Genomic DNA, 1,153,433 nt, shown 5'->3' with positions numbered 1-1,153,433 from the left:
GACTCTTTGTGACCCCCATGGACTGCAGCACACCAGGCTTCCCTGTTCCTCACCAACCTGCAGAGCTTACTCAAACTTAGGCCCACTGCATTGGTGATGCCATCCAACCATCTCATCCTCTATTATCCCGTTCATCCACTTTCAATCTTTCCCAGCTTCAGGGTCTTTTTCAATGAGTCAGTTCTTCACATCAGGTGGCCAAAGTGTTGGAGTTTCAGCTTCAGCATCAGTCCTTCCAATAACATCCAGGACCGATTTCCTTGAGGATGGACTGGTTGGATCTCCTTGCAGTCCAAGGGACTCTCAAGAGTCTTCTCCAACACCACAGTTCAAAAGCATTTATTCTTCAGTGCTCAGCTTTCTTTATAGTCCACTCTCACACCCATACTTGACTATTGGAAAACTATATCTTCGACTAGATGGACCTTTGTCGGCAAAGTAATGTCTCTGCTTTTTAATATGCTGTCTAGGTTGGTCATAACTATTCTTCTAAGGAGTAAGTGTCTTTTAATTTCATGGCTGCAGTCACCATCTGCAGTGATTTTGGAGCCTAGAATAATGAAGTCTGTCACTGTTTCCACTGTTTCCCCATCTATTTGCCATGAAGTGATGGGACCAGATGCCATGATCTTAGTTTTCTGAATGTTGAGTTTTAAGCCAACTTTTTCACTCTCCTCTTTCACTTTCATACAGAGGCTCTTTAGTTCTTCACTTTCTGCCATAATGGTGGTGTCATCTGCATATCTGAGGTTATTGATATTTCTCCCAGCAATCTTGGTTCCAGCTTGTGCTTCATCCAGTCCAGCGTTTCTCATGACGTATTCTGCATATAAGTTAAATAAGCAGGGTGACAATATGCAGCCTTGATGTACTCCTTTCCCTATTTGGAACCAGTTTTTTGTTCCATGTCCAGTTCCAACTCTTGCTTCCTGACCTACATACAGAATTCTCAGGAGGCAGGTCAAGTGGTCTGGTATTCCCAGCTGTTTAAGAATTTTCCACAGTTTGTTGTGATCCACAGAGTCAAAGGCTTTGGCATAGTCAATAAAGCAGAAATAGATGTTTCTCTGGAACTCTCTTGCTTTTTTGATAATCGAATGGATGTTGTCAATTTGATCTCTGGTTCCTCTGCCTTTTCTAAAACCAGTTGAACATTTGGAAGTTCATGGTTCATGTACTGTTGAAGCCTAGCTTTGAGAATTTTGATCATTACTTTACTAGCGTGTGAGATGAGTGCAATTGTGTGGTAGTTTGAGCATTCTTTTGCACTGCCTTTCTTTGGGATTGAAATGAAAACTGACCTTTTCCAGTCCTGTGGCCACTGCTGAGCTTTCCATGTTTGCTGGCATATTGGGTGCAGCACTTTCACAGCATCATCTTCTAGGATTTGAAATAGCTCAGCTGGAATTCCATCACCTCCACTAGCTTTGTTTGTAGTGATGCTTCCTAAGGCCCACTTGACTTCACATTCCAGGATGTCTGGCTCTAGGTGAGTGATCATACCATTGTGGTTATCTGGGTTGTGAAGATCTTTTTTGTATAGTTCTTCTGTGTATTCTTGCCACCTCTTCTTAATATCTTCTGCTTCTGTTAGGTCCATATCATTTCTGTCCTTTATTAAGCCCATTTTTGCATGAATTGTTCCCTTGCCCACAGTAGTAGAATAATGGTCATCTGAGTTAAATTCACCCATTCTAGTCCATTTTAGTTTGGTGATTCCTACAATGTCAATGTTCACTCTTTCCATCTCCTGTTCAACCACTTCCTATTTGCTTTGATTCATGGACCTAACATTCCAGTTTCCTATACAATATTGCTCTTTACAGCATCGGACTTTACTTCCATCACCAGTCACATCCACAACTGGGTGTTGTTTTTGCTTTGGCTCTGTCTCTTCATTCTTTCTGGAGTTATTTTTCCACTGATTTACAGTAGCATATTGGGTCCTACCGACCTGGAGAATTTATCTTTCAGTGTCCTATCTTTTTGCTTTTTCATACTGTTCATGGGGTCTCAAGGCAAGAATACTGCAGTGGTTTGCTATTCGCTTCTTCAGTGGAGCACATTTCGTCAGAACTCTTCACCATGACCCATATGTCCTGGGTGGCCTTACATGGCATGGCTCATAGTTTCATTGATTTAGACAAGGCTGTGGTCCATGTGATCAGATTGGTTAGTTTTCTGTGATTGTGGTTTTCATTCTGTTTGCCATCTGATGGAGAAGGATAAGAGGCTTATGGAAGCTTCCTGATGGGAGAGACTGACTGGGGGGAAACTATGTCTTGTGCTGGTGGGTAGGGCCCACAGTGTCCCAGCACTGAAAATAGACAATTTGGTCAAACTGAATCTTTCTTTGAAGGAAGTGGTGTGAACTGGTTATTCTCTGTGTGCATAGTGGGAAACCCATACAATGCTTTATGATCTTAGGTATTCTTGTAGATGATCTCCCAGTAGGGAGATGCAAGCACCGTGTTTTTTGTTTTTTGTTTTTTTTCAGAAGTGTCACTTGCTTGAGCCAAGAATTGAATGCAAAGAAGAGTGTCAAAACGCAAAGCTTTTTCCTAGGTAGGTTTGAAAGGGAAGCATTCTAGCTTTCACAGGGTGAGTGAACTGTTTTTGCCAGCAGACCTCAATTGACAGATTTCCACCCAGCATATTGCCTTGTAGTGTCCCAGCGCTGAAAATACACACTTGGAACAAACTATACTTTCCACAAAGGAAGTGGTTTGTTCTGGTTCTCTGTGTGGTGACTGGCATAACCATAAAATGCATTATGGACATAGGTGTTCTATGAGATGAGCTCCTAGTAAGGAGATCCAAGCAGGTTGTTTCCTTCAGAGGTGTCACTTCATTGTACCAAGAATTGACTGTAGTTAAGAGAGAGTCAGCACCCCAGGTGTTTTCCTAGGTGCATTTGAGAGTGAAACATCCTAGCTTTCAAAAGGTGAGAAAAAATGTTTTTGCCTGCTGAACATAAATGGCTGATTTACACCCAGCATATTCCCTGCTGTGTCCCAGCACTAAAAATGAACACTTGAGACAAACTTAACCTTTCTATGTAGAAAGTTGTGTGAAATAGTTGTTCTCTATGTGGCAGGTGGCATACCCATACAGTGCAGTATGAACCTAGGTGTTGTATAAGTAGAGCTCATAGTAAAGAGATTCAGGCATAGTTTTTCCTTCATAACAGTCACTTGCTTGCACCAAGAATTGACTGTAGTGAAGTGAGAATCAGCACCCAAAGTGTTTTCGTATGTGGGTTTCAGAGTGATACAGTCTAGCATTCACAGGGTGAGAACACACTTTTTACCATCAGACCCCTATTGGTAAGTTCACACCCAGAATATTTCCCTGCAGTGTCCCAGCACTAAATATAAATACTTGCAGCAAAGTGAACCTTTCCAGAAGGAAGTTTTGTATGTTGGTTGTTCTCTATGATGTGTTATTTACCTAGGTGTTCTATGAGATGAGCTTCTAGCAAGGAGACATAAGCACAGAGTTTCCTTCAGAAAAGTCACTTGCTATCACAAAATATTGACTGCAATGAGAATCAGCATCCAAAGTGTTTTTCTAGGTGCATTTGAGAGTGATACATTCTAGCTTTCACAGGGTGAGAACTGTTTTTGCCAGCAGATCCCAATTGGCAGGTTCACAGCCAGCATAACTGCCTGTAATATCCCAGCACTGAAAATACACACTTGGTTAGACTTGAATCTTTCTATGAAGGAAGTGATGTGAACTGGTCGTTCTCCTTGTGGTGAGTGGCATACCCATACAATGCATTTTGAACAGAGGTGTTTTATTAGATGTGCTCCTAGTAACAAGATCCAAACATAGGGTTTCCTTCAAAAAAATGACTCACTTGCACCAAGAACTGACTGTTGTTAAGACATTCAGAAAACGAAGATCATGGCATCTGGTCCCATCACTTCATGGGAAATAGATGGGGAAACAGTGGAAACAGTGTCAGACTTTATTTTTTGGGGCTCCAAAATCACGGCAGATGGTGATTGCAACCATGAAATTAAAAGATGCTTACTCCTTGGAAGGAAAGTTATGACCAACCTAGATAGCATATTGAAAAGCAGAGACATTGCCAACAAAGGTCCATCTAGTCAAAGCTATGGTTTTTCCAGCGGTCATGTATGGATGTGAGAGTTGGACTGTAAAGAAAGCTGAGCACCAAAGAATTGATGCTTTTGAACTGTGGTGTTGGAGAAGACTCTTGAGCGTCCCTTGGACTGCAAGGAGATCCAACCATTCTAAAGGAGATCAGTCCTGGCTGTTCTTTCAAAGGAATGATGCTAAAGCTGAAACTCCAGTATTTTGGCCACATTGAAGAGTTGACTCATTGGAAAAGATTCTGATTCTGGGAGGGATTGCGGGCAGGAGGAGAAGGGGACGACAGAGGATGAGATGGCTGGATGGCATCATTGACTCGATGGATGTGAGTTTGAGTGAACTCCGGGAGATGGTGATGGACAGGGAGGCCTGGCGTGCTGCAATTCATGGGGTGACAAAGAGTTGGAGACGACTGAGCGACTGAACTGAACTGAAGAATATCACCACCCAAGTTTTTTCAAAGGTGGGTTAGATATTGAGACATTCTAGCATTCACAGTGTGAGAACACTCTGTTTTTGCCAGCAGAACACTACTGGCAGGTTCACACACAGCATATTTCTCTGCAGTGTCCCAGCCCTGAAAATGCACACTCGGGATAAACTGAACCTTTCCATGAATGAAGTTGTGTGACCTGCTTTTGCTCTGTAATGCTTTATGAACCAAAGTGTTGTATTAAATAAGTTCTTAGTAAGGAGATCCAAACAGGCTTTCCTTCAGAAAAGTCACTTGGCCGGTGCCAGAATTGACTGTAGTGAAGATAGAATCAGCACCCAAAATGTTTTCCTGGTGGATTTGAGAATGAAACATTCTAACTTTCAAAGAGGGAGAACAGTGTTTTTGCTCACAGAGCCCAGTTGGAAGGTTCCTGCCCAACATATTGCCCTGCTGTGTCCCAGCACTGAAAATACAAACTTGGGACAAAGTGAATCTTTCCATGAAGGGAGTTGTGTGAACTGGCTCTTCCCTGTGTGGTAAATGGCACACCCATACAATGTATTATGAACCTAGGTGTTCTATGAGATGAGCTCCTTGTAAGTTGATCCAAGTGTAGTGTTTCCTTCAAAAAAGTCACTTGCTTGCCTGAAGAATTGACTTCAGTTAGAGAAAACCAGCACCCAAATTGTTTTCCTAGGTGGGGTTCATAGTAAAACATTCTAGTAAAACAATGCTAGGGCAGTGTTTTTGTGTGCAGACCCCAGCTGGTTCATTCACACCCAACATATTTCCCTGCAGTGTCCCAGCACTGAATATATACACTTGGGACAAACTGAACCTGTCCATTAAGAAAGTTGTGTGAACTGGCTGTTCTCTTGTGGTGCGTGGAATACCCACACAACACATTATAATCTAAGGTGTTCTCAGATGAGCTCATATTACAAGATTCAAGCATAGTGTTTCCTTCAGAATAGTCACTTGCCTGCACCAAGGATGGAATGTAGTGAACAGAGGATCAACACTCAGCGTGTTTTCTTAGGTGGGTTTGAGAGTGAAACACTCTAGCTTTCAAATGGGAGGACACTGTTTTTGCAAGTTAGATCCCAATTGGCAGGTTCACATCCAGCATATTTTCTGAAGTGTTCCAGCACTGAAAATGCACACTTGGGAGAAATTGAACCTTTCCATGAAGGAAATTTTGCAAACTGGTGTTTCTCTTTTTATGTCCATCCTGGCCTGAACTCCAGAGGTAAAATTCTCTGTCCCGCAAATAATCTCCTTACTCCTCATATTATTATCTGATAGAGGTCAGAGAAAAAAAGAGAAAAGCCCACAAGGCAGACAGGGAGATTATTGCAATCTCTCTTATGAGAAAAATTTATATATAGTTGACACAAAACATTATTTTAGTCTAAGTTATACTATGTAGTAATTTGACATTTCCACACATTATGAAATGGTTCTATAATCTCTTCATGTTTCTTATCAAAGTTTCATTTTGCTATCTTGTCATTGACCAAATGTAGAAAAATCAAGAGACCCTGACATTATCATAGAAGCAGTATTACAGAAATTTTATTTGGAGGGGGGCACTGTTTTAACACAGCCATAAAACAAGTGGAAACATCAAGTAGGAAAGATGTTATGGTGGCCCATAAGGATTATGAATTTTTGTAGGGTTTATGTGTGTGGTAAGTGTTCAAATTAGAGTCTGTGGTTCAGGAGATAGAATAGGCAATAATACCTACTTGATTTCCAATATTGTCATTATTTCTTAATTAATACCTGCTGATCACATCCTTGGAGAAGGCAATGGCAAAAAAAAAAAAAAAAAAAAAAAAAGGCCTGATTTCCTCTGCTAAGAGGAGAAATTATGCAGCTAGCGATTAGCAGACTGAGAAGGCAATGGCACCCCACTCCAGTACTCTTGCCTGGAAAATCCCATGGACAGAGGAGCCTGGTAGGCTGCAGTCCATGCGGTCGCGAAGAGTTGGACACGACTGAGCAACTTCCCTTTCACTTTTCACTTTCATGCATTGGAGAAGGAAATGGCAACCCACTCCAGTGTTCTTGTCTGGAGAATCCCAGGGATGGAGGAGCCTGGTGGGCTGCCGTCTATGGGGTCACACAGAGTCAGACATGACTGAAGTGACTTAGCAGCAGCAGCAGAAGCAGATCACATCCCCATCTTTCTTTTACTTTGCCATGACCCCATTCCATACCCTTATTACTCTTACTGAGACAATTCCAGAACAGACACCATCTCCCTCAGCCTCTCCCTTCCCCTTTATCTTTTAAACACTGCTTTTAGATTAACCTTCTGGAAACTCAGCCTCATGTCACTCCCCATATCATGGATCAGGAACACAGTTCCAAGTATCAGAAAAGTTCATATACAAAACAAAAAAGCATTTTTCTAATTTCCTATTCATCTATGATCTGCTAAACCCTCATTAAATGATAAAAGCATACCTTCCATCTTCCTTCATCCAATCCTGCAATTCTTAACAGTTGAAGCACCAGGGGAAACAAGAAAGTGTGTATTTTTCCTTTAGTTGTAGTGGACTTTATTTTTCTTTATATATAAAAAAGCCATGGGAACTTCCCTGGAGGACCAGTGGTTAAGACTCAGTGCTTCTAATGAAGGGGACACAGGTTTGATCTCTGGCCAGAGAACTAAGATCCCACATATGTCATGGTTTGGCCATTAAAAAAAAAGAGTGCCATACATAAGGAAATTGCACTCAGTAGAATGTTATTGAGGTCCTACATAATGTATATATTATGTATGGGAGGGGTTTTGTTGGCCTGAGTGCTGTCAGTTTGTTTGTGCACATACAGATCGTTTGGGGACCCAAATATTTTGGTGACATCTGCCTAATCTGCTCTATTTATTCTGAACAAAGTGTGGGAAAGGAAATTAGGAGATAGGGGCAGCAAAAGATGGAAAGAAGACGCCAAAAAAATAGTTACTGTTAAAAATACAAACATATGGAGGCTAAACAACACGCCTCTGAATAACCAACAAATCACAGAAGAAATTAAAAAAGAAAGCAAAATATGCATAGAAATGAAAATGAAAACACAACAACCCAAAACCTATGGGATTCAGTAAAAGCAGTGCTAAGGGGAAGGTTCATAGCACTACAAGCTTACCTCAAGAAACAAGAGAAAAATCCAATAAATAACCTAACTTTACACCTAAAGCAACTAGAAAAAGAAGAAATGAGGAACCTTAGGATTAGTAATTATTAGTAATTATCAGAAATCATAAAAATTAGGGCAGAAGTAAATGAAAGAGAAACAAAGGAGACTATAGCAAAAATCAACAAAACCAAAAGCTGGTTCTTTGGGAAGATAAATAAAATAGACAAACCATTAGCCAGACTCATCAAGAAAAAAAGGGAGAAGAATCAAATCAACAAAATTAGAAATGAAAATGGAGAGGTCACAAAAGACAACACAGAGATACAAAGGATCATAAGAGACTACTATAAGCAACTATATGCCAATAAAATGGACAACTTGAAAGAAATGGACAAATTCTTAGAAAAGTATAACCTTCCAAAACGGAACCAGGAAGAAATAGAAAATCTTAACAGACCTATCACAAACACAGAAATCGAAACTGTAGTCAAAATCTTCCAACAAACAAAAGTCCAGGACCAGATAGCTTCCCAGGTGAATTCTACCAAAAGTGTAGAGAAGAGCTAACACCTATCCTACTTGAACTCTTCCAGAAAATTGCAGAGGAAGGTAAACTGCCAAACTTATTCTATGAGGCCATCATCACCCTAATACCAAAACCAGACAAAGATGCCACACACACAAAAAGAAAACTACAGGCCAATATCACTTATGAACATAGATGCAAAAATCTTCAACAAAATTCTAGCAAACAGAATCCAACAAAATATTAAAAAGATCATACATCATGACCTAGTGGGCTTTATCCCAGGGATGCAAGGATTCTTCAAATCAATCAATGTGATACACCACATTAACAAATTGAAAGATAAAAATCATATGATTAGCTCAATAGATGCAGAGAAAGCCTTTGACAAAATTCAACATCCATTTATGATAAAAACCCTTCAGAAAGCAGGCATAGAAGGAACAAACCTCAACATAATAAAAGCTATATATGATAAACCCACAGCAAACATTATCCTAAATGGTGAAAAATTGAAAGCATTTCCCCTAAAGTCAGGAACAAGACAAGGGTGCCCACTCTCACCACTACTATTCAACACAGTTTTGGAAGTTTTAGTCACAGCAATAAGAGAAGAAAAAGGAATAGAAGGAATCCAGATTGGAAAAGAAGAAGTAAAACTCACTGTTTGCAGATGACATGATCCTCTATACAGAAAACCCTAAAGACACCACCAGAATATTACTAGGTCTAATCAATGAATATAGTAAAGTTGTAGTATATAAAATTAAAACACAGAAATCCCTTGCATTCCTATGCACTAACAATAAGAAAACAGGAAGAGAAATTAAGGGAACAATCCTATTCACCATTGCAACGAAAAGAATAAAATACTTAGGAATAAATCTACTTAAAGAAACAAAAGACCTATACATAGAAAACTATAAAACACCGATGAAAGAAATCAAAGATGACACAAATAGATGGAGAAATATACCATGTTCATGGATCGGAAGAATCAATGTAGTGAAAATGAGTGTAGTACCCAAAGTAATCCACAGATTCAAATGCAATCTCTATCAAGCTACCAATGGTATTTTTCCAGAACTAAAACAAATAATTTCACAATTTGTCTGGAAAGACAAAAAACCTTGAATAGCCAAAGCAATCTTGAGAAAGAAGAATGGAACTGGAGGAATCAACCTGCCTGACTTCAGACTGTACTACAATGCTACAGTCATCAAGACAGTATGGTACTGGCACAAAAGCAGAAATATAGATCAATGGAAAAAAATAGAAAGCCCAGAGATAAGTCTATGGACATCCTTATTTTTGACAAAGGAGGCAAGGATATACAATGGAGAAATGATGATCTTTAACAAGTTGTGCTGGGAAAACTGGTCAACCACTTGTAAAAGAATGAAACTCAAACACTTTCTAACACCATACACAAAAATAAACTCAAAATGGATTAAGGATCTAAATGTAAGACTGGAGCCTATAAAACTCCTAGAAGAAATCATAGGTAAAACACTTTCTGACATAAATCACAGCAGGATCCTCTATGACCCACCTACCAGAATATTGGAAATAAAAACAAAAATAAACAAATGGGACCTAATTAAACTTAAAAGCTTTTATACAACGAAGGAAACTATAAGCAAGGTGAAAAGACAGCCTTCAGAATAGGAGAAAATAATAGCAAAGGAAGCAAATGGCAAAGAATTAATCTCAAAAATATACAAGCAGCACATGCAGCTCAATTCCAGAAGAATAAACCACCCAATCAAAAAATGGTCCAAAGAACTAAACAGACATTTCTCCAAAGAAGACATACAGATGGCTAACAAACACATGAAAATGTGCTCAACATCACTCATTACCAGAGAAATGCAAATCAAACCTACAATGAGGTACCATCTCACACTGGTCAGAATGGCTGGCATCAAAAAGTCTACAAACGATAAATGCTGGGGAAGATATGGAGAAAAGGCAACTCTTATACTGTTGATGGGAATGCAAACTAGTACAGCCACTATGGAGAACAGTGTGGAGATTCATTAAAAAATGAAATAAAACTGCCATACGACCCAGCAATCCCACTGCTGGTCATATACACTGAGAAAACCAGAACTGAAAGAGACACGTGTACCCTAATGTTCATTGCAGCACTGTTTACAATAGCTAGAACATGAAAGCAACCTAGATATCCATCGGCAGACAAATGGAAAAGAAAGCAGTCGTACATATACAGAATGGAATATTACTCAGCTATAAAAAAAGAATGCATTTGAGTCAGTTCTAATGAGGTGGATGAAACGGAAGCCTATTATACAGAGTGAAGTAAGTCAGAAAGAAAAATACCAATACAGTATATTAACACATATATATGGAATTTAGAAAGATGATAACTATGACCCTATATGCAAGACAGATAAAGAAACACAGATGTAAAATACAGAATTTTGGACTCTGTGGGAGAAGCAAGGGTGGGATGATTTGAGAGAATAGCATTGAAACATGTATATTACCATATGTGAAATAGATCACCAGTCCAGGATTGATGCATGAGACAGGGCACTCAGGGCTGGTGCACTGGGATGACCCTGAGGGATGGGATGGGGAAGGAGGTGGGAGGGGGCTTCAGGATGGGGACACATGTACACCCATGGCTGATTCATGTCAATGTATGGAAAAGCATTACAATATTGTAAAGTAATTAGCCTCTAATTTATTAAAATACATAAATTAATTTTTTTTAAAGTATAGCTACTGAGGGATTTTAAGGGTTAAAAAAGAGGTAGTTTTATTTGTATGTTATTTTTAAATGGTCTAAATTATCAAAAAGGAAACTAAATTGACTAAGACATTGATACTGAATAACAGAATGATAGTAAGAAATGCACATACCAAATGATACAAAGCTATGAAAATATATCTACATGACAAAAATTTGTGATGCAAATTAGCAAGATGATTGTGATGATGATGAGGATGATTAATGTTTATTGGATATCTACTTTGTGTCAGGTTCTTGTAAGTGTTTTTTCCATTAAATCTTTACAATATAGATATAGCTTGTAAATGAAAAATAAGGCACACAGGTATCCAGGAATTTGGACAAGTTATATAGATTGTAAATTGCAGAACCAAGATCAGCCTCCAGAGCCTGCATTTCTAACTACTCCATATACAAACTAAAGTGTCATCATCACTAAATTAGGCTAGAGTGACTTTTTATAGTTTTGCTTTGGTCTATCATGAATTTTTCTGTTATATAATTAATAAAATCATTATGACAGCTGATTTCTTTTTTGAAAGAAATGGTAAATTTTTTTGCTCTCGTAAGTCTGGGGCAATCTAACCTGTGTCTTCTTCATTCATTCTTCTCCTAACCCTCTATTTCCATGTGAAGGTAATTTTATCCCCACTGGATATTCTTGAGGCATAAGTTTCGTCCTTGATCCTTATTAGATCTTGGGCTAGAATGAGTGAACTCTATCTTGAACTCATCTTAGTGAAAATAGGGTATTATCAGCCTAATCACTGGGAAAAGTAGTTTGAATAAAGAGAATGCCTATTTGAGAGAAGGTTAAAATACAGGACTGAAATGGGGAAAAAAGGGACTGATCCATCATACAAAGCCTGACAAAGATACTTGTGGTGTTTTTTCCCCCCTGAAGCAGATGACAGTTATTTGGGGGTCTAGCTTTTCCTCTAATCCAGATTAACCTTCCTGAAATAAAACTTTTGGTACATCATTCTCTAGTTCAAATTGTCAATAGGTCACTGTTGCTTATTGAATTAATTCTGGGCCTTTGCAACTCTCAGCAAAATTTCCTCAAACTCCCTTTGACGTGGAGTTTTACTACATCCCTTCATTATTTTTATACTTCAATCAAATGAAAGTTGTTTATTCTCACTCATTATGATCCCACTATTTCTTCATCTTGGAATACCCCTCTTAATCCCACTCATCTTGACATGTCCAAATCTCACTCACTTTCAACTGTGGATAGTCTCATGCAAGTTTCTCATTTCTCAGATGGAAAGAACTTCTCTTATCTCTGAATTCCCAGAACATGCATTTATCCCTCATATTAGAAATGCCATTTTCAGCCTTGCTTGATAATTAGGTCATTATCATCTCCATATCTACCTCTTGATACAGCACCTATATCTAAATCATCTTCATATTTTTTATGACACTAAGCAAAACACCTGTACATAATAGGTGCCAGGGTGTGTACCACATTGAAGTGAATAGATGACTGTGAACAGATGTCCTCAGATCATATTTGAAACAGTTCTAAGGCCTTTTGATATCTTGTTAATAATAAAAGTATAGGCACTAGTGTTATTTGCTCAGTTGTGTCCAACTCTTTGTGACCCCACTTACTGTAGCCTGGCAGGCTCCTCTGTCCTTGGAATTCTCCAGACAAGAATATTGGAGTAGGTAGCCATTTCCTTCTCCAGGGGATCTTCCCAACCCATGGATTAAACCCAGGTCTCCTGCATTTCAGGCAGATTCTTTACCACTGACTCACCAGGGAAGCCCCAGTAAGAGTATAAGGTCTAGTGAAAACTAAAGACCCCTATAGAATTAAGGCATTCATTTCTCCAGTTGGGAGTGTTACCTCACAGGGCTCATAGCTGAGCCCTTTCCCAGAAGTTGCTTCACCCAATGTTATGACCCTTCTCTATGGACAATTGGCACTCAATTATTGAGATTGGTTTCAAAAACTCTTCCCCCTTGCCTCAATTTGAGAGATCTCTGAAAGGCTATTTCTGCTTCAAAACTTCCCAGTTTTCTCAGGGTATATGCCTAGTAGTGGGATTGTTGGGTCATATGGTAGTTTTATTCACAGTTTGTTAAGAAATCTTTGTACTGTCTTCCATAGTGGCTGTATCAATTTATATTTCCACTAACAGTGCAAGAGAGTTTCTTTTTCTCCACACCCTCTCCAGCATTTATTGTTTGTAGATTTTTTGATGATGGCCATTCTGACTGCTGTGAGATAACATACTACAAATCTACAGTCATCAAGACGGTATGGAACTGGCACTACAACAGAAATATAGACCAATGGAACAAGATAAAGAGCCTAGAGATAAACCCACACAACTGTTCAGTTTAGTTCAGTTCAGTTCAGTCACTCAGTCATATCCGACTCTTTGTGACCCCATAAATTGCAGCACGCCAGGCCTCCCTGTCCATCACCATCTCCCGGAGTTCACTCAAACTCATGTCTGTCGAGTTGGTGATGCCATCCAGCCATCTCATCCTCTGTCGTCCCCTTCTCCTCCTGCCTCCAATCCCTGTCAGCATCAGAGTCTTTTCCAATGAGTCAACTCTTCGCATGAGGCGGCCAAAGTACTGGAGTTTCAGCTTCAGCATCAGTCCTTCCAATGAACACCCAGGACTGATTTCCTTTAGAATGGACTGGCTGGATCTCCTTGCAGTCCAAGGGACACTCAAGAGTCTTCAACATCACAGTTCAATAGCATCAATTCTTCAGCACTCAGCTTTCTTCACAGTCCAACTCTCACATCCATACATGACCGCTGGAAAAACCATAGCCTTGACTAGAGGAACCTTTGTTGACAAAGTAATGTCTCTGTTTTTTAATATGCTATCTAGGTTGGTCATAACTTTCCTTCCAAGGAGTAAGCGTCTTTTAATTTCATGGCTGCAATCACTATCTGCAGTGATTTTGGAGCCCCCCCAAAATAAAGTCTGACACTGTTTCCACTGTTTCCCCATCTATTTCCCATGAAGTGATGGGACCAGATGCAACTATGGGTACCTTCTTTTTAGACGGAGGCAAGAATATACAATGTGGCAAAGATAGCCTCTTGGATAAGTGGTGCTGAGACTGTTATATGTAAAGGAATGAAATTAGAACACTTCCTAACACCACACACAATGATGAACTCAAAATGGATTAAAGACCTAAATGTAAGATCAGAAACTATCAAACTCTTATAGGAAAACACAGGCAGAACACTCTAAAGTATACAAGCAGCTTATTTAACTCAATAGCAGAACACAGAGAAGGCAATGGCACCCCACTCCAGTACTCTTGCCTGGAAAATCCCATGGATGGAGGAACCTGGTAGGCTGCAGTCCATGGGGTCGCTAAGAGTCGGACACGACTGAGTGACTTCACTTTCCCTTTTAACTTTCATGCATTGGAGAAGGAAATGGCAACCCACTCCAGTATTCTTGCCTGGAGAATCCCAGAGATGGCAGAGCCTGGTCGGCTGCTGTCTATGGTGTCGCACAGATTCGGGCATGACTGAAGTGACTTAGCAGCAGCAGCAGCAGCAGCAGCAGAACAACAACAAACAACTCAATAAAAAAGAAAGACAACAAATATTTCAAAAAACACAACAGGTGGCAATAAAAACATGAAAATATGGGCAGAAGAGAAATGCAAATAAAACAAATATTATCACTCTCAAAAAACCTTTTAATAAAGGTGGCTAACTGGAACACATGAAAATATGAAATTAGAACAATACCTAACACTAGAGAAAATTTAAACTCAAAACTATAATAAGATATCAGACACTATAAACTGGTTAAGAAAACAATGATAACCTTTTAATAAATCATGCTGGGAGAACTGGACAGCTAAATGTAAAACAAATGAACCTAATTACTTTTCTAGATCAAAGGAACCTAAGACCATACAAAATTTAAAAACTCAAAATAGAATAAAAAGACTTTTCAAAATACTTTAAGATCAGAAAATGGGCACTAAATATAAATCTCTTAAAGAAGACAGTGGAAAACAATGGTAGAATGGTCTTTGACATAAACTGTAGCAAGTTCTTTTTGACCCAACTCCAGAGTAATGAAAAATACAAAACAAATGGAACCTAATTACTTTTCTACATCAAAGGAAACCATAATCAAGATGAAAAGTCAACTTTCAGAATGGGAGAAAACATTTGCAAATGAATCAACTAAGAAAGGATTACTTTTCAAAATACACAAACAATTCACATAGCTCAATTAAAAAAAATCAAAAAATGGGCAGAAGCCCTAAATATATATCTCTCTAAAGAAGACAGTCATATACCAAGATGGATATGAAAAGAGGTTCAACATCCAGAGGAGCCTGGTGGGCTACAGCCCAAACAGTCGCAAAGAGTTGAACATGACTGAGAGTGTGCATGTACAAACACACAGACAAACACACACACACACACACACAGGTATTTCAGCTGGATGTAGAATTCTGTACTGGAAATGATTTTTCCTTAGAATTGTAAAGACACACTAATTATTAGAGAAATGCAAATCAAAACTAGCAGGTATCACCTTACACTGGTCAGAATGGCCATCATCAAAAACATCCACAAACAATAAGTGCTAGAGAGAATGTAGAGAAAAGGGAACCTTCCTGCACTGTTGGTGGAATTTTAAGTTGATACAGCCATTAAGGAGTACCATATGGAGTGTCCTTAAAAAACTAAATATAGAACTATCATGTGACATAGCAATCCCATTACTGGACATATACCCAGAGAAATCTACAATTTAAAAGTACATACGTACACCAGTACTCATTGCAGCACTATTTTCAATAGCCAAGACATAGAAATAACCTACAAGTCCAATGACAGACAAATGGATAAAGAAGATGTGATACTTATATACAATAGAATATTACTAAACCATAAAAAAGAATGAAACCGAGTCATTTGAAAAGATGTGGATGGATCTAGAGTCTGTCATACAGAGTGAAGTAAGTCAGAAAGAGAAAAACAAATATCAGATATAAATACATATATTTATGTATTTCCCTACATAAGAGACACATATGTAGAGAATAGATATGTGCACACAAGAGGTGAAGGGGAGATTGGGACAAATTATGATATTATGATTGACATAATAGAGAAAGAGACACATATGTAGAGAATAGATATGTGCACACAAGAGGGAAAGAGACACATATGTAGAGAATAGATATGTGCACACAAGAGGTGAAGGGGAGATTGGGACAAATTATGATATTATGATTGACATATATACAACAACACCATGTGTAAAATAGATAGGTAGTGGGAATCTTCTATAAAGTACAGGAAGCTCAGCCTGGTGTTCTGTGATGATCTAGATGAGCAGAATGAACGGGTGAGAGGGAGATCCGAGAGAGGGTGTGCAAGTATACATACAGCTGATTTACTTCATTGTACAATAGAAATTAGAATACAATTGTAAATAAATTTTATTCCAGTTAAAAACTAATAATCCCAATCTTCCATAAAATAAAGTTCAGTGCTAAAGCCACGCACCTATAGCCACTTAATCTATGACAAAGGAGGCAAGATATACAAGGGAGAAACGTTAGTCTCTTCAATAAGTGGTGCTGGGTAACTGGACAGCTAGATGGCAAAGAATGAAATTAGAATACGCTCTAAGATCTAACACAAAAATAAATTCAAAATAGATTAAATACCTAAATTTAAGGCAGGATAGTATAACTCTTAGAGGGTAATATAGTGAGAACATTATAACAGAAATTACAGAAAAATCTTTTTCATTCTCCTGACTAGAGTAATTAAAGTAGAAAAAAAAATAAACAAATGGGCTCTAATGAAACTTAAAATTTTTTCACAGCAAAGGAAGCCATAAAAAAATGAAAGGACAACCTCAGAGTGGGAGGAAATATTTTCAAATGAGGCAGTTGACAAGGGGTTAATCTCCAAAATATTTTTAAAAACCTCATGTACCTTAATATATATAAAACAAACAAACAACCCAGTCAAAAAATAGGCAGAAGACCTAAACAGACTCCAAAGAAGGCATACAGATGTCAACAGTCAGTCAGTCCGTTCAGTCGCTCAGTCGTGTCTGACTTTTTGCGACCCCATGAACTGCAGCACACCAGGCCTCCCTGTCCATCACCAACTCCTGCAGTTCACCCAAACCCATGTCCATTGAGTCGGTGATGTCATCCAACCATCTCATCCTCTGTCATCCTCTTCTCCTGCCCTCAATCTTTCCCAGCATCAGGGTCTTTTCAAATGAGTCAGGTCTTTGCATTAGGTGGCCAAAGTATTGGAGTTTCAGCTTCATCATCAGTCCCTCCAATGAACAGGACTGATCTCCTTTAGGATGGACTGGTTGGATCTCCTTGCCGTCCAAGGGACTCTCCAACAACACAGTTCAAAAGCATCAATCCTTTGATGCTCAGCTTTCTTTATAGTCCAACTCTCACATCCATACATGACCACGGGAAAAACCATAGCTTGACTAGACGAACTTTTGTTGACAAAGTAATGTCTCTGCTTTTAAATATGCTGTCTAAGTTGGTCATAACTTTTCTTCCAAGCAGCAAGTGTCTTTTAATTTCATGGCTGCAGGCACCATCTGCAGTGATTTTGGAGCCTGGAAAAATAAAGTCTGACACTGTTTCCACTGTTTCCCCATCTATTTGCTGTGAAGTGATGGGACCAGAATGCCATGATCTTAGTTTTCTGAATGTTGAGCTTAAGCCAACTTTTCACTCTCCTCTTTCACTTTCATCAAGAGGCTTTTTAGTTCCTCTTCACCTTCTGCCATAAGGGTGGTATCATCTGCATATCTGAGGTTATTGATATTTCTCCTGGCAATCTTGATTCCAGCTTGTGCTTCTTCCAGCCCAGTGTTTCTCATGATGTACTCTGCATAGAAGTTAAATAAGCAGGGTGAAAAATATACAGCCTTGACATACTCCTTTTCTCTATTTGGAACCAGTCTGTTGTTCCATGTCCAGTTCTAACTGTTGCTTCCTGACCTGCACCCCAATACAAGATAAAAAGTAAGAAGAAGAAAAAAAAGATTTTCACAGATAGGTGAAGTAGAAACTCCTTGGAAAGTTCCCTGCAAACACAAATTCAGTTCTATGAAACTTGAAAAGTAAGCATAATTACCTGTTAAATGGAATATCACTTGCCATATCAGTTAACAAAGGTCGAAGTCATCAGACATTATAGCCACAGTGTATGGTGAGCTGCTGAACCCTGAGGGAATCTCTGGGAAGAAAAGAATACTTGCCATCTAGAGGCCATGGCTGCTCCCCATGGTGAATCCTGAGGAAACTCAGAATATGGAAACGTAAGATACTGGCACGAGATAGCTGAGGTGCATATCAAAGAAATGATTTCAAGAGCCCAGACTTATGCATCTTTCCATACATAGAAAAGTGCTAAATCCCTTAAGTTGACATATCTGGTTTTCTTTAACTAATCATCTTTTGATGTTTGCCATTTGTTGCAAAACTTCTGTATATCATGACTATTCTCCTTGCCTCCTCAGAGCAGTTTATCAGGGTTACTTGAGATACTGTCTCCTAGGCTTGAAATCCTAAAAGTTCCGTTCAATAAAACGTTAACTCTTGACTTTTAGGTTGTGAATAACTCTTTAGTCAACATACCTCAATATAGTTTATGTTGTCAAATACAAGTTGGCGCTTACCTGTCAACTACAAATTGGCACTAGCCAAAAGCATTGCCTCTGACTGAACAACAAGGGCATTTACCATCTGCCTCTGCAGAGATTGAACCCTGTGCTGCTGCAGCTGTTGACCTTCAACACCCCTACAGCGAGTTCAGGGTAGAATAAGGCACTCTGTGCTTCAGGGAATCTGGTGCGACAGGTCTTTAGAGTGCGGTCCATGGGGTCGCTAAGAGTCGGACACGACTGAGTGACTTCACTTTCACTTTTCGCTTTCATGCATTGGAGAAGGAAATGGCAACCCACTCCAGTGTTCTTGCCTGGAGAGTCCCGGGGACGGCGGAGCCAGGTGGGCTGCCGTCTATGGGGTCGCACAGAGTCGGACACGACTGAAGTGACTTAGCAGTAGCAGTAGCAGTCACTCAGTCATGTCCGACTCTGTGCCACATGGACTGCAGCACGCCAGGCATCCCTGTCCTTCAAATCTCCCAGAGCTTGCTGAAACTCATGTTCATTAAGTTGGTGATACCATCCAACCATCTCACCCTCCGTTATCCCCTTCTCTTCCTGCATCCAGTCTTTAGATAGTTGGATATTTTTAGGAACTGATTTCATGATCCTAATCCTTACATCTCCTCATATCTAGAAAAGCACTAAATCACTTCTTGATGATGTCAGATCCTTGTGAGTAGCAGAATACCTCTTGTGAAGTAAGAACTTGTTTGCATTGAACTTTGCTTCACCAAAATCTTATCTATTGACTTCCCCCAGCTGCCTCTTTGGTGCAGATGATGCCACCCTTATGGCAGAAATCGAAGAACTAAAGAGCCTCTTGATGAAAGTGAAAGAGGAGAGTGAAAAAGTTGGCTTCAAACTTAACATTCAGAAAACTAAGATCATGGCATCCAGTCTCATCACTTCATGGCAAATAGATGGGGAAACAATGAAAGACTTTATTTTGGGGGGCTCCAAAATCACTGCAGATGGTGACTGGAGCCATGGAATTAAAAGATGTTTGCTCTTTGGAAGAAAAACTATGACCAACCTAGACAGCATATTAAAAAGCAGAGAGACATTACCAACAAAGGTTCGTCTAGGCAAAGCTATAGTTTTTCCACTTGTCATGCATGGATGTGAGAGTTGGACTATAAAGAAAGCTGAGAGCCAAAGAAATGATGCTTTTGAACTGTGGTGTTGGAGAAGACTCTTGAGAGTCCCTTGGACTGCAAGGGGGTCCAACCAGTCCATCCTAAAGGAAATGGTGTTAGAATCTAAATTTCTTCTCCTTGCATTGTTTCAGCCATAGGCTGTTGTTAGTAATCCAGCAATTGAGTCTGGCATTTGGGTGGTTCTGCAGCCTTCTTTCTGATAAGCAACTATAAGGGGAAGGGTATTGTAAGGTTAAACACCAGATGTTGCTGTTCAATCACCCAGTCACGTCCTACTCTCTTTGACCCCATGGATTGCAGCATGCCAGGCCTCCCTGTCCCTCACCATCTCCCATGCCCAAGTTCTTGTGCATTGTATTGATGATGCCATCCAGCCTTCTCATCCTTTGATGCCCCCTTCTCCTTCACACCAGATAGTGGATGTATTTAACACAGAGTCAAAGGAAAATAGGTGTGAAGTGTAGCTCCTGCAGAGTTAAGGGGCAGAAGAGCAAATTCAGTTACATTCAGAGTTAGAAGCTGTTAGAGTAAATAAAAACAAAAAAACAAAACTAGGAATACTCAGGCCTGCTCGCTGTTCTCTTTTATCTCCTTTAGTGTCTGGAAAGGGAAGAAAAAAACTCATTCCTTTTTTTTTTCACTTGTTACTGAGACAGTATGAACAAACAATATGAGGCCAGAAAAAATGTTACACTTTAAAGAAGTATAAATTATGAAGTACAATGCAAAATTCACATGACTTTTTCATATACTGTGTTTAAAAAAAAAATCCACCAAAGCAAAATACTGACTCTTCAAAGCAAGTCTTCTCTCCTGCTAACTTGCACTGTCTTTCTGGCCAGCCTTCCTTTAGTCCATTCCTCCAGAACAGGGAAACCTCTTTCTCGATAAGGGCACTTTGGTAGAAATTTTTGCAACATGTACCTTTAATCTGCCCGAACCAAGCACACTGCAGAAAATTTTAAGGGGAGATAAGGACAAAAAAGATCTTCACGACCAAGATAATCACGATGGTATGATCACTCACCTAGAGCCAGACATCCTGGAATGTGAAGTCAAGTGGGCCTTAGAAAGCATCACTATGAACAAAGCTAGTGGAGGTGATGGAATTCCAGTTGAGCTATTTCAAATCCTGAAAGATGATGCTGTGAAAGTGCTGCACTCAATATGCCAGCAAATTTGGAAAACTCAGCAGTGGCCACAGGACTGGAAAAGGTCAGTTTTCATTCCAATCCCAAAGAAAGGCAATGCCAAAGAATGCTCAAACTACAGCACAATCGCACTCATCTCACACGCTAGTAAAGTAATGCTCAAAATTCTCCAAGGCAGGCATCAGTAATATGTGAACTGTGAACTTCCAGATGTTCAAGCTGGTTTTAGAAAAGGCAGAGGAACCAGAGATCAAATTGCCAACATCCGCTGGATCATGGAAAAAGCAAGAGAGTTCCAGAAAAACATCTATTTCTGCTTTATTGACTATGCCAAAGCCTTTGACTGTGTGGATCACAATAAACTGTGGAAAATTCTTCAAGAGATGGGACTACCAGACCACCTGACCTGCCTCTTGAGAAACCTGTATGCAGGTCAGGAAGCAACAGTTAGAACTGGACATGGAACAACAGACTGGTTCCAAATAGGAAAAGGCGTACGTCAAGGCTGTATATTGTCACCCTGTTTATTGAACTTATATGCAGAGTACATCATGAGAAACGCTGGGCTGGAAGAAGCACAAGCTGGAATCAAGATTGCTGGGAGAAATATCAATAACCTCAGATATGCAGATGACACCACCCTTATGGCAGAAAGTGAAGAGGAACTCAAAAGCCTCTTGATGAAAGTGAAAGTGGAGAGTGAAAAAGTTGGCTTAAAGCTCAACATTCATAAAACTAAGATCATGGCATCTGGTCCCATCACTTCATGGGAAATAGATGGGGAAACAGTGGAAACAGTGTCAGACTTAATTTTTTGGGGCTCCAAAATCACTGCAGATGGTGCCTGCAGCCATGAAATTAAAAGATGCTTGCTGCTTGGAAGAAAAGTTATGACCAACCTAGATAGCATATTGAAAAGCAGAGACATTCCTTTGCCAACAAAGGTCCGTCTAGTCAAGGCTATGGTTTTTCCAGTGGTCATGTATGGATGCGAGAGTTGGACTGTGAAGAAAGCTGAGTGCTGAAGAATTGATGCTTTTGAACTGTGGTGTTGGAGAAGACTCTTGAGAGTCCCTTGGACTGCAAGGAGATCCATTCTAAAGTCCATTCTAAAGGAGATCAGCCCTGGGTGTTGTTTGGAAGGAATGATGCTGAAGCTGAAACTCCAGTACTTTGGCCACCTCATGCAAAGAGTTGACTGCTTGTTAAAGACTCTGATACTGGGAGGGATTGGGGGCAGGAGGAGAAGGGGATGACAGAAGATGACATGGCTGGATGGCATCACCGACTCGATGGACATGAGTCTGAGTGAACTCCAGGAGATGGGGATGGACAGGGAGGCCTGGCGTGCTGTGATTCATGGCATCGCAAAGAGTCAGACACAACTGAGCGAATGAACTGAACTGAACTGAACTGAAGGAGAAGGCAATGGCACCCCACTCCAGTACTCTTCCCTGGAAAATCCCATGGACGGAGGAGCCTGGGAGGCTGCAGTCCATGGGGTCGTGAAATCCCATGGACGGAGGCTAGCCTGGGAGGCTGCCTGTTCCAACCCCAATGGGGTCGACTGTCTTGCCTGGAAAATCACATGGAAAATCCTACGGACACGACTGAGCGGACACGACACGACTTCAGCTGTGAAATGGCGTCAGTCCCGTGCAAACTGCGTAATAAATGTACGCTGACACAAGTCCTGTTCAGGGTAACTCCTTGACTTTAACCTTCTGTTTCTTGCAAACCTATTGCTACTGCTGCTGCTAAGTCGCTTCAGTCGTGTCCGACTCTGTGCGACCCCAGAGACGGCATCCCACCAGGCTTCTCCGCCACTGGTATTGTCCAGGCAAGAACACTGGAGTGGATTGCCACCTCCTCCAATGCATGAAAGTAAAAAGTGAAAGTGAAGTGGCTTAGTCGTGTCCGACTCCCAGCGACCCCATGAACTGCAGCCTACTTAGCTCTTGTGTCCATGGATTTTACAGGCAAGAGTACTGGAGTTGAGTGCCATTGCCTTCTCCGAACCTAAGGGTTAGATATTAACCGAAATAATAAGCAACAGTTTGCGCATGCTCTTTTGGTGGCGCAGATTCCCTCCTCCCTCTAGTCGGAAGTCCCGGTTTGTTTACTGAATTACGACAGTCGTAAACCGAGATTTTTGTGCCGGCTTCCTAGCTTTACGACAACAACTATGGCGGCTGCCGGGGTTAGATTTGAAAGTGAGAGTAGCGTCGAAGAGCGTAAGGAACAGATTCGAAGTGCCAGGAGCGAGGTGTTGCGCCAGGTACCTCAGTTTTGAGGCTTTGGGAATCATTTAGAATTGCCGGTGGAGGCCTTCTGGGAGTTAGGCGTCTAGCTCTCCTGCCTCCCCGCACCCTTTCTTGATTCATTTCCTTAGTATCTTACCTTATCTAGTTGTGTGGGGATAGATGTTTTCCTTTGGGATGCTCACACACTATTGGGTATCCTTTGCCTCTTAGATGCTCTGGAAGGCTCCAGTTGCTCATATTCTTTTCCAGAAAACTTCTTTTCTTTCCTCTGACGTTCCTTATCTTTAAAAGCATCCGTGCTTGACATTTCTAGCACCTGATCACCTGTGCTGCGCACTTTCGAGGGACCCCACTATTTTCCCTGCATATCTTACAGCTTGAGTCCTCCCTCATGCTATATCTGAAATGAAAATTTCCGTTTTCAGAAACTCGTGTGAGGCACGTTAGAGTAGATCCTTTCGTTCTCCTTTTAAGTTATTTGTGTCAGTTATCCGGCTTATTGCAAACCCGTACTGAACCAAACAGCGATTGAGACAGAGATCTAAAAAATTTAGCCCCTCGAAAAAGTTGAGAAACGTGTTTTTCATTAAGATTGAAATGAGTAGAGGTAAAATAAGGAAGGGAGGAAGTAAACTGTACTATTGACTTAGCTCATAAGATGTGAGAAGTGTGGCAGGGGAAAAGAAGTGTGAAGGGGAAAAGTTGTAGTTAGAGAACAATGTAAGGTGAAACAAGTGATGATCATTATTTTATCTGTTTTAAGCTATAACCGTTTAAAACACATTTAAATGCTGCTGCTGCTGCTGCTAAGTCGCTTCAGTCGTGTCCGACTCTGTGCGACCCCACAGACGGCAGCCCACCAGGCTCCCCCGTCCCTGGGATTCTCCAGGCAAGAACACTGGAGTGGGTTGCCATTTCCTTCTCTATTAAATGCAAATAAGGAACCGGTATAGGAGACAGGAAGGAGAAGTTATAATGACTGCAGTCAGATTTTACAGGGGAAGAAAAGGGCAATAAGTCTTACAGAAGTGAAAGGTTGGTGGTCCCTGATTTCAGCATATGTAATATATGTGTATAATAAATATCCTTCATCCTTGTCTCTGATATTTCAGGCAGTTTTTGGAGGGAGTGGATTTGTAAACTATTATAAATTTTATAGTATAGCTATGTATAGAATTTTGAGAAGGACCAATCCTAGCTTTGAAATTTGGGGAGAAAATGAAAAGGCAGGAACAGCTTCTTAGGAAGCTGTTACTTAGTTTGACTGTTTTTGAATGATAAAAACTTATCAATATGATCATTTGTTTTTAGAAAGGTGATTCTTTTTGAAGCATTTTGAGGGTGTGGGTAGAGGATTATGGACGTTGCAGACCGAAGGTATGGAGGTCAGTCTCCTAACAGTTACAGAAGTATCAGGCACTATCAGTGGGATAGCGAAGGGAAAAGAGATTCAAGTCATTTTTGAGGTAGGGAGCTTAGGGGAGAGGAAGAGGTCTACAGTAGGTCCCAAGATTCTGTCCTTGCTTGGTGGCTCATTTCACTGTACTGTGCTTTGCTTCCTCTTGCAGTCGTGTCTGACTGTTTGTGACCCTATGGTCTGTAGTCCACCCAGCTCCTCTGTCCGTGAGGTTCTCCAGGCAGGAATACTGGAGTGGATTGCCATGCCCTCCTTCAGGGGATCTTCCAAACTCAGGGATTGAATCCAGGTCTTCCACATGCAGGCGGATTCTTTACTAGCTGAGCTACCAGGGAAGTCCGGCTCATTTCACTAGTGATTGCTAACTGATAATGCAGTTGGTAATGTGGAAGGAGAATTTGTTGTTTTTAATCTTTCTTACACTTTGGTAGGGGCTTCCCAGGTGGTGGTAGTGGTAAAGAACCCACCTGCCAGTGCAGGAGATGTAAGAGATGCGGATTCAGTCCCAAGGTTTGGGGAGATGCTCTGGAGGAGGGCATGACAATCCGCTCCAGTATTCTTGTGAGGAGAATTCCATGGACAGAGGAGCCTGACAAGCTACAGTCCATGGGGTTGCAAAGAGTCTGTCATGACTGAAGTGTCTTACTACACATGCACACAGACTTTGATAGAAGCAAATTGTGGTGAGCCTTACATGAAAGTGGGGGAGGTTTCTGTTTTGCTTTTTTGGTGAGAAGTAGGTGGGTCAATTGTTAATTTTTATTTTTTTCACGGATTTAGGCTAAAGCCAATTTTGAAAAGGAAGAAAGGCGTAAAGAACTGAAACGACTTCGGGGTGAGGAAACATGGATGCTACCTGATGTGATTAAGAGAGTTGAACAAATCTCACAGGTAAATACTAGCAGCCTTACTTGGTGTAAGCTTATTTTTTTTTTTTTTGCACTTATTCAAGTTAATACTGGAAGAACAAGTTTATAAACTCTTTTTTACAAGTTACAGAATGAATACCACATAGTTGACAGTACTGAATATTTGTCTCTCTGGCTAGAGTAGTATATATTAATATTTTGGACATGATATTGGAAAGATTGTATTAGTTGAGTTGGCTGGTAGAAAGCTTAGATCCAAGTTTCCAGTCCACTTGTGTTAAGTTTATGGATCTAAAGTGTTATGTGTTTTAAACTTAATGTGATGCTTTTTTTTTTTAAAGGGGGATGTCTCAATTCTTGCTTTCTCTTCCCACAGTTTATGCTGTCTTGTTAGATTTCATGTGGTTCATAATCTATAAATTCTCTTGGGCTCGTTGAAGGAGATATATACACACTGTGTTTTCATATATATGTTTGATTATATCTGTCTGTCAATATATTTACAAATAAATTTAAACTTTCCTTGTATTTTTCCAAGAAATTTTAGTTATATGGTTTATTAGTAGTGCATATATTATAGAAGCATGTCACAATTTTTTAGAAGAAGCTATTTATTTAATCATATTCCTTGTCTCCTCTCATGAAAGATTTAAAGTGTTTTAGGACATAGATCTTTTCCTCAAAATACTTACTTTTTAAAGTAAGCTAAAACTAAATTCTTGCCTCTTCAAACTGATTATTTATAGGAAGACCGTGTGAAGAAAAAGAAGAAAAAAGACAAGCATTCAAAAAAAGTAAAGAAAGAGAAGAAAAAAAAGAGCAAGAAACAAAAGTGTGAAAAAAATGAGTCAACCGACAGTTCATCAGTAAGTATGTGCTAAAACTAACCAAAGAAGCTACTTGAGAATATTGTATGTAAAGGAGCAACATATGGGGACCTAAAATACATGTGAGAACTTAGGAAATATTACTAGTGAAGGTACACTCCCAAGAAAATGCTTGGGAGTCATCTACTTGGAGGTGTACAGGAAATGGTAGAAATATGGATCTTAGGTTTTAGATAAGGGCTAGAGGATCAAGATACGATTGGAGAGTCATTGCTGTTTAAAGCCATTAAAATGGATGAATTGCCTTGGGAAACTGAAAAGAAGGAAGAATACCAATACTGAGAAGGCAGACAGCAAGTAAAGGATTTTAAGTAGAAGCAGTTGGAAAATTAGGAGAAACAGGAAAGAGTGAAAGGGGAGTAAAAATAGTACCATAAAATAAGGGAAAGAGTACCAAGACTTTTCAGTTTGTTACCTCAGTTTGTTTTTCATAGACATTAACAATTAAGTGTTTAAAATGGGTTGTATTTGTATATTTATCTTTGGGACAGAAAGGAAGAGAATGCTGGATCTGTTGTGTCTCTAGCCAGGTTTTGGATGAGAGGACTCACAAAAGAAAGGAAAGCAAGGCAAACCCTCATGGTTATTTTCAGGAAGAGAAAAGTATGTGGTGCTTAATGAGATGAGCTGGAGGTGTTTAGTGATAATTGCACTCCTAGGTATGCTCTTCAGAGGATTATACAGATGAGTCTTCATGAGAGGGCCAGACTGGACTCCAAAAAGTCAGTCCAGTCTGGCCCTCTTGTAGTTTCAGAAATTAAATTTTGGCAGTATGCCCTGAGATGATAATTGGCTCACGAAAGCTTGTTTTATATAAGAATGTTGTTTTAGTCGCTAAGTCATATCCGACTCTTTGCTACTCCATGGACTACAGCACACCAGACTCTGTCCTCCACTATGTCCTGGAGTTTGCTCACATTCATATCCATTGAGTTGTTGATGCCATCTGACTGTCTCATCCTGTGCTGCCCCCTTCTCCTTTTGCCTTCAGTCTTTGCCAGTATCAAGTTCTTTTCCAATGAGTTGACTCTTTGAATTAGGTGGCTGAAGTATTGGAGCTTCAGCTTCAGCAACAGTCCTTCCAGTTCAGGGTTGATTTCCTTTAGGAGTGGCTGGTTTGATCTCCTTGCAGTCCAAAGGACTCTCAAGAATCTTCTCTAGCACCACAATTTGAAAGTACCAATTCTTTGGTGCTTAGCCTTCTTTATGGTCCAGCTCTCGTATTTGGACATGACTACTGGGAAAACCATAGCTTTGACTATATGGACCTTTGTCAGCAAAGTGATATCTCTGCTTTTTAATGTACTTCTGAGATTTGTCATAGCTTTCCTACCAAGGAGCAAACATCTTTTAATTTCATGGCCACAGTCACCATCTGTGCTGATTTTGGAGCTCAAGAAAATAAATTTTGTCATTGCTACCAGTTTTCACCCTTCTATTTGCCATGAAATGATGGGACCGGATGCTACAGTCTTAGTTTTTTTCATGTTGAGTTTCAAGCCAGCTTTTTCACTCTCCTTTTTCACCCTCATCAGGAGGCTCTTTAGATCCCCTTTACTTTCTGTCATTAAAGTGGCAGATATGCCATGTGCATATCTGAGGTTGTTGATGTTGATCCCAGTAGTCTTGATGCCAGCTTGTGATTCATCCAGCCTGGTGTTTCACATGATGTACTCTGCATTTAATTTAAATAAGCAGAGTGACAGTATACAGCCTTGTCGGTCTCCTTTCCCAATTTTGAACCAGTCCATTGTTCCATGTCTGGTTCTGACTGTTGCTTCTTGACTCCCATACAGGTTTCTCAGGAGACAGATAAGATGGTTTGGTATTTCCATCTCTTTAAGAGTTGTCCACAGTTTGTTGTGATCCACAAATTCAAAGGCTTTAGTGTAGTCAATGAAGCAGATATTTTTTTGCAATTCTCTTGCTTTTTCTACGATCCAACAAATGTTGGCAGTTTGATTTCTGGTTCCTCTGCCTTTTCTAAATGCAGTTTGTATATCTAGAAGTTCTCAGTTCACATACTACTAAAGCCTGGTTTGAAGGATTTTGAGCATAATTCTGCTAGCATATGAAATGAGTGCAATTGTATGGTAATTTGAACATTCTTTGGCATTGCTGTTATTTGGGATTGGAATGAAAACAGACCTTTTTCAGTCTTGTGGCTACTACTGAGTTTTCCAGATTTGCTGACATGTTGAGTGCAACACCTTTTCAATATCATTTTTTATCATTTGAAAGTAGCTCAGCTGGAATTCCGTCATCTCTACTATCTTTGTAGTGATGCCTCCTAAGGCCCACTTGACATCATGCTCCCGGACGTTGGGTTCTAGGTGAGTGACCATACCATCGTGCTTATGTGGGTCATTGAGACCCTTTTTTGTGCAGTTCTTCTGTGTATTCTTGGCACCTCTTCTTAATTTCTTCTGCTTCTGTTAGATCTTGACTGTTCCTGTCCTTTATTATGTCCATTCTTGCATGAAATGTCCCTTAATATCTCCAGTTTTCTTGAAGAGATTTCTAGTCTTTCCCATTTGATTGTTTTCTTCCGTTTCTTTGCATTGTTCATTTAAGAAGGCCTTATATCTCCTTGCTATTCTCTGGAGCTCTGCATTCAGTTAGGTGTATCTTTCCCTTTCTCTTGCCTTTCCCTTCTTTTCTTTCTTCAGCTATTTGTAAAGCTTCCTCAGATAACCACTTTGCCTTCTTGTATTTGTTTTTCTTTGGGATGGTTTTAGTCACTGCCTCCTGTACAATGTTATGAACCTCCATCCATAGTTCTTTAGGCACTCTCTTTACCAGATATAATCTTTTAAATCTATTTGTCACATCCACTGTATAATCATAAGGGATTTGATTTAGATCATACCCGAATGGCCTAATGGTTTTCTCTACTTTCTTCAATTTAAACCTGAATTTTGCAATGAGGAGCTTAGAGCCACAGTCAGCTCCAGGTCCTGTTTTGCTGACTGACTTTTGATGACTTCTCCGTCTTCAGCTGCTAAGAATATATCAATCTGCTTTAGGTCTTGATCATCTGATGATCTCCATGTGTAGAATTGTGTCTTGGGTTGTTGGAAAATGGTTTGGTATTACTGTTGTGTTCTTGAGAAAACTGTTAGCCTTTGCCCTGCTTCATTTTTTACTCCAAGGCCAAACTTGCCTGTTACTCCGGGTATCTCTTGATTTGCTGCTTTTGCATTCCAATCCTCTGTGAGGAAAAGAGCATCTCTTTTTTTTTGGTATTAGTTTTAGAAGGTGGTGTAGGTCTTCATAGAACTGGTCAGCTTCACGTTCTTCAGCATCAGTTGTTGGGGCATAGACTTGAATTACTGTGATGTTGAATGGTTTGTCTTGGAAATGAACTTAGATTGTTCTGTCATTTTCGAGGTTGTACCCAAGTACTGCATTTCAGATTCTTTTTTTGACTCAGGGCTACTCCATTTCTTGTAAGGAATTCTTCCCCACAGTAGTAGATACAGTGGTCATCTGAATTTAATTCTCCCATCCTCGTCCATTTTAGTTCACTGATTCCTAAGATGTTGATGTTTACTCTTGCCATCTTCTTCTTGATCACATCTAATTTACCTTGATTCATGGGCCTAACATTCCAGGTTCCTATGCAGTGTTGTTCTTTACAGCTTTACAGTGAGAGTTGTTCTTTACAGTGAGAATGAAACATCTTCATTCACAGTGAGAAATACAGCTGGATAGTTTTATCAAGTATCCAGCATGTTTTGTAATGGTAGGAATATTATATAGAAAATAAAATTCTTTTGAATATAGCTCAGGACAAAGGGAGTTGGAAAATCTTAAAGGAAAAGCAAAATAGGGGTAATGTTTCCACAATTGTGGGATTGAGTTGCTGACTTCATTGAGAATCTGATAAAACTGATCTTCTCTTCAATAAGAAATTTATACACAAAGTTGTTTATTTCAGTGGAGTTTATAAAACTATCAGAAATTTACACAAGTATCACAGCTGTTAAGAATCCCCATCCCCTGGGATATATGTGTCAGGGTGACTAATCATTTATGCCATTTGATTAAGGGCACTTGCTTCCCTTTATCAGAGACTCACTGTCCCATTCTTTGTTTTCTTTTTATTGTTGTTGTTCTATTGTTGTTGTTATTGTTGCCACATATAGCATGCACATTTGTACTGCCTTTAAAGTTGTGTAACATACCTTACAGAGAGTAATTTGAATGAATGCTCAGTGCCCACATCACATTGAGGTTGACTGAAGAAGTAAAGAAAAATTTACACTGACAGTGAAAGGAAAGGTTTGGGGAATCAGGTTGGTTGGGAACTCTTTTTGAGAAAATGTTTTATGGAGACAGGCTTAGATATTCTTGAGAATGATGCATTTGGGTGAGCAAGGTTTCAGAGGAAGGGGTAATCTTAATGGAAGGAGGAGCACCTTGTCTTCTTAGCAGGAAAGTAATAAAGATGTACTTCTTAGCAGGGAAGTAATAAAGATGTACATAAACACAGATAAATGAAGAGGAAGTAGCAGATAAATAAAGCAAACAGATTATTGATGGTATTTATGCTTGATGTTCTGTTTCCTTTATGAAGTGGAAGGTAAAATCATCATATGAGAAGACAACTTGAGAGTAGAAGTAGGATAGAGGGATTGAGGAAATTGTGTAGATTTGAAACAACTTTGCTTAGGTAGTAATAGAAGCAAATGGGAACCCTTGAAGATCCATGTGAGACTGGAAAGCATGTCTTGACTGTCACAGTCTCTTGATTTTTTTTTTTTAACTTTTAAAATCAGTTTTGCTGAGGTATAATTTATAAATAATAAAATAATCCTCTAATAAGTCTACTGTTTAATTCTTATATCTGGTTAGCCCTATCAGTTAAGGTATAGAGCATTTCCATTCCCCATAAAGTTCCTCATGGCTCTTTGCAATCAGTTCTTCCTCCTCTCTGGCCAACGATAAGTCTGCTTTATCACTCTATAGATTTGTTTTCCCTATATTGGGATTCCATATAAATATTCACATGGGCTTCCCCGGTAGCTTAGGTGGTAAAGAATCCGCCTGCAATGCGGGAGACCCTGGTTCGATTTCTGGGTTGGAAAGATCCCCTGGAGGAGGGCACAGCAGCCCACTCTAGTGTTCTTGCTTAGAGAAGCCCATGGACAGAGGAGTCTGACGGGCTACAGTCCATGAGGTCACAAAGAGTGAGATATGACTGAGCGACTAAGCATAACACAGCTGCTGCTGCTGCTGCTGCTAAGTCGCTTCAGTCGTGTCTGACTCTGTGCGACCCCATAGATGGCAGCCCACCAGGCTCCACCATCCCTGGGATTCTCCAGCCAAGAACACTGGAGTGGGTTGCTATTTCCTTCTCCAATGCATGAAAGTGGAAAGTGAAAGTGAAGTCACTCAATTGTGTCCAACTCTTCGTGACCGCATGGACTGCAGCCTACCAGGCTCTTCCGTTCATGGGATTTTCCAGGCAAGAGTGGAGTGGGTTTCCATTGCCTTCTCCGAAGCATAACACAGCAGCAGCATAAATATTCATATATGGTTAATTCTTGAACAACATCAGTTTGGATTGTATAGGTGCATTTATATGTGGATCTTTTTTGAGAAATATATACTATAGTACTACATAATCCACAGTTGGTTGGTTAAGTCTGCAGATGTGGACCTGTAGATACGGATGGCCAACTGTAAAGTTACATGTTCGTTTTCCACTGCACAGAGGGTAGGCACCTCTAAGCCCCACACTGTTCAAGGGTCGACTATAATACAGTCTTTTTTATGTTGTGATTCTTTGGCTTGACGTTACATTTTTGCAACTCAAGTGATTGCATGTATCAGTATTTCTTTTCTCTTTTTTGCTATATTACAGTATGTAGATATACCATAATTTGCTTGTCTATTTTATCTGTTCAGAGTCATTTGAGTTGTTTTTTAGTTTGTGGCTAATATGACTAATATGCCAGCAAATTTGGAAAACTTAGTAGTGGCCACAGGACTGGAAAAGGTCAGTTTTCATTTGATCCCAAAGAAAGGCAATAATGTTAAAACCAGTGTGCAATTGCATTCCTCTCACTTGCTTGCAAAGTAATGCTGAAAATTCTCCAAGCTGGGTTTCAACAGTACATGAACCGAGAAGTTCCAGATGTTCAAGCTGGGTTTAGAAAAGGCAGAGGAACCAGAGATCAAATTGCCAACTTACATTGGATCATAGGAAAAGCAAGAGAATTTCAGAAAAACATCTACTTCTGCTTCATTGACTATGCTAAAGCCTTTGACTGTGTGGATCACAACAAACTGGAAAATTCTTAAAGAGATGGGAATACCAGACCAGCTGACCTGCCTCCTGTATATGCCGGTCAAGAAGCAACAGTTAGGACCAGATATGGAACAATTGACTGGTTCCAAATTGGGAAAGAAGTACATTAAGGCTGTGTATTGTCACCCTGCTTATTTAACTTACATGCAGAGTACATCATGCGAAATGCCAGCCTGGATGAAGCACAAGCTAGAATCAAGATTACTGGGAGAAATATCAATAACCTCAGATATGCAGATGACACCACGCTTAAGGCAGAAAGTGAAGAAGTAAAGAGCCTCTTGAAACTGAAAGAGGAGAGTGAAAACATTGGCTTAAAGTTCAACATTCAGAAAACTAAGATCATGGCATCTGGTCCCATCACTTCATGGCAAATAGATGGGGGTATTCTTGCTGTGAAATCCCATGGGCAGAGGAGCCTAGTGAGCCATAGTCCATGGGATTGCAAAGAGTTGGGCCCAACTTAGTAACTAAAAAACACTGAATAAAGCTACTGTGAATGTTTACAAGTCTTTTTGTGGACATGTTTTTCTCTTGGAAAAATACCATTGTTTTCCAAAGTGTTTGGACCATTTTATACTCCTTCCAGCAGTTTATAAGAGTTCCAGTTATTCTGCATCTTGAAGAGCACTTGGAATATTCAGTCTTTGTAGTTTTCTAGCCATCCTACTGTGTGTAGTTATTTCATGTGATATTTCCTTGAAGATCAATGATGTGGAGCATTTATTTAAATCTTTATTGGCCATTCTGTTTTCTTTTATGAACTCCAGTTTATCAATTATGTTCTTTTACCATTAATTTCTCCTCATTACTGCTTTTGATGTCCTAACTTTTGTACATCTCAAGGTTGTGAAGATTTTTTCCTTTGTTTTTTTCAAGAAATTTTGTAGCTTTGGCTTTTTTGTCAGTAATTCATTTTGAGTAATTTTTGTTAATGGTATGTAGTAAGTGTCAAAGTTTAATTTTTTTCCATATGAATTTCCACATGTTCCAGCATCATTTGTTGAGAAGGCTAACCTTTCTCTGTTAAATTACTTAGGCTCCTGTGTTTTAAATACAATTGAGCATATATATTTGTGGGATAATTTCTAGACTCTTCTGTTCCGTTGACTTGCATGTCTCTCCTTGGTCTTAATTACGGCAATTCTAGGGTAAGTCTTAGAATAAAGTAGTGTAAGTTCTATGATTTTGTTCTTTTTAAAAAGTGTTTTGGTACTCTAGGGTATTTGCATTTTTAAAGTAAATTTTATAATCACTTATCATTTTCAGCAAAAGTGGCTACTGATGTTTTGATTGGAATTGTTTTGCATCAATAGATTGATTTTGAGACAATTAATATCTTAAAATAGAGTCATGCAACCAATCATGCATATGGTATATCTTTCAAAGTTTTTAAAAATTTCTCTCACAGTTTTCTGATATTTTCAGTGTAGAGGTCTTACTATCATCTTTTGCTATATTTTTATATTTTATTTTCTTGGAGTGCTGTTGGAAATGGAATTAAAAATAAATTTTGTTTTTCTTGTATTGGCAGCTAGTATATGTCTTTACAATAGATTCTTGCATATTTGCCTGTATCTTGTCACCTTCCTAAATTCACAAGTACTAGTGTTAGCTTTTTTTGGTTGATTTCTTAGTATATGATTGTGTTATGTGTGAGTAAAGACACTTTTTTTTTCTTTCCAATCTCTATGCCTTTTACCTCATTTGTTAATATTTTATTTCACTAGCTAGGACTTCAGTATAGTGTTCAATAGAAGTGATGAGGCTGGACCTCCTTACCTGTTCCTTAAGTGGAAAGTATCTTTCACCTGAAAGCATGATGTTAGCTGTGGGCTTTTCATGTATGCCCTTTTAGATTAAGTAAATTCTTCTCTATTTTAATTTTTTCCTAAGAGTTGGTGTATCGAATAAGCATTGGATTTTGTCAAATTACTTTTACACATCTATTAATGTAATCATGATTTTTCTCTTTTATTCTGTTAACATGAAGAATTACATAGGTTAACTTTTTTAATGTAACAGGAAGCTGAATTCCTGGGATAAACACTGTTTGGTCATTTTTCTTTATAAAATATTTTATTTATATATATTTACATTTGAATTTTACTGAATATGTTTCTTTATGATTTGATTTGCCCACAGTTGGTTGAGAAGTTTTGCATCAGTGTTTATGAGGGATATTGGGTTTTAGTGTTAAGGGAATCCTGGCCTCACATATGAATTAGAAAAAAATTCCCTTTTCTTCTGTTTGTAGAAAAGTTTGTGTTAAGATTGGAGTGGCTTCTTCCTTGAATGATTGTTAAAGCTTACTAGTCAGACTGTTTGGGCCTAGTGTTTTCTTTGTGGGATGCTTAAAGTGCAAATTTAATTCTGTTAAAATCTGTATTAAATGTTTTCTCTTTATTCTTGAGTTACGGTAATTTAGATTTGCAAGGAATTTGTTTATGTCATCTAAATTGTTGAATTTACGTTCCCTCCTTTCATTCCTGATTTTAGCTATTTCTATTTTTTCTTTGTTTTCTTGGTCAGTATAGTTTTAGGCTTATCAATTTTATTAATCATCTTTTTCAAAGAATTGCCTTTTAGTTTCATTGATTTTTCCATTTGTGTACATTCTGTTGATTTCCGTTGTCTTTCTATTTCCATTTCTTTCTATTATATATTTTGTATTTCCTTTTCTTTTTCTAACTTCCTGAAGTGGGTACATAGTTCTTTCATTCTAAACATTTCTTATTTTCTAATTGAGTATTTATAATCTACAGATTTTTCTCCTAGCACTGTTATATCTCCATGTAACTGATTTTGGTGTTATATTTTCATCGTCATCCTTTTCAAAATATTTTCTAATTGACTGTTATTTTTTAAACTTACAGACTGTATATGAGTTTTAAATTTTTCCAGTAATTTGTGGATTTAACCCATTTCATTTTTGTTTCTGGCTTCAAATTTAATTCAGTTGTCATAAAACATACTATGTATAACTTATAGTTTTTTAAAAAAATTATGAGGCTGAGTTTATGGCTTAGCCTATGCTCTATCTTGGTGAAAATTTCTTGTATAATTGAAACGTATGTATATTCAGTTGTATACTGAATATACATAGTTGTAGTGTTCTGTGAATGTCAACTTGGGAGAAAGTTTATTCATAGTGTAAAATCTCTGTGTTGTGAATTTGTCTTTTTCTTCTTCGGATTTTGTCAGTTTTACCTCATGTATTTTGAACTCTTGTTAGGTAAATACACTTTTAGGATAGTTATATCTTGTTGATGAATTGATGATTATAATATCATGAAATGTTCCTCTTTATTTCTGATAATATTCTTCTTTAAGGCCTACTTCTGTCTCATGTTAATAAAGCCTTTTTAGTTGTGTTACTATTTTTGCTTTCATGGTATATCTTTAAAAAATTTTTTTTTTTTTTTTTTTTTTTTTTAACTTTACAATATTGTATTGGTTTTGCCATATATCAACATGAAATCTGCCACAGGTATACATGTGTTCCCCATCCTGAACCCTCCTCCCTCCTCCCTCCCCATACCATCCCTCTGGGTCATCCCAGTGCACCAGCCCCAAGCATCCAGTATCATGCATCGAACCTGGACTGGCGACTCGTTTCATATATGATATTATACATGTTTCAATGCCATTCTCCCAAATCATCCCACTCTGTCCCTCTCCCACAGAGTCCAAAAGACTGTTCTATGTATCAGTGTCTCTTTTGCTTTCTCGTATACAGGGTTATTGTTACCATCTTTCTAAATTCCATATATATGCGTTAGTATACTGTATTAGTGGAAATTGATCAGCTAAATAAAAAGGCAAGCCTTAAATATAGACTGTCCATAAGAAATACACTTTCAATGTAAAATAAAGATATATCAAGGTATACAATAAAGATACAATAAAGATAAAAAACTAAAAATTTTTAGTTTTAATGTATCTTTATTTTACATTGAAAGTGTATTTCTTGTGGACAGTCTATATTTAAGGCTTGCCTTTTTATTTAGCTGATCAATTTCTTCCTTTTAAATTAGGGAATTTTCTCCACTATATAATGTGATAGCCACATTGAGTTTTAAATTTTTAATCAAAATTTATTGAAGTTATCAGGTTGAAAGATCATTTCTTTAGTCTCACTAGCCAGATTTTTTTGTGTTCACAGACACATATGGCTAGATTAAGGTAAGGTAAGGTGAAGTCGCTCAGTCGTGTCTGACTCTCTGCGACTTCACATCTGTAGCCTACCAGGCTCTTCCATCCATGGGATTTTCCAGGCAAGAGTACTGGAGTGGGTTGCCATTTCCTTCGCCAGAGGATCTTCCTGACCCAGGGATTGAACCCAGGTCTCCTCCATTGTAGGCAGACGCTTTACCATCTGAGCAGCCAGGGAAGTCTCTATGGCTGGATTAGTGGCTACCATATTGGGTGGTTTAGATATAGAAAGATCCTATTAGACAGTGCTGAGATTATTTATGTTTAATATAATTATAGATATGTTTGAGTTTCTCTTCTTGCCAGTCCCTTTTCTATTTGTCCCATTTGTTTTTATTCCTTTTTCTCTTCTTTCTCTTAGCTTCATTTGGTTAGTTGTTATTTTTAGCATTCTTCTTTTTTTTTTTTTTTTTTTTAACATGGTCCATGGAATTCTACAGGTCAGAATACTGGAGGGTAGCTGTTCCCTTCTCCAGGGGACCTTCCCAACCCAGGGATTGAACCCGTATCTCCTGCCTTGCAGGAGGATTCTTTACCAGCTGAGCCACGAGGGTTTTTTTTCTAGGTTTTTTTCCCAGTCTATTTTAATTCTAGTTTTGTGGTTTCTCTGCTGATCTGGCAGTTTGTGAGCTCTGGAGATCTCTCTGCTTATGTGTGTGTGCTCAGTTGTATCTGACTCTTTGCAACTCCATGGACTGTAGCTCATCAGGCTTCTCTGTCTCTGGAATTTTCCAGGTGTGAATACTGGAGCAGGTTGCCATTTCCTACCTCAGGGGATCTTCCCAACCTAGGGATCGAACCTGCATCTCTTGGATCTCCTGCATTGGCAAATGGATTCTTTACCATTGTTCTGCCGGAAATAGCATAATTGTTCCTTATATGGTAGTTATTCTAATAATTGTTTCTTACACGGTAGTTATTCTTTGTGTATCCTTATGGACTTACATTGTAAACGTGTTCGGTTTGTTATTGAGTTAAAGACTACAGGGGTCTCATATAGTTTTCTAGAACTCTTTCTCTGTGTAGGTTCCTTTTCATGGATACTCTGTCTCAGTCATCATGAAGTTAAAATTCTATTTCTTTTAACTCAGTGAGATTGTCATACTGTGCTTGAATTACCTCTCCTTGTGCCTTTGTCTAGAAAGTGCCAGCAGGCAAGAACCAGTAGAGTGTAATTGTAACATTCACTTGTTTCTCTTTTCTCAGTGATCATAGTCCTGCACAACTGAGAGTCAATGTCTAGAAACAGTTGTTTCTTATATTTTCTACTTTTGTTTTCTTTTCTGTATATTTCTAATCTGATGTGCCATTTATTTTTTTCATGACCAATGCAGAAGTCCTCAAGTACCTTGAGAAATACACATATTTATATATATATATATATATACACATTACATGTAAAGCCTATATTTTACATATATAAATTTTATGAATTTTATGTGCATATATAACATATATATATATATATATATATAAATATGTATATTTTCATTGGTGGCACTTTTCTGTCTTGGTTCTGTCTTTAGGCTTTGACTGTTAGATGGGAAGAGGAGTGTGGTTAATTATGATGGCTACACATAAGAAGAGTCCTGGGACCTCTCTTAGGTCAAGAGTCACATTGATAGTTTATAAATTCTTCAAGGTAAGATGGAGAATTGAAATTAAAATCAGCAAGAGAACTTAGGTCATGGTGTTTGGGGAGGGGAACATAAATCATGCTGAAGTGGTGAGGTGAGTGAATAAGAGTGAAAATTAGCAACAAAATTAATACAGATGAAATGGAGGCAGGAGAGCTATACAGAATGGTCCATGTGTCATTGTTGTATAAAGGAGGAAGACTGTCAGCTGTGTCACATAGGCTTCTTTCATTCAGCGCCTGATATTTAATGCTTGGATGCAGGCTGCTGCCCAAAGTCTCTACCTTGAGTTGTTGGAAGAGTCAGTTCAGCTAATTTTAATGCACATTTATTGAATGCTGACTTTTTTGCCAGATACTTTCATATACGTGGGGAATATAAATATATAGAGTTCGAACTTTTGGGGAACTCATTAATTAAGTAGAAACATACTTTCAGTATGTAATCTCATGATGCCATGGCATTTCAGGGTATTAGGGAAGAAGGATTTTATATGCAGGTTTATTGAGGAAATGACGCTGGAATTGAGATTTAAAGGATGAGTAAGAATCAACCTTGCACATAGGGGTGTGTGCGCACAAGGAATTGTGAGAGCAAAGGCATGGAAGTAAGAAAGAACATGGTATAAAAGTGTGTGCATGTATGTTTGTGTATATATGTATGTAAATTTAACTATAAGGAACTTAACAGTGTTAGATTCAGTTCAGTTCAGTTCAGTCGCTCAGTCGTGTCTGACTCTGTGACCCCGTGAGTCACAGCACGCCAGGCCTCCCTGTCCATCACCAACTCCCGGAGTTTACCCAAACCAATGTCCATCGAGTCGGTGATGCCATACAGCCATCTCATCCTCTGTCATCCCCTTCTCCTCCTGCCCCCAATCCCTCCCAGCATCAGGGTCTTTTCTAATGAGTCAACTCTTTGCATGAAGTGGCCAAAGTATTGGAGTTCCAGCTTCAGCATCGCTCTTTCCAATGAACACCCAGGACTGATCCCCTTTAGGATGGATTGGTTGGATCTCCTTGCAGTCCAAGGGACTCTCAAGAGTCTTCTCCAACGCAGTTCATCAGCATCAATTCTTAGGTGCTTAGCTTTCTTCACAGTCCAACTCTCACATCCATACATGACCACTGGAAAAACCATAGCCTTGACTAGATGGACCTTTGTTGGCAAAGTAATGACTCTGCTTTTGAATATGCTGTCTAGGTTGGTCATAACTTTCCTTCCAAGGAGTAAGCGTCTTTTAATTTCATGGCTGCAGTCACCATCTGCAGTGATTTTGGAGCCCAGAAAAATAAAGTCTGACACTGTTTCCACTGTTTCCCCATCTATTTCCCATGAAGTGATGGAACCAGATGCTATGATCTTCGTTTTCTGAATGTTGAGCTTTAAGCCAACTTTTCACTTTCCTCTTTCACTTTCATCAAGAGGCTTTTTAGTTCCTTTTCACTTTCTGCCATAAGGGAAGTGCATATCTGCATATCTGAGGTTATTGATATTTCTCCTGGCAATCTTGATTCCAGCTTGTGCTTCTTCCAGTCCAGCGTTTTTCATGATGTACTCTGCATATAAGTTAAATAAGCAGGGTGACAATATACAGCCTTGACGTTCTCCTTTTCCTATTTGGAACCAGTCTGTTGTTCCATGTCCAGTTCTAACTGTTGTTTCCTGACCTGCCTATAGGTTTCTCAAGAGGCAGGTCAGGTGGTCTGGTATTCCCATCTCTCAGAATTTTCCACAGTTTGTTGTGATCCACATAGTCAAAGCTTTGGCATAGTCAGTAAAGCAGAAATAGATGTTTTTCTGGAACTCTCTTGGTTCTTCGATGATCCAGCAGATGTTGGCAATTTGATCTCTGGTTCCTCTGCCTTATATAAAACAATAGATGAAGCTGTAGTGGTTGATAGGATTTTGTAAACCATGAAGTTTGGTTTATAGTAGTAATAGTAAATGTATCATCAAATTAGATTCATTTGTATTTATTAGAGAACTTCAGAATAGCCGTTGGTTAATATAAAATATGTATAATGTAAAAGTAGTTAACTTTTCTTTCATGTAAAGGAAATCAGGTAGACAACTTAATGGTAGTGTGGCCTTCTGGGACCAAGGCTTCTAGTTTTGTCATGCTGTTGTCTTTAAAAAGTGCCTCTTAGATTACATAACAGTAGAGAGGATGCCCTCTTTTTCTTAACTTCTAGAACGTCCTACACAATACTTTCATTTCCACCTTATTGGAGATTTGATTAAGCCTTTACTTTCCAGGAAGGGAGGCATGTTACATCTTTAAATAAAATTGAATTTTATTGGTCAGAAGGAAGAGGAGTAAAAGTAGTCTTTATGACAGGTAGTCAGAGAAGAGTAGTACTGTGACCAGATGTGCCCTTTACATTACTCTAAATGTATTTAGAGTGGGAGTTGGAGAATGAAAGGGAGCAGGAAAGACAGGGGTTATGGAGACTAATTTGGTTTTTCCAGATGAGAAATAAGCAGATCTGATCTAGGGCTGTTGCTTTAAGGATGGGGAGGAAAGAGTATATATTAGTTGGAACTATTGATTGTAGGTAACAGAAACCAAATGTAAATTGATTTCAGGTCACTTCAGTTGCTCATTTGTGTCCAACTCTTTGTGACCCAATGGACTGCAGCACGCCAGGCTTCCCTGTCCATTACCAACTCCTGGAGTTTGCTCAAACTCATGTCCATCAAATCCATGATGCCATCCAACCATCTCATCCTCTGTTGTCCCCTTCTCCTCCTGCCTTCAATCTTGCTTAGCATCAGCGTCTTTTCCAATGAGTCAGTTCTTTGGATCAGGTGGCCAAAGTATTGGAGCTTCAGCTTCAACATCAGTCCTTCCATTGATTATTCACGACTGATCTCCTTTAGAATGGACTGGTTGGATCTCCTTGCCGTCCAAGGGACTCTCAAGAGTCCCAACACCACTGCTCAAAAGCATCAATTCTTCAGCGCTTGGCTTTCTTTATAGTCCAACTCTCACATCCATACATGACTACTGGAAAAACCATAGCTTTGACTAGATGGACCTTTGTTGGTAAAGTAATGTCTCTGCTTTTGAATATGCTTTCTAAGTTGGTCATAACTTTTCCTCCAAGGAGCAAGTGTCTTTTAATTTCATGGCTTCAGTTGCCATCTGCAGTGATTTTGGAGTCCCCCAAAATAAAGTCTGTCACTGTTTCCATTTTTTCCCATGTATTTTCCATGAAGTGATGGGACCAGATGCCATGATCTTAGTTTTTTGAATGTTGAGTTTCAAGCTAACTTTTTCACTCTCCTCTTTCACTTTCATCACTATTAAAGCAGCAGAGTCTCATAGGACATATAGCAGTGCAGGTGGGTTTTAGGAAATACCTGGACCTAGAGTCATGAATGCTTTAATGAGTCTTCTTTCTATCTTCCTTTTCTTCCCCTCTTAGTTCTGTTTTTGTTTTTCTTGATACTGATAAATTTTTGCTGAATTCTGTGCCTCATGGTAGAAATGGTCTCTGCCACAGTCTTTCCAGTTCTCCTTAGTTATAGAGTAAACCATTTCAGATTTCTGGAGAGTGACTAAGATTGAAATCAGTTGGTTTAGGTAACAACCTCTGAAACAGTCAGTTCTGGCCAGGGGTGGAGGTGGATCCCATGATGGTCATTTGATGTTCACTGTATGGTATAGTTTGGAAATCTTTTCGAAATACAGTAGTAGGTTTAGATGGCAGGGGCAAGATGATCCTGAAACTTCTGACTTAGGGAAGTGGGTGGGTAGTGATGCTTAATTCAAATATATAGGAAGAGGCACAAGTATTGTAGAAGTATATGCTGGGTTTACTTTTTGTTCTTACTGAGTTCAGCGTGGCATTTAAATGTTGTAGGCAGTTGTTTAAATTATTGAAACTTAGGGTTTATAAATTAGAAAGATGTCAGCATAATTGGTGGTAGTTTAAGCCATGAGAATGGATTTAATTCCCCAAGAGGAATATTTAGAGATTAGAAAGTATAGTGGGCAAAGACTGGAAACCCAAATAAGGTTGGTATTTTAGGGATGAGAAAAAATGAAAGAGTGCAACTACACAGAGTTTTTATATGAAACTATGTAAATTTGAGAATTTTACTTATATTCTAAATATTCTTAGAGCTCTGAAGATGAGTGGGTTGAGGCTGTTCCCTCCCAGACTCCTGGCAAGGAAAAGGCCTGGAAGATTAAAGATGAAAAGTTAGAAAAAGAAGATAATCAGATTATTCAGGTAAGCCACCTGATTTTAAACAAGTGTGAACTTACAAGAGTAGGTTAATGTTAAAATGAAATTAGTATAATTTCTTCAGTAGAAAAATTAGACTTTGTAAACAATAAAAATTTACAAGTAATTTAGCAATAACGCAATCTGCTGAGCTTTTGAACTTCGTTTCTTCTCCTGTGGGAAAGTTAGCATTTATCCCTAGTCTAGTCTCTCAGGGTTTTCTGCTTCTGATTGTTGACAGGGAAGTGGTACTTCTCCCCTTATGTACTTGAAGCTTTGTACTGTTATATCTATCTGACCTTTCTATAGTTAGTGGAGTTCAAGTCACAGTTTTTCCCTTCACTGCATGCCAAAATTTTATTAGCAATGCTCTTAGTTGAATAGGTCACAGTTTTGGGTTATAGTTCATATGCCAAAGAAGACTGTTATTTTTATATTGTTAGCAACAGTGAAGAAAGAAAGGTGGGAAGAACTAATGTCTGAGTGCCTGTTTTGTATCAGGCATTGAGCTAGATGCCTTGTCAGTTTCTTGTTAACTCCTTACAGCATTCCTGAAATGTAGGTGTTTTTACCCATTTTTACAGGGAAGAGTTATGGCTTACAGAGACTAAGAAACTTGCTAATAAATTATACAGCCATGTGTCTTTAATCCAGGTTTCAATGCCCCTAGGATCTCTAAAATTTATTACTAAATGTTTAGTGTTGTTCTAATCAATTTATACTGAAGTGACTTCTTTTTCTTAATAGAGGGATGAATGGATGACTGTTGATTTTATGTCTGTTAAAACTGTGTCGTCATCATCACTCAAAGCTGAAAAGGAAGCTGCAAGGAAAACACAGCAAGAGAAAACCCAGGCACTTGAACAGGTAAGAGAATATTTAAAATACTTTACCTTTCTAATTTGCCTTTAAGTGATACACATGTATATAAATGCAGTTTTACTTGTAAGATATTATTTTTTGTGGTATTTAATAAAATCAGTGGGAACAACTATGAAATGTGATATAAGTTCTTTAAAAATTTTTTTTGCTGAAATAAGTATAAATGTATGTTGTATTTATAATTCTAGGGCATATATGGCTGAGTATAGAATTTGGTTTACAGCTTTGATTTATAAGGGTTTAGGACTTGAACCATGTTATATATGTGGTCTGAAAATCTTTGAGGTGAGAATTTAAAGTATTCTTGAGTTAGTAGTGCCTTGAAGTGATTGGCAAAAGTAACTATCGGTCCTTTCTAGGGGATGACCCTATCAACTTAGGCCTCACATGTCTCTCAGAAACAAGTTCTGTGGCATTGAAGGTCATAAGCTAAAATCATAAAATACATGAAAATGTAATGATGGTCCGTAAATGAGATTCACTTGAAACAATAAACAACAGATGAATTGATAAGGAAGTTGTGGTACATATAAACAATGAAATATTCAGTTCAGTTCAGTTGCTCAGTCATGTCCGACTCTTTGTGACCCCATGAATCACAGCACGCCAGGCCTCCCTGTCCATCACCAACTCCTGGAATTCACTCAAAGTCACGTCCATCGAGTCGTTGATGCCATCCAGCCATTTCTCATCTTCTGTCATCCCCTTCTCCTCCTGCCCCCAATCCCTCCCAGAGTCTTTTCCAATGAGTCAACTCTTTGCATGAGGTGGCCAAAGTACTGGAGTTTCAGCTTTAGCATCATTCCTTCCAAAGAAATCCCAGGGCTGATCTCCTTCAGAATGGACTGGTTGGATCTCCTTGTAGTCCAAGGGACTCTCAAGAGTCTTCTCGAACACCACAGTTCTAAAGCATCAATGCTTCGGCGCTCAGCTTTCTTCACTCTCCAACTCTCACATCCATACGTGACCACTGGAAAAACCATAGCCTTGACTAGACAGACCTTTGAACTCAGCCATAAAAAGGAGCACATTTGAGTTAGTTCTAATGAGGTGGATGAATCTGGAGCCTATTATACAGAGTGAAATAAGTCAGAAAGAGAAAGACATATACTGTATGTTAATGCATGTATGCAGAATTTAGAAGACAGTACTGATAATCCTCAGAGAAGGCAATGGCACCCCACTCCAGTACTCTTGCCTGGAAAATCCCATGGATGGAGGAGCCTGGTGGGCTGCAGTCCTTGGGGTCGTGAAGAGTCGGACACGACTGAGCGACTTCACTTTCCCTTTTCACTTTCATGCATTGGAGAGGGAAATGGCAACCCACTCCAGTGTTCCTACCTGGAGAATCTCAGGGATGGGGGAGCTGGTGGGCTGCCATCTATGGGGTTGCACAGAGCTGGACACGACTGAGTGACTTAGCAGCAGCAGCAGCAACCGATGATCCTACTTGCAGGGCATCAAAGGAGACACAGATTTTGGACTCAGTGGCAGAAGGCGAGGGTGGGATGATGTGAGAGAATAGCATTGAAACATGTACGTTACCATATGTAAAATAGATGACCAGTGCAGGTTTGATGCATGAAGCAGCACACTCAATGCCAGTGGTGCTCTGGGACAACCCAGAGGGATGGGGTGCGGAGGGAGGTGGGAGGGGGGTTCAGGCTAAGGGGAGACACATGTATACCTGTGGTTGATTCATGTTGATGTATGACAGAAGCCATCACAATATTGTAAAGTAATTATCCTCCAATTCATTGATTTTTTAGAAAAGAAATAAATATCTATACCAATAAAAAAACACTAAGCAACAGAATCAGCCCCATATCTGATCTAAAACCTTTTATCTTTTGGAATATTTAATAGCTTTATATAGTAACAGCAGGAATAGGAAATATGAATATGGGATAAAATATTAATAACATGGATTTGAGACAGAGCCAGTACGAACTTGTAGAAATGACAAATATGAGAGTTGAAATTAGAAAACTTGTAAATGGTCAAACAACAAACAGCTGAACACAGTATTAGATAACAAGAACAAGAAAATAGTCTTTAAGAATTTACCTTGAGAGCTACTGTATAGCACAAGGAACTCTGCTCAGTGTTGTATGGTAGCCTGGGTGAAAGGGGAGTTTGGGCGAGAATGGATACATGTGTATGTATGGCTGGGTCCCTTTGATGTTCACCTGAAATTTGTCACAGCATTGTTTGTAAATCAGCTTTACCCTAATACAAAATAAAAAGTTTTAAAAAAAGAATTTACCTTGAATGCCACATAGAGGCACAAATAAATGAAAACTGTGAAGGAGTGATCGTGAAGTCCTATGATCAATTTTTTTTGTTTTGTTTTGTTTTTTTTTCCCCTCAGTTCTGTTTTAATTTTGAAAATGTTGGTGTGGTAATCTGTATTGGCTTTATAATTAAGGAGCTGTCCATTTGGAACTTCGGGGCCAGGCATTTTTGGAACACCTTTATTTCTGTTTTGTCTCTGAGTTAGACCTGAAGAAGTTGGGACTCAAGGGCAAAGTAGCATAGGGAGATATCCAGTGGATAGTAGAGCAAGAGAGAGGAGTTGTATGACGTCAGGAAGTTGATTTTACCCATTGCTGTTACATGCTTGCTTCTGAAATCATGCTCTGCTCTTTGTAGGCATGAACAGTCTGGTCTGTTAGGGTATCAATGGCTTAGGATCTTAGGTTTTGCACGTATTCAAGCCTGTTCTCTATATCAATAGAACGTAGTAAACTCTTCAGTATTTTTAAGTAGATCGAAATAGTAATTAGTTTTTCTTAGAAATACTATTACAGAAAACCTTTCCTTTCCTAAGAAACTGTAGTACTTTGACATGCTTATCAACGTTCTAGCACTGAATTTGGAGAAGGCAGTGGCACCCCACTCCAGTACTCTTGCCTGGAAAATCCATGGACAGAGGAGCCTGGTAGGCTGCAGTCCATGGGGTTGCTAAGAGTTGGACACGACTGAGCGACTTCACTTTCACTTTTTACTTTCATGCGTTGGAGAAGGCAATGGCAGCCCACTCCAGTGTTCTTGCCTGGAGAATTCCAGGGATGGGGAAGCCTGGTGGGCTGCCATCTATAGGGTCGCACAGAGTCGGACACGACTGAAGTGACTTAGCAGCAGCAGCAGCAGCACTGAATAACAGGCTTTCTAATTAATATAATCTTTTCTTACAAATTCTTATATATAAACTTCTCTGATTCAAGTAAGTTAGCATCTGTTGATCTGCTCATTTGATAATGTAGTTTTTGTCTTTTGCACCTGTATCATTGTTTTCACTCCTGTTCCTGCTCCTCTAGTTTGAATGCCAGTTGTTAGTTGTATGTCTTCTCTCTCTGCCTCATTTATGTCCTCTCTGCTGGACCTGAGTTAGTATGTGTAGTGACTGAGGAGAGCCCCTGAAACTAGGAAACATACAAGGTTAAATATTATTGTGGTTCAGGCCATGGTTTAACTCTTGCCTGGGCAGTTACAATAACACCCCCTTTTTTTTTTTTTTTTCCCAGCAGCCTTGCACCTGATGTCAGATTAACTTTTTCAGAGTACAGCTTCTGTCATGGTCTTATTACTCTGTTTAGAAGTCTTCAGTGATTCAAGTTAATGAGAATGTGTCTTTGACATTTCTAGTATTTCCTTTTCCACAGATGAAGCTCTGCTAGTGGTGTTTTGTGCTCTACCCTCCTTTCTCATTCTGTCCTTGAGGATATGAAGTACTTTTTCTATTAGAAAATTTGCAAAGAATAAACTGGGCATGCTTGGCTTAGCCCTGCCTTTCCTTCTTATGGAACAGACTGCAGAGATTGTGTGGCGAATGAGATGATGTGGGGTTCAGTTCAGTTCAGTTCAGTTCAGTCGCTCAGTCGTGTCCGACTCTTTGCTACCCCGTGAATCGCAGCATGCCAGGCTTCCCTGTCCATCACCAACTCCTGGAGTTCACTGAGCCTCATGTCCATCGAGTCAGTGATGCCATCCAGCCATCTCATCCTCTGTCGTCCCCTTCTCCTCCTGCCCCCAATCCCTCCCAGCATCAGGGTCTTTTCCAATGAGTCAACTCTTTGCATGAGGTGGTCAAAGTACTGGAGTTGCAGCTTTAGCATCATTCCCTCCAAAGAAATCCCAGGGCTGATCTCCTTCAGAATGGACTGGTTGGATCTGCTTGCAGTCCAAGGGACTCTCAAGAGTCTTCTCCAACACCACAGTTCAAAAGCATCAATTCTTCGGCGCTCAGCCTTCTTCACAGTCCAACTCTCACATCCATACATGACCACAGGAAAAACCATAGCCTTGACTAGACGGACCTTTGTTGGCAAAATAATGTCTCTACTTTTGAATATGCTATCTAGGTTGGTCATAACTTTCCTTCCAAGGAGTAAGCATCTTTTAATTTCATGGCTGCAGTCACCATCTGCAGTGATTTGTTCATCATATTCTACACCTGGGAAAGTCTGCCTCATTGCAGGGTTCAGTTAACAGATGCATTTGGTGTCCACTGAAAGAAAAATTCCACTTTAGCCTTCATTAACAATAAAGGTTGGAGAAGGCAATGGCACCCCACTGCAGTACTCTTGCTTGGAAAATCCCATGGACAGAGGAGCCTGGTGGGCTGCAGTCCATGGGGTCGCTAGGATTTGGATATGACTGAGTGACTTCAGTTTCACTTTTCCCTTTCATGCATTGGAGAAGGAAATGGCAACCCACTCCAGTGTTCTTGCCTGGAGAATCCCAGGGACGGGGGAGCCTGGTGGGCTGTCATCTCTGGGGTCTCACAGAGTCGGACATGACTGAAGCAACTTAGCAGCAACAATAAAGGTGATTTTTGTCTTTTATTTCTTCTTCTTTTGTGTGTGTATGTTTGTGTGTGTGTGAGTGAGTGAGTGTTTCTTACCTTGCTCAGAGCCTAGATTGAAAAGAAAGGAGCTATATTTATTGTTCTTTTTTAAAGACCTCAAAATGCTGCCTGCAAATGGAGTCCAAACAGATTGGACTCTTTTCTTTTGGGTGATTTGCACTTCAACCAAAATAGTTAATTACTTTGTGTTTTTCTGCAATTTCCTGTCTCGGAATTTTTGTTCATCTGGATTTTTCTAAGTACATGCCCTCTATGTCTCTATGGCTGCATCTTGTTTATCCTTCAAGGCTTAACTTGATATATATGATGAAATTCTTACTATTTCTCTTGATTGAAATAAATCTCTTCTTCCTTTATGTTTCCATAGTACTTTATTTGTTGCTTTACTTTCTAGTACTTGTAGTTTTCTATAAAGTGCTCTAATTTAATAGTCTTATTTTACTTCCCTTATGAGATTATAAACTTTTTAGAAAACTATATGTGCTGCTTTATTCCTTTTATACATTTGAAAGGGAAGAATATTTAATATTCTTTTACCCATGAATTTATTTTGCTGTCTTGTAAATACCTGGATTTAGTCCTAATGTTTCATAACCTGTAGTAATTTTTGATTTTTGCTTAGGTAAAAATTCAGATTATTGTTCAGGAGTAAATCATCTAGATAATGAGTGAGACTAGCCAGTTTTCAAACATCCACAGACCAGTTTGAGTATGTTATGCCTGGCACATCATGTTAGTCTCTTGTTTCTTTCTTCAGATGATGGTTAGCATTTTAATTTTTAAAAATTTTTGTAATTGGTATTTAAAAGCTTTATTGTGCTTTTACTTTAATTTTATTTTTTATTGAAGTGTGGTTTATATTCATTATTAGTTTCAGGTGTGCAACATTGTGATTCAGTATTTTTGTAGTTTATAAAACAGTGGCTATACTTCCCTGTGCTCTACAATATGTCCTGTAGTTTATTTTGTACATAGTAGTTTGTACATCTTAATTCCCTACCCCTGTTGAACCTCTTGACATTACCTTTCCTTACTGATGACACTAGTTTGTTCTGTGAGTCTGTTTCTGTTATTCATTTATTTCACACATAAGTAATAACTGCAGTGTTTGTCTTTCTCTGCCTTGGCTTATTTCACTAAGCATGATATGCTGTAGGTTCATCCATGTTTTTGCAAATGGCAGAATTTCATTCTTTTCATGCAGTTGAGTAATATTCCAGTATGTGTGTGTGTATCACAACTTGTTTATCCATTCATCTATTGATGGATACTTAGCTTTCTTCAATATTTTGACAGTAGTGAACAATTCTGATATGAACATTGGAGTACATATGTCTTTTTGAATTAGTCTTTCATTTTCTTTGAATATATACCCAGGAATGCAATTTCTGGATCATATAGTAATTTTGTTTTTATTTTTTTTGAGGAACATTCATACTGTATTCCATAGTGGCTGTCTCAATTTACATTCTTTCCTAGAATGTACTAGGATTCTTCTTTCTCTGCATCACCAACACGTTATTTGTGGTCTTTTTGAGAAAGTGAAGAGGAACTAAAAAGCCTCTTGATGAAAGTGAAAGAGGAGAGTGAAAAAGTTGACTTAAAGCTCAACATTCAGAAAGTGAAGATCATGGCATCTGGTCCCATCACTTCATGGGAAATAGATGGGGAAACAGTGGAAATAGTGTCAGACTTTATTTTTTTGGGCTCCAAAATCACTGCAGATGGTGACTGCAGCCATGAAATTAAAAGACGCTTATTCCTTGGAAGGAAAGTTATGACCAACCTAGATAGCATATTGAAAAGCAGAGACATTACTTTGCCAACAAAGGTCCATCTAGTCAAAGCTATGGTTTTTCCAGTGGTCACGTATGGATGTGAGAGTTGGACTGTGAAGAAAGCTGATCGCTGCAGAATTGATGCTTTTGAACTGTGGTGTTGGAGAAGACTCTTGAGAGTCCCTTGGACTGCAAGGAGATTCAACCAGTCCATTCTGAAGGAGATCAGCCCTGGGTTTTCTTTGAAAGGAATGATGCTAAAGCTGAAACTCCAGTACTTTGGCCACCTCATGTGAAGAGTTGACTCATTGGAAAAGACTCTGATGCTGGGAGGGATTGAGGGCCGGAGGAGAACGGGATGACAGAGGATGAGATGGCTGGATGGTATCACCGACTTGATGGATGTGAGTCTGAATGAACTCCGGGAGTTGGCGATGGACAGGGAGGCCTGGCGTGCTTCGATTCCTGGGGTCGCAAAGAATCGGACATGACTGAGCGACTGAACTGAACTGATGATAGCCATTTTAACAGGTGTGAAGTGACATCTCATTGTGGTTTTGATTTGCAGTTCCACAGTGGTTAGTGATGTTGAGCATTTGTCTTGTGCGTGTGTGCTAGCTGTGTTTTGGCACACATAGGCGTTTGGAAAAATGTCTATTCAGGTCTTCTGACCGTTTTTTAATTGAGTGGTTTACTTTTTGATATTGAGTTGTAAGAATTGTTTGTATATTTTAGATATTAACCTGTTGTCAAAAATATTATTTGCAAATGATATGACCAATATTTTATTTTAGAGATTGATTCTGTTGATATATTTTATTTCCATGTCATTCCTTTTACTTACTCAGTAGTCCTTCATAATCTAACTCTGCCGTTTTGTAAATTTCCATTCCACTTTTGTTGTTTTTCACTCTTACAAACTATTACAAGCAGTGCTAAATTTCTCCATAGTACATATTTAGAAGTGAAATTGCTAAGTTATGAAGTATGCATGTATTTTCTTTACAGACACTTGCAAAGACATAGTATCTGTGTATTGTCCCTGAACAATGTATGTTTCTTTACCATACTTAGTGTCTGTATTGTCATACTTAATTTTTGTCATGCTGATTAATGTGTAAGAAATTGTATTTTGTGCATTAATATGCATTCCTCTGACTACTAGGGAAGATCTCTTCATTGTTTTCTTCTGTCATTTAGATTTCTCATAGTATGAGCTGCCTATTTATGTTTTCTGTTAATTTTTGTTCTGGGGTTGTCTTTTTCTTACTGATAGTAGTTCTATATATATTCAGTTGTGTGTCTTTTTTATACTTTCAGGTAGTATCTCATAATTTGTATTACTTGTCAGTTGTCCACCTCAGTATGTAATTTTAGTCTTTGTTATCCTGTTGAGTATCTGATGCATATCTCTTTGAGTGTCTGAGAGCACTGGAAGGAATTTCTTGATTGTAGATACTAGGTATGTTATAGTAGACTAAAAAAGGAGGTGACAGAATCTTTTTGTATACACTATAAGAAGTCAAATCATACTACTTTGTTTATCCTTCCAAGTTAACCTTTAACTAAAATTTTTTGTTTGTTTTTTATTTTTTTCTATTTTTTGGCTTGCAGCATGTGAGATCTTAGTTCTCAGACAAGGGATTGAACTTGCTTACTCTGCAGTGGAAACGTGATATCTTAACCACGGAACTGCAGAGAAGTCCCTAACTTAAATTTTGTTCATTGAAGATTCTGTACTTTTTTGTCAGCTCATGAATATGTTTCAAATGCTTTAAAATTTTTATTTTCACCAAACATTTTTGTTTTCAAAGGTTGGTTCATATTACTAGAAACTAACATTTAATTCCTTCTATTCTTTTCTATCCAGTTGCCTTTATTATTTCTAGTAATTGCAATTTTTAGTTCTAAGAAGCATTTTCTGACCCCCTAAGTCAAATTGGATACCCCTAGTATATGTTTCTGTAGTAATTTTATAGTGCTTATCTATATTAATATTGCTGTCTTTCTCCTTTCTCAAGGCCATAATTTCTTTGATGGTAAGAACTATGCCTGGCTTGTTAATTATAGCCTCAGTGCCTAGCATCCCTCATCACTCAATGGAAAAGAGTCCACCTGCAATGCAGAAGATGTAGGTTTTATCCCTGGGTCAGAAAGATCCCCTGGAGAAGGAAATGGCAACCCACTCTAGTATTCTTTCCTGGAGAATCCCATGGGCAGAGGAGCCTGGCGGGCTATAGTCATGGGGTCACGAGAGTTGGTCATGACTCACGACTAAACCACCACCACCAGTGCCTGGCATAGCGCTTGGAACATGGTAGACTCCCATGTTGTTACTAGGTTATTATCCTCTCTCCCTGATTACTGCCACAGTTTTCTGACTGGTTTCCTACCTCTAATGTTGCTCTTCTCCAGTCTTTTGTCCATTCTGAAACCAGTTTGCTCTTTGTATAATACAAAGCTGATCGTGTTTATGACTCACCATTGCCCCAGCATGAAGCTCCAATAGCTGTTTCAAGTGGCTCCTGTGACCTAGCCTCTGATTATTGTACAACCTAATCTCTTGTTGCTACTCATTCGTGCTTCTAAAGTTTTATTTAAGTCTGAATTACTGTCTTTCCTAAAACTGCAGTGCTTTTCCTTTCCTCTAGGGTTTTATGAACATGCTTTTATTCTTGTCCTTGGCGCACCTTAATGCTCTCGGTACCCACAAAAGAAACTGGCTAATTCTTACTCGTTTTTAGGTTTAATACTCCTCATAGTACTTTCTCTAGGAAGTCTTTGATTTGTCAGCATGAGAGGAGTTTGAATTGTATATGGTTTTAGCACTCTGTACTTCTGTCTTCAAAACACTTGTCAATTACTTGTATATTATCTATATTCCTCACTATCTTATAAGCTAGCAAGGGCTGAGTTAGGGTATTGACTGTTTTATCTTCTGCATCTAACACAGTTCCAATTCATGGTAGGCATTCAGTAAATACATTGAGTGAATGTTAATTTAGACATTATTTCCTCCAAGTTGGAAGAAGTGTGTCTTAAGAGTGTTTTATCAGTTGCTTCGTTTACTATTATTTTCTCCCATTCTGAAGGCTGTCTTTTCACTTTGCTTATAGTTTTCTTCATTGTACAAAAGCTTTTAAGTTTAATTAGGTCCCATTTGTTTATTTTTGCTTTTATTTCCATTACTCTGGGAGAAGGTGAGGGTGGGATGATTTGAGAGAATAGCAATGAAACACGTATATTACTGTATGTGAAATAGATTGCCAGTCCAGGTTCGATGCATGAGACAGGGCACTCAGAGCTGGTGCACTGGGATGACCCTGAGGATGGGATGGGGAGGGAGGTGGGAGGGGAGTTCAGGATGAGGTACACATGTACACCCATGGCTGGTTCATGTCAATGTATGGCAAAAACCACTACAATATTGTAAAGTAATTAGCCTCCAATTAAAATAAATAAGTTAATTGGGGAAAAAAAAGAGTGTTTTAATATTTCCCTAAGGTTGCAATTGTTAACTGAGTCTCAGATTTTTAATTTATTAATATATTTTATAGTGGGGTTATTTTAAAATTAAAACCTCTAAAAATGTTTTATTCCAGTCCAGACTGCTGGAAAGAGAATTGAATCCATACTGGAAGGATGGTGGGACAGGTCTTCCACCAGAAGACTGTAATGTATCATCAGTCACTAAAGGTATCTTTATATTTTGCTTGTAGCCACATAAACATTTCTTGTTACTTGGTATTCCTAAGGGAATGACCTGAGTCTGCTAGTAGATTGGCAAGATGTATTATGAATTCCAAAAATGAATAACAATCCAAATCAGATTTTGAGATGTATTAAATCTGAATTTTATCACTACTTATTTAAATATTTCTGCTTGATGCTATAATTTTGATCAAGTCTGAAAACATCTGTGTCTGTTTATATATTTGCAAAACAATGATGTATATTGATTTTTTGATGTGAAATTTGTAGTTTTCTATTATGAACATCCATGGATTATTGCTAAAGGTTCAGTTTACATATAGGAAAGCAATGATAAAACATTTGCAGTCTTTTAAGACCTTGTTTAAATTACAAGAACTTGGCAAGATTATTTTACCTTGAATATGGTAGCAAATTGATCAAATATTTTTATACTCAATAACATTTTTATATTTGAGTTTATATTTTGAATGGACTAATGCCAAGCATGGTTCTGTAAAGATATAATTTTGTTTTGGTTTGTTACATTCTGTGTGTGATGTATGCATGCTCAGTTGTATCCAACCCTTTTGTGACCCCATGGTCTATAGCCTGCAGGCTCCTCTGTCCATGAAATTTTCCAGGCAAGAATACTGGAGTGAGTTGCCATTTCTTCCGGGAATCTTTTCAACCCAGGGATTGAACCCACCTTTCTTTCGCCTCCTGCATTGGCAAGTGGGTTCTTTACCACTGCGGCACCTGGGAAGCCCTTTACAAAATGTATAAAGTGTTAAGGTTGTGAAGTTCCATGAAAATAATGTATAAGTATTAAATATGTGATTTCATATCTTCAGAAGTTTTTACTTTGCCACCATTTATAAATTTGTGTTGACCTTAGGATAGTGCTGTTACTTTGCAGCAGATGGACAGAAAATACTTAAGCTATATAATCACACATAATTTAAAAAATACTTATATGCCAATTAAGTGTTACATTGACAACTCAGTGAAAAGTTTAATTAATTACAGTTAACCAAGTATACACATAGTAATATTATAAATTTTTATCTTTTCATCTTAGTGATATCTCAACAGAATGTTCTCTTTCTTATTATACACAGTGTATTTTTATTTTGGCCATTTATCATGTTCCTTTATATTTTATGAGAGATGTCCCTGGAGCCACCTTATAGGTTCCTTTTATTTTGTACTGATATTATTAGTAATTATAGCCTTTTCTTTATTGCCTTTCATCATGGGCAGAAATGTCTCTGCTGGGCTATATAATAATAGCTATAGTCATATAAAGGTGTCTTTGAAATACTGAGTTTTAGAAATTTAAGAGTTTGAGGATCATAGGTTTTCTCAGTGAACCGTTATGTAGGACTGATTAAAGCCTTTACCAATACCTGTTTTCAGAGAACAGTCAATAAGTTCATATATGGGAAAGACTTAGAACTGATAAATCCTGTCCTTGAGTATATGTAGTCAGCAGGTTCTTCACTGATTGAAGACCCAAAATTCTACCCTGAGTAGTATCTTTCAGCTGGCTGATCCAGCAGAATCAAAGGCAGTAGGAGAAAAATGACCTACACAAAGGCTTTAGAGAGCCTGTTTCTGTTCCCTTTCACATCATATTCTCACCATTTCCCTCTCATATTTATTTAGGAGGAAGAATGACAGAAAGCCCCAAATGTCTGTCAGACATTCATATCCCAGAGTTGAAATTAAGCTTTAAAAAATGATCTACAGGGTTGTTTTTTTTTTTTTTTTTTTTGCATATGCAGGTAGTGTAGTCATTCTGTTTAGACTAGTGGTAGAGTTGAAACTATAAGACACCTGAAAGTATTAATATTATAAGAGTAATACTAAGTATGTATGTAGAGCTGGTGTTTATATCGAAGGACTTGGACCTTGGAGTTTGACTTCTTGAGATTAGAATTTTGGCATTTCCACTTATTTGTTCTGTGATTTGGGGAATGTTTCCTGACCTCTCTGAGCCCAGTTTAAATGTAGTAGAAAATAATGGTATTTCCTGTCTTATACGGTTATTGTAAGAATTAAATGAGAAAAATCTTTTATCATAGTATCTGCTGCTGCTGCTCATGTCCGACTCTGTGTGACCCCATAGACAGCAGCCCACCAGGCTCCCCCATCCCTGGGATTCTCCAGGCAAGAACACTGGAGTGGGTTGCCATTTCCTTCTCCAATGCATGAAAGTGAAGTCTCTCAGTCGTGTCCGACTCTTAGCAACCCCATGGACTGCAGCCTACCAGGCTCCTCCATCCATGGGATTTTCCAGGCAAGAGTACTGGAGTGGGGTGCCACTGCCTTCTCCGTCACAGTATCTAGAACATAGTAAATGATAATGATGATGTCAAATAACTGTCCTTAAGATGAAATGTTTTGGGAAGATTTTATCAACAGATTTTTGTGTGTGTGATGATTGAAGTGCCACATACATACAATAATTAATGTTACTCTTGATATTTTTTCCTTAGAGAAAATTAAGTGGAAAAGTAAGCATGTTTTCATTGTTCATACAAAATTATCTTCAGTCATATTTTAGTAATGGGAACATTTGTACAATTTTTAAGTTTACATGGCACATTTTTGTATTAGCTTATTTTCAGTAATAGCCATGCGAGGGTAGCAAAGTAGATGTCCCAATTGATTATAGTTAATATCTAATTTTCAGGAAACTAAGACTGAAATTGGTCAAGTTATTTGCCTATAGTCATGTGAGTACTACTTAAACCCAGCTTTTCTTTCTAATTCTAATATAGGGTTAGTTACTCTAAATTTTCATTAGAGGACTTTGTTACCATGTAGTGAGTAAAAATTCTTGCTTTAAATCTCTGTATTTTTGTTCATCGAATCGAGTTTTTCCCTCTTCATTTTTTGGCTTTCTCTTATAGAACCTTTTGAGAAAAAATTTAAAAGGTAATTTAAATCAACTGCCTTATTTTACAGATAGACAAAGTTTGAAGGCGTTAATGACTTGCTTACAACTGTTTAGTAATAACAACAAGACTAAAATCTAGGTCTCCTGGTACTGAGTTTATTGCCACTTTCATATTATTCTGTCTTCTGAGAAAAATGAGGATATGGCACCCCACTCCAGTACTCTTGCCTCTTCAATTTTTTTCAGAAAGTTTGAGATCAATAAGTGTTTATTCTTTTCTAAATGTTGCATAGAATTCACTGTGAAACCATGTGGTCCTGGGCTTTTATTTGTTGGAAGATTTTTAATCACAGTTTCAATTTCATTACTTGTGAATCTTCTGTTTATAATTCTATTTCTTCCTGATTCAGTCTTGGATGGTTGTACCTTTTTAAAAATCTGTCCATTTCTTCCATGTTGTCCTTTTTATTGGTTTGCAGTTGTTGTATTCTTTGTATTTCTGCAGTGTCAGCTGTAACTTCATTTCTCATTTCTAATTTTACTGATTTGAGTCCTCACTTTTTTTCTTGATGAGTCTCAATGAAGGTTTATCAGTTTTATCTATCTTCTCAAAGATCCTGGCTTTTTATTTCATTGTTCTTTGCTATTCTTTTCTTTGTTTCTATTTCAGTAATTTTTGTTCTGATCTTTATAATTTCTTTCTACTAACTGTGGGTTTTGTTTGTTCTTTCTCTTGTAGCTCCAAGTATAAGTTTAGGTTGTTTGAGATTTTTTTTCTTGTTCCTTTAGATGAGATTGTATTGCTATAAAGTTCCCTCTTAGAACTGCTTTTGTTGCATTACGTGGATTTTGACTACTCATGCTTTTGTTGTCATTTGTTTCTAGGTTTTTTGATTTCATCTTTTATTTCTTCTGTGATCCACTGGCTATGCAGTAGCACATTGTTTAGCATCTATATGTTCGTGTGTTGTACAGTTTTTTCCCTCCTGTAATTGATTTCTGGTTTCATAGCATTGAGGTTGGAAAGGATGCTTGATATGATTTTAGTTTTCTTAATTTTACCAGGGTTTGATTTATGACCCAAGCTATAGTCTATCCTGGAGAATGTTCCATATGCACTTGAGAAGAAAGTATACTCTGCTGCTTTTGGATAGAATATCCTATAAGTATCAGTTAAAACTATCTGGTCTAATATTTAAAGCTTTTTGTTTCCATATTAATTTTCAGTCTGGATGATCTGTTCATTAGTGTAACTGGGATATTGACATCCCCCACTATTGTTGTGTTACTGTTGATTTCCCCTCTTATGGCTGTTAGCACTTGCCTTATGTATTAAGGTGTTAGACGCATAAATATTTACAGTTGTTATATCTTCTTCCTGGATTAAACCCTTGATCATTATGTACTGTCTTTCCTTATCTCATGTAAACAGCCTTCATTTCACAGTCTATTTTGTCTGATATGATTATTCCTACTCCAGTTTTATTTTGATTTCCATTTGCACGGATTACCTTTTGCCATTCCCTCACTTTCCATTTGCTTGTCTATAGGTCTGAAGTGTGTCTCTTTTAGACAGGTTATATACAGATTTTGTTTTTGTGTCCATTCAGCTGTGTCTTTTGGTTGGAGTATTTAATCCATTTACCTTTAAGTTAATTTTTGATATGTATGTTTCTCCTGCCATTTCCTTAATTGTTTTGAATTTGTTTTTGTAAGTCTTTTTTTTCTCCCTTCCTCATTTGTTCTCTTATGTTTCTTGCCTAGAGAAGTTCCTTTAGCAGTTGTTGTAAAGCGGGTTTGGTGGGGCTTTATTCTCTTAGCTTTTGCTTATCTATAAAGCTTTTGATTTATTGAATGTGAATGAGACTGTTGCTGGGTAGAGTATTCTTTGTTGTAGATTTTTTTCCTTTCATCACTTTAGATATATCCTGTCAGTCTCTTGTTACCTGCAGAATTTCTCCTGAAAAATCAGCTGATAACCTTATGGGGATTCCCTTATATGGTGTTTGTTGCTTTTACCATTTTTTACTTTGTATTTAATTTTTGTTAGTTTGATTAATATGTGTCTTGTGTTGATTCTTGGGTTTATGCTGTATGGGACTCTCTACATTTCCTGGACTTGGGTGACTGTTTCCTCTCCCATGTCTGGGAATTTTTTGACTGTATCTTCAGATATTTTCTCAGATCCTTTCTCTTTTTCTTCTTCTGTTGGGACCTATTTAATTTGAATTTTGGTAGATGTAATGTAGTTTCAGAGGTCTCTTGAGAGTGTATTCTTTTCATTCTCTTTTCTGTATTGTGTTTTGTGCCAGAGATTTCCAGTATTCTGTCTCCTGGGTTACTCATCTGTTCTTCTGCCTTAGTTATTTTGCAATTGATTCCTTCTAGCGTATTTTCAATTAGGTTTTTGTCTTACTCATTTCTGTTTAGTCTTTAGGTTAAAATTTCCTTGTACCTTCTTGATCCTTGCCTTCATTCTGTTTCCAAGATCTTGGACCACCTTCACTTTCATTACTGTGAATTATTTTTCAGATAGATTGCTTATCTCTTCTTCATTTAGTTGTTCTTGGATGTTTCAATCTTGCTACATCATGTCATCATATTTCGTTGTCATCTCATTTTTTCTAGCTTACTGTTTGTTGTCTCCTTTCTGCAGGTTTCCAGTGGCAGTTCCTCTTGCTTCTGTAGTTTCTTTCCTGGTGGGTGTGGTTTCTCCAGAGGCTTATGCCTTTATATTTTTAATCTGAGTTTGATTTGCCTTGGAAACCTTGGAAACAACAGAATGATCTCTGTTTATTTCTGAGGCAAACCAAGTAATCCAAGTCTATGCCCCAACCGCTAATGCTGAGGAAGCTGAAGTTGAATGGTTCTATGAAGACCTACAAGACCTTCTAGAACTAACACCCAAAAAAGATACCCTTTTCATTATAGGGGATGGAATGCAAAAGGAGAAAGTCAAGAGATACCTGGAGTAACAAGCAAATTTGGCCTTGGAGTAGAAAATGAAGCTGGTAAAAGGCTAGTAGAGTTTTGCCAAGAGAACACACTGGTCATAGCAAACACGCTCTTCCAACAACACAAAAGAAGACTCTACACATGGACATCACCAGATGGTCAGTACTGAAATCAGATTGATTATATTTGCAGCCAAAGATAGAGAAGCTCTATACAGTCAGCAAAAACAAGACTGGGAGCTGACTGTGGCTCAGATCATGAATTCCTTATTGCAAAATTCAGACTTAAATTAGAAAGTATGGAAAACCACTAGGCCATTCAGGTATGATCTAAATCAAATCCCTTACAGTGATACAGTGGCAGTGACAAGTAGATTTAAGGGATTAGATTTGATAGACAGAGTGCCTGAAGAACTATGGATGGAGATTTATAACATACAGGAGGCAATGATCAAGACCATCCCCAAGAAAAAGAAATGCAAAAAGGCTAAATGGTTGTCTGATGAGGGCTTACAAATAGCTGAGCAAAGAAGAGAAGTGAAAGCCAAAGGAGAAAAGGAAAAATATACCCATTTGAATGCAGAATTCCAAAGAATAGCAGGGAGAGATAAGAAAGCCTTCTTCAGTGATCCCTGTAAAGAAATAGAGGAAAACAATAAAATGGGAAAGACTAGAGATCACTTCAAGAAAATTAGAGATACCAGGGGAACATTTCATGCCAAGATGGGCTCAATAAAGGACAGAAATGGTAGGGACCTGACAGAAGCAGAAGATATTAAGAAGAGGTGGCAAGAATACACAAAAGAACTATACAAGAAAGATCTTCATGACCCAGATAACCACGATGATGTGATCACTCACCTAGAGCCAGACATCTTGGAATTTGAAGTCAGTGGGCCATAGGAAGCATCACTACGAACAAAGCTAGTGGAGGCGATGGAATTCCAGTTGAGCTATTTCAAATCCTAAAAGATGATTCTGTGAAATTGCTATAGTCAGCATGCCAGCAAATTTGGAAAACTCAGCAATGGCCACAGGATTGGAAAAGGTCAGTTTTCATTCCAGTCCCAAATAAAGACAATGCCAAAGAATGTTCAAACTACTGCACAATTGCAGTCATCTCACATGCTAGCAAAGTAATATTCAAAATTCTCCAAGCCAGGCTTCAGTAGTAGGTGAACTTTGAACTTCCATATGTTCAAGCTGGATTTAGAAAAGGTAGAGGAACCAGATATGAAATTGCCAACATCTATTGGATCATTGAAAAGGCAAGAGTTCCAGAAGAACATCTACTTCTGCTTTATCAACTTTGTGTGGATCCTTGTGTGTAGCCTTTGTGTGGATCACAACAAACTGGAAAATTCTTCAAGAGATTGGAATACCAGACTATCCTACCTGCCTCCCAAGAAACCTGTATGCAGGTCAAGAAGCAACAGTTAGAACTGGACATGGAACAACAGGCTGGTTCCAACTTGTGAAGTGAGTGCATCAAGACTGTATGTTGTCACCCTGCGTATTTAACTTATATGCAGGATACATCATACGAAATGCCAGACTAGCTGAAGCATAAGCTGGAATCAAGATTGCCAGGAGAAATATCAATAACCTCAGATATGCAGATGACACCACCCATATGGCAGAAATCCAAAGAACTAAAGAGCCTCTCGATGAATGTGAAAGGGGAGAGTGAAAAATTGACTTAAAATTCAACATTCAGAAAACTGAGATCATGGCATCCAGTCCCATCACTTCATGGCAAATAGGTGGGGAAACAATGGAAACAGTGACAGACTTTATTTTTTTGGGCTCCAAAATCATTGCTGATGGTGACTGCAGCCACGAAATTAAAAGATGCTTGTTCCTTGGAGGAAAAGCTGTGACCAACCTAGACAGCATATTAAAAAGCAGAGACATTACTTTGCCAACAAAAAAGTCCATGTAGTCAAAACTGTGGTTTTCCCATAGTCGTGAATAGATGTGAGAATTGGATCAGAAAGAAAGCTGAGCACCAAAGAATTGATGCTTTTGAACTGCGTTGTTGGAGAAGACTCTTGAGAGTCCCTTGGACTTCAAGGAAGTCAAAGTGGTCAATCCTAAAGGAAATCAGTCCTGAATATTTATTGGAACGACTGATGATGAAGCTGAAACTAGTTCTTTGGCCACTTGATGGAAAGAACTGACTCATTGGAAAAGACCCTGATGCTGGGAAATACTGAAGGCAGGAGGAGAAGGGCATGACAGAGATTGAGATAGTTGGATGGCATCACCGACTCAATGGACATGAGTTTGAGTAAGCTCCGGGAATTGGTGATGGACAGGGAAGCCTGGTGTGCTGCAGTCCATGGTGTCTCAAAGAGTCGGACACTACTGAGCAACTGAACTGAACTGAACTGTAGTAATTGGAGCCTGCCTTCGATATTGAGTGGGCCCTCCTAGTTGCTCTGTCTCTGTCACTGCCCTGTCACGGGCAAGGTTTCCTCCCTAGTTTTTAAAGTGGAATTTCCGAAATCTGTTTCCCAGCTGTAATTCTGATCTGCTCTGTGATGTAGGCAGGATTAGAGCACTCCGCTTGTAGGGAAGCCTCTGAATTTTACTCTTTTGGAGCTGTTCACCTGTTATTTTACTCTGTTGTGTCCCCTTTCAGCTGTTTTGTGTGCTCACAACTTGCACTCTTGTGGGTGCTGCTCTGGGTCCCGCCTTAACTGTAAGTATGCCTGCAATTGGCCCTGGTGACTCTTTAGGTGTTGTTTCACATGTCCTCCAGCACGGGTCCGCTGAAGTTAGGTATCAGTGCTGCAGTAGTCATTCAGCTGGTCACACTGTGAGCTGTGGAGGCAGCTCGGACTCTGGTTTGTCCCTATCTTCACATGTACCTGTCTACAGAGTTCACAGCTGCTGTAGCCCATCCCAGTTGCAAAGTACTTGTTGTTCTTTTGGATGTTTCACTGGGGCTGAATTTACGAAGCTGTCAGTGGAGGTGTAACTTCGCAGTTCGCACAGCCTTGAGGAGAGGTTTCAACTCATCTTTTTCAGTTATATAGCTCCTGGGGTTTCCCCTGGATCAGGAAATGGCAACCCACTCCAGTACTCTTGCCTGAAAAATTCCATGGATGGAGGAGCCTGGTGGGCCACAGTCTATGGGGTCGCAAAGAGTTGCACACGACTGAGTGACTTCACTTCCTGGGGCTTAGCTGTGGTTTTCAGCCCCTCCTCTGGGTGAATTTCCTTGTGTGTGTGTGTGTGTGTGTGTGTGTGTGTGTGTGTGTGTGTGTGTGTGTGTGTGTGTGGTGGGGGTGGGGGTTGTGCTATCTGTGCCCTTCTGTGATAGTGAGGTAGATCCCTGGACCCACTCGAAAATTTCCTAGTAATGAGGACTTTTTGTGTGCTCCCCAGACAACAGGGCAACTCTTGGTCCTGATAATGGATTTCCTAGTGGAGGCTAGTTACCTGCACCCTCTTGGGACAGTAAGGCAGGTCGTAGCACCCACTGGTGGACTTCCTAGCAGGAAATGTCCCTGCCTTACCAGGACAGCAGAGTGGATTCTGACATCCACTGATGGATTTCCCAGTTTTGAAAGCTATCCATGCCATGCCAGGACAGAGGGGCAGGTCCTTGTACCCAGTGACGGATTACGTAGTAGAGAGATCTGTCTGTACACTCCTGGGACAGTTGGGTGGGTGTCAGCAACCACTGACGTTTCCCATGTGGAAGCTTCATGCATTATCACAGGACAGCCTGGGCAGGTCATGGGGCCTGCTGGTGGAATTCTAGTAGCTGGATCGTGCCCTTCCCGGTCAGCTGGGGTTGATCCTGTGTCCCCCACCCCCAGGAGAATTCCTCGTAGGTAAAGCTGTTTGTGCCCCTCCAGCCCAGTAGGGGTGGATCCTGTGACCTGCCTGTGGAAATATTCGTTATGGAAGCCGGCCACGCCCTTTCAAGTTAGCAGGGTGAGTCCTAGGGCCCCTGGTGGAACTGCTAGTGGCTGGATCTCTCTGTGCTTTTCTGTGTCAGCAGGGGCAGGTTCTGTGCCTCGCTGGCAGGACCTCTGGTTGGGGAGCTGTCTGTGCCCTCCTGGGACAGCCTGGGCAGGTCCCGGGCCCTCTGGGGGAGCTCCCAGTGGCTGAGCTGTCTGTGCCCCTCTAGGTCAGTGGAGGCGGGTCCTGGGCCCTCTGGGGGAGCTCCCAGTGGCTGGAGTGTCTGTGCCCCTCTAGGTCAGTGGAGGTGGGTCCCGGGCCCTCTGGGGGAGCTCCCAGTGGCTGGAGTGTCTATGCCTCTCTAGGTCAGTGGAGGTGGGTCCCAGGCCCTCTGGGGGAGCTCCCAGTGGCTGGAGTGTTTGTGTCCCTCTAGGTCAGTGGAGGTGGGTCTTGGGCCCTCTCGGGGAGCTCCCAGTGCCTGGAGTGTCTGTGCCCCTCTAGGTCAGTGGAGGCGGGTCCCGGGCCCTCTGGGGGAGCTCCCAGTGGCTGGAGTGTCTGTGCCTCTCTGGGTCAGTGGAGGAAGGTCCTGGGGCCCACTGGTGGAATTTCCAGTAGCTCAGTCTAGCCCTTCTGTGTCATCTAGTGGGGTTTCTAGTTTTGGAAGCTGTCTGTGCCCTTCCAGCTCTGCATGGGCAGGGCTTGGTGTCTGCCTGTGGGCCTGAAAGAGGTATCCATGCCCACCTCGAGCCCAGGATGGCAGCGGCGGTGATTCGCACCCACACAAAGAGCCCCTGTAGGTGAAGTCCTGTTGCTTGGGAGTGCTCACAGGAAATGAAGCTTTTATGGTGATCCCGCTTCTCTCTCCCTCCCTCTCCCAGTGAGGGTGTCTTGCCTCTTTGGTGAGCCCAGGCTTCTTCCTAGTACACCCTCAGTTGCCATGGCCTGAACTCTTCAGGCTGTTTCTGCACCTAAGCTTTGTCCTCTCCCTGGGACGGAGCTTCAGAGTCTGAGCTTTACGTAGCACTTGAGCCCCATCCTTACTGACAGAGGAGCATCTCAAGTTGAGGAGCATAGGCTGGTGGTGCCTTCCACAAGCCAGTTGCTGCTCTCTTATTTTTAGGCTCCAAAAGCTCCCCCTCTATCCAGTCTAATTTCTTCACTGGTGAGGAGCCTTTCCTGGGGTGCAGGCCTGATTTCTTCTTTTTCTTTTTCCTTTTGTCCTACCCAGTTGCATGTAGGTTTTCCTTGTCTTTTTGGAGGTCTGAGGTCTTCTGTCAGTGCTCAGTAGCTTTCTCTGAATAGTTCCACTTGTAGGTATATTTTCAAATGTATTTTCAATGTTTCTGTGAAGGGAGTTTAACTGTTTCCTATTCTCCCACCATTTTGAGCCCCGCCTCAGGAGTTCATTCAATATTGATTATTTTGAATTAAAGTTACTTGAGAAAGAGCTGATATAAGAAGGCCACTTTGACCCCTCCTCTCTGCCTTCCTGAAAGCAGGGAATAAATCTCATAAAAGATGCACTCCTTGTATCTTGAGGTAGAAAGAAATTCTTATCACCAGAGATAGGGAATTTCAGGCCAAAAAGCCAATCAAACAGACCTTGTCACTCGTTCCTTCTTGTTAATAATTTGAGTTTTTTATTTTCGGCTATCCTGGGTCTTTGTTGCTGTGTGTGGGCTTTTTCTAGTTGAGAGTGGGGCCTCCTCTCTAGTTGTGGTGCACGGGCTTCTTGTTGTGGTGGCTTCTCTTGTGGACCACTGGCGTGGTGCGTGGGCTTCAGTAGTTGTGGCACGCGGACTCAGCAGTTGAGTTTCCAGGCTCTGGAACACACGGTCAATAGTGTGACACGTGGGCTTAGTTGCTCTGTATTATGTGAGATCTTTCTGGATTAAGAATCGAACCCATGTCTCCTTCATTGGCAGGTAGATTCTTTACCACTGAGCCACCGGGGAAGCCCTTCTGCTTTCCAATGTTGTATTACTTTCTTTCTAAAATGAAGTGAATCAGCTATATTTACAGATATATTCCCTCCCTCTTGAACTTCCCTCTGTCCATCCCATCCAGGTAGGTCATCACAGAGCACTGAGCTGAGCTGCCTGTGCTATACAGAAAGTTCCCACTATCTATCAATTTTACGCATGGTAGTGTATTTATATCGAACCTAATCTCCAATTCATCCCACCTTCCCCTTCCCCTTGTGTGGCCACGTGTCCTCTCTGTCCTGTGTTTCTGTTCCTGCCCTGCAGGTAGGTTCATCTGTACCATTTTTCTGTATATCCACATACATGTGTTAATATACGATATTTGTTTTTCTAACTTGCTTCATTCTGTATGAGACTTTAGATACAGCTGCATCTCTACAAATGAGCCAGTTTCATGGCTGAGTAGTATTCCATTGTGTGTGTACCACGTCGTCTTTATACAGTCGTCTGTTGATGGGCATCTAGGTTGTTTCCACGTCCTGGCTGTTGTAAATAGTGCTACAGTGAACAATGGGGTACATGTTTCTTTTTAAATTATGGTTTTCTCAAGATATATGCCCCATAGTGAGATTGCTGGGTCATATGGTAGTTCCATTTTTCGTTTTTAAGAAACCTCCATACCATTCTCCACTGTGGCTATATCAATTTACATTCCTACCAACAGTGCAAGAAAGTTCCCTGTTCTCTGAATCTTTTCCAGCATTTATTATTTGTGGATTTAAAAAAAAAATTTATTCTTTTGTTTTATTTTTTTATCTTTTGTTTGTTTATTAGTTTTTTGTTTTGTTTTTTATTCTTTTGTTTGTTTGTGGATTTTGTGATGATGACCATTCTGACCAGGATGAGGTAATAACCTCATTGTAGTTTTGATTTGCATTTTTCTAATAATGAGAAGTGTTGAGCATCATTTTATGTGCTTTTTAACCATCTGAAGGTCTTCTTTGGAGAAATATCTATTTAAGTTTTCCACTCTTTTTTTGATTGGAATTTTTTTTTTTATATTGGGCTGCATGAGAAGTTTGTATATTTTGGAGATTAATCCATTGTCAGTTGCCTCATTTGCATATATCAATCCTGAGATTCTTCTCTTTGTTTTGTTCATGGTTCCCTTTGCTGTGCAAAATATTTGAAGTTTAATTAGGCCAATTAATTTATTTTTGTTTTATTTTAATTATTTTAGGAGATGAATTGAAAAAGATACTGCTGCAATTTTTGTCAGAGTGTGTTCTCCCTATGGTTCCCTCTAAAAGTTTTATAGTATTTGACCTTACATTTAGGTCTTTAATCTGTTTTAAGTTTTCTTTTGTGTATGGTGTTAGGGTATGTTCCAGATTCTTTCTCTTGCAGGTAGCTGTTCAGTTTTCCCAGTGCCAGTTATTGAAAAGGGTGTCTTTCTGTTGTTGTATATTCCTGTTTCCTTTGTCATAGATTAGATGACCATATGTGGGTGGGTTTACCTCTAGGCTTTCTATCCTGTGCCATTGATCTGTATGTCTGCTTTTGTGCCAGTACCACACTGTCTTGATGACTGTAGCTTTGTAGTGTAGTCTGAAGTCAGTCAAGTCTGAAGTCAGCCTGTAGTATAGCCCGATCCCTCCAGCTCCATTTTTCTTTCTCAAGGTTTGTTGACTGTTTGTGATCTCTTTTGTTTTCATACAAATTGTAAAATTTTTTGTTATAGATCTGTGAAAAACGCCATTGGTAGTTTAATATGGATTTCATTGAACCTGTAGATTTGTGATACAGTCATTTTCACAATATTGATTCTTCCAATCCATACACCAGAAACATGGTGTATCTCTCTATCTGAGTCATCTTTTATTTCTTTCATCAGAATCTTGTAGTTTTCAGAGTATAGGTCTTTTACCTTTTTAGATTGGCTTATTCCTAGGTATTCTTTTACTTTTTTTGTGGTGATAAATAAAATTGTTTCCTTAATTTCTCTTTCTGATCTTTCTTTGTTAGTGTATAGATATGCATACAAGAGATTTCTGTGCAGTAATTTTGTATCCTGCATCTTTATCAAATTCTAGTAAATTAATTAGTTCTAGTAGTTATCTGGTGGCATCTTTTAGGATTTTCTGTGCATAGTACCATGTCATCTGCAAACAGTGAATTTTACTTCTTTTCCACTTTCAGTTCAGTTCAGTCATTCAGTCATATCTGACTCTTTGCAACCCTGTGGACTGTAGCATGCTAGGCTTCTCTGTCCTTTACCATCTCCCAGAGCTTGCTCAAACTCAGGACCGTTGAGTCAGTGATGCCATCTAACCATCTCATCCTCTCTCATCCCCTTCTCCTCCTGCCTTCAATCTTTCCCAGCATCAGGATCTTTTCTAATGAGTCAGCCCTTCGCATCAGGTGACCAAAGTATTGAAGCTTTCAATTTCAATTTCTTTATTTCTTTTTCTTTGATAGCTGTAGCCAGGACTTCTAATACTATGTTGAATAAACATGGTAAAGTGGACATACTCGTTGTGTTTCTGATCTTACTGAAAATGCTTTCTACTTTCCACCTCTGAGTATGATGTTATCTGTAGGTTTGTCCTATATGGCCTTTATTATTTTGAGGCAGGTTACCTCTAAGCCCACTTTTGGAGAGGTTTTTTTTCCTTAATCATAAAAGTGTGTTGAATTTTGTCAAAAATTTGTTTCGCATCTATCGAGATAATCATGTGGTTTTTATTCTTAAGCCTATTAATACAGTGTATCACATTGACTGATTTGTGTATATCGAGTAATCCTTACATCTCTTGGATAAATCCCATTTGATCATGATGTATTAATCTTGTAATATATTGTTGGATTATGTTTGCTAGAAGTTTGTTGAGGATTTTTGCATCTGTGTTCATCAGTGATATTGACATGTAATTTTGGATTTTTTTGTGAGATCTTTGGTTTGATATCAGAGTGATGGTGGCCTTTTAGGTGAGTTTTGGAGTGTTCCTTCCTCTAATTTCCCGAGTTTCAGAAGAGTCGGTTTTGTCTCTTCTCTAAATGTTGGATAGAATTTGCCATACTTTCATTTTCAATTCTTTCAATTGATCTGTTCATATTTTCTGTTTCTTCATGATTCAGTCTTGGAAGGTTGTATCTTTCTAAGAACTTGTTCATTTTTTTTCTAGATTGTCCATTTTCTTGACCTATAGCTGCCTACAGTAATCTTCTGATCCTTTGCATTTCTGTGGTGTCAGTTGTAATTTCTCTGTTTTCTTTTTTAATTTTATTGATTTGAGTCCTTTCTCTTTTTTTCTTGATAATTACATCACTAATTTTGTATTACTTGATAATTACAAGGGCCTGGCTAAAGGTTTGTCAATTTTGTTTATCTTCCCAAAGAACCAGCTTTTAGTTTAAATGATTTTTGCTATTGTTTACTTCATTTCTGTTTCATTTATTTCTGCTCTGATTTTTATAATTTTTTTATTTCTATTAACTTTGGATTTTTTCTTCTTTATCTGGTTGCTCTAGGTATAAGATTAATGGTTTGAGATTTTTCTTGTTTCTCTTGGTAGGATTGAATTGCTGTAAGCTTCCCTCTTAGGACTGCTTTGCTGTATCCCATAGGTTTTGGGTTGTTGTATTGTTGTTGTTGTTGTTGTTTTTCTGTATATTTTTTGGTTTCCTCTGATTTCTTCAGTGATCTCTTGGTTATTTAGTAGCATATTGTTTGGCCTCCATGTGTTTGTGTTTTTGACATTTTTTTTTTCTTGTAATTGATTTCTAGTCTCATAGTGTTGTGGTTAGAAAAGATGCTTGATATGATTTCAGTTTTCTTAAATATTCAAGGGGCCTTCTCCTGATGTGGTAACCTCTCCTCTTCTTCAGCCACTCCCCCACCCCCACTCCACCACCCCAAGATTATGGATTCCATCTTGTTTCCTCTTTTGTTTTACGTCTCTTTCTCTCCATCCTATCTGGTCATTTGGGGATCTTTTCTTGTCTTTTAATGTATCCAGGATCCTCTGCTAATGTTCAGCATGTGGTGTGTTCAAATTGTTTCATTTGTAGATGTGATTAGTGATGTGCTTGTGGGAAGAAGTGAACCTCAGGTCCTTCTGTTCCAGCATCTTGACTGGTCTCATCTCCTTATATGTTCTTTATGTTATATCTGAAGTCATTTTTTCCCCCTATGTGTGTACCTTTCTTGGCTTTAATTTATTTTGAGGCATATCCTGACTACTCTTTTTTTTTTTTTTTAAACTTTACAATATTGTATTGGTTTTGCCATATATCAACATGAATCTGCCACAGGTATACATGTGTTCCCCATCCTGAACCCTCCTCCCACCTCCCTCCCCATACCATCCAAGCATCCAGTATCGTGCATCGAACCTGGACTGGTGACTCGTTTCATACATGATAGTATACATGTTTCAATGCCATTCTCCCAAATCATCCCACCCTCTCCCTCTCCCACAGAGTCCAAAAGACTGTTCTATACATCCGTGTCTCTTTTGCTATCTCCTATACAGGGTTATTGTTACCATCCTTCTAGATTCCATATATATGTGTTAGTATACTGTATTGGTGTTTTTCTTTCTGGCTTACTTCACTCTGTATAATAGGCTCCAGTTTCATCCACCTCATTAGAACTGATTCAAATGTTTTCTTTTTAATGGCTGAGTAATACTCCATTGTGTATATGTACCACAGCTTTCTCATCCATTCATCTGCTGATGGACATCTAGGTTGCTTCCATGTCCTGGCTGTTATAAACAGTGCTGCGATGAACATTGGGGTACACGTATCTCTTTCAATTTTGGTTTCCTCAGTGTGTATGCCCAGCAGTGGGATTGCTGGATCATAAGGCAGTTCTATTTCCAGTTTTTTAAGGAATTTCCACACTGTTCTCCATAGTGGCTGTACTAGTTTGCATTCCCACCAACAGTGTAAGAGGGTTCCCTTTTCTCCACACCCTCTCCAGCATTTATTACTTGTAGACTTTTGGATCGCAGCCTTTCTGACTGGCGTGAAATGGTACCTCATAGTGGTTTTGATTTGCATTTCTCTGATAATGAGTGATGTTGAGCATCTTTTCATGTGTTTGTTAGCCATCTGTATGTCTTCTTTGGAGAAATGTCTGTTAGTTCTTTGGCCCATTTTTTGATTGGGTCGTTTATTTTTCTGCAATTGAGCTGTAGGAGTTGGTTGTATATTTTTGAGATTAGTTGTTTGTCAGTTGCTTCATTTGCTATTATTTTCTCCCATTCTGAAGGCTGTCTTTTCACCTTGCTTATAGTTTCCTTTGTTGTGCAGAAGCTTTTAATTTTAATTAGGTCCCATTTGTTTATTTTTGCTTTTATTTCTAATATTCTGGGAGATGGGTCATAGAGGATCCTGCTGTGATGTATGTCGGAGAGTGTTTTACCTATGTTCTCCTCTAGGAGTTTTATAGTTTCTGATCTTACTTTTAGATCTTTGATCCATTTTGAGTTTATTTTTGTGTATCGTGTTAGAAAGTGTTCTAGTTTCATTCTTTTACAAGTGGTTGACCAGTTTTCCCAGCACCACTTGTTAAAGAGATTGTCTTTAATCCATTGTATATTCTTGCCTCCTTTGTCAAAGATAAGGTGTCCATAGGTGTGTGGATTTATCTCTGGGCTTTCTGTTTTGTTCTATTGATCTATATTTCTGTCTTTGTGCCAGTATCATACTGTCTTGATGACTGTGGCTTTGTAGTAGAGCCTGAAATCAGGCAGGTTGCTTCCTCCAGTTGCATTCTTCTTTCTCAAGCTTGCTTTGGCTATTTGAGGTTTTTTGTATTTCCATACAAATTGTGAAATTATTTGTTCTAGCTCTGTGAAGAATACCGTTGGTAGCTTGACAGGGATTGCATTGAATCTATAAATTGCTTTGGGTAGTATACTCATTTTCTCTATATTGATTCTTCCAATCCATGAACATGGTATATTTCTCCATCTATTTGTGTCCTCTTTGATTTCTTTCATCAGTGTTTTATAGTTTTCTATATATAGGTCTCTAGTTTCTTTAGGTAGATATATTCCTAAGTATTTTATTCTTTTCGTTGCAATGGTGAATGGAATTGTTTCCTTAATTTCTCTTTCTATTTTCTCATTATTAGTGTATAGGAATGCAAGGGATTTCTGTGTGTTGATTTTATATCCTGCAACTTTACTGTATTCATTGATTAGCTCTAGTAATTTTCTGGTGGAGTCTTTAGGGTTTTCTATGTAGAGGATCATGTCATCTGCAAATAGTGAGAGTTTTACTTCTTCTTTTCCAATTTGGATTCCTTTTATTTCTTTTTCTGCTTTGATTGCTGTGGCCAAAACTTCCAAAACTATGTTGAAAAGTCATGGTGAAAGTGGGCACCCTTGTCTTGTTCCTGACTTTAGGGGAAATGCTTTCAATTTTTCACCATTGAGGATAATGTTTGCTGTGGGTTTGTCATATATAGCTTTTATTATGTTGAGGTATGTTCCTTCTATGCCTGCTTTCTGGAGAGTTTTTATCATAAATGGGTGTTGAATTTTGTCAAAGGCTTTCTCTGCATCTATTGAGATAATCATATGGTTTTTATTTTTCAATTTGTTAATGTGGTGTATAACATTGATTGATTTGTGGATATTGAAGAATCCTTGCATCCCTGGGTAAAGCCCACTTGGTCATGGTGTATGATCTTTTTAATGTGTTGTTGGATTCTGATTGCTAGAATTTTGTTAAGGATTTTTGTATCTATGTTCATCAGTGATATTGGCCTGTAGTTTTCTTTTTTTGTGGCATCTTTGTCAGGTTTTGGTATTAGGGTGAGGGTGGCCTCATAGAATGAGTTTGGAAGTTTACCTTCCTCTGCAATTTTCTGGAAGAGTTTGAGTAGGATAGGTGTTAGCTCTTCTCTAAATTTTTGGTAGAATTCAGCTGTGAAGCCGTCTGAAACTGTAATCAGAAATCTTCCAGCAAACAAAAGCCCAGGTCCTGACTACTCTTTGTAGAAATCCAACTCGGTTTTCATCCTGGTGTTTGAGATTGTCTCCTGATATTACATTTAGAAATAATTCTCTCCTTTTTTTTCATTTTTATGTAACTCTATAATAGTGATAAATACTATTTTGATAAAATGTAATATTTGTTATATTTATCTCCTCTTATCCTCATTCTCTTAGATTCCAGTTTTTTTTAGGGTCATTCTATTTTTTATTTCTTTTTGTTTTAAATATTTATTTTTAAAATTTGTGCTGAGTGTTGCAGCAGTCTTTGATCTTCATTGAGGCATGCAAACTCTGAATTGCAGCATGCAAAGTCTTAGTTATGGTGTGCAGTATTTTTAGTTGTGGCATGTGAACTCTTAGCTACAGCACGTGGGATCTAGTTCCCTGACAGGGATCAAATTTGGGCCCTCTGCATTGGGAATCTAGAGTATTAGTTAGTGGAGCACCATGGAATTTCCCAGTTGTTTCTTTTTGTTTTTCTTTTCTCATTATTGCAAAACTGTGCCTTACATATGTAGGCACTCAAATATATGTTGAATTTTAAATGCACTTATGATTTTTATATGTTCAAAGAATAATGTACAATTTCATAGTTACTGTAGTAGCAGTAAATATTCAGTTATAACCACATGAAAAATATAACTGACATTTAATTTTGCAATTGAATTTCAGTAGAAGATGGTGGTTTAAGCTGGCTAAGGAAGTCTTATCAAAGAATGAAAGAACAAGCTGAGAAACAAAATAGAAATTTTGAGGACATTGTAGCTGAAAGATACGGGGTAAGTCTTGGTATTTAGGAGATAAATATTATTTTCAAAGGTATGTGGAAATTGACTTTAACTTTGTTAGTGTTTTGTGCTAGGATACCTTTTTTAATTGACTCTATATTAAATTTCATTTCTAACTGTCTTCAACTGCTGAAGCCGTGTTTTGCATTTCATTTTTAGATAAACCTGTGCAGCATATTTAAATATAAAATTTAATGAATATGAAACTTAAGTAAGGACAGTTTAAGAATGTATGTTTTTAATGTAAAAGCAGCATTTTCTTGTTGTGAAGAAATTTCAATAGTATAGGAAAGCCTCCATAGAATATCTTTTGATATAAGTACTATTTGTTTTTGCTTTTAGAAAGTGATATTTATTCATTTTTCTTCCAGTTTTATTGAGATATACTTGACATACAGTACTGCATAAGTTGAAGTTATGCAACATGATCTGACTTAAAACATGGCATGATTACTGTGTATGTGTGTGCGTGTGTGTGTATAAAACAATGGAATAATGAAGCAATATATTTTAGAACCAGCTCCCCCATTCACAATGTGTGAATAATCTTTCTGTTTCAGTAGCTGTTGATGTCCTGTTTTTTAAAATTTCAGTAGAAAGAGGTTTAGAAAGGAGTAAACAAAAAGTGAAAGAATTATTATTGGCAGAGACATTACTTTGCCAGCAAAGATCTGTCTAGTCAACGCTATGGTTTTTCCAGTAGTCATGTATGGATGTGAGAGTTGGACTGTGAAGAAAGCTGAGTGCCGAAGAATTGATGCTTTTGAACTGTGGTGTTGGAGAAGACTCTTGAGAGTCCCTTGGACTGCAAGGAGATCTAACCAGTCCATTCTAAAGGAGATCAGTCCTGGGTGTTCTTTGGAAGGAATGATGCTAAAGCTGAAACTCCAGTACTTTGGCCACCTCATGCAAAGAGTTGACTCATCAGAAGAGACTCTGATGCTGGGAGGGATTGGGGGCAGGAGGAGAAGGGGACGACAGATGATGAGATAGCTGGATGGCATCACCGACTTGATGGATGTGAGTTTGATTGAACTCCGGGAGTTGGTGATGGACAGGGAGGCCTGGCGTGCTGCGATTCATGGGGTCGCCACGACTCGGACACGACTGAGCGACTGAACTGAACTGAAGAGAATATATGTTAATATTTTGATATATATATATATAATTTTTTTCTCATTATTATATAATTTTAAAATAAACTGTGTTACAAAAGTAGGCTTATGGACTGGGCTTCCCTGGAGGTTCAGTGGTAAAGAATCTGCCTGCCAATGCAGAAAACCTAAGACACGCAAGTTTGATCCATGGGTTAGGCAAATCCCTCGGAGCAGGAGATCGCAACCCACTCTATTATTCTTGCCTGGAAAACTTCTATGAACAGAGGAACCTGGAGAGCTTCAGTTCTGGGATTACAAAGAGTCTGACAACAGACATAGCATAAACTTACAGTTTACATTGTTTGTTTCACTTGCACAAGCAGACATAGTTGGATGCCAGTGAATACATACATTTTAATGATCTCTTAATATTTATAAATATATTTATATGGTGGAGGTGATGGAATGCCAGCCTAGCTATGTAAAATCCTAAAAGTTGATGCTTTTAGGATTAAAAGATGCTTTTAGATTAAAGTGCTGCACTTAATATGCCAGCAAATTTGGTTCTTCTGCAGTGGTTAAGAACTGGAGAAGATCAATTTTCATTCCAATCTCAAAGAAGGGCAATGCCAAGGAATGTTCAAACTACCGTACAGTTGTGCTCATTTTACATGCTAGCAAGGAATACTCAGAATCCTTCAAGCTAGGGTTCAACATACATAAACCAAGAACTTCTCAATATATCAGCTGTACTTAGAAAAGGCAGAAGAACCAGATTACCAAATTGCCAACATTCACTGGATCATAGGAAAAGCAAGAGAGTTTCAGAAAAATATCTACTTCTCCTTCACTGACTACACTGAAGCCTTTGACTGTGTGGATCAAAACAAACTATGGAAAATTCTTAAAGAAATGGAAGTACCAGACCACCTTACCTGCCTCCTGAGAAACCAGTATGCAGGTCAAGAAGCAAGTTAGAACCAGACTTAGAAAAACAGACTGATTCCAAATTGGGAAAGGAGTACATCAAGTCTATATGTTGTTACCCCGGTTTTTTAACTTAAATGCAGAGTACATCATGTGAAATATCTGAATAGATGAGTCACAAGCTGGAATCAAGATTGCTGGGAGAAGTATCAACAACCTCAGACATGCAGATGGTACCACCCTGATGGCAGAAAGCAAAGAGGGAAGAGAAACTTGATGAAGATGAAAGAGCAGAGTGAAAAATCTAGCTTAAACTCAGCATTCAAAAAACTAAGATCCTGGCATCAGTTCATGGCAAATAGATGGGGAAAAAATGAAACCAGTGACAGACTTTATTTTCTTGGGCTCCTAAATCTCTGTGGAAGGTGACTGATGCTTGTTCTTTGGAAGAAAAGTTATGACAAACCTAGACAGTGTATTAAAAAGCAGAGACATTACTTTGCTGACAAAGATCCATATAATCAGACCTATGGTTTTTCCAGTAGTCAAGTATGGATGTGACAATTGGACAATAAAAAAGGCTGAGTGCTGAAGAATTGGTAGTTTTGAACCATGGTGCTAGAGAATACACTTAAGAGTCTTTTGGACTGAAGAGAGTCAAAACAGTCCATCCTAAGGGAAGTCATCCTTGAATATTCTTTGGAAGGACTGGTGCTGAAGCTGAAGCTTCAGTATCTTAACTACCTGATGCAAAGTTCTGACTCTTTGAAAAAGACCCTGATGCTGGGAAAGGCAGGAGGAGAAAGGGACGACAGACGATAACATGGTTAGATGGCATCACCTATTCAATGGATATGAGTTTGGGCAAATTCTGGGAGATGGTGAAGGACAGAGAAGTCTGGTGTTCTGCAGTCCGTGGGTTGCAAAGAGTTGGACATGACTTAGCAACTGAACAACAACCCATTATTTATTTATGTTAGTGGAGAGATGTTTATATGTTTTTATTTTTTCCCTGTTAAACAGCACTGTGATGACCATCTTTTCCAATGAATGTTGTGTACTTACCTGGTTATTTTCTTAAAAGAATTACTATAAGTGGAATTGCCAATTAAAGGATATGGATACTTGCAGTGAGATTTACATTGCAAAATTTCTCTGTAGAAGGATTGAAGGAATTACACTCAATAAAATTACTTTTTTTCCTATGATTTTCAATAGTAGTATTATGTTTTCTAGTCTATGCTGCTGTGATTGGTAAGCAGATTTTTTTTCTTTGCCTTTATTTTTATCATTTGTTCACTAATCAAGTGGATTCTTTTTTTCATGTATTTTTTGCCATTTGATTTGATTAATTGTAGTATTTACTCATTTGGGGATATTGACTTAAGACCTTTTAATAAATTTTCCTGTTAGTTTCATGTTTTCTTTGTACTTATATTTGCTATGGTGCTGCTGCTGCTAAGTCGCTTCATTCATGTCCGACTCTGTGTGACCCCATAGACAGCAGCCTATGAGGCTCCCCCATCCCTGGGATTCTCCAGGCAAGAACACTGGAGTGGGTTGCCATTTTCTTCTCCAATGCATGAAAGTGAAAGGTGAAAGTGAAGACGCTCAGTCGTGTCTGACTCTTAGCGACCCCATGGACTGCAGTCACATCCATACATGACTATTGGAAAAACTGGACTACTGGAAAAACCATACCCTTGACTAAATGGACCTTTGTTGACAAAATTTTATCTCTGCTTTCTAATATGCTGTCTAGGTTGGTCATAACTTTCCTTCCAAGGAGAAAGCGTCTTTTAATTTCATGGCTGCAGTCACCATCTGCAGTGATTTTGGACAGTATGAAAGGCAAAAAGATTTGACACTGAAAGATGAACTCCCCACGTCAGTAGATGCCCAATATGCTACTGGGGAAGAGTGGAGAAAGAGCTCCAGAAGGAATAAAGAGGCTGAACCAAAGCAGAAACAATACCCAGCTGTCAGTGTGTCTTGTGGTGAAAGTAAAAGCTGATGCTTTAAATAACAATATTGCATTGGAATGTTAGGTCCATGAATCAAGGTAAATTCGAAGTGGTCAAACAGGAGATCACAAGAGTGAACATCAAAATTTTAGCAATCAGTGAACTAAAATGGTCTGGAATGGGTGAATTTAATTCAGATGACCTTTATATCTACTACTGAGGACAAATCTCTTAGAAGAAAGGGAGTAGCCCTCACAGTCAATAAAAGAGTCCGAAATGTAGTACTTGGTTGTAGTCTCAAAAACAACAGAATGGTCTCTGTTTGTTTCCAAGGCAAACCATTCAGTGTCACAGTAATCCTAGTCTATGCCCCCAACCACTAGTGCTGAAGAAGCTGAAGTTGAGCGGTTCTATGAAGACCTACAAGACCTTCTAGAACTAACACCCAAAAAAGATGTCCTTTTCATCATAGGGGACTGGAATGCAAATGAAGGAAGTCAAGAGATACCTGACATAACAGGCAGGTTTGGCCTTGTAGTACAAAATGAAACAAGCAAAGGATAACAGAGTTTTGCCAAGAGAATGCGCTGGTCATAGCAAGCACCCTCTTCCAACAACACAAGAGATGGTGGACATGTGGTGGATGTCACCAGATGGTCAGTACCAAAATCAGAGTGATTATATTCTTGGAATGGAAGATGGAGTCAGCAAAAACTGACTGGTTCAGATCATGAACTCCTTGTTGCAAAATTCAGACTTAAATTGAGGAAAGTAGGGAAATCCACTAGGCCATGGGTGTATGACCTAAATCAAATCCCTTATGAGTATACAGTGGAAGTGACAAATAGACTCAACGGATTAGATCTGATAGAGTGCCTGAAGAACTATGGACAGAGATTTGTAACATAGTACAGGTGGCAGGGATCAAAACCATCCCCAAGAAAAAGAAATGCAAAAAGGCAAAATGATTGAGGAGGCCTTACAAATAGCTGAGAAAAGAAGAGAAGTGAAAGGCAAAGGAGAAAAGGGAAGGTATACCTAATCTGAATTCAGAGTCCCAAAGAATAGCGAGGAGAGATAAGGAAATCTTCCTAAGTGAACAATGCAAAGAATTAGAGGAAAACAGTAGAAGGGAAAGACTAGAGATGTCTTCAAGAAAATTAGAGATACCATGTTTTTCCAGTAGTCATGTATGGATGTGAGAGTTGGACTATAAAGAAAGCTGAGCACTGAAAAATTGATGCTTTTGAACTGTGGTGTTGGAGAAGACTCTTGAGAGTCCCTTGGACTGTGAGGAGATGAAGCCAGTCAATCCGAAAGGAAATCAACCCGGAATATTCATTGGAAGGGCTGATGCTGAAGCTGAAGCTGTAATACTTCGGCCACCTGATGTGAAGGACAGACTCATTAGAAAAAACCTTGACGGTGGGAAAGATTGAAGGCAGCAGGAGAAGGGCATGATAGAGGACGAGATAGTTGGATGGCATTACCGACTCAGTGGACATGAGTTTGAGCAAGGTCCAGGGGATGGTGAAGTACAGGGATGCCTGGCATGCTGCAGTTCTGGGGTCACAAAGAATCAGACAAGACTGAGTGACTGAATAACAATATTGAATTTTCTCATCCTAAAATACTGGTTATTCGTCAGTTCAAATTTTCATTTATTCTTTTCAGTGCATTTCTCCATTTGTTGTTACATATATATCCTTATCCTCAGTATATTTTTTATTTTTTTCAAGTGTATGTTGAATCTTTCTTCCTTTATGTTTTCTGACTTGACTGGTATTAGTCTGCCCATTTTTTTTTAACTCTTGTCATTACATCTATAGCTGTTTTAAACTGGCTTATCTGGGAACATAGTTACATGGAAATGTTGATTACTTTTTCCTGTTCAGTGTTACAATATTTAGACTTTCTTGTATTCTTGAAATAGAATTTCAGGACTTAGATATAGACACCTTTCTTCTGTGTTTAAGTGCATTTAAGATGAAGATTGTCATGTTTAAAAAGTATCTTTGCATTCACAGTTTATTGAAAGGTGCTTTTTTGTTAATTTGCTTTTAAATTAGGAGTGGGTATCTAATTTTTATGAAATAACTGTTTTGATATTCTTTGAGATAAAATTATTTTTTTTCTTTTGTTAATGAGATGAATTGAACATATTTTCTATCTTCAGGCCATTCTTGGATTCTTTAACTCCTATTTGATCATGGCATTTACTTCAATATACTACTGAATTAAATTTGTTAATATTTCATTTTGCATTTATATCTTTATATATATATATTATCTTTCTTTTTCTTTTTATTTTTTAAGGGTTATTGTAAGTTTATTTTTGAAACTTTGAAGTTTTATATAATTTCTTAATTCTCTGGAACAGTTAAGAATCAAAGAGTTAGGCATTTTGACATAATGGTTAAAAACATTCACTGTGTAGTTAAATAGTCTTGAATTTCAATATGAGGTTTGTTACTCTTGCTGTGTGATCTTAAGCTTCATTTTTATTTTTCATTTTAAAGACACGATTATTAGGATCATTCTCATAGAATTGTTGTGAGCACTAATAATTTGAATGCTTTTCATCTGCCAGCTACTGTTGTATTACATCATGTATAATTAAATTTATTTAATAGCCACAATTATACTATTATATTTATTTAGTAAATGGGGAAACTGAAGCAGAGTTTAAATAACCAAGATTATGAAATTCATGAATAAATTTGAACCTAGACATTCTATGTAGACCCCATTTAAATGATCCAAAAGTGTAGTACAATAAGCATTGGATAAATTGTGTCAGCTACTGTTTTTGTTGTTTTTGTTATTACCATATTTTATTGAATTTTAGAAGCCACTAATTATAAAGACATCGTTAATTTATGTATCAGCAAGAAAGAAAAAAGTTGCCTATGAGACAATGCTTAAATTGTGAAAATATCCCCCTTTACTGCCATCATTTTCATTCTGTTCATGTTGTCATTAAATTTAAGAAACATGTTAAGCCTAGATTTTTAAAATAATTTGATAAAATATAATGGATTATCCCTGCCTCGTCTTAAGGTAATGACTTTCCATCTCAACTCTCAGATTTTATGGAAAGATTTTGAAGTTTTAATTACAGTTTACTATAAGTTTAAAAAATATGCATGTTATCCTTGACAGTTGTATTCTTCACAACTATAAGAACAGTTATTTAGACTTAACCATTACATTTGCCATTTAGTTTATGGCCTGAATTCCTTTTTTCAAAGATACCTGCCCTAATTCATTTACGGTTTGGCTTAATGATACTGAGTAATTTCTCCCCTAGAATTAGTAAGTAATGTACTTTCTGATATGTTGCATTTCGGAAAATGCCTTTCTTCTGTACATGTCAAGGAAAGATAATTTGACTGAATTGAATTCTTTATTTAGAATTATTACCTTAGAATTATTTTTCAAAATTTCATCTTCACTTCATTATCTTCTAGCACTTAGTAAAAAGTTGTTAACAGTCTTAACTTCCTTTCCTTTGTTGGCAGAATGTTGTTTACCTAACTCCCGTTTGTTTACTTGTTCACATTCACTCCTCCCTCTGATCTGATCTTTGTGAAAAATTTATTTTCTGCATGAATTTTGAGACTCAGGAATTAGGATTTTTTAATGTATGAGTTTCTGTATGCTTCACTTTCTTCCTTCCCCCTGTTGGATGAGACCTTTGGATCTAGAAAATTAGCTGGGGCAATTTTTCTGGTAATGCTTCTACTGTCTTTGGTTTTTCCTTCTGAAAGTATATGCATGTCTGTAGAACTAATTGTCCATGTGTCTTTTCGCTATAACTTATGTTTGTTTACCATCTTTTCCCGAGTATAGCAAATTCCTAGGCTAGTGTTGAGTTCGCAGATTCGGATTCAATACTTTCTGTCGTTCTACTCACTACCTGCCTATCTTAGAACATAGTTTTCTTTGTCTTTCTTGCTCTTGAACTGCTCTTCTTTTCATAAGGGTCTGTTTTGTTTTAGCAGTTACATCTTGAATCTCACTGATAGTAGGAAATACCTTTTAAAATATTATGTTTTTACTGATTTCTGAATTCTGTTTTGTTTTAATGCTGGGTATTTGGTCTAAATGGCTTCTTTTGAGCTCCCAGAATTTTTTTTATTATTTGGTAATTTTTCTTGGATTATTCATGTTTTTTAAAATACTCATTTTATAGTGATGTGTTTCTTTGCTCCAGCTACCACAACACAGTTCCACAGACTGGGTGACTTAAACAACAGCAATTTATTTTCTTACAGTTAAGGAGAATCGAAGTTCAAGATCAAGATGTTAGAGGGTTTGGTTTCTTCTGAGGCCTTTCTTTTTAGTTCATAAGTATCTGCCTCCTAGCTCTGTCCTCACATGGGGTTTTCTCTGTGTGTACTTATCTCTTTGTGTGTCCACATTCTTCTCATTACAAGGATAGCAGTCATACTAGATTAAAGCATAACCAAGTGACCTCATTTTAACTTAATCAGCTCTTTAAAGATCCTTTCTACAAATGTCACATTCTGAGGTTCTGTGGGTTAGGGGTTTGACATATGACTTTGGAGGGGGTACATATTTCAGCCTATGTCATTTAGGATGATTGTATAGGTCTTTCATTCCCCCTTTTTAGGTTTTTCTTTCATTGTACTACATGACAGTCTATCATGACACAGTGGCATGTGGAGTACAAATCATTGAGCCATTTTTAATTTTTAATATCTTGTTGAATTTTTCCTCCTTTCTAGTCAATGGAAGTATTTCAGTTGAAATTAAAAGAAGCTGAAAAAGCTGCATTTACAAAAGAAGATGGTAGACGAGAACGATGGAAGAAACCAACAGACTCAGATAGAGCACACAGTAGTCAAGAAAGTGGAAAATCAGACTTGGTAAAATATAGTAAAAGTTCAAGAGGTAGATATAATACAACAGATATTGCAAACAGTATCACTAAAGGTAAGTTTAGTCGTGATGAAAAAGATGGTAGATCTGTGTTTTCAGAAACATATAGAAGAGAACCCAGTCCAAGGAAAAATCAAGAATTTTCTTCTCATGTAAATTTAAAAGCTAAATTCTTAAGACCCTCTGATGATGAAGAAGTGTCATTTCATAGCAAGGACAGAAATTTTGAACCATCTAGTTCATCTTCAGCAGTAGTTCCTCAAGATTCTGTGCATTGTGGTTTTCAAAAATCCACAGAGAACAGTGAAGAAAGTTTATCATGGTGGAGTCGATTTGGGAGGGGAGACAGGAAACATTCAAATCAAAAGCCACTAGAAACCAGTCACAGTGTTGACCCTGGATACGTTTCAGAAGATGTGAGAGAAAAGTCACAGGAGGAAGGCTTGAGAGATGACTATGTGACAAAAGAACATCTACAGGACACAAAATCTTCGCTCGCCAGGTATTCTGTCCTTTGTTTTCTAAACCAGTAAATGAATACTAAAGTCCAGTGGATTCAAGATACTGAACTGTACTTTTAGAGCATCAGTTACTGATTAGATATGTTATGATTTTGTTTCTTAAATTTGATGTAAGAGATAAGATATGCACCTTTAACAGTTCAGTAGTTTCATTTTATATATTGTATTTCATTTCAGTTTATTTAACAAAAAGCTGAAAGATGAATTCAGTAGTGAATATTTCCTCAAAATTTGTTGCTTTTTTGCAATCTATAAAGCTAAATTTATAGATTTAGCTTTAATAGTTCTTATAAATGGATACGCTACATAAAATATTTTGGTAGATTTTGTTCAGTTCAGTTCAGTTCAGTCGTGTCCAACTCTTTGCGACCCCATGAACTGTGGCCTACCAGGATCCTCTGTCCATGGGATTTTCCAAGCAAGGGTACTGAGATCCTTAGGGGGGAAAATTTGAGAATAAGTAGTAAGAAAAGAATTAAAGGGATGGGATCTATGAACACTGTCATCAGGCAAAGAATAATTGCAATATACTCAAAGTTTCTGAAATGTGATTGGATTGGAGCTTTTTAAATTACATTTTCCTCAAAAGTTTGAGCCAGAGTTTGTTGTGGGTGTGTTTGTGTACGGATGTGTGTTGTAAAAAGAATACATTTAAGTGGGAAAATAGGATTTGCTTTTCAGAAAATAATTTTGACGAGGGCTTTTGAAATATAGCTGTAACCCTGAAAAATGAGAAATGCTTGTACTTTTTTCTTTTTATAGGATAGTTGCAGATGCCATGGTGATGTTTTCTTCAGAGCATATGCTTGCCATTATAAATGCTTAGAGTCTTGCATTATAAATGGAAGAGTCTGTCCCTGCTGTTTGTTGCAGAGCAGTGTCTTTACTGTGTTAGTAACGATAATATATTCTTTGGTCATTGATGCCCAACAACTTTCATTGTAATGTCTTTATTTGATACCTATTACTGTTCTATTATGTGTTGAATTATCTGTTAATATTGAAAATGCCAGAGATACTCAGAATTCTTGTGTATCGTCATATTTATCCTGATCTACATTTCTACACTAATAAATAATTCTGTTAGAAATTATACCCCTTCCACAACCCCGTCAAAACAACAAAAAGAGGAATGTTTGGAGTACAAATTTTAGGACCATGAACGTTGCCTCTTTTAAAGGTCTCTGAGATTTCAGTTATCCTCTTGAAACTTGTGAGTTTTGGTTGGAGTCCGCATACCTTCTTGGGTGCTGTCTCTTGATTGATTCTTTGTATACTGAAAAGTGAAGAGAAAAATGAAAGTTTCTCAAAAACAGAGAAAAGTGATAAAAATGACAAAGATGTGTCTTTGGGTAGGCAGTAATAGAGATCTTTGGCAACTTAATCAAGAATATTATCATTGTAAAAGAGGATTTATAAACCAGATTTCATGGACTAAATTATGACTGTGGATTATGATATAATAGAGATAGAAAGTATATGTGGGAGACATCAGTTTAACGAAGTGCCTCCCTCACTCCCATATTTTTTAAGGTGCAGAAACTTGAATATGTTTATATATTAGTGGAAAAGACATTATCAAGTTTGAAAGAAGCTTAAAATATAGAATGATGATAGATGGGATAATTCAGCAGGAATTCAAAGTTAGTGTATATGTATGTATGATACAGTGTACTCATGCAGGTAGGATTATCCTGAGTGCAAATGTTAAAGAAGAGGAAAGTGTGGCTGTGGATGTGGGTGATGGGAGGTAACTGTAGGAATTGCTTTTGGGGGAGGGAGTATAGTAGTTGTGGGTCTCGGGCTTGCCCTCAGGGCATGTGGAATCTTCCTGGACCAGGGATCAAACCTGTGTCCCCTGCATTGGCTGGTGATTTCCTAACCACTGAAGCACCAGAGAAGTCTCCAGTTTTTCTTCTAAAGTCTAGTCCCTCTGATATGTGTTTTGCTACTTCTTTTGATTTCCATGCCTTCAGCTTTAGTCTGTATGTGCCTCTGGGTCTGAAGTGGGTCTCCTGAAGACAGGATATATACAGTTCTGGTTTCTCTATCCATCCAGCCAGTCTGTGTCCAGCAAATGGAACCTTCCATTGTACACAGGCTCCAGATTATGCAGGTTCAGTAGCTTCAGTGCATTGCCCCACAGCGTGTGGGATCTTAGTTTCCTGAGCGGGGACTGAATCCACATCCCCTGCATTGCAAGGTGTATTCTTAATCACTGCACCGCCAGGGAAGTCCCAGCAGCATACATCTTTAGCTTATCTACCCTCAAGTGGTATTATGCCACTCTTGTAAGAACTTCATAGTAGTTTATTTACATTTCTCCCCATCCTGTCCTTTCTGTTAGTGTTTTCATACAGTTTACTTATACTTGTTATAAACTCTTGTTACTATTTTTCTTTAAATAGTTATCTTAAAGAGACTTAAGTAATAAGAAACAAGTATATATTTACCCTTGTAGTCATCATTTCTGTTGCTCTTCCTTCCTTTGAGTTGATCCATATTTCAGTCTAGTATAATTTTTCTTCTATCTGAAGGCTTTTCTTTAACATTCTTTCAGCTTTTTATGTCTCTTCATTTCACCTTTTTTTTTTTTACATTTTAAAATTTATTTTAATTGATGCATAATTATAATATTGTGGTTTTTGCCATACATTAATATGAGTCAGCCATAGGTATACATGTGTCCCCTCCTTCTGAACCCCCTGCCCACCTCCCTCCCCACCCGATCCCTCCAGGTTGTCCCAGAGCACGAGCTTTGGGTGCCCTGCTTCATACATAATATGCGCACTGTTGTTTCTTTTACATATGGTAATGTATATGTTTCAGTGCTGTTCTCTCAAATCATCGCACCATCTCCTTCTCCCACTGAGTCCAAAAGTCTGTTCTTTTTTGTGTGTGTGTAATTATTTTATTTTTATTCATTTATTTTTTTTAAATTTAATTTTATTTTTTAACTTTACAATATTGTATTGGTTTTGCCAAATATCGAAATGAATCCGCCACAGGTATACATGTGTTCCCCATCCTGAACCCTCCTCCCTCCTCCTTCCCCATACCATCCCTTTGGGTCATCCCAGTGCACCAGCCCCAAGCATCCAGTATCATGCATCAAACCTGGACTGGTGACTCGTTTCATATATGATAAATATATGATATTATGCATATTTCAATGCCATTCTCCCAAATCATCCCACCCTCTCCCTCTCCCACAGAGTCCAAAAGACTGTTCTTTATATCTGTGTCTCATTTGCTGTCCTGTACGTAGAATTATTGGTACCATCTTTCTAGATTCCATATACATGCATCAATATATGGTATTTGTCTTTCTCTCTCTGACTTCACTCTAAACAGGCTCTAGGTTCATCCACCTCATTAGAACTAACTCAAATGCATTCCTCTTTATAGCTGAGTAGTAGTCCATTGTGTATATGGACCACAACTTCCTTATCCATTCATCTGCCGATGGACATCTAGGTTGCTTCCATGTCCTAACTATTGTAAATAGTGCTACAGTGAACTTTGGGGTACATGCATCTGTTTTAATTCTGATTTCCTCAGAGTATATGCCCAAGAATGAGATTGCTGGGTTGTATGATATTTTTATTTCTAGTTTTGAAAGGAATCTCCATACTCTTCTCCATAGTGGTTATATAAGTTTGCATCAGTGTAAGAGGGTTCCCTTTTTGCCACACCCTCTCCAGCATTTATTGTTTAGAATTTTTGATGATGACCATTCTGACCCATGTGAGATGATGCCTCATTGTGATTTTGATTTGCATTTCTCTAATAATGAGTGATGTTGAGCATCTTTTCTTGTGTTTATTAGCCATCTGTATGTCTTCTTTTGGAGAAGGCAATGGCACCCCACTCCAATACTCTTGCCTGGAAAATCCCATGGACGGAGGGGCCTGGTAGGCTGCAGTCCATGGGGTCGCTAAGAGTCGGACAGGACTGAGTGACTTCACTTTCACTTTTCACTTTCATGCATTGGAGAAGGAAATGGCACCCCACTCCAGTGTTCTTGCCTGGAGAATCCCAGGGATGGGGGAGCCTGGTGGGCTGCCGTCTATGGAGAAATGTCTGTTTAGGTCTTTTGCTCACCTTTTGATTAAGTTGTTCATTTTTCTTGTATTGAGCTTCATGAACTGTTTGTATATTTTGGAGATTAATCCTTTGTCAGTTGTTTTGTTTGCTATTGTTTTCTCCCATTCTGAGGGCTGTCTTTTCACCTTGTTTATAGTTTCCTTAGTTGTGCAAATGCTTTTATGTTTAATTAGATCCCATTTGTTGATTTTTGTTTTTATTTCCATTATTCTGAAGTGAAAAAGATACTTTGACTTGATATAGAATTCTAGGTTGACAATTTGAAGCACTTTAAAAATACTGTTACTCTCTTCTTGCTTACGTTGTTTCTGATGAGAAATCTGCTCTTCCTTTTTTTCTCTGTGCATAAATGTCTTTTTTCCCCCCTATGGCTGCTATAAATTGTTCTTCGTTATTAGTTTTGAGCAGTTTGATTATGATATGCCTTGATGTGGTTTTCTGGTTTGGTTTTTGTACTAGGAATTCTCTAAGCTCCTTGGATTTTTAGTTTTCACTAACTTTAGTAAACTTTGACCTTTGTTTCTTCTGTCTCCCATTTATTTCAGGGACTCCAGTAATATGAATGATAGGCTATTTATGGTTGTCCTGTACGTCTCCATTGTTCTTTTCTGTTCTGAAATTCTTTTTTTCTGTGTGTTTCATTTTATGTAGAAGTTAGGCATTGGAAACTAGTGTTTCAATTAAATTTTTTTCTTTTGCAGTCTAATCTCTATTAATCCTATTCAGTGTAGTTTTTATTTTGACCATTGTAATTTTCACTTGTAGAATTTAAATTCTAATCTTTTTTATGTCTGAGTTGTCTCTTACTTTTCAACCATGTGGAATAAATTGATGTTAACTTTCAATGTCCTTGTCTTCTGTTTGTTAAATCTGTGTCAGTGCTTTGATTGATAGCTTTTTCTCCTAATTAAGGGTTTTATTTTTTTTCTAGTTTGCATGTCTGACAGTCTTTAACTGGATACTAGATATTGAGAATTTTATTTTGTTCCATGGTAGATATTTTTGCATTCATGTAAGTATTCTTGAGTTTTGTTTTGGGAGACAGTTAACTGAATTGGAAACTGGTCCTTTTGATTCCTGTTGATATATGGCAGAAGCCAACACAATATTGTAAAGCAGTTATCCTCCAATTAAAAATAAATTTAAATTAAAAAAGGAGTTTTACTTTTTCAGTTCTAGATATATTTGTATTCCTGGAAGTATTCTTAAATTTTGTTTTGGGACAAGGTTAAATTAATTTAAAACTGGTCCTTTGGACTCTTGCCCTTAATATTTGTTAGGTGGACCCAGAGCAGCATTTAGTCTAGGGTTTATTTCCCATTCATGAAAAAGGACCTTTAATACTCTACCCACTGCTTTCATAATTATGAATTTTCCTAGTTTGGCTATTGGGACCTATTCCTATTACCAGGAATGCTGAATGCTGTTCCTCTAATTCTTTGAGATGTTATTTTCACGACTACAGGTAGTTTCTGATTATTACTCAAGGGGAACTCTCTGTACTTTTCTGGAATTCTTTCACTGTGCAGCTCTCCCCTCTTTAGCTGCCTTGGACTCTTAGCTATTTCTCTTTCATTGAGGAGTCCTTCATGCTCTGCGTAGGTTCACCCTCCTTGTATTGTAGTCTCGAATCTTTCTTGTGGCAGTAAGGCAAAGTTTGTTAGGAGAACTTTGTATATGCCAGGAATCTGACCTGGGCAGGAAATTTATCTTTTCTTCTTTGAGGCTTGCACACTATAGGTTCGATACATCATCTTAGCTGTAAATTAGGTTTATGTTGTCTAATTGTGGGTTGTCATTGCAAAAGAGCACGTGGTCACTATTTTTATTCTTCAAATGTAGGTAAATGTAATTTTCTGATTATAGTTTCTTAGATTATCAGTAAGTTATCCATTGAATAAGAAGAATTTCTCTAGATGTGTAGAATTATGACCTGATTATAGTGTTAATTTTTGTTTCTTTTTTTAGAATAAGTATGGGAATATTAGGGGCTTCCCTAATAGCTCAGTTGGTAAAGAATCTGCCTGCAGTGTGAGAGATCTGGGTTCATCCCTGGGTTGGGAAGATCCCCTGGAGAAGGGAAAGGCTATCCATTCCAGTGTTCTGGCCTGGAGAATTCCACGGTCTGTATAGTCCATGGGATCCCAAAGATTTGGACACAACTGAGTGACTTTTACTTCACTTCACAGGAATATTAAGTTATGATGAATATTACTTTTATTATTTTTCTCACTGCTACTGGGTCTTTGGTCAGGTATAGGTCTTTGGTCACTGCCATTGGCCATGATGGCATTGTAACACAGTATCTTTAAGTAGTGATTTTTAGGGAAGCATTGAGGCTTTTATATTTATTATTTCTGTTTGTGTTGATTGCTTTGTGAAGGTCATTTGAAATAACATTTGAATCTTGGTGTTGTTATTTACAACAGCTTACTTGTTGTTAATATGTACTTATATTTCATATACTCTTTGTCTGTCCTGTTCAAACAGAAGTAGTCCAGGGGATGAGTCTATCCACGTCTTGAGTGTTGATGAGAAGAACAAGTTAGGAGCCAAAATTATCAAGGCAGAGATGATGGGAAATATGGTAAGGCTTATATTTTGTTCTTTTGGAGAATAATTACTAAATATTTAACTTCTTACAAGTAATTTTGGCAGTTCCTAAGCTATGGGGATGTAGCATCTTTTGACAATAATGCTGCTTATTTATTCTTTGAAGAGAGTTCTGAGCACTCTTAAGAACAGTATTGTCTACTTCTAAGTAAACTAATTAGTCAAATTTTTGAAATTTATGATTTTAGGGAACTAAGTGCTTTTAAATTTTCTTTTTAAGTTGGATATTTGCTTTATTCTTCTTTTTATAACTTACTGAACATATTTGAGGGAAATACAGAAATGTCACTGTCTTCCTTCACTTTTCAGTCATATTTTATTAATAATGTGTTACTTTCTTAAATTCCCTTACTTAGGAACTTTAAAATTGAGCTACTAAAAAGAATGGTTAATTAATTTTTTCAAAATTTTAGGCAACATGTTTGTGCCTGACTGGGTTACATGCTTTGTGTAGCTCACTTAATTCCCATGATAATGTTGTGATTTGAGACTTAACCTGAGAATTGAATAAAAATGAAATTATTTGGTAAGAGTGGCATCTATCTATTTATTATTATCACATTCCTCTTATACAAATACATGTTACACTGCACATGGCAGAATGGCAAAGTCAGACAGCTTTCTGTGTCCTGAAAAAATTGATTCTTTTGTGGTCATATGTATATAAACATCTCAAATCCAAATAAAAGTCATCTTAAGTAGTCTTCTGTTTTGTTGCACTATCTATGTGACACTCTGTAGTAGAACAAAAAGTGAACAAACCTGATACTTCTATTTTTATCAGTGTGTATCTGTAATAAAAATCATATCTTGCATATGCTGCACTCTCTCTGAATCTGATCCTTAATGACACTGAACTTAAGCTCAACCCAGAAATTAGTAAGCGAGACAGACCACCACTAACAGCAAGAAAATAACATTTGTGTTTTGAAAGCACAAATAAATTGGTTAAAATAGTGAAAGGAAGGTAACCATGTTAGGAGATTAACATATGTTAAAAAAGTGTTCTGTGTTCATGGAACCACTGCAGTGGAGAAAACTGTCTTTGCTTGTCATAGTATTCTATTCATTTAATTTATTTCATTGTGATTTATTGTTTTATATGTTAGTATTTTTATACTAACATATAGATTTTATAGATTTTATACTAACATATAGATTTTATAGATTTCCTAGAATAAAAATGAAATGCATTCAGTTTTTATATAAGTTACCTATCAACAGTAAATAAGGTATTATTTTAAATACTATAGTGGCTTTCTTTTTATAAATAACTGAAATTCTGAGCATTGGAAGTTTATAGTATCTAAGGAATTATAAAAATTCCCTTCTTAAGGATATGTATTTCTTTTATCTTCTCTAAAATATATGTCCTTGTAATTATTTACTACCAAAATATAAACAATTTCCATGAATATTTGAGAATTTTGTAACACAGATGAATTCATTAAAAAGTAATGCATTAGACTCAGTGGGTAAAGAATCCACCTGCCAATGCAAGAGATGCAGCTTTGTTCCCTGGTCCGGGGATGATCCCCTGTAGAAGAAAATGGTAACCCACTCCAGTATTCTTGCCTGGAGAACCCCATGGACAGAGAGCCTGCCGGGCTACAGTCCAGGGAGTCACAGAGTTGGGCATGACTCAATGACTGAACATCATCATCATCATATGAATTTGAAATATTCTACAAATGAATTAAACTATATATCACACCTGTTTTTCTTATCTTTTCTATTTGAAGGAATTAGCTGAACAACTTAAAGCCCAACTTGATAAGGCAAATAAATTCCAAGACACTGTAACACAGACGTCATCAAAAAAATCTAGGGTGGAGGTAAGTAATAACAGTTTGATTATAGGTAGCCAATTACTTTGTGTAATACTTGTGCTTGGCAGTGGTACTATTTAATGTTAAATGTGTCTGTATCTCTTACTGATGTGTTTGTATATGTTTATGGTTGTTTGCTTGTTTTTAATATTTATTTTCATATGTATTCTCTTATCTTATACCATTGTGTCCTGATGGACAAAAGCCTATGTCTAGGGTCAAGGGGGCCTGGTTTTATTCTAGGCTCTGCCATTTACTGACTGACCTAGCACAAGTCAAACTGGTCATTAACTTCTTTCTGTCCAGAATGAGACACTTGAATTTGGTATCCCTCTCATGTAAAATATTTTGTTCTAGGATTCGTTTGCCTATCTATTGGTCAATAAAACAGATAAAAAACATCTGTCTTTGCAGAGTATTATTTGAACAGGAAGAGAAAGATAATAAACTTATAAAGATAATAAACTATACAGCGTAGTAGAAAGTTACATATCCTAAGCAGGGTAGAGGGAATCTTGAATGTCAGGTATGCTATATGTTTATGTGTGTGTGTCTTGGGATGCATAGGCTAATTCTCATTAGAAAAGTGACGATGAAGCAAGGACTTGAAGTAAGTTAAACAGTGATCTCTATGTATCTGAGTGAAGAGCACTGTGGACATAAGGGACAGAAGATTGGATGTGTGTCCAGTATTTAGACAAAATAGCAAGGAGACCAGTGTTGCTGGAGTGACATGAGTGAAAGAGAAGAAAGTGGAAGATCCAGATTAGAGAGTCTGTGGGAGGCCAGATCATGTTAAGCTTAAAAGTTAAGGAAGTAGGTTTTTATTCTGGGTGAGAAGTAAAGCTGTTTCAGATTTTTGAGCAGAAAATGTATTTTGACAGAACCATCCTGGCTTTTTTGTTAAGAGTAGATTGAAGGAGAATAGGGCAAACATGGGATCTAGTTAAGCTTTTGCATTAATACACATAAGAAAGAACAGTGAACTTGACTAAGATAGTAGCTGAAGAATGTTTGAAGTAATTAGATTTTTTATATGCATAAATGTTTTCCGTGTATATTTTGAAGGAGAGCTGACTTGATTATTGTGATGGTTTAGATGAGAGAGGAATATGAATTAGTGTTGAGAATCTTTGTATCCATAGTCATCAAAGGTATTTTCTGTTTTGTCAGTGTCTTTGTCTGGTTTTGATGATCAGGGTGATGGTGGCTTTATGGAATGAATTTAGGAATGTTTCTTCCTCTTCAATCTTTTTGAAGTTTTTGAGAAGGATCACTGTAAGCTCTTATTTGTGTATCTGGCAGAATTTCGCAGTGAAACCATCTGGTCCTGGACTTGTTTTTTGCAGGAAGGATTTTTATTTTTACAGATTTGATTTCAGTTCTAGTGAAATTCATCAGTCTTTTCCAAATTATCTACTACTTTTTTGTTCAGTTTTGGTAGGCTGTGTGTTTCTAGAAACTTGTCCAATTCTTCTAGGTTGTACACTTTGTTGGTATGTAATTGTTCATAATATTTTCTTTTGGTACTTTTGTATTCTGCAATATTGGTTGCTATTTCTCCCATTTTATTTCTTATTATTTATGGGGGTCCTCTCTTTTCTTAAAGTTCTTGGTCAGAGATTTGTTGATTTTGTTTATTCTTTAAAAGAACCAGCTCTGGGTTTTATTGATATTTTTCTATTTTTTAAAACATCCTTTATTTATTTATTCTCTGACCTTTATTGTTTCCTTCCTTATCCTATCTTTAGGTTTTGTTTGTTTGTTGTATAATTCTTTTAGGTGGCAAGTTGCGTTCCTTATTTGTGATTTTTCTTGTTTTTTGAGAAAGGCTTGTATTGCTGTGAACTTCTCTGTGCTTTGGCTGCATCCCATAGATTTTCTATGGTTGTGTTTTCATTGTCATTTATCTCAAGATATTTTTTAACTTCCTCTTGATTTCATCATGACCCTTAGTTTTTAAGTAGTATGTTGTTTAGTCTCCATATTGTTTTTTTCCTAGTTTCTCACTCAGTATTTGATTTCTAGTTTCATGCAATTGTGGTCAGAAAAGATGCTTGAAATAATTATTATACTCAAATTTCTTGAGGATTATATTGTGTCTTAGTTTATAGTGAATTCAAAAAGAATTTGTATTTTTTGTTTGTTTGTTTTTATATAGAGTCCTGAAAACATAAATGACGTTTAAGTGTTCTGTTGTATCATTTAGAATCTCTGTTGCTTTATCATTTTTCTGTTTGGAAGATCTGTCCATTAATAGGAGTTCTGTATTAAGTCTCATACTATTTTTGTATTCCCATCATTTTCTCTCTTTATGTCTGTTAGTATGTTTATTACTTTAGGTGTTCCTATATTGGTTGCACATATGTTAATGAGTGTAAAGTCCTCTTCTTTTATAGATCCTTTTATTATTATATGGGCTTCCCTTGTGGCTCAGCTGGTAAAGAATCTGCCTGCAGTGCAGGAGACTTGGGTTCGATCCCTGGGTTGGGAAGATCCCCTGGAGAAGGGAAAGGCTACCCACTCCAGTAGGGGTCGCAAAGAGTGGACATGACTGAGTGACTTTCACTTTCACTTTATTATTATATAGGGTTCTTCTTAATCTCTCTTTATATCCATTGCTTTAAAGTCTATTTTGTTTGAGAAGAGTATTGGTACCCTGATTTCTTGCAGTTATGTTTGCATGAGCTGTCATTCTCCAACCCATCATATTCCATCTATGTGTGTCTTTTGCCCTAAAGTTGGTTTTCTGCAGGTAGTTTATTGTAGGCTCTTCTTTTATCATCTAGTCAGCCTTTCTGTGTCTTTTTTTTTAATCTTTTTTATTGAAGGATAATTGCTTTACAGAATTTTGTTGTTTTCTGTCAAACCTCAACATGAATCAGCCATAGGTATACATATATCCCCTCCCTTTTGAAACTCCCTCCCATCTCACTCCCCATCCTACCCTCTAGGTTGAAACAGAACCCCTGTTTGCATTTCCTGAGCCACATGGCAAATTCCCATTGGTTATCTATTTTACATATAAGTTTGCATGTTACTCTTTCCATACATCTCACCCTCCCCTCCCCTCTCCCCATGTGCATAGTTTGTTCTCTATGTTTGTTTCTCCCTTGCTGCCCTGTAAATAAATTCTTCAGTACCGTATTTCTAGATTCCATATATATGCGTTAGAATATGATATTTATCCTTCTCTTTTAGATTCACTTCACTCTGTATAGTAGGTTCTAGGTTCATCCACCTCATCAGAACTGACTCAAATCTGTTCCTTTTTATGGCTGAGTGATAGTCCATTGTGTACATGTACCAAACCTTTTTTTTTATTCATTCATCTGTTGATGGACATCTAGGTTGCTTCCATGTCCTAGCTATTGTAAATAGTGCTGCAGTGAACAATAGGATACATGAGTCTTTTTCAATTTTGGTTTCCTCAGGGTATATGCCTAGGAGTGGGATTGCTGGGTCATATGATGATTTTATTCCTAGTTGTTTAAGGAATCTCCATACTGTCTTCCACTGTGGATGCCTCAATTTACATTCCCACCAACAGTGCAAGAGCGTTCCCTTTCTGCACACCCTCTCCAGCATTTATTGTTTGTAGACTTTTTGATGATGGCCATTCTGACCATTGTGAGGTAATATCTCACCGTGGTTTTAATTTACATTTCTCTAATAATGAACGATGTTGAACAGCTTTCCATGTGTTTGTTAGCCATCTGTATGTTTTGGAGAAATGTCTGCTTAGGTCTTTTCCCCACTTTTTGATTGGGTTGTTTGTTTTTCTAGCATTGAGTTGTATGAGCTGCTTGTGTATTTTGGAAATTAATCCTTTGTCAATTGTTTCCTTTGCTATTATTTTCTCCCATTCTGAGGTTTTTTTTTTTTTTTCCCACCTTGCTTATAGTTGCCTTTGTTGTACAAAAGCTTTTAAGTTTATTTACTTTTGTTTTTATTGCCATTACTCTGGGAGGTGGGTCCTAGAGGATCTTGCTTTGATTTATGTCATCAAGTGTTCTGCCTAATTTTCCTCCAAGAGTTTTATAGTTTCTGGTCTTAGATTTAGGTCTTTAATCCATTTTGAATTTATCTTTGTATATGGTGTTAGGAAGTGTTCTAATTTCATCCTTTTACATATAGCTGTGCCATTTTCCCAGCACCATTTGTTGAAGAGGCTGTCTTTGCCCCATTGTATATTCTTGCATATAGCTGTGCCGTTTTCCCAGCACCGTTTGTTGAAGAGGCTGTCTTTGCCCCATTGTATATTCTTGCCTCCTTTGTCAAAATAAGGTACCCATAGGTGTAAGGGTTTATTTCTGGGCTTTCCGTCTTGTTCCATTGGTCTATATTTTGGTGCCAGTACCATACTGTCTTGATGACTGTAGCTTTGTAGTATAATCTGAAGTCAGGAAGGTTGATTCCTCCATCTCCATTCTTCTTTCTCAAGACTGCTTTGACTATTTGGGGTCTTCTGTGTTTCCATTTGAATTATGAAATTTTTTGTTCTAGTTCTGTGAAAAATGTCATTGGTAATTTGATGGGGATCACATTGAATCTGTAGATTGCATTTGGTAGTATAGTCATTTTCAGAATATTGATTCTTCCTACCAGAAACATGGAATATCTCTCTATCTGTTTATGTCATCTTTGATTTCTTTCATCAGTATCTTATAATTTTCTGTGTACAGTTCTTTTGTCTCCTTAGGTAAGTTTATTCCTAGATGTTTAATTCTTTTTGTTGCAGTGGTGAATGGGATTGATTCTTTAATTTCTCTTTCTGATTTTTCATTGTTAGTATATAGAAATGCAAGTGATTTCTGTGTATTGATTTTGTATCCTGCAGCTTTGCTAAATTCACTGATTAGCTCTAATAATTGTTTGATAACTATCTTTATCTCTAGTAATTTTCTAATACTATCTTTAGGGTTCTCTATGTACAGTATCATGTCATGTATAAACAGTGAGAGCTTTACTTCTACTTTTCTGATCTTGATTCGTTTTATTTCTTTTTCTTCTCTGATTGCTATAGCTAGGACTTCCAAAACTGTGTTGAATAATAGTGGTGGAAGTGGATACCCTTGTCTTGTTCCTGATCTTATGGGGAATGCTTTCAGTTTTTCACCATTGAGAATAATGTTTATATGGCCTTAATTATATTGAGATAGGTTCCTTCTATGCCCATTTTTTAAGTAGTTTTAATTATAAATGTGTGTTGAATTTTGTCAAAGTCTTTTTCTGCATCTATTGAGATTATCATATGGTTTTTATCTTTAAATTTGTTAATATGGTGTATCACATTAATTGATTTGCATATATTGAAGAATCCTTGCATCCCTGGAATAAACCCAAGTTGATCATGGTTAATGAGCTTTTTGATGTGTTGTTGAATTCCTTTTGATAAAGTTTTGTTGAGGATTTTTGCATCTATGTTCATCAGTGATATTGGCCTGTAGTTTTCTTTTTTTGTGTTGTCTGGTTTCAGGGTGATGGTACCCTAGTAGAATGAGTTTGTATGTGTTCCTTCCTCTGCAGTTTTTTGAAAGAATTTTAGAAATCCTTCTAATGCCTATCCAGGCATTAGCTCTTCTCTACATGTTTGATAGAATTCTCCTGTGAAGCTGTTTGGTCCTGGGCTTTTGTTTTTTGGGAGATTTTTTGGTTACAGCTTCGATTTCAGTGCTTGTAATTGGGTGGTTCATAATTTCTATCTCTTCCTGATGCAGTCTTGGGAGGTTGAACTTTTCTAAGAATCTGTCCATTTCTTCCAGGTTATCTATTTTATTGCCATATAGTTGGTCATAATAGTCTCATAATCCTTTGTATTTCTGCATTTTCTGTTGTAACCTTTCCTTTTTCATTTCTAATTTTGTTGATTTTATTCTTCTCTCTTATTTTCTTGATCAATCTGGTTAAAGGTTTGTCAGTTTTGTTTATCTTCTCCAAGAACCAGTTTTTAGTTTTATTAATCTTTAGTGTTGTTTCTTTCATTTCTTTTTCATTTATTTCTGCTTGGATCTTTATAATTTCTTTCCTCTGCTAATTATGAGTATTTTTGATTCTTTTCCCAGTTGTTTTAGGTGTAAAGTTAAGTTGTCCATTCAGTGTTTTTCTTGTTTCTTGAGGTAGGATTGTATTGCTATAAACTACCCCTTACAACTGCTTTTGCTGCATCTCATAGGTTTTGAGTTGTCGTGTTTTCATTGTCATTTGTTTCTAGGAATTTTTTTATTTCCCTTTTGATTTCTTCAATAACCTGTTGGTTATTTAGAAACATATTTAATCTCCATGTGTTGTGTTTTTTACAGTTCTTTTCTTGTAGTGGATATCTAGTCTCATAGCATTGTGGTCAGAAAAGATGCTTGATACGATTTCAATTTTCTTAAGTTTACTCAGGTTTGATTTGTGACCCAAGATGTGGGTCTATCCTGGAGAATGTTCTCTGTGCACTTGAGAAGAAGGTGTATTCTTCTGCATCTGGATAGAATGTCTTGAACATATCCGTGAGATCCATCTCATCTAATGTGTCAATTAAGACTTGTATTTCCTTATTAATTTTGTTTGATGAAATATCCATTGTTGTGAATGGGGTGTTAAAATCTCCTACTATTATTGTGTTACTGTCAATTTCTCCTTTTATGCCTGTTAGTGTTTGTTTTATGTAGAGGTGTTCCTATCTTGGAAGCATAGGTATTTACAATTATATCTTCCTCTTGGATTGATCCCTTGATCATTATGTAGTGTCCTTTCTTATCTCTTGTAACATTCTTCATTTTAAGGTCTACTTTGTCTGATATGAGGATTGCTACTCTAACTTTCTTTTGCTTTCCATTTGCATGGAATGTATTTTTCCATCCTCTCAGTTTCAGTCCCTATGTCTCCTTGGGTCTGAAGTGGGTTTCTTGTAGATAGCATATATATGGGTCTTGTTTTTGTATCCATTCAGCCAGTCTGTGTCTTTTGGTTGGAACATTTAATCTGTTTACATTTAAAGTAATCATTGATATATATGTTCCTATTGCCATTTTATTCATTGTTTGGGATTGATTTTGTAAATCTTTTTCTTCTCTTGCATTTCTTGACTATATAAGTCCCTTTAACATTTGTAGTAAAGCTGGTTTAGAGGTACTGAATTCTCTTAACTTTTGCTTGTCTGAAAAGTTTTTGATTTCTCCATCAGTTTAGAATGAGATACTTGGTTTTACTCTGGTACAGTAATCTTGGTTGTAGATTTTTCCCTTTCAGTACTTTACATATATTCTGCCATTTCCTTCTGGCTTGAAGAGTTTCTGCTGAAAGATCAGCTGGTAAATATCTGGGGTTTACCTTGTATATTATTTGTTGCTTTTCTACTGCTGCTTTTAATATTCTTTCTTTGTGTTTAATCTTTTTAGTTTGATTAGTATGTGTCTTAGTGTGTTTCTCCTTTGGTTTATCCTGTATGGGACTCTTTGTGCCTCTTGGACTTGATTGACTATTTCCTTTTCCATGTTGGGGAAATGTTCATCTATAATCTCTTCAAAAATTTTCTCATACCCTTTCTTTTTCTCTTCTTCTGAGACCCATATATTTTGAATGTTGGTGCATTTGATACTGTCCCAGAATTCTCTGAGACTATCCTCAGTTCTTTTCGTTCTTTTTACTTTTTCTGCTCTTCAGAAGTTATTTCCATGATTTTATCTTCCAGCTCACTGATTTGTTCTTCTCCTTCAGATATTCTGTTTTAGATTCCTTCTGCTGCTGCTGCTAAGTCGCTTCAGTCGTGTCCGACTCTGTGTGACCCCATAGATGGCAGCCCACTAGGCTCCTCTGTCCTTGGGATTCTCCAGACAAGAATACTGGAGTGGGTTGCCATTTCCTTCTCCAATGCATGAAAGTGAAAAGTGAAAGTGAAGTCGCTCAGTCATGCCCGACTCTTAGCGACCTCATGGACTGCAGCCTACCAGGCTCCTCGGTCCATGGGATTTTCCAGGCAAGAGTACTGGAGTAGGTTGCCATTGCCTTCTCCATTAATTCCTTCTAGAGTATTTTTAATTTCAGTACATGTGTTGTTTGTCTCTATATGGTTATTCTTTAATTCTTCTGGGTCTTTGTTAATTGATTCTTGCATTTTCTCCTTTCTGTTTTCAAGAATTTTTATCATCTTTTCTATCATTATACTGAATCCTTTTTCAGGTAGTTTGTGTATTTCCTGTTCATTTATTTGGACTTCTGTGTTTCTAGTTTGTTCCTTCATTTGTGCAGTATTTCTCTGCCTTTTCATTATTTTTTTAAAGCTTATTGTGTTTGAGGTCTTCTTTCCCCAGTCTTCAAGGTTGAATTATTTCTTCCTTTTGGTTTCTGCCCTCCTAAGGTTGGTCCAGTGGTTTGTGTAAGCTTCATATAGGGTGAGATTTATGATGAATTTTTTTTTTTTTTTTTTTTTTTTTCCTCTGATGGGCAAGGCTGAGTGAGGTGGTAATCCTGTCTACTGATGATTAGGTTTGTTTTTTGTTTGTTTGTTTGTTGTTTGGGTGAGGCATCTTGCACAGGGTGGTTGGAATGATTAGGTTTGTTTTTTGTTTGTTTGTTTGTTGTTTGGGTGAGGCATCTTGCATAGGGTGGTTGGAAGATGCCCGTTCTTGTATTCAAGTGGTTTCATTTGTGGAAGTTCTAACTATTTGGTACTTCCTAGGGTTAGTTCTCTGGTAGTCTAGGGTCTTGGAGTTAGTGCTCCCACTCTAAAGGCTCAGGGCTTGATCTCTTAGCTGGAGGTCTTCTGGAATCTGAGACTGAGCCACATGAGTTTTTTGCCAAGTTTGTTTTTGTTGTCCTGGTTTCCAGCATGCTGGGCTTCTTGTCAATTCCACTGTGCTGGATTTCTTTTGTGTTTGGCTTCTATAGCATGAGCTTTTGTCAAATTTGGCTTCTGCCATGCTTGGTCTCTGCCTTGCAGGTGCTGAGCTGAGGTTATTTCAGCCAGGTTACATCCAGGTCACGGCACCAGATATATTAGGGGAGTGTATAATTTCTTCAGTTCTGTATTGCAGCAGCAAAGATTTGAAACAGCAGACCAGTGTTAACAGCTTGGTTACAGCTCAGAGAGCACACTGTTACTTTTTCAAGCATCAGAACCTTCTGGTTTAGTTTCTTTTTGCTGCTCGCATCTCTTCAGATTTTCCACTGTTGACTTATCACTGTGGAAATTCTGCCATCCCACTGCCTGAGCCCGCCCACCAGCCCGCAGCACCTCCCCAGGGTTGCCAGGCCCACACATCTCTTTTTGAGATCTTGGGTCTTCTTTACTTTCATTACTCTAAATTTTTTTTTAATATAAATTTCTTGTCTCCCTTTATTTAGTTGTTCTAGTAGGTTTTTATTTTTGTCCTTCACCTACAAGGTTGAAGGTATCTGTAAGCTGAGATATTCTTTAAAATATGACACTATTAATTAATACTAGTTGATTAATAGTGGAAATACATAATATTGTGTGTGCTTGTAAGATTGAAAATTTGGATGCATTTTTTTCCCTTTCTGTTTCAACAGGGAAAGTAAATCTCTAGTAATGAAATTGAAAGTTTTTTAAATAATTAATTCTCTTTGGAGAGATAGACTGAAATGCAAATAATTTGCTTAGTCTTGTTTTGAATTGATTTTTAATGAAGTTGTTAGCTGGTATACTTTATGTCATTTTTTTATTAGGACCTTTTCAGGAAAATTCTGTTTTTGTCATAGAATGCAGTTGGGTGTATATTTAATAAAAGTTCATGGGAATAACTTCTTTTGAAGAGTAGAAGTGAAAATCATTTGAGGGCTGTTAATTGAAAGAATAGAAGTTACGTGGAATACCATTATGGTAGATAATTCAACAAGTTCATTCTGTCATTTAATTGCTTTCAAGATTTGGTAGGGTCTTTACTCTTTTTTTGTACCTTAAGCCTATATAGTCTTTGTCAGTATACTTCAGTTATGGTTTGAAGGGGACAAGATGTGGAATTTCAGTCTCCTTCTGCTATGATAGAATTGCCATTCTTTTTTTTTTTTAATTTTTTATTGTAGCATAGTTGATTAACAATGTTGTGTTAGTTTCTAGTGTAGAGCAGACTGATTCAGTTTATACATATACATGTGTCAATTCTTTTTGAAATTCTTTTCTGATTTAGTTTATTACCGAGTATTTAACAGAGTTCCCTATGCTATACAGTAGTTCCTTGTTGATTATCTGTTTTAAAAGTAGTGCATATATGTCAGTCCCAAGCTCCCAATCTATCCCTTCTGCCTGCTTTTCCCTACTGGTAACTGTAAGCTTGTTCTCTAAGTCTGTGAATCTGTTTCTGTTTTGTAAATAAATTTGTTGGTGCCCCCCCCCATTTTTTTTTTTTTTGGATTCCACATATAAGCAGTATTACATGTATTGTTCTTTCAGTGTCTAACTTATTTCACTCAGTATGACATTCTCTAGGTCTATCTGTTTTGCTGCAAATTGCATTTTTTTTAAATTGCTAAGTGATGTTCTACTCTATATGTGTATCATATGGTCTTATCCATGCTTTTGTTGATGGACATTTAGGTTACTTCCATGTCTTTGCTTTGTAAATAGTGGTGCAGGGTATATTGGGGTACATGTGTCTTTTTGAATTATGGTTTTCTCAGGGTATATGCCCAGTAGTGGGATTGCTGGCTCATATGGTGATTCTGTTTTTGGTTTTTAGAGGAATCTCCATACTTTTCTCCATAGTGGCTATATCAATTTACATTCCCACCAACAGTGCCTGCACTCTCTCCAGCTTTTACTGTTTGCAGATTTTTTGATAATAGCTATTTTGACTAGTGTAAGGTGACATCTCATTGTAGTTTTGATTTACATTTTTCTAGTAATTAGCTGTGTTCAGCATCTTTTCAAATGTGCCTCTTTACCATCTGTATGTCTTCTTTGGAGAAATGTCTGTTTAACTCATCTACCGTTTTTTGATTTTGTTTGTGTGTGTGTTTTAATACTGAGCCACATGAGCTGTTTGTAAATTTTGGAGATTAATCCCTTACTGGTTTCATTGTTTGCAAATATTTTCTCCCATTCTATTGGTTGTCTTTTCATATTACTCTGGGAGACAGCCTCAGGAAGATAGTACTGTGATTTACTTTAAAGAGTGTTCTGCCTATGGTTTCCTCTAAGTCTTTTTATAGAATCTGGTCTTACATTTATGTTTTTAGTCGTGTTGAGTTTATTTTTGTGTATGGTGGTAAAGAATGTTCCAGTTTCCTTGTTTTACATGTAGCTGTTCTGTTTTCTTCGGAATATTTTTTGAAGAGAGCATCTTCCTTCCCTTATAGTCTTGCCCCCGTTGTAATAGATTAATTGGCCATAGGTGTGTGGGTTTATTTGTGGATTTTGTATCCTGTTCCATTGATCTGTTCTATTTTTATGCCAGTACCATTTTTTGATGTCTGTAGCTTTGTAGTGTAGTCTGAAGTCAGGGATTCTGATTCCTCCAGCACCATTTTTCTTTCTCCAGATTCATTTTGCTTTTCAAGGTCTTTTGTGTTTCCATACAAATAATTTTCTCTTCTTTTTGTTCTAAAAAAATGCCATTGGTAATTTGGTAGGAATTGCATTCAATCTTTATAGATTGACTTATGCAGTATTGTCATTTTGACAGTATTGATTCTTTCAAACCAAGAATGTGGTATATCTTCTCATCTGTTTGTATAATCTTTGATTTCTTTGATCATTGTCTTGTTTTTGAACTGTACATCTATTGTCTCCTTAGGTTGCTTTATTCCTGCATGTTTGTTTCTTTTTCATGTGTTGATGAGATCGTTTCTTTAATTTCTCTTTCTGGTCTTTTGTTTTTAGTGTGTAGATGTATAACAAATTTCTGTGTTTTAATTTTGTATACTCTAACTTTACCGATCATTGATGAACTCTACAAGTTTTCTGGTAGCATCTTTAAGATTTTCTATGTATAGTACCATGTCATCTGCAAACAGTGGCAGTTTAATTTCTTCTTTTCCAGTCTGGATTTCTTTCATTTCTTTTTCTTCTTCAATTTCGGTGGCTTGGATTTCCAAAACCGTGTTGAATGAAAGTGGCAAAAGTGGACATCCTTGTCTTGTTACTCATCTCAGAGGAGATGCTTTCAGCTTTGCACTCGTAAGCGTAATGTTAGCTGTAGCTTTGTCATAATTGGCTTTTATTATATTCAGACATGTTTCATCCATGCCCACTTTCTGGAAGGTTTTCTTGTTTTTTTAACATAAATGGGTGTTGAATTTTGTCAAAAGCTTTTTCTGTGCCTGTTGATATGTCTGTATGGTTTTTGTTCTTAAGTTTGTTGCTGTATCACTGATTAATGTGAAAATATTGAAAAATTTTTGTATCCCTGGGAGAAATCCCACTTGGTCATGGTGTATGACCCTTTTAATATTTTGTTGGATTGAGCTTGCTAGTATTTTGTTGAGGACTTTTGCGTCTATGTTAATCAGTGATATTGGCCCATAATTTTCTCCTTTTCTGTAGTCATCTGTGTTTCATTTTGGCATGATGGTTGTGGTGGCTTCATAGAATGACTTTGGGACTGTTCCTTTGCAGTTTTTCAAAATAGTTTTAGAAGAATGATGTTAACTCTTTTCTAAATGTAGATATTAACTCTTCTCTAAATGTTTGGTAGAATTTGCCTATGAAGCCATTTGTTGCTGAGTTTTGTTTGTTGGAAGATTTTTTATCATAATTTCAATTCATTACTTGTAATTAGTCTGTTCATATTTCCATTTCTACGATGGAAGAAGATTCTTGGGAGATTGTACCTTTCTAAGAATGTCTTCATTTCCTCTATCTTGTCCATATTATTGACATCTAGTTGCTTGAGACAGTCTCTTATGAGCATTTTAATTTTTGTGGTACATTGTAACTTCTTCTTTTTTATTTCTAATTTTATCGATTTGAACCCACTCCCTCTTTTTCTTGATGCATCTGGCTAAAGATTTATCAATTTTGTTTTCAAAGAACCAGGTTTTAGTTTTATTGATCTTTAATTTTTTAAAATTTTCATTTCTGCCCTGATCTCTATTATTTCTCTCCTTCTACTAACTTTGAGTTTTGTTTGTTCCTCTTTTTCTGGTTGTTTTCATTGTAAGGTTAGGTTGTTTATTTGTGGTTTTTCCTTTTTCCTGCTGTAAGATTGTATTATCTTAAACTTCTCTCTTTAGAACTTCTTTTCTCACATCACACATATTTTGAATGGTTGAGCTTCATTTTCCTTTGTCTCTAGATATTTTTATTTCCTGTTTTATTTCTTCATTGATCCATTGGTTGTTTAGCAACATATTGTTTAGCCTCCACGTATTTATGTTTTTTAGATTTTTTTTCTTGTGTTAATGTCCAATCTTATAGTGTTGTAAGAAAAGATGCTTGATACGATTTTAGTTTCGTTAAGTTTACTGAGGCTTGATTTGTGATCCACGATGTGATCTCTTCTGGGGCATGTTCTTATGCAATTGAGAAGAAAATATATTCTACTGCTTTTGGATGCAGTTCTCTATAAATACCAGTTAAGTCTATGCAGTGTAATCTGTCGTTTAAGGCTTGTATTTCTTTTTGATCTTCTGTCTGGATGATCTGTTAATTGAGGAAAGAGTTAAAGTTTCCTAGTATTGTTGTTTTATCGATTTCTTCTTTTATGACTGTTAGAATTTGTATTATTGGGGTGCTCCTACAGTAGGTACATGTATATTTATATTGATCATTATGTAGTGTCCTTTCTTGTCTCTTGTAACAGTCTGTAATTTAAAGTCTGTTTTGTCTGATATGAGTATTGCTATTCGAGCTTTCTTTTGATTACCATTTACATGGAATACCTGTTTCCATCTTCTTGCTTTCAGTTTGTATATGTTCCTAGATCTGAAGTAGGTCTTTGTAGACAGCATATATACTGATCTGTTTTTCAACCAGTCTTTGTTTTGGTTGGAGTATTTATCCCATTAACATTTAAGATAATTATTGATACATGTTTCCTGTTGTTATTGTTTTTCAGTCACTAAGTTGTGTCTGACTCTTGCAACCCCATGGACAGTATAGCACTCCAGGGACCTCTGTCCTCCACTGTCTCCCAGAGTTTGCTCAAATTCTTGTTCATTGAATTGGTGGTGCTATCTAACAATCTCATCCTCAGCTACCACCTTCCTTTTTTACCTTCAATATTTTCCAGCATCAGAGTCTTTTCCAATGAGTCAACTCTTTGCATCAGGTGGCCAAAGTATTGGAGCCTCATGCTGTTGAAAATCTGAGCCATAACTGCCACCCCCTAACCCCCCTGTCCCTGGGAGACCCTCTAATATTAATAGGGACATCTGGTCCAGTCTCTTATGAGGTCACTGTTTCTTCTCCTCTGTCCTGGTATGCATGAGACCCCGAGTGCTCCCTTTAAAAGTGGAATTTCTGTTTCCCACAGTACTGTTAAATCATTGAAGATTTGTCTTCAAAACAAAATTTCGTGGGGTCTCCTCCTCCCATTGCCAGACCTGCAGGCTGGGAAGCCTGATTAATGACTCAGGACTTTCACTCCTATTGGAGAACTTCAGTAGTATAATTTTTCTTACACTTTGTGGGTTGGCCCACCCAGCGGGTATGGGATTTGATTTTATTGCTTCTGCGCCTCTCGTTCCATCTCATTGTAGCTTCTTTGTCTTTGGGTTTAGGGTGTCTTTTTTGGTAGATTTCAGCATTTTTTTGGTCAATCGTTCTTCAGCAATTACTTGTGATCTCAAAATTTCTGTAATAAGGGTTGAGCCCACTTCTTTCTACTCTGCCATGTTGTTGACAAGCCAGGATTTTTAAATTGAAAAAACATTTGTTAAATATAACATCTGCTCTTAGGTAATGGGCACTCTCATACAGCGCCTGTTTGAACCATTGGTGTTTTGTCATCTTTTATATTATCTAAATGAAAGCTTAATTTGAAGTTTGCTTCTGTGATTATTTTAAAAGTTAAGTAAACTTTGGATATTTTTTCCCACCTTTTCCCTGAAAAGATTATGATCACTTTACATTATAGTAGATAATGAAAGTTCAGGATGCTTTAGATAATCCATAATATTATGTGAAAATAAAATCATTTTATGCTTTTTTTGGCTATTAAATATAAGCATTCAGTATTTTTTTCAATATTTTCAGTTGTTACCTCTAAAACTTTATATAGGATGAAGATCAGGAAGAAGTGATCCTTGTCAGAACAGATCATTCCGGAAGAGTCTGGCCTGTAAACACACCAGGAAAACAAGAAGGAAGAAGGAAAAGACAGAATGTATGTTTAACATATATCTTTTGTTTATTACTTTAGAATTCCTTTTTTCCCCTTTGTATCAGATTTACAGTTAATCCTTTAACCACCTGAGTTTGAATTGCTCAGGTCCACTTATACACAGAACTTTTTCAATAAATTACATACTGTAGTACTACATATCTGTGGTGGTTTGAACCTGTGGATATGGAGTATAGTTAAAGGATCAACTATAATCTGATACAAAGGGGAAAAGAGGAATTCACTGCCCCTAACCTTTGCATTGTTCAAGGGTCAACTGTCCTTTGAAATATTTTTAGACATGTAGTTCAATAATGCAAACGCTGTTGGTCTTTCATTGCTCAGTAGTATATGACTCTTTGTAGCCTCATGTACTGTAGCCTGCCAGGCTCCTCTGTCCATGGCATTTCCCAGGCAAGAATATTGGAGTGGGTTGCTGTTTCCTTTTCCAGGGGATCTTAACAACCTAGGAATCAAACCCGCATCTCCTACATTGGCAGGCGGATTCTTTACCCCTGAGCCACCAGGGAAGCCCAATGCAAACATTAAAAGGCAGTAAATAGTGATATTACTTCTAATTATATCCCTTTGCCTTTTACAAAATGTTATCTAATTCAACAGCAGATGTGAACATTGAATTTTTAAGGAAGTCTTAATTTTAACGTTTATTTCTTTGACATTGTTTCTAGCTTCTTTTTACATACTCATCATAGCTCTTAGGGAAAACCTTAGTCCCATACATCTCTTATCTGTGTTTGATCCTTTATAAACCTAATTTTGTTTTCTGCCTTCTAGCTGCTGCGGTTAATTTATAGCACTGCCTTGAGGCTCTTAAAATGGCAAAAACAACATATTCAATTTTCTCAAGTTAGATTTTTTGTTTCAAATTTGAAAGATCTTATAAGCAGTAATTAAGTACACAAAAGAGTCATTTAGAATCTTTCTGTCAAATGTTTATAATCTGCCTGTTGAGTGCAAATAGAAATGGGATAGACACCTCTTCTGATGAAATGGGAAGTATTCGGGTTTTGCAAGAAAGATGTCATAGGAAAATAGTAAAGGTTTGAATTGTATGAGATGACAGAACTGGCTTGGGGTTCATAGACCCATTGCCAGATGGCATTCAGTCGTGTTCTTGAATTGCTTACTATTGAGTAATCTAGGTACAGGAGTAAAGAGGTAGACACATTCATTTGGCACTGAGGTTTGCTTTTTGAGTATAATGAAGGATAAGGGGACCAGAAAGAGATTTGCATCCAAGGAGTGATTGAAGTCATAGAACGTGAGATACAAGGTTGTGAAGATGAGAATGGTAACATGGGCATAAAATAAGAGGGTGGTTCCAAAGAAGTTGAACAGCAGGATTTATTTGGATAAGGGAATTTGAGATCAGTGTTGAGGAGATTTGATTTGGTAGGTAATACATAGCACTTTTCTTTTCCACTGATAGGTATGGAACCAACTGAAAGGAAAACCCGGAATTGTTTAGATGAGAGTCAGAATATCAGCTTTGCTTCTGATACAGCTGTTTGAAGTAGATTTGCTTAAAACCTCACTTTTGTTTTTGATATACTTTCTCAATCTCTGGATAACTCCTAACTTAACTCTACAATGATAGGGATTTTTTACTACAAGGAGGGGAGAGAAAGCATAAAGCAATTCTGCCCTTTGCCTAGAACTCAGAAATCAGATACTTTCATGCTTCCATCCCTTGGGAAGAGGAAGGTAATGGTACAGAAGAGGTAGGGAGTGTCATTTTAATGGAAGTTCTTCCACATGGATGCAGACAGAATAGAAAGAAACTAGAAGGGAAGATTATGATATATATTGGGATTTTTACTTTTAATGTCAGATTTATAGGTAGTTTATTAAAATACTTCAGACTTGTGTTTTCACTAAACTTACAGTGTTCATTTTGTCATAGGTTTCAACTCATGAGGAAAAAGAAAGGGTCAGATACTTTCATGATGATGATAACTTAAGCCTAAATGATTTAGTCAAGAATGAAAAGATGGGAACAGCAGAAAGTCACAACAAACTTTTTATGAGAATGACATCTAAGGTAAGATATATTGCTGGGATACCTTTGAATTTTGAGAAATTCCGTCTATTCAGTCTACAGTGATGTACTTTGCAGAGATAGCTGGTTCTCTCTAAACTTTGTTTTATTAAATTAAATCCTTTCTAAGACACATTAGAAACCTGCATTTTAGAATTGATGTGATTGGGCAGTATATTTTAGGGATTTAGTTTTTTTAAAAATAAGAATTCTGGGTTAATTTTATAATGTATTCTATGAAAATGTTAATTATATATTTGCTCTACCATTTAAGAGAACATTTGGGGCAAGACTTTTAATGTTGACAACATACTTGCTAGTTAGATTACCAGTCTGTTTTGTCTTGATGTTTCATCGGTTCTTCATAATTATGCCACAGGTGTATAATTAAAGTAATATATAAAAAATATTATAAAGAAGACATCTTGGAATAACCTTAAGTCTATTCATATAAAAATTTTATATTCTTTTTTTAAAGTATATCATGTTTCATGGGTAGTAGGATGAATTTTTTAATTTCAAATAATTATCTTTGTTGCAAACGCTTCATTGCATTTCCTTTCAAACACTGCCATTAACACTTGTTATCAAAGAGACATTTATTTATTTATTTATTTTTGAATTTTATTTTATTTTACTTTTTAACTTTACAATATTGTATTGGTTTTGCCATACATCAACATGAATCCACCACAGGTATACACGTGTTCCCCATCCTGAACCCTCCTAGCTCCTCCCTTCCCGTACCATCCCTCTGGGTCGTCCCAGTGCACCAGCCCCAAGCACCCAGTATCGTGCATCGAACCTGGGCTGGCGACTCATTTCATATATGATATTATACATGTTTCAATGCCATTCTCCCAAATTATCCCACCCTCTCCCTCTCCCACGGAGTCCAAAAGACTGTTCTATACATCAGTGTCCAAAGAGACATTTAAATTAGGGTTTGACTCCACTGGGAAAATTTATCTCACTGTATTTACAAGTGAAGTTTTATTGGAACACATCTATGTTCATTTTATTTCCATGTAGTCTGAGGCTATTTTCGTTTTGTAACAGCTTCATTGACATGTAATCTAAGGTTGTTTTCACTTTACATGTAGTCTAGGGCTGTTTTCACTTTATAACAGCTGAGCTGAGTAGTTGAGACAGAGACTTTGTAGCCCACAAGACTGAAAATATTTACTGTTTGGCACTTGATTGAACAAATTGCCATCCTTGCTTATGATGCTATTGGTGATGGGAACTTGAACCTAGGTATCTGAGGAATAGGAGGGAGACTTTTTACTGTATACCTTATTAGACTTTTCTTTTTAGCTATATGAATGTTTTACCTGATGGAAAAAATTAACTTAATGAAAACTAGAACAAAGGCAATCAAGATATCAGTGTGTATATATGTGTGTCAGAGGGAGTAAAAAATACTTTGATTTAAATAGAAATGTTTATTATCACCAAGAATTATATGGGAACTTAACTTTAGCCTATTAGGTTAATTTTTCTTCTCTTTATTTTGGGGGAAATACTAGAAATCTTCTAGGGTCTGGAAATTCACTGCAGATAGAAGGACATATTTTTATGGAAGTTTCCTTCTCAGAAATTTAGAAGTCTGAATGAAATATAGTTTTAGTAATTTTATTATAATCCATTCACATTTATACAGAAAATAAAACAAAACCTTGTTAGAATTTTTAATTAAAAATAAATCACTTATTAATTTTAAAAGGTATTTATTGGGCATCTAATTTGTGCTGGATACCATTTTAGGTGCTGGGTATAGTGAAGTAATAAAGTTCCCCAACCCCAAGGAGCTTATATTTCTAGTAGATGAGATATAAAATGAACAAATGCATGATATAAAAATTACATAACATTAAAAAATTACATAACATAAATACTGTGTCACAAAATAGAAAATATTTTTGTAGAGAGTAAAACAAGATAAAAGGAGATAGGATGGTGTTTTCAGTAGAATGCTGAAGGAAGACCTGTCTGTAAAGGTGATATTTCAGCAGACTTCTGAACAAAGTGAAGGGGAGTGATCTGTATAAAAATCTGGGGGAAGACCATGCAGCAGAAACAACAAATGCAGTTGATCTGAAGAAGAGATAAATACTATAAGCTTTAAAAAACAGCAGGATGACACATGTGACTCTGAATAGAGGAGAAATGAAAAGAGGTATAGAAGAGGAAATGGTCAGACCATGTCAGGTCTTGGGGCCAAGGTGTGAGAGCTTCTGCTTTTGTTTTACTTATTTATTTCTAAAAGTTGCTTTCCCATTCTGCCTTACACCTACTCTTTCTTTCTTTTTTTTTTTTTCCCAGCTGTGCTGGGTCTTCATTCTCCACAGGCTTTTCTCTAGTCGTGGGAAGTGAGGGCTGCTCTCTAGTTGCAGTATGTGGGTTTCTTTTGTTGCAGAGCATGGGCTCTAGGGTGCATGGGCTTCAGTAGTTGCAGCACATGAGCTCAGTGGTTGAGGCTCTTGGACTTTAGAGCACAGGCTCAATAGTTGTGGCACATGGACTTAGTTGCCCCATGGCACGTGGGATCTTCCTGGACAATGGATCAAACCCATGTCTCCTGTGTTGGCAGGCAAATTTTACCACTGAGCCACCAGGGAAGCCCTTGTTTGTTTTAAATGATAGGGAACCATTTGAAGGTTTTTAGTAGGACAGTATCATGACCTCATTTTGTGTTTTATTGTTGTCCCGTAGCTTCCCTTGTGGCTCAGGTGGTAAAGAATCTGCCTGCAATCTGGAAGACCAAGGGTTTGATCCCTGGGTTGGGAAGATCCCCTGGAGAAGGGAACGGCTACCCACTCCAGTATTCTGGCCTGGAGAATTCCGTGGGCTGTATAGTCCATGGGGTCACAAAGAGTTCGACACAACTGAGCGACTTTCACTTTCACATAGCTCTTAAATATTCTCTCTTGGCTCTTTTTGTTTGTTTGTTTTTGTTCTCTCTGCTTTTCAGTTGTGGAAGTTTTTGTTGTCATATCCTCAAGCTCAGGGATTTTTTTCTTTAGCCTTGTCCAATTATTAATGAATCCATCAAAGGCATTTGTCATTTCTGTTACAGTGTTTTTCATCTCCAGCATCTAGTTTTTTTGTTTTTTTGGGTTTTTTTGGTTCTTTTCTTAGAATTTCCATATCTCTGCTTACATTATGCATGTGCTTAGTCACTCAGTCATGTCCAGCTCTTTGGACTGCAATGTGACAGTCTCCTCTGTCTTTAGAATTTTTCAGGCAAGAATACTGGAGTGGGTTGGCACTTCCCTTCTCCAGGGGATCTTCCTGGCCCAGAGATCGTAGGTACATGTACTGTGTCTTTGCTTACATTATCCATCTGTTTTTGCTGAGCCTGTGCTGCTGGACTGTGAATTTCACCAGTACTTCACAGGTTTTTCTCCGCTTAGTTGGAATAGAATAGAGTGGCTAGAAGGGGCTGGATTTGAATGTTTCCCTTCTTTCAGGTAGATTAGGCTCTGCTAAAACTCCAGCAGGTTAAACTCTGGTGTGGCAATTTCTGCTGAAGGGCTGGCCTTGTTAAGAAGAAAAGAATGCCTTGGTACATTTCAGGGTGTTTCCTTTTCCCTTCCCCTTGTTGAAAGTCACAGAGGACTTTTCTCTGATATTTACTCTGCAGACCTGGTAGAGCTCCAAGAGATAAAATTCACAAAATTTTGAGGGGGCCCTTTATGACTGGATTCCCCTGGGATTGTTAACTTGCATATTTGTCTACACTGAGCCTCCTGAAATTTATCAACTGCAGTTTAGATTTTCCTATCCTGGCACTGGTTCTCGCAGAACCACTGGTTTTTCACAAATAAATTGAATTAGGATTCTTTGTATCAACCTGATTGTTTCTCCAATTTTGGGGGCAATTACTTCCCTGAGTCTAAAAAGTGCTGTCGAGTTTTCAGTTTGTTCACCTTTGTACTTGTTGTTGGGATAGCGTGGCAACTTCCTAGCCCCTGAAATGCCAGTCTGGAGACTGCTGGTTTATGTTTTGAAAGATTTTTCTGGTGACTCTTTTGAGAATGTAATGTAGATAGGCAAGAATGGAAGCAGGGAGAATGTTTAGGAGGATAATTTCCTTAATTCAGATAGAGGCTTGGGTTAGGTTGGTAAACTGATGAAAAGCAATAAGATTTGGGGCAATGCTGGTGCCATTCATTGTAACAGAAAAACTTTGGCAGGCAAAAAATCTTTCAGGAGGTGGGAGATGAAGAATACTATTATTAACACATTAAGTATGCCCATTAGTCATTCACATGATGGTGTGGAATGACTGTGCACAGAGCTCTGGGTATATCTTGGTTCTCCCATATAGATATAGATGCTGTTAACAGGGACTTAAGAAATTATTTATGAGGAGGATCTGAAGATGGAGCTGAGCACTATCTGAAAGAAGGAAAAAGATTCAACAAAGGGGATTGAGAAGGTTTGACCAGTGAGGTAGAAGGAAAACAGCATGTGATGTTTCAGCATCCAGAGGAGACAAGAAAGATGTTGTGAATAACTGTTACCTATTTCTGAGAGACAGTAGCATTTTCATAGATAGAAAAATGAGTATTCACTTGGCACTGGGAATGTTTCTCGTGACTTTTTTTTTTCCCACCATGTCATGCAGCTTGTAAGATCTTAGTTCCCCAAGCAGGGATTGAACCTGGGCCATGGCAGTGAAAGTCCTGCATCTTAACCATTGGCCCACCAGCAAACTCCCTTTGTGATTTTGATAAGTGTGGTTTCCTTAGTCTGCTAAACAGAAAAGCTTGATTATGATGTGTTCAAAAGTGAATGTAAGAACAGTTGGTGAAGAGATAATCTTAGAAAGGATCTGGTTACTGTCTATCAGTAGGTAAGGCACAGATACAGCTAGGTTTGTAAATGTGGAATAGCAAATGAACTAGTTTTCCTCTTACTGCCTCTGTTAGTTGAATAAAAGGACTCAGGTATCCCCTGAGAGTGATGATGTAGAAGGGGTGTTAATTCCAACAAGTACTGCTCCCAATTAGATAATTCAATAGAAAACACATAATGTTCCATCAGGTTAGTACAAGACCACATGTTTTGATGACCAGGCAAAAATTGTTACATCTTGACTGGGAAGTTCTGATTCATCCACCATATTCACCAGACATTGCACCTTCAGATTTCCCTTTCTTTTGGTCTTTACAAAATTCTCTTAATGGAAAAAATTTCAATTCCCTGAAAGACTGTAAAAGATACCTGGAACAGTTCATTGTTCATGAAGATAAAAAGTTTGGGGAAGATGGAATTGTGAAGTTGCCAGGAAAGCAGCAGAAGATAGTGGAAAAACTGGTGAATACATTTTTTCAATAAAGTTCTTGGTGAAGATGAAAATGTATCCCTTGTTAAAACAGAAGGAACTTTTTGGCCAGCCCTATAAACCAGCTTCAGATTAAGAAAGTGAGTAGAAGTAGGAATGGCGAAATTGAGGACAAAATTGGTCAGAGAGCAATATGTGCAAAGCCTGAAGAGAACAGTACTTTGGGGGACTAAAATAGGGGGGCAAAATATAGAGTTTGAGTAGAGATATGATCACATGTGACTGATTCTATGGATCATAACAAACTATGGAAAATTCTTAAAGAAATGGGAATATCAGACCACCTTACCTGCCTCCTGAGAAAACTGTATGCAGGTCAAGAAGCAGCAGAACCAGACATAGAACAACAGACTGGTTCCAAATTGGGAGGAGTACATCAAGGCTGTATATTGTCACCCTGCTTATTTAACTTTTATGCACAGTACATCATGCAAAATGCCTGGCTGGATGAAGCTCAGGCTGGAATCAAGACTGCCGAGAGAAATATCAGTAACCTCAGATATGCAGATGACAGCACCCTAATGGCAGAAAGTGAAGAGGAACTAAAGAGCCTCTTCAATTCAGTCGCTCAGTCGCATCTGACTCTTTGTTATCCCATGGACTGCAGCACACCAGGCTTCCCTGTCCATCACCAACTCCCAGAGCTTACTCAAACTCATGTCCTTTGAGTCGGTGATGCCATCCAACTGTCCCATCCTCTGTTGTCCCCTTCTCCTCCTGCCTTCAATCTTTCTGGCACCAGGGTCTTTTCCAGTGAGTCACCTCTTCGCATCAGGTGGCCAAAGTATTGGAGTTTCAGCTTCAGCATCAGTCCTTCCAATGAATATTCAGGACTGATTTCCTTTAGGATTGGCTGGTTTGATCTCCTTGCAGTCCAAGGGACCCTCAAGAGTCTTTTCCAACACCACAGTTTAAAAGAATCAATTCTTCAGTGCTCAGCTTTCTTTATGGTCCAACTCTCACATCCATACATGACTACTGGAAAAACCATAGCTTTGACTATGAAGACCTTTGTTGGCAAAGTAATATCTTTGCTTTTTAATATGCTGTCTAAATTGGTCATAGCTTTTCTTCCAAGGAGCAAGTGTTTTTGAAATTAATTGCTGCAGTCACCATCTGCAGTGATTTTGGAGCCCAAGAAAATAGTCTGTTACTGTTTCCATTGTTATCCCATCTATTGGCCATGACGTGATGGGAGCAGATGCCATGATCTTTGTTTTTTGAATGTTGAGTTAAAAAATCATCTTGATAAAATTGAAAGAAGAGAGTGAAAAAGTTGGCTTAAAACTCAACCTTTGAAAAACGAAGATCATGGCATTCAGTCCCATCACTGCATGGCAAATAGATGGGGAGAAAATGTAAACAGTGACAGACTTTATTTTTTGGGCTCCAAACTCACTCTGGATGGTGACTGCAGCCTTGACATTAAAAGATGCTTCCTCCTTAGAAGAAAAACTATGACAGACCTAGATGGTGTATTAAAAAGCAGAGGGATCACTGCCAACAAAGGTCCATATAGTCAAAACTATGGTTTTTTCCATTGATTATGTGACATTTGAACCATAAAGAAGGCTGATCACTGAAGAACTGATGCCTTCCAACTGAGGTGTTGGAGAAGACTCTTGAGAATTCCCTGGACAGCAAGGAGATCAAACCAGTCAATCCTAAAGATAATCAACCCTGAATATTCATAGGAAGGACTGATGCTGAAGCTGAAACTCCATTACTTTGGCCACTTGATGGGACGAGCTGACTCAGTGGAAAAGACTGATGCTGGCAAAGATTTACTGGGAAGGGGGCAACATGGATGAGATGGTTGGATGGAACCATTGACTCAATGAACAAGAGTTTGAACAAACTGGGAGATTCAGAAGGACAGGGAAGTCAGGTATGTTGCAGTCCATGGGGTTTCAAAGAGTTTGATACGACTGAGCAGCAGAACAACAACGTGATCACATGTGACTGAGGTGACTCATATTTATAAGTCCTTATTGCGTGCCAGGCATATGCTAAAGGATTAAGAAAGATAATCTAGAAGAATAATATTGTTATAACCATTGTAAAGTAGGGACTATAGGGACATTGCAGAAAGATTAAATAACTGCCTGTTATTATTATTTACAATACTACTACACTTATTCTGATTATAGTTCAGTTTAGACACCCAGTCGTGGCCGACTCTTTGCAACCCCATGAACTGCAGCATGCCAGGCCTCCCTGTCCATCACCAACTCGCAGAGTCCACCCAAACCCATGTCCACCAAGTTGGTGATGCCATCCAAACATCTCATCCTCTGTCGTCCCCTTCTCCTCCTGCCCTCAATCTTTCCCAGCATCAGGGTCTTTTCAAATGAGTCAACTCTTCGCATCAGGTAGCCAAAGTATTGGAGTTTCAGCTTCAACTTCTGTCCTTCCAATGAACACCCTGGACTGATCTCCTTTAGGATGGACTGGTTTGATCTCCTTGCAGTCCAAGGGACTCTCAAGTCTTCTCCAACACCACAGTTCTAAAGCATCAATTCTTCAGTGCTCAGCTTTCTTTGTAGTCCAACTCTCACATCCATGCATGACCACTGGAAAAACCATAGCCTTGACTAGACGGACCTTTGTTGACAAAGTCATGTCTCTGCTTTTTAATAAGCTGTCTAGATTGGTCATAACTTTCCTTCCAAGGAGAAAATGTCTTTTAATTTCATGGCTGCAGTCACCATCTGCAGTAATTTTGGAGCCCAGAAAAATAAAGTCTGACACTGTTTCCACTGTTTCCCCATTTATTTGCCATGCAGTGATGGAACTGGATGCTATGATCTTAGTTTTCTGAATGTCAAGCTTTAAGCCAACTTTTTCACTTTTCCTCTTTCACTTTCATCAAGAGGCTCTTTAGTTCTTCTTTGCTTTCTGCCATAAGGATGGTGTCATCTGCATATCTGAGGTTATTGATATTTCTCCCGGCAGTCTTCATTCCAGCTTGTGCTTCCTCTAGCCCAGCGTTTCTCATGATGTACCTTCATATAATTTAAATAATCAGGGTGACAGTATACAGCCTTGATGTACTCCTTTTCGTATTTGGAACTAATCTTTGTTCCATGTCCAGTTCTAACTGTTGCTTCCTGACCTGCATACAGATTTCTCAAGAGGCAGGTCAGGTGGTCTGGTATTCCCATCTTCTTCAGAATTTTCCACACTTTATTGTGATCCACACAGTCAAAGGCTTTGGCGTAGTCAATAAAGCAGAAATAGATGTTTTTCTGGAACTCTCTTGCTTTTTCAGTGCTGCAGTCCAGTGCTGCTTGTCTGCAAAGAGTCGGACATGACCGAGCGACTTCACTTTCACTTTTCACTTTCATGCATTGGAGAAGGCAATGGCAATGCACTCCAGTGTTCTTGCCTGGAGAATCCCAGGAACGGCGGAGCCTGGTAGGCTGCTGTCTATGGGGTCGCATGTATTCGGACACGACTGAAGTGACTTAGCAGTAGCAGCAGCATGTTAGCAATCTGATCTCTGGTTCCTCTGCCTTTTCTAAAACCAGCGTGAACATCTGGAAGTTCACAGTTCATGTATTGCTGAAGTATGGCTTGGAGAATAATGAGTGTTACTTTACTAGTGTGTGAGATGAGTGCAATTGTGCGGTAGTTTGAGCATTCTTTGGCATTGCCTTTCTTTGGAATTGAAATGAAAACTGTCCTTTTCCAGTCCTGTAGCCACTGCTGAGTTTTCCAGATTTGCTGACATATATTGAGTGCAGCACTTTCACAGCATCATCTTTTAGTATTTGAAATAGCTCCACTGGAACTCCATCACCTCCAGTAGCTTTGTTCATAGTGATGCTTGCTAAGGCCCATTTGACATCACGTTCCAGGATGGCTGGCTCTAGGTGAGTGTGAGTGATCACACCATCATGATTATCTGGATAGTGAAGGTCTTTTTTGTACAGTTCTGATTATAGAACCCAAGTTTTTAATCATTATACCTTTCAATATCTATGACTTAGTAGGGCAAAGAATGGTTTGAACTTGATCCTGTTTACAATGTAAGGTGTTTTGAGGATTTTAAGCCAAGACATAAATAAGTAAATAAAATTTTTGTTTTAAAAATATCCCTCTTGCTACAGTTTATTGTGAAGAAGGTTTAGAGAAAGTGCCTTGAGATACAGTTGAAAACTGTTTTATATTCTATGTGGAGTGCATGCTAATTTAAACATTTTTTTTCATGGGTGAGTTTCTGGGATTTATTTTTGTTAATAAAAATAAATTTTAATTCCTAATTTAAGTAATTAGGAGTTTCAGATTAACATATACACACTCTTGTGTACAAAACAGCAAGCAAAGACCTACTGATTAACACAGTGAACTATACTTACCATTCTGTTATAACCTATAATGGAAAAGAATCTAGAAAGAACACACATATACACATACACATACATATGCACACATGTATATAACTGAATCACTCTGCTTCACACCTGAAATCAACACAATGTTGCAAACCAACCACACTTTAATAAGATAAATAAGCTTTTAACAAGTTTTTTAGCATTATCAAAACACCATTATCACACACCCCTAAATGAACAGTATGTCAGTGGTGTCTAGCCAAAGACCACTAGGGACACACAGAATTAAGTTGGGTTTATTATATAGCCGTAAAACAGAATGCAGAGCATGTTGAACTGTGGGATATTCTCAATAAGAGACCATTAGAAAGACTCATTAAAAGAAATTGATTATGTATGCGTGAAACATACATAATTTTATAAATTTGTTACCTCTATAAAAATAAATTAAAAAAATATTTTTTAAAGAGAAGGGAGAAAATTGTTCTCCATATACTTATAAGCAAATTGGTGGTAAATTTAATAGAATGTATGCAAGGCAATGGCACCCCACTCCAGTACTCTTGCCTGGAAAAGCCCATGGATGGAGCAGCCTGGTAGGCTGCAGTCCATGGGGTCGCGAAGAGTCGGACACGACTGAGCAACTTCACTTTCACTTTTCACTTTCATACATTGGAGAAGGAAGTGGCAACCCACTCCAGTGTTCTTGCCTGGAGAATCCCAGGGACGGGGGAGCCTGGTGGGCTGCCGTCTATGGGGTCACACAGAGTCGGACACAACTGAAGCGGCTTAGCAGCAGCAGCAGCAGCATGCTAATTTTGTAGTGAAAGTTGTTCTTAACCTCTCTGTGATTTAGTTTCGTCATTTATATATTGAAATGATACTGATTCCCTCCTCAAAGGAGTGTGAAAATAAAAAGTGTCAGTCTCTGTCATGTCTAACTCTTTGTGACTGCCAGGCTCCTCTGTCCATGAAATTCTCTAGGCAAAATTACTGAAGTGGGTTGCCATTTTCTTCTCCAGAGAATCTTCCACGCCCAGGGATCGAACTCAGGTCTCCTGCATTGCAGGCAGATTCTTTATTGTCTGAACTACCAGGGAAGGCCATAGGAGTATAAAACAGTCAAATTGCATAGAATTGCACATAGTAAATACTCAATACACTTTATTTGTGATGATGATGATAATAATAAATTGACCTCTGCGGTTCAAGCTTAAATTTTAATCAGTTTTTTCTTTTTAAAAATGTTCATGTAATAGTTTTATCATAGAACTTATAGATGTAACTTCAGTATGCCGTAGTATTATCGGACACAACTGAGTGACTAACACTTTGATTTTACTTTTTTCATGACACTGTACAATAAACTGAATAAACCACTGCCTTCTCTCCACTACTTTTATTTTCATTTTTTAGTTTATGGGAAAAACAGATGGAGATTATTACACTCTGGATGACATGTTTGTCTCCAAAGCAGCTGAGAGAGAACGTTTTGGTGAAGAGGGAGAGAATCAGAGGAAAAAAGCTATTGCTGAGCACCGGAGTCTTGCTGCACAAATGGAAAAATGTCTTTATTGTTTTGACAGTTCTCAGTTTCCCAAGCACCTTATTGTTGCAATAGGTGTTAAGGTAAGAAATACAGTGTTTATTATCCTAAGGAAATGCTTCTTTCTCCATATGCTTCTAAGGTTCTCAGTAATCTGTCTCTTACTCTGTGTTTTATATATTTTCTTTTCTAAGTTCCCATGATTCTTAGAATTTTCTTTAGATTGAGTATAAATATTCAAATGATATGAAACTCATATTTCATGTAATTCCACTCTACAGCTAGGCAGCATTGAGTTGTGCTTCAGGCCCTAGACTCTGGATCCAGACCACGTGAATTCAGACCCTTGCTCTGCCATTTCCCATCTGTGTGATCTTACTTTCATGTTTGGCACTTAAGTCTCAGTATTAAAATTGCTTCAGAGCTACTTACTTTAAAGTAGCTTCTGCTTCTTCCCTTACATTCTCACAAAATCTTTTTATTTCTGTATAGACTATCTCATAATTTGAAGAAGTTTATTGTACAGTTTCTGCTTAGTAACCCACTGGGGATTGGTTCTTCAGTCCTTGTATATGAAAATCCACAGATGCTCAAGTCCCAGTCAGCCCTTCATATTTGTATTTTGTTTTACTTGTTGAGTGTCTCCCTCAGTAGTCTGTTAGTTCCATGAGTATAGGTAACTTTTACTTATCATTGTATACTTGCATATATCCCATTATATTCAAACATGTATGTTTATAGTCACTTCTTTTGATAAATATTCTTGTTGTTCAGTCACTCAGTCGTGTCTGACTCTTTGCCACCCTATTGACTGCAGCACACCAGGCTTCCCTGTCCTTCATTGTCTCCTGGAGCTTGCTCAGACTCATGTCTATCGAGTCGGTGATGTCATCCAACCGTCTCGTCCTCTGTCGTCCCCTTCTCAATAAATATTAAATATCACTTATTTAATAGCCGGTAATAATAGTCATTTATTTCCGCATTTGGCAATTTAATCCTTATGTTAAGTAAATAGTTATCATGTACCAGATGTATGCCAGAACCTAATTAGTCACTGGGGAAAAGTAGAGAATCGAATATACTTGTGACAGAGCACAGTAATGATTGCCCTGATTTAAGGAAGTGTTGTTACAAAACAAATATAGAGAGGAAATGTGGGAAATGATGAGAGGTTATTTTTTGAAAAGCTGATCTGAAAGGCTTCTCTGAGGAGATATTTTAAAGGTATGAAAGTAAAGCTATGAAAGATGAGAAGAAGCAAGCAACATGAAAATCTGAATGAGTAGTGTTTCAGAAAGAGGTATCAGTGAGTGAAGACATGAGATGGGCATTTATGGAACAGAAAAAAAGAACCCAGTGTAGCTAGAGTGGAGTGAGTGAGAAAAAGTGGTAGGAAAAGAAGTTGAATGAATGAATGCTAGTTTCAAAAACTAATATTGTGGAGAATATACATATACATATTATTTGTTTCACATATACACACAGCACCTACATAGCCAAAGAACTGGTATTGACTTTTTCATTACAATTCTAGTCTTTAATACCTTTAGGTCATTAAGACCGTCAGTTTATCAGTTTGAATTTTGGTTTCTTTAACTTTTAATTTTTCATTACCCTTCTTTTCCATTTCTTTGTTTTCCTCTAGACTTTATCAAAAGTGTGTGTGTGTTAGTTTCTCAGTCCATGTTCAAATCTTTTTGACCCCATGGACTGTAGCCTGCCAGACTCCCCTGTCCTTGGAATTCTCCAGGCAAGAATACTGGAGTGGGTTGCCATTCCTTTCTCCAAGACTTTATAAAAAAATAAAAGTAAAAAAGTCCATTCAAAATTTAATCAATCAAAAACCCTTAACCAATCTTACCAGATACTTGTATTAATTTTCCCATGTTCTTTTCTAGACTGTTAAATAAACATTTATATTTTCATAATTAGGACATTTTGTATAAATATTTCATTCCCCTTCAGTCTGGCCCCTACCTTTACCAAATGTAAGAATAAATTCAGTTTAGTTCAGTAGCTCAGTCGTGTCCGACTCTTTGTGACCCCATGGGCTGCAACACATCAGACCTCCCTGTCCATCACCAACTCCTAGAGTTTACTCAAACTCATGTCCATTGAGTCAGTGATGCCATCCAACCATCTCATCTTCTGCTGTCCCCTTATCTCTCCTTCAGTCTTTCCCAGCATCAGGGTCTTTTCAGATGAGTCAGTTCTTCACATAAGGTGGACAAAGTTTTGGAATTTCGGCTTCAACATCAGTCCTTCCAATGAATATTCAGGACTGATTTCCTTTAGGATGGACTTGCTGGATCTCCTTGCAGTCCAAGGGACTCTCAAGAGTCTTCTCCAACACCACAGTTCAAAAGCATCAAATCTTCGGTGCTCAGCTTTCTTTATAGTCCACCTCTCACATCCATACATGACTACTGGAAAAACCATAGCATTGACTAGATGGACCTTTGTTGGCAAAGTAGTGTCTCTGCTTTTTAATATGCTGTCTAGGTTGGTCAAAACTTTTCTTCCAAGAAGTAAGCATCTTTGAATTTCATGGCTACATCTCCATCTGCAGTGATTTTGGAGCCCCAAAAAATAAAGTCTGTCACTGTTTCCACTGTTTCCTGATGTGTTTGCCATGAAGTGATGGGATCAGATGCCATGGTCTTAGTTTTCTGAATGTTGAGCCAAAGCCTTTGACTGTGTGGATTACAATAAACGGTGGAAGATTCTGAAAGAGATGGGAATACCAGACCACCTGACCTGCCTCTTGAGAAATCTGTATGCAGGTCAAAAAGCAACAGGTAGCACTGGACATGGGACAACAGACTGGTTCCAGATAGGGAAAGGAGTACTTAAAGGCTGTACATTGTCACCCTGCTTATTTAACTTAGCAGAATACATCATGAGAAACGCTGGGCTGGATGAAGCACAGGCTGTAATCAAGATTGCTGGGAGAAATATCAATAATGTCAGATAGTCAGTTGACACCACCCTTATGGCAGAAAGCAAAGAAGAACTTAAAGAGCCTCTTGATGAAAGTGAAAGAGGAGAGTGAAAAAGTTGGCTTAAAGCTCAACATTCAGAAAACTAAGATTATGGCATCTGGTCCCATCACTTCACGGCAAATAGATGGGAAACAGTGGAAAAGAATAAATTAAACATAAAGTAACAAAGTTTCCAATAATTCTGTATAAAAAGTTTGGGTATTTTTCAGTGACTGCATTTTCCCAAATGCACTGAAGACAGGCTAGGTCCACACAGGCACAGAGGTGTGAAGTATACAAAACTTCTGTTTGCCTCCTACTTTATAGGCTATTTCCCATAGTAGGCATTTCTCAATTAGTGAAACAAACTCTTGGCCAGCAAAGAGACGTTTTCTATTTTCAACCCATACATTGTTACACAAATTCCTTTTCCTCTCCTACTGTGAGGTAATCCACATTTTTCAATTAGAAGGTATTAAATTTTAATTTTATACTTTTTAATGCAAAAAGGCAAAATGGCTGTCTGGGGAGACCTTAAAAATAGCTATGAAAAGAAGAGAAGCGAAAAGCAAAAGAGAAAAGGAAAGTTATAAGCATCTGAATGCAGAGTTCCAAAGAATAGCAAGAAGAGATAAGAAAGCCTTCCTCAGCGATCAATGCAAAGAAATAAAGGAAAACAGAATGGGAAAGACTAGAGATCTGTTCAAGAAAATTAGAGATACCAAGAGAACATTTCCTGCAAAGATGGGCTCGATAAAGGACAGAAATGGTATGGACCTAACAGAAGCAGAAGATATTAAGAAGAGGTGGCAAGAATACACAGAAGAACTGTACAAAAAAGATCATGATGACCAAAATAATCACGATGGTGTGATCACTCACCTAGAGCCAGACATCCTGGAATGTGAAGTCAAGCGGGCCTTAGAAAGCATCACTACGAACAAAGCTAGTGGAGATGATGGAATTCCAGTTGAGCTATTTCAAATCCTGAAAGATGATGCTGTGAAAGTGCTGCACTCAGTATGCCAGCAAATTTGGAAAATTCAGTACTGGCCACAGGACTGGAAAAGGTCAGTTTTCATCCCAATCCCAAAGAAAGGCAATGCCAAAGAATGCTCAAACTACCGCACAATTGCACTCATCTCACACGCTAGTAAAATAATGCTCAAAATTCTCCAAGCCAGGCTTCAGCAATATGTGAACTGTGAACTTTCTGATGTTCCAGCTGGTTTTAGAAAAGGCAGAAGAACCAGAGATCAAATTGCCAACATCTGCTGGATCATTGAAAAAGCAAGAGAATTCCAGAAAAACATCTATTTCTGCTTTATTGACAATGCCAAAGCCTTTGACTGTGTGGATCACCATAAACTGTGGAAACTTCTGAAAGAGATGGGAATACCAGACCACTTGACCTGCGTCTTGAGAAACCTATATGCAGGTCAGGAAGCAACAGTTAGAAGTGGACATGGAATAACAGATTGGTTCCAAATAGGAAAAGGAGTACGTCACCCTGCTTATTTAACATATGCAGAGTACATCATGAGAAATGCTGGGCTGGAAGAAACACAAGCTGGAATCATGATTGCCAGGAGAAGTATCAATAACTTCAGATATGCAGATAACACCACCGTTATGGCAGAAAGTGTAGAGGAACTAAAAAGCCTCTTGATGAAAGTGAAAGAGGAAAGTGAAAATGTTGGCTTAAAGTTCAACATTCAGAAAACGAAGATCATGGCATCAGGTCTCATCACTTCATGGCAAATAGATGGGGAAACAGTGGAAACAGTGGCAGACTTTATTTTTCTGGGCTCCAAAATCACTGCAGATGGTGTTTGCACCATGAAATTAAAAGACGCTTACTCCTTGGAAGGAAAGTCATGACCAACCTAGATAGCATATTGAAAAGCAGAGACATTACTTTGCCAACAAAGGTCCATCTAGTCAGGGCTGTGGTTTTTCCTGTGCTCATGTATGGATGTGAGAGTTGGACTGTGAAGAAAGCTGAGCGCTGAAGAATTGATGCTTTTGAACTGTGGTGTTGGAGAAGACTCTTGAGAGTCCCTTGGACTGCAAGGAGATCCAACCAGTCCATTCTAAAGGAGATCAGTCCTGGGTGTTCTTTGGAAGGAATGATGCTAAAACTGAAACTCCAGTACTTTGGCCACCTCATGCGAAGAGTTGACTCATTGTAGAAGACCCTGATGCTGGGAGGGATTGGGGGCAGGCGGAGAAGGGGACGACAGAGGATGAGGTGGCTGGATGGCATCACTGACTCGATGGACGTGAGTTTGAGTGAACTCTAGGAGTTGGTGATGGACAGTGAGGCCTGTTGCACTGTGATTCATGGGGCTGCAAAGAGTCAGACACGACTGAGCGACTGAACTGACCTGAACTGAACTGAAATTTTAATTATAAAGTCAATTTTCCAATTAAGGTATTAAATCTTCTTTTTGTCTCTTACTGAGCATCAGCTGATCTGTTTCTTCCTCTTGGGCCAGCCGTATCATTTTTATTTCATTTTAACACTATTTGAATCGTGTTATTAACACTATTTGAATATATTGTTTCTTGATCTGTGTTTCATTGTGCTATTTTAGCTCTAACCAAATACTGTCTCTTAATTAGTTTCAGACTTTCATCTGTGAATATTTTAATTTAGAAATGTTTGAAATATTGATCTGATGTAATTTCATCTGTTTCCTACAGTATCTGACTTCTTATCCTATCTGTTGTAGACAGTAGATTATTTTATTAATCTGGGTAAACAATAAGATATTTATCCTTTTAGTTATTACCCAAGTTAATTATATATGATTATGAGTTTCAGAAGAATTACTTTGTGTTAGGTGGTAATAGTTAACAGTATTCTAAAGCAATTCAGTCATACTCACTCTGCTTGAATGTCTAATATTTAAAGGTAATGTCTTAAATACAAATTTCTTAAGGAAGCTATATTAGTACTCATTAGAATCAAACAGTTATTTTAGTTTCTGATCATAAATTGTCCCTACCTTTTCCTTTCTTAAAAATAAAAATTATCTATCCCCTTCTTGTCCTAACAGTATCCTTTACTTTAAAAAGTGCTTTGATTTTTAATAAAAGACAGCATAAACAGATAGATGATTCCATGTTGCTGGATTGTAAGAATCAATATTGTGAAAATGACTGTACTACTAAGTGCAATCTACAGATTCAATGTGATCCCTATCAAATTACCAGTGACATTTTTCACAGAACTAGAACAAAAAATTTCACAATTGACATGGAAACACTAAAATAGCAAAACCAGTCTTGAGAGAGAGGAATGGAACTGGAGGAATCAACTTTCCTGACTTCAGACTACACTACAAAGCTAGTCATCAAGACAGTAAGATATGGCACAAAAACAGAAATATAGACCAGTGGAACAAGATAGAGAGCCTAGAGATAAAACCACACACCTATGTGTACCTTTTTTTTGACAAAGCAGGCAAGAATATACAGTGGGGCAAAGATAGCCTCTTTGATAAGTGGTGCTGGGAAAACTGGACAGCCACACAGCTACGTATAAAAGAATGAAATTAGAACCCTTACCAGCACCATAGACAAAGATAAAATTAATTAAAGACCTAACCGGAAACTATAAAGCCCTTACAGGAAAACACAGGCAGAATACTCGATGACATAAAGCAAGATCCCCTATGACCACCTACTAGAGTAATGGAAATAAATATAAACAAGTGGGACCTCATTAAACTTAAAAGCTTTCACACAGCAAAGGAAACTACAAACATGGTGAAAAGACAACCCTCAGAATGGGGAAAAATAATAGCAAATGAAGCAACTGACAAAGGATTAATTTCCAAATCAAGCAGCTCATCAACTCAATATCAGCAAAACAAACAACTCAATCAATAAGTGGGAAAAAGATCTAAACAGACATTTCTCCAAAGAAGACATACTTCTTTGTGGCTAACATACTTCTTTGTGGCTAACAAACACATGAAAAGATGCTCAACATAGCTCATTATTAGAGAAGTGCACTTGTTTGTGGGTTGCTGACCTGGGAATGTATGTCCTAACGATAGTGTACCTTCACGTGTTACTAGTCTCTTTGTGGTTTCTTCTTTATGTATTTATTTGCAAAATATTGTTTCTGCTAGTATTCAGGTTGTTCTTATAGATAGTTGCTCTGTAATTAGTTGTAGTTTTGTTGTGGCTGTAGGAGGAAGTGAATTCAGGGTCTTCCTACTCCACCATCTTGGTCACCTCTCCAATGCTTATTCCTGATATTGCTTTTAATTGTGAATATTGTTACGATTTAACTGTAAGTTTAAGTATATATAGCCATATTCATATACACTCCTAGTTCTTCACTCAAATACCAAAGAATTTAAAATTTGCATTATTTTGTAAAGCAATTAATCAGTTAATAGATAAATGTTATTCAGTTAATTCTCTTATATAAAGTTTTTCTAGCTAAAACCTAACCAAAAAGTTATAGAAAATAAGATCAAGCCAGTTTGAAGAATATTTATGGTCCTTATGAATACCTTTTGCTTTCTACATGTATAGTAATTGACCTTTTTGACTTAAAAAAAAAATACAGTTTGTGTAAAATGGAGAAATAGTGCCAGCTTCTAGGTAATGCATAGAACTTAACCAGTGCTGTAAAGCCATGTAGAAGTTATGTCTCTTTTCTTAGCTAATGATTAATAGGCATCAGTTTAACTTCCATTTCATTACCAGGTCTTGTATGTTTTTTTTTCCCTTGCAAAATTTGTGTTGTTTCATGAGCTCTGAAGACATGTAGCTTTCTCAGATGAAGGATAAAATGTCAATCATTCTCCCCTTTGGTAAGTTTCATCTTTGAGGTATCTTACTCAAAATTGAGACTTCTGCAATAAATTTCTGGTTTATTAAAAGGTATCTTCATGGCTTTTAAAATTTTAAATAGTGAATATCTTTAAAGTATTAAAGTATAATATATTATGACCAGGTATATTAAATGTTAGCCATATTGACCTACAAGGGGCTCATCTTTCAGAACTGAGAATAAATAACAAGAGCATTTCACCTTTGCATCTTTTTTCCCCATAGGTTTATTTATGTTTACCCAATGTGCGATCTCTTACTGAAGGGCACTGCTTGATCGTCCCTTTGCAGCACCATAGGGCAGCTACCTTATTGGATGAAGACATCTGGGAGGAAATTCAGGTCAGCATGATAATGCTCATAATCTTTGTTATGATCCATAGCAATTTTTACACACTATTGTGACAAATTCTAACAAGTTTTATACCTTCATTCAATGATTTTACATTCTAAATTTAAACACATACACATTTCCATAGTTGTGTATACCTGTGGGTCATGGTGTTTTCACCACTCACTACATTTTTACTTTATTGAAAGCTTTAAACAATTATTTTTAATGAGGTAATGATTGTCATATAATGTACTAGTTTCAGGTATACAACTGATAGCTTTTGGCTATTAAATTAACTTTGACCAACTAATTATATTTATTTAAAATAAAAATCAGTGTTTAAGATTTCTAATATTTGCTTTTGTGGAACATGAAATAATCATTTTTGCCAAGGTAAGCTAATAGATTACAGCCAAAAAGAAGGATGTTTTCAGATAATAAAAAGTAATTTTTGGAAGATAGTGATTTATACTTAGTGATTGTTATATTTTCCTACAATGGCATTGACATTTTCTGCTACTGTGATAGTGTCATGATTTTGTTATCAGGCTACATTTCCACACTTTTCCCTTATAGCCTGGCTGATATTTGGATTCAGGGATTTTGTGTGTGTGGTGTGGAGTGAATCTTCAAGAACTTGAAAGGCACAACATGGGTGAAATTGCTGCTACGTGATTTCAAGACCTTATACTCACCAAAACAGGAAGAGAGAAAAACCACTTGTTTTTCCAGTGGTTGACAAGTGAATAGGGGTTATAAGAACCCCTAATTAGAAACCATGAACATTTTAAGACTTCCTAAGAGACTAATCATGGGTCTCTTTAGAAGATGGGTCATGGTAGAGAGTTCTGACAAAATGTGTTCCACTGGAGAGAATGGCAAACCACTTCAGCATTCTTGCCTTGAGATCCCCATGAACAGTATGAAAAGGCAGAAAGATATGACACTAAAAGATAAACTTCCCAGGTCCAGTAGCCCAATATGCTACTGGAGGAGTGGAGAAATAGCTCCATGAGGAATGAAGAGGCTGAGCCAAAATGGAAACAGCACCCAGTTGTGGATATGTCTTGTGGTGAAAGTAAACTCTGATGCTCTAAAGAACAGTATTGCATAGGAACCTGGAATGTTAGGTCCATGAATCAAGGTAAATCGGAAGTGGTCACACAGGAGATGGCAAGAGTGAACATTGACATTTTAGCAATCAGTGAACTAAAATTGACTGTAATGGGTGCATTTAATTCAGATGACCGTTATATCTACTCCTGTGGGCAGGAATCCCTTAGAAGAAATGGAGTAGCCCTCACAGTGCAAGAGAGTCTGAAATGCAGTACTTGGATGCAGTCTCAAAAATGACAGAATGGTCTCTGTTTTTTACCAAGGCATACCATTCAGTATCACAGTAATTCAAGTCTTTGGCCCAACCAGTAATGCTAAAGAAGCTGAAGTTGAACGTTTCTATGAAGACCTACAAGACCTCCTGGAATTAACACCACAAAAAGATGTCCTTTTCATCATAGGGGACTGGGATGCAAAAATAAGAGATCAAGACATCTGGAATAACAGACAAGTTTGGCCTTAGAGTAGAAAAGGAAGCAGAGCAAAGGCTAACAGAGTTTTGCCAGGAGAACGGTCTAGTCATAGCATACACATTCTTCCATCAACACAAGAGACCTTTCTACACATGGAGATCACCAGATGGTCAATAGCAAAATCAGATAGATTATATTCTTTGCAGTCAAAGATGGAGAACCTCTATAAAGTCATCAAAAACAAGATCAGGAGTTGACCGTGACTCAGACCATGAACTCCTTATTGCAAAATTCAGACTTAAATTGAAGAAAGTAGGGAAAACCATTAGGCCATTCAGATATGACCTAAATCAGATCTGTTACCTTTATTCAGTGGAAGTGATAAATAGATTCAAGGGATTAGATCTGATAGACAGAGTGTCTTAAAAATTACGGACAGAGGTTTGTAATATTGGACAAGAGATGGTGATCAAGACCATTCCCAAGAAAAAGAAATGCAAAAAGCAAAATGGTTGTCTGAGAAGGCCTTACAAATAGCTGAGAAAAGAAGAGAAGCCAAAGGCAAAGGTGAAAAGGATAGACCCATCTGAATGCAGAGTTCCAAAGACTAGCAAGGCGGGATAAGAAAGACTTCCTAAGTGAACAATGCAAAGAAACAGAGGAAAACAATAGAATGGGAGACACTAGAGATCTCTTCAAGAAAATTCAAGGTATCAAGGGAACATTTCATGCACAGATGGGCACAATAAAGGACAGAAACGGTATGGAACTAACAGAAGTAGAAGGTATTAAGAAGTTGCAAGAGTACACAGAAGAACTATACAAAAAAGATCTTCATGATCCAGATAACCACAATGGTATGATCACTCAACTAGAGCCAGGTGTCTTGGAGTGTGAAGTCAAGTGGGCCTTAGGAAGCATCACTACGAAAGAAGCTGGTGGAGGTGATGGAATTCCAGCTGAGCTATTTCAGATCCTAAAAGATGATGTGTTAAAGTGCTGCACTCAGTATGTCAGCAAATATGGAAAACTCAGCATGGCCACAGGACTGGAAAAGGTGTTTTCATTCAAGCCCCAAAGAAGGGCAATGCGAAAGGATGTTCAAACTACTGCACAATTGCATTCCTTTCACATACTAGCAAAGTAATGCTCAAAATTCTCCAAGCCAGGCTTCCAGAGTAATGAATTGAGAACTCCCAGATGTTGAAGCTGGATTTAGAAAAGGCAGAGAAACCAGAGATCAAATTGCCAACATCCATTGGATTATAGGAAAAGCAAGAGAATTTCAGAAAAACATCTACTTTTACTTCATAGACTATGCTAAAGCTTTTGACTATGTGGATCACAACAAACTTTGGAAAATTCTTAAGGAGATGGGAATACCAGGCCACCTTACCTGCCTCCTGTGAAACCTGTATTCAGGTCAATAAGCAACAGTTGGAACCTGACATGGAAAAACGGACTGGCTCAATTTTGGGAAAGAGTATGTCAAGGCCGTATATTGTCACCCTACGTATTTAATTTATATGCATAGTACATCATGAGAAATGCCAGGCTGGATGAAGCACAAGATGGAATCAAGACTGCTGGGAGAAATATCAATAACTTCAGATATTCAGATGACACCACCTTTATGGCACAAAGCGAAGGGGAACTAAAGAGCCTCTTGATGAAAGTGAAAGAGGAGAGTGAAAAAGCTGCCTTAAAACTTGACATTCAAAAACTAAGATCATGGCATCTGGTCCCATCACTTCATGACAAATAGATGGGAAAACAATGGAAACAGTGACAGACTTTATTGTCTTGGGCTCCAAAATCACTGCAGATGGTGACTGCAACCATGAAAGTAAAAGATGCTCCTTGGAAGAAAAGCTATGACCAACCTAGACAGCATATTAAAAAGCAGAGACATTACTTTGCCGACAAAGTAATAGTCAAAGTCCATATAGTCAAAGGTATGGTTTTTCCAGTAGTTATGTATGGATGTGAGAGTTCGACCATAAAGAAAGCTAAGCACCAAAGAATTGATGCTTTTGAACTGTGGTGTTGGAGAAGACTCTTGAGAGTCCCTTGAACTTGAAGGAGATCCAACCAGTCCATCCTAAAGGAAATCAGTCCTGAATATTCATTGGAAGGACTAATGCTAAAGCTGAAACTCCAATACTGTGGCCACCTGATGCAAAGAACTGACTCATTGAAAAGACCCTGATGCTGGGAAAGATTGAAGGCAGGAGGAGCAGAGGGTGACAGAGGATGAGGTGATTGGATGGCATCACTGACTCAATGGACATGAGTTTGAGCAAGTTCCAGGAGATGGTAATGGATAGGGAATCCAGTCATGCTGCAGTCCATGGGGTCACAAAGAGTCAGACTCGACTGTGCAACTGAACTGAACTGAACCTGAAATTATACCATTAAACTCATATTTTTAAAGTCTTTTATATATATACATATATATATATATGAGAAGTACTTAAAAGTGTGTGTGTGTGTGTGTGTGTCCTCCTTGAGACTAATGGTATGATGTTTATACATTTTATAATATTGAACTATTTTTGCATCACTACTAATTTAGTGATTTTAAGGTTTCATTTATAATCCATGACATCTTAAGTCTGTCTTATTTGCTGTTGTCCAGATAGACACTAGAACAGTCATCTAACAGTTAAACCAGAAAAGACTTAATGAAAAAACCCGAAGTAAAGAATTTATTAGATAATCTTTAGAGTATCTAAATTTTTATTGTTGTTGCTGTTGTATTTAATCTACTTTTTCATTTTTTTAAACAATTGGTTTTCAGGTATATAGTTCCATTCTAGTAATTATTTTCCTTCTCTCTAATGTTATAAAATTCTCTCCACAGAACTAAGTGATTATTCAATAAATAACAATTAATTGAAAATATGCATAATAAATAAAAATTCACAAATGTGCTAAGTTAACAAAATAAAGACAATCTTTAAAACTATATTATAAAGCCAAACGTACTTTCCATTTGGCTGTTTTTTATTTTGTGCATGTATTATTAGACATGTGAAGATAACTATCTGGGATATAGTTGAGTGGGAAAATAGAGTTCTCTGTTGTCATTTTCTGATTTGTCTGAAACAGCTTGAGTTATATCATTGGTGTCTTCTTCACTGTTGTTGCAAACAGCACCTAATTCACAATACGTTGAGACAGCTAAAGTTAATTTCTTGTATCATCATCCATTGTGGGAGATTGCCTTCAAGAAGTAATTCAGGCATTCAGATTTCTTCCATGATTAGCTTCTTCTGTGGTGCCGTTCTTCCCTTTCAGACCCTTGGTTTGAAGAAAATAGACGTGAGAAGACAACACTACCTTTTGATAACTCTTGTAACACATGTCATTTCCATATACATTACCCAGAACTAAACACGGCCCCACTTAAGTCCCAGAGATACGGGGAGTTTCGTCTTCTTGTTTGCTCAAGCAGAAAAAAATGATACAATTTAGTGAACACAGCCTTTAGGGGGAAGCATTTTTATATACAGATAACAGATTGGAGGCATGGGGAGTACAAAATTTAAATGATTGATTTTATCATATAGATATTTATACCTATATTTTATTATTATTTTATCATAATTTAACTATATTGTATGTACATTGTCTCCATTAATGTAATTTTAGAAAGTATAATACCAAAGTCAGACAATTTTTGAAAGGGGAACCAATTGTCTATAATCATCTATAATGATTTAGCTAACAGTCACCTACCATGAGATCATAGGTATTAGCTAAGACTTCAGCAGCAAATTATCTGAAGTAAAGAGACTATGCTGAACTTACAGTTAGCTGTGGTTAGAAATGACTAGTGAATCCTCTATCTGTTGCTTATTAGGTAGCATTTTAGTTCATGTCAAATTACCATTATTTGCTTTTTTTTCCCTACTTGCTCTTGTTTATATATAAAAGGATTGGAAAATTGAATAGTGATGAGGGATCAGTATTAAATAGTCAGAGGAGACCTCATGGGAATCTAGAACTCCCACCCCCTACCCAGCAGTAATTTGTATCCTTTCCCTGTTTTGGGTGTCAAGAGAGGCTTCAGTGGCAAACCTGAACTGCTGTCTCCACGTGGCAGTAACTAGGCAGGGTCTTAACATAACCTGGTTGAATCTCGAGGAAATTATGCTGAATGAAAATTTGCAAGTGAAGGATCAGCACACAAATAAAGGGAACCAGCAAATGAAGTTACTTTGAAGTCAGAAAAATAATTGGAAGTGAATTCTGCTTGTCTCACTGAATTTAAGGATGCCTACCTGCTCAGAGTACTTTTTTTTTGGTTTTTGGATGTTTTTATATGCTTTTACTGTTAGTTCTATGTAATTTACCATGTAATTTTGATTTTATCACTTCCTTTTCTTAGTTTACTGAAACTGTGATATATACATAATACTGAGCAGAGTGAGTTTCAGTTAAAAAAAATGTTGCTTAACTATGTGAAATGTGGTAGATTTAGAAAGTAAAGTAACTATAAGATAACATTATAGAATTCCAACATTGTTTAATAAGAATTCGCTACACTTTTTATTGCTTTCATATTTTGAATCTCCTATCATTGCTTTATTTACCTAGCCATTTTGCTTTCTTCAGATGTTTAGAAAATCACTGGTGAAAATGTTTGAAGAGAAAGGATTGGACTGTATCTTTTTGGAAACGAATATGAACATGAAGAAACAGTACCATATGGTTTATGAATGTATTCCTCTCCCAAAGGAAGTGGGTGATATGGCTCCCATTTATTTTAAGGTATTTATAATAATCTTTACATACATATTTATTTTTTATTGTATTATGGTTTTGAAAACAGTTATCTCTATTCTGATGTTTTTCTCCTATATACTTATCAATTTTTATATCATTAAGAAATGATGTAAAGCACAAAAAATTCTGCTGTTTAACTTTTGAAGAAATAAATTTGAAATTTTGACCTTTAAAAGCATGCTTATTTGTAAGTGTGAATATAGTATATCAAATAGTAATTTATAATTTCTATGTTAATTTCTCAAATGAAAAATCAGAGTTTTACCTTGAAGTACTTTCAAGTCAAAATTATAGTCATAACTCTAGAAAACCTACCATTGAAGTTCATCAGAGCCAGAGATAGTTATATGCAAACAGTATAAATTACAATTGCTGAGATAAGTTATTGCTGTAAGTTTTAGTATTTAATATTTCATCATGCTGTTTGTAAAAAGAAACCAAAATCTAACCTTGCCATGCATTTTTGAACATTACAATAAATGATTAGAGTTCTTAAACAATTAGGTTTCATTATAATGTTCAAGCATGCATCCGTGTGTGCTCAGTCGCTAAGCCGTGTCTGACTGTTTTACGACCCCATGGACTATAGCCTGCCAGGCTTCTCTATCAATGGGATTTCCCAGGAGCGTGTTGCCATTTCTTTCTCCAGGGGTCTCCTGCTCGGCCAGGTGGTTTCTTTACCATGGAGCCACTAGAAAAGCCCATAATGTTCAGGTAGGTTTAGCTAAATAACCTTTGTTTAATACTGACCTGAGTGCAGTATAATTTATAGACTAATATAAATTTGTAAATGTAGAATGTATATGGAATAGTAACATCTACACTTAAAAAAGATACTGTTTTGTTGAGGTGATATAGAAACTTGCAAAGTTTAGACAGTGTAGAATTGTAAAGTTTAATTAATATGGACTACAAATCCCAGTAAAAAGGATTATTTTTTAAAAAGAATTATAAAACCTATTAAGGTGGCTGAGGTGGTGAAAATCTACTTTTCCTGTAGAAATAACAATCTGATTATTTGCTTTGAAATGTCATGCTATTAAAATACAGACAAGCCAGATAATCTGCAACTCCGTATCAGTCCTGTGTTAAACAAAATCAATTGAGGAAGAGATTATTATGCTTTTCTTCAGTGTCTTTTCTTTTTCTCTTATACTTCCTCAGTAGAGTACTAGATTATGAATGTAAGTATTGAAGTATATAGGGCACAACATAAGCAGCTACTGTTGCTCAATGGTGGGTGACAGAAGTGTCATCTTTTAGAAGAATGATATATCACTTTTCTATACTAACTCTTATATGATCATTAAAGATGTATTTATTTGATCTGGCTTCAATTGTCTATCAAATGTACTACATTATAGTGTCAACACAAGAAACACATGTCTTTTAAATAGGGAATAGCAGTATACTATGCTTATTTGAATGTTCATTTCACATTTAAATTTGCTTCATTATAGTGCTGTTATATAAAATGAGAGTATTTTATACTTATCACCCTAGTGCTTCTTTCTATTACATATTTTTTTTAAAATACGTATTAGGCATATTGATTAGCTTAGATAAGACTTATAATTCCATTTCTATGTCTTTTTTCCCCTACAGTTTTGCTCCTTTTTTCTGTAACCAGAAATAGTTCAAGTATTTGGTTACCAGAAAGCACATAAATAATTTCTTATATTTCAAAGAAGAGCAATAAACAAATTGAATTTATTTGAGTTGATGTCTGTGAATGGAATGGGCTTCCCAGGTGGCTCAGTGGTAAAGAATCTACCTGCCATGAGGGTGGGAGATTTGAAAGAATAGAGTTGAAAAATGTATATTAACATATGTGAAATAGATTGACCAGTCCAAGTTTGAGGCATAAAATAGGGCAGTCAAAGCTGGTGCACAGGGACAACCCAGAGGAATGGAACGGGAAGGGTGGTGGGAGGGGGGTTTGAAGCCGGGGGCCACATGTCCAGCCGTGGCGGATTCATGTCAATGTATGGCAAAAACCACCATAATATTGTAATTCAGTTCAGTTCAGTCATTCCATCGTGTTCACTTTGCAACCCCATAGACTGCAGCATGCCAGGCCTCCTTGTCCATCACCAACTCCCAGAGTTTACTCAAACTCATGTCCATCAAGTTGGTGATGCCATCCAACCGTCTTATCCTCTGTCAGCCCCTTATCCTCCCGCCTTCTATCTTTCGAGCACCAGGGTCCTTTCAGATGAATCAGTTCTTCGCATCAGGTGGCCAAAGTATTGGAGTTTCAGCTTCAGCATCAGTCCTTCCAATGAATAGTTAGGACTGATTTCCTTTAGGATGGACTGGTTGGATCTCCTTGCAGTCCAAGGGACTCTCGAAGAGTCTTCTCCAACACCACAGTTCAAAAGCATCAATTCTTTGGTGCTCAGCTTTCTTTATAGTCCACCTCTCACATCCATACATGACTACTGGAAAAACCATAGCCTTGACTAGATAGACCTTTGTTTGAAAAGTAGTGTCTCTGCTTTTCAATATGCTGTCTGACTGGTCATAACTTTCCTTCCAAGGAGTAAGCATCTTTTAATTTCATAGCTGCAGTCACCATATGCAGTGATTTTGGAGCCCAAAAAATAAAGTCTGTCACTGTCCATTGTTTCCCCATCTATTTGCCATGAAGTGATGGGATCGGATGCCATGATCTTAGTTTCCTGAATGTTGAGTTTTAAGCCAACTTTTTCACTCTCCTCTTTCACCTCCATCAAGAGGCTCTTTAGTTCTTCTTTGCTTTTTGTTGTAAGGGTGGTGTCATCTGCATATCTGAGGTTATTGATACTTCTAGCAATCTTGATTTCAGCTTGTGCTTCATCCAGCCCAGCATTTTTCATGATGTACTCTGCATATAAGTTAAATAAGCAGGGTGACAATATACAGCCTTGATGTATTCCTTTTCGTATTTGGAACCAGTCTATTGTTCCATGTCCAGTTCTAACTGTTGCTTCCTGACCTGCATACAGATTTCTCAAGAGGCAGGTCAGGTGGGCTGGTATTCCCATCTTTTTAAGATTTTTCCACAGTTTGTGGTGATCCACACAGTCCAAGGCTTTGGCATAGTCAATGAAGCAGAAATAGATGTTTTTCTGGAACTCTCTTGCTTTTTTGATGATCCAGCTGATGTTGGCAATTTGATCTCTGGTTCCTCTGCCTTTTCTTAAACATCTGGAAGTTCACAGTTAATGTATTGTTGAAGCCTGGCTTGGAGAATTTTGAGCATTACTTTACTAGCGTTTGAGATGAGTGCAATTGTGCAGTAGTTCGAGCATTCTTTGGCATTGCCCTTCTTTGGGATTGGGATTCTTTTCCAGTCCTGTGGCCACTGTTGAGTTTTCTAAAATTGCTGGCATATTGAGTGTAGCACTTTCACAGCATCATCTTTTAGGATTTGAAATAGCTCAATTGGAATTCCATTGCCTCCACTAGCTTTGTTTGTAGTGATGCTTCCTAAGGCCTATTTGACTTCGCATTCCAGGATGTCTGGCTCTAGGTGAGTGATCACACCATCGTGGTTATCTGGGTCATGAAGATCTTTTTTGTACAGTTCTTCTCTGTATTCTTGCCATCTCTTCTTAATATCTTCTGCTTCTGTTAGGTCCATACCATTTCTGTCCTTTATTGAGCTCATCTTTGCATGAAATCTTCCCTTGGTGTCTCTAATTTTCTTGAAGAGATCTCTAGTCTTTCCCTTTGTATTGTTTTCCTCTATTTCTTTGCAGGGATCACTGGGGAAGGCTTTCTTATCTCTCCTTGTTATTCTCTGGAACTCTGCATTCAAATGGGTATATCTTTCCTTTTCTCCTTTGCTTTTTGCTCCTCTTCTTTTCACAGCTATTTGTAAGGCCTCCCCAGACAGCCATTTTGCTTTTTTGCATTTCTTTTTTTTTTTTTGCATTACTTTGCTTGTATTCTTATAAAGTAATTAGCCTCCAATAAAAAAAAAAAAAAAAAACAGATCTTCTTCCCATGCAGGAGATGCAAGAGCCATGGATTTGATCCCTGGTTTGGGAAGATCCCCTGGAGGAGGAAATAGAAGCCACTCCAGTATTCTTGCTGGGATAGTCTCATGGACAGAGGAGCCTGGCAAGCTATAGTCCATGGGGTCACAAAGAGTCAGACACAGCTGAAAGGCTAAGCATGCACACATGCTATGAATGGAGTAGGAAATTTGTGAATTTTTATGTACAGGAATATAGAATAAGTAATATAGAATCAATTTGGGTGAAGATCAGACTTGTATGAAATCAAGAAATTCCAATTTTAAGTAACAGAAATTAAAGGGTTAATTCATTCATAATAATGACCTAACATGTATATTATACCCTATAGCTGATTCACTGTATTACTTTATTTTTAAACTGTTGCTTTGTATTTACTTGTATATTTTCATTAACAAATGGCTATTTCTTAGAAAGCCATAATGGAGTCTGATGAAGAATGGTCTATAAACAAGAAATTGATTGATCTCTCTTCAAAAGACATCAGAAAGTCTGTAAGTATTACTTTTTCTTAATAAAAGAAATAATCCTACTGTTAGAATCTTTGTAATTTCCATATCTTATTTGAGAAAGAGACCATTTGGCTCAGTGACCAAAGGTGAAGTACATATAATTCTATAAATGAAGAAGAAATTATTTTCATCTTACCTGGTCTAGCAAATCCTTATTTGTCTAGTGGCTTATATTAATATTTATTCCTGATTTTCCGGCCCTCTGCAGTAGTACTTATAATTGGTTATGACAGCCATAAGACTGCCGTGAAAATTCTTCTTATGAGATTCTCAGCCGTGAAAGTTCTTCTTATGAGATTGTCAGCCTCTGTGGGACAAGTGAGGAAAGATGCTTTCTTGTTACTGAATTTGTAATGAGAAAAACATTGGTCTTTCCTGAAGATCCTGTTTTGAATTTAAAACCAAGAGGCAGAACCAACTTGGAGACAGAGTTTGGGGTAAAGGCATAGTACATTAGCATAGCTTAAGATGGACATTTCCATAAGAAAAAGGCATTGGTTATCTCTAGGCTCAAGAATAGCTAACTTCAGGTGAAACCAGGTGTCATTATGGCAACACGGTATTTTAAGAGAAACCTCCCTTTAAATTTGTATAGGGAAGGAAAAAATATTGCTAGTTTGTTTCCTCCTGCCGCTTAAGAGAGATAAAAATGTCTGACACTTGCGGGCTATTTCCTCCATTTGGAGAACCCTGGCCTTCCTGCCTGTTACCCTCTCATTCCCCCCTTTTCTTTTAGGAGAATTATGTTGCCTAGGGAAAAGGGGCGTCGTTCTCATTCCATAACTACTTCTGAGCTGACAAGGGGCGTGGTCCCTAAATTGGTGAGGCAACATATTCTCCTAATCCTCATATTGAATATATCTGATCCAGGGGCCCCAAATAGTAGCTGGAGGAAGCTACAGCAGTAGCAGGAGTTTGAGCAACCATTTGTAACTTAAAAGCTTTCATGCAGCTAGAAACAAATCCAGTTATACAATTACAGATGCAGGGAGCAAACAGCAAGAACAAAACAACCAGAATCAAAATTAAAAGTCACATTATGTCCATAGTTAGAGTACAAAGTGTTGCTCCAGTCCATTTTAGGGTTGGTAGATGTCATCAGATGAAGAAGAGGCATCACATGTGATTGTTGTCGAAGGTATTCACAGACTTGGAGAAAGTCTTTTCCTTGAAGTGGGGATGTCCACCAGGGGAAGGCTTCCACTGACGAAGAGGGGAGTGCTCCGCAGACCCAGCAGTTAGACCGATTGTGGAATGCAGCATAGGAGTGAGCCCAGGACAGGAAGACATTGTCTTGAGGATCCAACGGCAGACTCAGGATATTTGGAGTCAGCAGAAGTAAGCTCACATAGGTTATCAGGCCCATCTAAAAGGTACAAAGTCAGAGCATAGAAAGTAAAGACATAAAATGAAGTCACTTAATTTTGGTCAGGGTGCCACCTCTTAACTCGAGTATGATGTACCCACGAATCAGTTCCTGGCACTTTGACAGCTGTGGGAGAGGAAAGAATAACCTGGTAAGGACCTTCTCAGAGAGGCTCGAGGGATGGCCCCCCAGATCCCAATGTTTTTATGAGGACCTCGGTTCCTGGCTCAAATAGAGGCCTGCTTGACTCGGAGGCTGGGTCAGGAGTCGTCTCCCGGAGTTCTGTTAATGTCTGTTGAAAAGCTGAGAGCTGAGTTACATAATTAGTTAATTCCAAGGCTTCAGGGTCTATAACAATGTCTGTGCGTAAGAAAGGCCTTCCATAAATACATTCAAAGGGGGACAGTCCCTCCTTTTTGGGGGTAGTTCGAGCCCTCATTAAAGCTATGGGTAGGACTTTAATCCATTTGTCCTGCGTCTCTTGATTTAATTTGCGCAGATGTGTAACATCCAGCTGAAGACTAGCAGGCGGGTACTCTTTCTACCCGCTTCTGATGCCTATGTCAGAAGCTTTCTCTATCTCCTTTATACTTCAATAAAACTTTATTACACACACACAAAAAAACCTCTCTTTCTCGTTCCTTTTTTTGACAGGGAGGGCTTATACATAGGTTCACTGTTATGTTCCTTTAAAATAGTAGTTGAGTTAGATTATGAATACATTTTTCTTTTATAGTCTTTACTAATCATGCTTCATAGTTTAATCTTGATTTTCAGGTCAAGTTTTAAATTGAAGGAGCACTTAAGTTGAGTACTTCTGTAGTGACCTCCTTTTCTAGAAATATACATTAAATGGAATAGATATATAATAGAACTATAGATTTCTTTTTCTTTTCCTATGAAAAGAGTATTATATGAATGTATATTTGAGTGCCTGCTATTTACCAGGCAGTGTTCTAGGTACATTTATACATAATGAAGCAGAGCAAAGACTTTTTGTAGCTTATATTGTGGTGCAAGAGTTGGGAACTGCATTCTTTGTACTAAATCCAGCCTGCTGCCTTGTTTGTGTGAATGAAGTTTTATAGTAACATAGATATATCCTTGTATAAGTACTGTTTGGGGCTGCTTTCATGCTACAAGGGCAGAATTGAGAGTTACAATAAAAATTTTATGATCTGCAATGCCCACATTATTTTATTTAAATTAAAACTTTTATTATAGGTTTTATAAGTTTTAAAAATTTTGCTGACCCTTATTATAGAAGATATCACTAGAATATTTCTCTCGCATTTCTTTTGGAAATCCAGACTCCTGATACATGTGACTAATAGAATCTCCCTTTTTATATCCTTTATTACCTTTATTATATTACATTTATTATATCCCAGACAAAAGATTGAAATCTGCATTATTGGAGACAGTTTTAATTCAAAAGTAAAACCATTTATAAGTCTTTTCTCTTTTTAAAAATTAAAAAGAAATTTAATACAATTTTAAAAGTTTACTTTCCATTTACAGTTATTACAAAATATTGGCTGTTTTCTCCATGTTATACAATACATCCTTGAGCCTATCTTACACATGATAGTTTGTACCTTCAACTCCCCCACCCCATATCACCCCTGCTCATTGGTACTGGTAACAACCAGTTTGTTCTCTATCTCTATATGTCTGCTTCTTTTCCCCTTTATTCATTAGTTTGTTGTATTTTTTCGATTCCACGTATAAGTGATATCATATAGTATTTGTCCTTCTCTGCCTTATTTCAATTCCCATAATGCCTAATGCCATCCAAGTCCATCCATGTTGCTGCAGATAGCAAAATTCTGTTCTTTTTAACATCTTTATCCATTCATCTGTTGATGGACACTTAAGATGCTTTCATATCTTGGCTATTGTAAATAATGTTTCTATGAACATTTTCCAACCAGTCAATCCTAAGGGAAATCAGTCCTGAATATTCATTGGAAGGACTGATGCTGAAACGGAAACTCCAATACTTTGGCCATCTGATGTGAAGAATTGACCATTGGAAAAGACCCTGAAGCTAGGGAAGATTGAAGGCAGGAGGAGAAGGGGATGACAGAGGATGAGATGGTTGGATGGCATCACCAACTTGATGGACATGAGTTTGAGCAAGCTCCCGGAGTTGGTGATGGACAGGGAAGCCTGGCATGCTGTAATCCATGTGGCTGCAAAGAGTCAGACACGACTGAGTGATTGAACTGAACTGATGAACATTTGGCTTTTTATACAATTCATGGGGTTCTTATAGCAAGAATACTGGGGTGGTTTGCCATGCCTTCCTCCAGTGGACCACATTATGTCAGAACTCTCCAGTGGAAACTGTCCGTCTTGAGTGGCCCTGCATGGCATGGTTTATAGCTTCATAGAGTTATGCAAGCCCCTTCAACATGACAAGCCAGTGACCATGAAGGAGACTAGAGATCTCTTCAAGAAAATTGGAAATTTCAAAGGAACATTTCATGTAAATATGGGCACAGTAAAGGACAGAAACGGTGGAGACCTAACAGAACCAGAAGAGATCAAGAAGAGATGTCAAGAACAAACAGAAGAACTCTACACAAAAGATCTTAATGACCCGGATAACCACAATGGTGTGATAACTCACCTAGAGCCAGACATCCTGGAGTGTGAAGTCAAAAGGGCATTAGGAAGCACTGCTGCCAATAAAGCTAGTGGAGGTGATGGAATTCCAGCAGAGCTGTTTAAAATCCTAAAAGATGATGCTGTTAAAGTGCTGCACTCAATATGTCAGCAAATTTGGAAAACCTAGGCAATGGCACCCCACTCCAGTACTCTTACCTGGAAAATCCCATGGATGGAGGAGCCTGTTAGGCTGCAGTACATGGAGTCGCTAAGAGTTGGACACGACTGAGCGACTTCCCTTTCACTTTTCACTTTCACGCATTGGAGAAGGAAATGGCAACCCAATCCAGTGTTCTTGCCTGGAAAATCCCAGGGATGGGGAAGCCTCGTGGGCTGTCGTCTCTGGGGTCGCATAGAGTCGGACACAACTGAAGTGACTTAGCAGTAGCAGCAGCAGTGGCCACCGGACTGGAAAAGGTCAGTCTTCATCTCAGTTCCCAAGAAGGGCAGTGCTAAAGAATGTTCAAACTACTGGACACTTGCAGTCACTTTCCATGCTAGTAAAGTTATGCTCAAAATCCTTCAGGCTAGGCTTCAGCATTACGTGAAACAAGAACTTCCAAGATGTACAAACTGGGTTTAGAAAAGGCAGAGGAACCAGAGATGAAATTGCCAACTTTCACTGGATCATAGAGAAAGCAAGGGATTTCCAGCAAAACATCTACTTCTGTCTTATTAACTATGCTAAAGACTTTGACTGTGTGGATCATAACAAACTGGAAAATTCTTAAAGAGATGGGAATAACAGATCGTCTTACTTGTCTCCTGCGAAACCTGTATGAAGGTCAAAAAGCAACAGTTAGGACCTTATATGGAACAATGGACTGGTTCAAAATTGAGAAAGGAGTACAACGAGGCTGTGTATTGTCACCCTGTTCATTTAGCTTATACATGATGTGCTTAGCTTAGTATATTATACGAAATGCTGGGCTCGATGACTTACAAGCTGGAATCAAGGTTACCAGGAGAAATATCAACAACCTCAGATATGCAGATGATACTACTATACTGGCAGAAAGTGAGGTTGAACTAAAGAGCCTCTTGATGAGGGTGAAAGAAGAGAGTGGAAAAGCTGGCTTAAAACTCAATATTAAAATAACTAAAATGGCATTTGGTCCCATCTCTTCATTGCAAATTGAAGGGGAAAAGGTGGAAGCAGTGAAAGATTTCCTCTTCTTGGGCTCTAACCTCCCTGTGTATGGTGACTGCAGTCATGGAATTAGAAGACGATTGCTTCTTGGAAGGAAAGCTATGACAAACAGTGCTCAGTCGCTTCAGTTGTGTCTGACCTTTTGTGACCCAGTGGACCATAGCTCACCAGGCTCCTTTGTCATTGGCATTCTCCAGGCAAGAATAGTGGAGTGGGTTGCCATGCCCTCCTCCAGGAGATCTTCCCCACCCAGGGATCGAACCTGCATCTCCTGCCTTGCAGGCAGATTCTTTACCCCTGACCCACCAGGAAGGCCCATGACAAACCTAGACAGTGTATTAAAAAGCAAAGACATCATTTTGCCGTCATGGTCTGTATAGTCAAGGTTGTGGTCTTTCCAGTAATCATATACAGATGTGAGAATTGGATGATAAAAAATCGAATAATTGATGCTTTTGAACTGTGGTGCTGGAGAAAACTCTTGAGAGTCCCGTTGACAGCAAGGAGATCAAACCAGTCAATCTTGAAGGATATTAACCCTGAATATTCATTGAAAGGACTGATGGTGATCCTGTGAAGTTTCAGTACTTTGGCCATCTGATACAAAGAGCTGACTCATTGGAAAAGACCCTGATGCTGGGAAAGATTGAAGGCAGAAAGAGAAGAGGGCAACAGAGGATGAGATGGTTGGATGGCATCACCAAGTCAATGGACATGAACTTGGGCAAACTCTGGGAGATGATGAGGGACAGGGAGGCCTGAAGTGCTGCAGTCCATGGGATTGTGAAGAGTTGGACATGACTTGGCAACTGAACAACAGCATAAACATCCTATGCATATACCTTTTCAAATTAGTGTTTTTGTTTTTTTCAGATATATATACCCAGGAGAGGAATTGCTGAGTGACATGGTAGCTGTATATTGAGTTTTTTAATAAACCTCTGCACTGTTTTGCCCAGTGGCTACACCGATTTACATTCCCACCAATAGCATTTTAGTGTTCTCTTTTCTTCATATCCTTGCCGACTTTGTTATTTGTTTTATTTTTAACAGTAGCCATAAAGGTGTGAGGTGGTATCTCATTGTGGTTTTGGATTTGATTAGCATTTTCCTGATGATTAGAGATTTTGAGCATCTTTTCATATGCCTGTGGCCATCTTCATTTCCTCCTTGGTAAAATGTGTATTCAGTTTTTTTATCCCCTTTTTAGTTAGGTTGTTTGTTTGTTTGTTTGTTTTTATATTGAGTTGTATTGACTGTTTATGTATGTTGGATTAACCCCTTATTGGTCATATAATTTGCAAAAATTTTCTCCCATTTAGTAGGTTGTCTTTAAATTTTGTTGATAATTTCCTTTGCTGTGTAAAAGCTTTTAAATTTACTTAGGTCCCATTTGTTTACTTTTGCTTTTATTTAATATACTCCAGGAGATGGATACAAAAACTTTTGCTGTGATTCATGTCACTGAATGTTCTCTATTTTCCTGTAGGCATTTTATAGTATCTGGCCTTAACTTTAGATCTTTAATCCATTTTGACTTTTATTTTTTGTATGGTGTTAGAGAATGTTCTAATTTCACTTCTTTACATGTATCTGTCTAGTTTTCCCAGCACTGTTTATTGAAGAGACTGTCTTTTCTTCATTGTATATTCTTGGTTCTTTTTGGTGACCGTAGGTGTGTGAGTTTATTTCTGGGCTGTCTAGTCTGTTCCATTGATCTGTGTCTGTTTTCAATGCCAGTATCAAACTGTTCTGATGGGTATAGCTTTGTATTAAACAGTATGGTCTGAAGTCAGGGAGCATAATTCTTCCAGCTTTGTTCTTCTTTCTCAAGATTGTTTCGGTTGTTTGGGATCTTTTGAAGGTATAATCTTCCAAAACTGAGCCAAGCACAAATAGAAAAGATGAATGGACGAATTACGAGTACTGAAATTGAGTCAGTAATTTAAAAATTTCCAGCAAACAAAAATCTAGAACCAGATGGCTTTACAGCTGAATTCTATTGAACATTTATCCTTCTGAAACTATTCCAAAAAATTGCAGAGGAAGGAACGCTTCTAAACTCATTCTATGAGTCCAGCATCAACCTGATACTAAAACCAGACAGAGATATCACAAAAAAGATTAGAGTTCAGTATCACTGATGAACATAGATGAAAAAATCCTCAATAAATAATAGCAGACTGAATCCAGCAATACATTAAAAAGATCATATACCATGATCAAGTGAGATTTAACCCAGAATTCCAAGAATGTTTCAGTATTCATAAATCAATCAATGTGATATACCACATTAACAAATTGAAAATAAAAACCATGTGATCATCTCAATAGATGGCAGAAAAAGCTTTTGATAAAATTTGGCACTCATTTATGATAAATTTCTCCAGAAGGTGGGCATAGAGGGAACATACCTCAAAATAATAAAGGCCATATATGACAAAAACACACAGCTAACATCTACCCCCTCCTGTTGCTCCCTGCTAAAGTCAAGGCTTCAGAGTATACAACAAAATTAGAATTAGGTTTTAACAATAATTTAGAACACAATAGAATTGTATTTTTGTCTAGACTTCTGAAAGAAGGATACCTTTTAAACTTAGATGAGAAGAGCCCACAAAGTTAGCAGATGTCATTGATTTCATGTTAAATCTCTTCTCTTTCACTAACTGGGGCAGATAAGACAGAGGTTAATATTGTTAATATTTAAAATACTTGTAAGTATCGATAGAAAAGCCCCTTAAAACTTACCTAATGAATGGACTAAGGACTTGATAAAACATTTCACAAAAGAGGAGATATATATATCTATCTAAAACACCTACCACGATAGCCTTAGAGCAAACATTTATTAAGTGCTTAGTAGCTCCAGGCCATTTATATGTTTATTTCTTGAACTACCCAACTCTTTTCCCCTATCTTATAGCTTAAGAAACAGCCATAGAGAAGTTAAATAATAGTAAAGAAATGATACCAGGCAGTATGGCTATCATCAAAAATAAATGCTGGAGAAGATGTGGCGAGAAAGGAACCCTCCTACTCTAGAGAGTGTCATACTGAGTGAAGTAAGTTAGGTAGAGAAGGAGAAATATTGTATGACATCCCTTATATGTGGAATCTAAAAGAAATGATACAAAAGAACTTCCTTACAAAATAGAAAGAGACTCACAGACTTAGAGAATGTATTTATGGTTGCTGGGGGGAAGGGATAGTTAGGGAGTTTCAGATGGATGTGTTCACACTGTTGTATTTAAAATGGATAAGCAACAAATACCTACTGTATAGCACATGGAACTCTGCTCAGTGTTACATGACAACCTGGATGGGAGGGGAGTTTGGGGAAGAATGGATACATGTATATGTATGGCTGAGTCTCTTTGCTGTTCATCTGAAACTATCACAACATTGTTAATAAGCTATATCCCAGTATAAAATAAGAAGGTTAAAAAATATACATATCAAAAAGAAGAACTATAGAGGGACTTCCTTGATGGTCCAGTGGTTAAGAATTCACCTTCAGATGCAAGTTCGACCTTGGTCAGGGAACAAAGTTCCCACATGCCATGGGGTGACAAATCCCATATGCCGCAACTGGAGAGCCCTGGGTGCATGGCAGCAAAGATCCTGCATACCTCAGCTAAGACCCAATGCAGCCAAATAAGTATTTTTTAAACTGAATTATTAGAAAAGTTAAAAGACAAAAATGATAAAATTAAGTATAACTAAAGTAAACAGTTAAGGGATAGGCATAAAGATGTAAAATATGATATCAAAAATAGAAAACATGTAGGGGGAATAAAAAATAATAGATCTTTTAGAATGTCTTTGAACTTAAAATCAGTTTAAAACAAGTATATATATTGATAGATATAAGTCAACATATATGAACTCCATGATAACTACTATATATGCAGTATTTTATTGGTAAGCCATCTAGTACCTCTAGGGAAGAGAATGGCAAACCACTAAAGTATTCTTGCCTCAAGAAGCCCATGAACAGTATGAAAAGGCAAAAAGCTATGACACCAGGAGATGAATCCCCCAGACTGGAAGGTGCCTGATAAGCTACTGGGAGAGAGCAGAGAAATAGCTCCAGAAAGAATGAAGAGGCTTTAACTGTGTGGATCACAACAAACTATGGAACATTCTAAAGGACATGGGAATACCAGGCCACCTTACCTGCCTCCTGAGAAACCTGTATGCAGGTCAAGAAGCAACAGTTAGCACCTGACTTGGAACAACAGACTGGTTCAAAATTGCAAAAGGAATGCATCAAGACTATATATTGTCATCCTGCTTATTTAACTTCTAAGCAGAGTACATTATGCAAAATGCCAGTCTGGATGAATCACAAGCTGGAATCAAGATTTCCAGGAGAAATATCAACAACCTCAGATATGCAGATGATACCTCTCTAATGGCAGAAAGAGAAGAGAAACTAAAGAGCCTCTTGGTAAAGGTGAAAGAAGAGAGTGAAGGAGCTGGCATAAAACTCAACATTCAAAAAATGAAGATCATGGCTTCTGGTCCCATTGCTTCATGGCACATAGATGGGGAAACAATGGAAATAGTGACAGATTTTCTTTTCTTCAGCTCCAAAATCACTGTGGATGGTGACTGCAGCCACGAAATGAAAAGGTGCTTGCTCCTTGAAAGAAAAGCTGTGACCCACCTAGACAGTGTATAAAAAAAGCAGAGACATCACTTTGCAAATAAAGGTCGCTGTAGTCATAACTGTGGTTTTTCCAGTAATCATGTACAGATGTGAGAGTTGTACCATAAAGAAGGCTGAGTGCTGAAGAATTGATGCTTTTGAATTGTGGTGCTGCAGAAGACTTGGGAATCCCTCGGACAGCAAGGAGATCAAACCAATCAATCCTAAAGCAAATCAACCCTGAATATTCATTGGAAGAACTGATGCTGAAGCTCCAGTCCTTTGGCTACCTGATGCGAAGAGGCGACTCATTGGAAAATACCCTGATGCTGGGAAAGATTGAGGGCAGGAGAAGGGGGCAGCAGAGGATGAGATGGTTGGATGGCATCACCAACTCGATGGGCATGAGTTTGAGCAAACTTCAGGAGACAGTGAAGGACAGGGAAGCCTGGCCTGCTGCAGTCCATGGGGTCGCAAAGAATAGGACATGACTTAGCGACTGAACAACAACAACAATCTAGTATCTACTGCAAGTTTATTTATTTTAATCTGAATATATAGCTGAAATAAGTTCCTGGAGGTTAATATTTTCACTTAACCAGTAAGAAACACATACAAATTCTTCTTGCAATGGTTATTACATATTTAACTTTGAAGTGGATTCTTTTCTAAATCACCACATAGTGTTTTATCTGAGACTGTTTATCCAAGTCAGAGCAGCTTGGGAATGAACTAGATGACCTCTCGAAGTCCCTCTTAGCTTTAGGATTTAATAATTATGTGGATGGATTTGTGACGAGAACTTGAGTCCAAGAATAATTTCAAAGCAGGTCACTTTTTACAAAGTTAAGCTTTCCAGTGTCTTTTTAACATGATAATGTTTCTGAGCATGAAGTGAACAATCTTGATCTATTTTAACTTTATTTTAATTCCGAAGAAATCTCATTTTGCTTCTTTTAAAAAAACTCTACGTCCAGAAAAAAAGCAGCCCTCTATCCCATCTCCTTAGTTCATGAAGTATTTTGTATGTGTGTTGGGGTGGTGATTTTTTTCCCATAGTAGATTCTTAGCTGTTAGTACAGATTTGCCTATTTATAATTCATTCTAACTCTCTGTTCATTTATGTTTTTATTTGTGTGAGTATAAACTTTTTCTTAATGTCTATTTTGTCTACTTGCTCTAGGTTTTTTAATTTATTTTCAGTGTAGTGTGAAGTTCATGAAAATATGCAAGGGAAAAACATCTGAATGTTAATTGCAGAGGGGTTGCATGATGTTCACGCAAGTTGTCAAGAAAGTGATCTTTTTTCACAAGATTTTTTTTTTTAATTCTCAAGACAGTTTATAGAGAGGTCACATGAATTCTTCTCAACTTTTTATTAGGATTTTGAAATTTAATTCTGTGATAACTGTAGCAGTTGAAAAACATGTAAGACATCTTCGATTTGACTTTCGAAACTAAGCAAAGTCCACCTCAAGGGAAATTTGAGTTTACCCTGGGATCTTTAAATATGAGGACAATTATAGAAAGTCAGGATTAAAGACTGGAATGTTTAAAGGGGAAAACAAATACTACTGTTTTTCTATGATCAATAAATTTTTTTGCTGTAATTCTGTCAGTACTCTTCATGGGTGGTACCAAAGTTCCAACTTCTTTCACTCCTGCTGGTCAGGGCAGGAAAAGGGGAGTACTAAATGTACATGTACTTTGATAATGGAGCCTTGGCAGTGCCTACTGACTAATAACTCTAGCAAGAGTATAGGTTGTACCTTTTGCATCCTTCAATGAGAGAAGAGTTGCTTGTGACAGTGTGTTCATCTTGGAAATTATACAATATGTTGTTGAGCTTTACTGTGTATATACAAATTACCACAAACTTAGTGCTTTAAAAATAACACACTTATTATCTCATAATTTTGGAAGTCACAAATATGAAATGGGTTTAAAATCTAGATGTTAGCAGGCCTGCTTTTTTTTTTGAGGCTCTTAGGGAGAATCCATTTCCTTGCCGTTTTCAGTTTCTGGAAGTCACCTGCATTCCATGGCTTGTGGTTCTTTCAGAGCCAACCAGTATAGGATCTTCCAGTCTTTCTCTGACTCTGACCTTTCTGTCATATCCTGTATAACCTGGGATAATCTTTCCATTTCAAGATCCCTAACTTAATCATATCTGCAAAGCCCCTTTTGCCTTATAATATAATTTATTTATGGCAAATAGGGAATAAGAGCATTGACATATTTAGGAAGCCATTTTTCTGCAAAATACAGTATCATACCAACAAAAAACATGGGCACTGTTATCATAAGTTGATTCCTCAAGATCTCTTCCTGGAGAGTACTGTTTTTTACCATGTAGTCTTCAATATAATTTTAGCCATTCATATTCATGTTCATACATTGATCTATTTCAGATAGCAAAAAGTATTTTAATGGAGCCTTCCATTCTTTTTTGACTACTAGATTTGCACAAAGCATTGTTAGTAGGAGATGGAAATGAAAATAATATTTGAATAATATTCTCTTTGCCAAACATTAGTCTGTGTACTTAATATGCATTTTTCTATTTGATCCTCACAGCAGACTTCTGAGCTCTTCATATTTATTGTTAAGACTCACAGATCTTAAATAACTTGTCTAAAGTTATAGTTATAAGTAACAGAACTGTGATTAGAGTCTTGTCTATCTATTTTTTTTTGGCTAACTATGTCATATGTGTTTTAAATTTTACTTTAAAAATGTGAAAATATTTTTTAAAAAGCACGAGTAGTAACCATTTCTCTGCATTGTATGTTATATACTATTTTGTAAACTGATTGTTTAACTTACACTTTTCCTATAACCTATACAACTCTTTATAGGCCCCAGTTTTAATTGCTTTATACTATTTCAAGATGACTACTCTTCTTCCACCCTATCACACTACACTATCTCTTCCCAAGGCATGCCTTCTGGAGGGCACAATACAAAATATATATAATTAAATAGAAATATGTAATTCAGTGAAACTGAATCATGCCATGTAGGGCCACCCCAGATGGACGGGTCATGGTGGAGAGTTCTGACAAAACGTGGTCCATCAGAGAAGGGAATGGCAAACCACTGCAGCATTCTTCCCTCGAGAACCCCATGACAGTATGAAAAGGCAAAAAGATACGACACTGAAAGATGAACTCCCCAGGTTGGTGGTGTCCAATATGCTCCTGGAGAAGAGCAGAGCAATACCTCCAAAAGGAATGAAGAGGCTGAGCCAAAGCAGAAATAGCACCCAGTTATGGATATGTTTGGTGGTGAAAGTAATGTCTGATGCTTTTAACAATATTGCATAGGAACCTGCAATGTTAGGTCCATGAATCAAGGTAAATTGGAAGTGGTCAAACAGGAGATGGCAAGAGTGAACATCGACATTTTAGGAATCAGTGAACTACAGTGGACAGCAATAGTCAAATTTAATTCAGATGACCATTATATCTACCACTGTGGGCAAGAATCCCTTAGAGGAAAGGGAGTAGCCCTCAGAGTCAACAAAACAGTCTGAAATGCAGTACTTCGGGGCAATCTCAAAAACAACAAAATGGTTTCTGTTCATTTCCAAGGCAAACCATTCAACCAGTATCATAGTAATCCAAGCCTATGCCCCAACCACTAATGCCAAAGAAACTGAAGTTGAAAGGTCCTATGAAGAACTATAAGACCTTCTAGAACTAACACTAAAAAAGAGATGTGCTTTTCATCATAGGGGACTGGAATACAAATGTAGGAAGTCAAGAGAAACCTGGAGTAATAGGCAAGTTTGGTCTTTGAATACAAAAGGAAGCAGAGCAAAGGCTAACAGAGTTTTGCCAAGAGAATGCACTGGTCATAGCAAACACCCACTTCCAACAACACAAGAGATGGTTCTACATATGGACATCAGTTCAGTTCAATTCAGTCACTCAGTCATGTCCAACTCTTTGCAACCCCATGAACCACAGCACGCTAGGCCTCCTGTCCATCACCAACTCCCAGAGTCCGCCCAAACCCATGTCCATCAAGTTGGTGATGCCATCCAACCATCTCATCCTCTTTTGTCCTGGTCTCCTTATGCCCTCAATCTTTCCCAGCATCAGGGTCTTTTCAAATGAGTCAGCTCTTCGCATCAGGTGGCCAAAGTATTGGAGTTTCAGCTTCAACATCAGTCCTTCCAATGAACACCCAGGACTGATCTCCTTTAGAATGGACTGGTTGGATCTCCCTGCAGTCCAAGGGACTCTCAAGAGTCTTCTCCAATACCACAGTTCTAAAGCATCAATTCTTTGGTGCTCAGCTTTCTTTATAGTCCAACTCTCACATCCATACATGACCACTGGAAAAACCATAGCCTTGACTAGACGGACCTTTGTTGGCAAAGTAATGTCTCTGCTTTTTAATATGCTGTCTGTGTTGGTCATAACTTTTCTTCCAAGGAGTGTCTTTTAATTTCATGGCTACAGTCACCATCTGCAGTGATTTTGGAGCCCAGAAAAATAGTCAGCCACTGTTTCCACTGTTTCCCCATCCATTTGCCATGAAGTGATGGGACTGGATGCCATGATATTAGTTATCTGAATGTTGAGTTTTAAGCCAACTTTTTCACTCTCCTCTTTGACTTTCATCAAGAGGCTCTTTAGTTCTTCACTTTCTGCTATAAGGATGGTGTCATCTGCATATCTGAGGTTATTGATATTTCTCCCAGCAATCTTTATTCTAGCTTGTGCTTCCTCCAGCCCAGCATTTCTCATGATGTACTCTGCATATAAGTTAAATAAGCAGGGTGACAATATACAGCCTTGACGTACTCCTTTTCCTTTTTGGAACCAGTCTGTTGTTCCATGTCCGTTCTAACTATTGCTTCCTGACCCACATACAAATGTCTCAGGAGGCAGCTCAGGAGGTCTGGTATTCCCATCTTTTTAAGAACTTGCCACAGTTTATTGTGATCCACACAAAGGCTTTCGCATGGTCAATGAAGCAGAAATAGATGTTTTTATGGAACTCTCTTGCTTTTGCAATGATCCAGCGGATGTTGGCAGTTTGATCTCTGGTTCCTCTGCCTTTTCTAAAAGCAACTTGAACATCTGCAAGTTTAAGATTCACGTATTGGTGAAGCCTGGCTTGGAGAATTTTGAGCATTACTTTACTGGTGTGTGAGATGAGTACAATTGTGTGGTAGTTTGAGCATTCTTTGGCATTGCCTTTCTTTGGGATTGGAATGAAAACTGACCTTTTCCAGTCCTGTGGCCACTGCTGAATTTTCCAAATTTGCTGGCATATTGAGTGCAGCACTTTCACAGCATCATCTTTCAGGATTTGAAATAGCTCAACTGGAATTCCATCACCTCCACTAGCTTTATTCGTAGTGATGCTTCCTAATTCCCATTTGACTTAACATTCCAGGATATCTGGCTCTAGGTGAGTGATCACACCATCGTGATTATCTGGGTTATGAAGATCTTTTTTTATACAGTTCTTCTGTGTATTCTTGCTACCTTTTAATATTTTCTGCTTCTGTAAAGTCCTTATCATTTCTGTCCTTTATTGAGCCCATCTTTGCATGAAATGTTCCCTTGGTGTCTCTAATTTTCTTGAAGAGATCTCTAGTCTTTCCCATTGTATCGTTTTCCTCTATTTCTTTGCATTGATTGCTGAGGAATGCTTTCTTATCTCTCCTTGTTATTCTTTCGAACTCTGCATTCAAATGGTTATATCTTTCCTTTTCCCCTTTGCTTTTCGCTTCTCTTCTTTTCACAGCTATTTGTAAGGCCTCCTCAGACAGCCAATTTGCTTTTTTGCATTTCTTTTTCTTGGGTCAGTACCAAAATCAGATTGATTATATCTTTGCAGCGTAAGATAGAGAAGCTCTATGTAGTCAGAAAAAATAAGACCAGGAGCTGACTGTGGCTCAGATAATGTACTCCTTATTGCCGAACACAGACTTAAATTGAAGAAAGTAGGGAAAACTACTAGGCCATTAAGGTATGACCTAAATCAAATCCCCAATGATTGTATAATGGAAGTGATAATCAAGGGATCAGATCTGATAGAGTGTCTGAAGAACTATGGATGGAGGTTTATGATATTGTACAGGAGGCAGTGATCAAAACCATCCCCGAGAAAAAAGAAATTCAAAAGGACAAAATGGCCTTCTGGGGAGGCCTTACAAATAGCTAAGGAAAGAAGAGAAGCAAAAGGCAAAGGAGAAAAGGAAAGATACGCCCCCCTGAATGCAGAGTTCCAAAGACTAGCAAGGAGAGATAAGAAAGTCTTCCAAAGTGAACAATGCAAAGAAACATAAGAAAACAATAGAATGGGAAAGACTAGACATCTCTTCAAGAAAATTAGAGATACCAAGGGAACATTCCATGCAAAGATGGGCGTAATAAAAGACAGAAATGGTATGGATCTAACAGAATTAGAAGATTTTAAGTAAGGTGGCAAGAATACACAGAAAAACTATACAAAAAAAATATCTTAATGACCTGGATAACCACGATGGTGTGATCATTCACCTAGAGCCAAACATCTTGGAGTGTGAAGTCAAGTGGGCCTTAGGAAACATCACTGTGAACAAAGCTAGTGGAGGTGATAGAATGCCAGCTAAACTATTTCAGATCCTAAAAGATGATACTGTTTGTTAAAGTGCTGCAGTCAATATGCCAGCAAATTTGGAAAACTCAGCAGTGGCCACCGGACTGGAAAAGGTCAGTTTTCATTTCCAATCCCAAAGAAAGTAATGCCAAAAAATGTTCAAACTATCACACAATTGCATTCATTTCACATGCTATCAAAGTGATACTCAAGTTCTCCAAGCCAGGCTTCCATACTACATGAACTGAGAGCTTTCAGATGTTCAAGCTGGATTTAGAAAAGGGAGAGGAGCCAGAGATCAAATTGCCAACATCTGATGGATCATCAAAAAAGCAAGAGAATTCCAGAAAAACATCTACTTCTGTTTCATTGATTATTCTAAAGCCTTTGACTGTGTGGATCACAACAAACAATGGAAAATTATTAATTAGATGGGGCTACCAGAGCACTTTACCTGCCTTCTGAGAAACCTGTATGGATATCAGGAAGCAAAAGTTAACACCAAAGATGAAACAACAGACTGGTTCCAAATTGGGAAAGGAGTACATCAAGGCTGTATGTTGTCATTCTGCTTATTTAACTTATACTCAGAATACATCATGTGAAATGCCAGGCTAGATGAAACACAAACTGGAAGCAAGATTGTAAAGAGAAATATCAATAACCTCAGATATGCAGATGACACCACCCTTAGGGCAGACACCACCCTTATGGCAGACACCAAAGAGGAACTAATAGCCTCTTGATGAAGGTGAAAGAGGAGAGGGAAAAAGCTGGCATAAACTCAACATTCAAAAAACAAAGATCATGGCCTCCAGTTCCATCACTTTATGGCAGATAGATGTGGAAACAATGGAAACAGGGACAGACTTTATTTTCATGTGTTCAAAGTCACTGCAGATGGTGAATGCAGTCACAAAATCCAAAGACGCTCCTTGGTAGAAAAACTATGACAAACCTAGACAGTGTATTAAAAAGCAGAGACATTATTTTGCCAACAAAGGTCCATACAGTCAAGTGTATGGTTTTTCCAGTAATCATGTATGGATGTAAAAGTTGAACCATAAAGAAGGCTGATCTCTGAAGAACTGATGCTTTTGAACTATGGTGCTGGAGAAGACTCTTGGACTGCAAGGAGATCAAGCCAGTCAATCTGAATGGAAATTGATTCTGAATAATCATTAGAAGGACTGATGCTGAAGCTGAAGCTCCAATACATTGGCCACCTGATGTGAAGAGCCAGCTCATTAGAAAAGATGCTGGTCCAGGGAAAGATTGAAGGCAGGAGGAGAAGGGGACGACAGAGGATGAGATTGTTGGATGGCATCCCTTACTTGATGGACATGAGTTTGAGCAAGCTCTGGGAGATGGTGAAGAATAGGAAAGCCTGACATGTTGCATCCATGGGATCACAAAAAGTTGGCCATGACTGAGTAACTGAATGACAACAAATACAATTCACTGCCAAAATTAGCAAATGCAACTTTATGAGGGGATTAAGGGAGAGAGATGTTAAGCACTGTGGATGGTGACTGCAGCCATGAAATTAAAAGACGCTTGTTCCTTTAAGGAAAGCTACGACAATCTGAGACAACATATTAAAAAGCAGAGACATCATTTTGCTGACAGAGTTCCATATTGTCAAACCTGTGGTTTTTCCAATAGTCAGGTATGGATTTGAGACTGGGACCATAAAGAAGGCTGAGTGCAGAGGAATTGATGCTTTGAAATTGTGATGCTGGAGAAGACATGATGTCCTTGGGCTACAAGGAGATCAAACCAATCAGTCCTAAAGGAAATCAACCTTGAATATTCATTGGAAGGACTGATGCTGAAGCTCCAATACTTTGCCCAGCTGATGTGAAGAGCCAACTCATTTGGAAAGACCTTGATGCTGGGAAAGATTGAAGGCAGGAGAAGGGGGTGGCAGAGGATGTGATGGTTAGATAACATCACCAACTCACTGGACATGAATTTGAGCAAACTCTGGGAGATAGTGGAGGACAGGGAAGCCTGCATGCTGCAGTCCATGGGGTCGCAAAGAGTTGGACACGACTTTGTGACTGAACAACTACAATATTACTTTTTTTAAAAAATTTATTTATTTACTTATTTGGCTGTGTTGGGTCTTAGTGCCATGCCTCATCTTTAGTTGTGACATGTAAATTCTTAGTTCGGCATGTGGGTTCTAGTTCCTCAACCACTGTTCGACCCCAGGCCCCCTTCCTTGGGAGCACAGTGTCTTAGCCACTGGACCACCAGGGAAGTGCCCAATATTACTTTAAATTGACCAGTTTGAATACTTTCTAGTAACAGAATTAGGGCTTGGAGGAAAAACTTGCAAGGACAGAAGATCTACTTAATATAAAGCTAGAAATTATGACCTTTTCCAATCAAGATAGTGTCTGAAATACTTCATGTCTGCACACGTGTGTGTGTGTGTTCATGTGTGTCTTTGAGTGTGTTTAGTAAGAGGGAGGGAAAAAAGGTAGGGAAAGATAATACTTAATACTGGAAATATTTTAAAATGAGATTGATAAACTAAATATTACTATACCACCTTACCAGTTAATAAAAAAGCTATGATTGTTTGTATTTATCTTTGATCAATAAGTAGTAATAAAAGTTCCAGGATATTATAAACAAAGCTCTGAGTATATGACTAAGCCCCAGTTCCTTTTCTGCACTGTGAGAAAAAATACAAGAAAGCATATCCTTAATCTGTATTTGCATAGTCTAAAGAAAATTATTGTGTTGTTAAATATTTTTAAAGTGCCTTTTTCTTTGCTGTTTTTCCCAAAGACAGAAAAATAATTGGTTCTGATTATAATTGCTGGATATTATGAAGCACTATCCAACCGAAAGTCAACAAAATGAAATGTTTTAGTTAAGATGTTAGGTTATTTTTTGAAGTATTTTTATAATTGGAAATTCATTGTATATGTTTGTCTTGAGGAATACTTAATTAGGAAGAGGGATTAAGCATAACTTCCTAATTTCATGCTGTTTTCAAGTGTGATTTATCTGTTTTTTAGGTACCCAAAGGCTTACCTTACTTCTCTGTGGATTTTGGCCTCCAGGGAGGGTTTGCCCATGTCATTGAAGATCAGCACAAATTCCCACATTACTTTGGAAAGGTATGCTCACAGATTGGTAAAATTTCAGAATTTAGCCATTTTGTCACATTGCTTTTGAAGGGAAATAACTTTGGGCACAATGTACAGTGAAGTTGGTGCCTGTTGTAAAACCCAGTTTTCAGAGGGAGTACCCAGAAGCTATTAAGAAATATATACCAGGATATTTATAACAATCAGGAATGTTACTTTGGAACCAAACGGTTTGTTGACAGTGTCAGCAGTGACTGTAGTGTTTTCCTGTGGAGACAGCCAGGCTTGTGCTGAGAATGATAATTGATAATGATGATAACCTATTCATTGAGGATTTACAGTGAGCCTGGTAATGTTCTTAGCACTCATTTAATGCTCATAATAACACTATCATGTAGACATTTTATACTTTCATTTTATAGATGTTGAAACCAGTCTATATTTTATAGATGTTGAAACCAGTATAACTTCCCCAGGATCATGTGCTAGTAAGTGACAGACCAAGGGGTGCATAAGCTCTTGGTTGAACTAGAAAACAAATGATCTCACAGATTCATTTATAACTAAGTACCGTACGGTCCTAGAAGAATATAGCACTCATTTCACACAGTTTCTGGTCAGATACTAGAGTGTAGATCTTTCAGTTGCTAGTGGATTCTTTCCATTACTACAGATTGTCTTCTAGGGGTGTAGTCCTTAAATTTAAGTTCTTTTGAATATCTGGGAAGTATGTAAGTTAGTATCAGGGCCTAGAATGAAATTAATGTAGCCATGGGAGCAATCAAAAGAAGTTTGGGCAATAACAGCTCAAGAAAGTAACCTTTCAATCTAGTGTAAGTCAGGCCTTTCTCTCTAAATTAGAGGAGCCTAGATGAACTTTGTCCATGGTTCCCTGTTCTTCCTACCCACTTTCATCCCCTGTGTCAGATCATTTTCTACAATGATTAGGGACCTGTGAGCAGTTTGGACTCATAATTTTTTATACTGTTGTCTTTAAAGGCTAACGAGAGACTCCAAATCACGTTCATCTGTGAACTGTTGAAATACGTTTTAGAAACTTGTCTGAGAGAATATCTTTTCCCAGAGTTAACTAGAAAGAAATTAGTTTTCATTACTCTGAAAAACATTGTTAAATTTCAGTAGAGTTTTATAACTCAGAAATTTTATGACTCTGCTTTTATTTAAAAAAATGATTCTAGTAAAAATGAAGTAAATATCTAGTTTTTAACTTGCCTAAGTTTAATTGGGAGATTGTCCTCCTTCAAATATTATGCACATGTTATGATTTATATGATACTGTTTTAGTGTTGAAAACTTTTAGTTAGCGTTACAGCGCTAATCCAGTTTCCTCGAAATTTCTTTCCAAGAAAAAGCCTATGTACGCACAAACTCCCTTCAGCCTGCAGTTGTTTAGACAGCAAGAAGGACTGGTCTCTTTACATTAATATTTGCTTCAGTAATAGAACAAGGATCAATCCTTGTAGTATGTGTGCCTTAATGGTACACATGAGACAAAACTTGATGTTTTATAGAAAATTTTAGGTCAAATTTTAGAAAAATTTAGGTCAATAAAGCTAGGCTTTCTTAAACTACATGGCTAGTGATTGGCTGATGCTAAGAAACTCTTGCATTAAATTTGTCCTCTTTTTACACTATGTCTCTCTTGGCCCCTTTACTTCCTTTACCCAACGAAGAGATTTCCTTTTCCGTGAAGCTTTTCTTGATATATCCAGCAAATAGAATCTCCTTTCTTTTTGAGTCTCTATATAGTCTACTTTGGCATTTACCTTATTCTGCTTTATAAGACAGTCCTTTATGTAGTTGGGTTATTATTGTGGCTCCCACCACAGCTCTGCATTCTATTATGAGTTTTCTGAAGACAGAGAAATGTGTGTTGGTTATTTCTGTATCACCTACAGTATTTGGCCATTGCTTGTATATAGTAGATCCCTTCATTAATAGAGTATTTGTTAAGATGAAGAACCTATGTCTTAGAGCAATTACATCCAAGGTCTTAACAGTCCTGTAGACCTAGACTGAATATGCAGAATTCTACCTCGAGCCCAGAGTTTTCCTGTATTACCATACTTCTCTTCCTTGAAGCATTATAAATCTCCCCCATATCTTTCTGTATATGGATACTCACTATCGTGCATCTGTCCTCAGTCACTAAGTCACCTCCAACTCTTTTGTGACCCCATGGACTGTAGCCTGCCAGACTCTTCTGTCCATGGGATTTCCGAGGCAAGAATACTGGAGTGAGTTCTGTTTACTTCTCCAGGGGATCTTCGTGACACAGGGATCAAACCAGCATCACCTGCATTGGCAGGAGGGTTCTTTGCCACTGAACCACCAGAGAAACCCACTCACTCTCATAAATTTAATTAATCTCTATAGCTGATATCATAGGAACAGGAAGACGATCGTGAAAGAAATTATCTAGAATAATAAGCAGACCATTGAAAATATATTATTTCAGGACTTGGGAATATGGCTTTTTAAATGAAGGTGATTATAATTTTTAATTATTGGTTTACATGGATTGGTACTAAAATATGATTTCATTTCTTAAAAAAAGATCTCCAGCTAATAGAAGAAACTGGCTTTTAAATATATTGGATAGTAGAGAGAATATTAGCCTAAGATTAAACTGTAGTTGAACAATCAAGTTTATAATTGCTACATGTTGGTCAACTTTTTCTTCAGACTTTCTTACCAGAGCAGCTAATAAGGACCAAATTAATTAAATTTCATTCTCTCTTCTTCCCCTTTGCTGCTGTCTGATAGATGTACTAAGAAACAACAAAATGGACAAATTATTTGACAGGAGACACAACTAAGGACCCTTGGAATCACAGGGTTTACATAGTTAGAATTAAATGAAAACAAGTTTTGTTTGTTTGTTTTTAACTTGAAACTAATATTTATATAAAATGTAATCATCCTTGCAGAGAAGGACTTAATATTATATTTAGTAACAGAATAAACAGGAATAGCTTGATTCCTATTTTTCTGTCTTTATACATGTATGTGTTTGTATTTTTCTCATTCTTTAAAAGGAAATCATTGGTGGCATGCTGGATATAGAACCAAGAGTTTGGAGGAAAGGGATGCGAGAAAGCTTTGAAGATCAGAGGAAGAAAGCACTGCAGTTTGCTCAGTGGTGGAAACCATTTGACTTCACCGGAAGTAAAAAATGTTGAGGCAAAGCTTTCATTTTTTATTTCCTTTTTGGATTTCTTTCAGTTTTATTTCCATTGCATCTAGCTAAACAACTAACCATCAGGTAATAGAAAAAGAGTGTCATGATCTAGGTTTCTGACAACTCTACATCACTGAACTGTATTGGTTTCCTTCACCACCTGCTCCTGTGGACTGCATTGTAGTAACCATGGAGACCAGTTATGTTGGGTGACCTGTTCATGTTCTGTTCTGTACCTGTGTCTTCATGTTCTAAACTGTTTAGTTAATCTGTAGAAAGACTTTTCTGAAGAATTATCTAGGAAGTATTGCAAATCATTGGTTCAAATGGAAATGGCTCTACTTCAAGTTTCTTAAGTCTACTGACTAGCTTCTTTTGCATTTAAACTAAAACTTGGCATATTTAGTGATAATTGAAATTTCTTTTCACAGTGTTTTATAGAAGCTCTTACTTTTCTTCCAATACCATATATATCATTGCTATTCTTTTTATTAAAGGAAAAAAGAATGTCCCCAATAATAAATAATTAAATGAATTATATAATACATTCGTAATTTGTTTTTATTTCTGCAGTTTTAAATAGTGTGTTTGAATTTTGGTGATTTTACATGTACTGTCCAAAAATCACAGTTTATAGTCATTTGGGGTTTCTGTGAAAGTTAAAAATTTTAGCCAAGTCATCGTTTTGGGGTTGTATTGATTATTACAAAATATTAAGTAATAAGTAATGTGTGTATTTTTAAGTGGCAGGAGCACATTCTGTTGTCCCATTTGATCTAAGGTTCTTCATATTCTTTTATGCTTACACTTGAAGCCTATGAAGAGAAAAAACTGATAAGTATAAGACATGGCCATCATCTCCAAGAGTGTTGCTACTTTATTTTTTACATGGAAGATATTTTTGTAGTCACCCTTTTTCAAAGATGTTGATTTTTTGGAGCCAAACCTTGACATTTTGTCATGAAATGTTGAATATTTAAAATCAATGTGACATGTACTCTAGAGTAACTCATAACCAGACAGTTATTTTTAATATTGATATCTTTCTTTAGTATTTTGAAAAAGGAAATGTTTATGTTTTATCTCAAGTTTTAAAATTTTAATAAAAGTTGGAAGTTTAATCATTTCAAATTCTCAGTATTTGCAAATTGCATTTAAGTCTTTTTTATCAAATTGATAATTGACAGTATAAATTTTATTTATTGCTGTTTTCAGACAATTTTGGCCTTGCTACAAAGTCTCAGAGATATCTTTAACATTCCTTATTTAATGAGTGTGTTAACAAACATTTGTTTACAGGGCATTTTATTGCATACTGGTAGTACAAAAATAAAAAATACTTCAGTTCAGTCGCTCAGTTGTGTCTGACTCTGGGACCGCATGGACTGTAGCATGCTGGGCCTGCCTGTCCATCACCAACTTCCGGAGTTTACCCAAACTCCTGTCCATTGACTTGGTGATGCCATCCAGCCATCTCATCCTCTGTCGTCCCCTTCTCCCACCTTCAATCTTTCCCAGCATCAGGGTCTTTTCCAGTGAGTCAACTCTTCACATCAGGTAGCCAAAGTATTGGAGTTTCAGCTTCAGCATCAGTCCTTCCAATGAATATTTAGGACTGATTTCTTTTACGATGGTCTGGTTGGATCTCCTTGCAGTCCAAGGGACTCTCAAGAGTCTTCTCCAACACCACAGTTCAAAAGCATCAATTTTTCAGCACTCAACTTTCTTTAAGGTCCAACTCTCACATCCATACATGACCACTGAAAAAACCGTAGCCTTGGCTAGAAGGACCTTTATTGGCAAAGTAATGTGTCTGCTTTTTAATATGCTGTCTAGGTTGGTCATAACTTTTCTTCCAAGGAGTAAGCATCTTTTAATTTCATGGCTGCATTCACTGTCTGTAGTGATTTTGGAGGCCCCCCAAAATAAAGTGTCACTGTTTCCCCTGTTTCCACATCTGTTTGTCATGAAGTGATGGGACTGGATGCCATGATCTTAGTTTTCTGAATGTTGAGCTTTAAGCCAACTTTTTCACTCTCCACTTTCATCAAGAGGCTCTTTAGTTCATCGTAACTTTCTGCCATAAGAGTGGTGTCATCTGCATATTTGAGGTTATTGATATTCCTCCTGGCAGTCTTGATTCTAGCTTGTACTTTATCCAGTCAAGCATTTCTCATGATGTACTCTGCATATACATTAAATAAGCAGGGTGACAATATACAGCCTTGATGTATTCCTTTTCCTATTTGGAACCAGTCTGTTGTTCCATGTCCAGTTCTAACTGTTGCTTCCAGACCTGCATACAGATTTCTCAAGAGGCAGGACAGGTGGTCTGGTATTCCCATCTCTTGAAGAATTTTCCACAGTTTATGGTGATCCACACAGTAAAATCTTTGGCATAGTCAATAAAGCAGAAATAGATATTTTTATGGAACTCTCTTGCTTTTTCAGTGATCCAGCAGATGTTGGCAGTTTCATCTCTGGTTCCTCTGCCTTTTCTAAAACCACCTTGAACATCTGGAAGTTCATGGTTCACATATTGTTGAAGCCTGGCTTGGAAAATTTTGAGCATTACTTTACTAGCATGTGAGATGAGTGCAGTTGTATGGAGGTTGGAGCATTGTTCGGCATTGCCTTTCTTTGGGATTGAAATGAAAACTGACCTTTTCCAGCCCTGTGGCCACTGCTTAGTTTTCCAAACTTGCTGGCATATTGAGTGCAGCACTTTCACAGTATCATCTTTTAGATTTGAAATAGCTCAACTGGAATTCCATCACCTCCACTGGCTTTGTTCGTAGTGATGCTTCCTAATGCCAACTTGACTTCACAGTCCAGCATGTCTGCCTCTAGGCTAGTGATCACACCATTATGGTTATCTGGATCATGCAGATCTTTTTTGTATAGTTCTTTTGTGTATTACTGCTACCTCTTCTTAATATCTTCTGCTTCTGTTAGGGCCATACCATTTCTGTCCTTTATCGAGCCCATCTTTGCATGAAATGTTCCTTTGGTATATCTAATTTTCTTGAGATCTCTAGTCTTTCCCATTCTATTGTTTTCCTCTGTTTCTTTGCATTGATAACTGAAGAAGTCTTTCTTATTTCTCCATGCTGTTTTGTGCAACTCTGCATTCAAATGGGTATATCTTTCCTTTCCTCCTTTGCCTTTCGCTTCTCTTCTTTTCACAGCTATTTGTAATGCTCCGCAGACAACCATTTTGCCATTTTGCAATTCTTTTTTGGGGGATGATCTTGATACCTGCCTCCTGTACATTATCACAAACCTCCATCCATAGTTCTTTAGGCACTCTGTATATCAGATCTAATTCCTTGAATATATTTGTCACTTCCATTGTATAATCTTAAGGGATTTGCTTTAGGTCATCCTGAATGGTCTAATGGTTTTCCCTACTTTCTTCAATTTAAGTCTGAATTTGGGAATAAAGAGTTCATGATTTGAGCCACAGTCAACTCCCAGTCTTGTTTTTGCAGACTCTATAGAGTTCTCCATCTTTGGCTGCAAAGAATATAATCGAAATGATTTTGGTGTTGACCATCTGGTGATGTCTATATGTAGAGTCTTCTCTTGTGTTGTTGGAAAAGGGTGTTTGCTTTGACCATTGCATTCTTTTTGCAAAACTCTGTTAGCCCATGCCTGGCTTCATTTTGTACTCCAAAGCCAAATTTGCCTGTTACTCCAGGTATCTCTTGACTTCCTACTTTTGCATTCCAGTCTCCTGTGATGAAAGGACATTTTTTTTGAGTGTTAGTTCTAGAGAGTCTTATAGGTCTTCATAGAACTGTTCAACTTCACCTTCTTCAGCATTAGTGGTTGGGGCATAGACTTGGATTACTGTGATATTGAATGGTTTGCCTTGGAAACAAACAGAGATCATTCTGTTATTTTTAGATTGCACCGAAGTACTGCATTTCAGATTCTACTGGTGACTATGTGGGCTACTCCCATTTCTTCTATTTTTTGATTGAGACATTTGTTTTTCTGGTATTGCGCTGCATGTGTGAGTTGCTTACATATGTTGGAAATTAATTCTTTGTCTGTTACTTCTTCTGGTATTATTTTCTCACATTCTAAATGCTGCTTTTTTCACCTTGCTTATAGTTTCCTTTGTTGTTCAGAAGTTTTTAAATTTAATTAGATTCCATTTGTTTATTTTTTGTTTTTATTTTCATTACTCTGGGAGGTGTATCATAGAGGAACTTGCTGTGATTTATGTCATAGAGTGTTATGCCTGTTTTCCTCTAAGAGTTAAATAGTTTCTTGTCATACATTTAGATCTTTAATCCATTTTGAGTTTATTTAGGTGTGTGTTAGAAAGTGTTCTAGTTTCATTCTTTTACTGGTGTTTGACCAGTTTCCCAGCATGGGTTGTTAAAGAGATTGTCTTTTCTGCATTGTATATTTTTGCCTACTTGTCAAAGTTAAGGTGTCCGTTGGTGTATGGATTTATCTCTGGACTTTTTTTTTTTGTTCCATTGATCTATATTTCTTTGTGCCAGTACCATACTGTCTTGATGACTGAAGCTTTTTGAAAGTGAAAATGAAAGTTGCTTAGTTGTGTCCAACTCTTTGTGACCCCATGGACCATACAGTCCGTGGAATTCTCCAGGCCAGAATACTGGAGTCGGTAGCCTATCCCTTCTCCACAGGATCTTCTCAACCCAGGTATCGAACCCAGATCTCCTGTATTGCAGGCAGATTCTTTACCAGCTGAGCCAAAAGAGAAGCCCTTGTGGCTAATACGTATCTCTGGGCTTTCTGTTTTGTTCCATTGATCTATATTTCTGTCTTTGTGCCAGTACCATACTGTCTTAATGACTGTAGCTTTGTAGTATAGTCTGAAGTCAGGCAGGTTGATTCCTCTAGTTCAGAGAACAAGAACAAATAATTTCAAAATTTGTATGGAAATACAAAAAACCTCAAATAGCCAAAGCAATCTTGAGAAAAAAGAATGGAACTAGAGGAATCAACCTGCCTGACCAATACTATTGGTAGCTAATAGGAATTGCGTTGAATCTATAGATTTCTTTGAGTAGCGTACTCATTTTCACTATATTGATTCTTCTGATCCACAGACATGGTATATTTCTCCATCTGTTTGTGTCATCCTTGATTTATTTCATCAGTATTTTACAGTTTTCTATATGTAGGGCTTTTGTTTCTTGGGGTAAGTTTATTCCTAAGTATTTTATTCTTTTTGTTGTAATGGTGAATGGGATTGTTTCTTTCTTTTTCTGTATATTTTATATCCTGCAACTTTAGTATATTCGTTGATTAGCTCTAGTAATTTTCTGGTGGTGTCTTTAGGGTTTTCTCTGTAGAGAATCATGTCATCTGCAAATAGTGAGAATTTTACTTCTTTTTCTCCAATCTGGATTCCTTTTATTTGTTTATTTTTTTCCTTCTCTTATTGCTGTGGCTAGGACTTCCAATACTATGTTAAATAGTAGTGGTGAGAGTGGGCACCCTTGTCTTGTTCCTGATTTTAGAGGAAGTGCTTTCAGTTTTTCACCATTGAGGATAATGTTTGCTGTGCCTTTGTCATATATGGCTTTTATTTTGTTGAGGTATATTCCTTCTATGCATGCTTTCTGGAGAGTTTTTATCATAGATTGGTGCTGAATTTTGTCAAATGCTTTCTCTGCATCTATTGAGATAACCATATGGTTTTTATCTTTCAATTTGTTAATACAGTGTATCACATTGATTCATTTGTGAATATTGAAGAATCCTTGCATCCCTGGGATAAAGCCCACTTGGTCATGATGTATGATCTTTTTAACATGTTGTTGGGTTCTGTTTGCTAGAATTTTGTTGAGGATTTTTGCATCTATGTTCATCAATGATATTGGCCTGTAGTTTTCTTTTTTGTTGCATCTTTGTCTGGTTTTGGTATTAGGGTGATGGTGGCCTCATAGAATGAATTTGGAAGTTTACCTTCCTCTGCAGTTTTATGGAAGAGTTTGAGTAGGATAGGTGTTGCTGCTGCTACTGCTGCTAAGTCGCTTCAGTTGTGTCTGACTCTATGCGACCCCAGAGACCGCAGCGCAGCAGGCTCCCCATCCCTGGGATTCTCCAGGCAAGAACACTGGAGTGGGTTGCCATTTCCTTCTCCAGTGTATGAAAGTGAAAAGTGAAAGTGAAGTCACTCAGTCGTGTCCGACTCCTAGCGACCCCATGGACTGCAGCCTACCAGGCTCCTCCATCCATGGGATTTTCTAGGCAAGAATACTGGAGTGGGGTGCCATTGCCTTCTCCGAGGATAGGTGTTAGCTCTTCTCTAAATTTTTGTAGAATTCAGCTTTGGCGCCATCTGGACCTGGGCTTTTGTTTGTTGGAAAATTTTTGATTATAGGTTCGATTTCTTTTATGGGTCTGTTAAGATTTTCTATTTCTTCCTGGTTCAGTATTGGAAGGCTATACTTTCCTAAGAATTTGTCCATCTCTTCCACATTGTCCATTTTATTGGCATGTAATTGCTCGTAGCAGTCTCATGATCTTTTATATTTCTGTGTTGTCTTTTGTGATTTCTCCATTTTCATCTCTGATTTTATTGATTTGGTTCTGCTCCCTTTTTTTCTTGATGAGTCTGGCTAATGGTTTATCTATTTTAATTATCTTCTCAAAGAACCAGCTTTTAGTTTTGTTGATTTTTGCTATAATCTTCATTTCTTTTTCATTTATTTCTGCTCTGATATTTGTGATTTCTTTCCTTCTACTAACTTTGGGGTTCTTCTTTTATTTCTAGTTGCTTTAGATGTAAAGTTAGGTTGTTTATGTGATGTTTCTCTTGTTTCTTGAAGTAGGCTTATATTGCTATGAATCTCCCTCTTAGCACTTCTGTTACTGAATCCCATAGGTTTGGATTGTCCTGTTTTCATTCTCAGTTGTTTCTGTGCATGTTTTTATTTCCTTTTTGATTTCTCCTATGATCCGTTGGTTATCAGAATCATGTTGTTTAACCTCCATATCTTTGTATTTTTAATAGTTTTTCCCCTGTAGTTGACATCTAATCTTACCTCATTGGGATCGGAAAAGATGCTTGAAATGGTTTTGTTTTTTTTTTTTTTTTTAATTTTACTGAGGCTAGATTTATGGTCCAGGATGTGATCTCCCCTGGAGAATATTCCACGTGCACTTGAGAAAAAGGTGAAAACCTTTTTTGGGGGCAGGCAAAATGCCCTATAGACATCAGTTAGGTCTAACTGGTCCATTGTATCATTTAGAGTGTGGGTTTCCTTGCTAATTTTCTATTTGGATGATCAATTCATAGGTTTGAGTGGGGTATTAAGGTCCCCCACTATTATTGTGTTACTGTTAATTTTCCCTTTCATACTTAGCATCTGCCTTACATATTGACATGCTCCTCTGTTGGGTGCATATATATTTATAATTGTTGTACCTTTTTCTTGGATTGATCCTTTGATCATTTTAACTTTCTTTGTCTCTTATCATGGTCTTTATTTCAAAGTCTATTTTATCAGATATCTGCTACTCCTTCTTTCTTTCTGTCCCCATTTGCATGAAATGTCTTTTACCAGCCCTTCACTTTCAGTCTGTATGTGTCCCTGGGTTTGAGGTGGGTCTCTTAAAGACAGTATATATAAGGTCTTGTTTTTGTATCCACTTGGCCAGTCTTTGTCTTTTGGTTGGAGCATTTAGCTCATTTACATTTAAGGTAATTATTGATAAGTATGATCCTGTTACCACTTACTTTGTTGTTTTGAGTTCATTTTTATAAACCTTTACTATGTTTCCTGTGTAGAGAAGATCCTTTAGCATTTGTTGAAGAGCTGGTTTGGTGGTGCTGAATTCTCTCAGCTTTTTCTTGTTTGTAAAGCTTTTGATTTCTCCTTCACATCTGAATGAGATCCTTTCTGGGTAGAGTAATCTTGGTTGTAGGTTTTTCTCTTTCATCACTTTAAGCATGTCCTGCCATGCCCTTCTGGCCTGGAGAGTTTCTATTGAAAGATCAGCTGTTATCCCTATGGGGATCCCCTTGTGTGTTATTTGTTGCTTTTCCCTTGCTGCTTTTAATATTTTCTCTTTGTGTTTGATCTTTGTTAGTTTTATTAATATTTGTCTTAGGGTGTTTCACCCTGGGTTTATCCTGTTTTGGACTCTCTGGGTTTCTTGGACTTGGGTGGCCATTTCCTTCCGCATATTAGGCAAGTTTTCAACTACTATCTGCTCAAGTATTTTCTTATGCCCTTTGTTTTTGTCTTCTTCTGGGACACCTGTCATTTGAATGTTGGAGCATTTTACATTGTCCAGAGGTCTGTGAAGGTGTCCTTATTTCTTCTCTTTTTTTTTTCTTTTTTCCTCTCTGCTTCATTTATTTCCACCATTCTATTTTCCATGTCACTTATCCTGTCTTCTGCCTTAATTAGTCTACTAATGTTTCCCTCTAGAGTGCTTTTGATCTTAGTTATTGCATTATTCATTGTTGACTGATTTTTCTTTATTTCTTCTAGGTCCTTGTTAAACATTTCTTGCATCTTCTCAATTCTTGTCTCTAGTCTATTTATCTGTAGATCCATTTTGTTTTCAAGATTTTGGATCATCTTTACTATCATTATTCTGAATTCTTTTTCAGATAGACTCCCTATCTCCTCCTTTGGTTTGGTGGTTTTTTTTTTTTTTTTTTATCATATTCCTTCACCTGCTGAATATTTCTTTGCCTTTTTAAAAGAGGTTTCAAGATAATATTTATTTCTTAAAAGTTAACATGTGCATAATAGGAAACCAAAAAACACAAGAAGCAAAATACAAAGTCATTAATAATCACAAGCAGTTTAACCATTTGACATGTCCCTCTAGGTCTCATTTGTGTATTTTCACAATTAAGCATCCATTTTTATGTAATTAAGATCATACAGTTATTTATCTTGCCGTCCATTTCAAAGTCCCAAAGCTATGAGTATTTTGATAACCAAGAATACACTACACCAACTCAATCTGGAAGGAAAAAATATGTAATCTTGCCTTTCTTGGCAACAAAAATTTCAAAGACAAAAATGGCAACAGGCCTCTATATAAACATATTGGCAGAGCTATGATTAAAATACTACATTCCCTTAATGTTCAACTAAAAATGAGACATAAAGCAACAGAGTACACAAAGTATAGTGCTCCTAAGAGGACTCATCGTCCGATCTAAACTATTAAGGTTTTAGCAAGGAGGTATGTTTCTGCTGAGTTGTTTAACAGTGCATTCCTGCAGTACAGCCAGGGGATGCACACATCAATGGTTATCATCAAAAGATAAACATGAACACATCCACCTACAGCCCTTCCTCTATACTTCCTTCCACCCCTGAGCTGCCAACCTAAATGAACAAGTCCTGATGTACATTGCTTAAAGACAGTTCAATAATTCCAGGTCCAAGATGCTGCCTTTTTTAAAAAATCAATTATAATAAAGATATTTACAAATTGATTAATAAAGGAGTTCTATTTTTTATCATACACTGTCATCTCAGGACATCTAAAAAGCCTAGATGTTGCAAAATAATGAACCTTGTCCTCAATAATAGGTACTTCACAAAAATGCACATACAGACCTATGGTTATAACCTAAAACTGTCTTCCAGATAATGGAGATGTTACCTAAGAGCCTTTCCTCTTCTCTTACTTACTCTTACCCTTCCTCTTACTCTTCCTCCAGCATTTCAGTGACTAAGTACCAGACTACATCTAGTTCCAAGAGGTGGATTAACATAGATATTCCCAGAAGACACAGCCCTTCCTAAAAACCAGTGAAAGAACATTTATTAAGGGGTTATTTTACTACCTCTACTTTTAATATACTTTGGGCATTAAGACTTGCTTGTTGTTTAATGCACAGCAATATTAACTAAAATGCACAAACAGAACAATGGCTAGACAATCTGAACTTGTCTAAAGACCAATGGACACAGAGCCCTTCTCTCCGCACTTCCTTCCCTGTCCCCTCCCCTGACCCATTGAACAATCAGCTTATCAGATCAGATCAGTCGCTCAGTCATGTCCAACTCTTTGCGACCCCATGAATCGCAGCACGCCAGGCCTCCCTGTCCATCACCAACTCCCGGATTTCACTGAGACTCACGTCCATTGAGTCAGTGATGTCATCCAGCCATCTCATCCTCTGTCATCCCCTTCTCCTGCCCCCAATCCCTCCCAGCATCAGGGTCTTTTCCAATGAGTCAACTCTTCGCATGAGGTGGCCAAAGTACTGGAGTTTCAGCTGTAGCATCATTCCTTCCAAAGAAATCCCAGGGCTGATCACCTTCAGAATGGACTGGTTGGATCTCCTTGCAGACCAAGGGACTCTCAAGAGTCTTCTCCAACACCACACTTCAAAAGCATCAATTCTTCAGCACTCAGCCTTCTTCACTGTCCAACTCTCACATGCATGCATGACCACAGGAAAAACCATAGCCTTGACTAGACGGACCTTTGTTGGCAAAGTAATGTCTCTGCTTTTCAATATGCTATCTAGGTTGGTCATAACTTTCCTTCCAAGGAGTAAGCGTCTTTTAATTTCATGGCTGCAGTCACCATCTGTAGTGATTTTGGAGCCCAGAAAAATAAAGTCTGACACTGTTTCCACTGTTTCCCCATCTATTTCCCATGAAGTGGTGGGACCGGATGCCATGATCTTCATTTTCTGAATGTTGAGCTTTAAGCCAACTTTTTCACTCTCCACTTTCACTTTCATCAAGAGGCTTTTGAGTTCCTCTTCACTTTCTGCCATAAGGGTGGTGTCATCTGCATATCTGAGGTTATTGATATTTCTCCCGGCAATCTTGATTCCAGTTTGTGTTTCTTCCAGTCCAGCGTTTCTCATGATGTACTCTGCATATAAGTTAAATAAACAGGGTGACAATATACAGCCTTGATGTACTCCTTTTCCTATTTGGAACCAGTCTGTTGTTCCATGACCAGTTCTGTTGCTTCCTGACCTGCATACTGATTTCTCAAGAGGCAGATCAGGTGGTCTGGTATTCCCATCTCTTGAAGAATTTTCCACAGTTGATTGTGATCCACACAGTCAAAGGCCTTGGCATAGTCAATAAAGCAGAAATAGATGTTTTTCTGGAACTCTCTTGCTTTTTCTATGATCCAGCAGATGTTGGCAATTTGATCTCTGGTTCCTCTGCCTTTTCTAAAACCAGCTTGAACATCAGAAAGTTCACGGTTCACATATTGCTGAAGCCTGGCTTGGAGAATTTTGAGCATTACTTTACTAGTGTGTGAGATGAGTGCAATTGCGCAGTAGTTTGAGCATTCTTTGGCATTGCCTTTCTTTGGGATTGGAATGAAAACTGACCTTTTGCAGTCCTGTGGCCATTGCTGAGTTTTCCAAATTTGCTGGCATATTGAGTGCAGTAATTTCACAGCATCATCTTTCAGGATTTGAAATAGCTCAACTGGAATTCCATCACCTCCACTAGCTTTGTTCATAGTGATGCTTTCTAAGGCCCACTTGACTTCACATTTCAGGATGTCTGGCTCTAGGTAAGTGATCACACCACCGTGATTATCTGGGTCATGAAGATAAGCTTATAGTCAAAGACAAATTCCACTCCCCAAGTAAAACCATTCCTATGAATTTACAGAAAAAAAAAAAAAACTTAAAAGGTGTTTATACTTTCAAAATAGGTTGTGTATTTTTACACATCTACAAAAGCTAGATGTTTCAAGTAAGGATTTAAATTTGTCCACTGTACATACATGTGGTAGCACTGAATACACTGCATACAACGGCTATAGTCTCAAAGTGTCATCTAAACAACACTCTAGCCAAGAACCCGTCCCCTTCTCATCTCTACCAACCCACTGCACAAATCTAATAAGCTTCTGTAATGTTTAGAGCAGATTTTAACAATTTCACTTCTGCCAGTTGTTTCAGAAGTGTTTCCTATGAATTTTAACATTAAGTGTACACAATGTATTGGTTGTTTTTGTCCTACACTGGCAACCTCTTTAACATCTGGGAAGACTCAGTTCAGTCCAGTTCAGTCTCTCAGTCGTGTCTGACTCTTTGCGACCCCATGAATCACAGCACGCCAGGCCTCCCTGTCCATCACCAACTCCTGGAGTTCACTCAGACTCATGTCCATCGAGTCAGTGATGCCATCCAGCCATCTCATCCTCTGTTGTCCCCTCCTCCTGCCCCCAATCCCTCCCAGAATCAATCTTTTCCAATGAGTCAACTCTTCCCATGAGGTGGCCAAAGTATTGGAGTTTCAGCTTTAGCATCATTCCCTCCAAAGAAATCCCAGGGCTGATCTTCAGAATGGACTGATTGGATCTCCTTGCAGTCCAAGGGACTCTCAAGAGTCTTCTCCAACACCACAGTTCAAAAGCATCAATTCTGCAGCGCTCAGCTTTCTTCACAGTCCAGCTCTCAAATCCATACATGACCACTGGAAAAACCATAGCCTTGACTAGACAGACCTTTGTTGGCAAAGTAATGTCTCTGCTTTTCAATATGCTATCTAGGTTGGTCATAACTTTCCTTCCAAGGAGTAAGCATCTTTTAATTTCATGGCTGCAGTCACCATCTGCAGTGATTTTGGAGCCCCAAAAAAATAAAGTTTGACACTGTTTCCCCATCTATTTCCCATGAAGTGATGGGACCAGATGCCATGATCTTCATTTTCTGAATGTTGAGCTTTAAGCCAACTTTTTCACTCTCCACTTGCACTTTCATCAAGAGGGTTTTTAGTTCCTCTGCACATTCTGCCATAAGGGTGGTGTCATATCTGAGGTTATTGATATTTCTCCCAGCAATCTTGATCCAGCTTGTGTTTCTTCCAGCCCAGCATTTCTCATGATGTACTCTGCATATAAGTTAAATAAGCAGGGTGACAATATACAGCCTTGACGTACTGCTTTTCCTATTTGGAACCAGTCTGTTGTTCCATGTCTAGTTCTTGTAAATTTGGATGTTTGTCCCTTATGTACACTATATACACAGCTAAGTAAACCAAAACGCAGAGACAAATATGGGACAATGGTTAACCTTGCCTAACATAAACATACTGGTATAAACCCCCTTGCAATTTCTCCCTGAACCCACACAAATAAAATAATATGTACTGCTCAGAGAGGTGGTTTGAATATTTCGATCATTCCATTTCTAAATGAGTATTTCATGTGAATCTTAACAAAAGGATATATCTACAAAATGTTAGTTCACTACCTCTACTTTTAACATATTTTGTGCACTTCTAAACATGTACTTAAGTTTGTCTGCTATATAGACAGTATTGTTGAATACACACGTGTAACAACGGTTATATCCAAAGGTGTCTTCTATGAAGGAACATTCTGGTCTAAACCTTCCATTTTTCCCAATTCTTCCTTTTTGCCATCCATCCAACAGTGGGCGGCGAGGACAGACATATGTATCACTTAGATGTGATTACAATTTCACTTCCAAAAGTCCTTTTCAGAAGACAGCCCTTCATTGAATTTTAACACAAAGTATACAAAATATGTTAGTTTACTAACCCTACTTTTGTCTTACATTGGCAACCTCTTTAATACCTAGAGACTAGATATTATAAAATTGGGATCCATTTGTCCAGTATATACATAATATATTCAGTAAAGTTAAATGAAATGCACTTCACATATAAATCAATGGTAAGCTGAAATGTTCTACTACACACTAGCAAAAGATCTTTTGCAAACTTCCCTCCCACCTCCCTCAACCCAGTGAAAAAGTACAGAGTATACTATTCGGAGAGGAGATTTAACAATTCCAATTCCAATTACAGTATTTCCCATAAGTTTTAAAAAGCTATGTAAAAGAAGCATTATTATACTGCTTTTACTTTTAAATGCATCAAGCACTTCAAAATATCTAGCAAGACAAGATATTTCATATAAGAACTTACTTGTGCACTATGTACACAGTATTGTTAAATTGCACACGTAGCAATGGTTATGATTTGAAATATCTTCTAAATATAACCATTTGGGCCTGAACCATTCCTTCGCTCACTTCCTTCTCTCCACCACCAATCCAGTTGACAAGTACAGGCATGTGTAGCTTAGAGGTGTTTGAATAAATTCATATCAAAAAATCATTTACAGAAGACAAGCATTCCTATGAATTTCAACACAAAGCGTACAAAATGTGCTTATTTTACTAACTACTATGTCATACACTGGCAACGTCTTTAACATCTAGAGACTAGATGTCACAAAATTAGGACTCGTTTGTGCATTATATACACTATATACACAGCAAAACAAAGTGCACATAACACATAAAAATGGTTTCATCTGAAAATGACCAGGTGCAAGCACACTAGCATATTACTTTCTGTAATTCTTTCCCTCCCACCTCCTCCAAACCACTGAACAAGTATAGACAATAGTATACTGGTCACAGAGGTGGTTTAACATTTAACATTCCCAAAGACAGTTTCAGTTCAGTCACTCAGTCGTGTCAACTCTTTGCAACCCCATGAACTGCAACACACCAGGCCTCCCTGTCCATCACCAACTCCTGGAGTTTACCCAAACTCCTGTCCATTGAATTGGTGATGCCACCCAATCATCTCATCCTCTGTCATCCCCTTCTCCTCCCACCTTCAATCTTTCCCAGCATCAGGGTCTTTTCAAATGAGTCAGCTCTTCACATCAGGTGGCCAAAGTATTGGAGTTTCAGCTTCAACATCAGTTCTTCCAATGAACACCCAGGACTGATCTCCTTTAGGAGACAGTACTTCCTATGAATTTGAGCAAAAAATATTTATAAAGTGATAGTTCACTACCTCTGCATTTAACATACAGTCAGGCACTTCTCAACATCTAGGTGGACTGCTGCTGCTGCTGCTGCTAAGTTGCTTCAGTCGTGTCTGACTCTGTGCGACCCCATAGACAACAGCCCACGAGGCTACCCCATCCCTGGGATTCTCCAGGCAAGAACACTGGAGTGGGTTGCCATTTCCTTCTCTAATACATGAAAGTGAAAAGTGAAAGTGAAGTCGCTCAGTCCTGTCTGACTCTTAGCGACCTCATGGACTACAGCCCACCAGGCCCTCCGTCCATGGGATTTTCCAGGCAAGAGTACTGGAGTGGGGTGCCATTGCCTTCTCCGCTAGGTGGAGTAATTGTTTCAAATAAGGACTTAATTTGTCCACTATATACAGAGAACTCTTGAATGAACTGCCGTATCTAACAGTTATAATCTGAAATTGTCTTCAAAATATGAGTATTCTAGCCTAAGACCCTTTCCTTCTCTCCCCTCTCCATCATACCCAGAAGACTATAATGCTCAATTTTCAGAAGACAATCTTTCCCAGAAACTTTTACCAAAAAATATACAAAATTTATTATTTACTAACTCTATTTTTGTCGTACACTGGCAACCTCTTTAACATCTAGAAGGACTAGATGTTATAAATTAAGACTCATTTGTCCATTATATACACTATATATAAAGCAAAGTGAAACAAAATGCACAAACAGAAAAAGACAATGAAAAAGAAAAAGACAATGGTTAATCTTGCCTCACTATAAACACACTGGCACAGATGTCTGCACATCCCTCTCCTACCCACCCCCACCCGCCCCCCACCACCCCAACCTTGAACCAGTGCACAAAACACAGTGTGTACTGCTCCAGGAGGTGGTCTGGCCAATCCCCCTTACCCCCAAAAACATTTCATATGAATTTTAACAAAAAGATATTTACAAAATCTCTTTTTACTACCTCTACTTTAACATATATCAGGCACTTCAGAGCATCTAGAAAGATTAGATATTTCAAAAAAAGTACTTATTGTCAACTATATATGCAGTAGTGAGAAATAAAATGCACACACAAAACACAGGTTATATGGAAATGTCTTCTAAGTATGACCAGTCTGGCATAGAACTTTCTATTCTTCCTCCTCAAGGTCTTCCATTCTACATTCTCCAACCCACTGAACAAACCTCCACTTCGGTGGCTCCGGAAATTGCTTCTCACTTCAGTTCAGTTCAGTTGCTTAGTCATGTCTGACTCATTGCAACCCATGCATTGCAGCACGCCAGGCCTCCCCGTCCATCACCAATTCCCAGAGTCCACCCAAACTCATGTCCATCAAGTCGGTGATGCCATCTAGCCATCTCATCCTCTGTTGTCCCCTTCTCCTCCTGCCCTCAATCTTTCCCAGCATCAGGGGCTTTTCAAATGAGTCAGCTCTTTGCACGAGGTGGCCAAAGTATTGGAGTTTCAGCAAGTTGCTTCTAGAGGTAATCAAACAACTCCATTTGAAAAGTCATTTCCAAAAGACATCTCTATTTATTTATATATATATGTAGCTAGTGGAGGTGATGGAATTCCAGTTGAGCTATTCCAAATCCTGAAAGATGATGCTGTGAAAGTGCTGCACTCAATATGCCAGCAAATTTGGAAAACTCAGCAGTGGCCACAGGACTGGAAAAGGTCAGTTTTCATTCCAATCCCAAAGAAAGGCAATGCCAAAGAATGCTCAAACTACCTCACAATTGCACTCATCTCACACACTAGTAAAGTAATGCTCAAAATTCTCCAAGGCAGGCTTCAGCATTTGTGAACCATGAACTTTCTGATGTTCAAGCTGGTTTTGGAAAAGGTAGAGGAACCAGAGATCAAATTGCCAACATCCACTGGATCATAGAAAAAGCAAGAGAGTTCCAGAAAAACATCTATTTCTGCTTTATTGACTATGCCAAAGCCTTTGACTGTGTGGATCACAATAAACTGTGGAAAATTCTTCTAGAGATGGGAAATCCAGACCACCTAATCTGCCTCTTGAGAAATTTGTATGCAGGTCAGGAAGCAACAGTTAGAACTGGACACGGACCAACAGACTGGTTCCAAATAGGAAAAGGAGTACATCAAGCTGTATATTGTCACCCTGTTTATTTAACTTATATGCAGAGTACATCATGAGAAACGCTGGACTGGAAGAAACACAAACTGGAATCAAGATTGCCAGGAGAAATATCAATAACCTCAGATATGCAGATGACACCATCCTTATGGCAGAAAGTGAAGAGGAACTCAAAAGCCTCTTGATGAAAGTGAAAGTGGAGAGTGAAAAAGTTGGCTTAAAGCTCAACATTCAGAAAACGAAGATCATGGCATCCGGTCCCACCACTTCAGGGGAAATAGATGGGGAAACAGTGGAAACAGTGTCAGACTTTATTTTTCTGGGCTCCAAAATCACTACAGATGGTGACTGCAGCCATGAAATTAAAAGACGCTTACTCCTTGGAAGGAAAGTTATGACCAACCTAGATAGCATATTGAAAAGCAGAGCCATTACTTTGCCAACAAAGGTCCATCTAGTCAAGGCTATGGCTTTTCCTGTGGTCATGCATGGATGTGAGAGTTGGACTGTGAAGAAGGCTGAGCGCCAAAGAATTGATGCTTTTGAACTGTGGTGTTGGAGAAGACTCTTGAGAGTCCCTTGGACTGCAAGGAGATCCAACCAGTCCATTCTGAAGGTGATCAGCCCTGGGATTTCTTTGGAGGGAATGATGCTAAAGCTGAAACTCCAATATTTTGGCCACCTCATGTGAAGAGTTGACTCATTGGAAAAGACTCTGATGGTGGGAGGGATTGGGGGCAGGAGGAGCAGGGGACGACAGAGGATGAGATGACTGGATGGCATCACTGACTTGATGGACGTGAGTCTGAGTGAACTCCAGGAGTTGGTGATGGACAGGGAGGCCTGGTGTGCTGCTATTCATGGGGTCGCAAAGAGTCAGACACGACTGAGTGACTGATCCGATCTTATCTGATATATATATATATATAAAAAACAAATGGGCATTTACAAGACATATGATTTTTCTAACTATTTTATCATATGTCAGCAACCTCTTTACATCTAGGAGGCCTAGATGTAGTTAATGTTTTCTTTTGAAGGGTTGGGGGTAAAGCTGAGAACAGCTTTTTCATATTATATACACAGGCCTTCTATCAGCGGCCAGCAAATTTTCCCAAAGGGCGGCAGACACTTTATGTTGGCCACAAGGGGTACGTTATTCTACCATTTCTATCTTCCAACATCAAAGTCTTGGTTGAATCAACCGCTGGATGGCCCGCTAACTTTCCACCCATCCACGATCATGGCTCTGCTCACCTCTTGGGCCCCGTTACGTCCTTTGTCCATTGTCGTCCGGACGAGGCAAGGTCTCGTCCAACTGGGACTGGGCCGTCACCTCATGTCGCAGATCTGCTCAGCCCCAAGGCCTAAGGGTGGAGGAGCTGGCGTCCACAATCCTTCCCGGGACCTCTGGGAGTTTGAGCACCCGCCATTCTTCTAGTCCTGCCGCGTCCAACGCCCAAAGGCGCCAGGATCTCAGTGGCCAAGTGGAGGCTTTGCCTAAGCCCAAGCCCTGCAGCCGTGGGTGAAGAGACCCAGCGATCCTGGCTTGGAGGGACCGCCGCCACTAGGTTGCGGCCAATGGGGCGGGGTTCGCAGCTGCTTCTGGTCTTGGGCCCGGCCAACTGGCGGCCTCAGCCACTGCTCTGCAAAACACACCAGAGACTGTCCTGGGACCCCCCAGTTCACCCACCGACCAGAGGCTGGAGGGCCTGGAGGGCCCCAGGGTAGAAGGCCTTCATCTGCTTCTAGCCACTCTCTCTGTTGGAACTCTCTCTGCCTTTTCATTTTGTTTAGATTGCTGTGTTTGGGGTGCCATTTCTACAGGCTTGAAGTTCATGGTTCCTTTCAATTGTGGAGTCAGCTCCCTGGGACTAATGGCTTGTCGAGGTTTCCTGGTTGGGGGAGTTTGTGTCTGTGTTCTGGTGTGTGAAACGGAATCTCTTCTCTATGGAGTGCAAATAAGTGTCCAGTAGTGAGTTTTGGGGTGTTTATGGGTTTAGCATGGCTCTGGGCAGCCTGGCTTTTAATGTTCAGTGTTGTATTCCTGTTTTGTTGGAAAATCATCATGCTGTGTCTTGCATTGGATCTTGTTGGCTCTTGGGTGGAGCTTGGTTTCAGAGTAGGTGTGGAGACTTTTGAGTGAGATCTTGTCTATTAAGGTTCCCGGGAGTCTGGAGTTCTCTAATGTTCTAAAGATTTGGAGTTAAACCTCCTGCTTCTGGCTTTTGGTCCTTCTCCTACAGTAGCCTCAAGACTTCTCCATCCATACAACTTAGAAGATAAAACCCCTAGGTTTATTGGTGGAACAGTTCTCCACAGCCAGGAACACCCAGAGAGTTTCAGAGTTATACAGACAACAGGGAGGAGGGAGATAAAGGTGACCAGAAGGAGAAAGTGAAAGTCGCTCAGTTATGTCCAACTCTTTGTGACCCCATGGACTATACAGTCCATGGAATTCTGCAGGCTAGAATACTGGAGTGGGTAGCCTTTTCCTTCTCCAGGGGATCTTCCCATCCCAGGGATCGAACCCAAGTCTCCAACATTGCAGGCGGATTCTTTACCAGCTGAGCCACAAGGGAAGCCCAAGGAGGGGAAAGGGGGGAGTCAAAAGGGGAGAGAGCAATCTAGCCAGTAATCTAATCCCTAAGTGAAAATGGATACTGAAGAGTAGATTCTTAGAGGTACAAAATTGATAACAAATATCAAAAAGCAAAAATTAGAAACCTAGAATAGAGGTTAGACTCTCAAAAATACAATATAAAAAGTAATAATCATCATATTCAATCACAATAATTTTAAAAGTATATGGAATTTTTTAATAGGTTTTTTTTTGGAAAGGTAATAGTAGGCTATAAAAATGAAAGTTAAAAGAGTAACAAAGAACTAATTTTTTTTAAATTAAAAGTGATAAAAGTGAAAATATGTCTAGGAATTTCTCTGGAGCTGTTGTGGGCAGTCTGGGGTCAGTTCAGAGTCAGATAGTTCCTTATTCCAGCTTGTACTTGTTCTCAAGGTCTATAGATGCCCCTCAAATGTCTCCAGTATTAAATGCAGGGTTTTAATATTTTGCACCTGTTACTTCCAGAGCAATTTCCCCTTCTTTATTTATTTCTGCTTCTTCTGTTTGCAAGACTCTTCAGGGTCTAATTTCTGCCCTGACACAAGGGGGCAAAGGTGGCCACTTATTTAGGCTCACTTGTTCAGTTGTCTTGTTGGTGGGGAGGGATACTGCTAACAAGCACCGCTGGCATGTGTGGGGAGTGCTCACAGTGGATGGACCACACTGGGTTTGCCACAGCCCAGGGTGGCGTGTGCTTCCCGGGTCTACACTGCTCAGTTTCCAGGGTGCTCTGCAATGGCACTCTCCCAAGTAAGCCCTGAGTTTTGAGCACTTCCCAAGTTTAACCCACTCAGGTTCTTGGGTTCTTTGCAAGGGCACAGGCCTAGATGGGCTGTGCGTTTTGTATCCTTCCCAGGTCCCAGCAACTCAAGTGACCAGGTGCTTGGCAAGCACGTTGTCCCACGTGAGCCATGCATCTTATTCACCTTCCGTGTCCCCGCCGCTCAGTTTTCCTGGGTGTGCTGTGAGAGCACATTCCCAGGTGTGCAGTGTATCTCCTCTGGGGAGCTGATCTCAGGCTGTGACACTTCTGGCAGATGTCAACCGTCCCAGATCCCAGGAAGATGAGGTTAGCACCTCACAGCCTGCTCACAGATTGGTGGAAGATGCAGTCTCTGGGGCTGAGATTGCAGCAGATCCTTGCCTTCCAGCTCTGTCATTCACCTGCCTCTCTGCATCCAAGGAGGGAGGGCCCTATATGCAGCCGGCTTGCTCTTCTTTTGTATTTGCTCAATCCTTTGTCCTGTGAGCATGCCAGGAGTCACCGTGTTACAATAGAGCCTTTCACGGGAAAGGTTTTTTTTTTTTTCCTTTTCTGTCTCTCTGGTGATCCCACGGTTTGGGTTGCTATCTCACATTAACTCCCTCAGATTGTCCTCAGGGCATTCAGACCTGGTCTTTGCCCTAAGGATCAATGATGCAGCCCTCCCTGCCCAGCTCCCACTCACTGGTGGTGGATGCAAGCCTCTGGGCTTCTCCACTGGCAGTGCGGTTAGGCACATATGCTATGAATTTTTTTTCCCCCCAGTTATGTTGCCCTCTGAGATTCCAAAACTCCCCACAGACATGCCTGTGAGAGGGTTTCCTACTGTGTGGAGACTTCTCCTTCCCGACTCCCTCTCCAGCATGGGTCTCCATTCCTAAAACTTTTGCCTCAGCTTTTGTCTTTTATATTTTGTCCCACCTCCTTTCAAAGAGATTGGGCTGCCTTTCTGAGTGCCTGGTGTCCTTCGGCAGCATTCATATGTTGTTTTGTGGAAGTTCCTCGGCATTCAAATGATCTTTTGATGAATTTGTGGGGGAAAAAGTGGTCTCCCCATCCTATTCCTCTGGCATCTTGGGACTGCCCCGTAATAGGAAAAATTTAATCTCAGTGTCTTTGAAATAAATTTCTTTGCATTTTGAATGGGATTGAGTTTTTTCTTTATGCTTGTAATTTTTAATATTTGCACCTTTGTGACTCTCTTTTCATACATTTTAATCACTTTTATGCTGGTCATTCTTTTCATTATTGATTAATGTGAGTTCTTTGTCAAATTATTCATCTGTAATCATGAGAAATATGCCCCATGATATTGTAACAAATGTTTTTCCATCTTGAAACTCTTGCTGTCCAGATTCCATTTTCAAGTAGTCAAAAACAACAAAAATTTGTTTTTTATTGTGCCCAGATTTAAACCATGATTAAAAGGCCTTCTTCATTCCTAGATTAGAAATAAAATAAAAATAAAATAAAATAAATTAAACTTTATTTTCATCTAGAACTATTATTTTGAGTAGTTTTAAGCAAGGAGATAATATGGCTGGATTTTATATTTTAAAAGTTCATTTTTTATTTTTGGTTCATTTTTTCTGTGTGATGTATGGATTTGAGGAAAGCAAGAGTGAATATGGAGATTTTAGTTAGGTGGCAGTTACATGGAAAGAGATGATGGGGCTTGACTTAATGTGGCTTAATAGAGCAGAGAAGCTCTAGGAAAGTGGGTGGTTAAAAGATACTGTGGAGATTGTATTGACAGAACTTTGTACTGAATGTGGATACTGCAGGATAGGGAGAAATCAAGGCCAGTCTTCAGTTTTTTGCTTCTGCAATTGGGTGGATGTCATGCTACTCACAGAAATGAGGAAATGAAAAACCCTGGAGTTGGTGTTTTGGGAGAGTAAACCTAGAGTTCTAATTTATGCATGTGAAGTCTGATATCTTTGAAAGACATCCAATTTTAACTTTTCACTGTTCAGTCAGTTCAGTCACTCAGTTGTGTCCGACTCTTTGCGACCCCATGAATCGCAGCACACCAGGCCTCCCTGTTCATCACCAACTCCTGGAGTTCACTCAGACACATGTCCATCGAGTCAGTGGTGTCATCCAGCCATCTTACCCTCTGTCATCCCCTTGCCTCCTGCCCCCAATCCCTCCCAGTGTCAGAGTCTTCTCGAATGAGTCAACTCTTCACATGAGGTGGCCAAAGTACTGGAGTTTCAGCTTTAGCATCATTCCTTCCAAAGAACACCCAGGGCTGATCTCCTTCAGAATGGACTGGTTGGATCTCCTTGCAGTCCAAGGGACTCTCAAGAGTCTTCTCCAACACCACAGTTCAAAAGCATCAATTTTTTGGTGCTCAGCCTTCTTCACAATGCAACTCTCACATCCATACATGAGCATAGGAAAAACCATAGCCTTGACTAGACGGACCTTTGTTGGCAAAGTAATGTCTCTGCTTTTCAATATGCTATCTAGGTTGGTCATAACTTTCCTTCCAAGGAGTAAGCGTCTTTTAATTTCATGGCTGCAGTCACCATCTGCAGTGATTTTGGAGCCCCAAAAAATAAAGTCTGACACTGTTTCCCCATCTATTTCCCATGACGTGATGGGACCAATTGCCATGATCTTCGTTTTCCAAATGTTGAGCTTTAAGCCAACTTTTTCACTCTCCACTTTCACTTTCATCAAGAGGCTTTTGAGTTCCTCTTCACTTTCTGCCATAAGGGTGGTGTCATCTGCATATCTGAGGTTATTGATATTTCTCCTGGCAATCTTGATTCCAGTTTGTGTTTCTTCCAGCCCAGCATTTCTCATGATGTACTCTTTTCACTGTTAGATATTTCTAAAAATTTCCATCCCTGATTATCATGGCATTAATTTATATTACCTATTACCACTCATTGCTCCTATCAACTTCACACTCTTGAAGCATCCCCCACCCCCCTTTTCCAGTTATTTTAGCTCCTGCCTGATTAGAATTCTCTAATAAGTCTCATTACAATCCTTGTTTTATTCAATATACTTGACCCATTTAATACCTGTACTATCATTCCTTGAAGTTCTCTCTTCCAGTGGTCTTGTCTTCTACTCTACCTGAGCAGCTCATTCCAATGTTCATACTCTGAATCTTGTTATATTAACACCTGCAACCTCTCTATCTCAATAGCATCCTTTCTTTCCATCTCTTCATCCCTGTTAGTACTCCAATTCTAAGAATTCATTTGTCCTACTAGGATCACCAGTCCATTGACTGATCTTATCTCTTTATCATTGATCTTCACCTCCTTTAAGTCCTCTTTTCCCTCTTTATTCAGCTTACCATTTTAAAGTCAATTATTGTTGTCACTCTTTTGAATATTCCTTGACTTTCTTAAGAGTCTTGTTAAATTCATATCTGTAAACACTAAGTGTTCCCTTAATGTTGCTTGGCAGTCTTACTATATTTTCCTAGTGTGTTTATTCTCATACTCTCTAGACAATTACTTCAGACCTTTCCTCCTCTCAAACATCCAATATCACCTTCCCCAATCTCCCCTCAGCTTACTATTTTTTTTACTTCAGTAAAAAATTGAAGTACTCAGACAAGATCTTACATTAACTACTTTCCCACATTTATTTACCTTCTAACACTTAAACCTACATTTTCTGCTTTCTCCCTTATTACCATAATTGATCTATCCATGGCCTTATTTAAAACTGGTCTTGCAAGTTGTTTACTAGGCACCACCACTGTCACCTCCCTCACTTACTCAAGACATTGGTCCAACATCTCTTTCCTACATAATAAAATGTTACTCTTTACTGGAACGTTCTTGTCAGCATACAAACAGTGTTATTTCTCCTTTTGTAAAAAGCATGGAAAAGTGGAAGAAAAGCTCCCCTATCAACCTAACTATTTGCATCCCATTTCCAGGAACTCCTCACAATAGCTGTTTACACTCACTGTTTCCAATTATTTTTTCTTTTTCTCCTAAACCAATTTTAATCATCCTTTTATCTCCACTACCTCACATAAATTACTCTTGTCAGGGTCACCAATGACCTTCATGCTGCTGAACTCAATAGTAGTCAATTTTCATTCTTCATTTTAATTGGATTTTCATCAACATTTGGAATTGCAAAAGCCTCTTGATGAAAGTGAAGAGGAGAGTGAAAAAGTTGGCTTAAAGCTCAACATTCAGAAAATGAAGATCATGGCATCTGGTCCCATCACTTCATGGCATATAGATGGGGAAACAGTGGAAACAGTGTCAGACTTTATTTTTGGGGGCTCCAAAATCCCTGCAGATGGTGATTGCAGCCATGAAGTTAAAAGACGCTTACTCCTTGGAAGAAAAGTTATGACCAACCTAGACAGCATATTCAAAAGCAGAGACATTACTTTGCCAACAAAGGTCCGTCTAGTCAAGGCTATGGTTTTTCCAGTGGTCATGTATGGATGTGAGAGTTGGACTGTAAAGAAAGCTGAGCACCAAAGAATTGATGCTTTTTAACTGTGGTGTTGGAGAAGACTCTTGAGAGTCCCTTGGACTGCAAGGAGATCCAACCAGTCCATCCTAAAGGAGATCAGTCCTGGGTGTTCATTGGAAGGACTGATGCTGAAACTGAAACTCCAATACTTTGGCCACCTCATGCGAAGAGTTGACTCATTGGAAAAGACCCTGATGCTGGGACGGATTGGGGGCAGGAGGAGAAGGGGACGACAGAAGATGAGATGGCTGGAATGGGATCACCGACTAAATGGACATGAGTTTGAGTGAACTCCGGGGGTTGGTGATGGACAGGGAAGCCTGGTGTGCTGTGATTCATGGGGTCACAAAGAGTCGTACATGACTGAGTGACTGAACTGAATTCTTCTGCTTCTTATATTTTCTTTATTTAGTCTCTATGACACTGTGCTATCCTGATTTTCTTTGTGCCTCACTAATCATTCCTTTATAGTCTTTTTTTTTTTTTTTTTGCTGAATCCTCCTTTTCCTCTTGACCTCTGGATACTGGAATATCTCATCGCTTGTTCCTTTGTCTTTTTTATTTTTTATATGCACTTATTCCTTTGGTAATTTCTTACTATCAGTATATCTCTAATCAAGACCTCTAGACACATGTTTCCACCTACTTACTTGCTATGTTCACTTAGAGGCCTCCAATTCTGTATGTCTGAAACTGAACTCACTGTCCTCCCAAACCTGCTGTATGTATAACTTTCCTCATTTCAATGGCAGCAACATTATTCTTTCAAGCAGCTGTTTAACACAAGTGGAGTTGCTTGTTTTTTTTTTTTTTTTTCCTTTCTATCCTCATATATAACCTCTTAGAAAATCTTTTGATTCTTTCAAAATATATTCAGGATCAGACCATAGGTTTAGTGGTATTATAATCGTATTTCTCCAGATTATTGAAATATCCTAACAAGTCTTCCTGTTTCCATTCTTTCCCAACCCCTTCACACAGTCCATTCTTCCCCCCCACCCCAGTCCATTCTTAACATAACAATCAAACTAACCCATTTAAATATTAGTCAGATTATATCACTCCCTCTGCTCAAAACTATGCAGTGGTCTCCCACTTTCCATCATTTTACACAGAGTGTAACTTTTTTCAGTGTCTTCCAAGGTTCTACATGATCTACACACCTACTAGCTACCCCATCCTTAACCTTTTTGATCTTCTTTCCTACTTTATGGAAAGATCACTCTGTCCTAGCAAAAATGGCTTCCATGATATTTTTGAACTTGTCAAACATGGATACGTTTCTCATCTCCTTCATATTTTTTTAAGTATCAATAAGGCCTACAAAACAACTCTATTAAAAATGACAGTCCCTTCACCTTGCTATCCTTCTCATCCTATCCTACCTATATTTTCCCCATAAACACTTAACATACTATAACATGCCATGTATAGTTACTTTTTAATAATAACTATTATTTATTATTATACCATTATTTAAAAGCAAAATGGCTGTCTGAGGAGGCCTTACAAATAGCTTTGAAAAGAAGAGGAACAAAAAGCAAAGGAGAAAAGGAAAGATATAAGCATCTGAATTCAGAGTTTCAAAGAATAGCAAGGAGAGATAAGAAAGTCTTCTTCAGTGATCAATGTAAAGAAATAGAGGAAAACAGAATGGGAAAGACTAGAGATCTCTTCAAGAAAAATAGAGATACCAAGGGACCATTTCATGCAAAGATGGGCTCAATAAAGGACAGAAATGGTGTTGACCTAACAGAAGCAGAAGATATTAAGAAGAGGTGGCAAGAAGAACTGTACAAAAAAGAGCTTCGTGACCCAGATAATCATGATGGTGTGATCACTCACCTAGACCCAGAAATCCTGGAATGCAAAGTCAAGTGGGCCTTAGGAGGCATCACTACGAATAAAGCTAGTGGAGGTGATGGAATTCCAGTTGAGCTATTCCAAATCCTGAAAGATGATGCTGTGAAAGTGCTGCACTCAATATGCCAGCAAATTTGGAAAACTCAGCAGTGGCCACAGGACTGGAAAAGGCCAGTTTTCATTCCAATCCCAAAGAAAGGCAATGCCAAAGAATACTCAAACTACCGCACAATTGCACTCATTTCACATGCTAGTAATGTAAAATTCTACAAGCCATCCTTCAGCAGTATGTGAACCATGAACTTCCAGACGTTCAAGCTGGTTTTAGAAAAGGCAGAGGAACCAGAGATCAAATTGCCAACATCCTCTGGATCATTGAAAAAGTGAGAGTGTTCCAGAAAAATATCTATTTCTGCTTTATTGACTATGCCAAGGCCTTTGACTGTGTGGATCACAATCAACTGTGGAAAATTCTTCTAGAGATGGGAATACCAGACCACCTAATCTGCCTCTTGAGAAACCTATATGCAGATCAGGAAGCAACAGTTAGAACTGGACATGGAACAACAGACTGGTTCCAAATAGGAAAAGGAGTGTGTCAAGGCTGCATATTGTCTCCCTGCTTATCTAACTTATATGCAGACTCTGCATCATGAGAAACGCTGGGCTGGAAGAAGCACAAGCTGGAATCAAGATTGCTGGGAGAAATATCAATAACCTCAGATATGCAGATGACACCACCCTTATGGCAGAAAGTGAAGAGGAACTCAAAAGCCTCTTGATGAAAGTGAAAGAGGAGAGTGAAAAAGTTGGCTTAAAGCTCAACATTCAGAAAACGAAGATCATGGCATCCGGTCCCACCACTTCATGGGAAATAGATGGGGAAACAGTGGAAACAGTGTCAGACTTTATTTTTCTGGGCTCCAAAATCACTACAGATGGTGACTGCAGCCATGAAATTAAAAGACGCTTACTCCTTGGAAGGAAAGTTATGACCAACCTAGATAGCATATTCAAAAGCAGAGACATTCCTTTGCCAACAAAGGTCCATCTAGTCAAGGCTATGGTTTTTCCAGTGGTCATGTATGAATGTGAGAGTTGGACTGTGAAGAAAGCTGAGCACCAAAGAATTGATGCTTTTGAACTATGGTGCTGGAGAAGACTCTTGAGACTCCCTTGGACTGCAAGGAAATCCAACTAGTCCATCCTAAAGGAGATCAGTCCTGGGTGTTCATTGGAAGTACTGATGCTGAAGCTGAAACTGCAGTACTTTGGCCATCTCATGTGAAGAGTTGACTCATTGGAAAAGACCCTGATGCTGGGAGGGATTGGGGGCAGGAGGAGAAGGGGATGACAGAGGATGAGATGGCTGGATGGCATCACTGACTTGATGGACATGAGTTTGAGTGAACTCTGGGGGTTGGTGATGGACAGGGAGGCCTGGCATGCTGTGATTCATGGGGTCACAAAGAGTCAGACATGACTGAGGGACTGAACTGAACTGATAATTTATTCTCTCTCTTCTTGTTAGACTATAATCTTGAAAAGATTAGGAAGCTTAGTTTTGTTCTTTGTTGTATTGCAAGCACTTAAAATAGTGCCTAGTACACTATTAGCACTCAATAAATTTTTGACTGATTGAATACAATTTTTCAAATTTATTTTAATTGTAGGATACTTGCTTTAAAATGTATTGGTTCCTACCATACAGCAACTTCAATAAGACATGTGTATACATACATCCCCTCCTTCTTGAACCTCCCTCCAACACCACCCTCATCTGACCCCCTAGGCTGTCACTGTGCACTAGGCTGAGCTCCTTGTGTTATACCAAAAATTCCAACTAGCTATCTGTTTCACACATGGTAATGTATATATTTCAGTACTTACTCCCTCAATTCATCCCACCCTCACCTTTCCCTGCTGTGTCCACAAGTCCCTTCCTATGTCTGTGTCTCTATTCTTGCCCTGCAAATAGGTTCATCAGTACCATTTTTCTAGAGTTTAATGCTATGCTAAGTCACTTCAGTCGTGTCCGACTCTGTGCGACCCCATAGACGGCAGCCCACCAGGCTCCCCCGTCCCTGGGATTCTCCAGGCAAGAACACTGGAATGGGTTGCCATTTCCTTCTCCAATGCATGAAAGTGATAAGTGAAAGTGAAGTCACTCAGTCATGTCCGACTTTTAGCGACTCCATGGATTGCAGGCTAACAAGCTCCTCCGTCCATGGGATTTTCCAAGCAAGAGTACTGGAGTAGGGTGCCATTGCCTTCTCCAAGAATTTAATATACAATACCTATTTTACTCTTTCTCTTTTACTTCACTCTATATAACAGGTTCCAGGTTCATCTACCTCAGTTGAACTGACTCAAATTTGTTCTTTTTATGGCTGAGTAATGTTCAGTTGTCTATATGTACCACATTATCTTTATTCATATCTGTTAATGGACATCTAGGTTGTTTCCATGTCCTGGTTATTGTAAATAGTGCTGCAATGAACATCAGGGTGCATGATTTTCTCAGGGTGTATGTCCAGTAGTAGGATTGCTGGGTCATATGGTAGTTTTATTCCTAGTTTTTAAAGAAATCTCCATATTGTTCTCCATGGTGGCTGTATCAATTTGTATTCCCACCAGCAGGGCAGTAGATTTCCCTTTCCTCCACATTCTCTCTAGCATTTATTGCTTATAGAGTTTTTTATTATGGCCATTCTGACTGGTGTGAGGTCATAACTCATTGTAGTTTTGATTGCATTTCTCTAATAACAAGCAGTGTTGAGCATCTTTTCATGTGTTTGTTGATCCTTGTGTATCTTGTTTGGAGAAATGTCTGGTTAGGTCTTCTGCCCATTTTTACATTGGGTTGCTTGCTTTCCTAAAACTGAGCTGCATGAGCTGCTTGTATATTTTGAAGACTGAATAATGTTTTTGAATGAATGAATAGTTCCAAAGTTAACAGGCACTGACAGAGTCAGAGTTCCATCCTTGCAGTTAGGTGCTATAGCCCAAGCTCTTTCTCAGTGAATTTCACTTCCTTTCATAGCCTTTATTAGGCAAAGTGTAGATTGTTCATATGCAAAGACAAAGGAAATTGGCCCATTTATTACTCTGTAAGACAGGACAGATAGACGTACTTATCATTCATAAAACTCTGAAATCTACTAAGCACTCTAAGGTCGGTTAGAAATAATAATTTTGGCAATATTTTAGAGATAAGAAAACTTTTCTGTGCTAATTCTAAAATTTATTCTTCTAATGACTTGGGTGTGTTTAACTGCACGTGATGGAGGATATGGCATGTGGGTCAGTGGTATTTGTTAAGAACAGAATATACTTGTTACATTTCCTTATTCATAGTATCTCATAATGCACAATCTAATATTTAAAAATTCATATGTTCCCCACGGGTAAAGTTTTTGTTGCTATTCACAGCATACTTGCTTTTAATGAGAAATATGCCTTGCTGAAGGATGTGTGTGTGTGTGCATACATGTGTATGTCTTGAGGAAGAGCTACTGAAGCTCGCATTTAGATCCTAAAGCACTTTGGGTTGAGCAAAGCTGGATGGAATCATATACAAGAGGTCTTTGAAAACCATCATGAGATTAGCTGGTGGTGTTGGGGAATGCTGATGAAGGGAGGTTCTAGACTTTTAAATGTGGGGAAGAAGAAATGAAAATGTTTAGTAAATGTTTCTTTAAAATAGTTTTTGTGTCCATAAATGAATGAATAATTGGACATTCTCTGAGTCCAAAGAGTACTGCTAAAAATTATCTGACACATTCTACAGATGTCTGTGGGTATATTTCAGACACCACTGGTGATCAAAGTGTTTCTTTGTGAGTAAGCAGGGAATTTTTTGAAAAAGTAGTTTTACCTCTATTTTTACCCTCAGATCTACAGACATCATTTTACCTGTCCTAAATTCTCTTCCCTTAAGAGAATTTCTCTTTAATGTCTTAAAATTTCTCTTAATTCTTGACTTGTATATCAAAAACATCAGATAACTTAGACCTAGTAATTTTAATTTGACTTCTTTGCAGGCTGTAGAGATAAAAGGAAGATGACTTTAAAGCTGCCTATCTCCCAGTTTTGAAAAGCTGTATGGGGGCTTCTCTGGTGACTCAGATGCAAAAATAAAGAAAAAAATTCATGTTCATTTTTTTCTTGATGAGTAAATGAAAAAAAAATACTTCTAATAAATGTTTATCAACATAGACATTTCTCAGTCCACCAATTTAAGTCTTCAGCCAGTTCAATATCTTACCTGTCTGACACTTTGCAACTGCATGGACTGCAGCACGCCAGGCTTCCCTGTCCATCATGAACACCCAGAGCTTGCTCAAATTCATGTCCATTGAGTTGGTGATGCCATCCAACCATCTCATCCTCTGTCATCCCCTTCTTCTCCTACCTTCAATCTCTCCCAGCATCAGGGTCTTTCTAATGATACAGTTCTTCGCATCATGTGGTTTAAGTATTAGAGCTTCAGCTTCAGTATCAGTCCTTAGAATGAATATTCAGGACTGATTTATTTTAGGATTGACTGGTTTGATCTTGTAGACCAAGGGACTCTCCAGAGTATTCTCCAACACCACAGTTCAAAAGCATCAATACTTTAGTGCTCAGCTTTCTTTATGGTCCAACTCTAACATACATATATGATTACTGGAAAAGCAATAGTTTTGATTATATGGACTGTTGTCAGCATATAAAAAGTCTACTTTTTATATATGGAATCTAGGTTGGTCATAGCTTTTCATCCAAGGAAATAAAATTGTTCACTGTTTCCATTTTCCCCCATCTATTTGCCATGAAGTGATGGGACGGGATGTCACGATCTTAGTTTTCTGAATTTAAGTTTTAAGCCAACATTTTCATGCTCCTTTTTCACTTTCATCAAGAGACTCTTTAGTTCTTCGCTTTCTGCCATAAGGGTGGTGTTATCTGCATATCTGAGGTTATTGATATTTCTCCCAGCAATCTTGATTCCAGCTTGTGCTTCTTCCAGTCCAGCATTTCTCATGATGTGCTCTGCATATAAGTTAAGTTAGAAGGGTGACAATATACAGCCTTAATGTACTCCTTTCCCGATTTGGAACCAGTCTGTTGTTCAATGTCCAGTTCTAACTGTTGCTTCCTGACCTGCATACAGATTTCTCAAGAGGCAGATCAGGTGGTCTGGTATTCCCATCTCTTTTAGAATTTTCCACAGTTTGTTGTAATTCACACAGTCAATGGCTTTGGCATAGTCAATAAAGCAGAAGTAGATGTTTTTTGGGAATTGTCTTGGTTTTTTGATGATCCAATGGACGTTGGCAATTTGATCTCTGGTTCCTCTGCCTTTTCTAAAACCAACTTGAATATCTGGAAGTTCACAGTTCATGTACTGTTGAAGCCTGGCTTGGAGAATTTTGAACGTTACTTTGCTAGTGTGTGAAATGAATGCAATTGTGTGGTAATTTGAACGTTCTTTGGCATTGCCTTTCTTTGGGATTGGAATGAAAACTGACCTTTTCCAGTCCTGTGGCCACAGCTGAATTTTCCAAATTTGCTGACATATTGAATGCAGCACTTTCACAGCACTCAGCTTTTGGAATTTTAAATAGATCAACTGGAATTACGTCACCTCCACTAGCTTTGTTCATAGTGATGCTTTCTTAGGCCTACTTGACTTTGCATTCCAGGATTTCTGGCTCTAGGTGAGTGATCACACCATCGTGATTATCTGGGTCATGAAGATATTTTTTGTGTAGTTCTTCTGTGTATCTTGCCACCTCTTAATATCTTCTGCTTCTGTTAGGTCCATACTATTTTTGTCCTTTATTGTACCCATCTTTGCATGAAATGTTCCCCTCAGTTCAGTTCAGTCACTCAGTCATGTCTGAATCTTTGTGACCACATTAACTTTAGTGTGCCAGGCCTCCCTGTCTGGCCAACTCCTGGAGCCTACCCAAGCTCATGTCCATTGAGTTGGTGATGCCATCCAACCATCTCATCTTCTGTCATCCCCTTCTCCTCCTGCCCTCAATCTTTCCCAGCATTGAGGTCTTTTCAAATGAGTCAGCTCTTCACATCATGTGGCCAAAGTATTGGAGTTTCAGCTTCAACATCAGTCCTTCCAATGAATACCCAACTGATCTCCTTTAGGATGGACTGGTTGGATCTCCTTGCAGTCCAAGAGACTCTCAAGAGTCTTCTCCAACCCCTCAGTTCAAAAGCATCAATTCTTTGGCACTCAACTTTCTTTATAGTCCAACTCTCACATCCATACATGACTACTGGAAAAACCATAGCCTTGACTAGACCGACCTTTGTTGACAAAGTAATGTCTCTGCTTTTTAATATGCTATCTAGGTTGGTCATAACTCTTCTTCCAAGGAGTGAGTGAGTGAAGTCGCTTAGTCATGTCTGACTCTTTGCAACCCCATGGACTGTAGCCTACCATGCTCCTCCATCCATGGGATTTTCCAGGCAAGAGTACTGGAGTGGATTGCCATTTCCTTCTCCAGAGGACATTCCTGACCCAGGGATCGAACCTGGGTCTTCTGCATTGTAGGCAGACGCTTTATCGTCTGAGCCACAAGGGAAGTAAGCATCTTTTAATTACATGGTTGCAATCACCATCTGCAGTGATCTTGGATGCCAGAAAAATAAAGTCAGTTACTGTTTCCACTCTTTCCCCATCTATTTGCCAGGAAGTGATGGGACCGGATGCCATGATCTTAGTTTTCTGAGTTGAACTTTAAGCCAACTTTTTAACTCTCCTCTTTCATTTTCATTAAGAGGCTCTTTAGTTCTTCTTCGCTTTCTTCCATAAGGGTGGTGTCATCTGCCTATCTGAGGTTATTATATTTCTCCTGGCAATCTTGATTCCAGCTTGTGCTTCTTCCAGTCCAGCGTTTCTCTTGATGTGCTCTTCATATAAGTTAAGTTAGAAGGGTGACAATATACAGCCTTTGATGTACTCCTTTCCCGATTTGGAACCAGTCTGTTGTTCAATGTCCAGTTCTAACTGTTGCTTCCTGACCTGCATACAGATTTCTCAAGAGGCAGGTCAGGTGGTCTGGTATTCCCATCTCTTTAAGAATTTTCCTCAACTTGTGGTGATCCATACAGTCAAAGACTTTGGCATGGTCATAAAGCAGAAGTAGATGTTTTTCTGGAACTCTCATGCTTTTTTGATGTTCCAGTGGATGTTGGCAATTTGATCTCTGGTTCCTCTGCCTTTTCTAAATCCAGCATGAACATCTGGAAGTTCACAGTTCATGTACTGTTGAAGCCTGGCTTGGAGAATTTTGAGCATTACTTTGCTAGCATGTGAGATGAGTGCAATTGTGCAGTAATTTGAGCATTCTTTGGCATTGTCTTTCTTTGGGATTGGAATGAAAACTGACCTTTTGCAGTCCTGTGGACTCTGCTGAGTTTTCCAAATTTGCTGGCATATTGAAAGTAGCACTTTCACAGCATCATCTTTTAGGATTTGAAAAAGATCAACTGGAATTCCATCACATCCACTAGCTTTGGGAGTGGATGGGAGTTTTCAGCACCATCCCTTTGACCTTGGGGGAGGGGAAAGGGAGTTGGAGATTGAATTAGTTGCCAATGGTCAAGGATTTCATCAATCATGCCTAAGTAATGAGGCCTCAGTAAAACCCCAAAAGGACAGTGTTTGTAAAACCTCCAGATTACATGTGCTGAGATGGTGAAGTGCCTGGAAAAAGTATGGAAGCTCTGTGCCTTGCCCTGTGTATCTCTTTATTCTGATGGTTTCTGAGTTATATCTTGTTGTAATAAGTTGGTAATCTGGTGAGGAAAATATTGCTATGGGTTCTGTGAGTTGCTCTAGCAAATTAATTGAACCAGAGGAAGGGGTCATGGGGATTTCTTATTTATAGCAACAATTAGGGCATGTAACTTCCACCTGAATTTAGTCTTGTAGTCTTGAATCTGTGACCTGTAGAATGTGATGCTGCCTCTGGGTAGAAAGTGTCAGAACTGAGTTGAATTCTCACTCTCTTAGTAGCCTAGAATTGTTTTTGATGTGGTGGGAATTGGGTTCAAGAATAAAAAAGAGGTTCAAGAACATAGTTATTATATTTTGTCTTTGTACAGTTGAAAAGTAAAATTTTCCTAAATACTAAATCACAATTTAAAAGAAATAGCAACAATTTGGAAAAAGATATCCAAACTGGGGAAGGATCAATTAAACAAATCATACAATTAATTGCAAAAAAGAAAGTGGGAATAATTTGCTGTGAACATAGCAGGAAGCAAATTAATAAAGAAAAATGATATAATTATTAGCTGGAAAGGTCAAGTGCTGTCATATATATATAAAACAGGGAATAGATTTACTGTGTGAAAACCTAGATTTTTAGAATATAATCATTGTCATGCATTAATGACCAAAAATTTTAAAATGTGCAAAACTTTCTACTTTCATATTCAGACCAAGCTCTGTTGCCCCAGATCTGCTCACCATTTGTTTTGTTTTGACCACACATACTGCTTCTCAGTGTTGTTGCTCATTTTCAGCTTTGATCTGCATAGAGAGAACAATAGTGAGATTTCCTGAGATCAGTGCCTTAAAATCAGTCAAAATATTAGTATGATTTGGTTCCTTGGTTATTTTAATGGTTTTTGAAAAGCTTTTCTTTGGGGTCTTTTATATAGTGATGGTTTGGGAAGAATCTGGGGAAGAAAACTGAATTGTGGCTGAGGCAGGTTTAGTTTTTGTTTTGTTAATTTCCATCAGTCTTTAGTACTACAAGCTCATTATCTTTAGAAAGAAATGAATAAAAATTGTTGAACCTCACATAAAAGGACTGTTTTCATCTAGGTCTTATCAGTTTGACTTCATGCTTGTATAAGTGACAGTGAAAGAACAACGTCTAGAGCTCAAAGTATGAGTATCTTGATGCCCAGATTACTGGTGTATTTAATATGCCCCTCAAAGTAGTAGTTTCACTTGTGATTGACTGTGAACACTGAATCTTATCCTTCAAATGCAAATCATGGACCTGGCAGAGTGCATCGATGCTCTGTGCTGGAGCTCTTAAATAGTTTTTCTGTTTAATAAGACTGACTCAAATGTGACATTAATAAAGTGCTCCATGTGAACTGACAGAAAAGCATTCTGTTTCTTAATAGTCGTGTATGACTGTTTGCCTAGTAAGTTGGTATGTAGGTGTTGCTTTCTTGGGAAAGGAACAGGTGCAAGTTTAAGGGCCTTCCAGGAAAAAAAAAAAAGCACAAAAGAAGCTTTACCAACCTCATTCCTGGGACTGGGAAGTTTCATTGTAATTTGCTACACTGCTCCTGTGTTTTCTATCAAGTCAGAGGCAAGTATCTAAATCAATCTATCCTTGATGTTTGTTCCACTGTTGATCTGTCATATCTCAAGAGCATGAGGATGTTATAAAATGGACAAGGAGCTGAGGGTAATTTTTGTACGGGCCAAATTGGAAGGTGTGATATGGTCTCACTTGACTTTGGCAGAACTAAATTAGAATACTGTTCTGCTGCAAAACTCATTACTGTATAAAATTAATTACATGACATCAGCTTATGGTTTGCTATAGTCAGAGATTTGTCTTCACTTGCATTTTTGAGAACCTCTTTTTTGGATGCATACTCAGGAGTGGAATTGCTGGATCATATGGTAGTTCTACTTTTAGTTTTTTAAGGAACCACTATACTGTTTCTGAAACTGCTACACCAATTTATATTCCAAGCAACAGTGTAGGAGTGGGTTTTTTTCTCCACACCCTCTCCAGCATTTATTAATTGTAGGCTTTTTGATGATGGCTATTCTGAATAGTGTGAGGTGACATCTCATGGTGCTTTTGATTTGTGTTTCTCTGATATAAGCAATGTTGAGCATCTTTTCATGTACCTCTTAGCCATCTATGTGTTTTCTTTAGAAACTGTCTAGTCAGGTCTTTTGCCCCCTTCTTAATTGGGTTGCTTATTTGATTTTGAGTTGCATGAGTTATTTGAATACTTTGAATATTAACCCCTTGTTGGTTGCATTGTTTGTAAATATTTTCTCCCATTCTATAGATCATCTATTTGTTTTCTTGATGATTTCCTTTGCTATGTAAGTGCTTTTAAGTTTAAATGTCTCATTTGTTTATTTTTGCTTTTATTTATTTTGCCTTAGCAGACCAATCTGAAAATGTGTTGCTACAATTTATGTCAAAGAGTGTTCTGTCTATGTTCTCTTCTAGGAGTTTTATGGTGTCATGTCTCAAATTTTGGTCTTTAAACCATTTTCACTTTAGTATTGTATATTGTATGAGGAAAAGTTCTAATTTCATTGTTTCACATGTAGCTGGCCATCGTTCCCTGTATCTTTTCTTGAAAAGACTGTCTTTTATCCATTATAAAGTCTTGTCCCCTTTGTTATAGATTGACCATAGGTGTGTGGATTTATTTCTGGGCTCTCTATTTCTGTTCCATTGATTTATGTTCTGATGTTCTGTTTTTTATGTGTGTGCTAATACCACCCGATTTTGAATACCATAGGTTGGGAGTATAGTCCTAAAGTCTGGAAGATTATAATTCCAGCTTTATTCTTTATTCCCAGGATTGCTTCAGCAATGTGAGGTTTTATATGAATTTCAGAATTATCTGTTTTAGTTCTATGAAAATACTTCTGGGTATTTTGAGAGAAATTGCATTAAGTCTGCAGATTTCTTTAAGCAGTTTACCTATTTTAATAATATTGATTCTTCCAATCTAATCCAAGAGCATGGGATATTTTTTTTTTTTCATTTCTTTGAATCATCTTCAATTTTCTTTATCAATGTTTTATCAGTTCAGTTCAGTTCAGTTCAGTCTCTCAGTCGTGTCCGACTCTTTGTGACCCCATGAATCACAGCACGCCAGGTCTCCCTGTCCATCACCAACTCCCGGAGTTCACTCAGACTCACATCCATCGAGTCAGTGATGCCATCCAGCCATCTCATCTTCTGTTGTCCCCTTCTCTGCCTGCCCCCAATCCCTCCCAGCATCAGAGTCTTTTCCAACGAGGCAACTCTTCCCATGAGGTGGCCAAAGTACTGGAGTTTCAGCTTTAGCATCATTCCTTCCAAAGAAATCCCAGGGCTGATCTCCTTCAGAATGGACTGGTTGGATCTCCTTGCAGTCCAAGGGACTCTCAAGAGTCTTTTTCAACACCGCGGTTCAAAGGCATCAATTCTTTGGTGCTCAGCCTTCTTCACACTCCAACTCTTACATCCATACATGATCACAGGAAAAACCATAGCCTTGACTAGATGGACCTTTGTTGGCAAAGTGATGTCTCTGGTTTTGAATATGCTATCTAGGTTGGACATAACTTTCCTTCCAAGGAGTAAGCGTCTTTTAATTTCATGGCTGCAGTCACCATGTGCAGTGATTTGGGAGCTCCTAAAAATAAAGTCTGACACTGTTTCCACTGTTTCCCCATCTATTTCCCCTGAAGTGGTGGGACCGGAAGCCATGATCTTCGTTTTCTGAATGTTGAGCTTTAAGCCAACTTTTTCACTCTCCACTTTCACTTTCATCAAGAGGTTTTTTAGTTCTTCTTCACTTTCTGCCATAAGGGTGGTGTCATCTGCATATCTGAGGTTATTGATATTTCTCCCGGCAATCTTGATTCCAGCCTGTGTTTCTTCCAGTCCAGTTTTCAGTAAATAGGTCTTTCATTTCCTTGGTTAATTTTATTCCTAGGTATTTTTTAAATGGAATTTTTTTTTTTTACTTTCCTTTGTGATATTTGATTATTAATATGTATAAACAAAACAGATTTTTAAAATATTAACCTTGTATCCTGCAAACTTGGTGAGTTCATGTGTTAGTTCTAATATTTTGGGGGTGAGATTTTAAGGTTCTCTATGTAGTGTAACTAAAATGGACTGGAATAGGTGAATTTAACTCAGATGACCATTATATCTACTACTGCGGGCAAGAATCCCTCAAAAGGAATGGAGTGGCCATCATGGTCAACAAGAGTCTGAAATGCAGTACTTGGATGCAATCTAAAAAATGACAGAATGATCTCTGTTCGTTTCCAAGGCAAACCATTCAATATCACAGTAATCCAAGTCTATGCCCCAACCAGTAATGCTGAAGAAGCTGAAGTTGAATGGTTCTATGAAGACCTACAAGACCTTTTAGAACTAACACCCCAAAAAGATGTCCTTTTCATTATAGGGGACTGGAATGCAAGAGTAGGAACTCAAGAAACACCTGGAGTAACAGGCAAATTTGGCCTTGGAATACAGAATGAAGCAGGGCAAAAGCTAATAGAATTTTGTGAAGAGAACACACTGCTCATAGCAAACACCCTCTTCCAACAACACAAGAGAAGACTCTACACATGGACATCACCAGATGGTCAACACGAAATCAGATTGATTATATTCTTTGCAGCCAAAGATGGAGAAGCTCTTTACAGTCAGTAAAAACAAGACCGGGAGCTGACTGTGGTTCAGATCATGAACTCCTTATTGCCAAATTCAGACTTAAATTGAAGAAAGTAGGGGAAACCACTAGACCATTCAGGTATGACCTAAATCAAATCCCTTATGATTATACAGTGGAAGTGAGAAATAGATTTAAGGGCCTAGATCTGATAGATAGAGTGCCTGATGAACTACGGAATGAGGTTCATGACATTGTACAGGAGACAGGGATCAAGACCATCTCCATGGAAAAGAAATGTGAGAAAGCAAAATGGCTGTCTGGGGAGGCCTTACAAATGGCTGTGAAAAGAAGAGAAGTGAAAAGCAAAGGAGAAAAGGAAAGATATAAATATCTGAATGCAGAGTTCCAAAAAATAGTAAGAAGAGATAAGAAAGCCTTCCTCAGCGATCAATGCAAAGAAATAGAGGAAAACAACAGAATGGGAAAGACTAGAGATCTCTTCAAGAAAATTAGAGATACCAAGGGAACATTTCATGCAAAGATGGGCTTGATAAGGACAGAAATGGTATGGACTTAACAGAAGCAGAAGATATTAAGAAGAGGTGGCAAGAATACACAGAAGAAATGTACAAAAAAGATCTTTACGACCAAGATAATCACGATGGTATGATCACTGACTTAGAGCCAGACATTCTGGAATGTGAAGTCAAGTCGGCCTTAGAAAGCATCACTATGAACAAAACTAGTGGAGGTGAAGGAATTCCAGTTGAGCTCTTTCAAATCCTGAAAGATGATGCTGTGAAAGTGCTGCACTCAATATGCCAGCAAATTTGGAAAAGTCAGCAGTGGCCACAGGACTGCAAAAGGTCAGTTTTCATTCCAATTCCAAAGAAAGGCAATGCCAAAGAATGCTCAAACTGCTGCAAAATTGCACTCATCTCACACGCTAGTAAAGTAATGCTCAAAATTCTCCAAGCCAGGCTTCAGCAATACATGAACCGTGAACTTTCAGATGTTCAAGCTGGTTTTAGGAAAGGCAGAGGAACCAGAGATCAAGTTGCCAACATCTGCTGAATCATCAAAAAAGCAAGAGAGTTCCAGAAAAACATCTATTTCTGCTTTATTGACTATGCCAAAGCCTTTGACTGTGTGGATCACAATAAATTGGAAAATTCTGAAAGAATTGGGAATACCAGACCACCTGACCTACCTCTTGAGAAACCTATATGCAGGTCAGGAAGCAACAGTTAGAACTGGACATGGAACAACAGACTGGTTCCAAATAGGAAAAGGAGTACATCAAGGCTGTATATTGTCACCCTGCTTATTTAACCTCTATGCGGAGTACATTATGAGAAATGTTGGGCTGGAAGAAGCACAAGCTGGAATCAAGATTGCCGGGAGGAATATCAGTAACCTCAGATATGCAGATAACATCACCCTATGGCACAAAGTGAAGAGGAACTAAAAAGCCTCTTGATGAAAGTGAAAGTGGAGAGTGAAAAAGTTGGCTTAAAGCCCAACATTCAGAAAACGAAGATCATGGCATCTGGTCCCATCACTTCTTGACATATAGATGGGGAAACTGTGGAAACAGTATCAGACTTTATTTTTTTGGGCTCCCAAATCACTGCAGATGGTAATTGCAGCCATGAAATTAAAAGACCTTTTCTCCTTGGACGGAAAGTTATGACCAACCTAGATAGCATATTGAAAAGCAGAGGCATTAGTTGCCAAGAAAGGTCCATGTAGTCAGGGCTATGGTTTTTCCAGTGGTCATGTATGGATGCAAGAGTTGGACTGTGAAGAAAGCTGAGCGCCGAAGAATTGATGCTTTGAACTGTGGTGTTGGAGAAGACTCTTGAGAGTCCCTTGGTCTGCAAGGAGATCCAACCAGTCCATTCTAAAGGAGATAATCCTGGGTGTTCTTTGGAAGGAATGATGCTAAAGCTGAAACTCAAGTACTTTGGCCACCTCATGCGAAGAGATGACTTACTGGAAAGGACTCTGTTCCTGGGAGGGATTGGGGGCAGAAGGAGAAGGGGACAACAGAGGATGAGATGGCTGGATGGCATCACCGACTCGATGCACATGAGTCTAAGTGAACTCTGGGAGTTGGTGATGGACAGGGAGGCCTGGCGTGCTGAGATTCATGGGGTCGCAAAGAGTAGGACACGACTGAGTAACTGAACTGAACTGAACTGATGTAGTGTATCCTGTCATCTGCAAATAGTGACAGTCTTATCTCTTCCTTTCCAATTTGGATAGCTTCTTTTTCTAGTGTGATTACTGTTGCTAGTACTTCCAATACTATGCTAAATAGAAGCAATGAGAGTGGGCATCTTTGTCTTGTTCCTAATTTTAGTGAGAAGGGGTTCAGCTTTTAGTATTATAGTGTCAGTGAGTTTGTTGTAAAAGACCTTTACTATGGTGAGTTATGTTCCCTCTATATCCATTTTGATGAAAGTTTTTTTTTTTTTCTAATTTTTTTTTTTTTTAAACTCATAAATGGATGTTGAAAATATCAAAATGAATCCGAGATAAATGGATGTTGAATTTTGTTAAATGCCTTTTCTTCATCTATTGAGATAATCGTATAGTTTTTGTCTTTCCTTTTGTTAATGTGGTGCATTATATTGATTTACTTGCATAAATTGAAGCATCCTTGTGACCTTGGAATAAATTCAATTTGATCATGATTTGTGATCCTTTGTATGCATTGTTTGATTCAGTTTGCTGATTTTTTTGGTGATTTTAATCCATACTCATCAAATATATTGGCTATAATTTTCTTTTTTTGTAGTGTCTTCATCTGATTTTGATGTCAGGATAATAGTGTTCCCTGCTTTTTAATTTTTTGAAATGGCTTGAGAAGGATAGGTATATGTTTTTCTATATGTTCTTAGAAGAGTTCCTCTGTGAAGCCATCTGGTCCTGTACTTTTGTTTGCAGGGAGGTTTTTAAATTACAGATTGTTTTACTTCTACTGATCAATCTGTTTAGATTACCTGCTCCTTCTTGACTCAGTCTTAGCACACTGTAAGTTTGTAGAAATTAGTCCATTTCTTATAGGCTACCCAACTTGCTGGGTACTTTTTTTGTATGTTGGTGGTATTGGTTGTTAGTTTTCCTCTTTCATTTCTTATTTCATTCATTTGGGCCATCTCTCATTTTTTCTTGGTGAGTCTGGCCAGAGGTTTGTCAATTTTGTTTATCTTTTCAAAAAAATAATTTTTGGTTTCATTGATCTTTTCTATTTTTTGAAATTTCTACTCTGTTCGTTTCCTCTCTGATCTTTATTATTTCCTTCCTTTTGCTGACTCGGGGCTTTGTTTTCTTCTAATTCTTTTAGGTGATTGGTTAGGTTGTATGAGTTTCTCTTGTTTCTAGAGGAACACATGTATTGCTATGAACTTCACTCTTAGAACTGCTTTTGTTACATCACATAGATTTTGTAAAATAATGCTTTCATTGATGTTTTTCTTGAGATGTTTTCTGATTTCATCATTGAGCCAATGATTTTTTTTCAGTAGCATGTTGTCTAGTCTCCATATATATTTTTAAAATCTTTCTTCTCTCTGTAGTTGATTTTTGTTTCATACAGTTGTGGTCTGGAACAATACTTGATATCGTTTCTATCTTCTTAAATTGTTGAGACTTGTTTTGTGAGCTAGTAATTGGTCTATCCTGGAGAACATTCCATACTCAGTTGAAAAGAATGTGTATTCTGCTTTTTACAGAGGTAGTGTCTTGTAGATATCAATTAAGTCTAAATGGTCTATTGTGTATTGGTTTTTGTGACTCTATTGTATGTGTTGGATTTGTGGTTTCAATGTTGTTCATGCATGTTGATCTATAATGATACTTAGGAAAGACACCCTTGAGGATTACACTCAACATGAAATTAATGACATCATAAGCAGGTTGTTCACAGGTCTGGAGAGCCCTCTTTTCCTGGGTAGTGTGCATATATGATACTGGGGCAGCTGAAATTCTCATAGATGAGGATGATACAAATAAATTTGACACTATCAGCAATGATTCTTTTGTGCAACAAGTTTTTAGAAATAAAAGTAAAAAGTCCTGGAGACTCAAATCTTCTAGAAGCAGTGGTTGAAGGGTGCATTAAGAAATAGTCTTTAGAATCCACTTTGGATGGAAGTGATCACCCTTGGTATACTTTAAACCACTGTGTTCAGACTGAAGGAGGAGGCTATGAATGAAAAGTGCTATCTTTGTGGGGCATGTAGATGAGATGTCACAAATGCTTTTAATAGTACAGATGAGAAACAAAATCTTTAAAATGGCTCTTCCCAGTTACAAGCATGTCATTTTAACCCTTTGTTAAATGAGATGGGCACTCCCATTAATGTAGTAATTGATTAAGTCCAGCAACTGGGTGATTTAGGAAAATGGAATTTTGAAAGAAAAGGAAGACAGGGAATGCAACAAAAGCAATTAACAGAGTATCTAGAAAAGATATGTTTATGGCTCTCCTTAAAGATCTAAATGTAAGACCAGAAACTATAAAACTCCTAGAAGAAAACATAGACAAAACACTCACTGACATAAATCACAGCAGGATCCTCTATGATCCACCTCCAAGAATATTGGAAATAAAAGCAAAAATAAACAAATGGGACCTAATTAAACTTAAAAGCTTCTGCACAACAAAAGAAACTATAAGCAAGATGAAAAGACAGCCTTCAGAATGGGAGAAAATAATAGCAAATGAAGCAAATGACAAAGAATTAATCTCAAAAATATGCAAGCAACTCCTGCAGCTCAATTCCAGAAAAATGAACGACCCAATCAAAAAATGGGCCAAAGAACTAAACAGACATTACTTCAGAGAAGACATACAGATGGCTAACAAACACATGAAAAGATGCTCAACATCACTCATTATCAGAGAAATGCAAATCAAAACCACAATGAGGTAGCATTTCACACCAGTCAGAATGGCTGCTATCCAAAAGTCTACAAGCAATAAACGCTGGAGAGGGTGCAGAGAAAAGGGAACCCTCTTACACTGTTGGTGGGAATGCAAACTAGTAGAGCCACTATGGAGAACAGTGTGGAGATACCTTTAAAACCTGAAATAAAACTGCCATATGGCCCAGCAATCCCACTGCTGTGTATACATACCGAGGAAACCAGAATTGAAAGAGACACGTGTACCCCAATATTCCTCACAGCACTGTTTACAATAGCCAGGACATGGAAGCAACCTAGATGTCCATTGGCAGACGAATGGATAAGAAAGCTTGGTACATATACACAATGGAGTATTCAGTTCAGTCGTGTCCGACTCTTTGCGACCCCATGAATCACAGCACACGAGGCCTCCCTGTCCATCACCAACTCTCGGAGTTCACTCAAACTCATGTCCATCGAGTCGGTGATGCCATCCAGCCATCTCATCCTCTGTCATCCCCTTCTCCTCCTTCCCCCAATCCCTCCCATCATCAGAATTTTTTCCAGTAAGTCAACTCTTCTCATGAGGTGGCCAAAGTACTTGAGTTTCAGCTTCAGCATCAGTCCTTCCAAAGAACACCCAGGACTGATCTCCTTTAGAATGGACTGGTTGGATCTCCTTGCAGACCAAGGGACTCTCAAGAGTCTCTTCCAACACCACAGTTCAAAAGCATCAATTCTTCGGTGCTCAGCTTTCTTCACAGTCCAACTCTCACATCCATACATGACCACAGGAAAAACCATAGCCTTGACTAGAAGGACCTTTGTTGGCAAAGTAATGTCTCTGCTTTTGAATATGCTATCTAGGTTGGTCATAACTTTCCTTCCAAAGACTAAGCGTCTTTTAATTTCATGGCTGCAGTCACCATCTATAGTGATTTTGGAGCCCAGAAAAATAAAGTCTGATACTATTTCCACTGTTTCCCCATCTATTTCCCATGAAGTGGTGGGACCAGATGCCAAGATCTTCATTTTCTGAATGTTGAGCTTTAAGCCAACTTTTTCACTCTCCTCTTTCACTTTCATCAAGAGGCTTTTGTGTTTCTCTTCACTTTCTGCCATAAGGGTGGTGTCATCTGCATATCTGAGGTTATTGATATTTCTCCTGGCAACCTTGATTCCAGCTTGTGTTTCTTCCAGTCCAGCGTTTCTCATGATGTACTCTGCATATAAGTTAAATGAACAGGGTGACAATATACAGCCTTGACATACTCCTTTTCCTATGTGGAACCAGTCTGTTGTTTCACGTTCAGCTCTAACTGTTGCTTCCTGACCTGCATACAAATTTCTCAAGAGGCAGATCAGGTGGTCTGGTATTCCCATCTCTTGAAGAATTTTCCACAGTTTATTGTGATCCACACAGTCAAAGGCTTTGGCATAGTCAATAAAGCAGAAATAGATGTTTTTCTGGAACTCTCTTTCTTTTTCCATGATCCAGCAGATGTTGGCAATTTGATCTCTGGCTCCTCTGCCTTTTCTAAAACCAGCTTGAACATCTGGAAGTTCACGGTTCACATATTGCTGAAGCCTGGCTTGGAGAATTTTGAGCATTACTTTACTAGCCGTGTGAGATGAGGGCAATTGTGCAGCAGTTTGAGCATTCTTTGGCATTGCCTTTCTTTGGGATTGGAATGAAAACTGACCTTTTGCAGTCCTGTGGCCATTGCTGAGTTTTCCAAATTTGCTGGCGTATTGAGTGCAGCACTTTCACAGCATCATCTTTCAGGATTTGGAATAGCTCAACTGGAATTCCATCACCTCCACTAGCTTTGTTTGTAGTGATGCTTTCTAAGGCCCACTTGACTTCACATTCCAGGATGTCTGGCTCTAGGTGAGTGATCACACCATCGTGATTATCTGGGTTGTGAAGATCTTTTTTGTACAGTTCTTCTGTGTATTCTTGCCATCTCTTCTTAATATCTTCTGCTTCTGTTAAGTCCATATCATTTCTGTCCTTTATCAAGCTCATCTTTGCATGAAATGTTCCCTTGGTATCTCTGATTTTCTTGAAGAGATCCCTAGTCTTTCCCATTCTGTTGTTTTCCTCTATTTCTTTGCATTGATCGCTGAAGAAGGCTTTCTTATCTCTTCTTGCTATTCTTTGGAACTCTGCATTCAGATACTTATATCTTTCCTTTTCTCCTTTGCTTTTCACTTCTCTTCTTTTCACAGCTATTTGTAACGCCTCCTCAGACAGCCATTTTGCTTTTTTGCATTTCTTTTCTATGGGAATGGTCTTGATCCCTGTCTCCTGTACAATGTCATGAAGTTCAGTCCATAGTTCATCAGGCACTCTATCTATCAGATCTAGTGCCTTAAATCTATTTCTCACTTCCACTGTATAATCATAAGGGATCTGATTTAGGTCATACCTGAATATTCTAGTGGTTTCCCCTACTTTCTTCAATTTAAGTCTGAATTTGGCAATAAGGAGTTCATGATCTGAGCCAGAGTCAGCTCCTGGTCTTGTTTTTGCTGGCTGTATAGAGCTTCTCCATCTTTGGCTGCAAAGAATATAATCAATCTGATTTCGTGTTGACCATCTGGTGATGTCCATGTGTAGAGTCTTCTCTTGTGTTGTTTGAAGTGGGTGTTTGTTATGACCAGTGCATTTTCTTGGCAAAACTCCATTAGTCTTTGCCCTGCTTCATTCTGTATTCCAAGGCCAAATTTGCCTGTTACTCCAGGTGTTTCCTGACTTCCTACTTTTGCATTCCAGTCCCCTATAATGAAAAGGACATCTTTTTTGGGTGTTAGTTCTAAAAGGTCTTGTAGGTCTTCATAGAACCATTCAACTTCAGCTTCTTCAGCATTACTGGTTGGGGCATAGACTTGGATTACTGTGATATTGAATGGTTTGCCTTGGAAACGAACAGAGATCATTCTGTCGTTTTTGAAATTGCATCCAAGTACTGCATTTCAGACTCTTTTGTTGACCATCATGGCCACTCCATTCCTTCTGAGGGATTCCTGCCCACAGTAGTAGATATAATGGTCATCTGAGTTAAATTCACCCATTCCAGTCCATTTCAGTTCACTGATTCCTAGAATGTCGACATTCACTCTTGCCATCTCCTGTTTGACCACTTTCAATTTGCCTTGATTCATGGACCTGACATTCCAGGTTCCTATGCAATATTGCTCTTTACGGCATCGGACCTTGCTTCTATCACAGTCACATCCACAACTGGGTATTCTTTTTGCTTTGGCTCCATCCCTTCATTCTTTTTGGAGTTATTTCTCCACTGATCTCCAGTAGCATATTGGGCACCTACTAACCTGGGGAGTTTCTCTTTCAGTATCCTATCATTTCGCCTTTTCATACTGTTCATGGGGTTCTCAAGGCAAGAATACTGAAGTGGTTTGCCATTCCCTTCTCCAGTGGACCACATTCTGTCAAATCTCTCCACCATGACCCGCCCGTCTTGGGTTGCCCCACGGGCATGGCTTAGTTTCATTGAGTTAGACAAGGCTGTGGTCCTAGTGTGATTAGATTGACTAGTTTTCTGTGAGTATGGTTTCAGTGTGTTTGCCCTCTGATGCCCTCTTGCAACACCTACCGTCTTACTTGGGTTTCTCTTACCTTGGGCGTGGGTTATCTCTTCATGCCTGCTCCAGCAAAGCGCAGCCATTGCTTCTTACTTTGGACCAGGGGTATCTCCTCACCGCCGCCCATCCTGACCTTCAGTGTGGGATAGCTCCTCTAGGCCCTCCTGCGCCCATGCAGCCACGGCTCTGGGTAACTCCTCACCGCCCCTGGCCTCGGGCGTGGGGGCATGGGGTAGCTCCTCCCAATACAGTATACTAATGCCTATATCTGGAATTTAGAAAGATGGTAATGATAACCCTGTATGTGAGACAGCAAAAGAGACACAGATGTATAGAACAGTCTTTTGGACTCTGTGGGAGAGGGCAAGGGTGGGATGATTTGGGAGAATGGCATTGAAACATGTATAATATCATTATGTGAAATGAATCGCCAGTCCAGGTTCGATGCATGATACAGGATGCTTGAGGCTGGTGCACTGGGATGACCCAGAGGGATGATATGGGGAGGGAGGCGGGAGCGGGTTTCAGGATGGGGAAACGATGTACACTGGTGGCAGATTCATGTCAATGTATGGCAAAACCAATACAATATTGTAAAGTAATTAGCCTCCAATTAAGAGAAATAAATTTATACTTAAAAACAAACAAACAAAAAACAACAAAAATAAATAAATAAAAAGTTTACTCACACACAAAAAAAGAAGGTCAAGATCTGGTAGATTCTTAGGCTAGAAAAGATAGGCAGCCTCATGTAAAAGTAATAATGTTTTTTGGATAATGGCTCAGAAATGACTGTTGGGGCATTAAAAACACCGAGGCAGAGGCTTCTTTAATATATGAAATCCCAAGAATTTTTAAAATATTTAATGGGAGGATAATTGCCTTACAACATTGTGTTACTTTCTGTCATACATAAACATGAATCAGCCGTAGGCATACATATGTCCCCTCCCTCTTGAACCTTTCTATCAAATTCCACACCATCCCACCCCTCTAGGGTTTCACAGAGCACAGGATTTGAGCTCCCTGGATCATACAGAAAATTCCCACTTGTTATCTATTTTACATATGGTAATGTATATGTTTCAATGTTACTCTTTAAATTCGTACCTTCCTCTCCTTCCCCCATTGGGTCCAAAATCTGTTCTCTATGTTTGCATCTATATTGCTGCCCTGCAAACTGGTTCACCTGTAGAATTTTTATAGATTCCATATATGTGTATTAATATACAATATGTTTTTCTCTTTTTGACTTATTCACTCTGGATAATAGGCTCTAGGTTCATCCACCTCATTAAAATTGACTCAAATTTTTACTTTTTATTCCATTGTATGTATGTACAACTACTTTATCCATTCATCCATCAATGGGCATCTAGCTTGCTTCCATGTCCTAGCTCTTATAAACAGTGCTGCAGTGAAAATTGGGGTATATGCGTCTTTTTCAATTATGGCTTCCTCAGTGTATATACCCAGTAGTGAGATTGTTGGGTCATACGGTAGTGTGATTACTAGTTGTTTGTTTTTTTAAGGAATTTCCATACTGTTTTCCATAGTGGCTGTATCCACTTACATTCCCACATGCAAGAGTTTGTTTTTTTTAAGGAATCTCCATACTGTTTTCCATAGTGGCTGTATCCACTTACATTCCCACATGCAAGAGGTTTCCCTTTTCTCCACACCCTTTCCAGGGTTTATTACTTGTAGATTTTTTGATGATAGCCGTTCTGACCAATGTAAAGTGATACTTCATTGTAGTTCTGATTTGCATTTCTCTACTCTTGAGAAATCTGTATACAGGTCAGGAAGCAACAGTTAGAACTGGACATGGAACAACAGACTGGTTTCAAATAGGAAAAGGAGTACGTCAAGGCTGTTTATTGTCACCCTGCTTATTTAACGTATATGCAGAGTACATCAAGAGAAACGCTGGACTGGAAGAAGCACAAGCTGGAATCAAGATTGCCAGGAGAAATATCAATAACCTCAGATATGCAGATGCCACCACCCTTGTGGCAGAAAGTGAAGAGGAAAAAGGCTAAAAAGAGGCTAAAAAGCCTCTTGATGAAAGTGAAAGTGGAGAGTGAAAAAGTTGGCTTAAAGCTCAACGTTCAGAAAACGAAGATCACAGCATCCGGTCCCATCACTTCATGGGAAATAGATGGGGAAACAGTGGAAACAGTGACAGACTTTATTTTTTTGGGCTCCAAAATCACTGCAGATGGTGACTGCAGCCATGAAATTAAAAGACGCTTAGTCTTTGGAAGGAAAGTTATGACCAACCTAGATAGCATATTGAAAAGCAGAGACATTCCTTTGCCAACAAAGGTCCATCTAGTCAAGGCTATGGTTTTTCCTGTGATCATGTATGGATGTGAGAGTTGGACTGTGAAGAAAGCTGAGCGTCGAAGAATTGATGCTTTTAAACTGTGGTGTTGGAGAAGACTCTTGAGAGTCCCTTGGTCTGCAAGGAGATCCAACCAGTCCATTCTGAAGGAGATCAGCCCTGGGATTTCTTTGGAAGGAATGATGCTAAAGCTGAAACTCCAGTACTTTGGCCACCTCATGCGAAGAGTTGCCTCGTTGGAAAAGACTCTGATGCTGGGAGGGATTGGGGGCAGGAGGAGAAGGGGACGACAGAGGATGCGATGGCTGTATGGCATCACTGACTCGATGGACATGAGTCTGAGTGAACTCTGGGAGTTGGTGATGGACAAAGAGGCCTGGCGTGATGCGATTCATGGGGTCACAAAAAGTCAGACACGAGTGAGCGACTGAACTAAACTGAATTGAATAATGAGAGATGGTGAACATCCCTTCATATGTGTATTGTGTGTGTATGTGTGTGTGTGTGTTAGCTGCTCCATTGTGTGTGATTCTTTGTGACCTCATAGACTGTAGCCTGCCAGGTTCCCCTGTCCATGGAATTCACCAGCAAGAATACTGGAGTGGGTTGCCATTTCTTTGTCCAGTGGATCTTCCATACCCAGGTCTCCTGCATTGCAGGCATATTCTTTACCATCTGAGTATGTCTTCTTTGGAGAAATGTATGTTTGAGTCTTTAGCCCAGTTTTTTGTTGTTGTTGTTGTTGTTGTTTGTTTTTCTGGTATTGAGCTGCATCAGCCGCGTGTATATTTTGGAGATTACTCTTTGTCAGTTGTTTCATTTGCTATTATATTCTCCCATTCTGAGGATTGTCTTCTCACCTTGTTTTTTGCTGTACAAAAGCTTTTAAATTTAATTGGGTCTCACTTGTTTATTTTTGTTTTTATTTCCATTATTCTAAAAGGTGGGTCATAAAGTATCCTACTGTGATTTATGTCAAGGGGTGTTCTATGTTTTTCTCTAAGAGTTTTATAGTTTATGGCCTTGCATATAAGTCTTTAATCCATTTTGGGTTTACTTTTGTGTATGGTGTTAGGGGGTGTGCTAAGTTCATTAATTTAAGTGTAGCTATCCAGTTTTCCAGAAACACTTATTGAAGACGCTGTCTTTTCTCCATTGTATATTCTTCCCTTCTCTGTCAAAGTCAAGGTGCCCATGGTTGCATGGGCTTATCTATGGGCTTTCTATCTTGTTCCATTGGCCTATATTTCTGTTTTTGTGCCAGCGCCATACTATATTGATGATTGTAGCTTTGTAGTGTAGTATGAAGACAGGAAGATTGATTCTTCTAGCTCCTTTATTTCCCTCCTCAGGATTGATTTGGCTATTCAGAGTCTCTTGTGTTTCCACACATATTTTGAAATTTTTTGCTCTGTGAAAAGCACTACTGATAGTTTGGTAGGAATTGATTGAGTCTGTAGAATGATTTGGGTATTGTAATCATTTCACAACATTGATTTTTCCAATCCAAGAAATGGTATATATATATCTCCATCTGTTTGTGTCATCTTTGATTTCTTTCAAAAATGTCTTATAGTTTTCTGCATACAGGTCTTTTGTCTCTTTAATTAGGTCTATTCCTAGGTATTTTATTCTTCCTGTTGCAATGGCAAATGAGATTATTTCTTTAATTTCTCTTTCTGATTTTTTTTTTAATTTTTAGTGTATAGGAATGCAAGGGATTTCTTTGTATTAATACTATATCCTGTGACTCTGCTATATTTAGTGATTAGCTCCGGTAATTTTCTATGTTTAATGTCATGTTGTCAGCAAACAATGAGAATTTTATTTCTCCTCCACTCTAGATTCCTTTTATTTCCTTTTCTTTTCTGATTGTTGTGGATAAGACTTCCAAAACTATGTTGAATAATAGTGACAAGAGTGGGCACACTTGTCTTTTTCCTGATCTTAGAGGAAATACTTTCAGTTTTTCACCATTGAGAATATTTACTGTGGGTTTGTTGTATATGGCCTTTACTACATTGTGGTATGATCCTTCTATGTCTACTACCTGGAGAATTTTTATCACACATGGATGTTGAATTTTATCAAAAGCTTTCTCTGCATCTATTGAGATGATCATATGATTTTTAAATTTCAACTTTAATATGGTGTATCACATTGATTGATTTTTATATATTGAAGTCCTTGCATTCCTGAGATAAAGCCCACTTGATCATGGTATACAATCATTTTAATGTGTTGTTGATTCTGTTTGCTAGAATTTTATTGAGGATTGTTGAATCTGTGTTCATCATGATATTGGCCTGTAATTTTCTTTTTTCTTGGCACTTTTGTCTGGTTTAATTATCAGGATGATGGTAACCTCATAAATGAGATTGGGAGTTTTTCTTCCTCTGCAATTTTCTGAAAGAGTTTGAGCAGTATATGTGTTAGCTCTTCTTTATACTTTTGGTAGAATTTACCTGTGAAGCCATCTGACCCTGGGCTTTTGCTTTTTTTTGGAGACTTTTTTTTTATTACAGTGTTGACTTCTGTGCTTGGAATTGGTCTGTTCATATTTTCTATTTCTTCCTGGTGCAGTTTTGGAAGGTTTTACTCCTAAGAATTTGTCGATTTCTTCTAGATTGTCCTTTTTATTGGCATAGAGTTGCTCATAGTAACCTCTTAAGAACTTTTGTATTGTCTGCTGTATCTTCTCCTTTTTCTTTTCTAATTTTGATTGAATTCCACCCCCTTTGCTTTTTTGATGTTTCTGATGGTTTGTCAATTTTATCTTCTCAGAGAATCATCTTTTAGCTCTATTGGTATTTGCTATTGTGTCCTTTATTTCTTTTTCATTTGTTTCTGCTCTGCTCTTAAGATTTATTTATTTCTACTAACTTTGGGATTTTTGTTCTATTTTTTCTAGTTCCTTTAGGTTAAGGTTAGGTTGTTTATTAGATATTTTTCCTTGTCTCTAGATGTAAGCTTTTCTTGTTATAAACTTCCCTCTTAGCACTGCTTTAGTGCATCCCATAGGTTTCCAGTTGTCATGTTTTCCTTCTCATTATTTTCTAGTTATAGTTTGATTTTCCTTTCAAGTTATTCAGTGACCTGTTGTTTATTCAGTATCACATTGTTTAGCCTCCATGTGTTTGTGGTTTTGTAGTCCCTCCGCCCTGTAATTGACACCTAATTTTATATCATAGTCATCAAAAAGATGCCTGAAGTGATTTCAGTTTTTAAAAATTTGACAACGCTTGATTTCTGACCCAAGATGTGATCTGTCCTGGAGATTGTTCCATGTGCACTTAAGAAAAAAGTGAAGGCTACTGCTTTTGGATGAATGCCCTGTAGATATCAATTAGGTCCAATTGGTCCAGTGTATCGTTTAAAGCTTGTGTTTCTTTATTAATTTTCTGTCTGAATGATCTTTCCATTGGTGTGAATGGGGTATTAAAGTTTCCCATTATTATTGTGTTACTCTCGATTTCCTCTATAATAGTTGTTAGTATTTGCCTTATGTATTGAGGTGCTCCTATTTTGAGTGCATGTATATTTATAATTCCTATATCTTCTTCTTGGATTGATCCCTTCATCAATATATAGTGCCCTTCTTTGTCTCTCGTAACACTCTTTAAATTCTATTTTATCTGATATAAGTATTTCTACTCCCACATTCTTTTGATTTCCTTTGCATAGAATCTTCTTTTGCCCCTCACTTTCAGTCCGTATGTGTCCCTATATCTGAGGTGGGTCTCTTGTCAACAGCATGTATAGGGGACTAATTTTTGTATCCATTCAGCCAATCTGTGTCTTTTGGTTGGAGCATTTAGTCCATTAACATTTAAGGTAATTATTGATACATCAACCCACTCCAGTACTCTTGCCTGGAAAATCCCACGGACGGAGGAGACTTGGTAAGCTGCAGTCCATAGGGTCGCTAGGAGTAGGATACGACTGAGCAACTTCACTTTCAGTTTTCACGTTCATGCATTGGAGAAGGAAAAGGCAACCCACTCCAGTGCTCTTGCCTGGAGAATCCCAGGGACGGGGAAGCCTAGTGGGCTGCCGTCTATGGGGTCGCACAGAGTTGGACACGACTAAAGCGACTTAGCAGCAGCAGCGGTGGCGGCGGCGGCGGCAGCAGCAGCATCCTATTACCATTACTTTGTTGTTCTGGGTTTGTTTTTGTAGGCCTTTTCTTTCTCTAATGTTTCCTGTCTAGAGAAGTTCGTTTAGAATTTGTTGTAAAGCTGTTTATGATCCTGAATTCTCTTAATTCTTGTTTATCTATAAAGCTTTTGATTTTTCCTTTGAATATGAATAAGATCCTTGCCTAATAGAATAATCTTAGTTGTAAGTTTTGTCCTTTCAGCACTTTAAGTATATCCTGTCACTCCCTTCTTGACCCACAGAGCTTCAGTTGATCCTCTGTTAGCCTTATGGGAACCTCCTTGTATATTATTAATTTCTTTTCCTTTGCTGCTTTTAATATTTGTTCTTTGTGTTTAATTTTTGTTAATTTGATTTATATGTGTCTTGGCATCTTTCACTTGAGTTTTTCCTGTATGAGACCCTCTGGGCTACTGGTAATTGGGTGGATAATTCCTTTCTCATTTTAGGAAAGATTTTTGACTATAATCTCTTGAAATATTTTCTCATGCCTTTTTCTTTAGTCTTCTTTTTCCGGGACCTGTATGATTTGAATGTTTGTTCCCTTAATATTGTCCCAGATGTCTCTGAGATTTTCCTCATTTCTTTTTACTCACTTTTCTTTACTCTGCTGTGCTACAGTTATTCCCACCATTCTTTCAGCTCTCTTATCCATTCTCCTGCCTCAGTTAATCTGCTCCTGGTTCCCTCTAGTGTGTGTTTAATCTCAGTTATTTTGTTATTTATTGCTGATTGTCTATTCTTTAATACTTCTCAGTTCAGTTCAGTTCAGTCACTCAGTCATGTCCGACTCTTTGCAACCCCATGAATCGCAGCACGCCAGGCCTCCCTGTCCATCACCAACTCCCGGAGTTCACCCAGACTCACGTCCATCAAGTCAGTGATGCCATCCAGTCATCTCATCCTCTGTCGTCCCCTTCTCCTCCTGCCCCCAATCCCTCCCAGCATCAGAGTCTTTTCCAACAAGGCAACTCTTCGCATGAGGTGGCCAAAGTATTGGAGTTTCAGCTTTAGCATCATTCCTTCCAAAGAAATCCCAGGGCTGATCTCCTTCAGAATGCACTGGTTGTATCTCCTTGCAGACCAAAGGACTCTCAAGAGTCTTCTCCAACACCACAGTTCAAAAGCATTAATACTTCTAGGTCCTTGTTAAACATTGCTTGTGTTTTTTCGATCCATCAGTTCATTTCAGTCGCTCAGTCTGTCCCACTTGTCATGACCTCATGGACTGCAGCATGCCAGGCTTCCCTGTGCATCAGCAACTCCTGAAGCTTGCTCAAACTCATGTCTATCAGGTCAGTGATACCATCCAATTATCTAATCTTCTGTTGTCCCCTTCTCTTCCTGCCTTCAATCTCTCTCAGCATCAGGGTCTCTTCCAATGAGTCAGTTCTTCACATCAGGTTGCCAAAGTATTGAAGTTTCAGCTTTAGCATCAGTCCTTGCAATGAATATTCAGGACTGATTTCCTTTAGGATTGACTGATTTGATCTTTTGCAGTGCAAAGGACTCTCAGGAGTCTTTTCCTACACCACAGTTCAAAAGCATCAATACTTTGGCACTCAGCTTTCTGTAGAGTCCAACTCTCATATCCATACATAACTACTGGAAAAACCAATAACTTTGACCAGACGGACCTTTGTCAGCAAAGTAATGTCTCTGCTTTTTAATATGCTGTCTTGGTTGGTTATGGCTTTTCTTCCAAGGAGCAAGCATCTTTTAATTTCATGGCTGCAGTCACCATCTGCAGTGATTTTGAGGCCAAAACAATTAAGTCTGTCACTGTTTCCACTGTTTCCCCATCTATTTCCCATGAAGTGATGGGACTGGATGCTATGATCCTTGTTTTTTGAATGTTGAGCTTTAAGCTAACTTTTTCACTCTCCTCTTTCACTTTCATCAAGAAGCTCTTTAGTTCTTCTTCACTTTCTGCCATTAGGGTCGTGTCATCTGCATGTCTGAGGTTATTGATATTTCTCCCAGTAATCTTGGTTCCAGCTTGTGCTTCGTCCAGCCCAGCATTTCTCATGATGTACTCTGCATATAAGTTAAATTAAAAAATGACAATATATAGCCTTGATTTACTCCTTTCCCGTGTGGAACCAGTGTGTTGTTCTATGTCCTATTCTAACTGTTGCTTCTTGACCTGCATACAGATTTCTCAAGAGGCAGGTCAGGTGGTCTGGTATTCCCATCTTTTTAAGAATTTTCCAGTTTGTTGTGATCCACATAGTCAAAGGCTCTGGTGTAGTCAATAAAGCTGAAGTAGATGTTTTTCTGGAACTCTCTTGATTTTTCCATGATCCAGCGGATGTTGGCAATTTGATATCTGCTTATGTTGCCTTTACTGAATCCAGCTTGAACATCAGAAATTTCATGGTTCACATACTGTTGAAACCTGGCCTGGAGAATTTTGAGCATTACTTTGCTAGCATGTGAGATGAGTGAAATTGTGCAGTAGTGTGAACATTCTTTGGCATTGCCTTTCTTTGGGATTGGAATGAAAACTGACTTTTTCCAGTCCTGTGGCCACTGCTGAGTTCTCCAAATTTGCTGGCATATTGAGTGCAGCACTTTCACAGTATCATCTTTTAGCATTTGAAATAGCTCACCTGGAATTCCATCACCTCCACTAGCTTTGTTCATAGTGATGCTTCCTAAGGCCCATTTGACTTTGCGTTCCAGGATGTTTGGCTCTAGGTGAGTGATCACACCATCTTGATTACCTGGATCATGAAGATCTTTTTTGTACAGTTCTTCTGTGTATTCTTGCCACCTCTCCTTAATATCTTCTGCTTCTGTTAGGGCCATACCATTTCTGTCTATTGTGCCCATCTTTGCATGAAATGTTCCTTTGCTATCTCTAATTTTCTTGAAGAGATCTCTAGTCTTTCCCATTCTATTGTTTTTCTCTATTTCTTCACATTGATCACTGAAGAAGGCTTTTTTTTTTTTCAATCTCTCCTTGCTATTGTTTGGAGCTCTGCATTCAGGTGGATATATCTTTCCTTTTCTCCTTTGCCTTTGGCTTCTCTTCTTTTCTCATCTATTTGTAAGGCCTCTTCAGACAACCATTTTGCCTTTTTGCATTACTTTTTCTAAGGAATGGTCTTGATCATTGCCTCCTGTACAATGTAATGAACCTCTGTCTGTAGTTCTCTGACTCTCCATCTATCAGATCTAATCCCTTGAATCTATTTTTCACTTCCACTATATAATCATAATAGATTTAATTTAGGTCATACCTGCATGGTCTAGTGGTTTTTCCTACTTTCTTCAATTTAAGTCTGAATTTTCAATAAGAAGTTCATGATCTGAGCCACAATGGGAATGCAGTACTGTTTTTGCTGACTGTACAGAGCTTCTCAATCTTTAACTGCAAAGAATATAGTCAATCTGATTTCAGTTTTGACCATCTGGTGATGTCCATGTGTAGAGTCATCTCTTGTGTTGTTGGAAGAGGGTGTTTGTTAAGACCAGTGGGTTCTCTTGGCAAAACTGGTAGCCTTTGCTCTGCTTCCTTTTGTACTCAAAGGCCAAACTTACCTGTTATTCCAGGTTTTTCTTGACTTTCTACTTTTGCATTCTAATCCCCTAATGAGAAAAGGGGCATCTTTTTTTGGTGTTAGGTCTAGAAGGTGTTGTAGTTCTTCTTAGAACCTTTCAACTTCACCTTCTTTTGCTTCAGTGGTTGGGGCATAGACTTGAATTACTGTGATATTGAATGGTTTGCCTTGGAATCAAACAGAGATCATTCTGTCATTTTTGAAAGTACATTTTGCAGTACATTGCACCCATGTACTGCATTTTGGACTCTTTTGTTGACTATGAGGGCTCTCCATTTCTTCTAAGGGATTCTTGCCCACAGTAGCAGATATAATGGTCACCTGATTTAAAATTTTACCATTCAAGTCCATTTTAGTTTATTGATAACTAAAATGTCAATGTTTACTCTTGCCACCTCCTGTTTGACCACTTCCAATTTACCTTGATTCATGGACCTAACATTCCAGGTTCCTATGCAATATTGTTCATTATAGCATCAGACTTTACTTTCATCACCAGTCACATCTACAACTGGGCATTATCTTCACTTTGTTCCATCTCTTCATTCTTTCTGTATGAAAGAATTTCTCCACTATTTCTCCACTTTTCTCCAGTAGAATATTGGGCATCTACTGACCTGGGGAATTCATCATTCAGTGTCATAACTTTTTGCTTTTTCATACTGTTCATGGGGTTCTCAATGCAAGAATGCTGAAGTGGTTTGCCATTCCCTTATCCAGTGGACCACGTTTTTTTTTTTTTTTTTTCAGAACTATCCACCATGACCCGTCCATCTTGGATGGCCCTACACAGTATTGCTCATAGTTACATTGAATTAGACAGGGCTGTGGTCCATGTGTTCAGTTTGATTAGTTTTCTGGGACTATGATTTTCATTCTGTCTTCCCTCTTATGGATAAGGATAAGAAGCATATGGAAGATTCCTGACAGGAGAGACTGACCATGGGGGAAACTGGGTCTTGTTCTGATGGGTGGGACCTTGCTCAGTAAATCTTTAATTCAATTTTCTGTTGATGAGTGGGGCTGTGTTCCCTCCCTTGTTTGACCTGAGACCAGACCTTAGTGGAGGTAATGAAGATAATGGTGACCTCCTTCGGAAGGTCCTGTGCACACACAGCAACACTGAGTGCCCCCGACCCTGCAGCAGGCCACCACTGACCCATGCCTCCCCTGGAGACTCCTGGGCACTCACAGACAAGTCTGGGTCAGTCTCTTATGGGATCACTGCTCCTTTCTCCTGGGTTCTGGGGCATACAAGGTTTTGTTTGCGCCCTCCAAGAGTCTGTTTCCCCAGTCCTGTGTAAGTTCTGTAATCAAATCTCAATCCATACTTCCAATCTATTTATCTGTGCCTCTGTTTTTTATTTTTATTTTTCACAATTTTGGTTCATCTTTACTCTCATTACTCTGAATTTCTTTTCAGGTAGACTGCCTATTTCCTTGTCATTTATTTGGTCTTGTGGGTTTTTACTATGTTCCTTCATCTGCTGCATGTTTCTCTGTCTTTTCCTGTCATTTAATTTACTATGTTTGGAGACTCCTTTCGTCAGGCTGGAAGGTCTTAATTCCTCTTTATTGTAAATTCTGCCCCCCATGGATGGGTTTGGACCATTGCCTGGTGAAGTTTTCCTTGTTGGCAAATTTGTGCCTGTGTTCTGGTAGGTGGAGCTGAATCTTGTCTCTCTGAAGGGCAGTGCTATGTACAGTAATGTAGTTTGGGCTATCAATGGGTTTTGTATGGCTTTGGCCAGCCTACCTGCTAATGTGCAGGGTTGTGATGCTCATTTGCTGGAGGACTGGCATGGGGCGTCCAGCCCCAGAGCTTGCTGGCTTTTGGGTAGGGCTTGATCTTAGTGTTGAGATGGTGGCCTTCGGAAGAGCTCTTGCCAATTAATGTTTCATGGGGTTAGGAATTCTCTGGTGGTTCAAAGTCCTGGACTCAGGTTGCTGCATCAGGTATTCAAGCCTGACCCATTACTGTAGAATGACTTCATAGACTGCAAAGCACAGAAGACAAAACTTCAAGACTATTTGTGAAAGAAACATTCAATGGTCCAGAATTCTGAAAGGAACTCATATCAAAGTCCTCCAATATTTCTAAGAAGGTCTCTGGACCTGTTGTGGGCAGTGTAGGGTCTACTCAGTCTCAGATATGGCCTTACTCCATTTTTTACTGGCTCCCAAAGTTCACAGTTGCCCCTAAAATCCACGTTTCAGACTAATTGGGGAATTTAATCCAGTGTACCTACTAACTCCCATTCTCTTCTTTGGTCATACAGCCCCTGATGTTCTGCTTTGATTTTGGGCCTGGCTCTGCTTGTAGGCCACCTTCTGGTGTCTATTCCCTCTCAGACATGGGGAGGGTGGGGGTAGAGGGGAGAGGCCAAGGCTTGTTAGGGCTCACTTGCTCACTCAGGCTGGGAAGAGGGACGGATATCAAAGCCACAGTTGAGATGTACCAGGAGTGCCTGCAATGGTAGAGACTTGGCCTGAGGCGGGCCGTGCACTCTCCCAGAGGAACTGCCTCCAAGTCGTGGGTCCCTAAGGAAAGCTTAGGCCCCCAGGAAGGTGTGGGTGGCACCTGTGTCTGCTCACCACCTGGTGGCAGCTGCCACCTCTGGATTTGGGACCACAGTGGCAATGTTTTGCCTGCTGCCTCAGGCACTTTCCCTTAGTTGGTGGCTTACATTTCCCTCTCTGGGACTGTAAACTGCAGATGGGTCTAATTCTGCTGTTGACACTGCTACTGGTTTTGCCAGTTTTGGTGGCCACTGGGGCACACAGCCACTGTCTATGAATGCATGGAGTTACAGTGTCTCATCCACAGCAATATCTTGCCTTTCTGGGACATCCGATCTTTTCCCTGGTCTCTCTAAGCTGTGCCCACTAGCCCTCTCAGAATATCCTCACTGCAGCCAACCCTGGTTCTCTCCCTGGGTTCAAGACCCAAGCCTGAGTTTCAGCATCCTGCACCCACTCTTTGCTGTGGGTGTGAGTGTGAGAGCCACTTTTGGCTGGAAAGTGCTGTTTGACAATGATCTCTGTGGTGAATTCTCTCCGTTTTGTCTCCTGAGCACCCACCATTGTACTCCCCTCTGAAGTTTGGAAGCTCCCTCCTGTCCTCACCTATGAGGTGGTTTCTGAGTGTGGGGAAACTTTTCGTCCTTCACGTCTTCCTCCCTGGGGCACATATCCCTGTCCTGAAATTCTTTCTCTCTCTCTCTCTTTAAAATCTTTCTCCTACCTCATTAAAAGGAAATTGACTTGCTTTTGGGAAGTTTGGGGTCTTCTGCCAGCATTCCAAAGGTCCTCTAGGAGTTCCATATGTAGAAAATTTTTTGATGTATTTGTGGGGAGGAAGGTAATCTCCCTGTTTTATTCCTCTGCTGTCTTGGAAATCCCAAGAATTTTAAAGGACAGAAAGTGAAAGTTATAATAACTGGCCTTGGGGGTAAACAGAAGTTGTACAAACTATAATTGATTTTAAAATAGGGCAATTATCTTAAAGATAATTTAAGAACTTAATCAGTAATGATCACTCCTATTCCAGAATATATAATGGGGATTGACATTTTGGCCAGCATGACTTTCAGTCTTGAAGCTAGAAGATATCAGTTTGAAGTGTGTGCTTTAAAACTGGCATCTCCTGAAACTGGGGAATTTAGTTGTGCCCCCATAAAATTGCCGGCCACTAGAAAATTAGTTAAATTGAAGCAATACTGAATTCCCATGGGGCAATTGGAATTACTAAAACTATACAAAGCACATTTAGTGAACTAAATAACTCTGTATGGCTGCTGAGTTTCCCAGGTTGGGTAAGTGATAAAGAACCCACCTGCCAATGCAGGAGAAGTTAAGAGATGTGGGTTCAATCCCTGGGTCAAGAAGATCCCCTGGAGGAGAGCATGGCAATCCACTCCATTATTCTTGCCTGAGAATCCCATGGACAGAGCAATCTGGTGGGCTACAGTCCATAGGATCACAAAGTAACTCTACCTCTGCTTCAATCCCTGATACTATAGCTTTAATAGAACAAATAGCAATCTTGGACAATGATATGCAGTAATTGATCTGGTCAATGCTTTCTTTACTATACCCATAGAACAATTATGGAATTGATTTGTATTCATGGGCAAGGAAGACAATATATGTTCAGCTGCTTTTCACAAGGTTGTATACATAAGTCTACTATTTGTCACAAGTTTGCTGCTGAACATTCAGATCACCTATAAGTGTCCGATGATGTACAAATATCTCATTATATTGATTAAATGATACAAAGGCCAACAGAGGAAATAGTATTAAAAACTCTAAACCAATGTATTAATATCTTAAAAAACAAATGATGGGAGATGAACTTTCTCTCTAAAGTTCAAGAACTCACCCACACTGTAAAGTTTTCTCAAGAATACAATGGGCTAAAGGACACAGAGAGATTTTGCCTAAGGCTAAGCAAAACATAATGGAATTTAAAACTCCCCAAAGAAGAGGGAGACTCAGAAATTTGTAGGGCTACTTGGTTTCTAGAGACAGTATATTCCACATTTGGGCCAGATATTGAGTCCACTTTACAAAGAAACTAGGGAAAAGCATGAATTTCAATGGGCTGTTCAGAAACAACAGGTTTTTGATGTGACTAAATGCAATACAGCATGCTTTAGACTTATGATCAGTATAACCTGGCAACACATAGTTGTATGTTTCTATAACTGAACAGTATACTACTTTGGAGCTCATGGCAAAAACAGCAAGACAAAAGAATACCTTTGGGCTTTTAGAGTAGGAAATTCTCAGTTCAGTTCAGTTCAGTCACGCAGCTGTGACCGAATTTTCGTGAACCGCTGGACTGCAGTACGCCAGGCTTCCCTGTCCATCACCGACACCCAGAGCTTGCTCAAACTCATGTTCATCGAGTCAGTAATGCCATCCAACCATCTTATCCTCTATTGTCCCTTTCTCCTCCTGCTTTCAATCTTTCCCAGCATCAGGGTCTTTTCCAATAAGTCCATTCTTCGCATCAGATAGCCAAAGTATTGAAGTTTCAGCTTCAGCATCAGTCCTTCCAATGAGTATTCAGGATTGATTTTCTTTAGGATTGACTGATTTGATCTCCTTGTATTCCAAAGGACTCTCATGAGTGTTCTCTAACACCACAGTTCAAAAGCATCAATTATTTGGCACTCAGCTTTCTTAATGGTCCATCTCTCATATTCATACATGACTACTGGAAAAACCATAGATTTGATTATACAGACCTTTATCGGTAAAGTAATATTTCTGCTTTTTAATATGCTAAGTTTTTCATAGCTTTTCTTCCAAAGAGTAAATGTCTCTTAATTTCAAGGCTGCAGTCACCATCTGCAGTGATTTTGGAGCCTCAAATAAAGTTTCTCATTGTTTCTATTGTTTCCCCATCTATTTGCCATGAAGTGATGGGACCAGATGTTATGATCTTAGTTTTTTGAATATTGAGTTTTAAGCCAACTTTTTCACTCCCCTCTTTCACTTTCATCAAGAGGCTCTTTGGTTCCTCTTTGCTTCCTCTTTGTTTTCTGCCATAAGGTGGTGTCATGTGCATATCTGACGTTGCTGATATTTCTCCTGGCAACAAACTGTGGAAAATTCTTCAAGAGATGGTAATACGAGACCATCTTACCTGTCCCCTAGAAATCTGTATGCAGGTTAAGAGGCAACAGTTAGAACTGGACATGGAACAATGGACTGGTTCCAAATTGGGAAAGGAGTATGGCAATGCTGTATATTGTCACCTTGCTTATTAAACTTATATTCAGAGTACATCATGTGAAATGCCAGACTAGATGAAGCACAATCCACACAGTCAAAGGCTTTAGCTTAGTCAATAAAGCAGAAGAAGATGTTTTTCTGGAATTCTCTTGCTTTTTGGTGATCCAGTGGATGTTGGCAATTTGATCTCTGGTTCTGCTGCCTTTTCTAAATCCAGTTTGAACATGTGGAAGTTCTTGGTTCACGTGCTATTGAAGTCTAGCTTGAAGAATTTTGAGCATTACTTTGCTAGCATGTGAGATGAGTGCAATTGTGCAGTAGTTTGAACAGAAATTTCCAAAGGTCAGGAGAAATAACACTACCTTAAAAAAAAAGTTTTTGGTTTGTTATTGGCATTTGGTTGATACAAAATAATTGACTATATTAATATTAGTGTTAGTTGCTCAGCTATGTCTGACTCTTTGTGACCCCATGAACTGTAGCCCATCAAACTCCTTTGTCCTTGGGGTTCTCCAGGCAAGAATACTGGAGTGGGTTGCCATTTCCTCTTCCAGGGGATCTTCCCAACCCAGGGATCAAACCTGTGTTTCTTGAGTCTCCTGCATCGGCAGGAAGGTTCTTTACCACTGGAGCCATCTGGAAAGCCCTAATTGACTATATATCACACTATAATATTGAGATCTTAAGTGCCAATCATGCAATGGTACAAAGTTTCTCTGGTACAAAGTACCATTGGGTACCATCCTTGTACCACAAGATTGGGCAAGTCGAAGTGCCCATCATAATAAAATGGAAATGGTAAATTCAGGACTGAACTAAACCTGGACCACATGGAGTCACTGCCTTACCTGAAAAGGTTTCTGAAATTCCTATAGAAAGCCTTGAGCAAGAGGCTATAATTAGCCTAAGATAACTGAGTCACCTGTAAAATGGGGAAAGCCCTTTGACTCTTAAACCACACAAGAAAAACAGCAAACGTGGTTCACTGATGGGTCAGCTAAATATATAGGATCCACTCACTATTGGAAAATGGTGGCATATAATTCAATCACTACTAAATTGCTAACAACTACTGGGGAGGGTAAAAAGTAGCCAGTTTGCTGAGTTTTATGGTGTTCTTAGGTACTAAAGCAAGAAAATTTAACTGAATGTCATACATACACAGATTCATGGTCAGTAGCCAATTGATTGGCCACTTGGTTTCCCCTTATGGGTAGAGAATAATGGAAAATTCAATCCAAAGGGCTATGGGGAAAGGAATTATGGTCTGACATTTGGGAAACTGTTCAAACTACTAAATTTTCATTGTTTCATGTATACACTCACAGTGTTCCAAATTCTACAGAATCAAGGTATAACTCTATTACAGATGAACAAACCCGAATCCAAGCTGTAGAAGCTGATCCAGACTCCAATGACTTAAAAGGCTTGACTTTGTGAGCATACCAAAAATGTGGCCATCTGGGAGGAAAAAGCAACATACAGGTGGGCTCAGGATTGAGGTATTTCTTTAACTATGAATCTAATTAAATCTGTTACTTTACAATGTCCATTTTGTCAATATATTAAGCATAGAAGCTTGCCACAGCTTGTCAAAGGACAATTGGTATGTGGCAAGTTGCCTGGGAAAATATGGCAAATTGATTACATTGGCCCATTAATTCAAGATAAAGGATGCCAGTAAGTGTGGACCCGTATTCTCAATATTTGAGAATACCTATTTTGGATGTTTGGTGGCCATTCCCTTTGGGAAAGCCAATCAGACTAATACTATTAAAACTTTGGAGATAATTAATTTATATTATGGTGTTCTGCTTCAAATTCAAAGTGAAAATTGGTCATATTTTAAATGTAAGCTAATACAAGAGTTTGTCCAGGAACATAACATACAGTGGAATTTTTATATTCCTAATTATCCTCAAGCTGTTGATTTGAGTGAAATGAAGGGTTTGCTTAAACATCAATTAATTAAACTTGGAGAGGGTTTGTATAAAAATTGGGAGACCTGAATTCTGCCCTCAATATTTTAAATAATGGACCTATAGGAAAATCAGAAATTCTTTTGATGAAAGTGACTCTTCCAAATGTACAGATTCATGAAATAGATTTCCATTCTGAAACAATTAAGAAATTATCCCTTTCCAAGCTACTCCTGAGGCCACCAGACTGGATTTGTACTCTATATCTGAACATATGCTTACTAAAAGATTGATATGTGCCATTTCTACTAGTATTGGAATAAAATGCCTCCTGGACACTTTGAATTAATCAAAGGATGCTACAGTTTATTGTAACAAGGGATCTGTGTCAATGAGGAGTTATGGACCCAGACTACCAAGGAGAAAATCTGAGTAATTCTACAAAATGGGGAAAGGATGCTCCATTTATTAATAAACATGATCAAATTGCCCAATTGCTGATTTTTCCATGTGTAATTGACAAAGTACAAAAAGGAGAACCTCTTACCTTACTAACATTTAGAGGTGAAAGAGTGTCTGGATCCATAAATGAAATAACTGCAATTGGAACTAAAGTCTGGGTGAAGCAGCCCAACAATATTCCTATAGCTGCTGATGTCACTGTGCATGGAAAAGACAATATCATATCAGTGATTATCCCCAGACAGGAAAAATGTGCCATTAACCCACTGTTATTCTCATGAATTGATTATTCTTGGAGGCCTGACTGTAATATGTATTGAGATTTACACCTCCATTTTTCAGGGGATGCTGCAATTAAGAAGAAAAGACATAGGATACCACTATAGTATTTTCCACTGGAGAAATGCAAGCCAGGTTCAAACTCAAGATAATTTCACCTGCCCGGGAAAGCAGCACTGCCCACGCCTAATGGTAACTTACTATGAACAAAATTTATCTGTCTGGTCAGGGATAAATCCTGACAGCATATGTGACTGAGTCACTGTGTGATCACCACACGCCTCCTCTTTGGTAGCTGAATTAACTCCTTGTGCATTAATAATGTGCTGTAATGTCTTAAAAATTCCTCCTGATGATCCTGCTGCTCACCATATGCACAAAAGTATAAATTCCTATAAAAACATTACTGCTTTACAATTATACAATGGAGATACTGCACAGAATGTATCTTTAATACAGATTTCTGTCTTCATATGAGTGAATAATTCACAAATTTATGGAAGAGGTCATTGAGCAATCTCATTACCATCATAAGCTATCTGCCTAAAGTTATGCTCCACTTATTAGTCAAGATTCCTCACCATGTGCACAACTAGCTCAACATTATCAAAAGTTTTCATTATATTTGTAACATTTTTTAAATTATAAAAGTATGATAACACATTTATAAGAGACTTGGAAAATATGGAATAAATTTACAGATAGTTCCACTATATATTGCAATTATATTTTTAATTAGATAAATTAATATTTTAGTTGGAGTTTCAATATCAAACTCAAAAATTAATAGAATGAATTAATTAATTTGATAGAATGAATTAATACAAAGAAGTAGAAGGATATAGTAGACCTGAAAATCACCATGAACCAATTCAATACAATTAAGATTTATATGATCAGTAGGATACAAATTTTATTCAAGATACCATAGACTGTAGACTAGGAGACTCTGGAACATAGGAGACTAGGGACTAGGGACAAAAAAACAGTGCAAAATTTTCATAGTCTAAAGATTTGAAATTATACAGATGTTGTTATTACTGTGGAATTATTTTAGAAATCAATGTCAAAAGATATTTGAAATACCTTTTGATATTTCAAAAGATATTTGAATATCAAATTCAATATCAAAAGATATTTGAAAATCACCCACATATTTTCAAGTACAATGTGACAGTTACTAATAAAGACCTTTGACTTAGCCATTGAAAGCCTCAATAAAGTTAGACTGAAAAAAACACAGAGGGTTATTGCAGAGAAGAAAGAATTTAAACAAGAAATTATTATCAAAATGAGAAATTAATATTAAAGATATTTTAAACAAAATCCTATGTATTTGGAAATTAAATGTACACTTTTAAATGAAAGTGTATCTAAGAAGCCATAACAAGGAAAATAAGAAAATCTTTATAATAGAATAAAATGAAGAGAATTGACCAGAATTTGTTGCATGCAGCTGAAGCTGCTCAATTAAATTAAATACATTGCAAAGTCTTGAATAAGGCATGAAAACAAATAATGAACACTAGCATAACTTTTTGTGAAATTTGAACAAAATCTGTACTTTAGTTAATAATACTATATCACTTTTTAATAACCTGCTTTTTTCTAACAGTTTTCTTTACATTCTCAGAATTGGATTAGAAATTTCAAGCCTCATTCAATTTTTTAAAATCACTAATGTCGGGAGCTGCATTAGGCATTACTGACAAAATGGAGGCTCGGTCCCCAGCCCCCTCTCATTCTGCAGGCACGGATCCTGGGATGAAGGAGTTAGGACTTGTAATTCTGACTTGTCTTTTCCTCTTCTCAGCTGAGTTGACTGAAAATGAACATTAAGGTGCTTATTGGTCTTGAGAGGAGCATGAGAAGGCACAAAGCCTTCTGCAGCATTGCTCAGAAAATAATTCATAATCACTGACATTTGTTCAAGGACTTTTACAAAAGAGTGTTCCAGGATGAGCACATAGGCATAGCTTGAGGCCATGGGAGGGATTGATATCTGAAGCCTATTTGTGAGGAGACAGTTTAGGGCAAAGGAGTTTACTGAATTTAGGGCTTAGAAATAATTAAAATAGTTAGAAGTTAAAGATTTAAGGAATGTTGTAAAGTTAGCATATTTTACTATAGCTTATAGAAGTTAGGAATTTTTTAGAGACACTATAGCTAGAAGCCTTTTTAAGAGATAGTGAGCTCAGGACGTTAGGGACAAACAGGATTTAGGAAGATAAGTAGTAAACTGAGGAATGTAGCATGAGTTACAATATAATCACAAGTTAACTATAGGACACATTAGAAAAGGTAGATAATAGATGATAAGGCTGATTCCGAGAGAATCCCTGAAGCAGGAACTCTGTTTGAAGAGCAACAAAAATTTATGGAGATAATAAATCTGGGAGAGGGGGAACCTGAAAATGTCAAACCTCTGGCCTAATGTTTTTGTAAAGTATAAAAGAGAATCTTAAACTTGAAATAAACAGGCAGTCCATAGAAAACTGAGAGGCTGTCTCATTGGCCGACACCATCCATCTCTTCAAGTTGAATCCCTGGTTGCTGGAGTTGGACTCCAGCACACTAAGATAATAAATATTCTAGATGTTTAGTAATAATAGAAGATGCCTAAATACATGGAACTATATGAAAGTTTTGAGTGAAAATAAATTAGAAATCTAGCATTCTATTCATACTAAGTCATACAAGTGAAATCAAAGTGTCATAATTTTTTTTTAGCTAGGCAAAGATTCATAGATTTTCTAATATATATATATTATACATACTATATATATATATTGGGCTTCCCTGGTGGCTTAGACTAAAAGAATCTGCTTGCAACACAAAGAAACCTCGGTTTAATCCCAGGTCAGGAAGATCCCCTGGAGAAGGAAATGGCAACCCACTCCAGTATTCTTGTCTGAAGAATTCCATGGACAGGGGAACCTGGTGGGCTAATCCATGGGATAGCAGTGTTGGACACAGCTGAGCAATTAACTATATATATGTGTATATACAAAAGCTTTTCTACTATGCTTAAGGCTTGAGAAGGAAAAACAGCAACAACAAAAAGAGATGGAGAAATTGTAAAACATAAACTTAATGAAATGGGATCACTGAATATGAAGTTGAAAAAGGGAAACAACCTAGATAAAGGTAAAAGATCATCATATACTCCAGTTGCTTTAAAACATGGGCTGCTCATTAGAAACAGATCTGGAGAGGGGCAGTTCCCAAGATGGTGAAGGAATAGAATGTGGAGACCACTTTCTCCCCCACAGGTTCATATAAAGATCATTTGAATGTCGAGCAACTTCCACAAAACAAACTCTGAATCCTGGCAGAGGACACCAGGCACCCAGAAAGGCAGCCTGATCTCTTTGAAGGGAGGTAGGACAAAATATAAAAGATGAAAACAGAGACAAAAGATTTAGGGATGGAGACCTGTCCTGGGGAGAGAGTCATGAAGGAGTAGAAGTTTCCACAAAATAGGAAACCCTCTCACAGGCTGTTGGTGGGGAGCTTTGGATTCTCAGAGGGCAACATAACATGGGGGAGAAAAAAAAACAAAACAAAAAAACCACAGAATATGCATGTAACTGCAGCTAGCAATGGAGAAAGGGCACAGATGTTCGTATCCACTACCAGTGAGTTGGGGCTGGACAGGGAGGTGTGGGCTGCATCGTTAGTCCTTAGGGTAAGTACTGGACTTGAATGCCCTGAGGACAATCTGAGGGAACTAATGCAACATAGCAACCCAAACCATGGGATCGCCAGAGAGACAAAAACAAAAACAAAAACAAAACAAAACAAATCAAAAAAACCTTTCCTGTGAAAGACTCTAATCCCGCAATGTTGAATACCAAAGGAGAGCAAGCTGGCTGACATTTAGGGCCCTCCGTCCTCCTCCAGGAGGTATCATCTCATGCCAGCCCAGAAACAGTAAATGCTGGAGATAGTGTGGGGAAAACGGGACCCTCTTACACTGTTGGTGGGAATGAAAACTAGTACAGCCACTATGGAGAACAGTGTGGAGATTCCTGAAAAAACTGGAAATAGAACTGCCAAATGACCCAGCAATCCCACTGCTTGGCATACACGCCAAGAATGAAAGAGACCCATGTACCCCAATGTTCATTGCAGCACTATTTTCAACAGCTAGGACATGGAAGCAACCTAGATGTCCATCGGCAGATGAATGGATAAGGAAGTTGTGGTACATATACACAATGGAATATCACTCAGATATAAGAAAGAGTGAAGTCAGAAAGATTAATACCAATACAGTATATTAACACATATGTATGGAATTTAGAAAGATGGTAATGACAATCTTATTAGCAAGGCAGCAAAAGAGACACAAATGTAAAGAACAGATTATTGGACTATGTGGGAGAAGGTGAGGGTGGATGATGTGAGAGAATAGCAATGAAACGTGTAGATTACCATATGTAAAATAGATGCAAGTTCAGTGCATGAAGCAGGGCACTCAAAGCCAGTGCTCTGGACAACCCAGAGGGATGGGATGGGGACAGAGAGTGGTAGGGGGTTCAGGACAGAAGGGCACATGTACACCCGTGGCTGATTCATGTCAATGTATGGCCAAAACCACCACAATATTGTAAAGTAATTATCCTCCAATTAAAATAGATAAATCAATTTTTTAAAAAAGAAACACAACTGGACCTTTGGAGAAAAATAACAATACTTGGGCATTTGTATTTTCCAAAAAATTCCAAAATGATTCTCTTCTTCATCTGGATTTTAAAAAGCTTTATTTTTTCACTTCCATGCATTGGAGAAGGAAATGTACATCTAGGTTGCTTCCATGTCCTGGCTAGAAAAATTTGTAATTGTGACCCATGGGGTTGCAAAGAGTTGGACATGACTGAGCAACTGAACAACAATAATAAAATAAACCATTTTCTTAATTGTTTTGGATTTGTTTTGTACAGGTCGTTTCTTTCTCTTGTGTGTCTGCCTAAAGAAGTTCCTTTAGTATTTGTTGTAAAACTGGTTTTGCGGTGCTTAATTCTCTTAATTTTTGCTTGTCTGGAAAGCTTTTGATTTCTCCAATAAATCTGAATGGGTCTTGTTGGGTAGAGTAGTCTTTGTTGTAGGATCTTCCCTTTCATCACTTTAAATAATATACCATTCCTTTCTGATTTGTAGAGTTTCTGTTGAGGAATCAGCTGATAACCTTATAAGGATTCTCTAGTATGCTGTTTGTCATATTTCCCTTGCTTTTAATATTTTATTTTTGTCTTTAATTTTCACCATTTTGATTACTATGTGTCTCAATGTGATCCCCCTTGGGTTTATCATAACTGCCTAGAACTCTGTGCTTTCTGAACTTGGTTGAATACATTCTTTACCATGTTATGGGAAGTTTTCAGCTATTATTTCTTCAAATATTTTCTTGGGTCCTTTTCTCCCACTTCTTCTTCTTTTGAGTCCCTATAAAGCGAATGTTGGTGGTTTACAGTTGTCCCAGAGGCCTCTAAGGCTGTCTTTATTTTTTCATTCTTTTTTCTATTTTCTGTTCTGCAGCAGTGATTACCACCATTCTGTCCTCCAGGTTACTTTTCCATTTTTCCACATCAGATATTTTGCTATTGATTCCTTCTAGTGCATTGTTCATCTCTGTTTGTTCTTTTAGTTGGTCTAAGTTTTTGGTAAACTTTTTTTGTATCTTCTCAATCTTTGCCTCCATTGTTTTTTCTGAGTTCCTGGATCATCTTCACTGTCATTATTCTGAATTCTTTTTCTAGAAGACTGCCTATCTCCACTTCATTTGGTTATTTTTCTGAGATTATGTCTTGTCCCTTCATCTGGGACAAAGCCCTCTGCTTTTTCATTCTGGTTAACTTTTTGTGATGTGGCTTTGGTTCTAGTTGTGATGGATTGTGGTTCTTCTTGCTTCTTCTGTCTATCCTCTGGTGAATGAGACTAAGAGGCTTATATAAGCTTCCTGATGGGAGGGACTGATGGTGAGGGAAATAGGGTCTTGCTCTGGTAGATGGGGCTGTGCTCAATAAAAATTGAATACAATTGTCTGCTGATAGGTGCAGCTGCTTTCCCTCTGTTATTGTTTTGGCCTGAGGCAATCTAGCCCTGAAGTCTATGGGCTCTGTGGTAGGGTTAATGGTGACCAAGAGGACTTAAGCCAAGGGGCCCCTTCTAGGACTGTTGCTACCCGTGCCTCCATCCCCACAGTGAGCCACTGCTGACCCACACCTCCACAAGAGACCCTCTAACACTCACAGGCAGGTCTTGTTCAGTCTTCTGTGGACTCACTGCTCCTTTCCCCAGGTCTTGGCATGCACAAGATTTTATTTGAGCCCTTTCCAAAAGTGGAGTCTCTGTTTCCCCCAGTCCTGTGAAAGTCCTGTAATCAAATCTCACTGGTCTTCAGATTCCCTTGGATTTCCATTCCTTTTACCAAATCCATAGGCTAGGAAGCCTGACATGAGGCTCAGAACCTTCACAAAAGTGGGAGAACTTCTTTGGTACTATTGTTCTCCAGGTTGTAGATCACCCACATGGTGGGTATAGGACTTGATTTTATTGTGCTTGCACTCCTCCTACCATTTGGTTGTAGCTTCTTCTTTGTTGTAGCTTTGTCTTTGGACATGGGTTTTTTAAATTTTTTTTATTTTTTATGGATTCCAGCATCCTCCTGTCAATGGCTGTTCAACTGCTAGCTGTGATTTTTATGCCCTTGCAGGAGATGAGTGCATGTCCTTCTACTCTACCATCTTGAACAAGACTGTATCATATTTTAATGTTAGTTTTCCTGCCTGCCCTAAATGTAGGCTCAAACGACATGGTATGACATTCTGTTAGGACTGGTTGGTACTGGTAAGGGTATGAATAGTGCTGTCAACAGAGAAACCTTGGCCACAAGATTATATACTGCTGGCAAGGATATAGCCCAGGCCTTAACCCTTAATGATAAACAGAAACATGCCACATTAAAGCCACATGAACTCAGCTTAAGGTATGATTAAGACTTTTTATAGTTGATTAATGACTCAATAATAATTCAACTAAACCAAACTAATCTTTAATTATATGTTTGATTGGACTGTTTGTTCTATACAGCTGTTATATTACCTAGCTCAAAGAGATAAAGCCCAAGGGATTTTGGTGTCTACTAATGCCTATGCTTGGACTTTCCTGGTGGCTCAGATGGTAAAGAATCCACCTGCATTGCAGGAGGCCTGAATTTGATCACTGGGTTGGAAAGATCCCCTAGAGAAGGGAACAGCTACCCACTCCAGTATTCTGGCCTGGAGAATTCCATGGATAGAGGAGCCTGGCAAGCTATTATAGTCCACGGCATCACAAAGAGTCAGATATGACTGAGCAACTTTCACTTTCAATTCCTATGCATGAAAGGACTTATTTAAAGAATGGATTACTGACAACCATTGGGTTCTTATTCCTGAAAGTGAAAGTTGTTCATTCATGTCCAACTCTTTGTGACCCCAGGGAATTCTCCAAGCCAGAATACTGGAGTCGGGTAGCCTTTCCCTTCTCCAGACTTCTTATTCCTGAAGGCATTACTAAGTGCACTGAACCATGTGCCAGGGAACCATATATTAGTATAATACAGCTAACACAAGCGTCATGGGCCAATTTCATACATTACCCATTATATTTAAGAAAGAATATTGGTTACATTAGGGCAGACTGGTTCCAAATAGGAAAAGGAGTACGTCAAGGCTGTATATTGTCACCCTGTTTATTTAACTTATATGCAGAGTACATCATGAGAAACATTGGACTGGAAGAAACACAAGCTGGAATCAAGATTGCCGGGAGAAATATCAATAACCTCAGATATGCAGATGACACCACCCTTATGGCAGAAAGTGAAGAGGAACTCAAAAGCCTCTTGATGAAAGTGAAAGTGGAGAGTGAAAAAGTTGGCTTAAAGCTCAACATTCAGAAAACAAAGATCATGGCATCTGGTCCCATCACTTCATGGGAAATAGATGGGGAAACAGTGGAAACAGTGTCAGACTTTATTTTTTGGGGCTCCAAAATCACTGCAGATGGTTACTGCAGCCATGAAATTAAAAGACGCTTACTCCTTGGAAGGAAAGTTATGACCAACCTAGATAGCATATTCAAAAGCAGAGACATTACTTTGCCAACAAAGGTCCATCTAGTCAAGGCTATGATTTTTCCTGTGGTCATGTATGGATGTGAGAGTTGGACTGTGAAGAAGGCTGAGTGCCGAAGAATTGATGCTTTTGAACTGTGGTATTGAAAAAGACTCTTGAGAGTCCCTTGGACTGAAAGGAGATCCAACCAGTCCATTCTGAAGGAGATCAGCCCTAGGATTTCTTTGGAAGGAATGATACTAAAGCTGAAACTCTAGTAGTTTGGCTACCTCATGTGAAGAGTTGACTCATTGGAAAAGACTCTGATGCTGGGAGGGATTAGGGGCAGGAGGAGAAGGGGATGTCAGAGGATGAGATGGCTGGATGGCATCACTGACTCGATGGATGTGAGTCTGAGTGAACTCCAGGAGTTGGCAATGGACAGGGAGGCCTGGCGTGCTGTGATTCATGGGGTTGCAAAGAGTCAGACATGACAGAGACTGAACTGAACTGAACTGAGGGCTTCCCTGGTAGCTCAGCTGGTAAAGAACCCATCTGCAATGCAGGAAACCCTGGTTCAATTCTTGGGTGGGGAAGATCCTTTGGAGAAGGGATAAGCTACCCACTCCAGTATTCTTGGGCTTCCCTGGTGGCTCAGACAGTAAAGAATCTGCCTGCAATGGGGGAGATCTGGGTTCGATCCCTGGGTTGGAAAGATCCCCAGGAGGAGGGCATGGCAACCCACTCCAGTTTTCTTGCCTGGAGAATCCCCATGGACAGAGAAGCCTGGCTGGCTACAGTCTGTGGGGTTGCAAAGAGTTGGACAAGACTAAGTGACTAAGCACACCACACAGCATTGGTTACATTTTACTGGAAATTATTTGGAATTTGATAATACCATGCACTTATGGACTGACTGTGATAAAACTACTGAAGGACTTCTATGTGGAGCAATTTTTTGCACCTGGGAGACCTATTTATTGGAACATTGCATCAAGCATTGTGAATGGACTGTTATTCCTAAATCCTATAATATGTTTTTTTTTAATATCCCCTCAATTAGTGTGTATTGTGACTGATAATCTAAGCACAACTTCTGTGTATCAGTTAGGATCTCCTGTTTCCAGATGTCTAACACATATTGATCATTTATATTGGGAAAGGACCACTTACTACTTTCTCCCTATGAAAACTCAGGTATTGTGGACCCAAATGTTATTCCCCTATGTTGTCTGTTTCTAATATTAGTTTCTCCTTAGAATCCTTATGTAGCTTTTTGTAGGGAATTACAGGGTTCATAGATAGATCTACTTATACCTTGATTGAACATTCTGTTTTTATTACTATGACAGTCAATATGTTCATGAATATAGGATTTAATGTTCAGAAACATACTTCTCATTGATGGTGGGACTTTTTCTTCAACATGTTCCCTACTGTTCACATATGGTTTTATACTTTGTTTAACCCCTTACTTATTATATTATGTTTCTTCTATTTGGAATTGTTATTTGACTTAAGAAAACTGCCCATGTTATTTTGCCTTTTTTCCTATGCTCTTCAGCCTAAACAATCCTGAGGCCAACTGTTAAGAAAATTAAAATCAGATAGTCTTGTTCAGGCTTTAGGAACAGCACAGTAGACCTCTAACCTGGTTCTGACCTGCATGAACACTGCCTGGGTGAGCACACTGTTGTTACCAGCAAGTCAGCTGGCACTTTAGATAAGAGAAGGATTGGGTCCTGGAATTTTCTTAAGCCTCTGGAGGCCTGGCCAGCTCCCCCAGGCTCTGGAAAATTTAGAGAATCACAAGAAGAAATAAACAGCTGTAAAAGAGTTAAAGTAAAACCACAGCTGCATTTTTGTGTGGAAAGTGATTATGATATTAATTTGTGGCCTGAGATTATAAGCTGGAGTCTCCAAAATTGCAATTTGAAGTTTCACCAATGGAATGAAAGCACAACCTGGGTCTGTTTCCCAGTTGGAGCTCCAAATTGCTGTTAACAAGGGACTTCCCAGTGAGCACTGTTTAAGTCTGGATGTTTGTCGGCCCAATTTGGACATGTATGTATGTGCTGTTACTTTTTTCCTATTGTTTCTATTTCTCTTCTTTTAGTAACTATGTATTGAAATCAAGTCCAACAACCCTCTATTAAATATTGAACTTATTTATTGTAGTGTGTGATGAGTGGTTTCTTTTGTTAACAAATCATTTGAACCTAAAACAAAAGCAAAACTTTCTGCAAAACACTACACTGACACAATTCAAATAAAAGCCTTTCTGTGTGAATTACTAAGTATCTAATTCAATTGAGTTCAGTTATGTATCCAAGTAATTTTCATTTAGATAATTATATATGAATAATCATGATATTCAGAATGATATTATGGTTAACTGTCTAAATTAGATAGAAAGAAATTCTATTTTCAATTGCATAGAGCAAGTTTTATTTAGGCATTGAAGGTCAGGCGACAGACATTTCTAAATGGCACTTCCAAAAACTGTGGTGCTTTTATTGCCAAAAGACAGATAAAAATTATATTTTACACATCATTTTGAAGGTAATAAAATGGAAACAAAAGAAGTAAATTCCAGCTTCATCTTTTAGCTGAATGTCACTGCTGCTGCTGCTGCTAAGTTGCTTCAGTCGTGTCTGACTCTGTGTGACCCCATAGACGACAGCCCACCAGGCTCTCCCGTCCCTGGGATTCTCCAGGCAGGAACACTGGAGTGGGTTGCCATTTCCTTTTCCAATGCATGAAAGTGAAAATATAAAGTGAAGTCTCTCAGTCGTGTCTGACTCCTAGCGACCCCATCGACTGCAGCCAACCAGACCCCTCTGTCCATGGGATTTTCCAGGCAAGAGTACTGGAGAGGGGTGCCATGAATGTCACTGATCTGTATGAATCTTTGCTAACATATGTTCCTTAATAGCTTTGTATATTATCTTTTGCTTAAAAATTATAATGACTATAGAGATGGTAGAACAGCATCATGCTGCTCTTTTTTGAATGGCTCTCAAAATGTCTTTTGAGGTTTTTTTTTTTTGTTTTTGTTTTTGTTTTTTTGCTTCTTGTTTTCTGACCCAGTATTTACATGAAGATTTTCTTTATTTAGGACAAGTCTTCTATGAAAACAATTATACTGAAAGAAGTGGTTCTTCTTTTTTTTCAAGCAATCTAAATAGTTCACAAACACTTTTGAGTGTTTTATTGATATAACTAAAAAGTAGGAAACCATTGACTCATTGACTACTTATTTACCTCAGCCCAGTTTTGTTTGCCCTAACCATTACTAAGGATAGTATCATTTACACTTAAAGTTTCAAAAACACAGTGGGACAATGAGTGCTTTTATTTACTTATTTTTAAATTTACTTTTTAAATGAATTTTTATTGGTGTGTAGTTGCTTTACAATACTGTGTTAGTTTCCACTGTACACCAAAGTGAACCAGTTAAATATACACATATATCCCATCTTTTTTCCTTCCCATTTAGGTCATCACACAGCACTGAGTAGACTTTCTTGAACTATACAGTAAGTTCTCCCTGTGTATTTTATATATCGTATCACTAGTGTATATATCAATCCCAAGCACCCAATTTATTGCTCCCTCCATTTCCCCCTTTAGTGTCCATGCATTTTCTCTCTGTGTCTGTGCCTCTGTTTTTGTTTTGAGAGATCATTTATACCATTGTTTTATAGATTTCACATATATGTGTTAATATACAATATTCATTTTTCTCTTTCTGACTTGACTCTGTATGACAGGTTCAAGGCCCATCCATTTCTTTACAAATAATCTAACTTCATTATTTTCTATGGCTGAGTACTACTACATTGTATATAGGTACATGTATATACCATACCTTCTTTATCCATTCTTCTGTTGATGGACATTTAGGTTGCTTCCATGTCCTAGCTATTGTAAGTAGTGCTGCAATGAACATTGGGGTGCATGTGTCTTTTTTTGATACTGACAAAAAGAAATCAAAGAGGCCACAAACAAATGGAGACATATACTAAGATCTTGGAGTAGAAGAATCAATATTGTGAAAATGACTACAGTACTCAAAACAATCTACAGATTCAAGCAATCCCTGTCAAATTACTAATGGCATTTTTCACAGAACTGAAAAAAAATTTTTACAATTTGTATGGAAACACAAAAGATCCCAAATAAACAATGCAATCTTGATAAAGAAAAATGGAGCTTGAGGAATAAAACTCTTTGACTTCAGACTATACTATAAAACTACAGTAATCAAGATAGTATGGTTCTGGCACAAAAACAGAAATATAGACCAATGGTACAAGATAGAAAGCCCAGAGATAAATCCATGTACAAATGGTCACCTAATCTATGACATAAAAGGCAAGAATATGCAGTGGGGGAAAAACAGTCCCTCCAAACAATGGTGCTGGGAAAACTGAACAGCTACATGTAAAAGAGTGAAGTTAGAACACTTCCTAATACCATACAAAAAATAAACTCAAAATGGATTAATGATAGGAATGTAAGTCCACACAGTATGAAACTCTTACAGGAAAATGTAGGCATAACACTCTTTGACATAAATTACAGCAGGATCTTTTTTTACCTACCTCCTTAAAAAGTGGAAAAAAAAATTGGCAAATGGGACCTAATTAAACTTAAAAGCTTTTGCACAGCAAAGGAAACCGTATATAAGAGAAAAAGACTACCCGAGGAATGGCATAAAATATTTGCAAACAAAGCAACTGACAAAGGATTAATCTCCAAAATACAGGAACAGTTTATGCAACTCAATATAGAAAAACCCAATCAAAATGTGTGAAAGACCTAAACAGACATTTATCCAAAGAAGACATACAGATGGACAGCAAACATATGAGAAATACTCAGTAACACTAATTATTAGAGAATTACAAATCAAAATACAGTGAGGTGTAACCTCACACCTGTCAGAATCAGTTTCCAGTTCAGTCACTCAGTCGAGTCCTACTCTTTGTGACCTCTGCAGCACTTCAGGCTTCCCTGTCCATCAGCAACTCCTGGAGCTTGCTCTCAAACCCATGTCCATCGAGTCAGTGATGCCATCCAACCACCTTTTCCTCTGTCAACCTCTTCTCCTCCTGCCCTCAATCTTTCCCAGCATCAGGGTCTTTTCCAACGAGTCACTTCTGCACATCAGGTGGCCAAACTATTGGAGTTTCAACTTCAGCATCAGTCCTTCCAGTGAACACCCAGGACTGATTTCCTTTAGGATTGGCTGGTTTGATCTCTTTGCAGTCCAAGGGACTGTCAAGAGTCTTCTCCAACACCACAGTTCAAAAGCATCAATTCTTCTGTGCTCAGCTTTCTTTACCTTCCAACTCTCACATTCATAGATGACTACTGGAAAAACCATAGTTTTGACTAGATGGACATTTTTTGAAAAAGTAATGTCTCTGCTTTTTAATGTGCTATCTAGGTTGGCCATAGCTTTTCTTCCAAGGAGCAAGTGTCTTTTAGTTTCATGGCTGCAGTCACCATCATGTCAGAATGGCTGTTATCAAAAAACTACAAACAATAAATGCTGGAGAGGGTATAAAGAAAAGGGATCTTCTTGCATTCTTGGTTGGAATGCAAACAGGTACAGTCACTATGGAGAACAGTATGGAGATTTATTTAAAAAACTAGAAATAACACTACCATAAGACCCAGCAAGCCCACTGCTGGGCATATTCTCAGAGTAAACCATAATTCCAAAAGAAAATGAGAGTTTAGTCACAGTTTCCTAGACTACCACAAGATGGGGCTAAAGTGGACAGCTAACTCTTGCCTATCAGACTAAGTAGTTACCTAATTTTATTTTTACTGTTGTTGCTGTTATGAGAGGGAAAATTAGTTTGTAACAGTATAAAATTTATAAACTTAATTAGCAATTAAAATACTTATGAAATGACTGTGGAAGAAATTTTTATTTCCAGATAGTCTTTTTTAATGGATGTATATGCTTTTTGCTTGCCAAATAGTGAGTTTAAGTTTTTGCATTTACTATATAGGAAGAATTGATGCTTTTGAACTGTAGTGTTGGAGAAAACTCTTGCGAGTCCCTTGGACTGCAAAGATATCAAACCAGTAAATCCTAAAGGAAATCAATCCTGAATATTCATTGGAAGGACTGATGCTGAAGCTGAAGCTCCAATATTTTGGCTACCTGATGTGAAGAGCTGACTCATTACAAAAGACCCTGATTCTGGGAAAGAGTGAAGGCAGGAGGAGGAGGGGATGACAGAAGATGAGATGGTTGGTTGGGATCACCAACTCAATGGACATGAGTTTGAGCAAGCTATGGAAGATGGTGATGGACAGGGAAGCCTGGCGTGCTACAGTCCATGGGATCACAAAGAGTTTGACATAGCTGAGTGACTAATGACATACAGGTATTCTGAATTATTGTACTGATTCACTATATATCTGCATATATAACATACAATGATACTTTTAAAATAATTTTTTATAGGATTGCTTTGGATAAAATACCTCTTCCTAGTTTTTGTTTCTTCCTCTATCCCTTCTTCTCCTTCCCCCTCCTCCTTCTTTTTCTGTCTCCTTTTTTCCATATGTCTCCCATTTTAACCAGATGACTAACATGCTAAGTATGTTTTTACACTTCCTATACCTCTTCCCAACACTGTGAATGGCAAGCCTGGGCTAGAAATAAGATAGAACTAGTTTCAGATGGAACAAGAAATTTGCTGGGTTGAAGGAGTATATATCCAGAAGATTTGGATTCTGATCTTATGTGCCAGATATTGATGAAAATCAAAATATATGGACAATTATTTATTAATTGATTCTGGGCTAGGTATTATACTATATATTAAAATATTATTTAATAAGTATTAAGTACAAATTGCTTAATTGTAGGTATTAAGCCTATATACCAAGATGGTGGAGTAGAAGGATGTGTGCTGATCTCCTGTGGGAACACCAAAATTGCAACTAGCTACTGACCAAACATCAACAGGAGGATGTTGGAACTCACTGAAAAAGATACCCCACACCCAAGGACAAAGGAAAAGCTGCAACAAGATGGTAGGAGGGACGCAGTCACATGTAAAATCAAACCTCATCCCCACTAGTGACACTTGGAGGGCACAAACAAAGCCTTGTGGCATCAGGACCCAGGGAAAGGAGCAGTGACCCCACCTGAGACTGAGCCCCCCACAAGAGAATGAACCAGCCCTCTCTGTAAATGTTTGAGAGGCATGGGTCAGCAGTGGCCTGTTTCTGGGACAGGGGCTCTGGCAGCAGCAGTCTTGGGAGGTGTGGCATGTAGCATAAGTCCTCTTGGAGGAGGTCACCATTAGTTCCATCATAGAGCTGCTGGGTGGGTGACCCACACTGGAGAACAATTATACCAAAGGAATTCTCACACTGTTGTGAAAGTTCTAAGCCCCACAGCAGGCTTCCCAACATGGGGATCCAGCAAAGAGACTGAGAATCCTCAGGGAATGTGACTTTGAAGGTCAGCAGGATTTGATTACAGAACTTGCACAGGACTAGAGAAACAGACTCTTGGAGAGCATGAACAAAATCATGTGCACACCAGGACCCAGGAGAAAGGAGCAGTTGACCCCACCTGAGACTGAGCCAGACTTGCCTGTGAGTGTTTGGGGGTCTCTGACAGAGGCCCAGGTCAACAGTGGCATGTTGTGGGATCAGGGGCACTGACAACAGCAGTTTTGGGAGGCATGGTGTGTCTTCTTGGAGGAGGTCACCATTACCTCTATAATAGAGCCTATAGCCTACCATAGAGCTACAGAATTTAGGATTGGGCTGCCTCAGGCCAAACTATAGGAAGGGAGCATAGCCCTAACCATCAGCAGAAAATTAGGTTAGAGATTTATAGAGCATTACCGTGTCCACAAGAACATGGCCCAGTTTTCCTCACAGCCATTCCTTCCTATCAGGAAGCTTGCACAAGCCTCTTATCCTCATCCATCAGAGGGCAGACAGAATGAAAATGACAATTACAGAAAACTATACTCAATGATCACATGGATCACAGCCTTATGTAACTCAGTGAAACTATGAGCCATGCTGTGGAGGGCCACGAGTCATGGTGGAGAGTTCTGACAAAACATGGTCCATGGAGAAGGGAATGAAAAGCCACTTCAACGTGCATGCTTGCCTTGAGAACCTCAGGGACAGTATGAAAAGGCAAAAAGATATGACACTGAAAGATGAAACCCCAGATTGGTAGGTGTCCAATATACCACTGGAGAAGAGTGGAGAAATAGCTCCAGAAGGAATGAAAGTCTGAGCCAAAGCAGAAATGACACACAGTTGTGGATATGGCTGGTGGTGAAAGCTAAGACCCATGCTGGGAACTTGGAGTGTTAGGTCCATGAATCAAGGTAAATTGGAAGAGGTCAAACAGGAGATGGCGAGTGAACATCAATATTTTAGGAATCAGTGAACTAAAATGGGTGGGAATAGGTGAATTTAACTCAGATGACCATTATATCTACTACTGTGGTCAAGAATCCTTTATAAGAAATGGAATAGTCAATGAAAGTCAACTTAGGAACAAAGGAGTCTGTGATTGGGTGCAATCTCAAAAATGACAGAATGATCTCAGCTCATTTCCAAGGCAAACCATTCAGTATAACAGTAATCCAAGTCTATGCCCCAACTACTAATGCAGAAGGAGCTGAAGTTGAACAATTCTATGAAGATGTACAAGACCTTCTAGAACTAACACCAAAAAATTATGTCATTTTTATCATAAGGGTTAGAATGCAAAAGTAGGAAGTCAAGAGATACTTGGAGTAAAGGCAAGTTTGGCCATGCAGCACAAAATGAGGCAGGGCAAAGGCTAACAGAGTTTTGTCAAAAAACTCACTGGTCATAGAAAACACTGTCTTCTAACAACACAAGAGATGACCCTACATATGGACTTCAATGCTGAAATCAGATTGATCATATTCTTTGCAGATGAAGATGGAGAAGTTCTATACAATAAACAAAACAAAACTGGGAGTTGACTGTGGCTCAAATCATCAGCTCCTTATTGCAAAACTCAGACTTAAATTGAAAAAAGTAGGCAAAACCACTAGACAAGAATACTGGAGCTGGTTGCCATGCCCTCCTCCAAGGGATCCTCCCAAACCCAGGGACTGAACCCAGGTCTCCTGCATTGCAGGTGGATTCTTTACTGTCTGAGCTATGAGGGAAGTCCAGGACATTCAGGTGTGACCTAAATTAAATCCCTTTTGATTATACAATGGAAGTGACAAATAGATTCAAGAGATTAGATCTGATAGACAAAGTGCCTGAAGAACTATGGACAGAAGTTCATAACATCGTATAGGAGGGCAGTGACCAAAACCATCTCTAAGAAAAAGAAACTCAACAAGGCAAATGTTTGTCTGAGGAGGTCTTACAAATAGCTGACAAAAGAAGAGAGTGAATGGCAAAGGATAAAGGGGGAGATATACCTATGTGAATGCAGAGTTCCAAAGAATAGCAAGGAGAGAAAAGAAAGCCTTCTAAAGTGAACAGTGCAAAGAAATAGAGGAAAACAATAGAATGGGAAGACTAGAGATTTATTCAAGAAAACTAGAGATAACATGGGAAATTTTCATGCAAAGATGGGCACAATAAAGGACAGAAACAGCATGGACCTAAAAGAAATAGAAGATATTAAGAAGAGGTGGCAAGAATACATGGAAGAACCATACCAAAAAAGGTCTTAATGACTCAGATAGCCATGATGGTGTGATCACCCACACAGAGCCAGACATCCTGGAGTGTGAAGTGAAGTAGTCCTTGGGAAGCATTATTTACAAACAAAACTAGTGGAAGTTATGGAATTCTAACTGAGCTATTTCAAATCCTAGAAGAGAATGCAGTTAGAGTGCTGCACTCAATATGCCAGCAAATTTGGAATACTCAGCAGTAGCCACGGGACTGGAAAATGTTTTTTCATTCCAGTCCCAAAGAAAAGCAATGCCAAAGAATGTTCAAGTTTAGTTCAGTTCAGTTCAGTCGCTCAGTCATGTCTGACTCTTTGCAACTCCATGGATTGCAGCAAGCCAGGCCTCCCTATCCATTGCCAACTCCTGGAGCTTACTGAAACTCATGTCATTGTGTCAGTGACACCATCCAGCCATCTCATCCTCTGTCATCCCTTTATCTTCCTGCCTTCAATCTTTCCCAGCATCAGGGTCTTTTTGAATGAGTCAGTTCTTCCCATCAGGTGGCCAAAGTATGGAGTTTCAGCTTCAGCATCAGTCCTTCCAATGAATATTCAAGACTGATTTCCTTTAGGATGGACTGGTTGGATCTCCTTGCAGTTCAGGGGACTCTCAAGAGTCTTCTCCAACACCACAGTTCAAAAGCATCAATTATTCTGTGCTCAGCTTTCTTTAGAGTCCAACTCTCGCATCCATACATGACTACCAGAAAAACCATAGCCTTGACTAGACGGACACTTGTTGGCAAAGTAATGTTTCTGCTTTATAACATGCCGTCTAGGTTGGTCATAACTTTCCTTCCAAGGAGTAAGCGTCTTTTAATTTCATGGCTGCAGTCACCATCTGCAGTGATTTTAGAGCCTCCCCCAAATAAAGTCTGTCACTGTTTCCACTGTTTTCCCATCTACTTTCCATGAAGTAATGGGACCTGATGCCATGATCTTAGTTTTCTGAATGTTGAGTTTTAAGCCATTTTTTTCACTCTCCTCTTTCACTTTCATCAAGAGGCTCTTTAGTTCTTCTTTGCTTTCTACCATAAGGGTGGTGTCATCTGCATATCTGAGGTTATTGATATTTCTCCTGGCAATCTTGATTCCATCTTGTGCTTCATCCAGCCCAGCGTTTCTCATGATGTACTCTGCATAGAAGCTAAATAAGTAGGGTTACAATATGCAGCCTTGACGTACTCCTTTTTGATTTGTAACCAGTCTGTTGTTTCATGTCCAGTTCTAACTGTTGCTTCCTGACCTGCATACAGATTTTTCAGGAGGCAGGTCAGGTGTTTTGGTATTCCAGTCTCTTTAAGAAGTTAAGAAGTGAGGAAATGGTTCACAGAGGAGACACCTTTCAAATGCTTCTCTCCAAACTCCAGGCAGAGAAGCCCAACAAGATGGTAGGTGCTGGAGTGGAGGCAGGACAGTGAGTGACCATGAGGAGATACCCCATGTCCAAGAACATAGGAGAAGCTGCAGCAAGATGGTAGGAGGGGAAAATTTGAGTTTAGAATCAAACAACATACCCGCTAGAAACATTCAGAGGGTTCAGACAAGCCTTGTGAGCACCAGGACCCAGAGACTCCACACAGACTGAGACAGAACTGTGTTTGAGTGTCTCCTGTGGAGGTACAGGTCAGCAGTGGCCTGCTGCAGGGGCAGGGCCTCTGGTAGAGCAGATCTAGGTATGGCATAAGCCCTCTTGGAGAAGGTCACCATTAATCCCACCATAGAGCCATGAGAACTTACACAGGACTGGGAACCAATCTCTTGGTGGGCACAAACAGAACCTTGTGTTCACCAGAACCCAGAAGAGAGGAGCAGTGACCCTACAAAAGGCTGACCCAGACTTGCCCGTAAGTGTCCAGGAATCTCCAGCAGAGGTGTGGGTCAGTGGTGGCTGCTGCAGGGCTGGGAGCACTGAATGTAACAGTGCATGCATGGGACCTTTTGAAGGAGGTCTCCATTACCTTCATTACCTCCACAATAGTTTGGCCCCAGGTAAATAACAGGGAGGGAACACAGCCCCGCCCATCACCAGAAATTGGATTAAAGACTTACTGAGCATGGTCCCACCCATCAGAACAGGACCCAGTTTCCCCCTACAGTCAGTCTCTCCCATCAGGGAGCTTCCATAAGCCTCTTACCTTCCTCCATCAGAGGGAGGACAGACTGAAAACCACAATCACAGGAAACTAACCAATCTAATCACATGGACCACAGCCTTATCTAACTCAATGAAACTATGAGCCATGCTGTGTAGGGCCACCAAAGATGGATGAATCATGGTGGAGAGTTCTGACAAAACGTGATCCAGTGGAGAAGGGAATGGCAAACCATTTCAGTATTTTTGCCTTGAGAATCCCATGAACAGTATGGAAAGGCAAAAAGACAGGACACTAAAAGATGAACTCCTTAGGTCGGTAGGTACCCAATATGCTACCGGAAATCAGTGAAGAAACAACTCCAGAAATAACGAAGAGAGAAAGCAAAAACAACACCCAGTTGTGGATATGACTGGTGATGGAAGTAAAGTTCGATGCTGTAAAGAGCAATATTGCATAGGAACCTGGAATGTTAGGTCCATGAATCAAGGCAAATTGAAAGTGGTCAAACAGGATATGTCAATACTGAAATCAGATTGATTATACTCTTTGCAGCCAAAGATGGAGAAGTTCTATACAATCAGCAAAAACAAGACTTGGAGTTGACTGTGACACAAACCATGAACTCCTTATTGCCAAATTCAGACTTAAATTGAAGAAAATAGGGAAAACCACTAGATCATTCAAGTATGACCTAAATCTAATCCCTTTTGATTATACAGTGGAAGTGAGAAATAGATTAAAGGGATTAGATGTGATAGATAGTGTGCCTGAAGAACTATGGACAGAAATTCGTGACATTGTATAGGAGGCAGTGACCAAGACCATCCCAAGGAAAAGAAATGCAAAAAGGTGAAATGGTTGTCTTAGGAGGCCTTACAAATATCTGTGAATAGAAGAGAAGCAAAAGGAAAAGGAGAAAAGGAAAGATGTACCCATTTGAATGCAGAGTTCCAAAAAATAGCAAGGAGATATAAGAAATACTTCCTCAGCATCAGCACAAAGAAATAGAGGAAAACAATAGAATGGGAAAGTCTAGAGATCTCTTCAAGAAAATTAGAGATACCAAGGGAACATTTCATGTAAAAATGGGCTTAATAAAGGACAGAAATGGTATGGACTTAACAGAAGCAAAAGATTTTAAGAAGAGGTGGCAAGAATACACAGAAGAACTATACAAAAAAGATCTTCACAACCCAGATAATCACGATAGTGTAATCACCCACCTAGAGCCAGACATGCTGGGATGTGAAGTCAAGTGGGCCTTAGGAAGCATCACTATGAACAAAGCTAGTGGAGGTGATGGAATTCCAGGTGAGCTATTTCAAATCCTAAAAGATGATGCTGTGAAAGTGCTGCACTTAATATGCCATCAAATTTGGAAAATTCAGTAGTGGCCACAGGACTGGAAAAGGTCAGTTTTCATTCCAATCTGAAAGAAAGTCAATGCCAAAGAATGCTCAAACTACCACACAATTGCACTCATCTCACACACTAGTAAAGTAATGCTCAAAATTCTCTAAGCCAGTCTTCAACAGTATATGAACAGTGGACTTACAGATGTTCAAGCTGGATTTACAAATTGCCAATATCAGTTGAATCATGGAAAAAACAAGAGAGTTCCAGAAAGACATCTACTTCTGCTTTATTGACTATGCCAAAACCTTTGTGTGGACCACAACAAAGAAAGTTCAAGTTCAGTTCAGTTCAGTTCAGTCGCTCAGTCGTGTCTGACTATTTGTTACCCCATGAACCACAGCATGCCAGGCCTCCCTATCCATCACCAACTCCTGGAGTTTACCCAAACTCATGTGCATCGAGTCAATGATGCCACCCGGCCATCTCATCCTCTGTCGTCCCCTTCTCCTCCTGCCCCCAATCCCTCCCAACTTCAGGGTCTTTTCCAGTGATTCAACTCTTCGCATGAGGTGGCCAAAGTATTGGAGTTTCAGCTTCAGCATCAGTCCTTCCAATGAATATTTAGGACTGATTTCCTTAAGGATGGACTGGTTGGATCTCCTTGCAGTCCAAGGGACTCTCAAGAGTCTTCTCTAACACCACAGTTCAAAAGCATCAATTCTTCAGCGCTCAGCTTTCTTCACAGTCCAACTCTCACATCTATACATGACCACTGGCAAAACCATAGCCTTGACTAGACGGACCTTTGTTGGCAAAGTCATGTCTCTACTTTTGAATATGCTACCTAGGTCATAACTTTCCTCCCAAGGAGTAAGTGTCTTTTAATTTCATGGCTGCAATCACCATCTGCAGTGATTTTGGAGCCCAGGAAAAATAAAGTCACTGTTTCCACTGTTTCCCCATCTATCTGCCTCAAAGTGATGGGACCAGATGCCATGATCTTTGTTTTCTGAATGTTGAGCTTTAAGCCAACTTTTTCATTCTCCTCTTTCACTTTCATCAAGAGGCTTTTTAGTTCCTCTTCACTTTCTGCCATAAGGGTGGTGTCATCTGCATATCTGAGGTTATTGATATTTCTCCTGGCAATCTTGATCCAGCTTGTGCTTCTTCCAGCCCAGCATTTCTCATGATGTACTTTGCATAGAAGTTAAATGAGCAGGGTGACAATAAACTACCACACAATTGTGCTCATTTCACATGCTAACAATGTAATAATGCTCAAAATCCTTCAAGCTAAGCTTTAACTGTATATGAACCAGGAACTTCCAGATATACAACCTGGATTTCGAAAAGGCAGAAGAATCAGAGATCAAATTGCCAACATCCATTGGATCATAGAAAAAGCAAGGGAATCCCCTCCCCCCCCCAAAAAAAACATCTACTTCTGCTTCATTTACTATCTAAAGCCTTTGACTCTGTGGATCATAACAAACTGGAAAATTCTTAAAGAGATTGGTATTCCAGACCATGTTACCTGTGTCCTGAGAAACCTGTATACAGGTGAAGATGTAACAGTGAGAACTGGATATGAACAATAGGCTGGTTCAAAATTGGACAAGGAGTATGTCAAGGCTGTATATTTTCGCCCTGCTTATTTAACTTGTATGCAGAGCACATCATGAGAAATGCCACACTAGATGAAGTTCAAGCTGGAATCAAGACTCCTGGGATGAATATCAATAACCTCTTATATGTAGATGACACCTCCCTAATGGCAGAAAGTGAAGAGAAAGTAAAGAGCCTATTGATTAATATGCAAGTGAAGAGTTGAAAAAGCTGGCTTAAAACTCAACATTCAAAAAATGAAAATCATCTCATCCGGTACCATCATTTCATGCAAATAGATGGGGAAACAATGGAAATAGTGACAGACTTTGTTTTCTTGCACTCCAAAATCACCACAGACAGTGACTGCAGCCATGAAATTAAAAGACACTTGCTCCTTGGAAGAAAACTACGACAAACCTAGACTGCATATTAAAAAGCAGAGGCATCACTTTGCCGGCAAAATCTGTATAGTCAAAACAATGGTTTTTCCAATAGTCATGTACAGATGTGAGATTTGGACCATAAAGAAGGCAGAATGCCAAAGAATTGATGTTTTTGAACTGTAGTGCAGAAGGCTCTTGAGAGTCCCTTGGACAGCAAGATTAAACCTGTCAATCTTAAAGGAAACCAACCCACATATTCTTTGGAAGAATTGATGCTGAAGCTGAGGCTCCAATACTTTGGCCACCTGATGCAAAGAGCTGACTCATTGGAAAAGGCTCTGTTTCTGTGAAAGATTGAGTGCAGGAGGAGAAAGGGGTGACAGAAAATGAGATGGTTGGATGGCATCATCGACTCAATGGACATAAGTTTGAGCAAACTCTGGGAGATAGTGAAGGACATGGAATCCTGGTGGGCTGCAGTCCATGGTGTCACAAAGAGTCTGACATGAGAAAGCAACTGAACAAAAGCAACAACAAGTATGTATTAATAAAACAGATGTGAGTTCTTTCCTAATCATTTTTTGTAAATGCACAGATCTGTTTTTACTTTGACAAGTTCTGACAAAAATAATTAACTATGTATCTGATATCTAAGTCAAGATATGAGATTTTAATCACCTTAGGGAATCCTCTCATGCCCCTTTAGTGCAATTTCCCTGAGTATCCCCCGTCTCCATCAACCATTTTCATTTCTATCATTATAGATTAATTTGGCCTCTTCTTTTACTTTATATAAATGGAATGTACTTTTAAGCATGTCTTGTTTCACTCAGCATGTCATTTTTGAAATTTGTCCATGTTGTTGGATGTACTAATATTTTTATTGTGAAAAGCATTTTATTGTATAAATATAACACAAATTGCTCATCCATTCTACTTTTGATGATCAATTCAATTACTAACAATATTTTATTATCATGAATAGAGATGCTATGAACTTTCTTGTATGCACTTTTTGTAGACATATGCCTTCCTTTCTTTAGGATGTATACCTAAAAACGAAATTGGAAAATCCCATGGACAGAGGAGCCTGGTAGGCTGCAGTCCATGGGGTCACTAAGAGTCGGACACGACTGAGCGACTTCACTTTCACTTTTCACTTTCATGCATTGGAGAAGGAAATGGCAACCCACTCCAGTGTTCTTGCCTGGAGAATCCCAGGGACGGGGGAGCCTGGTGGGCTGCTGTCTATGGGGTCGCACAGAGTCGGACACGACTGAAGTGACTTAGCATAGCATAGTGTAGGTACATTTTTAACTTTACAAGAATTTGCCAAATAGTTTTCCATAGTAGTTATACCATTTTATAGTCTCAACAATAATATAAGGAATTTCCAGCACTCCACATACTGGACAACATTTGGTATGACCAGCCTTAATTTAGCCATGCTAGTGGATATAAATGCTAGTATTTCATTGTGAAGATGTGCACCTAACTCAATTATTAACAATGCTACAAAAACCCTAGAGAGTATGGTGGGAAAATTTGAGAGGTAAAAAGTAAAAAGAGAAATCTTGGAGAGGAAAAGAAAACAAGTAGAATATAGATGAGACTATATTGTGAGACTGAAAGTAACCAAGACCTTTTATTTTAAGTAGTTAAGAAAAAGAGGTAAGAGTTATTAAAAGTTCAATTAGGAGCAGGTAAGTGGTGCATACTTTGTACTCTTTACCCAGAATCACTCATAAAATTTTTCCCTTTTTACCCAGAATCATTTATGAGATGAAATATTGCAGTCTGAAACCTCTTTTTAAATATAATTGGAAAAGGAGGCTTTCTTTGATCTTCTCATCGTAATATGGACTAAATGACTACTCTAAGGAGAACACAGATTTTATTGTTACTACAGATCATCAAAACATTTTAGTGTGGACACATACTGGTCATAGATATGATGGATATTTAAGTCTTGGCATTTAAAAAATCACTCATCACTGTGGTTACATTTAATGATCTCAAATGCTAGATTCTGGATTTTAAAATTTGTCAACCAAGTTTATTAAAAACATTTTATTTTGGAATAATTTTAGACTTATGGAAAAGTTATGAAGATAATACAAGGATCCCATATACCCATCACCCAGATTCTCCTAATGTTAACAAGTTAATAATCATGGTGTATTTGTTAAAACAGAAATTAACATTGGTATGTTACTACCAACTAAACTTCAGACTTTGTTTTAATTTCACCTGCTTCTCCACTAATGTGCTTTGTCTTTTTCAGGAGTCAATCTAGGATACCACATTGAAGTTAGTTGTCATGTATCCTTAGATTCCCCATGTCTGTGTCAATATCTTAGTTGTTTTTAGTTTTTTATGGTCTTAATAGTTTTGAAGATACTTGGTTACATATTTTGTAGAACGTCCCTCAATTTGGGTTATTTCATGCTTTTCAAAGGATTAAACTGGAGTTACAGATTTGGGGGATAAAGACCACATTGGTGGAATACGCTTCTCATCACATGATGTCAGAGATACATGATACCTATATGGCTTATCACTAGTCATATTTGTATCTGTCAGATTTCTCTATTTTGAGGTTACTGTTTTTCCCTTTTCATATTCCATTCTTTGAAAATGTGTCATGAAGTGCAGTCCATACTCAACACATGTCTGCCTTTGGTGAGGGTAAAGGAAGAATGAAGGTTAAAGGATGGAGGAAGGAGTATCTACATGTATTACTTGGAATTTTTTGTAAGAAAGATATATATCTTCTCTCCATTTGTTTGTTTATTCAGTAATTTAATTATATCAGTATGAACTAGTGGATATTTATTTTATACATTGGGTTATATCTAATAATACATTATTTAATCTTCAAATTCTTCCACCTTTGACCATTGGAAGCTCTTTTAGGCTGGCTCCAGTGTTCTTTTGACATACATACCTTTGACAAACAAACATTTGTTTACTTTTTTTGTTAGTACTTCTTTATTTTGTGGCACTAGAAGATGTATGTTTGACACACATACCTTACACAAGTGCTTCATTTTCTGGCACTAGAAGACCCTATAAGCTGATCTTTCATTTTCCCCTGAACTAGTTCTAGAATCAGCCATTTCTCTAAAGATCCCTAGTTCCTTTATTGAAAACTTATATTTAGAATATCAAGATCTGACTACTGGGTGTGCTTATTTCTACTGGGATGTCATTGTTTCAGGGTTTCTCTCAGGACTGAGCTAAGAGATGTGCGTATACACTAAAAATATATGTCTCTGTCTATCTATCTTTATCGTGTCCATCTTTGCCTGAATGCTCCCTTGGTATCTCTAATTTTCTTGAGGAAATCTCTAGTCTTTCCCATTCTATTGTTTTCCTCTACTTCATTGCATTATTCATTACTAAGACTTTCTTGTCTCTCCTTGGTATTCTTGGAACTCTTCATTCACCAGGATATTTTCCAATGAGTCAGTTCTTCACATTGGGGGGCCAAAGTATTGGAGCTTCAGCTTCAGCATCAGTCTTTCCAATGAATACTCAGGGCTGATTTCCTTTAGGATGGACTGGTTGGATCTCCTTGCTGTCCAAGGGACTCTCAAGAGCCTTCTCCAACACCACAGTTCAAAAGCATCAATTCTTTGCTCTCAACTTTTTTTATGGTCTAACTCTCACATCCATACATGACTACTGGAAAAACCATAGCTTTGACTATACGGACCTTTGTTGGTAAAGTAATAGGTTGGTCATAGCTTTTCTTCCAAGGAGCAAGCATCTTTTAATTTCATGGCTACAGTCACCATCTGCAGTGATTTTTGAGCCCAAGAAAATAAAGTCTCTCACTGTTTCCATTGTTTCCCCATCTATTTGTCATGAAATGATGGGACCAGATGCCATGTTCTTTGTTTTTTGAATGCTGTTTTAAGCCAGCTTTTTTCACTCTCCTCTCCCACTTTCATCAAGAGGCTCTGTAGTTCCTCTTTGCTTTCTGCCTTAATGATGGTTCATCTGAATATCTGAGGTTATTGATATTTCTCCTGGCAACCTTGATTCTGGCTTGTGCTTCATCCAGCCTGGCATTTCATAAGATGCACTCTGCATATAAGTTAAATAAGCAAGATGACAATACAGAGCCTTGACATACTCCTTTCCCAATTTGGAACCACTCTATTGTTCCATGTCTGGTCCTAACTGTTGGTTCTTGTCCTGCATACAGAATTTTCAAGAGGCAAGTTAGATGATCTGTATTTCCAACTCTTCAAGAATTTTCCAAAGTTTGTTGTGATCCACATAATCAAAGGCTTTGATATAGTCAATGAAGCAGAAGTAGATGTTTTCCTGGAATTCTCTTTTTCTATGATCCAGCAGATGTTGGCAATTTGATCTTTGGCTCCTCTGCCTTTTCTAAATTCAGTTTGAACATCTAGAAGACATATGCCTTATATGGCAGCATATAAATTTCAGGGATTCAGATGTGAAGATCTTTGGGTGGTTTTGTTCAGTCCCATTGTACTCTTGTTCATTTCCTTCATTCTTATGGTTTTGATGAATACCTAAATGCTAATGATGCTAAGAACTGACTCATTGGAAAAGACCCTGATGTGGGGAAAGATTGAAAGCTGGAGGAGAAGGGGAGGACAGAAGATGAGATGGTTGGATGGCATCACCAAATCAATGGACATGAGTTTGAGCAAACTAGGAGAGATAGTAGAGGACAGGAAAGCCTGGCGTGCTGCAGTCCATGGGGTCACAAAGAGTCACATATGGCTGGGCAACTGAAAAACAACAACAACAATGATTCCCACATTTTCATCTCCTACCTAGCTTTCTCTCTTGTATTCAACATCTATATATCTAACTGCTTGCTAGATATTTTCATCGGGATCTATTTCAAATTCAATTATAAGAAATAAACCTTACCATTTTCACCAGATCATTTCTTCCTCCTGTGTTCTCAATATTAGCTAATAGTCTCCAAAACTGAAACATGGGGATATTCTTAAATCTCATTCCTCGCTCAGTTCCTATATGAAATCAGTTACCATGTCCTGCTAACTTAACTTCCATATACTTGTCTGAAACTGTCTGAATTCTAATCCTTATTTCAGCTATCAGTTTGCTCATTTGCAAAATGGGACAATAGTGTATAATCTTGTAGGCATTTTTATGCCAACTTTACAGATAAAAAATTGAAGCATAGTGATATCAGGTTTTTGTGCAAAGTTACATAGAAGTGAGTTGGGATTTAAACACAGCATTGAGCTTCTTCTACAGCTCTATTTAAATTCCTCATATCTTTTTTAAGTTTTGTCTCTTCAAGTGTGTTCTTCACATAGTTACATGATTTTTTTCTAACATGCAAAATGACTCTCCATGAGGTATCTCTGCAATCTGGGACCTGTCTTACATTATTCTGTTGAGCCTTAACTCCACACTCTAGCAATTCTGAACTCCTTGTGTTTTTTGCTGTACATCTGTTGTTTCTCAAATTTATGCTTTTTCTCTGGCTAATCCTCTGTCCTTAACTCCTCTGTCTTCAAAATTCTATTTTTTTTAATGATCATTTTTTAGTGGAATTTTAAACTTTATTTTTAATTGAGGGATAATATTTTACAGAATTATGTGGTTTTCTGTCATATGTCAACAAGAATCAGCCATAGGTACACCCATGTCCCCTCTCTCCTAAACCTCCCTCCCATCTTCCATCCTATCCCACCCATATATATTGTCAAAGAATCCCTGTTTGAGTTCCCTGAGTCATACAGCAAATCCCCATTGGCTATCTATTTTACATATGGCATTGTAAATTTCCATGTTACTCTCTCCATATATCTCATCCTCTCCTTCCTCCCATGCCCTTGTGTAAATTTATCTTTTCTCTATGTCTGTTTCTCCATTGCTGACCTAAAAATATATTCATCAGTAGCAACTTAATTTAGATTCCATATATATGTGTCAAAATAAAATATTCACATTTCTCTTTCTGACTGACTTCACTCTGTATAGTAGGCTCTAGGTTCATCCATATCATTCAGTTCAGTTCAGTTCAGTTCAGTTGCTCAGTCGTGTCCGACTCTTTGTGACCCCATGAATCGAAGCATGCCAGGCCTCCCTGTCCATCACCAACTCCCAGAGTTCATTCAGACTCATGTCCATAGAGTTGGTGATGCCATCCAGCCATCTCATTCTCTGTCGTCCCCTTCTCCTCCTGCCCCCAATCCCTCCCAGCATCACGGTCTTTTCCAATGGGTCTGCTCTTCGCATGAAGTCACCAAAGTATTGGAGTTAAAGCTTTAGCATCAGTCCTTCCAATGAACACCCAGGACTGATCTCCTTTAGAATGGACTGGTTGGATCTCTTTGCAGTCCAAGGGACTCTCAAGAGTCCCCTCCAACACCACAGTTCAAAAGCATCAATTTTTTGGCGCTCAGCTTTCTTCACAGTCCAACTTTCTTCACATCAGTACATGACCACTGGAAAAACCATAACCTTGACTAGACGGACCTTTGTTGGCAAAGTAGTGTCCCTGCTTTTGAATATGCTATCTAGGTTGGTCATAACTTTCCTTCCAAGGAGTAAGCGTCTTTTAATTTCATGGCTGCAATCACCATCTGCAGTGATTTGGGAGCCCCCAGAAATAAAGTCTGCCACTGTTTCCACTGTTTCCCCATCCATTTCCCATGAAGTGATGGGACCACATGCCATGATCTTTGTTTTCTGAATGTTGAGCTTTAAGCCAACTTTTTCACTCTCCTCTTTTACTTTCATCAAGAGGCTTTTTAGTTCCTCTTCTCTTTCTGCCATAAGGGTGGTGTCATCTGCATATCTGAGGTTATTGATATTTCTCCCAGCAGTCTTGATTCCATCTTGTGCTTCTTCCAGCCCAGGATTTCTCATGATGTACTCTGCATATAAGTTAAATAAGCAGGGTGACAATATACAGCCTTGACGTACTGCTTTTCCTATTTGGAACCAGTCTATTGTTCCATGTCCAGTTCTAACTGTTGCTTCCTGATGTGCATATAGGTTTCTCAAGAGGCAGGTTAGGTTGTCTGGTATTCCCATCTCTTTCAGAATTTTGCACAGTTTATTGTGATCCACACAGTCAAAGGCATTAGAATGACTCAAATGTGTTCCTTTTTATCGTTGAGTAGTATTCCATTGTATATATGTACCACAGCTTCTTTATCCATTCATCTGTTGATGGACATCTAGGTAGCTTCTATGTTCTAGCTATAAATAGTGCTGCAATGAACATTGGGGTACATGTGTCTTTTTCAATTTTGGTTTACTCAGGGTATATGCCTAGGAGTGGGATTGCTGAGTCATATGGTGGTTTTATTCCTAGCTTTTTAGGGAATCTCCATACCGTCTTTCATAGTGGCTGTATCAGTTTACATTTCCACCAGCAATGCAAGAGTGTTCCCTTTTCTCTGCACCCTCTCCAGCATGCATTGTTTGTAGACTTTTTGATGATGGCCATTCTGACTGGTGTGAGGTGGTATCTCATTGTAGTTTTGATTTGCATTCTTCAAATAATGAGCAACGTTGAGCATCTTTTCATGTGCATGTTAGCCATCTGCATGTCTTCTTTGAAGAAATGTCTTTTTGCGTCTTTTTCCCACTATTTGATTGGGTTGTCTGTTTTCTGGTGTTGAGTTGTATGAGCTGCTTGTATACTTTGAAAATTAAATCTTTGTTAGTTGTTTCATTTGCTATCATTTTCTCCCATTCTTAGGGTTGTCTTTTCACCTTGTTTGTAGTTTCCTTTACTGTGCAAAAGCTTTTAAGTTTAATTAGGTCCCACTTGTTTATTTTTGTTTTTATTTCCATTACTGTAGAAGGTGGGTCATAGAAAATCTTGCTTTGATTTATGTCATTGAATGTTCTGCTTATACTTGCCTCTTAGAATTTTATAGTTTCTGGTCTTACATTTAGGACTTTTATCCATTTTGAATTTATCTTTGTGTATTGAACTAGTGTATGGCATCCTAAAGGAGATCAGTCCTGGGTGTTCATTGAAAGGACTGATGCTAAAGCTGAAACTCCAATACTTTGGCCACCTCATGCGAAGAGTTGACTCATTGGAAAAGACCATGATGCTGGGAGGGATTGGGGGCAGGAGGAGAAGGGGACGACAGAGAATGAGATGGCTGGATGGTATCACCAACTCGATGCACATGAGTTTGGGTAAACTCTGGGTGATAGAGAGGCCTGGCGTGCTGCGATTCATGGGGTCTCAAAGAGTCGGACACGATTGAGTGAGTGAACTGAACTGAACTGATGGCATTAGTAAGTGTTCTAATTTCCTTCTTTTGCACATAGCTGTCCAGTTTTCCCAGCACCTCTTGTTGAAAAAGGTATCTTGGCCCCATTATATATTCTTGAATCCTTTGTCAAAAATAAGGTACCCATAGGTGAGTGAATTTATCTCTAGGTCCTCTATCTTGTTCAAATGGTTTATATGTCTGTTTTTGTGCCAGTAGCATACTGTCTTGATGACTGTAGCTTTGTAATGTAGTCTGAAGTCAGGAAGGCTGATTCTTCCAGCTCCATTCTTCTTTCTCAAGACTGTGTTGACATTTCCAGGGTCTTTTGTGTTTCCATGTGAATTGTGAAAATTTTTATTCTAGTTCTGTGAAAAATGCCATTGGTAGTTTTATAGGGATCTCATTCAATCTGTAGATTGCATTTGGTAGTATAGTCATTTTCACAATATTGATTCTTCCTACCCAGGAACATGGAATATCTCTCCATCTGTTTGTGTCTTTCACCAGTGTCTTATAATTTTCTGTATGCAGGTCTTTTATCTCCTTAGGTAGGTTTATTCCTAAATATTTTATTCTTTTTGTTGCAATGGTGAATGGGATTGATTTCTTAATTTCTCTTTCTGGTTTTACATTGTTAGTATATAGGAATGCAGTGATTTCTGTATTGACTTTGTAGCCTGTGACTTTACTGAATTCACAGATTTGCTGGTAATTTTCAGGTAGTTTCTTTTGGGTTTTCTATGTGTAGTATCATGTCATCTTCAAACAGTTGAGAGGGTAACAGTCAGGAAGGCCAGAGGTCTCCAAACGGAGGAAATACACTGCAAGTGTCAGACATTTTTCTCTCTCTTAAGCAGCAGGAGGAAACAAACTAGTGATTTTTTCCCCCCTTCTCTATACAAATGTAAAAGGTTTCTCTTAAAATATTGTATTGCCATAATGAGACCTGGTTTCACTTAAAGTTAACTATTCTCAAACCTTGAGTTAACCAATGCATTTTTCTTATGGAAATGTTTGTCTTAAGCTATGTTAGTGTACTCTACATTTACCTCAGACTCTGTTTTCAAGTCAGTTCTGCCTAATGGCTCAGAACCTACTTGACAAACCATTATGTTATACTCAGGTATTGTTTCCCTAACCTACGTAAATGAAACTATTTGTATGGTAATCTGCCCTTCTACAAGATTCAAGTCAACTGTTTTATGGCCCGGGATGACTCACCTGGTGCCAAGATTATCCCAAAATACATCTTATGGATGAGAGGCCTGGTGCCATTCTGAGTTTAAGACATTGCTTTCTTTCATTAATAGACTGCTAGTGACTATATACGGAGAAGGCAATGGCACCCCACTCCAGTACTCTTGCCTGGAAAATCCCACGGATGGAGAATCCTGGTGGGCTGCAGTCCATGGGGTCGCTGGGAGTTGGACATGACTGAGCGACTTCACTTTCACTTTTCACTTTCATGCATTGGAGAAGGAAATGGCACCCACACTCCAGTGTTCTTGCCTGGAGAATCCCAGTGACTCGGGAGCCTGGTGGGCTGCTGTCTATGGGGTCGCACAGAGTCAGACATGACTGAAGTGACTTAGCAAGTGACTATATAACATCCAGCTGAAGACTAGCAGGGGGGTTCTCTTTCTGCCCTCTTCTGATGCCTATGTCAGAAGCTTTCTCTATCTCCTTTATACTTAATGAAACTTTATTACACAGAAGCTCTGAGCGATCAAGCCTCATCTCTGGCCCTGGATTGAATTCTTCTCCTCCAGAGGCCAAGAATCCCAGCATCATTTTGTGGGTCAGCAACAACCTTTCACAGTGAGAGTTTTACTTCTTTTTTTCCAATCTGGATTCATTTTATTTCTTTTTCTTCTCTAATTGCCATAGCTAGAACTTCCAAAACTATGTTGAATAATAGTGATGAGAGTGGAGACCCTTGTCTTATTCCTGATCTTAGAGGGAATGCTTTTAGTTTTTCACCATTGAGAATAATGTTTACTGTAGACTTGTCATATATGGCCTTTACTATGTTGAGGTAGGTTTCTTCTATGCCCATTTTTTGAAGCGTTTTTATCATAAATGGGTGTTGAAGTTTGTTAAAGGATTTTCTGCATCTAAAGGGATGATCATATGGTTTTTATCTTTCAATTTGTTAATATAGGGCATCACATTGATTGATTTGTGTATATTGAAGAATTCTTGCATCCTTGAATAAACCCAACTTGATCATGGTGTATGAGCTTTTTAATGTGTAGTGGAACTCTGTTTGCTAGAATTTATTGAGGATTTTTGCGTCTTTGTTCATCAGTGACACTGGCCTGTAATTCTTTTTTTGTGCTGTCCCTGCCTGAAGTGTTCCTTCCTCTGCAATTTTTTGGAAGAGTTTAGAAAAGTCAGCAATAGGTCTTCTCTAAATGTTTGATAAAATTCTCCTGTGAAGCCATCTGGCCCTGGGCTTTTATTTTTTGGCAGATTTTTGATCACAGTTTTGATTTCAGTGTTTGTAATTGGATTGTTACAATAATTCCCATTTATTCCTGGTTCAGTCTTGGGAGGTTGAACTTTTCTAAGAATCTGTCCATTTCCTCCAGGTTGTCCATTTTATTAGCATATCATTTCTCATAATATTCTTATGATCCTTTGTATTTCTGTGTTGTCTGTTGTAACTTCTGCTTTTTCATTCCTAATTCTGTTGTTTTGATTTTTATCCCTTTTGTCTTGATGAGTCTGGGTAGTGGTTTGTCAATTTTGTTTATCTTCTCAAAGAACCAAGTTTTAGTTTTATTAATCTTTGCTATTGTTTCTTTCATTTTTTTTTTCACTTATTTCTGCTCAATCTTTATGATTTCTTTCCTTCTGATGAATTTGGATTTTTGTTGTTGTTGTTGTTTTTCCAGCTACTCTAGATGTGGAGTTAAATTGTCTGTTTGATGCTTTTCATGCTTCTTGAGGTATGATTGTATTGTTATAAACTTCCCTCTTAGAACTGTTTTTACTGAATCCCAGAACTGAATCATCATGTTTTCATTGTCATTTTTTTTCTAGAAATCTTTAGATTTCCCTTCTTATTTCTCCAGTAATCTCTTCATTATTTAGTAATGTATTGTTTAATCTCCATGAGTTTGTGTTGTGTGTGTGTGTGTGTGTGTGTGTGTGTTTGATATCTATTCTCATAGCATTGTGGTCATAGAAGATACTTGATGTGATTCCAATTGTCTTAAATTTACTGAGGATTGATTTGTGGCCAAAAATATGGTCTATCCTGGAGAATGTTGCATGTGCACTTGAGAAGAAATTGTATTTTTCTGCATTTGGACAGAAAGTCCTGATGATATCAGTTTGGTCCATTTGATCTAATGTTTCATCTAAGGTTTGCATTTCCTTATTGATTCTCTTCTTTGATGATTTGTCCATTGGTGTTAGTGGGGTGTTAAAGTCTCCTACTATTATTGTGTTACTGTCAATTTCCCCTCTTATGCCTGTTAGGGTTTGTGTTTGTATTGAGGTGTTCCTATGCTGGGTCCATAAATTATGCAGATTATTATGTAGTGTCTTTCTTGGTCTCTTACAATATTCTTTATTTAAAATTTATTTTGTTTGAAATAAGAATTGCCACTCTGGCTTTCTTTTGGTTTCCATTCACATGGAATATCTTTTTCCATCCTTTTACTTTCAGCCCATATGTGTCTCTAAGTCTGAAGTGGGTCTCTTGTAGGCAGCATATATATGGATCCTGTTCTTGTATCCATTCAGTCAGTCTGTGTCTTTTGGTTGGTGCATTTACTCCATTTACATTTAAGGTAATTTTTGATACATATGTTCCTAGTGGAATTTTCATGATTAATTGGGGTTTGTTTTTGTGGGTCTTGCCTTTCTCTTGTGTTTACTAGCTATATAAGTCCCTTCAGTATTGTTGCAAAGCTGGTTTAGTGGTGCTAAATTCTCTTAACTTCTGCATGTCTGTAAAACTTTTTACTCCTCCATCAATTTTGAATGAGATCTTTGCCAGATATAGTAATCTTGGTTGTAGAGTTTTCTCTGTCAATACTTTAAATATATCCTGCCATTCCCTTCTGGCTTGCAGAATTTTTGCTGAAAGATCCACTGTTAATCATATGGGTTTTCCCTTGTATGTTACTTGTTGCTTTTCCCTTGCTGCTTTTAATATTTTTTCTTTGTGCTTAGTCTCTGTTAGCTTCATTAATATGTGTCTTGATGTGTTCTCCTTGCGTTTATCCAGTAAGGGTGCTTCTTGGACTTGATTGACTATTTCCTTTCCCATCTTGGGGAAGTTTTCAACTATAATTTCTTCAAAAAATTTCTCAATGCCTTTCTTTTTTTCTTCTTCATCTGGGACTCCTATAACTTGAATGTTGGTGTGTTTAATATTGTCCCAAACGTCTCTGAGGCTATCCTCGATTCTTCATTCTTTTCCCTTTATTCTGCTCTTCAGCAGTTATTTTCACCATTCTATCTTCCAGTGCACTTATCTGTTCCTCTGCCTCAGTTATTCTGTTATTGTTTCCTACTAGAGTATTTTTAATTTCAGTAGTTGTTTTGTTTGTCTTTGAATGTTTATTCTTTAACTCTTATAGGTCTTTGTTAATTGCTTCTTGGATTTTCTCCATTTTGTTTTCAAGGTTTTTGATCATCTTTACTATCATTACTCTGAATTCTTTTTCAGGTAGTTTGCCTAATTTGCTCCACTTGAGGTCTCCTTTTCCAAGATTTTAGGGTTTTATTCCTTCTTCTTTTTGGTTTTTGCCCTTGAGGGAAATGTTGGTCAAGTGGTTTGTGTTGATTTCTTGTTAGGGGTGATGTGCCTGTGTTCTAATGGGAGGAGATCAAGCATAAGCAGGTAACTGCAGAAATAATGGGACATATACACACACTTCCACATATACAGTTATAACCAAAGTATTCTAAAGAAAAGAGTACAGGAGATTGACTTGGTGAACAAGGGAAATCAAAATTTATATTAACCAGTTTAAAGGCAGAGCTAGCTAATGCTGAATCTGGAAAACTGAGCATGAGCAGAGTGCCAGCTGGTGAATATAGGAAAGAGAGCACATCAATTTAACTTACTTGATGAAAAAGGAAAGAGTGCAGAAAAAAAGGGGAGAAGAAAAATGAGAGAAAAAGAAGAGAAGGCAGGGAAAAGTGAAAAGGAGGTGGTGGGAAAGATGTTTAGAAAAAGAGAAAGAAAAGAAATAATAGAAAAGCAAAGATAAATAGACATATGTGAATTTTTTTTCTATATATTCAGGAATAGCTACAGACCATAAAGTACTATAGGATAAGCAGTTGAATGTATATATAAAAAAAAAAAACAGTAAAAATAATTCATTTAAAAAAGGGGTAAAAATATTTTTAAAATCTTTTTTTATTAATTTTATTTTATTTTTAAACTTTACAATATTGTATTAGTTTTGCCAAATATCGAAATGAATCCGCCACAGGTATACCTGCATTCCCCATCCTGAACCCTCCTCCCTTCTCTCTCCCCTATCCTCCCTCTGGGTCGTCCCAGTGCACCAGCTCCAAGCATCCAGTACCGTGCATCGAACCTGGACTGGCGACTCGTTTCATACATGATATTATACATGTTTCAATGCTATTCTCCCAAATCTCCCCACCCTCTCCCTCTCCCAAAATGAAAAAAAATTTTAACAAGAAAAGCACAGAGTAAAACTTCACAGCATCACAAAATGCTAATGTTCAGGTGGAAATATGTAGGGGAGAAAAACAGTGTGATTTATAAGAAAAATAAGAAAAAAGTATGATTCTCAAGGTTATAGTTTGTCTTGATTGTGGAGTCTGCCCCCTTGGATGGTGTTGGGTTAGTGTCCCATGATGTTTTCCTGGTTGGGGGAGCTTGTGCCTGTGTTCTGGTTGATGGAGCTGGGTCTTCTCTTTCTGAAGAGCAGTGCAGTGTCCAGTAGTAGGTTTTGGGCTATCAAAGGGTTCAGTGTGTCTTTGGGCAGTCCTTCTGTCTTTGACAGTGTTAGACATGTTTATCTCCACAGCTGCTTCAAAGTGGCTCTCTCAGCATGTCTTACTGCCGCCAGCCCCCTACTTGTCCCTGGCATCATTGCTGTTGCTTCTGTTCCCTTGTCCTACCCTGCACTGATGGCTGAAGCTTGCTGGGTAGGGGCTTGTGTGGATATTTTCTCAGTTCCCCGACCAAGCCCTCTGCATTGCAGTGTCTTGTTTGGGGCTTCCCTCAGCCCACTGAGCCCACCCTCTGTGTCATGGGGTTTGTGCGCACTTGTCTCGGCTTCCTGGGCCCTCCCTCTGCATTGTGGGGCTTGTGTGCACTTGTTTCAGCTCCCCAGGCCTGCCCTCTGCGTTGCAGAGCTGGTGTGCGCTGGTTTTGGTTCCCTGGACTCTCTCTCTGTGTTGCAGGGCTTGTGTGCACTTGTTTCATCTCTCCGGCCAACCCTCTTTGTCTCAGGGCTTGTGTGTTCTTCTTTTGGCTCCCCAGGCCCACCCTCTGTGTGGTGAGAGTTGTGTGCACTGCCCGAGGTTTGTATGTCTCCCCTCTCTTGGCACCCTGGCCTGCCCTTGGTGCCACAAGGGTTGTGTGCACTGGCCAGGTTTGTATGCCATGCCACACTTGGCTACCCAGGCTTGCCCTCTGTACTGCAGGGTATCTATGGGCTTCTCTCGGTTCCCTGAGCCCTCAGTCTGGTTGGGACCACAGTCCCCGAGTTGTTCAAGGGCTGAGAAGTCACGGGCTGGGAAGTGCAGGTTTTCTGTTTTTTGCCTTCTAAACCCCTGCTCTGCCCGGGTTTCTGAGACGCCACAGCTCCCCCTTGGGCCCACCTGTGAGAGAGCTTCCTAGTGCACGGGCACTTCTGTTCCAGGACTCCCTCCTGTCCTCAGGGCACAAGCTCCTGTCCAGAAGTTCTGTCTTCTCTTTTTTTATGCCTTCATCCTCTCTCTTACCTCCTTTCAGGGAGCTTAGCCTGGTCCCCTGGAGGGCTGAGGTCTTCAGCTGTCATTTAGAGGCTGCTTTGTAGGAGTTGTTACATATCTTGATGAGTTTTTGATGTATTTGTGGGAAGGTTGGTGATCTCCCTGTCTTACTCCTCTGCCATCTTCTTCCTGACATCTTAAAATTCTATTTTTCAGCTTAGATATCTTTACCTCCAAGAGACATTTTAAAACTTCTTTTTATCCAAGTTTGTATTTGTTGTCTTCTGTATCCCTTGTATATCTCCATTATTAAGCTTACCATTTTAAAATATATATCAGTTTGTGTTTGTTTCTCCCAAAGTATTTCTTTTTTAACTCTATTACTGGGTCTTTGAAGAAAATAACTGTTTTATGCTCCTTTCCTTCACAAATACCTATTACAGTACCTGACACAAAATGTTACTGAATAAATGCTTGTCGTTTGAAGGAATGAATTAATGTATATATGTTGGTTTTATTATTTTTCTCAGTAAAATCAGAAACACTTTTTTTTTTTTTTTTGTGTGTGAAGCCATTATCTCTAAGTATTTAGATAATAGTCATAGTAGAGACAACTATCATACTGAAGAAAAGAAAACTAATTCCATCTGTGATACGGTTCCTTGTTTTAAAAAGAAATTGCTTTACACAGAATAGCAAAAATAAGTCATGATATGGTGATTAATAGAAAAAAGAATTCTTATATTACCTCTAAGAAAAGGTTTTCTATTTTTTTCCTATTCAATATAAATAAGTGAAGGGATAATGAAGATAGAGAATATTTATTTACGCAATTTGCTGCTGCTGCAGCTAAGTCGCTTCAGTAGTGTCCGACTCTGTGCGACCCCGTAGACGATGGCAGCCCACCAGGCTCCTCCGTCCCTGGGATTCTCCAGGCAAGAACACTGGAATGGGTTGCCATTTCCTTCTCCAATGCATGAAAGTGAAAAGTGAAAGTGAAGTCGCTCAGTCGTGTCTGACTCTTAGCGACCCCATGGACTGCAGCCTACCAGGCTCCTCCATCCATGGGATTTTCCAGGCAAGAGTACTGGAGTGGGGTGCCATTGCCTTCTCCGATTTATGCAATTTAAACTCATATATAATGATAGGCATGAAATCTTTGTTTGTATTTGTGTTCATTCAAATATGAAAGTATCAATAATGTTTCAAATTGTCAGTTTACACAACAGAAATATGTCTATTTTTTATCTTAGGAACCAGGTATCAATAACTTGGGGGGAAAATATTCTTTTTCTTTGTGAAATGACTGTATGTCTTTGCTTTAAAACACTGGAATTTGCCACAAGTTGTTAGACTATCAATTTGGTGTTGACTGCTGAATTTCAATGAAATTGAGTGACAGTCAAGTTTTGGCAATGCTCATGTTTATTTTAATTCCCAAGTATATGAAAAAGATTATAATCTATTTTATATATTTATAGTATTTTTGGTGATTAGTATCTGTCTTTAAAAAGTCTGGTCAGACTGCCCAGAAATTATACCATTTAAATAATAATAATAAGGAATTGATTTTCTTACTAATGGAAAACTACCAACAAAAGGCAAACAGAAAAAAGCAAAAGTGTTCATTTTATAAATATGACATCAAATAAACCAGGAAACAACTGAGAAAGGAATTCTGCTAAAGTAATTAGAAATCAAGAACACTGAGAATCCATGACTTCATCAGTCTGGGGACAATTAATTTTATTATAGTTTGTTAAATAACCTCTTGAAAATACAAGCATCATGTAAACTAAGAGACAAATAGGAGCAATGAGAAGAGCTATAGATAGAGAGCAAATTGAGCATTTCCCTTGGTGACTTTTATGCTACTTTGATTTCAAAGTACTTTAGTTATTTTTAAAAAATATTAGAATTATTTAATTGTGATGTTTGAATGAGGCATTTACATTAACACTGTAATCAAAATATTTGAAGTAGTTTTTGAGGTACTTCAAAAGTACAAAGTTGAAAATGGAGGCCACTGCCTTATAAAAATGGAGAATAAATATGGGAAATTTTGGAGACGACTTAATTTTGAAACCATTTTTCTTTTGTTTTCTCATACACAATTAGTAATTATTCTCAGTTGTGCTGTCTCTAAACGAAGATCTCATTCATCAAAATTTTCATTCTTCATGTTGTGTTCAGTTGGCAAACTTTATGCTTCAGTATCATTCCAACATGTTCATTTCAAATACTGCATCCTCACTTCTGTTGACCAGTTTGTTCTAGTATTGTATTTATTGCTGACCCATGATATGCCCCCCTGAATATTCTATAGCTATCTCTCTATCTTTTCCTAATCTCCCCTCTGGCTCTATGTCTCTTGGACCCAGCTGACAATGCTTTTAAAGTGTATATTTGGTCTGGTCCATTAACTGACAAGAAATTGCTGAAAGCCAGTCTTCTCAGTTTGTATGGATGAACATTCTCTTTCAATTGTTGGAAACAAAGGTAGTAAATGGAAAATCTCTGATAGAGAAAGAAAATGTATTCGATTGAATTCAAGAGCACACTATATTTTGTATGAATCAAAGTGGGATGATTTTTCTTGATCAATCAGTTTTAGAATCTTCTTCATTGAATCAACCAAGTGACAGTCTTAGGACATCAAATGAAGGATTTGGGGGGTTATTTGTTAAGTACAAGACACACCACTAACCCAAACACAGAGATAGTACTTATTGGATATTTTGGGAGTTCAATTAAAACATGAATTTTAGAGAATATCTTTCCTCCTATTGATTTAATGACTGATATGCTTTGAAAATTGGCCATTTTAGAAAATTATAAGTTGAAATAGGGAAGTGATATATTTATTTTACTGACTTGAATTATATTCTAGGACAGCATCATAAGCACATAATATATAGCAAATATGCCTCAAATTTGAATGATACAGAAAATGGCTCTGTGTATGTATGTGTATGTGGAGAGGAAGAATCATGAAGAGGCCATATACCTTCATTATAATGGTATGGACAGATTTCTTGGACAAGTGAAGCAGTCTTTCTGCTGGTTTATGTTCTTGGGAATAATCAACTGTATGGAGGAATTTTATGTATATAGGTGCATAAAATCTTGACCCATAAAACACTCTCTTTATGTCACTTGCCAGGTCAAAAAGTTAATGTTTCACTGCCTACAAGAGAAAGTCCATAGTAAAGGCCTTGTCTAATCTGGTCTTTATTTTCTTATTCAACTTCTCATGATTCCTCAGTATTTATTCTCTGATCCAGTTTGGATGCCATACACAGTATTTCCAAACACAACCTTCTCTCTCTTCTCCATGTCCAATTCACTCATTTTCATCTATTCAAGTTTTGCCCATTTTTCAAAGATCAATTCAAGTCACATTCCTGTCAAAAGAAAATAGAGTTCACATTTGTTTTTCTTTTAAAATATTATAACTGATTTTCCATGTGACATCTAATCTGGTTCTATTTTGTATGGCCATTTGTTTTTGATGTTATAGAACTTCCCCTTAGGTTTATTAATGTAAATTTTCCAAAAGTGGGGATGATATCTTTATAAACTCTACTGTGCTTGGTTTAGTACTAAATTTTTAGTTACTCAAATATGTGTTGAAATGAATGGATATGGATGAATTTACTTAGCCAATTGTTGTTGTTCAGTTGCTAAGTTGTGTCTGATTCTTTGTGACTCCATGGACTACAGTATGCCATGCTTCCCTGTCCCTCACTCTCTTCTGGAGTTTGCTCAGATTTATGCCCATTTAGTGGGTGATTCTATCCAACCATCTCATCCTCTATGTCCCCCTTCTCCTCCATGGTGGTTATGTGTAATCGGTATTCTTACTACCTGAGAACACAACTCAAATGATATTCTTTACAAATAATGAACCAGACTTTTTCTTTTCCTTCTCAAGGGATAGTCATTGTTAGGTACAATCTTCTACAACAGAAATATGGAATGAGATTTTGCCATGCTAAGAGCTCTGAAAGTTAAAGTCACTCAATCGTGTCCGACTCTTTGTGATCTCACGGACTATACAGTCCATGGGATTCTCCAGGCCAGAATACTGGAGTGGGTAGCCGTTCTCTTCTCCAAGGGATCTTCCCAACCCAGGGATCGAACCCAGGTCTCCTGCCTTGCAGGCAGATTCTTTACCAGCTGGATCAGAGGGAAGCCCGCTGAGAGCTCCAACAGCTCTACATGGGATTAACTGTGTACCGTTGGACCATGGACAGGTCCCGCAGTCTTTGGATGTCTGTTTCTCTGTCAACAAAATGCAATGAAAGACCTTCTTTCCCTTTCTTGACAAGGGAAGTTATAGGGAATAAAGAACCTTACCCTTGTCTTTCTTGTTCTTTTCAAACAAAGAATAGTCATCAACATTTCAGGGTCAGTTTTGTTTGTTTATGTTTTTGGTTTTTTTGGCCATCGTGTGTGGCCTGTGGGATCTTAGTTCCCCCAGAACTTGAACTTGTGGCCCCTGCAATGGAAGTGTGGAGTTCTAACCACTGGACCACCAGGAATTCCTCAGGGTTAGTTTTTAAAAGTAAAAATATTTTAAACTCTTTAAAAGTTTTGTGTTGAGATAATATTGTTTTGCTATATTCTTGGCAAATACAACCCTTGGTAAAAAGATTATATGTATAAGAAATATCAAAAGCGAATATTTTATTGTCTTTTCAAATTATTTTGTTTCTTATTATGTATTCAAAGCTTAATTGACAGATGAGTAATGAGTTAAGACATAAAATAGATTTAAATTACAGAATAATGCACTCTACATAAATTATACTTTAGGTATAATCCTGTATACAAACTTATTATAACAGAGAATAACTTTAAAATGTATAATTTCCATTTTACATTTTCAAGCTCTTATTGTCTATTTACTCAGATTCTGTAATTAAGATAAAAGACTTGAGAACTTTGGAATGGCTGAACAACCAAAGTCACAGTTGCCAAACTGTTCACCAAGAAGGCCTGGGAGAATGTAATGAATGCATAGGAGTGCAGAGGGATATATTAAAATTTTGAGGGAAACAGTAAAATTTGACATCTGTTGAAAATTGAGAAAATATTAGCTTGAGGTAATTTCTAGTTTAACAGTGAATTGTGCTACATTGTTTTGATCAATTCATACCTTTGCAAGCTAGGTTTATTGAAGTGGCTGCCACAGGAAAAAGTGTGGAGCAGGAAATGAAGTGGCAATGTTCAATCTCATCTCAAGTTTTGAGAAACTGTGCAATGCCCAGCTACAAAATAACTAAACAACTACAAATGTTTAAGAATGAAATACAAATTTCCACTTTATATATTTTTATATATATATTTATACACTGTATTTTATAAAATTAATTTTTATTGAAGTATCAGTTCAGTTCAGTTCAGTATTTCAGTCATGTCCAACTCTTTGCGACCTCATGGGCCAGGCTTCCCTGTCCTTCACCAACTCCTGGAGCTTGCTCAAACTCATGTCCGTTGAGTCGGCGATGCCATCCAACCATCTCATCCTCTGTCATGCCCTTCTCCTCCTGTCTTCAATCTTTCCCAGCATCAGGGTCTTTTCAAATGAGTCAGTTCTTCACATCAGGTGGCCTAAGTATTGGAGCTTCAGCTTCAGTATCAGTTCTTCCAATGAATATTCTGGAATGGTTTCCTTTAGGATTGACTGGTTTGATCTCCTTGCAGTCCAAGGGACTCTCAAGAGTCCTCTCCAACACCACAGTTCAAAAGCATCAATTCTTCAGCCTCAGCCTTCTTCATGTTCAAGCTCTCACATCCATACATGACTACTGGAAAAACCATAGCTTTGACTAGACAGACCCTTGTTGGCAAAGTAATATCTCTGCTTTTTCCTGTATGCGAGACAGCAAAAGAGACACAGATGTATAGAACAGTCTTTTGGACTCTGTGGGAGAGGGAGAGGGTGGGATGATTTGGGAGAATGGCATTGAAACATGTATAATTTCAAATATGAAATGAATCACCAGTCCAGGTTTGATGCATGATACAAGATGCTTGGGGCTGGTGCACTGGGATGACTCAGAGGGATGGTATGGGGACGGAGGTGGGAGGGGGGTTCAGGATGGGGAACACGTGTACACCCGTGGCAGATTCATGTTGATGTATGGCAAAACCAACACAATATTGTAAAGTGGTTAGCCTCCAATTAAAATAAATAAATTTATATTTTTAAAAAAAGAAAAAAAATGCTGTCTAGGTTTCTCATAACTTTTCTTCCAAGGAGCAAGTGTCTTTGAATTTCATGGCTGCAGTCACCATCTCCGGTGATTTTGGGGCCCCAAACAATAAAGTCTCTCACTGTTTCCATTGTTTCCCCATCAATTTGCCATGAAGTGATGGGACCGGATGCCATGATCTTAGTTTTCTTAATGCTGAGTTTTAAGCCAGCTTTTTGCTCTCTTCTTTCACTTTCATCAATAGGCTCTTTAGTTCTTCTTTGCCTTTTGCCATAAGGGTGGTGTCATCTGCATATCTGAAGTTATTGATATTTCTCCCAGCAATCTTGATTTCAGCTTGTGCTTCTTCCAGCCCAGGGTTTCTCATGATGTACTCTGCATATACGTTAAATAAGCAGGGTGACAATATACAGCCTTGACATACTCCTTTCCCAATTTGGAATCAGTCTGTTGTTCCATGTCTGGTTCTAACTGTTGCTTCTTGACTTGCATACAGATTTCACAGGAGAGAGGTAAGGTGGTCTGGTAGTACCATCTTTTGAAGAATTTTCCACAGTTTGTTGTGATCCACATTGTCAAAGGCTTTGGCATAGTCAATAAAGCAGAAGTAGACATTTTCTGGGCCTCTCTTGTTTTTTCTATGATCCAACAGATGTTGGAAATTTGATCTCTGATTACTGTGCCTTTTCCATATCCAGCTTGAACATCTGGAAATTCATGCTTCACATAATGTTGAAACCTGGCTTGGAGAATTTTGAGCATTACTTTGTTAGCATGTGAGATGAGTGCAATTGTGCAATAGTTTGAGCATTCTTTGGCATTGCCTTTCTTTGGAACTGGAATGAAAACTGACCTTTTCCAGTCCTGTGACCACTGCTGAGTTTTCCAAATTTGCTGGCATATTGAGTGTAGTAGCACTTTCACAGCATCATCTTTTTGGATTTGAAATAGCTCAGCGGGAATCTCATCACCTCCACTAGCTTTGTTCATAGTGATTCTTCCTAAGGCCCACTTGACTTTGCATTCCAGGATGTCTGATTCTAGGTGAGTGATCACACCATCATGATTATCTGGATCGTGGGTTCTTCTGTGTATTCTTGCCACCTCTTCTTAATATATTCTGCTTCTGTTAGGTCCATACCATTTTTGTCCTTTATTGAGCTTGCATGAAATGTTCCCTTGGTGTCTCTAATTTTCTTGAAGAGATCTCTAGACTTTCCCATTCTATTGTTTTCCTCTATTTCTTTGCATTGATTGTTGAGGAGGGCTTTCTTATCTCTCCTTGCTCTTCTTTGGAACTCTTCATTGAGATGGGTATATCATTTCTTTTTTCCTTTGCCTTTAGCTTCTTGCTTCTCTTCTCATCTATTGAGGTACAGTTACTTTCCAATGCTGGGTTAGTTTCTAGTGTACAGAAAAATGGATCAGCTGTAATCCTTCCCATCAGTTCACCACAGAGCAATGAGTTGAGTTTCCTGAGCTATACAGTAGGTTCTCACTAGTTATCTGTTTTATAAATAGTATCAGTAGTGTGTATGTATGTGTGTATATATATATATATATACATATATGTCAATCCCAGTCTCCTAAATCATCCCACCCCTCTTTTCCCCTTTGATATCCATATACTTGTTCTCTACATCCATGTCTCTATTTCTGTTTTGTAAATAAGATCATCTATATCATTAAACTTTTTTTTTAATTTTTAGAAAATTTTATTATTGGAATATAATTGCTTTACAAAGTTATGTTAGTTTCTGCTATACAACAAAGTGAATCAGCTGTCCTCTCCTTCCTGAGCCTCCTTGCCACTCACCCCTTGTCCCACCCTTCTAGCATCATGGAGCATAGAGCTGAGCTTCCTGTGATGTACAGCAACTAGCTATCTATTATGCATATGGTATTGTATATATTTCAATGCTACTGTCTCAGTTCTTCCTACCCTCTCCTACTCCTGCTGTGTCCACATGTCCATTCTCTCTGTCTGCCTCTGGATTCCTGTCCTTGAAATAGATTCATCTATGCCATTTTTCTAGATATGTGTTAATATATTATATTTGTTTTTCTCTTTCTGACTTACTCCCCTCTGTATGACATTCTCTGTATCTATCCATGTCTCTGCAAATGGCACTATTTCAGTTCACTCAATGACTATCTAATATTCCATTGTATATAGGTACCACATCTTATTCATCTGTTGATGTACAGTTAGGTTGCTTCCATGTCCTGGCTATTGTGAAGAGTACTGTAATGAATATTGGGGTACATGTGTCTTTTTAAATTATGATTTTCTCTGGGTATATGCCTAGTAGTATGACAATTCTATTTTTAGATTTTTAAGGAAGATTTATTTTGTCCTTCAAAGTGGATGTATCAGTTTACATTCCCAACAACAGAGAAAATTTTACAATTTGTATGGAAATACAAAAGACCCTAAATAGCCAATACAATCCTGGGAAAGAAAAATGGAACTAGAGGAATCATGATCTTTGTCTTCAGGCCATACTACACAGCTATAGGAATCAAGATAGTATATATTGCTATCTTGCTTAGCAAAAATGGCAAAAATATAAAAAGTACATATTTTAAATGCTACTAAGTTGCTAGGACATAAATCCTAATAAAATTGTTTCGGTACAACTGTCTTATACAGTGAATTGTGAAGTATTTCTTTTGGTTTAGGGTACTATTAAAAATTATTTGAAAACCTAAAAACCAAGAAAATTTGGGTTTTCTCTGAGAAAGAAGTGGAAAGACCTTCTTTCCACTGGGCAAAAAGTGGAACTGGGAAAGATAGATTCAGCTTATGTCTACATAACCTGCAAGGAAACACAGAATCACTTGTGTGGTCTTAGTGCACAGGCTTTGGAATGACTGTTTATGCAATCACACACTACTTATCTGGAAACAAGGATAACGATTTATGTGACCAAAATAAGTCCCTGTATGAATTTGAGAAAAGAACATTTTAATTTTAGTTCACAGTGGTGGTATAAATGCCTGTCCATTTTAGTATACCAATAGAGAAATTAACACTTATAGTGCTCATTAAAAGGAGAACTGTTAGAAATGAGTAAACATATGTTTTACTTTAAAATTTCATGTCTTTTGGTGGATAAAAATTTTAGAATTACTTTAACTAATTTTTTTAGACTTGAACTGATCTATTAATTATTGAGATCAGTTATTTCAATATCACCCTGAAATCCTTTCCAAAGATTATCATGCAAATGAGTATAAATTGTGACTATTTTCTTAATTTTAAACAAATATTTTTCTATTAGTTACTTTAAGGTATCTAAGTACACTGCCATTTGATCATCATTAATAACACTTTGCTGCTGCTGCTGCTGCTAAGTCGCTTCAGTCGTGTCCGACTCTGTGTGACCCCACAGACGGCAGCCCACCAGGCTCCCCCATCCCTGGGATTCTCCAGGCAAGAACACTGGAGTGGGTTGCCATTTCCTTCTCCAATGCATGAAAGGGAAAAGGGAAAGTGACATGACTCTTAGCGACCCCATGGACTGCGGCCTACTAGACTCCTCCGTCCATGGGAGTTTCCAGGCAAGAGTACTGGAGTGGGGTGCCAGTGCCTTTACTAATGTTTATTTTATACCTAGTGACAACAGCATAATATTTCATTCTGAATGCTAAAACTTTTAAGAATTCTAGTATTTATATTAAAATTGGATTAAAAATAGATTATTAATTTAAAATAATGATTACATGACAGAGTGCATCAGTTCAGTTGCTTGGCCATGTCTGACTCTTTGTGACCCCATGGACTGAGTGAATATGCATGACAAGTTGAATATATTTAAGTAAATGTCTACCAACATTAACAAGGTTATATAAAGACACACATTGATAATTCATACTAATTCTTGTTAGCTGTCAAGCATAATAAGTTGCAGACAGGAAAATATGATTCCTTTCCATAATATAATAAAGCAGACAGAAGAATTAGGTTATGAAAAGACAGAGAGATGGTGAACATCTAACCAAATACAATTGAGTTGAAATTTTTCCTTTTTATCCATTTAATTCTGTGGACCATGTTCATGGCAGCTTCATTTAAGAAGCTCTCAGGCAATTAAAGAAGGGATTTGAGGAGAAATTGCATTCTCAGAAAGGATGTGATAGGGAGGAAAAAGAGAAACTGACCCTATAATATGTGAGGTGAAATTTTTCTAGGCACAAGACATATCTGGAAATAAAATTAATAACTCCACAAATAGAAAAAGAGATTATTAAATCTTGGGGACTGATGATATTCTGAAGATTTTACTCAACTCTTTTAATTTATAGATGTGGGGTCTGTGACCTAGAGGGGTTAAGCAGCTTGCTTTTGGGTCACATGGCTAGTCATTAGCCAAGTGGTTACTATTAAGTAAAGCTTCTGCACAGATCAGTGCTTTTTCATGACATTGTGTTCCAGAGAATAATTCCAATGTACAATATGTATTTATAATGCAATAAACCACTCATACTGTGATTTTAATTAATCAGATTTGTTTTTCTTTGTATTTTTCAAACATTTGAGGTCAATTACAAAATGAAGGCAGGAAACAGGTTTCAATAGAAATATATGGGCTTGGGAGTAGGACTGGAAGGAATTCTGACTAATACGTATCAGCTCCATGATCTTGAGGAAAGTATTTAAAACCTCTGTGCAAAATTTTCATATGTGTAAAACTGGGTAAATGCATCCTGTGATGTCATTGTAAAGATTAAATGAAGCAAAAAGGAAAAATACCCTAGTGCATAGTAGGTTCTCAACAAATGTTAATTCATCTTTACTTAGATTTGGAAGGCAAGCCTTCAGAAATAATTTGAAAGGCAAAAGGTTTGGGTACAATATGGGAGAAATATTTAGGGAAATGATTAAAGGCTATGTGGACCACAGTTGAATCACTTAGTACAAAGTATTGCTCTTATTAGATATATAAGGGCAAAACTGTGATTTATAAAAATATGTGAAAACACAATAATCTTCCAATATAATCTGTACTTAGTACATGAAAAAGAATCTCAAATAAAGGGTGTAGAGAGCTAATACTTCTGAAGACAAAAAGGCTGGAAATTGTAGGAGACACGGACTTATAGAGTTTCTCCTCAGAGGAGGATAGATTTTTGCAGTGCATAACTGAGAGTGCAAAGCCATTTACAGTCACTTGAGGAAGAGAGAGTTGCCTGTCTGAGGCCCCAAAAGACAATGATTACTTTTCCTCTTTCTTGCTTTCTTGGATATGGCAGGATAAAAAAAGAGGCAATTGTCCCACTTATAAGTGTCTATTGGGTACAAATCTACCACGTGTTGGATTGGCTTTATTCCTTCCCCTCCAGCCTCCTTCCTATTTTGAGCAAGAAGTACTTCTTGAAGGTATTATGATAAAATTTAATCATAGAATGATGGTTTGAACTGTCTTCCAGGTATTCCTTTACATATGAACATGCCAGATAGTTGATCTCATTTTGATACTTAATGTTGTTGTTATTTAGTCGCTCAGTCGTGTCCAACATTTTGTGACCCCATGGACTGTAGCCTACCAAGCTCCTCTGTCTATGAGATTTCCCAGGAAGAGTACTGGAGTGGGTTGCCATTTTCTTCACCAGGGAATCGTCCCAACCCAGGGATCGAATCCACGTCTTTTGCATCTCTTGAACTGGCAGATGTTCTTTACCACTGAGCCACTGGGGAAGTCCTCTGTGCCACCAGGGAAGTCCTTATGCATGAATATAAAGCATGATATCTCTGCTCTTATTTGTTCAGTCTTTCACTGAGAAAGTATGTTTTCCCTCTTATAAAAAAGAGATTATGAGAAAGTGGGAGAGATAGACAGATCTCATTTAGGAAACAGGTACATAGGGTTAACCTGCAAATATGGAATATGTGTGTGTGTGGTAATTTTCTAAGTCAGGGATACAGAAAAACTTGTCCTACTTAAGAATTCACCCGCTGCTATATATATTTCTTTGAAGAACTTGCTTTACTATTACATGCACAGTTCCCGTAAATTGCCAAATTTATGTAAAGATTGACTACAAGGAGTGATTTCCTCAGTCTTCTGATATAAAGCAAGAACACTTATGTAGTTAGATGTTGCAGGTTTTCTTGCTGAAGACTTGGAAGGAAGAAAAGAAATTAGGAAAGATTTTGAAGTTCTGAATTGCAAAGAATTTGGAGACTGAGGACTGATGTAAGTTTTTTAGTTTGTTTTTCATTTTTAACTCGACAGAGGTAATTTTTCTTTACTTTTCTGGACAGAATGAAAATCAAATCAAATGAGGCAATGTAACAGTGAAAGGACTTTATAAACAGCAATGTTGTACATGAAGGTAAGACATACACAACAATTTATTTTTATGTTTAAAGGGGAATTAGTCACCATTTTAATTAAGATGAGGAATCTACTCTCTTAAGGAATCCTTCCCAATGCTTGATTATTCTGAATTGAAGCCTCAACTGCCCTCACTAATTTCACAAACAAACCAAGTACATTCCTGCATTTTCCTTTTCCAATAGGATACTTTACTTTGAGGAATTTATAGAAACACAATATATTTAGCAGGACTGGATTTGTGGGAATGAGTCTGTGCAAGTTTTCCCCCTAAAATCAGAGCACAAATCTTTCATTTTTCAGTGGACTACTCTTTTCTAAAATATTTGGATTCCTTTTAATAGTTCTAAGGCTTTAAATTTTTGTTTTATGGAGAATAGGTTATGTTATCTTTTAAAGATGTTAATTCAAGTATAGCACACGGCATTGTTCATACAGACAAGTTTTGAACCCTCCTCCTGAGCAGAAATATAAAGGAAACCCTTGAAAGTAAAATAGATTGATATACTATTTATATCTAGGCCTCCATTTATTTATAGTTTAAAAATTAGTGGGGAAATTGTGATAATCAATTCATACAGAAAATTGTAAGACCCACTTCTTCTGGCTAGATACTATAAAGAGTCTGATTCAAATGGTTCACACAAAGCAAAAATGTCCCATAGGTACAGAATTCTTTCTGGCAACAAACTTTCAGTGTAAACAAGAAGACTCTTGGGCTGCCTGTAAATTTTGTAAATGAATGATATTTATTGCCTTGAACTCAGGCATTTGACTTTCAGACAAGAGTATGAATGATCAGTAAAAGTTTTGGTTTAAGTTCAATGTAAAGGTTATTTGCCATTACCAAAAAAGCACATTTGTGTGAGTGTGTGAGCTACAGTAGTTATTAAAAGAATATAAAAGGCATATGCTGTTTAGTATCCAGAATAGAAGATCTAAAATTATGACTGTAAAGAACTTGACAGTTATATCATTATTACTGAAAAAAGAGAACTAAAAATTCCAGCATTATGTTATGATTGATACTGCACAACAAGAATATTAAACAGCTTTCCCAATGTTGTAATAATGTAGTTTACCACCCCCCAAATAAGGAAAAAAGGCCAGTGAAAGTTTTCAGCAGAACTGATGAATAAACTTTATGATAAAAATATAATGTGTATCTAATTTCCAGTGGAAACAAATGCATATAGAATTAAGCAAAGTAGTGGGAAAATCAACAGTAGATACACCAAAATATCAAAATAATAATAATAATGATTATAAATAATAACTATTATTATTATTTTTTTAAAAGAGGCCTGATTTTCTCTACTAAGAGGAGAAACTATGTAGTTAGCAATTAGCAGACTGAGAAAGAATATATACATATATAGGACAACAGAGGATGAGATGGTGGGATGGCATCACCGACTCAAAGGGCAAGCCTGGCATGCAGCAGTCTGTGGGATTGCAAAGAGTTGGACTCTACTGAGCAGCTGAACTGAGATATATATATATATATATATATATATATATACACACACATATACATATATATGTATTTGAAGGGAAGTATGTGACTGGTAATATGCAAGTTCATATCTTTAACACCTATTTAAAACCTGATTAAGGCATATCTCTGAATCAATTTGAGGGCATTTTCCTCAAATGTAAAAGGAATCTTCAGACATTCTCATAAACAAACGGGAAGATTTAGAATTAAAAGCAAACTGAGGTTGTGTTGCAGCAAAGGGTTTTTGTTTTATCTGTTAGTTATAAAATAGACATAATCCAGAAACCTATCTGTCTTTACCTTGGAAGAACCTTTAAAAGAAAAACTGCTTTTGCTTTTGTATCTCTACGGAGCGGAGCGAAAGCCAGAACCTATCAACTTTTCTTTTCCAGGGAAGGGGAATGGTGGGGAGCGTGCTCAGGTGCTTTGCTGCAGAGGGAAGCACAGCCGGGGACCCTTATTTGCCCATTTCAATGTTAGAACAAGTTCCAGGCTTTCCTGGAGCTAAAGCAAGCACAATGGGGACAGGCACTACAGGCACGAAGCGCCACTGTTCTTTTGCCAAGAGGCAGGCTTTGGAATGGGGCTTCCCTGGTAGCTCAGTCGGTAAAGAATCCACCTGCAACAAGGGAGACCTTCGTTCGCCCCCTGGGTTGGGAAGATCCCCTGGAGGAGGGCATAGCAACCCACTCCAATATTCTTGCCTGGAGAATCCCCATGGACAGAGGAGCCTGGCGGGCTACACAGTCCATGGGGTCGCAAAGAGTCGGAGACGACTAAGAGACTAAGCACAGCACAGCACAAGCTTTGGAATGAAGCAGCTCCACAGCAAACCTGGGACGCTGTTCTTGGGGTTTGAAAAGTCTTTCACTCCCCTTGGCTTTCCGAGCAACATTTGTAGCTTAGCCCGAACAGATCGCATATTTGGAGCAAAGCTCCAGGAGAATGAAGGACAGGGTAGTGTCATTCCCTGGCTCCCAGGTGGTGGAGTCTATGAAAGGACTACGCCTGCAAACGCGGCTGCAGGTGGCCAGCGGAGCTGTCCAGCACCAGCACAGAGGCGGAGGGGCCAGGAGCCCGGGCTCGCCCAGCCAGGCCGACGCTCGGCAACAGGGCTCTTGCCCAAGCAGACGCTGTCCCCATTCCCTGCCTCTCGGCTCTGGGCTATCTACAAGCCCACGCAGCCTCGGCCGAGAACACCCGTCCTCACTAGCTGCTGCTCCAGCAGGGTGGGTACCAACACGTTGGCCCTCCCCTTCCCTTGTAAGCGACTCCTTGGGCATGGGCGGGCTGGACCCCTCGGCCTTTCCCCCTGGCCTCAGAACTTCCCAAATGAACTCGGAGGGAAAGGTCAATGATGGACTCTAAATGATGGACCCCCAGTCCCACGCCCTCAGGCTTCCCTGAGGCGGCTGCAGAGGCAGGTGTTCCGTCCCGGCCGGGTGCCCCCCTGTCTCAGGGCCCACCGGGCCCCATCTGCTCCTCAGCTGCCTCTTCCGCGAGGAGGTGGGGATGGCGGGAGCTGGGGTGGCGCTCAGAGGACGCCGAAGTGTCCCCGTTGCTCCCGAAGCGTGGCGACAGCACAGAGGCAGAGACTTCCAGTGGGTGCGAAGGCAACACGTGACGGCTGCGGAGAGACGGCGCGGAGGAGGGGGCGCACGGAGGGAGCAGGCGGGCGGCACGGCGAGGGGAGGTGGGAGGGACTGGCGGGCGGAGGGCGGGCAACAGGGGCGAGCTGGGCGCGCGGGCGGCGCGAGCCTCTGCCTCCGCTGCCGCGCGGCCGCCGCCTCCCCGCCCGGCAGCCCCCGGGCTCTCACTCGCAGCCTCCCCGCGAGCTGAGAGCAGCCGCGGAGACGCGTCCAGGCGCGCGCCGAGGCGGCAGCGGCCGGCGAACGCGGGCCCAGGGCAGCGCGGCGCTGCAAGTTCCCGCCATGAGCAGTCGGCTCCCGAGGCTCCGCGGCTCCGGGGCCGCCCTCCCGGTCGAGCAGCCCTGCCCCGTTTCCCCGCGGTCGCAGCGCACCTAACGCCGCCGGTGCAGCCGCCGCCGCCGCCGCCCGTATTCCCGCCGCCGCCGCCTCGGCCGCCGCAGCGCCGACAGCATGTCTCGGAGGAAGATTTCGTCCGAGTCCTTCAGCTCCCTGGGCTCGGACTATCTGGAGACCAGCCCCGAGGAGGAGGCGGAGTGCCCGTTGTCCAGGCTCTGCTGGAACGGCGGCCGCAGCGCGCCCGGGCTGCCCGAGCCCAGAGCGGCGCACGTCTCCGCCCGAGCCCCGGCGGCCGGCGCAGCAGCCGCCGCCGCAGTCAGCGCCGCCACAGCCGGGGCCAGGCGAGCGCAGCGCCGCAGGCGGGTCAACCTGGACTCGCTGGGCGAGAGCATCAGCCGTCTGACGGCGCCCTCGGTGAGTAGAGACGAGGGGCAGGGCCGAGCCTCGGGTGGAAGGACGCGGACCGGGCAGGTGGGAGCCAGGCTGGTCCCGCCGCGTGCCAAGAGCCCCGCCGCCGGGGTGTGTGTGGGGAGGGGGGCGGGGTGGCGGGGCCTAGCCCGGCCTAGTTCCCGATGGCCCCCGGGAGAGACCTGGACTTTGGGCCCTAGTGGAAGGGGGCACTGGGATACGGGCATGGAGTGAGACTTCACTCCTCTGGGGGCCTCCTGATTCAAAGGTCTGTCTGCCCACCCCCAGCATTTGCAACCTCCTTCGTCGCAGTCACCCTGATGGCTCGACGGCTCCTTCTCACCCACCTGTTTTCTTTCCCCAAAACTTTTCCAAGCACTGTGCCTCCTTTCTTCTCCAGCATCCCACAGGAACCCCTGCTCCCTTCCAGGAAACTCTTCCCCTCTTTTTTTCCCCCCCGACACTCTTGCTCTTAGCATGACCTTCTCTGACAAATTTGAATTCTGCAAGCTAACTGCCTTCCTAGGTTGCATTCCTTTTCTCAATCTTTAGGGACCGGTTGTCAGATAATTTTTTGATGAAGAGCCCTCTCATCTCTTGTTTTCTCACCACCTCGTGTATTTTTTTCTTCGTTACTGGTCATTTATTGGCTCAGTCTTCTTCTGTCGGTAACCCGGGTATTTGGTTTTCTAAACCTGTCTTCTCTTTCTTGCACCCCTACCTCATCCTTCACACTCTGTCCCCTGGATTCTTTAGTGCATTCTCCCTCATTTTTTCAGTTTCCTTATATTAGGCCCTGCGTAACTATCTGTTGAATGAATAAATGCCTGCCTGCTGCTGCTGCTGCTGCTAAGTCGTGTCCGACTCTGTGCGACTCCATAGACGGCAGCCCACCAGGCTTCCCCATCCCTGGGATTCTCCAGGCAAGAATACTGGAGTGGGTTGCCATTTCCTTCTCCAATGCATGAAAGTGAAAATGAAGTCGCTCAGTCGTGCCCGACTCTTAGCTACCCCATGGACTGCAGCCCACCAGGCTCCTCCGTCCATGGGATTTTCCAGGCAAGAGTATTGGCTGCTGCTGCTAAGTTGCTTCAGTCATGTCTGACTCTGTGCTACCCCATAGACGGCAGCCCGGTGCTATTGCCTTCTCCGAATGCCTGCCTAGCTCTCTCTAACTTGTGCTCATTAGGGATGGCTGTATCATCAGTTCCAGGTGTACTCCAGACTCCCTATGATTCTTGGTATCTTTCCAGAGCACTCTGCCTCATTCCTGGTCAGGCATTTCAGCTACTCTTGACTTTTAATCTTTGCAGTAATGCCAGACTTCTGTTTCAGTCTTTCTTAGACTGTATGAGCTCTGTTTTGAAGGAACTCCATTGCAGACAGAATCCTAAAGAGATTCACTGTCAAACTAAAGCTGATTTTTATTTGCACCTTGATTGGTTACAAGGATTTCAACTTCTGAAAGCACTTTTAGCTGCCCATCTTGGAGACTTTTACTTCTTTAAAGTTTTCAAAGTGAATCTGAACATTGAACTTGTTTGCCTGCTCTTGAGTCTCCCTTTTGAAAGTACTCTTGCAGTTGATGGTAGGAGGGCCTTAAGAAAGAATTGGATCCAGAGACCGGGGATTTGTACCAGACAGGCCTACAAGTATCCTGGGGCTGTTGCCTTAATGGAGTATGGCCTTTTCCTCTAGCAATGAGACTACTGTCTCAGTCATCTTCCTTTTTTGTGCATTTTCCCTTCGATTAGCTTTTGCCACTTCTTCTATTGATAAGCTAGGTACAAAACCCAAAATAGGTTAGCTACTGTTTGCTATTATTAATGCAAATATTTCCGAGGAAGCACACTTTTAGGAACTATTTGATGTTGCAAATTGTTGAACTTAAGCCTTTATAAAAGGAGTCCAGTAATCCTGTGCATATGTAGTTTTGTGTCAGTGCCCAAAGCAACATTTGTGCAATATACTAATTCTTCATTGTAACAGATTCATATGTAATGTGATAATTTTACTAAAGATAAGTATTAGATTTTTGTGGGAATTGTTTTGATAATTCTGGAGGGTTTTTTTTTTTTTCCCCTAAAAATCAGAATTTAGAAATTTTTCAAAAGTTGTGGAAGTGCCTTTGGTAATGCGAGTTTAACATAAGACTACTCTCAATGACTTATGTTAGAAGTAGATAAAATAAATTGAATGCTACTATTTACTGCCAAAATAAGAGGGAAGAAACAGTCTCTGACTTTTACCCTTTAAAAAACGTAAAATTTGAATGACTTTGGCTCTTTGCCAGATTAAAAAAACATGTAATCAGGTGTTTAGATAACAAATTTGAAAATAATTGTGATAATCAGAAATAAGCAACAGCTGTATGTACTTTCCATTCTGTAATTTTTTATATTTTGAAAAAGCTTTTTCACCTATAATGCTGGAAACATATAGGTGAATATAGTGTAACAATTCCAACTTCCGAAGACATGTATAAACCGGTTCTCATTGACTCACCATATCAACAGTGGACTTGGTAACACAAAACAATATATTTCAAAGCACTGACTACTCTGTGTTCTCTACCCGCATTTTCTTTTGTTTGGCAAACTAGAACACTGCTTCAAAAAATTACTGTAAATTTGTTCTCCTACGCTGTCAGCATTCTAAACTTCTCTGGAAACACTTATGTCCAACACTTATCCAGTGTCCTTTCATTAGAGCTGAACAACTTAAAAACGAATGAACAAGCAAAATAACCCAAACCCAAAAAAACTCTGAGAATAGCCATTATCAGAGCATTCTTAGATGGAAATTTCTAGTTGTTTTAAACCTTCTTGAGTTTTGCAAACCTTCTTGCATTGCTGTGGAAGCTCTTGTCTTCTTAGTGGTCTCATTGTGGAATGTTGTCTTGATCACTGGAGATTTCTTTCTTTTTTATTCAGAATACTTTGCAAGTAGGGAAATGGAAATACATTTAATAAATACTATGATATTGCCAAGTAATTCAGCTAGTAATTTGGTCAATGGAATATTCAAACTCAGGTTTTTGGTATTTTAAGAGATACTAATAGCTGCATTGATGTTAGCTATACAGGTTATGATACTTCACAACATTTCAATAATAAAAATAAATTGAATTGATGAAATTGAAAAAAAATACAAAATTCAGGAGACCTGGTTCTCATTCATTGTGCCTTGGATAACTAAATACATGTATGTCACTCTGTATATCACTTTTACTACCTAGGATCATTCTTTTCTGTAAATTATTACATTTAAAGCCTCTCCCTGGTCTGACATTCTATGAAGACAGGTATCGTCAAGCTTTCAATGTTGTTGTTCAGTCACCAAGTCAGTCACTCAGTCATGTCTGACGCTTTGTAACCTCATGGACTGTAGCACACCAGGCTTCCCTGTCCTTCACTATCTCCCAGAGCTTGTCAAACTCTGATTCAAATCCATTGAATCAGAGATGCCATCCACCAATTTCATCCTCTGTCATCCGCTTCTGCTCCTGCCTTCAATCTTTCCCAGAATCAAGTTCTTTACCAATGAGTTGGCTCTTCCCATCAGGTGGCCAAAGTATTGGAGCTTCAGCTTCAGCTTCAGCATCAGTCCTTCCTTGAATATTCAGGGTTGATTTCCTTTAGGATTGACTGGTTTGATCTCCTTGCTGTTAAAGGGACTCTCAAGAGTATTCTCCAATACCAGTTAGAAAACATAAATTCTTTGGGGTTCAGCCCTCATTATGGTCCAACTTTCACATCCATACGTGACTCCAACCATAGCTTTGACTATACGGACCTTTGTTGGCAAAGTGATGTCTCTGCTTTTTTAATATGCTATCTACATTTGTCATAGCTTTTCTTCCAAGGAGTAAGCAGTCTCCATCTGCAGTGATTTTGGAGCCCAAGAAAATAAAGTCTGTCACTGTTTCCATTTTTTGCCCATCTATTAGCCATGAAAGTGATGGGACTGGATGCCATGATCTTCGTTTTCTGAATGTTGAGCTTTAAGCCAACTTTTTCACTCTCCTCTTTCACTTTCATCAAGAGGCTCTTTAGTTCTTCTTCACTTTCTGCCATAAGGGTGGTGTCATCTGCATATCTGAGGTTATTGATATTTCTCCCAGCAATCTTGATTCCAGCTTGTGCTTCTTCCAGCCCAGCGTCTCTCATGATGTACTCTGCATATAAGTTAAATAAGTTTTGAATAAGCTCTCACAGTGGCATATGAAATAAAAAGCAAGGACATATGAGTTTTAAAACTGGGGAAAGTAGATTATTTTCTCAAGTGGGGGCATCAAAGTACTATTTTTTCCACTTAGTTGTTAAAAAATACTTGAGGGTCTGCTATGTGGCAAGTATTGTACAAAGCGTTGGTGATACAAATGCCAAATAAAACTTTCGCATTCTTCAACCTCATGAAACTTGAATTATAGCTTTTATTCTAAGTAAACTGTATTGAGGGAAAATATAAGAACTCCGGTTGCTGCGGAGATATTTAGGGGAAGTTTTATCCTCCACTTTGGTTGGTTTTGTTCACTGCAGATCTCTGGGATGCAGCCATAAAGAGAAAAATAATCCTAAAGATCTGGTATAAATCACTTATTATGTTATTTATTTTGAAATAATTTACTTGGGAACACATACGAAGAAACAGCTGGGACCTTTTGCGTCAAGGGTAAATTTGGGATCTCATTTTATTTTCATTTTATTTTTATGAATGATGATTGCTTAGACCCCTGTCACTTTGACCTCAGTTTGGGGTTTGCTAATGTCAGCCTATCAGTGAAGATACTCTCAGAAATCAACTGGGGGCAAGGCTTTCTTAGGTTTCTTGTCTGAGCACTACTAGCTGTTACAACATTTGTTTGCGTGCTCAGTTGCTCAGTCATGTCCAACTCTTTGTGACCCCAAGGACTATAGCCCTCCAGGCACATTACAGGCGGCTTTGAAGACTTCGGAAGCTATAGATAGCAGAATGACAGGAAGAAAAGTAACAGAATTGCAAGGATGGCATGTAAAGGGAGGAAAGCTACTTACATGAGGATTAGTCCAAGAAATAAAGAACAGCGAGGAAAGAAAAAGGAAGGGAAGCTTGAATTTAAGTAGCAAAAAAGAAAAATTGTTTTTGGAAAGGAAATTTTACTGATATATGCCAATGGAAAATTGAAAGAGCATAAAAAACACGTATTTAGCCTCTCACTAAATAAAATGAACCCCGTGATGTATAAGGCCTTAAATAAAACCTTAGAAATTGTAAGTGTAACTAACATGTAAATCATTAAAAGTATATAAAATATATTTGTGAGGTAAGGTATTTGACACATTTATGTGTTTTAATTGAAATTTTAAGATTTTGAAGTTAAATGTGAATTTTAAACTTCTGAGCAATAGATTCATTAAAGTTAAAAATGAAACAAAATGTATTCTACTAGTTTAATGTTTTCACTTTTGTATAAATTAGATACTACAATCTGAAATCAGAATTTAATGACCTTTTCTATTTCTATAGAAATATTTCTGTATTCTGTTTTCTATTACTTTTCTCTGCTTCATTCCTAGTCATCAGAAACAGCTTGGCAGAGTTGAAAGTACAAGGATATGTTTTTTGACAGACAATCTGAATAACTCCTTCCTGAGCCCTTTACTATATCTAAGACCCTGGGAGAGCCAACCCCTACCTTCTCGGAGCCTTAGTTTTCTATTTTGTGAAGTAGGAATCATGACTACCTTATAGCTGTGTTGTGAAAGAGGAGCAATATTTCTTGTAAAATTTCTTGAACTTGATAAATGATAGTTACAAGCTGCGATTCATTAACTTCAGTCAAATTTAAATGCCTCCAAATGATCTATAATTTTTTGTTTTTTTCTCAGTAACTTATCAGTGCATGAGTGCTGTGGACTATAGCCTGTCAGGCTCCTCTCTCCATGGGATTCTCCAAGCAAGAATACTGGGTTGGGTTGCCATACTCTCCTCCAGGGAATCTTCCTGACGTAGGGATTGAACCCGCATCTCTTTTGTCTCCTGCGTTGGCAGGCAGATTCTTTACCACTAGTGCCGCCTGGGAAGACCTTACTTATTAATAACCTTATTACAAAAGGCTTCCCTGGTGGCTCAGTAGTAAATAAATGGCAACCCACTCCAGTATTCTTGTCTGAGAAATCCCATGATTTCTCAGAGGAGCCTGGCAGCCTGGGGTCCCAAAGTCAGACATGACTTAGTGACTAAACAACAACAACAACCTTATTAAAAGAGTTCATTGGTCAACTGATGATGTGTACCTAAACGTATTGGTAAAATTTTTTAGGCATTGCCCAGTGTAAATTTTATTGGCATTGCCCAGTCTATCCATTAAAAAATTAAAAGTGGAGCCCATTTTTGGCTCCCTGGCTGTGACTCATGTGAGTACATAAATATGTATAATCATTACAGATTCAAAAATTTCTGTCAAACTGTTGAATGTTATGTGGAAGTATGAGTACCATTACTATAAATTCCATAAAAATACTGCTGCTGCTGCTAAGTCGCTTCAGTCATATCTGACTCTGTGCGACCCCATGGACGGCAGCCCACCAGGCCCCTCCGTCCCTGGGATTCTCCAGGCAAGAACACTGAAATGGGTTGCCATTTCCTTCTCCAATGCATGAAAGTGAAAAGTGAAAGTGAAGTCGCTCAGTCGTGTCCGACTCTTAGCGACCCCATGGACTGCAGCCTACCAGGCTCCTCTGTCCATGGGATTTTCCAGGCAAGAGTACTGGAGTGGGGTGCCATTGCCTTCTCTGATAAAAATACTAGAACATATGTATTTGGTAGAATATGGGTATTTCAATGCAAATTATTTTTAACTTAGGAAAAATCATTAGATGAAAGAAAAATTGTTTATTTCACTTGCCTGAAAATTTCAAGAGTTCCCCATCCATTGCATTCAAAATAATTTGTATGTATGTTCAAAGGCTTAGGCTGTGAGATACAACAGTTACCCAACTAATAACTTATGTTTTGTATAAGGCACTCTATTCTACCAGCTCAGCTCTACCACCTTCATTTTAAAGATAAATTTTGACTGTGGGAAATGACATCAGTGATTATTAGTTTGTTAGTAGAGGTAATGTAATTATATTATCATTTTTACTGTATAGTTTATCTACCTTGAAGTACTCTGAGGTTCTGTGAGAGGGATTGCTATTGTTCAGTTGCTAAGCTGTGTCCAACACTTTACAACCCCCGTGGAGTGTAGCTTATCAGGCTTTCCTGTCCTTCTTTTTCACACTCATCAAGAGACTCTTTAGTTCCTCTTCACTTTCTGCCATTAGGTGGTGTCATCTGCATATCTGAGGTTGTTAATATTCCTCCTGGCAATCTTGATTCCAGCTTGTGCTTCATCCAGCCCAGCATTTTGCACGAGGTATTTTGGGTTTTCTGTGATACAATGGATGTTGGCAATTAGATCTCTGGTTCTCTGCCTTTGCTAAATTCAGCTTGTACATTCTGGAAGTTCTTTGTTCATGTACCATTGAAGCCTAGCTTGAAGGATTTTGAGCATTAACTTTAGCGTGTGAAATGAGTGCAATTGTGTGGTAGTTTGAACATTCTTTGGCATTGCCCTTCTTTGGGATTGGAATGAAAACTGACCTTTTCCAGTCCTGTGGCAATTGCTGAGTTTTCCAGATTTGCTGTCATATGAGTGTAGCACTTTGAAGTGAAGTGAAGTCACCCAATCGTGTCTGACTGTTTGCGACACCATGGACTGTAGCCTACCACGCTCCTCCATTCATGGGATTTTCCAGGTAAGCATACTGGGGTGTATTGCCATTTCCTTCTCCAGAGGATCTTCCCAACCCCGGGATTGAACTCAGGTCTCCCACATTGTGGGCGGACACTTTACCATCTGAGCCACCAGGGCATTTTAACAGCATCATATTTTAGATTTATAAATAGCTCAGCTGGAATTCCATCACCTCCACTAGCTTTGTTTTTATAATGCTTCCTAAGGCCTACTTGGCTTCACATTCCAGGATGTCAGGTAAGTAACCAAACCATTGTGATTATCCGAGTCATTAAGACCTTTTTCGTACAGTTCTTCTGTGTATTCTTTCCACTCATCTTAATCCCTTCTGCTTGTGTTAGATCCTTGCTGTTTCTGTCTTTTAGTGTGTCCATCTTTGCATGATATGTTCCCTTGGTATTGCTAATTTTCTTGAAGAGATCTCTAGTTTTTCCCATTTTATTGTTTTCCTCTATTTCTTTGCATTGTTCACTTAAGAAGGCTTTCTTATTTCTCCTTGCTATTCTTTGGAACTCTGCATTCATTTGGGCATATCTTTCCCTTTCTCCTTTGCCTTTTGCTTCTCTTCTTTTCTAAGCTATTTGTAAGGCTTCCTCAGATAAGCATTTTGCCTTGTTTCATTTCTTTTTCTTGGGGATGGTTTTGATCACCGCTTCCTGTACAATGCAGTGAACCTCTGTCCATAGTTCTTCAGGCACTCTGTCTGTCAAATCTAATCCTTTGAATCTATTTGTCACTTCCACTGTATAATCATAAGGGATTGGATTTGGGTTGTAACTGAATGGCTCAGGGGTTTTACCTACTTTCTTCAAGTTAAATCTGAATTTTGAAATGAGGAGCTCATAATCTGAGTGGCAGTCAGCTCCAAATCTTGTTTTTGCTAACTATATAGAGCTTCTCCATCTTTGGTTGCAAAGAATGTAGTCAATCTGCTTTTGGTATTGACTATCTGTTGATGTCTATGTGTAGAGTCATCTCTTATTGTTGGATGAGGGTGTTTGCTATGACCAGAGTCATCTCTTATTGTTGGATGAGGGTGTTTGCTATGACCAGTGTATTCTCTTGGCCAAACTGTTAGCTTTTTCCTTGCTTCATTTTGTACTCCAAGATCAAACTTACCTGTTACTCCAGGTATCTCTTAACTTTTTACTTTTGCATTCCAATCCTCTGTGATGAAAATGACATCTTTTTGGGGTCTTAGTTCTAGAAGGTCTTATAGGTCTTCATACAACTGTCTTATAGGTCTTCATACAACTGTTCAGCTTCAGCTACTTTGGCATCAGTGGTTGGGGTATAGACTTGGATTACTATGATATTGAATGGTTTGCCTTGGAATTGAACAGAGATCATTCTGTCATTTTTGAGATTGGACCCAACTACTCCACTTCAGACTCTTTTGTTGACTATGAGGGCTATTCCATTTCTTCTAAAGGATTCTTGCCCACAGTAGTAGGCAAGATGATAATGATATTCAGATGATAGTGGTCATCTGAATTAAATTCACCCATTCCAGTCCTTTTTAGTTCACTGATGCCTAAAATGTTGATGTTTACTCTTGCCATCTACTGTTTGACCACATCCAATTTACCTTGATTCATGGACCTAGCATCCCAGGTTCCTATGCAGTATTGTTCTTTACAGCATCAGACTTTACTTGCACCACCAGACACATCCACGACTGGGCATCAGCTAACTCTCTAGTTGCTGTGTGCGGCTTCTTATTGCAGTGGCAAGGCCTTCAGTAGTTGCAGTGCATGGGCTCTAGAACGTGCAGGCTTTAGTAGTTGTTGAGTAAGGGCCTAATTGCCCGACAGTACATGTAATGTTCCTGGACTAGGGATCAAACCTGTTTCCCTGCATTGGCAGACAGATTCTCCACCACTGGACAACCAGGGAAGTCCTTTTTTGTTTTATCTTGTTGCCTCTAGCATATGGAACTGAAGGTAAACCTACATGTTTTTTTGAATATGGTAGTAAAATTAGTGGGTTATCTCTAGATATAAACACTGTTTACTGTGAATTTCACACACATCTAGGAAGAAAAAAATTATGTGGCATAAGTAGGGAAAATATTTATAAGAACTGGCTAGGCCTTTAAGGACTACACCTTCTTTGCAGGCCCTTATTTGATGCATAGACCAATGGTTAGGTCAAAAGTCAAAGTTCTGCTGTTTAAATTCTGACTCATTTCAATACTCTTATTTTTATCTTGTATTTAGTATGGTACCTGATACTTAATGGATTTTCAATAAAATGTTCAGAATAAGTGAAAGATGTTCTTGTTTAAGAATTATTATTATTATATTAATAATTTATTACTATATTATTGTTTATCCAATTATAGTTATTTCTCTTTTGTTTAATTTTTTCCTGTGCTATATTTGGTTGAGTCAAATAAAATAGATTTCATACCCAGTCTCTGAGAGATACTTTCAAGTATGCAGACCTGCTTGAATTTTACTTACTCTTGCCATTTAAAGCAAAACTTCAGAATGAAGTTGTGCTAAAACGAAAGAAAATGGAAAAGGATCCTTCTGCTGGAACTCCTTGAGAAGCCCATTTATATTTTAAGAAATTAGGTAAATGTAACAACTCTCTCAGTCTCCAGTAGAAGTCTGCTTATATTTTCTGTACAGCTCTCTTTCTGGTGGGAACTGTTTGTCAGTAAGTGGGCTACTGTCACCAAAAATGCATTGTTAGACGGAATAAAAAAATCTTGCTCCTTAAATATCACTTCAGGACAGGATCTGAAGATCTAGACTTATGTGCTGTAAGCTCAGGGCATCTCATAAAATTGAAAATTTCAGCATAGATTGATTTAGGAGGTAGGGGAGCCGGAAATATCTTGGAAGACTGATTTGTTATGGCTGTTTGGTGGAACTGAGAAAGAGTGAACATTCTTATAAATAGAACAGTGAGAAATCACTTCCTGCCCAGACTTTATTTGGGATTTATTAAACAGTTCTTCATTTGAGCTAGAGGTTATCAAACGTCAGTGAACAAAAGAAATACCTAAAAACGATTGTTGAAATGCAGATTACTGGGCTTCTTTCTCAGTGGGCCTGTTGTTTTTTTCCACCTGTTTCTTTGTTATCTAAATGTAGTTGATTTACAATCTTGTGCTGATTTCTGCTATACAGAAAAGTAATTCTGTTATATATACATGTCCTTTTTTATCTTCTTCCCCATTATGGTTTATCGTAAGATATTGACTATTCACTGTGCTATACAGTAGGACCTTGCTTATCCATTCTGTATATACTAGTTTCCAATCCCAAAGAAAGGCACTGCCAAAGAATGTTCAAACTACTGCACAATTGCACTCATTCACACACTAGCAGAGTAATGCTCAAAATTCTCCAAGCCAGGCTTCAACAGTGTATGAACCATGAATGTCCAGATGCTCAAGCTGGATTTAGAAAAGGCAGAGAAGCCAGAGATCAAATTGCCAACATCTGTTGGACCATGGAAAAAACAGAATTCCAGAAAAACATCTACTTCTGCTTTATTGACTATGCCAAAGACTTTGACTGTGTGGATCACAATAAACTGTGGAAAATTCTGTAAGAGATGGGCATAGCAGACCACCTTACCTGCCTCCTGAGAAATCTGTATGCAGGTCAACAAGCAACAGTTAGAACCAGACATGGAACAACAGACTGGTTCCAAATTGTGAAAGGAATACATCAAGGCTGTATATTGTCACCCTGCGTATTTAACTTATATGCAGAGTATATCATGCAAAATGCTGGGCTGGATGCCGCACAAGCTGGAATCAAGATTGCTGGGAGAAATATCAATAATCTCAGATATGCAGATGACACCACTCTTATGACAAAGTGGAGAGGAACTAAAGAGCCTCTTGATGAAAGTGAAAGAGGAGAGTGAAAAGGCTGGCTTAAAAGTCAACTTTCAAAAAGCTAAGATCATGGCAACCAGTCCCATCACTTCATGGCTAATAGATGGGCAAAAATGGAAACAGTGACAGACTTTATTTTCTTGGGCTCCAAAATCACTGCAGATGGTGACTACAGCCATGAAGTTCAAAGATGCTTGCTCCTTGGAAGAAAATTTATGACCAACCTAGACAACATATTAAAAATCAGAGACATTATTTTGCAACAAAGGTCTATCTAATCAAAGCTATGGTCTTGCCAGTAGTCATGTGTAAATGTGAGAGTTGGACTGTAAAGAAAGCTGAGCAGTGAAGAATTGATGCTTTTGAACTGTGGTATTGGAGAAGATTTTTGAGAGTCCCTTGGACTGCAAGGAGATCAAAGCAGCCAATCCTAAAGGAAATCAGTCCTGAATATTCATTGGAAGGACTGATGCTGAAGCTGAAGCTCCAATACTTTGACTACCTGATGCGAAGAAATGACTCACTTGAAAAGACCTTGATGCTGGCAGAGATTGAAGGCAGGAGGAAAAGGGGACGACAGAGGATAAGATGGTTGGATGGCATCACTGACTCAATGGAGGGAAGCCAGGCATGCTGACGTCCATGGGGTCACAAAGAGTCAGACACGACTGAATGACTGAACTGAACTGATATGCTAGTTTTCATCTGCTAACTCCAAATGCCCCCTCCATCCTTCCTTTACCCTTCCTTCTCCTTGGCACCACATGTCTTTTCTGTTAAATTGTAGTTTTGGTGATATATAGAGTTCTATTATTTTTCTGTTGACCTATCATGATACAATGGTATTGAGTAATAGTTACATAATCACTATAGTGAAAGATGTTTATCAGTTTTCACAATCAATAGCCAGACAAAAAATAAAAGGTAATTGCAATTGTAAGCCATAATGGAAACATAAGGAACTTAACAATGTAAAATACTTAAACACAATTTGGGGGTCAAGCATTGTGATGTGGTAAGTGGAAGTGCATACATACATGCACATGTTTTCATATGCCCAGCAGTCTATATCTTTTGATTTGTGTATTTAATCCATTTACATTTAAAGTGATTATATAGATGTATGATCCTATTACTATTTTCTTAATTGTTTTGGGTTTATTTTCTGTAGGTCTTTTCCTTGTCTTGTGTTTCCTGCTTAGGGAAGTTCCTTTAGCATTTGTTATAAAGCTTGTTTGGTGGTCCTGAATTCTCTTAACTTTTGCTTGTCTGGAAAGCTTTTGATTTCTCCATTAAATCTGAAGGAGAGTCTTGCTGGGTAGAATATTCTTGGTTGTAGGTTTTCCTTTTCATAACTTTAAATATATCATGCCATTCCCTTCTGGCTTGTAGAGTTTCTGTTGAGAAATCAGCTGATAGCCTTATGGGAGTTTCCTTGTATGTTATTTGTCATTTTTTCCCTTGTTGTTTTAATATTTTATCTCTGTCTTTAATTTTTGTCAGTTTGATTGCTATGTGTTTTGATGTGTTCCTCCTTGGGTTTATCTTTCCTGGGACTCTGTGTACTTCCTGGACTAGTTGACCATTTCCTTTCCCATGTTTGGAAACTTTTCAGCTATTATCTCTTCAAATATTTTCTCAGGTCCTTTCTCTCTCTCTTTTCCTTCTGGGACCCCTATAATGCGCATGTCGGTGCATTTCACGTCCCAGAGGTCTGTTAGGCTGTCTTCATTTCTTTTCATTCTTTTTTTCTGTATTCTGTTCTTCAGTAGTGATTTCCTCCATTCCATCTTCCAGTTCATTTATCCATTCTGCTATTGATTCCTTCTAGTGTATTATTGAGAAGGCAATGGCATCCCACTCCAATACTCTTGCCTGGAAAATCCCATGGACAGATGAGCTTGGTAGGCTGCAGTCCATGGGGTCGTTAAGAGTTGGACATGACTGAGCGACTTCACTTTCACTTTGATGTATTGAAGAAGGAAATGGCAACCCACTCCAGTGTTCTTGCCTGGAGAATCCCAGGGACGGTGGAGCCTGGTGGGCTGCCGTCTCTGGGGTCGCACAGAGTCGGACATGACTGAAGCGACTTAGCAGCAGCAGCAGCAGCAGAGTATTATTGATCTCTGTTTGTTTTTTAGTTCTTCTAGGTCTTTGGTAAACATTTCCTGCATCTTCTCCATTGTTTTCCCTAGATCCTGTGTTGTCTTCACTATCATGATTCTGAATTCTTTATCTGGTGTTTTGCCTATCTCCACTTCATTTAGTTGTTTCTCTGGGGTTTTATCTTGTCCCTTCATCTGGGACGTAACTATCTGCTTTTTCATCATGATTAACTTTCTGTTACATGGTTTTTGTTTAGCTGCTATGGGATGGTGGTTCTTCTTCCTTCTTCTGTCTTCCCTCTGATGGATGAGGATTCCTGATGAGAGGGACTGGCTATGGGAAAAGTTTGGTCTTGCTCTGGCCCAATCACTGCATGGCAAATAGATGGGGAAACAGTGGAAACAGTGACAGACTTTATTTTTCTGGGCTCCGAAATCACTGCAGATGGTGACTGCAGCCATGAAATTAAAAGACGCTTGCTCCTTGGAAGGAAAGTTATGACCAACCTAGACAGCATATTCAAAATCAGACACATTACTGTGCCAACAAAGGTCCATCTAGTCAAAGCTATGGTTTTTCCAGTAGTCATGTATGGATGTGAGAGGTGGACTATAAAGAAAGCTGAGTGCCAAAGAATTGATGCTTTTGAACTGTGGTGTTGGAGGAGACTCTTGAGAGTCCCTTGGACTGCAAGGAGATCCAGTCAGTCCATCCTAAAGAAAATCAGTCCTGAATATTCATTGGAAGGACAGATGCTGAAACTGAAACTCCAATACTTTGGCCACCTGATGCGAAGAACTGACTCACTAGAAAAGACCCTGATGCTGGGAAAGATTGAAGGCAGAAGGAGAAGGGGACGACAGAGGATTGAGATGGTTGGATGGCATCACCAACTCAATGGACATGAGTTTGAATAAACTCTGGGAGTTTGTGATGGACAAGAAAACCTGGCGTGCCACAGTCCATGGGGTTGCAAAGAGTCGGACACAACTGAGCAACTGAACTGAACTAAACTTGTGGGCAGGACTTTGCTCAGTAAAGCTTTAATTCAGATTTCTGCTAACGGGTGAGGTGCACTCCCTCCCTGGTAGTTGTTTGGCCTGAGGTGACATGTGGTGAGCCCCTGGTGATCCTCACCTCCACAGGAGACCCTCCAACACTAGCTGGCAGTTTTGGTTCAGTCAGCTGTGGGGTCCCTGCTCCTTTCCTCTGGATGTTGGTATGCACAAGATGTTGTTTGTGCCCTCCAAGACTGGAGTCTTTGTTTCCCCCAGTCCTGTGGAAGACCTGTAATCAAATCATGCTGGCCAGATTCCCTGGAGATTCAATTCCTTTGTCTGATCCTCAGGCTGGGAAGCCTGACGTGGGATTCAGAACCTTCATAGCAGTGGGAGAACTTCTTTGTTATTATTGTTCTCCAGTTTGTGGGTCATTCACCCAGCAGGTATGGGATTTGATTTTATTGTGATTGCGCCCGTCCTACCATCTTGCTGCAGCTTCTTCTTTGTCTTTGGACATGAAGTATCTTTTGTTGGTAGGTTCCATTGTCCTCCTGTTGATGGTTATTCAACAGCTAGTTGCAATTTTGGTGTTCTTGCAGGAGTAGATGAATACACATCCTTCTACTCTGCCATCTTGAACTAGTGCTTATATCTTTTTGAATTATAGTTTTTGTTTGGGTATGTGCCCTGGAGTGGGAATGTTGGATCATATGGCAACTCCACTTTTAATTTTTTGAGGAACCTCCATAGTGTTTTGCATCCCCACGAACAGTGTAGGAGGATTCCATTTTTCTCCATACCCTCTCCAGAATTTGTCTGTTTGTAATGATGGCCTTTCCGACTGCTCTGAGGTGGTATCTCACTGTAGTTTTTATTTGCATTTCCCTAATCATTGGGCTTCCCAGGTGGTGCTAGTGGAACCTACCTGCCAATGCAGGAGACATAAGAGACACAGGTTTGATCCCTGGGTCAGGAAGATCCCCTGAAGAAGGGTCATGTTGAGCATTGTTTCATGTGCTAATTGGCCACCTATATGTTATTTTTTGGAGAGAAGTCTGTAGGTCTTTTGCCCATTTTTTGGATTGAGTTATTTGTTTTTTTAGTTGTTGAATTTTATGAGCTGTTTGTATATTTTGAAAATTAAGCCCTTGTCAGTAGCATCATAAATATTTCTTCTCATTCTGCAGGTTGTCTTTTCATTTTGTTTATGGTTTCCTTTGCTGTGCAATAGCTTGTATGTTTCATTAGGTGTCCCCATGCACTGCCCCCCGCCCCCGCCCCACTTTTGGCTTTCATTTCTATTGCTTTGGGAGAGTTATCTAAGAAAACATTGGTAGCTTCCGAGGGGCTACTTCCGGATCCGGTGGCAACCGCTGAAAGGGTCGAGTGACGCGGCTGAGTGTGGCGGCGTCAAGCTGGCTGTCGGGTATAGAAAAAAAAAAAAGAAAACATTGGTACTATTGATGTCAGAAAATGTTTTGCCTCTGTTTTCTTCTAGGAGCTGTATGGTGTCATATCTTATATTTAAGTCTTTAAGCCATTTTGAGTTTATTTTTATGAATGATCGGTGTGTGTTCTGACTTCATTTATTGATATGAAGGTGTCCAGCTTTCCCAACATCACTTGCTAAAGAGACTGTCTTTTTCACATTGTATATTCTTGCCTTCTTTGTTAAAGATTAATTGACCATAAGTGTCTTGGTTTATTTTGAGCTCTTTATTCCATTGTTTCATATGTCTGTTTTTGTGCAAATACCATGCTGTTTTGACTCTTGTAGCTTTGTATTAGGAGAAGACAATGGCACCCCACTCCAGTACTCTTGCCTGGAAAATCCCATGGAAAGAGGAGCCTGGTAGGCTGCAGTCCATGGGGTCGCTAAGAGTCTGACACCACTGAGCGACTTCACTTTCACTTTTCAGTTTCATGCATTGGAGAAGGAAATGGCAACCCACTCCAGTGTTCTTGCCTGGAGAATCCCAGGGACGGGGGAGCCTGGTGGGCTGCCGTCTATGGGCTCGCACAGAGTCGGACACGACTGAAGTGACTTAGCAGCAGCAGCAGCAGCAGCTTTGTATTATTGTCTGAAGTCTGAGGAGGGTTATGCCTCCAGCTTTGGTTTTTCCTCACAGTTTCTTTGGCAATGCTGGGTCTTTAATGGCTCCATTCAAATTTTAGGATTATTTGTTCCACTTATGTAAAAAATGTCATGGGTAATTTGATAGGGACCACATTAACTCTGTAGATTGCTTTGGATAGTATGGCCATTTAAATAGTACTAATTATTTTAATCCAAGAATATGAGATAGCTTTCCATTTCTTTGAATCATCCTCAATTTCCTTTGTTAATGTTTTATAGCTTTCAGTGAGTCTTTCACCTCCTTGGTCAGGTTTATTCCTAAGTATTTTATTTTTGGATTCAATTTTTAAAGTTTTTTGTTTTTTTTAAGATGGTGATAGAACATAATTTAATTTCAAGTTTTTAAATTTAATTTTAAGAAAATTACATTTTAAAAATGATTCTATATCTCTTATCTTAAGTTTAGGATTGCCAGAATGGCCATTTTTTTTCATTCAGTTTTTAAAAATTAAATTTTTTATTTCATTGAGGGATAATTGCTTTACAGAATCTTGTTGTTTTCTGTCAAACATCAATATGAATTAGTCATAGGTATACATATATTCCCTCCCTTTTGAACTTCCCTCCCATCTCCCTCCCCACCCCACCCCTCTAGGTTGATATAGAGCCCCTGTTTGAGTTTCCTGAGCCATATGGCAAATTCTTGTTGGCCATCTATTTCACATATGATAATGTAAGCTTCCATGTTACTCTTTCCATACATCTCAACCTCTCCTCCTCTCTCCCATGTCCATAAGTCTGTTCTCTATGTCTGTTTCTCCATTGCTGCCCTGCAAAAATATTCATCGGTAGCATTTTTTCTAGATTCCTTATATATGCATAAGAATATGATATTTATCTTTCTCTTTCTGACTTACTTCCCTTTGTATAATAGGTTCTAGGTTCATCCATCTCATTAGAACTGACTCAAATGTGTTCCTTTTATGGCTGAGTAATGTTCCATTGTGTGTATGTACCAAGCTTTCTTTATCCATTCATCTCTTGATGGACATCTAGGTTGCTTCCATGTTCTAGCTACTGTAAACAGTGCTGCAATGAACAGTGGGATACATGTGTCTTTTTAAATTTTGGTTTCCTTGGGTATTTGCCTAGGAATAGGATTGCTGGGTCATATGGTGGTTTTATTCCTAGTTTTTTAAGTGATCTCCATACCATCTTTCATAGTGGCTGTGTCAATTTACATTCCCACCAACAGTGCAAGAGTGTCCCCTTTTCTCCACACCCTCTCCAGCATTTATTGTTTGTAGACCTTTTGATGATGGTCATTCTGACCTGTATGAGGTGATATCCCAATGTAGTTTTGAGTGCATTTCTCTAATAATGAGTGATGTTGAGCATCTTTTCATGTGTTTGTTAGCCATGTGTATGTTTTATTTGGAGAAATGTCTGTTTGGGTCTTTTCCCCACTTTTTGATTGGGTTCTTTGTTTTCCTGGCATTGAGTTGTATGAGCTGCTTGTATATATTGGACATTAATCTTTTGTCAGTTGTTTCATTTGCTATTATATTCTCCAATTTGAGGGCTGCTTATAGTTTCCTTTGCTGTGCAAAAGCTTTTAAGTTTAATCAGGTCCCACTTGTTTACTTTAGTTTTTATTTCCATTACTCTAGGAGATGGATCATAGAGGATCTGGCTTTGATTTATGTCATCGAGTGTTCTGCTTATGTTTTCCTCTAGGAGTTTTATAGTTTCTGATCTTACATTTAGATGTTTAATCCATTTTGAATTTATCTTTGTGTATGGCGTTAGCAAGTCGTCTAAATTCATTCTTATATTTGTCCAGTCTTTCCAGCACCATTTATTGAAGAGGCTGTCTTTGCCATTGTATATTTTTGCCTCCTTTGTCAAAAATAAGGTACCCATAGGTACATGGGTTTATTTCTGGGCCAGTCCATACTGTCTTGATGACTGTAGCTTTTTAGTATAATCTTGAGTCAGGAAGTTTGATTCCTGCAGCTCCATTCTTCTTTCTCAAGACTGCTTTGGATATTTGGGGTCTTTTGTGTTTCCATATGAATTGTGAATTTTTTTTTTTTTAGTTTTGTGAAAAATGCCATTGGTAATATGATAGGGATTGCACTGAATCTGTAGATGGTACTTGGTAGTATAGTCATTTTCACAATATTGATTCTTCGTATCCAGTAACATGGAATATCTCTCCATCTGTTTATGTCATCTTTGATTTCTTTCATTAGTGTCTCATACTTTTCTGTGTACAGTTCTTTTGGTTCCTTAGGTAAGTTTATTCCTAGATATTTAATTCTTTTTGTTGCAATGGTGAATGGGATTGATTCCGTAATTTCTCTTTCTGATTTTTCATTGTTAATGTATAGAAATGCAAGTGATTTCTGTGTAGTGATTTTGTATCCTGCAACTTTGCTAAATTCACTGATTAGCTCTAGTAATTTTCTGATCCTATCTTTATGGTTTTCTATGTACAGTATCATGTCATCTGCAATCACTGAGAGCTTTACTTCTTTTCCAATCTGGATTCCTTTTATTTCTTTTTCTTCTCTGATTGCTGTAGCTGGGACTTCCAGAACTATGTTGAACAACAGTGGTGAAAGTGAACATCCTTGCCTTGCGCCTGATCTTAGGGGGAATGCTTTCAGTTTTTCACCATTGAGAATAATGTTTGCTGTAGGCTTATCATATATGGCCTTTACTATGTTAACAAGATCAGTTCCTTCTATGCCCATTTTTTGAAGAGTTTTAATCATAAATGGGTGCTGAATTTTGTCAAAGGCTTTTTGTGCATCTGTTGATTTTATCATATGGTTTTTATCTTTTCATTTGTTAGTATGGTGTATCACATTGATTGATTTGCATATAGTGAAGTATCCTTACATTCCTAGAATAAACCCACTTAATCATGGTGAATGAACTTTTTGATGTGTTGCTGAATTCGTTTTGCTAAAATTTTGTTGAGGATTTTTGCATCTATGTTTATCAGTGATATTGGCCTCTAGTTTTCTTTTTTCATGTTGTTTTTGTCTGGTTTTGGCATCAGAGTGATGGTGGCCTCATTGAACAAGTTTGGAAGTGTTCCTTCCTCTGCAATTTTTTGAAAGATTTTTAGAAGAATAGGCATTAGCTCTTCTGTAAATGTTTGATAGAATTCTCCTATGAAGCCATCTGGTCCTGGGCTTTTGTTGTTTGGGAGATATTTGATCACAGCTTCAATTTCAGTGCTTGTAATTGGGTTGTTAATAATTTCTATTTCTTCCTGGTTCAGTCTTGGAAGATTGAACTTTTCTAAGAATATGTCCATTTGTTCCAGGTTATCCATTTTATTGCCATAGAGTTATTCATAATAGTCTCTTATAATCCTTTGTATTTCTGCATTGTCTGTTGTAACCTCTCTTTTTTCATTTCTAATTTTGTTGATTTGATTCTTCTCTCTTTTTTTCTTAATGAGTCTGGTTAAAGGTTTGTCAATTTTATTTATCTTCTTAAAGAACCAGCTTTTAGTTTTATTAATCTGTACTATTATTTCTCTCATTTCTTTTTCATTTATTTCTGCTTGGATCTTTATGATTTCCTTCCTTCTAGTAATTTTTTTTTTTCTTCTTTTTCCAGTTGTTTTAGGTATAAAGTTAGATTGTCTATTTGATTATTTCCTTCTTTCTTCTGATTTTAGGTTTCAGTTCAGTTCAGTTGCTCAGTCACGTCCGACTCTTTGAGACCCCATGGACTGCAGAATGCCAGGCTTCCCTGTCCAACTCCAACTCCCGGAGCTTGCTCAAGCTCATGTCCATTAAGTCAGTGATGCCATTCAAGCATCTCGTCCTCTGTCATCCCCTTCTCCTCCTGCCCTCAATCTTTCCCAGCATCAGGGTCTTTCCCAGTGAGTCAGTTCTTCTCATCAGGTCACCAAAGTATTGGAGTTTCAGCTTTAGTTTCAGTTCTTCCAATGAGCACCCAGGACTGATCTCCTTTAGAATGGACTGGTTTGATCTCCTTGTAGTCCAGGGGACTCTCAAGAGTCTTCTCCAACATCACAGTTCAAAAGCATCAATTCTTCAATGCTCAGCTTTCTTTATAGTCCAAGTCTCACATCCATACAAGATTACTGGAAAAACCATACCTTTGACTAAATGAACCTTTGTTGGTAAAGTAATGTCTCTGCTTTTAAATATGCTGTCTAGGTAGGTTATAGCTTTTCTTCTAAGGAGCAAGTGTCTTTGAATTTCATGACTGCAGTCACCGTCTGCAGTGATTTCAGAGCCACCCAAAATAAGGACTCTCACTGTTTGCATTGTTTCCCTATCTGCCATGAAGTATTGGGTCCGGATGCCATGATCTTCATTGCTTAAATGTTGAGTTTTAAGCCAACTTTTTCACTCTCTTCTTTCACTTTCATCAAGAGCTCTTTAGTTCTTCTTTGCTTTCTGCCATACGGTTTAGTTTAGTTTGCCATAACAAACTAAACCTAAAGTCATATCTTTTTTACAGTATGAAAAAGCAAAAAAATATGTCTTTAGGTTTAGTTTGTTGTTTTTTGAATTATTGTAGTTAGTGTACTAGGTTGCTTATTTGAGATTTTTCTTGTTTTTTGAGGAAGGCTTGTACTGCTATGAAGTTACCTCTAAGAATTTCTTTTGCTGTGTCCCATAGATTTCAGATGGTTGTGTTCAGAGGATCTGGTTTAATAACTCTAGGAAGAGGCCTGGACTATGTATTTTTAACAAACTCCAGGTGATTGCTAGGTCCAGGAAAATTATGCTTAAAGGTTAATGAATTACATGCTTTCTGGGTCATTGATCGAGACTCAGTGAGTTATGTAGATTCATTTATTTGGGAAAGAATAATCCTGGAAGTTGCTCCTTTGGAATGATGGTATCCCAGGCAATTATTGCCCTAATAAGGATAGAATAGAGAAGGTGACTTTCAACCTCATCCTATTCCCGTATCCTCCCTGTTCAAAATAATTTTTTTGCCTCTGTGTTGGAAACTATTTGAAGTTTAAGCATTTGTACTTTTAGTTGCAGACTCTTCTTACTTTTCCTGAGGATTCTCCCCTAAAGTTTATATTTAATAAGTCACATGTCATTGGTGTACATGTCATGTGGCCTCTTTATTCAAAATAAAGAAATAGCTATTCAAAAACATTGGGGCTAATTGAGAAGAAAGGAGAAGTGTTGTCATGATTGTCAATCTGATATTATTATCAGTATCTGTGTTTTTTAAAGCAAGATCAACATAACATTTAACAAATGAGCCAACTGGATCAGTTTGAAGTAATGTGGCACACAAATTCATGTGCCAATGGAAAGTTTTTTTAAAGGTGAAGAGAGAGGAAACATCTAGATGAAAAAAAAAAATGTATATATATTTTTTTGCCTAGAAAGGAAGCAGTAGGAGCTTCAGATATCAGATTATAGAACCACCTCTAAAACTCTACCAAAATATGACAGATATAATGTGTGTTAGTTGCTCAGTTGTGTCTGAATCTTTGGGACCCCATGGACTGTATGGATTGTAGCCCACCAGGCTCCTCTGTGCGTGGGATTCTCCAGGCAAGAATACTAGAGGGGGTTGCCATTCTCTTCTTCAGGGTATCTTCCTGACCAAGGGATCAAACTGGGTCTTCTGCACTTTTGGTAGATTCTTTACCATCTGAGCCACCAGAGAAACTTCTGAATAATGGTCACTAAACTTTATATCCTTAGCTAGTTAATCTTTCTTTCATTCAGTGGCTAAGGTGGGTAGGGGTCTAGTTGAACTCTCTAAATAAATCATGATCCAACATTTGAAGAAATGTGCATTTGCAGAAAAATCTGGAACCAACCTATCATGGGAGGAGGCTATCTGTGTGGAAGTTCCTGATGTTACCTTAGTTGAAAGTCCTTGAAGTCAACTTGACTTATTTACTATTCACTGTACTATATTTGTGATGTGTGGGTCTGTTGTGCCCAGTGGAGAAAATGAAAATATTCTAATAAGGTACTTTTCTTTGCTGCTTTATACCTATGCTTCTTCATGCATGGGCCCTTCAATTTAATATTGGGACAGAATGGTTTTTCTGATTAGTTTTGTGCCCACACATACCCATACACATCTATCCTGTTTTCTGTCACTGCATATCTTCCTTATAGAATACTAAGTTATTACTCAAATCTGTATAATAAGACTTATTGTGTTGACTGGTGTTTTTGGTTAATTCTGCCTTCTTAAGACAGAGATCTATGCATGCCCATGCCTAGCAGAAAGTCTGGTTTACAAAGGCACTAAATAAATATTAGGATGAATAAATAATTGCATAAATTCTTGTGTAGTATGTAGTATATCTACTAATGCTCTGTAGGCTACAGTGATTTTGTAGTGTCATATTTTAGTTGATTAACTGCCATGTTGGTAGATTTTTCAGATACAAATAAGAGTAGAGATAAAGCAGTTTTTAGAAAGCTTTAAGACTAAAAAAAATCACTTATTGGGCATTTTTATTGGAGCTTCAGAAGTCATTAGACTTTTTGCCAGTTATTTTTAACTTTGGTTAGTATGATTATCAGAAAATGTCCATAGACATAGTGACTATTTGGGAGAGCATATTATGTTGCCACTGATAAGTGTTCTTATACAATACAGAGACAGTATCTCTATCATGCTTTTCTATTCATTATTATTTCAGTATAATAAGAAATCTTGTGTTATCAAACATTGTATTAAAAATCTCTACAAACCAGTACATCCACATATCTATCTCATAGATACCACTATAGACATAATAATGGTACTAGAGTGTTAGAGTCCTTGGGAAAAATGGTAAGTTATAAATTATTGATTTAAAGAATGAGGCAGAAAACTGACCAAGAACAGGTTAATGTATTGTTGGGTATTTTTTGAAGACCCAGCTACAGGTGACAATAGTGAATTTGTAGTCTAAAGTGAGAGGATTAGTATGACTTGGAACATATTGTTGGGTATTTTTTGAGGGCATAGGTGAGGTTGGAGATGATGAATCTGTGGCCTAAACTGAGACGATGAGTATGACTTGGAGAAGTATAAAAAACTGAAAGTATTTATTGTATATTAAAATTGTATAAGTCAGTTTGAAGTACTAAGGAGCAATTGGTAGCTGCTGCTGCTGCTGCTGCTGCTAAGTAGCTTCAGTCATGGCCGACTCTGTGCAACCCCATAGACGGCAGCCCACCAGGCTCCCCCATCCCTGGGATTCTCCAGGCGAGAACACTGGAGTGGGTTGCCATTTCCTTCTCCAATGCATGAAACTGAAAAGTGAAAGTGAAGTCACTCAGTTGTGTCTGACTCTTTACGACCCCATGGACTGCAGCCTACCAGGCTCTTCTGTCCATGGGATTCTCCAGGCAGGAGTACTGGAGTGGTATGCTATTGCCTTCTCCGGAGCAACTGGTAGAGGAAGGTTATATCTTGGAAATAATGGGAGTGAATATCAATTGGGGCAGACCATAATACTCAAAAGCATTTCTAGCCTTCTGGTATCAGACAGATACCTGACATTAAGCTTGTTTAATATAAATCTAGGTCCTGTTCTTTGACTATTCATTCTCTTAGAATAGCTGCTTGGTCCCCCAGGTCTCCATCTACAAGACTGATGACTGCTAACTAGTTGGTCTTTGAGAAACTCAGTTCTAGCTTCCTGGTTACAATTCTCATTATTATTATTATTTTTTGCCTTTCATACTGTTCAATTATATTTGATTTACAATGTGTTAGTTTCTTCAATCAGCAAAGTGACTTAGTATGTTTTGAAAGTTAAAACTAATACTTGGAAACTAAGGATTTACTCTCTTAACAACTCATATGTAACATACAGCAGTGCTAATTATATTTAACCTGTTGTACATCCCTAGTACTTGCTTTATTTTTTTAATATAAATTTATTTATTTTAATTGGAGGCTAATTACTTTACAATATTGTATTGGTTTTGCCAGATATCAACATGAATCTGCCACAGGTGTACATGGTTCCCCATCCTGAACCCCCCTCCCACCTCCCTCCTCATACCATCCCTCTGAGTCATCCCAGTGCACCAGCCCTAAGCATCCTGTATCATGCATTGAACCTGGACTGGCGATTTGTTTTACCTATGATATTATACATGTTTCAATGCCATTCTCCCAAATCATCCCACCCTCGCCCTCTCCCACAGAGTCCATAAGACTGTTCTATACATCTGTGTCTCTTTTGCTTTTTAGTCTGAACCTTTTGACTATCTTTCTCCCTCCCACCTCTCGTAACTTGACTCTGGTAACCACAAATCTGTTCTTTCTTTCAGAGCTTGTTTTTGAAATATAATTGATCCACAACAATGTTGGTTCCTTTTATACAATATATTGATTTGATATTTCTATTACATTTAAAAATGAGCACCACAATAAGGCTAGTTACCATGTAAGTGAAATGTTTTAGATAACCAAATGCTTTGTAATATGAAATTTCCTCTACACAGAGGTCCTTGTGGTCTGAAAGAATTAGTATGCACGCTCAGTTTCTCCTCTTCCATCAGAGAGTCGCAGGCAATAGGTGGCAAATTAGATGTGATTTGAAAAAGCTTGGGATTTAAAAAATATTTAATGTTCTGTCTATAATTTGGTTAATGTGCATGTCTTATTTTTCTTGAAAAATGCCTGTTAGTGTATGTGTGTGTGCATGATGGGTGGGGAGGTGGGATGCTGGTGGCAGAGGTTACAATGCAATTAATGCTGCATTCTGATTTTCGTTTTAATTTTACTCTGGGGAAATAACTTTTCTGTCTCTGTCTTACATCTCTGAAATCATATATAATAATAATCTCACTCAAGGGTAAATATGTCATAAACCATGAATAGTGAACTGAAGACAATGTGTTTAACTGTTTGTTCATCATGCTGATATGCTGATTCCTTGAAGACTAAGGCAGTGGTTCAGATTCCTCATTCTCTACATTCTGGGAAAATAATAGGTTTGAGTCAGAAACAATGCTGGTCATTATATTGTGCATTCTTGGATAAGCCTCTATAAGGCTTATTTTCTTATCTATAAGATGAAGATAATTAAAAATATTATGAAGATTAAAAGTATAATGCCTATATAGTAATTGAATACAGAATACAGAAATGATCAATTAATTTTGGTGGCTTTCATTAATTTCTTATCAGTTTTTTACTGATCTGCATATTGTAAATCACATCTCCTGATAACTTGAGTTGCTTCCAGTGCTGCTGCTGCTGCTGCTGCTAAGTCGCTTCAGTTGTGTCCAACTCTGTGCGACCCCATAGACGGCAGCCCACCAGGCTCCCCTGTCCCTGGGATTCTCCAGGCAAGAATACTGGAGTGGGTTGCCATTTCCTTCTCCAGACACATCTTTTCCAAAACCTGTAGAAATTTCTTCTTTATAGTTCTTGCTTAGCTTTCCCCTGCTTTTTATAGGAAATATTTTTAACTATCTTGGGTACATAACATTTCAGAGTTATGAAATCTCCCAGAAATCTTAAAAATAAATGTGATCTTACTGATCACTTTGTTTATTCACTTTCTCTAACCCCTCACATTCATTCTTTCAGACAGCATTTATTTAACAAATGAGCATTTATTGACTCATTTATCATGCAATCAATATGCATTAAATACACACAAGAAATGGGGCATTCAGACAGAAATTTGATATGATCTGTTTGGATTAAAAAAAATATAAGACTCCTTTTTAAAAAATTGGCAAATAATGTGCACAACAGCTATTTCTGTTTCTCTCTCTCATCCTATGCCAAACTTTCCTTATTTAGCACATGAAAATATGGACAAAGGAGGGGTCTGTTTGTAAAAGGTTCAGTTGAAACTGAACTTTTTGATGATGATGAGGAGGAAGATAGTAATAATAACAACTGCTGACTTATCAAGTTCTTACCATGTACTGGGCACTGTACTAAATGCTCTATACATTTTAATCTATTTTCATACTCACAACAGTAATATAGGAGCGATGCCTTACCATGGTCTACAAGTTACCAAGAGACTCCCTCTCTGACGTTACCTCATGAACTGTAATCCACACACATGGTCCGAACATTCCAGAAAAGTATTATCTTGCCTCAGAACTTTTCTACTGTATCCTCTATGTCAGAAATACCCACTCACTCCAGTTCAGATTTTAGCTCAGTGTCACCTCAACAGATGATAGCTCTCCTCTACCAATCATTCTCTTTAATGTCATTGTTTATCTCCATCATAGCATTCACTATCAGAAGTTATCTTTTTATTTATTTGTTCACTTATGTATTATTTGTCTTCCCTCATTGTAATTTAAGATGTTCAAGGGGAGGTACCTTCTCTGAGTTGCTCATAGTGGTCTTTGTAGTGCCTACAATAGCTCTGGCTAAAGGCAAGTTATCAGTACCTCTTTATTGACTGAGTGAATATATGTCATTTTGAAAGAAGTCTTAATACCTGGAAGAGAAAGAGCATAGTTAAAAAAAAACTTACAGCATAGAAGGAGAATTAACACGTGTCAGGCAACTACTGTGGATCCAGCATTAAGTGTTTTCATTATATGTATCATTGAATTTTCAAAATATTTTTATAAGAAATTGAGAGAATTTGAGTAACTTGCCTGTGACCACAGTTAATTAATGATGGGGATAAGATTAGAATCTCGGTCTGTTTAGCTCAAAACTCTATTTCTCCTGCCATATTTATATATTTCACAGTTCTGTGAGTATGGTAGACACTGTGATGCACTGCCTAGATGCCCGTACTTTAGTGATGGTGGACTTATTTCCCTAGATGCTAGGAGTGCGGCGAACAGTCACCCTCAACTGTCGGTCTCTTATATGTATTTCCTGGACTGAAGAGAGGGCTTCCCAGGTGGCTCCTTGGTAAAGAATCTTCCTGCTGCTGCAGAAGACATGGGTTTGATCCCTGGGTTGGGAAGATCCCCTAGAGAAGGAATTGGCAACCTACTTCAGTATTCCTGCCTGGAGAATCCCATGAACATAGGAGCCTGATGGGGTTCAGTCCTTGGGGTTGTGAAGAGTCAGACACGATTTAGGGACTGAGCGCGCACGCACGGACTGAAGAGAGATAGCTTGCCCGACGTACTTCCCCATTCCAGTGACTGATCAGCACATGGATATGAAGACTTTCCCCCTTTGCCCTAATTCAGCCAACTCTGAAGTTAGAACTCCATGGAGGGTCAGCTGTGCCTCAACTGAGATGGCATGGCAGTCCAACTTCTTCTTTCATGGGTATTGATCCTTGGAGTATCCCTTAATAATCTTTCTGAATGCTAATCATCTCAGAGTCTGCTTCCCAGGGAACCCTGCCTGCAATAGTGAGTTTGAGAATTGTGATGGCACTGATACAAGTGCATAAGTAGTATGGAAAAGTGGTATTTGGAAGGAATATAATGATAACCTTGGATTTGTATTTTTTGAATTTATGTGGAAATGATTGGCTCTGGACTGTCAGTTCTTTGTGAACTTGTTATTATTGGATCACCAGCCTCTGAATAGTGACTGTCACATTGTAGACCGGTCATTCGATAAATAGACCATTAAAGACTTAAGATTGGAGTTTGGGTGACAGCTTATGGAGGTCATAGCAAATATCTTGAATATTGACAACCTCTCTAATTGAAAGCCAGGAAAAATAGGAACAATAGAGAATTGAGAAGCAGTGTACAAAAAGGAATCCACAGGATATGGTGCAAGGATGCTTTTGTTTGTTTGTGTGGTGGGAGGTGGCTGGAGAGCAGCTGGGAGCAAGGATTGTAGTGGTTGATATTTGAAAAATGATGTGAATTTAAGAATTTACTTTCAAACCCAGTATGAATGAGGTTTCTGGTGGTCTTCAAAAGTGATGTCAGCCCTGCAGCTGAGATAGAAGTCTGTTTAATAAGATGAGTAAACAAAGGATATCATGGGCATACATTTGTCTTCTAAGACTTTTGGCAATACAAGTAAAGTGAGATAGTTGGCAGGGCCTGTGAGGCCAAATCAAAATTTATTAAAAAGAAATGGAAACTCATGTTTGAAGGTAACGAAGTCATCAAAAAAGCTATAGACGAGTGAGATACATAGGGTTTGGGAAAGGATGGAGTTGAGCAAGAGATATTTTGTGGCTCTTTTGCCAAAAATGAGGGTGCTTATTTCTCTTCTCTTCTGTGCACCCAAGGGGAATGCAGTATTGCATGGTAGGGGTATAGTGCAAAGACAGCAATCAGATTTCGGTTTTATTTACACCTAATTTATTAGAGCCTTATCTTGATTTTATCACTGTAACTCAATGATAGGTCAATAATTTTGTATATTTTAATGACTCTCGACTTCAAATTGCAGTTCTCTAGGTATACTTCTGTGAGTATGGTAGCCATTGATGCACTCCCTAAATGCTTCCCTGGTGGCTCAGAAGGTAAAGAATCCGCCTGCAATGCGGGAGACCTGGGTTTGATCCCTGGGCTGGGAAGATCCCCTGGAGGAGGGAAAGGCCACCCACTCCAGTATTCTTGCCTGGAGAATCCCCGTGGACAGAGGGGCCTGGCGGGTTGCAGTCCATGGGGTTACAAAGAGTCACACACGACTGAGTGACTAAGCACAGGCATACCTTAGCTGTGGCAGCTACACTCACTGTGGGATGTTAAATGAGGTCTGAAAGGTTAGTAATTCATTCTTTAGAAATTTTATATTTAAACTATGAAGTGTACATTTTTGGGTATATTCCATTGTAGATTACTTTTTGAAAACTTCAGATTTTTTCTTATTCTTCTAAAGATAAGAGTTTATAAATTGAACACCATGTGGAGGAAACTTTTGATTTGTGCTTGTACTAGCTTGTTCTTTTTTAGTTTTAAAGGTAATTTGATTTACACTTTATATTTATAACCCATATTTATATATATATATAACCCCTATTCCTACCATCTCTGTGTCTGATATGACTTTGTTTAGCATTAGAGCTTTTTTTGACATTGATGAAAAAGTCACTAAAGGAAGGAACTCCTGAGGTATTAGGAACCAAGTGAATAGGAGTCTACTTTGTTCTTATATTGAATATAATTTATGCAGTTGAGGTAGCGTGGAAGGCAAAATAAGGCCAAGCAAGACATACACAATCAAACGTAGCTTCTTGGCCCTCTCGTTTTTCATTTTTTGGGGCGATTTTACTCAATTTCAGCAAGCATTTTTATCTGTCTTTATATACTGCAAAATCCCAAATCTGCCAGTGCCTGACACATAGTAGCTAATCAGTAAGCATTTGTTAAGTGATTAAATTTAGAGTGAATATAAAGATATTTATTCTAACAATACTATACAAATAAGAAACAAGTAGGATAGTAAATACAAATGCATTTTAGAAAAATCAATGTCAGTAACAAAAGCAAAATAGACAAAGCATATTATAGAAATGTAAATAATTATATATCCTATTATGCTTTATCATATGTTTATCATTCACCTTCTATGCATGTTTGACTTATTGTATCCTGAGCAAAAAACATAAGATCTATGGAACACAAAATGGCTCCATAACTCAGCGTTGAAAAATAAAATGTACTGCATTTTCCTTAAATACCCTTGTAATTTGCTACACTAGTCAACTTACATATTAGAAAGAAAGAATAATTTTTTTCTACATAATCCAAATATATTTAAGAAAAAAATAACATTGGTTAGTAAGCAGATTGACTACCATGATGGCTCAGATGGTAGAGAATCCACCTGAAATGCAGGAGACAAGGATTTGATCCCTGGGTCCAGAAGATGCCCTGGAGAAGGGAATGGCAACCCACTCCAGTATTCTTGCCTGGAGAAGCCCATGGACAGAGGAGCCTGGTGGGCTACAGTCCATTAAGTCACAAAGAGTCTGACACTGAGTGACGAAGCAGACATACACACATTAAGCAAATATTTGTTGTTGGCCTTTTCTGTGCCAGGAATTTGAGATATCTCATTTGTAGAAAATACTTATAATCTACCTTCCCCACTGCTCCCCTCCCCCTTACCATTTTTTCTTGTGATTCTTCCAATTCTGTTGAAACATTTCAGGAATAATATTTCAGAAAGGTTTTATCTTTTTTTTTCAACCTCTTTATTATTATTATTTATTATTATTATTATTTTGTATAAAGTTTTTGCTTACCTTAACTTTTCCCAGGGAAGCAAGAACTTTTGAAAGAAAAATTCACATTAACAGCAAATTTAGGGAGTACCTGTTGCTGCACTAGTAAGAAGCTTGTCATTGTAATTTAGTAAGTTTCTATACATCTCAAAAAAAGACAAATATATCTAGTTTCAATGCTTGTTGACCAATTCTCTCAGTACAGGGTTACTCTGAGCCTGTCTTCCAATTTCATTTTTTCCCTCCTGTGATCAGTTTAATTTACATGTGGGAGATGACTTGATTTTTGAATATTATCTTACAAATTTTTGGTTTCTAATCTAAGGAATTTATTTGTTTTCATAAAGGAAAGAATACAGAGATTCTTACAGATTGTATTTTTATCATATATTTGTGATGTAATTTTTGAAATCTATCATCAACCTATTATTGATTTTATTTATTTATTTTACTTTACAATATGTATTGGTTTTGCATATATCAACATGAATCTGCCATGGAGGAAATTACTCTATCTGATTCCGTATTTAAAAATGTAATTCAATACAAATCTGAAGTAGAAAAAATTTCTTTGATATTGTCTTTTAAAGAATTTTCCGCAGTAATGAAAATATCTTTTAACACATTAACAAAGAATCTGCCCTCCCAAGGCATTTATTGTAAGCAGTGATAATGATGAGATTGTGCTGTAATGAAACAAAGACTGAGGAAAGAATACAATTTAGCTACATATTATTGTAATTCCATTTGAAGCTTCACACAGACATAAGGAAGTTTCTAGTGTGGATGCTGGAAGAAAGATTTGTTGTTTCCTCCTGACACAAAGGTCAGTAAACACTTGGTAGACATGACAGCATTTGAAGGCTATAAATCCTCCCCCTTTTCCCCCTGTTGTGTTAACTCATTACCATTATAAACACATTTCAAAGAAACCAGTCTCTCCTTTTGTTCTGAATTAAATTATTTTTTCAAACGTATGCTTGCAAAGTACAAAGCTAACTTTCCTGCTGAAGGAGAATGGGTGAGATATATCCACAGCTTGCTAGGGGCTAACTGTGAGAACTACGGTTTGTGAGACTGGTGCCTGCTGCTGCTTTAAGTGCTTAGGCAGTTCTCTCCTTATTCAGCTGCAGTCTTGGCATGGGAGTAGGGGACTGTGGAGAAAATCATATAGTCCTTTAAGTTGTAATTTTTCACCATTAGCTTAGCATTCTGGACTATTGAGAAATATTTCAAACACATAGTTAACATAGATTCCCAATTATTTTTATTGTAGCAATGGGATATATCAGATTAATCAATGGCATTAATGATGACAAATGAAATTAACAATTCCATTGATATATAGTTGGAAAAACATAAATACCCAATTATTTTGATTGGAAAAAGCATTTTACTACAAGTTATCATTGAAGAGGAACTAAAGAGCCTCTTGATGTAGGTGAAAGAGGACAGTGCAAAAGCTGGCTTAAACGCAACATTCAAAAAACTAGGATCATGGCATCTGGTCCCATCACTTCATGGCAAATAGATGGGGAAACAATGGAAACAGTGAGAGACTTTATTTTCTTTTCTTGGACTCCAAAATCACTGCAGATGGTGAATGCAGCCATGAAATTAAAAGATGCTTGCTCCTTGGAAGAACAGCTATGACCAACCTACACAGTATATTAAAAAGCAGAGACATCACTTTGCTGACAAAGGTCTGTATAGTCAAAGCTATGGCTTTTCCTATAGTCATGTATGGATGTGAGAGTTGGAGCATCAAGAAGGCTGAGTGCTGAAGAACTGATGATTTTGAACTGTTATGTTGGACAAGACCCTTAAGAGTCCCTTGGACTGCAAGGAGATCAAACCAGTCAATTCTGAGTATTCACTGGAAGGACTGATGCTGAAGATGAAACTCCAGTATTTGGCCACCTGAGGTGAAGAACTGACTCATTGGAAAAAATCCTGATGCTGGGAAGGATTGAAGGCAGGAGAAGAAGGGGATGACAAAGGATGAGATGGTTGGATGACATTGCTGACTCAATGGACATGAGTTTGAGCAAGCTCCGGGAGATGGTGAAGGACAGGGAAGCCTGAGGTGCTGGAGTCCATAGGGTTGCAAAGAATCAGATATCACTCAGTGACTGAAAAACAACAGCAATCCCAAGAGACATAATTTTTCAAAGGCTACATATGAGTAAGTCACTTTCAAATGCAGGTCAATGAAATTGTTAAAATTATAAAACTATAAATTGTGAATCTATAAATATGAATCTAATAATAAGATCAGACTAACAATTTTTGGCCATTAGTTATGGTATTCAGCCACTTTTTGTGATCTATAACTCATATCAAGATATGCCTGCCTGGTTCTAGCTATTGTAAATAGTGCAGCAGTGAACAGTGGGATACATGTGTCTCTTTCAGTTTTGGCTTCCTCAGGGTTTATGCCTAGGAGTGGGATTGCTGGGTCATATGGTGGTTTTATTCCTAGCTTTTTAAGGAATCTCCATATGTTCTTCCATAGTGGCTGTATCAGTTTCCATTCCCACCAACAGTGTAAGAGTGTTCCCTTTTCTACACACCCTCTCCAGCATGTATTGTTTGTAGACTTTTTGATGATGGCCATTCTGACTGCTGTGAGGTGGTATCTCATTGTAGTTTTGATTTGCTTTTCTCTAATAATGAGTGATGTTGAGCATCTGTTCATATGTTTGGTTAGCCATCTGTATGTATTCCTTGGAGAAGTATCTTTTTAAATTTCTTCCTCACTTTTTAATTGCATTGTTTGTTTTCCTGGTATTGAGTTGTATGAGTTGCTTATATATTTTGGAAATTTATTCTTTGTCAGTTGTTTCATTTTCTATTATTTTCTCCCATTCTGAGGGTTGTCTTTTCGCCCTATTTGTAGTTTCCTTTGTTGTGTAAAAAGTTTTAAGTTTAATTACGTCCCACTTGTTTATTTTTGTTTTTATTTCTATTACTCTAGGAGGTAGGTCATAGAAGATCTTGCTTTGATTTATGTCATTAAGTGTTCTGCCTATGTTTTCCTCTAAGAGTTTTATAGTTTCTTTTCTTACATTTAGGTTTTTAATCCACTTTAAGCAACCTAAATGTCCATTGACAGATGAATGGATAAAGAAGCTGTGGTACATATATATACAAAGGAATACTGCTTAGCCATAAAAAGGAATGCATCTAAGTCAGTTCTAATGAAGTGGACAAACCTAGAGCCTATTATACAAAGTAAAGTAAGTCAGAAAGAGAAATACAAATATTGTATACTAATGCACAATGATAAGACAAATAAATGGCCAAGAAATACTACATAGATAAAAATCTAGTTCTAATGCGAGCAAGTTTAGTATTCTTTGCTGAGTTCTTCTACAGTGACCTCTTTATCGTTTCACATCATCATACTCAATTTTGTGATACATGGCTTATTTTGATTATTAGGTTGGTGCAAACGTAACTGTAGTTTCAGACTCTGAATTTTAAATCATTATACCTAGGCTCAAACACATGCTTATTGATTAAAATAGAAACCTTTACAATCAACACATTTTTGCCAACAAGTAAGTGAAAAGTTGCTGCTGTGAGCAGTGTGCTAAGGCAGGATGTGTGACCTCCGGAGGAGAGGATTTCAATCTGGGACCAGGGACCAGGCTCGGCCACTGGAGCTTTTTGTGTAACAGAATTTTATTAAAGTATGAGAGAGAGAGAAAGCTTCTGACATAAACATCAGAAGGGTCAGAAAGAATGCTCCCTTGCTAGTTTTTAGCAAGGTGTTGTATGTCTTTTAAGGAGCTTCTAATTAGATAAGAGAAAAACCTCAAGGCTGAGGGACTTTCACCAGGCCCCTTTCCCACAATATGCATTTTTGAGATAGGATGGCAGGAGGTGTGTCATCCCAGGCCCTAAGTAAAATAGTTGATATGAATAGTGGTTTGTTGAGCCCAAGGTTTGAGAAAAGAAAAAAAGGTTAATCTTAGGTGGAACCATTTTGAAGAAAGGCAGGTTCTAAATCAAATACATAGTTTCATTAACATAACATAAGAAAAACATTTCCATAAGAAAAGTGCATTGGTTAGCTCAAGGCAGAACCAGGTGTCTTTTACTTTTGTGTTGAGAAGGAAGAAAATGTCTGCCACTTGCAGTTTTATTTCCTCCTGCTGCTTAGGACCTCTGGCCTCTCATAAGTTTGTTTATTCTTGTTCTGTAAAAATCCATGCTCTGGGATTTGACAAACTCATGGAAAGTGTTTTCTGGATCTGGCTGGTTGTGGAAGCATTTTCCCTGCAAAAGTTGTCAAGCTGTTTGAAGAAATGGTCATCAGTTGGCAAGAGGTCGGGTGAATATGGCAGGTGAGGCAAAACTTCATAGCCCAATTCATTCAACATATGATGTGTTGGTTGTGCGATGTCTGGTTGGGTGTTTTCATGGAGAATTGGGCGCTTTCTGTTGGCCAATACTAGCTGAACGTGTTGCAGTTTTCAGTGCATCCCATTGATTTGTTGAGCATGCTTCTCAAATGTAATGGTTTCACAGGGATTCAGAAAGCTGTAGTGGATGAGACAGGAGGCAGATCACCAAACATTGACCATGACCTTTTTTGTGCAAATTTGTACTTTGAAGCTTCTTCTCAGTGCAATCCCTGACCTGGTCATCACTGATTGTCACATAAAATCCACTTTTTGTTGCACGTCACAATCTAATCAAGAAATGGTTCATTGTTGTTGTGTAGAATAAGAGAAGACAACAATTTTTTTTAATGTTTGGTCAGTTCGTGAGGCACCCACTTATTGAGTTTTTTCACCTTTCCAGTTTGCTTCAAATGCCAAATGACCATAGGATGGTTGACACTGAGTTCTTTGGCAACCTCTCATGTAGTCGTAAGAGGATCATCGAAGCTGATCCTCTAAGCCTGTTGTTATCAAGTTCCGATGGCTGGCCATTGTGGTCTTCATCTTCAAGGATCTCACTCGTTGGCAAAACTTCTTGAACCACCACTGCACTGTACATTCATTAGCAGTTCCTGGGCCAAATGTGTTGCTGATATTGAGAGTTGTCTGCTCTACTTTACAGCCCATTTTGAACTCAAATAAGAAAATCACTCAAATTTGCTTTTTGTCTAACATCATTTCCCTAGTCTAAAATAAATACGAAATGAACAGAAAATAATGTCATTAGTCCAAAAAAGTGAGAAATGCACATTAAAATGATGTTTAGCATAACCACATTTGTTTATGAATATATACCAATACCAAGCAGAAAAATTCAACAGTGTAAAAAACCTCAGTTACTTTTTGCACCAACCTAAATAGTTAACTTTTAGTGTAAGTTAAATTTTCCTGTTTCAGGTCCTAAGCCCTTTTCACCTTGGTGTGTCTTGCAACATGTCCATGAATTATTCCATCTTCAATTTAGCAATATATAATATTGTTGAGAATAGACTCCCTATTTGCTATTTCATTCCCTTACTTTGTGACTTGCTAAGGAGTAGCTGATAGAAATTTCCTGTTGGTTTTCTTGAACCTTACCTCCTCTTACCAATCGTTTAGTTCCTGACTGTGCTATGAGTTCATATAGCATAGACTTATGTTAGGAATGACAGCGGGTTCTTTCTTCAGCAGGGCTCTGCCTCTAGGCTGACCTAGTTTGCCTATCCACTGTCATGCTCCAGGCTCCCATGGGTGAGGCAGCTATGCAAAGAGTGACAGAAGCCATCCTCACTGCCAACAGCTTAACTTCTGCTGCAGAATCTGGGAACAGCGATTATGTTACTTATCATTTGGTTTCTGAATAAGAAGGAAGTCATGTTATTATAGAAATGGTTATTCATAAGGGTATAAATTTTTCTTAATAGATTGTATATAATTATTCTGCAGAGAAGGAATGAGGAAGCAGTATAATAGATACGGTAAAATGGAGTGATACCTAGGTTAAAAAATGTGCTCAGATACTCAATGATCTGTGATGGCCTAGAGAGATGGGATTGGAGGTGGGTAGGTGGGAAGCTCAATAGGGAGGGGATATATGTATACATACAGCTGATTCAGTTTGTTGTACAGCAGGAGCTAACACAACACTGTAAAGCTATATTATTTCAATAATTAAAAATAAAATGCTAAAATAAAATAAAACCTCTACTACTAATGCCATAATCCAAGCAAGCCTTCACCTCTCCCCTGGAGAACTGCTTAGCTTCCTAACCCATTGAATTTTTTCAGTTTTCCCACAGCCAATCCCTGATAGTTGATCCCCCACAGCTGTCAGATTGAATCTTCTAAAACTGAAACCTGATAGTGTTACTCCTTTATTCAGTTTCCTATTACTCCTAAAATAAAATACATTCTTTGGATGATCTTACACATAAGGTGAGAGCATTCATTATTATTATTTTGTTATTATATTTTAGCTTGCAGAGTGTTTAACTTGATAAATGTACCATAAAAATATATGTTCAAATACTTGATGTAGCAGAAATAACTTATATTAAAAAATGTGCTTGGATAGATTTAAATAAAAATAAAAGTACTTTCATATCATGAAGTATTGGTATTCTTTGACTTGCATATTTTTTTTCAGAAAGAAATGTGATTATTCTGTACCTTTAGTTAGAAATGTAGTTCATCATAAATAGTGATGACATGGGAGTCACTATCTGCCAAGCATCTGCCTAATAAGGAGATTTTGTATCCATTTAGATAATCAGAATTATAGTCAATACTAGATCTGATTATATTTATAACCTTGCTGAGTTTTATCTTCCAAGAGAGACTGAAGCAGTAGAACTGAGCAAGACTGTCCCTGGGTAGTATTTTGATGGTTTCTGTGTGTTTCAACATCTCAAACTTTTAAACTCCAAGGACGTGGTGTGGTCAGAGTCCTGAAATAATCAGATTGTTAGCCACTGACTGGCTAAACAAAGTGTCTCCAGCACTTTGGTCAGTGTCTGAATGACATTTTACTTATTTACAGTGAGTGATAACTCTGAAATGAAGTTTATTACTCAAAGTCTGCATGGTCAGCACATTTCTTATCTATTCGGGCTACTTGAGGAACCAAATGAGAACCAAAAGTTTGCTTTAGACCAGGTAGAGCCAAAGCAAAATGAATTTAATGCCAAATACTTTAATCCAATTTAAGGATCTATCTGGTTGTAAGGGAAGTCTTACAATGACAATGAGATCTGATGCTCCACATTCATTCATAAGACTCATTTTAGTTAAGATGGTTGAAGAATTTTCCTTACCTTAAGAATAATTTTTCTCAATGTGATAGAGGACCAATATGCTCTTGAACAGTATTAGAGATAATGTTTCTATTATCTCTTATAAATATTCTAATATCTCTAAAAAACTATTCCCCTCCATTCTCTTTCCTGTGGTTTGCTCTCTCTAATTTCACCTACTTTCGTTACTCAGTGGCCCGCTTTGCCTGGAGCTGTTATACCTTGGCTGGTATTTGAAGGTAATTTTCAGCCACCCATTTACAAATTATTGTTTAAGCTGGTGCATTTATGGTTGACAAAGCAGTTCCCTGTTTTATGAGTTAATTTGATAACAACTGTCAGACAGAAATATCACTTCTCTTATTTCCAGACCCTGTTTAGAAAACACCTCACTGTAACTCCCAAGTACTGAAAACAAGAGGGAATTTTTTGGAAATGCTCAGGTGGAGGCTGCAAAGATGTTTTAAAAGCTAGAAATTGTTTTCTGACATGAAGACCATTGCTCTACATGAGTTGAAGTGGCACTAATTAGCTTTGCAGCATATAATTGTAATCTTTGGGCTATGAGGCATGCCTGGCAATAGTTCCAGGTGTTACACATGGTCAGTTTAGTTCAATTTAACAATTTTTTGACCAGTTCCTCATCAACAGACTTTTGCATGGAATTAACCTATAACATTTGTTTTTATAGTACTTAATAGCTTTATTTCATTTTGTACTTACCAACCCCGAGAAACCATTATGCTAGGAATTCCCCAATTTTATAGTAAAGGAAAAAGAGGTTCAGAAAAATAAATGCTGCATCCAAAGTCATATAATCTAGCTAAGGCTTAATTACCCCTTTCAACTGTAATCTTTTCTACCTTGGTAAATATAGAGCATTGTATTTCAGTTTAGAGGAGCAAATTAATAGCTGAACTTTTGGAGGTAGTCAGATATAGATCAGACACTAAATAGATAATACTTGCTACTACCTAAGTGACTTTGGGCACTTTTCTTTTTTAGCTTTTATGGGTTCAGTTTTCACATTTATATAATTGGGGAAATATTTTGTTCCTCTCACAGGATTTTTGTGGGGATTAAATGAGTTGGGGCATGTAACATGTTGGGCCAAGTGTTTGACAGTTAGCGTTCAACACATTAGCATTTAACTGATACTATAGTGTTGAATCCAGAAGACTTATTCTTATTTCATTTTGGAGACTGAGTCAGCCCTGTGCCATCTGCGGGGTCTTGTTTGATTTAAGGGTTTAGGACTGAAATCATGTTTCTCCAAAGGTTTGCAGTAAAGAATTATCAATTTTCCTGAGATGTCTAGAAGTGGTACCATCTTGTCTCAAAGTCAGAATTTTTATTCAATTAGCCAAGATGGTAACCAGGAAAGCATGTTTCTCCTAAAGTTTCTCTATTAATTAGTTAATGATCCCACCAGAACTTTTAAAATAACAATAACATGTACAAATTGGGAAAACAGTTTTCAACGTTGTTTTCACTTCCATCACTAAAAGGAATAAAAGGAAATGAGGTTTTAATTAGGTATTTGGAATAATTTACCAATGGTCAGTAAAGTGAGATAAATTAACATGCAGGCAGCAGCCTGTGGGAGAAAAAGCACAAGAGACCTAAGTTTTTGTCTAGTTAACATCTCTTTCCAGCATGTAACTTGAGCAAAACACCTTGATCTCTTTAAATCTCAGTATTTTCATCTGTAAAATGTGGATAATTATATCTGAGACTTAAAAGGTTGTTGTGAATATATAATGACATGAAGGAAAAAAAAGTGATTTGTAAACTGTGAAATGTTGCACCAACGGAAGGTGGTGTTATTTTCTGTAGTTCACTGAAAACAGAAATTCTTAGATTACTTGAATGTGCTCTTTCCTGAGTTGGAGGAGAACTAATAAATAGCCCTTTGGCTCTATTTTAGTTCAAGGAATGTATGTTTTCAGATTAAATCAGTATTGATGGTGTTGAAAGTGAAAGTCAAAAGTGAAAGTCAAAGTGAAAGTGAAGTCGCTTAGTCGTGTCCGACTCTTTGCGACCCCGTGGACTGTAGCCCACCAGGTTCCTCTGTTCATGGGATTCTCCAGGCAAGAATACTGGAGTGGGTTTCCATTTCCTTCTCCAGGGGAATCTTCCCGACCCAGGGATCGAACCCAGGTCTCCCACATTGTAGGCAGACGCTTTAACCTCTGAGCCACCAGGTGTTAGGTCCTGTCAAAGTGAAATTCAGTGGCTCTTTTGGAAAGGCATTAAAAAAGTAACAAAGGGGAAATTACTGGAAAACAAAGATATTTTGTATAGAAAACCTTATCACACTGAGTATATGTTAAGTCTGTAAGGGCTTCCCTGGTGGCTCAGAGGTTAAAGTGTCTGCCTCCAATGCGGGAGACCCAGGTTCGATCCCTGGGTTAGGAAGATCCCCTGGAGAAGGAGATGGTAACCCACTCCAGTATTCTTGCCTGGAGAATCCCATGGACGGAGAAGCCTGGTAGGCTACAGTCCATGGGGTTGCAAAGAGTCAGACATGACAGAGCAACTTCACTTCTTCGTAAGTATATTCAATTTAAAGTTAATAATTAAATGATTATGAGCGCTGTGCTTTGCTAATTAGAGCATAATTTGAATAAGGCTAAGGCTATAAGTTTGAATCCTTTTATGGGTCAATTAGCATAATGTCAGTCTTTACTGTAACCATTCATGAGGGCACTGACATGTACACCTGTGTTCACAAGGAGAGTAAAGTGGAGACGAGATGAAATCATGCAGATTTTCAACCAGTATGTATAGAACTATATATTATAATGCATCTCCAACTTTTATTTTTTTTTAGCATACTTATCATTTTTTATTTTTGTAATTGTACTACCAATTTTGTTTAGCAAACTAGTGTTGTAGTTCACAAATGGTATTCCAGGTTTCCTGAGAGGTGGTGTAATGCCTGGCACATTCTGACCCTCTGTTTGCAAGTGCTTAACTTTATAATTCTTTACTTCAGAATGACCTTGAGAACTATTAACTTCTTATATGTGTTTTTTAGATGGGAAAATGGAGGCATTTCCCAGTTTCCTTACTTCCAGGTGAAGGGATTTTGGCCAGTTTTATAAAAAAAAAGGTCAGTAGCACAGCTGGGCTTGAAATACAGAGGTCTTGACTCAAAGTTTTATATTTAATTTGCAGTGTTTTGTTTTGTTTTGTTTTTTGGTTTATGTATAGTAAGCTTAGTCAGAAGCTAGGAAAATTCATATTATGCCGGAATCTTTAGCAAGACTGATGATTACCACAACTGCATGCCTTTCAGAAATACTTACACTGGTTATTTGAAATGACTTATAATTTTGGCTAGTTTTATTAAAAATACCAGTCATATATTTTGATCCATTGGTGTCCACGGACCAACCCCATAAATGTAAGATATTATCATTTTGATCACTTTAAGTGAAGGAATTTGACATATACGAATTCCTTATAAGCAAAGTGCTCTTTTGTTACAAAGAAAATGATCTTTGGATTGTGATTTGGAAGGTGATGAAAAGATTCCTTGCTTTGAAATTTATCTCTCACTGACAAGCCTATTTCCCACAATTCCACATTTAGTAGTTCAGATCATCTTATGTAAAGTAGGAAAGCTCATTTATACTATCATTTACCTTAGTAAGGATTGAGGATCAAGTTTTTTAAGATATTAAGGTAAGATTTCTCCTGAGTACCATCTGGGGTTAGAGTACTAAGGGGATTTCAAATTTTGATGAAGGAAGGAAAGAATCTGCAATGATGATTTTTGGAGGCCTGTTTTGGGGAGTTTAGATAATGGTGGTAGGGATTTATCCTCTCAGAATGCAGCATAAATAAACTGGACACTCAGAGGGTAGGGAAGAGGGTGAGAGAAAGCTAAGGAAGAGAAAGTGAAAGTGCATCAAAGGGTTTCCCTAGTGGCTCAGTGGTAAAGAATCTACCTGCCAATGTAGGAGACATGGGTTTGATCCCTGGTCTGGGAAGATATCGCATGCAGAGGAGTAACTAAGCCATGCTTCACAACTGTTGAGCCTGTGCTCTCGACCCCAGGAACAGCAACTATTGAGCCCCTGCCCCACAGCTACAGAAGCCCATGTACCCTAAAGTCCATGTCCCACAGCAAGAGAAGCTCCAGATCACTACAAAGAGAAGGCCTTCTCTGAAGACTCAGCAAAGCCCCAAATAAAAAGGAGATGGCAAGAGTGAACATCATTAGCTTAGGAAACAGAGAACTAAAATGGACAGGAATGAGTAAATTTAATTCAGATGACCAATATAACTACTATGTGGGCAAGAATCATTTAGAAGAAATAAAGTAGCTTTCATAGTCACAAAAGAGTCCAAAATGCAGTATTTGGGTGCAGTCTCAAAAACAACAGAATGATTTTGGTTCGTTTCCAAGGCAAACCATTCAACATCACAGTAATATAAGTTAAAGTGCTACACACAGTATGTCAGCAAATTTGGAAAACTCAGAATGGCCACAGGACTGGAAAGAGTTAGTTTTCATTCCAATCCCCAAGAAGGGTAATGCCAAAGAATATTCATAGTACCGTTTGTGCTTATTTCACAGGCTAGCAAGGTAATGCTCAAAATCCTTCAAGCTAGGCTCCAATAGTACATGAACTGAGAACTTCCAGATGTACAAGCTGGATTTAGAAAAGGCAGATGAAATAGAGATCTAATTGCCAACATCCATTGGATCATAAAAAAAAAGCAAGAGAATCCCCCCAAAACATCTACTGCTTCATTGGCTACACTAAAGCATTTGACTGTGTGGATCACAACAAACTTGGAAAATTCTTAAAGAGGTAGGAATACCAGACCACTTAACTTTCCTCCTGAGAAATGTGTATGCAGGTTGAGAAGCAACAGTTGGAACTGGACAAGAAACAGCAGTCTGGTTCAAAATTGGGAAAGGATTACTACAAGGCTATATATTATCATTTTGCTTATTTAATTTATATGCAGAGTGCATGAGTGCGTGATAAGTCACTTAAGGCGTGTCCCACTCTTTGCAACCCTAGAGACTATAGCCCACCAGGCTCCTCTATCCATGGGATTCTCCAGGCAAGAATACTGGAGTGGGTTGCCATCTCCTCCTCCAGAGGATCTTCCCAACCCAGGGATCAAACCCAGGTCTCTCCTGCATTGAAGGAAGATTCTTTACCACTGAGCCTCCAGGGAAGCCATATATGCAGGGTGTGAGTGAGTGATAGTTGCTCAGTCAGGTCTGACTCTTTTTGACCCCATGGACTGAAGCCTGCCAAGCTTCTCTTATCCATGAGATTGCCCAGGCAAGATTAATGGAGTGGGTTGCTGTTTCCTTCTCCAGGGGATCTTCCCTACCCAGGGATCAAACATGGGTCTCCTGTGTTGCAGGAGGATATGCAGAGTACATCATGCAAAATGCTGGGTTGGATGAAGCACAAACTGGAATCAAGATTGTCAGAAATCTTGAAATATCAACAACGTCAGATATGCAGATGATACCACTCTAATGGCAGAAACTGAAGAGAAACTAAAAAGCCTCTTGATGAGAGTGAAAGAGGAGAGTGAAAAAGTTGGCTTCAAACTCAGTGTTCAAAAAACTAAAATCCTGGCATCTGGCCTCATCACTTCATGGTTAATAGAAGCAAAAAAAAAAAAAAAAAAAAAAAGGGAATAGTGACAGATTTTATTTTCTTGGGCTCCAAAGTAACTGTGGACAGTGACTTCAGCCATGAAATGGAAAGATGCTTGCACCTTGGAAGGAACGCTATGACAAACCTAGGCAGCATATTAAAAATCAGAGACATCATTTTGCCAACAGAGGTCCATGTAGTCTAACCTATGGTTTTTCCAGTAGTCACGTACAGATGTGAGAGTTGGACCATAAAGGTTGAGCACTGAAGAACTGATGTTTTCTAACTGTGGTCCTGGAGAAGACTCTTGAGAGTACCTTGGACTGCAAGATCAAATCTGTCAGTCCTAAATTAATTAGTCACAAAATTAGCCACAACAATCCTGACTGTTCATTGGAAGGACTGATGCTGAAGCTGAAAGTTCCAATAGTTTGGTCACCTGATGCAAAGAGCCTACTAATTGAAAGAGACCCTGATACTAGGAAAAACTGAAAGCAAAAAGAGAAGGGGATGATAGAGGATGAGATGGTTAGCTAGCATCTCTGACTCAATGGACATGAATCTGATTAAACTCTGGGAGATAGAGAAGGACAGGGAGGACTGGTGTTCTGCAGTCCATGGGGTCACAAAGAGTTGGACACGACTTAATGACTGAACAATCAGAAAAAATTTTTAAAAATGGTTATAATAAAAATAAAGTACATCTAAGACAAGACAGTCATGATTTTTGTCTATGGTCTTTGTGTACATAGATTTAAAGAACATTAAGTGTGCTTTCAAGAAGCAAACAATTAATTTGAATCCATGTAATTCTTCATTTTTATGTCAACTTTAAAATTTCTCTTTTTGTAAAGGAGGGCTTCTAATCTCTCTAGCGTTTATTCCTTTTTAGTCAAATGGTGATAATATTAAAATCAGTCTATTTCCCTGGATTGGTACATTAAAAACATGAAATGTAAAGTGCTCAACCAAATAAAAGATGTTAAATATTATGTGCAGTTCAGGTTGGAGATTAAGTGTTTGGATTCTGGAACAGACTATCTGAGTTTCAACTCTGCCTTTGCCTGTTTTTACTTGTTTGACATAGGACAGAATAAACTTTCTGTATCTCAGTTTTCTCATCTATAAAATAATAATCTCCCTCATAATGTTAATATGAAAATCAAATGAGTTAATATTTGTAATGGGCTTAAAGCCCAGTGCCTTGCATAAATTAGTACTGCTGCTGCTAAGTCGCATCAGTCGTGTCCGACTCTGTGCAACCCCATAGACGGCAGCCCACCAGGCTCCGCCGTCCCTGGGATTCTCCAGGCAAGAACACTGGAATGGGTTGCCATTTCCTTCTCCAATGCATGAAAGTGAAAAGTGAAAGTGAAGTCGCTCAGTGGTGTCTGACTATTAGTGACCCCATGGACTGCAGCCTACCAGGCTCCTCCGCCCATGGAATTTTCCAGGCAAGAGTACTGGAGTGGGGTGCCATTGCCTTCTCTGAAATTAAGTGCAACAGTCAATATTACATACAATACAATACAGTATTAATTGTTGTTATGTGTATGCTGGCACAAAATTGAATGCTGATATAAGTGTGTGGGACTTAGTTACTTGGAAAAATTTTAAAATCCTATGTAAATGCTTCAAGCAATATAATTCTCTGTGTTTACAAATAATATTTAATTTTAAACTATTAGTGAAATTGTGTTGATTTAGCAGTTACATGTGAACATCTTTCAGAAGCTTGCTTCTTTTTTGAAACTACTGTCATTACTGCTGATTTAGGTAATTTTTATAGAGTATTGGTCTTGATCATCATGTTTTTATCTTAAATGAAAGATTTTCAATCCTGACTAACATTCGAAGTAAATGGGTACCCCTGGTACTCAGCATTGGTATTTTTTAAAAGCTCCCCAGGGGATTTTAATGTGTAGGCAAAGTTGAAAATTGTTGGCCTATTTCTTGTTGTTCAGTTGCTCAGTTGTGTCCACCTCTTTGAGACCCCAACGACTGCAGCATACCAGGCTTCCCTGTCCTTCATTAACTCCTGGAGTTTGCTCAAACTCATGCCCATTGAGTCGATGATGCCATCCAACCATCTCATCCTCTATCGCCTCATTCTCCTCTTGCCCTCAATCTTTCCCAGCATCAGGGTATTTTCCAGTGAATCAGCTCTTCACATGTTGCCTCGGGCTGTAGTAATTAAATATATATCTATATCATTTAGTTTCTGACATTAAAATATAATTTTTCTCATATTTAAGTAAATAAGATAACATGGCTATTTCTGGATATTTCTTTAAAGGAAGATCTATTGTTTCCATTAATTCTCTAGCTTGTGGATATGTATTATAAAGCAAAAATGAGAAATTTATTTGCTTTTAAATTATCTGTGGATTTTTGTTTTTGGCATAATAAATGCTATATATATTTAAAAAATGTATATAGAATTACATAATATTAAAGGTGAGAAGGACCTGCAAGGCATCTAGTAGAAAGATTGTACACTTTGAAGCAAATCCTGGCTTGCGGTGACTCATTCATTTTCAAGTTTTATGATCTTGGGGTACTTAATCAATTTGAGCCCTAACTTCATCTCTGTAGAGTTGAGATGAGTGTGTACTTTGTATGATGTTGACTCCTTTTCATGTGACACACAGACACAATCTTGACACACCCAGTTTTCATTCCCTGCCTCCTGCCTGATCTGCAGACTGCCTGGTTACGGATATGTAGAGCAGGGATTGTGTGGGAGCTTCTGCGGGGCTGTCTGAGCTTGCAGGGCCAGTTGCTGAAAACTTCTTCCTCCTGCCATTCATGGATCATGTCTCTGGCTCTGTTTGGACTATGTCATGGCTGGTTGTTTGGATGCCATGACTTTTCACGAGCATAACATTTAGTTTGTGGGGGTCTGTCCCTGCTGACTAACTAGAGTGAAGCTGTTAATGAGACTAGAGATGAAGATGGCTTCTTGTTGCCACATGGCAGAAGCTTTTGTGTACTTCCTCTTTGCGCTCTAGGCAGTACATGTGCAGGACACAGATGGCTGCCTTCTCTTCTCAGCTATCTTCTTATGCACTGTTTCTTTGTGCTGAGTAGGACAGTAGGAAGTCGCTATCTCAATCTTAGTTTAGGGGAAGGAGAGAAAAATTACAGACCTCTTTGATTTTCTTTTTTGTGATAGGGACTGTGGATTTTGTTTCATTCCTAACACTTGTCTCTCCGATCTTGTGGCATGTAACTATAAAAGTATTTAGACCATCTAACTCTCCTGTCACACATTCTTTATGTCCTAGGAAGGGGTTTCATAGATTGCTTCTTCTTAGTTATATACAGCATGAGGCCTGAGGTCCTGATCTTGTCTGTGGTGCACCTAGGCCTGGCTTTATGTCTATTTTCAATCTCACTTTTGAGAATTCTGCTTTTGTCACCATCTCTCTGCACTGATCTGAAGATTTTGTTGAAAATATTTGTAAATTCAGCTTCCATTTTCCTATTTTCCTCTATTGTAATAGGCACCATCTTCTCATTATTAGTCCTAGTGGTAAGTCTATTGATATTTTTAGGTCATGAGGATCTTAAAACATTACACTTGTGGGGTGGGTGTTCTAAGATAAACTTTGTGCTCCTCCACTAGATTTTGAGAGTCTTGAGGTAGGAACCATGTTTTTAGCTGAACAGAATTATGACTATCATTTATTTAGCACCTGCTATTTACCAGAGACTTTGATTTATTTCAATTAATTACCTTAAAAATAATATATACATGAGAAATGATTTCAGATAGCCTAAGTAAACTGTCCAAGGTCATCTAGTTTGTGAGTCAGAGTTGGATTTTGACTCAGTTTGATCTTAAATCCTCTTTTCTAAATCATCTTTCCAAACTACTTCTTAAAGGAAAGGAAAGTCACTCAATTGTGTCAAACTCTTTGAGACCCTATGGACTATACAGTCCGTGGAATTCTCCAGACCAGAATACTAGAGTGGGTAGCTGTTTCCTTGTCCAGGGGATCTTCCCAACTGAGAGATCGAACCCAGGTCTCCTGCATTGCATGCGGATTCTTTACCAGCTGAGCCACCAGGGAAGCCCAAAGGAAAGGATAGATACAGGTAACAGGAATGCGATTTTGGCCTGTAGATGGTTGATGAAACTGATATGGAGTTGCATTCTTAAAGAAAAGGAAAGGAGATCCACAGATCTTCAGAGCCCTTGCTTTTCGCACTAATCCACATTGACTTGCATTACTGGCATACATGGACGTTTAGCAAATGTCGTTCAGCTTTCAAGGCAGAGGTCACCCCTCCCATGCACATGTCTTCACTTTGTGCTTTTTAATTCATATCAGAGAGACTCAGATTATGTGATGATGTCTCATAAATAGGCAAACTCTGAAGAAAATTGGAGTGAATCCATGATTATAATCCATGGTGAGGAGTCAGGGCTGCATTGAAGTCACCCTTGACTTACTGAAGATCCAAGGATCTTTGCTCATAGTTCAGACCACCAGAATGTGCCCATTGGATTTGGCAAGTGATAGCTAAGAGTCGGACTCAGCGACTTCACTTTCACTTTTCACTCTCATGAATTGGAGAAGGAAATGGCAACCCACTCCCGTGTTCTTGCCTGGAGAATCCCAGGGACGGGGGAGCCTGGTGGGCTGCTGTCTGTGGGGTTGCACAGAGTCAGACATGGATGAAGCGACTTAGCAGCAGCAGCAGAAAGTATATAAATCTTTATGAAGTTGAAGCTTTGTTGAATGTGCCCAGAGAGCATTTTCCATTTAATGTATTTGGAAACTCTAAATATAATTCCTTTTGGGGAGTAAGAGTAATTGCTTCAGAAAAGAAAAAAAAAAGTCGGTTCTTTAAAAGGCTTAACTCCTTTCATGAACATTTGCTTTTAATGACTGGGAAATTCCTTTATAGGAAAAAAATGACCTTTGGCAAAAATTAGGTCATTTTGGTCTTAACTGTCCCTATGCACTCTGGTTCTTGCTTTATGTTCCAGGTTTTGTCACTAGAGGTTATTGGAAGGATAATCCCTCTGTGGATAGTCACTGCTTTTAGAGCATGTTGCCAAAGTGAAAGTTATTTTAGCTTGGAAACTGCCAAACCAGTACAAGAGACTCAGATCACAGAAGTTCTAAGCCAGTGACTGATAATGACTTGCTTTAGGTTGGCCATGAGTTGGGTTTTTAAAACATACTTTTCATGTGCATTAGGATTGCTATGTCTATTTCACTCTCTTCAGATTTTTCCAGAGCCTCTTTGCTTGGGTCAGGAATAATTTATCTTTTCTAGGTATGTTCTTCTGCTTTGATTCTGTTCTGTTCAACAGAAACATCTATGCGAGTTTGAGGCCTCATGAACATCTTATCCCAGTATAAATGAAAAACAGGTTGAAAGAAATTACCCTGTACTTCTTTCCCCAAACAGTTGGAGGCAGATTCTTCCTCAAATTAATTTCTGAAATGGCTTGACTAAAGTGAAGAATATGTCTGAACTCTTAGATTTGCTCAATGAAGATGTTCTAAATGGTAGTGCAGAATAGTTCTCAGTGGTTGCTCTTGATTTAATTGAAACTCACTTTTCTCAAGCTTTTTAAAAAAATTTCTCCATGCGCGATACTGGATGCTTGGGACTGGCGCACTGGGATGACCCAGAGGGATGGTACAGGGAGGGAGGAAGAAGGAGGGTTCAGGATGGGGAACATGTGTATACCTGTGGCGGATTCATGTTGATAATGGCAAAACCAATACAATATTGTAAAGTTAAAAAATAAAAAACAAAACAAACAAAAAAACTTCTCCATGTAACCTTATACAGGCTAAAATCCCATTCCTGTTTTCTGTATCTGTCCTTTCCTTTAAGAAGGAGCTTGGAAAGATGATTTATAAAAGAGGATTTAAGATCAAACTGAGTCAAAATCCAACTCTGACTCACAAACTAGATGACCTTGGACAGTTTACTTAGGCTATCTGAAATCATTTCTCATGTATATATTATTTTTAAGGTAATTAATTGAAATAAAGTCTCTGGTACATAGTAGGTGCTAAATAAATGATAGTCATAACTCTGTTCAGCTAAAAACATGGTTCCTACCTCAAGACTCTCAAAATCTAGTGGAGGAGCACAAAGTTTATCTTAGAACACCCACCCCACAAGTGTAATGTTTTAAGATCCTCATGACCTAAAAATATCAATAGACTTACCACCAAGACTAATAATGAGAAGATGGTGCCTATTACAATAGAGGAAAATAGGAAAATGGAAGCTGAATGTACAAATATTTCCAACAAAATCTTCAGATCAGTGCAGAGAGATGGTGACAAAAGCAGAATTCTCAAAAGTGAGATTGAAAATAGACATAAAGCCAGGCCTAGGCTTTAGGACACTGATGCACCACAGGTAAGATCAGGACCTCAGGCATCATGCTGTATATAACTAATAAGAAGCAATCCATGAACCCCCTTCCTGGGACATAAAGAATGTGTGACAGGAGAGGTAGATGGTTTAAATACTTTTATAGCTACACGCCACAAGATCGGAGAGACAAGGGTTGGGAATGAGACAAAATCCACGGTCCCTATCATAGAAAAGAAAATCAAAGAGGTCTGTAATTTTTCTCTCCTTCCCTGAAACTAAGATAACCATTTTCTACAAAGGAAGTTGTTGAAACTTTTGAGTATTAGGTAGGGAGATTTTACATGTCTACTGGACGTTTTCATAGGGAGGTAGACATGGAAGAATTTCAGGAGAACCCTGACAAAAAACTGTGTAGACTCCTTTAAATCATATATCTTAAAGAAAATCAGTTTGAAGGATTAGAGATGGGAAATAAACTGATATTTATTAACTGCTTCTTAGTACCAGCATTGTGTTATATCCTCCTGCAGATTACCTTTTTTAGATTTACCTTGGTTTGTGTAGTTAGTTAGTGGCAGCCCATGAGATTACCAAACTACCATGCTGCCCTCATATCTTGAAGGATCTGGGTTAGAGTCATTTTGTGGTGGTGTTCAGTCACTAAGTTGTGTCTGACTCTTTACAACTCCATGGACTGCAGGATGCCTAGCTTCTGTGTCCTTCACTGTCTCCCTGAGTTTGCTCCCTGAGTCAGTGATACCATCCAACCTTCTCATCCTCTGTCATTCCCTTCTCTTCCTGCCTTCAATCTTTCCCAGCATCAGGGTCTTTTCCAATAAGCTTCAGCTTTAGCATCCGCCCTTCCAGTGAATATTCAGGGTTGATTTCCTTTAGGATTGACTGGTTTGATCTCCTTGCAGTTCAAGGGACTCTCAAGAGACTTCTCCAGGATCACAGTTTAAAAACATCAATTCTTCAGCTTTCAGCCTTCTTTATGGTCCAGCTCTCACATCCATACATGACTACTGGAAAAACCATAGCTTTGACTAGATAGACCTTTGTTGGCAAAGTGATGTCTCTGCTTTTTAATACACTGTCCAGGCTTGTCATAGCTTTTCTTCCAAGGAGCTAATTAGTGGCAGACCATGAGATTACCAAACTACCATGCTGCCCTCATACCTTGAAGGATCTCTGTTAGAGTCATTTTGTTGTGTTGTTCAGTCACTAAGTTGTGTCTGACTCTTTGCAACCCCACAGACTGCAGGATGCCGAGCTTCTGTGTCCTTCACTCTGTCCATTTTAATTTTAAATTCTTTTAAATTCTTTTAATTTCATGGCTGCAGTCACCATCTGCCATGATTTTGGAGCCCAAGAAAATATAAAATTTATCCATGGCTATAATGGCTCAGTGTTTTGATAAGCTTTTTTTTCCTGCTTGATTGATTAAAGGTTTTTATTATTTAACAAATTCACTCTCTTGTCACTGAGGATTTGGTTCTTATAATTTGTTAATAAAACCTGTGCTTTAAGGTTTTTGTTTCACTCATGCCTCCCTAGGTCTGAGACTCGCAAGTTGAGGCTTCATTGCCTAAATATGTCTTGGAATAATTCTTGGTCTGAGTTTAGGAAACTCTGTGTTCAGCTATTGTGAAGAGGTGGGGATATAAACTTCAGTCATGAGCTGCTTAGTTATTTTCTGCAGATCCTATTTCTTGCCCCTCCAGGAGGCTCTGGAACCATTGCTTGAGATCTCTTGAGAAAGTCAGGCTTGACCTGGGCATTACTCTTCTTTAGAACACCCTTTCTCCACTGCCCCCCTACCCAATATCTAGGTTTATTGTAGGTACTCGATGAGCATTTCTTTGAACTTAATAGCTGATACAAAAGCTTTGGGGAAAATATGGCTAAGGAATGCTATCATACTTGAAATTGGGAAATTCGGAGTAATTACCGAGTGTCTCATATTCTTGTGGGGCAAACACATGGCAAAATTCACAATGAGTTGATATTGTAAAGGGAAAATTCGTATAAGATGATTCAGAAGCTACATATCTGCTTATGATACTCAGAATGGGGATGACACTGATTTGCTGATAATGTATTATTATTATTCTGTAGCCCCAGATGATACAGCAGACTCTCAAGAGGACACTGCAATATTATGAGCACCAAGTTACTGGGTAAGGAAAATTGGATTTTGGTTTTTATTGGGAACAAGTTAAAGATAATTCCTACATAGAGAACAGAGTTGTGGTTGCTAAGGGAGAGAGGGTTGGGGGAGGGATGGAGTGGAAAGTTGATGTTAGGAGATGTAAACTATTATATACAGAATGGATAAACAACAAGGCCCTAGTGTATCGAACAGGGAACTATATTTAATATCCTGTTATAAATCATAATAAAAATAATATATATATATATAAAGGATGTATATATGTGTAACTGAATCACTTTTCCATATAGTAGAAATTAACACATTATAAATTACTATAACTAAATTAAAAAAGAATAATTACTCAAATGTAGTAGTGGAACATGAGGTTTTCTGCCACCCAAGCCAACCTTATTCCATAGTGGTTATGCTTAGAGTGGAGTGGGGGCTCATAGGGGTCCTGTGTTTATTGGGATTATTTCTGTCAAAGGATTATTTGTGTTGAATCCTTTTTAATAAAATCCCTTTTGCTATTTTTTCCTTTTTTCCCTTCTTGTGCTCTTGCTTCTCATTCTCATTCATTGAATTTCATATTTTGCCTTTGTAATATGGTAAGGCTTTAAAGGAAATTTTAGGATCCTTCAGTCAAGTTTAATCAAAATCACTATAAGCTGAATATAGTTGAGTGAGAAGTATTTGTTTTGTTTAGTTAGAGACCTGTGCTACAGAATTTCCTTTATTTGTTCCCCTCTTTTTGAAGTGGTGTGGTCTGATGTAAAGTAAGAAGATTTAAGGTTATGAGACAGGAATTCAAGGCCTCACTAGGACATAGAACTTAAAAGTAACTTTACTGTTTTAAAGAGTGATGATGATGATAACTAAATCAAGGATTATTTGTCATTATTAAATGAGGTAATTTTAATGAAAGTATTTTGTAAGCAGAAACCTCCAAATAAGTGTAAAGGTTTGTCTTTGATTGGCTATGGCAGAAAGCAGTTGGCAAATCCAAAAGCCTAAATTCACTTTCTGATGTAGTCAAGCTATTTAAATTAAATGTACAATGTACGTTTATCTTTGTAGGGGTTTAAGAACTTCTGAGAGTCAAGATTCAAATCCTGGTATCTCTTTAAAGGCTATAACACTATGGGTCATAGCCATTACCATAGGGATCAAGAACATATTTTTGGCTATTAGGATGTACTGTATTTTTTTTTTCCCTACAGAACAGAAGGGAGGAAAGCATAGTGAAAAAATAATCTCAGTATCTAGTAAAATGCCATACACTTTAAGTGCTTGATTAGTATATTAAGTATCGTTTCAAAGGAAATTGCCCTGAAACTTCGTCATATCAATCCTCAAGAGTGCAGTACTAGGGAAAACGTTACTTAAACTCATGAATGGCTTTTAATTTGAGGCTAATGTCTAAATGCTTTATTTTAATGGAGATAAATAATGTAAATTAATCTCTTCCCATGTACTCTAAAATAAAGCAATCATTCTCCTTTTATTTGCTGCTTTCAAAGTGTGGTGTTTGGATTAAATTAGTTAATGTATTTAGAATAGTTCCTGGTACATGGTGAGCACCACATGCTTGTTTACTCTTATATTTATTATCATTATGTTTTTTAATATTTTAATGACAGTATCAGTAATGCGACTTGACATTTGGGATCTTAGTTTCCTGAACAGGGATTGAACTCATGCCCTCTGCAGCAGAAGTGCAGAGTCCTAACCACTGGAACACCAGGGAATTCCCCATATTTATTGTCATTAAATGTTTTAATATTGCAATGACCATACATCAAAATGAATAACACCAAAAAAATGATGTCCTTTTCATCATAGAGGACTAGAATGCAACAGTAGGAAGTCAAGAGATACCTAAATAACTGGCAAGTTTGGCCTTGGAGTACAGAATGAAGCAGGGCAACAGCTAGCAGAGTTTTGCCAAGAGAATGTGCTGGTCATAGCAAACACCCTCTTCGAACAACACAAGAGATGACTCTGTACATGGACTTGGATGGTCAATTCCAAAATCAGATGGATTATATTTTTTGCAGCCGAAGGTGGAGAACATCTATGCAGTAAGCAAAAAAAAAAAAAAAAAAAAAAGACCAGGAACTGACTGTGGCTCAGACTGTGAACTCATTTCAAAATTCAGACTTAAATTGAAGAAAGTAGGGAAAACCTCTAGGCCATTCAGGTATGACCTAAATCAAATTCCTTAGGATTATGCAGTGGAAGTGACAAATAGATTTAAGGGGTTAGATCTGATAGACTGCCCAAAAAACTGTGGACAGAGGTTTGTAACATTGTACAGAAGGTCGTGGTCAAAACCATTCCCAAGAAAAACAAATGCTGCAAGGCAAAATGGTTGTCTGAGGAGACCTTACAAATAACTGAGAAAAGAAGAGAAGTGAGAGGCAAAGGGGAAAAGGAAAGATATACCCATATGAATGCAGTGTTCCAAAGAATAGCAAGGAGAGATAAGAAAGTCTTCCTAAGTGAACAATGCAAAGAAATAGAGGAAAACAATAGAATGGGAAAGACTAGATATCTCTTCAAGAAAATTAGAGATACCAAGGGAACATTTCATGTAAAGATGGGCACAGCAAAGGACAGAAATGGTATGGACCTAATAAAAGAAAAAGATATTAAGAAATGGCAAAATACACAGAAGAAATATACAAAAAAGATCTTAATGACCCAGATAACCATGATGGTGTGGTAACATACCTAGAGCCAGGAATCTTGGAGTGCAAAGTGAAGAGGGCCTTAGGAAGCATCACTACGAACAAAGCAAGTAGAGGTGATGGAATTCCAGCTGAGCTATTTCAAATCCTAAAGGACGATGCTGTTAAAGTCCTGCACAATTTGGAAAACTCAGTAGTGGTCAAGGACTGGAAAAGCTCAGTTTTCATTCCATCCCACAGAATGGCACTGTCAAAGGATGTTCAAACTGCTGCACAATTGCACTCATCTAACATGCTAGCAAAGTAATGCTCAAAATTTTCCAAGGCAGGCTTCAACAGTATGTAAACTGACTTCAACAGTACGTGAACCAAGAACTCCCAGATGTTCAAGCTGGATTTAGAAAAGGCAGAGGAACCAGCGATCAAATTGCCAACATGTATTGGGTCATAGAATAAGCAAGAGAATTCTAGAAAAACATCTACTTCTGCTTCATTGACTATGAAAAAACTTTTGACTGTGTGGATCACAACAAACTGTAGAAAATTCTTCAAGTGATGGGAATACCAGACCTTACCTGCCTCCTATGAAACCTATATGCAGGTCAAGAAGCAGCAGTTAGAACTGGACATAGAAGAACAAACTGGTTCTAAATTAGAAACTGGTTCCAATTTTGTTCAAATGCAAAATGCCAGGCTGGATGAAGCAGAAGGTGGAATCAAGACTGCTAGGAGAAATATCAATAACTCAGATATGCAGATGACATCACCCTTGTGGCAGATACAGAAGAGCCTCTTGATGAAGATGAAAGAGGAATGTATAAAAGCTGGCTTAAAACTCAGCATTCAAAACCTGAATATTATGGCATCTAGTCCCATCTTTTGTTGGCAAATAGACAGGAAAACCAGAGAAGGCAATGGCACCCCACTCCAGTACTCTTGCCTGGAAAATCCCATGGATGGAGGACCTGGTAGGCTGCAGTCCCCGGGGTCGTGAAGAGTCGGACACGACTGAGCGACTTCCCTTTCACTTATCACTTTCATGCATTGGAGAAGGAAATGGCAACCCACTCCAGTGTTCTTACCTGGAGAATCCCAGGGACGGCGGAACCTGGTGGGCTGCCGTCTATGGGGTTGCACAGAGTCGGACACTACTGAACTGACTTAGCAGCAGCAGCAGACAGGAAAACAATGGAAATAGTGACAGACTTTGTTTTTTTGGGGCTCCAAAATCACTGCAGATGGTGACTGTAGCCATGAAACTAAAAGATGCTTGCTCCTTGGAAGAAAAGCTATGACAAACCTAGACAGTATATTAAAAAGCAGAGACATTACTTTTCCGACAAAGGTCCGTCTAGTCAAAGCTATGATTTTTCCAGTACTCGTGTATGGATGTGAGAGTTGGACCATAAAGAAGGTTGAGTGAGAAAGAATTGATGCTTTTGAACTGTGGTGTTGGAGAAGACTCTTGAGAGTCCCTTGGACAGCAAAGAGATCAAACCAGTCAATCCTAAAGGAAATCAGTCCTGAATATTCATTGGAAGGACTGAAGCTGAAGTTGAAGCTCCAATACTTTGGCCACCTGATGGTAAGAGCTGACTCATTGGAAAAGACCATGATGCTAGATGACTGCAGGAGAAGGAGATGACAGTACAAGATGGTTGGATGGATCACTGACCCAATGGGCACGAGTCTGAGCAAACACTGGGAGGTGGTGAAGGACAGGGAAGACTGGCGTGCTGCAATGCATGGGGTTCAAAGAGTCGGACGTGACTGAGCAACTGAACAACAACTACCAGTAATGAAATGCAAGTTATGTTCTAAAATTATGAATGCCCTCTCCATTTTGAAATCAAAAAATAACTGATGAAGTAGTCTTATTTGTGAACTAAACTATGTCTTTGTGGCAAGTTGGAGTGGGAATCTTAAAAATATGATAAAAAGAACTAAACTGTATTTCTATAATCAGCAGAAAATTATTTTTTCTATTAGTAGGATGGAGTTCTCTTTATCTAAATAACTCCCTTAACTATCCCTTCAATCTGTGTATTGCCTAAATGGTCTTTCCCTAGTTCTGTTTAGTGCAGCCACAGTATTTAAAAAACAGACAGGGTGTAGGACTTCCATATAAAGAGATATATTAATGTCCTACTGGTTCTAAGACCTAGTAGCTTATTTTTGCTTAAGTGTTGGCTACCCTCTGAGAATTTGAAGTACCTTTATTCACTATCTTTTTTTGTGCTCATGCTGCTGAAGACAAAAGGGTCATGATTTCCTTGTCTAGTACCCTCTTTGCCTTTTATTTATTTAATTTTTTTCTTTTATATTGGGGTATAGCTGAATAACAATATTGTGATAGTTTCAGGTGGATAGCAAAGGGACTCAGCCATAGATATACATGTAGCCATTTTCACCCACTATCCCTCCTTCCATCCTACCCCTGCTGGGAACCATACATTTGTTCTCAAAGTCTGTTTTGTAAATGAGTTCATTTGTATTGTTTCTTCTGAGATTCTACATAAAAGAGATGTCATAGATATATTTCTCCTTCTCTATCTGACTTACTTCACTCAGTATGATAATCAAGGTACACCCATGTTGCATTATTTCATTCTTTTTAATGGCTGAGTAATATTCCATTGTATACATGTGCTACATCTTCTTTATCCATTCCTCTCTCAGTGGATTTCTAGGTTTCTTCCATGTAATCATTTGTCACCATTTGCTGACACCCTATTGTAAACAGTGCTGCAGTGAACATTGGGGTGCTTGTATCCTTTCAGACTATGTTTATCCCAGGAGTGGGATTACAAGGTCATATGGTAGCTGTATTTTCAGTTTCTTAAGGAACCTCCATACTGTTCTCCATAGTGGCTGTACCAATTTACAATCAGCGTGTAAGGGAGAGTTCCCTTCTTTGTGTACCCTCTCTGGCAATTACTGTTTGTACGTTTTTTTGATGACAGCCATTTGACTGTGGAAAGGTGATATCCCATTGTAGTTTTGATTTATATTTCTCTAATAATTCGTGATGTTGAGCATCTTTTCATGGGCCTCTTTGCCATCTGTATGTCTTCTTTGAGTTATGTCTCTTTAGGTCTTCCACCCATTTTTGATTGGATATTTTTTTTGATTGAGCTCCATAAGCTGTTTGTATATTTTGGAGATTAATCTTTTGACTGTTGTTTCATTTGCAAATATTTTCTCCCATTCTAAGTGTTGTCTTTTTGTCTTGTTCATGATTTTCTTTGCTGTGCAAAAGGTTTTAAGTTTAATTAGTTCCCAATTGTCTATTTTTGTTTTCATTTTCATTATTTCAGGAGGTGGGTCAAAAAAAGATCTTGCTCTGGTTTATGTCAAAGAGTGTTTTCTCTATGCTTACCTCTAAGAGTTTTATAGTGTCCAGTCTTAATTTATGTCTTTAATCCATTTTGAGCTTATTTTTTGTGCATGGTGTTAGGTAGTGTTCTAATTTCATCATTTTACATGTTGCTGTCCAGATTTCCCAGCACCACTTACTCCAGAGGCTGTCTTTTCTCCATTGTATATTCTTGTCACCTTTGTCATAGATTAGCTGACCATAGGTGTATGGGTTTATCTTTGGGCTTTCTATCCTGTACCTTTGGTTTATATTTCTGTTTTTGTGCCAGTATCATACAGCTTTGATTACTGTAGCTTTTCAGCATAGTTTGAAGACAGGGAAGCTGATTCGTTCACCTCCATTTTTCTTTTTCAAGATTACTTTGACTATTCTGGGTCTTTTGTGTTTCCATATAAATTGTTAATTTTTTTGTTCTAATTCTGTGAAGAATGCCATTGGTAGTTTGATAGGAATTGCATTGATTCTGTAGATTGCTTTGGGTATTATATTCATTCTTCCAGTTCAATAACACTGTATTTTTTCCATCTGTTTGTGTTCTCTTTGGTTTCTTTTATCTGTGTTTTATAGTTTTCTGAGTACAAGTCTTTTGCTTCCTTAGATAGATTTATCCCTGAAAGTGCAAAGTGAAGTGTTAGTCCCTCAGTCATGTCCAATTCTTTGAAACCCCATGGACTGTAGTCTGCCAGGCTCCTCTGTCCATGAAATTCTCCAGGCAAGAATACTGGAGTGTATAGCCATTCCTTTCTCCAGGGTGTCTTCCTGACCCAGAGATCGAATCTGGGTCTCCTGTACTGCCGGCAGATTCTTTATCATCTGAACCACCAGGGAAGCCCCAGCTTCATCCCACTGCAACAACAAAAAAATAAGATTTATTCCTAGGTGTTTTTTGTTGTTGTTGTTGCAATGGGAAATAGAATTTTTTCCTCTTTTATTGTTAGTGTATTGGAATGCAAGAGATTTCTGTGAATTAATTTTGTATAGTGTAACTTTATCAAATTCACTGGTTAGGGCCATTAGATTTTTGGTAGAATCTTTGGGATTTTCTATGTATAGTAACATATCGTCTGCAAACATGATGGTTATACTTCTTCCTTTCCAATTTGTATTCCTTTCATTTATTTTACTACTCTGATTGCTGTGGTGAGGACTTCCAAAACCATATTGAATAGGAGTAATAAGAGTGGTCATCCTTGTTTTGTTCTTAATCTTAGGGGAAATGCTTTCTGTTTTTCACAGTTGAGTATGATATTTACTGTCAGTTTGTTGTATATGGCCTTTATTATGTTAATGGATGTTCCCTCTATGCCCATTTTCTGGAGAGTTTTTATTATAAATGTGTGTTGAATTTTTTAAAAGCTTTTTCTGCATCTTTTATGATTATCATGATTTTTTAAAATATAAATTTATTTATTTTAATTGGAGGTTAATTACTTTACAATATTGTATTGGTTTTGCCATACATCAACATGAATCCACCACAGGTATACACATGTTCCCCATCCGGAATCCCCCTCCCTCCTCCCTCCCCATACCATATGCTGCATCACTGATTGATTTGTGTATACTGAAGAATTCTTGCATTTCTGGGACAAATCCAACTTGATTATAGTGTGTAATCCTTTTAATGTGTTGTTGGATTCTGTTTACTAGTATTTTGTTGAGGATTTTTGGCTCCATGTTCACCACTGACATTGGTCTATAATTTTATTTTTTTCTAATATCCTCATCTGATTTTGGTAACAGGGTGATGGTGGCCTTGTAGAATAAATAAATAAATTCAGAGTGTTCCTCCCTCTGAATTTTTCTGGAAAAGTTTTAGAAGGATCAGTGTTAACTTTTCTCTAAATGTTTGATAGAATTCACCTTTGAAGCCATCTGGTCCTGAGCTTTTGTTTGTTGGAAGATTTTTTATTTACAGTTTCAATTTCATTACTTGTAATTAGTCTGTTTACATTTTCTGATTCTTTCTGAGTCAGTCTTGGAAGGTTGTACTTTTTGAAGAATTTTTCCATTTCTTTCAGGTTATCCATTTCATTGGTGTGTCATGGCTTATAGTAATCTCTTATGATCCTTTGTGTGATTTCTACAGTGTCATTTGTAGCTTCTCCTTATTCATTTCTAATTTTATTCGTTTGTGTTCTCTCCCTTTTTTTTTTCTTGAGGATTCGGGCTAAAGTTCTATCATTTATCTTCTCAAAGAACCAACTTTTGCCTTTATTGGTCTTTGCTATTGTTTCCTTCTTTTTTATTTCATTTATTTCTGCTCTAATATTTATGCTTTAATTCTACTGACTTTGGATTTTCTTTGTTCTTTTTTCTCTAGTTGATAATTTAGGTGTAATGTTAGATTGTTTATTTGAGATTTTTTTTTTTGTTTCTTGAGGTGACAGTGAATGGCTACAAACTGTACTCTTAGAACTGCTTCTGAGGCATCCAGTAGGCTTTGATTCATTGTGTTTTCTTTACCATTTGTTTCTATATATTTACCATTTCTTTAATTTTTTCAGTGATCATTTGGTTATTTAGCAGCACACTTTTAGTCTCCATGTGTTGTTTTTTGTTTTTTTTACAACTTTTTTTCCTATGTTCGATTTCTAGTCTCATAGCATTATGGTTTGGAGAAGGCAATGGCACCCCACCCCAGTACTCTTAACTGGAAAATCCCATGGATGGAGGAGCCTGGTGGGCTGTAGTCCATGGGGTCGCTAAGAGTCGGATACGACTTCACTTTCCCTTTTCACTTTCATGCATTGGAGAAGGAAATGGCAACCCACTCCAGTGTTCTTGTTTGGGACGTTCTCCCAGGGATGGGGGAACCTGGTGGGCTGCGGTCTATGGGGTCACACAGAGTCGGACACAACTGAAGCGACTTAGCAGCAGTAGTAGCATTATGGTTGGAAAATAAGCTTGATAAATCTCAATTTCCTTAATTTTTCCTAGGCTTGATATGTGACCCAAGATTTGTTCTATCCTGGAGCATGTTCCATGTGTACTTGAGAAGAAAGTGTACTTTGCCACTTTCGGGTGGAATATCTTATAAAACATCAATTGAATCTATCTGGTCTATTGTGTCATTTGATGCTTGTGTTTCCTTATTTATTTTCTGTCTGGATAACTGTTGATTGGTGTAAGTGGGGTATTAAAGCCCTCCACTATTCTTATGTTAAAGTTCATTTTTCCTTTGATGATTGTTACCATTTGCTTAAGTATTGAGGTGCTTTTATGTTAATTATATAAATACTTAAACAATTGTTACATATTCTTGAATTAATCCCTAGATTGTTGTGTAGTACCATTCCTTATCCATTGAAACAGTTTTTATTTTAAAGTATATTTTGGCTGATATGAGCATTGCTAATCCAATTTTCTTTTGATTTCCATTTGCATGGAATATCTTTTTCCATCGCCTCACTTTCAGTCTGAATGTGTCCCTAGATCTTAAGTAGATCTGGTAGGCAGCATATCTGCTTTATGAATCTCAGCTTTGTGGCTATGAAGGGGCTTTGTAGCTCAGTCAAATGAATCAAGGTAAATAGATGTGGTCAAGCAGGAGACGGTAAGATTGAACATAGACATGTTAGGAATCAGTGAACTAAAATGGATGGGAATGGGAGAATTTATATCAGATGACCATTATATCTACTACTGCAGGCAAGAATCCCTTAGAAGAAATGGAGTAGCATTCACAGTCAACAAAAGAGTCTGAAATAAACAACAAGAGAGCTTATTTGTAATCTCAGAAATGAGAGTAATCTCGGTTCAATTCCAAGGCAAATCATTCGACATCACAATAATCCAAGTCTGTGCCCTAACCACTGATATCAAAGAAGCTGAAGTTGACCAGATCTTTGAAGACCTACAACACCTTCTAGAACTAATATCAAGAAACGATGTCCTTTTCATCATAGGGGATTGGAATGCTAAAGTAGGGAGTCAAGAGATACTTGAAGTAACAGGCAAGTTTGGCCTTGGAGTACAAAATTAAGCAGGACAAAGACTAACGGAGTTTGGTCAAGAGAATATGCTGGTCATAGCAAATACCCTTTTCCAACAACCCAAGAGGTGACTATACATGGACATCACCAGATGGTCAACACCCAAATCAGACTGATTATGTTCTTTGCAGACAAAGATGAAGAAGCTTTATACAATCTGTAAAAACAATGTCCTGAGATGACTATGGCTTAGATCATGAGCTCCCTATTTCAAAATCCAGGCTTAAGTTGAAGAATGTAGGAAAACCCACTAGGCCATTCAGGTATGATCTAAATCAAACCCCTTATGATTATACAGTGAAAGTGACAAATAGACTCAAGAGATTAGATCAGGTAGACAGAGTGCCTAAAGCACTGTGGGCAGAAGTTTATAACATTGTATAGGAAGCAGTGGCCAAAACCATCTGAAAGAAAAAAAAAATACAAGAAAGCAAAGTTGTTGTCTGAGGAGGTTTACAAATAGCTGAAAAAAGAAGAGAAGAGAAAGGCAAGGGAGATAGGGAAAGATATATCCATCTGAGTGCGGAGTTCCAGAGAATAGCAAGGGGAGATAAAAACACTTTCTTAAATGAACAATGCAAAGAAATGAAAACAATAGAATGGAAAATACTAGAAATATTTTCAAGAAAATTGGAGATACCAAAGGAATATTTCTTGCAGGGATGGGCATGATAAAGGACAGAAATGGTAAGGACCTAACAGAAGCAAAAGAGATTAAGAAGAGGTGACAAGAATACATAGTAAGACTATACAAGGAAAGTCTTAATGTCCTGGATAACCAGAATGATGTGGTCACTCACCTAGAGCCAGCCATGCTAGAGTGTGAAGTCAAGCGGGCCTTAGGAAGCATTACTGTGAACAAAGCTAGTGGAGGTGGTGGAATTCCGGCTAAGCTATTTAAAGTCCTAAAATATGATGTTGTTAAAGTGCTGCACTCAATATGTCAGCAAGTTTGGAAAACTCAGTAGTGGCCACAGAACTGGAGACGGTTAGTTTTCATTCCAATCCCAAAGAAGGGCAGTGCCAAAGAATGTTCAAACTGCTATACAATTGTACCTATTACACATACTAGAAGGTTATGCTCAAAATCCTTCAAGTTAGGCTTCAGCAGTACATGAACTGAGAGCTCCGGATGTACTAGCTGGATTTAGGAAAGGCAAAGGAACCAGAGATCAGATTGCCAACATTCGTTAGATCATGGGGAAAGCAAAGGAGTTCCAGAAAAACATCTACTGCTGTTTCATTGACTGTATACAAGTCTTTGTGTGGATCACAACAGACTGTGGGAAATTCTTAAAAGTGATAGAAATACCTGACCACCTTACCTGTCTCCCGAGAAACCTGTATGCAGTCAAGAAGCAACAGTTAAAAATGAACATAGAACAATTGACTGGTTCAAAATTGGGAGAGGACTATGACAAGGCCATGTATTGTCACCCTGCTTATTTAACTTATATGCAGAGACCATCATGCAAAACTGTGCTGAATGAATCACAAGCTGGAATCAAGGTTGCTGGGAGAACAACCTCAGATATGTGGATGATACCACTCTAATGGCAGAAAATGAAGAGGAACTGAAGAGTCTCTTGATGAGTGTGAAAGAGGAGAATGAAAAAGCTGACTTGAAATTCAACATTAAAAATACTAAGATCATGGCATCTGGTCCCATCACTTTATGGCAAATAGAAGGGGAAAAAGTGGAAGCAGTGAGAGATTTTGGAGAAGGCAATGGCACCCCACTCCAGTACTCTTGTCTGGAAATCCATGGGCAGTGGAGCCTGGTAGGCTGCAGTCCATGGGGTCGCTAAGAGTCGGACATGACTGAGCAACTTCACTTTCACTTTTCACTTTCATGCACTGGAGAAGGAAATGGCAACCCACTCCAGTGTTCTTGCCTGGAGAATCCCAGGGACGGGGAGCCTGGTGGGCTGCCATCTACGGGGTCACACAGAGTTGGACACGACTGAAGTGACTTAGCAGCAGCAGCAGCAGTGAGAGATTTTATTTTGTTGGGCTCCAAAATCAGTTTATGGTGACTGCAGCCGTGAAATTAAAATTCCATGCTTGTTCCTTTTAAGGAAAGCTCTGATAAACCTAGACAGCATATTAAAAAGCAGAGACATCACTTTGCCATCAAAGGTCTGTCTAGTCAAAGCTATGGTTTTTCCAGTAGTCATGTATGGATGTGAGAATTGAACCTTAAAAAAGGTTGTATGCTGAAGGAGTGATATGTTCAAATTGTGGTGCTGGAGAAGACTCTTGAGAATACCTTGGAATACAAGGAGATCAAACCAGTAAAAACTAAATTAAATCAACCCTGAATATTCTTTGGAAGGGCTAATCCTGAAGCTGAAGTTCCCAAACTTTTGCCACCTGATGCAAAGATCCAGCTAATTGGAAAATACTGTGATGCTGGGAAAGATTAAAGGCAAAGGAGAATGGGATGGCAGAGGATGAGAAGGTTAGTAAGCATCACTGACTCAATGCACATGGATTTGCCCAAGTTCCGGGAGATACTGGAAGACAGGAAAGTCTGGTGTGCTGCTTTCCATGTAGTCACAAAGAGGTGGACATGACTTAATGACTGAACAACAACAACATTTTGCTGACAAATGTTCATATAGTCAAAGCTATGGTTTTTCTGATAGTCATGTACAGTTGTGAGAACTGGTCCTTAAAGAAGGTTGAGTGCCAAAGAATTGATGCTTTCAAATTGTGGTGCTGGGAAAGACTCTTGAGAGTCACTTAGAGATACTGGTATGCTATAATCCATGGAATGGCCAAGACTTGGACATGACTTAATGATTGACCACCACCACCAAGAAGGCAGCATATACATGGGTCTTGCTTTTCTATCTATTCAGCCAGTCTGTGTCTGTTGGTTGGGGCTTTTAATTCATTTACAGTTAAGGTAATTATGATATGTATGTTCCTATTGCCATTTTCTTAATTGTTTTGGGTTTGTTTTTGTGGGTCATTTGCTTCTGTTGTTTCCTTCCTAGAGAAGTTTCTGTAGCATTTGCTGTAAAGCTGGTTTGCTGATGCTGAATTCTTGTAACTTTTGCTTGTCTGTAAAGTTTTTGATTTCTCCATCAAATCTGAGTGAGATCATTGCTGGGTAGAACAATCTTGACTGTAGATTTTTCCCTTTCCTCACTTTAAATTTATTCTGCCACTCCCTTCTGGCCTGCAGGGTTTTTTTCTGAAAAGTCAGCTGATAGCCTTATGGGGATTCCCTTGTATTTGTTTTTTGCTTTTCCCTTGGTGCTTTTAATATTTTTCCTTTGCATTTGGTTTTTGTTAGTTTGATTAATATGTGTCTTGTTGTGTTTCTCCTAATGTTTCTCCTGTTTGGGACTCTATGTACTTCCTGTTCTTTGGTGGTATTTCCTTTCCCGTATTAGTGAACTTTTTTACTTATAGTAAATATATAGTAAATCTTCAAATATTATATCCGACCCATTTCCTCCTTCTTCTGTACCTCTATAATTCAAATGTTGCCATGTTTAGTATCATTGCAGAATTCTCTGAGATTGTTCTCAATTCTTTACATTCTTTTTTCTTTTTCTTGTTCCTCGGCCATTATTTACATCATTCTATCTTCCAGCTCAGTTATTGCCTTCTGCCTCAGTTATTCTGTCCTTGATTCCTTCTACAGTGTTTTTAATTTCAGTTATTGTGTTGTTTGTCACTGTTTTTTCTTTAGTTCTTCTAGATCCTTGTTAAATGCTTCTTGCAGTTTATCCATTTTATTTTGAAGGTTTTTACTTGAACTTTATTTTGAACTTGTTTGCTGTCATTATTCTAAATACTTTTTGAGATAGGTTGCCTATTTCCTATTCATTTATTTGGTATTGTAGGTGTTTACCTTGCTTTCCCATTTTTTTGTTGCCTTTGTCTTTTGATGGGTGGGACTGTGTTTCCCAAGTATTTGACCTCAGGTTTCTAGCAATGGGATGTGCAAGCTGTTGCGTAGAGCTGGGTCTTGGTGTTGAGATATGGACCTCTGGGATACTTCACTTTGATTCATATTTCCTGGGGCTTGACTTTATCTGTTACTCCAGTACTTTGGACTAATGTCTCCTATAATAGGAGCTCAAGCCTGATCTCTGGCCTGTGAGCTGGGATCCTGCTAGGTGCAGAGTGCAGCAACAACAACACAAAAGAAACAGAACAATAATAAAGAAGAAAAAAATAAAATACATTTAGAAAACTAACAAATGTATTAGAAAAAATCAAGAAACTATATGAAACAAGCAGTGGAGGATAAAACTGAACTCCAGTAGCAAAGAAGAACGAGCATAATCGTATTTAAAAAATAAAAGGGAGCAGAACAATAGAATAAAAATAAAATATTCAGAAAACTAGCAAATAAATTAGAAAAAATAAGACTACTTATGAAACAACCACTGAAGGGTGAAAGTAAACTCCACTAGCAAAAAACAAACCCCTCCCACCAAAAGAAAAGAAGGAAGAAAAAACCTTGTCTTTTGAGGGCTGGGGTTTAGGTGAGGAAGGTTTAGGTGATGACCGGATTTCGGTGGTGTCAGAGTCCAGCATTCCATGCCCTAGAAAAAGCCCTGGGTGAAGATGGGGGTGAACTCGGGCTCAGCCTAGTCAATGGGGCCTTCAGAATGCCTCTGGCTTCAGAGCATGGAGGGCCAGGCCTGGGGCCTCAGGAGGCTCCTCAGGGCCAAGGAGTAGGGAAATACCTGGCAGTTTCCCTGCTCCTTGAACCCAGAGGGACCATCCTCCAGCTGACTTGGCTCCTTTACATCCTGACACCACCTAAACCTGGCCAGTTCCTCCATTCATGCACACAGGAGCTACATGGGTGGAGGGGGCCCTGAAGGATGGAGGGGGGCCCAGGTGATCGAGGGGAACCTGAGTGGCAGAGGGGGCCCCAGAGTGTGGAGGTGGCCCTCAAGTGTGGAGGGGCCCTGGAAGGCTGAGGGACCCTGCAAGGCAGGATCCCAGCCTGGAGCCTTAGGAGGCTCCTTGGGACTGAGTGGTCACACAGAGGTACCAAGGAGCCTCCCAAGGGTGTCCCGGGGGACCCTCCCCCAACTGGTTTGGCTCTTTCTCCTTCCTTGCTCACTCTCATGCCCAAAAGACTTACTAGGGCAAAGAGTGCCCCAGAGGTTGGAGGACCAGGCTCGGGGCCTTAAAAGACTTCCCAGGGATAAGTGGGTGGGGGAACATCAAGAGTATTCTCCCTAACTCACCCTACTCTGAGGATGATCTGGAAGCAAGGAATTCACCCTCCCCACTGATCTGGAAGCAAGCATGCCTCTTCTGATGCTTGAACCACTGCTCTTCACTCCTTCAGCCACCCCTCACCTGTGCTAGGCCTGTTGAGCTTCCACTTCTCTTCCTGCCCCTTGCTCCCCACTACATCCTACCTGGTTGCTCAGGGGTTCCTCCCATCTGCCTGGTTGTTTGAGGTCCCCCACCAGAGTTTGGTGAGTGTCCTAGATGTGAGGAGACAGGAACTCCCTGTCTTCTCTCTCTGCCATCTTGGTTTTACCTCCAGGAGTTTTTAAATCTCAGTTTCAATTTCAGTTTTTGTGATTAGTCTGTTTATAGTTTCTATTTCTTCTTAATTCAGTCTTGGGAGACTACCTTTCTAAGAATTTGTCAATTTCTTCCAGGTTGTCCATTTTATTAGCATACAGTTGCTTGTAGTAATCTCTTATGATCCTTTGTATTTCTATGGTGTTGGTTGTAACGTTTTTTTTTTTTTTTAATCATTTTTCATTTTAGTGATTTGAATTCCTTTCCCTTTTTTTCCTAATAAGTCAGGCTAAAGGTTTATCACTTTAGTTTATGTTTTCAAAGAACCAGCTTTTAGTTTCATTGATCTTTGCAATTGTTTCCTTTGTCTCTGTTTCCTTTGTTTCTGTTCTGATCTTTATGTTTTCTTTCCTTCTACTAATTTTAGATTTTATTTGTTCTTCTTTCTCTAGTTGTTTTTGGGGGTAAGGTTAGATTGTTTATTTGAGATTTTCCTTGTTTCTTGAGGTGAGGTTTTATTGCTGTAAACTTCCCTCTTAACAGTGATTTTGCTGCATCCCATAGGTTTTGGATTATTCTACTTTCATTTTTATTTGCCTGTAGTAATTTTTTGATTTCCTATTTGATTTCTTCAGTGATATATTGGTTATCTAGTAGCATATTTTAGCCTCCATTTGTGTTTTTTCTCATAGTTTATTTCTAACCTCATAGTATTGTGATCAGAAAAGATGCTTGATATGATCCCAATTTTCTTAAATTTACATAGGCTGGCCTTGTGGTCAATCTTGGAGAATATTCTATGTGCACTTGAGAAGAATGTGCACTGTGCTGCTTTTGGATGGAATGCTCTATAAATCTGATCTAATGTGTTATTTAAGGCTATGTTTCCTTATTAATTTTCTGTCTGGGAGATCTATTGTCAAAGATGGGGCTGTTAAATTTCCCCACTGTTATTAGGTTACTGTTGATTTCTCCCTTTGTGGTTATTAGTATTTGTTTTACATATTGAGACTGAGGTGCTACTCTGATGGGTGCATAAGTGTTTACAATTGTTATGTCTTCTTCCTGGATTAATCTTTTGATTAATATAGTGTCCTTCCTTGCCTCTTGTTATATTCTTATTTTAAAGTCTATTTTGTCTAATATGAGAATTGCTACTCCAGTTTTCTTTTGATTTCCAGGTACATGGAATATCCTTTTCCATCCCTCCACTTTCAGTCTATATGTGTCCCTAAGTCTGAGGTGGGTCTCCTGACTAGAGGAGTTCCTTTAACATTTGTTGTAAAGCTGATTTGGTGATGCTGAATTCTCTTAACTTTCTCTTGTCTTTAAAGTTTTTGCTTTCTCCTCAAATCTGAATGGCAGCCTCACTGGGTAGATTATTTTTGGTTCTATGTTCTTTCCTTTCATCACTTTAAATATATTGTGCCATTCCTTTCTGCCTTGCTAAGTTTCTGCTGAGAAATCAGCTGATAACTTTATGGTAATTTCCTTGTATTATATTCTGTTGTTTTTCTTAATATTTTATCTATTTTTACTCTTAATATTTTATCTGTAATTTTTGTCAGTTTGATTACTAGGTTTCTTGGCCTGTTCCTGCTTGTTTTTATTCTGCCTAGGACTCAGTGAGCTTCCTGGACTTTGTTGACTGTTTTTTCCCTGTGTTATGGACATTTTCGCTATATTTCTTGAAATATTGTCTCAGGTCTTTTCTCTTTCTCGTCTCCTTCTTGGACCCTTATAATGAGAAATTTGGTGTGTTTAATGTTGTCTCAAAGATCTCTAGGTTCTCTCCATTCTTTTTTTCTTTATTCTGTATTGTGGCAGAGATTTACACCATTCTGTCTTCCAGGTCACTTATCCATTCTTCTGCATCATTAATTCTGCTGTTGATTCCTTCTAGTTTATTTTTTTTTCAGTTTGTGTATTATCCATCCCTGTTTGTTTATAATTCTTCTAAATGCTTATTAAACATTTCTTGTGTTTTCTCAATCTTTCCCTCCATTCTTTTTCAGAGATGCTGGATCATCTTTACTGTCATTATTCTGAATTCTTTTTCTGGAAGGTTGCCTATCTCCTCTTCATTTAGTTGTTTTTCTGGTGTTTTACTTTATTCCTTCATCTGGGACATAATCTTTTGCCTTTTGATTTTGTTTAACTTTCTTTTATTGTGGTTTTTGTTCTGGAGTCTGCAGGATTGTAGTTCTTCTTGGTTCTTCTGTCTTACCTTTAGCGGATGAAATTATCCCAGAGGCTTGTGCAAGCTTCTTGATGAGAGGAACTGTCTCTTTGCCTTTTAGAGTCCATTTTTCTGCTTTCAAGTTCCTTTAGCCATATGAAAACGGAGAGCATCTGTGATCACTAACACTTAAATTTAACATGTATTTGCTCATATGTGTTGTTCCTCTTTATGAAACACAGTTGTAACTCCATGAAAAGGAGTGTGTTTCTTCCAGTTTAAGGGATATCAGGCAATTGAAGGTAAATGCTGGTAAGTATATCTTACATGTTTCTGGGGGAGGTGAAGGTGCTTTTCCTAATCTTTTTCTCCAAAATTTTAAACGTTTAATTTTGTACTGGGGTATAGCTGATTAACAATGTTATGGTACTTTCAGGCGAACAGTGAAGGGACTCAGTCATACACATGCATCCATTCTCCACCAAATGCCACTCTCATCCTGGCTGGCACATAACATTGAACAGAGTTCCATGTGCTATACATTAGGTCTTTGTTGGTTATCCATTTCAAATATAGCAGTGTGTACTTGACCTTCCCAAAGTCCCTAACTATCCCTTTCCTCTGGCAACTATAAGTGTGTTTTCTAAGTCTATGAGTCTCTTTCTGTTTTGTAAGTAAGTTCATTTTGTATCATTTCTTTTTATATTCCACATGTAAGGGATGTCATGTGATATTTCTCCTCTGTCTGACATACTTCACTCAGTATGGCACTGTGGGTCCATCCATGTTGCTGCAGATGGAATTATTTCATTCTTTTTAACTGACTAATATCCCATTAAATGTATATACCACTTCTTCTTTATCCATTACTCTCTTAGTGGACATTTAGGTTTCTTCCATGTCTTGGATATTGTCAACAGTGGTGTAATGAACATTGGGGTGCATATATCCTTTTGGATCATGTTTTTCTCCAGATATATGCCCAGGAGTGGGATTGCAGGGTCATATGTTAGCGCTTTAAGTTTTTTAAGGAATCTCCTTGCTGTCCTCCATAGAGACTGTATCAATTTACATTCCCATCAACAGTGTAGGAGGGTTTCCTTTTCTACACACCCTATCCAGCATTTGTTGTTTGTGAGTTTTTTTGATGATAGCCATTCTAACTGGTGTGAGGTAGTATTTCATTGTAGTTTTAATTTGCATTTCTCTAATAACTAGTGTGAAGCCACTCAGTCGTGTCTGACTCTTTGTGAACCTGTGGACTATAGTCTGCCAGGGTCCCCTGTATATGGAATTCTCCAGGAAAGTATACTGGAGTGGGTGGCCATTCAGTTCTATTGGTTGGGGATCTTTCCAACCCAGGAATCAAACCCAGGTCTCCCACATTGCAGGCAGATTCTTTACCATCTGAGTCAACAGGGAAGCCCTAATAACAAATGATGTTGAACATCTTTTCATGTGCCTATTGGCCATCTGTATGTCCTCTGGAGAAATGTCTATTCAGGTCTTCTGCCCATTTTTTGAATGGATTGTTTGCTTTGATGCTATTAAGCATCATAAGCTGTTTGTAAATTTTGGAGACTGCCGGGAGCCAGCAGGGGGGTTCCCACCCATGACAAAGGTCATGTGGAGAGGACCTGACATGCAAAGGCGAATCAGAACTTGAGGGGCCCCCTGGATCTACTCTAGCATCTACCCTAAAACCAAAATCTGTCTGTTTTACTGTTTTACGACTTTCACCAACTCTTCTGACATTGGCGGGGGGCTATCCCCAACCACCTTTCTCTGTAGAAAATCAACTTAGAACTCTAGTTAATAAGTCTCCAGGGTATAATAGGTGTGTTCCAATTCAAATCCCTCAGATAGCTTTCTAACTTGCCTGACAGGTTTCCGGACTCTTTACAGCTATGCATGAAATTGTTCACAGCCTCCCAACCATGAGAGGCACGGGAGGCTTAAGATATTCTAACAATGCAGAGCTTCTCAGGGAGTTAAGAAATTATTAGAATAGCACTGGTGGAGGGTTTCATTGTTGAGCCAATACTTGCTGCCAAGTTTCCACATCCCCTGTATTGTGTCCTTGGGAGTATATTAATTGATATAGTTGGTATATAGGGAAAATAAGTAGTAACCTTGGTGTTAATAACCTTGGACCCTTGAGTTAATTCTTTTATTGTTATAGCCCACCACTCTTTTGCCCTATAGGAATGCAACTTTAATGCTTTCGGAGGGTGGCGCCTGACTTCAGAATAATCACCTTTAGAGAAAATAAGTTTTCTGATTGACTAACCATTATTCAGAAGAAAGGGTCATAAAATGTTAACAGGCCTCCTGGCCAGAAGATGATGTAAATCATCTAAAGCCATATGATAAGTTTGCAGAAAGAAAGCCTGGCTTCGATAAGGGTCAAGGACTGCTGACCTTGCATGACTCTCTACCCCCTATTATCCTCTGTGCACAACTTAAGGTATAAAAGCTACTTTGGAAAATAAAGTTGTGGGCCTTGCTCATCAGGCTTGGTCTCCCTGTGTCATTCTTTCTTGTTTCCTTTTCTCTCGTTTTCTTCTCTGTTCTTCCTTCAGGATGACTAACTTGGAGCGTGGGGGCCCTCTGAGACCACTTATTTGCCCGGGCTTCTAAGACCCACTCGAGAAGGTGCCTAAGGTGGGGCACTTTCCACGATTTGAGAGGGCGCCTGTGGCCTCCGTGGTCAGTGCAAACCTGATGTCACAGGTTTTATTGGCTTTCTGAGTAAACCAGTTAGATCAAGCCTCTGTCTCTCCCCTTTTGCTATTCTTTCGCCAGGGAACCCCTGGATCCAACCGGGGCTGGACCCCGGTAGGAGACCTATCCCTTATTGGTCAAATCATTTACAAAGATTTTCTCCCAATCTGTGGGTTGTCTTTTTGCTTTGTTTATTGTTTCCTTTGCTGTGCAAAAGCTTTTGAGTTTAAGTAGGTCCCGTTTGTTTCTTTTTGCTTTTATTTCCATTATTCTGGGAGGTAGATTGAAAAAGATATAGTTATGAGTTTTGTTAGAGAGTGTTCTACCTATGTTTTCCTCTAGGAGTTTAATACTGTCTGGTCTCACATTTAGGTCTTTAATCCATTTTGAGCTTATTATTGTGTATGGGGTTAAGAAATGATCTAATTTCATTTTTTTACATGTGCTTGTCCAATTTTCTGAGTACCATTTGTTGAAGAGACTGTCTTTCCGACATTGTGTAGTCTTGCCTCCTTTGTCATAGTATAATTGACCATAGGTGCATGGGCTTATTTCCCGGGCTTTCTATCCTGTCCCATTGATTCGTATATCTATTTTTGTGCTAGGGCCATACTGCTTTGATAACTGTAGTATAGTCTGAAGTCGGGGAACCTGATTCCTCCAGCTCTGTTTTTCTTTTTCAGGATTGCTTTGAATATTCTGGGTCTTTTGTGTCCCCATAAAAATTCTGAGATTTTTTTGTTCTGAAAGTGAAAGTGTTAGTTGCTAAGTTGTGTCGGACTCTTTGCAATCCCATGGACTGTAGCCCACCAGACTCCTCTGTCCATGAAATTCTCCAAGCAAGAATACTGGATGCTATTGGTAATTTGATCAGGATTGCACTGAATCTGTAGATTGCCATAGGTAGTATAGGCATTTTGACAATATTGATTATTCCAATCCAAAAACATGGTATATCTTTCTATCTGTTTATGACTTCTTCAGTTTCTTTCATCAGCATCTTATAGTTTTTGGAGTACAAGTCTTTTGTCTGATTAGGTCAGTTTATTCCTAGATATTTTATTATTTTCGATGTAGTGGTAAATGGAATTGCTTCTTGAATGCCTCTTTCTGATCTTTTGTTGATAGTCTATAGAAATGCAACTGATTTCTGTGTGTTAATTTTGTAACCTACAGCTTTACCAAATTCATTGATGAGTTCTAGTAGTTTTCTGGTAGCATCTTCAGAATCTTCTATGTATACTAAAATGTCATCCGTAAACAGTGACAGTTTAACTTCTTATTTTCCAATTTGTATTCCCCTTACTTTTTTTTCTTCTCTTATTGCTATAGCTAGGACTTCCAAAACTATGTTGAATAAAAGAGGTGAGACTGGACATCCTTAACTTGTTCCTGATATTAGATGGATTGCTTTCAGCTTTTCACCATCGAGTATGTAGATGTAGGCTAGCTGTAGGTTTGTCATATATAGCCTTTATTATGTTGAGGTTTATGCCCTCAACCCAATTTCTGGAGAGTTATCATAAATGGGTGCTGAATTTTGTCAAAAGCTTTTTGTGCATCATTGAGATGATCATATGGTTTTTATTCTTCAATTTGTTAATGGATGTATTACACGGATTAGCTTGTGGATGTTGAAATATTCTTGCATCCCTGGGTTGAATCCCACTTTATCATGGTGTATGATCTTTTAAATGTACTGTTGAATATGAATTGCTAGTATTTTGTTGAGCAGTTTTGCATCTATGTTCATCAGTTTTATTGGCCTGTAAATTTTGTTGTGTGGTATCTTTGTTTGGTTTTGGCATCAGGATGATGGTGACTTCATAAAATAAGTTGGCAAGCTTTCCTCCACTGCAGGTTTTTTGGAACGATTTCAGAAGGGTCACTGTTCCCTCTTATCTAAATATTTGATAAAATTTGCCTGTGAAGCCATCAGGTCCTGGAATTTTGTTTTGGGGGAGGTTTTTAATCACAGTTTCAATTTCAGTGCTTGTGATTGGTCTGTTCATATTTTCTGTTTCTTCCTGGTTCAGTCTAGGGAGACAATACATTTCTAAGAATTGTCTATTTCTTTCAGGTTGTCCATTTTATTGGCATACAGTTGTTCATAGTAGTCTCTTGTAATCTTTTGTATTGCTATGGAGTCAATTGTAACCTCTCTGTTTTTATTTCTAATTTTACTGATTTGTGTCCTCTCCCTTTTTTTTCTTGATGAGTCTAACTAAAGGTTTACCAATATCGTTTGTTTTTTCAAAGAACCAGCTTTTAGTTTCATTGATTTTGTGATTGTTTTCTTTGTCTCTATTTCATTTATTTTCTCTGATTTTATGATTTCCTTCCTTCTGCTGATTTTAAATTTTATTTTTGTTCTTCTTTCTCTAATTGTTTCAGATTTAAGGTTAGGTTGTTTATTTGAGATTTTTCTTGTTTCTTGCCATAAGATTGTATTGCTGGAAACTTCCCTCTTCGTACTACTTTTTGTGCATCCTGTAAGTTTTGAATGTTGTGCTTTCATTTTCTTTTTTCTCTAGGGATTTTTAAATTCTTATTTGATTTCTTCAGTGATCCAGTGGTTGTTTAATAGTGTATCATGTAGCCAGCATGTATTTGTGTTTAATCTTAGAGATTTTTTTCTTTTAGTTTGTTTCTAATCTTATAGTATTGTGATCAGAAAAAAATCCTTGATATGATTTCAGTTTTCTTAAAATTGCATAGGCTAGCCTTATGTCCCAGCATATGGTCAGTCCTGGAGAATGTTCCATGTGCACTTGAGAGGAATGTGTAGTCTGCTGCTTTTGGATGGAATGTTCTATACATATCAACTAAGTCCAACTTGTCTAACGTATCACTTAAGGCCTGTATTTCATTATTGATTTTCTGCCTGGATGATCTGTCCATTCAGGAATGTGGGGTATTAAAGTCTTTCACTGGTACTGTGTTACTGTTGATTTCTACCTTTATGTTTGTTTGTATTTCTTTACATATTGAGGGGCTTCTATGTTGGGTGCATGTATATTTTTAATTGTGATATCTTCTTGAATTTAACCTTTGATCATTATTTAGTGTCCTTCTTTGTCTCTTATAACAGTTTTTGTTTTAAAGTCTATTTTGTCTGGTGTGAGTATTGCTACTTTAGCCTTCTTATGATTTCCATTTATATGAAATACCTTCTCCCATCCTGTTATTTTTAGTCTATAACTGTCCATAGGCCTGAGGTGGGTCTCTTGTAGACAACATATATATATGGGTCTTGTTTTTATATCCATCCAGCCAACCTATGTCTTTTGGTTGGTGCATTTAATTCATTTATATTTAAGGAAATTATTGATATGTATGATACTATTACAATTTTGTCAGTTTTTGGGGGTTTATTTTTTGTAGAACTTTTTCTTCTTTTGTGTTTACTGCCTAGAGAAGTTCCTTTAGCATTTATTGTAAAACTGTTTTAGTGGTGCTGAATTATCTTTAACTTTTGCATGTCTGCAAAGCTTTTATTTCTCCATCAAATCTTATTGAGAGTCTTGCTTGGTAGAGTAGTCTTGGTTGTAGTTTCTTCCCTTTCATCACTTGGAGTATATCATGCCATTCCCTTCTGGCTTGTAGACTTTCCATTGAGAAATCAGCTTGAGATAACCACCTGGGATTTCTATTGGGTGATATTTGTCTTTTTCTGTTGTTGCTTTTAATATTCTGTCTTTGTCTTTATTTAATTTTTGCCACTTTGATTACTATGTGTTTTGATTACTATGTGTTCTTCAGGTTTATTCTGCTTGGAACTCTCTGCCCTTCCTTGAATTGGTTAACTATTTCTTTTCTCATGTTGGGGAAGTTTTCAACTCTTATCTCTTCAATTATTTTCTCAAGTTCTTTCTTTCTATCATCTCCTCTGGGACCTTTATAATGTGAATGTTGGTGTGTTTAATGTCCCAGAGTTCTCTTAGGCTGTCTTCATTTCTTTTCATTCTTTTTATATATTCTGTTTTGTAGCAGTGATTTCCACCATTCTGTCCTCCAGGTCCATTATCCATTCTTCTGCTTCAGTTATTCTGCTTTTGATTTCTTCTAGTGTTGAAGAAAGTAGGGAAACCAATAGACCATTCAGGTATGACCTAAATCAAATCCCTTATGATTATACAGTGGAAGTGAGAAATAGATTAAGGGACTAGATCTGATAGACAGAGTGCCTGATGAACTATGGACGGAGGTTTGTGACATTGTACAGGAGACAGGGATCAAGACTATCCCCATGGAAAAAAATGCAAAAAAGCCAAATGGCTGTCTGAGGTGGCCTTACAAACAGCTGTGAAAAGAAGAGAAGTGAAAAGCAAAGGAGAAAAGGAAAGATATTCCCATTTGAATGCAGAGTTCCAAAGAATAGCAAGGAGAGATAAGAAAGCCTTCCTCAGCGATCAGTGCAAAGAAATAGAGGAAAACAACAGAATGGGAAAGACTAGAGATCTCTTCAAGAAAATTAGAGATACCAAGGGAACATTTCATGCAAAGATGGGCTTGATAAAGGACAGAAATGGTATGGACCTAACAGAAGCAGAAGATATTAAGAAGAGGTGGCAAGAATACACAGAAGAACTGTACAAAAAAGAGCTTCAACCACTATGGAGAACAGTGTGGAGATTCCTTAAAAAAACTGGAAATACAGCTGCCTTATGACCCAGCAATCCCACTGCTGGGCATACACACTGAGGAAACCAGAAGGGAAAGAGACATGTGTACCCCAGTGTTCATCGCAGCACTGTTTATAATAGCCAGGACATGGAAGCAACCTAGATGTCCATCAGCAGATGAATGGATAAGAAAGCTGTGGTACATATACACAATGGAGTATTACTCAGCCATTAAAAAGAATACATTTGAATCAGTTCTAATGAGGTGGATGAAACTGGAGCCTATTATACAGAGTGAAGTAAGCCAGAAAGAAAAACACCAGTACAGTATACTAACGCATATATATGGAATTTAGAAAGATGGTAACAATAACCCTGTGTACGAGACAGCAAAAGAGACACTGATGTATAGATCAGTCTTATGGACTCTGTGGGAGAGGGAGAGGGTGGGGAGATTTGGGAGAATAGCATCGAAACATGTATAATATCATGTATGAAACGAGTTGCCAGTCCAGGTTCGATGCATGATACTGGATGCTTGGGGCTGGTGCACTGGGACGACCCAGAGGGAGGGTATGGGGAAGGAGGAGGAAGGAGGGTTCAGGATGGGGAACACAGGTATACCTGTGGTGGATTCATTTCAATATTTGGCAAAACTAATACAATATTGTAAAGTTTAAAAATAAAATAAAATAAAAAAAAGAGCTTCACAACCCAGATAATTATGATGGTGTGATCACTCACGTAGAGCCAAACATCTTGGAATTTGAAGTCAAGTGGGCCTTAGAAAGCATCACTACAAACAAAACTAGTGGAGGTGATGGAATTCCAGTTGAACTATTTCAAATCCTGAAAGATGATGCTGTGAAAGTATTGCACTCCATTTGCCAGCAAATTTGGAAAACTCAGCAGTGGCCACAGGACTGGAAAAGGTCAGTTTTCATTCCAATTCCAAAGAAAGGAAATGCCGAAGAATGCTCAAACTACCACACAATTGCACTCACCTCACATGCTAGCTCCTGCTCAAAATTCTCCAAGCCAGGCTTCAGCAGTATGTGAACTGTGAACTTCCAGATGTTCAAGCTGGTTTTAGAAAAGGTAGAGGAACCAGAGATCAAAGTGCCAACATCCTCTGGATCATCAAAAAAACAAGAGAGTTCCAGAAAAACATCCATTTCTGCTTTATTGACTATGCCAAAACCTTTGACTGTGTGGATCACAATAAACTGTGGAAAATTCTGAAAGAGATAGGAGTACCAGACCACCTGATCTGCCTCTTGAGAAATTTGTATGCAGGTCAGGAAGCAACAGTTAGAACTGGACATGGAACAGCAGACTGGTTCCAAATAGGAAAAGGAGTTCGTCAAGGCTGTATATTGTCACCCTGTTTATTTAACTTATATGCAGAGTACATCATGAGAAACACTGGGCTGGAAGAAGCACAAGCTGGAAACAAGATTGCTGGGAGAAATATCAGTGACCTCAGATATGCAGATGACATCACCCTTATGGCAGAAAGTGAAGAGGAACTAAAAAGCCTCTTGATGAAAGTGAAAGTGGAGAGTGAAAAAGTTGGCTTAAAGCTCAACATTCAGAAAACGAAGATAATGGCATCTGGTCCCATCACTTCATGGGAAATAGATGGGGAAACAGTGGAAACAGTGTCAGACTTTATTTTTTTGGCTCCAAAATCACTGCAGATGGTGACTGCAGCCATGAAATTAAAAGATGCTTACTCCTTGGGAGAAAAGTTATGACCAACCTAGACAGCATATTAAAAAAGCAGAGACATTACTTTGCCAACAAAGATCCATCTTGTCAAGGCTGTGGTTTTTCCCGTGGTCATGTATGGATGTGAGAGTTGGATTGTGAAGAAGACTGAGCACCAAAGAATTGATGCTTTTGAACTGTGGTGTTGGACAAGACTCTTGAGAGTCCCTTGGAATGCAAGGAGATCCAACCAGTCCATTCTAAAGGAGATCAGCCCTGAGTGTTCTTTGGAAGGGCTGATGCTAAAGCTGAAACTCCAGTACTTTGGCCACCTCGTGCAAGGAGTTGACTCATTGGAAAAGACCCTGATGCTGGGAGGGATTGGGGGCAGGAGGAGAAGGGGACAACAGAGGATGAAATGGTTGGATGGCATCACCAATTTGATGGACATGAGTTTGAGTGGACTCCGGGAGTTGGTGATAGACAGGGAGGCCTGGAGTGCTGTGATTCATGGGGTCGCAAAGAGTTGGACACGACTGAGTGAACTGAACTGAATTGAAATGTATTGTTTATCTTTGTTTCTTTGTTCTTTAGAAATGTTTGGTAAACATCTTTTGCATCTTCTCCACTCTTTTTCAGAGATCCTAGATCATCTTCTGGAGAAGGCAATGGCAACCCACTCCAGTACTCTTGCCTGGAAAATCCCATGGACGGAGGACCTGGTAGGCTGCAGTCCATGGGGTCGCTAAGAGTCGGACACGACTGAGCAACTTCACTTTCCCTTTTCACTTTCATGCATTGGAGAAGGAAATGGCAACCCACTCCAGTGTTTTTGCCTGGAGAATCCCAGGGACTGTGGAGCCTGGTGAGCTGCCGTCTATGGGGTTGCAGAGTCGGACAAGATGACTTAGCAGCAGCAGATCATCTTCACTACCATTAATCTTAATACTTTTTCTGGAAGGTTGCCTATCTGCACTTCATTTAATTGTTTTTCTGGAGATTTATCTTTTTCCTTCATCTGGAACATAATTCTATTTCTTTTCATTTTGGTTAGCTTTCTGTGATTGTGGTATTCATTCTTTAGGCTGTGGGCTTATAGTTCTTGTTTCTTCTCTCTGCCCTCTGGTGGATGAGAATAAGAGGCTTGTGCAAACTTCCTGATGGGAGGGTTGGCTGTGGAAAAACTGGTTCATTCTCTGGTGGGCAGGGCCTTGGTCAGTAAAGCTTTAATCTTATTGTCTTCTGATAGGTGGATCACACTCCTCCCTGTTAGTTGTTTGACTTGAGGCCACCCAGTTCTGCATTCTGGAGACTTTATGGTAGGGCTAATGGCAACCTCCGTGAGGATTTATGCCAAGATGCATCTCCCAGGACTGCTGCTGCCAGTGCCCCTGTCCCCATAGCAGGCCACTTCCCACCCGTGCCTCTGCAGGAGGTCCTCAAACACTCACAGGTTGATCTGGCTCAGTCTCTTGTTGTGTCACTGTTCCTTTCCCCTGGGTCCTAGTGCACACAGGTTTTGTTTGTGCTCTCCAGGAGTAGAGTCTCTATTTCCCCAAGTCCTGTGCAAGTCCTGTAATCAAATCCCACTAGTCTTCAAAGTCAGACTCCCTGAGGATTCCCAGTCTGTTTGCCAGATCCCCAGGCTGGGAAGCCTGATATGAGGCACAGAACCTTCACAACAGTGGGAGAACTTCCTTGGTATTATTGTTCTCGAGATTGTTGGTTGCCCACTTGGCAAACATAGGGTTTGACTTTATTGTGTTTGCATTCCTTCTACCATCTGGTTGTGGCTTCTTCTTTGATTTTGGATATGGACTATCTTTTTTTGTGTGTGGGTTCCAGCATTCTCCTGTCAATGGTTGTTAAATAGCTATTTCGGTGCTCTTGCAGAAGAATATGAGCACACGTCCTTCTATTCCATTGTCTTGAACCAATCTCCCTCCCTAATTTCTGAAATTGTGCTTTGCCTAAAGCTAGTCTAGGCAGCTGAAGTAATTCAGTTTTTAGGTGCCTTTAATTGGGATGAGAAATCAAAGTGGATAACAGAGAGTAGGAGCTAGCCATTTTCTTTTTAATTTTTAGTTCAGTCTCTAACTTCTAACTTTCCTATCCTTTTTCTCTGTTTTAGTATTCTGCCTTTGGGTCTGTGCTATTTATCAGAGCTCTAGGATTGTATAATCTTGCTCCTTGACGAATTTTTAAAATACCAGTAGCCCATAGGAACTCTCTAAGGCTTTTTTAGTCTGTGAGACCTAGACTTGAATGCAGTGAGCAGCTGTTCAAAGGATCAGACAGATGGAGGATTGGGAGGGAGTAGCTGATGGAGGCTCTTGTTAGGAAGTAAAATAACCTCTCAGTACTTCAGTCACTTTATCTTTAAACATTTCTATGACTCAACTTATTCATTCATTTGTTCATTTATTCATACATAGACATCATTCAAGTTGGGAGAATAAGTGCTTAAATAATTTATTCATGCAGTGTAATAAATCTTCACCTCTTGATCTCCACTGTCACCATCGTCTCTTGAGAGAGAGGTTCCACTCTGTTAATAGTTTTCTGGTTTCTACTCCTCTAGTTTCTGATTAAGCATATCTGAAAGTGAAAGTGTTAGTCACTCAGTCGTGTCTGACTCTTTGTGACTCTATGGACTGCAGCCCACAGGGTCCCTTGTCCATGGAATTCTCCAGGCAAGAATACTGGAGTGGGTTGCCATTTCCTTCTGATCTTTCTGATTCAGGGATTGAATCCAGTGTTCCCACATTGCAGGCAGATTCTTTACCATCTGAGCCACCAGGGAAGCCCTGGGGCTCAAGAATTGATATTTCTAAGGAGTTCCCAAATACTCTGATGCAGCTGGTTCAGGGATCATTAAAAACCATACAATAATGTACTGTGATAGAATAAAATCTGAGCTCTTCCTGTGCTCTGGGCCTCTGCTTACCCCTCTGATTTCATAGTATTCTACTTCCCACGTTTCAGTCTACTCCAGCCATTTCCAGCCTTCTGTTTGTTTCTCTACTATGCCAAGTTTGCTTAGCCTCAAGGATTTTGCACATTCCTGAAATGCTCTATCCTCAAATGTTTGCATGGATTATTCTTTATACAGGTAAGTCTGTGTTTAAATCTCATATCCCGAGGAAGACAAGACAATCAATCTGAAGTATTCCTCGATCACCTACTTCAATCTCTACCCCAAGGATTTTCTACTACATTATTCTATATTATCTCTTTTTATAGTGCTTATCATTAGCTTATATTATCTTAATTATTTCTGTATTTTGTTATTTATCTTGTTTACTTCTATTATATGTAATTGTATCTTTGTAAATGCTTGGTATGTAGGAAGAACTAACAGTTTTTGTTGGGGGGTGGGAATGGAAAAGTGTGAATAAACGAATGTGTTGTACCTTAATGGTATGTACACAGAGGTATGTATATAGTGAACTGTTTTTCAGTTGCTCAGTCATGCTGACTCTTTATGACTCCATGGACTGCAGCACACCAGGATTCCCTGTCCTCCACTATCTCCCGGAGTTTGCTCAAACTCACGTCCACTGAGTTGATGATGCCATCCAACCATCTTGTCCTCTCTTGCTACCTTTTCCTACTCTCAATCTTTCCCAGAATCAGGGTCTTTTCTAATGAGTCAACTCTTCTCTTCCCTTGAATAAAGATTAAGCTACAATAATTTCTGTAGAATATTAGAAGTGAAAATAAGGGTGAGTTAACCCTGATTATTCTGTTTAACTAACTTCAGTGATATTACTTAATATTATATCAATATCATAAGTTTGTCATGGTCAGATTTTGTGGCTGTAAATTATTTTATCTAAAAAGTCATCTAGCTTCTTTTTGATTTATTTACATAGACAATGTATCTTAGTGAATAAAAACAATAAGTTAAATAAAAGATAATATTTACTGATTGCTGTCTGTTTTTGGAGTAATATACGGGGTGCTTTATTGGCTTCCCAGGTGGCTCAGTGGTAACAAATCCACCTGCCAATGCAGGAGGCACAAGTTCAATCCCTTGGTTGGGAAGATCCCTGGGTTGGGAAGATCCCCTGGAGGAGGAAATGGCAACTCACTCCAGTATGCTTGCCTGGATAATCCCATGGACAGAGGAACCTGGCAGGCTACAGTCCATAGCATCACAAAGAGCTGGACATGACTAAGCACACACAAATGGGGTACTTTGTATTTTATTTAATACTAACAATCTAATTCATAGGATCATTGTATTAACTTCATTTTTTTTAAAGATGAGGAAATTGAGATTGTGAGAATATATATTTTGTTTAAAGTCACTCATTAAAATGGTGGAGTTTGATTTAAAAATGAACCTGTATTTGTCTGCATTTAATGACTGTGCTCCCCATCCCACCTTTTACTGAGTAACTCCTGCATTCTAGAAACTGTAGTAAGCATTTTTCTTAACTGGTTTACTGGAATCTAATCTTAGTGAGGTGTAGAAACATTAAGCCCTTTTATCTTTTCTCTCCAATCATTTCAAACATGCTAGAATAAGCCCTCTTTGACACTAGATTGGGAGAAGATTGCTCTGTTTTCCAAGTAATTTCAGGGAGTATAAAGTCCACTCCGGACCAAATCAAATCTTCAGTCTCATATCCTATCTAATTCTCTGTCCCTCTCTGCCTGGGTCAGGCCTTGGTGAGAAACTTGGAATCCAATGTAGAGGTGATGTCATGTATTATTGAATCCTCTGCTTTAGGCCAATCCTTTCTGATTCCTTTTCTCTTCTGATGTGTTTTATCGTACTTAGTCACTCAGTCATGTCTGACTCTTTGTGATTCTATGGACTGTAGCCTGCCAGGTTCCTTTGTCCATGGGATTTTCCAGGCAAGAATACTGGAGTGGGTTGCCAGATCCCCTCCTGGGGATCTTCCATATCCAGGGATCAAACATGTGTCTCCTATATTCTTTACCACTGAGCCACCTGGAAAGGCATGAATAAAATGGAAAATAGTAGAACCTTTGTTCATTTCACTGGTGGTTATAATAATCCTCTCTTGGCTGTGATGCCCTCAGGGAGATATGTATACAGGCTCTGCCTTTACTGCCTCAGATTCCCTGGTTCTTGGCTCTGTGGATTTCATTCCACAGTCTTGCTAGTGGTATCCCTGCCCCTGGCTGCAGCTTCTAGTTTGGGAAAGCAATAAGGATGGGACACCCCCCCAGCTCACCTTTCTTTAGTGATATTTCCCTAACCCATGAGAAACTCATGTTTTCTTTTTTTTTTTTACCTTATTAAATGGTATGACTGTAGGCAAATCCCAGTTTGGCTTTATTTTCCCTGGATAAGTCTCTCTGGAATCTTCTTCTTCCATTCAGATATATCAGGATGGCTTTATTTTCCCTAGGTAAGTCTCTCTGGAGTCTTCTTCTTCCATTCAGATATATCAGGATGTTCAGAAATTGCACCACCTCGGAAATGACACCCCACTCCTACTCTTGCCTGGAAAATCCCATGGACGGAGTAGCCTGGTGGGCTATAGTCCGTGGGGTCGCTAAGAGTCAGACACGACTGAGCGACTTCACTTTCCCTTTTCACTTTCATGCATTGGGGAAGGAAATGGCAACCCACTCCAGTGTTCTTGCCTGGAGAATCCCGGGGACGGGGAGCCTGGTGGGCTGCCGTCTATGGGGTCGCACAGAGTCAGACATGACTGCCGTGACTTAGCAGCAGCTTAGCAGCAGCAGATATTTAATGAGGGACTTAACCTTCAGTCTCTATCAGAGTGAATCCCTCTTTCACCAACTGGGTTTCTGCAGGGAACATTCTCCTTCTCTCATTTACTTGTGTTTGTATGAGGGTGTGATGGGGAGAACAGCTGTACTCTCCTAATTATTTTAACTCATTCTTCTGATTATTTTCTTTTAAACTGTTCCTATTCCTTTGCTTTTGTATGCTGATGGTGAGGTGATAGTGACACTTAGTCACTTCTTAATTTCTGAAGGTGATGTCTGGTCTTCTTGGCTACTGTTTTGGAATATTAGGGCATTTGACCCTGACCACTGTTGTCTGCAGCTTTGGTGCCTTAGCTTTAATTCAAAGGAAACTGGAAAAGTTTCAGTCGATGCAGGCATTTTATCTTTCAGTCCTCATAAGAAATTTAGGAGTTACCTCCATTTTATAAGGAGGAAAGTTAGACTAACAGAGATAATATAAGTTGCCCAAAGTCTCACAGATAAAGGTAAGACTGTGATTCAAATTCTGTCAGAGACCAAACACTTTGTTTGCTTGTTATCCATGCACCATACTTCTATCTTCTTGACTGTGATAGAAGTTAAGATGTGTTTACTTTCAACACGGTTAGTGCCAATGCAAATTATCATGGTTAATTATTCTTTTTCCAGGAAAATTCATTGTAGAAACAAATTGCCAGTGTCTGCAGAGGACTCAATTAAAGAAACATTAGCTATACAATCTGATATATTTTCTGGTTCTCACCATTTTTTTTTTAACATGTTGTTTTCTTATTAATAATTGCTTCCAGTTCCAAGTCCACATTCCTTATGCTAATATTAATGATGGGTTATGCCAGATATTATGTTTTAAAGCTTCAGTGATTTTCAAATATCATCAAGCCAAGAGTATAAACTACATATGCTTTTGTATATGTATAGGAATGCATTTGCAGAGGCTTTAAAAATTTTCTCTGTATGCTAATTTTGTTTTCTTCTTAGTTACAGGGATACGGAAAAGAATTTCTACAATATCTCTAACAGATGCTCCTATGCAGACCATTCCAACAAAGAGGACATTGAAGAGGTCTCAGGAATTCTTCAGTGTACTGCTAATGTACTCGGTATAGTAACCATATGTTTGTAAGATTGAGAGAGAATGAGTGAGGGGAGGAGAGGAAAGGAAAAGAGTGTTTCAGTTTCACTAAAGAGAGATTTGAAGACTATGGTGAACTGAGACCAGGACCTTGTCTTTAAGTGATTTAATTCCAATACTTCTGATGATGTTTAAATGAAAGTTACCTGCATGCCATTTACTCAGAGATTGGAAAATATAATGTTAAAAACACATTCCAAGTAAACTTTTCTAGATATTCATATGTTAGTATTATTAGCCTCCTGTAATCCATATTTCTCTGACTCTCAGTTGAAACTGGAGATCTTCCTCTTTTCTCAAGGCTTTTGCTTTATTCTTATTATTTATTTCATTATTTCTGGAAAGCCTGGTTGGTGCTGGAGGGTGGTTCACATGTACTCATAGTAGGCTCTGCAACTCAAAGGCAGTGAAGCAGATCATCCATGGAAGTCTCTGTGTTCTACTTGTTGAGGAGTGTCTATCTTCAAAATACTAATATTTATGATATAAGGCTGTTTTTAGAAGCTCCCACCACAGTAAGGATTACTGTTATACTGCACGGATTCATGCGGCCATAAGGTACCGTAAGTGAGATGCACTATCTTGTGATCTAAAGTTCTTGGTGTGTGAGAGCTACATTTTATTATATGCAAAGTAGATAACATAGCAGGAATCCCTTTTGCTCTAATATCTTACAGAGTTTTTTTGGGGGAAATATACCTCTTTCAGTGTTTTTTTGTGTTGTCTTTTTGTCTTATGACTCAGACAGAAATCCCTGGAGTTGTAGGGAGTGGTAGTGGGGAACAGCAAATCTTAATGACTGACTCCATATAAAACTCAGAATCACCTCTCTTTCAGAATCAGATTTTGCAGACTAGGGAAAACTTGCTTCCCTTTCTTTCCCTTTAGGGTAAGTGCTTTCCCTGGAGACATCTGAGTCCCTCCTACAAACAGATTTCAAGTGACCTCAGCTCATGAGTTTACCAGAGTTTTATAAACATATGAGAGGCACACCTAGCTTTAACACTCAAACTGGGACTACAGCTACACACTGACTATGTTTTCTTCCTGGGTAACTTTCTTAAACATAAAATATTATAATAAGAATATGAAACTTTTGTGAGGGAAGCATAGAGTTCTAAGTGGCTTGTCCAAGATAGTATTGGGCAATGAAAAGGAAGGCCAAAGATTTACTTATGTCGATCTTAGTGCAACTGCATGGGTGAAATGCTACCCAGACAAACATTATTATTGGAGAAGATAAGGGTTGAGAGTGGGATGGGGTTGGGTATCACCCAAGAACTGTTTATAGTTTTCTGATTCTGTATTTCCCAGCACTCTCTCATAAGCAATATCAATTACTTTTGATGCATTGTGATTTTTTGAATTAATGGGGTAAGATGGTGTCCGACTATGAGGAATACATCAGAATCTTGGCCAAGCGATGTTTATTATATTGAAAAAATGTTCTTTACTTGCCAGTTCTAAATGATTGCCTGAACCTCACATCTCCTTTCCTTTCCTTATGTTCCCCACTTTGAGAATTTCTATTAGAGGGAGTAAAAGGTGTACAAGATGAAGAATATGTAAGAATTACTAAAGACTCTAACTATAACTTGCACATAAGTGTACACAATTCCTACAAGAAATTTTAGTTAGATAATTTGTTGCAATAACCACCAGTGTCACCACCAGGTGACACCCAGCTCTGTTGGGGCTTCCTAGGTGGCACTAGTGGTAAAGAACCCGCCCGCCAATGCAGAAAGCATAAGAGATGCAGGCGTGATCCCTGGCCTGGAAGATCCCCTGGAAGGGGGCATGGCAGCCCTCTCCAGAATTCTTGCCTGGAGAATCCCACAGACAGAAGAGCCTGGCGGGCTACAGTCCATAGAGTTGCAAAAAGTCAGACGTGACTGAAGCAACTGAGCACACGCACCCAGGTGATACTGTAGGCCTAGCTCAGTTTGGTTGCCTTTCAGAAGTTGCCATGAGGTAGATCAAGTGAGTGAGTGAAAACAACATAGGCAGTATGCTGCCTGATGATATTAGGGAAGGAGTAGTTTTTAAATAAGTAAGTATAATTTAGAAGGGGACTGTGTAACAGCGTTGAGATTTTCATTACCATTAGATTTTTCTAAAACAGAGATATTAAGTCTGACTTTTTTCCCCGCAAGCAATGATGGGTAGTTCTTAAAATGTATAAAGCACAATCTTATAAATGACTGTGACCTGTTCACTAGATGCTGGCATGTGCCTAAACTGTAGCTGTTCTCTTGAATAATGTCCTTTCATTATTCTTGAAATATAGACTAAAAACAAAAATAGCAGCTTTACTAGTCATATTCAATGAAAGCTTTATTTTTAACAAGTGACTGAAGTATGGATTAACCTTGGTTTGCTTAGATCTTACCTTTTTAAAAAAATTACATTTAAAGTCTCTTGTGCAATGATTATGCAAAGGTAAGAACTGATTAACTCATTGGAAAGAAAAACACCATAAAGAAAATGAACCTGTTTTGAGTTGGAGAGTTTAGCATGGAGAAATAGTTTCAACTAAAGAAAAATGTTGTTACCTGGTACTCTTCTCTATGCATGCCAGAGGACAGTTTTACAAATCTATGATTTATATTTACCAGCTTTGGGTAGTCTGGTTAGAATATTGGTGAGTTGAAATCAGGGGATACATATTTCATTCACTGTCTTAACATATTAGAGAATATAGTAGAGACTGGGGTTTACTTTGTGGCTCAGATGGTAAAGAATCTGCTTGCTAATTCAGGAGACCCAGGTTTGATCCCTGGGTCAGGAAGATCCCCTGGAGAAAGGCATGGCTACACACTCCAGTATTCTTGCCTGCAGAATTCCATGAACAGAGGAGCCTGGCAGGCTACTGTCCATGGGGTTGCAAAGAGTCAGACAGGACTGAGCGACGAATACACACACATGGTGGAGACTAGAATTGTGTTTATTCACTCATATGAATGTTATTTATATTTCACATGTCATGAAAAACATTTAAAGTCATAGGTCAGAAAATATGATCAGAATAGCAAATTTTTTGTCCTTTCAAAATGACCATCTCTATCGACTTGGTATAAACTCTAGTTTGACCATTTACTGGCTCTTCAGGTTAAAGTTTGAGATTAGTGAATGGCATGGGATAAAAAGAGAAACCTGAAGAGAAGGAGAAAGATTGTTACAGAGGACCAGTTATGCCTCTCCCATTCATTTTTCCATTGCTTCTTCCCTAGGACTCCCTGGAAATGTGCACATTCCAGAGTGGTTTATACCCTCAGGAGAAGGCAGTAGCACCCCACTCCAGTACTTTTGCCTGGAAAATCCCATGGACAGAGGAGCCTGGTAGGCTGCAGTCCACGGGGTCGCTAGAGCTGGACAGGACTGAGCGATTTCACTTTCACTTTTCACTTTCATGCATTGGAGAAGGAAATGACAACCCACTCCAGTGTTCTTGCCTGGAGAATCCCAGGGACGGGGGAGCCTGGTGGGCTTCCGTCTATGGGGTCACACAGAGTCGGACATGACTGAAACGATTTAGCAATGGGAAAGAACTATTTCTAGACATCAGCATTTTTGCATTGATTTTCCTTTGGTGACTTAGAAGCTAGTTTTTGTTATATTGTCTCATTATTTATAAATTAGGGATATTACGTACAGACTAGTCCTTATTTTGATACTCTGGTATTCACTGTGATATAATAAAGTCAACTCCTTATTGCCAATTGAAGAAAGTAGGGAAAACCACTAGACCATTCAGGTATGACCTAAATCAAATCCCTTATGATTAGACAGTGGAAGTGAGAAATAGATTTAAGGGCCTAGATCTGATAGACTGAGTGCCTGATGAACTATGGAATGAGGTTTGTGACATTTTACATGAGGCAGGGATCAAGACCATTCCCATAGAAAAGAAATGCAAAAAAGCAAAATGGCTGTCTGGGGAGGCCTTACAAATAGCTGTGAAAAGAAGAGAAGCGAAAAGCAAAGGAGAAAAGGAAAGATATAAACATCTGAATGCAGAGTTCCAAAGAATAGCAAGAAGAGATAAGAAAGCCTTCTTCAGCGATCAATGCAAAGAAATAGAGGAAAACAACAGAATGGGAAAGACTAGGGATCTCTTCAAGAAAATCAGAGATACCAAAGGAACATTTCATGCAAAGATGAGCTCGATAAAGGACATAAATGGTATGGATGTAACAGAAGCAGAAGATATTAAGAAGAGGTGGCAAGAATACACAGAAGAACTGTATAAAAAAGATCTTCACAACCCAGATAATCACGATGGTGCGATCACTGACTTAGAGCCAGACATCCTGGAATATGAAGTCAAGTGGGCCTTAGAAAGTATCACTACGAACAAAGCTAGGGGAGGTGATGGAATTCCAGTTGAGCTATTTCAAATCCTGAAAGATGATGCTGTGAAAGTGCTGCACTCAATATGCCAGCAAATTTGGAAAACTCAGCAGTGGCCACAGGACTGGAAAAGGTCAGTTTTCATTCCAATCCCAAAGAAAGGCAATGCCAAAGAATGCTCAAACTACCGCACAATTGCACTCATCTCACATGCTAGTAAAGTAATGCTTAAAATTCTCCAAGCCAGGCTTCAGCAATATGTGAACCGTGAACTTCCAGATGTTCAAGCTGGTTTTAGAAAAGGTAGAGGAACCAGAGATCAAATTGCCAACATCTGCTGGATCATGGAAAAAGCAAGAGAGTTCCAGAAAAACATCTATTTCTGCTTGATTGACTATGCCAAAGCCTTTGACTGTGTGGATCACAATAAACTGTGGAAAATTCTGAAAGAGATGGGAATACTAGAACCCCTGATCTGCCTCTTGAGAAATTTGTATGCAGGTCAGGAAGCAACAGTTAGAACTGGACATGGAACAACAGACTGCTTCCAAATAGGAAAAGGAGTACGTCAAGGCTGTATATTGTCACCCTGTTTATTTAACTTATATGCAGAGTACATCATGAGAAACACTGGACTGGAAGAAACACAAGCTGGAATCAAGATTGCCGGGAGAAATATCAATAACCTCAGATATGCATATGACACCACCCTTATGGCAGAAAGTGAAGAGGAACTAAAAAGCCTCTTGATGAAAGTGAAAATGGAGAGTGAAAAAGTTGGCTTAAAGCTCAACATTCAGAAAACGAAGATCATAGCATCCGGTCCCACCACTTCATGGGAAATAGATGGGGAAACAGTGGAAACAGTGTCAGACTTTATTTTTCTGGGCTCCAAAATCACTACAGATGGTGACTGCAGCCATGAAATTAAAAGATGCTTACTCCTTGGAAGGAAAGTTATGACCAACCTAGATAGCATATTGAAAAGCAGAGACATTACTTTGCCAACAAAGGTTCGTCTAGTCAAGGCTATGGTTTTTCCTGTGGTCATGTATGGATGTGAGAGTTGGACTGTGAAGAAGGCTGAGTGCCGAAGAATTGTTGCTTTTGAACTGTGGTGTTGGAGAAGACTCTTGAGAGTCCCTTGGACTGCAAGGAGATCCAACCAGTCAATTCTGAAGGAGATCAGCCCTGGGATTTCTTTGGAAGGAATGATGCTAAAGCTGAGACACCAGTACTTTGGCCACCTCATGCGAAGAGTTGACTCATTGGAAAAGACCCTGATGCTGGGAGGGATTGGGGGCAGGAGGAGAAGGGGATGACAGAGGATGACATGGCTGTATGGCATCACTGACTCGATGGACATGAGTCTGAGTGAACTCTGGGAGTTGGTGATGGACAGGGAGGCCTGGCATGCTGCGATTCATGGGGTCGCAAAAAGTCGGACACGACTGAGCGACTGATCTGATCTGAAAGAGACTTTAAACTCTGTAAAAAGGATATTTAAAGAGAGATAGTTGTGAACAATGCCCTCCCTACTGGAGGCTTTTAGAAATCGTAAATGTATTGCTTTATTTAGTAAATAATTTGCATACCAAGGTGTATGATTTTATTTGCTTTTCATTAAGTTTGTTTTTGATTGAAGGATAATTACTTTATATTATTGTCTTGGTTTCTGCCATTCATAAACATGAATCAGCCGTAGGTATACATGTTCTCTCCCTCTTCAACCTCCCTCCCACCTCTCACACCATGCCACCTTTCTAGGTTGCCAGAGACCCCAGTTTGAGTTCCTGAGTTGTACAGCAAATTCCCACTGGGTATCTATTTTACGTATGGTAGTGTTTGTTTCCATGCTACTCTCCCCATCTGTTCCACCCTCTCCTTTCCCCTTACCCTGTCCACAAGTCCACATGACTGTGTCTCCATTGTTGCCCTGCAAATAGGTTCATCAGTAGCATCTACCTGGATTCCATATGTATGCATTAATATATCGTGTTTGTTTTTCTGACTTAGTTCACTCTGTATAATAGGTTCTAAGTTCATCCACCTCATTAGAATGGACTCAGATGCATTCCTTTTTATGGCTGAGTAATATTCCATTGTGTTTATATACTATAGCTTCTATATCCTTTCATCTGTCAATGGACATCTAGGTTGCTTCCATGTTCTAGCTATTGCAGATAGTGCTTCAGTGAACATTGGGGTTCATGTGTCTTTTTTGATTTTGCTTTTCTCAGGGTATATGCCCGATAGTGGGATTAATGGGTCATATGATAGTTTTATTCCTAGTTTTTAAAGGAATCTCTATACTGTCTTCCATAGTGGCTGTGCCAATTTACATTCCCACTAACAATGCAGGAGGGTTGCCTTCTCTCCAGACCCTCTCCAGCATTTATTGTTTGCAGATTTTTTGATGATGGCCATTTTGACTGGCGTGAGGTGATACCTCATTATAGTCTTTTTTTTAAAAATATAAATTTATTTATTTTAATTGGAGGTTAATTACTTTACAATATTGTATTGGTTTTGCCATACATCAGCATGAATCCGCCACGGGTGTTCACGTGTTCCCCATCCTGAACCCACCTCCCACCTCCCTCCCCATACCATTATAGTTTTGATTTAAATTTGTCTAATAATGAACAATGATGAGCATCTTTTGATATGTTTATTAGCCATCTGTATATCTTCTTTGGAGAGATGTCTGTTTAGGTCTTCTGTGCCTTTTTTGATCGGATTGTTTGTCTGGTATTGAGTTGCATGCTGCTGCTGCTGCTAAGTCACTTCAGTCGTATCCAACTCTGTGCGACCCCATAGACGGCAGCCCACCAGGCTCCCCCATCCCTGGGATTCTCCATTTCCTTCTCCAATGCATGAAAGTGAAAAGTGAAAGTGAAGTCGCTCAGTTGTGTCTGACTCTTCACGACCCAATTGACTGCAGCCCACCATGAACTACTTCTATATTTTGGAGATTAATGCTTTGTCAGTTATTTCATTTGCTATTATTCTCTACCATTCTTATTGTCTTTTGCCTTTCTCCCATTGTCTTTTCACCTTGTTTATAGTTTCCATGACTCTGCCAAAGCTTTTAAGTTTAATTAGGTCCCACTTATTTATTTTTGTTTTTATTTCCATTACTGTAGGAGATGGGTCATAGAGGCTCTTGCTGTGATTTATATCATAGAGTATTTTGCCCATATTTTCCTCTAAGAGTTTATTAGTTTCTAGTCTTACATTTAGGTCTTTAATGCATTTTGAGTTTATTTTTCTCTTTGGTGTTAAAAAGTATCCTAATTTCATTCTTTTACCACATAGCTGTACAGTTTTCCCACCACCACTTATTGAGATAATCTTTTCTTCATTGTATATTATTGCTTCTTTTGTTAAAGATAAGTTTCCCATAGGTGTGTGGGTTTATCTGTGGGTTTTCCATCTTGTTTCATTGGTCTGTATTTCTGTTTTTGTGCCAGTATCATATTGTCTTGATGACTGTAGCTTTGTAGTGTAGTCTGAAGTCAAAGAATGATTCTTCCATTTCCATCCTTCTTTCTCAAGATTGCTTTGGCTATTCATGGTCTTTTGTTTTTCCATACAAATCGTGAAATGTTTTGTTCTAGTTCTGTGAAAAATGCCATTTGTAATTTGATAGAGATTGCATTGAATTTATAGGTTGCATTGGGTAGTATCATCATTTTCATAATATTACTTCTTCCAACCCAGGAACATGGAATATCTCTCCATCTGTTTATGTCATCTTTGATTTCTTTCATCAGTGTCATAGTTTTCTGTGTACAGCTTTTGTCTCCTTATGTAGGTTTATTCCTAGATATTTTATTCTTTTTGCACAATGATAAATAGGATTGACTCCTTAATTTCTCTTTCTGATTTTTGTTGTTAGTGTATAGGAATGCAAGTGATTTCTGTGTATTGATTTTGTATCCTGAGACTTTACTAAATTCACTGATTGGTGAAGTGAGTAAAGTTGCTCAGTCGTGTCTGACTCTTTGTGACCACATGGACTGTAGCCTACCACGCTCTTCTGTCTATGGAATTCTCTAGGCAAGAATACTGGAGTAGGTAGCCTTTCCCTTCTCCAGGGGATCTTCCCAATCCAGGGATCGAACTTAGTTCTCCCACTTTCCAGGTAGATTCTTTACCATTTGAACCACCAGAGAAGCCCAAGAATACTAGAGTGGGGGGGGGATCTTCCCAATTGAGTGATCAAACTGGGGTCTCCTGCATTGCAGGTGAATTCTTCACCAGCTGAGCTACCAGGGAGGCCCTAAAATTAGCTTTGGTAGTTTTCTGACGGTATCTTCACAGTTTTCTATATATAGTATCATGTAGTCTGTAAACAGAGGTTTTCTTCTTTTCCAATATGGATTCCTTTTATTTCTTTTTCTTCTCTGATTGCCTCAGCTGGTAGTTCTGATTGAGATGATCATGTGTTTTTATCTTTTAATTTGTTAATATGGTGTATCACAGTGATTCATTTGCATATATTGAAGAATCCTTGCATCCCTGGGATAAACCCAACTTCATAATAGTGTAAGATCTTTTTAAGGTGTTGTTGAGTTCTGTTTGCTAGAATTTGGTTGAGAACTTTTGCATTTCTGTTCATCAGTAATACTGACCTGTAATTTTGTGTGGGTGTGATGTCTTTGTCTGTTTTTGGTATCAGGGTGATGGTGTCTTCATAGAATGAGTTTGGAAGTGTTCCTTTCTCTCCAATTCTCAGGAGAGTTTCAGAAGCCTAGGCATTAACTCTTCTCAAAGTGTTTGATAGAATTCACCTGTGAAGCCATCTGGGCTTTTTTTTTTTTTTTTGTGGGAGGCAGATTTTTCATTATAGTTTTGACTTCAGTGCTTGTAATTGGCCTGTTCGTAGTTTCTATTTCTTCCTGGTTCAGTCTTAGAAGGTTGAACTTTTCTAAGAAGCTGTCCATTTCTTTCAGATTGTCCATTTTATTGGCATATAGTTGCTTGTAATAGTCTGTTTTGATCCTTTATATTTCTGCATTTTCTGTTGTAACCTCACCTATTTCATCTAATTTTGTTGATTTGTTTCCTCTCCCTTTTTTCATGATAAGTCTGGCTAATGGTTTGTCAATTTTATATATGGTCTTAAAAAGCCAGCTTTTAGTTTTATTAATCTTAATTGTTTCCTTCATTCCTTTTTCATTTATTTCAGCTCTAATCTTTATGATTTATTTCCTCCTACTAACTTTGGGGATTTTTTATTCTTTTCCCAGTTGTTTTAGGTGTAAAGTTAGGTTCTCTGTTTGATATTTTTCTTATTTCCTGAGGTAAAATTGTGTTTCTATAAGTTTCCCTCTTAGAACTGCTTTTTTTTTTTTTTTTGTATCCCATAGGTTTTGAGTCATCATGTTTCTTTGTCATTTGTTTCTAATATTTTTTTGATTTTCCTTTTTATTTCTTCAGTAACCTGTTCATTATTTTGAAGCATATTGTTTAATCTCCATGTGTTTTTGTTTTTGTTTTTTTTTTGCAGTTTTTTTAATCCTGTAATTGATATCTAGTCTCATAATATTGTGGTCTGAATAGATGCTTGTTATGATTTCAATTTTCTTAAATTTAATGAGGCTTGATTTGTGACCCAAGAAGTGGTCTATCCTGGAGAATGTTCCATTTTCATTTGAGAAGAGTGTATTCTTCATTTGGGTGGAATGTCCTGAAGTATCAGTGAGGTTCATCTGTTATAGTGTGATGTTTAAGGCTTGTATGTCATTAATTTTCTGTTTTGATGATCTGTCCATTGGTGCAAGTGGGGTGTTAAAGTCCCCTGCTATTGTGTTACTGTCAATTTCCCCTTTTATGCTGTTAGTGTTTGCCTTATATATCAAGGTGCTCCTATATTGAGTGCATAAATATTTATAATTGTTATATCTTCTTGGGTTTATCTCTTGATCAGTATGTAGTGTTCTTCCTTATCTCTTATAGTATTCTTTATTTTAAGGTCTATTTTATCCAATATGAGAATTACTACTCTGGCTTTCTTTTGATTTCCATGTGCATGGAGTATCTCTTTCCATCCTCTCACCTTCAGTCTGTTTGTGTCTCTAGGTCTGAAATGAGTCTCTTTAGACAGCATATATATGGGTTTTGTTTTTATATCAATTCAGCCAATCTGTGTCTTTTGGTTGGAGTGTTTAATCAGTTTTTTGTTATTGTTGTTCAGTCATGTCTGACTCTTTGTGACCCCATGTACTGCGGCATGCCAGGCCTCCCTGTCCCTCATCATCTCCTGGAGTTTGCCCAAGTTCATGTTCATTGCATTGGTGATGCTGTCAAGCCATCTAATCCTCTGATGCCCTCTTTTCCTTCTGCCCTCAATCTTTCCCAGCATCAGGGACTTTTCCAGTGAGTCAGCTGTTTACATCAGGTGACCAAAATACCAGAGCTACAGCTTTAGCATCAGTCCTTCCAGCGAATATCCAGGGTTGATCTCCCTTAAGATTGACTGGTTTGATCTTCTATCCAAGGGACTTTCAGGAGTCTTCTCCAGCACTACAGTTAGAAGACATCAATTCTTTGGTATTCTGCCTTCTTTATGGTCCAGCTCTCACAAGCACATATGACCACTGGGAAGACCATAGCCTTGACTATATGGACCTTTGTCAGCAGAGTAATGTCTCTGCTTTTCAACACACTGTCTAGGTTTGTCATCACTTTCCTTCCAAGAAGCAGTCATCATCTAATTTCGTGGCTGCAGTCACTGTCCACAGTGATTTTGGAGCCCAAGAAGAGGAAATCGGACACTACTTCCACCTTTCCCCTTCTGTTTGCCATGCAGGAAGGGGACTATATGCCATGATCTTAGTTTTTTTTAATATTTAGTTTTAAGCCGGCTCTTTCAGTCTCCTCTTTCACCCTCATCAAGAGGCTTTTTAGTTCCTCTTCACTTTCTGCCATTACAGTAGTATCATCCACTTATCTGAGGTTGTTGATGTTTCTTCCACCTATCTTGATTCCAGCTTGTAACTCATCCAGCCCAGCATTTCTGGTTATGTGGTCAGTGTATAGGTTAACAAACAGGGTGACAGAAGACAGCTCTGTCGTACTCTTTTCTCAATCCTGAACCAGTCAGTTGTTCCATACAGGGTTCTGACTGTTGGTTCTTGACCCACATACAGATCTCTCAGAAGACAAGTAAGATGGTCTGGTATTTCTGTCTCTCTAAGATCTTTCCACAGTTTGTCATGATCCACACAAAGGCTTTACTGTAGTCGATGAAACAGAGATAGATGTTTTTCTGAAATTCCCTTGCTTTCTCTATAATCCAGCGAATGTTGGCAATTTGATCTCTAGTTCCTCTTCCTTTTCTAAACCAGCTTGGACATCTGGAAATTCTTGGTTTACATAATGCTGAAACCTAGCATGCAAGATTTTAATCATGACCTTATTAGCATGGGAGATGAGTGCAGTTGTCTGATGGTTAGCACATTCTTTGGTACTATCCTTCTTGGGAACTGGGATGAGGATTGATCTCTTTCAATCCTGTGGCCACTGCTGAGTCTTCCAGATTTGCTGACATAATGATTGCAAAACTTTGATGGCATCATCTTTTAGGGATTTGAATAGTTTTGCTGGGATTTCATCGCAGCCACTAGCTTTATTAACAGCAGTGCTTCTTAAGGCCTGTTTGAGTTCACACTTCAGAATGTCTGGCTCTGGGTGACTAAATTAATCAGTTTACATTTTAAGAAATTATCGATACATATGCTTCTGTTGGCATGTTCTTAATAGTTTGGGGTTTATTTTTGTAGATCTTTTCCTTCTCTTGTGTTTCTTGCCTATAGAATTCCCTTTAACATTTGTTGTAAAGCTGGTTTGGTGGTGCTAAATTCTAACTTTTGCTTGTCTGTAAAGCTTTTGTTTTCTCCACCAATTTTGAATGAGATCCTTGCCAATTAGAGTAATCTTGGATGCAGATTTTTCCTTTTCAGTACTTTAAATACATCTTGCTATTCCCTTCTGGCCTTCAGAGTTTCTGCTAAAAGATCGGCTGTTAATCACATGGAGTTTCCCTTGTTTGTTGCTTTTCTCATGCTTCTTTTAGTATTCTTTCTTTTTGTTTAATCTTAGTTTGATTAGTATGTGCCTTGGAGTGTTTCTTTTTGGGTTTGTCCTATATGGGACTCTTTGTGCCTCTTGGATTTGATTGACTAGTTCCTTTTCCATGTTAGGGAAGTTTTTGACTATAATCTCTTCAAGAATTTGTTCATACCCTTTCGTTTTCTCTTCTTTTCCTGGGACCCCTATAATTTGAATGTGATTCAATTTAACATTGTTCCAGAGGTTTCTGAGACTATCTTCTTTTCATTTTCTTTCATTTATTTTGCTCTTCAGCAGTTCTATCTGCCATTTTGTCTTCCAGCTCACTTTTTCATTTTTCTGCCTCAGTTATTCTGGTATTGATTCCTTCTAGAGTATTTTTAATTTTAGTAATTGTGTTGTTCACCTGTTTATTCTTGATTTCTTTTCTTGTTAAATATGTTGATTCTTGCATTTTCTCCATTCTGTTTTCAAAGTTTTGGATCATCTTTGCTATCTTTACTCTGAATTCTTTATCAGATAGTTTACCTTTTTCCTCTTCATTTGTTTGGTCTTGTGAGTTTTTACCTTGTTCTTTCTTCTGCAAAATATTTCTCTTTCTTTTCATTTTTTTAAGTTACTGTGTTTGAGGTCTCCTTTTTCCAGTCTTTAGGGTCACATTCCTTATTACCTTTGGTTTCTGCCTTCAGTGGGCGAGGTTCGTCCAGTGGTTTGTGTAGATTTCGTGTTGGGAGGGTCTTGTGCCTGTGTTCCTGTGGGAGAAGTTGAGGGTTTTTTTTTCCCCCTCTGATGGGCAGGGGTGTGTGAGTGCTATGTTTTGATGTCTTTGGGAAGCCTTTCTGAGGATGATTGGCTTTGTGTTTCTGTGTTGTTTGTTGTTTGGGTGAAGGGTCCTGCACTGGGTGTTGCCAGCAGGGGAGTGATTCTCGGTCTTGGATACATGTGGAGGCCTTTGTGGTAGTTCTCACTAATTAATACTCCCTGGGGTCAAGAGTTCTCTGGCAGTCTAGTGTCCTGGACTAAGCGCTCCTACTCCAAAGGCTTAGGCCTGATATCTGATATCTTCCCAATAGCTGTACAAGATGCAGATTAAATCCACATGATTAATTAGGCAGACTCTGTGTCTATGGAATATATAAAAGGACAATGAGAGTTCCCACAAAAGAAAACACACTACCTCTGGCAGCTGTGGACATTGGAGGCAAAAACATGCAGAAGTAGGGCCAGATTAGAGTCTAAGCTGTCTCTACAATAGGTCAAGAGACAGGCCAGTATTGGAGGACATCCTAGGGAGGCAGAGGGGGGCTGTGACTCATAGGGAGGGAAAGGACGCTGACAGCTGAGATAAGAGAAAAACATGTATTATTATTACAAAAGCCATTTGTTATGGCATTAACGGGGATTAAAACAAACATACAAAAACACAAAACAAAACAAGAAACAAAAGCAAACCAGGACAAATAGTAAACACAAAATCAGACAAATAGGAACAAAACCAAGGAGCATAAACACATACCCATACACATACACGAGCAAAACCAAAGCAGTTCAAAGAAAAGAACGTACAAGACAGTGACCTGGTGAGCAAAGAAAACCAAAAATGATATTGCCCAATTAAAAACAAAACTAACTAAAGCACAAACCAGAAAATGAAACTAATGCAGAGTGCCAGCTAGGGCATAAAGCAGAGAAAACAAAACACAAACATGGTAGGAAAAAAAGAGAAAATCAAGAATAGAAAAAAAATAGAAAACAAAGTTAAATAGAAGTACATATAAAAGATTTATATGTGTTACAGAATAACTACAGCAAGAAAAGAGCAATAAGAAAAACAAAAAACCAAAACCAACCAAACAAAAAGTTTTAAAAAGACAGAACTGCCCTCCACCCCCACCAACAGGACCTTAAAAAGACAACACAGCAATAAAAATATATAAGGACATAAAAAGTGTAATTAAAAAACTTTCAAAAGCTTAAATACAGTTCATAGTAGTAATAAAATCAACAAGCGCAGCATCAGAGGGAAAAAAATTCAGAACAAATCAAAATATAAACATAATAATAAATGTTTTTCTCGTGTCTGAGCTGTCAGTGTCCTTTACCTCACCCTGAGTCATAGTCCACCTTCACCTTCCTAGGATGTCCTCCAGTATGGGCCTAGTCTCTTGACCTGTTGTGGGGACAGCTTAGACTCTAATCTGGCCCTACTCTTGCATATTTTTGCCTCCAGTGTCCACAGCTGCCAGAGTTAGTGTGTTTTCTTTTGTGGCAACTCTCATTGTTCTTTTATATATTCCATAGACACTCTGCCTAAATTAATCATGTGGATTTAATCTGCATCTTGTACAGGTTTGGGGAAGATTTTCAGCCCTCCTCCTCAGCCACACTGCCTCTGGGTTTCAATTGTGGTTTTATCCCCACCTCTGCATGTGGGTCATCCACACGAGTTTGCTCCTGAGGCTTCCCTGGAGGACTTGGGTCTGCCCTGGTGAGGGCTGGATGTGGAGGTGAAGCAGCTGCTTGGATCACAGAGACTCTGGCAGCACCACGTATGCAGGGGAGCCAGTGGCCAAGGCAGCATGAGATATGGTACTCTTAGGGTTTTTTCTAGCCTCTGGCAGCTCTGTCTCAGTGGGATCGAGCAGGGAGGTGGCACAGCTGCTTGGATCATGGGCACCCTCACAGTGCCAGGTACACAGGGGAGCCGGTGGCCATTGGTATAGGAGATACTGTGTTAGGATTTTTTCTAGCCTCTGGCAGCTCTGCCCCACTGAAGACTGAGTGTGGAGTTGTATTGCTGCTTGGATTGCAGGATGGACTCTGGTGGCATCAAGTGTGCAGGTATGCTGGCCGCCTCAGGTGCAGAAGGTATGGGACTATTAGAGCCTTTTTCTAGCTTCTGGCAGCTGGTGTTCAAATGACCTCTCTGGTGGGAGTCCTTCTCTATTGCTTGGTGCATCAGGCATTTAAAAGGCTACCCTCTCTGATGTCTTTCTCTCTTAGTCAGCTGCCAGTTCTGGAGTTACGTGGGGAGAGAGAGGCTACAGTGATGGCTCCGCCCCCTTGTGTGAGTCAGCAGTATCACCTTGCCCCCAGGGCTGCTCAGTTTTCCTCCAAAGGCATTCCCCAGTGCAGTCTCCTCCCTCATTTCCCTTTGGGCCATCTTTCCACAGTCAACAGTAGACTTCACCCTGGGATTGCTCTCCAATCCATATAGTCCAGCTCCTAGTCACTGTGCAGTCCAGGGGACTTATGTTCCTGTCCAGAGTATGTAGGGCTGCACCAGGGATAGTCTTTGTGGTTCTCCATTCTGACTGTCACAGATCAGCTGCTTTACTTTCCAACAGCCTCAAATGCTTCTCCTCTGTCCCAAACAGTTGCCCCAATGCGGGGATCTGACCCCTGCTTCAGCTCCCTCACCTCGGGGTGCAGGTCCAGTCCTGCTCACTCTCCTCTTTTTCCCTTCCTTCCTTAGTCCTACCAAGTTTTGCATTGATCTGTATATTCCTTACGTATGTTCAGGGACTCCTGCCCACTCTCAGTGTTGTTTTGAGAGATCTTCTGCATCTTAAGGTGTATTCCTGGTGCACTGTGGAAGGAGATGTACTCCACATCCACCTACTCCTTTGCCATCCTGTCTCTCCCTGATCTTCTAATTTTAGTTGTCTGAAAAATGTAAACCTTTCCAGCCATGATGTGCGTTTTTTAGCTCAAATTAAGTATAAAATGTGTTTATAGCATTATGAGGTACAGCACTGAGTATTTTCTTGAAAATTTTAACAGTTGATTGGTATAATGAAGTGTCTGTGATGAAGCATTAAAGGATCTGTACCGTACTTTATGCTGAAATGTCGCCACCTGATCCTATATCTTGGATTTGGGTAATGTTGAGGAAAGGAAGACAAAATTGAATAGGGAGACTTAAGGGAGAAGGATAATTTAGCTCCCTTTGTGTAGTACAATTTAAAATAAAGGAGGATTGTGAGGATTTCAGAGAAGGAAATGGCAACCCACTCTAGTATTCTTGCTTGAAGAATCCATGGACAGAGGAGCCTGGTGGGCTGCAGTCCACGGGGTTACAAAGATTGGTATGCAACTTGGAGATGAAACAACAGCAACAACAACATGAGGTTTTGATACTCAGTTTTAAAAGGTTTTGATACTATTATAAGGGTTCTGGGTGTTTCATTGTAGAGTGTCAAGAGCCATAAAATATAGATATGTAGATGGAGTAGGATAGTCATTCCTCAGTAGGATAGACATCAGATAGAAATGAGAGATCTAAGGTAATTTAATAAGCTTATTAAAATAGTAAAAGTTTGGATTTGTTCTGCCTTTGCTAAGTGCATTTTCTCTCAAAATAATTAATGAAGGACATGAATTGTGAAAGAATATTCATTGATTTTTTTTTCTATTTCTATTTTCTGTTAGAGTGGAAATTTATTGTCTCTAAAACTTGGTGCCATTTAAACTCAGTATTTGAGTAATGTTTTCTTGGGATTACTTGGGAAAATGCTAATGAAGAGGGTACAGAGGATGGCTTTTGGTGTCAATATTTTTATGGTATCAGGGACTCTGAAATACTCTGAAACCTGATTCCCTATAAAGTGCCACTGATTCCAGAATCACTAGCTGACATGAAACTTTTTTTATTTTCACTTGTTTGATATAAACAATAGTTTATTGCTTGTATGTTAACTTGATACACTTTTTTGGTTTTAATATGATTTGGACTGTGCAGTTAGCAGCCTTTTAGTTGGTTATAATACTGTAATGAGTTAGTTAGCATTACTTTAGGATTAAGATTACCTGAAGGTTTTCTTAGAATAACTCTAAAACATGTAGTTATTTAGTGAATTAGAATAGAATTAACACATTTAGCATATTGGAGAGCTAGTGGATATAATAAACACATATCTTTTTATTGATGAATTAAAATTGATAGCAATACACAAATTCTTCCAATATAGTTCTTTCAGGGGAGGCAATGTTGTTTTATTTGATTTATTTTTTATTGAAGTATAATTGATTTACAGTCTTGTGTTAATTACTGCTGTACAGAAAAATGGTTCAGATTCTTTTTTATATTATTTTATATGTATTTTTATGTGCTTTGTCATAGGATGTTGAATATAGTTCAGTATAGTTCTTATTACTGTAACTTGGTAACTGATTAGTTTTCTCTTTCATTAAAAGTAAATTAGAAGTAAATAGTGTCAGTATTTCAATGAGATGAATTAGAGTTAAGGTGACTAGAAGGGAACTGTTTTATTAACTGATTTAATAATGATATTATTATGTAGTAATTTTGAGCAAAGATTAGAGCCAGACTACATAGTTATGAGAACATACTAGTTGTGTGGAGTAGTAGTAAGTAGTAGTAAGGAACTGGAGTAAGTTCCTGGAGTACTAGTACTAGTAAGTTCCTGGAGTAACTGGAGTACTAGTAAGTAGCAGTAAGGAACTGGAGTAAGTTCCTTAATTTTTTCATACTAAATATTTCTCATTTGTACAATGGGGATAATATAAGTACATACCTCCAAGAATTGTTAGGAAGATTAAGTAAGTTGATTTATATAAAATACTTATAGCAACCTGATAAATAACAAATGCTAAAGTGTTTGTACTTATTAGTGAATATTCACAAAATAATGTTTGTATCAGAACTAGGAGATAAATATTATTCCCTTTTGTAGATAAGGAGACATATTTTGAGAGATTAACTTGTTAAGTTCCTTTGTCAATGCTGACAAGCCAGAAAAGCAGAATTTAAACCTAGGTCAGTCTGATTTCATACCTTTCCCTGCTTCATGCTGCCTTCAAGGGTCATTGGACTGAGACCATTTTACATCACACCTCCAATGCTAATTACACGGATTTTCTAGTTCTCTGAATTATGAAAATTGTCATGTTTTTGCATTTGCTTAGTTCATTACTAAGTAAAAAAATTTTTTTCATAGTTCATGTGATGACAGTACAAATTAATAGTGACAGTCTTTGGCTCATGACACAAATGTGGATTCATAGTTATGCTGTAGCAAACCCTATGCCAGTCCTGTCAGCCACAAGTTTAAATTCAAGCTGATCTTGGTAGTTTAATTTAATGTTAGACATAACTGGCCCAACTCGAAGGTTGCAAAAGGCAATATTTACAATGCTATTGTTTTTTTTTTAATGGTTAAGTTTAGTAATGTTCTTACTGTATCTCAAATAGTAATTCTTTTTTTTTTTAATTGAAGGATAATTGCTTTAGAGAATTTTGTTGTTTTCTGTTAAACCTCAACATGAATCAGCCATAAGTATACATATATCCCCTCCTTTTTGAACCTCCCTCCTATCTCCCTCCCCACCCCACCCCTCTAGGTTGATACAGAGCCCCTGTTTGAGTTTCCTGAGCCATACAGCAAATTCCTTTGGCTATCTATTTTACATATGCTAATGTAGGTTTCCATGTTACTCTTTCCATACATCTCACCTTCTTCTCCCCTCTCCCCATGTCCATGAATCTATTCTCCATGTATGTTTCTCCATTGCTGCCCTGAAAATAAATCCTTCAGTACCATTTTCCTAGATTCCATATATATGTGTTACAAAATGATATTTGTCTTCCTCTTTCTGACTTACTTCACTGTGTATAATAGGTTCTTGGTTCATCCACCTCATCAGAACTGACTCAAATGCATTCCTTTTTATGGCTGAGTAATATTCCATTGTGTATATGAAGCACAACTTCTTTATCCATTCATCTGTCAATGGACATCTAGGTTGCTTCCATGTTCTAGCTATTGTAAATAGTGCTGCAATGAACAGTGGGATACATGTGTATTTTTCAATATTGGTTTCCTCAAAGGTATATGCCTAGGAGTGAGATTGCTGGGTCATATGGTGGTTTTATTCCTAGTTTTTAAAGGAATCTCCATATCGTTGTTGATAGCGGCTCTATCAATTTACATTCCCACCAACAGTGCAAGAGTGTTCCCTTTTCTCCACACCCTTTCCAGCATTTATTGTTTGTAGACTTTTTGATGAGGGCCATTCTGACTGGTGTGAAGTGATATGTCATTGTAGTTTTGATTTGTATTTCTCTAATAAAGAGTGATGTTGAGCATCTTTTCATGTGTTTGTTAGCCATCTTTAGTCTTTAGAGAAATGTCTGTTTAGATCTTTTCCCCAGTTTTTGATTGGGTTCTTTGTTTTTTCTGGCAATAGTTGTATGAGTTACTTGTATATTTTGGGCATTAATCCTTTGTCAGTTGTTTCATTTGCTATTATTTTCTCCCATTCTGAGGGTTGTCTTTTCACCTTGCTTATAGTTTCCTTTGCTGTGCAAAAGCTTTTAAGTTTAATCAGGTTCCACTTGTTTACTTTGACTTTTATTTCTGTTACTCTAGGAGGTGGGTCATAGAGGATCTTACTTTGATTTATGTCAAGTGTTCTGCCTATGTTTTCCTCTGAGAGATTTATAGTTTCTGGTCTTACATTTAGGTCTTTAAACCATTTTGAGTTTACCTTTGTGTATGGTGTTAGGAGGTGTTCTAATTTCATTCTGTAACATGCAGCTGTCCAGTTTTTCCAGCACCATTAACTGAAGAGGCTGTCTTTGACCCACGGTATATTCTTGCCTCCTTTATCACAAATAAGGCACCTAAAGGTGCATGGATTTATTTCTGGACTTTCTATCTTGTTCCATTGGTCTATATTTCTGTTTTTATGCCAGTACCATACTGTCTTAATGACTGTAGCTTTGTAGTATAATCTGAAGTCAGGAAGGTTGATTCCTCCAGCTCCATTCTTCTTTCTCAAGACTGCTTTAGCTACTTGGGGTGTTTTGTGTTTCCATATAAATTGTGAAATTTTTTGCTCTGTTCTGTGAAAAATGTCATTGGTAATTTGATAGAGATTGCATTGAATCTGTAGATTTTGTTTAGTAGTATAGTCATTTTTAAAAAAATTTATATAATATAAATTTATTTATTTTAATTGGAGGCTAATTACTTTACAGTTTTGTAGTAGTTTTGCCATACATTGACATGAATCTGCCATGGGTGTACATGTGTTCCCCATCCTGAACTCCCCCTCCCACCTCCTTCCCCATCCCATCCCTCTGGATCATCCCAGTGCACCAGCCCCAAGCATCCTGTATCATGCATTGAACCTAGACTGGTGATTCATTTTACATACGATAATATACATGTTTCAATGCCATTCTCTCAAATCATCTCACCCTCACCCTCTCCCACAGAGTCCAAAGACTGTTCTATACATCTGTGTCTCTTGCTGTTTTGCATACAGGGTTATCATTACCATCTTTCTAAATTCCATATATATGCGTTAGTATACTGTATTGGTGTTTTTCTTTCTGGCTCACTTCATTCTGTATAATAGGCTCCAGTTTCATCCACCTCATTAGAACTGTTTCAAATGTATTCTTTTTAATGGCTGAGTAATATTCCATTGTGTATATGTACCACAGCTTTCTTATCCATTCGTCTGCTGATGGACATCTAGGTTGCTTCCATGTCCTGGCTATTATAAACAGTGCTGTGATGAACATTGGGGTACACATGTCTCTTTGAATTCTGCTTTCCTTGGTGTATATTCCCAGTAGTGGGATTGCTGGGTCATATGGCAGCTCTATTTCCAGCTTTTTAAGGAATCTCCACACTCTTCTCCATAGTGGCTGTACTAGTTTGCATTCCCACCAACAGTGTAAGAGAGTTCCCTTTTCTCCACACCCTCTCCAGCATTTATTGCTTGTAGACTTTTGGATAGCAGCCATAGTCATTTATGTAATATTGATTCTTCCTACCCAGAAACGTGGACTATCTCTTCATCTATTTATATCATCCATGATTTCTTTCATCAGTGTCTTATAATTTTCTGTGCATAGTTCTTTTGTCTCCTTCAGTTCAGTTCAGTCACTCAGTAGTGTCTGATTCTTTGCAATACCATGAATCCCAGCATGCCAGGCCTCCCTGTCCATCAACAACTCCCAGAGTTCACTCAGACTCACGTCCATCAAGTCAGTAATGCCATCCAGCCATCTCATCCTTTGTCGTCCCCTTCTCCTCCTGCCCTCAATCCCTCCCAGCATCAGAGTCTTTTCCAATGAGTCAACTCTTTGCATGAGGTGGCCAAAGTATTGGAGTTTCAGCTTTAACATTATTCCTTCCAAAGAAATCCCAGGGCTGATCTCCTTCAGAATGGACTGGTTGGATCTCCTTGCAGTCCAAGGGACTCTCAAGAGTCTTCTCCAATACCACAGTTCAAAAGCAACAATTCTTAGGCACTCAGCTTTCTTCACAGTCCAACTCTCACATCCATACATGACCACAGGAAAAACCATAGCCTTGACTAGACAGACCTTTGTTGGCAAAATAATGTCTCTGCTTTTGAATATGCTATCTAGGTTGGTCATAACTTTCCTTCCAAGGAGTAAGCGTCTTTTAATTTCATGGCTGTAGTCACCATCTGCAGTGATTTTGGAGCCCCCCAAAATAAAGTCTGACACTGTTTCCACTGTTTCCCCATCTATTTCCCATGAAGTGATGGGACCGGATGCCATGATCTTCGTTTTCTGAATGTTGAGCTTTAAGCCAACTTTTTCACTCTCCACTTTCACTGTCATCAAGAGGCTTTTGAGTTCCTCTTCACTTTCTGCCATAAGAGTGGTGTCATATGCATATCTGAGGTTATTGATATTTCTCCCAGCAATCTTGATTCCAGCTTGTGTTTCTTCCAGTCCAACGTTTCTCATGATGTACTCTGCATATAAGTTAAATAAGCAGTTGGCAATATACAGCCTTGACATACTCCTTTTCCTATTTGGAACCAGTCTGTTTTTCCATGTCCAGTTCCAACTGTTGCTTCCTGACCTGCATACACATTTCTCAAGAGGCAGATCAAGTGGTCTGGTATTCCCATCTCTTTCAGAATTTCCCACAGTTGATTGTGATCCACTCAGTCAAAGGCTTTGGCATAGTCAATAAAGCAGAAATAGATGTTTTTCTGGAATTCTCTTGCCTTTTCCATGATCCAGCGGATGTTGGCAATTTGATCTCTGGTTCCTCTGCCTTTTCTAAAACCAGCTTGAACATCAGGAAGTTCACGGTTCACGTATTGCTGAAGCCTGGCTTGGAGAATTTTCAGCATTACTTTATTAGCGTGTGAGATGAGTGCAATTGTGCGATAGTTTGAGCATTCTTTGGCATTGCCATTCTTTGGGATTGGAATGAAAACTGACCTTTTCCAGTCCTGTGGCCACTGCTGAGTTTTCCAAATTTGCTGGCATATTGAGTGCAGCACTTTCACAGCATCGTTTGTCTCCTTAGGTAAGTTTATTCCTAGATATTTAATTCTTTTTGTTGCAATGGTGAATGGGATTGATTCCTTAATTTCTCTTTCTGATATTTCATTGTTAGTATATAGAAATGCAAGTGATTTCTCTGTCTTGATATTGTATCCTGCAACTTTGCTAAATTCACTGTTTAGTTCTAGTACTTTTCTGATACTATCTTTAGGGTTTTCTTTGTACAGTATCATGTCATCTGCAAACAGTGAGGGCTTTACTTCTTTTCTGATCTGGATCCCTTTTATTTCTTTTTCATCTCTGATTGCTGTAGCTAGGACTTTCAGAACTATGTTGAATAATTATGGTGAAAGTGTACACCCTTGTCTTGTGCCTTATCTTAGGGGGCGTGCTTATAGGTTTTCACCATTGAGAATAATGTTTGCTGTAGGCTTATTATATATGGCTTTTACTATGTTGAGGAAGGTTCCTTCTGTGTTTCTAGTTTGTTCCTTCATTTGTGTAATATTTCTCTGCCTTTTCATTATTTTTTTTTAAACTTACTGTGTTTGAGGTCTCCTTTTCCCAGGCTTCAAGGTTGAAATTTTTTTCTTCCTTTTGGTTTCTGTCCTCCTAATGTTGGTCCAATGGTTTCTGTAAGCTTCATATAAGGTGAAATTTTAGGGTTTTGTTTGTTTGTTTGTTTGTTTGTTTTTCCTCAGATGAGTAAGGCTCAATGAGGTGGTAATCCTGTCTGCTGATGATTGGGTTTGTGTTTTTGTTTTGTTTGTTGTTTAGATGAGGTGTCCTGCACAGGGTGCTGCTGGTGGTTGGGTGATGCCAGGTCTTGTATGCAAGTGGTTTCTTTTGTGTGAGTTCTCACTGTTTGATACTCCCTAGGGTTAGTTCTCTGGTAGTGTAGGGTTTTGGATTCAGTGCTCCCACTCCAAAGGCTCAGGGCTTGATCTCTTCCCAGACCGTATCCTGCCACTGATGCCTCCCTCTCAGATCTTTAATCCATCACACCTCCAGGACTCTTCAGAAACCCCTCCACTTCTGACCCTCTTGACCTGTCCAAGACTGCCACCCTCAATTAATAATTGTTAATAGAAATTTGAGTAGTGATTCTCTGTATATGAGCAATAACTTCTGTTTTCTGCTCTCTGCTCTCATACTTTTTTCTGAAATGAGACGTAGTAGGTAGGCCTGAAAAAGAATGAGACCACTGAATGTGAACACTTCCTCCAATATGTGTAAAATTATAGGACATTTTAATAAAAATTGATCCTTAAATTATACAGGCCAGTTTTAGAAGATATAAATTATTGAGATGAAATGTAGATAGCTTTCTTTACTCCCCTAGACAATTTTTTTTTCTCTTGGGAGCATTTTCTTATGAATCTTTTGATGAAATTTTTCCCATTTATCCTTCTAAATGTCCCATACTAAGCTTTCATTCCTTACTGGAAAAATGTGACAGTCATCTTTCTTTTTATTTATTTATTTTTTATTCTTCTTTATCTCTAATGCATTATTTCCCTATCACTAGCAGCTTTCTGTCCTGGACCTCTTCTTTGTGTGGGAGGTCAACCAAACACACACTTAATTCTTCAGACCATCTCTTGCTCTTTTCTGAATATTTTTTGTAAATAAATTTTTACTTTTCTTTTGCCTTTATGTTTTTAAAAATTATAAACTTTTAATTTTAGTACAGATTCAAATTTACAGGACAGGTATGATAATAGTATACAAAGTTCTCATACATTTGGCACCAATTTCCACTATTATTGAGATCTTACATGAATGTAGTGCTTTGGTCCCTGTTAATGAACCAGTATTGATACATTACTATTAACTAAATTTCATGCTTTAGTTAGATGTCCTTAGTTGTTACCCATATTTTTTTTTTTTTTTTTTCTTTTCCAGCATCCCACTCAGGATATACTACATTTAGTTGTTAGGTCTCCTTAGTCTCCTCTTGGCTGTGACAGTTTTTCAGATTTTCCTTGTTTTTGATGGTGTTGATGGTTTTAAAGAATACTAGTCAGCTTGCTTTCATTTGCCTGCTATGGTACTTTGACATATGTCCATCATTATTTTGTATGTGTGTGTGTGTTCTGAGGACTTCCAATCTTGTATTATAAGATGCTCCAAACTCATCTTGTATATTTTCTGCCTCCGTCATTTTACCATTCTATAGCTTTGCTTTTTCCAGAATGTTATGTAAATGGAATCAAATACCATGTAGCCTTTTCACATTCTTTTTTTTTTTTTTTGCTTAGCATTGTGTGTTTAGGATTAATACATGCCTTTGTGTGGCTTGATAGTGCGTTCCTTTTTTTCTCTCTGAATAGTATATCATCATAATAATATACTACAGTTTACTTATCCATTCACTGGTTGAAAGACAGCTGGTTGCCTCCATTTTTGGTGATTATGGATAAGCTTGTTATCAACATTCACCTGCAGGTTTTATGTAGACATATTTTTGAATCAGTTAGGTAAGTACCTAAGAATGTGACTGTTGTGCTTTGTTTAGCTGTGTAAGAAAGTACCGAAGTGTCTTCCAAAATGATGGTATCACTTGCTCCTTATCCTCTTCAGAAACTGGTATTGTCAGATTTCTTTCTTAATTTAGTCATTCTACTACATGTGCACCCACTATCTCCTTATAATTTAAACATATACGAACTATAGATGAGAATTTTGTTTTTCTCTTTTTAATATGAGTGCTTTTCTAAGATTATATGAATGAATTTAGAAACTGTTTTAAAAATTATTAAAAATCATAGTATGATTAAAAGTCATACCAGAAATTATCCATAGTGCTAATAGGCAGAATATTTCCCTCTGATTTGGTAAAAATAAGCCCTGGGAATGGAGTAGGCCACTCTTATATAGTGGAAAATGATTACTGAGGAATTTAGGTGGAACTTCAAAGTGATATAACTTGTAATACTATTTATTGAAGATGTTAAAAATATAAGATATTCACAAAGTCTTTATGATTATGCTTATGCTCCCCTCATCCTCAGATTGCTGCAGTTTGAATTCTTTTCAACACTATCAGTGGCTAGTGAGTGACACACACTTAAGGGAAACTTCTTTTACTCATTTCATTCTCATAAGCAGGTTTTGCAAGCCTCTTAAACAATCTACTGTTGCTCTTTTCTCAGGAAATAGTATCACTTCCATTTAATATTGGAAAATTCCTAACCTAGAAAAAAATGATCTGTAACTTAGAAGAAGTAGAAGCAGAGTTAAGTCAGGCTTTTTGCGTGGGCATGTGGAGAAGGTAGGAAGTCTGTGAGGCTGTGATGTAAGAGAGTGCTGCATTCCTTATTGACCTCTTTACTGCTTCTATTATGAAAGAACAATTTTTGTTTTTTCTCTGAGTTAGAAAGAAATCTATTCTTTTCTTAGTATGGAGAAAGATGGTTGTGGGCCCATACCACTTCCTATGGCAAACTCATAGTTCATTTTTATTACCATCTGATGGAAAAAAGTCACATTGATTTGGCATATTTACTTTTTAAATTTAACATCTTTGTGTTCATCCCTTCTGAATATCTTAGTTCAAATGAACATACTACCTTTTCTTCCCCCTTTTCCCCCCTTTTTATTTTATGCCTTTTATTCATTAAATTTTTACTTAGGTCTACTTTTTTTTTTTTTTCTTACATTCTGTGTTCTTATTATTCCTTACTACAGATCTCTAACTTTGACTGGACTATACATTTTATTAATTTGTTACTTAATTATTCTGAAAATTAATGAAAATTTTAAGTAAGATTAAATTCAAATACCCTATGTTCTATGCTAGATGAGTTGTCATTCTTTTTAACCTTGAGTTTAGATGTTCAGTCAATTTTAAGTGTTTTTGACAGCATTTCTATCACCATTTATTTAATTTGGTGAATAGAATTTTATGAGTCAGAATAAAGATGTTACTCAAATTGAGGCTTGTTGTATATGATGTATCCACCTTACTATCTCACTTCAGTCTCATCTTTCAAAAATAAAATGTTAATCTTTGTTTTTTTAATGAGCCTGTTCAGTTAAAATTCTCATGTTTTATTTTCCATGTGGGGAGCTATGATTATGTATTATGGATGATTTTTATAAGTGTTTTGGAGTTCTCTTTCCCTATTTCTGTTACCTGTAATGGTAGGTAGTTGAAGTGAGATAAGAGATTCCTTTCAAATGTAGTATGATGGAGCCCAAACTTCCAATTCCTTGCCTATCATGCTTTTCCACCAGGTCTGATCTTAACTTTATGATCAATTCAGTTCAGTTGCTCAGTCGTGTCTGACTCTTTGTGACCCTGTGGACTGCAGCATGCCAGTCTTCCCATCTATCACCAACTTGCGGAGCTTGCTCAAACTCATGTCCATCGAGTCTGTGATGCCATCCAGCCATCTCATCCTCTGTCGTCCCTTTCTCCCCCTGCCTTCAATCTTTCCCAGCATCAGGGTCTTTCCAGTGAGTCACTTCTTCACATCAGGTAGCCAAAGTATTGGAGTTTCAGCTTCAGCATCAGTCCTTCCAATGAATATTCAGGACTGATTTCCTTTGAAATTGACTGGTTTGATCTCCTTGCCATCCAAGGAACTCTCAAGAGTCTTCTCCAACACCACAGTTCAAAACCATTCCTTCTTCAGCTCTCAGCTTTCTTTATAGTCCAACCCTTATGTCCATACATGACTACTGGAAAAACCATAGCTTTGACTAGATGCATCTTTGTTGGCAAAATAATGTCTCTGCCTTTGAATATGCTGTCTAGGTTGGTCATAGCTTTTCTTCCAAGGAACAAGCGTCTTTTAATTTCATGGCTGCAGTCACCATCTGCAGTGATTTTTGAGCCCAAGAAAATAAAGACTGTCACTGTTTCCATTGTTTCACCATCTATTTGCCATGAAGTGATGGGACCTGATGCCATGATATTCGTTTTTTGAATGTTGAGTTTTAAGCCAACTTTTTCACTCTCCTCTTTCACCTTCATCAAGAGGCTTTTTAATTCTTCACTTTCTGCCATAAGGGTGATGTTATCTGTGTTTTTGAGGTTATTGATATGTCTCCTGGCAATCTTGATTCCAGCTTGTGCTTCATCCATACTGGCGTTTTGCATGATATACTCTGCATATAAGTTAAATAAGCAGGGTGACAATATACAGCCTTAACATACTCCTTTCCCAATTTGGAACCAGCCCATTGTTCCATGTCCAGTTCTAGCTGTTACTTCTTTACCTGCACACAGATTTCTCAGGAGGCAGGTAAGGTGGTCTGGCATTCCTATTTCTTGAAGAATTTTCCACAGTTTGTTGTGATCTACACAATAAAAGGCTTTGGTGTAATCAATAAAGCAAAAGTAGATGTTTTTCTGGAATTCTCCTGTTTTTTTCCTATGATTCAACAGATTTTGGCAGTTTGATCTCTGGTTCCTCTGCCTTTTCTAAATCAATAAATAACTTTATGATAAGAAATGGCAATTTTCATGTGTGAAGAAAGGTATGTAGATATGGAAATACTAGTCAGAATTTTTCCCTGTGGTACATGTTAATTTTAATGTAGGGCTTGTAGGCAGCTTCTACACTCTTATTCCCCACTATTGTTGTCCAGATTTGGTTGGAGTAGATTGTTGGGAGATAGAGAATGGTTGGAGATAGGAAGGACTAGCGTCCCTTCCCATGTAGGAAAAAAGAGTCAGAATAACCAGCTCTGAGTCCCCACAGGAGAGATGAATAGTTGGTTGTATGAGATGCAATGTTTGATGTAAGCAGAGTGCTGTTGGTAGATATGAAAAGAAATCAATGAAGCATGTGTATCAGTCAGTTCGAGGAAGCAAAGAAGTATGATATTTATAAGCAAGAATGCTGACATAATTACTGGCTTATACATATTGGTCAGGACTGAATATTTTCCAGAGCTAGATGAAGAAAAAGAGAAGAAAAGCCAACTTTGAATATATGTATATTTATTCTAACATTTATGAATTTATGCTTTTGTCCTCCTGAGAGAGACTTTTATTTTTGGTATTATTGATCTCAATTCTAACCCCAGAAGTAGTTATCTCTACTCTAGACCCTAGAACAGTAGATTCTTCTAGTGAATTGAAAAAAAGATCATCTGGAAAAAAACAGACTTGTACACACTATATCTAGATATTCTCATTCACCATATCTAGAATAGGGACTGCAAATTTGTATGATCCTGAACTTTCCTTCTCCCAAAGGCACACCAAAGTTACAGCTATTTACTGAACAACTATTAATGATAAACACCAGAAGGCTATCAAAAATGATCTTCTACAATTAAAGATAATGAAGGAACCACAACATGATGGGTAGAAGGGCTAAGATGCAGTATAGACAAGACCCATACTAGTGGGTGACCCACAAGTGAAAGAATAATTATAGTTGTAAAAATTCTTCCCCCAAAGTGAGGAGTCCGAGCCCTGTATTGGATTCCTCAGTCTTGGGGTCCTTACCAGGACAAACCCCAGTATGTTTGGCTTTGAAGGCCAGCGAGGCTTACCTTCAGGAAGCCCACAGGGCTGTGGGAAATAGAGACTTCACTCTTTTTAAAAATTTTTTAAATTAAATTAATTAATTAATTTTAATTGGTGGCTAATTACTTTACAATATTGTAGTGGGTTTTACCATACATTGACATGAAATCAACCATGGGTGTACATGTGTTCCCCATCCTGAACCCCACTCCCACCTGCCTCTCTATCCCATCCTTCTGGGTCATCCCAGTGCACCAGCCCTGAACACTCTGCCTCATGCATTGAACCTGGACTGGCGGTCTGTTTCACATATGATAATGTACATGTTTCAATGCTAGTCTCTCAAATCATCCCACCCTTGCCTTCTCCCACAGAGTTCAAAAGACTGTTCTATACATCTGTGTCTCTTTTGCTGTCTCGCATACAGGGTTATCGTTACCATATTTCTAAATTCCATATATATGCATTAGTGTACTGTATTGGTGTTTTTCTTTCTGGCTTACTTCACTCTGTATAATCAGCTCCGGTTGCAACCACCATACGACCCAGCAATCCCCCTGCTGGGCATACACACTGAGGAAACCAGAATTGAAAGAGACACGTGTACCCCAGTGTTCATCGAAGCACTGTTTATAATAGCCAGGACATGGAAGCAACCTAGATGCCCATCAGCAGATGAATGGATAAGAAAGCTGTGGTACATATACACAATGGAGTATTACTCAGCCATTAAAAAGAATACGTTTGAATCAGTTCTAATGTTACCATCTTTCTAAATTCCATATATATGTGTTAGTACACTGTATTGGTGTTTTTCTTTCCTGACTTACTTCACTCTGTGTAATAGGCTCCAGCTGAGACTTCACTCTTAAATGGTACACACAAAATCTCACATCTTCTAGGACCCAGGGCAGAAGCAGTTATTTGAAAGGAGCCTGGGTCAGACACACCTGCTGATCTTGGAGACACTCCTAAAACGGCAGGAGGAAATTGAAACTTACCCTGGGAGTATATTATTGTCAGCCATTTTGGGAGCTTATTTTACCATGAGGATGCTGGTGCTGTCAAGTGCCATTCTGGAATCCTTCCTCTGGATTATTAGCACTGGGAACTGGCCTTGCCTGCTAGTCTACCAGTGCCAGTACTACCCTCAGCCTAAGTGCCTACCTTGGCAGGAACACATGCCCACCCACCAGCAAGCCAGCTGCCTTAAGGCCTCCTGAGCTCACTGCCACCCCAGGACCCAGCTCTGTCCACTAGATGGCCTAAGACCTGGCCCTGCGCTGTAGTGCACTGGCCCGAACCCTGATCAGTAACCATTAGGCTGACACCAGTTTTGGACCCTGTGAATCCCACAGTCAGCTGTGTCTGGTATCATCAGCCCTAGCCATCAGCAGACTGACACTATATCTTGGAACCCCATCCACACAACCACCCATGGGAGATGTTGCTCAGCACACTCATTGACCAATATCAGCCCTGGTACCACCTGGGACTCTGCAGCCAGTCACCTTATGACTCAGCCCCACCACCAGGGGCCAGCTGCCTCTGTACAAAGCATGGCGAAAAACGCAACTGGGATCCAGCCATGCCTACCAGACTGCCCATAGTAGTCAGCCTGCAACAACAGAAAGACCTGTGCAGCCCACATAAGGGGTACCTTAGAACCTATAACTCTGGTGACCAGGAGGGAGTGCACTGCTGGAAAGCATAAGACTTCCCCTACAAAAGGTCATTCTCCAAGATCAGGAAATGTAACAACCTACCTAATTCATAGAAGTTGGAACAAGTTAGGCAAAATGAGGCAACAGAGGAATATGTTCCAAATGAAAGAACAAGATAAAACCCCAGATGAAGAATGAAGTGAAGTGAAGTGAACTGAAGATAAGCAATCTATTTGATAAAGATTTCAAGGTAGTGACTGTAAAGTTATTTGAAGAATTCTGGAGAAGACTGGATAAACAGGGTGAAAAGTTAGAAATTTACAAAGAGTTAGAAAATATAAAGAACCAAACAGAGCTGCAGAATACAATAACTTAAATAAAAAATACACTGGGAGGAGTCAAGAGTAGGGTAGGTGATACAGAGGAACAGATCAGCAAGCTGGAAGACAAGAGTAGTGGAAATCACTGAAGTTGAACAGAAAAAAGAAAAAAAAAAAAAGAATAAAAAGTATTGAGAAAATTCAAGAGATTTCTACAACAACATCAATAGTACTAACATTTGCATTATACGGGTCTGAGAAAGAGAAGAGACAGGGAAAGGATCAGAGAACATATTTGAAGTTATAATCACTAAAAACTTCCCTAACATGAGAAAGGGTAGATCCAGGCCCAGGAAGCACAGAGTGTCTCAAATATGATCAACTCAAAGAGGAAAATACCAAGACACATTATAATTAAAATGGCAAAAATTAAAGATAGAGAATATTAAAAGTAGCAAGGGGAAAGTAACATTTTAGGTATAAGGAAACACTTGTAAGGCAATCAGGTGACTTTTCAACAAAAACTCTGTGGGCCAGAAAGGAGTGACTTGATATAGTCAAAGTGATGAAAGAGAAACACCTAAAACCAAAGATGCTTTATCTGGCAAGTCTTACATTCAAATTTGATGGAAAGATTCAATGTTTTACAAACAAAAGCTAGAATAGTTCAGCACCATCAAATAAGCCTTATAAGAAATGTTATTGAGATTTATCTACATTAAAAAAAAAAAAAAGGCCAGGAGTAAACCTGCCTAAACAGACAAAAGACCTGTATGCAGAAAACTATAAGCCACTGATGAAAGAAATCAAAGATGATACAAACAGATAGATATACCGTGTTCTTGGACTGGAAGAATCAGTACTATGAAAATGACTGTGCTACCCAAAGCATTCTGCAGAGTCAATGCTATCCCTATTAAACTGCCAGTAGTATTTTTCACATAATTTAGAGCAAAAAAAAAAAATCACAATAGGTATAGAAACACAAAAGACCCCAAATAACCAAAACAATCGTGAGAAAGGAAAACAGAGTTGGAGGAATCAGCCTTCTTGAATTCAGACTAGACTACAAAGCTACAGTCATCAAGATAGTATAGTGCTGGCACAAGTACAGAAAAATAGACCAGTGGAGCAAGATAGAAAGCCCAGAGATAAACCCATGCACCTGTGGGTACCTTATCTTTGACAAAGGAGGAAAGAATATATAGTGGAGAAAAATCTGCCTCTGCAATAGTTGTGCTGGGGAAACTGAATAGCTACATATAAATAATGAAATCTCCTAACACCATACACAAAAATAAACTCAAAATATATTAAAGAATTAAATGCAAGGCCCCAAACTATAAACCTCTTAGAGGAAAACATAGGCAGCACATTCCTTGACATAAATAACAGCAATATCCTCTGTGACTCACCTCCTAGAATAATGGAAATAAAAATAAAAATAAACAAATGGGGCCTAATTAAACTTGAAAGCTTTTGCACAGCAAAGGAAACTATAAGCAAGGTGAAAAGACAGCCCTCAGAATGGAAAAAGATAGTAGTAAATGAAACAACTGACAAAAGATTAATCTCCAGAATATACAAGCATCTCTTGCAAATCAATACCAGAAAAAAAAAAAACCTGATAAAAAGTGGGCAGAAAACCTAAACAGACATTTTTCCAAAGAAGACATACAGATGGCTAAGAAACACGTGTAAAGATGCTCAACATCATTCATTATTCACTTCAGTTCAGTTCAGTCTCTCAGTCATGTCCGACTCTGCAACCCCATGAATAGCAGCACGCCAGGCCTCCCTGTCCATCACCAACTCCCAGAGTTCACTCAAACTCACATCCATTGAGTCGGTGGTGCCATCCAGTCATCTCATCCTCTGTTGTCCCCTTCTCCTCCTGCCCCAATCCCTCCCAGCATCAGAGTCTTTTCCAATGAGTCAACTCTTCGCAGGAGGTAGCCAAAGTACTGGAGTTTCAGCTTTAGCATCATCCCTTCCATCATCCCTTCCATCATCCATCGAGTCGGTGATGCTATCCAGCCATCTCATCCTCTGTCGATGATGGCAGGACTGATCTACTTTAGAATAGACTGGTTGGATCTCCTTGCAGTCCAAGGGACTCTCAAGAGTCTTCTCCAACACCACAGTTCAAAAGCATCAATTCTTCGGCACTCAGCTTTCTTCACAGTCCAACTCTCACATCCTAGAAAAGTACAAATCAGAACCACAGTGAAGTATCACCTCACAGTGATCAGAATGGCCATCATCAAAAATTCTACAAACAATAAATTTTTATTTTATTTTATGGAGAGAGTTTGGAGAAAAGGGAACTCTCTTGCATTCTTGGTGGGAATGTAAATTGATACAGCAACTGTGGAGAACAGTATGGAGAGTCCTTTGAAAACTAGGAATAAAACTACCATTATTATAGTTGTTCAGTCACTGTCATGTCTGACTCTTTGTGACCTCTTGGACTGCAGCATGCCAGATTTCTCTGTCCATCACTATCTCCCAAAGTTTACTCAAAATTCATGTACACTGAGTTGATGATGCCATCTAGCCATCTCATCCTCTCTTGCCCCTTTCCCCTCCTGCCCTCAATCTTTCCCAGCATCAGGGTCTTTTCCAGTAAGTAGGTTTTTTCACATCAGGTGGCCAAAATATTGGGAGTTTCAGCTTCAACATCAGTCCTTCCAATGAACATTCAGGATTGATCTCCTTTTGGATGGACTGCTTTGATCTCCTTGCTGTCCAAGGGACTCTCAAGAGTTTTCTCCAACACCACAGTTCAAAAGCATCAATTCTTTGGTGCTCAGCCTTCTTTATGGTCCAGCTCTCACATCTGTACAAAATTACAATATGGCCCATCAATCCCACTACTGGGTATATCCCCCAAGAAAGCCATAGTTGAAAAAGACACATGTGCCCCAATATTCATTGCAACACTATTTACAATATCTAGGACATGGAAGCAGTCTATATGTCCATCAACAGATAAATGGATATAGAAGTTGTAGTACATATATACAATGGAATATTACTCAGCTACAAAAAGGAATGCATTTGAGTCATCTCTAATGAGATGAATGATCCTAGAGCCCATTATCAAGAGTGAAGTAAGTTAGAAAGAGAAAAACAAATATCTTATATAAGTGCATATATGTGGAATATAGAAAGATGATACTGATGAACCTATTTGCAGGGCAGCAGTGTTGATGTGTAAACAGAGAACAGACTTATGGATTCAGTGTGGAAGGAGAGGGAGGTATAAGTTGAAGGAGCAACATTGAAACATATGTATTACCACATATAAAACAGATAGCCAGTGGGAACTTGCTTTATGATGCAGGGGGCTCCAAGCCCACCCCATCCCATCCCTCTTTGACAACCTAGAAGGGTGGTATGGGCTGGGAAGTGGGCGGGAGTTTCAAGAGGGAGGGAACATATATATACCTATGGCTGATTCATGTTGATGTATCACAGAAACTGACACAATATTGTAGAACAATTATCTTTCAATTAAAAACAAATATATTTATTTAAAGGAAAAGAAAAGGTCACCTTCCAGCCTGGGCTCTGGCTCTCATGCACTTGGTGGCAGTCTCCCTCCAACTAGCCCAGCAGGACCCAGCTGAGCTGAGACAAGGGCTGATCCTGTCCAGCTATGAGTGCTGCATGCTGCTGCATGGTGTATCCCTGCTTCCACTGATGCAGTTACTGTTGCTGCTGCTGCAGGCCAGGAGAAGCTGAAGTGCCAGGCAACCCCACCCAGGCCTTTGATTCTGTCACATAGGACAGTATACACCTTAAGACCCAAAATAGCCAAAACAACCTGAGAAAGAACAGACATTCAAGTATCATACTGTCTGATTTCAAATGCTACTACAAAGCTACAGTCATCAAAACAGTGTGGTACTGGTGCAAAACAGATATATACATGCATGGAACAGAATAGACAGCCCAGAAATACACCAACATTTACATGAGCAGTTAATCTATGATAAAGGAGGCAAGAATGTATAGTAGGAAAAGTAAAGCTTCATCAATAAATGGTGTTGGGAAAACTGGACAGCTATATTCTAAAAATCAATCTGGACCGTTTTCTTATTCTGTAGGCAAAAATCAACTCATAATGAATTAAAGACTAAAATTAAAGATCTGAAAATATAAACCTTCTAGAAGAAAATATAGGCAGTATGTGCTTTGACATTAGTCTTAGTAATATTTTTTTGGATATGTCTCCTCAGACAAGAGAAACAAAATATACATAAATACATGAATCTACATCAAACTAAAAATCATTTTCACAGCAAAGGAAACTATCAGAAAAACCAAAAGGCGACTTAACGAATGGGAAAGATCTTTGCAGATGATATATCTGATAAGGGGTTAATATCCAAAACATACAAAGAACACTTACAATTCAACATCAAACAAACAAACAACTGATTAGAAAATGTACAGAGAATCTATATAGACATTTTTCCAAAGAAGATATATAGATGGCCAACTGGAACATGAGAAGTTGTTCAGCATGACTATCACACATAAATGCAAATCAAAAGAGCATTGACCTATTACCTCCCACCTGTCAGAATGACTATTCTCAAATAGACAACAAACAATTATTGTTGGTGAGGATGTGGAGAAAAGGGAACCTTCATTCTCTGTTGGAACTCTTTTGGCCACTATGGAAAACAGTATGGTGAGTACTCAAAAATTAAAAAAATACAACTATATATAATCCAGTGATTCCACTCCTGGGTATTTATCCAAAGAAAACAAAACCACTGATTAAAAATATATATATGAACCCCTATGTTTATTGAATAGGTTCAAGAGATTAAATCTGGAAGACAGACTACCAGAAGAACTATGGATGGACAGAACTTTGTAACATTGCATAGAAGGCAGTGACCAAACCCATTACAAAGAAAAAGAAACACAAGAAAGCAAAGTAGTTGTGTGAGGAGGCTTTACCAATAGCTATTGAAAGAAGAGAAACAAAAAGCAAGGGAGAAAGGGAAAGACAAAGCGAACTAAATGCAGAGTTTCAGAGAACAATGAGGAGAAACAAGAAGGGCTTCTTAAATAAACAGTGCAAAGAAATAGAGGAAAACAACAGAATGGGAAAGACTAGAGACTCTTCAAGAAAATTGGAGATCTGGAGGATGGGCACAACAAAGGACAGAAATGATAAGGACCTAAAATAAGCAGAATAAATTAAGAAGAGGTGACAGGAATACAAAGAATAACTATACAAGAAAAGTCTCAATGAGCCAGATAACCGTGATGGTGTTCACTCACCTAGAGCCAGACATTCTGGAGTATGAGGTCAAGTGGGCCTTAGAAAGCATTACTTCAAACAAAGCTAGTGGAAGTGATGGAATTCCTGCTGAGCTATTTCAAATCATAAAAGATGATGCTGTTCAGTGCTGCACTCAATATGTCAGCAAATAGGGAAAATTTAGCAGTGGTCACAGGACTGGAAAAAGTCAGTTTTCATTTCCATCCCAAAGAAGGGCAATGCCAACAAATGTTCAAACTACTATACCACTGTGCTCATTTCACATGCTAGCAAGGTTATGCTGAAAATCCTTTAAGCTAGGCATCAGTTCATGAATTGAGAACTTCCAGATGAACAAGCTGGGTTTTCAAGAGGCAGAAGAACTAAGATCAAATTCCCAGCATTCTTTGGATCATGAAGGAAGCAAGGAAATTCCAGAGAAAACATCTAATTCTGTTTCACTGACTATGCTAAAACGACTGTGGATCCCAACAAACTAGAAAATTCTTAAAGAGATGGGAATACCAGACCATCTTACTTTTCTCCTGAGAAACCTATATGCACGTCACGAAGCAACAGTTAAAACTGGACATGAGGCAATGGACTGGTTCAAAATTGGGAAAGGAATGTGACAAGGCTATATATTGTCACCCTACTTATGTATTTTATGTGCAGAGTACATCATGTGAAATTCCCAGCTGGATGAATCAAAGCTGGAATCCAGATTACCAGGGGAAATATCAACAATTGCCTATGTGCATTTTAATGGCAGGAAATGAAAAGAAACTGAGGAATCTCTTGATGAAGGTAAAAGAGGAGAGTGAAAAAGCTGGCTTCAAACTCAGCATTAAAAAAGAAAAAACAACTAAGATCATGGCATCCATTCTCATCATTATGGCAAATAGAAGAGGAAAAAGTGGAAGCAATGAGAGATTTTATTTTCTTGGGCTCCAAAATAACCGTGGATGGTGACTATAGCTATAAAATTAAGACACTTGCTCATTGGAAAGAATGCTATGACAAACCTATACAGTGTATTAAAAAGCAGAGAAATCACTTTGCACATCACATAGTTAAAACTGTGGTTTTTCCAGTGGTTATATATGAATGTGAGAGTTGAACCATAGAGAAGGCTGTGAGCTAAAGAATTGATGCTTTAGAATTGTGGTGCTGAGAAGACAGAGTCCCTTGGACTTCAAGGACATCAAACAAGTCAATACTAAAGGAAATAAACCCTGAAAATTTATTGGAAGGACTGATGCAGAAAAACTTTGGCCACCTGATGGGATGAGCCAACTCATTGGAAAAGACTTTGATGCTGGGAAAGATTGAAGGCAAAAGGAGAATGGGTTGGCAGAGGATCAGATGGTTAGATAGCATCACCACCTCAGTTGACATGAACTTGAGAAAAGTCTGGAAGATGTTGGAGGACAGAGGAGCCTGGCATGCTGCAGTCCATCTTGTCACGAAGAGTAGGACATGACTTAGCTACTGAACAGCAACAAATTTTTATTGAAGTATTCTCTACAATAGCCAAGATATGGAAGCAATCTTAGTATCCATCAATAAATGAATAGATTAAAATGTGGGACTCACACACACATGCACACACAGTGGAATATTCCCTAGCCATATAAAGAAGAGTGAAATCTTGCCAGTTCCATCAACATGGATGAACCTATAGTTATTTGCTGAGTGAAATTAGTACAACAGAGAAAGACAAAAAATGTATGATATCACTTTTATGTGGAATCTAAAAAGCAAAATAAACAAGCATAAAGTAAAAACAGAGTTATAGATTCAGAGAACTAAGAGACGTTTGTTGAGAGGGTGTGCAGAGGAAAGAAAGAGATGAGAGATATTTAGAAGTACAAACTTCGAGTTACAAAATAGACACATCACAAGTATGAAATATACAGTGTGGGTAATATAGTTAATAACTACATAATACCTATGTATGGTGACATTTTAACTAGATTTATTATAGTTATCATTTGATATGTATAGAAATATCAAATCAGTATCTTGTATAACAGGAACTAGCTTAGTATTGTAGGTCAATTATACTTCTAAAACCAGCAAACAAAAACTCATAGGGTAAAAGATCAGATTTGGTATGGCTGACTCCCTTTGCTGCCCCCCGAAACTGTTATAACATTGTTAGTTGGCTATGTTGTTTTATTGTTCAGTCACCCAATTGTGTCCAACTCTTTGCAACCCCATGGACTGCAGCATGCCAGGTCTCTCTATACCTTACCAGCTCCCGAAGTTTGGCCACTTTCATGTCCATTGCATTGGTGATGTCATCCGGCCATCTCATCCTCTGATGCCCTCTTCTCCTTTTGCCCTCAATCTTTCCCAGCATCAGGCACTTTTCCTGATGTTCACATCAGATGTCCGCTGTTTACAACAGATGACCAAAATACTGGCTTTTCAGCTTCAGCATCAGTCCTTCCAATGGGTATTCAGGGTTGATATCCCTTAAGATTGACTGGTTTGATCTCCTTGCTGTACAAGGGACTCTCAGTTGGCTATACTCCAGTATAAAATAAAAAGTTTGATTTAAAAAAGTTCAGATTTGTGTATCAGACCAGAAGTGGCAGTTTGTGAGAGACTGAGTTGGAGAAAGATGATCAAAAAATACAAATTTCCAGTTATAAGGTAAATAAATAATAAGGATGTAACGTACAACAGGATCAGTATAATTAACAGTAATGCTTTAATTATATTCATATGACATGAAAGAATTCTCATCACAAGGAAAATTTTCTTTTATCTTTAATTTTGTATCTATGTCAGATAGATGTTCATTAAACTTAGTCATACTCATTTCATGATGTATGTAAGTCAAATTATTATGCTGTACATCTTAAGCTTATACAGTGTTCTGCATAAATTATATCTCAAGAAAGCTGGAAGAGAAAAAGCTCCCCTGATAGATTTTGCATGCATTCATAACTTAACACTGGAACTCCAAAGCTAACCTTGTTCTTTGGCAAGGATGCCTTGTAAGCTCTCATTTAATTCTTAGAGAATTAGGTACCAAGTTATACTTTCTGAAACAAGGGGTTCTAGAATCTAGGTTTCTCTCTCTATCTTATTTCTGATGGTGGGTTATTTCTTTGTACACCATTTGGTTCTTTTTACTTCTCTTTAGGACTTTTAGTTTTGCTTCTGAACTCTAAACAGGAACTGGAGCCCTGCTTCCATTCACTGCCCTTTGTCTTCTGGCTCTAGGTTTAATAGCTCCTGCTAGATCCCCTGTGCTCTAATCAGGGTTTCTCCCTACCCTGGCCCTTTATCTCTTTGCAAAGTCTCCTTAATGTTGAGGACTGCTACTGTCTGTACCACACATTTATCATGTCTTTTTTTTTTTTTTCTCCTGATTTTCTCCAATGAGAAAACTGAGCAAACTAGTTCTGGGTCATTCCCTCTGTTTCTTCATTTTATGTCTTTAACTTTGCACAAATGTGTGGAAGATTGTCACTTAATGAGTATCAGAAAGACTGTTTACTCATAGTTTTAGTAGAATGCTGGCTTTAGTAACATTTTTCTCTCCACCACTACTCAGACCAGAAATCCTATTGATGACCAGAGGACAGATTTAGCCTAGATGGGGAAATAGAGTGGGCATTAGGGTGAGTTTGCAGCTACTGTGGGAAAGGGAAGTTTTTATTTGTCTGTGAGCTTTCATAAAGCAAAGTTATTTTAGGCTTTTTCAAAGGAAAGATCAAGAGGGATTTCAGCCAAAGAGCAAGCATAGCAGTGACAAATGATCCTGATTTTTGTGAATTACTCTACTGAGTAACACATAGAAGATTTTTGACTGAAAATACCTGATTGCCATAATTTTTCTACTTTTTGTCCTGTTTTTCCTGATTCTTTGTACTTCCTACAAAATTTGACACCTTTCACCTCTTCATTCACATCTAGTATTTAGGACTGTTTTTCATTTATCTCTGTTTTTGTTTGTTTTCATACTCTTTCTTTTTTCATTATTCATATACTCAATCCTTCATATTAAAAGGAAAATGCAAATCTTCCAAGCATTTAAAAATTTGGTTCTTTTAATTTGTCATTACTTTTTGCTTTCATGCCATATTTAAGCTTAAATTTTTAGATGGCAAAATTAGTAATCAAGAGACTCTTACTTGCTGCAAATCTATAAAATTTCCTCAGTTTAAGGTTCTAAATGATAACCAAGGCTTTAGCTGAGCTAAAACTTATTATTAACTACAGGAAAAGGTTTATTTTATTAATCCAGTGGTATGTGTATATAATGTTATAGAGAATGTTTTGATTATTAAAGAAACAGTTTTCAAGTACTTTGCTCCATTGGCACAAGTATTTATTGGGTATCTACTTTTTTCAGTTACTTTTCTAGGTTCTTGTGACTAGCAGAGAGAAAAACAGAAAGTGAAGAGGTAGATAACAACAACAACAACAACAACAAAAACACGAATAACACAAATGATTACATCAGAGTGATGCATTATGAAGAAAAATGAGACAGTGGAATATAAGAGAGAGTGATGAAGGGCTTAAATGATTAATATGTTAATGGTAATCATTTAAATTCATTTAAGCAGTTCTAATAGATTTATACATGACTATAGTGTTACGTTGATTCAAAGATCATTGGAAAAAAATGGACCTTTTCTTTTTAAACATCATTTATCTAATATGGAGGAGGTCAATGAAAGTTCTAGTTTCCCCGCCATTGTCTGAGTAGCAACGACCTCTAGAAGGAGCCAGTGATGCTGTGTCATAGTATTTTGAGCTGGGAAAGGTCCCAACTAGAGTTCACCATTCCATAAATATCATCTTCTGTGTACCCAAGACTATGCTGGTTCTAGAGATTTGACAGGGAGTAAGGCACAGAGGGCTCAAACAAACCTTGTCCGCACCAGGACCCAGAGACCCCACAGAGACTGAACCAAAACTGTGTTTGAGTGTCTCCTGTGGAGGTACAGGTCAGCAGTAGCCTGCTACAGGGGCAGGGGCTCTGGGTGCAGCAGACCTAGGTATGGCATAAGCCTTCTTGGAGGAGGTTGCCGTTAACCCCACAATAGAGCCGCCAGAACTTACAAAGGAATGGGGAAACAGACTCTTGGAGGGGACAAAGAAAACCTTGTATGCACCAGGACCCAGGAGAAAGGAGCAGTGACCCCACAAGAGACTGACCAAGACTTACCCGTGAGTGTCCAGGAGTCTCTGGCATAGGCGTGGGATGGTGGTGGCCTGCTGCAGGATCGGAGGCACTGAGTGCTACATGGCATGCATGGGACTTTTTGAGGAGGCCACCATTATCTTCATTACCTCCACCATAGTTTGGCCTCAGGTCAAACAACAGGGAGGGAACACAGCCCTGGCTATCAACAGAAAATTGGATTAAAGCTTTACTGAGCATGACAACTCCCATCAGAACAAGACCATTTCCCCTCAGTCAGTCTCTCCCATCAGGAAGCTTCCATAAGCCACTTATCCTTATCCATCAGAGGGCAGACAGAATGAAAACCACAATCAAAGAAAACTAACCAAACTGATCACATGGACTACAGCCATGTCTAACTTAATGAAACTATGAGCCATGCCATTTAGGGCCACCCAAGATGGATGGGTCATGGTGGAGAGTTCTGACAAAATGTGGTCCACTGGAAAAGGGAATGGCAAACCACTTCAGTATTCTTGCCTTGAGAACCCAATGGACAGTATGAAAAGGCAAAAAGATAGGACACTGAGAGGTGAACTCCCAAGGTTGGTAGGTGCCCAATATGCTACTGCAGATTGGTGGAGAAATAACTCCAGAAAGAATAAAGAGATGGAGCCACAGCAAAAACAACAAGCAGTTGTGTATGTGACTGGTGATGGAAATAAAGTCCGATTCTGTCAAGAGCAACATTTTGTAGGAACCTGGAATGTTAGGTCCATGAATCAAGGCAAATTGGAAGTGGTCAAACAGGAGATGGCAAGAGTGAACATTGACATTTTAGGAATCAGTGAACTAAAATGGACTGGAATGAGTGAATTTAACTCAGATGACCATTATATCTACTACTCTGGAAAAGAATCCGTTAGAAGAAATGGTGTAGCCATCATAGTCAACAAAAGAGTCCAAAATGTAGTAAATGGATGCAATCTCAAAACGACAGAATGATCTCTATTCGTTTCCAAGGCAAACCAATCAATATCATGGTAATCCAAGTCTATGTCCTGACCAGTAATGCTAAAGAAGCTGAAGTTAAATGGTTATATGAAAACCTACAAGAGCTTTTAGAACTAACACCCCCAAAAGATGTCCTTTTCATTATGGGGGACTGGAACACAAAAGTAGGAAATCAAGAGATACCTGGAGTAATGGGCAAATTTGGACTTTGAGAACAAAACGAAGCAGGGCCTAGGCTAACAGAGTTTTGCCAAGAGAACACACTATTCATAGCAAACACCCTCTTCCAACAACACAAGAGAAGCCTCTATACATGGACATCACCAGATAGAATACAGAAATCAGATTGATTATATTCTTTGCAGCCAATGATGGAGAAGCTCTATATAGTCAGCAAAAACAAGACCAAGAGCTGACTGTGGCTCAGATCATAAACTCCTATTGCTAAATTCAGACTTCAATTGAAGAAAGTAGGGAAAATCACTAGACCAGGCAGGTATGACCTGAATTAAATCCCTTACGATTATAAGGGATACTATAAGGAAGTGACAAATAGATTCAAGGGATTATATCTGATAGACAGAGTGCCTGAAGAACTATGGATGGAGGTTTGTGACTTTGTACAAAGACCGTGATCAAGACCATCCCTGTGAAAAAGAAATGTAAAAAGGCAAAATGGCTGTCTGAGGAGGCCTTACAAATAGCTGTGAAAAGAAGAGAAGTGGAAAGCAAAGAAGAAAAGAAAACATACCCATTTGAATGCAGAGTTCCAAGGAATAACAAGGAGAGATAAGAAAGCCTTCCTCAGTGATAAATGCAAGGAAATAGAGGAAAACAATACAATGGGAAAGACTAGAGAGCTCTTCAATAAAATTAGAGATATCAAGAGAACATTTCATGCAAAGATGGGCACAATAAAGGACAGAAATGGTATGGACATAACAGAAGCAGAAGATATTAAGAAGAGGTGGCAAGAATACACAGAAGAGCTATGCAAGAAATATCTTCATGACCCAGATAACCATGATGGTGTGATCACTCACCGAGAGCTGGACATCCTGGAATGTGAAGTCAAGGGGGCCTTAGGAAGCATTGCTACAAACAAAGTTTGTGGAGGTGATGGAATTCCAGTTGAGCTATTTCAAATCCTGAAAGATGATGCTGGGAAAGTGCTGCGCTAAATATGCTGGCAAATTTGGAAAACTCAGCATGGCCATAGAACTGGAAAAGGTCAGTTTTCATTCCAATCCCAAAGAAAGGCAATGCCAAAGAATGTTCAAACACCACACAATTGCACTCATCTCACTTGCTACCAAAATAATGCTCAAAATTCTTCAAGCCAGGCTTCAACAATACTTGAACCATGAACTTCCAGAATTTCAAGCTGGGTTTAAAAAAGACAGAAGAAACAGAGATCAGATTGCCAACATCTGTTGGATCATTGAAAAAGCAAGAGAGTTTCAGAAAAAACACCTACTTCTGCTTAATTGACTATGCCAAAGCCTTTGACTGTGTGGATCACAACATAACTGTGGAGAATTCTTCAAGAGATGGGAATACCAGACCACCTGACCTGCTTCCTGAGAAATCTGTATGCAGGTCAAGAAGCAATAGTTAGAACCAGACATGGAACAACAGACTGGTTCCAAATCAGAAAAGGAGTACAACAAGGCTGCATATTGTCACCCTACTTATTTAGCTTATATGCAAAGTACACCATGTGAAATGCCAGGCTGGATGAAGTAGAAGCTGAAGTCAAGATTGCCATGAGAAATATCAGTAGCCTCAGATATGCAGGTTACACCACCCTTATGGTAGAAATCGAAGAACGAAAGAGCCTCTTGATGAAAGTGAAAGAGGAGAGTGAAAAAGTTGGCTTAAAACTCAACATTCAAAAAACGAAGATCATGGCATCCTGTCCCATCACTTCATGGCAAATAGATGGGGAAACAATGGAAACAGTGGTAGACTTTATTTTATTGGGCTTCTAAATCACTGCAAATGGTGACGGCAGCCTTGAAATTAAAAGACGCTTGCTCCTTGGAAGGAAAGTTATGATCATACTAGATAGCATGTTCAAAAGCAGAGAGATTACTTTGCCAACAAAGATCCATTTAGTCAAAGCTATGGGTTTTTCAGTAGTCATGTATGGATGTGAGATTTGGATTATAAAAAAGCTGAGTGCTGAAGAATTGATGCTTTAAACTGTGGTGTTGGAGAAAACTCTTGAGAGTTCCTTGGACTGTAAGGAAATCCATCCAGTCTGTCCTAAAGGAAATCAGTCCTGAATATTCATTGGAAGGACTGATGCTGAAGCTGAGACTCCAATACTTTGGCCACCTCATGTGAAGAACTGACTCACTAGAAAAGACCCTGATGCTGAGCAAAATGAAGGTACGAGAAGAAGGGGATGACAGAGCATAGGATGGTTGGATGACATCAACGACTCGATGGACATGAGTTTGAGTAAGCTCTAGGAGTTGGTGATTGGCAGGGAAGCTGGTGTGATGCAGTCCCTGGGGTCGCAAAGTTCTGGACACAACTGAGCGACTGAACTGACTGACTGAAGACAGACATAATCTCTCCCCTTTTAGCACTGTCAGTTTAGAAGCTCATGTAAAGGCTACATGACAGATGGAATAGAGCTTGTATACTTAGTGGGCAGAATGAAATGATGCTTGTATATGGCCACTGGAAGACAGTCTTCTCAAGAGAATTGGGAGCCCCACCTCCAAATTAACTAAGAAATTTGGGATTCAGTACTCTTCTAAGTTGTAAGAGTTCCTCTGTCAGGAAACTCAGAGCTCAAGAAAAAAAAAAAAAAAAAAGACTATGACAAAGAAATATAAAAGAAAAATGTTTGTATGTTTCTCCTCCTTGAGGGCCCTAGACCCCTTTCTCTTCTGCATGGATCCCAGACTCATTGTCAACCTACCTACGAATTAGCTCTCTTATTTCCTGGTTTTTCTTTTAGGAGAATATGACTGCCAGGGAAAGAGACAGCAATCTCATTCTGTAACAGCTTCCTGCTGGCCAGGATGACACAGTGGGATGGGAAGGGGAGGGAGGTGGGAGGGGAGTTCAGGATGGGGAACACATATACATCCATGGCAGATCCATGTCAATGTATGGCAAAACCAATACAATATTGTAAAGTAAAAAGAAAAAAAAAAATCAAAAAAATTAAATAAATTTTAAATTGGAGAATAATGAGCAAATTATTATACATTCACTACCTATTTTTTTTAATTTTTTGCCTTTTTCATTAAAATAAATGACGTATTTACAGATAAAACAATAATAATAATAAAGGTGGCGCCATTGTCACCCTGGAGTCTCTACAGCAGCCCAGACCTGGGCTTAAAAACCTTTTGCTTCTCTGGAGACCAAACTAGCTTGTTGGTTTGGGCCTACTGAGTTTCACTTACAAGTTTATATAAAGGCTGGGCGAATTCCCCATAACTTGGAGTCCAAATGTGGCAATAGCCCATAGACTAAAAATACTCTCAATTGTTTTAAAATCATAGGTAGGGGGAAAATATTTGGCTAGTTAAGAATTTCAGACAATAAAGTATAAGGATTAGGCACCACAGGCTGTAAAGGAACCATAGCATCATTTATTGTCTGTAAATCTTGAACCAGTCTCCATTTTTATCATTTGACTTTTTTACACCCAAAATAGGAGTGTTGTGTGGACTGTTACAGAGAATTAATAGCCCTTGTTCCTTTAAATGTTTAATGTGATTTAACTTGGGTTTTAGTGGATACTGCTTTTGATGTGGAGTAGGTGAGGGTCTTTGAGCTTGATAATGACAGGAACAGCATTTTTGCTTGACCCACAGTTTTTCCATTAGCTCACACTCTAGGATTTGCATTTTGTTTGATTAATGGGAGAGAACAACAGTGCTCCATATTCATGAAAACAGAGGCATGGACCTTGCTCGGTATATCCCTCTCCAAAAGTGGTGAGGGAGACTCTGACATGATCAGAAACTCATGTGAAAACAGCACAGAGTCCCAGTTTTAGCTTAGAGGACAATTGGATAATAAAGTTTGGCTTGTCCAGACAGTCCCGTTACAGAATTGGATTGAGGAGAAAGTGGGCCAGAGGCTTTAGTGAGCACAGAGTATGCTGGCCCAGTGTCTAAAAGGAAATCAACTCATTGGCCCCCCAGTTATTAATACCCAGGTTTCCTCAGGTGTAATTGGGATGGGAGCTTGTGTGGGGGCCACTGGGCACCTTCAGTCCTGATTGTCTTGAAAGTGTGACCCCTGGGGCCTGTGCTTCTGAGGGTAGTCTCTTCTCCAGTGTAGTCTTTTGCAGACCAGACATAGAGCCAGGGGTGGCTTAGACACCTAAGGGCAATCCTACTTGAGATGCTCCTCCTTAATAACAAGCCCATCCCTTTTCTTACCTGCGCCCTTCTGGGCACTTTTCTTCAGGATATTTCAGAGGAATCTGACAGCCATCACTAAGGCTTTAGTCTTTCCCTAGTCATTTTTGTTTTTCTTCCTATTCTCTGCCATAATAAACTGTCTGAGCCAGTTGTAAGTGAAAGTGAAGTCGCTCAGTCATGTCCTACTCTTTGCGACCCCATGAACTGTAGCCTACCAGGATCCTCCATCCATGGGATTTTCCAGGCAAGAGTACTGGAGCAGGTTGCCATTTCCTTCTCCAGGGGATCTTCCTGACCCAGCGATCGAACCCAGGTCTTCCATATTGTAGGCAGACACTTTACCATCTGAGCCACCAGGGAAGTCCATAAAAGCTTATCTAAAGACTAATTTGGTCCATAAGCCTATTTTAGTGGCTTACAGAGAATATCTGAGTGAGAAATCTATCTTTTAAGATCATTCCTCCCTCTGTACTTTTGGGCTGAATCCTGGTGAATCTGCAAAGGGCTTCCTGTAGTCCATCTAGGAATTTACCAGGAACTTCCCTCTCTCCCTGTTATATGTCCACCAGCTTAGCATAGTTTAAAGTCTTAGCATGCACCCACTTGAGGCTTTCAAGAATACATCTGGCAAAGTGGCTCTGATCCCGCCTTCCTTTCGACCTGTTACAGTCCCAGTATGGCTCTGTTGTGGGGATGGTCTGATTCCCAGTAGGGAGGGGCGCCCATCTCATCTTCCCTCTTTTTTTGTTGATTTATTACCAAGCCACTCATCTCCATAGGCAATAGCTTTCCCCCAAAACTCAAGTTTTTGAATCAGGGGACAGCCTCTATCCCAGGACATACCCAAGTAAGGTTAAGCTCTGGGGATCAAACTTAACCCAGTTTTTAAAATACATTTCAAAGGGTGGTTCTGGAACTTCTAGCTCCCATGTGTAAGAGAGGAAGAAGCAACGTCTAGTACCCTTGTTTTTTTCCACTGGAGGTGTCCCCTCCCTGTTCTAGATGGGGGAGTGGGGGTGGAGACAGACTTCCCATGGAAGCTTTCTTTCTCTGGTCAGACTTAGTCTGATCTTACCCCTGCAGGCACTGTGCTCATTCTCCTCAGCTGTCCTCATTCTGCCATTGAGGCGCTGGACCTGACGCATCCCAAATTGATTTCCTGCTCTTTACCATCAAGACCTCTGTTTGATTTGCCCCTTTTCCTCTGATGCTACCCGGAGTATAACAGAGTAGTTTTCCAGAATGTTTCCCAAGCTAAGACCCCTAGGGGAAACATCCATCTTCCATGTGCCTGTGTACATTCCTGGGCATATTCCTGACTGCAGTAGAAGTGGTGAGTCATGAAGGGATGACCAACAAATACAACAACAAAAAACCAAGATGTCTCTTCTGAGTGTTGCCACACCAATGTATGTGATAGCAAAAGAGATGGTGGAGGATTGGCCAGTGAGCAAAAAGTGATTTTTGTACTTGTTTTTGTATGCCTTGGGCTTGCTATCAATCACACACACAGACACACCATAGAGCTAGTAAAGTAAAGCAGAAAATGTGTATACTGAGAAGGCAGAGAGGCTAGAACTCTGAGTGTCCTTGCCTTGTCTTGAAGATCCTGATCACCCAAGATGACAGCTTATGGTAAATGGTGTTGGATTCATGAGCTCCGAAGGAGAGCATTTCACTTCAGGACCAAAGACACAGCTTCAGTCACTCAGAGCTTTGTGTGGCAAAAGTTTTATTACAGAGAAGAAGGGAATAAAGAAAGCTTCTGACAAATAGAATAAAATGCTTACTCTTTTCTCCTCGTTGAGGGCCCTGGACTCCTTACCAACCTGCCTAAGAGTTAGCTCTCTCAAACGGATATAAGCTTGAGCAAATTCTGGAAGATAGTAAAGGACGAGGGAAGCCTGGCCTGCTTCAGTTCATGGGGTCGCAAAGAGTTGGACAAGACTTAGCCACTGAAGAACAACAGTGTTGAATGTTCATCTTTGTGATTTTACTGAGTTTATGTAAGGGAACATCCTTGTTCTAAGAAAACACACATTGAAGTATTTAGTGGCATTAGGGACATAATGTCTGCTGCTGCGAAGTCGCTTCAGTCGTGTCCAACTCTGTGCGACCCCATAGATGGCAGCCCACCAGGCTCCCCCGGCAAGAACACTACAGTGGGTTGCCATTTCCTTCTCCAATGCATGAAAGTGAAAAGTGAAAGTGAAGTCGCTCAGTCATGTCCGACTCTTCACAGAGAGCATACCAGGCTTCTCCACCCATGGGATTTTCCAGGCAAGAGTACTGGAGTGGGGTGCCATTGCCTTCTCCTAATTTCTGCCACTTACTCTCAAATGATGTGTATGTCTTCACATGTTTGAGAGAGAGAGAGAGTATAATAAAGCAAATGGAGTAAATTTTTAACAAATCAGTGAATCTTGTTAAAGAATATGGAAGCTCTTGTACTAATCTTGCAATTTTCCTCTAAATTTAAAATTAATCAACATAAAACATTTCTAAAAGCTATGAATAAAATTATACTTAAAATAGGATCACTGGTCCAAAGGGACCTTCTATTTTTACTTGGTTGTAACCCCAATTAAAAAAAAAATCTGAAACTAAAATAAAAAAATTAATAAGTTTAAGAGCTTTTGTAGTCTATTTTTATACTTGAGTATATTTTGCTCTTCCTAATGTCATCTATGAAAGCATCAATTCTATTAATATATAATCCATGCCCAAATTGATATCCAACTATAGATTTTAGTTTCCTCAAGTTTTGTGGCCTTACGACCTGACTTAGTGATAAAACTATTGACTACTTCTACTGCTCAAGTTACATATTTTTGGATACTACAGTGAGTGGCATCTATACTAGGACCTGTTCCTTTCTTCTTATAATCGTCTTACTATTACATTATGACATTTTTGTCATAACAATGATGTTATGATTTCATTGACATAATCTTTTCTTTAGATTCTGATTTTTTATTGCTCCCCTGACATTTTAAATACCAAAGGTAAATATGTTTTCTCAGTCTGTCATGAGTCATTAGATAATATTGCAGTGTGTTATAAAAGTGTTTCTATATTTAATAACAGTGCTTTCTGCATCTCTACATGGTAGTTTATACAAAGTTAGCTAAGTAGAATCTTCATCTAAAGCAAGATATCACACTAAAGTAACTGTTTAGTTTTTTTTTAATTGAGCTAATAGGAGTTAAAAGCAAACTATTTAGGAGATGATAGAAAGCCCAGTGACTATAGCTGTATATGGTTAAAATCATTATCATAGCTCAAACTTCAGAATTAATATCAGGTCAAAGCATCCAGCATATACTAGATATTCATTTCTTTCCTTATTGTAATAGACAAAGTATCTTATAAAATGGTTTTATTTTAGATACATATACATATTTAATTCTTTAAAACTTGAATTAGGATTTAAATGAATTATACTCAAATTTCAAACTTATTGTGACCTTAAGCAAACATATGAAGCAGATGGATACCATCTCAGGTCTTACTTATGTCTAATGTCCCCTTAACTTTCTTTCCCCTCCCCTCAGCACTACACTCAAATGTATGCTTTCATGCTGTTATGAATGACAATCTTGATTTTGAGGGGACAAAAGTTTTAATTAAACAATGGGATGAATCTAATTGCTAATGGGAGGCAAACAGCCAAGTAACATTACTATTCACAAACCGAGGTCCCTGCTTTCACCTTAGTGTAAATGTTAGGCAAATAGGAGGGATTTGTGAGATAGAGCAAATCTTGGTATTACCACCTGGGAACTTGGCTTCATGTGTCTTCATTTTTGGCTCATTTATATAAGTCTTTGATTAGTTCTGATTTCCAAAACAGAGATGTTAGTGGTAAGTGTTACTGTAGTATAGATTTTGCAGACAGTGGAATTTAAATTTGGCTCATTGTTTAAAAAGAAGACTGCCTACATCATGAGATTTACACTTGGAGCAAAGTTAACATGGTCACAAGGCTAAAAAAATCTCAAATATCTATTTGCCTTCTAGCCCATCTGGCCAATCATTTCACTGTTAGTTGGATAGATGAACTATATTGACCTTTAATATTCTTCTGGAAGTTAGAAAGGAAATAGCAGCAATATTCCGGCAAGGTGTGGGAATGGACTGAGAAAAGTCAGCATGTGTTTTGACTTTTAATTATGATTTTTCTTCAGTGTAGTAAAGAAGTGCTTTGAAAAGAATAGGGCATTTTTCACTGTGTGTGAATTCAATATCTTATTGCTTTGTAGTATATTTTTCCTGTCAAGTGCTGAATGTGGTTGTCCTTTTGCATAATGCATTTTTGTTTGCTATCAGATATTATGAAAGATCTCCTATATAACCTTTTGGTTTCTTTAGGACTTAAAGAGGGTTGGAGAAGTGACAGAAGTTTGTGGGAAAAAGAAAAGACCCAAATTCAGACACTTTTGTTTTATATCTCTTCTAGGTAAGGTGGCTCTAGGATTAGCTATTAATAGCTCTATCAGAATAAACTAAGCCTTTGGTACGGTTTACTTTCTCCTGCTTCTGTTTTTCCTGTTGCCAGCCTCCTAGAAGATGTATTATTTTCTCCCCCGCTTTCATGAGAAGTGGATTCCTCCCCTCTTTGTCCCCTTGTTTAAGCCTGTCCAGTGGGGGTGGCTCTCTTTTGAGGATACCAGGAGAGGCACTGAGAGTGACAGGACACATGTTGCAATGAGCAAGATGTGCTCATGAGTCATCGAAGAGACAGCCTGGTTTGAGAAATGATTCTTGTTGAGGCATTTTAAGAGAGAAAGGAGATAAATCTTATGTTGTGTCTATAGTATTGCCAGTGCATCTCGCTAGATATGCCAGGCCCTCATTCCTCATCTGCCCCAAGTTTAAAATTTGAATATTCATTAATATCTTCTAGTCTCTGAGATTTCTCTCCATGAATTTGTGACGTATGTCCTGGTGTAATAATAAACTTTACTTACTGTTTTCTTGGTTGACTCTGAGTGCTTTTATTAGTTACAATTTTATTTTATTCCTCTTTAATTTTTTCACTTTAGTCCCTCTACTATCTTCTACATACCCACATATATTACTACTGCTACTATATCATCAAGTTTGCTTGTGAATGGGGACAATTTAAGAACTTAAAGCTAAGTGCTTCTCAGTCCGTAGTCCATATTTTCTACATTACCTGCATTTTCTACATTTTTACATTAATGAGCTTTCCTGAATTTAAATTAAAATTTAAAGCAAACTTAATATTTATTTCTCATTCATACATAGATGTATTCAACAAATATTTACTATATACTGGGTGCTAGTACTGTGTAGATTCTGATTTCTTCAGCCAAGTACAGGAGAATTAGCTGCAGAAGTTGATTATAGACCATTCTATTTGCTTTTTCTCTTTGGGATTTTCAAGCATCCTATTCTGAGTCTTAGATTAAAGACACAATATATAAAAAATAGTATTTCTGAGTTCCTTAGAATTCTGGTGGTTTATCTTACTATTGGATTTATGTTTGGGATGCTATGATTTATAAATCCTGTAATATCAGTGGGCTTCCCTTGTGTCTCAACTGGTAAAGAATCTGCCTGCAATGCAGGAGACCTGATTTTGATCCCAGGGTTGGGAAGATCTCCTGGAGAAGGGAAATGCTACCCACTCCAGTATTCTGGCCTGGAGAATTCCATGGATTGTATAGTCCATGGGATTGCAAAGACTCAGACATGACTGAGCGATTTTCACTTTAGTTTACTTCACTTTTCATATCAATAGGAAACCTTTATATCATTATCTTAATAATGGCCCACTCTTGACTTTTTAAAGAAATAGCTTAAAATAATAAGTTATCGTTCAGTTGCTAAGTCATGTCTGACTCTTGTAACCCCATGGACTGTAGCATGCCAAGCTTCCCTGTCCTTCACCATCTCCTGGAGTTTGCTCAGGCTCAAGTTCATTGAGTTGATGATGCCATCCAACTATCTCATCCCCTATTGCCCCCTTCTCCTTTTGTTTTCAATCTTTCCCAGCATCAGGGTCTTTTCCAATGAGTTGGATCTTAGCATCAGGTGGCCAGAGTATTGGAGCTTCAGCTTCAGCATCAGTCCTTCCAATGAATATTCAGGGTTGATTTCTTTTACGATTGACTGGTTTGATCTTCCTGTCCAAGATAGTGAATGTCAAAAATGGCTGGATCCTCTTTAGTTAATGCTATTTATTCTGACAAAATATTAGCAACAACCAACTGTCAAGCTATAAGGAAATGGTTAATTAAAATATGATAAATGGCTTATAAGAACATTAAACAACTGTTTCATTGAGAACTGTGTGGCAGGATTATTCTTCAGCATAGGAAAATGTTTATAATGTTATTATAGGTCTGTTTCCCCAGTAAACAGGCTCTGAGATGGAGAAATAGCTATGCTCAGAAAGACTATTGGATAGTGCTCTCAGGATCAGTGACCCAACAAGACAAACCAAAGTAGGGTTCAATACCTGAGAATAGTCCTTTGTGGTTCATAACGCCACCCTTTAGTCATCCTTTTTTCATGCAAGAAAGCATGTCTTCACAGCTTAGCAGTTTTATGACTATTTTCCTGTCAGGATGTGAAGAAAGTAGAATGGGGGAGAGAAGTTAAACTGCTTTGCAAAGGCACAGTCACAGCAAATGTCTCAGCTAATCTCTTCAGAATTGTCCCCCACTGAGGCAAGGATATCTTGCCTTTGTATTACAGCTTGCCACCTTCCAAACCAAACTAACTTCTGGATTCAGGCTGACCTGGGGAAAGGATGGACATTGGGGCAGGCAGTTCTCTTCAGTTGAAAGCAGTTCCCAGAGCAAGACTCAGCCTGGAGCTGATAGCTTCACATGCTCCCAGAATCTACTACAGATGAAATATTACACAAAAGGAAAAAAACACACAATGTTTCATGTGCATTATTATATTATGAATTCCACTGTAATATATGTATGAGTGAGTGAGTGAGTGAAAGTCGCTCAGCCGTGTCCGACTCTGCGACCCCATGGACTGTAGCCCACCAGGATCTCCTCTGTCCATGGGATTCTCTGGGCAAGAACACTGGAGTGGGTTGCCATTCCCTTCTCCAGGGAATATATGTATGAGTACGTACAATAATTGGGGGAGGACACAGGAAAATGAACACAGCAGTGCTGCAAAACTGAAGTAGGTGATCCAGTAATTAGGACTCTGCACTTCCACTGCAGCAGGGTACACATTGACCTCTGGTTGCATGTTAGGTAGTATGGCCAAAAAAAAAAAAAAGTGAGTGAATTCATAAGAACATAACTTTTTGTCAAATAAGCCATTAAGTGAAAAATATTGTAGTTTCCATTACAGTATCAGAAGAACTCAAGTGTATGTTGTCTTTTTATCTCCCAATTTTAAAAGACTACCATTTTTATTAATTATTGAATGTCTCAGGCTTTCTTCTGTGTTCTATTTGTGGAATATCTTCAGGTGTGGTATGACAAACATAGCTCAGTGTTGCTGTCAGATTCACTTTAAGATAGTAACACATATGAACAGTTGCTCTGCTTTGGCTAGTTTCAGCCATTCCTAGGGTGGCCTCACCTATGAGGCAAAAGAAGCAATGGTTATGGGTTCAGTCCCTATGTATGCCGTTGATACTTTTTTCACAGCCTTAAATTACTTTCATACCCAGCGTAACATCTTATATGTATGTGATCAAAAGGAAATTAGGAATGAAAAGTGTGAATGGAACAGGGTAAATCAAATATGATACTGAAAAACAGTTTGAAATTATAAAAAATTCAGATTCTTGTTAATTTTATTTATTTTCAAGAATACAACTTTTATTCCAAAAGTTAATCCTCTCTGCACAAATTGTATAGAGGCATAGCTCCTAAGACTGTTGGGACATTTGAGGAGGGTGAATCACAATTTAGTGATTATAAAAAGCATAGTAAAAAGTTATTAACAGTGATGAACATCTCTGAGTAAGCCCTTTTAGGATACATCCTTGTGAAGATTATGCTCTTCTGGGCTTTTCTGGTGACTCAGTGGTAAAGAATCCACCTGCAATGCAGGAGACCTAAGTTTGATCCCTGGGTTGGGAAGATCCCCTTGAGAAAGCAATGGCTACCCACTCTAGTATCCTTGCCTAGAGGATTCCATGGACAGAGGAGCCTGGTGGGCTACAGTCCATGGGGCACAAAGAGTCGAAAACGACTGAGCATCTAAGCACACAGTCATTTATTGTGGCCTCCAATTTGAATTGGGCCAGTTATCATTAGCAGAAATCATAATCCAGTTATTTACATAATAATTCTCTTCCTTAAATTCTTAGCCACCAAGTAAAAGACTGGTAAAAAGTGCAGGCATGAGAAATACCAAGAGTACCTCTCTGAGAGAGATTTGAAAGCCTGTGAGACATTGACGTATTTTCACAGTGTGGCTGGTGCATTTCAGAAGTGGGGACCAGGGTGTGGGTACAAGGCTGAGGCAGATGCTTCTGTAACTCCTCTTCTTAATTAGCTCATCTTTGTGCATTTTTTGAATCTGTACCACACTGTTGTGGGACTGTTGGCTTAGTGTCTTACACAGTGACGTATCAGGATGCTAAGGAAGGAAGACTGTGAAATGTGATGAGCTCTTCATCACCTGACAGGTGGGCAACTTCTGATGGCAAGGATAACACAGAGCCCTGATAAGGCCACATGATTATAGATGTGCTGCCCTGAGTCTGTCCATTTCTTCGTTCTCACTTAAGGCTGTTTGTTGGCAAAGGGACAAGAATTTGTCAAAGGATAAGTAAGCATTAACACCTATTAAATTAGTCATTTAGTATAACTTGCCCACACTTATGTAAAAATACCTGCCAGTGAACACTGGAGGGCATGAAAAATAGCAATGAAAAAGCTATATGTATACCCATGCACCCAACAAGCGTCTATATTCATTATAGATATTACATAATATATATCTTATGTGATATGTATATATTATATATAGAGATGTGGTCAGTCACACACAGCCATATTTGTTTATTCATTAACTGATACTTTCATCTATTCATTCAAAATATTACTAGAAACAGGAGCTGTGCCAGGGATTAGGATTACAATAGTGGTCTTTGTTTAGTTTCTCAAAAGTTTCATTTTAGTTTCTCTTCCAAGATGCTTGCGTACATGTTCCTTTGGTCTGGAATGGCTTTTCTTTCCTCCTTCTTGGCTGCCTAGTTGAATTTTACAAATCTTTCAGATGTGCCACCTTTTAAAGGATGTTTTCTTTGACTCGGTGATTATATTAGGTCCCAGTTATATGCTCTCATAGGATTCTGTACCTTATCATCCTAATACTTATCATAATGTGATTTCTCCGTACAGTTGTTGGATTATGTGTACAATTACTGGGTTATACTATCTTTCACATAGCTCAATATGGGTAAGATCCACATCTATTCTGAACACCATAGTTTCTTTAGTGCTCACTGAGACTGATACAGAACAAATGTTATCATTTTTTTTAAATAAAGTAATGAATAGTCAAAAGGACATAACCTTTGTTTTCAAAGAGATTCTCTGGTTGAGGGGGTGGGCCTGCTAGTAGCCCAATATTTGTGTGATAAATATTAGGAAGTGCTCTGGAAATCAAAGAATTGGAGGCATCCATCTCAGCCTATGATTGTCAAGGAAAGTTTTCTGGAGGAATTTGGGTGTAAGTATCTGCAAGATCAGTTCAGTTCAGTTCAGTTCACTCAGTCATGTCCAACTCTTTGCAACCTTATGGACTGCAGCATGCCAGGCTTCCCTGTCCATCATCAACTCCCAGAGCTTACTCAAACTCATGTCTGTTGAGTTAGTGATGCCATCCAACATCTAATCTTCGGTCATCCCCTTCTCCTGCCTTCAATCTTTCCCAGCAACAGGGTCTTTTCCAATGAGTCAGTTCTTCCCATCATGTGGCCAAAGTATTGGAGTTAGGTTCAGCATCAGTTCTTCCAGTGAATATTCAGGACTGATTTCCTTTAGGATTGACTGGTTGGATCTCCTTGCAGTCCAAGGGACTCTCAAGAGTCTTCTCCAACACCATAGTTCAAAAGCATCAATTCTTTGGTGTTCAGCTTTCTTTATGGTCCAACTCTCACATCCATACATGATTACTGGAAAAAACCATAGCTTTGACTAGACAAAACTTTATTGGTAAAGTAATATCTCTGCTTTTTAATATGCTGTCTTGTTTGGCCATAGCTTTTCTTCCAAGGAGCAAGCATCTTTGAATTTCATGGCTGCAGTCACCATCTGCAGTGATTTTGGAGCCCCAAAGAATAAAGTCTGTCACCGTTCCCATTGTTTCCCCATCTATTTGCCATGAAGTGATGGGACTGGATGCCATGATCTTAGTTTTCTGAATGTTGACTTTTAAGTCTTTTAAACTTTTTCACTCTTTCACTTTCATCAAGAGGCCCTTCAGTTATTTTTCACTTTCTGCATAGAGTGGTGTCATCTGCATATCTGAGGTTATTGATATTTCTCCAGGCAATCTTGATTCCAGCTTGTGCTTCATCCATCCACATTTCACATAATATACTCTTCATAGAAGTTAAATAAGCAGAGTGACAATATACAGCCCTAACATACTCCTTTCCCAATTTGGAACCAGTCTGTTGTTCCATGTCCAGTTCTAACTGTTGTTTCTTGACCTGCATACAGATTTCTCAGGAGGCAGGTAAGGTGGTCTGGTATTCCCATCTCTTTAATAATTTTCACTCCTGCTACTGCTAAGTCACTTCAGTCATGTCTGACTCTGTATGACCCCATAGATGGCAGCCCACCAGGCTCCCCCGTCCCTGGAATTCTCCAGGCAAGAACACTGGAGTGGGTTGCCATTTCTTTCTCCAATGCATGAAAGTGAAAAGTGAAAGTGAAGTCGCTCAGTCGTGTCCGACTCTTAGTGACCCCATGGACTACAGCCTACCAGGCTCCTCCATCCATGGGATTTTCCAGGCAAGAGTACTGGAGTGGGATGCCATTGCCTTCTCCGAATAATTTTCAGTTTGTTGTAATCCACAGAGTCAAAGGCTTTGGAATAGTCAATAAAGCAGAAGTAGATTTTTTTTTTTGAACTCTCTTTCTCTTTCACATGGAACAGTGAAGTCATTCAAAATTTGGAAAGTAGTATATCCAAAATCACTGCAGATGGTTACTGCAGCTGTGCAAGTAAAAGACTCTTGCTCCTTCCAAGAAAAGCTATGACAAGCCTAGGCAGCATATTAAAAAGCAGAGACATTGCATTGCCAAAAAAGCTCCATATTGTGAAAGATATGGTGTTTGCAGTGGTCATGTATGGACGTGAGAGTTGGACCATTAAGAAAGCTGAATGCTAAAGTATTGATGCTTTTGAACTGTGGTGTTGGAGAAGACTCTTAAGTGTCCCTTGGACTACAAGAAGATCAAACCAGTCAACCCTAAAGGAAATCAGTCCTGAATATTCATTGGAAGGACTGATGCTGAAGCTGAAACTCCAATACTGTGGCCACCTGATGCAAAGAACTGACTCATTGAAAAGACTCTGATTCTGGGAATGATTGAAGGCAGGAAAAGGAGACAGAGATGGTTGCATGGCATCACTGACTCCATGGACATGAGTCTGATCAAACTTGGGAGATGGTGAAGGACAGGGAAGCCTGGTGTGCTGCAGTCCATGGAGTCGCAAAAAGTTGGACATGACTGAGTGTCTGAACAACAACATGGAATTCAATATCAAAAAATAAACATCCCAATCAAAAATGGGTTGAAGACCTAAAGTGGCAACTCTCCAAAGAATACAAACAGATGACCAATACACACATGCAAAGATGCTCAACATCAGTAATTATTAGAGAAATTCAAATGAAAACTACAATGAATTATCACCTTACACCTCTCGGAATGGTCATCGTCAAAAAAAATCTGTAAAGAATAATTGCTTGAGAGGGTCTGGAGAAAAGGGAACCCTCTTCCGTTGTTGGTTGGAATGTAAATTGATACAGATACCATATAAAGTAGTATGGAGGTTTCTCAAGAACTAAAAGTAATCCCACTATTGGGCATGTACCCTAAGAAAACAATATTTCAGCATGATGTGTGTACCCCACTCTTCATTGCAGCACTGCTTACAATAATAACCAGGACATGGAAACAACCCAAGTTGTTGATGACAGATTAATTGATAGTGAAGAAGTGATACAAATATACAATGGAATATTACTCAGCCATAAAATGAAATTGGGCAATTATAGAGATGTGGATGGACTTAGAGTCTGTTATACAAAGTAAAATATGTCAGAAATAGAAAAACTATATTTTAAGGCATATATGTGGAATCTAGAGAAGTTGTACAGATGAATCTATTTCTAAGATAGGAATAGAGATGCAGACCTACAGAAAAGACATGTGGACACAAGGTGGTAAGGGGATGGTGGGACAAATTAGGAGTAGTTAATGGTTGACATATATGCATTATAATGTGTAAAACAGATATCTAGTGGGCATTGCTCTAGAGAACAGAGAACTCAGCTGCATGCTTTTGTGGTGACCTGGATGGGTGGGATGAAGGTGTGGGAAGAAGGTCGAAAAGGGAGGGAATATGTGTATACATCGGAGAAGGCAATGGCGACCCACTCCAGTGTTCTTGCCTGGAGAATCCCAGGGACAGAGGAGCCCGGTAGGCTGCGATCTATGGGGTCGCACAGAGTCAGACATAACTGAAGTGACTTAGCAGCAGCAGCAGCACCAGCAGCATGGGTGTACATATTTCTGACTCACTTCATTGTACAGCAGAAACTAACGCAATGTTGTAAACCAATTATACTCCAATAATAATAATAAAAAAAAGAATGTCAGGGGAGATACACCATATGCACACACATTCATAGACACACACACAAACACATGCACACACATTTATATTTTTACTAAAATAAAATTGTGTTCTATACAATATTCTGATAGTTTTAACAGCTTTTTATCATGACATATCACATATATCTTTAGGTATTTTTGTGTATATATTTGCCAGTTTTGGTTAGGGCATACATAATTTTCTCCTAGATTTCCCTCTACAATATTTATTGTTATCATTATTTTTTTAACTTTAAACTTTTATTGATCTTAAATTTTATTTTTTTCAGTGTTGTGAGATGGTATTTAATTTTTAGTTTTTTAGATGGCTAATGCCATTTAGTAAATTGACCATTCTTTCTCCATTGATTTAAAATACTAGTTTGTGATATGTTAAAAATTATATACACAGATTTGCTTTTGAATTCTTCCTTTTGACCTAATAATCTCTTTGTTTCTATAGAAATAAACATTTTTATTGTAGTGCATTTTATTTATTCCAATATCTGATTCTTCTTAGTAGTCCTATTCATGAATTTTTGGCTACTATAGGCATTTATTATTTATTATTATTATTTATTCTTTTATGTGAATCAGTAATTTTAAAACTTAATGTATTAATAAGAAAACATGTTGAGACTATAATTAGAAATGCATTAAACTCATATGTTTATTTTGAGAGGATTGATATTTTTATAATGTTGAGTCTTTATATTTTGATGTGGAATTTAAAAAATTTGTTCAGTTTCTGTTTTCTGTTAAGTTTTAATAATTTTTGTAGTGTAAGTTCTATGCCTTTCTTATTAAATGTATTCTTATGATTTCTATAGCTTTCATTGTTGCTTTGAATAGGCTGTTTTCACATTTCTACTTCTTGGTCTTTACTGCTAATATTAAAAAAGCTATAGATTCTTTCTCTCTTTTATATTCAGCTACTTACAATGTTTACTTATTAGCTCTAGTAGGTGTTATTTCTTATAAAATAATGTGTTTTTTTTAACAAAAATGCAAGAAAGAGCATTGAAATTAAAAGACTTTCTAGGTTTTCTAAGTGTACATTCTTTGTTCGCAAAAACATATGATTTTAATTGTTTCTTATATCTCATAGCATCTGCTAGAATCTCCAAGATAATACTGAAGAACACTTGTGGTAACAAGCTTATTTGCCCATTTCTGATTTTATTTGGAATGTTCTTCTGATTTTTGAATAGCAGCATTTATTATATTTGGGTAGTTTCTTTATATCCCTGTTTTGCTCAAAATTTTTATTGAAACTGTTAAGTTTCGGAATTTTCAGAATTTACTGATAAAACAATATTTTCTCAGTTTTATAAATACCATAGTTTATTATGCCTATAGATTCTTTACTATTGGGCTTCCCTGGTGGCTCAGGTGATAAAGCATCTGTCTGTAATTGTAACGCTGGAGACCCAGTTCGATCCCTGGGTTGAGAATATCCCCTGGAGAAGGCAATGGCGACCCACTCCAGTACTTTTGCCTGGAAAATCCCACGGATGGAGGCGCCTGGTAGGCTACAGTCCGTGGGGTCGCAAAGAGTTGGACACGACTGAGTGAACTGTTAACTTTCAGACTTTTCAGAATCTACTGATAAAACAATATTATTTTCTAAATACCATAAATTTATAAATACCATAAATACCATAAATAAATACCATAGTTTTATAAATACCATAGTTTATTATGCCTATTGATTCTTTAATATTAAACTACTTTATCATTCTTTTATAGACTGTTAAACTCTATTTGCTGCTATTTTATTAATATTGAATATTCATAAGAGAATATGAATACTGTATAGTATACTGTATATGTATACTGAATAGTATACTGTATCAAGTTTTAGCATTAAAGTTATGTGGATTTAATAAAAAAGAATTGAGTAGCTTTAATTGTTTTCTATGGCCTGGAAATATTTAACTTTGGAATTATATATTTTTAAAGGCTATCCAAAACTCTGGTTGTCCATTTCATATTGGGTCAATTTTTGTCATTTATGTGCTGCTAGAAAATTATCCATTTATGTTACATTTAAACATTTGTTGGCAGAACATTGTATGGCTCTTTTGTGATTCCTCTGCTAAGTCGCTTCAGTCATGTCCGACTCTGTGCGACCCCATAGATGGCAGCCCACCAGGCTCCCCCGTCCCTGGGATTCTCCAGGCAAGAACACTGGAGTGGGTTGCCATTTCCTTCTCCAATGCATGAAAGTGAAAAGTGAAAGTGAAGTCGCTCAGTCGTGTCCAACCCTCAGTGACCCCATGGACTGCAGCCTTCCAGGCTCCTCCATCCATGGGATTTTCCAGGAAAGAGTACTGGAGTGGGGTGCCATTGCCTTCTCCTGTGATTCCTCTATTTGTCCCTAATAGGAACTATATCTTCTTTCTCACTCCTAATTTAGTTTTAATTTACTAATTTCAGCTTTTATCTTTTAATTTTAAGCTCAATATTAATTTTCTTAATTGAAAGATTTTATTTACTTACTTTTGTTGCTGAAAATATTTATGATACATATTTTTATTTGAGTACAGTGACTGTTTTGCCTCATAGAATTTTGAATGAATTAGTTTCCTTTTCACTGATTTCCAGAAATTATAATTTCAATTTTTGCTTTTAATTCAAGAAAGGGTGGTGTTTCACTTCTAAATAAAGCTTTCTGATTATCTTTTTAATGTGTTTATTATTGTTATTGATATTATTATTAGAAATTGTGATCAGCAAAATCTTACTTAAAATTATATTATTGAAATTTTGTGGCTAAATACTTGAGCAATTTTTGTAATTTTTTCAAACACTATAAATATGCATACCTGTGTATATACATATACATATGTCTGCACGTATTGGCTTTGTTACTAAATTTTATTTATTTTAATGTCATTTTTCCAATACTTTTAAAAATTTTATAGTTCTTCATATTTAACTATGTTTTTTAAATCTTTGATCCTTTTAGTTCTGTAAGAGGTGTGTTACAGTTTACTAATGACATTTTATTTTTATTAAACTTTTTATTGAATATTTTCTTGAATTTATTTTTATTTAATTTCTCTATGATTTTGCTCTTTTTTCTCAGATCCATCTGTTTCTGAGAGAGATATATTAAAGTTTCTCACTGTAACCCAACTCAAATTTCCTCTATAGTTTTCTAGAGTTTTTTCATTAGATTAAGTTTAGATTTTAAAATGTGTCACACCCATATTGAAATATCATTCACATACAATAAAAATCACTCATTTAAACTGGGTTTTTAGATAAGTGTGCAGCTGATACCACAATCAATTTTGGAATATTTTATCACTTCATAAAGAAATCCTATACTCATTAGCAATCAATTCTTAATTGCTCATGCTTAACATATTTACCTACGATTTTGCAGGTTTATGTCTCTTAGGTCTTATTTGTAATTTGTGATTTTGTTGTATAATGGCTCTATCCTGATTAGCACTTTTAACCTTAATTTCACCTTGTTTGATATTAATACTCTTCTTCTGTGCTTTTATTCTTCTTCTAGTTTCTTGAAAATTTTTGTCTAACATTTATCTTCAATCATTTTTTAAAATCATCTTATTTTCTCTAATTTAAAAGTTATTATATATATATGCAATTCTTATATAATGGATTGAAAATTTCTGCCATTTGATTGGCATATTGATTTGTTTATACTTAATGCAATGCATAAATAATGGCTTCCTTTCTTCCTTAGTTAGCTTTCCTTTCTTGTTACTAAAGTTAGATCTGTGTGTATTCTTCATTTTTTAAAAACAAAATATCACTTATTTCCCTACTAAGAATATATTTTTTCTCTAGTTGTCAGATCCCATTTCAGTTCAGTTTAGTTCAGTTGCTCAGTCGTGTCTGACTCTTTGCGACCCCTTGAACCACAGCACACCAGGCCTCCCTGTCCATCACCAACTCCCAGAGTTTACCCAAACTCATGTCCATTCAGTTGGTGATGCCATCCAGCCATCTCATCCTCTGTCATACACTTCTCCCACCCTCAATCTTTCTCAGCATCAGGGACTTTGCATTTGTTTTTTAAATTTTAAATTTTATTTTATTTTTTAACTTTACAGTATTGTATTGGTTTTGCCATATATCAACATGACTCTGCCACAGGTATACACATGTTCCCCCTCCTGAACCCTCCTCCCTCCTCCCTCCCCGTACCATCCCTCTGGGTCGTCCCAGTGCACCAGCCCCATCCAGCATCAGGATGCAGGATGCTTTTCAAATGAGTCAGTTCGTCACATCAGGTGGCCAAAGTATTAGAGTTTCAGCTTCAACATCAGTCCTTCCAATGAACACCCAGGACTGGTCTCCTTTAGGATGGACTGGTTGGATCTCTTTGCAGTCCAAGGGACTCTCAAGAGTCTTCTCCAACACCACAGTTCAAAAGCATCAATTCTTCGGCACTCAGCTTTCTTTATAGTCCAACTCACATTGATACATGACTACTGGAAAAACCATAGCCTTGACTAGACAGACCTTTGTTGACAAAGTAATATCTCTGCTTTTCACTATGCTGTCTAGGTTGGTCATAACTTTCCTTCCAAGGAATAAGCGTCTTTTAATTTCATGGCTGTCATTATCATCTGCAGTGATTTTGGAGCCCAGGAAATTAAAGTCAGCCACTCTTTCCACTGTTTCCCCATCTATTTGCCATGAAGTGATGGGACCGGATGCCATGATTTTAGTTTTCTGAATGTTGAGCTTTAAGCCAACTTTTTCACTCTCCTCTTTCACTTTCATCAAGAGGCTCTTTACTTCTTCACTTTCTGCCATAGGGTGGTATCATCTGCATACCTGAGGTTATTGATATTTCTCCTGGCAATCTTGATTCCAGCTTGTGCTTCTTCCAGCCCAGTGTTTCTCATGATGTACTCTGCATATAAGTTAAATAAGCAGGGTGACGATATACAGCCTTGACGTACTCCTCTTCCTATTTGGAACCAGTCTGTTGTACCTGTTGCATACAGGCTTCTCAAGAAAAAGAAATGCAAAAAAGCAAAATGGCTGCCCAAGGAGGCCTTAAAAATAGCTGTGAAAAGAAGAGAAGTGAAAAGGAAAGGAGAAAAGGAAAGATATACCCATTTTAATGTAGAGTTTCAAAGAATAGCAATGAGAGACAAGAAAGCCTTCCTCAGTGATCAGTGCAAAGAAATAGAGGAAAACAATAGAATGGAAAAGACTAGAGATCTCTTCAAGAAAATTAGAGATACCAAGGGAACATTTCATGCAAAGATGGGCACAATAAAGGACAGAAATGGTAGGGACCTAACAGAAGCAGAAGATATTAAGAAGAGGTGGCAAGAATACACAGAAGTGTACATTAAAGACCTTCACTACCTAGATAATCACGATGGTGTGATCACTCATACTCACCTAGAGCCAGACATCCTGGAATGGGTGAGCCTTAGGAAGCATCACTACAAACGCAAGTAGTGGAGGTGATGGAATTCCAGTTGAGCTATTTTAAATCCTGAAAGATGATGCTTTGAAAGTGCTGCACTCAATATGTCAGCAAATTTGGAAAACTCAGCAGTGGCCACGTGACTGGGAAAGGTCAGTTTTCATTCCAATCCCAAAGAAAGGAAATGTCAAAGAATGCTCAAACTACCGCACAATTGCTCTAGGAAAATAATGCTCAAAATTCTCTAAGCCAGGCTTCAACAATACGTGAACCATGGACTTCCAGATGTTTAAGCTGGTTTTTAAAAAAGGCAGAGGAACCAGAGATCAAATTGCCAACATCCACTGGATCATTGAAAAAGCCAGAGAGTTCCAGAAAAACATCTATTTCTGCCTTATTGACAATGCCAACGCATTTGACTGTGTGGATCACAATAACTGTGGAAAAATCCCATTTATAAGAGGCCTTTAGAATTCTGTTAGTACTTTTTCTTTTCCCCGCTTCCCCATTGTTTCTTCCAGGCTTTCCTCATAGCTCAGTTGGTAAAGCATCTGCCTTCAGTGCAGGAGACCTGGGTTCTAACTCTGGGTTGGGAACATCCCCTGGAGAAGGGAAAGGCTACCAACTCCAGTATTCTGGTCTGGAGAATTCCATGGACTATACAGTCCATGGGGTTGCAAAGAGTTGGACATGACTGAGCGACTTTCACTTTTGTTTCTTCACGGCCTCCCAACTCTTGGGTATTGCTGAGGTTGTTTAGTTCCAGATTATCAATAAAATTTACCTTGTACTTGTCAATTGTTTCACTTTCTTCCTATTTCAATAATCTGTATTTATATTTACATTACAAATTATCAACAACAAAAAAAAGCTGTCATTGACAGATTGTGTGTTGCAGGGTTCATTGCTCCGTGATGTTTTTACTTTTTCAATCTTGTTTTTTACCAGAATACCTCCTCTGCATTTGTTGTTTGGTTAAAGTGTTTTCTCAGTTATTTTGGAATATCTGCCAGATATCTTGGCTGGGTAATGAAACATTAGATTTACATTCTGTTCCAAATATATTATTTCACTATCATGTAGCTTTAAGAGTTGCAAATAAGAATATGATTTTTAAGGTTTTTGAAAACTACTTGTTCTTTCCTGCAACTTAAGAGATTTTATCTCTGTATTTCAGGAATTTAAGCAGATGTACAGTAAAATTTAGTTTACCTACACTTAAATATATGATACATGCTGTGTTCTATGGAAAGAAATGCCACACATACAATAAAGAAAGAAATTACCCTAAAATAGTAGAAACTTTCTGTTTAACCCTTCATAACCTTATATTAACTGTTCATTGATAAGAATCTTTCTTTTTTACTATTATCCCAACAGTTTTACTTATTTAATATTAAGTACTCAAGTTAAAGTTTTTATCCCACCTCACCAAGGTGCAAATGAGACTGTATTGATAGCTCAGACTCAAAACAGTTTTCCTTAAAATTACACTTTAGGAAGTGCGATTTATTTTGTCTTTCTTTGTTATTATTTAGACATATATAATCAGTTCAGTTCAGTTTAGTTGCTCAGTTGGGTCCAACTCTTTGAGACATCATGGAGTGCAGCACACCAGGCTATCCTGTCCACCAACTCTCAGAGCTTGCTCAAACTCATATCCATCCAGTTGGCGATGCCATCCAGACATTTCATCCTCTGTCGACCCCTTCTCCTCCTGCCTTCAATCTTTCCCAGAGTCAGGGTCTTTTACAGTGAGTCAGTTCTTCACATCAGGTGGCCAAAGTATTGGTTTCAGGTTCAGCATCAGTCCTTCCAGTGAATATTCAGGACTGATATCCTTTAGGATGGACTGGTTGGATTTCCTTGCAGTCCAAGGGACTCTCAAGAATTTTCTCCAACACAGTTCTAAAGCATCAATTCTTTCAGTGCTCTTTCTTTCTTTATAGTCTCAACTCTCACATCCATACTTGATCATGGAAAAACCATAGCTTTGACTAGACGCACCTTTGTTGCAAAGTTATGTCTCTGCTTTTTATTTTTTTTTATTTAATTTTATTTTTTAACTTTACAATATTGTATTGGTTTTGCCATATATCGAAATGAATCCGCCACAGGTATACATGAGTTTCCCATCCTGAACTCTCCTCCCTCCTCCCTCCCCATACCATCCCTCTGCGTCGTCCCAGTGCACCAGCCCTGAGCATCCAGTATCATGCATCGAACCTGGACTGGCGACTCATTTCATATATGATATTATACATATTTCAATGCCATTCTCCCAAATCATCCCACCCTCTCCCTCTCCCACAGAGTCCAAAAGACTGTTCTATACATCTGTGTCTCTTTTGCTGTCTCACATACAGGGTTATGATTACCATCTTTCTAAATTCCATATATATGCATTAGTATACTGTATTGGTGTTTTTCTTTCTGGCTTACTTCACTCTGTATGATAGGCTCCAGTTTTCCATCCACCTCATTAGAACTGATTCAAATGTATTCTTTTTAATGGCTGAGTAATACTCCATTGTGTATATGTACCACTGCTTTCTTATCCATTCATCTGCTGATGGACAACTAGGTTGCTTCCATGTCCTGGCTATTATAAACAGTGCTGCGATGAACACTGGGGTACATGTGTCTCTTTCAGTTCTGGTTTCCTCAGTGTGTATGCCCAGCAGTGGGATTGCTGGATCATAAGGCAGTTCTATTTCCAGTTTTTTAAGGAAGATCCACACTCTTCTCCATAGTGGCTGTGCTAGTTTGCATTCCCACCAACAGTGTAAGAGGGTTCCCTTTTCTCCACACCCTCTCCAGCATTTATTGTTGTAGACTTTTGGATTGCAGCCATTCTGACTGGCGTGAAATGGTACCTCATAGTGGTTTTGATTTGCATTTCTCTGATAATGAGTGATGTTGAGCATCTTTTCATGTGTTTGTTAGCCATCTGTATGTCTTCTTTGGAGAAATGTCTATTTAGTTCTTTGGCCCATTTTTTGATTGGGTCATTTATTTTTCTGGAATTGAGCTGTAGGAGTTGCTTGTATATTTTTGAGATTAGTTGTTTGTCAGTTGCTTCATTTGCTATTATTTTCTCCCATTCTAAAGGCTGTCTTTTTACCTTGTTTATGGTTTCCTTTGTTGTGCAGAAGCTTTTAAGGCTAATTAGGTCCCATTTGTTTATTTTTGCTTTTATTTCCAATATTCTGGGAGGTGGGTCATAGAGGATCCTGCTGTGATATATGTCGGAGAGTGTTTTGCCTATGTTCTCCTCTAGGAGTTTTATAGTTTCTGGTCTTACGTTGAGATCTTTAATACATTTTGAGTTTATTTTTGTGTATGGTGTTAGAAAGTGCTCTAGTTTCATTCTTTTACAAGTGGTTGACCAGTTTTCCCAGCACCACTTGTTAAAGAGATTGTCTTTAATCCATTGTGTATTCTTGCCTCCTTTGTCAAAGATAAGGTGTCCATATGTGCATGGTTTTATCTCTGGGCTTTCTATTTTGTTCCATTGATCAATATTTCTGTCTTGTGCCAGTACCATACTGTCTTGATGACTGTGGCTTTGTAGTAGAGCCTTAAGTCAGGTAGGTTGATTCCTCCAGTTCCATTCTTCTTTCTCAAGATAGCTTTGGCTGTTCGAGGTTTTTTGTGTTTCCATACAAATTGTGAAATTATTTGTTCTAGCTCTGTGAAGAATACCGTTGGTAGCTTGATAGGGATTGCATTGAATCTATAAATTGCTTTGGGTAGTATACTCATTTTCACTATATTGATTCTTCCAATCCATGAACATGGTATATTTCTCCATCTATTAGTGTCCTCTTTGATTTCTTTCACTAGTGTTTTATAGTTTTCTATATATAGGTCTTTAGTTTCTTTAGGTAGATATATTCCTAAGTATTTTATTCTTTTCGTTACAATGGTGAATGGAATTGTTTCCTTAATTTCTCTTTCTGTTTTCTCATTATTAGTGTATAGGAATGCAAGGGATTTCTGTGTGTTGATTTTATATCCTGCAACTTTACTATATGCATTGATTAGCTCTAGTAATTTTCTGGTGGAGTCTTTAGGGTTTTCTATGTAGAGGATCATGTCATCTGCAAACAGTGAGAGTTTTACTTCTTCTTTTCCAATTTGGATTCCTTTTATTTCTTTTTCTGCTCTGATTGCTGTGGCCAAAACTTCCAAAACTATGTTGAATAGTAATGGTGAAAGTGGGCACCCTTGTCTTGTTCCTGACTTTAGAGGAAATGCTTTCAATTTTTCACCATTGAGGATAATGTTTGCTGTGGGTTTGTCATATATAGCTTTTATTATGTTGAGGTATGTTCCTTCTATTCCTGCTTTCTGGAGAGTTCTTATCATAAATGGATGTTGAATTTTGTCAAAGGCTTTCTCTGCATCTATTGAGATAATCATATGGTTTTTATTTTTCAATCTGTTAATGTGGTGTATTACATTGATTTGCAGATATTGAAGAATCCTTGCATCCCTGGGATAAAGCCCACTTGGTCATGGTGTATGATCTTTTTAATGTGTTGTTGGACTCTGATTGCTAGAATTTTGTTAAGAATTTTTGCACCTATGTTCATCAGTGATATTGGCCTGTAGTTTTCTTTTTTTGTGGGATCTTTGTTAGGTTTTGGTATTAGGGTGATTGTGGCCTCATAGAATGAGTTTTGAAGTTTACCTCCCTCTGCAATTTTCTGGAAGAGTTTGAGTAGGATAGGTGTTAGCTCTTCTCTAAATTTTTGGTAGAATTCAACTGTGAAGCCGTCTGGACCTGGGTTTTTGCTTGCTGGAACATTTCTGATAACAGTTTCAATTTCCATGCTTGTGTTGGGTCTGTTAAGATTTTCTATTTCTTCCTGGTCCAGTTTTGGAAAGTTGTACTTTTCTAAGAATTTGTCCATGTCTTCCCTGTTGTCCTTTTTATTGGCATATAAGTGCTGATAGTAGTCTGCCGGGGTCCAGCCCTGGCTGATCCAGGGTATTCGAAGGAGAGATGGCTTTGGCGACTATTTATTTATTTACTTATCTATCAAAGATATAAAGAGTAATAGAATGAGGATAGCTCAGTAGGAAGATTCAGTGGAGAAAAGAAGCTGAGTAGCTTGGTTTATGCGGAAAATCAATATAACCCATGACACCAGGTTAGCTCTGACCACGGAGGCCACAGGTGCCCTCTCAAATAGCAGAAGATGCCCCACCTTAGACACCTTCTCGAGTGGGTCTTAGAAGCCCAGGCAAATAAATGGTCACAGAGGATATCCACGCTCCAGATGGAGACTCAGCTGGAAGTTAAGGGGAAGAATGACATGGGGAGACCAAGCGTTGATGAGCAAGGCCCATAGCTTTATTTTCAACAGGGGTTTTTATACCCTAAGTTACACATAGAGGATAATAGGGGATGCAAAGTCAGCAGTTTTTGATCCTTATCAAAAACCAGGGTTTCTTTCCTGCAAATTTATCGTATACAAATGGTTTAGGTGATTTACATCATCTTCTGGCCAGAAGGCCTATTAACATTTTATGACTCTTGACAAGGACTTATCAACAAAGATTTATTTTCTCTAAGAGTAATTATTTTAAGGTTTGGCGCCATCTTTCGAAGATAAAATTGCATTCCTATAGGGCGGATGTGTAATGGGTTTACAACAAAGGAAAGAAATTATTACCTTAAGGGTCTAAAGTTACTAACACCAAGGCCACTACTTATTTTTTCTACATACCAACTATATTAATTAATACACATTCAAGGATACAATACAGGGGATGTGAAAACTTGGCAACAAGCATTGGCTGGTCAAGGAAATCTTTTACTAGTTTTATTCTGACAGTTTCTAACTCTAGGAGAGGCTCTAAGGTGTTTGAATATCTTAAGCTTCCCGTGCCTCTGGAGGCTGGGAGACTGTAAACAATTGTATGCATAGCTGTAGGTGTCCGGGTAAACTTGTCAGGCGAGTTAGAGAGCCCTCTGAGGGGTTTGGATTTAAACACTCCTAATTGCCCAGGAACTTTATTAATTGCAGCTGTAAGTTAACTCTTAGACAGAGAGAGTGAGATGGTGGTGGGGGACAGCCCCCAGTAAAGTCAGAGGTGAGAGCACAAAGCAATTAAGTAGGCAGACTCTGGTTTTTTGGGGGTAGATGCTCGAGAATATCCAGGGGGACTCCTGAGGCTTGATCCCACCTTTGCGTATGCCTAACCTCCTTCCTCATGACCTTTGTCACGAGTGGAATGTCTCTCGCAGGCTCCCGGCAATAGTCTCTTATGATCCTTTGTATTTCTGTGTTGTCTGTTGTGCTCTCTCCATTTTCATTTCTAATTTTATTGATTTGATTTTTCTCCCTTTGTTTCTTGATGAGTCTGGCTAATGGTTTGTCAATTTTATTTATCCTTTCAAAGAACCAGCTTTTGGCTTTGTTGATTTTTGCTATGGTCTCTTTTGTTTCTTTTGCATTTATTTCTGCCCTAATTTTTAAGATTTCTTTCCTTCTACTAACCCTGGGGTTCTTCATTTCTTCCTTTTCTAGTTGCTTTAGGTGTAGAGTTAGGTTATTTATTTGACTTTTTTCTTGTTTCTTGAGGTATGCCTGTATTGCTATGAACTTTCCCCTTAGGACTGCTTTTACTGTGTCCCACAGGTTTTGGGTTGTTGTGTTTTCATTTTCATTCGTTTCTATGCAAATTTTGATTTCTTTTTTTATTTCTTCTGTGATTTGTTGGTTATTCAGCAGCGTGTTGTTCATCCTCCATATGTTGGCATTTTTAATAGTTTTTCTCCTGTAATTGAGATCTAATCTTACTGCATTGGGGTCAGAAAAGATGCTTGGAATGATTTCAATTTTTTTGGATTTACCAAGGCTAGATTTATGGCCCAGGATGTGATCTATCCTGGAGAAGGTTCCATGTGCGCTTGAGAAAAAGGTGAAATTCATTGTTTTGGGATGAAATGTCCTATAGATATCAATTAGGTCTAACTGGTCTATTGTATCATTTAAAGTTTGTGTTTCCTTGTTAATTTTCTGTTTAGTTGATCTATCCATAGGTGTGAGTGGGGTATTAAAGTCTCCCACTATTATTGTGTTATTGTTAATTTCTCCTTTCATACTTGTTAGCATTTGTCTTACATATTGCGTGCTCCCATGTTGGGTACATATATATTTATAATTGTTATATCTTCTTCTTGGATTGATCCTTTTATCATTATGTAGTGACCGTCTTTATCTCTTTTCACAGCTTTTGTTTTAAAGTCTATTTTATCTGATACGAGTATTGCTACTCCTGCTTTCTTTTGGTCCCTATTTGCATGGAAAATTTTTTTCCAGCCCTTCACTTTCAGTCTGTATGTGTCCCCTGTTTTGAGGTGGGTCTCTTGTAGACAACATATGTAGAGGTCTTGTTTTTGTATCCATTCAGCCAGTCTTTGTCTTTTGGTTGGGGCATTCAACCTATTTACGTTTAAGGTAATTATTGATAAGTATGATCCCGTTCCCATTTACTTTATTGTTTTGGGTTTGAATTTATACACCCTTTTTGTGTTTCCTGTCTAGAGAATATTCTTTAGTATTTGTTGGAGAGCTGGTTTGGTGGTGCTGAATTCTTTCAGCTTTTGCTTGTCTATAAAGCTTTTGATTTCTCCTTCATATTTGAATGAGATCCTTGCTAGGTGCAATAATCTGGGCTGTAGGTTATTTTCTTTCATCACTCTAAGTATGTCTTGCCATTCCCTCCTGGCTTGAAGAGTTTCTATTGAAAGATCAGCTGTTATCCTTATGGGAATTCCCTTGTGTGTTATTTGTTTTTTTTTCCTTGCTGCTTTTAATATTTGTTCTTTGTGTTTGATCTTTGTTAATTTGATTAATATATGTCTTGGGGTGTTTTTCCTTGGGTTTATCCTGTTTGGGACTCTCTGGGTTTCTTGGACTTGAGTGATTATTTCCTTCCCCATTTTAGGGAAGTTTTCAACTATTATCTCCTCAAGTATTTTCTCATGGTCTTTCTTTTTGTCTTCTTCTTCTGGGACCCCTATGATTCAAATGTTGTAGTGTTTAATATTGTCCTGGAGATCTCTGAGATTGTCCTCATTTCTTTTAATTCGTTTTTCTTTTGTCCTCTCTGATTCATTTATTTCTACCATTCTATCTTCTAATTCACTAATCCTATCTTCTGCCTCTGTTATTCTACTATTTGTTGCCTCCAGAGTGTTTATCTCATTTATTGCATTATTCATTATATATTGACTCTTTTTTATTTCTTCTAGGTCCTTGTTAAACCTTTCTTGCATCTTCTCAATCCTTATCTCCAGGCTATTTATCTGTGATTCCATTTTGATTTCAAGATTTTGGATCAATTTCACTATCATTATTTGGAATTCTTTATCAGGTAGATTCCCTATCTCTTCCTCTTTTGTTTGGTTTGGTGGGCATTTATCCTGTTCCTTTACCTGCTGGGTATTCCTCTGTCTCTTCATCTTGTTTAAATTGCTGAGTTTAGGGTGTCCTTTCTGTATTCTGGCAGTTTGTGGAGTTCTCTTTATTGTGGCATTTCCTCACTCTGTGTGGGTTTGTACAGGTGGCTTGTCAAGGTTTCTTGGTTAGGTTAGCTTGTGTCCGTGTTCTGGTGGGTGGAGCTGGATTTCTTCTCTCTGGAGTGCAATGCAGTGTCCAGTAATGAGTTATGAGATGTCTATGGTTTTGGGGTGACTTTGGGCAGCCTGTATCTTGGAGCTCAGGGCTGTGTTCCTGTGTTGCTGGAGAATTTGCTTGGTATGTCTTGCCCTGGAACATATTGGCCCTTGTGTGGTGCTTGGTTTCAGTGTAAGTATGGAGGCGTTTGATGAGCTCCTGTCAATTAATGTTCCCTGGAGTCAGGAGTTCCCTGGAGTCAGGGTTTGGACTTAAGCCTCCTGCTTCCAGTTATCGGTCTTATTTTTACAGTAGTTTCAAAACTTCTCCTTCTATACAGCACCATTGATAAAACATCTAGGTTAAAGATGAAAAGTTTCTCTACCATGAGGGTCACCCAGAGAGGTTCACAGTGTTACATGGAGAAGAGAAGAGGGAAGAGGGAGTTAGAGGTGACCCAAATGAGATGAGGTGGAATCAACAGAGGAGAGAGCGGGCTATCCAGTAATCACTTCCTTATGTGCACTCCACAGCTGGACCGCTCAGAGATGTTCACGGAGTTATACAGAGAAGAGAAGAAGGAGGAAGGAGACAGAGGTGGCCAGGAGGATAAAAGGGGGGAATGAAAAGGAGGGAGACAGATCCAGCCAGTAATCAGTTCCCTAAGTGTTCTCCACCATCTGGAACACACATAAATTCACTGAGTTGGGTAGAGTAGAGAAGGGTTAGGGAGGAGACACAGGCAACCTGGTGGAGAAAAAGGAGAGTCCAAAACGGGAGAGAGCAGTCAAGCCAGTAATCTCGCTCCCTAGTAAAAAATGGGTACCGAAGATTGGCTTCTTAAAGGTACAAAATTGGTAACAAATATATAAAAGCAAAAATTAAAAATCTAGAGTAGAATTTGGAATTTCAAAAATACAATGTTAAAGAAAATAAGAAGGAAAAGAAAGAGAGAAAAAGAGAAAAAAAAATCACAAAAATTTTAAAGGAAATATAGGTATAAAATTGATAACAAATACCAAAAAGCAAAAGTTAAAAATCTGGAGTAGAGTTTGGAATTTCAGATATGCAATGTTAAAGAAAAGGAAAGGAGAAAGAAAGAGAGAAAAAGAAAAAAAAAAGTCACAAAAATTATTTTTTAAAAAAAAGGTACAAAATTGATAACAAATACCAAAAAGCTAAAATTAAAAATCTAGAGTAGAGTTTGGAACTTCAAAAATACAATGTTAAAGAAAAGAAGGAAAAAAAAAAAAAGTCACAAAATTATAAAAAATATATATATGAAGTTTGCTTTAAAAAAATAGGGTCTTTTTTTTTTTTTTTTTTTGCAAAGTAATAGTAGCTTATAAAAGTGAAAATTAAGGGAGTAATAGCGGACTTAAAAATTATTTGAAAATTAAAAAAAAAAAGAATGATCGTAAAAATAGAAAAAATATATCTAGGACTTTCTCTGGTGTTGTTGTGGGTATTCTGGGGTCAGTTCATTTTCGGCTAGTTCCTTGGTCCGGCTTATATTTCTCAAGATCTATAGGCCCCTTCCTATGTAGTCGGTACTAACCACAGGGTTTTAATCTATTGCCTGTAGCTTCCAAGGCAGTTCCCTCTGTTATAGCTTCTTCTGTTTGCTGGTGTCTTCAGTGTCTGATTTCCGCCCTGACACAAGGGGCGGTGGTGGACACTTTTTTTTTTTTTTTTTTTTTAGGCTCCCTTGTTCAGTCGCACTGTGGGGAGGGAGGGAGGGATGCTGCAAACAAATAACACTGATGTGTGCTTGCAGTGCCTCAACCACACTGGGCCTGCCCCCACTCATGGCGTGTGTAGCCTGCCTGCCCACACTGCTCAGGCTCTAGGTTGCTCCACCGGGAACTATCCAAGGCCAGCCCTGGGCTGCTTGCACCTCCCAGGTCTAAGCTGCTCAGGTTCAGGCACTCGGGTAGTCCTCAGAGGCGCAGACTCGGTTTGGGCCTGTTTTTTGTGCCCTTCCCAGGTCCGAGCAGCTCAGGTGATGAGGTGTTTGGTGAGCGTGATTGCTGTGACTTATCGCCTCCTCACAGCTTGGTTATCTAGGTGTACAACCAGCACACTTTCTCAGGTGGATGTTGACCGTCCAGAACCGCAAGAAGTTTTAGTTAGCAAAGAAGCCTGCTTACAGTTTTGTAGATAATGTCTCTCTGGGGCTGCCCCCTTCTGGCTCTGGCTGCCTGTCACCGGAGGGGGATGGTCTGCAGCCAGCCATCTCTGTTCAGTCCTTTGTTCCGTGCACGGGTCTGGCAGTGTCTTAGGTTAGGGCTGGCTTTTCGCCTGGTAGATATCCCACAGTCTGGTTTGCTAGCCCAAATTATTTCACTCAGATATCGCTCGGGGTATTCAGGCCAGATCCTTACTCTAAGTGGTGCAGCCCGCTCTGTGCCTCCCTGCCCAGCCCCCGCTTGCTAGTGGTGTGGGCAGGCTTCTGCGCTGCTTCTCCACTGGGGGAGTTACTGTAGGGCTCGCAATCTGTGGGTTTTAATTGTTTATTTATTTTTCTTCCCTGTTATGTTGCCCTCTGTGCTTCCAAGGCTCGGCACAGATTCAGCAGTGAGAATGTTTCCTGGTGTTTGGAAACTTCTCTCTTTTTAAGACTCCCTTCCCGGGAAGGAGCTCCATCCCCTCCCTCTTTTGTCTCTTTTTTTGTCCTTTATATATTTTCCTACCTCCTTTCGAAGACAATGGGTTGCTTTTCTGGGTGGCTGATGTCTTCTGCCAGCATTCAGAAGTTGTTTTGTAGAATTTACTCGGCGTTTAAATGTTCTTTTGATGAATTTGTGGGGGAGAAAGTGTTCTCCCCGTCCTATTCCTCCGCCATCTTAGCTCCTCCTCCTCTGCTTTTTAATATGCTGTTGAGGTTTGTCATAGCTTTTCTTCCAAGGAGCAAGCATCAAGCATATTTAATTTTAGGGCTTCCCTGGTGGCTCAGATAGAATCTGCATGCAATGAGGGAGACCTGGGTTTGATCCCTGGGTTGAGAAGATCTCCTGGAGAAGGGAAAGGCTACCCACTCCAGTATTCTGGTCTGGAGAATTCCATGGACTGTATAGTTCATGGGGTCACAAAGAGCTGGACATGTCTGAGACATATATGATATTTCCCCTTAAACTCTGGGATGTAGAGACTTATTTATTTGTAACTTGTCATGGCACTAGAGTTATATTCTTAAAAAGTGTCATCTGGGTTTCAAACATAGTTGAAAGATGTCTTATTGTCTTGCTAGATAAAATAATTTTTCTTGACAAATACTGTAAGCTGTCACTTATATGTGGAATCTAAAAAAGCCAAACTCATATAGAGAGTAGAATGGTGGTTCCTGGGGAACTAGGGGAAATGGGGAGCTATTCTAAGTTCTAGTTAGAAGGTGACTAAGTTTTGGAGATCTAATGCATTGCATTTTGATTATAGTTAACAATTGTGCATTATACATTGAAAGTTAAGAGCAGATTTTATTTAATTAATTAATTTATTTTTTTGCTAGGGCATGTCCTTCATTAAGGCTTTTGATACACATCATGAAATTGCCTTCCAGTGTACTACTTTGTATTTCTATTAGCAGTACAGGTGCTAGTTAAAAGTGACATGATTGTTTGTTTGTTTGTTTGTTTTAAATATTCTCATCTCAAAAGAAGAAATTGTAGTTATATGAAATGACAAAGGTTCAAACTAACGGTACAGTGCTAATCATTTTGCAGTATTTAAGTCTATCAAATCAACACTTTGTAAACCTTAAACTTGCACCATGTTTGTATCTCAATAAAGCTGGAAAAATTGTTTAAGAAGATAGTTATTTCCTTAAAATGTTGAAATCTCTTGAACTTGAAATACAGTTGTGGTATCATCTTCATAATGGCAGGAATCAAAGAGGAACTGAACTAAAGAGCCTCTTGATGAGGGGTAAGAGAAGAGTGAAAAAGCTGGCTTAAAATGAAACATTCAAGAAACTAAGATCATGGCATCCAATCCATTACTTCATGGCAAATAGATGCGGAAACAGTGGCAGAGTTTATTTTCTTGGGCTCCAAAAATCATTTCCAGGCTTCTCAGGTGTCACTGGTGGTAAGAACCCACCTGCCAATGCAGGAGACACAAGAGACATGGGTTTGATCCCTGGGTCGGAAAGATCCCCTGAAGGAAATGGCAACCGACTCCAGTATTCTTGCCTGGAGAAGCCCATGGACAGAAGAGCCTATAGAGGAGCCTGGTAGGCTATAGTCCATATGGTCACAAAGAGTTGGACACAACTGAAGCGACTGTTAAGTTGGATACAACTGAAATGACACACACACACACAGATCACTGGATGGTGACTGCAGCCATGAAATTAAAAGACACTTGCTCCTTGGAAGAAAAAGTATGACAAACCTAGACAGTGTATTAAAAAAATAGAGACACTACTTTGTTGATAAAAGTCCATATAGTCACAGCTATGGTTTTTCCAGTAGTTATGTATGGATGTGTGCGTTGGACTGTAAATAAGGCTGAGCACCAAAGAACTGATGCTTTCAAATGGTGGTTCTGGAGAAGACTCTTGAGAGACCCTTAGACTGCAAGAAGATAAAACCAGTAAATCCTAAAGGAGATCAACCCTGAATATTCTTTGGAAAGACTGATGTTGAAGCTGAAACTCCAATACTTTGGCCACCTGATGTGAAGAGCCAACTCATTGGAAAAGACCTTGATGCTGGGAAAGACTGAGGGCAGGAGGAGAAGGGGGTGACAGAGGATGAGATGGTTGGATGGCATCACTGACTCGATGAACATGGGTTTGAGCAAGCTCTGGGAGATGGTGAAGGACAGGGAAGCCTGGTGTGCTGCAGTCCATGGGTTTGTAAAGAGTTGGACACAACTTAGCGATTGAACAATAACAACAAAAGTCAGGCAGAATGCTAGGCATTGATGATATATCAATGAGCAAGACATGCATTTTTTTCTGCCATGCAAATGTTTTACTCATTTAATATTGTACACAATATCACAGTTTACTACACATCATGTAGTATTAAACAGACTTCACTTTGAGACCTGGGTCTGTTACCTACAATTGTATGAACATGGTCAAGTTTCTTAGCATTCCTCGCTTTTAAAATGAGAGGCATTAAAAGTATCCACTTAATGGGAGTTTTTAAAAGTATATCTATAAAAATATTTGGCATACCACTTGGCACTGATTTCTGCATTCTTACTGGAACTACCTAATTTAATGAATATAATCTTATAGACTTTGCAGCATTTCTTTGGTATCTTTGACTCTACTCTCTTCACTCTGAAGTCCAACTTCTACATTGCTGATTAATTAGCAACTCATCCCAATACCCCTTTTCCCCAACCATTTCACACTTACTTCTTGCCCTCCTCTGACTATGCTGGGCTCTTCCACCTCCCTGCTTCATTCATATTTCATTACCACCTGTCTTTTAGAGTTCTTGTTCTCTCCTTGTTGGCCTTCTGAACATATACTTTTTCTACGAATTGCTTGTCAAACTCTATCTCCTTGAGGAGAAAGTCAGACATTCGTTTTCTCCATATTTCCATAGCTCCTGTGTGCCTGTTATAGTCGAGTCATTTGTAACATAATTATCTGTGGGGACCCATGAGATAAAAGGCTATGTCTTGTTGTCTTGGTATCCTTTGGTGTGGCACAAGTGTAGCTTGATTCTAGATGAATGTTTAGTTTCTATGAATGAATACTTAGTCACCCTGTGTTAGGCATTATGCTGGTGATAGCATGCACTTATGTATGCCCCAAGAGGTACACAATGTGAAGTTGGATGAGGAACATAAGATTCATGCAATGGATGAATGTACTATTTCATTTACAATTAAAGGGTGTCAGATTTAGCCTATTCATTGTTTTGAAGAGATAAATTAACAGTAATTTAAAATTTTTGGAATTTCCCTGATGGTCCAGTGGTTGAAAATCTGTCTTTCAATGCCGGGGATGTGTGTTTGATCCCATATGACATGGGGTAGGTAACTAAAACCGCCGCAACTACTGAGCCTGTGTGCTGCAATGAAAGATCCCGTGTGCCATGCTGCAACTATGACCTGACACAGCCAAATAAATAAAGTTTTAAAAAAATATTCTTTCAACTTACCTGTTAGTGAAAACAGTTTCTTTGTAAGTTTTGCTCCTTTAAGGAATGTATTTTTATATACCCAAATTTCAAACTGTCCTAGCTTCTTATGGTATAAGTAGATGAGCATTATCTCTATGTTTCAAGTGATTTACTATAATTAGAGGGTGTGCTTCAATCATGAGTGGAATCTTGCATGTGACACTGAACTAAACTACTTGCTCTGTGCTTTCTAAATTTTGAGATGTTTAATGTGGACGTCTTGGGCATTGGATCATAGCATATTTGCAAAAGCTGAAGTGATCGTTCCTTAGTTTTAATTTTCAAGTTGTAAGAATGTTTTTCTTTTATCAGCTTGCACAGTTTAACAAGTGTGAAACCAAAAATATTTATTAGTTTATTTATTTATTTTTGTTTTTATTTATTTATTTTACTATTTACATATGTATTTTCTTTTTTAATTTTTTAATTTTATTTTTTAGCTTTACAATATTGTATTGGTTTTACCATATATCAACATGAATCCTCCACACACGTGTATTAGTTTATTTAATATGGTAGTGTGTATAGAATTGCTATGTATAGTATTTGCATATAGTATTCAAAATAATTTAATTTTTGTTCATTGATACAAGTCACGTTAGCACAATGGTAGTCCTTAACATCATTTGAGTCTTAACCATTGTATCTCAGGTTCAGAAGTGCTTTTTAGAGCAACAAGAATTTCAAGTTCATAGACTGCTGTGCTTACAAAGTAGTTTTTAATTTGTTGCCTCTAGTGAATTATACTTACTTATTTTCTGGATGATTTTGGGTGACTGTGGCATTGGAAATAGGACATAAGCCTACTTTTTTTTAATCTGTGTTCTTAACAATTGTGAGAGTATTTTTAATGTTATGAAAGATGCAAGTTAGAAGAAATTCTCATTTTCTCACCTGTGCATGAAGACCCTAAGTCCTTTTAAGATACAAATCTTCAAAATATAGAAGAAAGCCTTGGGATATTTTCAGTGGTGCATGGAGTTTTGTTGTTCAGCAATGTAGTTAGATTATAACAATTTTATTTACAATGAATTTCATATTTAATAAGAATTAAATACTAAATTAAGAAGATCAAACCAGTCAATCCTAAAGGAAATCAACCCTGAATATTCACTGAAAGAACTGATGCTGAAGCTGAAGCTCCAATACTTTAGCCACCTAATGCAAAGAGTTGACTCGTTACAAAAGACCCTGTTGTTGGGAAAGATTGAAGACAAGAGAAGGTGATGACAGAGGATGAAATGTTTGGATGGCATCACCTACTCAGTGGACGTGAGTTTGAGCAAGCTCCGGGAGATGGTGAAGGACAGGGAAGCCTGGCATGCTGCAGTCCATGGGGTCACAAAGAGTCGGACATGACTGAGTGACTGAACAACAACAAGAAATTAATAATTAAAAAAAAATAGTAACAGTGAATATTGTCATTAAAGGAACATAAGTTTAATTTGTATTAGAATTTTTTAGTTACAGTATAGTGGTGATGATGTAAGGATTTTAGCAAGAAGTTTTAGGGAAGGGCATTTCAGACAGCTAGTAATCAAACCAGGAGATAATGGTTTATAATCCGAGAGAGAAGAGAGATTTAGGAGAAAGAGAAGATGAACACTGTCAAACTAAAGGGAAAAAAAAAGCAACCAATGTTAAATAAGATAAGGACAAAATATGATATATTGGATTAACTAATTACAAAAACAGTTTCAAGGGAGCAGTTGGAGAAGGAGCCAGATTCAGTGAATATCATCTATCTTGTTTTCTTTCTTTCACACTTGAGAACTAGACAGAAAATTGCTATTATTATCAATTCTGACTGGCATTATTGTTAGTGAATACAACATATGTTGAAGTTCAGTCTAGTAACATGACAATATGAGATGAGTGATGATATTTTTATCCTAGCAGGTGACTTTCTCAGCTTCTGTCAAATATATTAAACTAAAATATATCTGAAATACTAATAAAGATACTGTTTTTAGCTTAGACTTTCTACTTCTCATTTTACATGGATTTTAAGAACTTTTTTGTCAAACCAACCTCTTAACTTGGCTCTCACAATATTTAGACTCTATAGTAAGCTTTCAAAAATATATAATGTATTTGGACTATGTTTTGTAACAATATTACTGACTCTGTTTTATCCCCTCACTTCTGGATGGGGAGAACTTATAGGGAATAGCAAACTAAGCCACAGACAACATAGACTGGTTTGCATTCTAACAGGACCCTAGCAAAGGGACCTGGCTTTTCCTGTCAGATTTTTGGGACCTCCTTATAAGATGAGATAGATAAGAAACAAAATATGAGTATATGTAAACAACATATAACTGATTTCAGCCAAAGTCAAAGAAGAAGCAATAGGGTAACTCTACAAAGAAGGTTTATTTACGATACAAACTCAACTCTTTCATCTGTGCAATGTTCTTCCTCAGGGTGGATCTTACTATTGATAGATCATATATGATCCTGCTTGAAATTACTATATAATGCATTGTGTATATTTATTTATCATTATAATTCCATTATTAAAAAGTAGATTTCCTTTTGCCATGGCATCTGGGAATAAGTATGAATTGAGAAAACAAAGACTTTTAACTCTGTCTGGTCAGATTCCTTTTCTAGTTTTGTCTGCTTTAGTTTTTGTGAATGAAAGAATGAATGCAGATCATTCCACATTTTTAATTCCTTGTTTTGTCTCTTCCTTCCTGGGGTCTAGCTGACCTGCATGTTTTCTTTGAGATTACTATTGTAACTTAAGCAATTCTGTTTGTTCAAGATAACCTGGTGCTTGTCTCTGCTTGTGTACCATAGAGTCCCTCTCTGGTTATATTTCCCATTTAGCAAATGAATTGTGATAATTAAAATAATAATATTGAATGGACATAATAGCCTCTTAAAAATTATTCAGTGGTGAAGGAAATTGCTAAGTAAAATATAATATTCATGGTAATTACAGCAAATGGGATGTAATATTGAAAAACAGCTAGATTAGCAGCTTTTAAAAAGATCATGCTCCACGGGTTGAGGGGACCCAGGAATGAATAGGTGGAGCACAACGGATTTTAAGGCAGCAAAACTACTCTGCATGATACTAAAATGGTGGGCACATATTATTACACATTTTTCAAAACTCAAGGACATATAACATCAAGAGTGAAAATTATGAACTTTGTTTTAAAGTAAACTAGGAACTTTGGATGATAATGTTATATAAATATAGGTTCATTGATTGTAACAAATGTACCACTGTAGTGTGCAATATCAATAGTTTCCAGGGGAGGAGGTTGTGTGCGGGAAGTGAACGGGGGTACATGGACAATATATTTATATTCAACTAAGTTTTCCTATGTATCTAAAACTACTCTAAAAATATTTAAAATCAAACAACAACAAAATGTTTATGCTCATTAACGTCTTAGAAGCATCCAGAAGATGAACTGAAATTTACTTTCTCTAAATCAAAATGAATGACTTAACCTACTGGGGAAATTTGTGTACCCAAGGGGACTGCTTCTCTTGCTTTGGTCACTAGCTACTCTTCTGATAAACATTTAAGAAGCTATAAATTCAATTACTTGTATTATATCTTTTTAACATTTGCTTCCATTTACCCCTAGGTTTGAAGTTTGAGGAAATCCAAGAAAGATTTGGTGAGGAGTTCTTTAATATATGCTTTGATGACAATGAGAGAGTCCTTCGAGCTGTAGGTGGCACATTGCAGGACTTTTTTAATGGCTTTGATGCTTTGTTGGAACATATTAGAACTTCTTTTGGAAAACAGGCCACTCTAGAGTCACCATCATTCCTATGCAAAGAGCTCCGTGAAGGTACTCTTATACTCCACTACTTCCACCCTCACCACATTGTGGGGTTTGCAATGCTTGGAATGATTAAGGCTGCGGGAAAGAAGATCTATCGGCTGGATGTGGAAGTGAACCAGGTCGCTGAGAAACTGTGCTCTGATGGTTCAAACCCAGGCAATTGTAATGGCCTCGCTTTCCTTATCAGACAATGTGCAAATGCTAATATCACGAAGAACCTTCCTCAGGGAACATCCCAAGTTCCTGCGGACCTCAGAATTAGCATCAACACCTTCTGCAGAGCCTTCCCTTTTCACTTGATGTTTGACCCCCACATGTCAGTCCTTCAGCTGGGGGAAGGCCTAAGGAAGCAGCTCCGATGTGACACTCACAAAGTGCTCAAGTTTGAGGACTGCTTTGAGATCATTTCTCCGAAGGTTAATGCCACCTTCGAAAGGGTTCTGCTGCGCCTGTCCACCCCATTTGTGATTAGGACCAAGCCTGAGGCTTCTGGCACTGAGAATAAAGACAAGGTAAGTGGCCATGTTGATATGGGTGATAGGAACTGGGAGATTTCATAATTCTTTTAGTATATTACATGCTGGCGGTACTTATAATTATTTAGGCAAGAGAACCTAGAGTGCCATTTAGAAAATTACTGGTTTCTGGATATATATAAAAAGACTTGATCCTATTCCCAGCCATTTTGCATATTGTCTGCCTGTTTCATTAATCTATTTCATCACATAAAAAGCAGACATTTATTATTACTAGCCATGGTAATTACAAAAATGATAGGATTTACTAAAGACCTGATACTATAAATCCACGAATATTTCCACTGATTGAGTCAAGCTCTGAGAGAAATAGTAAGACTCATTTCAACATTGTGGGAATTGCTTGCCTTATCCTTAAATAAATATAAGTAAAAGCTAGCTACACTTTGATATGTTATGTTCTAAATTTCACAACCTAGGAACTCTGGTTTACATCCTATTTTTCTTAATATGCAGAACAATATATTAAGTGCCTATATAAAAATTTATAATTAAATTTTAGTGTTGAAAAAGAAACATTTCTTTAGAACATTTTCACTCCTTGAGAGAATACACTGGAATTATTCTATTTTTTAAATTTAAGGAATATTAAAGCGGTGGTTTTGCTTTCTAGAAGTATAGTATTTGGCTAGGAGGGTTTGAAGCATTTTGGGCCTTAAAATTGAAGTTAATATTATTGAAAATGTGCTTGAAGTAAAATACATTGTTGTCAATGTTGATTGCTTTATAGATTTTAGAACAATTAATTTAATTTAAAGTTACTGCTTCAAGTTTTCCCCCCTATATTTCATCTGGCTTGTATGTCTATTTAATTTGTATGTCACAGTACAAAATAGACACAATGAGAGGATGACTCAAATGTCAAGGCCCCCTGCAAGTTCCAATAATAGGAAACTGCTCATTAAGAAGATCCAATTATAATTTAAATATGTTAGTGGTGGTTTAAAAATAAACCAGCAATAGACAGCATTTTTATTTAAAATAGGGATAGCAGTCCTCTTGTTCTGTTTACATTTCTGCTTATTCACCTGGGTTTGCTAGAATGAGACATTCAGGAGGCTACAGTTAGTCCAAACAAAATTATAGTCAATAAAGTTATGACACGGAATCTTAACCAGATGAGTAATATTTTTCAGTTATTTTAGTGTCAAAATTATAGTTTTCTAAAACACGAAAAGAAGAAAATCAGAATTAAAAATGATGACCCTGTTGATAAATTTGGCCTTGATTCATGATTTCTGTAATTGCTGGCCTTGTTAATAGTTGTCTGAAGTTTCCAGTTTTATATTGGACTTTTATAAGAAAGTGCTATTTTTCAACAGTGTAAGATATTTATTCTTTAGTCTACAGTGAAGGCTTTCATTGGAATGTAACTATTTTGGCTATGCACATACTATCAGTTAGCTACCACCCTCTTCCATCAAAAAGAAAAGCAACAAAAAACAAGAGCTAATCATACAGCTGAATGATGGTAAATCATTTTCAGAGTGAACTGTATTGCTTTCACTAAACCATGATCTTTGTCATTTTGTGTTGTCAGTTAGGGTTAACCATATAGCTAGAGGCAGAATACTCCTGTGAGCAATTTGATGAGGTAGTCATCATCTTAGTTTCAGAGAATTTATATCTTTATTCTGCAGTAATAAGGTCTAAGGACATGTGTTGATTACCAGAAGCAAGAATGTCACTGAGAGGCATCTAATAGATTTCCAAAGAGAGGCAAAGGGGAATCTGATTTTCAACCAGGAAGAGCTCAATCTGTTATTAAGATTAAGTTAAATTATTTCCTGACAACTTAGGCTGCCTATCTTAGAGAGTTATTTGAAAAGATTAAATGATATAATCCATGTAAAATTCTTACATCCTTGGCTTCAGGGTTAAGTGTTGATTAAATGCTCATTATTATTAATTCTACCACTGTTATAATTATTGTTCCTTTCCTTTTGTAATATTCTTCCTATCCATTCACCTCTCTTCTTGCCTTATGGAAGTTAGTACTGGAGATCAGTAGGTTGAATAATTTTGGAGAAGTACCAGGTCTGCCTAACATCATCATGAAATATGATTTGGGTTTATCTTCTTAATAATGACTAGAAGACTATTTGTCACAAATGCTATAGGATTGGTTGTTTGAGTCTGCTTTTTTATTTATAGACTATCATTAAAGTCCCTAGCTTTCTTTTTTTTTTCTTTTTAATTTATTATTTTATTGAAGGATAATTGCATTACAGAATTTTGTTGTTTTCTGTCAAACCTCAACATGAATCAGCCATGGGTATACATATATCCCTTCCTTTTGAAACTCCCTCCCATCTTACTCCCCATCCCACCCTTCTAGGTTGATACAGAACACCTGTTTTGAGTTTCCTGAGTCATACAGCAAATTCTAGTTGGCTATTTTACATATGCTAATGTAAGATTCCATGTTACTCTTTCCATACAGCTCACCCTATCCTCCCCTTTCCCTATGTCCATAAGTCTATTATCTATGTCTCTTTCACCATTGCTGCCGTGTTAATAAATTCTTCAGTACCATTTTTTTAGATTCTGTATATATGCATTAGAATACAATATTTATCTTTCTGTTTCTGACTCACTTCACTTTGTATAATAGGTTCTAGGTTCATCCACCTCATCAGAACTGACTCAAATGCATTCTTTTTTATGGCTGAGTAATATTCCATTGTGTTTATGTACCACAACGTCTTTATCCATTCATCTGTCGATGGCTATCTAGGATGCGTCCATGTTCTAGGTATTGTAAACAGTGCTGCAATGAACAATGAGATACACGTGTCTTTTTCAATTTTGGTTTCCTCAGGGTATTTGCCTAGCAGTGGGATTGCTCTGTCATATGGTGGTTTTATTCCTAGCTTTTTTAAGGAATCTCCATACCATCTTCTAGGCTTCCCTCATAGCTCAGCCAGTAAAAAATACACCTGCAATGCAGGAGACCTGGTTTGATTCCTGGGTCGGGAAGGTCCATGGAGAAGGAGATGGCAACCCACTCCAGTATTCTTGCCTGGAAAATCCCATGGACAGAGGAGCTTGGCAGGCTATAGTCCATGGGGTCGCAAGAGTTGGATACGACTTAGAAACTAAAACACTACCACCATATCATCTTCCATAGTGGGTGTATCAATTTAGATTCCCACCAACAGTGCAAGAGCGTTCCCTTTTCTCCACACCCTCGCCAGCATTTATTGTTTGTAGACTTTTTGAGATGGCCATTTTGACTGGTGTGAGGTGATATCTCATTGTAGTTTTGATTTGCATTTCTCTAATAACGAGAGATGTTGAGCATCTTTTCATGACTTTGTTAGCCATCTGTATGTCTTTTTTGGAGAAATGTCTGTTTAGGTCTTCATCTCCTTTTTGATTGGGTTGTTTGTTCTCCTGGTATTGAGTTGTATGAGCTGCTTGTATATTTTGGACATTAATCCTTTGCCAGTTGTTTCAGTTGCTTTATTTTCTCTCATTGTGAGGGTTGTCTTTTCACCTTGCTTATAGTTTCCTTTGCTGTGCAAAAGTTTCTAAGTTTAATCAGGTCCCACTTGTTTACTTTGGTCTTTATTTCCATTACTCAAGGAGGTGGGTCATAGAGGGTGGGTCTTGCTGTGATTTATGTCATTGAGTGTTCTGCCTATCTTTTCCTCTAAGAGTTTTATAGTTTCTTGTCTTACATTTAGGTCTTTAATTCATTTTGAATTTATCTTTGTGTTTGGTGTTAGGAAGTGTCCTAATTTCATTCTTTTGCATATAGTTGTTCAGTTTTCCCAGCACCATTAATTGAAGAGGTTGTCTTTGCCCCATTGTATATTCTTGCCTCCTTTGTTAAAAATAAGGTACCCATAGGTGCATGGGTTTATTTCTGGACGTTCTATCTCGTTCCATTTGTCTATATTTCTGTTTTTATGCCAGTACCATACTGTCTTGATGACTGTAGCTTTGTAGTATAATCTGAAGTCAGGAAGGTTGATTCCTCCAGCTCCATTCTTCTTTCTGAAGACTGCTTTGGCTATTCAGGGTTTTTTTTGTTTGTTTGTTTCCACATGAACTGTGAAATTTTTGTTCTAGTTCTGTGAAAAATATCATTGGTAATTTGATAGGTGTAACACTGAATCTGTAGATTGCCTTTGACAGTATAGGCATTTTCACAATATTGATTCTTTCTACCCGGGAACATAGAATATCTCTCCATCTGTTTATGTCGTCTTTGATTTCTTTCATCAGTGTCTTATAATTTTCTGTGCTTAGTTCTTTTGTCGCCTTATGTAAGTTTACGCCTAGATATTTAATTCTTTTTGTTGCAGTGGTGAATGGGATTGATTCCCTAATTTCTCTTTCAGATTTTTCATTGTTAGTATATAGAAAGGCAAGTGATTTCTCTGCCTTGATTTTATATCCTGCAACTTTGCTAAATTCGCTGATTAGCTCTAGTAATTTTCTGATACTATGTTTAGGGATTTCTGTGTATAATATCATGTCATCTGCAAACAGTGAGAGCTTTACTTCTTCTTTTCTGATCTGGATTCATTTTATTTCCTTTTCTTCTCTGATTGCTGTAGCTAGGACGTCCAGAACTATGTTGAATAATAGTGATGAAAGTGGACACCCTTGTCTTGTTCCTGATCTTAGGGGGAATGCTTTCAGCTTTTCACCATTGGGAATAAAATTTGCTATAGGCTTATCATATATGGTCTTTATTGTGTTGTGGAAGGTTCCTTCTATGTCCATTTTTTGAAGTTTTAATCATATATTGGTGCTGAATAGCATCAAAGGCTTTTTCTGCATTTATTGAGATTATCATATGGTTTTTCTCTTTCAATTTGTTAATATGGTGTATCACATTGATTGATTTACATATAATAAGAGTCCTTGCATTCCTGGAATAAACCCAACTTGACCATGGTGTATGAGCTTTTTGATGTGTTGCTGAATTCTCTTTGCTAAAATTTTTTGAGGATTTTTGTATCTATGTCATCAGTGATATTGGCATGTAGGTTTCTTTTATTGTGTTGTCTATGAATTGGTTTTGGTATCAGGTATCCACCTTGTAGAATGAGTTTGGAAGTGTTCCTTCCTCTGCAATTTTTTGAAAGAGTTTTAGAAGGACAGGCATTAGCTCTTCTCAAAATATTTGATAGAATTCTCCGTTAGAGTCTCTTACAATCCTTTGTATTTCTACACTGTCTGTTGTAACCTCTCCTTTTTCATTTCTGACTTTGTTGATTTGATTCTTCTCTCTTTTTTTCATGATGAGTCTGGCTAAAGGTTTGTCCATTTTTTTTTTTTTTTAATCTTCTCAAGGAATCAGTTTTTAGTCTTATTAATCTCTACTATTGTTTCTTTCATTTCTTTTTCATTTATTTTTGCTCTGATCTTTATGATTTCTTTCCTTCTACTAATTTTGAGGGGTTTTTTGTTCTTCTTTTTCCAGTTGTTTTAGGTGTAAACTAGGTTGTCATTCAATGTTTTTCTTGTTTCTTGAGGTAGGATTGTATTACTATAAACTTCCCTCTTAGGACTGCTTTTGCTGCATCCCATAGGACTTGAGTTCTCATATTTTCATTGTCATTTGTTTTTAGAATTTTTTTATTTCCCTTTTGATTCTTTAGTAACCTGTTGGTTATTTACAAACGTGTTGTTTAATCTCCATGTGTTTCCGTTTCTTACAGTTTTTTCCTTGTAATTGATATCTAGTCTCATAGCATTGTGGTTGGAGAAAATGCTTGATATGATTTCAATTTTCTTAAGTTTACCAAGGATTGATTTGTGATGCAAGATGTTGTCTATCCTGGAGAATGTTCCATGTGCACTTGAGAAGAAGCTGTATTCTTCTGCATTTGGATGGAATGTCCTGAAGATATCAATGAGATCCATCCCATCTAATATATCATTGAAGACATGTGTTTCATTATTAATTTTCTGTTTTGATGATCTGTCCATAGGTGTGAGTGGGGTGTTAAGGTCTCCTACTGTTCTTGTGTTACTGTCAATTTCTCCTTTTATGTCTGTTAGTGTTTGACTTTTGTATTGAGGTGCTCCTATGTTGGGTACATAGATACTGAAAATTTTTATGACTTCCTCTTGGATTGAACCCTTGATCATGTTGTAGTGTCTTTCCTTATCTCTTGAAATTTTCTTTATTTTAAGGTCTATTTTGTCTGATATGAGTATTGCTACTCCAGCTTTGTTTTGCTTCCCGTTTGCATGGAATATATGTTTCTATCCTCTCACTTTCAGTCTATATGAGTCTTTAGGTCTAAAGTGAGTTTCTTGTAGACAGCATACATATAGTCCTTATGATCTGTAAAATTTCTGTAGAGAAATTAGCTGAAAGCCTTATGAGGGTTTCATTTACATCTTTCATATAAATATATATATATTTATTTTCATATATATATTTCATATGTATCTTTATTTGTATCTTGCTGTCTTTGGAATTCTCTCCTTAACTTTTGCCATTTCAATTATAATATATCTTGGTCCAGGTCTGTTTGGGTTCATCATATTTGGAACTCTGTGATTCCTGTGCCTGGATATCTACTTCGTTCTATAGGTTTGGGAAGTTTTCAGTCATAATTTCTCCAAATACATTTTCAATCCCCTTCCCTCTCTTTTTCCTTTCTGGACACCTGTAGTGTAAATTTTGGAATGCTTAACATTGTTTTAAAAATCTCTTAATTTCTTTTTCTGAGATTTCTTTTTCTCTCTGCTCTTCTGATTCGGTGATTTCCATCATTCTGTTTTCCATATCATTTCCATGTTCCTTCTGTATCATTTCAGTTCAGTTCAATTCAGTCATTCAGTTATGTCTGACTCTTTGTGACCCCATGGACTGCAGCGTGCCAGGCCTCCCTGTCCATCACCAACTCCCAGAGCTTGCTCAAACTCATGTCCATCAAGTTGGTGATGCCATCCAACCATCTCATCCTCTGTCATCCCCTTCAGTCTTTCCCAGCCTCAGGGACTTTTTTAACGAGTCAGTTCTTCGCATCAGGTAGCCAAAGTTTTGGAGCTTCAGTTTCAGCATCAGTCCTTCCAATGAATATTCAGGACTGATCTCTTTTAGGATAAACTGGTTGTATATCATTACAGTGCAAGGGACTCTCAAGAGTCTTCAACACCACAATTCAAAAGCATCAATTCTTCAGTGTTCAGCTTTCTTTATGTATCACTTAGTCTGCTATTAATTCCTTGTAGTATGATTTTTATTTCAACTATTGTATTATTCATTCCTGATTGGGTCTTTTTATATTTTCTAGTTCCTTGTTGAAATGATCAGTGTTTAGATCATTTCTTCTCCCTAATACAGTTAACATTTTTATTATCAATGTTTTGGATTCTTATCTGGTGAATTGTTTGTTTCAGTATTTTTTTTTTCAATGGTTTACTCTGGCCCTTTCAGTTAAGAGGGCTTCCCTGGTGGTGCAGAGGGTAAAGCATCTGCCCACAATGTGGGAGACCTGGTTTCAATCCCTGGGTCGGGAAGATCCCCTGGAGAAGGAACTGGCAACCCACTCCAGTACTCTTTCCTTGAAAATCTCATGGACAGAGAAGCCTGGTAGGCTACAGTCCATGGGGTCACAAGGAGTCAGACACGACCGAGTGACTTCACTTCACTTTCAATTAAGAGTAGTTCCTTTGCCTTTTAACTTTAGTTACCTTTCTGTACTTCTATGACTTTAGTTGAGACAGTTACCTATTGCAGTTTTGAAGGTATTTTCTTCAGTTCAGTTCAGTTGCTCAGTCGTTTCCAACTCTTTGCGAACCCATGAAATGCAGCACCCCAGGCCTCCCTGTCCCTCACCAGTTCCCAGAGTTCACACAAGCTCACATCCATTGAGTTGGTGATGCCATCCAGCCATCTCATCCTCTGTCATCCCCTTCTCCTCCTGCCCCCAATCCCTCCCAGCATCAGAATCTTTTCCAATGAGTCAACACTTTGCATGAGGTGGCCAAAGTACTGGAGTTTCAGCTTTAGCATCATTCCTTCCAAAGAACACCACTCCTTTAGAATGGACTGGTTTTTTCTTATATGGAAACATATCTATGCAAAGTGTGTATGCTCAGCACCTTTGATGGGAGGACTGAACTTGACATGGACAACAATCACATCTTTCCTAGATGTGTGCTGGTGTCTATCACCTTGTTATATAATGACTGGTGGGGGTCCAGATAGAGTGGCTAGAGACAGCACTGTGTATGAAGTGGGACTTCCTCTCTGCTCAGTGGCCATCACTGCGCTGTCAGAGGTAGAAGTTTTGTCTCAAGTTCCAGGAGCAGAAGCCTTGAAGGTTGGCCTTGTTGTGGCTCTGTTGCTGCTGCTGCTAAGTTGCTTCAGTCGTGTCCGACTTTGTGCGACCCCATAGAGGGCAGCCCACCAGGCTCCCCCGTCCCTAGGATTCTCCAGGCAAGAACACTGGACTGGGTTGCCATTTCCTTCTCCAATGGGTGAAAGTGAAAAGTGAGAGTGAAGTCGCTCAGTTGTGTCTGACTCTTATCGATCCCATGGACTGCAGCCCACCAGGCTCCTCCATCCATGGGATTTTCCAGGCAAGAGTACTGGAGTGGGATGCCATTGCCTTCTCTGTGTGGCTCTGTTAGGTACATATTTCCCCTCTCTCTGGCCAGAAACTTTGCATCAGAGGAGTTGCATAGTGCCCAGAGGTCTGATGCACTGCATGTGTAGGTGTCTACAGCCTCTGGTGCCAGTCCCCTTTGTTACTCACAGAAAATCATTACCCTCTGCTTCCACCATCCCCACTCTGCTGTGAAGCTTCTTTCCTGGGCCAGTGGGGTCCTAGGTGGATTCTTGGTGTGTGTTGGGTTAGCTGTGGTCTAGTGCTCACCATCAGATATCTGGGCTGCTTCTGAGGTACTGCTTGAAGAAGCACCAACTTCCTTCTTGGGACTGGGTTGCCTCCATGTCCCATGGTCAAATCTTTTCTCTGGTCCTTCTCACCCTAGATTCAGTGCCATGCTGTGACATGGAATAAGCAAGAGTAGGGTGTTCACTTTGCTCATTTGGGGGCATGTTGAGAGTCAGTTGCAGGATCCCCAGCAGAGCAGACCTATCTCTGACCTGCCTCAAGGATTAGCTAGCATGTGTGCACACTTCAGGAACAGAATCCAGTCTTTTTCTTAACTTTCTGTTTGTTGCAGTGGACCTGCACCTAGACTAGGGGATGTATCTTCTCCACATAGGTCCAGGACTGGGATGCCCAGCCTGTGGCTTCACATGCTTACTCTCCAGGGTTTTCACCTGAGTGTCGGCTCATGTAATTGCCCTTTTTATCCGAGTCCCCTCCCTGGACACAAATCCAAACTCAATTGCTTCTCTTCCCTTCCTGCTCAATTGCATATTTATTTTCCTTACACTCTTGTTTGAACAGGAGTCCTTCTGCTAGTCTAGAGTTAGTTTTCAGTGAGAATTAGTCAACATACGTATTTATTTTTGATGTGTTTGTTGGGGAGAGATGAATGCCACATCCACTTACTCTGTCGCCTTGATATCACTACTTCCAAATTGAAATTATAATGCAGATATTACTGACACTTATCCTGGTATTTTTTCTTGATTCTTTTTAATGCCAGTAATGTTAAAATTACTATATAGTAGATGTTATATTACTATATAGTTACTTATTCTGTATGTTATATTACTGTATAGTTACTTATTCTGTATATTTAAAGGACAAGGTAGGTGATTGCATGGTGAATTATATATTCCTTATAGTAATCCTCATGCTTAATATATGCATTTTGCTGTGTTTTTATTTTTGTTGGCAAGAAAGTCTACATCTTTGAAATTACAAAAGAAAGTGCCCTTACTTTCAGATATTTAGTTCTAGTGTAGGTTTTGATGAGTGGGAAATTAGCCCCTTTAGTTAAAAATTGTTGAGAATTTTTCTTTAATTGTTCATTTTGTTTTTAACAGTATTATTTTATTTGTCTGGTAGATTTCAGATTCAGTAAATTAAAATTTGAACAGATGTTTTGTGTGTGTTGTCTACTTCCTGATTTTTAATGGTGCTCTCTATTTTCACACTAACATTTTTTATAAGTATATGGTACAATTATTTTTAGTAAATGTATTTAATTGTGTAACTATGATAAAGACTCCATTTTAGAATACTTTTTCACACCAAAAATCCTGTGCCCATTTGCAGTCAATCCCTGCTCTAACTCCCAACTCCAGGCAACTACTGATCTACTTTCATTTCTGTAGATGCCTTTTCTACACATTTCTAATAAATGTTATCATAAAATGTAGTCTTTTTTTTTTGGGTATGACATGATGTTTTTGAAGTTTATTCATGTTGTACCATGTATAAGCTATTTTTTCCTTTTTAGTACTGAACAGTATTCCATTGCATGGATATACCACAGTTTGTTTAAGAGTTGATGGACACTGGATTGTTTTCATATTTTGGCTATTATTAATAATGTTACAATGAACATTTGAATACAAGAGTTTTGTTGCATATATTTCTATTCTCTTAGGCCAATTCCTAGGAGAGGAATTGCTATGTGGTAAGTTAAGTATATGGCTTAGTTTTTAAAGAAATTGCCACACTGTTTACCCAAGAGGGCATGCCATTTCACATTTCACGAGTAATGTATGCAGGTTTGAGTTTCTTTATATTCTCACTGGATCTTGATATTATCACTCTTTTTGATCATAATCATCCTAGTGAGTTCTGAGTGGTAGGGGGTTTAATGTACATTTCCCTGGTGACTAATGATGTTAAGCATCTTTTCTTGTGCTTATTAGCTAGTAGTATATTTTTTTTTGTTAAATGTACAATCAATATTTTTCTGTATTTAATTGTGTTTTTTATCTCCCTATTATTGAATTATAGTTTCTTAAAAATAATATACATTCTGGGTATTATATTGACTTCAAATGGTGCTGTCTTTGAAATACAAAAGCTTAAATTTTGATGGTAGTATTATTTCCTTTTATGGATCATGCTTTTGGTATGATATCTAATAAAACTTTTGTATAACTCAGGATCAAAGATATTTCCTCCATCTAAATGTTTTATAATCTTAGCTCTTACATTTAGATTTCAGATACATTTTGAGGTATATTTTGTGTATGTCATAAGTGCCCAAATTTTTGTTGTTTTTTTTTTTTTTTTTTACACATAGACGTCAAATTGTTTCACCAGTTTTTGAGAAAATTATTATTTCATCAGTGAATTGCCTCTGTAACTTTGTCAAAATTAATTGACTAAAATATTTCTAGGTTTCCTATTTTCTATTTTAAAATATCTGACCTTATGCTAATAGCACAATGTTTTGATTACTGTATCAAAATAAGTTTTATAATTGGATAATTTAAGTCTTCCAAATTTATTCCTTTTTGAAATTGTTTTGGCTGTTCTAGATCCCTTGTGTTTCCATATAATTTTATGATCTGCCTTTTTAAAAAATTCTTAAAGCCTTCTAATATCACATAGGAGAAGGCAATGGCACCCCTACTCCAGTACTCTTGACTGGAAAATCCCATGGATGGAGGAGCCTGGAAGGCTGAAGTCCATGGGGTCGCTGAGGGTCGGACATGACTGAGCGACTTCACTTTCACTTTTCACTTTCATGCATTGGGGAAGGAAATGGCAACCCACTCCAGTGTTCTTGCCTGGGGAATCCCAGGGATGGGGAAGCCTGGTGGGCTGCTGTCTATGGGGTCACACAGAGTCGGACACGACTGAAGTGACTTAGCAATAACAATTAGCAATATCACATATGATTTAATAACATAAATTCTTCAATAATAAAATTCAGCTCTCCAAGTGTAAGCATATTTTTATTTACAACATTTGACAAATATATATTTATAGTTAACTCTTAAGTCTGAGGAACTATGCAGAGTGATGTAAGGAATAAAAAGACAAAATATAAATAATCTTGCCCCCAGGTCATTTAGCATTCATTTGATCCATCCTACTAAAAACAGAAAGACAAGTAAGACTTGATTCCAATCACTTAGGTATTCACAGCCTAGACAGACAAATGTATTGGTATGTACGTAAATAACAATAATACATGCCATAAGAGAGGTAGAAAGTAAATTTGTACCATAGGGTTAGGGCAAGGAAGGGACAGATTAAATATTTTTTTAATTTAAATTTCTTTATTTTAATTGGAGGCTAATTACTTTACAATATTGTATTGGTTTTGCCATACATCAACATGAATCTGCCATGCGTGTACACATGCTCCCCATCCTGAACCCCCCTCCCACCTCCCTCCCCATACCATCCTTCTGGGTCATCCCAGTGCACCAGCCCCAAGCACCCTGTATCCTGCATTGAACCTGGACTGGCGATTCGTTTCTTATATGATATTATATATGTTTCAGTGCCATTCTCCCAAATCATCCCACCCTCTCCCTCTCCCACAGAGTCCAAAAGACTCTTGCATACAGGGTTGTATGCTGTCTTGCACACAGGGTTATCATTACCATCTTTCTAAATTCAATATATATGCATTAGTATGCTGTATTGGTGTTTTTCTTTCTGGCTTACTTCACTCTGTATAATAGGTTCCAGTTTCATCCACCTCATTAGAACTGATTCAAATGTATTCTTTTTAATGGCTGAGTAATACTCCATTGTGTATATGTACCATAGCTTTCTTATCCATTCATCTGCTGATGGATATCTAGGTTGCTTCCATGTCCTGGCTATTATAAACAGTGCTGCGATGAACACTGGGGTACACGTGTCTCTTTCAATTCTGATTTCCTTGGTGTGTATGCCCAGCAGTGGGATTGCTGGGTCGTATGGCAGTTCTATTTCCAGTTTTTTAAGGAAGATCCACACTCTTCTCCATAGGGGCTGTACTGTTTGCATTCCCACCAACAGTGTAAGAGGGATCCCTTTTCTCCACACCCTCTCCAGCATTTATTGCTTGTAGACTTTTGGATCACAGCCATTCTGACTGGCATGAAATGGTACCTCATTGTGGTTTTGATTTGCATTTCTCTGATAATGAGTGATGTTGAGCATCTTTTCATGTGTTTGTTAGCCATCTGTATGTCTTCTTTGGAGAAATGTCTATTTAGTTCTTTGGCCCATTTTTTGATCAGATCATTTATTTTTCTGGAATTGAGCTAGGAGTTGCTTGTATATTTTTGAGATTAGTTGTTTGTCTGTTGCTTCATTTGCTGTTATTTTCTCCCATTCTGAAGGCTGTCTTTTCACCTTGCTTATAGTTTCCTTTGTTGTGCAGAAGCTTTTAATTTTAATTAGGTCCCATTTATTTTTATTTCCAATATTCTGGGAGGTGGGTCATAGAGGATCCTGCTGTGATTTATGTCGGAGAGTGTTTTGCCTATGTTCTCCTCTAGCAGTTTTATAGTTTCTGGTCTTACGTTTAGATCTCTGGATTGGGCAGATCCCCTGGAGGAGGGTATAGAAACCCACTCCAGAATTCTTGCCTGGAGAATCCCCATGAACAGAGGAGCCTGGTGGGGTACAGTCCGTGGAGTCACAAAGAGTTGGACATGACTGAATGAGTTGGACATGACTGAATGAGTTCGACTATCCAAAGCTATCTCTAGATTCAATGCAATCCCTATCAAGCTACCAACAGTATTTTCACAGAAATAGAACAAATAATTTCAATTTGTATGGAAACACAAGGGCTTCCCTGATAGCTCAGCTGGTAAAGAATCTGCCTGCAATGCAGGAGACCGTGGTTCAATTCCTGGGCAAGGGAGTTCATCTGGAGAAGGGATAGGCTACCGATGCTGGTATTTTGGGGCTTCCCTGGTGGCTCAGATAGTAACAAATCCACTTGCAAAGTGGGAGACCTGGGTTCAAACCCTGGGTTGGGAAGATCCTTTGGAGGTGGGCATGGCACCACACTGTGGTATTCTTGCCTGGAGTATCCCCGTGGACAGAGGAGACTGGCATGCTACAATCCATGAGGTTGCAAATAGTCAGACATGACTAAGTAATGAAGTACATCATGGAAACACAAAAGACTGAATAGCCAAAGCAATCTTGAGATAGAAGAATGGGACTGGAGGAATCAACCTTCTTAACTTGAGAGTATACTACAAAGCTACACTCATCAAGACACTATGATACTGGCACAAAGACAGAAATATGTACCAATGGAACAAAATAGAAAGTCAGGGATAAATCCACACATCTATGGATACCTTATCTTTGACAAAGGAGGCAAAAATAAACAATGGACAAAAGACAATCTCTTCAACAAGTGGTGCTGGGAAAACTGGTCAACCATGTGTAAAAGAAGCTAGAATACTTTCTAACACCATACACAAAAATAAACTGTAAATGGCTTAAATACCTAAATATAAGACCAGAAACTATAAAACTCTTAGAGGAAAACATAGGGAGAACAAGCAAAATCCTGTATGAGCCACCTCTGAGAGTAATGGAAATAAAAAAAGTAATAAATTGTGCCGGGAGCCAGCATATTGCATATTGAGTGCATATTGCATATTGCATATTGAGTGCAGCACTTTCCACAGCATCATCTTTCAGGATCTGGAATAGCTCAACTGGAATTCTATCACTGCTGGGAGCCAGTGAGGAACTCCGCCCATGACAAAGGTCATGAGGAAGGAGGCTCGGCATACGCAAAGGCGGGATCGAGCTTCAGGAGTCCCCCTGGAAATTCTCGAGCATCTAGCCCCAAAACCAGAGTCTGCCTACTTCCTGCTTTGTGCTTTCACCTACACCTCTGACTTTACGGGGGGCTGTCCCCCATTACCTCTCTCTGAAAAAAGAGTTAGCTTACAGCTCCAGTTAATAATTCCTGGGTGTGACAGTGTTTAACCTACAAACTCCTTTGGAAATCCTCTAGCCTGCCTGAATAGGTTTTTCCGGCCACATGTGATTGTTCAGAGCCTCCCAACTGCGAGAGGCATGAGATGTTCTAAACTGTCTAAACACAGATTCTTTTGAGTAGTTAAAAGTTGATTAGAAATTGTATTGGTGAAGGGATTTTCACTTGTTGGGCCAATGTTTGCTGCTAAGTTTCCATATCCCTTACCTGCTGTGTCCCTGGCAGTGTATTGATTAATAGCATTGGTGTAAGTAGTAGCCTTAATGTTTGTAACCTGGGACCCTTGAGTTAATTCTTTTTCTTGTTATAGTCCACCACACCTTTGCTCTGTAGGAATGCAACTTTATCTAATGCTTTTGGAGGGTGGCTCCTGACCAATCACCTTTAGAGAAAAATAAGTTTTCTGAAGAAAGGGTCTTAAAATGTTAACAGGCCTCCGGGCCAGAAGATGATGCAAATCACCTAAGCTTTTGCATATGATAAGTTTGCAGGAAGAAAGCCTGGCTTGCTGCATGACTCTACCCCTTCCCCCATTATCCTCTATGCATAACTTAAGGTATAAAAACTACTTTGGAAAATAAAGTGCGGGCCTTGTTCACCAAAACTTGGTCTCACCATGTCGTTCTTTCTCTTACCTTCTGGCTGAATTATTCAGCCTCTTTTCTCCACTGAATTTCCTCACTGAGCTATCCTTATTTCAGCCTCTTTTCTCCACTGAATTTCCTCACTGAGCTATCCTTATTCCATTACTCTTTATATCCTTAATTAAAGTTTAATTAAGCAGTTGTTTCCTGATCCTTGCCGACGCCGTCCCCGCTTCGAATTCCCTGGATCCACCGGGGCTGGACCCCGGCAAAATTGGACAAAATTAAACTTAAAAGATTTTGTACAACAAAGGAAACTTTAAGGAAGGTGAAAAGAGCCTTCAGAACAACTGACAAAGAATTAATCTCCAAATATACAAGTAGCACATGTAGCTCACTACCAGAAAAATGAGGACCCCAATAAAAAAGTGGGCCAAAAAACCTAAACAGACATTTCTCCAAAGAATACCTACAGATGACTAATAAACACATGAAAAGATGCTCAACATTACGCATTATCAGAGAAATGCAAATCAAAACCACAATGAGGTTTCATCTCACACTGTTCAGAATGACCATCATCAAAAAGTCTACAAACAATAAACGTTGGAGAGGGTGTAGAGAAAAGGGAACCTTCTTACCCTCTTGGTGGGAATGCCAACTGGTACAGTCACTATGGAGAACAGTGAGGAGATTCCTTTAAAAACTTGGAACACAATTGCCATACGAAGCAGCAATCCCACTGCTGGGCATATCCTACGAGGAAACCAGAATTGAGAGAGACACTAGCACCACAGTGTTCTTTGAAGCACTATTTACAATAACTTGGACATGTAAGCAATGTAGATTTCCATCAGCAGATGCATGGATAAAGAAGTTGTGGTGCACACAATGGGATATTACTCATCTATAAAAAGGAATGCATTAGAGTCAGTTATAATGAGGTGGATGAACATAGAGGCTATTATACAGACTTTTGCGAAGAGAATGCACTGGTCACACTCTTTCAACAACACAAGAGAAGACTCTACATATGGACAACACCAGATGGTCAATACCGAAATCAGATTGATTATATTCTTTGCAGTTGAAGATGGAAAAGCTCTATACAGTCAGCAAAAGCAAGACCTGGAGCTGACTGTGGCCTAAATTATGAACTCCTTATTGCAAAATCAGACTTAATTTGAAGAAAGAAGGGGAAACCACTAGGTCGTTCAGGTATAACCTAAATCAAATACCTTATGATTATACAATGAAAGTGACAAATAGACTCAAGGGATTAGATCTGATAGAGAGTGCCTGAAGAACTGTGGATGGAGGTTCATAACATTGTACTGGAGGCAGTGATCAAAACCATGTAAATGGCAAAATGGTTGTCTGAGGAGGCCTTACAGATAACAGAAAAGAAGAGATGTGAAAGATAAAGGAGAAAAAGAAAGATACACCCATCTGAATGCAGAGTTCCAAAGAAGAGCAAGGAGAGATAAGAAAGCCTTCCTAAAAAGATTAGTGCAAAGTAACAGAGGAAAACAATAGAATGGGAAAGATTAGAGATGTCTTCAAGAAAATTAGAGTTACCAAGGGAACTTTTCATGCAAAGGACAATAAAGGACACAAGGGCACAATAAAGGACAGAAGTGGTATGGACCTAACAGAAGCAGAAGATATTAAGAAGAGGTGGCAGGAATACACAGAAGAAGTATACACAACAGATCTTACTGACACAGATAACCATGATGGTGTGATCACTCACATAGAGCTAGATACCCTGGAGTGTGAAGACAAGTGGGCCTTAGGAAGCATCACTATGAACAAAGCTAGTGGAGGTGATGGAATTCCAGCTGAGCTATATCAAATCCTAAAAGATGATGCTGTGAAAGTGTTGTACTTAATATGCCAGCAAATTTGCAAAACTTAGCAGTGGCCACAGGACAAGAACAGGTCAGTTTTCATTCCAGTACGAAAGAAAGGCAATCCCAAAGAGTGTTCAAATGACCACAGAATTGCACTCATTTCACATGCTAGAATAGTAATGCTCAAAATTCTCCAAGCTAGGCTTCAACAGTACATTAACCAAGGACTTCCAGATGTTCAAACTGGGTGTAGAAAATGCAGAAGAATCAGAGATCCATTGCCATCATCCGTTGGGTCATAGACCAAACAAGAGAATTCCAGAAAAACATGTACTTCTTCATTACTATGCTAAAGCCTATTACTGTGTGGATCACAACAAACTGGAAAATTCTTAAAGAGATGGGAATGCCAGCCCACCTGACCTGCCTCCTGAGAAACCTGTATGCAGGTAAAGAAGCAACACTTAGAACCTGACATGGAATGATGGACTGGTTCAAGATTGAGAAATGGGTACGTTAAGGCTGCATATCATCTCCCTGCTTATTTAACTTATATGTAGAATACATCATGCAAAATGCTGGGTTGGTGAAGCCTATGCCAGAATCAAGATTTCCAGGAGAGATATCAATAACCTCAGGGTATGAAGATGACATCACCTTTATGGCAGAAAGCGAAGAGGATTTAAAGAGCCTCTTGATGAAAGTGAAGGGGAAAGTGAAAAAGCTGGCTTAAAACAACATTCAAGAAATGAAGATCATGTCATCCAGTCCCATCACTTCATGGGAAATAGATGGGGACACATTGGAAACAGTGACAGACTATTTTCCTGAGCTCCAGATTCACTGCAGATGGTGACTGCAGCCATGAAATTCTTCCAGCTTGCTCCTTTGACGGAAAGCTATGACAAACCTAGACAGCATAAAGCAGAGACATTACTTTGCCAAAAAAGATCCATATAGTCAAAGCTATGCTTTTCCAGTAGTAATGTATGGATGTGAGAGTTGTACCATAAAGAAGACTGAGCGCTGAAGAATTGATTCTTTTGAACTGTGGTTTTAGCGAAGACCCTTTAGAACTAACACCCAAAAAAGATGTCCTTTTCATTATAGGGGACTGGAATGCAAAAGTAGGAAGTCAAGAAACACCTGGAGTAACAGGCAAATTTGGCCTTGGAATATGGAAAGAAGCAGGGCAAAGACTAATAGAGTTTTGCCTAGAAAATGCACTGGTCATAACAAACACCCTCTTCCAACAACACAAGAGAAGACTCTATACATGAACATCACCAGATGGTCAACACCGAAATCAGATTGATTATATTCTTTGCAGCCAAAGATGGAGACGCTCTATACAGTCAGCAAAAACAAGACCAGGAGCTGACTGTGGCTCAGACCATGAACTCCTTATTGCCAAATTCAGACTTAAATTGAAGAAAGTAGGGAAAACCACTAGACCATTCAGGTATGACCTAAATCAAATCCCTTGTGATTATACAGTGGAAGTGAGAAATAGATTTAAGGGCCTAGATCTGATAGATAGAGTGCCTGATGAACTATGGAATGAGGTTCGTGACATTGTACAGGAGACAGGTATCAAGACCATCCCCATGGAAAAGAAATGCAAAAAAGCAAAATGGCTGTGTGGGGAGGCCTTACAAACAGCTGTGAAAAGAAGAGAAGTGAAAAGCAAAGGAGAAAAGGAAAGATATAAACATCTGAATGCAGAGTTCCAAAGAATAGCAAGAAGAGATAAGAAAGCCTTCCTCAGCGATCAATGCAAAGAAATAGAGGAAAACAACAGAATGGGAAAGACTAGAGATCTCTTCAAGAAAATCAGAGATACCAAAGGAACATTTCGTGCAAAGATGGGCTCGATAAAGGACAGAAATGGTATGGACCTAACAGAAGCAGAAGATATTAAGAAGAGGTGGCAAGAATACACAGAAGAACTGTACAAAAAAGATCTTCACGACCCAGATAATCACAATGGTGTGATCACTGACCTAGAGCCAGACATCCTGGAATGTGAAGTCAAGTGGGCCTTAGAAAGCAGCACTATGAACAAAGCTAGTGGAGGTGATGGAATTCCAGTTGAGCTATTCCAAATCCTGAAAGATGATGCTGTGAAAGTGCTGCACTCAGTATGCCAGCAAATTTGGAAAACTCAGCAGTGGCCACAGGACTGGAAAAGGTCAGTTTTCATTCCAATCCCAAAGAAAGGCAATGCCAAAGAATGCTCAAACTACCACACAATTGCACTCATCTCACACACTAGTAAAGCAATGCTCAAAATTCTCCAAGCCATCCTTCAGCAATATGTGAACCACGAACTTCCTGATGTTCAAGCTGGTTTTAGAAAAGGCAGAGGAACCAGAGATCAAATTGCCATCAGCTGGATCATTGAAAAAGCAATACAGTTCCAGAAAAACATCTATTTCTGCTTTATTGACTATGCCAAAGCCTTTGACTGTGTGGATCACAATAAACTGTGGAAAATTCTGAAAGAGATGGGAATACCAGACCACCTGACCTGCCTCTTGAGAAATTTGTATGCAGGTCAGGAAGCAACAGTTGAAACTGGATATGAAACAACGGACTGGTTCCAAATAGGAAAAGGAGTTCGTGAAGACTGTATATTGTCACCCTGTTTATTTAACTTATATGCAGAGTACATCATGAGAAACGCTGGACTGGAAGAAGCACAAGCTGGAATCAAGATTGCTGGGAGAAATATCAATAATCTCAGATATGCAGATGACACCACCCTTATGGCAGAAAGTGAAGAGGAACTCAAAAGCCTCTTGATGAAAGTGAAAGTGGAGAGTGAAAAAGTGGGCTGAAAGCTCAACATTCAGAAAATGAAGATCATGGCATCCGGTCCCATCACTTTGTGGGAAATAGATGGGGAAACAGTGGAAACAGTGTCACACTTTATTTTTCTGGGCTCCAAAATCACTGCAGATGGTGACTGCAACCATGAAATTAAAAGACACTTACTCCTTGGAAAGAAAGTTATGACCAACCTAGATAGCATATTCAAAAGCAGAGACATTACTTTGCCAACAAAGGTTCATCTAGTCAAGGCTATGGTTTTTCCTGTGGTCATGTATGGATGTGAGAGTTGGACTGTGAAGAAGGCTGAGCGCCGAAGAATTGATGCTTTTGAACTGTGGTGTTGGAGAAGACTCTTGAGAGTCCCTTGGACTGCAAGGAGATGCAACCAGTCCATTCTGAAGGAGATCAGCCCTGGGATTTCTTTGGAAGGAATGATGCTAAAGCTGAAACTCCAGTACTTTGGCCACCTCATACGAAGAGTTAACTCATTGGAAAAGACTCTGATGCTGGGAGGGATTGAGGGCAGGAGGAGAAGGGGACGACCGAGGGTGGGATGGCTGGATGGCATCACTGACTCGATGGACGTGAGTCTGAGTGAACTCCGGGAGTTGGTGATGGATAGGGAGGCCTGGCGTGCTGCGATTCATGGGGTCACAAAGAGTCGGACACGACTGAGCAACTGATCTGATCTGATCTGATCTTGATAGTCCCTTGGACTTCAAGGAGATCACACCAGTCAATCATGGAGGAAATTAATCATCAATATTCTTTGGAAGGACTGATGATGAAGCTGAAAGTCCAATACTTTGGCCACCTGATGTGAAGAGTTGACTCATTGGAAGAGACCCTGATGCTGGGAAAGATTGAAGGCAGGAGGAGAAGGGGATGACAGAGGCTGAGATAGTTGGATGGCATCACTGACTCAATGGAAGTGAGTTTGAGCAAGCTCTGGAAAATGGTGAAGTACAGGGATGCCTGACATGGTGTAATCCATGGGGTGGCAAAGAATTGGACACAACTGAGTGACTGAGCTACAACAACAACAACATAAATGGTGAAGTAAGTCAGTAAGAGAATGACAAATACTGTGTATTAACACATATACATGAAATTTAGAAGTATGGTACTGATGATCCTACATGCAGGGCAGCAAATAAGACACAAATATAAAGAACAGACTTTTGGACTCAGTAGGAGAAGAAAAGGGTGGGGTGATTTAAGAGAATAGCATTGAAACATAAATATTACCATATGTAAAACAATGACCAATGTGAGATTGACGCATGGCATCCAAAGCTGCTGTGAGACAACATTGAGAGATATGTTCTGGATGGAGGTGGGGGGTGGGGTTCAGGGGTGGAGGACACATGTATACCTATGGCCAATTCATCTTTATGTATAGGAATAACCATCACAATATTGTACTTATCCTGTAATTAAAATAAATTAATTTAAATGATAAAAATGAATACAATCCCTGAGAAAATATTCCCAATTTCAAATGCTCTCTCTGTCATTAATAAATGAATGGCTTCAAACAGCTTGACTTTTAAAATTTTGCTCTAAATGCCAACTTCACTTTCTTACAACTATCACATACTTCTGACTTTCTTAAATGCATTTTCCATTTGTTTCATTTTTACTACCAAGCTTATTTAATTATTTTTTGTTGTTATCCTTATTTTTCATTCTAACTAGTTATTAAGACCTACTGCCTTTGTTACATTTACTGCTGCTGCTAAGTCACTTCAGTCGTGTCCGACTCTGTGTGACCCCATAGACGGCAGCCCACCAGGCTCCCCCGTCCCTGGGATTCTCCAGGCAAGAACACTGGAGTTGGTTGCCATTTCTTTCTCCAACGCATGAAAGTGAAAAGTGAAAGTCAAATCGCTAAGTCGTGTCCGACTCTGTGCGACCCCATGGACTGAAGCTTACTAGGCTCCTCCGTCCATGGGATTTTCCAGGCAAGAGTACTAGAGTGGGGTGCCATTGCCTTCTCTGTTTGTTACATTTAGTTATCATTAATTCTTAATGTTATTTAATGTTTTAGAAGAATGTATATCTATATCTATATATACAGATAGATTTTTTTTTCATGCAAGGTACTGAGGACAGTGCATGGAATTTTAAAAAATATAAGTCCTGGCATGAAAATATTCATAAGTAGTCGAAACTCCTTTCACATATTTGAATTGTTATAAAACAGAAGAGGAATATTACTTATTCTATTTTGTTTCAGAAAGCAAAACCAGGATCATAGAGTAGATTTTAAGGAAGTAAATTTGGTTTAGAATTTATTTTAAAATAATTTACTTTAATTGGAGGATGATTACATTATGTGAAATTCTGGGCTGGATGAAGCAGAGTTGGAATGAAGATTGCAGAGAGAAATATTAATAACATCAGATATGCGGGTGATACCACCCTTATGCCAGAAAGCGAAGAGTAACTAAAGAGCCTCTTGATGAAGCTGAAAGAGGAGAGTGAAAAAACCTGGCTTAAAACTCAGTGTACGGGGAGGGAGGTGGTAGGGGGGTTCAGGATGGGGAACATGTGTACACCCGTTGCGGATTCATGTTGATGTATGGCAAAACCAATACAATATTGTAAAGTAAAAAAAAAAAAAAAAAAACTTCTGTTACAAAAAATTCAGATCACGGTATCCAGTCTTATCATTTCATGTCAAATAGATGGGGAAACAATGGAAACAGTGACAGGCTTTATTTTCTTGGGCTCAAATTCACTGCAGATGGTAACTGCAGTCACGAAATTAAAAGACACTTACTCCTTGGAAGAAAATCTATAACAAACCTAGACAGTGTATTAAAAAGTAGAGACATTACTTTGCCGACAAAGATCCATCTAGTCAAAAGTATGGTTTTTCCAGTCATCGTGAGTGGATGTGAGAGCTGGACCATAAAGAAGACTGAGCACCAAAGAGTTGATGCTTTTGAACTGTGGTGTTGGAGAAGATTCTTGAGAGTCCCTTGGACTGCAAGGAAATAAAACAGTCAATTCTAAAGGAAATCAGTCCTGAATATTAATTGGAAGGACTGATGCTGAATCTGACATTCCAGTACTTTGACCAGCTGATGTGAAGAGCTGACTCATTAGACAAGATCCTGATGCTTGGAAAGATTGAAGGCAGGAGGAGAAGGGAATGACACAGGATGAGAAGGTTGGATGGTATCACTGACTCGATGGACATAAGTTTGGGCAAGCTCCAGGAGATGGTTAAAGACAAGGAAGCCTGCCATGTTGCAGGGCATGGGTTGCAGAGTTGGATATGACTAAGCGACTGAACAACAAAAACAATAACAACAATATTGTGATGGTCTATACCATACATGGACATGAATCGGCCACGAGTATACATATGTCTCCCCATCCTGATCCCACTTCCACCTCCATCCCCATTCTATCTCTCTAGGTTGTTTCAGAGCACTGGCTTTGGGTGCCCTGCTTCATGCATCGAACTTGCACTGGTCATCTATTTTACATATGGTAATATACATTTTTATACATTTACATATGGTAATATACATTTTTCTCTCCCATCATCCCACCCTCACCTTCTCCTACAGAGTCCAAAAGTCTTTTCTTTACATCTGTGTCTCTTTTGCTGCCCTGCATGTAGGATTGTGGTTACCATGTTTCTAAATTCCATATATATGCATTAATATACATTAATTCACTTTATGACTTACTTCACTCCATAAAATAGGCTCCAGTTTCATCTGCCTCATTAGAACTGACCCAAATGTGTTCCTTTTTAAAGCTGAGTAATATTCCATTGTGTTTAGGTACCACAACTTCCTTATCCATTCATCTGCCGATGGACATCTAGGTTGCTTAAATGCCATAGCTATTGTAAGCAATGCTGCAATGAAAATTGGGGTACATGTGTCTTTCAGTGCTGGTTTCCTTAGGGTGCATACCCAGCAGTGGGATTGCTTGGTCATATGGCAGTTCTATTCCCAGTGTTTTAAAGGAATCTCCACACTGATCTCCATAGTGGCTGTACCAGTTTGAATTCCCACCAACAGGGTAAGAGGATTCCTTTTTCTCCACACCCTCTCCAGAATTTATTGTTTCTAGAATTTTTGATGATGGCCATTCTGACCAGCATGAGATGATGCCTCATTATGGTTTTGATTGCATTTTTCTAATAATGAATGATGCTGAGCATCTTTTCATGTCTTTATAAGCCATCCATATGTCTTCTTTGGAGAAATGTCTATTTAGTTCTTTAGCCCACTTTGATTGGATTGTTCATTTTTCTGATATTGAGCTGCATGAGCTGATTGTATGTTTTCGAGATTATTTTTTTGTCAGTTGCTTCATTTGCTATTTTCTCCCATGCTGAAGGCTGTCTTTTCACCTTGTTTATAGTTTCCTTTATTGTGCAAAAGATTTTAAGTTTAATTAGGTCTCCTTTGTTTATTATTTCCCCCCAATACTCTGGGAGGTGGGTCATAGAGGAGCTTGCTGTTGTTTATGTTGAAGAGCGTTCTACCTACATTTTCCTCTAAGAGTTTTATAGTTTCTGGTCTTACATCTAGATATTTAAGCCATTTTCAGTTTATGTTTGTGTGTGGTGTTAGAAAGTATTCTAGTTTCATTCTTTTACACATGGTTGACCAGTTTTTCCAACACCACTTTATTAAAGAGAGTGTTTTTTCTCCATTGTATATTGTGCCTCCTTTGTCAAAGATAAGGTGTTCATAGGCGCATGGATTTATCTCTGGACTTTCTATTTTGTTCATTGATCTATATTTCTGTCTTTGTGTCAGTACCATACTGTCTTGATGACTAGTATAGTCGGAAGTCAGGAAGGGTGATTCCTCTAGTTCCACTCTTCTTTCTCAAGATTGCTTTGGCTATTCGAGGTTTATTGTGTTTCCATACAAATGGTGAAATTATTTGTTTTGGTTCTATGAAAAATACTGTTGGTATTGCTGATGTTGGTAATACTGATGGGGATTGCACTATATCTGTAGATTTCTTTGGGCAGTATACTCATTTTCACTATGTTTGTTTTTCCAACTCACGAACATGGTATATTTTTCCATCTATTCATGTCGTCCTTGATTCCTTTCATCAGTGTTTCATAGTTTTCTATATACAGGCCTTTTTTACTTTAGGCAAATTTATTCCTAAGTATTTTATTCTTTTCATTGCAGTGGTGAATGGGATTGTTTCCTTAGTCTCGCTTTCTGATTTTTCATTGTTAGTAGATAGAAGTGCAAGGGATTTCTGTGTATTAATTTTATATCTTGTAACTTTACCATATTCATTGATTAACTGTAGTAATTTTTGGTGGCATCCAGTATTATTGTATTACTGTTAATTTCCTCTTTCATACTTGTTAGCATTTGTCTTATATATGGTTTAGAATTAAGAGGAAATTTATGAAAATTAGTGATATTAAGAACAGAGTGAACTGCTTTGTGAGATAGTGAGCTATACAATACTTGGAAGTTCAAAATGATATTGAATATTTTATTGAAGAGTCTTAGAGGAAACCTAGAAATCTTAAAATGTAAATAACATGATCATCTTGTTTTTATAATGCTATTTTCAGGTAGTAAGAATAGTACTCATTTTATAGACTTTCTGTACTACAGTGAAAAAAATATTTCTATATCATTTTGATTTTCATAGTAGATAGAGTTTAATCTGAAAAAAACTAAAAAAGAATTTATGTGATAGATTGTAAAAGCTGAAGTTCTATTCAGCAATCCCTGTTCTTTCATATGTTTAATATGGTGCCCTTCAAAATTCTACTCAATAGAGTAGCTTTGAAATGCCACTTATTTTGGGTTCTGTGTTTTTAAAAGTTCCATTTCTCAAAATGAAATGAACACTTGGTGTTTATGACCAATTGTGAATACTTAAATATTGTAAAGGCTGTTTTAAAAATATCTTCACCTCATAGGAGTGCTTTTTAATAAAGCTATTTATGGTTTTTAGCATCTATGAAGTTGGACCTTTAGGGAATTTCTGAAATAGTAAACATGTCTTTTTAGGAGATGAATCTTTGATGAGTTTAATTTAGGCTTATTGGAAAATATGAAGTCAGTTTTGACATTTCTAGTAGTTAAAGACTAATTTCCTATTAGGTAGACCTGTTTCTATCATACTTAAAAATATGATCCAGAACCCTTGAGAATGTTTAAGATAATTTCCTTATTTTGTAAGAGAATGAGTAGAGTTTGCACATTTTCTTCAGAGAAGAATCAAGGTATTTATGTTTGAATCACATGACTGTCTCTGTTTGTTTTCATTTTCCCCTCAAGACTGTGTGTGTGTGTGTTTCATGAAAAGTCAGTGGAGTCAAAGTCAAAATCTGATCTTATTGCAAGAAATAAGCAGAGAAAGAAAGTTGATCCCCAGATTCTTTTCTTTTGAAGGAGAGGTCAAGAACTACATTTCTTGTGAAGACAGACTTATCTGTGATGTTAGCATTAAGAATGCTTATGATATTGTGTACAGCTCCATAACGGGCTCGCCTGGTGGCTCAGATGGTAAAGAATCCGCCTGCAATGCGGGAGACCTTGGATTGATCCCTGGGTTGGTAAGATCCCCTGGAGGAGGGCATGGCAACCCAATTTAGTATTCTCACTTGGAGAATCCCCATGAACAGAGGAGCATGGTGGGCTACAGTCTATGAGGTTGCAAAGAGTCAGACATGACTGAGCGGCTAAGCTCAGCACAGCTCCATAAAAGGATTGAGATTTCAAGTCCATTATGTCTCAAAATTATGAATGAATGAATAATTTTCTGTTGATCATTCAATGTCAGCTTCAGAAATCTTTCCATTTTAGGAAAGGTTTGAGAAAATCTATCTCCATGAAAAAAATATATACATAATTTTCAATTATATGTTGTTAGAAATGTAATAATAAGTGTAGCTCTAATGTTAGAATTTCAGTAAACAAGGCCATAAAGTAATTCTTATAGCATTTTACTTTAAAAAGTTTCTGTGCTACTATGATGCATTGCCAACATAGCTTTTGATTTCTTCCAATTATAAGATCTTTAAGAGCAAATTATGACAATGATTTTCAATGGTTTTGTTACCATTGGACTTTGTTTTGTGTCTTTAGAGACCAATTCCCTATCATGAATTTATTATTCTGTGAAATAATATACATGCCATTTTATACATATTTACATTCTTCTTGTTCAGTCGCTGAGTCGTGTCTGACTCTTTGAAACCCCATGGGCTGCAGTACACCAGGCTTCCCTGTCCTTCACCATCTCCCAGAGCTTGCTCAGTTGAGTTGATGATGCCATCCAATCATTTCATCTTCTGTCGCCCCCTTCTCCTCCTGTCCTCAATCTTTCCCAGCATCAGGGTCTTTTCTAGTAAGTCAGCTCTTCACATCAGGTGGCCAAAGTGTTGAAGCCTTACCTACAGCATCAGTGTTTTAAATGAATATTCAGGGTTGACTTTCTTTAGGATTGACTGGTTTGATCTCCTTGCAGTCCAAGGAATTCCCAAGAGTCTTCTCCAGCACCACAGTTTGAAAGCATAAATTCTTTGGTGCTCAGCCTTTATGATCCAACTTTCATATCCATAAATGACTACTGGAAAAAAATAGATATTAATATATGAACTTTTGTTGGTAAAGTAATGTCTCTGCTTTTTAATATACTGTCTAGGTTTGTCATAGCGTTTCTTCCAAGGAGCAAATGTCTTTTAATTTCATGGTTGCTGTCACCATCTGCAGTGATTTTGGAGCCTAAGCAAACAAAGTCTGTCACTGTTTCCATTGTTTTTCCACATCTATTTGCCATGAAATGACGGGACTGGATGCTATGATCTTAATTTTTGAATGTTGAGTTTTAAGCCAGCTTTTTTACTCTACTCTTTCACTTTCATGAAGAGGCTCTTTAGTTCCTCTTTGCTTTCTACCATCAGGTGTCATCCGCATTATCTGAGGTTATTGATATTTCTCCCAGCAATCTTGATTTCAGCTTGTGCTTCATCTAGCCTGGCATTGCGCATGATGTACTCTGCATATATGTTAAATAAGCAGGGTGACAGTATACAGCCTTGATGTATGCCTTTCCCAAGGTGTACTGGTTCACTTTTGGAACCAATCCATTGTTCCATGTAAGGTTCTAACTCTTGCTTCTTGACCTACATACAGGTGTTTTAGTAGGCAGGTAAAGTGGTCTGGTATCCCCATCTCTTTAAGAATTTTCCACAGTTTGTTGTTGTCCACACATTCAAAGGCTTTAGCGGCCAGTGAAAAAGAAGTAGACATTTTTCTGGAATTTCCTTGCTTTTTCTGTGATCCAACAGGTTTTGGAAACTCAGTCTCTGGTTCCTCTGCCTTTTCTAAATCCAGCTTGTACATCTGGAAGTTCTCGGTTTATGTACTGCTGAAGCCTAGTTGAAAGAATTTTGAGTATTACCTTGCTAGCATTGAAATGAGTTCAATTGTAGGTACTTTGAACATTCTTTGGCATTGCTTTCTTTGAAATTAGAATGAAAACTGATCTTTTCCAGTCCTGTGACCACTGCTGAGTTTTCCAAATTGTTGGCATATTGAGTGCAGCACTTTAACAGCATCATCTTTAAGATTTGAAATAGCTCAGCAGGAATTCTATAACCTCCAATAGCTTTGTTCATAGTAGTGCTTCCTAAGGCCCAAAGCTTCTGGAAGTGGTGCTTCCTAAAGCCCACTTCTGGAAACACAACACAAACTACAAGGATATGTTGTAGTGCACGTATAATATAACAAATGTATAACAGCTATAAATGGAATATAATGTATAAAATATTTAGAATCACTGTGTTATACATCTGAAACTAATATGGCATAGTAAATCAAGTATACCTCAATTAAAAAAAAAAGAATGCCTTCTATATCTTATCTACTTGTACTTCTTAGGTATCCCATTCACTGGCTGGCATAAAATAGGCATTCAATCATGATTAAATGAACAAACTGATGAAGATTTTTATCCTTTATTGCAAGGGCACGTATAAATTCAAATTCTTCTTTCACTATCACCTTTTAAAGTAGGAGGGCAGGTGATTTATTGTTGAGGAAACAGGGAAGCAAATGACAGAGATTATTCACTATACACTGTCGTAAGTGGAGCTAGAGGTAAAGAACCCACCTGACAATGCAGGAGATGCAAGAGATATTGGTTTGATTCTTAGGTTGGGAAGATCCCCTGAAGGAGAAAATGCCAACCCACTCCAGTATTCTTGGTCAGAAAATCCCATAGACAGCCTGAAGGGCTACAGTCCATAGGGTCATGAATAATCAGATATGAGTGAAGCAACTTAGCATGCATGAAGCCTGCTAGCAGCCTGTCTGCTGACAGCTGTCCCCAAATCATCTTTATGAGAAATCAACCTATACAAAAAGCTAATTGTAGGAATGTTAGGGATTAATTTTCCAACTTTTATGAAATAAATGCCTTTTTTTTTTTTTTTTTTTTTTAGGGTTTAGTCAGTGTATACCTGATGACAAGCTTCTACCTGGAATTGGAAACAACAATTTTCTTGTTAAATTCAATAGCTTCATTAATTCTTGAGAACCTATTTTGTACTAGTAACTGTGTGGTGGATGTTAAGGACTCAATAATAAATGAGTCATCTGTTGTTAATGAGCTCCGATCCTGGTGAAGGAGAACAAATGAATTGTGGTAAATATCTAATACATTGTAGCAGCTGCTTAAATAGAAGAGGTTTGTTTTTTGTGTGTTAACTTAGTTACTGTTTATCAAGTGCTTACTATGATCAAAGTCTTAGACTAAATACTTTGTATGCAAAATCTCATTTAATAATTCCATCAGGCCTATAAGGTCAAATTGCTGCTCTCATTTTAGAGATGAAAAGCTAGAAATAAGACTATTGTGTTATGAGAGTATCTGATTGGTTCTTTATAGAAGAATCAGAGAAGGAATTTAGGAATAGAATGAACTGATCATATTGGTCAAGGAAGAACCCTAACATATCTCAGTAAAACAGAATTTTTGTCTTCCAGTCACCTTTGAAGCTTTTTTGGTTCACATTTTGTCATGAAAATTTTGTGTCTGGCATGGGTCCCTGGATACATCTTCCAGATTTTCTGGTCAGGTCCAGTAAGAGAAGAAATCATGATACAATTTCTAGTCTTGGACTATTTCAGGATAAAAGAAGTTGAGTTTAATGCACATGGACTAAATAAAGCAGACTACATAACAATAGACCTCATAATCTAATACTTTTCACTGCATTTTGTTGTTCGTAGCTCAGTTGTGTGCAATTGCTTGTGACCCTGAGAACTGCAGCACGCCGGGCTTCCCTGTCCTTCACTGTCCTCCGGAGCTTGCTCAAACTAATGTCTGCTGAATTGGTGGTGACATCCAGCCATCTTAGCCTCTGTCATCCCCTTCTCCTCCTGCCCTCAATCTTTCCCAGCATCAGAGTCTCTTCCAATGAGTCAGTTCTTCACATCGGGTGGCCAAAATATTGGAGCTTCACCTTCAGCATCAGTTCTTCCAGTGAATACACAGGGTTGATTTCCTTCCAATCAAACCAGTTGATTGGTTTGATCTCCTTGCAGTCCAAGGGGCTCTCAAGAGTCTCCTCCAACACCACAGGTCAAAAGCATCAATTCTTTGGTGCTCAGCAAACCATACATGACTACTGGTAAAACCATGGCTTTGACTAGATGGATCTTTGTCAGCAAAGTAATGTCTCTGCTTTTTAACATGCTGTCTAGGTTTGTCATAGCTTTTCTTCCAAGGAGCAAGTGTCTTTTAATTGCATGGCTGCAGTCACCATCTGCAGTGATTTTAGAGCCCAAGAAAATAAATTCTGTCACTATTTCCATTGTTTCCCCATCTATTTGCCATGAAGTGATGGGACCAGATGATATGATCTTAGTTTCTTGAATGATAAGTTTTAAGCCAGCTTTTTTTTCTCTCCTCTTTCACATTCATCAAGAGGCTCTTTAGTTCCTCTTAGCTTTCTGGCATAAGGGTGGTGTCATCTACATATCTGAGGTCATTGACATTTCTCCTGGCAATCTTGATTCCAGCTTGTACTTCATCCAGCCCAGCATTTTGCATGATGTACTCTGCATATGAATTAAATAATCAGGATGACAATATACAGCTTTGGCATAGTCTGTTCCCTAATTGGAACCAATCCATTGTTTCATTTATGGTTCTCTTACTTTTTGACCTGCATATAGGTTTCTCAGGAGGCAGCTAAGGTGATCTGGTTTTCCCATCTCTTTAAGAATTTTCCTCAGTTTGTTGTGATCCACAGTTAAAGGCTTTAGTGTAGTCAATGAAGCAGATGTTTTTCTGAGGTTCTCTTGCTTTTTCTATGATCCAACCAGTGTTGGCAATTTGATCTCTGGTTCCTCTGCCTTTTCTAAATTCAGCCTGTACATCTGGAAGTTCTTGGTTCACATACTGTTGAAGCCTAGCTTGGAGGATTTTGAGAATTACCTTGCCAATATATGAAATTAGTACAATTGTGTGTAGTTTGACATTCCTTGGCATTGCCCTTCTTTGTGACTGGAATGAAAACTGACCACTTCCAGTCTTGTGGCCACTGCTGAGTTTTCCAAATTTGCTGACACACTGAGTGCAGCACTTTAACAGCATCATCTTTTAAGATTTGAAATAACTCAGCTGGAATTCCATCATCTCCAGTTAGTTTGTTCATAGTGATGCTTCCTAAGGCCCATTTCACTGATTTTAGCAAGTATTATGTTTATGACTTGATCATAAAATTTGAAAAGAAAAATTAAAATGAATTCTGAATTCATAGAATTCTGAATATGATAGAAATTATCTGAGAAAGCAGAGGCTCCATTTGTTTTCATTATGGTGATGTCATTGCTTTCAATGTTTCGTAGTTATTGAAGCACTGAAGTACCATTTACATGCATGCATACCAAGTCACTTCAGTTGTGTCTGATTCTGAGTGACTCTATGGATTGTAGCCCCCCAGGCTCCTCTACTCATGGGATTCTCCTGGCAAGAATACTGGAGTCAGTTGCCAAGCCCGCCTCCATGATATCTTCCCAACCCAGATATCGAACCCATATCTTTTATGTCTTCTGTGTTGGCAGGGAGGTACTTTACCATGAGCATCACCTGGGAAACCCTGAAATACCATTATTTGAGAGTGAAAACAATAAGGACTGTTTGAGTAAGCGGAACTCATAAAATGCAGATTAAAAAAATAATACGGCTTTATTCAATATTGTGAAAGAGATCAATAATGTAATGTTCTACTCTTCACTTGCCTTGCTAACAAATTATTAACAAAAGCAGCTTACCGGACTTTGCTCAAATTGGTATATGAGTCATATGTAATTATGTGGTATAAATAGCAAAGTATTGGAAATATTTAAGCCATTAAATGTGGTTAAGTTTCTTTTAATAGATTAAAATTGCTGTGAAATACAATCTTATTTATACTTTTAATAAAATTTAATTAATTTATACTACTTCATCCACATTGATTTATTAAATTTTTTGAAATAGTGAGATATGATTTAATGATTTATTTATTTCCAAAGGTAAAAGTAAAGTAATTATTCCTCATTTCTGCAAGCTGATTAGTTTAGTTCTAGACAAGTTCTGGGTCTGTCAGTCTGTCTTGAGTTTCTCTGTGTATATGAATTAAACCTAGGTAACTGTGGACAGTCTGATCTATTCTTAAGTTATCTGTTGAAAGATCACTAAAGCAGCTGTTTGTAACTCTCAAGCCTTTCTTTCTGAAAAGAATTGTTAGTTTCTAAAGCTCCTGACCATGTGATATGTTTTTCCGAGATTGCTTCTTCCAGCTTGCCTTCTAACAGGTTTTCATTTGTCATTACATCATTAATCAAATACCATAATCTAGATATGATCTGGCCAAAAAGGATTGAGAGTGACTGATGTGGAAACTGGAATTCTGTTAATGTGACTGGTGAGCTTTTTTCCCTTCAGGAGCATATGCTTTGGGTTCATGTTGAATTAGTAGTCAATTACCATGCCTTGATCATTTTGAAGTCACTCAGTCATGTCCAGCTCTTTGCAACTCCATGGACTGCAGCATGCCAGGCTTCCCTGTCCAGCATCAACTCGTGGAGCTTGCTTAAACTCATGTCCATTGAGTCAGTGAGGCTATCCAACCATCTCATCCTCTGTGGTCCCCTTCTCCTCCTGCCTTCAGTCTTTCCCAGCATCAAGGACTTTCTAATAAGTCAGTTTTTTGCATCAGGGGGCCAAAGTATTGGAGCTTCAGCTTCAGCATCAGTCCTTCCAGTGAATATGCAGGGTTGATTTCCTTTAGGATTGACTGGTTTGATCTCCTTGCAGTCCAAGGAACTCAAGAGTCTTCTCCAACACCACAGTTCAAAAGCATCAATTATTTGGTGCTCAACTTTCCTTGCAGTCCAACTCTCCCATCCATACATGACTATTGGAAAACACATAGCTTGTCTAGACGGACCTTTGTTGGCAAAGTAATGTCTCTGCTTTGTAATATGCTGCCTAGGTTTGTCATAGCTTTTCTTCCAAGGAGCAAGCATCTTTTAATTGTGTGCCTGCAATCACCATACGCAGTGATTTTTGAGCCCAAGAAAATAAAACCTGCCACTGTTTCCATTGTTTCCCCATCTATTTGCCATGAAATGATGGGACTGGATGCCATGGTCTTCATTTTTTGAATGTTGTTTTAAGCCAGCTTTTTCACTCTTCTCTTTCATTTTCATCAAGAGGTTCTTAAGTTCCTCTTAGCTTTCTGCCATAAGGGTGGTATCATCTGCATATCTGAGGTTATTGATATTTCTCCCAGAAATCTTAATTCCAGCTTGTGCTTCATCCAGCCCAGCATTCTGCATAATGTATTCTGCCTAGAAGTTAAATAAGCAGAGTAACAATATACAGCCTTGATGTACTCCTTTCCCAAATTGGAACTAGTCCATTGTTCCATGTCCAGTTCTAACTGTTCCTTCTTGACCTGCATACAGATTTCTCAGGAAGCAGGTAAGGTGGTCTGGTATTCCCATCTCTTTAAGAATTTTCCAGTTAGTGGTGATCCACACAATCAAAGGCTATAGTGTAGTCAATGAAGTAGATGTAGATGTTTTTCTGGAATTCTCTTCATTTTAAAGTAAGCTGGTTCAAAACATTTCTTCTGCCTTGAATTTCATCTTTGTAAATTATCACTGTTTATCAATTATCACTGTAAATTATCACTGTTAAATCTTATCTCTTCAGTTTTAGCATATTGCTCTAGTTATTAAAATATGTTTGAAGATTTATTCTGTTATCATTGCATTATATATTCCTCTGGAATATGGATTTTAGGATATCTTTAAGAATATAAGGGAAATGGAAGAAAAATAGTAGGGAAATACTATGACAAACACATTATGAGAATACCTCAAAATGATGGAATAGAAGGATATAGATCTCATCTTCCCTAACAAATTTAAAAAATACATCTGTATGTGGAACACTTCTCACAGATAAGTAACTAAAAACTGGCAGAAGAATGTCTGTACAACCAAAACTCCAAGAAAGCCCTCCATATAACCGAATATGGTGGAATAAAAAGCATCATGTTCAGACCAGCACCCCTGAGAGGGATCCATAATAAAGAGGTCTGTCCAGGCAGACCTTTGCCCTTGGTCTTCTAAGCAGGTCAGGTCACAATCCACATCTCAGTCATGAGATCCTGAATGGAGGAAAAAAAAGCCCCTTTGCCTGCTGGAAGACCCACTGAGATGGACAGAAGGGCTAAAGAAGCCTAGACTCTATTTGTGAGGGGTGCATTACTGCCTTGCCAGTAATCACTGTGGAGAGCGCCATGCATTGGCAGCTTCCACGCTGCTGACTTTCGAAACCAAATGGATGAATACTTTGGGGCAGCTCACAACAGCCTGTCACAAAATGTGAGCAGAATTGATCAAGCTACACAGAGACAGACTTGGGTGCCTGGGGTGTGGTCTGAATGGAGCCTCAAATGTCACTGGCAGTGTGCACATGGAATGACGGGCGAGGCTAGCAGCAGCCAATGTCAGTGCTCATGTGGGCAGTGCCAGGAAAGCACACAGCAGCCAAGAGCTGAATTTTGGGGAGAGAGGCCCTGGGAGAGGACTCATCTAACTATGCAGAAACAGCCCAGATATCCTGGGTTTTGGTAAGGTGGGGCAGTGATGGCCATGGTCAACATGCTCAGGAGACACCCACTGAGAGACCTTGCTCCACATCACAGCATAGTGCTAGATCTGGGGCAGACAGGTCCTGGGAGAAGACTGTCACAAAAGCAGACCACATCTCAATGGCAGCTGCAGCCTCAAAGCCCCAAACCTGAGGACTAGCCTATCTACTTGGCAACCTTGCACTAGACCTGGGAGGAACACAACAGAGAAAAGGATGTGACCTCAGGCTGCTTCTGAGCAGAATCTCATAATGCCTACACAATTGATGTATTCTATGACTGCCTGGGACACACTTGCTTCAGCAATCATCTTTGGACCAGGGAACACATTCCAGGGCAACGGAGCTTGATCAAACCTTATCCTCAGGGCTTATAATCCAACAACTAGGGAGTGACAGTGCAGTGACAGCCAGGGAGAAGAGAGAAAGTACCACTTCACATCCTGCACAGGCTCTAGATTCTCCACCATCAACCACATTCCATATCAAGGGAATAATGGCCAGCACACCCTCAGGAAAGATATGATTGGTGTCCACATCAAAAGTAACCGTCATGCCAAAATCAGTGAACACTCACAGTATACACAGGGGCACTCTGATATAAAATATCATATTAGAACCACAGTGGATAGCTGATTTTTCTAAATTAACATGGAAAGATAAAGTTAAGTAAAATGAAAATGCAGAGGACCTACTTCCACTGACAAGAGCAAAGAATATCCTCTGAAAGAACAGAAAATTAAACAGAACTCACCAATCTACCAGAACCCAGCATCCAAAAGGTGGTAAAAGTGCTAACTGAATTAAGAAAGATTATCCATGGAAATGCAGATCACTGTTAAGAGCAGAGTGGAAACTATAAAGATAAATTAACTAAACAGATAATTCAATTTCTGAGAATGAAAGGAATCTAGAACCAATGAGTAACAGACAAATGACACAGTGAAACGAACAGGTGATCTGGAAGATAGAGTGATGGAAATTACCCAATCAAAACAGCAGCCAGACAGGCAAATGAAAAAAAAAAAAGAAGAAGAAGAAAGCAACATATGATATCTGTGAGATAAGATAAAACATGAACATTCATAATTCAGAAAGAGAACAGAGGGAGAAGGGGATCTAAAATGTATTTGAAAGAATTATGACTGAAAACCTCCCCAACCTAAAAAAGGAAGCAAAAAAGATGAACCAAGAGACCTACACCAAGACATAACTAAAACATAAAAGTTAAACAGAGAATTATAAAGGCAGCAAGAGAAAAACAGTTACAGGGGAATCCTCATAAGAATACCAGCAGATTTATCTTCAGAAACATCACAATCTAGAAGGGATTGTCATGATATATTTAAAGTATCAAAAGGGAAAATCTTGTAAGCAAAGGTTCTCTACCCAGCAAAATTAACATTTAGAATATAAGGAGAGAGAAAGAATTCCATAGACAAGCAAAAATTAAGAGAGTTCAGCAATATTAAACTTACCCTCAAAGAAGTAGTGAAGGGGCTTTTATATATAAAAAAGGTGCTAGAAAAAAATAGGAAAAGGAAAATCACTGTAGGAAAGACAAGTATATAAAATAATCGAAGATCACTTAAATAAGCCAATACGTAAGTTAAAAAGCAATCAAAACATTTTAAAAAGCAATTATAACTACAACACAGAGTAAAAAAAGAAAATATGAACATTTAAAGCAATACAAAAAAATGGGGAGGGGAGTATAAAAATGTATATCTTCTAGAATGTGTTTGAACTTGAATGACTGTCAGCTTAAACAAGCTGTATAATATTGGGCCAAATTACTTGAACTTCATATTAACCACAAATGAAAAATATACATGGATGCACAAAAACAGAACTCAAGAAAATTGAAAAAGAAAATCGTTAAACAACAAAAGGAAAAAGAAAAAGAAGAAATGAACAAAGAAGTGCAAAAACAACTGGAAAAAAAAAAAGAATAAAATAGCAATACATACATCCTATCAATAATTCTTTAAATTTCAATGGAGTAAATACTCAGATCAAAAGACAGAGAGTGGCAGAGTAAATGAAAAACAAGAACCTAAATATGTTGCCTACAAGTGAGTCACCTGATGGCGATGACACACACAGACTGAAAGTAGATGGAAAAAGATATTTTTTGAAAATGTAAATAATAAGAAATTAATGGTCACAATGGCGGTGAGGAGACACCCCTCGTCCAAGGTAAGGAGCAATGGCTGCGCTTTGCTGGAGCAGCCGTGAAGAGATACCCCACGCCCAAGGTAAGAGAAACCCAAGTAAGATGATAGGTGTTGCAAGAGGGCATCAGAGGGCAAACACACTGAAACCATATTCACAGAAAACTAGTCAATCTAATCACATTAGGACCACAGCCTTGTCTAACTCAGTGAAACTAAGCCATGCCCGTGGGGCAACCCAAGATGGGCGGGTCATGGTGGAGAGATCTGACAGAATGTGGTCCAATGGAGAAGGGAATGGCAAACCACTTTAGTATTCTTGCCTTGAGAACCCCATGAACAGTACGAAAAGGCAAAATGATAGATACTGAAAGAGAAACTCCCCAGGTCAGTAGGTGCCCAATATGCTACTGGAGATCAGTGGAGAAATAACTCCAGAAAGAATGAAGGGATGGAGCCAAAGCAAAAAGAATACCCAGCTGTGGATGTGACTGGTGATAGAAGTAAGTTCCGATGCTGTAAAGAGCAATATTGCATAGGAACCTGGAATGTCAGGTCCATGAATCAAGGCAAATTGGAAGTGGTCAAACAAGAGATGGCAAGAGTGAATGTCGACATTCTAGGAATCAGCGAACTGAAATGGACTGGAATGGGTGAATTTAACAAGATGACCATTATATCTACTACTGTGGGCAGGAATCCCTCAGAAGAAATGGAGTAGCCATCATAGTCAACAAAAGAGTCTGAAATGCAGTACTTGGATGCAATCTCAAAAATGACAGAATGATCTCTATTCGTTTCCAAGGCAAACCATTCAATATCACAGTAATCCAAGTCTATGCCCCAACCAGTAACGCTGAAGAAGCTGAAGTTGAATATTCTATGAAAACCTACAAGACCTTTTAGAAATAACACCCAAAAAAGATGTCCTTTTCATTATAGGGGCCTGGAATGCAAAAGTAGAAGTCAAGAAACACCTGGAGTAACAGGCAAATTTGGCCTTGGAATATGGAATGAAGCAGGGCAAAGGCTAATAGAGTTTTGCCAAGAAAATGCACTGATCATAACAAACACCCTCTTCCAACAACACAAGAGAAGATTCTATACATGGACATCACCAGATGGTCAACACCAAAATCAGATTGATTACATTCTTTGCGGCCAAAGATGGAGACGCTCTATACAGTCAGCAAAAACAAGACCAGGAGCTGACTGTGGCTCAGACCATGAACTCCTTATTGCCAAATTCAGACTTAAATTGAAGAAAGTAGGGAAAACCACTAGACCATTCAGGTATGACCTAAATCAAATCCCTTGTGATTATACAGTGGAAGTGAGAAATAGATTTAAGGGCCTAGATCTGATAGATAGAGTGCCTGATGAACTATGGAATGAGGTTCGTGACATTGTACAGGAGACAGGTATCAAGACCATCCCCATGGAAAAGAAATGCAAAAAAGCAAAATGGCTGTGTGGGGAGGCCTTACAAACAGCTGTGAAAAGAAGAGAAGTGAAAAGCAAAGGAGAAAAGGAAAGATATAAACATCTGAATGCAGAGTTCCAAAGAATAGCAAGAAGAGATAAGAAAGCCTTCCTCAGCGATCAATGCAAAGAAATAGAGGAAAACAACAGAATGGGAAAGACTAGAGATCTCTTCAAGAAAATCAGAGATACCAAAGGAACATTTCATGCAAAGATGGGCTCGATAAAGGACAGAAATGGTATGGACCTAACAGAAGCAGAAGATATTAAGAAGAGATGGCAAGAATACACAGAATTGTACAAAAAAGATCTTCACAACCCAGATAATCACGATGGTGTGATCACTGACCTAGAGCCAGACATCCTGGAATGTGAAGTCAAGTGGGCCTTAGAAAGTATCACTACGAACAAAGCTAGTGGAGGTGATAGAATTCCAGTTGAGCTATTCCAAATCCTGAAAGATGATGCTGTGAAAGTGCTGCACTCAATATGCCAGCAAATGTGGAAAACTCAGCAGTGGCCACAGGACTGGAAAAGGTCAGTTTTCATTCCAATCCCAAAGAAAGGCAATGCCAAAGAGTGCTTAAACTACTGCACAATTGCACTCATCTCACACACTAGTAAAGTAATGTTCAAAATTCTCCAAGCCAGGCTTCAGCAATATGTGAACCGTGAACTTCCTGATGTTCAAGCTGGTTTTAGAAAAGGCAGAGGAACCAGAAATCAAATTGGCAACATCTGCTGGATCATGGAAAAAGCAAGAGAGTTCCAGAAAAACATCTATTTCTGCTTTATTGACTATGCCAAAGCCTTTGACTGTGTGGATCACAAGAAACTGTGGAAAATTCTTCAAGAGATGGGAATATCAGACCACCTGATCTGCCTCTTGAGAAATTTGTATTCAGGTCAGGAAGCAACAGTTAGAATTGGACATGGAACAACAGACTGGTTCCAAATAGGAAAAGGAGTATGTCAAGGCTGTATATTGTCACCCTGTTTATTTAACTTACATGCAAAGTACATCATGAGAAACGCTGGACTGGAAGAAACACAAGCTGGAATCAAGATTGCCAGGAGAAATATCAATAACCTCAGATATGCAGATGACACCACCCTTATGGCAGAAAGTGAAGAGGAACTCAAAAGCCTCTTGATGAAAGTAAAGTGGAGAGTGAAAAAGTGGACTTAAACTTCAACATTTAGAAAATGAAGATCATGGCATCCGGTCCCATCACTTCATGGGAAATAGATGGGGAAACAGTGGAAACAGACTTTATTTTTCTGGGTCCAAAATCACTGCAGATGGTGACTGCAGCCATGAAATTAAAAGGCGCTTACTCCTTGGAAGGAAAGTTATGACCAACCTAGACAGCATATTCAAAAGCAGAGACATTACTTTGCCAACAAAGGTCCGTCTAGTCAAGGCTATGGTTTTTCTTGTGGTCATGTATGAATGTGAGAGTTGGACTGTGAAGAAGGCTGAGTGCCGAAGAATTGATGCTTTTGAACTGTGGTGTTGGAGAAGACTCTTGAGAGTCCCTTGGACTGCAAGGAGATGCAACCAGTCCATTCTGAAGGAGATCAACCCTGGGATTTCTTTGGAAGGAATGATGCTAAAGCTGAAACTCCAGTACTTTGGCCACCTTATGCGAAGGGTTGACTCATTGGAAAAGACTCTGATGCTGGGAGGGATTGGGGGCAAGAGGAGAAGGGGATGACAGAGGATGAGATGGCTGGATGGCATCACTGACTCGATGGATGTGAGTCTGGGTGAACTCCAGGAGTTGGTGATGGACAGGGAGGCCTGGCATGCTGCGATTCATGGGGTCGCAAAGAGTCGGACAAGGCTGAGCGACTGATCTGATGAATGGTCACAATACTTATATCAGGTAAACCAGACTTTTTAACAAATGCCATAATGGCAAAGAAGGGCATTATTTAAAGGATCAATACAAGAAAGGAAGGTTATGTTCATTACCATGCAAGGACCCAGTATAGGAGCACCTAAATATATAAAACAAATATTAAAAATCATAAAGGGGAGAAAATTAACAATAAGAGTAAATAATAATAAGAAGCTTCAATACCCCACTGACATTAATGGTCAGATTATTCATACAGAAAATCAGATCAATATGGCAACAAAGGTATTTTTTTCTAATCACAACCATTTAAAACTAGAAATAAACCACTGGGGCGAAAAAGGAGAAAGAACACGTATGTGAAAACCTGCTGCTGCTACTGCTGCTAAGTCGCTTCAGTCATGTCCGACTCTGTGCGACCCCGTAGATGGCAGTCCACCAGGCTCCCCCATCCCTGGGATTCTCCAGGCAAGAACACTGGAGTGGGTTGCCATTTCCTTCTCCAGTGCATGAAAGTGAAAAGTGAAAGTGAAGTCGCTCAGTTATGTCCGACTCTTCGAGACCCCATGGACTGCAGCCTACCATGCTCCTCTGTCCATGGGATTCTCCAGGCAAGAACACTGGAGTGGGTTGCCATTTCCTTCTCCAGTGCATGAAAGTGAAAAGTGAAAGTGAAGTTGCTCAGTCATGTCCGACTCCTAGTGACCCCATGGACTGCAGCCTACCACGCTCCTCTGTCCATGGGATTCTCCAGGCAAGAGTACTGGAGTGGGGTGCCATTGCCTTCTCCAACATGAAAACCTACATGTTATTTAAAAATGGTAAATAATGAAATAAAGCAATAAATATCTCAAAACAGAGGAAAATGAAAATGAAAATACTTGCAACATCGATGGGATACAACCGAAGTAGTTTTAAGAAGGAGGTTCATAGTGATACACACCTTCCAAAAAAGAGCTATTCCAAAAAAAAAAAAAAAATTGAAGAGAGGAGTGCCCTCAAATTCATTCTGTGAAGCCATAATCACACTGATATTAAAACCAGGCAAAGATAACAATAAAGAAAATTACAGATCAATATCTTTGATGAATATAGATATAAAAATCCTTAATAAAATATTAACAAACTGAATTCAACAATATATAAAAAGATTATACACCATGATTAAGTTAGTCATGAGAATGGTTAACGTGGAAATCAATCAATATGATATACCAAATTAGCAAACAAAAGACATACCGCATGATCATCTCAGTAGACAGAAAAACATTTGATAAAATTCAACATGCATTCATGAAAAATCTCTTACTAAAGTGGGCATTGAGGGAACATATCTTAACGTAATAAAAATCATTTATTACAAACTCAGAGCCAACATTATACTCAATGCTAAAAAGCTGAACGCCTTCCTGCTACATTCAGGAAAAAGATAAGGATGCCCATTCTCAGTGCTTCTATTCAATCTAATATTTGAAACCTTAGCCACAGCAATCTGACGAGGAAAAGAGATAAAATGTTTCCAGATTTGAAGGGAAGATGTGAGACTTTATTTGCAGCTGACATGATACTCTATATAGAGAATCCTAAACACTCCACCTGAAGTCTATTTGAACTAACAATGGATTCAGTGAGGTTTCAGGATACAATAAACCTAAATCAACTGCATTTTTTACAATAGTCTATTTCTGATAAGGAAATATCAGAAAAAGAAAAAAAATCTCATTTAAAATTGCATCAACAAAATAAAATACCTAGTAATAAACTTAACCAAGGAGGTGAAAGTCCTTTATGTTAAAAACTACAGAACATTGTTAATTAAAACTGAGGATGATTTTAAAAGATGGAAAGAAATCTCATAAATTATAAGAATTAATATTGTTAAATGGCCATAGCAGGTAAAGCAATCTACATATTTCATGCACTTTCTATACCCAGGACATTTTTTACAAAATCAGAACAAATAAGAGTCACAGAATTGCCAAAGATTAATGTAGTAAAGAAGAAAGCTGGAAGTATTACCCCTCTAGACTTCAGACTATATGACAAACCTACAGTAATCAAAACAGTGGCATACTGATACAAACAATGGAACACGAAAGAGAGCCCAGAAATTAACCTACATTCCTATAATTAATCTATAAGGAAGGAACTAAGAATATTCATTGGAGAAATGCATTCTCCTTAATAAGCGGTGTTGGGAAAACTGGACAGTTACATGTAAATCAGTGAAATTATAACACCCTCTTATACCCTATACAAAAATAAATTCAAAATGGTTTAAAGATCTAAATATAAGGCATGGAACCATGAAACTCCTGGAAGGTAACTTAGGCTAAACATTCTCTGACACAAATCATAGCAGTAGTTGGCTCAAGTAGTAAGAATCTGCCTGCCAATGCAGGAGCTGTGGAGATGCAGGTTCAATCCCTGGCTTGGGAGGATCCTGTGGAGGAGGAAATAACAATCTACTTAAGTATTTTTGCCTGGAAAATCTCATGGACAGTGGAGCAAGGTGGGCTACAGTCCATGTGGTCACAAAGAGTTGGACATGACAGCATGCATGGATGAAGCCTCAAGGTGCACCGGTGCAGCCATGGCAAAAGATATAAAACCAAAAAAAAAAAAAAACCCTACATGGGACCTATTAAAACTTACACGTTTTTGAACTGCAAAGGCAACAATCAGCAAAATAAAAAGACAGCCTACAGAATGGGAGAAAATATTTGCAAATGATTTTGCTAACAAGTGGTTAATACCCAAATAGTTCATACCAACAGCTCATACAATTTAATATGAAAAAGCAAACAATTCAATCAAAAAATGGGCAGAAGACTTAAATATTGTTCTTTAGTTGCTTGGCCATGTCTGAATGTTTGCAACCCAGTAGACTGCAGCACACCAGGCTTCCCTGTCCTTCTCCATCTCCCAGAGCTTGCTCAAACTCATGTCCATTGAGCCAGTGATGCCATCCAACCATCTCATCCTCTGTCATGACCTTCTTTGGGCCTCAATCTTTCCCAACATCAGGGACTTTTCCAGTGAATCAGCTCTTCACGTCAGGTGGCCTAAGTATTGGAACTTTACCATCAGCATCAGTCCTTCCAGTGAATATGCAGGGTTGATTTCCTTTAGGATTGACTGGTTTGATCTCCTTTCAGTCCAAGGGAGTCTCAAGAGTATTCTCCAACACTGTATTTTGAAAACATCAATTCTTCAGTGCTAAGCCTTTTTTATGGTCCAAATCTCACATCCGTATATGACTAATGGAAAACCCATAGCTTTGACTATACAGATCTTTGTTGGCAAAGTGATGTCTCTGCTTTTTTAATATGCTATCTAGGTTTGTCATGGCTTTTATTCCAAAAAGCAAGCATCTTTATTTTCATGGCTGCAGTCACTGTCCACAGTGATTTTGGAGCCCAAGAAAATAAATTCTGTCATTGTTTCCATTGTTTCCCCATCTGTTTTCCATGAAGTGATGAGACTGGATGCTATGATCTTTGTTTTCTGAATGTTGAGTTTTAAGCCAGTTTTTTCACTCTCCTCTTTCACAGCTTCATCAAGAGGCTCTTTAAGCAAAAGAGACACTGATGTATAGAACAGTCTTATGGACTCTGTGGGAGAGGGAGAGGGTGGGAAGATTTGGGAGAATGACATTGAAACATGTAAAATATCATGTAAGAAACGAGTTGCCAGTCCAGGTTCGATACACGATACTGGATGCTTGGGGCTAGTGCACTGGGATGACCCAGAGGGATGGTATGGGGAGGGAGGAGGGTTCAGGATGGGGAACACATGTATACCTGTGGCGGATTCATTTTGATATTTGGCAAAACTAATACAATTATGTAAAGTTTAAAAATAAAATAAAATTTAAAAAAAAAAAAAAGAAAAAAATTCACATTGTTAGCTTACAATCTTTGAAATTAAAAAAAAAGTATTGAAGTATAGTTGATTTACAATATTGTATTTGTTTCAGGTATATGCAATTTATTTTTTGTTTACATTTGGTGACAGAGAAGGAGATGAAAATAAATTGTATGTATATCCAAGCTAAAAATGGCAGGGAATTACTAGAAAAATATAGGCCTGTTTGACTGCTTGCTATCTCCTACCCTCTCCCTCCTTATTTTTTTCCTTCTTTCCTCCCTCCCTTTTTTCTCACCCTTCTTCTCCTTTCACACTCTTTCTTATTATATTAGCAAAAATGCACATGCAGTTACCTTAATGTCTTTTGAATTTATTTTCTGTTTACTTTTGGTGATAGAAACGGAAAAGAAAGTAAATTGTATTAAACTCTAAAAAAAAAAAAAAAAGAGGCTCTTTAGTTCCTTTCACTTTTTGCCACAAGGGTGGTGTTACCTGCATATCTGAGTTTATTGATATTTCTCCTAGCAGTCTTGATTTCAGGTTGAGCTTCATCCAGCCTGGCATTTCACATGGTAAGTTAAATAAGCAGGGTGACAATATACAGCCTTGACATACTCCTTTCCCAATTTTGAAGCAGTTCGTTGTTCTATGTAACGTTCTAACTCTTGCTTTTTGACCTGCATGCAGGTTTCTCAGGAGGCAGGTAAAGTGCTTTGGTATTCCCATTTCTTTAAGAATTTCCCCCAGTTTGTTGTGATCCACATGGGCTTCCCTCATATCTCTCGGTAAAGAATCTGCCTGCAATGCAGGAGACCCAGGTTCGATTCTTGGGTTGGGAAGATCCCCTGGAGAAGGAAATGGCAATCCATTCCAGTATTCTTGCCTGGAAAATCTCATGGACAGAGGAGTCTGGTGGGCTACAGTCAATGGGGTCGCAAGAGTTGGACACAGCTTAGCGACTAAACCACTACCACCACCACACAGTCAAAGGCTTTAGCATAGTCAATGAAGCAGAAGTAGATGTTTTTCTGGAATTCCCTTGCATTTTCTATGATCCAGTGTATGTTAGCAATTTGATCTCTGATACCTCTGCCTTTTCTAAATCCAGCTTGTACATCTGGAAGTTCTCAGTTCATGTACTGTTGAAGCCTAGCTTGAAAGATTTTGAGACCCAGATACCCACAATGATGTGATCACGGACCTAGAGCCAGACATCCTGGAGTGTGAAGTCAAGTGGGCCTTAGGAAGCATTACTACGAACAAAGCTAGTAGAGGTGATGGAATTCCAACTGAGGTATTTCAAATCTTAAAATATGATGCTATTAAAGTGCTGCACTCAATAAGACAGCAAATTTGGAAAACTCATCAGTGGCCACAGGACTGGAAAAGGTTAGTTTTCATTCCAGTACCAAAGAAGGACAGTGCCAAAGAATGTTCCAACTACCACATAATTGCACTAATTTCTCATGCTAATGAGGAAATTCTCAAAATCCTTCCAGCTAGAGCTAAATGTGCTTTTCTCCAAATAAGATATACCGATGGCCAACACTCATGTGAAAGATGATCAACATTTTTAATTATTAGAGAAAGGCAAGTCAAAAGTAAAATGAGGTACCACGTCACACCTATCAGAATGGCTACCATCAAAATGTTTACAAATAAATGCGGAGAGGGTGTGGAGAAAAGGGGGAACCCTTCTGTACTGTTGGTGGTAATGTAAATTGGTGCAGCCACAATGGAAAACAATAGAATGGTTCCTTAAAAACCGACTGGAAATACAGCTTCCGTGTGAATCAGCATCCTATTTCTGGGTACATAGCCAGAAAATATAAAAACTATAGTTCTAAAGGATTCGTGTACTTCAAGGTACTTGTATGTGATGTCTAAATAATAAAATGAATGAATAATAAAGCAGATAGACTCATGTACATAGAGAACAAACTAGTGGTTACCAGCACAGAAGGGAAAGGGGGAGGAGATAGGCTAAGGGATTAAGAGATACAGGCTACTGTATAAGGTAAATAAGCACCAAGGAAAATATAGCCATTGTTTTATAATGATCTTAAATGGAGTATAATATATAAAAATACTGAATAACTATGTCATATATCTGAAACTAATATTATATTTAGAATCAGCTATACTTCAATTTAAAAAAGAGAAAATGGTGACTTTTAATTTAGGAGTCAACAGGGTAGGAGCCTAGCTAGTTGTTAGGACAGAGTGATGAATAACTTTGTGAGTGACTTTCTAAGAAATGCATTTGCCTAAATAGGCTGTACTTCTAGTTGGCTAGGAGATGGCAGTGGCACCCCACTCCAGTACTCCTGCCTGGAAAATCTCATGGACGGAGGACCTGGTAGGCTGCAGTCCATGGGGTCGCTAAGAGTCGGACATGACTGAGCAACTTCACTTTCACTTTTCACTTTCATGCACTGGAGAAGGAAATGGCAACCCAGTCCAGTGTTCTTGCCTGGAGAATCCTAGGGATGGGGGAACCTGGTGGGCTGCCGTCTATGGGGTAGCAGAGTCGGACACGACAGAAGTGACTTAGCAGCAGTAGCAGCAGCGGACTTTAGCATATGGGAGCTGTGACCTTGATATAAAGCTGGTGTTTGCAGAAGTTCAGCATTCCTGTGGTAAACAGGTGCAGCAAACAGGCAATTTTCAGGGAGCCATCTGACTAAATTCAGCCGAGGCACCGTGGGGATGGTCACCAAGGGAGGTTTTTGAGTGACCAAAGTGTAAGCCATTACTTCCTACACAAGAGAGTTACCAGCCATGTGTTTGAATCAACTTTGTAACAAAAGTTAGGTAAGTGGAAGTAGGTGACATAAATTAAAAGGAAAGGGATGGAGGGAATGAAATCATTAAAGGATAGCCCCCTGCCAGGCCGTTAGTTCATTCAACATATACTGAGTATACCCTATGGGCCAGGAAATGGTAGCTACAGAAATTGTGACTAATTTAATTCTTGCCACATAAAACCACAATGTTATGTGGTTTGAAATATTCTTTTTCTTTCCTTAACAAATGTTGAAGCTGGAGTTCAGTGAACTGAATTAATTTCCCCAGATAAGCTGTAGTATCATGTTTTTGGCCCTAATACTGGCTACCCTCACTTACAGAATTACAGAAGGATTTATGAGTACTAACATTTGTAAGCGATCATTTTCCCAACTCTGGAATGAAGAGGTACTAATAATGGTGTGTGGTTTCCTTTTGAGAGTCATGAGACACTGAAATACAGCTTTGGCTTGGAATAGTGCATAGTCCTCCTGAGATTCATTGACACTACTGACTGCTGATCATTTATGATAATTCAAGGCAGCCAAATTGAAGTCATAGAGGAAAAGACTGTAAATATGTTAAAATCTATTTTCATTCTTGCTTCAGCCAAGTGTCAATGCCTATAAAAGGAAAAGGAAGCATTGTGAGAAGAGTCAGGTATAAACAAAGGTGCTGAGGACCAGGATTGTGTTTTATACACTGTGCCTTATGACATATGGAATTCTGTTTTAGAAAGGAACAGAGTACAGCTCACAGAGACTACAAGGATTGTGTTTAATAGGCTACTCAGTGATCTAATCACGAGGTCTTTTAAATAAAATTTAAGATAGCAGTTAAAATTAAGCTTCAGCAAGTTTGGATAATTAAATATCAAAAGACATTGAAAGAAAATACCTTTGTACAATAACTGACAGTAAAAAGCAGCAGGAAAGAGGAGTCAAGAACAATTGCTGTGGTCTGTAATAGATATACATTGATACATATTTTATCAGTACTAAATTGAAATAAGAAGCTTAATACATTACAGTCCTGTGAATACTATCACTAATACGTAGCAGTATTGTGATGCAATGGAAGAGGAAACTGTTTTCTTAGAAAATAGATGTAAGAGAAATATAAGACTAATGAAGGAGATCTCTATGTAAACCAATCAATCAAAACATGAAATCATTACAGGTAGATTTTAAAAGCTAGGTGGTTTTACGTCAATGAATGTTTTTCCTATGTTTTCCTCTAAGAGTTTTATGAGGTACTACCTCACACTGGTCAGAATGGCCATCATCAAAAAGTCTACAAACAATAGAGAGGTCTGCAAATGCTAGAGAGGGTGTGGAGAAAAGGGAATCCTCTTGTACTGTTGGTGGGAATACAAACTGATACAAACACTATGGAGAACAGTATGGAGGTTCCTAAAGAAACTGAAAATAGAACTACCATATGACTGAGTGATTCCACTCCTGGGCACACACCCTGAAAAAAAAACATACTTCAAAAAATAATACCATGTATGAAACGAGTCGCCAGTCCAGGTTCGATGCACGATACTGGATGCTTGGGGCTGGTGCACTGGGACGACCCAGAGGGATGGTATGGGGAGGGAGGAGGGAGGAGGGTTCAGGATGGGGAACACAGGTATACCTGTGGCGGATTCATTTTGATATTTGGCAAAACTAATACAATATTGTAAAGTTTAAAAATAAAATAAAATTAAAAAAAAAAAAACACATGTACAGCAGTGTTCATTGCAGAGCTATTTACAATACCCAGGACATCAAAACAACCTAAGTTGTCAGCAGATGAATGTATAAAGAAGATGTAGTGTATACATGCAATGGAATAATACTTTGCTTAGCCATAAAAGGAACGGAATAGGGTCCTTTGTCAAGATGTGGATGTACCTACAGTCTGTCATACAGAGTGAAGTAAATCAGAAGTGAAAGTTGCTCAGTCATGTCTCACTCTTTGTGACCCCATGGACTATATAGTCCATGGAATTCTCCAGACCAGAATTCCAGAGTGGGTAGCTGTTCCCTTCTCCAGGGGATCTTCCCAAACCAGGGGTTGAACCCAAGTCTCCCACATTGCAGGCAGATTCTTTACCAGCTGAGCCATCAGGGAAGCCCAAGAATACTGGAGTGGGTAGCCTATGCTTTCAACAGTGGATCTTCCCAACACAGGAATCGAACTGGGGTCTCCTGCACTGCAGGTTCTTTACCTGCTGAACTACTAGGGAAGCCCCAAGAGAAAAACAAATATTGTATATTAGTGCATTTATGAGGAATCTAGAGAGAATGATACAGATGAACCTACTTCCAGGGCAGGAAAAGGAGTGCAGATGTAGAGCAAGGATGTGTGAACATATGGAGGAAGAGGCAGGTGGGTTGAATTGGGAGATTAGGCTTGACATAAATACACTACCATGTGTAAAATAGATAGCTAGTTGGAACCTGCAGTATAGTACAGAGAGCTCAGATCTGTGGTTTGTTCTGACTTAGATGGGTGAGATAGAGGGGTTGCAGTGGGAGGGAGGTCCTAGAATAAAGGGATATATGTATACATATAGCTGACTCACTTGGATGTATAGCAGAAACTAGAACAACATTGTAAGTCAATTATACTCCAATAAAAAATTTTAAAAATAAAATAAAAGGTAAGACCAATCTAGATAGCATGTTAAAAAGCAGAGAAATTACTTTGCCAACAAAGGTCCGTCTAGTCAAAGGTATTGTTTTTCCAGTAGTCATGTATGGATGTGAGAATTGGACTATAAAGAAAGCTGAGTGCCAAATAATTGATGCTTTTGAACTACGGTGTTGGGGTGTTGGAGAAGACTCTTTAGAGTCCCTTGGACTGCAAGGAGATCCAACCAGTCCATCCTAAAGGAAATCAGTCCTGAATATTCATTGGAAGGACTGATGCTGAAGCTGAAACTCCAATACTTTGGCCACCTGATGCTAAGAACTGACTCATTTGAAAAGACTCTGATTCTGGGAAAGATTGAGGGCAGGAGGAGAAGGGGATGACAGAGGATGAGATGGTTGGATAGCTTCACCAACTCGATGGACATGAATTTGGGTAAACTCCGGGAGTTGGTGATGGACAGGGAGGCCTGGCCTGCTGTGGTCCATGGGGGTCACAAAGAGTTAGACCCAACTGAGCGACTGAACTGAACTTCCTAACAGAAATTGTTAAGTTGACACAAAATGAAAATACATGTAGCACCTTAGTTTTCCAGATGTCAGTTGACAGTCTCTTGGCATTTTGCTGAGAGCAGAGCACTTGATATAATGTTTTTATTTGCTTTGATGATAATTCCATGTGTTCTTCTAGAACACATGTAAAAAATTATGGAAGTTGATGAATTAATTCTCTGAATATATTTCTTTTTAGCAAGGATGGTTGGTTGTGAAAATGTAAATGATAGAAATCTCAGGAGAACATGATCATATCATCCTAGAGTTCATAATAGCTAGAAAAGAAACAATGGGTAGAGTTAGACAAGCACTCTGAGCTTTAGAAAAGTAGAAACTAGAAGTTCTTGAAAAGATTAAAGTTTAATTTCATGAAATAAAATTCTAAAATACTATTAAATGGAAGACAGTATCTCTACAGACACACACACACACACACACACACACACACACAGTGTTTTCACTTTCCATATACTTTTGCAGTAAGAGTGATGTTAACCATGATATATAAAAATGTGCTAGGTATAGGAAGCTCCCATATTTTGGGTTAGGTTCCAAAAGTTGTTTTTTTTTTTCTTTTTCATTGTTAATAAGTCCAAAGTGTCTTAAGGGAATTCGGCTTGCAATGCCCAATTGAATTTCCAACAAATAGGTGTGAGATTTTAAATATACAATTAGTGTGGAATCTTAAATCAGGCATAATCATTTTTCACTCAATTTGCCTGGTTCATCTATATCAAAGTTGGGCTGAAACAAGAAATCTCTTCTTTCAGTGATCTCCAGAAATGACTTAGAAATGCTTCAGTAGCTACTGAATCTGGAGCAAGGCAGTCACTGTGTTCACTTCCTATTCTTAAATAAGCATTTACCTTACCTAGGATTAATACTTGGAGAAGGCAATGGCACCCCACTCCAGTACTCTTGCAGGGAAAATCCCACGGATGGAGGAGCCTAGTGGGCTGCAGTCCATGGGGTAGCTAGGAGTCGAACACGACTGAGTGACTTCACTTTCACTTTTCACTTTCACGCATTGGAGAAGGAAATGGCAACCCACTTCAGTGTTCTTGCATGGAGAATCCCAGGGACGGGGCAGCCTGGTGGGCTGCCGTCTATGGGGTCTTACAGAGTCGGACACGACTGAAGCGACTTAGCAGCAGCAGCAGGATTAATACTAAGCCCACAGATATGCCAGAGAAGGCGATGGCACCCCACTCCGGTACTCTTGCCTGGAAAATCCCGGGGCGGGGGGAGCCTGGTGGGCTGCTGTCTATTGGGTCACACAGAGTCTGACACGACTGAAGTGACTTAGCAGCAGCAGCAGCGGCCACACATTCAAAGGATTTTTTTTCCCTCTCATTGATAAATTGTCAATTGCATAAACGTGGCGCTTTTCACATGTGTTGTAAATTAACCTTTGTGGTTACCATAGATTTTTCAATATATAGTTACAACTAATTGAAGTCCACTTTCAAATGACTCACTATGCTGCTTCATGACTAGAATATAATATTATAATGTATATTTGTAGTCTATAATATAGTGAATGGGGCTTCCTAGGGGGCACTAGTGGTAACGAACCCACCTACCGATGCAGGAGACATGAGTCACGGCTTTCATCCCTGGGTCAGGAAGGAGATCATGGTAACCCACTCCAGTATTCTTGTTTGGAGAATCCCATGGACAGAGGATCCTGGCAGGTTACAATCAATAGGGATGCAAAGATTAGGACACAACTGACGTGACTTAGCATGCATGCCTAGTGTATAAATGTAATAATATATATATATGTATATATATATATATATATATATCAGTGTATTATAAGTAATATATATGTATTGCTGCTACTGCTGCTGCTAAGTCGCTTCAGTCATGTCCGACTCTGTGCGACCCCATAGATGGCAGCCCACCGGGCTCCCCCGTCCTGGGATTCTCCAGGCAAGAACATTGGAGTGGGTTACCATTTCCTTCTCCAATGCATGAAAGTGAAAAAATAAAGTGAAGTGGCTCAGTCCTGTCGGACTCCTAGCGACCCCATGGACTGCAGCCCACCGGGCCCCTCCATCCATGGGATTTTCCAGGCAAGAGTACTGGAGTGGGGTGCCATTGCCTTCTCCGATATATGTATTAGTGTATTATAAATAGTGTGTGTGTGTGTGTGTGTGTGTGTGTGTATATATATAATAGTGTGTATATATATATGTATATATATAATAGTATTATAGCTGAATATGCCCCATTCTTTCCTTTTTCTTCCTTGTACCATTGCTGTCATTCATTTCTCTTTTTTATGTGCTATTGTCACACAAGATGTTTCTATTATTACTTTGTCAAACAAAGATACCTAGTAGAAGAGTTAAGAATAAGAAAAATGGGAGCCAGCATGAGGAATTCCGCCCGTGGCAAAAAAATAATGGATTTTATTTTATCTCTTTTCTTCCCCAATGCTCTTCCTTCATATAGATGCAAGTTTCTGACCTATGTCATTTTCTTTCCTCCAGAAGAACTTCTTTTAAGTTTTTTAAAAGATTTAAGTTAAAAGCTTTTAATTTTCCTGAAGGGCAGATTTGCTGATAGTGAATTCTTTGAGTTTGTGTTTGTCTCAGAAAGTTTATATTTCTTCTTTAGTTTTGAAGTATTGCAACATAGAATTCTAGGTTGATTTTTAAAATATGTCAACACGTTTTTCATTCTACTCTTCTTGTTTGCATAATTTGATCCAAGATCAGTTCAGGTCAGTCGCTCAGTTGTGTCCAACTCCTTGTGACCTCTTGGACTGCAGCACGCTAGGCCTCCCTGTCCATCACCAACTCCTGGAGTTTACTCAAACTCATGTCCATCAAGTCGGTGATGCCATCCAACCATCTCATCCTCTGTCGTCCCCTTCTCCTCCTGCCCTAAATCTTTCCCAGCATCAGGGTCTTTTCCAATGAGTCAGTTCTTCACATCAGGTGGCCAAAGTATTGGCTGAAGCATCAGCTTCAGCATGAGTACCTCCAGTGAAAATTCAGGACTGATTTCCTTTAGGATGGACTGGTTGGATCTGCTTGCAGTTCAAAAGCATCAATTCTTTGGTGCTCAGCTTTCTTTACAGAGCAACTCTCACATCCATACATGACTACTGGAAAAACCATAGCTTTGACTAGATAGACCTTTGTTGGCAAAGTAATGTCTCTGCTTTTTAATATGCTATCTAGGTTGGTCATAACTTTTTTCCCCAGGAGCAAGTGTCTTTTAATTTCATGGCTGCAGTCACCACCTGCAGTGATTTTGGAGCCCCCCAAAATAAACTCTGACACTGTTTCCACTGTTTCCCCATCTATTTGCCATGAAGTGATGGGACCAGATGCCATGATCTTAGTTTTCTGAATATTGAGTTGTAAAGCAACTTTTTCACTCTCCTCTTTCATCAAGAGGCTCTTCAGTTCTTCACGTTCTGCCATAAGGGTGGTGTCATCTGCATATCTGAGGTTATTGATATTTCTCCTGGAAATCTTGATTCCAGCTTGTGCTTCATCCATCCCAGCATTTCTTATGATGTACTCTGCATATAAATTAAATAAGCAGGGTGACAATATATAGCCTTGATGTATTCCTTTCCCAACTTGGAACCAGTCTGTTCTTCCATGTTCAGTTCTAACTGTTGCTTTCTGACCTGCATACAGATTTCTCAAGAGGGAGGTCAGGTGGTCTGGTATTCCCATCTCTTTCAGAATTTTCCACAGTTTGTTCTGGTCCACAGTCAAAAGCTTTGGCGTAGTCAATAAAGCAGAAATAGATGTTTTTCTGGAACTCTCTTGCTTTTTCAGTGATACAGTGGATGTTGGCAATTTTGATGTCTGGTTCCTCTGCCTTTTCTACATCCAGCTTGAACATCTGGAAGTTCATGGTTCTCATACTGTTTAGTGTGTGAGATGAGTGCAGTTGTGCAGTAGTTTGAGCAATGATCCAATCAAATGAGCAATTGATCCAAGATAAGCTGTTGATTTTCAGTTTGTCTAGCATTTTTCTTTTTGAAAGATGGAGCGCAACTTCCAGACTCTACATACAGTGCTGAAACTGGAAGTCCCCATGTTGTTACCAAATCAAACTTGTATCCACTAGCCTGCAGGAAGTAAATCTAATATTGACACCAGGTTGTGATGAAGTAAAGTGAAGCATTTAGTGCAAGGCACAAAGCAAGGAGTGTGGGCAGCTTTTCCTCAAAAGACTCAAACTTTCTGATGGATCTCAGGGAAAGGTTTTTAAAGACAGGGTGAAGGAGAGAGTTACAGGGTATGTGATCAGCTCAGGGGTACTCTTCTGCTTGGTGGGTGGTGAGTCAATAGCATCACCCTTCTGGTTCTAACTAGTCTAGGTGCTGGTGGTCATGAGCATGCAGTTAACTTCTTCCACTTGATGGAAGTTTCAGTATCTGCTAAGTAGTTCAAGGATATGGCTCAGAATATTATCTATATTATCTTTAATTTTTTAAGGAGGAACTAAAGATCTCTTACTTAGACTGTTTTCCATTGTTTCTGCATTTTCTCACTTTGACTAAATTTATTCTTTGGAATATGGAAGGCTTAGAAGGCTAGTTTTCTACAGGCAACAGGCAAGTGGAGAACATGGGGGTGTCTTGGGAAGACCCTATAGCGTCCTGCTTATGTACATTGACTTATTCTTTGTCCTTCAAAATACAGTTCAAAAATTCCAAACATCTATACAACATTCTTAGTTTGATTAGATTTTTCATTTTTATTTATTTATTTAAGTTGGAGGGTAATTACTTTACAATATTATAGTGGTTTTTGCCATACATTGATATGCATCAGCCATGGGTTTACATGTGTTCCCCATCCTGAGCTCCCCTCCCGTTTCCCTCCCCATCCCATCCCTCTGGGTCATCCCAGTGCACCAGCCCTGAGCACCCTGTATCATGCATCGAACATGGACTTGTGATTGGTTTCAAATATGGTAATATTCATGTTTCATTGCTATTCTATCAGATCATCCCACCCGTGCCTTCTCCAACAGGGTCCAAAAGTCTGTTCTATACATCTATGACTCTTTTTCTGTCTCTTATATATATGTCTTTCTAAAGACATATAAATGTCTTTCTAAATTCCATATATATCTGTTAGTATACTGTATTGGTGTTTTTCTTTCTGTCTTACTTCACTCTGTATAATAGGCTCCACTTTCATCCACCTCATTAGAACTGATTCAAATGTATTCTTTTTAATGGTTGAGTAATATTCCATTGTGTATATGTACCACAGCTTTCTTATCCATTCGTCTGCTGATGGACACCTAGGTTGCTTCCATGTCCTGGCTATTATAAACAGTGCTGCCATGAACATTGGGTACACGTGTCTCTTTCAATTCTGGCTTCTTCACCTTATCTTTGACAAAGCAGGCAAGAATATACAATAGAGAAAAGACAATCTCTTTAACAAGTGGTGCTGGGAAAACTGGTCAACCACTTGTAAAAAAATGAAACTAGAACACTTTGTAACACCATACACAAAAATAAACTCAAAATGGATTAAAGATCTAAATGTAAGACCAGAAACTATAAAACTCCTAGAGGAAAACATAGGCAAAACACTCTCCGATATAAATCACAGCAGGATCCTCTATGACACACCTCCCAGAGTAATGGAAATAAAAGCAAAAATAAACAAATGGGACTTAATTAAACTTAAAAGCTTTTGCACAACGAAGGAAACTATAAGCAAAGTGAAAAGATGGCCTTCAGAATGGGAGAAAATAATAGCAAACGAAACAACTGGCAAAGAATTAATCTCAAAAATATACAAGCAACTCCTGCAGCTCAATTCCAGAAAAATAAATGACCCAATCAAAAAGTGGGCCAAAGAACCAAACAGTTCTCCAAAGAAGACATACAGATGACTAAGAAACACATGAAAAGATGCTCAACATCAGTCATTATTAGAGAAATGCAAATCAAAACCGCAGTGAGGTACCATCTCACGCCTGTCCGAATGGCTGCTATCCAAAAATCTACAAACAATAAATGCTGAACAGGGTGTAGAGAAAAAGGAACCCTCTTACATTGTTGGTGGGAATGCTAACTAGTACAGCCACTATGGAGAACAGTGTGGAGATTCCTTAAAAAACTGGAAATAGAACTGCCATCTGACCCAGATGTTTCATTTTTAAAAATGTTATTATCTTTCATTTCACTTGTACCTATGCTTTGTCAAATCCTAGGTTTGTCAAACATTTTCAGGGTGTGTCAGCCAAATGCAAATAGATTGTGTCTTTATAATGTAAAAATATTTGTCTTTTATAACAAATTCAGTGGTAGAAGTCAGTGTAAGTTGTTTGGAAGCAAGTAGATCAAACTGTTAGTTAATTTGAGCAACTGCTCAGCTGGTTGTTCTAATGCTGTATAGATATAACATTAGTCAAGCAGAGAAACAGCAGTATCATTAAAGGACAGAGTCAGCAATTTCTTTTTCAGTAATGCTGTTTCTCTTCATAGTATGATATTTCATCTACATTGTAACTGAGAAAAGAAAAGTGAAAGCCAAAGGAGAAAAGGAAAGATATACCCATATGAATTCAGAGTTACAAAGAAGAACAAGGAGAGATAAGAAAGCCTTCCTAAGTGATCAGTGAAAAGAAATAGATGAAGGCAATAGAATGAAAAAGACTAGAAATCTCTTCAAGAAAATTAAAGATACCAAGGGAACATTTCATGCAAACATGGGCACAATAAAGGACAGAAATGGTCTGGACCTAAAGGAAGCAGAAGATATTAAGAAGAGGTGGCAAGAATACACAGAAGAACTATACAAAAAATATCTTACTGACACAGATAACTACATGGTGTGATCACTCACATAGAGCCAGATACTCTGGAGTTGGATCATAGAAAAAGCAAGAGAATTCCCAAAGAACATCTACCTCTGCTTCCTTGACTATGCTAAAGCCTTTGACTGTGTAGATCTCAACAAACTGTGAAAAATTCTTAAAGGGATTGGAATACCAGACCACCTTGCCTGTCTCCTGAGAAATCTGTTTGCAGATCAACAAGCAAGAGTTAGAACCTTACATGGAACAATGGACCGGTTCCAATTGGGAAAAGAGTATGTCGAGGCTGTATATTGTCACCTTGCTTATTTAACTTATATGCAGAATATATCATGTGAAATGCCTGGCTGGATGGAGCAGAAGCTGGAATCAAGATTTCCGGGGGAAATATCAATAACCTCAAATATGCAGATGACACCACCCTTATGGCAGAAAGTTAAGGGGAACTAAAGAGCCTCTTGATGAAAGTGAAAAAGGAGAGTGAAAAAATTGGCTTAAAACTCAACATTCAAAAACAAAGATAAGGCACCTGCTCCCATCACTCCATGGCAAATAGATGGGAAACAATGGAAACAGTGTCAGACTTTATTTTGGGGGGCTTCAAAATCACTGCAGACAGTGACTGCAGCCATGAAATTAAAAGACGCTTGCTCCTTGGATGAAAAGCTATTGCAAACCTAGACAGCAGAGATATTTTTTACTGACAAAGATTCATAACAGTAATCGTGTATGGATGTGAGAATTGGACCATAAAAAGAGCTGAGTGCCAAAGAATTGATACTTCTGATTTGTAGTGTTGGTGAAGACTCTTAAGAGTTCCCTTGGACTGCAAGGAGATCAAACCAGTCAGTCCTGAAGGAAATCAGTCCTGAATATTCATTGGAAGGACTGTGCTGAAGCTGAAGCTCTAATGCTTTGGCCACCTAATGCGAAAAACTGACTCATTTGAAAAGACCCTGATTCTGGGGAAGATTGAAGGGGAGGAGAAGGGGACAACAGAGGATGAGATGGTTGGATGGCATCACTGACCTGATGGACATGACTGTGAACAAGCTTCGGGAGTTGGTGATGAACAGGGAAGCCTGGTGGGCTGCCGTCCATGGAATGCAAAGAGTCAGACACGACTGAGCATCTGAACTGAACTGCTTTAGGGCCTAGAGAAATCATTTAATATATTACATTGAAAGATTGTACTGAGGTACATCCAAGCCTTCATTATGATTGAATATAAAGAATCACAGAATTAAGAATATAAAGAATCACAGAATTAAGAACATAAAGAATCACCCCATTGCATATATCTCAAATTTAAGAAGAAAACTTAGTTTATGAGTGATTGTAGGTGGAAAAATATCCTAGAATAGAGGTTTACATTGTCCACTATCCTTTGTAGCTATTATGTGGTTTAAAAGAAAATATATTTTAAACACAGAGACTATCTGGGTCAGAAGGAAAGACTTGAGTTTAAATGGAATTTTGGCCTCCCCACATATGTAATTAGAGAATGATTGGAAGGTTAATGAGCCAGTGTATGGCTCAAGTATTTTAAACTATTTTTTTTAAGTGGGAGGCAGTATTCTAAGCTCTTTTGAGAACTGTTTTTGAGAAAATTAAATCAGTCTTTTTGAGGAAGGATTTACACTGAGAGCTGAATTTTAAAAAACGGATGTTGATGTGGAATTTAGGTATGAATTAATAAGAACCTATGAGTTAATATGAAGTATATGCTATAACTTGCATTCATTTTTATTTTTTTCAGCAGCTAGCTTGCTGGAGCTTAAAGAAACAAGAATAGGCAAGTGACTTTGGAAAACAAATTTCCTGAAATTTTGGATTTCTGTTTAGGCTAATTCTTACCAGTAAACACATCAGTTCTTCTAAGTACTCTATATGGATTTAAGAGTAACCAATTTGATGCAAATTATTAACTAAAGTACCAGAAATATTAGAATATTTGGTTATTTTGTCATCTAAAATATAATCTAAATGATTATATACTGTAATAAAATTTTATATTAGAAAGCCTCTAAATTCTCAAGCTGACTTTATGTATTTAATTATGTATGACTTTTCATAGTTTGCTTTAAAGTGAATATTTAAAAATATTTTTGAAACAGCTCATATTTGTACAAAAACTAAGGTCTTTTCTTCTTGATGGTAAACAAATAGATTCTTGAAAACAATTTGTTATCATTTTGTGAAACCCTTAAGCCTTATAACCCTTGGAATTTTCAAATTGTAATTTATATGCCAAACCAATGTTTGGGCATTGAAGGGATGATTATCAAATAGGAGGATTATCTAAATCTCATGCTTCAATTTCTGCTGCTTCTGTTTATCGTTTATTTCACTTTTAGCTAGTGTCTTCCTAGAGGAGCAAGAGAGACAAATAAAAGGTACTTTTATGGCAGATATTTGGAGAAAAAGTTTTTAAAAAGTGTATAAAATAGGGTTTAAGATGATCTCTGGCTATCAGATAGCTTATGTTCCTCCTTTTCCTGGATAGTCAAGAATTTGTTTTTGCTTTGGGCTTAGTTTCCTGGTAGTCTTTGGTTCAGTCTTTGGTACAAGTGGCCATTTCAAGAACATAAAACATTTTGTAATGCATTTTTATCTCATATACAGGTTAGCTCTGGGTAAACACTATTTAATTGTACAGTTTGCATGCAGTACCATATTAACTTTTCCTGAGTGTTCTTTTTCTCTTTATTTCTTCTCTCCCTCCATTCCTTGCCCCTTTCCTCCCTGTTTATTTAAAAATACTTATCTTTGTGCCAGGGATATATGTCTGCATATGCCTTAACAGTGGGATGCCTTGGGAGAAGTTTCATTTTTCATGGCTAACCAAGGGCATAATCAAATAATTTTGTTGGTGTTAAGACTTACATACCCAGATGACTGACATTGTTGCAGTTATTGTTCAGTTGTGTCTGTCTCTTTGTGACCCCCTAGACTGCAGCAAGCCAGGTTTCCCTGTCCTTCACCATCTCCCAGAGTTTGCTCAAACTCACGTCCATTGAGTCAGTGATGCTATCCAACAATCTCATCCCCTGTGGTCCACTTCTCCTTTTGTCTTCAATCTTTCCCAGCATCAGGATCTTTTCCAATGAGTCAGTTCTTCACATAAGGCAGCCAAAGTATTGGAGCTTCAGCTTTAGCATCAGTTCTTCCAATGAATATTCAAGGTTGATTCCCTTTAAGATTGACTGGTTTGAACCACTTGCAGTCCAAGAGACTCTCAAGAGTCTTCTCCAGCACCACAGTTCGAAGGCATCCTTTCTTCAGTGCTCAGCCTTTTTAATTGTTCATCTCTCACATCCATATATGACTACTGGAAAACCCATAGCTTTTGACTATACAGACCATTGTCAGCAAAATAATATCTCTGCTTTTTAATATGCTGTCTAGATTTGTCATAGCTTTTTGTCCAAGGATAAAGTGTCTTTTAATTTCATGGCTGCCGTCACTGGCCACAGTGATTTTTGAGCCCAAGAAAATAAAGTCTGTCACTGTTTCCATTGTTTCTCCATCTATTCGCCATGAAGTGATGGGAGTGGATGCCATTATCTTCATTTTTTGGATGTTGAGTTTTAAACCAGCTTTTTCACTCTCCTCTTTTACCTTCATCAAGAGACTGTTTAATTCCTCTTTGATTTCTGCCATAAGGTGGTGTCATCTACATATCTGAGGTTATTGGTATTTCTCCGGGCAGTCTTGATTCCAGCTTGTGATTCATCCAGTCCAGCCTTTTGCATGTTGTACTCCACATATAAGCTATGCAGGTGCAAGTTATGCTGACTTTGGTGTAGATAAAATGTTCTTCCCTCAGAGTTATATTAGCTAGGGTAGGCTACATTTTATGGCCATTATGCAATAGCTCAAGCAAAGCAGAAGTCTTTCCCAAGGAACAGTTTCTGGTAATAAATGTTGCAAATGAAGAGGATGGGTCCCTTCTCTACATAGTTAGTAAGGGACTCAGGCTAATGCCTGGATTCTTGGGTCTTTGCCGTTTTAGTCCATGTGAGGGGTAGAAAGCATGGAGTGTTGTGCAGGACACGTTTATGAACCAGGACTAGGAACAGTACATTTAAGTTTATTTCACATTTTCAGTCACATATTTGTGCTAATTGCAAGGGAAACTGTGAAATGTAATATAGTCCTGTGAGTGAAAAGAAGTGGGGAATAGATTTAATATATAATTAATGTTCATGGATCCATAGCCATGGGTTAACATTGTGAGCCAAAACTAACCAGTAGCTTTCACACTGATATACTCTATTTTAACTACTTTTAAATTTTAAAAACAAAAATAATTTCTAGCAAGGAACACTTTTTCTAAACAGGAATAAATGTGCAGATGACCCAATACTTGCACTCTTGACTATTATGCTAGAGAAACAAGGACTTATCTTCATACAAACAGCTATATGGGAATTGCCATAAAAACTTTATTCATAGTAGCTAAAAGCTGGAAATAAGCCAGGTGTTCTTTAATGGGCAAAGGATTAAATTTTGGTCCACCTCAATTAAACTGACTCAAAGCCATTCCTTTTTAAGGCTGGGTAATATTCCATTGTGCATATGTACTACAACTTCTTTATCCATTCATCTGTCCATGGACATCTAGTCTGCTTCCATGTCCTGGCTATTGTAAATAGTGTTGCTGTTTGAACATTGGGGTACATGTGTCTTTTTGAATTATCCATATATCTCAGGATATATGCCTAGGAGTGGAATTGCTGGGTCATGTGGTAATTCTGTTTTAAGTTTTTTAAGGAACCTCCATACTGTTATACTTAGTGGCTGTACCAATTTACATTCCCACTGACAGTGAAAGAGGTTTCCTTTTTCTCCACATTGTCTCCAGCATTCATTGTTTGTAGATTTTTTGATGATGGCTCTTCTGACCAATGTGAGGTAATGCTTCACTGTAGCTTTGATTTGTGTTTCTCTAATAATAAGCAATATAGAGCATCTTTTCATGTGTTTGTTGGCCATCTGTGTCTTCTTTGGAGAAATGTATGTTTAGGTCTCTTGCCCATTTCTTGGATGAGTTGTTGTTTTTCTAGTATTGAGCTTCATGAGCTGCTTGTATATTAGGCAGCAATCCCACTACTGACCTCATACCTTGAGAAAACCATAATTCAAAAGGACACATGTACTCCAATATTCAAAGCAGCACTATTTACAATTGCCAGGACATGGAAGCAATCTAGATATCCATCAACAGATGAGTGGATAAAGAAATTGTGGTACATATAGAATGGAATATTGCTCAGCCATAAAAAGGAAAAAAATTAAGTCAGTTATAATGAGGTGGATGAACGTAGAGCTTGTTATACATAGTGAAGTGAAGTGAAGTCGCTCAGTCATGTCCGACTCTCTGCGACCCCATGGACTTTAGTTTGCCAGGTTCCTTCGTTCATGAGATTTTCCAGGCCAGTGTACTGGAGTGGGTTGCCATTTCCTTCTCCAGGAGACCTTCCCAATGCAGGGACCGAACCTGGGTCTTCCACATTGTAGGCAGACACTTTACCGTCTGAGCCACCAGAGAAGTCATACATAGTGAAATCAGTCAAAAAGAGAAAAACAAGTATCATATATTAATGCATATATATGGAATCTAGAAGAATGGTACTGATAAATCTATCTGAAGGGCAAAAATAGAGACCCAGACATAGAGACTTGTAGACACAACTGAAAAGGAAGATGGTGGGATGCATTGAGAGAGTAGCTTTGAAACATAGGTATTATTATATGTAAAATAGATAGCTGATGGAAAGTTGTTGTATAACACAGGGAGCTCAACCCAGTTCTTTGTGACAACCTGTAGGGCTGGGTTTGGTCAATTATAAGGGAAGTTCAAGAGGGAAGGGATATATGTATGTTGTTTTTGTTGTTTAGTTGTTAAAATAGTGTCCAGCTGTTTGTGATCCCATGGACTGTAGCCTGCCAAGTTCCTCTGTACATGGGATTTCCAAGCCAGAATGCTGGAATGGGTTGCCATTTTCTTCTCCAGGGGATCTTCCCAACCCAGGAATCAAATCTGCATCTCCTGCACTGGCATCTGTTCAGTTCAGTTCAGTCGCTCAGTCGTGTCCGACTCTTTTCAACCCCATGAATCGCAGCATGCCAGGCCTCCCTGTCCATCACCAACTCCCAGAGTTTACCCAAACTCATGTCCATCGAGTTGGTGATGCCATCCAACCATCTATCTCATCCCTTTAACAAAGGAGCCCTGGTGTTGAAACATGAATCCGAGTTCTTATACATAGAGCTGAAGAATGGACTTCATGAACATGGGATGGACGGCAGTGTATATCCTTACCAGTATTAATTTGTACATTTTTGGTTGGCTCCTGTCCTTAAAATACGTCATTCCTAACCAATCAGTTGAAAGGTCAAAATGTTTAACAGCATCTTTATGGCTTCTCTTTATCCTCAGATTAAGTTACCACCCTTTTTCATGCCCCCTGGGCCATTTTACAACCAGATATTCAGGCTAAAGATTACTTATCACCAGTTGTTTTTCCCTCAGGTATATGGAACAGAAGTTAATTACTGCCCTTCCCTGGATCTGAGTGTTGATAATTTATCAGACTAGGGACCCATTCCAGAAATTCTGGACAATGGATACAGTTTTAGGTTAATGGAGTAAGATGTGTATCAAAAACAAGACCGAGGTCTCAGAGTCCTACACTGACTGCCTGGCAATTTCTAGCTCAGTGTCATTTGCCCCATGTCTCTTTTATGATGTTTTTAGTATTCATGCTTCTTCTTCTTCTTTTTTTTTTTTTTGGATTTTATGCATACAACTGTACACACGACCCTTCCCAAGGGTCTGCAGGGCTGGCGTGGGGGACCCACTGCAGGAGAGCCCAGCCTAGCGCCTCTGTCTGGAGAGCAGCCCCCGGGACCCCCAGGAAGCAAATTAAAGCACATGCTGGGAGGGATTGGGGGCAGGAGGAGAAGGGGATGACAGAGGATGAGATGGCTGGATGGCATCACTGACTCGATGGACGTGAGTCTGAGTGAACTCCAGGAGTTGGTGATGGACAGGGAGGCCTAGCGTGCTGTGATTCATGGGGTCGCAAAGAGTAGGACACGACTGAGCAACTGATCTGATCTGATCTGAACTGAAGCAATGGCACCCCACTCCAGTACTCTTGCCTGGAAAATCCTACGGACAGAGGAGCCTGGTGGGCTGAAGTCCATGGGGTCGCTGAGAGTCGGACACGGCTGAGTGACTTCACTTTCACTTTTCACTTTCATACATTGGAGAAGGAAATGGCAACCCACTCCAGTGTTCTTGCCTGGAGAATCCAAGGGATAGGGGAGCCTGGTGGGCTGCCGTCTATGGGGTCGCATAGAGTCTGACACAACTGAAGCAACTTAGCAGCAGCAACTGTACATGAACTAATGCTTAGGTGATTATTATGATACTAACACATAGGTTTCTGTTTTAATGCTTGTAAATGTTCCCTTATTATTGTATTGTGTAATTCTCAATTATAGAAATCTATCAGAAATGTTTGAAACCCAATTTACACTTTCTTGAAATTGTGTGGATAAGCTTATTTGCATAAAGATAATTATTGGTATGTCTTAGGTTTAGCTAGAACAGTCCCAGACAAATAGGTCTTGTCTTAATGTGGACTTCATTTTGTAGTAATATGTGCTTGATCTCAGTTCTCTTAAGTGTTATGAGCTGAATTGTGTCCCATCCCCTAAATTAATAGACTGAAGACTTAACCCCCCATATGACTGCATTACAGATTGGATCTTTAAGGAGGTAATTAAAGTTTAATGAAGTCATGAGAGTGTAGTTTGTTATATAACTAGTACACTTAAAGGAACTTACATAGTGAAAACAAAATTGTTCTGGCCTTCAGGCAGCAGACACTAGGGCTTTCTCTCTGCCATGTGACCCACATGGCAAGAATGCAGCTATCTGCAAGACAGAAAGAGCAGTTTAACCAATGGGTAGCCATGTTGGCACTCTGATCTCAAACTTCCATCCTCCAGAACTATGGTATAATAAATTTCTGTTGTTTAAGCCATCTAGTCTATGGTATTTTGTTACGGCAGCTTGAGCTGACTAAGACATTAAGTCTTACGTCAGAGTGATGGCCTTATTAATTAATGCCCTGGTGGTTAGAGTTATGAGTCAGCTTTCCATTAGAAATCCTTTTTCTTGTAGGATGTTTTGACATTATAACAAATGAGCCATTGGTCATATCTTTCCATGTTTTCTGACTCCTAATTGAAAGGTTGTTGCTGAATTGTGAACTGCGCTGGGATTCTTGGCCTCCAGAGGAGAGGAATTCAATCTGGGGCCAGTGACAAGGCTTGATTGCTTACAGCTTTTGTGTAATAAAGTTTTATTAAAGTATAAAAGAGATAGAGAAAGCTTCTGAAATAGACATCAGAAGAGGGCAGAAAGAGTGCCCCTTTGCTAGTTTTTAGCAAGAGGTTATATACCTATTCAGTTCAGTTCAGTTCAGTCGCTCAGTCGTGTCCGACTATTTGCGACCCCATGAATCGCAGCATGCCAGGCCTCCCTGTCCATCACCAACTCCCGGAGTTCACTCCAACTCACATCCATCGAGTCAGTGATGCCATCCAGCCATCTCATCCTCTGTCGTCCCCTTCTCCTCCTGACCCCAATCCCTCCCAGCATCAGAGTCTTTTCCAATGAGTCAACTCTTCTCATGAGGTGGCCAAAGTCCTAGAGTTTCAGCTTTAGCATCATTCCTTCCAAAGAAATCTCAGGGCTGATCTCCTTCAGAATGGACTGGTTGGATCTCCTTGCAGTCCAAGGGACTCTCAAGAGTCTTCTTCAGCACTACAGTTCAAAGGCATCAATTCTTCAGCGCTCAGCTTTCTTCACAGTCCAACTCTCATATCCATATATGACCACTGGAAAAACCATAGCCTTGACTAGACAGACCTTTGTTGGCAAAGTAATGTCTCTGCTTTTCAATATGCTATCTAGGTTGGTCATAACTTTCCTTCCAAGGAGTAAGTGTCTTTTAATTTCATGGCTGCAATCACCATCTGCAGTGATTTTGTACCCAGAAAAATAAAGTCTGACACTGTTTCCACTGTTTCCCCATCTATTTCCCATGAAGTGATGGGACCAGATGCCATGATCTTTGTTTTCTGAATGTTGAGTTTTAAGCCAACTTTTTCACTCTCCTCTTTCACCTTCATCAAGAGGCTTTTTAGTTCTTCTTCACTTTCTGCCATAAGGTGATGTCATCTGCATATCTGAGATTATTGATATTTCTCCCAGAAATCTTGATTCCAGCTTGTGCTTCTTCCAGTCCAGCGTTTCTCATAATGTACTCTGCATAGAAGTTAAATAAGCAGGGTGACAATATACAGTCTTGACGTACTCCTTTTCCTATTTGGAAGCAGTCTGTTGTTCCATGCCCAGTTCTAACTGTTGCTTCCTGACCTGCATACAAATTTCTCAAGAGGCAGGTCAGGTGGTCTGGTATTCCCATCTCTTTCAGAAGTTTCCACAGTTTATTGTGATCTACACAGTCAAAGGCTTTGACATAGTCAATAAAGCAGAAGTAAATGTTTTTCTGGAACTCGCTTGCTTTTTCCATGATCCAGCGGATGTTGGCAATTTGGTCTCTGGTTCCTCTGCCTTTTCTAAAACCAGCTTGATTAGCAAGCTGCTAATTAGAGAAAGGAAATGTCTCAGAACTCAGAGCGGAGAAGGCAATGGCACCCCACTCCAGTACTCTTGCCTGGAAAATCCCATGGACGGAGGAGTCTGGTGGGCTGCAGTCCATGGGGTCACTAAGAGTGGACATGACTGAGCGATTTCACTTTCACTTTTCACTTTCCTGCATTGAAGAAGGAAATGGCAACCCACTCCAGTATTCCTGCCTGGAGAATTCCAAGCACAGCGGAGCCTGGTGGGCTACCGTCTATGGGGTCGCACAGAGTCGGACACGACTGAAGCGACTTAGCAGCAGCAGCAGCAGAACTCAGAGAGTGGCACCAGGTCTCTCACCCACAACATGCATTTTGAGATAGTATTGGCACCAGGTGAGTCATCCTGCACCATAAAACAATTGACATGGATCTTGAAGAAAGGCAGATTCTAAGGTAAATACATAGTTCATTAACATAGCTTAAGAAAAACATTCCCATAAGAAAAATGCATTGGTTAGCTCAAGGTTTGAGAAAAGTTAAGTTCACGTGGAACCAGGTGTCATCATGGCAACACAGAATTTTAAAAGAAACCTCCTTTTAATTTTGTATAGAGAAGGATAAATAAAGTCTGACACTTGCAGTCTATTTCTTCCATTTGGGGACCCCTAGCCTTCCTGCCTGTAACCCTCTCATAATGAACTACTTTAAGAAGTAACGGCAACTCTTTTTCTAGTCATCTCAGTGTCTTATATCATGGATAGGCTTTATGTGTCATTTCTTTTTTTTTTTTTTTATTTTATTTTTAAACTTTACATAATCGTATTAGTTTTGCCAAATATCAAAATGAATCCACCACAGGTATACATGCGTTCCCCATCCTGAACCCTCCTCCCTCCTCCCTCCCCATACCATCCCTCTGGATCATCCCAGTGCACTAGCCCCAAGCATCCAGTATTGTGCATCGAACCTGGACTGGCAACTTGTTTCTTACATGATATTTTACATGTTTCAATGTCATTCTCCCAAATCCTCCCACCCTCTCCCTCTCCCACAGAGTCCATAAGACTGTTCTATACACCAGTGTCTCTTTTGCTGTCTTGTACACCGGGTTATTGTTACCATCTTTCTAAATTCCATATACATGCGTTAGTATACTGTATTGATGTTTTTCCTTCTGGCTTACTTCACTCTGTATAATAGGGTGGATGAAACTGGAGCCTATTATACAGAGTGAAGTAAGCCAGAGGAAAAACATCATTTCTTATCTTTTATGACATCAGATATAAAATTATTTCACTGTCTGATTCAGTGAGGACACCTGAGTCACTTAATAAGCTGGGCTTCTGGAATCCAAAATAGAATTGCTTATACATCTTAATTTTTTTTGAGTCAGAGGGGCCATTTAAGGAGTCAGAGTCATCTTCAAAATTAGATAATTGCACCAGTTTTCCATATTAGTTGGCATCATACATATTTTTTACTCAAGGCAATATGTCATAGTAATCTGATATTTTCTCAAATCTCTATTTGAGACTTCATTCTTACATTGGATATATTAAATTTGGATATATTAAATTTTTGGATATATTAAATTTATATAAAAGATAGTCTTAGTCATAAGTATAGAAAAGAAAGTTTATCTTTATTTAACTAATGCCTAACTCAGTGCTTGAAACATGTTAGAACAATAGATGGATAGATATTTATTACAAATTATGAAACAATTTTTAAAAACCCTTCATATCAAAATTAATTTATGTAAGAATTTGAACCATTCTGAAATTGATTTTTAAAGTGCTTCTCAAATAATAATTAAGACAAACTTTTCCAAAGGAATTCAGTGATCAATTCTGAGTTACCAGATAGACATGTTTACTAACAAAATAATACATGATTATACATTCTAAACATTTATTTAGTCAACATGATGGAATATTAAGAGAACATTATAGAAATGTAAATACTTTGATTGTCATTGGCAGTAAGGAAAGCACTGAAAACTTGTGATAAACACATTCAGGATATTACTCGTCTCCATTTTGGATGAGATACAGGTAAAGTCCTGCAGAGTTGCACTCTATATTGTGAAAAAATTACTACTGGTTTCCTCTAAGGATGGTATAGATCAAATAAGGGATAGTTTGTTTAGCTTTCTTTAAAGTTGCTCTGGCCCTGTGTTCACTGCCAGTTAAATGTGATTGCTTAGAAATAATCTTAGGTTAAACTATAATAGCTATGAGTAACTTGATAGTTTTCCATCTTGTATATTTTTATTCTGTAAAGATTTTATAATATTTTCTTGAATAAGAAAATAATTCTGGTTACTTCAGTTTCCATTATTTAGCTAGAGTTGGTAATATAAAGAGCCTAATGCTCAATTAGAAAAATGCTTTTTATTCTCTAAGGAAAAATTTCACATTAACTATGTCATCTTTATATTATTATCTGACAATTGTGGTGTACTATGTTGTAAATGTCCTTACAAAAATGCTTATAAGAAATTAAAGACAATTTTACCCAATTGTCTATAATTGTCAAACTAGTGACCAGACTCTAGTTTTATAGTAATGTATAATAGAGGCCCTTTGTCATTTTCTAGTACCTTCCCTACCCTTGGCAACTTCCTTGTCTCCTTTGCTATTTAGATGAAATATGTAATCAGAATCTTTTTTTTTTTTTTTTGAGGTGGATCATTTTTAAAGTCTTTATTGAATTTGTTACAATATTGTTTGTTTTATGTTTTGATTTTTTGGCCACAAGGCACATAAGATTTAGCTCCCCAACCAGGAATCCAGCTCTCACCCCTGGAACTGGAAGGTGAAGTCTTAACCACTGGACTTGTAGGGAAGTACCAATAATAAGAATTTTTATTTTAAAAATTCTGTTCTCACCTATTGCTAGTGGGAATGTAAAATGGTACTGTCTCTTTGGAAGACACTTTGGTGGTTTCTTACATAAATAAATATAATCTTGACACACACTGATCCTGCAATCACATTCCCTGGTGTTTACCCAAAGGAGTTGAAAATGTATATTCACACATAAGCCTGCACATGGATGTTTATAGCAGCCTCTTTCATAATTGGCAAAATGTAGAAGCAACCAAGATGTCATTCTGCAGGTGAATGGACCATAAACTGTAGTATTTAATTCAGACAATTGAGTGTTAGTACCAAAAAGATATGAATTGTAAAGTCATGACAAGACATGGAGAAACCTTAAAAAGACGTATTACTAACTGAAGGATGTCTATCTGAAAAGGCTACATACTGAACAATTCCAACTGCATGACATTCTGGAAAAAGCAAAGCTATGGAGACAATAAAAAGAGTAATGGTTGCCAGTGCTTGGTGGTGGGAGGTGGAGGGAGTGATAAATAGGTAGAGCACAAAGGGTATTTAGAGTATTTACTTTGTATGATATGATAATCATTGCCTATGTAATTATGCATTTGTCAAAACTGATAGAATGCACAACGCCAAGAGTGAATGGTAATGGAAACTATGGATGTGAGTTATTATGATGTGTCAATATAGGTTCATCAGTTATAACAAATATACCACTTTGGTAGTGGATGCTAATTACAGGGGATGCTCTGCATCCATGGGGCAGGTGACATGAGGAAAATCTTTGTGTCTTCCACTCAGTTTTACTGTGAACCTAAAACAACTCTGAAAATAAGTCTGGAAAGTCACAAATCTTCATTTGAGTGGTATCTAGCAATTTCTTGGTGGCTTAGAGGGTAAAGAATTCACCTGCAATGCAGGAGACCTGGGTTCAATCCCTGGGTTGGGAAGATACCCTGGAGGTGGACATGGCAACTCACTCCAGTATTCTTGCCTGGAGAATCCCCTTGGACAGAGGAGCCTGGCAGGCTACAGTCCATGAGATCGCCAAGAATTGGATGTGAACTGAGCAATTAAGGACACAGCACAGCAATTTCAATCTAGCTACTCTAGAAATAAAAGCCTCTGTTGTATTTGGAGTTAGTTACAATTTCCACCAGGGCCTGAAATATATGCTAGTTTAAAACGAACCCTGTTGAAAGGTTCATGGTTTTGTCTGTAATGGAATTTTGGTTATGATTAAATCCAAATTGACTTTGAGAAAGTTACAAGAGAAATACTTTAGTGTAAATAGAAATGTGCTGGTCTCCATGGGAAATCCTATAGGATTACTGGTGGCCTTGCTTTTATGTTTTGGTACAATGTAATGCCATAATAGATCCTGTAAGCTGAAATGTAATACAAAGAACTACTATATTATTGTTTCTCTAGAGACAGTTCACTAAGGATCAAAGTTAGATTGAATCAAGATAGGGAGGAAGTACAATTGAACTGAGACAACTGGATATTGTGGTTAAGAATATACCTGCCTCGATGTGTATGCTCATCAGTGGGATTGCTGGGTCATATGGCAGTTCTACTTCCAATTTTTTAAGGTATCTCCACACTGTTCACCATAGTGGCTGTACTAGTTTGCATTCCCACCAACTGTGTAAGAGGGTTCCCTTTTCTCCACACCCTCTCCAGCATTTATTGCTTGTACACTTTCAGATAGCAGCCATTCTAACTGGCGTGAAATGGTACCTCATTGTGGTGTTGATTTGCATTTCTCTGATAATGACTGATGTTGAGCATCTTTTCATATGTTTCATAGCGATCTGTATGTCTTCTTTGGAGAAATGTCTGTTTAGTTCATTGGCCCACTTTTTGATTGGGTTATTTATTTTTCAGGAATTGAGCTGCAGGAGTTCCTTTATATTTTTGAGATCAATTCTTTGTCCATTGCTTCATTTGATATTATTTTCTCCCATTCTGAAGGCTGTCTTTTCACCCTGCTTATAGTTTCCTTTGTTGTGCAGAAGCTTTTAATTTTAATTAGGCCCCATTTGTTTATTTTTGCTTTTTTTCCCAATATACTGGGAGGTGGGTCATAGAGGATCCTGCTGTGATTTATGTTGGAGAGTGTTTTGCCTATGAAGCAACAGTTAGAACTGGACATGGAACAACAGATTCGTTTCAAATAGGAAAAGGAGTACGTCAAGGCTGTATATTGTCACCCTGCTAATTTAACCTATATGCAGAGTACATCATGAGAAATGCTGGGCTGGAAGAAGCACAAGCTGGAATCAAGATTGCTGGGAGAAATATCAATAATCTCAGATATGCAGATGACACCACCCTTATGGCAGAAAGTGAAGAGGAACTAAAAAGACTCTTGATGAAAGTGAAAGTGGAGAGTGAAAAAGTTGGCTTAAAGCTCAGCATTCAGAAAACGAAGATCATGGCATCTGGTCCCATCATTTCATGGGAAATAGATGGGGAAACAATGGAAACAGTATCAAACTTTATTTTTTTAGGCTCCAAAATCACTGCAGATGGTGACTGCAGCCATGAAATTAAAAGATACTTACTCCTTGGAAGGAAAGTTATGATAAACCTAGATAGCATATTGAAAAGCAGAGACATTACTTTGCCAACAAAGGTCCATCTAGTCAAGGCTATGGTTTTTCCAGTGGTCATGTATGAATGTGAGAGTTGGACTGTGAAGAAGGCTGAGTGCCGAAGAGTTGATGCTTTTGAGCTGTGGTATTGCAGAATACTCTTGAGAGTCCCTTGGATTGCAAGGAGATGCAACCAGTCCATTCTGAAGGAGATAAGCCCTGGGATTTCTTTGGAAGGAATGATGCTAAAGCTGAAACTCCAGTACTTTGGCTACCTCATGCGAAGAGTTGACTCATTGGAAAAGACTCTGATGCTGGGAGGGATTGGGGGCAGGAGGAGAAGGGGAGGACAGAGGATGAGATGGCTGGATGGCATCACTGACTCGATGGATGTGAGCCTGAATGAACTCCGGGAGTTGGTGGTGGACAGGGAGGCCTGGTATGCTGCGATTCCTGGGGTTGCAGAGTCGGACACGACTGAGTGACTGAACTGAACTGAACTGAACTAACTGAGGAGTTTTATAGTTTCTGGTCTTATGTTCAGATCTTTAATCCAGGTTGAGTTTATTTTTGTGTATGGTATTAGAAAGTGTTCTAATTTCATTATTTTACAAGTGGTTGACCAGTTTTCCCATCACCACTTGTTAAAGAGATTGTCTTTTCTCCATTGTATATTCTTTTTTTTTTTTTCTTCCAATTTTATTTTATTTTTAAACTTTACATAATTGTATTAGTTTTGCCAAATATCAAAATGAATCCGCCACAGGTATACACGTGTTCCCCATCCCGAACCCCCCTCCCTCCTCCCTCCCCACACCATCCCTCCGGGCCGTCCCAGTGCACCAGCCCCAAGCATCCAGCATCATGCTCCATTGTATATTCTTGCCTCCTTTGTCAAAGATAAGGTATCCATAGGTGCGTGGATTTATCTCTGGGCTTTCTATTTTGTTCCATTGATCTATACTTCTGTTTTTATGCCAGTACCATACTATCTTGATTACTGTGGCTTTGTATTAGAAACTGAAGTCAGGCAGGTTGATTCCCCAGTTCCACTCTTCTTTCTCAAGATTGCTTTGGCTATTCGAGGTTTTTTGTATTTCCATACATATTGTGAAATTATTTGTTCTAGTTATCTGAAAGCTACCATTGGTAGCTTGATAGGGATTGCATTGAATCTATAGATTGCTTTGGGTAATATATTCGTTTTCACTCTATTGATCCTTCTGATCCATGAAAGCGGTATATTTCTCTATCTATTTGTGTCCTTTTTGATTTCTTTCACCAGTGTTTTATAGTGTTCTATATATAGGTCTTTTATTTCTTTAGGTGACACATGTACCCCAGTGTTCATCACAACACTGTTTATAATAGCCAGGACATGTAAGCAACCTAGATGTCCATCAGCAGATGAATGAATAAGAAAGCTGTGGTACATATACACAATGGAATATTACTCAGCCATTAAAAAGAATGCATTTGAATCAGTTCTAATGAGGTGGATGAAACTGGAGCCTATTATACAGAGTGAAATAAACTGGAAAGAAAAATACCAATACAGTATACTAACACATATATATGGAATTTAGAAAGATGGAAATGATAACCCTGTATGCGAGACAGCAAAAGAGACACAGATGTATAGAACAGTCTTTTGGACTCTGTGGGAGAGGGCGAGAGTGGGATGATGTCGGAGAATGGCATTGAAACATGTAAATTATCACATGTGAAACGAATCGCCAGTCCAGGTTCAATGCATGGTACAGGGTGCTTGGGGCTGGTGCACTGGGATGACCCAGAGGGATGGGATGGGGAGGGAGGTGGGTGGGGTCTTCAGGATGAGGAACCCATGTACACCCGTGGCAGATTCATGTCAATGTATGGCAAAACCAATACAATATTGTAAAGTAAAAAAGTAAATAAATTTTTTTAATTAAAAAAATTAAAAAACTGGAAAAAAAAAAAAACCTACCAGTACAGGAGATGTAAGAAACATGCATTCTATTCTTGTGTCAGGAAGATCCCCTAGAGGAGGAAATGGCAACCCACTCCAGTATTTTTGCCTGGAGAAACCCATGGACAGAGGAACCTGGAGGGCTGCAGTCCATGGAGTTGCAAAGAGTCAGACACAACTGAAGCCACTTAGCAAACAGCATTAGAGAATAAATTGACTCTGGCTGTGAAAAGCTTCAGAAATCAGTAATGGAATTTTTTTATAATTTCAAAGAGTGTTCTAATTATTTATTTAGTACTCTCCTGTTCTTGTGACTTTTGTCACATCTATTTAATATTATACAATAAATTAGAATTAATTTTTCTCCTTTGGAAGTTTATACTCTAAAAATGAAATCAGCATTTTAGGATAGAATGTCATTGGACACATGTTGGAAGTTGGATTAATTTTTATATTTGAACACTCTTTGCCAGGCATAGGTTCATAAGAAAAAATATATGTAAATACTCTCATGATTATAATGGAAAATTGCAGACATCTGGTATAGTTTGGAGACACTCCCTTGTTGAGGTACCAGCATTTTTTTTCATCATTGCCTTTGCAGTCTTTGTAAAAATGTTAACACAGTGAAAAACACAATTAATTCTTTTTTTTAAATTTTATTTTATTTTTAAACTTTACATAATTGTATTAGTTTTGCCAAATATCAAAATGAATCCACCCCAGGTATACATGTGTTCTCCATCCTGAGCCCTCCTCCCTCCTTCCTCCCCACACCATCCCTCTGGGTCGTCCCAGTGCACCAGCCCCAAGCATCCAGTATCGTGCATCAAATGGCATTGAAACATGTAGAATATCATGTATGAAACGAGATGCCAGTCCAGGTTCGATGCACAATTAATTCTTGATATTATTTTTAAAAACAATTTTGATGTTATGGATTCCCTGACATGATTTATAAAATTCCTGGATGTTTGAGGACATATTTTAAGTATGACAGTTTTAGGCCTACTTTATCCAAGGAAAAGAGAGGGTGTACTCTGTTTTACTTTAACTGTTTGATCTAAACTGTAAATTTCTTGTTTAAAAAGTCCTAAATTCCATAGCACTAGGAATATTTATTTATTTTCTTTAATGTTAAAATTTCCAGTTTTGTCTTTTAGAAGGATTAGAATACCTTTTTGGAAAAATATTACTTATACAGTGTTTTGATTAAAGGTAAGAATAAATAATGATTTTTTTTTCAATGTTGATGAAAAGAAGTTTCATACATTTTCTTAAAATGTGCTGTGGGAAAATGCAGAAAAAAACTGGAGATATTTAAGATGTTTTCAGAAATAATCCAAAAAAGAAATTGTTTCTTAGAAACACCACAGTCCTTTTGATTTATGAGAGATATCATATTTTTATTTGAATATAGATATTTTATTACTACTTTCTTTGCTATACTGAGCCTTGCAATTATGGCTAATAGATTAATAGCTGGTTATGCTTGGTTTTTGTCAAAATATTATATCAGTTACCAGATATCATACATTAATTGACTACATTTATCATAGGTTCCTTTTGTTTTTTTTTTTTACACTGTTCCACATTTATTACAAAAGTCCCAACCATCTCTCCGAGAGATGTAATGGGACCCTGATAGAATTCATTCATACCACTTTTGTGAGCCCTTTATTTTTATTTATTTATTTATTTCCTTCTGAATCACTTTATTATTTTTTCTTTCTTTCCTTTTTTATTTTATTTTATTTTTTTACTTTTAACCTTACAAGCCCTTTATTTTTTTTTATTTATTTTAATTGGAGGATAATTGCTTTACAATATTGTGATGGTTTTTGCCATGAATCAGTATGAATTGGCCATAGGTAGACATGTGTCTACTTCATCCTGAGCCCTCCTCCCACCTCCCTTCCCACTCTGTCCCTCCAGGTTGTCACACAGCACCAGATTTGGGTGCCCTGCATCATACAACTTCCATTGGTTATCTGTTTTACATATGGTAATGTATATGTTTCAATGCTACACTCTCAAATCATCCCACCTTCTCCTCCCACTGAGTCCAAAACTCTGTTCTTTATGTGTGTGTCTCCTTTGCTGCCCTGTATGTATATAAGATCATTGGTACCATCTTTTTAGATTCTGTATACATGAGTTAATATACAGTATTTGTCTTTCTCTTTCTGACTTACTTCACTCTGTATAATAGACTCTGTCTTCATCCACCTCACTAGAACTGACTCAAATGTGTTCCTTTTTATAGCTGGATAATATTACATTGCGTATATGTACCACAACTTCCTTATCCATTCATCTAGCTATGGCATCTAGGTTGCTTCCATGTGCTAGCTATTGTAATAGTGCTGCAATGGACATTGGGATACATGTGTTTTTTCAGTTGGGTTTCCGTGGCATGTATGTCCAACAGTGGGACTATTGGGTCTTATGGTAGTTTTATTCCTAGTTTTTTTTTTTTTTTTTAAGGAATCTCCATAGTGGTCTCCATAGTGTTTATATCAGTTTGCATTCCCTTTTCTCAACTCCCTCTCCAGCATTTGTAAACTTTTTGAGATGGTCTTTCTGAATGGTGTGAGATGATACTTCCTTGTGGTTTTGATTTGCGTTTCTCTAATGATGAGCATGGAGAAGGCAATGGCACCCCACTCCAGTACTTTTGCCTGGAAAATCCCATGGACGGAGGGGCCTGGTAGGCTGCAGTCCATGGGGTCGCTGGGAGTCAGGCATGACTGAGCGACTTCACTTTCACTTTTCACTTTCATGCATTGGAGAAGGAAATGGCAACCCACTCCAGTGTTCTTGCCTGGAGAATCCCAGGGACGGTGGAGCCTGGTGAGCTGCCATCTCTGGGGTCGCACAGAGTCGGACATGACTGAAGCGACTTAGCAGCAGACTTAGCAGCAATGATGAGCAGTGCTGAGCATCTTTTCATGTGTTTATTTGCCATCTGTATGTCTTCTTTTGAGAAATGTCTGTTTAGGTCTTCTGCCCACTTTTTGATTGGGTTGTTCATTTTTCAGGTATTGAGTTGCATGAGCTGTTTATATATTGTGGAGATTAATTCTTTGTCAGTTGTTTTGCTTGCTATTATTTTCTCCCATTCTAAGGACTGTCTTTTTACCATGTTTGCTGCTGCTGCTGCTGCTGAGTCGCGTCAGTCGTGTCCGACTCTGTGCGACCCCATAGACGGTAGCCCACCGGGCTTCTCCGTCCCTAGAATTCTCCAGGCAAGAACACTGGAGTGGGTTGCCATTTCCTTCTCTAATGCATGAAAGTGAAATGTGAAAGTGAAGTCGCTCAGTTGTGTCTGACTCTTAGCAACCCCATGGACTGCAGCCTACCAGGCTGGGGGATTTTCCAGGCAAGAGAACTGGAGTGGGTTGCCATTGCCTTCTCCATTTACCATGTTTATAGTTTCCTTAATTGTGCAAAAGCTTTTAAGTTTAATTAGGTCCCATTTGTTTATTTTGTTTTTACTTCCATTTCTCTGTGAATTGGGTCATAGAAGATTTTGTGTGAATTATGTCAGAGAGTGTTTTGCCTATGTTTTCCTCTAAGAGCTTTATAGTTTCTAATCTTACATTTAGGTATTTAATCCATTTCAAGTTTATTTTTGTGTATGGTGTTAGATAGTATTCTAGTTTTATTCTTTTACATGTAGTTGATCACTTTTCCCAGAACCACTTATTGAAGACTGTCTTTTATCCATTGTATATTTTTACCTCATTTGGAAAAGATAAGATGTCTACAGGAGCATGTATTTATCTCTGGGCTTTCTAATTTGTTGCATTAATCTATATTTTTGTCTTTGTGCCAGTACCACACTGTCTTGATGACTGTAGCTTTGTAGTGTAGTCTGAAGTTGGGAAGGTTTATTCCTCTAGTCTCACTCTTCTTTCTCAAGATTGCTTTAGATATTCATAGTCTTTAGTGTTTCCATACAAACTGTGAAATTATTTGTTCTAGTTCTGTGAAAAACACCTTTGATAGTTTGATAAGGATTGCATTGAGTCAATAGATTGCTTTGGGTAGTATACTCATTTTGACTGTGTTGATTCTTCCAATTGAAAAACGTAGTATATCTCTCCATCTATTTGTGTCATCTTTGATTTCTTTCATCAGTGTTTTATAGTTTTCTGTATATTGGTCTTTTGTCTCTTTAGGTACGTTTGTTCCTAAGTATTTTATTTTTTGCTGTTGTCACAAAAGTGAATGGGACTGTTTCCTTAATTTCTCTTTCTGATTATTCATTGTTAGTGCTTAGGAATGCGGAGGATTTATGTGTATTAATTTTATAGCATTGAATTTACTATATTCATTGGGGTGTCTATGGGTTTGGTATGACTTTGGGCAGCCTGTCTATTAATATTCAGAGTTGTATTCCTGTTTTACTGGAGGATTAGTGTATAGTGTCTTGCACTTGAGCTTGCTGGCTCTTAGAAGAGGTTGATCTTAGTATATGTATGGAGGCTTTTGGGTGATCTTTCATCTATTAATGTTCCCTGGGATCAGGAGTTCTCTGATGGCCCAAAGTCTTGCAGTTGAGCCTTCTGCCTCTGGGTTTCAGTACCGACCTCTTACAGTAGCATCAAGACTTCTCAGTCCACACATCACAGAGGAAAAAATCCCTAGGTTAGTGGTGAAACAACTCTCCACATCCAGGAACACACAAAGAGATTAACAGTGTTATATAGAGAAGAGAAGAGGGAGGAAGGACAGAGAGGTGACAAGGAGGACAAAAGGGAGAGTTATAAGGGAAGAGAGCAATCAGATGAATAATCAAATCCCTAAGTGAAAATGGATACTAAAAATTAGACTCTTAAAGATACAAAATTAATAAGAAAACATCAAGAAGTGAAAATTTAAAAAGAAGGAAAATTAGACTCTCAAAAGTACATGCTAAGTTGCTTCAGTTGTATCTGACTTCTTGAGACCCTGTGGACCATAGCCCACCAGACTCCTCTGTCCATGAGATTCTCCAAGCAAGAGTACTGGAATAGATTGCCATGCCTATTTCAAGGGATCTTCCAAACCCAGGAATTAAACTCATTTCTCTTACATCTGTTGCATTGGTGGGCAGGTTCTTTACCATTAGCACCACCAAAAGTACAATATAAAAACACAGAATCAAACACATAAATATAAAAATATGGAATTTATTTTAAAAATAATGTGCTTTTTAAGAAAGGTAAAAGTAGGCTATATTTTTTAAAGTAGGCTATAAAAAATATAAAGAACCATATTAAGAGTATGAGGAGAAAAAGAAAAAAAAGGGGGAAGAAAGTAATATAAAATAAAATTCATAAAAATTAATAGAAATAAAAAAAATAATAAAGAAAAAAAATTATAGGAGGTGGAGAGTATGTAATTACATATGGTGGTAGTGAGATGAATGTTCCTCCTTTTTCCTGCTCCAATCTAGTTGCCTCCTCAGAAGGTCCTCCAATATATCCAGGAAGGTCTTTGGATCTCTTGTGGGCAGTGTGGAGTCTGATCATTCTCAGATATTCCCTTCTCTGGCTTGTATGTGTTTTCGAAGTCTCCAGTTGCCCCTAAAGTGCACAGTCTCAGTTTAACTGCAGGATTTGAATCTGCTGTACCTTGCATTTCTGGGACAGTTCTCCCTTCTTTTCTTTGCTCATGTTGGCCACCTCTGGTTGCGAGTCTCTCTTCAGTGTCTGACCTCTGCCCTGACACGAGGAAGCAAAAGTGGCCACTTATTTGGGCCCACTTGCTCACCTGTGCTGTGGAGAGGTAAGGACACTGCAAATGCTGCTGTCATGTGTGGGGAGTACTTGCAGTGGCTGGACCACATGGGAGTTGCCACAGCCAAGGCGGGTGTGCACCTTCCAGGTCCAAGCTGCTCAGTCTCCTGAGTGCTCCACAAAAGATAGTTGCAGGTGGGCCATGTGTCTCCTCAGGGAGCTGATCTCAGGCTGTGACACTCCTGGAAGATCTGAGCCATCCAGGATCCCAGGAAGACGTGGGTAGTGACTGGCAGTCCACTCACAGCTTGGCTGCAGATGCAGTCTCTGGAGCTGAGATTGCAGCAACTCCTTGCCTTCTGCCTCCAGCTGTCACACACCTGCCTCTCTGTCTCAGGGGCCATAAATGGCAGCTGGATCATTCCCCTTCAGTACTCACTAGTGCACAATCCTTTGTTCTGTGAGCAGGCCAGGAGTCAGAGTATGGTGTTAGGACCTTTCCGTGGGAAAACTTTGTTTCTCTGTCAAGTCCACAGTTTCCCCCATTCTGTCTGTGCTAAGTCCCATTAGCTCCCTCAGAGTGTCCTCATGGCGTTCAAACCCAGTCTTTCCCCTGAGGACTGAAGATGCAGCCCACACCTCCACATCCAGCCCCCACTTGCTTCAGGTGGACGTGGACATGTAAGCAGCTTCTCAGCTGGTAATTGCCATTCAGCGTGGTTTCTGTGGTGAATTTTCTCAGTTATGCTTCCTCTTGCGGTTCCTTAAGTCCCCACTGACCTCGCTGTGAGAAGGTCTCCTACTGTGTGGAAACTTCTCCTTCTTTACGACTCCCTCCCCACGAGAGAGTTTTCATTCCCCAAATCCTTTGTCTCCCTTTTCATCTTTATCCTTTGCCCTACCTCATTCTGAGGAGATTTTTTTTTCCTTTCTGTGCATCTGGGATCCTATGCCAGTGATCAGAAGTTGTTCTATGGGAGTTGCTCCAGATACAGATGATCTTTTGATGAATTTGCAAGGGAGAAAGTGGTCTCTTTTCCTGTTCCTCCACCATCTTGGGACCACCCCCCAACATAGGTTCTTAATTTAGATGTATTTCAAGAGCTTCCTGAACCCCCTGAAGTACTAATATAAAAAGTTTGGTACATGATTATTTTTATGGGGTGAAGGTCTACTAGATTATCTAAAAGTTTTCCTAGAAGTAGTCCTAGTTATTCTGTATTTATGGAATTGTCTACAAATACCGTATTTGAACTCTATGGGGAGGAAAATATGGATTTTAATATAAGAGATTAAACATCTGGTTACTTGAATTAACTGTCTATAACTGTTAATTTGACATTATTTAGACAGAGCACAAGTCCTTTAATTGTCTGAATTAATTTACAATAAATGAAATTCACTCATTCTTCTTCTATGTATTGCTCCATGGAAACAGCATGCTTTAGGCTGATACTAAATTTTCCACATGTAGGACACTTCCTCTTTTATATTTAACAATATACTCTTTTAAATTATTTTGTTTCATTCGAACTCTTTGAAAATGTGAAAGAAAAAGTGAGAGTGAAGTCGCTCAGTTGTGTCCAACTCTTTGTGATCCCTACCAGGTTCCTCCCTCCATGGGATTCTCCAGGCAAGAGTACTGGAGTGGGTTGCCATTTTTCTTCTCTCCAGGGGATATTGCCGACCCAGGGATTGAACCCCCGTCTCCCGCATTCCAGTCAGATGCTTTAACCTCTGAGCCACCAGGGAAGCTAGTTTAATTGTATTGAAAAACACATTTTGAATGAGTCAGGTTTCCATTGTATAGATTAATTTCCTTGTCATGTATTCACATTTTTTTGTTGTTGTTTGTATATTTTCTAATGATATTTCCTGGTATCCTCTTTTAAAAATGTCTCATTTTGAGGGATTCATTACAAAGTGTTTATTACATACATATTGCATGATACATTTAAATTTTTTTAAGATGTAACTTATATTTTTAAAAAGTGCTGATCATATTAAATGCATGACTTGATGTATTTCCTTATTAACACATTATTTTTTCAAAACATTTTTAAGTTCACAGCAAAACCAAGTGAAGGTACCTTGATTTGTCATATACTTCCTGCCCCAACTCTTGCATAGCCTTCCCCATTATCAGCATCCCTCATCAAAGAGGTACATTTGTTATAACTGATGAACCTACCTTGACACATCATTATCCCACATTCACAGGGCTCACTAGATGTTGCATGTTCTGTAAGTTTTAACAAATTCATAACAACATGCATCCACAATTATAGGACCATATAAAGTAGTTTCACTGCATTAAATGTCCTCTATGCTCTACGTATTCATCCCTCCCTCCAAAACCTGGCAAACCCTGGCAACCACTTCTCTTTTTACTATCTCCATACTTTTGATTTATCCATGCAGTTGGAATTTTCAGTATGTAGCCTTTTCAGATAGACATCATTCAGTTAGTAATAAGCCTTTAAGGTTTCTCCACATCTTGTCATGGCTTTACAATTCATATATTTTTGGCACTAACTCTCAATTGTCTGAATTAAGTACAGCTTATTATCCATTCGCCTGCAGAAGGACAGCTTGGTTGCATCTACAGCTTGCCAATTATGAAAGAGGCTGCTATAATCATCCATGTGCAGACTTATGTGTGAACATACATTTTCAACTTCTTTGGGTAAACACCAAGGAATGTGCTTGCGGGATCAGTGTGTGTCAAGATTATGTTTTATTTATGAAAGAAACCACCAAAGTGTATTCCAAAGAGATAGTACCATTTTGTAGTCCCAAGAGCAATAAGTGAGAGTTCCTGTTGTGCAACATCAGAGTTCTTTAGTTTTCCTCACAAATCTAACTAGTATTTTTAGTGTCAGTGTTCTGGATTTAGGCTAGTTGCAAAAGAGTCAAACACGATTTGGTGAATAAAAAACAACAAATGGGTGTATGGTAATCTCATTGTATCAATAATTTCAATTTGCATTCCCTTGATGGTATATGATGTGGATCATCTTTTCATATACTTAATTGCTACCTGTACATCTTCATTAAAGAAATATCTCTTAAGGGATTGGCCAATTTTTATATGGGTTATTTGTAGCCTTATGATTGACTTTTAAGTTGCTTATTGTTTTTTTTCTTTTATAACTTATTATCCTGATGACTGTAGCTTTATAGTAAATCTTAAAGTTGGGTAGTGTCAATCTTCCAAAGCTTTTTGTCTCCTTCAGTATTGTATTGACTATTCTGGGCCTTTTCCCTCTCCATAGAAACTTTAGAATCATTTTGTTGGTCAGCAATAACTTGCTGGGATTTTGATTGGGAATGCATTGAATCTGCAGTTCAACTCAGGAGGAACTGACATCTTGGCAATATTGAGTTATCCTACTCATAAACATGGAATATCTCTCCATTTATTTAGTTCTATCTTGATGTATTTTATCAGAGTTCTTTAGTTTTCCTCACAAATCTAACTACATATGTATATATATACTTTACATATATATTCTTGTATGTTTTAAAAATATTTATACATAAGTATTTCATTTTTTAGGTGTCAGTGTAAGTATGGTGTTTTTAATTTTGAATTCCATTTGTTTATTACTGGTAAATAGGGAAGGGTTTGGCTTTTGTGAGATAACCTTGTATCCTGCCACTTTGCTATAATTGCTGATTAGTTTCAGGAGTTTTTTGGTCAATTCTTTTCTATTTTCTCCATAGACAGTTTTCTCATCTATGAACAAAGATAGATTTATTTCATTTCTAATCCATATAATTTTTAATTTATTTCTCCTCTCTTATTTCATATAGCTAGGACTTCCAGTACAATGTTGAAACAGGGTGGTGATAGGGGCTGTGCATCCCTTGTTCCTGGTCTCAGAAGGAAAGAATCTTTTTTGCACCAGTATGATGTTAGCTGTAAGGGTTTATAGATTTTTTTTTTGTCAAGTTGAGAAAATTTCTCTCCATTTCTCATTTGCTGAGAGTTTTATCATGAATAATATTGGGTTTTGTCAAATATTTTTTTTGCATCTATTGATATGAACATGTAATTTTTTTCCCTTTGTATGTAGCCTTTTAATTGATTTTGAAATGTTGAACCTGGCTTACATACCTGTTATAAATTCTACTTGGTTGGGGTGTGTAATTCTTGCCATACATTCTTGTATTTAATTTGCTAATATTTTGTTGAGGATTTTTGCATGTGTGAACATGAGAGATATTGGTCTACAGTTTTCTGGTAATGTTTTTGTATAGTTCTGATACGGAGGTGTTAGTGAACTTCAGCTTCATGGAATGAATTAGATAGTATTCTCTCTACTTCTGTCTCCTGCAAGAGTATAGAGAATTGTTTTTTTTTTTTCCGTTAAATGTTTGGTGGATTTATCAGTTACTTATCTGGGTGGGCTTGGTGCTTTCTGTTTTCAAAGATTATTCATTATATCTTTAATACATATAGATTCATATTTCTTCTAATTGAAGTTTAAAGAACTGATCCATTATGAAATGAACCACTTATCAAATATGCAAATATATAAATTTGCATAGTATTTCTGTATTATCCTTTTAATTTCCATGGAACTGTGTGATGCTTCCATTTTCATTTCCGATATAAATAATTTGTATGCTCTCTCTTTTTCTTCTTAGCCTGGATAGAGCCTTATCTATTTTATTGATAATTTCAAAGGACCAGATTTTGGTTTTGTTGATTGTTCTCTATTGATTTCCTTTTTACAATTTCATTTTTTATTTAAATTTTTATCTAATTTTTATTTTTTATACTAACTCTGGATTTAATAAGCTCCTCATTTCATGGATTCCTAAACTAAAGGCTTAGATTATTAATTTTAGATCTTTCTTCCTTTCTAATATATACATTGTATTCAATACTATGTATTTGCTCTATGCTCTGCTTTATTTGCATCCCACAAATTTGGATAAGTTGCATTTTCATATTCATTTAGTTTAAATATTTTAAAATTTCTCTTGAGAGTTTTCATTTGTCTCATGTGTTATTTAGAAGTGTTTTGTTGAATCTTCAAGCATTTGGAGATTTTCAAGTTGATTTGATTTGGAAATTGATTTCTAGTGTAATTCCATAGAGGTCTGAGAGCTGACATCATATGATTTTCATTATTTTAAATTTGTTAAGATGTATCTTATGGCTCAGAATGTGAATGTTCCATGTGAGCTTAAGAAAAACATGTTTTCTGCTGTTGTTGGATGAAGAAATCAATTGATATCAATTATGTCTAGTTGATTGATAGTGTTATTAAGTTCAACTATGTCCTATCAAACCTGCTTGCTGAATTAATCCATTTCTAATAGAGGAATTTGAGATCTCCAACTATGATAGTGGATTCATTTATTTCTCTTTACTGTTCTATTAGTTTTTGCCTCACATATTTTTGATAGGTGCATACATATTAAATATTGTTATATCTTCTTAGGGAACTGATCCCTTAATCACAATGCAATCCCCCTCTTTATCTCTGATAATTTTACTTGCTATGAAGTCTTCTGTCTGAAATTGATAGAGCTATTCCTACTGTCTTTTGAATAATGTTAACTCAGTATGTTTCTCCTTCATTTACTTCAGTATGTTTCTATTTAAAGTGAGTTCCTTGTAGACAACACACAGATTTAGTTTTTGATCTATTCTGACAACCTTTATGTTTTAATTAGTGAACTGATGTTTAAAATGACTGTTGATATGGTCAGACTGGGGCTTCTCAGGTAGCCCAGCTGGTAAAGAATCCGCCTGCAATGCAGGAGACCCCACTTCTATCCCTCATGGACAGAGGAGCCTGGTGGGCTACAGTCCATGGGGTCCCAAAGAGTCAGACACAACTGAGCAACTAAGCACAGCATGGTTAGATTAATACTTCAGTTCAGTTCAGTTGCTCAGTCGTGTCCGACTCGTGGCGACCCCATGAATTGCAGCACGCCAGGCCTCCCTGTCCATCACCAACTCCCAGAGTTCACCCAGACTCACATCCATCGAGTCAGTAATGCCATCCAGCCATCTCATCCTCTGTCGTCCCCTTCTCCTCCTGCCCCCAATCCCTCCCAGCATCAGAGTCTTTTCCAATGAGTTAACTCTTCGCATGAGGTGGCCAAAGTACTAGAGTTTCAGCTTGTGCATCATTCCTTCCAAAGAAATCCCAGGGCTGATCTCCTTCAGAATGGACTTACTATATCTATTTCTGTTATTTATTTGTTGCCTTTGTTCTTCATATTTTTCTTCCAGTCTTTTTCTGCATTTTGTTGTTTTAATAGGGCATTTTGTGTAATTTCATTTTACTCTTGTCTCTTAGTATAGCAGTTATTTTTGTTTTAAGAAAATTTTAGTGGCTGCTTTAGAGTCTACAGTATTCTTTTACAACAAACCCAAGTTCACTTTCAAATAACTCTATATTGCCTCAAGGGTAATATGAGTACTTTATAATAACAAAATATTCCTCATTCTTTCCTCTCATTCCTTGTGTCATTGCTATTATTTATTTCACCTATAATGAGTATACAAAATTGGAAACATGTTGCTGTTATTTTTTTCCTTTCTTTATGTAGACCCAAGTTTGTGACATATATTTGTTGCCTTCTATCTAAAGGATTTCTTTTAACAGGGATGATTTACTGGCCATATGTTTCCCATTTTTGTCTGAGAGAAAGTCTATTTTTCCTTCAGTTCTGAAGGATAACACTGCAGGGCACAGAATTCTTGGTTAGTGGATTTTTTTTCTCTCAGTGCTTTAAATATTTTACTCCACTTTCTTCTTTCTTGCCTGGTTCCTGAGAGAATGTGTGTATATTAGTCACTCAGTTATATCCAACTCTTTGCAATCCCATGGACAATAGCCTGACAGGTTCCTCTGTCCATGGAATTCTCCAGGCAAAAATACTGGAGTGGGTTGTCATTCCCTTCTCTGGGGGAATCTTCCTGATCTAGGAATTGAACCCAGATATCCTGAACTGTGGGCAGGTTCTTTATCATCTGAGTCACCTGGGAAGCCCTTTCTTCTTTCTTGTGTGGTTTCTTCTCTTCTTTTGAGAGAAGTCAAATCTTATTCTTATCTTTGCTTCTTTATAGGTAAAACTTCCCCCCACTCTGGCTTCTTTCAGGATTTTTTCTTTAATCTTTGTTTTTCTGTAGTTAGAATATGATGTGACTAAGTGTCATTGTTTGGCATTTATCCTTTTGGTGTTTTCTAAACTTCCTGGATCTGTGCTTGATATAAATTCTCAGTTATTATTGTTTCAATATTTCTTCTGTCCCTTTTTCTGTTTCTTCCCTTTCTTGTATTCCAATTACATGTATTTTATACTATTTGTAGCTGTCCCTCAGCTCTTGGATAAAGCTGAATAAAGCTATTAGTAAGTCCATCAAAGACATTCTTCATTTCTGTCACAGTTCTGTTGATCTAGCACTTCTTTTTCATTCTTTATTGAAATTTCTATCTCTCTGCTTACATAACCATCTGTAGTGGCCTTGCATGACATCTACTTTATCCATTAGCACTCAGCATATTTATCATAGTTTTTTGTTTTTTTTTTTAATCCCTTGCCTGATGATTCCAAAATCTCTGCCATATCTGAGTCTGGTTATGATTTCTGCTTTGCATCTTCAAATAATGATTTCTTTGCCTTTAGTATGCCTTGTAGTTTTTCCTTGATATACAGATATCGTACACTGAATAAAAGGAACCACTGTAAGTAGACTTTTAGTAATGTGATGGAAACGTATGAGAGAGGAAGCATTCTATCTTCCTATGATTGTATCTCAGTCTTTCAGTGAACCTGTGTCTCTGAACTGTGAAGTTCACAATTCTTAGTTTCTGTCTCCCTGACTTTACTCTTAGCAGGACAGGATGATTCAAGTACACAGGAGTTAAACATTCTCTTTTTTCCACAAGGCAGGTTACAGCTGTCTAGAGTTGGGTATTCCCCTTCTCCCCAGGTCATTTAGACTCTGATAAAACCTCATTTGGCTAAGCTCAGGTAAAAGCTTATCCTGTGGGTCAACCTTGTTAAAAAGAACAGAATGTTCTGGTGTGTTTCAAAATGGCTCCCTTTCGTCTTACCAATTAAAAGCACCAGGGATTTTCCTCTGATATTCACTGTGAGAAACTAGTAAAGCTTCAGAAGGTAAAGCTCACAAAATGTTTCCCTTGCCAATGATTGAATTGCATACCCCATCCCCATAGTTTTTAATCAGTCAGACTTGAACAGATTGAGTCTCCAGCAATTTGTCAAGTACAGTTCAAATTTTCCTACTCTGGCACTTCTTCTGGTGGAAGTTTCTATTTATGAGTTTCTTCTCTGGTTTGTTACGATTCTCTGTATTTACCTGTCTCTTGAATTTTGACAGCAGCAATTTGCCATATGATGTCATGCTTCATGGATCTAAGAAGAACTGTTGATTTTTCCATTTGTTCAGCTTTTTTCATGTTGACAGGGAAGAGTGACAACTTCCAAACACCTTGTATTCTGCACCAGAAACCTTAAGTCACCTTAAAGTATATATCTCATGTTGTAATTTACAATTTTGTTTTTCAGTAGATGCCACATTTGGCTTAGAGCTTAGAGATATTATGGGATACAAATAATAAAGAGAATTTGTCAGAAACTTTTCTTCCAGATATTGAAGAAGTTTTAAAAAAATATGCTACTTTATATTTTATTGTGTGAGAGTTTGTATATATTGAATTCAACCAAATGCCATGTAGCCAATATACTTATATCATATGTATAATGCTAGTTCCCAGCTCTACAGAGAATATCAGGAATGGTCTTTTAAAATTATGTATTTGGTTTTGGCTTGTATACTCAAAATGTCAAAAAGACCATTTTTAAAGCACCCATTAAATATTGTTCCTGGTCTTTTCTGGAAAGAAACGTTTGATAAGTGAATATTCTTGGGAAAGCTGACTTATCTCAATTAAGAAAGAAAGAAAAAAAAAAGTAAGCTCAGTATTCAGTTGGCAAGTCTGAAAGCAAGAAATGATTATAAAAGTTAAATTTCATATATCTAGGATGATGACTGTAAATATATTAACAGCCCAGAGAGATAGAATTAATATTAGTCAAATATCCTTAAATTTTTAGTTAATATTTACTGTGTCACCATGGACAAGTCTATGTTACCAGCAAACCATTGAAACATGAAAATAAATAACAATAAATGAATAGGTGCCAGTTTCCTCACATTGATCTATAGTATCCCAATCAAAATCCAGTTACTTTTTGTAGAAGATGATTCTAAAGTTTTTATGAAAATACAAAATGCCTAGAATAGCCAAGAGCATCTTGAAGCAAAAGAATAAATTTGGAGAATATGCCAGACTCAATACATTATAAAGTGGCTGTAGTTAGTAAAGTGTGTTATAGCAATTGCCACAGATAAAAAGGTCAATGAAACAGAATTGAGAGATCAGAAATAGGCCCAAACATATTATATTTTTGATAACGGAAACAGAGCAATTTAATAATTAGAAGAACTTTGAATAAAATAGTATTGCTGTGACTGGCTATTTATGTGGGGAGAAAATTAATCTTGACATTCTTCTCAAATAAAAACCAAAAGTTAATTCAAGGTGGATCATAAGCATAAATATAAATGCTAAAATTGTAAATTTCCGTGGATGCGTAAGGTCGTGAATATTAGTTATAGAATGAATTAGAATCTTGAATTTCCTAAAGAGTAGAGAAGCAATGTAATACATAAGAGACAGAGGTTTGATCCCTGTATTTGGAATATCCCTGGAGGAAGAAATGGCAACCCACTCCAGTATTCTTGCCTGGAAAATCACATGGATGGAGGAGCCTGGTGGGCTACAGCCAATAGGGTCTCAAAGAGGCGGACACGACTGAAGCAAATTCAGTTCAGTTCAGTTCAGTCGCTCAGTCGTGTCCAACTCTTTGAGACCCAATGAACTGCAGCATGCCAGGCATCCCTGTCCCTCAATAACTCCCGGAGTCCACCCAAACTCAGGTCCATTGAGTCAGTGATGCCCATCCAACCATCTCATCCTCTGTCGGCCCCTCTCTTCCTGCCCTCAATCTTTCCCAGCATTAGGGTCTTTTCAAATGAATCAACTCTTCACATCAGGTGGCCAAAGTATTGCAGGTTCAGCTTCAACATCAGTCATTCCAATGAACACCCAGGACTGATCTCATTTAGGATGGACTGGTTGGATCTCCTTGTAGTCCAAGGGACTCTCAAGAGTCTTCTCCCACACCACAGTTCAAAAGCATCAATTCTTCAGCACCCAGCTTTCTTTATAGTACAACTCTCATATCCATACATGACTACTGAAAAAACCATAGCCTTGACTAGACAAAGTAATATCTCTGCTTTTCAATATGCTGTCTAGGTTGGTCATAACCTTCCTTCCAAGGAGTAAGCATCTTTTAATTTCATGGCTACCATCACCATCTGCAGGATTTTGGAGCCCACAAAATAAAAGTCTGCCACTGTTTGCACTGTTTCCACTGTTTCCCCATCTATTTGCCAGGATGTGATGGGACCAGATGCCATGATCTTAGTTTTCTGAATGTTGAGCTTTAAGCCAACATTTTCACTCTCCTCTTTCACTTTCATCAAGAGACTCTTTAATTCTTCTTCACTCTCTGCCATAAAGGTGGCATCATCTGCATTTCTGAGGTTATTGATATTTCTCTGAGCAGTCTTGATTTCAGCTTGTTCTTCATCCAGTCCAGCATTTCTCATGATGTACTCTGCATATAAGTTAAATAAGCAAGGTGACAATACACAGCCTTCACATACTCATTTTACTATTTGGAACCAGTCTGTTGTTCCATGTCCAGTTCTAACTGTTGCTTCTGGACCTGCATACAAATTTCTCAAGAGGCAGGTCAGGTGGTCGGGTATTCTGATCTCTTTCAGAATTTTTCACAGTTTGTTGTAATCCACACAGTCAATGGTTTTAACATAGTCAATAAAGCAGAAGTAGATATGTTTCTGGAACTCTCTTGCTTTTTCTCTGATCCAACAGATGTTGGCAGTTTGATCTCTGGTTCCTCTGCCTTTTCTAAATCCAGCTTAAATATCTGGAAGTTCATGGTTCATGTACTGTGGAAGCCTGGCTTGGAGAATTTTGAGCATTTCTTTGCTAGCGTGTGAGATGAGTGCAATTGTGTAGTAGTTTGAACATTCTTTGACATTGCTTTTCTTAGGAATTGGAATGAAAACTGACCTTTTCTAATCCTGTGACCACTGCTGAGCGCAGCACTTTCACAGCATCATCTTTTAGGATTTGAAATAGCTCCACTGGAATTCCATCACCTCCACTAGCTTTGTTCATAGCGATGCTTCCTAAGGTCCACTTCACTTCGCATTCCAGCATGTCTGGCTCTAGGTGAGTGATCACACCATCGTAATTATCTGGGTCATGAAGATCTTTTTTGTATAGTTCTTCTGTGTATTCTTGCCACCTCTTCTTAATACCTTCTGCTTCTGTTAGGTCTATACCATTTTGTCCTTATTGAGCCCATGTTTGCATGAAAAGTCCCCTTGGTATCTCTGATTTTCTTAAAGGGATCTCTAGTCTATCCCATTCTATTGTTTTCCTCTATTTCTTTGCATTGATCACTGAGGAAGACTTTCTTATCTCATTTCTATTCTTTGGAACTCTGCATTCAAATGGGTATATCTTTCCTTTTCTCCTTTGCCTTACACTTCTCTTCCTTTCATAGCTCTTTATAAGGCCATCTCAGACAACCATTTTGCCTTTTTGCATTTCTTTTTCTTGGGGATGGTCTTGATCCCCACCTTCTGAACAATGTCATGAATCTCCATCCATACTTCTTCAGGAACTCTATCAGATCTAATCCCTTGAATCTACTTTTCACTTCCACTGTATAATCGTAAGGGATTTGATTCAGGTAATACCTGAAAAGTCTATTGGTTTTCCCTGCTTTCTTCAATTTAAGTCTGAATTTTGCAATAAGGAGTTCATGATCTGAGTCACAGTCAGCTCCTGGTCTTGATTTTGCTAACTGTGTAGAGCTTCTCCATCTTTTTCTGCAAAGAATATAATCAATCTGATTTCAGTATTGACAATATGGTGATGTCCATGTGTAGCGTCTTCTCTTGTGTTTTTGGAAGAGGGGTTTGCTTGACCCGTGTGTACTCTTGGCAAAACTCTATTAGCCTTTGCATTGCTTCATTCCGTATTCCAAGGCCAAATTTGCCTGTTACTCCAGGTGTTTCTTGACTTCCTACTTTTTCATTCCAGTCCCCTATAATTAAAAGAACATCTTTTGGGGGTGTTATTTCTAGTAGTTCTTGTAGGTCTTCATAGAACTGTTCAGCTTCAGCTTCTTCAGCATTATTGGTTGAGGCATAGACTTGGATTAATGTGATACTGAATGGTTTGCTTTGGAAATGAACAGAGATCATTCTGTTGTTTTTGAGATTGCATCCAAGTACTGCATTTTGGACTCTTTTGTTGACTATGATGGCTACCCCATTTCTGCTAAGGGATTCTTGTCCACAGTGTAGATATAATGGTCATCTTGTTAAATTCACCAATTCCAGTCCATCTTAATTCACTGATTCCTAAACTGTTGACGTTGACTCTTGCCATCTCCTGTTTGATCACTTCCAATTTCTTGATTCATGGACCTAACATTCCAGGTTCCTATGCAATATTGCTCTTTACAGCATCGGACTTTACCTCCATCACCAGTCACATCCACAACTGGGTGGTGTTTTGCTTTGGCTCCACCTCTTCATTCTTTCTGGAATTTTCCTCCACTGACCTCTAGTAGCATACCAACCACGCACTGATCTCCAGGCACCTACCAACCTGGGGAGATCATTTTTTCAGTGTCCTATCTTTTTTGCCTTTTCATAGTGTACCTTGGGTTCTCAAGGCAAGAATACTGAAGTGGTTTTCCATTCCCTTCTCCAGTGGACCACATTTTGTCAGCCCTCTCCACCATGACTCATCCGTCGTGGGTGGCTGTACACAGCATGGCTCATTGTTTCATTGAGTAAGATAAGGCTGTGGTCCATGTGATCAGATTGGTTAGTTTACTGTAACAGTGGTTTTCAGTCTGTCTGCCCTCTGATGGAGAAGGATAAGAGGCTTATGAAAGCTTCCTGTTGGGAGAGACTGACTGAGGTGGAAACTGGGTCTTGTTCTGATGGGCAGAGCCATGCTCAGTAAATCTTTAAGCCAATTTTCTGTTGAAGGGTGGGGCTGTGTGTCCCTCCTTGTTATTTGATATGAGATCAAACTATGGTGCAGGTAATGAAGACCTTCAAAAGGTCTGCATGCATGCACTGCTACACTCAGTGTCCCCAACCCTGCAGCAGGCCACCACCAACCTATGCCTCCACCAGAGATCCTGGACACTCATGGACATGTCTGGGTCAGTCTCTTGTGGGGTCACTGCTTTTTTCTCCTGTATCATGGTGCACACAAGGTTCTGTTCGTGCCCTCCCAGAGTCTGTTTCCCAAGACCTGTATGAGTTCTGGTGGCTCTGTGGTGGGGTTAATGGCGACCTCATTCAAGAAGGCTTATACCATACCCAGGTCTACTGCACCCAGAGCCCCTGCCCCCACAGCAGTCCACTGCTGACCTATACCTCCTCAGGAGACACCCAAACACAGGTGTGTCTCAGTCTCTGTGGGATCTCTGGGTCCAGGTGCACACAAGGTATGTTTGAGCCCTGTGAGTGTCTCTGGCAGATATGAGATTTGATTCTAAATGTGATTTTGCCTCTCCTACCATCTTGCCGGGGCTTCTCTGCCCTTGGACATGGAGTATCTCCTCACAGTCGCTACAGCACCATGCAGTCACTGCTCCACGGGATCACAGACAAATAAATTGGGGGTCACAGATAATTAATTCATAGATTGTGTCCTTAAAGTCAGGTCAAAATATACAGTGATAGATTTAATGGCAATGGAGTTCAAGTGACAATTTATTTTTATGTAACTGGGATGATTCCAAATAGAAGAGGCAGTCTGAGGCGGGTAAAATTAATGAATTTGGTGAGAATGTATAGAGTATAAAATACAATTGAAGCAACTGTAGCATGTGATTGAAGATGTATCCAATAGCATTGAGGGTTTAAGAAATTAAGAGATTTTTATTTATGTGACGTGTTTTTAGTATGAAAGTTTATGCAAGCTAGTTTATTTGGTAACTTTTTCTATTGTAAATTATAAACTCCTCATTAAAAATCCTCTGAAGATAATAAATTACACAGTGTTTAGAATTAATATGCTTTATCGCATTAAGGAAACTTTAATACAGACTTCTGTTTCTTTTGACACTTTTCAGCAAATATGCAAAGTCACAGGTATAAAGTATCAGTTACTGATACTGAAAAATGACCAGATTTTATTGGATAGCAGCAGTGAAGAAATACAGAAGTTTTGTGGACATGTGAAGAGATTTCAATTAAAAAAATTTTTTTAGCACTTGAATAAAATAAAATGATGTTTCATCCTTGGTCTAAAATTTCTTCAGGTTTCAAAGGTCCTGTAATAAATGTGTTCAGTTCAGTTCAGTCACTCAGTATGTTCGAGTCTTTGTGACCCAATGAATTGCAGCACGCCAGGCCTCCCTGTCCATCACCAACTCCTGGAGTTTACCCAGACTCACGTCCATCGAGTCAGTGATGCCATCCAGCCATCTGATTCTCTGTCGTCCCCTTCTCCTCCTGCCCCCAATCCCTTTCAGCATCAGAGTCTTTTCCAATGAGTCAACTCTTCACTTGAGGTGGCCAAAGTACTGGAGTTTCAGCTTCAGCATCATTCCTTCCAAAGAAATCCCAGGGCTAATCTCCTTCAGAATGGACTGGTTGGATCTCCTTGCAGTCCAAGGGACTCTCAAGAGTCTTCTCCAACACCACAGTTCAAAAGCATCAATTCTTCGGTGCTCAGCCTTCTTCACAGTCCAACTCTCACATCCATACATGGTCACAGGAAAAACCATAGCCCTGACTAGATGGACCTTAGTTGGCAAAGTAACGTATCTGCTTTTGAATATGCTATCTAGGTTGGTCATAACTTTTCTTCCAAGGAGTAAGCGTCTTTTCATTTCATGGCTGCAGTCATCATCTGCAGTGATTTTGGAGCCTAAAAAAATAAAGTCTCACACTGTTTCCACTGTTTCCCCATCTATTTCCCATGAAATTATGGGACCAGATGCCATGATCTTCATTTTCTGAACGTCAAGCTTTAAGCCAACTTGTTCACTCTCCTCTTTCACTTTCATCAAGAGGCTTTTGAGTTCCTCTTCACTTTCTGCCATAAGGGTGGTGTCATCTGCATATCTGAGGTTATTGATATTTCTCCCAGAAATCTTGATTCCAGCTTGTGCTTCTTCCAGTCCAGCGTTTCTCATGATGTACTCTGCATATGAGTTAAATAAGCAAGGTGACAATATACAGCCTTGATGTACTCCTTTTCCTATTTGGAACCAGTCTGTTGTTCCATGTCCAGTTCTAACTGTTGCTTCCTGACCTGCATACAAATTTCTCAAGAGGTAGGTCAGGTGGTCTGGTATTCCCATCTCTTTCAGAATTTTCCACAGTTTATTGTGATCCACACAGTCAAAGGTTTGACATAGTCAATAAAGCAGAAATAGATGCTTTTCTGGAACTCTCTTGCTTTTTCCATGATCCAGCGGATGTTGGCAATTTGATCTCTGGTTCCTCTGCCTTTTCTAAAACCACCTTGATGTCCATCAGCAGATGAATTGATAAGAAAGCTGTGGTACATATATACAATGGAGTATTACTCAGCCGTTAAAAAGAATACATTTGAATCAGTTCTAATAAGGTAGATGAAACTGGAGCCTATTATACAGAGTGAAGTAAGCCAGAAAGAAAAACACCAATACAGTATACTAACGCATATATATGGAATTTAGAAAGATGGTAACAATAACCCTGTATATGAGACAGCAAAAGAGACACTGATGTATAGAACAGTCTTTTGGACTCTGTGGGAGAGGGAGAGGGTGGGATGATTTGTGAGAATGGCATTGAAACATGTATAATATCATATATGAAACGAGTTGCCAGTCCAGGTTTGATGCATGATACTGGATGCTTGGGGCTGGTGCACTGGGATGACCCAGAGGGATGGTATGGGGAGGGAGGAGGGAGGTGGGAGGATGGAGGAGGCTTCAGGATGGGGAACACATGTATACCTGTGGCAGATTCATTTTGATATATGGCAAAACCAATACAATATTGTAAAGTTAAATAAAATAAAAGAAGAAAAGAAAAAAAAAGAATTAAAATAAAATAAAATAAAACCAGCTTGAACATCTGGAAGTTTGCAGTTCACGTGTTGCTGAAGCCTGGCTTGGAGAATTTTGAGCATTACTTTACTAGCATGTGAAATGAGTGCAATTGTGCAGTAGTTTGAGCATTCTTTGGCATTGCCTTTCTTTGGGATTGGAATGAAAACTGACCTTTTCCAGTCCTGTGGCCACTGCTGAGTTTTCCAAATTTGCTGGCATATTGAGTGCAGCACTTTCACAGCATCATCTTCCAAGATTTGGAATAGCTCAACTGGAATTCCATCACCTCCACTAGCTTTGTTCGTAGTAATGCTTTCTAAGGCCCACTTGACTTCACATTCCAGAATGTCTGGCTCTAGATGAGTGATCACACCATTGTGATTATCTTGGTCATGAAGATCTTTTTTGTACAGTTCTTCTGTGTATTCCTGCCACCTCTTCTTAATATCTTCGGCTTCTGTTAGGTCCATACCATTTCTGTCCTTTATCGAGCCCATCTTTGCATGAAATGTTCCCTTGGTATCTCTAATTTTCTTGAAGAGATCTGTAGTCTTTCTCAGTCTGTTGTTTTCCTCTATTTCTTTGCACTGATCGCTGAGAAAGGCTTTCTTATCTCTTTGTGCATTCAGATGCTTATATCTTTTCTTTTCTCCTTTGCTTTTCACTTCTCTTCTTTTCACAGCTATTTGTAAGGCCTCCTCAGACAGCCATTTTGGTTTTTTTGCATTTCTTTTCCATGGGGATGGTCTTGATCCCTGTCTCCTGTACAGTGTCATGAACCTCCGCCCATAGTTCATCAGGCACTTTGTCTTTCAGATCTAGTCCCTTAAATCTATTTCTCACTTCCACCGTATAATCATAAAGGATTTGATTTAGGTCATACCTGAATGGTCTAATGGTTTTCCCTACTTTCTTCAACTTAAGTCTGAATTTGGCAATAAGGCGTTCATGAACTGAGCCACAGTCAGCTCCTGGTCTTGTTTTTGTTGACTGTATAGAGCTTCTCCATCTTTGGCTGCAAAGAATATAATCAATCTGATTTCGGTGTTGACCATCTGGTGATGTCCATGTGTAGGGTCTTCTCTTGTGTTGTTGGAAGAGGGTATTTGCTATGACCAGTGCATTTTCTTGGCAAGACTCTATTAGTCTTTGCCCTGCTTCATTCCGTACAGTTCTTCTGTGTATTCCTGTGTATTCCAAGGCCAAATTTGCCTTTTACTCCAGGTGTTAATCTTGACTTCCTACTTTTGCCTTCCAGTTCCCTATAATGAAAAGGACGTCTTTTTTGGGTGTTAGTAATAATAACAATAACAAGTTATTACAATAACAAGTAATAAATGTGTTAGTACTGGATTTTTCCTTGTTACAGAAGTGGGCTATGAGACATTAGAAATAGAATTAGAGAGATCTTGCTACATAGGTTGGATTTACACAGTTTCAAGACTAGGAAACCAAGATTCTATGTATACCTCTTCAGAAGCTTATGAGAATCTGTTATGACCAAGTGATTTACTTTCTGTCCATGACTTGCTGACTGAGTTGGCCTCTTTCTGAGCCTTGTATCTTTCTGGGTCTTTTTGAACACATGGAAGCTCATCCTAGAGAAAAAAAAAAAATGCTAAAAATACTATGTCTAACCTTCCATGAAATGCAATTATCTTCTGAGAGGCAGGAGTTAAAGCATATTTTACCTGAGAATATTGTTAAATGACTTTAAATGATCAAGAAGAATAAGAGATAGAAAAATGCAAGCCAAGAAGTATGACAATAAAAAGACATTCATGGAATACAGCTTTCACTTAATTTATATATATTATGTGAAGAAGAGGCACACTGCATTGCACATAACCTCTTTTTATCCAGTAGAAAGTTTTCAATATTTTTTTAATGAAGAGTACTTAGTTAAAGTATAACCTTATAAGTTGTACTTTTGAAGAGAACTTTTGTTGCTGTTTTGAGTAACCATTTTGTACTATCTACAGCTTACCTGGTCTTCAGTAAATCTTACAAGAATAGCTTGTTTTAAAGTAGGGAATGGGCCAAAGTAGGAGTATATATCATGATGCCAAATTGGAAAGGAAATCAGTTGCTTTTCCAACAATCAAAGAGAGTATAACACCAAGGAAATGAGTTTTTCTAACTATTCTTTTGGGAGAAGGAAGTAATTGCTTTAACCATTCTATCCAGCAACCAGAAATGATTAATTAAATATTTACTAAATCATTATACTGATGGTGGTAGAAAGACCTGTTGGCTATAAAACAAAAATACAGCCCTTAAAAAAAAGCAGAAGATAATGAAAATAAAAACAATTGTGCTACTTTTCTGACAGCATGTGTTGATGAATTTATATTCAAAGCCTGTACAATAAAAATAGATTTCTCATTCAGAATCAGTTTTAATTCTCAGCATCTTTAAAAGACATTTTTAGACAAATTAGACTCAGGACACAGTAGTGAGGCACAGGTGATTATGTATTTGTTCATTTATCCCTTCAAAGAGAAGCTTCCTTAGGCAACTTTTAAAGTGATTTATATACAGAATCACTGTGGTAATAACCTTCAGAGACTGATGAAAAACGAGGTAGGACTCTGGCCCTACTGGCAAAAGATAAAAATGACATTATGAATTGCAGTAGTTGAAAATCTCTAGTGGAATAATGACAATATAAGGCTGGAATTACTTCTGTCTTGAAGGGTATAATTCTATGCCTTTTACTCAGTGTAACTATCCTAGAATATCTTAGAATGGAGAGATGTCTTACTTTAGTCTTGAGGCTTGCCACTTAAGCTAAAAGTCCACATCTCTGTCACAGGCTACCTTTTCTTCTCCCAGTAGCACCCAGCATTGTAAACAAATAATTAACTTGAACTAGTTGCCATGACTGGGTAGATATGACACAACATAAAGATGAGATAAATTGGGAATAAATAGTGAAAATGAAAGGAATTGAAAAGATTGGTATGAGGTCCAAGCTGGATAATAAAGGAAAAGAAGCAAGGGAGAATTTGTTGTCTGGGGGAAAGCATGAAATCAAGGGACTGTACACTTAAGTGGAGGTTTTGTGGTTGAGAGACAGCTGGAGTTTTATGGGTAAGTAAGACAGCTTTCAAATTTTGAGATTAAAGATATCTTTGTCTCTGGATAATACTGTCTAAATTGATGTCATGTAAGTAGAGGAAGGTCAATGAAATAAATGAAGTCAAGGAACTATGACAGCAGGGTGCTGGATGTGTCATCTAGTTGAACTGTAGGTAAAGCAGACTTCCAATAATGAATTGGTTAATCAGTTACTTAATATCTATATAGTGCATTAAGGATGAAAGAAATGGGGAAATATACTATCTATATTCTCTCTAGCACTATGAGTAACCGATTTTTAAGCATCAATTACAGTATATATGATGGTTATACTAAAGATATACAGTGATGGTTACTCAGCAGACGTTTATTTGCTGAAAGAATAAATATATGCACAGTGTCCTAAGCGAGTATGAAGGAACTAACTCAGCAAGAGCAATAGAATGATGAATGTGGAAGAGTGTCAAGGAGAGACACCCAAAAGATATAAGATGCAAGCTGACTTTGACTTTTCATGAGTTTATTAGCCATCTGTATGTCTTCTTTGGAGAAATGTCTGTTCAGGTCTCTTGCCACTTTGTGATTTGGTTGTTTCTTTTTCTGGTATTGAGCTGCACGAGCTGCTTATACAATTTGGAGATGATTTCTTTGTCAGTTGTTTCATTTGCTTTTATTTTCTTCCATTGTCAGGGTTGTCTTTTCACCTTGTTTATAGAGTCCTTCATTGTGCAAAAGCTATTAAGTTTAATTAGGTCCCATTTGTTTATTTTTTGTTTTTCTTTCCATTACTCTAGAGGTAGGTCATAGAGGATTTATGTCAAAGAGTATTCTGCCTATGTTTTCCTCTGAGAATTTTATATTTTCTGGCCTTACATTTAGGTTTATAATCCATTTTTAGTTTGTGTTTGTGTATGGTATTAGGAAGTAGTCTAATTTCATTCTTTTACATGTGGCTGCCAAATTTTCCCAGCACTGTTTATTGGAGAGACAGTCTTTTCTCCATTATATATTTTTACCTCCTTTTTAAAAGACAGGATGCCGATGGGTGCGTGAATTTATCCCTGGGCTTTCTATCTTATCCCTTTGGTCTATATTTCTGGTTTTGTGATGGTATCATACTGTCTTGATGATTGTAGCTTTGTAGTATAGTCTGAAGTTGGGAAAGTTGATTCCTCCAGCTCCATCCTTCTTTCTCAAGATTGTTTGGCTATTTGGGGTCTTTTGTGTTTCCATACAAATTGTAAAATTATATTTCTAGTTCTGTGGAAAATACCATTGATAGTTTGATAGGGATTGTGTTGAATCTATAGATTGCTTCTTTTTTCTTTTTTAAAATTTATTGATTTATTTAACTGAAGAATAATTGCTTTACAGAATTTTGTTGTTTCCTGCCAAACATCAACATGAATCAGCCATAGGCTTGGGTAGTATAGTCATTATCACAATATTGATTCCTCCAATCCAAGAATATGGTATTATCTCTCCATCTGTTTCTGTCATCTGTAATTTCTTTCATCAGCATCTTTTGGTTTTCTTGAATACAGGACTTTTGTCTCTTTAGATAAGTTTATTCCAAAGTACTTGATTCTTTCTGTGGTAGTGGTGAATGTGATTGTTTCCTTAATTTCTCTTTCTTATTTTTTATTGTTAGTGTATAGGAGTGTAAGGGATATCTGTGTATTAATTTTATATCCTGTTACTTTATTATATTCATTGATTAGCACTAGTAATTTTCTGGTGGTATCTTTAGGATTTTCTATGTAAATAATCGTGTCATTTGCAAATAGGGATTTATTTCTTTTTCTCCAATCTAGATTCCTTTTATTTCTTTTTCTACTTTGATTGCTGTGGCTAGGACTTCCAAACCTATGCTGAATAATACAGGCAAGAGTTACCCATGTCTTGTTCCTAATTTTAGAGAAAATGCTTTCAGATTTTCACCATTGAGAATAATATTTGCTGTGGGTTTGTCATATATGGCTTTTATTATGTTGAGGTATGTTTCTTTTATGCCTACTTTCTGGAGTGTATGCTGGCTTAAGTCACTCTGGTCATCTCTGACTCTTTGTGATGCTATAGATTGTCACCTACCAGGCTCCATGGGATTTTCCAGGCAAGAATACTTTCTGGAAAATTTTTATCAAAATTGGTGTTGAATTTTTTTTCTAAAACTTTCTCTTCATCTATTGAGATGATCATACTGTTTTTATATTTCAATTTGTTCATATGGTGTATCAGTGATTGATTTGTGTATATTGGCTGTATCCCTGAAATAAAGCCCATTTGATCATTACATATGATCTTTTTAATGTGTTGTTGGATTCTGCTTGCTAGAATTCTGTTGAGGATTTTGCATCTATATTCATCAGTGATACTAGCCTGTAATTTTCTTTTTTGGTGTTATATTTGTCTGGTTTTGTTATCAGGTTGATGGTAGCCCCTTAGAATGACTTTGGGAGTTTTCCCTTCTCTGCAATTTTCTGAAAGAGTTTGAGCTGCATAGGTATTAGCTCTTCTCTAAGTTTTTGGTAAAATTCACCTGTGAAGCCATGTGGCCTTGGGCTTTTGTTTGTTGGAAGATTTTTGGTTACAGTTTCAATCTCCATCTTTGTGATTGGTTTGTTCATATTTCCTATTTCATCCCTTTACAGTTTTGGAAGTTTATACTTTTCTAAGAATTTGTCCATTTCTTCCAGGTTGTACATTTTATTGGGATATGGTTGCTCATAGTAGTCTTTTATGATCTTTTGTATTTCTGTGTTTTTTGTTGTAACTTCAACTTTTTCATTTCTAATTTTTATTGATTTGAGTTTTCTCTTTCTTGATGAGTCTGGCTAATGGTTTTTCCATTTTGGTTATCTTCTCATAGAACCAACTTTTGGTTTTACTGCTCTTTTCTATAGTCTCTTTCTTTTCTTTTTTATTTCTGCTCTGATCTTCATGATTTCTTTGCTTCTACTAACATTGGTTTTTTTTTGTTGTTGTTGTTGTTTTGGTACTTCTTTTTCTAGTTGCTTTAGGTGTAAATTTAGGTTATTTGATGTGCCTCTTGTTTCTTGAGGTAGGCTTCTATTCCTATACACTTCCTTCATAGCACTGCTTTTACGGTATCCCAACATTCTGAGTTGTTGTGATTTCATTGTCATTTGTTTCTAGGCATATATTGATTTGCTTTTTTATTCTTCAGTAACATGTTGGTTAGGGTTAGCAGAAATAATTGCTCAGGTGACCAGATACTCGGCGAATATGCTGTCCCAGGGGGGCCCTGAGTCTTGTGCATGTCCCTGACCCAAGCTGCTCAGTTTTCTGTGTGTGCCACAAGGGCACTGTCTCAGGTGTGCCATGTGTCTTCTCAGGGGAGCTGGTCTCAGGTTGTGACATTCCTGGCCAACGTGAACTGTCCAGGATCCCAGGAAGACATGGTTAACGACTGGCAGCCTGCTCACAGCTTGGCAGGAGATGCAGTCTCTGGGGTCGATTGCAGCAGCCCCTTGCCTTTCACCTCTGGCTGTCACACACCTGCCTCTCTGGCTCCGTGGACGAAGGTCATAAATGGCAGCAGGCTTGCTTTCCTTTGGTATTCGCTATGGTGCGATCCTTTGTTCTGTGAGCGTGCCAGGGGTCACTGTGGGGTATTAGAGCCTTCCCAAGGGAAAGGTCCTTTGTTTTTCTTTGTTTCTCTGGTGTTTCAATGGTTTGGGTTCCTATGTCACATGAGCCCCCTCAGATTGCCCTCAGGGCATTCAAGCCTGGTCCTTACCCTAAGGACCGTTGACGTAGCCCATGCCTCCATGCCCAGCCCCCACTTACTGCTGGTGGCTGTGAGCATCTGAGCTGCTTCTCTGCTGTAATTGCAGTTTGCATGAATTCTGTGGTAATTTTTTTTTCTTTCGGTAATGTTGCCCTCTGAGATTCCAAAGTTCCCCACTGACCCAAACTATGAGAGGATTTCCTATTGTGTGGAAACTTCTCTTCCTTCATGACTCCCTCCTCAGGATGGGTCTCTGTCCCTAAATCCTTTCTCTCTCCTTTTGTCTTTTATCTTTTGTCCTACCTCCTTTCAAAGGGATAGGACACACCTACCCCTGTACACCTTTCCTACATGCCTTTCCGAGTGTCTGGTGTCCTCTGCCAACATTCAGAAGTTGATTTGCAGGAACTGCTCCACATTCAAATGGTCTTTTGATGTATTTGTAGGGGAGGAAGTGGTCTCCCCATACTATTCCTCCACCATCTTCCCTCCAGTGTCTTTTTAATCTCAGTTATTGCATTGTTCGTCACTGTTTATTCTTTAATTCTTCTAGGTGCTTGTTAAACATTTCTTGCATCTTCTCAATCTGTGCCTCCAGTCTATTTATCCATGCCTCCATTTTATCTTCAATATTTTGGGTAATCTTTATTGTCATTACTCTGGATTCTTTTTCAGTTAGACTGCTTATTTCCTCTTCATTTGTTTAATCTTTTGTTTTTTTACCATGTTCCTTTATCTGCTGCATACTTCTCTGTATTTTCATTTTGTTTAATTTACTGTGTTTAGAGTCTCCTTTCTTCAAGCTGGAAGGTTGTAGTTCCTCTTAATTGTGGAGTCTGCCTCTTATGGGTGGAGTTGAGCCAGTGCCTTGTGAAGTTTTCCTGGATGGGGGGACTTGTGCCTGCATTCTGATGGATGGACCTAGGTCTTATCTTCCTGGAGGGCAGTGCCATGTCTAGTGGTGTATTATGGGGTACCCATTGGCTTGGTATGGCTTTGAGCTGACTGTCTGCTAATTTGCAGAGTTGTGTCCCTGTTTGAAGGATTGATGTGGGGCTCCTGGCACTGGAACTTGTTGGCTTTTGGGTGGATCTTGGTCTTAGTGTTGAGATGGAGGCCTTTGGGAGGGCTTTAGACTATAAATGTTCCATGGAGTTGGGAGTTCTTTGGTGGTCCAAAGGCCTTGCATCACATCTCCTGCCTCCGGGATTCAGGCCTGACCCCTTAACTGTACCATCAAGAATTTACAGACCACACAGCATAGGAGAGAAAACCCATAGACTAATTGTGAAACAATTCTCAACAGTCAGAAACACCCATAGAGATTCAACCCTTATATAGGGGGAAAAAAGAGGGAAAGAAGATAAAAAGTGGGGAAAAAAATAAGAAGGGGAGTCAAAAGGGAAAAGAGTAGTCAAGCCAATAATCAAACTCTCAAAAATACAAAATCAAAAACAAAAATACAAAACATGGATTTTATTTAAAAATAGTTTTTACTTTACGATAGTAATTAGCCTCCAATTAAAATAAATAAATTTATATTAAAATAGTTTTTAAAGGAAAATGTAGGTTATAAAATAATTGAAAGGGTAATAAAGAACCATATTAGGACAGTGGAATGGGGGAATAAAGAAGGGCTATATATAGACTGGTCCATCCATGGGATTCTCCAGGCAAGAGTACCAGAGTGGGTTGCCATTTCCTTCTCCAATATATAGACTGGTAGTGAGGGGAATGCCAAAATTATTTTCCCATTTTCCTGCTCCAGATTTACCTACTCAGAAAGTCCTCCAATGTATCCAAGAAGGTCTCTAAACCTGTTTTAGGCATTGTGGGTCAGATCAAACTTAGATCTTCCCTTGCTCCAGCTTGTACTTGTTCTCAAAGTCTACAGTTTCCCCTAAAGCACACAGTCTCAGGCTAATGGCAAGAAATTAAAGCTTTGCACCTGCTACTTCTTTGGCCATTTCCCCTTCTTTTGTTTGCTTACGCAGCCCCTGGAATTTCACTCTGGTTTTGGGCCTGCTTCTATTTGTAAGTCTCTACAGTGTTCTGTTCTCCACCTAAGCACGAGGGTGCAAAAGTGGCTGCTTCTTAGGGCTATCTTGCTCAGTTGTGCTGGGAAAGGGGAGCAGTACAGCAGATGCCACAAGGGGTGTATGGGGAGTATTCACCATAGCTGGTTTCTGTAGGGGTCACCTCAGCCTGAGGTGAGTCCTGCACTTCCCCAGGCGAGTCGGTCCTGGTTGTGACACCCTTGGCAGAGCTGATACACTCAGGACCCCAGGAAGATGTGGGTGGTGATTTGCAGTCACTCACAGCTTGGCAGTAGTTGTGATCTCGGGCTGGGACCATAGCAGTCCGCTTCCTTTCGCCTCTGGCCTTACAACCCGTTTCTCTGCCTTTGGCTCCATAGACTGCAGAAAGTTTGCCCCCTTTCAGCATTCATTAGGGCAGGGTCCTTTGTTCTGTAAGCATGTGAATTAGAGCAAAGCGTTAGAGCCTCCCTGTGGGAGTTATCTTTTTCTTCTCTGGAGGTCCCGGGTTTTCCTTGGGCTGCTTCTGTAGTGTCACATTATCCCCCTCAGAGTACCTTCATGGCAGTCAGTTTTGGTCCTTTCCCTGAGGACCGACCCCAGAGGCCTTAGCCTCTGCACCCAGCTCCATCTCACTGTGAGTGGACACGAGCGTGTGAGCCTCTTCTTGGTTGGGAAGTGCTGTTTGGTGTGATCTCTGTGGTGAATTTTCTCCATTTTGCTTTCAGAACATCTGCTCACTGTGCTCCCCTCTGAGGTTCTGAAGCCCCCCACTGGCCTCACCTGTGAGGGGGTTTTCTAGTGTGCAGAAAGTATTCCTCCTTCATGACTTTCTCCCCCCAGACGAGGGCCCAGTCCTGAGCTCCTTGGTCTTCCATTTTGTCTTTATCTTTTGCACTGTCTCATTGCAAGGAGATTGGTTTGCCTTTCTGGAAATCTGGGATCCTTTACCAACATTCGGAAGATGTTCTGTGGGAATTGTCCCCCATGCAAATGATTTTTATGATATATTTGTGGGGGAGAAGGCAGTCTCCCCATTCTGTTCTTCTACATCTTGAAGGTCTCCCCTGAAAATTAACTTTAATTGCATATTAACTGAAGGTTTTTATTATTACTACTACTTTTACCTGGAAACAGTAAATAGTTAATTGGATAAGGAGTTAAAATTTCTGTGATTTTGGGAGAGTTGTGTCAAGGCTATAGAATTCTATTTTTTTTGTTTATTCATGTATTTATTTAAATTGATGTTAAGTTGATTTACAATGTTTCAGATGTACAGCAAATTCATATATATAAAAATTTTTGTGTATATACATATATATATGTATACATATGTATATGTATATACATATATATATATAAAATTTGGATCTTCCCTCCCTTTGCCTATCGCTGTGCAGTATATGGTTATTCCAGAGTGAAGAGGAGAGTGAAAAAACTGGCTTAAAACTCAAAATTAAAAAAAACTAAGATCAAAGTATCTGGTCCCATCACTTCATGGCAAATAGAAGGGGGAAAAGTGGAAGCAGTGACAGATTTTCTTTTATTGAGCTCTAAAGTCACTGTGGTTGGTGATTATAGCCATGAAATTAGAAGTCACTTGCTTCTTGAAAGGAAAGCTATGGCAAACCTTGACAGCATATTAAAAAGCAGAGACATCACTGTGCCAACAAAGGTCCGTATAGACAAAGCTATGGTTTGACAGTTGGACCGTAAGGGAGGCTGGGTGGTGCTGCAGAAGACTCTTGAGAGTCCCCTGGACTGCAAGGAAATCAAACCAGTCAGTCCTAAAGGAAATCAATCCTGACTAAAACTGAAGCTATAGTATTTTGGCCACATGCTGCATAGAGCCAAATCATTGGAAAAGATCCTGATTCTGGGAAAGATTGAAGGCAACAGGAAAAGAGGGTGACAGAGGATGAGATGATCAGATAGCATCACCAACTCAATAGACATGAACTTGAGTTAACGCCGGGAGACAGTGGTTTATAGGAAAGTCTGACATGCTGTAGTCCATGGGGTCACAGAGTCAGATACAACTCAGTGACTCAACAACAGCAACATGCAATATATGACTATTCAGAACTACCCTGCTTTGAAGTATTTGACAATAACAGGGATAAGCAAAAGGAAGATTCAAACATTTTATTTTTGGATAAATAGACCACTTTTAAGTTAATATCAGGTATCTGCATGTATACTAATGTTATTCCTCAACACTTATACCTACTATTTCTGTATTAATAAATTCCTAGACTATTTTGTTTCTGTATTCAATCCTACTGTATATACAAAAGCTACATTCTGTTGGATTTTAAGGATCACCTAAAAATTTTCAAACACAGCATTCTATTCAGTAGGGGAATACACTTGACACAATTTATTCAGCATATTTTTATCACCTATTAACTAGTAAGCGTTATGTTGGACATCAGTGATAGATAGAATCAAAACATCTTCTTCTCATCGAAGCCCATGATCTAGTAGGAAAGAAGAATAAAGTGAACAGACTATTACAATACCCTGTAACGAAGAGTAAAATAGATGTATATATTCAAGCTATAACAACTCTGGAGTAGGATACTTGACACATGTGGTGAAAGCTGGAAAATTCATTCTGAGGAATAACATTTGAGACATGCCTTGAACAATAACAGTGAAGAGTATGCCAAGTAAAGTAGGTAATATTCAAAGACAGACAAGAAGAGAACACAGAAAATTTAAAGAATTATGAGTAGATTGACATGATATGAAATGGTAAAGACTAAACCACAAAAGGCTATTTTTATCTGTGCATGTGCCATTCTGAGGAGCTGAGACTTAATCAGGTAATCCAGATACCATGATCACATCCAGAGTTCACAAAACAGCAATTATACTTTTGAATAGTGCTTATTGCCAGATATTTTTACCTATATATTTTGCTAAGATCTGCCTCTGATGTTTATACATGGGTAATATTTTCAACTGCATTACTTTAATTTTCTTCTTACTCCTCATTTTATATATCCATTTCCCAGATATTTAAAGGTGACTCTTCCTTACCTTTTAATTCTCCAAACTTAAAATTCCAGTCATTTTACCTATTAATCATGTTCTTCTAGGAACATTTCAACCTTAAGCTTTGGCTAATGCAACTAACATGTTGCCTAACTTGGTGTAGCATGTTCTGACCTTTTTCTGGATCCTGTAAATATGTCTATTAGTGCCACTTATAATTGTTGTTGTTGTTCAGTCACTAAGTCATGTTGGACACTTTACCACCCCCCTGGACTGGAGCATGCCAGGCTCCCTTGTCCTTCACTATCTCCTGGAGTTTGCTCAAATCTGTGGCCAGTGAATTGGTGAGCCTATCTAACCATCTCATCCTCTACTGTCCCCATACCTTTTGCCTTCAATCTTTCCCAGCACCAAGGTCTTTTCCAATGATTCAGCTCTTTGCATGAGGTACCAAAGTATTCAAGCTTCAGATTCAACATCAGGCCTTCCAATAAATATTCAGGATTTATTTCATTTAGGATTAATGGGTTTGATCCCCTTGCTGTATAAAAGATTCTTCTCCAGCACAACAATTTGAAAGTATAAATTCTTCAGTGCTCAGCCTTCTTTATGGTCCAGTTCTTACATCTGTACATGACTACTGAAAAAACCATAGCTTTGACTATACAAACCTTTGTGGCAAAGTGATGTCTCTGTTTTCTCATATGCTGTCTAGGTTTGTCATAGCTTTCCTTCCAAGAAGCAAGCATCTTTTTATTTCATAACTGTAGTCACCATCCGCAGTGATTTTGGAGCCCAAGAAAATAAAGTCTGTCACTGATGCCACTTTTCCCCCTTCTATTTGTCATGAAATGATGGGACCAGATGCCATGATCTTAATTTTTTGAATGTTGAATTTTAAGTCAGCTTTTTTACTCTCTGCTTTGACCCTCATCAAGAGGCTCTTTAATTCCTCTTCACTTTCTGTCATTAGTATCGTCTGCACATCTGAAGTTGTTGATATTTCTCCCAGCAATCCTGATTCTAGCTTGTGATTCATTTAGGCCAGCATTTTGCATGATGTGCTTGCATATGAGTTAAATAAGCAGGGTAACAGTGTATTCTCTTCCTAATATTGAACCAGTCCATTGTTCCGTGTCTGGTTATAACTGTTGCTTCTTGACCTGCTTACAGGTTTCTCAGGAGACAACCAAGGTGGTTTGGTATTCTCATCACTTTAAGAATTTTCCACAGTTTATTGTAATCCACATCATTAAAGGCTTTAGCATACATAATGAAGTAGAAGTATTTTCTGGAATTCTCTTCTTTTCTCTATGATCCAACAAATGTAGGCAATTTGATCCCCGGTTCCTCTGCCTTTACTAAACCCAGATTGAACATCTGCAAGTTCCTGATTCAAGTACTGCTGAAGTCTACCTTGAAGGTTTTAGAGCATAACCTTACTAGCACATGGATTGCACACAATTATGCTGTAATTGAACATTCTTTGGCACTGCCTTTCTTTGAGACTGGAATGAAAACTCACCTTTTCCAATCCTTTGGCCACTGCTGAGTTTTCTAAATTTGCTGACATATTGTGTGCAGCACTCTCATGGCATTATAGTATTTTAAATAGTTTAGTGGGAATTCCATCACCTCCACTAACTTTGATTGTAGTAATGCTTCTTAAGGCCCACTTGACTTCACATCCCTGGATATCTGTCTCTAGATGAGTCACAATACCATTGTGGTTGTACTGGTCATTAAGACGTTTATTGTATAGTTCTTCTGTGTATTCATGCCACCTCTTCTTAATCTCTTCTGCTTCTGTTAGGTCCTTTCTGTTTCTGTCTTTGATCATTCCTGTCCTTGCAAAAAATATTCTCTTGATACCTTCAATTTCCTTTAAGAGATCTCTAGTCTTTCCCATTTTATTGTTATCCTCTGTTTCTTTGGATTGTTCATTTCTTAATTTTTGCTATTTTTAATTACTTTGTATTACTGGTATATATGGGCCTCCTTGGTGGCTCAGGCAGTAAAGAATCTGCCTGTAATGTAGGAGACCTGGGTTAGATCCCTGGATTGGGAAAATCCCCTGGAGAAGGGCTTGGCAACCCACCCCAGTATTCTTGCCTGGAGAATCCTCATGGACAGAGGAGCCTGGCGGGCTACAGGCACGACTGAATGACTAAGCACAGCATAGCACACTGATATAATATAAACTTTAGTTTGTCATGGAAAAAAAAAATTCAACAAGGTCCTTGTTGATTATCCATTTTAAATGTAGCAATATGCACATGTCCGTCTCAGATTCCCTAACTATCCTTTCCCCCTATCCTTACCCTTGGCAACCATAAGTTAATTCTCTAAATCTGTCAGTCTCTTTATATTTTGTAAGTAAGTTTGTTTGTAACATTTCTATTTTTGAGTCCACATTTAGGGTGTCATAAAATATCTCTCCTCACTTTGAGTTACTTTACTCTGTGTGACATTCTCTAGGTCCATCCATGTTGCTGCAAATGATGTTATTTCATTCTTTTTAATGGCTGGATAGTATTCCATCATATATATGTACCGCATCTTCCTTATCCATTCCTCTGTTGATGAACATTTAGGTTGCTTCCATGTCTTGGCTAGTATAAACAGTGCTGCAGTGAATATTTGGCTGCATGTATCCTTTAGCATCATGTATTTCTCCAGATAAATGCCCAGGAGTGAGATTGCAGGGTAATATGTTAACTCTATTTTTAGCTTTGAACTGAACTGTTATCGTGTTACTCTGTTATTTCTTTCTTGTCTGGTAATGTTTGCCTTATATATTTAGGTTCTGTATTTTGGTGCATTTATATTTACAATTGTTATATCTTCTTCATGGATTGATTCCTGGATCGTTAGATAGTGTCATTCATTTTCTCTTGTAATAGGCTTTAATACTTATTTTGTCTGGTATACATATTGCTGTCTTGGCTTTTATAGGGTTCCATTTGCCTGGAATACCTTTCTCCTTCCATCCCCTCACTTTCAGTTTGTATGTGCCTCTAAATCTGAAGTGACTGTCTTCAAGGCAGCATATATGCAGGTCATTTTTTTTTTTTAATCCATTCAGCCATACTCTGTCTTTTGGTTGGAGCATTTAGTTGGCTTACCTTCAAAGTAACTATGGCAAAACCAATACAATATTGTAAAGTTAAAAAAAAAAAATTAACAACAACAAAAAAAAGCTTAAAAAAAAAAAAGGAAAACAACTTGAAAAAATAAATAAAGTAACTATCAACATGTATGTTCCTATTGTCATTTTGTTAATAGTTTTGCATTTGTTTTTGTAGCTTTTTCCCCCTTTTCTTCTTTTGTTCTGTTCTCTTCTGATTTGTTGACTATCTATACTGTCAGGTTTGGTTTTTTTTTTTTTTTTGAAGGTGTATCTATTATACAGTTTTGGTTTGCAGCTGAAATGAGGTCTTTGTATAACAATCTATATATAAACATGATTAAGTTACTGTTCTCTTAATTTCAAATGCATTTTAAAAACCTTGCATTCATACTGTGCTCCCCTTACAATTACTGTTTTTGAGATAGGTTAGATAATTTAAAATTATAATTTACACACAATTATTTTGACTATGTCCCTGGTGGCTCAGAGGTTAAAGTGTCTGCCTGCAATGCAGGAAACCTAGGTTTGATCCCTGGGTCCCCAGGACAAAGAAATGGCAACCCACTCCAGTATTCTTGCCTGGAGAATCCCATGGACGGAGGAGCCTGGCGGGCTAGAGTCCACGGGGTCACAAAGAGTCAGACATGACTGAGTGACTTCACTTTCTTTCTTTCTTTAACTACTTATTGTGACTATACATGAGTTTACACTTTTGTCTTTTTTCATTCTCTACTCACCTTGTGTGTGGATGATTTCCTGACTTTACTGTATGTTTTCCTTTACCAGTGAGCTTTTTCATCTCACATTTTCTTGTCTCTATTTATGGACTTTTTCACCTGGAAATTTTTGTATTTAATTTGTTCTAAAGCTTGTTTGCTGGTGCTGAACTCTGGGACCCCTATAATGTGATTGTGGGCTAGATGTTGTCCTGGAGGTCTCTTAAACTGCTCTCGTTTCTTTTCATACTCTTTTTTTCTTTTTCTTTTCAGCACCAGTGATTTTCACTACTTTTCTTCCACTCACTGATCTGTTCCTCTGTATCATTTAGTCTAATTTTGATTCCTTCTATTGTATTTTTCATTTTCATTTCATGTCTGTTTTTATTTTCCTAACTCTTTGTTAAATCTTCTAACTTCTCACTGTGTGCATCCATACTTCTCCCAAGTTCTTTGATCATCTTTATGATCATTACTTTGAACACTTTCTCAGATAGGTTGTCTCTCTTGACTTCACTTAGCTTTTCTTCAGGGATTTGATATTGTTCCTTCATCTGATATGCACCCTTCTGCTTTTTGTTGTTGTTGTTGTTAATAATTTGCCATTTGTATATTTATGTATGTGGTACATTGGCACCTTTCTCAGCCTTGCAAACAAGCCTTTAGCAGGAGATGTCCTGTATTTCCCAATAGTGCACGCCCCTCCTGTCACCAGGTTATATGCTCTAGGGATTCCCCTTGAGAGGGCTGTGGGTCCTTCTGTTGTGGTAGGCTAAATATGTGGGGTCTAGTAGTCTTCATTTGCTCCTAGCCGGGTGGATTGCTAGGTCCTGCCTTGTATGGATGCTGCTGGATGCTGTTTAATGGGGCCGGGCCTGAGGTGACTGTAGAACCCTGTGGAGCCCCAGGGCTGGTGCTAACTCTCTGTTGGGCCGAGTCAGGATCTTGAAGATTCTGTGGTTGTTGCTCAGCCACTGCCAGGCGAAACCAGGTCCTGGGGCTAATGTCGGACTACTGGCAGGCAGAGCTGGTCTCTGGAGTCAGGGATCACAGAGCTCATTTTAGATTGTTGGTGGTGGTGAGTGATGGTTCCTGACAGTTTGGTATCTGCTCCATGGTGTTCTGAATCTTGCATTGGCCTGCTAGTGCACTGGGCCCATGTCTAGCTGGTCCCAGGGTTGGGTCTGTCCTGCTGTGAGTGGGCTGGTTTCTCAGGTTGTGAGATCATAGTTTTGTAGCATCTTATATCTGCTCTTTGTTTAGTAAGACTGGTCTAGTGTCTAATACAGGATTCTAGGAGGGAAGTGTCAGTGCCTGCCCACTGGTGGGTGGGACTTGGTCTTGATTCTCTGGTGGTCAGGGCCATGTCTAGGGGCATGTCTAGAGGTAGCTATGGGGTCAGGAAGTCTTTAGGAACCTTTCTGTTGATGAGTGGGACTGGACTGTGTCCCTGTGGTTTTTCAGGATGGCCAGGTTGGGGCCCTAATGAGTCACAATGGCAGCCACCAGTAGTAGTGTTTTGTGGTAGTATGTTCCCAAATATGGTTTCCACCAGTGTCTAATGTCCCCTGTATGAGCCACAGCCTCCCCCACCATTTCTCTTGAAGACATTCCAAGTCCAGAAGCTCTATCTGGCCCAGGCTCCTATTAAATTATTGCTTTGGCCCAAAGACCCAGTGTGCATGAAATTTTGTATATATCTTTTAAGAATGAAGTCTCTATTTCTCCCAGTCCTTTGGGACTCTCAAAATTAAATTCCACTGGAATTCAAAGCCAAATGCTCTTGGTAATCATCCTCCTGGTGCAGGACCTATTGTCCAAGGGTGTCTGATGTGGAGCTTAGAACTTGCATTCATGTGAGAGACCCTGTGCAATATAATCATTCTCCAACTTGTGTGTCACCCACCTTGGGGTATGGCATTTGATTGTATCTCAAGTCCACCCCTCCTATTCATCGCATTGTGGTTTTTTCTTTATGTCTTTAGTTTTAAAAGACTTTTTCTCACAGCTTGCAATCATTTTAACTAATGATTGTTTTGAACATAATAGTGATTTTGGTGTGCTCATGAGAAGAGGTGAACCAGGGTCTTTCTACTCTGCCACCTTGGCCACTTTCTGACTAATGTCCTTATAAAATGTGAAAATTGGTTCACAGAGACAGACATGTACATAGAGCACGATGTGAATGTTATACTTATGCTGCCACAGCCAAAAGCTAGGAGAGGGAAGGCCCTGGCCCCACCAACACTTTGATCTTGGGCTTCTAGTTTCCAGAGCTAAGACAATAAACCTCTGTTGTTCAAACCACTCATTCTGTGTTAATTTATTATAGCATCCCTAGAAAACTAATACAGCCTCTATTCGTTGTAATCAAAGCTTAAATTGTCTGTAGGACAATAGTAGATGATTAGTTATAGAATTCTAAAAGTACTTATAGCAACTGCAAGCCAGGCAGTTTTAATTAAACATATACTTGTTTATTATATATTGTTGACTATTTTGAGTATTTTGTAAACATTTACAATATGTATTTTAATAACAATATTATTAGGTAGATTTAATTACTATTTCCATTTTAAAAGTGTGGAGTCAGTTTGGTCATGCCATTTATTTCTGAAGAGCGGGAAAACATTCAAGCAAATATTATATAACAGTGCAGAGATTCTTAAGTCTGATATAGAAGAATTTCCTGAAGGTTTCCAATACCACAAGTACTCATTACAATTTTTAGAAGTCCCTTTTATTGTGAGAGTGAAATATGTAGGAAAATATGTAGGGTATACAACCTAAGATGAGAACACCCATGTTGTAGTCCCATCTCTGTTTCCTTAGCTACAGACCTTGAACACATCACTTAACTTTTTTCAGTTTCCATTCTTACACTTAAAAAAGCTGGGTTCAGTTCAGTTCAGTTCAGTTGCTCAGTCGTGTCCAACTCTTTGCGACCCCATGAATTGCAGTACGCCAGGCCTCCCTGTCCATCACCAACTCCCGGAGTTCACTCAAACTCATATCCATTGAGTCAGTGATGCCATCCAACCATCTCATCCTCTGTCATCCCCTTTTCCTCCTGCCCCCAATCCTTCCGAGCATCAGAGTCTTTTCCAGTGAGTCAACTCTTCGCATGAGGTGGTCAAAATACTGGAGTTTCAGCTTTAGCATCATTCCTTCCAAAGAACACCCAGAGCTGATCTCCTTTAGAATGGACTGGTTGGATCTCCTTGCAGTCCAAGGGACGCTCAAGAGTTTTCTCCAACAACACAGTTCAAACGCATCAATTCTTCAGCGCTCAGCTTTCTTCACAGTCCAACTTTCACATCCATACACGACCAAAGGAAAAACCATAGCCTTGACTAGATGGACCTTTGTTGGCAAAATAATGTCTCTGCTTTTCAATATGCTATCTAGGTTTGTCAAAACTTTCCTTCCAAGGAGTAAGCATCTTTTAATTTCATGGCTGCAGTCACCATCTGCAGTGATTTGGGAGCCCAAAAAAATAAAGTCTGACACTGTTTCCACTGTTTCCCCATCTATTTCCCATTAAGTGATGGGACCAGATGCCATGATCTTCGTTTTCTGAATGTTGAGGTTTAAGCCAACTTTTTCACTCTCCACTTTCACTTTCATCAAGAGGCTTTTCTGCCATAAGGGTGGTGTCATCTGCATATCTGAGGTAATTGATATTTCTCCCGGCAATCTTGATGCCAGCTTGTGCTTCTTCCAGACCAGCGTTTCTCATGATGTACTCTGCATAGAAGATAAATAAGCAGGGTGACAGTATGCAGCCTTGACGTACTCCTTTTCCTATTTGGAACCAGTCTGTTGTTCCATGTCCAGTTCTAACTGTTGCTTCCTGACCTGCATATAGGTTTCTCAAGAGGCAGGTCAGGTGGTCTGGTATTCCCAACTCTTTCAGAATTTTCCACAGTTTATTGTGATCCACACAGTCAAATACTTTGGCATAGTCAATAAAGCAGAGATATATGTTTTTCTGGAACTCTCTTGCTTTTTCCATGATCCAGCGGATGTTGGCAATATGATCTCTGGTTCCTCTGCCTTTTCTAAAACCAGCTTGAACATCTGGAAGTTCACGGTTCACGTACTGCTGAAGCCTGGCTTGGAGAATTTTGAGCATTACTTTACTAGTGTGTGAGATGAGTGCAATTGTGCGGTAGTTTGAGCATTCTTTGGCATTGCCTTTCTTTGGGATTGGAATGAAAACTGACCTTTCCCAGTCCTGTGGCCACTGCGAGTTTTCCAAATTTGCTGGCATATTGAGTGGAGCACTTTCACAGCATCATCTTTCAGGATTTGAAATAGCTCAACTGGAATTCCATCACCTCCACTAGCTTTGTTTGTAGTGATGCTTTCTAAGGCCCTCTTGACTTCACATTCCAGGATGTCTGGCTCTAGGTCAGTGATCATGCCATCATGATTATATAATTAATATATATGAGTATATATTATATATTCAATATAATTAATACCTTATATAATTAAATCAGGTATATTTAAATTTAAAAATAAACATCAAAAAAGGAATAAATTACTTACACTGAAGATTTTCAGTTTGGGGAGCAATATCTCCTTAATATCCCCCCAAATGAATGTATTAACTTCTACAGTGTTTGTGAACATTTGTATCTAAGAAGGCATTCAAATAATTTACAGTATACTTAAAAATGATTTATAGTATACTTAAAAAGTTTTGATATCACATTACTGGAATCTAAGATGCACATGTAATTTAGCTTCAATAGTATAAAAAAATGTATGAAGTTATAATTCATGATGATTCAAGTTGGATAAGCATAAAACCAACCAGTCCTTTAAGCAAAGCTTTAGATTCACACTTAAAGATTCAACTGTGTGTTGATCTCAGGACCAATCCGTAATTCACTGGTCTCATAGAATTGTAAATGGGAATGGTGTTAATTAGAATGATGGTGACTGTAATTGGGTTGAATGGGAAACAATCACGGTGGATTCTTTTCACCAAGATCCTAGCGTGATGTAGGTGTAAGTCTAGACCACATTGCAAATGTGTGATGGAGATGGCTGAAACTGATCTTTTACCAGGAACTGGTATGTTAGTCAAGATTAATAATGCTAACTGCTACAAGAATCTTCAAATCCCTGTCCATTAACTATGTAAAAATATATTTCTTATTCACATCATAGATCTGGGACAGGTTAGGTGTCTTTTGAGCAGTCTTGTTGCAAAAGAGACTTTAGAACCCAGGCTCCTTCTTCTGCTTCCCACATCATTGACATGTGGCTCTCATGGTAATAGAGGAAAGAGTAGAGAAGACTGGAGAATTATAAGGAGTAGGTTTACATTCCAATTATCATAACTCAGTTGTACGGCCTTGACCTCACTAGACCCTGGTCATTGCCCCTTTGCTCTCTGTTGTAATCATACTGCTGCTGCTGCTGCTGCTAAGTTGCTTCAGTTGTGTCCGACTCTGTGCGACCCCATAGATGGCAGCCTCCATCCACCAGGCTCCACCGTCCCTGGGATTCTCCAGGTAAGAATACTAGAGTGGGTTGCCATTTCCTTCTCCCATGCATGAAAGTGAAAAGTGAAAGTGATGTCGCTCAGTCATGTCCAACTCTTAGCGACCCCATGGACTGCAGCCTCCCAGGCTCCTCCGCCCATGCAATTTTCCAGGCAAGAGTACTGGAGTGGGGTGCCATTGCCTTCTCCGTGTAATCATACTGGTCCTTCATAAATGCCCTAAATATGCTATGCTCTTCTTTCTCTCTGGGGATTTGAATTTTCCTTTACTCATCTTGGAATATTTCCCTTGCCATATTCCAATAGCTATTACATTTTTCACTATAATAGGCAGCCTCCAGGGCATGTTTCTTCAGCTAAATGCTATTGTCTTGACAAGGAATTCTTATACATTGTTCATGTTCATGGGGAAGTTTACAAGACAAATTCTGATAATGCATGTATGAGACATTTTGCCAATTCAAAGTCACCTGCACTGTGATATTTTAATTATTGTAGCATTTTGTATGGTTTGTGAAACTTTTTTCTTAACTGATAGATCATAAATCATTTAAGTAGAAATGCATTTATAAACATGAAAGTTGTTTATAGCTTTTCACTGTTACTGAAAATAATTTGTAAACGATGCCTGTGTAATATAGCTTCATAAAATATAACTATGATTTCTCTCACATCATATTAGATATTTTTTTAGAGATGCATTATTATTGTTTATTTCCTATTTATTATATTTCCTATTCATTATTATTATTATTTCCTATTTGTAATATCTCTCTGGCACCAACCAAATCATCATTATCTTATTTCATAATGATTAATAACAATAACAATAATAACTGAGAGAAACTGAGTGAATGCTTATGTGGGTATTAGGCTAAACTTTTATATATATATATTATTTCATTTAAACTTTATCCTAATGCTGGTCTATAAAATTACCTTTATTCCATCATTACATTACATCACTACAGATGATGTTACTGGATCTCTGAGAGGCCATGTGATCCACCTATGGTGACTCAGTCAGCAAGTGGTAAAACTGGGCTTTAAACTCTGAACATTTTTAATTTCAAAAGCTCTCATTCCTTTCAGCTCTTTACTTATGTATGAAAAGAACACTGGGTCAGGCAGTTCAAGGCTCTTTAACTCAACTGTGTGATCTCTGGCAACTCACTCAACCTTCCCTGGTCTTAGCTACCTTGATTATAGCAACTTTGGGTGCCGCTTACACTGTCAAAAAGACAAAATGCAGCAATGTCTGTGGAAGCATTTTGAAAATGTTATTTGTTGTACCAACTAAGGGACAGTTAAGAGATATTATTGGGTTACAAATAGAATTTGTCAAGCAGATCTTTGGCAAACATTTATGGGAGACTCAAGTACCCAAATTGGATAACAAAATTACATAATTCCTCTCATAAATGTAGTACCATGGCAATGAAAAAATGTAATGGATCCTTGTACATCTTGAATGTTTCCACAGATATGAAGGAAAGTCATTTATAAACTTGTTAAAACAAAACCGTCTATAACATTTGTTGAAACAGTTTTGTGATTTACCTTTGATTGATATATTCATAGGGAATTTGGTGGTCTTGTTCCTGTCCGAGCTTTAAGTCATCTCTGAACTTCATATTTCACTCTTTGTTTTATCCAAATATTCTTTCTGACAGTCTACACTGTGGCTGTGTATATCAAGATTTCTGGTTCAAGTCCTTACCCTTTACCAACTTGGTTTGTTATTCCATGCAATCTGTATTTCCTTTCCATCCCTTATTTTCTTTATTTATACTTCATTTACAATTAGATTGTGTAAGATGACATTTGAGACAATAATTCCTGTCTAGTGAAATTTCAGGATCATATGTACTCCTTATTTTTTAGAAAAATCAGTTTCTGAGTTCAACAACAAGGGGTTCTGGTTTAGAAGGCTTGAGGTAGTTTCAAAACCCACAGTAAGGTCACCTAATATTTATCAAAGGCTCATTTGTGACAGATATCATACTCAATATGGTAAACAGGCCTGTATGTAATTATTTCATTACAATTATTTGAGTTAAATACTACTATCATTTACATTATGACCTGTTCTAAGTTTTTAACTGCCTACTCCTTCCTTATAGTCTCTTGGTGCTAATCTTTCTCTGTTCAGTTCAGTTCAGTCACTCAGTCATGTTCAACTCTGCAACCCCATGGACTGCAGCTTGCCAGGCTTCCCAATCCATCACCAACTCCCAGAGCTTGCTCAAACTCATGGGTATCCAGTCGGTGATGCCATTCAACCAGCTCATCCTCTGTTACCCCCTTCTCCTCCTGCCTTCAATCTTTCTCAGCATTTAGCTCTTTGCATCAGCTGGCCAAAGTACTGGAGCTTCAGTTCCAGCATCAGTCTTTCCAATGAATATTAAAGGCTGATTCCCTTTAGGATTGAGTGGTTTAACATCTTTGTTGTCCAAGGGACTCTCAGGAATCTTCTCAACACCACAGATTCGAAAGCGTCAATTCTTGGGCACACAGCCTTCTTTATGGTCCAACACTAACATCCATACATGACTACTGGAAAAACCACAGTTTTGACTATATGCACCTTTCTTAGCAAAGTAGTGTCTCTGCTTTTTAATATGTTGTCTAGGTTTGTCATAGCTTTGCTTTTATTTTTATTTTTTTCTGGAGAATAATTTTTTTTTTTTTTTTTTTGCTTGTCATTTTTAATTTTTTTTTAATTTAATTTAATTTTTTAACTTTACAATATTGTATTGGTTTTGCCATGAAATTAAAAGACGCTTGCTCCTTTTAAATTAAAAGTAAAGCTATAGTCATGTTGATATATAGCTTTGCTTTTAATTTAAAAGGAACAAGCGTCTTTTAATTTCATGGCTGCAGTCACAATCTGCAGTGATTTTGGAGTCCAAGAAAATAAACTCTGTCACTGTTTCCATGGTTTCCCCATCTATTTTACATAAAGTGATGGGACCAGATACCATGCTTTTCGTTTTTTTGAATGTTGAGTTTTAAGTCAACTTTTTCACTGTCCTTTTTCACTTTCATCAATAGGCTCTTTAGTTCCTCTTCGCTTTCTGTCATAAGGATGGTGTTATCTGCATATCTGAAGTTATTGATATTTCTCCCAGCAATCTTGATTTCAGCTTGTGCTTCATCAGCCTGGCATTTTGCATGATATACTCTGCATATAAGTTAAATAAGCAGGGTGACAATATACAGCCTTGACATAGTCCTTCCCAATTTGGAATCAGTCCATTGTTCCATGTCCAGTTCTAACTGTTGCCTCCTGACCTGCATATAGATTTCTCAGGAGACAGGTAAAGTGGTCTGATATTCCCATCTCTTTCAGAATTTTCCACAGTTTGTTGTGATCCACACAGTCAAAGGCTTTAGCATAATCAATAAAGCAGAAATAGGTGTTTTTCTGGAACTCTCTGGCTTTTTCAATGTTCCAGCGGATGTTGGCAATTGGATCTCTGGTTCCTCTGCCTCTTCTAAATCTAGGTTGAACATCTGGAAGTTCATCGTTCATGTACTATTGAAATCTGGCTTGGAGAATTTTGAGCATTACTTTGCTAGTGTGTGAGATGAGTGCAGTTGTGCGGTAGTTTGAGCATTCTTTGGCATTCATTGCTTTTCTTTGGGATTGGAATGAAAACTGACCTTCTCCAGTCCTGTGTCCACTGCTGAATTTTCCAAATTTGCTGACATATTTAGTGCAACACTTTCACAGCATCATCTTTTATGATTTGAAATAGCTCAACTAGAATTCCATCACCTCCACTAGCTTTGTTCATAGTGATGCTTCCTAAGGTCCACTTAACTTCACATTCCAGGATGTCTGGCTCTAGCTGAGTGATGACACCATTGTGGTTATCTAGGTCATTAAGATTTTTTTGGATAGTTCTTCTGTGTATTCTTGCCACCTCTTCTTAATATCTTCTGCTTCTGTTAGGTCCATATCATTTCTGTCATTAATCTTTCTCTGAAATTGTATCTTTACTTGTAAATAAATAGCTGCTGTATATTCTGAAGTTGACATTCCCATCCCTCAGTTTTTGTCATCTAAATCTTGTGTTCATTATTTGCTTTTGTTCATTGCTTGAGCTTAATCATATCGAGAGTTTTGAGAGCCTAAGATGGGGAAGTTTTAGGTGCCAGTTGACTAAGGACCTCTTTAATTCTGAGGATGAATCTTCAAGTCAAGAATCTCACTAGGATGAAACTGGAGCCTATTATACAGAGTGAAGTAAGCCAGAAGGAAAAACATAAATACAGTATACTAACGCATATATATGGAATTTAGAAAGATGGTAACAATAACCCGGTGTATGAGACAGCAAAAGAGACACTGATGTATAGAACAGTCTTATGGACTTTGTGGGAGAGGGAGAGGGAGAGGGTGGGAAGATTTGGGAGAATGGCATTAAAACATGTAAAATATCATGTAAGAAACGAGTGGCCAGTCCAGGTTCGATGCACGATACTGGATGCTTGGGGCTAGTGCACTGGGACGACCCAGAGGGATGGTATGGGGAGGGAGGAGGGAAGAGGGTTCAGGATGGGGAACACATGTATACCTGTGGAGGATTCATTTTGATATTTGGCAAAACTAATACAATTATGTAAAGTTTAAAAATAAAATAAAATTAGGAAAAAAAAAAAAAAAAATCTCACTAGGCTCTCTAATCTTACAAACGTTCCAAGTCTCAGAATTCCAATAAAAGTGTTCTTTCCACATGACTCTTAGGACAGCCTGGTTTCTCTCTGCTCCTATTGGGGGTTCAGATCAAGGTTTCACTTTTTGTTTGTTTGCCTTGTTTTAATTTGTTTCTTTTGCTAGTGCGTGTATATGGGGATGTACTTGGAAACCTTTGCCTCTTAAGAGATGACTCATAAGTATTTTTTAAAATATGTATCTAATTGTTCTACAGCAAGAGGGTCCCACAGCCCTCCATAACCTGCCATTTCTTAAAAAAATATATATATATATATATATATATATATATATATATATATATATAATCATCCCCTCTGTTAGAATATAAGCTCCATGAGGGCAGAGACCATAACTGTCTTAACCTCAACTCCATCTTTAGAACTGAGTAAAGTTCTTATACTTAATATTTTCTTAAGCTTTCTATGGCATTGTTAAAAGAGAAAAACATGTGATCTAAGTATTAAATATTTTATTTTAATTATTTCATTCTGTCAGAAATTTGTTTTAATTAATAAAATAAAAATAAAAATATTTTATTCTGTCATAAATTTCAAAAAAAAAAGAACTATGCCATATATAAATTGGGAATATATTTATGGGTTTTTTGAGATGGAATATAATATATTCCATTTCGCTTCTTTGGAAGTTAAAGAAAAACATATTTTTTACATATAGCAAATAATATATAATATTATTTATGCCTATATACATATACTGATTTATATTTTAAATAAAAAGAGGTAGAAGCAAAGGCAGAAAAGAAAAAGGTCAATTTATAATAGGAAATGTGAAAGTTAATACCTAGGGAAAAAAAGAGAAACAAAAATGAAGAACCAACAAGGAAATGAAGTAACCAGTGATGACAAAGAAAGCCAGGCAAGCAGGAGAGATAAAGAGTAAATGAAGAAAGAATGTTTGAAAAATAAAACAAAAGAGTAAGTCCAAAGAACAAAGGGAAGAAGGGGGAAAAAAGCAAGATGTAGAAGAAAAAGAAAATGATTAGAAAGAAATGTGAGAAGAAAGAGACCAGATGGAGGTCTAACTATATGAGCATCAGAGGTGTGCTTTTACCTTAAATCTTAAGAAAAAAATGATTATACTAGTTTTCAAGCTATGATGTTGTACATTTTGTGTATCTTCTTTATTACACTTCTAATAGTCTAATGAGTATGAATCATTAACAACCCTCCCCCCCCCAAAAAAAAAGCATACCCAGCATATATGAAACAATCTGGAAATACTTTTCAGGACAATTGCATTCTTTGTATTCAAACCATAGCCTGCAGTCTTTTGACAGCCTATCTTAAATAGGGAATTGAAATGTTTCTTCATTCTATTCTACGGGCTATATAGTTGTGTCTCTTGTTTCCATAGTGTGATATCTTTTAAAAGGGGAACCTTGTATTATCTTTTTATGGCTATCAGCCAGGGCAGCACTGATAAATAGAAAACACTCAATAAACACTTCAATGAATAAATTATATATAAAATAATGAAATATTGAACATTAGCAGACTTTGTATAAAAAGTGAACATTTTGTTTCATACAATTTATAACATGAAGCAAGGATTCATTTTTTCCTTATATAGACTGCTGCTGCTGCTGCTGCTAAGTCGCTTCAGTCATGTCCGACTCAGTGTGACCCCAGAGACGGCAGCCCACCAGGCTTCCCCATCCCTGGGATTCTCCAGGCAAGAACACTGGAGTGGGTTGCCATTTCCTTCTCCAATGCATGAAAGTGAAAAGAGAAAGTGAAGTCGCTCAGTCGTGTCTGACTCTTAGCGACCCCATGGACTGCAGCCTACCAGGCTCCTCTGTCCATGGATTTTCGAGGCAAGAGTACTGGAGTGGGGTGCCATTGCCTTCTCCGCCTTATATAGACTAGATCTTGGTAAATGGTGCAGGTGAAACAAAGTAAAATATTTGCAGGCTTAGAAGACAAAATCTCAGTAGTTTTACCCCATATTTGTTCTATGCCTCCAATTTCATCAACTAACCTATACTTCATGCTATGAAGATCAAAAGAAAATAAATTTATTGAGCACATTCCATGTAGTTGCAGAAAGTGACATAGATAAAACTGATACACAATCTCAGTTGGTCAATTTGTAAGCAGTCCTCTTCAGGGGTTCCCAGGTGGCGCTAGTGGTAAAAACCTACCTGCCAGTGCAGGAGACATAAGAGACATCGGTTTGATCCCTGGGTCTGGAAGATCCCCTGGAGGAGGAAATGGCAACCCACTCCAGGACAGAGGACGGAGGAGCCTGGCAGGCTGCAGTCCATGGGGTTGCAGAGAGTCAGACACGACTGAAGCAATTTAGCACTTAGCACTCTCTTCAGGTAATGACAACTAGCTTCCGCTTGAGATGTGCTGAAATATCCTATCTTAACCCAAGTAAGGGTATTTGGATAAATATAGCCTAAGACTCCCTTCCTTTCTTGCTGATGTTCATCCCCTCTGAGGGTTCCTTAGGGCATTAAGCTAAGATAACATGAGCCAGTGTTCATGAAGTTTTTCATTAAACATCAATTCTCTAAATTCTCCAAAAAGCACAGAAAGGAGGGATAGATTTAAATTACTGTATATTCAGAATTTTTTAATTTTTTTAATTTAAATTTATTTATTTTAATTGGAGGCTAATTACTTTATAATATTGTATTGGTTACTCAGCCATTAAAAAGAATACATTTGAATCAGTTCTAATGAGGTGGATGAAACTGGAGTCTATTATACAGAGTGAAGTGAGCCAGAAAGCAAAACACCAATACAGTGTATTCAGATTTTTTATCTTACTAGCTGGGTTTCTTTAATACTATCCTGACTTGGGGGAGGGGGCTACTTTTAGCTTATATTGAATATGCTAGTTAACTGGTAGTCATTTTCTGCTAATACTTAATGAAATCTAGCTTAAATTTTTATTTTTAAGTCCAAATGAATTATCAACTAGTCAATGCAAGAATCAATGTACTTTCATAAGACTACAACAGATGAAAAAAATGACTTCATTTCAGTTCAGTGGCTCAGTCGTGTCCGACTCATTGCAACCCCATGAATTGCAGCACGCCAGGCCTTCCTGTCCATCACCAACTCCCGGAGTTTATTCAAATTCATGTCCATTGAGTCGGTGATGCCATCCAGCCATCTCATCCTCTGTCATCCCCTTCTCCTCCTGCCCCCAATCCCTCCCAGCATCAGGGTATTTTCCAATGAGTCAGCTCTTTGCATGAGGTGGCCAAAGTATTGTAGTTTCAGCTTTAGCATCAGTCCTTCCAGTGAACACCCAGGACCGATCTCCTTTAGGATGGACTGGTTGGATCTCCTTGCAGTCCAAGGGACTCTCAAGAGTCTTCTCCAACATTACAGTTCAAAAGCATCAATTCTTTGGCGCTCAGCTTTCTTCACAGTCCAACTCTCACATCCATACATGACCACTGGAAAAACCATAGCCTTGATTAGATGGACCTTAAAATGATTTACATATGACTAAACAATTATTTGGATTCATGTAGTCTCCTGGACTTATTTTCTGAGTTTTATTTTAATGACAATTAAATCTAGTATTTTGACAGGTGGAATTATCCAAATTCTATTATTACTAAGCAGATTGAAAGTTTTTGAACTGGTTGGTGAACCAGTTTCATGATGTACCTGGGTACAATTTCATTTTGAATGAAAATGTTTTCTGTTTCAATTCTTATTGATCTCTCTTTTCATTTGATCATTGTCTTAAGAAAGTGGCCAAGTGGGAAACAATAGCAAATATTTCTATTTAGAATCATAAATTCTACATTGGCCCCAAATCACATTTAGATTTGTCTATATGGAGAAAGTCTGTAAGGCTAATTTCTTAGTCTTCTTCTCCATCTGATAATAAATTAATTTTTGTGAACCTACTATGTAAAGAGTGCTGACTAAAATTCCGTGTTAATTTTGCAGGTGATGGAAGTCAAAGGACAAATGATCCATGTCTCGGAATCAAATTCCATTTTATTCTTGGGTTCTCCATGTGTGGACAAGTTGGATGAACTTATGGGACGAGGGCTACATCTCTCGGACATCCCTATCCATGATGCTACTCGAGATGTCATCTTGGTTGGCGAGCAGGCAAAGGCCCAGGATGGGCTGAAGAAGAGGATGGATAAATTAAAAGCAACTTTAGAAAGAACTCACCAGGCCCTGGAAGAAGAGAAAAAGAAAACAGTGGATCTTCTATACTCCATTTTCCCTGGTGATGTAGCCCAGCAGTTGTGGCAAGGGCAGCAAGTACAGGCCAGAAAGTTCGATGATGTCACCATGCTGTTTTCAGACATTGTTGGCTTCACAGCCATATGTGCCCAGTGTACCCCCATGCAAGTCATCAGCATGCTGAATGAGCTGTACACAAGATTCGACCACCAATGTGGATTTTTGGATATTTATAAGGTAATGGGATTTGGTTGTTTATATAAAAGTATTTTTAGTGGTAAATATCATCTTCATTAAATTACAAGCATGCAATATATTTTTCTATTTAAACAAGAATAAGTGATGGATAATTTTCATTTAGAAATATTCAGAATACAAGTATATCTGATCTTTGAGTGAATTTTCGCTATGAGTTGATTTATATATTTGTCAGAAAGGAAAAATTCTATGGAACTAATCTTCTAAATTCATTATTATCAAAAAGATAAAATAAGCTTGCTGAAATATTGGCAACTTTTAACCATGTAATTAATTTTCCTTGAAGAGTAGGATTATAATATAAACTAAAAATTTTATATTGGTAGTTAAAAGGAACAGCAGTATATGTTAAAACATATTAATTATTAATGTAATTAAAGTAATAATTTACTTTATAAACTAATAATTTACTTTATAAAGTAATAATTAATTACTTAACATATTAAGTATTTTCTACTTCATTGAGAATTAATTGAGATCCTTTTCATTCTTAAAAAAATGCGTATAAATGTTCTAGCTATTGTCCAAATAACCAATGATTTTTATTGGAAGCATGTTAATTTTCCAAGTTACTTGATGGAAGAGTTTTGAAAATGTGTGCAGGTCACCATTTGTTAGCCTGATTTGGTGAGCTACTTATTAATTTCTTTTTCTTTATTTTTAAATGGCAGATAATTGCTTTACAATGTTATGTTGGTTTCTGCCATATATCAGCATGAATCAGCCATAAGTATATATACGTTCCCTCCCTCTTTGAATCTCCCTCCCACCTCCCTTCCATCCATCCCTCTAGGTTGTCACAGTGTAACACTAGATTCAGATCCCTGTGTTATACAGCAACTTCTCATTAGCTATCTATTTTTTATATGGTAATATATGTATTTCAGTGCTGCTCTCTCAATTTGCCCCACCCTCTCCTTCCCGCACTGTGTCCATACGTTTGTTCTCTATGTTTATAGAGTCTCTATTTCTGCCCTGCAAATAGGTTTATCAGTCCCAGTTTTCTAGATGCCATATATATGTGTTAATATATGATATTTGTAGTGCTGCAATGAACATTGGGGGTCATGTGTCATAATTTAAAACAATTATGGTTTTAATTTCTTACTAAAATTATAGCAATATTTTGAGTGATTCAGCTTTCCATCCATCTAATGAATAACTGTGACTTTACATTGTGCATGGATTACATAGTAAATGACTTTTTTTTTTAATATGAAGGACAGTCATTACTTTTAGTAAAAACAAACTAGTTGAACTAGTGATTTTTATTTTCTTTTTTACATCATCTAAACTTCTCTTCATAGTATGATCTTCACATAAGCAGATTCAAAAAGAACTTGTTTTACATTTTAGTTTCATATTATGGTCCAGAGGGTGTTTTTGTTAAGGTATATCTCCTTTAGGGAAAGATATTCACTAGTTTCATTAAACCTTTCTTCAAGAGGTCTTCCCAAACCACAGATTGAACCCTGATCTCTTGCACTGCAGGCAGATTCTTTACCACTTGAGCCACTAGAGGTTACTTATGCATGCTACATAGCCAATGTTAAATATTTTAGAAAGCCTCTTCTGAGTAGTAAACATTCAATGTGATATATGTATGAGGGATTTGCCTTGATATATAAAATATGAGTTTTTATAAATTAACTTTCTTATATTTTATTTTTATGTAATTTATGGTAGAAGTAGCCAGTGTCTGATGCTAAATGGAGACATATGAATCTATCATTGTCAATGCCAGAAAATAAAGCAGATTGTCCTGAATTTCCAGCACTATTTTTCCTTCACACTGTGTACACTATTTATTTTGGGGGGCACCTGACTTGCAGGATCATAATTCCCCAACCAGGGATTGAACTCATGAAGCAGTAATAGCACACAGTATTAATCACTGGGTAGCCAGCGAATTCCCTAGACTTTGTGCACTACTGCACAAGATCTGCAACCACAGTCTCTCCCTTCTAAATCACTGATTTGCCATGCTTGTTTCCTTCAGCTGGAGAATTCCATGACTGTAGAGCTCATGGAGTCACAAAAGAGTTGGGTGTGACTAGAAACTTTCACTCACATTCATTTTTTCTTATGAAATTTTAGTGATAAATTTTAAGGTAAAATGATACCAGAGCCAGTTTTTTAATTTTTTTTTTAAATTGGATGTAAGATTCTTTAAATTCTATAGTGCTTTACAATTTTTCAAAATTTTCATACACATGACTTTATATAATACCACAGGAAACGCTTTTTTACCCTCAACCCTATTTTGCCCCCTCCCCTTCACTCTCCCTATTGATAAACCACTAGTTCACTAGTTTAATCTTTATATCTATGAAAAGTCTCCTTCTTTTCTGTTAAAGCATTTGTTTTATTTTTAATTTTCAATATGTGATATCATATAGTATTTTTCTATTCTGCTTGACTTATTTCACTAGGAATAATGCCTGCTAAGTCCATTCATGTTATTGCAAATGGGAAAATTTGATTGTTTTTATGACTGAGTAGTGTTCTATTGTCTGCATAAAACACATCTTCTTTATCCATTCATCTGTTGTTAGACACTTTAGGTTGCTTCCATTCCTTGGCAATTATAAATAATAAATAATGCTCCTAGGAACTTTGGGAGCATCTTTTTGTATTAGTCTTTTTGTTTCTTTCTGATGTATACCCAGGAGTAGAATTCCTAGGTCATATGGTAATTCTATATTTAGTTTTTTGAGAAACCTCAAAATTGGCTACTTTTGTACCAGTTTACCTGCCGACTGGCTGCACCAATTTATCAATATTTTCCCACGAACAGTGTAGGAGGGATCCCTATTCCCTGCATCCTCACCAACTTTTATATTTTGTTTTCTTTTTAATGATAGCTATTCTGACCTCTGTGAGGTGATATCTCCTTGTGGTTTTGATTTGCATTTCCCTGTTGATTAGCAATACTGAGCATCTTTTCATGTGCTCGTTGATCATCCATTTTTATCAAGTTGCTAATATTTTTGATGTTGAGCTTTATCAGATGTTTGTGTATATTGGATATTAACTCCTTATTGGTCATATCATCTGAAAATATCTCTTCCTGTTCAGTAGATTAGCAAGGAGGGGACATACCTCAACATGATAAAAGCCACATATGAAAACCCGAGATCTAACATCATACATCATACTCAATGGTGAAAATATGAAAGTATTTCCTTTAAGGTCAAGACAAGACAAAGATGTCCACTCTCACCACTTTTACATTTTTGGAAGTTCTGGCCACAGCAGTCATATAAGAAAAAGAAATAAAAGGAATCCAAATTGAAAAAGAAGTAAACTTTTACTGTCTGCAGATGATATGATACTATACATAGAAAATTCTAAAGAGGCCACTAGAAAACTACTAGAGCTCATCAATTAATTTGATAAAGTTATACAAAGTTAATATACATAAATCTGTTACATTTCTGTACACTAACAGTTAATATCAGAAAGAGAAATTAAAGAAGTAACCCTATTTATGATTGCATCAAAAAGAATAAAATACCTAGGAATAAATCTGCCTAAGGAGTAAAAGGCCCACACTCAGAAAACTGATGAAAAACACTGATAAAAGAAACTGAAATAGAGAGAAAAATATATCATGTTCTTGAGTTGGAAGAATCAATATTGTCAAAATGACTGTACTATCCCAGGCAATCTACAGATTTAAAACGATCCCTGTCAAAATGCCAATGACATTTTTTACAAAACTGGAACAAATGATTTTAAAATTCATGTCAAGAGATACGAAAGACCTCAGTGTGCCAAAATAATCTTGAGAAAGAAAAACAGAGCTGGAGGAATTGAGCTCCCTAACTTCAGACTATACTCCAAAGCTACAGTCATCCAAAGAGTATGATACTGGCAGAGAAACAATCAATCAGTGGAACAGAATACAGAGCCCAGAAGTAAATTCCAACAGTTTTGGTCAATGAATCTATGACAAGGGATATAATCTAAGGCAAGGATATATGACAGAGAAAATACAGTCTCTTTAATAAGTGGTGCTGGGAAAGCTGGACAGCTACTAGTAAGAGAATAAAATTAGAACATTCTCTAACACCATACACAAAAGTTAACTCAAAATGGATTAAGCTCTTAAATGTAAGGCAAGATACTATAAAACTCCTAGAGAAAAACATCAAACACTGTTTGACATAAATTTCAGCAATATATTTTTTTGAGATCCATCAACTAGAGTAATGGAAACAAAAGCGAAAAATAAGCAAATGATTAAACTTAAAATAGTTTGCACAGCAAAGGAATATATCAACCAAGCCAGGTATGTGAGTCAATTTCTGTTTTGTAAATAAGTTCATTTCTGTTATTGTTTTAGATTCCACATATAAATGATATCATATATTATTTATCTTTGACTCACCCCACTCAGTAAGACAATCTCTAGTTCCATCCATGTTGCTACAAATGATAGTATTATTATTTCATTCTTTTGATGTTATCATATTCCATCGTGCATATAAGCCAAATTTTCTTTATCCACTCCTCTGTTGGTGGACAGTGGGTAGCTTCCATTTCCTGATTATTGGAGTGCATTGCTTTTTGAATTAGAGTTCTTATCTTTCCCAGGTATATGTCCAGGAGTGAGATTGCTGAATCATATGATAACTCTATTTTTAGTTTTTGATGGAACCTCCAGACTGTTTTCCATAGTGGCTGCACTAATTTACATTCCCACCAACAGTGTAGCAGGGTTTTCTTTTTTCTACTCTCTCCAGCTTTTATTATTTGTATGATAATGTTCATTTTTACAGGTAAAAGGTGATAAAACCTCATTGTAGTTTTGATTTCATTTATCTAATAAGTATTTGCATTCCTCTAATAAGTAGCAATGTTGAGGTTATCTGTATGTCTTCTTTGGAGAAATCAATTTAGGTCTTCCATGCTTTTTTTTGACTGGTTTGTTTATATTTGTATATTTATAGTTCTATGAGCTATATATATATATATATTTAGAAATAAAGACTTTGTCAGTCACATTGTTTCCAAATATTTTGTCCCAGTCTGTAGACTGTCTTTTTGTTTGTTTATGGTTTCCTCTATTACAAAAAACCTCTTGATTAGGCCTCATTTTTTTGTTTCTATTTATTTTGTCTCAGAAAAATGATCTGAGAAAATATTGCTATGATTTATCTCAAAGAGCATTTTTCCTATGTTCATTTATAGGAGTTTTATGGTATCATGTCTTATATATACAATTTTAAACTATTTTGAATTTATTTTTTATACAATATTAGAGAATGTTCTAACCTCACTGATCTACATGTAGCTGCCCAGTTTTTCCAACATCACATGTTGAAGAGACTGTCTATTCTCCATTGTATTTTCTAACCTCTGTTGAAGACTAATTGAGTGGGTTTATTTCTAGGTTCTCTAGTCTGCTCCATTGATCCATCTGTTTTTGTACCTATACCACATTGTTTTGATTACTGTGGCTTTGTGGTATTGTCTGGAGTCTGGAAGGATCTTCATCCAGCTTTGTTCTTTTTACTGAGTATTGTTTTGGCAATCCTGGTTCTTTCATGGTTGCATATAAATTTTAGGATTATTTGATCTACTTTTGTGAAAGTTGCATGGGTAATTTGATAAGGTTCACTTTAAATCTGTAGATTTCTTTGGGTAGTATGGCCATTTTAATAACATTAAATCTTCCAATCCAAGAGTATTGGATATCTTTCTGCTTCTTTGAATCACCTTCAGTTTCCTTTATATATGTTTTATAGTTCTCAGCATATCAGTTTCTCACCTCCTTGGTCAGGTGTACTCCTAGATATTCTGTTTTACTTTTGATCTTATTTTAAGCATTTTTTTTTTTTTTTTTTACTTTCTCTTTCTGATGTTCTTTGTGAAAGTGAAAGTTGCTTAGTCATGTCTGAATCTTTGTGACCCCATGGACCTACACAGTCCATGGAATTCTCCAGGCCAGAATACTGGAGTGGGTAACTGTTCCCTTCTCCAGAGGATCTTCCCAATCCAGGGTTTGAACCCATGTCTCTCACATTGCAGGTGGGTTCTCTACCAGCTGAGCCACCAGGGAAGCCCAAGAATACTGGAGTGGCTAGCCTATCCCTTCTCCAGTGTATCTTCCCAACCCAGGAATCCAAACGGGGTCTCCTACATTGCAGGTGGATTCTTTACCAACTGAGCTATCAGGGAAGTCCAATACTTCATTGTAGTGCAAAGAAATGCAAAATATTTCTGTATATTAACCTTGTATCATGCTACATTGATTAACTTATTTATCAGTTCTAAGAATTTTTGTGTGGAGTCTTTCATCTACATATAATGACAATTTTACCTCTTCCCTTCACATTTGGATATCTTTTATTTCTTTTCCCTGTCTGATTCCTCTGGCTAAGACATCCACTACTATGTTGAATAGAAGTGGTGGGAATGGCATCCTTGTTTTGCTCCAGAATATAGCAGGAAGGCTTCTAGTTTTTCAGTGTTGAGTATTATGTTGGCTGTGGGTTTGTCATAAATGACTTTTATTATGCTGAGATATGTTCCCTCAGTACCCACTTTGGTGACAGTTTTTATCCTGAATGGATACTGAATTTTATCAAATGCTTTTTCTGTACCTATTGAGATGATCTTTTGATTTTTGTCTTTTCTTAATGTGGTGTACTACATTTATTGATTTGCATATATTTAGCCATCCTTGTAGCATATTGAAAAGCAGAGACATTACTTTGCCAACAAAGGTCCATCTGGTCAAGGCTATGCTTTTTCCAGTGGTCATGTATGGATGTGAGAGTTGGACTGAAGAAGGCTGAGTGCTGAAGAATTTATGCTTTTGAACTGTGGTGTTGGAGAAGACTCTTGAGAGTCCCTTGGACTGCAAGGAGATCCAACCAGTCCATTCTGAAGGAGATCAGCCCTGGGATTTCTTTGGAAGGAATGATGCTAAAGCTGAAACTCCAGTACTTTGGCCACCGCATGTGAAGAGTTGACTCATTGGAAAAGACTCTGATGCTGGGAGGGATTGGGGGCAGGAGGAGAAGGGGACGACAGAGGATGAGATGGCTGGATGGCATCACCGACTCGATGGACTTGAGTCTGAGTGAACTCCAGGAGTTGGTGACAGACAGGGAGGCCTGACGTGCTGCAATTTATGGGGTCGCAAAGAATTGGACATGACTGAGCGACTGAACTGAACTGAACTGAGCCATCCTTGTGATCTGAAGTGAATTCAGTTTGATCATGCTGTATAATCCTTTTTATGTGTTACTGTATTTGTTTTGCTAATATTGTATTGAGGATTTTTTCATCTATATTCATCAAAGATTTGGGGCTATATTTTATTTTTTAGTAGTATCTTTGTCTGGTTTTGGTATATAGGGGATAGCCAACTTTGGGTCATTTTTTATTCCGTTTTCTTGTTCTTTTTTCTGGGATTCTTACTTGGTATAGATTCCATGCTTTATAATATCCCATAGGTCTCATGTGCTGCTTCCATTTTTTAAACTTTCTCTCTGCTTTATGATTGGGTGATTTCTGTTATTATATATACTTTTTAATTGATTTTTTTCTGCTTTTTCCCTCCATTTTATTTATTTCCTCACTGAAATTTATTATTTTTTTCTACTGAATTAATATCATTTGTTATTTTCATAATCCTTTGGATTGTAGGTTAGGTTGTTTTTTGAGGAAGTCCTGTATTGCTATGAATTTGCTTCTTAGGACTGCTTTTGTTGAAGTCCATAGATTTTGTACAGCTGTGTTTTCACTGCCATTTGTCTTGAAGTATTTTCTGGTCTCCTCTTTGATCTCATTGTTGGCCCACTGATATTTTGTTTAGTCTCCACGCATATCTCACTGTATATTCCTTCCTAGGAGCTGTCCACTGGTACTGTACATTACCTACATATGAATCTTCAAATTGTGAACTTTCAAAGATGGGAATTTGTGTTCACATGTCCAGTCATGTAAGTTAGTTCATGTGTCTGGCATACATTGTACCAGCATGCATCCTCTACAAGGGGTTGTGCTTTTGTGAACTATACTGGACAGTAGTATATAGAGTGCAGTAGGATAATGTCTTTACTTCAAGCCCAGGTATCTGGAAGTGTAAAAGTAAATGTAATAGCAATGGTGATATAGCTGGTACTGCTAAGAAGAACCAAGCAATAACAATGGAAACAAAAGTGAAATAATTGAGTGAGTGAAGTGAGGCAAAAAGATGGTAGAAATCACTCATTCTTATAACATGAATTGTTGAACCATTGGCATGATTCTAAAGAACAAGATCATGGAACATGTGAAGTCTGCTGTGCCAATGATGTTGAAAATAATATCAATGAAATGTGGAAAAATGATGGAGCAGATGGAGAAAGTTCTCAGATGCAGAATCAGCATCAGCAATCAGTCCCACTCAGCTTAATACTAATTCAAGAGAAAGTTAATAGTCTTTATGAAGACTTGAAGAATAAACATGGCAAAGAATCAGAGGGAACATGTTTTAATGCCAGCCATGACTGGTTTTATTGGCTTAAGGCTTGAGCCAAACTTCACAAATTAAAAGTAAGTATCAAAGAAGAAAGTGCAGATAAGATGGCTGCTCAGGAATTCTTGAAATGCTTTGAGAAATTATTGATTAAGGTGTGTATTTACCCAAGCAGGTTTTTAATGTGGATGAGACAAGATTGTACTGGAAGAAAATGCCAGACAAAGTTACGCCAGCATGGAGGAAAAGTTGATCTCAGTCCATAAAGCAGCAAAGGATATGCTGACTGTTGTTTGATGGCAGTGCTTCTGTTAATATGAAGCTGAAGTCTGTTTTAGATTATTATTCAGAAAACCCCAAAACTCTTAAAATCATAGCCAAGGAGTGTCTTCCTGTTGTGCGGAAGAGTAAGCCCAAAACCTGGTTACAAAATGTCATTTTACAGGACTGATCTTTAAAATACACTATCCCAGAGATAGAGAAATATTGCTTGGAGAAGGGCATTCCATTCTGCATTATTTTGTTACTAAACAGTGCTCCTGGTCACACATCATTCACGGACAATTTTGTTTTCATTTTACCATCAAAGTAGTACATATGTCACTCAATATTGCTTCACTTATCCAACCAATGGACCATGTAGTTATATAGTGACTTTAGAAATACCATTTATGTCACATTTTTTGTCAGACAGTAAATGAATGATAAAACAATCTTGTGACAATTTTATTTTTTTTTATTTTTTAATTTAATTTTATTTTTAAACTTTACATAATTGTATTAGTTTTGCCAAATATCAAAATGAACCCGCCACAGGTATACATGTGTTCCCCATCCTGAACCCTCCTTCCTCCTCCCTTCCCATACCATCTCTCTGGGTCATCCCAGTGCACTAGCCCCAAGCATCCAGTATCGTGCATCAAACCTGGACTGGCAACTCATTTCTTACATGAAATTTTACATGTTTCAATGTCATTCTCCCAAATCTTCCCACCCTCTTCTTCTCCCACAGAGTCCATAAGACTGTTCTATACATTAGTGTCTCTTTTGCTGTTTCGTACACCGGGTTATTGTTACCATCTTTCTAAATTCCATATATATGTGTTAGTATACTGTATTGATGTTTTTCCTTCTGGCTTACTTCACTCTGTATAATAGGCTCCAGTTTCATCCACCTCATTAGAACTGATTCAAATGTATTATTTTTAATGGCTGAGTAATACTCCATTGTGTATATGTACCATAGCTTTCTTATCCATTCATCTGCTGTTGGACATCTATGTTGCTTCCATGTCCTGGCTATTATAAACAGTACTGCGATGAACATTGGGGTACATGTGTCTCTTTCCCTTCTGGTTAGATGGACTATTACATCTTTTTGTTGGTGTTCAGTCACTGAATCATGTCTGAATCTTTGTGACCCCATGGACCACAGCACACCAGGCTCTTCTGTCCTGGAATTTTCTCAAATTCATGTCCATTGAGTTCGTGATGCTATCTAAATATCTCATCCTCTGCTGCAACCTTCTTCTTTTGCCTTCAGTCTTTTCCAGCATCAGGGTCTTTCCCAATAGTCAAAGCTTCACATCAGGTGGACAAAGTATTGGAGCTTCAGCTTCAGTATCAGTCCTTATAATGAATATTCAGGGTTTATTTCCATTAGGATTGGCTTGCTTGAAATCCTAGCTTTCCAAGGGATTCATCAGAGCCTTCTCCAGCACCACAGTTCGAAAGCATCTTTTCTTTGGTGCTCAGCCTTCTCTGTGGTCCACCTCTCACATTTGTACATGACTGCGAGAAAAACCATAGTTTTGACCTTTGTCAACAAGTGATGTATCTGATTTTCAATATGCTGTCTAGGTTTGTCATAGTTTTCTTTCCAAGGAGAAAGCATGTTTTCATGGCTGCAGTCATTGTCCACAGTGATTTTGGAGACCAAGAAAATAAAATCTATCATTGCTTCCACTTTCTCCCCTTCTGTTTGCAATGAAGTGATGGGACCGGATGCCATGATCTTAGTTTTTTTTTAATGTTGAGTTTTAAGCCAGCTGTTTCACTCTCCTTTTTCACCTTCAGCAAGAGGCTCTTTAGTTCCTCCTTACTTTTCTCCTTTAGGATAATGTCATCTGGATATCTGAGGTTATTGATATTTCTTCAGGCAATCTAGACTCCAGCTTGAGCTTCATCCAGCCTGGCAGTTGGCATAATGTTCTCTGTATATAAGTTAAATAAGCAGGGTGACAGTATATAGCCTGACGTATTCCTTTCCCAATTTTGAGCCAGTTCATTGTTCCATGTCCAATTCTAACTGTTGCTTCTTGACCTGCATACAGATCTCAGGAGGTAGATAAAGTGGTTTCGTATTCCCATCTCTTTAAGAGTTCTCCACAGTTTGTTTTGATCCACACAGTCAAAGGCTTTAGTTTACTCAGTGAAACAAAAGGAGATGATTTTCTGAAATGCCCTTGCTTTTTCTATGATCCAGTGGATCTTGGCAATTTGAGCTCTGGTTCTTGCCTTTTCTAAATCCAGCTTGTACATCTGGAAATTCAGTTCACATTCTGTTGATGGCCACATTAAAGGATTTTGAGCATGACCTTGCTAGCATGTGAAATGAGTGCAGTTGTGCAGTATCTGAACATTCTTTGGTATTGCCCTTCTTTGGGATTGGAATGAAAAATGACCTTTTGCAGTCCTGTGGCCACTGCTGAGTTTTCCAAATTTGCTGACATATTGATTGCAGCACCTTAACACTGTCATCTTTTAGTATTTTAAATAGCTCAGCTGGAATTCAATCACTTCCACTATCTTTGTTGGTGGTAATGCTTCCTAAGGCCCACTTGATTTCATACTCCAGGATATCTGGCTCTAGGTGAGTGATCACACCATTGTGGCTATCTGAGTGATTAAGATCATTCTGTATAGTTTGTCTGTGTGTTCTTGCCACCTCTTTTTAATCTCTTCTGCTTGTGTTAGGCCCATACCATTTCTGTCCTTTATTAAGCCCATCTTTTCATGAAATGTTCCCTTGATCTCTACTTCTCTGAAGATATCTCTAGTCTTTCCCATTCTATTGTTTTCTTCTATTTCTTTGCATTGTTCACGTAAGAAGGTTTTCTTACCTCTCCTTGCTACTGTTTGGAACTCTGCATATAGATGGGTATTTGTTTCCTTGTCTCCTTTTCTTCTCTTTTCATTTCTCTTCTTTTCTCGCCACTATTTGTAAGATCTCCTCAGACAACCCTTTTTGCCTTGTTGCGTTTCTTTTTCTTGGGGGTGGTTTTGGTCACCATTTCCTGTACAATGTTACAAATCTCCATCCATTGTTCTTCAGACACTCTATCTATAAGATCTAATCCCTTGAAGCTATTTGTCACTAGTACTGTATAATCATAAGGGATTTAATTTAGGTCATACCTGAACTTCCCTTGTGGCTCAGACGGTAAAGCGTCTGCCTACAATGCAGGAGACCTGGGTTCGATCCCTGGGTCAGGAAGGTACTCTGGAGAAGGAAATGGCAATCCACTCCAGTACTCTTGCCTGGAAAATCCCATGGATGGAGGAGCATGGTAGGCTACAGTCCATGGGGTCACAAAGAGTTGGACACGACTGAGTGAATTCACTTCACTTCACTTCATACCTCAATGGCCTAGTGGTTTTCCCCACATTCTTTAGTTTAAGCCTGAATTTTGCCAAAAGAGGACGATGATCTGAGCCACAGTCAACTCCAGGTCTTGTTTTTGCTGACTGTAAAGAGTATCTTCAACTTCGGCTGCAAAGAATATAATCAGTCTGATTTTGGTAGTGACCGTCTGGTGATGTCCATGTGTAGAATCATCTCTTGTGTTGTTGGAAGAGGGTGTTTGCTATGACCAGTGTGTTCTCTTGGCAAAATTCTGTTAGTTTTTGCTTGCTTCATTAGTATTCCAAGTCCAAACTTGCCCCCTACTTTTGCATTCCTATCCTCTATGATGAAAAGGACATCGAGGAGGAGCCAAGATGGCGGAGGAGTAGGACAGGGAGAACACTTTCTCCCCCACAAATTCATCAAAAGAGCATTTAAACGTCGAGTAAATTCCACAAAACAACTTCTGAATGCCGGCAGAGGACATCAGGCACCCAGAAAAGCAATCCAACTCTTCGAAAGGAGGTAGGAAAAAATATAAAAGACAAAAAAAGAGACAAAAGAGGGAGGGACGGAGCTCCGTCCCGGGAAGGGAGTCTTAAAAAGAGAGAAGTTTCCAAACACCAGGAAACCTTCTCACTGCCGAATCTGTGCCGAGCTTTGGAAGCACAGAGGGCAACGTAACAGGAAGAAAAAATAAATAAACAATTAAAACTCGAAGATTGCGAGTCCTACGGTAACTCCCCCAGTGGAGAAGCAGCGCAGACGCCTGCAGGCGCCATTAACAAGCGGGGGCTGGGCAGGGAGGCGCAGCGCGGGCTGCATCGCTTAGAGTAAGAATCTGGCCTGAATACCCTGAGCACTATCTGAGCGAAATAATTTGGGCTAACAATCCAGACTGTGGGATATCTACTACGCGAAAAGCCAGCCCCAACCTAAGACCGCCAGGCCCGTGCACGGAACAAAGAATTGAACAGAGATAGCCGGCTGCAGACCTTCCCCCGGTGATAGGCAGCCAGAGCCGGAAGGGGGCAATCGCAGCCCCAGAGAGACATTATCTATAAAACTGTAAGCAGGCTTCTTTGCTAACTAAAACTTCTTGGGGGTCTGGACGGTTAACATCTGCCTAAGAAGGTGCGCCGGTTTTGCGCCCAGATAACCGAAAGTGGCGGGGAGGCGATAAGTCGCAGCATTGGCGCTCGCCAAACACCTCATCACTTGAGCTGCTCGGACCTGGGAAGAGCACAATACTCAGGCCCAACTGAGTCTGCGCCTCTGAGGACTATCCGAGTGCCTGAACCTGAGCGGCTTGGACCTGGGAGGTACATGCAACCCAGGGCCAGCCTTGGATTGTTCCCAGCGGAACAACCTAGAGCCCGAGCAGTGTGGGCAGGGAGGCTACACGTGCAGTGAGCGGGGCAGACCCAGTGTGGCTGAGGCACTGCGGCGCCGCACGCCAGTGTTATTTGCTTGCAGCATCCCTCCCTCCCTCCCCCCACAGCGACTGAACAAAGAGAAGAAATACAGTTCCACCCATAGAACACTGACACAAGCTTCCCTAACCAGGAAACCTTGACAAGCCACCTGTACAAACCCACACACAGTGAGGAATAGCCACAATAAAGAGAACTCCACAAACTGCCAGAATACAGAAAGGACACCCCATACTCAGCAATTTAAACAAGATGAAGAGACAGAGGAATAGCCAGCAGATAAAGGAACAGGATAAATGCCCACCAAACCAAACAAAAGAGGAAGAGAGATAGGAATCTACCTGATAAAGAATTCGAATAATGATAGTGAAATTGATCCAAAATCTAGAAATTAAAATGGAATCACAGATAAATAGCTTGGAGACAAGGATTGAGAAGATGCAAGAAAGGTTTAACAAGGACCTAGAAGAAATAAAAAAGAGTCAATATACAATGAATAATGCAATAAATGAAATTAAAAACACTCTGGAGGCAACAAATAGTAGAATAACAGAGGCAGAAGATAGGATTAGTGAATTAGAAGATAGAATGGTAGAAATAAATGAATCAGAGAGAATAAAAGAAAAACGAATTAAAAGAAATGAGGACAATCTCAGAGACCTCCAGGACAATATTAAACGCTACAACATTCAATCATAGGGTTCCAGAAGAAGAAGACAAAAAGAAAGACCATGAGAAAATACTTGAGGAGATAATAGTTGAAAACTTCCTAAACTGGGGAAGGAAATAATCACCCAAGTCCAAGAAACCCAGAGAATCCCAAACAGGATAAACCCAAGGCGAAACACCCCAAGACACATATTACTCAAATTAACAAAGATCAAACACAAAGAACAAATATTAAAAGCAGCAAGGGAAAAACAACAAATAACACACAAGGGAATTCCCATAAGGATAACAGCTGATCTTTCAATAGAAACTCTTCAAGCCAGGAGGGAATGGCAAGACATACTTAAAATGATGAAAGAAAATAACCTACAGCCCAGATTATTGTACCCAGCAAGGATTTCATTCAAGTATGAAGGAGAAATCAAAAGCTTCTCAGATAAGCAAAAGCTGAGAGAATTCTGCACCACCAAACCAGCTCTACAACAAATACTAAAGGATATTCTCTAGACAGGAAACACAAAAATGGTGTATAAATTTCAACCCCAAACAATAAAGTAAATGGCAACGGATCATACTTATCAGTAATTACCTTAAACGTAAATGGGTTGAATGCCCCAACCAAAAGACAAAGACTGGCTGAATGGATACAAAAACAAGACCCTACATATGTTGTCTACAGGAGACCCACCTCAAAACAGGGGACACATACAGACTGAAAGTGAAGGGCTGGAAAAAGATTTTCCATGCAAATAGGGACCAAAAGAAAGCAGGAGTAGCAATACTCATATCAGATAAAATAGACTTTAAAACAAAGGCTGTGAAAAGAGACAAAGAAGGTCACTACATAATGATCAAAGGATCAATCCAAGAAGAAGATATAACAATTATAAATATATATGCACCCAACACGGGAGCACCGCAGTATGTAAGACAAATGCTAACAAGTATGAAAGGAGAAATTAACAATAACACAATAATAGTGGGAGACTTTAATACCCCACTCACACCTATGGATAGATCAACTAAACAGAAAATTAATAAGGAAACACAAACTTTAAACGATACAATAGACCAGTTAGACCTAATTGATATCTATAGGACATTTCATCCCAAAACAATGAATTTCACCTTTTTCTCAAGCGCATGGAACCTTCTCCAGGATAGATCACATCCTGGGCCATAAAAACTAGCCTTGGTAAATTCAAAAAATAGAAATCATTCCAAGCATCTTTTCTGACCACAATGCAGTAAGATTAGATCTCAATTACAGGAGAAAAACTATTAAAAATTCCAACATATGGAGGCTGAACAACACGCTGCTGAATAACCAACAAATCACAGAAGAAATCAAAAGAAATCAAAATTTGCATAGAAACGAATGAAAATGAAAACACAACAACCCAAAACCTGTGGGACACAGTAAAAGCAGTCCTAAGGGGAAAGTTCATAGCAATACAGGCACACCTCAAGAAACAAGAAAAAAGTCAAATAAATAACCTAACTCTACACCTCAAACAACTAGAAAGGAAGAAATGAAGAACCCCAGGGTTAGTAGAAGGAAAGAAATCTTAAAAATTAGAGCAGAAATAAATGCAAAAGAAACAAAAGAGACCATAGCAAAAATCAACAAAGCCAAAAGCTGGTTCTTTGAAAGGATAAATAAAATTGACAAACCATTAGCCAGACTCATCAAGAAACAAAGGGAGAAAAAATCAAATCAATAAAATTAGAAATGACAGTGGAGAGATCACAACAGACAACATAGAAATACAAAGGATCATAAGAGACTATTATCAACAATTATATGCCAATAAAATGGACAACGAGGAAGAAATGGACAAATTCTTAGAAAAGTACAACTTTCCAAAACTCGACCAGGAAGAAATAGAAAACCTTAACAGACCCATCACAAGCATGGAAATTGAAACTGTAATCAAAAATCTTCCAGCAAACAAAAGCCCAGGTCCAGACGGCTTCACAGCTGAATTCTACAAAAAATTTAGAGAAGAGCTAACACCTATCCTGCTTAAACTCTTCCAGAAAATTGCAGAGGAAGGTAAACTTCCAAACTCATTCTATGAGGCCACCATCACCCTAATACCAAAACCTGACAAAGATGCCACAAAAAAAAAAAACTATAGGCCAATATCACTGATGAACATAGATGCAAAAATCCTAAACAAAATTCTAGCAATCAGAATCCAACAACACATTAAAAAGATCATACACCATGACCAAGTGGGCTTTATCCCAGGGATGCAAGGATTCTTCAATATCCGCAAATCAATCAATGTAATACACCACATTAACAAATTGAAAAACAAAAACCATATGATTATCTCAATAGATGCAGAGAAAGCCTTTGACAAAATTCAACACCCATTTATGATAAAAACTCTCCAGAAAGCAGGAATAGAAGGAACATACCTCAACATAATAAAAGCTATATATGACAAACCCACAGCAAACATTATCCTCAATGGTGAAAAATTGAAAGCATTTCCTCTAAAGTCAGGAACAAGACAAGGGTGCCCACTTTCACCATTACTATTCAACATAGTTTTGGAAGTTTTGGCCACAGAAATCAGAGCAGAAAAAGAAATAAAAGGAATCCAAATTGGAAAAGAAGAAGTAAAACTCTCACTATTTGCAGATGACATGATCCTCTACATAGAAAACCCTAAAGACTCCACCAGAAAATTACTAGAACTAATCAATGATTATAGTAAAGTTGCAGGATATAAAATCAACACACAGAAATCCCTTGCATTCCTATACACTAATAATGAGAAAACAGAAAGAGAAATTAAGGAAACAATTCCATTCACCATTGCAACGAAGAGAATAAAATACTTAGGAATATATCTACCTAAAGAAACTAAAGACCTATATATAGAAAAAACTATAAAACACTGGTGAAAGAAATCAAAGAGGACACTAATAGATGGAGAAATATACCATGTTCATGGATTGGAAGAATCAATATAGTGAAAATGAGTATACTACCCAAAGCAATTTATAGATTCAATGCAATCCCTATCAAGCTACCAACAGAATTCTTCACAGAGCTAGAACAAATAATTTCACAATTTGTATGGAAATACAAAAACCCTCGAATAGCCAAAGCGATCTTGAGAAAGAAAAATGGAACTGGAGGAATCAACCTACCTGACTTCAGGCTCTACTACAAAGCCACAGTTATCAAGACAGTATGGTACTGGCACAAAGACAGAAATATAGATCAATGGAACAAAATAGAAAGCCCAGAGATAAATGCACGCACATATGGACACCTTATCTTTGACAAAGGAGGCAAGAATATACAGTGGATTAAAGACAATCTCTTTAACAAGTGGTGCTGGGAAATCTGGTCAACCACTTGTAAAACAATGAAACTAGAACACTTTCTAACACCATATACAAAAATAAACTCAAAATGGATTAAAGATCTCAACATAAGACCAGAAACTATAAAAAACTCCTAGAGGAGAACATAGGCAAAACACTCTCTGACATACATCACAGCAGGATCCTCTATGACCCACCTCCCAGAATATTGGAAATAAAAGCAAAAATAAACAAATGGGACCTAATTAAACTTAAAAGCTTCTGCACATCAAAGGAAACTATTAGCAAGGTGAAAAGACAGCCTTCAGAATGGGAGAAAATAATAGCAAAGGAAGCAACCGACAAACAACTAATCTCAAAATATACAAGCAACTCCTACAGCTCAACTCCAGAAAAATAAATGACCCAATCAAAAAATGGGCCAAAGATCTAAATAGACATTTCTCCAAAGAAGACATACAGATGGCTAACAAACACTTGAAAAGATGTTCAACATCACTCTTTATCAGAGAAATGCAAATCAAAACCACTATGAGGTACCATTTCACACCAGTCAGAATGGCTGCGATCCAAAAGTCTACAAATAATAAATGCTGGAGAGGGTGTGGAGAAAAGGGAACCCTCTTACACTGTTGGTGGGAATGCAAATTAGTACAGCCACTATGGAGAACAGTGTGGAGATTCCTTAAAAACTGGAAATAGAACTGCCTTATGATCCAGCAATCCCACTGCTGGGCATACACACTGAGGAAACCAGAAGGAAAGAGACACGTGTACCCCAATGTTCATCGCAGCACTGTTTATAATAGCCAGGACATGGAAGCAACCTAGATGTCCATCAGCAGATGAATGGATAAGAAAGCTGTGGTACATATACACAATGGAGTATTACTCAGCCATTAAAAAGAATACATTTGAATCAGTTCTAATGAGGTGGATGAAACTGGAGACTATTATACAGAGTGAACTAAGCCAGAAGGAAAAACATAAATACAGTATACTAACGCATGTATATGGAATTTAGAAAGATGGTAACGATAACCCTGTGTACGAGACAGCAAAAGAGACACTGATGTATAGAACAGTCTTATGGACTCTGTGGGAGAGGGTGGGAAGATTTGGGAGAATGTCATTGAAACATGTGAAATGTCATGTATGAAACGAGATGCCAGTCCAGGTTCAGTGCACGATGCTGGATGCTTGGGGCTGGTGCGCTGGGAAGGCTCAGGGGGATGGTATGGGGAGGTTGGGAGGGAGGAGGGTTCAGGATGGGGAGCATGTGATTTTTTTTTTAAAAAAAAAAAAAAAAAAAAAAAAGACATCTTTTTTTTTTTTTTTTTGGTGTTAGTTCTAGAAAGTCCTGGTGGCTCAGTCATTAAAGTATCTTTCTGCAGTGCAGGCGACCTGGGTTGGTTCTCTGGGTCAGGAAGATCCCCTGGAGAAGAAAAGAAGAAAATGGTAACCCACTCCAGCCTGGAAAATCCAATGGACAGAAGAGCCTGATGGGCTATAGTCTGTGGAGTCACAAGAGTCAGACATGACTTGGTTACTAAACTACCACCACCACTAGAAGGTCTTATAGGTCTCATCAGTTCAGTTCAGTTCAGTTCAGTCGCTCAGTCATGTCCGACTCTTCACAACCCCATGAATCGCAGCACACCAGGCCTCCCTGTCCATCACCAACTCCCGGAGTTCACTCAGACTCACGTCCATCGAGTCAGTGATGCCATCCAGCCATCTCATCCTCTGTTGTCCCCTTTTCCTCCTGCCCCCAATCCCTCCCAGCATCAGAGTCTTTTCCAATAAGTCAACTCTTTGCATGAGGTGGCCAAAGTACTAGAGTTTCAGCTTCAGATAGAACAGGTTAAATTTAGTTTCTTCAGCATCAGTGGTTGCTGCATAGACTGGATTACTGTGATGTTGAGTGGTTTCCTTTGGAAATGAACTGAAATAATTCTGTCGTTTTTAAGACTGCACCAAAGTACTGGATTCAGACTATTTTGTTGTCTATGAAGGCTCCTCCACTTCTTCTAAGGGATTCCTGCCCATAGTAATAGATAAAATGGTCATCTGAGTTAAATTTGCCCCTTCCCATCCATTTTAGTCACTGATTCCTAGGATGCCAATGTTCACTCTTGCCATTTCCTGCTTGACCACATTCATGGACCTAACATTCCAGGTTCCTGTGCAGTATTGTTCTTTACAGCATCAGATTTTACTTTCACTGCTAGATACATCCACAACTGAGCATCATTTCCACTTTTGTCCACCACTTCATTCTTTCTCGGACTATTAGTAATTGCATCTGCTCTTCCCCAGTAGCATATTGGACACTTTCCAACCTGGTGGCTCATCTGCCGATGTCTTTTTGTATCTTTTTGTGTCTTTTTTATCTTTGTATCTGCTGTACCTTTTTTCTTTTTTGTACCATTCATGGGTTTCTGGTGGCAAGAATACTGGAGTGGTTTACCATTTCCTCCTCCAGTGAACCACAGTTGTCAGAACTCTCCACTATGACCTGTCTGCCTTGGGTGGCCTTGCATGGCATTGCTCATAGCTCCATTGAGTCAAGAAAGTCCCTTCGCTGTGATAAGGCAGTGGGCCATAAAGGGGAGAGAACAGCAAGACAAGCTAAATGTATAGAAGTAGGTAGGAAGTAGAATGTATAGGTATTTACTGAAATTTAGCTATTTCAGTGTTTATGTTCTTAGTCATAAAAGCAAGGTGAAGGCATTGAAGACTTGAATACAAGAGTGACCCAAGTAGATGTGCTTTAAAAGAAATCACTTCAACAATAGTATGGGAGGGATGGGTGGGAAGTAGTCAAATATAAGGATATTAATGCCATAATTCAGTTGAAGAATGGTGGTAGCATTACCTGGACTGGTTAGACATGTACAAGAGTCAGTGCTGGAACCTTGAAGTAAGTGGTCAGTTTTGTCTACTTAATATTGGAAGTATTTCTCTTTCATCATTCATGCAAATCACCTGGTCACCTGAATATGTTCTTGTTTTGGAATTATGTAGGCTTAAACTGTATTGAATGAATGTTTTAGAGCCATGTGACAATGACTATGACTTGGAAAGGTAATTCACACATTGTCTATGTTGACCTAGCTCTTCCTATAAACATTTATAATGAAATTTGACTCAATCATAATTCTCTACATGTCTATTATGTTAGCAAGGTGCTAGGCCCTATTGGACTTAAAATATATCTTAAAACTAATTTAGAAAAATGGTACAGATGAACTTATTTTCAGGGCAGGAAAAGGGGCAAAAATGTAGAGAACAGACATGTGAACCCAGAGAGTACTTTAAGGGTGGTGGGGCAATTTGGGAGATTGGGATTGACATATATATACTGCCATGCACAAGATAGATAGCTAGTGGGAAGCTGCTGAGGGGGAAACTGGGTCTTCTTCTGATGGGTGGGGCCATGCTCAGTAAATCTTTAAACCAATATTCTGGTGATGGGTGGAGATACAGGAGACAGGGATCAAGACCATCCCTAAGAAAAAGAAATGCAAAAAAGCAAGATGGCTGTCTGAGGAGGCGTACCATATAGCCATGAAATGAAAAGAAGTGAAAAGCAAAGGAGAAAAGGAAAAATATACCCCTTTGAATGCAGAGTTCCAAAGAATAGCAAGGAGAGATAAGAAACCCTTCCTCAGTGATCAGTGCAAAGAAATAGAGGAAAACAATAGAATGGGAAAGACTAGAAATCTCTTGAATAAAATTAGAGACCAAGGGAATATTTCATGCAAAGATGGGCTCAATAAAGGATAGAAATGGTATGGACCTAACAGAAGCAGAAGATACTAAGAAGAGGTGGCAAGAATACACAGAAGAACTGTACAAAAAAGATCTTCACGACCAAGATAATTATGATGGTGTGATCACTCACCTAGATCCAGACATCCTGGAATGTAAAGTCAAATGGGTCTTAGGAAGCATCACTAAGAATAAAGCTGGTGTAGGTTATGGAATTCCAGTTGAACTATTTCAAATCCTAAAAGATGATGCTGTGAAAGTGCTGTACTCAATATGCCAGCAAATTTGGAAAACTCAGCAGTGGCACAGGACAGGAAAAGGTCAGTTTTCATTCCAATCCCAAAGAAAGGCAATGCCAAAGAATACTCAAACTACCACACAATTGCACTCATCTCACACTCTAGTAAAGTAATTCTCAAAATTCTCCAAGCCAGGCTTCAACAGTACACGAACCGTGAACTTCCAGATGTTCAAGCTGGATTTAGAAAAGGCAGAGGAAACAGAGATCCAATTGCCAACATCCATTGGATCATTGAAAAAGCAAGAGAATTCCAGAAAGACATCTATTTCTGCTTTATCGACTATGCGAATGCCTTTGTGTGGATCACCACAAATTGTGGAAAATTCTGAAAGAGATTGGAATACCAGACCACCTGACCTGCCTCCTGGGAAATCTGTATGCAGGTCAAGAAGCAACAGTTAGAACTGCACATGGAACAACAGACTGGTTCCAAATAGGAAAAGGAGTATGTCAAGGCTGCATATTGTCACCCTGCTTATTTAACTTATATGCAGAGTACATCATGATATACACTGGGCTGGATGAAGCACAAGCTGTGCTTCAAGCTGGAATCAAGGTTACTGGGAGAAATATCAATAACCTCAGACATGCAGATGACACCACCCTTATGGCAGAAAGCGAAGACCTAAAGAGTCTCTTGATGAAAGTGAAAGAGGAGAGTGAAAAAGTTGGCTTAAAGCTCAACATTCAGGAAACTAAGATCATGGCATCCTGTCCCATCACTTCATGGCAAATAGATGGAGAAACAATGGAAACAGTGGCAGACTTTATTTTGGGGGGGCTCCAAAATCACTGCAGATGGTGACTGCAGCCATGAAATTAAAAGATGCTTACTCCTTGGAAGGAAAGTTATGACCAACCTAGACAGCATATTAAAAAGCAGAGACATTACTTTGCCAACAAAGGTCCATCTAGTCAAGGCTATGGTTTTTCCAGTAGTCATGTATTGTTGTGAGAGTTGGACTGTGAAGAAGGCTGAATGCCGAAGAATTGATGCTTTTGAACTGTGGTGTTGGAGAAGACTCTTGAGAGTCCCTTGGACTGCAAGGAGATCCAACCAGTCCATCCTAAAGGAAATCAGTCCTGAATATTCATTGGAAGGACTGATTTTGAAGCTCCAATACTTTGGCCACCTGATTCTAAGAACTGACTCATTTGAAAAGACCCTGATGCTGGGAAAGATTGAGGGCGGGAAGAGAAGGGGACAACAGAGGATGAGATGGTTGGACAGCATCACTGACTCAACGGACATGAGTTTGAGTAAACTCCGAGAGTTGGTGATGGACAGGGAGGCCTGACATGCTGCATTCCATTGGATCGCAAGGAGTTGGACATGACTGAGCCCCTGAACTGACTGACTGAACTGACTGGAAAGCTGCTATATAGCATAGGGAGCTCAGCTTTTTGCTCTGTGAAGATCTAGAAGGGTGGCATGGGGGATGGGGCCAGAGAGAGATTCAAGAAGAAGGGGATATGTGTATACATATAGCTGATTTACCTTGTACAGCAGAAACTAATACAACATTGTAAAGCAATTGTGCTTCAATAAAAATAATAGTCTAAAAAAGAAAAGGGTCTTGATAGTAAAAAATAAAATAGAAAAATATTTTAAAAATGAAAGATAACTAAAACATTGTTTCTGCCTTCAAAATTAGACTTAACAGTCTAGACAGCTTGATATTAGAGAAAGTATGAACACAAATGAATGCAGAATAAAAGATGGAGAAACCAAGTTTTATTGGGGTTCTAAAAAAAGCAATGATGGTATCCTATTGAAGGATTGCAAATACTTTGAGAAAAGATATGGCATGAAGATGGATTTAGAAGTGACAAGTTTGACTCATGCAAGATAGTTTGGGGAAAATGTATTTTTTAAAACCGTTTTTAATTTGAGGGGATAAAAGCTAGTATTTACATAGATAATCTGAGGATGGTAGGATTTACAGAAGTTTAATTATCTTTTGAAAATCAAATTCTTAGTGGAGTATTTCCATTGAAGTTGCTAATTTGTCTACACTATTCACTTAAAACGAGATTTTAATTTTTAGGGTAGTTTTAGCTTTACAATAAAACTGAGCAGAGGGTACAGAGCTTTCCCATTATACCAGTACCCTTATACATGCATAGCGTTCTACACTGTAAACATCACTCACTAGAATGATGAGTGACGAAGGATGAACCCATTGAGATGTCATCATCACCAAGTTGGTAGTTTTGACGTACATTATATGGATTTGGGCAAATATGTAATGATGTATATACATCATTATAGTATTGTACAGAATATATCCACTGCTGTAAAAATCCTCTGTGCTTCATCTACTCATTTCTCTCAACCTCCAGCAACAAAATTTTGTTGTCTCCATAATTCTGTCTTTCACAGAATGTTGTGTAGTTGAAATCATATAATGTGTAGAACTTTCAGATTGACTTGTTTCACTTAGTTACATGCATCTAAGATTCCTTTGTCTTGTCATAATTCGATCTGAATGTACCAGTTTGTTTATTTATTCACCTACTGAAGGATATCTCACTTGCTTCCATATGTAAATTTTTGCACAGATATCTATTTTCAACTTCTTTAGGTAAATACTGATTGCTGAAAAGATTGTGTCATAAGAATTTGTATAGTAGCGTAAGAAAGAACCAAACTGTCTCCCAAAGAGGCTGTTGTTATTGTTGTTCCATCACTCAGTCATGTCAGACTCTTTGCAGCCACATGGACTGCAGCATGCCAGACTTCCCTGTCCTTCCCCATCTCCCGGATTATCTCAAACTCATGTCCATTGAGTCAGTGATGCCATCCAACCATCTTGTCCTCTGTCATTCCCTTCTCCTCCTGCCTTCAATCTTTCCCAGCATCAGGGTCTTTTCCAGTGAGTCGGCTCTTTGCATCAGGTGGCCAAAGTGTTGGAGCTTCAGCTTTAGCATCAGTCCTTCCAATGAATATTCAGGATTGATTTCCTCCAGGATTGACTAGTTTGATCTCCTTGCAGTCCAAGAGTCTTCTCCAGCACCACAGTTCGAAAGCATCAATTCTTCAGTGCTCAGGCCCTCTTTATGGTCCAAATCTCACATCCATGCATGACTATTAGAAAAACCAAAGCTTTGATAAGACAGACCTTTGTTAGCAAGGTAGTGTCTCTGCTTTTTAATACACTGTCTAGACTTGTCATAGCTTTTCTTCCAAGGAGCAAGCATCTTTTAATTTCACGGCTGTAGTCACCTTCCACAGAGATTTAGAAGCCCAAGAAAATAAAATCTGTCACTGTTTCCTATTTCCCCATCTGTTTGCCATGAAGTGATGGGACTGGATGCCATGATCTTCATTTTTTGAATGTTGACTTTTAAGCCAGCTTTTTCACTCTCCTCGTTCACCTTCATCAAAAGGCTGTTTAGTTTTTATTCACTTTCTGCAATAAAAGTAGTTCCTCTTCACATCTCTGTGTCTGAAGTTATTGATATTTCTCCCAATGGAAAGAGTCTGTACCGTTTTTAATTCCACCAGCAATGACTGAGTTCCTGTTGTTCCATATCCTCACCATCAGTCAGTGTTCGGGATTTTTATCATTCAAATAAGTTTATAATGGTACCTCACTGTGTTGAAATTTGCATTTCCCTGATGATATATCCCTGGGTCAGGAAGATCTGGAGAAGAAGGCAACCCACTCCTGTATTCTTGCCTGGAAAATCCCATGGACAGTGAAGCCTGGCAGGCTACAGTCGATAGAGTTGCAGAGTCAGAACAACTGAGTGACTTCACTTTCACTTTGATGATATATAATATGGACCATCTTTTAATACGTTTATTTGCAATCTATATATCTTCTCTGTGAAGTGTGTATTATAGTCTTAGGCTAATTTTTACACTGGATTTTTTTCTTTATTGTTGAGCTATTTAAGTATTTTAGATAATAATCCTTTATCGGATATGTTTTCCCAAGTATTTTCTCCCTGTGATGTGTCCTCTAATTCTTTAGACATTATCTAAGGACAGAAATTTTTAGTTTTAATATAACCCAGTTTATCAGTTCTTTCTTTCATAGATTGTATCTTTGGTGGTGTTATCAAAAAAAGCATCACCATAGCCAAGGTCATCTAGTTTTTCTCTTATGTCATCTTCTGCCGGGGTCCAGCCCTGGTGGATCCAGGGAATTCGAAGGGAAGAAGGCTTTGGCAAACTGGATACAATAGCTTTAATTAAATATTAATTAGAGATATAAAGAGTAATAGAATAAGGATAGCTCAGTGGGAAAATTCAGTGGAGAAAAGAGGCTGAATAACTTGGTTTACGCAGAAAACCAATAAAACTTCAAGACAAGAAGTGTGCACCACCCACGTAGGCCACAGGCGTCTTCCCATTCTCCCGAGGGAGAGGAAAAACTAAGGCCTCCCCGGTCAGATCTTAGAAGCCCAGGCATAATTAGTAGGCTTGGCGGGCCTCCGCTCTCCAGATGGGAATTCAGCCAGAAGGTGAAAGAAAGAATGACATGAGGAGACCAGTCTTTCGAGGAACTGATCCCATTCTTTATTTTCCAGGGTCTGTTTTTATACACTGAGATGTGATACAAAAGTCACGCGGGGTCAGCAGTCCTGACTTCTATTAAAGTCAGGTGCTTTATACAAATGTATACAAAGGTCTTAGGGGTGTTACATCATCTTCTGGCCAGGGGGCCTGCTAACAATTTATGACCCTGTCCTTGTGACAGCGATCAGTCAACCAGAACACTTATTTCTCCAGGGGTGATTATTCTTAAAACAGAGCCACCTTCCAAAGGTACCAGAATGGTTACATTCTTATAAGGTGAGGATGCAGTGGGTTTTAATTAAGGAAAGAATTTGCTTAGCCTAAGGTCTAATGTGATTAATATCAAGGGTTAATACTTATTTCTTCTATATATTCATCAATGTGTATAAGGGCAGGGGATGTGGAGACTTAGCAGCAAACATTGGTTCAACAAATGAAAAAACCCTTCACCAGTACAATTTCTAATCAGCCCACTATACTATACTAATAGTTTTCTAACTTCTCTAAAGAACCTGTTTTTAGAAGGTTTCAAGCATCTCGTGCCTCTCACCGTTGGGAGGCTGTGAACAATCACATTTGGCCAGACAAGCCTGTCAGGCAGGCTAGAGAACCTTCAGAGGAGTTTGTAGGTTGAAACACTCTCACGCCCAGGAATTATTATTAACTGGAGCTCTAAGTTAACTCTTGGAGAAGGCAATGGCACCCCACTTCAGTACTCTTGCCTGGAAAATCCCATGGATGGAGGAGCCTGGTAGGCTGCAGTCCTTGGGGTCGATGGAGTCAGACACGACTGAGCGACTTCACTTTCACTTTTCACTTTCATACATTGGAGAAGGAAATGGCAACCCACTCCAGTGTTCTTGCCTGGAGAATCCCAGGAATGGCGGAGCCTGGTGGGCTGCCATCTATGGGGTCGCACAGAGTCGGACATGACTGAAGCGACTTAGCAGTAGCAGCAGCAACTCTTTTTCAGAGAGAGGTGGTGGGGGACAGCCCCCCGTAAAGTCAGAGGTGTAGGTGAGAGCACAAAGCAGTAAAGTAGGCAGACTCTGGTTTTGGGGGTAGATGCTCGAGAATTTCCAGGGGGACTCCTGAGGCTCAATCCTGCCTTTGTGTATGCCAAGCCTCCTTCCTCATGACCTTTGCCATGAGCGGAGTTCCTCATGCTGGCTCCCGGCAATCTTCTAGGAGTTGCATAGGTTTTTATTTTGCATTTAGATCTACCCACCATTTTTAGTTAATATTTTGATAGGTGTCTGCTGCTGCTGCTGCTGCTGCTGCTAAGTCGCTTTAGTCGTGTCCAACTCTGTGCGACCCCATAGACGGCAGCCCACCAGGCTCTGCCGTCCCCAGGATTCTCCAGGCAAGAACACTGGGGTAGGTTGCCATTTCCTTCTCTAATGCATGAAAGTGAAAAGTGAAAGTGGAGTCGCTCAGTCGTGTCCAACTCTTAGCGACCCCATGGACTGCAGCCTACCAGGCTCCTCCACCCATAGATTCATATTTTTGTATGTAGATGTCCAGTTGTTACAGCACGATTTGTTAAAGACACTATCTTTGCTCCATTGTTTCCTTTGCCCCTTTGTTGAAGATCAGTGGACTATATTTATTGGGTCTTCTTCTAGACTCTATTCTGTTTAACTGATCTATTTATGTATCCTTTTACTGATACCATCTTGTCCAAATTACTGTAGCTTTGTAGTAAATCTTGAAGCTATTCACTTTTGTGACATCAACTAACATGATTTAGCACTAATTATGTACTTACTGAAAATACAGCTGCTGCTGTTGCTAAGTCACTTCAGTCGTGTCCGACTCTATGTGACCCCATGGACTGCAGCCCACCAGGCTTCTCCGTCCATGGGATTCTCCAGGCAAGAACACTGGAGTGGGCTGCCATTTCCTTCTCCAATGTATTAAAGTGGAAAGTGAAAGTGAAGTCGCTCAGTCTTGTCTGACTCTTAGCAACCCCATGGACTGCAGCCCACTAGGCTCCTCCATCCATGGGATTTTCCAGGCAACAGTACTGGAGTGGGGTGCCACTGCCTTCAGACATTCACTATTCTCTGGGGACACATTTAAAGTTCTGATAAATCAGGAATCTCTGGAAAACTTTTCTAAAAAATCGTAGGCTCAATTGTTATAAACAGTGAATGTGTGGATTCCAGGGAGAGAAATAACTGGGTATAAATGTAGGTGGTGGGGGTACAAAAAGTTTGCAAAGAACATTGAGTTATTCATATCAATTGAAGCATGGAATAAATTAGGATGACAGTGATGGGTAAGGGTAGGATATTAGAGCCATATTAATGACGATCTTACAGGAGCGTCTACTATGTAGCAGAAAGAAATTTTCAGTTGCCACATCTAACTTGAGGATTTACAAGAAAATTTTGACCAGAAAAAAAGTTGTCTATCTGTCTGTCATCTATATCTATCATAGTTATTTAGTTGCTAAGTCATGGCTGACACTTTAGCAACCTCATAATCTATAGGCTTCTAGGCTTTTCCTCTGTCCATGGAATTTCCCAGGCAAGAATACTGGAGTGGGTTGCCATTTCCTTCTCCAAGGGATCTTCCCAACCCAGGGACGAAATCCATGTCTCCTGCATTGTAGGTAGATTCTTTATCACTGAGCCATCAGGGAAGCCCATCTATATCTATATAGAATATCCTAGCATATCTAGATATTTAATAACCCTTGTGATAAATGGTCTAAGGCTTGGCAATATTGTTTTCCACATGATTGACATTCTTAAACAGGAACTGGAATTTGCATTAATAGATCTACTAAGAGTTTTATCAGAAGAGCTTTCTTTGTTAGGTAGGCATTTGGAACCCATTTTCCCTCTTTTGGGAGTAGTTCCCAGGCCAATCACTGTTCTATTTATATCCCTGACCTCTTTTTCAATATGCTGTATCACTTGAGCACTATCGAGGCATTCTTGAAAGAAGTAGTATTTGGGTCAGAAATACCAATCAAAATGAGTATAATTAGATTTTTTAACAAATGAGTTTTTTGAAGTAGTTTTATCAGTAAGTCCTTAGTTAAACTTGTGTCCATTTGAACTGTTAAACCATTATGCACAATGAATATACTTGGATGTGTTTAATAACAGACTTTGGGTCATTGAATACCTACTTTGCCACATGACTCAAAGCATTTGGTGTGTGTGTGTATGTAGGGTTGAGGAGAGGTCAGCTGGGGGTTTTAATATAAAGTTCTGAAAAATAAGGAAATATCTGGAGAAGATTTTACCCCCATGATTAGGGTGAGAGTCAGAGGAGGGTTATATGGGAATGGCTGGAGTTCAGAATAGGACTGCTTTCCTCCACTCTGAAGGCTTATTGGCACTTAAAAAAAACCTGGGCAGATTTTATGTATTTTTAACTCACATCATACATCAGAAGTCTTCAGCATTGAGAATCATAAAATTTACCTGTTACCTGGTGAGAATAAAAATTTATCTGTTACCTGGCAGAAGTTGTTGTTCAGTCACTCAGTTGTGTCCGTCTCTTTGTGAACCCATGAACTGAAGCATGCCAAGCTTTTCTGTCCTTCACCATCTCCTGGAGCTTTCTAAAATTCATGTCCATTGAGTCAGTGATGCCATCCAACTTTCTCAAAACAAAGCTCAGCATTTATAATTAAAAAAAAAAAAAAAACTCTCCAGAAACTGGACATAGAGGGAACATGCATGCATGCATGCTGAGTTGCTTCAATTGTGTCTGACTCTTTGTGACCCCATGGACTGTAGCCTGCCAGGATTCTCTAGGCAAGAATGCTAGAGTGGGTGAGAGGGAACATAACTCGATGTAAGAAAAACTCCATATAAAACAGACCTACAGCTAACATTATACTCAGTGGTGAAAAGCTGAAAGCATCCCCTCTAAGTAAGAAGACAAGGATGTCCACTCTCACCACTGTCGCTCAACATAGTTTTCAAAGTCCAAGATTCAGTAGTCAGAGAAGAAAAGAAGTAAAGGGAATCCAAATTGAAAAGAAGTTAAACTGTCACTGTTTGCAATTGACATACTATACATAGAAGATCTTAAAAATGCTACCAGGAAATTACTTGAACTCATACACAGAAATTTGTTGCATTTATATATACAAATAATGAAAGATCAGAAAGAAAATTCAAGAAAAATCCCATTTATCATGACATAAAAAATAATAAAATAGCAATAAATCTACCTGGGGCTTCTCCAGTGGCTCAACAGTGAAGAATTTGCTGCAGTGCAGTAGCCACAGGAGCTGTGGGTTCTATATCTGGGTCAGGAAGAACCCCTGGAGGAGGGCATGACAAGCCAGTATTCTTGCCTGGAGAATCCCATGGACAGAGGAGCCTGGAAGGCTACAGTCCACAGGGCCACATAGAGTCAGACACGACTGAAGTGACTTAGCACAGCACAGCACAGCACAAATCTACCTAAGGGTATAAAGACCTGTACTCTGGTAATTATAAGATGCTGATGAAGGAGAACACACAGATGGAAAGATACACCATGTTTGTGGATTGGTAGAATCAATATTGTCAAAGTTACTATACTACACAAGGGAAATCTTCAGATTCAGTGCAATCCCTATCAAATTACCAATGACATTTTCTCCTCCCCACTGTGCCCAAATTTCCATGAAATTTCCCAGATATTACTTGAACATTCTTGGGGATGATATTCTAAAAGAAAGTCTCAAGAAATTATTTTAAATAATTAATCTAAAGCTAAAATAATGTAATATATAATCTAAGAAGTTTGTTTATATCATCTTTATTTCTGGAATAATGTGGGGACTTTGATTATAAAGTGTTGAGAAAATATACTGAGATAGATGAATTTAAGATTTGATGAAAGCAAATATAATAATGTGTGGGCTAGCAGTTGTTATATAATATTTTTAGTATTTAAGCCTTCTCTTTTATGTTCAGAGAAGGATGTAAGATTTTTCTGACATTTGCATAAGCACTATCTTTTCCATCTCCAAACTTAGGTTAGTCATCTTTATTTTTATTTAATGTCATTTAAGAACAGGTTAGAGATACTGAAAGTAAATGAGATGCACTATTTTAGATGTGTCTATTAAGAAAGACTGGGATAATTATAAAGGAATACAGATCATAGTCATCTATTTGAACCGTTTTTGTTGTTGCTGCTTTTATATGTTTATAATGTCTACTTGTTTAACTTTAACTCAAGAAAAAAGCCTAAAGATCAAGTTAATTGGTATATAATTCTTTCACTTTCCCTGTTCCTTGTGAAAGCAAAGTTGGCATTGTTTTGAAGAGAATCCACTAAAATTTTCATAAGTATCCAATTCTGCTGAGCCTGTATGGATCTGACTGATGTGAAGGAAGAGGAGAGAAGAATTGAGCTTTAATGGAAAGCTGAGTTACTGAGGTGTTTCATCCAAGATTTTCAGGTGAAAATGCGAAATATATCTTCAAGGAAAGAAAAACATCACAAGGATGTATTACTTGCACTTTACATACATCTGTTTATTTGAAAACTTTTAAAAGATTACATATCCATTCATATTCTCATTAATACTAGTTACCAAGTATTTCTGACCCTTCTCTAGGCACAAGGTTGGCTGCATTTCCCCATCTTCTTATGTTAAAAATGGCCATCATATAACTTACTGTTGTGAATTAATCATGAGAAAGCTATATTTGTCACATTTGGGAGGAAACTGTAAGAGCTAGTGTACAATCAGAACCTCTTTTCTTCAGCCATGTCAACCAACTTCAGATGAGGAAATTCTGTTAGCATTATCTCTAGAGTGAAGAAATGCAGCCCCGGATTTCTCTCCTCTTCCCCGTTTCTTTAACACACATGAATATGCAACATCAATCAGAAATAAACCTTTGTTATTTTAGTGCATTATGATTTGAAGGTTGTATTGACAATGAAGCATTACCTAGGTTGGCATGATGAAGAAACATCATTTAGATTTTTTTTTTTTCTTTATGGTGAGTGTCTAAGAATAACTGTGGGACTTCCCTGGTGATTAAGAATCCACCTGCTAATGCAAAGGACATGAGTTTGAGCCCTGCTCCGGGAAGATGCCACATGCAACTAAGCCTGTGGACAGCAACTGCTGAAGCCCACACACATAGAGCCTGTGCTCCACAGCAAGAGAAACCACTGCAGTGAGAAGCCTGAGCACCACTATGAAGCATAAACCCCGCTTGTCAGAACTAGAGAAAGCCCGTGTGCAGCAATGAAGACACAGCAAGGCCATAAATAAATAAATAATCTTTTTAGAGTAATTTTGAGAATTTCATATCTGAATATATGGCTTTTTATGTCTATCTTAAACCAAGTTCTTGATCCTATTATTTCTGATAGCCAGTGTGACTTTAAATATTTGGAAACTAAATATTATGAAATCTTACATGATCATATATTGACTTTGATGTGAATTTCTTATATTTATGTTGTGCACTTCATTGGATTTGTTATATCATTCTGTAACATATTAGTCTATCTCATCCATACTATTACTAATCTTTATATATTCCTGTGTTAAAATTCTAGAAATACACATTTAGATGCTGATAAGTTTGATGATGATAGAGACTCCATGAAGAGATCATACTCCAGGAACATGCATGTTCAGAATGACTGGAGAGCAATTCAATTTATACAAATAATTTACTGCCTATATGTTCTAATATTGTAAAGTCAGAAGCAAGTTTCTAATTATATAACTATCAGCATTCTAGGTTTTTTAATTGTATAGAAATACAAAGGTATGAGATAAATGTGGGGGTTAGCAAAAGACATTGAGTTTTTAAGGGAAAATGGTAAATGGCCACTCTTCCCCAGTGAGAGTTCTTTGGTGGAAATGTATTTTAGTGTTTAGTATAAAACTTTTGCTGACTCACACTGCATCATCTCTCTGTTCTTATCATATAATCTTAATTTCCATTTTCTAGCATCAGACAATGGATCTTGAAGTGAAGATTCATAAATTCATGATAGGTCCAAGGATATCTGAATCATTTTTTATGCATATTTCCTGAATGATTGTGAAAATCAAGTGATAATTTTGGTATCCCTATTTCATGAGATTCATGTTCCTTTATATGTAATAGAATTTAATGCAATAAGCTTTTTAATGTTAAAGTGTTAGGATGTATTCATATGAAATCTATATATTCCTATTAAGAGTCAAGAAGATCCCCTGGAGAAGGAAATGGCAACCCATTCCAATATTCTTGCCTGGGAAATCCCATGAACAGAGGAGCCTGGCACCTACAGTCTATGAGGTCTCAAAGAGTAGGACACAGTTAGTGACTAAACAATGGTAACAGCAAAATTAAATCTTACCAATAGAATATATTATAATTCTTATTATAATAGAAGCATCTCCAGTAATTTAGAGGTATTTTTAATCATATCCAGATCACCACTGCACACAAGACTAATTTGTATTTATAAAATAAATGGAGCAAATGAGCAAATGATTGGAATAACATATTAATTATACTTTGTTTTTAAATTTTATAGTTATACATTTAAAATTATATTATGCATTATGGTTTACATTTATAATTATCTGTTATTTTAATTATATTTAATAGTTCAGTATTCTTCCCTTGAGAACTCCATGAACAGTATGAAAAGGCAAAAAGATATGATACTGAAAGATGAATTCCCCAGGTTGGTAGGTGCCCAATATGGTACTAGAATGGAGAAATAGCTCCAGAAAGAATGAGGAGGCTGAGCCGAAGCAAAAAAATGCCCAGTTGTGGAAGTGACTGGTGATGGTAGTAAAGTAGGATGCTGTAAAGAACAACATAGCATAGGAACCTGGAATGTTAGGACCATGAATCAAGGTAAATTGAAAGTGGTCAAAAAAGAGATGGTAAGAGTGAATGTTGACATTTTAGGAATCAGTGAACTAAAATGCACTGGAATCAGTTCAGTTCAGTCACTCAATCGTATCCAATTCTTTGTGACCTCATAAACTGCAGCACGCCAGGCTTCCCTGTCCATCACCAACTCCCAGAGCCTACCCAGATTCATGTCCATTGAGTCGGTGATGCCATCCAACCATCTCATCCTCTGTCGTCCCCTTCTCCTCCTGCCCTCAATCTTTCCCAGCATCAGTCTTTTCTAATGAGTCAGCTCTTTGCATTAGGTAGCCAAAGTATTTGAGTTTCAGTACAGTCCTTCCAGTGAACATGTAGGATTGATCTCCTTTAGGATGGACTGCTTGAATCTCCTTGCAGTCCAAGGGATTCTCAAGAGTCTTCTCCAACACCACAGTTCAAAAGCATCAATTCTTTTGCGCTCAACTTTCTCTATAGTCCAACTATCACATCCACACATGACTACTGGAAAAACTGTAGCCTTGACTAGACAGACCTTTGTTGACAAAGTAGTGTCTCTGCTTTTTAATATGCTGTCTACGTTGGTCATAACTTTTCTTCCAAGGAGTAAGCGTCTTTTAATTTCATGGCTGCAATCACCATCTGCAATGATTTTGGAGCCCAAAACAATAAAGTCAGCCAATGTTTCCACTATTTCCCCATCTATTTGCCATGAAGTGATGGGACCGGATGCCATGATCTTAGTTTTCTGAATGTTGAGCTTTAAGCCAACTTTTTCACTCTCCTCTTTCACGTTCATCAAGAATCTCTTTAGTTCTTAATCTTCTGCCATAAGGGCCGTGTCAACTGCATTTCTCAGGTTATGGATATTTCTCCCAGCAATCTTGATTCCAGCTTGGGCTTCATCCAACCCAGCATTTCTTATGATGTACTCTGCATATAAGCGGAATAAGAGGGTGACAATACACAGCCTTGACATACTCTACCTATTTGGAACCAGTCTGTTGTTCCATGTCCAGTTCTAATTGTTCCTTCCTGACCTGCATACAGATTTCTCAAGAGGCAGGTCAGGTGGTCTGGTATTCCCATCTCTTTCAGAATTTTCCACAGTTTATTGTGATCCACACAGTCAAAGGCTTTGGCATAGTCGATAAAGCAGAAATAGATGTTTTTCTGGAACTCTCTTCCTTTTTCGAAGATCCAGTAGATGTTGGCAATTTGATCTCTGGTTCCTCTGCCTTTTCGAAAACCTGCTTCAACATTTGGAAGTTCACGGTTCACATATTGCTGAAGCCTGGCTTGGAGAATTTTGAGCATTACATTACTAGCGTGTGAGATGAGTGCAATTGTGCAGTAGTCTGAGCATTCTTTGGCTTTGCCTTTCTTTGGGATAGGAATGAAAACTGACTTTTTCCAGTCCTGTGACCACGGTTGAGTTTTCCAAATTTGCTGGTATATTGAGTGGCAGCACTTTCACAGCATCATCTTTCAGGATTTGAAATAGCTCAACTGGAATTCCATCACTTCAACTAGCTTTGTTCGTAGTGATGCTTCATACCACCCACTTGACTTCACATTCCAGGATGTCTGGCTCTAGGTGAGTGATCACACCACTGTAATTAACTCAGTAGTGAAGACCTGTTTTATACAGTTCTTCTGTGTATTCTTGCCGCCTCTTCTTAATATCTTCTGCTTCTGTCAGGTCCATAAAATTTCTGTCCTTTATTGAGCCCATCTTTGCATAAAATGGTCCCTTGTTATCTCTAATTTCCGTGAAGAGATCTCCAGTCTTTCCCATTCTATTGTTTTCTTCTATTTCTTTGCATTAATTGCTGAGGAAAGCTTTATTTTCTCTCCTTGCTATTCTTTGGAACTCTGCATTCAAATGGGTATCTTTACTTTTCTCCTTTGCTGTTTATTTCCCTTCTTTTCTTAGCTATTTATAAGGCCTACTCAGATAGCCATTTGGCTTTTTTTACATGTCTTTTTCTTGGGAATGGCCTTGATCCCTGTGTCCTGTACAATGTCATGAACCTCTTTCCATAGCTCATCAGGCACTCTGTCTATCAGATCTAGTCCCTTAAACCTATTTCTCACTCCCACTGTATAATCTCAAGGCATTTGATTTAGGTCATACCTGAATGGTATATTGGTTTTCCCTACTTTCTTCAATTTCAGTCGTAATTTGGCAATAAGGAGTTCATGATCTGAGCCACAGTCAGCTCCTGGCCTTGTTTTTGCTGACTGTACAGAGCTTCTCTATCTTTGGCTGCAAAGAATATAATCAATCTGATTTCTGTGTTGGCTATCTAGTGATGTCCATGTGTAGAGTCTTCTCTTGTTGTTAGAAGAGGGTATTTGCTATGACCGCTGTGTTCACTTGGCAAAACTCTATTAGCCTTTGCCCTACTTGATTCTGAACTCCAAGGCCAAATTTGCCTATTACTCCAGGTATTTCTTGACTTCCTACTTTTGCATTCCAGTCCCCTATAATGAAAAGGACATCTTTTTTGGGTGTTAGTTCTAGAGAGTCTTGTAGGTCTTCATAGAACTGTTCAACTTCAGCTTCTTCAGCGTTACTGGTTGGGGCATAGACTTGGATTACCATAATATTGAATGGTTTGCCTTGGAAACGATCAGAGATCATTCTGTCGTTTTTGAGATTGCAACCAAGTACTGCATTTCAGACTCTCTTGTTGACCATGATGGCTACTCCATTTCTTCTAAGGGATTCATGCCCACAATAATAGAGATAATGGTCAACTGAGTTAAATTCACCCATTCCAGTCCATTTTAGTTTTCTGATTCCTAAAATGTCAATGTTCACTCTTGCCATCTCCTGTTTGACCACTTCCAGTTTACCTTGATTCATGGACCTAACATTCCAGGTTCCTATGCAATATTGCTCTTTACAGCATCGGACCTTTGCTTCTATCAGTAGTCACATCCACAACCGGGTGTTGTTTTTGCTTTGGTTCCATCCCTTCATTCTTTCTGGAGTTATTTCTCCACTGATCTCCAGTAGCATATTGGGCACCTACTGACCTGGGGAGTTCCTCTTTCAGTATCCTATCATTTTGCCTTTTCATACTGTTCATGGGTTTCTCAAGGCAAGAATACTGAAGTGGTTTCCCATTGCCTTCTCTAGTGGACCACATATTGTCAGACCTCTCCACCATGACCTGTGCATCTTGGGTGGCCCCACAAGGCATGGCTTAGTTTCATTGAGTTAGACAAGGCTGTGGTCCATGTGATCAGATTGGCTAGATTCCTGTGATTGTGGTTTCAGTCCAGTTGCCCTTTGATGCCCTCTCTCAGTGCCTACCTTCTTACTTGGGTTTCTCTTACCTTGGACATGGGGTATCTCTTCACGACTGCTCCAGCAAAGTGCAGCTGCTGCTCTTTACCTTGGACATGGGGTATGTCCTCATGGCCACCACTCCTGACCTTGGACGTGGGGTATCTCCTCTCTGCCACTCGCTGCTCTTGCACCACCCAACTGCCGCTAGCCACTCCTGTGCCACAGCCACCACTCACAGGAATAGGACTGGAATAGGCGAATTTAATTCAGGTGACCATTATATCTACTACTGTGGGAAAGAATCCCTCAGAATAAATGGAGTAGCTCGCATAGTCAATAAAAGAGTCCTAAATGCAATACTTTAGTGTAATCTCAAAAGCAACCAAATGATCTCTGTTTATTTCCAAGGCAAACCATTCAATATCACAGTAATCCTAGTCTATGCCCCCAACCACTAATGCTGAAGAAGCTGATGTTGGATGGTTCTGTGAAGACCTACAAGACCTCCTAGGGCTAAAACGAAAAAAAGATGTCCATTTCATCATAGGAGACTGGAATACAAAAGTAGGAAGTCAAGAGATACCTGGAGTAACAGGCAAGTTTGGTCCTGGAGTACAAAACGAAGCAGGGCAAAAGCTAACAGAGTTTTGCCAAGACAATGCACTGGTGATAGTAAACACCCTCTTCCAACAACACAAGAGATGACTCTACACATAGGCATCACTAGATGGTCAATACAGAAATCAGAATGATTTTATTCTTTGTAGCTGAGGACAGAGAGCTTGATACAGTCAGTAAACACAAGACCAGGAGCCGAGTGTGGCTCGGGTGAACTCCTTATTGGAAAATTCAGACTTAAATTGAAGAAAGTAGGGAAAACCACTAGACCACTCAAGTATGACCTAAATCAAATCCCTTGAGATTATACAGTAGGAGTGACAAATAGATTCAAGGGATTAGATCTGATAGACAGAGTGCCTGAAGAACTATAGACAGAGGTTCATAACACTGTACAGGAGGCAGTGATCAAAACCACGCCCAAGAAAAAGAAATGCAAAAACGCAAAATGGTTGTCTGAGGAGGTCTTACAAATAGCTAAGAAAAGAAGAGATGTGAAAGGCAAAGGAGAAAGCCTTGCCATATGAGTGCAGAGTTCAAAGGAATAGCAAGGAGAGATAAGAAAGCTTTCCTCAGTGATCAGTGCAAAGAAATGGAGGAAAACAATAGAATGGGAAAGACTAGAGATCTCTTCAAGAAAATTAGAGATACCAAGGGAACATTTCATGCAAAGATAGGCTCAATAAAGGACAGAAACAGCATGGACCCAAAAGAAGCAGAAGATATTAAGAAGAGGTGGCAAGAATACAGAGGAGAACTCTCCAAAAAATCTTAATGACCCAGATAACCATGATTGTGTGACCACTCACCTAGAGCCAGACATCCTGGAGTATGAAGTCAAGCGGGCCTTAGGAAGCATCACTACAAAGCCAGTGGAGGTAATGGGATTCCAGCTGAGCTATTTCAAATCATAAAAGATGATGCTGTGAAAGTGCTGCACTCAATATGCCAGCAAATTTGGAAAACTCAGCAGTGGCCACAGGACTGGAAAAGGTCAGTTTTCATTCCAACCTCAATGAAAGGCAATGCCAAAGAATGTTCAAACTACCACACAATTTCACTCATCTCACATGCTAGTAAAGTAATGCTCAAAATTCTCCAAGCTAAGCTTCAACAATATGTGAACTGAGAAATTCCAGATATTCAAGCTGCATTTAGAAAAGGCAGAGGAACCAGAGATCAAATTGCCAGCATCTACTGGATCATAGAAAAAGCAAGAGAAGAGGCGCTCCCAATATGGTTGAGAATAGTGTGGGTAGACCACTTTCTCACCCACAAATTCATCAAAAGATCAGGTGAATGTTGAGCCGCTTCCACAAAACAACTTCTGAATGGTGGCAGAGGACACCAGGCACGCAGAAAGGCAGCCCAGTCTCTTCAAAAGGAGGTAGGACAAAATATAAAAGACAAAAACATAGACAAAAGATTTAGAGATGGAGACCTATCCTGGGAATGGAGTTTGAAGGAGGAGTAAGTTTCCACACAGTAGGAAACCCTCTCACAGGCGTGTCTGTGGAGAGACTTGGAATCTCAGAGAGCAACATAACTCGGGGTTCCGGGGATACAGAACACGCACCTAACCTTAACTACTTGCAGAAAAGTGGCTTAGATGCCTGCATCTGCCAACAGCAAGTGGGGTCTGAACAGGAAAGTATGGGCTGCATCATTGGTCCTTAGCATAAGGACCACCTTTGAATGCCCTGAGGATAATCTGTAGGGCTCATGTGCCATAGCAACCCAAACCGTGGGATCACCGGAGACACACACACAAAAAAGGACTTTTCCTGTGGAAGACTCTAACACAGGATGGTGACTCCTGGTGCATTCACAGAATGAAGGATTGTGCATGCCTTAGTGAATACCAAAGGAGAGCAAGCCCACTGCCATTTACGGCCGTCCCTCCCCAGAGGCAGAGAAGAAGGTGCACAACAGCCAGAGACGGAAGGCAAGGGGCTCCTGCAATCTTGGCCCCAGAGACCACATCTTCCACCAAACTGAGCAGGCTGCGAGTTGATAATGACATCTTCCTGGGATCCTGGACGGTTCTCATCTGCCAGGAGTGTCACAGCCTGAGATCAGCTCCCCAGAGGAGATACATGGCACACCTGGGACTGTGCCCTCATGGTGCACCCAGGAAACTGAGTCGCCAAGATTGGAAAGTGCATAAGATGCAAGGCCCACCTGGGACAGCGCGCTTGCCAAGCAACTGGTTGCCTGAGCAGTTTGGACCTGTGAAGGGCACAAAACCCACAGTCCATCTGGATCTGTGCCCTTGCAGAACACCCAAGAACCTGAGCGGCTTAGACTGGGAAGTACATGAAACACAGGGTCCACTTGGGACAGTGCCATTGCAGAGCACCCTGGAGCCTGAGCAGTGTGGAGCCAGGAAATTCATGCTGCCTTGGGCTGTGGCAAACACAGTGTGGTCCATCCAATGTGAGCACTCCACACACATGCCAGTGGAATTTGTTTGTAGTGTCCATCTCTCTCCATAGCACAACTGAACAAGTGAGCCTAAATGAGTGGCCACCTTCACCCCGTCATGTCAGAGCAGAAATTAACACTGAAGAGACTTGCAAACAGAAGAAGCCAAAATAAAGAAAGAAGGGGGGACTTCTCTGAAAGTGACAGGTACAAGAGATTAAAACTGCAGTTGATGTTGAGACTGCATTTGAGGGGCAACTATACACCTTGAGAACAAGTACAAGCCTGAACAAGGGACTGATACTGAACTGACACCACACAGCATCTCCAAAGAAATTCTAGATATATTTTTACTATCATAACTTTTTTTTAATTTAAATTTATTTTTTTCCTGGCTCTTTTATTTTTATAATAATAAAAAAATAAAAATATTTATTTTAATTAGAGGCTAATTACTTTACAATATTGTATTGGTTTTGCCATACATCAACAAATTTTAGTTCTTTAATACTCCTTTAACTTTCATTTTTATAGCCTACTATTTATTACCTTTCCAAAAAACCCCTGTTTTTTAAAAAACAATTCCATATATATATTTTAATTTGGGGGATCGGTTTTGTTTTGTATTTTTATATTGTATTTTTGAAACTCTAATGTCTATTCTAGGTTTTTAATCTCTGCTTTTTTATATTTGTTATCAATTTTGTACCTTTAAGAATCTAATCTTCAGTATCCGTTTTCACTTAGGGATTTGATTACTGGCTTGATTGCTCTCAAAGGTCCAACAAGTCAAAGCTAAGGTTTTTCCAGTGGTCATGTATGGATATGAGAGTGGGACTATAAAGAAAGCTGAGTGCTGAAGAATTTATGCTTTTGAACTGTGGTGTTGGAGACGACTCTTGAGAGTCCCTGCAAGGAGATCCAACCAGTCCATCCTAAAGGAAATCAGTCCTGAATATTCATTGGAAGGACTGATGCTGGAGCTGAAACTCCAATACTTTGGCCACCTGATGCGAAGACCTGACTCACTGGAAAAGACCCTGATGCTGGGAAAGATTGAAGGCAGGAGGAGAAGGGGATGACAGAGGATGAGATGGCTGGATGGCATCACCAACTCGATGGGCATGAGTTTGAGTAAGCTTTGGAAGTTGGTGATAGACAAGGAAGCCTGGCATGCTGCAGTCCATGGGGGTTTCAAAAAGTCGGACACAGCTGAACGACTGAACTTGATTGCTCTCTCCCCTTTAGACTCTCCCTTTTCTCCTCTGGATCACTCTATCTCCTCCCTCCCTCTTTTCTTCTTTGTATCTCTGTGAATCTCTCTGGATGTTCCTGGATGTGGAGAGTTATTTCTGTGCTGCATGGAGAAGTCTTGAAGCTACTGTAACAGAAGGGCTGAAATCCAGAGGCAAGAAGCTTAACTCCAGAACTTGAGAATATCAGAGAACTCCAGACTCCAGGGAACTTAATAGACATGAGTGCACCCAAAAGTCTCCATACCTACACTGAAACCAAGCTCCATCTACGAGCCAACAAGTTCCAGTGCAAGACACACCACGCCTATGCACCGCCAAACAGGAAAACAACACTGAACATTAAAAGATGGGCTGCCCAAAGCCATGCAAAACCCATAAACACCCCAAACTCACTACTGGACACTTCATTGTACTCCAGAGAAAAAAGATCCAGCTACACCCACCAGAGTACAGACACAACTTCTCCCAGCCAGGAAACCTTGACAAGCCACTGGTCCAACCCCACCCACAGGGAGCAGACTCAACAACTAAGAGGAACCACGAACTTCCAGCCTGCAGAAATGGCACCTCAACACAGCAATCTAAACAAAATGAAAAGACAGAGAAATATTCAGCAGGTGAAGGAACATGATAAAAAACCACCAAACCAAACAAAATAGGAGGAGGTATGGAGTCTACCTGAAAAAGAATTGGATCATAGTAAAGATGATCCAAATCTTGAGGACAAAAAGCAATTACAGATAAATAGACTAGAGACAAAGATAGAGAAGTTGCAAGAAATGTTTAACAAGAACCTAAAACAAATAAAGAAGTGGCCATCAATAATGAACAGTGCAAAAATTGAGACTAAAAGCACTCTGGAGAGAACCAACAGTAGAATAACTAGGCAGAAGAAAGGATAAGTGAGGTGAAAGATAGAATAGTAGAAATAAATGAAGCATAAAGGAAAAAAGATTTAAAAGAAATGAGGACAACCTCAGAGACATCTGGGACAATGTTAAATGCCCCAACAGACAAATCATAGGGATACCAGAAGGAGGCCAAAAGGAAGGGCATGAGAGAATACTTGAGGAGATAATAGTCCAAAAGTTCCCTAAAATGGGGAAGGAAATAGCCACCCAAGTCCAAGAAATCTAGAGTATCCCAAACAGGATAAACCCAAAGTGAAGCACCCCAGTTCAGTTCAGTTCAGTCACTCAGTCGTGTCCGACTCTTTGTGACCCCATGAATCACAGCACGCCAGGCCTCCCTGTCCATCACCAACTCCTGAAACCTACCCAAACCCATGTCCATGAAGTCGGTGATGCCATCCAACCATCTCATCCTCTGTCATCCCCTTCTCCTCCTTGCCCCAATGCCTCCCAGCATCAGGGTCTTTTCCAGTGAGTCAACTCTTCGCATGAGGTGGCCAAAGTACTGGAGTTTCAGCTTCAGCATCAGTCCTTCCAAAGAACACCCAGGACTGATCTCCTTTAGGATAGACTGGTTGGATCTCCTTGCAGTCCAAGGGACTCTCAAGAGTCTTCTCCAACACTACAGTTCAAAAGCATCAATTCTTCAGCACTCAGCTTTCTTTATAGTCCAACTCTCACATCCATACATGACTACTGGAAAAACCATAGCCTTGACTAGATGGACCTTTGTTGGCAAAGTAATGTCTCTGCTTTTTAATATGCTGTCTAGGTTAGTCATAACTTTCCTTATTAATCAAACTAATAAAAATTAAGCACAAAGAGCAAATATTAAAAGCAGCAAGGGAAAAGCAAGAAAAAACACACAAGGGGATCCCCATAAGGATGACAGCTGATCTTTTAATAGAAACTCTTCAGGCCAGAACGGAATGGCAGGACATACTTAAAGTGATGAAAGAGAAAAATGTACAACCAAGATTACCCAGGAAGTATATCATTCATATATGAAGGAGAAATCAAAAGCTTTACAAACAAAAGCTTCACCACCAAACCAGCTCTTCAATAAATGCTAATAGATTTCTTCTAGACAGGAAACACACACAAAAAAGGTTTATTAAAATGAACCCAAAACAACAAAGTAAAAGGTAATGGGATCATACTTATCAATAATTACCTTAAATGTAAATGGATTGTATGCTGCAACCAAAAGACAAAGACTGGCCAAATGGATACAAAAATAAAATCACTATATATGCTGTCTGCAAGAGACCCACCTTAAACCTAGGGACATATACAGACTGAAAGTAAGGGGATGGAATAAGATATTTCATGCAATTGGAGACTAAAAGATAGCAGGAGTAGCAATACTTATATCGGATAAAATAGACTTTGAAATAAAGACTATGATAAGAGATAAAGAAGAACACTACATAATGATCAAAGAATCAATAGAAGAAGAAGATATAGCAATTATAAATATATATGAACCTAACAAAGGAGCACCTCAATATGTAAGTAAGGTAAATGCTAACAAGTATGACAGGGGAAATTAACAGTAACACAATACTAGTGGGGGCTTTAATACCCCACTCATACCTATGGATAGAACAACCAAAAAAGAAAAGTAGCAAGGAAACACAGCTTTAAATCATACAATGGGCTAGTTAGACCTAATTGATATTTCATGCAGCTCAATACCAGAAAAACAAACAACCCAATCAAAAAGTGGACCAAAGAACTAAACTGACATTTCTCCGAAAAAGACATCAGATCAGATCAGATCAGATCAGTCGCTCAGTCGTGTCTGACTCTTTGCGACCCCATGAACCGCAGCATGCCAGGCCTCCCTGTCCATCACCAACATGGCTAACAAACACATGAAATGTTGATGATGCTCAACATCAAAACCACAGTGAGATATCATCTCATGCTGATCAGAATGGCCACCATCAAAAATCTACAAACAATAAATACTGGAGAAGGTGTGGAGAAAAGGGAGCCCTTTTACACTGTTGGTAGGAATTCAAACTAGTACAGCCACTATGGAGAACAGTATGGAGATTCCTTTAAAAACTGGAAACAGACCTGCCATACAACCCAGCAATCCCATTGCTGGGCATACACACTGAGGAAACCAGGATTGAAAGAGACACATGTACCCCAATATTCATTGCAGCACTGTTTACAATACCTAGGACATGGAAGAAACCTAGATTGGCAGATGAATGGATAAAGAAGTTGTGGTACATATACATTTTGGAATATTATTGTGCTATAAAAAAAGAATGCATTTGAGTCAGTTCTAATGAGGTGGATGAAACTGGAGTCTATTATACAGAGTGAAGTAAGTCAGGGAAACACCAGTACAGTATATTAACGCATGTATATCGAATTTAGAAAGATGGTAACAGTGTTCCTATATGCAAGGCAGCAAAAGAGACACAGATGTAAAGAACCAACTTTTGGACTATGTGGGAGAAGGCAAGGGTGGGAAGATATGAGAGAATAGCATTGAAACATGTGTATTACGATATGTAAAATAGATGACCAATGTAAGTTTGATGCATGAAGTAGGGCACTCAAAGCTGGTGCTCCGGGACAACACAAAGGGATGGGAAGGGGAGGGACATGGGAGGGGGCTTCAGGATGAGGAGACACATGTAAACCCATGGCTGATTCATGTCGATGTATGGAAAAACCTACGACAATATTGTAAACTAATTAACCTCCAATTAAAATAAATCAATTAGTTTTAAAAAAAGAAAAAGCAAGAGAATTCCAGAACATCTTCTTCTGCTTCATTGACCATGCTAAAGCCTTTGACTGTGTGGATCTCAAAAAAACTGTGGAAAGTGCTTAAAGTAAAAGGAAAAGCAGACCACCTTACCTGCCTCCTGAGAAATCTGTATGCAGGTCAAGAAGCAACAGTTAGAACTAGACATGGAACAACAGACTTGTTCCAAATTGGGAAAGGAGTAAGTCAAGGCTGTATATTTTCACCCTTCTTATGTAACTTCTATGCAGAGTTAAAAGTGAAGTGAAGTTGCTCAATCGTGCCCTACTCTTTGCGACCCCATGGAGTGTAGCCTACCATGTTCCTCCATCCATGGGATTTTCTAGGCAAGCGTACTGGAGTGGATTGCCATTTCCTTCTCCAAAGGATCTTCCCAACCCAGGGGCTGAACACAAGTCTCCCGCATTGTGGGCAGACGTTTTACCATCTGAGCCACCAGGGAATTCCAATGCAAAGACTTCAAAGTCTATGCAGAGTACATCATGTGAAATGCCAGGCTGGATAAAACACAACCTGGAATCAAGATTGCCAGCATAAATATCAATAATCTCAAATATGTAGATGACACCACTCTTATGGCAGAGAGCAAAGAGGAACTCAAGATTCTCTTGATGAAAGTGAAAGAGGAGAGTGAAAAAGTTGGCTTAAAACTCAACATTCAAAAAATGAAGATCATGGCATCCAGTCCCATCACTTCATGGCAAATAGATGGGGAAAAAATGGAAACAGTGAGAGACCTTATTTTCTTGGGTTCCAAAATCCTGCAGGTGGTGACTGCAGCCATGAAATTCAAAGATGTTTGCTTCTTGGAAGAAAAGCTATGACCAACCTAGACAGCATATTAAAAAGCAGAGACATTGCTTATTACTTTACCACAAAGGCCCATTTAGTCAAAGCTATGGCTTTTCCAGTAGTCATGTATGGATGTGAGAGTTGGACCATAAAGAAAACTGAGCACAAACGACGGATGCTTTTGAACTGCAGCGTGGGAGAAGACTCTTGAGATTCCCTTGGACTGCAAGGAGAGCAAACCTGTCAATCCTAAGTGAAACCAGTCCTGAATATTCATTGGAAGGACTGATGCTAAAGCTGAAGCTCTGATAACTTTGGCCACTGGATGCGAAGAACTAACTCATTGGAAAAGACCCTGATTCTGGGAAAGATTGAAGGCAAGAGGAGAAGGGGACGAGAGAGGATGAGATGGTTTGATGGCATCACTGACTCAATGGACATTAGTTTGAGCAAGCTCCAGGAGTGGGTGATGGACAGGGAAGCCTGGCATGCTGCAGTACACAGGGTCACAAAGAGTTGGACACAACTGAGTGACTGAACTGAGCTGAACTATTTTAATTATATTGATAGTTAAATATAATAAATTTATGTATATCTTTGGTATATGTTTACTAAATAGTTATATTTAAGACACATTGATGATCACTATGAATACAGACATTTAAAATACATGATCCTTTTCTTAAGGACCTTATGTTTAGGTCTTTAATCCATTTTGAGTTTATTTTGTAGCTGGGGATACATATTGATTATGCATTGATGCATATTGATTAAAACATGCATATTGATTAATGACAGCTCTAGTAGAGAGGTATGGAAAGTGTTGTTGAAAGTAAAAGAAAGGATTAGTTTTGCTACTATGAACTGATGGAAGAGCCATGGAGTGATTCACAGGAAAGGTGATAGTGGAACTGGATGTTTAATACAATATTTCATCACTTTGCTCTAATTAAAATATTAGATTTTTTAGGATTTAGTCACCATATTTACCTTGATAATTAGAAAACTTTCCTCTAGAAATGAGTTATTCCTAACTTTTATACCATGTTCTATGCTTTGAAATTTGGGGAATTTTAACCATGATTTAATACAATATTTAAGAATCACAGAGGATGATGAAATCAGGATTAAGCACACCATTCAGAATGGCCATCATCAAATAATATACCAACAGTCATTGCTGGAGAGGAAGTGGACAAAAGGGAACTTTTCTGCATTGTTTGTGGGAATGTAAACTGATAGAGTCATTATGGAGAGTCCTTTAAAAACTAGGAATAATTATACCATATGACCTGGCAATCCCACTACTGAGCTTAGACCCTGAAAGTCACAATTCTAAGTGGCACATGTACCCCAGTGTTCACTGCATCACTAGTTACAATAGCTAGGACATGGAAGCAATCTAGATGTCCATTGACAGATGAATGTTTAGAGAAGTTGTGGTACATGTGTACAATGGAATATTACTAAGCCATAAAAATGAATAAATTTGTTATATGGAAGCACAAAAGACCCTGAATAGCCCAAACAATCTTGAGAATGAAGAATGGAGCTTGAGGAATCAATCTTCCTGTCCTCAGACTATACTACAAGGTTAGTCATCAAGATGGTATGGTACTGGCGAAAAAAAAAACAAAAAACTAGAACTATATACCAATGGAACAAAGTAGAAAGCCCAAAGATAAACCTACACATCTCTGAGCACCTTGGCTTTGACAAAGGAGGCAAGAATATCCCATGGAGAAAAGACAGTCTCCTCCGTAAACTGTGTTGGGAAAACTGGATAGCTATACATTAAAAAAAAAAAAAAAAGGGGTGATGATGGCCTCATAGAATGAGTTTGGAAGTTTACCTTCCTCTGCAATTTTCTGGAAGAGTTTGAGTAGGATAGGTGTACATGTATGGCAAAACCAATACAATATTGCAAAGTAAAAATAATAATAATAATTTTTAAAAATAAAAAAAAAAATTAGAACACTTCCTAACACAATACACAAAAATAAATTCACAATGGAAAGAGACTTAAATGTAATGCCAGAAATTATAAAAATTTTCTTAGAGGAAAACTTAGAACACTCTTTGACACAGCCATAGAAAAATCTTTGACCTACCTCCTAGAGTAATGGAAATAAAAACAGAACTAAACAAATGGATCATGATTAAACTTAAATGCTTTTGCACAGCAAAGGAAACCATAAAGAAGATGAAAGATAATCCTCAGATTGGGATAAAATAATTGTAAATGAGATAGCTGACAAAAACTTAATCTCTAAAATATAGAAGAAGCTCATGCAACTCAAAATCAGAAAAACCATCCAATCAAAAATGGGCAGAAGACTAAAACAGACATTTCCCCAAAGACATACAGATGGCTAATAAACACATGAAAAGATGCTCAACATCACTTATTATTAGAGAAAAGCAAATCAAAGCTACAATGAGGTATCACCTCACACCAGTCAGAAGGGCCATAATCAAAATATCTACAAATAATAAATGCTGGGAAGGATGTGGAGAAAAAGGAATCTCAACACACTGTTAAGAATGTAAATTAATACAGTCACCATGGAGAACAGTATGGAATTTTCTTTAAAAACTAGGAATAAAGCTACCATATGACCCAGTAATCCCACTACTGGATACATACCCTGACAAAACCATAACTTGAAAAGTCAACTGTACTCTGTTCATTGCGGTACTATTTACGGTAGCCAGGACATGGAAGCAACCTAGATGTCCTTTGACAGATGAATGGTAAAAAAGTTGTGATACATATATACAATGGAGTGTTATTCATCTATAAAAAACAAATTTGAGCCACTTTTAGTGAGGTGGATAAACCTAGAACCTGTTACGCAGAGTGAAGTAGGTCAAAAAGAGAAAAACAAATATTGTATATTAATGCATATATATGGAATCTAGAAAACTGATACTGATGAACCTATTCCTAGGGCAGCAATAGAGATGCAGACATAGAGAACACACTTATGGACACAGAATGGGAAAGAGGCTGGGAAGAATTGAGATAGTAGCATTGAAATATATACATTACCATATGTAAAATAGATAGCCAGTGGGAATTTGCTATATAATTCAGGGAGCTCAAACTGATGCTCTAGGACAACCTAGAGGGATGGGATGAGGTGGAAGATAGAAGGGAAGATCAAGAGGGAAGTGACATATGTATAGTTGTAGTAGTAGCGTTTGTCACTTAGTCATGTCTGACTCTGTGCGACCTTGTAGACTGTAGCCCATCAGGCTTCTTTGTCCATGGGATTCTTCAGGCAAGAATACTGGAGTGGGTTGCCATTTCCTTCTCCAGGGGATCATCCCAACCCAGGCATTGAACCCAGGTCTCCTGCCTTGCAGGCAAATTCTTTACCACCTAAGCTACAGGAAAGCCCATGTGTATACCTATGGCTGATTCATGTTGACGTATGGCAGAAACCAACACAACATTATACAGCAACTTTCCTCCAATTAAAAAATAAATTTAAAAAAGAGTTACAACAGGATCTGGAAAGACTCTTGACAGTGTCCGCAAACTCTTTAATTGTAAGATTATGGAGGGGTTTCTGTGCTTCAATTTGTAATCTCTAGAATATAACCAATACTAATTCTTCCACTTAGGATATTTGTAAGGATTAAATGAAATAATGTGTGTTAAGCAGTTGATGCTATTAATGGTAGAGAGTATGAATTCAAGAAGTGTTCAGTGTTAGAATTATTAAGAGTTAAGCATGGGATCCCAAAGAGCAGGACACAACTGAATGACTGAACTGAACTGAAGAATAGGCTAGACAATAAATTATAGATATATCAAACATGCTGCTGCTGCTAAGTTGCTTCAGTCGTGTCCGACTCTGTGCGACCCCATAGATGGCAGCCTACCAGGCTCCCCCGTCCCTGGGATTCTCCAGGCAAGGACACTGGAGTGGGTTGCCATTTCCTTCTCCAATGCATGAAAGTGAAAAGTGAAAGTGAAGTCGCTCAGTCGTGTGCGACTCCTAGCGACCCCATGGACTGCAGCCCACCAGGCTCCTCTGTCCATGGGATTTTCCAAGCAAGAGTACTGGAGTGGGTTTCCATTGCCTTCTCTGATATCAAACATAGTTATACCTTAAATTAACACAACATTGTAAATCAACTATACTTCAATTTAAAAAAAAATTTTAATACTAAGAAATGTGTGGAGTATTTTGGAAAAACTGCAGAGAATTACTTTCCAGTGAAGGTCTACTTGAAGGTTTGAGGAGATGAGAGTGTATTTGTAAAATGTCATTATTTGGAAATTTTCCAGGCAAAATAGTGACAATCCTATTTTTGTGGGGGATAATTATTTTATATTCTAGTTGTTTCTGGTTTTAATGATCATCTATGGTGATAATGTTGATCAACAAACAGCTCTAGATGTTAGTATTTGACTCTGCTATGATTACACTCAGGTTTTCTAATTGTTTAATTACTGGTGCTTTGCTGATATATTTTCCAGCAACATTTGTGATCACAGATAATATTTCTGTTTTGGTTCATTATCACACATTTGCATTTAATCTGTCTGATTGCTGCAGGTGGAAACAATAGGTGATGCATACTGTGTTGCTGCAGGGCTCCACAGAAAAAGCCTTTGCCATGCTAAACCCATTGCTCTGATGGCCCTGAAGATGATGGAACTTTCAGAAGAGGTGTTGACACCTGATGGAAGACCAATTCAGGTAAGCCTCTCAACAATTTTGTTTGAATAGTAATGCACCTGTAACTGAAGAAGGCAAGAAATTCCATTCTGAATTCTACTTACTATAGTTTACAGATCTAGATAAGCCAGTTGCTTAAGAAAGAGGGATTACTAGAGATAACTTACAAATCCAGGAAAGGAACAAATGAAATATGACCCACCCAGAATAGGAAAAAGTGTGAGGAAGACAAATTACCATGGGGGAAAAAAAGTTAAAGGATTAAACCTAGGAAGGAACCCACTGTTAGTGAACAGTTCACCCCCACTAAAGAAGGGTGACGATGAGAATTGGTCCTGAGAGATAATCCATAGAACAAGAAATAAGAAGCGAGAAATTGGAGGACCTGGACAACTTCCTGTGCATAGTGTACAGGTGTTCTTATGAAGCTCAGGGCTCAGGGTTACTTTTGAATTGTTTTTTTGTTTCAGAGCTTGAACGTTGGAACCTTCAGACTTAAAAAAAAAAGCACAACATGAAAGTTGTGAGTTTAGTTTTATTTGAGGCAAAATGAGGACTGTAGACTGGAATATAGCACCTCAGATAGATCTGAGGAACTGCTCCAAATAGGGAGGGGCAAAGGTCAGTATATATGTGATTTTGGTGACGGGGCAATACATGCAATTGAGCACATATTTTTTGGCAGATGATTTCTGCTAGTCACAAGGAGCAATCATCACCATGAAGGAATTTAGTGCTTTTGTAGATATGATGAGATACAAGAATTGGGCTAATAAAATCAGCTCCTGAAAATATATAGCTATCTGAAGATCTGCCGGTCAGTTTTTCCCTGAGCACAGAGTGCTTCATTTCTCCTCTCCACCCTGAACTCTTCAGAGAGTGTTGAAAATCAGCAGCAGCAGCAGCACATGATTCAGTCCTCATAGAGGTCGATGGCAAGTGCCCGTGGCAAGTGCCAACTTGTGGTTGACAAGCCCAAGATTGAGGAAACATCAAAAGCTGGAAAATGTAGTTTCCAGTGTATTGTACTCTTTTTGATGCTGATAGCTGTCTGCAGTTGGGATTTACATCTGAGAATGGATAAAGTCACCCAGCTATATTTCTGAAAGCACCTGATAGATCCCAGAAATACTTTTACTATGAATATGTATAAACCAAAATTTGTATTTGGCAAAGTAACCTTGAATTCAAGGCATCTCTTTAATAACAGTTCATCAATGATGGGTCAAAAAATACAGAAAACACCTCAAAATATGAATACATTTCTAGTTTGGCACTATGGCAAAGTAGATACCCTGAGTGACCCTTCTGAATAAAATTATTAAAATGTAGTGTTAAATAGTTTACAAATAGTAGCGTTTTGGAAACTACTAAGCATATTGCTGAACACACACACACACATATATATATATACACACACATATATATTATAGTTATATATATAAACAAAATTTAAGAGGTGAATTAAAGTGCTCTATCATTAGAAGTGATAACAGGACACTAGAAAACACTATCCCTCCACAAGGAAAGTCAACCTCAATTCACTCTTTAAAGAATTTCCACAGATAAAGTTCTCTGAAAAATGAATGCCTAATACTAAATACAAAGCAAAATAAAACAAAGGGGGAAAAAACACACACTCACATAGGAAAGCAAAGTGCTATGAGTAAGAACCAATAGAAACAGGAGATGAGAACAGACCTGGAATGTTGTCAGATATCAAAATTATTGTACATAATCTAAATGACATTACTTAGTATAATTAAAGAAATAAAGAGAAGCTTAAAAATCCAAGGCTGGAAAAGCTAGGTTTGAAAATGAACCAGAGAATTTCTAAGCAATCAACACTATACCAAAACAAACAAAAATAAAAAATCAAGCAAACCAAAACAAAAATACTCTCAGTAGATTAGTTTAGAAGCAGATTAGATACAGTTAAAGAAAATATACATAAATTTGTCCAGAGAATTAAAAATGGGGAAATATGAATAAAAGAATGTAAAATATATAGGAGACATAAGTTCAGTTGGAATTACCTGCACATGAAGATAATAGAGAAAATATTTTTGAAAATTTCTCTGGAATTATTGAAAGACACAAATCAGGTCTCAGACACAGTAATCTTAAAGAATTCTACAAAAGAGAAATCATGGGAATTCAAAGCTGTATCTTTTTTTTACATTAATGTGTTTTTTTTACTTTTTAAATAAAAAGTATTTTAGTTTACTTTTAATGTTTTACTTCATTTGTACTTAATTTCATGATACATCTGCAATGTGTATAATGGGATATGTATATATATTTTTGAGATACAGTTGATTTGCAATATTTTCTTATTTTCAGGTATATAACATGATTCACAATTTTTACAGATTATGCTCCACTTATAGTTGTTATAAGGTATTGGCTATATACCCTGTGCTGTACAATATATCCTTGCATGCTTGTGCGTGCCAAGTTGCTTCAGCCATGTCAGATTCTTTGCAACCCTATTGACCACAGCCCGCCAGGCTCTTCTGTCCATGGGATTCTCCAGACAAGAATACTGGAATGGGTTGCCATGCCCTCCTCCAGGGATCTTCCTGACCCTGGCTTAGAATCCATTTCTCTATGTCTCCTGCATTGGCATGTGGGTTCTTTACCACTAGCACCATCTGGGAAGCCCACTTTATATCCTTACAGCTTATTTAATACATAGTAATGTGTACTTCTTACTCCCCTATCCCTATTTTTCCCTTCCCTTCTTCCTTCTCCCCACAGGTAATCAATAGTTTTTTTTTTTTTTTTCTATGCCTGTGAGTCTATTTCTTTTTTGTTATATTCACTAGTTTGTTTTAATTTTTAGATTTCACATTCAAGTAATAACATACAGTATTTGTATGACTTATTCCACTAAGTATAATATCCTCTGGGTCCATCCATTTTGTAGCAAATGGCAAAATTTTATTCATTTTTTTTTTATGTCTGAGTAGTATTCTGTAGTATATATATACCACAATCTGTTGATTGACCCTTAGAATATTTCCATATCTTCATAATTGTAAATAATGCTGCTATGAACACTGAGGTGCACATATCCTTTCAAATAAGTGTTCTGGTTTTCTTTAGCTATATATAACCAGGAGTTGAAATGATGGGTCATATGATACTTCTATCTTTAATTTTTTGAGTAAGTTCCAAACTGTCTTACACAGTTGCTACACAAATTCACATTTCCATCAACAGTATACAAGAGTCCTCTTTTCTCAACATCCTCACCATTTGTTATTGTGGTCTTTTTGATCAGAGCCATTCTGACCGGTATGAAGTGGTATCTCCCTGTGGTTCTAACTTGCATTTTTCCAATGACTAGGAATGTTGAACATTTTTTTCATATGCCTGATGGAAGTGTATCTGTTCAAGTTTTCTGCCCATTTTTAATTGAATTGTTTATTTTTTGACATTGAGTTGTATGAGCTGTTTATATATTTTGTTTATATATTTTATACATTAACTGCTTATCAATCATTATATTCAAATATTATATTATATTATATGCAAATATTTTCTTTCATTCAGTAGATTGTCTTTTCATTTTGTCCAAGGTTTCCTTTGCTATACAAAACATTTTAACAAAACTAGACATATCTTAGTGAGACTGCTTGCTCCTTGGAAGAAAATCTATGAAAACCTAGACAGCATATTAAAAGGCAGAGACATCATTTTATCGACAAAGGTCAGTAGTCAAAGCTATGGTTTTTCCATTAGTTATGTAGGGATGTGAGAGTTGGACCATAAAAAAGCCTGAGCACTGAATTGATGCTTTCAAACTGTGGTGCTGGAGAAGACTCTTGAGTGTCCCTCAGACAGCAAGGAGATCAAGCCAGTCAATCCTAACAGAGATCAACCCTGAATATCCATTGGAAGGACAGATGTTGAAACTGAAGCTCCAATACTTTGGCCACCTGATGCAAAGAGCCAACTCATCTAAAAAGACCCTGATGCTCAAAAAGACTGAGGGCAAGAGGAGAAGCAGGTGGTAGAAGATGAGAAGGTTGGATGGCATCACTGACTCAATGGACATGAGTTTGAGCAAGCTCTGGGAGATGGTGAAGGACAGGGAAGCCTGGTGAAAGGTTGCTGTTGAATCACGCGAATACACCGGGATTCTTGGCCCCTGGAGGAGAAGAATTCAATCCGGGGCCAGAGACGAGGCTTGATCGCTCAGAGCTTTTGTGTAATGAAGTTTTATTAAAGTATAAAGGAGATAGAGAAAGCTTCTGACATAGGCATCAGAAGGGGGCAGAAGAGTACCCCCCTGCTAGTCTTCAGCTGGATGTTATATAGTCACTAGCAGTCTGTTAATGAAAGAAAGGAATGTCTTAAAATTCAGAATGGCACCAGGCCCCTCACCCGTAAGATGCATTTTGGGATAATCTTGCCGCCAAATGGTTTATCCTGGGCCATAAAATGATTAACTTGAATCTTGAAGAAGGGCAGACCACCATACAAATAGTTTCATTTACATAGATTAGGGGAACAATATCCATACTGGTTTGTCAAGTAGGTTCTGGGCCAAGAGGCGAACCGACTTGGAGACAGAGTTTGGGGTAAAGGCATAGTACATTAGCATAGCTTAAGATGAACCTTTCCATAAGAAAAAGGCATTGGTTATCTCTAGGCTCGAGAATAGCTAACTTCAGGCGAAACCAGGTGTCATTATGGCAACACAGTATTTTAAGAGAAACCTCCCTTTAAATTTGTATAGAGAAAGAAAAAATATTGCTAGTTTGTTTCCTCCTGCCGCTTAAGAGAGATAAAAAATGTCTGACACTTGCAGGCTATTTCCTCCATTTGAAGACCCCTGGCCTTCCTGCCTGTTACCCTCTCACTGGTGTGCTGCAGTTCATGGGGTCACAAAGAGTTAGGCACAACTGAGTGACTGAGCAACGATGAGACTGTAGTGCATGAGAGAAAAAGAGGACACGATAAAAGACAACAGTGACATTCATCAGTAGGGAAAAGATGGTCTATTCAATAAATGTTTGGGGGCCAATTTGTTATCCATGTTTAAAAAATATGTAATTGCATCCCTACTTCCTGTGTATGCACATAAGTCAATTACAGGTGGATTAAATATTATAGGCTGTAGTATACAATTATTAATTTATAATTAGGAATTTATAAACTCAGTGATTTATTTACTAAACTATAATTAACATAAACATGTCAGTTTCAGGTGTACTACATAATGATTTGACATTTGCATACAATATGATATAATTAGAAATTTGAATAAGAGTAGAGAACTTTTTGGAAACTAGGCAGGCCAAAAACTTTCAAACCATAAAAGAAAATATGGATAAATTTTACTACATTAAAACTAAAACCTTCCTGTTTGACAAAGAACACCTATAGAGAATGAAAAGTTAACCACAGCTAGGATAATTTTTTGCAATACATAAAAGTAATAAAATATCATTGGTTAATCTCATCAGCATTCACATTAGACATATTAATAACACTATAATGTAGCTTTCCTACATATGAGTTTGGCACAACTTTGAAGGTCTGACAGTGACTTTATTGCTGAGGAATTGGAGTAGCAGGAAGTCTCATACAAACCTGGTGGGAGTATAAATGGTATGATTTGCTTGGCATTAACTAGTAGAGTTTAACTTGTGCCTTTCTTACAACCCAGTAATCCCTCTCTCAAATGTTTGCTCCAAGAAAGTTGGTGTGCGTATGCAGGAGAAGTCACACACAATATTATTCACAATGATACTTTCATAAAGGCCCCAAAGAGTCTTGAGATAAATATCCATTTAAAAATAGAATGGATAAACGATGATACATTATACCTCAGTATACTATTACAGCAAGGAAAAAGAATGGCTTCAGCTACTGACCATCAACATGGATGGATGTCAAAAACATAATATTGTGCAAAGGAAGCAAGTGATGGAAGAATCATCATCGTTCAGTCACTGTCATGTCCGACTCTTTGTGACTCCATTGACTGCAGCACACCAGGCTTCTCTGTCCTTCACCATCTCCCAGAGTTTGCTCAAACTCTTGTCCATTGAGTCAATGATGCCATCCAACCTCTCAGCCTCTGTCATCCCCTTCTCCTCCTGCCTTCAATCTTTCCCAGCATCAGGGTCTTTTCAAACGAGTCAGCTCTTCGCATCAGGTGGCCAAAGTACTGGAGCTTCGGCTTTAGCATCAGTCCTTCCAATGAATATTCAGGGTTGATTTCCTCCAGGACTGACAGGTTTTGATCTCCTTGCTGACAAGGGATTCTGAAGAGTCTTCTCCAACACTACAGTTTAGAAAGCATCAATTCTTTGGCACTTAGCTTTTTTGATTGTCCAGCTCTCACATCCTTACATGACTACTGGAAAAATCATAGCTTTGACTATATAGATCTTTGTCAGCAAAGCAATGTCTCTGTCTTTTACTACACTGTCTAGGTTTGGCATAGCTTTTCTTCCAAGGAGCAGTCGTCTTTTAATTTCATGGTTGCAGTCACTGTCCACAGTGATTTTGGAGCCCAAGAAAATAAAGTCTCTCACTGTTTCCATTGTTTCCCCATCTATTTGCCATGAAGTGGTGGGATCAGATGCCATGATCTTCATTTTTTGAATGTTGAGTTTTTAACCAGCTTTTTCACTCTCACCTTCAAGAGACTCTTTAATTCCTCTTTGCTTTCTGCCATAAGAGTGGTTTAATCTGCATATCTGAGGTTATTGATATTTCTCCCCACAATCTCAGTGGCTCAGACGGTTGCAAGAATGCCCTGCAATGTGGAAGACTTGGGTTCGATCTCTGGGTTGGGAAGATCCCCTGGAGGAGGGCATGGCAACCCATTCCAGTATTCTTGTCTGGAGACTCCCCATGGACAGAGGAGCCTGGCAGGCTACAGTCCATGGGGCTGCAAAGAGTCAGAAATGACTGAGCGGCTAAGCACAGCATACAGCACACAGCAATCTTGATTCCAGCTTATGCTTCATCCAGCCCCGTATTTCTCATGATGTACTCTACATAGAGGAGAAGGGGACAACAGAGGATGAGATGGTTGGATGGCATCGCCAACTCAATGGACATGAGTTTGTGTAAACTCCAGGAGTTAGTGATGGACAGGGAGGCCTGGCGTGATGCAATCCATGGGGTCGCAAAGAGTCGGATATGACTGAGCAACTAAACTGAACTGAACTGAACTCTACATAGAAGTGAAATAAGCAGGGTGACAATATACAGTCTTGACATACTCCTTTCCCAATTTGGAACCAGTTTTTTGTTCCAAGTCCGGTTCTAACTGTTGCTTCTTGACCTGCATACAGGTTTTGCAAGAGGCAGATAAGATGGTCTGGTGTACCCCTGTCTTTAAGAATTTTCCAGTTTGTTGTGATCTACACCCTCAAAGGCTTTAGCATAGTTAATGAAGCAAAAGTAAATGTTTTTCTGGAATTCTCTTTCTTTATGATCCAACAGATGTTGGCAATTTGATTTCTGGTTAAATGCTATAGTATTGTTTATAGTATTATAAACAATGCTATAGTATTATTCTATTGAATTAAAATTAGAAACTAGAAAGATGAAAAATATGTTATTTTGAAATACCTTGATGGAGAAAGTAGAAAGTGAGAAATGACTAATACAAAATTCAAGATGTTGCTTATCTTCTAGGGAAAGAAATACAGTGATTGGATGAAGGAGCATGCAATAAAGAAGATTAATATAGAGATTATAGCAAAATTATTAATTTTATTACTATGCTTAATGTGTGGGGCTTCCCTGGTGGCTCAGCAATAAAGAATCCACCTGCAATGCAGAAGCCGCACAAGCCGCAGTTTCAATCTCTGGGTTAGGAAGATTCCCTGGAGGAGGAAATGGCAGCCCACTATAGTATTCTTGCTTGGAGAATCCCATGGACAGAGGAGCCTGGCAGGCTACAGTCCATAGGGTTGCAAAGAGTCGGACACGACTAAAGTGACTTAGCATAACACACGCTAAATGTGTACATGTATGTTTACATTTGAAATTTTTTAAATGTGGAGAAACGGTTTTCAAACCACTCCCAACAATGGTGAAAACAGAAAAGCATGGAGCAATAATTTTTTTTAAATCTAAGTTTAAGTTCCCTCAACGTAATTATTGAAGTATTTACACGTGTGACTGACACTCCTACCACTGCCAGGAAAACAAACAAAAAAGAGGAATGATGTCTCAAATGTGAAGCAAATGGCAAAAATACACATTCCAGATTGAACTGATATCACATCTTACATTTTCAAGGCTACCAGCTCAGCAAATTTATCATTTGGGATTGTTTTTCTATGTTGGGTTTTCTTTTATAGGAGATATAATGTTTATATTGATGCAGCATTGTCAAAGCAAACTTAAATTACTATAGAACCAAACCAAAGGAATAGAGTTTTACAGTGTGCTCATCCATATTTTCTTTTTGGGGATGTGAAACTGGTCTGACTATGAATTACTTTATCAAATCAGAAGAGGGCATGCCAATAATGGTTTAATAAGGATTCAAACAGAGAATTCAAAATATTAAAATCCCCTTAATCATTTTGAAATCATTTAGTGACATTTCAGGGAGCTCCAAGGAGCTCTAGTCCTTTATGTCTCAGCACAGAAAGAATTCAGCAAGAGGTAAAGTGATAGATAAGAAGTGATTTATTAGAATAGGATGTTTGTGATGTTTACAAGTGGAGGATGAGAGGGTGCACCTGAGAACCTGGGCTACAGTTTTAGAATCGAAGGGAAAGTGGGGAAGGAGAAAAGACCACTTTTTTCTTTATTCTTAAGTAGATGGATGTCACACTTCTATCATCAACTCCACCAGTTTCTTGGCCCTAGATGGTCAAGCCTGAACTATCATGGAACTATGGAAAAAATATTTAAGTCTCAGTACAATAAGAATCTTTACTTTGAAATATTACCTTTCCATAAAGTCTTGTTTCTTATGTGTGCAGAGAGCATATCCTAGGGGTCATTAACTACTGAGCTCTGTAGGCAGAATGTGGGTTTTGTGTCACATTACTTTATTGTTCTGGGTCATGTCTCTTGCATCTGCTGAATGCTTTGTTGCTAAGCAAGCTTGCTTGGTTTTGTGGTTAAACAAAGCTGCTTTCTTAAGTAAAGCTCAACTTACAGGAGTCTCCCATACTTTTTCCCTTTACTTATAGTTCCCTAGTGAGATTACCCTACTTTGTCTCTTTATTCTGTCCCTCTCAATTTTAGCTTCATTACTAATTTATATTATTTGCAAAGTTTAGAGTTGCTTTTTGTCATTTTTATTTGATTTTGATTTGGCTACTAACTTGTTTCCATGGGCATGTTTCTAAACTTATTGGAAGAATCTTTCATTAAACAAGTTTGATTGTTACAGTGCTTATATGTGATCAGTTGACTGTTTATTTCAAACTATCTAAGTTTTTAGGCTTTATAAATTTAAGTTATTTGAGTTGCAATACTTGCTCAAGACAAAGGAAAATTCCCCAAGTCTCTCAAATTTTGAAAAAACAAATTACAAATTTTATATGGTTTTACACACCATTGAGGCACCTATCATGATAGGAAATAGGAACTTTAATTATCAATTATAATTGCTTGCAAATGTTTTGTTATGTCCTTGAATCAATAAGTGTAAAATTGATTGGCTAAAATTCTAATTTTAAATATTACCAGAGAATATACTATTTTACTTATTCAGTTTATAATACTCAAATTATCTTTTCTATAAGCACTCTGTAAATATTTTATAAGTCTGTTAAAGATGCAGATCAAAAGAAACACAACAGTGAACATTAGAAGGGTCATCAAAAGAGATTGTAATCAGGATTTTGGAGATCCAAGCCATTTTCCCAGAACAGTTCCCAAATCAGAAAGAGGGTTATGGATTATGTAAGGCCTCAATTTTTTGTGTGTGCATATGTTTTAACATTTGAGATACATTAATAGATTCATCTGGAATGAAAGAGAAACATTTTGTTTTGATGATAGCACAGGTCTCTCCCTAAGAAGCTGTAATGATGTCCAAGACCATCCTCTTTTATAGAACAGCTTTTCTCATTAGAGACATTTCATCATTTAGAGGGATTTGGCATTATTTCTATCATGGAAGGCTCCTTGAATAAATTTTGTTAGAGCCTCAGTGTGAACTACATTTTCAAAACCTAGTCCTGGCATAAGGATGTTGGCTAAATGATCGTACTATTGAATGACAGACCAAGTCCATCTAGCACACATCATAAGGAGGTTGACTGGAGAGTGACTCAAAGAAGTTAACATATGTCCTTGGGCCCAAGAGAATCCTAGAGTGTGTTTTAAGCCTCCTTTCCCAGTTTGTTTTAAACCATTCATTATCTCTTAGAACTGTGATGTGGTGACAGTCATCCCCAGGTAACCATCCCATATTTCTAGTAAAATATTCTTTGTTTATCCAAGAGTGATCTTTCTGCTCCTGGCGAAAAAGAGTTCTATCATTTAGTCTACCATATCCTGTAATGAGCCAAATAAACCTGTCCAAAATTTGGAATATATTTCCAGCCCATAGACTTTTGGTTTTGTCTTTAACTTAAGGGTAGGCTTTCCAGTGAGCCTGAGAAACTGTCTTACTATATGAAAATTGCATAGAATGTCCAGGATTTTATATGGTGGAAGCTATAGGCCAGGAAAAGTGATCCCATAAAGTGATGGATTTTCTCTTGGAGGATCATACTAGCATTTTTTTCTTCTAAAATTAAATGTCTTAAAACTAACCAATCAGCATGCTGGAGTTGGGAGACCCACCATGGCAATCCAGAGCTGCTGGAAAGGGGAAGTTGACCACATATTCAGCAGTTAGAGTTATCAGTAAAATCTGCATAAGACTTAGCCCAGAGTAGGAAAACATTTGAACTCTCTTCAGCTTTTATGGAAGCAACATTGTGAACTAAGCTAATAATCATATACCATCTTATAATTTTTATTTATTTATTTTTTAAATGGAAATTTTAACTAAGTATTTATCTGTTTTGGAGGCTGTAGAGTGGGATTTTTCGATGTTTTTCCAGCAAATGTGACACCTCAATATCTAGAGGAGAGGTATAAATAAAACAAGGAGTAAGTAAATCACTTATCCATGTAGGTTCCCTAGATAGGATCAGCATATCCCATCTATGATTGCCTTTTAAACAGAAACTTAAGATCGTTAACAGGTTTATAAGAATAAGTGCGCTCATTTTGGTTGGTTGAGTTATAGGGTTTAACTCTAGAGAGGTGGACCAAGAAGAATATCCCTCTATTATTTATTGCAGTGGGATTTGTTAATATAACTTTTTATTTTTATTTTTTTTAGTTTTTTAATTGAAGGATAATTGCTTTACAGAATTTTGTGGTTTTCTGTCATTCATCAACAAGAATCAGCCATAGGTACAACTCCTATTGTACCTCTCCATCCCACCCTTTAGCCTGTCACAGAGCCCCTGTTTGAGTTCTCTGAGTCGTATAGCAAATTCCCATTGGCTATCTATTTTACATGTGGTATTTTAAGTTTCTATGTTACTCTCTCCATACACCTCCCCTTCTCCCTCCTTTCCTACCCCCATGTCCGTAGGTTTGTTCTCTGTATCTGTTTCTCCATTGCTGCCCTGAAAATAAATTCATCAGTGCCATCTCTTTAGATTCCATGTATATGTGTCAGTATATGGTATTTATATTTCTCTTTCTGACTTACTTCACTTTGTATAATAGGCTCTACTTTCATCCACCTCATTAGAACAGATTGAAATGTGTTCCTTTTTATGGATCAGTAGTATTCCATTGTAAATATGTACATATATACACAGTTTCCTTATCCATTCATCTGTCAATGGACATATAAGTTGCTTCCATGTTCTAGCTATTGTAAATAGTGCTTCAGTGAACATTGGGGTACATGTCTTTCAATTTTGGATTCCTTAGGCTATATGCCTAGGAGTGGGATTGCTGGGTCACATGGTGGTTTTATTCCTAGCTTTTTAAGGAATCTCCATGCTGTCTTTCATAGTGGCTGTATCAGTTTCCATTCACACCAGCAATGCAAGTATTCCCTTTTCTCCACACCCTCTCCTCATTTATTGTTTGTAGACTTTTTGAGGATGGCCATTCTGACTGGTGTGAGGTGGTATCTCAATGTAGTTTTGATTTTCATTCTAAAAACGAGTGATGTTGAACATCTTTTCATGTGCTTGTTAGCCATTTGTATGTCTACTTTCGAGAAATGTCTTTTCAGGTTCGTTTCCTACTTTTTCGTTGGATTGTTTGCTTTTCTGGTATTTAGTTGTATGAACTGTTTGTATATTTTGGAAATTATTTGTCAGTTGTTTCCTTTGTTATTATTTCCTCCCATTCTGAGGCTTGTCTTTTCACTTTGTAGTTTCTTCTGCTATGGAACACTTTTAAGTTTAATTATTTTTGTTTTTATTTCCACTACTCTAGGAGGTGGGTCATAGAAAATCTTTCTGTGATTTGTCATCAAATGTTCTGCATATGTTCTCTTCTAAGAGATAGTCTCTGGACAGAGGATGAGATGGTTGGGTGGCATCACCGACTCAATGGGCATGAGTTTGAGTAAACTCCAGAAGTTGGCAATGGACAGGGAGGCCTGACGTGCTGCAGTCCATGGGGTTACGAGGAGTTGGACATGACTGAGTGACTGAACTGAACTGAACTGATCTTACATTTAAGTCTTTAATCTATTTTGAGTTTATCTTTGTGTTTGGTGTTAGGTAGTGATCTAATTTTATTCTTTTGCACATAGCTGTCCAGTTTTTCCAGAACCATTTGTTGAAGACACTGTCTTTGCCCCACTGTATATTCTTGCCTCTTTTGTCAAAAATAAGGTACCCATCTCTGCATGGGTTTATCTCTGGGTTCTCTATCTTTTTCCATTGGTCTATATTTCTGTTTTTGTGCCAGTACCATACTGTCTTGATGACTGTAGCTTTGTAGTAGTGTCTTAAGTCAGGAAGGTTGATTCCTCCAGCTCCATTCTTTCTCAAGACTGCTTTGGCTATTCGGTGTCTTTTGTGTTTCCATATGAATTGTGAAATTTTTTGTTCTAGTTCTGTGAAAAAATGAACTTGGTAATTTGATACAGATCTCACTGAATCTGTAGATTGCATTTGGTAGTATAGTCATTTTCACAATATTGATTCTTCCTACCCAGGAACATGGAATATCTCTCCATCTGTTTACATCATCTTGGATTTCTTTCATCAGTGTCTTATAGCTTTCTATATACAGGTCTTTTGTCTCCTTAGGTAGGTTTATTCTTTTTGTTGCAGTGGTGAATGGTATTGATTCCTTAATTCCTCTTTCTGATTCTTCATTGCTGGTATATAGGAATGCAAGTGATTTTTGTGTATTGACCTTGTATCCTACGACTTTGCTGAATTCAGTGATTAGCTCTAGTAATTTTTTGATAGTTTCTTTGGGATTTTATATGTATAGTATCATGTCATCTTTAAACAGTGAGGGTTTTACTTCTTGTTTTCTGATCTGGATTTCTTTTATTTCTTTTTCTTCTCTAATTGCCATAGCTAGGACTTCCAAAATTATATTGAATAATAGTGGTGAGAGTGGACACCCTTGTCTTGCTCCTGATCTTAGGGAGAATGCTTTCAGTTTTTCACCATTAAGAATAATGTTTTCTGTAGGCTTATCATATATGGCCTTTACTATAGTGAGGTAGGTTGCTTCTTTGCCCATTTTTTGAAGCACTTTTATCATAAATGGGTGCTGAATTTTGTCAAAGGCTTTTTCTGCATCTGTTGAGATGATCATGTGGTTTTTATCTTTCAATTTGTTGATACGGTGTATCACATTGATTGCTTTGCATATATTGAAGAATCCTTGCATCCCTGGAATAAACCTGACTTGATCATGGTGTATCAGCTTTTTAATGTGTTGTTGAATTCTGTTTGCTAAAATTCTGTTGAGGATTTTTGCATTTATGTTCATCAGTGATATTGGCATGTAATTTTCTTTTTTCATATTGTCTTTGCCTGGTTTTGGTATAAGGGTGATTGTGGCCTCGTAGAATGAGTTTGAAAGTGTTCCTTCCTTTGCAACTTTTTGGAAGAGTTTCAGAAAAATAGGCATTAAGTCTTCTCTAAATGTCTGATAGAATTCCCCAGTGAAGCCATCTGACGCTGGGCTTTTATTTTGGGGGAGTTTTTTTTTTTATTATTTATTTTAAATGGAGGCTAATTACTTTATAATATTGTAGTGGTTTTTGCCATACGGTGACATGAATCAGCCATGGGTGTACACGTGTCCCCCATCCTGAACCCCTTCCCACCTCCCTCCCCATCCCATCTCTCAGGGATGTCTCAGCACACTGGCATTGAGTGCCCTATTTCAAGCATCAAATTGGGACTGGTGATCTATTTCACATATGGAAATATATATGTTTCATTACTATTCTCTCAAATCATCCCATCCTCACCTTCTCCCACAGAGTCCAAAAGTCTTTTCTTTATATCTGTCTCTCTTTTGCTGTCCTGCATATATGGACATTGTTACCATCTTTCTAAATTCCATATATATGCATTAATATACTATATTGGTTGGGAGAAGGCAATGGCAGCCCACTCCAGTACTCTTGCCTGGAAAATCCCGTGGACAGAGGAGCCTGGTAGGCTGCAGTCCATGGAGTCACTAAGAGTTGGACACGACTGAGCGACTTCACTTTCACTTTTCACTTTGCTGCATTGGAGAAGGAAATGGCAACCCACTCCAGTACTCTTGCCTGGAGAATCCCAGGGGCAGGAGAGCCTGGTGGGCTGCTGTCTATGGGGTCGCACAGAATCGGACACGACTGAAGCAACTTAGCATGCATGCATGCATACTATATTGGTGTTATTCATTCTGACTTACTTCACTCTGTAAAATAGGCTCCAGTTTCATCCATCTCATTAGAACTGATTCAAATGTGTCTTTTTAATAGCTGAGTGATATTCCATTGTGTATATGTACCACAGCTTTCTTATCCATTCATCTGCCAATGAACCTCTAGGTTGCTTTGCAATGAATGTTGACATACATATGTCTCTTTCAGTTCTGGTTTCCTTGGTGTGTATGCCCAGCAGTGGGATTGCTGGGTTGTATGGCAGTTCTATTTCCACTTTTTTAAGGAATCTCCACACTGTTCTCCAGTTTGCATTCCCACCAACAGTGTAAGAGGGTTTCCTTTTCTCTGCACAATCTCCAGCACTTATTGTTCATAGACTTTTTGAGAGCAGCCATTCTGACTGGCGTGAGTTGGTACCTCATTCTGGTACATTTTGATTTGCAGTTCTCTGATAATGAGTGATGTTGAGCATCTTTTCATGTGTTTGTTAGCCATCTTTATGTCTTCTCTGGAGAAATATCTGTTTAGGTCTTTGGCCCATTTTTTGATTGGGTTTTTTATTTTTCTGGAATTGAGCTGGAGGATCTGCTTGTATATTTTTTTAGATTAATTCTTTGTCAGTTGCTTTGTTTGCTATTATTTTCTCCCATTCTGAAGGCTGTCTTTTCACCTTTCTTATAATTTCCTTCGTTGTGCAAAAGGTTTTAAGTTTAATTATGTCCCATTTGTTTATTTTTGCTTTTATTTCAATTACTCTGGGAGGTGGGTCATAGAGCATCCTGCTGTGATTTATGTCAGAGAGTGTTTTGCCTATGTTTTCCTCTAGGAGTTTTATAGTTTCTGGTGTTACATTTAGATCTTTAATTCATTTTGAGTTTCTTTGTGTGTGGTGTTAGAAAGTGTTCTAGTTTCATTCTTTTAAAGTGGTTGACCAGTTTTCCCACCACCACTTGTTAAAGACATTGTCTCTTCTCCATTGTATATTCTTGCCTCCTTTGTCAAAGATAAGGTGTGCTTAGGTGCATGGACATATCTCTGGGCTTTCTGTTTTGTTCCATTGATCTATATTTCTTTCTTTGCACCAGTACCATACTGTCTTGATGGCTGTAGCTTTGTTGTATATCTGATGTCAGGCAGGTTGATTCCTCCAGTTCCATTCTTCTTTCTCAACATTGCTTTGGCTATTCAAGGTTTTTTGTATTTCCATACAAACTGTGAAATAATTTGTTCTATTTCTCTGAAAAATACTATTGGTAGCTTGAAAGGGACTGTGTTGAATCTATAGATTGCTTTAGGTAATATACTCATTTTCACTATATTGATTCTTCTGATTCATGAACATGGTATATTTCTCCATCTATTTGTGTCATCTTTGATTTCTTTCATTAATGTTTTATAGTTTTCTATATGTAGGTCTTTTGTTTCTTTAGGTAGATGTATTCCTAAGTGTTTGATTCTTTTCGTCACAAGGGTGAATGAAATTGTTTCCTTAATTTCTCTTTCTGTTATCTAACTGTTAGTGTATAGGAATGCAAGGCATTTCTGTGTGTTAATTTTATATCATGCAACTTTAGTGTATTCATTGATTAGCTCTAGTAATTTTCTGGTTGTGTCTTTAGGGTTTTCTATGTAGAGGATCATGTCATCTGCAAACAGTGAGGGTTTTACTTCTTTTTTTCCAGTCTGGATTCCTTTTATTTCTTTTTCTTCTCTGATTGCTGTGGCTAAAACTTCCAAAACTCTGTTGAATAGTAGTGGTGAGAATGGGCACCTTTTCTTGTTCCTGACTTTCAGTTCAGTTCATTTCTATTGCTCAGTTGTGTCCGACTCCTTGAGACCTCATGAGCCACAGCACGCCAGAAATCCCTGTCCATCACCAACTCCCAGAGTCCACCCAAACCCATGTCCATTGAGTCAGTAATGCCATCCAACCAAGGGATTATTTCCTTAAGTAAATTTTTTGTTACTTTTGAAGCCCACTCAGTTCATATAGGGAATGCCTTTATGCAACTTGTAAATGTGTCTACCATCAATAACAAATATTTATATCCTTGGGACCTGGGCATTTGAGTGGAATCAATCTGCCAATCCTCTCCTAGATAGCTTCCTCCGTGTTGAACAGGTTTAACTAATACAGGGGGAAGTGGCAAAGTTTTAGGGTTATTTTGTAAGTAGGTGTCACATGATTTGGTGATCTGTGCCACCACAGTCTTCATTTCCCTTCCCATAAACAAATATATTAACAAATTCCAAAAACTTCATATTCATAATGGGAAGTTTTGTGTAAAGCCTTAATTAGTTTTTACTGTTGGACTTGTGGAATCACAGTCCTTTTATTTTGGAGAAGGAAATGGCAACCCACTCCAGTACTCTTGCCTAGAAAATCCCATGGACAGAGGATCCTGGTGTCCATGGGGTCTCAAAGAGTCAGACACAACTGAGCGACTTCACTTTCACTTTCATCCTCTTTGATTTATTAATCCTCTGCTTTTAGCCCAGTCCTCCTCTTCCTTGGAGTAGCAAGTTTGTAGCATTTCTTCTACTAGGCTTGGGAATTTTAAAACTGCCTGAATGCTGTCTATTAATTTACAAGCTGCTCTCTTTGTCTCTCATCAGCTCAATGATTTCCCTTTCCATTTTCTAACCCAGAAGCTAGAGGTTGGTGTCCCTTACAGTGTACCACAAGTATTTCTTTAGCATCCTATACTGCCTTTAATAATTTAAGGATTTCTTTTTCATACTTAAGAAGAGACTTCTTAGCATTTAGCATGCGCCTTTCCCTCCAAATAGTGACATGAGCATGGAGAATCAAAAAGCAATACTTAGAGTCTGTATGGTACTAGGAAAGAGTGGAGAAAAAGCTCCAGAAAGAATGAAGAGCCTAGGCCAAAGTGCAAGTGACTCTTAGTTGTGTACCTATCTGGTGGTGAAAGTAAAGTCCAATACTTTAAAGAACAATATTGCATAGGAACCTGTGCAATGTTATGTCCTATGTATGTATGAATCAAGTTAACCTGACATGGTCAAGCAGGAGATGGCAAGTGTAAACATCAACATTGTAGGAGTCAGTGAACTAAAATGGAGGGGAATGGGAGAATTTAATTCATATTACCATTATATCTACTACTGTGGGAAAGAATCCCTTAAAAAATTTGGAGTACCCTCATAGTGAAGAAAGAGTCAGAAATGCAGTACTTGGGTGCAGTGTCAAAAACGACAGAATGATCTCTGCTCATTTCCAAGGCAAACCATTGACTATCACAGTAATCCTAATCTGTGCCCCAACCACTAATGCTGAAGAAGCTGGAGTTGAATGGTTCTATGAAGACAAGACCTACAAGACCTTATAGAACTAACACCAAAAAAAAAAAAGGTTGTCCTTTTCATGATAGGGGATTGGAATACAAAAGTAGGAAGTCAAGAAATAACTGGACTAACAGGTAAGTTTGACCTTGGAGTACAAAATGAAGCAGGGTAAAGGCTAACAGAGTCTTGACAAAAGAATGCACTGGTCATACCAAACACCCACTTCTAACAACAGAAGAGACGATTCTACACATGGATATCACAAAATGGTCAACACTGAAATAAGATTGATTATACTCTTTGCAGATGAAGATGGAGAAGTTCTATATGGTCAGCAAAAGGGAGAACTGGAGCTGACTGTGGCTCAGATCACGAGCTCCTAATTTCAAAATTAAGATTTAAGTTGAAGAAAATAGGGAAAGCAACTGAGCCATTAAGGTATGACCCAAAACAAATCCCTTATGATTATGCACTGGAGGTGATAAATAGATTTGAGGGATTAGATCTGGTAGACAGACTGCTTAAATTACTATGGGTTGAGATTGATAACATTGTACAGAAGGTGATGACCAAAATGATCCAAAAGAAAAAGAAATGCAAAAAGGCAAAGTGGTTGACTGAGGAGGCCTTACAAATAGTTGAGAAAGAAGAGAAGCAAAAACCATGGGAGAAAGGGAAAAATATACGCTACTGAATGCAGAGTTCCAGAGAATAGCAAGGAGAGAAAGGGAAACCTTATTAAGTGAGCAATGCAAAGAAATAGAGGGAAAAAATAGAATGGGAAAGACTAGATAGAGATCTCTTCAATAAAATTGGAAATACCAAGGGAACATTTCATACAAAGATAAGTACAATATTGGACAAAAATGGCAAAGACCTAACAGAAACAGAAAAGACTGAGAGGTGGCGAGAATACACAGAAGAACTATCCATAAAAAGGCCTTAACCCAGATAGCCATGATGATGTGGTCACTCATCTAGAGCCAGACATCTTGGAATGTGAAGCCGAGTGGGGCCTACGAAGCATTACTACCAACAAAGCTAGTAGATGTGATGCAGTTCCAGCTTAGCTATTTCAAACCCTAAAAGATGAAGCTGTAAAAGTGCTGAACTCAATATGTTAACAAATTTGGAAAACTCAGTAGTGACAACAGGCCTGGAAAAGGTCAGTTTTCACTCCCATCTCAAAGAAATGCAATGCCAAAGAATGGTGAAACTACCATATACTTGTGCTCATTTCACATGCTGTCAAGGTAATGCTCAGGATCCTCCAAGCTAGGCTTCAACAGTAGGTGAACCGAGAAATTCCAGAATGACAAGCTGGATTTAGAAAAGACAAAGGACTAGAGATCCAACTTCCAACATTCATTGAATCATACAAAAACCAAGGGAATTCCAAACATCTACTTCAGTGACTACACTAAAGCCTTTGACTGGCCAACTCTTTGCAACCCCATGAACCGCAGCACGCCAGGCCATCCTGTCCATCACCAACTCCTGGAGTTCACCCAAACTCATGTCCATTGAGTTGGTGATGCCGTCCAACCATCTCATCCACTGTCATCCCCTTCTCCTCCTGCCCTCAATCTTTCCCAGCATCAGGGTCTTTTCAAATGAATCAGCTCTTCCCATTATGTGGCCAAAGTACTGGAGTTTCAGCTTCAACATTAGTCCTTCCAATGAACACCCAGGACTGATCTCCATTAGATGGACTTGTTGGATCTCCTTGCAGTCCAAGGGACTCTCAGGAGTCTGCTCCAACACCACAGTTCAAAAGCATCAATTCTTCTATGCTCAGCTTTCTTCACAGTCCAACTCTCATATCCATACATGACCACTGGAAAAACCATAGCCTTGACTAGACGGACCTTTGTTGGCAAAGTAATGTCTCTGCCTTTTAATATGCTGTCTAGGTTGGTCATAACTTTCCTTCCGAGGAGTAAGCGTCTTTTAATTTCATGGCTACAGTCACCATCTGCAGTGATTTTGGAGCCCAGAAAAACAAAATCAGCCACTGTTTCCACTGTTTCCCCATCTATTTGTCATGAAGTGATTGGACTGGTTACCATGATCTTAGTTTTCTGAATGTTGAGCTTTGAGCCAACTTTTTCACTCTCCCCTTTCACTTTCATCAACAGGCTCTTTAGTTCTTCTTCACTTTCTGCCATAAGGGTGGTATAATTTGCATATCTGAGGTTATTGATATTTCTCCCAACAGTCTTGATTCCAGATTGTGCTTCCTCCAGCCCAGCGTTTCTCTTGATGTTCTCTGCATATAAGTTAAATAAGCAAGGTGACAATATACAGCCTTGACGTACTCCTTTCCTATTTGGAACCAGTCTGTTGTTCCATGTCCAGTTCTAACTGTTGCTTCCTGACCTGCATACAGGTTTCTCAAGAGGCAGGTCAGGTGGTCTGGTATTCCCATATCCTTCAGGATTTTCCACAGTTTATTGTGATCCACCCAGTCAAAGGCTTTGGCATACTCAGTAAAGCAGAAATAGATGTTTTTCTGGAACTCTCTTGCTTTTTCAATGATGCAGCAGATGTTGGCAATTTGATCTCTGTTTCCTCTGCCTTTTCTGAAACCAGCTTGAACATCTGGAAGTTCACGGTTCACATATTGCTGAAGCCTGGCTTGGAGAATTTTGATCATTATTAGTGTGTGAGATGATTGCAATTGTGTGGTAGTTTGAGCATTCTTTGGCACTGGCTTTCTTTGGATTTGGAATGAAAACTGACCTTTTCCAGTCCTGTGGCCACTGCTGAGTTTTCCAAATGTGCTGGCATATTGAGTGCAGCACTTTCACAGCATCATCTTTTAGGATCTGAAATAGCTCAACTGGAATTCCGTCACCTCCACTAGCTTTGTTCAGAGTGCTGCTTCCTAAGGCCCACTTGATTTCACACTCCAGGATGTCTGGCTCTAGGTGAATAATCACACCATTGTGATAATCTGGGTGGTGAAGGTCTTTTTTGTACAGTTCTTCTGTGTATTCTTGCCACCTCTTCTTAATATTTTCTGCTTCTTTGCGTCCATACCATTTCTGTCCTTTATTGAGCCCATCTTTGCATGAAATGTTCCCTTGGTATCTCTCATTTTCTTGAAGAGATCTCTAGTCTTTCCCATTCTGTTGTTTTCCCCTATTTCTTTGCATTGATCGCTGAGGAAGGCTTTCTTATCTCTCCTTGCTATTCTTTGTAACTCTGCATTCAGATGGTTATATCTTTCCTTTTCTCCTTTGCTTTTCATTTTTCTTCTTTTCACAGCTATTTGTAAGGCCTCCTCAAACAGTTATTTTGCCTTTTTACATTTCTTTTTCTTGGGGGTGGTCTTGCTCCCTGTCTCCTATACAATGTCTTGAACCTCCGTCCATAGCGCATCAGGTACTTTGTCTATCAGATCTTGTCCCTTAAATCTATTTCTCACTTCCACTGTATAATTATAAGGGATTTGATTTAGGTCTTACCTGAATGGGCTAGTGGTTTTCCATACTTTCTTCAATTTAAGTCTGAATTTAACAATGAGTTCATGATCTGAGCCACAGTAGGCTCCCAGTCTTGTTTTTGCTGACTGTATAGAGCTTCTCCATCATTGGCTGCAAAGAATATAATCAATCTAATTTCAGTGTTGGCCATCTGGTAGTGTCCATGTGTAGAGTATTCTCTTGTGTTGTTGGAAGAGGGTGTTTGTTATGACCAATGCATTCTGTTGGCAGAACTCTATTAGTCTTTGCCCTGCTTCATTACGTAATCCAAGGGCAAATTTGCCTGTTACTCCAGGTGTTTCTTGACCTCCTACTTTTGCATTCCAGTCCCCTATAATGAAAAGGACATCTTTTTTGGGTGTTAGTTCTAAAAGGTCTTGTAGGTCTTCATAGAACTGTCCAACTTCAGCTTCTTCAACATTACTGGTTGGGGCATAGACTTGAATTACCATGATGTTGAATGGCTTGCCTTGGAAATGAACAGAGATCATTCTGTCGTTTTTGAGATTGCATCCAAGTACTGCATTTCAGACTCTTGTTGACTACGATGGCTACTCCATTTGTTCTAAGGAATTCCTGCCCACAGTAGTAGATATGATGATCACAACAAACTGTGAAAATTCTTAAAAAGATGGGAGTACCACACCTCCTTACCTGTCTCCTGTATGCAGGACAATAAAAAACAGTTAATACTGTCAAGGAACAATGGACTGATTCAAAGTTGGGAATGGAATACATCAGGGCTCTATATGGTCACCCTGCTTATGGAACTTATATGCAGAGTACATCATGCAAAATACAAGGCTGGCTGAGTCAAGTTGAAATCAAGATTACTGCAAGAAATATCAGTAACCTCAAATATGTAGATGATACCACTCTAATGGCAGAAAACAGAAAGGAACTAAAGAGCCTCTTGATGAAAGTGAAAGAGGACAGTGAAAAAGCTGGCTTAAAACTCAGCATTCAAGAAACTAAGATCATGGCATCTGTTCCCATCAATTCATGGCAAATATATGGGGAAAAAGTGGAAAGAGCAGCAAATTTTATTTTCTTCAGTTCTGAAACTATGGGCTTCCCTGTGGCTCAGTGGTAAAGAATCTGCCTGCAGTGCAGGAGCTTAAGAAGATGTGGGTTCAATCCCTGGGTCAGAAAGATCCCCTGGAGAAGGGAATGGCAGCCCACTGTAGTATTCTTACCTGAAGAATCCCATGGACAGAGGAGCTTGGTGGGCTACAGTCCAATTCAGTTCAGGGCTACAGTCCACAGGGTCACAAAGAGTCAAACATGACTGAAGCAACCTAGCACACAAAATCAATGTGGATGCTGACTGCAGCCGTGAAATTAAAAGACACTTGCTCCTTGGAAGAAAAGCTGTGACCAACCTAGACAGCATATTAAAAAACAAAGACTTCACTTGGCTGACAAAAGTCCATGTAGTCAAAACTATAGTTTTTCTGATGGTTATGTATGGATGTGAGAATTGGACCATAAAGAAGGCTGAGCACTAAGGAATTGATGCTTTTGAATTGTGGTGCTGGAGAAGACTCTTGAGAGTCCCTTGGAATGTAAGAACATCAAGCCAGTCAATCCTAAAGGAAATCAACTTTGAATATGCATTGGAATGACTGATGCTAAAGGTAAAACTCCAACGCTCTGGCCTCCTGATTCAAAGAGCTGACTCATTGGAAAAGACCTTGATGCTGGGCAAGATTAAGGGCAGGAGGAAAAGGGGAACAGAAGATGAGATTTATTGGATGGCATCACCAACTCAATGGACACGAAATTTGAGCAAACTCTGGGATATAGTGAAGGACAGGGAAGCCTGGCATGCTGCAGCCTGTGGGGTTGTGAAGAGTTGGGCATGGATTAGCTACTGAACAACAACAGTGTCTGTATAAATTGTGGCTTTCTTCTCTTTGCCAGTTTAAGTGCCATAATTAATGTTATAAGTTCAGCCCTCTGGAAAGAGGGAAGAAAGCCACTTGGGAAGAAGTCCATATTTTACAGTGTCATAAACACTCATTACACGATATCCTGCCCTTCTCTTTCCTTCTTCAATAAAACTGCATCATCTGTATACCATTCAACATCAGGATTATCAACTGGAGCTTTTTAAAAGTCAGGTCTACTAGAATAAATTTGTTTAATAGGCTGTATACAGTCATGAAGCAGCTTTCTCATCTCCTTCTATATGTAGATTGGGGAGGAAAGTCACTGGGTTTAAAATTTGGCATACCTTTAAATTTACTTCTGGCATGTCCAAGAGAAGGGCACGATCAAGGTCTTAATGATGTGTACTCCAGTCATCCAGTGGTCCCCACCATTGCAACGGAAAGAATAAAATACTTAGGAATATATCTACCCAAAGAAACTAAAGACCTATATATAGAAAACTATAAAACACTGGTGAAAGAAATCAAAGAGGACACTAATAGATGGAGAAATATACCATGTTCATGGATTGGAAGAATCAATATAGTGAAAATGAGTATACTACCCAAAGCAATTTATAGATTCAATGCAATCCCTATCAAGCTACCAACAGTATTCTTCACAGAGCTAGAACAAATAATTTCACAATTTGTATGGAAATACAAAAACCTCGAATAGCCAAAGCTATCTTGAGAAAGAAAAATGGAACTGGAGGAATCAACCTACCTGACTTCAGGCTCTACTACAAAGCCACAGTTATCAAGACAGTATGGTACTGGCACAAAGACAGAAATGTAAATCAATGGAACAAAATAGAAAGCCCAGAGATAAATCCACGCACATATGGACACCTTATCTTTGACAAAGGAGGCAAGAATATACAATGGATTAAAGACAATCTCTTTAACAAGTGGTGCTGGGAAGTCTGGTCAACCACTTGTAAAATAATGAAACTAGACCACTTTCTAACACCATACACAAAAATAAACTCAAAATGGATTAAAGATCTCAACGTAAGACCAGAAACTATAAAACTCCTAGAGGAGAACATAGGCAAAACACTCTCTGACATACATCAAAGCAGGATCCTCTATGACCCACCTCCCAGAATATTGGAAATAAAAGCAAAAATAAACAAATGGGACCTAATTAGCCTTAAAAGCTTCTGCACATCAAAGGAAACTATTAGCAAGGTGAAAAGGCAGCCTTCAGAATGGGAGAAAATAATAGCAAATGAAGCAACTGACAACTAATCTCAAAAATATACAAGCAACTCCTACAGCTCAACTCCAGAAAAATAAATGACCCAATCAAAAAATGGGCCAAAGAACTAAATAGACATTTCTCCAAAGAAGACATACAGATGGCTAACAAACACATGAAAAGATGCTCAACATCACTCATTATCAGAGAAATGCACATCAAAGCCACTATGAGGTACCATCTCACACCAGTCAGAATGGCTGCGATCCAAAAGTCTACAAATAATAAATGCTGGAGAGGGTGTGGAGAAAAGGGAACCCTCTTACACTGTTGGTGGGAATGCAAACTAGTACGGCCACTATGGAGAACAGTGTGGAGATTCCTTAAAAAACTGGAAATAGAACTGCCTTATGACCCAGCAATCCCACTGCTGGGCATACACACTGAGGAAACCAGAAGGGAAAGAGACACGTGTATCCCAATGTTCATCGCAGCACTGTTTATAATAGCCAGGACATGGAAGCAACCTAGATGTCCATCAGCAGATGAATGGATAAGAAAGCAGTGGTACATATACACAATGGAGTATTACTCAGCCATTAAAAAGAATACATTTGAATCAGTTCTAATGAGGTGGATGAAACTGGAGCCTATTATACAGAGTGAAGTAAGCCAGAAGGAAAAACACCAATATAGTATACTAACGCATATATATGGAATATAGAAAGATGGTAACAATAACCCTGTGTACGAGACAGCAAAAGAAACAGTGATGTATAGAACAGTCTTATGGACTCTGTGGGAGAGGGAGAGGGTGGGAAGATTTGGGAGAATGGCATTGAAACATGTAAAATAGTATGTATGAAACGAGATGCCAGTCCAGGTTCGATGCATGATACTGGATGCTTGGGGCTAGTGCACTGGGACGACCCAGAGGCATGGTATGGGGAGGGAGGAGGGAGGAGGGTTCAGGATGGGGAACACATGTATACCTGTGGTAGATTCATTTTGATATTTGGCAAAACTAATACAGTTACGTAAAGTTTAAAAATAAAATAAAATTTAAAAAAAGAAAAAAAAAACTGAAACTACTCGATGGGGTGTAAATACTGTCATCCTCTTGCCCTCTGTCAGTTCAGTAGCCTCAGTTACTAGTAAGACGGTTGCTACAACCACTTGTAAGCAAGGTGACCATCCTGTTGTTGTTTGGTCCAGACCCTTAGATGGATATGCAACATGTTTATAGGTAGGGCCTACATCCTGGGGAGCTGCAACCCCACCTTCAGTTACAAACAGAAAAAAAAAAATGTTTTTTTCTAAATTAGGTAACCCCAGAGCTGTAGTATAGTAATTTTTCCTTTAGAGTGTAAAAGACCGGTTCTTCTATTTTCCCCCGATTTAATGGACCAGTTTCTGTGCTTTGTTTTAGCTTTTAGCAGTGGTTTGACATCTAACCCATAGCCAGGAATCCAAATCCGATAATATTCAGTCACCCCCAAAAAGACTGTAAGCTGTTTCACTGTTTTTGGTTGGCTTCAAGTTTTGAATTAATATTATTCTATCAACAGCCACATATTTTTTTCCTGTAATAAGCATGCATCCTAGATAATGCACTTTTGTTTAGAAATTTGTGCTTTAGATTTTGATATCCAATAGCCCTTTTCCCACAAATGAATTAGGGCCTTAACAGTAGTTTAATTTGATGTGTTTTTTTGTGTGTGTGTTTTTTTTTTTTTTTTGAAGAATTTGCTATGAAAAGAACTTGCTATTTAAAATCCTACATATTACTGTAGAATGACTCCGTTCAATAAATTTATTCCTTTCAAATCTTGTGCTAAGGCATTTCCAAAAATATGTGGGCTGTTCCTGAATCCTTGAGGAAGCCGGATCCAGGTGTATTGTCAGGTTTCTTTTTGTTTTGAAGTCTGTCTGCTGAAAGACAAACAGGAATTGATATTCCTATGCTAATAAGATGCAGAAAAAGACATCCTTTAAATCTAACACAATAAACCAATTTGCTTCTCCTGGAATCTGACTCAGGGTAGTATAAAGATTAGGAACAATAGGATAAATCAGTTCCACAGTTTCATTAATAGCCCTTGGGTCTAGTGTAAATCAATATTCTTCAGTGGGCTTTAAGAATGAGTAATATCAGAGTATTACATGGTGACTGACAGGGTACCAATAATCCATATGAAACATACTTCTTCACTACAAAAGAAATTTCTGTCTGGGGCTTCTAGCTTTGAAGGATATTATTTTTTACATGGATATTTCCATCCAGGTCTTAGCCTGATAACTACTGGCTGAATGTCTTTGGCTAAGCCTGGAACCTCAGTGTTTTAAACTTCAGGGTTTGCTAAGATTTCTATCTCAATTGTAGACTCAGTCTGTTACTTTTTATTCTCTGTTTAAATCATTTGATGATGAATAAGTTTTCCTTGTCCCTTGAGAACAGAGTGGCCCCTAACTTGATTAATAAATCTCTTCCTATTAAAGGGATAGGGCATTCAGGCACAAACAAAAAGGAATGTAAAAGTTGTTGCCATTAATGTTGCACACAAGGGTTTCCAGGAAACTGTGCCCCTGTCTTTTTCTTGATAACGTTCATAACTTATGCCTTATGACCACTAAGATTTCCAATCATTTGGGTTAAGACTGGTAAGGTTGTATCAGTGTCTATAAGAAATTCTATCAAGTGGCCTTCCACTTCAGTGATAAGCCAAGGCTTGGTATTAGTTATGTAGAAGGAATCTCTCGGCAGGGCCACTTCTGATCTTGGATCCTGTCAGTCTTCTGACTGTGAAATTTTAAGTGGCCAAGGGGCCCCCATTGCTTACTGGCATCTGGGGCATTCCCTCTGCCAATGTTTTAGCTGTTTGCAAAGACTGTATTGACCACAGTCTTTCCTCCAACGTCCATTTTATACACACAGGGCACACTGATTTTGTCTAGGATCCATGGGCCTTGTGGCCCACCATGACCAGATTGGCCCACAAAGCCTGGCCTCTCCTTTGGTGGTCCCTGAGTGGACTGAGTGGACAAAATCCATTGCACTCATTTGGGCCTTTTGTTTATCTCTCTGCATGCATTCACCCTTTTGGGTCATATCCCTGTTATTGAAAGCTGAATAAACCAATTAGAGCAAATCATTCATAGGGGTCTGGGACTAGAAGTCTCCTTTTGAATTTTGTGCCTGGTATCTGGGGCAGATTGGGCTATGAAATAGATAGCCAAAGGGGCTGTCCCTTGGAGGAGGATGGATCCACGTATGTATACTTTCTAAAAGCTTCCATTAATCTCCTTTCAAAAGCTGCTGGATTTTCATCTGGTCCCTGCTGGACTTCTTTTACTTTCTCATAGTTAACAGACTTTACTGTAAGTTTCTTCATGCCTTCTTTCAAATAGTTAGTCATATGGTTGCATCTGTGCCTATCAATAGAATTTATCTGGTAATTCCACTGTGAATCAGCCACAGGGATGGCATAATTCCCCACATGAAAGACTGCATGTCCCTGTTGGGCTCTAGTTGCCATTTGGTCAGGATGAGCTCTGGCTGCTAGTATTATATGCTGTTTTCATCTGGGATGCAGCAGTGGAATACTAAAATTTGTAAATCTCCCCAAGTAGGATCAAAGGATCTCGTTAACCTGGTAAACTGCTTAGTAAAGTTCAGGGTCCTCAGAAAAACTTCCCAATTTATCCTCTGCCAGCCTTAGATCAGACATCAAAAAGGGCACATGGACTCTTATTGTTCCTTGATTCCTATCTGGAACTTCCCTCAGAGGCAAGAGTGTACGGGCAGTTGGCTGGTAACTTAGGCCACTATGGGTGGAACTGGGCTGAGACAGGGTCCCTTGGATAACTCAGGATATAGAGAAGGAGTTCTGGAATGTGGTGGTGGCCTCTCCTCACTGTTGGGTACAGTTTCCTCTGGGATTTTGGCTTCAACAGGAGTAGCAGCTCTTGAAGATGTGGGAGCCTCTTTTGGCACAATAGCTTCTCCAGGAGGGTGGGGAATGGCTCCTGCCAGGACAGCTGCTGCTGCAAGAGCAGCAGCTTCTTCCTGTGGGGGATCTGGTGTTTGCATGGCCCCATAAGCTGTGTCAGCTAAAATGTTCTCTGATTCCTTCCTTAAATTAGTTTTCTGGGTTGCACATATATTTTATTCTCTTCCTGTTACAGTTTCCAAATGCAAGGTCATAAAAATTTGAACATATGGTATTTCACTCCATTTTCATTCCCTTCTACACTGTAAATTTAATTACAATATAGTAGTACAATTTAGAGACCCATTCAGTGGTCACTTTTCTTGGCTTTCTTTTTTTTTTTTTTAATTTATTTATTTTAATTGGAGGCTAATTACAATATTGTATTGGTTTTGCCATACATCAACATGAATCCGCCACGGGTATACACGTGTTCCCAATCCTGAACCCCCCGCTCCCACCTCCCTCCCCGTACCATCCCTCTGGGACATCCCAGTGCACCAGCCCCAAGCATCCTGTATCCTGCATCGAACTGGACTGGTGATTAATTTCTTATATGATATTATACATGTTACAATGCTATTCTCCCAAATCATCCCACCCTCTCCCTTTCCCACGGAGTCCAAAAGACTGTTCTATACATCTGTGTCTCTTTTGCTGTCTCGCATACAGGGTTATCACTACCATCTTTCTAAATTCCATATATATGAGTTAATATACTGTATTGGTGTTTTTCTTTCTGGTTTACTTCACTCTGTATAATCGGCTCCAGTTTCATCCACCTCAATAGAACTGATTCAAATGTATTCTTTTTAATTTACATACATTGCAGCCAAACCTGGTTATATACCCTGGTAAGCTTTTTCCTTTTCACATTTTTTTCCAATCTTGGAGTACATGTCCCAGAGGGGTGTCAACTGGGATTGATTCAGTTTGACCCATCTTAGACCCAAACCTGGGGAGATGTCTCTGATTCCTGAACTAGCCAAAATTTTTGTTTGTGTGTAATTTGATCAAGACTTGCACTTATGACTTTACATCGTATCCCGTCCAAAGAAGTCTCCCAACCAGATGTTAGTGCTCTAGAAATTGCTGCAAATGAATATATCGAAGATGTTCCTAGAGCTGCCAACAATAATCTGAAATTGTTCTGGCTTCAAGTCAGATATAAAAGAGTTAACATTTGCAAGAGCCAGAAGGAGGAAAAGACTGACATCGGAGCCTGGTAGGTCCTCCTCAATTGAGCACTCCTAGTAATTATGGAAAAGTACTTTAAGTCCTATAAGCTGGTTCCATGACAAACTAAGAAGAATGAATTGTTACACTCTGGTGATTATACAGGTCTTGGAATTAAAAGAAAAGAAATGGAACAGAAACAGATGTAGAACTTACTGTAGAAGGAAAACCTCAGAGTGAAAGAGAAGATTATAGATTGCTAAATCCTGCAACATCATACAGCAACTGGCTTTATTCTGGGCTAGCTGTTTGATGTGCACAAATATACCTGTTCCACTGCCTTTTTATGTATCTTTGTAGCCAGGACTCAAACCTGATCAAAGCATCCCAGACAGTGAAATTTCTTCCTTTCTATATGCCATTTCTCCTGTACTTGCACTAAGATACCTCCCATATTTCCATACCACTTTCCTATGGCAACTCATACAGACTGCCATCGTTCCTCCAGTTCCATATCTTTAAACATCCATATCTTCATTCCCCTGGCCTGTACCTAGGAACCCAATCAGAGCCTCAAAGCATTTGGGGTTGACTGGCTGGAGTGAAATGGACTGTCATCAGTGGAGCATCCTCCCTGGAACTCCTGGCCAGAGGTATCCCATGGGCCTACTAGGACCAGACCTCAGACCTTCTTATCTTACCACAATCTTGCCATAGTCACTAGCTGAAGCTGTTAGGTGTCACTTTCAGAGCTCCAAAGAGCTCCAGCACCACAGTCCTTTATGTCTTAACATAGAAACAAATTCAGCTTGAGGCAAAGTGATAGATAAGAAGTGATTTATTAGGATAGGATGCTTGTAAGGTTTACTAGCAGGCAGGCAAGTGTTGCACTACCCCAAGTACTCAATGGGTTACAATTTTATAATCCAAGGAAGAGAGGGAAGGGGGAGAATAACTTCTTAGTCTTTCTTGACTAGATGTCACATTTGCAACATCAGTTCCTCCCCCAGGGAGGGCAGGGAAGTTTACTTGTCCCTATAGGGTCAGGCCAGGACTATCATAGCATTTTGGAAAAAATATTTTCAGGTCTTTCATTTTGAAAACTCACCTTTCCATAAATGATTGTTTTTTTGTGTGTGCACAGAGCTTGTTTTGGGGGTCATTAGCTTGATGATACCACTGGGCAATTCGTAGGCCTTATTTTCTAGTATCATTTTATTGTTTGCGGGGCACTGTGCTAAGAATATATTTTAGGGGCCAAAGAGCATGTTCGGGTGGTTATAAACTCACTGAGCTCACTGGGCAGAATGTAGGCCCCATGCCACCATTATCTTATGTTTTTGGGACATGCCTCTTGCTTCTGTTGCATGGTTTTGTTGCTAAGCAAGTTATCTTGATTTTATTGTTAAGCAAGCCAATCTGACTTTGGTTTTACTTGACTTGTTTTTGCTTTATGAGTCAAGCAAGCCGACATTGTTTCAGAATTTTCCCATCTTTTTTGAGTGATCATTAGTCTGAATGTGGTCTCCCAAAGCCTCAAAGAGTCCCTATCTACAATTCCCTAATGGAGTTTCTAAGTTAATTATTTTATCTTCCTATTCTATCCATGTTAATGTTGCCGGTAATAATCTCAAAGTGTGGAGGCTCTTACTAGGGCCTCCCACTTGGCAATATTGAACTCTAATTTTTGTCCCTGTTTTAAAAGCACTGTTTACTTTCTCACCTTCTCAGTCACTTCTGAGGTCAGAAGAAGTCATAATGGAAAAGCACTCTCAAATTAGTGCTCACCTTTACTCAGGTTCATCTTCACCCATTTGTTGTTGTTCTTTGCCTTGTGACCTGACCTACAGAGGGTTTTATTCAGATTATACAATCTGCTCTTACTATTAACAAAATCAAGCAAGAACTTATGTAATCAAATAGGATCCTATCGGACCTTCCTGGGATAGATCCATCTCCCATATCCTCTGTTTTAGTTCCCCTCTGAAGTACCTAGATAACAGTATCTGGTGCACATTTACTGAGTTGTTGCAGAGACACTAAAACCCCCACTAAATGGAAGATACTAAATACGTGATGACCATAAACACATAGCACCCAGGCCTACTGGAGCTTAAAAATTACTCATTTAAACCCTGTGGCACCACCCTGTTTCCTCACAATCAATAAAACAAAGAGTTGTGCATGAACTGATCACATGCCTTATGACACCTTTCTCTCCTTACGGTTGCCATTCAGTCTTAAAGTCCTGTGCAATTCTTTGCACCCCATGAACTGCCACATACCAGGCTTCTTTTCATTGGCTCATCATAAAAACAAGAAAGTTCCAGAAAAACAACTACTTCTGCTTTATTGACTATGCCAAATCCTTTGACTGCGTGGATCACAACAACTGTGGAAAATTCTTCAAGAGATGAGAATACCAGACCACCTGACCTGCCTCCTGAGAAATCTATATGCAGGTCAGGAAGCAACACTTAGAACTGGACATGGAACAGAAAACTGGTTCCAAATAGGGAAAGGAGTACATCAAGGCTGTATATTGTCACCCTGCTTATTTAACTTGCCGAGTACATCATGTGAAATGCAAGGCTGGATGAAGCACAAACTGGAATCAAGATTGCCAGGAGAAATATCAATAACCTCAGATATGCAGATGACACCATCCTTATGGCAGAAAGTGAAGAGGAACATAAGAGCCTATTGATGAAAGTGAAAGAAGAGAGTGGAAAGGCTGGCTTAAAACTCAACATTCATAAAATGAAGATCATGGCATCCAGTCCATCACTTCACAGCAAATAGGTGGGGAAACAATGGAAACAGTGACAGACTTATTTTCTTGGGCTCCAAAATCACTGCAGATGGTGATTGCAGCCATGAAATTAAAAGACACTTGCTCCTTGGAAGAAAAGCTATGACCAATCTAGACAGCATATTGAAAACAGAGACATTACTTTTCCAACAACCATCCATCTAGTCAAAGCTGTGGTTTTTCCAGTAGTCAGGTATGTATGTGAGTTGGACTCTAAAGAAAGCTGAGTGCTGAAGAATTGATGCTTTTGAACTGTGATGTTGGAGAAGATTCTTGAGAGTCCCTTGAACTTCAAGGAGATCAAACCAGTTAATCTTAAAGGAAATCAGTCATTGGAAGGACTGATGCTGAAGCTGAAACTCTAATACTTTGGTCACCTGATGTGAAGAACTGACTCATTTGAAAAGACCCTGATGCTGGGAAAATTGAAGGCAGGAGAAGGGACAACAGAGGATGAGATGGCTGGATGGCATCACTGACTCTATGGGCATGAGTTTGAGTAAGCTCCGCAAGTTGGTGATGGACAGGGAAGCCTGACGTGCTGTAGCCCATAGGGTGGCAAAGAGTTGGACACAACTGAGCAACTGAACTGAACTGAGAGAATATGTGATAAAAATGTGATTTTTAGAGTTAGCTAAGTAACTCGAAGTAATTGTTAAAGGACATTTTAAGAGATATGAGAGCATTATATGTGGGTCAATTGCTTATTTTTTTTTCCTTCTTAATAAAAATTAATATTAATCCTTGGATTTTGTAATTTGCAGAGTCTTTGATTCTATGAAATGCAGTATTTTTCAACCAGTAGTAAAAGAGAATGAATAAGCAAAGGACAAAACATTTACACAGGTTTATAAGATATTCTTAGTATGTCCTAAAGTTGTAGCAGGCCACAGGCAAAGCTATGAGGTAAGCAAAATGTACCTTTTTTTGTTTGTTTGCTCTCAAAAGGAAAAGCAGGTTAATGCAATCAAAGTGCAAAGGATTTGGAGTGCAAAAACTCAGATTTTAGTTTTGCTCCAGTAATTGCTAGGTTTGTGAACTTGTGTGATTCATAACCACTCTGATTTTTATCTGGGGGTAATAATATACTGGCTTTATGTTCTTCAGAAAGTGGTTATTTAAAAAGCACATTAGAAAACCACTCTACAATATTACTTCCTATTAACTGATATTGGTCTTTTTTTTCTGTTGTTTTACAGATAAAAAGGGAACTCTGGTATATTTGTCTAGAGGAAATAATGTGGAGGGAGATTAATATATTGTTATCTATCATTCCTAAAATTATTCACTATGGCTGAACAGTTATAATCTACAGACTACTTGTAGCCAAACATTTCAGTATTCAGAAGTTACAGTATTCAAGTTTGGGCATCACACTGCCAAGGTCTTCCTTCTCCTGGCCCTATATCCTTACTCTTTCCTTCTTGCTTTTAAGGACCATATTTCCTGTCCAAGCTCCTCTTCCTTTCCCAGTTAGTGCCCATTGCTAGCCCCCCATCACTCAACTTACTGGCTCTCTCATTAGGAAGACATGGTATGTATGCCCTGTACCTCTTATCCCCTCAAAGCCAGTCTTTCTATGGCTTCATTCTACTATTAATAAAATAGCCAGTATCATAACTAGACTTAAAATTCATCTTATTTTGGTAAAAATTATTTCTTTAAAATGATCTGAAGCAGTTTTGTAATAATCTTTAAGAAGCATTAATGGAAATGAGCAGATATTGCACAAAAGGTAGAGACTTACAGTTATAAAATTAACATATGGAGATCTAATATATAGCATGGTGACTTTTGCTAATAATACTATATCATATACTTAAATGTTCCAAGAGAGTACAGTTATTTCTGGGTATCTGCAGGGGATTGTTTCCAAGACCCACTTTGTATATAAAATCTCTGGATGTTCAATTCCCTTAATAAAATGATGTACTATTTGCATATAACCTATGCACATCCTCCCATATACTTTAAATCATCACTGGATTATTTATTTTATATTATCTTTTTAATTAAACTTTTATTTTATACTGGAGTATAGCTAATGCACAATTTTGCCAAAGTCTCAGGTGATAACAAAGGGACTCAGCCATAAATATACATGTATCCATTTTGAATACATGTATCCATACATGTATCCCATAAATTCCTCTTTCACCCAAGCTGCCACATAACACTGAGCAGAGTTTCCTGTGCTATACAGCAGGTTCTTGTTGGTTATCCATTTAAAATAAAGCAATGTGTACTTGTCCATCCCAAACTCCCTAACTGTCCCTTCCCTCCATCCTTCCCTCCTGGCAACCATACAGTGTAAATGCTTTTTTTTTTTTTAATTTTAGTGATACATAGCAAATTCAAGTTTTACCATTTGAAACTTTCTGAAATTAGATTTTTCCAAATATTTTTCATCCATGGTTGATTGATCCATGAATACTGAAGGCAAATTTTTAGATCTGAAATGTGCTGATCACAGAAAAGAAATAGTAACTATGTGATGGGATGTCAATGGTAGCTAAAACTATGGTGGTAATGATTTTGCATTTAAAGATGTAGCAAGTCAATACATTGTACACCTTAAACATACACAATATGTCAATTATATCTCCATAAAACTGAAAAAAACAAGTACTGATGATGAGACTTTAAGGAAAGAGTGTGGTGCTTTGGCCACTATTTGAGGAGTTAAATTCCTGAGGAAATATTGCTTATATTCTTCAGTCAACATGTTATAAGCATTCATTTAGTTCATTTATACCTTGAGTTAATCTTGCCTCAGGGAATTCAAATGTTTCCATTAAACATGGTCAAATTACTCAGGCTCTTTAATATGATAGCTTCCAATTTTTTTACAAAACAACAACAAAAAACAAATGCATTTGACACAGAGCACACATTTGTGTTTATTTGTATATATAAAATATGAAAAATTAAAAGATTAATAAAGCAATGCTAAATCTTACAACTCACTCAAAGATTATGACCAACAGCTTATTTATTTTTTGGGGGGATAATTGCTTTACAGTTTGCAGTGGTCTCTGCCATACATCAATGAAAATCAGATATAGATATAGATATAGATATATCCCCTCCCTCATGAACCTTCCTCCCAGTCCCTACCCCCAGACCAGCAGTTTAAAATTTAGAAATTTTAAATTTTAACTGATTTAGAAAATAAGTCCTTTTGACAAGCTTGATCACAAATACATTTGGTAGCCCATAAGTTACTTTGCTAAAAAATAAATATTCCAGAAAGCATTACAGTGCTAAGAGAAAGTATAGCAAATAATCTTAGACTGTAATTGTCTGATTTTTCCAAATCTGAATTTTCCATTTCTATGTTATTTGTCTTTCAGGAACCAATTTTCTACACATGATTTTGTAGCAAATGAATGAGGAAGGGAAAGTAAGGATATTTTTATTATAAAATCTAGTCCGTATTTTCTTCTACTGTCTTTTTATCTTATCTTGGACTTCCTTATCACTTAGGTTTAGTTAAAAATTATTTCTGTATCCACTTGCCTTGTTCACAAATAAGCCAGTTTTTTGCCATTTCTTACTTTCTGTAGTGAGACAAGTTGTCATCCCAAATATAGAGCTTACAGAATTTCCTGCTCCCAATATGGTTTTTTGCTGTCAATCCCATTAAGTATTTTATTGTTAGGGATAACATATTTGTTTTCCTTCAAGGAAATACTTTGTCATTATCATTGCCTAAATATGTTGCCTTATGGAGTTAATTTTACCCACATAAAATCGAAGAATAGAAATATAAAAATATATAACCTTAATTAAGCAATGTTATTTAGCCATTTTCAAAGTGACTTTAAAAAAAATCACTTTAGAATAATATGCTTACTTTTGCAAATATAGACAATAGACTATAATTATTTATTCCATTTACTGCAGAAAGATAACTTCTGGAGATTTATGATATACATGGACTCAAGAAGATTACAATCAAGGAGGAACATTTATAAAATATAATTAAAGTGCAATGTATTCTTTGAATTAGTGGAACTTTCTAAAAGTACATTAGTAACTGAGGAAACAGTAAATGTTTTGAGAAAAGGGTTCACAAAAGGAGTTCACAAAAGATGGGTTCCCTAAGCTGGATCTTGAAGGACATGTAGAGGGGAAATTATTCCAAGTGAGAGAGTAATTATGAGAAACTCACGATATTTTTAATCTTCCTAGCCTGCCATAATTAATTGTGACAACTTTGGCAGGTATGACATTTTCTGAATTTATAAAAAGAGGTTTTTTGTCATTGAAGGAATCTTTTTTTTTCCTTTACTGATTTTTCAGTAGTAGGCTGACAAATGTCATTGCAGAAAATGGTCTCTGATTAAATTTTACTGACTTCTAAAGAGCAGTTTTCACTCTAGAGCTGTATATTTTTCCCTTCCATTTTCTCAGTTAGGACATGGTCTCTATTATAAGACTAAGACCTTTTAAAATATACCTCTCATCAGTTTTCTGGCAAAGTTGCTCATTTGCAAAGTCATACCTTCAGCCCACATAAATGAAAAATTATTTTGGGTATTCATTTGGCAGTGCTTTTTATACAAACAGGTTAAGAAAACTACAAAGGTTTGAAAAATCTTCAAATTCTGAAATTGCAAAGCTCAAAGACTGTATCATGTAGTGGCAGCAATAAAGAGCAGGACACACCAGTTCTTCCTTGCTAACTTCAGCCCCCATATCTAAGTCATTACCAAGTTTAAAGAAGAAAAAAGAGGCATTTAAAATAATATAAATTTGTGGTAGTATGGGATTTTTATTTATTTGCTTATTGTGTGTCTCCATAAGAATGAAAGCACCATAAAAGCAGAGTCCTCATCTACTGTGTATATTCCTCTATCCTCAAAACATAGAACAATGTGTAGCATATAGTAAGAAATTGACAAATATGTGGTGAGTGAATGAATACATAGGTGAAAGAATTCACTATTGAATGAAGTAAATCTTTTCCTCTAGCAATCATAGATTTTTAAAGTAGGAAGATGTTACAATGTGAGTCTCAAAAGCGTGGAAGGTGGGAATGAACATTTTGTAGTTGTTTAGATAGTGTAACTGAATTTCAGGTTTATGATTCATACTTTTAATACTTATTGAAAATCTATTTCTAACAGAAAAAATAATAGACATAGTGTCCTCCTCATAGGATGTAGATTTATATGGGGTGAGAAATGCATAAACAAGAAAGTGCTATAATACTGGCCCTTGGTATTTTGTAAAATTTGCATTCACAGTATCAACAATTCACAACTGGACTAAAAAAGTTTTTGCCAAGAGATGCATTTAAATCACCCATGCTGCAATGTAAGGATCTAGTCAGTGAGCTTAGATTACTGTTTACCATCTGCACATCCACATGGGTTGCATTGTTTCATTCTTAGATAAGCATTTTGGGAAAAACTTTTTTGATGTTGTGGCATTGTGAATTCAGAGCTTTTTAAAGATTTGTTTGGATTTCCAAAGATATTTCCTCTTCATTTCATCTCTTCAGTAGAATTTAGAGTCTATTATTGCATGTTAAAATAAAGAAATGTAAAAGATATCAAGATAGCAGAGAATATCACTGTGGCTGATGAAGTGTGGGAGGCTGAAAGGCAATGTGTCGGGAAGTTTTTATTAAGAGGGAATATGAAGTGAGTATTGAAAATTAATAGATTAAGTAGGAGTTTGTCAGGTGATTTAGGTAAGGAAGACAGTACAAACAGAAGAAATAGCATGTGCAGAAGCCCAGAAGTGTGAAATTATTCCATGAATTTAGAAAGCAACAGGCATCTGGTGTTTTAAGAGCAAAATTTATAAAGATTTGGAAGTGTCAGATGAAATGGGACATTGACTAAGAGCCAGGCCATTAGGGATCATGAAGTGCTTACAAAGAGATCTGGATATTATGCAGTAGGAAATTAAGAATCATTGAGAAATTCTAATTGGGAAAAACCTTATTGGGGTAAATGTATTAAAATATTTTAGACAGTACCATCTGCAGCTGCATGTTGGAAGACTGAAGAAGAACTAGACTAGAGACAGATAGACAAGTTAGGAGATTAGTGTGATAGTCCAAGGAGAGAATGAGATCCCCCAGCTAAGGTTGAAACAGTAGAAATGGAGATGAGAAGTTATTTAGAAAGAGAAACAGGAGGTTGAATTGAAAGGATACTTCCTAAGTGTTCCAGTGTTCACAGTTTCTGAATATGAGTTGTTTCTATTTTATGGGTTTCTTTTTTGTGTTGAATTATGTTGAAATGACCTGGGCAATGGATTACTACAAAAAGGTGACCTTAATACTATGTTCAGTAGATTTAAATTTTTTCAAACCCTCCAGATTAAGATGGAGAAGGCAATGGCACCCCACTCCATACTCTTGCCTGGAGAATCCCATGGACGGAGGAGCCTGGTGGGCTGCAGTCCATGGGGTCGCTGAGTTGGACACGACTGAGCGACTTCACTTTCACTTTTCACTTTTATGCATTGGAGAAGGAACTGGCAACCCACTCCAGTGTTCTTGCCTGGAGAATCCCAGGGATGGGGGAGCCTGATGGGCTGACGTCTATGGGGTCTCACAGAGTCGGACATGACTGAAGTGTCTTAGCAGCTTAGCAGTAGCAGATATTAAGAATGTCTGTGGTTTCCATCCAAGATCAGGAAATTAAGGCCATCAAACTGAGAAGCTTATGTCATCCATTGCATATTCTCACCTTGTGCTGTGCTGTGCTTAGTCACTCAGTCATGTCTGGCTCTTTGCAACCCCATGTACTGTAGCCTGCCAGGCTCTTCTGTCCATGGGGATTCTCCAAGCAAGAATACTGGAATGGGTTGTCATGCCCTCCTCCAGGGGATCTTCCCAACGCTGAGACTGAACCCATATCTCCCAGGGATTGAACCCGGGTCTCCCACATTGCAGGCAGTTTCTTTACCATCTGAGCCACCAGGAAAGACAAAGAATACTGGAGTGGGTAACCTATCCCTCCTCCAGGGGCTTTTCCTGACCCAGGAATCAAACCAGGGCCTCTTGAATTGCAGGCAGATTCTTTACCAGCTGAGCTACCAGGGAAGCTCGCCTTATTGATGTGGGAAAATGCCAGTGGCTAGATTATTTTTCTCCTGCCTGCAATGCAGGAGACCTGGATTCTATTTCTGGGTCAGGAAGATCCCCTAGAGAAGGAAATGACAACCCAATCCAGTATTCTTGCCTGGAGAATCCCATGGACAGAGGAACCTGGCACGTTACAGTCTATGAGGTAGCAAGAGTCAGACATGACTGAGCAACTAAGCACATAGATTATTTTTGCCAGACTCAATGAGTCTGATTCAGAGGACTCTGAGCAGAGACGCTCTCAAGATGGACTGTTCCTCTCAGGACATCTCTTGAATTTGGTCTCTTCTTGTTAGGAGAGGCCCCTGACTTTACTCACCATAACATGCATGTCCTTCTACCTACTTTCTTCTTTCCCCAGATCCTTAGGTTCTGCTAAGGGGCTGACTATTGTCCTAACAGATTTGCTTTACTGTTGAGGTCTCTCTTTTTTTTTTTTTCATTGTCTCAAACTTCATAACGTTTTTATGCGTCTCCTAAGTCCTGGTTTATTCCCTCTATTTTGCTCTAGCCTACAAACTCTACTGCTAAGTCACTTCAGTCGTGTCCGACTCTGTGGGATCCCATAGATGGCAGCCCACCAGGCTCCGCCATCCCTGGGATTCTCCAGGCAAGAACACTGGAGTGGATTGCCATTTCCTTCTCCAATCATGAAAGTGAAAAGTGAAAGTGAATTCGCTCAGTCGTGTCCAACTCTTAGCAACCCCATGGACTTCAGCCTACCAGGCTCCTCCATCCATGGGATATTCCAGGCAAGAATACTGGAGTGGGGTGCCACAAACTCTACTGTCTGCTTTAAAATTTCAGACTCTTGACTTGTCTTCAGATCCTTTGTTTCAGTTTGACTGTGAATCTTTTAAATATTTACTTTCTTCAAACTTATTCACCCAACTCTTCTTTTTTTTTTTTTTTTGATTTTTTTTTAATTTTATTTTTTAACTTTACAATATTGTATTGGTTTTGCCATACATCAACATGAATCCGCCACAGGTATACACGTGCTCCCCATCCTGAGCCCTCCTCCCTCCTCCCTCCCCATACCATCCCCCTGGGTCATCCCAGTACACCAGCCCCAAGCATCCAGCATCGTGCATCGAACCTAGATTGGTGATTCATTTCATGTATGATATTATACATGTTTCAATGCCATTCTCCCAAATCTTCCCACCCTCTCCCTCTCCCACAGAGTCCAAAAGACTGTTCTATACATCAGTTTCTCTTTTGCTGTCTCGTACACAGGGTTATTGTTACCATCTTTCTAAATTCCATATATATGCGTTAGTATACTGTATTGGTGTTTTTCTTTCTGGCTTACTTCACTCTGTATAATAGGCTCCAGTTTCATCCACCTCATTAGAACTGATTCAAATGTATTTTTTTAATGGCTGAGTAATACTCCATTGTGTATATGTATCATTGCTTTCTTATCCATTCATCTGCTGATGGACATCTAGGTTGCTTCCATGTCCTGGCTATTATAAACAGTGCTGCGATGAACATTGGGGTACACGTGTCTCTTTCCCTTCTGGTTTCCTCAGTGTGTATGCCCAGCAGTGGGATTGCTGGATCATAAGGCAGTTCTATTTCCAGTTTTTTAAGGAATCTCCACACTGTTCTCCATAGTGGCTGTACTAGTTTGCATTCCCACCAACAGTGTAAGAGGGTTCCCTTTTCTCCACACCCTCTCCAGCATTTATTGCTTGTAGACTTTTGGATTGCAGCCATTCTGACTGGCGTGAAATGGTACCTCATAGTCGCTTTGATTTGCATTTCTCTGATAATGAGTGATGTCACCCAACTCTTTTTTCCCCCATGTTATACACGCTGGTAAGTCTGACACAGCCATGGTGTCTAGAACCAATTCAAAGCTGATATCTCCCAAATCAAATTTAACTCATATTTAACTCTCCCATCCAAAATTAACTATCATCTTAGTCCCACCAAAAGAGAACTTATACTTTCTCTTTTACCCCTTATTTCAATTCATGAACACAGCACACTAATCCAGCATTTTGAGCATCCTTCCTTGTAAGTCTCTTTTTAATTTTTTCTTACATCCAGCCACCAAATCTTATCAACTTGCCACCTACATATCTCTCTAACAGGTTCCCTCCTTTCCATCAGCATTACCACTCAACTTCCACTAAGAACTTGTTTAGTATATAGTCTTTCTGGTCTTTCTAAAGTAACCCATAATATTCTAACACAGAAATAGGGCATGCCAGTGTGCCGGTGTGAGTTTAGCTTTGTTGTTGCTATTCAGTCGCTAAGTCGTGTCTGATTCTTTGCACATCCATGGACTGCAGCATGCCATTCTACTCTGTCCTTCATTATCTCCCAGTTTCCTCAGATTCATGTTCATTGAGTCAGTGATGCTCTCAAATCTCATCCTGTGCTGCACCCTTCTCCTTTTGCCTTCAATGCTTCCCACCATCAGGGTATTTTCCAATGAGTTGGCTCTTTGTATCAGGTGGCCAATGTATCAAAGCTTCAGAATTGGATGAGTTTTTCCAATGAATAATCAGGGTTGATTTCCTTTAAGATTGACCAGTTTGATCTTCTTGTGATCAAAGAGACTCTCAAGAGTCTTCTCCAGCACTACAACTCCAAAGCATCAATTCTTCAGGGCAGAGCCTTCCTTATGGTCCATCTGTTACGTTTGTACATGACTACAGGAGAAACCATAGCTTTGAATATACGGACCTTTGTTGGAAAAGTGAAGTCTGCTTTTAAATATGCTGACTAGTGTGGTTTGTCATAGCTTTCCTTTCAAGGAGCAAGTGTATTTTAATTTCATGGCAGCTGTCACAATCCACAGTGATTATAGAGCCCAAAAAGAGAAAACCTGCCACTATTTCCACTTTATCCCCTTCTATTTGCCATGAAGTGATGGGCCTCATGCCATGATCTTAGTTTCTTGAATGTTGAGGTTTCAGCCAGCTTTTTCACTTTCCTCTTTCACTCTCATCAAGAGGTTCTTTAGTTCCTCTTCACTTTCTACCACTGGAGTGGTTTTACTTCATGTCTGATATTGTTGATAATTCTCCCAGTAATCTTGATTCCAACTTGAGCTTCATCCAGCTTGGCATTTCACGTGAGGTACTCTTCATGTAGACAGAGTGTCTGATGAACCGTGAATGGAGGTTCGTGACATTGTACAGGAGACAGGGAGCAAGACCATCCCCAAGAAAAAGAAATGCAAAATAGTAAAATGGCTGTCTGAGGAGCGCTTACATATAACTGTGAAAAGAAGAGAAGGAAAAAGCAAAGGAGAAAAGGAAAGATATACCCATTTGAATGCAGATTTCCAAAGAATAGCAAGGAGAGATAAGAAAGCCTTCCTCACTGATCACTGCAAAGAAATAGAGGAAAACAATAGAATGGGAAAGACTAAAGATCTCCTCAAGAAAATTAGAAATACCAAGGGAACATTTCATGCAAAGATGGGCTTGATAAAGGACAGAAATGGTATGGACCTAACAGAAGCAGAAGATATTAAGAAGAGGTGGCAAGAATACACAGAATGACTGTACAAAAAAAGATCTTCACAACCCAGATAATCACAATGGTGTGATCACTTATATACAGCCAGATATCCTGGAATGTGAAGTCAAGAGGGCCTTAGAAAGCATCACTACGAACAAAGCTAGTGGAGGTGATGGAATTCCAGTTGTGCTATTTCACATCCTAAAAGATGATGCTGTGAAGTGCTGCACTCAATATGCCAGCAAATGTGGAAAATTCAGCAGTGGACACAGGACTGGAAAAGGTCAGTTTTCATTCCAATCCCAAAGAAAGGCAATGCCAAAGAATGTTCAACTACCACACAATTGCACTCATCTTACACGCTAGCAAAGTAATGCTCAAAATTCTCCAAGCCAGGCTTCGACAATATGTGAACAATGAACTTCCAGATGTTCAAGCTGGTTTTAGAAAGGGCAGAGGAACCAGAGATCAAATTGCCAGCATCCATTGGATCATCGTAAAAGCAAGAGAGTTCCAGAAAAGCATGTACTTCTGTTTTATTGACTATATCAAAGCCTTTGACGATGTGGATCACAATGAACTGTGGAAAATTCTGAAAGAGATGGGGATACCAGACCACCTGACCTGCCTCTTGAGAAATCTGTATGCAGGTCAGGAAGCAGCAGTTAGAACTGGACATGGAACAAAAGACTGGTTCCAAATAGGAAAAGGAGTACGTTAAGGCTGTATATTGTCACCCTGCTTATTTAACTTATATGCAGAGTATGTCATGACAAACGCTGGGCTGGATGAAGCACAAGCTAGAATCTAGATTGCTGGAAGAAATATCAATAACTTTAGATATGCAGATGACACCACCCTTATGGCAGAAAGTGAAGAAGGACTAACGAGCCTCTTGATGAAAGTGAAAGAAGAGAATGAAGAAGTTGGCTTAAAGTTCAACATTCAGAAAACAAAGATCATAGCATCCAGTCTCATCACTTCATGTCAAATAGATGGGGAAACAGTGGCAGACTTTATTTTTGGGGGCTCCAAAATCACTGCAGATGGTGACTGCAGCCATGAAATTAAAAGACGCTTACTCCTTGAAAGACAAGTTATGACCAACCTAGACAGCATATTAAAAAGCAGAGACATTACTTTGCCAACAAAGGTCCGTCTAGTCAAGGCTATGGTTTTTCCAGTGGCCATGTATGGATGTGAGAGTCAGACTATAAAGATAGCTGAGCACCGATTCTTTTGAACTGTGGTGTTGGAGAAGACTCTTGAGAGTCCCTTGGACTGCAAGGAGATCCAACCAGTCCATCCAAAAAGAAATCAGTCCTGAATGTTCATTGGAAAGATGATGTTGAAGCTGAAAGTCCAATACTTTGGCCACCTGATGCAAAGAGCTGACTCATTTGAAAAGACCCTGATGCTGGAAAAGATTGAAGGCAAGAGGAGAAGGGGACAACAGAGGATGATATGGTTGGATGGCATCACCAACTCAATGGACATGAGTTTGAGTAATCTCTGGAAGTTGGTGGTAGACAGGGAGGCCTGGCGTGCTGCAGTCCATGGGGTCGCAAAGAGTTGGACATGACTGAGCGGCTGTACTTAACTGAACTGACTCTGCATATATGTTAAACAAGCAGGGTGATAATATATAGCCTTGATGTACTCTTTTCCCAGTTTGGAACCAATCTGTTGTTCCATGTCCGGTTCTAACTAGTGCTTCTTGATCTGAATACAGGTGTCTCAGGAGATAGCTAAGGTGGTCTGGTATTCCTATCTCTTTAAGAATTTTCTATAGGTTATTGTGATCCACACAGTCAAAGGCTTTAGTGTAGTCTACACAGTAGAAGTTTTTTCTCTTTTCCCTTGCTTTGCCCATGATCAAACAAATGTTGGCAATTTGATCTCTGATTACACTGCCTTTTCTAAATCCAAACCATACATCTGGATGTTCTCAGTTCACATATTGCTGAAGCTTAGCTTGAAGGATTTTGAGTTAACCTTGCTAACACATGAAGTGAGCACAATTGTATAGTAGCATGAACATTCTTTGGCATTGCCCTTCTTTCAGATTAGAATGAAAACTGAGCTTTTCTAGTCCTGTGGCCACTGCCGAGTTTTCCAAATTTGCTGACTTATTGAGTTCATCACTTTAACAGCATCATCTTTTGGGATCTTAAATATCTCAACTGGAATTCCATCTCCTCTGCTAGCTTTGCTCATAGTATCACTTCCTAAGGCCCACTTGACTTCACACTCCAGATGTCTGGTGAGTGACACACAATCATGGTTATCTGGGTCATTAACAATTTTTTGTACATTTCTTTTGTATATCCTTGCCACCTGTTCTTAATCTCTTCTGCTTCTCTTAAGTCCTTGCTGTTTCTGTTCTTTATCATGCAGACCCTTGTATGAAATATTCCCTTGGTATATTCAGTTTACTTGAAGAGATCTCTAGTCCTTCCCACTTATTGTTTTCCTCTATTTGACACTGTTCATTTAAGAAGGCCTTCTTATGTCTCCTTGCTATTCTCTGTAACTCTGCATTCAACTGGGTATATCTTGCCCTTTCTCCTTTGCTTTTTGCTTCTCTTCATTTCACAGCTCTTTGTAAAGCCTCCTTAGACAACCACTTTGGTTTCTTGCATTTCTTTTTCTTTTTATGGTTTTGGTCACCACCTCCTGGACAATGTGATGAACCTCCATTCGTAGTTCTTCAGGCACTCTGTCTACCAGATCTAGTCCCTTGAATCTCTTCATCACTTCCATAAGGAATCTGATTTAGGTCATACCTGAAAGGCCTAGTGGTTTCCCTACTTTTCTAATTTAAGGCTTGTTTTGAAATAAGGTGCTCATGACTGAGCCAAAATCAGATCCAGATCTTGTTTTTGCTGAGTATATTTAACTTCTCTAACTTCGGCTGCAAGGTATATAATCAATCTGTATGATTTTGCTATTGACCATCTGGTCATGTCCATGTGTAGAGTTGTCTCTTGTATTGTTGGAAGAAGGTGTTTGCTATGATCAGTGTGTTCTCTTCACAAAGTTCTGTTAGCCTTTGCCCTGCTTTGTTTTGTACTCCAAGGCCAAACTTTCCTGTTATTGTGTCTATCTCTTGATTTCCAACTGCTGCATCCAGTCCCCTATGATGAAGAGGACATATTTTTCTTCTTGTTTGTTTTAGAAAGTCTTATAAGTCTTCATAAACCAGTCAACTTCAGCTTCTCAGAATTAGTGGTTGGGGCATAGACTTGCATTACTATGATGCTGAATAGTTGCCTTAGAAATGAATCAAGATCATTCTGTTATTTTTGAGATTACACTGAAGTACTACTTTTCAAATTCTTTATGATTATACAGAGGAAGTGACAAATAGATTAAAGGAATTAGAGCTAATAGAGTGCCTAAAGAACTGTGGAGGTCAGTTCATAACATTGTACAGGAGGTGGTGACCAAAACCATCCCCAAGAAAAAGAAATGCTACAAGACAAAATGGTTGTCTGAGGCGGCCTTAGAAATAGCTGAGAAAACAAGCAAAAGTCAAAGGAGAAAAGGAAAGACACACCCATCTGAATGCAGAGTTCCAAAGAATAGCAAGGAGAGATAAGAAAGCCTTCTTAAGTGAACAATGCAAAGAAATAGAGGAAAACAATAGAATGGGAAAGACCAGAGATCACTTCCAGAAAATTAGAGATACCAAGGAAACATTTCATGCAAAAATGAACACAATAAAGGACAGAAATGGTATGGACCTAAAGTAGCAGAAGAGATTAAGAGGTGGCAAGAATACAGGGAATAACTGTACAAAGAGGGTCTTTATGACCCAGGTAACCACAGTGGTGTGATCACTCACCTAGAGCCAGACATACTAGAGTGTGAAGTCAAGTGGGCCTTAGGAAGCATGACTACGAACAAAGCTAGTGGAGATGATATAATTCCAGCTGAGCTATTTAAGATCCTAAAATATAATGCTGTGAAAGTGCTGCACTCAATATGCCCACAAACTTGGAAAACTCAGCAGTGGCCACAGGACTGGCAAAGGTCAGTTTTCATTCCAATCCCAAATAAGGGCAAAGCCAAAGAATGTTCAAGTTCAGTTCAGTTCAGTCTCTCAGTCGTGTCTGACTCTTTGCGACCCCATGAATTGCAGCACACCAGGCCTCCCTGTCCATCACCAACTCCTGGAGTTCACTCAGACTCACGTCCATCAAGTCGGTGATGCCATCCAGCCATCTCATCCTCTGTCGTCCCCTTCTCCTCCTGCCCCCAATCCCTCCCAGCATCAGAGTCTTTTCCAGTGAGTCAACTCTTCACATGAGGTGGCCAAATTACTGGAGTTTCGGCTTTAGCATCATTCCTTCCAAAGAAATCCCAGGGCTGATCTCCTTCAGAATGGACTGGTTGGATCTCCTTGCAGTCCAAGGGACTCTCAAGAGTCTTCTCCAACACCACAGTTCAAAAGCATCAATTCTTCAGCGCTCAGCCTTCTTCACAGTCCAACTCTCATATCCATACATGACCACAGGAAAAACCATAGCCTTGACTAGACAAACCTTTGTTGGCAAAGTAATGTCTCTGCTTTTGAATATGCTATCTAGGTTGGTCATAACTTTGCTTCCAAGGAGTAAGCGTCTTTTAATTTCATGGCTGCAGTCACCATCTGCAGTGATTTTGGAGCCCAAAAAAATAAAGTCTGCCACTGTTTCTACTGTTTCCCCATCTATTTCCCATGAAGTGATAGGACTGGATGCCATGATCTTCGTTTTCTGAATGTTGAGCTTTAAGCCAACTTTTTCACTCTCCATTTTCACTTTTATCAAGAGGCTATTTAGTTCCTCTTCACTTTCTGCCACAAGGGTGGTGTCATCTGCATATCTGAGGTTCTTGATATTTCTCCCGGCAATCTTGATTCCAGCTTGTGTTTCTTCCAGTCCAGCGTTTCTCATGATGTACTCTAACTACTGCACAATTGTGCTTATCTCACAGACTAGCAAAGTAATGCTTAAAATCCCTCAAGCTAGGCTTCAACAGTACATGAACCAAGAACTTCCAGATGTGCAAGCTGAATTTAGGAAAAGCAGAGGATCCAGAGATACAATTGCCAGCATCTGTTGGATATACAAAAAGCAAGGGAATTCCAACTGCGACAGACTTTAGTTTCTTTGGCTCCAGAATCACTGTGGGTAGTGACTGTGCTCAGTCACTTCAGTGGTGTCCGACTCTTTGTGACCCTATGGACCATACCCTGCCAGGCTCCTCTGTCCATGGGGTTCTTCAAGCAAGAATACTGGAATGGGTTGCTGTGCCCTTCCTCAGAGTATCTTCCTAACCTGGGGGTTGAACCCGTGTCTCCTTTGGCTCCTGAATTGCAGGTGGATTCTTTACCCACTGAGCGACTTGGCAAGCAGGATGATGACTGCAGCCATGACATTAAAAGTCTCTTGCTTCTTGGAAGAAATGCTATGACAAACCTAGACAACATATTAAAAAACAAAGACATCACTTTGCCAACAAAAGTCTGTATAGTCAAAGCTATGGTTTTTCCAGTTGTCATGTATGGATGTGAGAGTTGGACCATAATGAAGGCTGAGGGTCACAAAAATTGATGTTTTCAAACTGTGGTTTGAAAACTGAGAGTTTTCAAACTCTCAAGAAGACTCTTGAGAGTCCCTTGGACAGCAAGGATATCAAACCAGTCAATCCTAAGAGAAATCAACCCTGAATATTCATCAGAAGGACTGCTGCTGAAGCTAATGCTCCAAGACTTAGGCCACCAGATGCAAAGAACTGACTCATTGGAAAAGACTCTGATGCTGGGAAGGATTGAGAGCAGGAGGAAAAGGGGGTGACAGAGCATGAGATGGCTGGATGGCATCACTGACTCAATGGACTTGAATTTGCGCAAATTCCAGCAGACAGTGAAGAACAGGGAAGCCTGGCGTGCTGCAGTCCATGGGGTTACAAATTGTCTGACATGACTGAGAGACTGAACAACAACTGCATTTCAGTTGACTATGAGAGCTACTCCATGTTTTTCTAAGGGGTTCTTTCCCACAGTAATAGATTTAATGGTCATCTGAATAAATTTGTCCATTCCAGTCCATTTTAGTTCACTGATTCCTAAGATCTCGATGTTCATGCTTGCCATCTCCTGCTTAATCATGTCCAATTCACCTTGATTTATGGATGTAACATTCCATGTCCCTGTGCAGTGTTGTTCTTTACAGCATCAGACTACTTTCACAACCAGAGAGATCCACAACTTAGCATCATTTCTGCTTTGACCCAGCCTCTTCATTCTTTCACAGGCTATTAGTAATTACCCTCTGCTCTCCCCAAGTAGCTTATTGAACACCTTCCAACCAGGGAGGCTCCACTTTGAGTATCATATCTTTTTGCCTTTTCATACTGTTCATGTGGTTCTCCTGCTAAGCATACTGGAGTGCTTGCCATTCCCTCCTCCAGAGGTCACATTTTTTCCAGAACTTTTCACTGTAGCTTGTCTGTCTTGGGTGACCCTACATGGCATGGCTCATAGCTTCCTTGAGTTATGCAAGCCCCTGTGCCATAACAAGGCTGTGATTCATTTAGGGGTAAGTTTTGCTAGTTTATCTATATGCACATATATTTATTGATCACTTATTTCTCTGCCAGGCACTGGGACAAGATATAAGGTTACGACAATAAACAAAATAGACGTGGTCAAGTCCAATATTCTTGATGGCTTTCTGAATCATATCAAATGTCCTTATAATTCTTGATATCCATGGTCTGCCCTTTCCTACCAATTGAAAAAAAAATGGGAATCTTACTTGATAAGATTTTTTTTTATTTACATTTTCCTCCTTTTCCTCCTTGTGTTCTTTATTTGCTCCCCAGTCCATGCATGGCTATATAAAAGGTAGACTAAAATGATCTGGTAAAAGAAGCTAGGGGCCACTGCTGTCATTGTGATAGCCACTAGTGATTCAGGCATCTCATTAACCATGCTAATGTCTGTCATTAACTACTTTTTAGATTCATAAAATAATAGATATCTTCATTTTCAGTATTTGGTCAAAGTACTCTGAAATATTTGTAAATCCTTTCAATGAGAACATACTCTTTATGGTATGGTACTTTCTAAGACAGTTTCGAACATTCACCTCAATGATGTAAGGGTTGCCTGTTAGAGCTGTATACCAGAAGCCAAGCACACAGCAAAATGAGGCCAATATCTACCTCTTATTGACACTACCCACTGAAATATTATGACATCTGTGTGAATAGGTATTTAGGAAGACATGTATATCCTAAAGTTATCAAAATTATGCCAAATACTTCAATTTTAAAAGTCATTTCAGTTAGCTAAGTGTATTAGTAAAATAAAAAGCAAGTCATTTTTTACTATAAAGTGATGCATTTCAATATGCAAATACTTAGATGGTCCCACAGGCAGGAGCAATTGCTCAGACACACACATTTAACCTGATTTGGCTTGTTTGGTTAATGTGTTTTCTTTAATTTGACAGAAAAAGTAGTGAAAGGGAATGGAGGAATACCTTAGGCAAGTTTACGACAAATTTTTCTTTGCTTAAATGTATTTTTATGATATCTTTTATGAAAAAGAATAAAGAACACAAAGTACATTTCAAATATCCAATTCAAAATATTCTGAGGTTTTAAAAAAAGTGGTTACATTTATTTTTTACTTCAATATTTATTGAGACACTATTTACATGTAGGAAGTTTCTGGTAGGTGCTAGGGATATAATAGTGAGTAAGACATGGATCCTTGTTTTCTCAGAGCTTAGCACTACATAAAGGACACAGATAGAGGAAAAAAATTAAAGTATATTAGCTGCTGCTGCTAAGTCGCTTCAGTCGTGCCCGACTCTGTGCGACTCCAAAGACGGCAGCCCACCAGGTTCCCCCGTCCCTGGGATTCTCCAGACAAGAACACTGGAGTGGGTTGCCATTGCCCTCTCCAATGCATGAAAGTGAAAAGTGAAAGTGAAGTCGCTCAGTTGTGTCCTAGGGAACAGGAAATGCAGTGAATAAAGTTCATACCAGGGATACCTAACTTCCTAATGGGAGGCTTCCTGGAGGAAGTATTTTCTAAACTTCAGTCTGAAGCGTGGAAACCATCCAGATAGATCAATAATTGAGGAAAACACCTACACTGTTGGTGGGAATGTAAATTGTTGTAGCCAGGGTGGAAAACAGAATGGAAATTGCTTTAAAAATTAAAGATAGAGCTGTAATATGATCCAGTAACTCCTGTAACTACTCCTGTGCATATATTCAGCAAAGACAAAAACTCTAATTCAAAAAGTCACATATACTCCAATTTTCATAGCAGCACTACTTAAAATAGCCAAGACATGGAAACAACCCAATTGTCAATCAATAGACAATTGGCTTCAGAAGATGTGAGATATATATTCATATATATGTGAATGTTCAGATCAGATCAGATCAGTCGCTCAGTCATGTCCGACTCTTTGCAACCCCATGAATCGCAGCACGCCAGGTCTCCCTGTCCATCACCAACTCCCGGAGTTCACTCAGACTCACGTCCATTGAGTCAGCGATGCCATCCAGCCATCTCAACCTCTGTCATCCCCTTCTCCTCCTGTCCCCAATCCCTCCCAGCATCAGAGTCTTTTCCAATGAGTCAGTTCTTTCCATCAGGTGGCCTAAGTATTGGAGCATCAGATGACACCACTCTTATGGCAGAAAGTAAAGAGGAACTCAAAAGCCTCTTGATGAAAGTGAAAGTGGAGAGTGAAAAAGTTGGCTTAAAGCTCAACATTCAGAAAACGAAGATCATGGCATCCAGTCCCATCACTTCATGGGAAATAGATGGGGAAACAGTGGAAACAGTATCAGACTTTATTTTTCTGGACTCCAAAATCACTACAGATGGTGACTGCAGCCATGAAATTAAAAGACGCTTACTCCTTGGAAGCAAAGTTATGACCAACCTAGATAGCATATTCAAAAGCAGAGACATTACTTTGCCAACAAAGGTTTGTCTAGTCAAGGCTATGGTTTTTCCTGTGGTCATGTACAGATGTGAGAGTTGGACTGTGAAGAAGGCTGAGCGCCGAAGAATTGATGCTTTTGAACTGTGGTGTTGGAGAAGACTCTTGAGAGTCCCTTGGACTGCAAGGAGATCCAACCAGTCCATTCTGAAGGAGATCAGCCCTGGGATTTCTTTGGAAGGAATGATGCTACAGCTGAAACTCCAGTACTTTGGCCACCTCATGCTAAGAGTTGACTCATTGGAAAAGACTCTGGTGCTGGGAGGGATTGGGGGCAGGAGGAGAAGGGGACGACAGAGGATGAGATGGCTGGATGGCATCACTGACTCGATGGACATGAGTCTGAGTGAACTCTGGGAGTTGGTGATGGACAGGGAGGCCTGGCATGCTGCGATTCATGGGGTCGCAAAGAGTTGGACATGACTGAGCAACTGATTTGATCTGATGTCTTCTTTGGAGAAATGTCTATTTAGAATTTTTGCCCATTTTTGGATTGGATTGTTTTAATAAATGAAGTATAGAGTAAGAAAAAATAAAAAAGATAAATGAAACTAAAAGCTGGCTCTTTGAAAAGATAAAGCTGATGAACCTTTAACCTCATCAAGAAAAAAAAAAATGGAGAGGACTGAAATCAATAAAAATTAGAAATGAAAACATAGAAGTTACAACTGACACCAAAGAAAAACAAAGGGCCATAAGAGACTACTGCAAGCGATTTTATGCCAATAAAATGGAAAACATAGAAGAAATATAAAAATTCTTAGCAAGGTACACTCTCCCAAGACTGAACCAGGAAGGAATAGAAACTATGAACAGATGAATTAGAAGTACTGAAATTGAATCTGTGATTTAAAAACTTCCAAAAAACTGAAGTCCAGAACTATATGCCAATAAAATAGACAACTTGGAAGAAATGGATGAATTCTTAGAAAAGTATAACCTTCCAAAACTATACCAGGAAGAAATAGAAAATCTTAACAGACCCAGCACAAGCACAGAAATTGAAACATTAATCAAAAATCTTCCAACAAAGAACCAGGACCAGATGGCTTCACAGGTGAATTCTACCAAAAATTTAGAGAAGAGCTAATGCCTATCCTACTCAAACTCTTCTAGAAAATTGCAGAGGAAGGTAAACTGCCAAACTCATTCTATGAGGCCAGTATCACCTTGATACCATAACCAGACAAAGATACCACACAAAAAGAATACAAGCCAATATCACTGGTAAACATAGATGAAATAATCCTTAACAAAATATTAGCCAACCAAAGCCAACAACACATTAAAAGGATCACACACCATGATCAAGTAAGATTTATCCCAGAGAAGCCAGGATTTTTCAAAATCTGCAAATCAATCACTGTGATATACTACATTAACAAGTTGAAGAATAAATACCATTGATCATCTCAATAGATACAGAAAATGGTTTTGACAAAATTCAACACCCATTTAAGATAAAAACTCTCCAGCAAGTGGGAATAGAAGGAACATGTGCGTGTGTGCTATGTCGCTTCAGTCGTGTCCAACTCTTTGCAACCCGGTGGACTATAGCCTGCCAGGCTCCTCTGTCCATGGGATTCTCCAGACAAGAATACTGGAGTGGGTTGCCATGCCCTTCTCCAGGGGATCTTCCTGACCCAGGGATCAAACCCACATCTCTTAGGTCTCCTTACTGGCAGGTGGATTCTTTATCACTCGCACCACCTGGCAGAGAAGGCAATGGCGCCCCACTCCAGTATTCTTGCCTGGAAAAATGCCATGGACGGAGGAGCCTGGTGGGCTGCAGTCCATGGGGTCGCTAGGAATCGGACACGACTGAGCGACTTCACTTTCACTTTTCACTTTCATGCATTGGAGAAGGAAATGGCAACCTACTCCAGTGTTCTTGCCTGGAGAATCCCAGGGATGAGGCATCCTGGTGGGCTGCCGTCTATGGGGTCGCACAGAGTCAGACACGACTGAAGCGACTTAGCAGCAGCAGCAGCAGCACCGCCACCTGGGAGGCCCTAGAAGGAAGCTACCTCAATACAATAAGGGCTTCCCAAGTGGTGCTAGTGGTAAAGAACATGCCTGACAATGCAGGAGAAATAAGAGACACAGGTTTGACCCTTGAGTCAGAAAGATCCTCTAGGGGAGGGTAGGGCAACCCACTCCAGTATTCCTGCCTGGAGAATCCCAAGGACAGAGGATCCTGGCAGGCTACAGTCAATAGGGTCACACAGAGTTGGACACCACTGAAGCGACTTAGCACATATGCACAGCACCCCTGGGAAGCCCTAGAAGGAACATACCTCAATATAATAAAGGCCTTACATGAAACATCCACAACTAAGCTTTTGATCAATGATGAAAAGCAGAAAGCATTTCCTCTAAGTTCAGGACCAAGAGAAAGATGTTCACTCTCATCCCTTTTCCTCAACATGGTTTCGAAAGTCCTAACCACACTACTCAGAGAAGAAAAAGAAATAAAAGGAGTTCAAGATGGAAAGGGAGAAAGAAAACTGTCACTGTTTGCAGATGACATGATAATATACATAGGAAATCCTAAACATGCTGTCAAAAACTATTAGAGTTCATCAATGAATATTGTAAAGTCATAGGATAAAAAAATTAATACCCAGAAATCTGTTCCATTTTTCTATACTAACAACAAAAAATTATAAAGAGAAATTAAAGAAACAATCTCATTTACCATCTCATCAAAAAGAATAAAACTTCTAGGGAAAAACCTAAGGGGGCAAAAGACCTGTACCCTGAAAACTGTAAGATGCTGACACAAAACACATGGAAAAATATATACCGTGTTCTTGGATTGGTAGAATCAGTATTGTCAAAATGACCATGCTGCACAAGGAAATCTACAAGATTCTATGCACTTCAGTTCAGTTCAGTTGCTCAGTCGTGTCTGACTCTTTGTGACCCCATGAATCGCAGCACACCAGGCCTCCCTGTCCATCACCAATTCCCAGAGTTCACTCAGACTCACGTCCATCGAGTCAGTGATGCCATCCAGCCATCTCATCCTCTGTCGTCCCCTTCTCCTCCTGCCCCCAATCCCTCCCAGCATCAGAGTCTTTTCCAATGAGTCAACTCTTCGCATGAGGTGGCCAAAGTACTGGAGTTTCAGCTGTAGCATCATTCCTTCCAAAGTTATCCCAGGGCTGATCTCCTTCAGAATGGACTGGTTGGATCTCCTTGCAGTCCAAGGGACTCTCAAGAGTCTTCTCCAACACCACAGTTCAAAAGCATCAATTCTTCAGTGCTCAGCTTTCTTCACAGTCCAACTCTCACATCCATACAGGCCTTAATAAAAATACTCTTAAAAGTTGGGGCAAATTTAAATCTTTTATCAGGTATCATACATACTTAAATAACCACATATACATATTTAATGTCTTATAAGAAGGCAGTAGTGAAGTTGAGCCGTATTGCTATATCCCCCAGCAGTCTCTAATATTGTTTTCAGTCCCATCCACCATAAATTCTAGGCATGCCCTCCTAATGATCTTTCATAGGGTAATATCCTCCCTATTGAAAATATAGAAATTGTATGTTGCCATACCAGTGATAAGAATCACTTTTTGGTCAAATACTTCCTATAAAGTGAAATTTATTTATGATTGGCACCTCTGTAATAATCAAAATGAACCCAGTAAGACATTTTGCTGTAAGTGCTGTTTGTTGATACCACTAGACTGGAGACTGAGGCCACTGACAAAAGAAAAAAAATGTCACAAGAGAATATTTCCCCATTTTCTTGCACATCAGAGAAACAAGAGGAAATTGTAAAAGCTACATAGATTATGTGAGTTGATAGCATTGTTCCTAAGAATTCTGAGCTTTTGAAATTAGAACTTAAAACATGAATTGATTGTTTCTTGTCATAAATATACTGTTATGACCAACAGAATAAGATAAAACTATGTAAAAGGAAGTTTTATTAATCTGATTTTATGGGTAAAAGGACAATTTTGTGATAAAACTTTATAATAAATAAATGTTAACCAATTCCTGTATAAGGATGAAGTGCTTGTTTTCCTCAATCTTACCTAAGAATGTGAATAATCATTTTAATCTCCTTACTATTGTAACAATTAAAAACTTTTCAATAGCTTGAAATCTTTTTTCCCAGTTTATTTATATATAATTGACATACAGCACTGATAAGTTTAAAGGATACAGCATAAGTCAAATCATTGTGCTGTAATTATTTAGTGAACATGTAAGTTTAGTGAATATCTCATATATAAATATATATATAAGTTTTTAAAACAGAAAAAAATCCTTGTGATGGGAACACAAGGATTTAGTCTGTTAACAACTTTTGTAACACAGAACAATAGTAACAATATTGATCATATATTGATCACGCTGTACATTACACCTCTAGTACTTGTCTTACAACTAGAAGTTTGTACTTTTTGGTTCTCTTCATCCAGTTCTCACTACTCCAATTCCTACCACTGGAAACCACAAAAAAAAGATCTGCTTCTAGGTTTTGTTTTGTTTTGTTTTTTAACTATAATTGACCTTCAACAGTATTCAAATTCCTGTCACACAATACAGTAATTTTGGCTGTTCAGAATCTTTGGTGTTTCCACAAATGCAATTAGTGTTTTGATAAGAATTGCATTGATCTGTATTATCCAATTGCCTTGGATAATGTGATCATTTTGACAATATTCAGTCCTCCAATCCGTGAATATGGTATATCTTTCCATCTGTTTGTATCTTCCTCATTTTCTTTCATCAGTGTCTCATAGTTTCTGAGTATTTGGTTATGTTTGTTCCTAGGTATTTTATTCATGACAGGGAAGCCTGGCATGCTGCAGTCCATGGGGTTGCAAAGAGTCAGACACAATTGAGCGACTGAACTGAATTCAACTGAATGCAATTATATATAGGATTGTTTTCTTAATTTCACTGATATGTGATTTAGAACATAGAAATGCAACAGATTTTCATTAATTTTATCTTCTGTTACTTTTCTGAATTCATTGATGAGTGCTATATAGGTTTTGGTGGCATCTTTAGAATTTTCTATGTAGACTATTATATCATCTGCAAACAATAATAGTTTCACATCTTCCTTTCCAATTTGGAATCCTTTTATTTCTTTATCTTACTGATTGCTATGGCTAGAAGCTCTAATAGTATGTTGAATAAAAGTGGCAAGAATAGGCATCCTTGTCTTATTCCTAATCTTAGAGGCAATACTTTCATCTTTTCACTGTTGAGTGTGATGTTGCCTATGGGTTTGTCATGCGTGTGTGCTCAGTTGGTTCAGTAGTGTCTGACTCTTTGTGACCCTGTGAATTGTAGCCTGCCAGGCTCTGTCCATCAGGTTCTCCAGGCAAGAATACTGGAGTGGATTGTCATACCCTCTTCCAGGGGATCTTCCCTACCCAGGGATCACACCTGCGTCTCTTACATCTCCTGGATTGGCAGGCGGATTCTTTACCACTAGTACCACCTGGGAAGCCCATGGGCTTGTCATACATGATCTTTATTATGTTGAGGTATGGTCCTTCAATAACCACTCTGTTGAAAATTTTTATCATCATAAACGAATGTTGAATTATGTCAAAAAAATTTTCTGCAGCTGAGATGATTATATGGTTTTATTCTTCAGTTTGTTAATGTGGTATATCATATTGATTGATTTGTAGATATTGAGCCATCCATGCATCCCTGGGATAAATCCCACTTGATTTTGGTGTGTCATCTTCTTGAATTCTGTATGCTAACATTTTGTTGATTTTTTTGTTGTTGTTGTTGCATCTATGATCATCAGTGATATTGGTCAGTAATTCCTTTTTTAATAAGGTAGATTGCTTATCCAGCTTCTCTTAGTTCTGGGACTTTATCTGGTGCCTCTGTTTGGATCATAATCCTCTGCTGTCCCATTTTGCCTAATTTGTTGTTTTTATTTCTATGTGTTAATGTTGAGTAGGTTGATAACATTTTCCCACCTTGGGGAAGTGGCCTTGGTAGGAGACTTTCTATGTGCCTTAGCAGTGCACTCCCCTCTGGTCACCAGTTCTCTATGCTCTAGGGGTGCCCCCTTTGTGGGCTATGTAAATTCTTTTTCTGTGACTGGCTGACTACTGTATATGGTCTGGTAGGCATGATTGGCCTTGTTCTGGTCAGTTGCTGGGCTCTGCTTTTGCAGTGGCTACCAGCCCATGGCAGGCAGGGTAAGGTCACAAAGTGGCTAGTGACAGGGTCCTGGGGATGCCTCAGGGTTAGTTCTGGCCCACTTGAGGGTGGACCTTGGTTCCAAGATTGGTGGTTATGGAATTGGAAGATCCAGATCTCGTATCAGCCTGGTATTGGGCAGGGCCAATTTCTCACACAGCTGGCTGCAGCACAGGTGTCCCAAAACTGGTGTAAGTCTGCTAATGGGTAGGACTGGATCCTAGGGATTGTGGGGCCCAAGGTTATCCCAGAGCTGGTTTTCTCCTGCTGGTAGATGAGACTGGGGCCCAAGGGGTCCTTGAGCTGATTCAGCCTGCTAGTGGATCGGCTAGGTCCTGACACAGCAAGTTGTGGGATTGTGGTAGTCTTGATGCTGGTGTCTGTCTACTGGTGGGCAGAGGTATGGCTTGGTCCCTGGAAAATTTTGTGACTGGTGTTAGCCTACTAGCAGGAAGAGCTTGGTCTAAGAGTCTCTAGCTGCAGGGTCCTGGTGGTCTTGAAATAGTTGTCTGCCAGCTGGTGGCAGGACTGAGTCCCACAATGGCTGGGGGTACAGGGGATCTTAAGGCAGTGCCCTGCTGATGGGAGGGCCTCTGTCCCTGGCCGGGTAGCTGCTTGTCCTGTGGTATCCTGGTCTTAGTGCAGACATGCTAGTGGGCAGAGCTGGGTCCTAATGCTAAGAAGCTAGAGGGAGCGTCTCAAAATTCTGCTTGCCAGCACCATCATTTTTCTCAGAGAAAGAATCCCCCCAAATTGCTGCCACATTGTTTGTTCATGTCCCTAAGGTGAGACCCAGTTGCCTTGTGCCTCTCTCCATAATCAGTAGGTGGATCTGAACCAGGCTTTTTTTCAAATTACTGATCCTGTTCTGGGTCCCAGAGTGTGTGAGATTTTATATGTGCCCTTTAAGAGTAGCATTTACATTTTCCATAGCCCTCTGGCTTTTGCAAAATAAGCCCTTTCGACCTTTGAAGCCACATATTCTGGTGGCTTGTCATTCCTGGTATAAGACCCCCAGGCTGGGGAGCCTGGAGTAAGGCTCACACTTCTTACTCTTTGGGGAGAACCTCTGCCATGTAACAACCCTCTCATTTGTGGGTTGCCCACTTGGGGTATTGATCTTGACTATTCTGTGTGTCTGATCTTCCTACTTGTCTTGTTGTGGCTCCTTCTTGATATTTTAGTCGGACACGATCTTTTCCATTAATGGTCTTTCTTATCATGGATAAGTTCCTCTGTAATTTTGGTGTGCCCATGAGAAAATGTGACCTCAGAGTCTTCCTACTTCACCATCTTGGCCACTTTTAAAAGCTAAAAATCTTAATCACATAAATCTAAGGACCATACTTAAATGCATACATCAGTAAACAGTTAACTGGCAATTTTCTGCTAGAAATTTTCCTTCTTTTTCTACTGCATACTTTCTATTTTGATTTGAGTATTTTGTCTTGCTCAAGCAGGACTATTTCAGGAGCATAATGTTAATCATGATTTTAGTTTCACTTGGACATTCCAGAATTAGTAAATCTATTTGTTGTTGGTGTTGTTCAGTCGCTCAGTCATGTCCAACTGTTTGTGACCCCATGAACTGCAGCACTCCAGGCTTCCCTGTCCTCCACGTCTCCCAGAGTTGAACCAAACTCCTGTCCATTGATTCTGTGGTGCCATCAACCATGTCGCCCTCTCCTCCACCTGCCTTCAGTCTTTCCCAGCATTGATAGCTGATGGTGAATGGTGCCGGTATTCGTGGTCTCTAAAGGAGAGGGATTCACTGAGATGAGGTCTCAGTCACTCAGAGTTTCGTGTAACAGTTTCATTAAGGAGAAAAAGGATAGAGAAATCTTCCAGTAAAAGGCACTGGAAGCACGTAGGAGAGGACCCACCTCACTAGTTTAAGCAGGGCATTATATAATTTTCAACTGGCTGCTGAGAATAGATACAAAGAAAGTCTCAAGGTCATAAAAGTTACACCAGACCCTTTCCCAAGGCATACATCCTGAGACAACTTTAGTACAAGATTAATCAGAAGGAATGAGTTCTGGATAACTGTGTTTCTGGGTGAGATATATTGTTGCTGAGAAACAGGTTTCCAGGCAAGATTTGTTACCATTATAATCATTAACATAGATTAAGCATAATGGTGTGTAACGGAGAAGGCAATGGCACCCCACTCCAGTACTCTTGCCGGGAAAACCTCATGGACAGAGGAGCCTGGTGGGCTGCAGTCCATGGGGTTGCTAAGAGTCGGACACGACTGAGCGACTTCACTTTCTCTTTTCACTTTCATGCATTGGAGAAGGAAATGGCAACCCACTCCAGTGTTCTTGCCTGGAGAATCCCAGGGACGGGGAAGCCTGGTGGGCTGCCATCTATGGGGTCACACACAGTTGGACACGACTGAAGTGACTTAGCATAGCATAATGGGGTTTAAGAAAAGCATTTTCCATGAGTAACATGTATGATTGCTGTGTATTCATTAGCCCCAGATCTAAAGAAAAGCCAGTTCTCTCAGGCAAGATACATTGTTGCACAAGGCTTAAGGAAAGCATAAGGGAGAATCTTCACCTCCTCCTTAAAGGACCCTGGACTGCCTATCAACCTGCCTAAGTTAGCTCTCTCAGCACCAGGGTCTTTTCCAATGAGATGGCTCTTCACATCAGGTGGCCGAAGTATTAGAGCTTCAGCTTCAGCATCAGTTCTTCCAGTGAATATTCAGGTTTGATTGGTTTGATCTCTTTGCTGCCCAAGGGACTCCCAAGAGTCTTCTCCACTGCTATCTATTTACTAAATTGTAAATAAGCATGTGACTTCATCCTTCACACCATAAGCTTTGCAATGGCTACCAAGTGTGGAAAGGGAAATTTTTTTTTCAGTGCCTACTGTTGTCTTATAGTTTACCTCATTTGATTTTGCCAGCAGCCCCTCTGAAAAGGTACTATGATTATTATTGTACACATAACTTTTGATAGGCTAGTTAACTTGACTAAAACCACATAGCTAATGAACAGAAAGACTTGAGTCCTTGTTTTGCAAATGACAGAATAAAAAAGATGACACAATTAAGGAATGCATTGACTCATAACTGAAAAGCTAAGAGGTAGGACTAACTTCACCTGAGGCTAGAGACAACTAAAAATATGATGTTACTATGACTTTGATTTCTCTTTCGTTCCCTTTGGTTTGCCTGCTCCATGTTAGTTTCCTCCTCAGGTTCCATAAGGTGGCCCCCTGAAGCTCCGAGCCTCAACATCAAAAAAGAGGTCTCTTCTTGTAGCTCTCACATAATTTCTGAGATTCTCTCTCCCATTAGCTTAAATTTGTTCATATTTTTCCACACTAAATCTTTCTGACTGGCCTACTCACCACATCCTCAAATTGCCTAGTATATCCAATGTCTCTGTGTTTTTACTCGTGTTAATGACCTCACTTAAAATGCCATTTTAAATTTTTAAATTAATTATTTAAATTAATTACTAACACTGGAGGACTGACACACACTTACCAGTCAGGGCCTATTCCTGGACCTGGAGTAGGAGAAAGAAAATGGCCTAAAGAAAATCATAGTGCTATTGGCTTGAGAATGCTTTCCACTATTAAGTAGATAATGGAACTGGGAATGCTTATAAAGTCTATACCTTTTGGGTTATTCAACAAAACTACCCAAACATAATCTCTGCTTTCGACCTACAGCTAGCATTTAATGGATAGAGGCCAGGGACTCTTAGCATCCTATAATGTACAATACAACTTCTCCCTGAAAGGAATTATCTGACCCAAAATGTCAATAGAACTAAGACTGAGAAATCTTATTCTGTATGATCTGCCAGGCATAGTCTCTCAGCTTTATTCCCTGTCTCTCTCTCTTACTTTTTCTTTAAGCAAGAGCCACATTGAATTGCCTTCCTTCAGGGCTGAAATGTACCAAATCTCTTTAGGTTTTAGGATCTTTGCCTGTTATTTTCATTCTACCTCCCACTCCTCTAAGTACAACTGTGCCACCCCTCTCCACGTAGCCAAAATCATTCCTTCTTCAGCACTAAGCTCAAAGATTATTTAAGGGCGATTTCATGTCCCTGACTTGGTCAACCCTACCCCTCTACTGCCTACATACTGCCTTCTTTTTTAAAAAACTTTTTTTAAAGTGCTTTTAAAAAAACACTTCAATTGTTTAGCATTTACTATAATTTCAATTAGCTACTCTTTTACTTCAAATGAAAACTCCCAGAAGAAAGGGTACATACATTTTTGGTTCTTCTTTATACTCTGAGTATCTAGTAAAGCATCTGGATGGCATTTCAGGTGAGGCTATTAACATGAGTAAAAACTCAGAGGCATGGGTATACTAGGCATTTGGGGGATATGGTGAGTAGGCCAGTTAGAAAAATTTAGTGTGGAGAAGCCACGTGGCACTAGTGGTAAAGAACCCACCTGCAAATGCAGGAGACATAATAGATGCAGGTTTGATCCTTGGGTCAGAAAGATCCCCTGGAGGAGGGCATGGCAGCCCACTCCAGTATTCTTGCCTGGAGAATTCCTATGGACAGAGAAACCTGGCAGGATACAGTCCATAGGGTCACAAAGAGTCAGACATGACTGAAGCAACTGAGCACACACACAAGCATGAACAAGGATGGAAGAGGGGTGGAAGTCTTCTGATCTTGGACTTAATGAATGTATAACTTTTTTTTTTTTTTTTTTGAGTTTCAGTTGTAAAGCACTAGTCCTTCTGTGTATGTAAAGTAGGCAAACCAGTTTAAATCTTTTTTTTTTTTTTTTTTTTTTTTTTTTACTGTATTCTTTGGTCTGATAGGCCTTGTAAAAACAGCCCAAGAATACATATATATATATATATATATATATATATATATATATATATATATATATTTTTAGTTTGGGTGTTTTTTATAGTGCACTAAACCCAGAGTCAACTAACCTATGGTCCATAGCTAACTCTAACACTAATTTGTTCTTTTCATTGTGCTTCTTTTGACTTTATTTATAAACTGAGGGAGCTAGACTAATGGATCTGTGCTGCCCTCCCAATCTAAACATTCCTACTTAACTAAATCAGAACAGTTTTGACTAGCTGGGGTTGAACTATGTAAGTCTTCTCTTTTTAAGAGTTTTCAAATAAATATTATCTTAAAATTCAGTTGTTTATGTTCCTTGGCAAATAATCAGTAGAGCATAATCAAAATAACTGGACCTTTTGATTATTGGGAATTTTTATATACCCCTAAGTTTTGCATTATTTCATGCACTTCATATAAGTATGGAAGATTGAGTAATAGATATCCTAACTTCAAGATAGATCTTAAAGTTACTGTTTTTCAATAAATCCCTAGGACAAGCACAATTTTTTTCATAAACTTTCTCTAAAAAGTGAAGTCTAGTGTTATTCACCAAAGCACTGATCTTATTAAAGCATGTATTGTATATCTGTTTAATGCAGGGTTTCTCAATCTCAGCACTATTGCTATTTTGGACTGGAAAATTCTTTCACCTGAGGAAGGTATCCTGGGAATCTCTGTGAATGTGAAAGTCGCTCAGTCATATCTGACTGTTTGTGACCCCATGGACTATACAGTCCATGGAATTCTCCAGGCCCTAATACTAGAGTGGGTAGCCTTTCCCTTCTCCAGGGGATCTTCCCAACCCAGGGATCGAACCCAGGTCTCCTACATTGCAGGCGGATTCTTTACCAGCTGAGCCACAGGGGAAGTCCTAGCTCTACTGAAAAGATGCCAGTAGTAGTTCTCCATCCCAGTTGTGGGGGAAAAAAAAAAACAAAACCTCCCCAGACATTGTCAAATGTCTACTGAGGGGCACAGATGGCCCCAGTTGACAACTACTGGTTTAGTGCAAAGAAATCCTCTTTAACTAGGGTATACTGACTAGATGGATGCAAATGTTACTGATGGTTAACCAATTGAAGTTTAATCTTGCCAAAATGAATCTAAATCCCTCACTGCCAGTTAAAAGTAGCTCTCTCCTTTGCCTACCTGCTACATGCTTTTGGAAGATTCTGAATGTGGCAATCAGTGATTTCTTTATAACATAACAATTACTAGGAAATCTCAAAAAGTTGTTTAGAAAAGTAAAAATAAAATGATGAATAGAGTCTTATGATTAAGCTTGTAAGTTCTTAACGGTATCTCCTTACATCCAAGAGTAAATAATTTTCTGAGTCCTGTTCCATTATAAATAGTGACAGAAACAGTGAATATGAGCAATTTTTGTGTTTGTTGATATTCTTGTGCATATTTTATAGTAGTCTTCTAAGAGATAAGGGTTTTTCAAAATTACCATTTCTCCAGCAACCTTTCTCAAGAATACTGGGGGTTTTGTCTTCAGTATTTTTTTGGTTATAATAATTATCATTATGATAATTTGGTTTTAAAACAAGAAACAGCTTCAGGTCTTTTGAAATGAGGCAGAGGTGAAACCATATAACCCTTCCATATAGTTTATCTGAGGTATAGAGTCTTCTTCTGAGACTAAAAACACAGAATATAGAGGCTGTACAATGTGTCTACTTGATAATTTCTGCTGTCTTTCCACTTAAAAAGATCACAGGTCCAACCTGACATCTTTATTTGTCAACATTTGATTATCAATAACTTAACAATATTTAAGGTCTGGATGTTTTTAGGCAGTCCTAAAATTAATTTAATATAATAAACCCTCTGAAAGCAAATAGAAGCCCAAAGATATATAATAATATTTTGTCAAAATGCCTTGCTAATATTAGAAAACAGTGCTTTATGCTTGTTTATAAGGAATATTGCTGCTAAGTCGAGTCAGTCATGTCCGACTCTGTGCGACCCCATAGACGGCAGCCCAACAGGCTCCTCTGTCCCTGGGATTCTCCAGGCAAGAACACTGGAGTAGGTTGCCATTTCCTTCTCCAATCATGAAAGTGAAAGGTGAAAGTGAATTCGCTCAGTCGTGTCCAACTCTTAGCGACCCCACGGACTGCAGCTCACCAGGCTTCTCTATCCATGGGATTTTCCAGGCGAGAGTACTGGAGTGGGGTGCCATTGCCTTCTCCAATAAGGAATACTACCATTCATTATATAACTGAGCAGGACCCTATGGGGTTTTCCTGGGACAGGCCTTCCCACATGTCCTCTCTGAGGTACCTAGATAATAATGTTTGATGTGCATTTCCTGGGTTTCACAATTATGAATCCTTGCCCCTCACCAAATGGAAGCTGTTAACTACTTCATGATCATGAACACATAGCCCTGTGCCTCCTAGTGCCTGATAATGTTAACTGTTGTGACCCCACCCTGTTACCTCACCATCAGCCAGAGAACTCTGCATGAACTGATCACATACACATACCTGGCAACCCCCCTCCTTCACCTGACTTTTAAAAATGCTTTGCTGAAACATTTTGTGGACCTTGAAATTTTTTTGGAGCATGAGCTACCTGTCTCCTTGCATCACTCAGCAACAAAACTTTCTCTGCTTCAAACTCCAGCATTTTGGTTTGTTTAGCCTCACTTTGTGTCAGGCATAGGAGCTTATGCTAACAATTGCCTTTTTTAACTTTTAAATCCAAATAGACAATCTCTCATGAGTAACAGGCTAAATTTTTAAGGTAACTTGCATACCTAAAATAATATATGTCTCATCTCTGCTTCCACCAAATGTGGAAAAACAGGGGCTGCATTTATACTCCCACCATCAACAATTAAAAATATGGACAAAATGTACAAAAGAACAGTTTCATGATGTTGGACATTAGGCAGTGGAAGGCAGTGATGCCTGAGAGTCGAGAGAACAAGAGGAAACATATGATTTCCCTGGCATATTTTGGGGGGTATGTTCAAGTTGTTTAGGGAAAGACAAATCAGGAGGAACTCAACAAACTCCCCAAGTTGAAGAGTTGAAGCTGAGAGTCTATGAAGACCAAAAAAGCTAGAATTCATGGACAGAGTACCACTAAGAGAGTTGCACAGAGACTACCAGAGATCTTCCAATGGGCCTCCTATATGTTCCTTAAATTACCGATAATTGTTTGTATGTGACAAAACTACCTTAGCCCAGTGGGGAAAAAACACCTGAAAAGATTAAGAAAAAAATTCCCAGAATTCACACAGGACTTGGAAAAAATGACTAATCCCACCAGGAAGACTGAAAAACCTCATAAATCATATGCATTTGGTATAATACTCAGAAGGTTCTCCCCTCAGTAGTGGGAAATAGTCCCACATGAAACACAGCTCATGACTTGCCTAACAAATTTTAAAAAGCAAGACTTGGAAGAAAAAAGAAAAACTGTTTCCAAGTACCTTGACCCCATCCAAGGACAAAGTTCAAATATATATATAAGAATATAAAAATAACCAGCATTCAACAAAGTCAATTCATGTTATCTAACCAAAAATTACTAGGCAGAAAAGCTGAAAAATATAACCCATAATAATGAGAAAAATTTATCAATCAAAATTGACACAGAACTGGAGCCTATGGTAGAATTAGTAGGCAAAAGTATTAAAACAGTTATTTTACTAGTATTCTGTATGTTCAAAAATTAATTTGATACCTGAAAGATTTTTTTAAATGTTCAAATTGAATGTTGAGAAATGAAAATCTCAATATCTAAAAAGAAAAATGCACTGGATGTGATTAGCAAAAGATAAGGTTTTACAAAGAGAAGATTAGTAAATTTAGAAATAGAAATCTAAAGTAGAGATGAAAATATTTTAAATGAACAGATAAAAAGAAATATAAACATTTAATTTACAATTATGTTTAATGCTATGAAGGAAAAAGGAAGGTTTTATGCGAGAATAACTGGAGGGAGAACATTTAGAGCATATTAGGTACAAATAAACCTGATTTAACATAAAACACAATTGGATTCATGTAGAAAATTAAATGTGTTTTTTCTTATAATAAACCATTCATTGATTTTTTTCCCACAACATCTGTGTTCACTGATAGTATAATAGTCCAGATATGGCTGATAAAAATAACTAAGACCCCCAGTTCCTGACTTTGAGAAGGTAGGAGTCTAATAGTTCAGCAGTACCTAGACAGTGTATTAAAAGGCAGAGACATCATTTTGCCGACAAAGGTCTGCATAGTTAAAGCTATGGCTTTTCCAGTAGTCATATGTGGCTGTGAGAGTTGGACCATAAAGAAGACTGAGCACCAAAGAATTGATGCTTTCAAGTTGCAGCACTTGTGAGCACTCTTGAGAGTCCCTTGGACAGGAAGGAGATCAAACAAGTCAATCTCAAAAGAAATCAACCCTTTCAGATTCATTGGAAGGACTGATGCTGAAGCTGAAGTTCCAGTACTTTGGTCACCTGATGCAAAGGGCCGACTCACTGGAAAAGACCCTGATTCTGGGAAAGATTAAGGGGAAGGAGTGGGTGAAATGGTTGGATGGCACCACTGACTCAGTGGACATGAGTTTGACCAAACTCTGGGAGATGTTGAAGGACAGGGAAGACTGGCATGCTGCAGTCCATGGGGTCACAAAGAGTTGGACATGACCTAGCAGCTGAACAACAGTAACAACCTCTCATTAAAATAATTGCATACCAAATGAAAACATAAGCATACCCTTTTTCTTTTTCCTTTTCTTTTTTAGATGAGGATAGGCATTCACTCAGGCTCTGTGCTGGCTGGAGTTGTTGGGGTAAGAATGCCACGATATTGCCTGTTTGGAAATAATGTCACGCTGGCAAGCAAATTCGAATCAGGAAGTCACCCTCGACGCATCAATGTCAGCCCAACCACTTACCAGTAAGTGTTCTTTGCCATTGCCTAATGCTAATAGCCTGTCACTTGTGACACTCTATTTTTTCTTGACCCTGTTATTCTCTAATAGATCCATCCAGTCTGAAAGATAGCAATTACGACACAAAATTTAAATTGCACCCTAAGAAAGGACCCAGAAAACTTGACTTGATTGAGAGGTAGATCAGGTTTGTCATTTCCCACAGTCTCTGTCCTTCTTAGGTATTCCTGTTTAAAATACAGGAGAGAAAATATTAAGAGTCTGCATCACACTGGAAATTCTAATACTTTCAAAATGTTCCTCAATGTTTATAAAAGTCATTTGACTTTGGATATAAAGATATTTGTCTCTTTTATTTTTCTGGATAGTGAATATAAATAGGGACTCTAAATATATACTGGGTACAGAGTAAAACTTCAAACTTTATCTATCTTAAAGGTCATATCTGACAACTCTACACATTTCGACAGCTGAAATAAACTTTATTTTGTGCCTGGTAGATGTCATCTCACCCACTAGATATTAAGCTCCATATGGGCAGAGACCAAGTCTGTTCACCACTATATCTCCAAAACTTAAAAAAAATTTTAGCACATAATGAGCCCTCTATAAATATTTATCAAATTAGTGAACAAATGCATTGGTAAGATAAACATCTCTATACTAAGAAAGCAGTATGAATATCTCCTGATTGGTTTTGGCTAAATGTTAGGTAATGTGTGTGTGTGTCTGTGTGTTTAAGTCACTCAGTCGTGTCTGACTCTTTGCGACCTCATGGACTATACAGTCCATGGTGCATGGAATTCTCCAGGCCAGAATACTGGAGTGGGTAGCCTTTCCCTTCTCCGGGGGATCTTCCCAACCCGGGGATCAAACCCAGGTCTGCCACATTGTAGGCGGATTCTTTACTAGCTGAGCTACAAGGGAAGACCAATGTTAAGTAAGCTTTGGTGTAAAAACTGTTTCACTAATTCCATGATTTAAATGACTCAGATATCACGTTCTTAAAACTGTAAAGTAGAAATAGTGCCAAAGATATTTTTTATTAACATGGCTACCACGTTTACTCAGGTTAACAACAACAGCAAAAATCCCAGGAGCAGAAAGCTTAAATATATATATAATAAATGTTGGTTTATAATAAGAAACAAAATGGTGGTATTTTGAAATTTTTGATACCACATCTATATAAAAGGAAATTAAGTTTTTTTAGATGAAAGATAAATATTTCCTGATTCCTGAGGAGCACATGAGAAAGGGAAGAAATTACAAATATAAAAGCAAGAAAATGTTTCCTAAGAACTACATGTCAAAAAAAAAAAAAAAAAAAAGAACCACATGTCATTTTAGGGTATTTATGTAAGGGTATTGCCTCTTTTCAGTTTCTCCCAATTTTTCTGACACAATTTGGGGCATAATATAGATGATGTCACAAAGATTTCCATGTTAAACCTCTTCAAAAGCTTCAGCACTGATCTGAAGCTTCTCTAGATCTGTGTACTTTGGGCTCTAGACCACAGGGTAAGGAAAATTCCTGAAGATCAACCCCCAAACATATATCCTTTTACCATGGTTATGATTTTTCCCATCATGGAGCTAATATTTATGTTTCCTGTTTGTATAAGTCAGTGTAGATTTACAGAAACTCCATTATTTAAAAACTGATGTGTAAAGAATGGATCAACCATGCAAGGAGCTCATACCCTAAGCTTAACTGTCATTGCTCTAGCTGGCTTTATTTACATGTAACTAATAAAGGAAACCCCACAAGTCACACAGAGTCTGAGCATTTTGGTGCTGTCTTTAAATTTTCATAATCTTTATCACATTGATGGAAGTTTGTAATGATACTTGGTGATCTATAATGTCTAAAAAATTGAATCATTTCAAATATAGTAAGCATTGAAACATTTTATTCTATTATGATATGCCCCACCTCCAACAACTTCCCCCTGAGAAAAACATAAATGGGGCATAGGTCAATACGTTGGGCTGCCATCTGTGTAGACTGTAAAAGATACTGTCTCCTACTGGTCCCAAATCTTGTAATTTCTACTAATACTTTATTTAATATTCCAAGCACTATGATAGGCACTAATGTTACAACAATAAACAGCATAAATATGATCTCCATCTTCATGGAGGAGACCACAAATCAAAAGGTAAATGTATGAAAGTAAACACTTTTTTACAATAGACTAGTACTGAGGTCAAGAAACCCTGAACACAGTATTAGAATAAGAGGAGGAGTAGACTAAAATAAGGATGAAGAAAGAGATAGACTGAAATCAGACCAACTGAAGCTATAATACATGTTAAGAAGTTTCAATTTGATTTGCATTTCTCTGATAATGAGTGATGTTGAGCATCTTTTCATGTGTTTGTTAGCCATCTGTATGTCTTCTTTGGAGAAATGTCTATTTAGATCTTTGGCCCATTTTTTGATTGGGTCATTTATTTTTCTGGAGTTGAGCTGTAGGAGTTGCTTGTATATTTTTGAGATTAGTTGTTTGTCGGTTGCTTCATTTGCTATTATTTTCTCCCATTCTGAAGGCTGTCTTTTCACCTTGCTAATAGTTTCCTTTGATGTGCAGAAGCTTTTAAGGTTAATTAGGTCCCATTTGTTTATTTTTGCTTTTATTTCCAATATTCTGGGAGGTGGGTCATAGAGGATCCTGCTGTGATGTATGTCAGAGAGTGTTTTGCCTATGTTCTCCTCTAGGAGTTTTATAGTTTCTGGTCTTACGTTGAGATCTTTAATCCATTTTGAGTTTATTTTTGTATATGGTGTTAGAAAGTGTTCTAGTTTCATTCTTTTACAAGTGGTTGACCAGACTTCCCAGCACCACTTGTTAAAGAGATTGTCTTTAATCCACTGTATATTCTTGCCTCCTTTGTCAAAGATAAGGTGTCCATATGTGTGTGGATTTATCTCTGGGCTTTCTATTTTGTTCCATTGATCTATATTTCTGTCTTTGTGCCAGTACCATACTGTCTTGATAACTGTGGCTTTGTAGTAGAGCCTGAAGTCAGGTAGGTTGATTCCTCCAGTTCCATTCTTCTTTCTCAAGATCGCTTTGGCTATTCGAGGTTTTTTGTCTTTCCATACAAATTGTGAAATTATTTGTTCTAGCTCTGTGAAGAATACTGTTGGTAGCTTGATAGGGATTGCATTGAATCTATAAATTGCTTTGGGTAGTATACTCATTTTCACTATATTGATTCTTCCAATCCATGAACATGGTATATTTCTCCATCTATTAGTGTCCTCTTTGATTTCTTTCACCAGTGATTTATAGTTTTCTATATATAGGTCTTTAGTTTCTTTAGGTAGATATATTCCTAAGTATTTTATTCTTTTTGTTGCAATGGTGAATGGAATTGTTTCCTTAATTTCTCTGTTTTCTCATTATTAGTGTATAGGAATGCAAGGGATTTCTGTGTGTTGATTTTATATCCTGCAACTTTACTATAATCATTGATTAGTTCTAGTAATTTTCTAGTGGAGTCTTTAGGGTTTTCTATGTAGAGGATCATGTCATCTGCAAATAGTGAGAGTTTTACTTCTTCTTTTTCCAATTTGGATTCCTTTTATTTCTTTTTCTGCTCTGATTGCTGTAGCCAAAATTTCCAAAACTATGTTGAATAGTAATGGTGAAAGTGGGCACCCTTGTCTTGTTCCTGACTTTAGAGGAAATGCTTTCAATTTTTCACCATTGAGGATAATGTTTGCTGTGGGTTTGTCATATATAGCTTTTATTATGTTGAGGTATGTTCCTTCTATTCCTGCTTTCTGGAGAGTTTTATCATAAATGGATGTTGAATTTTGTCAAAGGCTTTCTCTGCATCTATTGAGATAATCATATGGTTTTTGTTTTCAATTTGTTGATGTGGTGTATTACATTGATTGATTTATGGATATTGAAGAATCCTTGCATCCCTGGGATAAAGCCCACTTGGTCATGGTGTATGATCTTTTTAATGTGTTGTTGGATTCTGATTGCTAGAATTTTGTTTAGGATTTTTGCATCTATGTTCATCAGTGATATTGGCCTGTAGTTTTCTTTTTGTGTGGGATCTTTGTCAGGTTTTGGTATTAGGGTGATGGTGGCCTCATAGAATGAGTTTGGAAGTTTACCTTCCTCTGCAATTTTCTGGAAGAGTTTAAGCAGGATAGGTGTTAGCTCTTCTCTGAATTTTTTGGTAGAATTCAGCTGTGAAGCCGTCTGGACCTGGGCTTTTGTTTGCTGGAAGATTTTTGATTACAGTTTCAATTTCCGTGCTTGTGATGGGTCTGTTAAGGTTTTCTTTTCTTCCTGGTCGAGTTTTGGAAAGTTGTACTTGTCTAAGAATTTGTCCATTTCTTCCTCGTTGTCCATTTTATTGGCATATAATTGTTGATAATAGTCTCTTATGATCCTTTGTATTTCTATGTTGTCTGTTGTGATCTCTCCACTGTCATTTCTAATTTTATTGATTTGATTTTTCTCCCTTTGTTTCTTGATGAGTCTGGCTAATGGTTTGTCAATTTTATTTATCCTTTCAAAGAACCAGCTTTTGGCTTTGTTGATTTTTGCTATGGTCTCTTTTGTTTCTTTTGCATTTATTTCTGCTCTAATTTTTAAGATTCCTTTCCTTCTACTAACCCTGGGGTTCTTCATTTCTTCCTTTTCTAGTTGCTTTAGGTGTAGAGTTAGGTTATTTATTTGACTTTTTTCTTGCTTCTTGAGGTGTGCCTGTATTGCTATGAACTTTCCCCTTAGGACTGCTTTTACTGTGTCCCACAGGTTTTGGGTTGTTGTGTTTTCATTTTCATTCGTTTCTATGCAAATTTTGATTTCTTTTTTGATTTCTTCTGTGATTTGTTGGTTATTCAGCAGCGTGTTGTTCAGCCTCCATATGTTGGAATTTTTAATAGTTTTTCTCCTGTAATTGAGATCTAATCTTACTGCATTGTGGTCAGAAAAGATGCTTGGAATGATTTCTATTTTTTTGAATTTACCAAGGCTAGCTTTATGGCCCAGGATGTGATCTATCCTGGAGAAGGTTCCATGTGCGCTTGAGAAAAAGCGCACACCATTTCACACCAGTCAGAATGGCTGCGATCCAAAAGTCTACAAATAATAAATTCTGGAGAGGGTGTGGAGAAAAGGGAACCCGCTTACACTGTTGGTGGGAATGCAAACTAGTACAGCCACTAAGGAGAACAGTGTGGAGATTCCTTAAAAAACTGGAAATAGAACTGCCTTATGATCCAGCAATCCCACTGCTGGGCATACACACTGAGGAAACCAGAAGAGAAAGAGACACGTGTACCCCAATGTTCATCGCAGCACTGTTTATAATAGCCAGGACATGGAAGCAACCTAGATGTCCATCAGCAGATGAATGGATAAGAAAGCTGTGGTACATATACACAATGGAGTATTACTCAGCCATTAAAAAGAATACATTTGAATCAGTTCTAATGAGGTGGATGAAACTGGAGCCTATTATACAGAGTGAAGTAAGCCAGAAGGAAAAACATAAATACAGTATACTAACGCATATATATGGAATTTAGAAAGATGGTAACGATAACCCTGTATACGAGACAGCAAAAGAGACACTGATGTATAGAACAGTCTTATGGACTCTGTGGGAGAGGGAGAGGGTGGGAAGATTTGGGAGAATGGCATTGAAACATGTGAAATGTCATGTATGAAACGAGATGCCAGTCCAGGTTCAGTGCACGATGCTGGATGCTTGGGGCTGGTGCGCTGGGATGGCCCAGGGGGATGGTATGGGGAGGGGGGAGGGAGGAGGGTTCAGGATGGGGAGCACGTAATTATTTTGAATTAAAATTAAAGAAAAAAAAAAAGACAAAAAAATAAAGAAAAAAGTTTTCTCATGCTAAAAAAAAAAAAAAAAAAAAAGTTTCAATTTAACCCTAAGAGCAAAGAAAGACATTGAAGAGTTATAAGCATAGGTGTGACTTGGCCAGATTTGTACTTTAAAAAGATTTCCAAGGTTGTAAAAAAGAGAACAGATTAGGAAGGGCACCAATCCAGTGATTGAAAGGAAGTAGTCATTCTCATTTCCTTGATGGAAATGTGGCTAATTACTGAGATCCTAGAATCCAAACTATTTGATGTTTCAACTTGTCTTCCCATGTTTTAGAAGAGCAGTTGGACCAGTGACTGTTAACATCCATTTTTATCTGCATGCTGCGTGCTAAGTCACTTCAGTCGTGTCTGACTCTTTGCAACCCTATGGACTGTAACCTGCCAGGCTTCTCTGTTCATGGGATTCTCCAGGCAAAAGATTGGAGTCGGTTGTCATGCCCTTCTCCAGGGGATCTTCCCCACCCAGGGATCAAACCCATGTCTTTTATGTCTCCTGCATTGGAAGATGGGTTCTTTACCACTAGGGCCACCTGAGAAGCCCATTTTCATCTGAAAGTGAAAGTCGCTCAGACATGTCCAACTCTTTGCGACCCCATGGACTATACAGTCCATGGAATTCTCCAGGCCAGAATACTGGAGTGGGTAGACTTTCCCTTCTCAGGGGATCTTCCCAACCCAAGGATTGAACCCTGGTCTCCCACATTGCAGGCAGATTCTTTACCAGCTGAGCCTCAAGGGAAGCCCAAGAATGCTGGAGTGGGTAGCCTATCCCTTCAGCGGATCTTCCCAATCTAGGAATCAAGCAGGGTCTCCTGCATTGCAGGCAGATTCTTTACTAACTGAACTATCAGGGAAGCCTTTATCCCCCGCTTGGAAACCATCAAAAACAATTTACTTTGGTTCTTGATAAGTTTCTAGAACACTAAATATAGGTATATGATCTCAGTTGACTGGGTTTTCAGATTATGGATGTATTTGTGACTAATACAGAAAGCACATTTGTGCTTTCTTTTGGTTTTATACATACCAATTACACTTCAGCTATGTACAATTGTTCTATTTCACATAGTATAGGTGACTTATGAATCCACAGGTATAGAGTATACTTCCCTTTCCATTTTACTCACAGTGAAATGCCTGATGGACTTTTCAGGGACATTCCCTATGAGGAAATATAAACATAAAACTGAAGTTAAAGCAAATAGGAATTTGTGAAATAAAACTAAGTATTAAGCTCCTAAGAGCTGGAAATTTCCAATTGTACTTCCTGAATTAAATGCTGTAAAGTGTCCAATATTGGCTGGTTATTTTGAAATTTTCAGACAAGTTTTTTAAAAAAATTTTTTAACATTTTAATTTTATTGGAGTATACTTGGTTTACAGTGTTGTGGTAGTTTCAGATGTACAGCAAAGTGATTCAGCTATATGTATAAATATATTCATCCTTTTTTAGATTCTTTCTCATATAGGTTATCACAGAATATTTGATAGTTTCCTGTGTCTTGCTGGTTATGAGTTTCCTATGTCTTGTTGGTTATCTATCTTATATATAGTATAGTGTATGTGTTCATCCCAAGTTCCTGATTTGTTCCCCCATGCCCCACATTTCCATTTGATAACTGTAAGTTTGTTTTCAATATCATTAAGCCTGCTTCTATTCTGTAAATAAATTTATTTGTATCTTTTTAAAAACTAGATTCCATATGTAAGTATACCTTATGTACCACCTCTTTATTCATTCCTCTGTTGATGAACATTTTGCTTACTTCAATGACATGGCTATTTGTAAATACTGCTGCAGTGAACATTGGGGTGCATGTATGCTTTTGGATTATGGTTTTCTATGGATATTTGCCCAAAAGTGAGATTGCTAGGTCATATGGTAGTTCTATTTTTAGCTTTTTGAGGAACCTCCATACTGTTCTCCATAGTGGTTGTACCAATTTACATTCTCACCAACAGTATAGAAGGGTTCCCTTTTCTCCATACCCTCTCCAGCATTATTTGTATATTTTTTTGACAAATTCTTTTAATTGGAGTATAGTTGCTTTACAATACTGTGTTAGTTTCTGCTGTACAACAAAGTGAATCAGATCAGCTATAGGTATATATATCCCCTCCTTCTTGGACCTCCTGTCCACTTCTTCCCCAACCCACCCATCTAGGTCATCACAGAGCACCAAGCTAAGCAACTTGTGCTACAGAGCAGGTTCCCACTAGCTCTCTATTTTACACATGGTAAAGTGTATGTGTCTCTTTTAATCTCCCAATTGATCTCACCATCACCTTCTCCACCTATATCCACATGTCTCTTTTCAACATCTGCATCTCTAATCCTGCCCTGCAAATAGGTTCATCTATACTAGTTTTCTAAGGGATTCCTGCACACAGTAGTAGACATAATGGTCATCTGAGTTAAATTCACCCATTCCAGTCCATTTTAGTTCGCTGATTCCTAGTATGTCAACGTTCACTCTTGCCATCTCTTGTTTGACCACTTCCAATTTGCCTTGATTCATGGACCAAGATAATCACCATGGTGTGATCACTCACCTAGAGCCAGACATCCTGGAATGTGAAGTCAAGTGAGCCTTATGAAGCATCACTATGGACAAAGCTAGCAGAGGTGATGGAATTCCAGGTGAGCTATTTCAAATCCTAAAAGATGATGCTGTGAAAGTGCTGCCCTCAATATGCCAACAAATTTGAAAAACTCAGCAGTGGTCACAGGACTGGAAAAGGTCAGTTTTCATTCCAATCCCAAAGAAAGGCAATACCAAAGAATGCTCAAACTACTGCACAATTGCACTCATCTCACACGCTAGTAAAGTAATGCTCAAAAGTCTCCAAGCCAGGCTTCAGCAATACGTGAACAGTGAACTTCCTGATGTTCAAGCTGGTTTTACAAAAGGCAGAGGAACCAGAAATCAAATTGCCAACATTCGCTGGATCATCGAAAAAGCAAGAGAGTTCCAGAAAAACATCTATTTCTGCTTTATTGACTATGCCAAAGCCTTTGACTGTGTGGATCACAATAAACTGTGGAAAATTCTGAAAGAGATGGGAATACCAGATCACCTGACCTGCCTCTTGAGAAACCTATATGCAAGTCAGGAAGCAACAGTTAGAACCAGACATGGAGCAACAGACTGGTTCCAAATAGGAAAAGGAGTACGTCAAGGCTGTATATTCTCACCCTGCTATTTAACTTATATGCAGAGTACATCATGAGAAATGCTGGGCTGGATGAAGCACAAGCTGGAATCAAGATTGCCGGGAGAATTATCAATAACCTCAATAATATGCAGATGACACCACCCTTATGGCAGAAAGTGAAGAGGAACTAAAAAGCCTCTTGATGAAGGGGAAAGAGGAGAGTGAAAAAGTTGGCTTAAAGCTCAACACTCAGAAAACGAAGATCATGGCATCTGGTCCCATCACTTCATGGGAAATAGATGGGGAAACAGTGGAAACAGTGTCAGACTTTATTTTGGGGGGCTCAAAATCACTGCAGATGATGATTGCAGCCATGAAATTAAAAGACACTTACTTCTTGGAAGAAAAGTTATGACCAACCTAGACAGCATATTTAAAAGCAGAGACATTATTTTGCCAACAAAGGTCCATCTACTCAAGCCTATGGTTTTTCCAGTGGTCATGTATGGATGTGAGAGTTGGACTGTGAAGAAGGCTTTGCACCGAAAAATTGATGCTTTTGAAGTGTGGTGTTGGAGAAGACTCTTGAGAGTCCCTTGGACTGCAAGGAGATCCAACCAGTCCATTCTGAAGGAGATTAGCCCTGGGATTTCTTTGGAAGGAATGATGCTAAAGCTGAAACTCCAGTACTTTGGCCACCTCATGCGAAGAGTTGACTCATTGGAAAAGACTCTGATGCTGGGAGTGATTGGGGGCAGGAGGAGAAGGGGATGACAGAGGATGAGATGGCTGGATGGCATCACTAACTTGATGGACGTGAGTCTGAGTGAACTCTGGGAGTTGGTGATGGACAGGGAGGCCTGGCATGCTGCGATTCATGGGGTCACAAAGAGTTGGACAAGAGTGAGCAACTGAACTGAACTGAACTGATACTAGTTTTCTAGATTCCAAATATATGCATTAATGTATGATATTTTTTTCTCTCTCTTTGCCTTGTTTCTTCTGTATGACAGTCTCTAGGTATAGCCACATCTCTGAAAATGGCACTATTTTGCTCCTTTAAATGGCTAAGTAATATTCCATTGTGTATGTGTAACAAATCTTCTTCATCCAATCTTCTGTTGATGGCCATTTAGGCTGCCACCATGTCCTGCCTATTATAAATAGTGCTGCAATGAATATTGTTATACATGTGTCTTTTTGCATTGTGGTTTTATCAGAATATATAACCAAGAATGGATTTCTGGGTTATATGGGACTTTTATTTTTATTTTTATTATTTTTTTAATTTATTTTATTTAATTTTTTAACTTCACAGTATTGTATTGGTTTTGCCATATATCAACATGAATCCACCACAGGTATACCTGTGTTCCCCATCTTGAACCCTCCTCCCTTCTCCCTCCCCATACCATCCTTCTGGGTCACCCAGTGCACCAACCCCAAGCATCCAGTATCCTGCATCGAACCTGGACTGGTGACTCGTTTCATATATGATATTATACATGTTTCAAAGCCATTCTCCCAAATCATCCCACCCTCTCCCTCTCCCACAGAGTCCAAAAGACTGTTCTATACATCTGTGTCTCTTTTGCTGTCTTGCATACAGGGTTATTGTTACCATCTTTCTAAATTCCATATATATGCATTAGTATACTGTATTGGTGTTTTTCTTTCTGGCTTACTTCACTCTGTATAATAGGCTCCAGTTTCATCTACCTCATTAGAACTGAAACAAATGTATTCTTTTTAATGGCTGAGTAATACTCCATTGTGTATATGTGCCACTGCTTTCTTATCCATTCATCTGCTGAGGGACATCTAGGTTGCTTCCATGTCCTGGCTATTATAAACAGTGCTGCGATGAACATTGGGGTACACGTGTCTCTTTCCCTTCTGGTTTCCTTGATGTGTATGCCCAGCAGTGGGATTGCTGGGTCATAAGGCAGTTCTGTTTCCAGTTTTTTAAGGAATCTCCACACTGTTCTCCATAGTGGCTGTACTAGTTTGCATTCCCACCAACAGTGTGAGAGGGTTCCCTTTTCTCCACACCCTCTCCAGCATTTATTGCTTGTAGACTTTTGGATAGAAACTATTCTGAGTGGCATGAAATGGTACCTCATTGTGGTTTTGATTTGCATTTCTCTGATAATGAGTGATGTTGAGCATCTTTTCATGTGTTTGTTAGCCATCTGTTTGTCTTCTTTGGAGAAATGTCTGTTTAGTTCTTTGGCCCATTTTTTGATTGGGTCGTTTATTTTTCTGGAATTGAGCTGCAGGAGTTGCTTGTTTATTTTTGAGATTAGTTGTTTGTCAGTTGCTTCATTTGCTATTATTTTCTCCCGTTCTGAAGGCTGTCTTTTCACCTTGCTTATAGTTTCCTTTTGTTGTGCAGAAGCTTTTAATTTTAATTAGGTCCCATTTGTTTATTTTTGCTTTTATTTCCAGTATTCCGGGAGGTGGGTCATAGAGGATCCTGCTGTGATGTATGTCAGAGAGTGTTTTGCCTATGTTCTCCTCTAGGAGTTTTATAGTTTCTGGTCTTACATTTAGATCTTTAAAGCCTTTGACAAAATTCAACATCCATTTATGATAAAAACTCTCCAGAAAGCAGGAATAGAAGGAACATACCTCAACATAATAAAAGCTATATATGACAAACCCACAGCAAACATTATCCTCAGTGGTGAAAAATTGAAAGCATTTCCCCTAAAGTCAGGAATAAGACAAGGGTGCTCACTTTCACCATTACTATTCAACATAGTTTTGGAAATTTTGGCCACAGCAATCAGAGCAGAAAAAGAAATATAAGGAATCCAAATTGGAAAAGAAGAAGTAAAACTCTCACTGTTTGCAGATGACATGATCCTCTACATAGAAAACCGTAAAGAGTCCACCAGAAAATTACTGGAACTAATCAATGAATATAGTAAAGTTGCAGGATATAAAATCAACACACAGAAATCCCTTGCATTCCTATACACTAATAATGAGAAAATAGAGAAATTAAGGAAACAATTCCATTCACCATTGTAACAAAAAGAATAAAATACTTAGGAATATATCTACCTAAAGAAACTAAAGACCTATATATAGAAAACTATAAAACACTGGTGAAAGAAATCAAAGAGGACACTAATAGATGGAGAAATATACCATGTTCATGGATTGGAAGAATCAATATAGTGAAAATGAGTATACTACCCAGAGCAATCTATAGATTCAATGCAATCCCTATCAAGCTACCAACAGTATTCTTCACAGAGCTAGAACAAATAATTTCACAATTTGTATGGAAAGACAAAAAACCTCGAATAGCCCAAGCAATCTTGAGAAAGAAGAATGGAACTGGAGGAATCAGCCTGCCTGACTTCAGGCTCTACTACAAAGTCACAGTCATCAAGACAATATGGTACTGGCACAAAGACAGAAATATAGATCAATGGAACAAAATAGAAAGCCCAGAGATAAATCCACGCACCTATGGACACCTTATCTTTGACAAAGGAGACATGAATATACAGTGGAGAAAAGACAATCTCTTTAACAAGTGGTGCTGGGAAAATTGGTCAACCACTTGTAAAAGAATGCACTGGGACAACCCAGAGGGATGGTACAGGGAGGGAGGAGGGAGGAGTGTTCAGGATGGGGAACACGTGTATACCTGTGGCGGATTCATGTTGATATATGGCAAAACCAATACAATATTGTAAAGTTAAAAATAAAATAAATTTTAAAAATAAATAAAAATTAAAAAAAAAGAAACTAGAACACTTTCTAACACCACACTCAAAAATAAACTCAAAATGGATTAAATATCTTAATGTAAGACCACAATATCTTTTTTTTTTAATAATTTAATTTATTTTTGGCTGTGCTAGGTCTTAGTTGCTGTGCCTGGACTTTCTCTAGTTGCTGTATGTGGGCTTCTCATTGAGGTGGCTTCTCTTGCTGTGGAGCACAGGCTCTAGGATGCATGGGCCTCAGAAGTTGTGACACGTGGGATTAGTAGTTGTGGCTCCTGAGCTCTAGGTCACAGACTCAGTAGTGTGGTGCATGGGCTTAGTTTCTTCCTAGATCAGGGATCAAGCCATGTCTCCTGCATTGGCAGGTGAATTCTTTACCACTGAACCACCAGGGAAGCTCTATTGTTTGTAGATTTTTGGTGATGACCATTATAAATGGTGTGAGATGATACTTCCTTAGTTTTGATTTGCATTTCTCTAATAATTAGTGATATCAAATATCTTTTCACATGCTGCTGACCATCTGTATGTCGTCTTTGTAGAAATGTCTGCTTATGTCTTCTGCCCATTTTTTTGATTGGGTTTTTTGTTGTTTTGATATTGAGCTGCATGAGCTGTTTGTATATTTTGGAAATTAATCCTTTGTCAGTTATTTTGTTTGCAAAATAACTAAAGTCTGTCTTTTTTCGTATTTATCGTTTCCTTTGCCGTGTAGAAGCTTTTAAGTTTAATTAGGTCCAATTGTTTATTTTCACTTTTTTTTTTCATTACTCTATGAGGTGGTCAAAAAAGATCTTGCTGTGATTTATGTCAAAAGTGTTTTTCCTTTCTTTACCTCTAGAGTTTGATAGTGTCCAGTCTTCCATTTAGGTTTTTAATTTATTTTGAATTTATTTTTGGGTATAGTGTTAGGGAGTGTTCCAATTTCATTCTTACCTGTTCAATTTTCGTAGCTCTACTTATTGAAAAAACTGTCTTTTCTCCATTCTATAGTCTTGCCTCCTTTGTCATACATTAAGTGAGCCTAGATATGTGGGTTTATCTCTGAGTTTTCCATCCTGTACCATTGATCTCTATTTCTATTTTTGTGACAGTACTGTACAATCTTGATTATTGTAACTTTGTAGTATAGTCTGAAGTCATGGAGCCTGATTCCTCCAGCTTCATTTTCTTTCTCAAGATTGCTTTGGCTTATTTGGGGTCTTATGTTTCCATTCAAATTGTGAAATTTTTTGCTCTAATTCTGTGAAAAAATGCCATTGGTAGTTTTATAGAGATTGCACTAAAATCTGTATATTGCTTTGGGTAGTAATAGTCCTTTTTACAATATTGATTCTTTCAATCCAAGAGCATAGTATATTTCTTCATCTCTTTGTGTTGTCTTTGATTTCTTTCAACAGTGTTTTATAGTTTTCTTAGTAAAGGTCTTTTACCTCCTCTCATAGGTTTATTCCTCAGTATTTTATTATTTTTGATGCAATAGTAAATAAGATTGTTTCCTTAATTTCCTTTCCTAATCTTTTGTTGTTAATGTATAGCAATGGAAGAGATTTCTGTGCATTAATATTGCATCCTGCAACTTTAGCCAATTCACCAATTAGCTTTAGTAGTTTTCTAGTGGCATCTTCAGGATATTCTATGTATAGTTTCACGTCATCTGCAAACAGTACCACTTTTATTTCTTTTCCAATTTGTATTCTTTTTATTTCTTTTTTTCTCCTCTGGTTGCTGTGGCTAGGACTTCCAAAATTATGTCGAATAAGAGTGGCAAGAGTGAGCATCTTTCTCTTGTTCCTGATCTTAGAGGAAATGTTTTCAGTTGTTCAGCATTGAGAATGATATTTGCTGTGGTTTGTCATATATGGCCTTTATTATGTTGAAGTAGGTTCCTTCTATTCCCAATTGCTGGAGAGTTGTTACCATAAATATGTGTTGAATTTTGCCCAAAACTTTTTCTGCATCTATTGAGATGATCATATTGTTTTATTCTTTAATTTATCAATATGGTGTATCACATTGATTGATTTTCATATGTTAAAGAATCCTTGAATCACTGGATAAATCCCATTTGATCATGGTGTATGATCCTTTTAATGTGTTGTTGGATTCTATTTCCTAGGATTTTGTTGAGGATTTTTGTATCTATGTTCATCAGTGTTATTGATCTGTAGTTTTCTCTTTTTTGTTATATCTTTGTCTGATTTTCCTATCAGGATGATCATTGCCTCATAGAATGAGTTTGGGAGTGACCCTCCCTCTGCAATTTTTTAGATAAGTTTGAGGACAGGTTATATCTCTTCTCTAAATATTTGATAGATTTTGCCTGTGAAGCCATCTGGTCTCAGACTTTAGTTTGTTGGAAGACTCTTAATTAGAGTTTCAATCTCATTACTTGTAATTGGTCTATTTATATTTTATGTTTCTTCCTGGTTCAGTCTTAGAAGTTGTACCTTTCTAAGAATGTGTCCATTTCTTCAGGTTTGTCCATTTTATTGGCTTGTATTAGCCTCTTATGATCCTAGATATTTCTGTGGTGTCGGTTGTAACTTCTTTTTCATTTCTGATTTAACTGACTTGGGTCTTTTCTCTATTTTTCTTGATGATCTGTCTACTGTTTGTCAATTTTCTTTATTTTCTTGAAAACCAACTTTTAGATATATTTAATTTATTATGTTAGGTCTTATTATCCTTTTATTCATTTCTATTTCACTTATTTCTACTATGATCTTTATGACTTATTTCTTTCTGCTAACTTTGGGTTTTGTTTTGTTTTGTTTGCTTTTATTATTATTGTTGATGTTGTTTTTGTTCTTTTTTACTCTAGTTGCTTTAGGTGTAAAGTTAGGTTGTTAATTTTCTTTTCTTTTCTTATTTTTTTTTTTTTTCCTTTGAGGTAGGAGTGAATTGCTTATCAGCTTCCCTTTTGCTGTGTCTCATAAGTTTGGGGTCATCATGTTTTATTTGTCACTTTATTCTATTTTTTTAATTTCCCCTTTGAAATCTTTGGTGAATTTTTGGTTACTTAGTAGCATACTTTTAGCCTCCATGTATTTCTATTTTTTAATAGTTCTGTTTTTTGTAATTGATTTCTATTCTCATAGTATTGTGGTCAGAAACGATATTTGATATGATTACAGTTTTCTTAAGCTTACCAACACTTGATTTTTGACCGAAAATGTGATATATCCTGGAGGATGTTCTTTGCACACTTGAGAAAAATGTATTCTGCCGCTTTTGGGTGGATTGTCCTGTAAACATCCATTAAGTTTATCTGATCTTTTGTGTTATTTAAGGCTTGTGTTTCCTTATTTATTTTCTGTCTGAATGATCTGTCCATTGGTGTAAGTAGGATATGAAGTCCTCAACTATTATTTTGTTACTCTGGACTTCCCCTTTTATGGCTGTTAGTGTTTTCCTTATGTATTGATACATTCCTATGTTGTGTGCATAAGTATTTGCAATTGTTATATCGTCTTCCTTGACTCTTGTAACAGCATTCTTTTCATAATCTATTTTGTCTGATATAAATATCGATATTCCAGCTTTCTTTTGATTTCCACTTGCATGGAATACCTTTTTCCATCTCTTCATTTTCAATCTCTTTGTGTCCCTAGATCTGAACTGGGTCTCATGTAGACAGCATATATACTGATCTCATTTTTATGTCCATTTGGCCAGTGTGTCTTCCAGTTAGAGCGTTTAAACCATTTACATTGAAGCTAATTATCCATATGTATGTTTTTATTAACATTTTCTTACTTGTTTTGGATTTGTTTTGGGGGGTCTTGTGTTTCCCACCTAGAGAAGTGCCTTTAGCATTTGTTGTAAAGCTGGTTTGATGATGCTGAATTCTTTTAGATTTTGTTTGCCTATGAAACTTTTGATTTCTCCATCGAATCTGAATGAGATCCTAGATGGATGGAGTAATCTTGATTGTAGATTTTTCTTTTTCACCACTTTAAATATATCACACCACTCCCTTCTGGCCTGCAGAGTTGCTGTGGAGAAATTGCTAACTTTTGGGGGATTCATTTTTATGTTAGTTGTTGCTTTTCCCTTGATGCTTTTAACATTTTTTTTCTTTGAGCTTAATTTTTTATCAATTTGATTAATATGTTTCTTTGGTTGTTTCTCCTTGGGTTCTGTATGGGGCTCTGCACTTGCCGGACTTGAGTGAGTTTTTTGCTTTCCCATCTTAGGGAAGCTTTCATCTATAATCTCTTCAAATGTTTTCTCAGACCCAATCTTTTTGTTCTCTTCTTCTGGGACCTCTGTAATTCAAACACTGGTGTATTTTCTATTGTCCCAGTGGTCTCTGAGACTGTCCTCATTTCTTATCATTCTTTTATCTGCTTAACTGCTCTGTGGCAGTTATTTCTGCCAGTTTATTTTCCAGCTCACTCATTTGCTTTTATGCTTCAGTTATTCTGTTATTGATTCCTTCTAGTGTATTTTTCATTTCAGTTACTGTGTTGTCATTTACTGTTTGTTCTTTAGTTCTTCTAGGTTCTTATTAAATATTCCTTATATTTTCTCAGTCTATGCCTCCATTTTATTTCCAAGATTTAGGATCATCTTTACTATCATTACTCTGAATTATTTTTCAGGCAGGTTGCCTATTTCCTCTTCATTTATTTGGTCTTGTAAGTTTTTACCTTCTCCTTTGTCTGTACCATATGTGTGTGTGTGTGTGTGTGTGTGTATTTAATTCAGTCCTTTTGATGATTGGGGCTGTGTTCCTGTCTTGCTGGTGTTTTTCCTAAGACTTTCAACACTTTAGTTTGTAGGCAATTGTGGAGAGTCAGTCCCAGTGCTGAGGTGAGGTCTTCAGGGAGTGCTCACATTGATTAATATTCCCTAGGATCTGAGGTTCTGTGTTAGTCCAGCCATTTGGACTCAGCACTCCCACTACAGGAGCTCAGGCTCAATCCCCAGATTGGGAATCAAGGTCCTACAAGCCACTCAATGTGACTAAAAAGAAAAGGAAACAAACAAAAAGGAGCAGAACTACAACAATGAAAAATAAAATTAGAAAAATGGAAAAAATATTATAAAAAATAAAAAGGAAAAATGCCAAAGCAAAACAGAACCACAACAGCAAAAATAAAAGCCAAAAAGGGCTTGGCAGTGAAGAGAGGTGGGGCTCAGACCTGGGGCCCTCTCAGCTGAAAGAGGCCCTGAGGGAGCAAATCTTAAGCTCAGGACCCACGTGGCCATAAGGGTCCCCAGAAGGTAGATTCAGGCCCAGGTCCCTAGAAGACTCGCTGGGGCCAAGTGGGCAGTGAAGACACTGGCCATGTTCCCCTCCAATCTCTGATCCCCTGAAGGTCTCTCACCATCCCCACTGATTCCCACACTGTAGGGTGGCTCCTCTAAGTGTGGGAGATACTCTCAGTCCCCTGCTGCCCTTCAGGGGTTCTGGGTCCTCTCCTGCCTCCATTTATCCAGCTCTAAATCATTCCCAAGCCCCCAGGACCTGTATGGACAGAGGGCTGATAGTCACACCCGGGACCCCTGTAGGGTTGCCAGGACCTGACCAGGCAGGGGAGACAGTGACTGTGTTCCTCTCCAATTCCCCAGTCTTCTGAAGGTCTCTCCCTTTTCCTGTTGATCCCAGCATTGTGGGTGGACACCTCCCAGCATGGAAAACCCTCACTGCCCCCATCTGCCCCTCAAGAGTATTGGAACTTTCACATCTCAAATATTCATCCTCCTCATGTTGTACTAGGTCATGCAGAGATTCCTCCCATCCCCTTAGATATCTGAGGTCACCCACAGGTGACTTGTAGGTGCTTAATTGTGAGGAGATATAAACTTCTTATCCTCCTACTGTACCAGCTTGACTCTGCCCTTTGTAGACTTTTTGATGATGGCTACTCTGACAGGTGTGAGATGACAACTCGCTATAATTTTGATTTGTGTTCCTCTGATAATTAGGGATATTGAGTATCTCTTCATGTGCCTTTTTGTCATCTCTATATCTTCTTCCAAAAACTTTTTAGATTTTCTGCCCATTTTTTGTTTGGGCTGTTTGTTTTATTGACATAGAGTTCCATGAGCTGTTTACATATTTTGGAGATTAATCCCTTCTTGGTCATATCATTTGCAAATATTTTCCCCTACTTTGTAGGTTATACTTTTGTTTTGTTGACAGTTTCCTTTATGGTGCAGAAGCTTTTAAGCTCAATGAGGTACCATTTGTTTATTTATTTATTTTTTCTTATTTTCATTACTCTCACAGTGAAAATCACTCAGCAGTGTCCAGCTGTTTCCAACCCGGTGGACTGTAGCCCCCTCAGGCTCTTCTGTCCATAGTATTCTCCAGGAAGATCTACTGGAGTGGATTGCCTTTTCCTTCTCCAGGGGATCTTCCCAACCCAGAGATCAAACCTGGGTTTCCTGCATTGCAGGCAGATTCTTTACCATCTGAGCCACAAGGGAAGCCCATTTCTATCAGAGATTGGTCAGAAAAGATCTTGCTGCAATTTATGTCAAAGAGTGTTCCATCTATGTTTTCCCCTAAGAGTTTTATAGTATCTGCCTTTACATTTAAGTTTTTAATCCATTTCAAGTATATTTTTCTGTACAGTGTCAGGTGATACTCTAATTTCATACTTTTCTATGTTTTCCAAGAACCATTTACTGGAAGATTGTCTTATCCATTGTATATCCTAGCCTCCCTTGTTATAGATTAACTACCATAGGGTTGTGAGTTTATTTCTGGGATGTTTATCCTATTCCATCCATCTATATTTATGTTTTTGTGTGTGTGTGCTGTATCATACTGTTTTGATTATTGTATCTTTGTAGTATAGTCTGAATTCAAGAAGTCTGATTTCTGCAACTTTGTTTTTCTTTTTCAGGGTTGGTTTGACAATTTAGGGTCTTTTTTTCAACATTTTTTTTTAATTCCTCTAGTTCTAGGAAAAATGACATTGGAGTTTGGGTAAGGATTTTATTAAGTTTATAGATTACATCAGATGCTATAGTCATTTTGAAAATATTGATTCTTCCAATCCAAGAAAATCTGCTTATGTCATCTCTGATTTATTTTATCAGCATCTTATACTTTTCAGAGTAGTGATTTTTGCTTGCTAACATGGCTTTATTCCTAGGTATCTTATTCTTTTTGAAGCAATGGTAAACAGGGTCATTTCCTTAATCTATCTTTCTGATCTTTTGCTGATGCATGTGTGCAGTCACCCAGTCCTATCTGATTCTTTGCAACCCTATGGACTGTAGCCTGTCAGGTTCCTCTGCCCATGGGATTCTCCAGGCAAGAATACTGGAGGGGGTTGCCATTTCCTCTACCAGGGAATCCTTCTGACCCAGGCCTCAGGCACATGTCTCCTGCAGCTTCTGCACTGGCAGGCAGATTCTTCACCTCAGAGCCACCTTGGGAGCCTAATCTTTTGTTGGTGTGCAGAAATGCTATAGATGTCTGTGTTTTAACTTTTTATCCTGCAACTTTACCAAATTCATTGATAAGCACTAGTAGTTTTCTGGTAACATCTTTAGATTTTTCTATATATAGTATAATGTACAGGAGGCAGTGACCAAAACCATCCCTAAGAAAAATAAATGCAAAAATGATTGTCTGAAGAGACCTAACAAATAGCAGAGAAAAGAAGACAAGTGGAAGACAAAGGAGGAAAGGAAAAATAGGCCCATCTGAATGCAGAGTTCCAAAGAAGAGCAAGGAGAGATAAGAAAGCCTTCCTAAGTGAACGACGTGAAGAAATAGAGGAAAACAATAGAATGGGAAGGACCAGGGATCTCTTCTCTATGCCAGAAGTGAAGAGGAACTAAAGAACCTCTTGATGAAGGTGAAAGAGGAGAGTGAAAAAAATGGCTTAAAATTCAACATTCAAAGCATGAAGATCATGCCATCACTTCATGGCAAATAGATGGAGAAATAATGGTAACAGTGACTGACTTTATTTTCTTGGACTTCAAAGTCACTGTGGATGGAGACTGCAGCCGTGAAATTAGAAGAGGCATTTTCCTGGGGAAAAAAGCAATGACAAACCTAGACAGCATATTAAAAAACAGAGGTATTACTTTGCCTACAAAGGTCCATATAGTCAAAGCTGTTGTTTTTTCAGTACTTATGTACTGATGTGAGAGATGGACAATAAGAAAGGCTGAGAACTGAAGAACTGATGCCTTCAAACTGTGGTGCTGGAGAAGACTCTTGAGAGTCTCTTGGACAGCAAGGAGATCAAACCAGTCACTCCTAAAGGAAACCAACCCTGAACATTCATTGGAAGGAATGATGTGGAAGCTTCACATCAGCCACCTGATGTGAAGAGCCAACTTATTGGAAGAGACTCTGATGCTGGGAAAGACTGAAGGCAGGAGGAGAAGGAGACAACAGAGAATCAGATGGTTGAATAGCATCACTGACTCCATGGACATAAGTTTGAACCAACTCTAGGAAATGGTGAAGGACAGGGAGGCCTGCCATCCAGCCATTCATGGGTCACAAAGAGTCATACACGACTGATAGACTGAACAATAACAAGAGATGTCTTCAAGAAAATTAGAGATACCAAGGGAATATTTCATGCAAAGATGGACACAATAAAGGACAGAAATGGTATGAACCTTACTAAGCAGAAGATATTAAGAAATGGTGGCAAGAATACATGGAACTATACAAAATGATCTTAATGATCCAGATACCATGATGGTGTGATCACCCACTTAGAGCCAGATTTAAAGTGGGCCTCAGGAAACATCATTAAAAGAAAACTAGTGGAGGTGATGGTATTCCATGTGAACTCTTTCAATCCTAATAGGTGATGCTGTTAAAGTACTGCACTCAATATGCCAGCAAATTTGGAAAACTCAGCAGTGGCCATGGGACTAGAAAAGGTCAGTTTTCATTCCAGTCCCAAAGAAGGGCAATGCCAAAGAATGCTCAGTCTACCACCCAATTACACTCATTTCACATGCTAGCAAGGTCATGCTTAAAATCCTTCAAATTAGGCTTCAACAGTGTGTTAACCTCCGAGACCTTACAGATGTACAAACTGGATTTAGAGAAGGTGAGGAACCAGAGATCTTATTGCCAACATACATTGGATCATAAGAAAAACAACAGAATTCCAGAAAAGCATCAACTTCTGCTTCATTGGCTATGTATGCTAAAGACTTTTATTGTGTGGATCACAACAAATTGGGAAATTCTTAAAGAGATGGGAATACCAAACCACCTTACCTGCCTCTTGAGAAACCTTTATGTAGGTCAAGAGGCAACAGTTAGTCATGGAACAGCAGACTAGTTCCAAACTGGGAAAGGAGTATGTCAGGACCATATATATTGTCACCCTACTTGTTTAACTTACATGCAAAGTACATCAATGGAGAAGGCAATGGCACCCCACTCCAGTACTCTTGTCTGGAAAATCCCATGGATGGAGGAGCCTGGTAGGCTGCAGTCCATGGGGTCGGGAAGAGTCGGACATGACTGAGTGACTTCACTTTCACTTTTCACTTTCATGCATTGGAGAAGGAAATGGCAACCCACTCCAGTGTTCTTGCCTGGAGAATCCCAGGGATAGTGGAGCCTGGTGGGCTGCCATCTATGGGGTCACACAGAGTCAGACACGATTGAATTGACTTAGCAGCAGTAGCAGCAGAGTACATCATGTGAAGTGCTGGGCTGGATGAATCACAAACTGGAATCAAGATTGCCAAGAGAACTATCAATAATGTCAGATATGCAGATGGCATCACCCTTATGGCAGAAATCAAAGAGGAACAAAAGAGTCTCTTGATGAAAGTGAAAGAGGAGAGTGAAAAAGCTGGTTTAAAACTCCACATTCAAAAAAACTATGATTATGGCATCCAGTCTCATTAATTCATGGTAAACAGGTGGGGAAACAGTGGAAAGCATGACATATTTTATTTTCTTGGGCTTCCAAATCACTGAAGATGGTGACTGCAGCCATGAAATTTAAGAACGCCTGCTCCTTGTAAGAAAAACTATGACAAACCAAGACAGAATATTAAAAAGCAGAGACTTACTTTGCTGACTAAGTTCCTTATAGTCAGACCTATGGTTTTCCAACAGTCATGTATGGATGTGAGAGCTGGGAAATAAAGAAGGCTGAGCACCAAAGAACTGATGCTTTTGAACTGTGGTAGAGAAGACTGTTGAGAATTCCTTAAACTGCAAGATCAAACCAGCCAATCCTAAAGGAAATCAACCCTTTGAAATTCACTGAAGGACTGATGCTAAAGCTGAATTTCCAATACTTTGCCCACCTGATGAGAATAGCCAACTCATTGGAAAAGACCCTGATGCTGGGAAAGATTGAAGGCAGGCGGAGACAGGGACAACAGAGGATGAGATGGTTGGATGGCATCGCTGACTCGATGGACATGAGTTTAAGCAATCTCTGGGAGATGGTGAAGGACACAGAGGCCTGGCGTGCTGCAGTCCATCGTGTTGCAAAGAGTCCTGCAAAACTAAGCGACTTAACAACAAAAATCTGCAAACTGTGACAGTTTTACATCTTCTTTTTCAATTTGAGTTTCTACTATTTCTTTTCTGATTGCTGTGTCAAAGACTTTCAAAAACTATGTTAAATAAAAATCATGGCAATAGACATACTTGCCTTGTTCTTCATCTTAGAGGGAATGCTTTCAGGATTTCACGATTGAGAAGGATGTTAGCAGTGGTTTTGTCTCAGTTCAGTTCAATTGCTCAGTTGTGTCTGACTCTTTGCAACCCCATGGACTGTAGTACTCCAGGCTTCCCTGTCCATCACCAACTCCCAGAGCTTACTCAAACTCATGTCCATCGAGTCGGTGATGTCATCCAACCATCTTGTCCTCTGTCATCCCTTTCTCCTCCTGCCTTCAATCTTTCCCAGCATCAGCATCTTTTCCAATGAGTCAATTCTTCGCATAAAGTGCCAAAGTGTTGGAGCTTCAGCTTCAGCATCAGTCCTTCCAATGAATATTCAGGACTGTTTTCCTTTAGGATTGACTGGGTTTGATTTCCTTGTAGTCCAAAGGACTCTCAAGAGTCTTCTCCAACACCACAGTTCAAAAGCATCAATTCTTCAGCACTCAGCTGTCTTTATAATCCAACTCTCACATCCATACATGACTACTGGAAAACAATAGTTTTTACTAGACAGACCTTTGTTGACCAAATAGTGTCTCTACTTTTTAATATGCTGTCTAGGTTGGTCATAGCTCTTCGTCCAAGGAACAAGCGACTTTTGATTTCATGACTACAGTCACCACCTGCAGTGGTTTTGGAGCCCAAAAAACTAAAGTCTGTCACTGTCTCCATTGTTTTCCCATCTATTTGCCGTAAGTGATGGGAACGGATGCCATGATCTTTATTATTTGAACGTTGAGTTTTGACCCAGCTTTTTCACTCTCCTCTTTCACTTTCATCAAGGAGCTCATTAGTTCTTCTTTGCTTTCTGCCATAAGAGTGGGGTTATCTGCGTATCTGAGGTTATTGATATTTCTCCCAGCAATCTTGATTCCAGCTTGTGCTTCATTCAGACCAGCATTTCACGTGATACACTCTGCATATAAGTTAAATAAGCAGGGTGACAACATACAGCCTGGACGTACTCCTTTTCCTATTTGGAACCACTCTATTGTTCCATGTCCAGTTCTAACTGTTGCTTCTTGACCTGCATACAGATTTCCCAGGAGGCAGGTTAGTCTGGTATTCCCATCTCTTGTCTCATATGGCCTCTATTATGTTAAATTCCCTTTATTCCCTCTATCTGGGAAACTTTTCCTTAAATAGTTGTAAAATATCTCAGTAGCTTTTCTGCATCTATTGAGATGATCATATGTTTTTATCCTTGTTTGTTAATTTGGTGTATCACAGTGACTGATTTTTGAATATTGAAGATCTCTGAATCCCTGGGATAAATCACACTTGGTAATTGTATATGATTCTTTTAATGCATTTTTGGATTATGTTTGCTAGTATTTTGTTGAGGATTTTTGCATCCATGTTTATCATTGATTCTGGCCTGTAATTTTCTTTTTTACGGCAGCACTGGTTTTGGTATCAGGGTGGTGGTGGCCTACTAGATTGAAATTGGGTGTGTTTCTCCCTCTGCAATTTTTTGGAAGAGTTTCAGAAGAATAGATGTTAACTTTTCTCCAAATATTTTATAGAATTGACCTGTGAAGCCTCTGGCCCTAGACTTCTTTTTGGAGGATTTTTAATCATAATTTCAATTAATACTTACGTTTGGTCTGTTTTTATTTTCTCTTTCTTCCTGGTTCAGTCTTGCAAGGTTGTATCTTCCTAAAAATTTATTCATTGCTTCTAGGTTGTCCATTTTATTGGTCTATTGTTGTCTGCAATATTCTCTTATGATCTTATGTATGTCTGTGGTGTCAGTTTAATTTCTCTTTTTTCATTTCTAATTTCATTGATTTGAATCTTCTCCCTCTTTTTCCTGATGAGTCTGAAATGTTGTGACTGTGAGCCATGTGCTATACTGACCTCTCTTTCGTGACCTCTGAAGGAGAAGATTTCCATCTGCGGCCAGATACAAGACTCGACTGCTTGGAGCTTTTTGTGTAGCAAAGTTTTATTAAAGTATAATAGAGCTAAGGAAACCTTCTGATAGACATCAGAAGGAGCAGAAATAGTGCCCTCTTGCAAGTTTTTAGTAAGGCATTTTATGTCTGTTATGAAGCTGCTAATCAGATAATAGAGACACCTCAAGACTGACGGGAGTTTCACCAGGCCCCTCCCCTACAATATGCATTTTTTTTTAATTTACATAATTGTATTAGTTTTACCAAATATCAAAATGAATCCATCACAGGTATACATGTGCTCCCCATCCTGAACCCTCCTCCCTCATCCCTCCCCATACCATCCCTCTGGGTCATCCCAGTGCACCAGCCCCAAGCATCCAGTATCGTGCATCGAACCTGGACTGGCATCTCGTTTCATACATGATATTTTACATGTTTCAATGCCATTCTCCCAAATCTTCCCACCTTCTCCCTCTCCCACAGAGTCCATAAGACTGTTCCATACATCAGTGTCTCTTTTGCTATCTCGTACACAGGGTTATTGTTATCATCTTTCTAAATTCCATATATATGTGTTAGTATACTGTATTGGTGTTTTTCCTTCTGGCTTACTTCACTCTGTATAATAGGCTCCAGTTTCATCCACCTCATTAGAACTGATTCAAATGAATTCTTTTTAATGGCTGAGTAATACTCCATTGTGTATATGTACCACTGCTTTCTTATCCATTCATCTGCTGAGGGACATCTAGGTTGCTTCCATGTCCTGGCTATTATAAACAGTGCTGCGATGAACATTGGGGTACACGTGTCTCTTTCCCTTCTGGTTTCCTCAGTGTGTATGCCCAGCAGTGGGATTGCTGGATCATAAGGCAGTTCTATTTCCAGTTTTTTAAGGAATCTCCACACTGTTCTCCATAGTGGCTGTACTAGTTTGCATTCCCACCAACAGTGTAAGAGGGTTCCCTTTTCTCCACACCCTCTCCAACATTTATTATTTGTAGACTTTTGGATCACAGCCATTCTGACTGTTGTGAAATGGTACCTCATAGTGGTTTTGATTTGCATTTCTCTGATAATGAGTGATGTTGAGCATCTTTTCATGTGTTTGTTAGCCATCTGTATGTCTTCTTTGGAGAAATCACAAGCACAGAAATTGAAACTGTAATCAGAAATCTTCCAGCAAACAAAAGCCCAGGTCCAGATGGCTTCACAGCTGAATTCTACCAAAAATACAGAGAGAAGAGCTAACACCTATCCTGCTCAAACTCTTCCAGAAAATTGCAGAGGAAGGTAAACTTCCAAACTCATTCTATGAGGCCACCATCACCCTAATACCAAAACCTGACAAAGATCCCACAAAAAAAGAAAACTACAGGCCAATAACACTGATGAACATAGATGCAAAAATCCTTAACAAAATTCTAGCAATCAAAATCCAACAACACATTAAAAAGATCATACACCATGACCAAGTGGGCTTTATCCCAGGGATGCAAGGATTCTTCAATATCCACAAATCAATCAATGTAATACACCACAGTAACAAATTGAAAAATAAAAACCATATGATTATCTCAATAGATGCAGAGAAAGCCTTTGACAAAATTCAACATCCATTTATGATAAAAACTCTCCAGAAAGCAGGAATAGAAGGAACATACCTCAACATAATAAAAGCTATATATGACAAACCCACAGCAAACATTATCCTCAATGGTGAAAAATTGAAAGCATTTCCTCTAAAGTCAGGAACAAGACAAGGGTGCCCACTTTCACCAACACTATTCAACATAGTTTTGGAAGTTTTGGCCACAGCAATCAGAGCAGAAAAAGAAATAAAAGGAATCCAAATTGGAAAAGAAGAAGTAAAACTCTCACTATTTGCAGATGACATGATCCTCTACATAGAAAACCCTAAAGACTCCACCAGAAAATTACTGGAACTAATCGATGACTATAGTAAAGTTGCAGGATATAAAATCAACACACAGAAATCCCTTGCATTCCTATACACTAATAATGAGAAAACAGAAAGAGAAATTAAGGAAACAATTCCATTCACCATTGCAATGAAAAGAATAAAATACTTAGGAATATATCTACCTAAAGAAACTAAAGACCTATATATAGAAAACTATAAAACACTGGTGAAAGAAATCAAAGAGGACACTAATAGATGGAGAAATATACCATGTTCATGGACTGGAAGAATCAATATAGTGAAAATGAGTATACTACCCAAAGCAATTTATAGATTCAATGCAATCCCTATCAAGCTACCAACAGTATTCTTCACAGAGCTAGAACAAATAATTTCACAATTTGTATGGAAAGACAAAAAACCTCGAATAGCCAAAGGGATCTTGAGAAAGAAGAATGGAACTGGAGGAATCAACCTACCTGACTTCAGGCTCTACTACAAAGCCACAGTTATCAAGACAGTATGGTACTGGCACAAAGACAGAAATATAGATCAATGGAACAAAATAGAAAGCCCAGAGATAAATCCACGCACATATGGACACCTTATCTTTGACAAAGGAGGCAAGAATATACAATGGATTAAAGACAATCTCTTTAACAAGTGGTGTTGGGAAAACTGGTCAACCACTTGTAAAAGAATGAAACTAGAACACTTTCTAACACCATGCACAAAAATAAACTCAAAATGGATTAAAGATCTAAACATAAGACCAGAAACTATAAAACTCCTAGAGGAGAACATAGGCAAAACACTCTCTGACATACATCACAGCAGGATCCTCTATGACCCACCTCCCAGAATATTGGAAATAAAAGCAAAAATAAACAAATGGGACCTAATTAACCTTAAAAGCTTCTGCACATCAAAGGAAACTATCAGCAAGGTGAAAAGACAGCCTTCAGAATGGGAGAAAATAATAGCAAATGAAGCAACTGACAAACAACTAATCTCAAAAATATACAAGCAACTCCTACAGCTCAACTCCAGAAAAATAAATGACCCAATCAAAAAATGGGCCAATATGCATTTTTGACATAGGATGGCACAAGGTCTGTCATCCCTGGCCATTAAATAATTGACATGAATACTGGTTCATTGAGCCATTATCAGCCCAAGGTTTGAGAAAAGAAAAAAATGTAGTCTTAGGCAAAATGGATTTGAAGAAAGGTAGATTCCAAAGCAAATACATAGTTTCATCAACATCAGTTCAGTTCAGTCACTCAGTCATGTCCAGCTCTTTGCAACCCCATGAATCGCAGCATGCCAGGCCACCCTGTCCATCACCAATTCCCGGAGTTCATTCAAACTCACGTCCATCGAGTCAGTGATGCCAAAGAATAGCTCATCAGTTAGCTCAAGGTTTGAGAAAAGTTAAGTTCAGGTGGAACCAGGTGTTGTAAATAGAGAAGGGAAAAACATCTGCCACTTGCAGTTTATTTCCTCCTTCCTCTTGGGTACCTCTGACCTCCCTACCGAGGCTGTTAACACGCTCAAGTTTGATGAAACTTTTATTAATTTTGTATATTTTCTCATATAATTAGCTTTTATTTTCATTGATCTTTGCTATCATTTTCTTCATGTCGGTTTCATTTATTTCTGCTCTGATCTTTATGATTTCTTTCCTTCTCTTACCTTTGGGTTTTGTTTGTTTCCTTTCTCTAGTTGCTCTCAATGTAAGCTTAGTTTCTTTACTTGCAATATTTATTTCCTGAAGTAAAATTTTACTGCAGCAAGTTCCATTTTAGAGCTGATTTGGTGTATCCCACACATTTTGTTTTATCATGCTTTTGTTGTCATTTGTCTTGAAGTATTTTTTTTAATTTTATTTTATTTTTAAACTTTACATAATTATATTAGTTTTGCTAAATATAAAAATGAACCATCCACAGGTATACATGTGTTCCCCATCCTGAACCCTCCTCCCTCCTCCCTCCCTATACCATCCCTCTGGGTCGTCCCAGTGCACTAGCCCCAAGCATCCAGTATCGTGCATCGAACCTGGACTGGCAACTCGTTTCATACATGATATTTTACATGTTTCAATGCCATTCTCCCAAATCTTCCCACCCTCTCCCTCTCCCACAGGGTCCATAAGACTGTTCTATACATCAGTGTATTTTTTTTTCATTTTTCTTTTATTCCTTCCATGATCCATTGGTGGTTTAGTAAAATATTACTTAGCCTTCATGAGTTTGTGTTTTTTAGTTTTGTTTTTTTTTTCCTGTAATTGATTTCTAATTCCATAGGCTTATTGTCAGAAAAGATACTTGGTATGGTTTAGTTTTCTTAAATTTACCAAAGCTTGATTTATGGTCCCAGAGGTGATCTATCTTGGATAATGTTCCAGTTTGCACTTGAGAAGAAAGCATATTCACCTATGTCCATTTTGAATATTCTATAATATCTATTAAGTCCATCTGCTCTATGTGTCATTTAGGTCCTGGGTTTCCTTATTGATTTTCTTTCATGATGATCTGTCCCATGGTGTAAGTGGGGGTATTAAAGCCCCCTACTATTACATTATTACTATTGATTTCTTCTTCTATGTTCAGATCAGATCAGTCACTCAGTCATGTCTGACTCTTTGAGATCCCATGAATTGCAGCACACCAGGCCTCACTGTCCATCACCAACTCCCAGAGTTCACTCAGACTCACATCCATTGAGTCAGTCATGCCATCCAGCCATTTCATCCTCTGTCGCCCCCTTCTCCTCCTGCCCCCAATCCCTCCCAGCATCAGAGTCTTTTCCAATGAGTCAATTCTTCGCATGAGGTGGCCAAAGTACTGGACTCTCAGCTTCAGCATCATTCCTTCCAAAGAAATCCCAGGGCTGATCTCCTTTAGAATGGACTGGTTGGATCTCCTTGCCGTCCAAGGGACTCTCAAGAGTCTTCTCCAACACCACAGTTCAAAAGCATCAATTCTTTGGCACTCAGCCTTCTTCACAGTCCAACTCTCACATCCATACATGACCACAGAAAAAACCTTAGCCTTGACTAGACGAACCTTTGTTGGCAAAGTAATGTTTCTGCTTTTGAATATGCTATCTGCGTTGGTCATAACTTTCCTTCTAAGGAGTAAGCGCCTTTTAATTTCATGGCTGCAGTCACCATCTGTAGTGATTTTGGAGCCCAGAAAAATGAAGTCTGACACTGTTTCCACTGTTTCCCCATCTATTTCCCATGAAGTGATGGGACCAGATGCCATGATCTTCGTTTTCTGAATGTTGAGCTTTAAGCCAACTTTTTCACTCCCCTCTTTCCCTTTCATCAAGAGGCTTTTTAGTTCCTTTTCACTTTCTGCCATAAGGGTGGTGTCATCTGCATATCTGAGGTTATTGATATTTCTCCCGGCAATCTTGATTCCAGCTTCTGTTTCTTCCAGTCCAACATTTCTCATGATGTACTCTGCATATAAGTTAAATAAACAGGGTGAAAATATACAGCCTTGACGAACTCCTTTTCCTATTTGGAACCAGTCTGTTGTTCCATGTCCAGTTCTAACTGTTGCTTTCTGAGCTGCATACAAATTTCTCAAGAGGCAGATCAGGTGGTCTGGTATTCCCATCTCTTTCAGAATTTTCCACAGTTTATTGTGATCCACACAGTCAAAGGCTTTGGCATAGTCAATAAAGCAGAAATCAATGTTTTTCTGGAACTCTCCTACTTTTTCGATGATCCAGCGGATGTTGGCAATTTGATCTCTGGTTCCTCTGCCTTTTCTAAAACCAGCTTGAACATCTGGAAGTTCATGGTTCACGTACTGCTGAAGCCTGGCTTGGAGAAGTTTGAGCATTACTTTACTAGCATGTGAAATGAGTGCAATTGTGTGATAGTTTGAGCATTCTTTGGCATTGCCTTTCTTTGGGATTGGAATGAAAACTGACCTTTTCCAGTCCTGTGCCACTGCTGAGTTTTCCAAATTTGCTGGCATATTGAGTGGAGCACTTTCACAGCATCATCTTTCAGGATTTGGAATAGGTCAACTGGAATTCCATCACCTACACCAGCTTTGTTCTTAGTGATTCTTTCTAAGGCCCACTTGACTTCACATTCCAGGATGTCTGGCTCTAGGTCAGTGATCACACCATCGTGATTATCTGGGTCGTGAAGATCTTTTTTGTACAGTTCTTCTGTGTATTCTTGCCATCTCTTCTTAATATCTTCTGCTTCTGTTAGGTCCATACCATTTCTGTCCTTTATAGAGCCCCATCTTTGCATGAAATGTTCCTTTGGTATCTCTGATTTTCTTGAAGAGATCCCTAGTCTTTCCCATTCTGTTGTTTTCCTCTATTTCTGTGCATTGATCGCTGAAGAAGGCTTGCTTATCTCTTCTTGCTATTCTTTGGAACTCTGCATTCAGATGTTTATATCTTTCCTTTTCTCCTTTGCTTTTCACTTCTCTTCTTTTCACAGCTATTTGTAAGGCCTCCCCAGACAGCCATTTTGCTTTTTTGCATTTCTTTTCCATGGGAATGGTCTTGATCCCTGTCCCCTGTACAATGTCACGAACCTCAGTCCATAGTTCATCAGGCTCTCTATCTATCAGATCTAGTCCCTTAAATCTATTTCTCACTTCCACTGTATAATCATAAGGGATTTGATTTAGGTAATACCTGAATGGTCTAGTGGTTTTCCCCACTTTCTTCAATTTCAGTCTGAATTTGGCAATAAGGAGTTCATGGTCTGAGCCACAGACAGCTCCTGGTCTTGTTTTTGCTGACTGTATAGAGCTTCTCCATCTTTGGCTGCAAAGAATATAATCAATCTGATGTTGGTGTTGACCATCTGGTGATGTGCATGTATAGAGTCTTCTCTTGTGTTGTTGGAAGATGGTGTTTGTTATGACCAGTGCATTTTCTTGGCAAAACTCTGTTAGTCTCTGCCCTGCTTCACTCCGTATTCCAAGGCCAAATTTGCATGTTACTCCAGGTGTTTCTTAACTTCCTACTTTTGCATTCCAGTCTCCTGTAATGAAAAGGACATCTTTTTTGGGTGTTAGTTCTAAAAGGTCTTGTAGGTCTTCATAGAACCGTTCAACTTCAGCTTCTTCAGCGCTACTGGTTGGGGCATAGACTTGGATTACTGTAATATTGAATGGTTTGCCTTGGAAACGAACAGAGATCATTCTGTCGTTTTTGAGATTGCATCCAAGTACTGCATTTTGGATTCTTTTGTTGACCATGATGGCCACTCCATTTCTTCTGAGGGATTCCTGCCCGCAGTAGTAGATATAATGGTCATCTGAGTTAAATTCACCCATCCCAGACCATTTCAGTTCGCTGATTCCTAGAATGTCGACATTCACTCTTGCCGTCTCTTGTTTGATCACTTCCAATTTGCCTTGATTCATGAACCTGACATTCCAGGTTCCTATGCAATATTGCTCTTTACAGCATCGGACCTTGCTTCTATCACCAGTCACATCCACAGCTGGGTATTCTTTTTGCTTTAGCTCCATCCCTTCATTCTTTCTGGAGTTATTTCTCCTCTGATCTCCAGCAGCATATTGGGTACCTACTGACCTGGGGAGTTTCTCTTTCAGTATCCTATCATTTTTCCTTTTCATACTGTTCATGGGGTTCTCAAGGCAAGAATACTGAAGTGGTTTGCCATTCCCTTCTCCAATGGACCACATTGTGTCAGCCCTCTCCACCATGACCCGCCCACCTTGGATGGCACCACATGGCATGGCTTAGTTTCATTGAGTTAGACAACGCTGTGGTCCTAGTGTGATTAGATTGACTAGTTTTCTGTGAGTATGGTTTCAGTCTGTTTGCCCTCTGATGCCCTCTTGCAACACCTACCATCTTATTTGGGTTTCTCTTACCTTGGGCATGGGGTATCTCTTCACGGCTGTTCCAGCAAAGCGCAGCCATTGCTCCTTACCTTGGACGAGGGCTCTCTCCTTACTGCCACCCTTCCTGACCTTCAACGTGGGATAGCTCCTCTAGGCCCTCCTGCGCCCATGCTGCCACGGCTCCTTGGACATGGGGTTGGTCTTCCCGGCCACTGCCCCTGGCCTCAGGCTCGGGGCCTGGGGTATCTTCTCCCGGCTGCTGTCCCTGACCTCAGACGCGGGGTAACTCCTCTCGTCGCCGCCCCTGACCTCCGACGCGGGGTGACTCCACTCGTCGCCACCCCTGACCTCGGACGCGGGGTAGCTCCTCTCGGCCGTTCCTGTGCCATCGCAGTCTGGTACTCTCGGCCGCTGCCTCTGACCTCGGACGTGGGATATCTCCTCTTGGCCGCCGCCCTTCTATGACTGTTAGTGTTTGCCTTATATATTGAGGTGTTCCTGTGTTGGGTGCATATATACTTAAAATTCTTATATCTTCTTCCTAGACTCATCCCTGGATCATTATGAAGTATCCTTATTTTTCTCTTATAACATTCTTTATCTTAAAGTCTATTTTGTCTTATATGAATATTGCTATTCCAGCCTTCTTTTGATTTCTATTTTCATGGAATACCCTTTCCATCTTCTCACTTTCAATCTGTATGTGTCCCTAAGATCTGAAGTGTGTCTCTTTTAGATAGAATATATATGGTTCGTGTTTTTGGACCCATTCAGCCAGTCTGACATTTGGTTGAAATATTTGATCCATTTATATATTAGATAATTGTCAATATGAATTTTCTTATTGCTATTTTGCTACTTGTTTTGAATTGGTTTCCAAAGGCCTTTTTTCTTTTCCTTTTTGTTTTCTTGTGATTTGATGCCTAGCATTAGTGATGTGTTTGGATTGCTTTTTTTTTTTTTGTGTGTTTTGTCTATATATATATATATATATACCAGATTGTTTTAACTTACTGGTCTCTTAGTTTACACTGCATTTCCTGCATCTGTACTCTCCCCTTCTCATGATTGCTGTTTTTGATATCATATTTTTCTGTGAATGAATTCCCACGTATACTTTATGTTTGCCCTTCCCAATAAGTTTCCCCACGCATAATTTTCTTGATTCTATTTGTGTTTTTTTATTTTCTGGCTAGAGAAGTTCCTTTAGGATTTGTTGCAATGCTGGTTTGGTGGTGCTGAATTCTGATAACTTGTATCTGTCTGAAGAAGTTTTGATTTCTCCTTTGAATCTGAATCAGAGCCTTACTTGGTAGAGTATTCTTGAATATAGGTTTTCTTCTTTACAACTTTATATATATGATGTCACTCTCTTCTGGCCTGCAGAGTTTCTGCTTAAAAATTCTGATTTTTTAGGCTTCCCTTGTATGGCTTCCCTTTTTTTAGGCTTCCCTTTTTTTTTTAATTATCTTCACTTTCATTGGGCATTTTTATGGTGGTAAAGTATACATAAAAATTACCATCTTAACAATTAAGTATACACTCCAGTGGTATTACATATACATTCAAAATGTTGCGCAACCATTACCACCATCTGTTTCCAAAACTCTTTTCATCTTGTAAAACTGTATATCCATTAAACCAAAATGTCATTTTGCCCTCCACCTAGCCCCAGGCAACCACTATCTTACTTCCTGTTATGATTTTGATGATTATAAGTACTTTGTGTAAGTGGAATTATTCAGTTTTTGTCTTTTTGTGGCAGCCTTATTTTACTTAGCATGATGTCCTCAAGGTTTATCCATGTTGTAGCATATTGCAGAATTTCCTTCTTTAAAGTTGAATAATATTTCACTTTACACATATACCATATTTTGCTTATTCATTCACCTGTCAGTGGTATCTCTTCTAGACCCTGCTTTTGATTCTTTGGGGCATATATCCAGAAGTTCAATTGATGGATCATATGGTAACTCTATTTTTAAGTTTTTAGGAATCACTATATAGTCTTCCAGTGACTGTACCATTTTAATTTCCCATCAATAGTGCACAAGGTTTCTAATTGCTCCACATTCTCACCAACACGTGTTTTCTGGGTTTTTTTTTTTAATTTATTTATTTTAATTGGAGCATAATTACTTTACAATTTTGTAGTGGTTTTTTCTATACATAAACATAAATCAGCCACGGGTGTACCTGTGTCCCCCTCATCCCAAACCCCCCTCTCAACTCCGTCCCCATCTCATCCCCCTGATCATCCGAGTGCAACAGCTTTGAGTGCCATGTTGCATGCATCAAACTTGGACTGGTCATCTATTTCACATATGGTAATATACATGTTTCAATGCTATTCTCTCACATCATCCCACCCTCGCCTTCTCCCACAGAGTCCAAAAGTTTGTTCTTTATATCTGTGTCATTTTTGCTGTCTAGCACATAGAGTCATCATTACCATCTTTCTAAATTCCATATGTATGTGTTAATATACTGTATAGATGTTTTTCTTTCTGACTTACTTCACTCTGTGTAATAGGCTCCAGTTTCATCCACCTCATTAGCACTAACTCAAATGTGTTCTTTTTCATAGCTGACTAATATCCCATTGTGCATATGTACCACAGCTTTATTATCCATTCATCTGCCGATAGACATCTAGGTTGCTTCCATGTCCTAGCCATTGTAAACAGTGCTACAATGAGCATTGGGGTACACATGTCTCTTTTTAATTCTAGTTTCCTTGGTGTGTAAGCCTAGCAGGGGGATTGCTGGGTTGTATGGCAGTTCTATTTCCAGTTTTTTAAGGAATTGCCACACTGTCTCCATGGTGGCTGTACTAGTTTGCATTCCCACCAACAGTGTAAGAGTACACCCTCTCCAACACTTATTGTTTGTAGGCTTTTTAATGGCAGCCATTCTGACCAGTGTGAGATGGTACCTCATTGTAGTTTTGATTTGAATTTCCCTCATAATGAGTGACGTTGAGCAGAAGGCTGTCTTTTCACCTTGCTTATAGTTTCCTTCATTGTGCAAAAGCTTTTAAGTTTAATTAGGTCCCATTTGTTTATTTTTGCTTTTATTTCCAATATTCTGGGAAAGTGGGTCATAGAGAATCCTGCTATGATTTACATCAAAGAGTGTTTTGCCTATGTTTTCCTCTAGGAGTTTTATAGTTTCTGGTCTTACGTTTAGATCTTTAATCCGCTTTGAGTTTATTTTTGTGTTTAGTGTTAGAAAGTGTTCTAGTTTCATTCTTTTACAAGTGGTTGACCAGTTTTCCCAACACCACTTGTTAAAGAGATTGTCTTTAATCCATTGTATATTCTTGCCTCCTTTGTCAAAGTCAAGGTGTCCATAGGAGCGTGGATTTATCTCTGGGCTTTCTGTTTTGTTCCATTGATCTATATTTCTGTCTTTGTGCCAGTACCATACTGTCTTGATAACTGTGGCTTTGTAGTAGAGCCTGAAGTCAGGCAGGTTGATTCCTCCAGTTCCATTCTTCTTTCTCAAGATTGCTTTGCCTATTCGAGGGTTCTTGTGTTTCCATACAAATTGTGAAATTATTTGTTGTAGTTCTGTGAAAAATACCGTTGGTAGCTTGATAAGGATTACATTGAATCTATAGATTGCTTTAGGTAGTATACTCATTTTCACTATATTGATTCTTCTGATGCATAAACATGGTATATTTATCCATCTATTTGTGTCATCTTTGATTTCTTTCATCAGTGTTTTATAGCTTTCTATATATAGGCCTTTTGTTTCTTTAGGTAAATTTATTCCTAAGTATGTTGCTATTATCACTGCAATGGTGAATGGGATTGTTTCCTTAATTTCTCTCTATTTTCTCATCACTAGTATATTAGAATGCAATGGATTTCTGTGTATTAATTTTGTACCTTTAAATATTCATTGATTAGCTCTAATAATTTTCTGGTGGTGCCTTTAGGGTTTTCTGTTTAGAGGATCATGTCACCTGCAAACAGTAAGAGTTTTACTTCTTCTTTTCCAATCTGGATTCCTTTTATTTCTTTTTCTTCTCTGATTGTTGTGACTAAAACTTCCAAAACTATGTTGAATAGTAGTGGTGAGATTGGACATCTTTGTCTTGTTCCTGACTTTAGAGGAAATGCTTTCAATTTTTCGCCATTGAAGATAATGTTTGCTGTGGGTTTATCATATATGGTTTTTATTATGTTGAGGTATGTTCCTTTTGTGCCTGCTTTCTGGAGGGTTTTTATCATAAATGGGTATTGAATTTCGTCAAAGGCTTTCTCTGCATCTATTGAGATAATCATATGGTTTTTTATCTTTCAATTTGTTAATCTGGTGTATCACATTGATTGATTTGGGAATATTAAAGAATCCTTGCATCCCTTGGATAAAGCCCACTTAGTTATGATGTATGATCTTTTTAATATGTTGCTGGATTCTGTTTGCTAGAATTTTGTTGAGAATTTTTGCGTCTATGTTCATCAGTGTTCTTGGCCTGTAGTTTTCCTTTTTTGTGGCATCTTTGTCTGGTTTTGGTATTAAGGTGATGGTGGCCTCATATAATAAATTTGGTAGTTTACCTTCTTCTGCAATTTTCTGGAAGAGTTTGAGTAGGAGAGGTGTTAGCTGTTCTCTAAATTTTTGGTAGAATTCACGTGTGAAGTTCTCTGGTCCTGGGCTTTATTTTGTTGGAAGATTTTTGACTGTTGTTTCAATTTCCATGTTTGTAAAGGGTGTGTTATGATTTTCTATTTCTTCCTGGTTCAATTTTGGAAGATTATCCTTTTTAAGAATTTATCCATTCCTTCCAAGTTATCCATTTTATTGGCATATAGTTCTGGGTTTGTTTGATAGCAGCCATCCTAATGTGTGTGGAATGTTATCTCATAGTTTTATTTTGCACTTCTCTCATGCTTGAGCTGGAGAAGGCAATGGCACCCTACTTCAGTACTTTTGCCTAGAAAACCCCGTGGATGGAGGAGCCTGGTAGGCTGCAGTCCATGGGGTCGCTAGAGTCGGACACGACTGAGTGACTTCACTTTCACTTTTCCCTTTCATGTATTGGAGAAGGAAATGGCAACCCACTCCTGTGTTCTTGCCTGGAGAATCCTAGGGATGGGGGAGCCTGGTGGGCTGCCGTCTATGGGTTCACACAGAGTTGGACACGACTGAAGCGACCTAGCAGCAGCAGCAGCATGATTGAGCATCTCACGTTGAGCATCTTTTTATGTGCTTATTGGCGATTTGTCTGTCTTATTTGGAGAAATGTCTATTCAAGTTCTTTGCACATTTTTTAAGTGTTTTTTGTTGTTTTATTTTATTATCAACTTATCAGAGTTCTCTCTATTATCTGGATATTAATCCTTTATCAGATATATGGTTTGTAAATATTTTATCCCATTCTGTGGGTTGCCCTTTTATTCTGTTGATAGTATCCTTTGATAGAAAAGTTTTGAAAATGTGCATAAAGTTCACTGTGTATATATGTACACATATATAATTCAGATTATTTTCCATTAGGTTATTACGAGATATTGAATATAGTTCCCTGTGCTGTACAGTAGGTCCTTGTTTATCTATTTTATGTATAGTAGTTTGTATCTGTTAATCCCACACTCCTAATTTAGTCCTTCCTACCCTTTCTCCTTTGGTAGACATAAATTTGTTTGCTATGTCTGTGATTTTATTTCTGTTTTGTATATAGATACGTTATTTTTAGAATTCCACATATAAGGGATATATAATATTTGTCTTTCTCTGGATGACTTACTTCACCAAATATAATATTCTCTAGGTCCATCCATGTTGCTACAAATGGCAATATTTCATTATTTTTATGGCTGAGTTCTCTTCCATCATATATATATTCCACATAATCTTAAGCCATTTATCTTTTAATGGATACTTAGGTTGTATCCATGTCTTCGCTATTGTAAACAGTGCTGCTTGCTGAAAGATTTTTGATTACTGATTTAGTGTCCTCACTTGTTACAGGCAGGTCTATTCAAATTTTCTATTAGCTTGTGATTTCGTCTTACCAGGTTTGGTGTTTCTAAGAACTTATTCAACTTCATCTAGGTTATCCAGTTTTTGGTGTACAATTTTTTGCAGTACTGTCTTATCATGCTTTTCATTTCTGTAGAATATACAGTAATTCTTATTTTATTTCATTTTATTATTTTTTGCCACCCCCCATAGTCTATAGTATCCTAGTTCCCCATCCAGGGATCAAACCTGCGCCCCCTGCAGTGAAAGCATGAAGGCCTAACCATTGGACTGGAGGGAACTCCCTCATTTCTGATTTTAGTGATTTGAGTCTTCTCTCTTTTTCTCTTAGTTCACCTAATTAAAGTTTTGTCAATATTCTTGGTCTTTTCTAAGAACCAAATTTTGGTTTCAATGATTTTCTCTATCATTTTCCTGTTATCTATTTTGTTTATCTTTGCCACAATCCATATTATTTACTTCCTTCTGCTAGCTTTGGGTTTAGTTTGTTCTTTTTCTAGTTCCTGAAGTTGTAAACTTAGGTTGTTGATTTGAAATTTTTTTAATGTATAAATAATCTGCTGTAATATTTTCTCTTAGTACTACATTCACTGCATCCACAAAATTTTAGTATATTGTGTTTTCATTTACATTTATCTCTAAGTATTCTATAATCTCCCTTGTGGTTTCTTCTCTGATCTATCAGTTTTTTTTTAATGTGTTGTTCAATTTCTACAATATTGTGAATTTTATAATTTTCCTTTTGTTATTACTTTCTGACTTTATTCCATGGATCAGGAAAGATACTTCATATGATATCTATAGCTTTAAATCTATTTAGAGACTTCTCTCAGAGAAGACAATGGCAACCCACTCCAGTACTCTTGCCTGGCAAATCCCATGGACAGAGGAGCCTGGTAGGCTGCAGTCCATGGGGTCGCTGAGGGTCGGACACGACTGAGCGACTTCACTTTCACTTTTCACTTTCATGCATTGGAGAAGGCAATGGGAACCCACTCCAGTGTTCTTGCCTGGAGTATCCCAGAGATGGGGGAGCCTGGTGGGCTGCCGTCTATGGGGTCGCACAGAGTCGGACACGACTGAAGCGACTTAGCAGCAGCAGCAACAGAGAATTCTCTTGCAGTCCTGTGGTCAAGATGCCAAGTTTCCACTGCAGTGGGAAAGGACCCAACTTCTGGTCAGGGGACCAAGATCCCACATGGATGGCTGCAAAGTAAAAAAAAAAAAAAAATTGAGATTTAATATTATGCCTAACACATAGTCCATCCTGGAAAATGATACATATATAGTTGAGAAGAATGTATATGCTGTTGTTGTAGGGTGGTGTTCTATATATTATAATATATACATATATATATTATATTATTATAACATATATATTATTAATAGAGTTCTATTAACTCTAGCTGGTTTATTGTGTTGTTTAAGTCCTCTGTTTCCTTACTTACCTTTTGTCTTGTTCTATCATTATTGTGAGTGAAGTATTGACATCTCCAGTTACGATTTTAGAACTGTTTATTTCTCCCTTTAATCCTGTCAGTGTTTGTTTTATAAGTATTAATAGTCTGTCATTAGGTACATGTATGTTATAATTATTATATCTTCTTGCTAAATCGAACCTTTTATTAATATTTAATGTCCTTTGCCTCTCATAACCTTTTCTGATTTAAAGTCTATTTTGTCTGATACTAGTGAAGTCACTCCTGATTTCTTTTGGTTACTTTCAACCTGGTTAGGGATTCCCTGATGGCTCACAAAGTAAAGAACCTGCCTGCAATGCAGAAGATTAGTTTCAATCTCTGGGTTTGGAAGATCCCCTAGAGAAGGGAATGCTAACCCACTCCAGTGTTCTTGCCTGCAAAATTCCATGGACAGATGAGCATGGCAGGCTATAGTCCAAGGGGTCACAAAGAGTCATTATGTCTTTGGATTTCAAGTGGGTCTCTTGTAGATAGCTAATAGTGGGGTCATGTGTTTCTTTATTTTCTTGTGTGTTCCTTGGGAGGATGGGTAGTTGTCATGTCAGCAGGATCCTAGCTCCCTGACCAGGGACCAAACCCACATCCTTGGCAGTGAAAGTGCAGAGTCCCAACCACTGCACTGGCAGGGAATTCTTTGTTTTTCTCCTGCTATTTTTAAAGACTCTCTCTTTGCCTCTGCCTTTTGAAAACTTAATTATAATGTGTCTCAGTGTGGATCTCTTTGAGTTTATCTTACTTGGAATTCATTGAGATTCTTAAATGTGTATATTCATGTCTTGACACCACATTTGGAAAGCTTTCAGTCATTATTACTTCAGATATCCTCTCTGCCCCTTCTCCATCTCTTGGCCTTCAGGGCCTCTTATGATGTGTGTACTGAACCTATTACTAATTTCCTACAAGTCCTTTAGGCTCTGTTTGCTTTTCTTCAACCCTTTTTCTCTCTTGTTCTTCAAATTTGAAATTTTCCATTGCCCTATCTTCAAGTTCACGACTCTCTTTGCCTGCTTAAATCTGTACTTGAATCCCTTTAGTGAAATTTTCATTTCAGTTATTGTAATTTTCAGTTCCAGAATTTCTTTTAAGTTATCTTTAGGTTTTCTCTTTTTTCATATTTCCGTTTTGTTTATGCATTGTTTTCTTGACTTTCTCCACATCTTTCCTATATTTCTTTGAGTATTTTTAAGACAGATGTTTTATAGTCTTTGTCTAGTATAGCTTCCATTAGATCTTTTTCAGGGACAAAGTTGATTTATTGTTGATTTATTTTTTCTTTAAATGGGCAGTTCTTTTCTGTAACTTTGTGTGTGTTGTAATTTGTTGTTAATCACTAGATATCTGAGTCTAATAATATGTTAAATCTGGAAATAAGATTCTTAACCTTCTCCAAGGTTTTCAGTTTTCTCTTATTTTTTGTTGTTGTTGTTTTTTGGTTGTTGTAGAATCTCTGTGCTGAGAATCAGTTGAAACATAAGCTTAAATCTCCTCAGGTCTTTCCTGAGCCTTTCTCTGGGCATACATTGTCACTTTCTAATCTCCCCATATATGCAGCTTTTCTTTAATGTCCTAGACTTTCATGTCTAGCTCTGTGATTTACGTATATGTGGGTTTGCTTTTTCTCTCTCACACACACACACAAAAAGCCCAAAAGTAGGTGCTCACTGTTCAATGTGCACTGTTTAAGGTGCTCAGCTGCTCAATGATGCTTCATAAATCAGGTTTTTTTTTCTTCCAGAGCTTCATCCTCAGAGAATTGGCTTTTTATTTCTGTGGCCTTTCATCATGGTTGATGAAAAACTGATGGTTGATAGAGCTCAGGCATCATATCCTCACACAAACATCACCCAAACAAGAAAGGATAAGGAAAGCCCCAAATTTTCCTAATGATGCTTTTTATCCTGAGACAGAAAACATCCCTGTACCTGTCATTGGCCAGAAGGGATCCCATGCTTATCCCAAACTAATTCCCAACTCCTAGCAAAAGGAAATAGGTTTGCTGGTCCCTGAAACTGGGGTAAGGGCTTCCCTTCCTGATATCAATGAATTCCTGCCCTAGTACAGAAATAGGGTTCTGTCCCTAGGAAAGGTGGAGAATTCTGTTGGGTGGGTAGCAGGAAAGGTCCACTCAGCTGTCAATGTGAACCACTCCATCTTTTGAAAAGAGAAATTTTACTTACCCCAGTATCAAAAAGCTTCACCTCTCCCACTGCAGTACCCTACAGTTATTCCATGTACATCCCAAAGAACTGCAGCCATGGCCTTGCACTAGCGTCCTGTACCCACAGTGACATTGACAGGACTCAGTTTTGGCTTTTTCCTTCATATGGTATAGGAGTGCTGCTGCTGCTGCTGCTAAGTCACTTCAGTCGTGTCCGACTCTGTGTGACCCCGTAGACGGCAGCCCACCAGGCTCCCCCGTTCCTGGAATTCTCCAGGCAAGAACACTGGAGTGGGTTCCCATTTCCTTCTCCAATGCATGAAAGTGAAAAGTGAGAGTGAAGTCACTCAGTCGTGTCCGACCTTCAGGGACCCCATGGACTGCAGCCTTCCAGGCTGCTCCATCCATGGGACTTTCCAGGCAGGAGTACTGGAGTGGGGTGCCATTGCCTTCTCCGGTATAGGAGTGCAGGTCTCTTAAATCATATGAAGTGGCTGTGGCTGTTACTGTGGAGTTTGTGGAAGGCCTGGAATGGGGGTGGGGGTTTCCACAAAATCCTGGGTGGGATCTGGGCCTAGAAGCAATGGCACTCTGAGTGCTTCTTGGTCCCTTCCATGGCCATGCAGGTGCAGATCAGGGCAGTTCACATTCACAGAACCTCCTCTACCACCCAGACAATGACTCAGGGAGTACTGAGGCTTCTGGAGCACTTCATGCCTTCTCTATGTGTTATCCATCACTCTTGTTGATTTTATTATTATTTATTTTTTATTTATTTATTTATTTTGGTCTACAATTTTTTACCAGTTTGATTAACATGTGTCTTGGCATGTTCCTCCTTGGATTTTCCTTGTATAGAATTCTCTGTACTTCTTGGACTTCAGTGATTTTTTTCCTTTCCCATGTTAGGGAAGTTTTCAACTATAATCTCCTCAAATATTTTCTCTGACCCTTTCTCTCTTCTCCTTCTGAGAGCCTTATATTGTGAATATTGGTGTGTTTAATGGTGTCCCAGAGATCTCTGACACTGTCCTCATTTCTTTCCATTCTTTTTTCTTTACTCTGTTCCATGGCAGTGATTTCAACCATTCTGTCTTCCAACTCACTTATTCATTCTTCTGTCTCAATTATTCTGCTATTGTTTTCTCCTAGTGTTCTAGTATATTTTTCACTTCAATATTATATTGTTCATCATTTGTTTGTTCTTTAATCTTCTATCCTTTGTTAAATACCCTTGTAACTTTTCAATCTGTGCCTCAATTCATTTTCTAAGAACTTAGACCATTTGTACTATCATTAGCCCAAATTCTTTCCCAGATTTCCTATTTCCTCTTCACCTAGTTGTTCCTATGGGTTTTCATCTTGTCCCTTTGTCTGCAAATTACTTCTTTCCTATCTCATTTTCTCTAACTTTTTTTGTATTCTCCTTTTTTCTGGCTGAAGGGTCATAGTTCTTCTTGCTTCTGGTATGTGCCCTCTGGTGGGTGACTTTGGTTCTGAGACTTGTTTTGGCTTCATGTTGGGAGGGACTGCTGCCTGCTCACTCACTGGTTGATCTAGTGGGCAGGGCCATGTCAATGGACATGTTTAAAGGCAGCTGTGAGCGGACACAGGAGGGCCTAGAGGAGCTATTCCACGTTGAAGGTCAGGAGGGGTGGCAGTGAGGAGATACCCCTCGTCCAAGGTAAGGAGCAATGGCTGCACTTTGCTGAAAGAGCCGTGAAGAGATAACCCACGTCCAAGGTAAGAGAAACCCAAGTAAGATGGTAGGTGTTGCAAGAGGGCATCAGAGGGCAGACACACTGAAACCATAATCACAGAAAACTAGTCAATCTGATCACACAGACCACAGCCTTGTCTAACTCAATGAAACTAAGCCATGCCCTGTGGGGCCACCCAAGACGGGCTGGTCATGGTGGAGAGGTCTGACAGAATGTGGTCCACTGGAGAAGGGAATGGCAAACCACTTCAGTAGTCTTGCCCTGAGAACCCCATGAACAGTATGAAAAGGCAAAATGACAGGATACTGAAAGAGGAACTCCCCAGGTCAGTAGGTGCCCAATATGCTACTGGAGATCAGTGGAGAAATAACTCCAGAAAGAATAAAGGGATGGAGCCAAAGCAAAAACAATACCCAGTTGTGGATGTAACTGGTGATAGAAGCAAGGTCCAATGCTGCAAAGAGCAATATTGCATAGGAACCTGGAATGTTAGGTCCACGAATCAAGGCAAATTGGAAGTGATCAAACAAGAGATGGCAAGAGTGAACGTTGACATTCTAGGAATCAGTGAACTAAAATGAACTGGAATGGGTGAATTTAACTCAGATGACCATTATATCTACTACTGCAGGCAGGAATCCCTTAGAAGAAATGGAGTAGCCATCATGGTCAACAAAAGAGTCCGAAATGCAGTACTTGGATGCAATCTCAAAAATGACAGAATGATCTCTGTTCGTTTCCAAGGCAAACCATTCAATATCACAGTAATCTAACTCTATGCCCCAGCCAGTAACGCTGAAGAAGCTGAAGTTGAACAGTTCTATGAAGACTTATAAGACCTTTTAAAACTAACACCCAAAAAAGATGTCCTTTTCATTATAGGGGACTGGAATGCAGAAATACGAAGTCAAGAAACACCTGGAGTAACAGGCAAATTTGGCCTTGGAATACGGAATGAAGCAGGGCAAAGACTAATAGAGTTTTGCCAAGAAAATGCACTGGTCATAGCAAACACCCTCTTCCAACAACACAAGAGAAGATTCTACACATCGACATCACCAGATGGTCAACACCAACATCAGATTGATTATATTCTTTGCAGCCAAAGATGGAGAAGCTCTATACAGTCAGCAAAAACAAGACCAGGAGCTGACTGTGGCTCAGATCATGAACTCCTTGTTGGCAAATTCAGACTTAAATTGAAGAAAGTAGGGAAAACCACTGGACCATTCAGATATGACCTAAATCAAATCCCTTATGATTATACAGTGGAAATGAGAAATAGATTTAAGGGACTAGATCTGATAGAGTGCCTGATGAACTATGGATGGAGGTTCATGACATTGTACAGGGCACAGGGATCAAGACCACCCCCATGGAAAAGAAATGCAAAAAAGCAAAATGGCTGTCTGAGGAGGCCTTACAAATAGCTGTGAAAAGAGGAGAAGTGAAAAGCAAAGGAGAAAAGGAAAGATATAAACATCTTAATGCCGAATTCCAAAGAATAGCAAGAACAGATGAGAAAGCCTTCCTCGCGATCAATGCAAAGAAATAGAGGAAAACAACAGAATGGGAAAGACTAGATATCTCTTCAAGAAAATTAGAGATACTGAAAGGTTGTTGTTGAATCACGCAAAGACACTGGGATTCTTGGCCCCCAGAGGAGAATAATTCAATCTGGGGCCAGAGACAAGGCTTGATCGCTCAGAGCTTTTGTGTAATAAAGTTTTATTAAAGTATAAAGGAGATAGAGAAAGCTTCTGACATAGGCATCAGAAGGGGGCAGAAGAGTACCCCCCTGCTAGTCTTCAGCTGGATGTTATATAGTCACTAGCAGTCTGTTAATGAAAGAAAGGAATGTCTTAAAATTCAGAATGGCACCAGGCCCCTCACCCATAAGATGCATTTTGGGGTAATCTTGGCACAAATGGTTTATCCTGGGCCATAAAATGATTAACTTGAATCTTGAATAAGGGCAGACCACCATACAAATAGTTTCATTTACATAGATTAGGGTAACAATATCTGAGTATAACATACTGGTTTGTCACATACACACTGAGGAAACCAGAAGGGAAAGAGACACGTGTACCCCAATGTTCATCGCAGCACTGTTTATAATAGCCAGGACATGGAAGCAACCTAGATGTCCATCAGCAGATGAATGGATAAGAAAGCTGTGGTACTTATACACAATGGAGTATTACTCAGCCATTAAAAAGAATTCATTTGAATCAGTTCTAATGAGGTGGATGAAACTAGAGCCTATTATACAGAGTGAAGTAAGCCAGAAGGAAAAACACCAATACAGTATACTAACGCATATATATGGAATTTAGAAAGATGTCAAGTAGGTTTTGAGCCAAGAGGCGGAACCGACTTGAAGACAGAGTTTGGGGGTAAATGCATAGTATATTAGCATATCTTAAGATAAACATTTCCATAAGAAAAACGTATTGGTTATCTCTAGGTGAAACCAGGGGTCATTATGGCAACACAGTATTTTAAGAGAAACCTCCTTTTAAATTTGTATAGAGAAGGAAAAAATATTGCTAGTTTGTTTCGTCCTGCCGCTTAAGAGAGCTAAAAATGTCTGACACTTGCAGGCTATTTCCTCCGTTTGGAGATCCCTGGCCTTCCTGCCTGTTACGCTCTCAATACTTCATGCAAAGATGGGCTTGATAAAGGACAGAAATGGTATGGACCTAACAGAAACAGAAGATATTAAGAAGAGGTGGCAAGAATACACAGAAGAATTATACAAAAAAGATCTTCACAACCAAGATAATCACGATGGTGCGATCACTCACCTAGAGCCAGACATCCTGGAATGTGAAGTCAAGGGGGCCTTAGAAAGCATCACTACGAACAAAGCTAGTGGGGGTGATGGAATTCCAGTTGAGCTCTTTCAAATCCTGAAAGATGATGCTGTGAAAGTGCTCCACTCAATATGCCAGCAAATTTGGAAAACTCCGCAGTGGCCGCAGGACTGGAAAAGGTCAGTTTTCATTCCAATCCCAAAGAAAGGCAATGCTAAAGAATGCTCAAACTACCACACAATTGCACTCATCTCACATGCTAGTAAAGTAATGATCAAAATTCTCCAAGCCAGGCTTCAGCAATACATGAACCATGAACTTCCAGATGTTCAAGCTGGTTTTAGAAAAGGCAGAGGAACCAGAGATCAAATTGCCAACATCCGCTGGACCATCGAAAAAGCAAGAGAGTTCCAGAAAAACATCTATTTCTGCTTTATTGACTATGCCAAAGCCTTTGACTGTGTGGATCACAATAAAATGTGGAAAATTATGAGAGAGATGGGAATACCAGACCCCCTGACCTGACTCTTGAGAAACCTATATGCAGGTAGGAAGCAACAGTTAGAATTGGACATGGAACAACAGACTTGTTCCAAATAGGAAAAGGAATACATCAAGGCTGAATATTGTCACCCTGCTTATTTAATTTATATGCAGCGTACATCATGAGAAATGCTGGACTGGAAGAAGCACAAGCTGGAGTCAAGATTGCTGGGAGTAATATCAATCACCTAAGATCTGCAGATGACACCACCCTTATGGCAGAAAGTGAAGAGGAACTAAAAAGCCTCTTGATGAAAGTGAAAGAGGAGAGTGAAAAAGTTGGCTTAAGGCTCAGCATTCAGAAAATGAAGATCATGGCATCTGGTCTCACCACTTCATGGAAAATAGATGGGGAAACAGTGTCAGACTTTATTTTTTTGGGCTCCAAAATCACTGCAAATGGTGACTGAAGCCATGAAATTAAAAGATGCTTACTCATTGGAAGAAAAGTTATGACCAACCTAGATAGCATACTGAAAAGCAGGAGACATTACTTTGCCAACAAAGGTCCGTCTAGTCAAGGCTATGGTTTTTCCTGTGGTCATGTATGGATGTGAGAGTTGGACTGTGAAGAAAGCTGAGTGCTGAAGAATTGATACTTTTGAACTGTGTTTTGGAGAGGACTCTTGAGAGTCCTTTGGACTGCAAGGAGATCCAACCAGTCCATTCTGAAGGAGATCAGCCCTGGGATTTCTTTGGAAGGAATGATGCTAAAGCTGAAACTCCAGTATTTTGGCCACTTCATGTGAAGAGTTGACTCATTGGAAAAGACTGATGCTGGGAGGGATTGGGGGCAGGAGGAGAAGGGGACGACAGAGGATGAGATGGCTGGATGGCATCACTGACTCGATGGACTTGAGTCTCAGTGAACTCCGGGAGTTGGTGATGGACAGGGAGGCCAGGCGTGCTGCGATTCATGGGGTCTCAAAGAGTCGGCCACGACTGAGTTACTGAACTGTGAGCTCCATATGGCTTCAGGCACCCTGTCTGCTGATAAGCAGGTCTGTACTCCTATCCTGCTGGTTGTGTGCCATGAGGTGTTCTAGTACCAAAGCTTGCAGGATGTTGGCTAGGGCTGGGTCTTTGTGCTAGCACAGTGATCACTATTCTCTGGGACTTCCTTCACCAGTGTCTTTGTCCCCTCACAGCCCCCATCCCCAGTTAGCCACAGCCAACCCCCACCTCTCCAGGATACCCTGCAATTTTCATATGAAGATACAGCCCTGGCCCCTGTGGAGTTACTATTTTTTGCTGGATTCCAGTGTATGTAAAACCTTGTTTTTACCCTCCAAGTGTAGAGTCTTTGTTTCTCCCAGTCCTGTGGAGTTCCTGTTCTCTACTTCTACTGGCCAAATGCTTTGGAGATGATTGTTCTTACGGCCACACTCTGGGGAGCCTGATGTGGGGCTCAGAACTCTCATATTTATGGGAGAACCTCTGTGATATTTTTTTCCGGTTCATGGGTCACTCACCCAGTGCATATGAGATTTGATCATGTCATGAAAGTGTCCCTCCTTTCATCTCATTGTGGCTTCTTAGTTTTTTAATGTAAAATATCTTTTTGGTTAGTTCCAGTTATTTTTATTGATGGTTATTTAGAAGTTTTGATTTTGGCATTTTTCTGAGAGGAAATGAGCTCAAATCCTTCTACTTTGCCCTCTTTCCCAGAATCAAGGGGCTGCTTTTAGTCTGGATGCTTGCTGCCTCCTTCCTCAGTATGTGCTGGCCATTATCTCCTTGATATGCAGTGTTAAGGTACAGCAGCCCTTCCCTAGACAGTGGGGCCAAGTCCTGGCTCCTGCTCATGGATTTCCTAGTGGCAAGAGCTATCTACGTAATCCTGGGACTATGGGAGGAAGCTCTGGTCCCATTTTTTTTGCAAATTTTTTTAGTTGTGAAATCTATCCATACCATCCAGGGGCAGCTGGGACAGGTCCTGACACCTGCACATGGATTTTCTAGTGGCAGAAGCTATGGACTCTCCTGGGACAATGAGGGCAGGACATGGCATCTACTCACAAGTCTGATAGAGGCAGCCAGTGCCCGCCTCTGGAGCCTAAGATGGCAGCAGTGACTCACACCTGCCCCTAGAGCCCCTAAAGGTGGTGCCTTGTTGCCTGGGAGTGCTAACAGGGAAAAAAGCACATATGGTGGTCCTGCTCATCTCTTTATGAGCCTTTTTTTTTTTTTCCCCCAATAATAGTGGCCCTGCCCATCTCTTTGTGAGCCTTTTTTAAAATAATGATGACTTGCCTCTCTAAGCAGGCCCAGGCTCCTTCAGATCATACCCTCAGTTTCCACAACCTGACCTCTTCAAACTGTTTCTACACATCTAACCCTAGTCCTTTCCCTGGATCTGACCTCCAGATCCTGAGCTTCAGCACTTGGTCCCCACCTGTACTGACAGAGGAATGTCTCAGGATGGGAACTGAAGGGCAGAAGTGCTGAATCTCTGTGCAGGGTACTCTCCATTTTTCCTTCCATAAACCTGTTGCTGCTCTCTCCTGTTAGGCTGTGAAGCTCGCCCTCTATTTAGGCTGATCTCCCCATTAATGGAAAGACTTCCCAGGGAGGAGGGATCTTTCCTCCTTCACAGCTCTATCCTTGGGGTGCAAGCTCTGTTCTGATTCCTTTTGTCCTACCCAGTTATGTGGAGGTTTTCTTGTTTTCCTGGATGTGTGAAGTCTTCTGCTGACTATCAGTAGCTGTTCTGTGTGAATTATTCCACTTGTAGATGTATTTTCAATGTTTCTGAGGGAAAAGGTGAACTCTATGTCTTACTGTTGAGTAAGAAAAGATCAAGACTACTATCTTGATCCCCTTTCCTCATTCAGAAAAGTTTATATTCATTTATTTTTAGAAAGATTATATAATTTCATAAACTTTGAAAAGGTGTATATTTTGCATATTATGATAAATTGAAATAATTTTCTGGGTAATTCACTCCAAATATATTTTGCCTGAAATGTCTAAGTAGTTGATGAAAATAACACTTTTAGAAATATTTTTAAAGTGTTAAGTTTAAAATGAATAACATAATACTATAATTTCACCACTGGTTTGAGAATTTATATTTGTTTCAAATCTTGTTTAATAAAAATAAAGACATTTCCTTTGAAATTTTTCCTTCCTTTCTTTGTGACAAATACCCTAATGAATCTGGTGTCTTTCGAAGCCTAGTGTCTTATACATTGACTTTGTTGTGTGTATCCATAAACAATAGAATTTTATTTTAATTTGCATAAATGATATGTCTCTATAAACCTTCATTTGACCTTTTTAAAAATTTCATGTTTTAGCATCCATCCTTGCTGAGACATATATAGCTCTAGTTCATCATTTTAATCATGCTTCAACTTTCCAGGGTATGACTGTGCTGTGTTTCAGTTTTTAGTCATCTATTCCTGTATTGATGAACACTTAGGTTCTTTTTAATTTTTAATTATTACAAAGTATGTTCCTATGAACATGACATGATCACTATGATCATTACATAAGTTTAAGCTACTTACATTTCATGTGATATAAATAACTGAGTTTCCTCTAGGTTACTAGAATTGGAATGATTAGGTATTGTTTACTTCAATATTCATTTTGACCTAGGAATGAAGATTTTGAAATCAAGACTGTAACTTTTATATCATAGTATTTATTTTTTAGACTGAGTGTGAGTCATCTTGTTGCCTGCAGTAATGCTCAAGGATCATTTCTTTTTCACCTAGAGCACTTTATTGCCAGTTTCATTTCTAGACAAAAAGAAATTTTTATTGAATTTTTCATGCTTGATGTTTTCATTTCTCTCTGAATGATGCTATGTTTGCATTCATCTTTATTCCCATTGATTCACATTTGTAAATAATCCACATTTTACAAGCAATTGTCTATAATATCATGTTTCTGATCTATGAAACTGAAATAATTCCTTATATTAGGGACATTTTCAGCAAATTTTGAAATGGTATTCATACTCAAATTATTTGCCTGAGCAGAATCAATTGTATTTCCTTACTAAGTGCAAACTAATAATGTAGAAAGACCGTTTAATTCCTTTATATAAAATTTCCTTAACTTTTAAGCATTTTTCTTTTCTCATATTTTACAATTGACCTGCTTACAGACTTTTCCAGAGAAGGCGATGGCACCCCACTCCAGTACTCTTGCCTGGAAAATCCCGTGGACGGAGGAGCCTGTTAGGCTGCAATCCATGGGATCGCTAAGAGTTGGACACGACTGAGCGACTTCCCTTTCACTTTTCACTTTCGTGCATTGGAGAAGGAAATGGCAACCCACTCCAGTGTTCTTGCCTGGAGAATCCCAAGGACGGGGGAGCCTGGTGGGCTGCCGTCTATGGGGTCGCACAGAGTCGGACATGACTGAAGTGACTTAGCATAGCATAGACTTTTCAGAATGCCTCTTTTCAATGACTGTGAGAGACCCCTTTTTCAGTTCAAACCAAGTTACCTTCTAACCAGTGATATATAAACAGCTCATCATATCAGGTGATGTACAGTGGAGCAGGATACAGTAGTGGCTAAGTGAACCAGAATTAGAATGCCTTGGCTTTCACATTAAACAGAAAACCATCTCTGTTTGTAATGCTAAAACATTGTGTGTTTAATGCATATAACAAAAATCACAGTGAATATAGGCATACTATTCAGAATTTCACTTTACAATTTAGAGGAATGCATGTTTCTAGTAAACTGAGATATGCATGGAAAAACTGAAGAAAGATTAACCTACTTGGATATATTTTTCTTTGCATGTGAAAGTTAATAGTTACTGAGTGTGTGTGTCTGTCTTGTCTGACTCTTGGGGACCTCATGGGCTGTAACCCTCAAGGCTCTTCTGTCCATGGAATTTTCCAGGTAAGAATACTGGAGTGGTTTGCAACACTACATAGAAAATCTGCTTCTATTCCTTGTCAATATTATTATTACATAAGCATGAGATATTATTGTAAATATCTATGCTTCTTAGTATAGATACTTAATAAGAGGAAATACATTCAAAGGGCTTCAGAGAATTCTGTCTAGTATATATAGAGTTTGGTTTTTAAAAAATCAGAATGCTCATCCACACTAGTGACTATATTTTTTTTTTAATTTGGGCTGGTATTTTCTTGTCCTATAAGTCTTTCAAGTGACTTTATTGATCATCTTATTCTTCAGAGAAGCACCAAAGATAGTAAACACTGTATTTTACAAAATAAAAAAAAATTAGTAAATACAAATGCCAATACTGTTTCCAAAATGACAAATTAAGCTGTGACTCAAAAATTATATTTCTGGATGGGGTGGGGAGGGAGATGGGAGGAGGGTTCAGGATGTGGTGACACATGTGCACCCGTGGCTGATTCATGTCGATGTATGCAAAAACTACCACAATATTGTAATTAACCTCCAATTAAAATTAATTAAGTAATTTAAAAATAAAGAATTATATTTCTATTTTTTTTTTCAATTACAAAGACTGATATTCACATTATCCTTTTAAAAGTGTCAATAAAAGTCACACAGAGCAAAATTGATTGGGATATTCTACTTAAGGACATTTTTTATTTTGCTCTTTCTTCCTTTGTCTCTTTGATGTATCAAATAGCATATTCCCTCAGATAATATAATTCTGAAGATTGGAAATCATAAGGCTTCCTAATTTTAAAAAATCAATCTGGTTGACTTTTTTGACACTTGGAATATTCTACCTCAATCATTCCATATATTTACCACCACAGTTAAGGTAATAATAGTGAAGTCTTTGAGGATAAGAATATAATGTTATATTATTTTTATAGTAAAAGTTATATATATTAGTTCACTTCTGTAAGTCTAATTGCTTATGGTTGTCAGAAACAATACAAAAATATATAAGTAAGTATTATGTAATAATGGCTAACTAGTGCTTCCCTGGTGACTCAGTGGTAAAGAATCTGCCTGCGGTGCAGGAGACATGGGTTTAATTCCTGGGTATGGAAGATCTCCTGGAGAGAGAAATGGCAATCCACTCCAGTATTCTTTCCTGGGAAATCCCACAGATAAAGAAGCTTGATGAGCTATAGTCCATTGGGTCACAAAAGAGTAGGACACAACTTAGCAACTAAACAACAATTTTTCATAGATATGAAATGAAAAGTGGGACTTGCAATTTTGACATTCTTATGATAGTCTGACTGACTGGCATAGGTTTGGTCTATATCATAAGGCTCTAGATTGAATGCAGAAATATTGCTATATTAGGACACATTCTTTACTCTGTATGAAGGGTGTTTCTCTTTTCCCATGACAGTAATGCTACAAAGTTAATTACCAAGTTTAGGGGGCAGAGTTTAAAGACATGAGTTGGTTTCATGTCAATAGCTCTAATTTGGCAGACATCTATTAATTTCACACAAAAGAGGAATTTCAATGAAGTACAAAAACTAGCTATTTTATTGGCCATAAATATCTTTACAAATAATATCAAGTTTACTAAATTCTTCATATTATCTAGATCACTATGCAGTGAAAAATAGTTACTAAAATAATTGAGCATAATTCCCTCTAAAGTAAGAGGGAAATCGAAGGCACATCTTTCTTTTCTTCACTAAAAATGGCACCATGGTAGGTGACTGGGTGGTAAATGTTTATTTTGCAATTAATAACGAATAAATAACATTATTTATTTAGAATTTTTTAGATGTTCACATTTAAGCTAAAAAGTCTAAGCTAAATTTTTAAATATTTCTTGACTATGAAACCAATTAAGTGAAATTTGATTTAAATATCCAAAGTAGAACATAGATAAATACAGTATGTTAAGGTATTGAGCGATGGTATACTATTTAAGTAAATATTAAGGTTAGCGTGTTTATGAGTTCCCTGACATATTTTCTAAGCATATTTGTGGGGAAATTACAGGATGGTGCTAGTCATGCTCTCACCCCATGCTCTCATGCCCTCTTGCCCATGTTCTGTAAACAATGACTTTGCATGGTTGTGTAACAGCTGAAATCACTTCTAACACTGCTCATGCATGTCATGTACTCACTTGGTCATGAAAGCCCTCGCTGTTGCTGCATCAGGACTTCATTGGAGCGGCATCATGGTTATGTTATATGAGGTTATGTTGTGGCTGCTGCTATGGCTGCTGGGTCAGCCAGGAGAGAGGCTGTGTTATGGCTGCCAAGCCAGCCATGAAAGAATAAACATGTCTGCAGTTTCTACAGCTCCTCAAGTCTTCTCCAGCCTCTTAGCTCAAGCCTTGCCAACCCTGCATTCAGTGAACAGTGCACACAGTGAGAAACAAGACAATCTGCGTCACAAACACGGTCAGTGATACAAGACTATTGTGTGTACTTTTCTGGAAAAATGTTTTTTTCTAATACATTAGATGCAAAGTGACCCGTAGTTTGGAAGATTCCTTAATTGTTTCTGACTGATTAAATAAGTGATTGGGTAAACAAAAAAATATCAATATCAGGAAACTCAAGTTCACCTTAATTTTCTGCTTCTAATTAGTTTATGACCCTAGGTAAGACATGTGAATAATCTTGTCTTCTGTTTCCTCATGAGTTAGAAAAAAATCAGCAGGTCTATATTATTTCCAAAAATTGTACACTAAATTATGGAAAATAAAAAGGATATTAGTGGAAGAATAGTAAAATCTAAATAAAGCCTTCAGTTCAGTTAATATTGATAGCATACTATAATTGATTTCTTAGTTATGACAAATAAATACCAGAGTTATGTGAAATGTTAACACTAGGAAAACAGAGTAAATAGTATAGGGGAACTCATTGTACTATCCTTTCAATACTTCTCTAAATCTAAAATTATTCCAATATAAAGTACATCTAGCAAGGCTGAGAATTTATTTTATTTTCAACTTTGATATATGCTATTAGAGACCCATTGCATACATTTGAGTCCACAAGAAACATGATGAAAGAAAAACTTATTTAGAGGTAATGTTTCACATGGAGGGAATAGGGAAAACTAGAGGAAATATAACTATTAAAAGACAATATTACAGTTCCAGACTTGAGCTAAGACTGAGGTTGTGGGAATAGAAGGAAATTTCTAACATATGAATATCTTTAAAGAAATAACTAACAGAGCTAACTAGGCAAAATCACATAGCTATTATATGTATTGTAATGTCATTTTTACTAAATTTTAAAAATAATAATGCTTTGTGAACTTATTTTTTTCTTTCAAAATTCAAGATTTGGCAGGTAATCAAACTTTTCTAAGTCAATTTCTGTTTATCACTTTTTCTCATTTATGCACATTGCTCTTTAAAGGAATTTGCAAAATTTTATATTGTATTATTAATATATTGGATTGTTATATTAAGTATATAAGTATGTTACAATTCCTCACAAAACAAAGGAGTTTAATTTCAAACAAAGACCATAATTTTTATTATGAGAATACATTTTAAAGGTAAGAAAATAGAATATATTGGGAGAAGTCACCTTTAAACTTTGTTTTTGTTCAGTCACTAAGTCATATCTGACACATTTGACTCCATGGACTCCAGCATGCAAGGGTTCCCTGTTCTTCACTATATCTTGGACTTGGCTCAAATGCATTTCCATTGAGTCAGTGATGCTGTCTAACCATCTCATCCTCCATTGTCTCTTTTTTCCTTTTGCCTTCAATCTTTCCCAGCATTATGGTCTTTTCCAATGAGTCAGCTGTTCACATCAGGTGGCCAAAGTATCGGACCTTCAGTTTCAACATCAGTGCTTCCAACATTCAGGGTTGATTTCATTTAGGATTGACTGGTTTGAGCTCCTTGCTGTTCAAGAAAATCTCAAGAATCTTCTCCAGCACTACAATTCAAAAGCATCAATTATTTGGCACTCAGTCTTCTTTATGTGCCAACTCTCAAATCTGTACATAATTATTGGAGAGACTATAGCTTCAACTATAGAAGCCTTTGTCAGGAAAAGGATGTCTTCTCCTTTAAACATGATTTCTATGTTTGTCGTAGCTTTCTTTCCAAAGAGCAAGTATCTTTTAATGTCTTGGCTGCAGTCACCATCTACAGTGATTCTGGAGCCCCCCCAAAATAAAATCTGTAACTCCTTCTACTTTTCCCCATTCTATATGTTATGAAGTGATGAAACCAAATGCCATGATCTTAGTTTTTTTAATGTGAGTTTCAAACTAGCTTTTTCACTCTCCTCTTTCACCCTCAGCAAGAAGCTCTTTAGCCTCCTTTAGCTCCTAAAGGAGCTCTTTAGCTCTTTACTCTCCTTTAGCAGAGTGGTATCATCTGCATATCTGAGAGTGTTGATATTTCTCCTGGCAATCTTGATTCAGCTTGTGATTCATCCAGCCTAGCACTTCACATGATGTATACTGCATATAAGTTAGATAAACAGAGTGACAATGTACAACTTTGTCATACTCCTTTCCCAATTTTGAAACAGTACATTGTTCCATGCCTGGTTCCAACTATTGCTTCTTGACCTGCATACAGGTTTCTCTGGAGATAGGTAAGATGGTTTGGTATTCCCATCTCTTAAGAATTTCCCACAATTTGTTGTCATCCACATAGTCAAAGACTTTAAATTAGTCAATTAGGCAGAAGTAGATGTTTTTCTGTTACTTCCTTGATTTTTCTATGATCCAATGAATGTTGGCAATTTGATCTCTGGCTCTTCTGCCTTTTCTAAACCCAGATTGTACATTCTTAGTTCACATATGTTGAAGTCTAGCTTAAAGGATTTTGAGCATAACCTTATAAGCATGTGAAGTGAGTGCAATTATATGATAGTTTGAGTATTCTTTGGCATAGCCCTTCTTTGGGACTGGAATGAAAACTGACCTCTTCCAATCAACCTTCCTGACTTCAGACTATACTACAAAGCTACAGTTATTAAGATAGTATGATACTGGCACAAAAACATAAATATAGACCAATAGAACAAGACAGAAAATCCAGAGATAAATCCATGCAGCCATGGACACATTATCTTTTACAAAGGAGGCAAAAACATACAATAGAGAAAAGACAGTCTCTTCAACAAGTGGTGCTGGGAAAACTGGTGAGCTAAGTGCAAAAGAATGAAATTAGAACATGTCCTAATGCCCCATACACAGAAATAAATACAAAATGGATTAAAGACCTAAATGTAAGGCCAGAAACTATAAAACCTAGGCAGAAACTCTCTGACATAAATCACAGCAAGAGAATCTATGACCCAACTCCTAGAGGAATGGAAATAGAAACAAAAGGACCTAATAAAAAGGTTTTTCACACAAAGGTAACTATGAGAAATGTGAAATCAATCCTCAGAATGGGAGAAGATAATAGCAAATGAAACAACAAACATAGAATTAACTCCAAAGTATACAAGTAGTTCATGCAACTCAATACAAGAAAAATAAACAACACAATCAAAAAAGTGTGCAGAAGACCTGAACAGATATTTCTCCAAAGACATGAAGATTGCTAGTAAACAAGTGAAAAGATTCTCAATATCACTCTCTATTAGAGAAATTCAAATCAAAACTACAATGAGGTATCACCTCACACCAGTCAGAATGACCATCATTTAAAAATATACAAACAATAAATGCTGGAGAGAGTGTGATGAAAAGGGAACCCTCTTACACTGTTGGTAGAATGAAAATTGATGCAGCCACTATGAAGAACAGTATGCATATTCCTTTAAAAACTAGGAATAAAACTCCATATGACCCAGCAATTGCACTACTGGGCATAGAGCCTGAGGAAACCATAGTTGAAAAAAACACACATACCCCAGTGTTCATTGGAACACTATTTACAATAGCTAGGACATGGAAGCAACCTAGATGTGCATCAGGAGATGAATGTATGAGGCAGTTTTGATACACAGACACGATGGACTATTCAGTTCAGTTCAGTTCAGTTCAGTCGCTCAGTCGTATCCGACTCTTTGTGACCCCATGAATTGCAGCATGCCAGGCCTCCCTGTCCATCACCAACTCCTGGAATTCACTCAGACTCATGTCCATCAAGTCAGTGATGCCATCCAGCCATCTCATCCTCTGTCGTCCCCTTCTCCTCCTGCCCCCAACCCCTCCCAGCATCAGAGTCTTTTCCAATGAGTCAACTCTTCGCATGAGGTGGCCAAAGTATTGGAGTTTCAGCTTTAGCATCAGTTCTTCCAAAGAAATCCCAGGGCTGATCTCCTTTAGAATGGACCAGTTGGATCTGCTTGCAGTCCAAGGGACCCTTAAGAGTCTTCTCCAACACCACAGTTCTAAAGCATCAATTCTTCAGCGCTCAGCTTTCTTCACAGTCCAACTTTCACATCCATACATGACCACTGGAAAAACCATAGCCTTGACTAGACAGACATTTGTTGGCAAAGTAATGTCTCTGCTTTTCAATATGCTATCTAGGTTGGTCATAACTTTCCTTCCAAGGAGTAAGCGTCTTTTAATTTCATGGCTGCAATCACCATCTGCAGTGATTTTGGAGCCCCCAAAAATAAAGTCTGCCACTGTTTCCACTGTTTCCCCATCTATTTCCCATGAAATGATGGGACCAGATGCCATGATCTTAGTTTTCTGAGTGTTGAGCTTTAAGCCAACTTTTTCACTCTCCACTTTCACTTTCATCAAGAGGCTTTTTAGTTCCTCTTCACTTCATCCATAGGGTTGTGTCATCTACATATCTGAGGTTATTGATATTTCTCTTGGCAATCTTGATTCCAGCCTGTGCTTCTTCCGGCCCAGCCTTTCTCATGATGTACTCTGCATATGAGTTAAATAAGCAGGGTGACAACATACAGCCTTGACATACTCCTTTTCCTATTTGGAACCAGTCTATTGTCAACTATAAAGAGGAATGCATTTGAGTCGGTTCTAATGAGGTGAATGAATCTAGAGCCTATAATACAGAGCAAAATAAGTCAGAAAGAGAAAGACAAATGTCATATATTAATGCATACACATGGAATCTAGAATGATAGTACTGATGATCCTACGTGCAGGGCAGCAAATGTGACACAGAAATAAAGAACAGACTTTTGGACACAATGGAGGAAGAAGAGGTTGGGATGATATGAGAGAATAGCATTGAAACATTCAAATTACCAAATGTAAAACAGGTGGCAAGTGGGAGTTTGCTGCCTGACACAGGGAACCCAAAGCTGGTGCTCTGTCACTCCTATAGAGGTGGGTGGGAGAGGCAGATAGGAGGGGGATACAAGAGGGAGGGAACATATGTATACCTGTGGCTGATTCATGATGATGTGTGACAAAAGCCGTCACAATATTATAAAGCAATTATCCTACTTTACAATTGAAAAAGAAATTAAAAGTAGAACTATCATATGACCCACAAATTCCACTCTTGGATGTTTATCCAAAGAAAACAAAAACACTAATAAGAAAAGATATACACCTCTATGTTCCTTGCAACTTTATAACAAAGACAAAAATATGAAAGCAAACTAAGTGTCAATTGATAGATGAATAGATAAAGAAGATATGGTATATGCATATAATGGAATATTACCCATTTATTAAAAAAAATGAAATCCTGTCATTTGAGACAACATGGATGGCTCTAGAAGGTATCATGCTATGTGAAATAAGTCAGACAGGAAAAGGAAAATACTGCATAATTTCACTTTTGTGTGGAATCTAAAAAACAAAACAAGTGGCCAAACATAACAAAAACAGCATTATGGATACTGTGAACAAACAGATGGTTACTAGAGAGGAAGATGTTGGGGGCAGGAGAAATAGTTGAAGAAGATTAAGAGAAACAAAGTTCTCATTATAGAATAAATGAGTTATGATTATCAAATGTACAGTGTGGGCAATATTTCAGTAATTATGTAATATCTTTATATGATGACATATGGTAACTAAGCTTATCATGGTGATTATTTTGAAATGTATAGAATATCAAATCACTACTGTGTGTAGCAGAAAACAAAATAGTATATTGTAGATCTACTATACTTCAAAACTAAACAAACATAGCAAAAGAGATCAGATTTGTGGTTACCAGAAGGGGTTGGAGGGAGCAGAAATGGGATGAATGTAGTCAAAATGGACAAACTAAGTTATAAGATAAATACGTACTGAAGATGTAAGATACAACACGAAAAATGTAATTAACAGGACTGTGTTCTTGCCTGGAGAATCCCAGGGACGGAGGAGCCTGGTGGGCTGCCGTCTCAGGGGTCGCACAGAGTCGGACACGACTGAAGTGACTTAGCAGCAGCAGCAGCAGCATGTTATATTTGAAAGTTGTTAAGAGTAAACCCTCAGTTCTCATCAAAGGGATTTTTTTTTCTCTAATTTTGATCTCTATGATATGTTCACTGGCTTCCCTGGTGGCTCATGATAAAGAATCCACCTGCAATGCAGGAGCTGCAGGTTTGATCCCTGGGTCCAGAAGATCCCCTGGAGGAGGACATGGCAATCTTCTCCAGTATTCTTGCCTACTCCAGTATTCTTGCCTGGAGAATCCCATGGATAGAAAAGCCTGGTGGGATACAGTCCATAGGTTTAAAAAGAGTCAGACACAACTGAAGCAACTGAGCATGTATGCATAAGATGCTCACTAAACTTATTGTGGTAGCTATTTTATGGTGTAAGTAATTTCAGCAGATCACCTTAAACTTATGCAGTGCTATATGTCAATTATACTGCAATAACACTATTTAAGAAAAAATATTTTAGTCTTCAGTTCAGTTCATTTCAGTCGCTCAGTCATGTATGACTCTTTGCGACCCCATGAATCGCAGTACGCCAGGCTTCCCTGTCCATCACCAACTCCTGAAGTTCACTCAAACTCATATCCATTGAGTCAGTGATGCCATCCAGCCATCTCATCCTCTGTCGTCCCCTACTCCTCCTGCCCCCAATCCTTCCCAGCGTCAGAGTCTTTTCCAATGAGTCAACTCTTCACATGAGGTGGCCAAAGTATTGGAGTTTCAGCTCAGCATCAGTCCTTCCAAAGAACACCCAGGACTAATCTCTTTAAAATGGACTGGTTGGATCTGCTTGCAGTCCAAGGGACTCCAAGAGTCTTCTCCAACACCACAGTTCTAAAGAATCAATTCTTTGCGTTCAGCTTTTATCACAGTCCATCTCTGACATCCATATATGACCACTAGAAAAACTATAGCCTTGACTAGATGGAACTTTGTTGGCAAAGTAATGTCTGTGCTTTTCAATATGCTATCTCAGTTCAGTTCAGTTCAGTCGCTCAGTCGTGTCCGACTCTTTGCAACCCCATGGACTGTAGCCTACCAGGGTCCTCTGTCCATGGGATTTTCCAGGCAATAGTCCTGAAGTGGATTGCCATTTCCTTCTCCAGGGGATCTTCCCAACCCAGGGATCGAACCCTGGTCTCCCGCATTGTAGACAGATGCTTTATCATCTAGGCCACCAGTGAAGTCCTAACTTTCCTTCCAAGGAGTAAGTGTCTTTTAATTTCATGGCTGCAATCACCTTCTGCAATGATTGTGGAGCCCAAAAAAATAAAGTCTGCCACCGTTTCCACTGTTTCCCCATCTATTTCCAATGAAGTAATGAGACTAGATCTCAGTCCCATGGGGCCATGATCTTAGGTTTCTAAGTATTGAGCTTTAAGCCAACTTTTTCACTCTCCACTTTCACTTTCATCAAGAACCTTTTTAGTTCCTCTCCACTTCTGCCATAAGAGTGGTGTCATCTGCATATCTGAGGTGATTGGTATTTCTCCCGGCAATCTTGATTCCAGCTTGTGCTTCTTCCAGCCCAGCATTTCTCATGATGTACTCTGCATATAAGTTAAATAAGCAGGGGTACAATACACAGCCTTGACGCACTCCTTTTCCTATTTGGAACCAGTCTGTTGTTCCATGTCCAGTTCTAACTGTTGCTTCCATGAGACAGGTCAGATGCTCTGGTATTCCCATCTCTTTCAGAATTTTCCACAGTTTATTGTGATCCACACAGTCAAAGGCTTTGGCATAGTCAATAAAGCAGAAATAGATGCTTTTCTGGAACTCTCTTGCTTTTTCAATGATCCAGCGGATGTTGGCAATTTGATCTCTGGTTCCTCTGCCTTTTCTAAAACCAGCCTGAACATCTGGAACTTCATGGTTCACATATTGCTGAAGCCTGGCTTGGAGAATTTGAGCATTACTTTACTAGCGTATGAGATGAGTGCAATTGTGCAGTAGTTTGAGCACTCTTTGGCATTGCCTTTCTTTGGGATTGGAATGAAAACTGACCTTTTCCAGTCCTGTGGCCACTGCTAAGTTTTCCACATTTGCTGGCATATTGAGTGCAGCACCTTCACAGCATCATCTTTCAGGATTTGAAATAGCTCAAGGGGAATTCCATCACCTCCAATAGCTTTGTTCATAGTGATGCTTTCTAAGGCCCACTTGACTTCACATTCCAGGATGTCTGGCTCTAGGTGAGTGATCATACCATCATGATTATCTTGGTCATGAAGATCTTTTTTGTACAGTTCTACTGTGTATTCTTGCCACCTCGTCTTAAAATCTTCTGCTTCTGTTAGGTCCATACCATTTCTCCTTATCAAGCCCATCTTTGCAAGAAATGTTCTCTTGGTATCTCTAATTTTCTTGAAGAGATCTCTAGTCTTTCCCATTCTGTTGTTTTCATCTATTTCTTTGCACTGATCACTCAGGAAGACTTTCTTATCTCTCCTTGCTATTCTTTGGAACTCTGCATTCAGATGCTTATACCTTTCCTTTTCTCCTTTGCTTTTCACTTCGCTTCTTTTCACAGCTATTTGTAAGGCCTCTCCAGACAGGCATTTTCTTTTTTGCTTTTCTTTTCCATGGGGATGGTCTTGATCCCTGTCTCCTGTACAATGTCACGAACCTCAGTCCATAGTTCATTAGGCATTCTATCAGATCTAGTCCCTTAAATCTATTTCTCACTTCCACTGTATAATCATAAGGGATTTGATTTAGGTCATACCTGAATGGTCTAGTGGTTTTCCCTACTTTCTTCAATTTAAGTCTGAATTTGGCAATAAGGAGTTCATGTTCTGAGCCACAGTCAGCTCCTGGTCTTGTTTTTGTTGACTGTATAGAGCTTCTCCATCTTTGGCTGCCAAGAATATAATCAATCTGATGTCAGTGTTGACCATCTGGTGATGTCCATGTGTAGAGTCTTCTCTTTTGTTGTTGGAAGAGGGTGCTTGATATGACCAGTATGTTCTCTTGGCAAAACTCTTTTGGCTTTGCCCTGCTTCATTCCGTATTCCAAGGCCAAATTTGCCTGTTACCGCAGATGTTTCTTGACTTCCTACTTTTGCATTCCAGTCCCTTATAATGAAAAGGACGTCTTTTGGGGGTTTTAGTTCTAAAAGATCTTGTAGGTCTTCATAGAACCATTCAACTTCAGCTTCTTCAGTGTTATTGGTTGGGGCATAGACTTGGATTACTGTGATATTGAATGGTTTACCTTGGAAACGAACAGGGATCATTCTTTCATTGTTGAGATTGCATCCAAGTATTGCATTTCTGACTCTTTTGTTGACCATGATGGCTATCCATTTCTTCTGAGGGATTCCTGCCCACAGTAGTAGATATAATGGTCATCTGCATTAAATTCACCCATTCCAGTCCATTTGAGTTCGCTGATTCCTAGAATGTCGACGTTCACTCTTGCCATCTCCTGTTTGACCACTTCCAATTTGCCTAGATTCATGGACCTAACATTCCAGGTTCCTATGCAATATTGCTCTTTACAGCATCAGACCTTGCTTCTATCACCAGTCCCATCCACAACTGGGTATTGTTTTTGCTTTGGCTCCATCCCTTTATTCTTTCTGGAGTTATTTCTCCACTGATCTCCAGTAGCATATTGGGCACCTACTGACCTGGGGAGTTCCTCTTTCATTATGCTGTCATTTTGCCTTTTCATACTGTTCATGGGGTTCTCAAGGCAAGAATACTGAAGTGGTTTGCCATTCCCTTCTCCAGTGGACCACATTCTGTCAGCCCTCTCCACCATGACCCGCCCGCCTTGGGTGGCACTACACGGCATGGCTTAGTTTTATTGAGTTAGACAAGGCTCTGGTCCATGTGATCAGATTGACTAGTTTTCTGTGATTATGGTTTCAGTGTGTCTGCCCTCTGATGCCCTCTCGCAACACCTACCGTCTTACTTGGATTTCTTTTACCTTGGACATGGGGCATCTCTTCACAACTTCTCCAGCAAAGTGCAGCCCCTGCTCCTTACCTTGGACGAGGGGTATCTCCTCACAGCTGCCCCTCCTGACCTTGAACGTGGAGTAGCTCCACTCGGCCCTCCTGCACCCACAGGACTAAACTTTATTAGGAATTAACAGGTCTGGATTCTACTTCCAGTGCCAACAGTGCCTTACCCCTGGGGATATATTTGGAGAAAACCATAATTCAAAAGATACAAGCACCACAATGTACACTGCAGCATGGTTTATAATAGCCTAGACATGGAAGCAGCCTAAATGTCCATTGACAGATGAATGGATTAAAAAAATGTGGTAAATATATGAAATACAATGTTACTGAGCCATATAAAAGAATGAAATACTGCTAATTGTTGCAACATAGATGAGCCTAGAGATTATCACAAAATGAAGTCGGCAGAGAAAGAAAAATATCATATGATACCACTTCTCAGTTCAGTTCAGTTGCTCAGTCGTGTCCGACTCTTTGTGACCCCATGAATTGCAGCACGCCAGGGCCCCTGTCTATCACCAACTCCCAGAGTTCACTCAAACTCATATCCATTGAGTCAGTGATGCCATCCAGCCATCTCATCCTCCGTCGTCCCCTTCTCCTCCTGCCCCCAATCCCTCCCAGCATCAGAGTCTTTTCCAATGAGTCAACTCTTTGCATGAGGTGGCCAAAGTACTGGAGTTTCAGCTTCAGCATAATTCCTTCCAAAGAAATCCCAGGGCTGATCTCCTTCAGAATGGACTGGTTGGATCTGCTTGCAGTCCAGGGGACTCTCAAGAGTCTTCTCCAACACCACAGTTCAAAAGCATCAATTCTTCAGTCTTCAGCTTTCTTCACAGTCCAACTCTCACATCCATACATGACCACTGGGAAAACCATAGCCTTGACTAGATGGACCTTTGTTGGCAAAGTAATGCCTCTGCTTTTCAATATGCTATCTAGGTGATACCACGTCTATGTAGACTCAAAAGATACAGATGAATTTATCTGCAAAACAGAAACAGAATCAGAGACTTCAAAAACAATCTTATGGTTACCAAAGGATAATGATGAGGCAGACTGGTACATTAGGAGTTTAACATATATACACTACGTATATAAAAAAGGTAATCAACAAGGACCTACTTATAGCACAGAGAATTTTACTCAATAGTCTATTGTAACCTATGTGGGAAAAGAATCTGAAAAAGAACCACTTTGTTATACACCTAAATTTAATGTATCATTGTAAATCACCTATACCCTATATGTGTATTTTTATGTGAAATAAAAAAGTAAATAAATAAATTGAACAAATAAGAATAAAATATTTTTAAAAAATACTTTTTCAAGACAAAATACTTCACCTATCATTCATAAAAGTAAATATAGATTGCTCACTTTTTAAGAATTCTTAATACTGCCAACTATTGTTTTCAAATAATATTTTTATCCGTTAAGAACATTTGAGAAGACATGGTTTTTCCCTCTTTAGTATAAAGATTATTATTGTTGTGTAATGATCTTAAATTTTTCAAACATTGCTTCTTCTCCTTACACTAACTGCTTTTTTGACTTTGCCTTCTCCCTGTCACAATGATTCCTTTCTTCTCAATCTATCTCTTATCCTGCATAACTTCAATCTCCTGTTAACATTTATGTGTCTTAGGAAAATGAGTTGTTTTTAGGGAAAGGGTGATAGGTTTAGCTCTACTGTGCCTCCAAATAAAGTCTAAAGTTTTAGTTTCAGACTTTAAAGTTTGTCTTAACCTACTGCTTCAGCTTTAACTCTCATTCTTACCTCTTCTAAAATAAAATCCGATGGTTGGAACATGTTGATCCTGATCATAATTTTCTTGTATCTAAATCTTTGATTATGTTGCTCCCCACGTTCATTTGTTGAAATTCTGCCTCTCTTTAAATACCATTTCATTCATGAGAGTTTAGTAGCCCTCCCACTGGAAACCCTCTCTGAACTTCAACACCTTTGTGGATTAACCTTTTTTATGGCATCTAGCCTTTTGGTCATTTTTAATTAATTAATTGGTGTGTGTGTGTGTGTGTGTGTGTGTTAGTTGATCATTCGTGTCTGACTCTTTGTGACCCCAGGGACTGTAACCCACCAGCCTCCTCTGTCCATGGAATTCTCCAGGCAGGATTACTGGAGTGGGTTGCCATTCCCTTTTCCAGGGGCTCTTGCCAACCCAGGGATTGAAGGGGAGTCTCCTGCACTGCAGGTAGGTTCTTTACCACCCAAGCTACAAGGGAAGCCCGTGTGTGTGTGTGTGTGTGTGTGTGTGTGTGTGTGTGTATAATATATATATATATATAGGCTGTGTTGAATCTTAGTTGAGGCACTTAGGATCTTTGTGGCATGCAGGATCTTCCATTGTAGCACACAGGCTCTTCGTTGCAGCACATGGGCTTCTCTCTCATTGTGGTATGAGCATCAGAGTGATTCAGTATTTGCAGTGAGCAGCCTCACTAGTTGAGGCAGGCAGGCTCAGAAGTTGTGGCATGCTGGTTTAGTTTCCCCACAGCATGCCGAATCTTAGTTTCCCAAGTTGGGATCAAACCTGTGTCTTCTGCATTGGAAGCTGGATCCTTAACCACTGAACCACCAGGGAAGTCCCTAGTCTATTGTGTTATATTACTTTTATATTACTGTGACTTTTCTTTGCTTATTCAGTTTTTACTTTCTGTTTCTTTTTTCTCTGTGTCTTTGTCTGTTGACAAAACTTGAAGCTTCTTAGGTTGTTGTATTCTGCCTATCATTATATTCACAACAGTATCTAGGATACTTTTCTAGGGCAATAATTGTAACCCATAAGAGTTGTTGAATTAAATTGAATTGCTGGGGACTTCCTGGTGGTCCAGTGGTTATGAATCTGCCTACAATGCAGGGGATGTGGATTTGATCCCTAGTTGAGGAACTAAGATCCCACATGCCCTGGAGCATATAAGCCTGTGAGCTGCAACTATTGGGCCCATTTCCTTTGGAGTCCGAATGTCACAACTAGAGAGTCCGCATACCACAAGGAAATATCCTGCAAGATGCAGTGAAGATCCTGTGTGCTGCAACCAAGACCCACTAAATGCACTCAAATAAATAAATAAATAATTTTAAAAATTGAAATGCTAGGACACTTTTCTATGTATGGCTATTAAACTGAACCTTTCCTAGAATTGGTCAAGAATAAATCTCCAATATTAGTACACTAGAAAATTGTCTTTATGACTGGAAGAGTCAATCTATTTGACAAATAAATGCTGGTAAGTTTACAAAATATGTATTGCTAGAAAATAGTAACCAGATATCACAGACACATTGAGTTATGACTGTTCTACAAAGCTAAAAACTTGATTTATATGAATGACACATAGGATTTAAAGCTTATTCAGAGTCTATAAAACATTGAAGGAATGTTCCAGACTTTAGGCAGATTTTTAAAACAGAAAGGGTAAATCTTGCATGTTTGAATAAAAACATGTATTATGCAGTTTCTTTAGCCTTTTAAACAAAAAATCAAATCAACTTTGAACAAATATTGTCAAGTAGTACCAGGAACAACTTTGCTTTTTTAATTCATTATTATCAGGCTTCCCAGGTGGCTCAATAGTACACAATCTGCCTGCCAATGCAGGAGACACAGGTTCAATCCCTGGGTTGGGAAGACACCCTGGAGGAGGAAATGGCAACCGACTCCAGTATTCTTGCCTGGAAAATCCCATAAACAGAAGACCCTGGGGAACTACAGTCCACGCACTAATGAAGAGTTAGACACTATTAAGCACACATGCATGCAGTCTTTTATAGGCTTCCTGATTCTCTAAAGTTTGTGTCCATTTTTTCTCATCTCTCCTGCCCATATGATTCACATTATATATTTTCTTCTTAGATTATTAAAACGAGAAGAAAGTTTCACATTCATTCCTCGGTCCCGTGAAGAGCTTCCAGACAACTTTCCAAAAGAAATCCCTGGTATCTGCTATTTCCTGGAGGTAAGAACTGGTCCTAAGCAGCCAAAGCCTTCTCTTTCTTCATCGAAAATAAAAAAGGTTTCCTACAACATTGGCACTATGTTCCTCCGGGAGACAAGCCTCTGAGACCTGCTGCAGATCAAAGACTCCTCCAAAAAGCACAAGCCCAGAACATGGGTCATGACAGGAGAATGAAGAGAGAGATTTCTCTTTCACTGCTTTGTTGAGAACAAACAGTGGAATTTCTGTTATGTCAGGCAATAATCCTGGAAAAAGATGGGTTATGACTGTCAATAAAAAACCTGGAGAGCAAGGGGGCAATGTATTCGTTCTTATGAGTGATTTAGGTCATATATATATTATATATGTATAATACATATATATGTATTTTAATTAATTACAAATGTGGGGCCCATTCAAAACTAATCAACAGTCCATGTTTTCTTGTTTGTCACACATATAGGTATCTTTATATATTTGTATTGCTTTTGAAAGCCAGTTTTGATTATATATTCCTACATTTAGTGAGTTGGTATGAGAGGAATATTTTCTAATTTTGTTTTTCTGAGCAGACATTTCATACATATATCTTGGCAGTGTGGTAAACTTCCCAGCAGGAAAAACTGTAACTGCAAAATATTTTAGGGATATTACCTATTTTTATACATATCTCTATATAATTTCATGCAGCACTAGATTTTTCAGAATATGCTACTGTATAGTTGATGCATTATATAATTCTAACTTATAAGTTAAATATAGTTTCACTTAGACTTAAACATAACCTAGCATTTCAGATGCCAAGAAAGCATTGTATATCTACTTAGTAATTATATCTTTTAGATTTCATTAATGTAGCACAGAATCCAAAGGAAATGGAATTTCCTAATAGCAAACGTATGTATCTGTAACCAAGATTAAAGATCTTTTTGCTATTTTCTAAGAAATATCAGTGAAAATAAAATGCTTTGCTACACTGGACCCTTTCAACTTAGCACTTCTAAATATACATAGTTTTTACAATATACTAAATTATAATAAACAGCATCCTACTAAATGACATGTAACTCTCCCCTTGCCCCGTCACCTTCTTCAATGTATGCTTCCAAAAGGCTAACTGCCACACTTGGGGATAAATTACTAAACACTGGCATTAGTGAGAAAGAAGTGTAGGTTATTTTGCCAAGGATGTTGTTTATTCTTGCATAATAAAAACAAGGGAAAATGTGCTTTATGAATTTGAGATTTTTTACTGTTCTTCCATAGTTTATTTGATGTGACTTTTAAGTTCAGTGAATCACCTTCATTAACACTGAAGTATGCCTAACCTTCATACTTAGTAATCACAGTAGTTACAAATAGGCTTCCACTGCATGTTCTGATTAACCATGCATGCAAATATTATTCCAGACTCACCCTGAAATTAGGAGCACAGTGTGTCCACAATTTTCCTAATTTGGTTCAGATATAAAAACTAAGTTTCTCTTCAGTCTAATTAGTTAGAAAGTGTTGTTTCCTTGAAACCTTGTGGTGGCCAATTTCTTACTCCAGTAAGTATATTCATTGGTAGCTTATGTCTACTAAATAAAACACATTTTTCTGTTTAGGGTTTTGACTGCATTATGATTTGCTTATCACATAACTCAGTTAAGGAATATATTAACTAGTGTCCAATGTAGTCTGTGAGGATTAATTAGTGTTTTCAAGCTCCCTAAGTATACAGCTAGGACATACTTTTAGATATGCAAAATATTTGTTATAATGGTTATCATTTTTTAATTATTGAACTCTGTCTCTCCTTGGAGCATAAGAGGACACTAGTGCAACACTTTTCATGTGGAGATAGGACCTAGATCCTGAACTCTCAGAATCCTTGCCTGTCCCTCCATTCCTTGGATCTAGGTCTCTGTTTTTAACCACATCTGAGCAAGAAGGCCAGGGTGTTTATAGGAGGCTGTGGAGGCAGAGGACAAGGTGCTCTCATATGAATAATTACTCACAAAATAATTTCTTTAGTGGCATAGAAGATTAACTCACTTCTTCCATAGGGAATAGAGGGCAAGCTTACAGTCAGTGTAGAAAGAATAGGCTCTGGGAGCACTTTAATCCTCCTGCTGAGACTAGGAAATGCCTTAGCTATGCCAGTGGTCTTCTTATAGCGCAGGAGCATGCGGAAAGAACCAAACTCACTGAAGTCATTTATGCTTATTCTGCACAGTCACTTAAAGCATATTGTGAAATAGTAAATTGTAAGTATTTTAATCATAACCAATGTGTTTTGTGACCATAAGGCTGAAAGGGACTTCCAAGAATCATCCGATCTATTTCTCTGCTTTTTGTAAAGATTTGTCTAAGCAACTATTCTAAACATATGGTTATTTTCTCTATACTTAAAACTATCTGTGGGAAGCATATTTTAAAAGCATCCTCGACAATCTACTTCATTATCTAGTAGTTGCTGATAGGGCTTGGGATAAGAATTGTATATATTCAATTTGTGAGAAGAATAAGCTCTTTCTTAGTTTATATGATTTTACTTAGAGAAAAGTAGCTATTTACGTTGTCACAAATGTCACAATGAAGAATATGCCAGAGATCTATTCAATATCACAAACAGGATGTAAACTACATTTTTCATACAATATATATCTTTGAAGATATAGTCTGAGGCAATATTCTGATCTATCACCATTTTCCCAACCTAGTACAGCTGACTTATTGTAGCTACACTCTTCCTATATGTATTTGCAAAATATGGTATAAAATGGCAATTCATTCTAGCTGCAATCATAGAATTTAGAGGCTGTGAAAAAGCATTATATTTTTATGTGTCCTATAGAGTACAATACATGTATCCTCCATTAGCAATTGTGATTGTAATAACGGGTGGCATTTGGTTTTTCATTTGACAAATATCTCTACAGTATTTGCATGGACAAACTATTACATCCATCGTGTGTTTTAGTGTGGCAGATGGGAAGGAATTTAAAGGAATGTCCCTTTAGAAATCAAGTGGTATTAAATTGGGGAAATGGCTTTACCCACTCTAAAGGGGATACTTTAAGGGAAAAAATGGCACCTATAGTCCTCTGTTTCAGTATTCTTTCAAGCAACTGGTTTGAAGAAGTTACTTTATGACTAGCCATCAGTACCAAACCTTCATGTTGGCATCAATACGATTTTAATGGAATGTCATTGTTTACAAATAAATGAGTTATATAACAAAGCCAGAAACCCCCCATAAGTACCCAAAACCTACTGTACAGTATGTGCTTTGTGAACCTTAATAAATAAGTAACAGCCATAATAAAAAGAAGAATAATGCTCAATGCCTAAAGAACGCATATAGTTGGGACTCTTGACTGTGTAGTGTTGAGTAGAGATGGGAAGGAAGAAACAACTTCTAGATAACAGTTTAGTCCAACTGTCTAAAATCGGCCTTGATACTCATCTCTTCTCTTAAAAATTTAAAATATTTTTATTTCCCTTTTAATGTCTGATTATGTGTGAAATCCAGTGAGCTGTGTATGACCAATGGTGACTCTGAGACAGGCACTGATGGCCTAAGACTTGAGAGTGGGTTTATGGGGGATCCAGTGCTTCAAGTATGTATTCTCAATATCTCACACTTTTCTTATCTAGTAACAATAGTAGCAGGAGCATAGCGTTTTAGTGTCAAAGTGCAAAGTTGTGTGTCTCTCCAGGAGCAAAATAGAACAACTTAAACAAAATCTCATTCACAAGTCTTAATTTGGCAAATTCCTCCAAAGAGTTATAGCAATAAAGCAAAATTAAATTGATGGATAGAGAACACAAAATCACAGAGAATTTGGAAAACTGCCAGGATGTCTTTTTCTACAGAATCATACTGATATTAGTTGAGATGGTATATTTGATATCATGAGGTATAAAGAGGGAGCTCAATATTATGAATGTCATTAAATATATTTATTGAAGATTCCTTGTCTTCCTAACTCAAGGCAAGTTTGTGGATTATTAGAGAAGATAGTAAAACTTCTATTTGTAGGTTTTTGTCTGTATGCATTTTCAGCACAACTTAACCCATGCCCAGATCCTCTCTTACTCCATGCTGTCATTGGAAACCATCTTACCAAGTCAAGTTTGGCTCCATCAAACCCCATTTTCTCTGTACCTCTGAACCTAACATGGCCATAGAAAGAGTTGCAGATGCCTATTTTAGACAGATTGGAAGATACACAAAACTCCAGGCCCAAGTAACAAAGCACATATCAAGTGAACTAACCATTCTTAGTTGAGCTGGAGCATTGCTTATACCTGTAGCTTCTTTCTCTGCTCTCTTCAAAATACAATCTGGCTGTAAGCACTTTGTGCAATTTTAATAAATGTTCCTTCAGAATGAATTACACGTGGCTCTGAATAGGCTCTGGGTGGCACCAGATGTCTTTCAGCCAACAATACCTAGAAATTCAAGTCTAAGACCTAAGCCCTATATTATAGCCTGGGTATTTCTCTTAGATTATACCCTGATGCTGGGAAAGATTGAGGACAAGAAGAGAAGGGGCAACAGAGGATGAGATGGCTGGATGCATCACTAACTCAATGGATATGAGTTTGAGCAAACTCAGGGAGATAATGAAGGACAGGGAAGCCTGGCATGCCACAGTTCATGGGGGTAACAGAGTCGGACACAACTTGGTGACTGGAAAACTATAGCAGATCTTCAGCTACAAAAATTATGTCATTTCAGAGGCTTCTATGAGCATATCTTATTAGATGTAACCTGAAAAACACAATGCATGAGAGGCTTAATTGTTAAAGTGTAACATACTACATTCTACATGATGATTCTTTAAGGGTTGCTCTTAATATGAATACACTTAATTTACAACCAGCTGACTTACCATGTACATAAACTGTGTTTACATGATTGAACGAATTTTACTGTAAATGGATAAACTGACTGCAGCTGTGGACTCAGTTTCACGCTCCTCCTGGTCTTGAATGAAGAACAGACACTGATGTTATATACAGACTAACATAAATTTTGTCAGAGCATTTTGAGACCGTGTGCGAAATTCCTTATACTTGATTCAAAAAGTTGAAGCCTGAGTATTATGTTACCTTTCTGTTTACTTCCTTCTTTTGTTCCTTTTTCCTTTCATAAAAGTCATTGCTCCTTCTTTTCTTTCTTCTTCCTTTCATAAAAGGTCATTGATACATTTCTAAACAGGAAGAATCACAGCTAATCTTATGTTATAGAATAGTTTTAGTTTTATAAAGTAATAAACAATGTGCATTTGTGTGCACTGAATGTAGATATTACATGAGTAAAAGGAATGACATGTTGGAAGGACTTGGGATATAGAGAAGTCAAGTCTGTGTCTTTATTTCTGTTGTGCTGTGACACGCAGACCACAGCTTCAGCCACGTGCCTCACTGGCAGTTCCATCCTTACTAAGAAATGATCCTGTTCAATGTTTCAACTCATCGCTTGGCAGTGTCTGACTGCCTTAGGAAGCTTTTAGTAGTGGTAGTAGTTTAGTCACTAAGTCATGTCCGACTCTTGTGACCCCATAGACTGTAGTCTGCCAGGCTCCTCTGTCCTTGGGAGTCTCCAGGCAAGAATACTGGAGTGGGTTGCCATTTCCTTCTCCAGGGGATCTTCCCCACCCAGGAATTGAACCCAGGTCTCCTGCATTACGGGCAGATTCTGTACCAACTGAGCTATGAAGGAAGACCTGAGGAAATTTTAGGGACACAAATTACTGGGCTTTACCTTTAAGATTTGGATTCAGTAGGTTTCAGGTTGAAGGCCTAGGAATCTGTATTTAGAAAATCACTCTAGGTTATGCTAATATACAGCCAGATTTGGGGATCATTGAAGAATATTCAAATAATCCCAACTACTAGGAATAAATACAAGCTGACTGAGATAGAAATATATTATTTTATTTGTAGTTATTTTGAAAAGCAAATGCTCCAGGTTTCATAACATTATTTCTTTCACAAGTTTTAATTTTTCAGCTTTGGTTTCAAATTTATAGTCCACTTTTTGAGCATAAGTCTTCAAATTTATTATAGACTTAAGTCAATACTGATAAGCATGAGGGATTAATATTGCTCACTATTAGGCATTCTAGACACAGTAAGATTTTCTTAGAAACTGCCAGAGCTGTGCAGAGAACATCACAATATTTGCTGACCCTTACCACCAAGATACGAACTATGAATGTTTGGACAGAGAAGTAAATGTCAAAGTAACCGCCTTACTTCTGAATGCTTTGATTTTTATGTTCTAAAACATCACCAACGTGATGCTTAGTCTCACTCTGTACTTTTCACATTGAATCATACATTCATCTAAAAATTATTTCCTAGCAATATTTTATAACAACCTTTAAGCAATAATCTAAGCCATGATGATGATGATGTATGAAACTTGCATTCCTATGCAAGTTCAGGGAAAGAGAGACATGTCTTACATAAGCAATAATATAAGTAGTGTGGACTTTTAAATGATATTCACCATTCTACTACAGCAAGATGAGCAGCAAGGGATAGATAAAAAATTATCTGAGCAGGTAACATGCTTAATCTCTCTCATAAATTTTTCATTTACACACATGCTATGAAGTAATTGATATGTTCTGATCAGATTGTTTCTGATATATAATTATTGATATCTATCATAATATGATTTCTATTCCTCTGAAAGCATTGTGAATGTTTTGTGCCCAGATTTTCAGATCTCTGTAGTATATAATAAATAGACGTATTTAAGTATAGATAAATGAGCAAAAATATAGAATGGGTTGGATGAGCTAATTGAGAGTGTAGGCTTGGCAAAAATATAGATACACCTTGGGATAAGGTAATTAATTCAACTATTGGTTTTATTAGGTCTGATAAGATGAAAGATTAAAGAGTCATTTTCACTGTTTTCTGTGATACTGAATGTTTAGTAACTACAATAATATTTTGGCTTTCAGAATGTGATTGGTTGAAATTCACCTGTAGTATAATTTTAAAATGTCTGAAAATTATTGTGTAATTATATTTTAAATAGCCTGTACTTTTCATTTGACAATTACACTAAATCTCACAGGCTTCATAATGATTAATTCATATTTCTATTTTCTTAAAATATAATTTTAATCAGATACAGCATGGTTAATAATAATCAGTCCTTTAGTAGTTAAATTGTTCCTCCCTCATTTAGAATCATGTATCAAGATTACAATTAAAGTAACAGGTAAATTTATGATACACTGAGGTACTTCTAATCATCTGATTATTATTTAGCAAAATCATATAAGGTCAGAATCCATTCCTAAGCCTCTAAATAAGAATGTTGTTTAGTCATTAAGTCATGTCTGACTCGTTGTGACCCCATGGACTGTAGCCTGCCAGGCTCCTCTGTCCATTAATTACAGCTTCTATTATTGTCTAGATGGATAAACTCCCTTATAATCTTGAATCTGAACACGATTGGAATCGTGAGTGAACTTGCTAGTATTTTACCTTTCAACTACCAACATCAAAGCTTAAATTAACATCCTCCTACACACAGTTTATAAAATTCCCCTATAAAAATTAAACAGGGTGTGTTGAGTCACTGGGAAAGTTGTTTATTTTTTCCTACTGAGAAAGCATTTGATGATCATCTTCTAGTATATCATTGGAAGCTTATACCTTAATATGCTTTTGATAATAAATAATAAAAATATTTGAGTCCACTAAAAAATTACAGTGAATTTAATTTCCTCAGTTATGTAGTTGCTGATCAGACCACTCTTAATGTTAGACTTAAGTACTATTGCTAATTATTTGAAAGCAGAAGAGACAAGAAAAACTAAATGGTGAGCTTAAGTAACAGCTTTTTTCTAATTCTTTTGATATATATTTTTTAAATAAAGGAATTGGTTTATATTTAATCTTCCTCTGTGGCCTTTTGGCTAGTTGGAGATAAAGAAGGGATTCTACTAAATGAATTTTTACTGTGGGCTATTAAGTGTAATTAACAAGTAGAACAGTAATGTATTAATTGGGATAAAATCAGAATTCTGCAAAATTGTTTCCTCACACTCCTTACTTTTTTTGAAGACAGTTCTTCCCATTTTGCTGCCTGGCATCAGACTCAGTACACAGGGACAGATGGAGGGGTGGGATGAGCAGGAGCTTAGGTGAGATTGGTTAGAGATTGAACTTTTTTCTTTGTGAAGGTATACATACTCCTAAAGGGAGGCAGTTTTCATAATAGACACATGTGGTTTAGTGAAAGCCAAATGATTTGCTCATTTTTATTTTAAAAAGAAAATAGAAAAAAATCCTTCATGAACTAATTTCAGTTTTCTTAGGAGGTAGTGACAACCTCTTAGCAGGGGCACACATCTGTGAAACTGGAACTAGAAGCTCACAAAGCTATATATAGAGACTCTGAAGGTGGTACATAGAGCTAGTTTTGGTTACGATGATTAAGATCAATGCAAGTGTCAGAATATCTGGACTTGAGGAGCAAAGAAGAAAAAATACCAGATCAGATCAGATCAGATGTATATCACAGAAAGCCTGTGAAAATTAGCACAAAAGACTATTTGTGTTCAAGTAATACTAAAGCAAAATATTTTTTTTCCTTTTATAACAAGCCTGGTTGAGCTAACATTCAGAGAGAAGAATACAATTTGATTTTGTACTTCATTTTTGTTGTTGTTCTGACATTATAGAAGTTATATCATTCCCTAGTTGGAAAATCTAATCACAAAGATAAGGAAATATTTATTCTGTGTAGTTACATCTATATAATGGCTTGGGGGATCTATACTATATTCTATATTCTTCTTCACATTGCTTTCAAATTGGGCTTTAGCTGCAAGCAAAACAGGTGATCAACTTTAGAGGAGATAAAAGATTTTATGACACCAGGCCTTTCCATCTTATTCTGGGATGCTCCAGAGTCCTGGAGCTGGGGAGACAATTACCTCACAACATTTGATGATGTTCTGAAGGAGAGATGAAGGTGTACTCCCAGTCTTTTAAAATTAAATGGGTTAGATAGTCTCTAAACATCATTTCAAGATGTTTCACTTTACATGAAGCTAGTTAATTCAAGCAGAGTTTGTTTAGAACTGAAATTTTAAAAGGAAGAAACAAACCTGAGCAATTTTTAATCAGAATTATTAGACTGTTTTTTAAATTTATTTTTAAGTGGAGAAAAATTGCTTTACAATATTGTGTTGGTTTCTGCTGAACAACAACACAAATCAGCCATAAGTTTACATATATTGTCTCCTTCTTGAACCTCCCTCCCTCCCACCAAGCCCCCATCCCACCCCTATAGGTTGTCACAGAGCACCAGGTTGAGCTTCCTGTGTTAAAAAAAATAATTTAGGACAAAAAGTTGCTGTCTTGAAAGCCAGGTTACTTATAGCAAAATTTCAGAATGCTAAAGATTTTTGAAAGTTTTCTAAAGGTATGAAGTGCTTCAGCACTGAGAAAGAAAAAGATAACAAAGAATTACAAATCGCATTTCAATTTTTTTCTCTACGTTTTCCATTTGTTGCAAGAAAGAAAGATGTAGAAGATGTCATAAATGAGTCAAAGTTATTAATTTTGGCAATGAGCTATGGTTTGTAAATTTGGCAACATTCTTTTACTTAAAATAATAAGCTGTTTTTAATAATATGAAGGTTAAGGGTAACAGTCAAGTATACTATATTCCCATTCATCTATATATGGATCTAGAGCAAAGTATCTCAACTTCTCAGAATAAATCTAAATGAAAAATAATTTATGTTCAAAATTTTGAACAATAAACATGTTATTCTATATGTTTTATGACTAACAAGAAGGTATGCATTTCTATACTTAATTAAATCTCAATTCCTAGAACAATTCTATTTTTATTGACTCCCAAGAAGCTTTCCTTTATGGTCAGTATCACTATCGCTGAAGGCTGGCAGGAGAGTATGAGATGATATATAATACCTGAGACTAGGATGATCTGCACCAATTATTTCTGTAAAATAATTTAAAATCTGCCCCCCCCCAAATTTTTAAGCTTTTTTTTAGTTCAAATCTCCATAGTTAAAGAAAACTCCATGTTGGAGTGGCCAGATGTTATCAACGTGAAACCTCCCTCTCCAAATTTTATTGATATAAATTACCAGGTTAAAATCAGATTGGCTTGAAGTCTCAGATAAATTGTTTTTGTATTATTTGACTAGAAAGTGTTATCAAGAATAAGAAATTTAAAAAAAAAGAATAAGAAATTTATTCTTATGTTAGATTTCATTCTAGCAAAGCACGTATAGATAAACTGGATGACTATAATTATCTACAATAATTCAAGGAATTTAAAAAAAATATTTTTGCTCTTGTTGTACAAAGATAATTACTAGTGAATGGTAGCCAAAATTATTATTCTTATCCTTTTAATTTGTTTCAAGTATGTTACCAGACAATTATAAAATCCATCCCTTTCAGTTGTTATGCAATTCAGTGACCTGAAACAGTTGGTACTCATTGCTTTTTCTTTTAATCCTTAAGATACTTTTTTTTCCTGTCTAAAGAAAAATTCTCCTACTAAAATGCAAATGAATATCTGACTATAGGAAGTATCCCATTTTACTTCAGCTGGACTGCAATCAAAAAAAAAAAAAGACACCTACATAGAAGATTACAAGAGACAAAAATCACTTTGCCTACATTAAATTGCCTAAATAGCTCAACCCTCTTAACTTAGAAGAAAGTTGAAGATAGATGGGAAGACTAACTGATTATAGTTTATTTTTAAAACACTATTAATACATAACAGAATATCATGAAATTCAGCATGTCAAAATTTTGATCAAGAAACAGGAAATATGCTAATCAGAATAAAAAGATTTAAAGAAAGAAATAATCTTGTTTTATACGTGCCCATCAGTGCAGAATTTGGGAATATTTGGTACTATGTCTGTAATCAATATTTGCATTATGATCTAATTTAATATTAGCATAGTCTTTATGCTGATAAGAAACCATGCAAGAGTCCAAATATCAAGTGTGGCTCTAACTTGAATAAACAGTAGAGTTTGATGTTACTTCTGAGTAAGATTAGTTATGAATGTGAAATGAATGGCTGTATCTATAGGTGTTACGTGCGGTAAAATATTTGGGCTCAAGTTTGTCAGCATCCCCAGCTTCTCTTTTCTATCTCTCCCTCCCTCCTTTCCTTCCTTTGATCCCTCCCTCTTCCTCTCACCCCTTCCTTCCTTCCTTCCTTTTTTTCTTTTTCTTACAAAGTATGTGAAAAATAATATTTTATTATTATGGTTGAGATTGTTTTTTCACTTTCACATGATGGGACACTTTGTGAATTCATGAGATAAGGAAAAGAAGGTGACTGTTCAGATACAGACCACTTGGGTATAGAAATGATTGAGGCAATTGGGAACTTGGCTTCTATGACATTTCATCAGTTAAGACAAACATGAGTTTTTGTTTTCTTTTTAAAATGCTCTTCTTTTATTGAATTTTAACACGATTTCAAGAAATATCAGGGTGACCCTTTTTGGACAATCTCCTCCTACAAACATCTTAATTTGAAAAAATCCTCTTGTTTTCAAATGGTAAATCTTTCCTTGGGTACCACACTGCTAAAGATAAAAATAGAAAAGAAGCTTCTTATACCTATAGGGAAATTTTTTTTCAAAAACGACTTCCCAGGTACCACTTGATTTTGTTGGCTCTTTGTCTAGAGATGACGGATACACTGTCTTGCTTCCTGTATACTCTTCTGTAACTCAGTTTGACATAGTATGGTGTTTGGGTTCTTTTTTGAGGGTTTGAAAATGTTTGCTATCAATTTCATGTCTACTGTATTGAAAAAGTAATATGTATTCCAAATTTCTTAGCTCTATGCCTTTAAATTTTGGCATGTATTCAGATAGTTGTTTATAACCATCATTTTTAGTTATTCACTAGAATTAACAAATTACCATAATCTTAAGTATAAAAACACAGGTTGGATCATTTTATGGTAGTTATATTGAGGGATCAATTATTTACAAATCCCAATCCAAAACCATTTTTTTCCAGGGAAATTCAGTGATTTCTAGCAGATAATATGATTCATAAAGGAAAAGAAATAAAATGTCTCATTTAAAGGAATAATGAGAAAGACAGAGAGTATGTTCTTCTATTTTAGATATCCCTAATACCACAATAATTTGAACAAGTCTTGAACAAGATTTAAAAAATATTTAATCTCTAAAACTGAAAATTTTATTAATTTTTTGTTGTGTATTAATATTACATTCAAGCTCTTTAATAAGTTTTCTATGTGACATACATTTGTTTGTGTTCATTAACAGCAAATTATGTAGAAATGATATAGCTATGTTTTCTCTCTGGAAAGATTTGCTTCAGTAAGTCAAATACCTTTGAATTTTGGTATTTATTTCTCATTTGAACTTCATTGAACACCTCAGGGATCTTCTACTATAACAAATCAGGTAATCTGTCAAAGGAAAGGGTATGAAAAATTCAGAAAATTTAAAACTTCAAAGGGAAGAATTTCTATGTCAATCAATTTTTATTTATTCCACATTGATATTTATTTATTTTGAAATTGTGAAAAAATAGGCAGCTTCCATATAAATTGACATCTATGAAAATGCAAATTTCTTTCTTCCTATATTTTTCAGTGTTAAGAAAACCTTTGTCTTGAAATGATAGACCTTAATACTTTTTTTTTTTTTTTTGGAAGAAATATGACCTTCAGTATCTTTGTCATTTTTATTTGTTGAGGGAAATGTTTTCAGTAATGAATGTAAAAATAGAAGAAATATGGTTGAGGAAAACAGATGAAATATAAGATGACATTTGAACAGCTGTGAGCTACAGTCCCATTTTCTCCCTCTATTTTGTTGCCTCTTACTGAATTTATATTGAAGGCCCAGACTGGCAAAAATAACAACTACTAGTCATTGTCTCCTTTTATTATTTAGAAATAAGCAAAAATTATTCCAACTATGTGGAAATTGATTCACATAATAATGGCAGCTTATTACTACTACGAAAGTCAGGTTAAGTTCAAATAGAAAAACAGTTCATGCGCAAAACCACTTTTTGATTTTCTTAGAGTTGAATTAACAGCTTTTTCTTTAAAAAAAAAAAAAAAAAAACTTCCTGAAAAGTTTTCCTTGGACAAACTGTAATTTTATAACTGCCTTTAATCACATTATAATTTTGGTAATCAAGTGACAAAGCTGTCTCATTATGCTTTTAAAATTTATCAATTAAGTGCATTTTAGAAGAGATCGGGCATGTTCAGGGTGGTATGGCCATAGACAATTAAGTGTATTTCAGAAATAATACATATCATTCTTCATTTCAAAATCAATCTACCTGAATTCTGACACTTCAACTGTGAATAGCCATTTTACCAAGCCAAAGGTTTTCATTTCCCTAACAGTATTTAGATAAAAACAAAATAAACAAAAATCTGCCTGCTCATTTTAATGTGTAAGTAGCCAATGCATTTCTATCAAACATTCAAATGCTAAACAAATATGAACAGGTTTCCCCAACCCACTTAATAAAATCACATGAGTATATTGTGCTAGGCCTTCATTCAGTTCCTCTGCATGGGGTAGGTTTTACTTAACCAGATAACAGAATTGTTTTAATGTTTTGTCCAATTCATTTGCTATAATCTTATGTGTCTAAATTTTTTGTTTGGCCTGTAATGTAAATAGTATTTTCCATTTGCTATTTTATTATCAAATTATAATTTGTAAATCATTACTTTAAAAAATCAAGTTATCACAAACTTAAATTGCAATGTCATAAAATAATACTAAGATATATACTAATATATTCATAGGGCATGGTTAAGTTACATATGTTTTGAAATGTCAAGCTATTTTTGAATTTTAAAGATGATTGCATCCTTTAAACATGTAGCATTAATTTTAAAAGTTTGTTTCGTGTTTCATATTATATTTTAAGGTATTTTTTCTTTACTCAATAGTACAAGTTTAGAGAAGCTTTCTGATTGAAAGGATGAAATATGTCTCATTTCACTAGAAGTTTAAGAATACTAGTGTGTGTAAAAGTATGTAAGCACTTATAGGATTCTAAACATCTTTGCTTTTGATGTAACACCACTTTTTATTCATTTGATTGTGCTTATTTATAGTTATTCTAAATTGTGCATGATGTAAATAGTATGTTTCATTATATAAAATGTCTTTGTATTTACAGACTGAAAAATAAGATAAATTTGTATATGAAAAATCAGTGATTAAAAATTTGGGATTCTTATAAAACAAAGTAGAAATAACAGTTGTGTGTTATATTTACATAATTCATTACAAAACTCTCTGTTTAAACCAAACATTTATTTACCTTATAAGTCAAAACTGTCGCTTATAAAATATTTAAATCAATAAACAATACCAAAACAGACAAGTCTATAGATCCTTCTTAGTGTATTTTTTCATACCATGCCTGACAATGACTTAGAATATGAATGAATAGTAAATGAAAGAATGGGGAACCAGTAAATGAGTGAATGGAGTGTTCACAATGTGTTATCATTATGACTAAATATGATGCTACTGACACAACATCGGGCAAGGCCAATTTTTAATTATTTTTATAATATGAAAACTCTCCTTAATTATTAAATATCTTCCAGAACTTCAGTGTCCACAGTACTGGAGAGAAGGCTTGGGAGGGAAGGTTGAGAGGAAAGGCAGTACTCTTAATTTGATCTTTGCCACAGGACTCTATAAACTGAGGAGTTTTATGGATCTCCAATGCTTGTTTCAGTCTTATCTTTGTCTTACTCTTTTCCAATCTATCTCCTTTTTTCTTTTTTCTATTTTTCTTTTCTTTATTTTGTTTTTGAGTGCAGAAGTCATTAGCCTCTCCAAATTCTGTGTGCAAACTACACAGTTCTGTCCTAAACTTAACTCCGTCTCTTGGTACTTTATGAAATGCAAGATGAAGAAGCCAATACACAGTATTCTGGCTCTCCATGTTACCAAATTCTTATTTGGCTGCTTGCCACTCAAAATCCAATAATTTAAGGAGCAAGTGTCCATAGAAAGGAAAGATGCTTTAATCAGAAAAGTCTGCAACTTGGAGAGATGGTGAACTCATTTCCAGAAATCAACTCCAAGGATTCTGCTCAACCATGACAGTCTTTAAAGAAAAAAATGATGGAAGGGAAGAAGCTCAGTGAATCACTGAGGCAGGGTTTGGGGTTCTTTAGTATATAGAAAAGCAGAGACATCACTTTGCTGACAAAGGTTCCTATAGTCAAAGCTATGGTTTTTCCAGTAATCATGCACGGATGTGAGAGTTGGTCCATAAAGAAGGCTGAGTGCCAAAGAATTGGCACTTTTGAATTGTGGTGCTGGCAGAAGACTCTTGAGAGTCCCTAGGATTGCAAAGAGATAGAACCAGTCAATCCTAAAGAAAATCAACCCTGAATATTCATTGGAAGGACTGATACTGAAGCTGAAGCTCCAATACTTTGGCCACTTAATGTGAAGAGCTGACTCACTGGAAAAAACCCTGATGCTGGGAAAGATTGAAGGCAAAATGAGAAAGAGGTAGCAGGGGATGAGATGGGTATATAGCATCAGTGGCACAATGGACATTAATCTGAGCAAAGCCCTCTTGCTAGTTTTTAGCAAGGTGTTTTATGTCTGTTAGAAAACTTAATCAGATAAGAGAGGCACCTCAAGGCTGAGGAAGTTTCACCAGACCCCTCTCCCACAATATGCATTTTTGAGATAGGATGGTACAAGGTGTGTCTCCCCAGGCCATAAAACAATTGACATGAATATTGGTTTGTTGAGCCATTATCAGCCCAAGGTTTGAGAAAAGGAAAAAAAAAATAAAAAACTGTTAGTCTTCGGCAGAACTGGTTTCATCAACAGAGAAGGAAAAAAAAGTCTTCCACTTGCAGTTTACTTCCTCCTACTTCTTGGGGACCTCTGGCCTTCCTACCTGTTACCCTCTCATTCCACCTTTTTCTTTTAGGAGAATCATGTTGCCTAGGGAAAGGGCGGCTTTCTCATCCCATAACTGGCTCTGAGCTGATAAGGGGTGTCATTCCTAAATTGGTGAGGCAACATATTCTCCTAGCCCTCATATTGAGGATCTCTGATCCAGAGGTCTTAAGTAGTAGTTGGAAGAAGCTGTGGCACTTGTTGGAGTTTGGACAACAATTTGTAACTTAAAAGCCTTCATGCAGCTAGAAACAAATCCAGCCAACAAAGGTCCGTCTAGTCAAGGCTATGGTTTTTCCTGTGGTCATGTATGGATGTGAGAGTTGGACTGTGAAGAAGGCTGAGCACCGAAGAATTGATGCTTTTGAACTGTGTTGTTGGAGAAGACTCTTGAGAGTCCCTTGGACTGCAAGGAGATCCAACCAGTCCATTTGAAGGAGATCAGCCCTGGGATTTCTTTGGAAGGAATGATGCTAAAGCTGAAACTCCAGTACTTTGGCCACCTCATTCGAAGAGTTGACTCATTGGAAAAGACTCTGATGCTGGGAGGGATTGGGGGTCCCCCTAGGAGAAGGGGACGACAGAGGATGAGATGGCTGGATGGCATCACTGACTCGATGGACATGAGTCTGAGTGAACTCCGGGTGTTGGTGTTTATAAGACTGAAAGAAGCCTGCTGAGTAGAATAAAGGATAACCAGTTCTACCCAAGAAATTACCAACCAAAACTACCCACATTTTGCGACTTTCAGCCTTCGAAACGGTAAAGTCGAGGTCTAAGTTTTCTGCTTCTTCTCTCTGAGATGCACTAGGATGAGCACACTACACTCTTGATACTGGTTCCATTGGACCTTTTTAACTGCTCATGAAATGATAATGCCTACTTTTTTTCAGCTTTTGGAATAGTCTCAGCAGTGTGTCTGAGGAGTCCCTCACTGTGTCAGGGAGGCCTGGCATGCTGCGATTCATGGGGTTGCAAAGAGTCGGACACGACTGAGTGACTGATCTGATCTGATCTGATCTGATTTAACAGATTGTTGACAAAGCTGAGCCTTTTCCCTTGATGCTTTATAATTGCAGTCAGCCAAAAAGTTTAGGCAGTCTTCTGAGGCTTCTGAGCAAACTTCCTCTGTCTCAGCACCGAGCAGGATATCATCTATGTATTGTAACACCACTGTCTCAGGGCTATTGACGTTTTGTAGATCTCTTGACAAACTATGTCCAAAGAAGTGAGGGCTGTCACAAACCTGTGGGACAAAACTATCCAGGTTAACTGAGAAGCTGACTGGATAGGGTCTTCAAAGGCAAATAAAAATTGGCTTCCCTTCGTCAACGGTATAGCATAGAAGGCATCTTTTAAATCAATTACTGAAAAATATTTGGCTCATTCAGGAATTACAGACAGTAGAGTATAAGGATTAGGCACGAGGGGGTGTAAAGGAGGCACAGCCTCAGTTACATTTGTCAATCTTGAACTGGTCTCCATTTATCATTTGATTTTTCATTCCCAAAATAGGAGTGTTGCATGGACTGTTGAGCTCAGTTCATTTCAGTCACTCAGTCATATCCGACCAACTCTTTGTGACCCCATGTACCGCAGCACGTCAGGCCTTCCTGTCCATCACCAACTCCCAGAGTTTACCCAAACTCATGTCCATTGAGTCAGTGATGTCATTCAACCATCTCATCTTCTGTCGTGCCCTTCTCCTCCTGCCCTCAATCTTTCCCAGCAACAGGGTCTTTTCAAATGAGTCTGCTCTTCACATAAGATGGCCAAAGTATTGCGGTTTCAGCTTCAACATCAGTCCTCCTGGGAGTCCAGGGGACTCTCAATAGTCTTCTCCAACACCACAGTTCAAAAGCATCAATTCTCTGCACTCAACTTTCTTTATAGTCCAACTCTCACATCTATACATGACTACTGGAAAAACCATAGCCTTGACTAGATGGATCTTTGTTGACAAAGTAATGTCTCTGTTTTTTAATATGCTGTCTAGGTTGGTCATAACTTTCCTTCTAAGGAGTAAGCGTCTTTTAATTTCATGGCTGCATCACCATCTGCAGTGATTTTGGAGCCAAAAAAATAAATAAAGAGCCACTGTTCCTACTGTTTCCCCATCTATTTCCCATGAAGTGATGGGAACAGATGCCATGATCTTCGTTTTCTGAATGTTGAGCTTTAAGCCAACTTTTTCACTCTCCTCTTTCACTTTCATCAAGAGGCTCTTTAGTTCTTCTTTACTTTCTGCCATAAATGTGGTGTCATCTGCATATCTGAGGTTACTGATATTTCTCCCAGCAATCTTGATTCCAGCTTGTGCTTCATCCAGCCCAGTGTTCATCATGATGTACTCTTCATATAAGTTAAATAAGCATGGTGATAATATACAGGCTTGACGTACTCCTTTTCCTATTTGGAACCAGTCTGTTGTTTCATGTCCAGTTCTAACTGTTGCTTCCTGACCTGCATACAGATTTCTCAAGAGACAGGTCAGGTGGTCTGGTATTCCCATCTCTTGAAGAATTTTCCACAGTTTATTGTGATCCACACAGTCAAAGGCTTTGGCATAGTCAATAAAGAAGAAATAGATGTTTTTCTGGAACTCCCTTGCTTTTTCAGTGATCCAGCGGATGATGGCAATTTGATCTCTGGTTCCTCTGCCTTTTCTAAAACCAGCTTGAATGCCGGGAGCCGGCATATTGCATATTGAGTGCATATTGCATATTGAGTGCAGCACTTTTCAGGATCTGGAATAGCTCAACTGGAATTCTATCACTGCCAGTAGCCAGCGTGAGGAACTCCACCCATGACAAAGGTCATGAGGAAGGAGGCTTGGCATACGCAAAGGCGGGATCAAGCCTCAGGAGTCTCCCTGGAAATTCTCGAGCAATCTACCCCCAAAACCAGAGTCTGCCTACTTTCTGCTTTGTGCTTTCACCTACACCTCTGACTTTACGGGGGGCTGTCCCCCACTACCTCTCTGAAAAAAGTTAGCTTACAGCTCCAGTTAATAATTCCTGGGTGTGACAGTGTTTAACCTACAAACTCCTTTGGAAATCCTCTAGCCTGCCTGAATAGGTTTTTCCGGCCTCATGTGATTGTTCGAGCCTCCCAACTGTGAGAGGCAGGAGATGTCCTAAACTGTCTAAACACAGATTCTTTTGAGTAGTTAAAAGATTGATTAGAAATTGTATTGGTGAAGGGATTTTCACTTGTTGGGCCAATGTTTGCTGCTAAGTTTCCATATCCCTTACCTGCTGTGTCCCTGGCAGTGTATTGATTAATATAACTGGTGTAAATAGTAGCTTTAATGTTTGTAACCTGGGACCCTTCAATTAATTCTTTTTCTTGTTATAGCCCACCACACCTTTGCTCTGTAGGAATGCAACTTTATCTAATGCTTTTGGAGGCTGGCGCCTGACTTGAGAATAATCACCTTTAGAGAAAAAGGCCTCCGGGCCAGAAGATGATGCAAATCACCTAAACTTTTGCATATGATAAGTTTGCAGGAAGAAAGCCTGGCTTACTGCATGACTCTACCCCTTCCCCCATTATCCTCTATGCATAACTTAAGGTATAAAAACTACTTTGGAAAATAAAGTGCGGGCCTTGTTCACCGAAACTTGGTCTCACCATGTCGTTCTTTCTCTTACCTTCTGGCTGAATTATTCAGCCTCTTTTCTACACTGAATTTCCTCACTGAGCTATCCTTATCTCAGCCTCTTTTCTCCACTGAATTTTCCTACTGAGCTATCCTCATTCTATTACTCTTTATATCCTTAATTAACGTTTAATTAAGCAATTGTTTCCTGATCTTCGCCTACGCCGTCTCTCCTTCGAATACCCTGGTTCAGCCGGGGCTGGTCCCTGGCACTTGAATATGTGGAAGTTCATGGTTCATGTATTGCTGAAGCCTGGCTTGGAGATTTTTTAGCATTACTTTACTAGAATGTGAGATGAGTGCAATTGTGCGGTAGTCTGAGCATTTTTTGGCATTGCCTTTCTTTGGGATTGGAATGAAAACTGACCTTTTCCAGTCCTGTGGCCACTGCTGAGTTTTCCAAATTTGCTGGCATATTGAGTGCAGCACTTTCACAGCATCATCTTTTATGATTTGAAAACACTCTGGAATTCCATCACCTCCACTAGCTTTGTTCATAGTAATGCTTCCTAAGGCCCTCTTGACTTCACACTCCAGGATGTCTGGCTCTAGCTTAGTGATCACACCATCATGGTTATCTGGGTCATGAAGATCTTTTTTGTATAGTTCTTCTGTGTATTCTTGCTACCTCTTCTTAATATCTTCTGTTTCTGTTAGGTCCATACCATTTCTGTCCTTTATCAAGCCCATCTTTGCATGAAATGTTCCCTTGGTATCTCTAATTCTCTTGAAGAGATCTCTAGTCTTTCCCATTCTGTTGTTTTCCTCTATTTCTTTGCACTGATCCCTGAAGAAGGCTTTCTTATCTCTCCTTGCTTTTCTTTGGAACTCTGCATTCAGATGCTTATATCTTTCCTTTTCTCCTTTGCTTTTCACTTCTTTTCTTTTCACAGCTATTTGTAAGGCCTCCTCACAGAGAATTAATAGCCCCTGTTCCTTTGAAGTTTTAATGATAAGTTTTAACCCTTCCTTAACCTCAGGTTTTAGAAGATACTGCTTTTGATATGGAAATACGTGTGGGTCTTTGAGCTTGGCAACAACAGGAAAAGCATTTTGTGCTCAACCCACAGTTTTTCCATCAACCCACACTCTAGAATTTACATTTTGTTCAGTTCCTGGGAGGGAAAGAGGAGCCTCCATATTCATGAAAATAGAGGCATGGACTTGCTCAGTATATCCCTCCCTAAAAGGGGTGAGGGACATTCTGTCATGATCAGAAACTCATGTGAAAACAGCACAGAGTCCAGTTGCAGCTTAGAGGACAACTGAAATGCTAACATTTGCCTCATCCCATTACAGTAGCGGATTGGGGAGAAAGTGGACCAGGGGCTTCCATAATCACAGAGTAAGTAGCCCCAGTGTCCAAAAGGAAATCAACTGATTTTCCTCCCACAATTATTAATACCTGGGGTTCCTCAGGTATAATTAGGAACAGAAGCTTGTGTGGGGACCCCTAGCCACCTTCAGTCCTGACTGTCCTGAGAGTCCAATCCCTGTGGCCTACACCTCTGGGGGCAGTCTCTCCCTCAGTGTGGTCCTTTGCAGACTGGACATGGACCCAGGAGTGGCTTAGAAGCCTGAGGGCAATCCGACTTGAGGTGCCCCTCCTTTCCACAGTAATAGCAAATCCATCCCTTTCCACCTGGGTCCCTCTGGGCACTTTTCTCAGGCTGTCTCCGAACAGTTCTGACCACCATTAATAGGGCTTCAGTCTGTTCCTTGGTCTTCCGCTGACTTTCCTTCCTCTCCTCATATTCCCTGCCAGAATTAACTCTCTGAGCTAGTCGCAACAGACTATCTGAAGACTGATTTGGTCCATATGCCTGTTTTAGTAGCTTGCGGTGGGTATCTGGAGCTGACTGAGAAATCGTATTCTTTAAGATCATTCTTCCCTCTTCACTTTGGGGATCAAGCTCAGTGAATCTGTGAAGGGCTTCTCAAAGTCTATCTCAGAATTTACCAGGTGATTCCTTCTCTTCCTGTTCTATGTTTGCCAATTTGGCATAGTTTAAAGTCTTAGCGAAGAGTTGACTCATTGGAAAAGACTCTGATGCTGGGAGGGATTGGGGGCAAGAGGAGAAGGGGACGACAGAGGATGAGATGGCTGGATGGCATCACTGACTCGATGGACGTGAGTCTGAGTGAACTCCGGGAGTTGGTGATGGACAGGGAGGCCTGGCGTGCTGCGATTCATGGGGTCGCAAAGAGTCGGATATGACTGAGCAACTGATCTGATCTGATCTGATCTGAAAGTCTTAGCACATGCTCACCTGAGCCCTTCAAGAGTACGTCTGACAAAATGACTCATCCCATCTTCCTTTAGCTGTGTTATGGTCCCAGTCTGGGCCACTGCACTTCCAGTCTGACCAGATCCTGGGACTCCCAACCTATGTCCTCAAAAACCTCATGGTCACCAGCAGTGCTTCTATCATGATAAAGACTCACATTCAGGTTGCTAGCCCCTGAGGCAGGCAGCCCAGAGAGCAACTTCTAGCCTGAGAGATGTTCTTGGAGCTAGAGCTCCACCTAGCTACCGAACATGCTCTTGTCTGCGTGATAAAACAACAACAGCATGGATCGAAGTCCCTTGAAAGTCTCTGATCCAACAGGTTTGGTTAGTAGTTCTAATTTCTCAGGCAGTTATGAAGTGGTCAAAGAGACCAGGAAAAGGTGACTGAGAAAGGAGAGTCCACACACTTTGCCCATTTCTGGCCACTCCCCTTGCAGAGACGTTGGGTGCCTCTTAGCACTGGCTGCTGCTGCTGCAAAGTCGCCTCAGTCATGTCCGACTCTGTGAGACCCCATGGACAGCAGCCCACCAGGCTCCCCCATCCCTGGGATCCTCCAGGCAAGAACACTGGAGTGGGTTGCCATTTCCTTCTCCAATGCGTGAAAGTAAAAAGTGAAAGTGAAGTCGCTTAGTCGTGTCTGACTCTTAGCGACCCCATGGACTGCAGCCCACCAGGCTTCTCAGTTTATGGGATTTTCCAGGCAAGAGTACTGGAGTGGGTTGCCATTGCCTTCTCCAATTATGAGGCACCACAAAACCACAAAGCAGGGCTCAGTGCTCACTTTCAGGCCAATTCCACGTCTCACTCATGCTGCTTTTACAGAGCCAGGCATAGTGTAGAGTTAGTACAGTCCAACAGGAAACGTGTTTACTAGGAGAGCAAAGAACTAGCGCTTCAAGCATCCTGACCTTGTCTTGAAGATCCCAGAGGAGCCCCCAAGATGAAAGGTTGCTGCTGCAAACTCTATGTTATGCCAGGATTCGTGACCTCCAGAGGAGAGGATTTCCATCCAGGGTCACAGACGAGGCTTGACTACTTGGAGCCTTTTGTGTGCTGCTGCTGCTGCTAAGTCACTTCAGTCGTGTCCGACTCTGTGCCACCCCATAGACCCCATACACGGCAGCCCACCAGGCTCCACCACCCCTGGGATTCTCCAGGCAAGAACACTGGAGTGGGTTGCCATTTCCTTCTCCAATATATACATCTGCTGCTGCTGCTGCTAAGTTGCTTCAGTTGTGTCCGACTCTGTGCGACCCCATAGACGGCAGCCCACCAGGCTCCCCTGTCCCTGGGATTCTCCAGGCAAGAACACTGGAGTGGGTTGCCATTTCCTTCTCCAATGCGTGAAAGTGAAAAGTGAAAGTGAAGTCACTCAGTCGTGTCTGACTCTTCGCGACCCCATGGACTGCAGCCCACCAGGCTTCTCCATCCATGGGATTTTCCAGGCGAGAGTACTGGAGTGGGTTAGCCTTTTGTGTAGCAAGGTTTCATTAAAGTATACTAGCGATAGGGAAAGCTTCTGACATAGACATTAGAAGGGAACAGAAAAGTGCCCCCTTGCTAGTTTTTAGCAGGCTGTTTTATGTCTGTTAGAAAGTTATTTATCAGATAAGAGAGACACTTCAAGGCTGAGGGAGTTTCACCATGCCCCTCTCCCACAATATGCATTTTTGAGGTAGGATGGCACAAAATGTGTCATCCTCAGCCATAAAACAATTGACATGAATACTGCTTTGTTGAGCCATTATCAGCCCAAGGTCGATCAGCATAAATGTGTATTGCATATATCATTATGAAGAGGTTCTAGGTCATAGTAAATCTGCTTCTTGCTGTTATTCAGGGACCCAGTTTGATGGTCATTTTGCCTGGTAGGATTTTATAGGCTAGCCATTGTAACTGTATACATGACTTTCATTTACATTCCTGCCTATGAATTCAATTACACAGTTACACCTAACAGCAAGATAGGATGGAAAATACACTCCAATTTGTATCTACTAATTTTGATGAACAGTTATATATTTCTGCCACAATAAATTTTTTAGAGTGACATTACTTATTACCTTATTTGGGGGGAAACTTAACCATCTTAAGCTTAAGACGGTGTTTCTCTATTTAAAACAGCTGAAATATTTTAGAAATCATGCTTTTGATATTAACTGTGGGGTTGTCTTATTTCTCTAATTCTCATGGAAAGAGATACTCTAAACAAATTAATGATTAATATCTTCAAGCAAATCCCCCAATGACATCAACTGACCAGATCACAGATTCCCACCAGGCTCCCAGATTTCTGTTGAGTGAACTCTGATAATCAAGAAAGGATCCACTGCAAAATGTCATCATTTCCATGATCAAATAACAAGATGAAAATAATGTAAATACCTCAGGAGGAATGCATATGTGCCAGGCATGCAAAAAGGTATGCATGATCTAGTTGAAAGGAAAATCTGGTATATGCAAAGTGCCAAAAAGGGGGTTCCTACATTATTTTAAATAGAATTACAATGACCGGAAGAACAAGGGAGGTAAGAAATCCCCCATCTCAGTACCGTTCAAGTTTTACACACTTTTGTATTTTTAGTTTTGGACTTCAAGCTAAGCCCAGGACATTTTCCATTATGAAAAGACAATGCCCATAAGAGTTCAATTCTCAAAATAGAGAGTTATACAGAAACACTTCACTAAATTTAGATCTAAATTTATGCCTTTTATTTGAAGTTCCTTATAGAAACATAACATCTTTATTTGATTATTTTTTTTATTAATATTATTATTATTACAGAAACACCTGACTTCCCAGGTGGCACTGAAGGGGGAATCTGAGTTCTTGTTTGTGAAGCTGAAGAGTAAACCTCATGAACACACAAATACTCACAGTAGGAAGTGAATAGGATTTATTTTAGAGGAAAGAAAAGTACAAAGCTCTCAGCATAGCCACTGAGGGGGGGTAAAGTGTCCCCCCAAAAGGCGGAACTTAACAGCAGTTTGGGAGAATCCCTATGGACAGAGGAGACAGGTGGGCTACAGTCCATGGAGTAACAAAGAGTCAGACATGACTGAACAACTAAGCACAGCACAGCACATTTACTTACTAGTATTGATCTGTACATTTTTGGTTGGCTCCTGTCCTTAAAATATGTTATTTCTAACCAATCAGTTTAAAGGTCACAGTGTTTAACTTAACATCTTTATGGCTTCTCTTGATCCTCGAATTAAATTGCCATCCTTTTTCATGCCCCTTGGCCATTTTACAATGGATCAGACTAAAGATTAATACTCACCAGTTGTTTTTCCATCAGGCATATGGGACAGAAGTTAATTATTGCCTTTTCTGGGATCTGAGTGCTGATCATTTATCAGACCAAGGACACATTTCAGGAATTTGGGACAAAAGATATGGTTTTAGGTTAATGGAGTAAGATGTTTATTGAAAATGAGATAGAAGTCTCAGAGTCTCACACTGACTGCCTACCAATTTCTACCTCAGCATTTGTGGTAAAGAGCCCACCTGCCAATGCAGGAGGCATAAGACATGGGTTGGAAGATACCCTGCAAGAGGGCATGGCAACCAACTCCAGTATTCTTGCCTGGAGAATCTAATGGACAGAGAAGCCTGGCGGGCTACAGTCCCTGGGATCACAAAGAGTTGAACATTACTGAAGTGACAGCATACACACACACACACACACACACACACACACACAGAAACATATATGCAAAGAAGTAAGCACAAGTTATTTTTATTATGTGATACTTGGAATTATGCCTGTTGCAGAGAGGAAACCAAATTTGACTGCATGTTGGAAACTGTTTTATTGACTTGCTTTTCATTGCTTTTGTTATTATAATCATACTTAATAGATTGCCTCTTCCCCTCTGTCTGACTGTAAACTAAAGTGCCTTTTTCAGTTCATAGGCAGATAATCTGACCCGGTCCACCTGTGAATAGAAGAGCTTAGCACACCCCTTCCAAAGGCTGGCCATTCCCTTGAAGATATTTTGTAAGACTGAAGACCCTTTCACTTTACTTCCCCACTGTCTCCCTCTCTGTCTATTCTGCCTTTCGATTTCAGTTCCTCATTGCTTCTTTCTCTCTAACTCTACAAAAGAACCTGGCATGGAGACCCTGACAGGATGGTTATTTTGAGGTGCCAACCTGCCATCTTCTCAGTCAGCTAGCTCCCCAAATAAAGTCCTTTCCTTGTCTTAAACCCTCATCTCTCAGATTTATTTACCTATTGTGTGATGAGCAGAGCGAGTTTGGACTTGGTAACATACAGACCTGGGACCAATCCCAGCTGTGTGATTAGTGGAAACACTAAGAAAACATTCCTATTCAGCTTGACAATTTTGCTTCTCTCAGCCTAGATTTCCACTAAGGAAAGAAAACTTTTTTCCCATCCTTCTTGCTAAATCCCAACATGAGAAGAACAGTATGTCTCTTTGTTATGACAAGACAAAGCTCTTTTAGAAGTTATAAATTTCCTTATCTTAGAATGTAATTTATCTGATGTTTTCACCTTAAAGGAGGTGATGGCTTACATTTCCAATGATCTTTTGAAATAGGAATCTGGCTTCTTGTTCATGGAGCTAAAGAATGAACTTCATGAACACACAAACACTCACAGTAGCAAGCAAATAGAATTTATAAAGAAAAGTACAAAGCTCTCAGCACAGACACTGAAAGGGGATAAAGTGCCCCCAAAAGGCGGAACTTACAGCAATTTACATCCTGACTAGTATTGATCTGTACATTTTGTTTGGCTCTTGTCCTTAACATATGTCATTTCTAACCAATCAGTTTAAAATGCTTAACTTGCCATTTTTATGTATTCTTTGGATCCCCAGTTTCTAAGTCTTCTCAGGCACTGAATCACCATACCATGACCCTATCTTATTTAGATAGAAAGTCATTAGGTAATCCGTGTAGGAGATAAGGCCTGGGTTTCTCCTCCTAAAAATTCAATTCCAATATCCACCTATTTTTTCATACAAGTGTCTCACTCCAGCACTCCAGTAAACTACAGCGGTACTTCCTGTTCCTGTTCCTTGACATTCACAGGGATGCCTTCCTGGCCCAGAAGCCATAAAACAGTTGAACCCACAATAGGACAATCAGTAACTGGTATCCAACTCATCAAGGGGAAAAACACCAGGTGGGCCATTAACTCAAAAAAATATATATACATCTGGTTCTTGAACAATGGCCTGAGGTCATGAGAAAAGGTCAGGTGCTGGAGACTCAAAGTCTTAGGGAAATCCAAGGACTGGAAAATCAAAGAAAGCCACAAAATTTAAAAGCTGGACATGCTGATTTTTAAGCTCATTGGTCAGGGACCCCTGAGCCAACCCACAATGAACAGGTCAATATTGGTAAAGATATAAACTGTTGTGATTCCTGTGGTTTCAGGACACTTTTCCTCCCTCTCAGTGTCTATGCTGAGAGCACTGTACTTCTATTCTCTGAAGTCAAACTGCCTGTGTGAGTGTCAACATAATGGATTGTAGGGGACACAAAGATTAATTGGAGCTGTACAATATATAAATAGAAATTGCAAATAATATGAAGTGGAAGACTTACAGTGTACTGTGATAGCACATGATAGGGATGAAAACATACATCACTGAGGATGTAACTTATGAGCTGAGATCTGAAGGGTAGGTAGGAATTCTACAGAAAAATATTGGGAGAAAACCTGTATCTCTAGCACTGTGATAGAGGAGAAAACCTGAAAACACCCCTCTAAAAAAGAGCTAGAAATGAAGGACAAAATTAATAATTTAGTGAAAAAGCAAAAAGATGAACTAGAAAATAAAAGAAACATTTGAGTTGATTCTGCTACCCAAAAGCTGGGTTCACCTTAGTCATTTGACCAATAGATATAACCGAGCCAAAGACTGGGGGAAGAAATGATTGATTATTACTTGCATCAAGTAAGAAGAACACCGGGGGTCTCTCCCAAAGCAGTATCTTCTCAAATAGCAATGTTGGAGTTTTAAGGTAAGAGTACATGCATATTTATGAAGAGACTTGAGTGGAGGAGAATTCAGTATAGAACTAAGACAAGGTTGACCAAGCCCAAGTCTTAGTTGATTGACATTAGGAAGGTCATCATTATTTCATCATGCTGGTGGATGAGGGCCTTAGTTCCTGCAGAACTTAAATATATATTATTAGGTATATCCCTTGAGGAGGAACTAAACTCTACTTTGCTGTTTAGTCACTCAGTCATGTCTGACTCCTTGCAACCCCATGAAGTGTAGCCTGTCAGGTTCCTCTGTCAGGTCCATGGGATTCTCCAGGCAGGAATACTGGAGTGGATTACCATTTCCTTCTCCAGGGGATCTTCCCAATTCAGGGATTGAACCTGGGTCTCCTGCATTGCAGGAGGCTTCTTTACCAACTGAGCCATCAGGAGTTCTGCTTTATCATTGCACTATTGTTTGACTGCTTTTTCTCTGTTCTTACATTCCTGTGTTCCCTTAAGATCATTAACTACCAAAATCTGTTCAAGAGCGGGCATTTGTAGTCAGGCTTAGGGCTTCTCTGGTGGCTCAGACAGTAAGAATCTGCCTGCAGTGTGGGAGACCTTGGTTTGATCCTGGGTCAGGAAGATCCCCTGCAGAAGGAAGTAGCTACCCACTCCAGTATTCTTGCCTGGAGAATTCCATGGACAGAGGATCTGGCAGGCCACAATCCATGGAGTTACAAAGATTTAGACAGGACTGAGCAACCAACACTTCTTTTCACTTAGGTCACAAAGGGTTTAGACCAAAATGGCTTATTTTACATCAAAAAAAGATGTCATTTTTGGTTCTCTTCCTCTGGAGACCCCCTACCCTGTCTGTCTACATGGGTGCAGAAGGCCTATGGTGGTATGAGGGGAACAAGGAGATGGTTAAGCAAAGAGGCTCTCCTTAAACAAGAGACTTTAGCTGTTTAACACCCAATAGGCATATAAGGATAGGCCATAGGGAATTGGATACTTTAAGGATAAAGCCAGCAATCACATGGGATTGCACTGTCAGTAAAAAAGTGAATCCAAAAAAAAAAAATCCACCTTCTGCTTGAAGTTGAATGTTGGAAGTTTTTCTGTCTCAGTATTGTTCACATGGGACAGAATTTTATCCTAAGAACTGATAAATACAGATCACAATATTTTTAAATTAAACTACTATAAAAAATTTTCCTGTACTGCTGCACTGAGACTCCTTGTATGCCTATCAAAAGAAAATGCAAAACATCTCTGCAGTTCCTGCAACCCAGAATAAATTAATCCTTATAATAAAGCATTGCCAAATCTAGAATTTTATAACATAGAAGGGGGAAAATTGTCACCAAGAAAAAGCAAATAAACAATGGGGCGGGGGAGGGAAAAGGGGGTGTTATTGATCTTAGTTAACAGAATGGAACCATTTTACACAAGAGCATAATTTAAAAGCAACCTAAGGAAATATATTTCCTTCAGTGGAAAAAATTAGATAGATACCGCATTTCTCTATAGTCTATAAAAAAGCATACTTAATGTGAAGAAGACTGTGACTTTAGAATTAAAGAATTAAGATATATGAACTTATCAAAAGAGGGACTTCAAAATATAATGTTAAATTAAAGGATTTCAGAAAGACTTTCTGAGATGTAAAAGAATAAGGAGCAAAGATAAAAATATATATGTTGATAAATCCCAACAAATATTGGCTACATAAATAGATATGAATTATAATGCATTCAAGACATTTTTAAAATCCAGGTGAAAGATTATAAGAAGTAATGACATAAGATGGGAGTAAATGATGTCATATTGTTTGCAAGGAAGATGTGTGTTGTTTGACATTAGACTTTCTACATTATTTATTTCTGTTAAAATTTAAAGGTAAATTCAATAGCAATGAAAATAACTTGTAAAACTATCAAATATAAATAGTAAGAAATAAAAGAGAGAAGAAGGATTAAAGAAACAGATCAATATAAAGAAATAGGAAAAGAGAATAAAAAGGCGTAGTTAAAAAATACAGTGTAAAATGTAAATAGATCCAAATATTGAAGTAATTAATGACAATGATGGAAATCAATATTACCAATTCATATAAAGAGAATTTTACCCTAGATACTAAAGTGAAATGACTTGTTCAACTTCTGGAAATATGGCAGTTTATGTACCTGGGCCTTCTTCTGAAAAACTAAAAACATAGTGCTGTTTTATTTGTACTATATTTATATATTTTATATATAACAATATTCATACATGCATATGAAATAAAATTATATTCTTAAATAGACCCAACTTTCCTATTGAACACTTTGCTATGAAAGTGCCCTGTGAAACTGAACATTTGTGAGTTGAAGACTTGAATCATTAGCGAGCTTAAAACTCAACATTCAAATAATTAAAATCCAGTCCCATCACTTCATGGCAAATAGAAGGGGAAAAAGTAGAAGCAGTGGCAGATTTTATTTTCTTGGGCTCTAAAATCACTGTAGATGGTGACTGCAGCCACAATATTAAAATAAACTTGCTCCTTGAAACCTATGACAAACAAACCTAGACAGCATATTAAAAGCAAAGACATCACTTTGCTGACCAAGGTCCCATCAAAGTTTTTGCTTTACCAGTAGTCGTGTACTGATATGAGAGTTGGACAATAAAGAAGGCAGAGCACCAAATAATTGATGCTTTTGAATTGTGCTGCTGGAGAAAACTTTGGAGAGTCGCTTAGACTGCAAGAAGATCAAACCAATCAATCTTAAGGGAAATCAACCCTGAATATTCATTGGAAGAACTGATACTGAAGCTGAAACTCCAATACTTTGGCCACCTGATGCAAAGAGCTGACTCACTGGAAAAGACTCAATGCTGGGAAAGACTGAAGGCAAAAGGAGAAGAGGGTGACAGAGGATGAGATGTTTTGATAGCATCACCGACTCAATGGACATGAATTTGAACAAACTCCAGGAGATAGTGAAGGACAGGTAAGCCTGGCACACTGCAGTCCATAGGGTCAGAAAAAGTCAGACACAATTTAGTAACTGAATAACAACAACAAATCATTCAGTTCATTCAGTTCAATCGCTCAGTCAGGTCTGACTCTGAGACCACATGGACTGAAGCATGCCAGGCTTCCCCATCCATCACCAACTCCCAGAGCTTGCTCAAACTCATGTCTCTCAAATTGGTGATGCCATCCATCATCTCATCCTCTGTCATCCCCTTCTCCTCCTGCCTTTAATCTTTCCCAGCATCTTGGTCTTTTCTAATGAGTCAGCTCCTTGCATCAAGTGCCCAAAGTATTGGAGCTTCAACTTCAGTCTTTCCAATGAATATTCAGGATTGATCTCCTTTAGGATTGACTGTTTTGATCTCCTTGCAGTCCAAGGGACTCTCAAGAGTCTTCTCCAACAACACAGTTCAAAAGCATCAGTTCTTTGATGCTCAGCCTTCTTTATAGTCCAACTCTCACATCCATACATGACTATTGGAAAAACCATAGCTTTGACTATATGGACCTTTGACAGCAAAGTGATGTCTCTGCTTTTTAATATACTGTCTAGGTTTGGCATAGCTTTTCTTCCAAGGAGCAAGCATCTTTTAATTTCATGGCTGCAGTCACCATCTGCAGCAATTTTGGAGCCCAAGAAAATAAAGTCTGTCACTGTTTCCATTGTTTCTCCATCTATTTACCATGGAGTGATGGGACCGGATGCCATGATCTTCATTAGAGAGCAGTATTTGAATCCAGGGCCTAGCCCTTGCTCCATGAACTCAAACTGCAAAGAGCTATATATACCTTTTAATGTAAGGATAAACTAAAATGTGGTTTCTTCTCCTGTGCTGGATCTTACTACCTAGAAAATAACAAAAACATCTGTTTCATTCATTGGTATTGATTGGAAGAGAAAATAAAAATCTCTTTTGAGCAATTATAACTACATTTGACTTGCTTGGTATGCGAGCCAAACTGACACTACATGGGTTGAATAAATAATGTTAAAGCAAGAATTCTTTTTGTGTCATTTCAGACTGGCTGCATCCCAAGCACCTGACAAGCAAACAGAAGACCTTTCTAGGGAAACTTATCTTTGCATTTGCCGTATGTAGGTAAAGGGTAAATTAGTCAAGATGGTGTGGTCAGGCTTTTTGCCCCACAGCCTCTCACTCTTGTGCCATGTTTTGTAAATAATGATTATGTAACAGCTGAGAACACTTATAGCACTGTGCACATGCATCATAAGATACTCACTTGGCCTAGAGCTACTGTTATTCTCTAAGCATATAGAAGCTCCACCTGGAAAGCCAAGAGGTTAGGTTGGGGCTAATCTAATGGTGATTGCAGCCATGAAATTAAATGACACTTACTCCTTGGAAGGAAAGTTATGACCAACCTAGATAGCATACTCAAAAACAAAGACATTACTTTGCCAACAAAGGTCCACCTAGTCAAGGCTATGGTTTTTCCAGTGGTCATGTATGGATGTGAGAGTTGGACTGTGAAGAAAGCTGAGCACCAAAGAATTGATGCTTTTGAACTGTGATGTTGGAGAAGACTCTTGAGAGTCCCTTGGACTGCAAGGAGATCCAACTAGTCCATTCTAAAGGAGATCAGTCCTGGGTGTTCATTGGAAGGAATGATGCTAAAGCTGAAACTCCAGTACTTTGGCCACCTCATGTGAAGAGTTGACTTATTGGAAAAGACTCTGATGCTGGGAGGGATTGGGGGCAGGAGGAGAAGGGGATGACAGAGGATGAAATGGCTGGATGGCATCACCGACTCGATGGGCATGACTTTGAGTGAACTCCGGGAGTTGATGATGGCCTGGTGTGCTGTGATTCATTGGGTCGCAAACAGTAGGACACGACTGAGCAACTGAACTGAACTGAACTGAACTGAACCTAACATAGCTTTCAGATCAGATCAGATCAAATCAGTCACTCAGTCGTGTCTGACTCTTTGCGACCCCATGAATCGCAGCATGCCAGGCCTCTCTGTCCATCACCGACTCCTGGAATTCACTCAAACTCACGTCCATCGAGTCAGTGATGCCATCCAGCCATCTCATCCTCTGTCATCCCCTTCTCCTCTTGCCCCCAATCCCACCCAATATCAGAGTCTTTTCCAATGAGTCAACACTTCCCATGAGGTGGCCAAAGTACTGGAGTCTCAGCTTCAGCATCATTCCTTCCAAAGAAATCCCAGGGCTGATCTCCTTCAGAATGGACTGGTTGGATCTTCTTGCAGTCCAAGGGACTCTCAAGAGTCTTCTCCAACACCTCAGTTCAAAAGCATCAATTCTTCGGCGCTCAGCCTTCTTCACAGTCCAACTCTCACATCCATACATGACCACAGGAAAAACCATAGCCTTGACTAGACAAGCCTTTGTTGGCAAAGTAATGTCTGTGCTTTTGAATATGCTATCTAGGTTGGTCATAACTTTCCTTCCAAGGAGTAAGTGTCTTTTTATTTCATGGCTGCAGTCACCATCTGCAGTGATTTTGGAGCCCAGAAAAATAAAGTCTGACACTGTTTCCACTGTTTCCCCGTCTATTTCCCATGAAGTGATGGGACCGAATGCCGTGATCTTTGTTTTCTGAATGTTGAGCTTTAAGCCAACTTTTTCACTGTACAATTTCACTGTCATCAAGAGGCTTTTGAGTTCCTCTTCACTTTCTGCCATAAGGGTGGTGTCATCTGCATATCTGAGGTGATTGATATTTCTCATGGCTATCTTGATTCCAGCTTGTGTTTCTTCCAGTCCAGCGATTCTCATGATGTACTCTGCATATAAGTTAAATAATCAGGGTGACAATATACAGCCTTGACATACTCCTTTTCCTATTTGGAACCAGTCTGTTGTTCCATGTCCAGTTCTAACTGTTGCTTCCTGACCTGCATAGAGGTTTCTCAAGAGGCAGGTCAGGTGGTCTGGTATTCCCATCTCTTTCAGAATTTCCCACAGTTTATTGTGATCCACACAGTCAAAGGCTTTGGCATAGTCAATAAAGCAGAAATCAATGTTTTTCTGGAACTCTCTTGCTTTTTGGATGATCCAGCGGATGTTGGCAATTTGATCTCTGGTTCCTCTGCCTTTTCTAAAACTAGCTTGAACATCAGGAAGTTCACAGTTCACATATTGCTGAAGCCTGGCTTTGAGAATTTTCAGCATTACTTTACTAGCGTGTGAGATGAGTGCAATTGTGCGGTAGTTTGAGCATTCTTTGGCATTGCCTTTCTTTGGGATTGGAATGAAAGCTGACCTTTTCCAGTCCTGTGGCCACTGCTGAGTTTTCCACATTTGCTGGCATATTGAGTGCAGCACTTGTACAGCATCATCTTTCAGAATTTGGAATAGCTCAACAGGAATTCCATTACCTCCACTAGCTTTGTTGGTAGTGATGCTTTCTAAGGCCCCTTGACTTTACATTCCAGGATGTCGGGCTCTAGGTCAGTGATCACACCATCGTGATTATCTGGGTCGTGAAGATCTTTTTTGTACAGTTCTTCTGTGTATTCTTGCCATCTCTTCTTAATATCTTCTGCTTCTGTTAGGTCCATACCATTTCTGTCCTTTATCGAGCCCATCTTTGCATGAAATGTTCCTTTGGTATCTCTGATTTTCTTGAAGAGACCCATTCTGTTGTTTTCCTCTATTTCTTTGCATTGATTGCTGAAGAAGGCTTTCTTATCTCTTCTTGGTATTCTTTGGAACTCTGCATTCAGATGTTTATATCTTTTCTTTTCTCCTTTGCTTTTTGCTTCTCTTCTTTTCACAGCTATTTGTAAGGCCTCCCAAGACAGCCATTTTGCTTTTTTGCATTTCTTTTCCATGGGGATGGTCTTGATCCCTGTCTCCTGTACAATGTCACAATCCTTATTCCATAGGTCATCAGGCACTCTATCAGATCTAGTCCCTTAAATCTATTTCTCACTTCCACTGTATAATCATAAGGGATTTGATTTAGGTCATACCTGAATGGTCTAGTGGTTTTCCCTACTTTCTTCAATTTAAGTCTGAATTTGGCAATAAGGAGTTCATGATCTGAGCCACAGTCAGCTCCTGGTCTTGTTTTTGCTGACTGTATAGAGCTTCTCCATCTTTGGCTGCAAAGAATATAATCAGTCTGATTTTGGCGTTGACCATCTGGTGATGTGCATGTATAGAGTCTTCTCTTGTGTTGTTGGAAGAGGGTGTTTGTTATGACCAGTGCATTTTCTTGGCAAAACTCTATTAGTCTTTGCCCTGCTTCATTCCATATTCCAAGGCCAAATTTGCCTGTTACTCCAGGTGTTTATTGACTTCCTACTTTTGCATTCCAGTCTCCTATAATGAAAAGGACATCTTTTTGGGGTGTTAGTTCTAAAAGGTCTTGTAGGTCTTCATAGAACCATTCGACTTCAGCTTCTTCAGTGTTACTGGTTGGGGCATAGACTTGGATTACTGTGATACTGAATGGTTTGCCTTGGAAACAAACAGAGATCATTCTGTCGTTTTTGAGATTGCATCCAAGTACTGCATTTCGGACTCTTTTGTTGACCGTGATGGCTACTCCATTTCTTCTGAGGGATTCCTGCCCGCAGTAGTAGATATAATGGTCATCTGAGTTAAATTCACCCATTCCAGTCCATTTCAGTTCGCTGATTCCTAGAATGTCGACCTTCACTCTTTCCATCTCCTGTTTGACCACTTCCAATTTGCTTTGATTCATGGACCTGACATTCCAGGTTCCTATGCAATATTGCTCCTTACAGCATCAGACCTTGCTTCTATCACCAGTCACATCCACAGCTGGGTATTGCAGTTCCTATGGCTCCTCACAATTTCTTCCAGCCTGTTAGCTCACACATTGCCTCTCCTGGGTTCAAGGAAGAGTGTGCACAATGAGATACAATGAGTCACCATAAAAACATTTGATCAGATAAGTTTCAAGAAAAGTAAATATTTAACAGATAAGAATAACTAAATATGCAAGGAAATAAGAAATTATGAGATAGAAACTGGTGAAAAAGAGGCAAAACTAATATTGTAAAACCTTTCAGATGTAGGAATAAATGTAACACAGAATATAAAATGAGTATATTTAATATGTTTCAAGAAATTTAAGAGGCTTTTCAGTAAGAATAGACACGAAGCACAATTTAAAGGTAAGAAAATTTTATGGAAATTCCTAATAAAATGGTGAAAAATAAAGCAATCATTAGGCCTAACAGCAGAGAAAATACAATTTAAGAAAGAATAGTGAAATGGAAGATAGAATAAAGAAAGTAAGGGAAATTATGCTTTAGAGACAGATGAAAATGTAAAATAAAAATAAAAGGGCATGGAAGATGGAATTAGAAGAGCTCACAGGATTTCTGTGTTGAATAAAAGTAGCAAGAGTAGGCACCCTTGTCTTCCTGATCTTAGAAGAAAATCATTTCAGCATTTCACCATTGAGTATGTTAGCTGTGGATTTATCATGTATCAGTTCAGTTTGTTTCAGTTCAGTCTCTCAGTCATGTCCGACTCTTTGCGACCCCATGAATCACAGCACACCAGGCCTCCCTGTCCATCACCAACTCCCGGAGTTCACTCAGACTCACGTCCATCGAGTCAGTGATGCCATCCAGCTATCTCATCCTCTGTCATCCCCTTCTCCTTCTGCCCCCAATCCCTCCCAGCATCAGAGTCTTTTCCAATGAGTCAACTCTTCGCATGAGGTGGCCAAAGCACTGGAGTTTCAGCTTTAGCATCATTCCCTCCAAAGAACACCCAGGACTGATCTCCTTTAGAATGGACTAGTTGGATCTCCTTGTAGTCCAAGGGTCTCTCAAGAGTCTTCTCCGACACCACAGTTCAAAAGCATCAATTCTTTGGCACTTGGCTTTCTTCACAGTCCAACTCTCACATCCATACATGACCATTGGAAAAACCATAGCCTTGACTAGACGGACCTTTGTTAGCAAAGTAATGTCTGTGCTTTTGAATATGCTATCTAGGTTGGTCATAACTTTCCTTCCAAGGAGTAACCGCCTTTTAATTTCATGGCTGCAATCACCATCTGCAGTGATTTTGGAGCCCCCAAAAAATAAAGTCTGCCACTGTTTCCACTGTTTCCCCGTCTATTTCCCATGAAGTGATGGGACCAGATGCCATGATCTTTGTTTTCTGAATGTTGAGCTTTAAGCCAACTTTTTCACTCTCCACTTTCACTTTCATCAAGAGGCTTTTTAGTTCCTCTTCACTTTCTGCCATAAGGGTGGTGTCATCTGCATATCTGAGGTTATTGATATTTCTCCTGGCAATCTTGATTCCAGCTTGTGCTTCTTCCAGCCCAGCGTTTCTCATAATGTACTCTGCATATAAGTTAAATAAGCAGGGGGACAATACAGCCTTGACGTACTCCTTTTCCTATTTGGAACCAATCTGTTGTTCCACGTCCAGTTCTAACTATTGCTTCCTGACCTGCATAGAGGTTTCTCAAGAGGGCGGTCAGGTGGTCTGGTATTCCCATCTCTTTCAGAATTTTCCAGTTTATTGTGATCCACACAGTCAAAGGCTTTGGCATAGTCAATAAAGCAGAAATAGATGTTTTTCTGGAACTCTCTTGCTTTTTCCATGATCCAGCAGATGTTGCCAATATGATCTCTGGTTCCTCTGCCTTTTCTAAAACTAGCTTGAACATCTGGAAGTTCATTGTTCACGTATTGCTGAAGCCTGGCTTGGGGAATTTTGAGCATTACTTTACTAGAATGTGAGATGAGTGCAATTGTGCAGTAGTTTGAGCATTCTTTGGCATTGCCTTTCTTTGGGATTGGAATGAAAACTGACCTTTTCCAGTCCTGTGACCACTGCTCAGTTTTCCAAATTTGCTGGCGTATTGAGTGCAGCACTTTCATAGCCTCATCTTTCAGGATTTGAAATAGCTCAATGGGAATTCCATCACCTACACTAGCTTTGTTTGTAGTGATGCTTTCTAAGGCCCACTTGACTTCACATTCCAGGATGTCTGGCTCTAGGTGAGTGATCACACCATCGTGATTATCTTAGCCTTTATTATATTGAGATATTTTCCTTCTATATGCATTTTGAGATTTTTTGTCATAATGGATGTTGAATTTTGTCAAAAGCTTTTTCTGCATCTAATGAAATGATCATATAATTTTATCCTTTGCTTTGTTAATGAGGCATGTCATGTTGATTTATTGATATTAAAACATCCTTCCATTCTTAGAATGAATCCCAGTTGATCATGTTGTGTGATCATTTTAATACTAATATAATGCTGAATTCAATTCGCTAATATGTTATTGAGGATTTCTGTATCTATTTTCATCAGGAATATTGGCCGTTAATATTTTTATGATGTCTTTGGTTTTCATATCAGGGTGATGCTGGCCTTATAAAATGAGTTTGGAATGTTCCTTTCTCTTCAGTTTTTGGCAATAATTTGAGAAGAATAGATATTAATTCTTCTTTCAATATATGGTAGAATTCACCTACAAAGCCTCTGGACCTGCACTTTTGTTTTGGGGTATTGAAGTTTAACTGATTCTGTTTTGTTACTAATAATTGGTTTATTCCATTTTTTCATGAATTTATGCATTTCTTCAAGGTTGTCTGATTTGTTGGCATATAATTGTTGATGGTACTGTCTTATGATCCTTTGTATTTCTCTGCCATGTTTTGTAATTTCTTTTCTTTTATTTATGATTTTTATTATTTGGGCTTTCTTTTTTTCCCCTGATAAGTCTGGCTAAAAATTTGTTGATTTTATTTATCTTTTCAAAGAACCAACTCTTTATTTTATTGATATTTTCCGTTGTTTTTTAGTCTCTGTTTTTGTTTGTTTTTCCTCTGATTTTTATTCCTTCTGCTAACTTTAGGTTTAATATTTTCCTGTTTCTCTAGTTTCTTTAAATGTATATTTAGATTGTGTATTTGTGATTTTTCTTGTTTCATGAAGTAAGCCTTTATGCTATGAACTTCATCCTTAGGATTTTCTGTATCCCATAAATATTGGAATGTCGTATTTCCATATTCATTTATCTCAGAGTATTTTTTATACCCTCTGATTTCTTCATTGACACATGGATTGTTTAATTGCATGTTGTTTAGTCTCCATGTGTCTGTCTTTTTTCCAGCTTTATCCTTGTAGTTTATTTCTGCTTTCATATTGTGTGGAAGGAGAAGATGCTTGATATGATTTCAATCTTCATAAATTTATTGAGTCTTGTTTTGTGACATAACATGTGACCTGTCCTGGAAACGTTTCTTTTATACTTGAAAAGAATATGTATTCTGTTATTTATGAATAGAAAGTTCTATATATTATTTTTTCTTTTAATTTCATCTAGGCTAGTGTATTGTTTAATATCAGTGTTTCCTTATTGATTTTTCTGTTTGGATTATCTATCCATTGATGTAATTGGGTATTAAAGTCCACCACTTTTATTGAATTCTGTTAATATTTGCTTTATGTATATTTGTGCTCCATGTTGGTTATACATCTATCTACATAGATATTTACAAATGTTTTATAGTCCTGTTGGATTGACCCCTTTATTATTATGTGAAAGTGAAAGTGGCTCAGTCGTGTCCAACTCTTTGTGACTCCATGGGCTATACAGTCCATGGAATTCTCCAGGCCAAATACTGGAGTGGTAGCCTTTCCATTCTCCAAAAGATCTTCCCAACCCAGGGATCAAACCCAGGTCTCCCACATTGCAGGTAGATTCTTTACCAGCTGAGCCACAGGGGAAGCCCAAGAATACTAGAGTGTGTAGCCTATCCCTTCTGCAGCGGATCTTCCAGACCCAGGAATCGAACCAGGGTCTCTGTCCTTCATTGCCATTAGAGTGGTATCATCTGCATATCTGAGGTTGTTGATGTTTCTCCCACCTATCTTGATTCCAGCGTGTAATGGATCACTGCCTTGTGGCAAAGGGGCTTGCATAACTCAATGGAGCTATGAGCCATGCTCTGTACAGCCACCCAAGACAGAAGGGTCATAGCAGAGACTTCTGGCAAAATGGGATCCACTGGAGGAGGGAATGGCAAAGCAACCCAGTATACTTGCTGTGAGAATCTCAAGAACTGCATAAAAGGACAAAAAGATATGTAGTAGTGTATGTCAATATACACTATGTATATAGTGTATATATCAATCACAATCTCTCCATTTATCCCTCACTTCCTTATTCTCTGGTAACCATAAGTTTGTTTTCTAGATCTGTGATTCTACTTCTGTTTTGTAACTAAGCTCATTTGTACCCTTTTTTAGATTCCACATATAAGCAATGTCATGTTACATTTGTCTTTCTGTGTCTGACTACTTCATTCAGTATGACAAGGTCCAGGCCCATCTATGTCACTGCAAGTGGTATTATTGTGTTTCTTTTTATAGTTGAGTAATATTCCATTGTATATATGTACCACATCTTTTTTTATCCTTTTCTCTGTCGATGGACAATTAGGTTGCTTCCATGTCCTGGCTACTGCAAATAGTGGCACAATGAATATATTCCAATATTCCAGCCTGTATCTTTTTGAATTATGGTTTTCTCTGGGTATATGCCAGGGAGTGGGATTGCTGGGGAATATGGTAGTTCTATTTTTAGGTTTTTAGGAACCTCTATACTGTTCTCCATATTGACTGTACCAATTTACATTCCCACCAACAGTGTAGAAGTATTTACTTTTCTCAACACCCTTCCCAACATTTTAGTTCACAGATATTTTGATGATGGCCATTCTGACTGGTGTAAAATAATATCTCATTGTAGTTTTGATTTGCATTTCTCTATTAGATCTTCTGCCCATTTCTTGATTTTTTGGTTTGTGTTTGTTTTTTCTTGTTTGTTTCGTTTTGACATATAATTGCATGAGTTGCTTGTATATTTTGGTGATTAATACTTTGCCAGTTTCTTCATTTGCAAAAATTTTCTCCTATCCTGGAGGTTGTCTTTTTGTTTCATTTCTGGTTTCCTTTGCTATGCAGAAGCTTGTAAGTATTATTAGATCCCATTCATTTTTAAAAAATTTTTATTACCCTAGAAGGTGGTCAAAGAATATCTTGCTGTGATTTATGTAAAAGAGTGTTCTACCTATATTTTCCTCTAAGAGTTTTATAGGGTCTGGGCTTACATTTAGGTCTTTAATTTATTTTCAGTTTGTTTTTGTTGCATAATGTTAGAGATGTTTCTTTACCTGTAGCCATCTAGTTTTCTCTATACCCCTTATTAGAGAGACGGTCTTTTCTCCACTGTATATTCTTACATCCTTTGCTGTATATTAGGCGACCACAGGTGCATGGGTTTATCTCTGGACTTTCTATCTTGTTCTATTGATCTATTTTCTGTTTTTGTGAAGGTACTATGTTGTTTACATTACTGTCACTTTGTAGTACGACCTGAAGTCAGAGAACCTGCCTTCTCTCACTCTGTTGTTTCATTTTTCTCAAGATTGCTTTCACTATTCAAGGTCTTTTATGTTTCCATACAAATGGTAAATTTTTTGCTTGAGTTCTGTGAAAAAATGCAATTGGTAACTTAAGTACATTATATGAAATACCAGGCTAAATTAATGACAAGCTGAAATCAAGATTGCTGGGAGAAATATCAACAACCTCAAATATGCAGATGATACCACTTTAACGGCACAAAGTGAAAAGGAACTAAAAAGCCTCTTGATGAAGGTTAAAGAGGAGAGTGGAAAACCTGGCTTAAAACTCAGCATTCAAAAAACTAAGATCATGGCATCCAGTCACATCACTTGATGCCAGAAAGACAAGGAAAATGTGGAAACAGTGTCAGATTTCATTTTCTTTGGCTCCAAAATCACTACAGACAGTGACTGTGGCCACAACATTAAAAGACACTTGCTCCTTGGAAGAACAGATATGTCAAACCTAAATAGTGTTTTAAAAAGCAGAGACTTCACTTTGCCAATGAAAGTCCATATATATAGTCAAAGCTATGATTGTTCCAGTAGTCATGTATGGATGTGAGAGTTGGACCAAAAAGAAGGCTGAGCACCAAAGAATTAACACTTTTTTTTTTTACTTTATTTTTTTTATTTTATTTTTTAACTTTATAATATTGTATTGCTTTTGCCATATATCAACATGAATCCGCCACAGGTATACACGTGTTCCCCATCCTGAACCCTCCTCCCTCCCCGTACCATCCCTCTGGGTCGTCCCAGTGCACCAGCCTCAATATCATATATGAAACGAGACGCCAGTCCAGGTTCGAATTAACACTTTCAAACTGCGGTGCTGGAAAAGACTCCTGAGAGTCCCTTGGACAGCAAGGAGAAAAACCAGTCAATCCTAAAGGAAATCAACCCTGAATATTCATTGGCAGGACTGATGCTGAAGCTCTAATCCCACCTGATGTGAAGAGCTGACTCATTGGAAAAGGCCCTGATGCTGGGAAAAAATGAGGGCCAGAGCATAAGGGGGCAACAGAGGATGAGATGGTTGGGTGGTATCACTGACTCAATGGACATGAGTTTGAGCAAACTCAGGGAGACAGTGATGGACTGTCTAGCCTGGATGTGATAGTGAGAGACTCTTTACACTAGCCTGGTGTGCTGCAGTTCACGGGGTTGCAAAGAGTCGGACATGACTTAGCGACTGAGCAACAACACAAATTTGATTGGGATTGCATTAAATCTGTAAATTGCCTTACATACTATATTCATTTTCACAATATTCAGTCTTCCAATTGAAGAATATGATATAACTCTCCATCTGTTTGTGTCATCCATGATACTTTTCATCAGTATCTTATAGTTTATTGAATACAGGTTTTTTTTTTTGTCTCCTTAGGTGGGTTATTCCTCAGCATTTTATTCTTTTTGATGTGATGATAAATGAGATTGTTTCCTTAATTTCTCTTTCTGATCTTTCATTGTTAGTGCATAAAAATGCATAAGATTTTTGTGTACCCTGCAACTTTAACAAATTCATTGATGAGCTTTAGTACTTTTCTTGTAGCATCTTTAAGAGTTTCTATGTATAGTATCATGCCATCTGCAAACAGTGAATATTTTACTGTTTCTTTCCAATTTGGATTCCTTCTATTTTTTTCTTTGATTATGTGGGTAGGACTACAAAAATTATGTTGAATAATAGTGACATGAGTGACAAGCATCCTTTTCTTGTTCCTGTTCTTAGATGAAATGTTTTCAGTTTTTCACCATTGAGAATGGTGTTTGCTATGGTTTTGTTATTTATGGCCTTTATTATGTTGAGATCAGTTTCCTCTGTGCCCACTGCCTGAGAGTTTCTGTCATAAATTGGTGTTGAGCTTTGTCAAAAGTTTTTTTCTGTATCTATTCAGATGATCATAGGGTTTTTATTCTTCAATTTGTTAATATGATATATCATATTGATTGGTTTTCATATATTGAATTCTTGCACTTCTGGGATAAATTCTAAGAGATCCTGGTGTAGAAGCCTTTTAATGTGTTGTTGACATTCAGTTTGTTAGTGTTTTGGGAGGATTTTTGTGTTTTGTTCATCAGTGATATTAGCTTGCAATTTTCTTTTTTTGTGCTATATTTGTTTGGTTATGGTATCAGGGTGATAGTGGCCCTGTAGAATGAGCTTGGGAATGTTTTATTCCTCTGCAAGTTTTTGGAAGAGTTTTAGAAGGATAGGTAATACTTATTCTCTAAACATTTGACAGAATTCACCTGAGAACCCATCTGATTCTGGACTTTTGGTGGTTGGAAGATTTTTAATCACAGTTTCAATTTTAGTACTTGTGATTTGTCTGTTCAAATTTTTATTATTCTTTTATCAATCTTGGAAGTTAGTATCTTTCTAAGATTTTGTCCATTTCTTCCAGGCTGTCCATTTTATTGGCATATAGTTGCTTGCAGTAGTCTCTTATGATCCTTGTATTTCTGTGATGTCCATTGTAACTTCTCATTTTTCATTTATGGTTGTATTGATTTGAGTTCTTCCCCCATTTTCATGAGTCTGAAGTTCAACCAATTTTGTTCATCTTCTCAATGAGCCAGTTTAGCTTCATTGATTTTTTTCTATTGTTTTCTTCATATCTATTTCATTTATATCTGCTCTGGTCTTTATGATTTTCTTCTTAACTATAGAATTTTTCAAGTTTTTCTTTCTCTAGTTGCTTTATGTGTAACATTAGGTTGTTCATTTGGGGGTTTTCTTGTTTTCTGAAGTAAGATTGTATCATTATAAATAAAGTTCCCTCTTACAGCTGCTTTTGCTGCATTCCATATGTCTTTGATTGTCATATTTTCACTGACATTTGTCTCTAGATTGTTTTTTAAATCTCTTCTTTGATTTCTTCCCTGATCCATTGGTTATTTAATTTCATATTATTTAACCTCCATGTATTTGTGTTTTTTACAGTTTTTTCCTATAACTGATTTCTTATCTCGTATTGTTGTGATCAGAAAAAAAATGTTTGACATGATTTTAATTTTCTTAAATTTTACTGAGGCTTGATTTGAGACATAAGGTGTGATCTATCTCAGAGAATGTTCTGTGTGCCATTGAGAAGTGTGTTCTTTTGGATGGAATGTCCTATAAATATCCATCTACATCCATTAACATCTGGTCTATTAACATCTGGTCTATTGTGTCGTTTAAGGTTGAGTTTTCTTTCAATTTTCTGTTGTTTTCTTTACATTACTTTGAATTTATCATCTCATTCCCTTCTGGCCTGCAGTTTCTGCTGAAAAATCAGCTGAACTGTTAACCTTTTGAGGATCGCCTTGTATGTTACTTGTTGCTTTTCCTTTGTTGCTTTCAATATTTTTCTTTATATTTGATATTTTTAGTTTGATAGATATGTGTATTGGCATATTCCTCTTTGCATTTATCCTGGATGAGACTGTGCTTTCTGGATTTGGGTGACTATCTCCTTTCCCTTGTTAGGGTCGTTTTTGACTTTAATCTCTTCAAATAGTTTCTCAGAGCCTTCCTCTTTTTCTTCTTCTTCTGGGACTCCTTTAATTTGAATGTTGGTGCATTTAATGTTGTCCCAGAGCTTTCTAATTCTGCCCTTGTTTCTTTTCATTCTGTTTTCTTTATTCTGTTTCACAGCAGTGATTTCGGCCATTCTGTCTTCCAGCTCACTTATCCATTCTTCTGCCTGTTGTTCTGTTACTGATTCCTTCTAGTTTTTTTTTTTTTTTCATTTCAGTTATTGTATTATTCATCTCTGTTTGTTCTAGGTTCTTTTAAAACATTTCATTTATCTTCTTGATTCTTGCCTCCATTCTTTTTCTGAGGTCTTTGATTATCTTTGCTATAATTACTCTGAATTCTTTTTCAGGTAGCTTGCTTATCTTCTGCTCATTCAGTTGTTCTTATAGGTTTTTTATCTTGCTCCTTCCTCTGCAACATATTTCTTTTGGCCCCATTTTGTGAAACTTACTGTATTTGTGTTCTCCTTTCTGCAGGCTGCAGAACCATAGTTCCTCTTGCTTCTGGTATCTTCCCCTGGTGCATGATGTTGGTCCAGAGGCTTTGCCACTATCCCCTTGAAAGGAGGTTTGATTGGTCTTGTGGTGACCAGAGCCTGCACTAGATAATGAATGGGGCCTCCCCTTTGCTCTGTGGTTGTCACTGCCCGGAGAGGGGCAGCATCTGTTTCCTAGTTATTTGAGTAGAGGCCTTCAGATCTGTTTCTTAGCTGTGTTTCTGATCTGCAGTGCAAGGTAGGTGGGATGTAGCACTCTCACTGGGAAAGAAACCACTGTGTATTCCTCCACTAGATTTGTTCAGCTGTGAATGTGCTCTGTTGTGTCCCTTTTTGCTCATTGTGCAGGCTCACACAGTATACTGTTGTTGGTACCACTCTCAGTCCCACTTAACTGGGTAGGCCTGCAGTTGGCCCTGGTGTCTCATAAGCGTTGTTTTCATTAAGCCCCTGGTGCAGATCCACTGAGGTCAGGTCCCAGGACTGCAGTAGTCATGCACCTGGACCCCCTGTGGGAGCTATGGATGCGACTCAGACTCTGGCCTGCCCCTCTCCGTATGTCCCTGCACACAAAGCCCCCACCTGCTAAAGCAAGATCTGTCCCAGCTACAGGATGACTTGTTGTCCTTTCAGATGTTTTGCAGACCCTGAATTTAGGAAGCCGTTGGTGAAGGTGTACTTCCATGGTTCATGTAGTAATGAGGAGAGATTTCAGCGCTTCTTCCTTAGGCACACAGCCTCTGGAAATCAGCTATGATTTCAGTCCCTCCTCTCAGTGGATTTCCTAGTGGAAGGAGCTATCTATGCCTGTCTTTGACAGCAGGGAAGATCCCAGCAATGGCTGGAGGATTTCCTAGTAGTGAGAGCTATTCACACCTCCTGGGACACTGGTGCAGATCCTGACACCCACTGATGGTGGGAGCTGTCCACAGCCTTTCTGGCCAGTGGGGTTATTGAGGTTATCTGGCCTCTGCCCACAGTTTTGGAAGAAGCAGCCAGTGCCCATCTCTGAAGCCCAAGACTCACACCCACACCTGGAGCACCTGTAGGCAGTGTCCTATTGTCTGGCAGTGCTCAGTGAAAGAAGACTTTATGGTGGTCCCTTCCCGCTCTGTGTTTGCCTCCCAATAATGCTGCTTTACCTGTCTGGCAGGAACAGGTTTCTCTTCCAACTACACCCTCAGTTGCCACAGTTTGACCTCTTCAAGCTGTTTCCACACCTCTCCCTGGGCCTGAACTCTGGAGCTTGAACTTCAGGACCTGACCCACATCCCAGCAACAGAGCCGTGTGTCAGGTTGGGGAGAACTTGGTGGCAGTGCCGCCCTTCTGTGCAGGTTACTCTCCATTTTGCCTTCCTCAAGCTGGTTACTATTCTCTCCTCTTAGGCTCCAAATTTCCCCTTTGTCCAGGCTTGTCCCCCTGACAGTGAGGAAATTTCCCAAGGTGCAGGAAGCTTCCTGCTTCACAGCTCCCTCCCTGAGGTGTAGGCCCCATTCTGATACCTTCTGTTTCTTTTTCCTTTTGTCCTACTCAGTTATGTGGAGTTTTTCTTGTCGTTTCATATATCTAACGTCTTCTGTCAGTGCTCAGAAGCTGTTATGTGTAACTCATTTCACTTGTAGATGTATTTTCAATGTTTCTGTGAAAGAAGGTGAACTCTGCTTCCAACTCCTCTGCCATCTTGATCTTTCTCCAATAGTTACTTGATTTTAAAAGCATTCTAAAAGTACTACATTTTTACTCTTCCTCCTATTTTATAATTTTCATGTCATATTTTGCATTTTTATTTTGTGTATTCTCTAACTGCTTACTGTAGTTATTGTTGATTGTGATAGTTTTGTTTTTTGAGTTTTGATGTTCAAGTTGGTTTTAGAAAAGGCAGAGGAACTAGAGATCAAATTGCCAACATCCGCTGGATCATCAAAAAAGCAAGAGAGTTCCAGAAAAACATCTATTTCTGCTTTATTGACTATGCCAAAGCCTTTGACTGTATGGATCACAATAAACTGTGGAAAATTCTGAAAGAGATGGGAATACCAGACCACCTGACCTGCCTCTTGAGAAATCTGTATGCAGGTCAGGAAGCAACAGTTAGAACTGGACATGGAACAACAGATTGGTTCCAAATAGGAAAAGGAGTATGCCAAGGCTGTATATTGTCACCCTGCTTATTTAACTTATAAGCAGAGTACATCATGAGAAATGCTGGGCTGGAAGAAGCACAAGCTGGAATCAAGATTACCGGGAGAAATATCAATCACCTCAGATATGCAGATGACACCACCCTTATGGCAGAAAGTGAAGAGGAAGTAAAAAGCCCCTTGATGAAAGTGAAAGAGGAGAGTGAAAACGTTGGCTTAAAGCTCAACATTCAGAAAACGAAGATCATGGCATCTGGTCCCATCACTTCATGGGAAATAGATGGGGAAACAGTGGAAACAGTGTCAGACTATTTTTTTGGGCTCCAAAATCAGTGCAGATGGTGACTGCAGCCATGAAATTAAAAGACGCTTACTCCTTGGAAGGAAAGTTATGACCAACATAGATAGCATATTCAAAAACAGAGACATTACTTTGCCAACAAAGGTTCGTCTAGTCAAGGCTATGGTTTTTCCTGTGGTCATGTATGGATGTGAGAGTTGGACTGTGAAGAAAGCTGAGTGCCGAAGAATTGATGCTTCTGAACTGTGGTGTTGGAGAAGACTCTTGAGAGTCCCTTGGACTGCAAGGATATTCAACCAGTCCATTCTAAAGGAGATCAGTCCTGGGTGTTCTTTGGAAGGAAGGATGCTAAAGCTGAAACTCCAGTACTTTGGCCACCTCATGTGAAGAGTTGAATCACTGGAAAAGACTCTGATGCTGGGAAGGATTGGAGACGGGAGGAAAAGGGGACGACAGAAGATGAGATGGCTGGATGGCATCACCGACTCGAAGGACGTGGGTTTGAGTGAACTCTGGGAGTTGGTGATGGACAGGGAGGCCTGGCGTGCTACGATTCATGGGGTTGCAAAGAGTCGGACACGACCGAGTGACTGAACTGAACTGAACTAGCTTTTTAAGTGGGTGATCTACTGCTTTTACTGTATATTTACCCTTACCAGTAAGATTTTTCCTTTGACATATTTTCTTACCTCTAGCTGTGGTGTGGCCTTTTATTTTCTCCTTTAACATTTCTTAAAAGGCCATTTTAGTGGTAATGAGTTTCTCTATCTTTTCTTGCCTGGGAAAATTTATCTCTGTTTCAATTCTGAACAATAAGATTGAAGCATAGAGTGTTTTAGGTTTAAGTATTTTGTTTGTGTTTACTTTCAGAGCTTTAAATATATCTTGCTATTCCCTACTGATCTGTAAATTTTTTGCAGAGAAATGAGCTGATAGTCTTATGGGGTTTCCCTTGTATTTGATTAGTTGTTTTTCTCTTGGTTCTGTTAACATTCTCTCTTTAACTTTTGCCATCTTAAATATAGAATATCTTGGTGTGAATCTCTTTGAGTTTGTCTTATTTGAAACAAGTTTGTGTTTGTGCTTCCTGTTTGAAACAAGTTGATTTTGTGCTTTCTGGACCTGGATGTGTGTTTCCTTCCCCACAATGGGGAAGTTTCAGCCTTTATTTCTTCAGGTATGTTTTCTGTTCTTTACTCTTTCTCTTCTCCTTCTGTAACCCTACAAAGCAAATATTAATATCCTTGATGTTGTCCCAGAGATCCCTTAAACCTTTTATTAAAAAAAAAATCTTTTTGCTGTTCTGACTGGATGGTTTCCACTATTTTATCTTCTAGATTGCATATCCATTCTTCTCTATTATCTAATCTGCTGATGATTTCCTCTAGTATATTTGAATTGTGTTATTCAGTTATGTTTGATTCTCATAATTTCTAAATCTTTGCTGAAATTTTCACTAAGTTCCTACATTCTACTTCCATATTTGGTGACTATCCTTATGACCATTTCTTTGAACTCTTTGTCAGGTAAATAATTTATCCGCATTTCATTAGGGTTTTTTTTTTTTTTTCTGGAATTCTATATTGTTCTTCAGTTTGGAACATATCTCTCAATCTCCTCATTTTGTTTAACTTCAGGATTTTGTTCCTATTAATCAAGTGAAATAACTATTACTCATAGTCTAAAAGATTATGTAGTCTAAAAGCTTACATAGAAGCATTTTTTGTGTAAATTGCTTGTGCCTAGCAGCATAGGCCAAGGCAGTTCTGGGGGGTGCTGTGCTGAGACACCTTGGCAGAGTGGCTGGAGCAGGAGGAGGCGCAACCTAGATGCAGCTCCTGGGGAACACAACGCCAGTGTCACCTTCATGGAGGGACTGAGGCTGGACTGGGTCCAGGCTGGGGGTAGTCCTTGGGGAGCACTGTACCTGAGACCAACTTGGCAGGTTTGCTTGGTCTGGGTCAGACCTTAATCAGGGGCAGACTAGGAGTGGGGGGAACTCTCAAACAATCATGCTTACTGGTGCTTCCAATTCTGGAGCAGACTCCATCAGTTCACTACTCATTTGACCAAATTTGTGTGTCTAGCAGAAAAATTTCCTTCCCCTACATTCTAGATACCCTTAAAATTAATTTTGTTTTTATTGGGTCCAAAGAGTGTGAATCTGTATTCTGGCCCTTTAGCAATATTCCTTTCCTTTCTACTGTAGGTTGCTGCATTGGGATGGGATTCCCATGGATACTCTGTCTCTCTCTTTCCTACTCATTTCTACATCATCCTTATATGTGTAGTGGCTATTAAATCAGCCCTCAAGTCTTCTTCAAGAGGAATTTCTCTATGTGTATGTATAGATTTGGTGTGTCCCTGAAATGTGAGCTCAATGGCTTCCTATGCTGCCTTCTTGAATCCTTCCATCAAAATAAAAAAATTTTAATAAGGCAACAAAAAAATGGTCCTAATTTGTCTCCAGTAGAACTTTATGAAAGAAAAAATTCTAAAAGATGTATTTCAGGTGCAAGGAAAATAAGCCCAGGAAACATACTTGAGACTCTACAATAAGTGAAAAAAAAGTATAAAGCAAAAAATGTGGATTAAAAAAAAATTGACCACTTAAAGCAATCATAACAATACTAGAGGGTTATAAAACATGGCAAAATCAGAATATTCAACAACAATAGCATATAAGTTGGCCTATGTTAATCAGAGATAATATGGAAGACATTTACACATCCTTATGTGCTTTAAGATTATATCCTTGTGTTATTGCTAGAGGTTTTTATTTAGGTATTGATTTACCTGAGGTTTTGTAAGTAATGAAAGTATTTTCAAGTGAACATCATGACATTAAAATAATACAAAGGGCCAGCTATAAAATTATATGCATATTTTCTACTCTACAGAGGGTTGGCATTCCTAATCCCCAATTTTAGTGGCATATCATGCAGACAGATATGCCAACAAAATTGGCAAAACAGGGAGGTAAAACAGGAAAATCAACAACTATAACAAAAGATTTTTTTTAGATATTTCATTTAGTAGTTAATGGATCAAGCAGATAAAATATCCGTAAGTGTATGGAATATTTTAATAACACACTTAACCTTGTGTAACACTTTACCAAGTTGTTACAGAGTACACTTTCTTTTCAAGTTCATAAAATAGGTTTGAAATTGTACCACATGGTGCCATAAACATATCTTTATAAAGTCCAAAAGATTATCATCTTCTAGCTTTAAACATTGGTTAAGTTCCATTATGGCTTGTTCTTTGACCCATATATCATTGACTTTCATGATTTAAAACTCTTAAATCTTTTCCTAGTGATCCTTATAACATTCACATACAAAGTAAGTCAGCCCTCTATTTCATAAAACATAAGCATCCATCCCAGGTGGTTTAAAGATTTAAATGTACAAGGTAAGACTCTACAACATCTAGAGAAGAACAGAATGACAATCTTTATGCTATTGGCCAGGGAAGAAATTTTTAATGAGACACAGAAAGTGTAAGTCATAGAGAAAAATACTGGTATATTCAACTACATGAAATTCTGTTCATTTTAAAAGCCATAAAGAAAATGGGAAAGCAAGCTCAAACAAAAGAACATATTTTATTATATAACCAATAAAGCATTTTATTTCAGGAATATATTAAAGAGCTCCTACAAATAAGTGAGAAAATAGTTTACTACTTAATAAGCAATGAACAAAAAGAAGGGAATTTCACAGAAGAGTGTATAATTGACTTAACATATGAAGAATGTTGAACCTCATCAGTAATCAGAGATATGCAAATCAAAACCACCGTGTATCATCATTGCCACCTTCAGATGAACAGAGTTTAAAAATCAAACAAAATCAAGTGATGGCTAGAGTGTGTGAAGGAATGAAAATGTTTTCCCACTTCTGATGAGAATGTAAAATAGCAAAATTATTTTGAAAATCAATTTGGCATCACTTAGTAAAGCTGAATATATGCAACATACTTGTAACTTATGACCTATTAATTCCACTATTGCATATATACCTGAGGCAATTTTTTTCCATGTGTACCAGAAGTCAGGTTTCAAGATTATTTACTGAGGCCTTGTTCTAAAGCAAAAAAATTAAAACTATCCAAATGTTCATCAGCAATGGAAAAATTGGCAACTATTGTATATTACTAAAATGATCTAAAACAAAGTATGTAAAATTATTGAAATAAATATGGTACAACATTGATAAATCTCTAAAACATAATGTTGACCTAAGAAATAAGTTTTAAAAAATTATATTGTGTTATTTTAGTTACATAAAGTTCAAAAGCAAATAAATCTAAAAGTGTAATGTTTATGGACAGACAGATATGAAGTTAGGTGCTAAAGCTACGAAGGATAAGCAGGAAATAATTCAAAAGAAGAAATACAAATAGCTAATAAACATTTAAAGGGGGAATTAAAACACTACTAATCATGGAAATGAATATTAACAATTATATTCCATTTCAAATCGAGATGCTGGCAAAACTTCAAAGTTATTTTAAAAAACAAGATTTGACAGCACTATAAAGGTAAATTAAAGGTTTGGAATTCACATCTCCTAAATCCAACCATTTCAAATGTAGGTTTATATCCAGGAGAAATTCATATATAAAGGCCCCAGAACATGTTCAAAAATAAAGTGTCATATAGTTATACAATATTCACTCTAATTAGCTAAAACTAGAATTATATGTATCAATATGGTTAAGTCTAAAATTCACAGGACTTCCCTGGTGGTCTGGTGGTTAAGAATCCACCTTGCAATGTAAGGGATCCAGGTTCAATCCCTGGTGAGGAACTAAGATCCCACACGTCATAGGGCACCTAAGCCCATGCACCACAATTACCAAGCCTGTGTGCCCTAGAGCCCACGCACCACAACGGGAGAGCCCTTGTGCTGTAACTACTGAGCCTGCATACAGCAACAAAACTTCCTATGTGCTCCAACTAAGACACAGTGCAGCCAAAATACATAAACCATAAAATATTTTAAAAATAAATTGAGGTAGTAAGTTGAGAAGTAAAGCAAATAGAATTTTTAAAAAAATTAAAATATTGGCTATTTGGTGAGGGAAATGGTCAGGCATAGGTAACCAGAACGTGTCACTTTACCTATATGGTTTAATATTTTATCTCTTAGAATGATCTTAAAGTGAATAGGGCAAAAATCATAAGATTTTATAAAGCTGAATGTTGGAATAACACATGGTATTCCTTGTACTATTCTCTGCATAATTTTATTGCTTAAAATACATAGTAATAATAATGTATTAAGGGTAAAAATAAAAATAGAAAGAGTAGGATACAATTCCTAGGTATAAGGAGCAGTAAATACTATTCTGGTATCCTGGTTTCCTTACTTCTCTGATTTGTGAAATCTAATGCATTCTATGGCAGAAAGTGAAGAGGAACTAAAAAGCCTCTTGATGAAAGTGAAAGAGGAGAATGAAAAAGTTGGCTTAAAGCTCAACATCCAGAAAACTAAGATCGTGGCATCTGGTCCCATCACTTCATGGGAAATAGATGGGGAAACAGTGGAAACAGTGTCAGACTTTATTTTGGGGGGCTGCAAAATCTGCAGATGGTGACTGCAGTCATGAAATTAAAAGACGCTTACTCCTTGGAAGGAAAGTTATGACCAACCTAGATAGCATATTGAAAAGCAGAGACATTGCCAACAAAGGTTCGTCTAGTCAAGGCTATGGTTTTTCCTGTGGTCATGTATGGACGTGAGAGTTGGACTGTGAAGAAGGCTGAGCGCCAAAGAATTGATGCTTTTGAGCTGTGGTGTTGGAGAAGACTCTTGAGAGTCCCTTGGACTGCAGGGAGATCCAACCGGTCCATTCTGAAGATCAGCCCTGGGATTTCTTTGGGAGGAATGATGCTGAAGCTGAGACTCCAGTACTTTGGCCACCTCATGGGAAGTGTTGACTCATTGGAAAAGACTCTGATGCTGGGAGGGATTGGGGGAAGGAGGAGAAGGGGACGACAGAGGATGAGATGGCTGGATGGCATCACTGAGTCGATGGACATGAGTCTGGGTGAACTCTGGGAGTTGGTGATGGACAGGGAGGCCTGGCATGCTACGATTCATGGGGTCGCAGAAAGTCGGACACGACTGAGCGACTGAACTGAACTGAACTGAACTGAAGTAGTATCTATCACACGGAGTTATGATTGTGTAATTTGTTTGCAAAATACACAGTAGCTTCAAGAGGAAACTGCATTCTCATTTTTATTTTTCTGGTGTCTAACACCCAGTGTTTGGCACAAAGCAGATACCCAACAAACAATTGCTGCCGAAGTTGAAATTAATGAAGCTCTATTTCTGGATAATATAATGAAAAAAAAATAGAACTTTAAGACTGAGTTCACCTTAAGATCCTAGACCCATTTTCAAGTATGTTAGAAAAATTGATTAATTTCTCTGGATTTATTTTTCAATTAAGAAATTTAATTGGTATACCAAAACTTAGAGGTCATTTGAAAAATTATACACACATTTCATTTATTGGATGACATAGCCGTACATATAACAAAGTACATTCTGTGATCTATAAAATGTCTTCAACTATCCTAAAGTGTTTTCACCAAAAATGTTTAAACATAGTGCCACTTAGTAATATATGTAGAGCCTAATATGAGTAACATGGTAGTAAAGGAGATGGCTTATTATTAAAGCTGAAGAATGTTAAAGGTCAAAGTTCCAGGAAGAAGTATAATAGAAACTGAGTGGTATGGTACTACCTGGTTTTTTATGACTGATAAGAGTTATTGCCTGTGTTCTACTGGTTGTTAAATATTTTAGCTACCACTGTTGTTTTCACATGATTTAATCAAACATTTTAGTTAACAGCAAATTTCTATACACATCACTCAAACATAGCCAGATTATAAATAGGTCAAATACAATATGTGTGCATGCTCAGTTGCTTCAGTCATGTCAGACACTGGGCAACTCTATGGACTGTAGCCAGCCTGGCTCTTCTGTCCATGGGATTCTCCAAAGCAAGAACACTGGAATGGGTTGTCATACCCTCCTGACAACCTGACATTCCTCCTGGAAATCTTCCTGACCCAGGGATTGAACTCACAGTGTCTGCTGCATCTTCTGCATCATAGGCGGATTCTTTACTGCTGAGCCGCCCAGGAAGCCCTCAATACAACATATTCAGTCCTAAAACTTTATTGATATTAATGCAGATTTTATTTTTTTAATTTTTGGTGATTCCAATTATTTTTTAATTTCTTGAAATGCTTCAGGGCAGTTTAACAAAGTTCAAATAGCACAATATAGTGATAGAACAAAAATGTATGCTGACAGAATCTCAGTTAATCCTAAGATTGTTGGGTACATGTGCATTTTTATTATCTAAAGATTATCCTTTATGTATATGTAAACAAATGGAAATATTAATAAAATTTAACATACTAGTTTTGCTTGAACTCATAATTTCTTTGTTAAAATTTTCACAGCTTCTTGGTAAGTACATGTATTGATATGTGAAGGAAAGACAAAAGATCAGCTCTTTAATTATAGAAATTTGAGAAACTGAAGTGTAAGCTTTCCTCTGAAATCTAGAATAACAATGAGATGTTAGTTTGAAACAAGAATCTGATATTCTAAAACCAGATTAAACTGTAGGGCTTCAAAGAGAACGAGAAGGATCAAGTGTTTCTAGAGACATACTAAAAGAAGAGGCTGGAAATGTCAAAAATTTTATATACAGAAGACTAGGAACATGTCTGCTAAGAGGTGTTTGGAAAATACTTTGCGACAAAAGGATCTCTGAGATCATTTTTTCTGTTCAAAGCAAATGTTCTGCACACTGGTATAAATGACTCCCTTATGAATTCATTTTAACACCCTGTCACCAGAACACTGTGTACAAAGAGAAATATGTTTCTAAGAAAGTCTGGGTGCAGTCTGTGATCCTCATTTAAGCACAGAATTGTCTAGACTTTACTGACTTCAGTAAAATGCTGATATCAAAAGCAACAACAATAACTTCTGTTGGCCAGAAAGGATGATTTCCTTTTAACACTTCCCTAATCCAGTGCTGGAATTGTTTGCATTTGAGTGGTGGTGTTTTATCTTCCATAGCATCTCTGGGACCTATACAGGAGAGGTTAGCATTTACAATCTGTAGGAAGGAACAGCTGAGGAATTTGTTTTGAAGCAACATATGTATGCAAGCACATTGTTTTTATGCATTCCTTTCTTGTAGGTAAACACCTACATCTTTATCTTTTAACATTATTATTATCTTCATTATTACTATCAATATCATTATTTGAGGGAAGCATGGTGCTGGTAAGTACAAAACATCTACTAACATTACCATGATCAGAGAATTTTAAAAGTTGAATCTAAGAGCTTAGCATGCTCAGAAAACGTGTGAAGGAAAATTAAATTTTGAATGTTCAGTAATTTAAATACAGGATTCCCAGTTTCTCAGTGAAGATGAGGAATAACATGACATTTCATTTTGAAATTTTGATCCATAATTGTTTCAGAAATATATGAGGTAGTAAGAGGTAGCACAAGATAGGGTATTTATTTACTTATATTGGCCAAAAATTTTTAAAGTATAGTTGATTTACAATGTCATGCCAATCTGTTCTGTACAACAAAGTGACTAAGTTTTACGCATATATACATTCTTTATATATATATATATACATTCTTATTATAAATATTCTTTTCCACTATGGTTTATCTCAGAAGATTGGATAGTATTGCCATTTTAACAATTTTAAGCCTTCCAATTCAAGAGCAAGGAATAGCTTTCCATTTATTTGAATCTTCTTTAATTTTCTTATTAATGTTTCATACTTCTCAGTGTTTGTAAGTCTTTCACGTCCTTGGACAGGTTTATTCATAGGTATTATTTATTTTGGTACAATTTTAAAAGATTTTTTGCATCCTATTTCTGATATCTAATTGGTAGTATAAATAAATTCAACTGATTTCTGAATGTTAATCTTATATCCTGCTACACTGATGAATTTATTTATTAAATCTTGTAGTTTGTGTGGAGTGCTTAAGGTTTTCTATATGTAGTATTATGTCATCAGCATATAGTGACAATGTTACCTCTTCCCTTCCAATTTGGATACATTTTATTCCTTTTTCTTGTCTAATTGCTGTGACTAGGACTTCTAAACTACATTGAATAGAAGAGGTAAGAGTGGCAACCTTGTCTTGTTCCAGCTTTTAGAAATAATGTTTTCAGTTGAGTTTAGTATTATATTGGCTGTGGGTTTGTCATCAATAGCCTTTATTATGTTGAGGTACGTTCCCTGTATACTCAGTTTGTTAAGAGTTTATCATGAATGGATGTTGAATTTTGTCAAATGCTTTTTCTGAATCTATTGAAATGATCACGTGGGTTTTGTCTTTTGTTTATGTGGTGTATCACATTGATTGATTGGCATATGTTGAAACATCCTTATGATCTTGGGATGAATTTCACTTCATCATGGTGTATAATCTTTTTATGTGCTGTTGGATTCATTTTTCTAATATGTTGTTGAGGATTTTTGCCTCTATGTGGACAAAAATATTGGCCTCCAATTTTTTTTTTTTTTCTGGTGGTGGTCTTTGTCTGATTTTCTTATCAGGGTAATTGTGGCTACATAGAATGTCTTTGAGAGTGTTCCCTTCTCAACACTTTTTGAAGAATTTGATAAGGGTTGGCATGAGTTCTTTCTATGTTTGGTAGAATTTGCCTGTGAAGCCATCTGGTGCTAAACACTTGTTTTTAGGGAGTGTTTTGTTTTTACAGATTCTGTTTCACTTCTAGTGATCAATAGTTCAAATTGTCTAATTCTTGATTCAGTTTTGGTGGGATGTATGTCTCTAGAAACTTTCCATTTTTTCTAGGTTCTCAAATTTGTTGTTGTATAATGATAGTATCACCTTATCATTTTTTGCGTGTCTGCAGTATCTGCTTTATGTCTCCTTTTTCATTTCTTTTTTTGTTTATTTGGGTTCTTTCACTTTTATTCTTGGTTATCCTGGGTAGAAGTTTGTCAATTTTGTTCACCCTTTCAAACAACCAGCTCTTGGCTTTATTGATTGTTTTCCTACTGTATTTTAATCTTTATTTTATTAATTTCCTCTCTGATCTTTATTGCTTCCTTCCTTGTGCTGAATTTAGACTAGTTTTTTTTTTTTTTCTAATTTTTCTAAGTGGTAGGTTATTCTTCCCTGGAGAATCCCGTGGAGCCTGGCAGGCTATGGTCCATAGGGTTGCAAAGAGTCAGACATGCCTGAAGCAAACTTGGCACAGCACAGATTATGTTGTTTATTTGAGACTTTTCTTGTTTTTTGAGGAAGATTTGTATTGCTATAAACTTCCCTCTAAGAGCTGCTTTTGCTGCATCCCATAGATTTTGTGTGGCTGTGCCTTCATTGTCATTTGTCTCAAGGGATTTTTTTTTTATTTTACTGGCATCAATTTTAACATTTTTTATTTGTATTAAGATGTAACATTTAGTAAGCGCACAAATCTTAATATTTAAAGCTTTATCAGTGTTTACATATGTTCATACTTGTAAAACTTTCAAGAAGATCAAGATATAGAACATTGCCAGCACCCCAGAAGGCTCTTTGTGCCCCTTCCCAGGCAATACTCACCCTAGGATAAATACTTCTCTGACCACTATCACTGCATGTTAATTTAAGCTGTCTTGACCTTCGTATAAATGGAATCAAATGGTAGGAACTCTGTGGCACCCTGTCCACCTCTCATCTAGTCCTCCAGTCAGAAGATCACCTCTTCAGTTTTTCATAGAAATACCCTCAATATGTAATTCAATTTTTTAAATATTCAAACAAAGAGACTGATGCCCAGAAAAACATAAGAGTTTCTTTTCTGAGGTTCCCCATCTTCTCTCTGGATGACTGGCAGAGAACATTTACCTCCTTGCAGCAGAGTCTCACTTTTCCCCCAACTCCACAAGACAACCATATCAGAATGTGGCAAAGTAAATTCAGCCTTAGCATACTTGAAGGATTGTTTCATTACAAGGACTTTAGAAAGAGTTTATTGCTGTCTATGCAGTTTAGGGATGAGAAAACAATCAACATTACTCATAAATGGAGTAGGTCACAGCATATAGAATTACCCATAAAGCTTTTGTTCTGAACATCATGGCAAGGTGGGATGCCTAAGAAAAAGGGCTTCTCATGATAACAGGACAGCAATATAGATAAGTTTATTTTGAATATATAATTCTATGCATCTTAATTTTACCCCTAAGGCAAGTGAAGTAGGATTGTATTTAGAATCCCAGTAGGTGTCCATTAAAAATCAATTACTTTGACATACCACCTCTATAAAACGTTATATGTTGATGCTCTCACTCAGAAGAGATACAGCTGAAAAGGTCCTTTCAATTCTAACTACCATTTAACTTCCTACAACTGGGGTGGCAAGAATTAAAGCTCAGAAACTGAAGGTTTTCACTCTAATAATAATACAGTTTTTTTTTTAAGTAAAGATAGAGATTTTAAAAAATTTCTCTTGGTGTATGATCTTCCTTGTTTTTTTTTTTTTTTAGTGGCTTTCATTCCTTCAAACTAGCAGGAATGTACATTTATTTATGAAGTACGTGCCTCTATCCTTGACCTGTGCACTGAGTAGATGTTGAAGACTTACCTTGAAGCAAATTAAGATAAAGTAAAAAGTTCCCCTGTGATATAGTCAAATTTTAAAAATTACTATAATTGTACACTATAAATGAAATCACCTGGATCTTTGCTGCCCATTTTCTGCTGTTCCTCCCTCTCTTACCTGGTTTTACCATTCTTCTACAAAGGGACTTAACACTTCTGTATTAATTTTATGTTTTATTCTTCATAGTTCCTTTTTATAAATTCAAAGTTCTTTCAATTTCCTATTTTTGCTAATATTTAAAATATGTAAAATTGAGGTATTTGAATTTTTTAAAGAATATAGTTAATTTATTTTAATTGGAGGATAATTACTTTACAATATTGTGATGGCTTTTGCCATACATTGACATGAATCAGCCACAGGTGTACATGTGTCTCCCCCACCCTAAATCCCCCTCACACCTCCCTCCCAACCGTATTCCTCTGGGTTGTCCCAGAGCACTGGCTTTGAATGCCCTGCTTCCTGTGCTGAACTTGCACTGGTCATCTATTTTACATACGGTAATATAAATCTTTCAATGCCATTCTCTCAAATCATCCCACCTTCACCTCCCACATAGTCCAAATGTCTGTTCTTTACACTGTGTCTCTTTTTTTTGCCTTGCATATAAGGTCATCGTTACTGTCTTTCTAAGTTCCATTTATATGCCTAAATATACAGTATTGGTGTTTCTCTTTCTGACTTACTTCACTTTGTATAATACACTCCAGTTTCATCCACCTCATTAGAACTGACTCAAATGCATTCCTTTTTATAGCTGAGTAATATTTCATTATGGATATGTACTTCCTTATCCATTCATCTGCCAATGGACATCTAGGTTGCTTCCATGTCCTAGCTATTGTAAAGAGTGCTGCAGTGAAACACTGGGGTACATGGGTGTCTTTCATTTCTGGTTTCCTCAGTGTATATGCCCAGCAGTGGGATTGCTGAATCATACGGCAGTTCTATTTCCAGTTTTTAAAGGAAGTTTAAAGGAACAGACACTGTTCTCCATAGTGGCTGTAACAGTTTACATTCCCACTAACAGTATAAAAGGGTTCCCTTTTCCCAACACCTTCTCCAGCATTTGTTGTTTGTAGACTTTTTGATGGTGGCCATTCTGACTGGTGTGAGATGATTCCTCATTGTGGTTTGATTTGCATTTATCTAATAATGAGCGATGTTGAGCATTTTTCATGTGTTTATTAGCCATCTGTATGTCTTCTTTGGAGAAATGTCTTTTTAGTTCTTTATTCACTTAGATTGAGTTGTTCATTTTTCTGGCATTGAGCTGCATGAGCTGCTTGTATGTTTTGGAGATTAATTCTTCGTCAGTTGTTTCATTTGTTATTATTTTCTCCCATCCTGAAGGCTGCCCTTTTACCTTGCTTATAGTTTCCTTCATTGTGCAAAAGCTTCTAAGTTTAATTAGGTCCAATTTGTTCATTTGGTTTTTTATTTCCATTACTCTAGAAGGTAGGTCATAGAGGATCTTGCTGTGATTGATGTGAGAGGGTGTTCTGCCTGTGTTTTCCTCTCAGAGTTTTATAGTTTCTGGTCTTACATTTAGATCTTTAATACATTTTGAGTTTATTTTTGTGTATGGTGTTAGAAAGTATTCTAGTTTCTTTTACAATTGGTTGACCAGTTTTCCCAGCACCACTTGTTAAAGAGACTGTCTTTTCTCCACCATATGTTTTTGCTTCCTTTGTCAAAGAGAAGTTGTCCATGTGAAGTGAAATCGCTCAGTTGTGTCTACTCTTTGTGACCCGTGGACTGTAGCCCACCAAGCTCCTCTGTCCATGGGATTCTCCAGGCAAGAATACTGGAGTGGGTTGCCATTTCCTTCTCCAGGGGATCTTCCCAACCCAGGGATCGAACCCAGGTCTCCCACATTGCAGGCAGACACTTTAACCTCTGCACCAGAGAAGTTGTCCATAGCTACATGGATTTATCTCTGGACTTTCTATTTTGTCCCATTGATCTGTATTTCTGTCTTTGTGCCAGTACTATAGTGTTGATGATTGTAGCTTTGTAGTATAGTCTAAAGTCAGGAAGGTTGACTCCTCCAGTTCCATTCTTCTTTCTCAAGATTGCTTTGGCTATTCGAGGTTTTTTGTGTTTCCATACAAATTGTGAAATTATTTGTTCTAGTTCTTTGAAAAATATCGTTGGTAGTTTGATAAGGATTGCTTTGAATTGATAGATTGCTTCAGGTAGTATACTCATTTTCACTATACTGATTGTTCCAACACAAACATGGTACATTTCTCCATCTATTTCTGTCATCTTTGATTTCTCCCATCAGTGTTTTATAATTTTCAATATATAGGTCTTTTGTTCCTTTAGGCAAATTTATTCCTAAGTATTTTATTCTTTTCATTGCAATGGAGAATGGAATTATTTCCTTGATTTCTCTTTGTGTTTTTTCATTGCTAGTATATAGGAATTCAAGTGATTTCTGTGTATTAATTTTATATCCTGAAACTTTACTATATTCATTGATTATCTCTAGCAATTTTCTGATGGTAGCTTTGAGGTTTCTATGAAGAGGATCATGTCATCTTCAAACAGTAAGAGTTTTACTTCTTTTCCAACCTGGATTCCTTTTATTTCTTTTTCTTCTCTGACTGCTGTGGCTAGGACTTCCAAAACTATGTTGAATAGTAGCAGTGAGAGTGGGCATCCTTGCATTGTTCCTGATTTTAGAGGAAATGTTTTCAATTTTTTGCCATTGAGGATAATGTTTGCTCTGGGTTTGTCATATATGGCTTTTATTATGTTGAGGTGTGTTTCTTCTATGCCTGCTTTCTTGCAAGGTTTTATCATAAATGGGTATTGAATTTTGTCAAAGACTTTCTTTGCATCTATTGAGATAACATGGTTATTATCTTTCAATTTGTTAATATGGTGTATCACATTGATTGATTTGTGAACACTGAAGAATTCTTGCATCCCAAGAATAAAGTCCACTTGGTCATGATGTATGATCTTTTTAATATGTTGCTGGATTCTATTTGCTAGAATTTTGTTGAGGATTTTTGCGTCTATGTTCGTCAGTGATACTGGCCTGTAGTTTTCTTTTTCTGTGGCATTTTTGTCTGGTTTTGGTATCAGGGTGATGGTGGCCTCCTAGAATGAGTTTGGGAGTTTGCCTTCCTCTGCAATATTCTGAAAGAGTTTGAGTAGGATAGGCGTTATCTCTTTTCTAAATTTTTAGTAGAAATCACCTGTGAAGCCAAAACTTCCTTCATAGAAAAGTTCAGTTTGTCCCGAGTGTGCATTTTTCAGACATTGCTGAAAATGTGTGAATCTGCCAATTGTAGTCTGCTGGCAAAAACAGTGTTCTCACCCTATGAAAGCTATACTGTTTCACTTTCAAACCCACTTAAAAAAACTCTTTGTGTGCTGACTCTGTCTTCACTACAATCAATTCTTGGTGCAAGCAAGTTTTCTGAAGCAAATACCGTGCTTGGATCTCCTTACTAGCAGCTCATGTATTAGAACACCTAGGTTTATAATGTGCTGTATGGGTATACTTCTAACAACCCAGAGAAACACTAGTTCACACAACTTCTTTTTTTGGAAAGTTTAGTTATCCCGAGTGTGCATTTTCAGTGCTGGACACTGCAGGAAAACATGCTGGGTATGAAAAAGCTGATTGGTGTCTGTTGGCAAAAACAGTGATCTCAACCTGTGAAAGTAGAATGTTTCACTCTCAAACCCACTTATGAAAACACTTTGCATGCTGATTCTTCTTCACTACAATCAATTCTTGGTGCAAGCAAGTGAGTTTTCTGAAGGAAACACAGTGCTTGGATCTCCTTACTAGCTCATGTAATAGAACACCTAAGTTTATAATGTGTTGTATGGGCATGCCTCTAATGACTCAGAGAATCATCAGTTCACACAACCACCCTTATGGAAGGTTCAGTTATCCTGAGTGTGCATTTTCAGCGCTGGGACACTGCAGGGAACATGCTGGCTGTGAATCTGCCAATTTCAGTCCACTGGCACAAACAGTACTCTCACCCTACAAATGCCAAAATGTTTCAATCTCAAAATCACTCAAGAAAACACTATGTGTGCTGATTTGCTTTTCGCTAGTCAATTCTTTTCAAAGAAAATGACTTTTCTGAAAGAAAATATATGCTTTGATCTCCTTGTTAGGAGCTCATCTAATACAACACCGAGGTCATAATGCATTGTATGGATGTGCCACTTACCGGGAAAACAACCAATTCATACAGCTTCCCTCATGGAAAGGGTTAGTTTGTCCCAACTGTGCATTTTCAGTTCTGGGACATTCCTGGAGAATATGCTGGGTGTGAACCTGCCAGTTGGGGTCTATTGGCACAAACAGTGCTCTCACCCTGGGAAAGCTAGAATGTTTCACACTCAGACCCACCAAGGAAACCACTGTGGGTGCTGATTCTTTCTTCACAACAGTCGATTCTAGGTGCAATCAAGTGACATTTCTGAAATAAACACTGTGCTTCAATCTCCTTACTATGACCTCATCTAATCCAACACCTAGGTTTATAATGTGCTGTATGGATATGCCACTGATTACACAGAGAACTGGAGAAGGAAATGGCAACCCACTCCAGTACTCTTGCCTGGAAAATCCCATGGGCAGAGGAGCCTGGTAGGCTGCAGTCCATGGAGTTGCAAAGAGTCAGACACAAGTGAGCAACTTCAGTTTCACACAACTTCCTTCATGGAAAGGTTCAGTTTGTCCCAAGTGTGTGTGTTCAGTGCGTGTGTTCAGTGCTGGGTACTGCAGAGAAATATGCCTGATGTGAATTGGGGTCGGCAGGCAAAACCAGTGTTATCCTCTAGGTTTCCCTGGTGGCTCAGACGATAAAGAATCTGCCTGCAGGTGTGGGAGACCTGGGTTTGATACCGGGGTTGGGAAGATACCCTGGAGAAGGAAATGACAACCCACTCCAGTATCCATGCCTGGAAAATTCCATGGGCCAAAAAGGGGGTCGCAAAAAGTCAGACACAATTGAGTGGCTTTCTTTCTTTCATCCTTTAAAGCTAGAGTGTTTCCCTCTCAGACTCACCTAAGAAAATTATTTGGGTGTTGTTTCTCTCTTCACTGCAGTCAATTCGTGGTGCAACCAGCTGACTTTTCAGACAGAAACACTGTACTTGGATCTCCTTACTAGGGTAAGAACTAAAGAACATCTAGGTTCATAATGTATTGTATGGGTATGCCTCTCAAGACACAGAAAACAACCAGTTCACACAGTTTCCTGCTTGGAAAGGTTCAGTTTATCTCGAGTGTGCGTTTTCAGTGCTCAGACATTGCAGGGAAACACGCTGCATATGAACCTGCCAACTGGGGTCTTCTGGCAAGAACAGTGTTCTCACCTTCGAAAGCTAGACTGTTTCACTCTCAAACCCACACAGGAAAACACTTTGTGTGCTGATTCTCTCTTCACTACAGTCAATCCTTGGCATAATCAGGTGACTTTTCTGAAGAAAACACTGTGCTTAGATCTCCTTTCTAGGATCTAATCGAACACCTAAGTTCATAATGCATTATGGGTATGCCACTCACCATGCTGAGAACAACCAGTTCACACTATTTCCTTAATGGACAGTTTCTGTTTGTCATGATTATACATTTTCAGTGCTGAGATATTTCAGGGTAATATGCTGAGTGTGAATCTGCCAACTGGGGTCTTTGCAAAAACAATGTTCTCATCCTGTGAAAGCCAGAATGTTTCACACTCAAACCCACCTAGGAAAACACTTTGGAGGTTGATTCTGTCTTCACTACACTCAGTTCTAGCTGGAAACAAGTGACTTTTCTGATGGAAACACTGTGCCTGGATCACCTTACTAGGAACTCATCTAATAGAATACTTAGGTCCAAAACGCATTGTATGGGTATGCCACTCACAACCCAGAGAACAACCAGTTCCCACAACTTCCTTCATGGAAAGTTTCTGTTTGTCCCAAATGTGTATTTTCAGTGTTGGAACATTGTAAGGAAATATGCTGAATGTGAATGTAATTTGGGTCTGCTGGCAAAAGCTATAATGTTTCACTGTCATACCAATCTAGGAAAGCACTTTGGGTACTGATTCCCTCTTCACTATAGTCAATTCTCGGCACAAACAAGGGAGTTTTCTGAAAGGAACACTGTGCTGGGATCTCCTTACTAGGAGCTCTTTTAATAGAACACTTAGGTTTGAATGCATAGTGTGGGTATCTACTCAACACAAGCAGAACAACCTGTGAACACCACTTATTTCATGGAGCAATTCAGTGTGTATACATCATTTGTATTTCGACCTTGCACAGAAACTGCAGGCAAACATCTTGTGTGTGAACCCAGGTATAGTGTTCACAGTTAACTATTGTCCCTTGTGAAGCTTGAGAGTTCACCCTTAATAGCTACGTGAAAAACACTATGCTTGCTTGTCTTCTCTTCACTGCAATAAACTCTGCTCCAAGTATGTTTTCTGAAATGAACAGTGTGCTTGCCACTTCTTGCTAGGATCTTATTTCACAGAATCCCCAGGCCAAAGCAGCCTAGGATGGATATCCCATCACCACCCACAGAACAACTTGCACGCACAAGTTACCTCATGGACATGTTCACTGTGTCCCAGTCATGTCTTTTCAGTGCTGGGAAACTGCAGGGAAACATTCCTGTGTGAACCAGGAAGTTAAGGTCTAAAGGCAAAAGCAATATGTTCACCCTTAAAAGCTAATACGTTGCCCTCTCAAAACCGCAAGAAAAACACTTTGGTTGCTTGGATTCTCTTCACTGCAGTTAACTCTTTGGTCAAATAAGTGAGCTTCCTGAAGGAAACACTCTGTTAGGATCTCCTTTCTTGGTGCTTATTTAAAGGTAATACAGAGTATGTTTTCCTGTGTGTGTGTGTGTGTGTGTCTGTATGTTTGAGTTGTGAAATGACACAGTAGTGACACAACCCTTCAATGGATAAACTTGTTCATGCTGTCTCTCTCTCAGAAAACTGACTCTTTTAAACAAAAGACATTCATGCAGTGACTAGGAAACAAGCAACCAGAGTGTTTTTGAGGCAGCTTCAAAACTGTGATTACCTAGCTATCACACGAAGAAGGTGATGGCACCCCACTCCAGTACTCTTGCCTGGAAAACCCCATGGACAGAGGAGCCTGGTAGGCTGTAGTCCATGGGGTCGCTAAGAGTCAGACACGACTGAGCGACTTCACTTTCCCCTTTCATTTTCATGCATTGGAGAAGGAAATGGCAACCCACTCCAGTGTTCTTGCCTGGATAATCCAGGGATGGGGAGCCTGGTGGGCTGCCGTCTATGGGGTCGCACAGAGTCGGACTCGACTGGAGCAACTTAGCAGCAGCTATCACAAGTAGAAAATACTGCGATTGACTGCAGTCCCAGTTTCCAAGTTGACACACAGCATGCTTCATTGTTCTTTCCCTGTTGTAAGAGGAGACAGTATACTCTGAACCCATCCATGAAGAAACATGTGTGCCCAGGGTGATCTGTGTGTGGTGATTAGAATATCCAATTTACTACTCTGATTAAGACTAGAAGTTCTGTTAGTTGTGCTCTTATAAAAAAGTTACAAGCAGTCTGGTCTTTTGTTTGGTTTTCTAGAACACTTGTTTGACCGAGACATTTCTGCAATGAATAGCAGACAAGCCACCAATGTAGCTTGAAGCCACAACTACATAGCTTTCATAGATGGAAAATACTGCTTTTGACTGAAGATCTCAAGCTTTAAGGTAGCACACACCACGTTTCCCTTATGCATTTGACCTATAAGAAGACACAACTGGGACTCAATGAGCCCTTCCATGAAGAAACTGGTGTGCATGAAATTCTCTGGTGAGTGGAATATCCACATTAATGCACTTGTTAGGCAGAGTTCTTTGAGGTGTCTCCCAGTGAAGAGCTGCAAACATCTTGTGTTTTTTCCAGAAGCTCATCTGTTACACCAGAGACACTGCTGTGGTGAATAGAAGATGAGGAACCAGAGTTTTTCAGGCAGCTCTGAAGTCGCCACTACCTAACTCTCACAGGTGGAAAGTACTGCTTTTTGCCTAGAAGTTGCAATTTCCAACATGACACATAGTAAGTCCCTGTAGTCCAAATTGTGATAAAAAAAACATTTAGGACACATTGGACCCTTCCATGAGGAAACTTTTATGCACAGGGTTTCCTATGTGTGGTGAGCGGAGTATTTGAGTTACTACTAGGAGTTAAGCCTAGGAGTTCTGTGAGGTGTGCTTTAGTAAGGAATTGCAAACTATTTGTTCCTCTCAGAAAACTTACTTGTTCAACTGAGTCATTGCTGCAAGGAACAAAAGACAAGCAACTAGCATGTTTTTCAGGCAGCTCTGAATCTACAACTAGCTAGCTGTAGCAGGTAAAAAAGACAAAATGTGGCTGCAAGTCCCAAATTTCAAGTTTACAGAGTATGTTACCCTGTATATCTGAGTTGTGAAAGACACAACTGGGACACCCTAAATGCTTCCATGAAGAAACTTATGTGCCTGGAGTGTTCTGGGTGTGGTGAGTGTAATATTTGAGTTACTACACTGATTATGCCCAGGAGTACTGTGGAGGGTACCACACAGGTAAGGAGTTTGCCAAGTAACCTTTTTCTCTCAGAAAAGTTACTTGTGTAACCAGAAACATTGCTGCAGTGAATATCAGACAAGCAACCAGAGTGTTTTTCAGGCAGCTTTGTGCCATGGTCACCTAGCTCTCATAATGAAAAAGATTGCTCTGGCCTTCAAGCTGAAATTTACATATAAACACACAGAGTGTTTCCCTGTCATTTTTGAGATGTGACAAGAGACATTTAGGACCTGCTAGAACCTTCCATCGGAGAAGGCACTGGCAACTCACTCCAGTGTTCTTGCCTAGAGAATCCCAGGGACGGTGGGGCCTGGTGGGCTGCCATCTATGGGGTCGCAGAGAGTCTTAGCAGCAGCAGCAGCAGCAGAACCTTCCATGAAGAAATTTTTGTGCGTGAGGCTTTCTGTGTGTGGTGTTTGGAAAACCCAAGTTACTACACTGGTTAGGCCCAGAAGTTCTATGAGCTATTCCACTTGCAAGCAGTCGCAAGCAACCTGTTTCTCTCAGAAAACTCAACTTGATGGTATGGGGAGGGAGGAGGGAGGAGGGTTCAGGAGGGGGAGCACATGTATACCTGTGATGGATTCATTTTGATGTTTGGCAAAACTAATACAATTACGTAAAGTTTAAAAATAAAATAAAATTAAAAAAAAAAAAGAAAACTCAACTTGTTTGATCGGGATATTGCTGCAACGAATAGAAGACAAGTAACCAGATTGTTTCTCACAGGAAGCTTTGAGGCCACAACCACGAAGTTTTCACAGGTGGAGAATCCTGTTTTCCCTGCATGCTGCGATATTCAAGATAATACCTAGCATGTTTCTCTGTATTTCTGAGTAGTGAAAAGACACCACTGGGGGACATTAAATCCTTCAATAGAAAAACTTGTGTGCATGAGGTTTTCTGTGTTTGGAGTGGCATACCCTGTGTTACTACCCTGGTTACGCCTAGGAGTCCTGAGAAATATACTACTAGCAACAAGTGGCAAGCATCTCATTTCTTTCAGAAAACCTGCGTGTTTAATGAGTGACATTGCTGCAGTGAATGTAAGACAAGCAACCAGAGTGTTCTTCAGGCATCTTTTAGCTGCGGTCACCTAGCTTTCATGGTAAACAGTACTGCTTTTGCTTCCAGGTCCTGATTTCCAAGTTGATGTATAGTGAGTTTTCCTGTAGTCTACAAGTTGTAATAGGACACATTTGGGACACATGAGGAAACTTGTGTGCAGAAGCATGTTCTGTGTATGATGAGTGGAATAATTAAGTTCCTACTCTGGTTAGGCCTTGGATTTTCTTGAGGTGGATTTTCTTGAGGTGTACTACTAACCTCTAGTTGCACACACCCTGTTTCAGAAAACTCACTCATTTCATATTGCTGCAATGAATAGAACACAAGCAAACGGAGTGATTTCCAGGAGCTTCTTGCCACATATAACTAGCTTTCAAAGGTAGAAAATACTTGTTCCACCAACAGGCTTCAATTTTCACTTGACACAGCATGTTTACTCATAGTTTCCTATCAGTGAAAAGACACACCTGGGACACATTAAACCATTACATGAAGAAACTCACTTGTGTAGATATTCTGTATGTAGTTAGGGGCGTACTTGAGGTTCTACTATTTGTAATGCTAAGAGTTCTATGATGTCTGTTCCTACAAAGGAATTGCAAGCACCTTGTTTCTTTAATAAAACACATGTTTAACCAGAGACATTGTTGCAATGAACAGAAGACAAGGAACCAGTGTTTTTCAGGCAACTCTGAGGGTGCAACTATTAGCTTTCATAGATGGAAAATACTGCTTTTGTGTGTAGCCATCAGTTTCCAAGATTACAAACAACATATTTGGTTTCAACATTGTGAAAAGCCGCAATGGAAGCACACTTATCCTTCCATGATGAATCATGTGTAGGTTGTATTCTGTGTGTGGTGAGTGGCAGTCCAGAATTACTACTCTAGTTAGCCCTAGAATTTCTGTTTGGTGTACTCCTAGTGAATTGCAAGCAACCTGTATAGTTCAGAAAGTTCACTTGTTTAACCAGAGACATTGTTGAAATGAATGGAAGACAAGAAGCCATGGCTACCTATCTTTCACAGGTGGAAAACACAGCTTTTTCCAGCAGACCCCAATTTCCAAACATATAGACGGTTTCCCTGCCCTGCAGTTTCCAAGCTGTGAAAAGACAACTGTGTCACATTAAACCTTCAGTGAAGAAACCTGTGTGTGCAGCATTTTCAATTTTTGGTGAGTTGAATACCCAAGTTACTACTCTAGTAAGAACTAGGAGTTCTATGAGGTGTGCTCGCAACAAGGAGTTGCCAAGACCCTGTTTCCTTAAGAAAATTCATGTTTAACCAGCGAAATTGCTACACTGGATACAAGACAAGCAACCAGAGTGTTTTTCAGGCAGGTTTGAGGACACAATTACCTAGCTTTCATGGGTGGAAAAAACTGATTTTTTCATGCATACCCCAATTTCCTAGTTGACATACAGCATTTTGTTGTTCAGTCGTTAAGTCATGCCTAACTCTGCAACCTCATGGGCCGCAGCATGCCAGGCTTCCCTGCCCTTCGCTGTCTCCCAGAGTTTGCTCAAACTCATTTCCATTGAGTCCTTCTAACTCATGTCCTTCCAACCATCTCATCCTCTGTTGCCCACTTCTCTTGCCCTCAATCTTTCCCAGCATCAGGGTCTTTTCCAATGAGTCAGCTCTTCGCATCAGGTGGCCAAAGTACTGGAGCTTCAGCTTTAGCATCATCCTTCCAATGGATATTCAGGGTTGATTTCCTTTAGGACTAACTGGTTTGATCTCCTCGCTGGCCAAGGGACTCTACAGTTTGCTTCCCTTTAGTTTCTGCATTGTGAAAAAGGATTTGGGACAAACAAGATCCTTCCATGAAAAAAACACTTGAGCAAGATATTCTGTGTGTGGTAAGTAGTATACCCTAGTTAATACTCTGATTATGCTTAGAAGTTATGTGAGTTGTGCTCTTAGCAAAAAGTTGCTCATGCCCTATTTCTTTAAGAAAAATCACATGTTTAACCAGAGGCATTGCTGCAATGAATAGAAGAAAAGCTATCAGAGTGTTTTTTGGGAGCTTTAAGGTTGCAGTGGTCATGTATGAATGTGAGAATTGGACTGTGAAGAAAGCTGAGCACTGAAGAATTGATGCTTTAGAACTGTAGTATTGGAGAAGACTCTTGAGAGTCCCTTGGACTGCAAGGAGATGCAACCAGTCCATCCTAAAGGAGATCAGTCCTGGGTGTTCATTGGAGGGACTGATGCTAAAGCTGAAACTCCAATACTTTGGCCACCTCATACGAAGAGTTGACTCATTGGAAAAGAGTCTGATGCTGGGAGGGATTGGGGGCAGGAGGAGAAGGGGATGACAGAGGATGCGATGGCTGGATGGCATCACCGACTCGACAGACATGAGTTTGAGTAAACTCCGGGAGCTGGTGATGGACAGGGAGGCCTGGTGTGCTGTGATTCATGGGGTCGCAAAGAGTCAGACATGACTGAGCGACTGAACTGAACTGAACTAAACTGTTTATAATAGTTTTACTTAAAATAGCCAAAACTTGGTGGGGAAAGAAGCAGTTGTTCAACAGATGAACAATATATGTCTGAACAATGCAGAAGTAGCTTAATAAAGGAATGAAATGCAGACACATTTAAAATTTCTGAATATCAAAACATTATGCTTAGAGATCAAAAATGACACAAACAGATGGAGAGATACACCATGTTCTTGGATTCAGTGAATCAATATTGTGAAAATGACTCTACTACCCAAAGCGATCTAGAGAATCAATGCAAACCCTGTCAAGTTACCAATGGCATTTTTCACAGAATTAGAACAAAAATTTTTACAGTTTGTATGGAAACACAAAAGAACCCAAATAACCAAAATCATCTTAAGAATGAGAAATGAATCTGGAACAATTAGCCTCCCTCAATTCAGACTATACCACAAAGCTACAGTAATCAAGACAGTATGGCAGTGGCACAAGAACAGAAATAAAGATCAATGGAGGCTGAAACATAGAAGAAGACTTTGATGTCTTCTTAAGAAGACATACAGATGGCCAAAAACCCATTAAAAGATGTTCAACATCACTCACTATTCTGTCAGTACTAGAGACATGAAAATCAAAACTACAAATGTATTACCTCACACTAATCACAATTGGCATCATCAAAAAATCTACAAACAATGCAGGAGAGGATATAGAGAAAATGGAAGCCTCTTGTGCTCTTGCTGGGAATGTACATTGATATAGCCACTATGGAGGGCAGTACGGAGGTTCCTTAAAAATCTGAAAATAGACCTTATGACACGGCAATCCCATTACTTGGCAATACCCTGAGAAAACCGTAATTTGAAAAGACACATGCACCCTACTGTTCATGGGGTCACAAGGATTCAGACAGGACTGAGCAACTAAGCACAGAATATGTATATGTATATATAGAATCTAGAAAAATCATACTGATGAATCTATTTACAGAGCAGAAATAGAGATAAACATAAAAAATGAACTCATGGACATAGCAGAGGAGGGAAAGAAGGGGTTGAACTGAGAGAGTAGCATTGACGTATATACACTACCATGTGTAAAATGCTAGCTAGTGGGAAGCTGCTGAGCAGCACAGGAAGCTCAGCTTGGTGCTCTTGGATGAGCTAAAGAGGAATGAGGGGTGGAGGAGGATCAACAGGGAGGGTGTATATGTACACATACAAATGATTCATTCATTTTACAGCAGAGACTAATTCAGCATTGTAAAATAACTATAACACAATTAGAAATAAGAAAAAGAAAGAACAAATAAAAATATGAATATCCAGGACTCCCCTGGTGGTCCAGTGGTGAAGATTCCATGCTCCCAATACAGGGAACCCAGATTCCTGTACTAGTCAGGGAACTAGATCCCACATGCCACAACTGAGACCCAGAGCAACCAAATAAAAACTAAATTAAAAAATACAAACATCACAGACAGCATAAATACACAAAATGTTATCTATATATTTCTAATGAACTTTATAAAGAATGGGTACATTTCTTTTTAAGGAAAAGACTTGAACATTAACAGAAATAAATTAAGGAAATTTAAAAACAAACAAAAAGCAACCAAAAACTTACTATGCCAAACAACAGGTGTCAGACACAAAGGAAAATACATGATCCAATCTGTATGAAATCCTAGAAAAGTAGATCTAATCTCCATGGAGATCAGCAGTTTTATTGGCTGCCTGGGGTTGATTGAAGTGGTTGGGAAAAGGACAAGAGAATATTTGGGGTGATGGATACATTCATCTATCTATTACATATATAGGTAACCCTCAACCAACACAGATGTGAACTGCACAGGTCCTGTTACACCTGGATTTTTTTTTGATAAATACATACTATGACATGACCCATGGTTTTTGAATCCACAGATGTGAAACAAAGGCTACAGAGGGCTGACTGTAAAGTGTACACATAATTTTTGACTACATGGGTGTCTTAATACTTTTTTGCTTTCAAATAACTAAATTTTATAAAGGGAATGGTGCTCAGAGATATAAATTGTTACTTTCATCCCCACCTGCCTACCTCCCATCTTCATGTTGATATCTAAGAGATGCCTCAAGCTCGGGCAGGTCCACAGCCATGACTTGTCACTTCCCATCTGTTCCTCCAGGGGCCTCCCCATAGTTGTCACTGCTTCTTGTTCTCAGGCCCAAACAATGGTGTCATTCTTGGCTACTTCCTTTCCATCAACCCCAGATACGAAGATATGAATGGAAGAAAAATAAAGTTGATTCTGTCTTTCAAATGTATCCAGTCTTACCCATATATGAGTACTTGCTTTATTACACTACTAGTACCAGTCAGCAGTGAAGTGGATTTTAAGTCAGTGGTGCTTTTTTAACTGCCCATGTGCTGCTGCTGCTGCCGCTAAGTCGCTTCAGTCGTGTCCGACTCTGTATGGCCCCATAGATGGCAGCCCACAGGCTCCTCCATCACTGGGATTCTCGTGGCAAGAATACTGGAGTGGGTTGCCATTTCCTTTCCAATGCATGAAAGTGAAAAGTGAAAGTGAAGTCGCTCAGGCGTGTCCTATCCTACCGACCCCATGGACTGCAGCCTACCAGGCTCCTCCTTCCATGGGATTTTTCAGGCAAGAGTACTGGAGTGGGTTGCCATTGCCTTCTCTGAACTGCCAATGTAGATGGAATAAAATCAGTCCAACAAAAGTCAGTTCCAAGTGAATAGTGGATCTAAATGGGAAGGTAAGAAAACCTGGAAGAAGACATAGGGAAATATCTTCATGATCACAGGTAGGCAAAAATCCAAGGACAGGAACTCGTGTCTACTTTGTTCATGCTGCATCTCCAGTGTGATGTCCAGTATTAACAGAAGGAACATAAAGGAAACTTCAACACTTTCTGGAGAAATCTACACACATGCAATTACTTGAGTCATTGTGAAGATATACAGTGTTCTTAATGATCAGATTGAATGTTAGAAATGTCACTTCTTATTAGTTTAACATCTAATGCAATCCTAATTAAATAACATTCAGACTGATTTTCAGGATAAACTGAGTCTAAGCCTCACACAGAAAACTGAGCAAGAATACCTCAGGAAACGCCTGAGGGAAAAAAAATCAGGTCAAGTGATGAGGTGTGATAAGGCCTGCCAGGAGATGAGATAGATTTTAAAGCCATGATTATTATCATTTTGTTGAAGAATTCAGGCCACTGTGTAGTACAAGGTGCATTACTGCCTCATGAACCACCACTAAAAATACTGCCAATTATTTAGGTTCTGACTTGTTAGGTGCCTCCCAATTCAGATTTCTCAGGAATGTGAAGACATGTGTGCCTTGGACTGGCCTTGATGCATGGATTCTCAGAGAGATGAAGAAACAATGAAAAAGCCAGATACAGACTCCCAAAATGCATAATTTTAGTAGAAGATTAACATAATATTTCAGATAGCTTGGGAAAGGGAGATCTTTTCTTGACTGATAGTGAGAAAACTAGATAGTCATCTAGGAAAGATATTCTTGTCTCACACTTTATACACAGACACACAGACCCTACAGCTGGCCCAAAGGTGTGCAACCAAAAGCCAAGAGACAAACAGTTGTGTAGAAGCCAAGGGATAACAACTATTACATCCTCAGATTAGGAAGCCCTTTCCAAATATGTGAAGAGTCTACAAGCCACAAAAACTGATAATCTGACTGCATAAAAATGAAGCCCAGTGGTGAGGCCAACCCTGTCCCAGAACTGGAGTGAAAATCCAGAAGATAAGATTGGACATAGCCTAACCCATCTTGTTTTCAGCCCTCAACCCCACAGAGTCCTCATTCTCCCAGTTCCTAGAAGAAGAGGGTCCCCACCCCTACATGGCTGGTGTTGTTCCAATTTATATGGGACCTCAGTCAGTTCCTAGAAGAAGAGGGTCACTTTATATAGAAAGCAGGTTGAATGGTGTCCCTGAAAGATTTGTGCCCCAGAAACTGTGAAGGGATCTTGTCTGAGAAAAGGATCTTTGATATCAATAGACCTGCTCCACAAAGGGCTGCTACAAACCATAGATTTGTTAAAAAAAAATTTTTTTCAAGGGAATGATGTGTGAAAGGCATTAACTCAAGACTCAATAAACCGAGACATTCCTGCGCTTAGTGCAGCCCAGGAGGATGCCTCGGTGCCCCCTACCCACTGACCTCACAGAACAGGGTCATCCAGCATTGCAACATCGAAATCTCTTGGAGCTGGCCTGTGCTCTACCTCCCCTGATGTCCTACAAGCTCTTCTGCTTTTAAGGGGCTCTTAAAGTAACAGCTCTATTGAGATAAAATTCACATTAACATGTAATTCATCCAGAGCTTACAACTCAGTGGCTTTTATTATATTCAAAAATAGCCATAAAACTATGTAATTTCAGAAACTTTCATCACCTCAAGATGAAAACCAGGGACTTCCCTTGTGGCTCAGTGGTTGAGAGTTCACCTTGCAATTCAGGGGACTCAGGAACTGGAATCCCACATGCCATTAAGCAACTTGGTCTATGCCCCACAACTACTGAGGCCTGTACACTCTGCAGGCAATACAACAAAACTGGAGGGTCTGTGCACCACAGCAAGTCGTCTGGCAAAATGCAGTGAAGATCCAACATGTAGCAACTAAGACTCGACAAAACCAAATACTTAAAAAAATAAATATCATACTTAAGAGTGTATTTAATATTTTTATAGAAAGATTTTTTAAATTCTAAGTTGCTCTACAATTTTCAGAAGGTTCATACATGATTTCATCTAATCTCCTATATTCCCATAATAATGTTTTTTCTCCCCCCACCCCTATATTGTTCTCCTCACCACTATATTTTATAGATATATAAAATCGTGAACTGTGACAAATAAATGCAAAAAAACACAAATTGATGTAGTGTGCCATCCCGACAGGGCAGGGTGATCCTTGACTCTCCTAGTGATTAGTGAGGCTGAATATCTTTAACTTGCTGGACATTTGTGTGTCTTTGGACAAATGTCTATTTAGCTTCTTTGCCCATGTTCTGAACAGGTTGTTTATGTTCAGTTTTAGGAGTTCTCAATGTTAAAGGTATAAATCCCTTATAAGATGTGATTTTATCACATTAGACTTAATGTTGGGGTTGCTCAGCATGGTCGGTGGTCATTGTGGACTCAGCCCCTCCTCTGTGCTCACATTCCCTGTCCTCAAAGAAACATGCATGGTTCACTACAGAGAACCCTCTGATGGCACTTCTGTATACTAGAAACTGGTAATGGCCAAATGCGAGGAGAAGACACAGAAAAGGAAACCTGCTTCTGGGGTGCTCCACAAATTGCCAAAGCTCTGAAATCCTTGCTATTTGGGATTTTGAAAAATGCTTCTTAATATGTAAATGGAGAGAGGAGGCCCATTGGGCTATTTTTGCTCCATTGGGAAAGTAAGTTGGATCCCTGCCTCACAAAACACCACCAAAGCATTTAGACACACACTAAGAACCAACACTTGAAAACTTGACACATTTTACAACTATTTTTGATGAGTGAATATCTTTTTAATTGAAGTATTATGGATTTTTAAAGATTTGTTAGTTTAAGGTGTATAGCAAAGTGATTCAGGGATTCAGTGTTTCAAGTGCTTCCTTGGACAAAATTCACTCCACATGAGGGTCCCCTGGGCCATGTCCAATACTCAGAACAGGCAATAATCCTGAAAACACAGAGCAGCATGTGGTGGTGCTCGTGGGTCTTTTTTGACTGAATCAATTATTCTAACATGACACACAAAAGAAGCCTGGATGCTAGGAGGCGGATCCCCAAACCTATCTTCAAACAGGAGGCCTTGCTCCCTTGAATATGGGTGCGTGAAACTGCGCTTGGAAGGGAAGAGGTGTGTCATGAATATTTTGTCTGCAGAAGACGAAGCGGTGTGCAGAGAGGATGCACACGGTGGTCCCAGGACACTGAGCACATGGAGACAGTAACTGGATTCTCAGCCCTGCTCTTGGGGCATTGCACTGTCTTCACCCCTGACATACGGTGAGGTGCTCACAGGTGTCCTGGAGAGTATGGTCACATGACCTGGATCTGTCCAATCAGTGTGTCCCATCCTCCCTGGCCACCTTGATTGGCTCAGGACTGGGGCGGTGACCAAACGGCATCCAGGACCCGGACTCAGAGCTGGAATCAAGGGAAAGAGGACCTCTCGTTCTGCCGGAAGGGGCGGGGCCGGTGAGGTCAGTCTACAACAGTGGGAGGGGCGTGAGGTCGGCCTGGGGCGGTTGGTAACCTTCCTGCTCCCGTCAGGGCACAGCCACCAGCCTGAGGATGAGGGCGCTGCTGAGCCCAGGGGTTGAGAGCACCGGTTCCTGCTGTGGTCCCGGAGCTCCACCTGAGACCTGAGGGAAGCCCTCTGCCTGTGAGTCCTCCTGCTTATCTGTGAACTTGTTTGAACCTCCCTGGGTTTTCTGTCCAGAGGGCTAAGTGGAGACCCTGGAAATGCAAGTGTGTGGGTTTTGGCTGGCTTCAGGGAAGAAATGCCAGATGACAACTGGGAGACTCCAGTCTAATCTGGATTCAGGTGATATCTCTTGAAAGTGAAGTGAAAAGTCCCTCAGTCGTGTCCGACTCTTTGTGACCCCAGAGACTATATGATCCATGGAATTCTGCAGGCAAGAATACTGGAGTGGGCAGCCTTTCCCTTCTCCAGGGGATCTTCCAAACCCAGGGGTCAAACCCAGGTCTCCCGCATTGCAGGCAGATTCTTTACCGGCTGAGCCACAAAGGAGGCCCAAGAATATTGGACTGGGTAGCCTGTCCCTTCTGCAGCGGATCAGGATTCCTGACCCAGGAATCGTACCGGGGTCTCCTGCAATGCAGGAGACCAGCTGAGGTATCAGAGAAGCCCAACATCTCTTAAGACCAGCTACTAATTGTAGGATTACCCTAAAGAGTCTTCACAGGATTAAGGTAGCAACCTGCTAAGCTGGCAATCAGTGTCCTTATTATAGAGGACAAAACTGGGGCTCTAAGAAGGGGGTAACTCAGCTATAGCAGGGAAGTGTGTAGCCAGACAACCCCCCCAGATCCTGCTGTTAGAACTCAGGGAGGCCACATGGTGGGGCTTGTTCATGTGACAGGGACTAAGGCACCCAGCCTACTGGGTGCTGTGGGGACCTGACTTGGTAACTGCCATCTGGCAGCTCTGAGACTCATTTGCACTATAGTTGGCACTGAAGAGAGGAAGGGCATCTCCCTTCATCCACCCAACCACACCCTCCGGGTACTCCCACACCCTGCCCCCTTTCTCTTGCTTTGTGAGGAAATGAGAGTCATGCTCATGTGACCACGTTGGCTGTCCACTGTTCACAGGATACCAACTGCAGCTGCTACAGCAGAGGCCAAGAGCCTTTGCCGCTTTGCCTCTTTCCTCTTCTCTTTCACCATCGGGGCCCTCCTCCACACTTGTACACTAGAGGCCTTTTCTGAGACATGCGGGGACCCTCCTTCAGTTTGCAACAGGTTGTATCCACTGCTGTTTCAATGCCTCCCTTGAAACTCAGCTCATGAGCTCCTTTGCCTGCATTGTGGCCCACCTGGCTGCCACGGGAGGGACCGAGCTGACCGTGAAGCCAAAGCTCAGATCTGACAGCTGGGAATCTGTGTATAAAGGACCTGATTATTCATGCTGTAAAGGCTGTAGTAGGCTCCAGGGGTCCAGAACTAGGGCTTGGGCCAAAGTGACTCTACAGGCAAACGTTTTGATGCCTGGGGCTTCTGGTTATAGTGGCGCTGGGGCGAGTTTCTTGAGGTTCTGAAGGCCCACTGTGTGCAGGTTCACGGTGCATAGAGAAGAGAAGATGGAGTCTACCCTGGAGGTGGTCACAGCTCCTGGATGAGCCAGACAGGCAGGCAGGTCCCGAAAGCACCTGAGCTGCCTTCATGAGGGAGTGGTGTGGGGGCAGAGGAAGAGAACCAGGTCTGCTCCCTCGTGTGGTGCCCGGGGCAGGTTGTCACCAGACTAAACACTTACCACGGTGATGACCATCGCTGCTGTCTGCAAAGGGTGTACACTGGCATGTGTCTTCATCTGAGCGGTCAGGCTGTCTCTAAACTATACTGGCCATGGGCATGGCCTGTCCTTGGACCTTCACATGTTTCTTCTCTTCCTTACTGAACATTCATTTCCAAGAGGGTTTTTGGGCTATAGGATGTTGGGTTTTCTCTAGCTTTGTCCAATGAGGATTGCTTTTCTGTTGTTGGTGTGGTTCGTTTTTCCAGCTCTCTTTCTTGGCTTATTCTGTGAATTTGTTTGTGCCAGAGAAAGAGCTCAGCATCTCCCTTCTGGCTGATATGTCACACAACAGCAATGCCTACCAGGAGATTCTGACCACATTTGCCAAAAGGGCTTCGTTTTGCAGATGACATCTTGAAAGTACCTACACTGTCCTTTCAGATACCCAAAGGCTACCTCAAAAGAAATAAAAACAAGAATTCTCAAGTTTAGTCTTCCAATATGTGGAGAGTCAGAAAAATCCCCTGGAGAAGGGAAAAGCTACCCACTCCAGTATTCTGGCCTAGATAATCCATGGACTGTAAAATCCATGGGGTTGCAAAGAGTCTAACAAGACTAAGCGACTATAACTTTCACTTTCAGTCAGAAAAAAATCCAGTTTTCTGTCATTTCAGTGATTGGCATTGATTGTGGACACCCAAAGAATGGGGAGAAATGGAGAAAGAAGAAGACTAAATGCTGTCAGGTGGGGGAGGGAGGAACAGGGAGTGCTTGACATGAATCCCAGCTTTGCTGAGAGGTGGAGGGGATAGAATGAGAGGGTCCAAATGTAGACACTGGTGATGGTTACACAGCTTTGTGAAGGCCTTAAGATTCCCAGATTGCATCAATTAAAGTAAAATTTATTAAAAAAACTTAACAGAAAAATATATATAAATCCATAAAAAAAATAAAACCTCACAAGAAAACTAAACACAAACCAGATTAAAATAAGCTCAGGGGAAGGGAACTCAATTTCCCCTGGGTGGGGAGCGAGTTGATGGCGTCCACGGGAATCAGACAGGGATGGAGGCTGCAGAGCCAACCATGCTCCTGGACGAGGTGTTTCCAGAAAGGGATCTGGGTCTCTGTCCAGAGCAGGGGCCCATTCTCCCTGCAGGGGTGGGTGAGTCATCATGGGCATCTGGGTCTTGGGCAGGAGCCAGGGCAGGCTCTCCCTGCAGAGGTGGTAACTCATCCCTGGACACGGGTTCTCCTGCCAAAGCCCGAGCAGGTACAGGTGCAGGTGGAGGTGGAGGTTCTCGCTGAGGGGGTGGGACATCGGTGCCTGGGGCTGGGGGTCCTGCAGGCATCCGATCTTCTCAGGGTGCTGGCCAGTACCCAGCTGGCCCGGTGTCTTTGGGAGGGGAAATCTCAGGTCTCGATCTCCCCTCAGTGGATCCCTGGGTCCTGCACCTGTAGCAACCACCTCTGTAGGGACAGGTCTTGGAAGTGGAGCCTGGTTGAATTTGAAGGTCAGAGCTAGAGCTGGGAGAAGAGAAAAGTTTGCCCATAGGCCAACCTTGCCATGTGCCTAACTGGGCACTAAAGCTTCCTAGAGATTCCCAAAGAATTCCCACCATAGGAGTCTTCTCTGCAGTCTATAAGATGGGTGGTGTGAGGCCAGCCTTTGCTTCAGGCCCAGCCACAGCTCTAGGGGACTCCTCCCTGTGTGGCTCAGCAGCCCCTCCCCACACCCTCACATGCACAGCCCCAGCCTCCTCACCTCTGTGCTCTGCTGTGCTGGGCTCCAGGTCCTCCTGCTGCCTCAGAGGCAGGGGTTTTCGGGCTCTGGGTTGGAGCCGGATGTGCTGAGCTTTGTGGGAGCCTGAGACTGGGCCCCAGGGTGTGTCCTGGGTGGTGTCTGGGCCACAGCCTTCCCTGCTTCCTCTTCATTCCCAGTTGGGCTGACCCCTCCGTGGGCACACTCACCTGGAGCCTGCACTGGGGCTCACGGGCAGGGGGGTGGTGGTCCAACCCCTCCGTCAGGGAGGTGGACGGGGTGTCCCCCTCATCGGCCACATCCAGTGGGAAGCTCTGCAATGATAATGACCGTCAGCCAGCCCTGCTTGGAGTTTTCCAAGCTGGGCCTGGCCAGTATGGCTGCTGCTTCTGCCCGCTCGAACTTCTGCTCCCAGCAGAGACATATGTCTGCTCAGGTACCCACCCAGGAGGAAGGAGACCCACCTGAGGGCGTGAGGTCAGCCTGAGCAGCCGGCCCTGCCTGAATTCTTCCCATCCTGCCTAGCCTGCTCTCCCCTGGGGTGTGGACACAACTGGCCCACAGGCTTCTGACCCACATCCGCCTGGGCTTGCTTGAGGCAGACACAGCCCGAGAAACCCCCATCCACGCACACAGGGAAAGGACTCAGGGTTACCTGGATGGGATGGGAGAGGGGACCTGGCCTGGCCTGGGGCTCCTGTGTTACCTTCCTTTTCCTTCAGGCAAAGGGACAGAGGCCTCTCGGGGGGAGCCTGAGCCAGCGTTGAGCATGTTCCCACACACTCTGCCTGTGAGCTCTCCCGAGGCCCCGGCCTCTGGGCAGGGGCAAACAGCAGAACATCTTGGCAGCAAGCGATCTGGCTGGGGGCTCCTCTCCACTGTGGAGGCCTGGATACCCACGTTCCGGGTTCTGTTGGGTTCTGTTGCCAGAAAGTGACATCATTTCCTGGGTTCTTACTAAGGTCCCTTAAACAAAGTTCCCCATGGGAACCTCTGGGTTGACTGTTCACCCACCCTCTTAGGCCATGTGCAGGCACAGTGACACCCACACCACCCACCCCACAGCCTTGAAAGGCCTGGGTGCAGCCAGGGCCTGAGCTCTGAGGACACAGCTGCTTTCAGACCAGGCTCCTTCTTCTCATCTGTGATGTGGCTCTGGACAAGCCATGTGCCCCTCAGGGTTTCCCCAGTCTCTCCTTCTGCAGAATGGGGGTCATTCTCCCATCTACTGCCTAGGACTGTCGGCCTACAAGACCTCCATGCCTTTCAACCTGGGGCTGGTATCACATGGAGCTTCTGCGCTGGGACTTCCCAAAGGAAGGATTCAATACAGAGCTGACCTAGCACAGAATGGGGCAGAAACAGGCCTGGATGGGCTCTGGGACCTAGGAAAAGGCACCCCCTTCCTGCCTATTTCGAGACCCTGATCCCCCAATGGAGGACTGAAAGAAGACTCGAAGGTCACCTTCTCTTATACAAAAGAGGGCCCAACTTTCTGGTCCTCTTTTTCCACTGAGATTCTGGTTCAAGTGCCCCATCTCGGCTTCTGTGGGTGGCTGAGCTTATAATGGCTCCCTGCATTCTTGTCTTTTACTCTCATAACCTTGGGTCATTTTCCCCGTTCTGGGGTGGATGGACACTGTCATTGCTTCTAACTTACAGATAGATATATGAAAAGTCTCTAAAATCTACTCATTTCCTCTCTTTTGTTCAGTGTCTCTCTAGATGTTTCTCTTTCTTTTCCTTTCTGAATTCAGCCTATGTCTTCCTCTTTCTCTCTCTCTGTCTCTCCTGTGGATGGATGGATGCCTTTGAATGCACATGTATATTATTAGCTTAGGGATAGGTTTTAGGGACAGGTTAGGTGACTGCAGCCATGAAATTAAAAGACGTTTACTCCTTGGAAGGAAAGTTATGACCAACCTAGATAGCATATTCAAAAGCAGAGACATTACTTTGCCAACAAGGGTCTGTCTAGTCAAGGCTATGGTTTTTCCTGTGGTCATGTATGGATGTGAGAGTTGGACTGTGAAGAAGGCTGAGTGCCGAAGAATTGATCCTTTTGAACTGTGATGTTGGAGAAGACTCTTGAGAGTCCCTTGTACTACAAGGAGATCCAACCAGTCCATTCTGAAGGAGATCAGCCCTGGGATTTCTTTGGAAGGAATGATGCTAAAGCTGAAACTCCAGTACTTTGGCCACCTCATGCAAAGAGTTGACTCATTGGAAAAAGACTCCGATGTTGGGAGGGATTAGGGGCAGGAGGAGAAGGGGATGACAGAGGATGAGATGGCTGGATGGCATCACTGACTCGATAGACGTGAATCTGAGTGAACTCCAGGAGTTGGTGATGGACGGGAGGCCTAGTGTGCTGCAATTCATGGGGTCACAAAGAGTTGGACACAACTGTGCAACTGAACTGAACTGAACTAGAGTGAGATAATGGAGAAGGCAGTGGCACCCCACTCCAGTACTCTTGCCTGGAAAATCCCAGGGATGGAGGAGCCTGGTAGGCTGCAGTCCATGGGGTCGCAAAGAGTTGGACACGACTGAGCGACTTCACTTTCACTTTTCACTTTCATGCATTGGAGAAGGAAATGGCAACCCACTTCAGTGTCTTGCCTGGAGAATCTCAGGGACGGGGGAGCCTGGTGGGCTGCCATCTATGGGGTCGCACAGAGTCGGACACGACTGAAATGACTTAGCAGTAGCAGCAGTAGCAGTAGAGTAAGATAAAGGGTTTAGGTTGGAGTTGGTGTTGGGGGAAGGGACAAGGGTGGTGTGTTTTTTCTTGGAGACTTGAGTGCTGTTTGTTCTTAGTCTATTTTACATATGAACCGCTTATCAGATACATCACTTGCAAGTAGTCTCATGTTCAGTTGACTATTTTTTTGATTTGTGAATGCTTAGCTTTTCTGTTGCAAAGCTGTTCAATTGGATGGAAACCCATTGGTGTACCTTGTTTTCCTGTTTCCCTTACTTGAAGAGAGACCCATTTCTGCTTCTGCCCACCAAATGCGAAGGAGACTCTCATGTTAAGGAGCCTACGACCTATGCTTATTTCTAGAAATCTCGTAACATCGGTCTTTGGGTTGATGTGTTTCACTGATATTCAGGTGGTATGAGATAAAAACCAATAGAATTTTTTGGATGTAGCTGTCCGATTTTTCCATGGACATTTACTGAAGACACCTTCTTGTTCCCATTTGTATATTCTCCCCTTCTTTGTCACAGATGAGTTGACCATGGATACTTGGATTTGTTTCTGGACTCTCAAGTTGATGACATTTCTCCAAAGACACACAAATGTCCAAGTTTTAGATGCTCAGCCTCACTAATCACTAGAGGAGACAAGGATCACCATCCCTCATTAGGATGGCCTACTGCATAAATTGTGTTGTTTTGTGTGTTATTTTTTCAAAGTTCATGATTTTTCAGAGATATAGTTATTTACGGTACTGTGGAAGCATTGGAAACATGCTGTATGAAGAGATGACTGATTTTAAAAATAATGGTGTTTAAATATGTATAATTGAGTATTTTATACCTTGTTTGATAAAGCAAAAAGTATTTAAACTGAAGTTGATCATTTTTTATGGATATTAAAGAATATAGCCATAAAGTTTCACTTTTTACTATCTTCAAAGAAAAAAAGGTAAATTTTTGTTTCCTGTAATGTTGTTATATGAAGGTCAGTCTAAAGGGTTTATTTAAAGCTTGTTCAGATGTATTCATAGCAGTGAAAATGCTGTTAACACCAGAAATGTTTTTCTATGATAGAAAGTCAAGCTGGCCTGTCTTTCTCAATAGCTTTTAATTTTGTGTTTACTACATCGTGTTTCTTTTTATTTCTTTAATTGGAGAATAATTACTTTACAGTCTTGTGTTGGTTTCTGCCATACATCAGCATGACTCAGCTACAGGTATACATATGTCCCCTTCCTGCTGAAACTCCCTCCCTTCTCCTTGCCCATCCCACCCCTCCAGGTTGTCACAGAGCACTAGGTTGAGCTCCCTGTGTCACAGAGCAAATTCCCACTTGCTCTGGTTTTACATAAGCTCATTTATATGTCTCCAAGCTGTTCTCTCAGTTGGTCCCACCCTCTCTTCCCCGACTGTGTCCACAAGTCTGTAGTCTGTTCTCTATGTCTGCGTCTCCATCTCTGCCTTACAAATAGGTTCATCAGTCACATCTTTCTAGATTCCACACCCATGCATTAACATACACTTGCTTTTCTCTGACTTATATACTTTTCTTTTTGGTGGTACTTTTCTTAATACTTGACTTAATTTGCAATGAAACAGTAAAAGGATTTCATGGACGAAAATGGCAACAACTGAGTGTTACATTTTAGCCTAGCACTCCAGGCCTAAGTAAGTCTAGGGTAAATTCATTTCTATGACAGCTTCTTTGATCACATTCACTACTTTTCCCTGTTGTCATGTGTACAATTTTCTGTTCCCTACATAATAATTACACGTGTCAAGTATCGTCTGTCAGAAGTTGTATAGCAATGAGGAAATATGTTCATAATGCAGACACCACAAACACCCTCCAAAAGGTGTATGTAATAAGAATACATTTTGTAATGAATTTCACGCCCTGAAAATATAGTTTAAAAATTGAAAAAGTGACATTAATATGGGTTATAGATAGGTTTTCAGTGAAGGTGGGCTAGGCTAACAGCTAGGATCCTATCTTTCCTTAAAATGCAGAATTAAATATAAAAGGAACACACAATGGAGAAAAAAAAAAAGACAGTCTCTTCAGTAAATGGTGTTGGGAAAACTGGTCATTGACTTTTAGAGATGGGGAAACTGAAATTCAAGCAGACTTGCCGGGCACCAGGGCATCGTCTGGACCAGCCTCTCGTCCTCCTGACCTGGCAGGTGGTCATCCACTTCCCGATGTGCAGCACAGCCGTAACCAACCTGTAGGGGTGCACTGGCTCATCCAGACGTTGCCCCTGAATAGAGGTTCCCAAGGCCAGCCTGGCTCTCAGGGACTGAAACAGCCTGCTGGACTCAAGGTTGGGATGGAAGTTGAGTGTTGCCAAATGAATGGGAGGGGAGAATAGAGCAGGCTATGACTGAAGTCCAAGGTTCCACCATCCTGGTGGGAAATGTGTTGTCCTAGACTCCAAACATTCCCGACATACACTGGATCTGTGGTCTGTGGCTCAGACTTCAGCCTTTCAGGTGGGTTATTTGGGTGACCCTAACTTGAGCAGATATAGCTCTGTGGCCCTACCATTAGCCGTCGCATCCCTGTTGGCCAGAAAGGCAGCTGGACTGAAGGACAGGTGAGCTCGGATCACACCCTGGGGAGCGGGAGCACCAGGGCTGCCTTTGCGTTCCTTCCATTTTATTACAGTTTCCAAGTGTCTAGTTAGGAAGAGTGAAGTTGACCCCATTTTTTTGTGGTGGAATCTAGACAGGGGCAAGGTAGGGATTTTTCTTAGTGTAGGCATGTCTAGAGGCAGCTTTTTCATCAAACTTGCATCTTCAAACACAAGCCCTTCCATGGACTTCACTTAATGAACACATCTTCAGGAATGACAGAGGTTTCTATATATCTGCTGTTTCACCTGTCTACTATCTGTTCTGCCTATCAGAGGGTTTGGGGGGTGCAAATTTGTTGCTTTCATTGTTCATTTTGTACCTGCACATATATTTCAGCCCTCCTCATATTGTCTGTGACAATAATTTCCTAACAAATTAGGGTTCAGTTCACTTCAATTACTCAGTTGTGTCCAGCTGTTTGTGAACACATGGACTGCAGCACACCAGACCTCCCAGTCCTTCACCAACTCCCAGGGATTACTCAAAGTCATCTCCATTGAGTTGGTCATGCTATCCAACTTCTCATCCTCTGTCACCCCCTTCTTCTCCCACCATCAGTCTTTCCCAGCATCAGGGTCATTCAGATGAGTCAGTTCTTCTCATCAGGTGGCCAAAGTATTGGAGTTTCAGCTTCAGCATCAGTCCTTCCAGTGAATATTCAGGACTGGTTTCCTTTAGGATGGACTGGTTTGATCTCTTTGCTGTCCAAGGGACTCTCAAGAGCCTTCTCCAACACCACAGTTCAAAAGCATAAATTTTGGGGGGCTCAGTTTTCTTTATAGTCCAACTCTCACATCCATACATGACTACTGGAAAAACCATAGCTTTGACTATATGGACCTTTGTTGGCAAAGTAATGTCTCTGCTTTTTAATATGCTGTCTAGGTTGGTCATAACTTTTCTTCCTAGGAGCAAGCATATTTTAATTTCCTGGCTGCTGTCACAATCTGCAGTGATTTTGGAGTCCAAAATAATAAAGTTTCTCACTTTTCCCACTGTTTCCCTATCTATATGCTATGGAATGATGGGACCATATGCCATGATCTTTGTTTTTTTAAATGTTCAGTTTCAAGCCAGCTTTTTCTCTCTCTTTTTCCTTCATCAAGAGGCTCTTCAGTTCCTCTTTGCTTTTTGTCATAAGGGTGGTGTCATCTGCATATCTGAGGTGATTGATATTTCTCTTGGCAATCTTGATTCCAGCTTGTGCTTCATCAAGTCCAGCATTTCTCATGATGTACTCTGCATATCAGTTAAATAAAGAGAATGATAATATACAGCCTTGACTTACTCCTTTCCCAATTTGGAACCAGTCTGTCATTCCATGTCCAAGTCTAACTGTTGCTTCTTGACCTGCATACAGATTTCTCAGGAGGCAGGTCAGGTGCTCTGGTATTCCCATCTCTTGAAGAATTGTAGACAGTTTGTTGTGTTCCACACAGTCAAAGGGTTTGGTGTAGTCAATTAAGCAGAGGTAGATGTTTTTATGGAACTCTCTTCCTTTTCTGATGATCCAAGGGATGCTGGAACTTTGATCTCTGGTTCCTCTGCCTTTTCTAAGTACAGCTTGAACATCTGGAAGTTCACGGTTCATTTACTCATGACCTGGATTGGAGCATTTTTAGCATTACATTGCTAACGTGTGAGATAAGTGCAATTGTGTGGTAGTTTGAGCATTCTTTGGCATTGCCTTTCTTTGGGATTGGAATGAAAACACCTTTTAAGACCCACTTGACTTCGAATTCCAGGATGTCTGGCTCTAGGTGAGTGATCACACCATGGTGATTATCTGGGGTTGTGAAGGTCTTTTTTGCACAACTCTTCTGTATATTCTTGCCACCTCTTCTTAATATCTTCTACTTCTGTTAGGTCCATACAATTTCTGTCTTTTATTGTGCCTATCTTAGTGTGAAAAGTTCCCTTAGTGTCTCTAATTTCCTTGGAGCTATCTCTAGTCTTTCATATTCTCGTTTTCCTCTATTTCTTTTCATTGATCACTGAGGAGGGCTTTCCTATCTCTCCTTCCTATTCTTTGGAACTCTGCATCAAATGGGTATATTTTTCTTTTTTCCTTTGCCTTTCACTTCTCTTCTTTTCATAGCTATTTGTAAGCCCTCTTCAGACAGCCAGTTTGCCTTTTTACATTTCTTTTTCTTGGGGATGATCTTAATCACTGCTTCCTGTACAGTGTCAGCAACTTCTGTCCACAGTTTTTCAGGAACTCTGTCTACCAGATCTAATCCATTGAATCTATTTGTCACTTCCACTGTGTGATTGTAAGGGATATGATTTAGGTCATACCTGAATGGTCTACTGGTTTTCCCTACTTCAACTGAAATCTGAATTTGGCAATAAGGAGTTCATGATTTGAGTCACAGTCAGCTCCCAGTCTTGTTTTTGCTGACTGTATAGAGCTTCTTCATCGTTGGCTGTAAAGAATATAATCAGTCTGATTTTGATATTGACCATCTGGTGATGTCTATGTGTAGTGTCATCTCTTGTGTTGTTGGAAGAGGGTGTTTGCTATGACCAGTGTGTTCTCTTGGCAAAACTCTGTTACCCTATGCCCTGCTTCATTCTGTATTCCAGTGTCAAATTAGCCTGTTGCTCCAGCTATTTCTTGACAAATTAGGGTGTGTGAGTGCAAAGTCACTTCATTCGTGTCCCACTCTGTCCGACCCTATATACTGTAGCTTTTCAGGCTCCTCTGTCCATGGTATTCTCCAGGCAAGAATACTGGAGTGGATTGCCATGCCCTCCTCCATGGGATCTTCCTGACCCACATAGAGCCACCTGTGAAGCCACACAAATTAGGGGGATCATATGTATTTTCATTTTGTAATCTATAGCTCTGTACTGCTAAAAGACTCTTAGTTCTGGAAGGATCTCTTTTGTATTGAAATGTTTCTGTGATGAGCTGTGAAAGATACCGGGATTCTTGGCCTCCAGAGATGAGGAAATTGATCCAGTGCCAGTGATGAGGCTTGATTGCTCAGAGCTTTTTATACAATAAAGTTTTATTAAAGTATAAAAAAGATAGATAAAGCTTCTGACATAGAAATCAGAAGGCTAAATTTTTAGCCTGTAATTCTTTCTTCTCATATCATGAACCTTACAAATTCATCTAAAGGGCAAATGTATAATCTTGTACTGAAATTCCATGACAAAGGTAATCAATATCTCATCTAAGAGTTATTGATCACTACTGTTTCTGCAGGGCTTCCCTGCTGGCTCAGTGTTGTAAAGAATCCACCTGGCAGAGAGGAAGACACTGGAACCCACCAAAAAAAGATATCCCATATCAAAGGACAAAGGAGAAGCCAGAGCAAAATGGTAGGAGGGAAACAATTACGATAAAATCAAATCCTATACCTGCAGGGTCGGCCACTCACAAACTGGAGAACAATAATACCAAGGAAGTTCTTGCACTGTAGCGAAGGTTTTAGACACCATCAACAGAGGAATGGGTAAACGTGGTATATATATACACATACACACAATGGAATATTACTCAGCCATTAAAAAGAATGAAATAAGGCCATTTGCAGCCACATGGATGGATCTAGAGGGTGTCATATTGAGTGAAGTAAGTCAGACAGAGAAGGAGAAATATCATATGGAAACCCTTACATGTAGAGTCTAAAAAGAAATAATACAAATGAACTTATAAAACAAAAACAGACTCACAGGGTTGGAAAACAAACTCATGGTTGCCAGGGGGAAGGGATAGTTAGGACTCTGGCAAGGTCATATACATACTGCTATACTTAAAATGGATAACCAACAAAACCCTAATGTATAGCACATGGAACTCTGCTCAATGTTATGTGCTAGCCTGGATAGGTCTCAGAGGGGTTTGGGGGAGAATGGATATAGGCATATGTATGGCTGAGTCCCTTTACTGTTCACCTGAAACTATTACAACATTGCTAATCGACTATGAAGTCACGCAGTCACATCGGAAGCCTTGTGACCCCATGGACTACGTAGGCCACCAGGCTCCTCTGTCCATGGAATGTTCTAGGCAAGAATACTGGTGTGGGTTGCCATTCCCTTCTCCAGGGCATTTTCCTGATCCAGGTATCAAACCCAGGTGTCCTGTATTGTTTATTGTCTGTCTTTCCTTCTAGAATGTAAGCTCAACAAGGGCATCGACTTTGTATTTTTCTTGTTCACTGTTCGCCTCCCAGAACTTAAAATAGTGACTGGTACATTGTACAATTTCAGTAAGCTTTTATTGGATGAAAACCCCTACCTTAATGTATGGGTACTATCCAACTGACTAAAATTTTACTGAGTACCTATGATGTGTCAAGGCCTGTGCTAGTAAAGTGCAGTGACAGAGTGGTTATCATCTGTGATTTTACAGAGCTAACAATCACAGATAAAATTTCAGACAATTTTCTACTGAACAGGAATATTTTATTATTGATAAAAAGTTACGTGATTACTTCGTTAAGATTCTACATAATTTAGTTCATTTAGCAACACTTTGTAACAAAAGTTTATCTTCAAAATGCTGTACTCTTACCCCAAGATCCCAAATATTTCAGGAACTACTTCAATTACTTTAAAAACCATCCCTGTTCCTCCATCATGGATTAAGTGATGTCAGCAATAGTAGTAGACTGAATATATTCTAACTAGTCTCTACTTCCAAATTTCTCCCAGGCACTCTCCTTTGATACTTTTCCACACATTTTCTCTTTAATTAAAAAATATAGGTAATTTAATCTCATTAAAAAAAAAAAACGCTGAGCACTTCTTCCCTATATATAATATGTTCATAGAGATAATCAGACCTTTTGAAGAATTACACACCAGTTTCCCTGATCATAGTAACTTTGCAGTATGCTGATATTATTCAAAGTCCGGCAGGCAGCTTCCAATTCTCCCTCACAAAACACATGATAATAACGATGAAACACAGGACCTGGGTCACGGGATCCTAATGGACCAAATGGCTCAACACGCTTGTCCTTACCAGGATTTCCCTTAAAATGCCAGGGAACCAGTAAGTCTTGAGAATGAAAAGAAGTCCTGTTAGTATGAATAGGCAACTTGGAATTAGCAACACTCTTTGAATTACATCCCCCATCTTGAAAGTCATTTATGGAGGAGACAGAATGTGCTGAGTCTTGATTGCCTACATTAGGCAACTGCTTCACAAGCAACTCTTGCACTGATGCATCATTGCTGATTTCCTCTTTCATGCCTTGGCTAGTTCTGTTTTCTCTAAGATACTTGGACTTCTTCTTCTTATATTCTTGCTCCATAGCCCAAACATAGATGAGTGCCTTCCCACCAGGTCTTAGGAGTCGAACAAGTTCTTGGAGAGCTGCCACTCTACGCTCCTAGTGGAAAAAAACAAGAAAGAAACAAAACTGTATTGTTTATCAGCCAGAAAGAGATACAGAGAGGAAATGGGAAATATGATTGACTACAGGACTGTTTTCAATTAAGATGGACAGCACAGAAAATCAAACATAAGACAAATCTTATATAAAAAAAAAAAAAGGAAAAAAGAAGAATTGTGTTCTGCAGTCAAGGAGGGTAAAAGGAGAAATAGAAAAAAAAATTTTTTTTCTTTCCAATAATGGGCACAGAAGTTGTTCTGTTTTGTTTTGAATTCAGTTAAGGTGCCAGTAACTCCAGCACAGAGGAATCTATGTTACTGCTTAGATCAGGAGAAAATGAGTAGTACTCAGGAGTAATAAGATTTTTTTTTCCTATAAAATATTAAATTCACTTATTTTTAAATGAGAAGCATAGTGACTAATTAAAAACATTAGCATACCACTACCAGTTAAATACTTGAGTTTTGAAAAGAAAAGAATATGAAAAGAAGAAAAATAGAAACTCAGATCTTGGGAATGAGAGAAACAGCTGAGGAAGTAAGATGGGAAACAGAAATAGAGAAGAAGCTCAGAGGCTGAGAAGAGAGAACAAATCCTCAAAAGGCCTACAGCTGATCTCTTAAAGTCTCTTATAGCTCAAGTTCTGCAACTCTGTGTATTTGAGGAAGACATTTAAAGATGAGTAAGACTCAGGCAGGAAAAACGCAGAAATACGCAGCAGTAAAGCATAGTCACAACAGATCTCTGTTTAAGAAAGCACAACTCCCATGTAGCTCATCTCCAGTCCACGGGCTTTCTTTCAAAACTGGGGTACACTTTATGACATGGAAAGAAAGGAAAAGCTGAAATGTAGTCCAAGTCAGTGAAATCTATGAACATTTCCTGCCACTTAGTATTATCCCAGAGGTCTCTGAGACTGCTGCTGCTGCTGCTGCTGCTGGCTAAGTCGCTTCAGTCGTGTCCGACTCTGTGCAACCTCATAGACGGCAGCCCACCAGGCTTCCCCATCCCTGGGACTCTCCAGGCAAGAACACTGGAGTGGATTGCCATTTCCTTCTCCAATCCATGAAAGTAAAAAGTGAAAGTGAAGTCGCCCAGTCATGTCCGACTCTTAGCGACCCCATGGACTACAGCCTACCAGGCTCCTCCATCCATGGATTCTCCAGGCAGGAGTACTTCTCCGCTCTGAAACTGCCTCAATTCTTTTCATTCTTTTACTTTATTCTTCTCTCCAGCAGTTATTTCCACCATTTTATCTTCCAGCTCAATGATCCATTCTTCTGCTTCACTTATTCTGCTATTGATTCCTTTTAGAGTATTTTTAATGTCATTAATTGTATTGTTTGCCTCTGTATGTTTATTCTTTAATCCTTCTAGGTCTTTGTTAATTGATTCTTGTATTTTCTCCATTCTATTTTCAAGGTTTCTGATTATCTTTATTATCATTATTCCGAATTCTTTTTCAGGTAGTTTGCCTATTTCCTCTTCATTTATGGACTTCTGTGTTTCTAGTTTATTCCTTCATTTGTGCAGTATTTCTCTGCCTTTTCATCATTTTTTTTTTTTCAAACTTGCTGTGTTTGAGGTCTCCTTTCTCCTAGCTTCAAGGTTGAATTCTTTCTTCCTTTTGGTTTCTGCCTTCCTAAGGCTGGTGCAGTGGTCTGTGTAAGCTTCCTAAAGGGTGAGATTTGTGCTGAGTTTTTTTTTTTTTTTCTGATGGGGCAGGGCTGAGTGAGGTGGAAATCCTGTCTCCTGATGATTGGGTTTGTATTTTTGTCTTGTTTGTTGTTTGGATGAGGCATCCTGCACAGGGTGCTACTGGTAGTTGGGTGATGCTGGGTCTTGTATTCAAGTGGTTTCCTTTGTGGGAGTTCTCACTATTTGATACTCCCTAGGATTAGGAGTTCTCTGGTGGCCTAGGGTCTTGGAGTCAGTGCTCCCACTCCAAAGGCTCAGGGCTTGATCTCTTGCCAGAAATGGAGATTCCACAGGTGGTTTGTTATGGCATTAAATGAGATTAAAACAAATACCCAAACATAAGAAACCAAAGATGATCTACAGACAAGTGCAGTTACAAAATCAGGCAAATAATAATTAAAATAATGGAATATACACATAAATACCCATAAGCAAACTCAAAACAGTCCAACAAAAATAAAGTACAATAGACTGACCCTACAAACAAAGGAAACCAAAAATGATATCCACCAGTTAAGAACAAAATTAACTGAAGCACAAACTGGAAAACAAAACTAAAGCAAGATGTCAGCTGGGGAATAAAGCAATGAAAACAAAACAAATATGGTGAGAAAAAGAAAGGGAAGAAAGAAAAGAATAGAAATGCAAAGTTAAATAGAGGTAGACAAAGATTTATATACATTAAAGATTAACTGCAAAGGGAAAAGGACAGGAAAAGGATAGGAAAAGTAAACAGAGGAATAAATATAGAAAAAATAATAGGTTAAAAAAATTTTAAGTTAAAACTATAAAAAAAGAGAGAGAAAAAAAAGGAAAACTCCACAGAACTGCAAAAGACCAATGTAGAGGGAGAGGTTTATTATAACAGCAATACAAAGTGTGATTTAAAAAAACTCAAAAGCTTAATTAGATCTCACAGTGCTAATAAAACTGACAACTACAACAAAGGGGGTAAAAAGGAAAAGGGGGAAAAATCCAAAAGAAACTAAAGAACAAGTCAAAATATAAGAATAATAAATGTTTTTCCTGAGTCACTGCTGTCAGAGTCCTTTCCCTCACTGGGAGTCACAGTCCACCTCACCTCCTAGGATGCCCTCCAACACTGTGCTGGTCTCTGGACCTGCTGTGGGGACAGCTCAGACTCTAATCTGGTCCCACTCCTGTGTGTTCTTGCCTCCAATGTCCACAGCTATCAGAACGAGTACATTTTCTTTTGTGGGAGCTCTCAATGTCCTTTTATATATTCTATAGAGACAGTGTCTGCTTAGTTGATCATGTGGATTTAATCTGCAGCTGGTACAGCTGGTGGGAAGGTTTGGGGTCTTCTTCCACACTGCCCCTGGGTTTCAATTGTGGTTTTATTTCCACCCCTGCATGTGGGTCATCCACTGGGGTTTGCTCCTGAGGCTTCCCTGAAGGACTTGGTTTTGCCCCTGTGAGGGCCAGGAGTGGAGGTGGTGCAGCTGTTTGGGTCGCAGGGGTTCTGGCAGCACCAGGTACTCAGGGGAGTTGGCAGCTAGGGCAGCAGGAAATATAGTTCTCTAGAAGGGAGGGCAACCAGTATTGGCCAATACGCTCCAGTATTCTTGCCTGGAGAACCCCCTCCCTGACAGAGAAGCCTGGCAGGCCACAGTCCACAGGGTCACAAAGAGTTGCACACAACCGAAGAGAACCCATGTGCACAGGTGCAAGTCTTTTTTTGCCTGTGGCAGCTCTGTCCCAGTGAGGATTAAGTGTGAAGGTGGCATGGCTGCTTGGGTTGAGGGGACCCTGATGGCACCAAGTGTGCAGGGACACAGACTGCCTCAGCCGCAGGAGTTATGCCCCTATCAGAGTCTTTTTTCAAGCCTCTAGTAGTTGGCAATCAGAAGGCCTCTTTGGCTAGTCTTTCTCCATATTTCCACCCCTTCAGGCACTTAGAGGGCGTCCTTGCCTGGGGTCCTTCTCTGTTGTTTGTGGCATCAGGCACATAGACGGGCCCCCAACTGGGGTCCTGCTCTGTAGACTGGCATGTCAGGCACTTAAAGGGGCACCCTGGGTGGGGTCCTATTCTGTTGTTCTGTGTGTCAGGTGCTTGATGGGCCAGCCTATCTATTGTTCAGCTACCAATGCTGGGGTATGGGGAGAGAGAGGCTACAGTGACTGATCCACTATGCATGACTCAGCAGTATCATCTTGCTTCCATGGCTGCCTGGCTTTCTCCACAGGCATGTCCCACCACAATCTCCTCCCTCATGTCCCCTCGGTCCATCTCTACACAGTTAATAGCAGTCCTTGCCCTGGGATTCCTCCAGCACCCTTACACTCCAGCTCCCAGCTGCTGCGGCTTCTAGGGGACCTGCGTCCCTGTCCGGGGCACATATGGCTGCAGCAAGGACTGTCTGATTCTCATTCCATTTAGGCTGTCACAGATCAGCTGCTTCACTCTCAGCCTTAACTGTTGGACCTAGCAATTGCCCTGATGTGGGGACCATCAGGGTCCCCTGCTTGGGGACCCTGCTTCAGTTCCCCCACCTGCTGAGGGCAGATCCAGTTCTACTAACACTCCTGTTTTTCCCCCTAGTTCCTTCATCCTACGGAGTTCTGCGTGGTTCTATATATTCTTTTCTGGTGGTCAAGTACTCTGTCTGCTCTCAGCTGGTGTTCTGCAAGCACTGCTGTGTCTGAAGGTGCACTCCTGATGTATCCGTGCAGAGAGATGTACTCCATGTCCAACTTGTTCCGCCATCTTGTTCCTGCTTCCTGCCACTTAGTTACAAGTTTTTAGAGCAAAAAAGACAATACTTACTGCTGTAGCAAAATGGTGAATAACAGCAATGGAAATGCAAGCGTCACAAGATCCACTGCGAATTGGTACTGCCAAAGCATCACAGACAAAGGCCTGATATTGCCTCTCTCTACAAATGTCCACAAGGTTTTGGCTATGATCACAGCCAATCTGTAAGAGATAAAGAATTACAAAACATCTTGTTTAAATGCCATAAAGTTATTAGACAGATTTCATATTCATTGTGAAAGGGTCTAAGACTATGATATTATCAGTTCTTACAGCCAGTACAAAATCATTTATATAATTTACAAGGGAGCATTTATTATTTTAACAGATACCAGACAGAATTCAAATTAGTGAATCGAAACAAATGACTAGAATAAAAATACCATTGGTGGAAACGAGAAGTTCTAATTGGCATCTAATTGATCACCATTCAGAATCTTGAATTTTTTTGTAATATTTTATTTTTTATCTTATTTTATTTGCCATGCCACATGGCATGTGGATCTTAGTTCCCTGACCAGGGATCAAACCTGCGCCCCATGAAGTGGGAGCATGGAGTATTAACCACTGACTGCCAGGGAAGTCCAATATCACACATTTTAAAATGGAAATTATGACATAAATAAAGACATTTAGTCGTTTGGGGGCGCTACAAATAATAGGTTTAAAGTATCTCTTATTAGGATATAAACTATTTAGTAATGGCCCAGATGTCATGAGGATGGCTTATTTTATCCTGCTTCTTTATACTTTCAAGATGTATTACATGCACCATCATAAAATAAAATCACCCTAAATAAAGTTAAATAACTTATTTCATTCTTTAAAGCCATTGATTCTTGTTCTGCTAAATATGTATATCTCAAGAAAGCTGAGCACTGAAGAATTGATGCTTTTGAACTGTGGTGTTGAAGGAGATTCTTGAGAGCCCTTGGACTGCAAGGAGATCAAACTGGTCAATCCTAAAAAAAAATCTATCCTGAATATTCATTGGAAGGAGTGATACTGACACAGAAATCCAATACTATGGCCACCTGATGTGAAGAACTGACGCATCAAAAGACCTTGATGCTGGGAAAGATTGAATGCAGGAGGAGAAGGGGACAACAGAGGATGAGATGGTTACATGGCATCACTGATGGACATGAGTTTGAGCAAGCTCCGGGAAATGGTGATGGACAGGGAAGCCTGGATGCTGCAGTCCACGGGATCACAAAGAGTCGGACACAGCTGAGTGACTGAACTAAACTGAGCTGACAAGAATACAGTGTTGCATTTGAAATTTGTAAAATGCAATTGAATTAAATTTTTTAGTATAACCAATATGGCATTCTATGGCAATGAAAACAGTGAAGGCAGCTAACAGCATCCTTTAATCTCCCCAAGCAGGTGAGGCCTAACATGCCTTATGCGTATGTCTGGTACTGTGGCAAGTGTCTATGGGTTAGGACTGCCTGTCTTTTCTCTAGTTTTGCTATTGTTTTGTACACAGCTTTGCTGTTCTAAAGATACCATATATAGAGGGAGTGACAGAAACAGAGAAAGACAAGAAAGAGAAAAAAAGAGAAAGTGCATACATGCACATGCAACGTGCACATATAAACTAGGGAAGGAATTGGAGATTAAAGTTAAATCACTAATGATTATCTCCAGATATTTCTTCTTAATCCAGTCTCTACAATAGAGAGGAGATATATATATAAGTAGATTTCATCTAACAGAGGTAGCCACATAAAGTTTATAATTTACTCATTGGAATTTTTGATGTGATAAGTTTTGATTAATGCTGAAGGATCAGTATTCCCTCAGTTCATCTGAGAATAAAGATATGAATCTTCTCATCAAAAGAATTCTTTCTGAGTCAAGTCACACTGCCATGTCAGTAATACTTAATATGAATTTGCTCAATTTCTAGTTAACATTCAATAGCTTCAGTATTCCAGCCCACAGCTGCATTAATACCTGAGGTATAATAAAGGTACCAAGCTAGAAGTAAAGTATAGTAATGTCATTTTGATTACATTTTAAGATGGAAAAGTACTAAGAGTCCTTTAGTAACAACAGTGGCACAATTCCCAATTAACTGCTCTTGTTACCTGTGTAAGATATATAATTGGCCTTGTTGTTGTTCAGTGGCCAAGTCATGTCTGACTCTGTGACCCCATGACTATAGCACACCATGCTTTTATGTCCTTCATTTTGATATGTAGTTAGCAAGATAGTTTTTCTGACTTATTTGTTAAGCTCCTGGAAACTTAAAAGTTTCCAATCTCTGGAAGGATCAGGTAGAGAGAAAAGGTAAATGTTTCAATTTTGCTTTGTTGTTCTTGTTCAACCACTCAGTTGTGTCTAACTCTTTGTGACCCTGTGGACTGCACTACACCAGGCTTCCTTGTCCTTCACTATCTCCCTGAGTTTGGTCAAATTCATGTCCATTGAGTCAGTGATGCCATCCAACAATCTCATCTTCGGTTGCCTCCTTCTCCACCTGCTCTCAATCTTTTCCAGCATCAGGGTCTTTTCCAATGAGTCAGCACTTTGCATCAGGTGGCAAAAATATTGGAGCTTCAGCATTGGTCCTTCCAGTGGAAAAGAACCCCAATGCTGGGAAAGATTAAGGGCAAGAGAAGAGGGTGACAGAGGATGAGATGGTTGGACAGCATCACTGACTCAATGGACATGAATTTGAGCAAACTCAGGTAGATAGTGAAGGACAGGGAATCTCAAAGAGTCAGACATGACTTAGGGACTGAACAAGAGACTCTTTAGTTTCTCATTTTCTGGCATTAGAGTGGCATCATCTGCATATCTGAGATTGTTGACATTTCTCCCAGCAATCTTGATTCTAACTTGTGATTTATCCAGCCCAAGATTTCGCATGATGAACCCTGCATATACATTAAATAAGCAGGGTGACAATACACAGCCTTGACATACTCCTTTCCCAGTTTTGAACCAGTCTCTTGTTCCATGTCTGGTTCTGTTGCTTCTTGACCTGCATACAGGTTTTTCAAAATTTTAAAATCATCAACGTAATATTAAATATTCAATTCTAAAGATACTGATAAAAAGGAAAAAGCATTCAACTTAATAACAGAACTAAATCAAGTTTCACTTTTCTTCTATTAAAGTATCAAAAATATTTCAAAACCGAAGTATACTACAGTAATAGCACTGTGATGTAACTTCCTCTCATAACATATTCATTAATACAAATTGGCTGGACCTAGTTTAAAAAGCAATTTTACAAACCATCTTTTAAGAAAGATAAAAATGTTCACAATTTTGACCCCAATATTTATTCTTCGAAAAATTTATCCTAAGAAAATAATCCAAAGTATGGAAAAAGGTAAACAGGCTAATGAAACTGTCTTTAATGAAATCTACCATATGTTACAGCACATTCTTTGTATTAATGTACTTAACTCTTGAGAGTGACAAGATGGTAGAGTAGAAGGACTTGAGCTCACCTCCTCTCACAGAAACACCAAACTACTCTCAAGAAAACACGAAAATCACTACCAACTGCTGAACAACAATCAACAAAGAAGATATTCTACATCCAAAGATAAGAAGAATCCACAATGAGACAGCAGGAAGAGTGCATCTGCAACACAATCAAATTCCATTCCGACTGAATGGGCAACCCACAAACTGGAAAATACATCACAGAGTTTCTCCCACAGGACTGAGAGTTCTGAGCCCCAGATCAGGCTCCCCAGTCTGCAAGCCTGGCATCAGGAGGAGGCCCCAGAGCATTTGGCTTTGAAGGCCAGCAGGGTTTGACTGAAGGAATTTCAGAGGACTAGCGAAAACAGAAACTCCAGTATGGAGGGGGCACACAAGGTTTCATGCACACCAAGACCCATGAACTTGGTGACTTCGCAGGAGCCTGTGCTAGACCTACCTGTTTGTCTTGGAGGGTATGCTGCAGGGGCAAGTGTGTATATGTAGGGGTAGGGAGGGCTCTGGCTCATTGCGGGGATAAAAACCCTGGTGGCAGTGAAAGTGAAGTCGCTCAGTCGGGTCTGACTCTTTGCAGCCCCGTGGGCAGTAGCCTGCACCAGGCTCCTCCGTCCATGGGATTTTCTAGGCAAGAGTACTGGAGTGGGTTGCTATTTCCTTCTCCAGGGAATCTTCCCGACCCAGGGATTGAACCCAGGTCTCCCGCATTGGAGACAGACGCTTTACCATCTGAGCCACCAGGGAAGGTGGCAGAGGTACCAGCAAACTGGTGTGAGCTCTCCTGGAGACACCAAGACCTGGCCCCACCCAATAGCCTCTGGCTCCAGGGCTGGGATGCCTCAGGCCATATAACCAAAAGGGAGGAAACACAGACCCACCCATCAACAGAGAAGTTGCCAAAAGTTTTCTTGAGCCTACAACCACCTCTTAAACACATCTTTGACACAGCCCAGCCCAGCAGAACAAGACCGAGCTCCACCCACCAGCAGGCAGGTACCAGTCTCTCTAACCAGGAGACTCACATAACCCTCTAGACCAGCTTTACCTACCTACAATCCTGCAGCCTACAATCTACAATGCTGCAGCCTACAGAATAGAGATTGCAAACACAGAAAGTGTCAAATTGGAGCTTGCCAAGGGCATTTGCCTCTGCAGAGATTGAATCCTGTGCTGCTGCAGCTGCTAATGTTTGACACACCCTGAAAAATGAAATTAAAAGACGCTTACTCCTTGGAAGGAAAGTTATGACCAACCCAGACAGCATATTAAAAAGAAGAGAAATTACTTTGCCAACAAAGGTCCGTCTAGTCAAGGCTATGGTTCTTCCAGTAGTCATGTGTGGATGTGAGAGTTGGACTATAAAGAAAGCTGAGCGCTGAAGAATTGATGCTTTTGAACTGTGGTGTTGGACAAGACTCTTGAGAGTCCCTTGGACTGCAAGGAGATCGAACCAATCCATCCTAAAGGAGATCAGTCCTGGGTGTTCATTGGAAGGACTGATGTTGAAACTGAAACTCCAATACTTTGGCCACCTGATGCGAAGAGCTGACTCATTTGAAAAGACCCTGATGCTGGGAAAGATCGAAGGCGAGAGGAGAAGGGTACGACAGAGAATGAAATGGTTGGATGGCATCACTGACTCAATGGACATGAGTTTGAGTGGATTCCAGGAGTCAGTGATGGACAGGGAGGCCTGGTGTGTTGCAGTCCATGGAGTCGCAAAGAGTTGGACACTACTGAGTGACTGAACTGAACTAAAGGGAGTTCAGGGTGGACAGTGAGGCACTCAGTGCTCCAAAGAAACTGGTAGAACAGGTCTTTAGGTAGTTAGATATTTTCAGGAAATGATTTCACAATCCCAATCCTTACATCTCCTCATTTTAGAAAACACTAAATCCCTACATGGTGACATTGTTGGTCTTGTTGTTCAGTCACTTAAGTAGTTTTTGACTCTTTGCAACCCCATGGACTGCAGCATGCCAGGCATCCCTGTCCTTCACTATCTCCCTGAGTTTGCTCAAACTCATGTCCATTGAGTTGATGATGCCATCCAACCACCTGATCTTCTGTTGCCTCCTTCTCCTGCCCTCAATCTTTTCCAGCATTAGGGTCTTTTTCAGTGAGTTAGCTCTTTGCATCTGGTGGCCAAAGAATTGGAACTTTAGCTTCAGCTTCAGCACCAGTCTTTCCAATGAATATTCAATGTTGATTTCCTTCAGGATTGACTGGTTTGATCTCCTTGCTGTCTAAGAGACTCTGAAGAGTCTTTTCCACCACCACAGTTCAAAAGCATCAATTCTTTGGCACTCAAGCATCTTTATGGGCCAACTCTCACATCCATACATGACTACTGGAAAAACCATAACTTTGACTATACGGACCTCTGTTGGCAAAGTAATGTCTCTGCTTTCTAATATACTGCCTAGTTTGTCATAGCTTTTCTTCCAAAGAGCAAGTGTCTTTTAATTTTGTGGGTGCAGTCACTGTCCACAGTGATTTTGGTGTCCAAAAAAATGATATCTGACACTGTTTCCACTTTTCCCCCACCTATTTGCCATGAAGTGATGGAGTCAGATGCCATGATCTTTGTTTTTTGAATGTTGAGTTTTAAGCCAGCTTTTTCACTCTCCTCTTTCACCTTCATCAAGGGGCTCTTTAGTTCCTCTTTGATTTCTGCCATGAAGGTGGTGCCATCTGCATATCTGAGATTATTGATATTTCTCTCAGCAATCCTGATTCCAGCTTGTGAATCATCCAGCCCAGCATTTCATATGATGTACTCTGCATATAAGTTAAATAAGCAGGGTGACAATATACAGCCTTGATGTACTCCTTTCCCAATTTTAAACCAGTCCATTGTTTCATGTCCAGTTCTAACTGTTGCTTCTTGTCCTGCATACAAGTTGATCAGGAGGCAGGTAAGGTGGTCTGGTATTCCCATCTCTTCAAGAATATTCCACAGCTTGTTGTGATCCACACAGTCAAAGGCTTTAGCGTAGTCAATGAAACAGATGTTTTTCTGGAATTCTCTTGCTTTTTCTATGATCCAGCAGAAGTTGGCAATTTGATCTCTAGTTCCTCTGCCTTTTCTAAATCCAGCTTGTACATCTGGAATTTCTTAGTTCACATACTACTGAAGACTAGCTTGAAGGATTTTGAGCATAATCTAGCTAGCATGTAGAATGAGTACAATACTCCAGTAATTTGAACATCCGCTGGCATCAGGTCCTCATAACTAGCTGAAAACCATTTGTAAAATAAGCACTTGATTGCACTGAACTCTCCCTTCACCAAAATCATATACCTTCCCCACCACCACTCTGGAACAGTTTCTCAGAGCTAGCTGAGCTGCTGTCTCTGGAGCTGCAGTCCTCATTTTGCCCCAAACAAAACCTAACTTGCACTCACGTTGTGCATCATATTTTAGTCAACCCTTATGGCAACCAGTGAAGCAACCCAGATGGACTTCCCTCCTTCACCTGCACTCTATAAGGAACCAGAGCTTTGCTACCAGCAGCAGCCCCTTGTGCCCATCTGCTTCCTCAAGGAGTCCAAATGAATTTTGCTAAGTCTCTCCTGGTTCTTTGATCTCCTGTATTGGTTGATGATACTGAATTTTATTTGACAGTTGAGCAGGTTACCTGCCCCTCCCAGTTGAAAGATACTGGGGGGAGGAGGCCAGCTGAACTATACTCAGACATACCCACTCATGGTCTAGACACTAAGGGGGCTCAGTTGTAAGATACCAAGAAATACCCCTCCAGTAGACAAATTTTAGTGGGGGAGGGATGGTTGAAAGACACCAGGAAAAACCCACCAGTGTAAAAGTACTGGTTGGGGGAGGGTCAGTTGAAAGATACTGAGGTTGTTCAGTTGTAGCAGATTGAGTGGTCTGTGCTGAGTTAGGTAAGAGGCTGACATAAGGCTCTTCCTCAGTTCAGGTGCCTTAATAGAATTTGTTGGGATAAAAGTGAAGAGTGAATTTTATTCACAACACATTCAACTTAAAATGGGAAATAGAGCCTCCTAGAAAGAAGGAACATCAGAAAGTAGCTTCTAACACTTCAGCCAGGGTTATGAACACACAAAACTTATACTTGCAAGTAACTACTTAATTGAGGAAATTATACTGAAGGAGACATCAACCGAAAAAGTTGAGGTTCTTTTGATAGTCCAAAATTGATATTTTTTGCATGCATAGTTAGAAAAAGCCAGTCCATAAAATCAAACACACTGAATAGAATGCTTACTTTAGTATCAGAAGGTTCTAGAAAAGGAAATAACAGAGGAACTTCACAGGAAACCAACAAGAAATTGCTTTAAACTATATCAGAACTGAAAAAGGCTGCTAGCACTGACTCTGCTAGGTCATAGATCTAGTAGGACTGAGAAGTCACATTTGGCTTTTCTTATGGGTACCTCTTTGGGATCCTCTTGGGGCATTTTTTTTGCCTTTTGCCTTTCATTTTGGGTTATTACATTGCTGTTTATTCCATTTGGCTTTTGATTTCTAGGCATCTTTGCCATTTGTTTTATTTGGAATGTGACTTCCAGTTGGTGAGGTTCTGGTTTGCTTTGGTTACTTTGGTTTGAACACAAAGATTGGTTTGAGCACGCAGACATCCAGTATGAACTGCTTGAGCTGAAATGGGAAATGCTTCCTCTAAGGTTCCACAACCAACCTGGGAACCCCTTGGGAAAAACTGTAAATGACTGTTTTATAGCTCTGATCCAATGACAAAGAAAAATGGCCTAAAAATATTAGATCTCTACGATGGGTAAATGGACTGAAGTTCCCTTACTTTCAGGACTCTTCCCCTATAATCAACAGCCTGTTGTTACTTCTGCTAAGTCGCTTCAGTCATGTCCGACTTTGTGCGACCCCACAGACAGCAGCCCACCAGGCTCCACTGGCCCTGGGACTCTCCAGGCAAGACACTGGAGTGGGTTGCCATTTCCTTTTCCAATGCATGAAAGTGAAAAGTGAAAGTGAAGTCGCTCAGTCGTGTCCGACTCTTTGAGACCCTATGGACTGCAGCCTACCAGGCTCCTTGGTACATGGGATTTTCCAGGCCAGAGTACTGGAGTGGGTTGCCATTGCCTTCTCCAAATCAACAGCCTGGGGCTGGTCAAACTAAGACCTCTCACCTCCCCAGAGGGGCAGTCCCCAATGGGACCAGTTGCCCTTGTTATCAGGGCTGATTTGAGGACTATCTAGTCTAAATTTAGGCTATGAAACTATGACCATAGAAATATAAAGAGAATTTTTGATAGTGTGGCCATAATAGTCTTTAGACTCCAGAGAAAATTGGCTAAAACTTTTTTGAAATTTTCCTACTAGGAAAAGATGCTTTTCTCTCCCTTTGCCTTGAGACCATGGCTCTCGGGGACACTTGTCTAGATCATTACTAATTCTTGAAACTGAGAAAAAAAAAAAAAAAAAAATCCTTATTCCAACTGTTACATATAAACTAGTGAGTTTTATATTGTGATATGTGATTCATGCCTAAGTTTGGAAAACAAAGTTATGAGATCTCTTGTGTCTATTTGGATATATGTATATCTCAGTATATGTCTTTGTATTTGGATATTGTTGCTGAAGTTAATTTGTAAATGAGCTCTATTTAATTGGTTTAAAGAAAAGTAGGCACTTAAAAATCAAACAATGCTAAGTCCAAGAGAAATTAAGCTAAATGGATTTCAGGTTCAAATGAATTGGGAAATACTAAGGATCTAATTAATACTTGGTATTAATGTTTGTTTGTTGACATGTGTTGGTACTTACATTGATTTTGGTAAATAACAGGACAGGGCTCACATGTGACCACACCAGGGAATCCCTCCCTATTGACTCAGGTTTTGCTTGTGGTGGAAAGTTCACTGGGATTTTCCGTTTTGGACTAGCTTTGTTATGGGTAAGCTTTGTTCCATCTTGTAGTCCCCCCAAACACCCAGGGTATTTTTAGAAGACTGCGAGACCTTCAACTATGCTTCCATGAAAGCAATTGGTATTTCCCTCTCCTGTGCCCAAACCTTCAGGGGAAAAAAAAAGGGGTGGGGGCAGTGATAGGGAAAAATCCTTTTGAACTCAAGCCAAAAAATAAAACAAAAAACACTGAGATTTCTGGTTCAGTCTTTATGTAAAAGTTAACAGGTAAAAGAATTTTGAACTGACTTGAAAGTAAGTACTTATAAATTAAATCTAAATATATAAAAAACTGGCCAAGATAAATTTTAGGACTTGTGATCTGGGAGATATTCAGTACTGAATTGATATCTGCTACTGAAGTGGCTTAAGCTTGTTGGTTTGATTAATATAGATTTGTCTAAAGTTACCAATGTTAAGTATAATATTCCTGTTGTACCTAGGTTTCAGTTCAGTTCAGTTCAGTCACTCAGTCATGTCCGACTCTTTGCAACCCCATGAATCGCAGCACGGCAGGCCTCCCTGTCCATCACCAACTCCCAGAGTTCACCCAAACTCACGTCCATCGAGTCAGTGATGCCATCCAGTTATCTCACCCTCTGTCGTCCCCTTCTCCTCCTGCCCCCAATCCCTCCCAGCATCAGAGTCTTTTCCAGTGAGTCAACTCTTTGCATGAGGTGCCCAAAGTACTGGAGTCTCAACTTCAGCATCATTCCTTCCAAAGAAATCCCAGGGCTGATCTCCTTCAGAATGGACTGGTTGGATCTCCTTGCAGTCCAAGGGACTCTCAAGAGTCTTCTCAACACCACAGTTCAAAAGCATCAATTCTTCGGCGCTCAGCCTTCTTCACAGTCCAACTCTCACATCCATACATGACCACAGGAAAAACCATAGCCTTGACTAGACAGACCTTTGTGGACAAAGTAATGTCTCTGCTTTTGAATATGCTATCTAGGTTGGTCGTAACTTTCCTTCCAAGGAGTAAAGGTCTTTTAATTTCATGGCTGCAGTCACCATCTGCAGTGATTTTGGAGCCCAAAATAATAAAGTCTGACATTGTTTCCACTGTTTCCCCATCTATTTCCCATGAAGTGATGGGACCGGATGTCATGATCTTCATTTTCTGAATGTTGAGCTTTAAGCCAACTTTTTCACTCTCCACTTTCACTTTCATCAAGAGGCTTTTGTGTTCCTCTTCATTTTCTGCCATAAGGGTGGTGTCATCTGCATATCTGAGGTTACTGATATTTCTCCTGGCAATCTTGATTCCAGCTTGTGCTTCTTCCAGCCCAGCGTTTCTCATGATGTACTCTGCTTATAAGTTAAATAAGCAGGGTGACAATATACAGCCTTGACCTACTCCTTTTCCTATTTGGAACCAGTCTGTTGTTCCATGTCCAGTTCTAACTGTTGCTTCCTGACCTGCATACAGGTTTCTCAAGAGGCAGATCAGGTGGTCTGGTATTCCCATCTCTTTCAGAATTTTCCACAGTTTATTGTGATCCACACAGTCAAAGGCTTTGGCATAGTCAATAAAGCAGAAATAGATGACCACTGGAAAAACCATAGCCTTGACTAGACAGACCTTTGTTGGCAAAGTAATGTCTCTGCTTTTTAATATACTATCTAGGTTGGTCATAACTTTCCTTCCAAAGAGTTCAGTTCAGTTCAGTCGCTCAGTCGTGTCTGACTCTGCGACCCCATAAATCGCAGCACGCCAGGCCTCCCTGTCTATCACCAACTCTCCGGAGTTCACCCAGACTCAGGTCCATCGAGTCAGTGATGCCATCCAGCCATCTCATCCTCTGTCGTCCCCTTCTCCTCCTGCCCCCAATCCCTCCCAGCATCAGAGTCTTTTCCAGTGAGTCAACTCTTCGCATGAGGTGGCCAAAGTACTGGAGTCTCAGCTTCAGCATCATTCCTTCCAAAGAAATCCCAGGGCTGATCTCCTTCAGAATGGACTGGTTGGATCTCCTTGCAGTCCAAGGGACTCTCAAGAGTCTTCTCCAACACCACAGTTCAAAAGCATCAATTCTTTGGCGTTCAGCCTTCTTCACCTAGGTTTACTAGTGGTCAAATAAAACCTTATCTGTTAAAAATCTGTTGACAAGGCAAGTAACTCAATGTGGAAAAAACTGTAAGGAAACTAAGCTCTGTTTTCAGTAAAAGAAAGTGTGAGAAATAAAAGAATACTGAAAAGAGTTATGCATAATCAGGATTTCCTAAGACTGAACTGAATTTAGTTGGGTAAACGAACCTTTTTGAGACTAAGCTAAGACTTGGATTTGGCTTTTTCTTTCTGTTCAGAGAAAAGTTTTCTTGGAATGACATTTTTGATCATATGATTTCAAATCATATGATCAAATATACATTGATAACAGATGATATGAGTTTCTTTGCCTTTAAATGATTTGTATTTGCTTTTGAGATCTCTGGTAACTTTTGTTAAGGAATAAGTATGGTCTCACAGTGACTGATCTTATCTAATCAAGTGATTTTAAACTTTTTGACAAGTTTCCCAAATATCAAATTTTAATTAAAGTTCTTTTGATTTCTGGCTAACATTGGGATGCTTCAGAGGACCCCTGAAACATCCCAAAGAGAGATATTTAATTAGGTGCATTTGGTATGCTGAATTGCACGGAAAGTATTGTTGAGTGAGTAATAAATCACCTCAGATTATATACTATGGTAAATGTTACTAATACAGCTATCCTAGAAATTATATGGAGTGCCTAAAGTTCTGATATGTCCTGGTTAATATGTTATCAGTCATAATTCTAGTTATAATAGTAAAGTGTTGTCACGGCCATAACCAAGTTTCTTTGTCAATTGCATTATGATTAGATTTTAAATGTGCCTTCAAAGTCTTTTGCCATTATAGACAGTTAAGGTTTTATTTTGATGTTTTTGCAAAAATGCTTCCTCCTCAAGAAGATTTATAAAAAGGACTTTTGGATAAATACAATTTTCTGACTTTCAGACCATAATGCTGAACCGGGTAAGAAATTAAAGGATTCTAATGGGAAATCTGATGGCTTCCCAAAGGTTAACAAAAGGACAGAATGAACTGGTGAATATGCTTATAACTTTTATGGTTTATATCTGAAAAACTACTGGTTTGCACTGTGTTTTCCAGGTATAAGGAAAACCTTCCCCTCAAACTAATTATGACAGAGTAATTTGGTAAAGTTACACTTTTACAACTTGAGGCCTTGCCTCCAGGTGCATGCAGAGGCAACCTAGTTCAGGCAGAGCTATCTACATTACACAAAGATGGCCAACTAGAAGGGTATGCGCTCATCTTCTCCTGCGAGAACACCAAAATTACGACTAGCTGCTGAACAATCATCGATAGGAGAATGTTGGGACCCACCAAAAAAAGATACCCTATGTCCAAGGGCAAAGGAGAAGCTGCAACAAGATGGCAGGAGGGGCACAATTGCATTTAAAAATCAAACCTCATACCCACCAGAGAAGCTTGGGAAAGTACAACAAAACCTTGTGTACACAGGAACCAGGGAAAGGAACAGTGACCCCCAACAAAAGACTGAGCCAGACCTGCCTGTGAGTGTTTGAGGGTCTCCTGTGGAGGCCTGGGTTAGCAGTTGCCTGGCATGGGGACAGAGACTCTAGCAGCAGCAGTCCTAGGAGGTGTGGCATGTGGCATCAGTCCTCCTGGACGAGGTGGCCATTAGCCCCACCATAGAGCCACAGGGTGGGCAATCCCAAATTGGAGAACAATTATACCAAAGAAGTTCTGGCACTACTGCGAAAGTTCTAGGCCCCACAACAGACTTCCCAACCTGGAGATCCAACAAAGGGACTGAAAATCCCCAGTGAATTTGACTTTGAAGGTGAGTGGGATTTGATTATAAAATGTCCACAGGACTGGGGAAACAGAGACTATTGGAGGGCACAAACAAAATATAGTGTACACTGGAGCCAAGGAGAAAGGAGCAGTGACCACATAAGAGACTGACCCAGACTTGCCTGTCAGTGTTTGGGAGTCCCCAGCAGAGGCACTGGGTCAACAGGGACCTGCTGCCAAGTCTGGGCATTGACAGCAGCAATTCTAAGGGCATGGCATGCTGGCATAAATCCTTTTGAAGGAGGTTACCATTATCCCTACTGTAATTTGGCTTGAGGCCAAACTATAGGAAGGGAACACAACCCCACCCATCAGTAGAAAACTGGATTAAAGATTTACTGAGCATGGCTTTGCCACTAGAGCAAGAACCAGTTTTCCTCACAGCCAGTCCCTCCCATCAGAAAGCTTGCATAAACCTCTTATCCTCATCCATCAGAAAGCAGACAGAATGAAAACCACAATCACAGAAAACTAACCAAAATGATCACATGGATCACAACTTTGTGTAATTTAATGAAACTATGAGCCAAGCCTTGAAGGGCCACCCAAGCAAGATAAATAGGTCATGGTGTAAAGTTCTGACAAAACATAGTCTACTGGAGAAAAATGGCAAACCATTTTGGCTCCTGCCTTGAGAACTCCATGCACAGTATGGAAAGACAAAAAGATATGACACTGAAAGATGAACCACCCAGGTCAGTAAGTGTCCAATATCCTACTGGAGAACAGTGGACAAATAGTTCCAGAAGGAATGGGGAAGCTGAGTCAAAACCAAAATAACACCCAGGTGTGGATGTGACTGGTCTGAAAGTGAAGTCCAATGCTATAAACAATATTACATAGGAACCTGGAATGTTAGGTCCACGAATCAAGGTAAATTGTAAGTGGTCAAAAAGAGATGACCACCATTTTAGGAATCAGTGAAATAAAATGGACAGGAATGGGCAAATCTAATTCAGATGACCATTATATCTCTTCATGTAAGCAAGAATCCCTTAGAGGAAATGGAGTAGCCCTCACAGTCAACAAGAGTCCAAAATGCAGTACTTGGGTACAATCTCAAAAATGACAGAAGGTTCTCCATTCATTTCCAAAGCAAACCATTCTACCACAGTAATCCAAGTCCATGCCCCAACCTTAATGCCAAAGAACCTTAAGTTGAACACTTCTATGAGGACCTATAAGACCTTCTAGAACTAATACCAAAAAAAGATGCCTCTTTCATCACAGGGTACTGGAATGCAAAAGGATTAAGTCAAGAGATACCTGGAGTAAGACGCAAGTTTGGCCTTGGAGTACAAAATGAAGCCAGGCAAAGGCTTACAGAGTTTTGCCAAAAGTATGCATTGGTCATAGCAAACACCCTCTTCTAACAACACAAGAAATGACTGCCCATCATGAAAAGATGGTCACATAAAGGACAGAAATGGTATGGACCAAACAGAAGCAGAAAAGATTAAGAAGAGGTGGCAAGAATACACATAAGAACTGTACCAAAAAGGTTTTAATGTCCCAGATAACCATGATGGTGTGATCACTCACCTTGAGCCAGATATCCTAGAGTGTGAAGTCAAGTGGGCCCTAGGAAGCATGACTATGAACAAAGCTAGTGGAGGTGATGGAATTCCAGTTGAGCTATTTCAAATCTTAAAAAATTATACTGCTAAAGTGCTGTATTCAATATGCCAACAAATTTGGAAAACTCAGCAGTGACCACAGGACTGGAAAATGTCAGTTTTCATTCCAATCCCAAAGAAGGGCAATGCCAAATAATGTTCAAACTATCACACAATTGCACCCATTTCACATGCTAGCATGATTATGCTCAAAATCCTTCAAGCTAGGCTTCAACAGTACATGAACCAAGAACTTCCAGATGTACAAGCTGGACTTAGAAAAAGCACAGAGATCAAATTGCCAACATCTGCTGGATCACAGATAAAACAAGGAAATTACAGAAGAACATTTACTTCTGCATTACTGAGTACAATAGAAGCCACTGACTGGTGTGGATCAAAACACAGAGTGGAAAATTCTTAAAGAGATGGGAATATCAGACCACCTTACCTGCTTTCTGATAAATTGGTATGCAGGTCAAGAAACAACAGGTAGAACTGGACATGGAACAATGAACTGGTTCAGTATTGGGAAAGGAGTATGTCAAGGCTGTACATTGTCACCCTGTTCACTTAACTTATATGCAGAGTACATCATGCAAAATGTAAGCCTGAATGAAGCTCAGGATGGAATCAAGACTGCCAGGAGAAATACCAATAACCTCCGATATGCAGATGACATCACCCTAATGGCAGAAAGCAAAGAGGAATTAAAGAATCTCTTGATGAAGGCAAAAGAGGAGAGTGAAAAAGCTGGCTTAAAACTCAACATTTAAAAAATGAAGATCATGACATCCAGTCCCATCACCTCATGGCAAACGATGGGAAAACAGTGGAAACAGTGACAGACTTTATTTTCTTGGGCTCCAAATCACTGCAGATGTTGACTGAAGCTATGAAATTAAAAGATGCTTGCTCCTTGGAAGAAAAGCTATGACAAACTAGACAGCCTATTAAAAAGGAGAGGCATCACTTCACTGACAAAAGTCTGTATAGTCAAAGCTATGCTTTTTCCAGTAGTGATATTTGTATGTGAGAGCTGGACCATAAAGAAGGCTGAGAGCCAAAGAATTAACACTTTGGAACTGTGGTGCTAGAGAAGACTCTTGAGGTTTCCATGGACAGTAAGGGGATCAAACCAGATAATCCTGAAGGAAATCAACTCTAAATAGTCATTAGAAGAAGTGGTGCTGAAGCTGAAGCTCCAATACTCTGGCCACCTGATGAGAAGAGCCACCTCACTGGAAAAGACCCTATTGCTGGGAAAGATTGAGGGCAGGAGGAAAAGCGGGTGACAGAGGATGAGATGGTTGGATGGCATCACCAACTCATGGTATAAGAGTCTGAGCATTCTCTGGAAGATAGTGAAAGTCAGGGAAGGCCAGCATGTTATAAGTCCATGGGACTGCAAATGAGTTGGACATGAAGGAGCAACTGAACTGAAAGACAACAACAAGAAAGCAAAACTGAAACATTTTTACCTTTTCTCTCTACCCTATCCCTCCAGAGATTGGAAACTCTAAGTTTCCAGTAGCTTTTTCAGATAAATTAGAAAAACTATCTCAGTAACCGGTCCATATAAAGAAATCTTGGAATTCTGCAGATCAGGAGAAGGGAAGAATTCACCTAGATCTGTTGGGTAAAATCTGTGATAAGCCCTTGGTGTGACTTTCCTAGCCCTAAGAGTTTTAAGTTCAATCTGAGACTCTTTATAAAAGTTTCAGTGAAGCAAAAAAAATATATATATATAGATAGCATATTCAAAAGCAGAGACATTACTTTGCCAACAAAGGTTCGTCTAGTCAAGGCTATGGTTTTTCCTGTGGTCATGTATGGATGTGAGAGTTGGACTGTGAAGAAGGCTGAGCACTGAAGAATTGATGCTTTTGAACTGTGGTGTTGGAGAAGACTCTTGAGAGTCCCTTGGACTGCAAGGAGATCCAACCAGTCCATTCTGAAGGAGATCAGCCCTGGGATTTCTTTGGAAGGAATGATGCTGAAGCTGAAACTAGTACTTTGGCCACCTCATGCGAAGAGTTGACTCATTGGAAAAGACTCTGATGCTGGGAGGGACTGGGGGCAGGAGGAGAAGGGGACAACAGAGGATGAGATGGCTGGGTGGTATCACTGACTCGATGGACGTGAGTTTGAGTAAACTCCGGGAGTTGGTGATGGACAGGGAGGCCTGGCATGCTGCGATTCATGGGGTCGCAAAGAGTCGGACACGACTGAGCGACTGATCTGATCTGATCTGATAGTTATGGTTATATAAACCACCAGGCCAGTTTTATTGAAACCAGGCTTAGTTTGCAAACAGACTTGTCTTAATTTAGTTATATTTGGTAAAAATCAAGGTTAATTTTAGGGAGAAAAAGATATTTTGATGAATGTTAAATCCCAGTTTGTCAATTGAGGTCTGTATCTACTAAGACTCATTTCCTAGATAGTTGTTTGTTTTTATGCTATACTAATATATATTGTCACCCTGCTTATTTAACTTATATGCAGAGTACATCATGAGAAACCCTGGGCTGGAAGAAGCACAAGCTGGAATCAAAATTGCCGGGAGAAATAACAATTACCTCAGATATGCAGATGACACCACTCTTATGGCAGAAAGTGAAGAAGAACTAAAAAGCTCCTTGATGAAAGTGAAAGAGGAGAGTGAAAACGTTGTTTTAAAGCTCAACATTCAGAAAACTAAGATCATGGCATCTGGTCCCATCACTTCATGGGAAATAGATGGGGAAACAGTGGAAACAGTGTCAGACTTTATTTTGGGGGGCTCCAAAATCACTGCAGATGGTGACTACAGCCATGAAATTAAAAGACTCTTACTCCTTGGAAGAAAAGTTATGACCAACCTAGATAGCATATTCAAAAGCAGAGATATCACTTTGCCAACAAAGGTCCGTCTAGTCAAGGCTATGGTTTTTCCAGTGGACATGCATGGATGTGAGAGTTGGACTGTGAAGAAAGCTGAGCGCCGAAGAATTGATGCTTTTGAACTGTGGTGTTGGAGAAGACTCTTGAGAGTCCCTTGGATCAAGGAGATCCAACCAGTCCATTCTAAAGGAGATCAGTCCTGGGTGTTCACTGGAAGGACTGATACTGAAGCTGAAACTCCAACACTTTGGCCACCTCATGCGAAGAGCTGACTCACTGGAAAAGACTCTGATGCTGGGAGGGATTGGGGGCAGGAGGAGAAGGGGATGACAGAGGCTGAGATGGCTGGATGGCATCACCAACTCGAAGGACATTAGTTTGAGTGAACTCCGGGAGCTGGTGATGGACAGGGAGGCCTGGTGTGCTGCGATTCATGGGGTTGCAAAGAGTCGGACACGACTGAGTGACTGAACTGAACTGAATATAAAATTTAATTGAATTATTAAAGGATATTCTAAGCTTTTTTCTTAGGCTTATCTCAGTAATCAATCTTTTGACAAAGATGAGATGCCTCACAACCTGCAGCAAGGACTGGAAAAAGACATAACTGGACCATAACTAGAAGACAAGTGTCTAGAGATCTTTGACTATTAAGACCTAAATCCAGTAAGAGCACACTGAGTAGCCTTCTCCAGAACTATGAATGAGTCTTCCTAGCAATGTGGAATGGAATGGTCATGAAATGCCTCCCAAAGTATGGTCAAATTTATTACCATGAGGGGGTCCTCTATTGGCACTTGCAAAGGGCATTTGTCATCTGCCTCTGGAGAGAATGAATCCTCTGTTGCTACAGCTGTTTACTTTCACACCCTGAAGGGAATTCAGGGTAGAGAGTGAGGCACTCTGTGCTCCAAGGAAACTGGTGGAACAAGTCTTTAGATAGATATTTTCAGAACTGATTTCATGATCCTTATCTCCTCAGATCTAGAAAAGCACTAAATCCCTTCATGGTGACATCACCTCCTCATGCCTAGCAGAAAACCTTTTGTAAGGTAAGCACTGGATTGCATTGAACTCCCCTTTCACCAAAATTATATATATTGAGCTATCTTCCTGACCCAGGAATCGAACCCGAGTTGCCCGCATTGCAGGCAGATGCTTTACCGTCTGAGCCACCAGGGCAGCCCTATTGAGCTTCTCTCACTACCAATTTAGGGCAGTTTCTCAGCTATCTGAGATACTGTTTCTGGAGCTGCAGTCTTCATTTTGCCCCAAATAAAACCTAACTTGCATTCTCACATTGTGCATGTTTTTCTAGTTGACAAAAGCGGGACAAAGTGAGATGGCAGAGAAATATGTTCCAAATGAAGGGAGAAGATGAAAACTGAGAAAAACAAGTAGAGAAATAGGCAATCTACCCAAAAAAGAGTCCAGAATAATGATAGTAAAAATGATTCAAGATCTTGAAAAAGAATGGAGGCACAAACTGAGAAGATACAAGAAACATCCAATAGGCACTTCCCCGGTGGTCAGTGGTTAAGAATCTGCCTGCCAATTCAGGGCACATGGGTTCAATCCCTAGTCTGGGAAGATCCTACATGCTGCAAAGCAACTAAGACTATGCCCCACAGCTACTGAAGCCCTTGCGCCTGTGCTCTGCAACCAGATAAGCCACCACAATGAGAAGCCTGTGCATTGCAATGAACAGTAGCCCCTGCTCACTGCAACTAGACAAAGTACAAAGATCCAAAACCTATGGGTGGCAGCAAAAGCAGTTCTAAGAGGGAAGTTTACAGCAATACAGTCTTACTTCAAGAAAGAGAAAAATCTCAAATAAACCTAACCTTACACTTAAAGCAATTAGAGAAAGAAGAACAAACAAAACCAAAGTTAGTGGAAGGAAAAAAATCATACAGATGAGAGCAGGAATAAATGAAATAGATGAAGACAGAGAAAAAAAATCAATGAAAGTAAAAGCTGGTTCTTTGAGAGGATAAACAAAATTGATAAACCTTTAGCCAGGTATATCAAGGAAAAAAGGAGAAAGGACTCAAAACAATAGAATTAGAAATGGGAAAAAAAATCACAACTGATACCACAGAAATCCAAAGGATCCTAAGAGACTGCTGCTGCTGCTGCTGCTACTAAGTCGCTTCAGTCGTGTCCGACTCTGTGCGACCCCACAGACAGCAGCCCACCAGGCTCCCCCTTCCCTGGGATTCTCCAGGCAAGAACACTGGAGTGGGTTGCCATTTTCCTTCTCCAATGCATGAAAGTGAAAAGTGAAAAGTGAAAGTGAAGTTGCTCAGTTGTGTCAGATTGCTACAATTAAATAAACTTAAAATGGATTAAAGACCTAAATATAAAACCAGATACTATAAAACTCTTACATACACACACACACACAAAAACAGGCAAAAACACTCTTTGATATAAATTGCAGCCATATCTTTTTGGATCCAGCACCAAGAATAATGAAAACAAATAAACAAAAATAAACAAATGGGACCTAATTAAACTTAATAGTTTTTGGACATAAAGGAAACCATAAACAAAATAAGACAACTCAGAGAATGGGAGAAAATATTTGCAAATGAAGCAACCAACAAGGTATTTTGTATATCTCAAAAAAAAAAATCCTGACAAGATATTTTGTATATCTCAAAAATACACAAACCTCTCAGGCAGCTCAACATCAAAAAAACAAACAACTGAATAAAAAAATTGGGCAGAAAATCTAAGTAGACATTTCCATACATATAGACAAAAAGCACAAGAAAAGATGGTCAACATCACTAATAATCAGAGAAATACAAATCAAAACTATAATGAGGTATCACCTCACACCAGTCAGAATGGCCATCATTAAAAGTCTATGAACAATAAAGGCTAGAGTGTGGAGGAAAGGGAACTCTCCTCCACTATTGTTGGGAGTGTAAATTGGCATAACCACTTTCAAGAAGAGTATAATGGTTACTTAAAAAAAAAAAAAATAGAACCACTATATGATCCAGCAATCCCTCATATTAATATGTTTGTGTGTATATACATATATATATGTACACACACACAACATAATATTACTCTGCCATAAAAATGAAATAATGCCATTTGTGGCAACATGAATGAACCTAGAGGTTTATCATACTAAGTGAAGTAAGAAAGATAAATATATATATTATATTATTAAATATAATATCATGTATATGTAAAAATTAAAAAAATGATACAAGTAAAATTTACAAAACAGAAACAGACTCATAGACTTAGAAAAAAAACTTATGATTACCAAAAGGGAAATGTGGGAGGAAGGATAACTGAGGAGGTTGGGATTAACAGATACACACTCTCAATATATATAAAACAGACAGTCAACAGAAATCTACTCAATCCTCTGTAATAACCTATTGGGAAAAGAATCTGAAAAGGAATAGATATATGTATATGAATAACTGAATCACTTTGCTTTACACCTGAAATTACCAACATTATAAATCAACTACAATCCAACATAATTTTTTTTAAAAACACACAAATAAACAATGTACTTAACTCTTCCATTATCTATTTTACACATAGTAGTGTGTGTGTGTGTATATATATATATATATATGTCAGTCCTAATTTCCCAATTCTTCCCACCCTCCCTTTCCCTGCCTCCACCCACTGTGTCTGCATGCTCATTATCTATGTCTGCATCTCTATTCCTATTCTGCAAATCTATTTTTCTAAATTCCACATATATGCATTAATATATGATATTTGTTTTTATTTTCTGACTTACTTTACTCTGTATGACAGACTCCAGGTCCATCCACATCTCTACAAATGACCCAATTTCATTCCTTTTCATAGCTGCATACTATTCCATTGGATATATATTCCACATCTTCCTTCATCTGTTAATGAACATTTAGGTTGCTTCCATGTCTTGGCTATTGTAAATAGTGCTGCAGTGAACACTGGGGTACATTAATATAACATCATAAAGCAATTATACTTCAATAAAAAAATGTATTTAACTCTGATAAGATACTGTGAGTCAGATATTATTATTACCATATTCCTGATGAGAAAACTCCATCTCAAAGAATATAAGTAATTTGCCCTAAGTTGAGCAGTAGTAAAGTGGGTGCAGGGATTTAAACCCAGGTCTGTTACACTCTAAAAATTCATGTTCTTCCTCTTGTCACATTTGTATTTAATATACATGTTCACTACAGTGTTATTTAGTAGCTCCAAACTGAATACAACCAAATGTCAAGGTTATAGCCACGTCTTAGAATATTATAAAGTCCAGGAACTATATAAGACTACATATCAAGATAGAAATATTAAGTGATATATTTGAGTTATCAAATTGTATGCATACTCATGACTACATTAAACAAAATATAGGAAAAGAACACTAAAAGGATATCTTCACAATAAACTTGTTTATTACAGCATTAGGATTATAAGGGAATATATTTTACTTCACCCATTTTCTGAGTTGTGCCTATACTGTTTTTATTTCTTAAAAGTATAGAGCACATGAGCCACCCTCTCAAGTCTGGCTCCCACTGGTTCTGTGGTTCTTTTCTGTGTAATCTGCCTTAGTTTTTGTTAAGCCAGCATTTTGTGAGCGTAGACTAAGAGACTGTGGTGCAGGAAAAAGGAATGTTATTTCTGGTATGCCAGATTTAAATATCAAACTAAGCAGTGTTTTCTGCGTGTGGGTCCCTACAGTCCCTTCCAAGGCAGGCACCCCAGGAAATTGGTTTTGGGGTGGGGACAGTCTAGGAACAGACCATCCAGCCTCTCCCATCTCCACTCTACTGGGCTCAGCATGAATTAGAAGGATAGGTACCACATCTGAGTTTCAGATGCTGTTCTCCATATGGTCAGCCATGAGATCCGGAGAAGAGTTGGGGACTGTGGATGAAAAATCACTAAGAGGAAACATCAGGGCATTCTGGCTAAACCAACCTGACAAGGGTCATTAAAGATGACAGCACTATCCATCTAGCTGCTCAGAACATAAAGCCAGGCATCTGACTCCTCATTCTCTGGGGGACCTCACATCTAATCCATAGCAAATACTACTAACTCTAGAAAAAAATAACAATGAAAACACGACAACTCAAAACCTATGGGACTCAGCAAAAGCAGTTCTAAGAGGGAAGTTTATAGAAATATAATCCTACCTCAAGAAACAAGAAAAACACTGAAGAGCCAACCTAACTTTACACCTAAAACAACTGGAAAAAGAAGAACAAAAAACCCTCAAAATTAGTAGAAGGAAAGAAATCATAAAGATCTGAGCAGAAATAAATGGGGAAAAAAAAGAAACAATAGTAAAGATTAATAAAACCAAAAGCTGGTTCTTTGAGAAGATAAAATTGACAAGCCTTCATCAAGAAAAAAAGAGAGAAGAATCAAATCAACAAAATTAGAAATGAAAAGGAGAGGTTACAATAGACATTGCAGAAATACAAAGATTACAAGAGACTATTCAGTTCAGTTGCTTGGTCGTGTCCGACTCTTTGTGACCCCATGAACCGCAGCACGCCAGCCCTCCCTGTCCATCACCAACTCCCAGAGTCCACCCAAACCAATGTCCATTGTGTCAGTGATGCCATCTAACCATCTCATTCTCTGTGGTCCCCTTCTCCTCCTGCCCTCAATCTTTCCCAGCAACAACTATATGGCAATAAAATGGATAGTTTGGGAGAAATGGACAGATTCTTAGAAAAGTCCAATCTTCCAAGACTGAACCAGGAAGAAATAGAAATTATGAAAAACACAATTACAAGCACTGAAATTGAAACTGTGATCAAAAATCTCCCCCCAAAAAAAAGCCCAGGACCAGATGGCTTCACAGGAGAATCTATCAAACCTTTAAAGAAGTGCTAATGCCTATTCTTCTAAAACTCTTCCAAAAGATTACAGAGGAAGGAACACTTCCAAATTCATTCTACGAGGACACCATCACCGTGATACCAAAACCAGACAAAGACAATACAAAAAAAAGAAAACTACATATCACTGATGAGCATAGATGCAAAAATCCTCAACAAAATTTTAGCAAACAGAATTCAGCAACATATCAAAACATATCAAAACAGCAACATATCATACACCATGATCAAGTTGGGTTTATTCCAGGAATGCAAGGATTCTTCAATATATGCAAATCAATCAATGATACATCATATTAACAAATTGAAAGATAAAAACCATGTGATAATCTAAATAGATGCAGAAAAAGCCTTTGACAAAATTCAGCACCCATTTATGAATTCAGTTCAGTTCAGTCGCTCAGTCATGTCCGACTCTTTGCGACCCCATGAATTGCAGCAGGCCAGGCCTCACTGTCCATCACCAACTCCCGGAGTTCACTGAGACTCACATCCATCGAGTCAGTGATGCCATCCAGCCATCTCATCCTCTGTCATCCCCTTCTCCTCCTGCCCTCAACCCCTCCCAGCATCAGAGTCTTTTCCAATGAGTCAACTCTTCACATGAGGTGGCCAAGGTACTGGAGTTTCAGCTTTAGCATCATTTCTTCCAAAGAAATCCCAGGGCTGATCTCCTTCAGAATGGACTGGTTGGATCTCCTTGCAGTCCAAGGGACTCTCAAGAGTCTTCTCCAACACCACAGTTCAATAGCATCAATTCTTCAGTGCTCAGCTTTCTTCACAGTCCAACTCTCACATCCATACATGACCACTGGAAAAACCATAACCTGACTAGATGAAGTTTTGTTGGCAAAGTAATGCCTCTGCTTTTCAATATGCTATCGAGGTTGGTCATAACTTTTCTTCCAAGGAGTAAGCATCTTTTAATTTCATGGCTGCAGTCACCATCTGCAGTGATTTTAGAGTCCCCAAAAATAAAGTCTGACACTGTTTCCACTGTTTCCCCATCTATTTGCCATGAAGTGATGGGACCAGATGCCATGATCTTCGTTTTCTGAATGTTGAGCTTTAAGCCAAAGTTTTCACTCTCCTCTTTCACCTTCATCAAGAGGCTTTTTAGTTCTTCACTTTCTGCCATAAGGATGGTGTCATCTGCATATCCGAGGTTATTGATATTTCTCCCGGCAATCCTGATTCCAGCTTGTGCTTCTTCCAGCCCAGCGTTTCTCATGATGTACTCTGCATATAAGTTAAACAAGCAGGGTGACAATATACAGCCTTGACATACTCCTTTTCCTATTTGGAACCAGTCTGTTGTTCCATGTGCAGTTCTAACTGTTGCTTCCTGACCTGCATACAGATTTCTCAAGAGGCAGATCAGGTGGTCTGGTATTCCCATCTCTTTAAGAATTTTCCAAAAATACAATGAGGTTGATGAAACTGGAGCCTATTATACAGAGTGAAGTAAGCCAGAAGGAAAAACATAAATACAGTATACTAATGCATATATATGGAATTTAGAAAGATGGTAACAATAACCCAGTGTACGAGACAGCAAAAGAGACACTGATGTATAGAACAGTCTTATGGACTCTGTGGGAGAGGGAGAGGGTGGGAGGATTTGGGAGAATGGCATTGAAACATGTAGAGTGTCATGTAGGAAATTTGCGGGCTGCTGGTCCAGGTTCAATGCGTGATGCTGGATGCTTGGGGCTGGTGCACTGGGATTCCACCCTCCAGGGGATGTTGTGGGGGGGGGGGGAGGGTTCAGGATGGGGAACACATGTGTACCTGTGGTGGATTCATTTTGATGTTTGGCAAAACTAATACAATTATGTAAAGTTTAATAATAAAATAGAATTAGAAGAAAAAAAAAAAGAATTTTCCACAGTTTATTGTGATCCACACAGTCAAAGGCTTTGGCATAGTCAATCAAGCAGAAATAGATGTTTTTCTGGAACTCTCTTGCTTTTTCCATGATCCAGCGGATGTTGGCAATTTGATATCTGGTTCCTCTGCTTTTTCTAAAACCAGCTTGAACAACTGGAAGTTCACGGTTCACATATTGCTGAAGCCTGGCTTGGAGAATTTTGAGCATTACTTTCCTAGTGTGTGGGATGAGTGCAATTGTGCAGTAGTTTGAGCATTCTTTGGCATTGCCTTTCTTTGGGATTGGAATAAAAACTGACCTATTGCAGTCCTGTGGCCACTGCTGAGTTTTCTAAATTTGCTGGCATATTGAGTGCAGCATTTTCACAGCATCATCTTTCAGGATTTGAAATAGCTCAACTGGAAAACCATCACCTCCACTAGCTTTGTTTTAGAAAGATGCTTTCTAAGGCCCCCTTGACTTCACATTCCAGGATGTCTGGCTCTAGGTCAGTGATCACACCATCGTGATTATCTGGGTTGTGAAGATCTTTTTTGTACAGTTCTTCTGTGTATTTATGAATAAACGTCTTCAACTAATGGGCATAGAAGGAACCTACCTCAACTTAAAAGGCCATGTAAGATAAGCCTACAGCAAACATTATTCTCAGTGGTGAAAAACTGAAAGCATTCCCTAGTCGATAAAGATCAGGAACAAGACAAGAGTGTCCACTTTCACTACTATTATTCAACATAGTTCTGGAAGTCCTAGCTAAAGCAATCAGAAAAGAAAAAGAAATAAAATGAATCCAGTTTGGAAAAGAAGAATTTAAGCTCTCACTGTTTACAGATGACATGATACTGTACATAGAAAATCCTAAAGATAGTATCAGAAAATTACTAGAGCTGATCAGTGAGTTTAGCAAAGTTGTGGGATACAAAATCAATACACAGAAATCACTTGCATTTCTATATACTAACAATGAAAAATCAGAGAAATTAAGGAATCAATGCCATTCACCATTGCAACAAAAAGAATTAAATATTTAGGAATAAACTTACCTAAGGAGACAAAAGAACTGTACACAGAAAATTATAAGACACTAATGAAAGAAATCAAAGATGACATAATCAGATGGAGAGATATTCCATGTTCCTGGGTAGGAAGAATCAATATTGTGAAAATGACTATACCATCAAATTCAATCTACAGAGTCAATGTGATCCCTATCAAATTACCAATGGCATTTTTCACAGAACTAGAACAAAATGCTTCACAATTTATATGGAAACACAAAAGACCCCAAATAGCCAAAGCAGTCATGAGAATGCAGCTGGAGGAATCAATCTTCCTGACATCAGATTATACTACAAAGCTACAGTCATCAAGACAGTATGGTACTGGCACAAAAACAGAAATACAGACCAATGGAACAAGGTAGAAAGCCCAGAAATAAACCCATGCACCTATGGATACCTTATTTTCAACAAAGGAAGCAAGACCATACAATGGGGCAAAGACAGCCTCTTCAATAAAAGGTGCTGGGAAAACTGGACAGCTACATGTAAAAGAATGAAATTAGAACACTTCCTAACACCATACACAAAGATAAACTCAAAATGGATTAAAGACCTAAATGTAAAAACAGAAACTACAAAACTCTTAAGAGTAAAACATAGGCAGAACACTTGATGACAAATCAAAGCAAGATCCTCTATGACCCACCTCCTAGAGTAACAGAAATAAAGACAAAAGTAAAAAAGTGGGACCTGATTAAACTTAAAAGTTTTTGCATAGCAAAGGAAACTATAAGCAAGGTGAAAAGACAACCATCAGAATGGGAGAAAATAATAGCAAATGAAAAAACTGACAAAGGATTAACGTCCAAAACATACAAGCAGCTCATATAACTCAATGCCAGAAAAACAAACAACCCAATCAAAAAGTGGGAAAAAGACCTAAACAGACATTTCTCCAAAGAAAACATACAGATGGCTAACAAACACATGAAAAGATGCTCAACATCATTCATTATTAGAGAAATGCAAATCAAAACTACAATGAGATATCACCTTATACTGGTCAGAATGGCCATCATCAAAAAGTCTACAAACAATAAACGGTGGAGTGGGTGTGGAGAAAAGGGAATGCTCTTGCACTGTTGGTGGGAATAAAAATTGATACAGCTACTATGGAAGACAGTATGGAGATTCCTGAAAAAACTAGGAATAAAACCAGCAATCCCACTCCTAGGCATATACCCTGAGGAAACCAAAATCGAAAACAGACACATGTATCCCATTGTTCACTGCAGCACTATTTACAATAGCTAGAACATGGAAGCAACCTAGATGTCCATCAACAGATGAATGGATAAAGACGTTGTGGTACACGTACACAATGGAATATTACTCAGCCATAAAAAGGAACACATTTGAGTCAGTTCTGATGAGGTGGATGAACCTAGAACCTATTATACAGAGTGAAATGAGTCAGAGAAAGATAAATATCGTATTCTAATGCATATATATGGAATCTAGAAAAATGGTACTCAAGAATTTATTTATAGGACAGAAGTGGAGAAACAGACATAGAGAGTAGACTTATGGACATGGGGGAAGGGAAGGAGAAGGTAAGATGTATGGAAACAGTAACACGGAAACTTATCTTACCATATGTAAAATAGATAGCCAACAGGAATTTGCTGTATGGCTCAGGAAACTCAAATAGGGGCTCTGTATCAACCTAGAGAGGTGGAATGGGGAGGGAGATGGGAGGGAGATTCAAAAGGTAGGGGATAAATGTATACCTATGGCTGATTAATATTGAGGTTTGACAGAAAACAATAAAATCCTATAAAGCAATTATCCTTCAATAAAAAATAAATTTTAAAAATAGAGAGCATATTAAGAACTACTGAGAAAACATGCAATTATAGGAAAATCAGATTGTCAACATATAGTTTAAAGGGCAGAGAAATAAGCAAAGGCATAAAGTACAATGAAAAGATCATATTAAACTCTTGATCTGAATTCTGTCTTGAGTAATAGTTAGCTAATCTCTCAGAGCCTCTGTTTTCTCATTATAAAAATACCTGCTTTTCAGGGTTAGCATGAGAATCAAATGAAATGATTCATATTAAATATTTAAATAACCATAAAAGCACTATGCAAATGTTAGTTATTATTGCTATATGAAACAAAGGATGCACAAGATTCTTGTCCTGAATTCTAGATATGAAGAGAAGTCCATGTAACGTACTCTGAGTTAGGGTACCCCACTGAGTTAAAAGACCATGCATTTTGAGGTTGTCACATTTCCTTCAAGATTATAGATCACATCATATATATATATAGAGAGAGAGAGAGAGAGAGAGTGTGGTATTCTTCAATTTCATGTAAGAAATTGAAGGTGAATTCACAGATTTGCTCCTCACTATTCAACAAACCATTAATAAGTTTCTTTTATGTGTAAGTAAGTGGACATCAGACAGCCCTGCTGTGTCTGAGCTAACAGCCTGATGCTGTCACCATAGCTAGCCTCTAAGGTATCTCTCTTCTTAGAATGCCACACAGTATGAACTCTACAGTTGGAAATGAGGTTAAAACTTGTCCTGACACCTTGTAATCCTGAGCATGTCATAACCTGATCAAGTGTCAGCTTTCCCACTTCCCCATTATAGCACTTAGCACACAGCAGGTACTTGACACTGTTAGATCCTTTCTGTTCCTTTCTTTACTGAGCAGTCAACAGTTAAAAAGCAAAGCCAAACAAAAATAGAAATGTATAAAAGAAACCTATATAATCATATCTTCAATTCTTACCATTATAGATACCTGACATTATTATTATTTTATTAAATTTGCAATCTCAACTATTTATAACAACCAAGAAAGTTCATACCAAATATTAATTATTTATCTAAGAAATACATCTGGACTAAAAGTACTTTAAGAACAATGCACAAAACATCACTTGGTAAATAAGCTAGGCCAAGCTCTGGGTATGCATATCTCATCTATTATTGGTACAATTATAAAGGCCATAAGTTTCTTGAAGGTATAAAATCTTTTTGGTAAATTTTAACTCTGAAAATAAAGCCAACAGCTAATGCTGATGCTAGGAATGAAAAAGTATGAAAAAGAAGTGTTTCTTAGCCAGAATATAGAACTTTTGAGTTAAATAGCAAAAGAAAAAGTGCATGCATACCTCAAATAGGAAAAGAACAGATTTACTTCTAAAAGAAATGAATAGTTGTTCATAAAACTATTTCTAAGAGAACCCAAGCTAGGATTTAAAAAATGTACTTTGTTAGAAACTATATAAAACAGTGACACTAATAATTTTTTAGATTTTGAGACTATCCTACATTTGAATACTTAGAATAATGTCTCAGGTCACATCATCTCATGAATGTCAAGAAACGCATGTGTTTTCATGCTCAAAGATGTTGTTCAAAATACACTCAAATATCATTGCTCCATCCAGGTTGGGGCCTCAGCAGCTTAAAAGAGTAGGTTTCTCTTTTATCATACATAATTCCATTTCTTGTATAATGAAAACCCTAACTCCAACCCAGGCAAGCAGTTTTCATTCATTCATGAACAACATCTACCAAGCCTTCTCTAAGGTCAGAAAATGCCAGTAGAAGAGCAGAAAGAAAAGAATACATGCAGCCTGCCACAGATGAAATGAATGCAGATAATGGAGAGTGGGGGCACTTGTGATTTTCTAATTCTTCTGAATATATTCCTTCTTGAATCAGCTTTAGATTCTTTGTTCAGATTATCAAGAAATCATTTGTCTCGACTGTAAAAGGATAATGTTATACTATGACTGAATCAATGTGGCTGACTTCAACCTAGTTTCACTGTCACAAATGATACCTGACTAGATAAAGCCATAGGTTACCATCAAGAAAGTGTAAAAGCAGAACTCACTGAAAAACATTTTTGGACAGTACCTTAAGATTAAAACATCAGAAGATATATTGTTTGAAACTATGGTTACAGCTGTGACAAATCTAAAACCTATTTCCTCTTAAATATAAACAAAGTTAATTCACAAGACCTTATTCTTTATAAACTAAAATTTAGTTGTAAGATGATGGCAATATATGAATACTTATGTCTTATTTTGATGAAAAGCAATTCTTTTCTCTGCCTCTTAATGAAGAAAGTCTACCTTTCCTCAACTGCAGTATTACCTTTCTTTATTTATGTAGGTGTATAATATCTAGGATGAGGTAAAGATTATAAGCAATCTGACATACTACAACAGCCCATGAGTGAACTGCTCTCATTCTCCTTATATAATCCCCTTACTCTAGTCCTTCCTTCCCTAACTTTGAGAAAGGGAAGCTCCAGTCCTCAGAGAGTAGTGCTGACAGGAGTATTTACAAACAACACAGTAATGCACAGAGAACTTCCTACTTCCTAACACAGCAGGGGAAAAAAAAGATCTGTAAGAAAAGGAAATTGTAAAAACTGAAAACTTTGGCATCAGAGAGAAGTGGGTTCAATCCTAAGTCGAGCACTATAACCTTGGTCAAATTTTTCATCTACTTGAGGCTTAATTTTCTCAACAGAAAGACAATAAATACTAACCTTTTTTTTTCTACTATGAGTAAAAGAATACTAGATTTGGAGTCATAAGGCATGGGCTCAAGTTCTAGTTATCTCCTCTAAGACAGGGAGAGGCTACCCACTCCAGTATTCAGGCCTGGAGAATTCCATGAACTACACAGTCCATGGGGTCGCAAAGAGTCAGACACAAATGAGCGACTTTCACTTCTTCTTAGTTGCTCAGTTGTGTTTGACTCTTTGTGACCCCATGGACTGTAGCCTGCCAGGCTCCTCTGTCCATGGGGATTCTCCAGGCAAGAACATTGAAGTGGGCTGCCATGCCCTCCTCCAGGGGATCTTCCCAACCCAAGGATCAAACCCAGGTCTTCCACACTCGCAGGCAAATTCTTCACTGTCTGAGACACCAGGGAAGCCCAATAATACAATACCAAGGAAATAATATAAAAACTCTGTGAGACTCAGTTTCTTCAATTATTAAAGATGGATCACAGTATCTACTTTATACTTCTTATGAGGAACTAAGCAAAGAAAATGTTTCCTATAAATAAAAATCCTTTTTATAACCTATAAAGTTATATAAGATAGTTTTACTGATAAAGTAATCTTCTTAGAAAGCATAATCTAAAGGGAACAAAAAGCCAAGAAACTACAAATAATGGCATGCCTCTAAATTTCTAGGGGAATAAAAAAGAATAAGAGTGTTCATTAATTTTCAACCTGTTATAAATTTTCTGCAATGACCTAAAAACACAGCATTATAACACGAGGAAGGTGATAACCTTTACAAATAAAGCAAAAATAAAGCCAGAAAAGGTAATTACTTGCCATATATAACTCATTATTGATGCCAAGATACTTTCCATTTCCACATCCAATATCAGCAACTAATGAACCACTTGGCAAAGCTTTCAAAAACTCTACTATATGTGGCCAAGGGGTGTGTCTCGTGCTGCTGAAGTGCCTAGCAATTTCCTCATAAACCCGATGGACATAATCTTGCTCCAGTTGTAAGGCTTCTTTATCACTCTCTGGAAATGATGCAGGAGTCTCCTTCATCTGGCTATCACAGACCAAAGGGTAATCTGATGAAAAAAATAAAGCAATATAAACCATTTATTTATTTTTAGGCCACACCATGTGGGATCTTAGACCCCCAAACAGAGATCGAGTCCAGGGTCCTCCTGCATTGGAAGTGCAGAGTCTTAACCACTGGATTGCCAGGGAAATCCCTAAACCATTATTTTTATCCAAATGAATAATAAAGTTATGACTGCTTTCACAAAAGAAAAGGCAAATCAATCCACATTTGATGACTAGGGATAAGTAGGTTCTTATTTATCATTAAAAAAAAATAGTTCTTACCAGTTATATATATGAAGGGTCTAATATAAAAAGGGGTAAATCCATCTGCAACAAAACATGACTGTAATTCTGCATGCCTTATATTGAAGATGCTTATTTCATCTTAGGATTAAGGGTCCTCCTGTTCAAGAAAGGATCTTGATGGGCCTGGCCTAACCTGAAGAAACTTAGCAATTAACAGGATTTAGGGTTTTTGTCTTAGTAGGAGTTCTGGGGACCCTAATACTCTCAGAAGAAGAACCAGACCTAGAAACAGTGTGTGATTTGGTAATAATCACAAGATTTAATGAATACTATTTGAAGTGGTTTATATATATTGTCTCACAGTAATACTGTGAGGTAAGAACCAGTACATTCATTTTACAGATGAGGAAACTGACACAGAACATTAAATAATGATACTAAAGTGACAAATATGGTAAGTCACAGAGTTAAGATTTGAACCCAGGCAATGGAAACTCCAAAACCCATATTCTCAATGACTACATTGTGCTGCCTCCTTCCAAAAAAAAAGGTAAATCATAAGGAGAACACAAAGTAAATGAGGTGACTGAGGAAATTTAGGATACAATATGTCAAATTAATTTTGAATTTGTTCCCTGTTCTTTATAATAACATCTAATATTCATTTCAAATTCTTCCTATTCTCTGCTATGCTCTAAATTCCCTTTGTCTTCAGCCAGCCTGTGACACACATCTTTTTATGGGTAGTATACTAGAGAATAAAGGAAAAAGTAGTGTTCCCAGAGAAATCACAGACAAGACTTAAAGCAATATTTATAAATTATATGGCAGCAAAGAATTGGGCTATAGCATTGATGACTTCAGGAATTTTCCCTAAATGTAACTAGAAGATGCCAAATCTTAAATGGGGGTGGAACTATATAGTCCCTACTAATGAGTAAAGTGAAGTGCTAAACACTTTATGTGGACATTTAAGAAAAGAGTAGCCCTAGAAACGTTGAGGGCTCTAACATACATGTGGCAACAGATGGGTTAGTATGTCAGTTACAACAGAATTATAATTACACTACAATATACAAATTACTTTCAACTAGTCTTGGTAAAAATTGTACTCTCTTGGAAACTATGAACATCTAAATTATGTAAAGGAATTATTACTTAAATCCACAAATTTTGACTAAAAGTATCTAAAAGTTGGCCTTGAACTTTTAAAAAAATTGTAAACTGAATAATCAGAGCTTCTTACACCATCCCTTACACTAAATTAATAAATTCAGCGCTCCCATTTCATTTAGTTTATGCTTTCCAATTTCTTGGTCTCTCTTTTTGTTGTTCTTTCTCAGGCCTTTATCAAGTATAGTAGAATAGCTTTTATACACACACACATATACATACATAAATAGTAAGTATAATATATACATTTTAGAAACTTTACAAATTTTTGCTTAGCTAAAAAATTTATGACATTTTGGTCCCATTTGTTTGACTAAGTATGAACAGAATGCTAGATTTCTAATTTATATTCACTCAAAACTTTATATAGGTCCAATTATTCTGGCATCCAGTATTACTGTTGAAAGTCTTAAAAGCTTATTATTTTATTAATATTTGAAAAAAAAAATTGAGGCTTGAAACTTCTAAACCAATTCTGAAAGTAAAGAAATATTATGTTGTAAAAAAAAAAAAAGGAAATTACCACATGATACAGTATTAGTAACTAAAGTTCAGGTTTTGTTCAAATTTCACTTATGCTAGTGTCCATTATTTGTTTTCATACCTTATCTAATATTCCACATTGTATTTAGTTGCACTGAGCAGCTTCAGCTGCATGAAATAAATTTTCCTTTCATTTTTATCCTGTTACAAATATTTTCCAATTTTCCTTGTTATGGCTTCTTAGATACACCCATCATTTAAAAATAGACATTTAATTACCAAATGCATGGAGATTTTTAAATATCCTTGATATTAATTTATCATACTGATATTAATTGCTCACTTAAATGCTTTCTTCTCTGCAATCAACCTCTGTTTTTTCAGTCTTTTAACCTTCCTGAGGCTTTCAATGGCTAGCCAAAGATCTCTCTTGGTAAATGTCACACTGCACTTGAAAATATGCATGTTATTTTCAAATATCTTTTTATATCGATTTCTAACATAATTCCACAGTGATAAGAGATTCTGTATGATTTCAAAACCTTTTAGTTCAGTTCAGTTGCTCAGTCGTGTCCAACTTTTTGCAACCCCATGAACTGCAATGCGTCACGCTTCCCTGTCAATCACCAACTCCAAGTGCTTGCTCAAACTCATGTTCATCAAGTTGGTGATGCCATACAACCATCTCATCCTCTGTCATCCCCTTCTCTTCCTGCCTTCAATCTTTCTCATCATCAGGGTCTCTTCCAATGAGGCAGTTTCAATGATGTTCAGGACTGATTTCCTTTAGGATGGACTGGTTGGACCTCCTTGCAGTCCAAGGGACTCTCAAGAGTCTTCCCCAACAACACAGTTCAAAAGCATCAATTTTTCGGTGCTCAGCTTGCTTTATAGTCCAACTCTCACATCCACACATGACTACTGGAAAAACCATAGCTTTGACTAGATGGACCTTTGTCAGCAAAGTAATGTCTCTGCTTTTTAATATGCTGTCTAGGTTGGTCACAGCTTTTCTTCCAAGGAGTAAGCATCTTTTAATCATTTCATGGCTGCAGTCACCATCTGCAGTGATTTTGGAGCCCAAAAAAACAAAGTCAGTCAACTGTTTCCACTGCTTCCCCATCTATTTGCCATGAAGTGATGGGACCAGATGCCATGATCTTAGTTTTCTGAATGTTGAGTTTTAAGCCAGAGGCTCTTTACTTCTTCACTCTCTGCTATAACGGTGGTGTCATTTGCATATTCAAGGTTATTGATATTTCTCCCAGAAATCTTGATGCCAGCTTGTGCTTCATCCAGCTCAGCATTTCACATGATGTACTCTGCACAAAAGTTAAATAAGTAAGGTGGCAATATACAGTCTTGACGTGCTCCTTTCCCAATTTGGAACCAGTCCGTTGTTCAATGTCTGCCTCTAACTGTTGCTTCTTGACCTGCACACAGGTTTCACAGCAGGCAGGTAGGATGGTCTGGTCTTTCCATCTCTTTAAAAATTTTCCACAGGTTGTTATGATCCACACAGTCAAAGGCTTTGGCATAGTCAATAAAGCACAAGTAGATGTTTTTCTGGAACTCTCTTGCTTTTTTGATGATCCAAAGGATGTTGGCAATTTGATCTCTGGTTCCTCTACCTTTTTTAAATTCAGCTTGAACATCTGGAAGTTCTCAGTTCACTACTGTTGAAGCCTGGCTTGGAGAATTTTGAGCATTTCTTTGCTAGTGTGTGATCATGAAAATTGTGCACCTTGTTTTATGTCCCTGGATATTCTAATGTCTCCTGGTTCATAGTCTATGGGAACTTAAACAGAATTTGTACCCTGCTGCTGTGTGAAAATTTGTATAAATCCTTAATTTTGTTGAGCTGGTTCATAGTGCTTTTCAGGTCTACTATATCCTTCTATTTTTCTGTACATTCATTCTATTATTTTTTGAGAGTTTGATAATGAAACTCCAAATAAAAATTTTGATTTATCTACTTAAAAATAATTGTAATATATTGTAAAACTATATATTACTTTTTCTGTATTTTCCAAGTCTCCTGTAAATGTTATCATACTTTTATAATTTAAAAATAAAAATTACTTAGTTAATGTCCTTAACAACAACAAAAATATTGGCATAAGAAAACGAACTTTTCTCTCCTACTAGACTTCAAGTTCCTGGGGTACAGAGCCATGGTTTATTTTTTTATAGCTTATAAATCTATGGCTGTGTTAGACATTCATCAAATGCTAAATAAACATTTTTAATCAATGAAAAAATTGTGATATTTTAAGTCTTCATTGCCACTTTTAGCAGAAGAAACAAAAATCTGTTAAAATCTATTTTAAGCTTTTCACTAACATGACAATATCAAATATGAAGCTTTCAAGTTTCCTAACAGAATAATATCATGCACATATAAAAAGGATTTCTAATTTAAAACATAATTTTAAGATGACTAAGTCCAAAAGCTCCTGTTGAGATACCTCACATAATTGAAACCACCAAAATGTAAAAAGAATCTTAACATCACTGTCATTACTTATAAAACAAAAAGGGATTTTAATTTATTAAGTCTAAGAAAAACAGGTAATGATGCACTTGTAGAGACAATACAAAACAGCATCCTCCTGACAAGTTTTTGAACACTCCTTTCCAAATAAGACAAACCACTCTTTATCCCCCTAAAGTTATCTACTTATTAGAGAACAATTTGTCATCCTCAATTTCCCTGTTGCATTAATGGGAAGTAATTTAAAAATGTGATAAGCTGTTTCACGAAAAAATCTATTTTTGTACAGTGATACTTTAATGCCCCCAAACTGTAGTCCTCTTAACCATGAGTACAACAAATAAAACATTTAGAATCCAATAATGCTCAAGTACTATGTTTAAGGAAAATAAAGATGAGTAAGATACAGTTCCTGCCCTCAAGAAATATAAACTCTAATGAGGGTGGTTAAGAAAAGTATAAGTAAGTACAATACAAGGCAGAATATGGTAAATGCCATTACAGGAGTTCAGATAAAGCTCTTCTCAGTTCTGATGGACTTAAAAAGATTTTCAAACTAGATTTACTCCATTTACAGTAGAAACAAATTATATACTTACTACAATTACAAGGTGTTTGCCTCACTTTCCTAAATGTAAATGATGTCCGTATTCCCCTCTTGTTTAAAGTTAAGTCTTCAACATCACTGGTGATAATTCCACTTTTGTGACCCTTGGATGCTTGAACAGTATCAAATTTTCTGGGTGTGATTCTAGAAACAACAGTTAATTTATTTAACATTGTATTCATAAAAAATATTTCAGGTCCTTTAAAAACATTAAGAGAATACAGTAAATCTACAAGAATTTGTTGCAAATGTTTATTGGATCCCCTGAATTACTGTATCGTAGAAAAAACAAAGAAATAGAAGTCTCCTGTCTCTTAGGAAATCATCTCCAGGCTAATCATTAAAAGAATTTACAGTTAACTAACTATTCAAGGGAGAAAATAGAATAATAACAAATGTTTAATTAATATCAATGCCAAGAGGAAAAAAAAATAAGAAACAGATGGCAAAAGGGAAATAGCAAATTTCAATCCAATTATCAGTAATTATGTTGAATGTAAAAGGACTTCAAATCCAATTAAAGAACAAACAATTTCAGATTGGATTTTTTTAAAAAATCCAAGTACATGCTGATTACAAGAGATACACCTTATAATAAAGAAAGAGAATGGTTAAAAACAGATAGAAAAAAAATACAACATACAAACAATTATTTTGCATATACTTAGCAAAGCCAGAGAAAAAGTGGTATAGTTATACTAATCACAGAAAGTAGAAGTGAAATGAAGTGAAGTGAAGTCACTCAGTTGTGTCTGACTCTTTGCGACCCCATGGGCTGTAGCCTACTAGGCTCCTCTGTCCATGGGATTTTCCAGGCAATAGTCCTGGAGTAGATTGCCATTTCCTTCTCCAGGGGATCTTGCCAACACAGGGATCGAACCTGGGTCTCCCGCATTGTAGAAAGATGCTTTACTGTCTGAGCCACCAGGGAAGTCTACAGAAAGTAGACTTTAAGGCAACTGGTATTAATAGAGATAAAAGGAACATTTCATAATGATAAAAGGGTCAATCCAACAAAAAACATAAAAATTCTACATATTTGTATGCACCTAATAGGGCATCCTCAAAATATATAATCCAAAAATGAAAAAAAAAATCTAAATGGAGAAATACATAAATACATAAATATCATTGGAATTTCTAATATATCTTTCTCAGTAAGTGAAATCTAGCTGTGAGACAAAGACATCAACATCAGAAAACAACAGATAATGGAACAAAAAAGCATATGATTAACACAGATACAATAAGTAAAACAAAGATGCAAAATAAAAAGAGAAAAGTACAAGCCATTGTAAATTTTAAGAAAGTTTAAAGGGAGTCTTGGAAGCAAGATCAAGTTTTTGAATAGAAAAAAGAAATCATTTGGTATGATTCTTACTAAAAGTCAAAAAACAATGGCCTTTTCAAAGTTAAATTTATAGAGTGAAATGCATAGATCTTAAGTGTATAGTTCATGCATTTTGGCAAATGTATACAACCATGTAGCCACCATCCCAATCAAGATGTAGAATATTTCCAATTACCCATGAAACTCCCTCATGCCCTTTTCCAGTCAATCAAAGCAACCACTAACCTGGTTTCCATCAGCACAGTTTGCCTGTTCTTGAATTTCATATATAGTTGGCACTATCTTCTCTCTGGCTTTGCCCATTCCACATAATTTGGAGATTGAGCCATGCTTTTGTGTGTTTCAGTAGTGCATGTTTTTCTTTAATCACTGAGCAAAATGTCACTATATGAACATGCTGCAATTTATCCAAAATCTCCTGTTTACTAATATTTAGTATTCCCAGTCTGGGACTATTACAAATAAAGCTTATATACATTTTTTTCAGATACATACTTTTATACTCCTGGGAAAATACTTAAGAGTGAGATTGTTGGGTCAGAGGGTAAGAAAATACCAGTTTTCCAAAATGGTTGCACAGACTTTTACACTCCCACAAGCAGCATATGAGAGTTTCAGGCTCCTTGACATTCTCACCAAAACAATGTAAGTTTTAAATTTTAATAATTTTAGCAAGTGGCAATTGATATGAAACTGTAGTTATAATTTGTATTTATCTGATGACCAATGATACTGTATTTCTTTTCATGTGCTTTTTAGCCATTCATAGATCCTTCTGGTAAAGGATCTGTTGAACAGATCTTATGCCCAGTCCTTTGTTATATATATGTATTGTGGATATTCTTCCCCAAGTATAGATTGATTTTTCATTTTCTTGATGCTGTCTTTTGATAAACAGAAGTTTTAAATTTGGATGCAGTTATTTTGTCTTCTTTTTCTTCTAGTGTTCTGAAACCTTTCTCAAGGGGGAAAAAAAACTTTGCCTACCTCAGATTTTCAAAAGTATCCTCTTGTATTGTCTTCTAGACAGCTCATAATTTGTGTTTACATTTAAATCTATGATCTACCCCATATTAATTTTTGTGAATGGCATGAGGTATATCAAGGTTAATGCTATTTCCACACAGATCTCTGATTTTCCCAGCACCATCTGTTGAAAATTTTCCATTCCATAATGAACTGTATTGGCATCTTTGTCAAAAATCAGCTGACACTACATCTATGAATATATTCTGTCTCACTGATTTATCTGTACAATACTACTATACTCTTTTGATTAAGTAGCTTTATACACAGTAAATCTTAAACATCAAGTAGAATAAATCCTCCAACATTGGTCCTATGTTCAAGATTGTTTTGGTTATTCTCTATCACTCACATTTCCTGATAAATCTTCAGTTCAGTTCAGTTGCTCAGTCGTGTCCGACTCTTTGCGACCCCATAAATTGCAACACGCCAGGCCTCCCTGTCTATCACCAATTCCTGGAATTCAATCAAACTCACGTCCAACGAGTTGGTGATGCCATCCAGCCATCTCATCCTCTGTCATCCCCTTCTCCTCCTGCCCCCAATCCCTCCCAGCATCAGAGTCTTTTCCAATGAGTCAACACTTCGCATGAGGTGGCCAAAGTACTGGAGTTTCAGCTTCAGCATCATTCCTTCCAAAGAACACCCAGGGCTGATCTCCTTTAGAATGGACTGGTTGGATCTCCTTGCAAGGAACTCTCAGGAGTCTTCTCCAACACCACAGTTCAAAAGCATCAATTCTTCGGTGCTTAGCTTTCTTCACAGTCCAAATCTCACATCCATACATGACCACTGGAAAAACCATAGCCTTGACTAGACGGACCTTTGTTGGCAAAGTAATGTCTCTGCTTTTGAATATGTTATCTAGGTTGGTCATAACTTTCCTTCCAAGGAGCAAGCGTCTTTTAATTTCATGGCTGCAGTCACCATCTGCAGTGATTTTGGAGCCCAAAATAATAAAGTCTGACACTGTTTCCACCGTTTCCCCATCTATTTCCCATGAAGTGATGGGAACAGATGCCATGATCTTCGTTTTCTGAATGTTGAGCTTTAAGCCAACTTTTTCACTCTCCTCTTTCACTTTCATCAAGAGGCTTTTTAGTTCCTCTTCACTTTCTGCCATAAGGGTGGTGTCATCTGCATATCTGAGGTTATTGATATTTCTCCCAGCAATCTTGATTCCAGCTTGTGCTTCTTCCAGTCCAGCGTTTCTCATGATGTACTCTGCATATAAGTTAAATAAGCAGGGTGACAATATACAGCCTTGACGTACTCCTTTTCCTATTTGGAACCAGTCTGTTCCATGTCCAGTTCTAACTGTTGCTTCCTGACCTGCATACAAATTTCTCAAGAGGCAGGTCAGGTGGTCTGGTATTCCCATCTCTTTCAGAATTTTCCACAGTTTATTGTGATCCACACAGTCAAAGGCTTTGGCATAGTCAATAAAGCAGAAATAGATGTTTTTCTGGAACTCTCTTGCTTTTTTGATGATCCAGCGGATGTTGGCAATTTGATCCCTGGTTCCTCTGCCTTTACTAAAACCAGCTTGAACATCTGGAAGTTCATGGTTTGGGATCTGCTTATCAATTTCTACAAAAAAAGTCCTTTTAAGATTGTGATTAGAATTACACTAAATCATTAGACCAATCTGGGAATAACTGCTATCTAACAATATTAAGTTTCTATCCATGATTATGATATCTCTTATCTCTTCATTTATTTTGGCCTTCTTTAATTTCTCTTAGTAATGTTTCATGATTTTTAGCATACATGTGTTGTGTATTTCTTGTTAAATCTACTCCTAACACTTAACTCATTTGAAGCCAAGTTTTATGCTTGATTTACTTTAGCAAGGCTATATGCCTATAGAAGTAGATTTCATGCTCACAGAGAATGTGCCAAGCCTGAAAGATGTCAGCAGATTTTTAAAAAGCATAATTTTATACTAAAGTTGTTGATACATCAAGAAACAAATATGTTGACTACACACCTAGAAAAGAGAAAAATCAACCATATAACTAAAGTGGGCTTGATCCTAGAATGAAATAATATGATGTATTTCAATTTTCATTTGGTCACTGTTCACTCAGCCTGATCCTAGAACTGGATTCCCAAAATGCAGCAGAACAAAAAATAAGTGGGACTACATCAAACAAAAAAGTTTCTGCACAACAAAAGGAAATCATTAAAAAAATGAAAAAGAAACCTATGGTATTCCTATGGCATGGGAATTCTTATGGAATGGGAGAAAATATTTGCAGATTAAATATCTGATAAGGGTTAATATCCAAAATATATTAAGAACTGGTGGGGGCCAAGATGGTGGAGTAGAAGAACCCTGGGCTCACGTCCTCCCAGCAGCACACCAAAACTACAACTATGTATAGAGCAACTATCAATGAGAACAGCCTGAAGATTAGCAGAAGAGATCTACAACTAAAGACATAAAGCAGGAACCACAATGATATGGGTAGAGGGGCAGAGATGTGGTAGAGTCAGGATCCATACCCCAGAGATCTGAGCCCCACATCAGGCTCCCCACCTGAAGGTACAACACGGGAAGATGAGGTCCCAGAACACTTGACTTTGGAAGCCAGCAGGGCTTAATTTCTGGAAAGCCAGAGGGCTAAGGGAAATAAGAGACTCCACTCTTACAGGGAGTCTCACATGCTTCAGAACCCAGGACAGAAGCAGCAATCTGAAAGGAGCCTGGGTCAGACCCACTGACCAATCTTGAAGAGCCTACCAGACAGGCAGAGGCAATTAGTACTTACCTTGGGGACACTGGTGCTGGCATCTACCATTATGGAATCCTCTCTCTTGCTTATTAGGGCTGGGACCTGCCCCTACCCTCCAGCCAGTATGAACCAGTCCTGGCAGGTAGCTGAGTGAGAACACAGCCCCATCCACCAGCAGGACAACTGTCATAGGACCTCTGAGCCTGATCCTGTCTCACCCACCAAAGGGCCCAGGACCTGGCCCTACTCACTGGCTGGTGGCACTAGCCCCAGGAGCCCAAGGACCCTGGCCTGCCCACCAGAGGGCCAACACCAGCTCTAGGGCCCTCAGGCCCCACAGCCAAAGAACCCAGAACTCAGCTCCACCTACCAATGGGAAGATACCAGTCCAGGACCCGGAGGGCCCTGCTCTACTCACCAATGAGCAGACACCAACTTCAGAATACCTTGGGCTCTTCAGCCAGCTGTGTCAGGAACTGGCCCTGCCCACCAGCAGGCCAATACTAGTACTACACGCCACCCCCTACACACACCTCCCAGGGCTCCATAGCCAGCTCCCTCCTGATCCTGTCTCACCAGCAGGCTGGCACCAGCACCAGGACCACTCTCAACATGCAGCCAGCCACGCCAGGACCAAGCCCCACCCACCAACAGAGGGCAGCTACCCACAGGGTGTGGCCTCACAGACAACCAGGCTGGGGGCAAGCTATGCCTACCAGACTGCCCACAGAAGGAACCAAGCAGTTCACACAGAGGGCACCCCTGGAGCATATAGCTCTGGTGTCCAGAAGAGAGTGTTCTGCTGGGCCCCACAGGATACTTCTTACATAAGACCACTTCTCTAAGATTGGGAAATGTAACCCCAAAAATACATAGACACAAAAACAGCAATTTAAGCAAAAAGAGGTGACAGAGAAAGAGATTCCAAATGAAAGAACAAGATAAAAGCCCAAAAGAAGAACTAAATGAAGTGGAGACAAGCAATCAACCCAACAGAGAGTTCGAGGTAGTGATCATAAAGATCATCAAGGAACTCAAGAGAAGACTGAATGAACAGAATGAAAAGTTAGAAATTTTAAACAAAGAATTAGAAAAGTATAAAGAACCAAGCAGAGCTGAAGAATACAACTACTGAAATAAAAAATACAATAGAAGGAATCAACAGTAGATTAGATATACAGAGAAATGGATCATTGAGCTGGAGACAGAGAGTAGTGGAAATCACTCAAGCTGAACAGCAAAAAGAATTTAAAAAATGAGGAAAATTTAAGAGACCTCTGAGACACATCAAGTGCACTAATATTCACACTATATGGGTCCCAGAAGGAGAGAGAGAGAGAGAAAGAGGCAGAGAACGTATTTGAAGACATAAGAGCTGAAAACTTCCCTAACATGGTAGAAGGAAACACACACTCAGGTGCAGAAAGCACAGAACTCCAAACAGAAGCAACCTAAAGAGGACCACACCAGGACACACTGTAATTAAAATGGCAAAACTTATGATAAAGAGAAAATATTAAAGGCAACAGGGGGAAAGCAACAAGACATACAAGGTATCCCCATAAGGCTATAAGCTGACTTTTCAAAAGAAATTCTGCTGGTCAGAAGGGAGTGACATGATATACTTAAAATGAAGAAACGGAAAAATCTACAACGAAGAATACTCGACCCAGTAAAGCTTTCATTCGGATTTGAAGGAGAGATCAAGAGTTTTACAGACAAGCTGTAACTAAGAGTTTTAGCACCATCAAACCAGCTTTCAAGAAAGGCTAAAAGTACTTTTCTAAGCAGAAAAGACTACAAGAAATATGAAAACCATGAGAGGAAAAATCTCATTGGTAAAGGCAAAGATACAGTAGAGGTCAATCACTTATAAAACTAGTAGGAAGGGTAAAAGATAAAACCTAGTTTACAAAGCAAACATGACAAAAATATGATCAAGTTAAGATGAAATTTATTATCCACAAATTCTAGTTTAAAGAGAAAATAGAAAACAACTGACCATAGTTCAAACTATATGCCTCTGCAAAAAAAAATTAAGAACTCATACAGTACAATAACAAAAACCAAACAATCATTCAAAATCAGGCAGAAGATCTGAATAGATACTTTTTTCAAAGACAACATACAGAATGACTAACTCGTACATAAAAAGGAGCTCAATGTTACTAATAATCAGTGAAATGCAAATCAAAGTCACAATGAGATCAGTCCATGCTTATTAGAATGGCTATTACAAAAATGACAAAAAATAACAAGTGTTCGCAACTATGTGTAGAAAAGACCATCCTTATACATGTCAGTGATTATGTAAACTGGTATATCCCTATGGAAAACAGAAAGGAGATTTCTCAAAAAATGTTAAATAGAACTACCATAGGATCCAGCAATTCCACTTCTGGGTATTTACCTGAAGGAAACAAAAACACTAATTGAAAAAGACATCTGTACCCCTATGCTCACTGAAGCATTTACAATAGCCAAGACATGAAAACAACTGGGAATTACACTAAGTGAAATTAGTTGACAGATGCTATATGATCTCATTTACATGCAATATATAGAACAAAAATAAACTTACAGATACAGAAAACAGGTGGTTATGGGGCAGGTGGGGCGGGGTGAAGTGGGGTGGGGAAAGGTGTGTGTGGGTGGGAGAAGGTGAATGTGGTCAAAAGACAACTTCCAGTAATACAGTAAATAAGTTCTGGCTGTAATGGTATCTATAGTTAATAATACTATTTTGAATACTTGAAAGTAGCTAAGACAGTGTATCACAAAAGTTTTCAGTGTAAGAAAAAAATGTTTAACTGTGTGGTTGCAGATATTAACTAGACTGACTGTTTTGCCTATTTTGCAATATATACATGGAATCAGGTTGCTGTACATCTGAAACTAATACAACCCACTCCATATGTAGATGAACATATGGAGAGAGTAACACGGAAACTTAAAATACCATATGTAAAATAGCCAATGGGAATTTGCTGTATGACTTGGAACTCAAACAGAGGCTCTGTGACAATATAGAAGAGTGGGATGGGGAGGGAGATAGGAAGGAGGTTTGGGAGGGAGGGGACAGGGTGTACCTATGGCTGACTCTTATTGATGTCTGACAGAAAACAACAAAATTCTGTAAAGCAATTATCCTTCAATTAAAAATAGATTAGCAAAAAAAAAAAAAAATCAGAACTTCTGGGCTGACATCTTTTGAAACTGTTTACTTTTGAAACTAATTAATTCAGAGTATTAGAAAAGAAGTATTTTACAAGTTGTAACCAAGCAGGACCCTACGTGGCCTTCCCAAGAGATCCCTCCCCCATATCCTCTGCTCTTGATGGTTTAGTCACTAAGTCGTCTCCGACTCTTGTGACCCCGTGGACTGTAGCCTGCTAGGCTCCTCTGTCCATGGGGTTCTCCAGGCAAGAATACTGGAGTGGGTTGCCACTTCCTTCTCCAGGGGATCTTCCCAACCTAGGAATCAAAGCCGGGTCTCCTGCATTGCAGGCAAATTCTTTACTGACTAGGTTTGAGGGAAGCCCATCCTCTGCTTCCCTCATAGCTCAATTGGTAAAGAATCCTTTGCTTTTAGCTCCTCTCTAAAGTACCTAGATAATAGTTTCTGATTTGAATTTCCTTAACTGTTTTACAGATGCTAAAACCCCTCCCAAATGAAAGAAATCAACTACTTGATGACCATGAGCACCCAAGACCTACTGGAGCCTAAGGATGAAAATTAACCCCTGTGACACCATCATTTACTTCACTGACATCAACCAATCAGACAACTGTACATAAATGCATCACATAACCTGGGAGACCCCTCCCTCACTCTGACTTTAAAAATGTTTTGCTGAAACCCACTGAGGAGTTCAGGCTTTTTGAAAACTAGCTGTCCCAGACTCCATGTATAGTACCCAACAATAAATGCTGCAATTTCCTTCACCACAATCTGATGTCAATAGACTGGATTTTACTGAGTGTGGGCAAGCAAACCCAAGTATGCTTTGGTAACAAAGTCCTGATGCTGTTTCAAAAATGATTTCACTTCTCTCTCCAAAAATTAATTTTTGATTATCAACCTTATATGTTACAGCCTTGTATGCCACATTTGGTTATTAATTCTAGTACTTATGTTTCAGATATGCTCAGTTCAGTTGCTCGGTCGTATCCGATTCTTTGTGACCCTATGGACTGCAGCACGCCAGGCCTCCCTGTCCATCACCAACTCCTGGAGTTTACCCAAACTCATGTCCATTGAGTCGGTGATGCCATCCAACCATCTTATCCTCTGTCATCCCCTTCTCCTCCTGCCCTCAATCTTTCAGAGCATCAGGGTCTTTTCAAATGAGTCAGCTCTTCGCATCAGTTGGCCAAAGTATTGGAGTTTCAGCTTCAGCATCAGTCCTTCCAGTGAACACTTAGGACTGATTTCCTTTGGGATGGACTGGTTGGATCTCCCTGCAGTCCAAGGGACTCTCAAGAGTCTTCTCCAACACCACAGTTCAAAAGCATCAATTCTTCAGCACTCAGCTTTCTTTATAGTCCAACTCTCACATCCATACATGACTACTGGAAAAACCATAGCCTTGACTAGACGGACCTTTGTTGGCAAAGTAACATCTCTGCTTTTTAACATGCTGTCTAGGTTGGTCATAAGTTTTCTTCCAAGGAGTAGGTGTCTTTTAATTTCATGGCTGCAGTCACCATCTGCAGGGACTTGGGAGCCTCCAAAAATAAAGTCAGCCACTGTTTCCACTGTTGCAGATATGCTAGAATTTTCCAATCCACAAAGGGTTTTACTTTTTTCCTTTCAAATACATATGATATTTTTTTCTTAATATATATATTTTATTGAAGTATAGTTGACTTACAGTGTTTCAAGTGCACAGCAAGGTGATTCAGTTATATATATACACATATATTATTTTCAGATTCTTTTCCATTATAGGTTTACAAGATACTGACTATAGTTCCCTGTACTACACAATAAACCTGTGTTGCTTGTTGCCTATTTTTTTTATAAATTAGAAACCTAGCATTCTATTCATACTAAGTTAAGCAAGTGGAATCAAAATGTCATAAATTTTTAGCTAGGCAAAAATTCATAAGTTTTCTAAAATATATCTATTATCTTATATATATATATATATATGTATACAAAGGTTTTTCTACTATGCTTGATAAAGGCTTGAGAAAGAACATCAAGAAGAAGAGATGGAGAAGTTGGAAACAAACTAAATGAAATGGGAGCATTGAATATGAAATAGAAAATGTGAAACAAACAAGATAAAATCATCATATAGTCTAGTTATTTTTAAACATGGCTACTCATTAGAAACACATCTGGAGCTCTGGAAAAAAAAATGCAAAACCTGGGCATTTGTATTTATGAAAAAATTCTAAGATAATTCTGATATGCATCTGGATTTTAAAAAGTGATAATAGATTTTTCTATTAAATGATAGCTTTGGTGATATAGAATTCTACTATCTTCTATTGACCAATCATGATACAATGGTATTAAGTGAATAATAGTTACATAATCACAATAGTAAAGATGTTTATTAGTTTTCACAATCAATAGCCAGACAAAAAATAAAAGATCATTAGGAAATATGATTAATCTAACAATATAAAATAATTACATATAATTTGGGGGGTTAAGTAGAGTGGTGTGGTAAGTTGAAATACATACATGTACATGTTCTCATCTGCCCAGTCTATGTCTTTTGGTTGGTACATTTAATCCATTGGCAACCCACTCCAGTGTTCTTGCCTGGAGAATCCCAGGGACAGGGGAGCCTGGTGGGCTGCCATCTATGGGGTCGCACAGAGTTGGACACGACTGAAGCGACTTAGCATGATCCTATTACCATTTTCTTAACTGTTTTGGGTTTATTTTGGTCTTTTCCTTCTCTTGTGTTTTCTACTTAGAGAAGTTCCTTTAGCATTTGTTGTAAAGCTGGTCTAGTGACACTGAATTCTCTTAACTTTTGCTTGTCTGGAAAGCTTTTGATTTTTTCCATCAAATCTGAAGGAGAGTCTTGCTGGGAGACTATTCTTGGTTATAGATTCTTCTCTTTCATCACTTTACATTATGTCATTTCCTTCTGGCTTGCAGAGTTTCTGTTGAGAAATCAGCAGATAATCTTATGGAAGTTCCCTTGTATGTTATTTGTCATTTTTTTCCCTTGTTGTTTTAATATTTTGTCTTTAACTTTTGTTAGTTTGATTATTGTGTGTCTTTGTGTGTTCCTCTTTGAGATTATTCTGCCTGAGACTCTCTGTGCTTCCTGGACTTGGCTGACTGTTTCCTTTCCCATATTGGGGAAGTTTTCAGTTATTATCTCTTCAAATATTATCTCTGGTCCTTTCCCTCTCTTCTCCTTCTGGGACTCCCCCTATAATGCAAATGTTCATGCATTTAACATTGTCCCAGAAGTCTCTTTGACTGTCTTCATTTTTTTTTCCCCTATATTCTGTTCTGTGGCAGTGATTTACACCATTTTGTTCTCCAGGTCACTTATGCATTCTTCTGCCTCAGTTATTCTGCTATTGATTCCTTCTAATGTATTGTTCATCTCTGTCTGCTTGTTCTTTAGTGCTTCTAGGTCTTTGGTAAACACTTCTTACATCTTCTCCATTTTGTTACCAAGATCCTGAATCATCTTTACTATCATTATTCTGATTTCTTTTTCTGGAAGGTTTCCTATCTCCACTTCATTTAGTTTTTTGAGGTGTTTTATCTTGTCCCTTCACGTGGGACATAACTTTCTGCTTTTTCATCCTGATTAACTTTCTGTGATGCTTTTGAGACTGTGGTTCTTCTTGCTTCTTTTATCTGCCCTCTAGTAGATGATGCTAAATGCGGCTTGTATAAGCTTCCTGATGGAGGGATTGAGTGGGGAAAACTGGGTCTTGCTCTGGTGGGCAGGGTCTTGCTCAGTAAAGCTAGAATCCATTTATCTGCTGATGGGTGGGGTTGTTGCTCCCTCCCTGTTGGTTGTTTGGCCTGGTTGTTTGGCCAGCTCTGGGATCTATGAACTCTATGGTAGGGTTAATGGTGACCTCCAAGAGGGCTTATACCAAGGGACATCTTCCAGGACTGCTGCTACCAGTGCCACCATCCTTGTGGCGAGCCCTTGCTGACCCATGCCTCCACAGGAGACTGCCTAACACTAGCAGGTAGGTCTGGCTCAGTCTCCTGTGAGGTCACTCCTCCTTTCCCCTGGGTCTTGGTGCAAGCAAAATTTTGTGCCCTCAAAGAATGGAGTCTCTGTTTCCCCCAGTCCTGTGGAAGTCCTATAATCAAATTCCGCTGACCTTCAAGGTCAGATTCTCTGGGGATTCCCATTCTTTGTTAGATCCCCAAGCTGGAAAGCCTGTCATGGGGCTCAGAACCTTCACAACACTCAGAGAACTTCTTCAGTGTTATTGTTCTCTAGTTTTTGGGTTGTCCACTCAGCGGGTATGGGATTGGATTTTATCGCAATTGCGCTCCTCCTACTATCTCACTGTGGCTTCTTCTTTGTCTTTGGATGTGGGGTATCTTTTTTTGGTGTCAATGGCTGTTCAAGAGTTCAAAACAGTTGCGATTTTGGTGATCTTGCAGGAGATCAGTACACACCCTTCCATTCCACCATCTTAAACCGGAAGCCCCCAATCACATATGATTTTTATTGCTTTCTCTTGTATTATCATACTAAGATGTCCAATATAATATTAAATAGAAGTGATGAGAACAAAAATCCCTGCCTTTTCAATATTTTAGGAAAAAGCATTCAATATTTTATTATTAACTGTGATACTGCCCATGGGTTTTTCACAGATGCTCTTTAATCACACTTAAGAACTTTTCTTCTTATTTGGTTTGCCAAGTTTTTATCATGAATGGATGCTAAATTCTTTCAAGATATATTTTCTGCATCAATCAAGATGATTATTTTTTCTCTTTTGTTCTTTGATTTCCAACTGTTAAACAATCTTGCAACTCTGGGATAAATTCCACTTAGTCTTGATGTATTTTCATTTTTATATATTGTAGGTTTGAGTTTTTAATAATTTGTCACAGACTTTTACTATCTCTGAGAGATATTGGTCTGCAATTTCCTTTTTTGTAATGTCCTTGACAAATTTTGGTGTCAGGATAGTGCCAGCTTCATAAAACAAGTTGTAAGAACAGCTCATTTAAAAGAGTTCATGCTAAAGGCAATTTTTTAGAAGTAAAAACAAACAAACAGTGCCTGAAATTATATGACTGTTACTCTGATAGCAGAAAATGATTGAAACTAAAATGCTGAACAAAGAACAAAATTCAGTTATTTTATAACAATGAATATCTTGAAACTCTTATTAGCAGTTCTCTCTTAGGTACTAAATAGTTCTCTATTATGGCTCTTTGAAGTCAACTACTTCAGTTGCCTAGAGTTAAATCTTAGGCAAAGGTCAAGCAGTACTTACTGCTTTTGGAACCAATCTCAGATTTTCGGGAATAGGCAATCTATATGTTAAAAATAATTATTTAAGTATCTCTGAACATTTTTTTCCCCTGTACTCAAATTATAATCTAGTTGGGAAAACATTAAATAAAAAGATAAAAACATTATTATAAATTTAAATGATAGTTCAATACGATAGAAAAGATAGCACAAGCCAGTAGGAGACAACACAGTCTTTAGGAGTTAAGGGAGAAATTATTTCAGGCTATTGTCATCAGAAAAAACTTTATACATCATAAAGGAAACAAACAAAAAAGTTGAGCTATATGTTAAAAAGAAGTGAATGGAAAGGAAAATGAAATTTATTCCATTAAGAGTTGACAAAAGTGTGAAGGCTACAAGGCACCTGCATAAATTCAGATGAAAGGGAGCAAACAAATTTAGCTGTAACAGTATGGTTAAGAGCGTAGATCCTGAAGGCAGACTCTGACCTTGTCTCTGTCCCTGACTGGTTTTGTAACTTTGTACAAGTTATGGAACCTCCTTATGCTCCAGTTTCCTTTAAAAATGTGGACAAAACCATGAAAAAAAACTTTCCACTGTGATTATATCAGTTACATGAGTTAATGTATGTAAAGCTTTCAGACAGTATCTAGCACAAAGGGCTCCAAAAATATTTAAAAGGAGAGCTCAAACAGATTCATGAACTAACTGAACCCAAGGCTAGTCTAATAACATAAATGAGTGAAGCAGGTAGACTTTAGAAATACACTGTTTGCCATTAAACACATAGGAACTGTCTCCATTTCAAAAAAAATTAAGCATTCTCTTCCATTTTTCTTAAAACACACATTCCTATTCCTTCTAGCTTTCCCCCCGACTTCTAAAACAGATGTAAGTTTAAGAAATAATTAATTTTCATTTAACTCTGTTATAAGATAAAAACATTAGTATGAGCACAGTGATAAATGACAACTGATACTCAGTCATACTGCAGGCAATCATAGAAAGCAGTAGGAACCTTAAGAGAACCTGAAAATATAGTTGCACCTAAAGAAGGCCATTGATAGTCTCAGCTACTGCTGTCAAAAGATACTGTGGTCTTATGTTTTCAGATGTTCTCAATTTTCAAAAGAAGCTGAAAATTCAGAATCATGTAAAAGCTGCTGATATTCATATACAACCAATTTTTTTTAAATTCTACAATGTTGACTGCCAGTGCCCCAGCTAAACAGTCTGACTGCTATATCTGACTCATGTTCTGCCAGTCTGCCATCTCTGTTTTAGTGCATAGTAACTAGAACAGTAAACTTTAACTATATCCAATTAAAAGTGTTTGGGGACTTCCCTGGTGGCATAGTGGATGGGACTCCACCTGCCAGTGCAGGAGACACAGTTCGATACTTGGTACAGGAGGATTCCACGTGCCTCAGAGCAACTAGGCCCATGTGCCACAACTACTGAAGCCTAGTTTCAAATACTGAATCCTGCATACCTAGAGCCTGTGCTCTGCAACAAGAAAAACCACCTCAACGAATAGTCCAAGCACTGCAACAAAGAGGAGTCCCCCCTCACCACAACTAGAGAAAGTCTGCACAAAAACCAACAAAGACCCAGTGCAGCCAAAAAAAAAGTATTTGAACTGACTGTGTGAATCAGTCTTCTTCAGTGGTGCTTTCTAATGCTTTTTAACACAGATCAAAATATTTTTAATTCAAAGTTTATTTCTAGAGTTTATATGTATTTTTAGTACATTAAGTGTGCTTCTTTGATTAATTCTCCCTTCCACTCACATTCCAAGGAACCTTCCAATAGTTGACACACCGTTTCTTTGGTCAGTCTCCCTCTGTTCCTATCACTGTCTCTTCCCTTCACTTTTCTCCCTTCTTCTCTCTCTTTTCTTAACACACACATACATACACACAGAGAGACAGGATAAACCCAAGGAGGAAAACACCGAGACACACAGTAATCAAACAGACAAAAATTAAAGACAGATAAAATATTAAAAGCAACAAGGGGAAAATGACAAATAACATACAAGGGAACTCCCATCAGGATACCAGCTGATTCCTCAACAGAAAATCTACAAGCCAGAAGGGAATGGCATGATATATTTAAAGTGAAGAAACAAAAGAACCTACAACCAAGAATACTCTACCCAGCAAAACTCTCCTTCAGATTTGATGGAGAAATCAAAACTTTCCAGACAAGTAACAGTTAAGAGAATTCAGCATCACCAAACCAGCTTTACAACAAACACTAAAGGAATTTCTCTAGGAAGAAAACACAAGAGAAGGAAAAGACTGGCAGAAAGTAAACCTAAAACAATTAGGAAAATGGTAATAGGATCATACATATTGATACATACCTTAAATGTAAATGGATTACATGCACCAACCAAAAGATATAGACTGGCTGGGTGGATGAAAACATGTGCATGTATACACTTCCACGTACCACATTACTCTGCTTGACCCTCCCAAATTGTATGCAACTATTTTATATTGTTAAGTTAATCATGTTTGCATTATGGTTTGCAATTGCAACTTTTATTTTTTTTCTGGCTATTGATTGTGAAAACTGATAAATATCTTTTACTCTTGTGGTTACGTAACTATTGCTATTAATACCTATTAACTATTAATACCATTGTATCATGATTGGTCAACAGAAAAACAACAGAACTCTATATGACCAAAACTAGGATCTAATAGAAAAATCTGTAATCAATTTTTAAAATCCAGATGCATATCAGAAAAATCTTGAAATTTTTTGAAAAATACAAATGCTCGGTTAGGAGTTCAGTCTCTCAGTCATGTCCGACTCTTTGCAACCACATATACTGCAGCACACCAGCATTCCCTGTCACCAACTCCCAGAGCTTGCTCAAATTCATGTCCTTCAAGTTGGTGATGCCATCCAACCATCTCATCCTCTGACATCCCCTTCTCCTCCTGCCTGCAATCTTTCCCATCATCAGGGTCTTTACAGTGAGTCAGTTCTTCACATCAAGTGGTCAAAGTATTGGAGCTTCACCTTCAGCATCAGTTCTTCCAATGAATATTCAGGACTGATATCCTTTAGGAGTGACCGGTTCGATCTCCTTGCTGTCCAAAGGACTCTCAAGGGTCTTCTCTAATGCCACAGGTCAAAAGGATCAATTCTTTGGCACTCAGCTTTCTTAATGGTCCAACTCTCACATCTATACACGACTACTGGAAAAACTATAGCTTTGACTAGACGGACCTTTGGCAGTGAAGTAATGTCTCTGCTTTTTAATATGCTGTCTAGGTTTGTCATAGCTTTTCTTCCAAGGAACAAGTGTCTTTTAATTTAATGGCTACAGTCACCATCTGCAGTGATTTTGGAGCCCAAGAAAATAAAGTCTGTCATTGTTTCCATTGTTTCCCCATCTATTTGCCATGAAGTGATGGGACTGGATGCCACGATCTTCGTTTTTTGAATGTTGAGTTTTAAGCCAGCTTTTTCACTCTCCTCTTTCACACTTCATCAAGATGCTCTTTAGTTCTTCACTTTCTGCAATAAGGCTAGTATCATCTGTATTTCTGAGGTTATTGATATTTTTTCCAGAAACCTTGATTCCACCTTGTGCTTCATCCAGCCAGGCATTTTTGCATGGGTACCCTGCATATAAGTTAAATAAGCAGGGTAACAATGTACAGTCTTGACGTACTCCTTTCCCAATTTGGAACCAGTCTGTTGTTCCATGTCCTTGACCTGCATACAGATTTCTCAGGAGGCAGGTAATGTGGTATTCCTATCTCTTTAACATTTTCCACAGGTTGTTGTGATCCACACAGTCAAAGGCTTTAGCGTAGCCAATAAAGCAGATGTTTTTCTGGAACTCTCTTGCTCTTTCTATGATCCAAAGGATGTTGGCAATTTGATCTCTGGTTCCTCTGTCTTTTCTAAATCCAACTTGAACATCTGGAAGGTCTTGGTTCACACACTGTTGAAGCCTAGCTTGAAGGATTTTGAGCATGAGCTTGCTAGCATGTGACATGAGTACAACTGTGCAGTAGGTTGAACATTCTTGGCATTGCTCTTCTTTAGGATTGGAATGAAAACTGACCTTTTCCAGTCCTATGGTCACTGCTGAGTTTTCCAAATTTGCTGGCATATGGAGTGCAGCACTTTAACAGTATCATCTTTTAGGATTTGAAATAGCTTAGCTAGAATTCCATCATCTCCACTAGCTTTGTTTGTAGTGATGCTTCCTAAGGCCCGCTTGATTTCATATTCCAGGATGCCTGGCTCTAGGTGAGTGATCACACCATCCTGGTTATCTGGGTCATTAAGATCTTTTTTGTATACTTCTGTGTATTCTTATCACCTTTGCTTAATATCTTCTGCTTCTGCTAGGTCCATACTGTTTCTGTCCTTTATTGTGCCCATCTTTGCATGAAATGTTACCTTTGTATCTCTAATTTTCTTGAAAAGATCTCTAGTCTTTCCCATTCTATTGTTTTCTTCTATTTCTTTGCATTGATTGCTGAGGAAGGCTTCCTTACCTCTCCTTGCTATTCTTTGGAACTCTACATTCAGATTAATATATATTTCCTTTTCTCCTTTGCCTTTAGTATTTTCAAAATTATAGGAAAGCTGGATCTCATCACCATTTTCAATTGCTGAAAGTGAAAAATATTTTAAATGGATATGAAAAAAAAATCAGGCAAATGTAATCCTTAGTGCACAAAATCAGGCTATCTGTCTTTATGGTTCATTTAGGACACGTTACAAACTCATTTAAATGCTCACTTCTCTGAATTTTTAAGAAATGAGTCAAAAAAAAAAAAATCCAACCAGGGCAGCATTAATAAGTTCGGAATTCAGCAGTATTTTAAGTGACAATATATGTAAATTTTAGCAGAATGATGCTTCCACCTCAAAAGGCTGAGGATTTATTCCTGCCAAGAATTAATAACTCATTTTATTTACATTAGATTCAATAAAAAAAACTCAGGGTCATTATGTAAAACAACTGGCATTCTTAAAAGTGTAAATGTCAAAAAGACAAAAAAAAGTTGAAAAACTGCTTCAAATTAAAGAATGCTAAAGAGAACTGACAACTAAATGTAATGCAGGATCATGGATCAAATCCTAGATCAGATGGAAAACTTACCATGAGGTACTGACAGACTCTCCTCAACCAAACTTTTGGCAGGTTCTTATGAGCCCAGACCACCAGACCACCTTACCTGCCACCTGAGAAATCTGTACGCAGATCAAGAAGCAACACTTAGAACCAGACATGGAAAAGCCAACTGGTTCAAAATTGGGAAAGGAGTACATTAAGGCTGTATATTATCACCTTGCTTATTTAACTTATATGCAGAGTACATCATGCAAAATGCTGGGCTGGAAGAATGAAGCACAAGCTGGAATCAAGTTTTCCAGGAAAATATCAATAACCTCTGATATGCAGATGACACCACCCTTATGGCAGAAAGAGAAAAAGAACTAAATTGCCTCTTGATGAAGTTGAAAGAGGAGAATGAAAAACCTGGCTTAAAACTCAACATTCAAAAAACTAGGATCATGGCATCTGATCCCATCACTTCATAGGAAATAGATGGGGAAACAATGCAAACAATGACAGACTTTATTTTCTTGAAGGGCTCCAAAATCACTGCAGATGGTGACTGCAGCCATTAAATTAAAAGACACTTACTCCTTGAAAGAAAAGTTATGACAAACCTAGACAGCATATTAAAAAACAGAGACATTACTTCACCAACAAAGGTCCATATAGTCAAACCTATAGTTTTTCCAGTTGTAATGTATGGATGTGAGAGCTGGATCATAAAGAAAGCTGAGTGCCAAAGAAATGATGTTTTTGAACTGTGGTGTTGGAGAAGACTCTTGAGAGTCCCTTGGACTGCAAGGAGATCAAACCAGTCAATCCTAAAGGAAATCAGTCTTGAATATTCACTGGAAGGACTGATGCTGAAGCTGAAGCTCCAATACTTTGGTACCTTATGCAAAGAACTGACTCATTGGAAAAGATGCTGATGCTGGGAAAGATTGAAGGCAGAAGGGGGCGACAGAGGACAAGATGGTTGGATGGCATCATTGACTCAATGCACATGAGTTTAAGCAAGCTCTGGGAGTTGGTGATGGACAGGGAATCCTGACCTGCTGCAGTCCATGGGGTTGCAAAGAGCTGGACATGACTGAGCTACTGAACTAAAGTGACTCTGAGCCCAAATAGGCCCTGTCCTTAGGCATGTCTGCTGCTACTGCTTCTGCTAAGTCACTTCAGTCGTGTCCGACTCTTAGCGACCCCATGGACTGCAGCCCACCAGGCTCCTCCGTCCATGGGATTTTCCAGGCAAGAGTACTGGAGTGGGGTGCATTGCCTTCTCCTAGGCATGTCTAGAACCCCATTTTAGCAAGAATCCTGTTAAGTCAGTTTAGCCACAATCCACTATCCTCCATTATCTGATCATCCTTGGTAACTGACCAAATTCCTTACACCTATCTTTCCCCCAGGTGATGTCTGATCACTGTGGCCTGCCTTCAGGAAGAATCCTATTGTAGCCAGAATTTTCCCTTCCTACTGATGTTTCTTGTTAGTAATTTTCTATCCATACACACTGCCCTACCCTCAACCCCGGGCTCCCTGCCTATAAATCTCCATTTTTCCTTATTACATTTGAAATTGAGTCCACCCCTATACTCTCTTCCTTTATTCCAACAGTTCCTGAGTAAAATCTGTTTTTGTTGCTCTAACTACTGTCAAGGTCTGGTTTTCTTTGACAGTAGTATAAACTGCAACTAGCAAATTTTCAAAATGGATTGTATGAGCCTGATAAGAGCATTTGATTAATGTTGAATTTCCTGAATTTGAGGCATACACTGCAGTTTCGTAGAATAAGGGGCTGGAAAACTTTTCTGTAACAAGACCAGATAGTATGTATTTCAGGCATAGAAGGTGATCTATAGTCTCTATCACATATTCTTTTTTGTTTTTATTCTTTATAACACTTTAAAAATGTAAAACCACTTTTAGATCAAGAGCTATGTAAAAATAAGGGCTGAAGTTAGCTCAAGAGCCATAGTTTGCCAACCCCTAATACAATGTTGTTCCTGCTCCTTAAAAATATGCAATGAACCATGTAAAGATAAAAGGTCATCATAGCTGCAACTTCCTCTCAAAGATTGAGCAAAAATAATAATAACAATAACACATTAGAGAAAAAAGTGATGACAAACAGTGCAGACACCTGATCAGCATAGTGTACTACCCAGAACTCCTGGGACTCAAGCAATCCTCCCTCCTTAGCTTCAAAAGCTGAGGATTAAAGCCAGATTTCTATTTCTTCCAAACTCTTTCTTCATATTTCTGTGTGGCAGCAGTGGACATAGAGACAAGATTTTGGCAGCAATGAAAACAGACAGCAGAATATTCACAATTGGTAAACCTATGTGAAAGGTGAAGGGAATTCACCATATTATGCTTATAATTTTTCTTTAAATTTGATATTTTTTCAAAATAAAGAGTTTTTTAAAAAGCCATAGATGTCCCTGGGGAAGCCAGGATATGTGCAAGCCTCAATGTGCAAGCCTGAGGCATGGTTCCAGTGGCTCAGAAAAGAATGAGACTCCCACAAGGCAAAAGGTATCCTGTCATCTGGGTCATCTCAGTACATACCCATGGGTCCAAAGGTATCTAGATTCTCCTGTCATCACCAGCAAACTCCGACAAGGCAGCATAACTGGCACTGTCATACCATCTGGGTGCTTAAAATCCATGACAATCTTGAAATAAAGGCAAAAGCATGAAGATCAATCAACCCAAAAAGTCATATACTCCAAAGATAAGAGCAATTCACTGATTCTATCTTTCTAAGCTAATAGAGATTAAAACATGGTAATGTTTATAGGAAAGCATAGCACAGTGGTTCTCAAACTTCAGTGCACATAAGAATCAACTGAATGACTAAAAGTAGGTCTACAGTAAGGCTCAAGAATCTGCATTTCTAACAATTACCTAAGGAAATTATGATGCAGGTGGTCAGAGAAGCATTCATACTATGAAAAACATTAGTAGTCAAATTCAAGGACTTAGAACCTGAAACATTCATATCTTGGCTTTTTCACTTACTGGCCATATGATTCAGGACAACTTATTTAATACCTCTGTGTCCAGTTTCCTCAATTCTTATAGGATTGTCAAGTATCTGGTACATTGTAAGTACAAAAACAGTAGATATTATTCATATGCAGGCATGCGAAGTCACTTCAGTCATGTCCAACTTTTTGTGACTCTCTGGACTGTAGCCTGCCAGGTTCCTTCGTCCATGGGATTCTCCAGGCAAGAATACTGCAGTGGGTTGCCATGCCTTCCTCCAGAGGATCTTCCTGACTTAGGAACTGAACGTGCATCTCTTATATCTCCTGCACTGGCAGGTGGGTTCTTTATCACTAGTGCCATGTGGGAAGCCCATTTTAGAATATTAACAATTAACAATTTAAGGAGAAGTAACTATTACATGCAGATTTTCATGTAATTCATTTTTCCTTTAAAGTGACACAACATTTTAGACTTAAATATTCTCTTATTTATTTATTTGGCTGCACTGGGTCTTAGTTGCAGTACATGGGATCTAGTTTCCTGACCAGGAATTGAACCTGGGGCTCTTGAATTTGGAGTACCATCTTAGCCATGGGACCACAAGGGAAATCTCTAAATGTGAATTTTTAAAAGGCACATCAAAGGGCTAAAAAAAATTTAAGTGAACAAATCAATCCATGTGAAAAATAAATATGCCAAGTTAGTATCAGCGGGATGAACATTATTTAGCATAATACCTTCATCAGAGGTAAATTTAGGACAGCACCAGGCACCAAAGCAAGCATTTAGTAACTAATACCTATTAATAATAATAATATTGGGTAAACAGATGATACACATGAAAATTCTTCATAAATTATATAGAATTATATTGATCCTTATTGCAAAATTCAGACTTAAATTGAAGAAAACAGGGAAAACCATCAGGCCATTCAGGTATGACCTAAGTCAAATACCTTATGACTATACAGTAGAAGTGACAAATAGACTCAAGGGATTAGATCTGGTAAACAGAGTGACTGAAAAACTATGGACGGAGGTTCGTAACACTGTTCAGCAGGCAGTGATCAAAACCATCCCCAAGAAAAAAAAATGCAAAAAGCAAAAATGGCTGATGCACGATACTGGATGCTTGGGGCTGGTGCACTGGGACGACCCAGAGGGATGGTATGGGGAGGGAGGAGGCAGGAGGGTTCAGGATGGGGAACACATGTATACCTGTGGCGGATTCATTTTGATATTTGGCAAAACTAATACAATATTGTAAAGTTTAAAAATAAAATAAAATTTAAAAAAAAGCAAAAATGGTTGTTTGAGGAGGCCTTACAAATAGCTGAAAAAAGCAGAGAAATGAAAGGCAAAAGAGAAAAGGAAAGATACACCCATCTGAATGCAGAGTCCAAAGAATAGCACACAGAGAATAAGAAAGCCTTTTAAAGTGATCAATGCAAAGAAACAGGGGAAAACAATGGGATGGGAAAGACTAGAGATCTTTTCAAGAAAATTAGAGATATAAAGGTAACATTTCATGCAAAGATGAGCACAATAAAGGACAAAAATGGTATGGATCTAATAGAAGCAGAAGATACTGAGACGAGGTAGCAAGAAAACACAGAAGAACTGTACAAGAAAGTCTTAATGACCCAGATAACCATGATGGTGTGATCAATCACCAACAGCCAGACATCCTGGAGCATGAAGTCAAGCAGTCCTTAGGAAGCATCACTAGAAACAAAGCTAGGGGAGGTGATGGAATTCCAGTTGAGCTATTTCAAATCCTAAAAGATGATACTATTAAAGTGCTACGCTCCATATACCAACAAATTTGGAAAACTCAGCAGTGGCCACAGGACTGGAAAAGGTCAGTTTTCATTCCAGTTCCAAAGAAGGGCTTGCCCTTCTGCACAGTTGCACTCAGTTCACATGCTAGCAAGATCATGCTCAAAATCCTTCAAGCTAGGTTTCAACAGTATGTGAACCAAGAACTTCCAGATGTACAAGCTGGATTTAGAAAAGGCAGAGGAACCAGAGATCAAATTGCCAACAACCACTGGATCATAGAAAAAGCAAGGGAATTTCAGAAAAACATCTACTTCTGCTTCATTGACTATGCTAAAGCCTTTGACTTTCCACAACAACATGTGAAAAATTCTTAAAGAATTGGGAAAACCAGACCATCCTACCGGCCTCCTGTGAAACTTGTATGTGGGTCAAGAAGCAACAGTTAGAACCAACGGGACATGGAAAAACGAACTGGTTCCAAATTGGGAAAGGAGTATGTCAAGGCTGCATACTGTCACCAGTTTATTTAACTTCTGTACAGAGTACATCATGCAAAATGCTGGGCTGGATGAAGCACAAGCTGGAATCAAGATTTCCGGAAGGAATATCAATAACTTCAGATATGCTGATGACACCACCCAAATGGCAGAAAGTGAAGAAAAATTAAAGAGCCTCTTGATGAAGTGTGAAAGAGGAGAGTGAGAAAGCTGGATTAAAACTCAACATTCAAAAATCTAAGATCTAAAAGAAAAACAGAAAACGAAGATCATGGCATCCGGTCCCATCACTCCATGGCAAGCAGATAGAGAAAAAATGAAAACAGTGACAGAATTTATTTCCTTGGGCTCCAAAATCACTGCAGAGAGTGATAACTATCATGAAATTAAAAGACATTTGGCTCCCTGAAAGAAAAGCTGTGACCAACCTAGACAGCGTATTAAAAAGTAGAGTCATCACTTTGCCAACAAAGGTCCACATAGTCAAAGCTATGGTTTTTCCAGTAGTCATATATGGATGTGAGAGTTGGACCATGAAGGCTGAGTGCCAAAGAATCAATGTTTTCAAATCTGTGGTACTGAGAAGACTCCTGAGAGTCCCTTGGACAACACAGAGATCAAACCACTCAATCCTAAAGGAAATCAGTCCTGAGTATTCACTGGAAGGACTGATGCTGAAGCTGAAGCTCCAACACTTTGACCACTTGATGCAAAGAGCCAACTCACTGGAAAAGACCTTGATGCTGGGAAAGATTGAGGGCAGGAAGAGAAGCGGGTGAGAGAGGATGAGACAGTTGGATGGCATCACTGACTCAAGGGACATGAGTCTGAGCAAACTCCAGGAGATAGTGAAGGACAGGGAACTCTGGCATGTTAGTCCATGGGGTTGCAAAGAGAGTCGTACATGAGTGAGCGACTGAACAACAATAATACTGGTCTAAAAAACTCTTTTTCACTTTCTCATATGCCCTTTCAAACTAAGTATGGAAAAATAAAGTATGATGATAGAATTTAGTTTTCCAATTATCTATTCCAAACGATGACACATAATTTCAAACAGTCCATAAAGCACTCTCCACACTCCAAAAGCATTCTATTTTAAAAACACCGTAGATAAATTATGTTTGGGACATGGTACTGAAACCTGAAACTTCCCTGAAATGTATAACTAACAGAAGATGGGCTGACAGACTGAGGATCAATAGATGAACAGACATTTAATAAAGCAGATATATTAAAATGTTAACTGTAGTATCTAGGTGGTGAATTTATACAGATTTACTGTATAATACGATCAACTTTTCTGTCTAAAAAATTTCATTATTAAATGTTGGGAAAAGGGGAGAAAAGTACCACTGTAGCCCATTTTTAAGCAAACAACATATAGGCTTCAATTTTCTGAATAAACACTAAGGTCCATAAAAAAGAAACAATAATAGATTATTATTAATTTGGCTCAGTGGTAAAGAATCTACCTGCAATGCAAGAGACACAGGAGATGTGGGTTCCATCCCTGGGTCAAATCCCTGGGTTGGGAGGATCCCTGGAGGAGGAAATGGAAACCCACTCCAGTATTCTTGCCTGGAAAAACCCCTAGAGAGGAGCCTGGAGGGCTACAGTCCAAATGGTTGCAAAGAGTCAGACACAACTGAGCACTGAGCACACACAAACATTAATTCCTTCATTAGAGATGATCAGCTATGACTCAAAGGAATGAAATCAATCTGGGTGAAAACGCTTGATGGGAAAATATCATCAGATACTAGACTCAGACTCTACAGTTTTATCACTTCAGTTCAGTTGCTCAGTCACGTCTGACGCTGCAAAGCCAAGGACTGAAGAACCCCAGGCTTCCCTGTCCATCACCAACTCCCAGAGCCGGCTCAAACCCATGTCCATTGAGTCAGTGATGCCATCCAACCATCTCATCCTCTGTCGACCCCTTCTCCTCCTGCCCTCAATCTTTCCCAGCATCAGGGTCTTTTCAAAAGAGTCAGTTCTTTGCATCAGGTAGCCAAAGTATTGGAGTTTCAGCTTCAGCATCACCCTTCCAATGAATATTCAGGACTGATTTGCCTTAGAACTTACTGGTTTGATCTGTTTGCAGTCCAGGGGACTCTCAAAGAGTCTTCTCCAACACAAGAGTTTAAAAGCATCAATTCTTCAGCACTCCGCTTTCTTTATAGTCCAACTCTCACATCCATACATGACAACAGGAGAAAAGATAGCTTTGACTAGACGGACCTTTGTCAGCAAAATAATGTCTCTGCTTTTTAATATGCTGTCTACGTTGGTCATAGTTTTTCTTCCAAGGAACAAGTATCTTTTAATTTGATGGCTGCAGTCACCACCTGCAGTGATTTTGGAGCCCCCCAAAATAAAGTCTGTCGCTGTTTCCATTGTTTCCCCATCTATCTGCCATGAAGGGATGGGACTGGATGTCATGATCTTAGTTTTCTGAATGCTGAGCTTTAAGTCGAGTTTTTCACTCTCCTCTTTCACTTTCATCAAGAGACTCTTTAGTTCTTCTTCACTTTCTGCCATAAGGGTGGTGTTATCTGCGTATGAGGTTATTGATATTTCTCCTAGCAATCTTGATTCCAGCTTGTGCTACATCCAGCCAGGCATTTCCCATGATGTACTCTGCATAGAAGTTAAATAGTAAGGAAGGTGACAATATACAGCATTGACATGCTCCTTTCCCAATTTGGAACCAGTCTGTTGTTCCATTTCCAGTTCTAATTGTTGCTTCTTGACCTGCATACAGATTTCTCAGGAGGCAGGTAAGGTGGTCTGGTATTCCCATCTCTTGAAGAATTTTCCACAGTTTGTTGTGAACCATACAGTCAAAGGCTTGGGTGTAGTCAATAAAGAAGAAGTAGATTTTTTCTGGAACTCTCTTGCTTTTGTGATGATTCAACAGAAGTTGGCAACTTGATCTCTGGTTCCTCTGCCTTTTCTAAATCGAGCTTGAACATATGGGAGTTCATGGTTCACATACTGTTGAAGCCTGGCTTGAAAAATTTTGAGCATTACTTTGCTAGCGTGTGAGATGAGTCCAATTGTACAGTAGTTTGAACATTTTTTGGCATTGCCTTTCTTTGGGATTGGAATAAAACTGATCTTTTCCAGTCCTGTGGCCACTGCTGAGTTTTCCAAATTTGCTGACATATTGAGTGCAGCACTTTCACAGCATCATCTTTTAGGATTTGAAATAGCTCAATTGGAGTTCCATCACCTCCACTAGCTTTGTTTGTAGTGATGCTTCCTAAGGCCCACTTGACTTTGCATTCTAGGATGTCTGGCTCTAGGTGAATGATCATATCATCCTGGTTATCTGGGTCATGAAGATCTTTTTTGTATAGTTTTCTGTGTATTCTTGCCACCTCCTCTCTTAATATCTTCTGCTTCTGTTAGATCCATACCATTTTTGTCCTTTATCAAGCCCATCTTTGCATGAAATGTTCCCTTGGTATCTCTAATTTTCTTGAAGAGATCTCTAGTCTCTTCCATTCTATTGTTTTCCTCTATTTCTTTGCACTGATCACTGAGGAAGGCTTTCTTATCTCTCCTTGCTATTCTTTGGAACTCTGCATTCAAATGGGTATATATTTCCTTTTCTCCTTTGACTTTTTGCTTCTCTTCTTTTCTCAGCTATTTGTAAGGCCTCCTCAGGCAACCATTTTGCCTTTTTGCATTTCTTTTTCTTGGGGATGGTCTTGATCACTGCCTCCTGTACAATGTCACGAACCTCCATCCATAGTTCTTCAAGCACTCTATCAGGTCTAATCCCTTTAATCTAGTTGTCACTTCCACTGTATAATTATAAGGGATTTGATTTAGGTCATACCTGAATGATGTAGTGGTTTTCCATACTTTCTTCAAGTCTGAACTCTGCAATAAGGAGTTCATGATCTGAGTCACAGTCAGCTCCCATTCTTGTTTTTGCTGACTCTATAGAGCTTCTCCATCTTTGGCTGCAAAGAATATAATCAGTCAGATTTCGGTATTGACCACCTGGTGATGTCCATGTGTAGAGTCGCCTTTTGTGTTGTTGGAAGAGGGTATTTGCTATGACCAGTGTGTTCTCTTGTCAAAACTCTGTTAGTTTTGCCCTGCTTCATTTTGTACTCCAAGGCCAAACTTGCCTGTTACTTCATATATCTATTGACTTCCTCCTTTTGCATTCCAGTCCCCTACAATGAAAAGGACATCTTTTTGGGGTGTTAGTTCTAGAAGGTATTGTAGGTCTTCACAGAACCATTCAACTTCAGCTTCTTCAGCACTACTGGTTGGGGCATGGACTTGGATTACTGTGATATTGAATGGTTTGCCTTGGAAACAAACAGAGATCATTCTGTCATTTTTGAGATTGCACCCAAGTACTGCATTTCAGACTCTTTTGTTGATTATGAGGCTATTCCATTTCTTCTAAGGGATTCTTGCCCACAGTAGTAGATATAATGGTCATCTGAGTTAAATTCGTCCATTCCAGTCCATTTGAGTTCACTGATTTCTAAAGTCGATGTTCACTCTTGCCAACTCCTGTCTGACCACTTGTAATTTACCTTGATTCATGGACCTAACACTCCAGGTTCCTATGCAATATTATTTTCTACATCATCAGACTTTACTTCCTTCACCAGTCACATCCACAACTGGATGTTGTTTTTGCTTTGGCTCCATCTCTTTGTTCTTTCTGGAGTTATTTCTCCACTCTTCTCCAGTAGCATATTGGGCACCTACCAACCTGGGGAGCTAATCTTTCAGTGTCCTGTCTTTTTGCTTTCTCACACTGTTCATGGGGTTCTCAAGTCAAGAATACTGAAGTGGTTTGCCATTGCCTTCTCCAGTGGACCATGTTTTGTCAAAACTCTCTACCATGAACTGTCCGTCTTGGATGGCCCTACATGGCATTGCTCATAGTTGCACTGAGTTAGACAAGGCTGTGGTCTATGTGATCAGTTTGGTTAGTTTTCTGTGATTCTGGTTTTCATTCTGTCAGCCACCTGATGGATAAGGATAAGAGGCTTATGAAAGCTTCCTGATCAGAGAGACTGACTGTGGGGGAAACTGGGACTTGTTCTGATGGGCAGGGCCATGCTCAGTAAATCTTTAAGCCAATTTTCTGTTGATGGGCAGGACTGTGTTCCCTCCCTGTCATGGTCTCAGGTCAAACAACAGGGAGGGAATATTATAAAATCTATAATGTTTTCCTGAAAACACTGCTTGTTAAAGACCAAGAAAGAAAAAAAAAAAAGACTTTTTCAAATATTTATTAAGGATTCACAATCAACAATCCTTGCCAGCAACTGCTGAATCATTCTGCCCTGTGACAGCTTTGCTCCACTGGAAGTTTTTCCAATTATTCTTTTCGGTTTTACATATTTTATTTTCTGAGTCAATAAAGATCAAGTTCGCAGCAAGCTCATGATAAGACAGGAAGAAAGGCAACAGGATACAATCACTATAACAATGACACAGCCATTGAGAATACAACAAAACTGGTTATAACCAATGTGGCCCAAGATGGCTGAAGATTTGAATTCCAAAAGCACTTGAGCCTTATTATACTTTTATTGCAGTGCATTAGCATGCTAAATGACACATTCTCAGACACCATGACAGGTTCCAGGTTGACCATAAAAAGACAAAAAGTGGGCTGTGGCCCAGCTCCTGGAAACTTCTGCCCCTTGTCTCAAACGGTTACAATAGTCCTCCTACTTCTTAGCATATGTAATTACCCAGCCCATAAACTAAATACACCACAGCCTGAAATCTTATTCTCGCCTTCTGAGAGTGTCCACATTCTGTCTATGGAATGTTTATCTCTCTACAAGATCTTTTACTTTACTATGGCTCACTCTAGAATTCTTTTCCACATGAAGCCAAGAATCCTCACTTGGCAGCCATCCCAGGAACTCACCCAAGACCTGGGACATGACTGTTTTCTCACACCCCCTTCTCCTGCAACAATGGGGCAAGATTAAAGATAATATTTAGTTCAAAGCAAACAAAAAACCCTAAACATGCTGCTCTCATAAAACCTTTAACACAACCAAATACAACAGAAAGGAAACTGCATAGTTATCAAGTATTTACTGAAGTAAAGATAAGATGTGAGAAATGAAATATTTCCTGCTGAATCAGTAAACAAGGATGTCACAGTCATCAGCAATTGCAGTGACTCATTGGAAAAGACCCTGATGCTGGAAAGACTGAAGACAAAAGAAGGGAGTGACAAAGGATGAGGTGGTTAGAAAGCATCACCAAGTCAATGGACATGAATCTGACCAAACACTGGGAAATACTGGAGGACAGAGAAACCTGGTGTGCTGCAGTCCATGGGTCACAAAAAGTCAGACATCTCTTAGTAACTGAACAATAATAATGTGGGCTGGTAAGCTCTGGGGACACTCAGGAAGAAGAAGAAACCTGTGATCTAGCAGCTATCAGACTGCAACCACTCCCTACAATGAGCCCCATGGAAGTTCAGGATGTGAAAAAGCTCAGGACACTGACCCCAGGACAGCAAGATGCATATTATAGGAATGATTTCAGTGAGCCCAGACACGTGCATCTTCCCATACACAGAAAAGCATTAAATTCCTTAACTTGGGATATCTGGTTTTCTTTTTATTAACAATCTTTTGACGTTCAGACTACTGCCTTTGGCTACAAAACTTCGCTCCCCCTTTTACCTCCTCAGACCAGTTCTCTCAGGGTTACTTGAGATGCTGTCTCCCAGACTTGAAGTCCTAAAAATTCCCACAGAATAAAATGTAACTCTCAACTTATAGGTTTTGAATATTTTTTAAGTTGACAGATGCATAACCGAAAAGTCCATGACACTGATCTCCTCCATGCTGGCTAAACAGGAAAATGAAAACATATAACACTCTGGGAGCACTTCTGAGAAAGAAGACAAATTTAATCCTGATCCTTATTGGTTAAAAATAGGCTGAGACCTTTAACCTTTTGAAACTCTTAAGGATATATCAACAAGAGACAATAAGACATGAAGAATGATGTGTGATTCATAGAGAATGAAGAAAGCTGAGAGGATATATTTAGCTGGAGAAAATATTTCATGCCTGAGAATTTAGCAGACTACAAAGAAGCCTGCCAAATATAAATCTTCTGTAGTTGCACTAACTTTTCCATGGGATTCAAACTGCAACTGGGCAGGACCCTATTGGGCTTTCCTGGGACAGACCTCTCCCCATAGCCTCTGTTTTAGCTCCTCTCAGTAGTACCTAGGTAGTAGTATCTGACACATATTTCCTGAGTTTTTAGATGCTAAAACCACCACCAAAGGAAGAAATTAACTACTTGATGAATATGAACATGTAGCTCCCAAACTTCTGGTGCCTAAAGACTGATTATCATCAATCAATCAGAGAACTGTGCAAGAGCTGATCACACACCCTGGGACACTCCCCTCCCTCACCTGGCCTTTTAAAAAGCTTTTCTGAGACTGTTTGAAGACTTCAGGGTTTTAGAGCATAAGCCACCCATTCTTCTTGTATTGATGCCTTTACAAAAAATGCTGCACTCTTCCTCCCCACAATACAGTGTCAGCAGATTGGCTTTACTCTTTTCAGGCAAGCAGATACAAATTTGGTTCAGTAACAACTTGTAAGTAAGTTTGCTTTTTATTTTAAACAGCACACAAAGGATTCCACATACCTCATCATGGCCATGTCTGCCACATTTGTGAGGTAGAAATTGTTAGGTAGTCACTGTAGGGCCAGGACCTCAGTTCATTTTTTTAACTTCAACTCCTTCTCCCATATAAACATTTTGCTCCACTGACTTAAAGCTATACTTGTTGTTCCAGATTCCAGGCATTCAGAGGAAAGTCTCCCTGGCATGGAGGGTCACAAAATATCCAGACTCAAGACAGAACAATCAGTAACTGTTGACCAACTTATCAGATAGGAAAACACTAGATGGACCATTAACTCTTAGCCCATACTTCTGGTCCTTATCCGGTCCTTAAACGATGGCGTGGGGTCATGAGAAAGAGTCACAGGATGGTGACCCAATGTCTAAGAAAACTCAAGGACAGAGGAATTTTTTAAAAAGTCATAAAAATAACAAAACTGGAAGACATAGGGACTTTCAAACTAATTGGTCAGAAATTATATACATCAGGGATGTGAGCCAACCAAAAATGAACAGATCAATACTGGTAAAGATATAAACCGCTATAATTGATGCCCTTTTGGGGCACTTCACCCCCTCTCAGTGTCTATGCTGCGAGCTTTATATTTCTCTCTCTCCTTCAAAATAAAACCCTGCCTGTGTGACTATTTGCATGTTTATAAAGTTCATTCTTCGGCTCCGTGAACAAGAACTCAGATTACTGTTTTATCCTGACAAGTAGAAAAGGAGAAAAAGAAAAGAAGAGACAAACACAACTGCAGAGATACAAGACTGAAACAAATTACTTACAAAAAAATACAGCAATAACAAAAATATCTGTTAACATGTTCCCTGGATTTATAAATACAGAATCCCACCATATCATAAGATAATTAGTCCACTGTTGGGGTGAAGAGGAACTCAGTATATTTTTAGTAAAATAAATACAGCTTTTTGTCACTCTACAAAAGATGATACTCCCAAAAGTATACTTTCCTAAGCTGAAAAGTACCTAGAAGAGAAGCCTTCTGGTATACCATATTTTTCCAAAGCAGAGGAATTTAAATCCCTACCTATACTACACGGGATTCCCTGGTTGCTCAGATGGTAAAAAATCTGCCTGCAATTCAGGAGACCCAGGTTCAAGTTCTGGGTTGGGAAGATCCCCTAGAGAAGGGAATGGCAACCCACTCCAGTATTCTTGCCTGGAGAATTCCATGGACAAAGGAGCCTGGTAGACAATAGTTCATGAGGTCACAAAAAGTTGGACATGAATGAATGACTAACACACACACACACACACACACACCCCTACATCACACATGACTGCTTAGTTTCCAACCTTTAAGAAAAGTTAAAATCAAAGACCACAAGAAACCAGTTTCCCTTCCTTGCCTCCTACCTGGGAGCTACAGACCAGAAGGGAGTGACAGGATATACTTAAAATGATGAAAGGGGAAAACCTAAAAGCAAGATTACTCTACCCAGCGAGGATCTCATTTAGATTCAACAGAGAAATCAAGAGTTTCACAGAAAAGCAAAAGAGAAGAGAATTCAGCACTACCAAACCAGCTTTACAACAAATGCCAAAGGAACTTCTCTAGGCAGAAAACACAAGAGAAGAAAAAGATCCACCAAAACAATTAAAAAAATGGTAAGAGGAACATACATATTGATAAGTAATTTGAATGTAAATGGATGAAATGCTCCAACCAAAAGACACAACTAACTAAATGGATATACAAACAAAACCCTATATATGCTGTCTACAAGTGACCCACTTCAGACCTAGGGGCACATATTGACTGAAAGAAGGGGACGGAAACAGATATTCCATGCAAATGGAAATTAAAAGAAAGCTGGAGTAGCAATACTCATATCAGATAAAATAGACTTTAAAATAAAGAATATTACAAGAGACAAAGAACCATATTACATAATGATCAAGGGATCAATCCAAGAAGATATAACAATTATAAATGTTTCTGCACCCAACATAGGAGCACCTCAATACATAAGGCAGATGCTAACAACCACAAAACGGGAAATCAACAGTAAAATAATAATAGTGGGGGAACTGTTGTTGTTATTCAGTCTAAGTGACTAAGCACTCTTTGTGACCCCATGGACTGCAGCACACCAGGCTTCCTTGTCCTTCACTATCTCCAGAGTCTGCTCAAACTCATGCCCACTGAGTCAGTGATGCCATCCAACCATCTTATCCTCTGTCGCCCTCTTCTCCTGCCCTCAATCTTTCCTAGCATCATGGTCTTTTCCAGTGAGTTGGCTCTTCATTTCAGGTGGCCAAAGTATGGAGCTTCAGCTTCAACATCAGTCCTTCCAATGAATATTCAGGGTTAATTTCCTTTAAAATTAACTGATTTGATCTCCATGCTGTCCAAGGAACTCTCAAGAGCTTTCTCCAGCACCAAAGATTCAAAAGCATCAATCCTTCAGCACTTAGCATTATTTACGGCACAACTCTCATATCCATACATGACTACTGAAAAAAATCACAGCTTTGACTATATGGACCTTTGTCAGCAAAGTGATTTCTCTGCTTTTTAATATGCTGTCTAGGTTTGTCAAAGCTTTTCTTCCAAGGGCAAGCATCTTTTAATTTCATGGCTGCAGTAACTGTCCACAGTGATTTTGGAGTCTAAGAAAATAAAATCTACCACTGCTTCCATTTTTTCCCCATCTATTTACCATGAAGTGATGGACTGATGCCATGATCTTTGTTTTTTGAATGTTGAGTTTTAAGCCAGCTTTTTCACTCTCCTCTTTCACATTCATCAAGAGGCTTTTTAGTTCTTCTTCACTTTCTGTCATAAAGGTGGTATTGTCTGCGTATCTGAGGTTATTTATATTTCTCCCGCAATCTTGATTCCTGCTTCTGCTTCCTCCAGCCCAGCATTTCTCATAATATACTCTGCATATAAGTTAAATAAACAGGGTAACAATATACAGCCTTGACGTACTCCTTTTCCTATTTGGAACCAGTCTGTTGTTCCATGTCCAGTTCTAACTGTTGCTTCCTGACCTGTATACAGGTTTCTCAAGAGGCAGGTCAGGTGGTCTGGTATTCCCATCTCTTTCAGAATTTTCCACAGTTTATTGTGATTCACACAGTCAAAGGCTTTGGCATAGTCAATCAAGCAGAAATAGATGTTTTTCTGGAATGCTCTTGCTTTTTCAATGATCCAGTGGATGCTGGCAATTTGATCTCTGGTTCCTCTGCCTTTTCTAAAACAAGCTTGAACATCTGGAAGTTCACGGTTCACATACTGCTGAAGCCTGGCTTGGAGAATTTTGAGCATTACTTTACTAGCGTGTAAGATGAGTGCAACTGTGCGGTAGTTTGAGCATTCTTCGGCATTGTCTTTCTTTGGGATTGGAATAAAAACTGACCTTTTCCAGTCCTGTGGCCACTGCTGAGTTTTCCAAATTTGCTGGCATATTGAGTGCAGCACTTTCACAGCATCATCTTTTAGAATTTGAAATAACTCAACTGGAATTCCATCACCTCCACTAGCTTTGTTTGTAGTGATGCTTCCTAAGGCCAACCTGACTTCACATTCCAGGATATCCAGCTCTAGGTGAGTGGGAGTGATCACATCTTTGAGATTATCTGGGTCATGAAGATCTTTTTTGTACAGTTCTTCTGTGTATTCCTGTCATCTCTTCTTAATAACTTCTGCTTCTGTTAGGTCCATACCATTTCTGTCCTTTATTGAGCCCATCTTTGCCTGAAATGTCCCCTTGGTATCTCTAATTTTCTTGAAGAGATCTCCAGTCTTTCCCATTCTATTGTTTTCCTCTATTTCTTTGCATTGATCACTAAGGAAGGCTTTCTTATCTCTCCTTGCTATTCTTTGGAACTCTGCATTCAAATGGGTATGTCTTTCCTTTTCTCCTTTGCTTTTTGCTTCTCTTCTTTTCACAGCTACTTGTAAGGCCTCCTCAGACAGCCATTTTGCTTTTTTGCATTTCTTTTTCTTGGGGATGGTCTTGCTCCCTGTCTCCTGTACAATGTCATGAACCTCCTCTGTCCATAGTTTATCAGGCACTCTGTCTATCAGATCTAGTCCCTTAAATCTATTTCTCACTTCCACTGTATAGTGATAAGGGATTTGATTTCAGTCATACCTGAATGGTGTAGTGGTTTTCCCCACTTTCTTCAATTTAAGTCTGAATCTGGCTTGTATAACTGAAACTAATACTGTAAGGCAATTATACTTCTTTTTTTTTTTTCCACTAGAGGAAAAAGTGTGTAACTCCAGAGACACCAAATGGAGATAATGATTACAGTAGATTTTCACTGCAACTAGAGGCAAGTTTTCCCCTTCTTTATAACTTATAGTTAAAAACTATATAATCACCTTTTAGGGTGTTGGAGGAATATTTAGGCCCCATTTTTTATATGTCTGTAGGAATGGAGAGAATTTCTATAAGAGTGAAAGTAATAGGAAGACCTGTTTTTCTCCATTTCTTTACTTCCAACTCTCCACAGAGAAGGCACACCTCAGCTCATTGGTTGGCCTAGAGCCAAACCTGCTTCAATGAGCCCTTTCTTCTACTTTTCAAATCTAACTCTAATTCAGAGTTGAAGTATTAATAAATCCAGTTGGCAACAGATCCAAAGCCATTATCTTTCATGTTTTCTCAGCTGCTGACATTCTGATATTCATTTATCTTTTATTTCATTTCTACACTGGTTACACAGTTAGGAGGAAAAAACAAAGATATTCTTTACTGTTCCCCTAAAGCTACAAGCCAGGATAAGAGGTAAAATGAAAATAAACAAAACAGAGAAGAGCTCTTTTCCCTTCCTGTCCTCATTACTTTTTAAAGCACTTAATAAGAATCCACACGTGGAGAGGATAAGATGGTTTTGCCTTATCAAACGTATACACTAGCTCTATAGACACAGTATCAACATGATCACACAAGCTTAGCAAAAGTTCAAAAGCCAAAGCAAAATTTAGCGATGCTGCTAAGTCGCTTCAGTCGTGTCTGACCCTGTGTGACCCCATAGACGGCAGCCCACCAGGTTCCCCTGTCCCTGGGATTCTCCAGGCAAGAACACTGGAGTAGGTTGCCATTTCCTTCTCCAATGCATGAAAGTGAAAAGTGAAAGTGAAGTCGCTCAGTCATGTCCGACTCTTCTCGACCCCAAGGATTGCAGCCTACCAGGCTCCTCCACCCATGGGATTTTCCAGGCAAGAGTACTGGAGTGGGTTGCCAAGCAAATGGAGTAACAGACTGGTTCCAAATAGGAAAAGGAGTACGTCAAGGCTGTATATTGTCACCCTGCCTATTTAACTTATATTCAGAGTACATCATGAGAAACTCTCGGCTGGGTGAAGCACAAGCTGGAATCAAGATTGCTGGGAGAAGTATCAATAACCTCCCATATGCAGATGACACCACCCTTATGGCAGAAAGTGAAGAATTAAAGAGCCTCTTGATGAAACTGAAAGAAGAGAATGAAACGTTGGCTTAAAACTCAACATCCAGAAAACTAAGATCATGGTACCTGGTTCCATTAATTCATGGAAAATAGATGGGGAAACTGTGAAAACAGTGACAGACTTTATTTTCTTGGGCTCCAAAATCAATACAGATAGTGACTGCAGCCATGAAATTACAAGACACTTGCTCCTTAGAAGAAAAGTTATGACCAAACTAGACAGCATATTAAAAAGCAGACATTACTTTCCCAACAAAGGTCTGTCTAGTCAAAGCTATGGTTTTTCCAGTAGTCATGTATGAATGTGAGAGTTGGACTATAAAGAAAGCTGAGCACTGAAGAACTGATGCTTTTGAATTGTGGTGTTGGAGAAGACTCTTGAGAGTCCCTTGGACTGCAAGGAGATCCAATCAGTCCATCCTAAAGGAAATCAGTCCTGAATATTCACTCGAAGGACTGATGTTGAAGCTGAAACTCCAATACTTTGGCCACATGATGCAAAGAACTGACTCATTTGAAAAGACCCTGATGCTGGGAAAGCTTGAGGGCAGGAGAAGGGGATGACAGAGGATGAGGTGGTTGGATGGCATCACTGACTCAATGGACATGAGCTTGAGTAAACTCTGGGAGTTGGTGATGGACAGGAAAGCCTGGCCTTCTGCAGTCTATGGGGTTGCAAAGAGTCGGACACAACTGAGCGACTGATCTGAACTGAACTAAGCATATGCAAAAAATACTAGAAAACAGTATTTACATCCAGGAACAAGATAAGATTTTGAAACAACCTCATACTTAAAAGACTCTTCTAGATTTGAAATTTTGATTTCTATCTAAAACTCTATCTTCAGTTTGCATGAAGTAAAGTGAAAATCGCTCAGTCATGTCCAACTCTTTACGACCCCATGAACTATATAGTCCCTGGAATTCTCCAGGCCAGAATACTGGAGTGGGTAGCCTTTCCCTTCTCCAGGGGATCTTCCCAACCCAGGGATCGAACCCAGGTCTCCCACATTGTGGGCGGATTCTTTACCAGCTGAGCCACAAGGGAAACTCGAGAATACTGGAGTGGATAGTCTATCCCTTCTCTAGCAGATCTTCCTGACCCAGGAATTGAATCGGGGTCTCCTGCATTGCAGGCGGATTCTTTACCAACTGAGCTATGAGGGAAGGCCTCAGAGCTTCAGTTTGCATGGATTGCTTTAAATCATGCTTTTGATAGCTTCTATAGCAGTTTAAGGGCTTCTCTTGTGGCTCAGCTGGTAAAGAATCCACCTGCAATGCAGGAGTCCTGGGTTCAATTCCTGGGTTGGAAAGATCCTCTGGAGAATGCCAAAGCTGCCTACTCCAGTATTCTGGCCTGGAGAATTCCATGGACTGAATATGTATAGTCCCTGGGGTCGCAAAGAGTAGAACATGACTGAGCAACTTTCAAATAGCAGATCAAATAAAGTACAACTATACTATAAAAATATATCAGTGAATAAACATGAACCTCTTCTTTATTTGTAAAGAAAACAACATTACCCATTACTGTTCAAAGTTTTTCAAGGGACTGAATCATTAAATATATGTGAACAAGTTTATCAAAATTCCAGACACATTTTAGTTTTATCTATAGACTGCAGTTACTATCTTTAGCCACTAGATGGCAATGTTGCTACAGTAAATCACTGTAAAATGGCCATTTCGGTTTTACTTAACAAAAGTACCATTACAGGGCTTTCCTGCCATCTAGTGAGCTGATACCTAAAACTCTGGACACCTAAAAGAAGAGACTGTGATAATTTCACATTCTATAAGAAATTAAATACTAATGGTGTCTTTACACTTCATTTTTAACTCTTAATTCATCTGAAATGAGAAATGTGAGAAATCCTATGAAAAGGGCATTGCATAAAGTAAGACATTTGCTGATAGCTAATAAAAGTGTTTGAAAATTTACCTCTGATCCCAAACTGAGAGAAATGATCTCATCCTCAAAAGCAGAATGTGTGTCAATATGAGCAGGAATTCCTGAGATTGAAGATAGGGTAACAGGTCACTTCACTTTTCTTTTTAGTACATTTAAGACATCTCTAAATATAGCCTCAAGGATTATAGTGAAAACATCATTTGATAAACAAGAATCTACTATAATTTTAGGTAAAGGAAACATTTAAGATTAATGTAAATAAAATTAAATTTGTTGTTGCTGCTGTTGTTGAGTCTCTAAGCCATGTCTAATTCTTTGTGACCCCGTGAACTGCAGCATGCCAGGCTTCCATGTCCTTCAATATGCCCAGAGTTTGCTCAAATTCATATCCACTGAGTTAGTGATGCTATTTAACCATCTCATTCTCTGCTGCTCCCTTCTTCTTTGGCTTCAACACATTCCCAGCATCAGGGTGTTTACCAAAGAGTCAGCTATTCCCATCTGGTAGCCAAAGTACTGGAGCTTCACTCTCAGCATCAGTCCTTCCAAAGAATATTCAGTATGGATTTCATTTAGGATTACTGCTTTGATCTCCATGGAGTCCAAGGGACTCTCAAGAGCCTTCTGCAGCACACAATCGAAAGCATCAAATCCTTGGTGCACAGCCTTCTTTATGATCAAACTCTCACATCCATACATGACTACAGGAAAACCAACACTTTGACCATATAGACATTTGTTGGCAAAGTGATGTCTCTGCTTTTAGTACACTGTTTAGGTTTGTCGTAGCTTTCCTTCCAAGGAACAAGTATCTTTTAATTTCATGGCTGCAGTCACCGTTCATGGTGATTTTGGAGCCCAAGAAAATAGTCTGTCACTGTTTCTACTTTTCCCCTTTTATTTTCCATGACATGATGGGAACAGATGCCATGATCTTAGCTTTTTGAACGTTGAGTTTTAAGCCAGCTTTTTCAGTCTTCTATTTCACCCTCATCAAGAAGCTCGTTAGTTCCTCTTCAATTTCTGCCATTATCATGGTATCATCTACATATCTGAGGTTCTTGATATTTCTCCCGGTAATCTTACTTCCAGCTTGTGCTTCATCCAGCCTAGCATTTTGTATAATGTACTCTGTATATAAGTTAAATAAGCAGGGTGGCAATACACAGCCTTTCCTAATTTTGAACCACGCCATTGTTCCATGTCTGTTCTAACTCTTGTGTCTTGATTTGCATATCGGTTTCTCAGGAGACCATTAAGGTGGTCAGAGATAAATTAAACTATCTCTTTAATAATTTTCCAGTTTCTTGTGATTCACAAAGGCAAAGGCTTTAGTGTAGTCAATGCAGAAGTAGATGATATTCTGCAACTCCCTTGCTTTATGATCCAATGGATGTTGGCAATTTGATCTCTGGTTCCTCTGTTTTTCTAAACCCAGCTTATACATCTGGAATTTCTTGGTTTACACACTGCTGAAGCCTAGCCTAAAGGATTTTGAGCACAAGCTTGCTCAAAGTGTGAAATGTGTGCAACTGTACAGAAGTTGGCTTTAGCATTGTCCTTCTTTGGGACTGGAATGAAAACTGATATTTTCCAATACTGTGGCCAGTGCTGAGTTTACCAAATTTGCTGACATACTATGTGCAGAACTTTAACAGCATCATCGTTTAGGATCTGAAACAGCTTAGCTGGAATTCCATCACCTTTACTAGATTTGTTCATAGTAATGCTTCCCAAGGCCACTTGACTTCACATTCCAGGATGTCTGGCTCTAGGTGGTTATCAAGGTCATTAAGACTTTTTTTTTTTCCTGTGTATTCTTGCCACCTGTTCTTAATCTCTTTTGCTTCTGTTAGGTCCTCAGTTTTTGTCCTTTGTCGTGCCCATCCTTGCATGAAATGTTCCCTTGATATCCCCAATTTTCCTGAAGAGATCTCTAGTCTTTCCTATTGATTGTTTTCCTCTATTTCTTTGCATTGTCCACTTACGAAGGCTTTCTTATCTCTCCTTGATATTCTCTGGAACTCTGCATTCAGATGGCTGTTGCCTTTCACTTCTCTTCTTATCTCAGCTATTTGTAAAGCCTCCTTAGACAATCACTTTGCCTTCTTGCACTTCTTTACTTTTGGGATGGCCTCCTGTACAATGTTATGAACCTCTGTCCATAATTATTCAGGCACTCTATCAGATCTAACTCCTTGAATTTATTCATCACCTCCACTGTATAATCATAAGGAATTTGATTTAGGTTATTCCTGAATGGCCCAGTGGTTTTCCCTACTTTCGTCTATTTAAACCTGAATTTTGCAATAAGGAGCTCATGATCTGAACCACAGTCAGCTTCTGGTCTTGTTTCTGCTGACTGTATAGAGCTTCTCCATCTTCAGCTACAAACAATATAATCAATCTGATTTTGGTATTGAGCATCTAGTGATGTCCACATGTATATTCATCTTTTGTGTTGCTGGAAGAGGGTGTTTGCTATGACCAGTGCATTCTCTTGGCAAAACTCTGTTAGCCTTTGCCCTGCTTCATTTTGTACTTCTAGGCCAAACTTGCCTGTTAATCCAGGTATCATGTGACTTCCTACTTTTGCATTCCAATCCTCTATAATGAAAAGGACACCTTTTTTTTTGGTATTAGTTCTAGAAGGTCTTATAGGTTTTCATAGAACCAGTCAACTTCAGATTCTTCGGTATTAGTGGTTGGGGCATAGATTTGGATTGCTGATACTGAATGGTTTGCCTTGGAAAAGAACCAAGATCAGTTTTGCACCCAAGTACTGCATTTCAGACCCTTCTGTTGATGATGATGGTTACTCCACTTCTTCTAAGGGATTCTTGTCCACAGTAGTAGATATAATGGTCATCTGAATTAAATTCACCCACTCTCACCCATTTAAATTCACTAATTCCTAAGATGTCGATGTTCACTCTTGCCATCTCCTGCATGACCACATCCAGTTTACCTTGATTCAAGGACCTAACATTCCAGGTTCCTATGCAATACTGTTCTTTACAGCACTGGACTTTACTTTCACCACCAGACATATCTACAACTGTCATTTCTGCTTTGGCCCAGCTTCTTCATTCTTTCTGGAGCTATTAGCAATTACCTCCACTCTTCCCCAGTAGTATAATGGACACTTTCTGACCCATGGGGCTCATCTTCCAGATCACAGCCTTCATGGATCACAGCCTTGTTGTGGCGAAGGTGACTGTGTAATTCAATGAAGCTATGAGCCATGCTGTGCAGGGTCACTCAAGATGTCAGGTCATAGTGGAGAGTTCTGACAAAATGTGGTCCACTGGAGGAGGGAACGGCAAACCACTCCAGCATTTTTGCCACGAGAATCCCATGAACAGTATGAAAATTAAACTAGGTCTAAACTAAAAATATAACTTTACATTAAAGCACCATTGTGACTTGACTGTAAAATCAAGACTTGAGAGTCACTGCTTAACCAGGGCATTTCCCAAATCTCATCCCAAGATAGCCAACAAAGTCATTCTGACCTATGAATACTGGATTCCCAAGTACTTGTAGAACAAAAACAACAGCCAGGCATGAAAACTAATCTTATGATTATTTAAGATACAGCTTCTTTCACGAGTCTCTCAATCAACACTGCTGTGGTTTTTCAGTCACTAAGTCATGTCCATCTCTTTATTACTCCATGGACTGCAAAATGACAGGTTTTCCTGTCCATCACCATCTCCCAGAGTTTGCTCAAACTCACGTCCACTGAGTAGGTGATGCCACCCAACCGTCTCATCCTCTGTTGTCCTGTTCTCCTCCTGCCTTCAATCTTTCCAAACATCAAGGTCTTTTTCAACAAGTCAGTTCCTCTCATCAGGTGGCCAAAGTAATGGAGCTTCAGCTTCAGCACCAGTCCTCCCAATGAATATTCAGGGTTGATTTCCTTTAGGATTGACTGGTTTGATATCCCTGCTGTCCAAGGGACTCTCAAGAGTCTTCTCCAGCACCAAAGTTTGAAGGCATCAATTCTTTGGCACTCAGCCTTCTTTATGGTCCAGCTCTCACATCCATACATGACTACTGGAAAAAACCATAGCTTTGACTATATGAACCTTTGCTGGCAAAGTGATATCTATGTTTTTCAATATGTGGTCTAGTTTTGTCATAGCTTTTCTTCCAAGAAGGAAGTATCTTTTAATTTCATGGCTATAGTCACCGTCCACAGTGATTCTGGAATCCAAGAAAATAAGTCTACCACTGTTTCCATTTTTTCCCCATTTATTTACTGTGAAGTGATGGGACCGAATGCCATGATCCTCTTTTTTACAAATATTGAGCTTAAGCCAGCTTTTTCACTCTCCTCTTTCACCTCCATCAAGAAGCTCTTTAGTTCCTCTTTGCTTTCTGCCATTAGGGTGGTACCATTTACATACTGAGATTATTGATACTTCTCCCATCAATCTTGATTTCAATTTGTGATTCATCCAGTCCAGCATTTCACATGGTGTACTCTGTATATAAGTTAAATAAGCAGGGTGACAATATACACCCTGAAACTACATTGACTGAGTATCTCTCTTACTTAAAAGAAACTTTGCTACATTGTGAGAGTATATAAAGCTAGTAAGACACAATCCCTGTCTTTAAGGAGTTTATAGACCAATGGAAACTAAGCTATCACAAAACATGATAAATGCAGAGGGAAAAAAAATGCCATAACTTGTCACTAATAAAGCCTTCAATATCATTTGATTAGTACAAATATCAGATGAAGATGCTGACAAGTGCAAAGAAGTTAATAACCTAAAATTTTTCCCATTAAAATGTCATCCTAGAATTATCTTCCACATTCTCTACAGAAGAATAAGAAGATCAAGATGATCTAACTAAATAGCCTTCTTCTTGGTACCTATACATTATTTGATTTCTTCCATTTTACATGCTTTCTTTGTTTTTAAAGAAATCTTCTTCCTCTCCAAAAAACAATGCTGAGGGGGGAACAAAAGAATATTACAAATAACAACATGTCAATCTGTTTACACTTAAGATGCAAATTCCTCAAGAAACTGAGTGTAAAACTGCAAAGGGATTAAAATCAACACAGGTAATGGACATAAGCAAATTACTCTAAAAGTAAATTTAAGCAAAAAAATAATATCTTTGATCTTAGGGAGCTATGTAACCCACTAAATTACGAAATTTATGACTGGAATTGTAAAAGAAGAAATACTCACCATGCCCAGGTTCATACTGGTTTATAGTCAATTGATTAGGTTTATGTTTAATGAATCCTTCCTTCAACCATTTCTCTAAAATGCTCTCACAAATGTCAGGAAGACCTGAAATCAGTAATGATAAAAGTGAAACATATTAAATTATTTACTTTTCATGTTTAACCCAAGAATGAAAAAAACAGTCACTGTGATAAAAATCACACAGCTTTTAGTTTAGTAGTCAGATCCAAACATAACAGTAAGTTCACAAGCAAAAGAAAAAAAAAACAAAACTTAATAACCTTTTAAAATTATTTTATTAACTTTATCAAATAAAATATACAAAAGAATTTTGCAGACAACAATTTTGGTATTTTTTAAAGTAGCAATAAAATTATAAAATTTACTATATTATATGGAAACTAGCCTGACCAATTTCTTATTAAATTATTAATTTATTTTAAATTTAATTATTTGAAATTAATTCATTTAAAAAACATGTTTTTCAAAGTAGAACTAAGTTACTTTTATTGGGGTCATAAATGTTATTTCATGAGGCAAAGGAAATCCTTAAATAAGATGAAAGTCATAAAAATACACATAAATTGAATTCCAACAAAGACATCTACCAAAGGATTAATATCTAGATTATATGGTAAAATCTTATTATTAGATTGGACTACTCATTAGAAAAAACTAGCAAAGAAGATGAAAAAGAATTCACAGAAAAGGAAATAAAAATGGCCAATCTCACTAGTAATTGGGTATAAAGTTAAAAGTGATATTTCACATGCAACTGAGGTAGGGGGTAAGGAAGTAAGCACTTTGTGAGAGAATGTTGGTATAGCTCTTTTAGGATGCAATCTGTCAGTGTCTACTGACATTTTTAAGTGAGCATAACTTTGACAGAATTCTAATCCAGCAGTTTCATTTCCCTTGAGCAACTCTTGCTTAACAAATAAAGAGGTGTATACAAAGATATTTACTGCAGCACAACTTGTAAAAGCCAAAAGCTAGAAATAACCTAAATATCTAGCAAAAGGAAACTAACTGAATAAGAAATTACTGAATATTCAATAAAATGAAAACCTGTATAAGATCTCTAACATATAATGTGATAATGTGACAATATATGAATATATAATTCATGACATACAATATACTGCTACATGTTAACAACTATATACTTAAACAGGTTATTTGGATGTAAATTCATTTATAAAGATTGAAATAATATACACTAAACTGTTAACTGTATTACTTCTGAAGAGGTGTATGGGAGTAAGGATAGTGTTCAAGAGAAATTAAATTTAGCTTTATTTGTATGTATAACATTTTTAACACAAAACTACACTATTTAATCTAAATGACTTAACATTTAATCAACTGTTTTATATGTTAACATACAAATAACAAATGAAAAATGATCTCAACCATGATATCCTAATAATATATATTAATATTTTTTCCTGAACCAGATCTTATTGTTTGCTAACAATTACTTACCCCCAGGTAACGGCTTATCTTTATCTACATTGTTGTTCTCATAGTGGAATTCATAGCCAAAATGCTTTACTCTTCTGTGTTTTAAGGATTTTTGAACTGTATCAAGAGAAGTAAACTATTTAGGAGAAAAAGAATTTCATTCCTTCATATATTTCAAAGTTAACTTTATGAATAAGGATTAATTTAGTAATGGTAATTTTTGTTAACTGCTAAACTATTGTCTTCAGTAAAATTGAACATTCTACTTCATATCTGCTATTCTTTTAAGTCTAAAATTGAAACAATCTTTTAAGGGTTTCACCCAATCAATTTGAAAAAGCTAAACATATACCCTGCCGCTCACATGACTGCTAATGATCTGGAAACAGAGTAACTACTTTGTAAATTTCTCTAGGACGTTCTTACTACATTATAATCATACAGTACTGAACTGCTAATTTCTCATTGTAAAAATTGCCTTAGAGTAGAGAGAACCAAATAAGACAATTTACATGTGTCCCTGTGTATCCTTGGGGAATTGGTTCCCTCAGATGCCAAAATCCAAGGAGGATTAAGTCTCTTACATAAAATAGCGCAGCATTTGCATATAAAGTAAACATATCTTTCACATCCTCCAGAATGCTTTAAATCATCTTTAGATTACTTATAATACCTAGTACAATGTATATGACATGTAAAACAGTTGCATATACAATATATATGTGTATATATATATATACACTGGGCTTCCCTGGTGGCTTAGAGGTTAAAGCATCTGCCCGCAATGCGGGAGACCTGGGTTCGATCCCTGGGTCAGGAAGATCCTCTGGAAAAGGAAATGGCAACCCACTCCAGTATTCTTGCCTACAGAATCCCATGGATGGAGGAGCCCGGTGGGCTACAATCCATGGGGTCACAAAGAGTCAGACACGACTGAGTAACTAACAAAATCCAAGGAGGATTAAGTCTCTTACATAAAATCGTGCAGCATTTGAGTATAATCTAAACATATCTTTTACATCCTCCAGAATGCTTTAAATCATCTTTGGATTATTACAATACCTAGTACAATGTATATGACATGTAAAACAGTTGCATATACAATATATATCTGTGTATATCGAAAGTTATGACCAACCTAGATAGCATATTCAAAAGCAGAGACATTACTTTGCCAACAAAGGTCCATCAGGTCAAGGCTATGGTTTTTCCAGTGGTCATGTATGGATTTGAGAGTTGGACTGTGAAGAAAGCTGAGTGCCAAAGAATTGATGCTTTTGAACTGTGGTGTTGGAGAAGACTCTTGAGAGTCCCTTGGACTGCAAGGAGATCCAACCAGTCCATTCTGAAGGAGATCAGCCCTGGGTGTTCTTTTGAAAGGAATGATGCTAAGCTGAAACTACAGTACTTTGGCCACCTCATGCAAACAGTTGACTCATTGGAAAAGACTCTGATGCTGGGAGGGATTGGGAGCAGGAGGAAAAGGGGACGACAGAGGATGAGATGGCTGGATGGCATCACCAACTCGATGGACGTGAGTTTGAGTGAACCCTGGGAGTTGGTGATGGACAGGGAGACCTGGTGTGCTGTGATTCATGGGGTCGCAAAGAGTCGGACACGACTGAGCGACTGAGATGAACTGAACTGATATATATGTTGGGCTTCCCTGGTGGCTCAGAGGTTAAAGCATCTGCCCGCAATGTGGGAGACCTGGGTTTGATTCCTGAGTCGGGAAGATCCTCTAGAGAAGGAAATGGCAACCCACTCTAGTATTCTTGCCTGGAGAATCCCATGGACGGAGGAGCCTGGTGGGCTACAGTCCAGGGAGTTGCAAAGAGTTGGACACAACTGAGCAACTTCACTTTCATATATTATGAACTGCCAACATATTTTACCTTTTGGAACTTTCTAGAATTTTACTTCTTTTTCAGATTTTTTTCAACCCAGAGTTGATTGAATTCATGCATACAGAACCCATGAATACAGACAACCAAACGTATGTGAAACAGCTTATTAATGTTAGCTCTACAGTTCAGTTCAGTCGCTCAGTCATGTCCAATTCTTTGCAATCCCATGGACCGCAGCACGTCAGGTTTCCCTATTCATCACCAACTCCTGGAGCTTGCTCAAACTTATGTCCTTTGAGTCGGTGATGCCATCCAACCATCGCATCCTCTGTCATCCCCTCCTCCCCCTGCCTTCAATCTTTCCCAGCATCACAGTCTTTTCCAATGAGTCAGTTCTTTGCATCAGGTAGCCAAAGTATTGGAGCTTCAGCTTCGGCATCAGTCCTTCCAACAAATATTCAGGACTGATATCCTTTAGGGTTGATGATTTGATCTCCTGGTAGTCCAAGGGACTCTCAAGAGTCTTCTCCAACACCACAGTTCAAAAGCATCAATTCTTTGATGCTCTGGAAAAACATGACTACTGGAAAAACCATAGCTTTGACAAGATGGACCTCTGTCAACTCCACAAATGTTGGCTAATAAATATTCATCAATTTGGAGTTTTAAATTGATACCTATATATAAAAGCTATCTATTATTAATGCTCTTAAGAGTTGTTAGTATGACTTACCTAACAGTGGATCCAGAGCACTTTCAGTAATTTTGAGGAAACAGAATTTAATAAACCAAAGGAAAAGAAGACATTTTGCAGAAGCTTTTAAATATCAGATTTAAAGTTTTACTTACAATTTTGATTTTCTGTATCTTCTGTCCAGTTAACACTCTCCAAAAGCATTTTCTCGTCCTCAGAAGAAATAATTTCTTCTATTACTTTGAGACCTGGAGGCAAGGCTTGAAGCCCCAACTCTTTCCACTGTGCTGTGGGAAACAAAATTAAAACAGTCAACATACAAAACTTAAAGTTCTCATAGACAAATAATTCTGTTCAGTTAGCCTTTTACCAGTTCACAAAACCCCTGTGAAATGGAGTATGTCCTGCTGTATCAGTAAACAAGGATGGCACAGTGATCAGCGATTTTGGGCCTCCAAATATAATAAATTGCTGAGCCCGGAGGGCGCCCAATGCCTGCAATCCACCAGCTATCAGCTGCTAGCAATCCCTACAGTGAACAAGGAACTAAGGATATAACAAAATCAAGAAACAGGATGCTGGCCCCAGAGAGATGAGGTTTGTAGAAAGAAGGATTTCAGTAAATAAGTCCCAGATGCTTGCATCTTCCCATACTTAGAAAAGCACTAAATCCCTTGAGATACCTGGTTTTCCTTAATTAACAATCTTTTATGTTCAGACTACCTGCCCCCCTTTGTTGCAAACTTTTCTATAACCTGACTGCTTCCCTCACCTCCTCAAAGCAGAGCTTTGAGGGCTACTTGAGATGCTGCCTCCTGGGCTTGAAGTCCTAAGAATTCTCACTGAAAACTCTCTACTTTCAGGCTGTCACTAGTTTTTTTAGTTGACACTTGGCTGATGGACAAGGGAACCAGAGCAGATTCCTCTTCTTCACCTGGATGCTACAGAGATCCAGAGCCTTGGTTCCTTTGCCCATCAGCCTGCTCAGCCAGTCCAGATGAATCTGGGTGAGTCTCTCCTGGTTCTAGGATTTCCCATTATTGGCTGATGATCCTAAGTTTTATTCAGTGGGGGAAAAAGTTATCCTCGAAACTTGGTTTCAAGGTGTACCTGGCTGCTCAGTTTAGACACAGGGTGGGATACCCTCAGTCAGAGGACTAGGAAGATTCTGCTCCAGCAGGGAACCCTCAGTGTTAAGGCACTGGGAAGGCTCAGTTTGGATACTGAGTAGATAGCCTCAGTTGAGAGACTTTGCTCAGTTAAACACTGAGTAAGGTAGGACTGAGTTATTAGGGGTAAGACTGACTTGTTGTTTTTCCTTGATTTGGTTTACCTTAACAGAGTGGCTCAAAATAAAATAAAAATCTTATGAGAACTTCTGAGCTCCAAAGGGACTCTTCCTTCCAGCCAGCAATGGCTTTCTCAGGTGACAGAAACTTGCAGGACTGGTAGAGGCAGACCTCTAGGTCTGCAGGTGCATGAGGCTGCACCTACAGGGAAACCAACTCACATAATTAACAATCTGCTCAACCAGGGACGTGCATAAGAATGGGCCATTCCCCAATCTGAGCACTTGTGGAAGTCTTATACTTCACTGGGATACCCAAGGCACATAAGAGGGGGCTGAAACAACTCTGAGGCAAAACCAGAAGAGTAAGCCTTCAAGCAGCACACGCTGGTCTGCCACATGACCCTCATTAGCAATTTTGTCTTGACAAACTGACTTCAAAATGGGAAACAAAGGTTTCAAAATAAAAGAAAAAGGAAGGACAAAGTTCTAGTACCCTAGCTGGGCAAATGTATGTTACAAAACTTACAAGTGTTTAGTTGATCGGAAATTGGAGAAAATCTCACCCTGGAAATTGAGGGGGCTCTTCACTGCAAACACAGTTAAAGTTAAAACCTGGCTTGGTAAAACCTTAAACAAAGGGCTTTAGTTTCTTTATACAAGATGGTTACATCTCTTTGCTTAAATTAACTGTGAAATAGGCATGTTCCATTGGGGAATAATTCCCCTGCATGGTATTATAAGACAAGGCATATAGATTACCACTAAGAACATACTAACTGAATGTACTAACCAGCAGTTACCTGAACCACACAAACAAGCAAAAACTGGGAACTAACATGCAAGGGGTAATTAATATAAAACTAGTGATTTTGCTTTAGTTTAACTCATAAACTCAGAATAGTCTTTGCTGAATGTTTTATACAAACCTTTAAAGGCATGATAAATTAAATTCTAAAATTATAGAACACAGAATTTTGTAAAATACATTTCAGTTCAATTAAAATCTTGTCACTGATTTCAGTAACTTTAGGTGATAGAACTGTTCTTCGTGGAGCTAAAAACAACTGTCTTTCTCTTCCAAATCTCTAAAACCAGAATGTGAATACAGGCCATAAGGACCTGAGACTGAGCCCAATTAACTCAAGCACACAAAACCTAAAACAAAGGGGAAAAAATGGCAGTTTTAAAATTCAAACCACTGGAAATGCTCCCTTAGCCAAACTTACAGATAACAAGCCTTAGTCATCTGAGCAAGCAATCTTAATGTATTCTGTTTGTAAACTAGTAAGTTTATATTGTTATATGTGGTTCATATCTAAGCTTTTAGTAAAGCCATGAGATCTCTAGTTTGCCTGTTTATGTCTGTGTACACATTATACATATGAGATATCTCTACTTCTAGAAAGTACTATCAAAATTAAGTCTATAAAGAGTTATACTTAATTTTAATAAAAAGCATTTACATTTAAAATGGCAAAGATGATTTTCAGGTTCATGTGAACTGAGAAATATTCACTATTAGGCTGATATCTGATATTGATGCTTAAGATTGTTGATCTAATTAAGACATGTTAAGATTATTGTCAGACAGGACTGAGCAACTGAACTGAACTGAACTGAACTGAAGACGATTGTACCTAACCTAGGTTTAATAAATAAGACCTTACTAGATCTCTTGCAAGAAAAATAACTTGACATGAAATAACTTTAAAGTAAAAGTAAATGAAATAAGAACTTTGGTATAAAAACTTTAATGTAATTACATTTTAGAAATATCTACTTAAAATGATCTTTCCAGATATTTGGTAACTTAAAGTTCTAGAACTGTGTTAAATTAAGTGATGAAAGTTTATTAAATAGCTAAAAAGATACTGAGACATCAATTACTAAATAGAAAAATTAAGGTAGTTGGAAATATTGTTGAAAATGTTTGATATCACCTGAGATGTTCTCTATAAGAAAACAAATGTTTTTAAAAATTATCACTGGTGTTTATGCTCACCAATTTATAGAATGCTTCCCTGATAGCTCAGTTGGTAAAGAATCCACCTGGAATGCAGGAGACCCTGGTTCAATTCCTGGTTTGGGAATATCTGCTGGAGAAGGGATAGGTTACCCACTCCAGTATTCTTGGGCTTCCCTTGTGGCTCAGCTGGTAAAGAATCTGCCGGCAATGTGGGAGACCTGGGTTCAATCCCTGGGTTGGGAAGATCCCCTGGAGAAGCGAAAGGCTATCCACTCCAGTATTCTGGCCTGGAGAATTCCATGGACTGTATAGTACATGGGGTCAAAAAGAGTCTGACACGACTGAGCCACTTCACTTTCACTTTCAATTTAAAGACAGTTCATAATTGCTTGTTAGCTTTACTAAAAATCAAAGCTTTAAGAGTTGAGGATTCTAATTTAAACATGTAGTTAATGTGAATAAGAATAACACAGTAACATTTCAGTATACAATAAGAAGTAGAATGCATGATTTCAGTAAAGAAGGTATGAGAAATGGAATTACATTTTATTAAAAAAAAATATGAGCTGGTTAATTTTATTTGGATGGAAAATGAGACACAGGATGGATACAGAAAGTGATGACAGAGTGTGGAAACAAACCCTGAGGAAAGAGTTCTATACACAGTCAGGATTAACCAAATTTAGACTGAAGTTGTTGAGTAAATGGACTTTAAGTGAGCTAGGACAGGACTGGAATTTAATTTGTTAAAATACTCCTTTTATAATAGATTGTGTGAGTTTCTGCACCCTTAAATGATCTATATTTATTTTCTTTTAATAGTTTTTGTGACTTTGGTTAAAAGAATAGGTATCATTTCATTGACCTATGATCCTGTTATGTTTTAAAACCTTTATGATATTTCTAACAAACTTCCCAAATATCAAAATCTAACTAAAGCTCTTTTAGTCTCCAGCTAACTCTGGGATGGATACTTTGAAGAAGCGTCTTTGAGACATCTCAGAGATGAATATTAAACTAAGTTTATTTGGTATTTTTATCTTCCCAACCCAGGGATTAAACCCAGGTCTCCCACATTTTACATAGATTCTTTACTATCTGAGCCACCAGAGAAGCCCCAACTCAAAAACATTCTCAAGTGATTGAAGATGAACTTTAGGTTGTAATGTATGGATAAATATCATTAATACAGATATTCCAAAATTTATATGACATCCCTAACATCTGGTATGTCCTGATATAATGTTATCAGTCATAATTGTAATGATTATACTAACATATTATATGTTGCAGAAATATCCAAGTTTCCTAATTACATTGCACTCAACTCTATACCATGCTATTTTAAGTTTTGTCCTTTACAGACTATCATAATTTTATACTGCTTTTACACAATAAATATTTTCAAGAAGACATAGAAAGAACTTTAAAAAAATGTGTTTCTGATAGGCTTGATGCTACTAAACTGTATAACAAATTACAAACTGTAATGGAAAACCTGCTTACTTCATACAGATCAAAAGGAATCAATTACATGGGACTAAATGAACTGATAAATGTGATAAATAACTTTGACTTCAGAACATACTAACTTCAATCTGTTTAAATAAACTTTTTTTTATGCTGTGACTTACAAGTTGATAAAGAATGCCTTTGTAAATAAAGATAAAACATTTTCAGTATTCTCTCTGCCTGCTGCTGCTAAGTCACTTCTGTTGTGTCCGACTCTGTGTGACCCCATAAATGACAGCCCACCAGGCTCCCCTGTCCCAGGGATTCTCCAGGCAAGAACACCGGAGTGGGTTGCCATTTCCTTCTCTAATGCATGAAAGTGAAGAGTGAGTGAAGAAGCTCAGTCGACCTTGCCAAGATTTGGCTTCTCTGGCTGGCCTTCCTATGGACTTGATGGTATTGCAACTTGATTACAACTAGTTATACTAATAATTTGTTCTTTAACTTGTTTTCTGTTTCCAAATTGTTTATATCTTTATCTCTCTGCTACACTATGACTTTGTCAATGTTACTAGCTACATTACTTATAATATTTTTGTCTCTTACAGTATGTGACCAGGCATCCAACAAATGTAATGATGATTACATAACTTCAAGCAACTGGTCAAAAATGTAGTTCTATATGCCATCAATAATTGTGATAGTGTGATTCTAGGTGTGGGAGGAAGCAGGCAAGGGAAAATATCTTATGGATCCTAATAGGTTAAAAGATAGAGGATCCAGAGAATCTTTTATTATCTGTCAATGAGTCTAATCTACTACATAGTGGCTCAGACAGTAAAGAGTCTGTCTACAATGCAGGAGACCCAGGTTCGATCCCTGGGTCGAACTTGGGAAGATCCTCTGGAGAAGGAAATGGCAGCCCACTCCAGTATTCTTGCCTGGAAAATCCCATGGACCAAGGAGCGGTGGCTGCACAGGCGCAGGAGGGCCTAGAGGAGCTATTCCACATTCAAGGTCAGGAGGGGCAGCACTGAGGAGATACTAAGGTAAGGAGCAGCAGATGTGCTTTGCTGCAGCAGCCGTGAAGAGATAACCCACGCCAAGGTAAGAGAAACCCAAGTAAGACGGTAGGTGTTGCAAGAGGGCATCAGAAGGCAGACACACTGAAACCATAATCACAGAAAACTAGTCAATCTGATCACACTAGGACCATAGCCTTGTCTAACTCAATGAAACTAAGCCATGCCCGTGGGGCCACCCAAGATGGGTGGGTCATGGTGGAGAGGTCTGACAGAATATGGTCCACTGGAGAAGAGAATGGCAAACTACTTCAGTATTCTTGCCTTGAGAATCCCATGAACAGTATGAAAAGGCAAAATGATAGGATACTGAAAGAGGAACTCCCTAGGTCAGTAGGTGCCCAATATGCTACTGCAGATCAGTGGAGAAATAACCCCAGAACGAATGAAGGGATGGAGCCAAAGCAAAAACAATACCCAGTTGTGGATGTGACTGGTGATAGAAACAAGGTCCAATGCTGTAAACAGCAATATTGCCTAGGAACCTGGAATGTCAGGTCCATGAATCAAGGCAAATTGGAAGTGGTCAAACAGGAGATGGCAAGAGTGCATGTGGACATTCTAGCAATCAGCGAACTCAAATGGACTGGAATGGGTGAATTTAACTCAGATGACCACTATATCTACTACTGTGGGCAGGAATCCCTTAGAAGAAATGGAGTAGCCATCGTGGTCAACAAAAGAGTCCAAAATGCAGTACCTGGATGCAATCTCAAAAACGACAGAATGATCTCTGTTCGTTTCCAAGGCAAACCATTCAATATCACAGTAATCCCAGTCTATGCCCCAACAAGTAATACTGAAGAAGCTGAACGGTTCTATGAAGACCTACAAGACCTTTTAGAACTAACACCCAAAAAAGATGTCCTTTTCATTATAGGGGACTGGAATGCAGAAGTAGGAAGTCAAGAAACACCTGGAGTAACAAGCAAATTTGGCCTTGGAATACGGAATGAAGGAGGACAAAGACTAATAGAGTTTTGCCAAGAAAATGCACTGGTCATAGCAAACACCCTCTTCCAACAACACAAGAGAAGACTCTACACATGGACATCACTAGATGGTCAACACCAAAATCAGACTGATTATATTCTTTGCAGCCAAAGATGGAGAAGCTCTACACAGTCAACAAAAACAAGACCAGGAGCTGACTGTGGCTCAGATCATGAATTCCTTATTGCCAAATTCAGACTTAAATTGAAGAAAGTAGGGAAAACCACCAGACCATTCAGGTTGACCTAAATCAAATCCTTTATGATTATACAGTGGAAGTGAGAAATAGATTTAAGGGACTAGATCTGATAGATAGAGTGCCTGATGAACTATGGACGGAGGTTCGTGACATTGTATAGGAGACAGGGATCAAGACCATGCCTATGGGAAAGAAATGCAAAAAAAGCAAAATGGCTGTCTGAGGAGGACTTACAAATAGCTGTGAAAAGAAGAGAAGTGAAAAGCAAAGGAGAAAAGGAAAGATATAAGCATCTGAATGCAGAGTACCAAAAAATAGCAAGAAGAGATTAAGAAAGCCCTCCTCAGGGATCAATGCAAAGAAATAGAGGAAAACAACAGAATGGGGAAGACTAGAGATCTCTTCAAGAAAATTAGAGATACCAAGGGAACATTTTATGCAAAGATGGGCTTGATAAAGGACAGAAATGGTATGGACCTAACAGAAGCAGAAGATATTAAGAAGAGGTGGCAGGAATACACAGAAGAACTGGACAAAAAAGATCTTCATGACCCAGATAATCACGATGGTGTGATCACTCATCTAGAGCCAGACATCCTGGAATGTGAAGTCAAGTGGGCCTTAGAAAGCATCACTACAAACAGAGCTAGTGGAGGTGATGGAATTCCAGTTGAGCTATTCCAAATCCTGAAAGATGATGCTGTTAAAGTGCTGCACTCAATATGTCAGCAAATGTGGAAAACTCAGCAGTGGTCACAGGACTGGAAAAGGTCAGTTTTCATTCCAATCTCAAAGAAAGGCAATGCCAAAGAATGCTCAAACTACCGCACAGTTGCACTCATCTCACATGCTAGTAAAGTAATGCTCAAAATTCTCCAAGCCAGGCTTCAGCAATACCTGAACCATGAACTTCCAGATGTTCAAGCTGGTTTTCAAAAAGGCAGAGGAACCAGAGATCAAAATGCCAACATCCGCCTGATCATCGAAAAAAGCAAGAGCATTCCAGAAAAACATCTATTTCTGCTTTATTGACTATGCCAAAGCCTTCGACTGTGTAGATCACAATAAACTGTGGAAAATTCTGAAAGAGATGGGAATACCAGACCACCTGACCTGCCTCTTGAGAAACCTATATGCAGGTCAGGAAGCAACAGTTAGAACTGGACATGGAACAACAGACTGGTTCCAAATAGGAAAAGGAGTACGTCAAGGCTGTATATTGTCACCCTGCTTATTTAACTTATATGCAGAGTACATCATGAGAAATGCTGGACTGGAAGAAGCACAAACTGGAATCAAGATTGATGGGAGAAATATCAATAACCTCAGATTTGCAGATGACACCACCCTTATGGCAGAAAGTGAAGAGGAACTAAAAAACCTCTTGATGAAAGTGAAAGTGGAGAGTGAAAAAGTTGGCTTAAAGCTCAATATTCAGAAAACGAAGATCATGGCATCTGTTCCCATCACTTCATGGGAAATAGATGGGGAAACAGTGGAAACAGTGTCAGACTTTATTTTGGGGGGCTCCGAAATCACTGCAGATGGTGACTGCAGCCATGAAATTAAAAGACGCTTCTTATTCCTTGGAAGAAAAGTTATGACCAACCTAGATAGCATACTGAAAAGCAGAGACATTACTTTGCCAACAAAGGTCCGTCTAGTCAAGGCTATGGTTTTTCCAGTGATCATGTATGGATGTGAGAGTTGGAGAGTGAAGAAAGCTGAGCGCTGAAGAATTGATGCTTTTTAACTGTGGTGTTGGAGAAGACTCTTTGAGAGTCCCTTGGACTGCAAGGAGATCCAACCAGTCCATTCTGCAGGAGATCAGCCCTGGGATTTCTTTGGAAGGACTGATGCTAAAGTTGAAACCAATACTTTGGCCACCTCATGCGAAGAGTTGACTCATTGGAAAAGACCCTGATGCTGGGAGGGATTGGGGGCGGGAGGAGAAGGGGACGACAGAGGATAAGATGGCTGGATGGCATCACTAACTTGATGGACGTGAGTCTGAGTAAACTCCGGGAGTTGGTGATGGACAGGGAGGCCTGGCGTGCTGTGATTCATGGGGTCGCAAAGAGTCGGACAGGACTGAGCGACTGAACTGAACTGAACTGAGTCTAATCTGGAAATTACCAGAAGTGGCATATCAACAAGAAAGAACTTTGGTCCAATCTGGGATAATCCGCCAAGTACCATGTGACAAAAAATAGTCATGAAATGTCTCTCAAATATTGGTCAAATTTCCGACCATGGGCAGGGACTGTGAAATGGGAGTATTTCCTGCCATATCAGTAATCAAGGATATAAAAACCATCAGTGATTTCTTGCCTCCAAATGTAAACTGCTGAGCCCAGAGGGCACCCAAAAGAGAGGACAATGCCTTCAATACAGCAACTGTCAGCTGTCACCACTCTCTATGTTGAATGAAGAACTAAGGATATAATAAAATCAAGAAACAGGGGTGGTCCCAAGATGGCAGAGGAACAGGATGGGGCGACCACTTTCTCCCCCACAAATTCATCAAAAGATCATTTGAATATGGAGAAACTTCCACAAAACAACTTCTCAACACTGGCAAAGGACACCAGACACTCATAAAGGTAGCCCAATATCTTCACAAGGAGGTAGGACAAAAGATAAAAGATGAAAACAAAGATAAAAGATTTAGAAATGGAGACCTGTCCCAGGGAGGGAGTCGTGAAGGAGGAAAAGCTTCCACACAATAGGAAATACTTTCACAGGCTGTCAGTGGGGAGCTGTGGAGTCTCAGCCACCAGCATAACTGGAAAAAAAAAACCCACAGAATACACGCCTAACCACAACTACCAGTGGAGAAGTGGCTCAGATACTCACATCTGCCACCAGTGAGTGGGGGCTGGGCAGGGAGGCACAGGCTGGATCATCAGTCCTTAGGATAAATACCAGGTTTGGATGACCTGCGAACAATCTGAGTAGGCTAATTTGACATAGCAACCAAAACTATGGGATCGCCAGAGAGATGAAAAAAAAAAAGGATGTTTCCTACAAAAGGCTCTAATGCCATGTGGTAACACCTGGCGCACTCACAGAACAAAAGACTGCATCTGCATCCTAGCAAATACCAAAGGAGAGGAAGCTAGCTGCTATTTGAAGCCCTCCCTCCCCGGAGGCAGAGAGGCAGGTGTGCGACAGCCAGAGTCGCAAGGCAAGGGGCCGCTGCAATGTTGGCCCAAGAGACTGCATCTTCCACCAAGCTGTAAACAGGCTGCCAGCTAACCACATCTTCCTGGGATCCTGGAAGGTCCACATCCACCAGGAGAGTCACAGCCTGAGATCAGCTTCCCAGAGAGACACACGGGACACATGGGACTAGGCCCTCGTGGCACACACAGGAAACCAAGCAGCAGGGACTAGGGAGGTGGGTAAGATGCATGACCCACCTGGGACCATGGGCTCACCAAGCACTGGTCGCTTGAGCAGCTTGGACCTGGGATGAGCACTAAACAGACACCCCATCTGGGCCTGTGCCCTTGTGGGGCACCCAGGAACCTGAGAGGCTTAGACTTGTGAAGTGCACAAAACACAGGATCCACTTGGGACAGGACCCTCACGGAGCACCCTGAGCCTGAGCACTGTGGACCCGGAAAGTACACTCCGCCTTGGGCTGTGGCAAACCCAGGGTGGTCCATCCAATGCAAGCATTGCCCACACATGCCAGCAGTATTTGTTTGCAATGTTCCTCCCTCTCCACAGCACAACTGAACAAGTGAGCCAAAATAAGTGGCCATCTTCGCCCCCTCATGTCAAGGCAGAAATTAAGACACTGAAGATACTTGCAAACAGAGCAAGCCAAAATAAACAAAGAAGGGGTAGCCACCCTGGAAGTGACAGGTGCAACAAATTAAAACCCTGACGTTAATGCTGATACTGTGTATTTTGGGGGCAGCTATAGACCTGGAGAACAAGTACAAGCCAGAACACAATCTGACACAGAACTGAATCCACATTGCCCACAACAGCTCCATAGAAATCCCTACATGTATTTTTACTATTATCACTTTTCAATTTTGAAAACTTGAATTCTTTATTACTCCTTTAACTTTCATTTTTATAGCCTACTGTCACCTTTCTAAAAAAAAAAACTATTTTTTAAAAAACAAATTCCATAAAAAGATAAAAAATATCTTTTTAATTTTTGTGATCAATTTTATATTTTCTATATTGGATCTTTGGGAGTTTAACCTCTAGTCTAAGTTTTTAATCTTTGCTTTTTGATATTTATTATTAATTTTCTATCTTTAAGAATCTAATCTTCAATATCCATTTTCACTCAGGGATTTGATTACTGGCTTGATAGCTCTCTCCCCTTTTGACTCTTCCCTTTTCTCCTCCTGGTCACCTCTATCACCCTCCTCCCTTTTCTCTTCTCTATATAACTGTGAATTTCTCTGGGTATTCTTAGCTGTGGAGAGGACTTAGGGACTTTATTACTGGCTTGACTTCTCTCTCCACTTTTGTCTCTTCCCTTTTCTCCTCCTGGTCACCTCTATCTCCCTCCTCCCTCTTTTTCTCTCTACAACTCTGTGAAACTCTCTGTGTGTTTCTGGCTGTTCAGAGTTGTTTCACCACTAACCTGGGGTTTTATCTTCTATGCTGTATGGATGGAGAAATCGTGAGGCTACAGTAAGATTGGGAACAAAACCCAGAGGCAGGAGGCTCAACTCCAGAACTTTAGAACATCAGAGAATTCCTGACTCAGGGAACATTAATAGACAAGAGCCCACCTTAAAGACTCCATACCTACACTGAAACCAAGCTCCACCAAAAGCCAGCAAGTTTCAGTTCAAGACACCACACTAATTCTCCAGCAAAATAGGAACACAACCCTGAACATTAAAAGATGGGCAGCCCAAAGCTATACCAAACCCATAGACAACCCAAAACTACTACTGAACATCTCATGGCATTCTGGAGAGAAGAGATCCAGCTCCAACCACCAGAATACAGACACAGGTTCCCCCACCCAAGAAACCTTGACAAGCTGCTGGTCCAACCCCACCCACAGTGAGCAGACTCCACAATTAAGAGGAACCACAACCTTCCAGACTACAGAAAGGGCACCCCAAACACAGCAAGCTAAGCAAAATGAAAACACAGAAATCTCCAGCAGGTGAAGAAACATGATAAAAACCCACCAAACCAAACACAAAACAGGTAAACAGGGAGTCTATCTGAAGAAGAACTCGGGATAATTATATTAAAGATGATCCAAAGTTTTGTAAACAAAATGGAGTTACAGATAAATAAACGAGACAAGGATTGAGAAGATGCAAGAAATGTTTAACAAGGATCTAGAAGAAACAAAGAAGAGTCAATCAATAACGAACAATGCAATAACTAAGATTAAAAACACTCTGGAGGAAACCAACAGCAGAATAACTGAGAGAGAAGAGAGGAAAAGTGAGGTGGAAGATAGAATGGTGGAAATAAATTAAGAAGAGAGGGAAAAATAAAAAGAAATGAGGACAACCTCAGAGACCACTGGGACAATGTTAAATGCCCCAACAGCTGAATCATACATGTCCCAGAAGAAGAAGAAGACAAAAACAAAGGGCATGAGAAAGCACTTGAGGAGATAATGGTTGAAAACTTCCCTAAAATGGGGAAGGAAATAGCCAACCAAGTCCAAAAAACTCAGAGAATCCCAAACAGGATGAACCCAAGGCAAAACACCACAAGACACATATTAATCAAACTAACAAAAATTATACACAAAGACCAAATATTAAAAGCAGCAAGGGAGAAGCAATAAATTATACACAAGGGGATCCCCATAAGGATAACAGCTGATCTTTCAAAAGAAACTCTTCTGATTAGAAGGGAATGGCAGGGCATATTTAAAGTGATGAAAGAGAAAAACCTACAACCAAGATTACTCTACCCAGCACGGATCTCATTCAGATATGAAGGAGAATTCAAAAGCTTTAAAGACAAGCAAAAGCTAAGAGAATTCAGCACCACCAAACCAGCTCTTCAACAAATGCTAAAGAATCTTCTCTAGACAGAAAACACAGAGGTTTATAAAAATGAACCCCAAATAACAAAGTAAATGGTAATGGGATCATACTTATCAATAATTTACCTTATACATAAATGGGTTAAATGCTCCAACCAAGAGACAAAGACTAGCCAAATGGATACAAAACAAAACCCCTAGATATGCTGTCGACAAGAGACCCACATCAAACCTAGGCACACATACAGATTGAAAGTGAGAGGCTGGAAGATGATATTTCATGCAAATGGAGACCAAAAGAAAGCAGGAGTAGCAATACTCATATTAGATAAAATAGACTTTGAAATAAAAACCATGACAAGGAACAAAGAAGGACACTACATAATGATCAAGGGACTAATCCAAGAAAAAGATATAACAATTATAAATATATATGCACCGAACACAGGAGCACTTCAATAATGTAAGGCAAATGCTAACAAGTATGAAAGGGGAAATAACAGCAACACAATAATAGTGGGGGAATTTAATACCCCATTTACACCTATGGATAGATCAGCCAAACAGAAAATTAGTAAGGAAACACAAGCTTCAAACTATGCAATGGACCAGTTAGACCTAACTGATATCTACAGGGCATTTCGCCCCAAAACAATGGATTTTGCCTTTTTCTCAAGTGCACACGGAACATTCTCCAGGATAGATCATATCCTAGGCCTAAAATCTAGCCTTGGTAAATTTTAAAAACTTTGAAATTGTTTCAAGCATCCTTTCTGATCACAATGCAGTAACATTAGATAATAACTACAGGAAAAAAAAACTATAAAAAACACAAACATAAGGAAGCTAAACAACATGCTTCTGAATAACCAACAGATCATAGAAGAAATCAAAAAGGAAATCAAAATATGCATAGAAACAAATGATAATGAAAACATAACAATCCAAAACCTATGGGATTCAATAAAAGCAATGCTAAGAGGGAGGTTCATAGCAATACAAGCCTACCTCAAGAAACAAGAGAAACATCAAATAAACAACCTAACTTTACACATAAGCAACTAGAAAACAACAACAACAACAATAAAAAAACCCAAAGTTAGTAGAAGGAAAGAAATCATAAAAATCAGAGCAGAAATAAATGAAAAAGAAATGAAGTGGACTATAATAAAGATAAACAAAACTAAAAGCTGGTTCTTTGAGAATATAAACAAAATAGACAAACCATTAAACAAAATAAACAAAATAGACAAAATAGACAAGCCAGACTCATCAATGAAAAAAGGAAGAAGAATCAAATCAACAGAATTAGAAATAAAAATGGAGATATCACAACAGACAACACAGAAATACAAGAGATCATAAGAGACTACTATGATCAACTATATGTGAATAAAATGGACAACTTGGAAGAAATGGACAAAAGTCTTAGAAAAGTATAACCTTCCATAACTGAACCAGGAAGAAATAGAAAATCTGAACACACCAATTACAAGCATGGAAATAGAAACTGTAATCAAAAATCTTCCAACAAACAAAAGCCTAGGACCAGATGGCTTCACAGGTGAATTCTACCAAAAATGTAAAGAGCTAATACCTATCCTACTCAAACTCTTCCAGAATATTGGAGAGGAAGGTAAACTCCCAAACTCATTCTATGAGGCCACCATCACTCTAATACCAAAACCAGACAAAGATGCCACACACAAAAAAATAGAAGCAAACTCCAAGCTAATATCACTGATGAACATAGATGCAAAATCCTCAACAAAACTCTACCAAATAGAATCCACCAACATATTTAAAAGATCATACATCATGACCAAGCGGGCTTTGTTTCAGGGATGCAATGATTCTTCATATTCACAAATCAATGTCATACACCACATTAACAAAATTAAAGATAAAAACCATATGATTATTTCAACAGATGCAGAGAAACCCATTTATGATTTAAAAAAAAAAAAAAAAAACTCTGCAGAAAGCAGGAATAGAAGGAGCATACCTCAATATAATGAAAACCACATATGACAAACCCACAGAGAACATTATCCTCAATGGTGAAAAACTACAAGGATTTTCTCTAAAATGAGGAAAAAAGGGTGCCAACTCTCACAACTACTTTTCAACAGTTTTGGAAGGCCTAGCCACAGCAATCAGAGAAGAAGAAATAGAAGGAATCCAAATTGGAAAAGAAGTGAAACTCTCACTGTTTGCAGATGACATGATCCTCTATATAGAAAACCCGAAAGATACCACCAGAAAATTACTAGAGTTAATCAATGAATATAGTAAAGTTGCAGGATATAAAATTAATACACAGATATCACTTGAATTCCTATACACTAACAATGAAAAAACAGAAAGAGAAATTAAGGAAACAATCCCATTCACCATTGCAATGAAAAGAATAAAATACTTAGGAATAAATTTACCTGAAGAAACAAAAGACCTATATATAGAAAACTATAAAACAATGATGAAAGAAATCAAAGATGACACAAATAGATGGAGAAATATACCATGTTCGTGATTGGAAGAATCAATGTAGTGAAAATAACTACACTACCCAAAGCAATCTATAGATTCAATGCAATTCCTATAAAGCTACCAATGGTATTTTCAACAGAACTAGAACAAATAATTTCACAATTTGTATGGAAACACAAAAAACCTCAAAGAGCCAAAGCAATCTTGAGAAAGAAGAATGGAACTGGAGGAATCAACCTGCCTGAATTCAGACTATATTACAAAGCTACAGTCATCAACACAGTATGATATTGGCACAAAGACAGAAATATAGATCAATGGAACAAAATAGAAAGCCCAGAGATACATCCATGCACCTCTGGACACCTTATATTTTTGACAAAGGAGGCAAAAACATACAATTGAGAAAAGACAGTCTCTCTAGCAAGTGGTGCTGGGAAAATTGGTCAACCATGTGTAAAAGAATGAAACTAGAACACTTTGGAAACACCATACACAAAAATAACTTCAAAATGGATTAAAGATCTAAATGTAACACCAGAAACTATAAAATTTTAGTGGAAAATATAGACAGAACACTTAAACCACAGGAAGATCCTCTATGTCCCAACTCCCAGAGTAATGGAAATAAAAACAAAAATAAACAAATGGAACCTAATTAAACTTAAAAGCTTTTGCAAACAAAGGAAACTATAAGCAATGTGAAAAGGCAGTCTTCACAAGAAAATAACAGCAAATGAAACAACTGACAAAGAATTAATCTCCAAAATATACAAGCAGACCATGCAACTCAATACCAGAAAAACAAATAATCCAATCAAAAAATGGCCAAATAACTAAACAGACATTTCTCCAAAGAAGACATACAGATGGCTAATAAACACGTGAAAAGATGCTCAACATCACTCGTTATTAGAGAAATGCAAATCAAAACCATGATGAGGTATCATCTCATGCCAGTCAGAATGGCCACCAACAAAATGTCTACAAACAATAAATGTTGGAGAGGGTGTGGAGTAAAGGGAACCCTCTTACACTGTTGGTGGGAATGCACACTGGTACAGCCATTATGGAGAACCATATGGAGATTTCTTATAAAACTGCAAATAGAACTGTCATATGACCCAGCAATCCCACTGCTGGGCATGTACACCAAGAAAACCAGAATTGAAAAAGACACATGTACCCCAATGTTCACTGCAGCACTGTTTACAATAGGCAGGACATGAAAACAACCAAGGTGTCCATTGGCAGATGCATGGAAATTGTGGTACATAAACACAATGGAATATTATGCAACTATAAAAGGGAAGACATTTGAGTCAGTTCTAATGAGGTGGATAAACTGGAATCTATCATACAGAGTGAAGTAAGTGAGAAAGAGAAACACCAATTCAGTATAATAACACATATATATGGAATTTACAAAGATGGTAATAACAATCCTATATACAAGGCAGCAAAAGAGACACAGATGTAAAGAACAGACTTTTGGACTCTGTGGGAGAAGGTGAAAGTGGGATAATTTGGGAGAATAGCACTGAAACATGTATATTACCATATGTAAAATAGATGACCATGCAAGTTCAATGCATGGAGCAGAGCACCCAAAGTCAGTCAGTGCTCTGGGACAACCCAGAGAGATGGGGTAGGGAGGGAGATGAGTGGGGTTCAGGATTGGCAGACATATGTGCACCTGTAGCTGACTCATGTCGATGAATGGCAAAAACCATCACAATACTGTAAAGTTAATTATTCTTCAATTAAAATAGTTAAAATTTTTTTTAAGTCAAGAAACAGGATTCTGGCCCCACATAGGTGAGGTTCACATGGAAGAAATTATTTCAGTATACCCAGACGCTTGCATATTTCTAAACTTAGAAAAGTGTTAAATTCCTTAACTTGAAAGATATATGATTTTCCCTAATTAACAGTAATCTTTGACATTGAGACTACCTGCCCCACTGTATTGCAAACTCCTACATAACTTGACTGCTTCCCCCACTGCCTCAAAGCAGTTTCTCAGGACTACTTGAGATGCTGTCTCCTGGGCTTGAAGTCCTAAACATTCCCACCAAATAAAACATAACTGTCAATTTCTAGGTTGTGACTGGTTTTTTCAGTCAACATTCTAAGCCTCATTTTTAGAAATCATAATGTTGAAAGGCATATAACACGTCAGTATGTGTGCTGCCAAAGGGAGCCCAGCACACAACATATTAAAAATACAAAAATTAAGGCTGAGATAAAAATCATGGTACATTTTATCCACTGCAATTACCAATAGCAAATACAACAGTATTTACTTAAGTATTTTGTTTGAACACGATCAGGCCACTTTTTAAATCTAAGAAAGTTTTCTCATATCTACAGTATGCCCCTCCATAAACAAACCAGATTCTAAATACTTAATATAAAATTTAAATATTCATTTTTACTTCTATGGTCAAGTAATAGAAAAATGTGAAATAACAGTATGGTGGTTTCTCAAAAATCTAGAGTTGCTATATGACCCAGCAATTCCACTCCTGGGCATACATCTGGACAAAACTATAATTCAAAAAGATACACACACACCAATGTTCCCAGTAGCATTATTTACAACAGCCAAGACATGGAAGAAACATAAATGCCCATGGACAGATGAATGGATAAAGAAGATGTATGTGTACACACACACACACACACATATATATATAATGGAATACTACTCAGCCATAAAAAAATGAAAGAATGCCACCTGTAGCAACATGGATCGAAACAGAGATTATCATACTAAGGTAAGTGAGAAAGAGAGAGACAAATACCATATGATATCACTTATATGTGGAATCTAAAATATGACACATATGATCTTATTTACAAAACAGAAACAGATTTACAGATATAGGGAGCAGATTTTTGGTTGCTTGCCAAGGGCAGGGAAGTAGGAGAGGCATGGTTTGTGAGTTTGGGGTTAGCAGATGCAAGCTACTGCATATAAAATGGATACACAACAAGGTCCTACTGTGTAGCACAGGAAACTATATTCAATATCCCATATAAACCATAGTGTAAAATATATCACATATATATATAACTGAATCACCTCGCTATATACCAGAAACTAATACAACATTGTAAGTCAACTATACTTCAATTAAAAAAAAAGAAAGTCTCTGGATCTAATATAAGATTTCAAATAAAAACCATTCCAAAATTCATTTCATGCAATTTCTTACACTGTTCAACATGCTGGAGGAAAACCCAATGATAATATTCTCTGATTAAGATTTATTCTTAAACCATATAATTTTTAAAAACTGACCACAAAAACAAAATATGAAAACAATCTGCTTTGCAAAATCTGAAAGCTTAAGTCAGATTTAAAATTAAGTACATATAGAAACTGAGAATTATAACTTATAAAACATATCTTCAATGGAGTTATTTAAAGTTTCCTTTGAGTCTTATTTTAAAAAACATCATTTTGACATATACTCACTTACTTACCCACAGCTTATCTAGACAAAACTGTTTAACTGCCTAAACAGGTAGCAAATGAATATAATAGCAGGAGATGAGATGTTTAAACATCAAAGTTCATCTCAATATATCTCATTTCCATGGGTCAGTGGTGAAAAGATGGAATAACCCCTACAGCAATTTTGTAAAGCAGTCTGTCAAACTTTTATTTAAATTAGTTAATTGAATTTATTTAAATAAAATCAAATTTTAAAATCCACAGAATCATGCTGGACAACACAGATATAAAATATAAACATATTTCTACCAACACAGAAAGTTCAACTGACTATCACCACTATAAAGCTTCATGCATCTTTGGTGGCTAAAGCTGTTCCTCCATAATCGTGAGCCTTGGCACACAATCATTTGGATCACAATTAATTCCTAAGTGATTAATTGAAAGCTTCTAGGTAGACATTGTAAAATAAATCTGAACCCTTAACAATAAATACTGAAAAACACAATTAGACAGCAGGGTTCCAAAATAAATAACATATATAATAAAGATATTGTTAGCTTGGTGGGACCAGCTCCTCAGAAATAATTAACTGTATCTCAATCATCTCCCTTCAACTACTAGTCCCATACCTATACAATACTAGGAGTTTAAAGAATGTTAAAAAAAAGGGGGGGTTTGCTTAACCCCAAAATGGGATGTCCTATTTTGTTTCACAATAACTAAAACTTTTGACTTAGATATGAAAGAAAACTCACACAAAAGCAAAAACATTTTTAAAAAGATACCTGTCTGATATACCTTTTTCCACAAAATTCAAGTACAGGATGATCTTTTGTCCTAAATCATCTACTATTTCTTTACCATTGAGAGTATCATAGGCTTTCTTGGATTCTTCTACAGTTTTGTATCTTACACATGAGTAGGGTTTATTAGGTGGCATTAAGAGAGCATCCACCAATCCACATTTCTCTAAAACTGGAAGCAGTTGGTTCCTACTCACTTGATTACCCAAACCACCATTGGCAACAATCAGACTCTAAAAAGACAAAAAAAGAAAGTAATGAGCAGTTGATATCAACCTGTTATTTTTAAATAACATTTTAAAATAAAATATTGTAAATGATACTGATTTTTAAATAGCCTTTTAGTGACCATAAACACAAATTAAAAGATAACTTTCACTGTTCATAAATTTAACATAATGAAACAGAAAGAAGAGGTAGAGAGGAGAAGAAACGAGGATTTACATAAATCTTGCTTTTTGGCTAGACACTGTGCTATATATTTTTATACTCAATCTTCATTAAAACAATCTTCACAACAATCTTGTATGTGCTCAGTCACATCTGACTCTTTGTGGCCCCACAGACTGTAGCCCACCAAGCTCTTCTGTCCATGGAGTTTTCCAGGCAAGAATACTGGAGCAATTTGCCATTTCCTACTTCAGGGGATCTTCCCAATTAAGGGACTGAACCTGCATCCCTGCAACTCCTTCATTGGCAGGTAGATTCATCACTAGCACAACCCGAGAAGCCCTCACAATAATCCTACAAAGTGGGTAATATTAGCCCCACTTCATATGGAAAGAAACTAAAAATCAGAAAATGAGGGTAAGGTAGTAATTGTTTGGGGCTGAATTTCAAATTTACTTCTTTCAGTTTCCAGAATCTATACTTTTGGATATAACCATTATACAATGTTTACTAAAAACTAAAGGTAAAGGTACTGGCTCAAAGAAAAAAACAACTACGAGTTCTATTGAATACGAAATAGGAAAAGTTTCCTGTATCTGGATTATCCAGTCATTTTGCAATTAAATTTTTTTTCTTTGAAAATATCATGCTTACTTCCTTGTCATTTGCAATCCTGTTCAACTTTACTCAAGGAATTTGGTGGGGAAGAGGTCTCCTATTTTTATCCTGATGCTTGTAGCCTCATAGTCTCTATACTTAAAAACATTCTTCACCATGTTAAGATCTTGAAATTCTGAAGCATAACAAAAGTAAACAACTAATGGCCTACCCGCATCAGTTTCATCATTTACACCAGACACTGGCAAAGCTTTTCTGAAAAATGCCAGAGAGTAAATATTCTAGGTTTCACAGATCATACATGGCTCTGTCACATAGTTCCATTAATTATTTTTTGTTGTTCAGTCATCCAGTTGTGTCCAATTCTTTGCAACCCCAGGGACTGCAGCATGCCAGGTCTCCCTGTCCCTCATCATCTCCTGAAGTTTGCCCAAGTTCATGTCCATTGCATCAGTGATGACATCCAGCCATCTCATTCTCTGACACCCTCTTCTTCTGCCCTCAATCTTTTCCCAGCATCAGGGACTTTTCTAATGAGTCGGCTGTTTGCACCAGTTGACCAAAATACTGGAGCTTCAGCTTCAGCATCAGTTCTTCCAAAGTGTATTCAGGGTTGATTTCCCTTAAGATTAACTGGTTTGATCTCCTTGCCGTCCAAGGGACTTTCAGGAGTCTTCTCTAGCACCATAGTTTGCAGGCATCAATTCTTTGATGTTCTGCCTTCTTTACAGTCCACCTCTCACAACTGTGCATGACCACTGGGGAGACCACAGCCTTGACTATTACAAACCTTTTGTCAGCAGAGTAATGTGTCTGCATTTCAATATACTGTCTAGGTTTGTCATAGTTTTCCAGCCAAGAAGCAATCATCTTCTGATTTCTTGGCTGCAGTTACCATCTGCAGTGATTTTAGAGCCCAAGAGAAGGAAATCTGTCACTACTTCCACCTTTTCCCCTTCTATTTTCCATGCAGTAATAGGGCAGGATGCCGTGATCTTATTATTAATATTTAGTTTTAAGCTAGCTATTTCACTCTCCTCCTTCACCCTTATCAAGAGGTTGATCAAGAGGTTCTTTAGTGCCTCTTCACTTTTTGCCACTAGAGTGGTATCATCCACGTAACTGAGATTGTTGATGCTTCTCCCGCCTATCTTGATTCTAGCTTATAACTCATCCAGCCTGGCATTCCTCATAATGTGCTCAGCGTACAGGTTAAATAAACAGGGTGACAGCAGACAGCCCTGTCATACTTTCTTAATTCTGAACCAATCAGTTGTTCTGTACAGGGTTCTAACTGTTGCTTCATGACCCACAGAAAGGTTTCTCAGGAGACAGGTTAAATGTGTCTGGTATTCCCATCTCTTTGAGAGCTTTCCACAATTTGTTATGATCCACACAGTCAAAGGCTTTAGTATAGTTGATGAAACAGAGATAGATGTTTTTCTGGAATTCCCTTGCTTTCTCTATTATCAGGCGAGTGTTGGCAATTTGATCTCTGGTTACTATGCCCTTTCTAAACCCAGGTAGGTCGTCTGGAAGTTCTTGGTTCGTGTATTGCTGAAGCCCAGTGTGCAAGATTTTAAGCATAACCTTACTAGCATGGGAGATGAGTGCAACTGTCTGATGGTTTGAACATTCTTTAGTACTACCCTTCTTGGGGACTGGAATGAGGATTGACCTTTTCCAGTCCTGTAGCCACTGCTGGGTCTTCTAGATGTGCTGATATATTGAGTGCAGCACTTTGACAGCATCATCCTTTGGGGTTGTGAACAGCTACTAGAATTCCATTGCATCCACTAGCTTTCTTAATAGCAGTGCTTCCTAAGTAAGGCCCACTTGACTTCACACTCCAGAATATCTGGCCCTGGGCTCTGGGTAACTGATCACACTATCATACTTATCCAGTTCATCAAGATCTTTTTTGTACAATTCTTCTGTGTATTCTTTCCATCTCTTCTTGATCTCTTCAGCATCTACTAAGTCTCTATTTAGTTGTAATTTTTTAACAACCCTTAAAATGTAAAACTCTTTCTTAGCTAACAAGTCAGATTTGACCTGAAGACAGTAGTCTGCCAACACTTGATTTATATGAAGCTGGAGTTTAGAACATAATGTATCAGTTTCATATGTATAAAATGAGAAGGTTCATATCTAGAACCTTGTTTTAAAAGAATATAAAAGAAATTATTATAAAATTGGATAATAAGTAAAACTCTGCTCTGTTATGGGGCAGCCAATAGTTTATATGTACAGTGGCTCAGTGGTAAAGAATCCACCCACAGTGCAGGAGAAACAGGTTTGATCCCTGGGTGGGGAAGGTGCCCTGGAGAAGGAAATGTCAACCCACTCCAGTATTCTTGCCTGGGAAATCCCATGGACAGAGGAGCCTGGCAGACTACCATCCATGGGGTTTCAAAAGAGCTGAACAGGACTTAATGACAAAAGAACATGTAAGTATACACACACATACACACAATAAACATACTAATACAATACTATAAAATATGGTATAAAATTTAGTCTCAGATGGTTTATCCTGGACTCATTAAGTGAGATTATAAATTAAAGTACCAGAATAGCTTTGGTCATATGTAGCCATAATACAAAAATATTTCCAGTATTCCCAAATCTAAGGACATACAAGTTTTGTAACTGACAAGGATCCATAGCCCTACCTAGGAATTGGGGAAGACAGTGAGAGGTGACCTGAGGAGTAGCAGTACTCAGAAATGCTGTCCAAGTGATTTGTGGGCAATGCTAAAGTCAAACCATACAAAAACAAGTGCAATGCGGGAAGGAAGGGAGGAACTTACTTACTATTACATGTGGGCTATACAATTAACGCTTACTTTAATAAACAGTTGTTCAGTCAAGCAATTTTTCCAGTAATATGAAGAAAAGAATTCAGATTTTTTTAAAGTTATCTCAGTCCTGATAGGTTGAGGACCATGGCTCTAGAAAAACCTAACAATCTCTGTAACATTGTACAAAGATACCTACGTGCATCCGTGCTAAGTTGCTTTAGTCGTGTGTGACTCTGTGCAACCCTAAGGACTGAAGCCTGCCAGGCTCCTCTGTCCACAGGTTCTCTAGGCAAGATCACTGGAGTGGATTGCCATGCCTCCTCCAAGGGATCTTCTGACCCAGGGATCAAACCTACGTCTCTTAAGACTCCTGTACGGGCAGGCGGGTTCTTTACCACTATTACCACTGGGAAGTCCACAAAGATATCTATATTTATGACATATAGTAAAAAAAGCATTTGTTCTCCTCTAGATATATAACATATAATTGGAAGTCCTTCTACAAATGTTTTCTCTTCCTTAAAAAGTACTGAGGAGAAAAAAATAATCAAGTCCAAATAAAATGACACTTTGGGAGCCATGAAGATGAGGTTAAAACTTTTAAAGATCTAAAAGAGAAGTTCATCTCAACCAGAAACAAGTTTCAGAGGCAGCAAAGAAACCCATTTCTTTTCTTACTACTTTTCTACACAACCCCTGTAAGGGGAAAAAAAGCCAGTTATGCTTGAGAATTGATGAAAATAGAGTATGTCATTAATCTTCTGAAAGCCTCACAGCCACAGTGGCTCTTGGCAGTAAGTGTGTGCATATATATTAATTCTAATCTATTATCTACTCCATCCTTTTTTGTGGGATTTGGTTTAAATTATCTGAAGTTATTAATTTGTGTGTGTGTGCGTGCTTTTATCGAAGGTCTTCTTCAGGAAAGGAAAAGTCCTCCACTAGGCTGGTTTTTAGATGATGTCTTACAACTGTTTCTTCAGTGCTTAGTGTTTGATAAGGATTTTGCATCTGCAAAGCACATTTCTTATCAGCCCCATCTTGGCGCTCCTGCTCTCCACTGCAGAACCAGGCCACAGGAACGCATCTCACACCACAAGCAGCTTACCTAATTACATTAAACTGTATTTCATCGGTTGTGGAGCCCACGAGCCACCCAGCATTGTCAGCACAGGCAGCGGGAGCAGGAGTACCTGGAGGCCCGTGACCATGAGGGAACAGTACAGGAACCTGGGCGTGAGGCACACTGTGCAAGGACACCATGGGTGGGTGAGCCTGAAGCTACTAATATGTAAGGAAATCTAAGCAGGGCTAATACTAAAGCTCCACTCATTCCTAAACTGCGATGCAGCACAGAAGACAGAACAAGAGTGACAGAAGAGTACTAGTCTGAGAATCAAGAGATCTAAGTTTTGATCTCAGCTTCACCTTCTAAACTGTATGTCTTTGGCCCTCAGTAGTAAGTTCCCTTACTATCCTTATCCTATATCTTTACAATCAGAACGAATAGCATAAGAATACTTTATACTCATATGGTATTTCAATGACTAGGAAGTACAATCATACACATGTTCTCTTTAGAATCTAACAACCCAATGTAATAAAAAGGTATGTAATAGTATGTCCTTACAAATGAAGAAAGCTGAGGTCAAAGGGTACTGCTCATGTACAAATAAGTGGAGAAGCTAAGAGTTAAGCTAACTTCTCCTCATTCATAGCCCAGGAAGAGTTGTGTGTGTGTGTGTGTGTGTGTGTGTGTGTGTATATACATGCATACATATATATCATTTAATCATTGCCCATCAGATAATAAAAAGGTTTTATAAATAAAATCTGATAAATAAAAAATGTTTCACAGCATATAATCAAAATACTTTATAATGGAGATGAAGTTAGGAATAGAAGAAAGAAGACTGCATTAGGGTACAAAAGATCTAGCTTTAGATTTCAACTCAGCACCTTATATCAATGGACATATCACAACCTCAGAACCTTAGTTTTCTCACCTATCTCATAATGACTTCTAGGAAATTAAATATAATAATGAATATAAGTATGCTTTATAAACTGTAAATAGATATATGGTGTTATTGTTATTAATGCAGAATTGCAGTTTCCTCTAGTTCAAACAACACAATCAATGGAAATTCAAACTATACTAGGCTATGTCCCAAAACAGAAAGTTAGAAGCTCTATCATATATATATATATATATATATATATATATATATATATATATATACACACACATTTAACAGAGATTGTAACACATGATGGAACTTCTTCTCTGAGCAATTATTAACAATGCTACTTAGAACACAATAACATGACAATACATTTAAATTCAAATTATAATAATAGTTTTAGGTTACCTGAGTAGCATAAGATACTGTCTCAATGCCTTCATGTCTCAGCAAAGTATGCCTGGCTTTAATTTGTTTCCTTAAGAGTTTCTTCTCAGTTTTACTGAGTTTGTAATTACTTTGGTGGTTGCTATCCATGACAATCCTGGGGAAAAAAAGAAAGGACAAAATGTCAATCTTAGGAATCAGAAAGGGATAGTTATAATACTGTTCATGTATTTTATACTTTATAAATGTTTCTATGTGACAATTTTTAAACACCTACTATACTTTTCACCAACCAAGAGAAGTGAGAACAAACAGATGCATGGACAACAAAGGAATATTTAAGAAGGTAACAAAGAAGCAAAAACATCTAACAGCATCCCTGGTAGGTTCTACAAAACAGTCAGTGCTTTAGTGCTATTAAGTGGGCTGTTTTCCCATATCCAATCTCTTTATTTATGAAGTCATAAGTAAAATGCGCCAGACAAATCTCACATGTTCTTGTTATTGTTGTTCAGTCACTAAGTCGTATCCTACTCTTTGCAGCTTCATGGACTGCAGCACACCAGGCTTCCCTGTCCTTTACTTTCTCCTGGCGTTTGCTCAAACTCATGTCCACTGAGTCAGTAATGCCATCCAACCGTCTCATCCTCTGCTGCCCCCTTCTCTTCCTGCCCTCAATCTTTCCCAGCATCAGGTTCTTTTCCAATGAGTCAGCTCTTTCCATCAGGTGGCCAAAGTACTGGAGCTTCAGCTTCAGCATCAGTTCTTTCAATAGTCAGGGCTGATTTCCTTTAGGATTGACTGGTTTGATTTCCTTGCTGTCCAAAGGACTCTAAACAGTGTTTTCCAGCATCACAATCCAAAAGCATCAATTCTTTGGCACTCAGCCTTCTTTGTGTTCCAACTCTCACATCCATACATGACTACTGGAAAAACCATAGCTTTGATTTTATGGACCTTTGTCAGCAAAGTGATGTCTCTGCTTTTGAATATGCTGTCTAGGTTTGTTATAGCTTTCCTTCCAAGGAGCAAGTGTCTTCCAATTTCATGGCTACAGTCACCATGTGCAGTGATTTTGGAGCCCAAGAAAATAAAAGCTGCCACTGTTTCCACTTTTTTCCCATCTATTTGCCATGAAGTGAAGGGACTGGATGCCATGATCTTAGTTTTTTGAATGTTGAGTTTTAAGCCAGCTTTTTCACTCTCCTCTTTTACCTTCATCAATATTAGGAAAGGAAAAAAAAAAAAGCAAAACAAAAAATTCACAGTAGAATATACAGTATGATTCCATTATATAAAGTTCAAAATTCAAAAGTAAGCCATATGTTGTTCAGAAATACATATATAGCATAAAAGCAAGGAAATAATAAATACAAAGTACAGGAGAGAAGTTATTTCAGGGGAGAAGAGAGAACTACAATATGAAAGGGACACACAGAAGTATTAAAAGTATTTAAGCTAGGTGGTGGTTTAGGTGTTTATTTTATTATTTTTATAAACTCTGTATGTTAAATATTTGGTATCTATAACTGTCAAAATAACAGGTATAAGAAACCATAGAATTATGTTTTCACTTTTTAAAGATATGTCAATCAGTAAGTAGTTCCTGAGTGCTTTCCCCAAAAGGTCTTCACACTATCCAAATCAGCTCCCTGCATCATGCTTTATTACAGAAGCCTGTTTTATAGCAAAATAAATACAGAATTTAACAAAATTTGTGATGTTTAATTTGTTGGCTTAATTCCTCCATCAGGATGTAAACTCCAGGAGAACAGGAATGCCAACACACAGCAGGTGCTCAATAAAAGTTTGTTAAAGGGATAAACAAATGATGAGTGAACACACACATGCCTACTTAAGGACTCAGCACTCTACAGCATACAAATTCAATACATGGTTTATGCTTTCAACACAGGTTTATAAGTTAGTTGAGGAAAACAGACAAACATTAAACAATGAAAGAATATGACATATCTTTAGGTAATTAAGTGTTAATGTTCTTTAAGAGTGATATAGAAACAAAAAAGATAAGATTGATGTTAACTGGAAAAGTTTGGGAGAACTTCAAAACAGAAGGGGACTTGAGATGAGTATCACAGGACAAGAAGATTACACAGTCATACGGAAGGGAAGGGATCCAGAGAGGCAATAAAGAACAGAAGCTAAAAACAGAAATGGATGTGTCTGGCAAAGACACTGAGTAGCGACATAATTTTTTAGAAGAGAGAATGCTGGCTGACCCACCAATTCCACTCTTCACCCACTTGAAAGCCTTCAAAGCTAGCAAACAAAATAAACATGAACTTAAATAAAATAATTTCAAAGTGGCTCTTAAAGAGTCAAAACTCTATTAGTTTTTATATACAGAATAAAAATGTTGAGACTACTGAAAAAACGGCAGTAATCCAGCTTAAATAATACATGTAGCACATGAGACAGGAGGTAAGGCCAGTAAAATAGGCGAGCTGGACAGCACAATAGGGAAATGAGAGGCAAGAGGACTTGCAATAATCCAGTTTAAGAAGTAGAAATGCTGTGTCTCATCCAGGGTGAAGGCTGTAGAAAGAAGGAAAAGGCAAACAGGGAGAGAGGGCAAAAGATAAGTTTTTTTTAGGCTGTGATGACTACTCAATAGGCTGTGATGACTACTCAGACATGAGGAAGAGAAGAATCGGACTGGTGGCTCAGACAGTAAAGAATCTTGCAGGAGACCTGGGTTCAATCCCTGGGTCAGGAAGATCCCCTGGAGAAGGGAATGTCTACCCATTTCAGTATTCTTGTCTGGAGAATTCCACGGACAGAGGAGCCTGGTGGGCTACAGTCCACGGAGTCACAAAGAGTGAGATTGGACTGAGTTCCTATTACTTTCACTTTGACTTTACTAACAGGACAGAGTGAGTGACAGAGAGGCTACAGTAATATCATTCCCAATTCTGACTGCAAAGTCAGAAGACGGTCAGGAAGAGCAGATCAGTAAGGGGAAGTGATAAGTCAGATTTAGGATATCATACATTTGAATTACTGGTGAGATACACAGTTCCAATGTCTAGCTGGCAGGTGAAAATATAAAGTGGCAAAGGAGAAGAAATAAGGTTAGAAAGAAAGTTTCTGGAGTCATCATTAGACAAGGAGATAGCTGAATATACATTTTTAACACTGCACTATTTGTTCTGTTTGTCCCCTTCCACTGGACTACGAGCTCTTTAATGACAAAAATTAAATATTTTTGTTTCCCCACAGCCTCCTCAGACAATATAACACAGTGTTTAGAGGTCGAAGTTCTAGTTCAAACCTCAGCTTTACCCTTTATTAGCTATCATGAACCTGTGTGAGTTACTAAGTTTTTTCTGTACTTAGGTTTCTTCACCTATAAAATAGGAATAAGAGTGCCTATTCGTGGCACATAACTCCATCCAAACCCTGCCCTAAAAAATGTGACCAAACTCTACCACGGTTTATAGTAGCATAAAGCCATATCTTAGGATGATCCCAGCTTCTCATTAAAATGAATGCCTGAACCTAGAGGTATATCAACAGATGAATGGATAAAGAAGCTGCAGTACATATATACAATGGAATACTACTTAGCCATAAAAAGAAACACATTTGAGTCAGTTCTAATGAGGTGGATGAACCTAGAGCCTATTATACAAAGTAAATCAGAAAGAAAAAAAAAACAAATATTGTATTAATGCATATATATGGAATCTAGAAGGATGGTACTAACAAACTCGTTCACAGAGCAGCGATGGAGATGCAGACATAGAGAACAGATTTATGGACAAGAGTGGGGAGAAGAGGAAGAGGGTGAGATAAATGGAAAGAGTAGCATGGATGCATCAGAGAAGGCAATGGGAACCCACTCCAGTACTCTTGCCTGGAAAATCCCATGGATGGACGAGCCTGGTAGGCTGTAGTCCATGGGGTCACTAAGAGTCAGACACGACAAGCGACTTCACTTTCACTTTTCACTTTCATGCACTGGAGAAGGAAATGGCAACCCACTCCAGTGTTCTTGCCTGGAGAATCCCAGGGACGGGGGAGCCTGGTGGGCTGCCGTCTATGGGGTCGCACAGAGTCGGACACGACTAAAGTGACTTAGCAGCAGCAGCAGCAGCATGGATGCATATACACTAACATATGTAAATAGATAACCAATGGGAATTTGCTGTATGACTCAGGGAACTCAAACTGAGGCTCTGTAACAACTTAGAGGGGTGGAAATGGGTGGGAGACATGAGGGAGATTCAAGAAGGAGGCAACATATGTACACCTAAGGTGAATTCAAGTTGACGCATGACAGAAATCAAACCAATATTGTATGCCAATCATCAATCAATTAAAAATAAGTATTTTTTTTTAAATGTTTGACTGAGAAAACTTAAAATGCTGCCAGGAAATTTTGCTATTTGTTCTAGCAACTCATAACAATGCCTCTGACCTTCCTTTTTTTTAAGGCACTTATTAAAAACAGCTTACAGTTGTGAACATGTATCAGTATCTCTTACAATTCAGAAGTTTTTCTCTCAAGGACCTGAGTGTTATTCTTTTGAAATGTATTTTGGGTTTGTTATGGTGTGCTTTTTTTTTTTTTGGCTGCACCATGTGGCTTGTGAGATCTTATTTCCCTGACCAGGGATTAAACCCATACCCTTAGCAATGAAAGCATGGAGTCCTAACCACTGAACTGGCAGGGAATTTCCCCTTTGAAATGTAATCATCAGGAAGCACAGGGCCTCTATGACCGTCTTTGTGACAGGATGGAATCCTAACTTTGATAACTGCCAGCTAACAAACAGGTGGCCTAAGTGCATTTCCACTGACCAACTCTACTGAGCTGGTACATCAGGAAGATCCCCTGGAGACAGAAATGGCAACCCATTCCAGTATTCTTGCCTAAAGAATCCCATGGACAGAGGCGCCTGCGGGGCTACCACCCATGCGGTCACAAAGAATCACACAGGACTGAGAGACCAACACTTTCACTTTCACTCTACTGAGCACCCCCACACACCCTAAGCACTTACAAACAAATTGGAGCAGAGCTTAGCTCTTTCCCCTACTGTCCATAATTACCTAAATAAAATCTGTTTTCACTGTTTTAACTAATGTCTGGCTGTGCTACTCTCTGACATAATATCATAACTTTCTTAAATGACTACATATGTCTATTACTAAATTACTGTTAATTTCCAGAAGAGCCAGATGAGACTGGTTTAAAGACCAAGAAAAGCTGAGGGGGCCTCAAAGAATTATCTTATTGCCATTCCATTCCAAGATCACCATTTTTGCAGTCAGCAATGAAGAATGGGGATGAATCTACTAAGAGTTTTTTTCTAAATATGTTACATGAGCAAAGACTGCAAAGTGGAAGAAATGAGAAAGAAAAGAATCTGAATACATTGTTTTAAGTCTGACACTAAGAGTCACCAGCAGATGGAGCCTCATAATCACATTTCTGGTATCCCCTTTCCCTTCTTCCCTCAGTCAGGCAATAGTACTACATGTGAAGACAGGTCTGAGTCCCCTTAACAAGGAAAAGACTGATACCAGCTGCTGAGACCTGGAGGGGCCCCTTTCTAACAAGGCCAATTCCCTGGCCAAGGAATTTCCACTACTGCACAAAGGTGTGCACATGCCTTGCCATGTTATGGGACTGTTATGGGATGTGACAAGAGCAAGGTCACTATTTTATGAGAATATTAGCCATGCTGTGTCTGGCCTAAGCACACTCCCCATAGGATAATAAGAATTTTGCAATCTCATCTGGTCTGTAAGAAAGTTTAACCCCAATACATTCTATTGGATACTGCCCTAAGTGGAAATAATAATATATGTCTTATGGTCTCCTTGAATAAGAGCCTATAATGAACCAAGTAGTATAGACAAATGTTCCTGTGCTTGTACATAAATTAAATTAATAGCAAAGATTGGAAACAATTTGAGGCTTGGCTATAAAGTATATAGTACAGATATACAAATTACACATACAAATTTCTAGGACATACACATTATCAGTAATATGGGTTGACTCAAGGAAGGGAAAATAGGTAGACTGGGTACAGGAATGAGAAGGAGTGAAAGCTCCTCTTTTGCAACTTTTCAATTTAGTAGCTATTCAAATTGCATTATCAATTTTAAAAGGGGGAAAAAATGATTAGCAAAAACTGACCCCATCACTTGTCATATCACTTCACTTTAATTCTTTGAAGAACAACTACTCTATCTTTTTTAATGCCCTCTTTAATGTGTTTATTCTGTTTTCCTCCTTTAACTTACTAAAATGGAAGAAAAGCTATAACAAAGATGACTCGTTGGAAAAGAGCCTGATGCTGGGAAAGACTGAGGGCAAGAGGAGAAGGGGACAACAGAGGATGAGATGGTTGGATGGCATCATCGATTCAATGTATAAGAGTTTGAGCAAAACTTATACAAAAGTGAAGGGCATGGTAGCCAGGAATGCTGCAGTCCACGGTGTCGCAAAATCAGACACCACTGAGCAACTGAACAACAATAAAATGATAGTAGAGATTTTTGTCTGTATTATTCACCCTGTAACACCCAGCACCTAGAGCAGGACCTAGCACATAGTAGCCAATCGATAAACTCTTACTGAGTAAGCCTAAACTTACTGAATTTGCCATCTTACGTTCTAAACCTCTTCTTCAGAATTGAGTTTGGTGGCCCTCTTCAATGTTTTCATTAATATATGATGTGCAACTATATCCCTGCATTTTCACATCATATTATAACTACTTTGTTGTGTGCTGCGTTCACCCAGAAGGCTGTCGCCTAATTAAAGGCACAGAATTTGAGTGTCTGGCATTCAGAAAGTACACAGTAAATATTTGCTAAATGAAATCAGCCAAAACTATTGGCTCACACTACGAAAAGCACAAGAGTCTCAGGGATTATTCAAAAAAAGGGCATAGGAAGATACGGCAACCCACTCCAGTGTTCTTGCCTGGAGAATCCCAGGGACGGCGGAGTCTGGTGGGCTGCCGTCTGTGGGGTCGCACAGAGTCGGACACGACTGAAGCGACTTAGCAGCAGCAGCAGCAGACCACCAGCAACACTCTCGTCACTGCACTGGCAGGAATCAGAAAAACTCAAGCTAACACCACAGACCAATACTCCCCAGATTACAATCGCTTGTCTCCAAACCCTCCAAAAAGACTGACACAGGCACCACGGGAGCACATGCACCTCAAACTCTAACAGAACCACTCAACGCACAGACACCCTACTGCCCACGGACAATCCCTCCTCTCCCTGGTGAGGTCCGAAGCTCATGCGGCAGAAACAGGACACCGGAAAAGGCAACAAGGGAAAGCGGAGATATGCAGCCTTCGTTCCGACCAATAAGAAGTACCACAAATCTCCACCTTGGCTCAGGAGCGGTTCTCAGCAAACGAGAGCTCTCTCCTTCGCCAAGTTCTCCCACTCTAACACAGAAAACCGAGACGGATATTCTCACACAACTCACCCGGGCGCCGCCATGTTGGAGAAAAACTGCACTACATTTCCCATGAGCCTTGTGGGCGATGAACGGCGCTCCCAGAATCCCTTTCGCCTCCCAGAAACTAGCTAAAACTGTCTCTGCCAAGAGTGTTTAATTACTGAGGTGCCTCCTCTCCGGTCCAGTGAAAATTACGTTGTCTTTTGAGGGGGTGTAGTAAGCGTTGTGAGTGCAGCTTACTTGGAGTAGCTTCCCAAATGGACATGGTCAAACAGGTTTGTGTCCCTCGGGCCCTGATTAGTACCCATCTCCTCCTTGGACTGCGTGCATCTTTCTTCCTGAGTCTTGTTAGGGGTATGGGTGGGGACTCTGGAGTCTAAAAGATGACTTGCAAGGATAAGAGAGAGGGAGGTGACTATGTATGAAGGTGCCCCGAAATGATGAATACCACAGAAAGATGTGTGGAAGAATGTTGAGGGAGGTAAGACAGGAAAGATGGGTTGTCCTATATAATGGAAGCCTTTACACCATTCTGTTGTGTAGGCCTAAGGGGATCCCTGAAAGGGACTAATATGACCAGAGCTTCTGGTGGGAGGTAGGAAGAGAGACTAAAAGAAGACTAGGTACAGGCTATTGCAGTGCTGAAGTGAAAAGGGAAAAGATTTGGTAACAGATCAGAAATAAAAGATACCAGGAGATGATGATGATTAGCTATTGTTTCTGCTGTAATGTTATTTGTGTGATGTGAATGTATTATAACCATTCTGCTTGCATTGATTATGAGCTGTGTAAGTGCAGGGAAGGAAACTTGGGAGTAGAAAAGAAATTACTTCCTTATGGTGCTGCTGCTGCTGCTAAGTCGCTTCAGTCGTGTTCGACTCTGTGCGACCCCATAGACGGCCGCCCACCAGGCTCCCCCGTCCCTGGGATTCTCCAGGCAGGAGCACTGGAGTGGGTTATGGTGCTGATGTGGTGCCCCCATTTGCACCATACCACAGTGGACTATCAAGAAAACTTAAGGTTGGCTTCCCAGGAAAAGTGGCATTAATAAGAGTGTTGTTGAGTGGATGAATGATTTATATGGAGAAAAAATTAAAAGGAAAGAACAAGATGCAAAGGCAGATAGGCAGCCACTGCGATAGTCCAGTAAAAAAGAGGGTGAGGCTAAAACTGAATAGCAAAAGGGAAGAGGTAACATCAAGCTAAAGATACCAAATCAAGCTGATATTGCACTTTGCAAACTACTGTAGAGGGCATAAGAGAAAACATGTTCAATTTTCACATTGCATTCTTGCTTCTGCTCTACTGGATGTTCAAACAGACAAACAATAACAACAGCAAAAGGCACATACCACTAGGACTTTCTGTGATGACTCAAAGGCTTGAGTTGCCTGGTATGCTACCCACTAGTGACATCTGACTTTTGAGCATTTCAAATGTAGCTAGTACAACTAAGGAACTAAGTTTGATTTTTTAACTAATTTAAATGTAAAGAGCTAGCTGCTGCTGCTGCTGCTGCTGCTGCTGCTAAGTTGCCTCAGTCGTGTCTGACTCTGTGCGACCCCAGAGACAGCAGCCCACCAGGCTCCCCCATCCCTGGGATTCTCCAGGCAAGAACACTGGAGTGTGTTGCCATTTCCTTCTCCAGTGCATGAAAGTGAAAAGTGAAAGTGAAGTCGCTCAGTCATGTCCAACTCCTAGCGACCCCATGGACTGCAGCCCACCAGGCTCCTCCGTCCATGGGATTTTTCAGGCAAGGGTACTAGAGTGGGGTGCCATTGCCTTCTCCGAAGAGCTAGCTAGCTAGCTAGTGGACAAAATATGACATTATGTCCTGCTAACCAATTTCAGTTTATTTCATCTCTATATCCACTCTGCTTGATGGTACTGGAGCTTTTAAAACTTGAATTTCTTAGCCTCTGTGAAACAACTCCTAGTTTTCTTTACACTTTTTGATCACTTGTTTTCAGAGTTTTTCACTAGCTTCTCTCTCTTTCCATGATTAAATGCAGGCAATCCTTCGTGTTTTGTGTTTGACCCTTTTATCTACAATCTCCCTGTCTGCCTCTTCAACAGATTTGTGAATCTTCTCCTAATTTTTATCTTCAATCCTTTCTTCCCTTTAGGAGGCAGTTTGATTTAGTAAAAACAATATGAACACTGGAGCGTGTGACCTGAAGTAGAAATTGCAAAATAACATTTGCCATTTCAATCAATGGGGATTGATGTAACAATTTGACTATCAAATAGAAAGTAGCTATTAGTGGTTGTTCATTCCTTTTCTACCCTCCTGATCCTGAGTTATAGACCCAAATTTCCAACCACTTGTTGTCCATCCATTCCTCCTTAAAAAAAAGTAGATACATATATATATATATATATAGCCACTCCTCATGGCATGAGGGATCTTAGTTTCCCAACCAGGGATCAAACCCCAGGCCCCTGCAGTGAAAGTGCCAAGTCCTAACCACTGGACTGTCACAGAAACCCAATACAGAAAAAAATTTTCATTCAAAGACAGCCAATCCAAAAAGTGGTACTGGGAAAACTGGACAGCTACATGTAAAAGAATGAAACTAGAATGCTGTCTAACACCATACACGAAAATAAATTCAAAATGGAGTCAAGATTTAAATGTAGGGCCAAAAATTATAAAACTATTAGAGGAAAAGATGTTCAGTATCACTCATCATTAGAGAAATGCAAATCAAAACCACAATGAGGTGACACACAGTCATAATGGACATCATTTAAAAATCTACAAACAATAAATGTTGGAGAGGGTGTGGAGAAAAGGGAACCCCCTTGCACTGCTGGTGGAAATGTAAACTGATACAACCACTATGGAGAACAGTATGGAGATTCCTTAAAAAACTAATTATAGAACTACCATATCACCCAACAATTACATTACTGGGCATATACCCTGAAAAAAACATAATTGAAAGAAATGCATGCACCCCACTGTTCATTCAGCATTTTTTTTACAATAACTAGGACATGGAAGCAACCTAGATATCATTCAACAGATGAATGGATACAGAAGTTGTGGTACATATATACAATGGAATATCACTCAGCTGTAAAAAGAATGTATTTGAGCCAATCTTTGTGAGGTAGATGAACCTACAGCCTGTTGTATAGAGTGAACTAAGTCAGAGAAAGATAAATATTGTATATTAATGCATGTGTATGGAATCTAGAACAATAGTATGGATGAACCTGTTTGCAGGGCAGCAATGGAGATACAGACATAGAGAATAGACTTGTGGACACAGTGGGGAAGCAGAAGGTGGGGAGAATTGAGAATAGCATGGAAATGTATACTTCACCATATGTAAAACAGATAGCCAGTGGAACTCTGCTGTGTAACACACAGAGCTCAACTCAGTGAGCTGTGGCAACCTGGGTGGGATAGGGTGGGAGGTGGGAGGGAGGTTTATGACGGAAGGGACATATGTATACCTGTGCTTGATTCATGTTAATGTATGGCAGAAACCAGCACAATATTGTAAAGCAATTATCCTTCCATAAAATTTTTTTTAATTTTTTATTCAGTACTTTTTATACAAGCCCTTATCTTTTGCTCAGAATATTGCATGGATCATTTTTCCCAGAGATTACTCCCTGAAGTGATTTCCAGCTACATTAAGACCCTGATTTATTCATTGTATAACTTCGGTGTCTTCCATAGTCTTGTAATAACAGAAATTCAATAAATGTTGAACTGAAAAGAAACCTAATTTGAAGATAGAATTCATTTTTACCCAAACCAAAAGCTTTACACAGTGATTTACAATAATTTTTCAAAGGTATTAAATGCTTACTTAATAACTTACCTTAGTAAAACCCATTCTCAATTTCATGATAGGTGAGACTAGTGCAGAGGTTGGCATGATCTTTCCATAAAGGCCCATATAATAAACTCTCAGCTTTGTGGCCACATATGGTCTCTGGTCAGATATTCCTATTGTTGTTGCGGGGTCGGGGAGAGGGCCACAAGTACAAACGCTTTAAGAATATGAAAACCTTTTGGACCTCCCTGTTAGTCCAGTGGTTAAGACTTTACCCTCCAAATGCAGGGGCACAGGTCCCACCCCTGGTCAGGGAGAATCCCACATGCCATGTGGCACAGCCAAAAGCAAGAATATGAAAACCCTTCTTAGCTGCCTGGCTTATGCCAGCAGGATTTGGCTCATGGCTGTAGTTTGCTGACCCCTAGATCCTCTTTCCTGGACTCCATAATCCTGAATACAGTCTCAAGTTTAAGCTAAGATTGGCACCACAATCTGAAGACCCTTATTACAAATTATAGTATAAATGAATTTAATCAGATTAGTCAATTACTACATTTTACAGTGTAGTAAAGTAGAGATCTGTCCCACAGCAGAGTTCCAAAAACTAGGGATACGAGCAACATGTCATTTAGAATTGCTTTTAGTTGCTAGTGACAGAAAACTGAACTGACTGCTTGTAAACAAATAGTTATTTTTCCTCAAATGACAAGCTATCCAGACAAAAAGCAGTCACTGGCACTGGTTCTGCTATTCTAAAATATCATCAAGAGGATCTAGGTGGTTTCTAGTCTCCTGCTCCACCATCCTTAGTATGTTGAGTTTATCTTCATTCTTGATGTCCCCTGGTTACAAGGTAGCTGCTGCCACTCTAGACACCTTGTCCACCCTCCCCCACACACTAGCATCTCTAGCTGGATACAGTAAGCCGAGTCTCCATCTTTTCATCTAGGAAATGGAATCCCCCTCATTTCTTTGACTACATATGACTTACATATAATATTATGCGTGATAATGGACACCCAGAGATATCCACACTCTAATCCTGGGAACTTGTGAATATGCAGATATAATAAAGTTTGCAGAACTTTAAAAAGATTATCCAGGGACCCAATATAACATGATTCCTTAAGAGCAAAACACCTACCAAAGCTGGAGCTAGAAGAGATCAAGCAGAAGAAGTCAAAAAAGTTTCAACTATGAAGGATTCAACACACTTCTACTTTCTGAGATGTAATGGTCCATCTGCAAAGACTGAAGAGAGGCTCCTATGAGCTAATAAGGAAATGGGGACCTCAGTCCTACAACCACAAGGAACTAGTTTCTACCAACAAACTGAAAAGTGTGGAAGCAGATCCTTTCCAGAGCATTTTCATAAGAGCTCAGCCAGTCAACACCTTGATTCTGTCCTTAAAAAACTCACAGCAGAGAGACCAAGCAAGCTAACCCAAACTTCTGGCCTTTGTAACAGTGAAATAACAAATTTGTGATAATTTTTTACATCAGCAATAGGAAACTCTTATTACACATGCTTACTCCACACCAATCATTAGCTAAAGGGAGGGGAATTACCATGACTACTTTAAGCTGGTGATGATTAATTCTGAGGGGTTGGTATGAGGCCCATACTCCCTGAGATTAAGAGGCCTTGATACTATATCTGGAGAAAAATAAAATTAGGAGTATATTAGCAAGAAAATGGCACCCCACTCCAGTACTCTTGCTTGGAAAATCCCATGGACAGAGGAGTCTGTTGGGCTGCAGTCCATGGGGTCGCTGGGAGTCGGACACGACTGAGCGACTTCACTTTCACTTTTCACTTTCATGCATTGGAGAGGGAAATGGCAACCCACTCCAGTGTTCTTGCCTGGAGAATCCCAGGAACGGGGGAGCCTGGTGGGCTGCCGTCTATGGGGTCGCACAGAGTCGGAAACAACTGAAGTGACTTAGCATAGCATAGCAAGAAAAAAATAAGAGAACATCTGTTGGATAGACAGTTAACAGCATGCTCCATTGGGGGTTCAAAATTTCATTTGGCTGTATTATCATAATATGGTCTATCTCAAAACCTAAGAGAAAAGGATGCTAGAAAGAAGAGTACTCTCATCAACTAATAAATATTCAAAGGTAGCATTCTAATAGTTATTATATTTCATTCAAGATTCCTCACTCAGAAAACACTGAAAATGTTCCCAAAGCCTTGAAAATTGTTAATATTTATTATGGTTCCAAAATATGATTTCACTACAGCTTCAAATTCAATTCCTAGGACTTCCCTGGTGGTCCAGTGGTTAAGAATATGCCTGCCAACACCTGGGAAATAGGTTTGATCCCACATGCCACGTGGCAACTAACAAGAAAAGCCACTAAATGAGAAACCTCCACACAGCAACTAGAGAGTAGCCCTCACTTACTTCAGCTAGTATATTGTCAGCCTGCTTATTTAACTTATATGCAGAGTACATCATGAGAAACGCTGGGCTGGAGGAAGCACAAGCTGGAATCAAGATTGCCAGGAGAAATATCTATAACCTCAGATATGCAGATGACACCACCCTTAAGGCAGAAAGTGAAGAAGAACTAAAGAGCCTCTTGATGAAAGTGTAAGGAGAGTGAACAAGTTCGCTTAAAGCTCAACATTCAGAAAACGAAGATCATGGCATCCAGTCCCATCACTTCATGGCAAATAGATGGGGAAACAGTGGAAATAGTGACTGACTTTATTTTGGGGGCTCCAAAATCACTACAGATGGTGATTGCAGCCATGAAATTAAAAGATGCTTACTCCTTGGAGGGAAAGTTATGACCAACCTAGACAGCATATTGAAAAGCAGAGACATTACTTTGCCAACAAGGTCCATCTAGTCAAGTCTATGGTTTTTCCAGTGGTCATGTATGGATGCGAGAGTTGGACTATAAAGAAAGCTGAGCGCCAAAGAATTGATGCTTTTGAACTGTGGTGTTGGAGGAGACTCTTGAGAGTCCCTTGGACTGCAAGGAGATCCAACCAGTCCATCCTAAAGGAGATCAGTCCTGGGTGTCCATTGGAAGGACTGATGCTGAAGCTGAAACTCCAATACTTTGGCCACCTGATGCAAAGAGCTGACTCATTTGAAAGGACCCTGGTGCTAGGAAGGATTGAGGGCAGGAGGAGAAGGGAACGACAGAGGATGAGATGATTGGATGGCATCACTGACTCAATAGACATGGGTTTGGGTGGACTCCAGGAGTTGGTGATGGACAGGGAGGCCTGGCATGCTGCGGTTCATGGGGTCGCAAAGAGTTGGACGCGACTGAACTGAACTGAACTGCAACTAGAGAAAATCCGCACACAGAAACAAAGACCCAGCCAAGTCAAAAAAAGAAGTTTAAAAAAATTCAATTCCTATACTTCACTTATGAGATTGCTAATTTCCCCTCCTCCATCTACCCCCCACTGCAGACCATCTGTTTTTTGCTACTTCCTGTATTTCCCCCTCTGTCCTTAGTGACAAGTGTGTTCATTTTGCTTTTTTCTTTTTCCTATTTTTGATTTTTAAAAAACATTTTTATTTCTCAGTCTTTCCTCTCCACTTATTTCATCAATCCTGGATAACTGACAAATTTATACGAAATTTACTTTCCAAACTTCACCTTCTCTGCTGCATCCTTGGATTGCTGGCTTCTTGAAACTCCATCAAGAACGTATTATTTAAAACCACTTGATGTTCACTGTGACATTTTGAGGACTGAATGCATTATTCATTGCTATAGTGATGAAAATTCAATGAAAAGTTTGCAGTTTTATAAGTCATATGATGAAAGTATTGCCATGCAGTAACAGAGGCAAAAGTAATAAAAAAAGAAAAGGGGCCAGTCTTTAATATGTAATACAAAACATAAGATTCTGCTTGGAGGATTGTGTTTTGGTCCATTGCAAAATATGTTAGCTATAAAGTATTGACCAACTCCCACCACCACCCCTTCCCCACAAAATGGTTAATTCTTGATGCTGAAAAATTGCTTACTTCCAGAATATTTTTCTGCAGCATATTTTTCAAGTAGAAGAGAGTAAAAACATAACAGATATAGGGTTTTCCTAGTGGTTCAGTGGCAAAGAATCTGCCTGCCAATGCAGGAGACACAGATTCAAGAAGATCCCACGTGCTGTGTAGCAACTAAGTCCATGGGTCACAACTAGTGAGTCTGTGCTCTAGAGCCCAGGAGTCACAACAGTTTGCCCACATGCCTCAACTACCGAAGCCCTCATGTCCTAGAACCCGTGCTCTGCAAAAAGAGAGGTCACCACACTGAGAAGACCGAAACCTGTGACTAGAGAGCAGTGCCCACTCACCACAGCTAGAGAAAAGCCAGTGCAGCAACAAAGACCCAGCACAAGCAAAAATAAATAAAGTTGTAAAAAAAGAGAGAGAGAGATAATTCAGGGTGCAGGAAAATCTTTAGAGTGGCCAAAGGAGTAGGATTTATGATTTTTTTAAGTTATGATAAAACAATTTCTGTAATGTTTGTCTTTACAAGAAAAAATTTCTCTTAAAAATATATAAACAATTCATTTTAAAATGTCTACCTGCTTTAATGGCTTCATACTATCATTAATCTCTCAAAGACCCCAAAATACAAAGATACTTGCCCAGAGAGGGCAATTTCATCATTAACTACCTGGGTATAAATCCATGTTTCATATAATCTTTATAATCAGTTCTACTTTGGGGAGACTTGCTAGAGCTGATTAGGTGACCTTAGCTTTTACTTACATGATGACTGAGACCTCTTATTAGGAGCATCCATTTTGCCACTTTCTGTTGGTTATTTGTGCTTAGATTATGATCTTCATCTTCACTGTAGAGAATTTACAGTTTTCTAACTCACTTGTCCATTTTGCAGAAATAGTTTTGGGGTTATATAAGCATTTACCATGGAATCATAAGTTATTTTATCTGCTTCCACTTCATTCTCCTCATGTCAGCTACTTACATTCACACCAATCTACAAATGTGTGCAACTGCTGCTAAGTCACTTCAGTCGTGTCTGACTCTGTGCGACCCCAGAGACGGCAGCCCACCAGGCTCCCCCATCCCTGGGATTCTCCAGGCAAGAACACTGGAGTGGGTTGCCATTTCCTTATCCAATGCATGAAAATGAAAAGAGAAAGTGAAGTAGCTCAGTCGTCTTCAACTCTTAGCGACCCCATAGACTGCAGCCCACTAGGCTCCTCCGTCCATGGGATTCTCCAGGCAAGAGTACTGGAGTGGGATGCCATTGCCTTCTCCACTACAGATGTGTACTGAGGATTAAATCGTGTAATATTTTAAAGCATTTATTAATACAGCAATGCCTAGCATAGAGGAGTCCAAACATGTTATATAATAATGCTAATGATAATAGTCAGTATCTCACACATAATTGTATGCTCATCTGGTATTTATTTTAAAAAAACCTCAGAGAATTGAAAAACTTGTCTACATGCTGGAAAATCTACACTGCCTTGCCCACCTCACTTCTGGTGCTCCCAATAAACCATGAGAACTAACCTCATTGGTTCCTCTAAGACAAAATTCAGCACTGTGTTATATTTTCTCCACTAAAAATACATAATATCCCAAAAGGCTTTCCCTGCCTGCCAGGCACAAGAATCATGTCTTGCTTAAAGCAAAGCAGGGAGGGGCCAGAGGCAGCCTCCCTGCCTGCGAACTCCCACTCTAATGTCTTCTTTTAGAGCACTTCTTAAAATCTGTGACATGTGACAATCAGACATGCAGATATAATGAAACCCCCGGTATACTAAATGTGAGTAGAGATTAACTTGATAGGTAGAATTCCAACACATTTTCCCAGATAACCTAAGCTGTGCACAGTGCACATCAGAGGCCTGCACTTGAGCTTATGTCTCAAAGGATGGTCCTCAGACTAGTTGCATCAGAATCACTGCAATACTTGCAAAAACACCGAGGTCCATACCCCGTTAGATATAATAAATCAGCTAAAATCAATATATGTTTTAGTAGTTTCTCTGAACCCCAGTGAATTATAGTGTCTGTTTCAAAATCTCTGGGGCCAGCACCCAACCATCTTCTTGCTTAACAAGCAGTCTTGCTTCTAACCATTGAAGAAAATTATCAACATAGAGCTCTTAAAAATCTGTTCCAGAGTAACAAACTGTCAAGTTTCTAATGTATTTTGAATTTTTATTTCAGATGAAATGTAATTTTATAAGGTTCAAGGGACCAAGAAGATACAGACGATACAGTGCTCAGATTATCAAATTATTAAAGAACCCATATGTGGGGAAATTAACAAGATGGCACCAGTCAGGTTCTCTCACCCCACGCTCTCATGCCCTCTCACTCCATGTTCTGTAAACAGTAACTTTGCATGCTTATGTAACAGCTGAGATCACTTATAGCATAGTGCTTGCCCGTCATGAGGTACTCTCTTGGCCACAGGCTACTTTTGTTTGGAAAGCATACATAAGCTTCAACTGAAAAGCCCTGGGGGCTGCTGCATGGAGGCTACATTGGAGGAGCGTCATGGTTATGTTATATGAGGTTATGGTACGGCTACATTATGGTTATGTTATGGTTTTGTATGGCTGCTGTTACAGCTGCTGCATCAGCCCAGAGAGAGGCTGTATTATGGCTGCCATGCCAGCCAAGAGAGAATAAATGTGCTGCTGTTCCTACAGTGCCTCAAGTCTTCTTCCAGCCTCTTAGCTCAAGCTTTTCCTACCCTGGGTTCAAAGAACAGTGTGAACAGTAAGACAATTGGCATTATGAACAGGATCAATGACACACCATAAAATTATCTTAAAATAATTCTAATTATTGACATTTCCATATCTCATTTTATAGATAAAGCAACTTAAAAGACAAACTGTATAAACTATTTAAGTAGGAAATAGTTTTTAAGACTGATTTACATTCATGTCTGTGCTCTTATATGAATAAAAGGGCACAGTTTTATAAGTTAAAACATATCTATCTACAGCTACATTTTTGTGAGGTATTAAATACTATACTTAGGAGAAGGCAATGGCTCCCCACTCTGGTACTCTTGCCTGGAAAATCCCATGGACAGAGGAGCCTGGTAGGCTGCAGTCCATGGGGTCGCTAAAGGACACGACTGAGCGACTTCACTTTCATGCATTGGAGAAGGAAATGGCAACCCAGTCTAGTGTTCTTGCTTGGAGAATCCCAGGGACGGGGGAGCCTTGTGGACTGCCGTGTATGGGGTCGCACAGAGTCGGACACAACTGAAGCAACTTAGCAGCAGCAGCAGCAGCAAATATTATACTTAACATACTTTATTATTTAATCCTAGAAAACACAACCCTGGGAATAAATTTTATGTCCTCAATTTGACAAATATGGAATCTGAGGCTCAGTGAAGTTAAGCAACTTCTCCTAGATCGCATAATTAATAGTAGAAGAAGGACTCCAGCCCAAAGCTCTGCCTCTTTTCTAATTGCAATCTTTATGCTCAGGAACACCATTGCAGAGAAAATGTCTGATATTTTAAAGTCTATCCAAAGCTATGATTCAAATATAGACATGATAAATGAAAAAATGTTTTATTTAAATGGTTGCATTTCTTAAGCAAACACATGCAGAAATAATTTACACAGTATAACTTTAAACCTTCAATAAATATAGTGTACCCAGAGTCTCACAAGCTGGAAACAAGATTGTTGGGAGAAATATCAATAACCTCAGATATGCAGATGACACCACCCTTATGGCAGAAAGTGAAGAGGAACTAAAAAGCCTCTTGATGAAAGTGAAAGAGGAGAGAGAAAAAGTTGGCTTAAAGCTCAACTTTCAGAAAACTAAGATCATGGCATCCAGTCCCATCACTTCATGGCAAATAGATGGGGAAACAGTGGCTGACTTTATTTTTCTGGACTCCAAAATCACTGCAGATGGTGATTGCAGCCATGAAATTAAAAGACGCTTACTCCTTGGAAGGAAAGTTATGACCAAACTAGACAGAGTATTAAAAGCAGAGACATTACTTTGCCAACAAAGGTCCGTCTGGTCAAGGCTATGGTTTTTCCAGTGGTCATGTATGGATGTGAAAGTTGGACTGTGAAGAAAGCTGAGTGCTGAAGAATTGATGCTTTTGAACTGTGGTGTTGGAGAAGATTCTTAAGAGTCCCTTGGACTGCAAGGAGATCCAACCAGTCCATTCTAAAGGAGATCAGTCCTGGGTGTTCTTTAGAAAGAATGATGCTAAAGCTGAAACTCCAGTACTTTGGCCATCTCATGCAAAGAATTGACTCATTGGAAAATACTCTGATGCTGGGAGAGATTGGGGGCAGGAGGAGAAGGGGACAACAGAGGATGAGATGGCTGGATGGCATCATCTACTCAATGGACATGAATTTGGGTGAACTCCAGGAGATGGTGATGGACAGGGAGGCCTGGCGTGCTGCATTTCATGGGGTTGCAAAGAGTCAGACACGACTGAGCAAATGAACTGAACTGAACCCAGAATCTTATTTGAAAGCTTAGATGCTTTATTATTAATTTCCAAAAAAGACAAGCAGCATTAATTGTCTTGTTTTCTTTTGTTGTTTCAGTTTGTGTCATAAATGATTGGCTGTCACCATTTTCTCAACCAATTTGAAATCATAGCTTCAGGGACCATGTGGGTTAGTAGAAAGTTAACTAGACCTAGAATTTAACTAGATCTTTCCAACATCTCTAAGAAACCTGTTGACATTCTCAGAATGAGAAATTAATAATTAGCATTGATTATGGAACTCTTCATGAAATCTAAACATAATAGGAATAACTTTGAAAAATCATATGAAACAAGAAACTTAGTGAAACTGAATTATTGAGGCACTAATAAAGGTAGACCATGATCTCAAGTTAAAATGTTTTCCATGCCTGTGAAAATAATTGCTTGGGGTTTATGAGTCTCTGACAGATTTCTTATGCTTCTGTTACAAATTCCTCCATAGTTTTGAATGCTCTTCCAATTTATAGTCCAATGACTATAAATATTATCATGACAGTGGCTTCATGTTGTTGTGGCTAAGTTTTGTCTGACTCTTTGTGACCTCATGGACTGTAGCCCACCAGGATCCTCTGTCCATGGGATTTCTCAGGCAAGAATACTGAAGTGGGTTGCCATTCGCTTCTCCACGGGATCTTCCTGACTGAAGGATCTAACCCATATTTCCTGCATTGGCAGGTAGATTCTTTACCACTGAGCCACCTGGGAAGCCCAGAATAATGTTAATTGGTTCTAATCTGACCCAAGGATGTTGAGGTGGGTAAGGTAATTAAACAAGCCTTGGATGAGAGTTCAGGAAACAAAAGGAGTTAGTGACAAATTGTTAAAGAAATGGAATCTAGAACCTAAGGAACTATACTAAGCTCATAGCCATATTCCTTTAATATAGCAGGCACTTTTGATCAGGAGATAGCAATAGTGGAAGCAGGAACTTGCAGAAACAAAAGAGATACCAACAGTATTTGGAAGTCAGGAACTTGCCTCAAAAGTTCCATAATCACCAAAGTCTTCTGGCTGACATGGAGGCCTTTAGGAAGTTCCACTTCACTGAAGTGATCCCCAGATATTCTCCCATTTAAAGAACAAATAGAAATCTAAGTACTAAAATCAAATTAGGAGTAGTGAACAAATGTTATCAAGCCATGGTAGCAAAAGGTTTCTCAGAAGCCAGCCTCGTTTAAACCAAGAAAACTGAACTATAATTTGACCAAAGACAAAGAACTATAATAAAAAACAGAAAGATTACAAGGATTTAAGACTCAAGTAATAGAACAGAGCCAAAGCAAATCTGACTGGGAACAAAAGACGTTGACACAGTGGTCAGTGCCAAAACTCTAAACTGGGCACCTGGTTCTGACAATTACCAGAGCAGTGGTGGGGAGCATATGAACAGACTGCCTGGTAGGACTGAAATCAAGACTAGGATGTTATTTTGGCAATGGAGAATGATTGTTTATTTAAGGGTAGTTCAGTTTCTTGGTTGTACTGAAGGTTTCTATGAGAGTAGCTAAAAATGAATGCTGTAAATCACAAGCACCTCCTTCCTTTACATTAGTTGTTGAAGTAAATACAGTGATGGAGGGCTGAAACCATGGTGTTAAAATGAGTCAGATAAGAGAAGGCAAATGAATTGTTTTACCTGTATGTTAAAGAGACAGGTAGGGAGAGGTTATCAGGCTTAATCACCAAATGGGAACACGTTACAGTAAAGAGTTCACTTCTAGTACAATGCCATGCATTCTTGGTTGTGCCATTTTATAAAGTATGGCTTGGTCTCAAGATGATCTGGAATTGTCTTTAGTTCTTCTAGAAAAGTCTATCACAGAGATGGTGGTTGAAGCTATAAGTACCTAGGAATATTGAAAGTGGAGAAGTGGGTCAAACTAATAACTGAAGAACAGCTGAAAACCTTTGCTTGGTGTTCTAAATAAATGCTCATATTTGAATGATCATTTGAATTTCCCAGCGAAAACTGTGCCTCAGGATACTATTTCCTTCCCCTAGCTATGCTGCTGCTGCTGCTGCTAAGTCGCTTCAGTCGTGTTCGACTCTGTGCAACCCCATAGACGGCAGCCCACCAGGCTCCCCTGTCCCTGGGATTCTCCAGGCAAGAACACTGGAGTGGGTTGCCATTTCCCCTAGCTATACTTTTCTGTTAAAGCAGGGTTAAAACCACATATATTAGGTTGGATAAAGTAAGAATTTCTTGGTTGTACTGAAGTCTTCTTTTAAATTATAGGACATAGTGAAGTGAAAAAGAAAGTGAAGTCGCTTCAGTTGTGTCTGACTCTTTGTGACCCCATGGACTGTAACCCCCCAGGCTCCATGGGATTCTCCAGGCAAGAATACTAGAGTGGGTTGCCTTTCCCTTCTCCAGGGGATTTTCCCAACCCAGGGATCAAACCCAGGTCTCCCATATTGCAAGCGGGAAAGGCAAAAGGGTTGTCAATTCTTGGGGGAGTATGCACATAACTTTGGCATCGATGATCATGGCCAGCCCTGGACTGAGCAGGAGCAGCAAAACGTGGGGGCAGGCTCCGGTCTGGCCCTAGCCAGGCTGTGACATTAACTACAGGGAATGATGCGCCCGGGCATGATGCAAAGCTATGATCCATGCCATGCAAGGCCACCCAAGACAGACAAGTCATAATGAAGAGTTCTGACAAAACATGGTCCACTGGAGAAGGAAACAGCAACCCACTCCAATATTTTTGCCTTGAGAATTGACAATATGAAAAGGCAAAAAGATATGACACCAGAAGATGAGCCTCCCAAGTTGGAAGGTATCCAGTATGGTACTGGGAAAGAGTGGAGGGCAGTTACTAACAGCTCCAGTAAGAATGAAACAGCTAGGCCAAAGTGGGAATGATGCTCGTTGTGGATGTGTCTGGTGGTAAAAGTAAAGTTCGATGCTGTGAAGAACAATATTACATTGGAACCTGGAATGTTACGTACGTGAATCAAGATAAACTGGATGTGGTCACAGAGGAGATAGCAAGATTGAACATTAACATCTTGGGAATCAGTGAACTAAAATGGACTGGAATGGGCGAATTTAATTCAATGACCATTATATCTACTACTGTGGGCAAGAATCCCATAGAAGAAATGGAGTAGCCCTCATAGTCAACAAAAGAGTAAAAAATGCAGTGCTTGTGTGCAACCTCAAAAACTGCTATCAGTTCATTTCCAAGGCAAATCATTCAACACCACAGTAATCCAAGTCTATGCCCCAACAACTGATGCTGAAGAAACTGAAGTTGACCAATTCTGTGAAGACCTACAAGACCTTCTAGAACTAACACCACAAGAAAGATGTCCTTTTCATCACAGGGGATTGGAATGCAAATGTAGAAAGTCAAGAGATACCCAGAATAAAAGGAAAATTTGGCCTTACCTGTACATAATTAAGCAGTTCAAAAGGCTAACAGAGTTTTAACAAGAGAACACACCGGACATAAAAAACACCCCTTTCCAACAACACAAGAGATGACTCTACATATGGACATCAACAGATGGTCAATACCAAAATCAGATTGATTTAGTTCTTTGCATCCAAATATGGAGAAGCCCTATATACAGTGAGCAAAAACAAGACCAGGAGTTTACTGTGGCTCAGATCATGAGCTCCTTATTGCAAAATTCAGACTTAAATTGAAGAAAGTAGGGAAAACTGCCAGGACATTCAGGTATGCTATGCTATGCTAAGTCACTTCAGTCATGTCCGACTCTGTGTGACCCCATAGACGGCAGCCTACCAGGCTCCCCTGTCCCTGGGATTCTCCAGGCAAGAACACTGGAGTGGGTTGCCATTTCCTTCTCCAATGCATGAAAGTGAAAAGTGAAAGTGAAGTCACTCAGTCTTGTCCGACTCTTATCGACCCCATGGACTGCAGCCTACCAGGCTCCTCCGTCCATGGGATTTTCCAGGCAAGAGTACTGGAGTGGGGTGCCATTGCCTTCTCCAGGACATTCAGGTATGACCTAAATCAAATCCCTTATGATTATACAATGGAGGTAATGAATAGATTCAAGGGATTAGATCTGGTAGACAGAGTACCCGAAGAACTATGGACAGAAGTTCATAACATTGTACAGGAGGCAGTGACCAAAACCATTCCAAAGAAAAAGAAATGTAAGAAGGCAAAGTGGTTGTCTGAGGAGACTTTACAAATAGCTGAGGAAAGAAGAGAAACGTAAGGCAAGGGAGAAAGGAAAAGATATACCCAACTGAATGCAGGGTTCCAGAGACCAGCAAGGAGAGATAAGAAGCCCTTCTAAAACAATGCAAAGAAATAGAGGAAAACAATAGAATGGGAAAGACTAAAGATCTCTTCAACAAAACTGGAGATATCAAGGAAATATTTCACTCAAGGATGGACACAACAAAGGAAAGAAATGATGAGGAGTTAACAAAGCAGAAAAGATTAAGAAGGGTCAAGAACACACAGGACTATACAAAAAGGGTTTTAATGACCTGGATAATCATGATGGTATTGGCCACTCACCTAGAACTAGACATCCTGGAGTGTGAAGTCAAGTGATCTTTAGGAAACATTACCATGAACAAAGTAGTGGAGGTGTTGGAAGCCCAGACGAGCTGTTTCAAATCCTAAAGATGATGCTGTAAAAGTGCAGCACTCTATATGTCAGCAAATTTGGAAAACTCAGCAGTGACCACAGGACTGGAAAAGGTCAATTTTCATTCCAATCCCAAAGAATGGCAAATGATAAAGAATGTTCCAACTACCATATGATTACATTCATTTCACATGCTAGCAAGGTAATGCTCAAATCCTTCAAGCTAGCCTTCAGCAGTTCATGAACTGAGAACTTGCCACAGTTTCAAGTTATGTACAGGTATCAGAGGAGGAAACATAAAGCAGCCCTAACAGGGCAGAACTTAAGTCCTTTAATGTGGAGCTGAGCCATCTCCATCCTTGGTGTATACTGGGCGTGTGACTGCAAAAGTCTGACTGCTAAAACTGACATAGATCTGCTGTAAACAGCTGAGGCTTGAGCACTTCTCTGCTGTGATACACCTCAATTTCTCTTGGAGAAAGACATCCAGCCTAGGATTCAAACACTGTTTTACTACTCCTGTCTCACACTATTGCTGTTTTCCTCCCTACAACTTTGTCAGGGCCTATCCATAAATGCCATCATGGGCATCACATAGCAAGTTGCTTACCCCCTGAGGCAAATGATCTTCAGCCTTATTTTCATGTGGCTGGTAAAAGAGTTCATGATTAGATTCTAGGCCCCCAAAAGCTAGAAAACAGTAAGTCAACATCAAATAGCTAGACAGGATTTCTGTAACTTCCTCCTCACATGTCAAATCACCCAGGAAGTAGGCTTCACTGTGATGAGATGTCCCATTTGCTGAGTCTTCAAGAGTTGGTCCTCCTCAGTAAGAAAGGAATGTAAGACCTCACAGCAGAATTCTCTTTCAGCAACTGCTGGTTTAAATGCCCTAGACCATATTGTTGGGCTTCCCAGGCAGCTCAGCTGGTAAAGAATCTACCTGCAATGCAGGAGAACCTGGTTCTATCCCTGGATTGGGAAGATCCCCTGCAGAAGGGATAAGCTACTCACTCCAGCATTTTTGGACTTCCCTGGTGGCTCAGATGGTAAAGAATCTGCTTGCAATGTGGGAAACCTGGGTTCGATCCCTGGGTTAGGAGGAAGGCATGGCAATCCACTCCAGGATTCTTGTCTGGAAAATCCCCATGGACAGAGGAGCCTGGTGGGCTAGAGTCCATGGGGTTGCTAAGAGTCAGACTTGGCTGAGCAACTAAGAACAGAGCATATTGTTTCCAGGGTAAAGTCAAGGCCTGGAAGGCACAGGTGAGACTCAGAGTCCACTCATGTTATTCTTTGCAAGTTAGGTTGTCAAAGGCAACTCTCCAACTCCCTAGTGGATGTAAAGCCCTAAAAGATACACATGTACTCAGGTAAGGATAAAACACATTTGGTAGTCTCAGTTCAGTTCAGTTCAGTTCAGTTGCTCAGCCGTGTCTCCATGAATTGCAGCATGCCAGGCCTCCCTGTCTATCACCAACTCCCAGAGTTCACTCAGACTCACGTCCACTGAGTTGGTGATGCCATCCAGCCATCTCATCCTCTGTCATCCCCTTCTTCTCCTGCCCCCAATCCCTCCCAGCATCAGAGTCTTTTCCAATGAGTCAGCTCTTCGCATAGGTGGCCAAAGTACTGGAGTTTCAGCTTTAGCATCATTCCTTCTGAAGAACACCCAGGGCTGATCTCCTTTAGAATGGACTGGTGGGATCTCCTTGCAGTCCAAGGGACTCTCAAGAGTCTTCTCCAACACTACAGTTCAAAAGCATCAATTCTTTAGCGTTCAGCTTTCTTCACAGTCCAACTTTCACATCCATACATGACCACTGGAAAAACCATAACCTTGACTAGAAGGACCTTTGTTGGCAAAGTAATGTCTCTACTTTTGAATATGCTATCTAGGTTGGTCATAACTTTCCTTCCAAGGAGTAAGTGTCTTTTAATTTCATGGCTGCAGTCACCATCTGCAGTGATTTTGGAGCCCAGAAAAATAAAGTCTGACACTGTTTCCACTATTTCCCCATCTATTTCCCATGAAGTGATGGGACCAGAGGCCATGATCTTCGTTTTCTGAATGTTGAGCTTTAAGCCAACTTTTTCACTCTCCACTTTCACTTTCATCAAGAGGCTCTTTAGTTCCTCTTCACTTTCTGCCATAAAGGTGGTGTCATCTGCATATCTGAGGTTATTGATATTTCTCCCGGCAATTTTGATTCCAGCTTGTGCTTCTTCCAGCCCAGCGTTTCTCATGATGTACTCTGCATATAAGTTAAATAAGCAGGGTGACAAAAATAGTAAAAGGAGTACATCAAGGCTGTATATTGTCACCCTGCTTATTTGGTAGTCTAGCAGCAGCTAAAAACAGGAGAAGCCACCAGCAAGAAGAGTCAGGATCTCTTCAACCACTGTTGGCAGGGTCTGCTTAAACCCCAGGGGAAGTACAGAACTGCACATAGAAACTAAACATCAGTTCACCGATGTTGCTCGAAAACAGTATATTCAGAAAACAGGACAGACTTGTAAGTGACATGCAAGCAACAGAAGGTGGCAAAGTCATCACAAAACAGTGACAAAAGGAAGAGAGATCCAACAGCAGGCAAACCTTAGAATTCCCAGCAGGCATCTTCACCAGGAAGTCCCTTCCTGACCCAGGGATTGAACCCCTGTCTCTAGCACATCCTGCATTGGCAGTCAGGTTCTTTACCACTAGTGCCACCTGGGAAGCCACAGCAGGAAGTCCACCAGGAGGTAAAAGGCTTGAAGAGTTTACAAGCAAAGTGATCTCCTTTGGAGAACTCCTAAAAGCAAAGCAGGGTCTCCCTTCTCAAAGAAAGCAAATTTGTTCCCAGGACATGGATTCAGTAGTAACGGACAGGAAGCACTTTCAAAAGGCTCCCAGACTAAACCTGAAACTGAGCAGCAGGTAGGAGCCTTACAGAGGCTTTCAAATCCCTGTTGGGGGAAGCAGCTGTGGCAGCAGCTGCTTTGGGTCTACAGGTGCGCTCAAAAGGCTCCCACTGGGAGAACAAGCCAAGCCTTCAGGTCACAGAGATGGAGGGGGCATCTGATTTATACCTCTTAGAGTGGTCAGGTAGGCCCCATCTCCTGGTTTCTTTCAACTATTCAAATTTTACATTGTTAATTCAATTTTTCTTAATCAAGCTATAAACTCTTTGAAGCCCACAGCTTATACTTTTGTATCTTACACTTTGGCATCCAGGATTAAGTACTGCATATAAGTAGTACTAATATATATTTGCTGACTCATTCTACTGCTAATTTAGAGGCAGCATGGTACAATAGAGAAGCACCCTGCATAGAAACACAAGCATTTAATTCTGGCAAATCTTGTCACTTTTATGCACTTCAGTTCTTTCTGCCCCTTCATGAATATGCATGTACTATAAGCTTAAAACTTTCCCAGTTTTGTTGTTCTGAGAGACCCTGCTTTGGGAAGATCCCTGGTGTTCTCCTTACTTGCTGCAAGTAATAATAAATATTTCCTTCTCCTAATCTTAGGCTTAGTTGTGTCTTTTGGCTTGACACATGACAATAGGTGAACCCAGTTTGGTGTAACACTGTTAATTTTTAAATTATGCTTCTTTAAGACTTACGGTTTCTTAAACATGCCTCAGGAGCCATCGTGCACAATGCGAGTGTGAAGAGGAAAGGGACACTGGTCCATGACCACTTTATTGAGAGCAGATTCACTTTTGTTGGTTTTACATTTTGGAGTTCAGAGTTGAAGTTTCATTTGTAAGAACGTTGTTGAACCCAAGTTCAACAAACCGTGAGGCCAAACAAACCAAAGCATCAGAATCTAGAGCAGAGAAAGCCTTATTGCAAGGGCCAATAAATCAAGGAGATTGGAGAGGAGGGTGGGTGCTCATGGTCTAATGACCCAAAATTTCAGGTGAAGTCTGACCTTCCTCTGAGTGATGGGTGGTAAGGTAACAGGGTGGTGTCCCCGGAATCCCAATCACAGCCTCTGGTTCCAACCGGTCTGGGGTCCTTGTGCTTATGCTCAGCTGGAAGTTATCATCCTCCCCCTGGGTGGGGGCCTTAGTCCCTATAGGAGAACTCAGAAGTGTATCAGGTTATCATGTATATCCCTTGAGGAGGAACCAGGACCCTGCCTCATGGCTGCACTAGTTTTCTTGACTGTCTTTCCTTTGTTTCTGTTATCCCTTAAACGCCTTACTCCCCTAACTCATAACTGTTTGAATCTGCCTTTGGAACTCAAGGAAGCTCTGAGAGGCTGAAACATTCCTACAAACAAGAAACAGGAGACATAGAAAGCCTTTTTTAAAAAAATCTGGGTGGGCTTTACTAGGTCCTGCTTGGTTTCTAGAGTTCTGTAACTAAATATTTTTAAGTCACCTGACTCAATTATTTCAAAGGTCCTTTTCACTTTAACATGATTTTGTAATTTCATAGACATTAGGTGGGAAGAATCTTATTAATTGAATTCCATCCTAGTGCAAGAACTGTGCTTCCTTTACCCTCACTCTCCATTTTTGCAGAGGTGAAATAAAGACAGCTGTGTTGTTTGCTTCTAACCACATACCTCTTTCACACCCTTCAGTTCAGTCATTTCAAATGTGTGACAACCTCCCTTTCCTCCAGCCTAATTAGTGTTTTAATTTTTAGGAGACTTATCTGAGACACCTCTATCTCTGCTAGCCTTAGATACATCTCTGATTCTTTTGATTTTTCCCTTTCAATGATGTTTTTATCTCTTACTTCTTACTATTACTTCTTTGCTGGCATAATGTTTGTTTTTTTCACCCCTCTGCCTATTCATACCCAAGCGTTCTCAAAACCACTAAGAAATTTATGTGAGTGACATCTGTAGATTAACAGACTCAACAATGGAGAAGGAAAAATGATACAGGAAGAAGAAATGGAAAATACAATAGGAAATAAGGAAACCAAGAGGAGTAATAGAAGAAGGAGGTATGTATGGTCTCTCTGTAACCAAGCAGGACCCTATGTGGGCTTTCTGGGACAGACCCTTCCTTCTATGTCCCCTGCCTGCCTCTTGTCGTAGAAAAGCTACAGTCTCCCAGTCTTCCGCTGACTTACAAAAGCCTGTCTCAACAATTAATGGTTGAAAGTGCTACTGAAGAGTGAGTTCTTGTCTCAGCACAAAAGGATTCAGAGACAAAACATGGAGACCAAGAAAACAAAGCAAGGATTTATTAAGCACTTTATTACACTCAAAAGGGAAGAGTGGGTGGACTCACGTGAGTAACTACCATGAACTTCTTTGGCAAACTAGTTATATCAGTTCACTTCAGTCACTCAGTCGTGTCTGACTCTTTGCAACCCCATGAACTACAGCACGCTAGGCATCCCTGTCCATCACCAACTCCCAGAGTTCACTCAGACTCACGTCCATCGAGTCAGTGATGCCATCCAGCCATCTTACCCTCTGTTGTCCCCTTCTCCTCCTGCCCTCAATCCCTCCCAGCATCAGAGTCTTTTCCAATGAGTCAACTCTTTGCATCAGGTGGCCAAAGTATTGGAGTTTCAGCCTTAGCATCATTCCTTCCAAAGAAATCCCAGGGCTGATGTCCTTCAGAATGGACTGGTTAGATCTCCTTGCAGTCCAAGGGACTCTCAAGAGTCTTTTCCAACACCACAGTTCAAAAGCATCAATTCTTCAGCTCTCAGCTTTCTTCACAGTCCATCTCTCACATCCATACATGACCACTGGAAAAACCATAGCCTTAACTAGATGGACGTTTGTTGGGAAAGTAATGTCTCTGCTTTTCAATGTGCTATCTAGGTTGGTCATAACTTTTGTTCCAAGGAGTAAGCGTCTTTTAATTTCATGGCTGCAATTACCATCTGCAGTGATTTTGGAGCCCAGAAAAATAAAGTCTGACACTGTTTCCACTGTTTCCCCATCTATTTCCCATGAAGTGATGGGACCAGAGGCCATGATCTTCGTTTTCTGAATGTTGAGCTTTAAGCCAACTTTTTCACTCTCCACTTTCACTTTCATCAAGAGGCTCTTTAGTTCCGCTTCACTTTCTGCCATAAGGGTGGTGTCATCTGCATATCTGAGGTTATTGATATTTCTCCTGGCAATCTTGATTCCAGCTTGTGCTTCTTCCAGCCCAGTGTTTCTCATGATGTACTCTGCATATAAGTTAAATAAGCAGGGTGACAATATACAGCCTTGACGAACTCCTTTTCCTATTTGGAACCAGTCTGTTGTTCCATGTCCAGTATATGGTGGTGTAAAAATAAATGGGCAGAATATTCATTGGGGAGGGATGGTTTGGGGGTCATATTTCTTGATTTTCATCCCAGCTCTATCATCCCAAAGAGAGGAAGGATTTTTGTCCTTATTTACCCTTGGACAGCAAGGCGATCAAACCAATCAATCCCAAAGGAAATCAACCCTGAATATTCATTGGAAGGACTGATGCTGGAGCTGACACTCCAATACCTTGTCCACCTGATGTGAAGAGCTGACTCATTGGAAAAGACCCTAATGCTGGGAAAGATTGAAAGCAAAAGGAAAAGGGGGTGGCAGAGGAGAGATAGTTAGATAGCATCTAACTAGATAGGCTAGTTACATAGACTCATTGGACATCAATTTGAGCAAACTCTCTGAGATAGTGAAGGACAGGGAAGCCTGGCAAGTTGCAGTCCATGAGGTCACAAAGAGTCAGACACAACTTAATGACTGAAGAACAACAACAAAAGCCTTGATCAGAAGTGTTACAGCATCAGTGCATGATGGGTACTGATGCTGCTAAGTTGCTTCAGTCGTGTCCAACTCTGTACGACCCCAGAGATGGCAGCCCACCAGGCTCCCCCGTCCCTGGGATTCTCCAGGCAAGTACACTGGAGTGGGTTGCCATTTCCTTCTCCAATGCATGAGAGTGAAAAGTGAAAGTGAAGTCGCTCAGTCGTGTCCGACCCTCAGCCACCCTATGGACTGCAGTCTACCAGGCTCCTCCATCCATGGGATTTTCCAGGCAAGAGTACTGGAGTGGGGTGCCATTGCCTTCTCCAGGTACTACTTATCTGCAAGGATAATTCCATTTTAATGAGAGAATAAGCAAAATGTTACATTAAGATGCTGAAAATTCCTGCATTTTCCCACCTATCTTTGTCTACCTCCAGGACACCTATCTCCTCAAGGTATATGGCTTCCTGTCAGTCAAAGGTTTCTGCTTTTCTTTGTTTGCCCAAAGACTCCTGTTGTTTACAAGATGTATGTTTTCCTGCCATTTAGCCTGGCCCCCTTTCTCTGCTCATATTTAGTGATCTTGTTTGTTGTTGTTTTAGTTGCTGATTCATGTCTGACTCTTTTGTGACCCCTCAGACTGTACTCATCAGGCTGCTCTGTCCATGGGATTTCCCAGGCAAAAACACAGGAGTGGGTTGCCATTTCCTTCTTCAGGGGATCTTCCTGATGCAGGGATCAAATGTGCATCTCCTACATTGGCAGGCAAATTCTTTGCCACTGAGCCACCTGGGAAGCCCATGTTTTGCTATATATCTGTTCTAATTAAAGGATGTGAATATGTAGTAGCTGGGCAAGGAGAACTGGTAACAATTTAAACATAAGTTAGCTACATGGCAGTCACAGAATCCTTAGTTCCTTTCTAAAATACATAGATAACAGTACCTGATGCACATTTCCTAAATTGTTTTACAGATACAAAAACTCCATGAAATGGAAGTTAACTATTTGATGACCAGGAGCACATAACAGCCTGCAGACCTACCCAAGTCCCCAAACTGATAACGTTAGCCCTTGTGACATGGCCCTGTTACCTCACCATCAACCAGTCAGAATTGTACATGATCCGATTACATACCTTGTGAACCCCCCACCCCCGTCACCATGCCTTTAAATATGCATTCCTTAAACCCCTCAGGAAGTTCAGATATTTTGAGCATTAGCTGCCCTGGACTCCCTGTCTACCACTTTACGATAAATGCTGTACTTTCTTTCACCACAATTTGGTCTCTGACTGGCTTTACTGTGCATGGGTGAGAGAACACAACATCTTGGTATACAGTGATATTTATTCTTTTCTTCTGCTTCTCTAAAACATGCTCCAAACTGCCATTAAATATGGCACTGCTTTGGCTAACAATTTTTTAAAAACTTGCACTTTTTCTTTCATCTCATCAAAGAGCAGTCAACTAGCATAATTTTGAAAGACAATATCACATAGTAGGTCACATGTGGACTCCATAGATAAATGACCTGGAATCTTGCCAGCTCTGATCTTGGTCTCTCTGTACTTCAGGTTCTTTAATATGGGATAATAATAGACCTCACCTTCACAACTGTCATGATGATGAAATAAGACGATACAAGTAAAATGTTTTGAATAAGTCCTGGCACAAAGAACCTTATTCTAAAAAAATGTTTTGCTTTACAGCTTTGCCCCCACCTTTTTCTAATACATCATGTTCCTTTGTAAATGCATTGGCCCAGTCTCCTGTGGCCTTACCGTGCCTACCACAGCCTAATAAATGTTAATGGTAAACAATAGCAATCATTGCTTCTCTCTGTGGAATGGCTATTGCTCTTGCTGTTTTGCTAGAAAAATACTAGTTTCACTCAGGCAAAGAAAGGTGGTAACCACATCATAATATATCCACAATAGGCCTGTTTAGGAGGTTTAGCCTTGGGCAACAAACAAATTTTATAATTTTATTGCAAGAATATAAAAAACAAGTGAGCTACAGTTCATGCTTTTACATAACTTGGCTTATCTCCTATGTGTCTGACTCTTATTAATCAGCTGTGCACTTTAGAATCACCTGGGAGTTTTTAAAAACAATATATACCTAGGCCCTGTCCCTAAAGGATTCTGATTCACTAGGCTTAGGTGATGTTCTGGCATGTTTATTTGGAATTGTTTATCTAAGTGGTTCTGATGTAGAACTAGTGTTCCAAGTATTCCTGGCCCATTGCCTTCCATTCAAAAAAAGCAGTTTCAACTACTGGAGTTAAGAAAATCACCCACAATTTTTATGGCCTCTCCATATAAGTAGGTATACCAGTGATTTCTTAACAAATTATCTAATCACAGAAGTAAATGTCTGTAGTTTAAGTTTATAATCATGAAATTATTATTTCATAATTATGAATTATTTTCCATTTGGATTGAGGTACCAGAAACTCTTTGGGTGAGGTTTTCTACCATTTTAATGAGTAGAAAAGGGAGACTTTGTGGATAAGATGGTGGCTCCACCTGTAGACTCCAGTGCTGGGAAGCCTCAGACCAAACATTCAATCAGACTAGAACACAGCCTCACTCATCAGCAGACAGACTGTTTAAAGTCTCCATGAATAAACAACTGCTTGATAAAAAACACAGACCCATACACAGCCCTACTCACCAGATGGACAAAACCCAGATCCACCCACCAGAGAGTGGGTATAAGTCTCTCACATGAGGAAGCTTGCACAAGTCTCTAGACAGCCTCATTGACCAGGGGGTGAGGAGCAGAAGCTAGAAGAACTACAACCCTGAAGCTTGTGGAATGGAATACGCAAACACAGAAAGCTAGATAAAATGAGATGGCAGAAGAATATGTCCCAGATGAAGGCACAAGATAAAAACCCCAGAAGAATGTTGTATGAAAGGAGAGAAGGTTAGCACTCCCCTTGATGAGGACGGAAGAGGCTCTCAGGCCTGACAACATGTGTATGGTTAAGGCATTCCCTCCTACTTTGTGGCAGCTAAGCACAGTTTATTACAAACATACAATGGAGAAAAGACAGTCTCTTTAACAAGTGGTGCCGGGAAAACTGGTTAACCACGTGTCAAAGAAAGAAACTAGAACACTTTCTAACACTATATGCAAAAATAAACTCAAAATGGATTAAGCTCTAAATGTAACACCAGAAACTATTTAACTCTTAGGGGAAAACATAGGCAGAACACTCACTGACATAAATCACAGCAGGATCCTCTATGACCCACCTCCCGGAGTAGTGGAAATAAAAACAAAAATAAACAAGTGGGACCCAAATTAAACTTTAATTAAATCAATGAGCTAAAGGAAATCAGTCCAGAATATTCATTGAAAGGACTGACGCTAAAGCTGAAACTCCAATACTTTGGCCACTGATGCGAAGAACTGACTCATTGGAAAAGACACTGATGTTGGGAAAGATTGAAGGCAGGAGGAGAAAGGGACACCAGGGGTTGAGATGGTTGGATGGCATCACTGACTCAACGGATATGAGTTTGAGCAAGCTTCAGGAGTTGGCGATGGACAGGGACGCCTGGCATGCTGCAGTCCATGGGGTTGCAGAGTCGGACATGACTGAGCAATTGAACTGAACTGAACTGAATTGAATTAAATTTAAAAGATTTTGCATAATGAAGGTAACTATAAGCAAGGTGAAAAGGCAGTCTTCAGAATGGGAGAAAATAATAACAAACGAAACAACTGGCAAAGAATTAATCTCCAAAATATAAAAGGAGCTCATGCAACTCAATACCAGAAAAATTAACACCCAAGCAAAAAGTGGGCCAAAAAATTAAACAGACATTTCTCCAAAGGAGACATACAGATGGCTACTAAACACATGAAAAGATGCTCAGCATCACTCATTATTAGACAAATGCAAATCAAAACCACAATTAGGCATCATCTCATGCCACTCAGGATGGCCACCATCAAAAAGTCTACGTACAATAAATGCTGGAGAGGGTGTGGAAAAAAGGGAACCCTCTTACACTGTTGGTGGGAATGCAAACTGGTACAGCCACTGTGGATAACAGTGTGGAGATTCCTTTAAAAACTGGAAATAGAACTGCCATACAACCCAGCAATCCCACCGCTGGGCATACATATCAAGGAAACCAGAATTGAAAGAGAAACATGAACCCCAATGTTCATTGCAGCACTGTTTACAATAGCTAGGACATGGAAGCAACCCAGATGTCCATCCACAGATGAATGGATAAGGAAGTTATAGTACATATACACAATGGAATACTACTCAGCTATAAAAGGGAACACAATTAAGTCAGTTCTAATGAGGTGGATGAAACTGGAGAATATTAAACAGAGTATAGTAAGTCAGAAAGAGAAACACCAATACAATATATTAACACATATATATGGAATTTAGAAAGATGGTAATGATGATCCTATATGCAAGGCAGCAAAAGAAACACAGATGCAAAGAACAGACTTTTGGACTCTGTGGGAGGAGGCAAGGGTGGGACAATTTGAGAGAATAGCATTGAAACATGTATATTACTATATGTGAAACAGATGACCAGTACAAGTTCTATGCATAAAGCAGGGCACTCAAAGCTGGTGCTCTGGGACAATGCAGAGGGATGGGGTAGGGAGGGAGATGGAAGGGGGGTTCAGGATGGGGGAACACATGTGTACCCGTAGCAGATTCATGTCAGTGTATGGCAAAAACCACCACAATATGTAAATAAATTATCCTCCAATTAAAATAATTTGATTAAAAATAAATAAACAAAAATTTTTTTAAAAAGAAAGAACATGTTGAAGTGCTGAAAGAATAAACAAATATTCACAGGAAACAAAAATTAAAAATGGACAAATGGGTCTGCATCAAACTTAAAAACTTATATTCATCAAAATACACAGCAAACAGAATAAAAAGGCAACCTGTGGAATAGGAGAAAATATTTACAATCATTTACCTGATAAGGGATATCTAGAATATATCAAGAACTACAACTCAACAAGATATTACTTTGCCAACAAAGGTCCGTCTAGTCAAGGCTATGGTTTTTCTAGTGGTCATGTATGGATGTGAGAATTGGACTGTGAAGAGAGCTGAGTGCTGAAGAATTGATGCTTTTGAACTGTGGTGTTGGAGAAGACTCTTGAGAGTCCCTTGGACTGCAAAGAGATCCAACCAGTTCATTCTAAAGGAGATCAGTCCTGGGTGTTCATTGGAAGGACTGATGCTGAAGCTGAAACTCCAATACTTTGGTTACCTCATGTGAAAAGTTGACTCATTGGAAAAGACCCTGATGTTGAGAGGGATTAGGGGTAGGAGGAGAAGGGGACAACAGATGATGAGATGACTGGATGGCATCACTGACTCGATGGACATGAGTTTGAGTGAACTCCGGGAGTTGGTGATAGACAGGGAGGCCTGGCGTGCTGTGATTCATGGGGTCACAAAGAGTCAGACATGACTGAGCAACTGAACTGAACTGAACAACTCAACAAAAAGAAGTAACTCAATTTAAAAATCAGCAATGGCTCTAAAGCAATTATCTTTCAATAAAAAATAAATTAATTTTAAAAAATCAGCAAAGGACTTGAAAAAACATTTTTCCAAATATGATATACAAATGGTGAATAAGCATATGAAATAATACTCAAAATCACTAACTGTCAGAGAGATATAAACTTAAAGCACAATGAGATATTACCTCCACAGCATTAACACAGCTGCTATTAAACAAAATGAAAAAGAAACAAATATTGGTGGGCATGTGGAGAAATTGGAACCCTTGCTCCAACCCTGATGATAAGATTGTAAAATGGTATAACTGCTATGGAAAACAGTATAAGAATACCTCAAAAAACAGAAAATAAATTACTATATGACTCAGCAATCCCACTTCTGGGTAAATATCCAAAAGAATTGAAAGCAGGGCCTCAAAGAAATATTTGCATATCTAAACTTAAAGTAGCATTATTTATAATAGCCAAGAAGTAGAGTCAACCCAAATGTCCATCAAAAGATAAATGGATAAAGTGTGGTATATACATAGAATGCAGCCTGGAAAAGGAAAGAAATTCTGTCACACAATGTAACATAGATACATTGAGGACATTATGCTAAGTGAAATAATCCAGTTACAAGAGGACAAATACACGTATGGCTGATTACTTCTGCTGTTCATCTGAAACTAACACAGCACCATTAACTGGCTATATATCCCAATACAAAATAAAAAGTTTAACGTTTGGGGAAAAAAAAGAGGACACATATTATATGATTCTACTTACATGAGATACCTCAAGAAGTCAAAATCATAGAAACAGAAAGTAGAATGGGTTTAGGCTTGGAAGAGGGGGGACAGGAAGAACTGTTTTTAATGGGTATCGAGTTTCAAATGTGCAATATGAAAAAGTTATGGAGATCTGTTTTACAATCATGCAAATATATGCAACACTACTGAACTGTACACTTAAAATGAATCAGATAGTAAAAATTGTATGTGTTTTTAATCACAGTAAAAAAAAAAAAAAAAGAACAAATGTTAACCTAGGGGACAATGGTGGAAATCACTACTGTGAAACAGAATGAAGAATGAAAAGAAATTAAGACAGTGTAAGAGAGATGGGGGGACAACATTAAATGTAGCATTATTTGCATTATAGAGATTACGGAAAGAGAAGAGAAATAAAAAGGACCTCAGAAAGTAGTTGAAGAGTTGAAAATTTTCCTAACATGGGAAAGGAAACAGTTTTCCAAATTCCAAGCAGGATAAAACCAAGGATGAACATGCTGAGACACATCATAATCAAACTGACAAGAATTAAAGGCAAAGAAAAATATTGAAATCAACCAGGGGAGACAACCAATAATGAACAAAAGAATGTCCATAAGGCTGTCAGCTCATTTCTCAGTAGAAATTCTGCAAACCAGAAGGTAGTTTTACAATATATTTAAAATGACAAAAAGGAAGAACCTACAACCAAGAGTACTCTACCCAGCAAGTCTTTCATTCAGATTTGACGGAGAAATCAAAAGCTTTACAGACAAGCAAAAGCTAAGAGAATTCAGCACCAACAGAACCACTGTGAAATAAATGCTACAGGAACTTATCTAGGCTGAAAAGAAAAGGACATAACTAGAAATAAGAAAATTATAAATGGAAAAACTCATTGGCAAAGGCAAACATACAGTAAAGGTATCAACATGCAAATATGATATCAAAACCAGAAGTTGTGAAGAGAGAACAAATGCAAGATATTGGAAATGCATTTGATATTAAAAGACAAACAACTTAAAACAGTCTTTTTTGTATATAGACTGCTATATCAAAACCTCATGGTAAGGACAAACTGAAATTCTACAATAGATATACACAAAAAAGAAAAAGGAATCCACACACAATACTGAAGTTGGTCATCGAATATCAAGAGGAGAGAACACAAAAAGGGAAAAAAACACCTACAAAAAGAAATCACAATTAACAAAATGGCAATAAGAATATGCATATCAATAATCACCTGAAATGTAAATGGATTATATGATCTGACAAATAGATGAAGACTGAATGAAAAAAAAATATATATATATAAAAACAATGTCCATAAAAATGCTGTCTACAAGAGAACTAATTCAGATCTAGGTACACATACCAACTGAAAGTGAAGGGATGGAAAAAGATATACCATCAAAATGGAAATCAAAAGAACATTGGAATAGCAATACTCATATTAGATGAAATAGACTTGAAAATAAAGACTGTTACAAGAGATGAAGGACATTACATCATGATGATGAGATCAATCCAAGAAGAACCTATAGCAATTTTAAATACATACGCACTCATCAAGAAGAATCTCAACTTACCACCATAAAAGGAGAAATCAACTCTACACAATAATAGTGGTGGAATTTAATACCCCACTGTCATCAACAGACAGATCATCCAGATAGAAAATCAATAAGGAAAAACAGACCTTAAATGACAAAGTAAACCGGAAGGATTTAATTCACATTTATAGAGCATTCCACCCAAAAACAGTAGGATACACGTTCTTCTCAAGTATACACAGAGTTGATCACATGCTGGGCCACAAGTCTCAGAATATTTAAGAAAATTTAAATCAATCAAACATCTTTTCTGACCCAAATGTTATGAAATTAGAACTCAACTACAAGAAAAAAAAAAAAAAACCTATAAAAAAACAAAAACATGTGGAGGCTAAACAATCTGATAATAAACAACCAATGGATCAGTGAAGAAATTAAAGAGGTAATCAAAAAAATACCTAGAGGCAAATGAAAATGAAAACAAGATGATCCAAAAGCTATGGGATATAGGGCAGAAAGGGTGGGTAGGATGAACTGACAGACTGGGACTGACATATATACACTACAATGTATAGTCAGTCAGTCAGTCCGTTCAGTCACTCAGTCGTGTCCGACTCTTTGTGACCCCATGAACCGCAGCACGCCAGGCCTCCATGTCCATCACCAACTCCTGGAGTCCACCCAAACCCATGTCCGTCGAGTTGGTGATGCCATCCAACCATCTCATCCTCTGTCGTCCCCTTCTCCTCCTGCTCTCAATCTTTCCCAGCATCAGGGACTCTTCAAATGAGTCAGTTGTTCGCATCATGTGGCCAAAGTATTGGAGTTTCAGCTTCAACATCAGTCCTTCCAATGAACACCCAGGACTGGTCTCCTTTAGGATGGACTGGTTGGATCTCCTTGCAGTCCAAGGGACTCTTAAGAGTCTCCTCCAACACCACGGTTCAAAAGCATCAATTCTTCAGCTCTCAGCTTTCTTTATAGTCCAACTCTCACATCCATACATGACCACTGGAAAAACCATAGCCTTGACTAGACGGACCTTTGTTGGCAAAGTATTGTCTCTTTTTAATATGCTATCTAGGTTGGCCATAACTTTCCTTCCAAGGAGTAAGCATCTTTTAATTTCATGGCTGCAATAACCATCTGCAGTGATTTTGGAGCCCCCAAAAATAAAGTCAGCCACTGTTTCCCCATCTATTTCCCATGACGTGATGGGACCAGATGCCATGATCTTAGTTTTCTGAATGTTGAACTTTAAGCCAACTTTTTCACTTTCCTCCTTCACTTTCATCAAGAGGCTTTTTAGTTCCTCTTCACTTTCTGCCATAAGAGTGGTGTCATCTGCATATCTGAGGTTATTGATATTTCTCCCAACAATCTTGATTCCAGGTTGTGCTTCCTCCAGCCCAGCGTTTCTCATGATATATTCTGTTGCTGCTGCTGCTGCTAAGTCACTTCAGTCGTGTCCGACTCTGTGCAACCCCATAGACGGCAGCCCACCAGGCTCCCCCGTCCCTGGAATTCTCTAGGCAAGAACACTGGAGTGGGTTGCCATTTCCTTCTCCAGTGCATGAAAGTGAAAAGTGAAAGTGAAGTCACTTAGTCGTGTCCAACCCTCAGTGACCCCATGGACTGCAGCCTTCCAGGCTCCTCCTTCCATGGGATTTTCTAGGCAAGAGTACTGGAGTGGGGTGCCATTGCCTTCTGCATATAAGTTAAATAAGCAGGGTGACAATATGCAGCCTTGACACACTCCTTTTCCTATTTGGAGCCAGTCTGCTGTTCCACATCCAGCTCTAACAATGTACAGAGCTAATAACAAATGAGAACCTACTACATAGCACAGGGAACTCAACTCAATGCACTGTGATGACCGAAATTGGAATGAAATCTGAAAAAGAGTGGATACATGTATGTGTATAACTGGTTCAGTTTGCTGCACAGAAGAAACTAACATAATATTGTAAGCAACTATAATCTAATTAAAAAAAAAAAAACCCCATGGGATGCAGCAAAAGTAGTTCTAAGAGGAAAGTTTGTAATAATGTAATATTACCTTGGAAACTAGAAAAACTTCAAACAACCTAACTTTATACCTAAAGCAATTGGAGAAAAAAAGCAAACAAACAAAGCACAAAGTTTGTAGGAGGAAAGAAATCATAAAGATCAGAGCAGATATAAATGAAATGAAGATGAAAAAAACAACTGAAAAGATCAATGAATCTAAAAGCTGGTTCTTTGAAGAGATAAACAAAATTGATAAACCTTTAGCCAAACTCATCAAGAAAGAGTGAGAAGGCTCAAGTCAATAAAATCAGAAATGAAAAAAGGAGAAGTTACAACAATCACCACAGAAATACAAAGAATCATAGAAGACTACTACAGGCAACTATACATCAATAACATGGACAACCTAGAAGAAGTGGACAAATTTTTAAAAAGGTACAATCTACCAAGATTGAACCAGGAAGATAGTAAATATGAATCTTCAAGCGTAAGTACTGAAATTGCAATTGTGATTTTAAAACTTCAACAAACAACAGTTCAGGACGTTCACAGGTAAATTCTGTCAAACATTTAAAGAAGAGTTAACAGCTATCCTTCTGAAACTATTTCAAAAAAATCTCAGAGGGAAGAAGTCTCACCAACCCATTCTTTGAGGCCACCATCTCCCTGACACCAAAACCAGACAAAAATACAACAACAAAAAGAAAATTACAGGCCAATATCACTGATGAACACAGACACAAAAATCCTCAATAAAATGTTAGCAATCTGAATCTAGCCATACATTAAAATTATCATACACCATGATGCAGTGTGATTTATCCCAGGGATGCAAAAATTTTTCAGTAACTGCAAATCAATTCGTTTGATGCAGCTCATCAAAAACTTGAAGAATTAAAAACCATACAATCATCTCAATAGAGGCAAAAAAGCTTTTGGAAAAAAATCAACACCCATTTATGATAAAGACTCTTCAGAAAGTGGATATAAAGGGAACATATCTCAACCTAATAAAGGCCATATATGACAAACCTACAGCTAATAACATACTCAATGGGGAAAGCTGAAAGCAATCCCTCTAAGATTAGGAACAAGACAAGGATGTCCACTCTCACCACTTTTATTTAACATAGTTTTTGAATTCTAAGCCACAGCAATCAGAGAAGGAAAAAAATAAATAAAAAGAATCCAAATTGGAAAATAAGTTAAACTGTAATTGTTTGAGGATGACATGATACTCTAAATAGAAAACCTTAGAGATGCTACCAGAAAACTACTAGTCTTCATCAATAAATTCAGTAAATTTTCAGGATACAAAATCAATACACAGAAACCTGTTGTATTTCTATGCACTAAAAACAAAAGATCAGAAAGAGCAATTGAGGAAATAATTCCATGCGTGCATGCCAAGTCACTTCAGTCATGTCTGACTCTTTGCGACCCCATGGATTGTAGCCCGCCAGGTTTCTCTGTCCATAGAAATATCCAGGCAAGAATACTGGAGTGGGTTGCTGTCCCTCCTCCAAGGGATCCTTGCAACACAGGGATGGAACCCCAACTCTTATGTCTCCTGCATTGATGGGTGGGTTCTTTACTACTAGCACCACCTGTGGAGCCTGAAACAATCCCACTTACTACATAGCAAAAAGAATAAAATACCTAGGAATAAACATACCTGAGGACACAAAATACCTGTACTCCAAAATGAAAAGAATATGTCTTTCATATTTTTTTAAATTTTATTTAACTTTACAATATTGTATTGGTTTTGCCATATATCAAAATGAATCTGCCATAGGTATACATGTGTTCCCCATCCTGACCCCTCCTCCCTCCTCCCTCCCCATACCATCCCTCTGGGTCGTCCCAGTGCACCAGCCCCAAGCATCCAGTATCGTGCATCGAACCTGGACTGGTGACTCGTTTCATATATGATATTATACATATTTCAATGCCATTCTCCCAAATCATCCCACCCTCTCCCTCTCCCACAGAGTCCAAAAGACTGTTCCATACATCAGTGTCTCTTTTGCTGTCTCGTATACAGGGATATTGTTACCATCTTTCTAAATTCCATATATATGCGTTAGTATACTGTATTAGTGTTTTTCTTTCTGGCTTACTTCGCTCCAGTTTCATCCACCTCATTAGAACTGATTCAAAAGTATTCTTTTTAATGGCTGAGTAATACTCCATTGTGTATATGTACCACAGCTTTCTTATCCATTCATCTGCTGATGGACATCTAGGTTGCTTCCATGTCCTGGCTATTATAAACAGCGCTGTGATGAACATTGGGGTACACGTGTCTCTTTCAATTCTGGTTTCCTCAGTGTGTATGCCCAGCAGTGGGATTGCTGGATCATAAGGCAGTTCTATTTCTAGTTTTTTAAGGAATCTCCACACTGTTCTCCATAGTGGCTATACTAGTTTGCATTCCCACCAACAGTGTAAGAGGGTTCCCTTTTGTCCACACCCTCTCCAGCATTTATTGCTTGTAGACTTTTGGATTGCAGCCATTCTGACTGGTGTGAAATGGTACCTCATAGTGGTTTTGATATGCATTTCTCTGATAATGAGGGATGTTGAGCATCTTTTCATGTGTTTGTTAGCCATCTGTATGTCTTCTTTGGAGAAATGTCTATTTCATTCTTTGGCCCGTTTTTTGATTGGGTCATTTATTTTTCTGGAATTGAGCTGTAGGAGGTGCTTGTATATTTTTGAGATTAGTTGTTTGTCAGTTGCTTAATTTGCTATTATTTTCTCCCGTTCTGAAGACTGTCTTTTCACCTTGCTTATAGTTTCCTTTGTTGTGCAGAAGCTTTTAAGTTTAATTAGGTCCCATTTGTTTATTTTTGCTTTTATTTCCAATATTCTGGGAAGTGGGTCATAGAGGATCCTGCTGTGATGTACGTTGGAGAGTGTTTTGCCTATGTTCTCCTCTAGGAGTTTTATAGTTTCTGGTCTTACTTTTAGATCTTTAATCCATTTTGAGTTTATTTTTGTATATGGTGTTAGAAAGTGCTCTAAATAACAAATAACACACAAGGGAATTCCCATAAGGATAACAGCTGATCTTTGAATAGAAACTCTCCAAGCCAGGAGGGAATGGCAATACATACTTAAAGTGATGAAAGAAAATAAGCTACAGCCCAGATTATTGTACCCAGCAAGGATCTCATTCAAATATGAAGGAGAAATCAAAAGCTTTTCAGACAAGCAAAAGCTGAGAGAATTCAGCACCACCAAACCAGCTCTCCAACAAATACTAAAGGATATTCTCTAGACAGGAAACACAAAAACGGTGTATAAACTCGAACCCAAAACAATAAAGTAAATGGCAATGGGATCATACTTATCAATAATTACCTTAAACGTAAATGGGTTGAATGCCCCAACCAAAAGACAAAGACTGGCTGAATGGATACAGAAACAAGACCCCTACATATGTTGTCTACAAGAGACCCACCTCAAAACAGGGGACACATACAGACTGAAAGTGAAGGGCTGGAAAAAGATTTTCCATGCAAATAGGGACCAAAAGAAAGCAGGAGTAGCAATACTCATATCAGATAAAATAGACTTTAAAACAAAGGCTGTGAAAAGAGACAAAGAAGGTCACTACATAATGATCAAAGGATCAATCCAAGAAGAAGATATAAAATTATAAATATATATGCACCCAACATAGGAGCACTGCAATATGTAAGACAAATGCTAACAAGTATGAAAGGAGAAACTAACAATAACACAATAATAGTGGGAGACTTTAATACCCCATTCACACCTATGGATAGGTCAACTAAACAGAAAATTAACAAGGAAACACAAACTTTAAATGATACAATAGATCAGTTAGACCTAATTGATATCTATAGGACATTTCATCCCAAAACAATGAATTTCACCTTTTTCTCAAGCGCACACGGAACCTTCTCCAGGATAGATCACATCCTGGGCCATAAACCTAGCCTTGGTAAATTCAGAAAAATTGAAATTATTCCAAGCATCTTTTCTGACCACAATGCAGTAAGATTAGATGTCAATTACAGGAGAAAAACTATTAAAAATTCCAACATATGGAGGCTGAACAACACGCTGCTGAATAACCAACAAATCACAGAAGAAATCAAAAAAGAAATCAAAATTTGCATAGAAACGAATGAAAGTGAAAACACAACAACCCAAAACCTGTGGGACACTGTAAAAGCAGTCCTAAGAGGAAAGTTCATGGCAATACAGGCATACCTGAAGAAACAAGAAAAAAGTCAAATAAATAACCTAACTCTACACCTAAAGCAACTAGAAAAGGAAGCAATGAAGAACCCCAGGGTTAGCAGAAGGAAAGAAATCTTAAAAATTAGGGCAGAAATAAATGCAAAAGAAACAAAAGAAACCATAGCAAAAATCAACAAAGCCAAAAGCTGGTTCCTTGAAACGATAAATAAAATTGACAAACCATTAGCCAGACTCATCAAGAAACAAAGGGAGAAAAATCAAATCAATAAAATTAGAAATGAAAATGGAGAGATCACAACAGACAACACAGAAATACAAAATAAGAGACTACTATCAGCAATTATATGGCAATAAAATGGACAACGTGGAAGAAATGGACAAATTCTTAGAAAAGTACAACTTTCCAAAACTGGACCAGGAAGAAATAGAAAATCTTAACAGACCCATCACAAGCATGGAAATTGAAACTGTAATCAAAAATCTTCCAGCAAACAAAAGCCCAGGTCCAGACAGCTTCACAGCTGAATTCTTCCAAAAATTTAGAGAAGAGCTAACACCTATCCTACTCAAACTCTTCCAGACAATTGCAGAGGAAGGTAAACTTCCAAACTCATTCTATGAGGCCACCATCACCCTAATACCAAAACCTGACAAAGATCCCACAAAAAAAGAAAACTACAGGCCAATATCACTGATGTACATGGATGCAAAAATCCTTAACAAAATTCTAGCAATCAGAATCCAACAACACATTAAAAAGATCATACACCATGACCAAGTGGGCTTTATCCCAGGGATGCAAGGATTCTTCAATATCCACAAATCAATCAATGTAATACACCACATTAACAAATTGAAAAATAAAAACCGTATGACTATTTCAATAGATGCAGAGAAAGTCTTTGACAAAATTCAACATCCATTTATGATAAGAACTCTCCAGAAAGCAGGAATAGAAGGAACATACCTCAACATAATAAAAGCTATATATGACAAACCCACAGCAAACATTATCCTCAATGGTGAAAAATTGAAAGCATTCCCTCTAAAGTCAGGAACAAGACAAGGGTGCCCACTTTCACCATTACTATTCAACATAGTTTTGGAAGTTTTGGCCACAGCAATCAGAGCAGAAAAAGAAATAAAAGGAATCCAAATTGGAAAAGAAGAAGTAAAGCTCTCATTGTTTGCAGATGACATGATCCTCTACATAGAAAACCCTAAAGACTCCACCAGAAAATTACTAGAACTAACCAATGAATATAGTAAAGTTGCAGGATATAAAATCAACACACAGAAATCCCTTGCATTCCTATACACTAATAATGAGGAAATAGAGAAATTAAGGAAACAATTCCATTCACCACTGCAACAAAAAGAATAAAATACTTAGGAATATATCTACCTAAAGAAACTAAAGACCTATATATAGAAAACTATAAAACACTGGTGGAAGAAATCAAAGAGGTCACTAATAGATGGAGAAATATACCATGTTCATGGATTGGAAGAATCAATATAGTGAAAATGAGTATACTACCCAAAGCAATTTATAGATTCAATGCAATCCCTATCAAGCTACCAATGGTATTCTTCACAGAGCTAGAACAAACAATTTCACAATTTGTATGGAAATACAAAAAACCTCGAATAGCCAAAGCTATCTTGAGAAAGAAGAATGGAACTGAAGGAATCAGTCTGCCTGACGTCAGGCTCTACTACAAAGCCATAGTCATCAAGACAGTACGGTACTGGCACAAAGACAGAAATATAGATCAATGGAACAAAATAGAAAGCCCAGAGATAAATCCACACACATATGGACACCTTATCTTTGACAAAGGAGGCAAGAAAATACAATGGATTAAAGACAATCTCTTTAACAAGTGGTGCTGGAAAAACTGGTCAACCACTTGTAAAAGAATGAAACTAGAGCACTTTCTAACACCATACACAAAAATAAACTCAAAATGGATTAAAGATCTAAAAGTAAGACCAGAAACTATAAAACTCCTAGAGGAGAACATAGGCAAAACACTCTCTGATGTATTTTTGATGAAAGAAATAAAAAATATCACAAACAGGTGGAAAGATATACCATGTTGTTGGATTGGTAGAGTCAATGTTGTGAAAATGAATATATTACTCAAAGCAATATACAGATTCAAGGCAGTCCCTATCAAATTACCAATGGCATTTTTCATAGAACTAGAACAAAAAATCTTAAAATTTGTATGGAGACACCAAAGACCCCAAATAGCAAAAGCAATCTTGAGTAAGAAAAATGGAGCTGGAAAAATCACACTCCCTTATGTTAAATTATACTACAAAGATACTAGTCACCAAAACAGTATGGTATTGGCAGAAAAACAGAAATAAAGATCAATGGAACAGGATGGAATGCCCAGAAATAAACCCATGCACCTATGGTCAATTAATCTGTGACAAAGGAAGCAAAAATATATGATGGAGAAAAGACAGTCTCTTCAACGAGTGGTGCTGGGAAAACTGGACAGCTACAAGCAAAAGAATGAAAGTAGAATATTCTCTAATCCCATACACAAAACTAAACTAAAATGGATTAAAGCCCTAAATGTAAGGCCAGATACTATAAAACTCTTAAATAAAAACATAAGCAGAACACTCTTTGTTTTCAATTGCAGCAACAGATTTTTCAATCCATCTCCTTGAGTAATGGAAATAAAAACAAAAATAATCAAATGAGACCTAATAAACTCCACAGCTTTTGCGCAGCAAAGGAAACCATAAACAAAATGAAAAGACAATCCACAGAATAGAAGCAAATATTTGCATACAATTCAACCAACATAAGAGTAATCTCCAAACAGCTCATGCAGCTCAATATCAAAAAAACAAATAGTCCAATGAAGAAATGGGCAGAAGACCTAAACAGACATTTAAAAGACACTGAAATGGCCAAGAAACACATGAAAAAAATGCTTAACATTATTAGAGTATTGCAAATCAAAACTAAAAGAGTTATTACCTCACATTAGTAAGAATAGCCATCATTGAAACGTGTGTGCTGAAGTCCGTGGGGTCACACAGAGTCAGACATGACTGAGTGACTGAACTGACTGACTTTAGTAGGTACTCAAGAACAGTTTGTTGAAGTTAAAGAATCATGAATTTATAAATAATGTTTTTGAATTTCAGAAATGCTTCATAGAAGAAACACCCTTTCTACAATAACAACAGAAAGAACAGAAACTCTAAACCCAACTGTTAAGTGGAATTTCAAGAATGAAAAGTCAGATTTTCAAAGGCTGCTCTAGATTTTCACTGAAATATTTAAATACACCATGCCATGAAATATAAAGTTATAGAATTTTATATGACATACCACTGAACTAAGCAGAGACATGCAATTCAGTGGAATATTTTTACTATATGTAGGAAATTTCTGGGCATACTAAAGAAAGACATATCAGTGACACTCCTTCCAATGGAGTCCTATCAAAATCTGTCCATATCTGTAATTTACCACTTATTCTTCAGCATTAATTTCACCTTTTCCATGATGTTTTCTACTTCTAGGGATTTTTGAGGGCAGGCTTCACATTATTTATCTTCTATCTTTATTGCCCACCAATAAATGCTGAATGAAAATAGAATGTCATTGTAATTTGCATGTTTTTCAGTTTCTGTGTTAAATTTAAAAAAGAAATGTCTCCATGTATATGGTAACATATTTTATGAATCAAATATTGAGACTCATCATTTAAAATACAATCTGACAATGAAAATATTTGAGATCTGGAGAGTCAGAAAATTCTGGACAGATGAATACCTCAGCCATGTTAACAAAAACCTAAATCAAATTCTTCTCCACCACATAAATATCATGAAAAGAAATCCTGCTTTCTTTATTATATCTTCCCCTCTTTCAACAACAGGATGATAGATTCTGAGGGAAAGAAATTAATTTAAAGCACTAATATCTATGACAAACTTAATCTTCAGTGCTGTGTTACTTGAAAATGAATTAAGTATATAGATTTTCAAAGAAAATTATTCAGCTTTGAAATATAAAAATTCTGTTTCACAGATGCAAATAAGCCTTTAGGTTTCATGTTGATTTTAAGATAATAGAATATAGAAGATGAAGCAAATGGACAATACATATGTGGGGTAAACAGTACAAAAATATTTTTGGAAGAACAACTAATTCACAATATGTGTTAGAATAAGAAATTTGTTATTATGTTGTGTAATAGCTATTTGTTATAACTTTTGTCACAGCTATATTTCAGTTGCATCTTTTCAAACCATCTGTTTTAAGTGTAATTATGCTTGAGATTTTTTCTTTCACCTTTTTTTTTTAACTCTGGACTATATGTCCTGCAGAATTCTCCTAAATAAACTAGGTCCTGAGTTGAATTTTTCACTCTATCCACGTTTACCATATAGATTGCACCCAAACGTCAACAAAATGCTGTTCACTGGCAGATTTACCATGATAAAGAATATAACAAAAGATAGGCCATTATTTAATGAAAGTTGTATGTGAGATCAGAATTATTTAAGCTACTTAGGTACCTTGTCCTGAAAAAAGTACAGATATAAAATTTTTGTTTCTGATTCCTGACCATCACTCATTTCCCTCCACTATCTCCAATGGACACTATTTTCTTCCTAGTGATGGGAACTGTCTCTTTTTCTAAGAACAGAGACTTCTATCCACAATAGATTAGAAACAGAGGAACCACTTCCTTGTCATGCTGGCCACAGATTTCCTGACTGCATCTTCCAAGTTAATGCCAGAAGTAACAGGGAGTTGGGTGTTGCTGAATATGCTCTGAGACTCTTGGACCTTGATTCCTTCAAGCCTGATCGCCAGATATGAGTTCTAGTTTTCAAGAGTCTTTGATGGTGCCATCAGTAATATTAGCAAATTTCACTATTCACCTTAGGATCAGCAATAAGCAGTTAAAATATTTAATACACTTGAGCTTCCCTAACACTGAGATCCCAAGAAGTTGGCTGGACTTTGACCATGAAGAGAATTGATGTCATATGGAGCAATGTCTAGCCCAGCACCATTCACACAGCACATGGTATTCCCATTTAATTTGATGTATTTTAGGTCACATCTGATAACTTTTTAGTAGATGTATTTTTTATTTGTTGTTCATGGCAAATATATCTTTTTGTAGATATAGTGAATTGTCCTCAAAGTTTATCTTGGCATCAAACAGACAACTTGTCCTTCTGGAACTTCACCAAAAGGTTTTACTTCAACCTAAGATAAATTTCTAGCAAAAAATTACATAACAAATCTGATTCAGAGCCTGATTTTCCTGGAACTATAGAAGCCTAAATTTTCTCCTTTCTGCTAAACTTGACTGTTCTTCAAAACTGTTTTAAAAATGTAAATTTGTGCCTTAAAAATAGATTCTGGTAAGGAAGTTGCCACTGATTGAATGTCAATGTCCCTGCCTGAGGCTGCCCATCTGTAAAAGCCTTTGTAAGATGAGCCCATTAAAATTTCCAAGTAGGAGCATCATACACAGTGTTGGTATATTTGAACTATTATCTTGTTGTCTAACACTAGTTTCTTATTCTTAGATTTCTGCAGGATCAACCATCTTTCAGAGATTAATTAAATTTTCTTGTACCTGAGAACCAAGACTCATAGATGTTTTGAGCCTACATTGTTATACTGGAATGACATCTTAAACAAACACCAACCACAAAGGAGTCTGACTGGTTGATTGAGATGAGAAGAGAAAGAGGCTTAGTAGAGATTTAATTCTTTATTGGAAACAAACCTGAATAAAAATCCCAATTATGTGTGTGTGTGTGTGTGAACGTGCACATATGTTTGTGGTTACATTTTGTAGTTTTTTTTCCTTGTAGTTGATTTCTAGTTTCATAGCATTATGGTTGGAAAAGATGCTTGATATTATTTCAGTTTTCTTAAATTTTATTGAGACTTGTTTTTGACCTAGCATGTGATCTATGTTAGAGAATATCCCATGCGTATTTGAAAAGAATGTGTATTATGCTGTTTTTTGATAAAATGTTCTACACATATCTATTAAGTCCACTTTGTCTAACGTGTCTTTTAATGTCAGTGTTTTCATATTGATTTTTTTTTCTGGATGATACGTCCATTGATGTAAGTAGGATATAAAGTCTCATACTCTTATTTTGTTACTGTCAATTGTTCCTTTATGTCTGTAAGTATTTGCTTTATGTGTTTAAGTGCTCTTATGTTGGGTGCTACGTATTTACAATTGTTGTATTTTTATGCTGGATTGATCTCTCAATCATTATGTATTATCTTTCTTTGTTTCTTGTTACAGTCCTTGTTTTCAAGTCTATTTTTTCTAGCATAAGTATTACTACTCCAGATTTTTAAAAAATTTCCATTTGCCTGGAATGTCTTTTTTCATCCCTTCACTTTTATTCTGTGTGTGTCTTTAGATCTAAAGTGCGTCCCTTGTAGGCAGTAAATATATGAGTCTTGTTTTTGTATCCATTCAGCTACTCTACGTCTTTTGATTGGAGCATTTTCTCCATTTACACTTAAAATAATTTTTGATGTATGTACTCACTGCCATTTTGTTAATTATTTTGGAGTTGTTTCTGTAGTCCTTTTTTGTTTCTTTTTTTTTTTGTTCTATTGTGTCTTGATAACTATCTTTAGTGTTATGTTTGGATTCCTTTCTCTTTTGATATTTGTATCTATTATAGATTTTTGGTTTGTGGTTACTATGAGGTTTATTTATAGAAATTTAAATATATACATAATTATTACTAGGTGCTGATCTCTTAATTTCAAATGCATTTTTTAAAGCCTGCATTTTTATTCCCTGCAACATATTTATTTTTGACATCATATTTTTTATATCATATTTTATATCTTTTTGCTTTGTGTGTTCCTTAACTACTTATTGTGAAAATAGATGATTTTACCACTTTTGTCTGTTAGCCTTCCTTCTATCTTTGTACATGGTTGATTTACTACCTTTACCATATTTACCTTTACCAATGAATTTTTCCTTTCATAATTTTCATGCTTTTAGCTGTGGCCTTTTCTTTTTAATTTAGAGAAATTCCTTTAACATTTCTTGTAAAAGTGGTTTCATGGTGACAAACTCTTTTAGCTTTGCTTCTCTATAAAATTTTTTTATCTCTCCTTAAAATCGGAATGAAAACTGTGCCAGGAATTCTTGGCTGCAGGTTTTTCCCTTTCATCACTTTAAATATATCATGCCACTTCCTTCTGACCTGCAAAGTTTCTGCTGAAAATTCAACTGATAGCCTTATGGGTCTCCACTCCAGTGTTCTTGCCTGGAGAATCCTAGGGACGGGGAAGCCTGGTGGGCTGCCGTCTCTGGGGTCGCACAGAGTGGGACACGAATGAAGCGACTTAGCAGCAGCAGCAGCCTTATGGCAGTTCCCTTGTATATAACTTGTTGCTTTTCCCTTTTTGTTTTTAATATTCTCTATTTTTAAGTACTGCCATTTTAATTACTGTGTGTCCTCTTTGTGTTGATCTTATTTGGAACTCTCTGTGCTTCCTGAACCTGAATGTCTGTTTCATTTTCCAGGCTAGGGAAGTTTTTAGCTCTTACATTTTCAAATACGTTCTTGTCCCCTTTCTATTCTCTTTCTAGGACTGCTTTAATTTGAATATTATCATGCTTAGTATTGTCTCAGAGGTCTCTTAGACTATTTTTATCTTATTCTTTTTTCTGTTCAGCTTCAGTTATTTTCACTACTCTGTCATCCAGCTCACGGATAAATTCCTCTGTATCATTTAATCTACTGGTGATTCTTTCTAGCATATTTTTCATTTTAGTTATTGTGTTCTTCATCTGTTTGGTTCATTTTTATATTTTCCAACTCATTAAAAACTTCTAACTTCTCACTCTGTTCATCCATTCTTCTCTCAAGTCCTTTGATCATCTTTACATTCAATACCTCGAGTTCATAGTTCAAGGTATTTTATCCATCTTTGTATCTCCAATATCTAAGACAGTGTATTATACATACTAAGTAAAGTGTTAGTTGCTCAGTTGGGTCTGACTCTTTGCAACCCCATGGATTATAAACTCTGTCCATGGAATTATCCAAGCAAGAATACTGGAGTGGAGGCACTCAATAAATGATTATTAAGTGAATTACATTTTGGACCAGTCTTTAGGCCAACTGGAAAGCCTTCTCCAGATCATGTTTTAAGAACTACTGCCATAGAAACATATCTATAAATCTTCCTTTATTTTATTTAAAGAAGTTCCTAGCAGAATGAATAACTCATGTAATCTCAGTCACAGTTTTATCAACACAGATATTAAAAGCCATTCTGGGTCCAACTCTCACTTCCGTTTAGGACACAGAACTCCATAGGCCTATAAAATTTGTTCTATTAGAAAAGAATGGTCTTAAATTAATTTTTAAATTTTACACAACAGTTAAGCAACGGCCTAATGGTTTTTTAAGCCCATAGTTTTCATTTCTACTTTCATTATGAAACTGATACATTCAACACATACATCTCCTATTACAAATTCTTCAAGTAACAACACTTAAGACCAAAGCTAGATTAAAAATAAATAAATGGGCCATGAATTCCACTCCACCCACAAAATGATTCAAGCAGGAAATTTCTACTTAACCATGGCTCAACCTAACCTTGCTAAAGAAAGAGACCTTTGGGTGGAGAAGTTGTTATGCAAATAAATTCCTAAGGATGATGCTCAGTAAGAGAGTCACCTGTCTGGAAAAGACTAATCCCTGTGTCACTTGTAATGGATCAATCTGGAGTCCAAATAGATGACAGAGCGTAGTATCTCCTAGGTCTTCCCTTCCTCCTCGGATCCACTGCTGAGGCAGACTTTAGAGGCACGACTTCTTCCTCCATGGATTCCCTACTCATCACATCTAAATACTACATCAGGTGATTTCAGTTTCTTCAATTATCTCTCTGTGAATCTCATGGTAATCTGGTAAATATGCTTTTTATGTGGAAATAATGGCAGGTGGATTCATGGCTAACATTTATGGACCACTGCTGCTGCTGCTGCTAAGTCACTTCAGTCGTGTCCGACTCTGTGTGACCCTGGGATTCTCCAGGCAAGAATACTGGAGTGGGGTGCCATTGCCTTCTCCATTATGGTCCACTATGGGACAACAATTATGCTAAGCATTTAACAAATCATTTATGAATTTAATCCTGCCAGCAACAACACAGGGTAAATATCCTTTAGTTTATTATATTATCATCCTCACTCTAGAGATAAAACTGAAAGAGGTTAAGTCCAGGTTGCTTAACTTCCAGGCTAGTACCTGAACATTATGTAACATTGCTGTAGCAAATGTCACCAAACACAATTAATTCAAACAATTAACTGGTACAAGGTGGGACCTTGGACCTTTGCTGCAGTGATGTAATGCTTGCACCTGGACAAACATCTCCTTGAGCAACAAAATACAAAGAAACTATAAGAGACTAAAAATAACTGTAGGCATGCATCAGTTCACTTCAGTTGCTCAGTCGTGTCCGACTCTTTGCGACCCCATGAATCGCAGCATGCCAGGCCTCCCTGTCCATCACCAACTCCCGGAGTTCACCCAGGCTCACTTCCATCGAGTCAGTGATGCCATCCAGCCATCTCATCCTCTGTCGTCCCCTTCTCCTCCTGCCCCCAATCCCTCCCAGCATCAGGGTCTTTTCCAATGAGTCAACTCTTCGCATCAGGTGGCCAAAGTACTGGAGTTTCAGCCTTAGCATCATTCCTTCCAAAGAAATCCCAGGGCTGATCTCCTTCAGAATGGACTGGTTGGATCTCCTTGCAGTCCAAGGGACTCTCAAGAGTCTTCTCCAGCACCACAGTTCAAAAGCATCAATTCTTCAGTGCTCAGCCTTCTTCACAGTCCAACTCTCACATCCATACATGACCACAGGAAAAAACCATAGCCTTGACTAGATGGACCTTTGTTGGCAAAGTAATGTCTCTGCTTTTGAATATGCTATCTAGGTAGGACACAACTTTCCTTCCAAGGAGTAAGCGTCTTTGAATTTCATGGCTGCAGTCACCATCTGCAGTAGGCATGCATAGTTGGGGCAAATTAGGCACAAAAAGATACAAAAAGACCAAAAGACCCAGCTGCCACTTCTGGAGAGCTGGGCGCAAAAGCCAGGTGTCAGGAGCAGAAGCAAGGTACTGTGCATGGCCTCCACACTTAACACCACCGAAAGAGTAGACAAACAGTTAAGCTACCCCTCCTGCCTGACACATGGACACACCCCTACCCTTACTCCATATAAGAAACTAGCTTGCCCCCACTTTGGGGAGTGGGCAAGGGAAGCTATTACTTGTTTTCACTTCTTCCTGCAGCCACTGCTGCTGCTACTGCTGCTACTGCTAAGTCGCTTCAGTCATGTCCAACTCTGTGTGACCCATAGACGGCAGCCTACCAGGCTCCCCTGTCCCTGGGATTCTCCAGGCAAGAACACTGGAGTGGGTTGCCATTTCCTTTTCCAATGCATGAAAGTGAAAAGTGAAAGTGAAGTCGCTCAGTCATGTCCGACTCTTAGAGACCCCATGGACTGCAGCCTACCAGGCTCCTCTGTCCATGGGATTTTCCAGGCAAGAGTACTGGAGTGGGCTGCCATTGCCTTCTCCGCCACAGGAGCCTCAATAAATCCTTCCCTGAATTTCTTGTCTGGCACTTAGTCAACTTCTATTGATTGGGGAAGGCCAAGAATCCTGGTTGGTATCAATTGCTTTCACACTACCTGAGTATAAGTCCCTGGCAGTTTGGCAGCCCATGAGGACTTCCTGAATTGATTCAAATATATATTAGTCCCAACAAGTCTATAACCTGAAATTCTATAAACTTATGTGTCATCTTACTAGGTTGTCTATTAGCTATATTTTCCCAAAGTTTATTAACTGATGAGAAATGCTTTGTTTTTCTTGTGACAAAGCTATGTATCATAGTAGTTTTCCTTGAAACAGTACCTAGTAGTCAGCTAAAAGATAAAGGATATTTTATCATGGGGATATTTTATTGGTATAGACTAGTGCCGAAGAATTGATGCTTTTGAACTGTGGTGTTGGAGAAGACTCTTGAGAGTCCCTTGGACTGCAAGGAGATCCAACCAGTCCATTCTGAAGGAGATCAGCTTTGGGATTTCTTTGGAAGGAATGATGCTGAAGCTGAAACTCCAGTACTTTGGCCACCTCATGCAAAGAGTTGACTCATTGGAAAAGACTCTGATGCTGGGAGGGATTGGGGGCAGGAGGAGAAGGGGACGACAGAGGATGAGATGGCTGGATGGCATCACTGACTCGATGGATGTGAGTCTGAGTTGAACTCCGGGAGTTGGTGACGGACAGGGAGGCCTGGCGTGCTGCGATTCATGGGGTCGCAAAGAGTCGGACACGACTGAGCGACTGAACTGAACTGAGTTCAAGAAAGGAAGAGAATACCTACTCTACTGAGATTGATTAGGAAAAGGAAAGAAAGGTTGGGCTTCCCTGGTGGCTCAGATGGAAAAGAGTCTGCCTGCAATGCAAGAAACCCAGGTTTCGGGAAGATCCTCTGGAGAAGGAAATGGCAATCCACTCCAGTATTCTTGCCTGGAGAATTCCATGAAACAGAAGAGCCTGGTGGGCTACAGTCCATGGTGTCACAAAGAGTCGGACATGACTAAGTGATTAACTTACAATAACAAGCTAATTCCTAGGGCGATGACGCTCAGTAGTCTTTATTCTCTGGTGCAGTGGGGTGAGCTGGATGTCCATTTTTTAAAAACATGGTGGGTTGAGAATGTGGAAAAGAGAAAAATTTTAAGGATAGCTGCTGTGAATTGGAGGAGGTAATAGTAATACTGATTTATAGATGATAGATTGTGGCTTTAGCTAAAACAAACAAATTTGTAATGAACTTTGGCTAGGATTTTTTTCCACAATGCTCTGTGGATCCTTAATGGTAGAAATCTGTGAATTTGTGACTGGAGGGAAATTAATAAAGTAGGAAAGGGAAAAACTGTCTCCAATCCTAGGCTTATTAAGAAGACTAATAAGAAAAGATGTATATAGTCTAAGAGATTGAGAAGAGTTGAGAACCTGTATATATTCATTCATTATTTCACAATCTTTTATGCAGGATCTATCACATATCAGTTATCTGTTAAATTCTTTAATACATGGTGAATGAGATCCTGCCCCGAGTTGAACATTAATATGTGGCAAGGCTGTCTCTAAATACTATGGAATACATGTATACAAACATACTTTGGAAAAGTTGATTCTAAGTGGTGCCAAGTCTGTCTCACATTCAGATTATAAGAGAAACAGAGAGAAAAACTTAAGTTATTCAGACAGTAGGTAGAACCAAACAGTCAACTAATACAGAGAATAACTAGGAACATAAACAGAGGTCAAAGGTGGTAAGAAGGTGAAGGTTTAGGAGGTAAATGATCCTGGAAGAGATGTTTGAGATGTAGGAGATATGAGAGTCCAGGCTGAATATGGCCACTGGAGAAATGCCATTCTTTGAGGTTAGATAAAAGATTTAATTTGGTGTGAGGATTAAACTCTATGGGCTTCCCATACCCCTTCCAGTTCATCATTTGAATTGCAGGTCCCTACCTAGAGGAGCTAGCTGAAGGAGTCAAATGAAAAGAATAAAAATAATTGGCAGGGATCCAAGTCCATGTAGTTTGGTGGACCAAGGGCTATCATTATTTTTACTGATATTTTTGAGAGAAGGAATCAAGGCCTATAGATTAATTTGATGAACACAAAGGCAAAAATGCTTGGTTTGTGTCCTTGGAGATTATTTACTTTGTAGGTGTTTATTGCCTATCTTCTTCAAGCTAGATTTTAAGCGCTATGAGGGCAAAGACCGTGTCTGTCTTATTCATAATTGTTTTCCCAGAACAATGCCTGCACAGTAAACTGTTTTACATTAAACAATAGCAGTAGACTGTGGTCAGCGCTGTACCATCAGAATGCATTGGTGCTCTGGAAGCAGAGCATTAGCTCTACCTTGCAGTTAGGGGAAGCATTCTGAAAGAAGGTGGCATTTGAATTTGAAGAATGGGTAGGACTTTGTAAAGCAGAATGGAAAGAGAAGAGTCTTCCAGAAAGTTTGGAACACCATAAATAAAGGCAAAGCATTACGAAACACATGGAATGTTCGGGAGCTATTGAAAAGTTTATTTTTTGAGCAATGGTACTTTAAAATGTATGCAGTATCAGTGGAAAGTAAATTTCTTCCCATGCAAGTATACTTTACTTTATGGAATAGTAGTAAAAGAAGAATAGTAAATTACTTTAAAAATCGGCTTTGGAGTGAAATTCTTTTGTCATGTGGATAAACCTGTCAACAGTGAATCTCTCCTAAAAAGCTTTTCCTTCCAAAGAGGACTCATATATGGCTGCCCAAGAGGTTTTATTTTAGAAGTATGAAGAAGCTGAAGAGTATAAAGGGAAGGTAATAGTGGATAATGCTTCTAACAACAATAAAAAAAAATTGGAAGGATAAAGGGTAATGCTTATATGATGTGAGGAAGGAACACAATTTGTTCACCATTTAAGGGCTATCACTAACCTAACCTTTCATAAAAACTGTATGGTGGAGGTGGAACCTACAGGAATTTTATTCAGTGAACATTTACTATGTAACAGGTGCTTTGCAATCATTGTCTCACTTAATCCTTACGCCTGTCCAGAGAGGAAGTCCAGGACTTACCATTTTATAGATGAAGTAACAGAGAGGAAGAATAGCTGGGTAAACTACTCGAGTAGTAAATGAAACCGAAACCGAGGCCTACCTCCAAGGTCATAGTCTTTCCCCTACTCTATCCTGCTTCTAACTTAAGAAACTGTTTAGAGAGAAAAACGTTCTTCTTAATACGAAATACAATACAAAATAAAGGCACAGGTCTCCGTGTGTGTGTGCGTGTGTGTGTGTGTGTTTGTGTGTGTATTAAGTGAGTTCAGAGCCAAGTCCTCTTGCACTGTGAAGCAAAGTTCCCCAAACAGCCCCAGGTCTTGTTGTTCATAATTCATCCATTATAATTAACCCCAGGGTTAAGGTATTGTTTCTGAAACCTGATAAAAATGCAAATATGTAACCTGAGAGGATTGACGTGACCTCAATTACAAACCAAACTAAAAAGCTGGCTCTTTAACTTGACCGGACTGGTCTAGTAATCGGGAAAGGAGGGTACTGCTGAGGCATCCCTGTAGGTGAGGACCCCAGGCTCAGGGAAGCAGGTGAGGGGTGAATGTCTGGATTGGAGAGATCTCACTTGGTAAAATAAGCTGAGCAAAAAACAAACTTGGCCCTCTGAACAATTCTCCGAGAAGGGAGCAAGGAATACATCTTGCCTTCTTATTCCAGGATTCTTTAGGAGCCCCATAGACAAGTCTCCTGAGGTTCACCATCTTCCAGCCTGTACTCCTTGCTTTCTGCCCAAGCAGCCAGGTCTGCAGATTTAACCCTTCCCCTCCAGACGCCCGCGCTCCCTCCTCCGCGACTGGGCATGCTCAGTGGCTTCCCGGGTTGTGCTTCCAGGGAAACCTCCGCACGCCCTACCCGGGGCTGCTCTCGGTTGCCTGCTCGCAGTCCGCCGCCTGGGGCCCATCCCAGCTTGCTCAGCTCCTAGCGACCCAAATTCCGGCCCTGCCCCCGCCCCGCTCGCGTCCGCAGCTAGTGCGGCAGCCCTGGTCCAGGCTCCGCGCTGGGACCGACCTCGTCCAGCGCCGGGCGGAGCGCGCAGCCGGAGCGCTTGGGAGAGCAGAGATGGAGACCCGACTGCCGCACGCCGGGACCTGCTGAGCTTTTGCGGCCGCCGAGTTCACGTGAGTAGCGGCGTCCTGGGGCGACCCACCGGGAGCGGAGAGGAGAGGCGCGAATGCCCTTGAAGAGGAACGAGGTGGCGGCGAGGACGCGAGGCATCGCGCGAGCCGTGCAGCGTGTGGGGCGCAGCAGGAATGCTGCGGGTGTGGGAGGAGGGTGTTGCAATGAAAAGTGCATACTACCTCGGTGCAGGGGCTTCGTGGTCATTGAGGACCGTCATCTGTCCCCTCATCTTGCCACCCCAAATTAGCACCCGGGGGATGCAGGTAGGCAGGAGAAGCTGTTTACATCTTGGCTGGGGCGCTAATCACCTATTGACCGAACGCCGAAAGCTTTTGAGGAGGCATGGTTGGCAGAGACCAAAATAGGAGCGGAGACAAGGGCGGCCGGGCAGGGCGAGTGGCCCGTCGGGGTCTCGGGACCCCCTGCCCCACGGCCTGAGGCCACAGGGGCAGTGCAGGACTTCGGGTTGGCGGGCCGCAGAGCTGGAGGGTCATCAGCGCCCGGAACCCGGGGACCTGTCTTAGGAGCTGACGCTCGGTGCCTCCTACTACCAGGAAACCCCTCACTTACGAGAACATCTCTTTCCTAGGCAGGTAGAATTGAACAGGCGACTGGGGAGCGACGGCTGACAGAGCTATTAAAAGCAAAACAGTTAAGTGTGGTGATGAGCTGTGCGATTGTGAGTGCCTTTCGCCGCCCCCCGCCCCTCAAGTGTGGGTGCTTCTATTCACCGTGTTTCCTCCCCACCTGTAAGTGGCGAGTCCGGTAACACACCTTATAAATATTTCAGGAACGACCTCGTAGGCTCGGTTGCTTCAGATCAAGTTTAATGAATATGTTTGTCAGCCTTTATGCTCCGCACAGGCAGGTAGAAGCCCCGTGCCTCAGTTTGCCAGATCTCATCCCTTTCCTATACCAAATAGGAAAAAGATACTGCCAGCCCCACGGTGAGCTTTAGATTGGTACCGTAAATTTGAGTCTGTCGTTCGGAGAGACCAGTCTTGGGCAGATATCCAAGCGTTGTTCTGCATCTCTGCAGTGTGCGTGTTGAGCCTGGAGCTTGACAAACCAGAGCTTCCAATATGGTGGAAAGCAGGTAATATGCTTATGTTGGAATAAACGTCTTAATTCATTATCATCTTAAGACACCAAGTAGTTACACAGAATTAGTCATTCTCTCCCTAGAAGTTGAATCTGAGATCTAGTTGAAATTTTAAGAAAGGCAAAATTTGTATTCCTCTACAACTGGGAGACATTTCTCTCTCCTGAATTCTTCCGTGGGAATAAGAAATGAAGGTCTTTTCCATAATCACTGTCAAGAATAAGGAAACAACACAGTAATGTAGAAAACTTTCAGGATTGGAAGAAGCTGTAGGGCATCTTTCCTCACACTTTGGGTTATAACTTCCACTGTAACACACACACCATTAATGCGCTACAGTGGTACTCCTTTGCTGAAGAAACCTGCTTTTTCCTCCCTTAGTGAGACTCTTAGTATGTCTCTAAACAACTTGTGAGGAATTCCTCTGTTGACCAAGATTTCAAGCCTCTAAGATTTACATTATGCTGAAAGAGACAAGTCTCTTCTCTTGTAAGACCATGCACATTGAAGCTAAACAATTCAGTGTACAGATATTTCTCATTTAGAGAAGACTTTTCTAGCAAAGCCCCACTGCAGTTACATCACAGGCTCCACCTCCGCTTCCCAGGCTACTTCTCCCCAGCCTGTTAGTGAGGACAGTATGTCTCACTGTGCTTGATGAAGAAAAGGAATCCCCGAATGAAAGACATATATTTCTCATATTGTGTTTTCAAACTTAAAATTTCAAAAAATTTTTCATTATTAATACATAAATGCAAGGACTTAATTCAGAAATAGTATTGATAATGACTCTGAATATCAGCTTTCCAAGAAATCTGGGGCAACATTACAGTATTCTCTGTGCTGAAATTATTGATAGACGGTATTAGAAGGGAATTCTATGAAATTAACAAAATAAGTAAAAATTTTCTATAAGAAACAGCATTTCCTAAAGTATGTTACTGACTTGCTCAGAAAGTAACCCAGTATCATTAACAGACATAAAATATGGCCAGTTGAGAAGTTTGCAGAGCTCAGATACAAGCCTCCAGGTGCTCTAAAGAAGCATTCTTTGAGTCCTGTGAGAATTTTTAAAGAGTCACTGGTAAAGCTGTCAGATTTGGCAAATAAAAATATAAGCTACTCATGAGTTAAATTTGAATTTCAGATAAACAATGAATAATTGTTTTTAGTACAAGTATATCCCATGCACAATTTGAGGTATACTAAAAATTGTTTTATTTGTTGTTCATCTGAAATTCAGTTTTGACTGAGCTGCCTGTATTTTATCTGGCAACTCTATAGTCACTGGAAATATTTCGGTCCTCTTTTTGGGGTCATTGTGTTTTGAAAATTGAAAGTGGAGCAGAAATCATATGCTTTTCTACAGACAATCTGGGACAAGTCCAGTTCTGGTTCAAGCTATTGAAAATAACTCATGCTTAAAAGTGAGATGCATACGCATTCGGATTCACCTTGTTGTACAGCAGAAACTAACACAACATTGTAAAGCAGTTATATTCCAATTAAAAAAAATTTTTAAATACTTTTAAAAAGTGAATCGTTCAACACATCTCTGCTTGCTAGATTTAGTGAGAGGTGCCAAAAGATACAAAGATGAGTAAGGGAAGTGGGGGTAGAGGAAGAGCTCTGTATCATAAGATATGAGACTTCCAGGGTCCACTCGAGGAGCCTGGGAAAGCCACTGAATTCTGCTTAGCGGCTCTAGTCAAAAATGATGAGCAGTTTTGACAGGTCTGACCTTGAATGAGAGAGATCTTACCCTGGGAGGTAAGGAATAAAGAAATTCATGCCTTTATACCTAATGGAGTGGAGCTAGAAGTTGACGGCCTCAGTCAGAGGACAAAGAAGCCTGCTGAGAATGAGGAAAATGAAAAGGGAATGCTAAAGGACATTACATAGTTGGTGATGGGAATGGAAAAGGGAGCTGAAAAGGGACAAGTCCAAGGATTGGTAAACGGTACTTGGGTGAATGCATCTCACTGCATTAAAAAAATAGTTTGTTTGCCTTTTGACTAATACTTAAAGGGCTTCTTTACAGTTCTGCTACCTTCCTGGTTTCCTCAGGTGAAAAAAATCATCATCAAACAAATCTGGTATATAGCATTTTAAAGTTTTGTTATTTTTATGTAAAAGATGATATTTAAATTTGATATTTGTGATGCTGATCAATATTTGGTTGCTTTTGCCCAAATTCCTGAAATAAGATAAGCAGATGTTTTGGCTTTAGCAAGTCTGTTGCTTCAAATAGGAAAAGATACTAAATTGCAATCATTTTCTGATTTAGTCCAGCTATCTTTAAGGAAGCAGATTCTGATAATGGAAAAAAAATGTAGATTTTACAGAAATAGAACTATATGAAAATGGCCATATGCTTATAGTACTAGAAAATACCTACTCAGAATATTTCAAATGTAATTAATTCCAAAAACACACCACTTATATTTATGTCTTTGAAGACCCAGTGGGTACTTTCACTATTGATCATTATAGGAATTTTCCAGGGAAGTTGAAGATCAAACCACTATGGTCCAAATAGAGAACAGAAAATCTCCTTTTTCTGAAGGTTCCTGTTTGCCAGTCTCAAGCAAATGATGGTAGAGTGCCATCCTAGATTTCATGTCTGTTAACAGATATAGTTATCTCTAGGGACCATCTTCAGAAAAGCTTCATATAATTGAATATCCATACAGTGCTGTGCTATGCTTGGTAGTTCAGTCGTGTCCAACTATTTGGGACCCCATGGACTGCAGCCTGCCAGGCTCCTCTGTCCATGGGGATTCTCCAGGCAAAAATGCTGGAGTGGGTTGCCATGCCCTCCTCCAGGGGATCTTCCCAAGCCAGGGATTGAACCCAGGTCTCCCGCATTACAAGCAGATTCTTTACCGTCTGAGCCACCGGGCCCAAGAATACTAGAGTGGATAGCCTACCCCTTCCTTCAGGGGATCTTCCTGACCCAGGAATCGAACCGGGTCTCCTGCATTGCAGGCGGATTCTTTACTAGCTGAGCTACCAGGGAAGCCCTGAGTATCCGTATGTATGGTTAAATTTCTACTTTATATTACAGTAAATAAGCATATAAAATATAAACTTTAAATTACAGTAAGTTTTTTAAATCACAAAATTACTCTATGTTAAAATGCATAGTGAAGCAGTTAATTCAGGTTTTTCCTTATCAAATGATTATTCCTTAAAAATAAAACAGAAAACACTCTGTTTCAAGTATTTATATTGTTCTTCTTTGTAGTGTCTGGCAAACATATCCTGCCTTATAATTCTGATAGTACATGAGAAAAAGAGTGATCAAAGACATCTTGAAGTTGCCAAAATCTCAAAGCAATTAGACTACAGTTTCTATTTTCAGCAGGGTTTCACTTATTAAAGTGATATGACTTATTAAAGAAAGCCTTACTTCAGTGATCTCTAAAGACAGCTTATGCGAACTGTCACCCAGAAAGAGCTTTAACTGAAATTGTGTGCTCAGTTCACATTCTAAGTCTTCAGTAAATAGTCTGAATTTAGAGACTCTGAAGACAGTTTGTTTTTGCATCCCAGGAACTTTTAGCCCTCCAGTTCATTTATGCTGACCATGAGCAAGTCTTATTTAACATCAGTTTCTGTGCTGAAAAATGAAAGATATACACATTTCAAAAGAGAATATTGTGTCAACTCCAATCATCTTTGTCTATAAAATAAACATTAACTGTGTTCTAAGGGATAAATAACTTCAATCTCAATGTAATTAGACAATTTCTATATTGTCTGTGTACAATCTGTAATGTTTTTGATGCCACCAGAATAATTCAGAATTTGCTATGTTTGATCTTTTGCTTTTTTTAAATATAAATCAGATGATTGTGGTAAATGTTTAAGGAGAGCTCATTGCTGCTGCTGCTGCTAAGTCGCTTCAGTAGTGTTCGACTCTATGCTACCACATAGACGGCAGCCCACCAGGCTCCCTCGTCCCTGGGATTCTCCGGGCAAGAACACTGGAGTGGGTTGCCATTTCCTTCTCCAATGCATGAAAGTGAAAAGTGAAAGTGAAGTTGCTCAGTCATGTCCGACTCTTAGCGACCTCATGGACTACAGCCTACCAGGCTCCTCCGTCCATGGGATTTTCCAGGCAAGAGTACTGGAGTGGGTTGCCATTGTCTTCTCCAAGGAGAGCTCATTAAGCCCCCTTAAAATCAGTTTCAAACAAGCTAATGACTACAGATTCAAAAGTCTACATAACTTTTAAATGTAGTTTCTATTTTAATTATTGGGATTGGGACTTTGTTAATTAGAACGTGTGGTATAAGGTCTTATTTCAGCTGATATAACTCTCAGTCCTTTTTCCCTTGTATAAGTAAAGCTACCATATGTTTAGAAGCTTTCATTCATGATGAAACTAATAACTTATTTATACCACGGCTGCTTTTTGGTTTAGCAAATGTCATCAATGATAACATAAACTCTGTTCCCTATTGTTTTTTTTTTTACATTACAGTTTGGCATTATAAATATTTTAAGTGTGAATCAGTCTCTGGCATGAATTAACTATACAAATATATTTCTTCCTTTTGCTTCAGAAGAAGAATCAAGATGCTGTACCCTTCAGTATTTGAAAGCCAAATTTTCTGAAGATTCTATATTCTGGTAGAACAGTTATATTTTAATTTCAAATTTTCTTTGGTCTTAGAATCCATTTAAATTAGCAAAAATCTTAAAAAAGTTGTTTTTAATTGAGAAGTTTTATCATATATTCTTTAAAATGGTAAACATTTATCAAAGCTATTTTAATTAATATATATTATGCACATCATTAATCATAACAATTGTAAATATATATTTACCCTTCATAGGACAACCTAAATACATAACTTAAAACTTTGAAAGCTTACATTAAAATATCTGGCATAGAAATTTGGTTTTCATATTCTGTCTCATGTATGATCTGTATGTAGCCCAATATGTGAACTAGTACATGAAAATCAAGACATAAAACAGAAAGATTGGATTATAGTTTTTGATGTTTTGTATCAAGTATTTCTTCTATTATTCCTTTAAATTGTAGATAACATAGAATATTTAAAATAGAGCCAGACTCATCAAATTTTTACATCTGTACCAACCTTCTGGAATACATCTGTCAACTAGACTCTTGAGTAATCTTTGTAGATGAAATGAAAAAATGAGATCTGGGATGAGATCTAATAGCTGGATTCATCAGCTGGAACCAAAGAATGTTTCTAAGTGTGAAAGCTACATAGAAGCTTGTTTCTGTTGGCTTGCTTCAGATCTCTTCCCTTGACCCTTACATTTCTACAGTTTTAGGGCTTCCCAGATGGCTCAATGGTGAAGAACTCCCCTACCAATGTAGGAGATGCTGGAAAGACGTAGGCTGGATCCCTAGGTTAGGAAGATCCTCTGGAGGAGGAATTGGCAATGCACTCCAGTATTCTTGCTGGGAAAATCCCATGGACAGAGGAGCCTGGCAGGCTACAGTCCAGAGGGTTGCCAAGAGTCAGACGCAACTGAGTAATTGAGCACATACACACAGAGATAGACTATACATATATCAGGTTTGTTGATAATGCAAAGCTCCAAGAACTAGTGAATTTGAATGACAATCAGGGTTACACTTAATATCCCTTAGCCCAGAGCAAGAGCTGAAACTAAAATTATGTGCAGAAAGAATTGGTTTCATTTAGTTTCTAAGATTAGTTGCTAAGGTCAGGGAGTAGAAGTCCTTCTTAACAATAGTTTGAGTTGTAAAAGTTAGTTCACTTGAGTATTAACCAACAGTACAGAAGAAATTAATGCTTTCTTTGGTTGCATATTAGAGTCCATAGAGTCCATTAGAGTCCAATAGAGTCCATATTAAAAAGATCAAAAACAGACACTATTAACTCACTGTACTGAAAGTGATGCATTTTGGGCCATCTATCAGGAAATGTAGTAAGGGAATGCCTGACTCTTGTGAGCCTGGGTAGGATGTTGGCTCATATGACCTTAAAAGCACCTCCTAAATCTGATTATGCATTTTACATTGAGTTCTTAGGCATTTACTATGAACCTGCCAACATCTAATTAACTTAGTAACATTTATGTAGCACATAACTATTGTACATCCTTTCCTTGATTAATAATGAATATCCTCATTCTTTTCTACTTAAAGATTATTCCTTAGATAATTAACCAATCATCACTTAAATGCTTCTACTTTGTGACCACCAGTGGGTTCACCTAGTTAAGATCAGACTTGGAATTCTTAGATAAAATAATATGTTCTTTGAATAGCCACAGAGTAGCCACAAAGGATCATGTTCAGGTTCTAAAATAAAATGGCACAAAGTAGACAAAGATGAAAGGCAGACATGTATTCACTCAGTGTATTCTAGTGTACTCTGTCTGCAGTGTGTTTTGGCTTTCAAAGGTATTTGTTTATATAGAGTGGACACCCATCTTTACTCTTGAACACTGCTGTCTGAACCCCTTTCCTGTGTTGAGGGGGCTGTCTCACATTATGAGACAGAGGCCACTTCTCACTATAGCAGCTAAAAGTGCCAGATGCTTTTTCTCCCAGGCATCCTTGCGTGAGATAAGACGTGGACTCATCAGAGACATGGACCCAGAGTCTGCCCCAGAAGCACATATTTTTTTGGCAATACTCTTGATCAGTCCTAGGGAGAGGTCAGTGGAGCCAGCTATTGATTCTGGACCTGATAATGGAAGTAAAGGTGTCTTTATTAGACTGGCTCTATGTTGTCATTTTAAACATTATTTTTGTCTACGTTTCACTGGACACGACTGAAGTGACTTAGCAGCAGCAGCAGCAGCATCAACCTCTAAACCCAGTTCTCCAGCCCTCCTGGAGATTCTGTAGATTACCTTCAAATTCATTTTCTGCTTAAATAGGCAGAGCTAGTTTCCATTCCTTGTCATAATAAGAAACCCTGACTGGTATGAGGCAAACAAGTCCATGCTTACACTGGCATCTTAGTCAGTCACTGGTGCCTACTGAGTACAAAGTACTATCAAAGGCTCAAGAGGAAACATTTATTCATTTTCTGAGTATTTCTTTAACAAGACACCTTGCTTGGCATTTGGTAGGAGAGGCAAGCAAAACTGGTATTTTCAAATTAGTGGTATGAGGACAAGTAGGAGAAGGTAGGGATGCCACTGTCAAACTTTGATAAAGGCAGATATTCTTTGAATTTCTGACTCTCAAGATTGATTTAGTGTAGGGATGAAAGGTTGGGGTGAGAAAGAATGCTTTGGGGGAAAAATATATGTGTCATCAAAGCTAAGAGTCAAATTGTTTTCTTCATCTTAACATTTATGAAATTAGAACACATTAGAAAAATTAGAAAACAAGTGTGTCATGTTTTAATTGCCACCTTTTTCTCCTCAACCCATCTAACATATTTCACCAAGTCTAAGATGTCATTGAATATATACTACTACATTTTTACCATTAAGAAAAAAGGCTCTGTAAGTAATTACTAAAAAATGATGATACGTAACAGCATAGTGGGGGCTTTAGAGTAGATTTAAAGAGAACTTAAGATAATTAGGTCAGTCATGGAAATGTTGTGAGTTAAACACCAAATTCTGTTTCGTTGTTCTAGTAGTCTCCCAAAGCTGTTGAAGAATAGTAGTAGATTTATGTTATGAACAAATTCAGGTACTAATCATTTTAACTTTATTTGACTTTAAAATGTGCCTGTATACTTACAGGGATTCTCAGTTTGTGGATGGCACATTTATTTTTGACGACTTTTCTATTTGTACAGAAGTCAACAGAATAACATAATGGATCCTAGTATTCAACAATTATCAATTCATGATAAATGCTGTTCGATTTTTAGCCCCTACTCTCTATCCACCCAATTTTATTTTGAAGCAAATCTCAGACATCATACCATACCATTTGTAATATTTCAGTGTATATCTCTAAAACACATACTCAAAATATTGTTTTTCTGCTTTCCTAGAAATAAAATTTATAGTTTGTAGCACCTTTTTAAATAAACAAATTGTGTGTTTATTTTAATTAGGTTTTAAGCTACCTTTTGGGGGAGGTTTTTAAAAAGAAAACCATCTGAAGAATACTTCAGTGTCCACTGATTTATTTGTAAGACATTTATATGATGCTAGTAGGTCATATTATAATCCTGCAGTAATATATATCTTGATTTCCCACTCTGCAACTTCGTTTTGAATATGTTCTCTAGTTGAAGATGTGTTTAAAGAATATACTGCTGTTCTTGCCATTTCCAAAGCAATCTTCAGAAATGTCACATCTATTCTGTTATTATTTTTGGCCCCAAGAGGAGGATTCCTAGTTATTATATCAAATGACTTGAACTGTGTCAACATTTGTCAGCTCAAACTCTTCCACTTTCCCATTAAATATTTTCAATACATTTTAATTTGTGTCAAATTGAACAAACAACCTACAGCGTGTGGTCTGGTGGCATACTATTCTAAAGTAACTTGGGCTTTTTGAATCTATCTACTTGATGTAAGCAACTGACTAGTTCCTTGAACCTTAGTTTCTTCTTTTTTGTTTTTTTAAAGTGTGGGTTCACAGAGTTTAAGGCCATTGGACTTCAGGAGGCTGGAAACACCACCCTATGTATGTCACCTTTAAAAAAAAAAGTTTTTGTATTTAATCAAAGTAATATATATATCATTTAAAACGTCATATAATTATACAGCGTTATAATGTAAAATAGACCTGTTGCCCAGTCCTTTTCCATTCCACATGTGTTTCTCAGGTATACTCACTTTAATTATTTTAGCTTATTCTTCTGGTGTATTCCACCTTACTTTTAAATAATACGCTAATATTGTTATTTCTCAATATTTAAAAATATGATATCTACTGATTTTCTACTATAGAAGTGAAGATTTAACTTTCATACCTAACATCTTTCCCTTATATGCATTCTTTTCTCTTTCCTCACTTCTCCCATTATCTCTGTTTTCACCTAAGAGAGTTTCACATGTATCTTGCTTTGGATGGTTTTCTGAAGGGTAAATCTGAGGACTAGTGATCTGTCTGCCACTGTTCTGGGAGCTGAATGGGAGAAGAAGGCTGGATAAATCTCACATTTATCATGTAGACTTTTGTTTAACTTCCTAGTATTCAGTATAGAGCTCAGCCTCATTTCTTGTTTCTAGAAGTTCAGAACCTATTTAACTCATCCCCTTCAAAAGTTAATCTCACCTCTTCTGATGGAATGGAGAAGGGTTATGCCTCTTCTCTTTAGGTAGGGAGGAGATCTAGGCCCTAACTTGTCCTTATGAAAACTTTCAATCAAGTTGTGTTGATTCATTCTGCATTCCCATTTTTAGAGGAGTTTGGCATCCCTAACTCCTGAACATGACTGAGATTCTGTGCTCTGAATTGTATTGCCTTTGGGTTTACTTCCCTCACTGTAGGTTTAGTCAGATAGGTGAAGTAAATTTCCATTTGCTTATCTTTCAGCTTCCAGATTCTGCTGACATCTCATGTGCACTCCTGTTGCCCTTAGCCTTATGGATTTATGCTTTTTGATTTATTTACGTTAGTTGAATTCAGTTCAGTCGCTCAGTTGTGTCCGACTCCTTGAGACGCCATGGACTGCAACACACAATGCTTCCCTGTCCATCATCAACTTGGGAAGCTTACTCAAACTCATGTCCATTGAGTCAGTGATGCCATCCAACCCTCTCATCCTCTGTTGTCCCCTTCTCCTGCCTTCTGTCTTTCCCAGCATCAGGATCTTTTCCAGTGAGTCAGTTCTTTGCATCAGGTGCCCAAAGTATTGGAGTTTCAGCTTCAGCATCAGTCCTTCCAATGAATATTCAGGACTGATGTCCTTTAGGACTGACTGGTTTGACCTCCTTGCAGTCCAAGGGACTCTCAAGAGTCTTCTCCAGCACCACAGTTCAAAAACATCAATTCTTCAGTGCTCAGCTTGCTTTATAGTCCAACTCTCACATCCATACATAACCACTGGAAAAACCATAGCTTTGACTAGACGGACCTTTGTTGGCAAAGTAATGTCTCTGCTTTTTAATATGCTGTCTAGGTTGGTGTTAGTTGGATTATGTGTTGGATTACATGTGTTTTATTTGTTGTGTTTAGACGGAAGTCTATAAACATATTTAGATGACAAAAATACACAGAAGAACTATATAAAAAGATCTTAATGACCCAGATAACCACGATGGTGTGATCACTCACCTGGAGCCAGACATCCTGGAATGCGAAGTCAAGTGGGCCTTAGGAAGCATCACTACAAACAAAACTAGTAGAGGTGATGGAATTCCAGCTGAGCTATTTCAAATCCTAAAAGATGATGCTGTGAAAGTGCTGCACTCAATATGCCAGCAAATTTGGAAAAGTCAGCAGTGGCCACAGGACTGGAAAAGGTCAATTTTCATTCCAATCACAAAGAAAGGCACTGCCAAAGAATGTTCAAACTACCACACTTCTGCTGGGTGATAGAGAAAGCAAGAGAATTCCAGAAAAACATCTACTTCTGCTTTATTGTTTACACCAAAGCCTTTAACTGTGTGGATCACAACAAACTGGAAAATTCTTCAAAAGATGGGACTACCAGATGACCTTACCTGCCTCCTGAGAAATCTGTATGCAGGTCAAGAAGCAACAGTTAGAACTCGACATGGAACAACAGACTGATTCCAGATTGGCAAAGGAGTACGTCAGGGCTATATAACACTCTGCTTATTTAACTTCTATGCAAAGTACATCATTTGAAATGCCAGGCTGGATGAAGCTCAAGCTGGAGTCAAGATTGCTGGGAGAAATATCAATAACTTCAGACATACAGTTGACACCACCCTAGTGGCAGAAAGCAAAGAGGAACTAGAGTCTCTTGATGAAAGTGAAAGAAGAGACTGAAAAAGCTCAGAGCTTCTATATTGACTTCAGAAAAGGCAGTGTGGGCAAAGACTGTTTTACTTATTTTGAGTCTCTAGTGAATGTAATGAGTGCATAATGATATTTATTGACTAGAATTAAGAACTGAGGTCTCTTCCTACCAATTGTCTGTCTGTCCTTGGATAAATCATTTATTGAATTTGTTTGAGGCCACACAAGGTCACTTAGGAAAGGTATAGCAGAAGAATAGGAACATTGGGGAACACCTATACTTAAAGGGCAGGCAGAGGAAGAGTGTGAGATAGACAGAAAATCAGGAGAACATGGAAACATGGAAGCCAAAAGCAGACCTTTCAAGAAGTAACATCACATTAAACCATATCAAACAAAGATAAGAAAATAGAGCTTGGATTAGGCCATGCTCTGCCTTCAACCAAACATTTATATACTCACTTAGTCTATGTATAGATAAATGTTTATCATTCCTGAGATGTTTATGATCAGAGTGATCTTTGTAGTATAAGGAAGTAGTCTTGAACCCTGTGTATAGGTGAGAATGTGAATGGAATGACTATGATGACTATGATAGGGGAAGGGAACCAGAGCTCAGAGAGACTATGCAGTATAGAGTTGGGAGGCTAAGAAGGACGTGAGTTAGTCATATGTGATCACCCTATAACATATTATAGACTTAACCTGATTTACCTGGAGAAGGAAATGGCAACCCACTTCAAGTATTCTTGCCTAGAGAATCCCATGGACAGAAGAGCCTTGTGAGCTACAGTCCATGGGGTCTCAAAGAGTCAGACATGACTTAGCAACTAAACAACAACCTGGTTTAAACTGAATAAAAATGTTTGAGTCAGAGAATATGTTTTATGTTTCATCATACTGCAAATGGTGATTGCAGCCATGAAATTAAAAGACGCTTACTCCTTGGAAGGAAAGTTATGACCAACCTAGACAGCTTATTCAAAAGCAGAGACTACTTTGTCAACAAAGGTCCGTCTAGTCAAGGCTATGGTTTTTCCCAGTAGTCATGTATGGATGTGAGAGTTGGACTATAAAGAAAGCTGAGCGCCGAAGAATTGATGCTTCTGAACTGTGGTATTGGAGGAGACTCTTGAGAGTCCCTTGGACTGCAAGAAGATCCAACCAGTCCATCCTAAAGGAGATCAGTCCTGGGTGTTCATTGGAAGGATTGATGTTAAAGCTGAAACTCCAATACTTTGGCCACCTGATGTGAAGAGCTGACTCATTTGAAAAGACCCTGGTGCTGGGAAAGATTGAGGGCAGGAGGAGAAGGGGACGACAGAGGATGAGATGGTTGAATGGCATCACCGACTTGATGGACATGGGTTTGGGTGGACTCCGGGAGTTGGTAATGGACAGGGAGGCCTGGTGTGCTGTGGTTCATGGGGTTGCAAAGAGTTGAACATGACTGAGCAACTGAACTGAACTGAAGCTTCATCAAGTTAAAGTCAGCAGGCTGGTGTATAAAATACTTGAGAAGTCTATCAAGGCTACTATTTTGCTAGAGTGCCATGCAAACAAAAAGTAAATTCAAATTTTCCCTGAGGTTAGGCCATGGCCAGCCACTTCAGAAATACTGTTTTGGCTACAAAGGAGTAGATTAACTCAGCACCACTTATGGAAAAACAATTCAAAGGACATTTCTCACCAGTAGTGTCTCAGATTATCGTACATTGCATACCAATTATGATTTGTTCCTGTCTTTTATGTAATTTTCTAGTTAACAGTAATTAATATATTAACAGGTGTGCCTCTTTAAAACAAAGCTAGATTTAAAAAATAAAGTAATTCTTTTTGCTTTCTATAGAAAACATTTAGAGAAGTTATTTAATGAGCACCCAGTGAGCAGGGACTTAAATACCATTTGCAAAATGCTTTCTTCTACCATCCAAAGCCGTTTTTGGTGTTTCCTCTTTCGGGGCAGATAATTAGAATTAATTGCTATTTTTGTTTCCTGTTTGGAGAACAAATAATTAGGACTAATTGCTATCTTCCTTCCCATCACTTGTCCTACACAACCAGCAAGTCAGTTTGATTCTACCTTTGAATTATTTTTTACTTCTGTTTGCTTCTCTTTATCACAATCTTTGGTGTGCCAGTTCAGGTCACAACCTGCCAGAATTTATCTAAACAGTCTCTTAAGTGATTCTTGATAAAATGAGCTTTTACTGTAGGGGAGGATATAATAAGAATGGTAAGACAGTAATAATAATACTAGAAATAAGTAGCAACTCATTGATTGCATATTACATTTAACTATGCTAGGCTTTGGTTGATTCACTTCTTAGAGCAGTCCTTCTAAATGTACTTGTGATTTCTCTCCCCATCTAACTGAACCCCAGAGGGATTAAGCAACTTGTCTAAAGCCATTTGGCTATTGGTGAAACTCAGACATGAATTCTGTCTCCAGAACTTGTGCTCTTAACCAGCATGCATATTCTCTGTCATATTTGACAAATTTCCCTTAAATAGTAAGGATCCTTTGTAGTATTAAACTAAGTTGCCCTACCCAGAAAGGGCTTCCCCTGTGGCTCAGTGGTAAAGAATCCACCTGCAGTTCAGCAGCCGCAGGAGATTCAGGTTCGATCCTTGGAGGAGGGCATGGCAACCCACTCCAGTATTCTTGCCGGGAAGGTCATTGGACAGAGGAACCTGGTGGATTACAGTCCACTGGGTCACAAAGAGTAGGACACAACTGAAGCAACACAATTTAGCACACATGCACATGTTACCCAGAACAGTACTGGCACACAAATATTCAAGAAGTTTTTGTTTTGTTTTAATGGAAAGACTGAGGAACCACTATGTACAGGTCATGAAGCTGAAGTATTATGATACTTCATTTATCCCACATCATTATGAATGAGTTTATTTTTTTAGGTAAACCAGTTTTCTAGCTAACTGAAATTAAACCATTAAGTATAATTTTTAGAAATTTTTATAAAAATCTTTCTGAAATGTACTCCATTACTTTATTGCCTTATGACAATCCTAATTTAATATTATCCTGATGGCAAAAAGTATTGTTAGGAACAACAAATGTTGCATATGCTGTTTATTTATCATTTCCTCTGGGCTGTAGTTTAAATTACCATTTATATGCTGAGGAAACCCAAATCTTTGTATACAACTAAGATTTCTCTCCTGACTTTCAGAAACATGTATATCTACAATCCCTCTTGAGCCTGAAGATTCAAAATGAACCTAAGATCCCCAGATACAACCAGACCCCCAAATCTGCATTTCCAAAATTCCATGTCTTACTGGAAAATTCCACTGTCTACCTAGTTGCTAGCCATAAACGTGGGCATAATGTTTGACTCTTCCTTTTCCTTCACTAACCACCCTCAATCAGTCAGTTAACAAAAGTCCTATTGATTTTACCTTCTAAATATCTCTCAGATCCGTCACAATTTGTCTCTATCTTTTGCCTTATCCTGCCATTATTATATTTGCCTAGATGATTGTAACAACCTTAAAAATGATGCACCTACTTATATTTCACCACAATCTAATTTATTCTCCATACTACAGTGAGATTACATTTTTAAGACTACAACTCTGATCATGGCACATCCCAGTCTATAACTTTCAGTAGTTCTTCACTGCTCATGGGATAAGTTTCAGAGGTCTTTAATATCACATAAAGCTTTCAATGACCTGATCCTTTCTTGACCATCCATATTTTGCCATCTCAGTTTTTACCTGTTCTTCTCATTGAGCACTACACTAGGTCATATTGAATGTTTTCCCCTCCATACGTTGTGTATAATATATTCTTGCTTCTAGGATTTTGCATGTGCTATTTGGGGGAACCCCCAAACCCTACATCTAAGGTAAGCATCTCTTACATTCACTGTCCCAGCACCCATTTTCACTTGTAATATTGTGGTTAAGTACCTATTTGTTTTTGTATTGATACACCAGCTTCTCTTCTCTCTTCCTTAAGACTGTTGGGTCTGGAAGATGGAATTCATAACCTCTTGTTCACCCTGTATCCTTAGTGCCTAACTGTGTTTAGAGCATAGTAGGCACTAACATACTAATAATTTTTTAAAATGGCTTTAGATTCACAGAAGCATTACAAAGATACTATAGAGTTTCCTTATACTAGTGCCCAGCTTCCTCTATTGTTAATTGTGTGTGTGTGTAGGAATGTGTGCTCAGTTGTGTCCAACTCTTTGTGACCCCATGGACTGTAGCCTGCCACACTCCTTTGCCCATGGAATTTTCCAGGCAAGAATACCAGAGCAGGTTGCCATTTCCTTCTCCAGAGGATCTTCCTGACCCAGGGATCTAACCCACATCTCTTGCGTCTCCTTCATTGGCAGGCAGATTCTTTACCAGATGAGCCATTACTCAGCCACAAAAAGAAACAAAACAGGGCCATTTGTAGTGAGGTGAGTGGACCTAGAGTCTGTCATACAGAGTAAAGTAAGTCAGAAAAAGAAAAACAAATATCATATAATATCATATATTAACATATATGTGTGAAATCTAGGAAAAAAGGGTACAGATGAACCTATTTGCAAGGGAGGAATAGAGACGCAGATGTAGAGAATGGACATGTGGAAATGGGAGGGTGGAACAAATTGGGAGCAGTGTGTGACATACACACACTGTCATGTGTGAACAGATAGCTGGGGGAAGCTGCTGTATAGCACAGGGAGCTCAGTTTGGTGCTTAGTGATGACCAGAGGGGTGGGATGGGGGGTGGGAGGAAGGCTCAAGGTGGAGGGGATATATGTATACACATAGCCAATTCACTTTGTTGTATAAAACAAAGAAACTAAAACAACATTGTGAAGCAATTATACTCTAATTTTTTAAAATCTTATATTAATATGCTACATTTGTCACAACTAATGGACGGATACTGATCCCTGTTAACGAAAATCTCTGCTTATTCAGATTTCCCTAGTTTTAACTTAATGTCCTTTTTCTGTCCTAGGATCTGATCCTTGATACCACATTGTATTTAATAATCGTAACTCCATAGGCATCTCTTGACTGGGACAGCTCCTCAGACTTTCCTTGTTTTTGATCTTGAGAGTTTTGAGCAATACTGGTTATTTTCTGGTATAGCCCTCATTAAGTACTTGTCTGATGTTTTTATCATGATTAATCTGGGTTTAAAGGAGAAAAACCACAGAGGTAAATTGCTGTTATTTTTCTTTTTTTAAAGGATTTAATTGCCGCCCCTCCAAATCTGAAATATACTGATGCTCCAAGAAAGTGAAAAGTTTTGTCAGTTTGGCCAAAGATAAACATCACTGGTTAACAACTTTCATATATTCACAAACCTCATCTTCAATACTATGACATACTTTCTGACAATCACACTGCCTCGATTTTATATCTTTGTAGTTTCCTATTCACCCACTCCAGTACTCTTGCCTGGAAAATCCCATGGACAGAGGAGCCTGATAGGCTACAGTCCATGGGGTCGCAAAGAGTCGGACACGACTGAGCGACTTTACTTTACATTATTCACCCAGCATCCCAAACACTGAGTCCCACATTCAGACACATCAAGGCCTTCCTAAGCCCAAAAACCCTATTCCAAACACATATTCTAAGTAACTAGCCAAAGCTCTGTCCATAGCTCACAGATCTCAGCTGTTCACCCCCCACAACTTCTGCTTCCTAATTCCACAGGGTATTGACCACAAGTCCATGGAGAAAGTCTTACGTCATGTATACTTTTGTCTGAACCTGGACATCTAGAAGCTGGACCAAAACTCTTAGGATTCCTTGGAGGTGGCCAGGCAAGGTCAGTACGTCAGTGTGGACTGGGCAGACCAGCACCTGAGAGAAGAGATGACCATCTCCCTTGTCCGTCCAGCAAATTTTCAGTTTTGGGCTGCATTTCTTAAAGTGCCATTTCATTACGTTATATCAAGGGTATATACTGTCAACATGAATTATCACTGTAATATTAATCTTTATCATCCGCCCAAGTTAATATTTGTCAGCTTTCTCAACTGTAAAGTTACTTACTTCTCCCCTTTCATTATTGTACCCAGGAAGTCACTACAGACATACCTCAGAGATTTTGTGGGCCTGTTTCTAAACCAATGCCATTAACTGAATTGTAAGAATTTTTTGGTTTGCCAGTGCATATACACATTATGTTTAAACTATACCATAGTCTATTAAATGTGCAACGACATTATGTCTAAAAAATGTACATGCCTTAATTAATAATATAACGTATTTATTGCTAAAAATGCTGGCCAACATTTGAGCCTTCTGTAAGTCATAATCTTTTTTCTGGTGGACTGTCTTACCTTGATGTTGATGGCTGCCAACTGATCATGGTGGTGGTTACTGAAGATTGGAGTGACTGTATCAATTTCTTAAGACAGCAGCAAAGTTTGGTGAATCAATTGACTCTCTCATGAACAATTTCTGTGTAGTGTTTGATGGCATTTTACCCACAGAAGAACTTCTTTCAAAATTGAAGTCAATCTCTCAAACTCTGCTTCTGCTTTATCAACTAAGTTTATGTAATAATCTAAATCCATTGTTGTCATTTCAATAATCTTCACAGCATTTTCACCCAGAGTTGATTGCTTCTCAAGAAACCACTTTCTTTGCAACTTCTCATCTGCTCAAGTTTTATGAGATTGCAGCAATTCAGTCATAGCCTCAGACTCTGCTTCTAATTCTAGTTCTCTTACTGTTCCTACCATATTTGCAGTTACTTCCTCCACTGAAGTCCTCAGCCCCTCAAAGTCATCCATGAAAGTTGGAATCAAATTCTTCCAAAATCCTGTTCATCATGAATGTTCTTAGTAACATCTGGAATGGTGAATCCTTTCCAAAATGTTTTCATTTGACTTTGCCCAGATCCATTAGAGGAATCACCATCTATGGCAGCTATAGTGTTACTAACATATTTCTTAGATAGTAAGAATTAAAATTTGGAATGACTCCTTGACCCATGGCCTACAGGATGGATTTTGTGTTAGCAAACATAAGAACAGTATAGATTTCATTGTATATCTCCATCAGTGCTCGTGGGTGACCAGGTGTATTAAGTAGTAATATATTTAAAGGAATCCTTTTTTTCTAGCAAAATTTCCCAACGGTGGGCTTAAAAGAGTCAGTAAACCATGTTGTAAGGAGATGTGCTATCATCCAGGCTTTGTTGTCCCACTTATAGAGCACAGGAAGAGTAGATCTAGCCTAATTCTTAAGGGCCCTAGGATTTTCTGAATAAGTGAGCGTTAACTTTAAGTTCACCAACTGCATTGGCCCTTAACAAGACAGTCAGCCTGTCTTTTGAAACTTTGAAGTCAGGCAATAACTTCTTTTCATTTCTGAAAGTCTTTGATGGCATTTCCAATAGAAGACTGTTCTGTCTACATTGAAAAACTGCTTCATGAAGCCACATTCATGAGTTATCTTAAGCTTCATACTTTTTAAAAGACACAAAAGTACAAAGAATAGTATACAGCCCCATCACTCAGAATGAACACATTTACCATTGATTTTGCTTTTTAATAAATAAAATATTTTAAAAATTGGAGGCCTTTATTTCACTCTCCAGTCCTAAAACCCTCCCTCTTCTCAGAAGCAACCACAATCTTAAGTTGACACATAAAATTTTTTTCATGCATAAAATATTTTACAGAAATTGCTGTGTATTAAAATACTGGCAAAACTCCCAACAAACAAAAGTCTAGCCACCAGGTGGCTTCAAAAGTGAGTTCTACCAGACATTTGGAGAAGACTTAATACCTATCCTTCTTAAACTACTCCAAAAAATTGCAGAGGAAGAAATTCTTCTGAATTCATTTGATTAACTCACCATGATACCAAAACCAGACAAAGATATCACACAAAAGGAAAATTAAAACCAGTATCACTGATCAACATAGTTGCAAAAAACTCAAGAAAATATTAGCAAATCGAATCCAACAATACACTAAAAGGATCATTTACCATACTCAAGTGGGATTTATCTCAGGGATGCAAGTAGCCATAAATCAATCAATGTGATATACCGTATTAACAAATTGAAGAATAAAAATCATACTATTGAGAGGGGCAAGAGACAAGATGGTGGAATAGAAGAACTTGAGTTTACCTCCCCTCATGAAAAAAACCAGAATCACAGCTAACTGCTGAACGACCATGAACAAAAGACTCAAACCTACTCCAAAAGATATTCTACGCCAAAAGACAAAGAAGCCACAATAAGATGATAGGAGGAGCACTTTTATGATATAATCAGATCCCATACCTGCCAGGTGAATGACCCACAAACTAGAAAATAATTGTATTTCAGAGGTTCTCCATAGGAGTGAGAGTTCTGAATCCCAACCTCAGGGTCTGGCATTGGGAGGAGGAGCTGCCAAAACATCTGGAATTGAAGGCCAGTGGGACTTGAGTGCAGGAGCTACGCAGGACTGGGGGAAACAGAGACTGTATTCTTGGAGGATGCACACAAGGTTTCATGTGCACTGGGACCCAGAGCAAAGCAGTGACTCCACAGGAGCCTGGGCCAGGCCTACCTGCAGGTCTTGGAGGGTCTCCTGGGAGGTAGGAAATGTCTGTGGCTCACTGTAAGGACACTGGTGGGGGCCCCAGAGAATATTCATTGGCGTGAGCGCTCCTGAAGGACACCATTTTGGCAACAAGACTGGCCCCACACAACAGCATGCGGGCTCCAGTGCTGGGACACCTCAAGCCAAACAACCACCAGGATGGTTAAAAATACCTAAAGTCATCCTGAGCCTACTGCCACCTCTAAATGCACCCCTTGATGTGGCCCTGTCCACCACAGGAACAAGAACCAGCTCCACCCACCAGAGGACAGGCCAGTCCCTCCCACCAGGAAGCCTGCACAACCTTCTAGACCAGCAACACTCACCAGGGGGCAGACACCACAAAACAGAAAAGAACTACAGTCCTACAATCTGAGGAATAGAGACCACAAACACAGAAAGGTAGACAATAAGAAATGGCAGGGAAATACGTTCCAGATGAAGGAACAAAATACAACCCTGAAAGAACAACCAAGTGAGGTAGAGATATGCAAACTACCTGAAAAAGAATTCAGAGTAATGATGGTAAAGATCATCCAAGATCTTGGAAAAAGAATGGAGACACAGACTGAAAGGATACAGGGAATGTTTAATAAAGAGCTAGAAGCTTTAAAGAACAAACATAAATGAACAATATAAATTCAACACCCATTTATAATAAAGTGGACATAGAGGGAACATATCTCATCATAATAATGTCATATATGACAGACCCACAGCTAACATCATACTCAACAGTGAAAAACTGAAAGATATTTCCTCTAAGATCAGGAACACGACAAGGATGTCCACTCTCACCACTTCTATGCAACATAGTTTTGGAATTCTGAGCCGTGGCAATCAAAGAAGAAAAAGAAAAAGGAATCCAAACTGGAAAAGAAGAAGCAAAAGTGTCACTCTTTGCAGATGACAAAGTACTATACATAGAAAATCCTGAAGATGCTACCAGAAAATTCCTAGAGCTCATCAACAAATTCAGTAAATTTGGAGGATACAAAATTACTACACAGAAATCTGTTGCATTTCTGTACACTAACAACAAAAGATGAGAAGAACAATTAAGCAAGCATCCTGCTTACTATCATATCAGAAAAAATAAAATACCTAGCAATAAAGGTACCAGAAGATACAAAAGCTATAAGATGTATTATAGCATTTGTATTTGTATTCCAAAAACTATAAGATGCTGATGAAAGAAATCAAAGATGTCACAAACAGATGAAAAGATATACCATGTTCTTGAATTGTCAATATTGTGAAAATGACTATACTACCCAAGACAATATACGTATTCAATGCAATTCCCATCAAATTACCAATGGTATTTTTCACAGAACTAGAACAAAAAAAAAATCTTAAAATTTTTATGGAGACACAAAAGACCACAAATAGCCAAAGCAATCTTAAGAAAGAAAAATGGATTCAGACTATACTACAAAGCTACAGTCGTCAAAACAGTGTGGTGCTGTCAGAAAAACAGAAATAAAATCAATGGAGCAAGATGGAAAGCCCAGAAATAAATGCACACGGCTATGGTCAATTAATCTCTGACTAAGAAGCCATTGAAGGTGGGAAGACAAGGGGATGACAGAGGATGGGATCGTTGGATGGCATCACCGACTCAATGGAGATGAGTTTGGGTAAACTCTGGGAGTTGTTGATGGACAGGGAGGCCTGGCTTGCTGCAGTAGTCCATGGGGTTGCAGGGAGTCAGACATGACTGAGTGACTGAACTGAACTGAACTGAAAGAGGTGAAATATATGACGGAGATACTATTGTCTCTTTAATAAGTGGTGCTGCAAAAACTGGGCAACTGCATGCAAAAGAATGAAAGTAGAACATTCTCTAACACCGTATATAAAAATAAACTCCAAATGGATTAAAATCCTAAGTGTAAGGCCAGATACTATAAAACTCTTAGAGGAAAACATAGGCAAAGCATTCCTTGACATAAATCGCAGCAAGATCTTTTTTATCCACCACACAGAATAATGAAAATAAAAACTAAGCAAATGGGACCTAATTAAATTCGAAAACATTTGGACAACAAAGGTAACCATAAATGAACTGAAGACAGCCCACCAAATGGGAGAAAATATTTGCAAATGAAGCAACAACAAGGGATTAATCTCCAAAATATACAAACAGCTCATGCAGCTCAAAAAAAAAAAAAGCACAAATAGCCCAGTCAAAAATGGGCAGATGATCTAAATGAACATTTCTCCAGAGAAGACATACAGATGGCCAAAAACACATGAAAAGATGTTCAATATTGCTAGTTATTCATGAAATACAAATCAAAACCAATGAACTATCACCTCAAACTGGTCAGAATGGCCATTATCAAAAAGTTTACAACCAGTAAATGCTGGCATGAGTGTGGAGAAGAGGTAAGTCTTATCTACTGTTGATGGGAATGTAAATTGGTATAGCCACTGTGAAAAACAATATGGAGCATTCTTTAAAAACTAAAAATATTACTACGATATGACCCAGCAATTCCACTCCAGAGTATGTTCCCAAAAGATATGAAAGCAATAATTTGTAAAGATATATGCACTCAATATCATAGCAGCATTATTTACAGTTGCCAATATATGGAAGCAACCAAAGTGTCCATCAACAGATGAGTGGGTAAAAAAGGATGTGGTATATATACACAATGGAATACTACTCAGCCATAAAAATGAACAGAATTTTGCTATTTGCAACTTGGAGGGTGTTATGCTAAGTGAAATAAGTGAATACCATACTGCATGATATTTCTTATATATGGAACATAAAAAATAAAACCAACTAGTAAATAGAACAAAAAAGAAACATATTCAGATATAGAGAACATACTAGTGGTTACCTGTGGGGAGAGGGATGAGGGAAGAACAAGAGAAAAGTAGGAGATTAAGAGAGATTAATATAAATGACTATGTATATCGGAGAAGGCAATGGCACCCCACTCCAGGACTCTTGCCTGGAAAATCCCATGGGCGGAGGAGCCTGGTAGGTTGCAGTCCATGGGGTCGCGAAGAGTCGGGCACAACTAAGCGACTTCACTTTGACTTTTCACTTTCATGCATTGGAGAAGGAAATGGCAACCCACTCCAGTATTCTTGCCTGGAGAATCCCAGGGACGGGGGAGCCTGGTAGGCTGCCGTCTATGGGGTCCCACAGAGTCGGACACGACTGAAGCGACTTAGCAGCAGCAGCAGCAGCACTATGTATATAACAAAGAAGCTATAAGGATATATTGTACAGAACAGGGAATATATTGAATATTTTACAATAAATATAAATGGGATATAACCTTTAAAAATTATGAATCACTATGTTGTACATCTGAAACTTATGTAATATTGTAAATCATCTATACTTCAACTTGAGAAGAGACTGGCTTTTGTTTAGGCTGAGTTTCCACATTCCTAGGCTGTTTTAGTTGGTAATTGTGTCTCTACTGAAAGCCACTTGTCCACACATTTAGTTTCTTGCCTTGTCTTTGTTGCAACTAGTGTTGTTTTTCTTTCTCTTATTGAAGTAACTTCATTCTGCTGTTGCTCTCAGCCACTCTCTCTTCTCTATATGTTTCTTCATGCTGCTAAGTCGCTTCAGTCGTGTCCAACTCTGTGCGACCCCATAGACAGCAGCCTACCAGGCTCCCCTGTCCTTGGGATTCTCCAGGCAAGAACACTGGAGTGGGTTGCCATTTCTCCAATGTATGAAAGTGAAGTCGCTCAGTCGTGTCTGACTCTAGCAACCCCATGGACTGCAGCCCACCAGGCTCCTCCATCCATGGGATTTTCCAGGCAAAAGTACTGGAGTGGGGTGCCATTGCCTCATCCCAATTTACTGCTTTGTAGGCAGCTGCTGATGTCCTTCCTTGTTGGAAGAAGACCATTACCTTGATATTGTGCATTTTGTGAAAGTGTGTTGTAAACTGACATGCATGAAAGAAATACATAATTTCACCATTTTATTTAGAGTGCCCTCCAGAGATGGGGTTCAGTTCAGTTCAGTTCAGTTGTGTCCGACTCTCTGCGACCCCATGAGTCGCAGCACGCCAGGCCTCCCTGTCCATCACCAACTCCCAGAGTTCACTCAGACTCACATCCATTGAGTCAGTGATGCCATCCAGCCATCTCATCCTCTGCCGTCCCCTTTTCCTCCTGCCCCCAGTCCCTACCAGCATCAGAGTCTTTTCCAGTGAGTCAACTCTTCGCATGAGGTGGCCAAAGTACTGGAGTTTCAGCTTTAGCATCATTCCTTCCAAAGAACACCCAGGGCTGATCACCTTTAGAATGGACTGGTTGGATCTCCTTGCAGTCCAAGGGACTCTCAAGAGTCTTCTCCAACACCGCAGTTCAAAAGCATCAATTCTTCGGCACTCGGCTAGGGACATATTATTCATTTGTTTTGAGTACTTGCTTTTTATCAGCTTTTTTTTTTTTTTAGCTTAAAAAACATCACCAGTTGCTTCTAGTTATTTTTTGAGTTATACTTCTGAAAGGCTGAGGCTGCCAGATTGAAGACCATCTGATATCTGGAAATCAGAATAGTTAATTTATTGGTTCTTCATTTTTATCTTTCATATAAATACTATTCTTCAAGATATAGGAACAGTATCCAAAATAGATGAAAAGTTTACTTTTGAAGAGATTGCTCTTGAAACTAACAATTTCTCCAGCAAGCGACTTGAAAGATATTGTGTAATTATAAAGTGAAAGGCTTTAGCTTTAATCTCCACCTATTGAATTACATTGCTGTGTGGTCAGTTTGGTTGTTAAAAGTTTTGGGTACATAGCACCTTATCTGCTTACTAAGATTAGCAGAAATTTGATTTTTCTAGCCCCATTAACAGTAAATATATCTAATTTCTTCCCACAGTTTACTTTGACAAAGGCAAATTTGGAGACACTTACGACCAGTTTGTATAACATCTGGATAATCAAAATAGTCACAATGAAGCACTTCTTGAGGTGAGTATTAATGGTTTCCTGGATGAGCCTTATGAAATGGAGAGACTTCCTTAACAATTAGTATAGTATTTCTGTTCACCATTTGTGATCCTATAAGCAGGTCTCTTTGGATTGCATGTAATAGCATCGTTTTGGCTAAGAATGATTTGGCCATAGAGTTCCTTCTGCCAACTTTATATGCATACTGATGCTAGGAGAGAATACTTGCAAATAGGAGATCACAAGAGAATATAGGCACAAAAGCATGGGGCAGGTATACTTCGATGGTTTAGGTTTGAGGAATTAGTAGTCAAGGAATCAGTATAATTTGTATAGAATCTTTTTCTTTGAAAAAAGTAATTTTAAATATAGATTTTGGTTGGCCGGCCAATCCATACAAGCATTTTCAAATCTTCATTTTTGGAGAAAAATATATATTCTAAGCTTTTGCTTTGCCTGCCTCAGTGATGCCTCTGAGATCTGCACTAATTTTTGGTTCCCTGAATATTATGCTGTATAGGGTGCCATATATGTTTGTGTATTTTAGAATGATCTTGTTTTGTTTTGAAAGCTATTTAGTTGGACATATAGTCATAATTATTTTTAAGAGTATTGACTGTCATTCACAGTTCTATAAATAAAATGCTCAGAGAAATTTTACATTAAATTAAAATATGACAAAATAAAGTTAATTTGGTCCTGAATGTTAGAAAATAAAACACACCCTCTACAATATTGAGTTTCTTTCCTGCAAGATGGTGACCTACCTATATTTCATATTCTTATCCCTTGTTCTGGCTATTTTCTCTAAGAAAATAATTAGTTGGCTTATTTCTTTTAGGAAATGATTTAATTCTTTCAGTAGATGCAATTTAAGATTTTCTTTTTCCCACTGGTTTTCATTGCATTGTTATTTCTGGAGCACCTAAATTATTTGTGTGGAATTCACTATGTTTTGGTTGGCTACTGGTGTTTATCCAATCTTAGAATTGTGAAAACCTCTCAGAAGGTTAGAACTAAATTATTTACATACATTAGCATTTACTTTGTTGTACCGAATGTTCCTCAACCTGTTTATTTTAGATGTGTAAAAAGATAGTATTTGAAAAATCACTGGGACATTTACCATCAAAGTATTTAACTCATACATTTTTGGTTGCCATGGCAATTAACCTATCTGTTTACACATTCATGAAAAATTAGTAACTATAAATCTCCCTTGAATGTAAATGTGGTGTTTTTTAGTTGTAGAATCATATTAACAGAGAGCTTTAATACTGGTTGAAGATTAGGAGTTCCTTTTGTAAAACGGGGGTGGTAGTGGTGAAGTGTGTACCAAGCCTTGAACTACTGAATTTCTTCTTCAATGTTTTATTTGTTTTAAAAAAAAACCTGAGTGGCCTCAAAACCAGCCATTTAAAGAGAAATAGCATTTGTTTCTGTTAGATTATGTTAAGTTGCGTAGGTATAGAGATTATATTTTTAATATTAATTTGTATTTTATGATTTAAAACCGATACAGTGGGAAATCTACCACTCTAATTTCACACAGAGCAGCACCAAGGGTGATGGAACTGGCATATCCCTATCAGTTATGTGTTCTCATACAAATTGTTCTCTTTTAACTTGGCACATTTGTCGTATAAACTTTACTTAACATTGAAACTGAAGCTAGGAAAAGAAGCTACACATCAAGAAAGAAATGAGGATTTTCTCGTTAATCCTTGGTTTTGAAATAACAAAAGGAAACTCAATCATCATTTCTTCTTAGTTAATTATTGCTTTTGACTTTAATTTTTGTTTTTAATTCTTATTAAGTTATAACTTGTGTGTATTCATTATATGTTAATGTTTGTGGGATTTGGAGGAATAAGAGGGCAAGAAGCAAGAATCCTGCATCACAGGCCCTATCAGGTAATTTAGATTGCCTTCTGTTCCCTGTGGTCCGTTCCTACAGATGCTGGACAATTTGGCAATCTTTACATTGGAACTAAAGAGATAGTTACATAAATATAACTTGAACAAATCATGTGTTAATTCCTGAGCTCAGCAAATATATTATGCAGAATAAGGAGTTGACTTTCACTGAGGAGAATTGGCATCATTTAAAAGCCCACAGAGTGATTAATCTGTCTAATTCTAGAATGAGCAATTTCTGAGGTGATGTACAGCCTCAGAAAAAATGAAGTTAATCTTAAAGAAACCAAGTGTGGGAAAAAATGAGTTTTAATCCACATTTAAGGTACATGGAGCCCACACTCTTCTCTCTGACTACCTGCTACCATCACATATGTTAATGGTGTAACTACTCAAAGCTTAAGGGAATAGAAAAAACATGACATGAGATATTAGAAATAAATGCTATAGGATTAATACACCCAGATGAAGGGTGTGTTTTAAGTTGACATTAGATATGGGATATTGGATAAGTACCCCATAGTCACCCAGTATGACTTTAGCCATGATCTGCATTAAAAAAAAACACGGGATAAAACTGAGAAGAAAGTGTGTCTATGTCTGATCACAAAGAGGGGACACTTTTTGAGTCCAAAATAGAACTGAAGCTTAGAGTTTAGTTTATTTAATATATTTCATTAATTTCAATTCAATTGATGTTTATAACAGAGAGGACTTGTATCAAGATCTTTTCCTTTACTAGAATTTAGTTATTGAGATTATATACATTTAAGGTCACTGGAACATTATTAATTTTGAATTTTTCTAATAAAGGGGATATTAGGAGTCACCCCATATAAATAATTGCTTCCAGCTATTTCAGCCTCAAGATCTCAGTTTCTTGGCATGGACCTTACTGGTTACTTTCCTTCCTTAAGCAGAAGAGAGGAAAGTGAAAACATCTGCCAACCTCAAACCTCCATGGGAGAAACTGAGATATAGAGCAGACTTGTACTGGCTATGAAACAATAGAGGGAGAAACAGTATTTCCCTGCTATGATTAATAGATACAGGCTTCCAGTTCACAAAAATATCTGTAAATGGAGTTTTAGAAGTCATTCACACTTGATTAATATCTTCATCCACTGATTGAATTAGTAACATTTAGTACTACTAATAATTCTAGTACTATGCCACATTTTAACTTTTATTTTCTCTTCATAACAACTGTAATAAAAGAGGAATTAATACTTCACTTTATAGCATGGGGCAAAAAGTTTAACAACAAAGCTAAAAAAAACTCATGCAAAGCACACAGATATTGAATGCACGCCTATCTGACGTCAAAGTTTTTTCTCTTAATATCTGTATCATGTTACTCCCTTACTGTATGCCTGTTGTGAGGTGTTCTGGGTGATACAAAAGTGAATATGAGGTGGCCTCTTCTCTAAAGTAGCATACCACTTGGTAACGACATAAAGCCACACTTAAAAATTAAGATGTAAGAAGGAATGTGATTGGTGACATGCTGCAGCTATTTTGTGACAGGAATATTCAGGGAAGGCTTCACTGAGTTGATGTTGAAGGAAAGAGATAGAGGATGTAATAGATGGAGAAAGTGCTATGAGCAAAGCCTAAGAAAGTATGACCAGCTGCCACAAGCATCAAGTGGTCAAGGCTTATTGGCTGTAAATCCTTTTTAGGATGAGTACAAGATAAGGTGCAAAGATAAATTTGGGGGGCAGTTCTTGGACACCTTTGGAAGCATGGCATAAAACAGCCCAGAAGCATGGTAACACTTTCACCAAGAAATAATATGGACCTTAAAGAAAAAGATGAACCTGAAAGTGAAAGTTAGTCACTCAGTCGTGTCCGACTCTTTTGTGACGCCCTCGACTGTAGCCCACCAGGCTCCTCTGTCCATGGAATTCTCCAGGCAAGAATGCTAGAGTTGGTTGCCATTTCCTTCTCCAGGGGATCTTCCCAACCCTGGGATCGAACCTGGGTCTCCTGCATTGCAGGTGGATTCTTTACTGTTTGAGCCATTAGGGAAGCCCTTATATAAAAAGATGTCAGACCAAAAAAAAAAAAAAAAAAATATTTTTCCTTGAAACATATGTCTAACTTTATCTTAGAGCCAGATATCTAGTCCATTCCTTCCATTATGAGTAGCTTGTGCACAGTCATACAGTATTGAGGGTAGATTTGAAGTCAGACTTCAGACACTTCCATATTTATTTGGGTAGCATTTCCATTCAGCACCAACTAATTTCCACTGCTTTTGCCGGGCTGAAGGTGCAGGTTCATGTAGTTCTTCCAGAATTTGACTAGCCTCAGTTGAGACTTTAACTGAGCATATTTTTTGGATGTTGAAGCAAAGTCCTGAAAAAATGGTAGATTTATGGTGCACCCGAATACCTCTCTCATTGTAGACTGGTACTTTTAGCCATAGTTTTCTCTTTTTTTTTTTAGGACACATACATACACACCACATGTGTATATACATACATAAATATACACATGTATACATACATACATATATATATCTATGTATGTGTATATATTATATATAGACCCATACAGAGGTACACACGTTTACACATATATATTTCAAATTATTTTGTTTCCTGTATTAAAACAAAGTATCCATACCCTTATTGGAATATGTTAACCTGAATAGTTTTCTAGGCAGTTTCCTATAGGTGATCTCATCAGAGCTTGCCATGACATGTTTTTTGAACCTACAATATTAGTTCTCCTGCCCTGTCTGTTTGCTTTCCCAGGTTAGGGACTTTTTCAACTCTTAGGTCTTCAGATATATGCTCTGTCCCTTTCTCTCTTTTCTCTTTCTGGGACCCATGTAATGTGAATGTTAGTATACTTGATGTGGTCGCAGAGATCTCTTAAACTGGCCTCATTTGTTTTTCTTCTCTGTTTAGCTTCAGTGATTTCCACTATTGTGTTTCCAGCTCACTGATTTGTTCCTGTGTCTCATCTAAGCTGCTGCTGCTGCTGCTAAGTCACGTCAGTCGTGTCTGACTCTGTGCAACCCCATAGACGGCAGCTCACCAGGCTCCCGTCCCTGGGATTCTCCAGGCAAGAATACTGGAGTGGGTTGCTATTTCCTTCTCCAGTGCATGAAAGTGAAAAGTGAAAGTGAAGTCCCTCAGTTGTGTCCAACTCTTCGTGACCCCCATGGACTGTAGCCCACCAGGCTCCTCCGTCCATGGGATTTCCCAAGCAAGAGTACTGGAGTGGGTGCCATTGTCTTCTCTCTCATCTAAGCTACTGTTGATTCTTTCTAGAGTATTTCTTATTTCAATTATTGTATTCTTCACCTCTGTTTGGTTCTTCTTAATATTTTCTAAATCTTTATTAAAAAATTCTGATTTCTTACTCTGTTCATCCGATCTTCTGCCAAGTTCTTTGCACATCTTTAAGTCATTAACTTTACCTCTTTATCAGGTAGATTGTCTATCTCTACTTCACCTAGTTCTTCTGGGGTTTTATCTTGTTCCTTTGGAAGATATTTCTCTGCCATCTCATTTTGCCTGATTTGCTGTTTTTATTTTTATTTTTTTAATATAAATTTATTTGTTTTAATTGAAGGCTAATTACTTTACAATATTGTGGTGGTTTTGCCATACATTGACATGAATCCGCCACAGGTGTACATGTGTTCCCCATCCAGAATCCCCCTCCCACCGCCCTCCCCATCCCATCCCTCTGAGTCATCCCAGTGCACCAGCCCTGAGCACCCTGTCTCATGCCTCGAACCTGTACTGGCGATTTGTTTCACATATGATAATCTACATGTTTCAATGCCATTCTTCCAAATCATCCCTCCCTCTCCCTCTCCCACAGAGTCCAAAAGACTGTTCTATACATCTGTGTCTCTTTTGCTGTCTTGGCATACAGGGTTATCGTTACCATCTTTCTAAATTCTATATGTATGTGTTAGTATACTGTATTGGTGTTTTTCTTTCTGGCTTACTTGACTCTGTATAATAGGCTCCAGTTTCTGCTGTTTTTATTTCCATGTATTTGGAAGGTTTGTTTTGTTTTCTGACCTTGGAGAACTGGTCTTTCATAGGTGATGTCTTATGTATCTCAGCAGTACACTCACCTCTTATTACCAGAGCTCAGTGCTCTTGGGGTGCCCCCTATGTGGACTACATGCATCCTTATACTGTGTGTGTGTTAGTTGCTTAGTCGTGTCTGATTCTTTGCAACCCCATAGACTGTAGCCCACCAGCCCCTCCATCCATAGGATTCTCCAGGCAAGAACATCAGAGTGGGTTGCCATTTCCTTCCCCAAAAGGAACTATAGAAAGAAAGAAAGTGAAGTCACACAGTTGTATCCGACTCTTTGTGACCCCATGGACTATAGCCTCGAGGCTCCTCCATCCATGGAATTTTCCAGGCAAGAGTACTGGAGTGGGTTGCCATTTACTTCTCCACCTTCTACTGCAGTGGGCTGAATACTGTAGATGGTCTGGTAGGCATGGCTATTCTTACCTCTCACCCCTACCCCTGCCTTGGTCAGTTGGTTGCAAAGCCTGCTTTGTGCAGAAGCTGCTGGCAGCTGGTGGCAGGGATGGGTCACAAGATAGCACTTTGGGGATTCCAGAGGCTAGTGTTGGCCCTCCTGTGGGTTGACCTGGGATCCAGGACAAGTGTTTGTGGGGCTGGGGGTGTTTGATCAAATGTTGGTCTGCTGATGGCCGGAGCCTGTTCATTATATGGCCCACTGCAGGGCCTGGAGTGTCCCCAGATAGTTTCAGCTCATTGGTGAGTGGGCTGGATCCCACAATGACTGGCTGAGGTGTTCAAAATGTCTCAGAACTGGTATCCTATCAGCCTGGGGTAGGCAGAGCCAGGTTCTGGGTTCTCCGGCTGCATAGCCCTGGGGGTCCTGGAGCTGATGTAGGGTGGTGTCTTGTGTGTTGCTGGGTGAGGCCAACTCCTGACACAGCTGGCTGCAGGGTCTGGGGTGTCCCAAAGCTTGTATAATCCCACTAGTGATCTAGGGGCTGGATCCTAGGGTGCCTGGCTCAGAGGTCTTAGAACTGGTGTTGGCCTGCTGTTGGATAGGCTGGGTTGTGACATGTTAGGCTGTGGGGGTACTGCCGTGGTCCTGGAAGTGGTGTCTGTCTCCTGGTGGGTGAGCCCTGGTCCTGGGGTCTCAGGCTGTAGGACCCAGGGTCCTGAAGCTGGTGTCAGCATGCTGGTGGACAGGGCTGAGGCCCTGGGGTCCTAGGGCTAGTGCTAGTGCCCTGGTGTGTGGGGCCAGGTCCTGGGCCCTCTAGTGGGCAGGGGTCTTAAGGCAGTAGTCCTGTTGGTAGATGGGACCGTGTTCCTACCCAGCTGATTGCTTAGCCTAAGGCATCCCAGTACTGCTGCTGACAGGCCGGTGGGTAGGGCCAGGTCCCAGAGCTAATAAGTTCCAGGGAGGATTCTAAAATGTCACTTGCCAGCACACATGTCCCTATGGTAGGACACACTCCCCACAATGGCTGCTGCCAGTGTCTGTGTCCCCAGGGTGAGCTCCAGTTGCCTCCTGCCTCTCCAAAAGGCTCTCCAAGATCAGCAGGTAGGTCTGACCCAGGCTCCTTTCAAATGACTGCTTCTGCCCTGGTTGCCAGAGCGTGTGAGATTCTGTGTTGTTGTTGAGTCACTCAGTCATGTCTGACTCTTTGGGATTCCATGGACTGTAGCCTACCAGGCTCCTCTGTCCATGGAAACTTTACTGGACTGATTGCCATTTTCTTCTTGGAGATCTTCCTGACCTAGAAATCAAACCAGCATCTCCTGCATTAGCAGGCAGATTCTTTACCTGAGCCACCAGGGAAGCCCCGTGAGATTTTGTGTGTGCCCTTTAACAGTGAGGTCTTTTTCCTACCGCTCTCCGGGTCCCCTGATTGGCCTTCAGACCTTAACCTTTTGGTGATCATCTTCCTGGTGCAGGATCCCCAGACTGGGAAGTCTAATGTTGGGCTTGACCTCTTTGCTCCATGTGGAGACCCTCTGCAGTTGTGATTGTTCTGTCATTTCTGGGTCATCTACCCAGGGGTCTGACTGTGCCTCATCTCCACCCCTCCTACCTGTCTTGTTGTGGTTCCTTCTTTATATCTTTAGTTGTAGAAGATCTTTTCTGCTAGTCTTCTGGTCTTATCAACTGTTGCTCTGTAAATAGTTACAAGTTTGGTGCGCCATGGAAGGAGGTGAGCAAGCAGTCTTCCTACTCTGCCATCTTGGTCAGTCCCCTTGTCTAAATGCTTCCTAAATGTCAAAGCATAATGTGTTTGCTGATTCTCTTATAAATAAACTAGTAAGTATGTTGTCCAAATAGAAAAAAAAACCTGAATTTTAAAAATAAATCTTGTAAAATGGATGGATTTTAAATTGTTTTTAATTAAATAGTGATCTCATTAGCAATTTAAGAGAAGCTTATGTCTCTCTTCTTTGAAAGGAAAAGAATAAACCATTATTATTTCAGTCATACCACAGTCAGCTATTGCTCCCTAATCCCTCATATAAAATGTCCCAGAATTAAAAAATAGTGCCCTTTACTATAGCAATAGCATTTGGAATAATGTCTATCCATGATAGATTTATACCCACTAATTTTAGAAGGCAGCATGTCTTTTCAGATAAAGAATGATGGAAAAGAGCTGGAGAGGGACCTCCTTGCTGGTGCAGTGGCTGGGACACTGTGCTTCTACTTCAGGGCATGCAGGTTCCATCCCTGGTCAGGCAACTAAGATAGCACATGCCACAAGGCCAAAAAAAAAAAAAAAAGAATGATGGAATTCCATCCAAGGGGCTGCATACTGCCTCACTGCTGCTTAATGTGAGGGAGATAATCTTGTTTCTCTAGAGGCCCACAAATGGTTTATTTGTATGATTTCACATTTCTAATCCATGTATCAAGTCCTCCAGAGCCTCTTTTCCTATGGATTCTCATTATTTAGAAGGACCCATTTACTAGGCCAAATACCTGTTGATGAGTTAATTTCCAACTGACTGCCAGTGCTCCTAATTGGGAACTTCAATAGAGCAACTAAAAATTTTTAAAATGTTATTTCAGAAAGTACATGTGATGTTGGAAACATTCAGTAGTCTGCTGTTCTTTATGGCCATTCAGATGAAAGTATTTCATTTAAGAAAGTTGTTTTGATCCAAGAATTGTGATTATTTTGTATGTGTCTTTCCTCACCAGTAGTGTATTTCTTGTTTATTATAGGATTCCTTCAAGCAAGAATTAACTTTCAGTAGCAAATTCATTGAAACTGTTCAAAATAAGCTACTTTTCTCTTCCTGTTTCAAAAGAAGATATCAGAGTCACAAATTTAAGATGATGGAGTAGTGTACAGGTACCACACCCCCACCCCACAAACAGGAGACCACAGGGTCCTAGGTACATCTCCTGTTTTCGAGGCCTTATCACTGCTGAATGGATTCCCCTAACAAAGACGCACGAGACAGGAGCTCACTTTTATTTGGTAGAGATAGGATTCATTTTGAATAATTTACATTGGGTGGCTATTCTTGTGCAAACTAGGGGATGAATGTTAAATGATAAAAGTGATCATTTTTGCCTTATGGAAGGACATTGCTGTGAATTCAGCCATAAACTTCACTCTGCAGCATATTAGTAAATAACAGTAACAGAAAATGTTGGAAATAGAATATGAGTAAGTAGCTCTTGTGTATTTATTCACTTTTTGTTCCTGGACAGGGACATGAACCCTGGGCCCTGTATAAGACTGTATAAGTAGCTCTTATGTTAAATCAGATTCTTCCAGTGCTTAAGCAAGGCATTCATCTTTGAAACTGCAGTAGCTCCTTTTGGAACATGATCAAGAAGCTGTGATTGAAAAAAGAGAAACAAACACAAAAAACCTGCTATCTGTACATATAGTTGTTAAAAATAGGAGATGGTGGGAATTCCCTGACAAGCCAGCAGTTAGGACTCTGTGCTTTGAGTGTGGGCCTTGGTTCAATTCCTGGGCAGAGAACTATGATCCAGCAAGCCATGCAGCGTGGCAAACACACACACACACAAAAGCACACACATATGAAAGAACAGGAGATGTGACAGTATTTTCTTTTTTTAGTCTTGAGAATTTGATTGTTAAGTTCCTATACAATATAGCAGAGCTTTACAGTAGTGATTTGAGAATCTTCCATAAGAACTAAGAAAACTAAGGATAGTGTTATGAAGAATAAATCAAACTATCTTCCTAAATAAAACTAAGACTGTTGGTTTGATGATTCAAGTTAGGAAATAACAAAACAAGCTGCGCTTTAAACCCTCTGAACATAGGGTTCAGGTGGTAAAGAATATATGGCAGTAATTCTTCTAAGAATAGGAACAGAAGGATAGGATTAAAGAAAGCAAATGGGATCTGCCACACAGGTATATTTGAGATGCCTTCATTCCAAGCATGCAGTCAGAAAGGAGATAAAATTAAAAGAAGGAAAAGTACTATAAATCCAAAAGTTCCTATTCCTAAACACAGAATGGAAAGGGACACACCTTTCTCCCTTTCTCCCTCCTTCCTTTCTTTCTTTTTTCCTAAACCAACTACTGATTAGCTTCAGTTCAGTTCAGTTCAGTTGCTCAGTCATGTCCAACTCTTTGCAACCCCATGAATCGCAGCACTCCAGGCCTCCCTGTCCATCACCAACTCCCAGAGTTCACTCAGACTCAAGTCCATCGAGTCAGTGATGCCATCCAGCCATCTCATCCTCTGTCATCCCCTTCTTCTCCTGCCCCCAATCCCTCCCAGCATCAGAGTCTTTTCCAATGAGTCAACTCTTCGCATGAGGTGGCCAAAGTACTAGAGTTTCAGCTTTAGCATCATTCCTTTCAAAGAAGGAATTCCTTCCCGGGGCTAATCTCCCTCAGAATGTAGGAGATCTCTTAAGGTTGGATCTCTTAAGAGCATTTAAAGATCCACTTCTTAATTTCTTCCTTTTCAGGGTAAACATGACAAACGACTTTAACATTCTTCCCAAATATTTAATCATTTTTATTGTTCTCTGGACCTTAAGCAGTTTTCCCACAAACTTTATAATTAACACACTGAAATAGATTCAAACATTTAAGGAATGATCTCCTGGTAGGTAGCATTTGATGATGAGGAACAGCCATCCTGAGGTGCTCATATGGAGGTTTTGCTGATCTGGTCCTTTCATGAGGAAGCAACTTGGGTACTTGTTCTCATCAAAATAAGACTTCCAAATTAAGAGGTAGCACTGATGTTTCCTTCTCTGACCATGCCTTAGGTTTATGATCTAAATGCAAAATAAATAGTATCTGGCAAAACATGGTTTGATCTGATGATTGGCTGGAAAATACCTCACATAGAAAGAAAGTACAGTGCCTACCATAACAAGCTGGTTGCTTATGAAATATTTATGGGCATGTTGGCCAATTAGAAAAACAAGGGGAAAAAATAAAAATAGATCCTGGATAGTATTGATGAATAACATAATTAGACTATCAGCCCAGAAATTATGAAAGGGTAAGGAAGCAGTGTATAAAAGTCAGTGCCTGTAATGCAGGAGACCCAGGTTCAATCTCTGGATCTGGAAGATCCCCTGGAAAAGGCAATGGATACCTACTCCAGTATTGCTGCCTGGAGAATTAATGGACAGAGGAGTCTAACAGACTACAGCCCATGTGGTCACAGAGTCAGACACAACTGAGTGACTAACACTTTCACAACTGAAAGGAGCATTTCTCTTTCATGATTGGTGATATTCTTCCTGTGATTATATGAGAGAGTTGTGATGTACTTTACAGAGCCAGTGAGCCCTAAGAAATGAGGCATCATCTTTAACCCCTCATTGTGGGTTTCCACCAGATGTTGTTGTCTTTGACTGTGTGAATATCCTCAGGGGAACTGAAAAAAAAAAATGCATAGAACATGATATCTTTTCTCTCCTTTTGTGTAAGATTGTCTGATGCAAAATAATTCCCCAAGCATTTTCTTCTCATATGCAAGGAGGCCAGTGGGAGAAATCATAGATGGGCTATAAGCCACTCTACATCTGACTGCTTCCTGCCACCTAGAAGGACACCTCTAGGTCTCAAGCCACATCTTTGTATAGATCTGATGAAGAATTTGCATGGGGGAAATTTTCTGCAGTTTAACTTAATTGGCTTGTACCTAAATAGGGTGAATACAAAGATACTCCTTAAACAGTAATTAGAATCTTTTCTCTAGGCAGATTTAGTACTACAAGAACCTGATTATTATGCAGTCCTAATGTACAGACTTAAAAGAGGCTTCATCTGAGCAGCCGGCCCACATGCTAGACAGACTTTACAGGAAGTAGCACATGGGTACCATAAGGGCAGATATCATGGAAAGCTTTATTTTTGACTTAGTAATAGGATTAATGCCAACCAGTTATTAATATCATTACCATTTGGCTGATAACCAGTTAATAAGGATATTGCTCAATCTTTTCTTCTGTCATAGCTATCCAATAGTTGGAAAAATAGAAAATTTTTTCAAGAGAGTGAGTTGAAGTTGTGTATAATTTCTTACTCATCTAATTAAAATGTTCCATTAATTATTTTCAGGGTTATGTTTTTTAGAAGCTGGTAATCTAAATCTTAACAGATCTTAGAACATATTTGACTAAAACAGTTGAATTGCAGACTTCACAACACAGTAAATCCATTTTTTTGTCTTTCAGTAGAATCTGACTTCATATAGAAATTTCATATCTACTTGTTTGTAGTGATTTTTGGTGATCACTGTTATAACTTTCTTTTTTTTCTAAAATAATATATACATATTAAAAAGAAAATTACTTAACCAGAAAAGCAAGTAAAAATTACTCATAATTCCATTACCCAGACAAACCTCTGTTAACCTTTTTGTTGAATATCCTGCCAATCTGTTTCTCCTTGTTTGTGTATCATCATTAAATTTTTTGTTTTATTTATTATAAGAAAAGATATATTATTCCATACATGTTCTTTGGATATTTTATGTTATTAGGTACTCTAGAATCCAATTTTATTATCTACAAAGGATTCTCTCATATTTTAGTGTAGCGGTTTTGGTTACTTATATGTTTCCTCTGTTCCCTTTGCATTTATATGATATAAACTTCATGCTTTTGTACAAGTTAGTTTGTTGGAATTGTTGTTTTTAACTTAAGCTGTTCGAAGTATTGGAGCCAGAGCAATTGAACAAAGGAACACAATTAAGGTATTTGTTCAAATCAGGGAATCATCACATCACAGAGGCTTAACTACACTAATTAATTAGTTAACTACACTAATTCATCTGAATGACCCTGGATCACCTTATGTTAGAATTGGAGGAAATTAGTGAACATGTGAGAAAAATATCTTTTAGAAATGACACCAATAAGAAGTATTATAAATAATTCTGCCTTTTAGGAAAACAACTCTACCTTCTAGGGAAACTCTAGTATTCAAAGAAGATGAGTTGAATACAAGTTCCTGGATAATAAATCTTTACCTCTATAGCCTGAGTCATTTGAGACTCCTAACAGTATCATGAAGTAGTAGACATATTAAAAACTAAATATGTGGACTTACATATTAAATATGTAAATATATAGATTCACATATTAAATATGTAGACTTGTATTAAAAACTAAAAGTTGCCATAAAATGCAAATTCACATGTGCCAGAGACATTGTGGATAAGTACATGATTGGTGACGATATATTTTATAGTTTGTCCCCTAAAGTATAGTTCCAATACTTTATTGGAGTGAGATAGGGTGTACAATGAAGAAAACTTTGTTTAGCAGGAGCCCGGAACAAACTTGTCAAGAGGGGGAGTTTTGGAAAGTTTAAATCAGAGAATGTTGGAGAACCAAAGGTCAACATGCTTGTTCAGTGAGCTGATAAGGAGGCATTCTGGCACATCCAAGAAGTATTGGGATTGGTCAGCAGAAAAGACAGGTGGCCACACAATCGAGCCTTAAAGAGGACAATAGTACCAAAACAAAAGCAGAGGAAAGGAGAAAAATGGGAGCAAGGGAAGAAATAAACAGCAGCCAAAAAAGGCACCAAGGAAAAACTGGAAATTTACGAGGGTGAGCTGAGAGGCTATTCATGGAGGCAGAAGATGAGAGTTGCTATAGCATGTTCTTCCCCATGGCTATAGGAGAGACAGCTTCTAAAACACAAGGATTCTGTATTCAAGGTACTGATTTGTTTTAAAAATATTTTTAGCCAAAGGTAGGAAAAGAAAGGATTTCCATGCTTCACCCTCTGTTGGTGTATCAAATTTACTAGAATAGGCATTCTGGAGCTTGCTGTCATAGTAGGTATGTCCTTACAGACCTAGGGCTTCACTCCTGATGATGGATTTTGTAGCTACCTCAAATAAAGTAACATGGGATTGAAATAATGAAATATGCGTGTGAACCCAAGAAGTCTAATGGTTGGTTTTCTTCTGGGCTTGTTGCTTGCTGGTGGTGGCTGCTTTCTATTCTCTTCCAGAGTTCCGTTGGAAGAGTGCTGTCTTTTATTTTTGACAGAATGCTGATCCAGGTGTGCCTGTTTTTTTATTGTAAATTTTTGTGGCGTTGCCTGAAATTTGTAATGAGAAAACTGACTGGAAGATGTGAACTGCAACGAATCTGTTATAATACCAAGCCTGGAGCTTCTAGAACCATGAAAATTGGTAAGCATGAAACAAAGAAGTAAGCACAATGTAGACTTTCTGTAATTGAGGATACAGTGTTATATTTCAGTACAATAATTGTAAACCACTTGTAAAAGATAATATTTGAATAGCTTTTAAAATTATCTCTTTTCCAGAAACATCACTGAGAGATTCAAAAAGTAAGGTAAGTAAAATTGTTTCTGTATTTTTCAGCAACTTCTCACTTGGAGGCTTACCTCCAATCATCCAAAAGTAAAAATTTTAAGAAACAAAATATACCTCTGGCTATGGGCTTCCCTGGTGGCTCAGATGGTAGAGAGTCTGCCTGCAATGCAGGAGACCCAGGTTCAATCCCTGGGTCAGGAATATTCCCTGGAGAAAGAAATAGCAACCCCCTCTACTATTCTTGCCTGGGAAATCCCATGGACAGAGGAGCCTGGCAGGCTACAGTCCATGCAGTCACGAAGAGGTGGACACAACTGAGCGACTGAGCACATGTATACTAAGGCAAACTGAGAAGAAAGAATTTTTTCCCATCACAAACCACTGTGCTTTTTATCTAAAAGCAGGTACTCATGAATTTCCAGACAGATTTATGCTGCACATATTACTTCATTGTTGAATTCATCCCTTTTTATATCTCATTCCAAATCATAAATATTCCATGGAAATAAGAGAAGTGTTATCTCTCTGCTACTTCCTCAATATCCAAATCATTTAACTTTATACTCAAGATTTTCCAAGCCACTATGCTAGCATTTCTAGCACATAGTTAAGCACCCGCATAAGAAAGAAAAATTTGTTTCTTAAGATTCTTGAATATTTAACTTTGACATCCTTAAGACTGTATCTCCTATGTACTTCACACAGTCATAGACATATACTCATTAACAATGGAAACCATGTGTATTCAGTGAGAAAAAGAAAATATAATATTTCTATGTGAGTAACTTGAAACAGATGGAAGTGGTAAAAAAAACAAGCTTATGTATTTTTGTTTTATGTTTATTACCTTATTCAGAAAAACACCAAATTTACTAGAATTTAAAGACTACATGAATTTTTGTTTTTAAGCTTTAAACAAATATTTGAAGCCCCAATTTAATTAGACCCCACTTAAGATACTAGTGTTCATGACAAGGGAACTGATTTAAACTTGTTTTCTAGCTATTACAGACTTCAGTGAGTGTTCATCCTGATGCTATTGAAAAAACTATAGACGACATCATGGAACTGAAAAAAATTAACCCCGACATAAATCCACAGTAAGAATATGTTCATCATGTTATAAATATAAAACAGAAGTCACATGCCACATACTTAGTATTTCTAAATATGCTGTTTCTAAATACTTTCTCACACACGCTTTCTCTCTCTCTCTGTCCTTTCTCTGCCCCAGATAATTATCTGCATGTTTTGACTTTCAGGTGAAAAATAAAGAAAAAAGATGCCTTTTTCATTTTTGTAAATAGCAGCAACTTTGTAATTCTGTTGTGATTTATGTTTATGCTTTGAGGTGCAATGAATGTAAGAAATCTGATGGACGCCCTTGATATCAGAAGATGAAATAAAGGGTGCCCATTCATCAACAGTCACTCCATATGCTGCCTATGTTTTACATTAACAGTAAATGTACAAATTGTAAATGTGCCTGAGCTGACTCTGCTCTATGAAGAATATTTCTTCAGTTCATGACAGACTGTTAATCTTGGAGACAGTTATTACCTGCTTGTGAAGAAGACAGACATGTGTGGGAGGAGAGATGACTTTTATATGAAGACTTTAGAATTTTGTAATTAGTTGTCTTATCTTGGAAGTATTAAAATGCATTTGGAAATGTATATGATATTTAAAATTAGCTTTATATTTTCCATTGGGTACAGGAATTTTTCTGTAAAATTTTAGTCTAAGGATATTGGGTAGAATAAATTCTGTATGCAGATACAGTCAGATACAGTTTAGGTAGGTAACAGTCAAACTGTCTTTTAGATGTGCATACTTAAGAACTTCAGATGTTACATTCAGAGTGCACTTAGCATAGGTCTCTTATGTTGGAGGGATTCCAGGTACTAGCTAATTGCTCATCACAAAACTCCATTTCCACATGGTATCCATAGCATTTTCTGCAGATGCTTCAGCTAATTAGCTGCTTTCCCTTATTCAGCTTTATTAAATATGATTTAATTATATAGTAAATGTCTTTTTGAAACCTACTGACTTATTTCTCTGAAATGGTGGTAAGAATGCAATTCATTTAAAATTTAAGATTACAGTTAGGCATGAGAGATATATTAGACCTATAGAGATTGGGTTAGATTTAATAGCAAATCTTTTCTGTCTCTTTTATGAAAGTTATATATTTCATTCAGAAGTGTTTCCTTACCATCTATTCTTTTGATTTCCTTTAGGAAGAAAAAACTTTTATAGGTAGTATTTAATTGTGGTTTTGGACCGTGAATTTTAAATCATTATAACTGGGCTCAAACACAGCTTCATTAATCAAAATAGGAACCATTACAATCAACACATTTTTGCCAATGAGAAATGTTTGTTTATTCCTGTAGCATAAAAACCCATGCTTTGGGATTTGACAAACCCTTGGAAAGCATTTTCTGCCTCCTGCTGATTGTAGAAGCGTTTTCCTTGCAAAAAGTTGTTGAGTTGCTTGAAAAAGTAGTAGTTTACTTTGAGAGGTCAGGTGAACATAGTGGATACGCAGAACTTCGTAGCCCAGTTTGTTCAACTTTTGAAGTCTTGGTTGTGCAACATGTGGTTGGGCATTGTCGTGGAGAATTGGGCCCTTTCTGTAGGCCAGTGCTGGTTGCAGGCATTGCGGTTTTCGGTGCAAATCTTCAGTTTGCTGAGCATACTTCTCAGATGTAATGGTTTCGCGGGATTCAGAAAGCTGTAGTGGATCAGATCAGCAGCAGACCGTCAAACAGTGATCATGACCTTTTTTTCATGCAAGTTTGCCTGTGAGAAGTGCTTTGTAGCTTCTTCTGGTTCAGCCATTGAACTGGTTGTTGCCAGTTGTCATATAAAATCCACTTTCATCACACATCACAATCCAATCAAGAAAAGCTTTGCTGTTGTTACATAGAATAAAACACTTCAAAATGACAATTTTTGATTTGCAGTCAGTTCATGAGGTATCCACTTATCGAGCTTATTCACCTTTCCAATTTGCTTCAAATCCTGAATGACCATAAAATGGTTGATGTTGAGTTCTTTGCCAACTTCTTGTGTTAAAAGGGTCAGCTTCGACGATTGCTCTCAGTTGGTCATTGTCAGCTTCCAGTGACTGACCATTGCGCTCCTCAATTCCAAGGCTCTCATCTTCTTTGCAAAACTTCTTGAACCACCACTGCACTGTATGTTCATTAGCAGTTCCTGGGCCAAATGCAGTGAGTTGTCTCCATTGCTTTACAATCCATATAAACTCGAATGAGAAAATTGTTCAGATTTGCTTTTTGCCTAAACATCATTTCCACAGTGTCAAATAAATTTAAAATAAAAAGCATCTAATAAGTCATTAGCAAAAAACGTAAAGCAAGAAATGTGCATTAAAATGATGTATAACATGGCCACATTTATTTAAGACTGTATTCCAATATCAAATGGCAAACTTCAACAATGCAGAAATTAGGGTTAGGGTTAGCGTTTAGGGTTATGGTTAGACCCTGACCCAATAGATTGTATTTTACAGCCGAATATGAATTTTAGTGTTTTTTTTTTTCCAGTTTGACATTGACAAAATGTGATCTTTAAAAAATTAAATAATTTTCTGGAAAAAAAATCAAGAAATAGAGCTGGGGGAAATACCATGTAATCTATCAAGCCATCACTACTATTAACCTTACTTTGTTTTATACATTTTTTCAGGTGCCACTTATGGTGGTGGTAAGAATTACTACTGTAAAATTGAATTGGCTCCCTTGTTCTCTTTTTTATTTTTCCCACTCTCCTCTTTCCTCCAAATTAACTGTCTTCTCTGTCCTCTGTTGATTTTCTGGGTGATGAGTACCACTGTGCCTTTTTCCTAAGTTTAAATATCAGATTTAGGTTTTTTTTTAAATTGAACATTCAGTTTTATATCAGTTTAGTGTTCTGGGTTATCTGACACTGCCCTTTGTGTTTGAAATAAACATACAGTCCTAAAATAAGATTTTCTATTGCCCTCAACTTTGAGTTAAACTCTATACATCTTTTCCCTCTCAAAAAAGATGGTTATGACACTGTCGTTGTGATTATGATGACCCCCCATTCCAACAAAAAATGTTTAAATTTAGTGAGTGAATTAGAAGTCAGAGTATATTGAGCAGTAATTCTTGGCTTGCATCATATGAAATTGCTTTTGTTGAATCACAAAGTTGAATGACTATAAGGAAACTAGCAGCCATCAAATGAATACAGGAGGGTAATTTATGTAACAGTAATTTATGGAAAAACAGGATCTTGGTGATTATTTAGTCACCTGTTTAATGAACTCGTAATGTTATTTGACTGCTTAAGGAGACTCTATTTCACATTTTGTGTTATAGGAGAGAAAAACAGCATTCAGATCATAGGAAATAATGATCATCTCTATGTCATGCTTGCCAGGTTGATTTTTGTTCCAGTGATATGTTTTAAGGGGACTGATAATCAAACAACCTGTACATTCAGAGAAGACTGAGCAAGATAGTAAAACATCTGAAAACCATGTCCCATGAGAAGGAACTGCAGAAAGTGGGGATTTGAGATAAGACCCTGGAGATGAGACTGGAAGAAAGAATTTGTCTTAAAATTAATAGACGTGGCAGGGAAATGTGGAAATATATTTTCTCTGAGAACAGCATTTGAACCATTTTGTAATAAAGCACATTTGGTTTCAGCATAAGAAAAAGCATTCAGACAAGTAGAGTGGTTCGAATGAAATGGGAAATGTAAAGTAGTGAGTTCTTTCTCTTGGCATTGACTTATCTGTCAGGGGTGCTTGCAAGCAGAAGTGTTTTAATTTTTGTTGCTTTCATTTGTTTTGAAATTTCTCTTACCCCTAAGCCCCTGGGACTTTCTCTCACACTAAATAGCTGCCCACACACACCCTTCTGAAGAGTTTCTGATGTATCTACCTAAGGGAGTAAAATGATCCCTAAGAAACTATGACCACCTGTATTTTCTACATCTTTCAAGTCACCTGCATAAAGAGCTCCCATGTTTTTAAGCCATATTATTGCAATTTGACTTAAGAAAAGACTGGAATGAGAGGTAAATTTTAACTGACTTCCACAATTGTCCATGTGGAGTTTCAGTTAAAAATTGTGCTTCTATTAGATCCTATTTGAGCAATTTCCTAAATATTATATAAATATGAAAAGCCCTATTGTACATACATTAAGTGAACAAACACCAAAGAATATGTTTTGTTTTTCCTCATATGTGTTTCTTCTATTTTTTAACACCTTAGATTGGGAATCTCTCTTCAGGCTTGCCTTCTGCAAATTGTTGGCTACAGAAACCTTATTGCAGATGTGGAAAAACTGCGCAGAGAATCCTACGATTCTGATAATCCCCAACATGAAGAAATGCTTTTGAAGGTCAGTCCTTGAACACATTTCAGTTCTTTACTTAGGTCAGCTGTTTGTCAAGCCCCTACTGTGTGCTAGGCACCGGTCTGGATGTGGGGGAAACCAGGGTGAATATGACACGAACACATTGAAATAATAGGTAAAACCTACTTTTTCTTGCTAGTTCAGATGTTGAAGGTAAATTTTTCAGTAGAAAATCCATGTGAGAAGTTAAAGCCAATTTTCATGTGTAATCTAAAAAGGCATGAGAGGTGATTTATATGGCCTCTCACATTTGGCTCAAGTTTGATTATTTAGAGCTTCCCTGGTGGCTCAGATGGTAAGGAATATGCCTGCAATGCACGAGGCCTGGGTTCGATCCCCGGGTTGGGAAGATCCCCTGGAGAAGGGAATGACAACCCACTCCAGTATTCTTGCCTGGAAAATTCCATGGACAGAGGAGCCTGGTGGGCTACAGTCCATGAGGTTGCAAAGAGTCAGACACAGCTGAGCAACTATAATACTTTCACATTCACTTAGATTGTTTAACTGTGTCAAAAACCAATAGAAATAGCATTAGTCAAAGAGTGACCTAGGATTTCCACTTATGGCTTTTAGTAGACGTCAAAGAAGATGAAGTTGGTTTCTGCTTCCACAATAGCTCCCTGGGGAAATTACCGAAGATCTTAATGAGGATTATTTATTCATGTAACTTGGAGAGTATTAAAGAATAGGTAAAAGTTTATATATGGTGTATTAAAGCTGTTTGAAGAATAATATGCAGTTTTAAACACTCCTTCTGGGCTGTCAAAGCAAAATCTTCAAAATCTTATCTGATCTGATACTATATTATGACACATCAATAAAACTTTAAAAAATGAAGACAAGTCTTTAGAACTATTCATCTGAAATGTTTTATAAATTCATTTCTGAAAATAGATGCTCTTTAAGTTGGAGTGCTTCTTTGTCCTTTCCTAGAATTCAAAATGGCGGTAATGAAATTGGAAGAAAACATTTGTTTAGCCGCTTTAACTTATTTTATTGAAAAATGTAAATAGAAACTATAATTTGAAAAGTGTATCCTTTTGTGATTTTGTGTGTAGTATATATTTTTGTGTATGTAAATGCTTAAGCAGATGACTCATTTATCCCTACTAATTAGTGCTAGATCTGATGTCAGTCATTAAAAGTAACAATAGTTTTATTCTTAACAATAGTTTCTTCTTTTTCTCCTCTGCTTACTTTTAGCTACTTAGTGGCTGAGCTTCATCTCTTTGGTTAGTTTTTTCCTGTGTTCTGCTAGGGATAGTCAACTTTAATTAAAGGAACTCAAAGGTGGGAAATAAGAGGTGATGAAAGAGAAAAGACATGTTGTAGTTAACGCACTGGCCATATGCTCCTGAGCAGTTCATTAAAATGACTAAAATGCCCTCTGAATCAATGACATTTGGGTACCTGATATACATCATCTTAGTTGATCTGTTGTTTGTGTCCTGGCACACAGGTTTTCAGCAAATACGAGTGAATGAATGAATTATTGAAGTCATAGATACAGATCAAGAACTTTTATGATACAATTTGAGTATGTCAGTGTTATTTTTATAGTCATAACTATACGAGATAGGCAGGGGGACGATTTTTGTTGTTATTTAGTAGCTAAGTTGTGTCTGACTCTTTTGTGACCATGAGTACTGTAGCCTGCTAGGCTTCTCTATCCATGGGGTTTCCCAGACAAGAATACTGGAGTAGGTTGCCATTTCCTTCTCCAGGGGATCTTCCTAACCCAGGGATCAAAGCTGTGTCTCCTGCATTGGCAGGTGGATTCTTGATGGTCGTTATCTTAATTTTTTTCATCATTAACTTTATTTAAAAAACTTTTTATAGAGGTACTGTTGATGTACAATATTATGTTTCAGGTTATACACAATGAAAGTGAACGTGAAAGTGGCTCAGTTGTGTCCAGCTCTTTGAGACCCCATAGACTATACAGTCCATGGAATTCTCCAGGCCAGAATGCTAGAGTGGGTAGCCTTTCCCTTCTCCAGGGGATCTTCCCCACCCAGGGATTGAACCCAGGTCTCCTGCATTGCAGGAGGATTCTTTACCAACTGAACTATCAGAGACACCCTAAATAATAATTCATAATTTTCAAAGGTTATACTCCATTTACTTATAAAATATTGGATATATTTCCTGTGCTTTACAAAATATCCTTATAGCTTATTTTATATATAGTAGTTTGTACCTCTTAATGCCCTACCCTTATCTTGCCCCTCCATGCTTCCGTCTCTCAACCGGTAACCACTAGTTCTCTATATCTATGATACTTGTTTAACGTTTTATTTACTAGTTTATTTTTTTAGGTTCCATATGTAAGTGATATTGTGTAGTATTTTTCTTTCTCTATTTGATTTATTTCACTTAGCATAATATCCTCCAAGTCCATGGGGCTGAATCCCATTGTATGTATAATATATATACCATGTCTTTATCTGTTGCTGGGCACTTAGTGTGCTTCCATATCCTGGCAACTGTAAATAATGCTGCTTTGAACATTGTAGTACATGTATCTTTTCAAATTAGTGTTTTCAGGTTTTTTGAACATATATCCAGGAGTGGAATTGCAGAGTCATATAGTAGTTCTACTTTTAGTTTTCTGAGAAACTGCCATACTGTTCTCAGTGGATGCACCAATTTATATTACAACCAACAGTATACGAAGGTTATCTTTTCTCTACATCCTCACCAGCATTTTTTCCTTGTGGTTTTTTTTGATGATCGCCATTTTGACAGGAATGAGGTGATTTCTCACTGTGGTTTTGATTTGCATTTCTCTGAGGATTAATGATGTTGAGCATCTTTTAATGTATCTGTTGGTGAAATATATGCCCTCTTAGAAAAAAATGTTTATTCAAATCTTCTGCCTATTTTTAATCATATTTTAAAAAATTTTTATTGCAGTACAGTTGATGTGCAATGTTATGTTAGTTTCTGGGGGCTTCCTAGGTGGCTCGAGTGGTAAAGAATCCCCCTGCCAATGCAGGATACACAAGAGACAATAGCTCCTGATGTACAGCAAAGTGATTCAGTTTCATACACACACATATACATATTCTTTTTTGCATTCCTTTTCATTATGGTTTATTACAGAATACTGAACATAGTTCCCTGTGCTGTACAGTAGGAATTGTTGTTTATCCATTCTATATTTAATAGTTTGCATGTGCTAATCCCAGATTCCCAATCAATCCCTCCTTACCTACCCTCTTGGCAACCACAGATCTGTTTTCTATGTTCTGAATCTATTTCTATTTCATAAATAAGTTCATTTGCATCACACTTTAGATTTCACGTAAAAGTGATACCATATGATATCTGTCTTTCTCACTAACTTCCCTTAGTATGATTATCTCTTTGTTGTTGTTCAGTCAGTCAGTCATGTCTGACTCTCTGCGACCCCATGGACTGCAGCATGCCAGGCTTCCCTGTCCTTCACCATCTCCCCAAACTTGCTGAAACTCATGTCCATTGAGTCAGTGATGCCATCCAATCATTTCCTCTGTCTTCCCGTTCTCCTCCTGCCTTCAATCTTTCCCAGAATCAGGATCTTTTCCAATGAGTCATTTCTTCCCATCAGGTGGCCAAAGTATTGGAGCTTCAGCTTCAGCATCAGTCCTTCCAATGGATATTCATTCAGGACTGATTTCCTTTAGGATTGACTGGTTTGATCTCCTTGCTGTGATCTCCAAGTGACTCTCAACAGTCTTCTCCAATACCACAGTTTCTGCAAATGGCATTATTTCATTCTTTTATATGGCTGAGTTGTGTTCTATTTTTATCCATTCATTTATCAATGGACAATTATGTTGCTTCTATATCTGGGCTGCTGTAAATATTGCTGCTATGAACATTGAGGTACAGGTATCTTTTCAGATTATACTTTTGTCCAGATATATGCCCAGGAATGGGATTGCTGGATCAGATGACAGGTCTATTTTTAGTCTGTTGAGGAGACGCCACAGTGTTTTCCACAGTAGCTATACCAGTTTACATTCCCACGAACAGTGTAGGAGGATTCTCTTTCCCTAACACCTCTCCAGTGTTTGCTGTTTGTAGATGTTTTAATGATGGGCCATTCTGACCAGAGTAAAGTGATATCTCACTGTGGATTTGATTGGCACTTCTCTAATAATTAATGATGTTGAGCATTTTTTTTCATATGCCTATTGGCCTTCTATATGTTTTCCTTGGAGAAATGTCTGTGTAGATCTTCTGCCTATTTTTTGGTTGGGGTTGTTTGTTGTTTTGTTATTGAGTTGCATGAGCAGTTTGTATATTTTGGAAACTGAGCCCTCGTTGGTTGCATTGTTTGCAAACATATTTTCCCAGTCCATAGATTGTCTTTTCATTCTGTTTATGAATGCCTTGGCTAGGGAAAAGCTTGTAAGTTTGGTTATTCCCTGTTTATTTATTTTTTCTTGTATTTCCATTGCCTGGGGAGGTTACTGGTGCTGGACTTTGTTTATTGAGAAGTTTTTTTTTTTTTTTTTTTGTATTACTGATTCACTTTAATTACTGGCAATAGAACTGTTTATATTTTCTATTTCTTCCCCATTCAGCCCTAGGAGATTGCACTGTCTAGGAATTTGTCCATTCCTTCTAGGTTGTTCATTTCATTGGCATACAGTTGTTTACAGTAGTCTCCTACAATCCTTTACGGGCTTTCCTCGTGGCTCAAATGGTAAAGAGTCTGCCTGCAGTGCGGGAGACCTGGGTTTGATCCCTGAGTCAGGCAGTCCCTTGGAGAAGGAAATGGTAACCCACTCCAGTATTCTTGCCTGGGAAATCCCATGGACAGAGGAGCCTGGCAGGCTACAGTCCATGGGGTCACCAAGAGTCGGACATGACTGAGTGACTTCACTTTCTTCACGATCCTTTATGTTCTGTGGTGTCAATTGTACTTACTTGTTTTTTTCCTTGTTGAGTCTAGCTAAAGGTTTATCTATTTTATTTATCTTTTCAAAGAACTAGCTTTTAATTTCATTGATCTTTATATTATTTTCTTTGTCTCTATTTCATTTATTTCTGCTCTGATCTTTATGATTTCTTTACTTCTACTAACTTAGGTTTTTGTTTGTTCTTTTTTGAGTTGCTTTAGATGTAAGATTAGGTCTTTATTTGAGATTTTTCTTGTTTCCTGAGGTAAGGTTGTATTGATATAAACTTCCCTCTTGAAACTACTTTTGCTGCATTCCTGGGTTTCAGATCATTGTGCTTTCATTTGTCTCTAGGTATTTTTTTATTTTCTCTGATTTCTTCAGTGATCCATTGGTTTTTACTTTTATATTATTGGCCTCCATGTGTTTGTGTTTATTGTAGTTTTTCTTGTAGTTTATTGCTAATCTCGTAGCACTCTGATTACAAAAGATGCTGGATATGACTTCAGTTTTCTTAAATTTTTAAGGCTGACCTTGTGGCCTAGCACGTGGTTAATCCTGGAATATGTCCCATTGCTCACGAGAGTAACATATATTCGGCTGCTTTTGAATGGAATGCTCTATAAATATCAGTTAAGTCCATCTGCTCTAATATGTCATTTAAGGCCTATTTCCTTATGATTTTCTGTCTGGATGATCTGTTTGTTGATGAAAGCAGAGTGTTAAGCCCCCCACTATGATTGTGCTACTATTGATTTCTCCCTTTATGGTTGTTAGTATTTGCCTTACATATTGAAGTGCCTCCTATATTGGATGCATACATGTTTACAACTGTTATACCTCCTTTCTGTACTGGTCCCTTGATCATTATCAGAGAAGGCAATGGCAACCCACTCCAGTATTCTTGCCTGGAGAATCCCAGGGACGGGAGAGCCTGGTGGGCTGCTGTCTATGGGGTCGGACAGAGTCGGACACGACTGAAGTGACTTAGCAGCAGCAGCAGTAGCTTGATCATTATGTAGCATCCTTCTTTGTCTCTTATAACAGTCTTTGTTTTAAATTCTATTTTGGCTGATACGAGTATTGCTACTCTAACTATCCTTTGATTTTCTTTTGCGTGGAATACTTTCTTCCAACGCATCACTTTCAGTCTGTATATATCCCTACATCTGAGGTGGGTCTCTTGTAGACAGCATATATAGGGGTCTTGTTTTAGTATCCACCCAGCCAGTCTGTGTCTTTTTATTGGCACATTTAACCCATTTACATTTAAGTGTATTCCTATATCAGTTTTCTTAATTGTTTTGGGTTTGTTTTTATAGGTCTCTTTTTTCCCTTCCTCTTTCATTTTCTTCTCTTGTGATGACCATCTTTGGTGTTGTGTTTGGGTTGCTTTTACTTTTCTGTGTGTATCTATTGTAGTTTGGAGGTTTGCTGTTCCCATAAAGTTGTGCTATAACAGTTCATCTATTTACATGGTTTTTTGTCTGTTTGTTTTGTTTTGTAAATTGCCAGTCTCTTTCCCACCTAGAGAAGTTCCTTTTGTTGCATAGTTGATCGGGTGGTTCTCTTAGCTTTTGCTTGTCTGTGAACCTTTTGATTTCTCCATCAAATCTGAATGAGAGCCTTCTGGGTAGAGTATTCTTGGTTGTCGGTTCTTCCCTTTCATCCCTTTAAATATTTTGTGCCACTCCTTTCTGTCTTGCAGAGTTTTTCCTGAGAAATCAGTTGATAACTTTATGAGAGTCCCCTTGTATATTATGTGTAGTTTTTCCCTTGTTGCTTTTAAGATTTTATCTTTGTCTTTAATTTTTGTCAGTTTGATTACTCTGTGTCTCGGTGTGTTTCTCCTTGGCTTTGTCCTGCCTCAGACTCTCTTCTATATCTTTGTTAACCATTTCTTGCATCTTCTAAATCTTTGCCTCCATTTTCCCCCAGCATCCTGTATCATCTTCACGAGCATTATTCTGAATTCTTTTTCTGGAAGATTGCCTATCTCCACTTCATTTAGTTGTTTTTCTGGGATTTCATCTTTTTCTTTCCTCTGGAACATAATCTTCTGTCTTTTCATTTTGTTTAACTTTCTGTGATTGTAGTTTTCTTTCTGGATGCTGCAGGATTTCAGTTCTTTATGCTTCTGTCTGCCCTCTGATTGACAAGGCAATCTAAGAGGCTTGTGCAAGCTTATTGATGGGAGGGACTGGTGGCTAGTAGAACTATATCTTTCTCTGGTGGGCAGGACTGTGCTTAGTAAAACTTTAATCTGCTGATGGGTGGGCCTGCACTCCTTTTCTGTCAGTTGTTTGGACTGAGGAACCTAGCCCTGGAGCCAGAGGCTCGATGGTGGGGCAAATGGTGGCCTCTAGGAGGGCTTACACCAATGAGTACTTCCTAGAACTTCTACTACCAGTGCCCTTGTACACACAGTAAACCACAGCCACCCCTACACCTCTTCAGGAGACCCTCCAACACTAGCAGATAGATCTGGTTCTGTATCCTTTGTTCACTGCTCCTTTTCCCTGGACTCTGATGCACACAAGACTTTGTGTATGCACTCTAAGAGTAGAGTCTCTGTTTTCCCTAGTCCTGTGGAAGTCCTGCAGTCGAATCCACATTGGCCTTCAAGGTCAGATTTCCTGAGCAGTCCTATTCCCTTTGCCTAACCCCCAGGTTGGGAAGCCTGACGTGGGACTCAGAACCTTTGCAACAGTGGGAAAACTTCTATGGTATAATTGTTCTCCAATTTGTGGGTCACCACTACACTAATATGGAATTTGATTTCATTGTAATTGTGCTCCTCCTACCATCTCATTGTGGCTTCTCCTTTGTCATTATACATAGGGTGCTTTTTTTGGTGGGTTCCAGCATCTTCCTTTTGATGGTTGCTCAGCATTTAGTTGTGATTTTGGTTCTTTTGCAGAAGGAGGTGAGCACACGTTCTTCTACTTCACCATCTTGAAACTATCTCCTGCTTTTTTTTTAATTTTTATGATCTAGTAGGTTGATTATATTTCCCAAACTTGGAGTAGTAGCTTTTTGTAGGAGACGTCCTATGTGTCCCAGCAGTAAACTTCCCTCTCTTTACCTGAGCTTTATGTTTTAGGGATTCCCCCTGTGAGAACTTCAAGGGTTCTTCTATTGTGGTGGGCTGATTATGTGGGCAGTATGGCAGGCTTGTTAGTCACCGATCCCATTGGTTGCCAGACCCTGCTTTGTATGGGGGCTGCTGCCTGCTGTTCAGTAGGACCAGCTCAGGAGGCAGCTGCTGTAGAATCCTGGGTAGCCCTGAGGCTAGTACTGGCACACTGGTGGGTGGAGTACAGATCTAGGGATCTGGCTACAGGACCCAGGGGGTCCTGGAGCTGGTGTCAGATTGCTAGTGGATGGAGTCAGTTCCTGATACAGTTGGGTGTAGGGTCTGGAGCATCCCAAAGCTTGTATTGTTAGCCTGCTAATAGGTGGTGCCAGAGCCTAGCTAGTCCCAGTGCAGGGCCTGGCCCTCTGGTAGATAGGCCATGTATGTAGGCTTGTGACTGTTATCTGCTCCCTGGTGGGTGAGGCTGCTCTAGAGGCTAGAGAAGGTTCCCTAGAGAGCAGGGCCAGAACCCAGGTGATTCTTAGACTGATGTCTGCTTTGTAATTGATGGAGCTGGATTCTTGGTTCTCTGATTGGAAGGGCCATATTCCAGAAGCAACTGTGGGTTTAAAATGTCATAAGGTCACCTAATCTGCTGGTGGGTGGGTCTCTGTCCCCATCCAGTTAGTTGCTTGGCCTGACATGTCCAAGTGCTGGTGCCTACAGTGTTCTGGGCCAGAGCAGGGGTGGGTCCTCGGTCTACAATGGTGCTTGCCGGTACCATTGTCCATGTGGTAGAATGAACTCCTCAAAATGGTAGTCATAAGAGTCTGTGTTCTCGGGGTGAGCTGCAGTTGCCTTCTGCTGCCCTAGAAGACTCTGCAAGATCAGCAGGTAGGTCTGACCCGGGTGCCTATCAAATTAATGCTTCTTCCCTCAGGCCCACTGCATGTGAGATTTTGTGTGTGCCCTTTAAGGGTGAAGTCTCTATTTCTCCCAGCCCTTTGGTAATTTAGAAAGAAAAACTCCACTGACCCTCAAAGTCAGATACTCTGGGGGCTCATCTTCCCAGCACAAGACCCCCAGGCTGGGGAGTCTGATGTGAGACTTAGACCTCTCATTCCTTGGAGAGAACCTCTGCATTTCTAATTATTCTCCCATTTGTGGATCACCCACCTGGAGTATGGGACATGACTATATTGCAACTCCACCCCTCCTACCTGTCTTGTTATTCCTTCTGTTAATCTTCAGTTGTAGAAGATTTTTTTTCTGGTAGATTTTGGTCTTTTTCGTTGATGATTTTTCTGTAAATAGTTGTGATTTTGATGTGCCTGTAGTAGGAAGTGAGCTCAGAATCTTTCTACTTTGCCATCTTGCCCAATCTTGGTTTTCATTACTTCAGAGATAAGCAAACTAAAGTATGTTAGTCCAGTCTCCGATTCACACAGCTAGTGAATTACAAAGGGCTGTCTCCCTCTATAATAGGCACCTTGAGCAAAGACATATTTTCTACCCTCAAATGGCTTGTAATCTAATTTGGGAGGTGCTCTACATCTTCAAAAGACACTAAATCTTATCCATAGAGTGTCTCTAAGTTCAGTTCAGTTCAGTCTCTCAGTCGTGTCCAACTCTTTGCGACCCCATGAATCACAGTACCAGGCCTCCCTGTCCATCACTATCTCCCAGAGTTCACTCAGACTCACATCCATCGAGTCAGTGATGCCATCCAGCCATCTCATCCTCTGTCATCGCTTTCTTCTCCTGCCCCCAATCCTCCCAGCATCAGAGTCTTTTCCAATGAGTCAACTCTTCGCATGAGGTGGCCAAAGTACTGGAGTTTCAACTTTAGCATCATTCCTTCCAAAGAAATCCCAGGGCTGATTTCCTTCAGAATGGACTGGTTGGATTTCCTTGCAGTCCAAGGGACTCTCAAGAGTCTTCTCCAGCACCACAGTTCAAAAGCATCAATTCTTTGGCGCTCAGCTTTCTTCACAGTCCAGCTCTCATGTGTCTCTAAAATACCTCTCAAATGATTCCTGTTCCCACTGCCTTATTTTAGCCATCATTTCCAACTTGAGCTATTAGAATAGCCTTTTAATTCTGCCACTAACTATTAGCCTTCTCCCTTCCATCTTCTAAAATACCACTGGAGGGATTATTTTCATTGTATTCTCAATTACAAACTTCAGGTTTTCGGTGTCTGGTAGAAGAAAACCAGAAGGCATCTTCACATGCATTTTGGACCCTTTCCAGTTTATTTCTTTAAGCTATTTCTCCTTTATCCTATTATGTACAGCTCCCCCATACTCTGTCATTCACCATGACCCAGATTAAGCCATGCCATCCAACTGTGGTACCCTGTTACCCATTACTCTCAGAGTAGAATCTGGCTCATTTTTTAAAAATGTTGTTCATTGAGTTTTGAAATCTTCTCTAGCAAGTTTAGGCATAGGATCTTTATTGTCTTCTTCAGTTAATTAAAATTCCATAGCTGATAATAATAAAATCAATAATAAGATGTTCCTTGAGTGTTTAATATGTGTCAATTGTTAAAGTAAAGGTTTTATAGCATTATTCCATTTAATTGTCACAATAACCAATATTGGTATTATACCCATTTTGCAGATGAAGAAAATTGATATTATTCTCATTTTTCACATAGTTAGAAAGGGCTTTTAATTCCTGCACTAGGCTATCTCTCAAGGGAGAAACTATGTCTTGTTCATATTTGTTATTTCCACGGGCTGGCCTGTGGTTTATGTTTAACTTATTGAGCTTAGGTTTCTTCACCTTTAAGATGGATAATAATATCCTTATTATCTACTTCACAAAATTGTTTAGAGCTAAAGTAAGCACACCAAAACTTGTAGGTCAAAATCTGGCCTATCACCCATTTTTCTAAGTAAGGTTTTATAGGAACACATCCATGCTCATTCATTTATGTGTTGTCTATGGCTGCTTTTGTACCCCATTGAAAAAATCAAGTAGTTGTGGCAGTGAACTTATGGCCAATAAAGCCTTAAGATATTTGCTGTCTAACCCTTTACAGACAAAGTTTGCTGACCCTTGGTTTAGATGCTTGAGTGATATATTGCCAAATTATTTAATTGCTTTCATTTATATAAACATGCTGCTGCTGCTAAGTCACTTCAGTTGTGTCCGACTCTGTGCGACCCCATAAACGGCAGCCCATCAGGCTCCACCGTCCCCAGGATTCTCCAGGCAAGAACACTGGAGCAGATTGCCATTTCCTTCTCCAATGCATGAAAGCAAAAAGTGAAAGTGAAGTCGCTCAGTCGTGTCCAACTCCTAGCGACCCCATGGACTGCAGCCTACCAGGCTCCTCCATCCATGGGATTTTCCAGGCAAGAGTACTGGATTGGGGTGCCATTGCCTTCTCCATATAAACATAGGAGACCATAGGAGACCATTATCAGTGTTTCTCCTTATAAACTATGAAAAAGAAATCTGAGGCTTCCCTGGTGGCTCAGCAAAGAATCTGTCTGCCAGTGCAGGAGACACAGGTTCCATCCCTGGCCCAGAAAGATGCCACATGTCACAGATCAACAGCCCAGGCACGACAACTACTAAGCCCATGTGCTGCAGCTATTGAAGCCCATGTTTCTAGAGCCTCCACTCTGTAACAAGAGAAGTGACTGCAGTGAGGAGCCCATGTACTGCAACTAGAGAATGGCCCCTGCTCACCACAACTAGAGGAAGAGCCCAGCAATGAAGTCCCAGAACAGCCAAATAAATAAAATTATTTTAAAAACCCAAAATTATAAAATTATTTTAAAAAGAAAAGAAAAAAAACCTTGATTTTTATGGTTGTTTAAACATAGGCTGGGATACAACTGATTAACATCACTTTACATTGATGTAGCACTATCCATATGCGTTACTCAAATGGACATTTCTATTAAGTGTTTTCTAACCAAGTTAATAGTAAAGGCAAAAATTTAGGTGGATTCATGTACTTAATAGAAAAAATATAACCCCAAATTAAAAGGTCTGATCATAGAGCTGCTTCTTCTTCAGTGGATAGATAGACAAATGCCCTTGCTCTTTCTGTTCTGTGGCAGACCAGAGACAGGGCAGAAGTGTTCAAATACGCTTGCAATAAAGTCTGAATGCAAAGAGGAGAGAATTAAACAGAGCACAGGATGATGGACTGACTCAGCATGCAGCTTTCACATCTCTAGCTTGTCATCTGCACAAGAATGACCCTTCTGACCCTTGTCTCCTGCAGTTGGCAGGTGGCTTTGTAATCATTCTACTCCCAGTAGTACAGCCTTAGATGGCTAGACTCATCAAAGCCCCTCACCAGAGGCCCACCACCTTAGTTAAGATTTCAGTCAGCTTCCAGGCGCAAGAAATGACCTTACCTTTCAGAGCTACCCTGCTGCCTCCTGTTATTTTTCTGGGAAGAGCTTATCTATCAGAGGAGAATCCAGTAGGCAGTTACTCAAGCATTCTTACAGGAAATGAACAATTGGTAGCACTTCATGTAAGTGGTTTAGCATAATTGACTTTCATTTTCCGTGAAAGTGACACGTTAAGAAATTAAGAACACTTTTTAGCCATTAATCTAGTCTGTTGTGATATACTGAATTATTAAAATGGAATTTCTTTTTTAATTTATTTTTAAAACATTTTATCACTCAAAGCTTTTACTTTCCCAAACCAAGTATTCTCCAAATGAAGGAAGTTTATCCTTTAACTGTAGAAATGAAATGCTTGCTGTTGGCATTTTATTCCACTCACTTGATCAAACCAGGTATTTTTAAACTGTGTAGGGCCTTGAGATTACTTCCAGATATTGTTCAAGTGAATATGATGAGCTTTGCATTCTGTTTTTGTTTGCTTGGTTTTCACTGTGGCAGTAACCAAATCAGTTCCCAGAGGATTTTTTTTTTAAGGAAATCTTTTCTCTCAGTTGTTTGTACTTTCCCAGTGAATTACAACATTTTGTCTTTGGATGAATAAACAGCACTGGCAAATTCTTATATGGGCAATATAAAAAGAGATTTCTGGGGGCTTCCCTGGTGGCTCAGGAGTAGAGAATCCACCCACCAATGCAGGAGACACTGGTTCGATCCCTGACTTGTGAAAATCAGAAATATGTCAGAGCAGCTAAGCCTGTTTGCCACAACTATTGAGCCTGTGCTCTAGAGCCCAGGAGTGGCAACTACTGAGCCCATGTGCTGAAACTACTGAAGCAGTAGAGCCCATGTTTCATAAAAAGAGAAGCCACTGCAATGAAAAGCCTATGCATTGCAACCAGAGAGTAGCCCTGCTTGCCACAACTAGAGAAAAGCTTGCCGAGCAATGGAGAACCAGCACAGCCAAAACTAACTAAATTAAAAAAAAAAAAAAAGAGTTTTTTATATCAGTTTGATATTTTATTTTCAAGCATGATAGATATACTTTCTTTTCTCTGAAATTTTTTTCTCACCCTTTAGATTGAATTTACCTGTTGTGCTAAAACATAAAATATTGTTATCACTTGAATAATAAGTAATTTTGCATTCATGCCTAAAAGAACTTTGATGAATTACAACTCTTTTTGTTAGTATTTCCTGTCATTGGACTTTGCTTTATACTATGTCAGATGTGATATATACAGTTCCCTTTAAGCTTTAAAATCCATATAACATAGAATTAGCAATTTAGAAGGTGAATTATGTCTTAAATAGTAATAAGAAATTTTATATTTCTGTTTATACTTGTCTATAATGAAGATATAACATGAAATACTATTAATAGCCTAAAAAGTAAATTTGGCCTAAAAGTAAATTTACATACCCATCTTCATTTACTAGAAAGAACTAATATTTTGAACATTACATGTTTATACAGTTGTGGGTCTCAGTCTTTCTCACTCTCTCAAGTAATAATACATTCTGAGTTTATTTTTCTATAGGAAGTTTAAAAAGTACAACCAGTTTCTTAAGCAATAAAGAGCATAATGTCTAGAATTTATATCTGTCCAGTAAAATGCAATTGATCATAAATTATTTTAGGTAACTCTTAACAATGATAATATCTTTTTGAGGTTTATTCATGAATGTTATTGATCTTTCTTTTTATTTTTTGTTGTTGCTCAGTCGCTCACTCATGTCTGACTTTTTATGACCCGTGGACTACAGCATGCCAAGCTTCCCTGTCCTTCACTTTCTCCCAGAGTTTGCTCAAACGCATGTCCGTTGAGTTGATGATGCCATCCAACTATCTCATCCTCTGTCACCCTTTTCTCCTGCCCTCAATCTTTCCCAGCATCAAGGTCTTTTTCAATGAATCGACTCTTGGCATCAGGTGGCCAAACTATTGGAGCTTCAGCTTCAGCATCAGTCCTTCCAGTGAATATTCAGACTTGATTTCCTTTAGGATTGACTGGTTTAATTTCTTTGCTGTCCAAGGGACTCTCAAGAATCTTCTTTAGGACTGCAGTCCAAAAGCATGAATTCTTCGGTGCTCAGCCTTCTTTCTGGTCCAACTCTCTCATCTGCACATGACTACTGGAAAAACCATAGCTTTGGCTAGATGGACCTTTATTGACGAAGTGATGTCTCTGTTTTTTAATATGCTGTCTAGGTTTGTCATAGCTTTTCTTCCAAGGAGCAAGCATCTTTTAATTTCATGCTGCAGTCACAGTCCAGTGATTTTGGAGCCCAAGAAAATAAAATCTGTCACTATTTTCACTTTTTCCCCCATCTATTTGCCATGAAGTGATGGGAACGGATTCTATGATCTTAGTTTTTTGAGTGTTGAGTTAAGCCAGCTTTTTCACTCTCTTCGTTCACCTTCATCAAGAGACTCCTTTGTTCTTCTTCGCTTTCTGCCATAAAGGTTGTATCATCTGCATATCTGAGGTTGTTGATGTTTCTCCCAGCAAACTTGATTCCAGCTTGAGCTTCATCCAGCCCAGCATTTCGCATGATGTTCTCTATATACAAGTTAAATAAGCAGGGTGACAATATATTTTTATTTTTAATTGAAGTGTAATTGCTTTACAGTGTTGCACAACCACATGAAATAGCTCTAAATGTACACATATCCTCTCTCTGTCGAGCTTCCCCACCACCATCACACCCCTCTAGGTCATCACAGAGCACCATGCTGAGCTCCCTGTGTTCTATAGCAACTTCCCAATAGCTATCTGTGTTACACATGGGAATATATATATTTCAGTGCTTCTCTCTCAATCCATCCCATCCTCTCCTTCCCCAGCTGTGTCCACAAGCCCATTCTCTACTTCTGTGTCTCTGTTCTTGCCCTGTAAATAGGTTCATCAGTACCATTTTTCTAGATTCCACATATATGTATTAATATATGATATTTGTTTTCCACATTCTGACCTACTTCACTTTGTATAACAGACTCTAGGTTCATCCACCTCACTACAACTGACCCAAGTTCATTCTTTTTATGGCTGAGCAATATTCCATTGTATAGATTGTACCACAATTTCTTTATCCATATTCTGTCCATGGACATCTAAGTTGCTTCCATGTCCTACTTATTGTAAATAGTGCTGCAGTGAACATTGGGATACATGTGTCTTTTTGAATTATGGTTTTCTCAGGGTATATGCCTAGTAGTGGGATTTCTGGTTCATACGGTAGTTTTATTCCTAGTTTTTTGAGTAATCTCCATACTGTTCTCCACAGTGACTGTATCCATTTACATTCCCACCAACAATGCAAGAGGGTTCCCTTTTTCTACATTCTCTCTCGCGTGTTATTGTTTGTAGACTTTGTGATGATGACCATTCTAGTGGGTGTGTGGTGATACCTCATGGTGGTTTTGATTTGCATTTCTCTAATAATGAGCGTACTGAGCATTTTTTCATGTGTTTGTTGACCATTTTCTACGTCTTCTTTGGAGGAATGTCTGTTTAGGTCTTCTGCCCATTTTTTGATTGAGTTGTTTTTCTGATATTGTGTTGCATAAACTGCTTGTATAGTTTGGAGACTGATCTTTTGTCAGTTGTTTCATTTGCGGTTATTTCCTCCCATTCTGAGGATTGTCTTTTCATTTGTTTATAGTTTTCTTTGCTTTGCCAAAGCTTTTAAGTTTAATTAGGTCCTGCTACTTTATTTTTGTTTTTGTTTCCATTACTCTAGGAGGTGGGTCAAAAGGATCTTGCTGTGAATTGTGTCAAAGAGTGTCCTTTTTCCTCTTAAGAGTTTTGAGTTTCTGGCCTTATATTTAAGGCTTTAACCCATTTTGAGTTTATTTTTGTGTATGGTGTTAGAAGGTGTTCTAGTTTCATTCTTTTACATGTAGCTGTCCCATTTTCCGAGCACCACTTATTGAAGAGGCTGTCTTTTCCCCATTGTATATTCTTGCATCCTTTATCAAAGCTAAGGTGCCCATAGGTACGTGGGTTTATCTCTGGACTTTCTATCTTAGTTCCTTCATCTGTATGCCTGTTTTTGTGCGAGTACAATATGCCTTGATGACTAGCTTTGTAGTATAGTCTGAATTCAGGAAGGTTGATTTCTCTAGCTCTATTTTTCTTTCTCAGGGTTTCTTTGGCTGTTCAGGATCTTTTGTGTTTCCATACAAATAGAGAAATTTTTTGATCTAGTTCTGTGAAAAAATGTCATTAGTAATTTGATAGGGATTCCACTGAATCTGTAGATTGCTTTGCGTAGTATAGTCATTTTCACATATTGATTCTTCTAATCCAAGAGCATCTTTCTTTATTCAACTATATGATGCTTATTTATTCTTGTCCCTGTTATCAATGAGAAATGAAACTCAAGTCAGTTCACTTTCTTTTTGTTAACAGTGCTGCTAATAGTTTTGCTATAAAGTTAGCTAATCATTTCTGAGGACTTGAGTAATGCATGACCTCAAAATTATTCCTTTTCTTCCCTTCCCTTTATTCTCTTACATGTTTTTGAAGATTCCAAAACACTTTTGTAGAAGATTTTGTGTATGTCACTTCATGGGAAATAGATGGGGAAACAGTGGAAACAATGGCAGACTTTATTTATTTGGGCTCCAAAATCACTGCAGATGGTGACTGCAGCCATGAAATTAAAAGACACTTACTCCTTGGGAGGAAAGTTATGACCAACCTAGATAGCATATTCGAAAGCAGAGACATTACTTTGCCAACAGAGGTCCATCTAGTCAAGGCTATGGTTTTTCCAGTGATCATGTATGGATGTGAGAGTTGGACTGTGAAGAAAGCTGAGCGCTGAAGAATTGATGCTTTTGAACTGTGGTGTTGGAGAAGACTCTTGAGAGTCCCTTGGACTGCAAGGATATCCAACCAGTTCATTCTAAAGGAGATCGGTCCTGGGTGTTCTTTGGAAGGAATGATACTAAAGCTGAAACTCCAGTACTTTGGCCACCTCATGCGAAGAGTTGACTCATTGGAAAAGAGTCTGATGCTGGGAGGGGTTGGGGGCAGGAGGAGAAGGGGACGACAGAGGATGAGATGCCTGGATGGCATCACTGACTCGATGGATGTGAGTCTGAGTGAACTCCGGGAGTTGGTGATGGACAGGGAGGCCTGGTGTGCTGCGATTCATGGGGTCGCAAAGAGTCGGACACGACTGAGCGACTGAACTGAACTGCACTGATACACACATATACACATAAACCTATCACTGACTAGGAACTAAAACAGAAAGATTAAAAACAGTAAAATATACACAAGTATACATTCCATTGCCTTCAGATCAATGACATCATCACATGTCATTCAGCCTCTGGAAAATTCCACTGTATTTTTATGAGAAGATGAGAGTGAAAAGACAACTGACCTCTTAGTTCTATTACAAAATAATTTTTGCTTCCCAGGCTTCCTGGAAACGTCTTAGGCTCCCTCAAGGAGTCTTTCAGTCATACTTTGAGAGCTATTGTCATAGATAATTGAAAGATAATCAGATCTGCAATTGTAATATACTTGCATATATTCAGATTTCCAAAGTTCTTCTTAATAGTGTAGTTTACTAAATTTTAGCCAGTAAGAAATAGTATTATATGTGTGTATATTAACAAGCTAATTTTTTCCTTGTCTTCAGTTATGGAAATTCTTGAAGCCCAATACTCCACTGGAATCCCGGATTTCTAAGCAATGGTGTGAAATTGGTTTCCAAGGTGATGATCCTAAAACAGATTTCCGAGGAATGGGACTTTTGGGACTGTACAATTTGCAGTAAGTAAAATGAAGAATGGTTGAGCTTTAAAGTTATGTCTGGCCTCCTTATATAGAAATGTCAAAGTTGAGTTATTAGTCCTAGAAGCTACTTCCCAGAAGACTCCAAGTAAACATTCAAGTCCTCTGACTTCAACTCAGGTTCATAAAATTTAAAAAACTACTACCATCTTCCTTTTATCTGGCAAACTTCATGCATTCTTTTAAACAAGTCTCAAATTTATTTTAATTATTTTATTATGAAAAATTTCATTTGTATACAAAAACAGAGGGAAGATTATAAAGAATCCCCTTTATACTGATCATCCAGATTTAGTAATTATTGACATTTTGAAATACTTGCAGCACTTTTTTTTTGGTAGAATTATGTTAATGAAAATCTTATACTGTTTGTAGTTTCAGTCTCATATGTCAATATGTAGCTTTAGAAGACATGAATATTACCTTAGATTAACCCCAATGACATTATTACACCTAACAAAATTAACAATGATTCCTTGGTATTATCTATATCCTGACCATATTCAAATTTCCTAGTTCTCTCAAAAATGTCTTTTATAGCTGGTTTGTCATAATCCAGTTCCATGTAAGATCTATGCATTGCACTTAATGATTATCTTTCTGGTCTTTTTTAATTCAAGCAATTTCTCCCCCTCTATCCTCTCCTTTTGCACTCCCAGTCATGTCATTAAACTCATGCAAGAATCTAGGTCAACTTTCCAGTACTATAAAATGTCCCACAGTCTATATTTGTCTGTTTGCATCTGTACCCATCCCGGTATTTCTTGAAAATAAGAGATATTCGGAAACACTTGAATAGGTTCATGTTGAGAGTGTCGCATCCCCACTCTCAGTTTTATGCTGAGATGAATCAGAGGAATCACAGCCTGATGGCTCCGTTGCCATCTAGCCATTTAACCATTTCCTCCAGTGATCGTCACTGAACCAATTAATTGTACATAGAATGCTTCTCTAATTTTGTTATTCTTCCCATAGTTTTTGGCTGGAATTCTGTAAAGACAGTTTCTTTTATTAAATATGGTTGTTTGGTTTCTCTAAAATACAGGCAGGCTAGCTGCTCAAGTAAATAAGTTACCAGTTTTCAGAGGGAGGAGTTGGTGCCCTAGTTCCTTTGTTAGTGATCAAACTTTTTTTTCTTGGCTTTATCTCTATATTTTTTTTTCTAATTTTATTTAATTTTTAAACTTTACATAATTGTATTAGTTTTGCCAAATATCAAAATGAATCCACCACAGGTATACATGTGTTCCCCATCCTGAACCCTCCTCCCTCCTCCCTCCCCGTACCATCCCTCTGGGTCATCCCAGTGCACCAGCCCCAAGCATCCAGTATCGTGCATCGAACCTGGACTGGCAACTCGTTTCTTACATGGTATTTTACATGTCTCAATGCCATTCTCCCAAATCTTCCCACCCTCTCCCTCTCCCACAGAGTCCATAAGACTGTTCTATACATCAGTGTCTCTTTTGCTGTCTCGTACACCGGGTTATTGTTACCATCTTTCTAAATTCCATATATATGCGTTAGTATACTGTATTTCTGTTTTTCCTTCTGGCTTACTTCACTCTGTATAATAGGCTCCAGTTTCATCCACCTCATTAGAACTGATTCAAATGTATTCTTTTTAATGGCTGAGTAATACTCCATTGTGTATATGTACCACAGCTTTCTTATCCATATCATTTTAACTCCTGGTTTTTGTATGTTTATGTGATTTAATAATTGTCCTCATTATTTTTTTCATGCTTAAATTAGGTCATTTGTAGCCATTCATTTTCAAGAAAAAAGGAGTCCTTGTAGGTTGTTCCTAGGAAGGGTAGTGATATGTTTTTAAAAGAAAAAACTGACATTTTTAATAGCACCCATTTTCCCCCTAGATCTTTGCTTTTATTTTAAATTTAAGAAGTTTAATATCACCCATGCCTTTTCTTAAGATGGTAAATATTTTATACAATTTTAAAGGTCCAGATGGCTTCACAGCTGAATTCTACCAAAAATTTAGAGAAGAGCTGACACCTATCCTGCTCAAACTCTTCCAAAAAATTGCAGAGGAAGGTAAACTTCCAAACTCATTCTATGAGGCCACCATCACCCTAATACCAAAACCTGACAAAGATGCCACAAAAAAAGAAAACTACAGGCCAATATCACTGATGAACATAGATGCAAAAATCCTTAACAAAATTCTAGCAATCAGAATCCAACAACACATTAAAAAGATCATACACCATGATCAAGTGGGCTTTATCCCAGGGATGCAAGGATTCTTCAATATCCGCAAATCAATCAATGTAATACACCACATTAACAAATTGAAAAATAAAAACCATATGATTATCTCAATAGATGCAGAGAAAGCCTTTGACAAAATTCAACATCCATTTATGATAAAAACTCTCCAGAAAGCAGGAATAGAAGGAACATACCTCAACATAATAAAAGCTATATATGACAAACCCACAGCAAACATTATCCTCAATGGTGAAAAATTGAAAGCATTTCCTCTAAAGTCAGGAACAAGACAAGGGTGCCCACTTTCACCATTACTATTCAACATAGTTTTGGAAGTTTTGGCCACAGCAATCAGAGCAGAAAAAGAAATAAAAGGAATCAAATTGGAAAAGAAGAAGTAAAACTCTCACTATTTGCAGATGACATGATCCTCTACATAGAAAACCCTAAAGATTCCACCAGAAAATTACTAGAAATAATCAATGACTATAGTAAAGTTGCAGGATATAAAATCAACACACAGAAATCCCTTGCATTCCTATACACTAATAATGAGAAAACAGAGAGAGAAATTAAGGAAACAATTCCATTCACCATTGCAACGGAAAGAATAAAATACTTAGGAATATATCTACCTAAAGAAACTAAAGACCTATATATAAAAAAACTATAAAACACTGGTGAAAGAAATCAAAGAGGACACTAATAGATGGAGAAATATACCATGTTCATGGATTGGAAGAATCAATATAGTGAAAATGAGTATACTACCCAAAGCAATTTATAGATTCAATGCAATCCCTATCAAGCTACCAACAGTATTCTTCACAGAGCTGGAACAAATAATTTCACAATTTGTATGGAAAAACAAAAAACCTCGAATAGCCAAAGCGATCTTGAGAAAGAAGAATGGAACTGGAGGAATCAACCTACCTGACTTCAGGCTCTACTACAAAGCCACAGTTATCAAGACAGTATGGTACTGGCACAAAGACAGATATATAGATCAATGGAATAAAATAGAAAGCCCAGAGATAAATCCACGCACATATGGACACCTTATCTTTGACAAAGGAGGCAAGAATATACAATGGATTAAAGACAATCTCTTTAACAAGTGGTGCTGGGAAATCTGGTCAACCACGTGTAAAAGAATGAAACTAGACCACTTTCTAACACCATACACAAAAATAAACTCAAAATGGATTAAAGATCTAAACGTAAGACTAGAAACTATAAAACTCCTAGAGGAGAACATAGGCAAAACACTCTCTGACATACATCACAGCAGGATCCTCTATGACCCACCTCCCAGAATATTGGAAATAAAAGCAAAAATAAACAAATGGGACCTAATTAACCTTAAAAGCTTCTGCACATCAAAGGAAACTATTAGCAAGGTGAAAAGACAGCCTTCAGAATGGGAGAAAATAATAGCAAATGAAGCAACTGACAAACAACTAATCTCAAAAATATACAAGCAACTCCTACAGCTCAACTCCAGAAAAATAAATGACCCAATCAAAAAATGGGCCAAAGAACTAAATAGACATTTCTCCAAAGAAGACATACAGATGGCTAACAAACACATGAAAAGATGCTCAACATCACTCATTATCAGAGAAATGCAAATCAAAACCACTATGAGATACCATTTCACACCAGTCAGAATGGCTGCGATCCAAAAGTCTACAAATAATAAGTGCTGGAGAGGGTGTGGAGAAAAGGGAACCCTCTTACACTGTTGGTGGGAATGCAAACTAGTACAGCCACTATGGAGAACAGTGTGGAGATTCCTTAAAAACTGGAAATAGAACTGCCTTATGATCCAGCAATCCCACTGCTGGGCATACACACTGAGGAAACCAGAAGGGAAAGAGACACGTGTACCCCAATGTTCATCGCAGCACTGTTTATAATAGCCAGGACATGGAAGCAACCTAGATGTCCATCAGCAGATGAATGGATAAGAAAGCAGTGGTACATATACACAATGGAGTATTACTCAGCCATTAAAAAGAATACATTTGAATCAGTTCTAATGAGGTGGATGAAACTGGAGCCTATTATACAGAGTGAAGTAAGCCAGAAGGAAAAACAGAAATACAGTATACTAACGCATATATATGGAATTTAGAAAGATGGTAACAATAACCTGGTGTACGAGACAGCAAAAGAGACACTGATGTATAGAACAGTCTTATGGACTCTGTGGGAGAGGGAGAGGGTGGGAAGATTTGGGAGAGTGACATTGAAACATGTAGAATATCATGCAAGAAACGAGTTGCCAGTCCAGGTTCGATCGCGATACTGGATGCTTGGGGCTGGAGCACTGGGGCGACCGGAGGGATGGTGTGGGGAGGGAGGAGGAGGAGGAGGGTTCAGGATGGGGAACACATGTATGCCTGTGGCGGATTCATTTTGATATTTGGCAAAACTAATACAATTATGTAAAGTTTAAAAATAAAATAAAATTAAAAAAAAAAAAAATTTAAAGGTCATATTCAATTTACAGTTATTAGAAAATTTTGCTTCCATTCCCCATGTTTTAAAATACATCCTTATAGCTTGTCCTACACCCAACAGTTTGTATCTCTTTTAGCCTGATTTTGTCCCTCCTCCCTCTCTCCACTGGTAACCACTAGTTTGTTCTTTGTGTGAATAGTCACCCATTCTTTTATGAAGTGTTTTAAATGTTACATTATTATGTAATGTGTGAATGAATAGAAAAGTAAAGGTGGGGTTGCAAATAAGTATGTAAAGGATGAGCTTTTGATAAGTACAGCTGGGACAGTTGACGTTCTATTGAAAAATAAATATCTACCTTGCCTCAGTTTACAAGATGAATGTCAAAAACAACTGTTTACAACTTTTAGGAGAAAATCTTTGAAATATGTGAGTAAGGAGGGATCTCTTAAAGACAAAAACCAAAAAAGCACAGCTGTAAAAGAGAAATCAATGGCTCTCAGACATTAAAAGTGAAACTTTCTGTAAGATAAGCCACCATAGACAAAATGAAAACCAAGATTGACATTCATATACATGATAAAGGATCCATCTCTAGTATATTAGGCTCTGAGGGTTTATTTATCTTATTTTTTTGAATGTATTTGTAGATATACTGGACCAAGAAATAGTAACAGATAGGCTATAAGAGAAGAAACCTAGATGATCAACAAAAGTATGAAGAGACTCAATTTCATTAATAATCACAGATATGTTTATGAAATTTGCTGACTATCTTTGAACTTTTTGTAAGAAAATTTAAGAGCTTGTTTTATCCTTTAGATATATTCAGGAAATTATATACACATCAAATCAAATATATGCTATACTTAATTGTATTTTATAATTGTCTTTATGAAGTAACTTTTATGATATATTTTTGAGGGTATGTAAGCTTTTTGTATTTGTTAGGAAATTCATTGCCCCTTTTCCCCCAAAACAGAATTTTAACATCTCTATGCTCTGTAAGATATTTTCATCCAAAATTTACCCCAAGAATATTCTCCAAGAAAATACACTGACCCTCATCTAGTCTCATCCTTTCTCTGCTGTTTGGCTGTCAGAACCTCTCACCATGTTGCCTTCAACCAGGCCTTTTCTGCCTTCTGAGGGGCCTCATCCTGCCTTCCTATTAAGAATCTGTAACCCTCTTCTGTAAAGCAATTATCCTTCAATTAAAAAATAAATTAAAAGCAAACAAACAAAAGAATCTATAACTCTCCTTAAGAATATCTTTGGCTCTCTGGGGAATGGTAAAGTTCATAATTAAATGTTCAAACCTACTGCAATCATTCCTAAAACTTTGTGGATTTTACAACTACCCTATTAGATTCTCATTGTATTTAGAAAATTCTGTTATGAAAAGCTGTTCATTCTCTGGAGGAGCTGAAACAAGTGATATCACTTATGTTGGTATCCATCTCTGAATCCGAAATGACCTCAAATTGGATTGAAATGAATGTATTCATAAGGTCTGGAGTTATGGTTTTCTTTTCCCTCCAACTGCAGGTATTTTGCAGAAAGAGATGCTGCAGCAGCTCAGCAGGTCCTCTCTGATTCTCTTCACCCCAAATGCAGGTAATCATTAAAAATAAAAGGTGAATTAGGTTTTGTAAATTAGGTAGAATTAACTTCATCTCCTATATGGCTCTATTGATGAGATTCTCAAGAGAGTCAAGCCACCAAAAGTGAGGCTTACAGCTCTTTTAAACAAGCACTTTTGACAAATGCTGAATAGGAAAGTTAAAATGTCAGACTTGTTACAGGTTTTAGGATGTAGAGTGGCACAGTTCAAGTGAAATATGTATTTACCTGAAGGGATTAGTAGTACCCCTGGTGTCTGAGAAGATTGAGTAGTAGATGGGCATAGAGGAAGGAGACAGTAGAGTATGAAAGAAGTGAAACACAAGAGACCAGAGAGGGGGAATAGAGGGAAGAATGGAAGTCTTGGAGTCAGAGACCAAGTGAGAACGTCTGAAATTGCTGAGGCTCTTTTATTTTCTTAATAAAATTCCAGATTGTAAATTGTTTGTGTTTTCATTTAACTTTCTAAATTTTTTTTTAACCGATTGCATTAAGGGATATCACTAAAGAGGAAATAAGGTATTTTTCTTTGCTTTTGCTTTTTCTCACTTTTATTTTAGGCTAAGTATGGGTAAGAATTTTTCAAGAAATATAAATTCATGAAAAATTTCTAAAAGCAAACATTTCCCGACACTTTATATAATATAGTTCGTTACATTTAGCCTGCGTTTTGGTAAAGGAAAAATCAGATTAGACTGACCTGATAGAAAATGTCAGAGTTTTTCTACAACTGTGTCTATTGAAAAAACATTTTGAAATGTCACCTAAGGCTGAACACATCACCACATATCTCTGATCCCATCTACTCAAAGAGATGGACATTTTATTTGGGAATTTTGTTGCACAAAGCATATTAACTCTTCTATTAATGTATTTCTAATTGTATTATTATGAAGAGTATATACATGCTTTAGTCACTCTTATTATAAGGAGTTCTTCTATTATGTATTCATATTTTTGTATCACTTTTTGCTCCTCAGCATGAACAGAGTCCTTGTTAGTGTTCATGATTACTAAATAAGTCCCAAATTTTATCATACCACTCTCAGAATCTATGAGTGGTATAGATTGACTTTGGGGCTCCCCTCTTATATTATACTGACTGTAGCTTCAATGGCTAAGATTCATTAAATTATACTGTACTTCCCAAATTTATAATTATAATCTTTTATAAGGTTAAATTTTCATTGTGTTTATCTTTTATTTACTTTGAGAAAAACACTAAGATCCCTTAACTCTTTCTTCATACATTGCGTGGCTAAAATCAAGCTATTTTAATTTTTTAACTACATTGAATTACGTGTTTCTGTTAATGTAGAGATTCTGAACTCTCTATAATTAAAATTGGCTGAGGAGTCTGTCTGCACTGTTATTCTGTGGAGAAGCATTAAGTAGAAGACATGAATCCTTCATGGTCCTTGGGAAGTGGCAATAAGCTTAAAATATTTGTTAATAAACTATTGGAGAGGGATTAGTTTTGTCTATGAACCATTCTGAAAGAAAAGCTTTATAATTTTATATCCTGTGTTGGCCATCAGAGAGGAAGTATTAAGGGTTTGTGTGTTTACACTTAAGAAGAGACTAGAATGTGTGGGGTGGAGGGGCATGCAAATCCTTTGTCCCTCAAGCTACAAATAAAATTGACTAGATGAAGTTCAACTATTAACCACTTCAAATTGATGGTAAATGTCATTGAATACAAATCAGAATGTCTTGAAATCACCACTGTCCTTCACCAGTATCTGAAAGAAATATTTATTAACCCATTGTGATATCACCCCAGATTCTTTCAGACCCTGAATATTTCAGGTGCTGAACAGGGAGAAGCCAGTAAATACTAAGGAAGGTTTCCCCTTGTCTGCCCTTCAGCAAGCATTATACATTGTTGCTCTTGTGAAGATCTATCCTGAAGTAACTTGAGGGATAAAAGTAGATTGGAGTTTAAGAGGAGAATTTTGACCATTTGTTTTTGTGCTTGTTTGTGGTGTGTATGTTTCCTGAAGAGAGGAATTCCTTCTGTTTGGGCTCGACATCCTATAGAGTATCATTACTTATAAGTATTGAAATGAGTGGAGGTCATTTGGCCTTTTCTTACATTTCCAATGCAGATAGATTTAATTTAACAAAATACAGAGACACTATGAATTTATAAAGCTTTGTTGAAAAGAGCTGCTTATAAATTTGTTTATACAAAATTTCTTAAATTTCACACCTAACTCTTTTTAGTTTGGGTATGAGTCGGTTAAGGTAAAAATCTCCCGATGCCTCTTTGGCTGATAATTGGCAGTTACACTTTAAAAAGAAGTGGCTTATTTTGACATGAATTAAAGACAGTTACTTTGAAGTAGAGCCAGTCATTTATAGAGTAGAAAGTACTTAGAGTAAAACACCAATTTTGCATCATGTTTTTGTGGGCTTGTGCTGTGTATAACATGTGTGTCTTTTGATGTAGTGTTTGCATTGTTTTATGAAGAACTCTTTCTCTTACTTAGATGGAAGCTAAATGTTCGTAATAACTCTAGTTTGAAAATTGTATTTAGTTCCAAGACTAACGACAGTTTTTAGTGTAGAGCACTGAATGAAGGTCACATTGGCCACAGAGAAGAGTCCAAGGTGGTTCCTGCCTACAAGATGTTGGCAGTATGGAAGTGGGTGAGAAGGGGCATAAGAAAGTACACAAAATAATAGAATGCAAGTTAGTATTTTCAGAATGCCTTTATTGTAGTACCATTTCTTCAGATAGTCTTATTCATAAGCTCCGATTATAAAAAATGTGTTAAAATGTGTCTGCTATGGGTTAGTTATCTCAGCTTAGCAAGAGGATATGCTATAGCACTTGTTGGAACAGAATTTTTAAAGCTTATGTGTCTCTCCTTCCCTTCTCCCCTCCCTCCCCCCTTTTTTTCTGTCCTTCTTTCTTTCTTTCACTATCAGTAAATGTTTATTTGGAATCTGCTGTGTATAAGACATCACAAATAAGGTTAAATAATATAATTACCATGAGGGAAAACCAGATGAAGCGCAGTGTGGGAAATCATGAGAAAGTGAGGTAGCATCGTGCTAGAGGAGAGAGCAATACCAGATGAGGTTTCATGGAGGAAGTATTGTTTGATAATTAATGGATAACATAAAAGAGTACATTTGACTTTTAGGTCTGTCTCTCACTACTGTACTATAGTGAATAAGGGATAAATACCATGGCTTTAAATAATTCCATTTCTGAGCTCTGTACAAATTGCATTGTAGCTTTTTAGTTAATAACATTTAAATTGATTAGTGTTTCATAACTTAGTTATAGGCTTCCCCACATCTAGTCAACAGTTTAAAGAAAAAACATTAAAAGAGAACAGCTGCTAATTAGAGATCAGATCTTACATATTTACTTATTTGTTCACTCATTTATTCAGCAAGTTCAGCAAAGCAGAATGGGAGAAGAAAAGGATGGATAAAGCAATTGGGTGAGTCTGGGACTCCATATATAACGGGTTGTCAGTCTGAGCCAGAACCAGAACAAAATGTCCTAAGAGCACTGCAAAAAATGGCAAGGATGAAAATCCACTTGTCCTGATGGAAATAAATAATCCAGTTTTGAAAAGGACCTGTTTATGTTATTTGGATTTACTTATATGATTATATGATACTACTTTGCTTGTGTTCTAGTCATAAGGTTTAGAAAGTTATAACTGTATGGAAATGATTTTCAAAAATCATAATTTGGAATTGTATTTGCTAGTTTGCTTTTAAGGATTTCTATCAAGTGTCTAGCTATTAGTACAAATTTTACTTTAGGACATAATGCCTCATGTCATCCAAAAATATTTCTGAACAGAGTACTTCTTTTTTATGTGCTGGATTTATAGTACCAGAGAAGACTTAAGAATCCATTTGACTTAATTTTGAATAGACATGTGGAAAATGAACTAGAAAATATACCCTGAGTATTAAGATACTAATTTTTCCTCATTTTAAAAGTAATATTTGATTTATTATAGAAAATTTCAAAAATATAGAGAAGTAAACAGAAACACCCTAGTCATATTGCTCTAATATACCCATATTAATATTTTATAGCATTTAATTCTTAGAATATTTTTGTTCACATTTGAATGTATATAATAAAACTTGGCTTGTTCCTTATATATTGTTTTATATCCTGCTTAAATCATCTTTAGGAATATAGTTTTACTAGCTGTAGTACACGATGAGATTACCATAATTTATTTCACCAATCATGTTCTTTAGGATATGTGAATAATTTACATATCTTTGCCATATAAATGACTATCATTGCATATAAGGCTTTTTCATTTTCTTTTTTTTTCTCATATATTTGGGAATGGAATTAGTAAGTTAAAGCATACAAACTTTCAATTCTCTTGGCAAACATTATTAAAATTTTCTGTTAATTAATAAGATTCAGAGTTTTGATAAGGCTGTGAGGAAGGGAAATCTGCCATTCTCATAATTTAATAGTAATGTAAAAATCAAATTACCATTTTTTTGAGATGCTTACTTCCCATATGTGACACACAGTTGGTGTTGTGGCTTGTACTTTACAGGTACTCGTTTGCAATTGTGGGCATCAATATAACTGATCTGGCATATAATCTACTGGTGAGCGGAGCACTAAAAACTCATTTCTACAACATCGCTCCAGAAGCTCCAACATTATCGCACTTCCAGCAAACATTCTGTAAGTGTCTCGTTGCTTAATTATTGACATAGACTTCTGTAGAGAACACTTTCAGCAAGGGCTGAAGCTGAGAGATCTTTGTGATTTGGTTGCTTTGGAGCCATTGAACTCCTCCTTTCGTTTGTATTTTGTTTTCTCATTCAAAACCACATATTTTCAGGCATCATGAATCTTTTCTCGTTCCCTCCTCTTACCTAATATTCAATGTATCAACTTCCCATCTGACTTAAAGACATCATGGATGTCTTTCTCCCTCTGATCCAGCATGACACTTAACCGTACAGGCTTTGAAAACAGCCTGAGTTGACTCCAGATCTACATTTACTACCCTCCCCTAAACCTCAGCCATCTCATCTATAAAATGGATGCAAAATGAGATGAAGATAAAATGTTTCTTTTATTGGCTAGTCCCATTGTTAGTGCTCCATGAGCACTAGAAAGAGGAGGTGGGGGTTTAGTGGGGGATACAGATGGTGGTGGAGTTGTTGGTATTAATTTTACCACTACCACTATTGCTACAGAGGGTAGTGTTTGCAGTTCCTTCTAACTGTAGGTGCTAATAGAGGGAATTATTGTTGACCCTGAACCTGAGGTTGCAGTTGTGCTGAGGTTTCAGATGATAAAGATCAGACTGTTTAGTAGAGTCCTGGTATGCTATTGTCCAGTTTTAAAGGCAGAATCTTAAAATGTAGCTATATGTCGTTATTATCTTTGCAGGCCAGACGTTAACTGGTTTGGAGGAACATAGAAAGATAATCTGCCAAATCATCAAGTAACCCTAAGCAACTTATAGAAGAAATGCCTTTTAAGTTATTTTGTAGTTTTTGTTGTTCAGTCGCCAAATCGCGTCGGACTTTTTGTGACCCCATGGACTGGAGCACGCCAGGCTCCTGTTCATTTAGACATTGCTTATTGCACTGATGGCTTTACTTAAGCTTTTTTTTTTAGCAAGAAACTGTCAAAGTTCTTCTCCTTTTTTTTTTTAGCTTTTTTTTTCTTCTGTTAAGTTGGTAACCAGATCTGCACTGTTTCTAATTATGGTTAAGACCCCATCATTCCACCCCAAATCTACCACAGGAAAGTGTTGTTCCCTGGTTCATTTTTAAAATGTGATAAAGTCAAAAGTTAACAGATATTTATTTTATTTAGATTCCTAAATTAATAGTGCTTATATTATCTAGGATTCTGTCATCTCTTATATCTGCCTAATCAGGACATCCAGGGCTTCCCTGGTGGCTCAGAGGTTAAAGCGTCTGCCTGCAATGTGGGAGGCCTGGGTTCGATCCCTGGGTCGGGACGATCCCCTGGAGAAGGAAATGGCAACCCACTCCAGTATTCTTGCCTGGAGAATCCCATGGATGGAGGAGCCTGGTGGGCTACAGTCCACGGGGTCACAAAGAGTCAGACACAACTGAGCGAGAGACTTAATCAGGACATCTGCTTTAGAAAGCAGATCCCTAACAGGTGGCATGGAAAGTAAGAAGCAACCTGATTTATTCCACAAGACTCTCCAAAAGGTTTAAGAATTGGCAGCATTAAATATCTCATAAATGAGGGTTAACATAAGACCAAAACTGGCAAGTTTGCTTGAAAATATGTTAAGAATCTCTTAGAGGCCTAAATCCCATTTTCCAAGAGACAGCTTCTGTCCTGACGCCTCCTCAGCAAAGGCTGGTTACTTTCCAGAGAGAGAAAAAGAAAGGGTTTCTGGTCTTATGAGAATCAGGTACAGCTAATGGCAAACCATACTGAAAGTGATGATGAAGACTGAGACCCAGGCTCCTTCTCCTACCCGGTTCCTATCACTTTGGCAGCCAGTCAAGAGATTGACAAAGGCCTTCTCTGAAATCTGAACATCCCAAGAGAAAATAGCTGAAAACGCTGACCTCTGGGTCTGTCCCGTGAAACAGCCTAGCCATATCACTCTACAGTCATGCTCACTATCAGCAAAACCTACCTAGTGCTTAGCACTTCCAATTAACTTTTACTCCAATTGGCTTTTTATTTAGTAAAATACACTGCAGAGAGCCAAATTATTATCAGATGTTTGAGTGAGATGCTTAAAAACATGTCCTTAAATTCTTTGACACTTCTTCTGTTAAAAAGTAGGGTTTTTGTGTTCCTATCATCCCAGCCCAATTGGGCTGACCAGTTGGTTGACCAGTAGAATAAGCAGAATTCATTCTATGTGACTTCTAGGGCTACATTAGGAAAGGCTTTCATTTGTGGGTAAAGAATATGTGGTACATATATACAATGGAATGCAGTACTACTCAGCCATAAAAAAAGAATGAAATAATGCCATTTGCAGTAACATGAATGCAACTAGAGATTATAATACTAAGTGAAGTAAGTCAGAAAGAGAAAGACAAATACCATATGATATCACTTATATGTAGAATCTAAATTATGACACAAACAAACCTCTCTATGAAACAAAAACAAACCCAGGGATGTAGAGAACAGATTTGTGGTTGCCAAGGAACAGCAGATTGGGGAAGGGATGGAATGAGGTTGGAGTTAGCAGACGCAACTCCAACAAGATAAACAACAAGGTCTTACTGTATATCCTAGGGAACTATATTCAGTATCCTATGATAAACCATAATGGAAAAGAATATTATAAAGAATGTGCATATATGTGTAACTGAGTCACTTTACTATGCAGAAGAAATTAACAAAACATTGTAACACAACTATATATAAATAAAATAATATTTTTAAAGAAAAAAAGTTTTGATCTGGAGATCAGGGATTGAGCTGCCTTTGGAAGCATGAACCACCATTTAAGGGATCTGATTCCTTTGTGTTGTGAGGAAATCCAGGACATACAGAGGAGCCATATGTAGTAATCGAGACTGACAGCCTCAGAGGAGGTCCCAGTGGATAGTCAGCATCCACTAGACATGTGAGTGAATATGCCTCCAAATGATTCCTGCCACCAGCTGTCAAGTCACCACCCCCAACCTTCAGATCTTCCCATTTGAGACTCCAGGCATTGTGGATCCATCCCTCTTATCAGTCAGTCAGTTCAGTTGCTCAGTCATGTCCAACTCTTTGTGACCCTGTGGACCCTTTGAGAGCCCATGGACTTCCCGGTCCATCACTAACTCCCAGAGCACATTAAACTCAAGTCCATTGAATCAATCATACCATCCAACCATCTCATCTTCTATCATCCCCTTCTCCTCCTGCCTTCAATCTTTCCGAGCATTAGAGTCTTTTCCAATAAGTCGGTTCTTTGCCTCAGGTGGCAAAAGTATCGGAGCTTCAGCTTCAGCATCAGTCCTTCCAGTGAATATTCAGGACTGATTTCCTTTAGGATTGACTGGTTTGATCTCTTTGCTGTCCAAGGGACTCTAAAGAGTCTTCTCCAACGCTAGAGTTCAAAAGCATCAATTCTTTGGCACTCAGCTTGCTTTATGGTCCAACTCTCACATCTATACATGACTAGTGGAAAAACCAGAGCTTTAACTAGACAGAACTTTGTTGGTAAAGTAATGTCTTTGCTTTTTAATATACTGTCTAGTTTGGTCATGGCTGTTCTTCCAGGGACCAAGTGTCATTTAATTTCATGGCTACAGTCACCATCTGCAGTGATTTTGGAACCTAAGAAAATAAAGTCTGTCACTATTTACACTCCCATCTATTTGCCATAAAGTGTTGGGACCGGATGCCATGATCTTCATTTTTTGAATGCTGAGTTTTAAGCTAGCTTTTTCACTCTCCTCTTTCACTTTCATCAAGAGGCCCTCTAGTTCCTCTTCACTTTCTGCCATAAGAGTGGTATCATCTGCATATCTGAGGTTATTGATATTTCTCCTGGCAGTCTTAATACCAACTTGTGCTTCATCCAGTCCGGCACTTCACATGGTGTACTCTGAATATAAGTTAAATAAGCAAGGTGAGAATATAGAGCCTTGACGTACTCCTTTCCCTATTTGGAACCAGTCTGTTGTTCCATGTCCGGTTCTAACTGTTGCTTCTTGACCTGCATACAGATTTCTCAGGAGGCAGATAAGGTGGTCTGGTATTCCCATCTCTTGAAGAATTTTCCACAATTTGTTGTGATCCACACAGTCAAAGGCTATAGCACAGTCAATGAAGCAGAAATCACGTTTAGAATCCCTCTTATGCCCTTTCCTAATTCCTGATAACCCATTGAATAAATGAGTATATTAAAATGGTTCTTTTAAGCCACAGAATTTTGGAATAATTTCTCAAGCAGCCCTCTGTTCATTTCAGTTCAGTTGCTCAGTCGTTTGTGACTCTTTACAACAACATGGACTGCAGCACACCAGGCATCCCTGTCTATCACCCAGCTCCCAGAGCTTGCTCAAACTCATGTCCATCGAGTCGGTGATGCCATCCAACCAGCTCATCCTCTGTCGTCCCCTTCTCCTCCTGCCTTCAATCTTTCCCAGCATCAGGGTCTTTTCAAATGAGTCAGTTCTTTACATCAGGTGGCCAGAGTATTGAAGTTACAGCTTCAGCATCAGTCCTTCCAGTGAACAACCAGGACTGATTTCCTTTAGGATGGACTGGTTGGATCTCCTTGCAGCCCAAGGGACTCTCAAGAGTCTTCCCCAATACCACAATTCAAAAGCATCAATTCTTCAGCACTCAGCTTTCTTTATAGTCCAATTCTCACATGCATAATGACTACTGGAAAAATTATAGCTTTGGCTAGACAGATCTTTGTCACCAAAGTAATGTCTCTGGTTTTTAATATGCTATCTAGGTTGGTCATAGCTTTCTTCCAAGGAGCAATCATCTTCTAATTTTATGGCTGTGGAGCCCCCCCCAAAATAAAGTCTGTTACTGTTTCCACTGTTTCCCCATCTATTTGCCATGAAGTGATGGGACCAGATACCATGATCTTCGTTTTTTGAATGCTGAGTTTTAAGCCAGCTTTTTCACTCTCCTCTTTCACTTTCATCAAGAGACTCTTTAGTTCCTCTGTGCTTTCTGCCATAAAAGGGTGGGGTCATCTGCGTATCTGAGGTTATTGTTATTTCTCCCAGCAGTCTTGATTCCAGCTTGTGATTCATCCAGCTAAGCATTTCACATGATGTATTCTGCATATAAGTTAAATAAGCAGAGTGACAGTATGTCGCCTTAACATACTCCTTTCCCGATTTGAAACCTGTCTTTTTTTCCATTTCTGGTTCTAACTGTTGCTTCTTGACTTGCATACAGATTTCGCAGGAGGCGGGTCAGGTGGTCTAGTAGTCCCACCTCTTGAAGAATTTTCCGCAGTTGTGATCCACACAGTCAAAGGGTTTGGCATAGTCAATAATGCAGACATAGATGTTTTTCTGGAACTCACTTGCTTTTTCCATGATCCAACGGATGTTGACAATTTGATCTCTGGTTCGTCTGCCTTTTCTAAGTCCAGCTTGAACATCTGGAAGTTCATGGTTCACATACTATTGAAGCCTAGCTTAGAGAACTTTGAGCATTACTTTGCTAGTCTATGAGATGAGTGCAACTGTGCAGTTATTTGAACACTCTTTGGCATTGCCTTTCTTTGGGATTGGAATGAAAACTGACCTTTCCAGTCCTGTGGCCACTGCTAAATTTTCAAATTTGCTGGCATGTTGAGTGCAGCCCTAGATAGCAAAAACAGTAAGGAAAGCCTCAAGCATGAAAGAGAGTCTAAAGCAGGCAGAAATAAACTGCTCTAAAGAAATAGAAACAAGGCAGAGAGAAGAAAACTTTAAAAATGTGTATCATTACTGTCCCCAGGAGATAAGAGCATAATTGCTACTATGAAACACGAACAAGGTGCCATAGAATGAGCACTCAGAGAGCAAAAGAGTACTCTTAGAAATTAAAAATCAGATTACATAAATGAAACCTTGAGGGAGAATTAGAAGATAAAGCTGGAAACTCTTCCAGAAAGTAGAACAAGAAATATAGATGGGAAACAGAAAAGAAAGATTTGAAAGGACCATTCTTAGACATCTATAATAGAAGGGCTAGAAAAAGAACAGTGAAACTAAGGGGAATGAATCAAAGTAATACATCAAGAAAAATATTCACAACTGAAGGATGACTTTCATATTTCAGCTAGTAAGAACTAGCATAATAGATTAAAATGGATTCACACTCAGGTCCATATCATTGTGAAATTTTATGACTTAGGGAAGAAATGATTCTAAATATTTCCAAGTCTGTCACATAAAGAATTGAGAATTAAGATGGCATTGAACTTCTCAACAGCAACATTTTATTCTAGAAGATGGTAGAATAACGTCTTCAAACATTTGAGAATGTTATTTAAAATCTAAGGGAATATAGTTTCCGATTTAGAATTCTATAACCAGTCTAACTTACTAGTTAAGTGTGGGAATAAAATAAACACATTTTTTAAATACAAGGTCTTAAACATTTTACTTTTTTGTATCTTTATAAGAAAGTTCTTAAAGGATGTATTTCCAGGAAATAAGAGAGTAATCCTTACAGGAATAAGTGGGGTCCAGAAAGCAGGAGATCTATAAAGAAAGAGAAGAGAATCTTCAAAATGAAGGAAGTAAAAAAATCAAGCAATGGAAAATATGTTATTTAGAGATATGGAAGTCAGTAATCAAAGAATCAACTGAATGAATTGAAATGTTTATTTAAAGAAGCAGGAATTAGGATAGGAAGGGTTTCTGGGGTTTTGTTTGTGTTTTGTAACAAAACTTCTAAACTATTTGACTCTATGTATAGTTTGACGCTCATCATCATTAATTGGGCTTCCCTTGTGGCTCAGCTGGTAAAGAATCCACCTGCAGGGCAGGAGACCTGGGTTCGATCCCTGGGTTGGGAAGATCCCCTGGAGAAGGAAAAGGCTACCCACTCCAGTATTCTGGCCTGGAGAATTCCATGGACTGTATAGCCCTTGGGGTCTCAAAGAGTTGGACACAACTGAGTGACTTTCACTTTCACTTTCATCATTAATTATTGGGGCTTCCCTGGTGGTTCAGTGGTAAAGAATCTGCCTGCAAATGCAGGAAGTTAGATCCCTGGATTGGGAAGATACTCTGGAGGAGGAAATGGCAACCCACTCCAGTATTCTTGCCTGGGAAATCCCATGGACAGAGGAGCCTGGCGGGCTAGTCCACATGGTTGAAAAAGAGTTGGACATGACTTAGCGACTAAACAACAGCATCACTAATTATTAGAGAAATATAAATCAAAACTACAATAAGATTTCACCTCACTCTGGTCAGAATGGCCATCATAAAAAAATCTACAAATAATAAATGCTGGAGCGGGCATGGAACAAAAGGAACCCTCCTACACTGTTGGTGAGAATGTAAGTTGATACAGCTACTATGGAGAACAGTGTAGACGTTCCTTAAAAAAAAAAAAAAATAGAACTGCAATCCCATTCTTGGGCATATATCCAGAGAAGACTATAATTCAAAAGGTTACATGCACGCCATGTTCATTGCAGCATTATTTACAGTAGCCAAGGAATGGAAGCAACCTAAATGTCCATCAACAGATGAATGGATAAAGAAGATATGATATAGACAGATGGATAGATACACACACACACACAATGCAGTATTACTCAGACATAAAAAAAGAATGAAATAATGCCAATTATAGCAGCATGGATGGACCTTGAGATTATCCTACTAAATGAAGTTAACCAGGCAAAGACAAATATCATATGATATAGCTTTTATGTGAAATCTGAAAAAAATACAAATGAACTTAGTAACAACAACAAAAAAGATAGACTGACCCACAGCAGTGGAAAACAAACTATGGCTACCAAAGGGGAAAGGTGGGGAGGTTAAATTAGGAGGTTGGGATTTACTTATACACACTATACATAAAATAGATAACTAAGAAGGACCTATTGTATAGCACAAAAGTATACTGACTATGTTATAATAACCAAAAAGGGAAAGAATATGAAAAAGAATAGGTATATATATGTATAACTGAATTATTTTGCTGTACACCTGAAACTAATAACAACATTGTAAATCAGCTGTACATCAATAAGTTCATTGACTATGCTAAAGCTTTTGACTATGGATCACACAAACTGTGGAAAATTCCTCAGAGATTGGAATACCAGACCATCTTACCTGCCTCCTGAAAAACCTGTATGTAGGTCAAGAAGCAACAGTTAAAACTGGACAGGGAACAATGGACTGGTTCCAAATTGGCAAAGGAGTAGGTCAAGGCTGCATATTGATATTGTCACCCTGCTTATTTAACTTCTGTGCAGAGTACACCGTGCAAAATGCCAGGCTGGAAGACTCACAAGCTGAGATCAAGATTGCCAGGAGAATTATTGACAACCTCAGATATGCAGATGATTCCACTCTAATGACAGAAAGTGAAGAGGAACTAAAAAGAGTCACTTGATGAGGGTGAAAGAGGAGAGTGAAAAAACTGGCTTGAGACTCAACATTAAAAAAAATAAGATCATGGCATTCGGTCCCATCATTTCATGTAAATAGATGGGGAAAAAGTGGAAACAGGGCAGATTTTATCTTCTTGAGCTGTAAAATCACTGCAGATGGTGACTGTAGCCACAAAATTAAAAGATGCTTGCTCCTTGGAAGAAAAGCAATGACAAACCTAGACAGTGTATTAAAAAGCAGAGACATCACTTTGCCGACAAAGATCCATAGAGTCAAAGCTGTGACTTTGCCAGTAGACATATATGGATGTGAGAATTGGACCATAAAGAAAACTGCCAAAAAAATTGATGCTTTTGAATTGTGGTGCTGGAGAAAAAGACTCTTGAGAGTCCGTTAGACACCAAGGAGATCATACCAGTCAATCCTAAAGGAAACGAATTCTGAATATTCATAAGGACTGGTGCTAAAGCTGAAGCTCCAGTACTTTGACCACCTATGTGAAGAGCCAATTCACTGGAAAAGACCCTGATGCTGGGAAAGATTGAGAGTAGGAGGAGAAGGGCAACAGAGGATGAGATGGTTGGATAGTATCAGAACTGAGTAGACATGAATTTATGCAGACTCTGGGAGATAGTGAAGGACAGGGAAGCATGGCATGCTACAGTCCATGGGGTCACAGAGAGTCAGACACAACTTAGCAACTGAACAGCAAAAACATGTATAACTTGAATAAAAAAGCAAATTTTAAAATACTTAAATTTTCATGACTTATTAATGGAAAGTGAAAGTCTCTTGTATTTGTGATTACAGCTCTTACTTTGACAACTAGGTGATTATATTTACTCCTATAATAGAGGGACTAGGCCTCTTTAGAAGAAGCTAACTGCCCTGGATTTTTTATTCCTCTATCAAACGTAATCCGTTCTGCACATCTCCTCTGTAATATTCTTGCAGTTACCTGTGTCCTTAGGTATGTTTCTGTTGTGTACTAATCAAATGCAGTGAAGCAAAACCAGGACACAGTCAGGCAACAACAAATTTGCTGCAGTCCTGGGTTGGAAAGGCAAGTTTGTATTCCAAACAGGCATTTCATCTAGGTGAACGAATATATAAGAGCTCTGTTACTTTGACTTTATAGTATTACTCAGTGAGCACTGACTGCGCTGCCATGTCAATGTGCTATGAGAATTACATTCGATCTAAAGCTCCACTGAACGTGCAGCTGCATTGAAATGAAATGAGATTAGGTGTAGTGAGCAGAAGGAAGTACAATGGCCACAAGAGAAAAAAGAATTAGCTTTTCTTTGACCTTCAAAAGAAGGAACTATACATAGGAATAATAACCAGAAGAAGTGAATCCACTGGAAAAGGCAGTTTATTTCATGTCCTAGCTTCCAGCCATAATTGTGTGATTGTATACCATTCAGGTATCTGTTTAAACCCGCTGTCCTCATCTGTAAAATTTAGACTTATCTGCATTTCCTATTCTATAAAGCTGTTGTAAGAATTAAATAAGACTGTAAGCAACAAAACTGTAAGCAATTAAAAAAGAGACTGGCTTCTCTTTCCTTCCTCTGCTCTCCATGTCATTATGTTTGCTTCCTTAGCTAACAAATCATTATCTGAAATTTTCTGCCTTGGTCCCTCTCCAAAAAACTGAGAGTTGGGGAGCATGGAGCTCTACCTTATCCTTGTATCTGTTACATGTTTGTTAATTAGCAGATGAGCCAATTGGTCAGTAAGCCAAATGGATTTGTGAACACTCTGTAATGTTATACAAATGAGTGAAGTTTTGTGATTATGATATGTACCCTGGAAGCCAAGCCACCATTTTCACATTTTGATTAGAATAATGTTACAGTGTCTAATTATTTTTCTGATGTGATAGAGAAAGAAAGTCTCAGGGAATCGGTTTTCAAGATTTACAGCTTGACTTTTGTAGCCTTGAGAGGGAGGAGAATGGTGTTAGATTATTAAAAAACCCCTCCACCTTCAACTCTTATTCTAGTCATTTAAACCTTTCAAAATGTTTTCCTATAGTTGCCTGTAAGGTAGAAAAATGGTGAAACCAAATGGATTTGTATTCTTCTAAAACCCCTGTGCCGTCTTAGGTAACATTCAGAGTGAGTGAAATTCACTCACTGTGGAAAATGAATTCCTTATTAAAGAATTTTTCACAGTGCCTGTTTATTGTCAACAGTGGTAAATAAAGCAAAGCTAGTGGAGGCAATGGTATTCAGTTGAGCTATTTTAAATCCTGAAAGATGATGCTGTGAAAGTGCTGAACTTAATATGCCAGCAAATTTGGAAAACTCAGCAGTGGCTACAGGACTGGAAAAGGTCAGTTTTCATTCCAATCCCAAAGAAAGGCAATGCCAAAGAGTGTTCAAACTACTGCACAATTGCACTCATCTCACAGGCTAGCAAAGTAATGCTCAAAGTTCTCCAAACTAGGCTTCAATAATATGTGAACCATGAACTTCCAGATGTTCAAGCTGGACTTAGAAAAGGCAGAGGAATCAGAAATCAAATTGCCAACATCTGTTGGAACATCAAAAAAGCAAGAGAGTTCCAGAAAATCATCTACTTCTGCTTTATTGACTATGCCAAAGCCTTTGACTGTGTGGATCACAACAAACTGGAAAATTCTTCAAGAGATGGGACTACCAGACCACCTGACCTGCCTCCTGAAAATCTGTATGCAGATCAAGAAGCAACAGTTAGAACTGGACATGGAACAACAGACTGGTTCCAAATAGGGAAAGGAGTATGTCAAGGCTGTATATTGTCACCCTGCTTATTTAATTTATATGCAGAGTACATCAGCCAAAATGCTGGACTGGATGAAGCACAAGCTGGAATCAAGATAGCCAGGAGAAATATCAATAACCTCAGATATGCAGAGGACACCACCCTTAAGGCAGAAAGTGAAGAAGAACTAAAGAGCCTCTTGATGAAAGTGAAAGAGGAGAGTGAAAAAGTTGGCTTAAAGCTCAACATTCAGAAAACTAAGATCATGGCATCTGGTCCCATCACTCCATGGCCAATAGATGGGGAAACAATGGAAGCAGTGACAGACTTTATTTTTTGGGCTCCAAAATCACTGCAGATGGTGACTGCAGCCATGAAATTAAAAGACACTTGCTCCTTGGAAGAAAAGCTATGACCAACCTAGACTGCATATTAAAAAACAGAGACATTACTTTGCCGACAAAGGTCTGTCTAGTCAAAGCTCTGGTTTTTCCACTAGTCATGTATAGATGTGAGAGTTGGACTGTGAAGAAAGCTGAGCGCCGAAGGATTGATGCTTCTCAACTGTGGTGTTGGAGAAGACTCTTGAGAGTCCCTTGGGCTGCAAGGAGATCAAACCAGTCAGTTCTAAAGGAAATCAGTCCTGAATATTCAATGGAAGGACTGATGCTGAAGCTAAAACTCCAATACTTTGGCCACCTGATGTGAAGAACTGACTCATTGGAAAAGACCCTGATGCTGGGAAAGATTGAAGGCAGGAGGAAAAGGGGATGACAGAGGATGAGCTGGTTGGATGGCATCACTGACTCAATGGACATGAGTTTGAGCAAGCTCCAGGAGTTGGTGATGGACAGGGAAGTCTGGCGTACTGCAATTCATGGGGTCGCAAAGAGTTGGATACTACTGAGTAACTGAACTGAACTGATTCACCTTTCAGTTTTAAATGTGGTAGAAGGAGGTCACAGTTGGGAAGCAGAATACAGTAAGTAAGTTCTCATGTCAAATACTTAGCATTTATTCCAAAATGTCCCCAATCTAGACAACGTTTTTGAGACAAAAAGATTTGAATATGAAATTATGGTTCAAAGCAAAAGTGTCTTATTAACAATTTCATGTAGTTTAATGACCAGTCTGTATTGTTCAGAGTTGATTTATAGTTTTCATTGTCTCATAATTGTCAAAATGCAATTGCTTGACTTGTCAGGGTAATTTAAAACTTGATTCAAATCAAATTTCAAGAGAAAAAAAGCTGAGTGGAGTACTTTTGAAAAATCAGACCATTATGTTAATTTAACTAGGAGGGGAAGAATGAAGTAGTTACTGTCTACCTTTCAGAATATGTTCCAGATGTTATTCATATTCTAGAAATGGCAGAATTGATTTTTTCCAGTATTCTTGCCTGGGAATCCCAGGGACAGAGGAACCTGGTGGGCTGCCGTCTCATGGGGTCACACAGAGTCCAACACAACTGAAGCGACTTAGCAGCAGCTCTAGAAGAGTGAGAATAATTCTGGGACCAAGTGCAAAAATCTTGTAGATTGGTAGCTTCTACTTGCACTAGTTTTAAAGAATAATTTTTAACACTAGTATTTATTGCATTTGCACTCTATAGTTGCTGATACTTGGTTTGACATCTCTTTCAGCATTCAGGGTGATTTTGAATAAGATTAAGGATTTTTTTTTTCCTCTTGCATTCTTGTCACTTATCTCTAACAGGTTATCTGATGCACGAGTTTCATAAGTTTTGGATTGAAGAGGACCCTATGGACATAATGGAATTTAATCGTGTGCGAGAGAAATTCCGCAAGAGGATCATAAAACAGCTGCAGAATCCAGACATGGCATTGTGCCCGCACTTTGCTGCCTCAGAAGGTTTAATCAACATGTAGTCACCCACACTTGTTTCAATGGATAGCCCGGAACACTGCCTCATTATTGTGTTAGATCTCTGCTTAGGTCCTGGCTCATGCACTGAATGCACTCAGTGATTGTATGCATGCCTTTTGTTACAGTGTTTTCATATCTTGGTCATAATTACCAGATCCCCAGATACCACCATGTCTGGAGTATCTGTCCTCCAGTGACTGCTCATATTGTGGCATCATGCAGTGTTACATCTTGCCTTGACACCCAGTATGGAGAGAGTTTTCTATTTTTTTAAATTGTCTTCCTCTCACTCATAATTTAGCATTGAAGAATTGTATTTCTCTAGCTGTATTTTATATGTAAAAGATTTAGCTGAATTTTGTTCTGTGAAAGCCTTTTAATTTATTGGTATGTTTTGTGACTACAGCTGCTAGCTCTTCAGACCAGGTTCATGCTTGGACCTCATTCCAATAAAGTATAAGACTTTAAAATGATACAAACAGACACATGATAAGATAAATCATTATTACAAACACCCCTGCACTTCATGAAAATGTAACAAGGCTTACAAGAAGCAAATTTAGGTAGGTGTTGTTTTTGTCTGAAGTACTACAGAATTATATTATAATTTACCCCCAGTTGTAATTGTGGCATTGTCATCTGGACATCATATTATTTTATTCTCATAATTTTTCTGGCTTGGATGCCTAAATATATTTATGATGCTTCAGCCTCAGAAAAGAAGTATGCATACTGCAAATGCTGCAAAAGCTTTTTCACTGCCTGCCTCTTGCTGAACTCAGAGTTAAACCCAGGCCTGTTGTGATCCAAGCATCTTTGCTTGGGGCACTGAGTGCTGGCTGGTTTGTTGTCTATGTCAAAAAGTAATATTAAAAAAATTTTTTGCAAGAAAATGTGTTGCAAGAGAAGAACCTGACTTATGAAACTAATGGCCCTGTCTTTTATCAATGGAAGAAGTAAATTGCTTGGCAGGGGAACAAAGTCAAATCATTTCGAAACTGCTTAAAGTCATTTTAAAAACCATGATTTAGTTCAGAGTTATGATTATAGTCTGTTGAATAGTATTTACCATGGCATTTCATCCCCATGGTATTTTATACCTTCTGACTATCAATTTTAGTATTATTAGACATTTGTGTAATCATTTGCTTATTTAAGTGAATTTTGAGTACGGCCTAACTCAGTTATGAATAAATTACCTGTCATTCTACTATAATGTATAGTGGATTTCATTTTAATATTTTTGTGTTTGTACACCTTCTGAATATGCAAATATGCGGGTGGGTAGAATGTCAAAGACTGACAACCTGGAGCTAAATATAAATCATGAGTAACCAGGTATGAATTACAGTGTGTTATGTCTGAGAGATTGCTTTTATTTAACTAACCTTGAGGCCTGATGTTGCTTTAATGAATGAATAAGATCCAGCTTTTTCTTTGCAACTTCCTTTAAAGCCTAATTTCTCTACTGTTAGCTGATATAGAAGATATTAAGGTGCCTGTTGTTTCCAGTCCATTCCAGCTCCTCTAGGATTTTGCTGTCCTTTCCCTTTCAGCTGCGTGCCAGGTGGCAGGATTTTGCACTGCATCTTACATACCTTTGTGCCTTTTCTTAGAATGGGGAAAGGAAGGAGTTGATTTAATGCATGAATAGTGGCAGGAATATATATTCCTCTTCAGAATAAGTGAGAATTTGTAAACCTGGTAAATGACCTGTTTTGGGAGCCCTGAGTTTCCACCACAGCTGACACTGTTATATATGAAGGTGTTATTCTATTTCACGCCTTTGTAAGCCACATATATGCATTGTCTCTTCCTATCCAGTATAGTCATGTGCCACTAATATGGTTTGATAACGTATCGTATTTAACCAGCTCATGTCTCTTCTGTAAGGCAGAGATCAGTTCAGTCGATCAATCGTGTGTAGCTCTTTGCAAGCTTGCAGCATGCCAGGCTTCCCTGTTGGAGAAGGAAATGGCAGCCTACTCTAGTATTCTTGCCTGGAAAATCCCATGGATGGAGGAGCCTGGTAGGCGGCAGTCCATGGGGTCGCTAAGAGTCAGATACAACTGAGCGACTTCACTTTCACTTTCATGCATTGGAGAAGGAAATGGCAACCCACTCCAGTGTTCTTGCCTGGAGAATCCCAGGGACGGGGGAGCCTGGTGGGCTGCCATCTGTGGCACAGAGTCAGACATGACTGAAGTGACTTAGCAGTAGCAGCAGGCTTCCCTGTCCATCACCAACTCCCAGAGCTTGCTGAAACTTCTGTCCATCAAATCAGTGATGCCGTCCAACCAGCTCATCCTCTGTCATGCCCTTCTCCTCCTGCCTTCAATCATTCCCTGCATCAGGGGCCTTTTCCAATGAGTTAGTTCTTGTATCAGGTAGCCAAATTATTGGAGTTTCAGCTTCAGCATCAGTCCTTCCAATGAATATTCAGGACTGATTTCCTTTAGGATTGACTGCTTTGATCTCCTTGCAGTCCAAAGGACTCTCAAGAGTCTTCTCCAACACCACAGTTCAGAAGCATCAATTCTTTGGTGCTCAGTTTTCTTTATAGTTCAACTCTCAAATCCATATATGACTACTGGAAAAACCATAGCTTTGACTAGACAGACCTTTGTCTTTGCTTTTGAATATACTGTCTAGGTTGGTCATAACTTTTCTTCCAAGGAGCACGCATCTTTTAATTTCATGGCTGCAGTAACCATCTGCAGTGATTTTGGAGCCCAAGAAAATTAAGTCTGTCACTGTTTCCATTGTTTCCCCATCTATTGGCCATGAAGTGATGGAACCAGATCCCATGATCTTAGTTTTCTGAATGTTGAGTTTTAAGCCAACTTTTTCACTCTCCTCTTTCACTTTCATCAAGAGGTTCTTTAGTTCCTCTTTGCTTTCTGCCATAGGGTTGGTATCATCTGCATATCTGAGGTTATTGACACTTCTTCCAGCAATTTTTATTCCAGCTTGTGCTTCATCCAACCTGGCATTTCACGTGACGTACTCTGCATATAAGTTAAATAAGCAGGGTGACAATATACAGCCTCAACGTACTCCTTTCCGTATTTGGAACCAGTCTGTTGTTCCATGTCCAGTTCTAACTGTTGCTTCTTGACCTGAATACAGATTTCTCAGAAGGAAGATAAGGTGGTCTGGTATTCTCATCTCTTGAATACTTTTCCACAGTTTGTTGTGATCTACACAGTCAAAGGCTTTGGTGTAGTCAATAAAGCAGAAGTAAATGTTTTTCTGGAACTCTCTTACTTTTTCAGTGATCCAACAGATGTTGGCAATTTGATCTCTGGTTCCTCTGCCTTTTCTAAGTCCAGCTTGAACATCTGGAAATTCACGGTTCACATACTGTTGAAGCTTAGCTTGGAGAATTTTGAGCATTTCTTTGCTAGCATGTGAGATGAGAGCAATTGTGTAGTAGTTTGAACACTCTTTGGCATTGCCTTTCTTTGGGATTGGAATGAAAACTGATCTTTTCCAGTCCTGTGGCCACTGCTGAGTTTTCCAAATTTGCTGGCATATTGAGTGCAGCACTTTTACAGCATCATCTTTTAGGATTTGAAAGAGCTCAACTGGTATTCTATCACTTCCACTAGCTTCGTTCATAGTGATGCTTCTTAAGGCCCACTTGATTTCACACTCCAGGTTGTCTGGCTCTAGGTGAGTGATTACACCATCGTGGTTATCTGGGTCATTAAGATCTTTTTTGTATAGTTCTTCTGTGTATTCTTGCCACCTCTGCTTAATATCCTGTTTCTGTTAGGTCCATACCATTTCTGTCCTTTATTGTGCCCATCTTTGCATGAAATGTTCTCTTTGTACCTCTAATGTTCTTGAAGAGATCTCTAGTCTTTCCCATTCTATTGTTTTCCTCTATTTCTTTGCACTGATCACTGAGGAAGGCTTTCTTATCTCTCCTTGCTGTTCTTTGGAACTCTGCATTCAGATGTATATATCTTTCCTTTTCTCCTTTGCCTTTAGCTTCTCTTCTTTTCTCAGCTATTTGTAAGGCCTCCACAAACAATAGTTTTGCCTTTTTACATTTCTTTTTCTTGGGGATGGTCTTGATCACTGCCTCCTATACAGTGTCACGAACCTCCATTCATAGTTCATCAGGCACTCTGTCTATCAAATCAGGCAGAGATGGTTGATGGTAACAAAGCTAGGAGCTTTCCCTCCCAGCTCCTTGGATTTCTCTCTGTTGTTTCTTAACACGACTACACAATTTTAGGATGAACAGACTCTGCCAACTCCTTCTAGTTCTGATTATTATTAGATTTCTTGTTCACACCTCTTTGTGAAAGATGTATTCTATCCTGTCATATGAAGTGAGGTGTGAAAAAAAAAGGGGAGAAACTTTCAAAGGCATATTTTAAAGTGGGATGTCGCTATGTGTTTTTCCCTTGAACATTTTTAGCTTGCTTATAGTTACTTCATTGAACAAGGGTCAACCACTTAAAATGTAAATTAGGTAGCATGCCCTTACCAGGTTTTTCAAAACACTACTTGCTATGATAAAAAACAGTTTGCCCAAGAAAGAAAACTTTTTGAAGCACCATTTCTGAAAATTGTGACTTCAATCTGATTTTCCTTCTCACAGTTCTTGTTATTGTAGTGAAAAAAAATATTTTTTGCTTGGTGACCCACCATCGTTACTCTTTGAATTGAAGCTTAAATATATACTAGACCTGAAAAAAAGGTCTGAAAGATACATCTTCCAAACCAGGTACTTCTGAGAGAAAAAGAGGATGTTGTTAATTTCTTTAGGACAGTAGGGTGAACTGGGACAATTTGAGGAAACTGAGATATTAGGTGAGAGACAAAGAGACAGACACAAGTAGGAATCATCCTACTCATCCAAGCAGACAAATGCAAACTAATTTCACTTTCTAACCTCTGGCAGGAAAAATACATCATAGGGACATAGACATTTTGATATCTAATATACTACCCCCAAATCTTAAGACACATCAGAGATAAGGGCTTGGTCTGAACTGAAAGGTGGGCTTATAGCAGGTCAGCAATGGGGAAACAAAGTCCAGCAACCAAACTTCATGGTGACAAACTATCCTGATCCATAAACACAGAGGGCCAGATCATACTGAACAGGAATGAGGAGGGAACCTCCTCCAGGATTGGTGGAATGTAGAGCTAGGGAATGGGAGGTGGAGGGAAGAAAAAAGAGGCAGAAAGGAAAAGTGCCAGCCAAGCCCAGAGCCACATCCAGGAAACTGAGCCATAGTGACACACGCTTCATCAACGCAATGCCTCTGACTTTTCAGGGAGCCTGACAAAAGTGACTGCTCTAATCCAGAAACAAAATGGCAAAAAAGCAGGACAAAGTATAATATCAAGTCCTAGAAGATGAAAGAGATTCTGGTATGGATTCTGTTTCAAGAATTAACATTTAGTGAGGGTTGCTGCCAGATGCCAGGACTGCTAGTCCTTCCCTTACATTATTTCATCTCCTCAACAACATGCAAATTGAGATTATTTGCATGCTTGTTTTTCTAGACAAACAAGATTAGAGAATTTAAAAATATTGCCAGAAGTCTCAAGAGAAAGAAAGTCACAAGGAAGTATTACCTCACACCTGTTGGAATGGTTATTATCAAAAAGGAAAGAAATAGCAAGTGTTGGTAAGGATATGAAGAAAAAGGAATCCCTTGTGTGCTACTGATGGGAATGTAAATTGGTATAACCACTGTGGGAAACAGTATAGTTCAGTTCAGTCGCTCAGTCGTGTCTGACTCTTTGCGAACCCATGAATTGCAGCACACCAGGCCTCCCTGTCCATTACCAGCTCCCAGAGTTCACTCAAACTCACATCCATCAAGTCAGTGATGCCATCCAGCCATCTCATCCTCTGTTGTCCCCTTTTCCTCCTGCCCCCAATCCCTCCCAGCATCAGAGTCTTTTCCAATGAGTCAACTCAGAAACAGTACAGAGGCTCCTAAAAATAGAACTACCCTAGGATCCAGAAATTCCACTTTTGGATATATATCCAAAGGAAATGAAAACACTTAATTCAAAAAGATACATGCACCTCCAGGTTCATTGCAGCGTTATTTATAATAGCCACATCATGAGATTAACCTAACTGTCCTTCGATGGATGGATAGGTAAAGAAAACATGATATATTTATAAACACAATGGAATATTATTCAGCCATGGTGAAGAGGCAAATCCTTTCATTCGTAACAACATAGATGGATCTTAAGTCAGACAAAGAAAAACAAATACCATATGATCTCACTTATATGTGAAATCTATGTTTTAAAGCAACTTTTAGATACAAAGAACAGATAGGTAGTTGCCAGAGGCATGATGTATGGGCTGGGCCAAATGTGTGAAGATAGTCAAAAGGTAATAAATGAATAAACAAATAAGTAGCATCACACAGTGGTGATGTGATCTACCTATTGTCAAAAGACAATAGATAGATACATAGATGATAGATACAGCATAACAAGATCTTGAACCCAGAGCCTTAAGCGCCGACTTAATCATTATGCTGGCTACCTAGTTGGAATTATTTTCTACTGTCAAGGGTAGATTATAAACACATAGATTATATACCCCTCCCAAGTTATAATTCACTGTACATAAATAACATCTCTTGCTCAGATGTCCGTGGGATGAATTCATACTTAACCATACTATCCCTCAGAACTTGCCATATTTTTGGCCAGAATTTCTTCCTTGATACAGAAAGAACAATTCCAACAGGATTATGAGCTCTATCTCCAGATCCTTGCCTCCTCCAAGAGCAAGAGAAGCCTGCATACCTCCTTCTGGCCCTGCAGTGGAAAACCTCAGCAAAGTGCCCTTGCAGGGCCTGACTGCAATATATTCAGGTTAGTAGCTATAAGGCATATCTGTAGAAAAAGAGCTTTATAGAACTTCAAAGATGTGAATTCTTTGTAAATAAAACAATCCTTTTACTTCAAAGATTCTTATGTCCCATGACCTGACATAGCCGCCAGAATGCTACTACTCATAGGCACCTGAACATGTGTGATGTCATCTGTTAACAACCCTGGGATACTTCACAGGGGGTAGGGTTGCAAAAAATAAAATGTTGACTTAGTCCCTTTCTATTATTTTATCTATTATGTACCTAGCATTGTGGCCTGTCTTGCAAAAGAGACTATAGAGGAAAGTTGATGGCCACTAGAAAAGTGTGGCAAAGAGAAGGGAAAGCTGAGATTAAATTTGTAAAACAACAGTTAAACCCCCTCTGTCATGCAAGGTGAATCAAGACAAGGTTAGGGATGAGGGGAACCCTTTCATGGTAGATCACTGCCCACCATACAAGAGCTTGAGTGAATTCCACAGCATCCCAAGACATGAGTTTGGAATAGGCTTTCCTAGGGAAATTTCAAAGCAAGTATTAGTAAGAGAAAAAAAGGTATAAATGATTCCCATTGTCCCAAGGCTACCAGGGCCTGTGTGCTGTGCCAGACACACTGTCAGTCTGGGTCCAGGTGAAGAGCTCCTGCACTCCTCTTCCTCTTCTCTTTGGGGGCAAACCGAAACACACCTCGGCAGAGGAAATGAACTGATAGGTGCATATTGTGGCCAGGCAGTCTGGATCTGGCTGCTAGCTGCTCTATCCCTGCAGACTTTGGGGTCTATGGGATGTTACCGTAAGGAAGGAAATCTCCAGTCCTCAGGGAGGCTGAGCTTGCATGTAGGTCCTTCTGCTGGGAGAAAGAAGAACAGCTGGTTTGTTCCAGAAGCCCAGAGAGAGATTTTGAGTTATTTTTTTGCCAAATCTCATATCACACCCATACAGTTATATTCTAGATGTATTAGCTCTTCTGTGCAAATCGTGTAGCAATTACTGAGAAATAGGAACATCAACAGCCTGAAGTGGTATGATACCAGGAGTTTTGTAATCCACTTTTGGTCAAGTTTTTACTATTTCTGCAGGGTACACTAGGAAAAATCTGCAGGCAGAAGACGCATATTCCAGGTTATGTGCTGCTAGCCTCCTCAGGCTAATGACTTACCCTCTCAAACTTGGCTTACCATCTGTAACAGAAAAATAATAATGGCAGCTCCCTTTCAGAAGATTACTGTAAGAATAAAAATCAAATAAACAAACTATCATTCATTAAAGTGCTTGGGAAGCTCCAAAGTACCAATTAAACACATTGGTAGTAATTATGGTACTAATTATGTCTAATTATGGTTGGCTTTTATCTGTTTGGTTTTTGGCTGGGAGCTTACTCTAACAGAAAATTAAGCTATAAAATTTGTCCTTGTAGCCAGTGTCCCCATTAATTTTATTCAGCAAGCATTTATTGAGAACTTATTTTTGTATCAGGGATTTGCCAACTCTGGGGATCAAATGGAAAAGAATATGGTGCTATTGATCTCATGGAACTCATAGTCTAAATCTACTGCCTTGCTTCTTTCTCTGAAAAATATTGATCTGGTCATTCTTCACTGAAACCTTACATGGTTTAGTCTCAACTGTTAATAGTTTAGAAGTAAATCAAACACGTCCTTTGCTTTCCTTCAATTTACTTTGTCAATATAACTTGACACTGTACCCACCTCTAACAAAAGACTGCATGTTTTGTTGTTATTACCCAGAAGCACAAACTGGAGTTAGTATAGAGAAAGTGGAAAGTTGTTATGGACTGGATATTTGTGTCCTCCCAAATTCCTATGCTGAAATCCTAACCCTCAAGGTGATGGTATTAGGAAGTGGGATCTTTTATCACCTTTAGTGGTAAAACTCATAAATAGGACTAGAGCCCTTATAAAAAAAGACAGGAGAGAGCTTCCTTTCTCTCTCTCTCTCCATACCCTCTCCCTTTCTCTGCTTTTTGAGGGTACAGTGAAAAGATGGCCATCTACTTAGAAGACAGTCCTCACCAGACACTAATGTTGCACCTTGATCTTGACTTTTCAACTTTCAGAGCTGTGAAAAACAAAAGTTTCCTGTTTAAGCCACTCATTCCATAGTATTGTTATAGCAACTCCCCAAAATTAAGACATCAATGTGGATACAGGTCCCAGGCGAATTGCCAGCCCTCCCACCCCAAATGCTTCTTGAGGAGTTTCCCACAGTAGCCAAAGCTGCTGCTGCCCCAGATGCACACACCCACAGATGGCCATTCTCAAAGAGTTTCCTTCTTTCAAGGTGTCAGGCAGGGTGGCTAGCTTCCTACATGCTGGAGAAAACAGTCTTCACTTACTAGCCAAACTCTTCACCTCACTGAAGAGAAACCACCTAATTGCAACTTGGCAGGTAGCTCAGTGGTAAAGAATCTGCCTGCAAATGCAGGAGATGCAAATTTGATCCATGGGTTGAGAAGATCCCCTGGAGAAGTAAATGGCAACCCACTCCAGTATTCTTGCCTGGGAAATCCCATGCACAAAGAAGCCTGGTGGGCTAAGAGTTGGACACAACTTAGCGACTGAATATGCACAACTATCAGAGAAATTATTTGAAGTCTGAACCTAGAATGAACCCAGGAGCTTGAAAACACCAAGAGAATGACAATCAAAATAATGCAACTCTGCTGTGCAAATGTTCTGACCCTATTTAAGAGCATACCAAAACAGAATAGAGCCATTCTTAAATAAACCAAAGACTCTCACACAGATTAACAACAATCTGAATCTTTTTTCATGATTTAGAATAAAGATAGTAAATGTAATTTAGAATACTAGCCAGTTCAAAGAAAGCTATTAAAATAGTCTTATGAAATAACTAGACTTGGAGTTACATTTACACATAACTAATTTCCTGGCTTTTAGGGCCTAACTTGTACTTGTGTTCCTGCTGCTGCTAAGTTGCTTCAGTTGTGTCCGACTCTGTGCGACCCCATAGACGGCAGCCCACCAGGCTCCCCCATCCCTGGGATTCTCCAGGCAAGAACACTGGAGTGGGCTGCCATTTCCTTCTCCAATGCATGAAAGTGAAAAGTGAAAAGTGAAAAGTGAAAGTGAAGTCACTCAGTCGTGTCTGACTCTTTGCGACCCTATGGACTGCAGCCTACCAGGCTCCTCTGTCCATGGGATTTTCCAGGCAAGAGTACTGGGGTGGGATGCCATTGCCTTCTCCAACTTGTGTTCCTACCTCTCTTTAAATATGAAATGAATTAACATGCATGAATGTGCCACACAAATGTGAAGATCCATCTTAAAATGCTATTAACTTGCTGTGGATTTTTAATGGATTAATGTGTTTAATCATTTGTTTTATTTTTGTTTTGTTTTTAATCATTTAAGTTGTGAAGTTTAATAGAGATATAAGAAATGTAGCAAAAATGAAATATAAATTATTTACACCACTCAGGTCAAGGAAGAAAATATTATCAGCATCTCAGAAGCGCTCCCTTCATGCCCACTCCTTTGAAGTCATAACTCATCATTTGGATGGTAGAATCTGTTTTAGTTTACTATATAGTTTTACCACCTGAATGTGTGTTTTATATGTATGTATTGCCATCCCTTTTGGGTTTTTCCTTCTTTTAAACTTCATCTAAATGCAGTTATACTGTATATAACCTGATGGGTCCAACTTTCTCCCTCAAAATTTGAAATTCATCTATATTATTGTATATACTAGAGTTGTTTTATTTTCATTGCTGAATGTTTTCTATGGTGTGAACATATCATAGTTTATTCTCTCCATCTGACAACGCTTGCCTTTTCTTGGACTCTTACTTCCACAAATACTTAATTTGATTATTGATATGATTGGATTTAGTTCTATGATTTTATGATTTGTTATTTATCTCATCTGTTTTTAAACTTTATTTTCAATAGACTATATTTTTTGAGCACTTTTAGGTTCACAGGAAAATTGAGCAGAAGTTTCAGAGTTTTCTCATCTGTTCCCTGTTCTCACGCATGCTGTCATTAACAATATCTCCCACCAGAATAGTACAGTGGTTCTAACTGCTGACTCTACACTGGCACATCGTAATCACCCCAAATCCATAATTTACAGTACGGCTCACTTTTGATGTTGTACATTACATGGATTTGAACAAATATATAATGGCATGTTCTTTGATCTTTTTTCCTGTCTAGCCTTCTTTTAGCTTAATTGATTACTTATAAAATTTCCAATTAACTTTAGCTTTTTAGCAAAGTTTTCCTTACTTTTAAAAAATTTATTTTAATTGAAGTATAATTACTTTATAATATTGTGGTGGCTTTTGCCACACATTGACGTGAATCAGCCATGGGTGCACATGTGTCCCCACTATCCTGAACCCCTTCCCACCTTCCTCCACATCCCAACCCTCTGGGTTGTCTCAGAGCACCGGCTTTGAGTGCCCTGCTTCATGCTTCAAACTTGCACTCATCATCTATTTCACATATGGTAATATACATGTTTCAGTGCTATTCTCTCAAATCATCCCACTGTTGCCTTCTCCCACATAGTGCAGAAGTCTGTTCTTTACATCTGTCTCTCTTTTGCTGTCTTGCATATAGGGTCGTCATTACCATCTTTCTAAATTCCATATAAATGCATTAATATACTGTATTGGTGTTTCTCTTTCTGACTCACTTCGTCTGTAAAATAGGTTCCAGTTTCATCCACCTCATTAGAACTAACTCCAATGCATTCCTTTTTATAACTGAGTAATATTCTGTTGTGTATATGTACCACAACTTCCTTATCCATGCATCTGCCAATGGACACCTAGGTTGCTTCCATGTCCTAGCTTCTGTAAAGAGTGCTGCAATGAACATTGGGGTACATGTGTCTCTTTCAATTCTGGTTTCCTTAGTGTGTATGCCCAGCAGTGGGATTGCTGGGTTTTATGGCAGTTCTATTTCCAGTTTTTTAAGAAATCTCCACACTGTTCTCCATAGTGGCTGTACCAGTTTGAATTCCCATCAACAGTGTAAGAGGGTTCCCTTTTTTCCACACCCTCTCCAGCATTTACTGTCTGTAGACTTTTTGATGGCAGCCATTCTGACCAGCATGAGATGGTACCTCATTGTGATTTTGATTTGCATTTCTCTGATAATGAGTGATGTTGAGCATCTTTTCATGTGCTTATTAGCCATCTATATGTCTTCTTTGGAGAAATGTCTGTTTAGTTGTTTGGCCCACTTTTTGATTGGGTTGTACTTTTTTTGGTATTGAGCTGTATGAGCTACTTGTATATTTTGGAGATTAATTCTTTGTCAGTTGTTTCATTTGCTATTATTCTCTTCCATTCTGAAGGCTGCCTTTTCACCTTAATTATAATTTCCTTCATTATGCAAAAGCTTTTAAATTTAATTAGGTACCATTTGTTTATTTTTGTTTTTATTTCCATTACTCTGGGAGGTGGGTCACAGAGGATCTTGCTGTGATTATAGTTTCTGGTCTTACATTTAGATATTTAATCCATTTTGAGTTTATTTTTGTGTATGGTGTTAGAAAGTGTTGTGGTTTCAGTCTTTTACACATGGTTGACCAGTTTCCCCAGCACCACTTGTTAAAGAGACTGTCTTTTCTCCATTGTATGTTTTTGCCTACTGTGTCAAAAATAAAGTGTCCATAGGTACGTGGATTTATCTCTGGGCTTTCTATTTTGTTCCATTGATCTATATTTCTGTCTTTGTGCGAGTACCATACTGTCTTGATGACTGTAGGTCTGTAGTATAGACTGAAGTCAGGCAGGTTGATTCCTCCAGTTCCATTCTTCTTTCTCAAGATTGCTTTGGCTATTTGAGGCTTTTTATGTTTCCATACAAATTGTGAAATTATTTGTTCTAGTTCTGTGAAAAATACCATTGGTAACTTGAAAGGGGTTGTGTTGAATCTATAGGTTGCTTTGGGTAGTATATTCATTTTCACTATATTGATTCTTCCAATACACAAACATGGTATATTTCTCCATCTATTTGTGTCATCTTTGATATCTTTCATCAGTTTTTTATAGTTTTCTATATATAGGTCTTTTGTTTCTTTAGGTAAATTTATTACTAAGTATTTTATTCTTTTTGTCACAATGGTGAATGGGATTGTTTCCTTAATTTCTTTCTGTTTTTTCATTGTTAGTGTATAGGAATGCAAAGGATTTCTGTGTATAAAATTAATACACAGAATATAAAATTAATATCCTGAAACTTTACTATATTCATTGATTAGCTCTAGTAAGTTTCTGGTGGAATCTTTATGGTTTTCAATGTAGAAGATCATGTCATCTGCAAACAATGAGAGTTTTCTTCTTTTCCAATCTGGATTCCTTTTATTTCTTTTTCTTCTCTGATTGCTGTGGCTAGGACTTCCAAAACTATATTGAATAGTAGAGGTGAGAGTGGGCACCCTTGTCTTGTTTGTGGTTTTAGAGGAAATGCTTTTAATTTTTCACCATTATTATTCATTTTTTATGACTCATCTTTAGTTCTTCTAGGACCTTTCTAAATATTTCTTGCATTGTCTCAATCCTTGTCTCTAGTCTATTTATTTGTAACTACATTTTGTTGTCTAGATTTGGGATCATCTTTACTATTATTATTCTGAATTATTTTTCATGTAGAATCCTTATCTTCTCCTCTTTTGTTTGGTTGGGTGGATTTTTATCATGTTCCTTCACCTGCTGGACATTTCTCTGTCTTTTCGTTTTGTTTAGCTTGCTGTGTTTGGGGTGCCCTTTCTGCAGGCTGGAAGTACATGGCTCCTCTTAATTGTGGGGTCCACTCCCTGTGGGTGAGGTTGGACCAGTGGTTTCTCAAGGTTTTCTCTTGGAGGAGCTTGCATCTGTATTCTGGTGAGTGGAGCTGGATCTCTTATCCCTGGAGTGCAATGCAAGTGTCCAGTAGTGAGTTTTGAGGTGTCTGTGGGTTTGGCATAGCTTTGGGCAGCCTGTCTTTTAATGTTCTTGGCTGTGTTCCTATATTGCTGGAGAATTAGCATGATGTGTCTTACACTGGAACTTGCTGGCTCTTGGGTGGAGCTTGGTTTCAGCATAGGTATGGAGACTTTTGGGTGAGCTCTTGTCTATTAATGTTTCCTAGAGTCAGGAGTTTTCTGATGGTCTAAAGTTCTGGAGTTAAGCCTCCTGCCTCTGGCTTTCAGGCCTTCTCTTACAGTAGCTCCAAGACTTCTCTGTCCATACAGCACAGAAGATAAAGCCCCTACATTAATGGTGAAACAATTCTCCACAGCCAGGAACACTCAGAGAAATTTTCAGTTATATAGAGAAGAGAAGATGGAGGAAGGAGATAGAGGTGGTCGACCTAGAGGAGAAAAGGGAGAGAGCAATCAAGCCAGTAATCAAATCCCTAAGTGAAAATGGATATTGAAAATTAAATTCCTAAAGGTACAAAATTGATAACAAATATCAAAAAGCAATGATTAAAAACCTAGAATAGAGGTTAAACTCTCAAAAATACAATATAAAAAATACAAAACAAAATCTATCACAAAAATTTTTTAAAATATATATGGAATTTGTTTTTTTTTAATAGAAGTTTTTTAAATGGTAATAATAGGCTATATAAATGAAAGTTAAAGGAATAATAACTAAAATTTTTTAAAAATTAAAAAATGATAATAGTAAAAATTTATCTGGGAATTTCTCTAGAGCTGTTGTGAGCAGTATGGGGTCAGTTCAGTGTCAAATAGTCCCTCGTTCCAACTTGGACTTGTTCTCAAGCTCTATGGTTGCCCCTCAAATGCACAGTCTCATCATTAACTGCAGGGATTTAATCTGCTACACCTGTCACTTCCAGAGTATTTTCCCCTTCTTTGTTTATTTCTGCTTCCTTTGTTTGCAAGTCTCTTCAGTGTCTAACTTTCCCTGACACAAGGGAGTAAAGGAGGCCACTCATTTAGGCTCACTTCTTCAGTTGTACTGTGGGGAGGGAGGGACACCGCAAACAAATTCCGCTGGCATATATGGGGAGTGCTCACTGTGGATGGGCCACACTGGGTTTGCCAGAGGCCCAAGAGTCACTTCCCGGGTCCACACTGCTAAGGCTTCAGGGTGCTCTGCAAGGGCACTGTCCCAGGTGGGCGCTGCGTGTCGTGCACTTCCCAGGTCTAAGCCACTCAGGTTCTCAGGTCCTCCACAAGGGCGCAGACCCAGATGGACTGTGTGTTTTGTGCCCTTCCCAGGTCCAAGCAGCCAAAGTGACCGGGTGCTTGGTGAGTGCACTGTCCCAGGCGGGCCATGCGTCTTATGCACCTCCCTAGTCCCAGCCTCTCAGTGTCCTAGGTGTGCCTTTAGGGCACAGTTTCAGGCGTGCCATGTGTCTCCTCTGGGGAGCTGACCTCAGGCTGTGACACTCCTGACAGATGTCAACCGTCCAAGATCCCAGGAAGATGTGGTTATCAATGGGGAGCCTGCTCATGGTTTGGTGGAAGATGCAGTCTCTGGGGCCAAGATTGCAGCAGCCCCTTGCCTTGTGGTTCTGGCTATTGCACAACTGCCTCTCTGCCTCTGTGGAGGAAGGGCCCTCTATGGCAGCTGTCTTGCTCTCCTCTGCTATTTGATCAATCCTTTGTTCTGTGAGCATGCCAGGGGTCACCGTATGGAGTTAGAACCTCTTGTGGGAAAGGGTTTTTGTTTTTGTTTTTTTGTTTCTTTGGCAATCCCACGGTTTGGGTTGCTATCTCACATTAGCTCCCTCAGATTGCCCTCAGGGAATTCAGGCCCAGTCCTTACCCTAAGGACCAATGATGCAGCTTGTGCCTCCCTGCCCAGCCCCCACTCGCTGCTGGTGGATGCAAACATCAGTGTCACTTCTCTTGTAGTCGTTGTAGTTAGGTGTGTATTCTGTGTTTTTTTTTTTTTTCCCCTGGTTATGTTGCCCTCTGAGACTCCAAAGTTCCCCACAGACATGCCTGTGAGAGGGTTTCCTACTGTGTGGAAACTTCTCCTCCTTCATGACTCCTTCCCCAGGATGTCTCCATCCCTAAATCTTTTGTCTTTGTTTTCATCTTTTATATTTTGTCCTACATCCTTTCAGAGAGACTGGGCTGCCATTCTGTGTGCCTGATGTCCTCTACCAGCATTCAGAAGTTGTTTTGTGAAAGTTATTCAACATTCAAATGATCTTTTGATGAATCTGGGAGGGGAGAAAGTGGTCTCTCCATCCTATTCCTTTACCATCTTGGGACCACCTCTAATTATGTTATTTTTTAATTTTTCTCCTCAGCTTCTAAAGCATTTTTAATTAAACTTCTTATATAACTGTATTTCATACCACAGTGCTATCAAAAGGACTAATATGAGAGATCCCATATACCCTTCATCCATTTACCCCCAATGATAACTAATCCACCCAAATTCAATTTCACCAGTTATGTTAAAATAACTTTTCATATCTCTAGGATAAATGCCTAAGTGTGCAATTGCTAAATCATATGGTAATTCATGTTTAGTTTTCTAAGAATCAGTCAAATTGTTTTCCAGAGGGGCTATACCATTTTACATTAAAGATAATTTCTTGGTACAACAAATAATGCTAATCATTCACCAGTATTTTCTTGACTCATCTCTCATAGTAACTGAAATCCCTAGTAATAAGCTGGAGGGCATGGCTACCCAAGACTAAAGACTTACATTTCCTGCATTCTCTTCCAGCTAGATGTGATCATTTGACAAATTTTATTAAGTAGAATGTAAGTAGGAGTGTTGTGAGAAGCTTCTAAGAATGTTCCATTAAAGAAATGCCCTCTGTCCCTTTACTTGTTTCTAGTTCCCTCTGCTACTATAAACTGGATGTGATATTTGCCGTCTTGGACCATAAATACAAAAGCTACATTGTAAGGATGTGAGTGATAAGTTAAATGTAGCCCAGGTCCCTGAGGGCCTCAGCTGATCTACCAGCCCTAGACTGTCTTCTCCAGACTTTTATGTGAAAGTGTAACACATTATCTTTCAGTTTCAGTTGGTTTAGTCTGTTCTTTATTTAAGTCTTTATTGTTTATAAGTGGACAGAATTCTGACAGAATATACCAGGTGCCAAAGCATGGAGACATACATGATCCATCCAGGGAACACCATTAGCTCAGCACACCTTTGGACAGAGTATTTATTGACACCTAACTAAAAATGAGGTAGAAGCCAAGGGTGAAGGCAGAGGCCTGATCATGAAGGGTGTGGTATACCACGCCTGCTAATATTCAGGAACACAGAACTTGGATTAAAAATTTTCCCTAACAAGTCAAAAAATACCCACATTCCCAGATGTGCTCTCTCACAAACGACTGAAAGGGAGGGAGCCTTGACCTTGACACTATGCTGGAGCTTTCCCTGAATTTACTGCCTTCTGCAGGTCTGCCAGGCCGCTCAGCGCTCCTGGCTTCATTGCTGATTTGGCACTGACACTGCAGCTGTGGGTCATGCAGGCATTATATGAGATAATCTAGAGTCATCCATCCCCATCACCTGGTCCCTCTAGCAGAAAGTTTGTAGCTACCGTCTCACTAAGGATGTTCAAGAAGACCACTAGTTTGTTTTCTTTTCTTTTTAAATTTTATCAGTAATAATTTGAGTCACTGAAGCAAAAATTCCAGGCAGTACATCTTCTGTCAACACTTCACAACTCTTTGAATAATGGGACCATGAATATATATGTCTTATTATCACTGATGCAAGGAATGACAGTTTCAGCTCAAACAACCATATTTATTTCCATCTCACTGATCAACCCTGAATATCCTGTTTTTGTTTCCTACCACCCAGCAGCTCCATGTACCTGATGCAGATTTGTTTATAGTCCTGTTATATAAGTAGAATATCCCTGAAAAATGTTCTTTTTTCTTTTCTTCACAATCAGAGGGCTAGGGAACTGTGCATCCATTCATCCATTCATCAGCAAATATTCACCGGGGGCCTGTTATATGTCAGGCATTATGCTAATCTCAAGGGTACAAAGAGGAATAAGATGAGCTCATTGCCTGCAAGTCCAGCTGGAAGATAGACACACAATCCATTACACTACAGTGAGGTGAGTCAAATAGTTGGACTGTATTAGGTGCTATGGGAGACAACACCATGGGGACAGTATGGACAAAGGCATCAAGGTGAACAAAGCACAATCTGGGCAGAGTATTATAAGCAGTTCAGCCTTGTCAGAGGTCTGAGAACACAGAATAAGAATGGCCTCCAAAGTTTTCTTAAAGAGTTGGCACTTGAGGGTGAATTTAAGAGGTCAAAAGGAAGACAGCAAGATTGTTGGGAGATTCGTAGTGCAGTTCAGGTAACAAATTATTGGGGATCAAACTGGAAATGTAGGGGTGGATATGTAGAAGAGGGAAAAGATTCAAAAACTGTTTGAAAGATTAAATCAGAAGGAATTAGCAACTGAGGTGGAGAGTATGCATTTGGAAAGATTGTGATAGAAGTATCAAGGTATGATAGAGGGAAAAGAAGGAATAGAAAAATTTGTAGATTATTTTATGAAATTTTCATCTATTTTAAATAGATGAAATCTGAATCTTCCCATCAAGATTCTTGTCTCTTTTCAAGTATTCAAATCTGATTCATCAGTAAAGTTTTGTCATTTCCCTTATATATGTCTCACTTCTTACTGGCTTTGTACCTATGGATTTGTTTTCTTTCCCTGTTGCTATTGTAAATGGGCTCTCACTAAAAAAAGTCCCTGATAGTAATAAACTACTTTGAGAAGTAAGGAAGATGGCAGGAAAGAGTTGGACACAGGGCTGCAGCCTAAACAGGTTGCTATAGTAGGCACTAGAACAGCCAGAGGTCTCGGAAGAATAGGGCCCGGAAATGCTAAAATATAGAAGTTGAAAAAACAGGTAGTTGGCAAATCAACCTACAGGTTTCCATTCACACATTTATTGAAATATTATTAGGTACCACAGTGGCCTAGGCCCTGGGGCAAAATGAGCTGAGGAGAGACGATTCATACTCATGAAATGAACAGAGCATAATGATACTTGTTGAGAGAGCTAATTCTTAGGTAGGTTGATAAGGAGTCTGGGGGCCCTCAAGAAGGAGGAGGAGGAAGAGGAGAAAGGAACAAGCTTTTTTTTTTTTCTACATTTCTTCCTCTTAGTCACATAATATACTTTTTTTTCTTAAGCTCTCGGTTGTTATGGCAAGAATCTATTTCACCTAAGACTAATTTTCTTTAAGCCCAGAGCTAATGATTACACAACAAAACAACTCATCTTGCTCAAGGATATGTTTTCCCTTAAATTCTGTGCTAATGATTATATAACAACAAAGTATCTTCCTTGAAAACAAGTTTCTCCTTCTTAAGAACCTTCTGACTAACCCTAAAATGTATGTTGTGGGAGTGGGTCTGGTAAGACATTTACAACCTTGAGACATTCTTTTGATCTATTGTTAGTAACCGATTGAAAAAGTATATAAGGCCTTGATAAAACTAGTGAGTGGGGCACTCTCTATCTGATGTCTGTGTCAGAAGCTTTTGCTATCCCTTTTTTCACTGTAATAAAACTTTTGCCACATGAAACTCTGAGTGCTTGAAGCCACGTCTCTGGTCCCAAAGCTAAATTCTCTCCTTCTAAGATCACGAATCCAACACAATTCACCATAAGCTATCATCTTGGGGGCTTATCTGGGATCTTCAAGACAAAGTAAGGACAAGGTAAGCAGAAAGCTTTAGTCTCTCTGCTTTCTCATACAAATTTTCTGCCTTTTTTTTTTTTTTTACTAACTCTACAGCGTGCCTGTGTGTGTGATTGATTGAAAGTCTGAGACGTACAAAACAAGAACAAGGAAGTTTTGAGCCCGGCTTTGTGGTTCTGTGGCGCCTTGTAACGACTAAAGGCAGCCCTGAAAGGGGAGCCTATCAGGGGTTTATACTCACCCTGCCAATGCCAAGAGGCACCCACCATCCCTGCAAAGGGGAGCGGCGAGAAATGGGCAAAGCACGTGGACTGAACTTTCCTTTCTCGGTCATCTTTCTCTGGTCTCTTTGACCATCTCTTAACTGCCTGGGGAATTAGAACTACTAACCTAATCTGTTGAATCGTAGACTTTCAAGGGACTTGTGATCCATGCTATTACTATGTACTGTTGTTTAGACCCCAAGCTTGGATTGATAGTCATGAGGCACCCAGCCTTGCTAGGATCCAAAAGCTACATCTTGGTTGTTTGCTCATGCACTGCTGATGGAAGCTAGGTGGAGCTCTAGCTCCAGGAGTGTCTCTCTCTTGGCTGCTTCCACACAGGACCAGAGCCCCAGAAGTGAGTCCTTTGCAATGGCTATACCTCCGGACTATATGGATGGAAGTGCTGCTAATGAACATGAGGTTTCTAAAAAGATAGGATGGGAACCCCAGAATCCGGCCAGACTGGGAATACAGTAGGATTCTTTCCTTGGTAATGCTAGCTCTTCAATTCAGTTCAGTTCAGTTCAGTTGCTCAGTCCTGTCCGACTCTGCGACCCCAAGAATCTCAGCATGCCAGGCCTCCCTGTCCATCACCAACTCCCTGAGTGCACTGAGACTCATGTCCATAGAGTCAGTGATGCCATCCAGGCATCTCATCTTCTGTCGTCCCCTTCTCCTCCTGCCCCCAATCCCTCCCAGCATCAGAGTCTTTTCCAATGAGTCAACTCTTCGCATGAGGTGGCCAAAGTACTGGAGTTTCAGCGTCAGCATCATTCCTTCCAAAGAAATTCCAGGGCTGATCTCCTTCAGATAGGACTGGTTGGATCTCCTTGCAGTCCAAGGGACTCTCAAGAGTCTTCTCCAACACCACAGTTCAAAAGCATCAATTCTTCAGCGCTCAGCTTTCTTCACAGTCCACCTCTCACATCCATACATGACCACAGGCAAAACCATAGCCTTGACTAGACGGACCTTTGTTGGCAAAGTATGTCTCTGCTTTTGAATATGCTATCTAGGTTGGTCATAACTTTCCTTCCAAGGAGTAAGCATCTTTTAATTTCGTGGCTGCAATCACCATCTGCAGTGATTTTGGAGCCCAAAAAGTTAAAGTCTGACACTGTTTCCACTGTTTCCCCATCTATTTCCCATGAAGTGATGGGACTGGATGCCATGATCTTCGTTTTCTGAATGTTGAGCTTTAAGCCAACTTTTTCACTCTTCTCTTTCACCTTCATCAAGAGGCTCTTTAGTTCCTCTTCACTTTCTGCCATAAGGGTGGTGTCATCTGCATATCTGAGGTTATTGATATTTTTCCCGGCAATCTTGATTCCAGCTTGTGCTTCTTCCAGCCCAGCATTTCTCATGATGTATTCTGCATATAAGTTAAATAAGCAGGGTGACAATATACAGCCTTGACGTACTCCTTTTCCTATTTGGAACCAGTCTGTTGTTCGATGTCCAGTTCTAACTGTTGTTTCCTGACCTGCATACAAAGTTCTCAAGAGGCAGGTCAGGTGGTCTGGTGTTCTCATGTCTTGAAGAATTTTCCACAGTTTATTGTGATCCACACAGTCAAAGGCTTTGGCATAGTCAGTAAAGCAGAAATAGATATTTTTCTGGAACTCTCTTGCTTTTTCTTTGATCCAACAGATGTTGGCAATTTGATCTCTGGTTCCTCTGCCTTTTCTAAAACCAGCTTGAACATCTGGAAGTTCACGTATTGCTGAAGCCTGGCTTGAAGAGTTTTGAGCATTACTTTACTAGCGTGTGAGATGACTGCAATTGTGCGGTAGTTTGAGCATTCTTTGGCATTGCCATTTTTTGGGGTTGGAATAAAAACTGACCTTTTCCAATCCTGTGGCCACTACTGAGTTTTCCAAATTTGCTGGCATATTGAGTGCAGCACTTTCACAGCATCATCTTTCAGGATTTGAAATAGCTCAACTGGAATTCCATCACCTCCACTAGCTTTGTTTGTAGTGATGCTTTCTAAGGTCCACTTGACTTCACATTCCAGGATGTCTGGCTCTAGGTCAGTGATCATACCATCGTTATCTGGGTCATGAAGCTCTTTTTTGTACAGTTCTTCTGTGTATTCTTGCCACCTCTTCTTAATATCTTCTGCTTCTGTTAGGTCCATATAATATCTGTCCTTTATCAAGCCCATCTTTGCATGAAATGTCCCCTTGGTATCTCTAATTTTCTTGAAGAGACCTCTAGTCTTTCCCATTCTGTTGTTTTCCTCTATTTCTTTGCATTGATCACCGAGGAAGGCTTTCTTATCTCTTCTTGCTATTCTTTGGAACTCTGCTTTCAGATGCTTATATCTTTCCTTTTCTCCTTTGCTTTTCACTTCTCTTCTTTTCACAGCTATTTGTAAGGCCTCTCCAGACAGGCATTTTGCTCTTTTGCATTTCTTTTCCATGGGGATGGTCTTGATCTCTGTCTCCTGTACAGTGTCACAAACCTCCGTCCATAGTTCATCAGGCACTCTATCTATCAGATCTAGGCCCTTAAATCTATTTCTCACTTCCACTGTATAATCATAAGGGATTTGATTTGGGTCATACCTGAATGGTCTGGTGGTTTTCCCTACTTTCTTCAATTTCAGTCTGAATTTGGCAATAAGGAGTTCATGATCTGAGCCACAGTCGGCTCCTGGTCTTGTTTTTGTTGACTGTATAGAGCTTCTCTATCTTTGGCTGCAAAGAATATAATCAGTCTGATTTTGGTGTTGACCATCTGGTGATGTCCATGTATAGAGTCTTCTCTTGTGTTGTTGGAAGAGGGTGTTTGCTATGACCAGTGCATTTTCTTGGCAAAACTCTATTAGTCTTTGCCCTGCTTCATTCCGTATTCCAAGGCCAAATTTGCCTGTTACTCCAGGTGTTTCTTGACTTCCTACTTTTGCATTCCAGTCCCCTATAATGAAAACGACATCTTTTTTAGGTGTTAGTTCTAAAAGGTCTTGTAGGTCTTCATAGAACCGTTCAACTTCAGTTTCTTCAGCATTACTGGTTGGGGCATAGACTTGGATTACTGTGGTATTGAATGGTTTGCCTTGGAAATGAACAGAGATCGTTCTGTCGTTTTTGAGATTGCATCCAAGTACTGCATTTCAAACTCTTTTGTTGACCATGATGGCCACTCCATTTCTTCTGAGGGATTCCTGCCCGCAGTAGTATAATGGTCATCTGAGTTAAATTCACCCATTCCAGTCCATTTTAGTTCACTGATTCCTAGAACATCGACATTCACTCTTGCCATCTCTTGTTTGACCACTTCCAATTTGCCTTGATTCATGGACCTGACATTCCAGGTTCCTATGCAATATTGCTCTTACAGCATTGGACCTTGCTTCTATCACAGTCACATCCACAACTGGGTATTGTTTTTGCTTTGGCTCCATCCCTTCATTCTTTCTGGAGTTATTTCTCCACTGATCTCCAGTAGCATATTGGGCACCTACTGACCTGGGGAGTTCCTCTTTCAGTATCCTATCACTTTGCCTTTTCATACTGTTCATGGGGTTCTCAAGACAGGAATACTGAAGTGGTTTGCCATTCTATTCTCCAGTACAGCACATGCTAGCTCTTAGCGGACCAGATAAAGTTGTCCAGTGGCTTCTGTCTTAACTCCCTAGATATTCCTTTTGTGGAATCTATGAAAATGAACTGGAAGCATTGGCCCTTGTAGCTCGAGGACAAAAACCACTTTTTTCTTGCTGGCCAACCCTCCACCACCTCTTTTGCTATCACATATAGTGGTGTGGTGACACTTGGAAGAGACATCTTGGGTTTTTCTGTTCATCCCTTTATGACTCACTGCTTCTACAGAGGTCGGGAATATGCTCAAGCACATGCACAGGCACACAGAACACAGATGCTTTCCCTAGTGCTCCTAGCTTGGGAAACATTCCAGAAGACTACTCTGCTCCACCCCAGGTGGCACCAGAGGAAAAGGCGAAATCAAACCAAGGTCTTAATGGTAAGGAATTAGAAGTCAATTTGGGATGCCCATCAAGTCTACCCTGGTGCATCTCCACCCCATCTCGGTGGTAGAGCAAGGAGGGCTGACAAGAATGAGTAAGTTGCCTCTGTTGGTAAGGGACAGACTAAGTTCAACCAGGGAAGCAAAGCTTTGGTGGAAAGCCTGACTCCACCCCAATCTAGAGCAAGGAGGGATGACTCCAGCAGAAAAAAGCCACAGTGCTGGATGCCACTTTCTTCCTTCTTACAGATGGGAGCTAACAGTTCCAGAACCACCCTTTTGAAATGTATTTTAAACTGGGATAAATTCAATCCCTGAGCTTGACATTACTTGGAGAGATGTGGTGTGTATCTTAGGACACAGGCTGACTCCTGACTCAAAAACTCGGGTTTTGGAAAAAAGCTACTGCTTTTGGAGATGAATGGCTTGAACATGGGTCAATAGGAAAGAGGGAACAAGAGATAGCAGCCTTCCCTATGGGGGAGTCAGACAGTCCCCACAATAGAGTCAGACTGGGACTATAACATGGCTAAAGGAAGATGGGATCAGAGTCATTTTGTCAGATGTATTCCTGAAGGACTCAAGTGGGCGTATACTAAGACTAAATTCTGCCAAATTGGCAAGCATAGAATAGGGAGAGAAGGAAGCTCCTGGTTTGACTAGATTGACTATGGGAAACCCTTCTCATATTCACTGAGATTGATCCTGAAAGTGCAAAGGGAGGAGTGACCTTAAAAGATAGATTTCTCACTCAGTTGGCTGCAGATATCTGCTATAAGCTATTAAAACAGGTGTTTAGATTAAATCAGTCCTTAGATAAACTGCTGCAGCTGGCTCAAATGGTCTTCTATGGCAGAGAGTATGAGGAGGAGGAGAAGAGGCAGAAAAAGACTAGGGAGAGACTGAAACCCTAGTGATGGCTATCAGACCTGCTCTGAAACAGTCTGAGGAAAAATGCCCAGAGGGACCCAGGTGACAAGGGATGGACTTACTATTACACTGGAAAGGGGGGACACAAAGCAGGGTTGTCGTCAAGCATTTAAGCCCCCTCCAGCTCCATGTCCGGTCTGCACAGGACCACACTGGAGACTGCCCTCAGAAGCATAAGCCCCAGGGGTCGGACTCTGAAGACAATCAGGAGTGTAGGTGCCTGGGAACCCCCCCCCCCACAACCTTCCATCCTAATTACATCTGAGGAACCCCGGGTGCTAAAAACTGCGGGGAGCAATCAGTCGATTTCCTTTTGGACGCTGGGGCAACGTTCCCTGTGCTCACTCAAGCCCCTGACCCACTGCTCCTGATCCACTACCATAATGCGGCTCTCTGGTTGAGCCAAATGCCATTATTTCCGTCATCCTTTAAGCTGCAACTGCGACTTTGTGCTGTTTTCTCAAGAGTTTTAATTGTGCCAGAGTCTCCCTCACCCCTTCTGGGGAGGAATATACTGAGCAAGGTCCAGGCCTCTGTTTTCATGTATATGAAATTCACTCTTTCTCTCCCATTAACTGAATAAAATATAAGTCCTAGAGTGTCAGCTGATGGAAAAGCTGGGTCGAGCACAAATGCTGTTCCTCTCATTATCAAGCTCAAAGACCCTCACCTATTTCTGCATCCAAAGCAGTATCCATTAAAGCAAGGTTAAGGAGGGGTTAAAACCCATCATTGAAAATTTAAAGGAACTGGGGCTATTAATTCTCTGTAACAGTCCATGAAGCACTCCTATTTGGGTGTAAAAAAGTCAAATGATAAATGGAGATTAGATCAAGATTTATAAATAATAAATGAGGCTGTGGTTTGTTTACACCCCATGGTGCCTAGACATTATACTTCATTGTTTGAAATTCCTGAAAGCCAAATATTTTTCAGTCATTGATTTAAAGGATGCTTTCTAGAATTAAACCTTTAATAAGCTAAAATCTTCCTCAGTTATCAATGCAAAGAAATGGAGGAAAACAATAGAATGGGAAAGACTAGCAATCTCTTCAAAAAAATTAGAGATACCAAGGCAACATTTCATGAAAAGATGGACACAATAAAGGATAGAAATGGCATGGACCTAACAGAAGCAGAAGATATTAAAAAGAGGTGGCAAGAATACACAGAAGAAATTACAAAAGATCTTCACGACCCAGATAATCACGATGGTGTGATCACTCATCTAGAGCCAGACATCCTGGAGTGTGAAGACAAGAGTGCCTTAGGAAGTATCACTACCAGCAAAGCTAGTGGAGGTGATGGATTTCCAGTTGAGTTCTTTCAAATCCTAAAAGATGATGCTGTGAAAGTGCCACACTCAATATATCAGCAAATTTGGAAAACTCAGCAGTGACCACAGGACTGGAAAAGTCAGTTTTCATTCCAATCCCAAAGAAAGGCAATGTGAAAGATGTTCAAGCTACCATACAATTGCACTCATCTCACACGCTAGCAATGTAATGCTCAAAATTCTCTAAGCCTGGCTTTAACAGTACGTGAACCATGAACTTCCTGATGCTCAAGCTGGACTTAGAAAAGTCAGAGGAACCAGAGATCAAATTGCCAACATCAGTTGGATCATTGAAAAAGCAAGAGAATTCCAAAAAAACATCTACTTCTTCTTTATTGATTATGCCAAAGCCTTTGACTGTGTGGATCATAGCAAACTGGAAAATCTTCAAGAGATGGGGATACCAGACCACCTGACCTGTGTCCTGAGAAATCTGTATGCAGGTCAGGAAGCAACAGTTAGAACAAGACATGGGACAACAGACTGGTTCCAAATTGGGAAAGGAGTACGTTAAGGCTATATATTGTCACCCTGTCTATTTAACTTCTGTGCAGAGTACATCATGAGAAATGCTGAGCTGGATGAAGCACAAGCTGGAATCAAGATTGCTGGGAGAAATATCAATAACTTCAGATATGCAGATGACACCACCTTTAAGGCAGAAAGTGAAGAGAAACTAAAGAGTCTCTTGATGAAAGTGAAAGAGGAAAGTGAAAAAGCTGGGTTAAAACTCAACATTCAGAAAACTAATATCATGGCATCTGGTCCCATCACTTCATGGCAAATATATGGGGAAACAGTGGAAACAGTGGCAGACTTTATTTTTTGGGCTCCAAAATCAATGCAGATGGTTACTGCAGCCATGAAATTAAAAGATGCTTGCTCCTTGGAAGAAAAGTTATGATCAAACTAGAAAGCATATTAAAAAGCAGAGACATTACTTTACTGACAAAGGTCTGTCTAGTTAAGGCTATGATTTTTTCAGTAGCCATATATGGATACGAGAGTTGGACTACAAAGAAAGCTGAGCATTGAAGAACTAATGCTTTTGAACTGTCATGTTGGCTAAGACTGTTGAGAGTCCCTTGGACTGCAAGGAGATCAAACCAGTCAATCCAAAAGGAAATCAGTCCTGAATATTCATTGGAAGGACTGATGCTGAAGCTGAAACTCCAATATTTTGGCCACCTTATGTGAAGAACTGACTCACTGGAAAAGACCGTGATGGACAGGGAAGCCTCTACAGTCCATGGGGTCGCAAAGAGTCAGACATGACTGAGAGATTGAACTGACACTAAACCATCCTCTACCTACCATGACTTCAAGACAATTGAGAGGGTTCTTGGGCATTACAGGCTATTGCTGCATTTGGATTCTGGGTTATGGGGAACTTGCCCAGCCTTAATATAAACTTATAACTGAAACTCAACAGGCCAAGACTGGTAAGTTTATCTGGTTATCAGAGATTCAAAAGGTTTTTAAGGCTCTTCAAACTGCTCTCCTGCAGACTCCTGCTTTAAGCTTGCCCACAGGGTCAAGGTTTAATCTGTTTGTTACTGAAAGAAAAGGTATGGCCTTGGGAGTGATGACACAACCCAGAGGGCCTCAACAACCTGTAGCTTATATAAATGAAGAATTCAGGTCAGTTCAGTTCAGTCACTCAGTCGTGTCCAACTCTTTGCGACCCCATGGACCGCAGCATGCCAGGACTTCCTTTCCATTACCAACTCCCGGAGTTTACTCAAACTCATTTCCATTGAGTCAGTGATGCCATCCAACCATCTCATTCTCTGTCTTCCCCTTCTCCTCCCACCTTCAATCTTTCCCTGCATGGGGGTCTTTTCCAATGAGTCAGTTCATATCAGATGGCCAAAGTATTAGAGTTTCAGCTTCAACATCAGTCCTTCCAATGAATATTCAGGACTGATTTCCTTTAGGATGGACTGGTTGGATCTCCTTGCAGTCCAAGGGACTCTCAAGAATCTTCTTCAACACCACAATCCAAAAGCATCAATTCTTCAGTGCTCAGCTTTCTTTATGATCCAACTCTCACACCCATACATGACTACTGGAAAAACCATAGCCTTGACTAGACAGACCTTTGTTGGCAAAGTAATGTCTCTGTTTTTCAATATGCTGTCTAGGTTGGTCATAACTTTTCTTCCAAGGAGTAACAGCCTTTTAATTTCACGGTTGCAGTCAACATCTACAGTGACTTTGGTCTCCCCCAAAATAAAGTCTGTTACTGTTTTCACTGTTTCCCAATCTATTTGCCATAAAGTGATGGGACCAGATGCCATGATCTTAGTTTTCTGAATGTTGAGTTTTAAGTCAACTTTTTCACTCTCCTCTTTCACTTTCATCAAGAGGCTCTTTAGTTCTTCTTTGCTTTCTGCCACAAGGGTGGTATTATCTGCATATGAAGTTATTGATATTTCTCCCAGCAATCTTGATTCCAGTTTGTGCTTCATCCATCCAGGCATTTCTCATGATGTATTCTGCATAGAAGTTAAATAAGCAGGGTGACAGTGTACAACCTTTATGTACTCCTTTCCCAATTTGGAACAAGTCTATTGTTTCATGTCCGGTTCTGACTACTGCTTCTTGACCTGCATACAGATTTCTCAGGAGACAGGTAAGGTGGTTTGGTGTTCCCGTCTCTTGAAGAATTTTCCACAGTTTGTTGTGATCCACACAGTCAAAGGCCTTGGTATAGTCAATGAAGCAGAAGTAGATGTTTTTCTGGAACTCTCTTGCTTTTTAGATGATACAATGAATGTTGGCAATTTGAACTTCGATTCCTCTGCCTTTTCTAAATCTAGCTTGAACAGCTGGAAGTTCTCAGTTCACATACTGTTGAAGCCTGGCTTGGAGAACTTTGAGCATTACTTTTTAGCATGTGAGATGAGTGCTATTGTAAGGTAGTTTGAACATTTTTTTAGCATTACCTTCCTTTGGGATTGGAATGAATCTGCCATTCATTCATTGGAATTAATCTGCCAAACTGTGGGTTAGGGAATTAATTTACTTGTCATAGAACAAATTGCTAGTAAGTGTCTGAGTCAGGATTAAAACTTCAGTCTAATTGTCATCAAAGCCCATGTTTTCCCACTATGTTCTCTTCTGAGGAAGAAACTGTGGAAAGAATTCCTTTGGCATATCTCAAGGAAAAGGATATTGTGTCACTAGGAAGATTGTCTAGCCA

The 1,153,433-nt window shown here is 38.7% G+C and overlaps 4 protein-coding genes and 1 non-coding gene across 9 annotated transcripts; 4 read left to right on the top strand and 1 right to left on the bottom strand.

Annotated features, from left to right (window-relative positions):
* Positions 1 to 23,132: 23,132 nt before the first annotated feature.
* CWF19L2 (CWF19 like cell cycle control factor 2) lies at positions 23,133 to 163,114 on the top strand. Of its 2 annotated transcripts, none has more exons than XM_070384286.1 (18): positions 23,133 to 23,261; positions 25,445 to 25,555; positions 26,280 to 26,399; positions 42,719 to 42,829; positions 43,571 to 43,690; positions 53,956 to 54,049; positions 73,431 to 73,534; positions 82,283 to 82,938; positions 89,555 to 89,651; positions 91,420 to 91,512; positions 106,674 to 106,778; positions 108,700 to 108,837; positions 119,941 to 120,153; positions 128,131 to 128,247; positions 134,389 to 134,544; positions 138,995 to 139,075; positions 158,575 to 158,676; positions 161,706 to 163,114. In XM_070384286.1, the coding sequence occupies exons 1-18, from the start codon at positions 23,169 to 23,171 to the stop codon at positions 161,847 to 161,849; spliced, it is 2,655 nt and encodes an 884-aa protein (XP_070240387.1). In that variant the 5' UTR covers positions 23,133 to 23,168; the 3' UTR covers positions 161,850 to 163,114. The 2 variants fall into 2 exon arrangements, with proteins under 2 accessions (XP_070240387.1, XP_070240386.1); XM_070384285.1 differs by having other exon boundaries at positions 73,428 to 73,534; positions 161,706 to 163,112.
* A 119,377-nt stretch (positions 163,115 to 282,491) lies between these two features.
* Positions 282,492 to 782,731, top strand: GUCY1A2 (guanylate cyclase 1 soluble subunit alpha 2). Its single transcript, XM_070384284.1, has 8 exons — positions 282,492 to 282,791; positions 335,082 to 335,143; positions 368,649 to 368,770; positions 452,534 to 453,249; positions 579,739 to 580,224; positions 630,908 to 631,051; positions 699,241 to 699,395; positions 768,294 to 782,731. The coding sequence occupies exons 1-8, from the start codon at positions 282,492 to 282,494 to the stop codon at positions 768,499 to 768,501; spliced, it is 2,193 nt and encodes a 730-aa protein (XP_070240385.1). The 3' UTR covers positions 768,502 to 782,731.
* Positions 782,732 to 858,218: 75,487 nt separating this feature from the next.
* On the bottom strand, positions 858,219 to 983,782 carry ALKBH8 (alkB homolog 8, tRNA methyltransferase). Of its 3 annotated transcripts, none has more exons than XM_070384282.1 (12): positions 983,762 to 983,782; positions 976,297 to 976,432; positions 970,171 to 970,345; positions 950,528 to 950,659; positions 947,853 to 947,948; positions 946,368 to 946,472; positions 941,185 to 941,255; positions 923,421 to 923,527; positions 902,179 to 902,330; positions 896,929 to 897,185; positions 864,997 to 865,146; positions 858,220 to 860,507 (listed from the first exon to the last, which is right to left on the bottom strand). In XM_070384282.1, exons 1-12 carry the CDS (start codon positions 983,773 to 983,775, stop codon positions 859,950 to 859,952), a joined length of 1,953 nt encoding a protein of 650 aa, XP_070240383.1. In that variant the 5' UTR covers positions 983,776 to 983,782; the 3' UTR covers positions 858,220 to 859,949. The 3 variants fall into 3 exon arrangements, with proteins under 3 accessions (XP_070240384.1, XP_070240383.1, XP_070240382.1); XM_070384281.1 differs by having other exon boundaries at positions 858,221 to 860,507; positions 970,108 to 970,345; XM_070384283.1 differs by lacking the exon at positions 947,853 to 947,948 and having other exon boundaries at positions 858,219 to 860,507; positions 970,108 to 970,345.
* Positions 983,783 to 1,010,240: 26,458 nt separating this feature from the next.
* LOC138991029 (U6atac minor spliceosomal RNA) lies at positions 1,010,241 to 1,010,366 on the top strand. Its single transcript, XR_011467077.1, has one exon. It is a non-coding gene; the product is annotated as a U6atac minor spliceosomal RNA (small nuclear RNA).
* Positions 1,010,367 to 1,036,007: 25,641 nt separating this feature from the next.
* ELMOD1 (ELMO domain containing 1) lies at positions 1,036,008 to 1,125,377 on the top strand. Of its 2 annotated transcripts, none has more exons than XM_005900483.3 (11): positions 1,036,008 to 1,036,275; positions 1,061,722 to 1,061,813; positions 1,076,235 to 1,076,380; positions 1,076,518 to 1,076,546; positions 1,077,530 to 1,077,627; positions 1,081,809 to 1,081,938; positions 1,099,965 to 1,100,098; positions 1,106,366 to 1,106,434; positions 1,109,848 to 1,109,898; positions 1,111,000 to 1,111,133; positions 1,123,976 to 1,125,377. In XM_005900483.3, exons 2-11 carry the CDS (start codon positions 1,061,797 to 1,061,799, stop codon positions 1,124,146 to 1,124,148), a joined length of 981 nt encoding a protein of 326 aa, XP_005900545.1. In that variant the 5' UTR covers positions 1,036,008 to 1,036,275; positions 1,061,722 to 1,061,796; the 3' UTR covers positions 1,124,149 to 1,125,377. The 2 variants fall into 2 exon arrangements, with proteins under 2 accessions (XP_005900545.1, XP_070239319.1); XM_070383218.1 differs by having other exon boundaries at positions 1,076,197 to 1,076,380.
* The last annotated feature ends 28,056 nt before the right edge of the window (positions 1,125,378 to 1,153,433 follow it).

Source organism: Bos mutus, chromosome 15 (genome assembly GCF_027580195.1).
Source record: "Bos mutus isolate GX-2022 chromosome 15, NWIPB_WYAK_1.1, whole genome shotgun sequence".
NCBI classification, from domain to species: domain Eukaryota; kingdom Metazoa; phylum Chordata; class Mammalia; order Artiodactyla; family Bovidae; genus Bos; species Bos mutus.
This window is presented reverse-complemented; position numbering and strand designations above follow the sequence as displayed.

Excerpts from the sequence above, each read along its gene's own strand:
- CWF19L2 (XM_070384285.1), top strand. The coding sequence starts at position 23,169 with ATGGCGGCTGCCGGGGTTAGATTTGAAAGTGAGAGTAGCGTCGAAGAG. Across the intron at positions 82,939-89,554 it reads ACAAAATCTTCGCTCGCCAG|AAGTAGTCCAGGGGATGAGT; the intron begins GTATTCTGTCCT and ends CTGTTCAAACAG. Across the intron at positions 108,838-119,940 it reads TTATGAGAATGACATCTAAG|TTTATGGGAAAAACAGATGG; the intron begins GTAAGATATATT and ends TTCATTTTTTAG.
- GUCY1A2 (XM_070384284.1), top strand. The coding sequence starts at position 282,492 with ATGTCTCGGAGGAAGATTTCGTCCGAGTCCTTCAGCTCCCTGGGCTCG. Across the intron at positions 282,792-335,081 it reads GCCGTCTGACGGCGCCCTCG|CCCCAGATGATACAGCAGAC; the intron begins GTGAGTAGAGAC and ends ATTATTCTGTAG. Across the intron at positions 699,396-768,293 it reads GTCAGCCCAACCACTTACCA|ATTATTAAAACGAGAAGAAA; the intron begins GTAAGTGTTCTT and ends TTTTCTTCTTAG.
- ALKBH8 (XM_070384281.1), bottom strand. Across the intron at positions 946,473-947,852 it reads AGATAAGCCGTTACCTGGGG|GTCTTCCTGACATTTGTGAG; the intron begins GTAAGTAATTGT and ends TACTGATTTCAG. Across the intron at positions 923,528-941,184 it reads CTCTCAGTTTGGGATCAGAG|ATTGTCATGGATTTTAAGCA; the intron begins GTAAATTTTCAA and ends CTTTATTTCAAG.
- ELMOD1 (XM_005900483.3), top strand. Across the intron at positions 1,076,381-1,076,517 it reads TTCTAGAACCATGAAAATTG|AAACATCACTGAGAGATTCA; the intron begins GTAAGCATGAAA and ends TCTCTTTTCCAG. Across the intron at positions 1,111,134-1,123,975 it reads GCACTTCCAGCAAACATTCT|GTTATCTGATGCACGAGTTT; the intron begins GTAAGTGTCTCG and ends TATCTCTAACAG.